At 44.6% G+C, this 1,153,433-nt stretch overlaps 3 protein-coding genes and 1 long non-coding RNA gene across 6 annotated transcripts in view; 1 reads left to right on the forward strand and 3 right to left on the reverse strand.

The window, feature by feature from the left end:
- The first annotated feature begins 84,126 nt into the window (after positions 1-84,126).
- Positions 84,127-721,597, forward strand: KIF21B (kinesin family member 21B). Of its 2 annotated transcripts, none has more exons than XM_077295392.1 (35): positions 84,127-84,356; positions 218,029-218,251; positions 218,364-218,546; positions 223,224-223,373; positions 235,803-235,934; positions 240,730-240,867; positions 242,278-242,393; positions 244,787-244,982; positions 257,398-257,578; positions 258,971-259,034; positions 273,843-274,019; positions 305,361-305,442; positions 308,344-308,437; positions 308,517-308,705; positions 308,904-309,103; positions 313,011-313,118; positions 321,305-321,373; positions 343,901-344,109; positions 345,608-345,752; positions 381,739-381,933; positions 401,224-401,325; positions 431,502-431,631; positions 446,778-446,838; positions 534,272-534,329; positions 569,062-569,261; positions 592,679-592,750; positions 604,936-605,049; positions 605,156-605,194; positions 625,317-625,453; positions 626,964-627,144; positions 636,856-637,017; positions 642,035-642,152; positions 666,967-667,137; positions 719,233-719,432; positions 720,397-721,597. In XM_077295392.1, exons 1-35 carry the CDS (start codon positions 84,316-84,318, stop codon positions 720,494-720,496), a joined length of 4,737 nt encoding a protein of 1,578 aa, XP_077151507.1. In that variant the 5' UTR covers positions 84,127-84,315; the 3' UTR covers positions 720,497-721,597. The 2 variants fall into 2 exon arrangements, with proteins under 2 accessions (XP_077151507.1, XP_077151506.1); XM_077295391.1 differs by having other exon boundaries at positions 84,137-84,356; positions 305,361-305,451.
- LOC143817423 (uncharacterized) lies at positions 404,785-420,072 on the reverse strand. The gene is made up of 3 exons (XM_077298816.1): positions 419,945-420,072; positions 418,336-419,186; positions 404,785-404,789 (listed from the first exon to the last, which is right to left on the reverse strand). The coding sequence occupies exons 1-3, from the start codon at positions 420,070-420,072 to the stop codon at positions 404,785-404,787; spliced, it is 984 nt and encodes a 327-aa protein (XP_077154931.1).
- Positions 721,598-771,490: 49,893 nt separating the features above from the next.
- The window catches only part of SYT2 (synaptotagmin 2), a 399,391-nt gene continuing 17,448 nt past the window's right edge, over positions 771,491-1,153,433 (reverse strand). Inside the window, exons 2-10 of one of the 2 annotated variants that reach the window (XM_077295394.1) lie at positions 1,038,985-1,039,072; positions 1,017,142-1,017,333; positions 1,013,955-1,014,127; positions 840,428-840,550; positions 824,485-824,652; positions 800,577-800,744; positions 799,064-799,181; positions 783,304-783,437; positions 771,491-772,603 (exon numbers count right to left, since the gene is read on the reverse strand). In XM_077295394.1, coding sequence (XP_077151509.1) covers positions 772,397-772,603; positions 783,304-783,437; positions 799,064-799,181; positions 800,577-800,744; positions 824,485-824,652; positions 840,428-840,550; positions 1,013,955-1,014,127; positions 1,017,142-1,017,333; positions 1,038,985-1,039,003 — 1,302 coding nt within the window. In that variant the 5' untranslated portion in view covers positions 1,039,004-1,039,072 and the 3' untranslated portion in view covers positions 771,491-772,396. The remainder of the gene's footprint in view (positions 772,604-783,303; positions 783,438-799,063; positions 799,182-800,576; positions 800,745-824,484; positions 824,653-840,427; positions 840,551-1,013,954; positions 1,014,128-1,017,141; positions 1,017,334-1,038,984; positions 1,039,073-1,153,433) is intronic. The other variant, XM_077295395.1, reaches the window with a different exon arrangement.
- Positions 837,552-838,284, reverse strand: LOC143818144 (uncharacterized). The gene is made up of 3 exons (XR_013224340.1): positions 838,090-838,284; positions 837,933-838,010; positions 837,552-837,725 (listed from the first exon to the last, which is right to left on the reverse strand). It is a non-coding gene; the product is annotated as an uncharacterized LOC143818144 (long non-coding RNA).

A 1,153,433-nucleotide genomic window follows, 5' to 3' on the forward strand; every position in this document is an offset into this window, starting at 1 on the left:
ATGGCTTTGTAGGTCAGTATTAGTAATTTGAACTGGATACGCTGAGGGAATGGGAGCCAGTGAAGAGATTTGCAGAGGGGGGAAGCAGGGGAGTAGGGAGGAGAGAGATGGATTAGTCGGGCAGCAGAGTTAAGGATGGACTGGAGAGGTGCAAGGGTGTTAGCAGGGAGGCCACAGAAAAGGATGTTGCAGTAGTCAAGGCGGGAGATGATGAGGGCATGCACAAGCATTTTAGTAGATTGAAGGTTGAGGAAAGGATGGATTTTGGAGATATTTTTGAGCTGGAGGCGACAGGAGGTGGAAAGAGCTTGGATATGCGGTTTGAAGGACAGGGCAGAGTCGAAGGTTACTCCGAGGCAGCGGACTTCTGGTACGGGGGAAAGCATGATGTCATTGATTGCGATAGATAGGTCAGGTAAGGAGGATCTGTGGGGTGGAGGAAAGATGATGAGTTCAGATTTGTTCACATTGAGTTTGAGGAAGCGAGAGGAGAAGAAGGAGGATATAGCTGATAAGCACTCTGGGATTCTGGACAGCAGAGCGGTGACGTCTGGGCCAGAGAGGTAGATCTGAGTGTCATCAGCATAGAGGTGGTACTGGAATCCATGGGACTTTATGAGTTGTCCCAAGCCAAGTGTATAGATTGAGAAGAGTAGGGGTCCTAGAACAGAGCCTTGGGGGACTCCAACAGAGAGAGGGTGGGATGAGGAGGTAGTGTGGGAGTGGGAGACACTGAATGTGCGGTTGGAAAGGTACGAGGTGATCCAGGATAGGACGAGGTCTTTGATACCAAAGGAGGAGAGGATCTGTAGAAGGAGGCAGTGGTCAACTGTGTCAAAAGCAGAGGACAGGTCTAGAAGGAGGAGTACAGAGTATTGTCCAGTAACTTTGGCGGTAAGTAGGTCGTTGGTGATTTTGGTCAGGGCAGTCTCAGTTGAGTGATGGGGGCGGAAACCAGATTGTAGATTGTCGAACAACAAGTTAGATGAGAGGTGGGAGGAAAGTTCAGCGAGGACGTGCTGCTCCAGGAGTTTGGAAGCAAATGGGAGAAGCGATATTGGGCGATAGCTGGACATAGCAGTTGGATCGAGGGTTGGCTTTTTAAGGATAGGCGTGATTGTGGCATGTTTGAACGCAGAAGGGAAGGTGCCAGAAGTTAGTGATAGGTTGAACAGGTGGGTTAGGGATGGGATAAGTGTGGTGGTGAGGTTGGGGAGGAGGTGGGATGGGATGGGGTCGAGCGCACAGGTGGTGAGGTGCGATTTGGAGAGGAGAGAGTTAAGCCCCCGTTCAGTGATGTTGGATAGGGATGTTATGGGGTTTGGGCATTGGTCTGGTATACAAAGGGGTTGTAGTGGTTGAACAATGAAGACTTGCCTTGTCTGGTCGATCTTATTTTTAAAGTGTGTGGCAAAGTCCCCAGCAGAGATGAGGGAGGTTGGAGGGGGCAGTGGGGGGCAGAGGAGGGAGTTAAAGGTTTTGAATAACTGTTTGGGGTTGTAGGATAGGGAAGATACGAGGGTTGTAAAGTAGGCCTGTTTAGCAGCGGTGAGAGCAGATTTAAAAGTGAGTGTTGCCTGTTTGAATGCAGTGAAATCGTCTTGCGAGTGTGTTTTCTTCCAACGCCGCTCCGCAACCCTGGACACTTGCCGGAGCTTTTTAGTGGTGTTATTGTGCCAAGGTTGTCTATTGATACGTCGCACTCTGCCATGGAGGAGAGGGGCAACCTTGTCAATAGCTGATGCGAGAGTGGCATTGTAGAAAGCAGTGGCAGTGTCTGTGTCGTGGAGTGAGGATATGGATGCCAGTGGTAGGATGGAGTCGGAGAGTGTGTGGGCGTCTAGGTGTGCAAGGTTTCTGCGGGGGTGCTGTCATGATTCTCAATGGCGAGAGAACATAGCCCAGCATATATGAGAACTAGCTCTTGGAAGATGGAAACTATACTGACCATGAACTAAACCTGCCGCACAACTAGAAGTGGCCGGGTAGCATGCCTACGTTTTTTTAACCCTAGATGCCCAGCGCCAGCCGGAGAACTACCTAATCCTAGCAGAGGAAAAGACAATCCTGGCTCACCTCTAGAGAAATTTTCCCAAAAGGCAGACAGAGGCCCCCACATATATTGGCGGTGATTTTAGATGAAATGACAAACGTAGTATGAAAATAGGTTTAGCAAAATCGAGGTCCGCTTTCTAGATAGCAGGAAGACAGAAAGGACACTTTCATGGTCAGCAGAAAACCCTATCAAAACACCATCCAGAAATTCCTTTAAGACTCTAGCATTAACTCATAACACCAGAGTGGCAATTTCCGATCACAAGAGCTTTCCAGACACAGTAACGAAACAGCAGCTGTGAACAGGAACAAAATGCAAAAACACACAAGGACAAAAGTCCAACTTAGCTGGGAGTTGTCTAGTAGCAGGAACAAGCACAGAAGGCTTCTCATTACATTGTTGACCGGCAAGAAACTGACAGAGGAGCAAGGTTATATAGCGACTCCCACATCCTGATAGGAGCAGGTGAACAGAGGGAATGATGCACACAAGTTCAATTCCACAAGTGGCCACCGGGGGAGCCCAGAATCCAATTTCACAACAGTACCCCCCCCTCAAGGAGGGGGCACCGAACCCTCACCAGAACCACCAGGGCGATCAGGATGAGCCCTATGAAAGGCACGGACAAGATCGGAGGCATGAACATCAGAGGCAGTGAACCAAGAATTATCCTCCTGACCGTATCCCTTCCATTTGACCAGATACTGGAGTCTCCGTCTGGAAACACGAGAGTCTAAGATCTTTTCCACAACGTACTCCAACTCACCCTCAACCAACACCGGAGCAGGAGGCTCAACGGAAGGCACAACCGGTACCTCATACCTGCGCAACAATGACCGATGAAAAACATTATGAATCGAAAAGGATGCAGGGAGGTCCAAACGGAAGGACACAGGGTTAAGAATCTCCAATATCTTGTACGGGCCGATGAACCGAGGCTTAAACTTAGGAGAAGAAACCCTCATAGGGACAAAACGAGAAGACAACCACACCAAGTCCCCAACACAAAGCCGAGGACCAACACGACGACGGCGGTTGGCAAAAAGCTGAGTCTTCTCCTGGGACAACTTCAAATTGTCCACCACCTGCCCCCAAATCTGATGCAACCTCTCCACCACAGCATCCACTCCAGGACAATCCGAAGATTCCACTTGACCGGAGGAAAATCGAGGATGAAACCCCAAATTACAGAAAAACGGGGACACCAAGGTGGCAGAGCTGGCCCGATTATTGAGGGCGAACTCCGCCAAAGGCAAAAAAGCAACCCAATCATCCAATATGTCTCCAAGGTCTGATTAGTCCGCTCGGTCTGGCCATTAGTCTGAGGATGGAAAGCAGACGAAAAAGACAAATCTATGCCCATCCTAGCACAGAATGCCCGCCAAAATCTAGACACGAATTGGGTCCCTCTGTCAGAAACGATATTCTCAGGAATACCATGCAAACGAACAACATTTTGAAAAAACAGAGGAACCAACTCGGAAGAAGAAGGCAACTTAGGCAAGGGAACCAGATGGACCATCTTAGAGAAAAGGTCACACACCACCCAGATGACAGACATCTTCTGAGAAACAGGCAGATCCGAAATAAAATCCATCGAGATGTGCGTCCAAGGCCTCTTCGGGATAGGCAAGGGCAACAACAATCCACTAGCCCGAGAACAACAAGGCTTGGCCCGAGCACAAACGTCACAAGACTGCACAAAGCCTCGCACATCTCGTGACAGGGAAGGCCACCAGAAGGACCTTGCCACCAAATCCCTGGTACCAAAGATTCCAGGATGACCTGCCAACGCAGAAGAATGAACCTCAGAGATGACTCTACTGGTCCAATCATCAGGAACAAACAGTCTACCAGGTGGGCAACGATCAGGTCTATCCGCCTGAAACTCCTGCAAGGCCCGCCGCAGGTCTGGAGAAACGGCAGACAATATCACTCCATCTTTAAGGATACCTGTGGGCTCAGAATTACCAGGGGAGTCAGGCTCAAAACTCCTAGAAAGGGCATCCGCCTTAACATTCTTAGAACCCGGTAGGTACGACACCACAAAATTAAACCGAGAGAAAAACAACGACCAGCGCGCCTGTCTAGGATTCAGGCGCCTGGCAGACTCAAGGTAAATTAAATTTTTGTGGTCAGTCAATACCACCACCTGATGTCTGGCCCCCTCAAGCCAGTGACGCCACTCCTCAAAAGCCCACTTCATGGCCAAAAGCTCCCGATTCCCAATATCATAATTCCGCTCGGCGGGCGAAAATTTACGGGAAAAAAAAGCACAAGGTCTCATCACGGAGCAGTCGGAACTTCTCTGCGACAACACCGCCCCAGCTCCGATTTCAGAAGCGTCGACCTCAACCTGAAAAGGAAGAGCAACATCAGGCTGACGCAACACTGGGGCGGAAGAAAAGCGGCGCTTGAGCTCCCGAAAGGCCTCCACAGCATCAGGGGACCAATCAGCAACATCAGCACCCTTCTTAGTCAAATCAGTCAATGGTTTTACAACATCAGAAAAACCAGCAATAAATCGACGATAAAAGTTAGCAAAGCCCAAAAATTTCTGAAGACTCTTAAGAGAAGAGGGTTGCGTCCAATCACCAATAGCCTGAACCTTGACAGGATCCATCTCGATGGAAGAGGGGGAAAAAATGTATCCCAAGAAAGAAATCTTTTGAACCCCAAAAACACACTTAGAACCCTTCACACACAAGGAATTAGACCGCAAAACCTGAAAAACCCTCCTGACCTGCTGGACATGAGAGTCCCAGTCATCCGAAAAAATCAGAATATCATCCAGATACACAATCATAAATTTATCCAAATAATCGCGGAAAATGTCATGCATAAAGGACTGGAAGACTGAAGGGGCATTTGAAAGACCAAAAGGCATCACCAAATACTCAAAATGGCCCTCGGGCGTATTAAATGCGGTTTTCCACTCATCCCCCTGCTTGATTCGCACCAAATTATACGCCCCACGGAGATCAATCTTAGAGAACCACTTGGCCCCCTTTATACGAGCAAACAAATCAGTAAGCAGTGGTAACGGATATTGATATTTAACCGTGATTTTATTCAAAAGTCGATAATCAATACACGGCCTCAAAGAGCCGTCTTTCTTAGACACAAAGAAAAAACCGGCTCCTAAGGGAGATGACGAAGGACGAATATGTCCCTTTTCCAAGGACTCCTTTATATATTCTCGCATAGCAGCGTGTTCAGGCACAGACAGATTAAATAAACGACCCTTAGGGTATTTACTACCCGGAATCAAGTCTATGGCACAATCGCACTCCCGGTGCGGAGGTAGTGAACCAACCTTGGGTTCTTCAAAAACGTCACGAAAGTCAGACAAGAATTCAGGAATCTCAGAGGGAATAGATGATGAAATGGAAACCAAAGGTACGTCCCCATGAGTTCCTTTACATCCCCAGCTTAACACAGACATAGCTCTCCAGTCGAGGACTGGGTTATGAGATTGCAGCCATGGCAATCCCAGCACCAAAACATCATGTAGATTATACAGCACCAGAAAGCGAATAACCTCCTGGTGATCCGGATTAACACGCATAGTCACTTGTGTCCAGTATTGTGGTTTATTACTAGCCAATGGGGTGGAGTCAATCCCTTTCAGAGGTATCGGAGCCTCCAGTGGCTCCAAATCATACCCACAGCGTTTGGCAAAGGACCAATCCATAAGACTCAAAGCAGCGCCAGAGTCGACATAGGCGTCCGCGGTAATAGATGACAAAGAACAAATCAGGGTCACAGATAGAATAAACTTAGACTGTAAAGTGCTAATTGAAACAGACTTGTCAGGCTTCTTAGTACGCTTAAAGCATGCTGATATAACATGAGTTGAATCACCACAATAGAAGCACAACCCATTTTTTCGTCTAAAATTCTGCCGCTCGCTTCTGGACAGAATTCTATCACATTGCATATTTTCTGGCGTTTTCTCAGTAGACACCGCCAAATGGTGCACAGGTTTGCGCTCCCGCAGACGCCTATCGATCTGAATAGCCATCGTCATGGACTCATTCAGACTCGCAGGCACAGGGAACCCCACCATAACATCCTTAATGGCATCAGAGAGACCTTCTCTGAAAATCGCCGCCAGGGCGCACTCATTCCACTGATTAAGCACAGACCATTTGCGGAATTTTTGGCAGTATATTTCAGCTTCATCTTGCCCCTGAGACAATGACATCAAGGCCTTTTCCGCCTGAAGCTCTAAATGAGGTTCCTCATAAAGCAACCCCAAGGCCAGAAAAAACGCATCCACATTGAGCAACGCAGGATCCCCTGGTGCCAATGCAAAAGCCCAGTCTTGAGGGTCGCCCCGGAGCAAGGAAATTACAATCCTGACCTGCTGTGCAGGGTCTCCGGCAGAGCGAGACTTCAGGGACAAAAACAATTTGCAATTATTTTTAAAATTTTGAAAGTGAGATCTATTCCCCGAGAAGAATTCAGGCAAAGGAATTCTAGGCTCAGACATAGGTGCATGAACAACAAAATCTTGCAAATTTTGTACCTTTGTGGCGAGATTATTCAAACCTGTAGCTACACTCTGAAGATCCATTTGAAACAGGTGAACACAGAGCCATTCAAGGATTAGAAGGAGAGAAAGAGAGGAAGGCTGCAGTATAGGCAGACTAGCAAGTGATTCAATTAAGAGCACACTCAGAACTAGAGGAAAAAAAAAAAAAAAAAAAATTGTAGCAGACTTCTTTTTTCTCTCCTTTCTCAGCCAGTAATTTAACCCTTTTTTGGGCCGGTCAAACTGTCATGATTCTCAATGGCGAGAGAACATAGCCCAGCATATATGAGAACTAGCTCTTGGAAGATGGAAACTATACTGACCATGAACTAAACCTGCCGCACAACTAGAAGTGGCCGGGTAGCATGCCTACGTTTTTTTAACCCTAGATGCCCAGCGCCAGCTGGAGAACTACCTAATCCTAGCAGAGGAAAAGACAGTCCTGGCTCACCTCTAGAGAAATTTTCCCAAAAGGCAGACAGAGGCCCCCACATATATTGGCGGTGATTTTAGATGAAATGACAAACGTAGTATGAAAATAGGTTTAGCAAAATCGAGGTCCGCTTTCTAGATAGCAGGAAGACAGAAAGGACACTTTCATGGTCAGCAGAAAACCCTATCAAAACACCATCCAGAAATTCCTTTAAGACTCTAGCATTAACTCATAACACCAGAGTGGCAATTTCCGATCACAAGAGCTTTCCAGACACAGTAACGAAACAGCAGCTGTGAACAGGAACAAAATGCAAAAACACACAAGGACAAAAGTCCAACTTAGCTGGGAGTTGTCTAGTAGCAGGAACAAGCACAGAAGGCTTCTCATTACATTGTTGACCGGCAAGAAACTGACAGAGGAGCAAGGTTATATAGCGACTCCCACATCCTGATAGGAGCAGGTGAACAGAGGGAATGATGCACACAAGTTCAATTCCACAAGTGGCCACCGGGGGAGCCCAGAATCCAATTTCACAACAGGGTGCGCATGTTGTTGGACATGGATGACCGGTGAGGAGGACAGGGATGAGAAGGTGAGCAGATGGTGATCGGATCGAGGGAGAGGGGAGGTGGTGAAGTTAGATAGGGAGCAGAGACGGGTGAATACCAGGTCTAGTGTATGCCCGTCTGTGTGGGTGGTTGCGGAGGACCATTGAGTAAGTCCGAAGGATGAGGTAAGGGACAGAAGTTTGGAGGCTGTTGACTGAAGGTTATCAATGGGAATGTTGAAGTCACCCATGATGATGGTGGGAATGTCAGCAGAGAGAAAGTGAAGAGGCCAGGTGGAGAATTGGTCAATAAAGGCAGTGGCTGGGCCTGGAGGTCGGTATATGACTGCCACTTGGAGGTTGGAGGGAGAGTAGATGCGGACAGAATGGACTTCACATGTCCTGATATTTCCGATTCCGATACCGGTAAACACGGTACCGGAGAAATCCATGTCCGTGTGTCCATGTGTACATGTGACACATCTGTGTGTCATCTGTGTGCTATCCATGTGTCTGTGTGTCACATCTGTGTGTTAATACGTATCACACCCAAAGGTTTCTATGTCCAAATGAAGGGTTAATGCTAGTGTTGAGCGATACCGTCCAGTTTTAAAATGCGCGCTTGTCCAGCCTCCCGGCTTGTGATTGGTTGATCGCGACGCAACCAATCACAAGCCGGGACGTCACGGGAGGCTGGACAAGCGCGCATTTTAAAATGCGCGCGTGTCCAGCCTCCCGTGACGTCACGGCTTGTGATTGGTTGCGTCGCCCATGTGACTGCGACGCAACCAATCACAAAGCCGGGACGTAATTTTAAAATCCTTAAGGACCTGAAATTACGTCACGGCTTGCTGTGATTGGTTGCGTCGCCCATGTGACTGCGACGCAACCAATCACAAAGCCGGGACTTCACGTAAGGAAAGAAAAGCGCAAATTTTAAACAAAGAACGCTGCCGCTTCCCTCGGTAAGGTGCAGGCTGCGTCGGAGAGGTGAGTATAGCAATATTTTTTATTTTAATTCTCTCTTTTACACATTTTTACATTAATGTTGTTTCGATACCGATACCCGATACCACAAAAGTATCGGATCTCGGTATCGGAATTCCGATACAGCAAATATCGGCCGATACCCGATACTTGCGGTATCGGAATGCTCAACACTAGTTAATGCATTATTTAAATGGTTTGAAAGGTCCAAAGTGTGAAGTGTGAGCAATTAGTGATTATGGGATAAAACCGTGGGAAAAATGTTCAGTACCATGACATATTAGCTTAGGGTTGTGTGTTCTTATTCCTTTGGCATCACAAATATGTCTATTTCCAATGAGGCGTTGCTGTGGTTGGCATGGTTTGTGTCACATCGCTTTGGGGTTCGGCAACATATGCTTGTTGAGGAACCATGGCGGGATAAAAGGCTATGGGTTCACCCTCTACTATTGCTTAATAGTATATTATGGTCATTTTCAAAAATTGTATATGGAACTTCGCAAATACCCATTGAAGTTTGTTGCTTTTTGTCGTCTCCGCATTAGCGGATTTGACTCCATACTTGAGTATTTGCATCCTTACCTTCTCAGACAAGACACCTGCATGTGATTAAGCATTTCTCCTGAGGAGCGTTTGCTAGTAACCTTGAGGTATATTTTTTGAACAACACATTATTTTATTTTTTAAAGATTATATTGTGTAATGTTTGATTTCACTAGGTTAGGCACTGAACATTATTTTAGCTGCCATACATGTCTTTGATTACCATTGTTCTAGAACTAAAGGCCACGATACACTTTTGTTAATAATTATTACAAACAACCTACTAGTAGTCCCCTCACCCCAACTCGTAACCTGCACAATTTTGGAGCTGTATATTCTAAGTTACACCTGTGTGCGTCCTTCATGGGTCTAGTTTAGATTTGAGGCAACATATACACTGCTCAAAAAAATAAAGGGAACACTAAAATACCACATCCTAGTTATCACTAAATGAAATATTTCAGTTGCCAATCTTTATTCATTACATAGTGGAATGTGTTGAGAACAATAAAACATAAAAATGATCAATGTAAATCAAAATGAATATCCCATGGAGGTCTGGATTTGGAATGATACACAAAATCAAAGTGGAAAATCAAATTACAGGCTGATCCAACTTCAGTGGAAATGCCTCAAGACAAGGAAATGATGCTCAGTAGTGTGTGTGGCCTCCATGTGCCTGTATAACCTCCCTACAATGCCTGGGCATGCTCCTGATGAGGCGGCGGATGGTCTCCTGAGGGATCTCCTCCCAGACCTGGACTAAAGCTTCCGCCAACTCCTGGACAGTCTGTGGTGCAATGTGATGTTGGTGGATGGTGCGAGACATGATGTCCCAGATGTGTTCAATCGGATTCAGGTCTGGGGAATGGGCGGGCCAGTCCATAGCTTCAATGCCTTCATCTTGCAGGAACTGCTGACACGCTCCAGCCACATGAGGTCTGGTATTGTCCTGCATTAGGAGGAACCCAGGGCCAACCACACCAGCATATGGTCTCACAAGGGGTCTGAGGATCTCATCTTGGTACCTAATGGCAGTCAGGCTACCTCTGGTGAGCACATGGAGGGCTGTGCGGCCCTCCAAAGTAATGCCACCCTACACCATTACTGACCCACTGCCAAACCGGTCATGCTGAAGGATGTTGCAGGCAGCAGATCGCTCTCCACAGTGTCTCCAGACTCTGTCACGTCTGTCACATGTGCTCAGTGTGAACCTGCTTTCATCTGTGAAGAGCACAGGGTGCCAGTGGCGAATTTGCCAATCCTGGTGTTATGTGGCAAATGCCAATCGTCCTGCACTGTGTTGGGCTGTGAGCACAACCCCTATCTGTGAACATCGGGCACTCAGACCATCCTCATGGAGTCAGTTTCTAACCATTTGTGCAGACACAAGCACATTTGTGGCCTGCTGGAAGTCATTTTGCAGGGCTCTGGCAGTGCTCCTCCTGTTCCTTCTTGCAAAAAGGCTGAGGTAGCAGTCCTGCTGCTGGGTTGTTGCCCTCCTACCACCCCCTCCACGTCTCATGATGTACTGACCCGTCTCCTGGTTGCCCCTCCAGCCTCTGGATGCTATGCTGACAGACACAGCAAACCTTCTTGCCACAGCTCGCATTGATGTGCCATCCTGGATGAGCTGCACTACCTAAGCCACTTGTGTGGGTTGTAGAGTCTGTCTCATGCTACCACAAATGTGAAAGCACAACCAACATTAAAAAGTGACCAAAACTTCAGCCAGAAAGCATTGCTACTGAGATGTGGTCTGTGGTCCCCACCTGCAGAACCACTCTTTTACTGAGTATGTATTGATAATTTCCATCTGTTGTCTATTCCATTTGCACAACAGCATGTGAATTTGATTGTCAAACAGTGTTGCTTCCTAAGTGGACAGTTTGATTTCACAGAAGTTTGATTTACTTGGAGTTATATTCTGTTGTTTAAGTGTTCCCTTTATTTTTTTGAGCAGTGTATATTAGGTTTATATGTGCTGTATGAGTTTCTCTATGTTATGCATTGGTAGAATTTCCATCATATTATGTAATTTGTGTTGATGATTACACAGGTCAACAAAAAAAAAATTTTTTTCTGGTGTCCAAAATATTTTAATGAATTTGGGGTATTTTTGGGGTGCTGATTCTGAATATGCTATCAGTTTTGCCAGATTGGCTCAAGTTTTTGACATTTTTGGTATCTTATTTATAGCACTTGTTGGTAAATGCGACGCATCATCTCATTAATTTCTTTGGATTAGTACTTGAACTGAGCAGTTCTCAATATAGTTTTGTGTTAATTAGTGTTCTAAAAGTTTGTTCATAGCTTGATTTTTGCACTAACTTAATGTTGTTGTCTGTTTTCCAGTGAAAAGCATGAACTCATCAAGAAGAAGTTGTCTTAACGATCCAGACTCATTCTGTTACATTTGTGGTGAATACACACTGCCAAAACATAGAAGAAACATAACAGACTTCGTAAAAAAAAGTGTATTTTGCCTATTTTGGGGTTATGCTTGGGGACCAAGACAAGTTTTGGGCACCACACATAGTGTGCAAAGCATGTATCGAATTATTACGAAAATGGAGCAAAGGACAAAGAAAAAGCTTCAAATTTGGTGTTCCAATGGTGTGGAGAGAGCCAAAAAATCATCATGATGACTGTTATTTCTCTGCAGTGCAAGTGCAAGGATTCAATAAGCATAAGAAACGAAAATGGGAGTAACATGGAATCTGCAAGAAGGCCTGTCCCTCATTGTGAAGATGTGCCTGTACCTGTGTTTACCATAAATAACAGTCATCATGATGATTTTTTGGCTCTCTCCACACCATTGGAACACCAAATTTGAAGCTTTTTCTTTGTCCTTTGCTCCATTTTCGTAATAATTCGATACATGCTTTGCACACTATGTGTGGTGCCCAAAACTTGTCTTGGTCCCCAAGCATAACCCCAAAATAGGCAAAATACACTTTTTTTACGAAGTCTGTTATGTTTCTTCTATGTTTTGGCAGTGTGTATTCACCACAAATGTAACAGAATGAGTCTGGATCGTTAAGACAACTTCTTCTTGATGAGTTCATGCTTTTCACTGGAAAACAGACAACAACATAAAGTTAGTGCAAAAATCAAGCTATGAACAAACTTTTAGAACACTAATTAACACAAAACTATATTGAGAACTGCTCAGTTCAAGTACTAATCCAAAGAAATTAATGAGATAATGCGTCGCATTTACCAACAAGTGCTATAAATAAGATACCAAAAATCTCAAAAACTTGAGCCAATCTGGCAAAACTGATGACATATTCAGAATCAGCACCCCAAAAATACCCTAAATTCGATGAAATATCTTTGGCACCAAAAATGCTGTTGACCAGTGTTATCCACCTAAACTATGGTTTTGCTAACAGATTCCTGGCTACTGGCAATTCATATTCTTACCTCCATTTTGATTTCCTCCTTGGCACGTCAACCATATCCGGGATTGTGCGCTCAACCTGTGATCTTATTCGGGGCAAGCTGAAGAGATGGTTCATGCCTCAGCCAACCACATAAGACTGGTTGAGGATAGCCCAGGGGTTCATGGAAGCCACAGAGTTCCCAAATTGCATTGGTGCCCTGCATGGTAAACACATTCGTGTGAAGAAGCCTCCAAACTCTGGCTCGCGTTAAAATATTTTTCAGTAGTGCTGCTGGCTGTAGCTGACATTCAAGTACTGTTTTGTAATTGCTGACATTGGTGCATATGGGAGTGCCTCTGATGCTCGCATCTTTCCATATTCAAGATTAGCTCGGCGACTTGCTGAGACTAATTTAGATCTTCCCCAACCATGTGTGCTTCCAGGAGCCTCGTCACCATCTGCACCATTTATTATAGTTGCTGATGAGGGTTTTGCACTATCAAGGCATGTCCTTCGACCATTTCCACGTCGAGGTTTGGATTCCCGTAGGCAAATCTTTCACATTAGACTGATAAAAGCCTGCCAATTGGTTTAGTGTGCTTTTGGGATATTTACTTCTAAATGGCGTATCTTTGAGACCCAAATCCAGATGCATCCAGACAATGTCCAGGCAATCATAAAGGCTGCCATAATTTTGCATAGTTTTTGCCGAAAACAAGAAGCATCCTTGGATGCTGCTGAGGATGGGAGAGTGTTAAATGTGCCATTACCAGAGGACACTCAGCAGGCTCCCTGAGTTGCTCAGTCTGGCCTTCAAGACCAGAATTTTTTTGCAGATTATTTTTTGATACCAGAGGGTAGTGTGCCATTGCAAATGGAGGTGACCAACTAATGCTAACATTACATATGTATTCCAGACAAAAGTTTATGGTTTATTTTTTATTCAAATTTTTCTGATGTTTTCAATAATTTGGTTAGGGACTCGCAATACAATGAGGACCCTTGACGTGGGTTGTGAGCTTACATTTGATGTCAGCAATCGATTCATGGCCTTCTCAAATGCTTTTTGTTACCCATACCAAATAACTAATACCTCGTTATAATTTTAAAACTTTTTTATGCTAAATATTAAATGTACTACAGTATGTATTTGGTTGGGTAATTTTTGAGTTTGACTAAATAAATAAGACCCTGAAGCATTGTCTGTGCTCTTGAAGGAGAGTGAGACACCTGCAGATCAGCTTGTGCAGACATACTGACTTGGAAGCATCCAATTTCTCTTGCATTTTACCACGGTCAATAGTTCTCTGCAGTTGAGGCTGTGAGGGGGAGCAGCTTCGATGACATCACCGCTAGTCACTGAAGATGCGGGTGCCACCAGCATCTCATCATTTCCCAGTCGTTTACAGCTGGGGTGGTTGTAAACTGTCTATGCCACAGATATGGTTTACTGTATGGGACATAACGGCGGATAAGTATGTTCCAAATGCAAAAAAATAAACAGTTTGGTCACATTTCACAATTTTCGTCACCAGGGGGAATGAGTGCTAAGTAACACTTTGCCAAAGTGGAAACAAACTGTGGGCCCATGATTGTACCTTCTTTCATCACAGTGTGTTTCAAGCAATGTAGGTTTTTGTCCTTGTGAATTCAAAGGCCACACATTTACTAAAGATGATCCGTTAAGTATTTTTGACAGAAATTGCTATGTGCCATTATTGTTTTTGTTTTCCAAAATAATAAATTATGTCATAAATATTTTTTGTTATGAATACTGTGTGTTTGATTTAATATATAATTGCAATTTTACAAGAAAAAACACATATGAACAATTAACCAAGGATTTTTAATTTTGATACAACACATGTATTGTTCCTATTTTGTAACCAAAAACAAACAATTGTAAATCACATAATGAAGCTAGGTATTTCTCTAGCTTCTTCACAAATTAACAAAATAACCATGACTGCTGAAAGTTTCGTCCCTGGGATTATCTTCGCTTCCACCTTCTGGGCTGGAGGAGCGTGTTGCCATTTGGCCTCTATACATTTGGGGCTGGAGTGTTGGTGTTTGGCGAGGTGTTGATGTCAAAATTGAAGGGGTAACAGATGGAGATGGGGGATAAGGTTGGGTTTCAAAAGAGTCGCCCAAAAAGGTAGGTGGCACATTTTTTGGTGAGGTAAAGTACTTTCAGAGTCGTCACTCTGGCTGACGTATGATTGTGAAGTACTATTGTTCTCACCTCTTGGCAGACGGCTGTGCGGAACATATTTGCTCATCATAGGTGTCTGGTGCCTTGATGGCAGAGTGTAGGGCTATGGATTCCCAAACTTTCCTCCACTACTATCCCCCACAGACATGATGGAAGACATGTTTTCATATTATTGGCTGTAGGTGCTGGTGGGGGCAGACATTGGCCCATAATGATGGCTGGAGGCAGGGGGTGGATGGACAGATGAAGGAGCAGACATTTGCCCATAATGTTGGCTGGAGGCAGGGGCTGGATGGACAGATGAAGGAGCAGACATTTGCCCATAATGTTGGCTGGAGGCATGGGCATGAGGAAACAAAAAACGAGTAGACATTTGTGGATAAGGATGTCTGGAGGCAGGAGGTTGAGGCACAGAAGAGGGTGCAGGCATGTGTTGAGATTGTTGGGTTGCTGTTAGAGGTTCGGCCCCTGAAGACTGTGTACCTACATTTTGTCCATGTGTGATGTTGGGATCAGATGGCATCTGTATTGGATGCTGGCCAGCTCGCCATTGTTCAATTAGCCCTAGCACCTCATTTGGTTCCTGCTCTCTCTGGCTTGGATCAAGGAGGGTCAAGATTAAAGCCCGTACCCGTTCCTGTCGTTCTTCAGGAACTTTGGCAACCTGGGTGAGAGGGACCTACAAAACCGATATTCTGAATTTTCTGGTATAAGGGAATTGATGATGGCTAAACCTCGAGCATCAATGAGCTCAGGCAAGATACGTGGCTCTTCCTGTCACCTGCTTCATCTATCTCGGAGAGTGTGTGCAAGATACCGAGGTAGATTTGATGTTGCTGATGCCTGTGGTGCTGGGGCTGCTGCTTAGGATGTTGTTTTTCCAATTTGTTGTGTGCTTCTCTGCCCAGCATTAGTGGAGGGTTCACCAGCATCAGACACCTGTTCAGGCTGTGTTGGTGGAATTGGGTCAGCTGGGGGTTCTGTCTCAGATACTGAGATACATGGCACTGATCTGTCTGCTGCGGGTGAATCGTCTGAGTCATCCAGGTTGTCTTCAGTCCTAGGAGAAAACACATTGTCCCATGAAAACATTTCTTGGAGCAAACATTACACCACAAAAAAGTTAAATGGTGCTAATTTGTGACAACATATGAAGCTTGGTATAGACCATGTATTTTTTTTCGAATTTTACATATCCACGGGTGTCTGCGTTAAAACAAAAATGTATTTAGGTAATCAATGTATTGGTCCCTATATTTAGGGCATTTTTTTATACATTTATCTGAAAGGACATTTCTAAAAAAAGACTGTTATAAGGTTAATATGTTAGGCAAAACATACTGAATCACTTACGGATTGAGCTCCAGGATTGGCCTGAGAAATGCTAAGTTGTGGTAGTAAACATATTGTCTCTTTTTGGAAGCACTTGACGTGGAGGGGAGGGGATTAAATTCCTGCCTGAACTGGTCCCTCGCCGAGCACCATCGCCATTTAACCAAACCAACTGTTGGAAAAGTGTGAAAACAACAAAAATGTCACATAAAGGCAAACACAAAAATATTATTTAAATAACAATGCAATAGGTCCAAACTTATTTTGGTAGGATCATGATGCCTGGTAAAAACAAAGGTGTGAAAAAAAACTTAAGACTAAGATGTGTGTGACCACTTTCATCCATGGTGACTGTCATCCAAAAATGTAATGTCTTGCCATCATGACCATTTTTCACAACCATTTCTACAAACATAGCCTGCATGACTTGGGGTGTGTGGAACAACACAAACATGCCCACTATTAACAATGACCAGCAGCCATATGTGAGTCCTTGCCTTGTGGAAACAATTTTGTGTGGATTCAGCACAGTCAGACACAAACAGTGGTGTGTCCAACACAAAATGTGAAACCCAAACACTCCAAGGAGGTACTATGTTTTAATATTTTGTGTATGGTGGATTAATAATAGCAGGCAGCACATGATGATCCTTAGATGTAAAATAATTTAAATATATTAAATTAAAAATGTACAAATGTCATATACACTTACAGAGCAAAGCTTTTTTAAATGATTACATTAGTCAATTAACACATTGCAAAATATGCAGGCCTAGTTAGGCCTAAGCCCAACAAATGTGTTACATCTGTAGAAATATGGTTGAATACAGTACATACTGTAAAATATGATATACCACATTTGTTATGCCATGCAAGTTTATTATCCAAAAAAAAAATTTCAACATACCAGACAGACAAGTACCCCTTGACTTAGCAATGTATATGCACTGCTTTTTTTTAGGCTCAAAAAATTTAGAAAGGTTGTAAAGATATAAAGCTACAGAACAGCACTAAAATGCTGCCACAGACACACACTGCATGTTTTTGGCATTTAGAACTAGCGTGGTTAAATAGTTATTATGCTAGTAAAGAGAGGGATCATACTATAATAATAGTAATAATAATATAAAGTATATATGATAATGTGGTTTGACCTACAAAGGCTAAATACATATCAGATAATGTGTGTGTTGGTTAGACATGTAACATGACAGATATAAAGCACAATGTCAACTATTTTCATCTGTAAAAATTAATTCTAGTTTACTTTTCAAATGCATGGGCGGACATACCGCCGGTTCAACCGGTACGCCTGCACCGGGGCCTGGAGGCTCGAGGGGCCCCTGCAGGGTGGTTAATAATGAGGGCAATTTGACCAGTTTATTCTGCCCTGAGGTTCAGGGGGGCCCCTGGCCAGTTTGTTCTCATGTGTGGCGGACAGCGGAGCAGAGCTGCAGGGAATGGATCCATCCTGCTTCCTTCCTGCGCTTCCTGTCTCACACAGCAGCAGCTGAATGACATCATCATTCAGCATCGGCGCTGTGCGAGACAGGAAGCTGACGGCGATGGTGTGGCTTCAGGATACCACGCACAGAGGTGAGGTGTGTGTGTGGTGTGTGTGTGTGTATGCAGAGAGGTGAATGGTGCTGTGTGTCTGTGTGTGTGTGTGTGTATGCAGAGAGGTGAATGGTTGTGTGTGTGTGTGTATGTTTATGCAGAGAGGTGAATGGTGCTGTGTATGTGTGCAGAGAGGTGAATGGTGCTGTGTGTCTGTGTAGGTGGAGGAGAGGACAATAAGGGGGTGATGGGGCAGAAGGCAATGATTGGGTTGACCGAGGGCAATGATGTGGGTGATGGGGCAGAATGCAGTGATTGGGTTGACAGAGAGGGCAATGATGGGGTGATGGGGCAGAAGGAAATGATTGGGTTGACAGAGGGCAATGATGGGGGTGATGGGGTGGAAGGCAATGATTGGGTTGACAGAGAGGGCAATGATAGGGGTGGCGGGGGAGAAGGAAATGGCAGAAGTGGTGTAATGGGCAATGGTGGGGGGGTGGGGAAAAGACAATTATGGTGGTGGAGGTAAGGGCAATGATGGGGATGGAGGGGGAGGAGGCGATGATGAAGGTGGTGGAATGGGTAATGATGGGGGTGGTGGGGGAGAAGACAATGATGATGGCGGTGGAAAGGACAAAGATGGGGTGGTGGAGGAGGAGAAAATGATGGAGGTGGTGGAATGGGTAATGATGGGGTGGTGGACTAGAAGGCAATGATGGGGGTGGAGGGGAGAAGACAATGATAATGGCGGTGGAAAGGACAATGATGCGGTGGTGGGGAGGAGGAAATGATGGAGGTGCTGGAATGGGTAATGATGGGGTGGTGGGGGAGAATGCAATGATGGTGGTAGTGGAAAGGACAATGATGGGGGTGATGGGGAGAAGGCAATGATGGAGGTGGTGGAATGGGTAATGATGGGGGTGGTGGGGAGGAGGAAATGATGGAGGTGGTGGAATGGGTAATGATGGGGTGGTGGGGGAGAAGGCAATGATGGTGGCAGTGGAAAGGACAATGATGGGGGAGATGGGGAGGAGGCAATGATGGAGGCGGTGAAATGGGTAATGATGGGGGTGGTGGCGAGGAGGAAATGATGGAGGTCTTGGAATGGGTAATGATGGGAGTAGTGGGGAGGAGGAAATGATGGAGGTCATGGAATGGGTAATGATGGGGGTGGTGGGGGAGAAGACAATGATGATGGTGATGGAAAGGACAAAGATAGGGTGGTGGGGGAGGAGGAAATGATGGAGGTGGTGGAATGGGTAATGATGGAGTGGTGGAGAAGTCAATGATGGGGTGGTGGGGGAGAAGACAATGATGATGGCGGTGGAAAGGACAATGATGGGGGTGATGGGGAGGAGGCAATGATGGAGGTGGTGGAATGGTCAATAATGGGGTGATGGGGAGAAAGCAATAATGGAGGTGGTGAAGAGGGCAATCATGGGGGTGAAGGAGAGGGCAATAATGGGATGCTGGGGAAGGAGGACAATGAGGGGTGTGGGGGATTGGGATGGGAGGAAGGGGGTTTATAATGGATTTAAGAACAGGGGGAGGTGGAGGAAGACGTTATTATCGATTATTATGTCAAACACAGTCCCTTAGTGTTATACTCACTTATGTATAGCACAGTCCCTTAGTGTGTGTGTGTATATATATATATATATATATATATATCTTTGTCACCTTAAAAGGAGGGGGGCCCAGACACATTTCCTGCAAACTTACCAAACTTTGCCTGCTTTGCTGGTGAATATGTGGTCCAACCAGGTGTTGGGTAGAGCTGTTCAGCTACAGTGAACCAACAATGTTCTATCGCCAGCCTGTCATGGTATCCCTCGAATCGAGTGTCAGGATGTTGCTCCATAAGACTTATTAGCTGTTCTGTGTCACATGATGGACATTAATATAGTCCAAAATCACCACACTTGAAAGATGCCACCACTGTGATATCACTCCAACTTCAACTCCCACCAAAAAATGCTGTCCAGTCTTTAGAAAAGTTTGGGCCAAACAATGTCTAGACACCTGTCGGGTATTGATACAATTGGTTTCAATGTTAACCCTATAACTTTTAAAACGCACACGGACTGCACACGGATACCATCCGTGTGTGGTACGCGTTTACACAGACCCATTGACTTGTATGGGTCCATGTGATCCGTGCTGTTGCATAAAAACAAACATGTCTGCATGTTTTACACACGGACACACGGTCCATGAAAACACGCTGACATATGCACAGACCAATTAATTTGAATCGGTCTATGTGTGTCAGTGTCTCTGGTACGTTAGAAAACTGTCACAACAGGTACAGGAGACACTGACGTGTGAAACCGGCCTTACCATGGTGTTTTTCTATCCTATTTGTTTATATTCTTCCTATCTTGTGTTGATTCATTAATAAAGATATGGTTTTACCTTGGATATTTGACATGCACTTCTTTCCCTTGACATTTGTTTCCTCAAGCTACATAAAGATATTTAACACATCATAAGAACCAACCTAGTTAGTATTCATAGGTCCAAAACAGAGCCGTTTATAGCTTTACTGCTGAGTGAGGTGAAAACTGAAATGACACCCTCCCTGTAGTTCAATATACCGTATTTTTCGGACTATAAGATGCACTTTTTTCCTCCCAAAATGTGGAGGAAAATGGGGGGTGCATCTTATAATCCGGATGTATGGGGTTTGGCTGTGGTGGGGAGGTGGAGGCGCCATTTCCGCGAAGCATTGGGTCACAGGAGGCTGGAGCCGGCAGCTCTGGCTAATGCCTGTGCTCGAGGCTAAAGAGAAATGAATATGCACTGCATTCTACTCCCATGGGCATGGAGGGCAATACATATTCATTTTTCTGGCATCCTGGTATAAATGGCCCCATCCTGTTCCTGGTATTATTGGTCACATCCTTTTTCTTTTATAAATGGCCCCATCCCGTTCCTGGTATCCATTGCCCCATCAGGAAAGATTATAAAAACAAAAAGCATTACACTCACCTACACGGCGCTCCCTCACAGCGTCCTGCTCCGGTGCCAGCTGCTGCGTAATGCTTGTTCGCAGCGCATGGCAGGGATGTCATGCGCTGTTCACAAGCAGAGCACAGCTGCCGGAATACTCACCAGGACCGTTCATCGCATAGAGCGGTGAGTATCCATTATTCTTCAGTAGCGTGCACTGTCAGCCAGCGGCTCCCTGCTTGGGCCGGTGGTCACGTGTGCCGATACTTAAGAGAAATGAATATTCATGAATATGCACATGCCTCCACTCCCACAGATGTGAGGCGCATATTCATTACCTTAATGAGCTGTACCACGTGACCGCTCAGCACAGGAAGAGCTGCAGCGCCGGGACAGCGGAGATGCAGGGATGTGCAGCGACCACACGAGGAGGGTATGACGGGGGAGGACGCCGAGCCATCCATACAAGGGGGAGGATGGGGGAGGATGCCAAGCCATGCATACAAGGGGGAGGACAGGGGAGGACGCCAAGCCATGCATTCAAGGGGGAGGATGGGTGAGGACGCCGAGCCATGCATACAAGGGGGAGGTTGCCGAGCCATGCATACAAGGGGGAGGACGCGAGCCATGCATACAAGGGGGAGGATGCCATACAAGGGGAGGATGCCGATCTATGCATATTACTAGGAGACCGGGGGAGCCAAACAAAGCAGGACAGGGATGAGGGGACAATGCATACCTGGCTTATACTTGAATCAATAAGCTTACCCAGTTTTCCGTGGCAAAATTAGGTGCCTCGGCTTATACTCGGGTCGGCTTATACTCGAGTATATACAGTATGCGCTTTTAACACAGTATTAAGAAATGAAGGCAAAAAAAATGTTGCATGATGTGAACCCGCCCTGAGACCATGTTCATATAATGCAATTGCGCTGTGTATTTTAGTGCAACTTTCTGAAATCATTTTAAAACTGAAACAATTTGGCTGGCATATATTTTTTGTGGTGGAAGATGGCAATTAAAAGATGCATAAATTCCTTAAAGAGGCACAAGTATCTTAATGATTTCAGAGCATCTTAATCCAACACTCCCTTCACTAAAACTGGCATGCAAAATGACACACTTGATGCTACACACACCACACGTTCGAAAACACAGCCCATGCTCGACAAACAGACACTTTATGCTACACATACGCACACATTCACTATATGTTAGGAAACACAGCCTATGCTCAACAAACAGACACTGTATGTTACGCATACGCACACATTCACTATATGTTAGGAAACACAGCCTATGCTCGACAAACAAACACTGTATGCTACACATACGCACACATTCACTATATGTTAGGAAACACAGCCTATGCTCAACAAACAGACACTATATGTTACACATACGCACACATTCACTATATGTTAGGAAACAGCCTATGCTCGACAAACAGACACTGTATGCTACACATACGCACACATTCACTATATGTTAGGAAACACAGCCTATGCTCGACAAACAGACACTGTATGCTACACATACGCACACATTCACTATAGGTTAGGAAACACAGCCTATGCTCAACAAACAGACACTGTATGTCACACATACGCACACATTCACTATATGTTAGGAAACACAGCCTATGCTCGACAAATAGACACTGTATGTTACATATACCCTGTAACAAAACACTCCGGGATCGCCTTTGCTGGGGTCAAAGGTCACGTGGTTTGTGCATTGAACTCTGAGGCGACAGCAGGTTTCCAAGTTGACTGACCTCAGGTCAGGTTTATTAAAGTGAAAGCAAATACAGAAAACAAAACATAAAAATAAATCCTAGCCTGTCCGGCGCTAACTGAACAAATACGTTGCTATCTAACAACTGGGGGGGCTTCTCCCTCCCAGCTAACATTACACAGATCATGAGCACAGCTCTCACTCACGTTTGTCTCACACAGACAGGCATTCTGTGTGCCCCAGGCTGACGCTGAAAACCCCCAGCTGGTCATCCTTTATTCCTACACTTATTAACCCCTGAGTATCCTGAAAATACTGAGCGGCCTAATTCACATAGGACAAGTACCTGGGCGTGATATACCTGCCCCCGACTACCAGACCAACATGACTCTTACATATCCTCCCCCCCTGCTCAGACCACTCAGGTCGAGCAAGAATACTCTCGAAACAGTGTACTCGGGACAGGGCATCAGCGTTCCCCATCTGCACCCCGGGGCGGTGCTCCACCGTGAAAGAGTAAGCCTGCAGGGCAAGGAACCACCGGGTTACCCGACTATTACGGTCCTTGTGGAGGTACATGGTCCGTGACCAGCCTAAACTTCCTACCTGCCAGGTAATATTTGAGGGAGTCGAGAGCCCATTTGATGGCTAGGCACTCTTTTTCAACCACGGCATACCTCTGCTCATGTACATTCAGTTTCCGACTGAGATAGAGGACCGGGTGTTCGACTCCGTCCCTTACCTGGGAAAGTACAGCCCCGACACCAGTATCAGAAGCATCGGTTTGCACCACAAACTCGCTGCTGAAATCAGGAGTCACTAGTACGGGCTGAGAGCACAAAGCCCGTTTCAGACTGTGGAAGGCCTCTTCAGCCGCTGAGGTCCATTTTACCATGACGGAATCCCTCCCTTTGGTAAGATCCGTCAAGGGGGTAGCCATGGCCGCATAGTTGGGTATGAAGCGGCGATAATAGCTGGCAATGCCCAGGAAAGCTTGAACTTGTTTCTTGTTCACTGGTTGCGGCCAGCCCTGAATTGCCTGTATTTTGTCGATCTGGGGTTTAACCACTCCTCTGCCAATCACGTAGCCCAAGTATCGGGCTTCTTCAAGGCCGATGTGACATTTCTTGGGATTCGCCGTTAAGCCTGCGTCTCTCAGGTCATCAATCACCGCCTGTACCTTCCGGAGGTGAGCTTCCCAGTCCATGCTGTAAATTATGATGTCGTCTAGGTAGGCAGAAGCGTACTACCTGTGGGGCCTCAAGACTCGATCCATCAATCTCTGGAACGTTGCTGGGGCTCCGTGAAGTCCAAACGGCATGTAGATATACTGGAACAGCCCTTCCGGTGTAGCAAATGCCGTCTTCTCTCTGTCCGCCTCGGCCAGAGGGATCTGCCAGTACCCCTTTGTTAGGTCCAGGGTTGTAATGTATCGGGCTTTACCAAGCCGGTCGATCAACTCATCGACCCGGGGCATAGGGTACACATCAAATTTAGAAACCGCATTCAGTTTCCTAAAGTCATTGCAAAACCGTATAGAGCCATCCGGCTTAGGTATCAACACGATTGGACTGGACCAGGCGCTGTGCGACTCTTCAATGACTCCTAAGTCCAACATTGCCTTCACCTCCCGGGAGACGGCTTCACGGCGTGCTTCCGGAATCCGGTATGGCTTCACATGAACTGTGACACCAGGCTCTGTGACAATCTCATGTTTCACTAGCCTAGTCTGGCCAGGTTTTTCCGAGAAAAACTGTTGTTTCTGTAACAAAAACTGCTTAACCTCAGATTTTTGTCGTTCAGAGAGAGTCTCGGCAATCTGCACCTCCGGTACGGTCGGTGAGCCAACTGGACGGGGCAGATCCGCTGGTAGGGCAGCGCGGTCTTTCCAGGGTTTTATCAGATTCACATGATAAATCTGTTCTGGTTTTCTCTTACCAGGCTGGTGCACTTTATAGTTCACTTCACCAACTCGTTCCACAACCTCAAAGGGGCCCTGCCATTTTGCCAGAAATTTACTATCCACCGTAGGAATTAGGATCAACACCCTATCCCCGGGTGCAAACGTACGGACCTTGGCGCCTCTATCATAACTTTGCCTCTGGGCTCCCTGGGCCTGTAACATATGTTCCCTAACAAGGGGCATGACAGCAGCAATACGGTCCTGCATTTGTGTTACATGGTCTATCACCGTTTTAAAGGGAGTGACTTGACCTTCCCAGGTTTCTTTTGCGACATCCAACAGTCCACGGGGATGACGGGCGTATAATAGCTCGAAAGGCGAGAATCCTGTGGAAGACTGGGGAACTTCCCTAATGGCAAACAGCAAATAGGGTAACAAGTAATCCCAGTTCTTCCCATCTTTGTCTATCGCCTTCCGGAGCATCTGTTTTAAGGTTTTATTGAACCGCTCAACCAGGCCATCTGTTTGAGGGTGATAGATAGACGTACGCAACTGGTCTATTTGCAAGAGTCTGCAGAGCTCCTTCATCACCCTTGACATAAAGGGAGTCCCCTGGTTGGTGAGTATCTGTTTTGGAATTCCCACCCGACTAAGCACTTGTACCAACTCTTTGGCGATCGTTTTGGTAGCAGTGTTACGCAAAGGGATGGCTTCTGGGTAACGAGTGGCATAGTCCATGATGACGAGGATATGTTGGTGCCCACGTGTGGACCGGGGAAGGGGCCCAACCAGATCCATCCCAATTCTCTCAAAAGGGACTCCAATGATAGGGAGGGGTACCAAAGGGCTACAGAACCGAGGTTTAGGTGCCGAGATTTGGCACTCTGGACAGGACTCACAATAGTTACGCACATCATTGTATATTCCAGGCCACACAAAACAATGCAATATCCTTTCTGTGGTTTTTTGTACCCCCAGATGTCCCCCCATTATATGTCCGTGGGCCAGGTCCAGTACCTTCCGCCGATAAGGTTTGGGTACCACTAACTGTTGCACAGTGTCTTCCCCTTTTTTTTCTACCTGGTAGAGTAAATCATTTTCAAGAACCATGTACGGGTACGCTAGCCTAGTGTCAGGTTCCACGGGTACGCTATCTATCACTTTTACATTTTTCCTAGCCTGAGTCAGGGTAGGATCTTTCATTTGTTCGCTGTGGAAGCCATCCAACTGAACTCCCAAATCTGGCAGGCAGAGTGCTGGATGGCCGTCTGCCTCCGCCCCTCGCTGAGTTTCCTCAGTTTCCTCAGTTTCTTCAGTTTCCTCCGTTTCCCCCGCCATAACGGAGAAGGGGTACTGAGGGTTGGGTTCAATAACCTCCCCAGCAACATCTTCCTGTGGGGTCTCGTCTAGGAACTCGGGACCTCCAGATGGCATGGGGGAAGGTTCACAGCTACCGTGAAGGAGCAACTGATTCTCCCATAACTGCCAGAAATGGGGAAAATCCCTACCCAAGATTATATCATGTAACAATGCGGGAACGAGTCCCACTTTGTGTTGCACAGACCCATAGGGAGTGGAAATCGGTATGACCGCTGTTAGGTACGAGCAGGTGTCACCATGCACACACGTTACAGAGAATTTGTCAGACGAACCAGACGGAAGTGCCACCAGACTAGCTTTCACCAGAGTCACCACACTTCCAGAGTCTAGTAACGCCACAACACTTTTCCCATCAACAGATAATTCACACAGGTGTTTTGCTATATTATTTTGACCCGCATTCACATTCACCAGCCGTGTAACCAAAGACATGCGTTTCTTAGAGTCTATAACATCGCACTGCATGGGTTCAGTGGTAACAGGACAGTTCTCAGAAACATGGCACTTCTCACGGCAACGGAAACACCTAACAGGCCCCCTACTGAGACCACCGTCCCATACTCTCGGTCTCAGAGTGCGAGCAGTCCCGGGTTCCTCCCCCACAGTTTTTGGCGATTTTCCTTCACCCGTAGTCGCTGGAACAGTCTTACCGGTTCCACGAGGAGAAGGCACAGACCGGGTGTTAGCGGTTTCGTCGGGAAGTCCTTCTGCCACGGAATAACGCTCGACCAACTCCACAAGTTGATCCGCTGTCGTGGGATTTCCTTGGCTTACCCACCTTTTCAGCGCTGGAGGTAGCACTCTCAGATACTTGTCCAGGACAACCCGCTGAATTATTTCTGGGGTTGTCAGTACCTCGGGTTGCAGCCATTTCTTTGTCAAGTAGATCAGGTCAAACATCTGAGACCGCGGCGGTTTATCTGGCTGGTATGTCCACTGGTGTACCCTCTGCGCACGGACAGCCGTCATCACACCTAGCCGGGCCAGGATCTCAACTTTCAGCTTCTCAAAGTCCTGAGCGACTTCCGGGTCTAAGTCATGGTAAGCTTTTTGGGCCTCGCCGAAGAGAAACGGAGCAATCAAATCGGCCCATCGTGCCTTCGGCCACTTCTCCCTCAACGCCGTCCGCTCAAACGTTGTCAGGTACGCCTCGACGTCATCTTCTGCAATCAACTTTTGCCAGTATCGACTCACATGGATCCTTCTGGACTCTGCTTCTGGTTCCACCTCAGGCATGCTCACCAGGCGCTGCGCCACCTGTTGGAGAAGGTGGTGGTCTGCAGCCGTCATGTCCACTAACTCCTTCAGCTGTGCAGCCATCAAGCGATTAGCTTCATGCTGTGCGGCAGTGGCCTGCTGCTGTACGGCAATGGACTGTACTAGGGCTTTCACCACATCTTCCATACTGTCGCCTGTGCCACGCGATGCCCGCGTTCTCCACCACAATGTAACAAAACACTCCGGGATCGCCTTTGCTGGGGTCAAAGGTCACGTGGTTTGTGCATTGAACTCTGAGGCGACAGCAGGTTTCCAAGTTGACTGACCTCAGGTCAGGTTTATTAAAGTGAAAGCAAATACAGAAAACAAAACATAAAAATAAATCCTAGCCTGTCCGGCGCTAACTGAACAAATACGTTGCTATCTAACAACTGGGGGGGCTTCTCCCTCCCAGCTAACATTACACAGATCATGAGCACAGCTCTCACTCACGTTTGTCTCACACAGACAGGCATTCTGTGTGCCCCAGGCTGACGCTGAAAACCCCCAGCTGGTCATCCTTTATTCCTACACTTATTAACCCCTGAGTATCCTGAAAATACTGAGCGGCCTAATTCACATAGGACAAGTACCTGGGCGAGATATACCTGCCCCCGACTACCAGACCAACATGACTCTTACAACGCACACATTCACTATATGTTAGGAAACACAGCCTATGCTCGACAAATAGACACTGTATGTTACACATATGCACACATTCACTAAATGTTAGAAATCACAGCCCATGCTCGACAAACAGACACTGTATGCTACACAAACGCACACATTCACTATATGTTAGGAAACACAGCCTATGCTCGACAAATAGACACTGTATGTTACACATACGCACACAATCACTATATGTTAGGAAACACAGCCTATGTTCGACAAATAGACACTGTATTCTACACATACGCACACATTCATTAAATGTTAGAAATCACAGCCCATGCTCGACAAAGACACTGTATGCTACACAAACGCACACATTCACTATATGTTAGGAAACAGCCTATGCTCAACAAACAGACACTGTATGTTACACATATGCACACATTCACTATATGTTAGAAATCACAGCCCATGCTCGACAAATAGACACTGTATGTTACACATACACACACATTCACTATATGTTAGGAAACACAACTTATGCTCGACAAATAGACACTGTATGTTACACATACGCACACATTCACTAAATGTTAGAAATCACAGCCCATGCTCAACAAACAGACACTGTATGCTACACATATGCACACATTCACTATATGTTAGGAAACACAGCCTATGCTCGACAAGCAGACACTGTATGCTACACATACGCACACATTCACTATATGTTAGAAATCACAACCTATGCTCGACAAACAGACAATGTATGTTGCACATACGCACACATTCACTATATGTTAGAAATCACAACCTATGCTCGACAAACAGACACTGTGCGCTACACATATGCACACATTCACTATATGTTAGGAAACACAACCTATGCTCGACAAATAGACACTGTATGTTACACATACGCACACATTCACTAAATGTTAGAAATCACAGCCTATGATTGACAAACAGACACTGTATGCTACACATACGCACACATTCACTATATGTTAGAAATCACAGCCTATGCTCGACATATAGACACTGTATGTTACACATACGCACACATTCACTATATGTTAGGAAACACAGCCTATGCTCGACAAACAGACACTTTATGTTACACATACGCACACATTCACTATATGTTAGAAAGCGCAGCCCATGCTCCATAAACAGACACTGTATGTTACACATACGCACACATTCACTATGTTAGAAATCACAGCCTATGCTCGACAGACAGACACTGTATGCTACACATACGCACACATTCACTATATGTTAGAAATCACAGCCCATGCTCGACAAATAGACACTGTATGTTACACATACACACACATTCACTATATGTTAGGAAACACAGCCTATGCTCGACAAACAGACACTTTATGCTACACATACGCACACATTCACTATATGTTAGAAATCACAGCCCATGCTCGACAAATAGACACTGTATGTTACACATACGCACACATTCACTATATGTTAGGAAACACAACTTATGCTCGACAAATAGACACTGTATGTTACACATACGCACACATTCACTAAATGTTAGAAATCACAGCCCATGCTCAACAAACAGACACTGTATGCTACACATACGCACACATTCACTATATGTTAGAAATCACAGCCTATGCTCGACATATAGACACTGTATGTTACACATACGCACACATTCACTATATGTTAGGAAACACAGCCTATGCTCGACAAACAGACACTTTATGTTACACATACGCACACATTCACTATATGTTAGAAAGCGCAGCCCATGCTCGAGAAACAGACACTGTATGCTACACATACACACACATTCACTATGTGTTAGAAATCACAGCCTATGCTCGACAGACAGACACTGTATGTTACACATACGCACACATTCACTATATGTTAGAAATCACAGCCCATGCTCGACAAACAGACACTTTATGTTACACATACGCATTACGCACACATTCACTAAATGTTAGAAATCACAGCCCATGCTCGACAAACAGACACTTTATGTTACACATACGCACACATTCACTATATGTTAGGAAACACAGCCTATGCTCGACAGACAGACACTGTATGCTACACATACACACACATTCACTATATGTTAGAAATCACAGCCTATGCTCGACAGACAGACACTGTATGCTACACATACGCACACATTCACTATATGTTAGGAAACACAGCCTATGTTCGACAAATAGACACTGTATGTTACACATACGCACACATTCACTATATGTTAGAAAACGCAGCCCTTGCTCGACAGACACTGTCTGTTATGCATACGCACATATGCACATTTACGCTGGACATACAGACATTGTATGTTACCCACATATACTCACTTTATGGTACACATACATTGTGAGGCCAATATAGCCAAGTATTTGTGGACCAACAGAAGAAAAAGTAGAGCAGCACAGCCTACAACCTGGAGCCGGCTGTAGCCCATGTGTGGTGCAACGGAGAGCCTGACAGCATGACAGGGGTGCTCACATGAAGAAAAAAATGAAATGGAACAAACACTGAACCAAAGAAAAAATGCGGTAGTACTCACCAGTCCTGGAGTGGTCTGAGTCCTTTATTGAAACATGTTTAAAACAACATCTTCACGGCTCGGGGGTGTGCGTCAATGAAAAGGAGGTGTGCAGGGATAGACCTGCACACCTCCTTTTCATTGACACCATTTATTTTACTATATGATGAACTTAAAAACGGGGAAAATTTTTATTCTCTCCCTTACACACTGTCCTCTATGTTGTTTTCTCCCTCACAGACTATCCTCCATATTATTCTCTCCCTCACACACTGTCCTCCATGTTATTCTCTCCCTCACAGACTGTCCTCCATATTATTCTCTCCCTCACAGACAGTCCTCCATGTTATTCTCTCCCTCACACACTGTACTCCATGTTATTCTCTTCCTCACAGACTGTTCTCCATGTTATTCTCTCCCTCACAGACTGTCCTCCATGTTATTCTCTCCCTCACACACTGTCCTCCATGTTATTCTCTCCCAAAGAGACTGTCCTCCATGTTATTCTCTTCCTCACAGACTGTTCTCCATGTTATACTCTCTCTCTCTCACAGACTCTCCTCCATGTTATTCTCTCCCTCACACACTGTCCTCCATGTTATTCTTACCCTCACAGAATGACCTCCCTCACAGACTGTCCTCCATGTTATTCTCTCCCTCACAGACTGTCCTCCATGGTATTCTCTCCCTCACACACTGTCCTCCATGTTATTCTCTCCCTCACAAACTGGATTCAGTGTATATCCAAGTGTTTACTTTCTGCCATAAAACACTTTGACTAATCACAACATTTTAGCACTAAGCAGAGTTGGTGAAAAAATATGCGACTTTTGACGATTTCACACCAGTTTCAAGCAGCACTGCCAAAATAGGTGGAGCTGTGGAGGATTCAGAGTGGGGGTAGCTACAGCTGCCCATCCAGTTTACATAGTGTGTTGGAGTTTACTATGCCAGAAATGGGTTTTGCAGGGGGCCTCTTTGGGGATGGGGCCCAGGGCTATTGCCCAATTTGTACTCTTTTACAAGAAGAAATTAAATTCATGTAGAAAACTAATTCATTTCATAGTGAAAGCAAACGGTAACCATTATGTAAAAGATCTATATTACACATGAATTCTGTTTCTTTCTTCCTAACATGTAATAGAAGAACAAAACTCAAAATGAAGATATGAATAGAGCCTAAAATGGGATTTTCCCATGATATAAGAAATAGCCTCCTGTGGAAACTGAATAAAAAGAAAACATCGGGGTGACAGCACCAAAGGTCAAATTAGCAGAGGGCACGGTCCAGCCTAAGGCCGGGTCTGTGTACCATCTCTCTGCACCAGAAACAGATTGCCCCAGGTATATTGGAATCCTCTATCTTGAAATACCGTACTTACAATAGATGTTATAAAGCTTTCCTTTTAATGAGAGTCATTCTGTAGAGGTCAGAAAGAAGCTGTATGCGTCTGCCTTCAAGCTGATCATTGCCTTTATCTCGTGGTTAGCACATAATGGTCTTCTTTGTTGAGAAAAAAATGTATTCTGCACAGGACATCTGGCAGTTTTTCAGGATTATTATGTATTACAGAGATCACACTGCTTTCAATCCTTTAAACTTAGTCAGCTTGTTGAAGCATATTGGCATTGAGACATTGGTCTCAAGACATTGTATGTAATGATCCATGTCTTGATCTGTGGGCATGGCTGCCATTTGTTGTTTCAGATCCCTTATGTTTTCTCCCAGTATAAACTTTTACGTTTCTGTAGACTCTTCCCAAGTTCTTTGAATGTTCACTGAGATGTTGGAATCAATTCTCTGCAAATTGACTCAGAGTTGAGTTTCATGAAATTTGCATGTCCTGTTGAAATTGAACAGTATATGATTTTATTTGTGTAAACTGCCAAAAGATGAAGGGCACCATTTCACATATTGCCAATGATTGCATCAGCCAGAGAGCTATCTCACAATATGTCAGGCATGTCCACGTGTCAAGATACCAGTAAAGCAGATTTATTCGGCGCTGCTCATTTTCCAGTCAAGGATCCAAGGACCAAGACTTGTTAAAAGTGGTTTAATGTCAATATGTTTCAAAGTCGACTGACACCTTCTTCAGGACAACCACATGTACATAGAACGATAAACTTTTGTACACTTCAATACATCCAAAATTCAAGCAAGTGCGCCAAAAAAAGGGAGGGGGGGGGGGGGACAATCACATGGGAAGTTAGCCACTTTTTCCATTCAAAAGTAAATTATTATTATTGTCTCTTCTCATTTTTTGAATATTGTGCGGCATTATTGCATAAAATTATTAAATAAAAATGGAAAAAAATAAAAATAATTTTACTCAGTTGAACGCCTGTGCAGGTGATGACTTTTTGGTTATATGCGTGTCGAAGGAAAAGAGCTATTTTGTAAGTAGGAAGGTTACCTGCAATAAGTGTGTATTTATAGGAGAGGAAGAAAAAAATATATACATATATCTAAAGAAAAATGAAAATGAAATTTAACTTCTACATTATATCAAAATAATGCCATTGTGTGTAGATAGACTTGATTGGCAAGAGGGAGCAGGAGAAATAAAAAACCAGAGTCAAATAAAAGAAAATTAGTTTGGAGAATTAATTGATAAATGATTATCATGTATGCATTTATATATATATATATATATATATATATATGCACATGAATATTATATTGTATTGGTTTTCAATTATATGTATTATATATTTATAATATATGTAAAATATAACCCCTGTTACAGCTAAGGGGCGCTGTTTGTGCTCCCCAGAATGCGCACAGAGGCGTATGAAGGCCATAGGTGTTCATGGCAGTTGCAGGTGTAGCTGTGATTGCAATGTGAGGTAGTGACTCGTGTCACAGGTAAGGGTCGCTATGAAAACTGTTGAAGGAAAGAGCGCAAATAGTGTCTTATCTGAGAAGGTTAAAAAGTTAATCCATAGGATTGCACTCACCAGATGTAGCTGAGTTGAAGCATTAAAAGGATTCGCTGCAGCAAATCCACGAGTCCAGGAAGGACCAGCGGTTAGATACAGATTGGGAAAATTGTGGTAAATTTCTGCGCTGCTGAATCACTAGAATTCCAGAATTATTAGTACATGTGGCTTCATTATTCTACGCGTTTCAGAGTTCAAGACTCCTTCATCAGGATACAACACAGGTAAGGTGGTGTTCTACCCAGGTTGTGCATGGAGACAGATGAAGTCCATAGGTGTGCATGGGAGTCACGGATTTCCGGCCCGGGTTTTCTATGTGGCTGAAGGCCAGAGGTTTGTGTGTCAAAAATCCTGCAGTCAGGGGTATGGGTGTGTCAAGTTTCAGGTGTGAGGTGCAACATCAGTGTCAGTCTGGTGTGTGCTGGTGTGCAGAGCAGAGGCCTGCAGAGTGCTGGCTGAGTGCATGGAGGCACAGGCCAGCGGAGCCAGTGTGGCACCCCAGGAATTCGGGTACCACAGTGGTATTGCCTGCCTCCCGGGGAGGGTGATGCCATGCCTGGAAGCGAGAAAGATCCCCTTAACAGGTAACATGAGCATGCAACACTTTTCTGACTCCAGGCCAGAAGGGGGAGCTCTAGACCCAGTTTTAGGGTAGCTTCTCTATATATTCTGGTTGTAACCTTTACCCCAGACTGCACTTACAAATCACCAGTAAAAGGTAAAGAGACTGCAAACCTTGTGTCCTCCAATTATTTCTTGCACCCCTACATCTACAACCCCTATAGACTTTCCTGGCAGCCCTGGGGCCTCCACTCCACTTGTGGGGAGCTGTTGTGAATTTGTTCTTGGGCTCTGTTGTGAATTTGTTCTTGGGCTCCCTCTGGTGGCCTTTAGCTTTATGGCTGGTCTTGGCTGGATTCAGCTGTTTCATTTTTGCTGCTAAGCGAGGCCTATTTAAGCCAGCTGCACCTTTACTTGTTGCCTGCTGTCGGTGTATTCAGTCCTGATTCATTGTTCTCCTGAATATTCCTTATGACCAGTCTTCTGCTAGGAGAAGCTAAGTTTGCTTGTTTATTTGCTCATGATTTCCTTGAAAACGTTTCTCAGTATATTATGAGTTCAGTCCAGCTTGCTTTAATGTGATTTTTTTGCTCGCTGGTTAGTTCTGGGGTGCTGAGGTGCTCCCCCCACATCGTTAGTTGGTGTGGGGGTTCTTGCATTCTCAGCGTGGATATTTTTGGATAGGGTTTTTTGCTGACCACATAGACTCTTTGCTGTCCTCTGTCTATCTAGTGATTAGCGGGCCTCCTTTGCTGAATCTGTTTTCATTACTGCGTTTGTGCCTTCTCCTTTACTCACCGTTATTATTTGTGGGGGGCTGTTCTATACTTTGGGATTATTTCTCTGAGGCAAGTGAGGCTTTGTTTCCCTTTAGGGGTAGTTAGTTTCTCAGGCTGTGAAGAGACGTCTAGGATTTCTAGGTACGTTCCACGGCTGCTTATAGTGTGTGCGGTTAGGATCAGCATTGCGGTCAGTCTAGTTACCACATCCCCAGAGCTCGTTCTATGTACCTACTTAGCTGGTCAGATTTGTGATCCTAAGCCACAAGGATCATAACAGTACAGCAGGCCTAAAAGTGTTAATGCAGCAGAAGAGGGAGAAGAGAAATCCTAAGGTCATTTTTTTTTTTTTTCCTCTGCACTGTGTTCAGCTTCTCTCCTCCCCTTAATCTCTGGGTGGTTCTGAATGCAGCTACTGATATGGACATTCAGAGTCTGTCTTCTAGTGTGGATCATCTCACTGCAAGGGTACAGGGCATTCAGGATTATGTAATCCGCAGTCCTATGTCAGAGCCTAAAATACCTATTCCTGAGCTGTTCTCCGGAGATAGATCTAGGTTTTTGAACTTTAAGAATAATTGTAAGTTATTCCTTTCTTTGAGACCTCGCTCATCTGGTGACTCTGTTCAGCAAGTTAAAATTGTTATTTCTTTGTTACGTGGCGACCCTCAAGATTGGGCATTCTCTCTGGCGCCAGGAGATCCTGCACTGCTAAATGTTGATGCGTTTTTTCTGGCGCTTGGATTGCTTTATGAGGAACCTAATCTAGTAGACCAGGCAGAAAAGGTTTTGCTGACTCTCTCTCAAGGTCAAGATGAAGCAGAGGTTTATTGCCAGAAGTTCAGGAAGTGGTCAGTGCTCACTCAGTGGAATGAGTGCGCCCTGGCGGCGATTTTCAGAAAGGGTCTTTCTGAAGCCCTTAAAGATGTTATGGTGGGGTTCCCCATGCCTACGGGTCTGAATGAGTCAATGTCTTTGGCCATTCAGAATGATCGGCGTTTGCGGGAGCGCAAACCTGTGCCCAATCTGGCGGTATTTTCTGAGCAGAAACCTGAGCCTATGCAATGCGACAGGATTCTGACCAGAGTTGAACGGCAAAACTACAGACGTCAGGACGGGTTGTGCTTTTACTGTGGTGATTCTGCTCATGTTCTCTCAGCATGCTCTAAGCGCACAAAAAACTTCGCTAAGTCTGTCACCATTGGTACTGTACAACCTAAATTCATTTTGTCTGTTACTTTGATTTGCTCTCTGTCATCCTACTCAGTTATGGCTTTTGTGGATAAAGGGGCTGCCCTGAATTTGATGGATTTGTCATTTGCCAGGCGCTGTGGTTTTATCTTGGAGCCTTTACAATTCCCTATTCCACTAAAGGGAATTGACGCTACACCATTGGCCAAGAATAAACCTCAGTACTGGACTCAATTGACCATGTGCATGGCTCCTGCACATCAGGAGGTGATTCGCTTTCTGGTATTACATAATTTGCATGATGTTGTCGTATTGGGCCTGCCATGGCTGCAGGCTCATAACCCAGTTCTGGATTGGAAAGCAATGTCTGTGTCAGGTTGGGGTTGCCAGGGAATTCATGGCGATGCTCCTTTGGTGTCAATTGCTTCTTCTACTCCTTCTGAAGTCCCTGAATTTTTGTCGGACTACCAGGATGTATTTGATGAGCCCAAATCCAGTACCCTACCTCCTCATAGGGATTGTGATTGTGCCATAAACCTGATTCCTGGTAGTAAGTTCCCTAAGGGACGACTTTTTAATTTATCTGTACCAGAACATGCCGCTATGCGGAGTTATATTAAGGAGTCCTTGGAGAAGGGACATATTCGCCCGTCCTCGTCTCCTTTGGGTGCGGGGTTCTTTTTTGTGGCCAAGAAGGATGGTTCTCTGAGACCCTGTATAGATTATCGCCTTCTAAATAACATCACGGTCAAATTTCAGTACCCCTTGCCACTGTTGTCCGATCTGTTTGCCCGGATTAGGGGGGCCAGTTGGTTCACCAAGATAGATCTTCGTGGTGCGTATAATCTTGTGCGCATAAAGCAGGGCGATGAATGGAAAACAGCATTTAATACGCACGAAGGTCATTTTGAGTACTTGGTGATGCCATTTGGGCTTTCTAATGCCCCCTCTGTTTCAGTCCTTCATGCACGACATCTTCCGAGAGTATCTGGATAGATTTATGATTGTGTACCTGGATGATATTTTGGTCTTTTCTGATGATTGGGAGTCTCATGTGAAGCAGGTCAGGAAGGTATTTCAGGTCCTGCGTGCCAATGCCTTGTTTGTGAAGGGCTCTAAATGTCTCTTCGGAGTCCAGAAGGTTTCCTTTTTGGGCTTTATTTTTTCTCCTTCTGCTATTGAGATGGATCCAGTCAAGGTCCAGGCTATTCATGACTGGACTCAACCTACATCTGTGAAAAGTCTTCAGAAGTTCTTGGGTTTTGCTAATTTCTACCGTCGCTTCATCACTAATTTTTCTAGTGTGGTTAAGCCTTTGACGGATTTGACCAAGAATGGTTCTGATGTTACGAATTGGTCCCCTGCGGCCGTGGAGGCCTTTCAGGAGCTGAAACATCGGTTTTCTTCGGCTCCTGTCTTGCGCCAGCCCGATGTCTCTCTTCCCTTTCAGGTCGAGGTTGATGCTTCTGAGATTGGAGCAGGGGCTGTCTTGTCGCAGAAAAGCTCTAATAGCTCTGTGATGAGACCATGTGTTTTCTTTTCAAGAAAGTTTTCGCCTGCCGAGCGGAATTATGATGTTGGTAATCGAGAGTTTTTGGCAATGAAGTGGGCATTTGAGGAGTGGCGACATTGGCTTGAGGGAGCCAAGCATCGTGTGGTGGTCTTGACAGATCACAAGAATTTGACTTATCTCGAGTCTGCCAAACGGTTGAATCCGAGACAGGCTCGATGGTCGCTGTTTTTCTCTCGTTTCAATTTCGTGGTTTCATATCTTCCGGGTTCGAAAAACGTGAAGGCTGATGCCCTTTCTAGGAGTTTTGTACCTAACTCCCCGGAAGTTTCTGAACCGGCTGGTGTCCTCAAACAGGGGGTGATTTTGTCTGCCATCTCTCCTGATCTGCGACGGGTGTTGCAGGAGTTTCAGGCCAATAGACCTGACCGTTGTCCACCAGAGAGACTGTTTGTTCCGGACAGATGGACCAGTAGAGTTATTTCCGAAGTACATTCTTCGGTGTTGGCGGGTCATCCTGGGATTTTTGGTACCAGGGATTTGGTGGCGAGGTCCTTTTGGTGGCCTTCCTTTTGGTCGCGGGATGTGCGTTCCTTTGTGCAGTCCTGTGGTATTTGTGCTCGGGCCAAGCCTTCCTGTTCTCATGCCAGTGGATTGCTTTTGCCTTTGCCTGTCCCGAAGAGGCCTTGGACGCATATTTCCATGGATTTTATTTCGGATCTTCCTGTCTCTCAGAAGATGTCTGTCATCTGGGTAGTTTGTGATCGTTTTTCTAAAATGGTCCATTTGGTACCCTTGCCTAAACTGCCTTCCTCTTCCGATTTGGTGCCACTGTTTTTTCAGAATGTGGTTTGTTTGCATGGTATTCCGGAGAACATTGTCTGACAGAGGATCCCAGTTTGTGTCTAGATTTTGGCGGTCCTTTTGTGCTAAAATGGGCATTGAATTGTCTTTTTCGTCGGCCTTCCATCCTCAGACGAATGGTCAAACTGAACGAACTAATCAGACCCTGGAGGCTTATTTGAGATGTTTTGTTTCTGCTGATCAGGATGATTGGGTGACCTTTTTGCCATTGGCTGAGTTCGCCCTCAATAATCGGGCTAGTTCTGCTACTTTGGTTTCACCTTTCTTTTGCAATTCTGGTTTTCATCCTCGTTTTTCCTCGGGTCAGGTTGAGCCTTCTGACTGCCCTGGGGTGGATTCTGTGGTGGATAGGTTGCAGCAGATTTGGAACCATGTGGTGGACAATTTGACCTTGTCCCAAGAGAAGGCTCAGCGCTTTGCTAACCGCCGTCGCTGTGTGGGTCCCCGACTTCGTGTGGGGGATTTGGTATGGTTGTCTTCTCGTTATGTCCCAATGAAGGTTTCCTCTCCTAAGTTCAAGCCTCGTTTCATCGGTCCTTATAAGATTTTGGAAATCCTCAACCCTGTGTCATTTCGTTTGGACCTTCCTACATCCTACATCCCTCTGGTGGCCTTTAACTTTATGGCTGGTCTTGGCTGGATTCAGCTGTTTCATTTTTGCTGCTAAGCGAGGCCTATTTAAGCCAGCTGCACCTTTACTTGTTGCCTGCTGTCGGTGTATTCAGTCCTGATTCATTGTTCTCCTGAATATTCCTTGTGACCAGTCTTCTGCTAGGAGAAGCTAAGTTTGCTTGTTTATTTGCTCACGATTTCCTTGAAAACGTTTCTCAGTATATTATGAGTTCAGTCCAGCTTGCTTTAATGTGATTTTTTTGCTCGCTGGTTAGTTCTGGGGTGCTGAGGTGCTCCCCCCACATCGTTAGTTGGTGTGGGGGTTCTTGCATTCTCAGCGTGGATATTTTTGGATAGGGTTTTTTGCTGACCACATAGACTCTTTGCTGTCCTCTGTCTATCTAGTGATTAGCGGGCCTCCTTTGCTGAATCTGTTTTCATTACTGCGTTTGTGCCTTCTCCTTTACTCACCGTTATTATTTGTGGGGGGCTGTTCTATACTTTGGGATTATTTCTCTGAGGCAAGTGAGGCTTTGTTTCCCTTTAGGGGTAGTTAGTTTCTCAGGCTGTGAAGAGACGTCTAGGATTTCTAGGTACGTTCCACGGCTGCTTATAGTGTGTGCGGTTAGGATCAGCATTGCGGTCAGTCTAGTTACCACATCCCCAGAGCTCGTTCTATGTACCTACTTAGCTGGTCAGATTTGTGATCCTAAGCCACAAGGATCATAACAGGGAGCTAAACCATCTAAGCTGCATTGTGTCAGGTGTAAGGTGCAACGTCAATGTCAGTCTGGTGTGCAGAGCAGAGGCCTGCAGAGCACTGGCTGAGTGCATGGAGGCACAGGCCAGTGGAGCCAGCACCCAGGGCAGCTGAATAGCCCGGCACCCGCAGCATATACAGCGATGCAAGTCATCCATGGTACTGGTCTCGGATGTGGACAGTCCTGTGCCCGGAGGTGGATGTCCTGTGCCTGAAAGAATTGGATGTGGACAGACCTGTGCCGGGGGTGGATGTCCTGTGCCCGAAGAAGTCGGATGTGGACAGTCCTGTGCCCGGAGGTAGATGTCCTGTGCCCGAAAGAGGACTGGCATGGGTAACGATTGCAAACAGGTGGATATGGTGCCCGGCTGCTATCCGGAGGATATCCTGGGCTGTGTACGGCTGTGTGAGTAGAGAGACTGATACAGCAATGCAGGGCACCCACAGGAACTAGTCAGAGGAGGGCTGGTGTGTGTAGTATCTGCAACATATGAGGCTGCAAAAACAGAAAACCTCATATTGTGAACATCACAAAACGGGCTTAAAAAAAGCCCATCAACAAGCAAAAAAGCCCACTCCACAACAGACATAAATCAAAAGGAGAACAATAGGAGCGATCAGGTCTAATAAAACTAATAAATTTATTAATAAATCAAGAAATCCAGTGAAAAAATATAACAAAAGTCATCAAATGTATACAAAAAACAATTGCAGGAAACGAAGACACAGAAAGGATGGGACCCACACAATTGCACCTGCCCGATTTGTGAAATAGATTATATCAGGTAAAGTGCCAGTGCCATAGTATATCACATTCAAAAGGCAAGCAGAAATCGTCCAAAAGTAAAGTATCACATCATTCCAAAAATTTAAGGACGAACACAGCTTACCACAGGTAGAAATTGAAGGGTCCAGAAACCGGGTGTGGATACCCCGAATACCTCAACTCGCGTTTCGCGTGTCTAACACCGATTTCTCAAGGGGAATACAATTGTAGCATAACAAGGACCTTTTATGATCGGCTGGTCGGTCACATGGTACTCAGGTGGCCAAGCACAGCGAGAGAGTCGGCGCATGCGCACCGCCCACCGCAGGTCCCGACAGGTACAGAAGAGCGTGAACATTGCCGCGCACGCACGGGGAGGGAGAAGCCAGTCCCCGCGCACACGGACAAGGTGAGAGAGGCGCCGCTGAACGCCAGGACCCCGGGGGAGCGACGCGCATGCACACCGCTGCTGGCCCACCAATGAAAAGTGTCCACAGCTTAAAAACATGTGCTGATGGCCACTAAGGTAAACTATCTAGAATAAACTGGGTGGCAAATAGTGACTCCATCCATCCAGACGGAAGAAGCAGATAGTACACTTTATATAGACATGCAGCTCCAACCGAATATATCAGTCCGATAGTAAACATATTGGTTCAGTTCCAACGGTTTGTAGAATATGGTCCGTGCTGCAGATCTTGTCAACAAGCCACACATTTTGCCACTCAGAAGTCGATAACCAATAAGGAACAGCGGATCATACTCAGTATCCTGCTAACAAAATAAACAAACATAAGAGAAAAAACAACAATAAAAAATCATATAAAAAAATAAAAACAAAACACACCCTAAACGAAGGTTCACGGAAATGACAAGAGGATGCAATAAGTATACAAGTGGCTTCATGCACACATAAAAAAGGGGATGGCCATAAAACTTAAAAGAAGGATGAAAAGGATAGAGACTCATTTAATCCATTCGGGGTCATGGTGTCTAAGGCAAAGATCCACTTGGCCTCCACCTGCGCCAGCATCTTTTTGTAATCACCCCCCCTAATTCCTAAATGGACAACATCAATACCTCGCACCATAAATGACGAGGGATCACTCCCAGAAAGTTCACCTTTTTAACACTAAATGTGTATGTCAGATGGATATTAAGAGAGTTCTGATTCAGCGTCCCCATAAATTCCTCAAGCTGCTGCACCGTCCCGTCCCGCAAGAAGAAAACATCATCTATATAACGATGCCAGCACAGCACATGGGATGCGACCTACGGGCCCTTGTCACCAAAAATGAATCTCTCCCAGGAACCTAGGAAGAGATTAGCGTACGAGGGCGCACAGGCCGTGCCCATGGCTGTGCCACGCCTCTGTAATGTCATGTCGGACGCTGTTCAGACCAGGTCGTCCGACAGACAGCGGTAATTCCGCTTTTGTCCACTATGTGCTCATTGGCGTCGGCTAGATTTTATCTAGCTGGTCCAGGGTTAATTTACCTGGTGCTCGGATTGGAAGCTGGGACATGCCCACTGCCTTTAAATAGTTCTCCTGAACATTGGGCATCGCCGATTATAGCTTCTGTCTTGTGCGTGGTTATCTCGGTCTGGAGTGGTGAGCTAGTAGTTGGAGTATCGTTGCTGGTGGTGTATTTCCCTTTGTCTTATTCGCTCCTTCCTATATTTGTATTTGTTTTGCCCTTTGCATTTATAGTGTATTCCTGAGTGACTGCGGCGTGGTGCTTATTTTTCCGTTATTCTTGTCTGTGCTAACTGTGGGTATTGGAGTGTGGACTCTTCACTGGGTGGTGGGTGGTGGTTTCAGCCTAGGGTTGAAACAGGAGATAGGGCGAGGGTGGAGGCCCAGACATGCACACCATCAGTGTAAACTCTGGGAGAGGGTCAGTCAGGGTTTCCCTAGTCTGAGGGAAATCGCAGGGGCCCGGGTTATTAGCTCTTTCCTACCTAGGTCTCCCATGACATTATAATCGGCCAACATTATTTCCATGGATCCCATGATTTCTATAACCCGCCAGTTGGAGGCGCTGTCCCTACAGGTCACTGAGTTAAGGGGGGCAGTGCCGCAACAGGGACTAGCAGTGTCTAATATGCAAGCCGGAGTTACAGGTAAAGTTGCTGAGCCTAAGTTTCCTTTGCCTGAAAAATTTGCTGGGGAACGCAGTAAATTTGTTTCTTTTCGTGAAGCTTGCAAACTGTATTTCCGTATGCGCCCGATCTCCTCCGGTAAAGAGGCTCAGCGTGTGGGCCTGGTGTTGTCATTATTAAGCGGGGATCCCCAAGCATGGGCATTTTCTTTGCCATCTGATTCTGCTACATTTAACTCTGTGGAGAGTTTTTTTTCTGCTCTAGGACATATTTACGACGATCCGGACAGAATGGCTGTAGCAGAATCTAAGATAAGAACTATTTGCCAGGGGGAGCGTGTTGCAGAGAATTACTGTTCTGAATTTCGCAGCTGGGCAGTCGACACACAGTGGAATGATCCCGCGCTGCAGAGTCACTTTATTCATGGAGTTTCTAATAGGGTTAAAAAAGCCCTCCTGATGTACGAGACTCCTGCTTCACTAGATTCCACTATGAGTCTTGTTGTCCGCATTGATTGCCGTTTGCGTCAGGGGGAGCATGAGACATCGCCTATGGGAGAGGGTTTAGGTTCACGTGAGGTTGCTGCAGGTGAGTCCACGGAACCTATGCAAATCGCAGGGGTATCACATGTTAAGAATCGAGCCCCTGTACTCAGGAGGCAGGGAGCCTGTTTTTACTGCGGTAAAACTGGTCATTTTATTAATATCTGTCCTCTGCTGTCAAAGAAAAACGCAACGGCGGAAAACTTCTAAGCTCAGAGGGTGTGGAGGGGTCCAATCTGAGCTTATGTATATCCTCCATGGTGGTTTCTCAGTGCATGCTCCCTGCCAAAGTTGTTGTCGCTGGCAGAGAGCTGCCAATCACTGTTTTTGTGGATAGTGGTTCTGCCACAAATCTCATTGATGAGGAGTTTGCGCGCACTGCTGGTTTTAGGATCGAAAAACTGCCTCATCCTATCCACGTGGTCACCATCAATTCTGCTCCTCTCCCACAGGGGGAGATTACTGAGTTTGTGGCTGAGGTTAAACTCCACATTGGGGTTCTTCATTTCGAGCAGGTTACATGTAAGGTGCTCAAGAGTCTTAAGGCACAATTGGTTCTGGGTTTTCCATGGTTGTCTACACACAACCCGGTTATTGACTGGAAAACTCAGGACATAATTCAGTGGAGTGATTTCTGTCAGGAGAATTGCTTGGCCACATGTGTTTCTGCTGTGACTCCAAGCATTCCTGAGTCACTTCTGGATTTTGTGGATGTGTTCTCTGAGAAGGGTTGTTCAGAGTTGCCACCACATCGCTCCTATGACTGTTCTATCAGGTTTAAACCAGGGGCCAAGTTGCCTAAAGCAAGGATGTTTAACATCTCCGGTCCGGTAGAGACAAGCGCTAAAGGATTACATTGCTGAAAGTTTGAGCAAAGGGCACATCAGGCCTTCGTCCTCACCAGTGGCAGCAGGGTTCTTCCTCGTTAAAAAGAAAGATGATGGACTACGCCCGTGTCTGGATTTCAGGGAGTTAAACCAGATTACGGTTCGTGATCCATACCCTATGCCATTGATACCGGATTTCTTCAACCAGGTGGCAGGTGCTAAGTGGTTTACCAAGCTTGACCTCAGGGGGGCGTACAACCTCATAAGAGTCCGTCAAGGTGATGAGTGGAAGACGGCTTTTAATACTCCTGAGGGTCATTTTGAAAATTTGGTGATGCCATTTGGGTTGACAAACGCACCTGCAGTGTTTCAACATTTCATAAATGATGTGTTCTCGCATGTTTTGGGGAAATTCGTTATTGTGTACCTAGATGACATCCTCATATATTCTTGCGACCGTGATACTCATTTAGATCATGTCAGGCAGGTGTTACAGCTTCTCAGAGAGAATAAGCTATATGCTAAACTGGAGAAATGTGTATTTTCGGTACAGGAGTTGCCTTTCTTGGGCTATATTGTGTCTGCTTCTGGTTTTAAAATGGATGCCGCTAAGGTGCAAGCGGTGTTGCATTGGGAACAGCCTGATGACCTAAAAGCACTTCAGCGGTTCCTTGGGTTTTCTAACTACTATAGGAAGTTTATCAAGGATTTTTCTATCATTGCTAAACCGCTAACTGACATGACTAAAAAGGGTACCAATTTCTCCATTTGGCCTGAGGCTGCTGTGTGCGCATTTGAGTCTCTTAAAAACAGGTTTGTTTTGGCTCCCATTCTGGTGCAGCCAGATGTATCGAAACCTTTTGTTGTAGAAGTCGATGCGTCTGAGGTTGGTGTGGGGGCGGTGCTGTCACAAGGCTCATCCATGAGCGATTTGCGTCCATGCGCCTATTTTTCCAAGAAACTGTCGCCCGCCGAACGTAACTACGATATCGGCAACAGAGAGTTGTTGGCAATCAAATTGGCCTTTGAGGAATGGCGACACTTCTTGGAGGGGTCGGTTCATCAGGTTACTGTTATTACCGACCATAAGAATTTGCTTTATTTGGAGTCTGCCAAGCGTCTGTCTCCCAGGCAGGCTCGCTGGGCATTGTTTTTCACGCGGTTCAACTTTGTTGTCACTTACAGACCTGGTTCTAAAAACACTAAGGCGGATGCTTTGTCCAGGTGTTTTCCGGGGGGGGAGCCTCGGGAAGATCCAGTACCCATCCTCCAAAAGGGTGTTGTGGTTTCGGTTCTCACTACCGAGGTTGAGGCTGAGATTGCCGAGGCCCAGGAGGAGGTACCATCTGAGCTTCCCGTCAACAAAACGTTTGTACCGCTTCATCGCCGCTTAAAGGTTTTGGTGGAGCATCATGATGCTGTCCTGGCTGGCCATCCAGGGGTTAGGGGTACCTTGGAGTTGGTGTCACGTCGGTTTTGGTGGCCTAAGATCCGACAGGACGTGGTCTCATACGTGTCAGCTTGCACCACGTGCGCTAGGACTAAGACGTCCTGTTGGCACACTACTTCCTCTCGAGGTACCTAGTAAGCCATGGACGGAAATCTCCATGGATTTTATCACTGACTTGCCCTCCTCAGCTGGGAACACGGTCATCTTGGTGATTGTTGATCGGTTCTCAAAAATGTCGCACTTTGTGTCTTTGCCTTCGTTGTCTAACGCTAAGACTCTGGCTCAGGTATTTGTGCAGGAGGTGGTCAGACTTCATGGGGTTCCGTCTGACATCGTTTCTGATAGGGGGTCTCAGTTTGTGGCAAAATTTTGGAAAGCATTTTGTTCACGGCTGGGGATCAAGTTGTCTCATTCTTTGGCGTTTCATCCTCAGTCAAATGGTCAGACCGAGCGTATGAACCAAAATTTGGAACAGTATTTACGCTGCTTTGTTTCGGATAACCAGGAGGAGTGGTCGAAGTTCCTTCCTTTGGCTGAGTTTGCCATCAATAATCACCATCAGGAGTCGTCTGGGGAGTCTCCGTTTTTTTGTGTCTACGGGCTTCATCCTCAATTTTGTACTTTGAGTCAGGGGGGCTCTTCCGGCGTCCCGGAGGAAGACCAGTTAGGAGCACAATTATCATCAGTCTGGAGGAGAGTTAAACAGCTCCTGTTGAGTGTGGGTGCTAGGTACAAACGTGTGGCTGACAGTAGGCGTGCCAGGTCCGGACCTGAGTGTGGATGAATGGGTGTGGTTATCCACAAAAAAACATAAGACTCAAAATACCATCCCTCAAATTGGGTCCACGGTTTATTGGTCCATTTAGGGTTGCCGCTGTCATTTACCCAGTAGCGTACCGGTTGGAGCTTCCTACGTTGTATAAAATACACAACGTGTTCCACAGATCATTGTTAAAGAAGGTGGTGGGTGTTGTGGACACGACACCAATGGCTTCTCCAGTCTTGGTGGATGGTAATTTGGAATTTGAAGTCTCCAAGGTGGTTGACTCTCGTGTAGTACGCCGCACTTTACAGTACTTGGTACACTGGCGTGGTTATGGGCCTGAGGAGAGGTCCTGGGTACCAGCCTCGGACGTTCATGCGGATCGGCTGGTCAGGTTGTTTCACTGCCGCCATCTGGACAAGCCGGGTTCTATAAGCCGTGAGGGCCCTGAGGTCCCTTGTAGAAGGCGGGGTACTGTCATGTCGGACGCTGTTCAGACCAGGTCGTCCGACAGACAGCGGTAATTCCGCTTTTGTCCACTATGCGCTCATTGGCGTCGGCTAGATTTTATCTAGCTGGTCCAGGGTTAATTTACCTGGTGCTCGGATTGGAAGCTGGGCCATGCCCACTGCCTTTAAATAGTTCTCCTGAACATTGGGCGTCGCCAATTATAGCTTCTGTCTTGTGCGTGGTTATCTCGGTCTGCAGTGGTGAGCTAGTAGTTGGAGTATCGTTGCTGGTGGTGTATTTCCCTTTGTCTTATTTGCTCCTTCCTATATTTGTATTTGTTTTGCCCTTTGCATTTATAGTGTATTCCTGAGTGACTGCGGCGTGGTGCTTATTTTTCCGTTATCCTTGTCTGTGCTAACTGTGGGTATTGGAGTGTGGACTCTTCACTGGGTGGTGGGTGTTGGTTTCAACCTAGGGTTGAAACAGGAGATAGGGCGAGGGTGGAGGCCCAGACATGCACACCATCAGTGTAAACTCTGGGAGAGGGTCAGTCAGGGTTTCCCTATTCTGAGGGAAATCGCAGGGGCCCGGGTTATTAGCTCTTTCCTACCTAGGTCTCCCGTGACATGTAAGTAGAATTGGTCCTTATGGACAAAAATATTGCGGGTTAGGACAAGTGCAGCAGCTCGAGGACAAGTTCACACAAAGGGCCATCCCAGTCAGAGGCCCCCAGGAAGAGACGGACAGCCTCGATGCTATGATGATGGTCTATACATGTGTAGAGGCTCTCCAGGTCAGATGTCACTAACAATGTGTCATGATCCACAAGAATGCCATCGACCCTAGCCAGGGCGTCCGTAGTGTCACGTACATATGATGGCAATGTTTCCACCATGGGTTTTAGATAGAAGTCGATAAACTTACATATCGGGTCACATAGACCACCGATACCAGACACAATCGGGCGCCCGGGAGGGTCGAGGGCATTCTTGTGGATCTTGGGCAGTAGATAAAAAGTAGGCACCTTAAGAAATTTTGCCGTGAGACCATCAAGAATTTGTTTAGTAATTATACCATCATCCACAGCTCTAATCAGGATTTTCTGTAGGTCGAGAAAGAAGTCAGAGGACTGTAGGACAATCTCGAGTATGTATCAGTGTCCCTTAATTGACGCAAAGCCTCACGCTCATATTTATCATGAGTCCAGATGACAATGTTCCCCCCTTGTCAGCTGCCTTAAAAACAACATCAGGAAGAGCCTGAAGCTGTGCAATTGCTGCCCTTTCTTCTCGGGTGAGGTTATCAAACCGCCGTCTCGTGGAAAGCCCCTTAAAGTCCTCAGTCACGAGCTTAGTAAAAATGTCAATGGCCGGGCTAAGTGACAAGGGGGGAACCCTGTAGATCTAGTACCAAAAGAAGGTGGAAACCTACTTGTATGGGGACCATCCTGTTCCTCCAGAAGGTCCTCCAGATTCCGAAGGGTCTCCCTCTCAATCTAAGACATTATCTCACACGAATTTCTCTTGTGATGTAGCTTTCTAAAAAGTAACTTTCAGGAAAATAAATTCAAATCCTTTATGGCTGTGAAAAGATGGAAAGAATTAGTCGGGGAAAAAGAAAGTCCCCTACCCAATACCCTCAATTGAGTCTCAGTCAATACATGCGAGGATAGATTTACTACCTGTAGCCCCCCCCCCTGGGAATTGGCGGTTCTTCCTGTGTTTTAGACTTCGTTGTCTATCTTGTTGTACGTTTAACCACAGGTACATTTCCCGAGGGGCCACCTTGTGCTGAACCTCTGAATACAGGTTCATCCTCGCCAGACATATTGGATCTCCTAGAGGTTGATCGGGATCTTGAGTAGGATGAATTTCTAGACCGTGGTCTCAAACGGCTATAAACATTCTGCCATCTATACACATGTTGTAATTTTTTATCCTCCACATCTCTTTGAAACATCTTACTTTTAGTAGACTGGATCTCTTGTGCCCATTTCTGAGAGAAATTTGAATGTGATATACTATGGCACTGGCACTTTACCTGATATAATCTATTTCACAAATTGGGCAGGTGCAATTGTGTGGGTCCCATCCTTTCTGTGTCTTCGTTTCCTGCAATTGTTTTTTGTATACATTTGATGACTTTTGTTATATTTTTTCACTGGATTTCTTGATTTATTAATAAATTTAGTAGTTTTATTAGACCTGATCACTCCTATTGTTCTCCTTTTGATTTATAACATATGAGTCTGTGTATAGAAACTGTAATATGGCGTGCGGTCGACCAGGGAAACTGGACAAAGGGAAGTCTGGCCTGTTTAGGGACTGCAATTTAAAGCCGTATGATGTATAGTGCTATGAAACAGGCACTGAGACAAGATTCAACTATGTGTATTGAACTTTGATGTCATGTACTATAAAATGCTATGCACCTTTATGTGTGAAGTAACACAGTAAAGAGACTTTTGTGTTTGAACTTTGTGGGTCACTGCCTCTTCACTGCGTACGATGCTACCACAGCATTACAGAGGGTATAATAATGTGTGATGGAGACATCATAGTATGTGGTCAGCTGTGAAGTCCATCATACTGCGTGAGGGTCTGTGTGGTTCCTCATACTGTTTAGGAGAACTTTGGGAGCATCATACTGTAGATGTGAATTTTGGAGACATTAAACTAAAAGTAGGGAGACAGTAGGGTCATCATACTGTGTTTAGGGGACAGTGTGGGATATCATCGTGGGGAGGCCTAAGGCTAGTTTCACATTTGCGTTTAAAAACGCAGCGTTTAAAACGCAAACGCAGGTGGTGAAAAAAATGCATGTAAATGCGTGCAAACGCTGCGTTTTTTAGACGCATGCGTTTTCTCATGCGGTAAAAAAAACGCGGCGTTTTGACGCGTTTACATGCGTTTTTTCCTGTGTTTGCATTTTTGAAACGCATGCTGAGAAGTGTGTGACAGCTTCCAATCATCAAAATCATCTAGAAAACCCACTATAAATAGAAATAGCTAGGGTTGGGGTTAGGGTTAGGGTTGGGGTTAGGGTTAGGGTTAGGGTTAGGGTTAGGATCCCTAGGATTAGGGTTAGGGGTAGGGTTAGGGTTAGGATCCCTAGGGTTAGGGTTAGGGTTAGGATCCCTAGGGTTAGGGTTAGGGTTTGGATCCCTTTATCACCTTGATGGTGGGGGGTAGCTTATCAGTGTGTATTCTTGTTTTTTTCTATTGAAACGCATGCGTTTAAAACGCAACCAAACGCATGTGCTTAAAAACGCATGCGTTTACATAGACAGCAATACGTTTTTTTGCGGCAAAAAAACGCATGCTTTTTTTGCAGCAAAAAAACGCCTCTAGAAATTACTACATGTTGCATTTCTGCAACAAAACGCAAGCATAGAAAAGACGCATGCGTCGTCAAACGCGGCAAAACGCATGCAAAAAAAACGCATGCGTTTTTAATGTTAAATATAGGGAAAAAAAGCATGCGTTTTTTTGCGCTAAAATGCAGCGGCAAAAAACGCAAATGTGAAACCAGCCTAAGAGGCTCTTATCCTGTGTATGGGAGGCTGAGGGCATCATAATCTGTAGGGGCAATCATATTGTGTGTGAGGGGCTGTGGAAATCCATCAAATTGTGTGGGGAAACTGTGCTCCATCATAATGTGGCTGTAAGGGCATAATAATGTATGGAGGCTTGTGGGTATATCATACTGTGGGATTTTATCACATTATAGGGGCAGTAATATGGTGTAGTGGGGTTGTGGGTGCCTGAAACTGTGGGTGGGAACTGTAGAATCATCATTATGTGTATGTTGGGAGACTGTGTGGGAATAAAACTTTGTGTGGAGGGACTGTGGGGGTATCATGGTGTATGTGGGGACTGTAATGGTCATCATACTGTGTATGAGGACTGTGATGGCATCATACTGAATGAGGTCATCATTCTGTGGGGGGGGGTTTAGGGGCCATCATATTGACTTGGGAGTAAGTGATGCTGCATGTGGTGTTGTTGGAATAATTTTACAGCATCTGAAAGCTCTGGTCGTGGTGGCAGTGGCGAGTCATACTCATGGGCACCTTGGGTGTGGGAATTCTTTTGCAAATTGCCAACAGACAAATCTTTGGCAGTCTGCAGGCTTTGCAAGAGGAAAATAAGCCAGGTTTGAATACACTGGAACCTAAGGCACATGCTCAATTAAGAGAAGCAAACAGGCCAACAATCAAAGCAAGCCTCAAGTTGTCCTCCTACCCCTTCTCCTCATGCTATTTTTACTTTGTTGGTGTCATTGTGACGGGGTGTGGGACAGAGCAGGCAGGAACAGCAGACTGTTGAACAATCCAACAATTTTTATTGAAACGGGTCAACTATAACACCAAACATAGAGATTCCTTAGAGTCTGCAAGGTGGCCACACAAAGGAGACAAATCCGGGAGCACCACCCAGTAATCTGACATCAAGGAATATGTAACAACAAACTCTAGATTCGGTCCTGAAATCCAGCCGGGTTGTAAGACATCCCAATCCCACGTGGCAAATGATCTCCAATTTCCATTCATGGCACAACTAACTCAACTTGTGGCCTACCTCTCTTGGTATCGGCGTCCTTGTTGGGCAAACATACCCACACCCACCCCTTAAGCATAGCTCAAAGGATGAAGTCCTGTCTGCAGGTATGTGTATTCCTGGATGCACCCGCAGAGAAGAACAAAGACAAACATGACCCCGCCAGATGCAGGACAAGGAATGCAAATTTAGGCCTGATTACAGTATGGTCCATGTGTATAGGCTGGGGGTGACACTCTTTTACAAACCCTTCCACCCTCAAGTAGTGTACAGAATAGTGACCTCAACAGTTCACTTGTCAGGTATATGTAGACATGGCCGACATGACTCATGGCTCCTATCTGGACAATCCATCAGCATTTTTGTGTTGACTGCCTCATATTTATTGTATGGGGAAGTTGTAGGGTTGAAGGCGAGGCTCAATTCTACATCCTCTTTGACTTAAACTCTGCTTCATGCACCCACAAATCTGCATTGTAGGTCTCCCACATCATTCCTAGGACAATATCTGCAGGCAGGCCCCTCATCACCCAAACCACGCATTGCTTGACCCCAAAGCCAAAGTCCAGTTCTACACTTGCTTTTGGGATATCCCAACATTGGCCTCCAGTTAATTCAATGGTAATACCAGGTCCTTGCTGTATTGCTTCTGGCCGAACCACTCTGGGATCAATTATTGTGAGAAATGCACCAGAGTCACAAAAATCAAGAACTCTCCGACCATCCAGCACAACCTCCTGTAAGTACTTCTTTTGATGATTAGAGGAATTCATGGCTGGGCCTGCACCCCATAAACCCCTAATGGTCGAACATGAGTGTCTGAGCCATTAGGCAAGTCAAATTGGAGGGGTGACACATCTTCCTCCATTTTAATTGGCTGTAAATAATTGATAGGTTGATTTGGTGCAGGGTGATTCCTCAATTCACCCTGAGGGCAGGTGTATTGCAGATGCCCAAGTTGCCCACATCGGTAACATCTGCTCTGTATCGTACTCCTTCCCATTTGCCATCTGGAGAAGAAGGTAAGGGAATCTGGAGGCTGATATCCATGTGAAGGTGCATGAGGAGGTTGTTGGGCTTGAGAACGATTTCTCCACTGGATAGCTGGGCATGTGGCCTGTAGATGCCTGGGATGCACACAACCAGAACACGTGATCTCTACTACTTTTTCTCCTTATCGCATTCCAGAGGAGGAGCCAGGACTGGCTAGAAGGTGAGTCACATGGGTATCAACATGAGGTGGTAGTCTAGTGGGACAGCAAACCTTGGTGACTGAAGGACAAGGCACCACTGGTGGTGGGGTGCTGATAGTTTTTTCTCCATCCACCAGTAAGTTTTTCTACTGAGGCTTGATGGTGAGAACCTTATCAGCTAAAGTGGCTGCTTGTCCTACTGTTGCTGTTTTTTTTCTCACACACCCATCTCAGCAGGGCACTTGGCAAAGAACTGTTCTTTTAAGATGACCTAGATGATGGTCTCCCATGTTAAGGACCTATCTCCATCCATCCAGCCAGCGATGACATGCCTGTTTGATCATATGGGCATACATTTTAAAAGAACCTTCCCCATTACAAGCTAACAAGCAGAACTGAGACCTGTAAGTGTCTGGAGTTACCGCATAATGATCCAGAATGGTTTCCTTATATCCTCACAATTACGGTTCCCTCGAGAGTCCATAGCTTGATATATGCTTCCACAGCGTCGCCCTCTAAGAGCCCCACCAGTTGTCTGACCCGCTCCATTTCTGGGATTTCCATTAACTGACACTGATGTTCAAAATCTTGGAAGAATCCCTCAATGTCCCCTGAAGCCTCATTAAATGTCTTAAAGTCCTTGCGGGACACTCTTGAGGCTTCCCTCATGGTGGGTGTTGTGATTAATGTGTGCCTGGGGCTTCTAGCTGCTTTCACAGTGAGCTGCCTTTCATGAGCTTTCCGAATGGCCTCCCATTTATCTTCTGTGGTGGCTTCATCCCTCAGCAATGCTATCTCCTCCTCATACCACACAACCCACTGACTTTTACTGGTATTTACCTCCAGGTCCCGTCTTTCCTCCATCTGCTGTGGGAATCTCTCTCCAATGCCATCTTGAAGGTCGATCTTTGGACAGTCCTTTGTAACTGACCCCTATTTCACCGGCATTTGTATGCAGGTTCCCAACAGTCCAATTCCTGTATCCTGAGGTTCTGGCTTCATTCGTTGCTGGGCCGCTGTTCTCCATTCCTTCTACTCTGATTCCACCGCTGCCAACGAGTTTGTGACAAGGTGTGTGACAGAGCAGGCAGGGACAGTAGACCGATGAACAATCCAACAACTTTTATTGAGATGGGGAAACTGTAACACCAAACGTAGATTCCTTAGAATCTGCAAGATGGCCACACAAAAGGGACAAATCCAGGAGTGCCACCCGGTGATCTGATGACAAGGAATATGTAACAATAAACTCTAGATTTGGCCCTCAAATCCAGCTGGGTTGTAAGACACCCAATGCTACCTGGCAAATGATTTCCAATCTCCATACATGGCACAGGACCTGGCCGCAGCTGCAGATCCTCGCCCTTCCAAGACACACCAACAACTAACTCATCATGTGACTTATTGTCTTACCTCTCTTGCTTTCAGCCCCCTTGTTGGGCAGATTTACTCACATCCACCACCTTAAGCATAGTTCAAAGGATAAAGAATGTTCCAGAAGCCCTGTCTCATCCTGTCTGCAGGTTTGTGTATTCCTGGATGCCCCATACAGAGAGGAACAAAGACAAACATGACCCCACCAGATGCAGGACAAGGAATGCTAATTTAGGCCTGATTACAGTGTGGCCTATGTGTACAGGCTGGGGGTGACACTTTTACAGTCATCATTGCCATTATCATCATCCACTACAAATGCATGTTGTTATCTGAGTACTCTTCCTCTTTTCCACTGCCAGATATCCATCACCTGATTTTTTTCCTTGGAAACAGGGATCTGTTTGTGTGGCAACTAAAGTCCCACCTGGTCAAAATGTCAATATTGCAAACGCTATGAAGTAGGTTTGCAGCGCCCCAGAGTCCTGGTCGTTGCAGTGCTGTGGCTTCGCCGCTAAGGGGAGCCATGGTACGTTCGATGGCACCGAAGGAGTTCCTCCAATCAGGTATCACAGACACCAATATGTTTCACAGCTGGGCCTCCGGGGGGAGCTAAGGGTGCTATTCATTAGGCCACTCCCCACCATAGTGGGTAAACTGGGGGTCAGGCAGGAAGTTAGTAGAGAACGCTGACGGGATTGAACGGAGCAACACCCTGTGGCAGGGGGTGTTGTGAAGGGAGAGACTGTAGGGTCTCTGCCAGGGGTGGGATCCTGGCAGAGGCTTGGCATTGAAAGAACGTAACGGGTCCGCGCAGGCTCCTGGAAGCGGCGGGACTCAAGAAAGGACTAGAAGCGAGATTGATTGTGCTGAGTGAGAAACGAGATCAAGCAGAAGGAGAATACCAGCAGGGGTTTTGTTGAAAGAGGCAGCACCCTGCTGAGGCGCAATACCGGTGGCCGGAACGCCGAGGGAGTGGATTAGAATACAGCTTCAAGCCATACTCCAAACAGCGGCAGGACAGTCGGTCTCAGGCGGGCTGTCTACCACATATCACCTATGAAGTCTTGGGGGGCAATTGCGGGAGAGGGGCGACTCTAGGGTCCCGGAAGAACTCCAGGCCTACCTGACAAACGGGTGCCATTCCAACCTGAATAAAGGGAAGGGGTGGATTACAGAGGAACATCAAATCGAGTTGTGAGGGAACTTAAGAAACAGACACAACCGTTGTGGGGTTACTTTCCGTGAGCACAGCAGGGAAGGACTACAACACATAGCGCTAGAAGGAAGGCACAGATTTCCACCTGAGAGGAGAACTCTGGAGGTGCCATTGGACCGGCCGGACTTGCGTAGCCTGGTGAACCGTGTTCTGGACTGAGGACTCAGAGATCTCCAGTAAAGAGGTAAAGAGACTGCAACCTGGTGTCCTCGTTATTTACCGCGACTTACACCCCACAACCGCACCGCTCCATCGCTACCATTACTACCACCTATTACACCGGACGTCCCCCACTGACGGACAGGGCCACGGACCGGGTCTAGCCACCGTGACAACCCCGAGACTGAGAACTAGAGGCCCGGCTCCGGGTACCCCTCGGCCCTGCGGCGGTGCGGGGGCGCCGCAGAACTTGGCGTCACGAACAGGATCTACTTAAGCCTGAAGAATCAGGTCATGTGTGCCTAGAGACTGTGATTTACTGTGCTTGGACTGTACTTTATTGCAAGACTGTGTGCTGTGCCATTTGCCGCCAAAATCCGCCGCCATTGCAGCGCTGAGGAGAGCGCAGGAAGAGAAGAGGGGCGTGGAGTGGGCGTAGACGAGCTGGAGAGCGCGAACAGTAATGGCCGCCCAGTCTAAGTATTTCTGTGTCCTGAGGACGTGCCCGTCAACAGCTGAGGTACGCCTCCTGATCTTGGTCGGAGGGTGGAGACCATGGGGACGGGGCCGCCCACGGAAGAGACCGCGGGAAGGAGACGCGGGAAAAGAGCAAGAAATGGCGGCACCAGAAGCACCACGCGGAGCTGAGTCGGCTCAGTCTGAGGCCGCGGCGTCCGAGATAGGCTCCGAGGCACCGCTGCGGGGAGGTCTGACCCTTACCGAGTCCCCGATGGGCCGACCTCCGACGCCGTTATCGGAGGAACGTGTGGCTGCGGCCGAGGCCCGCCAACTGACCCGCCGACTGAGGGCCGATGCCCGCGTGCTCACCCGGGTGGGCCAACCCACCGAGATTAAGCTGTCTCCCATTGCTCCTTACCCGGGCCCGGCTGAAAGCACCCTACCTGCACCGGGTCTGAAGATCATGCCGGATGCGGAGCACTTACGGCGCCTTATGGCAGAGTGGCGGAGCCGGCCCCAGCCTGCAGAACAAGTGGACTTGGTTAGTGTCCCCGAGATTCCGCCCTCACACTGGGGTGTTGTGGTGGCCTTCCATCCCCAGCAAGGGAGAGGGGTCATACAGGAGATCGGGGAGCCGATCCAGGTCCGGGTGGACCGAGAAGAGGTGGAACCTTCTGGCAGGCGGTTTGATTGTAACCTGGAGCCGGGGGACGCCGTCACCTATACGAGGTGGAGAAAGAACACCAGTGAGACGGGCTGGTTTGCCCGGGGGGTCCAACGATGTGTCGCCCTCCAGGCTGCTGCAGGGACACCAGAAGAGGATAGTCCTGGAGGAAAGGCAGCGGGACCTGACCCCGCGGAACCAGGGGAAGTTCGACCTCACCGCGCCCCGGAGAGGCGGGTACGCCTACCGACGAGAAGGACCTCCCGGAGAGGGATTCTATCTTTACTGGAGCCAGGACGGCGTCCTGGCTCACCGGACCGATCTGTGAGTCTGGTGAAGCCAGGAAGAAGGTCACCTCCCGTAGAACCTCAGTAAGATATAGCTTTCAATGTTTATGAAAATGTACATAGTTGCTACTTTATTGTTTTAACTGTTCCTGTTGCTGCTAAACCCGCCCAGGGTTAATGGATCCCTTTGTTGACCCGGGATCCCCTTTGTTTGTTTTTCTTTTTCTTGAAGTTTTTGCACAAAAGTTACACAAACTGTGAGATCATGGACTGTGCATGATTCGAACTTCTTTTGTAAATAGTTTGCACCTTCTTAAAGGTGCTCCCTACTGGTTTTAGCCAAAGACACTTTGCGAAGATATTTGCCCTATTGGTTTGAGCCAAAGACACTTTGTGAAGATACCTTTCCTACCGGTTCTAGTTAAAGACACTTTGCGAAGATACCATACCGGAACCTTTGCATGGACTGGTAGGCTGAGAAGACGAGCTACCTCGGAAAGACTTGGTCCCCTCTTAAAGGGGATGTGAGAAACTGAACTTGAGAGAGATACTGTTGCAGAACAGTAATGCCATAATGATGCCTTGAAAAGAAATGTAACTGTTTTACATGCTAAGTTATATGTGTTGAATTTGTTGAAATGTGAAATCTAAATAATGTTTTGCAGAAAGAAAAGATGCAGAGAGCCCGTAGGGGTAGATGTAGAGGTCTGCATAGTTGAAAGTAAAAGAAGTAATGATGAAGGTGAGGATAGAAGGTCAACCCTGCGTCCCCATAGAAAGTTACTTTGTTACTAAGGACAGAAGGCGAACCCGTAGGGGTTAGAGAGTGAGTCCTTAAAGGAGCCGAGTAGAGCGGGCTCAGAGTTCTTTAAACGAAAGGAATGTTATGTCTATACTATGTATAGTAGCGAAAGGCAGTAGGCCCTGGCTGAACGGGGCGGTCCTGTAAAAGAAAGGAGAGGCAGTAGGTCTGGTGCCATAGGGACAGGCGGTCCTGCAGGTTCAAAGTAGGAGAATGTGAAGTTACCTTACCCTGTAATGTGATTATAGGAAGGCCTTTGGTAAACTAAGAGTGTATGTTTCTTAAAGGCAATGTTAATTTATTGTTCCAGAATTTGCACTAAGTAGAATACCCGGTTGGGTAACAGGAGTTATGCATAGCCTGTAATTTATAATGTTGACCATGTTTGTAACGTTACAAGTGTCCTCACCTCCCATAAAGGGAAGCCTGTTCAAGTATACTTATCGTTTTGCACTCAACAAAATTGTATGTCTTTTTGCTAATCTGTATTGTTGTTTTTCTTCCCAGTCCCGGAGTACTGTGTTTAACCAGGGGGGAGTGCAGCGCCCCAGAGTCCTGGTCGTTGCAGTGCTGTGGCTTCGCCGCTAAGGGGAGCCATGGTACGTTCGATGGCACCGAAGGAGTTCCTCCAATCAGGTATCACAGACACCAATATGTTTCACAGCTGGGCCTCCGGGGGGAGCTAAGGGTGCTATTCATTAGGCCACTCCCCACCATAGTGGGTAAACTGGGGGTCAGGCAGGAAGTTAGTAGAGAACGCTGACGGGATTGAACGGAGCAACACCCTGTGGCAGGGGGTGTTGTGAAGGGAGAGACTGTAGGGTCTCTGCCAGGGGTGGGATCCTGGCAGAGGCTTGGCATTGAAAGAACGTAACGGGTCCGCGCAGGCTCCTGGAAGCGGCGGGACTCAAGAAAGGACTAGAAGCGAGATAGATTGTGCTGAGTGAGAAACGAGATCAAGCAGAAGGAGAATACCAGCAGGGGTTTTGTTGAAAGAGGCAGCACCCTGCTGAGGCGCAATACCGGTGGCCGGAACGCCGAGGGAGTGGATTAGAATACAGCTTCAAGCCATACTCCAAACAGCGGCAGGACAGTCGGTCTCAGGCGGGCTGTCTACCACATATCACCTATGAAGTCTTGGGGGGCAATTGCGGGAGAGGGGCGACTCTAGGGTCCCGGAAGAACTCCAGGCCTACCTGACAAACGGGTGCCATTCCAACCTGAATACAGGGAAGGGGTGGATTACAGAGGAACGTCAAATCGAGTTGTGAGGGAACTTAAGAAACAGACACAACCGTTGTGGGGTTACTTTCCGTGAGCACAGCAGGGAAGGACTACAACACATAGCGCTAGAAGGAAGGCACAGATTTCCACCTGAGAGGAGAACTCTGGAGGTGCCATTGGACCGGCCGGACTTGCGTAGCCTGGTGAACCGTGTTCTGGACTGAGGACTCAGAGATCTCCAGTAAAGAGGTAAAGAGACTGCAACCTGGTGTCCTCGTTATTTACCGCGACTTACACCCCACAACCGCACCGCTCCATCGCTACCATTACTACCACCTATTACACCGGACGTCCCCCACTGACGGACAGGGCCACGGACCGGGTCTAGCCACCGTGACAACCCCGAGACTGAGAACTAGAGGCCCGGCTCCGGGTACCCCTCGGCCCTGCGGCGGTGCGGGGGCGCCGCAGGTTCTCTTTTGAGAAATGATGGTGTGCACTTAGCCTCTCTAGAAGATACCCAGCCACCATTATTTCTCCCAGTAAGGGGTGCCCACTTTGTACTATCATGTGCAGAAGAACCTGAGTGAATCTTGGTCACTTTCCCAAATTGTGTTTATCCTTCCAAAACACATTGTATCTTAGAAACCATAAACAGCAACTATGTACAGGTCAATACATGAGTTTTATGGCCCACTGGGTGAAAGTTTAAAGGGGCAGTGATGCACCACTGCAACTAGGACAGGTGTTCTGTATTGTCGGTTACTTTGAGATCCATCATTGGCAGCTGTTGAAGGATGTGTGTGACTACTGAAAACCCTTCAAATAAACAAATAAATTTGTCTGTAGGAAGGTCCGTGGAATCAACATTGTCAACACCCTCATATATGAAAACATTTATGAGGATGCAACAAAGATGAAGAAAAACAACTTGTTCATGTTCATAGCTGTCCTATGGTTGTTGGGAATCTTAAAGTCCATGATATATGCAGCAGGATGTGCAGGAGAGGAAGGAGGAGGTGCAGCAGCTGGTGAATGTGAATGGAGACATTAAATTATCCCAGGCACAGACAGGAAACAAGACTGACAGAATGAAAGACATGATGATGATGGCCATGATGACCGACCAACCATCAAAGTGGAATGTTGTAAAGGAAGCAAGTGGGTCCACTGTGGTGCTGGCAAGGATTTGAAAGCTGTATGCTTGAATGCTTGTGGGATGACAAGAGTTTTGTCATCAAAAAACAAAGAAATGAGTATTGGATAACCAAGCTTTTAGTCCCTTACTAAAGAAAAATGGGGGAATTTTTTCCAACTTCTGAAAGGGAGTCTAATCGGTGTACTACTTGTATAAGCTGTATCTTTGCTCATCAAAACTTTGGAAGAGTAAACACATGCCAGCTGACCATGAGATCCCTCTTTGCTAACTACAGAGCAAGTGATCCCCGGGCTGTGCCAGCAATACTCATAGAACAAGTCAAGGCAGCAAAGGTTGCAGCAGTGACTACAGGATGTTTGGAAAAATATTTAGAATTGAGAGTCTGGTTGATACCTTTTAATGGCTAACTGAAAAGATGATAACAAATTGCAAGCTTTCGAGACTACTCGGGTCTCTTCATCAGGCACAGACTAAAGCCAATTCTGAAGAATCACATATTTATATGCAACACAGCACAGAACTGTCATTATGGGAGAGTGATAAGTGATAAACAGTTGTGTCCATAAATATTGGAAAGTTCCTAGATTAGGAGTGAATGTTTTGTTGTCCTCTGATTGGGTTTGTCTGGTTCTGTTATGATGACCCCACATGGTCTGAAGTGCAAATTCCTTAATTGATGTAAAAAGCCATAAATCCATGCTACACATTCATTACTGCACTAAGTGTGTCAAAGGTTGTCATAAATTTATACTCCCAAATTCTCCTATCTCTCTTAGATTTGAAGTTACCTTTCAATACAAGTAATTTCAGGTCCATGGTGCTATGATCAGGCATACAAAAATGTTTGGCCAGAGGTAGATCCATTCTTTTTTCTCTTATTGTATGGCGGTGAGAATTTATCCTTGTTCTCAGTTTTTGCCCTGTCTCCCCAACATACAGACCCCTAGTAGGACATTTAGTACAAATAATTAAGTACACCACATTAGATGTGATGCAGCTGAAGGTACCTGGTATCTTGTAGTCCTGATGTGAATTGGGGATCTTTATCTTTTCCGTGGTCATTATAAATGGACAGGTTTTACATTTTTTCTGGTTGCAAGGAAAGGTTCCTGCAGCTGTTGGAGAGGACAGGGGCTCAGAAGGAAGGGGGCATTTGATTTTGGGAGTGCAGAATTTGTTACATTTCTTTTGGGTTGCAAGGAACCTTAGCATTTTCCAGAGCCTTTTTACTACCAGTAACATGGAAGCCCTCTATATTTCCATTCACAGATGATGGACCTGAATGGGGACTTACTTTTTTTGTGGATTGAGTTAAAACTTTTGTTGGGAACATTTTACATAACACTTGGGATAACATTTATCCAGCCCTTTACACTGAACACTGGGAACATCTGGGTTTCCATCTAAATCTCCGAGTGGCGTAAAATATGAAACACCAGAGGGAGCCACTCACTATAGTGAAGCAGCAGAGTTACTGTGAATTCCATCTGGCCTGTGTTCAGCATTGTGCTTCTTTTCAGGATTGCACAAAACTGTGTCAGACCGCACTTTTATGCACACCTAAAAAGACAGACACTACCGGATTATCGGTCAGACAGAGTCACAGTGTCTCCATCTGCCTCATTATAGGGAATCTTCCGCTGGGGGTTCTGTCTGAATCACATATTTCAGAGATTTACATGGAAACCCCAGTGTCATCAGCACAGAGTGCAGCATAAATGTGAGCTGAGACTTACTGCGATCTTTGGGAGGCAAAATGAAAAAATCAACAGCAGATGAAAAATTGGTTTTATTTATTTTTTATGCTGTTCATCAAGAGTTACAAGTGATAAGACGACTTTATTTTTTGGGTCGATGAGATTACAGAGCAGATTTATATAGTTTTTTATGTTTGGCTGCTGTCACACACTTAAAGACGCTTTTTATTACGCCTCTCCATATTTAGATAGCTATAGTTTTTTTCATATTTTGGCTGACAGAGTCATGTGACAGAATGTTTTTTGCAGGATGACTTGACATTTTTATTGGTACCATTGTCGATCACATGACATTTTTTTGATCGCATTCTATTCCTATTTTTGGGAAGCAGAATGAACAAAGATCAGCAATTCAGGATTTTTTTTATGCCGTTCCGCGTGTGTTAGGCTGCCGTCACACTAGCAGTATTTGGTCAGTATTTTACATAAGTATTTGTAAGCCAAAACCAGGAGTGGGTGATAAATGCAGAAGTGGTGACATGTTTCTATTATACTTTTCCTCTAATTGTTCCACTCCTGGTTTTGGCTTACAAATACTGATGTGAAATAGTGACCAAATACTGCTAGTGTGATGGCAACCTTAAAATCGATAAGGCAGTTTTATTCTTTGGGTCAGTACAATTACAGCGATACCACATTTATATAGTTTTTTTATGTTTTGGTGCTTTTACACAATAAAACCTATTTTATAGAAAAAAAAATATTTTTGCATTGCTTTATTTTGAGAGCTATATCTTTTTTATTTTTCTGCTGCCGGGGCTATATGGCAGATTGTTTTTTTGCAGGACAAGATGTTTTCAGAGATACCATTTTTATTTACATTTGTTTTTTTTATCGCGTTTTATTCCACTTTTCATGCATAGTTTTTTTCATTTTTTTTACAGTGTTCACAGAACGGGTTAACTAGTGGGACAGTTTTACAGATTGGATAATTCTGGATGCGGAGATACCAAATATGTGTACTTTTTCTGTTAATTTGTGTTTTTACATATACTTGTATAAACACAAGCCATAGTGAAGCAGTATATGTAAGGTGGTGTGAGGGAACGCAGCTTGGGAAGGTGTTAAACGTGCTACTAGGGCCTGCAGCATTTTAAGAACTGCTCACATCGGGCACACCTAAAATGCTTGGGTGCTCGTTGCTCGGGTTGAGCAAATTGGAATACTCGGGTACTCGGCCACAACAACGAGCCCAATGTAAGTCTATGGGAGACCCGAGTATTTTTACCACGATCCCCCCCGGGGGTCATTTTAAGGTCTAAAAACGTCTGAAAATGATGGAAACACTGCTCAAATGACACAGGGACATCATGGGGATCGCCCCTGGAAGCATTCCTGACTCCTAGTTCACAGCTTTAATCAATTTTTTTTTTAAATTCATTCCATTTTTTCCCGGTGCCACAAAAAAGACATGAAAACATAACCAAAACGGGTTTTGTATGGAAATATGTCAAGGCACATCCTTTGCAGGTTAATGACTTGATTGTAAGGCCAAACATTTAACCCCAGACCGAAATTTTCCTCTCCCACTTAGGCTTAGTACAGACGCTGCGTTTTTGAAGCGTTTTTCAACTTTACCATTGCTTTCAACCACTACAAATGCATTCACTGGGAAATGTCATTGTAACATTTAACACCCCTAGCTGGCCATGTGGTGTGTGACACATAAGCAGACCCATCTTGTTTCATTTACAAAGGAGGAACTCTTAAAGTCACGGAGCCTATTTTTACTGGTGCATCAGGCGGAATTAATCTTCTTAAAGGGCCATTATGAAATAGTGGGTCTCCTAAGCTGTTGTAGCCTATGCTGTGAGTGGATGGGCTGCCAAGAATTACCACGCACCACAACACCCCTGTCATAAGATGTCTAGGGGGAACGCCTGAAAAAATGTTGCATTGAATGCAAGGCCTGCCCTGCTACCAATTAATATGCACCCCTTACGCCTTGGAACTTGTATACTGTATGGGCCCATGAAAATCCACTTTACAATATTCATTTTGTACGCCCGTACTCCTTTGTTTTATACATTGGCAGGAAGGCCAGCCCTGCTACATAGTCATATGCACCCCATTAGGCCTTGGAACCCACATACTGGATGGGCCCAGGAAAATCCACTTCACAATACGCATTGTGTGCTCCATACTCCTTTGTTTTATACATTGGCAGGAAGGCCAGCCCTGCTGCATAGTCATATGCACCGCATTAGGTCTTGGAACCCACATACTGGATGGGACCATGAAAATCCACTTCACAATCTGCATTTATGCTCCATACTCCTTTGTTTTATACATTGGAAGGAAGGCCTGCCCTGCTGCATAGTCAGTCATATGCATCCCTTTAGGTCTTGGAATCCACATACTGGATGGGCCCATTAAAATCCACTTTACAATATGCATTTTGTGCTCCATACTCCTTGGTTTTATACATTGGCAGGAAGGCGAGCCCTGCTGCATAGTCATAAGCACCCCATTAGGCCTTGGAATCCACATGGTGGATGGGCCCATGAAAATCTACTTCACAATATGCATTTTGCTCTCCATATTCCTTTGTTTTATACATTGGCAGGAAGGCGAGCCCTGCTGCATAGTCAGTCATATGCACCCCATTAGCCTTGGAACCCACATAGTGGATGGGCCCATGAAAATCCACTTCACAATATGCATTTTGGGCTCCATACTCCTTTGTTTTTTACATTGGCAGGAAAGCGAGCCGTGCTGCATAGTCATATGCACCCCATTAGGTCTTGGAACCCACGTACTGGATGGGCCCATGAAAATCCACTTCAGAATATGCATTTTGTGCTCCATACTCCTTTGTTTTACACATTGGCAGCAAGGCCAGCCCTGCTGCATAGTCATTCATATGCACCCCATTAGGCCTTGGAATCCACATACTGGATGGGCCCATGAAAATCTACTTCACAATATGCATTTTGTGCTCCATATTCCTTTGTTTTATACATTGGCAGGAATGCGAGCCCTGCTGCATAGTCATATGCACCCCATTAGGCCTTGGAACCCACATACTGGATGGGCCCATTAAAATCCATTTCACAATATGCATTTTGTACTCCCGTACTCCTTTGTTTTACACATTGGCAGCAAGGCCAGCCCTGCTGCATAGTCAGTCATATGCACCCCATTAGGCCTTGGAACCCACATACTGGATGGGCCCATGAAAATCCACTTCACAATATGCATTTTGTGCTCCATACTCCTTTGTTTTATACATTGGCAGGAAGGCGAGCCCTGTTGCATAGTCATATGCACCCCATTAGGCCTTGGAACCCACATACTGTATGGGCCCATGAAAATTCACTTCACAATATGCATTTTGTGCTCCATACTCCTTTGTTTTATACATTGGCAGGAAGGCGAGCCCTGTTGCATAGTCAGTCATATGCACCCCATTACGCCTTGGAACCCACATGCTGGATGGGCCCATGAAAATCCACTTCACAAGATGCATTTTGTGCTCCATACTCCTTTTTTGTACATTGGCAGGAAGGCGAGCTATGTGTTAACATACACAGGTTAATAAGTACATATAAGGATTAAATAAATATAGTGATTACGTATATATGAAGATTAACTACATACAGTATACTTAGATGATCACCAAGAGGCTTTTAAACATCATCCGTATTGAATACCTGAGAAGCAACACCAAAGCAGAGAACCCCTGGGAGATTACCTACACTGCATGGGTGTCCCCAATTATGCAGGTATCAGCACACTGTACATGTACAGGTACCCCAGTTTTGGCATCTGTCTTAGTCATGTTTCTCTGGTCTTATATAGTGAATAACACTATGTAGTAACTCTAGTTTCTTCAAGTGACCACTTTTCAAGGTTGGATGAAACTGAGATATCATGGAGTCATCAGACGAGGGGCCATAAACTCCTAGAAAATAAAAGCCACAAGGATTTAGATGAAACCACCACCGGCATAGGTTCAGTAAACCTCAATGTTTTACAATGACAAACAACAAACATATAGAGGCTTAGAACTGTTTGTGAAGTGAATAAACAAAGATTTATCAAGATTGTGTCACTATGAGCATTGTCTGTCACATCTCTAAATGTTTTACAAGAAATGCAGCTATGTGATTGTCTGAATGCATTCGGTATACAGTATTTCAATCTTGTTTACAAATCGTCATTTGTATATTTTCCATTTGTACATTTGGGGCAGACAAAGTTAAGGCTCGCAAGGAGAGAAACTAATATAGTGGACAAAGCTATATTTTTAATTAACTACTGAGGCAAAGTAACAGCATTGCTTTATCAAATTTATATGAAGTGTATTTTGTCCAATGTTAGCAACCAGGCAACACAAAAAGGAGCTTTTCAAGTGAGCTCTTTAAGGTACACAAATGTTATGAATAGTGTTGAGCATTCCGATACCGCAAGTATCGGGTATCGGCCGATATTTGCTGTATCGGAATTCCAATACCGAGATCCGATACTTTTGTGATATCGGGAATCGGTATCAGGATCGATATTAATGTGTAAAATAAAGAATAAAAATAAAAAATATTGATATACTCACCTCTCCGACGCAGCCTGGACTTTACCGATGTAACCGGCAGCTTCCGTTCCTAAGAATGAGCACTTGAAAGACCTTAGATGACGTCGCGGCCTGTGATTGGTATCAATATTTTTTATTTTTATTCTTTATTTTACACATTAATATGGATCCCAGGGCCTGAAGGAGAGTTTCCTCTCCTTCAGACCCTGGGAACCATACAGGATACCTTCCGATACTTGGTGTCCCATTGACTTGTATTGGTATCGGTATCGGCGATATCCGATACTTTTCGGGTATCGGCCGATACTATCCGATACCGATACTTTCAAGTATCGGACGGTATCACTCAACACTAGTTATGAAGTGTTTGCCAACAAGGATGTGGCTTCACCAATGGGGGGTACCTTTTGTAAAAAAAAGACTAGTGCCATCACAGCCCCCCTTAACCAAACTTCATCAGCCTATAACAGTACTAAGCATGTTCACCCTGGTAATCTAGTGGCAGTTAAACAAGAGACATTGAAGGAGACAGAGTTAAGAAGTAGGCCCAATGGAATGCCATGCCCAATTCCCCAATGTGGGGTCCTTTTTGGACAGATTAAAATAGTGCCATCACAGCCCCCTAGCCCTAAATGTCCCGTACAGACCACGTTCACCCTGGTGAGCTACTGGAAGGGACAGGACACATTGCAGGAGACCGAGTTAAGAAGTAGGCCCATAGTAATGTCATGCCCAATTCCCCAATGTGTTGTCCTTTGTGAACTTAAAAATATAGTGCCATCACAGCCCAAAATTCACTGGCCTATAACAGTACAGACCACGTTCACCCTGGTGATCTAGTGGCAGTTAAACAAGATACATTGCAGGAGACAGAGTTAAGAAGTAGGCCCAATGGAATGCCATGCCCTATTCCCCAATGTGGGGTCCTTTTTGGACTGATTAAAATTGTGCTTTCACAGCCTCCAGCCCTAAATGCACCGTACAGACCACGTTCACCCTGGTGATCTACTGGCAGGAACTGGACAGATTGCAGGAGACCGAGTTAAGAAGTAGGCCCAAAGTAATGGCATGCCCAATTCCCCAATGTAAAATCCTTTTTAAAAAAATAAAAGAGTGGCATGACAGCCCCCTTGGCCAAAATGCACCGTACAGAGCACGTTCACCCTGGTGATCTACTGGCAGGAACTGGACAGATTGCAGGAGACCGAGTTAAGAAGTAGGCCCAAAGTAATGGCATGCCCAATTCTCCAATGTAAAATCTTTTTTTCTTTTTTAAATAAAAGAGTGGCATGACAGCCCCCTTGGCCAAAATGCACCGTACAAAGCACGTTCACCCTGGTGATCTACTGGCAGGAACTGGACAGATTGCAGGAAACCGAGTTAAGAAGTAGGCTCAAAGTAATGTCATGCCCAATTCCCCAATGTAAAATCATTTTTTTTTTAATAAAAGAGTGGCATGACAGCCCCTTTGACCAAAATGCACCGTACAGAGTACGTTCACCCTGGTGATCTACTGGCAGGAACTGGACAGATTGCAGGAGACCGAGTTAATAAGTAGGCCCAATGTAATGTAATGCCCAATTCCCCAATGTGGGGTCCTGTTTTTACAAAATGAAATAGTGCCTTCACAGCCCCCATGCCCAAAAATCACCAGCCTATAACAGTACTGAGCACGTTCACTCTGGTCATCTAGTGGCAGTTAAAGGACACATTGCAGGAGACAGACTGAAGAAGAAGGCCCAATGCAATGTAATGCCCAATTCCCCAATGTGGAGTCCTGTTTTTACAAAATGAAATAGTGCCTTCACAGCCCCCATGCCCCAAAATCACCGGCCTATAACAGTACAGATCACGTTCACTTTGGTCATCTAGTGGTTCTGGATGATGAGGATGAGGATAAGGAGGAGGAGAACAACAAATAGACCAAATGTGGAAGCGTATACCCATGTGTGGTTGTGAAGAGGTGCATGAGAATACACCTCCCCAAAAGAGAGAATGTATTTGAGGTTATGTTTCGCTGTTTTCACTTGGTGGTATACAGAAGTCTTTCCCAATCCAGGCCTTGTTCATTTTTATAAGAGTCAGCCTGTCAGCATTTTCAGTTTACAGGCAGATGCGCTTATCTGTTATAATTCCACCAGGGGCACTAAAAACCCTCTCTGGCAGAACGCTAGCAGCAGGGCAGGCCAGGACCTCCAAGGCGTAGAGAGCCAGTTCATGCCACGTGTCCAGCTGGATACCCAATAATTAAAAGGCACAGAGGAATCACGGAGGACGTTTGTACGATCTGCAAGGTACTCCCTCACCATCTTCCCAAATATTGCACTTCTTGTGACAGCACCCCTTACCTCTGTGCCGCTACGATGGGAGGGTCTGAGAAAACTGTCCCAGAACTTGGCCATTGTTCCCCTGCCTGAGCTGGATTTTACTTCTGTGTCTCTCGCTTGGAGTCCTTGGTTGTACAACAAACTCTGACGTCTGCTGCCAGCATTCTCGCATGGGAATTTTCTAAGTAATTTCACTACAAGGGCCCTCTGGTACTGCAACATTCTAGTACACCTCTCTGCCTCAGCCAGAAGAGATTGAAAGTTCTCCTTGTAGTGTGGGTCTAGAAGTGTCACCAACCAGTAATGAGTGTCACTCAAAATTTTGATAATCCGAGGGTCACGTGAAATGCAGCGCAACATAAATCCAGCCATGTGTGCCAGACTGCTAACAGGCAAGACTTCCGAGTCCTTAAACAGGACGACTGACCATGCTGTCCTCCTCCTCCTCATCATCATCCTCCTCTCTGTCCTCACGCCATCCCCGCTGAACAGAAGCTAATTCAGATGTATTTGTAGTACCGTCTATAGCACATGAAAGTAGCTCCTGTTCTTCCTCCTCCTCCTCATTGCCTACCAATCCACGTTGAGAAGACATGAGGCTGGGCTGAGTGTAATCCCCCTGTACGTTTCCTTGCTCCATGTCCTCGTGCCCCGCCTGCAATGCATCCTCTTTGATTGTGAATAGAGAGTTTTTCAGAATGCTGAGAATTGGGATGATGATGCTAATTATGGCGTCATCGCCGCTCACCATCTTGGTGCAGTCCTCAAAGTTTTGGAGGATGTTACATATGTCTGACATCCATGTCCACTCCTGAGGTCTTATGTGTGGAGTCTGACCTGAAATTCAACGGCCTTGTTGATGTTGGTAGTCAACAACGTCCCTCTTTTGCTCACAAATCCTTTCCAAAATATGCAGCGTAGAGTTCCAGCGCGTGGGGACATTACACAACAGTCGGTGAGCTGGAAGATGAAAACGCTGCTGAAGCAGGGCTGAAGCTGTAGCTGACTTTCTAAAATGGGCAGACAGACGGCGTACTTTCACTAGGAGATCCGGCAGCTCTGGGTAGCTTTTCAGAAAATGTTGAACCACGAGGTTAAGCACATGGGCCAAGCAAGGTATGTGTGTGAGCTCACCTTGCCTCAGAGCCGCCACCAGGTTACAACCATTGTCACACACGACCATGCCTGGCTGTAGGTTCAGCGGTGTCATCCAAACATCTGACTGTTCTTTCAGCGCTGTCCACAACTCTTCTGCATTGTGCGGTTTGTCTCCTATGCAGATTAGTTTCAGCACAGCCTGTTGCCGCTTGGCTGAGGCACTGCTGCAGTGCTTCCAGCTTCTGATTGATGTGTTGATTTCAGAGATGGAGGATGAAGAGGAGGAGGAGGAGGAGGTGCAGGAGCTTTAGACTGTAGGCAAACCCTGATTGACGTAGGGCCAGCAATCCTCGGCGTGGAGAGGATGTGTTCCATCCCAAGGTCCGACTGGGTCTCAGTTTCCACTATGTTAACCCAGTGTGCCGTCATTGAGATGTACCGTCCCTGCCCACAAGCACTTGTCCACGTGTCCGTGGTTAGGTGGACTTTCCCGGTAACAGCATTGTTGAGGGCACGGGTAATGTTGTGGGACACATGCTGGTGTAATGCCGGTACGGCACAACGGGAGAAATAGTGGCGACTGGGGACCGAGTACCTTGGGACGGCCGCCACCATCAGGTTGCGGAAAGCTTCCGCCTCAACAAGCCTAAAAGGCAGCATTTCTTGCGCAAGCAGAAGAAAAATATTAGAATTGAGGACTGTGGCCTGTGGGGTGTTGGCTGGGTATTTCCGCTTGAGTTCCAAAGACTGGGTTATAGACAACTGAACGCTGTGCTGGGACAAGGACGTGGACAGGCTTGCTGATGGTGCTGCTTAAATGTGGGCCACAACAGGTGCAGGGCTAGAGGCATCTTCACATGCACGGTGTACTGGGGATTGGCTTCTACGCAAAACAGAGGAAGAAGCAGTGGTGTGACCAGCAGGCAGTGGTCCTGGAGCCTGGGGTTCGGCCCACAAAGTCGGGTGCTTTGCTTGCATGTGCCTGATCATGCTGGTGGTGGTGGTCAGGCTGGTTGTTTTGCTACCCCTGCTGATGCGGGCATGGCAGGTGCTGCAAATGGCCTGTTTGGGGTTATCGGCAGAGTCTTTAAAAAATAGCCAGACTCGGGAAGATCTCACAGGTGGAATAGCAACTTCACTCATGTTGGTGTTACGGGGAACGGATGCATGCCTTCTGTCTGTGGCCACCACACTGCTTCTTCCTGCCTGTTGGTGGGATATGCCTCCTTCCCCATTTGTGCTGCTGTCCTCGCTATGCATGTCCTCCTGCCAGGTTGGGTCAGTCACTATGTCATCCACCAACTTGTCTTCCACATCCGCACCCTGCTCCTCCTGACTTTTTGGCAATTGTGTCTCATCATCATCCACCTCTTGTGACACTTTCCCACCATCGCCTTCATGTGACCGGGGCTGGTCAAAGCTTTGGGCACCTCTTCATGCGATCTCATCTTTCCCCACTTCAAGTTGACCGGCAGAGATTTCTGAATCTTGAAATGGAAAACTGAACGGCTCTTCAGAGTGTCCAAGTGTGGGATCAGTTGTCTCAGGACACTCGGCATGGTGGAAGGAAGGAGGATCAGGGTGAGTAATATCCTGGCTACACTCACGGCTACTCAGACTTGACTGTGGTGAAGACAAGATGGTGGTGGTGGTTCAGTGACTGGAAGCATTATCCGCTATCCAACCAACAACCGTTTCACACTGCTCTGGCTTCAATAGTGGTGTGCTGCGGTCCCCTAGAAACTGGGACAGGAAGGTCGAGCGAGAAGATGTGGGTCTTTGTTGTTGCCCACTTTCACCTTGCCCACAGCCTCGTCCTCTGGATGCACCATCAGCATCACGTCCACTTCCCCGTCCCTTAACCATTTTAAATGGACTACTGCTCTATTTCAAATGCTCAACACAAATGTCTTTATTAGTAGCAAAATAATATGTGATCAGTATGCCTGCAAATCTACGATTTTTCAAACCCAAACACCAGGCAAGCCTCAGCCTGACCTAAAAGACTGTATTCAATTTTTTTTTCTTTAAAGTTAATTTATGCGAAATAGCGCTGTATAGAATGTGAGTATCACACAGCCAAAAAATAAGTACACCGGCCTCCAATGCCCAAAATTAGAGCACAGAGATATATGAAGGCTGTAATGGAAATACCACACTGGCAAATCTGTGGCCTTTCAATTTTTTTTATGCTAAATAGCGCTGTATAGGATTTGAGTATCACACAGCCAAAAAACAAGTACACCGGCCTCCAATGCCCAAACTTGGAGCACAGAGATATATGATGGTTGTAACAGAAATACCACACTGGCAAATCTGTGGCCTTTCAAATTTTTTATGCTAAATAGCGCTGTATAGAATTTGAGTATCACACAGCCAAAAAATAAGTACACCGGCCTCCAATGACCAAACTTGGAGCACGCAGATACATGAGGCCTTTTTCGGTGAATTTAAAACACCAAAAAAAAAAAAAGGGGCACAAGGGTAGCACACACAACTATGCTACGTGTGCTTGACAAACTATCACTTTTCAACAAGCCTCAGTCTGACAGAACAGACTGTATATTTTTTTTGGGGGGGGAATCTGTGGAAGAAAATAAAAAAAATAGGTATATAGACAGTAAATAAGCTGCAGCAGCAGCAGGCAGTTATGGAGCTTTGGGAGGGATGCAGTGGGACCAATGGACGCACATACAGTGCCTGCAGACCTTGCACTGATGTGGATATGCTGTGCCCTGCCTACCTAGCGCTGCAATATCGGGACCCATGAATTAGCCCTAAAAAGGACTGTTGGTTTCTCAGGAGTTGTGGATGTAAGAGTTGCAGACCTACACTAACTCTAAAACCACGATTCTGACCCTATCTCGGAAGCAGCTCTCCCTACTCTCGCTGAAACAGGAACAGAATGCGGCGAGCAGGGCGGCGCAAGGTCTCTTATACTCGGGATGATACTGTCCGGCCCAGCCAATCACTGCACAACCACAACAAAGATGGCTGCGGAGTTTCATGGCCTGGCATACAATCCCTGCACCGTGATTAGGTCTCTAAAGTCCGTAAAAAACGCGAGGTGGAGACTGCAGTTACCGCCAAATAATCCCGGAAATGCTCGATGCTCGGCGAGTTCCCTCGAGTACCCCGATACTCGGGCGAGTAACGAGTAGTAGCAAGCACGTTCGCTCATCACTAGTCAGCAATTGATTATCAAGATAGCTGCCAGCAGTGGATCTTGATGATTTGTATGCCCAAGTGTATTCAGCATGGCAGAACATTTATTGAACAATCACATGAATTTTGCAAAATTACAGCCAACTGCTGCCTCCATCATGCTAAACAGTAGATGATTGGCAAAAGGTTAAAAAGAAAAAAATATATAATCGCCACACCACTTACCTCTCTAACCATCGCTGCTGCTCCTTTCCCAGTCCTCTGTACCTCATTCGCATCTTCTGCCCAGTTTTCACTTTAGGGTGAGGTTCAAAGCAAACCCCACAGTTCACTAAGCATCCTCAGGGGCTTATAACATGACTGGCATAAAGTGAACACTGGGCTGCTACTTTTGGATGCAGGACTCAGTGGTGAACACCAGGAGCTGCTTGTGGCCAGAAACCCTAGCCTGGGGGGCCTGGCCAGAGTTGGGACTGGACAGTTGGCAAAGAAGAGCGTGGATGGCAGGAAAGGTGAGCGGTGAGGTAAGCATGCTTTTTTTTTACCCCGGTGCACCCTTCCAGCTGTCTGGTCCTCCTTCATGTCTTCTCTTGCATTCATGCTATGCCGGTGCCACCAAAGTTCATTGCACATTATCCAGGACCTGAAGCTGGAAATCTCAACCTATTGTGAACACCAGGCTGCTACTTCCGGCTGCAGACCCTAGAGATCACTGCACATGCGCGGTAACCTCCGGTGCCTGCTATCTGATGGAACCCCCAGCCTAGAGTGAATGCCAGGCTGGAGATGCAATGCGACTGAGGCACAGAGGACACTCCAGCAATGATGCTGCAGACGCCTGCCCAAAACCTGTCCTCCCCTCTGACAAATAGTGTAGACCATTAGCAGTATGGGACGTATAGATAAAGCCCGCATCGTTTTAGTGCATTTTCCCACTAGTATAGACATACAGTAGATAAGGCATCAATATTAGCTACTTATGTGAAGGAGAGCTCACATAGCACAGCTGCTCATTAACAAGAAGTGTCCTCTCTTTAATTGGTTAAAACTGTTGAACAGTTTATTCTTTTGCTGACAGACACACCGAATAGGAGAGAAAAATTCAGAGCTTAGACCATAATGTATGTTATTGTATGCTTCTAAAAGTGGCCAGAAGCAACTTGTGCTGGGTGGAAGTGATGCCAATGCAGCAAATAGAGAAGTGTCTACATTGTCCAGAATGATATAACATGTTCTTATGTTCTTTTGAATAAGAAAGTGAGAAAGTAGAAAGGTGTACTGTAGTCCATAGCAGGCTGGGACCCAATGCCAATTTTAGCAGCTGTTTATGGATGGCTGCCCATGTAAATTGGGTAAATGAGGGTAGAGGGGCTTATGGTAGCCACCGAGGGCAGGGGGGTGTATGGTGGCCACGGAGGGCAGAGAGGCTTATGGTGGCCACGGAGGGCAGAGGTGCTTATGGTGGCCACGCAGGGCAGAGGGGCTTATGTTAGCCACCGAGGGCAAAGGGGCTTATAGTGGCCCTTATCGCTAATGGCTATAAAGAGGTCATTGGGACAAAGGTTGCTACTGTGCCAATAATGTGCCAAAGGCCAGGTGCAAGATGTTAGTTTAGCCAAAAACCTTGTAGAGTGGACTAGGCGTAATTTTCAAACTACATGGTTAGCCTGAGACAGGGCTTAAAATGCTTCTATCGTCCCCAGATGCTGGTTCTAACCTTGGATTACTGGTACAAGCTGCAAACCACAGATTACGGTTTAAAGATGGACTGGGCAGAACAAAGATGTGTCCAATCACTTTGGCACTCAGACTAAGCTTCTCTTCAGTCACATCATTTTAAGATGTATATTTACCACACTATATGCTATCTGTGCTCCACGGGCTTGCATGCTTCCAAACATACCAAAACTTTATGTTTTTGGTGATTCATTTTTTGCACTTCTGTTTTATGTCAGTATACTCTAAGAGCCATGGTTTGTGAGGCAAACCATAGTTTCTACCAGTATCACTTTTTTTCTAATTGTATAGGGGGAAAAAACAGCCATTCTGGCACAGATTTTTTTCTTTTTACAGGGGTTTCAAAGCATTATAATTAGGCCACGGTCACACATTCAGTATTTAGTCAGTATTTTACCTCAGTATTTGTAAGCCCAAACCAGGAGTAGAATAAGAAGAAAAGTATAATAGAAATACGTCACCACTTCTGTATTTTTTTACCCAATCCTGGTTTTAGTTTACAAATACTGATGTAAAATACTGACCAAATACTGAACGTGTGAACGTGGCCTTAATGTGATAATTGTACAGCATAGTTCAGTTTATTACGCACCTGGAGCTACCAATTAAGTACGGTATATAATTTGAAGAAAAATAGATTACAACAGACAAAAGGTGACTTTTATTTATTTGACAGTTTTATTTTTATACATTATTTAATTGTTATTTTCCTACAAACAAATAGCACTAGAGCCCACCATGGCGGGTAAACATAAATGCATCCTAATAGCTGCTGGCAGACTAACGGGCCCTGTGTGCTGTCCCGAGAGGACCTTTAATGAATAAGAAGTTAAAACTGTGGTACTGTCACGCTTATTGAATATGCAAATGACTAAATCACAGAATATACAGTATATCTATATTACTTATGTGCTGGTATTACACAATGGATAAAAACAAAACATCAACCTGACCCCTCTGTGTCCTCACAGAAAAAACAGCTCTTTGAAATATTAGTAGACAATATACACCTACAATACAGTTAGTGCAACAAATAAGGTGCAGTAGGTAGGGAAATGTCCCTTTAAGCTACAAGAATGGACAAAGTAATAGCCATATAGTCAAAGTGTCCAGACATAATCTGTACCAAGACTTGAAAATTGCTGTTCATGTACGCTCTCCATCCAATCTCACTGAGATAGAGCTAGTTTGCAAAGAAAAATGGGCAATAATTATAGCCTCTATATGAGCAAAGCTGGTAGAGACATACCCCAAAAGACTTGCAGCAATAATGGCAGCGAAAGGTGGTCCCACAATTTTCAGATTTATATTTTTAAAATAATTAGAAAACCATTAATTTCCTTACTTTTCACAAATACTTGCTACTTTGTGTTTGTATACCACCTACAATTCCAATAAAATACTTTCAAGTTTGTGGGTGTAATGTGAAAAAATGTGGAAGAGTTCATGGAGTCTGAATAGTTTTTCAAGGCACTGTATTTGTATGTACACTGCTCAAAAAAATAAAGAGAACACTAAAATCCCACATCCTAGATATCACTGAATGAAATATTCCAGATGTAAATCTTTATTCATTATATAGTGGAATGAGTTGAGAACAAAAAAAACTAAAAATGATCAACGTAAATCACAACTAATATCCCACGGAGGTCTGGAGTTGGAATGATGCTCAAAATCAAAGTGGAATAAGAAGTAACAGGCTGATGCAACTTCAGTGGAAATGCCACAAGACAAGGAAATGATGCTCAGTATTGTGTGTGGCCTCCACGTGACTGTTTGATCTCCCTACAACGCCTGGGCATGCTCCTAATGAGGCAGCGGATGGTGTCCTGAGGGATCTCTTCCCAGACCTAGACTAAAGCATCCGCCAACTCCTGGACAGTCTGTGGTGTAACGTGACGTTAGTGGATGGTGCGAGACATGATGTCCCAGATGTGTTCAATCGGATTCAGGTCTGGGGAACAGGCGGGCCAGTCCATAGCTTCAATGCCTTCATCTTGCAGGAACTGCTGACACACTCCAGCCACATGAGGTCTGGCATTGTGCTGCATTAGCAGGAACCCAGAGCCAACCGCACCAGCATTTGTTCTCACAAGGGGTCTGAGGATCTCATCTCGATACCTAATGGCAGTCAGGCTACCTCTGGTGAGCACATGGAAGGCTGTTCGGCCCTCCAAAGAAATGCCACCCCACACCATTACTGACCCACTGCCAAACCAGTCATGCTGAAGGATGTTGCAGGCAGCAGATCGCTCTCCACGGCGTCTCCAGACTCTGTCACATCTGTCACATGTGCTCAGTGTAAACCTGCTTTCATCTGTGAAGAGCACAGGGCGCCAGTGGCGAATTTTCCAATCCTGGTGTTCTGTGGCAAATGCCAAGCGTCCTGCACGGTGTTGGGCTGTGAGCACAACCCCCATCTGTGGACGCCGAGCACTCAGACCATCCTCATGGAGTCGGTTTCTGTTTATGCAGACACATGCAAATTTGTGACCTGCTGGAGGTCATTTTGAAGGGCTCTGGCAGTGCTCCTGCAGCGCCCCAGAGTCCTGGTCGTTGCAGTACTGTGGCTCCGCCGCTAAGGGGGGCTATGGTACGTCTGATGGCACTGAAGGAGTTCATCTGACCAGGTATCACAGACACCAATACATTTCACAGTCTGGCCTCCAGGGGGAGCTAAGGGCACTATTCATTAGGCCACTCCTCACAGTCTGGTAAAACTGGGGGTTAGATAGGAAGTTGGAGAGAAAGCTGACTGGGTTGGAACCAGTTAGGACAGGCGGTCCTGCAGATTTAAAGGAGAATGTATAAAAGTTAATTAGCCTTATATGTGATATAAGAAGGTCTTTAGTGGATTTAGCGAGTACGTCCTTAAAGGCAATGTTAAATTATTGTTCAAAGATTTTGCACTTAGTAGAATACCCGGTTGGGTAAGAGAAGTTATTTATAGTCTGTTATTTAAAGTATTTAACCAAGTTTGTAACGTTCAAGTGTCCTCACCTCCCATAAAGGGAAGCTCTGTTAAAAAGTTTACTTGTACTTGCATTTTAATAATTGTATGTCTTTTTGCTGACATGTATTGTTGTTTTCTTTCCAGTCCAGGAGTACTGGATTTAACTGGGGGGAAGTGCAGCGCCCCAGAGTCCTGGTCGTTGCAGTACTGTGGCTCCGCTGCTAAGGGGGGCTATGGTACGTCTGATGGCACTGAAGGAGTTCATCTGACCAGGTATCACAGACACCAATACATTTCACAGTCTGGCCTCCAGGGGGAGTTAAGGGCACTATTCATTAGGCCACTCCTCACAGTCTGGTAAAACTGGGGGTTAGATAGGAAGTTGGAGAGAAAGCTGACTGGGTTGGAACCAGGCAACACCTTGTGGCAGAGGGTGTTGTAGGGGAAGATTCAGAGGGGTCCCTGTCAGGGGTGGGATCCTGACAGAGGCCTAGCGAACAGAGAGAACGTTACGGGACCGCGCCTGCACGATATAGCGGCGGTACCCCAAGAAAGGATACGAAGCGAAGTTTATTGTGCTGAGTGAGGAACGAGATCAACGCAACAAGGAGAATACCAGTAGGAGTCGTGCTGTAAGACGAGGCAACATCCTATTGAGGCGCATAACCGGTGGCCGGAACGCCGAGGAAGTATAGAGCTCCAAGCCAAACTTCAGACCTACGGCAGGACAGTCAGTTACAGGCGGGCTGTCTCACCCAGACCCAGGAAGACACAGGGGGGTAACAACAGGAGTGGGGCGACGCTGGAGTCCCGGAAAAGCTCCGAGCCTCCCCGTCATACGGGTGTGTCCTAACCGTAAGATCAGGGGCACGTAGAGGGAGAACATCAGAATCGAGTTGTGAGGGAACACGAGAAACAGACACAACAGTTGTGGGTGCTATCCCGTAAGCACAGCAGGGGAGGACCACAACACACAAGCGCAGGAAAGCAGGCACAGATTTCCACCTGCAAAGGGAACTCTGGAGGTGCCATCGGACCAACCGGACTTGCGCAGCCCTGTTAACCGTATTCTGGATTGAGGACTCAGAAGCCTTCAGTAAAGAGGTAAAGAGACTGCAACCTGGTGTCCTCGTTATTTACTGCACTGCACCTCCACCACCATCCACATCTATTATTGTACGCCCCTCAGCAGGGTCACGGACCGGGTCTAGCCACCGTGACAACCCCAGAGCAGAGACTCAGAGGCCCGGTACCGGGTACCCCTCGGCCCTGCGGCAGTGGGGGCGCTACAACTTGGCGTCATGAACAGGATCTACTTAAGCCTGAAGAATCAGGTCATGTGTGCCTTGGAACTGTGATTTATTGTACTTGGACTGTGATTTATTGCAAAGACGGTGCCGCGCCACTTGCCGCCAAAATCCGCCATTACAGCGCTGAGGAGAGCGCAGGAGAAGAAGAGAGGCGTGGAGTGGGCGTAGACAAGCTGGAGAGCGCGAACGACCATGGCCGCCCAGTCTAAATATTTCTGTGTCCTGAGGACGTGTCCGTCAGCAGCCGAGGTCCGCCTCCTCATTCTCTTTGGAGGATGGAGACCATGGAGACGGGGCCGCCCACAAAAGAGACCGCGGGAAGAGGACACCAGAGAGGAAGCGAAAATGGCGACGCTGGAAGCACCGCGTGGGAATGACCCGACTCAACAAGAGGCTGCACAACCCGACACAGCCCCAGACACGCCATCGTTGCGGGAACTGACCCTTGCGGAGCTACCGATGGGCCGATCCCCCCGGCCGCTGTCCGAGGAGTTGTGTGGCTGCAGCTGAGGCCCGGCAGATAGCCTACCGCCTGGAAGCCGATGCCCGTGTGATCGCTCGGCTGGGCCAACCTACAGAGGTCCGCCTGTCTCCGGTGTCCCCCGCTTCTTTCATCCCGACTGCGGCAGAGTGTGAGCTGCAGGCACAAGGCCTGAGGATCCTGCCGGAGGCGGAGCACCTGCAGCGCCTGATGACAGCGTGGTGGAGCAGACCCCAACCGGCAGCCCAGGTCGATCTGAGGAGCGTTGAGGAGGTTCCACCGTCGCACTGGGGTGTAGTGATATCCTTTAACTCCCGGAAAGGAAGGGGAGTTATCCAGGAGATCAGGGAGCCACTACAGGTCCGTGTCGACCGGGAGGAAGTGGAGCCCTGTGGAGGAAGGTTCGCTGGCGACCTGGAGCCTGGCGACGCAGAGACCTATACCCGGTGGAGGAGGGAGGCTGGCGAAACTGGCTGGATAGCTCGAGGCATCCAGCGGTGCGTCGCTCTCCAGGCTACTGCCGGAACGCCGGAGGACGAGCCTTCTACAGGGAAGGTGCAGGAGCCCGTCCCCGCGGAACCTCAGGAGGTCCGGGTCCACCGCGTGCCTCTGGGTCGCGCTCGCCCACAAGCAAGGAGGGCATCCCGACGAGGGATCCTGTCGCTGCTGGAGCCAGGACCGGCCCTTGCTGCACCAACGCGACCCGTTGGCCGGGTGAGGCCTGGAAGAAGACCACCCCCTGCACAGCTACAAGATGAGTAAGCAAAAATGCTTTAATGATTGTAAATAAGTTAAATTGTTTTCACCGTTTTGCTGCTAAAACCCGTCTAGGGTTATTCTTAAAGGGATCCCTTTGTTGACCCGGGATCCCTATTGCTTTTTGTTTGTTTTCTACTTTTTGCACAGTTATCAAAGGACTGCCGAATTATGGACGGTGAATGATTCAAAAACTAATATTGTAAATAGTTTGCACCTTCTTAAAGGTGCTCTCTACTGGTTTTATACGAGAAAAGGACTCTTTTGCGAAGATACTGTTTTTGAAGACATTACCGGAGTCCTTACTGCAAACGGACTTGCAGCTTGAGGAGTTGCACTACCTCATAGAGACTTGGTCCCCTCTTAAAGGGGATGTTCATTAAAAGCACTTAGAGAATGATGATGCTCTAAAAGGAAAAGTAATAATGCTGATATGTGAAAGTTATATGTAGCCAACTGGTTGATTGTAAGAAATGTTTAATAATGTTAATAGAAGAATGAGGACAGGAAGTGAACCCGTAGGGGTTAGTGGTGAGTCCTCCTAGGGGCCATATAGAGATGGCTCAGTGATCTTGAACTGAAAGAAAAATGATATGTTCTATACTGTGTATAGTAGTGGAAGGACAGTAGGCCCAGGCGGAAAGGGGTGGTCCTGTACAGAAAGGAGAGGCAGTAGGTCTGGAGCAGTTAGGACAGGCGGTCCTGCAGATTTAAAGAAGGAGAATGTATAAAAGTTAATTAGCCTTATATGTGATATAAGAAGGTCTTTAGTGGATTTAGCGAGTACGTCCTTAAAGGCAATGTTAAATTATTGTTCAAAGATTTTGCACTTAGTAGAATACCTGGTTGGGTAAGAGAAGTTATTTATAGTCTGTTATTTAAAGTATTTAACCAAGTTTGTAATGTTCAAGTGTCCTCACCTCCCATAAAGGGAAGCTCTGTTAAAAAGTTTACTTGTACTTGCATTTTAAAAATTGTATGTCTTTTTGCTGACATGTATTGTTGTTTTCTTCCCAGTCCAGGAGTACTGGATTTAACCGGGGGGAGTGCAGCGCCCCAGAGTCCTGGTCGTTGCAGTACTGTGGCTCCGCCGCTAAGGGGGGCTATGGTACGTCTGATGGCACTGAAGGAGTTCATCTGACCAGGTATCACAGACACCAATACATTTCACAGTCTGGCCTCCAGGGGGAGCTAAGGGCACTATTCATTAGGCCACTCCTCACAGTCTGGTAAAACTGGGGGTTAGATAGGAAGTTGGAGAGAAAGCTGACTGGGTTGGAACCAGGCAACACCTTGTGGCAGAGGGTGTTGTAGGGGAAGATTCAGAGGGGTCCCTGTCAGGGGTGGGATCCTGACAGAGGCCTAGCGAACAGAGAGAACGTTACGGGACCGCGCCTGCACGATATAGCGGCGGTACCCCAAGAAAGGATAAGAAGCGAAGTTTATTGTGCTGAGTGAGAAACGAGATCAACGCAACAAGGAGAATACCAGTAGGAGTCGTGCTGTAAGACGAGGCACCATCCTATTGAGGCGCATAACTGGTGGCCGGAACGCCGAGGAAGTATAGAGCTCCAAGCCAAACTTCAGACCTACGGCAGGACAGTCAGTTACAGGCGGGCTGTCTCACCCAGACCCAGGAAGACACAGGGGGGTAACAACAGGAGTGGTGCGACGCTGGAGTCCCGGAAAAGCTCCGAGCCTCCCCGTCATACGGGTGCGTCCTAACCGTAAGATCAGGGGGACGTAGAGGGAGAACATCAGAATCGAGTTGTGAGGGAACACGAGAAACAGACACAACAGTTGTGGGTGCTATCCCGTAAGCACAGCAGGGGAGGACCACAACACACAAGCGCAGGAAAGCAGGCACAGATATCCACCTGCAAAGGGAACTCTGGAGGTGCCATCGGACCAACCGGACTTGCGCAGCCCTGTTAACCGTATTCCGGATTGAGGACTCAGAAGACTTCAGTAAAAAGGTAAAGAGACTGCAACCTGGTGTCCTCGTTATTTACTGCACTGCACCTCCACCACCATCCACATCTATTATTGTACGCCCCTCAGCAGGGTCACGGACCGGGTCTAGCCACCGTGACAACCCCAGAGCAGAGACTCAGAGGCCCGGTACCGGGTACCCCTCGGCCCTGCGGCAGTGGGGGCGCTACACTCCTCCTGTACCTCCTTGCACAAAGGCTGAGGTAGCGGTCCTGCTACTGGGTTGTTGCCCTCCTATGGTCCCCTCCACATCTCCTGGTGTACTGGCCTGTCTCCTGGTAGCGCCTCCAGCCTCTGGACACTATGCTGACAGACACAGCAAACCTCCTTGCCACAGCTCGCACTGATGTGCCATCCTGGATGAGCTGCACTACCTGAGCCAGAGAATTCTTTGACAAAAGAAAAAGAAAAAAGAGGGACGGCACTACCTTCCACTTGGAGACCTTCAGCCTCTGTGCACATCAAGTGCTTTCATGCAGAAAAGTGGTCCAAATTCCACCACAAGCTACCGGGTACTCCTCCAGATCGGTGAGTGCCCTCCTTCCTTTCTTATGCAACTACCTGAGCCACTTGTGTGGGTTAGTTGTAGAGTCCGTCTCATGCTACCACGAGTGTGAAAGCACAACCAACATTCAAAAGTGACCAAAACATCAGCCAGAAAGCATTGGTCCTGAGATGCGGTCTGTGATCCCCACCTGCAGAACCACTCCTTTATTGAGGGTGTCTTGATAATTGCCAATAATTTCCATCTGATGTCTATTCCATTTGCACAACAGCATGTGAAATTGACTGTCAAATAGTGTTGCTTCTTAAGTGGACAGTTTGATTTCACAGAAGTTTGATTTACTTGGAGTTATATTCTATTGTTTAAGTGCTCCCTTTATTTTTTTGAGCAGTGTATATATGATGTTTAGAAGACATTGAGCCATTAATATGGCATACAATGGCTAGAGAGACAAACATGACCTGATAAGGTGTCCGGGATGTACCCGATTTATAGGTATACAAAAAAGGAGATGCCAAAGTATATACTGTATACTATATACATTTTGCTGGGTAGATGTCATCATTATGTGCTGGTGGTAATCGTGCCTTTTTGAAGACCTCATCATTATGCATTTTTCTGGTATAAGCAAATCTCCCATAAATCACTATGCACAAGTGCAGGCATTGACATCGTCATCGTCATTACGTGCTTACAAGCATTAATACAAATCGGGCCTGATTCATGAAGATAGGGATTGTTCACTCCAGTCTTGAGGGGACGTGCTGGAGTTAGACGCTTCTGATTCATGAAGAGGTGCGCTCATCTTTATGAATCTTTAGCATCTGGCGGGTGGCGTGCAACTCTGGGCGTTACGACAGATCAGCTACAGGAGTGAGAATTCTGGAATAGGGAACGCTCTAGCGCATCATGAATTAGATGAGTTGTGGCTTTTGGCCCCCCATACTCCTGTCCCCCCGCAGATATGCCCAATTTGTCAGAATTGGAAGAAACTGGTGTGAAAACACCAAAAATTACAAAATTGAGGCACTACTTCAAAGCTTTTACGCCAGAATTTTGGCATGAGAGCTAGGCATGTCAAGTCTGTGCACTTAGCTGAGACGAGTTGTCTGCTGCAGGTCACTATGCGCATGCCAACATAAAGGTGGGCACGCCACAACTATATAGTGCCACACATATCAAGCATGCACAAGCGCACAAAAGTCTCAGAAATCAAATACTGTACATGCATAATAATGTTATCGTACATTAATGAATCATATGTATGAGAAGGACACCTTACTTATCAGGTCGGATTTGTCTCTCTAGCCATTGGATGCCATGTTAGTAGCCCAATATTTTCTGTACGTCATATTGCGCACACACACATATATGTGGATCTTCTCTTCACATTCATATTTGGATGCATTCGCTCTTTATTATTGACATATGCCATATACCGTATATGTGGCTATTATGATAATATCAGGTATACATCTCTTGCTTCATTTTGTAGGAAATGGACCCATAGCTTCATGGCCATTGTTAATTATTTATATGTTCTTTATTTATCATTATGGTGTCTGTATTTGGTATATCAGCACATTACATTGTATATACGCTGTATTCTGTATAATCATGGTGCCTGTAGGGGATAGATGGCTATTTAGGATTTCAGTGGGTTTAATCATGGTATGTACATCTGGTAGGTTAATAAATGACTCAGACAGAAGGGACCCCTGTGCAAGCACAGTATATGGGCCTCATCATAATGCACAACTGACTTAGAGGCGCAAATTGGGCCCCCTTATCTCTTGGGCCCCCCAGTGCACAGGCTGCGCCACTGATATGTCCCCCCCTGACACACAGGCTGATACTATATGGCTGACCAAGTGTTGGCATGGGAGCGCCAGTGGGGGTCCCGACCCTCTGCCATCCATCCAGACGCGGTTCCCTATGGTGGCCTGCTTATGGGGGCTCCATGAGGGGGATACAGCCAGCCATTATATAAGGAAGGCTTCTCACCGCACCAATAACATGCAGGCCTGCTCCAATATCCAGTGATGCAGGAGAAGCCTAGGGTCACCACCAGTGAAGACCCTCCTTGTGATTACCCTTCATTAGGTCACTTTCCTGCGGACTGGCGTTATTGGCCCGGGACCCCCGTGGGCTGCCCTGTCAGCGCCCAATACCGCATCCACTGCCACCCAATTTCGCCAATGTCCGCCAGCATTCCGCATCTGCCCCCTGATTACTGGAGTAGCCAGGACCCCCGAGCCCACATACAGGGAAGGCCCGCCCCCGGAGGAGTGTGTGGAGGCTTCCCAGCCGGTGGGTGTGCGCTGTCTGGTCTGGGGAGCAGTCGGCTGCTTGTCCTCCCTCTACCTATTGTTCTGCCGGGGAGACTATGGCATTGCAGAGCGGACATGGGCACGGGGTGAAGCCGACGCTCGGATGGCAGCAGCTGCCCGTTGTGTGAGCTGTGTTACGGAGGGCACACCCGCTGCATCATGGGCAGCCAAGGAGACTGCAGTGTCAGGGTGGCATTGAGGTAAGGGGCAGTGTCACGATGAATGGGATGCGCATGGCTGTCGCGATTCTTGCAGATCATAGAGTTGGCAGGATGGCAGTTCACGGGTAGCAGTGATCGGTGCAGCGCCGCAGGGTCGCCGGGTAGCAGTGATCGGTGCAGCGCCGCAGGGTAGCCGTGCAGTGATCGGTGCAGCGCCTCAGGGTAGCCGTGCAGTGATCGGGGCAGGGTGACAGCTCCCGACATGAGTGCTCTGCGTCTCCATTGAATGGGGCATCTGTACTGCTTGGGTGGGGCTGGAGTCTCTTGACAGAAGATGCTGCATATTGCAGTGGGTGCCCTGCTGTGTGCCTGTAACATGATGGCTGGCTGGCAGCCCCATGATGGATAGGTGGAAGCCCCATGATGGATGAGTGGCAGCCACATGATGGATGGGTGGAAGCCCCATGATGGGTGAGTGGCAGCCACATGATGGATGGGTGACAGCCCCATGATGGGTGAGTGGCAGCCACATGATGGATGGGTGGGAACCCTATGATGGATGGGTGGCAGCCACATGATGGATAGGTGGAAGTCCCATGATTAATGGGTGGCAGCTCCATGATGGATGAGTGGCAACCCCATGATGGATGGGTGGCAGCCCCATGATGGATGAGTGGCAGCCACATGATGGGTAGGTGGCAGCTCCATGATGGATAGGTGGTAGCTCCATGATGGATGAGTGGCAGCCACATGATGGATGGGTGACAGCCCCACGATGGATGAGTGTCAGCCACATGATGGATAGGTGACGGCCACATGATGGATAGGTGGCAGCTCCATGATGGATGAGTGGAAGCCCCATGATGGATGAGCGACAGCCACATGATGGATAGATGGCAGCCCTATGATGGATAGGTGGCAGCCACATGATGGATAGGTGGAAGCCACATAATGGATGAGTTGCAGCCACATGATGGATAGGTGGCAGCCACATGATGGATGAGTGGCAGCCCCATGATGGATAGGTGGCAGCCCCATGATGGATGGTTGGCAGCCACATGATGGATAGGTGGTGGCAGCCACATGATGGATGGGTGGGAACCCTATATTGGATGGGTGGCAGCCACATGATGGATAGGTGGAAGTCCCATGATTAATGGGTGGCAGCTCCATGATGGATGAGTGGCAACCCCATGATGGATGGGTGGCAGCCCCATGATGGATGAGTGGCAGCCACATGATGGGTAGGTGGCAGCTCCATGATGGATAGGTGGTAGCTCCATGATGGATGAGTGGCAGCCACATGATGGATGGGTGACAGCCCCACGATGGATGAGTGTCAGCCACATGATGGATAGGTGACGGCCACATGATGGATAGGTGGCAGCTCCATGATGGATGAGTGGAAGCCCCATGATGGATGAGCGACAGCCACATGATGGATAGATGGCAGCCCTATGATGGATAGGTGGCAGCCACATGATGGATAGGTGGAAGCCACATAATGGATGAGTTGCAGCCACATGATGGATAGGTGGCAGCCACATGATGGATGAGTGGCAGCCCCATGATGGATAGGTGGCAGCCCCATGATGGATGGTTGGCAGCCACATGATGGATAGGTGGTGGCAGCCACATGATGGATGGGTGGCAGCCCCGTGATGGATGGGAAGCAGCCCCTTGTTGGATAGATGGCAGCCACATGATGCATGGGTGACAGCCACATGATGGATAGGTGGCAGCCACATGATGGATAGGTGGCAGCCCCATTATGGATGGGTGGCAGCCACATGATGGATAGGTGGCAGCCCCATTATGGATGGGTGGCAGCCACATGATGGATAGGTGGCAGCCACATGATGGATGAGTGGCAGCCCCATGATGGATAGATGGCAGCCACATGATGGATGAGTGGCAGCCATATGATGGATGAGTGGCAGCCACATGATGGATGTGTGGCAGCCCCATGCCCACAGCAGGGCTCTCCCATCAGCGTGGAGATTCTCAGCCAACCCTGGACCGGGACCACACATCCACTGAAGTTTCAGTCCTGCAGTGGGATGTGACCCCTGGTGACGGCCACAGAGTTGCTGCAGATCTATCATTAAAGGGTTTTTTCAGCCAAACCAATCTTGTAATGTAAGCGCTCACCCTCCCCGTCACTGGCTCTCTGCTGCAGCGGTAACGTCTCGTTGACAGCACACTTCATGGCTGCAGCCAATCAGTGGGAGACGCTATCTGCCACCTACGTACTCTCTCTACATACACACATCAAATGGGTGAGATTATTCCAAGTCGCCTGTAATGGAGGCACTATGTTTATATTCACATTTTGACTGACTAAAAGTATTACATTGCTGCGGTATAGGTGGAAACCCATGAGATGGGTATACAAGTATTCCACAATATGTATGCATTGTTTTGATTATTATGGTCAGTATTATGTTTTCTTTGCTGCTGTATATATGAACACATCTGGTTCAAAGCATATAGCTAGTTCGCTAGTCTAAAAGGACTGAATGAGCATTTGGATTAGGTACTGTGCATGTACAAAGACAATTGGGGTCTGGAACCCTATGGTGACTTTTCATAGACATACTATATTGCACCACTGTGCACAGATACCCGTACCTTTCCGACTCACTAGCATTGCTATCGTTACTGCATGTAACCAGTGTATGTTGCTGAATTTCTGTATGAACGGATCAGCACACTCATATTTGTTTTTTCCTACGTACCTTTTGTGTCCTGAGGGGGTACGCCAATTCCCCCTTTTTTAGTCCCCTGTATGTATATATCACGTGGTGAAGTTCACACAGTAAGTCTTTTTTAAACTGTAGACATTAAAAGTTATATTTTAGTCCAATTGCTACATTCATCAAATATTTCTATTGGATTTGTATCCCGCTAACTTCTTCCAATCAATGAACTCAGTGGCTAGTGACATCTATATCAGCAAAGCTCAATGATTGGCTGCAGCATTGATGTGAGCTGTCAACATGGCGTCAATGCTGCAGCCAAAAAAGACCAGAGCAATGGTGCAGAGTGCGGAGCGAGTGAATATTATCTGCTATTTTACATTGCAGGAATCATTTGGGGTCAATGTTTTTTTAAAGTGCAAGACCCCTTTAAACTGGCAGGCGTTATTTTTTTTGCTTTAGGTTCCCAGCCCCATCTACAATTAGATGTGTCTTTTGATCTTTCTGCTGACATAGATGACTTATCGTGGCCTGATTTGTCATTTTAATTTACCATATAATGTGCTGGAAAATGAAAAACTAAAATCTTTTTGTGGTGGAATGTAGAAAAAATGCAATTTACGATCCATTGGTGTCAACTTCTTGGGGGATCACAACAAGCAGTTAATGAGCTCTCAGCCAGTCCTTGGCCGTAGTAGTGACCCAACTCAGCCAGTGATTGACAGCAGCCATCCTGATGACATTGCTGCAGCAGGAAAAGAGGTAGAAATTGGCTGCAGCTTTGAAACAGAAGCTGGGGGTCAGGGGTGATGATGAGGTATCACTTTTTCAGGTTGTTAGGCCAATCTTAGTATAACAAAATAAAACGGGTTGTCTACTGAAGTAAAAACATAATCTAAGTAGTTAACCCCTTTAACACCTTCCCACTGCATGGCGCACTTACGCCAGGAGCCGGTATAGCACAATACGCCAGGCTCGGACTGAGTGAGTCATCTAATTAATGTGAAATATTTGGGGTTTCCATTGAGTGCAATTCTGGATTTGGTGGGAATTGTAAATCTAATGTAAGCTCTGCCCCTTTTTACCATCCATTAGAAGGGAGAAGAATCACTTTATCGATAAGGAGACACACTCGTCTGCCTTAGGCCTCATTCACACCTCATGTACGAGAAAAAAGGGACTGATTACTTTGATCAGAGTGTTGTCTGAGTGTCATCCATTTTTCTACCGCTTGGTCTGTGAAAAATTGTGGATACGTGAATGGCCCCATTGACTGTCACAGGTATGAGTGCTAAACCCACGGGAAGCACAAGAACATCAGACATCCGAGGCCTTGCGTAGGCTACATTCACATTTGCGTTGTTGGGCGCAGCATCGGCGACGTGACGCAACCAACAACGCATGTACACAACGCAGCGTTTTGCGACGCATGCATTGTCATAAAATCCTACAGATCGGGACTTTCGGCGCAGGGAAAATGCTTCAAGTAGGGTCCCCTGCGCCCTGTCTTGTGCGTCTATATGACGCATGCGTCGTAAAACGTAGTACAACGTATACCGACGCATGTCCATGCGCCCCCCATGTTAAAGATAGGGGCGCATGACGCATGCGTCAGTATGTACCGCCGCCGACGCGCCCAACAGCGCAAATGTGAACGTAGCCTTAAAGTGGATATCCGGGATTTTATAAAAAAAACAAAAAATGTACCTAAGCACTAACAGACAGGTAATTGCAACTTACCTGCTTGTTGTGTCCAGTGCTGTTCTTTCCTGGTACAGACCGCTCCTGCAGGGGATTCAGAAGCCTCCGCTGACACTACGTCTACAGAGCGGTGGCTTCTTTTCCGGTCCGCACTGTTGATGAGGTGGGACTTCTGATGTCATTCTGATTGACAGCCAGATCCTTGCTGCCTAACTGGGGGAGCCAGCTGTCAATGAGAATGACACTGGAAGTCCCGCCCCATCGCGTAGCAGCCCCTTTTGAAAGTATCACAGCTTGTAAATGCTTTTTTGTCAGCAGCGAAAAGTGTTTCAATTCTTGTTTGAGGGATTTTCATTCATTCTTCCTTGGAAAATTCTTCTAGTTCTGTGAGACTCTTGGTTCATTTTGCATGCACTGCAATTTTGAGGTCTAGCCACATATTTTCAATGATGTTAAGGTTAGGGGACTGTGAGGGCCATTGTAAAACCTTCAGCTTGTACCTTTTGAGGCAGTCTATTGTGGATTTTGTGTGAGAAACCTATAATAGCCAGAACAGATAAGAATTTGATGAACTTTCATTGAATCCATTCTTCTGTCTACCTGGGAAATGTTCCCCATACCATTGGCTACAACGCAACCCGATAGGATGATTGATCCACCTCAATTGTTGGTGAGATGTTCTTTTCCTGAAATGTTGTGCCCTTTTCTCTCCACACATACCTTTAATAATTTTGGCCAAAGAGTTCTATTTTAAGCTTATCGGTCCACTGGACTTGTTTCCAAAACGCATCAGGCTTGTTTACATGTTCTTTTGCATAGTTATGATGTTGAATTTCATGGTGAAGGGGGCATGAGACCCCTGAAACGCGTTGAATAAAACCACTGTGAATCAACTATACTCTCCTTAAATTCATCTGAGCGGCAGCACAGAATTTTAACTGCAAATTTCCCTTTGAAGACATGGTGAGGACGTAGGAGAGATTATTTTCTGATGACTCTTCAATGAAGGTTATATTTGTGCTGGTGTCTCTGAACAGTAGAACAATACCACAACTCCAAAGCATGCAACATCTTTCTGAAGGTCTTTTGCCGTCAAGCAGAGGTTCTGATTTGCCTCTCTAGCAATCCTACGAGCAGCTCTCACTGCTTGGTCTTCCAGACCTTAGCTTGACCTCTACTGTTCCTGTTAACTTCCATTTCATAATTACATTTCAATCTGAGGAAAGAACAACTTGAAAATGCTTTGCTATCTTCTTATAGCCTTCTCTGGCTTTGTGGGCCTCCACCATTTTCATTTTCAGAGTGCTAGGCAGCTGCTTAGAAGAACCCATTGCTACTGTTTTGGGGCACAAGGGTAGAGGAGGCTGGATTTTTATAAAGCTGAGACATTTAAATCATCTGGCCTTTCCTAACTATCATAGTGAACAAGCCATAACCCTAACAGGCTACTTAAGGTCTGAAACCTTGGCCAAAGTTATCTGAGCGCAGAAATCTCCAAATTGTGACCAAAACGTTTGTATACTGTAGGCCCATTTTCCTTTTTGTAATTTTTTAAATTAAATAAAATGACTACCGGTATATATATTTTGTTCCCAAAATACAAAGGAAATGTGTCATCTTTAACTTTAGCCTTTTAGAGATCATTTCATCCACAATAACATTAATTTTGACCAGGGATGATCAAACTTTTACATGCCACAGTTTATACGATTATCGTGATGTGTAGCCAGTAGATAAACACAAGGGCTCGACCTGGTGAGTACCAGCTCTGTGATTTTCATCATGTGCAGCTCAGTGGGGACAAAGAAAGTGATCATAGAAAACCAATATAATGTCAGCTTCTGCCCATACTGTTATGCAGTCAGTCATGTTAAATAAACTTCTGACATGGCGGTTAGGGTAAGGAACATAGGCAGAGCGTGTGTGGGGGCAAACCAGTAACTTCATATTGGGCTCTGCACTGCACTTGCAATTTAGTTCTGAAGTTGGTAATACAGAAATGTGCAAACATTTTAGGTAAGTGTGAGAAAACATATTGCAAGGTAAGAATGATTTCAAAAATAGAAGTTTTATTATTTTATTAATTAACAACATGCAAAGTGAATGAAAAAATGAGAACTAAAATCATTATCTAATGTGACCACCACCCTTTGGCTTTAAAAAGCACCAATTCTTCAGGCCACACTTGCACAAAGTTTTTGAAGGAACTTGGTAAAAAGGTTGTTCCAAACATCTTGCACAACTAACCACAGATCTTCTGTGGATGTGGGCTTGTGCAAATCCTACTGTCTTCTTTATGTAATTTCAGACTTTCCCAATGATAATGAGTTCTGGGCTATTTGGGGGCCATATCACTTCCAGGACTACATGTTCTTTACTCTGGAGATAATTCTTACTGACATTGGCTGTATACAGTTAGGTCCATATATATTTGGACAGAGACAACATTTTTCTAGTTTTGGTTATAGACAATACCACAATGAATTTTAAACAAAACAATTCAGATGCAGTTGAAGTTCAGACTTTCAGCTTTCATTTGAGGGTATCCACATTAAAATCGGATGAAGGGTTTAAGAGTTTCAGCTCCTTAACATGTGCCACCCTGTTTTTAAAAGGACCAAAAGTAATTGGACAGATTCAATAATTTTAAATAAAATGTTCATTTTTAGTACTTGGTTGAAAACCCTTGGCTGGCAATGACTGCCTGAAGTCTTGAACCCATGGACATCACCAGACGCTGTGTTTCCTCCTTTTTGATGCTCTGTCAGGCCTTCACTGCGGTGGTTTTCAGTTGCTGTTTGTTTGTGGGCCTTTCTGTCTGAAGTTTAGTCTTTAACAAGTGAAATGCATGCTCAATTGGGTTGAGATCAGGTGACTGACTTGGCCATTCAAGAATATTCCACTTCTTTGATTTAATTAACTCCTGGGTTGCTTTGGCTTCATGTTTTGGGTCATTGTCTATCTGTAGGATGAAACGACGACCAATCAGTTTGGCTGCATTTGGCTGGATCTGAGCACACAGTATGGCTCTGAATACCTCAGAATTCATTCGGCTGCTTCTGTCCTGTGTCACATCATCAATAAACACTAGTGACCCAGTGCCACTGGCAGCCATGCATGCCCAAGCCATCTCACTGCCTCCGCCGTGTTTTACAGATGATGTGGTATGCTTTGGATCATGAGCTGGACCACGCCTTCGCCATACATTTCTCTTTCCATCATTCTGGTAGAGGTTGATCATGGTTTCATCTGTCCAAAGAATGTTCTTCCAGAACTGTGCTGGCTTTTTTAGATGTTTTATAGCAAAGTCCAGTCTAGCCTTTTTATTCTTGATGCTTATGAGTGGCTTGCACCGTGCAGTGAACCCTCTGTATTTACTTTTATGCAGTCTTCTCTTTATAGTAGATTTGGATATTGATACGCCTACCTCCTGGAGAGTGTTGTTCACTTGGTTGGCTGTTGTGAAGGGGTTTCTCTTCACCATGGAGATTATTCTGCGATCATCCACCACTGTTGTCTTCCGTGGACGCCCAGGTCTTTTTGCATTGATGAGTTCACCAGTGCTTTCTTTCTTTCTCAGGATGTACCAAACTGTAGATTTTGCCACTCCTAATATTGTAGCAATTTCTCGGCTTGTTTTTTTCTGTTTTCGCAGCTTAAGGATGGCTTGTTTCACTTGCATGGAGAGCTCCTTTGACCGCATGTTTACTTCACAGCAAAACCTTCCAAATGCAAGCACCACATCTCAAATCAACTCCAGGCCTTTTATCTGCTTAATTGAGAATGACATAACAAAGGGATTACCCACACCTGTCCATGAAATAGCCTTGGAGTCAATTGTCCAATTACTTTTGGTCCCTTTAAAAACAGGGTCGCACATGTTAAGGAGCTGAAACTCCTAAACCCTTCATCCAATTTTATTGTGGATACCCTCAAATGAAAGCTGAAAGTCTGAACTTCAACTGCATCTGAATTGTTTTGTTTAAAATTCATTGTGGTAATGTCTATAACCAAAATTAGAAAAATGTTGTCTCTGTCCAAATATATATGGACCTAACTGTATTTGAGGTCATTGTATAAAGAATAAATTTGGAGGCATTCAAAAGCCTCCTTAATGGTAATGCATGACTTATAAATATCCAGCTGTATTTTTCATAGTTGGAGACACTATTATTATTATTCCAGACCAAATCCTCAGACTACCTGATGTCTTTTTGCTATGCTCAGATTTGCCGTGATATATGAACTGGGACGTGAAACTCTCTTCCACAACGTCACCTTTGTAACAGTTTGGCTGTTCCTCATCCAGCTTTAAACTTCCTATACAGCTGATTATGTTTCAGATAATATGTAGAATAAACTTGGCACTCAGAGATGGATGATGAGCAAATAGTCTTAAATATAAGTGTATAAGTGCAGTCCCAATAGTACGATACAGACGTTTCGGTCATTGGAGACCTTACTCAGTTTACCGACTGCTTTTTTAGAAGAAAATAGGAAAATGGTAGTTGAATTCACTGTCCTTTATGGATATGTTCCGAGGGAAGGAGTAGTGAGATCCCCAGGCAGTTGCGGTATCCACCGCAGTTAAGGGGTTGGTAATACAGTTCCTTATAGTGTCTGTGGCTCAATGAAGGGATGATTCAGGCCTGAACGCGGCATCCACCGCTTGCTCAATAGGGTTTACGTCTTGACACATGCTTGGCCAAGCCAGACCTTTACCCTCAGTTTTTTTAGCAAGGCAATGGTCGTCTTGCAGGAGTGTTTGGGATTGTTATCCTGTGGGAATGCTGCCCCGCAGCCCAGTTTCCTGAAGGCAGGGGATCCTGCTCAGCTTTCAGTATGTCACAGTACATATTGACATTCATAGTTCCCTTAATAGCTCCCCACAGCCGGCAGCACTCAAGCAGCCTCAAACCATGACACTCCCCCCGCCATGCTTTACTGTAGGCTGGACACTTTTCTTTTTGTACTCGTTACCTGGTAGATGCCACACACGCTTGACACCATCTGAACTGAACAAAATAAGTTTACCTTGGTCTCGTCAGACCACAGGATATGGTTCCAGTAATCCACGTTCCTAGTCTGCTTGTCTTCATCACAGTGATTGCGGGCTTTCTTATTCTTCATCTTTGGAAGAGTCTTCCTTCTGGGACGACAGCCATGCAGACCAATTTGATGCAGTGTGCGGTATATGGTCCGAGCAATGTCAGGCTGACCACCACCCCTGTAACCTCTGCAGAAATGTGTACAGTCTGAGCACTGACAGGCTGACCCCCATCCCTGTAACCTCTGCAGTAATGCTGGCAGCTCTCATACATCTATTTTGAAAAGACAATCTCTGGATATGACGCTAAGCACGTGCACTCACCTTGTTTGGTCGTCCATGGCGAGGCGAGTTCTGAGTGTAGCCTGTCTTGTTAAACCTTGGTCTTGGTCACCGTGCTGCAGCTCATTGTCAGGGTGTTGCCATTCTTCTTATAGCTTAAGCAATGTTTCTGTAAAGCAACAATTCTTTTTCCAGATCCACAGAAAGTTCTTTGCCATGAGGAGCCATGAGGAACTTCCAGTGAAGCGTATCAGAGAGTGTGAGAGTGCTAACACGAAATTTACCACTCCCTGCTCCCCTTTCACACCTGAGACCTTGTAACACTAATGAGTCTGAGGGAATGAGGAAAAATGGCTATTTTGGCAAAATTTGGCCATTTTCACTTAGGGGTGTACTTTTGTTGCCAGCGGTTTAGATATTAATGACTGCGAGTTATTTAGAGGGCACACCACATTTACACTGTTATACAAGGTGTACACTGACTACTTTACATTGTATCAAAGTGTCATATCTTCAGTGTTATCCCATGAACAGCTATAATACACTATTTACAAAATGTGAGGGGTGTACTCACTTTTGTGATATACTGTACCACATATAGCAGTGCGCTCATTGTTGTGAATTCTGCTCTTGGGCTCCCTCCGGTGGTTGTTGGTGGTAGTGCAGTTGTCTTGGGGTTGTAATCCGGGCAGGTGTTTCTGCTGATTGCAGCTCTATTAGGTATTTAGTTGTGCAGGATCCATGAGTCTGTGCCAGTTGTCCATTGTACTTGGAGGGATTGCATCTCTCTCTGGCTCCTCATGCCCTGCTGCAAATTCAGCTAAGATAAGTTTCTGGTTTTTTGTCTCTGTGCACACATGCAGTGTGCTTTGCAATTCAGTGCAATTTAATGTGTTTTTGTCCAGCTTAGACTTTGTTTGGATTTTTCAGGCATGCTGGATTCTCAGGAGATGCAGATATACTTTCTATGTCTTTAGTTAGATGTGGAATATTTGTATTATCTGCTGTGGATATTTTTAGGATTTTAATACTGACCGCTTAGAATTCTGTCCTATCCTTTTCTATTTAGCTAGAAGTGCCTCTTTTGCTAAATCCTGTTTTTCTGCCTGCGTGTGTCTTTCCTCTTATACTCACAGTCAATATTTGTGGGGGGCTGCCTATCCTTTGGGGTTCTGCTCTGAGGCAAGATAGAATTCCCATTTCCATCTATAGGGGTATTTAGTCCTCCGGCTGTGTCGAGATGTCTAGGACGTGTTAGGTACATCCCACGGCTACTTCTAGTTGCGGTGTTAGATTAGGGTTTGCGGTCAGTACAGGTACCACCTACTCTTGAGAAAGTCTCTCATGCGGCTCCAAGGTCACCAGATCATAACAGCTCATATACATTAACGGGAATCTGTCACCTCATTTTTCACATATAAGATGCGGCCACCGCCATTAGGGGCTTATCTACAGCATTCTGTAATGCTGTAGATAAGCCCCTGATGTAACCTGAAAGGTAAGAAAAACAAGTTAGATTATACTCACCCGCGGCGGTACCGATTCGGGTCTGATTGGTGTCCCGGGTCTGGGTCCGGCGCCTCCCATCTTCTTACGATGACATCCTCTTCTTGTCTTGTCTTCCTACCACGGCTCTGGCGCAGGCTTACTTTATCTGCGCTGTTGATGGCAGCGTAAAGTACTGCAGTGCACAGGCGTCGGGCCTCTCTGGCATTTCCCAGTGCCTGCGCCCTGCGGTACTTTGCTCAGCCCTCAACAGGGCAAATCAGTACACCTGAGCAGGAGCCGCGACAGGGCTCAAGGAAGAAGACGTCATCACATGAAGATGGGAGGCGCTGAACCCGGACCTGCGATGCCCATAGGACCCGGACCGCACCGTACCGCCCCCGGGCGAGTATAATATAACCTGTTTTTCTCATCTTTCAGGTTACATCGGGGCTTATCTACAGCATTACAGAATGCTATAGATAAGCTCCTAATGGCAGTGGCCGCAGCTTATATGCGAAAAATGATGTGACAGATTCCCTTTAATGTATATGAGCGCATCGCTATATGTGGTACCTAACCATGTTAGGTAACAGCAGAAAACCTGCAACTCCCCACGCTCTATAGTAAGAGTGACAGTGGCATACTCTTTAAACCCCCCATAATAAGTGATAGAAGAAGACCCTTGTAGCCCACACACAATTACATTGACTACAGCAAATCCTTCCAGACCCCACATCCATAATTACGGAGAAGTTAGTGAATTGCAATAATTATCATATGTGGATTTGATCTGGCATGGACTTTGATGGATGACATGCATCCATGTAAAATGCAGTTGTCACAGAAAAGTCTGATAGTACAAGCGGGTTGGGGGACAGTGTTAGACTTTCTCCTTATTTCACAGAATTTGAATTATCTTTGATGTATATTTTTTATTTTCTCTTTTTCTTTACTTATCGTGACCTGCTCTCAGAAGTCCTATGTGAGAAATGCAGAGATAATAGTGATCTAATATCTGCTGGCCCCTAGATGAATATTAGCAGATATCTGCTCAGAGATGATTGCTGGGAGGACACATACAGTACCATGCCCTCCCAGCATGCTACACTCTTCCATCAGACTACTAAGAACTTGTGACTTCAGCAGTCATGGGTTTCCAACAGCCTGGTTGCAGGAAGGAAGTCGCTTACGGTTCCTAATTGATTAACACAGCACTTTGAGCTCTGTGATAAGCATTTTTGTGACATTGACTGATTATTTCAGCTCCTTGTCACTTCAGAGAGATCAGGCTGACAAATGCAAACTCTTTTTTTATTCCTGGAACGTTTAGGAAACATTATTAATGATGTCTGCTACAGTAAATGTATTGCTAATTATTGGTTATTTATGCCGGATCGAGAGTCGAAGTGTGGAAGAATAGGTGAGTCAGGACATTGGTATATCTACTCCACAATCCTGGATGGAGGAATACCAATGGTTATATTTGATATGAGCTCCTAGAAAGGATCGTAAATGAACGTATGCTAAGGGTACGCTCACCCTGCATATAACATGGCCTAGTGCTCTCCGATGTTTCCAATTCAGCATGGGAAAACAATCATGGCATGCTGCAAGTGCTTCCAATAGTTGGAACACACAAACCGGTGCAAATCTATGGGTGTGTATGAAACATCGGACTGCACTCGGATGTCATCTGTGTACAGACTGATGCATGCTCACAGAGACAATGCAGAAGATGGAGAAATTAAGTTCTCCATCTTCATACCTGTGCTGCAATTTTCTCATGCAAGAGAATTGGATAACATTCAGCTCACACTCTGACAGAGTCTGATCCAAGTAATATTAGCATAGTTGGCTTGAATAAATGACAGTCTGAGTGTACTCTAAAGATGGGATAGGGAGATCTGAGTCTTGTGCCTCTAGTCCCTTAAATGAGGAGATCGATGGATATACTTGTACGGTTGGCTCTTGCCTAATGTATGGGGAGATTAGTTGAGTCTTCCCTTTAGGCCGGGATCACACGTGTGAGAAACTTGCACGAGTCTCGCATATCAATACCCGGCAGTGCCCCTGCACTTGGGACCAGAGCGTGCAGCTGCTTGTATTTCTATGCAGCTGAGTGCTTTGGTCCGAGTGCCGGCGGCTGTGCTGGGTATTGAGATGCGAGACTCGTGCGAGTTTCTCACACGTGTGATCCCAGCCTTAGACCTCAATTATTCATAAAAGCAAAGCAGCTCACCAGGAACCACAGTATTTCTTCTATATACATAGACACCATTTATCAACCCATGAGAGGGTATTTTTGGAATGTTTATACATCAGTAACTACTCCAGTCGATGCTGGTCCACCATATTGCTTATGTGGTATATCCTAGTGCCATTAAGTTTCTTGTATGCCAAGCTTCTATCTGCTGTTTTACCAAAGAGAAAATGGGGATTAGAGTGACGGCATTATATATATATATATATATATATATATATATATATATATATATATATCCATGTGAAAAAGAAGAAAAGTCGGACCGCACCAATAGTCTGCAGAAAATGTGGTGGGGAACCGCTCACCTGTGCTTAGCTGGCCATAGTCTCCAATCCTGGGTGCCGAGCTCCACAGAAGAAATCCAGTAATAAGTTGCAATGAAGATGGAAGAAGGAACGCACTCACAGGGGTCCGATGCAGGTAACTTTTATTCTGACATTTAATACATCTTCACGGCCGGGGGTGCTGGAAAGGACCTGTTGAAGCGCCAGCCAAGCGCGAAACAGCTGTTGTCCTGCACAGCCACACTCCCTTTCCAGCACCCCCGGCCGTGAAGATGTATTAAATGTCAGAATAAAAGTTACCTGCATCGGACCTCCTGTGAGTGCGTTCCTTCTTCCATCTTCATTGCAACTTATTAATATATATATATATATATATATATATATATATATATACATATATATATATATATATATATATATATATATATATATATATATATATATATATATATATACTAGATGGTAGCCCGATTCTAACGCATCGGGTATTCTAGAATATGTATGTAGTTTATTTATGAAGATTTTAGAATAATACATTGAATTCACAGGATTCGGTCTGCGCCTGTCGCTGATTGTTCGCGGCCTGCCACGGAGTATATAGCACAGCCCACAGAGTATATAGCACAGCCCACGGAGTGTATAACAGCCCACATAGCATACAACACAGCCACGTAGTTTATAACAGCCCACGTAGCATATAACACATCTCACGTAGTGTATGACAGCCCACGCACGCAGTATATAACACAGCCCACGTAGTGTATAAAACAGCCCACATAGTGTATAACACAGCCAACGTAGTGTATAAAACAGCCCACATAGTGTATAACACAGCCCACATAGTGTATAACACAGGCCATGTAGTATATAACAGCCCACACAGTGTATGACACAGCCCACGTAGTATATAGCACAGCCACGTAGTATATAACAGCCCACGTAGTGTATAACACAGCCACGTAGTATATTGCACAGCCCACGTAGTATATTGCACAGCCCACGTAGTATATTGCACAGCCCACGTAGTATTTAGCAAAGTGGGCATCATATCCCTGTTAAAAAAAAGAATTAAAATAAAAAATAGTTATATACTCACCTTCCGGAGCCCCCGGATCCAGGCGAAGCGTTTACCGATGCTCCTTGCGCGCTCCGGTCCCAAGAGTGCATTGCGGTCTCGCGAGATGATGACGTAGAGGTCAAATCTGCACCAACCTGGAGAAAACATGCAGATAAAAAAAATGCAGCATTTACAATGAGTAAACACGTTCTTACAAATGTGTTTGACAAATTGTCACTTAAATAAAGCTACATCCCATCTTGCAAAAAAAGCAAGATCTCGTATAGTAAAGCTTATGTAAAAATGAAAAGTTATAGCTGCTTCAACTATGAATGAATGGACAAAAAATAAATCCATAGGTCCCATCCATCCCGGATACAGGAGAGCAGTCCTGAATTTAGGTGTATGCCCTGCTGTCAGGAAAGAGATGATAACTTAGTGTGGCTAAGGGATGTGGTTAGAGGCATGCTACGCGCGCCACATGATTTGTTCCTCTTTCACTTCTGTAACAGTTGGGAGGTATGGCTTAGTAATCATTTGGGTATATTCTGTTTGCGAAGGCACAATTGCCACTGCAATCAAAATTAGTCTTTTGTAAGAAGACTATGACTGACCCCAAAGTTTTGAACTCATTTCAGATTAGTTGCCTTTTTACATTGAAGTTCAGAAATTTTCGCATTCAGCTTTACCATCTTTACCATTGTAAAATCGATCACATGTAGTAAAGTTCCTTTTAGGCCCTGTCGGTCTGGAGGTCAAAATGATTTTTACTGTGTGATTACCCATGATAACGAGGGATAGTTGTCGAGCTGCTTTACCACCAGAGTATACAGTGAGTACGGAAAGTATTCAGATCCTTTTAAATATTTCACGCTTTGTTTCATTGCAGCCATTTGGTAAATTAAATAAAGTTCATTTTTTTATCATTAATGTACACTCTGCACCCCATCTTGACTGAAAAAAAACAGAAATGTAGAAATTTTTGCAAATTTAATAAAAAAGAAAAACTGATAAATCACATGGTCATAAGTAGTGTTGAGCATTCCGATGCTGCAAGTATCGGGTATCGGCCGATACTTGCTGTATCGGAATTCCGATACCGGGATTCCGATACTCTTGTGGTATCGGGTATCGGGTATCGCAACAACATTAATGTTAAAATGTGTAAAAGAGAGAATTAAAATAAAATATATCGCTATACTCACCTCTCCGACGCAGCCGGGACTTCAGCGAGGGAACCGGCAGCGTTGTTTGTTTAAAATTCGCACTATTACTTGGTTACGTGAATTCCCGGCTTGTGATTGGTCAGGTCGGCCACGTTGCCGGGACGTGGACCAATCACAGCAAGCCGTGACGAAATTACGTCACGGCTTGCTGTGATTGGTCCGCGTCCCGGCAATATGGCCGCCCTGACCAATCACAAGCCGTGACGTCACGGGAGGCTGGACACGCGCCCATTTTAAAATGAGCGCGTCCAGCCTCCCGGCTTGTGATTGGTTGACCGCGGCGCAACCAATCACAAGCCGTGACGTCACGGGAGGCTGGACACGCGCCCATTTTAAAATGAGCGCGTCCAGCCTCCCGGCTTGTGATTGGTTGACCGCGGCGCAACCAATCACAAGCCGTGACGTCACGGGAGGCTGGACACGCGCCCATTTTAAAATGAGCGCGTCCAGCCTCCCGGCTTGTGATTGGTTGACCGCGGCGCAACCAATCACAAGCCGTGACGTCACGGGAGGCTGGACACGCGCCCATTTTAAAATGAGCGCGTGTCCAGCCTCCCGTGACGTCACGGCTTGTGATTGGTCAGGGCGGCCATATTGCCGGGACGCGGACCAATCACAGCAAGCCGTGACGTAATTTCGTCACGGCTTGCTGTGATTGGTCCGCGTCCCGGCAACATGGCCGACCTGACCAATCACAAGCCGGGAATTCACGTAACCAAGTAATAGCGCGAATTTTAAACAAACAACGCTGCCGGTTCCCTCGCTGAAGTCCCGGCTGCGTCGGACAGGTGAGTATAGCGATATTTTTTATTTTAATTCTTTCTTTTACACATTTATATGGTTCCCAGGGCCTGAAGGAGAGTTTCCTCTCCTTCAGACCCTGGGAACCATCAGGAATACCGTCCGATACATGAGTCCCATTGACTTGTATTGGTATCGGGTATCGGTATCGGATTGGATCCGATATTTTGCCGGTATCGGCCGATACTTTCCGATACCGATACTTTCAAGTATCGGACGGTATCGCTCAACACTAGTCATAAGTATTCAGACCCTTTGCTCAGACACTCATATTTAAGTAACATGCTGTCCATTTCCGTGTGATCCTCCTTGATATGGTTCTACTCCTTCAATTGAGTCCAGTTGTGTTTAATTAAACTGATAGGACTTGATTTGGAAAGGCAAACACCTGTCTGTATAAGACCTCACAGCTCACAGTGCATGTCAGACCAAATGAGAATCATTAGGTCAAAGGAACTGGCCAAGGAGCTCAGAGAAAGAATTGTGGCAAGGCACAGATCTGGCCAAGGTTACAACAGAATTTCTGCAGTACTCAAGGTTCCTAAGAGCACAGTGGCCTCCAGAATCCTTAAATAGAAGAAGTTTGGGACCACCAGAAGTTTTCCTAGACCTGGCCGTCCAGCCAAATTGAGCAATCGTGTGAGAAGAGCCTTAGTGAGAGAGGTAAAGAAGAACCCCAAGATCACTGTGGCTGAGCTCCAGAGATACAGTATGGAAATGGGAGAAAGTTCCACAAAGTCAACTATCATTGCAGCCCTCCACCAGTCGGGCCTTTATGTCAAGGTGGCCTGGCGGAAGCCTCTTCTCAGTGCAAGACATAGGAAAGCCCGCATAGAGGTTGCTAAAAAACACATGAATGACTCCCAGACTATGAGAAATAAGATTCTCTGGTCTGATGAGACGAAGATAGACCTTTTTGGTGATAATTCTTAGCGGTATGGGTGGAGAAAGTCAGGCACTGCTTATCACCTGCCCAATACATTCCCAACAGTGAAACATGGTGGTGGCAGCATCATGCTATTGGGGTGTTTTACAGCTACAGGGACAGTATGACTGGTTGTCATTGAAGGAAACAAAAGCGGCCAAGTACAGAGATATCCTGGATGAAAGCCTCTTCCAGAGTGCTCTGGACCTCAGACTTGACCGAAGGTTTACCTTCCAACAAGACAATGACCCTAAGCACACAGCTAAAATAACAAAGGAGTGACTTCAGAACAACTCTTTGACTATTATTGACCGGCCCAGCCAGAGCCCTGACCTAAACCCTATTGAGCATCTCTGGAGAGACCTGATAATGGCTGTCCACCAACGTTCACCATTAAACCTGACGGAACTGGAGAGGATCTGCAAGGAAGAATGGAAGAGGATCCCCAAATCCAGGTGTGAAAAGCTTGTTGTATCATTCCCAAGAATACTCAATACTAGGGTTGAGCGACTTTTATTTTTATAGGATCGGGTCGGGTTTCACAAAACCCGACTTTCTCAAAAGTCGGGTCGAGCGAAATCGGCCGATCCTATAAAAAAGTCGGGGTCGGGGTCGGCCGAAACACGAAACCCAATGCAGTGCAATGGGATACTATGGTTCTCAGGGTCTGAAGGAGAGGAAACTCTCCTTCAGGCCCTGGGATCCATATTAATGTGTAAAATAAAGAATTAAAATAAAAAATATTGATATACTCACCCGTCCGGAGGCCCCTGGACATCACCGCTGGTAACCGGCAGCCTTCTTTGCTTAAAATGAGCGTGTTCAGGGCCTTCCATGACGTCACGGCTTCTGATTGGTCGCGTGCCGCTCATGTGACCGCCACGCGACCAATCACAAGCCGTGACGTAATTCTCAGGTCCTCAATTCCTAATTCTAGGAATTGAGGACCTGAGAATTACGTCACGGCTTGTGATTGGTCGCGTGGCGGTCACATCGGCGGCCGCGACCAATCACAAGATGTGACGTCATCTAAGGCCCTGAACGCGCTCATTCTTAGGAATGAAGGCTGCCGGAAAGAAGCCGAGGGTGAGTATATTCCTATTAGGTATATACTCACCCTCGGACGCGCCCTGCTTCTTTCCGGCAGCCTTCCTTCTTAAGAATGAGCGCGTGAAGGGCCTTAGATGACGTCACGGCTTGTGATTGGTCGCGGCCGCCCATGTGACCGCTCACGCGACCAATCACAAGCCATGACGTAATTCTCAGGTCCTAAATTCCTAGAATGAGGAATTTAGGACCTGAGAATTACGTCACGGCTTGTGATTGGTCGTGTGGCGGTCACATGAGCAGCACGTGACCAATCAGAAGCCGTGACGTCATGGAAGGCCGTAAACGTGCTCATTTTAAGCAAAGAAGGCTGCCGGTTACCAGCGGCGATGTCCAGGGGCCTCCGGAGAGGTGAGTATATCAATATTTTTTATTTTAATTCTTTAATTTACACTTAAATGTGGATTCCGATACCGATTTCCGATATCGCAAACATATCGGAACTCGGTATCGGAATTCCGATACCAGATTCAGAAGATCGCCGACCTCATGGCCGACCCCACACAGGGGTCGGGTCGGCTTTCATGAAACCCGACTTTGCCAAAAGTCGGCGACTTCTGAAAATGGCCGACCCATTTCGCTCAACCCTACTCAATACTGAGCAAAGGGTCCGAATACTTATGACCATGTGAAATTTCAGTTTTTCTTTTTAAATAAATTTGCAAAAATTACTACATTTCTGTTTTTTTCAGTCAAGATGGGGTGCAGAGTCTACATTAATGAGAACAAAAATTAATTTTTTTGGAATTTACCAAATGGCTGCAATGAAACAAAGAGTGAAAAATTTTAAAGGGGTATGAATGCTTTCTGTACCCACTGTATCTGGATAAAGGTGGATCTATCATCATTCAAAACACAAAAGGAAAGGGGAAAAGACCACAAACAATAAAAAACAATATTGCAACGTGTACTCATTTTTATGTAACCTGGACTATTACATCCAGTTAAACATGTAGGGATGAAAGACAAGGAAAGTAGCAACAGCGAAGTATGGATGGGGAGGGGAGGATCAGGCTGGGGAAAAAAACTCCTCTATTATGAGGGTTTGTATAGAGTTACCTGAGTGAGTAATAAGAGATAGAAAGGTTAGCCAGATACTGTATAACTTCATTGTAACAATCATTATAGACCATAACTGTTGACCATTCAGTGAACATAGTGACAGTTCAAGAGGCCCTCAAAGATATAGGACATGATCAGCCTAAATTTAAAGAAATGACAATTCAGGTGTCAGGATGGTGAACCTGGGCTTTGGATTGATGCAGTGTTCTCCACCAAGGTGGTCTTGTTCTCTTATGATGCATCTCCTAGATCCTTGACAAAGCCTGAGACAATTTTGCCAAATCCCAATCTTGAAGGTCCAGAGGAGAGATCTCTTGTAAGTTTAGATAAAAGCGTTGCATTGCTGAACTGCCAATTTTGGTCACCGCTATGGTTAGCTTGTCCCTATATGTACATTATTCTTTGGTCCTTTAGTTTTGTGAAGAGTTCCAAAACACATGGACTGGAGTTCCATTGTGTTAAACAAAACACAGATTTTTTATTTTTTTTTGCCATAATAGACTACTTTAATTCCAAATCAGGAGGCAGCAAATTACTTTCTGGGGTTGGTTGGATTTGTTTTTGTGGAGGAGAGCTTGGTGTGCTCTATTAAACTTGATTTTATGAGTAGAGGTGAAAATGGTTTCCAGGGTAGCTTTAATGTCCTCTGAGCCTATAACTTGCACAGTGCCCCAAACTCAAATATTATTCCTGTGACCCCCTGTTGTCCAGATCCTCCACTCTTCTAATGGCATCTTTCAAAGTGATGGTATGAAGGATGATGTGATCTTGTAACTGTGAAACATATGACCTTGTTTCATCATGTGCCTACCCTAGCTCTTCAAATCTAACCACCATTTGTTTAAGGTCCTTTTGGACAGCTTTCCTTTTAAGTGAGAAATGTGCTTTGAAATCAGCCTTGGTTGGTAAGGTAATGTTTCCACTGATGGTGTTTAGTCATCATATACATAGCTGACAAGGATTCATCGGATAGGGTTCAGAAGAGTTCAATGATGGTTGAGATGTTGCCATGTTCGATAGTGAGGGGGTATTTCCCAAATCTGTACTTGGAGGAACAATGCATGCTCTAAGTTTAGACTCTGAAGAGGCGAAAGGTTTATTTTGTGGTTGTTGAAGCCTCTGTGTTTTAGGTGGCATTGTGTAAAATTAAGCTAACAAAGAATTTCCAACATTTCTGAGAGCAGACAAGGAAGAAACTAGTTTTAACTATGCCTTTTATCCATTCACAGAAGATATGTTGAGAACCTCTGTATTATGATGCAAGTCTACAGAACCCATTGAAAGAGAACTGTATTATGCTGAGAACTATATTATACTTTTAGTTAAAGAAGTTGTCCACTACTTGGACAACTCCTCATACTGTACGCTTGGCCTCAATAGAATAAAAAAGCTTATACTCACCTGTCCTAGCGACATTCCTGCTTTATCAGTACTCGCTCTCTCTGAGGCTCACATGCTGTTGTGAAACGTTAGTCCGGCGCCCAATCAGCATTAGTGTCACTGTCCCTGCCTTATGTCTAATTTAACATGAGAGGAATTTAGAGATCAGCTGCAGCCTGGACTTCCTCTTCATGTGCAATTCGACAAAAGGCGGGGACTGTGACACAAATACTGATTGGGCACCCAGCTCACATGTCATAGCAAAACACACGAGAGCCCCGAGACCGCGAGTGCCGACAATGCTGGAACAACGAGGTGACTATAATCTTTTTTATTTTATCAGGGCCAAATGCTTAGATCAAGAAGGAGTTGTACTGGTAGTAGGTAATGTCCCTATTGCAGGCAGTGACCCACAGGCACATTTCACTGATACATTGTACACAGCATTGTATTTTTATGTCTCTTTATTCTAGAGGGAGAATAAAAGAGATTTTTTTCTTCCTTTACAATTACTAAAAAATTATGAAAATTACAGTAATCTCAGTTTTAATTTGCCTTTTTTAAAGAAAAAATATCAGCAAATAACACAGACATACTTGGTGTCCCTACCCGCACAACACAGCGATTAGATTATTTACAGGAATCAGAAAATGGCGTGATTGAGATATTTTCGCTATTAAACCTATAAAAAATATAATAACAATGTAACTCTGAGGCAGTGTTGGCACGTAGCATAAATGCCACGTTTTTTTTTCTCCTGATTTATTCTGCACGTACCACAAGACAAAATAATAATCTTCTCTGATTGCGTGTTTGCTGTGTTTCATTTATTTGATGCATTTTTGGTGCAGATGTGAATCCTTGTTTTTAATACTACCAAAAAGCTTTGATTATGCACTTAAAAATGCAAGGGCTTTTATTTTTACCCTTGCATTTTTTTTTCAGGCTCCACTTAGAAGCCTATGGAGAAAAAAGGCAACAAAAGCGCATGGTACAGCAGTGTCTAAAGGAGAGAGAGAGAGAGACCATTGCTGGGCATGTGCAGTTGAAAAAACAGAATCCGTCACCTGACGGTTTACAGCGCTATAGACTTCCATTATAGGAAAAGCCAGACAGCGCCGAATCAGGCACGGTTTTTCGCCAGACACAAAAAAAGTTCATCTGTCCGTTTTGTCCGGCCGCCATATCCAAAACGGACAAAACGGAAGGCCATCCAGCGCTAATACAAGTCTATGGGGAAAAACCAGATCCGGCGGCGTCATTCACCGGATCCGTTTTTTTGAAAATTCGCCGGATTGTGACTGACGGCAAAAACAGATGTGTGAAAGTAGCCTTAGATGCACTGAGGGCAGAGATTTTGTGAAATCACATCCACTTTACTTAGACATTTAAACCGTGTTCCTACGTAGTGTAAATGCTGCTTTTTTCTGCTGCTTTTTCGCAGATAAATTCTGCTGTGTTTAACTCTTCAAGCAAAGTGGATGTGATTTCATGAAAAATGCGCCCCCTGTACAGGGCGGTTGTAGACAAAGTGGGGCTCTGGGCAAAAGTTTAAAGTGGGGCCCCAAATGCTCACATATTGCACCATCACACAGAAACATTTCTGTTGTATTTGCATGCACTGAGTTCAGGCCGTTAATTGTGATCGACAATAATGAAGTCGTTTGATGCTTTTTCCCAGCCTCTTTACTCCAGCTGAGAAAGAATGATAGGGACAGATAGTCCTCAATACAGTATAATGTAGGTCCTTATAGTATAATGCACTTCCCATGGTCCTTGATAGTTTATAATGCAGCCCCCTAGAGTATAATGCAGCCCCTCTCAGAGTATAATGCAGCCCCCTCCAAAAACACAGTATAATGCAGCCCCACACACAGTGTAATGCAGCCCCCCAGACACAATATAATTCTGCCCCCCACAAACACACAAACAGTATAGGCAGCACCCCAGACACACAGTATAATGCAGCCCCCCACACACAGTATAATGCAATCCCCTACACACACAGTATGATGCAGCCCCCCACACAGTATAATGCAGCTCTCCTCACACACAGTATAATGCAGCCCCCACACACAGTATAATGCAGCCCCCCACAGACAGTATAGTGCAGCCCCCCACAGACAGTATAGTGCATCCCCCCACACACAGTATAGTGCAGCCCCCACACACACAGTAAAGTACAGCCCCCCACATACACAGTATACCGCAGTCCCCCCACACACACAGTAAAGTACAGCCCCCCACATACACAGTATACCGCAGTCCCCCCACACACAATATAATGCAGCCCCCCACATACACAGTATAATGCAGCCCCCCCACACACAGTATAATGCAGTCCCCCACACACAGTATAATTCAGTCCCCCCACACACAGTATAATGCAGTTCACACACACAATATAGTGCAGTCCCCACACACACACAGTATAATGCAGCCCCCCCACACAGTATAGTGCAGACCCCCCACACAGTATATTGCAGCCCCCCCACACACAGTATAGTGCAGCACACACACACACAGCATAATGCAGCACACACAGTATAGTGCAGCGACGCCTCCCCCCACACAGACACACTATAATGCATACAAACACACTATAGCGCATACACACGCACACTACTTACCTCTCCTCCTCGTTCCCCCGCTGCTCTGGCTTCTGCAGAGCGTCTCATTGGCTCCACTGCTGACATACGCTGAGTCAGACAGATGGGGAGTGATGGGAGAAGGAGCGTCATCTGACGCTCTCTCCTCCATCGTTGCTTTAGACTGCAATAAGTTAAATGTGCGATGCGGGGATGGAGGGGGAGAGGCACCAGGCTCCTCTTAGTCAAGGGCCCCATAGCTGGCTGGGGGCCCCTGGAGGAGTGGGGACCCTAGGCAGCTGCTTGGTCTGCCTGCCCCTAACGCCGGCCCTCACCCTCTAGGTCTAAAGATGCTGCTGAACTGTGCGTTTTTAATGCTTTTTTTTTCTCTGGAGACTTCAAACAAATGTAAAAAACTGCAGTTACTTTTTAATTACAGAATCAAATCAGTACTACAAAAAGCACTTAAATATGTGGCTTCATATTATTATTATTATTATTATTCATTTTTATAGCGCCATTTATTCCATGGCGCTTTACATGTGAAATACGGGGCAAATATAGACAAATACATTAAACTTGAGCAAAAAACAAGGCACACGGGTACATAAGGAGGGAGGACCCTGCCCGCGAGGGCTCACAATCTGCAGGGGATGGGTGATGATACACTAGGAGAGGGCAGAGCTGGTTGTGCGGCGGTTCAGTAGGTTCAGGATCACTGCAGGCTGTAGGCTTGTCGGAAGAGGTGAGTCTTCAGGTTCTTTTTGAAAGTTTCTATGGTAGGTGAGAGTCTGATGTGCTGGGGTAGAGAGTTCCAGAGTATGGGTGAAGCACGGGAGAAGTCTTGGATGCGGTTGTGGGAAGAAGAGATGAGAGGGGAGTAGAGAAGGAGGTCTTGAGAGGATCGGAGGTTGCGTGTTGGTAGGTACCGGTTGATCATGTCACAGATGTATGGAGGAGATAGGTTGTGGATGGCTTTGTAGGTCATTGTGAGGGTTTTGAACTGGAGTCTCTGGGCAATAGGAAGCCAGTGAAGGGCTTGGCATAGGGGAGAGGCTGGGGAATAGCGGGGAGACAGGTAGATTAGTCGAGCAGCAGAGTGTAGGATGGATTGGAGTGGTGCCAGAGTGCTAGAGGGGAGTCCAGAGAGTAGGAGGTTGCAGTAGTCGAGGCGGGAGATGATAAGGGCATGCACTAGTGTTTTTGTGGTGTCACGGTCAAGGAATGCGCGGATCCGGGAAATGTTTTTGAGTTTGAGGCGGCAGGAGGAGGCAAGGGCTTGGATATGTGGCTTGAAAGAGAGGGCAGAGTCGAGGATCACCCCGAGGCACCGGGCGTGTGGGACTGGGGAAAGTGAGCAGCCGTTGACATTGATGGATAGGTCTGGTGGAGGGGTAGAGTGAGATGGGGAAAGATGCTGAATTCTGTTTTGTCCATGTTCAGTTGTAGAAAGCGAGCAGAAAAGAAGGCTGAAATAGCAGACAGACAGTGCGGGATTTTGGTAAGTAAGGAGGTGAGGTCAGGTCCGGATAGTGATATCTTCACTAAAAGCGCATGAAATAAGGGGGAAATGGCGCAAAAATGCAATAATCAGATGATTGTTATTACATAATTTGGCGCAGACACCTGGAGAAAACAAAAACACAGTATTTATACTACTGTATGTGCAAACACGTCCGACTCCTTACAAACACCAAAAAGCAAGATGTCATATACTGAAGCTACATAAAGATGAGAAAGTTCAGGCTGCTGACTGTAGATGAGACCTATGGATTTTTTTGTTCATTCATTCAGAGATGAGCATGAGGCACAGATGACTTTGTGCCGACTCTGGCTATTAAAAAGCTGCACCAGGAATGCCGAATAGTAAGAGATTTGCGGGCCATGAATCGATCCTCTCATCTCTAATCGCAACTGTCCTAGATACAGTGTACAGTCACGGATTTGGGTCTACGCCCTGCAGTCTCAGTCGTATGAGTTTTTCTGACTACCACCACCCCTCTGACATCTCCTCCTGCCAGGGAAGAAAGAGATGGTAAATGGGTGTGGCCAGGGGCATGACCAAAATATTCCGCTTCCTGCTGCATGATGTGTCCCTTTTCCTGTTCTTCAAAAGTTGGGAGGTATGGTGCTCAACCAGGTCCCATAGGTCCTAAGGTCCTATTCAAACATATCTACACACCTAGCCCCACCAGTGAGTAGTGTTTGGACTGAGTTTTAACGTAATGTGCGCAAAACAAACTTGGAGTGAAGAAAAACATAAAACACTTTGGCCATCCTGGCCAGCATCCGGATGTTCCTGGCACAATTTAGGGCTTCTTGCCCTCAAGAACGCAGAACATTTCCTTTTAGTGTTTTTTTCCTGTGCAACAGGGACAACTAAGCCATTTCTTTTTTAGGCTGTATTTTCACCTACGGCCAAGTTACACAAGGGTGTCTCTCGCTCCAGCCTGCCCAACATATGTCGTTGAGTGAGGGCCCTGGGAAGCAATCACAGTGGTCGGAACACTGGCTGCCTCAGTCACAGCCGGACCCCTGGTATTGGTGGTGGAGGACACACTGCTGGACCCTGATTCCCCATTGCTCTTCTGGGTCAGAGCAATGGTGCCGAAAAGTGCGGGAATAGGGGGTGTTAGAGCCCTTGCAGTGGGCTCTACCGGTCACAGCATTGCAGCCATTTGGGGGCTTACCTTCGGCCGCATTCCCTGGGGATTTGAGGTTATGGTCCCATGACCGCATACAACCCTCTAGGTCCATGCTCCTTGATAAAACTAAGGTGGTCTCCTGACCACAGCCTTTAGTCTAGAACCTAGCGTTCACATAGACTATTTCCATTGACTGCCATCTGAATTAAACTGTAGCTCTTCCTGGAATCATAATGCCACATCACTACTTGTGTTAATCGGTGGCCAACTTCGCCATCTCCGGGGAGGAGCTGCAACTAGATTAAATCCCATTTTTCCAGCTCCTTCTCTTGGATCACCAGTGACACCTATTGGGCCTTCTCAGAGTCTGGGGCTAGGGTTTCTTCTATGCACATTCATGGCAGGGGAGTGGGGGCTGCCTTTGAAGCAAAGGCCTCGGAAGGGGGTCAAGGTGTACTTACAGCTACTACCACCAGGGCCTTCAACCGTGCTGCTCTTGTGCAGGACTTTGGCCACACTGACACAACCGGTTCAGTAGGTCGGGTTCAGGGGCCAATCTGGAAACTTCGGCCTCGATGTCCAGTTCTGGGTGTTGAAGCTTTCCGACAGGCTTGGACAGATCCATCATAGGCCGCAGTCCTCTCAGCCGCATCTCTGGCTCCAATGGCTCCACCTTCCACTGCCATTGGGCCCATCCAGGCCTATTACGATGTGTGATGCCATGGCGCTCCATTTTCTCCAACGGTTCTCTTCCACTTCTTTTCACCAATGGTGCCGGGCTAATGTTCCAAGGGTGTACTTTTCTATGGCTCTACTATTTCTGGGTGGCGCTACTTCTGGCTCACCAGCCCGTTTTCTGGCAGTCTGCACCATTGACTCACTGAAACGGACATGGTTTATTTTTCTTTCGTCATGCTCATTGGTGGCGGACACTGCTCACCATGGGCCAGCCTCTCTGGGCAAGCATCTGACTGGATGGATTTTGCGCTGTTTCTCTTCTGGTATGGCCATGATGGGCGGGTCAATCTTGCAATTTCGCATAACTCACTGTTATCTTTTTCACCATCGTTTTCGCTGGGTCCTTTCCCGCATCTGACAAATTTTCTTGATGCATGGATCGATCGTGCTGACCACAGCAAATGTAAAGTGTCCGAGTGGCACTTTACAGACAAGGGGTGTCCTAGTCCCAATGTACTGTATGGTGTGGGGTATATAGGTCACAGGCCTCTGCTGCCTCCAGGCTTCTGTCCTCAGGAGCTGCAGCACACAATATCAGGGACAACAGATTCTTTGCAACAGTCAAGGTCATCAGGTGGGTACAAGTGGGATAGGGCACAGCAATTTACAGTTCTTTCCTCCTTAGCACAACTCCTCTTCTGTTTTACCTCCCTTTCATTCTGGACTATCCCCAAGCCCGCTGACTCTACCAGCCTCAGGGATTCGTTGTACTCCGCCATTGCACCTGGACCGACCACTTGCCCCCACCATAGATGCATGTCCACCGACCTCATGATGCCAAAAGACCAGGCCCGCTCCATATTTTGGTCTGAGCCATAGGCTCCAGATGCTGTTGGAATGTCCGTCAGGGAAGTTCATTTGGCCTCCCACTGCCTCAAACATTTGAGCCATGCTGCCCCTAGCAACCCACCTCAACTGAACCTGAACTCCACTATACACTCCACTAGCTGACACTGAACTGCCTCTAGCCAGGAAGTTCCTTCTTATCAGCACTAGTGCCCACCCACTGGGCTAATCCCATCCTTAACCATTTCCTATCTAACATGCTAACCTATTATCCTTATGCTGTTTTCTATGCTGTCCTATGCTTATCCTTATGCTATATTCACAATATGAATGAACACCTTATATACTGTACATCAGCATAATACATTACATTAGACGCACATTACCTTTACATTTAACCCCTTAATGACCGCCGATATGTCTTTTAACCCCTTCACGACCTGGTCCTTTTCCGTTTTTGCTTTCTCGTTTTTCACTCCTCTCCTTCCCAGAGCCATAACTTTTTTATTTTTCCATCAATATGGCCATGTGAGGGCCATACAATAAGAGAAAAAAGAATGGATCTACTTGTGGCAATACATTTTTGTCTCCCAAATCATAACATTATGGACATGAAATTACTTGTGTTAAAAGGTAACTTCAAAACTCAGAGAGACAGAAGAGTTTGGGAATATAAACTGATAACGACCTTTGACTGTCTTAGTGGTGGAATGAATGTGTCGCATGGATTTATGTCTTTTTACATCAACTAAGGAACTTGCCCCTCAGACTATGAGGGGTCATCACTACAGAGACCCCAATCAGAGGACAATAAAACATTCCTTATCTAAGAACTGTCCCAACATTTATGGACATAACTGTTTATCACTCATGGTAATTCTGCTTCATGTCACCTGTCTTATCCATGTTTTTTTTTCTGTGCTATGTTGTGCATAAATATGTGATTCTTCAAAATTTGTATTAGTCTATGCCTGATGAAGACACCTGTGTAGTCTCAAAAGCTTGCAATTTGTTACCATCTTTTCAGTTAGCCATTAAAAGGTATCAACCACTGAGGACTCTCAATTCTAAACAATTTGATATTTTTTATAAATAAACACAAAACATATCGGCCTAAATTTACCATTATCATAAAGTATAATGTGTCACAAAAAAACATATCTCGAAATCACTGGGATTTGTTGAAGCGTTCCAGATTGATTACCACATAAAGTGACACTGGTCAGATTTCAAAAATTTGGCTCCGTCAGTAAGGGGTTAAAACCGCACAGTGCTATTCACATAGTGTGTCAGTTGAATTCAGGGGCAGGAACAGGGTAAGACAGCCCTCATCCCTACACTATCACATTCTGTACTGTTATGATTCTGCCACTGCTAATAGAGAGCCACACATCTCCCTGTCCATTTTGTTCTATAGCTGCACTGCTGCGCAGGATAGAAAAAAAACCTGAAACTGCTGCCAAAAATGTATAATTTTTGCCTAGCTTTTTAAAAAGCTATTGCTTTTTAATTTTCCAAAAAAGCAAATCTATTGCCTATCCCCTCAAAAAGATAATTGTAAGGCTTGTTAAAAAGTTAATGCTTTTTAATTTTCCAAAAGACAAACCTGTTGCTGTGCCTCAAAAAAGTATCATCTTTAGACTACCAATTATCAAAAGTCAATGGCTTTTTCTGTGTACATTGCCTTTGTGTAAAAAACAACAAGGCGCCAAAAAAGGATAATTTTTGAACCATTTCACATATTAAAAGGTATAAAAGTCCAGTGTTGTTGACAAGTTTTGGACCACTCATAGACTTACATCTGGATGGCTTGCACTTTACTCTGCACTGACGTTTTAAGACGTCAATGCAAAGTAATCTGCTTTCACAAGATCTTTCAGGAGCAGAGAGCTGAGCTGAGTAAGTGCTGTGTATGTAGTATATCGAAAGCACTGACAGCGCCTCTTCTTTCAGACCCATGTTATGTTATAACTGGGTGTAGTGAGGTAACATTTGCTGCCTAAATTATAGGAGACCCAAGCAGTTCTGTTATGCAGCCAGGAGGTTGAAATTCCCCTTTAACCAAAGCTCATATACCAGTTACAGGGGAAATAATAAAAAGTTTTAATATGTTAAAATGCTCCCAAAGGTCTTTTAAGACATTATGGGGGACACAGTGTGAGATATGTGTTACTGTAATGGACTTAAAATTTTCATAAGAAAATCATTCCTTGACGTATTTGTTCTGTTGAGTCCTTCATAAAGGTTGTAGACCCCATTGACACTCTTTTTCATGTTGACTGAGAAAAAGACTAATTTAGGTAAATAATTTATTAGTTATATAAGTTAAGTAGTTTTGCTAATATTATCGCTAGTCCTAGGTACACAATAGATCGATTTCACACTTTCCAGTTCACCAGCCACAACATTGGTCTGTGGCCACTGAATGAGAGAGGGTTTACTACCTCTTACCTGGCAGCGTCCGCTGCAAATTTTTAGTTCAGCCGGCCGGGCGTGACATCATCATTATGGCGTGACACACATGTGACATCGCGCCACATCAACTTAGCAAAAAAAAGAGCCTCGGACACTGCCTGGTAAGAGGCCTCTTTCCCTCTCTCATCAGCCGCTATAGACCACAGTCATGGCTGATGAACTGGAACGTATCCACATTCCATTTTTCTGTTTTTCTGTTTTTCCACATTCCATAATAGTAGCTGCTGGAAAGGGATGTATGAATAAATTCAGGCCAACTCTAATGTGCAATCTTTTTTAGTGCAAGGGCTACAATGTTAATGCTTCTCTAATAAAGTTTTAGAGATTGAGTTGAAGATTTTAATTAATGGAATTATTATTTAAAAGCTTTATTTTGTCTGTACGTGTGTTTTTTTTATTGAAATTAGCTGGATGATCTAAAATATAAATGTGAAAAACTGGCTAAAATAGAAGAAATTCTGGGGGCAAATATATTTTCAAATCACTGTACTTCTACTTTATTTTTCAAGAAAAGTTTAAAATAAACATAAAAAGCATGAGTTATGTTGCTAAACTAAATATGCTGCTTGCTGTTCACAATTTTGGTAAATTTTATTGAATTGGGGACACGCCAAAAACAGCAAAGCTACTAAAACAATTTGTACCCACATGTTATATTGTTTGATTTTTACTTAATTGGGCAATCATAACAATAAGCATAAATTCCTCTTGGCTGCGTGTGCGCTACTGGACAAAATTGGAGAGTGATAATGTGTTGTGTCAAATGAGCGAAGCTTTGCATTTCTCATAAGTACCGTATATACTCGAGTATAAGCCGACCCGAGTATAAGCCGACCCCCTAATATTGCCACAAAAAACTGTGAAAACGTATTGACTCGAGTATAAGCCGAGGGTGGAAAATCCAGCAGCTACCGGTGAATTTCAAAAATAAAAATAGATGCTCCATACCGTTCATTATTGCCCCAAAGGAGGTTCCATATAAAGCTGTGCCATATATAATGCTCCATACCGTTGATTATTGCCCCATAGATGCTCCATATATAGCTGTGCCATATAGAATGCTCTGCACCATTCATTATGGCCCCATAGATGCCCCATATACAATGCTCTGCACTGTTCATTATGGCCCCATAGATGCTCCTTATTAAGCTGTGCCTTATATGCTCTGCACTGTTCATTATGGCCCCATAGATGCTCCTTATAAAGCAGTGCCATATATGCTCTGCACTGTTCATTGTTGCCCCATAGATGTGCCATATAAAGCAGTGCCATATATAATGCTCTGCACCGTTGCCCCATAGATGTGCCATATAAAGCAGTGCCATATATAGTGCTCTGCACCGTTGCCCCATAGATGTGCCATATAAATCTGTGCCATATATAGTGCTCTGCACCGTTGCCCCATAGATACTCCACATAAATCTGTGCCATATATAACGCTGCTGCTGCAATAAAAAAAAAAAACACATACTCACCTCTCTTGCTTGGAGCTCCTCAGCGTCCCGTCCCGGCGTCTCTCTGCACTGACTGATCAGGCAGAGGGCGGCGCGCACACTATATGCGTCATCGCGCCCTCTGACCTGAACAGTCAGAACAAGAGGACGCGAAGACTGAGCGGCGCCCGGCGGGTGGAACGTGGACAGGTGAATATAAAATACTCACCTAGTCCCGGCGATCCTGACGCTCCCCCTGCCTGTCACACTGTCTTCGGGTGCCGCAGCTCTTCCTCTGTCAGCGGTCACCGGCACCGCTGATTAGAGAAATTAATTTGCGGCTCCACCCCTATGGGAGTGGAGTCCATAATCATTTCTCTAATGAGCGGTCCCACGTGACCGCTGAACAGGGGAAGAGCTGCGGCACCCGAAGACAGTGTGACAGGCAGGGGGAGCGTCAGGATTGCCGGGACTAGGTGAGTATGCCTCAGCGCCCTCTCCCCCTCACCCGCCGACCCCACCGCCGACCGTAACTCGAGTATAAGCCGAGAGGGGCACTTTCAGCCCAAAAATTTGGGCTGAAAATCTCGGCTTATACTCGAGTATATACGGTAATCCCAATTGGAATGGTTTGTGGTAAGTTGCATAGGCAGCAAGAGAAGGATTGAAAAAAAAAAGTACCGTACTCTCCATATGCAGCGTCCCCACTGTCGCAGGGCCGAGGGGTACCCGGTACCGGGCCTCTGAGTCTCTGTTCTGGGGTTGTCACGGTGGCTAGACCCGGTCCGTGACCCTGCTGAGGGGCGCCCAATAATAGGTGTGGATGGTGGTGGTAGTGCGGTGCGGTAAATAACGAGGACACCAGGTTGCAGTCTCTTTACCTCTTTACTGAAGGCTTCAGGGTCCTCAATCCGGAATACGGTTAACCGGGCTGCGCAAGCCTGGTCGGTCCGATGGCACATCCAGAGTTCCCTTTGCAGGTGGAAATCTGTGCCTACCTGCTAGCGCTAGTGTGTTGTAGTCCTTCCCTGCTGAGCACCAACAGCACCTCACAACTCGATTCTGATGTTCTTCCACGTCCCCCAGATCTTATGGTTAGGACGCACCCGTATGACGGGGAGGCTCGGAGCTCTTCCGGGACTCTAGCGTCGCCCCACTCCTGTTGTTACCCCCCTGTGTCTTCCTAGGTCAATTGGGTGAGACAGCCCACCTATAACTGACTGTCCTGCCGTAGGTTTGAAGTTTGGCTTGGAGCTCTATACTTCCTCGGCGTTCCGGCCACCGGTTATGCGCCTCAATAGGATGTTGCCTCGTCTTACAGCACGACTCCTACTGGTATTCTCCTTGTTGCGTTGATCTCGTTTCTCACTCAGCACAATATACCTCGCTTCTTGTCCTTTCTTGGGGTACCGCCGCTATATCGTGCAGGCGCGGTCCCGTAACGTTCTCTCTGGTTGCTAGGCCTATGTCAGGATCCCACCCCTGACAGGGACCCCTCTGAATCTTCCCCTACAACACCCTCTGCCACAAGGTGTTGCCTGGTTCCAACCCAGTCAGCTTTCTCAACTAACTTCCTGCCTAACCCCCAGTTTTACCAGATTGTGAGGAGTGGCCTAATCAATAGAACCCTTAGCTCCCCCTGGAGGCCAGACTGTGAAATGTATTGGTGTCTGTGATACCTGGTCAGATGAACTCCTTCAGTGCCATCAGACGTACCATAGCCCCCCTTAGTGGCGGAGCAACAGTACTGCAACGACCAGGACTCTGGGGCGCTGCACATACTCTACACGTGCTCAACATAGTTAATAACACCTTGTATGCTCTTGAAATAAGCATCCCTGGTGGCTACATCAAGAAGTTTTTGGAGAGATTGCCAACAATGATTTTTACATTTGAAATATCTTAAGCATAGAAATCTAAATTGTAGTACCTTTTTGATCTTAATGTTCTGCTAAAATGTGTAAAGGAAAAAAACATTTGGATATTTGGACAGTGATCAAATTTTGATGATTTAGCTTCTATAAATCAGTGCAAGGAATTCCATATTTTGAATTCCATATATGAATTGTAGACTTAAAAGGAACCTCTGTTGTGATTCTAGCTGTGCAGGCCACAAGCAGTAAGAATCAGGGAAAGGTTCTCTTATTATAAATATCTATGTTTTACTCTGAAGCCTTACAGTGTTTCAAAAAAAAATACCGTAACCTCATCCCACCATGCGTCATACATGTACAACATATGTCTTGTGCAGGTGAATAGAGCAGGCTCAGGGGCTGGGCCAGTTCAACATTTGTCCTATGGGGCTCATAATACATCAAACATCAAAAAGTTCATAAATCACATCATTTGTAAGGTAATTACCTAAATAAAAGAATGATTTGCCTACAGGTTCCATTTTTGGGGGGTGAGTTAATGACAGCACCATTGTACTACAAGAGGCCTTGGTAAAGCAGTACTTTGCTTTTGTACATCATCCTAGTCATTCTCTGAAGAAGGAGCTGAATTCCATCACTTTACTTTTTGGGGACATACAGTCATGGCCGAAAGTGTTGGCACCCTTGAAATTGTTTCAGAAAATTAAGTATTTCTCCCAGAAAATTATTGCAGTTACACATGTTTTGTAATACACATGTTTATTTCCTTTGTGTGTATTGAAACAATACAAAAAAAAGAAGTGCAAATTGGACATAGTGTGTAGATTTTAAGGGATATAAAATGTTTTCCTCCTTAACTATGCTAGAATGTATGGTCTTTGCAGCAGGGTGAGGCACAAGTTGGGGTTCCCAAGTTCCCAGATGGAGCCACAAAGTGAGCAAAGCCAAGGTTGGCAGTAGAAGAGAAGACTAAGAACAGGACAGAGTGTGAGACTGGAGAGAAGTCACTGACTGAACTAAAAATCAGCAAGGATCCTCTGAACTGGAGCAGGTTCAAGAAGACAGTGGACTGGGCAGGATTGTGAGGCTAGATTCATCCAGTTTGTAATTGAGTGACTTGTGTTACAATCACTGATATTTGTATATATTCCTGTTTGTTAGCTGCAATCCCCATTGATAAAATGAGGTTCATGATTAAAAATGGAAATCATTGTACATCTTGTGAAATGTATGCAACCCTTGAACAGCTGCTTGGGGGTGCACACTGCTTTTCAGATGTTTGCACACTGAGCAGTTTGAAGCCCAGATACTGGATCTAAATGACCTACTGTAGTGATACTACTCACTGAGCAGGTGCTCGCTGGGGTAGATATGGGGGTGTAAGGCTACGTTCACATTTGCGTTGTGCGCCGCAGCGTCGGCGCCGCAGCGCACAACGCAAACAAAAACGCGGCAAAACGCACGCTAAAACGCTGCGTTTTGCGCCGCATGCGTCGTTTTTGCCCGCAAGTTGGACGCAAAAAAAATGCAACTTGAAGCGTTTCTTGCGTCCAACGCTTGCGGCCATGCGGCGCCAAACGCAGCACAACGCATGTCCATGCGCCCCCATGTTAAGTATAGGGGCGCATGACGCATGCGGCGCCGCTGCGGCGCCCGACGCTGCGGCGCTGACCGCAAATGTGAACGTAGCCTAAGCAGGACAATGGAAGCAGCTAACGGGCTGATAGGAGATGGGGTAGAGGGAAGCGTGTCAGGGAGGCTAGTCCTGATCTAGCACACACACCAATACGTTTGCTAGGTTGGGAGATGAAGGGGGATGTCAGTACAGGGGTAGCACTGCTGCAGAAAGACACATGTTTGGAGAGCCAGGAGAATGTCTGCCCCAGTAAGAAGGGGAATAAGAGTGCATTGTAGGCCAAATAGGTGCTGGTAGTGGATGTTGTCATTCAAAAGTACAACTCGTTGTTTAAAAAGGAAGCTCTCCCATGGCTCTGTAGATGGAAAAATGAAAAAAATTGGCTCTTGGAGGGAAAACGAAAATCATCCAGTCAGGAAGGGGTTAATGTGGGAGCTCCATGAAAGGCGAACTTTTGCCTAGAAATGGAAACCTAAGAAGAAAATTCCAATTTTTTATGTTAATGGAACCTCACATTCTTGTGTTGATCACTGTATCTGGCGATTTATTTATTGGTGCTAAAAGTTTGATTCGTTTTGTTTTCTGTTTTACTGGACTCTAAGCATTGTTCTTGTGTCATTGTTTCTACTCACTGGTATGCGTTTTGTATCACATGGGCACAGTATTTCATTAGACAAAACCTAACATAGAAACAAAATGAACGTATACCCTGCTATAAGTAAGGAAAAAGCAATAGTGCATATAAAGTACACTTAGTAGTAAACACTGTTTTTGATATAAAAAAGCATAAAAGTAATCTCACCAAGGTGTATCCAGTCAAGACGGTCCTAACCTCTAGTATAAAAACCTTACCATGTGTCTGAAATGAACTCAATGTGAATAAGGGCCAAACAGGACCGGGGCCCAACTATGGTCACCCAGCAATGGGAAGCTATAGAAATGTAATGCCTAGTTAAAGAAAAAGGGAAGCCATGTCATTACCAATACCTCCCAACTTTTGAAGATGGGAAAGAGGGACAAAGTTAGCAAATTTTAGGCCACGCCTCTGACCACACCCATTCATAATTAGTCACACCCATATCCACGTCCCAACCACACCCATTTAGCACTGCTGATCATACTGTTTCATATACAATAATTATAAACAAAAAAATATGGCCACACAGTGCCCCATACTGTATAATGGCCACACATGATGCTCCATACTGTATGATGACCACACATGATGCTCCATACTGTATAATGAACACACATGATGCTCCATACTGTATAATGAACACACATGATGCTCCATACTGTATGACCGCACATGATGCTGCATACTGTATAATGTCCGCACATGATGCTCCATACTGTATAATGGCCACACAGTGCTCCATACTGTATAATAGCCACACAGTGCTCCATACTGTATAATGGCCACACATGATTCTCCATACTGTATAATGTCCGCACATGATGCTCCATACTGTATAATGTCCGCACATGATGCTCCATACTGTATAATGGCCACACAGTGCTCCATACTGTATAATGGCCACACATGATGCTCCATACTGTATCGGCTCATCCTTAAAGGGGTTGTCGGATCTTATGCTACATGTCTACAGTCACTATGTGTGAATCCTCATATCGTGCGCACTGTGCGCTGTGAAGATTCTCTGGTGCCGGCAACAGGTGGTCTTGTGACCACAATAATGCAATATATATATTCCCAGCCACATTTCGACTAGACTGTTTTGGGCCTTGTTCAATACATTTGCATTCGCCATGCAAGTCTAGTCGGCATGTGACTGCATGTATGCAAATCACAAACTTGCAGCCAGACACCCGCCAAATAACCACAGCTCTGCGAGCAATGTGAGATGCATAGAATGACACAGAGTGAATACACCAATGACACACACACACACACACATGCACAGCCCCACTGTATAATGACAGACACACGCACAGCCCCACTGCATAATTACACACACACGCACAGCCCCACTGTATAATGACAGGCACACATGCACAGCCCCACTGTATAATGACAGGCACACACGCACAGCCCCACTGTATAATGACAGGCACACACGCACAGCCGCACTGTATAATGACAGGCACACACGCACAGCCCCACTGTATAATGACAGGCACAAATGCACAGCCCCACTGTATAATGACAGGCACAAACGCACAGCCCCACTGTATAATGACAGGCACAAACGCACAGCCCCACTGTATAATGACAGGCACACACGCACAGCCCCACTGTATAGTGACACACACACGCACAGCCCCACTGTATAATGACAGGCACAAACACACAGCCCCACTGTATAATGACAGGCACACACGCACAGCCCCACTGTAAAATGACAGGCACACACGCACAGCCCCACTGTATAATGACAGGCACACACGCACAGCCGCACTGTATAATGACAGGCACACACGCACAGCCCCACTGTATAATGACAGGCACAAATGCACAGCCCCACTGTATAATGACAGGCACAAACGCACAGCCCCACTGTATAATGACAGGCACAAACGCACAGCCCCACTGTATAATGACAGGCACACACGCACAGCCCCACTGTATAGTGACACACACACGCACAGCCCCACTGTATAATGACAGGCACAAACACACAGCCCCACTGTATAATGACAGGCACACACGCACAGCCCCACTGTAAAATGACACACACACGCACAGCCCCACTGTATAATGACAGGCACACACGCACAGCCCCACTGTATAATGACAGGCACACATGCACAGCCCCTGTTACCGCTCCTGTCACTGCGTGCCGCCGCCACTCCTCCTCCAGGTTCCAGCGTGCCAGCTTCTCTTCCGGTGCAATGTCCCATCCTCCTGCCGCTGTGAGTCCCCGCCGCTCCTCTTCCAGGTCACAGTGCGCTTGTCCTCAGATAGTCTCTTCACTTCCGGTATCTTGCTCTGTTAGGGGCATCCGGTGTTTGCGCAGGCGCTCTGGAATCATCAAAGGACCCATGCCTTCCTCTGCTATTCCTTCTTCCCCGGAGCTCTCCAGTGACAGCCAATCCGGGTAAGACTTCTCCTATAAGAGGCTGACCTTCCTGCCTTGCGATGCCTGATTGTCATATAGCCTCCGCTTGTGCATCTGGCCAGTTCCCTCTTTCTGTGCTCTCTGTCTTTTGTGTACTGCGTAGTCTGAGCCTATTGTCCTTGCCCTGCCTGCTTCGCCCCTGTGTTTGTTGCTTTTTTCAGTTACCCCGCCGTACTTATTTTGTTCTTCTTTATTTCTTTTTCCCTGCAGCCTTCACCTGTCTCGGCTCCCCAGCCTCTCCGGTCTGACGTCCGTCTTCCTAGTCCTGAGTTTCGGTCCTGCCTTCCCGATTTTCTTTTACTGTAGCGCGAACGTGTAGGGAAGAGAGTGGACCCTCTGGACCGCGGAAAAGACCTACCCCTGGGCGAGCTGACCTTATGGACCCGACCCCTATACAGGGACCGTCAGGGGCAAGCCCAGAGGAGCCAAAACCGCAGTAGCCGTACCAAGAGGGGCGGCTCTAGAGAGAGAGGAAACAAGAACAGAGGGGAAAATGCTGAAGGAGGATGGAGAACAAAAAAGGAAAACCGGGAAGGCAGGCCCGAACCTCAGGACCAGGAAGATGGACGTCAGACCGGAGAGGCTGGGGATCCGAGACAGGTGAAGGCTGCAGGGAAAAAGAAATAAAGAAGAACTAAATAAGTACGGTGGGGTAACGCACGCACAGCCCCGCTGAATAATGACACACACGCACAGCCCCGCTGTATAATGACATTCACACACGCACAGCCCCACTGTATAATACACACACAGCCACACTGTATAATGACAGGCACACGCTCAGCCCCACTGTATAATGACACATACACACAGCCCTACTGTATGACACACACACGCACAGCGCCACTGTATAATGACACATACGCACAGCCCCACTGTATAATGACAGGCACACGCTCAGCCCCACTGTATAATGACACATACGCACAGCCCTACTGTATGACACACACACGCACAGTGCCACTGTAAAATGACACACAACCCCACTGTATAATGACATACAGGCACGCAGCTCACACACAGCTCACACACACGCACACAGCCTACACACAGCTCACACACACGCAGCACACACACAGCACACACACACACGCAGCTCACACACATGCAGCATCACACACACACACAGCATCACAAACGCAGCTCACAAACACATGCAGCTTTGACACAAATGCATCACACACACGCAGCCATCACACACACAGCATCACACACACGCAGCTCTGACACAAATGCATCACACACGCAGCCATCACAGACACACACACAGCCATCACACACACACGCAGCCATCACACACACACGCAGCCATCACAGACACACGCAGCCATCACAGACACACACGCAGCCATCACACACACACGCAGCCATTACAGACACACACGCAGCCATCACCCATACGCAGCCATCACTGTCATGATCTCAATGGCAAGAGAACATAGCATAAGCATATATAGGAACTAGCTCTTGGAAGATGGGAACTGAGCTGACCATGAACTAAACCTAACGCACAACTAGCAGTGGCCGGGTAGCATGCCTACGTTGATTCTAGATGCCCAGCACCAGCCGGAGGACTAAATAATGCTAGCAGAGGAAAATATCAGTCCTAGCTCACCTCTAGAGAAATACCCCGAAAGGAGACAGAGGCCCCCCACATGTATTGGCGGTGAATAAAGATGAAATAACAAACGTAGTATGAAAATAGGTTTAGCAAATTTGAGGTCCACTTACTACATAGCAGAAGACAGAAAGGACACTTTCATGGTCAGCTGAAAACCCTATCAAAACACCATCCAGAAATTACTTTAAAACTCTGGCATTAACTCATAACACCAGAGTGGCAATTCCTGTTCACAAGAGCTTTCCAGACACAGTAACGAAACTACAGCTGTGAACTGGAACAAAAATGCAAAAACAAACATGGACAAGAGTCCAACTTATCTAGTAGTTGTCTAGGAGCAGGAACAAGCACAGAGAGGCTTCTGATAACATTGCTGACCGGCAAGCAACTAACAGAGCAGCAAGGTTATATAGCGACTCCCACATCTTGATGGGAACAGGTGAACAGAGAAGATGAAGACACCAGTTCAATTCCACCAGTAGCCACCGGGGGAGCCCAGAATCCAAATTCACAACACATCACAGACATACATGCAGCCATCACAGACACACACGCAGCCATCACACACACACGCAGCCATCACAGACACACACGCAGCCATCACACACACACACGCAGCCATCACACACACGCAGCCATCACAGACACACACGCAGCCATCACAGACACACATGCAGCCATCACAGACACACACGCAGCCATCACAGACACACGCAGCCATCACACACACACGCAGCCATCACACACGCACGCAGCCATCACACACACGCAGCCATCACACACACGCAGCCATCACACACACACGCAGCCATCACACACACACGCAGCCATCACACACACACGCAGCCATCACACACGCTTGCAGCCATCACACACGCACGCAGCCATCACACACACACGCAGCCATCACACACACACGCAGCCATCACACACACACGCAGCCATCACACACACACGCAGCCATCACACACACACGCAGCCATCACACACACACAGCCATCACAGACACACGCAGCCATCACAGACACACGCAGCCATCACACACACACACAGCCATCACACACACGCAGCCATCACACATACGCAGCCATCACATACACACAGATACCTCATACAGACACACATGCAGCATCACACAGCTCACACACACACACATCACACAATCTCCTCTGTGGTGCAGGGGCGGCTGATGTCCATGTGCAGCTCTTCAGTTTCTCTTGCTCACAGCTCTGCACTGTCCCGGCACCTCCCCTGTCTCTCCTTCTCTGCTGGGATAGCAGATAAGAGCAGGAGAAGCCGGAGCTCCGTGCACAAGGAGGTATGCTGAGTCGCTGACCTTTCATCTGATTGCTGCTGGCTCTCTCCCTCAGAGTGTCAGCGCCGCACAGGGGGCGGGGGGGGAGACCCAGCTTTTATAAAAAAAACAGCCACAAACCTTATTCAGGTGCCGCCCCCTGCTGCATTGTCCCCGCCCTAGGCACGTAGTGCGGGACAACTAATGTCCCGTCCGGGATTCCGGGGGCTGACTGTCAAAATCAGGACAGTCCCGCGGGATCCGGGATGGTTGGGAGGTATGCATTACCTGCACTGAGTGCAAAAAGCAAAAGCAAACCTAAGGAAATGAATTGGAGTGAATTTTGGACAACAAAACAGAACGAGCAAATAAGTAAAAACCAATAGTGCATATAGCTGTGCTCGTGCTTGTAATTCCCCGGCGAATGAAGGAAATGTAGGTCATTGACCTACATTTCCTTCAGTCGCGGTGATGCGCCCCTGCTGGATGTTCTCATGAACTGCAGCCTGGGAACTTTTTCCCACGCTCCAGGTCATATGAGGACATCCACCAGGGGGCGCATCACCGCGACTGAAGGAAATGTAGGTCAATGACCTACATTTCCTTCATTCGCCGGGGAATTACAAGCACGAGCACAGCTGCATTTGCAGGGCTCCTGCTTGTAAATTATTTTAACCCCTTCAGATGGATTACCTCGTGGGAAGTGACGGGTCAGCAGAAGGTATGTATATTGTGGGTTTATTGTTTTGCCAAGCGAGGGTCTGCAAATGGATTGAGAGAGCAATAAAATATTAAAACAACCGCTGTGTTTATTTCATTAAAATACTTTTAAATCGTGTGTGTGTGTGTGTGTTTTTTAACCCTTTCAAACAATTGGATTAATAATGGATAGGTGTCATAATTGACTCCTCTCCATTATTAATCTGGCTTAATGTCACCTTACAATAGCAAGGTGGCATTAACCCTTCATTACCCCATATCCCACCGCTACACGGGAGTGGGAAGAGAGTGGCCAAGTGCCAGAATAGGCGCATCTTCCAGATGTGCCTTTTCTGGGGTGGCTGAGGGCAGATGTTTGTAGCCAGGGGGGGCCAATAACCATGGACCCTCTCCTGGCTATTAATATCTGCCCTCAGTCAGTGGCTTTACCACTCTGGCGGAGAAAATTGCGCGGGAGCCCACGCCAATTTTTTCCGCCATTTAACCCTTTATTTTAGCAGCTACAGCGCTGAAATTTTGCACATACACACTACTAACATTAGTAGTGTGGAATATGCAAAAAAAAAGGGGGATATGAGATGGTTTACTGTATGTAAACCATGTCTCATATCCTGTCGGGTTTAGGCAGGAGAAATGAAAAGCCGGCAATTGAATTACCGACTTTTCACTAACACCGCTGTGTATTTCTCGCAAGTCACACTGCTGGTCCGTGTGGAATCCGTATTTTTCTCACCCCCATAGACTTTCATTGGCGATTTTTTTGCGCAATACGCTGACAAACGCAGCATGCTGCGATTTTGTACGGCCGTAGAACGCCGTATATTACGGATCCGTAATATACGGCTGATAGGGCGAGACCCATTGAGAAGCATTGTGCCGTATGTTATGCGAGTTTTACGCACGTAGTTTCTGCGCTCTTATGTCCGTAAAACTTGCATGTGTGACGGCGGCCTAAGGAGACAGTTTCCTCATCTCATTTAAGCTGAGGTCACATGAGTGTATTCAAAAAAAATAAAAAAAATAAAAAAATAAAATCGATCTCATTTTCATCCAGAAGAGAGAGACAATTTTTTCTCACATTGTCTGTATGCAATCTGTTTTTTTTACTCAGCAGTTATTAACCTTTTCACAACCTTGGAATAATAGTTTCAAGGTTGTGTCCCTGCCTTTGATGTAGGCCGTGGAGCTGAGCCTGCATCATTCCCTGTATATGACAGCTGATCTGATCGGCTATCATGTGCTTCTAATAGCCTCAGGGGCATCCGAGATCCGCTCACGGCTGTTAACCAGTTACCTACAGTGGCATTTAAGCGCGTCACAAGTCCAGCCCATCAGTGCCCCTGTCACGTGATCGGAGGGGGCGCCAATGGGTTATCATGACAGCCAGAGGTCTGCAGAAGAATCTCCTGAACGTCAGCCACTCCTACATCTTGTGTTCAGTTCAACGTGGAAAATTTGGTAAGGAGTGTATATTAATAAAATGTTTTATTCTAATTTATTTATTAGATATACAGCATAATTCTATTATTAAGTGTATTTTTTTGTGTTTGACAACAATTACTACTTGGCAGTAAATATTCGGTGCAATTACACGATTAGCTAACAAGTAAAAAAAAACTTGTAATGGGTAAGCAACATGGATAAATCAATAAAATATTAGAATTCCTGGTTTGATGGATACATAATAAACATATATTGGAATTTATATTTAACTCCTTAGTGACCACAGATATGCATTAAAACAGCAGCCGCTAAGGGGCCTTATTCCATCATCACCATTTTAAAACCGCGATCAGGAATAAGGGTGTAGTGCCCCCCAGAACCAAACCACGACACAAGGATTCCTAAAATATAACTTTTAATGTATAAAGTTAAAATAACAAAGTTCTAAAATTGAGGACAACACAATACAGATAAAGAACCAGCAGGGGGAACAAATAACCCCTACCAAATACCCTACTCTTGTCCACTACCTACTTACGGGGGTAGGCACCCTAAGATACTGTGGTTGGCGCCCCCGTTCCACGAAGACTGGCCCTAATAGCCCTACAGATAACCTACAGTCCCTATAAGGTAGTATCATAGATATAATTTGACCCAAAACCAAAATAATCATAATAAATTAGCAAAATAGTTCGTATAAAGGATAAGAAAAAAATAGAAAAAACAAACTAAACAAAAAAACACAAAAATAGTAGTATAGCCAAAGGCTGAGGACCCTTAATAGGGTATTGATATACAATAAATGGTTACACAGAGAACAAAATCATTATCCCATTCATATATAGTAATTGATGTATCATGTATAGTTCTCAAAGATAGATCATCATTATCCTATCCATACAGATCCATAAGGGCAAATCCCAGTAATATCATAATCAACATATTATAAAAAATTAGCAGAATAGTTTAAACCAATGCAAAAAAAAATGAAAAAATAAACGAAACAAAAAAACAAAAGATATATATTATGTAGCCAAAAGGCTACAAGCCCTTAGTAGGATATTATATTATCCTATAATATAAGATATTATATTATCCTACTAAGGGCTTGTAGCCTTTTGGCTACATAATATATATCTTTTGTTTTTTTGTTTCGTTTATTTTTTCATTTTTTTTTATACATGATACATCAATTACTATATATGAATGGGATAATGATTTTGTTCTCTGTGTAACAAAACTGCCGAGGGTACAACAGTGTCAACCCGTACTATCCGTCGGCGTATGAATGAAAAGGGACTGTATGGTAGGAGACCCAGGAAGACCCCACTTCTTACCCCGAGACATAAAAAAGCCAGGCTGGAGTTTGCCAAAACTTACCTGAAAAAGCCTAAAACGTTTTGAAAGAATGTTCTCTGGTCAGATGAGACAAAAGTAGAGCTTTTTGGGCAAAGGCATCTGTAACAACTCTGCTGGCATCACGGCATGGCCTCGCATTTCTCACACTATCTTACCCACTGCTCCAGGTCATGATGTGGTTTCTGTTTCTTGCCAGCTCCATGTTCTGTGTCTCTGCTCTCTGCATGCTTCATGGTTCTGTGTATAGAGGGGCGGCGCCTGAACTCTCTGGTTCTTATAGGAATCAGGTGCATCTGTCCAATCTGTTCCTGACCAATTGCCAGGAGACCTCCAGTGTTTAGTTCAGCTCCACCCAGTGGTCTGGGCCTGTGCAATGTGTTAGCTCAGTTAGTGTCTTGCTTCTGAGTTTGCCTGGCCTTGCTCTGAGTTACTCCCTCGAGGATTCTCTGTGTTATTTCCTTGGTCTTGTTGTCCGCCCTCCAGGAGGCAGAATATCCTGGTCCCAGTGTCTTTGTCCTTGTGTCTTGTTCCATTGCCTTGTCTGTACTTAGTCTTACCTCGGTCTTCTAGTCTTTGGCTTCCTTCCCTGTTGTCTTTCCTTGTATTCTCAGTCTGCTTTCACTCCGCACTCTTGCAGCTCTGCCTGCTCTGAACCTTTGTTACTTTACCTCTGCTCCTCACTTCTGCGTTTCTGCTCCTTTCTACTCAGCTTATCTTCTGCTGTTGCAGTTATCCCTTGCTGCAGCTTCTCTCCTTTCTTCTCCTTTCATTCTTTGTGGCTCTGCTCAGCTTTGCTGCAGAGACCCCTCCCGCAGCTCCGCTCCGCTCCTTGCGGTTCTACCTGGCTCCGCTCCTTGCGGTTCTACCTGGCTCCGCTCCTTGCGGTTCTACCTGGCTCCGCTCCTTGCGGTTCTACCTGGCTCCGCTCCTTGCGGTTCTACCTGGCTCCGCTCCTTGCGGTTCTACCTGGCTCCGCTCCTTGCGGTTCTACCTGGCTCCGCTCCTTGCGGTTCTACTTCTCCTGCACTTGGCTCCTCCTCCAGCTCTTGGCTCCGCCTCCTGCGGTTTTGCACTTGGCTCCGCCTCCAGCTCTTGGCTCCGCCTCCTGCGGTTTTGCATTTGGCTCCGCCTCCAGCTCTTGGCTCCGCCTCCTGCATTTCTGTTCTTGGCTCTAGCTCCTGTGCTTTCGCTCTGCATCCGCTCTTGCGGTCTTTATCTACTTATTCCTAGGTCCTCGTGTCTGAACAGGTTCTTACCCGTTCTACATACCTGCCTGCAGACCAGTCCCTACCGGTTCTTCCAGTGTACCAGTCTTGTCCACCAGTCGTGCCAGAGAGCCAGCCGTGCCCGCCTGCCTACCAGAGAGCCAGCTGTGCCCGCCTGCCTACCAGAGAGCCAGCCGTGCCCGCCTGCCTGACAGTGTTCCTGTTGTACCCGTCTGCCTGCCTATGTGCCAGCCATGCCCGCTTGCTTGTGTATGTTCCGTTCCCCGGTGGGATCAGCAGCCACAACCAGACTCCACCCTGGAGTGGTACCTGGTAGCTCCCTATTGCACAAGTCTGACCTCACCATCAGAGGCTCCAGCGAACACCTAGGAAGCTACTTAGTTACGCCCCTTCCAGGGAAGTTTGGTTTGTGGCACAGTGGGGCCACACATACCCCCGCGTGCTCACGCCTTCCAGTCTGGGCGTGAGCGTGACAGTTTGCACAGGCCATGGTCCCCGCTGAGTCCCATGTGCCTTCGCTCTCGGAGCAAGATGCTTTAATCGTTGTCTCTGATGCTATCTTTAATAAACTTTTGGCCTATGAAAAGCAGGCTCCTGCGGATCCGCCAAGGTACTATGGGGATCCGAAGCAGTGCCATGTGTTCCTGGAGCAGTGTATGCTGAACTTCGAATGGTATGCTTCTGTTTTCCCCTCTGATTTGTTCAAGGTTGGATACATAATGTCTTACCTAAGAGGAGATGCTTTGCTATGGATCAACCCCTTGTTTGAAGCAGGGGATCTCATCATCATGGACTTGGAGGCCTTCCTGGCGGCCTTCCGTAAAGTCTTCGATGTGCCTACCTCTGCGTCTCCTGAAAAGTCTTTCCCTCCAAGCTCACAGAGACGGTCCAGACAAAAGAAACCTGAAGGTAAACCGTCGCTTCCGTCCATGACCATCCAAGACTCACCTGTTCCACAACCTGCCGAAGCAGCCACCCGAGCAAGATCCGAGAGGTCTAATAAAAGGGGGCTGGCAAATCTGCAGCCTGAATCTGGTGCTGAGATTGAAATACGGTATCCCTGTGGTTGTAAAGAACATTCAGGTGGTCTTTGCCCTGTGAAGCCTGTACTCCAAAACCCTGGGCCAGTAGGAGAGGCTGCCCCTGGCGAGAGTACTCCCTCTCCATCTAAGTTAATGACTGTTTCTCTGCCTTCTGGGAGCTTTGGTGTGTTTAAGCCACCTGTCATGTGGAGTCAGTGTATGGTCTCCGTTCTTCAGCTCCAGAACCCGGTGTGGGCGTTGCCTGATAATGGCCGAACCCTGCTAAAGAGCAGTCTAGTCCTGCAAGGACAACTACAGCTCCAAGTTGGAGCCTTATACACGAAGAAGTTTGTTTTCCGTATGCTGTCTGTTATGCCCATGGGTCATTCTAAGCCAAGGACTCTACCACCCGCTCTGGTCAAGAGTTGCAGTAAAGTGCTTCGTTTGAACTTACCCAGTCTTGAGAAGTGTCTGGTTCCCATGCGTCAAAGACACTCAGCAGTGACATCTTCTTCTGCTGGTCTGCTAGTCGTCGAGTCAAGTTGTGCTGACGTCACCGAAGATGGGGAAACGGTGACTATGTCTCCACACATCTCCAGCGACTATACCAGTAAACACTTAGTCGTCGAGTCAAGATGTGCTAATGTCACCGAAGATGGGGAAGCGGTGACTATCTCTCCACACGTCTCCAACGACTTTTCCTGTATTCCGTTCCTAGGAACATCCCCGCCGCTTGGACGATTTCTTCTGCATAACGGGCAGAAGATGGTTCCTATGTTTATACCTTCTGCGTCCTGGTGGCCGGCTGGTGAAGATTTCAAAACAAAAGTTTGTTCACCTCAATTTTTCTCTGACCCGGTGGAGCTGATGCTCTCCACACTCATCACTAGTGACTTTTCCTGTGTTCAGTATCCGGGAGCTTCTCTGCTACCTGTTGGGCAAAATTTGAATCCTATGAGACGGTTTCCAGTTTCCAAGTGTCTGGCTGGTGAAGATATTAAGACGGCAGCATTCAAGTCCCTGTTACCTATGTACCTGGAGGAGATGGTCCAGTCCATTGAGAAAGCTAACCCCATTGGGTACAATGAGACTTTGCTACCTGAGATTTCCGATGAAGTTAATCCTACAGAGCACAAAAAGACTTTGTTTTCTGAGATACCTGGTGACCCTCCTGCCGCCTTCTACCCTGAAGATGTCATGTTGGCCTGGACTATGTGTGCTCCCATCCTTCTTCTACAAGTTATTCTGGCGGGCTTGAAGAAGAGGGGCCATAAAGGGGGGGGGTACTGTAACAACTCTGCTGGCATCACGGCATGGCCTCGCATTTCTCACACTATCTTACCCACTGCTCCAGGCCATGATGTGGTTTCTGTTTCTTGCCAGCTCCATGTTCTGTGTCTCTGCTCTCTGCATGCTTCATGGTTCTGTGTATAGAGGGGCGGCGCCTGAACTCTCTGGTTCTTATAGGAATCAGGTGCATCTGTCCAATCTGTTCCTGACCAATTGCCAGGAGACCTCCAGTATTTAGTTCAGCTCCACCCAGTGGTCTGGGCCTGTGCAATGTGTTAGCTCAGTTAGTGTCTTGCTTCTGAGTTTGCCTGGCCTTGCTCTGAGTTACTCCCTCTCTGGAGGATTCTCTGTGTTATTTCCTTGGTCTTGTTGTCCGCCCTCCAGGAGGCAGAATATCCTGGTCCCAGTGTCTTTGTCCTTGTGTCTTGTTCCATTGCCTTGTCTGTACTTAGTCTTACCTCGGTCTTCTAGTCTTTGGCTTCCTTCCCTGTTGTCTTTCCTTGTATTCTCAGTCTGCTTTCACTCCGCACTCTTGCAGCTCTGCCTGCTCTGAACCTTTGTTACTTTACCTCTGCTCCTCACTTCTGCGTTTCTGCTCCTTTCTACTCAGCTTATCTTCTGCTGTTGCAGTTATCCCTTGCTGCAGCTTCTCTCCTTTCTTCTCCTTTCATTCTTTGTGGCTCTGCTCAGCTTTGCTGCAGAGACCCCTCCCGCAGCTCCTCTCCGCTCCTTGCGGTTCTACCTGGCTCCGCTCCTTGCGGTTCTACCTGGCTCCGCTCCTTGCGGTTCTACCTGGCTCCGCTCCTTGCGGTTCTACCTGGCTCCGCTCCTTGCGGTTCTACCTGGCTCCGCTCCTTGCGGTTCTACCTGGCTCCGCTCCTTGCGGTTCTACCTGGCTCCGCTCTTTGCGGTTCTACTTCTCCTGCACTTGGCTCCTCCTCCAGCTCTTAGCTCCGCCTCCTGCGGTTTTGCACTTGGCTCCGCCTCCAGCTCTTGGCTCCGCCTCCTGCATTTCTGTTCTTGGCTCTAGCTCCTGTGCTTTCGCTCTGCATCCGCTCTTGCGGTCTTTATCTACTTATTCCTAGGTCCTCGTGTCTGAACAGGTTCTTACCCGTTCTACATACCTGCCTGCAGACCGGTCCCTACCGGTTCTTCCAGTGTACCAGTCTTGTCCACCAGTCGTGCCAGAGAGCCAGCCGTGCCCGCCTGCCTACCAGAGAGCCAGCTGTGCCCGCCTGCCTACCAGAGAGCCAGCCGTGCCCACCTGCCTGACAGTGTTCCTGTTGTACCCGTCTGCCTGCCTATGTGCCAGCCGTGCCCGCTTGCTTGTCTATGTTCCGTTCCCCGGTGGGATCAGCAGCCACAACCAGACTCCACCCTGGAGTGGTACCTGGTAGCTCCCTATTGCACAAGTCTGACCTCACCATCAGAGGCTCCAGCGAACACCTAGGAAGCTACTTAGTTACGCCCCTTCCAGGGAAGTTTGGTTTGTGGCACAGTGGGGCCACACATACCCCCGCGTGCTCACACCTTCCAGTCTGGGCGTGAGCGTGACAGCATCAACATAGAGTTTACAGGAGAAAAAAATATGCATTCAAAGAAAAGAACACGGTCCCTACAGTCAAACATGGTGGAGTTTCCCTGATGTTTTGGGGTTGCTTTGCCGCCTCTGGCACTGGACTGCTTGACCGTGTGCATGGCAATATGAAGTCTGAAGACTACCAACAAATTTTGCAGCCTAATGTAGGGCCCAGTGTGAGAAAGCTGGGTCTCACTCAGAGGTCATGGGTCTTCCAGCAGGACAATGGCCCAAAACACACTTCAAAAAACACTAGAAAATGGTTTGAGAGAAAGCACTGGAGACTTCTAAGGTGGCCAGCAATGAGTCCAGACCTGAATCCCATAGAACACCTGTGGAGAGATCTAAAAATGGCAGTTTGGAGAAGGCGCCCTTCAAATATTAGGGACCTGGAGCAGTTTGCCAAAGAAGAATGGTCTAAAATTCCAGCAGAGCATTGTAAGAAACTCATTGATGGTTACCGGAAGCGGTTGGTCGCAGTTATTTTGGCTAAAGGTTGTGCAAGTATTAGGCTGAGGGTGCCAAAACTTTTGTCTGGCCCATTTTTGGAGTTTTGTGTGAAATGATCAATGTTTTGCTTTTTGCTTCATTCTCTTTTGTGTTTTTTAATTTAAGACCGATTAAATGAAGATAATAATACCAAAGAATTTGTGATTGCAATCATTTTCAGGAAGAAACTGAGTATTATCTGACAGAATTGCAGCAGTGTCAATACTTTTGGCCACAACTGTAAGAACTATTGATTAAATAAATATATACCTGGCAGCAAGGTGGCTCAGTGGTTAGCAATGCTGTCGCTGGGATCCTGGGTTCTAATACCACTGAGGACAAAATTTGCAAGGAGATTGTATGTTCTCCCAGTGTTTGTGTGGGTTTCCTCCACATATTGGGAATTTACATTGTGAGCCCCAATGGGGACAGAGATAAATGGTGCTATAAAAGCAGATACAAAAATTAAATTTGGTCTAATGAATATATGAGATTGGATTAATGTGTAATAAATACATAAAATAGGTTTGTCTAGGGAAATAAATATAATGGATTATGAAATTAAAACCATTTGGACTGATGATTGAATAAGTTGGATTAACAAAAAAAGGATTGAGTAAAAGTGAGAAATGTGTTTTTGACTCTTTTTATTTTTCATGCTTGCCAGCGAACATCTCCATATATAGAGATAAGAGCAAAATATTTTATGAAGATGATGAATTATGAAGTACCGTATTTTTCATACTATAAGATGCACCGGACTACAAATCACACCTAGGTTTTAGTGGAGGAAAATAGAAAAAAAATTAAAGCAAAAAAGTGGTCAGTTCTGTACTAATTGTTATGACCCCAATGGCAGAGGGTCTCTGCAATAAATACCAAGTCTGCAAACACAAAAAACCAGCTCATAGGGCAGTGGTAACTGGGCTGACCGTATATCTAATCCTAGCACCACAAATAGCAGCAGCCGGGGAACGTGCCTACGTTGGTTCTAGACGTCTCGCGCCACCCGGAGAACGAACTAACCCTAGAAGGGAAAAGATAGACCTTTCTTGCCTCCAGAGAAAAGACCCCAAAAGTTGGATACAAGCCCCCAACAAATAATAATGGTGAGGTAAGAAGAAAAGACAAACGTAAGAATGAACTAGGTATTTAGCAAAGAGAGGCCCACTGACTAATAGCAGAATATAGTAAGATGACTTATACGGTCAGCAAAAACCCTATCAAAAATATCCACACTGGATATTCAAGAACCCCCGAACCGTCTAACGGCCCGGGGGGAGAATACCAGCCCCCTAGAGCTTCCAGCAAAATCAGGAATCACATTTAGTACAAGCTGGACAAAAAATAAGAGCAATACAAATAACCAAAAAACAAGGAAGCAGGACTTAGCTTAATTTTGCATGAACCAGGACCAGCAGACAGGAGCAAAGAGAAAGGACTGATTACAACGATGCCAGGCACCAGACTAAGAATTCAGGAAGTTAATATAGCAACACCCCTGGACTAATGACCCAGGTGGGTGCCAAACTAGGGAAAGACAATCTCAGAGTCATACCACTAGTGACCACAAGAGGGAGCCAAAAAAGTCTAATTCACAACAGTACCCCCCCTTTAAGGAGGGGTCACCGAACCCTCACCAAGACCACCAGGGCGATCAGGATGAGCAGCGTGAAAGGCACGAACTAAATCGGCTGCATTCACATCAGAGGCAACCACCCAGGAATTATCCTCCTGACCATAGCCCTTCCACTTGACCAGATACTGAAGCCTCCGTCTGGAGAGACGAGAATCCAAGATTTTCTCCACCACGTACTCCAACTCGCCCTCAACCAACACCGGAGCAGGAGGCTCAACAGAGGGAACCACAGGTACAACGTACCGCCGCAACAAAGACCTATGGAACACGTTGTGAATGGCAAACGACACCGGAAGATCCAAGCGAAAGGACACAGGATTAAGGATTTCCAATATCTTGTAAGGACCGATGAAGCGAGGCTTGAATTTAGGAGAGGAGACCTTCATAGGAACAAATCGAGAAGACAGCCATACCAAATCCCCAACACGAAGTCGGGGACCCACACCGCGGCGGTGGTTGGCAAAACGCTGAGCCTTCTCCTGTGACAACTTCAAGTTGTCCACCACATGATTCCAAATCTGCTGCAACCTATCCACCACAGAATCTACCCCAGGACAGTCAGAAGGCTCCACATGTCCCGAGGAAAAACGAGGATGGAAACCAGAGTTGCAGAAAAATGGCGAGACCAAAGTAGCGGAACTAGCCCGATTATTAAGGGCAAACTCAGCCAACGGCAAGAAGGTCACCCAATCATCCTGATCCGCAGAAACAAAACACCTCAAATAAGCCTCCAAAGTTTGATTAGTTCGCTCCGTTTGTCCATTAGTCTGAGGATGAAAGGCAGACGAAAACGACAAATCAATGCCCATCTTAGCACAAAAGGATCGCCAGAACCTGGAAACAAACTGGGATCCTCTGTCAGACACGATATTCTCAGGAATGCCGTGTAAACGAACCACATTCTGAAAGAACAAAGGAACCAGATCGGAAGAGGAAGGCAGCTTAGGCAAAGATACCAAATGGACCATCTTGGAAAAGCGATCACATACCACCCAGATGACAGACATGCCCTGAGACACCGGAAGATCTGAAATGAAATCCATGGAAATGTGTGTCCAAGGCCTCTTCGGGACAGGCAAGGGCAAGAGCAACCCGCTGGCACGAGAACAGCAAGGCTTAGCTCGAGCACAAGTCCCACAGGACTGCACAAATGACGGCACATCCCACGACAAGGAAGGCCACCAAAAGGACCTAGCCACCAAATCTCTGGTGCCAAAAATTCCCGGATGCCCTGCCAACACCGAGGAATGAACCTCGGAAATGACTCTGCTGGTCCATTTAACAGGAACAAACAGTCTGTCAGGTGGACAAGAGTCAGGTCTACCAGCCTGAAATCTCTGCAACACACGTCGCAAATCCGGAGAAATGGCTGACAAGAATACTCCTTCTTTAACAATACCAACTGGTTCTGCGACTCCAGGAGAGTCAGGCACAAAGCTCCTTGAAAGAGCATCAGCCTTCACATTCTTCGAACCTGGCAAATACGAGACCACAAAGTCAAAACGGAAGAAAAACAATGACCAACGGGCCTGTCTAGGATTCAGGCGTTTAGCAGACTCGAGATACATCAGATTTTTGTGATCAGTCAAGACCACCACACGATGCTTAGCACCCTCGAGCCAATGACGCCACTCCTCAAATGCCCACTTCATGGCCAGCAACTTCTGATTGCCAACATCATAATTCCGCTCAGCAGGCGAAAACTTCCTAGAGAAAAAAGCACATGGTCTCATTACAGAGCAACCAGGGCCTCTCTGCGACAAAACGGCCCCTGCCCCAATCTCAGAAGCATCCACTTCAACCTGAAAGGGAAGTGAGACATCAGGCTGGCACAAAACAGGCGCTGAAGTAAACCGGCGCTTCAACTCTTGGAAAGCCTCCACGGATGTTGCCCAGTTAGCAACATCAGAACCTTTCTTGGTCATATCCGTCAAAGGTTTAACAACGCTAGAAAAATTAGCGATAAAACGACGGTAGAAGTTAGCAAAGCCCAAGAACTTCTGAAGACTCTTAACTGACGTGGGTTGAGTCCAATCATGAATAGCTCGGACCTTGACTGGGTCCATCTCCACCGCAGAAGGGGAGAAAATAAAACCCAAAAAGGGAACCTTCTGTACTCCAAAGAGACACTTTGAGGCCTTAACAAACAAAGCATTCTCACGCAAAACCTGAAACACCATCCTGACCTGCTCTACATGCGAGTCCCAATCATCAGAAAAAAACAGAATATCATCCAGATAAACAATCATAAATCTATCCAGATACTTCCGGAAAATATCATGCATAAAGGACTGAAACACTGAAGGAGCATTAGAGAGCCCAAAAGGCATCACCAAGTACTCAAAATGACCTTCGGGCGTATTAAATGCAGTTTTCCATTCATCTCCTTGCTTAATGCGCACAAGGTTGTACGCACCACGAAGATCTATCTTGGTGAACCACTTGGCACCTTTAATCCGGGCAAACAAGTTCGACAACAGAGGCAAAGGATACTGAAATTTAACAGTGATTTTATTCAGAAGCCGATAGTCAATACAAGGTCTCAAAGATCCGTCCTTCTTGGCCACAAAAAAGAATCCCGCACCAAGAGGGGAAGAGGATGGACGGATATGCCCCTTCTCCAGAGATTCCTTGATATACGAACGCATTGCGGTATGCTCAGGTACAGACAGATTAAATAATCTTCCCTTAGGAAATTTACTACCCGGAATCAAATCTATAGCGCAGTCACAGTCCCTATGAGGAGGAAGAGCACTGGACCTGGACTCGCTGAATACATCCTGATAATCAGACAAATACTCAGGAACTTCCGAAGGAGTAGAGGAAGCAATAGACACTGGTGGGGAATCACCATGAATTCCCTGACAGCCCCAACTAGACACAGACATTGCCTTCCAATCCAAGACTGGATTATGGGTCTGTAACCATGGCAGACCCAAAACGACCAAATCATGCATTTTATGCAGAACAAGAAAACGAATCACCTCCCGATGTTCAGGAGTCATGCACATGGTTACCTGTGTCCAAAACTGCGGTTTATTTTCCGCCAATGGCGTAGCATCAATACCTCTAAGAGGATAGGATTTACCAATGGCTCAAGAACAAAACCACAGCGCTTGGCAAACGACAGATCCATAAGACTCAGGGCAGCACCTGAATCCACAAACGCCATAACAGGGTAGGAAGACAATGAGCAAATTAAAGTCACAGACAAAATAAATTTAGGTTGCAAATTACCAATGGCGACAGGGCTAACAACCCTTGTAAGGCGTTTAGAGCATGCTGATATAACATGTGTAGAATCACCACAGTAAAAACACAACCCATTCTGCCGTCTATGATTTTTCCGTTCATTTCTAGTCTGAATTCTATCATATTGCATTAAATCAGGTGTTTGTTCAGACAACACCACCAGAGGATTAGCAGTTTTGCGCTCCCACAAACGCCGGTCAATTTGAATAGCCAGCGCCATGGAATCATTCAGACTTGTAGGAATGGAGAAACCCACCCATCACATTCTTAATGGCTTCAGAAAGGCCATTTCTGAAATTTGCGGCCAGAGCACACTCATTCCACTGAGTAAGCACGGACCATTTCCGAAATTTTTGGCAATACACTTCAGCTTCATCCTGGCCCTGAGAAATAGCCAGCAAGGCTTTTTCTGCCTGAATTTCAAGATTGGGTTCCTCGTAAAGCAATCCGAGCGCCAGAAAAAACGCATCAATATTCGCCAATGCCGGATCTCCTGGCGCTAGCGAGAAAGCCCAATCCTGAGGGTCGCCCCGCAAGAAAGAGATAACAATTTTAACTTGCTGAGCTGAGTCTCCAGACGAACGGGGTCTCAGAGAAAGAAACAATTTACAATTATTCCTGAAATTCCTAAACTTAAATCGATCTCCAGAGAACAGTTCAGGAATAGGTATTTTAGGTTCAGACATAGGACTACTGGTAACAAAATCTTGTATGCCCTGCACACGAGCAGCAAGCTGATCCACACTTGTAATCAGAGTCTGGACATTCATGTCTGCAGCAAGCTTAAGCCACTCAGAGGTAAAGGGGAGGAAGAAAGAGAGGGAAAAAAAAAAAAACTCAGAATTTCCTTTCTTATTATCCCACTTCTGCAATGCATTAAACATTCAACTTTGGCCTGGCATACTGTTATGACCCCAATGGCAGAGGGTCTCTGCAATAAATACCAAGTCTGCAAACACAAAAAAACAGCTCATAGGGCAGTGGTAACTGGGCTGACCGTATATCTAATCCTAGCACCACAAATAGCAGCAGCCGGGGAACGTGCCTACGTTGGTTCTAGACGTCTCGCGCAAGCCGGAGAACTAACTAACCCTAGAAGGGAAAAGATAGACCTTTCTTGCCTCCAGAGAAAAGACCCCAAAAGTTGGATACAAGCCCCCAACAAATAATAACGGTGAGGTAAGAAGAAAAGACAAATGTAAGAATGAACTAGGTATTTAGCAAAGAGAGGCCCACTGACTAATAGCAGAATATAGTAAGATGACTTATACGGTCAGCAAAAACCCTATCAAAAATATCCACGCTGGATATTCAAGAACCCCTGAACCGTCTAACGGCCCGGGGGGAGAATACCAGCCCCCTAGAGCTTCCAGCAAAATCAGGAATCACATTTAGTACAAGCTGGACAAAAAATAAGAGCAATACAAATAACCAAAAAACAAGGAAGCAGGACTTAGCTTAATTTTGCATGAACCAGGACCAGCAGACAGGAGCAAACAGAAAGGACTGATTACAACGATGCCAGGCACCAGACTAAGAATTCAGGAAGTTAATATAGCAACACCCCTGGACTAACGACCCAGGTGGGTGCCAAACTAGGGAAAGACAATCTCAGAGTCATACCACTAGTGACCACAAGAGGGAGCCAAAAAAGTCTAATTCACAACAACTAATATCCCCGGGTATACATGGCCCTGTCATCACCATCCTGGTAAACATGGTCCCTCATCCCCATCCTGGTAGTCATGGCCCCCATCAGAAAAACATAAAGAAGAAACATAAACCATTATACTTACCTTCCTGCTCTCCGTCGCAGCGTCTTGTTCCAGTGCCAGCTGCTGAGTTATGCTTGTAAGCAGCGCATGGCAGTGATGTCATGCGCTGCTTACACACTGAGGACAGCTGCCGGAATACTCACTGCTCCCCACGCCCCGGGACTTTGGACGTGTGGAGCAGTGATTATTCATCTTCTTTAATAGCAGCCACACTGTTAGCTGTAGCCACTGGCTCCTGCAGCTGCTGGGCAATCAAGTGTGCCTACTATTAAACAGAATGAATATTCACTGCTCTCCAATCCCATGGTCATGGGGAGCAGTGAATATTCATTCTCTTTAATAGCAGACATGATCACCCAGCCGCTGCAGGAAGCCTGCAGCTGCAGCTAACAGTGGAAGTATTAATTAACAGCGCTGTGGTTTAAGTACCCTTAATTGCCGCCGTGAAAATGCGTATCGGCAGTCGTTAAGGGGTTAGTCACTTTACTGAACCTTTTTCTTAATGCTTTAACCCTTCCCGACTTTTGATATACATGTACATTACACGTCTAGTCTGGGTTTTGGAGCAGAATCAGGAGCAGGTACCAGTTGTGTTATACTTGCCTAAAACTGCAGCGATCAGAGCTAGATCCAACTGCTGCCGACACTTAAATGCTACTGATGGCCTCAAGTAACAGCATTTATGTGAGTGCAGCGCTCTTTCGGCACTTTCTAACAACATGCTTAGTGCTTTCTGGTGGGTTAACTTAGCAGCTGTGTCTTATTGAAGGCCCGCATTGCTGCTATGAAGCCCAACCTGTGATTATGATTTAGACGATCTACTGCAAAAATAAAGAAGCGCAGGGTGTACAGGCTATCAAACACAAAGAATGAGTAAAAAGTAAAAAAAATAGGTTTTTAAACATTAAAAAATATAAAAGCATAAAAGTTTGAATCACATACCTCTTTTTCCAATATAAAATGAAAACATTTTTAAATATAAGCATGTTATGGTCATATCAGCAAAAGTGCAAACTAGTGAGATATACGGTATATTTTTTTAACCTAAACGGTAAATGAAGAAAAAAAATCAAAATGCCAAAATTACAATTTTTTTGGTCATTTTATCCCCTGACAAAAAATTAAATAAAAGGCAATAAAAATGTATATTCCCAAAAATGGTACAAGTAATAATCACTGCTTGCCATGCAAAAAACAAGCCCTCACACAGCTCCCATTATCAGAAAAATAAAAAGAGTTACTGGTCTAAGAAAATGATGACAAAAAACATTTTTTTCTATAAAAAATTCTGACATTTTTAACCACTTTTCTGCAATATGCCTGATCTGTCATCATAGTAAAATGCTGACTTCAATCTTATAGAGCATTTACTAACTGATAATAATTTGGGTCTTTTGTGCATTGTTGGTATTATGTGAATAGTACCTCAATGACTTTTATTCGTTTTTTAGTCTGTATCACATTATTCATCTTCAAAATATACGTAAAACTGTAAGGATCACTCTCATACTTACCGTATTTTTCCGACTATAAGACGCACTTTTTTTCCTCCAAATTTGGGAGGAAAGTGTGGGTGCGTCTTATAGTACGGATATAGCATGTGGGGAGGGGGGCAGCAGCGAGTGGGATCGCAATGATATCCCACTTCAGGATGTCCCCGCTGCCGGAATCAGCTGCTGGGGAAACCACATGGCCCCGCTGATTAAGTGCAGTGAATATTCATTAGCGGCTCCCCGCCCACCGGTCAGCTGAGCGGTGAGTGGGGAGCAGCAAATGAATACTGCACTTAAGCAGCGACACACAGTTTCCCCCAGCACTGATTCCGGGGAGAATCTGTGTGTCCGGGGGAGGAGGCAGCAGCAGCAGGGGCCAGGAGATCGCTGCATACCTGCCTGTGCTGGACGCTGAGCTGTCTGTGGTGCACAAGGAGGACCTGTGTGATGTCAGAAGTGGGCGGGCTGGAGCATCACATGGCAGCTCAGAGCCCTCCCTCTTCTGACATCATCACAGGTCCTTCAGACTCCCACCTAGAATCTGCAGCTTCCTCTTATGAACTGCGGGTGCGCTGTGAAAAGGCAACAAGAGAGAGGGCTCTGTGTGTGCAGCCATGGGATGCTCCAGCTTTTACCTCACCACAGGCTGGCTCCCACAATTAAGAGGTTAGTCTTTACAAAACACAATAAAGCACTCTGCCACTCCTTTGGTGAACTAGAACTCCCAGCATGTCATAGGATCTGCAGGACATGCTGGGAGTTATAGTTCTCCCAAGGGATTTTAAAGCAGCACTCCAGTGTTATTTTGCAGTGCTGGAGTGGTGCTTTCACTATAAGCCATGTGCCCCCATTCTTATACTCACCCTCCAGTGTCTTCATATAGTACTTCACAGACACCACATTGGTCCCGCAGCTTCCAACATAATAACATACTATTATATATAATAACACCACATATAATAGTATGTTATTTATGTTATTAAATATTTTACCACATTTTTTGTGCTTCAAATATTTTTTCCCTATTTTCCACCTCTAAAACCTGGGTGCGCCTTATAGTCCGGTGCGTCCTATAGTCCGAAAAATACGGTACCAAATCTGATTTTATTCTCTTTATAACATCTCAACATTTAAACTTCTGAAAATAAATGTCTCATTTTAACACTTTAGGAACTGAACCAATTTTGACATTACAGAGTAATTGTCATTTTAATTTTTGTTTATTAAATCATTATATGAAACATGAAAATAAGCAGCTGTGTAATATATCTTATCAAAGAATTTAGCATCTTTCACCTTCTGGACTGATCTTCCACTCTCAACTCATTGGTATAATCTGCATACATTGAAGTCAGATTTCCCAATAGGATGGGAGATGAATGTTGGTGCTTTTAAAATTCTATGGAGAAATGAGGGGGAGGTAGAAGGAGGAGCTATAGGCGGGCACAGACATTTGGCTGCAAGTTCTCCTGAAACGAAACTTACTGTTCCCTATAACATTTTAGCACAAACTGCAATCTCCTATCTCTGTAATAAAAAAAGTTTGTTTTCACAGAATACAGATTTTACTTGTGAATTATGATTAAAAGGTCAGTCAAGGAGGAGAAAGAATACTGATTTATTTGATAAAATATATTACAATGTTTCTTATTTTCATGTGTACTATTAATTTATAAAAATAAATGTAAAAAGTTATACCTCAGTGACAAATTCTCATTTTTTAAAATTCTGACCAGTGTCATTTTATGTGGTAATAACTCTGGAACGCTTCAACGTATCGCAATGATTCAGAGCATTTTTTTTGTGACACATTTTACGTTATGCTGTTGGTCCATATGTTTTGCATTCTTCATGAAGATATCTGAAATTTGTGGCAAATTTAGAAAAATTTGCAAGCAATTTTCTAACATTGAATGTTTACACCCCTAAAGTCACTAGTTTTACCACAGAAACTAGTTAATAAACAACATTTCCCATATGTTTTCTTTATGTCATTGTGATTTTTCAAAAGTCGATTATTTAGAATGTTAGAGTTGGAAAGGACCTCCAGAGTCATTGTGTCCAACCCCCTGCTCAATGCAGGATTCACTAAACCATCTCAGACAGATGTCTGTCCAGCCTCTGTGTGAAGACTTCCATTGAAGGAGAACTCATCACCTCTCATGGCAGCCTGTTCCACTCATTCATCACTCTCACTGTCCAAATTTTTTTTCTAATATCTAATCTGTATCTTCTCCCTTCCAGTTTCATTCCATTGTCTCTCGTGTTTCCATGTGGAAATGAGAATAAGTATGATCCCTCTACACTGACATCCCTTCAGATATTTGTAGACAGCTATTAACACTAGAAGTCCCAGAAATTTCGAGCTCCCCCTGAAGTCCTGAAAGAGGGTACAATGACCCTTAGTCCAAACTGACAACTCTGATGGCTCCAATTAGCATCCTTTCATTTGTAAATGTGGCCATTGCCTGAGGAATCTGCAGGGGGCAATTGTGTTGATCCACCTCAACAAAGGTCTTGTAAGAGAGTGTAAACAAAAGAATGTAAGCTGCTCCTGAGTGTGTCTGCCCACCCCCCAGCTGCATTGTTGTGCAGGGGATATGCATAAGGTTGCTAACACCTTAGCAAATTTGCATGCAGCCTTTTGTGCTGTTGGGGGATAAATAGGTGACTGCTTCACCTATTTTGTTCACAAGAAACAAAATGCAGAGAAGGCACACCATTCAACAGGCATTGGAACTGATCCTGAGCAACACCAACCCTTCTGACTCAGATGGAGAAGACATAGTCCTTTAACCGGATTCGGACTCTGAGCTGTCTTCAGGTTAGATTTTTCAAATTACCTATTTTTATTTCCTGACTATCTTTTTTAGGCTAGGTTCACATTTGAGAGAATTTCAGTTCCCAAAAAAGAGAGCTCGGTTGGTGAGTGAGCCGACAGAGACCGCAAAACATGGCACAGTGTAGCGTGAAGTACAAGTGGGGAAATGTCTCCATTTCACCCCAATAGAACCATACCCTACAGATGGAGAGCCAAGTGCTAAGGCCAGACGAAGTGTCCGGAGTCGCCTTCTGAGCTTCCTCTGTTTTATCACTCTTGACATGCTTTATACCATTCAAGAATGGACTACTCAACATGCACGTCACATGGAGCAGGTGGATTGGTTCATGGTTGTCCCGGAACTAATGGCATTTATTTCAGTAATTATCTTACGGTGGGTGACCAAGGTTCCATCACTACTTGACAGCTGGTCAGCAAACCTGGCAAACCCAAGGATCATTGCAACTATGACCCGAAACCGCTTCCAAGACATCATGCAACACCTATGCTTTGAAGACATGTTCACACGCAGTGAGCGAGTGGAGACCGATAAGTTTGCTGCAATCTCCGATGTGTGGAGATCGTTTGTCACCAACTGTATCGCATCCTACAACCCTGGTCGACACATCACTATTGATGAACAGCTTTTCCCATCAAAGACTGGCTGCTGTTTTCTGCAATACATTGCAACAAAACCAGACAAGTTTGGCATCAAGTTTTGGGTGGCTTACGACTTGAAATCAAAGTACATCTGTAATGTCCTCCCATATCTTGGCAAGGACCCCAGTCGTCCCAGCGGGGAGAGACTGTCCGAAACTGTAGTGATGAGGCTGATGGAACCATTCATGGACAAGGGCAGAACTGTAACCACGGACAATTTCCTTACATCATTGTCACTTGCACAACGACTGCTTAGCCGGAAAACCACTATCCTCGGCACAGTCAACAAGAGTCGCCGGGAAATTCCTCAATCCGCTAGACAGATGGACCGCACTGAATTCACCACTCAGGTGTTTTCAACCACTGGTGCCACACTGACAGTGTATGCACCCAAACGAAAGAAGGCCGTCTACATTCTCAGCAACATGCACAGTGTAGTTGAGACTGAGGATACCAACAAAAGGAAGCCAAACACGGTCACACAATACAACCACACAAAGTGCGGTGAGGATGTAATGGACCAAATGGTGCGGGAGTACAGCGTGCGTGCAGGAACATGGAGATGGCCAGTCGCCGTGTTCTACAACATGATTGACATGGCAGCACTGAATGCTCATGTTCTTTATCAGGCATGCCCTGGGGTGCAGGAGAGACGGGTGGACTTCCTGGTTGAGCTTGCAAAAGAGTTAGGTGGCCGTCATGTGACTGAAAAGAAGGCACGCAAGGAGAAACTCCTTTGGCAACAACCTTCCACACCCAGCCCTGGCAAAAGGGTGAAGTGTCAGGTCAACCATCGATGCACGAACAATAGTGCAACTGAGAGATGTGTTGACTGCTACAAATACACGTGTGGCAAATGTACCAGGGACATACCCAGGCAGTGCCAGGTATGTTCCGACAGTGCAGACAGACTGCTGAGTGAGTGCTGAAATGCTAGTCACACAAGAAGGACATGCCACTCACACACACACACGCAGCCCCCCACTGCAGCCTATTGTAAATATGTGTGGAATTGTTTTATTCCTTGTATTTTTTTTTATTATTTTTATAACAAAAATAATAAGCATGGAAACAAATAACAGTTGTTCTTTTGTATATTTTTCACACTGAAATTTCAGTCCTCTTGTGCGATTTTCGCGCAATTTTTTTTTCGCTAGTGTGCTTGAGGCCTTAGACACAAATGCTTCTGGTCATTACTCACAGCTGTACCTTGCTCTAAAATTTCTAATTCTCTATTTAAAATATATAAAAAATGATTCATTGTTTCAGTGATTTTTTGCTCAAACGTACTATTGAGCAAAGGACCTTCGATGACGTCGCAGTCGCCTGACCGGTCGTGTGACAGTGACGTCATCGAAGGTCCTTCGCTCAATGCATCCTTAGGAACGGAGGCTGCCGCTTGCTCCGCTGAGAGCCACGGGCCGTCGGAGTGTAAGTATATCCCATATTTTTTATTTTTATTCTTTTTTTTACATGAATATGGATCCCAGGGCCTGAAGGAGAGTCTCCTCTCCTCCAGATCCTGGGAACCATACAGGACCGCTCCCTGCACACGCCGTACCCGGCATATAAGACGACCCCTGACTTTTGAGATGATTTTCAGGGGTTAAAAAGTAGTCTTATATGCCAGAAAATACAGTACTTTGCATTCCACTTACCATCTTGGTAACTGTTCTGTGAACTTGCTCCAGTTGTGGTGCCCAGAACACAGTATTACAGATGAGGCCTGACTAAGGAAGACCATTGTCTTGTTTTTTTATGTTTTTTTTTAATATTTTTAAACATCCTATTAAACTTTTTTGTTCTACATTTTTGCTGATCTCATTCAATGCACAGGGCTGTTACAGGAGAAGAAATCAAATCCTCTCCTTGGCTGTGTATGGAGGACTGAGACTTTTGAAATAAATTCTTTATGCTCCTTCAGCTGAGGAAAAGAGTCAGAGGCCTTCTACAGCAAGTCACCGATATATGTTGTTTACAATACAACTTCTATGACAATTGAGGCAGAAGTCTCGGAAGATTTCTTAAGTTTTATGTTTCTTAAGACTGCATCTTGTTCTGATCAGTTAAAGGCAGCATGCAAGGGTGCAAGGCCCTCACATTACCAACACCCAGCCAGGACCCATCTTTTACTGTAAACTGCCAGGACACTATAAAGCAGCAGATCGTTCATTGCTACTGCCTGCGGTCACTCTACATATGTACTAAATGTGAATTATGCATTGCTGATGGGGATAACAGGAGCTGTTTTGATAGAATACTGGGTGCCCTAATAGCTAATATATACTTTTTTTCTTTTTTGTTTCACAGAATTTCTGCTCTTAGGAAACTTTCATACATTTACTGACTGCCCCTTTAACTGCATAAAATTGCCTGCTCCTCCTAAATGTACATGCTTGGAATGGCCTAATGTTAATCTTTATTTTATTAGAAACCATTAAGTAAGTGAATAGCAGACAATAATAATTGATATCTTCTGCCAAAAATCTGAAGACTTTAATCAAGGAAAGTTGTCCTTACATATTAAATGGCAGGCTATGCACTCCAATGTACAGTATTAACAGCATCAATAGCAGTCTGTGGGGCTGTACTGTAAATCTATATGCCTATAGTTTGATATACAGGTTTTCACTTTCACATTTTGTTTGACTCTGACAGAGAAATATAATAACACTAGATGGTGGCCCGATTCTAACGCATCGGGTATTCTAGAATATGCATGTCCACGTAGTATATTGCCCAGCGACGTAGTATATTGCCCAGCCACGTAGTATATAGCCCAGCCACGTAGTATATAGCCCAGCCACGTAGTATATTGCCCAGTGATGTAGTATATTGCCCAGTGACGTAGTATACAGCACAGAGCCACGTAGTATATTGCACAGCGACATAGTATATTGCCCAGCCACGTAGTATATCGCCCAGCCACGTAGTATATTGCCCAGTGACGTAGTATATTGCCCAGCCACAAAGTATATTGCCCAGTGACGTAGTATATTGCACAGCGACGTAATATACAGCAGAGAGCCACGTAGTATATTGCCCAGCCATGTAGTATATTGCCCAGTGATGTAGTATATTGCCCAGCCATGTAGTATATTGCCCAGTGACGTAGTATATTGCACATCGACGTAGTATATTGCCCAGCCATGTAGTATATTCCCCAGTGACGTAGTATATTGCCCAGTGACGTAGTATATTGCACAGCGATGTAGTATACAGCACAGAGCCACGTAGTATATTGCCCAGTGACGTAGTATATTGCACAGCGACGTAGTATATTGCCCAGCTACGTAGTAGATTGCCCAGCTACGTATGTCACAGGTTAAAAAATAAAAAATAAACATACCTTCCGATCTGAGGGCCCATTGTAGTTCTAACATACTCACCATACTTGTAGTTCTGTCGCCTATGCGCGGTACAGGCGGCAGCTTCCGGTCCCAGGGTTTGATGACATCGCGGTCACATGACCGTTACGTCATGGCAGGTCCTGCTCGCGCAGGCGCGCAGGGCCTGTGATGATGTCACGGTCACATGACCGTGATGTCATGGCAGGTCCTTCTGCCATACGATCCTTGCTACCGGAACTTGACGCTTGCACAGAGCGGTTACCGGAGGGTGGCGAGCAACGGGAAAGGCGGCGGAAGGTGAGTATATAATGATTTTTTATTTTTGTTTATTATTTTTAACATTAGATCCTTTTACCATTGAAGCTGCATAGGCTGCGTCAATAGTAAAAACTTGGTCACACAGGGTTAATCGCGGCGGTAACGGAGTGAGTTACTCGCGGCATAACGCGTTCCGTTACCCCTGGCATCACCCTGTGTGAGCCGTGACTGCGGGGAGTATGGAGCGGCCGCCCGGCACTGACTGCAGGGGAGTAGGGAGGGACTAATCGGACTGTGCCCGTCGCTGATTGGTCGCGGCAGCCATTACAGGAAGCTGGCGAGACCAATCAGCAAATGAATAACCGTTACGGAAGTTGAGGACAGACAGACGGAAGTACCCCTTAGACAATTATATATATAGAAGCTCCATGATATGTCAAGGGGAATGTGAATATTTCCATAATACAGTTTTTTTTATAGAAGGTAGTATATTGTGCTTATAGCACCACCCCAGCGATGTTTACACTGGAGTGGTGCTACTAATCTAAGTTCCTTGCTCCTAGTATAATGCTTACAGCCACCATCTTTGTTTGTAATCGACACTGTTTCGGTTAGTCTTCTGCAGGTTGTGACCTATCGGATCGCTCCAGTGTTTGATGGGCCAGTCACAACTCAATGTACGTCTATGAGAGAAAGAACGGGGACAGAATAAGGCTCCTATAAACTTGTGACCATTACCTCTGACTTTTGGTCAGTCAGAAGTTGCGGTCACAAGGTGGCGGCGTGAAATTTGAGCAGTGCAGCAAAGAGAAGAAGATGGCGGCTGGTAAGTATAATACTAACGTCAGGGAACATATATTAGTGGCACCACTGCAGCGCTGAAATAAAGGAAAGCCTAGAGTGATACTTTAAAAAGGAGGTAGTCCGGTATAGAAAAATTGGGACATGGATGCTCTTAAAATAAACATGAAATACTTATCTTCCAGCACCCGGTGGATCTAGCGCAGGCCGCTCCAGAGGTCTTCGGCAGCTACATTCAGAAGCCAGAAAAAGATCTGATGACTCTCTCTTCTAGTCAGCTGTTGGTGCCACAGACCTCTGGAGCTATCTGCACTGGATCTACAGGGGCACTGGAAGGTGACTATGCCATTGGTCTTTATTTTAACCACATCCATGCCTTAAATTGTTTTTTTCTCTATCTCTTTCAGACAACCGCTTTAAGCTTTGATTTGTTCATAAATCAGCTTGGAAGATTGTTTAGGAGAAGAGAGATGCGATGCGACTACAGACCCAAACAATTGCAAAAGCCTGATGACAGATCTCATTTTAAATGTTTTTCCTTAAAAAGCTACGAAGTGATAGATACATATGTAGTAGACATAGAAAAAGACACACAGTGCTTGCTATTATATTTACCAAAGGTGTTAGTGTATGCTGTCGTTCATTTACTCTGTATGATGGGACGTTTGTCAAGAATGGGTCTTACTACACCTGATGAACCTGGAGATGGCAAGAAAACCCAAAAGTTTTATAAAAACTCTATTGCAAAAAGCTTAGCAGCCAAAAATGAATGTATTAAAAAAATACCCCCAAGAGTGCCCAAAGCATTTAACCTCTTCAAGACTCAGCCTTTTTCGTTTTTTCGTTTTTCGCTCCCCTCCTTCCCAGAGCCATAACTTTTTCCATCAATATGGCCATGTGAAGGCTTATTTTATGCAAGACGAGTTGTAATTTTGAACGACACCATTGGTTTTACCATGTCTTGTACTAGAAAACGGGAAAAAAATTCCAAGTGTGGTGAAATTGTAAAAAAAGTGCAATATCACACTTGTTTTTTGTTTGGCTTTTTTGCTAGGATCACTGAATGCTAAAACTGACCTGCCATTGTGATTCTCCACATCATTACGAGTTCATAGAAACCTAACATGTCTAGGTTATTTTTTATCTAAGTGGTGAAAAAAAATTCAAAACTTTGCTAAAAAAAATAAATTGTGCAATTTTCCAATACCCGTAGCGTTTCCATTTTTCGTGGTCTGGGGTCGGGTGAGGGCTTATTTTTTGCATGCGAGCTGATCTTTTTATTGATACCACTTTTGTGTTGATATGTGCTTTTTATCGCCCATTATTGCATTTTAATGCAATATCGCGGCGACCAAAAAAACTTAATTCTGGCGTTTTTCATTTTTTTCTCGCTACGCCATTTAGCGATCAGGTTAAACCTTTTTTTTATTGATAGATCTGGCGATTTTGAACGCGGCGATACCAAATATGTGTAGGTTTGATTTTTTTTTATTTTGAATGGGGCGAAAGGGGGGGTGATTTAAACTTTTATATTTTTTTATTTTTTTTCTTATTTTTTAAAACATTTTTCTTTAACTTTTGCCATGCTTCAATAGCCGCCATGGGTGGCTAGAAGCTGGCACAACTCAATCGGCTCTGCTACATAGGAGCGATCCTCAGTTCACCCTTATGTAGTCGAATTGCATGCTTGCTATGCGCGCTGACCACAGGGTGGCGCTCACAGCAAGCCGGCATCAACAACCATAGAGGTCTCAAGGAGACCTCTGGTTGTTATGCCGACGCATCGCTGACCCCCGATCACATGACGGGGTCAGCGATGCGCACATTTCCGGCCCAATGGCCGGAAGGGGTAGTTAAATTTCACTGTCAGTGTTTGACAGCGGCATTTAACTAGTTAATAGCAGTGGGTGGATCGCGATTCCACCTGCCGCTATTGCGTGCACATGTCAGCTGTACAAAACAGCTGACATGTTGGGACTTTGATGTGGGCTCAGTGCCGGAGCCCACATCAAAGGGGGAGACTCGACATGCGCCGTACTAGTATGGTGCATGTCGTGAAGGGGTTAAGGACAAACAAGCTCTTACGAGGTAAAAAATACTTATCTAAAAATCCCGAATATTTGTGTAACTTTTCCCTCAAAACCCCAACACTCTAACCCTCAAAAGCATGTGACCCACACAAATAATAGTAATAAAAAGCAGCAAGATATTCAACGGCTTAAAACCTATGAAAAAATAGGTGTGCATGGACATGAGGGACAAAAAAAAAGATGTGCAATGATTAATATATTAATAAAAATGACATCTAAACTATTTGTAGCATTATAAACTGACACTTTTTTAATAGAAATAGATTAGTGATCAAACAATATTCTCGTTATTCAGCATCATCGTGGGAACACACACATGCTGCCATATGTAAAATCTATTGAATATCTACCTAGAAGCATCTTGGGGCACTCTCCTTTAGGCCTGTTTCACACGTCATTGGCTCCGGTACGTGTGGTGACAGTTTCCTCACGTCCCGGAGACACTGACTCACGTAGACACATTAAAATCAATGTGTCTCTGCACGTCAGTGTGTTTTTACGGACCGTGTGTCTGTGTGCAAAACACGGAGACATGTTCGTTTTTCTCCGGCACCACGGTCCGCAAAGCGTCCCGCACACGTGCACACGGAGAACAGTGTGCACTCTCCTCCGTATGCACGTACCGCCACAGGAGAAGCAGCACTACAGTAAGCGCTGTCCCCCCTGCGTGTGGTGCTGAAGCCGGCTTAACTCTAGCGCTGTCTCCTGCACGGTCCGTGTGGTCCTCAGTCGCCACACGGCTGCCGCACGTGTGCCACACTGATGTGCCACGTGAGCACACGGACACGGATAACTCTGGTACCGATTTTTCCGATACCGGAATTATCTGGACGTGTGAGACTGGCCTTACAGGTACGAATTCAGTTAGTCATAAACAGGATAAACACTGGGAGTATATGGCGATTAAACCCGTTCTGGATTCAAGCCATTGGAAGTTCTCTGTATGAGAGACTAACGGAATACTTTGCCATAAATGCGGGTTCAGCCTCCATTCTAATAGTCTGGGATGCAATGAAGGCATAAATCAGAGGTTTATACATAAATGAGTAAAGAAAATCAAGGGAACTCATGCAAAAATTACAAGAGGAGGTTATCCACTCTGAGCTACTATTCATTGCAGACCCCTCCATTTATAAAACCAAAGAGCTGGAGAAGGCTCAAACAAGATCACCTATTTGACTTAGCTACACAAAATAGACTTTTTCTGAAACAGGCACTCTTTGCGGAGAGAGAAAGTGCCGGACATTTGTTGGCAATTTGTTGTATAGTTCAAAGTGGAACATCATATATACCTAGACTAACCTCTGTAAATGGCGTAGTGGTTACGGAGGATGAGGCTATCCTCCAACCTTTACATATATTCATCTAAAAGCAGTGCAACAAATGAAGATATCAAAGAGTTCCTAAAAAGTATCTTATTAATGCAATTAACAATTAAAGATAGAAACTTACTAGAAAAACCTCTAACCTTAGAAGAATTGGAAGAGGCACTTCAAGAGGTTCAAAATGAAAAAGGCCCCGGGATTAGACAGGATACGAGGGGAATTCTTTAAAATGTATCGCGATATATTACCTAAATTGTTAAATGTTTTTAAAGAATCAGTTAAAACTGGATCTCTTTCAGAATCTATGAAGGAAGCTGTAATAATCCTATTAATAAAACCTGGGAAAGATCCTTGTCAGTCTGATTCCTACAGACCAATCTCACTTCTCTCAACCGATGTTAAATTACTGGCAAAAACAGCCAACAGACTGTTAAAAGTAATTACCAAACAGGCTTTATGCTAAACAAAGCCACATCAGTTAATTTGAGACATCTTTTGGGGGGTTTACAACTAAGCTCGGAGTCTACCGGGTCCAGAGCAGTCTTCTCCCTCGACGCTGCCAAAGCATTTGACAGCGTGGAGTGGAGGAATTTCCTTTGGGTGGTCTTGAGATGCATGGGATTTTGGGATAAATTTATTTAGAATATCCAGCTGTTATATGTATCCCCTAGGGTAAATGGTCGTGAATCCGGGGCGTTCATGTTGGCGAGGGGAACCAGTCAGGGATGCCCCCTGTCGCCCCTTCTCTTTGCAATTGCCAAAGAGCTGTTGGCTTGTTTAATATGCGCTTCTACTGTAATAATTGGCTTCCGTTGTGGGTCACTGTATATGAGGATCTCTTTACATGCAGATGACATGCTTCTATTTTTAAGAAATGTGGTGTTAGGGCTAGCGGAACGCACCGAATGAATATAGAGATTTTATTATAATAGATGCGTTCACAGCCCGGGGTCCACCGTGCAGGCAAACCTGTTGCTAGCAAATGGCGGAACTATATGGCGGTATGAGCTAACTCTGCTACATCACAGAATAGCCGTGAACTCAAAGCACTGCGCCCTGTTAGACGTCACAGTGGCACAGGCTAACTACCCAAACGAGAGCAGTCAGTGGTCATGCACGCACACAAAACTCCTAGCCTGAGGTGCCAGCGTTCTAGGGGCTTATTTCAGCCAGGTCCCTGAATACACAAACACACTGTTAGGGTTTGCGGAACGCACCGAATATATTTTTTGATGAAATTGGTGCATTCTCAACCCGGGATCCACCGTGCAGGAAAGATCCTGCTGCTAAGTGAATGGCGGCACAATATGGTGGTATGAACCAGCTCTGTTAACTTCACAGAGCGGCCGAGAAAGCAAAGCTCTGTGCCCTGTTAGACTCTCACAGAGGCACAGGCTAACTACCCAGATGAGAGCAGTCAGTGGTCATGCATGCACACAACACTCCTCGCCGGAGGTGCCAGCATTCTAGGGGCTTATTTCAGCCAGGTCCCTGAATACACTCATACACAATCTCCTCGCCGGAGGTGCCAGCATTCTAGGGGCTTATTTCAGCCAGGTCCCTGAACACATTCAAGCACATGACCACAGTGGCGCAAAGCACGTAACTTTGGAAGATACTAGCGCATGGCCGTGCGGCCATGCGTGCCTTAAATAGCTGCAGCACGTACAGGACCTTCCTAAAAAGGACCAGTGAGAGACTGCTACAGAGCCTGCATACCTACAGGACCTTCCTAGAAGGACCAATAGATTTGGCTGCAGTACCTGAGCATGTGACCCTTGATCTCCACTGAGAGATCTTACCCTGGGCATGCTCAGTGTGAGCAAAGCAGGACTTAGTCCCAGAAAAGCCTGCTCGCTGCAGATCAGTGCAGGGTACAATAGCAGAGCCTGGAGAGGCAGCAGTAACACTTTGCACAGAATCAGGCTCAGTGAGACGCTGGGACCGACGTCTCCGCTGAGCAGGCTCCATTGCAGCCGATGGAGAATGGGAGACACACAGCAGACACGGATCAAGATTCCCCCTGTGCAGCAGAGGAAACTCAACTCCTAACACACACAAGCTTCTCGCCGGAGGTGCCAGCATTCTAGGGGCTTATTTCAGCCGGGTCCCTGAACACAATCATACATGACCACACTGGAGCAAAGTACATAACTTAGAACAATACTAGCGCATGGCCGTGTGGCCGTGCAAGCCTTAAATAGTTGCAGCATGTACAGGACCTTCCTAGAAGGACCAATGAGAGGTTGCCACAGAGCGTGAGCACCTACAGGACCTTCCTGAAGGACCAATAGCCTAAGCTGCAGTATCTGATCATGTGACCCTCAATCTCCACTGAGAGATCTTACTCTGGGCATGCTCAGAACGAGAAAAGCAGGACTTAGTCCCAGAAGCGTCTGCTTGCCGCTGCCCAGCACTGACTTCAATAGCAGAAGCAGGTAAAGCAGCAGTAACTCTTTGTACAGAGTCAGACAGAGCAAGACGCTGGGACTGACGTCTCCGCTGAGCAGGCTCCACTGTGGCAAGAGAAGAATGGGAGACCGCAGCGGAGATGGACCGAGATTCCCCCTGTGCAGAGGCGGGAACTCGACCCCTAACATTTGGTCTCCTCCATTTTTCCATCAACGAATCTTATTAAAATATTTGAAAGTTGGTCAGGATTATCAATTAATTGGAATAAATCAGTCCTCATGCCCGTAGATCCCGCACCAACAGATTTATCCATAGAAAACACTCAGATACAGGTAGCAAATATTTTTAAATATCTTGGGGTAGTAGTTATCGCCAGGCCCCAGGAATACTATTCTCTTAACCTAGCTCACATATTGCTAAAATTCAAAACTAAAATAGATACTTGGTGTCAACTTCCAATGTCATTAATCTGGAGAGGCAATTTGATAAAAATGATTCTCATGCCTCAACTTTTATATCTCTTACATAATACCCTAGTATGGATCCCTACAACCTTGTTTTATAAAATTCATAGCTTGTTCCGAGAACTTATATGGAAAAAGAAACAGGCCAGAATTAAACTAGAGACCCTGCAGAGAGGAAAAGATAACGGTGGATTGGCTATCTCGAATGCCTAGATCTACTTCTTGGCCTCACAAATGCAACAGTTTCACGGTTGGGGAACAACCGAGCACTGTGGAATATCGGGTCAACTACTTAGAGAAGGAACTAAATGGAAACTGCCAATGTCAGTATTAGACATGGGTCCTCCTCGTAAGAATGCCCTAACTGCCCCACGCTAAACCTGATATTTAAAGTGTGGGATAGAGGCTAGAATATGCTGGGAATTGGTAAATTCACAAACTACACACCTCTATGGTATAACTGCAACGTGCCAGAGATATACGAGCTAAAAGGCTTCAACAGTTGGGAAGATAGGGTATTTTTCTTTTGCCACAACTCCTAAATGAGGGAATATTTAAAAACTTTGAACAAATAAGAGCAGGATACAATCTAACTCACAAAATGTTTTATCAATTTTTGCAAATACGTCATGCATATAATGCACCACTCAGAGCAAATTACATTATTATAAATAAACACTATAATTGATACAATTGATTCTGCAACAGACAGAAAGGGTTTCATTTCCCGTTTATATATAAGCAGTTTATGGCTGTGAAATTAGAAAAGTATCCTATCACAGCCAAAGTAAAGAGCGAAAGATTTGGGTCCCCTATCTGAGGAACAATGGATAGAGGTGTTACATCTAATTCCTAAATTATCCTTGTCTGAATCACAAAGACTGTCCCAAAGAATTCTTATTCATAGAGTATATAAGACCCTGAGTATCCCATTTAAAATTGGTATAAGCGTGGACAACTTGTGTCCAAAATGCGGGAAAAACGACGCTCACCTAATGCACATGATGGAGTGTGTAAACATTGGGAACTCTTGGAAGGGGGTAGTTAACTTAATAAAATCTGTGTTTGGAGTCTATATATTGTTGGATCCCAGAATCTGCTTACTTGGTCTGTTGGAGGGGGGGCTGGATTAGGATTCCCCTATAGTTATAGCTATCTCCCGAGTGCTATTTTAAGCTAGAAAACTATTAGCACTGCACTGGATAGAAAAATTCCCCCTAACAATAGAAGAATTGAAATCCAAACTAAATAATGTCTTATGTATAGAAAGGGGAACATATATTAAAAGAAACACCTTCCAAAAATGTATGAAGATATAGGAACAATGGTTAACTACTCCAGGAATTGCATCTGAAAGCCTTCTCAGAAACACTATGATAGACCGTCTGTACATTTCCTTGTCATAAACCTATGAAATCTCCTACCTCATCTCAGATCCCTAACTTATCTACCCAAAGTGTTGGATTTTGGTTCTGGGAAACAAAGGGGTCCTAGATAACTAAATCTAAATGCTGTGATTCTCTGTATTTTGGTACAATACACGAGCAGTCAGATGGTGTTCATTTATATTTGTATGTATGTATGTAAATAGTAGTAAGTGAATAAGACATACGATGAATGTTAATATGAATCGGCTTTTATTTGGTTTGTAATAACATATACGTTTTTTATTTGTATGTTTGTTCTATTTAGTTTTGATTGTTTCCAAAAACAAATTAAAAATGTGAATACCGTATATACTCGAGTATAAGCCGACCCCCCTAATTTTGCAACAAAAAACTGGGAAAACTTATTGACTCGAGTATAAGCCTAGGGTGGAAAATGCAGCAGCTACTGGTAAATTTTAAAAAAAAAAATAGATACCAATAAAAGTCAAATTAATTGAGACATCAGTAGGTTAAGTGTTTTTGAATATCCATATTGAATCAGGAGCCCCATATAATGCTCCATGCAGTTCATTATGGCCCCATAGATGCCCCATATAATACTCCATGCAGTTCTTTATGGCCCCATAGATGGTCCATATAATGCTCCATGCAGTTATGGCCCCATAGATGCCCCATATAATGCTCCATGCAGTTATGGCCCCATAGATGCTCCATATAATGCTCCATGCAGTTCTTTATGGCCCCATAGATGCTCCATATAATGCTCCATGCAGTTCTTTATGGCCCCATAGACGCTCCATACAGCATTGTGCCACATGTAATGCTGCTGCTTTAATAAAAAAAAATCACATACTCACCTCTCGTCGCTGCTCCTCAGCGTCCCGTCTCTCCGCACTGACTGTTCAGGCAGAGGGCAGCGCGCACACTAATACGTCACCGCACCCTCTGACCTGCACAGTCACTGCAAGAGGACGAGAAGACGGAGCGGCGCCCGGCGGATGGAACGCGGACAGGTGACTATGAAATACTCACCTGCTCCTGGCTCTCCTGACGCTGTCCCTGCCTGTCCCATGGTACCGCAGCTCCTTCCTGTAATGAGCAGTCACCGGTACCGCTCATTACAGTACTGAATATGCAGCTCCACCCCTATGGGAGTGGAGTCCATATTCATTACTTTAATGAGCGGCACCACGTGACCACTGAATAGAGGAAGAGCTGCAGTGCGGGAGACCATGGGACAGGCTGGGACAGCATTAGGAGCACCAGGAGCAGGTGAGTATGCGACGGTCCTCTCTCCCCCTCACCGCCGACCCCACCGCCGACCATGACTCGAGTATAAGCTGAGAGGGGCACTTTCAGCCCAAAAATTTGGGCTGAAAATCTCGGCTTATACTCGAGTATATACGGTATATCTTGAAGTTTTTCACAATAAATAATGATCTGATTGAAAAAAGAAATTAGTGAATTATTCATACTTTATATGTTAGATCTATAGCTCAAACTCTAGATTTGCAGTGTTAGCAGAAACACCATAAGCTGTTGTTTCTTCTATTTGTTGACAGGTATTGATCATAAATACCTATGTGTAAGTTTGAATTACCGTGATTTTTTAAGAGAATGTCTGAGCATTACTTCATACATGCAATTCTTATTGATATATTTATCATTGCACGTCTTTTTTTTTTTGTCCCCATGTCCATCCACTAGCTGTTTAGCGCGACAGTATCCAGTTTGTATTTGATCACCTTTAGGGGTTGGCCACACAGGACCCGTTTTTCTGTCAGCAGCTTTCTGCAATACTTAGCCCCTTGGGCGCTAGTGTCTTTAGGTTTTCCAAGAAATAGGTGTGTTTTTCATAATCAAGCAATCTATTTCCATTTCATAAGGTTACATATGTAAAGCTGCATGCATCATTCACCAATCACTATTTGTATATGTACAGATATGAAGGGCTGATGAGCACACAGAGAGTGAGGGCAAGTGTTGTGAAGGAAAATGTACGTAGGGTGAAGCAGAGAAAAGTTCAATTATGATATGATGTGATAGACTTTCCTCAAATATGTGTTTTTAGGGCCCAGTTAAGAATGTCAACATTGGAAATTAGCCTGATTGTCTGGCATAATGCTTTCGAAAAAGTTGGTGTAGCACAAGAAAAGACTGTATTCATGGCCAAAAGTTTTGGTAATCTTGAAATTGCATTTTTCTCAGAAACTTATTGCAGTTTCACATGTTTTGTTATACACATGTTTATTTCTTTAGTGTGCATTGAAACGACACAAAAAACTGAGGTGAAAAAAGAGAAATTGGGCATAATTTTGCACAAAAGCCAAAATGGGCCAGAACAAAATTGTTGGCAATTTTCCATAATTGTGGGTAAACAACTTTGTTTCACACATGTGATGCTCATTCAAACTAACCTGTGGCAAGTAACAGGCGTGATCACTATGAAAATCACATCTGAAACCAGATAAAAAGGGGATAAGTTGCTTCAGTTTTTGCATTGTGTGTCTGTGAGTGCTACACTGAGCATGGGGAATAGAAAGTGGAGAAGAGAACTGTTGGAGGACTTGAGAACAAAATTTTTTTCAAAAATATCAACAATCTCAAGTCCATCTCCAGAGATCTTGAAGTTTTTTGGTCCACGGTGCACAACATAAATCAAGAAGTTTGCAACCCATGGCACTGTCCTAATCTCTCTGGATATAGATTGCAGAAAAAAATTGATGAAAGGTTGCCATGCAGGATAGTCCAGATGGCGGTAAGCAGCCTTAATAAAGTTCCAAAGAAATTCAAGCTGTCCTGCAGGCTCAAGATGGATCAGTGTAAGCGCAAACTATCTGTCGACATTTCAATGACATTAAATGCTGTGGCAGGAAATCCAGTTGAACTGCTGACACAGAGACATAAAAAAGCAAGACTACAGTTTGCGAGAATGTACACGAGTAAGCCAAAATGAGGCCAAGATAGAGCTTTTTGGTAAAGCACATAATTCTACTGTTTATCAAAAATGGAATGAGGCCTACAAAGAAAAGAACACAGTAGCTACAGTCAACTATGGTGGAGGTTCAAAGGGGTTTTGGGGTTGTTTTGCTGCCTCTGGCACTGGGTGCATTGACTGTGTGCAAGGTAATAGAGTTCACTGCACACTCACCGTATATACAGGTATGCGTTCCGCATATGTGTTAGATGCTGTGATGTAAGGTGTCAATCTAATGACATGTGATATTCAAATTCCGGCTACAATCTGGATGCAAAAGATTGTAAGTAAAAAATAAATAACTGGAGGAATAAAATCATTGAGGAGGACAACTCATATGGTTAAGTTTATCAGACAATACAATCTGTTATATTCTGCAAAAAGCATGCTTGTCTTTTTACAGAATATAATATATAGAAACTTGGACTACTCTCTCTCTCTAATCCCATATGTAACCTTGTCCCAATCTCAATTAGGCTCTTTTGTGTTTGTGTTGTCTAATAAACATAACCATATGAGTTCTGCTCCTCAATGATCTTATTCCTTCAGTTATTTATCTTTTTCTTACAATCTTTTACATCCAGATTGTAGCCCAAATTTGAATATCACATGTCACTAGATTGACACCTTACATCACCGCATCTAATACATATGTTGAACACATATCTGTATATACTAGATGGTGGCCCGATTCTAACGCATCGTGTATTCTAGAATATGTATGTATGGATATAGCAGCCACATAGTATATAGCACAGGCCACGTAGTATATAGGAGCCATGTAGTATATAGCAGACAAATAGTACGTGGCCTGTGCTATATATTATGTGGCTGCTATATACATACATACATACATATTCTAGAATACCCGATGCGTTAATACAGGCCACGCAGTATATAACAGCCCACGTACTATATAACACAGCCCATGCAGTATATAACACAGGCGACGTAGTATATAACATAGGCCACTGTTATGATTTTCCCAATGGCAGGGAAATCAAAAATAACAAACGGACTAGCTCTCGGGTGATGGAAACTAAAGTGACCGTGACCTGAACCTGACACAACACTGGAAGTAGCCGGGGAGTGTTTCCTACGATGCCCTAGACACCACGCACCAGCCGGAGATCTAACTACCCCTATCAGAGGAATATACAGGCCTGCCTTACCTCCAGAGATGAACCCCAAAAGGAGATAGCAGGCCCCCACAAATATTGACGGTGAGTCAAGAGGAAAAGACATACGTAGGATGAACAGCAGATTTAGCACAGTGAGGTCCGCTTACTAGATAGCAGAAGTACAGGAAAGAGTTACTTCACGGTCAACTTCAAAACACTACTCAAAAACACCATCCTGAAATTACTTTAAAACTCCAGTGACAACTCATGCCACTGGAGTGGCAATTTCAGTCCACGAGAGCTTCCAGCTGCAGAGAGTCACATTGCAGCAAGCTGGACAAGAAATAGCATAAACTAGAAACAAAATTCAACTTAGCTGAACAGGAACTTGAGGCAGGAGAATGCAACAGAATGCTACTGATACATTGTTGGCCGGCATCGGACCAGCAGCCAAGCAGCCTTAAATAGGAAACTCCCCTAATGGGTGTCAACAGGTGATCAAGGATAGAAGAAGGCAAATAAGTGGCAATACCATAAAACACCACCGGGGGAGCCCACAAACAGAATTCACAACAGTACCCCCCCCTTAAGGAGGGGGCACCGAACCCTCACCAGAACCACCAGGGCGATCTGGATGAGCACTATGGAATGCACGAACCAAATCAGGAGCATGAACATCAGATGCTGTCACCCAAGAATTATCCTCCTGACCATAGCCTTTCCACTTAACCAGATACTGAAGTTTCCGTCTGGAAACACGGGAGTCCAAGATCTTTTCTACCACATACTCCAACTCACCCTCAACCAGCACAGGAGCAGGAGGATCAGCAGACGGAACAACCGGCACCTCATACCTCCGCAATAATGACCGATGAAAAACATTATGAATAGTAAAAGATGCTGGGAGGTCCAAACGAAAGGACACAGGATTGAGAACCTCCAGAATCCTATAAGGGCCGATAAACCGAGGCTTAAACTTAGGAGACGAGACCTTCATAGGAACAAATCGAGAAGACAACCAAACCAGGTCCCCAACACAAAGACGAGGACCGACACGCCGATGACGATTAGTGAACTGTTGAGTCTTCTCCTGGGACAACTTCAGATTGTCCACAACCTGTCCCCAAATCTGATGCATTCTATCAACCACAGCATCTACTCCAGGACAATCCGAAGATTCCAATTGACCGGACGAAAAGCGAGGGTGAAACCCTGAATTACAAAAAAATGGAGAAACCAAAGTGGCAGAACTGGCCCGATTGTTAAGGGCAAACTCTGCCAATGGCAAAAAATCAAGCCAATCGTCCTGATCAGCGGACACAAAACACCTCAAGTAAGTCTCCAAGGTCTGATTAGTACGCTCAGTCTGGCCATTAGTCTGAGGATGGAATGCAGACGAAAACGACAAGTCGATGCCCATCCTGGCACAGAACGCCCGCCAAAATCTAGACACAAACTGAGTACCCCTGTCAGAAACTATATTCTCAGGAATACCATGCAAACGCACAACATTCTGAAAAAATAGAGGGACCAGCTCAGAGGAGGAGGGCAATTTGGGCAAAGGTACCAAGTGAACCATCTTGGAAAAACGGTCACACACCACCCAGATGACGGACATCCTACGAGAAACAGGAAGGTCAGAAATAAAGTCCATAGAGATGTGCGTCCAAGGCCTCTTAGGAATAGGCAAGGGCAACAACAACCCGCTGGCCCGGGAACAGCAGGGCTTAGCCCGAGCACAAACATCACAAGACTGCACAAAAATACGTACATCTCGAGACAAGGAAGGCCACCAGAAGGACCTAGACACCAGATCCCTGGTGCCAAAAATTCCAGGATGACCTGCCAACGCGGAAGAGTGAACCTCCGAAATAACTCTACTGGTCCAGTCATCAGGGACAAACAGTCTACAAGGCGGACAGCGATCAGGCCTATCCACCTGAAACTCCTGCAAAGAGCGCCGCAGGTCTGGGGAGACAGCTGACAATATCACCCCATCCTTCAGGATGCCAGTAGGTTCGGAATCACCAGGCGAATCAGGCTCAAAACTCCTAGAGAGGGCATCCGCCCTCACATTCTTAGACCCAGGCAGATATGAGACCACAAAGTTAAATCGAGAGAAAAACAACGACCAGCGCGCCTGTCTAGGATTCAGACGCCTGGCTGACTCAAGATAAATTAGATTTTTGTGGTCAGTCAAGACCACCACCTGGTGTCTAGCACCCTCAAGCCAATGACGCCACTCCTCAAATGCCCACTTCATGGCCAAGAGCTCCCGATTTCCAACATCATAATTTCGCTCAGCGGGCGAAAACTTTCGAGAGAAAAACGCACATGGTCTCATCACTGAGCAGTCAGGACCTTTCTGCGACAAAACTGCACCTGCTCCGATCTCGGAAGCATCTACTTCAACCTGGAACGGGAGCGAAACATCAGGCTGGCGCAACACAGGAGCAGAAGAAAAGCGGCGCTTAAGCTCCCGAAAGGCCTCCACAGCCGCAGAGGACCAATTAGCAACATCAGCACCCTTCTTGGTCAAATCAGTCAAAGGTTTAGCAATGGCAGAAAAACCCGCTATGAATCGGCGATAGAAATTAGCAAATCCCAAGAATTTCTGAAGACTCTTTAGAGAAGTAGGTTATATCCAATCACAAATAGCCTGAACCTTAACAGGGTCCATCTCCATAGATGAAGGGGAAAAAATATATCCCAGAAAGGAAATTCTCTGAACCCCAAAAATACACTTTGAGCCCTTCACAAATAGAGAATTAGCTCGTAAAACCTGAAAAACTCTCCTGACCTGTTGAACATGAGATTCCCAGTCCTCCGAAAAAATCAAAATATCATCCAAATACACAATCATAAATTTATCCAGATATTCACGGAAAATATCGTGCATAAAGGACTGAAAAACGGAAGGGGCATTCGCGAGACCGAAAGGCATTACCAAATACTCAAAATGGCCTTCAGGCGTATTAAATGCGGTCTTCCACTCATCCCCCTGCTTAATCCGCACCAAATTATACGCACCACGTAGATCGATCTTAGTGAACCACTTCGCCCCCTTTATGCGAGCAAAAAGATCAGTCAGTAAAGGTAACGGGTACTGGTATTTAACAGTAATCTTATTCAGAAGTCGATAGTCGATACAAGGTCTCAATGAACCATCCTTTTTACCCACAAAGAAAAACCCTGCCCCCAATGGAGACAAAGAGGGGCGAATATGACCCTTTTCTAAAGATTCTCTGATATACTCCCGCATAGCAGTATGTTCAGGTACAGACAAATTAAACAAGCGACCCTTAGGAAATTTACTACCGGGAATCAACTCAATAGCGCAGTCACACTCTCTGTGAGGGGGAAGAGAATCAGTTTTAGGCTCCTGAAAGACATCATAAAAATCTGACAGAAATGCTGGGATCTCAGAGGGAGTAGATGAAGAAATGGGAACCAAAGGTGCATCCCCATGAATCCCCCGACATCCCCAACTCAGCACAGACATTGATCTCCAGTCCAAGACTGGATTATGAATTTGTAACCATGGTAATCCAAGTACTAATACGTCATGTAGATTATATAACACAAGGAAACGAATAATCTCCTGATGGTCTGGGGAAAGATGCATAGTCACTTGTGTCCAATATTGTGGTTTATTGCTAGCCAAAGGTGTAGAATCAATACCCTTTAAGGGAATAGAAACCTCCAGAGGCTCTAAATCAAACCCACAACGCTTGGCAAAGGACCAATCCATGAGACTCAGAGCGGCGCCAGAATCCACATAAGCATCCACAGTAACAGATGATAAAGTACAAATCAATGTCACGGACAAAAGAAATTTAGACTGCAAGGTACCCATAGAAAAAGATTTATCAACCTTTTTATCAACCTTCTTTATGCGTTTAGAGCATGCTGATATAACATGAGCTGGATCTCCACAATAGAAGCACAACCCATTTTTGCGCCTGTAATTCTGTCGTTCGCCTCTAGACAATACACTATCGCATTGCATATGCTCTGGTGCCTTTTCAGAGGTCACCGCCAAATGATGCACAGGTTTTTGCTCAGAAGATACCGCCATATGGTGCACAGATTTTTGCTCAGAAGATACCGCCATATGGTGCACAGATTTTTGCTCAGAAGATACCGCCATATGGTGCACAGATTTGCGCTCCCGTAAACGCCGATCAATCTGGATAGCCAATTTCATGGCATCATTCAGACCTGTAGGCACAGGGAACCCTACCATGACATCCTTCACGGCATCAGAGAGACCTTCTCTGAAATTAGCTGCTAGAGCGCACTCATTCCATTTAGTAAGTACCGACCATTTACGAAATTTCTGGCAGTATATCTCAGCTTCATCTTGCCCTTGGGAAAGAGCTATCAAGGCTTTCTCAGCCAAAATCTCTAAATTAGGTTCTTCATAAAGCAACCCCAAAGCCAGAAAAAACGCATCTACATTTAATAACGCAGGATCCCCTGGCGACAATGCAAATGCCCAACTTTGTGGGTCACCCCGCAATAGAGAAATAACAATTTTAACCTGTTGCGCAGGATCACCAGCAGAGTGAGATTTCAGAGACAAAAACAATTTACAATTCTCTCTGAAATTCAAAAAACGGGATCTGTCTCCGGTAAAAAATTCAGGCATAGGGATCTTAGGTTCAGACATTGGAGCACGTATAACAAAATCTTGTAAGTTCTGGACCTTTGAAGCCAGGTTATTCAGACCTGCAACCAAACTCTGTGGATCCATGATTCAAACAGGTGTAACCAAAGCCATTCAAAGATTAAGAGGAGAGGAAAAAAAAAAAAAGGCTGAAGACTGCAGTTTAAGCAAGGAGTACAAATAAGCACTAAGGTGCACTTTCCAAACACAGAAGGAAAAAAAAAAAACCTTTTCATATCCTTTCCTGCTTTAGTGCATAGTTTTAACACATGTGGCCGGCCAAACTGTTATGATTTTCCCAATGGCAGGGAAATCAAAAATAACAAACGGACTAGCTCTCGGGTGATGGAAACTAAAGTGACCGTGACCTGAACCTGACACAACACTGGAAGTAGCCGGGGAGTGTTTCCTACGATGCCCTAGACACCACGCACCAGCCGGAGATCTAACTACCCCTATCAGAGGAATATACAGGCCTGCCTTACCTCCAGAGATGAACCCCAAAAGGAGATAGCAGGCCCCCACAAATATTGACGGTGAGTCAAGAGGAAAAGACATACGTAGGATGAACAGCAGATTTAGCACAGTGAGGTCCGCTTACTAGATAGCAGAAGTACAGGAAAGAGTTACTTCACGGTCAACTTCAAAACACTACTCAAAAACACCATCCTGAAATTACTTTAAAACTCCAGTGACAACTCATGCCACTGGAGTGGCAATTTCAGTCCACGAGAGCTTCCAGCTGCAGAGAGTCACATTGCAGCAAGCTGGACAAGAAATAGCATAAACTAGAAACAAAATTCAACTTAGCTGAACAGGAACTTGAGGCAGGAGAATGCAACAGAATGCTACTGATACATTGTTGGCCGGCATCGGACCAGCAGCCAAGCAGCCTTAAATAGGAAACTCCCCTAATGGGTGTCAACAGGTGATCAAGGATAGAAGAAGGCAAATAAGTGGCAATACCATAAAACACCACCGGGGGAGCCCACAAACAGAATTCACAACAGGCCACGCAGTATATAACACAGGGCACGTAGTATATAGCACAGCCCATGCAGTATATAACACAGGCCACGCAGTATATAGCACAGCCCACGCAGTATATCACACAGCCCACGCAGTATAGAACACAGCCCATGTAGTATATAGCACAGCCCTCGCAGTATATCACACAGCCCATGCAGTATATCACACTGCCCATGTAGTATATAGCACAGCCCCCACAGTATATCACACAGCCCACACAATATATCACACTGCCCATGTAGTATATAGCACAGCCCACGCAGTATATCACACAGCCCACGCAGTATTTAGCAGTGTGGGCACCATATCCCTGTTGAAAATAATAAAATAATTAAAATAAAAAATAGTGATATACTCACACGCCGGGATCCACCGAAGCTCCGGCGATGTGCGGTTGCCGCCATCTTCCGTTCCCAGGTTGCATTGCGAAATTACCCAGAAGACTTTGCGGTCTCGCGAGACCGCTACGTCTTCTGGGTAATTTCGCAATACATCTCTGGGAACGGACGATGGCGGCAGCCGCGTGCAGCTCGGCGAACTACGGAGGGTGAGAATAGCAGGTTTTTTGTTTTTTTATTATTTTTAACATTACATTTTGCATAGGCAGCATCAATAGTAAAAAGTTGGGGACACACAGGGTTAATAGCAGCGATAACGGAGTGCGTTACCCGCGGCATAACGCGGTCCGTTACCACTGGCATTAACCCTGTGTTAGCGGTGACCGGAGGGGAGTATGCGGGCGCCAGGCACTGACTGAAGGGGAGTAGGGAGGGACTAATTAGACTGTGCCCGTAGCTGATTGGTCGCGGCAGCCATGACAGGCAGCTGGTGAGACCAATCAGCGACGCGGGATTTCCGTTATGGAAGTTGAGGACAGAAAGATGGAAGTACCCCTTAGACAATTATATATATAGATGGTAGTTTGTGTCTAATAGCCACGACTCATTTTTGGAGTCATGACAACTCTGGTTCTGCTTTAATTTAAACGTGGCTTTTACTTTTGACCAGGAAGGGTTAATGTCAGTTTACTTGCTGGCAGCTGCTGTGTTGCTGGTAATCTGATGTGGGTGGTGACCACTCCCACCATCCTTTAAATAGTCACCTGACGCATCAGCTGACTGTTAGTTATAGTTATTCTATGTATTATTATTATTATTAGTATTATTATTCTACCAGCCTTGGAGTTTGCAGCTCTCCGGTGTCAGCGCTAAATCTGCTACTTCTGCGGAGTTTGGGGTCCTGTTTCCATACCTCTGCGGTGTGGAGCTTAGCAGCGGAGCCTGGAGCTAAGTTACTTGCTTTCTTACCTTGTCTTTCTCGTGCTTGTCACTATCCCCTGTGTTTGTGCCATCTGCAGTGGTGAGGCTAGTGACCTTGCCGGCCAGTGCACTAGTCAGGGTATTGGGAGGTGACAGCTAGGGACTAGGCATGTGACGGCGATGGGGGGGAAGGACCCGCATAGTGCATTAGGGAAGCTTAGGGATAGGTACAGGTTGTTGCTTAGGAGGTGTCCCATCCCTCATTCCCTATTGTTACGGCCTTCCTCTCCCTTTTTCCATCACGTTGTGTGTGTTGTGCCGTCCGCCGGACTTTCCCAACCCATGTGTGACAATACTTTTTTTATTTTGTGCATAATGTTATTTTGATTATGTTGCTTTGCAATATCTATTTGAACAACACTTGAACACCAGTGCACACCTCCAGTGAATACTTCTGATGTATTTACTCTTTTTCTCTTACAACGGCATTATGATTTGTTCCCAGGCTGGGTCTAAACCTTAATTCCATTTCGTTGCATATCTCCTAGCACCTGTCTGTTTGATCTGCTTTCAAAGATATACAATAAATTTTGCATCAACAATGACTAAGAGTGTGCAATGAATTCTCTTACTTTGTACTACATGGTACATACTGGGTCCACCTGCACCTCACCATGCAACAGAGTGCACTTCAGTTTTCTTAATTACCTTGACTGTGTGCAAGCCATCATCAAATCTGAAGATTACCAAAGGATTTTGGGTCGCAATGTAGTGCCCAGTGTCAGAAACGTGGGTTTGCGTCCTAGGTCATGGGTCTTCCAGCAGGACAATGACCCCAAACATACTTTAAAAAGCACCCAGAAATGGATGAAACCAAAGCATTGGAGAGTTCTGTAGTGGCCAGCAATGAGTCCGGATTTAAATCCCATTGAACACCTGTGGAGAGATCTCAAAATTTATGTTGGGAGAAGGCACCTTCAAATATAAGAGACCTGGAGCAGTTTGCAAAGAAGAGTCATGAAAAATTCCAGTGACGAGCTGTAAGAAGCTTGTTAATGGTTACAGGAAGCGATTGATTGCAGCTATATATTCCAAAGGGAGTGTAACCAAATATTAAGTTGAGAGTGCCAACAATTTTGTCTGGTACCAACATTTTCGGCTAAAACTCTACATGGAGCTGTTAATAACAGGTGTATGTGAGTGATTGGATACAGGGAGTGATGGAAAGATTTGAGTGAAATATAACCCCAACATAGCAATCATATTGCCGAAGTATTCTGGTAGCACCACACACTGTAATGGAAATATACGGTTTAGTTAGGCTGGTAGGCAGGTGAAATGCAATAAGCTCAGTTTTGACTTATTCAGATAGCGGAAGGACGCGACAGAGACAGCTGTAAACAATTACTGGTGTGTTGTAGAAGCACAGAAGTGGTGTTTTACTATTTTCATGTGCTTCAAATTAAAATGTTTTAACTTTATTCTTTATTCATCATTATTTAGTTCATAATAAGTTTATTAAAGATTATAAAAACTAATTTCATCTAGATATCATGTAATATGTCAAATCTCTCCCGCAAGACATCTAAAAACATAGCTTTTTTATTGCACTTTTTGGAAGGTAAAATTACCATCTGTTCATCATTCAGTATAATGTTGTTAACAATATTAATTTATTTTGTGGGTCGATACGTTTATCATTATATCAAATTTATCTACTTTTTATATGTTTTTGCTACTTTTGCACACACAATAAAATAATATCTTTGGGATATCTATATTCTGAGTTTAATAACTTTTTAACTTTTTTTCATACACAGATTTGTATGCTGACATGTTTTTTGTTATCAAAATGTAGCTTTCACATTGCCACTTTTGGATACTGTGACAATTTTACTGTTAAAAGACTTGAGGAGAGATATGTATCAGTGAGGATGTTACCTTCAGTAAAATGAATCTGTGAAAGTGTTCCAGCACAGTAAGTGCTAGGAGGGGTTAATCAACCACGTTAGGGGCTAGATTTTTAGTGAACAGCTGAAGAGTGGGTAGGAGGCTGTTCACAATATCTCCACCCCAGGGTGTCATCCAGAAGCTAAATGTAGAGCCTTTGGGCACATTCAGTGTTCTGTGTACTCTGGAGGAGAGCTGAGCTTCAGAGCTGGGCTCTTGGTAAACAGAGCTGAAACCTGATTTCTGTGCGGACAGATTCCCACAGTTATAAAGACTATACTGAATGCTATTTTGTTTGTTTATGTCAAGAAGATGGAAAATGTCAATTTATTTTGGTAGGACTGGTTTATAACGCCTGTTTTAATAAACCAGTTGAAATTTAAACGGAAAGAATTCCTGTGACTACCTTGTTAATCAGCCAAGTGAGCCACGTTACCAAGTTACTCAGAAAAGAGCTAGTTCGACCCCGAAGGATCCCCATCGTAGTCGAAGGCTGATGAGTTCACCCTGTGTGTCCTTGCTGGCAATGAGAATCAGATGGTGACCATGAGGCTGACATTCCTGAGTTGGTGGTTTCTTGGGGGAATTTTGGAACTGCTGAAATGGAGGACCTTACATTAAAAGAGGCATTTGATAATGTGCCTGTTTTAAATGGGGTTGCTCAAGAGTCGGGGGCCAACACCAAGTTCTCTTACTTAGCTGTTAATGAGGACTTGGTATATCGGGTTACTAAACTGAAGGAGTAGGTAATAAAGCAACGCAGTGCACACTGCAGTACTTTGCTCTGCCCTCAACAAGGCAGACAAAGTACGCCTGCGCCGGAGCGTGAAGACAAGAAGAGGACGTGATCGTATGAAGATAGGAGGCCCCGAACCGGACAGCGATGCCCATCGGATCGGACCGCCCTCCCAGGTGAGTATAATCTAACCTCTTTTTCTCATCTTTCAGGATACATCGGGGGCTTATCTACAGCATTACAGAATGCTGTAGATAAGCCCCTGATGCTGGTGGGCTTAGCTCATTTTCGATTTTGGGGGATGACAGGTTCCCTTAAACCGAGCACATTCGCTCATCCCTAGTGCTTGTCAAACAAAGAGTAAACCCTTCAGATCATAAATGGTCAGTCAAGTGGCAGTGCAATTAAAACCACAAAACATCCACATACATTACCTCAGTCACGTTTCTATGGACGTGGACTAATATATATATATATATATATATATATATATATATATATATATACCCTATACATACAATATGTCTGTGGTCGCTCTGCTGGGGCTCAGTGTGATTTATTTCAGAAGGCAGAATTTTCCTGCAGATCCAGGCATGCTGGAGCCAATGATCTGCCACTGACAGTGTGATCTGATCTGCAGCAAAGTTCACATTCTTGCAATAAATCATATTAAGCCCCAACACAGCAGCCACCGACCTGACAGTATGGAATTCTATATGAACTTATCAGGTGAGCAGCGTCCTGCTACCCCCTCACTCTAGACATCCTGCTCTGACAATATGAATGATAACTAGTGTTGAGCGATACCGTCCGATACTTGAAAGTATCGGTATTGGAAAGTATCGGCCGATACCGGCAAAGTATCGGATCCAATCCGATACCGATACCCGATACCAATACAAGTCAATGGGACTCAAGTATCGGACGGTATTCCTGATGGTTCCCAGGGTCTGAAGGAGAGGAAACTCTCCTTCAGGCCCTGGGAACCATATTAATGTGTAAAAGAAAGAATTAAAATAAAAAATATTGCTATACTCGCCTCTCCGAGGGAACCGGCAGCGTTGTTTGCTTAAAATTCGCGCTTTTCTTTCCTTACGTGAAGTCCCGGCTTTGTGATTGGTTGCGTAGCAGTCACATGGGCGACGCAACCAATCACAGCAAGCCGTGACGTAATTTCAGGTCCTTAAGGATTTTAAAATTACGTCCCGGCTTTGTGATTGGTTGCGTCGCAGTCACATGGGCGACACAACCAATCACAGCAAGCCGTGACGTAATTTCAGGCCCTTAAGGATTTTAAAATTACGTCCCGGCTTTGTGATTGGTTGCGTCGCAGTCACATGGGCGACGCAACCAATAACAAGCCGTGACGTCACGGGAGGCTGGACACGCGCGCATTTTAAAATGCGCGCTTGTCCAGCCTCCCGTGACGTCCCGGCTTGTGATTGGTTGCATCGCGGTCAACCAATCACAAGCCGGGAGGCTGGACACGCGCGCATTTTAAAATTTTAAAATGCGCGCGTGTCCAGCCTCCCGGCTTGTGATTGGTTGACCGCGATGCAACCAATCACAAGCCGGGACGTCACGGGAGGCTGGACATGCGCGCATTTTAAAATGCGCGCGTGTCCAGCCTCCCGGCTTGTGATTGGTTGACCGCGATGCAACCAATCACAAGCCGGGACGTCACGGGAGGCTGGACAAGCGCGCATTTTAAAATGCGCGCGTGTCCAGCCTCCCGTGACGTCACGGCTTGTGATTGGTTGCGTCGCCCATGTGACTGCGACGCAACCAATCACAAAGCCGGGACGTAATTTTAAAATCCTTAAGGGCCTGAAATTACGTCACGGCTTGCTGTGATTGGTTGTGTCGCCCATGTGACTGCGACGCAACCAATCACAAAGCCGGGACGTAATTTTAAAATCCTTAAGGACCTGAAATTACGTCACGGCTTGCTGTGATTGGTTGCGTCGCCCATGTGACTGCGACGCAACCAATCACAAGCCGGGACTTCACGTAAAGGAAAGAAAAGCGCGAATTTTAAACAAAGAACGCTGCCGCTTCCCTCGGTAAGGTGCAGGCTGCGTCGGAGAGGTGAGTATAGCAATATTTTTTATTTTAATTCTTTCTTTTACACATTTTTACATTAATGTTGTTTCGATACCGATACCCGATACCACAAAAGTATCGGATCTCGGTATCGGAATTCCGATACCCGCAAGTATCGGCCGATACCCGATACTTGCGGTATCGGAATGCTCAACACTAATGATAACCTCACATTTACCGTAATCCACTGAGGTTTGATCCACAAGCTCGACTCTGGCAGGATGAAGCAGCTCCAGGTGCACTGTGTGACATCACTTCTGCAGATGCAGCCCACAGCGTGCAGCACAATTCAGGTCTGCCTCACTGGGATGTGGCCGGGACGGCATCTAACCACATTCAAAAGGTACAATGCAGTTCCCCGGCGGCCCTGAAAAGCTGCTTGAGGACCGGTCTGGGGTATATGCCCCCTGGCCCAGCCCGTCCTTGCTTGCCGGGGTATATGGGCAATCTGGCCATGGACCCCCCGGAACCATGGGCCATGGGTAGTAGCCCAGATTGCCCTCATTATAATCTGCTTATGAGCTTGAGATACGGTACTACAACTTATAATGATTCAGTTTAACAGACTCAGCAATAAAAAAACTTCAATGCAAAAATAAAAAATTATCTTCAAGCGTCAAAGAGGGATATAATAATGCTAAACAATACATGACACATAACAGGAAATTTCTGTACATTGCCATGCTAATGTATGAACACAAAGAGAGAACAAGACCAGTACATCCAAGCTAGTGTGAACAGGCGCCAACCAAAAAAGAATGATTATTACCCTAGAACATTGAAAATGCATTACTGCCATAGAAAATAGGAAAAAAGCGCTATATAATGTACACATGAAATATTTATCTGCAAAAGTTGCTATAAAAAAAGGAAGGTACTTCGCGCATAAATTGGCCAATGTATGTGAGCCAAATTGCCACATCAAGGTGTCCTTCGTAATTGGGTCCCTGCCCTGTTTTGTCACCTCTCCTGGGAAAAAAAGCCTACAATTTATGGGTCAGGAGTGGACCAGCTAACTACTTTAAATTACCTGTGGTTATTGGGAGTGGGAGTGCACATATCCAAAAAGGCTTAATACAAATAGAGAACAAGACCAGCACATCCAAGCTAGTGTGAACAGGTGCCAACCAAAAAAAACATAAGTGGAAAAACGATAAAGGCACCATTATTTACCAAGAATGATTACTCTAGAACATTGAAAATGTATTACTGCCATAGAAAATAGGAAAAAAGCGCTATATAATGTACACATGAAATATTTATCTGCAAAAATTGCTATGAAAATAGGAAGGTACGCTTTTTTGCCCAGGAGAGGTGACAAAACAGGACAGGGACTCAATTATGAAGGATGCCTTGACGTGGCAATTGGGCTCACATATATTGGCCAATTTATGCGCAAAATACCTTCTTTTCATAGCAATTTTTGCAGATAAATATTTCATGTGTACTAGTATATAGCGCTTTTTTCCCCATTTTCTATGGCAGTAATGCATTTTCAATGTTCTAGGGTAATCATTCTTGGTAAATAATGGTACAACCTTTATCGTTTTTCAACATGGATGAACACAGACAGTGAAGAAATCTAAAAAAAGTAACTTAAATGGTTCATAAGAAGCTGGAATGCCTAATATCATGACTCAAGGTGTATGGTAATGTAAGAGAATAACCAAGGGACATCAGGCATGAACAGATATTTTATGAACTAGGAAATTAAATTTTTGGCAAATTGCAAGCTTACGTCAAATTGCAAGTTATGTCACTTGATAATAAATTTGATAGAGACATTGGGCTCTACACAACTACGGTATTTCTTTAAGGGCAGAGACAGACTGACATATTTCTTATGCGAGAATCGCATCGCACCGCACGGACTGGCCGGCACCTCTCCTGACCTGAGCATGACAGCGGGATGGATTACTATGCAGCTGTCAAGCTCAGGTCAGGAGAGCTGACAGCTAGTACAAGGTTTACTATGCGATTCTCGCAGGAGAAATACAGCAGTCTGTCTCTACCCTAAGAGGGAAGTTTGTAATGTAGTACACAATATCACAAGACCAGTTCATCATTGTTGTAGTGCAAAAAACTTTGTGATCCCTGTCCATCTTATTAGGTCAGTTATAGGTTGTCTAAGATAGTATGGAAGATACTTTGCAATGATTGTTTAACATCTTCATTACTTGGCTATCTGAGATTCTCCTGAAACTGAAGTTATCACTTCATTCATGATTGTCAAAGACTTCAATATAGCGTTGGAAATCATGTTTTGTTGCAGCTTTGAATTTACATTTAGACAGTTCATAGCAAACCATATCATATTTGACCTCAATGCATCAATATACTGAACTTAATACTTAACATCAAAGTGAATTGCTGTTCTGTTCTGCAGGCTTCTTTGACCTCTACAATAAGTCTGAAGAAGTCATCTTTGGTAGGGAATTGTTTTACCAGTAAGTGGAGAATCTATTGTAGTGGAGGCCTGAGAATTAGAAAATGCGGTGGACCAGCATGTCGAAGAGTTACAGGATGAAAGCCGGTCTTGGAGACCCAACAAATACAGTGATACATCTTTTATTAAAGTTTTTTTTAGGTAGGACATGAGATGTTTAAGGAGGGTGCAGTTGTGACAAAGATGCTTCCACTGTGGACTCTGTACAATGTCTGATTTCTGGGGCTATAAGAGTTGGAGGTGCAGTGTGCTTCTTGGGAGATGAGGCTCACAGTGGTGCTAGCAGGGTGACTAAGTTTTCAGTATCGGCATGCTGGTTAGCAAGAACGTAAACTGAAGAGAACCTGTCAGCTCTCCCAAACTTTTTTTTATGTGCAATTAACTGTATAATGTATTATATAGTTAGGTCTTAGACCTTTATTCATGTTGCGATCAAAAAAATATATTTAAAAAATATATTCATACTTTGTTTCCCGCCAGCTGTCTGATCTCAGCTGAGCAGCAGATGTCCAGTTTCCATGGATATTGTAGAGGGAGGTATAGGAGAAAAAATTGTAAAAGAAAGTCAGAGGCAATTAAGGATAAAATATATAGGCCGTGATTCATTAAAGCTTTTATGCAGCAAAAATGTTGTAAAAGGCTTAAAAAAATAGCAATATGCAGTCAAAGCCGAAAGTGTTGGCACCCTTGAAATTGTTACAGAAAATGAAGTATTTCTCCCAGAAAATTATTGCAATTGACATGTTTATTTCCTTTGTGTGTATTGGAACAAGACAAAAAAAAACTGAAAAAGGGCAAATTGGACATCATTTCACATTAAACCCCCAAAATGGGCCTGACAAAATTTGGTTTACACCTTTTGGAATACAGTAAATAACTGCAATCAATCGCTTCCTACAACCATCAGCAAGCTTCTTACACCTCTCAATTGGAATTTTGTAGCTCTCTTCTTTTGCAAACTGCTCCAAGTCTCTCATATTTGAATGATGCCTACTCTCAACAGCAATTTTAAGATCTCTCCACAGGTGTTCAATGGTATTTAGATCTGGACTGATTGCTGGCCACTTCAGAACTCTCCAACACTTTGTTTCCGTCCATTTCTGGGTTATTTTTGAAGTATGCTTGGGGTCATTGTCCTGCTGGTTGACCCGTGACCTAGGATGCAAACCCAGCTTTCTGACACTGGGCACTACATTATGACCCAAAATCCTTTGGTAATCTTCAGTTTTCATGATGTCTTGAACACTGTCAAAGCACCCAGAGCCAGAGGCAGCAAACCAACTTCCAAAAAATCTTTGAACCTTCACCATACTTGACTGTAGGTACGGTGTTGTTTTCTTTGTAGGCCTCATACTGTTATCGGTAAAAACTTGAATAATGTGCTTTACCAAACAGCTCTATCTTGGTCTCATCTGTCCACAAGATGCTTTCACAAATGGATTTTGGCTTATGTACATTTTGGTAAATTGCAGTCTAGCTTTTTATGTCTCATTCAAATGTCGATGAATAGTTCGAGTTGACACTAAGGCAGTCTGAGCCTAGAGGACAGCTTGAATTTCTTTGGAACTTGAATTAGTCAATTTTTTCTGCCGTCCACTTCTAGGGAGATTAGCTACAGTTCCATAGGTTGTAAATTTCTTCATTATGTTGGGCACTGTGGACAAAGGAACATCAAAATTTATGGAGATGGACTTGTAACCTTGTGATTGCTTGATATTTTCAACACTTTTGGTTGTCAGGTTCTCAGACAATTCTCTTCCCTTTCCGTTTTACATGCTGAATGTGGCACACACAGACACACAATGCAAAGATTGAGTCAACTTCTCCCCTTTTTATTTGGTTTCAACTGTGATTTTCATATTGCCCACACCTGTTACTTGACACATGTGAGATTGAATTTGCATTCCTTGCTTGAAAGAAAGCTGTTTACCCACAATTTTGGAAAGGTACCAATTTTGTCCAGCCCATTTGGGGTTTTTGTGTGAAATTATGTCCAGTTTGCCTTTTTTTTCTTTGTTTTTTGCTGTTCCTTAATTTTCTGGAACAATTTTAAGGGTGCCAACATTTTCTACCATAACTGTATTTGTGGTATATTTTCAACTTTGGCCAGCTCTGCCAAAATAAGTGGGACATGTGTTTTCACCTGCAAATTTTCAGTGCGGTGGTATTATATGATATATCTGCTGTTTTCCACCATGTAGCATACAGTAGATTATTCTATAAAAACTGCTGAGTGACCCCCATATTATTTTCCAATTATACTGCACAGTGAACTCTGTAAAAAAATAAAATTTAAAAATAGTTCCAGATTGATTTTCATGCCTACCACCAAAAGTAATAATTCAAAAAATAAACAAACATTGATCAAAAAGGAGTATGTCTCAAAGATTAGTACTAATAAAATCTACAACTTGTCTTGCAAATTAATGCCTTCATACAGCTCCACTTAACTAAAAATAAAAAATTATGAATGTCAGAATATGGTGACCAAAAACAAAAAAAATATTTAAAAAAAAAATGTAATTTCTCCTTCAAAAGTAGCAAAACATAAACATTATACAGTATATGTTTGTTATTGTGATCGTAACAACCCACAGAACAAAGACAACATGGCAATTATATTGAACCGTGAATGGCATGTAAAAAAATAAACAAAACATAGAATTGCTGTTTTTTTTGTTCTTTTTGCCTCTTAGATAGTTAAAAAGATATAAAGTGATAAAAAAGACACATTTATTACAAAATGGCGACAGTGAAATTTATAGTTTATCCCATTAAATAAGCCTTCATACAGCTCCACTGATTTAAAATTATATTAAACGTATATTAATTGTATAAAAGAGATAATATCTAAAACTGTTTATATTTGGTATCGCCCCAACTGATCCACTGAATAAACTTAAGACTATATTTATGGAGCATGGCAAGTGGTATAACATGCAAATAAATAGTGTAAAAATTGTTGTTTTGTCTATATTTTTTTCCTTAAAGGGATTGTCCAGTACTAGGACAACCCCTTCTTAAACTAAATGTTCGGCCCCGATAAAATAAACCTATACTCACTTCCCGTGTCGGCTCAGTTCAGCGGTGTCGACACTCGCTCTCCCCGTAGCTGTGATGCGGTGAAATGACATGTGATGCTCGGCGCCCAATCAGCGCTGGCATCACCGTCTCCACCTTCAGACAAACTGAACATCAAGTTGAAGTCCGAGTAGCAGCTGATCCCGGACTTCCTCTTCATTTCGACAGGAGGCAGAGACAGTGACACCAGCGCTGATTGGGCATCGGGCATCTCATGTCATTTCACCGAATCACAGCCCCGGGACCTCTAATGCTGACACTGTTGGAACAGAGCTGCCATTAAGGGTGAGTATAAACTTTATTATTTTACAGGGCCGAACATTTAGTTTAAGAAGAGGTTGTCCTGGTAGTGCGTAACACCCTTAAGAAATAATAAAAGTTTGTTAATGAGGAATGTGAACTCAAAATGATGCCACTGAGAAATATAACTCATCCTGAAAAAAACAAACCGTTATATGACTGTCACCCAAACAATTAAAAAGTTATGGCACAACGGGACAATAGAAAACTGAAAAAAAAATGTCAGACATACAGGTCAAAACTGGCTGTGACGCCAAGAGGTTTATGATAATAATAATAATAAAAATGTAGTATAATTTGAACAGAACAGCAAACCAACAATAACGCTGTCATTTATCACTGATAATCAATTGCCTATTGTGCTCTTATGAGCCATACAGGACACACTACAGTGTTTCAAAATCTGTCTTCATAAATTAGCCCTACCACCAAATAATATACCATGAATAAATAACACAACCGTTCTGTCATTAGATAATACTACCATACAGTAACAAGATAACATCGCCATTCTATGTTTGGATAACACCATCATGCTGTAATTAGATAATACCACCACACTAAAGCTATGTAAGACCACCATACTGTAAATAGATATCACCACTATAACCCATATGAGAAGACCACTTCTATTAAAGGCCATGCCGGCTGAGGATTTTGCATTTGGGCCAATGAGCATCAAGTTACTTCACTGTATGGACATTATAAGTCCTATGGATAGTAGGTAACTTCCTGATTGCTAAGTGTCCGATCCCTAGGACCTCTTAGAATTTTGAGAAAGGGGCTCTATGGTACTTCGGATATAGCTGAGCACTGGCTCCATTCAATGGATGTGCTGCCTTTTTTTGGATGGCTAGATAGATATAAGATAGATAATATAAATGATAAATAGATATGTAATAGACAGATAAATAACCAGATAATATTATAATAGAAAGTAATATATATGATAGATAGATAAATAGTGAACTATGAAATAGACGTGAAATAAATCACAGATAAATAGATGGAGGAATAGAAGACAGGCAGCCTCCTTCTGATACACTTTGGGAATGACACGAATAAAGGAAAAAAGAAATGTATATCAAATGGAATTAGGAGGGCATGCCTAAGGCCAGAGTCAGACGCAACGTATGAAAAATCGGTCCGATTCTCTCTCCCGAGAATCGCACAAGTGTTCTCTGTATGGTCATCCGCATGTAATCCAATTGCAATGTGATGATACGATTTTCTCGCATCTAAGTATCCGTATGACATGCTCATGGCTTTATATTTCTCACTGCTTTATCTCATTGAATTTAATGGCTCAATGGGCTGAAATGATAAAAACGTGTGCGTATTTCTCGCAAGTCACATGGATGGTCCGTGTGGTGTCCGAATTTTTCTCGCACCCATAGACTTGCATTGTCGAGACTCGGGCGATATTCGTGTACAATAGCAGCATGCTGCAATTTCACTCACACGTAGAATACGCCCAAGAAAAAAAAAAAGGTGATGTGAGCTTCCCCATAGATTAACATTGGTCCAAGTGCTATGCGATGTTTTCTCGCATAGCACTTGTCCGTATTATACGCTAGTGTGACTCCGGCCTAAAGAATATAATGCTGTCTGCAGGGAATGCATGGCAAGTGTTAGAAGAGCTAAAGCCAGTAATGAAGTGAATCTTGCAAAGGGAGATCAAAAACAATAAAAATGAATTTGGGGTGTATGTCAAAAGCAAAAGTAAAGTCAAAGATACTATAGGATTTTCATAGGATGTGTTAGGGTTGGTGGATTGCACTAAATAAAATAAATAATAAAGTGCAATCGCAACCTGGGGCCCACCGTGCAGAGATAATAAACTTCTGCTAGTGAGAGATGACGGAGCAGACAGCAAGCAATTGCCTGGACACACTGTGTTAACGCCACATGGTGTAAACGGAACACTAAGCACCAAACTCCGTTACTCCACAGAGAGGTACTGAACATGTATAGTGAGTGCTATGTCCTGTTAAACATCACAGGGAAAACACGAGGAAAAAGCTTGCTCTGCAACTGACCTGTGTCAGTTACACACAGAAATGAAACAGATGCTGAGTATAATACCCTGACTAGGGTTGAGCTTGCTCTGAAACTCTTAATAGGTTAACCGCACACATGTAGGTAAGGCTACGTTCACATTTGCGTTGTGCGCCGCAGCGTCGGCGTCGCAACGCACAACGCAAACAAAAACGCAGCAAAACGCATGCACAACGCTGCGTTTTGCGCCGCATGCGTCCTTTTTTTGATTGATTTTGGACGCAGCAAAAATGCAACTTGCTGCGTCCTCTGCGCCCGGACGCGTGCGCCGCAGTGACGCATGCGGCGCAAAAGGCAAGTGCGACGCATGTTCATGCGCCCCCATGTTAAATATAGGAGCGCATGACGCATGCGGCGACGCTGCGGCGCCCGACGCTGCGGCGCAGACCGCAAATGTGAACGTAGACTTACAGATGCTAAGCCAAGTGGCTAATTGCCCCCACTGACACCAGCTGCCTGCCTACACGTACAGTCCCAAAGCTAGACAGACATGTGACACTTGTAGACAGAGTGATAGGGTCCTCACTCACATAGCCATACACAAATAATACTAGTGCACCCGCGTGCGCCGCTGAAATCCTTTTAAACCTTAGCTTCCACCCTAAACACTCATGCCCAGCCGGCAGTGGCATCGCCCGTTGGCCAATCTGAAGCTACCAAATCAGTAGAGCAGATAACGTTCAACCTCCAATGAGAAGACGCCACATCACGGACATGCTCAGTAAGGTGATCACTGGACTTAAACTCTGGAGCCCAGGACTGCACCAGAACACCATTGGTTCCTATAGCCTTAGCTGGAGGACCAGCAGTAACCAAGTGTAAACCACGAGCCTGAGCAAGATGCTGGGACCGACATGTGTGCTGAGCAGCACCCGCCTCGGCCAGAGCTGAATGGGGGACTATAAAGGCAGGTAAGACTTGGCATCTATCCCGCAAAGGAGAGAATCTCGATTCCTAACATCCCCGGCGACATTTGCCACGCTTGAAAGTTGCCACAAGCTGGGGGGCAAGGATGTGCTTTTGCTCATTGGCCAAAGCTCTCTTTTGCTCCAACAGTACAGTTACTCTTTTAGTACAGGAGAGACCACCCCATTTACAGATATGTGACCCACCAGCTGAAGATCAGGTGCTACATATATCTCGCCCGGGGGCACCTGGACCTTAAGACACAGACTCTCACAGAAACTGCCCCATTTCTGTATGCTCCCCATCGCCCAATCAATCTGACAAGAATGGAGGTGCAGCAAAGGCATACCCAGGAGTACCTCATCCATACCCTCAGGAATAACAAGAAAAGAGACTGTCTCCTGATGTTTTGGAGACATAGGGAGAGCAAGAGGTATAGTCTGACAGGAAATCGTTGTTGGTAAAACGGACCTATTAGCTACCAGAACGATCATCGGCTTAGGAAGCTTCACTAATGGGATTGTGTGCTGTTGGGCGAAGGTAGCAGACATGAAATTGCCCTCAGCACCGGAGTCCAGGCAAGCCTCAGCATAGAGAGTAATCGACCCAAATGTTAAAGAGAAACCAAAGGCCAATTTGGAAGTCACATCTACTGGAACTAGTGAGGCTCTCCCTAAAGCCATTAGATGCTGTGACTCCCTCTGACACTTGGGACATTTATTGGCAAAATGGCCAGTCTGCCTGCAGGCAAAACAAAGCACAGAGCGGGTGGTAGATTCCGCTCAAGAGACAACCATGGGCTCTACAGAATCAACAGCCTGAGTTGGTGGATTCATGGGATTGGCAAAGTTCAGAGCCAACCGAATCCCAGATCTACTCTGAGCTCGCTCCAATCCCCGCTTAGCATGCCGAAGATGCATGTGAGTGGACACGGATATCAACTCCTCCAGAGTAGTCATAATCTCCCTAGTGACCAAAGCATCTCTTACATGATCTGCTACATCCCTCTAAGAGATAGGTATCAGGACCTTATCAGACCACTCCAACTCAGTAGCCAGAGTACGAGATTGGATAGTGAACAGACTAACCATGGATGAACCCTGAGTTAGTGCCAGGAGTTGGAGTGCGGTATCATGGGTTATTTGTGGCCCCAAAAAAGACCTCTTTTAGGGCACCCAAAAAACGAGAGGCGTTACAAATCAATGGGTCATCTCGCTCCCATAACGGCGTAGCCCACTACAATGCTCTGCCTTGCAAAAGCAAAATCACAAATCCCACCTTGGTTCGCTCAGTGGAGAATCGTGCAGCCAGTAACGCCAAGTAAATGGAGCACTGATTAACGAAACCTATGCAGGCCCTGCTGTCCCCATTAAATTTATTAGGCAGCGAAAAACGTGGTACAGGTGAAGCAGACGCTGCAGCAGATATCATAGAAGCTTCTTGCTAGCTGCCTGGTCAGCAACAGCTGCATAATCAACAGCTGAAGCCACCCGCTCAAGCAAGGACAATCTGCTCTCCAGCTGTTGGATGTACCGCTGGAGTCGCTGTTCATCCGCCATTACTAGCCAGACCCTGGTGCTGGTATACTGTTAGGGTTGATGGATTACGCTAAATAAAATAAATAATAAAGTGCAATTGCAATCCGGGGTCCACCATGCAGAGATGATAAACTGCTGCTAGTGAGAACTGATGGAACAGACAGTAAGCGATTGCCTGCACACACTGTGTTTATGCCACACGGTGTGAACAGAACACTAAGCACCAAACTCCGTTACTCCACAGAGAGGTACTGAACAAATGTATACTGAGTGCTATACCCTGGTAAACGTCACAGGGAAAACATGGGGAAAAGCTTGCTCTGCAACTGAGCTGTGTTAATCGCATATAGAAACTAAACAGATGCTGAGCATAATACCCTGACTAGGGTTGAGCTTGCATTGAAACTCTAATGTGCTAACCACACACATGGCCAAATGGCTAATTGCCCCAATTGATGCTAGCTGCCTGCCTACATGTACAGTCCCAAAGCTAGACAGATATATGACACTTGCAGACAGAGTGGTAGGGTCTTCACTCACATAGCCACACACACAAATGATACTAGTGCACCCGCGTGCACCACTGAAAGCCTTTTAAACATTAGGTTCCACCCTAAACACTCACGCCGAGCTGGCCGTGGCATCACCTGCGGGCCAATCTGAAGCTGCCACATCAGCAGAGCAGCTAACATCCGACCACCAATGAGAATACACCACATCACGGACATGCTCAGTAAGGTGATCTCTGGACTTAGACTCTGGAGCGCAGGACTGCACCAGAACATTATTGAATTACAGCAGTAACCAAGTGTAAACCATGAGCCTGAGCAAGACCCTGGGACCTACGTCTGTGCTGAGCAGCACCCACCTCAGCCAGAGCTGAGTGGGGGACCACAGAGGCAGGTAAGACTTGGGATTAGGGTTGAGCGAAACGGATCGTTCATTTTCATAAGTCGCCGACTTTTGGCAAAGTCGGCGTCTCATGAAACCCGACCCGATCCCTGTGTGTGGGTCGGCCATGCGGTACGCGACTTTCGCGCCAAAGTCGCATTTCAATGACGCTAAAAGCGCCATTTCTCAGCCAATGAAGGTGGACGCAGAGTGTGGGCAGCGTGATGACATAGATCTCAGTCCCCACCATCTTAGAGAAGGGCACTGCAGTGATTGGCTTGCTTTCTGCCGCGTCACAGGGGCTATAAAGGGGCGTTCCCGCCGACCGCCATCTTACTGCTGCTGATCTGAGCGTAGGGAGAGGTGCCGCTTCGTCAGAAGCAGGGATAGACAGTGTTAGGCAGGGTACATTCACCCCCAAACCGCTTGTGCTGTAGCGATTTCCACTGTCCAACACCACCTTTTGTTTGCAGGGACAGTGGAAGCTACATTTTTTTTCCCTCAGCGCTGTAGCTCATTGGGCTGCCCTAGAAGGCTCCCTGATAGCTGCGTTGCTGTGTGTGTACGCCGCTGTGCAAACCAACTGCTTTTTTCAAAGCACAAATCCTGTTGTTCCTTCCTTTCTGCACAGCTATCTTGTTTGTTTGTCCACACTTTTGTGTGCAGCAGTCCTTTTTATAGCTGCCTGCCATACTTTTCTGAGATTACTGCAGGGAGATAAAGATTGGCAAGTCTGCCTCTGTGCCAGTGCTGTGTGTGGCATCTGTCTCTCATTGTGTGCCACAGAAAACCTAGTGTGTAATATTGGTTGTTTTTTTTTTTTTTTTAATTCTCCCTGTAAAAAAAATAAATAGTGGGAGATAAAGATTGGCAAGTCTGCCTCTGTGCCAGTGCTGTGTGTGGCATCTGTCTCTCCTTGTGTGCCACCGAAAACCAGTGTGTAATACTGGGCCATTTTTTTTTTGTTAAATTCTCCCTGTAAAAAAAAAATTAATAGTGGGAGATAAAGATTGGCAAGTCTGCCTCTGTGCCAGTCCTGTGTGTGGCATCTGTCTCTCCTTGTGTGCCACCGAAAACCAGTGTGTAATATTGGGCCTTTTTTTTGGGGGGGGGGGTAAATTCTCCCTGTAAAAAAAAAAATTAATAGTGGGCGATAAAGATTGGCAAGTCTGCCTCTGTGCCAGTCCTGTGTGTGGCACCTGTCTCTCCTTGTGTGCCACCGAAAACCAGTGTGTAATATTGGGCCTTTTTTGGGGGGGGGTAAATTCTCCCTGTAAAAAAAAAATTAATAGTGGGAGATAAAGATTGGCAAGTCTGCCTCTGTGCCAGTCCTGTGTGTGGCATCTGTCTCTCCTTGTGTGCCACCGAAAACCAGTGTGTAATATTGGGCCTTTTTTTGGGGGGGGGGAGTAAATTCTCCCTGTAAAAAAAAAATAATAGTGGGAGATAAAGATTGGCAAGTCTGCCTCTGTGCCAGTCCTGTGTGTGGCATCTGTCTCTCCTTCTGTGCCACCGAAAACCAGTGTGCAATATTGGGCCTTTTTTTGTTTTTTGGTAAATTCTCCCTGTAAAAAAAAAATTAATAGTGGGAGATAAAGATTGGCAAGTCTGCCTCTGTGCCAGTCCTGTGTGTGGCATCTGTCTCTCCTTGTGTGCCACCGAAAACCAGTGTGTAATATTGGGCCTTTTTTTTGGGGGGGGGGTAAATTCTCCCTGTAAAAAAAAATAATTAATAGTGGGAGATAAAGATTGGCAAGTCTGCCTCTGTGCCAGTCCTGTGTGTGGCATCTGTCTCTCCTTGTGTGCCACCGAAAACCAGTGTGTAATATTGGGCCTTTTTTTGGGGGGGGTAAATTCTCCCTGTAAAAAAAAAAATTAATAGTGGGAGATAAAGATTGGCAAGTCTGCCTCTGTGCCAGTCTTGTGTGTGGCATCTGTCTCTCCTTGTGTGCCACCGAAAACCAGTGTGTAATATTGGGCCTTTTTTTTGGGGGGGGGGGGTAAATTCTCCCTGTAAAAAAAAAAATTAATAGTGGGAGATAAAGATTGGCAAGTCTGCCTCTGTGCCAGTCCTGCGTGTGGCATCTGTCTCTCCTTGTGTGCCACCGAAAACCAGTGTGTAATATTGGGCCTTTTTTTTTTTTTTGTAAATTCTCCCTGTAAAAAAAAAAATAATAGTGGGAGATAAAGATTGGCATTTCTGCTTGAGTGCCGGTCCTGTGTGTGCCATCTGTCTCAAATTATTGGGGCACAGAAAACCTAGTGTGTAACATTGGGCCGCCTGATTTTCCTTTCAGTGTCAGGCACCTATAAAGGTATATATAAATCCTACAGAAGTTTGAGTTCACCTTATAAGTTGTTTTACAGTAACAAATACCGTTACTTTGGTTACGTTTTGCAAACAATGAGGAAGTCTAGTGGAAGAGGTCGTGGCCATGGGCGGTCGTTGTCAGCTGGTAATGATGGTAGTGGTGGTGGAGCTTCAGGTGGTCGTGGTAAAAGCAGTACAGCACCTAAGTCTCGAGTTGTTGAGCCAGGTTCGTCATCTGGCTACACAAGGCCTCGAACGCTCTCTTTTCTGGGAGTAGGAAAACCACTTTAGAAGCCGGAGCAGGAGGAACAAGTATTTGCTTTCATTGCTGACTCTGCCTCTAGCTTTTTCGCCTCCTCCTCGGAAAGTGCCAAATGTCAGAGCAGTGCATCGTCAGTGGATGCTCCCGGTCAGGAACAAGTCGCTTCCTTGTGGCCTTCACCCAGAACAACAGTGAAGGATGCGTCAGTCGACACAACAGGTTACTCCATGGAGCTCTTTACACATACCGTTCCTGGGTTACACAGTGAAACAGTTAACAGGCCATGCCCATTAGAAGTTAAATCGGACATGGAGTGCACAGATGCACAGCCACAGCCAGATTACTATGCTGTTCTTTTGACTCAGACCAGAACATTGCCCTCGCAGTGTACTGAGGCAGAATCAAAACCAGCGGAGACTATGGTGCCCCGTCACGAACGCTATACCACCGGCTTACACGGTGACACAGACGAAGTTGCACACGACATAGAAGAGGAGGTCATAGATGACCCAGTTGTTGACCCCGATTGGCAGCCATTGGGGGAACAGGGTGCAGGTGGCAGTAGTTCTGAAGCGGAGGAGGAGGAGCCACAGCAGGCATCAACATCACAACAGGTTCCATCTGCCGGGCCCGTATCTGGCCAAAAACGCTTGGCAAAACCAAAACCAGTTGGAGGACAGCGTGGCCATCCGGTTAAAGAAGCTCAGTCTGCAATGCCTGAAAAGGTATCCGATAGTAGAAAGAGTGCAGTCTGGCATTTTTTTAAACAACATCCAAATGATCAGCGCAAAGTCATCTGTCAAAAATGTTCAACTACCTTAAGCAGAGGTCAGAATCTTAAAAGTCTAAATACAAGTTGCATGCATAGACACTTATCCACCATGCATTTGCAAGCCTGGACTAATTACAAACGTCCCTAAAGGTTGCAGCACCCTCGGCCAATGAAGCTAGTCAGCAACGCTACATCCCTTCCCTCACTGTCAACCCACCATTTCCCGCACCACCTGCAGTATCTGTGCAGCTTTCGTCGCCAGGCCAAAGCAGTCAGGGAATCACCAGGTTTGCAGTAGGAAACACTGCATGTAGGGCACCAGCAAGAATACCATCTCCAACCCTCTCTCAGTCACCCATGTCCACCGGCACCACCGCTAGTTCCACGATCTCCAGCTCTCCAGTCCAGCTCACCCTACATGAGACTCTTGTTAGGAAAAGGAAGTACTCATCCTCGCATCCGCGTACACAGGGTTTTTTGATGCCCACATTGCTAGACTAATCTCATTAGAGATGATGCCCTACCGGTTAGTTGAAAGCGAAGCTTTCAAAGCGCTGATGGACTACGCTGTACCACGCTACGAGCTACCCAGTCGGCACTTCAGTCGGCACTTCTTTTCTAGAAAAGCCATCCCAGCCCTCCAACAGCATGTTAAAGACCGCATCGTCCATGCACTCAGGCAGTCTGTGACTACAAAGGTGCACCTGACAACAGATGCATGGACCAGTAGGCATGGCCAGGGACGTTACGTGTCCATCACGGCACACTGGGTGAATGTGGTGGATGCAGGGTCCACAGGGGACAGCAATATTGGGACAGTTCTGCCTAGCCCACGGTCAAGGAAAGAGTTGGCTGTAGGCGTTTGCCCCCCCTCCTCCTCTTCCTCCTCCTCCTGCAGAAGCGAGAGCTCGTCCACAGACCGCAGTCGCACATCCACTCCATCCGCAGCTACCACTGTTGCACACCAGGTGTGCCATTATGGGACAGCTAGTGGCAAGTGTCAGCAGGCTGTATTGGCAATGAAGTGTTTGGGCGACAACAGACACACCGCGGAAGTTCTGTCCGAGTTCTTGCAGAAGGAAACTCAGTCATGGCTGGGCACTGTACATCTTGAGGCAGGCAAGGTAGTGAGTGATAACGGAAGGAATTTCATGGCTACCATAGCCCTTTCCCAACTGAAACACATTCCTTGCTTGGCTCACACCTTAAACCTGGTGGTGCAGTGCTTCCTGAAAAGTTATCCGGGGTTACCCGACCTGCTCCTCAAAGTGCGCAGACTTTGCTCGCATATCCGCCATTCGCCCGTACACTCCAGCCGTATGCAGAACTATCAGCGGTCTTTGAACCTTCCCCAGCATCGCCTAATCATCGACGTTGCCACAAGGTGGAACTCCACACTGCACATGCTTCAGAGACTGTGCGAACAGAGGCGTGCTGTTATGTTTTTGTGGGAGGATACACATACACGGGCAGGCAGTTGGATGGCAGACATGGAGTTGTCAGGTGTGCAGTGGTCGAAGCTACAAGACCTGTGTCAAGTCCTTCAGTGTTTTGAGGAATGCACACGGCTGGTTAGTGCAGACAACGCCATAATAAGCATGAGCATCCCCCTAATGCGTCTGCTGATGCAAAGTTTGACGCACATAAAGGAGCAGGCGTCTGCAGCCGAGGAAGAGGAAAGCCTTGATGACAGTCAGCCATTGTCTGGTCAGGGCCGTGTAGAGGACGCGGTAGCGGGTGAAGAGGAGGAGGAGGACGAGGAGGATGATGGGGATGAGTACTTTTTTAATGAGGAAGCTTCACCTGGGCCAACCGAAATTAGTGGCGTTGCAAGGCCGGGTTCTGTGTTTTTAAGGGAGACAAGTGACGTAGATTTGCCTGTAACTGCCCCTCAAACCAGCACAACCGCAGATTTGACAACTGGAACTTTGGCCCACATGGCGGATTATGCCTTACGTATCCTCAAAAGGGACCCATGCATTATTAAAATGATGAGCGATGACGATTACTGGTTGGCCTGCATCCTTGACCCTCGCTATAAAGGCAAATTGCAAAATATTATGCCACATGAGAACCTCGAACAAATATTAGCAACCAAACAAGCTACTCTTGTAGACCGTTTGATTCAGGCATTCCCAGCACACAGCGCCGGTGATGGTTCTCACACGAGCTGCAGGGGGCTACAGGGCAGAGGTATTAGAGGTGCACAAATCCGAAGTGGCGTTGGACAGAGGGGTTTTCTGACCAGGTTGTGGAGCGATTTCGCAATGACACCAGACAGGACAGGTACTGCAGCATCTATTCAAAGTGACAGGAGACAACATTTGTCCAGTATGGTTACTAACTATTTTTCATCCCTTATCGATGTTCTCCCTCAACCGTCATTCCCATTTGATTACTGGGCATCCAAATTAGACACCTGGCCTGAATTGGCAGAATATGCATTGCAGGAGCTTGCTTGCCCAGCAGCTAGTGTGCTATCAGAAAGAGTATTCAGTGCTGCTGGTTCAATATTAACCGAAAAAAGGACTCGTCTGGCTACCCAAAATGTGGATGATCTAACCTTCATTAAAATGAACCACTCCTGGATTTCAAATTATTTTGCCCCACCTTTCCCGGGTGACACCTAGCTTTCCTATAAAAAGGTCTTGCTTGTGGACTGGTCTTACTGAGTGTTCAAATCTCTTAATTTGCAGCAGCTGTTTGTCCAGCATACGACATGTTTACACCTCCCTCAATGGGAAAACTCCCCCCACGGGGCCGTGGTCTCGCCACTTGGCGCAAGCACCCGTTAGAGTGCCGTTTGTCTGAAGAGGTGGGTGTGCCCGCTTTTGGTCGACGGCACTGCCACTGGGTCCCTCATAGTACAATAAAGTGTCTCTGGCGGTGGTGGCGCGCACCCAACGTCAGACACACCGTTGTAACATGAGGGGCCCTGGGACGGTACCGCCGGCCACAAGAGAGTTCACCCCCCCCCCAGCTCAAACTGTGCTCTACCACGTGCAAAATTATCTCTCACAGCTCCACCAATGTTTAGTCTATGCGCTGACATCATTCAATGCCTGACACTGACAATACCAATTTGTTGACATCTATGATGCTAGTTAAAGTAGTCTGGGTCAGTGTCCTATATTGACACCAGTAAATACTTACTGCCAAATTACTATGTCAGAAACTCAGCAGATGAGCCCACCCCTGTACCTAAGTATGCCACACTTTTGTTTTTTTGTTTTGTTGTTTTGCGAGACATTAACATCCATTTATTTTTTGGGAGTACTACCTGTGTCAGACACTCCTTGCAATCGTCCTCCGCTGACCACACCAATGCTGCCTGTGTATCCATGTAACCGATTTAAAACTGCCTTGAGCCTATTTTTAGTTATTTTAGGCCTAGTACGCCTGTCTGCGGTCCGTCCTTGCAATCCTCCTCCTCCGCTGACCACAATGCTGCCTGTGTATCCATGTAACCGATTTAAAACTGCCTTGAGCCTATTTTTAGTTATTTTAGGCCTAGTACGCCTGTCTGCGGTCCGTCCTTGCAATCCTCCTCCTCTGCTGACCACAATGCTGCCTGTGTATCCATGTAACCGATTTAAAACTGCCTTGAGCCTATTTTTAGTTATTTTAGGCCTAGTACGCCTGTCTGCGGTCCGTCCTTGCAATCCTCCTCCTCCGCTGACCACAATGCTGCCTGTGTATCCATGTAACCGATTTAAAACTGCCTTGAGCCTATTTTTAGTTATTTTAGGCCTAGTACGCCTGTCTGCGGTCTGTTCTTGCAATCCTCCTCCTCCGCTGACCACAATGCTGCCTGTGTATCCATGTAACCGATTTAAAACTGCCTTGAGCCTATTTTTAGTTATTTTAGGCCTAGTACGCCTGTCTGCGGTCCGTCCTTGCAATCCTCCTCCTCCGCTGACCACAATGCTGCCTGTGTACCCCTGGAACCTATGTTAAAGTGCAAAGAGCCTATTTCTTTATTTTATGTAATATTAAAAAAGCCATGATGGACTACGCTGTCCCACGCTACGAGCTACCCAGTCGACACTTCTTTTGCAAGAAAAGCCATCCCAGCCCTCCACCAGCACCACCTCCATTGTCCATGCACTCTGGCAATCTGTGAGTACAAAGGTGCACCTGACAACAGACGCATGGACCTGTAGGCATGGCCACGGAAGGTTACGTGTCCATTACGGCGCAATGGGTTAATGTGGTGGATGCATGGTCCACAGGGGACAGCCTACTAAGTCTGTCTGCAGTCCCTAATTCAAATTTTCCTCCACTGTCTAAATCTGAGCTTCAACCTTCTGGCTCTCATTAAGTGCTTTTTTAAAAAAAAATTGGTGGTTGGGGCCTAATACCTCTGTTTGCCGCTCGCTGGTGTTGTCCTCAACTGAATAAATCTGAGCTTCAACCTTCTGGCTCTCCTTAAGTGCTTTTTTTTAAAAAATTGGTGGTTGGGGCCTAATACCTCTGTTTGCCGCTCCCTGGTGTTGTCCTCCTCCTGAGTGTTCTCCTCCTCCTTGGTGTTCTCCTCCAGGTTGCCTTGTCTGAGCTTCAACCTTCTGGCTCTCATTAAGTGCTTTTTTAACAAAAAATTGGTGGTTACGGCCTACTAACGGTGTCTGCCGCTCCCTGGTGTTGTCCTCCACTGTATAAAGCTGAGCTTCAGTTTTTAGGCTTTCGGCCTATAGTATCAGATATTAACCTGCATTTGGCCTTCAACTTTGGTTACGGCCTACTAACGGTGTCTGCCGCTCCCTGGTGTTGTCCTCAACTGAATAAATCTGAGCTTCAACCTTCTGGCTCTCCTTAAGTGCTTTTTTTAAAAAAATTGGTGGTTGGGGCCTAATACCTCTGTTTGCCGCTCCCTGGTGTTGTCCTCAACTGAATAAATCTGAGCTTCAACCTTCTGGCTCTCCTTAAGTGCTTTTTTTAAAAAAATTGGTGGTTGGGGCCTAATACCTCTGTTTGCCGCTCCCTGGTGTTGTCCTCAACTGAATAAATCTGAGCTTCAACCTTCTGGCTCTCATTAAGTGCTTTTTTTAAAAAAATTGGTGGTTGGGGCCTAATACCTCTGTTTGCCGCTCCCTGGTGTTGTCCTCAACTGAATAAATCTGAGCTTCATCCTTCTGGCTCTCCTTAAGTGCTTTTTTAAAAAAAATTGGTGGTTGGGGCCTAATACCTCTGTTTGCCGCTCCCTGGTGTTGTCCTCAACTGAATAAATCTGAGCTTCAACCTTCTGGCTCTCATTAAGTGCTTTTTTAAAAAAAATTGGTGGTTGGGGCCTAATACCTCTGTTTGCTGCTCCCTGGTGTTGTCCTCAACTGAATAAATCTGAGCTTCAACCTTCTGGCTCTCCTTAAGTGCTTTTTTTTAAAAAATTGGTGGTTGGGGCCTAATACCTCTGTTTGCCGCTCCCTGGTGTTGTCCTCAACTGAATAAATCTGAGCTTCAACCTTCTGGCTCTCAATAAGTGCTTTTTTTAAAAAAATTGGTGGTTGGGGCCTAATAACTATGCTTGCCGCTCCCTGGTGTTGTCCTCCTTCTGAGTGTTCTCCTCCTCCTTGGTGTTCTCCTCCAGGTTGCCTTGTCTGAGCTTCAACCTTCTGGCTCTCATTAAGTGCTTTTTTAACAAAAAATTGGTGGCTACGGCCTACTAACGGTGTCTGCCGCTCCCTGGTGTTGTCCTCCACTGTATAAAGCTGAGCTTCAGTCTTTAGGCTTTCGGCCTATAGTATCAGATATTAAACTGCATTTGGCCTTCAACTTTGGTTACGGCCTACTAACGGTGTCTGCCGCTCCCTGGTGTTTGTCCTCAACTGTATAAAGCTGAGCTTCAACCTTCTGGCTCTCATTAAGTGCTTTTTTAACAAAAAATTGGTGGTTACGGCCTACTAACGGTGTCTGCCTCTCCATGGTGTTGTCCTCCACTGTATAAAGCTGAGCTTCAGTCTTTAGGCTTTTGGCCTATAGTAGCAGATATTAAACTGCATTTGGCCTACTAGTGTGGTTGGGCCCTTAAGACAGTGTCTGCTGCTCCTGGGTTTGCTACTCCACTGAACAAAGCAATGCCGCCTGTTTAGTCCTGTTACCAATTTTGAACTGCATTTAGCCTACTTTATTCTTTGGCCCTAAATCTGTGTTTAGTACTCCTCATCCTGCCCATTGCCCAGCCACTGCTAGCTGAGTCTGCTGGTACATTGACCTAGACCACTACATTCCCCTTGCACTCTACACAGCCAGAATCTGACCCTGCTGAAAGTAAGGTTCCCCTTCCCGCATGTTATACCACCTTACACAGGGACAAAGAGGAAGGTGCAGATGAAAGTGCAGGTTCCTTCATCAGGTGGGGGGGCATACTCGTTGGTGACGTCACTGGCACAGGGCCCCTCAGAGTACGCAAAAGTGTCGCTGCTGGTGGGAGGCGCCCCCGCCGTGCTAACACACCGCTGTACTTTGAGGGGCCCTGTGACAGTGCCAATGCCAACGAGTGGGCCCCCCCTGCGTGCTTAGGATCACAGCACTTGCAAACTTGACATACTTACCTCTCACTGCTCCACCGCCGTGACGTAGTCCACGTTTCCTGGGCCCACTAAAACCTTGAACCAGCCCTACCCCCCCACAACTTTTGCCAAATGACCCCCAATTTCCAATGCCCAACTATTATTATAAAGTTAATTAAGATTGACAAGCTTCAGAAACAAGAATGGATGTTTTTGGCATTAAAATGGGCACTGTAGGTGTTTTCCTGGCCTCCACTCACTGCCGACTATGCTTCCCCATTGACTTGCATTGGGTTTCGTGTTTCGGTCGATCCCCGACTTTTAGCGATAATCGGCCGACTGCACTCGACTCGACTTTGGACAAAGTCGGGTTTCACAAAACCCGACTCGATCTAAAAAAAATTAAAGTCGCTCAACCCTACTTGGGATCTATCCCACGCAGCGGTAGAATCCCAACGCCTAACATAATGAAAAAGGTAAAGTGGTCAAAAAGGATGTTGAGAAGGACGAATTTTAAATTCCTATTTTGCATCTGTATTCTCTAAGAAAGCAAATGTAACAACAGATCTATACTGTGCTTTTGAAGAATAAATGAATCCACACTATGTATGAACAGAGATGGTGAGGGAACACCGCTAATTTAAATTAATTTAAAACTCCTGGTCCAGATGAATAATATTCTAGGAAAGAAATAGCAGATGAAATTGCAGAACCACTAGCTAGAATCTTTGAAAATTCATGGAGAACAGGAGAAGTCCCTGAGGACTGGAGAAGGGCAAATGTCCCTATCTTCAGAAAAGGAAAAAAGAGGGAATCTGAAAATTACAGGCCAGTGACATTTGCAAACGAAGCAAAACTAGAAGGCATAGCAAACACTAGAGAACACAGAAAATATTCTAAAGGATCTAGATAAGCTTGAACAACGGGCAGTAACAGAATGGTATTTAACAGGGAGAAATTCAAGATTCTAAATCTGGGCAAGGGAAATGAAAAATACATCTACAGAATGGGTGGAATAAAATTAAGCAACAGCATGTGTGAGAAAAACTTGGGTATACCAATAGGTCACAGATTGCAACGGTGTGATGCAGCAGCAAAAAAGGCAAACATAATTCTGGAATGTATTAAGAGAAGCATAAACTCTAGATTACGTGAAGTAATTATCCCCTTCTACTCCTCTTTGGTCAGAACTGATCTTGAATACTATGTCCAGTTCTGGGCATCACATTTTAATTCCATTTCCATAGAAAAACTGGAACAAGTTGAGAGAAAAGCTACCAGGATGTTGTGTGGACTGCAAAGTACCGTATTTTCCGCTTTGTAAGACGCACTTTATTTCCCCCAAATTTGGATGGGAAATGGGGGTGCGTCTTACAAAGCGGATATACCGCTTACTGTTACAGGCTGGGATGAGGGGGTGTCCGCTGCCGCCCGCCACTGCTGCCGCCCGCCACCGCTGCCGCGGTTGTCCGCTGCTGCCCCGGGTGATGCTGGAGGCTCCGGTGCTGCGGGGGGCTCTGGCGACATTTTGTGAAAGACCAGAGCCCCCCGGCAGTTCGTCCATGCGTTCCTGTATGACTGACTCCGGGAAAATGGCCGCTGGAATCTCGGGAGATGAGATTTCAGCGCTGAGATCTCATCTCTCGAGATTCCGGCGACCATTTTCCCAGAGTCAGTCATGCAGGAACGCATGGACGAACTGCCAGGGGCTCTGGCCTTTCACAAAATGTTGGCAGAGCCCCCCGCAGCACCAGAGACAGCCCTGCAGCACCGGAGACAGCCCTGCAGCACCGGAGCCCCCTGCAGACCCCCTCATCCCAGCCTGCAGCACAGGAGCCCCCTGCAGACCCCCTCATCCCAGCCTGCAGCACAGGAGCCCCTCTGCAGACCCCCTCATCCCAGCCTGCAGCACAGGAGCCCCCCTGCAGACCCCCTCATCCTAGCCTGCAGCAATGCTCCACTCCTGCCTCCAGCCACAACCCCTGGTAAGTAATAAGATGCATGGAGTATAAAAAGCCCCACCAATTTATTAAAAAAAGTTTTTTCCTATTTTTCTCCTCAAAATTTGGGGTGCGTCTTATAATCCGGAGCGTCTTACCAAGCGAAAAATACAGTATATCTTACGAGAAATGGTTAAAGGATCTGGGAATGTTTAGCTTCCAAAAAAGAAAGCTAAGAGGAGATTTAAAAGCTGTTTGCAAATATATAAAGGGATGTCCCAGTGTAGAGGGATTATCCGTTTTCTCATTTGCACATGGATACACAAGAAGCAATGGAATGAAACTGAAAGGGAGAAGGTACAGATTAGATATTAGAAAAAACATTTTGACAGGGAGGGTGATCAATGAGTTGAACAGGATGCCATCAGAGGTGGTGAGTTCTCCTTCAAAGGAAGTCTTCAAATGGAGGCTGGACAGATGTATGTCTGAGATGGTTTAGCGAATTCTGGGGGTTGGACACGATGACCCTGGAGGTCCCTTCAAACTCTAACATTCTATAATTCTATGCTTGTAACTAACATGTGCCCGAGCGCAGGGGAAGCAAACGCAGGCATGCACTGGGAGAATGGTCAGACACTGATAAATGGAGGTGACCATAAGGTATGGACAAACAGGTAGTATGTATGAGGGGAGATTATATACTGTATATATATATATATATATATATATATATATATATATATATATATATATAGTGTAGTACATTGGTGTTCACACAGTGTGATATAGAGGCAGTGACCCAAGAGAGTTCAACATAAAGCATCTTTATTTCCCAAAACTCGCAAAGAGAGGTAAACGCCTCCCAAATCACAAAAAGAGAGATAAATGTTGTCCAGCCGTGTCATCCAAATAGTCGATATCAAAAGACGTTGCCTGCTCCGCCGTAACCCTTTGGGTGAGTCACAAGCTTTGTTTTCCTTGGCTCTGTCTTAGCCTCACACAGGCCAATATTGCATAGAACCTCCTGCTCTGTAGCTTGCAAACAAAACCTCAACTCAAAGTTTAAATGTGAATCGTGGACATGAGCTACTCCCAAAACCTAGAGTGGAGTGAGAGATTCGTCCCAAACCTGTAAATCTCTCTAAAAATATAAGCCAATGTCAGGTTTTCCTGAAATCTGACATGGTCAAATAGTTTGACCAAATCCACACTCTTTTATTCTGCATTGTAACCACAGCTGTAGGTGTGAATACAATGCACTTCAGCGGGTTCAATATGCTTCTATGCGCATCCTAGGGGATACATAACGGCTCAAACATATGACTCCCCTCACGTCCTCACAATAAGCATATAAAGTATACAGACCGCTCCCGACACTTAACCCCTGGAATACTGCAATCGAACACGAACACAGCATTCCGGGAGCAGGCAGAGCGCTGACAGCCCCTCTGCCTTTGGATCGGAGACCCCGAGGGCGTGACAACATCCGGGTTACCAGAGCTGAGAAACTTCCTGTCATGTGCAGTGCATGTCAGGAAGTCTCTCAGGTCAGTGTGTATAGAGTGCAGTGCTCACAGCTTATATGGCATGCAGGTGCTGCTTCATCTGCATGCTATAGAAGCAATCAGCCTGCAAAAAATGATTGTCCCATAGTGGGACAAAGTGTAAAAGATAGAATAAAGTAAAAACATTTTTTTTAAATAATTGTAAAAATATATATTTTAAAATAAATAATAAAAAAAAAAATATTTATTCTATCATTAAATAAATATTTGAATTAACCAAAAAATTTAAAAATAAAAGTACACATATTTGGCATCCCCACGTCCGTAAGGACCCGACCTATACAACTGTCCTACTAGTTAACCCCTTTAGGGAACACCATTAAAAAAAAAAAAAAACAAGGCAAAAAACAATGCTTTATCATCATACTGCCAAACAAAAAGTGGAGTAACACACGATCAAAAAGTCAGATATAAATAAACATGGTATCTCTGAAAACATCATCTTGTCCCACAAAAAAACAAGCCCCCATGCAGCTCCATCACCAGAAAAAAGTTATAGCTCTCAGAATAAAGCGATGCAAAAATAATTATTTTTATATAAAATAGTTTTTATTGTATAAAAGCGCCAAAACATAAAAAAGATATAAATGAGGTATTGCTGTAATAGTACTAACCAGAAGAATAAAATTGCTTTATCAATTTTACCACACATGGAACGGTATAAACGCCCCCTCAAAAAGAAATTTATGAATTGCTGATTTTTGTTCATTCTACCTCCCAAAAATAGGAATAAAAAGTGAAAAAAAAATAGTGTGCTCGAAAATGGTACCAATAAAAATGTCAACCCGTCCCGCGAAATTTATAGCTCTCAAAATGTGATGATGCAAAGCTATTTTTTGCAATAAAAAGCGTCTTTTAGTGTGTGACAGCAGCCAAAGAGATAAACCCACTATAACGCCTCTTTCACAAATCCTAATATATCTGGTACCGGAGATGTCAATGTCCGTGTTTATAATACTTGCTTCACATGTGTGGCATGCGTGTGCCGCATCAGTACCACAAGGATGGGTGCCAGGGAAGAAGCGTTATAGTAAGCCCTGTTCTCTGGCGCCGGGTGCTGTATACGGCTCTCATCATTCTCCCCTGCTTTGCCGGCGATCGGCACACACATGGGAGAATGATGAGAGATGTGTTCGGCACCTGGCACCGGGGAACAGCGCTTACCTTAATGCTTCTGCCCCAGCGCCAATGTGTGTCACATGGATGACATCCATGTGTGTTATGCGTATGCACGTGCGCAGGATGTTTTGTGGCCCGTGTTGACACTACAAAACGGACATGTCAGCTTGTTTTGCTCATGGACACATGGTCCTTGGAAACACACTGACATGTGCACAGACTCATTTACTTGAATAGGCAAATAGCTCTCCGTTCCTCCAGAGTATCTCCACATGGTTGCCCAATGGCATAAAATTCCGTGACACACCCATGGTGTCAATAATTCACTGAGAGGCGTAGGTCGTAAAATGGGGTCACTTATGGGGGGGTTCTGCTGTTTTGGCACCTCATAGGCTTTCCCATTGGGGCATGGCACCTGCAAACTATAACAGTAAAATCTGGCGCTCCTTCCCTTCTGAGCTCTGCCATGTGCCCAAACAGTGGTTTACCCCCACATATCAGCGTACTCAGGACAAATTGCACAATAACTCTTGGGGTCCAATTTCTTCTGTTACCCTTTGGAAAATAAAAAATTGTGGGCGAAAAGATCAGTTTTGTGGAAAAATTATGATTTTTTATGTTTATGGCTCTACGCTATAAACGTCTGTGAAGCACCTGGGGGTTCAAAGTGCTCACCACACATCTAAATAAGTCCCTTAGGGGGTCTAGTTTCCAAAACGGTGTCACTTGTGGGGGGTTTCCACTGTTTAGGCACATCAGGGGCTCTCTGAATGTGACATGGCGTCCAATCTTAATTCCAGCCAATTTTGCATTGAAAAAGTCAAATGGCGCTCCTTCCCTTCCGAGCTCTGCCATGCACCCAAACAGTGATTTACCTGCACATATGGGGTATCAGCGTACCCAGGACCAATTGCATGACAATATTTGGGGTCAAAATTCTCCTGTTACCCTTGATAAAATAAAAAAAATTGGATCTGAAGTAAATTTTTTGTGAAAAAAAGCTAAATGTTCATTTTTTTTAAACATTCCGAAAATTCCTGTGAAGCACCTGAAGGGTTAATAAACTTCTTGAATGTGGTTTTGAGCACCTTGAGGGGTGCAGTTTTTAGAATGGTGTCACTTTTATGTATTTTTTATCATATAGACCCCCTCAAAGTGACTTCAAATGTGATGTGGTCCCTAAAAAAAATGGTGTTGTAAAAATGAGAAATCGCTGGTCAATTTTTAACCATTATAACTTCCTAACAAAAGATATTTTGGTTCCAAAATTGTGCTGATGTAAAGTAGACATGTGGGAAATGTTACTTATTAAGTATTTTGTGTGACACATCTCTGATTTAGGGGCCTGAAAATTCAAAGTGGGAAAATTGCAAAATTTTCAAAATTTTTGCCACATTTCCGTTTTTTTTCACAAATAAACGCAATAATATCAACAATTTTTACCACTATCATGAAGTACAATATGTCACATGAAAACAGTGTCAGAATCACCGGTATCCGTTGATGCGTTCCAGAATTATTACCTCATAAAGGGACTGTGATCAGAATTGTAAAAATTGGCCTGGTCATTAACATGCAAACCACTCTTGGGGTAAAGGGGTTAATTGAAGGGTTTGAACATAAATATCATGAAACGTTAGGAATTGCAATAATTTTTCTTCAAAGTCTTCTCATTTCAGGGGCTCAAAAGTAATTGGACAAATTAACTTTACCTAAAAGAAAATGTTAATTTTAATACTTTGTAGAGAATCCTTTGTAGGCAATGTCTGGCTGAAGTCTGGAAGCCATGAACATTGTTAAACTTTGGATTTCCTCCTTTGTGATGCTTTGCCAGGCCTTTAATGCAGCTGTTGCTAGTTTGTGGGTCTTTCTGCCTTAAGTATGTGGAATGCATGCTCAATGGGGTTGAGATCTTGTGATTGACTCAGCCATTGCAGAACATTCCACTTCTTTGCCTTGAAAAAAAACCCTCCAGGGTTGCTTTCGGAGTACGTTTGGGCCATTGTTCATCTGTACTGTGAAGCATCGTACAAACAACCTTGCTGCATTTGGTTGAATCTGAGCAGAAAGTATAACTCTGTAGACTTCAGAATTCATCTGGCTCCTTCTGTATCCATATTATTTTCTTTCCATCCTACTGGTAAAAGTTGATCTTAGTTTCATCTCTCCCAAAAATGCCTTTCCAGAACTGGTCTGGCTTCTTTAGATGTTTTTTTTTTGCAAAGTCTAATCTAGCCTTTCTATTTATAAGGTACATTAATAGTTTGTAGTGAACCCTCTGTATTTGATCTCATTAAGTCTTCTCTTTATGGTAGACTTAGGGTACCGTTACACTAAACGATTTACCAACGATCACGAACAGCGATACGACCTGGTCGTGATCGTTGGTAAGTCGTTGTGTGGTCGCTGGAGAGCTGTCACACAGACAGCTCTCCAGCGACCAACGATGCCGAAGTCCCCGGGTAACCAGGGTAAACATCGGGTTACTAAGTGCAGGGCCGCGATTAGTAACCCGATGTTTACCCTGGTTACCATTGTAAATGTAAAAAAAAAAACATTACATACTCACATTCCGGTGTCTGTCACGTCCCTCGCCGTCAGCTTCCCGCACTGACTGTGTCAGTGCCGGCCGTAAAGCACAGCACAGCGGTGACGTCACCGCTGTGCTCTGCTTTTACTTTACGGCTGTCAGTGCGGGAAGCTGACGGCGAGGGACGTGACAGACACCGGAATGTGAGTATGTAGTGTTTTTTTTTTTTTTACATTTACAATGGTAACCAGGGTAAACAACGGGTTACTAAGCGCGGCCCTGCGCTTAGTAACCCGATGTTTACCCTGGTTACAAGCGAACACATCGCTGGATCGGCGTCACACACGCCGATCCAGCGATGACAGCGGGTGATTCAGCGACGAAAGAAAGTTTCAAACGATCTGCTACGACGTACGATTCTCAGCGGGGTCCCTGATCGCAGTAGCGTGTCAGACACAGCGAGATCGTAAGTATATCGCTGGAATATCACGGATCGTGCCGTCGTAGCGACCCAAGTGCCACTGTGAGACGGTATCCTTAGGTACTTAAACACCTACTTCCTGGAGAATGTTCTTCACTTGGGTGGATATTGTGAAATGGTTTTTCTTCACCATGGAAAGGACTCTGTGATAGTCTACCACTGTGTTTTTTGTGAATGTCCAGTGCGCTCTTTTTTTGAAGAATGTACCAAAATATTGATTTGGCCACTCCTAACATTTCTGCTATTTTTCTGATGGACTTCTTTTTTTTCCAGCCTAATTAAAGTCTTTTTCACTTTGATTGAGAGCTCCTTTGACCACATGTTGGTTCGCAGCAACAGCTTACAAATTCAAATGTGACACCTAGAATCATCTCCAGACCTTTTACTTGCTTAATTGATGATGGATGAAATAGCCCATGCAGCTCATTAAATAACTTTTGAAATAATTGTTCAATTATTTTAGTTTCTTTAAAAATAGGCAGCTACATACAGTATTGAAGAGTTGTAATTCCTAAATGCTTACTCCAATTAGTATGTGAATACCCTCAAATTAAAGCTGAGAGTCTGCACTTTAAACCCATATTGCCTAAATAACTGTATCTTGAGTATATTTTGGCATACAGCTACAATGCCAACATTTGTGTCACAGTCCAAATATTTCTGGACCTAACTGTATGAGGTGCTTTCAATTCGTAGGTTCTGACGCTGGTAATTCTGAGGGACTTATCCTCTGTAACAGCGATAATTCTTGGTCTTCCTTTCCTGGAGCGGCCCTTAGTCTGTCCCGGGGGCCTGTGGCTGCAAATATGGCTCTGTGAGATGTTGAATCTCTTCACCCTACTTACAATTGGTGACGTTTGCAGATAGCTTAACTCAGCTGCAGGCACACATCTATCTATATAATCGTCTAAGGGGTACTTCCGTCTGTCTGTCTGTTTGTCTGTCTGTACGGAAAACCTGCGTCGCTGATTGGTCGCGGCCGGCCGCGACCAATCAGCGACGGACACAGTGCGGCCGCAAATTCGCCCCTTCCTTCTCTCCGTCAGTGCCCCTCCCTACTCCCCTCCAGTCAGCGCTCACAAAGGGTTAATGGCTGCGTTACACCACGTTATGCCGCGGTGTAACACAGTCCATTAACGCTGCTATTAACCCTGTGTGACCAACTTTTTACTATTGATGCTGCCTATGCAGCATCAATAGTAAATATATCTAATGTTAAAAAAAAAAAAATAATAAAAAATTATATACTCACCTTCCGGCGCCTTTCCCGCTTCTCGCGACGCTCGGGGCCATGCATTGCAGTCTCGCGAGATGATGACATAGTGGTCTCATGAGACCGCTACGTCATCATCTCGCGAGACCGCAATGCATTCTTGGGACCGGAACGTCGTGAAGAGCATCGCTAAACCCCTCGCCTGGATCCGGGGGCCGCCGGAAGGTGAGTATATAACTTTTTTATTTTAATTCTTTTTTTAACAGGGATATGGTGCCCACATTGCTATATACTGCTAGGGCTGTGTTATATACTGTGTGGGCTGTTATATACTGCGTGGGCTGTGCTATATACTACGTGGCTGTGCAATATATTACGTCGCTGTGTATATACTACGTGGCTGTGTTATATACTATGTGGGCTGTGTTATATACTGCAAGACCTGTGCTATATACTACATCGACTGTGCTATATAACAACGTAGCTGTGCAATATATTACGTGGCTGTGTTATATACTGCATGAGCTGTGCTATATACTATGTGGGCTGTGTTATATACTTAGTGGCTGTGTTATATACTACGTGGCCTGTGTTGTATACTACGTGGCTGTGCTATATACTACGTGGCTGTGCTATATACTACGTGGCTGTGTTATATGCTATGTGGGCTGTGCTATATGCTACGTGGGCTGTGCTATATACTATGTGGCCTGTGCTATATACTACATGGCGTGTGCTATATGCTATGTGGCTGTGCTATATGCTACGTGGGCTGTGTGATATGCTACGTGGGCTGTGTGATATGCTACATGGGCTGTGTTATATGCTACTTGGCTGTGGTATATTTCTCTGCTGTATCTGTGCATCATGAATCGTGGTATGTGTTAAAGAGGGGGGCCCACAGACTCTTTCTCCCGGGGCCCTCAAAAACCTGAAGCTGGCCCTGGCTTCACTGATTGGTCACGCCCGGCCGGCCGCGAACAATCAGCGACGGGTGCAGTCCGGCCGAGAATTGGCGCAAAATTTGAACAGCGCTTCGCTAATTGGTCGCGCCCGGCCAAACGAATCCTGTGTATAAATTGCATTATTCTGAAAACTTCTTAAATAAACTACATACATATTGTAGAATACCCGGTGCGTTAGAATCGGGCCACCATCTAGTGTTATACAAGAATCCAGAAGAGACTTTGATTTCTTTAAGAATTCTTGTTGAATGCATACAAACAGCAGCAGGTAAAAAATACTTTCTTAAGACAGGCTGAAAGCACATGTGCCTTTAATGAAGCCAAGATGGAGACTGAGACACAAGGAGAAGAAGGAAGTGACATGAAACCCAGCAGAGGGAGACAGAAGGGACAAACTTCATGGAAACGGAGGATTTCAGCTATGAAAAACACAGGAACACATAGCAACAATAAACAATATGAGAGTCTGCAATACAGCATGTAAAATGTACGGGACCACCTGTAAAATGTCTCATTCATGGGACATAACACTCCCCGTCTGAAATCTTTAGATTTCGTAATTCTTATGATGTCCTCTGGGGCTGTCACTGTAGACCTGAAAAACAAAAGGAAAACAAGCATGCAAGTAACAACAACTACAACAGTTGTAGTCCAATTGGCATGGTCCAATCTTCAGTTGGAGGCATGAAGTCCTCAACAGCGGGATAGACAGAGTCCAAACGTAATCCCATCTTCAGATTGTGGAAGCCGCAACGTGCAAACACTTCCACCAGCCCAACAATCCGCTGGAGAAAGTTCAAATGTTCGAATGTTCCAACACAGCTGGAGGAATATATGGAGGTAGGCTCCCCGCCTTGAGCTGTGTCCATAAACAATGACTTTCATGTGATGTCCTCCTTTGGTAAAAGTAGCACAAGCTCAGTGACTGGATGGAAGAAAATACGAGTTGAACCGCCTTTCGTAACCTTGACTTCTACCTTATGGATCTTCCCGTCATTGCTTGGTGTAACTTTTGTGATAAGACCCATTGGCCAGTCGTTGCGATGAGCTTCTTTAGCTTTAAGGAGGACGAGGTCGCCTTCTTGGAAATTAGGTTTTGCAGTCTGCCATTTGTGACAGCTTTGAAGAAAGTGCAGGTATTCAGTTTTCCAGCAGTGCCAAAAGACACTGGACAAGTGTTGTACCTGTTTCCACTGACGTCTGTAAATGTCCCCGTCCACAAACTTCCCTGGAGGGATTGCGGCAGCTCCAACCTTCTGAGTAAGAAATGTAGCAGGAGTAAGGATAATTGGTGCATCAGGGTCTGATGTTACTGGTACCACTTTACTGTCTGTGTAGAAGGTAAATGAATCAGTAGCAATGTCCATTTCGTCCTTTATAGCTTCAGCTAACTCCACTGCCAGAACAGCGGCACAAAGTTCGAGTCTTGGAACAGAGTGAGCATATTTCGGGGTTAGTTTTGCCTTACCAAGGATGAATCCACAATGCACTTTGTTATCTTCTTCCAAGGTCTTCAGGTAGGCTATAGCAGCTATAGCCTCTGTAGAAGCGTCGGAGAAAATGTGGACTTCTCTTCTGATGGTGGCTGAAAGGGTGCCTGAGGAATAACATCGTGGGACTTGGAAATGCTCTAAGACCTTCAGAGACTTCTTCCACGCCTCCCACCTTTGTTGTTTCTGGAATGGTAGCGGAGTGTCCCAATCCGTACTCTCGGCGGTCAACTGTCAACAGTATCTTGCCTTGAATGGTGATGGATGTGATAAACCCGAGAGGATCATAGATGCTGTTCACAACAGATAGGACTCCACGGACTTCATTTAGTGAAAGGTTTATCACAAGCTGACACCTGGAAAGTGAATGTGTCCTGCTTAATATCCCAAAGCAGACCAAGGCTGCGTTGCATGGGAGGAACATCAGAACCCAGAACAAGATCCCTTACACCAGCATCGTGATCCTCAGATGGAAATGCTTCCATTACCTTTTTACTGTTTGAGATGATCTTGTAGTCTATGACCTTGTTGCGGACGTCGTTGTCTTTGTACCATAGGAATCCGAAGTAGTTTCTGCTGTCTTCTCTCACGATAAAACAATTAAACATTTGTTGAATGTCGGCCATTACTGCGACAGGTTCTTGTCTGAAGCGAATCAGTACTCCTAGAAGGCTGTTGTTTAGATTAGGCCCAGTGAGGAGTAGGCTATTTAGGGAGATGCCTTCATACTGAGCACTGGAGTCAAACACCACTCTAGTTTAGTCGGGTTTGCGAGGATGGTAGACACCAAAGGATGGGAGATACCAGCATTCTTCACCTTCTTTTAGCGGGGGTGCGGGTTCTGCGTGACCTCTGTCGAAGATATTCTGCATGAAGTCAACAAAATGTTTCTCCATCTCTGGCCTTCTCTTTAAGGTGCGTTTTAGGGATGAAAACCTTGCCGTTGCTTGTTGCAGATTATCAGGTAGCCTTGTTCTAGGAGATCGAAAAGGTAAAAGGTGCTACCCCTCTATTTGAATCGTCTTGGGCAAATTCCTTTTCCATAATCTTCATGAACTCTTTGCCCTCCCTTGCAGGTGCTAGCTGGTTGTCTTCTCTTGTAGAGTTGAACACTGTTGACCAGAGGTCATCATTGTGGGACGGGATTATGTTTGCGTCATCAGTTTTCTTTCTTCCACTTATTATCGCTTATCTTCTCTTTCACCCAGTAATGATGTGGTGTCATGCGGGTACTGGGTAGACTACAGCTGATTACCCGGGCCCCTGCGATATCCCTCAGACTAGGGAAAACCCTGTCTGTCCCTCTCCCAGAATTTACACTGACGGTGTGCTTGTCTGGGCCACCAGTCCTGACCCTGACTCCTGTTTCAGTCTTATGCTGAAACCTCCACCCGCTACCCAGTGATTAGACCACACACCAACCCCTACAGAAAGCACAGACAGGGAAAAACTAAAAACGCACCACGCCGCAGACACACAGGAAAACACTAAAATGTGCACAGGGCAAAACAAATACAAATATAGGAAGGAGAAATATGACAAAGGATAATACACCACCAGATACGATATTTCTTCTCCTAGACCACCACTCCAGACCGAGATCACCAGGCACAAGACACAAGCTATAATCGGCGACGCCCAAAGTCCAGAATGACTATTTAAAGGCCACGCGCGTGACCCAGCCTCCAACCCGATTAACAACTAGATTAACCCCGGACAACCTGGATAAAGTCTAGTCGGCGCCACAGAACGTATAGTGGACGAATGTGGAATTACCACTGTCTGTCGGACGCCCTAGTGTGAATAGCGTCCGACATGACAGTACCCCGCCTTCTACGAGGGACCCCAGGGCCCTCACGACTTATAGGACCCGGCTGTCCGGATGGCGGAGGTGAAACATACTGACCAGCCGGTCCGCATGTATGTCCGAAGCTGGTACCCAAGACCTCTCCTCCGGCCCATAACCACGCCATTGTACCAGATACTGTAATGTGCACCATATGAGAGTCAACCACCTTGGAGACTTCAAACTCCAAATTGCCATCTACCAAGACTGGAGGTGGAATCGGCGCCGCGTCCACGGAACCCACCACCTTCTCTAAAAGAGATCTGTGAAACACGTTGTGTATCTTATAAACCGTAGGAAGCTCTAATCAGTAGGCTACCGGGTTAATGATGGCGGCGACCCTAAATGGACCAATAAACCTTGGACCCAATTTCAGGGATGGTACTTTGAGTTTTATGTTTTTTGTGGACAACCACACCCAATCACCCACACTCAGGTCCGGACCTAGCACACATCTGCTGTCAGCCACTCGTTTGTACCTTGCACCCACGCTCAGCAAGCGCTGTTTCACTCTCCTCCAAACAGATGACAGTTGTGTTCCTAGCTGGTCCTCCTCCAGAACGCCAGCAGAGCCACCCTGACGCAGAGTACAAAATTGAGGATGGTACCCGTAAACACAAAAGAACGGGGACTCCCCAGACGATTCCTGGTGGTGATTATTAATGGCAAACTCAGCCAAAGGAAGGAACGTTGACCACTCCTCCTGATTGTCAGAAACAAAGCAGCGTAAATACTGCTCCAAATTCTGGTTCATACGCTCAGTCCGACCATTTGACTGAGGATGAAACGCCGAAGAATGCGACAACTTGATCCCCAGCCGTGAGCAAAATGCTTTCCAAAACTTTGCCACAAACTGAGTACCCCTATCCGACACTATGTCAGACGGGACCCCGTGAAGTCTGACCACCTCCTGCACAAAAACCTGAGCCAGAGTCTTCGCGTTAGGCAATGAAGGCAAGGACACAAAGTGCGACATCTTTGAGAACCGATCAACAACCACCAGGATGACCGTGTTCCCAGCTGAGGAGGGCAAGTCTGAAATAAAATCCATAGAGATCTCCATCCATGGCCTACTGGGTACCCCTAGAGGATGTAACGAGCCAGCAGGACGAGAGCGAGGCATCTTAGCCCTAGCACACGTGGAACATGCTGACACGTACGAGACCACGTCCTGTCGGATTTTGGGCCACCAAAACCGACGTGACACCAACTCCAAGGTACCCCTAACCCCTGGATGGCCAGCCAGAACAGCATCATAATGCTCATCCAACACCTTTAGGCAAATATGGAGCGGTACAAATGATTTGTTAATGGGAAGCTCTGGTGGTACCTCCTCCTGAGCCTCGGCAATCTCAGCCTCAACCTCTGTCATGAGAGCCGAGACCACTACACCCTTTTGGAGGATGGGTACCGGATCTTCCCGAGGTTCTCCCTCCGGAAAACACCTGGATAAAGCATCTGCCTTAGTGTTCTTAGACCCCGGTCGGTACGTAACAAAAAAGTTGAATCACGTGAAAAACAATGCCCAGCGAGCCTGCCTGGGGGACAGACGCTTGGCTGACTCTAAATAAAGCAGATTTTTATGGTCGGTGATAACTGTAACCTGGTGGACCGACCCCTCCAAGAAGTGTCGCCATTCCTCAAAAGCCAACTTGATAGCCAACAACTCCCTGTTGCCGATATCGTAGTTACGTTCGGCGGGCGACAGCTTCTTGGAAAAGTAGGCGCATGGACGCAACTCGCCCAAGGATGAGCCTTGTGACAGCACCGCCCCCACCCCAACCTCAGACGCATTGACTTCCATGGTAAATGGTTTTCATATGTCCGGTTGCACCAGAATGGGGGCCGAAGAAAAACTGTTCTTCAGAAATTCGAATGCGCGCACAGCAGCCTCAGGCCAGGCGGAGAAATTGGTACCCTTTTTCGTCATGTCAGTAAGCAGTTTAGCAATAGTAGAAAAATCTTTGATAAATTTTCTATAACAATTAGAAAATCCAAGGAACCGCTGGAGTGCTTTTAGGTTATCAGGCCGTTCCCAATGCAGCACCGCTTGCACCTTAGCGGTGTCCATTTTAAACCCTGAAGCAGACACAATATAACCCAAGAAAGGCAACTCCTGAACCGAAAAAACACATTTCTCCAGTTTTGCATAGAGCTTATTTTCTCTGAGTAGCTGTAACACCTGCCTCACATGCTCTAAATGAGTATCACGGTCACATGAATAAATGAGAATGTCATCTAGGTACACAATAATGAATTTCCCCAGTACATGCGAGAACACATCATTTATGAAATATGGAAATACAGGAGGCGCGTTTGTCAACCCAAATGGCATCACCAAATTTTCAAAATGACCCTCAGGAGTATTAAAAGCCATCTTCCACTCATCACCTTGATGGACTCTTATGAGGTTGTACGCCCTCCTGAGGTCAAGCTTGGAAAACCACTTAGCACCAGCCACCTGGTTGAACAAATCAGGTATCAGTGGCATAGGGTATGGATCACGAACCATAATCTGGTTTAACTCCCTGAAATCCAGACACGGGCGTAGTCCGCCATTTTTCTTCTTAACGAAGAAGAACCCCACTGCCATCGGCGAGGACAAAGGCCTGATGTGCCCTTTGCTCAAACTCTCAGCAATGTAGTCTTTTAAAGCTTGCCTCTCAGGACCAGAGATGTTAAACACCCTAGCTTTCGGCAATTTGGCCCCTGGTTTAAACCTAATAGTACAGTCATAAGGTCGATGTGGTGGCAATTCTGAGCAACCCTTCTCAGAGAACACATCTGCGAAATCCAGCAGAGACTCAGGAATGCTAGAAGTCACAGCGGACACACATGTGGCCAGGCAATTCTCCTGGCAGAATCTGCTCCACTGAATTATGTCCTGAGTTTTCCAGTCAATCACCGGGTTGTGCATAGACAACCAAGGAAAACCCAGAACCATTTGTGCAGGAAGATTACTGAGAACCCTACATGTAACTTGCTCAGAATGTAGGACCCCAATGTGGAGTTTAACCTCAGCCACAAACTCAGTAATCTCCCCCTGTGGGAGTGGAGTAGCATTTATGGTGACCACCCGGATAGGATGAGGCAGTTTTTCGACCGTGAACCCGGCCGTGCGCGCAAACTCCTCATCAATGAGATTAGTGGCCGACCCACTATCCACAAAAACAGTGATTGGCAGCTCTCTGCCAGCGACCATAACTCTGGCAGGAGAGACCACCATGGAGGATATGCATACACTCAGATTGGCCTCCTCCACACCCTCTGAGCTTAGTAGTTTGCCGCCATTGCGCTTTTCTTAGAAAACAGAGGACAAGCATTAACCTAATGTCCTTTTTTACCACAGCAAAAACAGGCTCCCTGTTTCCTGAGTGATGGGGCTCGATGATGTGACACCCCTGCGATTTGCATAGGCTCCGTGGGCTCACCTGCAGCAACCTCACGTACACCTACCCCTCCCCCATAAGCGGCGTCTCTTGCACCCCCTGACGCAAACGGCGATTAATGCAGACAACAAGATTCATAGCAGACTCTAGAGAAGCAGGAGTCTCATACATCAGGAGAGCTTGTTTAACCCTTCTCAAAACCCCATGTACAAACTGACTCCGCAGCTCCGGGTCATTCCATTGTGTGTCCACCGCCCAGTGGCGAAATTCAGAACAGTAATCCTCCGCCATTCACTCCCCCTGGCGGAGAGCGCGTATTTTAGATTCTGCTAGAGCCAATCTGTCAGGATCATCATATATGAGCCCAAGAGCAGAAAAAAAAAACTCCACTGAGTTAAATGCAGCTGAATCAGATGGTAACGAAAATGCCCATGCTTGAGGGTCTCCGTTCAGTAATGACAATACCAGGCCCACAAGCTGAGCCTCATTACCTGAGGAAACCGGGCGCATACGAAAATATAATTTGCAAGCTTCACGAAAAACAACAAATTTACTGTGTTCCCCAGCAAACCTCTCAGGTAAAGGATCTTTGGCTCTGCAACTCTACCTGCATTTTCAGCTTGCACATTAGATACTACCAGACCCTGTTGCTGAACTGCCCCCTTCAACTCAGTGACCTGTAAGGACAGCGCCTCCAACTGGCGGGTTATGGAAGTCATGGGATCCATGGCATCCAAAATTTATTTAGTCCAATTATAATGTCATGCTGGTACTGGGTAGACTACAGCTGATTACCCGGGCCCCTGCGATATCCCTCAGACTAGGGAAAATCCTGTCTGTCCCTCTTCCAGAATATACACTGATGGTGTGCTTGTCTGGGCCGCCAGGCCTGACCCTGACTCCTGTTTCAGTCCTATGCTGAAACCTACACCCGCCACCCAGTGATTAGACCACACACCAACCCCTACAGAAAGTACAGACAGGGAAAAACTAAAAACGCACCACGCCGCAGACACACAGGAAAACACTAAAATGTGCACAGGGCAAAACAAATACAAATATAGGAAGGAGAAATATGACAAAGGATAATACACCACCAGATACGATATTTCTTCTCCTAGACCACCACTCCAGACCGAGATCACCAGGCACAAGACACAAGCTATAATCGGCGACGCCCAAAGTCCAGAATGACTATTTAAAGGCCACGGGCGTGACCCAGCCTCCAACCCGATTACCAGCTAGATTAACCCCGGACAACCTGGATAAAGTCTAGCCGGCGCCACAGAACGTATAGTGGACGAATGTGCAATTACCGCTGTCTGTCGGACGCCCTAGTGTGAATAGCGTCCAACATGACATGTGGGCATGGTTGAAAGTAAGTGCTGCGACCATTTGGTAGGACGTGAGTATTAAATGAGGAAATCCTCCGGGGTCTCTTCATCTTTCCTGTACAGACATTGATTTTGATAACCCAGCCTAGGTCAAAGGGTTGAGCAAATGGAGCGTCATGTGGCCCGTTGACTTGCTGACGTACCCTGTGTACTCGCAGAATGTCTCTGCCAAGCAAGACCAGAATGTTTGCACTGTTGTCGAGAGCTGGTATCTTGCCTGCCAAAGTCCTTAGATGAGGGTGATGGAGTGCAGCCTCTGGAGTTGGGATTTCCTCTCTGTTGGACGGTATCTGGTTGCATTCGACCAGAGTGGGTAAGGGTATCTCCACATTATTCTCAAGAGAAGACACCATGAATCCATTGGCTCTTCTCCCAGAGACCTCCATAACACCGCTGCAGGTGCCCAGGGTGTAGGGGTGAGAGTTTCCCTTTAAGTCAAACATATCAAAGAGTTCTGACCTTGCAAGTGACCGGTTGCTCTGATCGTCCAGGATAACATACACCCTTGTGGTTTTCTCTGGTCGACCCTTGGGATACACATTCGCCAGGTATATCTTCGCACACGACTTGTCCCAGAGGCCTTCTCCGCAGACTCACTGTTTGAACAGCATCCTCCCCGCCTTGCCTTGTGGTGGGGGAAGGTGTAAGCTGTGCAGTGTTAGATTGGGATGGATGGAGCGCTTGCACATGCTCCTCACTGTCGCACTCCAAACACTTAATAGATATTTTACAGTCCTTAGAAAAGTGTTCAATAGAAGCGCAGCACCTGTAACATATCCCAAAGTTATTCAGAAGCGCTTTGCGTTCCTGGAGTGGTTTCTTTCTGAAGCCGATGCACTTCTTTAAGGGGTGAGTTTTCTTGTGAATGGGACACATATGATTAGGATTCTTAACCTACTCACCTTTGTTGCTCTTATCTTGTGATACTGAAGGTGTGGGAAGAACATCAGTCTTCTTGACGGACATTGGAGCTCGGCGGTTCCTGTAGTTAGGACGTGGACTCTCGTGTTTAGGAGATGAAACAGGGTCGCTGTGTTCTTCATAGGAAAAACTTAGATCAGTCTTACACTCTACAATATTTTCGATGAACTTGCAGAAGTAGGAAAATGGAGGGAAGGAGACTTGGTTTTCCCTTTTGTATTTTGATCCAAGCATGGCCCACTTATTTTGGATATTGGATGGCAGCTTGGAAACTATTGGGGTTTCCCCATGAGCAGTGTCCAGGTAGCTGAGGCCAGGCAGGTACGGGTCTGCTTTGGCCAGCTGAAGCTCTAAAAGAAGGTCGCTGAGCTCTTGGAACATTGTACTGTCCTTACTAGATACCTTTGAAAAATCCTCTAGTCGCTTGAACAAGGCCTGTTCTATGGCCTCAGGACTGTCATAGCTTATTTCTAGCCTCTTCCATGCAGCGGTGAGACCCGCAATAGGATTACTGATGTGGACGGATTTAAGTCTCTTGACCCGATCCGTGGATGGTGGCCCAAGCCACCTGATTAGCAGGTCTAGCTCTTCAGCGGCAGTGATGCCGAGGTCACTGATTGTGGTTTTAAAGGTACACTTCCAACCCCTGTAGTTCTCAGGTTTATCGTCAAACTTTGTAAGACCAGTCTTAGTTAGATCACGCCGAATCATGTACCTTGCAAAGCCAGTCATATTAGCATTCTCCGATTTTGGAAGGACCATTGCTGGCTGGGTAGCATTGTTCATACAGTCTGTGCTTTGACCTGGGAATGCAGGAACATATATAGGGTGGCATAGGTGTTAAGTCCATTAACTGGCTTAATGAGCTTAGTTTCTGCCACACATGGGACTGGAATTGTGTGACTGACCGGAGTGTGGTGACTTGCCTGCATATTGGCCTGCATATATGTTTCTGTGTGTAAAGTTTGGTGAGGTGCAGGTTTCTGGTACATTCTGGTGCACAGAGGAAAATCAGGATGCAGGGTTGGCAGCGTATTGTACTGACCTTGGGTGCAGGATGTGGGTAAACACTGTGTCCTGTTGTCTCAGGGGAGCATCTGTGCAGTCAGGAAGGATTGAAGGAGCAGGGGGAGCACTGTTTTGGCTTTGTACATAGTCTCTAGTACACTTAAGAGGGTCTTCAGTATCAAAATCACCTAAACTGACACTGTCTCTTTGGCTCTCACTGATGGCTTGTTCCAGGACCTTTAACCTTGCCATGGCTGCGGTGTGTTCGCATTCCTTCTCTAGGGTCTCTATTTCTGCCTTTTTTTCTTCTCTAGGGCCTGTGTTTCTGCCTTTCTTTTCTTCTCTAGGGCCTCTATTTCTGCATTTCTGCACACTGCTTCGGCTGCCTCTATTTCCATCTCAGTTTTCTTTTGAGCGAAGGCAGCTTGTATTTTAGTGGCGTCAGCTTCTGCACGTTCTCTTACGAGCTGTTCGCTGAGGGTTGAGGAGTTTGAAGAGCGTGACTTAGATGATCGCTTTGACTGTCTGGCTGAGCCAGAAATACAAGATGACATCTTGGCTATTAGCGCGATTCTTACCTCTGTCTTGGCTTTTATATCGCGCACCATGCTTTCTCTCTCAGAGTTAAGTTGTTGGAAAGCTTTCAGCTCTTTTCAGGGAACTGACGGGTTAAGTCTCTATAATACGGAGGTGCACTGATCTGCCTTTTCTGCATACACTTGATAATCTGAACACAGTTGTGCAAGGGTTCCCTCTGGTGGTCGTTTGAGAGAAGCAGGCTGAGACAGGCTGTCTATGTGACTCAGCAGTTTTTGCCATAGCTCTGCTATAGCACGGAGAAGATCACGTTTACTGGATTCTATATTCTCCCTTACTTTCCATGTGGGCTTTGTGGGACGTCTAGCCTTCTCACTAGATAGTGGATCAAGTTCTATGCACTCTTCATCTAACAATGAGTCTGGCAGAGACCATGTAGTCATTCCTTCAGCCATCCTGATTCACAGGGAGAAGGGGGGCTGTATAGTCTCTTATATGCTGAGAGCGGAGGAAGTTCTGTAGCTTTATAGAAGCTGTGGGTGGCTTTACAGATGAATCTGGTAAGTCTTTTTTACTATTTTGTTCCTGGGGCCTGTGGCTGCAAATATGGCTCTGTGAGATGCTGAATCTCTTCACCCTACTTACAATTGGCGACGTTCGCAGATAGCTTAACTCAGCTGCAGGTACACGTTATGAAGAATCCAGAAGAGACTTTGATTTCTTTAAGAATTCTTGTTGAATGCATACAAACAGCAGCAGGTAAAAAAGACTTTCTTCAGACAGGCTGAAAGCACATGTGCCTCTAATGAAGCCAAGAAGGAGACTGAGACACAGGGAGAAGGAAGTGACATGACACCCAGCAAAGGGAGGCAGGGAGACAGAAGGGACATACTTCATGGAAAGGGAGGATTTAAGCTATGCAAAACACAGGAACACATAGCAACAATAAACAATATGAGAGACTGCAATACAGCATGAAAAATGTACAGGACAGTCTGTAAAATGTCTCATTCATGGGACATAACAGCCCTTATGAGAGCCAGTTTCTTCATAGCGATTGTTTTCATGACTGCACATGATGATAATTCCAATGTTCTTGAAATGTTCCTGTAGTGACTGACCTTCATTTCTTAAAGTATTGATGAACTGTCATTTCTTTTTCCTTAGTTGAGTGGTTCTTGCCATATTTTGGCTTAGAACAATTGTGGAATAGCACTCAGTCCTGTATTGTTTACCAACATTGCCTCTGCAAAATGCACCGGATGGTCGCAAAAAGTTCATAAATCTTTATTGGAAGCCATTCTCTTATGCTTTATTGGATACTATTATCAGAGTTAAATGGAAATACTTTGAGAAATCTAAGTTTTTAACACACTTTCTGGTTTATTTTTACAATTGCTGCGTTATTCCGTGTTCCTTCACGGTTTTGCTGCTTGAATCAGTCTGAATCTACAGTGTGCAAATTGCAATAAGAACAAGGAAAACCATTGCATTTGAAAAGTTCTGTATATTGAAAAAACAAAATCACCAATCTTCCAATTTTGACACTGGCAGATAAAGCTAATAAACTGATTTATTTTCTCTTTTTTCTCTTTTGTACAGATTACTTTTCAGCAGTCATTATATTTACATACATTGAAAGGAAACACCTGTAATATAGTAGATAACACACCTCCATTCACAATAAGTGATGGCCACAGCTCACCTACTCCCCCTCCCTCCAAACTGACTTTGTCTAGATTGAAGCACGTCTAGAACGCTATCCTGTAGAAATAAATGTGTCAGAGCCAGTCTGTTGGTGCTTAATGTTCATTTGTCTGAGTCTAATATTAGATTTAGTAGCCAGTACGAGAATTACAAAATTAATGATTATTTTTAAATATGGATAGTGATATGGTATAGGAAAAAATAAATTTAACATTTTTTTTTATTATACATTAGGTAATTTTATATCGACTCATTTTGTTTAAAATATAGAAAATGTGGACAATCCTTCAATTTCATAATGTTATACTTTGCCAATAAGTTTCTTTTTTACTGATTCATTTAGGATTCGTCCTCAAAGCAATAAAGAACAGGCTGAAGGATGCCATATATGCACATGGGTTTACCCAGGAGAACCCCAGGTACTTTTGGGTAAGGACAAGGCCTTCACTTATGATTATGTGTTTGACATAGAAACTGAACAAGTCAAAGTCTACGATACTTGTGCACGTGGTTTGGTGGAGGGTTGCTTCCAGGGCTACAATGCTACAGTTCTGGCTTATGGTCAGGTAAATATGGCCTATTTTTTCTCTACTTTATATCTGTAATTTCTGTTTTATTTCATAGATGTTTTATAGCCTTTTTTAAGTGTCATGTTTGCAGGTATTTTAATGATTTCAGACTGGTGCAGGAAAAACACATACAATGGGCAGTGGCTTTGATCTGATGGTTAGCGAAACAGAGCTTGGTATCATTCCTCGCGCTGTCCGGCAGCTATTTGGAACAATCCAGGAGCGTGTAGGCGCATCCCGTGCAAATGGGCTCCCAGTACCCATATTTAAAGTCAGTGCACAATTTCTAGAGGTAAGTGAGATAGTGACTATACATACAGTATATGCGTACTAAGTTCTCATGAACTCTCATTGTGGTCAGTCATTAGCAGACCACACACCCATATACAATAAATTTCACCCCCCACCCAGCAATCAATGAATGAATGCAAGGTTCAACAAACTGTTTTACTTTGTCATCATGACACTTACTGCTCCCTTAAACAGGTTGTCCTCAGTTCATTTTCACTTGCCCGAGGTTTGCAGATGTAAAAATACCAAACAAAGCAGTGCTCACTCTCCTCTGCTCCAGCTCTCTGTTGCTGTCCACCTCTTTGTTGACAGGCTGAAAGGGTGATGTCATGATGACCACAGCAGAGCATGATCATTGGACGCAAAAAGTGTCTCAGCCAAAGACATTGTGTAGCTCTTGCCTAACATTGTATACCTCCCTACAATATAATCCCCACACTCTGCAATTCAGTTCATATACTACATTTTATTTTGAATGAATCACTGCAATAAATAGCATTTTACAATTTTCACACTATTCCAGCATTATGCACTGGTCACACAAGCACAGCGCACATCACACACACTAAACATATCATGAATATGCTGCATTCTGCTTGGTCCTGTGTTACATTTGAGATTAGAAGATCGCAGCGAATAGCTGAGCACAGGCCCTCTTTAAATCCTCACAGCCATTCGTGAGTTAACAGGTTTCTTTGTGGCATGTAAAGGGTTTAGAGTTCCTCATGGTCTATTGGGACAACACCCTTCCATTATATAAACCCTTATCTGGCTTCCCTCCATGTGAGCAATAGAATCTTCATTCTGTTCCTGGCTTCATTGGAGAAAGTGTTCTGGAAAGTCGCTCTTGTCATATTGAGATTGTTGTATGCGGTTTGTTGTGAATACCTCTATCTTCCCCTTTTGGTGTTCTTGCATGTTGCTTTTCTGTTTCTTTACTGTGCACCCATTTTCCCTTTGTTTTCTATCCTGTGTGCCTGTTTTGTTGTGCCTTGTCCAGCTGGTGTTACCCTTTTACTCCTGCCCCTCCTCCCTAGGGGAAGGGTGGGAACTGCGGAGGATTTCGTAGACACAGAGAGGTACAAGACCTGGCCAGGGCAGCACGGTGGCTCAGTGGATAGCACTGCAGCCTTGCAGCACTGGAGTCCTGGTTTCTAATCCCACCTTGGACAACATCTGCAAGGAGTTTGTATGTTCTCCCCATGTTTGCGTGGGTTTCCTCTGGGTACTCCAGTTTCCTCCCACATTCCAAAGACATACTGATAGGGAATTTAGATTGTGAGCCCCATCATGGACAGCGATGATAATGTGTGCAAAACTGTAAAACGCTGCAGAATATGTTAGCGCTATATAAAAATAAAGATTATTATTATTATTTCCACCTTTAGGGGTTACCCTGGGTTTAGGGAAAGGCTAGGGCTCCCCTAAATTAAGGGATAGTATAGAGACATTCCTCCCCGGCTTTTCTACTGTCATAGTATAACACATATATTACACAAGCAAAATGCACGTTATACACGCACAGTGCACATGTCATGCAAGTACTATACTCACTTGTCACATATGCACTACACACGCATCACACAAGCATTATGTACGCATGTCACACAAGCATAGTGCAGACATCACAGAATTTAAAAGGCAAATGTTGAGGTAGTATCATGCCTTGGGATTCAATCTGGCAGTCCTGTGTTCTTTTGTCAGTGTCTTTGTCCACTGAGCCTCAGAAGATGTGGCTGTCTTGGTGCCAATTACCTTTTATTTTTCATCCATTGCTATTTGACAGTGGGTGTTTTCCATTTGCTATCTTGCCTGGCCTATCACACTGCAGCTGCTTCTATTTAAACCTCCCCATGTTTGTGTTCTCTGCTGGTGATAGATTAATTTGGATGCTCTAACATTCTATTCTATGTTTGGTGCCAGTCTGTGAAACTCCAGGATTTATGCTTTTCTTTGCTATACTTTGCACCTATCTTCTGTTTATCATTCAGGAAGTAGGCAGTATATTTGCTAACAGTACTTGCTTTATTCTTAGGTATTTTGTTTTTGTGTTCTCTGCTGGTGATAGATTAATTTGGATGCTCTAACATTCTATTCTATGTTTGGTGCCAGTCTGTGAAACTCCAGGATTTATGCTTTTCTTTGCTATACTTTGCACCTATCTTCTGTTTATCATTCAGGAAGTAGGCAGTATATTTGCTAACAGTACTTGCTTTATTCTTAGGTATTTTGTTATTTACTCTATTCACTCTGGGATCTGTTTTTTTTTTCTGACCCTCGCTCCCCCCGGTTATTTAGAAGGAATGTGAATCAATTCCACAGCATTTTAGGCTGTTAGGTCCATGTTGCCATCTCCTAGTCTGTGATTAGGGCAGTCTCTGCACCCAAAGGTACCACTGGAGCCTGTGGAATCAGGATACCTAATCTGTACAGGAACCAGCAAGGACAGTTACAGTTTTTAGTGTATAACCTGTTTTCCTGAGTGAATTGTTACACATGCATAACAACAGGTAGTAGGTATAATGTATGTGTGTGGATTTGCCACAAATAAGAAAGGAAATACCATGTGGCGCAGGATTGAGACTTATTAACTGCAGTAGGAACCATGTAATGTGGAATGTACAACATGTAATATTCACTATAGGTTATACTATTAAAATAGTTAAAATTAGGATAGCAGGGCATTTGTGTTATGTCAATAAAAACATCTTTTCAGAAGGTGCTAAACATTTCATAGAAGCATAAAACTGTCATTGAGTGCTTGAGATTTTTTGATGGATATTTGACAAATATTGAACATATTTGATTGTCCAGTATGTAATCAAAATGGTAAATGGTACTCACGCATGATTAGATAGTATGTCTTTTTTAAATGTTTTTCCATGGTTCTTTAAATTAGACTATGACAAAAGGAACTTGAAAAGCCAGAGATGCGTCAGTTTGTATCTCATGGTCAATACATTATATACCCATTCGATGCATTTTAACCCACAAAGTGATCTCTGTAAAAATAAAAAAAAATTGCTTGGAATGCAATTTTTTCTTATCAATTACACTCCCCCCCTCCAGAAAAATAGCATTGAGAATTAAGTATAAACTCCCACATTTTTTTGACGTCTTTTCTTATTTATTCAATAATCATACTGACCTGCAGAGTAGATCTATCATGTTATCATGGCATGTATTGTATCACATTCTGAACTAGCATCAGATATCAAATATCAGATATTTAGTATTGCTGCTTCTGTCACAACTAGAGTTCAGCAAAAAGATACACAGGCTGCTAAGAATTTCAAATTGCTATTTCATTTTTTTTTTTTTTTTTGGGGGGGGGGTTGAAAAGAATAAAAAATATAGCATTTCCAACAATGTTTTTTTCTATTTTATATAATTCACTGTGTGGGTTAAATAATGTTAAATTTTAATCAAGGTTGCAAGTATTTTTCCTCAGGAAGATTCACAGGATCCTGGTCCAGCGGTTTTCCGTAGTTGGTAGACTAGAGTCCTGCGAACCTCTTCCTACTTGGTAACATCAGCAGTGCCTTTTCAGATTAGTAGGCCTGGCGTGACGTCCTACATTGTCTCAGTGCAATGATGATGAGTATTTGGGCCTGATAATCAAAAGAGGCACTTGGGGATTTTGGCCGGTATGAGGAGTGTGACCCCCAACATTTAAGTGTTTATTTTATTATTTGTTCAATAATAATACCAACATATGGAGTAAATCTATCATGTTATTTATATTGTACACTGAAGGGTATAAATTGAAAACTGTAAAATGGCAGAATTATGATTTTTTTTTTTAACATGACAGTTAATCAATTATATATACACCGCCAAATTGTGACATTAAAAGTACAACTCTTTCTATTAAAAACAAGAACTAATTGTATGCTAGTGTAGCTACTTACTCGGTAATAGGCAAAGCCAGAGATCCTGACCCTGCAGTCTCTAGTGGTTCCTGCGTGAGCAGAGATAGCCCTAAGCACAGATTAGAAGATGGTAACTTGAACCTAGACTACCTGAAAGGCCGTCAAGTTCTTCACGTACCTCCTAAAGAAGCGGAGGGCAAAGCAGAGTGTGAATTACCTACAGAAAGGAAGGAAATATCCCAAGTGAGTAAAATAAACCACTGAATGCAGAATAAAGTATGTACTGTTAGATAATATGCCTCCTATTTCCTAAAAATAAGCAGAAAATAGATACAGAGCAAAGAACAGAAACAGCAAGTAGTTTAAATTACAGCAGAATGGCTGGACATCCAAAATGAGAATACAACCAGCAGAAAATGGCAGCAGGAGGAAAAAATATAAAGCCACACCCAAAAGGTGATAGGGCAGGCAAACTAAAACACCTGTGTTATGCTAAGCAGACTGCAGCCAGTATAACACAACCTAAACACCAGGAGAAAAGGTGCCTACTGTGGCTCAGTGGACAGTGACAAAATACAGACTCAAGGGTTCGTATTCAGGAGCATGACAACTATAGATATCCAAATCTCATCTAGTCCCAAAATAAGCTGGTCACTAAGGAGTTAAAAGTTTCAAATTGGGTTTGATTTGTCCAATTCATATGAATGTCTTTCATTGGCATAACACATACAGTAGTTATTACTTCTATTGTTCAATTTGTTCCTTTATATTTATTTTGGGATTTGATTTCTTTATTTCTTGCTTAGTTATATAATGAAGAGATTTTGGACTTGTTTGATATCTCTCGTGACCCAGATGCTCGTCATCGAAAATCCAATATCCGTATCCATGAAGATGCCAGTGGTGGAATTTATGTCAGTGGAGCAAGCACTCGAAGTGTTAATTCTGAGGCTGAGGTAAGGCATGATTATATATTTTTTTTCAAAAGATAGTTTTCTGTTTGTCCTTTTTCCTGTTTACTGCGTTAATCTGCAAACCGCTTCAGACAGTAACTTCTGCATTGGCTTGTGCTCCCCAAAATTATACCTGCCCTGGAAAAATGTCCACGCACACATATATTCATGTAATTCAGACCTTCATAGTGGAATTAAATCAATCTGTAACAGTGCTTTGGGTACCATTTGTAAACATAAAGAATCACCTGTGAGATAAATCTGCAATATCTCTTGTAGCCAAAGTCCCCAAAGCAAGAGAAGGAAGAAAGGAGAGACAGGTTAGAAATGTCACCTTTGGGGGGGAGCGTGGTTTGCAAGGGGAAGGGAGCGGTCCTATTTCACAGGAGCTCCTGCAATTCCCCTTAATAAAGTACTGAAAAGCTTACAAAAAGTTGAAATACTGGTCCCAAAAGCAGCCATAACATGCCAGGACACACTAACAACAAGAAAAGACTCGATCCTGTGGAAAAAAAATCCTCTCTTGGGACAAAGAAACGCAAGGGAACACAGCGGAGGCCTACAGCCCTCAGACCCAAACAGACCAGGCCTGCAACTACAGCGTCAAGTCTTCACCATACCCCAGTGAAACCGAGGCTTTCTAAAGTACAGCAGCCCCGCAAGGCCCTTGCCGAGAGGAAGCCTCCATTCACCGGAGCTCTTGCACCAGCTGGAAGCTATGAGGAGGGGAGTCGGAAAGACGCGGTGAGCTCAGACACCAGGAAGCAGCGGAGAAAAGCTGGAAGCGATTCAGGGGTATCGCCAAAACAAGCGCCCGACAGAACGCCTTCAGCCAAGTGGGACCAGGGAGCAAGATTGAGGCATGAGGCGCCAGTGTGTGCGCCGAGGCTGCAGGGGGCGGCCAGATCCCAGACACAAGATGACGCAGCAACAGAGCAGGGAAGCACACCGCCGCAGTCGTACCGGCCTGGGGTAACTCAACTTCGCCAGACGGAGGGGGAAACCCTGGAGCACAAGAGGGAGGCCGTGGCTTGGAGGAGAAGGTCCTTACGCTGACAGAGGACAGGAGGAGATGGAGATCTGGGCAGGAGACCAGAGGGGCCCGTCGGTCACCGGCGCCGGAAAGCAGGCTTCCACAGCTTCTTCCCACACCCCACATACAGCCAAGCTTTTGTCAGTCTAATACACGGGAAATAGGTGGGAACTCCTGTGTTAAAGGGAAGTCTTTTATCTCCAATATACTAACAAATGGCCATAACCCTGTTGACACAAGCCCTCCCTGCCATACCATCACAGACAACCAGACTGGAAGATTTAAAGGGACACTCTTAGACGAACTCCCAGAGCATCCTAGAAATTTAATAGACAGTCCTGAATTTGAATCAGTGCTCTGTAAAGCTGTAGACATTTCCTTTAAAGGATTTGATGCTTCATTAAAGGCTCTTGGAGGTGGAAGTGACAGTGATGTCCTGACAGATCAATCAAACAGCTCTAGTGGCTCTTTGGAGAGTCTAGAGAGTATACATTCAAAGGAGTTTCTTGAGAATATAGACACATCTGACTACAGTATACTGTAAGTGACCTTTCTGACGATACTTCAATGAATGAGGTTTCACGTGAGAATTCTAAACCTGCTGAAAATCTTAATCTTGAAAGATCCTCCCCTAATCTACTATTGATAGAAGAGATTCCTGCATCTGACGGCTACCCGACAGAGGGTTTCATGGTTAATTTGCTTAACCCATTATCTACCAATGTCCTTTTTTTGGGACACCTAATCTTTAGCTTCTAGCAACTAAGATTTTATAATTTTTATAATTAGGTCCAATTTTTTGTGTTGTGTTTGTAAAATGAATGTTTACAAAATAGGAAATCATGTAATTGTTAATTGAATATTGGGATGCCCTTTTCTGAAAAATCCGTACTCGAAAAAATTTAGCAAATTATGTTTCTGATTCAATAGGACCCAAAATCATTAAAAATCTGTCATTAAAAAAAAAAGAAAATTTCTAATTTGTAAAGTAATGGGTTAAAACCTTTCTAATTTCAATGAATCTTTGGGGAAAAGAGTCTAATGGAGATTGTGATAGAGATTTATTACAAGACCACAAAGGCCAACTGTCTGATTCTAAACAAATAATTCTAAGGGTATGTGCACACGTCTGGATTTCTTGCAGAAATTTCCTGAAGAAAACAGGAAATTTTCTGCAAGAAATCCGCATTTTTTTTTGCGGTTTTTTTCCGTTTTTTTCCCGTTTTTTTTAGCATTCTGCAAGCGTAATTAGCTTGCAGAATGCTAAAGTTTTCCAAGCGATCTGTAGCATCGCTTGGAAAACTGACTGACAGGTTGGTCACACTTGTCAAACATAGTGTTTGACAAGTGTGACCAACTTTTTACTATAGATGCTGCTTATGCAGCATCTATAGTAAAAGATAGAATGTTTAAAAATAATAAAAAAAATTAAAAAAATGGTTATACTCACCCTCTGCAGACAGCCAATCTCCTCAGCGGCGTCCGTTCCTATAGATGCCGGTGTGGTTCAGGACCTTCGATGACGTCGCGGCTTGTGATTGGTCGCGTGAGTCACATGAGCGGTCTCGCGACCAATCACAAGACAGCGACATCATCACAGGTCCTGAACCACACCATCTATAGGAACGGAAGAGAGAGCATGCACCGGAGAGGCGGGAACACTTCGGGGGCCATCAGAGGGTGAGTATATCACTATTTTTTATTTTAATTCTTTTTTTTTTACCAATTATATGGTGCCCAGTCCGTGGAGGAGAGTCTCCTCTCCTCCACCCTGGGTACCAACCGCACATAATCTGCTTACTTCCCGCATGGTGTGCACAGCCCCGTGCGGGAAGTATGCAGATCAATGCACTCCTAGGTGTGCGGAATCCCCGCAATTCCGCATTTTTAATGAACATGTTGCTTTTTTTTCCGCGATGCGATTTTTTTCGCTGAAAAAAATGCAACATTTGCACAAAAAATGCAGAATACCCTGTAAATAATAGGAGGCATATGTAAGCGTTTTTTTCGCGTTTTTATCACGTTTTTATAGCGAAAAAACACGAAAAAAATGCGAAAAATCCTGAACGTGTGCACATGGCCACAAGCATCCAAAGCTTTAATTAAAAGACTCTTCAAAGATACACTGATCTCAGTGGCCAATGACACAGATTCAATTCCTTCTAGCGCTTCTGTTGGCTCTTTTCATGTTCCAGAAACAATGGACTCTCCTAACAAAAAAAATACAAACCTAGCATTTCTCAATCCCAACTTACACCCTCAGAATCATTGGATAAGAACCAAAAAGACATTGTTAGGAGTTGAGTTTCCTCTGCTGCACAGGGGGAATCTCGATCCGTGCCTGCTGCGGTCTCCCATTCTCCATCGGCCACAGTGGAGCCTGCTCAGCGGAGACGTCGGTACCAGCATCTCACTGAGTCTGATTCAGTGCAAAGGGTTTTTGCTGCCTCTCCAGGCTCTGCTATTGTACCCTGCACTGATCTACAGCAAACAGGCTTTTCTGGGACTAAGTCCTTCTTTGCACACACTGAGCATGCCCAAGGTAAGATCTCTCAGTGGAGATCAAGGGTCGCATGTCCAGGTACTGCAGCCAAGTCTATTGGTCTTTCTAGGAAGGTCCTGTAGGTACGTAGGCTCTGTAGCAGTCTCTCATTGGTCCTCTTTTGGAAGGTCCTGTACGTGCTGCAGCTATTTAAGGCTCATATGGCCACACGGCCATGCGTATCCTCTAAAGTTACATGCTTTGCGCCACTGTGGTCATATGCGTGAATGTGTTCAGGGACCCGGCTGAAATAAGCCCCTACAATGCTGGCACCTCCGGCGAGGAGATTGTGTATGAGAGTATTCAGGGACCCGGCTGAAATAAGCCCCTAGAATGCTGGCACCTCCGGCGAGGAGTGTTGCGTGCATGCATGACCACTGACTGCTCTCTTCTGGGTATTTAGCCTGTGTCTCTGTGAGAGTTAACAGGGCACAGAGCTTAGCTTTCTCGGCCGCTCTGTGAAGCTAACAGAGCTGGTTAATACCGCCATATTGTGCCGCCATTCACTTAGCGGCAGGATATTTCCTGCACGGTGGATCCCGGGTTGCGAACGCACCAATCACATCAATAAATATATTCGGTGCATTCCGCAAACCCTAACAGTATACTAGCGCCAGGATCTGGCTAAGTAATGGCGGACGAACAGCGATTGCAAGGGTACATCCAGCTGCTGGAGGGCCGGTTGGCGTCTCTCGAGCGTGCAACCTCGGCAGTGGATGTTACCGCAATTGCTGTTCAGGCTGCTAGCGTGGCTGCAGCAGCTTTACCCACTGCCACCTCTGTTCCGACCTTATCCCACCTTCCGTTGCCTGAAAAATTCTCAGGGGACAGTAAGTCCTGTAGGTGATTCGTGAGCCAGTGCGGTATACATCTCGAGCTCCTGGCTGCACGTTTTCCAACAGAGCGGGCAAAGGTGGGATTTGTAATTTCTCTCCTGTTGGACAGAGCTTTGGAGTGGGCTACGCCGCTGTGGGAGTGCAACGATCATGTGGTGCAGAGTATTCCTCGGTTTCTGGGCACTCTGAAGCAGGTCTTCGTAGGACCCCAAGTCACCCATGATACGGCGCTCCAACTGCTGGCATTGACTCAGGGTTCGACCATGGTCAGCCAATTTGCCATTCTCTTCTGGACTTTAGCGTCTGAGTTGGAGTGGTCAGATAAAACCCTCATCCCAGTATTTTGGAGGGGGCTGGCTGACCATGTGAAGGACGCTTTGGCCACTAGGGAGATTCCCGCTACACTGGAGGAGCTCAGATCTATATCTACTCGCATAGACCTTCATTTTCACGAGCGAGGGTTGGCGCGAGCCCAGTGTAAGCAGAGGCTTCGGCTGGCTCCCACCTTCGCCAGACCTTTGGAATCTCCGGTCCAGGCGCCCGAGTCACATGAGGCCATAGAGGGGTCGCGAGCGGGGTCTAAGTCCCAGGCCACTCATTCCCTTAAGGTCTGTCATGTTTGCCGGCAGTCCGGACATCTTGCCTCCAAGTGTCCGCAGCGGTCGAGGAAACGTCAGCGTCTAGTGGCAGTTGGAGGAGGTACATTAGACACGGCGACGTTTACATCAAAGTTGTCCTTCAAGGGGACAATTACCATAGGCCCATCAACTCTTATCGTAGAGCTTTGCGTGGACTCTGGGGCGGAGGGTAATTTTATGTCATCCGCTTTCGCTCAGCGACACGCAATACCCCTGGTGATGCTCGCCAAGCCAATAACCATTCGAGTGGTAAATGGGTCGACACTACCTTCACAGATTACACACCAAACCATCCCTTTCACTCTTTCTGTATCTCCATCACATCAGGAGATTATTTCTCTTTTGGTCCTTCCTGAGGGAGTTGATGAGGTCCTTTTGGGGATACCCTGGCTTCGTTTTCATTCTCCTCATATAGAGTGGTCCTCAGGGAAAATTTTGGGATGGAGTAAATCCTGTGAGGGTAGATGTCAGAGGGAGTGCGTTCAGGTTGCTACAACTGAGGTACCCGCAGATCTTTCCTCTCTCCCCAAGCACTATTGGCTTAATGCGGACGTGTTCTCCAAAAGGGCTGTGGAGACCCTTCCGCCTCACCGCCCCTATGACTGTCCTATCAATCTCTTGCCTGGTGCTAAGCCTCCCCGGGGTCGAGTCTATCCGTTATCTCTCCCGGAGACGGAGGCAATGTCTCAGTATATCCAAGAGAATCTGGCAAGAGGTTTTATTAGGAAGTCAGTGTCACCTGCAGGGGCTGGGTTCTTCTTCGTGCAGAAGAAGAGTGGAGAATTACGTCCATGCATTGACTACAGGGGTCTTAACATCATCACCGTTAAAAACAAGTACCCACTATCCCTGATATCTGAGCTCTTTGATAGGCTACGGGGAGCAAGGGTTTTTACTAAATTAGATTTGGGGGGTGCTTATAACCTGATTCGCATCCGTGAGGGGGACGAGTGGAAGACGGCTTTTAACACCAGGGATGGGCACTATGAATATCTGGTGATGCCCTTCGGGCTCTGTAATGCCCCAGCCGTTTTCCAAGACTTTGTGAACGACATCTTCCGGGAGATGCTCACCACCTCGGTCGTAGTCTATCTGGATGATATTCTTATCTACTCTCCAGATATTGACTCCCACCGGAGAGATGTTCGCAAAGTCTTCGACCTCTTATGAGCAAACTCCCTCTACGCCAAGTTGGAGAAGTGTGTGTTTGAGCAGGTGTCCTTGCCATTCCTTGGTTATATCATCTCTGCCCAGGGTTTGGCTATGGATCCTGCCAAACTACAGGCTGTGATGGACTGGCAGGAACCCCATTCACTTAAAGCGGTGCAGCGCTTTATGGGGTTCATCAATTACTATCGCCAGTTCATTCCACACTTTTCAACTTTGGTAGCTCCCTTGGTTGCCCTCACCAAGAAGGGAGCAAATCCCAAGTTGTGGTCGGAGGATGTCTCCAAGGCATTCCTTTCGATTAAGTCACACTTCGCTAGCGCTCCTATTCTACATCGCCCCGATGTAGATAAGCCATTTATAATGGAGGTGGATGCCTCATCCGTTGGTGCTGGAGCAGTCCTTTTCCAAAAGGATGCTCAAGGTCGGAAGCATCCTTGCTTCTTCTTCTCCAAGACCTTCACACCAGCGGAGAGAAATTATTCCATCGGGGACAGGGAGTTGCTAGCAATGAAGTTGGCTTTTTCTGAGTGGAGACACCTCTTGGAGGGAGCTCACTTTCCCTTCCAAGTATTCACCGACCACAAAAACTTGGTGTACCTACAGACGGCCCAGCGGCTGAATTCTCGCCAGGCCAGATGGTCCCTGTTCTTCTCCCGGTTCCATTTTACTCTCCATTTTCTCTCTGGGGAGAAGAACATTCGTGCCGACGCTCTCTCCCGCTCCGTAGTGTCATCTGAGGAGGAGGATGAGGAGCCTCGGCTTATTGTCCCCTCTGAGAGCCTGAGAACTGTGGCTCCGGTTTCGCTAGAGTCCGTGCCCCCGGGCAAGACTTTCGTACCAGCGAATTTGCGACCGGAGGTTCTCTCTTGGGCTCACTCGTCCAGAGTGGGTGGACATTTTGGAACCAAGAGGACATCTGAGCTTTTGGCGAGGACATACTGGTGGCCGCATATGGCCCGTGACTTCGGGGACTATATTCGGGCGTGTGTCTCCTGCGCCCATAATCGGTCTTCACGGCAACGGCCTGCTGGGTTACTTTACCCCATGCCGGTGGCAGACAGGCCCTGGGAGATGGTTGGGATGGACTTTGTGGTGGGTTTGCCCAAGTCTCGCGGCTGTACCATCATTTGGGTCATCATCACCGATCATTTCTCGAAAATGGTGCATTTGGTGCCGCTACCATGGTTACCTTCTGCACGGGCCTTGGTGGCGTTGTTCATTAAACATATTTTCCGCTTACATGGAATGCCTGATAAAGTTGTCAGCGACCGGGGTCCCCAGTTTGCGTGTCGGTTTTAGAGAGAGCTCTGCCGTTTATTCAGCATAGAGCTGAATCTCTCCTCTGCATATCATCCCGAGATGAATGGGTTTGTAGAGAGAACCAATCAGACTCTGGCGACATGCTTACGACATTTTGACTCTGCTAGGCAGGATGACTGGGCATCTTTACTACCTTGGGCGGAATTTGCCTTGAACAACGCCGTAGCCAATTCCACTGGTCAGACTCCTTTTCTCCTTAATTACGGCCAGCATCCGCGTGTCCCTGTGCCCATGCCCGTGTTGTCCACCGATTCTAGGGTGGCAGACTGGGCGGTGGAGGCACGTGACATCTGGGACCGCACACAGGATGCCATCCGGGCCTCCAAGGAGAGAATGAGGGTCTCGGCTGATACACACCGGCGCCCCGCTCCGACCTTTGCTCCTGGCGACTTAGTGTGGCTCTCCGCCCGTAACATCAGGCTGCGAGTTGAGTCCACTAAGTTTGCGCCTCGCTACATTGGCCCGTTCAAGGTTCTGGAACAGGTGAACCCTGTGGTCTACCGTTTGGCTATTCCTCCACACCTTGGTATCACCAATACCTTTCACGTTTCCCTCTTAAAGCCCGTTCATTTGTCCCGGTTTTCTGAGTCATCCGCCGGGACATCGGGTTCATCCACGGATGAGTTTGATGTGAATGCTATCGTGGGGTGCAAGGTGGTATGTGGCAAGAAATTTTATCTGGTGGATTGGAAGGGTCACGGTCCAGAGGATAGAACCTGGGAGCCTGTGGAGCACATTCGGGCTCCGCTGCTCATTGCAGCTTTTGAGCGTAGCGAGGCTCAAGGAGGGGGGGCCCTAGGAGGGGGGGTAAAGTTAGGAGTCGAGTTTCCTCTGCTGCACAGGGGGAATCTCGATCCGTGCCTGCTGCGGTCTCCCATTCTCCATCGGCCGCAGTGGAGCCTGCTCAGCAGAGACGTCGGTCCCAGCGTCTCACTGAGTCTGATTCAGTGCAAAGGGTTTTTGCTGCCTCTCCAGCTCTGCTATTGTACCCTGCACTGATCTACGGCAAACAGGTTTTTCTGGGACTAAGTCCTGCTTTGCACACACTGAGCATGTCCAGGGTAAGATCTCTCAGTGGAGATCAAGGGTCACATGTTCAGGTACTGCAGCCAAATCTTTTGGTCTTTCTAGGAAGGTCCTGTAGGTACGCAGGCTCTGTAGCAGTCTCTCATTGGTCCTCTTTTGGAAGGTCCTGTACGTGCTGCAGCTATTTAAGGCTCGCATGGCCGCACGGCCATGCGCTAGTATCTTCTAAAGTTACATGCTTTGCGCCACTGTGGTCATATGCGTGAATGTGTTCAGGGACCCGGCTGAAATAAGCCCCTACAATGCTGGTACCTCCGGCGAGGAGTGTTGTGTGCATGCATGACCACTGACTGCTCTCTTCTGGGTATTTAGCCTGTGTCTCTGTGAGAGTTAACAGGGCACAGAGCTTAGCTTTCTCGGCCGCTCTGTGAAGCTAACAGAGCTGGTTAATACCGCCATATTGTGCCGCCATTCACTTAGCGGCAGGATATTTCCTGCACGGTGGATCCCGGGTTGCGAACGCACCAATCACATCAATAAATATATTCGGTGCGTTCCGCAAACCCTAACAGACATTGATTTCTTCAAAACCAGCTCGGCTAACTATGAGGTCTTTAGAAGAAAAAATAACGTCAAGGTCAGTGGAATCCCGTAGTAGATATAGACCTTCCAATTGAAAAGCTACATTTCCTCAATGATCTCTCACTTGATTCCTAACACTATGAAAGGTTTCTGATTGAAAAGGCCTTTAGAATACGTAGGCCGCCCTCTCTTTCGCAGGGCTTATCAAGAGACGTTATTGTTTCATTTTACCCCAACTGGATGAGAAATGCGCTTCTTGGTATGTTAAAAGAGCAAAAATTTCTTTAATCTCCGTACAACCATTTAATCTTCTTCAAGGACATGTCAAGAGACACTGTGCAAGAGGAAAGCATTTTCCCATAGCACACGCAAACTTCTTGTACTGGAATAAACTATGTCTGGACTCAATCTTCAACGCTTCAGGTGAAATATGCATCAAGATTAATCCATATTTCTTCTCCAGATGAGGGAATTAATTTCCTCGAATGTGCTGGAATTAAAAATTCTAAGGCCCCCCTGGACTTTCCTCTACACTGAAGTCGGACCTTTGCCCCGACTGAAAAAACTGAACTTAAATGCTCTTAATTAATCTATGACTAGATACCTGAGTAATTGAAAGAAGTCTTTTCCACTTTTATAGTTTTTTTTAATGAACCGAACTTTCCCTCCACTTGGTCTTAGGGTCGCCCTAGGGCGTTCCCGGACACGGCAGACCTTTATATATTACATAACATAACATGTATAACCTTTATTTTCAAAGATTTCTAGGTTTTGTTCTTAAGCAATATTTGATCTTGTCAATTTTACTGACTGATCTGCTATATTGATTAGGTGTTGATATTCAGTTTATTAGCCTTTGTTACTTTCAATATAATACATGTTTTATAGTACAATAGATGTACTGATTTTCTATTTCTAGGCTTTGACATTGAACAACATTTGATTTGGACTTTTTATTGGCTGATTTTTCTTTTAGGTGCGGATATGAAGAGACAGTTATTTTGTGTAAATTATGCAATTGTTTGTATATTTGCCTGTCTTTCCTTCCCTCGTTCCCCATATTACATGGGGATTTCTTTCCCTTCCCTCAACCCTGCTTTTCCTTACCATTTATCCATACCCTTCATATAATTATAAAGCCAATAAAGACATTTGAAAAAGAAATGTCACCTTTGTCCACTTGTCCATAATTTAGATCCTGCTTTGCTGAGGGAACCACCACTTCTCCATCACTTGATATGGAAATCTGCGCTCATAGCAAAGATCTGGTCTGCACAAATGATTTCAATAAAGCATAAATGTGTTTAGAATAAGGCTGGGGTCATGCCAGCGTATGTGCTCTCATCCAAGAGAATCCGGTGGATGATTCAAATCACACTCTGATCAAACTCTGATCAAACTCTGATCAGAGTTTGATCACAGTGTGGTCATAGTGTGATCCGATGTCCAGGAGATAAACATACTGTTCTCATACTGTCAAAAAGTCAGCATCTGTCCTTCAATCATAGACTAGATGTCTGTATTCTAAGTCATTGTTTTTTACAACATTTTGTGCATTTGAACAAAGAAGCAGAGCTGTGGAGTTGGTTAGCCAAAACTCTGACTCCTCAATTTCCCTCACACCCAACTCCGACTCCACAGCCCTGCCTCACTACTGAGCGTGTACATAAAGTGCAGCACAGATTCATCTCAACTAAACGCCAAGATCCTTAGATCAGGAGCAGAACAGACATTTACAGGACATTTCATTACTTTCACAAATTCTAATGTAAACATTTACAGTACATTCTGCATTGTACTACTGTACCTAATTAAGTATATATTTTAGGAATCGGAGTTGGTTCATTTTATACCAACTCCGACTCCACGACTGACTCCGACTTCACAGCCCTGCAGAGAAGTGTGCAATGCCATACAATACATTACATGCCAATTAAAAACATAACTATTAATTAGGTTAAGCAATATCGACTATTTATAGATTGTATTAGCTATCTTGATTATTTTCTTTATCAGATGAGATGATAGACATGGAGTAGATGCCTGCTTGAGCATGGGCTGTTAGTATTGGCAGCAGCAAAACAGTGTAGAAGACAGACAATGGACAACAAGCCAGGCAGATGGTAAAGCCGATGTAATCATTGGCTTTAGCCATAGGTGAATGAAAGTCAGCACTGATCCATAGATTAAACAGTGTTCTGTGAGATGATCTGAGCTTGGGCTATTTTTTTTTTTTTTTTTTTAAACCTAACATTGCTTTTCTCTTCTCCACAACTTTATCCCAGACCTTTCTGGTGTGTTCCTTTCTTTTCATCATGTTGTTTGATCCCTAATGTTCTCAAACAAACCTCTGAGGCCATCACAGAACAGCTGTAGTTATACTAATAATAAATTACTTACGGGTGGATTCAATTTTAGAGGCAATTCAGGATTTTTTTTTTAAGGGGCATCAGTCTACAGGGGCCTAATTACAAATCCCAAAACAGAAGAAAATCCAGCTCAACGAACTTGTGAACAAACTTCTTTCTTTATTCGCTAAAAGTGCTCAGCAGAGGGTAAAACCGGATCAGCGTTGTAGGTTACATGATATGCGACATCAAATTACAAATGCACATGACAATTTTCAGATTTATATTTTTAAATTTATTAGAGAACCATGTATAATTTAAAAAAATTCCAATAAAATACATTTACCTTTGTGTGTCTCACGTGAAATAATGTGGAAAAGTTCACAAGGTGTGAATACTTTTTCAAGGCACTGTATAGGGGGGAATATAATTAACTTTTATAAATACATGAAAAAAAATGCAAAGAGTATTTTTAAAAGTTGTCTCATGTAAAATCACCACAAAATACAAAAGGGCATTCCCTTTGTCTGGAGAAAAAAACTGTTCAATCCCCAGAGGAGACAGGCCTTCTTTACCATGAGAACTATTATTTTATGGAACAGCCAAAGCTGGTCACTGCGGGAACTATCAAAAAGGGCTTGGATATTTTTTCTCTTTTGAATAAAGTGACATACATACTTATGTAAATGTATAAAATTCTTGTTCTGAATGTTGATCAAATTTGATCAATACTCATGATCAGAAGGGAAAAACTTCCTTTTCTGATTAATGCATTAATTATCGTTGTACTTTCATCTTATTCTCTTTATCCTTTCCCATTCCTCAGATAAGGTTGATGGACAAGTGTCTTTTTTCGACATTAATACTATTATTTTCATTGCAATTGTTATTTTCATGTTTATGTATTTATTGATGAATTTATTTTTTTCTATTTCAGCTTCTCCAACTCCTGAAGGAAGGAGCTCTGTCTCGTACCACTGCCAGCACTCAAATGAACTCTCAGAGCTCACGTTCTCATGCAATATTTACTGTTCACCTGCATCAAACACGTGTTTCAGATTCTTGCCCAGTGAGTAACTAAACATTTCTTAACTTTGCTTTCTGTAATATAGACAACACTGTCTCATCTGTATGCTATTTAACAAAAATAGTATAGTCTGGTAGATTTTTTTTTAGTAGTAGTGTACAATGTGAACAAGTCTGCAGTATGGACCCATATTGCTGTATGTGTGTTGCCTTCATGATAGTACATTTGTAATATGGAATATTGAAATGATTCTCACATTGTATCTGTTAAGTTAATCCCATCTCGACATATGTTGTACTGGTATTTCATGTTTTACTTGAACTTCATATACATTGGTACATCATGACGATGGTGCTGGCACACGAGCTGTGTCTGCACAACTGTTGCTGGGCGCTTTGATTAAAGGGAACCTGACACCTTGTTTTGCCGCTATAAGGCCTCTTTCACACTTCCGTCTGTACGGGTCCGTCGCAATGCGGCGGGCCGACGTTCTGACGGACGTTGTGAAAGGTTTGCACGATGCATCCGCTGCCCATTCTGCAGTCCGGGGAGGAGGAGGAAAATGGCGGATGCGACGGACAAAAAAAGTTCACTTGAACGTTTTTTTGTGACGACGGTCCGCCAAAACACGATGGATCCGTCGCTTGACGGATGCGACGTGTGGCCATCCGTCGCGATCCGTCACTAAAACAAGTCTATGGGCAAAAAACGCATCCTGCGAGCACATTTGCAGGATCCGTTTTTTTGCCCTAAACGATGGATTGCGACGGATGCCAAACGACGGAAGTGTGAAAGAGGCCTAAGATGCGGTGAAGGCCTTTCGGGGCTTATCTACAGCATTCTATAATGCTGTTTAGCCATGTTAAATCTGACAGCTGAGGGTTGCAGCTCACAGCTGTCAGTTTTGCCACGCTGGTTATCAAAAATAGAGGGGAACCCACACTGATTTTTTATTTATTTATAGCACATCAGCCATTACCTACTCTCTCTGTCACAGCTGCGGCTCATACTGTCATCTGACAGCGTTGGAACCGCAACTCTCTGACCAGCAGTAATGATCTTATCGCTGATCAGAGGCAGTGTTTTCTGCCCTGTCATGCAGATGACAGAGTGGCAAACAATGGATGTTCGGGCCCCCATTCATCTGAATGGTGTCCTGGTTCGAATTTGGGTACTGTTTTTGTACCTGAACCAAACTTTTTTTTTAACTGATTGGCTGAACTCGACAAACCTGAACATCCAGGGGTTCGCCCTTCACTACCTGTGACACCTGTCTGTAGCAGCTGTCTTGGGCATGTAAATATAACCCAGTTGTTGACTGGCACCACAGATATATTATACACTGGAGTGTGAGAACAAATATATGTCATTGAATTTGTCAAAAGCCTTAGGCTATGTACACAAGTTCAGGATTTTTCGCGTTTTTTTTTCACGTTTTTTCGGCCATTTTCTGTGGAAAAAATGCTTAAAAAAATCATACATAAGCATCCCATCATTTTTAATGCATGCTGCAATTTTTGTGCAAATGATGCGTTTTTTTTCCACGAAAAAACGCATTGCAGTAAAAAACGCAGCATTTTCATTAATTTTGCGGATTTTTTGCGGTTTTGCCGCTATTTAATGCATTGGGAAGCTCCGGACAAAAACGTACAAAAAACGCAAAAAAAACGCATGCGGATTTCTTGCAGAAAATGTCCGGTTTTGTTCAGGAAATTTCTGCAAGAAATCCTGACGTGTGCACATAGCCTTACCTGGTAATTGTCACCAAGTAATTGGATATTTTGATGGTTTGTTTTTTTTTTACTGTAAACTTACCCACACACAGACTTCATGATTGTCCCATCATCTTGTACCAAACTCCTGTCTATATAAGGTAAAATAAATAATTTTTCAGCTGTGTAACTTTAGGTCACAAACAATTATATAGAAGCAGACTGAAAATAGTGTTCATCAGACCTTCCACGTCATCAATTGGGGCACTTTTTTTTTTTGTTGGTAAAAAGATGGTGGTCTAAGACTATCTATTGACTAATGGGACCTTAACAAAATCGCTATAAAGAAATCTCTATCCTCTGCCGCTTATCCCTGATCTCTATAACTAACTGCTGTAAGCCGTTTGGTTCAAGAAACATGATCTCAGGGGGAGACATTTAACTTTACTTGTATCAGGGAAGAGAATGAGATGAAGGCAGCATTTACGGTAAAACACTAAGGCCATGTTCACACTTTGCGGGTTTTACCGCGGATCCGCAGCGTTTCTGCAGCTGCGGGTGCGGAGCAGTTTCCATTGCGTTTACATTTACATGTAAACCCTATGGAAACCGCAATCCGCTGTGCACATGCTGCGGGAAAAACCGCGCAGAAACGCAGCGGCTTACATTCCGCAGCATGTTACTTCTTTGTGCAGAATCGCTGCGATTCTGCACACATAGGAATGCATTGATCCGCTAACTTCCCGCATGGGGCTGTGCCCACGATGCGGGAAGTAAGCGGATCATGTGCAGATGGTACCCGGGGTAGAGGAGAGGAGACTCTCCTCCAGGCCTTGGGAACCATATTTGTGTAAAAAAAAAAGAATTAAAATAAAAAATAATGATATACTCACCTCTCAGCGCTGCACGCGGCCGTCCGGTCGCAGGGTTGCTGTGCGAGCAGGAAACAGGACCTGTGGTGACATCGCGGTCACATGACCGTGACGTCACGAAGGTCCTTCTCGCACAGCATCTTTGGAACCAGACCGCCGCGTGCAGCGCCGAGGAGATCGGGACGTCAGAGGGTGAGTATAAACCATTTTTTAAAATTATTTTTAACATTACTATTGATGCTGCATATTGCTGCATATGCAGCATCAATAGTATAGGAGTAAACCGCAAAACAAACCACGATAAATCTGCAGGGATAACCGCAGCGGTTTTGCCCTGCAGATTTATCAAATCTGCTGCGGGAGAACCCGCAGAGGACCCGACCTACGTGTGCACATAGCCTTAAGGTGAGGGCCGCTATGTGTATCTTGTGATGTCTTTTAGGCTGAGTAATGCCCCAGCTGTTTTTCAAAATCACATGACATATTTCAAGATATAAGTTGCCTATATATGGTTTGCTATCTAAATGATATTTTGTCTTTTTTCACCAGATTTCACCTATCTGACATGCATGTAATGCTCATCAAAGGCTGAGAAACAATTCTTTATTTTTAAAACTTGAGAAATTGGTTTTCCAAGGTTAAGAAGTAAACTTCCTGGGGTATATATTGTCTACTAAGCCTTCTAAGGTCTTCACTTTTAAGGGCCGAGTTAAATCTAAATCTCAGAAAGCTTTGCAGAGCTTTCTTGGGTTTGCTATTTAACCATTAATTTGGAGAATTAAGGAGAGTGCACCGCACAGCTCTTCCTTGATTAATTACATTGTTGCATCAGGGAACCATGAAAATGGCTATAAATTTCGCTCCAAGTAAGGATCAGGCTGGAAAATATCCCAAAAAACTGAATTATGATGGGCAAGAATAACACAGGATATACAATAGATATAAAATGTTTACACACCACTTTTAAAAATTTTTTCCCCATCTCGGTTCGGATCACAATCAGACTGGAGAAAAAAAAAATTGCAGCATGCTGTGATTGTAATCAGAAATCGGATTGCATTAGGCAATACCAGTCAAGGAGTGTGATAAAAATAAAAAATAAAAAAATAATCACACAACACTTGGACCATGTGAGTGCTGTCCGATTTTTACACATCCATGTCCTTTGAAAAGCCGTCAATTCATCAGCCGCGTACAGCATAGAATAGTTAGAGTAGATATACAATATATACACATAGAATAAATAGATATATAGATGTCAGTGACATATATAATTAGCACAGTGCTTGTGTGGCTTAATGTACATGTATTTTTGTACTTACGAAATTATTTTCTGAAAAAAATTATGTGTGATCCCACAACATTTTATTACTTAGCAGAGGGAAAGCAGTCATCTGGGGGAATGTGTTTATAGACTGAGAATGGGGTAATACCTATGGAGCTTCCAAGGCTTAATATCAGCTTATAGTTGTATACTTAGCCTTTCCTGGTTAATAAAAGGGGGGACCCCAAAACTAAATAATGTAGGGTCCACCTATAATTAATAGCAAGCAAAGGCTAGGCAGACAGCTGCAGGCTGATATCAATAGCCTAGGAAGGGGCCATGGATATTGGCCCCCTCTCAGACTAAAAACATCTGCTCTCAGCCACTCTAGAAAAGGCACATCCATAAGATTTGCCAATTCTGGCACTTAGCCTCGCTCTTCTCACTTGCCCTGGTGCGGTGGCAAATGGGGTGATAGTTGGGGGGGTTGATGTCACTTTTGTATTGTCAGGTGACATGAAGTCCAGAGGTTAGCAATGGAGAGGAGTCTATAAGATGCCCCCATTAATACCTCATAGTGATATTGCATTAAAAAAAACACACACCAAGAATAAAGTCCTTTAATTGAAAGAATGACAGACTAAATTAAACCAAGTCAGCTATTCTCACATCAATGCCCAATCCACTGAAGCCAACGTCTCCTGTAACAGAATTAAAATAATAAACACCCACATTCCTCACCTGTACACCGAGAAGATAATCCATTTGTCCTGCGATGTGTCTAGCCCTGCTACATCTAGATGGCAGGTTGCATTGTTGCATGATGCGACTATACAGCCTGCAATCCAGCAGAGACACTGAGCTGCTTGTATTTCTATGCAGCTACCACACTCAGATGAGGAGAGTCGCCGGCCAGTCCAAGCATTATGATGTGAGCATTGTCCATGTTATATGGCTGTCAGGCACCCTTAAGGTTATTTCTTTTGTAGGCAGATGCACCATCGCTGGAGTATACAACACTCACTGCAAAGTTTCATTTTGTGGATCTGGCTGGTTCTGAACGTTTAAAAAGAACTGGGGCAACTGGAGAGAGAGCCAGGGAAGGAATTTCCATCAATTGTGGATTGGTAAGTGTATGCACGTAGTGTGACTGGTTTTGTCTAATAAGATTCATACTTTATGTGCCTGTGGGTAATCCTTTTGAAATACAGTTTCATATTTTTTGTAAGTCAAAGTTATTCTTGAGGTAAATTGTTATATTCTAGCTAAAGCAACAGTTTGTTAGTGTCAGCACACTTCAAAGATGCTGGTTTACAGCTGTTTCCCTTTTACTGTACATATGGAGAACTTTGTAAATTAGTGACAGGGTGAGTTTCGATCATGAATACACTGGACTACAATTTTACAGATCTTGCAGGTTAAAAATCAGCCATAGAGTGCAAGGACATGGCTGATGACAAATATACGTCATTGGAACTTTGGGGCCCCATACTGGTAAAATTTTTAGGCCCCCTTGAGACTCCACCCAAGCTCCGCCTCCAACCCTCGAACCTTTCACAGCCCCACCGCCCACTCATAGAGAACACCATTTCTGCACCACATCCTCACCAATCACACATTAGCAGTTCCCATCGAACACCAGATCACATACATAGCCAGCTTTTGTTTTGGCCGAAAAAAAATTTTTTAAGCTGCCACCATGACAAAGAGACTCTTTTGGCAGGGCCCTACTCTAACCTATTAAAGATGTTAAAATATCCAATACTATTTTTAGGTATATATTTTTATTTAAGTTTCTTCAAGGGAAATGAACCACATGCATTTTTTAAAATGAACAATACCACCACATAAAAGGGACAAATACCGTCACTCCATGGCCAGACGACATATTACCATCATATAGTGACCGAATAATACCACATACAGGGGACAAATACCACCATGCCATATACTACCACCACATAGTGACCCAATAATACCACATACAAGGAGCAAATACCGCCACACTATGACCACACCATATATTAACACCACATACAAGGAACAAATATTGCCACACCATAACCAGAATACATATCACCAGCACATAGTGAGTGATTAATACTATATACAAGTAGTAGCTGTGGTGATGAAAACTAAACCTCCGAACACTAACAAATACTCGGAGACCATCCGAGCATGCTCAGGAAAACCCGAGCAACGAGTATACTCGCTCATCACTAGTAATCACTATTTCACAGATTTTGAGGAGGAATATTTTAAGTTGTTTCCCCCATAATGACCAAGCACTTTCAGTTTACGGCTCCATTATAACTTTATCGTGCAAGGTTAAAGCTCTTATTCCTGTGATCTATCAGGAGCAGGTCTGTACTTGAGGAGACAGTTGAGGCAGTTTATTACCACTTCAGTCTTCTCATTTACCAGCTACATGTTACATAATTTAGTTAAGTTTCTTGCAATGAGTGTAATGTAATGCTAACAATTTTTTATGTGTGTTACTTTACCAAAGAATACATTGTGTCTCTGTCTTTTAACAGCTTGCTCTGGGGAATGTTATCAGTGCCTTGGGAGACCAGAGTAAGAAAGTACTTCATATTCCCTACAGAGATTCGAAACTGACCCGATTGCTGCAGGACTCACTGGGTGGTAACAGGTAATCAAAATTCTTTCTTAGCACTTAAATACTGTATCTTGCATGCAAAATGCATATGGCATAGAACAAATAAGTTATCAGCTACATTTTGCATCTGAAACATTATTTTGAAACCCGGTTTGTTCCCTACCTTGAAACTATTTTCTAGGTTGTCTATACCTATACTTTACCCGCTGGCAGCATGAAATACTATAAAGCTAGCTCACTTATTATAGGGAACAGTACTTTACTTTCTGCATGATTTCAGCCATATATATTTGACTCTGAAATCATAGAATAATTCACTAAATCATCTCAGACAGATGTCTGTCCAGCCTCTGCTTGAAGACTTCAATTGAAAAGAGAACTCACTACCTTTCATGGCAGCCTGTTCCACTGATTGATAACCCTCACTGTCAAAAAGGTTTTCTAATATCTAATCTGTATCTTTTCCCAATCAATTTCATCCCATTGATTCTTGTGTTTCCATGTGAAAATGAGAAGGATGATCCATCTACACTGTCACAATCCTTCAGATATTTGAAGACAGCAATTACGTCTCCTGTTAGCCTTGTTTTTTGCAAGCTAAACATTCCCAGATCCTTTAACTGTTCCTCGTAGGACATACTTTGCAGTCCGCTCACCATCCTGGTAGCTCTTCTCTGAGCTTGCTCCAGTTTTTCAATGCTTTTTTTTTTTTTTTTTTAAATGTGGTGCCCAGAACTAGGTACAGTATTCCAAATGAGGCCTGATTAAGGAGGAGTAGAGGGGGATGATTATTTCACGTGAACTAGACTATGCTTCTCTTAATGCATCCTAGAACTGTGTTTGCCTGTTTTTGCAGCTGCATCACGCTGCTGACTCACGTTCAGTCTGTGATCTATGAGTATACCTAAGTATTTTTTTGTGGTGGTAATTTTCGTTTTTCTTGCCCAGATATAGAAGCTTGCATTTGTCCCTGTTAAATGCCATTCTATTAGTTGCTGCCCATTATTCAGATCCTTCTGACTCCTTTGTCTTCTCTAGTGTTAGCTATCCCTCCTAGATTTGCATTTTCTGCAAATTTGAATATTTTACCTTCAGTTCCCTTATCTAGATCATTTATAAAAATGTTTAACAGCACTGGAGCCAGGACAGAGCCTTGTGGTACTCCACTTAAAATACTCTTCCAATTGGATGTGCAACCATTTATTACCACTCTTTGAGTACAGTCACTGAGCCAGTTATGAATTCACCTAACCATAGCCTTGTCAATCCCATATGTGGAGACACAGCATTGTATCTTAATTAACCAGATGACAAGCCAGGAAGAATAGGCCGTTATCTATATGTTGACGTTTGAATTTAAGCATTTCTTTCTGACTGGTCAAGAAAACAGACTTTTGATTGTGTAAGCCTATAATATTGACTTGTAATCTGATATTTCATATAACATATTGTGCTCTTATCCTTGATGACTAGTGATGTTTACGGACATGCTAATTATGCCAGATAGTGTTCCCTGATCTAGATCATTTATAAATATTGACCAACACTTGGACCAGGACAGATCCTTGTGGTACTCGAAAAACACTCTTCCAATTGCATGTGAAACCTTTTATTAACACTCTGTATGATCACTGAGTCAGTTAAGAATCATCACCTAACCTTAGCCTTGTCAATCCCATTCTTGGACATTTTTTCAGTAAGGATAGTATGAGATACTTTATCAACTGTTTTGCTGAAGTTGAGATATACTATAGCTACCGCATTTCCCTGATCCAGCCAGTCAGTGATTCCATCATAGAAGGAAATTATTCTCTTTTGCTTTGCATTGATGTGATTGGTGTTTATATTTGGTAAGGTTTGGTTCACTCACTGGAATCATAAAGCACCACACAAGGTTTTTTTTTGTGTTTTCTATCGAGTTGTGCTGCAAATTTAAGTCCCCTGCTCCCTGTCTTATACTCTTCTTCCGGCGGCGTAATCTGTTCCTGTCGGTGACTTGCAGTTTGTGACTTGTCGACTTCTCCAGTGTTTCATGAAGCGATCCAGAGGTCACAAATCAATACAAGTCTATCAAAGCCTTGTGATGGCTTTCATAGATTTGCATTGATAAGCTTGTGATGTATCTTCTGACTTCCATCTAGTCAGAAGCTGCCATCACAAGATGGTGCCCCAGGACCCGAGTGTCAGCGAAAATAGGTGAAGATGCCGGCGAGCGAGTATAAGAGTAGGGGCAGAAACCTTAGATTTAAAGCACTACTCCAGCACTGAGAAAAAAACAAAAAACACTGGATTGGTGCTTTAAAACAGCAACACAATTTCATAAAAAACAATTAATATTACCTTTTATATTCCCCTTGATTTAAAACTTTTTTTTTTCTTTCATTGATCACTCTTGTTAACTGATCTTTTTTTCCTTACACATTCAGTCAAACCATGATGATAGCTTGTGTTTCTCCATCGGATCGTGATTTCATGGAAACACTGAATACTTTAAAATATGCAAACCGAGCTCGTAACATAAAGAACCGCGTGACAGCAAATCAAGAACAGAATGTACAGCAGGTGCAGGCATTAAGGTCGGAGCTAGCACGGCTAAGACTTGAACTACAGGAGTACAAAACTGTAAGTTGTGCATGTTTATATGTTCGCTGTTGTGCCAACAAACTTTGCAAAAGTCAAAAGTACAAGGTAATATAAGAAACATTGTTAATATATCTTATCAGAGAAATTTGCTTGTTAATCCACCTATAAGTCATTTCTCTTTCTACACTACCTCCCTAATATGCCTTGAACTCCTTATTTACTCTAAAAAAAAATAGCTCAAATCAAATATGTCTGGGTTAAAATAAGATGGACTGCCCACTCACTAAAATATCAGGTCATCCATGGATATTTTTTTTTTAATGCAAAAACTTAAGTATGGCCTAAAAGTGTCACTGGGAGTGTTATATAAAATATCAACACTCCAATGTTGGCAAATTTCTGTACAATGGCCCAAAACTTCATAATTTCCTACGCATTTATAGGAGTCTAATTAGTTAATTTCCCACCGCACTCACGCTAACGTCACATAGGTGAAGTGAGCTCACTGGCTGTGAATTCCCAGGACCTGTCTGACGGCACCACGAGCTGTTCAGTGTCTCTGCTGGATGGCAAGCTGTATGGTCGCATCATGCAACCATGCAGCCTGCCATCTAGATATAGCAAAGCTGGACCCGTCGTGGGACAAATGGATTATCATCTTCTCTGTGGAAAGGTGAGGAATATTGTTGTTGTTTTTTTCAAACTCTTTTGCAGAAGACAATGGCGTCAGTGGAATGGGCGAAGTCGTAAGTATGGATAATTAGGAAAAATTAAAGGAGTCTATCATTCTTTCAATTAAAGTATTTTTCTCTGGGTGTGTGTTTTTATACGATATGACTATGGGTTAGTAATGGGGGCATCTTATTGACGCCTCTCCAGTACTAACCTTGATGTCACCTGATGGTACAAAGGTGACCTAAATCCCCCAACTATCACTCCACTTGCCACCGCTACAGGGCAAGTGGAAAGGGCGAGGCTAAGTGCCAGAAATGGCACATCTTAGAGATGCGCCTTTCCTGAAGTGGGTCAGAGCTGATGTTTTCAGTCTGGGGGCCAGTATCCATGACCACTTCCTAGGCTATTAATATTAGCCCATAGCTGTCTGCATAGTCTTTGCTGGTTATTTATTATAGGGGACCAAAAGTTTGGACACACCTTCTCATTTAAAGATTTTTCTGTATTTCCAGGACTATGAAAATTGTACATTCACACTGAAGGCATTAAAACTATGAATTAACACATGTGGAATTATATACTTACCAAAAAAAGTGTGAAACAACTGAAAATATGTCTTATATTCTAGGTTCTTCAAAGTAGCCACCTTTTGCTTTGATGACTGCTTTGCACACTCTTGGCATTCTCTTGATGAGCTTCAAGAGGTAGTCACCGGAAATGGTCTTCCAACAATCTTGAAGGAGTTCCCAGAGAGGCTTAGCATTTGTTGGCCCTTTTTGCCTTCACTCTGCGGTCCAGCTCACCCCAAACCATCTCAATTGGGTTCAGGTCTGGTGACTCTGGAGGCCAGGTCATCTGGCGTAGCACCCCATCACTCTCGTTCTTGGTCAAATAGCCCTTACACAGCCTGGAGGTGTGTTTGGGATCATTGTCCTGTTGAAAAATAAAGGATGGTCCAACTAAACCCAAACCGGATGGAATAGCATGCCGCTGCAAGATGCTGTGGTAGCCATGCTTGTTCAGTATGCCTTCAATTTTGAATAAATCCCCAACAGTGTCACCAGCAAAGTACCCCCACACTATCACACCTCCTCCTCCATGCTTCACGGTGGGAACCAGGCATGTAGAGTCCATCTGTTAACCTTTTCTGCGTCGCACAAAGACACGGTGATTGGAACCAAAGATCTCAAATTTGGACTCATCAGACCAAAGCACAGATTTCCACTGGACTAATGTCCATTCCTTGTGTTCTTTAGCCCAAACAAGTCTCTTCTGCTTTTTGCCTGTCTTTAGCAGTGGTTTCCTAGCAGCTATTTTACCATGAAGGCCTGCTGCACAAAGTCTCCTCTTAACAGTTGTTGTAGAGATGATTTTGCTGCTAGAACTCTGTGGCATTGACCTGGTCTCTAATCTGAGCTGCTGTTAACCTGCGATTTCTGAGGCTGGTGACTCGGATAAACTTATCCTCAGAAGCAGAGGTGACTCTTGGTCTTCCTTTCCTGGGGCGGTCCTCATGTGAGCCAGTTTCTTTGTAGCGCTTGATGGTTTTTGCTACTGCACTTGGGGACACTTTCAAAGTTTTCCCAATTTTTCAGACTGACTGACCTTCATTTCTTAAAGTAATGATGTCCACTCTTCTTCCTTATTCTTTACTTAGAATTTGTATTATGGCAAGAAAAAATTAGCTAACAGTCTATTCAGTAGGACTATCAGCTGTGTATCCACAAGACTTCTGCACAACACAACTGATGGTCCCAGCCCCATTTATAAGGCAAGAAATCCCACTTTTTAAACCTGACAGGGCACACCTGTGAAGTGAAAACCATTCCCGGTGACTACCTCTCGAAGCTCATCAAAAGAATACCAAGAGTGTGCAAAGCAGTCATCCAAGCAAAAGGTGGCTACTTTGAAGAACCTAGAATATTAGACATAACTAAAACCGATCAGCGACGGGCACAGTCTGCCACGAATTCGCCTCGACCAATCAGCGACGGGCACAGTATCGACGTAGATGTCATAATGGTTGCCATGGGGACGATGATGTCATAAAGGTTGCCTCGACCAATCAGCGACGGGCACAGTCTGCCGCGAATTCTGGAATCATCATTGTCCATATACTACGGGGACATGCATATTCTAGAATACCCAATGCATTAAAATCGGGCCACAGTCTAGTATATATATATATATATATATACATATATATATATATATATATATATATATATTGGCCAGCGTTCATAGGAGATGATGATTTCTGCTACACATAGCAGGGCTGAATCACTGCTATGTGTAGCACAAGCGATCACAGCTTCAAGTCCCCTAATAAGACTATTGAAACAAGTAAAAAGTAGAAAAAAAATGTTTTAAAATATAAAAGTTCCAAATAATACATACAGCTCTGGCAAAAATTAAGAGACCACTGCAAAATTTTCAGTTTGTCTGATTTTTCTCTTTATAGGTATATTTTTGAGCAAAATGAAAATTATTCTTTTATTCTATAACTACTGACAACATGTCTCAGAGGTTCCAAGCAATAAATTTTGTATTTATTTTCTGAAAATGAGAAATGGTCAAAATAACAAAAAAAATGCATTGCTTGCAGACCTCAAATAATGCAAAAAAAATAAAAAAAAGTTCATAATCATTTAGAAACAACAATACTAATGTTTTAACTCAGGAAGAGTTCAGAAATCAATATTTTGTGGAATAACCATTATTTTTTATCACAGCTCTCATGCGTCTTGTCATGCTTCCACCTGTCTTTCACACAGCTTTTGGGTGACCTTATGACACTCCTGGTACAAAAATTTAAGCAGTTATTTGTTTGATGGCTTGTGACTATCCATCTTCCTCTTGATTACATTGCAGAGGTTTCCAATGGGGTTCAGATCTGGAGATTGGGCTGGCCATGACAGGGATTTGATGTGGTGGTCCTTCATCCACACCTTGATTGACCTAGCTGTGTGGCACGAAGCATTGTCCTGCTGGAAAAACCAGTCCTCAGAGTTGGGGAACATTGCCTAAGCAGAAGGAATCAACTGTTTTTCCACGATAACCTTGTATGCGGCTTGATTCATACGTCCTTTGCAAAGAACAACCTGCCCAATTCCAGCCTTGCTGAAGCATCCCCAGATCATCACTGATCCTCCACCAAATTTCACAGTGGGTGCAAGATACTGTGGCTTGTACGCCTCTCCAGGTCTCCGTCCAACCATTAGATGACCAGGTGTTGCGCAAAGCTGAAAATTAGACTCAGAGAAGATTACCTTACTCCATTCCTCTATGGTCCAATCCTTATGGTCTTTGGCAAACTTCAGCCTGGCTGTCCTTTGCTTCTCATTGATGAAAGGCTTTTTTCTAGCTTTACATGACTTGAGTCCTGCTTCTAGGAGCCTGTTGCGAACTGTTCTTGCCATGCACTTCACCCCAGCTGCCATTTGCCATTCCTTTTGTAGGTCACTTGATGTCATCCTGCAGTTGCTGAGTGACATTCAAATAAAATGGTCATTTCGGTCAGTGGAGTGTCATTTTCGCCCTCTGCCGGTCAACAAGTTTGTTGTCCCCAATGTCTGCTGCTTGACCTTGTTGTAATGGACTGCCATCTTAGAATTTTTAAGGATGGAGGCAACATGATTCTTACTGTGTCCCTCTGCTAGTAAAGCCAGAATTGAGCCGTTCTTTTCCCCACTCAAGACTTTTCTTTTCAACTCCTTTGGCATGGTTAAAAGTTATTTTTTTTTATTCCTATTACTTTTGGGATATTACTAGCACTTGTTTTGCCATCCAGCTTATCCTATTGCAAAAGGATTGTGAACACCACAGCAGTGTTTTATAGACTTTCCTTTGTTAAATAAGATTTGGTTCAGGTGATCACCTAATCAGAAGCACATTTAGGCTGGTTTCACACTTGCGTTTTTGTCTGCAGCGTTTTTTGCACAAAAAACGCATGCGTTTTTTTCCCCTATATTTAACATTGAAAATGCATGCGTTTTTTTGTACGCGTTTGGTCGCGTTTGCAAACGCATGTGTTTTTTTTCTGCATGCGTTCATTTTCAAAAATGCAACCTGTAGTATTTTTTTGCGCGTTTTTTTTGCCGCGAATAAACGCATGCGTTTTTTCGCGGCAAAAAAATGCATTGCTGTCTATGTAAACGCATGCGTTTTTCAGCACATGCGTTTGTTTGCGTTAAAAACGCATGCGTTTTTATAGAAAAAAACCAGAAAACACACTGAAAAGTCACCCACCACCATCAAGGTGATAAAGGGATCCAAACCCTAACCCTACCCCTAACCTCACCCCTAACCGTTTAATGAACATTTTCTGACAGTCATAGTGCCACGTATTTCAGTGCCACGTATTTCAGTGCCACGTCTTTCAGTGCCACGATATTTCAGTGCCACGTATTTAAGTGCCACGTATTTCAGTGCCACGTCTTTCAGTGACACGTCTTTCAGTGCCATGTCTTTCAGTGCCACGTATTTCAGTGCCACATACTTAAGTGCCACGTACTATAAATACTATAACTACGTGGTTATACGTGGCACTGAAATATCGTGGCACGTAAATACGTGGCACTTAAATGCGTGGCACTGAAATACGTGGCACTGAAATATCGTGGCATATACGTGAAATACGTGGCACTTAAATACGTGGCACTTAAATACGTGGCACTTAAATACGTGGCACTTAAATACGTGGCACTTATATACGTGGCACTTATATACGTGGCAGTTATATAAGTGGCCACTGATTAGGGTTAGGGGTAGGGTTAGGGGTAGGGTTAGGGTCAGGGGTAGGGTTAGGGGTAGGGTTAGGGTTAGGGTTTTTTGTTTTTTCTTGTTTTCTTGTGTTTTTCTATAAAAACGCATGCGTCTAAAAAACGCATGCGTTTTACCGCGTTTACATGCGTTTTTTCACACATGCGTTTTTTAAAAAAACGCATGCAGATAAAAACGCAAGTGTGAAACCAGCCTAAGTAGAATGAGGTGTACTCTGGTTGGAATTCAACTGATACTGGAATTGAATGGCTGTCAGACATGTAGAGAAGCTGATTTTTATAAAACTGTGCAGTGGTCTTAATATTTTGATCGAGCAATATAATATATACAGCTCTGGCAAAAATGAACTAAATTAATCTGATCGGCAAACAACGTAATGAGGGAAAAAAAAATCATAACTCCAGAATTACGTTTTTTTGGTCGCAATAACAGGTGATCAAAACATTGCATGTACACTAAAATGGTATCAATAAAACATAATTTTGGCATGCAAAAAAGTATGGCTTCACCCAGCCGTAGATCCCCCCAAAAATGGAAACGCTACAGGCGCCTCTTTTTTTTAACAAACTATGGATTTTTTTTTTCACCACTACCTATACATGTTTGATTTTTCCAAACTCCTGTGACCTGGAGAATCATGGTGGCAGGTCAGTTTTAGCATTTATTGAATATGGTAAAAAAAAAAAAAAAAGACAATTATGGAATTACACTTTTTGCAATTTCACAGCACTTGGAATTTTTCTTGTTTTCCAGTACACTATATGGTAAAGTCAATGGTTTTGTGCAAAAGTACAACTGGTTCCGCAATAAACAAGCCCTCATATGGCCTTATTGACAGAACAATAAAGTATTTATTCTTCTTCTGGGAAGAAGGGGAGCAAAAACAAAAACGTAAAAATGAAGAATCCCAAGGTCGTGAAGGAGTTAAAGTCTATTGAGACGGGATGAGGGACATGGAGGTAGCTGCAGAGGCACACAGATGAGCCTTCTAGTAATTGATTTTGTTTTACCTCAGAGCAGGATTCACAGCAAAACTGCTTCAGGCCTGTTTCACACGTCAGTGGCTCCGGTACGTGTGGTGACAGTTTCCTCATATACCGGAGACACTGACACACGTAGACACATTAAAATCAATGTGTCTCTGCACATGTCAGTGATTTTTCGTGGACCGTGTATCCGTGTGCAAAACACGGAGACATATCTACGTGTCTCCGGCAGCACGGTCCACAAAGCGTCCCGCACACGTGCACATGGAGAACAGTGTGCACTCTCCTCCGTGTGCACGTACCGCCGCAGTAGAAACAGCGCTACAGTAAGCGCTGTCCCCCCTGCGTGTGGTGCTGAAGCCAACATTCATTCCTTCTCCCCAGCAGCATTCGCTGGAGAGAAAGAATGAAAAATCAAGGTTTTTTTGTTTTTTTTTGTGTTTAAAATAAAGTTCGTGGACACCTCCCGCCTCCCACCCCCTGTGCGCCCACCCGCTTGCATTAAAATACTCACCCAGCTTCTGCGATGCTTCCTCTCAGCGCCGGCAGCTTGTCCTGTGTGAGCGGTCACGTGGTGCCGCTCATTACAGTGATGAATATGCGGCTCCACCTCCCATAGGGGTGGATCCGCATATTCATCCCTGTAATGAGCGGCACCACGTGACCACTCACAGGACAAGCTGCCGGTGATGAGAGGAAGCATCGCGGGAGCTGAATGAGTATTTTAATGCAAGCGGGTGGGCGCACAGGGGGTGGGAGGCGTGTGGTGACCATGAACTTTATTTTAAACATAAAAACCCCCCAAAAACCTTGATTTTTCATTCCTTCTCTCCAGCGAACGCTGCTGGGGAGAAGGAATGAATGCCGGCTTCAGCACCACACGCAGGGGGGACAGCGCTTAACTCTAGCGCTGTCTCCTGCACGGTCTGTGTGGTCCTCAGTCGGCACACGGCTGCCGCACGTGTGCCACACTGATGTGCCACGTGAGCACACAGACAACTCCAGTACCGATTTTTCCAGTAGCGGAATTATCTGGACGTGTGAGACTGGCCTCAGTTCTGCTGTGTAATATCCTTCATGCTGTTGCTTTTGAACATGTCCTGCAGAGTGAAAGAGCATGAATCCTTTTCTTTGTGTATGCTGTATACAGGAGACATCATAGCACCTAGTGTTCACACAACAGCTCAGAGACAACTGAGGGGAAGAACTTGCGGTGAAGAAAACTGAAAAATGTAGGATGCAAATCATTTAATGATCATATAGTGTTCCTCATGGGCGCAAAAATGATAACTTATTCTGGAAATTTACCTAAAATGATACGTGCATTACAAGCTGATAACAGGACCATTAAAAACTGAAATAAACTATATATATATATATATATATATATATATATATATATATATATATATATATATATATGTATCTGAATAGATAAATTACATCAAAATGCGGTGCCTTGCGAAAGTATTTGGCTCCCTCAAACTTTTCAACCTTTTCCCACATATCATGCTTCAAACATAAAGATACCAAATGTAAATTTTTGGTGAAGAATCAACAACAAGTGGAACGCAATTGTGAATTTGAACAAAATTTCTTGGTTAGTTTACATTTTTGTGGAAATTCAAAAACTGAAAAGTGGGGCGTGCAATATTATTCAGCCCCTTTACTTTCAGTGCAGCAAACTCACTCCAGAAGTTCATTGTGGATCTCTGCATGATCCAATGTTGTCCTAAATGCCTAATGATGATAAATATAATCCACCTGTGTGTAATCAAGTCTCCATATAAATGCACTTGCTCTGTGATAGTCTCAGGGTTCTGTTTGAAGCACGGAGAGCATCATGAAGGAACACAACAGGCAGGTCCGTGATACTGTTGTGGAGAAGTTTAAAGCTGTATTTGGATACAAAACGATTTCCAAAACTTTAAACATCCCAAGGAGCACACCGTGCAAGCGATCATATTGAAATGGAAGGAGTATCATACCACTGCAAATCTACCAAGACCCGGCCGTCCCTCTAAACTTTCATCTCAAACAAGGAGAAGACTGATCAGAGATGCAGCCAAGAGGCCCATGATCACTCTGGATGAACTGCAGAGATCTACAGCTGAGGTGGGACAGTCTGTCCATAGGACAACAATCAGTCGTACACTGCACAAATGTGGCCTTTATGGAAGAATGGCAAGAAGAAAGCCAGTTCTCAAAGATATCCATAAAAACTGTTGTTTAAAGTAGCAACAAGCCACCTGGGAGACTCAAACATGTGGAAGAAGGTGCTCTGGTCAGATAAAACCAAAATCAAACATTTTGGCAACAATGTCAAACGATATGTTTGACGTAAAGGCAACACAGCTCATCACCCTGAACACACCAACCCCTTTGTCAAACATGGTGGTGGCAGCATCATGGTTTGGGCCTGCTTTTCTTCAGCAGGGACAGGGAAGATAGTTATAATTGATGGGAAGATGGATGGAGCCAAATACAGGACCATTCTTGAAGAAAACTTGTTGGAGTCTGCAAAAGACCTGAGACTGGGATGGAGATTTGTCTTCCAACAAGATGATGATCCCAAACAAAGCAAAATCTACAATGGAATGGTTCACAAATAAACGTATCCAGGTTTTAGAATGGTCCAAGTCAAAGTCCACACCTCAATCCAATCGAGAATCTGTGGAAAAAGCTGAAAACTGCTGTTCACAAACTATCTCCATCAAACCTCACTGAGCTCAAGCTGTTTGCCAAAAAAAGAATGGGCAAGAATTTCAGTCTCCCGATGTACAAAACTGATAGAGACATACCCCAAGCGACTTCCAGCTGTAATTGCAGCAAAAGGTGGCGCAACAAAGTATTAAAAGTTAAAGGGGTCGAATAATATTGCACGCCAATATTCCCAGTGTCAGCGGTGGCCGAAACTGCTCAGTTACAGAGCTGCACAGCACAGTTACATCGACTGTATAGTGGCCGCCGCTGAGGTTTTTCACAATTTACTGAAAAAAAAAAGTCATATGAAAAAGTTTGGGCACCCCTATTAATCTTAAGCTTAATGTTTTATAAAAATTGTTTTTTTGCAACAGCTATTTCAGTTTCATATATCTAATAACTGTTGGACACAGTAATGTTTCTGCCTTGAAATGAGGTTTACTGTACTAACAGAAAATGTGCAATCTGCATTCAAACAAAATTTGACAGGTGCATAAGTATGGGCACCCTTATCATTTTCTTGTTTTAAATACTCCTACCTACTTTTTACTGACTTACTAAAGCACTTTTTTTGGTTTTGTAACCTCATTGAGCTTTGAACTTCATAGCTAGGTGTATGCAATCATGAGAAAAGCTACTTAAAGTGGCCACTTGCAAGTTGTTCTCCTGTTTGAATCTCCTCTGAAGAGTGGCCTCATGGGCTCCTCAAAACAACTGTCAAATGATCTGAAAACAAAGATTATTCAACATAGTTGTTCAGGGGAAGGATACAAAAAGCTGTCTCAGAGGTTTAACCTGTCAATTTCCACTGTGAGGAACATACTGTAGTAAGGAAATGGAAGAACACAGGTACAGTTCTTGTTAAGGCCAGAAGTGGCAGGCCAAGAAAAACATCAGAAAGGCAGAGAAGAAGAATGGTGAGATCAGTCAAGGACAATCCTCAGACTATCTCCAGAGAGCTGCAGCATCAACTTGCTGCAGATGGTGTCACTGTGCATCGGTCAACTATACAACGTACTTTGCACAAGGAGAAGCTGTATGGGAGAGTGATGTGAAAGAAGCTGTTTCTGCAAGCACACCACAAACAGAGATGGCTGAGGTATGCAAAAGCACATTTGGAGAAGCCAATTTCTTTTTGGAAGAAGGTCCTGTGGACTCATGAAACCAAGATTGAGTTGTTTGGTAATACAAAAAGGCGTTATGCATGGCGGCAAAAAAACAGTGCGTTGTATAGTTGACCGATGCACAGTGACACCATCTGCAGCAAGTTGATGCTGCAGCTTTCTGGAGATGGTCTGAGGATTGTCCTTGACTGATCTCACCATTCTTCTTCTCTGCCTTTCTGATGTTTTTCTTGGCCTGCCACTTCTGGCCTTAACAAGAACTGTACCTGTGTTCTTCCATTTCCTTACTATGTTCCTCGCAGTGGAAATTGACAGGTTAAATCTCTGAGACAGCTTTTTGTATCCTTCCCCTGAACAACTATGTTGAATAATCTTTGTTTTCAGATCATTTGACAGTTGTTTTGAGGAGCCCATGATGCCACTCTTTAGAGGAGATTCAAACAGGAGAACAACTTGCAAGTGGCCACTTTAAGTAGCTTTTCTCATGATTGCATACACCTAGCTATGAAGTTCAAAGCTCAATGAGGTTACAAAGCCAAAAAAAGTGCTTTAGTAAGTCAGTAAAAAGTAGGTAGGAGTATTTAAAACAAGAAAATGATAAGGGTGCCCATACTTATGCACCTGTCAAATTTTGTTTGAATGCAGATTGCACATTTTCTGTTAGTACAGTAAACCTCATTTCAAGGCAGAAACATTACTGTGTCCAACAGTTATTAGATATATGAAACTGAAATAGCTGTTGCAAAAAAACAATTTTTATAAAACATTAAGCTTAAGATTAATAGGGGTGCCCAAACTTTTTCATATGACTGTATATATATATATAATATTTTTTTTTTCAGTAAATTGTGAAAAACCTCAGCGGCGGCCACTATACAGTCGATGTAACTGTGCTGTGCAGCTCTGTAACTGAGCAGTTTCGGCCACCGCTGACACTGGGAATATTATAATAATAGGGGTGCCCAAACTTTTTCATATGACTGTATATATATATATATATATATATATATATATATATATATATATATATATATAGGAAAAGAAATTACTGGTGGATTGGCAAAAAATAAAGAAACTGAAAGTTATAAAAAAAAAAAAAAAAAAGAGTTTTGTTTCAGTACATCTGCAAAAGTCTAATCTATCAAAATAAAAAAATATTTATCCCATATATCTATAAAGCAAAACAAAAAAATCTAACCACCAAAATTACTGTTTTTTGGTCACCGCACCTTCCCCTAAGAAAGAGGCAACACAGGGGAATCAAAACTTTACATGTACCCCAAAGTGATACATATGGAAACTACAACTCACCACACACACACACACACACACACACACACTCCTCATACAACTGCATCTATCGAAAAATAAAAAATATTCTGGATCTCAGTAAATGGCGTCAACCAAAATATATATGTATTTTTTTAAATGTCAGAATTTTTCTGATTTTCTGAATATGACATACGCTTAGGACTGGGGGATACAGAGTAGCTTATATGGAAATCTTTTAAAATTATGAGGCACCTCCATATTGCCAACTTCATTAGGCGAGAACCCTCAAAATGTGTCATTGTAAATTTTGCTGTGTCCATTTTAGCAATGAGATTCATGGTCACAGAAAGATGAGGAAGCATCTCAACCAAGAGTGTCAGTAACATATTGTACAATTATTGCCTCAGTGTTCTTAAAGGAACCTGATATATTAAAAATGGTATCTGAACTCCAGAAAGGGTGTTTTAGAACAGTGGGAGTTTTTCAAATTTATATACATTTTTGTGGAAGAGGTTTAAGAAAAACTTCCATTTTCGACATTGAAATCCCTTATGAAGTGGGCGGTCCTATTCAGTGGTTGTAGAGATATCTGTCAATCACTGAATAGGACCACCCACTGGACTCTTATGCAAACACCAAGGATTTCAATTCATAAAATGCTAGTTTTACTGAAACTTTTCATCTTCTGCTCAGTTTCTCTTTCTCTATACCTTGTCTATACTGTGCTGTTCACAGATTGATGTGCATATATAATACAAGGTGACCTGTTTCTTTTAAAGTTGGAGGTGGCTGCCATTATGATTTCCCATATCACTAAGTATCAGTTTTATTAGTGGAACATCATTTTTAACCAGTTTGAAGATAAAGACAATTAATAGAAAAATGTAATAATTTCTATTACTTTGTCACCAGGGTCACCGTGTGCCTGGTTCTGATGCTCTGAGTGACATGTGTGAAGAGTTGTCTATGCTGCGTAGTGAAAATGCATCCTTGCGTCTCCGTGTTACTGCCTTACAAGAAGCCATTAGAGCCATAAATGCTCGGGTCACCCGCATGGCTGGGCAAGAGGCTGCCCGCCTATTACAAAGGGCTGGTAAGTCATTACTACATAGTTATTAAACTGTTTATTACTTATTCTCTGAGCATACTATATGAGATACATCAGTTTCTAAAATAGTTATGTGAGAGAAGGCGTTTGAGTGATGTTATGGAAAGTCCCACAACTTGTTGCTTGGTTGGGTATAAAGTTAAAAAGGGTTGTCCTACTAATAATAATACATTGTTAGATTTCAAGATCAGTGAATCGATTGAATGTGAATCGAGTTTGTGTGAAATTTTTGGAAATTTGCTGACACCATCCATTTTATCATGTACTAAAAAATGAAACAGTGTGAAAGAACTTCAATCCTACCATTGATTTGGGGATTTTGTCTCTACAATATTCATTGTAGAGTCAAAATGACCTGGAAACATGATTCCTAAGGTCAGTATTAAGGCCGGACTCGTATAGTTTTTGTTATATCTAAAATTTTTATAAAATTGTTGAAGTTGATGTTCTGAGCCGTGACTTCTTTATCTTACCTTAATGGGGCTGAGAGAGGGCTTGTTTTTCGCCTGCTGAGCTCATGTTTTTATTGATATACTGTAAGTTTGGGGAACATACAATATATTGATCACTTTTAATGCATTTTTTAGGCTAACAGGGGAGACAAAAAAAGAAAAAAAATTTGCAGACCTGGTAGTTTGATGTTTTTGACGTTCAACATGTATTTTAAACAGCTTAATACTTTGGTAGAAAAAACGTAAAGGTTATGTTGCCACAATGACTTTTTGGTGAGTGTTTGATGTGACTTTCTGCAGAATTGCTGCACCTTTTAAGTAAATTAGGTTTCTTGCATAATTGGGTGCATCTTTTGACATGAGATTTTATCTAGTTTATCTTTACCATGGAACCACATTAAAATATGTATGTGCGGTTTTTACTTGTAGATTTTCCACATCTGATGCAAATGTATGGGAAAAATCCCAGTTGAAGGAAAATTGACATGTTGTGGATGTGAAGTGCGACCCACTAGTCAATTTATGCTAAGTAAAAATGAAGCACAACGCTCATGAGATTTCTATAAATCCCATCTACTTTGCTGGAACGCTGCGTTTTCAACTTAGTGAAAAAAAATGCAGTCAAAATTTCACCAAAAATTCATCATGGGCACATAATTTTTTTAATGTACAGCACTCAGACCCGATACACAGTCGTGTGAATAAAGCCTAAGCGAAAGTGAAAATTTTAAAGTGAAAATGTACAATAAATGTCCAAGAATAATAAATAGCAAGAGCAGTAGCAGAAAGTTAACACTAGGATGATTGTAAATGTCTTTCTTTGTAAAATAATAATTTATCCACTGTTTAGTCTTTTTTTATTTAGTTTGAAACTACTTAATATACTTTAGTTAAGTTTACACCTTTGCATTTCTTTCAATTTTAGGTGACAATAATGAAGAAATCCAGACTCTAATACAGAACTATATTCATGAGATAGAAGAGCTGAGGTAGTTATATATTAGAATGCAAAAGTCCAATCCACATTGTTTTGGGATTTCAAACATGTAAAGTATACAGTCATGCCTGAAAGTGTTGGCACCCTTGAAATTGTTCCAGAAAAGGAATTGTTTATGCCAGAAGATTATTGCAATCATTGCATATTTGAAAGATGCCTTCTCCCAAAAGATATTTTAAGATCTCTCCACAGGTGGTCAATGGGATTTCGATCCAGTCTCATTGATGGTCTTTTCAGAACTCTCAAGCGCTTTGTTTCCATCCACTTCTTGGTGTTTCTTGAAATATATCTGCTGGAAGACCCATGACCTAGGAGGCTAATCCAGCTTTCTGACACTGGGCACTACATTGTGACCCAAAATCGTTTGGTAATCTTGAGATTTCATAATGTTTTGCACAAAGTCAAGGCACACAATGCCCGAGGCAGCAAAACAACCTCAAAACATGTTTGAACCTCCACCATATTTGACTGTAGGTAACGTGTTTTCTTCTTTGTAGGCCTCATTACATTTTTGGTAAAAAGTAAAATGATGTGCTTTACCAAAAAGCTTTATCTTGGTCTCCTCTGTCCACAAGATGTTTTCCCAGAAAGATTTTGTTTTCCTCACCTACATTTTCGCAAACTGCAGTCTAGTTTTTCAATGGCTCTGTGTCAGCTGAGGGGTTCTCCTGGGTCTTCGTTCATAGCGTTTCATTTCATTCAAATGTTGGCGGATAGTTTGCGCTGATACTGATACACCCTGAGCCTGCAGGACAGCTTGAATTTTTATGAAACTTGATTGGGGCTGTTTATCCCTCGTATGCTTATCCTGCGTTGCAACCTTTAATAAATTTTTCTCTGTTGTCCACACCCAGGGAGATTAGCTACAGGGGTATGGGTTGTAAAGTTCTTGATTATGTTGGGCACTGTAGACAGAGAAACTTCAAGATCTCTGGAGATGTTCTTGTAACCTTGGAATTGTTGCTTTTGTTTTCCTCTTTCTGTTCTCCATGCTTACTGTGGCACACAGAAACACATGATGCAAAGATCGATTATCCTTTATTTTCTGCTTTCAGGTGTGATTTTCATATTGTCCACATCTGTTACTTGCCACAGGTCAGTTTGAACGAGCATCAAATGCTTGAAACCAAGTTGTTCACCCACAATTTTGGAAATGTGCCAACTAGTGATGAGCGAGTATAATCGTTACTCGGGTTTCCCAGAGAATGCTCGGGTGGTTTCTGAGTATTTTGTAGTGCTCCCTAACAAACAGGCATTCCTCACAGCAGGGGTGGATTAAGGGTAGCCAGGGCCCCGGGCTGTTCAGACACTGTGGGCCCCCCCGGTCATGTGACGGGGGTCATGTGACGGGGGTCATGTGACGGGGGTCATGTTATACCTGAACCAGATTATTCCAGAAAAATGGCCGGGCCCTACTCTACTGTAACCTATTAAATATTTGTTAAAATATGCAATACAATTTAGGTATATTTGGATTTATTTTTCAATTTTTAAAATGACCAATATCACATACAAGGAACAAATACCACCACACCATGACCAGACCACAAATTACAACCACAGTGATCGAATAATATCACATACAAGGAACAAATACCACCGCACCAAGTCAAGACCACATATTACCACCACTTGGTGACCAAATAGCACATACAAGGGACAAATACCGCAACACCACTTCCAGACCACATAGTGAATGAATACTACAATACTGATCAGTAATAAAAAAAAACAACACAATACTATCACCATAAGTGCCAGTATTCACAGGAGATCTGTACTTAGTATGCAGTGTCTGTGTAGAGGTAATACAGAGATCACTGGTGGTATTATACACAGGAGCTCTGTATATAATGTATAGGTAATACAGTGATCACTGGTAACATTGTACACAGGACCTCTGTATATAGTATACAGTGTATAGTGTCAGTGCATAGGTAACACTGACTCACCAGTGACGTCTCTAGGTGAAGTCCTTCATCTTTCATCCAGCACAGACCGCCATCATTTCTTCCAGCCAGGACTCGTTTCTGCAGGAAATAACACAGTTATCTCGAGCTCCGCTTGCAGAACACATTACTTAATTTTTCCCAACTTATACATTACACCACATGAAGAAAAAAAGGCGACATAGTGTCACTCTGCACAGTAACAGGACCGCCCCCCCATTTAAAACAGTGTCCTCAAAAAATAAAATAAATACATCACTGCAGTAATAATATCTCTTAACTAGCCCCTATGTCCAGCATTGCCCCCAGACAGTGTGTTCAACAATCTGCCCCAGTATGTCCAGCATATTGCCCCAGAGTGTCCAGCATTGCCCCCAGACAGTGTGTCCAGCAATCTGCCCCAGTGTGTCCAGCTTATTACCCCCAGTGTGTCCAGCAATCTTCCCCAGTATGTCCAGCATTGCCCCAGTGTGTGCAGCAATCATCTGCCCCAGTGTGTCCTCCAGCATTGCCCCCAGTGTGTCCAGCAATCTGCCCCAGTGTCTCCAGCATTGCCCCCGGTGTCTCCATCATTGCCCCCAGAGAGTGTGTTCAACAATCTGCCCCAGTATGTCAGGCATATTGCCCCAGAGTGTCCAGCATTGCCCCCAGACAGTGTGTCCAGCAATCTGCCCCAGTGTGTCCAGCTTATTACCCCCAGTGTGTCCAACAATCTGCCCCAGTATGTCCAGCATTGCCCCAGTGTGTCCAGCAATCATCTGCCCCAGTGTGTCCTCCAGCATTGCCCCCAGTGTGTCCAGCAATCTGCCCCAGTGTCTCCAGCATTGCCCCCAGTGTCTCCAGCATTGCCCCAGTGTCTCCAGCATTGCCCCAGTGTCTCCAGCAATCATCTGCCCCAGTGTGTCCTCCTGCATTGCCCCCAGTGTGTCCAGCAATCTGCCCCAGTGTCTCCAGCATTGCCCCCAGTGTCTCCAGCATTGCTCCCAGTGTCTCCAGATTCCAGCATTGCCCCCAGTGTCTCCAGCAATCATCTGCCCCAGTGTGTCCTCCAGCATTGCCCCCAGTGTGTCCAGCAATCTGCCCCAGTGTCTCCAGCATTGCCTCAGTGTCTCCAGCATTGCCCCAGTGTCTCCAGCAATCATCTGCCCCAGTGTGTCCTCCAGTATTGCCCCCAGTGTCTCCAGCATTGCCCCAGTGACTCCAGCATTGCCCCAGTGTCACCAGCAATCATCTGCCCCATTGTGTCCTCCAGCATTGCCCCCAGTGTGTCCAGCAATCTGCCCAGTGTGTCCAGCATATTACCCCCAGTGTGTCCAGCATATTACCCCCAGTGTGTCCAGCATTTTAACACCAGTATGTCCAGCAATCTGCCCCAGTGTCTCCAGCATTGCCCCAGTGTCTCCAGCATTGCCCCACAGTGTCTCCAGCATTGCCCCCAGTGTCTCCAGCATTGCCCCAGCCCCAGTGTCTCCAGCACTGCCCCCAGTGTGTCCAGTATTGCCCCAGTGTCTCCAGCATTGCCCCAGTGTCTCCAGCATTGCCCTAGTGTCTCCAGCATTGCCGCAGTGTCTCCAGCATTGCCCCAGTGTCTCCAGCATTGCCCCCCGTGTCTCCAGCATTGCCCCAGTGTCTCCAGCATTGCCCCAGTGTCTCCAGCATTGCCCCAGAGTCTCCAGCATTGCCCCAGTGTCTCCAGCAATCATCTGATCTGCCCCAGTGTGTCCTCCAGCATTGCCCCCAGTGTGTTCAGCAATCTGCCCCAGTGTCTCCAGCATTGCCCCCAGTGTCTCCAGCATTGCCCCAGTGTCTCCAGCATTGCCCCAGTGTCTCCAGCAATCATCTGCCCCAGTGTGTCCTCCAGCATTGCCCCCAGTGTGTCCAGCAATCTACCCCAGTGTCTCCAGCATTGCCCCCAGTGTCTCCAGCATTGCCCCCAGTGTCTCCAGACTCCAGCATTGCCCCCAGTGTCTCCAGCAATCATCTGCCCCAGTGTGTCCTCCAGCATTGCCCCCAGTGTGTCCAGCAATCTGCCCCAGTGTCTCCAGCATTGCCCCAGTGTCTCCAGCATTGCCCCAGTGTCTCCAGCAACCATCTGCAGCAGTGTGTCCTCCAGCATTGCCCTCAGTGTGTCCAGCAATCTGCCCCAGTGTCTACAGCATTGCCCCAGTGTCTCCAGCATTGCCCCAGTGTCTCCAGCAATCATCTGCCCCAGTGTGTCGTCCAGCATTGCCCCCAGTGTGTCCAGCAATCTGCCCCAGTGTGTCCAGCATAATACCCCCAGTGTGTCCAGCATATTACCCCCAGTGTGTCCAGCATATTACCACCATTGTGTCCAGCATATTACCACCAGTGTGTCTAGCATATTACCACCAGTGTGTCCAGCAATCTGCCCCAGTGTCTCCAGCATTGCCCCAGTGTCTCCAGCATTGCCCCACAGTGTCTCCAGCATTGCCCCCAGTGTCTCCAGCATTGCCCCAGCCCCAGTGTCTCCAGCATTGCCCCCAGTGTGTCCAGCATTGCCCCAGTGTCTCCAGCATTGCCCCAGTGTCTCCAGCATTGCCGCAGTGTCTCCAGCATTGCCGCAGTGTCTCCAGCATTGCCCCCATGTCTCTAGCATTGCCCCAGTGTCTCCAGCATTGCCCCAGTGTCTCCAGCATTGCCCCCAGTGTGTCCAGCATTGCCCCAGAGTTTCCAGCATTGCCCCAGTGTCTCCAGCATTGGCCCAGTGTCTCCAGCAATCATCTGATCTGCCCCAGTGTGTCCAGCTTATTACCCCCAGTGTGTCCAGCAATCTTCCCCAGTATGTCCAGCATTGCCCCAGTGTGTGCAGCAATCATCTGCCCCAGTGTGTCCTCCAGCATTGCCCCCAGTGTGTCCAGCAATCTGCCCCAGTGTCTCCAGCATTGCCCCCGGTGTCTCCAGCATTGCCCCCAGAGAGTGTGTTCAACAATCTGCCCCAGTATGTCAGGCATATTGCCCCAGAGTGTCCAGCATTGCCCCCAGACAGTGTGTCCAGCAATCTGCCCCAGTGTGTCCAGCTTATTACCCCCAGTGTGTCCAGCAATCTGCCCCAGTATGTCCAGCATTGCCCCAGTGTGTCCAGCAATCATCTGCCCCAGTGTGTCCTCCAGCATTGCCCCCAGTGTGTCCAGCAATCTGCCCCAGTGTCTCCAGCATTGCCCCCAGTGTCTCCAGCATTGCCCCAGTGTCTCCAGCATTGCCCCAGTGTCTCCAGCAATCATCTGCCCCAGTGTGTCCTCCTGCATTGCCCCCAGTGTGTCCAGCAATCTGCCCCAGTGTCTCCAGCATTGCCCCCAGTGTCTCCAGCATTGCTCCCAGTGTCTCCAGACTCCAGCATTGCCCCCAGTGTCTCCAGCAATCATCTGCCCCAGTGTGTCCTCCAGCATTGCCCCCAGTGTGTCCAGCAATCTGCCCCAGTGTCTCCAGCATTGCCTCAGTGTCTCCAGCATTGCCCCAGTGTCTCCAGCAATCATCTGCCCCAGTGTGTCCTCCAGTATTGCCCCCAGTGTCTCCAGCATTGCCCCAGTGTCACCAGCAATCATCTGCCCCATTGTGTCCTCCAGCATTGCCCCCAGTGTGTCCAGCAATCTGCCCAGTGTGTCCAGCATATTACCCCCAGTGTGTCCAGCATATTACCCCCAGTGTGTCCAGCATTTTAACACCAGTATGTCCAGCAATCTGCCCCAGTGTCTCCAGCATTGCCCCAGTGTCTCCAGCATTGCCCCACAGTGTCTCCAGCATTGCCCCCAGTGTCTCCAGCATTGCCCCAGCCCCAGTGTCTCCAGCACTGCCCCCAGTGTGTCCAGTATTGCCCCAGTGTCTCCAGCATTGCCCCAGTGTCTCCAGCATTGCCCTAGTGTCTCCAGCATTGCCGCAGTGTCTCCAGCATTGCCCCAGTGTCTCCAGCATTGCCCCCCGTGTCTCCAGCATTGCCCCAGTGTCTCCAGCATTGCCCCAGTGTCTCCAGCATTGCCCCAGAGTCTCCAGCATTGCCCCAGTGTCTCCAGCAATCATCTGATCTGCCCCAGTGTGTCCTCCAGCATTGCCCCCAGTGTGTTCAGCAATCTGCCCCAGTGTCTCCAGCATTGCCCCCAGTGTCTCCAGCATTGCCCCAGTGTCTCCAGCATTGCCCCAGTGTCTCCAGCAATCATCTGCCCCAGTGTGTCCTCCAGCATTGACCCCAGTGTGTCCAGCAATCTACCCCAGTGTCTCCAGCATTGCCCCCAGTGTCTCCAGCATTGCCCCCAGTGTCTCCAGACTCCAGCATTGCCCCCAGTGTCTCCAGCAATCATCTGCCCCAGTGTGTCCTCCAGCATTGCCCCCAGTGTGTCCAGCAATCTGCCCCAGTGTCTCCAGCATTGCCCCAGTGTCTCCAGCATTGCCCCAGTGTCTCCAGCAACCATCTGCAGCAGTGTGTCCTCCAGCATTGCCCTCAGTGTGTCCAGCAATCTGCCCCAGTGTCTACAGCATTGCCCCAGTGTCTCCAGCATTGCCCCAGTGTCTCCAGCAATCATCTGCCCCAGTGTGTCGTCCAGCATTGCCCCCAGTGTGTCCAGCAATCTGCCCCAGTGTGTCCAGCATAATACCCCCAGTGTGTCCAGCATATTACCCCCAGTGTGTCCAGCATATTACCACCATTGTGTCCAGCATATTACCACCAGTGTGTCTAGCATATTACCACCAGTGTGTCCAGCAATCTGCCCCAGTGTCTCCAGCATTGCCCCAGTGTCTCCAGCATTGCCCCACAGTGTCTCCAGCATTGCCCCCAGTGTCTCCAGCATTGCCCCAGCCCCAGTGTCTCCAGCATTGCCCTCAGTGTGTCCAGCATTGCCCCAGTGTCTCCAGCATTGCCCCAGTGTCTCCAGCATTGCCGCAGTGTCTCCAGCATTGCCGCAGTGTCTCCAGCATTGCCCCCATGTCTCTAGCATTGCCCCAGTGTCTCCAGCATTGCCCCAGTGTCTCCAGCATTGCCCCCAGTGTGTCCAGCATTGCCCCAGAGTTTCCAGCATTGCCCCAGTGTCTCCAGCATTGGCCCAGTGTCTCCAGCAATCATCTGATCTGCCCCAGTGTGTCCAGCTTGTTACCCCCAGTGTGTCCAGCAATCTTCCCCAGTATGTCCAGCATTGCCCCAGTGTGTGCAGCAATCATCTGCCCCAGTGTGTCCTCCAGCATTGCCCCCAGTGTGTCCAGCAATCTGCCCCAGTGTCTCCAGCATTGCCCCCGGTGTCTCCAGCATTGCCCCCAGAGAGTGTGTTCAACAATCTGCCCCAGTATGTCAGGCATATTGCCCCAGAGTGTCCAGCATTGCCCCCAGACAGTGTGTCCAGCAATCTGCCCCAGTGTGTCCAGCTTATTACCCCCAGTGTGTCCAGCAATCTGCCCCAGTATGTCCAGCATTGCCCCAGTGTGTCCAGCAATCATCTGCCCCAGTGTGTCCTCCAGCATTGCCCCCAGTGTGTCCAGCAATCTGCCCCAGTGTCTCCAGCATTGCCCCCAGTGTCTCCAGCATTGCCCCAGTGTCTCCAGCATTGCCCCAGTGTCTCCAGCAATCATCTGCCCCAGTGTGTCCTCCTGCATTGCCCCCAGTGTGTCCAGCAATCTGCCCCAGTGTCTCCAGCATTGCCCCCAGTGTCTCCAGCATTGCTCCCAGTGTCTCCAGACTCCAGCATTGCCCCCAGTGTCTCCAGCAATCATCTGCCCCAGTGTGTCCTCCAGCATTGCCCCCAGTGTGTCCAGCAATCTGCCCCAGTGTCTCCAGCATTGCCTCAGTGTCTCCAGCATTGCCCCAGTGTCTCCAGCAATCATCTGCCCCAGTGTGTCCTCCAGTATTGCCCCCAGTGTCTCCAGCATTGCCCCAGTGACTCCAGCATTGCCCCAGTGTCACCAGCAATCATCTGCCCCATTGTGTCCTCCAGCATTGCCCCCAGTGTGTCCAGCAATCTGCCCAGTGTGTCCAGCATATTACCCCCAGTGTGTCCAGCATATTACCCCCAGTGTGTCCAGCATTTTAACACCAGTATGTCCAGCAATCTGCCCCAGTGTCTCCAGCATTGCCCCAGTGTCTCCAGCATTGCCCCACAGTGTCTCCAGCATTGCCCCCAGTGTCTCCAGCATTGCCCCAGCCCCAGTGTCTCCAGCACTGCCCCCAGTGTGTCCAGTATTGCCCCAGTGTCTCCAGCATTGCCCCAGTGTCTCCAGCATTGCCCTAGTGTCTCCAGCATTGCCGCAGTGTCTCCAGCATTGCCCCAGTGTCTCCAGCATTGCCCCCCGTGTCTCCAGCATTGCCCCAGTGTCTCCAGCATTGCCCCAGTGTCTCCAGCATTGCCCCAGAGTCTCCAGCATTGCCCCAGTGTCTCCAGCAATCATCTGATCTGCCCCAGTGTGTCCTCCAGCATTGCCCCCAGTGTGTTCAGCAATCTGCCCCAGTGTCTCCAGCATTGCCCCCAGTGTCTCCAGCATTGCCCCAGTGTCTCCAGCATTGCCCCAGTGTCTCCAGCAATCATCTGCCCCAGTGTGTCCTCCAGCATTGACCCCAGTGTGTCCAGCAATCTACCCCAGTGTCTCCAGCATTGCCCCCAGTGTCTCCAGCATTGCCCCCAGTGTCTCCAGACTCCAGCATTGCCCCCAGTGTCTCCAGCAATCATCTGCCCCAGTGTGTCCTCCAGCATTGCCCCCAGTGTGTCCAGCAATCTGCCCCAGTGTCTCCAGCATTGCCCCAGTGTCTCCAGCATTGCCCCAGTGTCTCCAGCAACCATCTGCAGCAGTGTGTCCTCCAGCATTGCCCTCAGTGTGTCCAGCAATCTGCCCCAGTGTCTACAGCATTGCCCCAGTGTCTCCAGCATTGCCCCCAGTGTGTCCAGCAATCTGCCCCAGTGTGTCCAGCATAATACCCCCAGTGTGTCCAGCATATTACCCCCAGTGTGTCCAGCATATTACCACCATTGTGTCCAGCATATTACCACCAGTGTGTCTAGCATATTACCACCAGTGTGTCCAGCAATCTGCCCCAGTGTCTCCAGCATTGCCCCAGTGTCTCCAGCATTGCCCCACAGTGTCTCCAGCATTGCTCCCAGTGTCTCCAGCATTGCCCCAGCCCCAGTGTCTCCAGCATTGCCCCCAGTGTGTCCAGCATTGCCCCAGTGTCTCCAGCATTGCCCCAGTGTCTCCAGCATTGCCGCAGTGTCTCCAGCATTGCCGCAGTGTCTCCAGCATTGCCTCCATGTCTCTTGCATTGCCCCAGTGTCTCCAGCATTGCCCCAGTGTCTCCAGCATTGCCCCCAGTGTGTCCAGCATTGCCCCAGAGTTTCCAGCATTGCCCCAGTGTCTCCAGCATTGGCCCAGTGTCTCCAGCAATCATCTGATCTGCCCCAGTGTGTCCTCCAGCATTGCCCCCAGTGTGTCCAGCAATCTGCCCCAGTGTCTCCAGCAATCTGCCCCAGGGTCTCCAGCATTGCCCCCAGTGTCTCCAGCATTGCCCCCAGTGTCTCCAGACTCCAGCATTGCCCCCAGTGTCTGCAGCAATCATCTGCCCCAGTGTGTCCTCCAGCATTGCCCCCAGTGTGTCCAGCAATCTGCCCCAGTGTCTCCAGCATTGCCCCAGTGTCTCCAACATTGCCCCAGTGTCTCCAGCAATCATCTACCCCAGTGTGTCCTCCAGCATTGCCCTCAGTGTGTCCAGCAATCTGCCCCAGTGTCTCCAGCATTGCCCCAGTGTCTCCAGCAATCATCTGCCTCCAGCATTGCCCCCAGTGTGTCCAGCAGTCTGCCCCAGTGTGTCCAGCATATTACCCCCAGTGTGTCCAGCATATTACCCCCAGTGTGTCCAGCATATTACCACCAGTGTGTCCAGCATATTACCACCAGTATTTCCACCATATTACCACCAGTGTGTCCAGCAATCTGCCCCAGTGTCTCCAGCATTGCCCCCCAGTGTCTCCAGCATTGCCCCCAGTGTCTCCTGCATTGCCACAGCCCCAGTGTCTCCAGCATTGCCCCCAGTGTGTCCAGCATTGCCCCAGTGTCTCCAGCATTGCCCCAGTGTCTACAGCATTGCCCCAGTGTCTCCAGCATTGCCCCAGTGTCTCCTGCATTGTCCCAGTGTCTCCAGCAATCATCTGCCCCAGTGTGTCCTCCAGCATTGCCCTCAGTGTGTCCAGCAATCTGCCCCAGTGTCTACAGCATTGCCCCAGTGTCTCCAGCATTGCCCCAGTGTCTCCAGCATTTCCCCAGTGTCTCCAGCAATCATCTGCCCCAGTGTGTCCTCCAGCATTGCCACCAGTGTGTCCAGCAATCTGCCCCAGTGTGTCCAGCATATTACCCACAGTGTGTCCAGCATATTACCCCCAGTGTGTCCAGCATATTACCCCCAGTGTGTCCAGCATATTACCACCAGTGTGTCCAGCATATTACCACCAGTGTGTCCACCATATTACCACCAGTGTGTCCAGCAATCTGCCCCAGTGTCTCCAGCATTGCCCCAGTGTCTCCAACATTGCCCCCCAGTGTCTCCAGCATTGCCCCCAGTGTCTCCAGCATTGCCCCAGCCCCAGTTTCTCCAGTATTGCCCCCAGTGTGTCCAGCATTGCCGCAGTGTCTCCAGCATTGCCCCCAGTGTCTCCAGCATTGCCCCAGTGTCTCCAGCATTGCCACAGTGTCTCTAGCATTGCCCCAGTGTCTCCAACATAGCCCCCAGTGTCTCCAGCATTGCCCCAGTGTCTCCAGCATTGCCCCCAGTGTGTCCAGCATAGCCCCAGTGTCTCCAGCATTGCCCCAGTGTCTCCAGCAATCATCTGATCTGCCCCAGTGTGTCTTACAGCACTGCCCCCAGTGTGTCAAGCAATCTGCCCCAATGTCTCCTGCCCCAGTATCTCCAGCATTGCCCCAGTGTCTCCAGCAATCATCTGCCCCAGTGTGTGTGTCCTCCAACATTGCCCCAGTCAGTGTCTCCAGCATTTCCCCAGTCACTGACTGTCCAGCATGCAGCATTATTGCCGTTTACTTAGGTTAGCAAAATACACAAAAAAAACAAAAAAACAACTGAGTTCTCCTCACCTGACCAGCGTTCCAGGCGACGAGCTTCCTCCAGCAGCGCGCACTCGCCGGTGTCTGACAGACACTGCGCATGCGGCCGCCGACTTCAGCTGCCAGCCTCCAATTGGCTGGCGGCTGCCTGTTGTTAACTATTGACGTGCGGGCCTGTGCCCGCACATCAATAGGAAACCGCCGCAGCGCCAGTAGGGGCCTGGTGAGTAGATGAGACGGGGCCCGAGCGCTACATAATACTCGGAGACCACCCGAGCATGCTCTGGGAAACCTGAGCAACGAGTATACTCGCTCATCACTAGTGCCAACAATTTTGTCCTGCCCATTTTCGGGGTTTTGTGTGAAATTACCTTATGTACTTGTGTACTTGTGTATAAGCCGAGTTTCTCAGCACATTTTTTTTGTGCTGAAAACTCCACTTCAGCTTATACACGGGTCATTGTCCCAGAAAGATGGCGGGGGAGTGGCGGAGCAGCGGGTCACAGAGGCAGGAGCCAGAGACTGCGGCTGTAACTGTGCCCGCTGTTAAAGAGAAATGAATATTCACTACGCTGGCAGTGAATATTCATTTCTCTTATAGCGCGCACAGTTACAGCCACAGCCTACATATCTTCCCTGCATGCACTCACCGCATCTCCTTCTGGTGCCAGTCTTTCCTGCCGAGCGATCATGTGCCCCCACTCATTAAGGTATTGAATATTCACCCCCCTCCACTCCCATAGGCGTGGAGTGACTATTCATTACTTGAATGAGCGGGGACACGTAATCGCTCGGCCGGAAGAGCTGTTGGTGCCGGAACAAGATGCAGCGACGGCGCACAGGGAACGCAAGTAGGATGTGTTTTTTTGTTTTATAGGGACCATGCATACAAGGATAGGGGATAAGGAGCCATGCATACGGGGATGGGGAGTCATGCATACAATAACGGGAATAAGAAGCCATGCATACAAGGACAGAGACGGGGAGCTATATATACCAGGATATAGATGGGGGGGACAATGCATACCCGGCGTATTCTCACCCATCCCTTGTAGATTGTGAGCCCTTGCGGTTAGTGTACTCGTTCCTTATGTACCAGTCGTGACTTGTATTGATTAAGATTATTGTACTTGTCTTTTATTATTCATACCCCTCCTCACATGTAAAGCACTATGGATAAATGGCGCAATAATAATAATAATAATAATACTGAAGCCAATAAGTTTTCCATGGCAAAATTAGGTGCCTCAGCTTATACTCGGGTCGACTTATTAAGGCTGGTTTCACACTTGCGTTTTGATCTGCAGCGTTTTTAAAAAAACGCATGTGGTGAAGAAACGCATGTAAACGCGTGCAAACGCTGCGTTTTTTAGACGCCCCCCCCAAAAAAAAAAGCGGGAAAACTCGGCGTTTTCCCGCGTTTACATGCGTTTTTTCCCGCGTTTGCGTTTTTGAAACGCATGCTGAGAAGTGTGTGACAGCTGCCAATCATCAAAATCAACTGGAAAACACACTATTAATAGAATTAGCTAGGGTTAGGGTTAGGGCTAGGGATAGGGTTAGGATCCCTAGGGTTAGGGTTAGGGGTAGCTTTTTATTAGAATGTCCTGGTCACCAGGTCACTGATAAGCCACCCCCCACCATCAAGGTGATAAAGGGATCCAAACCCTAACCCTACCCCTAACCCTAACCCTAAGGATCCAAACCCTAACCCTACCCCTAACCCTAACCCTAACCCTAGGGATCCAAACCCTAACCCTACCCCTAACCCTACCCTTAACCCTAACCCTAGGGATCCAAACCCTAACCCTACCCCTAACCCTACCCCTAACCCTAACCCTAACCCTAGGGATCCAAACCCTAACCCTAACCCTACCCCTAACCCTACCCCTAACCCTAACCATAACCCTTGGGATCCTAACCCTAACCCTAGGGATCCTAACCCTAGGGTTACTAGGGATCCTAACCTTAGGGTTAGGTTTAGGGTTAGGATCCCTAGTAACCCTAGGGTTAGGGTTAGGGTTTTCTTGTTTCTTCTTGTGTTTAGGGCTAGGGTTAGGGTTAGGGTTTTCTTGTTTTTTCTTGTGTTTAGGGTTAGGGTTAGGGTTTTCTTGATTTTTCTTGTGTTTTCTTGTGTTTTTCGGTAAAAACGCATGCGTTTTTAACGCAAGCAAACGCATGTGCTTAAAGACGCATGCGTTTACATAGACAGCAATGCATTTTTTTGCCGCGAATAAACGCATGCTTTTTTTAAGGCAAAAAAACGCCACTAGAAATTACTACATGTTGCATTTCTGCAAATGAACGCACGCGTCAAAAAACGCATGCGTTGCCGAAAACGCGTCAAAACGCACGCTAAAAAACGCATGCGTTTTTTAGCGCTAAAACGCTGCAGATCAAAACGCAAGTGTGAAACCAGCCTTACTGGGAGAAAGACTTCATTTTCTGGAACAATTTCAAGGGTGCCAACACTTTTGGCTAAAATGTGTGTAATCTTTTCTCTCATGTGTATGATTATTGTGGAGAACTCAACCAATCCTCTGTATGTCACTCTAGTTTACCTGTCACATTACCTTTCACCCTTGAGCATCCTAAGTCTACTAGGTTGGTGCCCATTTCTTTTATCTTGCTGCTAGTAGTGCTGCAGTCTCTCTCTGAAGTAATTTCCAGTAGGCTGCTTTCACAATACAATTTGATATTTGTTTTGACCATGATAACACAAAGGATTTCTTTTTGCTTTAAAAAAAAACAAAAAAAAAAACTTATCTACTTGCATAAACTAAGATCATGGGTAAGAAAAAGAAAAATGACTTTTATACACAAACAGTGATCATTAGTACAGCCCACCATAAATTTTAGATGGCGTTCAGCCGAATGATGGTTCAGTCGATTATTTTTTCGGCAGCTTTCTTGGCCATTCTCCCACACAAAGGAGAGCTCATTTATTCTATGAGTGAGCCATACATCAGACATATAAGTTGGAGGCTTATTTCCGAGAGACAGTCCGAAATCAGATATTTCCACCTACAATAAATTGTTTGAGGCTCCCATACACATTAGACTATCAGCCAAACTAGACAATATCGGAAGGTTCGGCCGGCATTAGTCTAAAGGCTCCTTTTCACTTGCGAGAAATACGTGTGAGTCTCGCATGTTAAAAGCAAGCTCTGGCGCCGGCACTCAGGAGCGGAGCGTGATGCTCCATGTGTTGCTATGCAGCCGCACTCTCCGCTATGGAGTGCCGGCGCCAGAGCTTGGTTTTATCCTGCGAGTGGGCTTGATTTTTGGGCTAAGTAATATTAATTGGAGAGGGCTCTTCCCACATACAAAATTTTTGAAGAACTGCTGAACAATCTGCAGGAAAAACACCAAGAATCTAAATTTTTCTTGATGATCTGGAAGGAAGGAAATCAAAACCAAATCACTGAGAAAAAGTGCCAGTTCCATGGCTCCATGTAGAGCATTTTGTTAGATTATTAGGCCCCTTTCACACATCAGGTTTTTGCTGTCAGGCACAATCTGGCGAATTTTGAAAAAACGGAACCAGCAAAAGTTGCTGCTGGATCTGTTTTTTTCTCAGACTTGTATTAGCGCCGGTGAAAAATGTATGAAACGTGAGGTGAAATGATGGAATCCGCCGATCAAATCCAGTTTTTTTTTTTTTTTTTTTTAAACACAAATCATGCCTTTTCCATTCAAATCAAGAATTTTCCATTCTTCTCTCTCTCTGTCTCGAACAGGCTACTATAATTATACATTTAGTAATTTTCATACCATCGCCATACCAAATAATTTTCTTCTCTTCCCAGGACTCGTTTGGTTGAAAGTGAAGCCATGAATGAATCTCTGCGCCGCAGTCTGTCCAGAGCTAGCTCACGCCCTGTACTTTCTGGACCTGCACCCCCTACACCATCATTTGAGGCTCAGGTTAATGATGTTGTTCGGAGAGCAAAGGAGGAAGTACAAAGTATAATGAAGAAAGGAGGGTAAAATTAAATACAGACTTGTGCTGTATTTCACCAAATACAATAAAAAAGCATACTTTAAAGATACGTAAAATTAAGCAGAAATTGAATACTTTTGGCTTATAATGATTAATGTTAAAACACTGAACACAATAGGAACTGTGGAATTCATTAATCTGCTTGTCTGAAGACATGATCACCCATTATGGTTTACTAAATCAAGGAGAACAACTTAGCAATAAGCACAATAATCTGATAATTGTCAGGAGCAGTCCTGTATACTTTCTCTATATTTGCTATAGAACTCATGTTTGCTGTGACATTTGTCATTATGCCCATTCATATACAGTATAGGTGTGTGGCTACACACATTAGACTCATAGCAGAAGAACATGCTGATTTTGGATACACTGGTTGACCAACTAATGTGTATGGAGCCTCCCGACTCTTCTCAAATGGCAGATATCAGGGACGAGAAGGATCGTGTAGTTGGATTTCAACATGCCTGATTCTTTTGTCCTTGGGGTTGATATCTGCAGCTATAGACTGATAGCAGATAGCAGCATTCTAATTATATTATTAAGCAGTAGATATCTTTGACAAGTAATCATCAATATCTCTGAGCGCACTTCATTCAATCATCTATTCAGAATAATTATAACATTGAATGAATAAACTCAAGGTAATTTCTAAAGAACAGTAGTACGTCACATACTTATGAGCCCACACCATTGCCAGGAGAATGTAAGCTATGGCACATACCCAGCATCTTGATTTAGCAGCAGCAGCCAGAGCTTTCTCCGATGACTGCTGTTTAAAGAGACACGATCACAAAAAATTACCCTCGCCTTTTTATTTTAATATATTACTAGCAAAAATGTCAACTAAATTCTAAATATGCCATTAAAAATCAGCAAGGGAAATGCTTCCATTAATATGGGATGAATAACAGTAAAAAGTCACCGCCATTTTCTGACAAACCTAGTGGCGCTATGTCGTTCCACAGCACAGAAGTGAAGTATGAGTTCTGAGAAGCTTGGTTTTGCTGCTCACAAAAGATACAATTTTCAGTGTTTGTGGAGTGAGTTCCCACTGGTCCTGAGGACACACTGCTGCTTTATTAGAAGACTTTTCCATTCCTGTCTGTAGCTTCACTCAGTGGCGTAACTATAGTCCTGTGCAAGATTTGGACCTGGGCCCCCCCGCAGGTTGGTCAGATTTATGGGCCCGCATAGTGATCTAAATCCTATAAGGACATACAACCCCTGGCAAAAATTATGTAATCACCGGCCTTGGAGGATCTTCATTCAGTTTTTTAATTTTGGAGAAAAAAAGCAGATCACAGACATGGCACAAAATTAAAGTCATTTCAAATGGCAACTTTCTGGCTTTAAGAAACACTAAAATAAATCACAAACAAAAAATGTGGTAGTCAGTAATGGTTACTTTTTTTAACCCCTTCATGACCCAGCCTATTTTGGCCTTAATGACTTGCCGTTTTTTGCAATTCTGACCAGTGTCCCTTTATGAGGTAATAACTCAGGAACGCTTCAACGGATCCTAGCGATTCTGAGATTGTTTTTTCGTGACATATTGGGCTTCATGTTAGTGGTAAATTTAGGTCGATAATTTCTGAGTTTATTTGTGAAAAAAATGGAAATTTGGCGAAAATTGTGAAAATTTCGCAATTTTCACATTTTGAATTTTTATTCTGTTAAACCAGAGAGTTATGTGACACAAGATAGTTAATAAATAACGTTTCCCACATGTCTACTTTACATCAGCACAATTTTGGAAACAAATTTTTTTTTTGCTAGGAAGTTATAAGGGTTAAAATTTGACCAGTGATTTCTCATTTTTACAACAAAATTTACAAAACCATTTTTTTTAGGGACCACCTCACATTTGAAGTCATTTTGAGGGTTCTATATGGCTGAAAATACCCAAAAGTGACACCATTCTAAAAACTGCACCCCTCAAGGTGCTCAAAACCACATTCTAGAAGTTTATTAACCCTTCAGGTGTTTCACAGCAGCAGAAGCAACATGGAAGTAAAAAATGAACATTTAACTTTTTAGTCACAAAAATGATCTTTTAGCAACAATTTTTTTATTTTCCCAAGGGTAAAAGGAGAAACTGGACCACGGACGTTGTTGTCCAATTTGTCCTGAGTACGCTGATACCTCATATGTGGGGGTAAACCACTGTTTGGGCGCACGGCAGGGCTCGGAAGGGAAGGAGCGCCATATGACTTTTTCAATGAAAAATTGGCTCCAATCTTTAGCGGACACCATGTCGCGTTTGGAGAGCCCCCGTGTGCCTAAACATTGGAGCTCCCCCACAAGTGACCCCATTTTGGAAACTAGACCCCCCAAGGAACTTATCTAGAAGCATAGTGAGCACTTTAAACCCCCAGGTGCTTCACAAATTGATCCATAAAAATGAAAAAGTACTTTTTTTTCACAAAAAAATTATTTTAGCCTCAATTTTTTCATTTTCACATGGGCAACAGGATAAAATGGATCCTAAATTTTGTTGGGCAATTTCTCCTGAGTACACCAATACCTCACATGTGGGGGTAAACCACTGTTTGGGCACATGGTAAGGCTCGGAAGGGAAGGAGCGCCATTTGACTTTTTGAATGAAAAATTATCTCCATCGTTAGCGGACACCATGTCGCGTTTGGAAAGCCCCTGTGTGCCTAAACATTGGAGCTCCTCCACAAGTGACCCCATTTTGGAAACTAGACCCCCCAAGGAACTCATCTAGAGGCATAGTGAGCACTTTAAACCCCCAGGTGCTTCACAAATTGATCCGCAAAAATGAAAAAGTACTTTTTTTTCACACAAAATTTCTTTTAGCCTCAATTTTTTCATTTTCACATGGGCAACAGGATAAAATGGATCCTAAAATTTGTTGGGCAATTTCTCCTGAGTATGACGATACCTCATATGTGGGGGTAAACCACTGTTTGGGTGCACGGCAAGGCTCGGAAGGGGAGGCGTGCCATTTGACTTTTTGAATGGAAAATTAGCTCCAATCGTTAGCGGACACCATGTCGCATTTGGAGAGCCCCTGTGTGCCTAAACATTGGAGCTCCCCTACAAGTGACCCCATTTTGGAAACTAGACCCCCCAAGGAACTTATCTAGATGCATAGTGAGCACTTATAACCCCCAGGTGCTTCACAGAAGTTTATAACGCAGAGCCGTGAAAATAAAAAAATAATTTTTCTTTCCTCAAAAATGATTTTTAGCCCAGAATTTTTTATTTTCCCAAGGGTAATAGGAGAAATTGGACCCCAAATGTTGTTGTCCAGTTTGTCCTGAGTACGATGATACCCCATATGTGGGGGTAAACCACTGTTTGGGCGCACGTCGGGGTTCGGAAGGGAAGTAGTGACGTTTTGAAATGCAGACTTTGATGGAATGCTCTGCGGGCATCAGGTTGCGTTTGCAGAGCCCCTGATGTGCCTAAACAGTAGGAACTCCCCACAAGTGACTCCATTTTGGAAACTAGACCCCCAAGGGAACTTATCTAGATGTGTGGTGAGCACTTTGAACCCCCAAGTGCTTCACAGAAGTTTATAACGCAGAGCCGTGAAAATAATAAATGTGTTTCCTTTCCTCAAAAATATTTTTTTAGCCCAGAATTTTTTATTTTTGCAAGAGTAACAGGAGAAATTGGACTCCAAAAGTTGTTGTCCAGTTTCTCCTGAGTACGCTGATACCCCATATGTGGGGGTAAACCACTGTTTGGGCACATGCCGGGGCTCGGAAGGGAAGTAGTGACGTTTTGGAATGCAGACTTTGATGGAATGGTCTGCGGGCATCATGTTACGTTTGCAGAGCCCCTGATATGCCTAAACAGTAGAAACCCCCCACACGTGACCCCATTTTGGAAACTAGACCCCCCCAAGGAACTTATCTAGATGTGTGGTGAGCACGTTGAACCCCCAAGTGCTTCACAGAAGTTTACAACGCAGAGCCGTGAAAATAAAAAATCATTTTTCTTTCCTCAAAAAAGATGTTTTAGCAAGCAATTTTTTATTTTCACAAGGGTAACAGGAGAATTTGGACCCCAATATTTGTTTCCCAGTTTGTTGTTAGTACGCTGATACCCCATATGTGGGGGTAAACCACTGTTTGGGCACACGTCAGGGCTCGGAAGGGAAGTCGTGACATTTGAAATGCAGACTTTGATGGAATGGTCTGCGGGCGTCACATTGCATTTGCAGAGCCCCTGATGTGCCTAAACAGTAGAAACACCCCACAAGTGACCCCATTTTGGAAACTAGACCCCCGAAGGAACTTATCTAGATGTGTGGTGAGCACTTTCAACCCCCAAGTGCTTCACAGAAGTTTATAACGCAGAGCCGTGAAAATAAAAAATAATTGTTCTTTCCTCAAAAATTATGTTTTAGCAAGTAATTTTTTATTTTTGCAAGGGTAACAGGAGAAATTGGACCCCAACAGTTGTTGCCCAGTTTGTCCTGAGTACGCTGGTACCCCAAATGTGGGGGTAAACCACTGGGGCTTGGAAGGGCGGGAGCACCATTTGACTTTTTGAACGCAAGATTGGCTGGAATCAATGGTGGCGCCATGTTGTGTTTGGAGACCCCTGATGTGCCTAAACAGTGGAAACCCCTCAATTCTAACTTCAACACTAACCCCAACACACCCCTAATCCTAATCCCAACTGTAGCCCTAACCCTAATCACAACCCTAACCCCAACAAACCCCTAACCACAACCCTAACCGCAACACACCCGTAACCCTAATTCCAACCCTAATCCTAACCCTAATCCCAACCGTAACCCTAATCCCAACCCTAACCACAACTGTAACCCCAACACACCCCTAACCCTATCCGTAACCCTAACCACAAGCCTAATCTTAACCCTATTTCAAACCCTAGCCCTAATTCCAACCCTAACTCTAATTCCAACCCTAACCCTAAGGCTATGTGCCCACGTTGCGGATTCGTGTGAGATTTTTCCGCACGATTTTTGAAAAATCTGCAGGTAAAAGGCACTGCGTTTTACCTGCGGATTTACAGCAGATTTCCAGTGTTTTTTTGTGCAGATTTCACCTGCGGATTCCTATTGAGGAACAGGTGTAAAACGCTGCGGAATCCGCACAAAGAATTGACATGCTGCGGAAAATACAACGCAGCGTTTCTGCATGGAATTTTCCGCACCATGGGCACAGCGGATTTGGTTTTCCTTAGGTGTACATGGTACTGTAAACCTGATGGAAAACTGCTTCGAATTCGCAGCGGCCAATCCGCTGCGGATCCGCGGCCAATCCGCTGCGGATCCGCGGCCAATCCGCTGCCAATCCGCTGCGGATCTGCGGCCAATCCGCTGCGGATCCGCGGCCAATCCGCTGCCAATCCGCTGCGGATCCGCGGCCAATCCGCTGCGGATCCGCTGCCAATCCGCTGCGGATCCGCGGCCGATCCGCTGCGGATCCGCGTCCGATCCGCTGCGGATCCGCGGCCGATCCGCTGCGGATCCGCGGCCGATCAGCTGCCGATCCGCTGCGGATCTGCTGCCGATCCGCTGCCGATCCGCTGCCGATCCGCTGCGGATCCGCGGCCGATCCGCTCTGTGTGCACATGCCATAACCCTACCCCTAACCCTAACCCTACCCGTAACCCTAACCCTACCCCTAACCCTACCCCTAGTTCTAACCCTAGTTCTAACCCTAACCCTAGTGGAAAAAGAAAAAAAAATATTTTCTTTATTTTATTATTGTCCCTACCTATGGGGGTGATAAAGGGGGGGGGTTTATTTATTATTTTTTTATTTTGATCGCTGTGATAGAACCTACCACAGCGATCAAAATGTACTTGTAAGGAATCTGCCGGCTGGCAGATTCGGCGGGCGTACTGAGCATGCGCCCGCCATTTTGGAAGATGGCGGCGCCCAGAGAGGAGGCGTATGGACACCGGGAGGATCGGTAAGTATGAAGGGGTGGTGGGGGGGTGGATTGGAGCACAGGGGGGGTGATTGGAGCACAGGGGGGGTGATCGGACCACAGGGGGGAGCGGACAGCAGGACGGGGGAGCCGGCAGGCGGACGGAGGGGACCGGAGGACTAACGGAGGACTGGGGGGGCGATCGGTGGGTGTGGGGGGGGTGACTTCAGGTTTTCCAGCCATGGCCGATGATATTGCAGCATCGGCCATGGCTGGATTGTAATATTTCACCAGTTTTTTAGGTGAAATATTACAAATCGCTCTGATTGGCAGTTTCACTTTCAACAGCCAATCAGAGCGATCGTAGCTACGGGGGGGTGAAGCCACCCCCCCTGGGCTGAAGCACCACTCCCCCTCTCCCTGCAGATCGGGTAAAATAGGAGTTAACCCTTTCACCCGATCTGCAGGGACGCGATCATTCCATGACGCCACATAGGCGTCATGGGTCGGATTGGCACGGGTCTTCATGACGCCTACGTGGCGTCATGGGTCGGGAAGGGGTTAACCAAGGATAGGGGAAAAATTATGGAGTCACTCAATTCTGAGGAAAAAATTATGGAATCATGAAAAACAAGCAAACAAAAAAACACTCCAACACATCACTAGTATTTTGTTGCGGGGGGCGTGGCTTAGACACAGGTGATGTAGGTTGCAAAACGTGCGAGCTCCTGAGGTAATCCTCTAACGCAACATATAATGCGACTTTTTTGAAAATTTTTGCTTCCATTCATATTTACTTTTATTCAGAAATTTATTGTGCACATTTTGAGACATTATTCGCCTTAGGCCAGTCTCACACGTCCAGATAATTCCGGTACCAGAGAAAACAGTACCGGAGTTATCTGTGTCCGTATGTCCGTGTGCTCACGTGGCACATCAGTGTGGCACACATGCGGCAGCCATGTGCCGCCCGTGTGCCTCCTGAGTACCACATGGACTGAGCAGGAGAGACAGCGCAACAGTAAGCGCTGTCCCCAGCGTGTGGTGCTGAAGGCGGCATTAATCTCTTCTCCCCTGCAGGAGAGAAGAGATGAAAAATCAATTTTTATTTTTTTTTTGTTAAAAATAAAGTTTGGGGTCACCTCCCGCCTCCCACCCCCCGTGCGCCCGCCTGCTTGCAGAGAAATACTCACCCAGCTCCCGCGATGCCTCCTCTCAGCACTGGCAGCCTGTGCGGTGTGAGCGGTCATGTGGTACCGCTCATTACAGTGATGAATATGCGGCTCCACCCCTATGTGAAACTTCCCTCTTCACTCATTCCTACTGAGACCATGGACCTCTCTTCCTCTTCAAAGAGGAAGGGTTCCTCGAGTTGGGGGGGGAACGCGGTCCTCCATTACCAATTCTTCGGAAGAGGACTCTACTAATTACTCTCCCAATCATAGTCCAAAAAAGTCCAAGGACCGAGGAACCATCTGTGTCTTCCCTGTCTTGTACCTTTCATGATGCAACGTCACTTGAGGCGTGTATGAATACTCTGGTTGATAAACTTAGTGCCAGATTGCGTCTTGATATGGACAACCAGACAAAAATATTTCAGGAGACTCTCGAGTTTTTCACTTCTCGGTTGGATAACCATATAGTTAGACTGGGAGAATTGGAAAAGGCACATGCACTGTCCCTAAAGGAACAGTCTGACTCTAAGTCAGAGATCAGTCAGTTGAAGCTTAAGTTGGCAGATCTAGAGGACAGATCCCGTCGTAACAACATTAAATTTAGAGGTATATCTGAAGATATCTCACCCATTAAGCTTCCTGAGTTTGTTAAGGGGATTTTTAGGAGGATAATTCCCAATTTTTCGGATACAGATCTCATTATAGATCGTATCCATCGTCTTCCTAAGCCTCCTTCTGTCCCTAAAGACCTCCCTAGAGATGTTATCATGAAAATTCACTGTTATCATATTAAAGAGAAAATACAAAACCTGGTCAAAATTAAAGGAGGATTCCCGAAACCCTATCACCATCTTAAGTTGTTTGCTGACCTGTCCAAAGCAACTATTGAGGGTCGGAGGCACTTTAGATCACTCCTCTGAGTTTTCCTCTGAGGCTCATCCTTAATTATAGGGGGAAAAATGCAGTTTTTCTTACACCTGAGGAGGGTCTCCTATTTTTAAAATCTCACAGTGTTATTTCTTCTGTTCCTGCATCTACTTCCACAGGTCCAGACCATGTCACTTGAGCTCAATTTGTCATTTTTTGATTTGCTTACCTGGGTTTTCTAATATTTTATGATATTGTGCTTCTACTATTCATTTGTTTAATCTTAAATATTTGTTATTGGTACTAATGAGGGTCTCCTTGGCCTTGCGCTGCACAGACTTCTCCCCCTGTACAAGAAGGAGAGCCATTTTCTTGGTTTCCCTCTAGTGCTCTAGTACTGTAAAGTTTAAAGTTTGTACTTTTCTTTGTCTATTTAGTCTTAGTAGTGATTTATTTTTCTTGTTACTTTCCAGCCGGTGATTGCCTACTAACGCCAATTTTTTATTTCTTTTTTCTCTCATGGTGCTTACTTTGGTTACCTATAATGTGAGGGGTCTTAATAGACCAAATAGACGTTTTTCCTTTCAGAGGGAAATTAATAAATCTGTTGCGAATGTGGTGTGCCTGCAAGAGACTAAATTTAAGATACATAATCATCCTGCATTTGCCCTAAAAAATTACCCACATGTTTTTGAAGCCTCGGGTCCCTCTAAAGGGGCAGGCGTTATGACCCTGATCAGAGACTCCTTGTCGTTTGAACTATTGGAGGAATTTGATGTGAATGGTCATTTTCATGTCCTTGTTTGCAAGTTAAATTCCCAAATTTACACAATTGTAAATATTTATAATAAAATATTGCTGAAAAAAATTGAACCACTTAAAAAAGGCATTCTTTTACTTTTAGGAGACTTTAATTTAGTCCCTGATAATATACTTGATGCCTCTTTCTCAAATAGGCTTGACTTCCCCTCCTTAAATAATTGGCTTTTTACTCACGAGTCACGAACTTTATGACATCTTTAGATGGTTAAACTCCACTTCAAGGGAATACACATATTTTTCTGACTCCCATTTGTCAGCTTCTCGCATTGATCTGATATCAGATGTGTTCTCCCTCCCTAGATTTTCCTCTATATCCCTTGGTAATAAATCCATTTAGGATCATGCCCCTGTCATTGCCAAATTGATTGAAGGTCACTCTATTAATAATTAACCGTTGTGGAAGTGTAATGCTTCTATAAAATCCTACATACCATGAGGAAACTTCTAGATCTCTTAACTTATATTTTTCTGAGAGTGTGTATGACCCTTCCAAGCCATTCCTCCAGTGGAACGCGCACAAGGCAGTTCTACGTGGCACTCTCATTCATATTTCCTCCCGTATTAAAAATTTTAACCGCCAAAAGATTAAACTTTTACAAGCCTTGATTAAAAAGAAGAAGTTGGAGCTGGCATTGGCCAATAGCCCAACCCCTTGTTCCAAAACTTTGACTGATTTATCCCATCTTAGGAATGAATTGAGGGCCACAATTTTTTTTATTTTATGACTCTGCAGTCAATCAAAACTCAATCATTATATGTCCCTTAACAAGCCCACTCGTTTTATGTTCAATAAAATTAAAAAGGTTAGAATACGTAACCGAATCGACAAGATCATTTCTCCTAAGGGCATTTCTCTCACCCACCCACAGGACATTGCAAATGAATTTGCACAATATTTCAATCAATTATATAATTTGCGGTCTGATCCCTCTCTTCCCATTCCAGGTGTGAGATCTATTGATGACTTTTTGTCTTCTGTCAATCTTCCACAACTTGATTCCATGGAAGCAGACTTTTTGGCTGCTCCTTTTACTGCAGAAGAGATTAGTGACACAATAAAACAATTGAAATCTTATAAGGCCCCTGGTCCTGATGGTTATAGCAATAATTATTATAAATCATTCTGTGCAATATTTGTCCCCCATTTAGTTCAAATTTTCAATGCCGCTGCATTCGTTGGTTCTTTCCCTAGGGAAAATTTGGATGCCACAATTTTACTTATTCCCAAGCCTCATACTAGTCCTGATCAAATACTTAATTACCGTCCCATTTCATTAATTAATACTGATCTCAAAATTTATTCCAAAGTCTTAGCTAACCGCCTTAACCTTATTTTGCCCAAATTAATTTCCATGGACCAGATTGGATTTATCAAGCATCGGCAATCCATTGAAGGTACCAGGAGGCTGATAAATATTATTAAATTAATTAATTCTCAAAAAATTAACTTCACTTTAATTTCCCTTGATGCAGAGAAAGCATTTGATCGCTTAAATTGGACTTTTCTCAAATGTTCCCTACAAAAATTTGGCTTTGATTTGGACATTATAAATAAAATTATGGCTTTATATTCCGATCCTCAGGCAAAAATTTATATTAATAATCACTTTTGTTTCCCATTTCCAATCTCTAATGGTACCCGGCAAGGTTGCCCCCTTTCTCCATTGCTTTTTGCCCTTGCCATAGAGCCATTAGCCCAGCTCATTAGAGATAATCCCTCCATAGAGGGAGTTCGCACGGATCGTAAGGAATTTAAAATCCGTTTACATGCTGATGATATTCTCCTGTCCCTTACCAATCCTTGTAATTCTATTCCACATTTGCAAACCTTTCTTAAAAATGTTTCACTTTTTTCATATATAAAAATAAACAAGTCCAAGTCAATTATTTTTAATTTAATCTCACTGATTCTCAAATCCGGAGTATAAAGGATATTTCGACCTGGAGTTGGGCGTAGAGGGATATTGTTTATTTGGGTCTTAGGTTTTCTAGAAACCTTAGCTCCTTTATTCCCAGCAATTTGGATTATCTTATTGCTTTCATTTCTAAAGAGCTTAGATTTTATGATGATAAAGTATTATCGTGGTGGGGAAAGTGCCTTATTGTAAAATCAATAATTCTTCCCAAGATTCTCTATGTCTTCAGGTCCCTTCCTTTACTTGTTTCTACTTCCTATTTGACCAGTTTGCAGGCACACCTCAATCTGTTTGGGGCAACAAGAGAGCTCGTATAGCCTCTAGTCGACTGTATAAACATAAATTGCGTGGAGGTATGAGTCTTCCTAATGTTTCAGCCTATTATTTCTCTAATTTAATTAACCCCTTTCCATCCTGTGACGCCACGTAGGCGTCATGAAAGCCGTTGCCAATCCGACCTGTGACGCCTATGTGGCGTCATGGAGGGATCGCGTCCCTGCAGATCGGGTGAAAGGGTTAACTCCAATTTCACCTGATCTGCAGGGACAGGAGGAGTGGTACTTCAGCCCAGGGGGGGTGGCTTCACCCCCTCGTGGCTACGATCGCTCTGATTGGCTGTTGAAAGTAAAACAGCCAGTCAGAGTGATTTGTAATATTTCACCTATGAAAATGGTGAAATATTACAATTCAGCCATGGCCGATGCTGCAATATCATCGGCCATGGCTGGAAACCCTGATCTGCCCCCCCACCACCACCGATCGCCTCCCCAGTCCTCCGTCCTGTGCTCTGCTCCCCTCCGTCCTCCTGTCTGCTCCCCCGTCCTCCTGTCCACTCCCCTGTGCTCCGATCCCACCCCCCGTGCTCCGATCCCACCCCCGTGCTCCGATCCCCCCCGTGCTACGATCCCCCCCTCATACTTACCGAGCCTCCCGGTGTCCGTCCATCTGCTCCATGGGCGCCGCCATCTTCCAAAATGGCGGGCGCATGCGCAGTGCGCCCGCCGAATCTGCCGGCCGGCAGATTCGTTCTAGGTACATTTTGATCACTGTGATAAAACCTATCACAGTGATCAAAATAAAAAAAATAGTAAATGAACCACCCCTTTATCACCCTCATAGGTAGGGACAATAATAAAAATAAAGAAAATATATTTACTTTTATTATTTACACTAGGGTTAGGGTTAAAACTAGGGTTAGGGTTAGGGCTAGGGTTAGGGCTAGGATTAGGGCTAGGGTTAGGGTTAGAATTAGGGTTAGAATTAGGGTTAGGGTTAGAATTAGGGTATGTGCACACGCTGCGGATTTTGCTGCGGAACCGCAGCGTTTCCGCAGCTGCCGGTCTGCAGCGGTTTCCCATAAGTTTACAGTACAAGGTAAACCTATGGGAAACGAAATCCGCAGTGCACATGCTGCGGAAAAAAACGCGCGGAAACGCAGCAATTTATATTCCGCAGCATGTCAATTCTTTGTGTGGATTCCGCTGCGGGTTTACACCTGCTCCAATAGAAAACTGCAGGTGTAAACCCGCAGCGGAAATCGCACTAGAAACCGTGATAAATCTGCAGTAAAAACCGCAGCGGTTTTGCACTGTGGATTTATCAATTCCGCTGTGGAAAATTCCGCAATGGAATCCGCAGCGTGGGCACATACCCTAAGGCTATGTGCACACGGTGCGGATTTGGCTGTGGATCTGCGGTGGATTTGCCGCTGCGGATTCGTAGCAGTTTTCCATCAGGTTTACAGTACCATGTAAACCTATGGAAAACCAAATCCGCTGTGCCCATGGTGTGGAAAATACCGCGCGGAAACGCTGCATTGTATTTTCCACAGCATGTCAATTCTTTGTGCGGATTCTGCAGCGTTTTACACCTGTTCCTCAACAGGAATCCGCAGGTGAAATCCGCACAAAAAAACGCTGGAAATCCACGGTAAATCCGCAGGTAAAACGCAGTGCATTTTACCTGCGGATTTTTCAAAAATGGTGTGGAAAAATCTCACACGAATCCGCAACGTGGGCACATAGCCTTAGGGTTAGGGTTGGAATTAGAGTTAGGGTTGGAATTAGGGCTAGGGTTGGAAATAGAGGTAAGATTATGCTTGTGATTAGGGTTATGGTTAGGGTTAGGGGTGTGTTGGGGTTAGGGTTGTGGTTAGGGTTGGGATTAGGGTTAGGATTAGGGTTGGGATTAAAATTAGGGGTGTGTCAGGGTTAGGGTTGTGGTTAGGGGTGTGTTGGGGTTAGGGTTGTGATTAGGGTTATGCCTAGAGTTGGGATTAGGGTTAGGGGTGTGTTGGTGTTAGTGTTGGAGTTAGAATTGAGGGGTTTCCACTGTTTAGGCACATCAGGGGTCTCCAAACGCAACATGGCGCCACCATTGATTCCAGCCAATCTTGCATTCAAAAAGTCAAATGGTGCTCCCTCCCTTCTGAGCCCTGACGTGCGCCCAAACAGTGGTTTACCCCCACATATGGGGTACCAGCATACTCAGGACAAACTGGGCAACAACTATTGAGGTCCAATTTCTCCTGTTACCCTTGTGAAAATAAAAAAATGCTTGCTAAAACATAATTTTTGAGGAAAGAAAAATGATTTTTTATTTTCATGGCTCTGCGTTATAAACTTCTGTGAAGCACTTGGGGGTTCAAAGTGCTCAACACACATCTGGATAAGTTCCTTGGGGGGTCTAGTTTCCAAAATGGGGTCACTTGTGGTGGTTTTCTACTGTTTAGGCAGATCAGGGGCTCTGCAAACGCAACATGACACCCGCAGACCATTCCATCAAAGTCTGCATTTCTAAACGTCACTACTTCCCTTCCGAGCCCCGACGTGTGCCCAAGCAGTGGTTTATCCCCACATATGGGGTATCAGCGTACTCAGGACAAAAAGGGCAACAAGTATTGGGGCCACTTCTCCTGTTACCCTTGTGAAAATAAAAAAATACTTACTAAAACATAATTTTTGAGGAAAGAAAAATGATTTTTTATTTTCACGGCTCTGCATTGTAAACTTCTGTGAAGCACTTGGGGGTTCAAAGTGCTCACCACATGTCTAGATAAGTTCCTTGGGGGGTCTAGTTTCCAAAATGGGGTCACCTGTTGGGGGTTTCTACTGTTTAGGCACATCAGGGGCTCTGCAAACGCAATGTGACGCCCGCAGACCATTCCATTAAAGTCTGCATTTCAAAACGTCACTACTTGCCTTCTGAGCCCCGACGTGTGCCCAAACAGTGGTTTACTCCCACATGTGGGGTACCAACATACTCAGGACAAACTGGGCAGCAACTATTGGGGTCTAATTTCTCCTGTTACCTTGTGAAAATAAAAAATTGCTTGCTGAAACATAATTTTTGAGGAAAGAAAAATCATTTTTTATTTTCACGGCTCTGCCTTATAAACTTCTGTGAAGCACTTGGGGGATTAAAGTGGTCACCGAACATCTAGATTAGTTCCATGGGAGGTCTAGTTTCCAAAATGGGGTCACATGTGGGGAGCTCCAATGTTTAGGCACACAGGGGCTCTCCAAACGTGACATGGTGTCTGCTAACGATTGGAGCTAATTTTTCATTCAAAAGTCAAATGGCGCTCCTTCCCTTCCAAGCCTTGCCGTGTGCACAAACAGTGGTTTGTGACCACATATGAGGTATCAGTGTACTCAGGAGAAATTGCCCAACACATTTTATGATCCATTTTATCCTTTTGCCCATGTGAAAATGAAAAAATAGAGGCTAAAATAAATTTTTTGTGAAAAAAGTACTTTTTCATTTTTACGGATCAATTTGTGAATCATCTGGGGGTTCAAAGAGCCCACTATGCATCTAGATAAGCTCCATGGGGGGTCTAGTTTCCAAAATGGGGTCACTTGTGGGGGAGCTCCAATGTTTAGGTACACAGGGGCTCTCCAAACGCGACATGGTGTCCGCTAAAGATTGGAGCCAATTTTTCATTGAAAAAGTCAAATGGCGCTCCTTCCCTTCTGAGCCCTGTTGTGCGCCCAAACAGTGGTTCCCCCCATATGGGGTATCAGCGTACTCAGGACATATTGTACAATAACTTTTGGGTTCCAGTTTCTCTTTTTACCCATGGGAAATAATAAAAAATTGTTGCTAAAAGATCATTTTTGTGACTAAAAAGTTAAATGTTCATTTTTTCCTTCCATTTTGCTTCTGCTGCTGTGAAGCACGTCAAGGGTTAATAAACTTCTTGTATGTGGTTTTGAGCAACTTGGGGGGTGCAGTTTTTAGAATGGTGTCACTTTTGGGTATTTTCAGCCATATAGACCCTTCAAACTGACTTCAAATGTGAGGTGGTCCCTAAAAAAAATGGTTTTGTAAATTTCGTTGTAAAAATGAGAAAACGCTGGTCAAATTTTAACCCTTATAACTTCCTAGCAAAAAAAAATTTTGTTTCCAAAATTGTGCTGATGTAAAGTAGACATGTGGGTAATGTTATTTATTAACTATTTTGTGTCACATAACTCTCTCGTTTAACAGAATAAAAATTCAAAATTCGAAAATTGTGAAATTTTCAAATTTTTCGCTAAATTTCCATTTTTTTCACAATGAAATGCAAAAATTATCGACCTAAATTTATGACTATCATGAAGCTCAATATGTCATGAAAAAAAATTCTCAGAACCACTAGGATCCGTTGAAGTGTTCCTGAGTTATTATCTCATAAAGGGACACTGGTCAGAATTGCAAAAAACGGCCAGGTCATTAAGGTCAAAATAGGCTGGGTCATGAAGGGGTTAAACAGAGTCTATATTGGTGGTCTGCAGATCATACACCTTCATGGGTGGAATTGGAATGATATTTTAATAGAAATTCTCCACCTTGTAATATTATTATGAATTTATTCACCTCTAAGTCTTTGCTTCGGTCTGATCATCCAATTTTTGTAGCTGTTCTTGTGGCATGGCGGAAATTTCTCAAAATTAAAAGCGGTTTTGCCAAGATGGAGCTTATGCTGAGACTTCCCCTCTCTATTTTGGCTACTGTTTTCTCGTTTGATCTGCATTCAAATTGGGCTGACTGGGGAATCTCTAAACTACATGACATCTTTGATGGTAACAAGTTTGTGTCATTTACCCACCTTAAAGATAGGTTTGGTGTTCCCTCATCGGCTTTTATGCAGTTTATTATTTTAAAGGATTTTTTTGAGGCCACTGGTGACTGGTCGCCCTCCTTTATCGGAGCCGGCGATTAATATTTTATGCAACTCCGGTCATAGCATATTTGGTCTATTTAATATATCTACCAGTGGTTTAATAATGATTTCAAAATTATAAAATCCCCATACTGTACATGAGCAAATGGGAATCTACTTTGAATCTTTCTGTAGCTCTAGATGATTGGGAACTGGGCATGTCCTTGACTTATTCTGCCACCATGTCCATGGCTCCAACTTTCTCTGATTGCTGTTGCCAGATCAGCTTTGCAGGTTGGAACCTTGTCATGGACCATTTTCTTCAACTTCCACCAAAGATTTTCTATTGGATTGAGATCTGGACTATTTGCAGGCCATGACATTGACCTTATTTTTCTTTTTTAAGGAATGTTTTCACAGTTTTTGCTCTATGGCAGGATGCATTATCATCTTCAAAAATGATTTCATCATCCCCAAACATCCTTTCAATTGATGGGATAAGAAAAGTGTCCGAAATATCAACATAAACTTGTGCATTTATTGAAGATGTAATGACAGCCATCTCCCCAGTGCCTTTACCTGACATGTGGAAATTTGCATGTTCTCTTCACACAGTCATCTTTATAAATCTCATTGGAACGGCACCAAACAAAAGTTCCAGCATCATCACCTTGCCCTATGCAGATTGGCAATTCATCACTGAATATGACTTTCATCCAGTCATCCACGGTTCACTATTGCTTAAGGAAAAGCAATTGGGCTAAGGAAAGCCCATTGTAGTCTTGTTTTTTCTGTTTAGGTGTTAATGATGGCTTTCGTTTAGCTTTTCTGTATGTATATCCCATTTCCTTTAGGCAGTTTCTTACAGTTCGGTCACTGTTATGATCCTGGTGGTAAGGAACACATGAACTGACCTGATGGGTAAACCAAAAATAAGGACAAGCTCTGGGAATGTGGGAACTTTACTGACCGCAATTCTGATCCTATCAACAAACACTATAGGCAGCCGTGGAGCGTTCCTAACTCGGTCTAGACGCCTCGTTCACAGCCTGAGAAACTAGCTACCCCTAGAGAGAAACAAAGCTTCACTTGCCTCAGAGAAATTTTCCCCAAAGTGTAAGCAGCCCCCCACAAATAATAACGGTGAGTTTAAGGGGAAAACACAAACATAGAAATGAAAATAGGTTTTAGCAAATGAGGCCCGCTAGTAACTAAATAGTCAGAAGATAGCAAGGAATCTGTGCGGTCAGTATAAAATACTACAAAAGTATCCATGCAGAGAATACAAAAAGACCCCCACACCGACTCACGATGTGAGGGGCGCAACTCCGCACCCCAGAGCTTCCAGCTAGCAATCAAATAGCATATAAGCAAGCTGGACTGAACTCATAACATACTGAGACACATTTTCAAATAGCAATGAACAAAAATGGACTAGCATGAACTTTGCTTCTCCACGAGGAGACAGGTCACAAGGGAAGTCCCAGAGAGATCTGAACCAGTACTGAATACAACGACAGCAGGCAACAAGTAAAGGTCCAGATGGAGTTAAATAGGCAGCAAGCCTAGCAGGAAACGAGGCAGCTGAAGTCCAGCTACAGACCAGCCGTAACACTAAAAGCCACCAGAGGGAGCCCATGAACAGAACTCAGAAAGTACCACTCATGACCACAGGAGGGAGCCCGAGAACGAAATTCACAACAGTACCCCCCCCCCCTTGAGGAGGGGTCACCGAACCGTCACCAGAGCCCCCAGGCCGATCAGGACGAGCCAAATGAAAGGCACGAACCAAATCGGCAGCATGGACATCAGAGGCAACAACCCAGGAATTATCCTCCTGACCATAGCCCTTCCATTTAACCAAATACTGAAGCTTCCGTCTTGAAATACGAGAATCCAAGATCTTCTCCACCACATACTCCAATTCTCCCTCGACCAACACCGGAGCAGGAGGGTCAACAGAAGGAACCACAGGCACCACATACCTCCGCTACAATGACCTATGGAACACATTATGAATGGCAAAAGATGCTGGGAGGTCCAAACGAAATGACACAGGATTGAGGATTTCTAAAATCTTATAAGGACCGATGAAACGAGGTTTGAACTTAGGAGAGGAAACCATCGGAACATAACGAGATGACAACCATACCAAATCCCCCACACGAAGTCGGGGACCCACACAGCGACGGCGATTAGCAAAGCGCTGAGCCTTCTCCTGTGACAACGTCAAATTGTCCACTACGTGGTTCCAAATCTGCTGCAACCTATCCACCACAGAATCCACCCCAGGACAGTCAGAAGGTTCAACCTGACCTGAGGAAAAACGAGGATGAAAACCAGAATTACAAAAAAAGGGCGAAACCAAAGTAGCGGAACTAGCCCGATTATTGAGGGCGAACTCAGCCAATGGCAAAAAAGTCACCCAATCATCCTGATCAGCAGAAACAAAACATCTCAGATAAGTTTCCAAGGTCTGATTAGTACGTTCGGTTTGGACATTCGTCTGAGGATGGAAGGCCGAAGAAAAAGACAAATCAATGCCCATCCTAGCACAAAAGGACCGCCAAAATCTGGACACAAACTGGGACCCTCTGTCAGACACAATGTTCTCCGGAATACCATGCAAACGGACCACATTCTGAAAAAACAGCGGAACCAAATCAGAGGAGGAGGGTAACTTAGGCAAAGGCACCAAATGGACCATTTTAGAAAAACTATCACAAACCACCCAGATGACAGACATCCTCTGAGAGACTGGAAGATCCGAAATAAAATCCATGGAAATATGCATCCAAGGCCTCTTCGGGACAGGCAAAGGCAAAAGCAATCCACTGGCACGAGAACAGCAAGGCTTGGCCCGAGCACAAATCCCACAGGACTGCACAAAGGAACGCACATCCCGCGACAAAGAAGGCCACCAAAAGGACCTAGCCACCAAATCCCTGGTACCAAAGATCCCAGGATGACCCGCTAACACTGAAGAATGAACCTCGGAAATAACTCTACTGGTCCATCTATCCGGGACAAACAGTCTCTCCAGTGGACAACGGTCAGGTCTATCGGCCTGAAACTCCTGCAGCACCCGCCGCAAATCAGGGGAGATGGCGGACAAGATCACCCCCTCTCTGAGGATACCAGCCGGCTCAGAAACTCCCAGAGAGTCAGGTACAAAACTCCTAGAAAGGGCATCAGCCTTCACATTCTTTGAGCCCGGAAGGTATGAAACCACGAAATCAAAACGGGAGAAAAACAGCGACCATCGAGCTTGTCTAGGATTTAACCGCTTGGCAGACTCGAGATAAATCAAATTCTTGTGATCCGTCAAGACCACCACGCGATGCTTGGCTCCCTCAAGCCAATGTCGCCACTCCTCGAATGCCCACTTCATTGCCAACAACTCCCGATTACCAACATCATAATTCCGCTCGGTAGGCGAAAACTTTCTAGAAAAGAAAGCACATGGTCTCATCTCCGAGCCATCAGAGCTTCTCTGTGACAAGACAGCCCCTGCTCCAATCTCAGAAGCATCAACCTCGACCTGAAAGGGAAGAGAGACATCAGGCTGACGCAAGACAGGAGCCGAAGAAAACCGTCGTTTCAGCTCCTGAAAGGCCTCAACGGCCGCAGAAGACCAATTAGTCACATCAGCACCCTTTCTAGTCAAATCCGTCAAAGGCTTAACCACACTAGAAAAATTAGTGATGAAGCGACGGTAAAAATTAGCAAAGCCTAAGAACTTCTGAAGGCTCTTCACCGATGTAGGCTGAGTCCAGTCATAGATGGCCTGGACTTTAACTGGATCCATCTCAATAGTAGAAGGGGAAAAAATAAAGCCCAAAAAGGAAACCTTCTGGACTCCAAAGAGACATTTAGAGCCCTTCACAAACAAGGCATTGGTATGCAGGACCTGAAACACCATCCTGACCTGCTTCACATGAGACTCCCAATCATCAGAAAAGACCAAAATATCATCCAGGTACACAATCATGAATCTATCCAGATACTCTCGGAAGATGTCGTGCATGAAGGACTGAAACACGGAAGGGGCATTAGAAAGCCCAAAAGGCATCACCAAGTACTCAAAATGACCTTCGGGCGTATTAAATGCTGTCTTCCATTCATCGCTCCGCTTTATACGCACAAGATTATAAGCTCCTCGAAGATCTATCTTGGTGAACCAACTAGCCCCCCTAATCCGAGCAAACAGATCGGACAGCAGAGGCAAAGGGTACTGAAATTTGACCGTGATTTTATTTAGAAGGCGATAATCTATACAGGGTCTCAGAGAACCATCCTTCTTGGCCACAAAAAAGAACCCTGCACCCAAAGGTGACGAGGACGGACGAATATGCCCTTTCTCCAAAGACTCCTTTATATAGCTCCGCATAGCGGTATGTTCTGGTACAGATAAATTAAAAAGTCGACCCTTAGGGAACTTACTACCAGGAATCAAATTTATGGCACAATCACAATCCCTATGAGGAGGTAGGGCACTGGATTTGGGCTCATCAAATACATCCTGGTAATCCGACAAAAATTCAGGGACTTCAGAAGGAGTAGAAGAAGCAATTGACACCAAAGGAACATCGCCATGTACCCCTTGACAACCCCAACTTGACACAGACATCGCTTTCCAATCCAGGACTGGATTATGAACCTGCAGCCATGGCAGACCCAACACGACCACATCATGCAAATTATGTAACACCAGAAAGCGAATAACCTCCTGATGTGCAGGAGTCATGCACATAGTCACTTGAGTCCAGTACTGAGGGTTATTCTTGGCCAATGGTGTAGCATCAATTCCCTTTAGTGGAATAGGGAATTGCAATGGCTCCAAGATAAAACCACAGCGCCTGGCAAATGACAAATCCATCAAATTCAGGGCAGCGCCTGAATCCACAAAAGCCATAACAGAGTAGGATGACAGAGAGCAAATCAAAGTAACAGACAAAATGAATTTAGGCTGTACAGTACCAATGGTGACAGACTTAGCGAACCTCTTTGTGCGCTTAGAACAATCAGAGATAACATGAGTGGAGTCACCACAGTAAAAGCACAACCCATTCTGACGTCTGTGATTTTGCCGTTCAATTCTGGTCAGAATCCTGTCATATTGCATAGACTCAGGCTTCTGTTCAGAAAACACCGCCAGATGGTGCACAGGTTTGCGCTCCCGCAAACGCCGATCAATTTGATTGGCCAAAGACATTGACTCATTCAGACCCGCAGGCGTGGGGAACCCCACCATAACATCCTTAAGGGCTTCAGAAAGACCCTTTCTGAAAATCGCTGCCAGGGCACACTCATTCCATTGAGTGAGCACAGACCACTTCCTAAACTTCTGACAGTAAACCTCTACTTCATCCTGACCCTGAGAGAGAGCCAGCAAAATCTTTTCTGCCTGGTCTACTAGATTAGGTTCCTCATAAAGCAATCCAAGCGCCAGAAAAAACACATCCACATTTAGCAATGCAGGATCTCCTGGCGCCAAGGAGAATGCCAAATCTTGAGGGTCACCACGTAGCAAAGAAATAATAATTTTAACTTGCTGAGCAGGGTCACCAGAGGAATGAGGTCTCAGAGAAAGAAACAATTTGCAATTATTTTTGAAATTCAAAAACCTAGATCTATCTCCAGAGAACAGCTCAGGAATTGGTATTTTAGGTTCTGACATAGGACTGCGAACTACATAATCCTGAATGCTTTGTATCCTTGTAGCAAGCTGATCCACACAAGAAGACAGACCTTGAATGTCCATATCTGCAGCTGAGTCCTGAACCACCCAGAGATTAAGGGGAGGAGAGAGGCTAAACACACTGCAAAGGAAAAAAAAACAAAACCTCAGAGCTTCTCTTATCCCTCTTTTGCGATGCATTAACACTTTACGGGCCTGCTGTACTGTTATGATCCTGGTGGTAAGGAACACATGAACTGACCTGATGGGTAAACCAAAAATAAGGACAAGCTCCGGGAATGTGGGAACTTTACTGACCGCAATTCTGATCCTATCAACAAACACTATAGGCAGCCGTGGAGCGTTCCTAACTCGGCCTAGACGCCTCGTTCACAGCCTGAGAAACTAGCTACCCCTAGAGAGAAACAAAGCCTCACTTGCCTCAGAGAAATTTTCCCCAAAGTGTAAGCAGCCCCCCACAAATAATAACGGTGAGTTTAAGGGGAAAACACAAACATAGAAATGAAAATAGGTTTTAGCAAATGAGGTCCGCTAGTAACTAAATAGTCAGAAGATAGCAAGGAATCTGTGCGGTCAGTATAAAATACTACAAAAGTATCCACGCAGAGAATACAAAAAGACCCCAACACCGACTCACGATGTGAGGGGCGCAACTCCGCACCCCAGAGCTTCCAGCTAGCAATCAAATTGCATATAAGCAAGCTGGACTGAACTCATAACATACTGAGACACATTTTCAAATAGCAATGAACAAAAATGGACTAGCATGAACTTAGCTTCTCCACGAGGAGACAGGTCACAAGGGAAGTCCCAGAGAGATCTGAACCAGTACTGAATACAACGACAGCAGGCAGCAAGTAAAGGTCCAGATGGAGTTAAATAGGCAGCAGGCCTAGCAGGAAACGAGGCAGCTGAAGTCCAGCTACAGACCAGCCGTAACACTAAAAGCCACCAGAGGGAGCCCATGAACAGAACTCAGAAAGTACCACTCATGACCACAGGAGGGAGCCCGAGAACGGAATTCACAACAGGTCACAGACGGTGACTCCAGTTTCCACTCATTCGTTCCTCATTTGTTTTGTTGTGCATTTCCTGTTTTGGAGACATATTGCTTTAAGTTTCTGGTCTTGACACTTTGATTTCTTCCTTGGTCTACCAGTATGTTTGCCTTTAACAACCTTCCCATGTTGTTTGTATTTGGTCCAGATTTTAGACACAGCTGACTGTGAACAACCAACATCTTTTGCAACATTGCGTGATGATTTACCCTCTTTTAAAAGTTTGATACTTCCCTCCTTTGTTTCAATTGACATCTCTCATGTTGGAGCCATGATTCATGTCAGTCCACTTGGTGCAACAGTTCTCCAAGGTGTGATCACTCCTTTTTAGATGCAGACTAAAGAGCAGATCTAATTTGATGCAGGTGTAAGTTTTGGGATTGAAAATTTACAGGGTGATTCCATAATGTTTTCCTCAGAATTGAGTGACTCCATAGCTTTTCCTCTATGCTTGGTTAAAAAAGTAACCATTACTGACTACCACATTTTTTGTTCTTGATTTCTTTTAGTGTTTCTTAAAGCCAGAAAGTTGCCATTTGAAATGACTTTAGTTTTGTGCCATGTCTGTGATCTGCTTTTTTTCTACAAAATTAGACAATTGAATGAACATCCTCCAAGGCCTCCCTCATTATGTAGTAATGTCTCCCATCTTGGGCTTTTTCCTGGTATATATGTTCCCCATCCTGGCACATTCTAGTATATATGTCCCTCATCCTCGCATGTATAGATATGTCTTTCATCCTGGCATATACTGTATGTCCCTCATCTTGGCTCAATCCTGATATATACACATGACCTCCATATATATCACCCATCTTGGTATATGTATACCTTATCCTTGGCTCCATCCTGGTATATATGTCCCTTATCCTGGGCACCATTTTGGTATATATGTCCTTTTTCCTGGGCCCTATTCTTGTACATATATCCCCCATCCTGGTATATACATCTCCCATTCTGCCTCTGTTCTTAAATAGCAGAAAAAAATGTTTCTACTCACCTTCCCTCACTATACAGCGTTCTCTTTTGAAGTCTGCAGCTGACTTCAGCGTGCAAGTGACGGGAGCGCATGATGTCACTGCTATAAGCCCCCAGTCACGTGCACACCGATGTCGTCTGCTGTTGAAGTTTGCGCTGGCGTCAGTGGGCCCTCATCTACACGGCCCAGTTGCGGTTGTGACCTCTGTGACTGTGATAGCTATTCCCCTGGCTTCACTATCCATCACTGTCACAGTGGAAACACTCTGACCAGAGCAAAGTACAGTGTAGGGTATGTCAGATTTTTTCACTTATGAGAAAAACTGACCCAGTTTCATCAGTAATTTTCATCAGCGTTTCGTCCAAGTCTAATCAGAGTTTAGGCCAAGCGTCATCAGTTTTTCCCGTACGTGAAAAAAAAAAGTTTTCTTACCTTCTATCTAACATGCGCACTCGGATGTCAGTAAACAAGTGAACACACACATATAATTTTATTTTTTTTATTTTTTAATTAAACTACACTTTTCACTTTTGGTGATAGATTTGTGTTAATCTTTAAATGCATTATCAATTACTGACAGCGATAAACAAAAAAAAGTTAAAAAAATTGTTAATCTTTAATAGACCTGCTGTTCGGAAGTAATTAAAATAGTAATGGTAGTTGTGAAGATCTGAGGTTGTGGGTTGTAATAATCTCCAAGGCAGGTTAACAATGCAACTATTTTTTATTCCTTACTAGATGGTGGTCCGATTCTAACGCATCGGGTATTCTAGAATATGTATGTAGTATAAATCCCGCGCCAATATCGCTGATTGGTCGCGGCTGGGCGCGACCAATCAGCGAAGCGGTGTTTAAATCCCGTGCCAATATCGCTGATTGGTCACGGCCGGCCGGACGCGACCAATCAGCGAAGCGGGGTTTAAATCTCACATCAATTCGCAGCCGGACTGCGCCTATCATTGATTGGTCGCGGGCAGCTGGCGCGACCAATCAGCGACGCAAGATTTCCGTTACAGACAAACAGACAGAATTAGACGATTATACAGTATAGATGGTGGCCCAATTCTAACGCATCGGGTATTCTAGAATATGTATGTATATAGCAGCCACATAGTATATAGCACAGCCCACGTAACACAGACAGCCACGTAGTATATAGGTGCCACGTAGTATATAGCAGCCACACAGTATATAACACAGCCACGTAGTATATAACACAGCCCACGCAGTATATAGCAGCCCACGCAGTATATAACACAGGCCACACAGTATATTACACAGCCCACGCAATGTATAACACAGCCCACGCAGTATATAACACAGCCCACGTAATATATAGCACAGCCCATGCAGTATATAACACAGGCCATGCAGTATATAACATAGCCCACGCAGTATATAACACTGCCCACGTAGTATATAGCAGTCACGCAGTATATAACACAGCCCACGCAGTATATAAGACAGTGTGGGCACCACATCCCCGTTAAAAAAAATAATTAAAATAAAAAATATTTATATACTCACCCTCCGCCATCCAGCGAAGCTGTTCCGATCCACGTGCTGCTGCACGTTCCTAGAGATACATTGCGAGACTGCTAAGTCTTCTGAGTAATTTTTTCAATGTATCTCTGGGAACGGAAGCTGGCGGCAGCAGCGCGCGCATCGGCAGACGACGGAAGGTGAGAATAGCCGATTTTTTTTTTATTATTATTTTTAACATTAGATCTTTTTACTATTGATGCTACATAGGTCCGTTAACGCTGCTATTAACCCTGTGTGAGCACTGACTGGAGGGGAGTATGGAGGGGGCACTGACTGCAGGGGAGTAGGGAGCAGCCATTTCACGGCCGGACTGTGCCCGTCGCTGATTGGTCGCGACCAATCAGCGACTTGGTATTTCCATGACAGACAGACAGACAAACAGACGGAAGTGACCCTTAGACAATTATATATAGAGATTATATCTTTTTACTATTGATGCTGCTTAAGCATAAGCAGTATCAATAGTAAATCCCACGCCAATGTCGCTGATTGGTCGCGCCGGCTGGCCGCAACCAATCAGCGAAGCGTGATTTAACTCCTGCGGCAATGTCACTGATTGGTCGCGCCGGCTGACCGCGACCAATCAGCGCAGCGTGATTTAAATCCTGCAGCAATGTCGCTAATTGGTAATGCGCGACCAATCAGCAAAGCGGTGTTTAAATCCCGCACCAATGTCGCTGATTGGTTGCGCCAGCTGGGCTTGACCAATCAGCGAAGCGGTGGAACCGGAGCATTGCGAGCTGCAGGAAAAGCTCCTGCGGAAGCGACAGAAGGTGAGAATATTACGATTTTTTATTTTTTTAATTATTTTTAACATTATATCTTTTTACTATTGATGCTGCATAGGCAGCATCAATAGTAAAAAGTTGGTCTCACTTGTCAAAAGCGGTAACGGACCTGGAAATGCTGCAGGCATAACACATGATGATGTAGCGGTCTCGCGAGACCGCTACGTCATCACCGGTCATTGCCGTAAGGCATTCTTGAGACCAGAGCAGCGCGCAAGGAGCGGGAAAGGCCCAGGCTGGATCCGGGGGCCGCCGGAGGGTGAGTAGATAATGATTTTTTATTATTTTTAACATTATATGTTTTTACTATTGATGCTGCATAGGCAGCATCAATACTAAAAAGTTGGTCACACAGAGGGTTAATGGCAGCGTTAACGGACTGCGTTACACCGCGTTATGCCGCTGTGTAAGGCAGTCCGGTTAATGCTATGTGGGCACTGACTGGGGGGAGTATGGAGGGGACACTGACTGCAGGGGAGTAGGGAGGTGCCAATTTGCGGCCAGACTATGCCTGTTGCTGATTCCAGCTACGCGGGATTTCTGTGACAGACAGACAGACAAACAGACGGAAGTGACCCTTAGACAATTATATAGTAGATATCCATGGTCTGACAGCAATTCTGGGTAGATGGTCACAATGCAATGTCCCATGTCCACAAGATCCCATCCTGGGGCCGATAGTTCCACTGGCCCCGTATCAGGTGATACCCACTGTCTCCCAACTTTTGATTGGTCCACAGATTTTGTATCTTCCACCAGTATAGTCTATAGTCACAGTCCATGCTCCATACCAGGACTGTAGCACATGTCTTCCGCACTAGCTGGCAACAACAGTCCTTAAGATAGTTACTCACATCCAGACAATAGATATCATAGCCGTAGCAAGTGTATTAAGCTCCATCCAGCAACAACAGTCCTTAGGATAGTTCCTCACATCCAGACGATAGATATCAGGACCGTAGGACATGTATCAATCTCCAACCGACAACCACATATGGTACAGTCCCAACTGAGGTTCTCCAAATGTCTTTGTTGGTTCAGTGAGGGGTATAGTAACAGACCTATGCAGACCTATATTCCACCAGATGGAGCCATGGTTCCTTGGACTGTTTCTGAAGAGGATTTCATCGAGAGACACAGACTTTTTATATCCACAGCACCCATTCAGGACATTCTTCCACAGGATTGGACGAAGGTTATTCTTCATTATTTGATTGTTCAAGTAATCTGCATATTTATCCTAAGTGGTGTAGGTTAGTAAGCTGCAGTGGGCTGATGCAATACATAAACAGCATGCATTCACAAATTACCATACAACAAAAGTCAACGTACAATCTCATATGAAACAATGTCTCAATTGAGGCTTCTAACACACTATCAAGAGTAATGGAATGAATGCTTTTACCTTTACCCTTATTCTTCTTATTCTATTTTTGTAGTTATATATCACATGGGGAGATGACATAGGTAAAATTGGACATAAATAGCTAGGGTTTGTGTACTAGGGCTGTTTTTTAATCCAAGTTCAGCACTGGGACCTGCAAATTCGGAAAATTCTGCTTTGGTATTTGCTTGCATTGCTCGGGATATAATTAACGCTGCATTATGTTATTTGTTTACTGCTGCTGTGGAGGTATCCTGTGCTGCGCTGCAGAGGTATGATGTGCTGCGATGCAGCAGTATACTGTGCTGCACTGTGGAGATATGCTGTGCCTTACTGTGGGGGTATGCTGTGCTGTGGAGGTATGTTGTGTTGCGCTGCCGAAGTATGCTGTGCTGCGTTGTGGAGGTATGCTGTGCTGCTCTATGGAGGTATGCTGGGCTGTGGAGGTATGCTGTGCTGCGGAGGTATGCCGTGCTTTGCTGTGGAGGTATGCTGTGCTGCACTGTGCAGGTATGCTGTGCTACGCTGTGGAGGTATGCTGTCCTGCACTGTGAAGGTATGCTGTACTGCTCTGTGGAGGTATGCTGTGCTGCACTGTAAGTATGCTGTGCAGTGGAGCTATGATGTGCTGCACTGTTGAGGTATGCTGTGCTGCACTGTGGAGGTATGCTGTGCTGCACTGTGGAGGTATGCTGTGCTGCACTGGAAGTGGAGCAGCCCCCAAATGCAGGGCAGCGGGATACTCGGTACCGGGTCCCTCGGTCTCGGTTCTGGGGTTGTCACGGTGGCCCGACCCGGTCCGTGGCTCTGCTAAGGGGCGCCCAATTAAAGGTGTAGGTGAAAGTTTGTCAAGTGTTCGTGACGCCACCTGTGGTGTTCGGTCAGGGTGACCGACGCTGCTAGGGGTCCACTGGGGCGATGGAATGGCAGCTAGATGGTGTAACTTCCCACAGGTGAAGTATGTCCCCAGGGCTTCCCTTGATGAGTAGATGGTGATGGTGTAGGTCGCAGTAAATGACGAGGACACAGGGTTGCAGTCTCTTTACCTTTTTACTGAAGGCTTCGGCATCCACAATCCAGAGCACTGCTAACAGGGCTGGCTGAGACCGGCCGGTCCGAAGGCACATCCAGAGTTCCCTTTGCAAGTGGAAATCAGTAGCCTTCCTACTAGCGCCTGTGTGTTGTAGTACCTCCCTGCTGAGCACTACGGGATAGTCCTCACAACTGTTGTGTATGTTTCTGTTCTTTCTCTCCGTCCCCCAGATGGTTTGGATAGGACGCACCCGTATGACGGGGTAGGCCTGGAGTTATTTTATAGGGACCCTAGAGACGCCCCTCCCCCACAATTGCCTCCGTTGTCTTCATTAGGTGTAAAGGTGAGACAGCCAACCTAGAGTTAACTGCCCTGCCGTAGTTCAAAGTAATGCGTAGAGCCTGTTACTTCCTCGGTGTTCCGGCCGCCGGCTACGCGCCTCAGAAGGATGTTGCCGATCTTGGGGCACGACTCCTCCTGGTTCTATCTCCTTTGTGCTGTGATCTCGTTTCTCACTTCTCCACAATATACTTTGCTTCGTGTCCTTTCTTAGGATGCCGCTGCAATAAGGTGCAGGCACGGCTCCGTAACGATCTGTCTCGTGCTAGGCCACTACCAGGATCCCACCCCTGACAGGGACCTCCCTGAATCTTCCCAAGCAACGCTCTGCTCTCACTAGATGTTACCTGGGCAAAACCCAGTCAGCTTCTCTCTAGCTTCCTATCCGACTCCCAGTTTTACCAGAGTGTGAGGAGTGGCCTAATACATAGAACCTTTTGCTCCCCCTGGTGGCCGGAGTGTGAAGTGTAGTGTGTGACTGTGATACCTGGTCAGGTGAACTCCTTTAGTGCCATCAGACGTACCATCACTCCCCTTAGCGGCAGAGCGACAATACTGCAACGACCAGGACTCTGGGGCACTGCAGAAGTATGCTGTGCTGCGCTGTGGAGGTATGATGTGCTGCACTGCGGAGGTGTGCTGCGCTGTGGAGGTATGATGTGCTGCATGTGGAGGTATGCTGTGCTGCGCTGTGGAGGTATGATGTGCTGCACTGCGGCGGTATGCTGTGCTGTGGAGGTATGATGTGCTGCACTGTGGAGGTATGATGTGCTGCACTGTGGAGGTATGCTGTGCTGCGCTGTGGAGGTATGATGTGCTGCACTGCGGAGGTATGCTATGCTGTGGAGGTATGATGTGCTGCACTGTGGAGGTATGATGTGCTGCACTGTGGAGGTATGCTGTGCTGCGCTGTGGAGGTATGATGTGATGCACTGCGGAGGTATGCTGTGCTGTGGAGGTATGATGTGCTGCACTGTGGAGGTATGATGTACTGCACTGTGAAGGTATGCTGTGCTGCGCTGTGGAGGTATGATGTGCTGCCCTATGGAGGTATGCTATGCTACACTGTGGTTTTGCTTGGCATTGCTTGGGAGGTATTTTGCCCAGCACGATGATATTTGCTTGGGTACTCCTGGGGAGTTGTGCTTGCATCATGGTATTGGCACAATTGGTGAGTTTTTTTGTGCTGCAATATTTTATTGGGCCCTTCTAGAGAGTTACTTTATGCAGTGCTGTGGTACTTTATGCTCTTGGCTGGGTATTTTGTGCTGCGCTGTGGCATTTGTTTGGCACTGCTGGGCAGATATTTGGTGCTTTACTGTGGTATTTAGCATTGCTGGGGCAGAATGTTGACCTGCACTGTAGTGCTGCAGTATGGCTTTACTGGAAATGTATTTTGTGTTGCACTGTAGTGTTTTTTTTGCAATTCTGGGGAGGTATTTGGTGCTGCAATATGGTTTTTGTTTGGTAATAGTTGTCAGGATTTCCTTAGTATTGCACAGGAAATAGAATTATTATCACTGCATCAGAAACTGGCAGAAGCTCTCATCTGTGCAATACTAAGAGGGGAAATGGCAAAAGCCCACAGGAAAGGTCACAGCTACAGCCTGGCTTAGTGTGTTCTCCTGAGACGAGATGTGTCTCAGGTAAATACTGTGAGGACTCTGCAGTCGCGTCTTCTGTTCCTGCTATTGGACGGCAGGAGAGTAGCAGTGCTGAAGAGCTTGACCCAAGTGTAACCCAGACGATGCACTGTGCTGCTTATCTCTTGTGCTCGGCTAGCCGACGCTGCTATTCTCCTGCAACTAAAGAATTATCTGTGTTCATGTGACAGATATCTCGTCTCAGGAGAACTCGCTGAGCCAGTTATCAGCTCTGACCCTCTCTTTGAGCATGTACTTTTTTTCCCTGTATGACGTTCCAGAATTTTGATTGGCCAGTGTCATAGAAGAGAAAAAGTGAATGCCGACGGAGACATTCTGTTGTATATATCTAGTTGATTGGAGGGTGCTTTGCATGTTGGACATGTTTATTACTAGTGTGCATAAATTTGGAATGGGGGACACAAAAAAGTTGATAATTGGAGGAGGTACACAGGTTATATTTAAAAATCCAGTGACAGGTACTCTTTAACCTGACTTAACAGCTGCTAAGATCGACACATGACATAACATTATAAATATATGGGCCTATTCATCAAATAATTTTCAGCAGAATTCTATCATAAAACTGTTAAAATATTTGCACCAGTTATAGTTCTGCAAAAATTTAGCGACTTTGGCAATTTTTTGCCAGTTCGGCCAAATGTTTAAAACAGCGGTGAAGCTTTGTTTAGTAGTAGGCAACAGTCAAGCACAATTGACAAACTCCTCATAAATTTTGTCTAGTCCCTGGCCAGAGTACATTTCTTGCAGTGTTGCACGCCTCTTAATGAATTTGCCGAATCTTACTCTACTTCACGGTACATCAAGAGTCTTTGCAGTGTTGTCAACCCTTCTTAATTCACTTAAGTAGTGCAGCCAATTACTGGCCTTAGCCATGACAGTGACATGTAGTTCACATCCTCTAATAATAACTAAATGACCCTGCCCTACAGCCAAAGAGTGAGATGCAGAAAATAGGAAATGCCAATTTTCTCCATTCTCTTACTAACGAGTTTTTTACTACCTACTGTTTCTTTTTATCACAGGTCTGAAGTAAAGAATATTAAGAAAAGAGAGAAACATCACTATGAAAACAGTGAAGAAACAGATGAAAATGAAGGAGAAGCGGTAAGAGAGGTGTGAAATACTGAAACATTTTATTTTTCTACAACATATAAAGAGGTTGTGTGTGAAAAATACAACAAAACTCATCAGTTATATACCCAGCCATTCTGATGCTGGTGCTCTGGTAATCCGTGGCAGTCTTTGCACTGCACTACATCCACGGAATACATCAGCAGGAATGTGCCATATATGCAAGAATCAATGCTGAGTGGGCTGTTGTAGCAGTCACATGAAGTGCAGCACATCTGCCAAGGAACAAAATAAAGAGAGACCAGATCTGACTGCATGTAGTTCTATAAAATGTCTTTTCTGGACAAAATTATACATAGGCAGTCACACTTTTACCACTGACATCTTTCTGAATCAATTTGATATTTCCATAATGAATACACCTATTGATTTACAGTATATCCAGTTTCAGACTATAAGCTTTTTTGTAATCATTTACAAAACTTTTGATCAGTGGTTGAGAAGCTTTGTGACATCGGTAGGGTTGCATTCAGATATCCATGTGTCATGGTCCATGATTCACAATCTGGCTGTACGTCTCCCAACCCAAACTGAACAGTCAAGGTGCAGGAGGAAAAAGGTTCTCAGCCACTGGAACATCTAGTCAGGAATATTAAATGCACACTCTTATTTAAAATGCAGTCTCTTTTATTAGAAAACCAGGTGCAGATAGACATATGTTCAAAAACAACTAAATTGCAGGATATCAAAGCGACATTTTGACCCAGTCCCAGGTCTTATTCACATAGTCGCTCTTAGTACATGAAGGGTGTCTTTAGAAAGGTTGTAGCCCCAGCTGGGTTGAAGTGGAAAGGTCTATAGTTATTTTGTGTGGTGAATAAAGAGCTCCCTCGCCTCTAATTGTGCACGCATATATCATATTGATAGCCTACTGAAAATAGCCAGCGTGTTTGAAATTTACATTTTCCCCAAAATCGTATTTGAAGATAACACATATACAGATAAGGACTCTGTTCTTCCCACATATTAATGCCTTGCTTATTCCCATGGATAAAAAAAACCTGCCATTTTTTAAATATAAAAGTAGTGGTATGATTGTATAGGTGATTTTTTCCCCAAAAAGAATAGTACCTGTTTTTGTAAAATTCTGATGTATCAATCATGAGAAATGTAGCAAACTAGGATGGAATTGCAGTAAGACTGGTTCTTTCAACCGCATTGACACTTCCCTTTGTCTTGACCATTCTATAATGCATACAGTAAGTGTACAGTTAGGTCGAGAAATATTTGGACAGTGACCAAATCTTCATAATTTGGGTTCTGCATACCGCTATTTTTCATTTAAAATTAAGCAACTGAAATACAATTGAATTGTAGACTTTCAGGTTTAATTTAAGGGTTGAACAAAAATATCTTGTGTAACATTTAATAACTGTAACCATTTTTCTACAAAGCCTCCTCATTTCAGTCACTCAAAAGTAATTGGATAAATTTACTTTACTATAAATACAATTTTCATTTTTAATACTTTGTAAAGAATCGTCTGCAGGCAATGAAGCCATGGACAACACCAAACATGGGTTTCCTGCTTTAATATGCCTTCACTGCCACTGACTTCAGTTGTTGCTTGTTTGTGGGTCTTCCTGTCTTAAGATTTGTCTTAAGCATGTGAAATGCATGCTTGATGGGGTTGAGATCTGGTGATTGATTTGGCCATTGCAGATTATTGCACTTCTTTGCCTTAAAAAGAAGTGTACTGTACTGTGAAGAATCGTCCAATCAACCTTACTGCATTTGGTTGATGTCAAAGCCTTTTTGAGTTCCTAAGCTCTCCACTGCGTCCTTATTTTTTCAGAATATGCTAAACTATTGATTTGACCTCTCATAACATTTCTGCTATCTCTCTCCTGGATTTCTACTTTTTTAGCCTAATGATGGTCTGTTTCTCTTTCACTGAAAATGTAGAGCTGGAAACACCATAAGCACAACAGGGTCTTATCCGGATTAAAATTGAGACAATGTGAGCAAAAGTGTTCACCACGTTGGGTTGTGTGATCACAACCACTGAAAAGGCTTATGCTGCTGCAAACCCACACCTATGAGGACATCAAGGAAAATAGGTTAAATCTGTGCTGCCGGCGGAAGAGAGATGATGAGTCAGGAATCCATGAATGTGGTTTATTGGTATATTGGACACTTGATATTTGCTTTCCTTGAGATCTCATTTGAGCACATGTTGTGGTTTTACAGCAACAGCTTCAAAATGCAAATGCCACACCTGAAATCAGCTCCAGACCTTTTACCTGCTTAATTGATGATGGATTGATTAGGGAATAGCCAATGCAGCCCTTTATAAAGTTTTTGAGATAATTGTCCAATTACTTATAGTCCCTTTTAAATAGCGGCAGCTACATATTAAAGAGCTGTAATTCCTGAACCCTTAATCAAATTAGGATGTGCATACCCTCAAATTAATGCTGAGAGTCTGCACTTGCTGGACACAAGAGAGCCGACTTTTTATCATGTCCTACAGTATTACAACAGTAATTATATATACAAAAATTTATACAATGACATACTGTATATCCAAGAATGATTTTTTTTAATTGATAATCATAGTTTTATTTAAAATCATCAAAATATAATGGTTTTGGGTCATTTATACAATTAATGCCATTTAATGGATCCAACTATTTTCAAACTCTATAACACTGTGACTCTTTAGCATTTAGGGAGTTTTTCACACCTCTATCATGATTTCCTTTTATTATATAAACTACAGTGCAGTGTCCATAGGACAGATACCACTGGACTCCATTGATCTGTAATTGGGTCCATTGGTTTCTGCCATTTTGCTATTAATATAAGACACAAATGTGAACATAGTCTTACCTGTTAAAAAAAAATGTAATTAAATGTATTGTTGTTATTTAGGAAGATGAACAAGAAGAGAGTGAATGTGATGACGAAGAAAGTGAGGACAGTAGGGAGAGCGATGCGGAGTCTGATTCAGAGCCTGAGGAGAAAGGTGAGAAAGAGTTATGGTAGCCTTACTTTGTAAAACTATCCAATGAAGGTGCTACAATTGGTTTTTTTAAATGCCTCAGGTTCAATTGGAGGTGATCTAGCTGACCTGACCTGCGAGATTGAAATTAAGCAGCGCCTAATTGAAGAACTGGAACAAAGTCAGCGACGGCTCCAGACGCTCAAACTTCAATATGAGGAGAAACTTCAGCAGCTACAAAGTCGAATTCGAGACACACAGCTGGAGAGGGATCGTGTGCTTCGGGAGCTTAGTATGGGATACACCGTATTTAAAAACCTGACATATCTCCATTGATATTTTAGTGCTTGGAACCCATATTTATGTAATCTTGTACCGTGCTTTTATTTTATTTTAAACTACAACCCGCAGCCATTCTTTTTGACCATTTCATTCCATAGTACCATGCTTACTATATGTCACATACATCTCAAGACCGTTGATCCTACAGGCTCTATGGAGTGCTATACAGAAGAGAAAGCTAATAAGATCCGTGCTGATTATGAGAAGCGATTGCGAGAGATGAACAGAGACCTGCAGAAGTTACAGTTAGCTCAGAGGGAGCATGCACGTCTTCTCAAGAATCAGTCACGCTATGAGCGAGAGTTACGGAAGCTACAGGGAGAACTTAGTGACATGAAAAAAGCCAAGGTAAGATCCTGGACAAGAGGATATTATTTAAACTAGATGGTGGCCCGATTCTAACGCATCGGGTATTCTAGAATATGTATGTATATATATACAGAAGCCACATAGCATATAGCAGAGGCCACGTAACACAGACAGCCACGTAGTATATAGCACAGCCATGTAGTATATAAGAGCCACATAGTATATAAAACAGCCACGTAGTATATAGCACAGCCATGTAGTATATAAGAGCCACATAGTATATGAAACAGCCACGTAGTATATAACACAGCCCACGTAGTATATAACACAGCCCACGTAGTATATAACACAGCCCACGTAGTATATAACACTGCCCACGTAGTATATAACACAGCTCACGTAGTATATAACACTGCCCACATAGTATATAACACAGTCCACTTAGTATATAACACTGCCCAGGTAGTATATAACACTGCCACGTAGTACATAACACAGCCCACATAGTATATAACACTGCGCACGTAGTATATAATATTGATCACGTAGTATATAACACTGCCCACGTAGTATATAACACTGCCACGTAGTATATAACGCAGCCCACGTAGTATATAACACTGTCCACGTAGTATATAACACAGACTGCCATTCAGTATATAGCACAGGCCATGCAGTATATAACACTGCCCACGTAGTATATAACACTGCCCACGTAGAATATAACACTGCCCACGTAGTATATAACAGCCCACGTAGTATATAACACTGCACATGTAGTATATAACACTGTGCACGTAGTATATAACACTGCCCACAAAGTATATAACACAGACAGCCATGCAGTATATAACACAGGCCACACAGTATATACCACTGCCCACGTAGTATATATCACAGCCCACGTAGTATATAACACTGCCCACGTAGTATATAACACTGCCGACATAGTATATAACACTGCCCACAAAGTATGTAACACAGACAGCCACGCAGTATATAACACAGGCCACGCAGTATATACCACTACCCACGTAGTATATAACACTGCACACGTAGAATATAACACTGCCCACGTAGTATATAACACTGCACATGTAGTATATAACACAGCCCATGTAGTATATAACACTGCCCACGTAGTATATAACACAGCCCATGTAATACATAGCATCCACGCAGTATATAACACTGCCCACGTAGTATATAACACTGCCCACGTAGTATATAACACTGCCCACGTAGTATATAACACAGCCCACATAGTATATAACACTGCCCATGTAGTATATAACACAGCCCACGTAGTATATAACACTGCCCACGTAGTATATAACACTGACAATGTAGTATATAACACAGCCCACGTAGTATATAACACTGCCCACGTAGTATATAACACTGCCACGTAGTATATAACACTGCCCACGTAGTGTATAACACTGCGCACGTAGTATATAACACAGCCCACGTAATATATAGCATCCACGCAGTATATAATACAGCCCACGTAGTATTTAACATTGCCCACGTAGTATATAAAATTGCCCACGTAGTATATAACACTGCCCACGCAGTATATAACACAGGCCACACAGTATATAACACTGCCCACATAGTATATAGCAGCCTCACATTATATAACACAGCCCAAGTACTATATAGCACCATATCCCTGTTAAAAAACGGATGAAAATAAAAAATAGTTATATGCGCACCCTCCGGCGTCCAGTGAAGCTGTCCCTATGCGCGCGATGCGGCCGCCAGCTTCCGTTCCCAGCGATGCATTGTGAAATTACTCAGATGACTTAGCGGTCTCGCGAGACGGCTATGTCATCATCTCGGGAGACCGCAATGCAAGGACGGAGTGTCGCGATAAGCGGGAAAGGCGCCGGAAGGTGAGTATATAATGATTTTTTTTTTCTTATTTTTAACATTAGATCTTTTTACATTGATGCTGCATAGGCGGCATCAATAGTAAAAAGTTGGTCACACAGGGTTAATAGCAGCGTCAATGGACTGCGTGACACCGCGGCATAACGCGGTGTAACGCAGCCATTAACCCTGTGTGAGCGCTGACTGGAGGGGCACTGACAGAGAGTAGGAAGGGGCGAATTCGGGGCCGGACTGTGCCCGTCACTGATTGGTCGCAGCCTGCCGGCCGCAACCAATCAGCGACGCAGGATTTCCGTGACAGACAGACAGACAGAAAGACAGACAGACAAACAGAAGGAAGTGCCCCTTAGACGATTATATGTATAGATGTATAAATGTATTTAAAGGGTTGTTGTTTACTTATAATGGAGGTTTTATCAATAGGTGAATATCACTGCCTGTACTAGGTCTTATGTGTTTGTTAGACTCACCACGCCCCTTCCTGTGATAAGCAGCTTACTGTCAATAGACATTGTACACAGAAAGCTGTGGAGTGGGTGGGGTTAGCTTTCTCAGCTTTGCTATATGCTAGATCTAAAATATCTGATTGTGTCTTAAATGATGCAACCATTCAACTAGAGCCGGGTATTGATGCGAGAGACTCGTGCGAGTTTCTCGCATTGCACTCGCAAGTGTGACCCCAGCCTAAGAGATACATTGTTGGAATCAAGGTCTCTTTTCCTACATTATGCTGCTCTGGGATAACATAACAAAAACCTGTTAATAGATTTCCTTTAATTGGTTTCCCTGCTCTTTGAAATTAAAGTAAAGAGGGATGTGTGAGAGCAAAGCTACCACAGATTCAGAAGAATACGAAACAGAAACTGGGAACGAAAGAAAGCGCAATAGGACTTTAACTGGTAAAACAGAGGTGGCAAGGAAAGGAATCCACTCACCTTGCATGGTTGCTACAGAGAAACATGTAACTGGCATGAAATATATATGAGCTGCTGCAAGGACACCGGTCACTGGACGGACCAAACAGAATAATCGGGGAGGAGATGTCACTCATTCGCAGCTGAACATGACTCCACAATGGTTTCCAACAGATAAAAGTTATAACATTTATTGTACAGGTTTACAGGGTCACTTGTACAATAAATGTTATAACTTTTATCCGTTGGAAACCACTGTGGATTTATCTTCAGCAGCACATGAGTGACATTTCCTTCCAGATTCAGATGAATAATAGAGAAAAGCTACCACATTTACAGAAGAACTTCTTAGATAGAAGAAATGTGTGTGAAATATCATAGTCACATAGGTGCATGGCTGATTACAGCTATAGTACAAGTGATGCCGCCTTTCAACAATAACTAAGGCCCCACTTCATCGTGACCGGCGATTTTCACACCGGTCTTGATGACAGGTGTGTTGGAGTCAGAAGTAAGAATTCTGGTTCAAGGAACACTGTGGCTCATCATGAATTAAATTAGCTGTGGCATCACACCCTCACTGTGCTCCATCACACCCCAATTCCACCCATTTTGGAAGAGCTGGAAGAAACTGGCATGAAAACGCAGTGTTGAGCAGAAAGTTTACAACTTTACAAAGCAATTTGCACCAGAATTCTGGCAAAATTTCTTTCATTTGTGACCTAAGAATGCAGCAAAGCTTTTAAAATTACAAAATGCCATTAGCAATTATTAAAATACATTAGAAGAACATGCTGAAGGGAAAGTGCAATATCAGACTCATGATATCTCATGAAGACAAGTTAGTGAGGCAGTTATCTAGTTCAGTGTCTTCTTCAGTGTCTACTTCTTTGTTGGTCAGTTGTCACCAAGGAAAGCCACTTCTGGGGGTTTCGATTTAGAACTGGAATCTCATTAGTCATTACAGTAATAGCGGAAGTTTCAGTATGTAACTGGCAAACTGCTGAGGATATGTAACTACCCACTGAAAGCGTGGATGACTGGTAACTGTGCAGCATCTAAGGGGCTCTTAGCCTAATCATTTATTTCATGTTTTGATGAAATGACATGTACACTTTAATCATCTTAATTTCTAGGCTGTACTTGTGAAACAGATGCGCGAGGAGCAACAGCGAAGAAAACTTGTGGAATCTAAAAGAAACAGAGAGATTTCTCAGCTGAAAAAGGAACAGCGGAGGCAGGATGTAAGATATGCAGCGGGAAAGGTTGAACATGCTATGTTTAATTACTAATGCTCTCATTGTGAAAAACAAGATAATCTTGTAGTTATGATACGTTTTAATAGCTAACAAAAATAAAATAATCATGTTGCAAATCAAGCTTTCGGGACTTCTTAGGTCCCTTCCTCAGTCATGGTATAACAAAGTTTCTGAAGAAACACAAATACGGTATATGCACAAACAAACAGCAGAAAGAAAAGGGGCATGAATAAATAAAACAAATTGAGCTCAGAGACTGAATCCTTAATTGAATTAGATTAGTGGTGTGAAAGTTTTATAGTCCCAATATCCAAGTAAGATCAGAGGCCTGGTGCCCTCAATGTCTCTAGAGCATATTCCTCAGATTCTGTAGTGTGTCATAAATCCTTCTGACAGATTTAGTCCTGTATGGATGGAATCAAAGACTTTAATAAGTTTTCATTCCCAAACCTTGCAATGTTTTTGTGATTTAAAATTGCCTTTTAATATGACAATTTTCATATTGTTTATGTTGAATCCTGAACTACAGAGATGTTTAGTCACTGGTAAATGTTTTTTTTTTTTTATCTGTGATGGAGGACCTTTGAATATTGTCTCTAGCATGTCATCCTTGTGTAAGGGTACCGTTACACTAAGGATTTACCAACGATCACGACCAGCGATACGACCTGGCCGTGATCATTGGTAAGTCGTTGTGTGGTCGCTGGAGAGCTGTCACACAGACAGCTCTCCAGCGACCAACGATGCCGAAGTCCCGGGTAACCAGGGTAAACATCGGGTTACTAAGCGCAGGGCCGCGCTTAGTAACCCGATGTTTACCCTGGTTACCATCGTAAATGTAAAAAAAAAAAAACAGTACATACTTACATTCCGGTGTCTGTCCCCCGGCGCTGTGCTTCCCGCACTGACTGTGAGTGACGGCCGTAAAGTAAAAGCAGAGCGCAGCGGTGACGTCACCGCTGTGCTGTGCTTTACGGCCGGCACTCACAGTCAGTGCGGGAAGCACAACGCCGGGGGACAGACACCGGAATGTAAGTATGTACTCTTTGGTTTTTTTTACATTTACGATGGTAACCAGGGTAAACATCGGGTTACTAAGCACGGCCCTGCGCTTAGTAACCCGATGTTTACCCTGGTTACAAGCGAACACATCGCTGGGTCGGTGTCACACACACCGATCCAGCGATGACAGCGGGAGATCCAGCGACGAAATAAAGTTCCAAACGATCTGCTACGACGTACGATTCTCAGCAGGGTCCCTGATCGCTGCTGCGTGTCAGACACAGCGATATCGTATGGATATCGCTGGAACGTCACGGATCGTGCCGTCGTAGCGACCAAAGTGCCACTGTGAGACGGTACCCTTAGATGTGGTGAAGTTTTTTAGAAATTTTAAAGCTGTGAGTTGTAGGTCACCACAAGATGTACACAATTACCGTATATACTCGAGTATAAGCCGACCCGAGTATAAGCCGACCCCCCTAATTTTGCCACAAAAAACTGGGAAAACTTATTGACTCGAGTATAAGCCTAGGGTGGAAAATGCAGCAGGTACCGGTGAATTTCAAAATTAGAAATAGATACTCCATACCATTCATTATGGCCCCATAGATGCTCCACATAAAGCTGTGCCATATATAATGCTCTGCACCGTTGCCCCATAGCTGTGCCATATATATAATGCTCTGCACCGTTGCCCCATAGCTGTGCCATATATATAATGCTCTGCACCGTTGCCCCATAGCTGTGCCATATATATAATGCTCTGCACCGTTGCCCCATAGCTGTGCCATATAGTGCTCTGCACCATTGCCCCATAGCTCTGCCATATAGTGCTCTGCACCGTTGCCCCATAGCTGTGCCATATAGTGCTCTGCACCGTTGCCCCATAGCTGTGCCATATAGTGCTCTGCACTGTTGCCCCATAGCTGTGCCATATAGTGCTCTGCACCATTGCCCCATAGCTGTGCCATATAGTACTCTGCACCGTTGCCCCATAGCTGTGCCATATAGTGCTCTGCATCGTTGCCCCATAGCTGTGCCATATAGTACTCTGCACCGTTGCCCCATAGCTCTGCCATATAGTGCTCTGCACCATTGCCCCATAGCTGTGCCATATAGTGCTCTGCACCGTTGCCCCATAGCTGTGCCATATAGTGCTCTGCACTGTTGCCCCATAGCTGTGCCATATAGTGCTCTGCACCATTGCCCCATAGCTGTGCCATATAGTACTCTGCACCGTTGCCCCATAGCTGTGCCATATAGTACTCTGCACCATTGCCCCATAGATGCTCCACATAAATCTGTGCTGCTGCTGCTGCAATAAAAAAAAAAAAAAACACATACTCACTTGTCTTGCTTGCAGCTCCTCGGCGCCATCTTCCCGGCGTCTCTCCGCACTGATTGATCAGGCAGAGGGCGGCGCGCACACTATATGTGTCATCGCGCCCTCTGACCTGCACAGTCAGTGCAGAGAGACGCTGGGAAGATGGCGCGACGCCCGGCGTGTGGAACGCGGACAGGTGAATATGCAATACTTACCTGCTCCCGGCGTCCCGCTCCTTCCCCCTGCCTGTCTTCGGTGCCGCAGCCTCTTTCTCTATCAGCGGTCACCGGCACCGCTTCATTAGAGAAATGAATAGGCGGCTCCGCCCCTATGGGAGGTGGAGCAGCCTATTCATTTCTCTAATGAGCGGTCCCACGTGACCGCTCAGGGGAAGAGGCTGCGGCACCCGGAGACCGTGGGACGGGCAGGGGGAGCGCCAGGAGCCCCGGAAGCAGGTAAGTATATGACAGTGCTCACCCGCCGACCCCACCACCGATCATGACTCGAGTATAAGCCGAGAGGGGCACTTTCAGCCCAAAAATTTGGGCTGAAAATCTCGGCTTATACTCGAGTATATACGGTATTTTCCTCTTTTTATCCGTATTGAAGTAATTGATTCTAGGGATCCTTGTGGCTCTAATGATCTGATCATCAATGGAGGTTGGGTGGTAGCTTTGATTATAACGACCTGGCTGTAGACGATGTTTTGTAGACGTGTTTTGGGTGGAAACTGTACATTCTGAGGTACGTGGGATGGTCAATTGGTTTCCGATACACTGATGTCTGGATTGAACCATTATGAATTTTTATAGTGGTATCCAGAAAGTTGATTTCTGTTTTTGAGTGCTCCAATGTCAGGTTTATTGTGGGGTGAAGTGTATTGAATTTATCATGGAATTTTAGAAGTTCTTTTCCAGTCTCAGTCCAGATTATTAAGATGTCATTGATATAACGGAAATAAGCCAAGGGTTTGATGGAGCAGGATGCTAAAAAGTCATTTTCCAGTTTAGCCATGAAAAGGTTGGCTTTCTGAGGTGCCATTTTGCTGCCCATAGCGGTTCCGGTGAGTTGTAGACATGTCTCCTCTCTGAAAGAAAAGAATTGTGTGTGAGGATAAATCTGGTGAGTCTTAATACAGGCTCAAAGGGATCCTATTAGCTTCAAGAAACATTTGGCAGGCGGATAGTCCATCTTCATGTGGGATGTTTGAATATAGGGATTCCACATCCTTGGCATCTAAGTTGGCATTCTTAGAGAGAGGACCTATTGTAAATAGCTTTTTTAAAAGGTCCGTGGTGTCAGGTATATAGTTGGCTGTCTTCCTTGCCAGCGATTTAAGGACATTTTTTACTCAGCCTAAGATTTTTTCAGTGAGTGCTTCCACCGCTGAGATGATTGACCTCCCTGGGTTACCTGGCTTATGAATCTTGAGAACCATGTAGAAAATTCCTATCCTGGAATTCTCAGGGATAAAGTCCAAAAGGTATGTGGAATGTGTAGACAGACCTCTGATGACTCTTTTGAACTCCCTCATATATTTTGGATTGGGTCATCATCCAGTTTGGTGTAGTACTGTATGTCCGTCAGATCTCCTTGTTGTTTTTTCGGGCTGTCAATTGCCCTTCTCTCCTGCACACTTATGTTAGGTGTTTCCTTTCTTTCTTTGTCCAATATCATGGACTGCACCGATTGTCTAAATGAGTCAATATATTGGTCCAAAATGGTGTATTTTTTCAGATTTTTTCTTGTCCTTTAGTGTGACTTGTGTTTGCCTGCTTGGAAACATCAAGTCTTCTTTAACATTAAAGAACTCCTTAAGTCTCAGTCTCCTGAAATATTATCTATATAATCATATCTGTTCCAGCCCAACAGATCGGGATGAACACTTAACATATCTTAAAAAGACATTTTTAAATCAAGGCTACCACCCCACCTCCATTGATGATCAGATCATTAGAGCCACAAGGATCCCTTGTAATCAATTATTTCAATACGGAGAAAAAGAGGAAAATAATCATGTACATCTGGTGGTGACCTACAACCCACAGCTTGAGTTACTCAGAAAAACTGCTAAAAAACGTCACCATATCTTACACAAGGATGACCAGCTAAAGGCAATATTCAAAGATCCTCCCTTGCTGTGCTACAGGCAACCTCCAAATTTAAGAAACCTCATGATCCGAAGTTCAGTGCCCTCAGATACACTGAGAGGAACTTATCCATAGAGACCAAAGACAGGATACCAATTGCCAACACACAGCAGGACTATAAGATTCCCAGGACATTCACATGTTCTTCTTCCAATGTGGTGTACTTAATTATGTGCTCTATATGTCCTATTGGGGGCTCTATGTGGGAGAAACAGGACAAAAATTGAGATCAAGGATGAGGTCTCATCACCACACAGTTGCAAATAATAATAAAAAAAACAAACAATGGCCAAACATTTTTGTAGTACGGGATTCAACATAAACAATATAAAAATTGTCATATTAAAACACAATTTTAAATCACAAAAACATTGCAGGGTTTGGGAAAACAAACTTATTAAAGTCTTTGATATAGGAAAGATATATATCTTGGTACTGTGTTAGCCAGTAGATAGAAAAATATTTAGAATTGAAAGTCCTCAGTGGTTGATACCTTTTAATGGCTAACTGAAAAAATGGTAACAAATTGCAAGCTTTCGAGACTACTCAGGTCCCTTCATCAGCCATTAAAAGGTATCAACCATTGAGGACTCTCAATTCTAAATATTTTAAAGTCTGTGATTCCATTCACACAGGACTAAATCTGTCAGAATGATTTATGACTCACTACAGAATCTGAGTAATCTGCTCTCGAGACATTTGGGGACACCAGGCCTCTGATCTTACTTGGATATTGGGAATATAAAACTTTCACACCACTAATCTAATCCAATTAAGTATTCAGTCTCTGAGCTCAGTTTGTTTGTTTATTCAAAGGCTCATTTATTATACCATGCCCTTATTTTTTTTTTGCTGTTTGTTTGTGCATACATTTGTGTTTCTTCAGAAACTTTGTTATACCATGCCTGAGGAAGCGACCTAAGAAGTCCCGAAAGCTTGCTTTGTAACATCATTTATTTTATTTTTGTTAGCCATTAAAAGGTATCATAATTACAAGATTATCTTGTTTTTCACACTGAGAGCATTATTTTTTCAACTGGCCAACATGGTACCAAACCCCTTTTTTTCTTTATGTTTAATTACTGTAATGTTAATGCCAGCGCCCCTGAATGGTTCCCTTTCCCCCTTCATACAGGGAAGCCAACATACTCACCACCGCGGCCATGTGGTTTGGTCCCCGTCATGCTTACTGTGTATGTGCGCGCTGCACCTCCCGGCGGTGCGCCTGGTGCAGGCATGCTACCCTGCTCTTAAAGGGGCAGCATATATACATGATAAAATACCCACAGCCAATAGCTGGGAGGCATTTGTGTGTAAAAGGCACTATAGGGAGCTGCCTGAGCAAACCTTATACAGTACAGACCAAAAGTTTCGACACACCTTCTCATTTAGAGATTTTTCTGTATTTTCATGACTATGAAAATTGTAAATTCACACTGAAGGCATCTAGTGATGAGCGAGTATACTCGGTACTCGAGATTTCCCGAGCGCTCTCGGGTGTCCTCCGAGTATTTGTAAGTACTCGGAGATATAGTTTTATTCACTGCAGCTGAATGATTTACATCTGCTAGCCAGCATAAGTACATGTGGGGGTTGCCTGGTTGCTAGGCAATTCAAAGGGTAATTCAACCCCCTTAGCCATCGATAAGTGGCTTGTGCATTGTTACGTTTCCTCTAAAGTGAGTCAACTTTCTGTGATGAGTTATCAAGATGCTGCATTGTGAGATATGGTACCCTTTGCTACATCTGTATGTTATTCATAGTCACCCATTATACAGAATTATAAATCAGTCAGCAAACAATTTTTGGGATGCGTTTGTATTGAATATCATAGATAATAAAAATAATAATGATAATATTATTTATATAACACTAACACATTCCGCAGCACTTTAGAATTAAGCAGGGACATGTACAGACAATAAAAACAATACAATGGAACACATTTCAACAGTTACAGGAGGAGTGTGGGCCCTGCTCGCAAGCTTGCAATCTATCTACAGTATTATTACATGCAATAAAAAAAGAAAAGTTCTACAAACACACAGATACTTTGTTGGTATACATCAAGTTATGTTTTATTTAAAAGTTTGGTATATACCTTATATACTCGTGTATAAACTGATTTTTTCAGCACATTTTTTTGTGCTGAAAAAGCCCCCCTCGGCTTACACACTAGTCAATTGTCCCAGAAAGCAGGCGGGGGAGGGGGAGCAGCGGGTCATAGAGGCAGGAGCCGGTGGCTGTGGCTAAAGCCTGTGCCACTACTAAAGAGAAATTAATATTTATTTCTCTGTAATAGTGCACAGTGACAGCCGCAGCCGCCGACTTCCATCACACATACTACTTACCTTCTCTGTGTGCTCTTGCTGCATCTCATTCGTTCCGGCGCCAACAGCATTTCTAGCCAAGCGATCATGTGGCCCCACTCATTAAGGTAATGAATATGCATGCCTCTCCACTCCCATAGGTGTGGATTGAATATTCACTACCTTAAAGGGAACCTGTCACCCCCCCCCCAGTCGTTTCAAACTAAAAGAGCCACCTTGTGCAGCAGTAATGCTGCATTCTGACAAGGTGGCTCTTTTAGTTCTGGGTGCTGTAACTAGAGAAATAATCAGTTTTATAATTTGTCAGAAATACCTGGTCTTCAGTCAGGTAGGCCGGCGTTTCCCCCCTGCTTTAGACGCCACACAGCTGTCACTCACGTCTTCTTGGCGCCGGGCGCCGCCTCCTCCTCACCGCTGTTTTCAAAATAGCCGGCGCCTGCGCTCTTTTCCCCTGCCTGGTGCAGGCGCAGTGAGCGCTGGCCGTCTTTCCTCATATGCAGTCCAGCTGACTGCGCCTGCACGGCCGCCCTGCTTGTTATTCCCAGGCAGGGCGGCCACGCAGGCGCAGTCAGCTGGGCTGCATATGAGGAAAGACGGCCTGCGCTCACTGCGCCTGCACCAGGCAGGGGAAAAGAGCGCAGGCGCCAGCTATTTTGAAAACAGCGGTGAGGAGGAGGCGACGCCCGGCGCCAAGAAGATGTGAGTGACAGCTGTGTGGCGTCTAAAGCAGGGGGGAAACGCCGGCCTTCTTGACTGAAGACCAGGTATTTCTGACAAATTATAAAACTGATTATTTCTCTAGTTACAGCACCCAGAACTAAAAGAGCCACTTTGTCAGAATGCAGCATTACTGCTGCACAAGGTGGCTCTTTTAGTTTGAAATGACTGGGGGGGGGTGACAGGTTCCCCTTAATGAGCGGGGCCACGTGATTGCTCAGCATGAAGAACTGCCGGATCAAGATGCAGCGAGGGCGCGCAGGCAAGGTAAGTAGGATGTTTGTTTTTTTTAATAGGAACCATGCATACAAGGATAGGTGATAAGGAGCCATGCATACAAGAACGGGAGGGGGGAACCATGCATACAAAGGCAGCGACGGGAGAGCCATGCATTCCAGGATAGGGATGAGGGGACAATGCATACCCAGCTTATACTCGAGGCAATAAGTTTGCCCAATTTTTCGTGGCAAAATTAGGTGCCTCGGCTTATACTCGGGTCGACTTATACTCGAGTATATACGGTATGTTGAAAACTTCTTTTGCACTTATGACTATAGAGAAAAAATGTTATCTTGACAAATGGCAGGCCTATCTTATACATTATTGAAGTAAAGAAGAAAATCTGAATATTTTTGTTTAAATTTACAGCTCCAGATTAGAGCTCTAGAATCCCAGAAACGACAACAAGAAATGGTGCTAAGGCGAAAGACACAGGAGGTTAGTAATAATCCTTATTTGTATAGTTAGTATGCCTAAATAATTCACCGACTTTCAACTTTTCATTTTTTTTTTAGCATAAGGCCAGGTGCCCACAGTGCTGAAGTAGCCGTGCATTGGTTGCAGCGCATTTTCACTGCGTCCAAAGCACTGCCGTCTATTAAACGCATGTGAGAATTCACTGAGTCCAATATATTCTATTGGTGACATTTCTCTTGCGGAGGCGTGCATCTCCACAAGAGAAATTGGCATGCTACGGTCTGGAGAGACATGCCGCATATCAATGTCTGCGGGTGTCTGTAGACACATAGTGAATATGGGATTTCTTGAAATGCTATCCAGTATGCTGTAACATCTGGATGCTGCAGGTTTGATGCTGCATAAATACGCAGGGTCAAACCCACAGCAACTCCAAATCATGGGCACATACCCTTGCATCACCTGCTCAAGCATTAATTCCATCAGCTATGCAATACTAAGGAAATCCTGAAAACATGACCTGTTGTGGGGTCTTGAGGACTGGAGTTGAGAAACACTGCCCTATCAGCACTAAATCTTAGATGATTAATGTAAGCACACCTCCAATGCTTAAAAAACAGTTAAAAGACTCTTAGGATCTGAACCTTTGTGTGTAGATTCAAGATTCTGATCTGTATTTAAAAATTAGAGTTTTTTGTGATTTACATACTTGCAATCCTGTACCGACCACTCTTCCTTTTCTCTCAATTCAGACCATTGAGAGATGTTGAAGCGAAACCAGCTGGCATGTGATATCACATATGAGCAGTCACTTGCTTCGCAAGCCCCAGAAGTGTAGACAGAGCGGATTCCTAACAGTGTGCACATTACAGAGGATGAGGATTGCAGACTCCCTGGCAAGTTATATTAATATCCCAGACAACAACTTTATGTATGGTACCATCTTCCATGGTTTCCAGCGTCGCTCCGGTCCTCTTCTAGATCATGTGACCTCAACTCAGACTAGCTGGTGCACACAGGGGTTTATATTATGATGTCTTGTTCTGAGGCTCCATAGATTTTACACTGGTGGATGTATCACTGGCCAACATAACAGTCCCTATGTAAACCAGCAAAGATGACGAGCAGTCATGTGATCCAGAAGAGGACTGAAGACAGAAGCCGACTGAAGTGTTGGTGGAAATCGGGGGAGACAGAGATCGGTAAGTTATTTAGTGCAGCTTTACTGGCTTACTGTCATACTAAGAAGGCATTAGTGCAGTGTTTCTCAACTCCAGTCCTCAAGACCCACCAACAGGTCAAATTTTCAGGGTTTCCTTAGTATTGCACAGGTGATAATTAAACCACCTGCTCAAGCATTGATTCCATCAACTATGCAATACTAAGGAAATCCTGAAAACTTGACCTGTTGGTGGGTCTTGAGTACTGGAGTTGAGAAACACTGCATTAGGGGATAACATGTTTCCAGGGAATGATTCTGGAAACATTTTACAGCGTTAAAGACCTTTTTTGGTGAGATAAAAGCAATTTAACCCCTTCACCACCTTGGGATTTTCGGATTTTGCGTTTCCATTTTTTGCTCCCCTTATTCCCAGAGCTATAACTTTTTTATTTTTCTGTCAATATGTCCATATGAGAGTTTGGTTTTTGTGGGACGAGTTCTACTTTTGAATGACACCATTAGTTTTACCATCTAGTGCACTGGAAAACAGGAAAAAAAAAATCCAAGTGCAGTGAAATTGCAAAAAAAATGCAATTCCACAATTGCTTTTTGGGGGATTTTTTTGTTAAAACTTACCTGCCATAAAGATTCTCCAGGTCATTACGAGTTTGTAGATAACAAACATGTAAAGAGTATTTTATGTTTAAGTAGTGAAAAAAAATCCAAAGTTTGTAAAAAAAAAAAAAAAAACCCCAAAGGAAATAGCGCTATATTCGAAGATTCATAGCGCCTCCATTTTTCGGGATTTTGGGTTGGGTGAGGGCTTATGTTTTGCGATCTGAGATGATGTTTTTATCAATAATATTTTGAGGTAGATATGTTTTTTTGATCGCCTGGTATTGCATTTTATTGCAATGTTGCGGTGACCAAGAAAACTTAATTTTGGTGTTTAGATTTATTTTCTTGTTATGCTTTTTACCGATTGCATTAATTGTTTTTATATTTTGATAGATCAGGAGTTTCTGAACACGGCAATTCCAAATATGTGTATTTTTTTACTGTTTTATTTTGAAATGGACAAAAGGAGAGTGATTTGAACTTTTATATTTGTTTCATATTTTAAAAGACATATTTTTTACACTTAGTCTCCTCAGGAGACTTGAAGCTGCGTTCTTCTGATCGCTTGTGCTACACATAGCAGTTCTATGTGTTGCAGAAATGATCATCTGCTATGAACACTGGCCACGTACCGGCACTCATTGCAGATTGGCAATGACAAGTCTGCAGGAGGCCCCCTGTCGTGATGCCAACTCATGTGACAGAGGCACTGATGGAAGGGGTTAGTGACGCGCTTCCGGCGTGTGCATGTTAAATACTTCTGTCAGACATGTTAACCCCTTCCCGACCTTTGACGCCACGTAGGCGTCATGAAAACCCGTGCCAATCCGACCCATGACGCCTATGTGGCGTCATGGAATGATCACGTCCCTGCAGATCGGGTGAAAGGGTTAACTCCAATTTCACCCGATCTGCAGGGAGAGGGGGAGTGGTACTTCAGCCCAGGGGGGGTGGCTTCACCCCCCCGTGGCTACGATCGCTCTGATTGGCTGTTGAAAGTGAAACTGCCAATCAGAGCGATTTGTAATATTTCACCTAAAAAACTGGTGAAATATTACAATCCAGCCATGGCCGATGCTGCAATATCATCGGCCATGTCTGGAAACACTGATGTGACCCCCCCCCACCCCACCGATCGCCCCCCCCAAGCCACCGATCTGTGGTCCGCTCCCCTCCGTCTTGTGCTCCGCTCCCCCGTCCTCCTGTCCGCTCCCCCCGTGCTCCTATGCCACCCCCCCGTGCTCCGACGCCCCCCCCGTGCCCCGATCCCCCCCCCCTTATACTTACCGAGGCTCTCGGTGTCCATCCGTCTTCTCCATGGGCGCCGCCATCTTCCAAAATGGCGGGCGCATGCGCAGTATGCCCGCCGAATCTGCCGGCCGGCAGATTCGTTCCAGATATAATTTGGTCACTGTGATAAAACCTATCACAGTGATCAAAATAAAAAAAATAGTAAATGACCCCCCCTTTATCACCCCCATAGGTAGGGACAATAATAAAAAAAGAAAATATATTTTTTTCTTTTTCCACTAGGGTTAGGGTTAGAACTAGGGTTAGAACTAGGGGTAGGGTTAGGGTTAGGGGTAGGGTTAGGGGTTGGGTTAGGGTTAGGGCATGTGCACACAGTGCGGATTTGGCTGCGGATCCGCAGCGGATTGGCCACGGATCCGCAGCGGATTGGCCGCGGATCCGCAGCGGATTGGCCGCTGCGAATTCGTAGCAGTTTTCCATCAGGTTTACATTACCATGTACACCTATGGAAAACCAAATCCGCTGTGCCCATGGTGCGGAAAATTCTGTGCGGAAATGCTGCATTGTATTTTCCGCAGCATGTCAATTCTTTGTGCGGATTCCGCAGCGTTTTACACCTGTTCCTCAATAGGAATCCGCAGGTGAAATCCGCACAAAAAAACACTGGAAATCCGCTGTAAATCTGCAGGTAAAACGCAGTGCCTTTTACCTGCAGATTTTTCAAAAATCGTGCGGAAAAATCTCACACGAATCCGCAACGTGGGCACATAGCCTTAGGGTTAGGGTTGGAATTAGAGTTAGGGTTGGAATTAGGGCTAGGGTTGGAAATAGAGTTAAGATTAGGCTTGTGGTTAGGGTTACCGATAGGGTTAGGAGTGTGTTGGGGTTACAGTTGTGGTTAGGTTTGGGATTAGGGTTAGGGTTGGGATTAGGGTTAGGATTAGGGTTAGGGTTGGGATTAGGGTTACGGGTGTGTTGGGGTTAGGGTTGTGGTTAGGGGTGTGTTGGGGTTAGGGTTGTGATTAGGGTTAGGGCTACAGTTGGGATTAGGGTTAGGGGTGTGTTGGGGTTAGTGTTGAAGTTAGAATTGAGGGGTTTCCACTGTTTGGGCACATCAGGGGTCTCCAAACGCAACATGGCACCACCATTGATTCCAGCCAATCTTGCGTTCAAAAAGTCAAATGGTGCTCCCTCCCTTCCAAGCCCCAACGTGCGCCCAAACAGTGGTTTACCCCCACATATGGGGTACCAGCGTACTCAGGACAAACTGGGCAACAACAGTTGGGGTCCAATTTCCCCTGTTACCCTTGCAAAAATAAAAAATTACTTGCTAAAACATAATTTTTGAGGAAAGAACAATTATTTTTTTTTTCACGGCTCTGCGTTATAAACTTCTGTGAAGCACTTGGGGGTTCAAAGTGCTCACCACACATCTAGATAAGTTCCTTGGGGGGTCTAGTTTCCAAAATGGGGTCACTTGTGGTTTGTTTCTACTGTCTAGGCACATCAGGGGCTCTGCAAATGCAACGTGATGCCCGCAGACCATTCCATCAAAGTCTGCATTTCAAATGTCACTACTTCCCTTCCGAGCCCTGACATGCGCCCAAACAGTGGTTTACCCCCACATATGGGGTATCAGCATACTCACAACAAACTGGGCAACAAATATTGGGGTCCAATTTCTCCTGTTACCCTTGTGAAAATAAAAAAATTGCTTGCTAAAACATCTTTTTTCAGGAAAGAAAAATTATTTTTTATTTTCACGGCTCTGCGTTGTAAACTTCTGTGAAGCACTTGGGGGTCGAATGTGCTCACCACACATCTAGATAAGTTCCTTGGGGGGTCTAGTTTCCATAATGGGGTCACTTGTGGGGGGTTTCTACTGTTTAGGCACATCAGGGGCTCTGCAAACGTAACATGATGCCTGCAGACCAATCCATCAAAGTCTGCATTCCAAAACGTCACTACTTCCCTTCCGAGCCCCGGCATCTGCCCAAACAGTGGTTTACCCCCACAAATGGGGTATCAGCATACTCAGGAGAAACTAGTCAACCACCTTTGGTGTCAAATTTCTCCTGTTACCATTGGGAAAATTAAAAAATTCTGGGCTAAAAAAATATTTTTGAGAAAAGGAAACACATTTATTATTTTCACGGCTCTGCGTTATAAACTTCTGTGAAGCACATGGGGGTTCAAAGTGCTCACCACACATCTAGATAAGTTCCCTTCGGGGTCTAGTTTCCAAAATGGGGTCACTTGTGGGGAGTTCCTACTGTTTAGGCACATCAGGGGCTCTGCAAATGCAACCTGACACCCGCAGAGCATTCCATCAAAGTCTGCATTTCAAAACGTCACTACTTCCCTTCCGAACCCCGACGTGTGCCAAAGCAGTGGTTTACCCCCACATATGGGGTATCAGCGTACTCAGGAGAAACTGGACAACAACTTTTGGGGTCCAATTTCTCCGGTTACCCTTGGGAAAATAAAAAATTGTGGGCTAAAAAATCATTTTTGAGAAAAGAAAAATTATTTTTTTTTTCACGGCTCTGCGTTGTAAACTTCTGTGAAGCACCTGGGGGTTTTAAGTGCTCACTATGCATCTAGATAAGTTCCTTGGGGGGTCTAGTTTCCAAAATGGGGTCACTTGTGGGGGAGCTCCAATGTTTAGGCACACAGGGGCTCTCCAAACGTGACATGGTGTTCGCTAGCGATGGAGATAATTTTTCATTCAAAAAGTCAAATGGCGATCCTTCCCTTCCGAGCCTTACCATGTGCCCAAACAGTGGTTTACCCCCACATATGAGGTATCGGCGTACTCAGGAGAAATTGCCCAACAAATTTTAGGATCCATTTTATCCTGTTGCCCATGTGAAAATGAAAAAATTGAGGCTAAAGGAAATTTTGTGTGAAAAAAAAGTACTTTTTCATTTTTACGGATCAATTTGTGAAGCACCTGAGGGTTTAAAGTGCTCACTATGCTTCTAGATAAGTTCCTTGGGGGGTCTAGTTTCCAAAATGGGGTCACTTGTGGGGGAGCTCCAATGTTTAGGCACACAGGGGCTCTCCAAACGTGACATGGTGTCCGCTAGCGATGGAGATAATTTTTCATTCAAAAAGTCAAATGGCGATCCTTCCCTTCCGAGCCTTACCATGTGCCCAAACAGTGGTTTACCCCCACATATGAGGTATCGGCGTACTCAGGAGAAATTGCCCAACAAATTTTAGGATCCATTTTATCCTGTTGCCCATGTGAAAATGGAAAAATTGAGGCTAAAATAATTTTTTTGGGAAAAAAAAGTACTTTTTCATTTTTACGGATCAATTTGTGAAGCACCTGGGGGTTTAAAGTGCTCACTATGCATCTATATAAGTTCCTTGGGGGGTCTAGTTTCAAAAATGGGGTCACTTGTGGGGGAGCTCCAATGTTTAGGCACACGGGGGCTCTCCAAACGCGACATGGTGTCCGCTAAAGATTGGAGCCAATTTTTCATTCAAAAAGTCAAATGGCGCTCCTTCCCTTCCGAGCCCTGCCGTGCGCCCAAACAGTGGTTTACCTCCACATATGAGGTATCAGTGTACTCAGGACAAATTGGACAACAACCTTCGTGGTCCAGTTTCTCCTTTTACCCTTGGGAAAATAAAAAAATTGTTGCTAAAAATCATTTTTGTGACTAAAAAGTTAAATGTTCATTTTTTACTTCCATGTTGCTTCTGCTGCTGTGAAACACCTGAAGGGTTAATAAACTTCTTGAATGTGGTTTTGAGCACCTTGAGGGGTGCAGTTTTTAGAATGGTGTCACTTTTGGGTATTTTCAGCCATATAGAACCCTCAAAATGACTTCAAATGTGAGGTGGTCCCTAAAAAAAATGGTTTTGTAAATTTTGTTGTAAAAATGAGAAATCACTGGTCAAATTTTAACCTTTATAACTTCCTAGCAAAAAAAAAATTTGTTTCCAAAATTGTGCTGATGTAAAGTAGACATGTGGGAAATGTTATTTATTAACTATTTTGTGTCACATAACTCTCTGGTTTAACAGAATAAAAATTCAAAATGTGAAAATTGCGAAATTTTCAAAATTTTCGCCAAATTTCCATTTTTTTCACAAATAAACTCAGAAATTATCGACCTAAATTTACCTCTAACATGAAGCCAAATATGTCACTAAAAAACAATCTCAGAATCGCTAGGATCCGTTGAAGCGTTCCTGAGTTATTACCTCATAAAGGGACACTGGTCAGAATTGCAAAAAACGGCCAGGTCATTAAGGCCAAAATAGGCTGGGTCATGAAGGGGTTAAACAACTACCGGTGGATCATGATTCCATCCTAGGCTGTTAGAGGCACATGTCAGCTGATTTTATCAACTGTCATGTGCCTGAAAACATGTGGGCTCAGTGCTGGAGCCTGTATCAACGAGGGAGAGGTGACCTATAACATATAGGTACATCATAGGTCCTTAAGGGATTAAAGGAGACCTGTCACTAGATTAATGTTGCCCCCAAAAAAGGGTAGGAAAGATCAGAACCTGGCTGCACAATTGCAGTTAGGTATATTTTGTACTGAGATTCAGATCAAGTATAGTTTGAAGAGGTGGCCGGGGACTACAAGAGACCTGACTAGTCTGATGATTTTCCAAGCCGGCTTCTCCCCACACCACTCTAGTTGATTAACATATATCTCCTTATGTTTATACATGGAAGGGACCTGCCAATCAACAGGTAGGGAGGAGCCAGTCAGGTGCCAAGCCAGACTAGCTTTGAGTAGATGTACATGAGCAGATGTGCAGGATGAAAAGGAAAAACACCCTCTTTTCTGGGGCTGCACCCCTAAAGTTGATGACCAAACTAAATGCCATGCAAACTGTCTTTTATTGGTTTATAGTTGTTTCAGAGCCAAACTGGCTCTTTCCTTAGACATGTACAGTACTGAACATAAACGTATATAACAAGTGTAATTGCAATTTTCTGGGAGAAATACTTAATTTTCTGCAACAATTTCAAAGGTGCTAACACTTTAGGCTAAGACTTTATTTGTCAAAGTTTTAAAAATAAGACATTAAATCATATTGATATAGATGTAAAACATATCTATAAATAAAAACATGATATAAGGCATAGCTTAAGAAAAGATAAGATTTTGCATTCATATAGACAAAAAATTAATCTGTTGTCATAAAAACTGGAAAAAGTCTGTGTACCAATCATTTGCATCCAAAAGGAGCAAAGCATAAATACCATATCTAAATGTGATATTGCTGTAAGTCCACTGAACCGAAGAATAAAGCTCTTTTATCATATATAGCTCTCCAAAACTCAAAAAGCACACCTTCCTTTCTGAGTTGTGCCATATTAATGTGCAGACACATTTGGTGTATTACTGCATTTAGAAGAAAATGGGTAGTACATTTGGGGTCATTTCCAACAGGCCATTTCCAACTTTGATTTGACCAACATACCTGAAGTTTTTTTGGAACGATCTACACAACCAATGTGCATCACTGAGCATGGATGAAAAAAGCCTGAGGAATTATGGACACATATAAAGACTATTATTACTGAAGAAGCCAGTAAGACAGTAAATAACAGGCAGAAGAGACTCCGCAGCCATGGTTAACATAAGAAACCCTAAAGATCATTGAAGAAAAATGAATGGCAAAAACAAAATGCAGGCAACACCAGTGAACATCCAAAGGGCAAGATCAGGAAGGCATACCTAAATATCAAAGAGATACAATGAAAGTTTCAACCAAGAGTGGGAATGTTGTAAGACAGGAACAAACTGAATGAGCCAGAACCGATCAATGGAAGGTGGAAAGAGTACACAGAGCTACGCTAAGCTATTTTCAGAAAAGCTGGACTTGCCAAAGAAGAAGGTATCAAAATTTCTGGATGAATCATCAACAATCTTAAATACACAAAGAATACAACATTGAAAGCTACAAGCGTAGATGGAAAGAAGGACTTATTACGTGGTATCAAGATGGAAAGCTCAAACATGGGACTGCTACTCAACACAAAGAAGACAGAGGTATTAACAAGGTGCCAGTTATGACCGGGACACATTTGACATGGTTGGCGTTGAACTAGAAGTTTTAAAGGACTTCAACTTACTTGGGTCGATGATCCCTCAAGATGCAGCAAAAACACCAAAAGTCAATAGGAGAATAGCCATGGGCAAATGAACATTTAAGTCACTTGACAAAGTCTTCAAATCAAGGAATATTTAACATACACATGCAAAACCTGAACAAAAAAGAAACAAGACAGAAAAAGAATCTATTAAGAACAATTTAGATGCACAGCCAAAATAAATAATAGGGTTCTACCACTGCAAAAGAATAAGGAAAGAATGTAGAAATAGGTGCACATCTATAAATATCAAATTCAATTTTATTATAAACAGTGTAACTACACAATTTAAAAACAATCTCTCCCCATCAGCATAAATAAATGGATATACAGTGGCAAGTAAAAGTTTGGGCACCCCTGGTCAAAATTACTGTTATTGTGAACTGTTGAAGATGAAATGATCTCTAAAAGCCTAACGTTAAAGATGACACATTTCCTTTGTATTTTAGGCTATATATATATATAAATATATATATATATATACAGTATATATATATATATATATATATATATATATATATATATATATACAGTATATATATACAGTACAGACCAAAAGTTTGGACACAAATTCTCATTTAAAGATTTTTCTGTATTTTCATGACTATGAAAATTGTACATTCACACTGAAGGCATCAAAACTGTAAATTAACACATGTGGAATTATATAGGTAACAAAAAAGTGTGAAACAACTGAAATTATGTCTTATATTCTAGGTTCTTCAAAGTAGCCACCTTTTGCTTTGATGACTGCTTTGCACACTCTTGGCATTCTCTTGATGAGCTTCAAGAGGTAGTCACCGGGAATGGTCTTCCAACAATCTTGAAGGAGTTCCCAGACATGCTTAGCACTTGTTGGCCCTTTTGCCTTCACTCTGCAGCCCAGCTCACCCCAAACCATCTCGATTGGGTTCAGGTCTGGTGACTGTGGAGGCCAGGTCATCTGGCATTGCACCCCATCACTCTCCTTCTTAGTTAAGTAGCCCTTACACAGCCTGTAGGTGTGTTTGGGGTCATTGTCCTGTTGAAAAATAAATGATGGTCCAACTAAATGCAAACCGGATGGAATAGCAAGCTGCAGCTGCAAGATGCTGTGGTAGCCATGCTGGTTCAGTATGCCTTCAATTTTGAATAAATCCCCAACAGTGTCACCCCCACACCATCACACCTCCTCCTCCATGCTTCACGGTGGGAACCAGGCATGTAGAGTCCATCTGTTCACCTTTTCTGCGTCGCACAAAGACACGGTGGTTGGAACCAAAGATCTCAAATTTGGACTCATCAGACCAAAGCACAGATTTCCACTGGTCTAATGTCCATTACTTGTGTTCTTTAGCCCAAACAAGTCTCTTCTGCTTGTTGCCTGTCCTTAGCAGTGGTTTCCTAGCACCTATTTTACCATGAAGGCCTGCTGCACAAAGTCTCCTCTTAACAGTTGTTGTAGAGATGTGTCTGCTGCTAGAACTCTGTGTGGCATTGACCTGGTCTCTAATCTGAGCTGTTATCCTGCGATTTCTGAGGCTGGTGACTCGGATAAACTTATCCTCAGAAGCAGAGGTGACTCTTGGTCTTCCTTTCCTGGGGCGGTCCTCATGTGAGCCAGTTTCTTTGTAGCGCTTGATGTTTTTTGCCACTGCACTTGGGGAAACTTTAAAACTTTTCCCAATTTTTCAGACTGACTGACCTTCATTTCTTAAAGTAATGATGGCCACCCGTTTTTCTTTACTTAGCTGCTTTTTTCTTGCCATAATACAAATTCTAACAGTCTATTCATAGGACTATCAGCTGTGTATCCACCAGACTTCTGCACAACACAACTGATGGTCCCAACCCCATTTATAAGGCAAGAAATCCCACTTATTAAACTTGACAGGGCACACCTGTGAAGTGAAAACCATTTCCGGTGACTACCTCTTGAAGCTCATCAAGAGAATGCCAAGAGTGTGCAAAGCAGTCATCAAAGCAAAAGGTGGCTACTTTGAAGGACCTACAATAAGACATATTTTCAGTTGTTTCACACTTTTTTGTTAAGTATATAATTCCACATGTGTTAATTCATAGTTTTGATGCCTTCAGTGTGAATGTACAATTTTCATAGTCATGAAAATACAGAAAAATCTTTAAATGAGAATGCGTATCCAAACTTTTGGTCTGTACTGTATATATATATATATATATATATATATATATATATATATATATATACTGCTCAAAAAATAAAGGGAACACTAAAATACCACATCCTAGATATCTCTGAATGAAATATTCCAGTTGCAAATTTTTATGCATTGCATAGATGAATGTGTTCAGAACAATAATACATATCAATTATTAATGTAAATCAAAATGAATATCCCATTGAGGTCTGGATTTGGAATGATACTCAAAATCAAAATGGAAAATCAAATTACAGGTTGATCCAACATCAGTGGAAATGCCTCATGACAAGGAAAAGATGCTCAGTATTGTGTGTGGACTCCACGTGCCTGTATGACCTCCCTACTGTACAATGCATGGGCATGCTCCTGATGATGCGGTGGATGGTCTCCTGGGGGATCTCCTCCCAGACCTGGACTAAAGCATCCGCCAACTCCTGGACAGTCTGTGGTGCAATGTGACGTTGGTGGATGGAGCGAGACATGATGTCCCAGATGTGCTCAATCGGATTCAGGTCTGGGGAACGGGCGGGCCAGTCCATAGCTTCAATGCCTTCATCTTGCAGGAACTGCTGACAGACTCCAGCCACATGAGGTATGGCATTGTCCAGCATTAGGAGGAACCCAGGGCCAACCGTCCCAGCATGTGGTCTCACAAGGGGTCTGAGGATCTCATCTCGGTACCTAATGGCAGTCAGGCTACCTCTGGAGAGCACATGAAGGGCTATGCGACCCTCCAAAGAAATGCCACCCCATTACTGACCCACTGCCAAACCGGTCATGCTGAAGGATGTTGCAGGCAGCAGATCACTCTCCATGGCATCTCCAGACTCTGTCACGTCTGTTACATGTGCTCAGTGTGAACCTGCTTTCATCCGTGAAGAGCACAGGGCGCTAGTGGCGAATTTGCCTATCCTGGGGTTCTGTGGCAAATGCCAAGTGTCCTGCTTGCTGTTGGGCTGTGAGCACAACCCCCATCTGTAGACGTTGGGCACTCAGACCATCCTCATGGAGTTGGTTTCTAACTGTTTGTGTGCAGACACATGCACATTTGTTGCCTGCTGGAGGTCATTTTGCAGGGTTCTGGCAGTACTCCTCCTCTTCCTTCTTGCACAAAGGCTGAGCTAGCGGTCCTGCTGCTGGGTTGTTGCCCTCCTACAGCCCCCTCCACGTCTCCTAGTGTACTGGCCTGTGTCCTGGTAGTGCCTCCAGCCTCTGGACACTACGGTGACAGACACAGCAAACCTTCTTGCCACAGCTCACATTGATGTGCCATCCTGGATGAGCTGCACTACCTGAGCCAGTTGTGTGTGTTTTAGAGTCCTTCTCATGCTACCATGAGTGTGAAAGAACAATCAACATTCAAAAGTGACCAAAGCATCATCCAGAAAGCATTGCCTAGCATTATGAAAATGATGGAGACCCCGCAAAGCAGGAGAAGGCTATAAGAGGATAGCAAAACATTTTCTTGTTACCCTTTCCTCAGTTCGGCAGAAATAATTGGGTTTTCACGTGGTGCATATAGTGCTGCCCAGAGTCATTAGTGTCCAATTATGAGGCAAAAAATATTTAAAAATAAATATTTGAAATTTTTTGCTACGCATTACGGAGTGGGACCTGCTTTTTCATCAGGCAAAATACAAAGTTCGAAATGTAATAATGAAATGTCAGTTAAGAGGAACAATTAAATTCAAGATAAGGTCTTGAAAACCAAAATGGAGAACTTCTCATAGGATTTCTAGAGAGGCAAATCAAAATCCCCGCTTGATTGCAAAAGATCTTCAGAAAGATTTAGCAGACACTGGACTTGTAGTACATTGTTCTACTGTTCAGAGACACCTGCACAAATATGATGTTCATGGAAGAGTGTGTCAGAAGTATGCAAAAGAACATCTAAGCAAGTCTGATGCATTTTGGAAACAAGTGGACTGATGAGGTTAAAATAGAACTCTTTGGCCAGAATGATCAAAGGTATGTGTGGAGAAAAAAATGGCACAGAATTTTAGGAAAAGAACATCTCACCAATGGTTAAGCATGGGGATGGATCTATCAGGCTTTGGAGTTGTAGCTAATGGCACGGGGAACATTTCACGGGTAAAGGAAATAATGGATTCAGTGAAAAGTCAACAAATTCTTAATGCAAACATAACACCATCTGCAAAAAGGCTGAAATTGTAAAGAGGATGGCTCCTACAAATGAAAATTGATCCAAAATACACAACAAAATCTACACTAAAAAGGCACAAGCTGAAGGTTTTACAATGGCTCTTACAGTCCCTTGACCTGAGCTCCATTGAATATCTGTGGTTAGACTTCATAATAGCAGTGCATGCAAGATGATCCAGAAATCTCACGGAACTGGAAGAATTTTCCACGGAAGAATGGATGACTATCCCTCAAACAAGAGTTGAAAGACTCTGATCTAGCTACAGAAAGAGTTTACAAGCTGTGATACTTTCAAAAGGGGGTGCTGCTAGGTACTAACCATGCAAGGTTAGTACCTAGTAGCCAAAATTTGCCTAAAATACTAAGGAAATGTGTAATCTTTAACTTCAGGTCTTTTAGAGATAATTTCCTCTTCAACTTGCTTAACTGTTCCCAATAACAGTAATTTTGACCAAGGGTGCCCAAACATTTACATGCCACTGTATACCTACTGTATGAGCAATAATAGGCCTACTGTAATACATAAGGAATTATACAACAACTAAATGTAAATCCAGATAATACAATCAAATTGAACTGAATGTTCTAAGGATAATTTCCAAAGAATCTCAAAAAACCCTGAGATGCTAGTAGCAGCATTGAGGATAAGTGAAATGAAAACTAAATACATATATATGATGCACTGTAAATGATTCCAGATATCCAAACACAGACTAGAAAAATAAATAAAGCCAAAGAGAAACTAAAGGCCCCGTCTCACATAGCGAGATCGCTAGCGAGATCGCTGCTGAGTCACAAGTTTTGTGACGCAACAGCGACCTCCATAGCGATCTCGCTATGTGTGACACGTACCAGCGATCAGGCCCCTGCTGCGAGATCGCTGGTCGTGTCAGAATGGCCTGGACCTTTTTTTGGTCGTTGAGGCCCCGCTGACATCGCTGAATCGGTGTGTGTGACACCGATCCAGCGATGTCTTCACTGGTAACCAGGGTAAACATCGGGTTACTAAGCGCAGGGCCGCGCTTAGTAACCCGATGTTTACCCTGGTTACCAAAAAAAACAAACAGTACATACTCGCCTTTCGGTGTCCCTTGCCGTCTGCTTCCTGCTCTCACTGACTCCCGGCCGTACAGTGAGAAGTGAGAGCGCAGCAGTGACGTCACCGCTGCGCTCTGCTCTCGCTGTACGGCCGGATCTCAGTGAGAGCAGGAAGCAGACGGCAAGGGACCTGGACACCGAAAGGCGAGTATGTACTGTTTGTTTTTTTTGGTAACCAGGGTAAACATCGGGTTACTAAGCGCGGCCCTGCGCTTAGTAACCCGATGTTTACCCTGGTTACCCGGGTGCTGCAGGGGGACTTCGGCATCGTTGAAGACAGTTTCAACGATGCCGAAGTCGTTCCCCTGATTGTTGGTCGCTGGGGAGAGCGGTCTGTGTGACAGCTCCCCAGCGACCACACAGCGACTTACCAACGATCACGGCCAGGTCATATCGCTGGTCGTGATCGTTGGTAAATCGCTTAGTGAGACGGGGCCTTAAGTTGTCTCTGCCCTTTCAGCTAATTATTTTTCCCCTTTGTTGGTATTATTTATTATAGCCACATATGTCCATTTATTTCTGCAAATTAATTTATGTACCCATTTTGTATGGGCAAAGCAGAGATAGTTAGATAAGTATGTTGAGGCGATAGGCCAGTCTGAAGAAATGGGTTTTCAGGGCACACTTAAAACTGTGGGTATTGGGGAATAATTGAATTGTCCTGGGTAGTGCATTCAAAAGAATTGGTGCATCACCCGAGAAGTATTGTAGACAGGAGTGGGAGGTTCAGATTATTGAGGATGTTAATCTTAGGTCATTATCAGAGCAAAGGGCATGGATAGAGTGGTAGACTGAAACAAATGAGGAGATGTAGTGGGGTGCTGAAGAGTTGAGTGCTTTGTGGGTGACAGTGATAACTTTATATTGAACAATGTATGGATGAGTAACCAGTGCAATGACTGGCACAGGGTAGAGGCATCGGTGTAACGGTTGGCAAGGAATATGATTCTGGCTGCTGCATTCAAGACAGATTGGAGAGTGGAGAGTTTAGTAAGAGGGAGACCGATTAGTACAGAATTGCAATAGTACAGACGAGGATGAATAAGAGCAATAGTAAGAGTCAAAAGTAAGAAAAGGTCAAATTCTAGAAATGATTTTAAGGTGCAGATGACATGAGCGAGTGAGTGATCAGATGTAGGGAGTGAATGAAAGATCTGAATCAAGCATGACCCCAGGTCAGTGAGCATGTTGCTGGGGAGTAATGGTAGAACAACACATGGAAATGGCAATATCGGGCATAGGTAGGTTAGTGGAGGGAGGAAACACAAGGAGTTCACTTTTTGAAAGGTTCAGTTTCAGATAGAGGGAGGACATGATGTTCGTGTCATTGGAAAGACAATCACAGGTGGTTTGTAATAATGCTGACGTGATGTCAGTCATAGAGGTGTATAATTGAGGAAGAGGAGCCAGCAAAATATACAGTGAAGGAGCGATCAGAGAGATAGGAGTAGAATTAGGAAAGAACAGTGTCCTTGAGGCCAATAGAGCATAGCATAATGAAGAGGATCCACAGTGACAAATGCTGCAGAGAGATCCAGGAGAATCAGCATGGAGTGGTTGCCATTAGATTTAGCTATTAATAGATCATTAGAGACTTTAGTGAGGGCAGTTTTAGTATAGTGTAAAGAGCGGAAACCGGATTGTAGAGGGTCAAGAAGAAAAGTTATCTGAGAGATAGCAGACTAGACAGGAGTGGACCAAGAGTTCCAGGAGTTTAGAGATGGAGGGAAGATTAGAGACAGGTCTATAGTTAGCAGCACAGTTTTGGTCGAGGGATAGTTTTTTAAGTCATGGATGTATGCTAGTGTGTTTAACCCCTTAATCCCATATGACGTACTATCCCGTCAAGGTGACCTGGGACTTAATTCCCGGTGACGGGATAGTACGTCATACGCGATCGGCCGCGCTCACAGGGGGAGCGCGGCCGATCGCAGCCGGGTGTCAGCTGCCTATCGCAGCTGACATCCGGCACTATGTGCCAGGAGCGGTCACGGACCGCCCCCAGCACATTAACCCCCGGCACACCGCGATCAAACATGATCGCGGTGTACCGGCGGTATAGGGAAGCATCGCGCAGGGAGGGGGCTCCCTGCGGGCTTCCCTGAGACCCCCGGAGCAACGCGATGTGATCGCGTTGCTGCGAGGGTCTCCTACCTCCTTCCTGGCTGCAGGTCCCGGATCCAAGATGGCCGCGGCATCCGGGTCCTGCAGGGAAGGAGGTGGCTTACCGAGTGTCTGCTCAGAGCAGACGCTGGTAAGCCTGCACCGATGTAAGTGAAATCGGTGATCTGATAGAGTGCTGTGCACACTATCAGATCATCGATCTGTGATGTCCCCCCCTGGGACAAAGTAAAAAAGTAAAAAAAAAATTTTTCCACATGTGTAAAAAAAAAAAAAAAAAAATTCCTAAATAAATAATAAAAAATATATATATATTATTCCCATAAATACATTTCTTTATCTAAATAAAAAAAACAAAACAATAAAAGTACACATATTTAGTATCGCCGCGTCCGTAACGACCCAACCTATAAATCTGCCCCACTAGTTAACCCCTTCAGTAAACACCGTAAGAAAAAAAAAAAAAAACGAGGCAAAAAACAACGCTTTATTACCATACCGCCGAACAAAAAGTGGAATAACACGCGATCAAAAAGACTGATATAAATATCCATGGTACCGCTGAAAACGTCATCTTGTCCCGCAAAAAACAAGCCGCCATACAGCATCATCAGCAAAAAAATAAAAAAGTTATAGTCCTCAGAATAAAGTGATACCAAAATAATTATTTTTTCTATAAAATAGTTTTTATCGTATAAAAGCGCCAAAACATAAAAAAATGATATAAATGAGATATCGCTGTAATCGTACTGACCCGACGAATAAAACTGCTTTATCAATTTTACCAAACGCGGAATGGTATAAACGCCTCTCCCAAAAGAAATTCATGAATAGCAGGTTTTTGGTCATTCTGCCTCACAAAAATCGGAATAAAAAGTGATCAAAAACTGTCACGTGTCCGAAAATGTTACCAATAAAAACGTCAACTCGTCCCGCAAAAAACAAGACCTCACATGACTCTGTGGAGCAAAATGTGGAAAAATTATAGGTCTCAAAATGTGGAGACGCAAAAACTTTTTTGCTATAAAAAGCGTCGCTGGTTTCACACTTGCGTTTTTGTCTGCAGCGTTTTTTGCACAAAAAAAACGCATGCGTTTTTTCCCTATATTTAACATTGAAAACGCATGCGTTTTTTTGTACGCGTTTGGTCGCGTTTTCAAACGCATGCGTTTTTTTTCTGCATGCGTTCATTTTCAGAAATACAACCTGCAGTATTTTCTTGCGTTTTTAAGCACATGCGTTTGTTTGCGTTAAAAACGCATGCGTTTTTATCGAAAAAAAACAGAAAACACACTGAAAAGCCACCCACCACCATCAAGGTGATAAAGGGATCCAAACCCTAACCCTAACTCTACCCCTAACCTCACCCCTAACCGTTTAATGAACATTTTCTGACAGTCATAGTGCCACGTATTTAAGTGCCATGTATTTCAGTGCCACGTATTTCAGTGCCACGTATTTCAGTGCCACGTATTTCAGTGCCACGTATCACGTATTTCAGTGCCACGTGTTTCAGTGCCACGTATTTAAGTGCCACGTATCACGTATTTCAGTGCCACGTATCACATATTTCAGTGCCACATATTTTAGTACCACGTATTTCAGTTGCACGTATTTCAGTGCCACGTATTTCAGTGCCACGTATTTCAGTGCCACGTATTTCAGTGCTACGTATCACGTATTTCAGTGCCACGTGTTTCAGTGCCACGTATTTCAGTGCCACGTATTTCAGTGCCACGTATTTCAGTGCCACGTATTTCAGTACCACGTATTTCAGTCACGTTTAGGGTTAGGGGTAGGGTTAGGGCTAGGGCTAGGGTTGGAGGTAAAGTTAGGGTTGGGACTAAAGTTAGAGTTGGGGCTAAAGTTAGGGTTAGGGTTTGGATTACATTTACGGTTTGGATTAGGGTTGGGATTAGAATTATGGGTGTGTCAGGGCTAGGGGTGTGGTTAGGGTTACCGTTGGGATTAGGGTTAGGGGTGTGTTTGGGTTAGGGTTTCAGGTAGAATTGGGGAGTTTCCACTGTCCAGGCACATCAGGGGCTCTCCAAGCGCGACATGGCGTCCAATCTCAATTCCAGCCAATTCTGCGTTGAAAAAGTAAACAGTGCTCCTTCCCTTCCGAGCTCTCCCGTGCGCCCAAAAAGGGGTTTACCCCAACATATGTGTTATCAGCGTACTCGGGACAAATTGAACAACAACTTCTGGGGTCCAAGTTCTCTTGTTATCCTTAGGAAAATAAAAATTTGGGGGGCTAAAAACCATTTTTGTGAAAAAAAAAATAATTTTTATTTTCACGGCTTTGCGCTATAAACTTTAGTGAAACACTTGGGGGTTCAAAGTTCTCAAAACACATATAGATAAGTTCCTTGGGAGGTCTAGTTTCCAATATGGGGTCACTTGTGGGGGGTTTGTACTGTTTGGGTACATCAGGGGCTCTGCAAATGCAACGTGACGGCTGCTGACCAATCCATTTAAGTCTGCATTCCAAATGGCGCTCCTTCCCTTCCGAGCTCTGTCATGCGCCCAAACAGTGGTTCCCCCCCACATATGGGGTATCAGCGTACTCAGGACAAATTGGAAAACAAATTTTGGGGTCCAATTTATTCTGTTACCCTTGTAAAAATACAAAGCTGGGGGGCTAAAAAAATCATTTTTGAGAAAAAAAAAATTATTTTCACGGCTCTGCGTTATAATCTGTAGTGAAACACTTGGGGGTTCAAAGCTCTCAAAACACATCTAGATAAGTTCCTTAGGGGGTCTACTTTCCAAAATGGTGTCACTTGTGGGGGGTTTCAATGTTTAGGCACATCAGGGGCTCTTCAAACGCAACATGGCGTCCCATCTCAATTCCAGTCAATTTTGCATTGAAAAGTCAAATGGCGCTCCTTCCCTTCCAAGCTCTGCCATGCGCCCAAACAATGGTTTACACCCACATATCGGGTATCAGCGTACTCAGGACAAATTGCACAACATTTTTTGGGGTCCAATTTCTTCTCTTACCCTTGGGAAAATAAAAAATTGGGGGCGAAAAGATCATTTTTGTGAAAAAATATGATTTTTTATTTTTACGGCTCTGCATTATAAACTTCTGTGAAGCACTTGGTGGGTCAAAGTGCTCACCACACATCTAGATAAGTTCCTTAGGGGGTCTACTTTCCAAAATGGTGTCACTTGTAGGGAGTTTCAATGTTTAGGCACATCAGTGGCTCTCCAAACGCAACATGGCGTCCCATCTCAATTCCAGTCAATTTTGCATTGAAAAGTCAAATGGCGCTCCTTCCCTTCCAAGCTCTGCCATGCGCCCAAACAATGGTTTACACCCACATATGGGGTATCAGCGTACTCAGAACAAATTGCACAACATTTTTTGGGGTCCAATTTCTTCTCTTACCCTTGGGAAAAAAAAAATTGGGGGCGAAAAGATCATTTTTGTGAAAAAATATGATTTTTTATTTTTACGGCTCTGCATTATAAACTTCTGTGAAGCACTTGGTGGGTCAAAGTGCTCACCACACATCTAGATAAGTTCCTTAGGGGGTCTACTTTCCAAAATGGTGTCACTTGTAGGGAGTTTCAATGTTTAGGCACATCAGTGGCTCTCCAAACGCAACATGGCGTCCCATCTCAATTCCAGTCAATTTTGCATTGAAAAGTCAAATGGCGCTCCTTCCCTTCCAAGCTCTGCCATGCGCCCAAACAATGGTTTACACCCACATATGGGGTATCAGCGTACTCAGGACAAATTGCACAACATTTTTTGGGGTCCAATTTCTTCTCTTACCCTTGGGAAAATAAAAAATTGGGGGCGAAAAGATCATTTTTGTGAAAAAATATGATTTTTTATTTTTACGGCTCTGCATTATAAACTTCTGTGAAGCACTTGGTGGGTCAAAGTGCTCACCACACATCAAGATAAGTTCCTTAGGGGGTCTAATTTCCAAAATGGTGTCACTTGTAGGGAGTTTCAATTTTTAGGCACATCAGTGGCTCTCCAAACGCAACATGGCGTCCCATCTCAATTCCAGTCAATTTTGCATTGAAAAGTCAAATGGCGCTCCTTCCCTTCCAAGCTCTGCCATGCGCCCAAACAATGGTTTACACCCACATATGGGGTATCAGCGTACTCAGAACAAATTGCACAACATTTTTTGGGGTCCAATTTCTTCTCTTACCCTTGGGAAAATAAAAAATTGGGGGCGAAAAGATCATTTTTGTGAAAAAATATGATTTTTTATTTTTACGGCTCTGCATTATAAACTTCTGTGAAGCACTTGGTGGGTCAAAGTGCTCACCACACATCAAGATAAGTTCCTTAGGGGGTCTACTTTCCAAAATGGTGTCACTTGTAGGGGGTTTCAGTGTTTAGGCACATCAGGGGCTCTCCAAACGCAACATGGCGTCCCATCTCAATTCCAGTCAATTTTGCATTGAAAAGTCAAATGGCGCTCCTTTCCTTCCGAGCTCTGCCATACGCCCAAACAGTAGTTTACCCCCACATATGGGGTATCAGCGTACTCAGGACAAATTGTACAACAACTTTGGGGGTCCATTTTCTCCTGTTACCCTTGGTAAAATAAAACAAATTGGAGCTGAAATAAATTTTGTGTGAAAAAAAGTTAAATGTTCATTTTTATTTAAACATTCCAAAAATTCCTGTGAAACACCTGAAGGGTTAATAAACTTCTTGAATGTGGTTTTGAGCACCTTGAGGGGTGCAGTTTTTAGAATGGTGTCACACTTGAGTATTTTCTATCATATAGACCCCTCAAAATGACTTCAAATGAGATGTGGTCCCTAAAAAAAAATGGTGTTGTAAAAATGGGAAATTGCTGGTCAACTTTTAACCCTTATAACTCCGTCACAAAAAAAATTTTGGTTCCAAAATTGTACTGATGTAAAGTAGACATGTGGGAAATGTTACTTATTAAGTATTTTGCCTGACATATGTCTGTGATTTAAGGGCATAAAAATTCAAAGTTGGAAAATTGCAAAATTTTCAAAATTTTCGCCAAATTTCCATTTTTTTCACAAATAAACGCAAGTTATATCGAATAAATTTTACCACTAACATGAAGTACAATATGTCACTAGAAAAAAATGTCAGAATCGCCAAGATCCGTCAAAGCGTTCCAGAGTTATAGCCTCATAAAGGGACAGTGGTCAGAATTGTAAAAATTGGCCCGGTCATTAACGTGCAAACCACCCTCGGGGCTTAAGGGGTTAAATGAGGAGAGTAAGGTACCGGAAGAGAAAGGTTGAATATTTTTGTTAGGTCAGTGGTGATAGCTGGGGAAATGGACTGGAGGAAATGTGAGGGAATTGGGTCACTGGTGCAAGTAGTAGTAGATTGAGAAGATGCCAGGAGTCTGATCACTTCTTCTTCCATGACAGGTTCATAGACAGAGAGTGAGCTAGATGTAGTGGGGGAGGGAGGGCAGTGTATGGTATGAAGCAATTGGGAGGAAATATCCGGTCAGATATGGTAAATTTTTTTCTTTGAAATAATTGTCCAGATTGTCAGCACTGAGATCAATGATGATGACCTGTGCTCTTTGATTGAGGAAGGACTGAAAAGTGTCAAAGAGATTTTTAGGATTCTTGGATAGTGAGGTAATAAGGGTGTTGAAATAGGTTTGTTTGGAGAGGTGAAGGGCAGAAATGTATATTTTAAGCATTAACTTATAATGGATATACTCCATTATATGGATATAAGTAAGTGCAACTCCATAAGATTAATTACGTTTTCTACATGGTACATAATAGATGGTATTAGTATCGTTGGTGTATGTATCTTCAATGTATTTATATTTTCCTTACTTTCTAATTATTAATAATGTTCCCTAGGTGTCCACGCTAAGGCGTCTTTCTAGGCCAGTTCCAGATCGTTCTGTCAGTCACATGTCATCACTTCCAGACTCAGGAATAGAATTGTCAAGTACTGCATCATCAGAGCAAGATTGTAGTTCACGAACTGTATCCAGCATTGTACGGCAATGGAACCGCAAAACAACAGGAGAAACGGGACCTTTAGCTAATTGGAGTCCCGCTGTAAGGTGACAACACTAATATTATAATTGTTTTATATTAATCTGTTAATATATTAGTTAAATTGGGACAAAGTATGCTGAATTTCACAGAGCAGTATTGTGTTTTCCCATGTTTTACTACAAATTGCTGTGGTTTTCTAATGCAGTTATTGGTTGTGTGATTTTACTGTCACAGAACTTTTGTTGTTTTCTACTTGTGTCCGTGACAGCGTCAAGGGGTCCGGCTGTGTTCCTGTACCCCATCCCCAGATAGAATTGGCTAATGTAGCTACAAGGCAAGCAGTCTTTCCACCTGGTCAACACACTTGTAAAAAATATTGGTGTAAATTTGCTATTACTATTATGCCAGAATAGTGTATCAAAATTCTGGCAAAAATTAAATTAAGAAATTAATTTTGCCGAAAAGAACAAATATTTGCACCTTGCTTAACACTTTGTAAAAGTGTAGAGAAAAAAGGACCTCCAACTCTAAGACGCATCTAATGTATTAAGTTGGGTCCCACTTTTTAGTAACAAGACATTTGTATATATTATTTCTATTCGTAGGTGGCAAGAATTAGGAAACTGAGACTAACGTGTGACAAAGAGGCGCCAAACCTAAAAAGCAGCATACACCAATGTGATGCCGCTAATGTGGCATCTTCTGGCTGCTTCATTTTGTATATGCCGGTAGACAGCAATAGTAATTGTGCCCCATTGTTCTCAGTATGTAGAAAATAAAAAAATGGCCCAAAAAAGGATCCATTTAACATGGACTGTATGGTTTTTCTTAATGAATTGTTTGCAAAATACAGCATGCACCAAAAAAGTACTGGTATATGATAAATGTATACTCTTCTTTCGTTCTCTTTTTTTTTTTAATTGATACTGTTGTATCGACAACAAATGGATTCCTCTTGTCACAAATTAGGAAATTAGGATATTGGAGGAAGCTGACCACTTCTTTGGCGTGGTAGAGTATACTACGTTCACTTTTTATCAGTAGGTCTATGGGTGTAAAATGTAAAATGATGCATTTCATATTTAAAAATCATTGGAGGTAGAGCCAAGCAAATCAAATCACAGAACCTTAGGAAATCAAAGTAACATTTGTGCAATATTGCTGTGCAGTAATTGGCAGCACACTACAGCTTGATGACATTTCAGCCAAATGACTACTGTTTTTAAATGGAGCCTGTCACCTTGGAAAACTGTGCACCTGCAGATAAAGGGTTTATCTGCAGGTTATTGGCATTACATTGCTGTCCAGCCGATTTACTGAAAGTGCGGCTACTGGGAGAAAAGAAATGTATTTCCTTCCTGGAGCTGTCGTCTTTCAGTCATTGGGACGTATTGTGAACAGTAAAAACTGATGGCTTCTGGGAGGAAACAAGTTAATATTGTTCTTATCCAAGCAGCATTGTAACGTTATTTACCTGCAGATTAACCCTATGTCATTTTCCGATGAAACAGATTACCTTTAACTATTAATAAAACGTCATAATATTCTTTACTCAATTTACAGCAGGAGAAAAGCTGGTAGACCACGTCTTCCTTTGAGTAAGGCTGCACATATGAAATGGCAAACTTTGGAAAAGAGAGTCCATGAAGTTGTTTTACAGAGGCTGACTCTACTCAATTTAGAGAACGATATGGAAAGGTTGTTGCGAGTAAGTGGAATGAACCTAACAATTTTTCAACTTATATTTTGCTTTGCTATACTTGTACCTGTATTGCATAGTTTATAGAAACTTTTTAATTAAAGTTTGTTTCTTCAACTGCTGGAGTGGTATCACTAATGTACAAGTGCTTCTCTCTAAATTAGAATATCATCAAAAAGTTAATTTATTTCAGTTCTTCAATACAAAAAGTGAAACTCATATATTATATAGAGTCATTACAAACAGAGTGATCTATTTCAAGTGTTTATTTCTGTTTATGTTCATGATTATGGCTTACAGGCACCGAAAGCCCCAAAAGTCGTTATCTCAGTAAATCAGAATAATTAACCCCTTTCTGTCATTGGTCGTACTATTCCGACCATGTGGGGTGGGCCCTAATTACCAAGGACGGAATAGTACAGGCCTAGGGTTAGAGCTAGGGTTAGGGCTAGGGTTAGGGCTAGGGTTAGGGTTTGGGCTAGGGTTAGGACTACAGTTAGGGTTAGGGTTGGGGCTAAAATTAGGGTTGGGGCTAAAGTTAGGGTTGGGGCTAAAGTTAGGGTTAGGGTTTGGATTACATTTACGGTTGGGAATAGGGTTGGGATTAGGGTTAGGGGTGTGTCAGGCTTAGGGGTGTGGTTAGGGTTACAGTTGAGATTAGGGTTAGGGGTGTGTTTGGATTAGGGTTTCAGTTAGAATTGGGGGTTTCCACTGTTTAGGAACATCAGGGGCTCTCCAAATGCGACATTGGGTCCGATCTCAATTCCAGCCAATTCTGCATTGAAAAAGTGTTCCTTCCCTTCCGAGCTCTTCCGTGCGCACAAACAGGGGTTTACCCCAACATATGGGGTATCAGCATACTCACGACACATTGGACAACAACTTTTGGGGTCCAATTTCTCCTGTTACCCTTGGGAAAATACAAAACTGGGTGCTAAAAAATAATTTTTGTGTAAAAAAAAATAATATTTTTTATTTTCACAGCTCTGCGTTATAAACTGTAGTGAAACAGTTGGGGGTTCAAAGTTCTCACAACACATCTAGATAACTTCCTTGGGGGGTCTAGTTTCCAATATGGGGTCACTTGAGGGGGGGTTCTACTGTTTAGTTACATCAGGGGCTCTGCAAATGCAACGTGATGCCTGCAGACCAATCCATCTAAGTCTGCATTCCAAATGGCGCTCCTTCCCTTCCGAGCTCTGCCATGCGCCCAAACGGTGGTTCCCCCCCACATATTGGGTATCATCGTACTCAGGACAAATTGGACAACAACTTTTGGGGTTCAATTTACACTGTTTCCCTTGGAAAAATACTAAACTGGGGCTAAAAATAGTTTTTGTGGAAAAAAAAGGATTCTTTATTTTCATGGCTCTGCGTTATAAACTGTAGTGAAACACTTGGGGGTTCAAAGTTCTCACAACACATCTAGATAAGTTCCTTGGGGGCGCTCCTTCCCTTCCGAGCTCTCCCTTGCGCCCAAACAGTGGTTTACCCCCACATATGGGGTATCAGCATACTCAGGACAAATTGTACAACAACTTTTGGAGTCCAATTTCTTCTCTTACCCTTGGAAAAATAAAAAATTGGGGGCGAAAAGATCATTTTTGTGAAAAAATATGATTTTTTTATTTTTACGGCTCTGCATTGTAAACTTCTGTGAATCACTTAATGGGTCAAAGTGCTCACCACACATCTAGATAAGTTCTTTAGGGGGTCCACTTTCCAAAATGGTGTCAATTATGGGGGGTTTCAATGTTTAAGCGCATCAGGGGCTCTCCAAACGCAACATGGTGTCCCATCTCAATTCCAGTCAATTTTGCATTGAAAAGTCAAACGGCGCTCCTTCCCTTCCGAGCTCTCCCTTGCGCCCAAACAGTGGTTTACCCCCACATATGGGGTATCAGCGTACTTAGAACAAATTGTACAACAACTTTTGGAGTCCAATTTCTTCTCTTACCCTTGGGAAAATAAAAAATTGGGGGCGAAAAGATCATTTTTGTGAAAAAATATTATTTTTTTTTTACGGCTCTGCATTGTAAACTTCTGTGAATTAATTAATGGGTCAAAGTGCTCACCACACATCTAGATAAGTTCCTTAGGGGGTCCACTTTCCAAAATGGTGTCACTTGTGAGGGGTTTCAATGTTTAGGCACATCAGGGGCTCCTTGGGGGCGCTCCTTCCCTTCCGAGTTCTCCCTTGCGCCCAAACAGTGGTTTACCCCCACATATGGGGTATCAGCATACTCAGGACAAATTGTACAACAACTTTTGGAGTCCAATTTCTTCTCTTACCCTTGGAAAAATAAAAAATTGGGGGCGAAAAGATCATTTTTGTGAAAAAATATGATTTTTTTATTTTTACGGCTCTGCATTGTAAACTTCTGTGAATCACTTAATGGGTCAAAGTGCTCACCACACATCTAGATAAGTTCTTTAGGGGGTCCACTTTCCAAAATGGTGTCACTTGTGAGGGGTTTCAATGTTTAGGCACATCAGGGGCTCTCCAAACGCAACATGGCGTCCCATCTCAATTCCAGTCAATTTTGCATTGAAAAGTCAAATGGCGCTCCTTCCATTCCAAGCTCTGCCATACGCCCAAACAGTGGTTTACCCCCACATATGGGGTATCGGCGTACTCAGTACAAATTGTACAACAACTTTTGGGGTCCATTTTCTTCTGATACCCTTGGTAAAATAAAACAAATTGGAGCTGAATTAAATTTTTTGTGTAAAAAAGTTAAATGTTCATTTTTATTTAAACATTCCAAAAATTCCTGTGAAACACCTGAAGGGTTATTAAACTTCTTTAATGTGGTTTTGAGCACCTTGAGGGGTGCAGTTTTTAGAATGGTGTCACACTTGGGTATTTTCCATCATATAGACCCTTCAAAATGACTTCAAATGAGATGTGGTCCCTAAAAAAAAATGGTGTTGTAAAAATGAGAAATTGCTGGTCAAATTTAACCCTTATAACTCCCTAACAAAAAAAAATGTTGGTTCCAAAATTGTGCTGATGTAAAGTAGACATGTGGGAAATGTTACTTATTAAGTATTTCGTGTGACATATCTCTGTGATTTAATTGTATAAAAATTCAAAGTTGGAAAATTGTGAAATTTTCCAAATTTTCGCCAAATTTCCATTTTTTTCACAAATAAACGCAGGTAATATCAAAGAAATTTTAATTTTTAGTGTCAGAATCATCAGGATCTGTTAAAGCGTTCCAGAGTTATAACCTCATAAAGGGACAGTGGTCAGAATTGTAATAATTGGCCCGGTCATTAATGTGCAAACCACCCTTGGAGGTAAAGGGGTTAACAAAAAACACCTGCAAAAGATTCCTAAGCATTTAAAAAGGTCTCTTAGTCTGTTTCAGTAGTCTCCACAATTTTGGGGAAAACTGCTGACTTGACAGATGTCCTGAAGGCAGTCATTGATACACTCCACAAGGAGGGGAAGCCACAAAAGGACATTGCTAAAGAAGCTGGCTGTTCATAGATGCTGTATCCAAGCATGTTAATGGAATATTGAGTGGAAGGAAAAAGTGTGGTAGAAAAAAGGTGCACAAGCAACCGGGATAACCGCATCCTTGCAAAGATTGTTATGAAAAGGCCATTCAAAAATTTGGGGGAGATTTACAAGGAGTGGACTGCTGCTGGAGTCATTGCTTCAAGAGCCACCACACACAGACGTATTCAGGACATGGGCTACAAGTGTCGCATTCCTTAATAATAATAATAATAATAATAATCTTTATTTTTATAATAATAATAATAATCTTTATTTCTATATAGTGCTGACATATTCCGCAGCGCTTTACAGACATTATCATCGCTGTCCCCAAAATGAGGCTCACAATCTAAATTCCCTATCAGTATGTCTTTGGAATGTGGGAGGAAACCAGAGTACCCGGAGGAAACCCACGCAAACACGGGGAGAACATACAAACTCTTTGCAGATGTTGTCCTTGGTGGGAATTGAACCCAGGACTCCAGCGCTGCAAGGCTGCAGTGCTAACCACTAAGCCACCCTGTTGCCCCCACGGTGTGTCAAGCCACTCATGAACAATAGACAACACCAGAAGCATCTTACCTGGGCCAAGGTGTTGTTTTCAGATTAAAGTAAATTTTGCATTTCATTTTGAAATCAAGGTCCCAGAGTCTGGAGGAAGAGTGGAGAGGCACACAATCAAAGCTGAGGTCTAGTGTGAAGTTTCCACAATCACAATGATGATTTGGAGAGCCATGTCATCTGCTGGTGTAGGTCCACTGTGTTTTATTAAGACCAAAGTCAGTGCAGCCGTCTACCAGGAAATTTTATAGCACTTCATGCTGCCCTCTGCCAACAAGCTTTTTGGAGATGGAAATTTAATTCTCCAGCAGGACTTGGCACCTGTCCACACTGCCAAAAGTACCAATATCTGGTATAAAAACAACACTATCACTGTGCTTGATTGGACAGCAAACTCACCTGACCTAGAAAATCTATGGGGTAGTGTCTAGAGGAAGATAAGAGACACCAGCAGAGGTGTATCTAAGATTTCTGGCACCCGGGGCAAGAATTCAGTTTGGCGCCCAAAACACACACAGGACATATGTGATTTGCACATTTAGTCATGTACCCACAAGCTCCTCTCCCTAATGCTCTCAATGTTCAGTGAAAAACTGAAAAAGCAGGAGGGGAAGCTCGCTGTCATAGGACCATAATAATAATAATAATAATCTTTATTTATATAGCGCCAACATATTCCGCAGCGCTTTACAGTTTAACAGCTTCAAACACAAGTATGAGTATGAGTATGAGTATGAAAGTCGCATATGAGTGAAGTGTCCATGTGACGACTACTGGAACCTGCAGAGCTGAATCCTGACATCGCAGGCTTCTGAATTCTCACAACGAATGCACTGCACACTTTTAGGATTCTCCCTTGCCGGCGGACAGTCATGTCAGCACAAGCATGCAATTTGTATACTTCTGGCCACGTTCCGACTAGACGTGCCCGGCCTCGCTCAGTTCATTTTCATTGACTGATGCCACACATGTCTAGTCAGCACGTGATCGCACAAGAGAATCCTGACAGCGTGCAGTGCGCACTGTGAGAAATCAGAAGTCTGCAGTCACAAAGAATGACTGCAGATTCATTACAAACCTGGACATTCCCTTTAATGCTCCTAACAAATGCTCCTGAATAAAAAATTGCCCCTCACTATATTGTCGGCACAAAATATGACCCCCAAACTGTCCCTCTTATGGTATATGTTCTTTACACTGACCTCTCCTTTCTGTACCGGCCACCTTCACACTGTCCTCTTACACTGTGTCCTCCCTATAGGGCCTAGGCTCTATATACTGTACTCTGTCATCACACTCCCCCTCCTTGGTATACTGTCCCCTCCTGACTGTGCCCTTACACTGTCCCTCCATGCTACGCCCCCACTACTCAGTTTCTATTCCGTTCCCACTCACTTTTTTCCCCCCATACTGTTTCCTCATACTATTCCCCTCCATCCTCATACTCTCTCCTCTCACATCCCCCTGTTCACCATACTGTGTCCTCATACATTTACCCCCTCACTTTCTATACTACCTGCTCACCTGGCTACCCATACTGTGTCTGCACACATCCCATCACCCTCATACATGTTTCCTCATACATGCCCCCATTCCCCCATACTGTTTTCTCATTCATGCCCCCCATTCCCCCATACTGTTTCCTCATACATGCCCCATTCCCCGTACTGTTTCCTCATACATGCCCCCCATTTCCCCGTACTGTTTCCTCATACATTCCCCATTCCCCGTACTGTTTCCTCATACATGCCCCCATTCCCCCATACATGCCCCCATTCCACCGTACTGTTTCCTCATACATGCCCCCATTCCCCCTTACTATTTCCTCGTACATGCCTCCATTCCCTGTACCGTTTCCTCATAAATGCCCACCATCTCCCCCTTTGCTCCCCCACACATTAAATCTCCCCACACACAATAAATAACCCCATCTCCACTCCAAATCTCCCCACACACACTAAATCCCCCATTCCCACTCCAAATCTCCCCCCACACATTAAATCCCCCATCCCCACTCCAATTCTCCCCACACACAATAAATCCCCCCATTCCCCAGACAGCCCCTCATCCCCCCATCTCCTCATCCCTCCACAGCCCCTCATCCCCCCACAGCCCCTCATTATCCCCATAGCCCCTCATCATCCCCTCATTCCCCACACAGCCTCTCATCATCCCCCACACAGCCCCTCATCACCCCCATCCCCCACAGCCCATCATCCCCTATTCACCCCACACAGCCCTCATCATCCCCCATTCCCTACACAGCACCTCATCGTACCCCTTTCTCCCCACACAACACCTCATCATCCCGCCATTCCCCACACAGCACCTCATCATCATCTTCCCTATACAGCCCACTCAAGTAACATCCACCCCTTTCCAAAATACATCCTCAGAGCCTCACACCGAGTCCTGCGTCCTCATTCCCATTTGCCCAAGGGTCCATGGTGCAGCCCCTCAGTCCTGTACTCACACCTCCATGGTGCAGCCCCTCGGTAATCTCCCCACACGGCTCCATGGTGCAGACCCTCAGTCCTCTCCTCACATGGCTCCATTGTGCAGGTGCAACCCCTCTTTTCCTGCTTCTTTTTACCAGCAGCCTCAGCAAAAGGCAGCTTCCTGCTATCGGGTCTTCTTCACTGGACTGAAGAAGGACCCGCCCCTTCTGGTGACATCATTACCTCAAGACATCAACTCCGTTCTAGTCACTACTGTCAGAGCTTCAATTGCACTCGCATCTGTAAGATGCAAGTACAGTTGAACACTGGGAGCTGGCACACTGCAGCTTCTCTGTGCCGGCTGTCAGCTTGAGAGTCGGCACAGAGAACAGCTGACTCCCAGTGCTGGGGGCGGCAGAATGCAGCTGCTGGGGGAGACACTGCGGACCACCGCATTAGACGGCCCGAATGTGCCCCCCTGCCAGCTGTGCCCGGGGCACATGCCCCGGCTGCCCCACCCCTAGATACACCTCTGAACACCAGACCCAACAATCCAGCAAGCTGAAGGCTGCTATTAAAGCAACCTGGGCTTCCATAACACCTCAGCAGTGCCACAGGCTGATCGCCTCCATGCCACGCCGTGTTGATGCAGTAATTGTTGCAAAAGGAGCCCCGACCAAGTATTGAGTGCATTTACTGAACATACATTTCAGTAGGCCAAAATTTTGGATTTTAAAATCATTTTTCAAGCTGGTGTTATAAAGTATTCTAATTTACTGAGATAATGACTTCTAGGATTTCATTGGCTGTAAGCCATAAACATCAACAAAAACAGAAATAAATACTTGAAATAGATCACAAAGTTTCTAATAACTCTATATAATATATGAGTTTTCACTTTTTGTATTGAAGAACTGAAACAATTAACTTTTTGATGATATTCTAATTTAGTGAGAAGCTCGAATAGAGAAGTTGGGGCTTACCACCTCTGTAACTTTGTAAAGGTTAATAGACTCCAGTCTGAGGATAAAGGAGCGCTGTTTGTACTTGCAGACCATCAACTAGGATATTCGAGAAACAAGAAAAAGATATCCAAATTCCTTTTGTATAAAAAAAAATGTCTCTATTCCATTTCGGGTTAAAAAACTAGCACCAGTAATGTCTTGCCAATATGAAGATCTGACGAGATTTTGATGTACTGCCGCCCTTAGGTTGGTTTCATACGTCCTGATATTTCCGGTACCAGAAAAAACAGTACCGGAGATGTCTGTGTTCGTGTGGGTAATACAGGTGGCATATGTGTGGCAACTATGTGCCGTATCAGTACCATACGTATCGGTGCTTAGGAAGCAGCTGTACAATTAGCGCTGTTCCCTGGTGCTGGAAGCTGAAGACCACGCTCATAATTTTCCCCTGCTCTGCCGGTGATCAACACGAGCAAGGGAGAATGTTGATAATTATATTCAACTGATAAAAGTAAGAACAGAAGGGGGATGATTACTCCAAACAACCTACACGTGCTGCCTCTAATAACAGTGAGAGCAGGTGGAGGCTCATTGATATTCATCAGCTGCCGCCTGTGCTAAAAATAAGTAAATTAAAAAAATGGTATGGGTCCCTTGTATTTTTAATAACCAGCCAGGCAAAACTGACAGCTGCGGGCCACAACCCTCAGCTCTCAGCGTTAGCAAGGCTGGTTATCAAGAATAGAGGAGTCCCATGCATTTTTTAAATTTTTTTACTCAAAATGTTTTTTATTAAATATAAGACTACAATAAAACATTTCACATTAAGGTATACATTTCCATTTTCCCCACTCTTAACCCTCCCTTACCCATCCCACCCCCCCTCCTTCCCTTTTAGACAGCTCACGCCATCCTCTTAACATATCCTGTGGTATTATATACGTTATCCATATACAATAACTTTTATTTGTACACGAGTACACCATAAATATATAGGCGAACCCTCCTCAGGCCTAACTTCTCGTAGCCTCCCCTAGCCTAGTTCCAACCAGGGCATCCACAATTTATCGAACAGGCCCATCTTCCCTCTTTTCTGATATACACCCTTTTCCAGGGTAATAACCTGCTTCACATATCTACTATATAATTGTCTAAGCGGTACTTCCGTCTGTCTGTCTGTTTGTCCCGGATATTCATTGGTCGCGGCCTCTGTCTGTCATGGAAATCCAAGTTGCTGATGAAAACGCCCACGACCATTGCCACGACCAATCAGCGACAGGTACAGTCCGGCGGCAACATGGCCGCTCCTTCCTCCCAGCAGTCAGTGCCACCTCCATACTCCCCTCCAGTCAGCGCTCACACAGGGTTAATGGCAGCGTTAACCGACCGCGCTATGCCGCGGTGTAACGCACTCGGTTAAAGCTGCTATTAACCCTGTGTGACCAACGTTTTACTATTGATGCGGCCTATGCGGCATCAATAGTAAAAATATCTACTGTAAAAATAATAAAAAAAATAAAAAGCGTTATATACTCACCGTCTGTCGGCCCCTCAGATCCACAACAGGCCTTTCCCGCTGGCGACGCTCCGGTAACCGGTCCATGCTGCGATCTCGCGAGACCGCTACGTCATCATCTCGCGAGACCGCAGCATGGACCGGTTACCGGAGCGTCGCGAGCGGGAAAGGCATGTTGTGGATCCGAGGGGCCGACAGAGGGTGAGTATATAACGATTTTTTATTTTAATTCTTTTTTTTTAGCAGGGATATGATGCCCACATTGCTATACTACGTGGGCTGGGCAATATACTACATGGGCTGGGCAATATACTACACTGTGCTATATACTACATGGGCTGTGCTATATACTATGTGACTGGGCAATATACTACGTGGCTGGGCAATATACTATGTGGCTGGGCAATATACTACGTGGCTGGGCAATATACTACGTGGCTGTTCTTTATACTACGTGGACATACATATTCTAGAATGCCCAATGCGTTAGAATCGGGCCACCATCTAGTTTAAGATATTCTCCCCTCGAGGGAGGTTCCTCCTTGATCCAATTTTTGGCTATGACCTTTCGAGCCATGTATAGTAGTCTAGCGATTGCTATTTTCAGCTTGTTATCCACAGTTATCTCTTCCACGTACCCCAGCACGCACACCAAAGGTTCTCTTGGAATTACACATCTATATGCCCCTTCTACCCGACTTACAACCACCAACCAAAAATCAGTCAATCTCGGACACGACCATAACATATGAAACATTCCAGCACTATCATTCCTACATCTAGGGCATTCCGAGTCAGATCTCAGCCCAGCTCTATACAGGACATCCGGGGATCTATACACTCTGTGTACAATATAAAGCTGGCAGAGCCTATACGGCTCATTCAGTGATAGTTTTGGTATCCATTGTAATACAGACTCCCACGTTTCATCCTCTAAACGACCCAGCTCTCTTTCCCATTTAGCCCTCGAGCCAATCAGATATTCTAAAAGGTGAGTGTGAAGTAGATCCTTATATAAAGATGAAATAGCACCCCTCGTTGACCCCACTCCACAGATGTAGTCTAATACTAAGTCATTTTGAATTTGGAAGCAATCCCCCTCATTCTGGGCCACAAACGCATGACGTACTTGTGTATATTGGAACCCCCCAGATGTCTTAAGACCATATTCTGACTGTAGCTGGGAAAAGGATTTGAACTCCCGTCGCTCTAAAATCTGACAGGCATACTGGATCCCCCTGGCTTGCCATTCTGGTATTTGTCCCATCGCCAAAAACTCTGGTAGATTATTATTAAACCACAGCGGAGAAAACCTGGTCAGACAAGTAACCCCACGAATTTGTTTAACTCTCCCCCATACCTTATATATCAGAAATAATGTTTGGTATTTCTTCCCCAGTATCCCTAGGGATCCATCTTCCCGACACTGTACCGCCGGAGTTCTCTTCACCACCCTTTCTATCAAAAGTTGTGCTACATTGGTAGACGACTCATATTCCCAGCCCTTTAAATGCTGACATTGGGCCGCCAATAAATATATTTCAAGGTTAGGTAAAGCCAAGCCTCCCGCGTCCTTAGGGCGTTGAAGCGTCACCAAACTAATTTGCGGGTGTTGCCTCCCCCACACCAGGCCTCTAAATAAAGAGTTAATCAATTTGAATTTTACACGTGGTATCCAGATAGGTGAGTTATGGAGAACATACAGTATCTTAGGCATCAGAATCATCTTAATGAGATTAATTCGGCCTACAACAGATAAATGCAACTTAGGGTACCGTCACACAGTGCAATTTTGATCGCTACGACGGTATGATTCGTGACGTTCTAGCGATATCGTTACGATATCGCAGTGTCTGACACGCAGCAGCGATCAGGGATCCTGCTGAGAATCGTACGTCGTAGCAGATCGTTTGGAACTTTCTTTCGTCGCTGGATCTCCCGCTGACATCGCTGGATCGTTGTGTGTGACAGCGATCCAGCGATGCGTTCGCTGGTAACCAGGGTAAATGTAGCGCCCCCACTGCCGCAGGGCCGAGGGGTACCCGGTACCGGGCCTCTGAGTCTCTGCTCTGGGGCTGTCACGGTGGCTAGGCCCCGGTCCGTGACCCTGCCGTGGGGCGTACAATGAATACTAGATATGGATGATGGTGGTGACGCTGTAGTGGTGCAGTGCAGTAAATAACGAGGACACCAAGTTGCAGTCTCTTTACTGAAGGTTTTAAGGTCCTCAGTCCAGAGCGCTGTTACCAGGGCTGTCAGAGACCGGCCGGTCTAAAGACACATCAGGAGTTCTCTTTACAGGTGGGAATCAGTGTCTACCTTCTAGCGCTGGGTGTTGTAGTTCTTCCCTGCTGAGCTCCCGGGATAGTCCTCACAACTGGTTCTGTCTATCTCTGATGTTCGTTCTCTCCGTCCTCCAGGTGATATGGTAGGACGCACCCGTATGACGGGGTAGGCCTGGAGTTCTTCCGGGACCCTAGAGTCGCCCCTCTCCCACAGCTGCCTCCGTTGTCTGCTTAGGTGTTAAGTGAGACAGCCAACCTGTAATTGGCTGTCCTGCCGTGGTTTGCAGTAGTACTTAAAGTCTCTTACTTGCTCGGCGTTCCGGCCACCGACTGTTTGCGCCTCAGAAGGATGTTGCCTCGGTCTAACAGCACGACTCCTTCTGGTCCTAATTCCTCTTTACTGTATTCCCGTTGTTCACTGGTTAGTTCTGCTCTTAGGAGTCTGCCAGGATCCCATCCCTGACAGGTCCTCTCACCAGCTCTTCCCAGTTACTTCTCTCTGTCTTCCTGTCCAACCCCCAGTTTTACCAGAGTGTGAGGAGTGGCCTACTAGATAGGACCACCCCCCCTGGTGGCCGGAGTGTGAAGTGTAGTGAGGTGTTACCTGATCAGAGAAACTCCTTTAGTGCAATCAGACGTACCATAGCTCCCCATAGTGGCGGAGCCACAGTACTGCAACGACCTGGACTCTGGGGCGCTGCACTCCCCCCCGGTTAAATCCAGTACTCCGGGACTGGGAAAACAAGAACAACAATACATGTTAACAGGGAACACACAAAATTTTGAAATAGCATAAACAATTAAACATAACAGTGCTTCCCTTTATGGGAGGTGAGAACTCTTGAACGTTGCGAAAATTAGGTCATGCACAGTTTATGACTCTCAGTTCAGTGGTTGAAACAGCGGGGACCCCGGGTAAACAAAGGGGCCCCCCTTTTTTGAAAGTTTTTGAGCAATTCACCGTCCATTACTCTATTGTCCATTTTAAAACCTGTAACAAAAATATGTACACAAACATTTTCAACTAGATAGCAGCCCTATCAATACCTCCAAGTTTTGTAGCGGAGGGGAGTTTGGTTCTGAGTGCTGCGTGTGGACCTTCGCAGCGCAGGGGTTGCTACTGGCCTAACAGGGCCCGCTATACTTGCTACCGCTGGTGTAGTGCACTGTCTTCTAGCTACACTTCTAGTGAGTCTGGGTAGCACTGGCAGGTTGGGGCTCTCTGAGCTGCTGCTATCAACAGTGGGTACAGCAGATTCACCGATAGCAGAGGGAGGATTTGCCGGTTCAACGGTTGGCATGGCATCTTCAGGTAGGGCTTGTTGAGGTAGCGGGACCGGATGATCTGGTACCACCATTGTTTCTGGTGGGTCCGGCTGTTGAAACATTAGAACAGGTACCACGATGGCTTGATTTATCTGAGTCCAGGACTGGGGAAAATCACCAAGGACGGTATAGATCATCTTCTCCTTTTCCACTGGCGGGGAGATTTCCGGGGCCATGTCCCTCTCTCTCAACTTATCGGGGCAGACCTTAAGGTGATCCCTGGATACCGCTGTCGAAGTCTCCCCTCTGTCCTTGCTAATGAGACAGACCTTCGTGTTATCGAAGTCGGATGGCAGGATGGTATACGGTTCCGCTTCCCATTGGTCATCGAGCTTGTGTAATCTCCTCTTTCGTTTAAGTACTTGTTCACCAGGGGACAGGGGAATCGCAGGAGCGTGTTGGTTGTAGTCCCTTTCTTGTTTTTGCCTAGCCTGGGCGAGACTTCTTTCTACACACTCCTGTACCTCGTGGTACCTTCGCTGCCTTTCTGCATCCCAATTGGCATCCGGCGAGGTATCTTCGGGTACTAGGACCCCCATGTCCAAATCAACAGGTAACCGACTAGATCTTCCTCGCATCAGGTACGCTGGAGTACAGTTGGTGGAACTTACTGGGATGTGATTGTACATATCCACCAAGTCAGGCAACTTTATTGGCCACAGGTTCCGTTCCTCCACAGGCAAGGTCTTCAATAAATCGATTACCACCTGGTTCATCTTCTCACACATCCCGTTGGTTTGAGGATGGTACGGTGTGGTTCTGATCTTCTTGCACCCGTACAGTTGACAGAATTCTTGGAACACTTCCGCTTCGAATGCAGGTCCCTGATCAGTCAGTACCTTCTCTGGGTAGCCATGGGGCCTACAAAAGTGCTGCTGGAAGGCCCTGGCGACAGTCCTGGCCGTTAGATCCTTGACAGGTACAACCACCAAAAACCTGGAGTAGTGGTCCACGATGGTAAGGGCGTAGATATAGCCCGACCGGCTAGGTGTCAGCTTCACATGATCCAGCGCGACCAGTTCGAGCGGCCGTTTGGTGATGATAGGCCGCAGGGGAGCCCGTTGACTGTCACGGTCCTTCCTGCGCAGACTACATGGACCACACTCCCGACACCACTTCTCAATGGTTCTCTTCATGCCAATCCAATAGAACCTCCCTCGGAGGAGCCTTTCCAGCTTCCTCCATCCGAAGTGTCCGGCTCCATCATGGTAGGCTCCCAGAACCATGGGCGCATCTCGCCTTGGCACCACTATCTGCCACACCAATTCATGAGTACGTGGGTCGATGCTCCTCCTGCACAACTTGCCATCATGGATAAACAGTTTGCTTCTCCCCTTCCACAGCTGTTGGGTCTCTTGTGGGTCATCTGGGCCAGGGTGCGACCCTGCCTGCGTCAAGAGCTCTTTCACCCGACGGACCGCGGGGTCACCATCCTGGGTTTCCACCCACCCGTGATGGGGCAGGGGATTCAGCGTGTCATCCGGTTGGTTCTTGTGCCTGTTCTTCACATGATGAGAGCTCTGAGTGGCTTTGGGGCGATGGAATGCAGGCAGCTCCACCTCTTCAAGTGCCTCCGGGTCTTCTCCCGCTTCTGGCAAATTGGGCATTCGGGACAAGGCATCGGCATTGGCATTCTCGTGTCCTGCCCGGTACTTGATGGTGTAATTGTAGTTGGACAGCCGGGCCATCCATCGCTGTTCCAAAGCCCCGAGTTTGGCAGTATCCAAATGCGTTAGCGGATTGTTGTCCATGAAGATGGTGAATTTCGCAGAGGCCAGGTAGTGTTTGAACCTCTCTGTCACTGCCCAGACAATGGCAAGGAATTCCAGCTTAAAGGAACTGTAGTTGTCAGGGTTCCTTTCCGTGGGACGGAGTTTCCTGCTGGCATAAGCGATCACCCTTTCTTTGCCTTTCTGGACCTGAGACAGCACGGCTCCTAATCCCACATTGCTGGCATCTGTGTACAGCACAAACGGTTGGTCGTATTCGGGGTAAGCCAGTACCTCTTCTCCCGTCAGTGCCGACTTCAAACAGGTGAAGGATTCCTCCAGCTCCTTGTTCCAATCAAAGGGGGTGTTCCTCCCCTTGGTCTTCTTTGGTTGGCCCACCAACAGGTTTTGCAAGGGTGCGGCCTTCTTGGTGAAGTCCTTAATGAACCTTCGGTAATAGCCTACCAGCCCGAGGAACTGCCGGACTTCGTGGAGGTCACTGGGCTTTGGCCAGTCCTTGATCACTGTGACCTTGTCGGGGTCAGGGGCCACTCCTTCAGCGCTCACCACATGGCCCAGGTACTGCACTTTAGGTTTCAGCAGATGACACTTGGACGGTTTCACCTTTAAGCCGAAGTTGGACAGGGCTTCAAACACCTCGGCCAGGTGCTTCAGATGGTCTTCGTAGGTCTTAGAGAAGACAATGACATCATCCAAATACAGCAGCACAGTTTCAAAGTTCATGTGTCCTAGGCAGCACTCCATCATCCTCTGGAACGTCCCGGGAGCATTGCACAATCCGAAGGGCATGTAGTTGAACTCGCAGAGACCCATTGGTGTCGTGAAGGCCGTCTTCTCTTTGTCCGCCTCCGCTACAGGAACCTGCCAGTACCCACTGGTGAGATCTAAGGTAGAGAAGTAGTTAGCAGATTTTAAGGCAGCCAGAGACTCCTCTATCCTGGGCAGTGGGTATGCGTCCTTATGTGTAATGCGATTCAACTGCCTGTAATCAACACACATCCTCATGGTACCATCTTTCTTTTTAACAAGGACTAACGGAGCTGCCCAGGGGCTACAGCTGTCTCTCACCACCCCAGCCTCCTTCATTTCCCACAGCATGTCCTTGGCACACTGGTAATGAGCTGGGGGTACAGGGCGATATCTCTCTTTTATGGGTCGGTGATCTCCCGTGGGGATGTGATGTTGGATCCCTTTCACCTGCCCAAAATCTAAGGGGTGTTTGCTGAATACCTGCTCATACTCGTGTACCACCCTGTAGGCCCCCTGTTTTTGATGGGATGGGGTAGAGTCAGTGCCCACATGCAATTCCCGACACCAGTCTTTCGAGTGCTCTGCAGAACCTTTATTCTCCGCCACGTTTGACGGGACCAAGGGTTCAGGTGTCTGTATCACACTATTATTGACAGTGAACAGTTTGGCGAGCGTGGTATACTTGGTGAGGTGAACCTCTTCCTCCCCACAATTGAGGACACGTACGGGCACTCTCCCCTGGCGGACGTCGACCACCCCCCGGGCTGTCAGAACAGTAGGCCTATTGTCTGAATATACGGGTTCTACCAAGGCCTGGTAGTCCTTACCCCTGAGGCCTATGGCTGCCCGACACCATATTAACATCTCACTCCTGGGGGGTATCGCGATGGGGTTTGAATCACTCACAGTGACACGACCAATCTCACCACCAGTCAGCTCTACCTGCTGTCTCTGCATCAGAGCTCTGATTTCCTTCTGCAGGGCCCGTTGCTCGCTGTGGCCAGCGGTTTCTGCCACCTGTTGCAACAAAACAATAACTTCTGCAAGACAATTTTCTATAACATTAGTACCAAGAGTCATCATGGGATTACATTCTCGACGATCAATATCAACAATCACAATCCCTTGGGCTTTCAGTTCCACCCGCCCCACCTTGATGGTGACCTCCTTATACCCCACTTGTGGCAACGGCTGACCATTACTGGCTATTATGGTGAAATCATCGTCAGGGCCACGAGTAATATCAGCGTCCTCCCAATACCGTTTATAAAGCACGTAAGGTATAGTCGTCACCTGAGAACCGGTGTCCAGCAAAGCGTTCAAGGGGATTCCATCAACCACTACAGGGAGAACTGGTCGTCCTCCAATATACTTGGTTCTCCAATGCTGCGGGCCTGACCTTCCTACTCCTGGGGGTTGGCCCGTTGCCCCAGGGGTTGCTCGTTTAAAGGACAGTACCTTGCAAGGTGGCCCACCTGGTGACATCGGCGGCAGATGGGTCGTCCGTCCTGATGGAAGCGATCGCTGTCCCGGCCTCTGGTCGGTGGGGTCCTCTTCTGTCACGTCCAGGGGACATCTTCTGGTCCGGAGGCTAGCTGGATCTTTTCCTTGGGGGCCTCCTGTAGGGACTGCACCGTCCGGGCTAGGGCAGCAACGCTCTTGGTTAGCTCTTGCATCTGGAGGCGAAGTCCTGCAGGGGAGTCGTCCTCGAAGCTCTGGGCGTCGGCCTCCGCGGCAACTGGGGTATCCGATGCCACCTCCTGGTGGTATGTGAGAGCGGGGCGCCTGGGTGGTATTGCGCGGCTGGGCTGTCGCTCCTGCAATGCCTGGATAGCCTTATCTTTGAATTGCGCAAAAGTCAAGTCTGGATTTTGCATGGCCAGGAAGTGCAATTGGCCCCGCTGGTGACTGCACAGGAGCCCCTCAATGAACCGCTCCTTCAGAAGTTTATCCTCATCTTGCATGCTGCCGGGGTCACTCTGCTTAATGGCCCGCATCGCCTCTTGGAGATTAAGGGCATAGTCCCGTAAGCTATCCTGCGGCCTTTGTTTGCATCCATAGAAAGTCAGTTTAATTTCTGTAGCAGTGCGAGTATCGAAGGTGGCTTTAAGCTTTGCAAAAATCTGCTGTGCAGTTCCCTTATCCTCGGCGGGCCAGGACTTCAATTCTCTCAGAGCCGCCCCAAAGAGTTGGCCGATTATCATATGAACCTTCTGAGGCTCTGTCAGGGGATAGAACTCGAGCAGGCTGCAGAGCCCTTCCTTAAAGTCAGTGAATGTATGCGACTCCCCGGAATATCGTGGGAGCCAGGCCGCTCCGGGCAGGTACGGCATGGAGAAGGGCATTATGGCTTTTGTGTTAGCGGCAGTGTCCGACTGGCTGAGGGGAACAGCGGGTTCTGCGGCAACCGGTGGTGGTATTAGGGCCGCGGCTTCACTCGCTGCGGGGACCGGAGCTGCCCCTGCGTCCGCGGCTGCGGCCGCCACCTCCTCTCCTCCCGACTCGGACATGGCTGTCCCTTCCTCCCACTAACCTGCTGGAGGTCGGAGTTCCTCTTCCGGGATTGGCGCCTTTACTGCGCTTCCGTTCCGCGCTTCTTTTGGCTGGTTCCGCCCACGAAGCTAAGGCTCCTCCCTCCGTGTGCGGCAATGGCGAATTTTGGCGGTAAATGGCAATACACAGTCCAAGCACAATAAATCACAGTTCCAAGACACACATGACCTGATTCTTCAGGCTTAAGTAGAATCCTGTTCGTGACGCCAAGTTGTAGCGCCCCCACTGCCGCAGGGCCGAGGGGTACCCGGTACCGGGCCTCTGAGTCTCTGCTCTGGGGCTGTCACGGTGGCTAGGCCCCGGTCCGTGACCCTGCCGTGGGGCGTACAATGAATACTAGATATGGATGATGGTGGTGACGCTGTAGTGGTGCAGTGCAGTAAATAACGAGGACACCAAGTTGCAGTCTCTTTACCTCTTTACTGAAGGTTTTAAGGTCCTCAGTCCAGAGCGCTGTTACCAGGGCTGTCAGAGACCGGCCGGTCTAAAGACACATCAGGAGTTCTCTTTACAGGTGGGAATCAGTGTCTACCTTCTAGCGCTGGGTGTTGTAGTTCTTCCCTGCTGAGCTCCCGGGATAGTCCTCACAACTGGTTCTGTCTATCTCTGATGTTCGTTCTCTCCGTCCTCCAGGTGATATGGTAGGACGCACCCGTATGACGGGGTAGGCCTGGAGTTCTTCCGGGACCCTAGAGTCGCCCCTCTCCCACAGCTGCCTCCGTTGTCTGCTTAGGTGTTAAGTGAGACAGCCAACCTGTAATTGGCTGTCCTGCCGTGGTTTGCAGTAGTACTTAAAGTCTCTTACTTGCTCGGCGTTCCGGCCACCGACTGTTTGCGCCTCAGAATGATGTTGCCTCGGTCTAACAGCACGACTCCTTCTGGTCCTAATTCCTCTTTACTGTATTCCCGTTGTTCACTGGTTAGTTCTGCTCTTAGGAGTCTGCCAGGATCCCATCCCTGACAGGTCCTCTCACCAGCTCTTCCCAGTTACTTCTCTCTGTCTTCCTGTCCAACCCCCAGTTTTACCAGAGTGTGAGGAGTGGCCTACTAGATAGGACCACCCCCCCTGGTGGCCGGAGTGTGAAGTGTAGTGAGGTGTTACCTGATCAGAGAAACTCCTTTAGTGCAATCAGACGTACCATAGCTCCCCATAGTGGCGGAGCCACAGTACTGCAACGACCAGGACTCTGGGGCACTGCATAAACATCGGGTAACTAAGCGCAGGGCCGCGCTTAGTAACCCGATGTTTACTGTGGTTACCAGCGTAAAAGTAAAAAGAAACAAACCGTACATGCTCACCATCTGATGTCCGTCCGGTCCCTTGCCGTCCGCTTCCCGCTCTGACTGTCTGCCGGCCGGTAAGTGAGAGCAGATCACAACGGTGACGTCACCGCTGCACTCTGCTCTCACTGTACGGCCGGATCTGTCAGAGCAGGAAGCGGACGACAAGGGACCGGACGGACATCAGATGGTGAGCATGTACGGGTTTTTTTTTTTAACTTTTATGCTGGTAACCACGGTAAACATCGGGTTACTAAGCGCGGCCCTGCGCTTAGTAACCCGATGTTTACCCTGGTTACCCGGGGACTTCGGCATCGCTCCAGCGCCGTGATTGCAACGTGTGACCGCAGTCTACGACGCTGGAGCGATAATCATACGATCGCTGCGACGTCACGGATCGTGCCGTCGTAGCGATCAAAATTGCACTGTGTGACGGTACCCTTAGACCAAGCTCCTACCTTTGCCTTAAGAGTTCCCATTCATATGCAAGTAATTCGTGATCGGCAAAGAGATTAGTATCCCCAAATATTTGAATTGATCTGCTACTTTAAGTCTACCCCCCTCCATAGAATCTCCCAACTCACCCTCTGCATCATCCACCATAAACAGAGTTGACTTATTCCAATTTATTTTAAGCCCTGACAAAGCACCAAATCCCTCGATGAGCCGAATTGCATTACTCAATGAATCATGTGGATCACTCAAGAACAGCAGTATATCATCCGCATAAAGCGCAATCTTTTCCTCTATCAATCCATATTTAAACCCAGAGACCTCAGCGGACTGTCGGATCTTGGCGGCCAGCTGCTCCACTGCTAAAGCAAACAAAAGAGGGGAGAGCGGGCACCCCTGTCTAGTCCCTCTATGTAGCCTTATCATGTGAGAAAGCTCCCCATTCACTCTCACCCTAGCTGATGGTTGCGCGTACAATAGCTGAACCCAGGAAACAAATTGTGGGCCGAAGCCAAAGAATTGCAATACCTGCCACAAGTATCCCCATTCCACACTGTTAAATGCCTTATGGGCATCTAAAGAAGCAATAACTCTATGCCCACCATTATCAGTCCCCAATTGTAAATTCAAAAAAAGTCTTCTAAAATTTACTGCCGTGGACCTGCCTGGCATAAAGCCAGATTGATCTGGATGAATCAACCCAGAAATAACACCTGATAATCGTGCCGCCAACACCCCAGCCAGAATTTAACATCCGTTGTGAGCAAAGAAATCGGGCGATATGATTCAGGCAGTCGTAAATCTTTATCTTCCTTCGGGATTACAACTATTATGGCCTCCCTCATAGAGGCTGGAAGAATCCCCCCATTCCTAGCCTCCTCCAAAACTACTCGTAATCTGGGCAGTAACACCTCCTCCATTTCCTTATAAATTTCAGCTGGCAATCCATCTGCTCCTGGGGCCTTACCTCTTGCTATGGCTCTTAAAGCTCGACTTAGTTCTTCGTCCGTGATAGGTCCCTCCAAACTTTCCCTGTCCTCCTCACTCAGTCTAGGTAGGACAATACCTTCCTGAAATGCCACGTTGTCACCAGAGGAGTACAGATCTGTGTAGAAGTCCGTAAAGACCCTTAAGATCTCAGAGGTCTCCGACACTTTTATACCGTTAACAGGCTCTAGTGAATGTACGAATGGTGTACCCCTCTGGGCCGACGCCACCAGCCAAGGCATATGTCCCACTACCTCCCCCTCCTGGTAAAAGGCTAGTCGTTGGAACTCTCTCTTCCTCCCTTCCCTCTCCAGAAGAAGTTTATCCATATTATTCTGGGCTTCTCTTAACCGTCTCCCAGCCTCAGGGGTACCCAGTGTGGCCATCTCATCTTCAGCAATTCTCAGCCTTTCCCTTGCGGCATTCTCCGCCTGTTTTGATCGCCGCTTACATCTACTGATGTCTCTGAACAGCAAACCTCTCAAATATGCCTTTATCGTCTCCCATATAGTGGGTATGTCCAAGCTGCCCTCGTTAATCTCAAATAACTCCTCCACCTCCCAATGTATGCCCTCCAAACTCACACTATTCAGCCAGTTAGGGTGAATTTTCCACTCTCCCCTATGCCGTGCTTGTGTCCCCATTGGCCATAACTCCACCTCTATCGGATTATAATCAGAGATCACCCGTGGCAAGTATCTCACTCCTCCCACCATAGAATCAAACATATTGTTTCTGAGCGCCATATCTATTCTGGATAAAGTATCATGAGCCGGTGAATAGCAAGAGTATCCCCTCTCCCCCACGTGCCGCACTCTCCACAAATCAGTCATACCGATCTCTCGAATATATGTTCCGCACGGCGTAATATGGCTTTCCGACCTGTTTTGAGTATTTTTGTTTTCATCCCAGAAATCATCAAATATATTGTTGAGGTCTTCAATAATTAAAAGCGGCATCGGATCTCCCCGTCCAATCAATTCTAGCACTTCTCTAAGTTTTTTTAATAAGGGGGAGGAATGTACATAGCCACCACACACATCAAAATACCAAGCATTCTGCATTTCACTACCACATATTGTCCATCCACATCAGCATACACCTTCATCTCTTCATAGCGCACCCCTGTTGGGACCAACACCAACACCCCTCTCGAGTATGTAGAGAAGGTGGAGTGATACGTTTTTTGCAACCACCGCCTGCGTAAGACGTCCACCCTCTCACGAACCAAGTGTGTCTCCAGCAGACATATCAGTGAGGCCCTCTGGTCTCGTGCGTATTGTAGCACCGCTGCTCATCTAGTTTTGTCAGCTAGGCCTCTAAAGTTCCAACTCAGTATTTTAATACGGTCCCCCATCATGATACAGAACATTCATCAAGAAAATCCTACTCCTTAACCTTAGCTGTCTAACCCCTCTCCCCCACCCTTTAAACTCCCCCCCCCAACCTCCCCCCAAGATAAGGCATTTTCCTCTCATCGAGAGTGGGGCTCCTTGGCCCGTTTGAAGCACTGTCACCTAAGTAACCTCTTCTAACTGGCTCCCGCGACCCTCAGAACCACATCTCTTTACATTAATTATTAACAGTACAGAACAAACAGTGAAGTAAAGAGAGTACAAAAAAAAACATCGTTTGCAGTACACCCTATTAACAATCCCCACCCCACCCCTCATTTTCCAGCACAACTGGCGTAAGAGTTAAGCCCAGTCATATTCCACTCCCCCAAAAGTGAAAGAGACACAGATATTAAATGGGTACAAATAGCAACCCAGTTCTCTTATCCCAAACATCTTGGTAACAATAACGGCTCACGCCTCCGCTGAAAGTCAGTCTCCCGCCGCTTGTAGTTTCTTGGCATTGATATTGATCCATTGTGTAGCGTCCTCTGGCGTCATGAAGAAATGAGCTTTATTAAAGGCAACCACTCTCAACCTCGCAGGAAAAACATGGAGTATTGCACCCCCAGTTCTCTCAGACGCCTCTTGATGCCAGTAAATTGCATTCTCTGTTTCTGGACCGCAGCAGAGTAATCCGGGTAGATGGCAATCCTCTGTCCATCAACAGTGAAATCCTCCATTTCTCTGGCCTTCCTGAGAATAATATCTCTGTCTCTGTAGTTTAATATCTTAGCCAGCATGGTACGAGGGTTGGCTCCAGGGCGAGGGGGATGCGGCAGAACTCTGTGCGCTCTTTCCACAGCAAAGACCCTTGTCAGAACCTCAGTTCCAACCTTCTCCTTCAACCAGTTTTCAATAAACTCAGTAGGATTTCTCCCCTCTGTTTTTTCCAGCAGACCCACTATCCTGATGTAATTTCTTCTGGATCTGTTTTCTAGATCCTCATCTTTTGTCGCCAATTCCGATATCTGTTGGGCAAACTTTCTCTCTGCTTTTTGTAGTTGAACCACATGATCCTCCGCAGTACTCATCCTCTCCTCCACCTCCCCCATGCGTTTATCCATTTTCTGTATGGCAGCCTTTATCTGTACAATTTCCCCTTTCATCTCCTTCATCTTAAGGGTTAAATCATTCAGGGACTGGTTACAAGAGGATAAAAGGATAAAGACGTCCTTTATAGTCAGCTCCCCTCTCAATTCCACTTCCTTCTTAGCCTCTCCTGCTGCAGCCATGCTACTTTCTTCTTCCCCCTTCTGTGCCCCCCTCACTCCATAATCAGCTTTCTCCTCCTCCTCTCCTTCAGATCTCTCCTCCATAGCCTCTTGTGCCTCTTCCCCACCAACCACCCGGGCAAACCTTTGAAGTTTTGCTGCAGTTTCCATGCGCTTTTGACAGGCAGCATTCTCCTTCTCAGCTTCTGCTCTGGCCTTAGAGCCATCTTGGGTCCCTCCAGCCTCTCCTGCCCCCGCATCTTTCTGCCTCCTCCGCATCATTGTGAGCCTCTCTGGGTGTCTCCACAGCTCTCCTTCACGCTCGGGTGATTCAGCTTCCAGATAAGGCTAGATTTATGGCAGCCAGCAATGTCTGTTCAGGATAATTATGCTTGTGGCTGTGGGAGCTCTTTCCTCAGCGTCCGCTCACATGGCCGTCCAGGGCACGCCCCATGCATTTTTTTAATTTTTTAAATTAACGGCGACCGCAAAAAAAAAAGTCTGATTTCCCATTTATGTCTCTCTCCTCTGATATGATCTAGCATACTAGATGAGAGAGAAATGGGCTCCCCCAAGCCTCCCCAGTACCTCTTGCTCTGTCCCACGGCTCTCCACGACATCTTCCCTTAAGAAAATGGCAGGCGCATGAGCAGTGCGCCTGATGAGATCTGCCGGCCAGCATCCGGCAACAATAAAAGATTTTTCCAATTTGTTCACTTTGATCACTGTGATAGACCATATCACAGTGATAAAAAAAAAAATAGTAAATCAACCCCCTGTTAGGGCTAGCGGAACGCACCGAATGAATATAGAGATTTTATTATAATAGATGCGTTCGCAGCCCGGGGTCCACCATGCAGGCGAACCTGCTGCTAGCAAACGGCGGAAATATATGGCGGTATGAGCTAACTCTGTTACTTCACAGAGTAGCCGTGAACTCAAAGCACTGCGCCCTGTTAGACTTCACAGTGGCACAGGCTAACTACCCAAACGAGAGCAGTCAGTGGTCATGCACGCACACAAAACTCCTAGCCGGAGGTGCCAGCGTTCTAGGGGCTTATTTCAGCAAGGTCCCTGAATACACAAACACACAATCTCCTCGCCGGACGTGCCAGCATTCTAGGGGCTTATTTCAGCCGGGTCCCTGAACACAATCATACATGACCACACTGGCGCAAAGTACATAACTTAGAACAATACTAGCACATGGCCGTGCGGCCATGCGAGCCTTAAATAGTTGCAGCACGTACAGGACCTTCCTAGAACGACCAATGAGAGGCTGCCACAGAGCGTGAGCACCTACAGGACCTTCCTGAAGGACCAATGGCCTAAGCTGCAGTATCTGATCATGTGACCCTCGATCTCCACTGAGAGATCTTACTCTGGGCATGCTCAGAACGAGAAAAGCAGGACTTAGTCCCAGAAGCGTCTGCTCGCCGCTGCCCAGCACTGACTTCAATGGCAGAAGCAGGGAAAGCAGCAGTAACTCTTTGTACAGAGTCAGACTGAGCGAGATGCTGGGACCGACGTCTCTGCTGAGCAGGCTCCACTGTGGCAGGAGAAGAATGGGAGACCGCAGCGGAGATGGACCGAGATTCCCCCTGTGCAGAGGTGGGAACTCGACCCCTAACACCCCCCTCTTTATCACCCCCTTAGTTAAGTAAAATTTAAAAAATGTATTTTTTCCATTTTTCCAATAGGATTAGGTTTGGGCTAGGGTTTCTGTTAGGGTTGGGGTTAGAGCTAGGGTTAGGGTTGGACTAGGGTTAGGGTTGGGACTAGGGTTAGGGTTGGGGTTAGAGCTAGGGTTAGGCTAAGGTTGGGGTTGGGGTGAGGATTGGGGTTAGGTTTGTGTTGGGGTTAGGGTTGTGTTTGGGTTAGGGTTGTGTTGAGGTTAGGGTTGTTGTGTTGGGATTAGGGTGGTGTTGGGGTTAGGGTTATGGTTAGGGTTATAGTTAGGATTACTCTTAGGGTTGGGATTAGGGTTATGGGTGTGTTGGGGTTAGGGTTGTGGTTAGGGTTATGATTGTGGTTAGGGTTGGAATTAGGGTTAGGGTTGTGGTGGGGTTAGGGTTGGGGTTAGGGCTGTGTTAGGGTTAGAGTTAGAATTGGGAGGTTCCACTGTTCAGGTTCATCAGGGGGTCTCCAAATGCGACATGGCGCCCACCCTTGATTCCAGCCAATTTTGCATTAAAAAAGTCAAACGGTGCTCTTTCCCTTCTGAGCCCTGCCATGCGCCCAAACGGTGGCTTTCCCACACATACGGGGTATCGGTGTACTCAGGAGAAATTGCACAACAAATTTTGTGGTTCATTTTCTCCTGTTACCCTTGTGAAAATAAAAAAGTTTGGACCTAAAGTAAATTTTTTGTAAAAAAGTAAAATGTTCATTCCTTTTGTAATGCTTTAGTTCTCGTGCAGCACCTGAAGGGTTAATAAACTTCTTGAATACGATTTTGCACACCTTGAGGGCTGCAGTTTTAGAATGGTGTCACTTTTGGGTATTTTCTGTGATATTGACCCCCCAAACTCACTTCAAATGTAAGTGGTCCCTACAAAAATGGTTTTGTAAATTTTTTGGAAAAATTAGAAATCGCTGGTCAACTTTTAACCCTTATAATGTCCTAACAAAAAAAAATCATGTTTCCAATATTGTGCTGATGTAAGTTTGACGTGTGGGAAATGTTATGTATTAACTAATATGTGTGAAACGACTTTTTGATTTAAGGGCCCAAAAATTTAAAGTTTGAAAATTGCAAAATGTTCAACATTTTTGCCAAATTTCCATTTTTTTCATAATTAAACGCAAGTTGTATCAAATAAATGTTACCACTAACATGAAGTACAATATGTCACGAAAAAACAATCTCAGAATCAGTGGAATCCATTGAAGCGACTTTTACTTTTTTCGGATTGAGTCGGGTTTCGCGAAACTCGACTTTGTCAAAAGTCAGGTCGGGTGAAATTGGCCGATTATTGCGAAAAGTCGGGGGCCGACTTTCGTGAAACACGAAACCCAATGCAAGTCAATGGGGAATCAAAGTCGGCAGTGAGTGGAGGACAGGAAAACACCTACAGTGCCCATTTTAATACCAAAAACATCAATTCTTATTACTGAAGCTTGTCAATCTTAATTTACTTTATAATAATAGTTAGGCATTGAAAACTGGGGGTCATTTGGCTAAAGTTGTGGGGGGGTATGGCTGGCTCAAGTTTTTCGTGGGCCCAGGAAATGCGGAATACGTCACGGCGGTGGAGCAGGGAGAGGTAAGTATTTAAACTTTGCAAGTGCTGTGATCCTGAGCAAGCAGGGGGGTCCCACTCATTGGCATTGGCACTGGCACAGGGCCCCTCATAGTACGGCGGTGTGTTTGACGGCGGGTGGCGCCTCCCACCAGCAGAGACACTTTTGCGTAGTATGAGGGGCCCTGTGCCAGTGACGTCGCCACTTGATGAATGAACCTGCACTTTCATCTGCACCTTCCTCTTTGTCCCCGTGTAAGGCGGTATAGTATGCGGGAAGGGGAACCTGACTTTCAGCAGGGTCAGATTCCGGCTGTGTAAAGTGCAAGGGGAATGTAGTGGTCTGGGTCAATGTACCAGCAGACTCATCTAGCAGTGGTTGGGCAATGGGCAGGATGAGGAGGAAACACAGATATAGGCCCAAATAAACAGGCGGCATTGCTTTGTTCAGTGGAGGACAACTGTAATGAGGGGCAGACACAGTTAGTAGGCCCAAATAATTGAGTAGGCTAAATGCAGTTCAAAATTGGTAACAGGACTAAACAGGTGGCATGGCTTTGTTCAGCGGAGGACAACTGTAAGGAGTGGCAGACATAGTTAGTAGGCCCAAATAATAAAGTGGGCTAAATGCAGTTCAAAATTGGTAACAGGACTAAACAGGCGGCATTGCTTTGTTCAGCGGAGGACAACTGTAATGAGTGGCAGACACAGTTTGTAGGCCCAAATAATTAAGTAGGCTAAATGCAGTTCAAACTTGGTTACAGGACTAAACTGGCGGCATTGCTTTGTTCAGCGGAGGACAACTGTAATGAGCGGCAGACACAGTTAGTAGGCCCTAATAATAAAGTAGGCTAAATGTCTGCCAAAAAATTGTTCATAAATAAACAGGTGGCATAGCTAGGTACAGGGGTGGACTCCTCTGCTGAGTAGCAGACAGTGGTAGTAGGTGCAAAGTATTAACTGGTCTAAATGGATGTGCCAGGGCCCCTGTATATTTTAACTATCATCTATCATTTCAAGAAATTTGTATTGGCGGTGCCATTGAAGGATTTAACAGCACAGACTACACAGTGCTGGAGCAGGGAAAGGTAAGTATTGCAAGTGGTAGAGCACTGTTCGAGCAGGGGGGAAAACTCTCTCGTGGGCGGCGGTACTGGCACAGGGCCCCTCATATTATGACAGTGTGTCTGACGTTGGTTGTGCACCATCACCGTCAGAGACACTTCATTGTACTATGAGGGACCCTGTGCCAGTGCCGTTGCCCAAGAGTGGGCACACCCACCTGTCCAGGCAAACGGCACTCGCACGGGAGCTTGCGCCAGGTGGTGACCACGGCCCTGTGGGGGGAGTCAGCCCATTTAGGGAGGTATAAAAATGGCCTATGGTGGAAATTCAGCAGCTGCAAATGGAGGAATTGAAGCAGTCAGTAAGAGGAGGCCAAAAGCAAGACATTTTTCAGGCAAGCTACGTGTCAGCAGGGGAAGGTGGGGCCAAATAATTTGAAGTCCATGATTGGCTCATTTTAATGAAGGTTAGATCATCGACATTTCGGGTAGCCAGACGTGTCCTTTTTTCGGTCAGTATTGAACCAGCACCACTGAAGACTCTTTCGGATAGCACACTAGCAGCAAGGCAAGCGAGCTCCTGTAATGCATATTCTGCCAATTCAGGCCAGGTGTCTATTTTAGATGCCCAGTAATCAAAGGGGAATGACCTGTGAGGGAGAACATCGATGAGGGAGGAAAAGTAGTTCGTAACCATACTGGACAGATGCTGTCTCCTGTCACTTTGAATCGATGCAGCAGTACCTGTCGTGTCAGCGGTCATAGCGAAATCACTCCACAACCTGGTCATAAAACCCCTCTGTCCAACGCCACTTTGGATTTGTGCACCTCTAAGGCCATGTGCACACGTTCAGGATTTTTCGTGTTTTTTTCGCGTTTTTTCCGCTATAAAAACATGATAGAAACGCGAAAAAAACACTTACATATGCCTCCTATTATTTACAGGGTATTCCGCATTTTTTGTGCAAATGTTGCGATTTTTTCCGCGAAAAAATCGCATCGCGGAAAAAAAAGGAACATGTTCATTAAAAATGCGGAATTGCGGGGATTCCGCACACCTAGGAGTGCATTGATCTGCTTACTTCCCGCACGGGGCTGTGCACACCATGCGGGAAGTAAGCAGATTATATGCGGTTGGTACCCAGGGTGGAGGAGAGGAGACTCTCCTCCACGGACTGGGCACCATATAATTGGTCAAAAAAAAAGAATTAAAATAAAAAATAGTCCTATACTCACCCTCTGATGGCCCCCGAAGTGTTCCCGCCTCTCCGGTGCATGCTCTCTCTTCGGTTCCTATAGATGGCGTGGTTCAGGACCTGTGATGACGTCACTGTCTTTTGATTGGTCGCGTGACCGCTCATGTGACTCACGCGACCAATCACAAGCCGCAACGTCATCACAGGTCCTGAACCACACCGGCATCTATAGGAACAGACGCCACTGAGGAGATCGTCTGGGTGAGTATAACCATTTTTTATTTTTTGTATTATTTTTAAACATTCTATCTTTTACTATAGATGCTGCATAAGCAGCATCTATAGTAACAAGTTGGTCATACTTGTCAAACAGTATGTTTGACAACTGTGACCAACTTGTCAGTCAGTTTTCCAAGCGATGCTACAGATCGCTTGGAAAACTTTAGCATTCTGCAAGCTAATTACGCTTGCAGAATGCTAAAAAAACGCAAAAAAAACGGGGAAAAAACGCAAAAAAAAAAAAATGCTAATTTCTTGCAGAAAATTTCCGGTTTTCTTCAGGAAATTTCTGCAAGAAATCTGGACGTGTGCACATACCCTAACACCTCTGCCATGTTGCCCCCTACGGCTCGTGTGAGAACCATCACCGCCGCTGTGTGCTGGGAATGCCTGAACCAAACGGTCTACAAGAGTTGCTTGTTTGGTAGCCAATATTTGCTCAAGGTTCTCATGTGGCATGATATTTTGTAATTTTCCTTTATATCGTGGATCCAGGAGGCAGGCCAACCAGTAATCATCATCGGTCATCATTTTCATAATGCGGGGGTCCCTTTTTAGGATACGCAAGGCATACTCAGCCATGTGGGCCAATGTTCCAGGTGTCAATTCACTGCTTGTGCTGGGTTGAGGAGCACTTTCTTGCAAATCAACATCACTTGTGTCCCACAAAAACCCTGTACCTGACCTTGCAACACTACCAGTTTCTATTGCCCCCTGAGAAGCATCCTCCTCCCATAAATATTCATCCCCATCATCCTCCTCCTCATCCTCTTCATCCGCCACCTCGTCCAGGAGAGTTCCCTGAGCTGACAATGGCTGACTGTCATCAAGGCTTCCCTCCTCCTCGGCTGCAGACGCCTGCTCCTTAATGTGCGTCAAACTTTGCATCAGCAGACGTATTAGTGGGATGCTCATGCTTATGATGGCATCGTCTGCACTTACCAGCCATGTGCATTCCTCAAAACACTGAAGGACTTGACAGAAGTCTTGTAGCTTCGACCACTGCACACCAGACAACTCCATGTCTGCCATCCAAGTGCCTGCCCGTGTATGTGTATCCTCCCACAAATAAATTACAGCACGTCTCTGTTCGCACAGCCTCTGAAGCATGTGCAGTGTGGAGTTCCTTCTTGTTGCAACGTCGATTATTAGGCGGTGCTGGGGATTCAGCGATCGCTGATGGTTCAGCATACGGCTGGAGTGTACGGGCGACCGGCGGCTGTACGAGCAAAGTCTTTGCACCTTCAGGAGCACAGCTGGTAATCCCGGATAATTTTTCAGGAAGCACTGCACCACCAGGTTCAAGGTGTGAGCCAGGCAAGATATGTGTTTCAGTTCTGAAAGGGCTATGGCAGCCATAAAATTCCTTCCGTTATCACTGACTATCTTGCCTGCCTCAAGATGTACACTGCCCAGCCATGACTGAGTTTCTTGCTGCAAGTACTCAGTACTTCCGCGGTGTGTCTGTTGTCGCCCAAACACAGCCTGCTGACGCTTACCACTAGCTGTTCGATAATGGGACTACTCGTGTGCAACACTGGCAGCTGCGGATGGAGTGGTCGTGCGACTGTGCTCTGTGGACGAGCTTTCACTTCTGGAGGAGGAGGAGGAGGGGTGGCGAACGCCTACAGCCAACTGTTTCCTAGACCATGGGCTAGGCAGAACTGTCCCACTATGGCTGTCCCCTGTGGACCCTGCATCCAGCACATTAACCCAGTGCGCCGTGATGGACACGTAAGGTCCCTGGCCATGCCTAATGGTCCATGCATCTGTTGTGAGGTGCACCTTTCCACTGACTGATTGCCTCAGTGCATGGACAATGCGGTCTTTGACATGCTGGTGGAGGGCTGGGATGGCTTTTCTCGCAAAGAAGTACCGACTGGGTAGGTCATAGCGTGGTACTGCATAGGCCATCAGGTCTTTGAAAGCTTTGCTTTCAACCAACCGGTAGCGCATCATCTCTAACGAGATTAGTCTAGCAATGTGGGCGTTCAAACCCTGTGTACGCAGATGAGAGGATGAGTACTTTCTTTTCCTAACGAGAGTCTCTTGTAGGGTGAGCTGGACTGGAGAGCTGCATATGGTGGAACAAGCGGTGGTGGTGGTGGACATGGCGGATTGAGAGAGGGTTGGTGATGGTATTCTTGATGTTGGCCCACATACAGTGTTTCCTACCAAAAATCTTGTGATTCCCTGACTGCTTTGGCCTTGCGACGATACCTCCACATTTGCTGCTGGTGGTGTCCTAACCCGTGGGCTTACAGTGAGGGAAGCAATGTAGCGTTGCTGATTACCTTCATTCTGAGCAGGTGCACCAACGGTACGTGACGTTTGGTAGTTAGTCCAGGCTTGCAAGTGCATGCTGGTAAAATGTCTACGCATGCACGTTGTATTTACATTTTGAAGATTCTTCCCTTTGCTAAAGGTCTTTGAGCATTTCTTACAGATAACTTTTGACTGATCATTCGGATCTTGGTTAAAAAATTGCCACACTACACTCTTCATACTATGGAATACCTTTTCAGGCATTGCACGCTGTGCTACTTTCACCAGAGGGCCACGCTGTCCTAAAACTGTTTTTTTGACACACGTTTTTGGCCTGATACGGGCATGCCAGATGACAGCTGTTGCGATGTAGATGGCTGCTTCGGATCATCCTCCTCCACTTCTGAGCTACTGGCAGCAGCACCCTCTTTCCCCAATGGCTGCCAATCTGGGTCAACAACTGGGTCATCTATCACCTCCTCTTCAATGTCATGTGCACCTTCCTCTGTGTCACCGTGTAAGGTGCTATAGCGTTCGGGATGGGGCACCATAGTCTCATCAGGGTCAGATTCTGGCTGAGTACACTGCGAGGGCAATGTAGTGATCTGAGTCAATGGAACAGCATAATAATCTAGCTGTGGCTGTGCATCAGTGCACTCCATGTCCGATTCATCTTGTAATGGGCAGTTAACAATTTCCCTTTCTAACCCAGGCACGGTATGTGTAAAGAGCTCCATGGAGTAACCTGTAGTGTCGACTGACGCATCCTTCACTTTTGGTTTGGGTGAAGGACACAAGGAAACGTCTTGTTCCTGACCGGGAGCATCCACTGACGACTCGCTGCTTTTATATTTTGAACTTTCTGAAGAGGAGGCGAAAGAGCTAGAGGCTGAGTCAGCAAGGAAAGCCAAAACTTTTTCCTGCTGCTCTGGCTTTAAAAGCGGTTTTCCTACTCCAAGATAAGGGAGCCTTCGAGGCCTTGTGTAGCCAGACGATGATGCTGGCTCAACACCTCCAGCCTTAGGTGCTGTTTTGCTTTTTCCACTACCACCAGATGCTCCACCACCACCACCACCATCAGTACCAGCTGGCAACGACCGCCCAAGTCCACCAGACTTCCTCATTTTTGGGAAAATCTAACCAAAATAACAACCGTTATATGGTACTGTAAAACAAGGTAGAAGGTGTATATAAACTTGTTGAGAATTTACATCTCCCTTTTTTTTTGGGAGACTGCACCAAAACTCAGGCCCAGTGTATAACACAACACAATGTAAGTGGCAGAACGTGGCTGGCTGATATACGACAAACTAACAGAACTGACGTATATCCACTTTGTGACAATTTGAATCTCCCTTTTTTTGGGGGGAGACTGCACCAAAACTCAGGCCCAGTGTATAACACCACACAATGTAAGTGGCAGAACGTGGCTGGCTGATATACGACAAACTAACAGAACTGACGTATATCCACTTTGTGACAATTTGAATCTTCCTTTTTTGGGGGGGAGACTGCACCAAAACTCAGGCTGTTGTGAATTCCGTTCTTGGGCTCCCTCCGGTGGTTGTAAGTAGCACTATTGTGAATTCTGCTCTTGGGCTCCCTCCTGTGGTTTTGAGTGGTATAGCTGCTTCTTGGATTTAGCATCAGCAGCTGCTTCCACTGATCGTCTTTCTGGCTCAGCTATTTTAGTCTGGCCTTATCCCTCAATCAATGCCAGTTGTCAATTGTTCCTGCTTGGAGATACTGCTCTTTTGGATTTCCCTGACACTCTGACCAGTTCTGCAAAGATAAGTCCTTGCTTGTCCTTTTGCTGTCCACTTGTTGTGGACTTTATTGTTCAGCACATTCTATGTTTTGCTCATTTGTCCAGCTTATCAGTATGGATCTATTCAGCTAAGCTGGAAGCTCTGGGCTGCAGATTTTGCCCTCCACACCTTTAGTCAGGTGTGGAGATTTTTGCATATCTCTGCGGTGGACTTTTTCTAGTTTTTATTACTGACCGCACAGTGTTCTTTCCTGTACTATCTATCTAGCTAGAAGTGGCCTCCTTTGCTAAATCTTGTTTCATACTACGTATGTCATTTCCCTCTCCACTCACAGTCAATATTTGTGGGGGGCTGTCCTATCCTTTGGGGATTTTCTCTGAGGCAAGATAGCTTTCCTATTTCTACCTTTAGGGGTAGCTAGTTCTCCGGCTGTGACGAGGTGTCCAGGGAGTGACAGGAACATCCCACAGCTACTGCTAGTGTTGTGTTAAGATCAGGAACTGCGGTCTGTATAGTTACCACCTGCTCAGAGCTAGTCGCATGTCACTCCTAAATTTCCAGTCCATAACATCAAGCCCAGTGTATAACACAACACAATGTAAGTGGCAGAACGTGGCTGGCTGATATACGACAAACTAACAGAACTGACGTATATCCACTTTGTGACAATTTGAATCTCCCTTTTTTGGGGGGGAGACTGCACCAAAACTCAGGCCCAGTGTATAACACAACACAATGTAAGTGGCAGAAAGTGGCTGGAAGATATATGATAAAATACAAGGACTGTAGTACAATTTCAATCTCCCTACAATGATCTCAGGACAAGTATGGCAGCAATAAAAAGGACTGCTGCACACAAAAGTGTGGACAAATAAACAAGATAACTGCAGAAAGGAGCAACAGGATTTTTGCATTTAAAATAGCAGTTGGTTTGCACAGCAGCGTGCAAACAGCAATGCAGCTATCAGGGAGCCTTATAAGGCAGCCTAATAAGCTACAGAGCTGATGCACAAAAATATAGCCTCCACTGTCCCTGCAAAAAAAAAGGTGGTGTTGGACAGTGGAAATCGCTACAGCATAAGCAGTTTGGGGGTTAATCTTCCTTGCCTAACTATATCCCTTCTTCTGATGAAGCTGCAGCAACCTCTCCCTATGGTAAGATCGGCATAAGTAAGATGGCGGTCGGCGTGCATGCCCCTTTATACCCCCTGTGACGCCGCAGAAAGCAAGTCAATCACTGTCATGCCCTTCTCTAAGATGGTGGGGACTGAGACCTATGTCATCACGCTGCCCACACTCTGCGTCCTCCTTCATTGGCTGAAAAATGGCGCTGAAAGCGTCATATGAAACGCGACTTTGGCGCGAAGATTGCCGACCTCATGGCCGATCCCACACTAGGATTGGGTCATGTTTCATGAAACCCGACTTTTCCGAAAGTCGGCGATTTTTGAATTTGTCCGATCCGTTTCGCTCAACCCTATTCCAGAGCTATAACCTCATAAAGTGACAGTGGTCAGAATTGTAAAAATTGGCTTGGTCATGAGGTACAAAATTGTCTCGGTCCCTAAGGGGTTAATATATCATCATATTATATAGTATTGTGTACTTACAATTGCTCATTTGCCTTTCTACTTAGATAATTCTCCTCTTATCCATTAGGTCTATGATATCACGTGATTTAAAACTGACTAGCTGAATCCTTCTAAGGCCTCTTTCACAAGTCCATCTTTCAGCTCCCGTCACAATCCGTCATTTTTTGAGAATGCAGGATCCTGCAAAAAAGTTTGCAGGATCCTGCATTTTCTCATAGACTTGTATTAGCGACGGATTGTGACGGATGGCCATCCGTTTCATCCGTCTTTCACTGGATCCTGCATTAAAAAACGGTCCGTCAGGCAGAGAAAACGTTCAGAGGAACGTTTTTTCTGCACGTTGGATAATCGGTCAGCGACGCATCCTGCGCTGCCCATCACTGGTTACAATAGTAGCCTATGGGCGCAGGATGCATCGCTGCCTGTGAAAAGCAGGAATCCAGCGACGGGTCCCGCCTTTTCAAAGAGAGCATGCGTGGAAGAATTTCTCGTCAGGGAAATTCTCTCTCGCTCGCTCTCTTTCTCTTTTTACTATTGATGCTGCCTATGCAGCATCAATAGTAACAAGATATAATGTTAAAAATAATAATAATAAAAAAAAAAATCGCAATATTCTCACCCACCGGCGTTCCCGCGCAGCGTCACCGATGCTACCGGCAGCTAGCGTTACTTACTCACAAGACCGCGACTTCTCGTGAGATTTCGCAATGTATTACTAGGCGCGGGAACGCTGGTAGGTGAGAATACTGTGATTTTTTATTTTTTTTTAACCTGGTTTGTTTTGTGTATGCATTTTCGCAGCGGAAAACCGCTGCGAAGACGCATACACAACAGGTGCACATAGCCTCGACCGGTCCATCAGAAAGACGGGCCCAGTGCACACGTTTTCCACAATCTGCACAGGATCCGTCATTTCAACGTCTTGACGGATCCTGTGCAGATTTGGAAGACGGAAGTGTGAAAGAAGCCTAAGCTCTATGTAGAAACAGGAGGTCAGTTTTTCCTTTATGAGTCATGAGTCACTTCAGAAGTCCCTGGAGGAGGGCGCAGCTGAGTCAGGAGTTTAAAAGGGGAATGATAACTGCAGGAAATAGAGACTTCCCTTTTCTACACAGAGCAGAAAAAAAAATATAGCTGGGTAGAAAGGCAAAATGAGCAATTGTAAGTACGCGGTGCTATATACCGTAATATGATGACTGCAATATATTGAGAGGAATATAACTTTGATGGGAGGAGGGCTTCTTTAAGTATACAATCTAAACATCATCTTAAATAAGTATAAATATAATGTACATAAGTCAAAACATAAGATTGTTTTAGAGGTGTAGTTAAATAGTTAAAATGTACAGAGGCATGAAATAAAAGTTTATTCTAAGTTGGTTAACAAGCCCTGACATAATGCAGTTTATTCTAACTATTAATCCCATTGTGGGACTCACGTGAGACTTTAAATCCTGAGTTATACATATACATAAGAGCATTTTTAGAGCAGTAAAACATTGGTATTATTTTGCCTTATTGGTGAAATTTTGCTCTTAGATTATAAGAACTAGCTGCCATTTAACAATGTATTGTATATATACTTTACTTCTCCACTTCTAATGGATTTTTTTGTCATGTATTCAAGAAACGTGAGGAACTTTCACTTCTACAAGACGCACTGCTAAGTCGAGCAGTCATTCCCCCAGAAGAAAGCAGTGGTGAACAGCAGACACAGCAAGACATAGCAGAGGAGTTGGAGGCTTTGGCAGCAAATATTGATTATATTAACGACAGCATTCAGGAATGCCAAGCAATAATTGTTCAAATGGAGGAAACCAAAGTAAGTCTGAAACACATTGAAATAGATAACTGTATTTTGTCCACCCATTTCATTGTCAACTTCTAGCAGATGTCAAACATTGTTTCAGTTATTTTAAGGACTTTTCTGCTTTCAGGAAACTGGACCCCATATACTTTTAAATGCCTAAAGTAACTAAATGAGCAGGGATTCACCATCCCTGGGTCCTGCCAGGGTCTCTGGCACTGCTCAGGTTTTGGTGCCTACAGGGGTGACATCACAATGACAGCAGTGCACATCTGCGCTGTAACCGCTGTTCTCAGCAGCGCTGCTGAGCTCAGTGATTGGCTACACTTGTAATTCACGCTGTCGATGTGACATCAATGTTGGTACCAAAACACAGATAACTGATCAATGTTGGGAACTGGGGCTGAACCTAAGGAGGGTATGTATCTGCTCTGTTTGTTATTTTAGGTATTAAAGGAAATTCATCAGTTGGATCAGCCATGTATGTGGGCATGTAGGTCATAGGAAAATGAATAAACGGATACCTTTATATCTGTAATCTAGTATATTATTCCAGAGTAATCCACATTTTCTTAATATGTAAATGAACTGTTAAGATCTATGGGCCGGACATATTTTTATGAGAATCTGTCTCCAGAGCTTATTTTAACCCCTTAAGGACCACTGAAATAGTGGTCGACAGGATGAGAGTAGCTGCAACTTTGGGTCTTCCAGGGTTGACTACCCCCAACAGTGACACCCCACTTTTCTAAGGCACCCACCGAGAGGAAGTAACGACAAGCTTAGGAAGCTGACAGTCCATTGATGTACGAGGCCAGGTGACTTGATTGTCCCAACTTGGATTCTTTAAACATCTTTGAGGGTTCAGTGATTGTCAATGGAGCATCTCTGTATTTCTTCAGTTAATGCCATGATGTCATGGTTACTGTAATGTAGAGTCTTTATGAACATAGGCAGATCCTTCTTTTTTATAGTTCACAATTCTCATTCAGGCATTCTTTCTCAGGCTTGACGGAAGGTGGAAGGAGGCCATCCCTCCCTAGATTGTTCTTCATATTTGCAGAGCACCAGTGGGTCATCAACATATTAGCAAACATTGTACAATCATCCTGTACCTTTGTTTCCCAAAGATAGTAGAACAATACTAGCCCTGCAATACTAGAATAGATACAATAGCTAATCAACAGCCATTCAACAAATGGTAGCCATTGAACATTAAAGGTATGTGCACACGTCCGGATTTCTTGCAGAAATTTCCTGAAGAAAACCGGAAATTTTCTGCAAGAAATCCGCATTTTTTTTTTTGCGTTTTTTTTCCGTTTTTTTCGCTTTTTTTTAGCATTCTGCAAGCGTAATTAGCTTGCAGAATGCTAAAGTTTTCCAAGCGATCTGTAGCATCGCTTGGAAAACTGACTGACAGGTTGGTCACACTTGTCAAACATAGCGTTTGACAAGTGTGACCAACTTTTTACTATAGATGCTGCTTTTGCAGCATCTATAGTAAAAGATAGAATGTTTAAAAATAATAAAAAAAATGCTTATACTCACCCGCAGACAGCTGATCTCCTCACCGGCGTCCGTTCCGTATAGATGGTGTGTGCGCGCAGGACCTTCCATGACGTCGCGGTCACGTGAGCGGTCACATGACCGGTCTCGACCAATCACAAGATGGCGACGTCATCGGCAGGTCCTTCACCGCACACCAGCTACAGGAACCGAAGCAACAGCGTGCAGTGGAGAGGCGGGAAGACATCGAAGGTGAGTATAGGACTATTTTTTATTTTAATTCTTTTTTTTTGACCAATTATATGGTGCCCAGTCCGTGGAGGAGAGTCTCCTCTCCTCCACCCTGGGTACCAACCGCACATAATCTCCTTACTTCCCGCATGGTGGGCACAGCCCAGTGCGGGAAGTAAGCAGATCAATGGACTCCTAGGTGTACGGAATCCCCTGCAATTCCGCATTTTAATGAACATGTTGCTTTTTTTTCCGCGATGCGATTTTTTCGCGGAAAGAAAGGCTACATTTGCACAAAAAATGCGGAATACACTGAAAATAATGGGAGGCATATGTAAGCGTTTTTTTTGCGTTTTTATCACGTTTTTATAGCGAAAAAACGCGAAAAAAACGCGAAAAATACTGAACGTGTGCACATGGCCTAATTCAATTGATAATAAGAGTCAACAGTCATTCTCACATGAACTCTAACTCATGTCCCTGGGCCTACTGAAATAATACGTCTGGATAATTATGAATAAATGCTGTGTCAACCCGTGACAGGTGGGTTGACCAATCCACACAGAGTTCTCAATTGTAAATTTAGGGATTTTGAACTGAAATTATATTAAATAACATCATTGTCAATACAAATAATTTAACTTAGACATGATGACTATAAACTAGAATTCTCATAAATTTCTAAATATGTCCATTGATTAAAGGATACTATGTAACAGCATTAAAGCAGGTCATCTTGAGTATAAATCTCAAATATCCACTTACTCTCTTTTTTCAAAAGTATCGAGTCCATATCACCACCTCTAATATTTAATTTTAATTGACATACTGCCCACCACTGAAATTCTTTTCATCGATTCGTAATCCATTTTTATTCTTAAAATATGGTATCTTGCGATTTCTCTCTTGATAAAATAACAAGCGTCAGTTCATGACATATATATGATTTATATTCAAGATGGACTGCCTTAATGCTGTTACACTGTATCCTTTAACATTTCATCAATGGACATTTATGGAAATTTATGAGAATTCTACTTCATAGTCATCATGACTGACTATTTGTATTGACAATGATGTTATTTGATATAATTTTAGTTCCAAATCCCTAAATATACAATTAGGAACTCTTTATGGGTGGGTTGGTTGACCCGTCTGTCACTCATGACAGGAAGTGTAAATATTCTGAAGATGTGGTCGACCCTGCCCTTAGAAAAAGCCAGTATACCTGCGAAACGCGCGTCAGGGACTTGTTGTTAAGGCTGGCGGAATGCACCGAGTAAATGTAGAGATAGTGTAGGTGCGTTCACAGCCAGGGTCCACCATGCAGGAGTGGAGCCTGCTGCTAGTAAATGGCGGCACTATATGGCGGTACTACACCTGAATAGACATGGGTACCGTCACCCGATCTGTATAAGAGTAAACTCTGTTACTTCACAGAGTCGCCGAGATTAAAAATAATGCTGTGCCCTGTTAGCATTCACAGGGCGCAGCAATTGGATACTAGTGGGATCCCTGCAACTCACCCCCACTATGCTGGTGGTTGATCCCGCTCTGACCCTCGGTGGCTTTTGAGCCCGCGCCTGAGGACGCCCTGAGTCAGATGCTGGGATCAAACGGGAGTTCCCACCCTACACTGACGGATTGTCAGGAGACGCTAAAGATAGCGGCACAGAGTGCATACAGTACCGCAGCAGCGGTCACTGCAGGATAGACGCAGTATATTTTGTGCCTGGTGCTGGATGTCACTATCTGACGCTAGACAGCTACAACACTCGCGAGCATTCAACAACTCTAGGGATGGGAATGATTCGGCGCTTTCACCAGAACATGCATACATCCACACATACACAAATATTGAATTATACTAGCGCATGGCCGTGCGGCCATGCAAACCTTTTATAGAGGAAGCTCTCCAGGACTTTTCTAGTGGTCCCATAGGAGCTGCTACAATAGGAGCATGTGACCCCCGACCTCCAATGAGAGGTCGTCCCTTGGGCATGCCCAGTAGAGGAAAAGCAGGACTTAGTCCTAGGAGCGTCTGCTCACCGCTGAACAGTGCTGGTTATAATGGCTGAGCCTGGAAGATCAGCAGTAACCAAGCGCACAGTATCTGACAGAGCCAGACGCTGGGACCGACGTCTCTGCTGAGCATGCTCAACTGCGGCTAAAGAAGAATGGGGGACCGCAGCGGAGGTGGTTCAAGATTCCCCCTGTGCAGCGGCGGGAACTCGACACCTAACATTACCCCCTTCCTAGGGCCCCCCTCCTTGGGCCTTTCTACGCTTGAAGGCAGCAATGAGTTGCGGAGCCTGAATGTGCTCAGCAGGCTCCCAGGACCAGACCTCTGGGCCGTAGTCCTTCCAATCCACCAAATAAATTTTTTTGCTACGTACCACCTTACACCCCAAGATAGCGTTCACCTCACAATCATCCGTAGATGAACCCGATGTCCCGGCAGATGACTCAGATAACCGGGACATGTGAATGGGCTTAAGAAGAGACACATGAAAGGTGTCGGTGATACCTAGGCGTGGAGGAAAAGCCAGATGGTAGACCACAGGGTTACCCTGTTCCAGGACCTTGAAGGGTCCCAAGTAGCGAGGTACAAACTTAGTGGACTCAATTAGGAGCCACATTAAGTCGCCAGGAGCAAAGGATGGAGCGGGGCGCCGATGTGCATTGGCAGAGGACCTCATTCTTTCCTTGGAAGCCCGGATGGCATCCTGAGTGCAGTCCCAAATGTCATGTGCCTCCACAGCCAAGTCTGCAACCCTTGAATCAGCGGAAGACACGGGCATAGGCACAGGAACCCGTGGATGCTGGCCGTAGTTAAGGAGGAATGGGGTTTGTCCAGTGGAGTCAGCTACAGCATTGTTTAGCGCATACTCCGCCCATGGTAGCAAGGATGCCCAGTCATCCTGGCTAGCAGAAACAAAATGTTGCAAATATGTGACCAAGGTCTGGTTGGCCCTCTCTACCAAGCCATTTGTCTCGGGATGGTATGTGCTGAAGAGAGATTCAGCTCGATACTGAGTAGACGACAGAGCTCTCTCCAGAACCGAGACGCAAACTGGGGACCCCGGTCACTGACAATTTTGTCCGGCATACCGTGTAGACGGAAAATGTGATTAACAAATAACGCTGCCAAGGCCCGTGCAGAAGGTAGCCGTGGAAGAGGCACCAAGTGCACCATTTTAGAAAAATGGTCGGTGATTACCCAAATGATGGTGCAGCCACGGGACTTGGGTAAGCCCACCACAAAGTCCATCCCGACCATCTCCCAGGGCCTGTCTGCCACCAGCAGGGGGTAAAGTAACCCAGCTGGCCGTTGTCGAGGAGACTTATTCTTGGCGCAGGAGACAAACGCCCAAATATAGTCTCACGAGCCATATGCGGCCACCAGTACATTCTCGCCAGAGGCTCAGATGTCCTTTTGGTCCCAAAGTGTCCACCCACCCTGGATGAGTGAGCCCAAGAGAGGACCTCCGGTCGCAAATTTGATGGCACAAAAGTCTTGCCCGGGGCACAGACTCTAGCGAAACCGGAGCCACGGTCCTCAGGCTCTCAGTAGGGACAATAAGCCGAGGTTCCTCCTCCTTTGATGACACTACGGAGCGGGAGAGAGCATCGACACAAATTTTCTTCTCCCCAGAGAGAAAATTGAGGGTGAAATGGAACCGGGAGAAGAACAGGGACCATCTGGCCTGGTGAGAATTTAGCCGCTGGACAGTCTGTATATAGACCAAATTCTTGTGGTCGGTGTAAACTTGGAAGGGAAAGCGAGCCCCCTCCAGGAGGTGTCTCAACTCTGAGAAAGCCAACTTCATGGCTAGCAACTCCCTGTCCCCGATGGAATAATTCCTCTCCGCTGGTGTGAAGGTCTTGGAGAAGAAGAAGCAAGGATGCTTCCGACCTTGAGCATCCTTCTGGAAGAGGACTGCTCCAGCACCGACGGAAGAAGCATCCACCTCCATAATAAAAGGTTTATCAACATCGGGGCGTAGAGGGAGTTTGCCCGTAGGAGGTCGAAGACTTTGCAAACATCTCTCCGGTGGGAGTCTATATCTGAGAGTAGATGAGAACATCATCCAGATAGACTACAACCGAGGTGGAGAGCATATCCCAGAAGATATCATTCACAAAGTCTTGGAAAATGGCACGAGCATTACAAAGCTTGAAGGGCATCACCAGGTACTCATAGTGCCTGTCCCTGGTGTTAAAAGCCGTCCTCCATTCATCCCCCTCACGGATGCGAAACAGGTTGTAAACACCCCGCAGATCTAGTTTAGTAAATACCCTCGCTCCCCACAACCTGTCGAATAGCTCTGATTTCAGAGGCAGAGGGTATTTATTCTTAACGGTGATGGCGTTAAGACCACTGTAATCTATGCATGGACGTAGTTCTCCGTTCTTCTTCTGCACGAAGAAGAACCCTGCCCCTGCAGGTGACACTGACATCCTAATGAATCCTCTTGCCAGATTCTCCTGGATGTATTGGGACATCGCCTCCGTCTCCGGGAGAGACAGGGGATAGACTTGACCCTGGGGAGGCTCTGCACCAGGAAATAGGTCAATAGGACAGTCATAGGGGCAGTGGGGTGGAAGGGTCTTCCCTCACAAGATTCACTCCATCCCAAAATTCTCCCTGAGGACCACTCTATATGAGGGGAGTGATAACGTAACCAGGGTATCCCTAGCAGGATCTCGTCTATTCCCTTGGGGATGACAAGGAGGGAAATAATCTCCTGATGGGATGGAGACATAGATAATGTAAATGGGATGGTCTTGTGTGTTATTTATGAGGGCAGTGTCGAACCATTCACCACACATGCAGTCACCGGCTTGGCGAGCATCACCAGGGGTATTGCGTGGCCTTGGGCAAAGGGTGAGGATATAAAATTCCCCTCCGCCCCAGAATCCACACAAAGCTCGACTGTAAGAGTGGAAGGGCCTAAAGAGATTGTCCCCTTAAAAGACAGTTTGGAGGAAAATGCCGCTGTGTCTAGTGTTGTGAATTTGGATTCTGGGCTCCCCCGGTGGCTACTGGTGGAATTGAACTGGTGTCTTCATCTCCTCTGTTCACCTGTTCCCATCAAGATGTGGGAGTCGCTATATAACCTTGCTGCTCTGTTAGTTGCTTGCCGGTCAACAATGTTATCAGAAGCCTCTCTGTGCTTGTTCCTGCTCCTAGACAACTACTAGATAAGTTGGACTCTTGTCCATGTTTGTTTTTGCATTTTTGTTCCAGTTCACAGCTGTAGTTTCGTTACTGTGTCTGGAAAGCTCTTGTGAACAGGAATTGCCACTGGTGTTATGAGTTAATGCCAGAGTTTTAAAGTAATTTCTGGATGGTGTTTTGATAGGGTTTTCAGCTGACCATGAAAGTGTCCTTTCTGTCTTCTGCTATGTAGTAAGTGGACCTCAAATTTGCTAAACCTATTTTCATACTACGTTTGTTATTTCATCTTGATTCACCGCCAATACATGTGGGGGGCCTCTGTCTCCTTTCGGGGTATTTCTCTAGAGGTGAGCTAGGACTAATATTTTCCTCTGCTAGCTTTATTTAGTCCTCCGGCTGGTGATGGGCATCTAGAATCAACGTAGGCATGCTACCCGGCCACTGCTAGTTGTGCGTTAGGTTTAGTTCATGGTCAGCTCAGTTTCCATCTTCCAAGAGCTAGTTCCTATATATGCTGATGCTATGATCTCTTGCCATTGAGATCACGACAGTTTGACCGGCCCACAAAAGGGTTAAAGTCCTTGGCTGAGAAAGGAGAGAAATAAGTAGTCTGCTGAAATTTTTTTTTTTTTTTTTCCTTTTCTTTCCTTTGAATGGCTCTGTGTTCACCTGTTTGCAATGGATCTTCAGAGTGTAACTGCAGGTTTGAATAATCTCGCCACGAAGGTACAAAATTTGCAAGATTTTGTTTGTCATGCACCTGTATCTGAGCCGAGAATTCCTTTGCCGGAATTTTTCTCGGGGAATAGATCTGGGTTTCAGAATTTTCGAAATAATTGCAAATTATTTTTGTCCCTGAAATCTCGCTCTGCCGGAGATCCTGCACAGCAGGTCAGGATTGTGATTTCCTTGCTCCGGGGCGACCCTCAAGACTGGGCTTTTTCATTGACACCAGGGGATCCTGCGTTGCTCAATGTGGATGCGTTTTTTCTGGCCTTGGGGTTGCTTTATGACGAACCTCATTTGGAGCTTCAGGCAGAAACAACTTTGATGTCCCTATCTCAGGGGCAAGATGAAGTGGACATTTACTGCCAAAGATTCCGTAAATGGTCTGTGCTTACTCAGTGGAATGAGTGCGCCCTGGCGGCGACTTTCAGAGAGGGTCTCTCTGATGCCATTAAGGATGTTATGGTGGGGTTCCCTGTGCCTGCGGGTCTGAATGAGTCCATGACAATGGCTATTCAGATCGATAGGCGTTTGCGGGAGCGCAAACCAGTGCACCATCTGGCAGTGTCCACTGAGAAATCGCCAGAGAGTATGCAGTGTGATAGAATTCTGTCCCGAAGCGAGCGGCAGAATTTTAGACGGAAAAATGGGTTGTGTTTCTATTGTGGTGATTCTACTCATGTTATATCAGCATGCTCTAAGCGCACTAAAAAGCTTGGTAAATCTGTTTCCATTTGCACCTTACCGTCTAAGTTTATTCTATCTGTGACCCTGATTTGCTCTTTGTCATCTATTACCACGGACGCCTATGTCGACTCTGGCGCCGCTTTGAGTCTTATGGATTGGTCCTTTGCCAAACGCTGTGGGTATGATTTAGAGCCTTTGGAGACTCCTATTCCTCTGAAGGGGATTGACTCCACCCCATTGGCTAATAATAAACCACAATACTGGACACAAGTAACTATGCGTATTAATCCGGATCACCAGGAGATTATTCGCTTTCTGGTGCTGTATAATCTACATGATGATTTGGTGCTAGGATTGCCTTGGCTGCAATCTCACAACCCAGTCCTCGACTGGAAAGCTATGTCTGTGTTGAGCTGGGGATGTAAGGGGGCTCATGGGGATGTACCTGTGGTTTCCATTTCATCATCTATTCCCTCTGAAATTCCTGAGTTCCTGTCTGACTATCGTGACGTCTTTGAAGAATCCAAGCTTGGTTCGTTACCTCCGCACCGAGAGTGCGATTGTGCCATAGATTTAATCCCGGGTAGTAAATACCCAAAGGGTCGTTTATTTAATCTGTCTGTGCCTGAACATGCTGCTATGCGTGAATATATAAAGGAGTCCTTGGAAAAGGGACATATTCGTCCATCGTCATCTCCCTTAGGAGCCGGTTTTTTCTTTGTGTCAAAAAAAGACGGCTCTTTGAGACCATGTATTGATTATCGGCTTTTGAATAAAATCACTGTTAAATATCAATACCCATTGCCGTTGCTGACTGATTTGTTTGCTCGCATAAAGGGGGCCAAGTGGTTCTCTAAGATTGACCTTCGTGGGGCGTATAATTTGGTGCGAATCAGGCAGGGGGATGAGTGGAAAACCGCATTTAATACGCCCGAGGGCCACTTTGAGTATTTAGTGATGCCTTTTGGTCTTTCAAATGCTCCGTCAGTTTTCCAGTCCTTTATGCATGATATTTTTCGCGATTATTTGGATAAATTTATGATTGTGTATCTGGATGATATTCTGATTTTTTCGGATGACTGGGACTCTCATGTCCAGCAAGTCAGGAGGGTTTTTCAGGTTTTGCGGTCTAATTCTTTGTGTGTGAAGGGTTCTAAGTGTGTTTTTGGGGTACAGAGGATTTCCTTTTTGGGATATATTTTTTCCCCCTCTTCCATTGAAATGGATCCTGTCAAGGTTCAAGCTATTTGTGATTGGACGCAGCCCTCTTCTCTTAAGAGTCTTCAGAAATTTTTGGGCTTTGCTAACTTTTATCGTCGATTTATTGCTGGTTTTTCGGATATTGCTAAGCCATTGACCGATTTGACTAAGAAGGGTGCTGATGTTGCTGATTGGTCCCCTGATGCTGTGGAGGCCTTTCGGGAGCTTAAGCGCCGTTTTTCCTCTGCCCCTGTGTTGCGTCAGCCTGATGTTGCTCTACCTTTTCAGGTTGAGGTCGACGCTTCTGAGATCGGAGCTGGGGCAGTGTTGTCGCAGAAAAGTTCTGACTGCTCCGTGATGAGGCCTTGTGCCTTCTTTTCCCGTAAATTTTCGCCCGCTGAGCGGAATTATGATGTTGGGAATCGGGAGCTTTTGGCCATGAAGTGGGCTTTTGAGGAGTGGCGCCATTGGCTTGAGGGGGCCAGACATCAGGTGGTGGTATTGACTGACCACAAAAATTTGATTTATCTTGAGACCGCCAGGCGCCTGAATCCTAGACAGGCGCCCTGGTCATTATTTTTCTCTCGGTTTAATTTTGTGGTGTCATACCTACCGGGTTCTAAGAATGTTAAGGCGGATGCCCTTTCTAGGAGTTTTGAGCCTGACTCGCCTGGTAACTCTGAGCCCACAGGTATCCTTAAGGATGGAGTGGTATTGTCAGCCGTTTCTCCAGACCTGCGGCGGGCCTTGCAGGAGTTTCAGGCGGATAGACCTGATCGTTGCCCACCTGATAAACTGTTTGTTCCTGATGATTGGACCAGTAGAGTCATCTCTGAGGTTCATTCTTCTGCGTTGGCAGGTCATCCTGGCATTTTTGGTACCAGGGATTTGGTGGCAAGGTCCTTCTGGTGGCCTTCCCTGTCACGAGATGTGCGAGGCTTTGTGCAGTCTTGTGACGTTTGTGCTCGGGCCAAGCCTTGTTGTTCTCGGGCTAGTGGATTGTTGTTGCCCTTGCCTATTCCTAAGAGGCCTTGGACGCACATCTCGATGGATTTTATTTCAGATCTGCCTGTTTCTCAGAAGATGTCTGTCATCTGGGTGGTGTGTGACCGTTTCTCTAAGATGGTCCATTTGGTTCCTCTGCCCAAGTTGCCTTCTTCTTCCGAGTTGGTTCCTCTGTTTTTTCAAAATGTTGTTCGTTTGCATGGTATTCCTGAGAATATCGTTTCTGACAGAGGGACCCAATTCGTGTCTAGATTTTGGCGGGCATTCTGTGCTAGGATGGGCATAGATTTATCTTTTTCGTCCGCTTTCCATCCTCAGACGAATGGCCAGACTGAGCGGATTAATCAGACCCTGGAGACATATCTGAGGTGCTTTGTGTCTGCTGACCAGGATGATTGGGTTGCTTTTTTGCCATTGGCGGAGTTCGCTCTTAATAATCGGGCCAGCTCTGCCACTTTGGTGTCCCCGTTTTTCTGTAATTCGGGGTTTCATCCTCGATTTTCCTCTGGTCAGGTGGAATCTTCGGATTGTCCTGGAGTGGATGCTGTGGTGGAGAGATTGCATCAGATCTGGGGGCAGGTGGTGGACAATTTGAGGTTGTCCCAGGAGAAGACTCAGCTTTTTGCTAACCGCCGTCGTCGTGTTGGTCCTCGTCTTCGTGTTGGGGACTTGGTGTGGTTGTCTTCTCGTTTTGTCCCTATGAGGGTCTCTTCTCCTAAGTTTAAGCCTCGGTTCATCGGCCCTTATAAGATATTGGAGATTCTTAACCCTGTTTCCTTCCGTTTGGACCTCCCTGCATCCTTTTCTATTCATAACGTTTTTCATCGGTCATTATTGCGCAGGTATGAGGTACCGGTTGTGCCTTCCGTTGAGCCTCCTGCTCCGGTGTTGGTTGAGGGTGAGTTGGAGTACGTTGTGGAGAAAATCTTAGACTCTCGTGTTTCCAGACGGAGACTCCAGTATCTGGTCAAGTGGAAGGGATACGGCCAGGAGGATAATTCTTGGGTGAATGCATCTGATGTTCATGCCTCTGATCTGGTTCGTGCCTTTCATAGGGCCCATCCTGATCGCCCTGGTGGTTCTGGTGAGGGTTCGGTGCCCCCTCCTTGAGGGGGGGGGTACTGTTGTGAATTTGGATTCTGGGCTCCCCCGGTGGCTACTGGTGGAATTGAACTGGTGTCTTCATCTCCTCTGTTCACCTGTTCCCATCAAGATGTGGGAGTCGCTATATAACCTTGCTGCTCTGTTAGTTGCTTGCCGGTCAACAATGTTATCAGAAGCCTCTCTGTGCTTGTTCCTGCTCCTAGACAACTACTAGATAAGTTGGACTCTTGTCCATGTTTGTTTTTGCATTTTTGTTCCAGTTCACAGCTGTAGTTTCGTTACTGTGTCTGGAAAGCTCTTGTGAACAGGAATTGCCACTCTGGTGTTATGAGTTAATGCCAGAGTTTTAAAGTAATTTCTGGATGGTGTTTTGATAGGGTTTTCAGCTGACCATGAAAGTGTCCTTTCTGTCTTCTGCTATGTAGTAAGTGGACCTCAAATTTGCTAAACCTATTTTCATACTACGTTTGTTATTTCATCTTGATTCACCGCCAATACATGTGGGGGGCCTCTGTCTCCTTTCGGGGTATTTCTCTAGAGGTGAGCTAGGACTAATATTTTCCTCTGCTAGCTTTATTTAGTCCTCCGGCTGGTGATGGGCATCTAGAATCAACGTAGGCATGCTACCCGGCCACTGCTAGTTGTGCGTTAGGTTTAGTTCATGGTCAGCTCAGTTTCCATCTTCCAAGAGCTAGTTCCTATATATGCTGATGCTATGATCTCTTGCCATTGAGATCACGACAGTCTAGTAAACCTCCTCCTACGGTTACTAGACATGGTCGTTTCCCGACCGCTGGGGACATTTCTTGGCATAATGTCCTACCTCCATGGCCTCATGGGACTCAGATGCCTGAACAGGAGATTCCAGAGGAGTGGCGAAGGTAGGAGCCAACCGGAACCTCTGCCTACACTGGGTTCGCTCCAACCTTCGTTCGTTAAAACGAAGGTCGATGCAGGTGGAAATAGTTATAAGCTCCTCCAGTGTTGCAGGAATCTCCCTGGTGGCCACGGCGTCCTTCACATGGTCAGCCAGTCCCTTCCAAAACACCGGGATAAGGACTTTATCCGGCCACTCCAGCTCAGATGCCAAAGACCGGAAGTGGACGGCGAATTGACTGAGCATGGACGAGCCCTGTGTCAATGCCAGCAGTTGGAGCGCCATATCATGGGTGACATGAGGTCCCATAAAGACCTGTTTTAGAGAGTCCAAGAAGCGAGGAGCACTCTGCACCACACGATCATCGCGCTTCCACAGCGGCGTTGCCCACTCCAACGCCCTGCCCGACAGAAGGGATAAAATAAATCTCACTTTAGCCCGTTCCATTGGAAAACGTGCAGACAGGAGCTCTAGATGTATAGCACACTGACGCACGAATCCCTGACACAGCTTAATGTTACCAGCAAACTTGTCTGGTAACGGGAGACGGGATAAAGTCGGAGCAGGGGTGGCAGTGGACAAACTGGCTGCAGCTATGCTAGCAGCCTGAACAGCGACTGTTGTGACATCCACAGCCGAGGTTGTGCGCTCAAGAACCGCCAACCTACCCTCCAGCTGCTAGATGTACCGTTGTAGACGCTGATCATCCACCATTACTAGCCAGACCCTGGCGCTAGTATACTGTTAGGGCTGGCGGAACGCACCGAGTAAATATAGAGATAGTATAGGTGCGTTCGCAGCACGGGGTCCAGCGTGCAGGAGTGGAACCTGCTGCTTGTAAATGACGGCACTATATGGCGGTACTACACCTGAATAGACACGGGTACCGTCACCCGGTCTGTATAGGAGCGAACTCTGTTGCTTCACAGAGTCACCGAGATTAAAGATAACGCTGTGCCCTGTTAGCATTCACAGGGCGCAGCAATTGGATACTAGTGGGATCCCTGCAACTCACCCCCACTATGCTGGTGGTTGATCCCGCCGTGACCCTCGGTGACTTTTGAATCCGTGCCTGAGGACGCCCTGAGTCAGATGCTGGGATCAAACGGGAGTTCCCACCCTAAACTGACAGATTGTCAGGAGACACTAAAGATAGCCGCACAGAGTACATACAGTACCGCAGCGGCGGTCACTGCAGGATAGACACAGTATATTTTGTGCCTGGGGCTGAATGGCACTATCTGGCGCTACACAGCTACAAAAATCACGAGCATTCAACAACTCTAGGCATGGGAATGATTCGGAGCTTTCACCAGAACAGGCATACATCCACACATACACAAATACTGAATTATATTAGCGCATGGCCGTGCGGCCATGCAAACCTTTTATAGAGGAAGCTCTCCTGGACTTTCCTCGTGGTCCCATAGGAGCTGCTAAAGGACCTGAGTATGTGTCCCCCGACCTCCATTGAGAGGTCGTCCCTTGGGCATGCTCAGTAGAGGAAAAGCAGGACTTAGTCCCAGGAGCGTCTGCTTGCCGCTGAACAGTGCTGATTACAATGGCTGAGCCTGAAAGATCAGCAGTAACCAAGCGCACAGTATCTGACTGAGCCAGACGCTGGGACCGACGTCTCAGCTGAGCAGGCTCCACTGCAGATAAAGAATGGGAGACTGCAGCGGAGGAGGTTCGAGATTCCCCCTGTGCAGCGTTGGGAACTCGACACCTAACACTCGTGTCCCGATCTAATGCTAAGTGTGATTTGAGATAGGGTCCCAATATTAGGACTCAACCTCAAATCTGTCCTAATAAAACACAAAACAAGCCGGCCACTCTCCTTCTCCCACCTGCTTCTCCTCACTGCTGGTGACATATCTCCCAATCCTGGCCCCCCACAGCCCACACCTCCCATGACTACCCCTCCCTATCTAATACGAACTACTTCCAACATAAAACCCGTGCCCCTGACGCCCACCCTCCTGCTCCCTCTCTCTGGAGCACTCTGGAATGCCCGCTCAATCTGCAATAAGCTTCATGTGATTCATTACCTTTTTATCTCTCACAAGCTTGCCTTCCTTGGCCTCACAGAAACATGGCTAACACCCTCTGACACCGCTTCCCCTGCTGCGCTATGTTACGGCGGCCTCCACTTCACCCACACCCCTCACCCCGGCAACAGGCATGGTGGAGGAGTGGGTCTTCTCCTTTCTTCTAACTGCACCTTTAACCCAATCCCACCTCTACCCTCCCTTATCCTTCCCTCTTTTGAAGTCCACTCTGTCCGCATCTACTCTCCCTCCAACCTCCAAGTGGCCATCATATACTGACCTCCAGGACCAGCCACTGCCTTTATTGACCAATTCTCCACCTGGCTTCTTCACTTTCTCTCTGCTGACATTCCCATCATCATCATGGCGACTTCAACATCCCAATTGATACCCCTCAGTCAACAGCCTCCAAACTTCTGTCCCTTACTTCATCTTTTCGACTTATTCAGTGGTCCTCCGCAGCCACTCACACAGGCGGACATACATTAGACCTGGTCTTCACCCGTCTCTGCTCTCTATCCAACTTCACCACTTCCCCTCCCCCTCTATCTGACCACCATCTGCTCACTTTTTCATCCCTGTCCTCCTCACCGGTCACCCATGTCCAGCAACATGCGCATCCCCGCAGAAACCTTGCACACCTAGACTCCCACACGCTCTCTGACTCTATCCTACCATTGACATCCATATCCCCTCTCCATGACACAGACACTGCCACTTCTTTCTACAATGCCACTCTCGCATCAGCTATTGACACGGTCGCCCCTCTCATTCATGGCAGAGTGCGACATATCAATAGACAACCCTGGCACAATAACCCCACTGAAAAGCTCCGGCAACTGTCCAGGGTTGTAGAGCGGCATTGGAAGAAAACACATTTGCAAGACGACTTCACTGCGTTCAAACAGGCAACACTCGCTTTTAAATCTGCTTTCACCTCTGCTAAACAGGCCTACTTCACAACCCTCGTATCCTCCCTATCCTACAACCCCAAACAGTTATTCAAAACTTTTAACTCCCTCCTCCGCCCCCCACTGCCCCCTCCAACCTCCCTCATCTCTGCTGAGGACTTTGCCACACACTTTAAAAATAAGATCGACCAATCAAGGCAAGTCTTCATTGTTCAACCACCACAACCATCTTTGTATTTCAGACCAATGCCCAAACCCCATAACCTCCCTCTCCAAGATCACTTAAGGGGGGGCTTAATTGTCTCCTTTCCAAATCGCACCTCACCACCTGTGCGCTTGACCCCATCCCATCCCACCTCCTCCCCAACTTCACCACCACACTTATCCCATCCCTAATCCACCTCTTCATCCTATCACTAACTTCTGGCACCGTCCCTTCTGCTTTCAAACATGCCACAATCACGCCTATCCTTAAAGAGCCAACCCTCAACCCAACAGCTATGTCCAGCTATAGCCCTATATCGCTGCTCCCATTCGCTTCCAAACTCCTGGAGCAGCACGTCCACGCTGAACTTTCCTCCCACCTCTCATCTAACTTTCTCTTTGACAATCTACAATCTGGTTTCCGCCCCATCACTCAACTGAGACAGCCCTGACCAAAATCACTAATGACCTACTTACAGCCAAAGCTAACGGACAATACTCTGTACTCCTCCTTCTAGACCTGTCCTCTGCTTTTGACACAGTTGACCACTGCCTCTTACTATAGATCCTCTCTTCCTTTGGCATCAAAGATCTCGCCCTATCCTGGATCTCCTCATACCTTTACAACCGCACATTCAGCGTTTCCCACTCCCACACTACCTCCTCATCCCACCTTCTCTCTGTTGGAGTCCCCCAAGGCTCTGTTCTAGGACCCCTACTCTTCTCAATCTACACACTTGGCCTGGGACAACTCATAAAGTCCCATGGATTCCAGTACCACCTTTATGCTGATGACACTCAGATCTACCTTTCTGAACCAGACGTCACCTTTCTGCTGTCCAGAATCCCGGAGTGTCTATCAGCCATATCCTCCTTCTTCTCCTCTAGCTTTCTCAAACTAATTGTGGACAAATCTGAACTCATCATCTTTCCTCCATCTCATAGATCTTCCATACCTGACCTATCTATCGCAATTAATGACATCACGCTTTCCCCCGTACCTGAAGTCCGCTGCCTCGGAGTAACCCTTGACTCTGCCCTGTCCTTCAAACCGCACATCCAAGCTCTCACCACCTCCTGTCGCCTCCAGCTCAAAAATATCTCCAGAATCCGTCCTTTCATCAACCGTCAATCTACTAAAATGCTTGTGCATGCCCTCATCATCTCCCGCCTTCATTACTGCAACCTCCTTTTCTGTGGCCTTCCTGCTAACACCCTTGCACCTCTCCAGTCCATCCTTAATTCTGCTGTCCGAATAATTCATCTCTCTCCTCGCTACTCCTCCGCTTCCCCTCTCTGCAAATCTCTTCACTGGCTCACATTCTCTCAGCGTATCCAGTTCAAATTACTAATACTGACCTACAAAGCCATCCATAACCTGTGTCCTCCATATATCTCAGAACTAATCTCCCGATATCTTCCCTCACGTAATTTCCGGTCCTCCCAAGACCTCCTTCTCTCCTCCACACTTATCCGCTCCTCACCCAACCGCCTCCAAGACTTCTCCAGAATATCCCCCATCCTCTGGAATTCTTTGTCCCAACATATCCGACTATCAACCACATTCGGATCCTTCAGACGGAACCTGAAAACCCACCTCTTCAGGAAAGCCTACAGCCTGAACTGACCCCGCTGCCTCCTCACCACTACTGAAGCTACCGCTTCACCAACACTGGTGCTCCTACAACCCTCAACCTATTGACTCCATTTCCACCATTCTGTAGAATGTAAGCCCGCAAGGGCAGGATCCTCACCTCTCTATATCAGTCTGTAATTGTTAGTTTGCTTACTGTAAGTGATATCTGTAATTTGAATGAAAGGCCATGTGCACACGTTCAGTATTTTTTGCGTTTTTTCGCTATAAAAACGTGATAAAAACGCGAGAAAAACGCTTACATATGCCTCCCATTATTTTAAGTGTATTCCGCATTTCTTGTGCAAATGTTGCATTTTTTTTCCATGAAAAAATCGCATCGCGGAAAAAAAAGCAACATGTTCATTAAATTTGCGGAATTGCGGGGATTCCGCACACCTAGGAATGCATTGATCTGCTTACTTTCTGCATGTGGCTCTGCCCACCATGTGGGAAGTAAGCAGATCTGTGCGGTTGGTACCCAGGGTGGAGGAGAGGAGACGCCGCTGAGGAGATCGGCTGTCTGCAGAGGGTGAGTATAACCATTTTTTTTATTTTTTTGTTATTTTTAACATGATATCTTTTTACTATTGATGCTGCATAAGCAGCATCTATAGTAAAAAGTTGGTCACACTTGTCAAACAGTATGTTTGACAAGTGTGACCAACCTGTCAGTCAGTTTTCCAAGCGATGCTACAGATCGCTTGGAAAACTTTAGCATTCTGCAAGCTAATTGCGCTTGCAAAATGCTAAAAAAAAACGGGAAAAAAACGCAAAAAAAATATGCAGGTTTTCTTCTGGAAATTTCTGCAAGAAATCCTGACGTGTGCACATACCCTAACCCCTTCTCATGTACAGCACCAATCAATGGTGCTATATAAATAAATAATAAGAATAAGAATCTAGAACAGAAGGACATAGCCTTGCACTGCTATGTATAGATGTATTGCTATGTACCAGGATAATCGGCCTTTGGGTTCACTGCCTGCAATGCATCTTCAAGTACCGTATACACAATTCTTCCATATTTAACTGTATAGGCGGTATCTCATAGCTTTAACAACTGCCTGTAATGATGGCGGTTGTGGGTTTGATTCCTGGGGAGACCACATTACCAGAAAAGAAGAAAATTGTTTAATTAATTGTAAGCGTGAGAGATGTCGGTCCCACCCCTCAAGGAGGGATTACAGAGCAACAAAGACTTTGCACAGAGAAGTGAGGGAGGGAAAGTTAGGACAAAGCCCTGATGCACCAGGACAGTCCCACTGATTTCGGGACGGTTGGGAGCTATAGACTTACGAGCACTTTTAAGGCCCACTTAGCTACTTAGCCAGTATTTGTATCTGCTAGTTGGTGTAATTATTCTGACTCTTCAAGGCAGTTGAGTTTGTAAACCCTTAGCCATCAATCTTAGATAACTGTAGATAACTGTATGATTGTTGTACTCACATGCAAAGCGTCCTCAGATAGTTCCAACTTGGCCACACTGACTTGTCATAAGAGTCCAGGAGAAACAGAGTTGATTTTATTTGAAAATCTTGTATTTAGTACAATTTAGCATGTGGAAAGAGTAATCCCAAACAGAGAAGTATACATGTAAATCCAAATATGGCTACAGCAAACTAATAATGGGGAAGAGGGGAGGAGCAAGGGCTAACATCAATAATTACAGGGGAGGAGAAGGGACAAACTTCAAAAGGCAGGGCTTCTGCCTAGCAACAACAAAATACAAAGCATAACATAGAAAACCCACAACAAGCTGTTCCCATTCATGGGACACAACAGTAGTAGAGAGTGAATTCAGCTCATTTAAGCTTATTAAACATCCCCTGACTAAATAATATGTTGAATATATAAAAACATGTATATATTAAAAAAGTGGTAAAAGAATGATGGATATAATTTCTAAAAACTTAATGTATAACAAATTCTGATCATTTAAAAAGGCTTAAGAATTTTTTTTCATGGATATATATTTAAATATTTTGTAGGAAGATCTGGACTCAACAGACACCTCAGTTGTTATCAGTTCCTGTTCCTTGACAGAAGCCCGTCATCTTCTTGACAACTTCCTGCGTGCTTCTATAGAAAAGGTAAATAAAGATGTGTTATAAAAATGTTGCAACATAAAAATAACAGGTTTTACTGCACTTTTTCAGCATATTTTGCTGCATTTTGGTGGCTAAAACAAAATTTATTAAACCTGCACTGCAGACAAATCACACATCTGCACTAATAAATCACAGCAAAAACATATACAGTAAGTAAGTTTTGTTTTATATGATGCATTTTCACTTCCATTTAGAGAAGGTCTTGTTTGCAGAAAAAAAAACACTTCAAAAAACGCAACGTGGGAACATAGCTTTAATAATTTATTTTTATGAATTAACAAAAAGCAAAGTGAATGAAAGAAAGAGAAATCTAAATCAAATCAATGTTTGGTGTGATCATACTTTCCCTTGAAAGCAACATTAATTCTTCTAGGTACACTTGTGCACAGATTTTGAAGGAATTCAGGGAGGGTGTTCCAAATATTTCACATTTTAAATGTTTAGTCCAGAACTGCTATTTTTATTCATTTCAGTCCTTAATGTTTTTATACATTGTTGAGTCACTTGGCCTTTTTTCTATGTCGAATGTATGGGTATTTGGCTGCAACTCTTCCATTAACACCACTTCTGGACATGTATATGGGTCTAGCCGAGTCCCATTGGTTGTGGCCAATATTCAATGTTGCCCATTTTATATGCTTCTTTAAAAGAGCTTGAACAGCTCATGTTGAAATCTCAGTCTGTTTTGAAGTCTTTGCCTTGACAAGACCTAGCTGATGTACCTTGTGTCTTGTTTCTCTGCACAGTGTATGACCCTATGACATGAAACTGTCTTTAAGAACCTCACCTTTGTAGCAGAGTTTGGCTGTCCCTCCCTAAATTTTAAGCCTCCTACACAGCTGATTCTGTTTCAGTTAATACCTATCATTCAATCTACTGTTCACATGAAAATAATGGTCATTATCACCTGTTTAGTATAATAGGTAACACATACATCTGACTGTAATCCTACAAAATTTCTGACTTTGTACAAGTGTACCATTAAAGACCTTGCCCTGTCCTGGATTTATCATACCTTTCTGACCGCACATTAAGCATTTCCCACTCCCACACTACCTCCTCATCCCGTCCTCTCTCTGTTGGAGTCCCTCAAGGCTCTGTCCTAGGGCCCCTACTATTTTCCATCTATACCCTTGGCCTAGGACAACTCATAAAGTCCTATGGCTTCCAGTATCACCTGTATGCGGACGGCACTCAGATCTACCTCTCTGGCCCAGATGTCACCTCTCTGCTGTCCAGAATCCCGGAGTGTCTATCAGCTATATCCTCCTTCTTTACCTCTCGCTTCCTAAAATTCAATGTATACAAAACCGAACTCATCATCTTTTCCCCATCTCGCGTATCCCCCCTACCTGATCTGTCTATTATGGTAAACGGCATCACGCTCTCTTCTGCACCTGAAATCCGCTGCCTCGGGGGTAACTCTTGACTCTGCCCTGTCCTTCAAACCGCATGTCCAAACTCTTGCCACCTACTGTCGCTTCCAACTCAAAAATATCGCCAGAATCCATCCCTAATTCGTCCCACAATCTACTAAAACTCTTGTGCATGCCCTCATCATCTCCCGCCTCGACTACTGCAACACCCTCCTCTGTGGCCTCCCCGCTAACTCTCTTGCACCACTCCAGTCTGTCCTCAACTCTGCTCCTCGGCTAATCCCCGATCTCCTCACTACTCCCCTGTGTCTCCCCTCTGCAAATCCCTCCACTGGCTCCCAATTCCCCAACAAATCCATTTCAAACTACTAACACTGATCTACAAAGCTATCCACAACCAGTCCCCTCCCTATATCTCTGAACTAATCTCCCAATATCTTCCCTCAGGTAATCTTCGATCCTCCCAAGACCTCCTACTCTCCTCCACACTTATTCGTTCCTCACACAACTGCCTCCAAAATTTCTCCCCAATATTCCCTGTCCTCTGGAATTCCACACCTCAACACATCCGACTATCCACCACCCCCGGGTCCTTCAGACGGAACCTGAAAACCCATCTCTTCCAAAAAGCCTACAGCCTGCAATAACCAAGCTGCCGCCTCACCACCACCTGAGCTGCCGCCTCACCAACCACCCGAGCTGCCGCCTCACCACCACCTGAGCTGCCGCACCCCCAACCTTCTGTCTCTTCCCCATTATCCCGTAGAATGTAAGTTCACAAGGACAGGGTCCTCTCCCCTCTGTACCAGTCTGTCATTGTAAATTTGTTTACTGTAAACGATATCTATAACTCTGTACGTAACCCCTTTCTCAAGTACAGCACCATGGAATTAATGGTGCTATATAAATAAATAATAATTCTGTTTGAAGGCAAAGGCCGATGACCCCAAATATTGATGTGATTTAGATTTCTCTTCCGTGCATTCACTTTGCATTTTGTTAATTGGTAAACAAAAACTATTAGCACTCCTATTTATGAAATCCTTCTTAATTTGCAGCGTTTTTTTCCCACACCTGCTTAACAATTTTTCACAGTATTGCATATCATATATTCATATTACTTTAATAAAACCTTGGAACTATAAGGAATCCCTGATGGTATATTCCCCTCCGAAAACAGGAAATGCTTGTTCCTTACCTACGTTAAAAATTGTAGATTCTTTGTTCTTCCATCAAATACAAGAGTCAACAGAATTTTTAATGAGAAATAAAGATTTTTTCTCAGACGTTCTAGGTCTTACCAATGTAATCCAAGTGATATTTTTACAGACCCTGATATTAAAAAGTATCAACGCTATTTTTTACATAGTCACACCAAACAGTAAAAATATTAACGAAGATATAAATATTATTCATTGAAAATATTAATTTCTTTTACTTTAACCCCTTAAAGACCTTGCGATTTTCATTTTTTTGTGTTTTTTTCTCTTGCTCCCCTTCTTCTCAGAGCCATAACTTTTTTTTATTTTTCCATCCATCAATATGGCTGTATTAGGGCTTGTGTTTTGCAGGACGAGTTGTAATTTTGAACAACACCATTGGTTTTGCCATATAGTGTTCTGGAAAACACACCAAAAACAGGCAGAGATGCTTACCTGTCTAAATGGGCCTCAATACAAATGCACAAGCAGGGTGCAGCGGACCCAAACAAAATAGCATATGCACAGGTGCAATACCTAATGAAACAGCCAGCCTTCAATCAGGTTTGGCCGTGTGGTACACCAGTGCACTGAGATACATACTCTGTATGTGGCGTGTTCACACAAGGAATGCAAGCATCTGGCTCCAGCCTATTAATGACGCCCTATGGCGGGCTGCCCAGTGCTAAAATGCATCCTGTGTGAACAGAGGCCACAGTGTACAGAACCATTTGGGCCCAACTGCACCCTGCAAAAAATATACGTGCAAAACAAAACATATAAATATATGTAAGGTATTAGTTGATATTTTGGCCATAATATGCAAGCCGGCAACCCGCGCCAAGGGTCCTTACGTTTTACCAGTCCTACTCTAAAAACACCAAAAAAGGAAAAATTCAAGAAAATACACCAAAAACAGGCAGAGATGCCTACCTGTCTGAATGGGCCTCAATACAAATGCACAAGCAGGGTGCAGCGGACCCAAACAAAATAGCAAATGCACAGGTGTTCTGAAAAACAGGAAAAAGATTCCAAGTGCGGTGAAGCTGAAAAAAAAAGTGCAATGCCACAATTGTTTTTTTAATTTTTTTTTTACCATGATAACTAAATGCTAAAACTGACATGGAAATATAATTCCCCAGGTCAGTACGAGTATGCAGATACCAAACATGTATAGGTTCTTTTTTATTTAAAGGGGTTGTCCACTGCTATGATAACCACTTCTTGGTCTAAATGTTTGGCCCCAATATAGTTAAAAAACTCCCCTCCTGTGTCAGCACTCACGGTCCCAGGGCTCTCATAGAGTGGAGTGACACGTGGATCCCTGCACTCAATCAGCGCTGGCGTCACTGTCTCTGCCTTCTATCAAATTGAACATAAAGAGGAAGTCAGAGATCAGCTGCACCCCGGACTTCTTCATTCTCAATTAGTTCAAAGTGAAGCTAACGCTAATTAGGCACCGGGTACCACTTGTCATTCAACCACACAAGATTCTCGGGACCATGAGTGCTGACACCGCAGGAATGTATAAGCTTTTTTATTTTATCAAGGCCAAACATGGTGAATGATAAGTGATTGTCCTAGTAGTGGATAACCCCTTTAATTGGTGGAAAAAAAATCAGTAATTTGTAAGACAAAATAATTTGCTTATGTGGCCATTTCATAAATATTCATATCACTACTCACCACCTATTCAATTAATGAACTAAACATTTCATGCATGACATATAACTTACCATAAGCATGCATATATCTACATAAAATTAGCCAGCCAGCTGAGATTCAAGAAAGTGAAAATGACTTTCGTACACTGGGAAATGGTGGAAAGCCAATTTGATATCAAATTTGGCTAAAAATGCCCATTTTTCCCACAGTCCCATCAAAAAAGTACATTGATTGATCACCTTTAGGAGCATTAGGTTATGTATCATTTCAACATAAACGTCCAATTTTCTTTTTTGGGTACCAGTACGTTGTTTGGATAGTATGGTTCAGAAAAGGAGCAAACTATACAGCCTAATTTAACCTTTTTGTGCAACTTCTGCTATGTAACTAGTATAGACTTAAGGTTATCTGAAAGTAACAACATCTTGTGCGAAATGAAAAAGATGTCCTAATACCTCTAATGAGCAGCTCAGTCTACCCATTTGTCTGCTATACCGACTGAGCCATGGTTGCAACGCAAGGACACTCACAACCACACCACAGCTATTTTGCACAGCAAAAACAATGGAACACTGAGTGAGAGCTTTCCACAAATGGAGCACACGTGGTGAATTTCACTATTTGAGCGAATAGTAAACTGTAGAACCACAGTTGCAGTATTTTGTCTCAAGACCGCAATTTTTCATTAAAAGGTGTGAGATTGTTTTTGAGCCAAAAACAGTTGCAACGATACGTTGATTTCCTCTGATGCCCAAACTATTTCAGTTGACAAAGCAGAGCGACGGCCAAACTCCTCATCACAGCACCACTGAGCACAAAAACTACATGGCCAATTGCGAAAGGTTTTTGCAACTTTTGACTTTTTATATGCATTGAGCTCAAAGCTCCATTCTTTGTCCACAGTAATGTTGTCTACTGAAAAATGGGACTACAAATCCTGTTTTCATAGCTTTTCTTTTATTTCCACTGTTAATTAAGTAGTCAGGCGAGCAACTCGACAAAATAAGTAAATGTGAAACGCCAACCTAGTCCTTTTGGCTGACAGCGCAGACAAAAGTTGCCCCTCTGGAGGAAAATATGCTTACAATAAATAAATTGGATTAGTGAAACAAGGCTCATCAAAAACACTAATACCCGTTAAAAAATAACCTTTAATATGACAGTACGGAAAAAAATCAAACAAGTAGACTACGAGTTAGTAAATTTTAGTGACCAATATAATAACCATGCCTTAAAAAATACTGTATATTCAAAAGATAGAGACCTCAGTTCTCTACATCAGATTAAGTACGTATGTCTCGGCATAGTGATTATATTCTGCCTGGTTGGGCACTAAAATTTACTAATTCGTAGTCTACTTGTTTGATTTTTTAGTATTGTCATATTAAAGGTTATTTTTAATGGGTATTTGTGTTTTTTATGAGCCTTGTTCTCCTGTGGAGGAAAAGGCATATTATTTAATCAGCTTTTAAAAGGGGGAACAGGTTTTATGCTACAACCTTCCTCTTGAAGTGATAGACTGATGCATCTCTCTCAACCTAGTCGGATAATATCTGTTCAAGCTATACAGGTCCTTTCATTTCAACATGCTGTGCCGCCTACCTTGGAAGCTCCTCAGCAACATTACCATGGTACCTCCGCCCACAGTAAGATGACCAGCCCCTCGACAAAGCCCCCCTTTGAAAGTTCTATTCATCCTCTCCTCTTACAACCCTAAACCAATCTAGCTCCTGTATCTTTCTGCTCTTAGTGGTTTTCTCTTCATCCAGATTTCACCTCCTTTCCCTGCAGTGTCAGGCATTTTTTCTGCAACTGCAGAGTTGTGGCATCTTCCCTTCACACCACAGGTTGCTTGGTAAGGGAAGGAATCTGAGAGCTGCCAGAAGGGTTTCCATAAATGGTGAAGGCATCTTGTAGGTCACTGGATTTATTATACCTAGAAAGGTGAACCCCCCTCCAGCTTTACATGTGAAGAAGAATGGCGATCAGTCCAAGAGACCCAAAGGGAACAAAAATGTCAGTAATTAAAGGGAATCCGTCAGCAGGTTGTTGCTACCTCATCTGAGAGCAGTATGATATAGACAAAGAGACCCTGAATCCAACGATGTATCACTTAGTTGTAGGTGTGCAGCCATTCTGACACAATCAGAGTTTTTTAATTTAGCCATACAGCTGAGCTGAGAAAGCTAACCCCGCCCACACCAGGCTATGTATGTAGCTAGCCTATAGACAGTGAGGTGCCTATCACAGAAGTGTTGGACTAGCATGCACATGCTGTGTCCCAGTAAAGATAAGCTCCTGGTTATAAAACAATCGTTACAAAACCATGGAGCTTGATAGGAGAGGCATCACTGAAATCTGTGTTTTACCCCTATAGCATCCTGTCTTCAGATTACATAGCAAAATCCTGATGACAGATTACCTTTAATAATTTCTGTTGCCTATTGATCATTTTCTCCTCCTGCTTTTTAAAACTCAGCATGGACAAAACAGAACTGAACTTTTTTCAACATCTCAATCAACCTCCACCAGATCTATCACAGTTAATGATATTACATTCTCCACTGTCCCACAAGCCTGTTACCTTGATGTAACTCTTGACTCAGCTGTGTAATTCAAAATCACACATCTAAGCTTTTACTATCTTCTGCCTCCTTGACAGAAAACATTTTTCCCAAATCTGCACTTTTCTAAATTGTTGTGGAATAAAAAATATTAGTACAATACCTCATCTTCATCTCCCATCTGGAAAACTGCAACATTCTTCTCTGTGGCCTCCCATCTAGCACCCTTGCACCCTTTCAATCCATCATTGACTCTGCTGCATGTTTAACATACCACTCTATGCTCTACACCTCAGCCTCTCCACTAACAAATCCCTTCACTAACTACCAATTACTCAAAAAATTCAGTTAAAAATATTAAATATGATTTATAAGGCTGCCAATAATCTTTCTCTGTCATACATCTTTCTCTAATTTTCCAATATGCACAATACATGATGTCTGGTCCTCTCAAGTCCTCCATCTTTCATCTCCTTTTCATATTCTCATCCCGTCAGATTGTCTTCCATGATTAAAGTCTTCAGAGGCAACCTGAAAACTAACCTTTTAAAGAAAGTCTTCAACCTTCAAAAACACTGCTGCTATCTAATTACCACCAGAGTTGCTCCCAACCCCTTGACCTACTGCCTCCATCCTCCATACCTTGTACATCACATGTGTCAAAAACTGTCTTGCAGGCCAAATCTCACCCACAGAGCAAATATATTTGGCCTGTGAAACCAAGAAGGTCTCCTGAGTATATTTGGCCCACAACGCTGTGCGGGTCCCCCACCCATCATCCAATTTCACCTGGCATTGCACTTTCAACTACATTCTGCTTCCTCTCCAATCATTCCCCCTCTGCGTCTGACGTCTCAGCTTCACTTGCTGAACCGACATGTGCAGAGGATCTGAAGACACTTTGAAGAGACTAGAGCAGCTGGGGAATAGGCAGAGGTGAGTATTTTTTTTATGTGGGGCCTATTATACTGTATGGAGCACTATATGGGGCCCTTTATACTGTATTTAGCACTATGTGAGGTAATTATACTGTATGGAGCACTATGTGGAGCCTTTATACTGTATGGAGCACTATATCACCCCCAAATGCTAAATAACCCACTTACACTGAGGATTCTTGTCATATATTGATTGACAGCGCTCAACTTGTGCACAGACACTGTGCAGAAGGCTAGGTGCGCACACACAGTGTCATTGCAGGCTGTCATAGCTGTCTCCTGGCTGCATTATTGTAGATACAGTAGTGGCCACTGACAGGAGCCAGTGGTAAGAGCCAGTAATGTGTGAAAACTTCAGGGCTCCTACATTGTCTGTGTAGAGATTCAGAGCTGCTGACGGAATTCAGGCAGTGCTGTCAGGCAAGATGTGACAGTGTTTAGTATGCAAACAGAGAGGCGTATACTGCAGGTATGATTTTATAGGGGCTAGTCCGCTATATAGCTGTATGAATGGTTTAATTTGCGGTTTGGAGATGACAGTCTCCCATTAACGCTGGATGATTTTTTGACATGATAGACTGACAGTTGAAAGGAGCATGTGAGTCCCTTCTCTTTGTAAGCTGTCAGGAGTGTATCTAGAGAATTCTCCTAGATTGTCCACCATTATAGCAAAGGAGACATTATTGTATCGGACATCATTGTTTTCACTAGCAGCTTTCAGAATTGCCTCATTCTCTTTGAAAAAAATGCATGCTACATGCTATGTCATGGAACGTGTTGGGATCTGCTGGTTTAGTCCCAGCTGACCAGCAAGACCTTTTTAAAGGGAATATGTCAGCAGCATCACCTTCTGCTTGAATGACATCTTCTTCGCTGTGTGATTTCAAGCAAAGGAACTGTCAGTCAAACAGCAGATCTGGATGGGGATTAGAGTTTTGGAGACCAGTGGCTTGGGAAGTGCTTCCACGAACTGAAAGCACTCTAATTTGCATATTGATTCAAATGGCTTTTTAGCAACGTAGCATTTTTATTCGCTACATATTTTTGTGCTGAATATTTGCAGTGTTGAACTGTCCTAGCAAAGTCAATGTGATTTCATAAACTTATGCCCACTGTGCATTTAAAGATGCAAATATTAGGCAGTTCTAATGGTTTAAAACAATTTCTTTTTTTCGGTTCTGTTCATATCCTTCATAGAAACGATAAAGAGAGGGACGCAATAGCGCAGTTACCAAAATAACAATTAGTTTACTGTAAGGTAAAATTCTCACCTTTACACGTTGTGAGTATGCACAACACATACACTGCGTGCAGAATTATTAGGCAAGTTGTATTTTAGAGGATTATTTTTATTATTGATCAACAGCTATGTTCTCAATTAACCCAAAAGACTCATAAATATCAAAGCTTAATATTTTTGGAAGTTGGAGTGGAGTTTTTTTTAGATTTGGCCATCTTAGGAGGATATCTGTTTGTGCAGGTAGCTATTACTGTACAGAATTATTAGGCAACTTAATAAAAACCAAATATATTAATATCTCACTTGTTTATTTTCACCAGGTAAACCAATATAACTTCACAAAATATAGAAATAAACATTTCTGACATGCAAAAACAAAATCCCAAAAAAATTAGTGACCAACATGGCCACCTTTCTTTATGATGACACTCAACAGCCTTCCATCCATAGATTCTGTCAGTTGCTTGATCTGTTTACGATCAACATTGCGTGCAGCAGCCACCACAGCCTCCCAGACACTGTTTCGAGAGGTGTACTGTTTTCCCTCCCTGTAGATCTCACATTTTATGAGGGACCACAGGTTCTCTATGGGGTTCTGATCAGGTGAACAAGGGGGCCATGTCATTTTTTTTTCTTCTTTGAGACCTTTACTGGCCAGCCACGCTGTGGAGTAGTTGGAGGCATGTGATGGACCATTGTCTTGCATGAAAATCATGTTTTTCTTGAACGATACCGACTTCTTCCTGTACCACTGCTTGAAGAAGTTGTCTTCCAGAAACTGGCAGTAGGTCTGGGAGTTGATCTTCACTCCATCCTCAACCCGAAAAGGTCCCACAAGTTCATCTTTGATGATACCAGCCCATACCAGTACCCCACCTCCACCTTGCTGCCATCTGAGTCAGAGTGGAGCTCTCTGCCCTTTACTGATCCAGCCTCTGGCCCATCCATCTGGCCCATCAAGAGTCACTCTCATTTAATCAGTCCATAAAACCTTTGAAAAGTCAGTCTTAAGATATTTCTTGGCCCAGTCTTGACATTTTTTTTATGTTTCTTGTTCAAAGGTGGTTGTTTTTCAGCCTTCCTTACCTTAGCCATGTCCCTGAGTATCGCACACCTTGTGCTTTTTGATACTCCAGTAACGTTGCAGCTCTGAAATATGGCAAAACTGGTGGCAAATGGCATCTTAGCAGTTTCACGCTTGATTTTCCTCAGTTCATGGGCAGTTATTTTGCGCCTTTTTTGCCCAACACGCTTCTTGCGACCCTGTTGGCTATTGGCCATGAAAAGCTTGATTATTCGGTGATCAAGCTTCAAAAGTTTGGCAGTTTGAAGACTGCTGCATCCCTCTGCAAGACATCTCACAATTTTGGACTTTTCAGAGCCCGTCAAATCTTTCTTCTGACCCATTTTGCCAAAGGAAAGGAAGTTGCCTAATAATTAAGCACACCTTTTATAGGGTGTTGATGTCATTAGACAACACCCCTCCTCATTACAGAGATGCAAATCACCTGATTTACTTAATTGGTAGTTGGCTCTCAAGCCTAAACAGCTTGGAGTAGGACAACATGTATAAAAAGTATCATGTGATCAAAAATACAACTTGCCTAATAATTCTGCACGCAGTGTATACACTATGTTCCAAATTATTATGCACAAAGAGTTTAGGAGTGATAAGGTTAGAATTTTTTTGTTTTTCATTTAAACTCATTGATGGTGATGTATGTCAGGGCTCTTTATATCACTGAAAGCAATTGCAGATACCTGTGCAAATTAGTTTGGCAGGTGTGTCCAAATAAAGGCAAGACTACTTAAGAAGGCTGTTCCACATTATTAAGCAGCCTACATTTTTTGCCAAAATGGGAAAGAAAAAGGATGTGTCGGCTGCTGAGAAGCAACAAATTGTGGAGTATTTAGGTCAAGGCATGACTACAATCAACATTGCCAAGACACTTCATCGTGATCATCGCACAATCAAGAAGTATGTAGCTGATTCCCAGCACACACGTGTGCGTGCTGATAAGGAAAAATTGAGGACTCTTTCCAACAGGCAATTGCGTAAGGTTAAAAGAGCAGCTGCAAAAATGCCTTGTCATAGCAGCAGACAAGTTTTTGAAGCTGCTGGTGCCTCCAACGTCCCCAGAATAACAAGATGCAGGGTCCTTCAGAGGTGCGTAAGCCATCCTGTCGACCACCTCTATCCACTGCACACAAGCAGAAACGGCTCCAGTGGGCCAAACGATACATGAAGACTGACTTCCAAACTGTTTTGTTCACCGATGAGTGCTGTGCAACGCTCGATGGTCCAGATGGATGAAGTGGAGGATGGCGGGTTGATGGACACCCCATGAAAACACGGCTAAGGCACCAACAAGGAGGAGGTGGAGTAATGTTTTGGGCTGGAATCATGGGGAGAGAGATTGTCGGCCTCTTTATGATCCCTGAAGGGGTAAAGATGAACTCCATAATCTATGTGGAGTTTCTAAAACAACACTTCCTGCCATGGTTCAAGAGGAAGAACTGTGCATTCCGCAGCAAGATCATTTTCATGCATGATAATGCATCGTCTCATGCTGCAAAAAACACATCTGCATCTCTGGCTGCTAAGGGCATAAAAGAGGACAAACTTATGGTGTGGCCACCATCTTCCCCTGACCTCAACCCCATTGAGAACCTCTGGAGCATCATCAAAAGGAGTGTCTATGATGGCGGGAGGCAGTTCACATCTAAGCAACAGCTCTGGGAGGGTATTCTGTCCACACGCAAAACAATTGAAGCAGAAACCATCCAAAAACTGACAAATTTAATGGACGAGAGAGTTCAGAAGCTTCTTTCGAACAAGGGGTCCTATGTGCAAATGTAACATCACTTAGAATAAAGTTTTCACTTGAAAACTGTTTGATTTCATTTACTAATAAGCTGATAATGCTTAGAACTTCACAATTGACCATTTTTTTGGTCAAAATAAAAAAAAGGTTGAAAACTCTGCTGTGCATAATAATTTGGAACATGCATTTTGAGTGTTTATTTTTTTTTTTAAAAGATACTGTTTTCATAGGCAGTTTGTTCCAAAACATTGCAATTATACTAGAATAGTAGATGACTGGAAAATAACAATGACTGCAATTCAGATAGGTAATTTAGAGAAAATATGAGGAAATATTATTTGCATAATAATTTGGAACACAGTGTAGTAAGTATGATAGGTGGGCTGCAGATTGGTTATGTACCTGAGGAAGTTGACAGGATGTCCATGAAATGTGTAGTTTTATAACCCTGAATAAAGTATGCAACCCTTCTGAACTCTGTGATACCTTTGCCTGATTTTGGAGGAGCGCGGAATTGTCGGCATCTTGAATATCCTATCCAGAATTTCACATCCTTAATAGAAAAGAAACAATTATCTCTAATATTGTGTAAAACTATCTATTATACCCAAAAGATGAAATATGATTTACAGTACTTCTTTTCTCCTTTAGAACATAGTTTACTGGGGGGGGGGAGGGGGCGTGGCTTTCAGGGAACAGGAGTGGACGTGCTCCTGCATAGCTCCTGAAAATCCCCTATTTTCAACTATTTCAGCTTACTTAATTGTGGTATATTTGGTCCTAAAATTTGTTGGAACATGCCTGCACTGGGTTATAATAAGAAAAAAGATGATTCATCAAAGAAATTTCCTTTATCAAGATGAAAAGACACCTTGAGGAGGTCTAATGGAGGTCTGCTTTCGCCTGAGGTAAAAGAGACAAGGCCTTTACCTCATAATATAGATCCCTGCCAAAACCCAACAGAACCATGGCTTTTTGATGCTCAGATGGCCCGTCAGACACCTGTTATAAAGGTTCATGCTCTTAGCAATGCTCCGGCATCAAATAACAGTGCCCCGAATGGAAGCCGGGTGAAAGCGATAAACCCTGGTGCTGTGATGCAGCAGAAGGGAAAGAATAATGACGCGGCCAGTTTTCCCGCTCTTATTCAGCTCCAGTGACAGCCGTCAGTATTCTGAAGAAGCGACTGAGAACTGCGACAGATCATGGAGCTGTGGTGCAGCAGAGGGGATTGAATGGAGACATAATAGAGATTGCCTCCCATACCGCAGCTCCGGTGTCAGATGATGAGGATATGGGGAGGCGCCAGGACATCGCGTTGTGCTTGACGCTGTGGTGCAGCAGAGAGGTCCGGTTGATGGAACTCCGGCTTCAGCGAAGATTCCCGCTCTCACTGCTGCTCCTGTGCCGGAGGGTGGTGATCCAGAGAGGTGCCGGGGGACCACAGGGAAGTCTGATACTGTGACGCTGCGATGGGGAGCGAAGGATAAATCACGGGCTTCGGCACTGCACAGAGGAGGAGGGATCTCCACAGCTCTCAAAGACCAAGGAGGTAAACTTAGACATGACGCGCCGGTGTTTGTGCCAGGGAGGGACGGCCGTGAAGGAAGTAACACGCCGGATATGGTGGGGGAGGGAGAGAGGGGTGCTGTGCAGCTGCAAGGCCTGTCATGAGCCCGCCACCATGCACTGTCGGAGAGAAAGCCCTCTGGAATTCACTCAGAGCACTGAGACATAGAAGGGGAAATTCTCCAACACACCTCAGTCATAACAGGGGAGAGTAAGGCTGTGTGCACACGTTGCAGATTTGGGTGCAGAATTTTCTGCACAAAATCTGCATCTCCTGGCAGAAAACGCAGCTGCGGTTTTAGGCTACTTTCACATTAGCGTTTGAATCTGCAGCGTTTAATCCGCAAACGGAAGGACACGAAAAACGCATGAAAACGCGTGTAAACGCAGCGTTTTTAAAACGCTTACGGTTACCGCATGCGTCATTAAAACGCAGCGTTTACATGCTTTTGCTTGCGTTTTCTATGCGTTTGCGTTTTTTGTGCGCATGGCGCAAAATTTCACCAGAGAAAAATTCTAGATGCAAGAACCAGCCAATGGGACTACAGAGGGCGTGTATTATGTGAAATCTATATATAGACCCTAGGACAGCTGAAATCTTCAGATTTTGCTCCTGTGTCCTGTGAGAAGATGGATCTTCACATGGATAGCTATTACTTTAAACTGGATCTGAGCATCAAGATTTTTCTGGCATGTGCGTTTGCTTGGGAGCAACACCGAAACCGGGAAAGACAGAGAAGGACAAGGCGTAGGCGGTTTTGGCAACACCCCATTGTAGAACTGCGGGAGAGCCGTGGTACATATCACACCCTGTATGGCGAGCTCAATGAGAACCCAGAAAAATTCCCAGAATATACCAGGATGTCACAAGACTCTTTCCGGGATTTGCTTGATCGTGTCCAAGGAGCCATCCGGAGACAGGACACACAGCTCCGTAGAGCCATTCCACCAGCGGAACGTCTCCTGGTTACCTTAAGGTACGTAATAATTCTAAACAAAAGCTAACCAAAATTTTTTGCAGGTCTGATGTTTTTTTGCCTATTTTGTAAATTATTTATTCTTACTACAGATTTCTTGCAACTGGAGAGAGCTTGTCATCCCTTCATTTCCAGTACCGCCTTGGGATTTCCACGCTCTCCGGAATTGTTTTTGAAACCTGCCGGGCTTTATGGACCATTCTCCGTGAGGAATTTATACCCATACCCACGGAGGACATGTGGAAAGAAATTGCTGACAAATTTTGGACTGTTTGTGATTTTCCCAACTGTTTGGGTGCGGTGGATGGGAAGCACATCCGGATTACCAAACCAGCCAGAACGGGATCACAGTTCTTCAACTACAAAAAATATTTTTCTGTAGTTCTTATGGCAATAGCCGATGCGGACTGTCGCTTCATTGCTGTGGACATTGGTGCTTTTGGCCGTGGCAACGATTCACAGACTTTTAAAACCTCTGATATGGGCCGACGTGTTTATGGCAAAAATTTTAATTTCCCACAGCCACGACCACTCCCCTACACTCAAGGCCCACCGCTGCCATTTGTAATGGTTGGGGATGAGGCCTTTCAGATGAGTGAAAATCTCCTGAAGCCCTATTCAAGTCGGGACTTGAACCGCACAAAACGGATCTACAACTACAGACTAACCAGGGCACGCAGAACAGTAGAGTGTGCCTTTGGGATTATGGTGTCCAAATGGCGCATTCTAGCAACTGCAATAAATCTAAAAATGGAGACAGTGGATGAGGTAGTTAAAGCCTGTGTGGTTCTCCACAATTTCATTCTGGCTAAGGAGCGACACACCATAGAACTTGATGAACCTGTTGCCAACCCTTTGCCTGATTACCGTCATCATCCGCTGCGGTCAACAGTTGAAGTAGGCCACATGCGGGACCAATTTGCAGCGTTTTTTGATTCTGACATTGGACGTGTGCCATGGCAGGACAATATGGTGTAAAATGTACTGCTGGTTTCGGGTCTGCAAATTTATGTTTGGAATGTTAATGTTTTTTCAAATAAAATAATTGTGTTTTACTTTCTTCACCATGTCTCCTATCTATTTCCTTAACAAACCACTTTGGGTTTTTGGGCTTAGGTTGTTGACGTGAGTCCTGTCTTGGTTCACCATTAGCTTTTTGCCGCACACTGTATAGACGATGTCCGTTATTGTCGCAGTATTTGTCCAGTACTTAACATCAGTATTTGTAAGCCTAAACCAGGAGCGGTAGTTAAATGCTTTTAGTGGTGCATATCTGTTTAATGTACTTTTCCTCACATAGTTCCACTCCAGGTTTAGGCTTACAAATAGTGCTGTAAAATACAGAGCGAATACTGACAGTGTGATGGCAGCCTACACCAGAGATCTATAGTCATCAAGTCACGTGTCTGAACTAATGAATTCATGATGCTATTTGCTCTTGAATTCATTTTTCCTGACACTTGTCCGGGTGAGTATAGATATGCCATGTACATTGTTCCTTCACTTTGTGTGAAATATATGTATATGTACCAATAAGATAAAATGGAGGTAATACAATGCATTTCGAAAATCAGCAGGTCAGGGGTCATAAATAATGTTTCGGATAAGAAAGGACCTGTTGAGTATAGTTGTGCTGTGTATTACCACCATTTTGTCTTCTGTGTGCGACCAAAAGTCACGGAGTAAACAGAAAGAACTGTTTTTGGAGAAAATACAAGTGTTATTTTTGGGGGCAACCTCATATCTCTCAACCAAACACACCAAGCTTCAGTGTTCTGCTAAGTAGGTACTGGAGGTTGGAGGTGGCCCCCAAAAATGTGTTTGACGCATAATTTGTTATTGGCGCAGGCTGTGTGGTGACGGTGGCGAAATACACAATTAACCAAACCTTATTGGGGCAAAAAACACAGGTTTATTAAACACACACAAACCAAAAAATTAACTGCGCCTGCTTGGGGTTGAGTGCCGATATTGTGGGGTGTTGAGTAGTGAGGTCTGGCTTATTACTGTAGCCGACATAGGGGTGGCAGGAGAAGGCGCTATGAAACTACTGGGGTCAGGATATTCAGGGATAGGGCTAGACACATGAGAGGGTTGAGACACACTGGAAGGGTGAGACAAACCAGACATTACAGACACATTGGGAGGTGAGGGGGGAGGGATAGCTATGGTTTTTTGTTTTTTTTTGCCTTTCCCCTTTCTTGTTTTGCGCGGGCACGTTGTCGTGGTGGCAGGGAACGCCAGGGCAGGGTCCGTCAACGGCAGTCTGGTGGTGGTGGTGCCAGGAAACGCCAGGGCAGGGTCCGGCAATGGCAGTCTGGTAGTGGTGGTGCCAGAGAACGCCAGGGCAGTGTCCGGCAATGGCAGTCTGGTAGTGGTGGTGCCAGAGAACGCCAGGGCAGGGTCCGGCAACGGCAGTCTGGTAGTGGTGGTGCCAGAGAACGCCAGGGCAGGGTCCGGCAACGGCAGTCTGGTAGTGGTGGTGCCAGAGAACGCCAGGGCAGGGTCCGGCAACGGCAGTCTGGTAGTGGTGGTGCCAGAGAACGCCAGGGCAGGGTCCGGCAACGGCAGTCTGGTAGTGGTGGTGCCAGAGAACGCCAGGGCAGGGTCCGGCAACGGCAGTCTGGTAGTGGTGGTGCCAGAGAACGCCAGGGCAGGGTCCGGCGGCGGCAGTCTGGTAGTGGTGGTGCCAGGAAACACCAGGGCAGGGTCCGGCGGCGGCAGTCTGGTAGTGGTGGTGCCAGGAAACACCAGGGCAGGGTCCGGCGGCGGCAGCATGCTGGTGGCAGTGGAGGAGGGCCAAGCAGGAGCAGCAGTTGTCATGGTGGTGGCGGTGGGCTGACCCACTGCACTGGGCATGGTGGTGGTGCTATAATACGGTCCGGAAGTGTTTGGAATGGAGGTGGCCGTGCAGTGGTATGCAGCAGATGTCGGCATTGATGTAAAGCGTGACAGTGTGGGCACTGTTGGAAATGCCCCCACTGTCTGCTGAAAATACCGACTCTGCTGCATAGCCTGCACGTAAGCAGCATTGCAGGCCTGCATAATAGTAATCTGGAGCTCAGGACTAAGGTGTTCCGACATGCCCTGTTCTATCTGATTAAAAAAATGATGTGCTGGCCTCTGGAGGTCGGCTTTCACTTGGGCAAGGGCTGTGGTTACCTCCTGGATACATGTGCTCATATGACGAATGGCAGTATCCAGTCGGTCACCCATCGCCTTGAGTCCCTCATGGAAGACCGAGCTCAAGTGCAAAAACTCGGGCATGAGTGACCTGTCCGCGGCCCTCTGCCGCTGCCGGGAGGAGCCCATAAAAAATTGGCTAGAGGCAGAGGACTGGGGAAGGGGAACATCTGATGGACCAGCTTCCTGGTCTCCAGGTTGTGTGGCAGGCCCACTTGCTGCAGCGCTGGAGGATGGCTGGGACGGGTCCGTGGCTGACTGATGAAGGACCGCTCCAGAACCTGGGCCAACAGTGGAGCTCCAAGTGCTGCGGAAAAAAAAAAAAAAATATTACAAAACATTTACAAAAAGATAACTGAACAGTTAGATACACATTCAGATAGGGAAAGGTCACACTACTATTTGTAGTGAATTTTACATCAGAATTTTCAAGCCAGGAGTTCAACAGTAGGAATAAAAGTTTCATAAAACAACATGCTATACTTCTGCATGCATCGACCAGTCCTTGGGGATTACAAAAACTGATGTAAACTATGAAGAGACGATGGAGGCAATACAAGCCATATCTCTATACAAGGTATTGGTAAGCCAAAACCTGGAGAGGAACTATGTGAGGGAAAGTATTCAAAGAACACGTACCCCACTGCTGCATCTATCAATCAATCAAGGTTTCGGATTACAAATACTGATGGGAAATACGAATTGACGACAGAGGACATACAAGCCACCTGTATACTCACCAGGACAAGTGTCAGGAAAAATGAATTGATGAGCCATTGGCATCCTGAATTCATTATTTCTGACACCTAACTTGCTGAGTATAGATCTGTTGTGCAGGCTGCCATCACACTCTCAGTATTTGATCAGTATTTCAAATCAGTATTGGTATGCCAAAACCTGGAGAGGAACTATGTGAGGGAAAGTATTCAAAGAACACGTACCCCACTGCTGCATCTATCAATCAATCAATCAAGGTTTCGGATTACAAATACTGATGGGAAATAATGACCAACAACAAATTGCATTATACACCATTTTTTTTTCTTTTTTAACCAATATACTTACGTTCTTCGTGCAAGGACTGGTCTCAAAAACGCAAGGATGCGGTGGTACTTGTATTTGCGTATCCTTGCTGCAGAACCACTTGGAAGCCGGCTCTCTTGGCGCAGGTCCTTGTTGAAGCGGTCCTTCATCGATCTCCAACGTGTTTTCACTTTTGACACTGTTGGCAAAACAAAACATAATAGTTAGGACAATGGTCTTTTGACCATGGTCACACAACTGTATGTGCTGTGAAAAAGTAATGACTTTCTGACATCATACACAGTTGTGTGAGCATGGCCAAGGTATTGACTACATCACACTGCATTGCGATACTTACCAAATGCAGAACGGACCCGAGCCGGGGCATTGGCCCAGCCATCCCACAACGCTGCGGCCACCTCATTCCAAAGCCTCCGGATCGTCACATTGTTGGCGTGCAGTGGATCCCTGGTGTCCCACAATGCGACTCGCTCGTGAACCAGGGAGATGAGGTGTTCATTCTCAATTAGGTCCTCATCCTCCTCTGGAACCTAACAACAAAAAGGACATTAATATTGGAGGCATTCACATACGGAAGACAGAAAACAGAATCAGAGGAATGGCATGAATATTGAAATAAAAAAAAACACTGGTGCTGAAGCCAAAGGGAAAGAAAGAGAGAAGTAGAAAGAAATGAAGATTCCAGAATTATAAAGTGAGGATACAATACACATTCAGCCAGCTATACTTACACGATGCCGCCGTGTTGCCCGGCCGTGACTACGCTGCTCCTGCCCAGTCTCCTGCTCAGTGTCTTCCGCTGTAGAAGAAGTGGTCTGAAAAAGGGAAAATATACATTGTCATATGTGTAGATGTGACAGTGAATACTTACCAATCTGAGGAGGTGAATACTCACTTCGCTGACATGTTCCCCTTGTGCAGGCCCAGGCGTTTCCTCATCAGAAGCAGAAGACATTCTGATGTGTGCAGAAAGAAAGGAATGACAGAAATTAGGGCACATAGACACAGATTATAGAAAAGAAATGCTTTGGATAGGATATACTCACATAGTTCTGAGGCTTGTTTGCTGATCCAAGGGGCTGTGGGGCGTCTCGTCTGCAAGGCAGTCTGCTGACTAGTGACCTGCAAATGTCCACTTCCTCCCTTTATCACCTTCTATGTGGGGGGTGGCTTATCAGTGTCTAGACATGTTTTTCTCAATTGAGACGCATGCGTCGGCAAACGCAAGCAAACGCATGTACTGGAAAACGCATGCGTTTACATAGACTACAATGCGTTTTTTGGGCGCAAACCTTGCGCAATCAGCCGCATGCGTTTCCAGGCGGCAAATTGACGCCTCTAAAAATTACTACATGTTGCATTTCCGCGCCAAGACGCAGACGGCTAGACGACGCATGCGTCGTCAAACGCGGCAAAACGCGAACATAGAAAAACGCATGCGTCGATAATGTTAAAGATAGGAATACACAACGCATGCAGATATTTGCGGAAGAAACGCTGCGGACACAACCGCAAATGTGAAAGCGGCCTTACAAACTAGTCCTGCGGTTTTTATGCGTTTTTTATGTGTTTTTTCATGCGGATTTGTTAGTGTTTTTGACAAGCTAAATAAAGAGACAAACTTAAAAAAAAAAAAAAATGTACGTGATTCCTAGTCCAACCTCTTCTCAATCTCCATTTTGGAAAGCCATAGCACACTTTCTGAAGGTGATCACCATGAGTGCTCGTACTAATGAACATCGCAGCGAAGAACGTAGCCCACCGCATGCCAAAGAGCGTGTGGGAAGTAATCTACGGATACGCAGGCCACAACGCCTCCATATGCTAGGGGTTTTGCTGGATTATCTGAATCAGCAAAGATTGCAGGTAAGCTACACTTATGTGTAAAATAATATTACAGGTCTTTTTTTTACTGTGTTGTGCAGTAACCCATATTTTTTTCTACACTCGCAGACCAGAAGAACCCGAAAAATGTGGGAACACCCAATAGTTGCACAACGGACTGTTAAGGGACATTTTCGTGTTCGATATCAAGATTTGAGGAGGTGAGTTTTTCTTACTGTATGTGAAATGACTTCCTGTAAACTTATCCATGTCTGACCGAATCTTTACTCCTTTTATCCAGATACCCAGATAAATTCGTGTCGTTTTGTCGGCTCAGCATCCCAGCGTTTGATCAGCTTCTGTCTTTACTCCGAGCTGAACTGACATACACGGACACAGTCATGCGGAAGTCCATCTCTGCTGAGGAAAGGCTGCTCATCACCTTGCGGTAAGTATTTTTGGACACATCTTTGCCACGTCAATGTCTCCGGTACGTGTGGTGAAAGTTTTCCCATGTCCTGGAGACACTGACACATGACCATTTAAAGGGAACCTGTCCCCCCAAAATCGACGCTGAGCTAAGCATACCGGCATCAGGGGCTTATCAACAGCATTCTGGAATGCTGTAGATAAGCCCCGATGTAATGTAAAGATGAGAAAAATAGGTTATATTATAGTCACCCAGGGGCGGTCCTGGTCTGGTCCGATGGGTGTCGCGGTCCGGTCCTGCGCCTCCCATCTTCATCAGATGACGTCCTCTTCTGGTCTTCACGCTGCAGCTCCGGAGCAGGCATACTTTGTTGAGGGCAGAGAAAAGTACTGCAGTGCGCAGGAGTCGGGCCTCTCTAACCTTTCCGTCGCCTGCGCACTGGAGTACTTTGCTCTGCCCTCAACAGGGCAGGCAAAGTACGCCGGAGCCGGAGCCGCAGCGTGAAGACCAGAAGAGGACGTCATGTGATGAAGATAGGAGGTGCCGGACCAGACCACGACGCTCATCGGACCGGGACCGCCCCTGGGTTAGTATAATATAACCTCTTTTTCTCATCTTTCAGGATACATCAGGGGCTTATCTGCAGTATTCCAGAATGCTGTAGATAAGCCCCTGATGCTGGTGGGCTTACCTCACCCTCGATTTTGCAGGTGACAGGTTCCCTTTAAATGATTGGGTGTATGCACATGTCAGCTTGGTTTTATGGAAATTATTATTTATTTTTTTTGTTTTTTTACATTTTCCGGGCGCATGGTACACAAACACGTACACACATGGATTGGCCACCATGAAAGAAGCAAAGCGCTGTTTCTCAGAGGAAGGTGATGAAGAGGATCTTATTATTCTCCCCGGCTCAGCACACAAACTCTTCATCACCTGCTGCTGGTGACCAGCGCTTTTCTTCTTCCATGGTTGCCATCCATGTGTTACTAATGCCTCACACAGTTACACTCCTGTACACAGATATCACTGGTCAATTTGTCCTTACCGTTAATATTGTGACATGTGAAACAAACCTGTCAGCCTTTTTGGCCGCTATAGAACATGTTGAAAACAGACGTATCTACTGCATTGTTAAATTGATTGTGTAGGCACCCAGCTCGAACAACAAAGCTATTTACCTGTGGAGCCGTATGCTCACATGGGTGACGCAGGTGTGGCTCATGCGCCTCCTATGTTTTTGCGCTGCAACCCTCCTGCTTGCTTCATTGTTGTAATGTGCTTGCATACTTTTCTGCCATGCTGAGGATAGAGCAAAGTACTGAGGTGCGCATGTGCTGGGACTCCAACGTTTTCCTGTGCCTGCGCCATGCCGGAATGTGCTCTGCTCTTCGCAATGAAGAGAAGTACAGCTGCGCAGTAGAACCATGAACATAGCAGGATGTCGTCACCGAGGCGCTGGACAATTACCTGCTAAACCCATATGACTGTGCACTTCCCCTAATGTAAGTCAGCACTAAATTTTTTGCGTTATAATGTTTGACAGGGGAGTTATTGACAGCATTCGAAGATGTTCTTGAAAAACAATAGAAAGGAGGTGGCATAGCAGCCCTAACTGCTGACAGGTTTCCTTTAACTTGAGGGTGACATTACTAATAATCTTTTCTTTTCCTTGCAGATTTCTGGCCACAGGAGAGAGCTATACATCCCTACACCTCCAATTTAGAGTTGGTAAATCTACCCTCTCTCAAATTGTGAGGTGCACATGTACCGTCATCTGGCAGAATTTGCAGCCCATCGTGATGCCTTCCCCAACCGAGGAGACTTGGCTGCAGATTGCAGCAGTCTTTCAGTCTGTGGCCAATTTCCCAAACTGCATAGGTGTAGTTGATGGTAAACATGTAAGGGTTCAGCAGCCACCACAATCAGGATCACGCTCCTTTAATTATAAGAAGTATTTTTCTGTGGTCCTGATGGCGGTGGCTGATGCCCATTACAAATTTGTTGCCATTGACGTTGGTGCCTTTGGTAGTACTGGGAGTTCTCGGGTGTTGTGAACATCACAGATTGGCCATCCCAGAAGATGTGGAACCTGAACATAATGCAGCAGAAGTTCCTGCTACAAATGGGATAGAGGCTGGTGCGCCAAAAGAAGATACATCATCTGCTGACTCCGATGTTCCAGATGTATCTTGGGTGGAGTCCTCTCCAGGCTCAGGAGCGGGAATGTTCCTTCAGTGCTGTGAAAACAAAGACAAGGAATTTTTTAGTTTGATACAAAAAATTATATTCATCATTACTGCACTCACTTTATTTATAACAAGTCACCTCCTCAAAGTCCTGATGTGAGCAAGAAAGTTAATTCTTCATACAGACTGAAGTTCCCTTTGGCCGGGGAAGACCTACTTTTCGATAGGTTGCTCTGTATTTTTTTAAACCGATCTCGTACCGACCTCCACCGTTGTTTGACATCTTTATCTAAAAGAGTAAAATAATATGATCATTACATTCCATTGAAAAATTATTGTTAGGAAAGGCCGTAAAAAAGGCCGTAAAAGGCCGTAAAAAAATAATTACTAATTTTCTGCTGCAGGCCACAGTTTTATCCATCATAATCAGGATAAAGGTCCCAGAAAATCCTGGTCCAGCAGTTATCCCATGCATATTTATCTTTGTAGGCCTCATCGGCCATTGTCCCAGATGACGGGCATGTCCTTTATCTCTAATGGATACCAAAATGTGATTAACATACTCATATGGAATAGTTACATTTATAAAATGTATTCATTATAAAAAAAATATAGAAAATGTAGACACACCGATATGTTTTATATATATAGACATATAATGTATATATATATGAAAAAGTTTGGGCACCTCTATTAATCTTAAGCTTAATGTTTTATAAAAAAAAAATTTTGCAACAGCTATTTCAGTTTCATATATCTAATAACTGTTGGACACAGTAATGTTTCTGCCTTGAAATGAGGTTTATTATACTAACAGAAAATGTGCAATCTGCATTCAAACAAAATTTGACAGGTGCATAAGTATGGGCACCCTTATCATTTTCTTGTTTTAAATACTCCTACCTACTTTTTACTGACTTACTAAAGCACTTTTTTGGTTTTGTATCCTCATTGAGCTTTGAACTTCACAGCCAGGTGTATGCAATCATGAGAAAAGCTACTTAAAGTGGCCACTTGCAAGTTGTTCTCCTGTTTGAATCTCCTCTGAAGAGTGGCATCATGGGCTCCTCAAAACAACTGTCAAATGATCTGAAAACAAAGATTATTCAACATAGTTGTTCAGGGGAAGGATACAAAAAGCTGTCTCAGAGATTTAACCTGTCAATTTCCACTGTGAGGAACATAGTAAGGAAATGGAAGAACACAGGTACAGTTCTTGTTAAGGCCATAAGTGGCAGGCCAAGAAAAACATCAGAAAGGCAGAGAAGAAGAATGGTGAGATCAGTCAAGGACAATCCTCAGACCACCTCCAGAGAGCTGCAGCATCAACTTGCTGCAGATGGTGTCACTGTGCATCGGTCAACTATACAACGCACTTTGAACAAGGATAAGCTGTATGGGAGAGTGATGCGAAAGAAGCCGTTTCTGCAAGCACGCCACAAACAGAGTCGGCTGAGGTATGCAAAAGCACATTTGGAGAAGCCAATTTCTTTTTGGAAGAAGGTCCTGTGGACTGATGAAACCAAGATTGAGTTGTTTGGTCATACAAAAAGGTGTTATGCATGGTGGCAAAAAAACACAGTGCGTTGTATAGTTGACCAATGCACAGTGACACCATCTGCAGCAAGTTGATGCTGCAGCTCTCTGGAGGTGGTCTGAGGATTGTCTCAGATGCTTTAGATTTGCTCAGGAGCTTAGAATCAGCCAATTTTGTTTCCATCTCAAAAAAATAATTTGAGTTGTCATCCTTAATAGGATCTTTTTTTAGAATATCCACTGATGTAAAAAGGGCCTTACATATGTTGATCATAAATCTTTCAGATGGGTGATCATCAGTGGCTCGTATATTGTCAATCAATTAATTATTAGAAATACATTGCCCTTGTATTTTCCTTTGATCTAATTTACCAATGTCACCTTTTTGTAAACATTTTCCTGTAGATACAGAATTATTATAACTGGTTGTATTTTCTGAGCATCCCCTCATACAAGACTCACGAGACTTCATTTCCCAAACAAGTACAGAACCTTTCTACATTTTCAGATTCATTGGATAACATCCAAAGGGATATTACCTCCTTCAAAAACAGCCTAGCTAATTTTGAAGACTTCAAAAGAAGCAACAACGCGAAGATTAGAGGGATCCCAGAGACGATTCAGACCTTCCAATTAAGGGAATATGTCTCCTCAATGATTTCTCAGCTATTTCCTAACATTCAAAAAAGAAATCTGGTTGGTTGGAAAGGCCTTTAGGTTAGCAGGCCTTCTTATCTTCCGTCTGATGTAGCTACAGATTTTATTGTTTCATATTACCCCAACTGGATAAGAAATTCACTGCTTGGTATATCAAGAGAGTCAAGATTCCTTTCTTCTCCATACAGCCACCTAACCTTTTTTAAGGATCTGTGTAAAGATACTTTGCAAATCAAATCCTCGTCCTAAATGAAAGTATCACTTAAAATGCCCAGTAAAACTGTTTCCCATATATTCCATATTACAGCATGTGAATAAGCCGAACTTTCCTCCCAACAAAGTCTTGTGGTCATCGGGAGGTGATCCGGACAAGACAGGCTGTTAGGAGTCGAGTTCCCGCCACTGCACAGGGGGAATCTCGAGCCATGTCTGCTGCGGTCTCTCATTCTGCATCAGCTGCAGTGGAGCCTGCTCAGCAGAGACATCAGTCCCAGTGTCTCACTGAATCTGGTACTGTGCAAAGGGTTACTGCTGCCTGTCCAGGTTCTGCTATTGTATCCTGCACTGGTCTGCGGCGAGCAGGCTTTTCTGGGACAAAGTCCTGCTTTGCACACACTGAGCATGCCCAGGGTAAGATCTCTCAATGGAGATCAAGGGTCACATGCTCAGGTACTGCAGCAACTTCCATTGGTCCTCCAGGAAGGTCATGTACCTGATCAAGTTCTATGGAAGTCTTCCATTGGTCCTTCTTGGAAGGTCCTGAAGTTGCTGCAGCTATAAAAGGTTCTCATGACCGCACGGCCATGCGCTAGTGGCAATTTATGTATGAGCTCAGCGCCAGTGTTGTCATGTATGTATGTATGTATGTATGTATGTATGTATGTATGTATGTATGTATGTGTTTGTATATATTCAGGGACCCGGCTGAAATAAGCCCCTAGAATGCTGGCACCTCCGGCGAGGAGTTTCATGCGTGTGTATTCAGGGACCCGGCTGAAATAAGCCCCTAGAATGCTGGCACCTCCGGCGAGGAGTTTCGTGTGTGTGTGTATTCAGGGACCCAGCTGAAATAAGCCCCTAGAATGCTGGCACTTCCGGCGAGGAGTTTCATGTGAGTGGATTCAGGGCTGGCGTATAGCCATCAGAATTCCGGCTCCACCGGAGAGGAGCTGCGTGTTTGCATTTGACTGCATGACCACCATCTGCTCTACTAAGTAGCTGTGTTCCCCTGTGAAGCTAACAGGGTACAGCATTCTCTTTACTAACGGACTCTGTGAAGTAACAGAGTTCGTTTATACTACTATATTGTACCGCCATATCTAGCAGCAGGTTCTTTCCTGCACGGTGGATCCCGGGTTGCAAACGCACCAACTACTACTAATCTATAATATAACGCTGGGAGCGTCACTCTGTCCGAAGCCTCTATAGACTGCGCAAGCGCACGCGCCGGCGCAGTCTAGGCCCCACAGAGCGACGCTCCCAGGAGATCGCGGTATGCGTAAACACTGAACGCTCACCGCGATCTCCAACGGAGAAGCAGGGACCGCCAGGAGGGTAAGTATGATATATTTACCTGTCCCGTTCCTCCGTTGCGCGCTGCCCCTCCGTCCTCCGGTCCACATCCTCTGCCTGTGACGTTCACAGTTCAGAGGGCGCGATGACGCGCTTAATGCGCGCCGCCCTCTGACTGAACAGTCACAGGCAGAGGACCCGGAAGACAGACCGGCGCGCAGCGCTGGATCAGGCCCAGGTAACTATAGCAAGTGCCGGGGGCCTGAGCTAGCGGCGACTCCGGCACCTGACCCCCACAGCGCGCCGGTGTCCCCGCCTGCTCAGGCCCCCAGCACCGCCGCGCACAGCCTGAGCCACCGCACCCAGCACAGCCTGAGCCACCGCACCCAGCACGGCCTGAGCCACCGCAGCCAGCACCGCCTGAGCCACCGCAGCCAGCACCGCCTGAGCCACCGCAGCCAGCACGGCCTGAGCCACCGCACCCAGCACGGCCTGAGCCACCGCACCCAGCACGGCCTGAGCCACCGCACCCAGCACGGCCTGAGCCACCGCACCCAGCAGGGCCTGAGCCACCGCACCCAGCAGGGCCTGAGCCACCGCACCCAGCACGGCCTGAGCCACCGCACCCAGCACGGCCTGAGCCACCGCACCCAGCACGGCCTGAGCCACCGCACCCAGCACGGCCTGAGCCACCGCACCCAGCACGGCCTGAGCCACCGCACCCAGCACGGCCTGAGCCACCGCACCCAGCACGGCCTGAGCCACCGCACCCAGCACGGCCTGAGCCACCGCACCCAGCACGGCCTGAGCCACCGCACCCAGCACGGCCTGAGCCACCGCACCCAGCACGGCCTGAGCCACCGCACCCAGCACGGCCTGAGCCACCGCACCCAGCACGGCCTGAGCCACCGCACCCAGCACAGCCGCCCACAGCCACGCACAGCCGCCGCACCCAGCACAGCCTGAGCCACCGCACAGCCTGAGCCACCGCACCCAGCACAGCCACGCACAGCCGCCGCACCCAGCACAGCCACGCACAGCCGCCGCACCCAGCACAGCCACGCACAGCCGCCTGCACTCAGCACCGCCACGCACAGCTGCCCGCGCTCAGCTCCGCCACGCAAAGCCACCCACGCACAGCACAGCCACATACAGCCGCCCGCACTCAGCACAGCCGCCTGCACTTAGCACAGCCGCCCGCACTGATGGGGGCGCAGGATGGAGCAGCACATGATAGGGTGGAGCAGCACATGACAGGATGGGGGCGCAGGATGGAGCAGCACAGCCACCGCACCCAGCACAGCCACCGCACCCAGCACAGCCGCCCGCACCCAGCACAGCCTGAGCCACCGCACCCAGCACAGCCACGCACAGCTGCCGCACCCAGCACAGCCACCGCACCCAGCACAGCCACGCCCACCCAGCACGGCCACGCACAGCCGCCTGCACTCAGCACAGCCACGCACAGCCGCCTGCACTCAGCATAGCCACGCACAGCCGCCTGCACTCAGCACCGCCACGCACAGCCGCCCGCACTCAGCACCGCCACGCACAGCCGCCCGCACTCAGCACCGCCACGCACAGCCGCCCGCACTCAGCACCGCCACGCACAGCCGCCCGCACTCAGCACCGCCACGCACAGCCGCCCACGCACAGCATAGCCACGCACAGCCGCCGCACCCAGCATAGCCACGCACAGCCGCCGCACCCAGCATAGCCACGCACAGCCGCCGCACCCAGCACCGCCACAAACAGCCGCCGCACCCAGCACAGCCACGCACAGCCGCCCACACCCAGCACAGCCACGCACAGCCGGCCACACCCAGCACAGCCGCCCGCACCCAGCACAGCCTGAGCCGCCGCACCCAGCACAGCCGCCGCACCCAGCACAGCCACCGCACCCAGCACAGCCACGCCCACCCAGCACAGCCACGCACAGCCGCCCGCACCCAGCACAGCCGCCCGCACTCAGCACCGCCACGCACAGCCGCCCGCACTCAGCACCGCCACGCACAGCCGCCCATGCACAGCACAGCCACATACAGCCGCCGCACCCAGCATAGCCACGCACAGCCGCCCGCACCCAGCACCGCCACGCACAGCCGCCGCACCCAGCACAGCCACGCACAGCCGCCCGCACCCAGCACAGCTGCCCGCACCCAGCACAGCCGCCTGCACTCAGCACAGCCACGCACAGCCGCCCACAGCCACGCACAGCCGCCTGCACTCAGCACCGCCACTCACAGCTGCCCGCACTCAGCACCGCCACGCACAGCCGCCCACGCATAGCACAGCCACATACAGCCGCCCGCACTTAGCACAGCCACCCGCACTGATGGGGTGCAGGATGGAGCAGCACATGATAGGGTGGAGCAGCACATGACAGGATGGGGGCGCAGGATGGAGCAGCACAGCCACCGCACCCAGCACAGCCACCGCACCCAGCACAGCCACCGCACCCAGCACAGCCACTGCACCCAGCACAGCCACCGCACCCAGCACAGCCACGCACAGCCGCCCGCACCCAGCACAGCCACGCACAGCCGCCCGCACTCAGTACCGCCACGCACAGCCGCCCGCACCCAGCACAGCCACCTGCACCCAGCACAGCCACGCCCAGCCGCCCGCACCCAGCACAGCCACGCCCAGCCGCCCACGCACAGCACAGCCACATACAGCCGCCCGCACTCAGCACAGCTGCCCGCACTCAGCACAGCCGCCCGCACTGATGGGGGCGCAGGATGGGAGCACATGACAGGATGGGGATGCAGGATGGAGTAGCACATACCAGGATGGAGACCATATACCAATATAAATGCTCGCCACCCGGGCGTAGAACGGGTTCAATAGCTAGTAAATATATATTCGGTGCGTTCTGCCAACCCTAACACAGGCCATCATATACTTCATACGTTAAGTTTAACTGACTCAAGTGAATTTTTTTTTTTCTCCCTCAAGCAACATTTTAGTGCTCCATACAGTTTATGTTTCACATTATCTATGCTAATGTATATTCTTACTTTCAGGTGCTGATTTAAGCAATTTTTTGGGTGATGTACTCTTTAAGTGACACTTGACTTTGTTACTTAACAGATTTATTCCTATTCTTTCCATATATTACTCAAACTGTTTGTATGATTAATACTTTTGTTTTTTTCAGGTGTTGTATTTGAGCAACGGTTAACTATGTATATATCTACAGATATCTATGACTGCTTGTCTCTCCTATTCCCATAGGGGCTCTTCCTTTTATTAGCCTTTTTTCCCTTACCCTTTACCCTTTACCTCTATTCCATATTCCTCCCTCCCTCCCTCCCGCCTTTCGCCCCCTGGTTCCTAAATCCCATACCAAAAATTAATGCAAATTATTTGAAAGAGAGCATAGTCTACTAGAATGCTAATTCTTCTTATTTTTTCAATTCTTTTTAAGGGTCTTCAGGTTGCCCAAAAGGAGGCGCAGATACGAATACTGGAGGAACGAATTCGGCAGACTGACATGACTGGTTTTTCACAAAGTCAAATGCTGCTGGAGAGATCAGAATGCCAGTCCTTGCAAAATGGTGAGATCACAGACAAATGCAATTCCATTTATTTACACCTGTATATGAAAAAAAAATCTAAAAATATGCTGTGTATATACAGTGGATACGGAAAGCATTCAGCCCCCTTTAAATTTTTCACTCTTTGTTTCATTGCAGCCATTTGGTGCATTCAAAAAAGTTCATTTTTTTCTCATTAATGTATACTCTGCACCCAATCTTGACTGAAAAAAACAGAAATAAGCCGGATTACTCACCGGTAATGCTCTTTTAGTGAGTCCACGACAGCACCCCACTGGAGAGAGAGGGAAACCCTCAGGAACAGGAAACCTATTGAGAAATAAAAGGGGGCGGTCCGCCTCTCCTCCTCAGTTTTGATTTCAGAGTACCCGGAGGACCGCCAGTATTAGGCAAATATCATTTATTTCATTTTCCAAACTTATTTGCTTATGATTAAAAGGATTTTACTCAATAGTATGTATTATATTAATCTAGGGAGGGATGTAAGAGGGTGCTGTCGTGGACTCACTAAAAGAGCATTACCGGTGAGTAATCCGGCTTTTTACTCCTCGCCACGACAGCACCCCACTGGAGATCTTTCAGAGACCATCACCTAGGGAGGGGACCACCGTGCTGAGGACAGTCCTGCCAAAGTCTAGGTCAGAAGTTGACGATAGGTCTAGCCTATAGTGGTTATAAAATGTAGAAGGATTTGACCAAGTTGCCGCCTTACATATAGTTTCAATCGGGACGTCTCCCCTCTCTGCCCAGGAGGATGCCATCGCTCTGGTAGAGTGTGCTGTTATGCCTTCCGGAGGGTTTTCTTTCCTCGCGGAATAAGCCAATCTGATAGACTCTCTGATCCACCGGGATAAGGTGCTTTTTGTTACTCCATGACCCTTCTTGTGACCCTGGAAGGAAATAAACAGAGCCCTACACTGTCGCCAGCTGCTGGTCCTTTCAATGTATTTTAACACTACTCTTTTAACGTCTAGAGTGTGATATTTCTGTTCTTCAGGAGTGGAGGGATTACTGAAGAAAGTTGGCAAGATTATTTCTTGTGACCTATGGAATTTTTTTGCTACTTTGGGAAGGTAGGAAGGGTCTGGTTTAAGAATTAACTTATCCTGAAAGGTTAACAAAAAAGGTGGATCTATAGAGAGTGCTTGGATGTCACTGATTCTCCTAGCCGAAGTCAGTGCTACCAAGAGGGCCGTTTTTAGTGATAGACATTTAATGGGTATTGAGTCTATTGGCTCGAATGGAGAGTCTGTTAGGGCTTGTAAAACTAAATTTAAATCCCAGGGAGGAATCCTAGGTATGTTAACTGGATTTATTCTTTCGCAGGCTGTAATAAATCTGGATACCCATCTATCCCCCGCAATGTTATGGCCATAGAGGGCTCCTAATGCTGATACATGAACCTTTAAGGTGTTTACAGTTAACCCTAGTTCTCTCCCTTTTTGAAGAAATTCCAGGATAGATTGTATCGGAATTTCTGATGTGTTGGTAGATGTATGGGATTGTAAAATTTTTTTCCATATTCTCGTATAAATTCTTGTGGTGGAGGGTTTTCTACTCTGGAGAAGTGCATCAATCAAACCCCCCGAGAATCCTCTCGATCTTAGCATCTGCCTCTCAAATTCCAGGCCGTCAGGTGGAGATTGTCCACCTGCGGTTGGAAAAACGGACCCTGGAAGAGAAGGTTGGGTGTTGAGGGGAGGACCCAAGGATCTGAGACCGACATGGTCTGTAGCCATGAGAACCACGGTCTCTTGGGCCAGAATGGAGCTATCAGTACAATTCTCGCTCCTTCTTCTCTGATTTTGCGTATGACTTGAGGAAGCAATATGATCGGAGGAAACGCGTATGCGAGACTGAACTGCCAAGGGGCTTGGAGAGCGTCCAGAATGTCCGGATGATCCGCTGGAGACAAGGAGGCAAATTCCGGACTTTCCTGTTTCTTCTTGTGGCGAAGAGATCTATCTGAGGACGGCCCCAAAGAGATATTATGTCCAGAAAAATTTGCTGGTTTAGGCACCACTCTCCTTGTCTCAGGGTGTGTCGACTTAAAAAGTCCGCCTGCTGATTGCTTGCTCCTCTTATGTGCAGCGCAGTAAGGGATGTTAGGTGACTTTCTGCTAGGTTTAAGATTTCTGTAGCAGAAGACATCAGAGTCTCTGATCGTGTACCTCCTTGACGGTTTAGATACGCCACTGTGGTGGTGTTGTCGGATAGGACTCTGACGTCCTTCCCCCGAAGCTGTGGGAGGAAATGGTATAAGGCGTATTTTACAGCATTTAGTTCTTTAAAGTTAGAGGAGCTGCCGCTTTCCTCCATGCTCCATGACCCCTGGCAATAATCATTCCCCATATGAGCGCCCCATCCATGAGGACTGGCGTCAGTGGTTATGGTATGAGATGGCGTTATTACCCATGGAACCCCACTCATCAAATGGTTTGAGTCTAGCCACCATTCTAAGGAAGTTAAAACCTCCTGAGATAAGGTTATTTTTGCATTTAGGTGACCAAATAACCGTCTGTCCTCTTGTAAAATTTGATGTTGTAGTGTTCGAGTATGGTGTTGAGCCCATCTTACTGCAGATATACAAGAGATAAGAGACCCTAATAATGACATAGCTTGTCTTAGGGATATACGTGGATTATTTATTGCGGCTAGGACTTTGTGTCTGATCAGTAGAATCTTTACCTGTGGTAGAAGACACTTTTGAGATATGGAGTCTAACTGGAACCCCAAGAACGCCTGACGGGAAAGCGGAGTGAGTCTGGATTTGTCGGTATTGATTATCCAGCCCAGGTCCTGTAGAGAGGAAATTGCGTGAGCTAAACGATCAGTACATTGAGTAACTGAATTTCCTATTACCAAAAAGTCATCCAGATAGGGTACAATTAAAGTCTCCTTCTGGCGAAGGTATGCCATCACCTCTAGCATTATCTTGGTGAAGATCCTCGGCGCTGTTGAGAGGCCGAAGGGTAAGGCCGCATACTGGAAGTGACGAACCTCGTTGTTGATTTTTACCGCCACTCTGAGGAATTTTTGGTATCTATCATGAATAGGGAGATGATAGTAAGCATCCTTTAGATCAATGCCCCCCATCATACAGTTTGGGAAGAGGAGCTTCATGGTGGACCTAATGGATTCCATTTTAAATGTATAGTTTTCAATAAATGAATTGAGTTTTTTAAGGTTTATGATGGTCCTGAAAGAACCGTCGGGCTTAGAAATTAGGAATAGGGGAGAGTAGAATCCCCTACCCTCCTGTCCCACCGGCACTTGGACTAGGACCTGTTTTGATACTAGGGTTTGAATTTCAAGCTCTAGAGCCTGTTGCTGTATAGGCGAGCTGAGAGATGTTATAATATAAGACTCGTGGGGAACACGAGAGAATTTTAGTTTAATTCCATCTCGGATGATATTTAAAACCCACGAGCTAGATGTTATTTTCTCCCATTGAGTGGTGAAAAATTTCAGTCTGCCCCCAACTGGTATATCCTCAGTATTTGTTGTCTTTTGGGGGGTTGGGTCTTCTAAACATGGTACCTCTCTGCTTGTCGTCCTTAGCGGTCCATGTTGTAGACCTATCCGTTTGCCTCCTTTTGCCAAACGGCCTCCTCTTAAAGGCTCTCCTGTAAAAGGGAATAGAGGAATCAGGAAAAGCTTTCTTCCTGTCCTTTGCCTTTTTGAGTATCTCGTCTAAGGTCTTACCAAAGAGGTACTCACCCTCACATGGGATTGCGCATATTTTGGATTTAGATTGCGTGTCCCCTTTCCAACTTTTCATCCATAGAGCTCTTCTTGCGTTATTCACAAGGCCTGCAGATCTTGCTGCTAAACGGAGTGAGTCGGCGGAAGCCTCTGCCATAAAGGCCGCTGCTCCTCGTATTAAGGGGATGGCTGCTCGTAGTTTTTCTCTTGAGCTTTTATTTTCGATTTGCTGGTCTAATTGATCAATCCAGATGATCATTGACCGGGCAGCGCAAGTGCTGGCTACTGCAGGCTTGAATATTCCTGTAGCCGCTTCCCAAGACCGTTTAAGGGATGACTCGGCCTTACGATCCAAAGGATCGACCAGTAGTCCCGCATCTTCCACAGGTAGAGTGGATTGTTTAGAGGTAGAGGCTACAGCTGCGTCAACCTTAGGGACTTTGGTCCATGTAAGAAGCTCCTCGTCACTAAACGGATATTTTCGTTTTGACGCTGAGGGTAGAAAGCTTCTCTGATCCTGCTTCTCCCACTCTCTTTTAATTAATGTTTTCACTGCCGGTATAACTGGAAAACATCTCCTCTTTCTGTCTGCCAAACCCGCGAACATTATATCCTGCGCGGTTTGCGCACCCTTAGTTTCCTCACACCCCATGGTATTTCGGATTGATTTTACCAAGTTGTCCACACTGTCTAAGGGAAAACATGAGCGTCCCTCGATCTCTGATGAGGATGATGATGCTGAACATGATGACAGGGAGGCGTCTGACAGTACAGGTTGGTTCTCTGTCGGAGTCTGACACGAGTGTCGGTGTTTTGGACTTAGTACTACGTGGTTTGTCCTGGGTCATATTTTTTAATTCCTCCCTAATAATGGCCCGTAAATCCGTAATGGACACTGCTGCTCCCTGTGTTGTTTCCTTAAAACAGTCCTTGCACAGTTTTTTGGGGTATGAGTCTGGAAGGGGCTGGCTACACAAGGCACATTCCTTGTGTTTCGTTTTTTGTCGCTTTTTGCCCTAAGCGTAATAAGTAGAGAGAAAAGAGAAAAGAGAGAAGTAGGGAGACAGCATCAGCTTAATAGGCAGAGTTCACAAACTCACCCAGTGAAGCAAACAATACCGAATCAGAAGGCCGAGATCCTGTTCTGGAACCGTCACTTTTACGAGCGGTCTCCGAGGATCCTTTGGCGTGATCTTTGGCGGGGGGTACTGGATCTCCAGCTGTGGGGTCCATGGCACCTGGGGATGACATCTCTGCATCGCCGTTTTACCGTTCGTGTGCGGTTTAAATAGTGCGCCCAAACTTCTCCTTTTTTTTTTTGCGCATGCGCAGATTGGCGCCGGCTCCCCCGCCCTAGATCCGGCCTAGGCGCCCCAGAAGTCCATCATTCATTTCCGGGGTAGCCTGTATTGCGGCGGCCGGCGTATGTGCGGCCCGGGATTCACGTCGGACCGCACTAGGAGTGCAGTCGTTCTCCTACCTCCAGCCGTACCGCCACCGCAGATGATGCCGGGCAGCCCTCCCCGGACCCGGCCGTCTGCGTGCTCCTTCAGACGAGCAGGGAGCCGTCTAACGGAACTCCCCCGACGCTGCTTCTGAGCCGCAGCCCCTGCCGTTCTCACGGATACCGCGCAGGCGGCATGCTATCCCAGGTATGTTTCCTTGAAAAAGTCCTGTCGTTCCCGCAGGAACAGGAAACCTAAACTGAGGAGGAGAGGCGGACCGCCCCCTTTTATTTCTCAATAGGTTTTCTGTTCCTGCGGGGCGGATCCCTCTCTCTCCAGTGGGGTGCTGTCGTGGCGAGGAGTAAAATAGTAATTTTTGCAAATTTATTGAAAAAGAAAAACTGAAATATCACATGGTCATAAGTATTCAGACCCTTTGCTCAGTATTGAGTAGAAGCGCCCTTTTGAGCTAGTAAAGGGAATTCTTGGGAATTATGTAACAAGTTTTTTACACCTGGATTTGAGGATCCTCTGCCATTCCTCCTTGCAGGTCTCTCCAGAGATGCTCAATTGGGTTTAAGTTAGGGCTCTGGCTGGGTCAGTCAAGAATGCTCACAGAGTTGTTCTGAAGCCACTCCTTTGTTATTTTAACTGTGTGCTTAGTGTCATTGTCTTGTTGGAAGATGAACCTTCGGCCAAGACTGAGATCCAGAGCACTCTGGAAAAGGTTTCCATCCAGGATATCACTGTACTTGGCCACATTCATGTTTCCTTCAATGACATCCAGTCATCCTGTCTCTGCAGCTGAAAAACACCCCCATAGCAAGATGCTGCTACTACCATGTTTCACTGTTGGGATTGTATTGGGCAGGTGATGAGCAGTGCCTAGTTTTCTCGACACATACCGCATAGAATTATCACCAAAAAGGTCTATCTTCGTCTCATCAGACCAGAGAATCTTATTTCTCATAGTCTGGGAGTCCTTCATGTGTTTTTTTAGCAAACTCTATGCGAGCTTTCATATGTCTTGCACTGAGGAGAGGCTTCCTTCGGACCACTCTGCCATAAAGGCCTGACTGGTGGAGGGCTGCAGTGGTAGTTGACTTTGTGGAACTTTCTCCCATCTCCCTACTGCATCTCTGGAGCTCAGCCACAGTGATCTTGGGGTTCTTCTTTACCTCTCTCACCAAGGCTCTTCTCCCACGATTGCTCAGTTTGGCTGGAAGGCCAGACATCTGGTGGTCCCAAACTTCTTCCATTTAAGGATTATGGAGGCCACTATGCTCTTAGGAACCTTGAGTACTGCAGAAATTCTTTACTAACCTTGGCCAGATCTGTGCCTTGCCATAATTCTGTCTCTGAGCTCCTTGGCCAGTTCCTTTGACCTCATGATTCTCATTTGGTATGACATGCACTGTGAGCTGTGAGGTCTTATATAGACAGGCGTGTGCCTTTGCAAATCATGTCCTATCAGTTTACTTAAACACAGCTGGACTCCGATGAAGGAGTAGAACCATCTCAAGGAGGATCACAAGGAAATGGACAGCATGTGACTTAAACACAAGTGTCTGAGCAAAGGGTCTGAATACTTCTGACCATGTGATAGATCAGTTTTTATTTGTTATTAAATTTGCAAAATTTTCTACATTTCTGTTTTTTTCAGTCAAGATGGGGTGCAGAGTGTACATTACTGAGAAAAAAATGAACTTTTTTGAATTTACCAAATGGCTTCAATGAAACAAAGAGTGACAAATTTAAAGGGGTATGAATACTTTCCGTCCCCCCTGTATATTTCTTCTCTTGGGTGTCTGGGTCTGTTTTTAAAGGATAGATTAAAAATCTGAGATCATTCTCCAAATAGGTGAGCATCATTGCACCTTTGAGGCATGTTTGGCATATCCATCTTTAATTCTTAAACTTTAATAGCCCAAAGTCTAGAGCTGTTTTAAAAATGATTATTATTTACCTCCAGTGAAAAAGGAATACCTGTGTGCTATCACTATCATCAGTGGCATACAGTGTTCGGAGGAGTACTGAAAAAAAAATAATACAAATATATATATAAATAAAGGGAACACTAAAATACCACATCCTAGGTACTGTATCACTGACTGATATTCCAGTTGCAAATCTTTATTCATTAAATAGTGGAATGCGTTGAGAACAATAAAATATCTATATTTTGAATGATACTCAAAATCAATGTGGAAAGTCAAATTATAGGCTGACTCAACTTCAGTGGAAAAGCCTCAAGACAAGGAAATGATGCTCAGTAGTGTGTGTGGCCTCCACGTGCCTGTATGACCTCCCTACAATGCCTGGGTGTGCTCCTGATGAGGTGGTGGATGTTCTCCTGAGAGATGTCCTCCCAGAGCTGGATTAATCCATCAGTCAATTTCTGGATGGTCTGTGGTGTAACATGATTTTGGGGGATGGACCAAGATATGATGTCACAGATGTGCTTGATTGGATTCACGTCTGGGGAACAGGCAGGCCAGTTCATAGCATCAGTGCCTTCATCATGCAGGAACTGCTGACACACTTCAGCCACATGAGGACTAGCATTGTCATGCATCAGAAGGAACCCAGGGCCCACTGCACATGCAAATGGTCTCACAATGGGTCTGAGCATCTCTACTCTGTACCGATTGGCTGTCAGGGTACATTTGGCTAGCTGTTGTGAATTCCGCTCTTGGGCTCCCTCCGGTGGTTGTAAGTAGCACTTTTGTGAATTCTGCTCTTGGGCTCCCTCCTGTGGTTTTGAGGGGTATAGCTGCTTCTTGGATTTAGTATCAGCAGCTGCTTCCACTGATCTTCTTTCTGCTCGGCTATTTTAGTCTGGCTTTATCCCTCAATCAATGCCAGTTGCCAATTGTTCTTGCCTGGAGGCACGGCTCTTGGATTTCCCTGACACTCTTACCCGTTCAGCAAAGTTAAGTCCTTGCTTGTCCTTTTGCAGTCCACTTGTTGTGGACTTATTGTTCAGCACATTTATGTTTTGTTCATTTGTCCAGCTTATCAGTATGTATCTATTTAGCTAAGCTGGAAGCACTGGGCTGCAGATTTTGCCCTCCACACCTTTAGTTAGGTGTGGAGATTTTTGCATATCTCTGCGGTGGACTTTTTCTAGTTTTTATTACTGACTGCACAGTGTTTCTTTCCTTACTGTCTATCTAGCTAGAATTGGCCTCCTTTGCTAAATCTTGTTTCATACTACGTATGTCATTTCCTTCTCCTCTCACAGCCAATATTTGTGGGGGGCTGTCCTATCCTTTGGGGATTTTCTCTTAGGCAAGATAGCTTTCCTGTTTCTACCTTTAGGGGTAGCTAGTTCTCCGGCTGTGACGAGATGTCCAGGGAGTGACAGGAACATTCCACGGCTACTGCTAGTGTTGTATTAAGATCAGGGACTGTGGTCTGTATAGTTACCACCTGCCCAGAGCTAGTCGCATGTCGCTCCTAAATTACCAGTCCATAACAGCTAGCTCACGGAGGGCTGTGCGTCTTTCCAAAGAAATGCCTCACAACACCATTACTCACCCACTGCCAAACAGGTAAAGTTGGAGGATGTTGCAGGTAGCGGAAAGTTCTCCACAGCGTCTGCAGACTGTCATGTTTGTCACATGTGCTTAGTGGGAACCTGCTCTCATCCATGAAGAGCGCAGGATGTCAATGTCGAATCTACCAATCTGGCAAATGCCAATCTCCCTGCATGGTGTTGGGCTGTAAGCACAACACCCACTTATGGAGTCTGTTTCTGACAGTTTGAACAGACACATGGATGTTAGTGGACTCTGACACTGCTCATCCTGTTCCTCCTTGTACAAAGGAGGCTGTAGTGGTCCTGCTGCTGGGTCTTTGCACTCCTACAGCCCCCTGCACAGCTCCTGGTGTTCTGACCTGTTTCCTGGTATCTGTTCCATGCTCTGGACTACAATGTCAACATACCAGTGTGCACGTGCCGACCATAGGGATAATGGCAATGGGTGGTGCATGCCCACTGCTTTGTTGACGTTTTAGTACATTACTTCAATACAATGGTGCCTAAGTCACACATACCGCGATCTCTGGCACCATTTTATAGAAGACACTGTATATGCAAATTAACAGACACTGTGGGTTAAAGAAATGGCACTGGATAGCACGCACTGACTCTGGCACCATTTTATTGAAGTGTTATACTACAAAATTAAAGGGAACCTATAACTAACTAGAAATGACACAGTTAACCTGCAGATGTGTGGTTAATCTAAAGGTTAGCAGTGATATTATTCTACCCAGTGCCAACATGCAGCTGAATGCATCGGGGAGAAAATGAACTTTATTCTTCTCTCCAGCATTCAGTTTTAGTCAAGGAGGAGTGAGCGCCACGGGTTCAGTCATTGCTCTGAGTATACAGAGTGGCCATTGTAACCGCACCAGTCCTGACTGACTCCCTCTACATTGAGGCCGGCTGTCAGTCAGTGACGGGTGCACGGTAACAGCCCGTTCTGTATTCTCAGAGAAATGACTGAACCCGCAATGCCCCCAACCCCATGACTGAAGCCAAATGCTGGCAGGGAGAATTATTGGGATCATTATTTAAATAAAATGGAAAGTTGTCAATAACATTTTCTGCTGTTCTGGAATCAATAAGTGCTTGACCCGTGCACACTGAGGAACTGTAAGGAATAGACATAGGCATGAGCAATTTACCTTTGGTGGAGGAAAGAGTTACCTCCCTCCTCACGTAGGGTCTGAAGTTCTCACTGTTTAGCTTAAAGGTTGGGACAATTTGTGTAATAATTATCCCGATCACCACAATGCAAACAGAGTCTGCCAGTAAGGTTACGGGATCTTTCTTCTGGGAATAATGTATTCCAGCCGATCGTCATGGGTTTCAGTTTAGCCATTCTGGGAGGATATTATAACTCCTGCACGACATGCGCCGTACAAGTAGGGCGCAAGTCAGAACCGAGTGTATTAAGTGGGCTCACAGTCAATGGCTGTGTGTTACAGTCAGGGCCCACTTCTAGCAATTGTGGGTGGAGCAAGGCCGCGATTGTTAACTTGTTAAATGCCTCTGTCAATATCTAACAGCGGCATTTAACACACGCTGGCATGGGGACGCTTCATTCTAAGTGCCTATCGACGTGCCTGTGATGTGATTCTGGGTTGCCGTTGGGTTCCTGTGACAGCTGGGGACCTGCTGAAGACCCTCTCTCTTGTCATTACGGAGTTCCTTTGAAATGCTGCATGTGGGCAGTAACTTTGCTGCCTCATTATAGTGAATGGATCGCTCAGGGGCTTAACCCCAAAATGACCACAAATACGTCTTTTTACTGACCTGAGATATAAGAGAATAGCATCCGCATGCAGGTGACAGTCCAGCAGCTGTCGGCTGTACACTATAGCTGACAACTTGCTGCATAAGCCACGATCAGTGTTGGGTCAATATCTGTTTAACACCTTAGATGCTGTTGTTAAAAGTGACTACATCATATAAATGGTTAACAGAGTGTGTTGGCTTCTGATTTTACCTCATTGGCACCTAGAGGTCATGATTATGTAGTCCTGATGTTTGCCATGGCAATTCACAGGCAAATAGCGGCCTTAGTCTGCCGGCTACAGCGGCCTGTTCAGAAGTTAGTGACATTTAGGTGGTAAAAATACACTTTTCCGTTTCTTTTATGCCACTTTGCATTAATTCCTGAAAATCATCTGAAGGGTTAATAAACTACCTGACAGCAGTTTTCAATATGTCGAGGGGTGCAGTTTTTAAAATGGTATCACTTTTGGGGGGTTTCCAATATATTGGACCCCCAAAGTCACTTCGAACCTGGATAGGTCCCTAAAAAATTTTGTAAATTTCCTTGAAAAAATGAAAAATTACTGCTACAGTTTTAAAACTCCTGTAAAGCTAACAAAATAAATGAACAATTTTGCAAATGGTGCTGATGACAAGCTCACATGAGGGAAAAAATATTTATTCATGCTTTTCTGTGGTATGACTCTGGATTAAAGGGATAATCATTCAAAGTTTGAAAATTGCACTTTTTTTTACATCTTTGTCAAATTTTTTACATTTTTTATAAATAAACTCAAGACATATAGACCTAAATTTACCATTATCATACATTATAATGTGCCACAAGAAACAATCTCAAAATCACTGGGTTACGTTGAAGCGTTCCAGAGTTATTGCCACATAAAGTGCCTCTGGTCACATTTCAAAAATTTTGCACGGTCACTAAGGGGTTAATCTGAAACTCCTCATTTGGAGATTTAGATGGAAACCCCATTGGCACCCGCAAACCATAACAGCAAAATCTGCACTGTAATATGATGCTCCTTCCCTTCTGAGCATTGCACTGTGCCTCAAAGTAGTTTCCGATCACTTATAGGGTATCTTCAGGAGAAATTGCATAACAAATTTTACTGTTTTGTTTTCTCCTATTACCCCTTTTGAAAATTACAAACTTGGGGCCAAAGCAACATTTTAGTGGAAAAAATGGTTATATTTAATTTACACAGCCCAGTGTTATACAATTCTGTGAATCGCCTGAGAGTTAAAAATACTTACTACTACCCCTAAATGAATTCCTCAAGAGGTGTATTTTCCAAAATTGTCTCACTTGTGAGGGTTACTGCTGTTTTGGCATGTCAGGGGCTCTTCAAATGTGTCATGGTGCCTGCAAACTATTTCAGCCAAAATTGCTTCCCTTCCCTTCTGAGCCTTGCCATGCGCCCAAACAATGGTTTTCTACCACGTACGGGGTATCAGAATACTCAGGAGAAATTGTACAACAAAGTTTGTCTATTTTCTCCTGTTACCATTGTAAAAATAAAACATTTGGGGCTAAAGCAACATTTTGACAGCCCCCCGACGCAAAACGCGCGTCGGGGCTACGGCATACACGGTCCATCACCTGTTCTCTCTCACATGGGTAAGCATTAGTTATTTACTGCACTATGAGTGGCACTTTATGCCTAGGATAATGCAGATTTATATCTATGTTACATAACATCTTCTCACATGCAATCTCTATATCCCTGCCTGTTACATTAAGTTGTCTCTTTGAGATGTATGTGCTAACTGAATTGTGCTATGTGCTGCTATATATTGCTACGAGATCCTCATGATGGCACGTGTTAGGCAGATTCTTCCCCTGCTATACTCATCTTGTATTGTCCTATGGGTTTACACACTTAATTTTTATGTGAGTGAGTTTTCAATAAAGATTCTTTATATATCACTGATGTTACTGTTCTCATCTCACTTTATTGTTAAGGGCACATTTCTTCATTTCTTTTTGTAGGATTATAAAGCAACATTTTTGTAAGAAAAATGTGATTTTTTTAAATTTTCACAGCGCAACATTATAAAATTGTGTGAAGCACCTGCAGATTCAAGGTCCTAACCACATATCTACATAAATTCCATGACGGATGTAGCTTCCAAAATGGGGTCTCTTGTGGGGAGTTTCCACTGTTTACGCACATCAGGGAGTCTGAAAGCATGATATGGAATCCGTTATCTATTCAAGCCAATTTTTCGATGCAAAAGTCAAATGATGCTCCTTCCCTTCCGAGCTCTGCCAAAACAGTGGTTTACCCCCACATAGGGGTAATCGGTGTACTCAGTAGAAATTGCACAACAAATTGTATGGTCTATTTTCTCCTGTTACCCTTGTGAAAATGCCAAATTTGGGGCTAAAGTAACACTTTTGTGGGAAAAAGTAAAATGTTCATTGCTTTAATTCCTGTGAAACGCATGAAGGTTTAATAAACTTCTCGAATGTGGTTTTGAGCACTTTGAGGGTGCAGTTGTTAAAATTGTGTTACTTTTGAATATTTTCTGTTCCATATGCCCCTCAAAATCACTTCAAATATGATGTGGTCCCTAAACAAACTGGTTGTGGAACTTTTGTTGCAAAAATTAGAAATTGCTAATTAACTTTTAACCCTTCCAACTTCCTAACAGGAAAAAATGATGCTGATGTAAGGTAGACATGTGGTACATGTTATTTATTAACTATTTTTTGTGATATAACTGACTGGTTTAAGGTCACAAAATTAAAAGTTTTAAAACGGCTAAATTTTCATCCAAAACGCAAAAAGTATCAGCTTAAATTTACCACTAAGATAATATGTCGCAAAAAAAACCTCATAATCACTGGAATTCATTGAAACGTTCCAGAATTATTACCACATAAAATGACACTGGTCAAAGTGAAAAAATTGGCTTGGTCATGAAGGTGAAAACAGGTTTTTCTCAAGGGTAAATAGCCACCCTTTGTTTCCTTTCACTGTTGTTAAAAGTTGTTAACTCAGTTACATATATTTTCCCTTAGTTCCATTATTCTGCTTTTATGTACCAACCTTTTGTATAACACTATATCAAATGGATTTGAAAAGTCCATCTAGACAACATCCACTGCGTTTTCTTAGTCCAGTCTGGAACTTACCTCTTCAGAGAAGCTGATCAGATTGTTTGACAACACCGGTTCCTCATAAATCTATGTTAGTGCTGGGTCATGAGATTTTTTATGAGATTCTCCAGGACAGCATCTGTTAGAAAACCTATGCAAAAATCCACTGGTATCATTTAACTCAATAAAAAAAGGAATTAAAACGTAACTGTTAATAATTTACAATAGCGATATACTATAAAAAGTGTGCAAAAGTGTCAAGTCCTATCAGTTTAATTAAACACAGCTGGACTCCGATGAAGGAGTAGAACCATCTCAGGGAGGATCACAAGGAAATGGACAGCATGTGACTTAAATAGGTGTACCTGAGAAAAGGGTCTGAATACTTATGACCATGTTATATTTCAGTTTTTCTTTTTTAATAAATTTGCAAAAATTACTAGATTTCTTTTTTTTTCAGTGAAGATGGGGTGCAGAGTGTACATTAATGAGAAAAAAATGAACTTTTTTGAATGTACCAAATGGCTGCATGAAACAGAGTTAAAAATGTAAAGGGTTCAGAATACTTTCTATACCCACTGTATATAAAATAACTGTCTGTGTACCACTGTACTTAATTCCTGCAGTCCTTGGGGGTGTATGCCATTTGAGTCTGTGATTTTTCTACTTTGGTGAGTTTGAGGTGGCGCTGAACCTTCTGCTGGGTTAGGCTAAGTTCACACTAGCGTTGTGCGCCGCTGCGTCGGCGACGCAACGCACAACGCACGCAAAAACGCGGCAAAACGCACGCAAAAACGCTGCGTTTTGCGACGCATGCGTCGGTTTTTGCCGAAAATCGGACGCAAGAAAAATGCAACTTGTTGCGTTTTCTTGGTCCGACGCTTGCGGCAAAAAAGACGCATGTGTGGCACAACGCAACAAAAAAAAACGCATGCGTCCCCCATGTTAAGTATAGGGGGCGCATGACGCATGCGTCGCCGCTGCGTCGCCGACGCAAACCCGACGCACATTAGCTTAACGCTAATGTGAACGTAGCCTATGTAATGAGTGAACGTCCTCAGATAAGGTGTTGTCTGAGCATACTCTGGTGCTAACCGAGTGACTTTGGCGTGCTCGAATAATATGTTTGAGTCCCCTCCCCTGCATGTCTCATGGTTGTTCGACAGCCGCGGCTGTTGAACAACCATGAGACATGCAGGGGAGGGGACTCAAACATATTTTTGAGCACACCGAAGACACTCCGTTAGCACACGAGCATGCTCAGATAACACCTTATCCGAGCATGTTTGCTCATCACTATTAAGCAGGTGACATTTAATGGAGAACGGATTCCTCAGAGGAGCCAAAACACTTTATCACTGAGTTGAGTAAATTGTAGCTGCTGCTGGGCACTATTGATGATATTACATTAGTCAGAATGAACCTCTCAAGATTGGAATTCCCAATCATTGTATAGTCCATCTATCCTTTTTATTTTTTGCAACTATGATATGAACTTTGGGTATGGAAACAGTGTATACTTCAACTTTGTTATGAGTATACTAGTAATTAGAAATTGGTTCATGAAAATAATATTTTATTTCAGAGAATGGCTATGCCAGCACAGATGAGGAGGCTTCGGAACTGAGTCAAATGTCAGATGGGAGGTTAGTAAAGTCAATGTTAATAAATTCAGATTTATTCACTATTGGTGTAATAGCAATTACCATAAATATTATATGCAGAATATTACATGCAGACCAAATTATAAAAAAAGAGTTCTTGTCTTTTCCTATGAAGCTGAAATTTATCTCTCAGTGTCAAGGTCATCAGCTCTTACAAGAAATCATAATAACCTATAAGAAAAAAAAGTTCAAATGCAGTACAGAATTAATGTATATATTTTATTGGAGTACAAAACATGATTAAAATGAAAACGGGATGATTAAATCAAAGCCATGATCGTGGTCATGGTTGCCCTGAAGAAGGCAGCGCCAAAATTCACGTTGGGGGTGACGGCACCACAAAATCTAAGAAGTTCTACAGATATTGGATCTCTTCTGCCTATGATTACTGTGCATAGTTTTTAAGTTCATGTACTGCACTAGGCACTTACAGATGAAGAAAAAATCGTCACTCCATCCTCCAGGTTGAACTCTTATTCTTTATTAAAAAATCACGTCTATAGACAACATTTAAAAATATGTCTTAGAATATCCTCTTACGCATTTCAGAATGAAATTCCTTAATCTTTCCGAAACGTCTAAGAGGATGCTCTGATATTTATTTTAAATGTTGGCTATGCATATGATTTTTGAATAAAGAACATAAGTTCATCCTGGAGGACAGAGTGCTGACTTTTTCTTCAGCTGCATTTGTAACACCCCAGGAAACCGGTTGTTACAGTGGTGTTGCCTTCCTTTCAGGGAGGGTGATGCCATGCCTGGAAGCGACAAGGATCCCTTTAATAGGTAAGAAGTACACATAACACTGTTCTGACTCCAGGCCAGAAGGGGGAGCTCTGATCCAGTTTGTGGGTGGCTTCCCTATATATTCTGGCGGGAGGAGGAGTGAGTGGAAAGAGACTGAGTCCAGTCAGAGTCTGAGGAGAGAGCTGGAGCCATGGAGACATGAGGTTCTGTAGCTCCTGAGAGTTTGAGAGAAAAGCTGAGGCCGTGCAGAGACGAGGTTCTGCAGCTCCTGGAAGGAGAAGAGAGAGACAGAGCAGTTTGTAGGAAACTGTGAGGAGAAAAGAAGCACAGGAGAAGTGAGGAGCTGGAGGGGCTGCGACTGGGCTCCCTCCACGCTGAAGCGCAGGAACCGGACACCGGGAGTCCGAGGCTGTGTGGGACTCTGTGTCCCACAGCAGAAACTGGAGGGCAGGAAATTTCAAGTCACCTGTCCACCCCTACACCGGAGGACACAGCAACACATAGAGCCCGGAGTCGCCGCAAATAGAGACACCTGTAAAAAGACTCGAGTTGCCTGCCATTCGGTACTGTCCTATATATAGGACAGAGAGAGAGAGGACCTTGTGTGAAGCCTCAGGCAGCAAGGGACGCACACTAAAGTTCAGAAAGGAAGGCTTCCAACTCTACCTGCTAAGGGGACTCCAAATCGCTTCTAGGCTGGCCGGTCCTTACCATCATCTGTTACCGGTACCCTGGACTGTGGCTGCTTACTAATAGTAAAAGGTAATGAGTCTGCAACCTTGTGTCCTCTAATTCTTTCTGACACCACACCATCTTTACCTACTGCAGCGGGAGTCCTGGGGACTAAGCTTCACCTGTCGGAAGCCACACTATCATTGCTGCAATAACATCATCCCCAGTGGACCCCTTTAAGCAGCGTCAGTCATCCCTGAGCGAATACCACAGGTGGCGTCACGAACACTCTATATTTCTTTATTTAAAACAACCCCTTTAAAGACTTTCCCTTTAACTTGGACGCCCAGGGCCACGTACAGGGTCGCTGCCACCGTGAATACACCTTTAACGACCACCGGACCCGGTGCCGAGTAACCCCTAGGCTCTGGCGGGCGCTCTACTTTCATCTTCATGCCTGCTTAGGTATGGTGAGCTGTTCTGTTTGCTTGTGTGTATCCTAGTGCAGGACAGTAGCCATGGGCAAGGTACACATCTCTTACACCCTGGTACATTACATGAAGGTGGGTGTCCTGTGAGGGCCCTACACCTTTGCAGACTGCATGTAACCGATGACATGCCAGAGGCAGATGTTTCAAAGTTCAAGAAGCTAGACCACCTATCAAAAATAAACTTTTCTCAACAATAACTGAGAATTAATTATATACAGGAGATATCTGGCACATATCTTGATGAACGTTTGTTTTACAATACGTAGCGTTTTCCACAGATTCCTTCCTCTTCTCTCTCTTGTCCTCTATCTTATCTTGACTTTTGTATATGGGACGGATCCCCACTCCATCTTACAACAACTACAACTACAGTAAACCTAGGCACTAGAATAAATACACAAAACACACTATTTTGGTTGTCAAACTGGTCACAGCTTTATTTAAATCACAAGATTAAAAACAACCACAGTAGGAGTCAGGTGAAGTGCTAGTACATTGGGATTCACAAGAAATATGATACCCCCAGCTGTCTGACATATAGCACCAGGACAGACAGCCATAAAAGGGGCGGCACGCCCTGGCTTGCCATTCAAGCACAGCCAGTAAACTTTCAGGGTACCAATCACCCTATTGTCCTCACTCCTGTGCTTCACCACTGTGCCCGCCGCTGATAGACATTATCATTACAACATCCTTGAGGCTGGCCACCAATGCTTAGCCTGTTCACAACCATGGGGTTTTTACCTCATCTATTAGTTAAAATGAGTCCACCTTAACTTGTCTGCAACTTCCACCTGACTCCTAAACCACCACCAAAAGGCCGTTTGACACCTTAAATGGACTCGACCGCCATCAACCATGCCTAATAAAGCCATCAACCATTTCTACATGCTATGGAAAGACTGTGCCTACAAGTAACACAATTCCAGAGCTTCAACAGAATAATTTTATCAATGCAACTCTACCAAATTCTGATCGATAATACTGTAACTAAAGAAAAATAACAGTCTGTAAACATCCTGCAATGAGGTTCCCATCATGGGGAATGTGAAAAGTAAACCTATAATAAAGGTGGTAGCCACAGTCTGAATAGCTGTATAATGGCATCTGTCATGCCTCAAAAACTATTATGCTGCATGTATCATAGCCAGCTCTAATAATTCATCAATTCACAGTTTTTGGTTCTAGAAACCACTACTATATACAGTACCTGTGCTGTGCAGTAATCATTTCTTAAACACACTTACTACTACTACTACCGGAAAAGTTATGAGTATATATAAAGAGAAAGATACTATAAATAAGGAGTAATTAAAAGCTATACACAATATAACATCAACATTAAAACCGACCCTTAAATAACTTTCATAATATTTGGACATTAGGTTGAAATAAACCTAAAGCAGAAAAATGTACTAATTCATTATGAATAACCCTGCCACGCCATTGTTGATTGTTTTTAATGCACTTGATGACATTCTCTGTTAACTGCTCTAACTGGGTCAAAATTATAGGGAAAGCATCTTCATGTTGATGCACTTAATTACTTTTCCCTTAGCCGCTCCCCCTTGCTCAAGGGCATAGTGAATAGGCATATTGCCCTTCATGTTATTTAGTCCATGAGCCAAGAACCAAATTTGACGATATCGGTACCAAGCGGAGTGACTAATTCTCTTTGGTATTTTTAGGTAGATGCATGTCTGTAGTTTATTTTTTGATATGATAGCCCTTACATATACGTAGCTTATTAACCCCTTCAGCCCTAGGCCTATTTGTACCCAAGTGCCTAAGCCAATCTGACCTGTGCCACTTCATGGGCTAATAACTTTGGAACGCTTTCACCTATCCAAGCCATTCTGAGATTGTTTTCTCGTGACATATTGTACTTCACGTCAGTGCTAAATGGGAGTCAATATATTTTACCTTTCTATATAAAAAAATGCTAAATATTCGGAAATTTTGGAAAAATCGGCAATTTTTTAACTTTGAAATTCTCTGCTTTTTACAAAAATACTGATACCCCCCATAATAGTTATTAATTTACACTCCCCACATGTTTACTTCATATTGGCATCATTTTGAAAATGAAACCTTATTGTTTTACGACGTAATAGGGCTTATAGTTTTATGCGCAATTTTTCACATTTACAGCAAAACCCACTTTTCAAAGGACCAAGTCACTTCTGAAGTCACTTTAAGGGGCTTACATAACAGAAACCACCCATAAATTACCCCATTTTGCAAACTACACCCCTCAAGCTGTTCAAAACTCATTTTTAAAAACTGTTAACCCTTTAGGTGTTCCACAGGAATTTTAGCAGAATGAAGGCGAAATTTCAAAATTTCATTTTTTTTCCAGATATTACATTGTAATCCAATTTTACCTGCAACCTAGCAAGGGTTAACGGCAAACCCAAACTTGGTTACCCTAATTCTGCAGTTTATAGAAACACCCCACATGTACTCGTAAACTAAAGTATGGGCACACAGCACAGCTCAACACGGAAGGAGCGCTATGTGGTTTTTGGGTGGCGGATTCACTGGAAGAAATCTAGGGGGCCATGTCACATTTGAAGGCTGCCTGAGGTACCCCCACAGTGGAAACCCCAAAAAGTGACCCTATTTTGGAAACTACACCCCCAAGGAATCTTTTAGGGGGTATAGTGACCACTTTGACCCAACCAGTGTTTCACAGTAGTTGGAAACACTTGGTTGAGAAAATGGAAAAAGTGCATTTTTTACATGAAGGTGTCATTTTAGGCTCATTTTTTTATTTTTAAGAGGTGTACCAGCAAAAAATGCACCCCACTATTTGTTCACCAATCTCTCCCGAACACAACAACACCCGATATGTTGTCGTACACTGCAGTATTGGGGAACGGCAGGCCTCGGAAGGGAAGGAGCGCCAAATGACTTTTGGAGTGCAAATTTTACTGGAAGAAATCTAGGGGGCTATGTCACATTTGAAGACACCCTGAGGTGCCCCAACACACGCACACACACTGACACATACACGTTCTGTGCTGAACAGGACTCTCCGGTCTTCTCTGCAGAGCTCCTATCTCCCTCTGTAGAGGCTGACACCTCCCAGGCTTGTGACTGATCACATGGCCGTGACATCACCACAGGTCCTGTAGTCCTGTACTGTGTGCTGCTGCTGGTAAGGAACTTGTGGAGAGAGGGGGAACAGTCACCTAGCACCAGCGCTCCCAGCTCTAAGAACGAGCGCCTCATGAAGGTGGGCCCCTGCCTCCTCCTTCCCTGCGCGGCGGCCTTTCCCCCCGGCGGCTGTATTCGGCGTATAAGACAACCGCCCTCTTGGAGCCATGTTTTTCATGGCTAAAAAGTCGTCTTATACGCCAGGAAATACGGTAAATAAAATTTTAATGTTTTTCTTTGTGTTTGCAGGTGTTTACTGACTATCTAACGGCATGATGGAAGTACCAGCAAGGAAGAAATCACGGATCGACTGTATCATACACTGCTCTAATGATGACAGCGATGATCTGGCGTCCCTTAAGGATTTGGACTCCTGGAAAACATTGCTTAGGGCTGCAGAGATCAGGCAGCATGAATCAGTCCTGGTAGCAGCTAAGGGCCTTGAAGAAGGAGAAATACCACACATACAATATCACCGTAAATGTCGTAGTATCTTTACAATGAAGAAGTCACTGGATTCTATCCTTGGCAAGGGTGTCAATGTCGAAACAGCAAGCAAAATCTCCATGAGGAAGCTACCGAGGGGTGCCCCCAGTGATAGCAGGGTGTATGCCAAAGTATGTATCTTCTGTGAGAAGTCAAGCAAGTACCTAAAAGGAAAACAAACAAGGGAGCCAATTGTCCAGTGTGTTGAGCTACGAGCAGATGAGACGATCCGCAGAGCAGCGATAAGGAAAGGCACACAGAGAATACTTGGTTTACTTAGCAGAGACCTTGTTGCTGCAGAGGGGCACTACCACAAGTCGTGCTACAAACTATTCACAAAAGATGATTCCCAAGTGGCCTGTAGGTCTAGTGCAGCTGAAAATCAGGTCGAAAGCGAGGAAGTACGCTACGAAGAGGCAGAGAAAGAGGCCCTTGAAGAACTCTTCTTGTATATAAGGACTAAATTGTTCCCAAACCCAGAAGTACTGCCTATGATAAACCTCACATCTAGGCTTGAGAGATTAATGATATCCCGTGGTATCATCCAACTGAAACCATCGACAAAGAAACATGTTCGACGAAAACTTGAAACAGAGATTGGGGAATCACTCCGCTTTCTCTCAAAAAGCTCTTGGATAATGAATCTTGCACACTTACCCTGAAGCTCTTTCAAGTTTATCTTGAGACCCTCAGAAATGAACAACTCTCAGCATTCTGGATGTCATACTTGGACATGGTCGAGACCATGCTGGCCCTGGTTCGAGCTTCAAGAGAAGGCAACTGGATGCTTCACCTAGGAGCAATCCGACAGATGATACCATGGTGTTTTGCCTATGACAAGGTCAACTATGCCCGATACCTAACCTATTACTATGCCACAATGTCTCGGCTGCCCATAGAACACCCAGAGGTCCATGAATACTTCATGCAAGGTGGCTTTTCGGTCCAGATCGGTAGCAAGAATCCTTTTGGACGAATTCCTGTGGACCAGACCATTGAAGAGACAATCAACAAAGACACCCAGACACCAGGGGGCACAAAAGGCTTCAGCCTCAAAGTTGGAGCTGTTTCCAGGTTCTACCTGACATCAGAGTACCGCAGTATGTACTTGAGGCAGCTGAGGGCCCTGGTAGGCCAACAATATACTGACTTCAGCCATTCAGACCTACAGGTGTCTAGGATTAGAAGAGATGAAGCCGATGTCCAATCTTTCGTTCAACTGCTGGAGACAGGTTGGGTGAACCCCTTCAACAAAGAGCATAATGGTGAACTTATCAGTTTGTCAACAGCGACTGTAGCACCACCAGATGTAGCCAAAGACCTTCAAGGGGCATACAGTATAGGAGAGGATGCATATCAAACATTCAAGGATGAGCGTTTGGGTACCGATAAGCCAACTACATTGTTTCATGACAAGATGACGAAGAACAAACTTAAAACGTTCTCTAACATCCAAATGAAGACACGCAGACAAGGTCTTGGCAAGGAGGTAATTTTGAAGGCTGACAGAAACCTATTTGGCCAGATGATACTTGTAGCTGAGAACAGAAAGCTACAAATGAGTGATGTCTTGACTCATCCCCTGGGTCCATTGCCATGGGCACTTGCCAATGGTGATGGGTCTATCCGCAAGACCAACAAGGCTGCCCTCGCAAGGGAGTTGGAGAGGAATGCTCGTCCTGCAGAAGTGATCCCCGAGCCCTCTGCAACCATCATTGATGGGATGAGCCTGGTTCAGAAACTGAAGGGAAACAATGCAACATTTGGCCAGCTAGCAGGCACAGCAATGAGTCGCGCTATCCATGAGGGTGCTAAGAGCAAGCGCATTGATATTGTCTTTGACGTCTACAAGGAGACATCCATCAAAGATACAGAAAGAGTCAACAGATATGAAGGCACAGGGATCCATTTCAAGAACATTCAACATGGGCACAACATCCAGCAGTGGAAAAAGCTTCTAAGTAGTTCCTCCAACAAGGCAAGTCTCATAAAGTTTCTGGTAGAAGAATGGAAGGCGAAACACCACAGGGAGAAGCTTGAGGAGAAGGAGCTGTATGTCACATGTGAGCAGCTCTGCTTTAAGATCACCAAAGAACAGTGGGAAGAGGCTGCTGACCTTAAGTCAAATCAAGAAGAAGCAGACACACGCCTCCTTCTCCATGCTCTTCATGCAGCAGAATCTGGTTACAAGTCGGTCATCATCACTTCGGAGGATACTGATGTCATGGTCCTGTGTCTGGGCATGTGCCACAAAATCCCATCCCACCTGTTCCAGAAATGCGGTACACAGAACCGGACAAGATTCCTGGATATCACCACTCTGAGCCGAACATTGGGAGGCAGCGTATGTGATTCATTGATTGGTATGCATGCATTTACAGGCTGTGACACCGTCAGTGCATTCGCTGGCCGTGGGAAGATGACGACACTCAAGCAGTTGAAGATGAACAAGACATACCAGGATGCCTTTCAGGAAGTTGGTCGTTCATGGGAAGTGTCTACCGAACTTTTTGAGAAGTTACAGGAAATCACCTGCCACATGTACCTGCCAACTACCCAAACAACTGAGGTAAACAGGCTCCGTTATCAGCTGTTCTGTGCCAGACGTGGAGTGGTAGAGTCAAGTCAACTCCCTCCTTGCCAGGACTGCCTTTTCATGCATGCACTGCGTGCAAACTACCAGGCTGCGATCTGGAGGAGAAGTCTGCAGAGCCAGCCATGGGTTGCAAACCCAACAGACTGCGGTTGGATGATAGATAACGACGGAAAGCTTGTTGTCAAGTGGATGCAAGGGGCACCAGCACCAGAAGCTATTATACAGCTACTGTCCTGCAAGTGTGTGCGGTCATGTGAACTTCCTCAGTGTACTTGCCTCAGCAATGGCCTGAAGTGCACAGACATGTGCAGATTACAGACATGCCAGAACAAGGGTACTGAAGACGAGCCAGTAGAACAACAGTCAGATTCAGAGTCCGATGTTGAAGATATTATGGAGTAACATATATATATATATATATATATATATATATATATATATATATATATATATATATATATATATATATATATATATATATGCACATGACATGTTCAGTGTGTATTTACATAACTTGGATTAAATTTTGTTACAAATACTACATCTAGTCACTCCGGGTGGTACCGATATCGTCATATTTGGTTCTTGGCTCATGCTAAAATTCCTGTGGAACACCTAAAGGGTTAACAGTTTTTAAAAATGAGTTTTGAACAGCTTGAGGGGTGTAGTTTGCAAAATGGGGTAATTTATGGGTGGTTTCTGTTATGTAAGCCCCTTAAAGTGACTTCAGAAGTGACTTGGTCCTTTGAAAAGTGGGTTTTGCTGTAAATGTGAAAAATTGCGCATAAAACTATAAGCCCTATTACGTCGTAAAACAATAAGGTTTCATTTTCAAAATGATGCCAATATGAAGTAAACATGTGGGGAGTGTAAATTAATAACTATTATGGGGGGTATCAGTATTTTTGTAAAAAGCAGAGAATTTCAAAGTTAAAAAATTGCCGATTTTTCCAAAATTTCCGAATATTTAGCATTTTTTTATATAGAAAGGTAAAATATATTGACTCCCATTTAGCACTGACGTGAAGTACAATATGTCACGAGAAAACAATCTCAGAATGGCTTGGATAGGTGAAAGCGTTCCAAAGTTATTAGCCCATGAAGTGGCACAGGTCAGATTGGCTTAGGCACTTGGGTACAAATAGGCCTAGGGCTGAAGGGGTTAATAAGCTACGTATATGTAAGGGCTATCATATCAAAAAATAAACTACAGACATGCATCTACCTAAAAATACCAAAGAAAATTAGTCACTCCGGGTGGTACCGATATCTGGCCCGGCTCATGGACTAATTGCACTTGATTACTTTACCCTTAATCACTCCCCACTGACTCAAGGGCACACAGATTAGGTATACTGTTCTTCAGTTTAATGCACTGCTTTGTGCAGAAGACAACCTTAAAAGAAACAAGAGTTGGTCAATATAAACAGTTAAAATCCGTGCCTCAGGGTATGTGCACACATCAGGATTTCTTGCAGAAATTTCCTGAAGAAAAACGGAAATTTTCTGCAAGAAATCCGCATTTTTTTTTTTGCGTTTTTTTCCTGTTTTTTTCTCGTTTTTTTTAGCATTTTGCAAGCGAAATTAGCTTGCAGAATGCTAAAGTTTTCCAAGCGATCTGTAGCATTGCTTGGAAAACTGACTGACAGGTTGGTCACACTTGTCAAACATAGTGTTTGACAAGTGTGACCAACTTTTTACTATAGATGCAGCCTATGCAGCATCAATAGTAAAAAGATAGAATGTTAAAAATAATAAAAAAATAAAAAAAATGGTTATACTCACCCTCTGCAGACAGCTGATCTCAGCGGCATCCGTTCCTATAGATGGTGTGTGTGTACAGGACCTTCGATGACGTCACGGTCACGTGAGCGCAGGTCCTTCACACACACCATCTATAGGAACGGAAGCGGCAGCATGCACCGATGAGAGGCTATTTTTTATTTTAATTCTTTTTTTTTTTACCAATTATATGGTGCCCAGTCCGTGGTGGAGTCTCCTCTCCTCCACCCTGGGTACCAACCGCACATGATCTGCTTACTTCCTGCATGGTGGGCACAGCCACATGCGGAAAGTAAGCAAATCAATGCATTTCTAGTTGTGCGGAATCCCCGCAATTCCGCAAACTTAATGAACATGTTGCTTTTTTTCCGCGATGCGATTTTTTTCGCGGAAAAAATGCAACATTTGCACAAGAAATGCGGAATTCACTGTAAATAATAGGAGGCATATGTAAGCGTTTTTTTCGTGTTTTTTTCGCGTTTTTATCACGTTTTTATAGCGAAAAAACGCAAAAAAAACGCAAAAAATACTGAACGTGTGCACATGGCCTCAGTATTCTCAAGTCACATGAACAAAATAGAGGGTCCTTGAAGCGACAGATTGTATTGAATGGCATGCTTTTTTTTCTTCCCTTCCAGTCTCTGTTCCTAGCTCGGAGGAGCCAATTGCAATTTATTCTTTAGGCATGGAAATATGATTGCTATGAACCCAGGGACTTTACCCTAACAGGGTCTTATAGGCATTAAATGCTTCTGGAGACCAGGGGGCCCTACCATGATGGTCACCCTGGATAAATAGGCCACAGCAGCCCTGTTTATTAACATATTTACATTACAAAAATGAACATATCAATATAACATTGACAAATAAGGAACGGGGTCTATGGAAGCCGTGCATCAGCTGCACCTTAGGCCCTTAACTGCACCACATGGCTTCGAGGACCCACCTGTTTATGCCCTTAACCGCACCACACCAGTTCGAGGACCCTACTGAATGGAGTCACCAATTAAATTGTCCCGCTGAGACCTCAGCCCAGTAGGGACCCCTTTTATTTAAATTATACTCTGACCACCAATTGAAACAAAAGAGGGGAGGGGTAGGTAACCGCCCCACCAAACAGGCCCCCTACTCTCCTCTCTGCTACAATCACCTTGCTATCCACGCACTCGTTTCTGCCCCACCCAAGATGGTTGCCTCTCCACTAAATAAAATTAAACATTATCTTGAATCTGAAAAAGTAGGAGGGGAATTGAAGGTTCAACTATTTTGAAAAACTGCAACAAAACAGCTCCACCATGCCACTCACAGCCGCACAGCCACTGGCCCAGAGGGACCCAGCTGACTGTCACCCATACCAAAAATGTCCCCTGAGACCTCTCTTAGTACAGACCCATTTTCAATTTTAAGAACAAATAACTCCACCATGTCACTCCCAGCCGCATCGCCACCAGCCCAGGGGACCCACCAGACTGTTGCCCATTCCAAAAATGTCCCACTGAGACCTTTCTCAGTAGGAACCCATTTTAAATTTTTTAACAACAAAGCGCTCCATCATGCCACTCCTAGCTGCACCGCAACCAGCCCAGGGGACCCAGCAGACTGTTGCCAAAAACAAATAACTGCTTTAATTCAGCTCCTAAAATGTATATAAGTGAGGATGAAACACCATGTATATACATGTTATAGTTTACAACCAAGGTATACAACAGGTTAATCTCCCATCATAAGGTAAGATATAGTCAGTGATGGGCAATGTTATGTTATATGCTGCAACAATAAATGAGGAGAAGCCACCTGCTCCTCTACAACAGTTACAGACAGACACGGCTCTCAAATCACCATCTGCACATAAATAATAAGAAATATAATATGTAGGTCTAGTATAAGCTGCCTGCAGCCATAGGTGTATGTGTAGCAGACTACTAGTTCGGTATCCCAATCAGTCACGCAACGTACATAGAATAGATGAGAGACAGGGCTGAAAACTGGGCCCATGATATGTCCTCTGGAGCAAGGTGCAGCATCACACTAGGAGTGCCCACTCAATGCCCCACCATGTGCCGAGTTATTAGTGCCCACTCACCGCCCCGCCATGTGCTGAGTTATTAGTGCCCACTCACCGCCCCGCCATGAGCTGAGTTATTAATGCCCACTCACTGCCCGCCATGTGCTGCATTATTAGTGCCCCACTCATCACCCTGCCCTGCCCTAAAATAAGAACTTGGTGGGTACACCCCAATCCTGTAAAATATGAGGGGGACAATATACAGAAACAGGTTGGATATATCAGGCAGGACAGCGCGCCACATAAGAGGACTAAAAGATGCCATAACTACAGAAAGAAAGAATTTAGCTGGAAGTCAGGTCCAGATTATATGTACAGCAAGGAAAAACCTGTATACACAGTATCTTTATACACAGGATACGCAACCAATCACAAGCCGTGACGTAATTTTAAAAATGCGCGCGTCTCCTGCCTCCCGTGACGTCACGGCTTGTGATTGGTCGCGTCGCGGTCACATGGGCGGCACGCAACCAATCACAAGCCGTGACGTAATTTTAAAAATGCGCGCGTCTCCTGCCTCCCGTGACGTCACGGCTTGTGATTGGTCGTGTCGCCCATGTGACCGCGACGCGACCAATCACAAAGCCGGAACGTAATTTTAAAATACTGAATGCCTAGAAGGACCTAAAAAATTACGTCACGGCTTGCTGTGATTGGTCGCGTCGCGGCCACATGGGCGGCACTGCGACCAATCAGAAGCCGTGACGTCACGGAAGGAAAAGCGCGCATTTTAAGCAAAGAACGCTGCCGGTTCCCTCGGTGAGGTCCAGGCTGCGTCGGAGAGGTGAGTATAGCAATATTTTTTATTTTAATTCTTTATTTTACACATTAATATGGATCCCAGGGCCTTAAGGAGAGTTTCCTCTCCTTCAGACCCTGGGAACCATCAGGAATACCGTCCGATACATGAGTCCCATTGACTTGTATTGGTATCGGGTATCGGTATCGGATTAGATCCGATACTTTGCCGGTATCGGCCGATACTTTCCGAGGACGGTATCGCTCAACACCATAGCTCCCAACCGTCCCTCATTCTGCGGGATTGCCCCGGATTTGATGCTTTGTCCTGCTGTCCAGCGCAGGACACGCTGATCCCGCATACAACACAGGAGAAGCTGCCATCACGCCCCCTTGCGTTAGGCCACGCCCCTTCCCCATGTTCCTGAGTCTTACTCTTAGGGCTTCCTGCCTGTGGCATGAAGGAGGCGCTGCCAGCGCTGGGCACGGGGTCATGATCTGCAGGAGGAGGAAGACGAGGAGCTCTGCTGGATGTTGTGCAGGACGAGCAGGCACACCGACCCTCCTGCCCCTGTGTGCGGTGCCAGGTAGGTGCCAGCAGGATAATGAGCTGGAGTGGGCGTGCTCAGTAGCCATGTGCTGCAGCAGGCTGCTTGTTGCTCTGCTTGTAAGGAAACTAGTTCTCACCGTGCAGAGAAATGTGTCCAGATTTACTGATCTGCACCTAATGAGGCTTTGTGCTGTTGCTGCCCCTCCATCACTGCCAGGGAAGCAACACATGCCCTGGTGAGGGCACCTGTTGTGAATTCGCTTTTTGCTCCCTCTAGTGGTTACTAGTTTTTTGACTCTGGTTTTTCTGTCATTCCTTTTATCCGCACCTGGGTCGTTAGTTAGGGGTGTTGCTATATAAGCTCCCTGGACCTTCAGTTCTATGCCTGGCAACGTAGTTATCAGAGCTAGTCTGCTGTGCTCTTGTCTACTGATCCTGGTTCCAGTTATATCAGCTAAGTCTGCCTTTTTGCTTTTTGCTATTTGTTTTGGTTTTGTATTTTTGTCCAGCTTGTTCCAAATCTATATCCTGATCTTTGCTGGAAGCTCTAGGGGGCTGGTGTCTCCCCCCGGACCGTTAGACGGTTCGGGGGTTCTTGAATTTCCAGTGTGGATTTTGATAGGGTTTTTGTTGACCATATAAGTTACCTTTCTTTATTCTGCTATCAGTAAGCGGGCCTCTCTGTGCTAAACCTGGTTCATTTCTGTGTTTGTCATTTCCTCTTACCTCACCGTTATTATTTGTGGGGGGCTTCTATCCAGCTTTGGGGTCCCCTTCTCTGGAGGCAAGAAAGGTCTTTGTTTTTCCTCTACTAGGGGTAGTTAGATTCTCCGGCTGGAGCGTGTCATCTAGAATCATCGTAGGAATGATCCCCGGCTACTTCTAGTGTTGGCGTTAGGAGTAGATATATGGTCAACCCAGTTACCACTGCCCTATGAGCTGGTTTTTTGTATTCTGCAGACTTCCACGTTCCTCTGAGACCCTCGCCATTGGGGTCATAACAGTTTGCCAGGCCAGTATTAAATGTTTAATGCATTGCAGAAGAGGGATTATAAGAAAGAAGATTCTGAGTTTTTTTTTTTCTTCTTCCCCTTTACCTCAGAGTGGCTATGCTTGCTGCAGACATGAATGTCCAGACCTTGATTACAAGTGTGGATCAGCTGGCTACTCGTGTGCAGGGCATACAAGACTATGTTATCAGAAATCCTAGGTCAGAACCTAAAATACCGATTCCTGAACTGTTTTCCGGAGACAGGTTTAAGTTTAGGAATTTCGTGAATAATTGTAAATTGTTTTTGTCCCTGAGACCCTGTTCATCTGGAGACTTTGCTCAGCAAGTAAAAATTATTATTTCGTTCTTACGGGGCGACCCTCAGGATTGGGCTTTTTCGCTGGCGCCAGGAGATCCGGCATTGGCTGATATTGATGCGTTTTTTCTGGCGCTCGGTTTACTCTATGAGGAACCCAATCTTGAGATTCAGGCAGAAAAGGCCTTGCTGGCTATGTCTCAGGGACAGGACGAGGCTGAAGTGTATTGCCAAAAATTTCGGAAATGGTCCGTGCTGACACATTGGAACGAGTGTGCTCTGGCCGCTAATTTTAGAAATGGCCTTTCTGAAGCCATTAAGAATGTTATGGTGGGTTTTCCCATTCCGCAAATTCCGCAAATTCCCTCATGGTGTTGTCTGAACAGACACCTAATTCGGTGCAATATGATAGAAAAACCGCAAATTCCCTCATTGTGTTGTCTGAACAGACACCTGATTTAATGCAATGTGATAGAATCCTGACTAGAAATGAGCGGAAAATTCATAGACGCCAGAATGGCTTGTGCTACTACTGTGGTGATTCTACACATGTTATCTCAGCATGCTCTAAACGTATAGCTAAGGTTGTTAGTCCTGTCACCGTTGGTAATTTGCAACCTAAATTTATTCTGTCTGTAACTTTGATTTGCTCACTGTCGTCTTATCCTGTCATGGCGTTTGTAGATTCAGGTGCTGCCCTGAGTCTTATGGATCTGTCATTTGCTAAGCGCTGTGGTTTTACTCTTGAACCATTGGAAAATCCTATTCCTCTTAGGGGTATTGACGCTACGCCATTGGCAGCAAATAAACCGCAGTATTGGACACAAGTTACCATGTGCATGACTCCTGAACACCGCGAGGTGATACGTTTCCTGGTTTTACATAAAATGCATGATTTGGTTGTTTTAGGGCTGCCATGGTTACAGACCCATAATCCAGCCCTGGACTGGAAGGCTATGTCAGTCTCAAGTTGGGGCTGTCGTGGTATTCATGGGGATTCCCTGCCTGTGTCTATTGCTTCTTCTACGCCTTCGGAAGTTCCTGAGTATTTGTCTGATTATCAGGATGTCTTCAGTGAGTCTGAGTCCAGTGCACTGCCTCCTCATAGGGACTGTGACTGTGCTATAGATTTGATCCCTGGCAGTAAATTTCCTAAGGGAAGACTGTTTAATCTGTCGGTACCCGAACATACCGCTATGCGTTCATATATCAAGGAGTCTCTAGAGAAAGGACATATTCGTCCGTCTTCTTCCTCTTGGTGCGGGATTCTTTTTTGTGGCAAAAAAGGACGGATCTTTGAGGCCTTGTATTGATTATCGGCTTTTAAATAAGATCACTGTCAAATTTCAGTATCCTTTACCGCTGTTGTCTGACTTGTTTGCCCGGATTAAAGGTGCCAAGTGGTTCACCAAGATAGACCTTCGTGGTGCGTACAACCTTGTGCGCATTAAGCAAGGTGATGAATGGAAAACCGCATTCAATACGCCCGAAGGTCATTTTGAGTACTTGGTGATGCCTTTTGGGCTCTCCAATGCGCCTTCAGTTTTTCAGTCCTTTATGCATGACATTTTCCGGAAGTATCTGGATAAATTTTTGATTGTTTATCTGGATGATATTTTGGTTTTTTCTGAGAATTGGGATTCGCATGTGGAGCAGGTCAGGTTGGTCTTTAAAATTTTGCGTGAAAATTCTTTGTTTGTCAAGGGCTCAAAATGTCTCTTTGGTGTACAGAAGGTTCCCTTTTTGGGGTTCATTTTTTCCCCTTCTGCTGTGGAGATGGACCCAGTCAAGGTCCGAGCTATTCTTGATTGGACTCAGCCCTCGTCAGTTAAGAGTCTTCAGAAGTTCTTGGGTTTCGCTAACTTCTACCGTCGTTTTATCGCTAATTTTTCTAGCATTGTGAAACCTTTGACGGATATGACCAAGAAGGGCTCCGATGTAGCTAACTGGGCTCCTGCTGCCGTGGAGGCTTTCCAGGAGTTGAAACGCCGGTTTACTTCGGCGCCTGTTTTGTGCCAGCCCGATGTCTCACTTCCCTTTCAGGTTGAGGTGGATGCTTCAGAGATTGGAGCAGGGGCCGTTTTGTCGCAGAGAGGCCCTGGTTGCTCTGTTATGAAACCTTGTGCCTTTTTCTCTAGGAAGTTTTCGCCTGCCGAGCGAAATTATGATGTGGGCAATCGGGAGTTGTTGGCCATGAAATGGGCATTTGAGGAGTGGCGTCATTGGCTCGAGGGTGCTAAGCATCGTGTGGTGGTCTTGACTGATCACAAAAATCTGATGTATCTCGAGTCTGCTAAACGCCTTAATCCGAGACAGGCCCGCTGGTCATTGTTTTTCTCCCGCTTTGATTTTGTTGTCTCGTATTTACCAGGTTCAAAGAATGTGAAGGCCGATGCTCTTTCTAGGAGCTTTGTGCCTGATGCTCCTGAAGTCGCTGATCCTGTTGGTATTCTTAAAGATGGAGTTATCTTGTCAGCTATTTCTCCGGATCTGCGACGTGTGTTGCAGAGATTTCAGGCTGATAGGCCTGAGTCTTGTCCACCTGACAGACTGTTTGTCCCGGATAATTGGACCAGCAGAGTCATTTCCGAGGTTCATTCCTCGGTGTTGGCAGGTCACCCGGGAATTTTTGGCACCAGAGATCTGGTGGCCAGGTCCTTTTGGTGGCCTTCCTTGTCAAGGGATGTGCGGTCATTTGTGCAGTCCTGTGGGACTTGTGCTCGAGCTAAGCCTTGCTGTTCTCGTGCCAGCGGTTTGCTCTTGCCCTTGCCTGTCCCGAAGAGACCTTGGACACATATCTCCATGGATTTCATTTCTGATCTTCCGCTATCTCAGGGCATGTCCGTTATCTGGGTGATATGTGATCGCTTCTCCAAGATGGTCCATTTGGTTCCTTTGCCTAAGCTGCCTTCCTCTTCCGATCTGGTTCCTGTGTTTTTCCAGAACGTGGTTCATTTGCACGGCATCCCTGAGAATATTGTGTCAGACAGAGGATCCCAGTTCGTTTCCAGGTTCTGGCGATCCTTTTGTAGTAGGATGGGCATTGATTTGTCGTTTTCGTCTGCTTTCCATCCTCAGACTAATGGACAGACGGAGCGAACCAATCAGACTTTGGAGGCTTATTTGAGGTGTTTTGTCTCTGCTGATCAGGACGATTGGGTGACATTCTTGCCGTTGGCTGAGTTTGCCCTTAATAATCGGGCTAGTTCCGCCACCTTGGTTTCGCCTTTTTTCTGCAACTCTGGTTTCCATCCTCGCTTTTCTTCAGGTCATGTGGAGCCTTCTGACTGTCCTGGGGTGGATTCTGTGGTGGATAGGTTGCAGCGGATCTGGAATCATGTGGTGGACAACTTGAAGTTGTCACAGGAGAGGGCTCAGCGCTTTGCCAACCGCCGCCGCGGTGTGGGTCCCCGACTACGCGTTGGGGATTTGGTATGGCTTTCTTCCCGCTTTGTTCCTATGAAGGTCTCCTCTCCCAAATTTAAACCTCGTTTTATTGGGCCTTACAAGATATTGGAAATCCTTAATCCTGTATCTTTTCGTCTGGATCTTCCTGTGTCGTTTGCTATTCACAATGTATTTCATAGGTCCTTGTTGCGGCGGTACATTGTGCCTGTAGTTCCTTCTGCTGAGCCTCCTGCTCCGGTGTTGGTTGAGGGCGAGTTGGAGTACGTGGTGGAGAAGATCTTGGATTCTCGCCTCTCCAGGCGGAGGCTTCAGTACCTGGTCAAGTGGAAGGGCTATGGTCAGGAGGATAATTCCTGGGTGGCCGCCTCTGATGTTCATGCGGCCGATTTAGTTCGTGTCTTTCATGCCGCTCATCCTGATCGCCCTGGTGGTCGTGGTGAGGGTTCGGTGACCCCTCACTAAGGGGGGGGTACTGTTGTGAATTCGCTTTTTGCTCCCTCTAGTGGTTACTAGTTTTTTGACTCTGGTTTTTCTGTCATTCCTTTTATCCGCACCTGGGTCGTTAGTTAGGGGTGTTGCTATATAAGCTCCCTGGACCTTCAGTTCTATGCCTGGCAACGTAGTTATCAGAGCTAGTCTGCTGTGCTCTTGTCTACTGATCCTGGTTCCAGTTATATCAGCTAAGTCTGCCTTTTTGCTTTTTGCTATTTGTTTTGGTTTTGTATTTTTGTCCAGCTTGTTCCAAATCTATATCCTGATCTTTGCTGGAAGCTCTAGGGGGCTGGTGTCTCCCCCCGGACCGTTAGACGGTTCGGGGGTTCTTGAATTTCCAGTGTGGATTTTGATAGGGTTTTTGTTGACCATATAAGTTACCTTTCTTTATTCTGCTATCAGTAAGCGGGCCTCTCTGTGCTAAACCTGGTTCATTTCTGTGTTTGTCATTTCCTCTTACCTCACCGTTATTATTTGTGGGGGGCTTCTATCCAGCTTTGGGGTCCCCTTCTCTGGAGGCAAGAAAGGTCTTTGTTTTTCCTCTACTAGGGGTAGTTAGATTCTCCGGCTGGAGCGTGTCATCTAGAATCATCGTAGGAATGATCCCCGGCTACTTCTAGTGTTGGCGTTAGGAGTAGATATATGGTCAACCCAGTTACCACTGCCCTATGAGCTGGTTTTTTGTATTCTGCAGACTTCCACGTTCCTCTGAGACCCTCGCCATTGGGGTCATAACAGGCACCCGCAGGTGAGCGCCATGCAGCACTGGCACAGGGCTCACACAGCCCCTTCTCTGGTGAGAAGCAAGTGCCCTGGTGATGTGCTGCCTGTTATGTGTGGGGTCAGGAGGTGTTTACAGTGTGGATGTAGCCGAGCCATGTGTGTATGAAGTGTATGGAGCGGAGCCGTGTGTGTACGAGGTGTACGGAGCGGAGCCGAGTGTGTACGAGGTGTACGGAGCGGAGCCGTGTGTGTACGAGGTGTACGGAGCGGAGCCGTGTGTGTACGAGGTGTACGGAGCGGAGCCGTGTGTGTACGAGGTGTACGGAGCGGAGCCGCGTGTGTACGAGGTGTACGGAGCGGAGCCGCGTGTGTACGAGGTGTACGGAGCGGAGCCGCGTGTACAAGGTGTATGGAGCGGAGCCGCGTGTGTACGAGGTGTATGGAGCGGAGCCGCGTGTGTACGAGGTGTATGGAGCGGAGCCGTGTGTGTACGAGGTGTACGAGCTGAGCTGAATGTGTACGGAGCGAAGCTGAGTGTGTACGAGGTGTACGGAGCGGAGCCGTGTGTGTACGAGGTGTACGGAGCGGAGCCGTGTGTGTACGAGGTGTACGGAGCTGAGCTGAATGTGTGCGGAGCTGAGTGTGTACGAGGTGTACGGAGCGGAGCTGAATGTGTACGGAGCGAAGCTGAGTGTGTACGAGGTGTGCGGAGCCGTGTGTGTACGAGGTGTACGGAGCTGAGCTGAATGTGTGCGGAGCTGAGTGTGTACGAGGTGTACGGAGCGGAGCTGAATGTGTACGGAGCGAAGCTGAGTGTGTACGAGGTGTACGGAGCGGAGCCGTGTGTGTACGAGGTGTGCGGAGCCGTGTGTGTACGAGGTGTACGGAGCGGAGCTGAATGTGTACAGAGCGGAGCTGAGTGTGTACGAGTTGTACGGAGCGGAGCCGTGTGTGTACGAGGTGTACGGAGCGGAGCCGTGTGTGTATAAGGTGTACGGAGCGGAGCCGTGTGTATGAGGTGTACGGAGCGGAGCCGTGTGTATGAGGTGTACGGAGCGGAGCTGAATGTGTACGAGGTGTACAGAGCAGAGCTGAATGTGTACAAGGTGTACGGAGCGGAGCTGAGTGTATGAGGTGAGCGGAGCCGTGTGTATGAGGTGTACAGAGCGGAGCCATGTGTATGAGGTGTACGGAGCGGAGTCGTGTGTATGAGGTGTATGGAGCGGAGCTAAATGTGTACGAGGTGTACGAAGCGGAGCCGAGTGTGTACGAGATGTATGGAGTAGAGCGTGTGTGTACGGAGCGCAGCCGCGTGTGTAGGAGTAGCTATGTGTGGCCATTATACATATAATTATAGGGTGCGGCTTTACTGCTTTTTTTTAAATTATACAGTATGGAGCATCATGTGCAGTCATTATACAGTATGGAGCATCATGTGCGGTCATTATACAGTATGGAGCATCATGTGGGGCCATTATATAGTATGGAGCATCATGTGTGGCCATTATACAGTATGGAGCATCATGTGTGGCCATTATATAGTATGGAGCGTCATGTGTGGCCATTATACAGTATGGAGCATCATGTGGGGCTATTATACAGTATGGAGCATCATGTGTGGCCATTATACAGTATGGAGCATCATGTGCGGTCATTATACAGTATGGAGCATCATGTGGGGCCATTATATAGTATGGAGCATCATGTGTGGCCATTATACAGTATGGAGCATCATGTGTGGCCATTATATAGTATGGAGCATCATGTGTGGCCATTATACAGTATGGAGCATCATGTGGGGCTATTATACAGTATGGAGCATCATGTGTGGCCATTATACAGTATGGAGCACTGTGTGGCCATAGTTTTTTGTTTATAATTATTCTTTATGAAAGTGTGATCAGCAGTGCTAAATGGGTGTGATTGGGACGTGGATATGGGTGTGGCTAGTTATGAATGGGTGTGGTCAGGGGCGTGGCCTAAAATTTGCCACGGCGCGCGAAGCGCGCCGCAAGCTTTGTCCCTCTTTCCCATCTTCAAAAGTTGGGAGGTATGCTCAACACTACTGATAACATGTACCTCAGGTGTGTATCCATGATGAGGTACAGCACATTTGGACCGAGCCTTTACACAGATACCACATATATAGTGAAAGCAACCTGGTTGCACTGAATCTGTACACACAAGATGATCAGCATATAGCAAAGCTGAGATCACAAGCAGGTCACAAGACTCCATAAATGGGAAGGGGAGAGGGATTAATCAGCAGTGCACACAGCATGGCCATGAAGTTCAGCCACTCATCAAGCAAACACACACCATCCCCCAACTCTTCCCCTCTCACCCTTGTCTCCCACACACATGCCCACAGAACTAATGGCAGACAATGTATGTGTCCATGCTCTGTCCTCTCATACATATACCATTCCCCAACTGCTCTCCTCTCACAAGTGTCCAGTAAACCCAGCTCCACCATGTTAACCCCTTCACGACCTTGCCCTTTTCCGTTTTTGCGTTCTCGTTTTTCGCTCCCCTCCTTCCCAGAGCCATAACTTTTTAATTTTTCTGTCAATATGGCCATGTGAGGGCTTGCTTTTTGTGGGACAAGTTGTACTTTTCAACGACATCATTGGTTTTAGCATGTCATGTACTAGAAAATGGGAAAAAAATTCCTAGTGCGGTGAAATTGCAAAAAAGTGCAATCTCACACTTGTTTTTTGTTTGGCTTTCTTGCTATGTTCCCTAAATGCTAAAACTGACCTACCATTTTGATTCTCCAGGTCATTACGAGTTCATAGACACCAAACATGACTACGTTAAGTGTTATCTAAGTGGTAAAAAAAAATTCCAAAGTTTGCTAAAAAAAAAAGCGCAATATTCCATTACCCGTAGCGTCTCCATTTTTCGTCATCTGGGGTCAAGTGAGGGCTTATTTTTTGTGTGCCGAGCTGGCATTTTTAATGATACCATTTTGGTGCATATATGTTTATTTGATCGCCCGTTATTACATTTTAATGCAATGTCGCGGCGACCAAAAAAACATAATTCTGGCGTTTCAATTTTTTTTCTCGCTACGCCGTTTAGCGATCAGGTTAATACTTTTTTTTATTGATAGATAGGGCAATTCTGAACGCTGCGATACCAAATATGTGTAGGTTTGATTTTTTTTTATTGTTTCATTTTGGATGGGGCGAAAGGGGGGTGATTTAAACTTTTATATATTTTTTTAATTTTATTTTTACTTTTGCCATGCTTCAATAGCCTCCATGGGAGGCTAGAAGCTGGCACCACTCGATCGGCTCTGCTACATAGCAGCGATCATCAGATCGCTGCTATGCAACAGAAATGCAGGCTTGCTATGAGCGCCGACCACAGGGGGGTGCTCACAGCAGGCCAGCATCAGTAACCATAGAGGTCTCAAGTCACCATCCTGATGCCTTGCCAACCCCCGATCATGTGACGGTGTCGGTGATGTGATCATTTCCGGCCGCGCGGCCGGAAGCGCAAGTTAAATGCCGCTGTCAGCGTTTTGCAGCGGCATTTAACTGGTTAATAGCGGCAGGCGAATCACGATTTCACCCACCGCTATTGCGGGCACATATCAGCTGTTCAAAACAGCTGACATGTCCCAGCTTTAAGGTGGGCTCAGCGCCGGAGCCCACATCAAAGCAGGGGACCCGACCTCCGCAGTAATAGTACGGCGGAGGTCGGGAAGGGGTTAATGGCAGACCCTGTAAACCTGTAGCAGCCACACGAGTGAACATTTTGGCCACGTGAATCTCAGGTAATATTAATCCCATATATGATGTAGGAGCTGATACTACACTAATACATGATGTCTGAGATGAATGTACTCCTATCATCTGTAATGTGAGGTGATGACCCCAGTATTACACTCCCTTACACTGCAGACATGAGGGAACATAGTGTCTACTAGTGATGAGCGAGTGTACTAGTTGCTTGGGTGACCTCCGAGTATTTATGACTGCTCGAAGATTTAGTTTTCATCACAGCAGCTGAATGATTTACATCTGTTAGCCTGCTTGATTACATGTGGGGATTCCCTAGCAACCAGGCAACCCCCACATGTACTCAGCCTGGCTAATATCTGTAAATCATTCAGCTGCCGTGATGAAAACAAAATCTCCCAGCAGTCATAAATACTCAGAGGTCACCCGAGCGTGCTCGGGAAAACCTGAGCAACGAGTACACTCGCTCATCACTAGTGGCTACATGAAATATTACAAGACTCGTTAAAGGGTTGAATGTGTCTTGTAGTATCGCTACTTCCAACTGGTGGCGCTATAGAGCTCAATGTGCTGTTACATGTATGTTGTTATATTTTACTCTGCTGCCACCCAATGGCCTTTTTCCGTATGGCAGCTTGTTATTCATTAATTCTTGTGGGCATGTCTTTCACTTCCGGCTAAGGGGTCAAATTTTCTCTTCCTCTGGCAGCCATTTCATTTTCAGTTTTCTTGCTGTTGTGAGAGGACACACTTAAACCGGGCTTAGGAAGGTATCAGTCTTTTGACCTCTTGCTGCTCACACTTGCAGTCATACTTGGTGCTACATCTTACTGTACCTTGTCTACACCTGCATTTCTGGAGAAAGTACTGTATTACCAGTTATACGCTGTATGTCCAGATTTCCAAATAAACAAGTCTGGACTGCACAATCCCTGGGGTGCATCATCTCTTCGGATGCTGAGCAGCATTGGTCCTGTCTGCCTCACATCGAGGAAATACTGAAGGTACGATTCTCTCATAACCTTATTAGTCAACAACACCTCCATTCGCCTCATGTGGGGACAGAACACTCAAGTCCTCTTTTTCTCTGAAGAAGCAATTTGCATATTAAATTTCCTAGAGGAGCATTGCACGGTGACTAAGCCTCCTTACCTTGACAAGACAGAGATGGTATGTCACTCTCCACAAGGAGAAACCTTACCCCATAGACCTCAGTCCAGAGCCTCTCACCTAGCCAAATCAGTTTTCATGCTTTGCACTGACGAAGGCCAACAGCCCGAAAACACCGTGTCTGCAAATTGAGATACTGATTTGGCTTTTATTCTATGTCATATTACAAGACTCGTTAACCCCATTTTGACATATGACGTACTATCCCGTCGAGGTGGTATGGGCCCGTATGACCGACGGGATAGTACATCACCAATTATCCGCGCTCACGGGGGAGCGCGGCCGATTGGGGCCGGGTGTCAGCTGACTATCACAGCTGACATCCGGCACTATGTGCCAGTAGTGGTTACTGATCGCTCCTGGCACATTAACCCCCAGAACACTGCAATCAAACATGATTGCAGCGTTCCGGCGGCATAGGGAAGCATCGGGCAGGGAGGGGGCTCTGTTGTGAACTTTATTTTTGGGCTCCCTCTAGTGGTCACAAGCGGTACTGTGTAGTGTTGTCTTTCTGCAGGTTGCAGCATCAGCTGGTTCGTTATCCTTGGTTGGTTTCCTATTTAGCCCACCTGGATACTCAGTTCCTTGCCTGCTATCAATGTATTCAGTGCTCTTCAGATTCCTTGTGTCTACCTTGCTCCCAGTCTCTCCAAGACAAGCTAAGTTTTTGTTTGATAATTTTTTGATTATCAGCGTTCATTATGTTTTTAGTCCAGCTCGCTAAAATGAGATTTCCTCGCTTGCTGGTTGCTCTAGGGGACTGAGTTTCTCCCCCCACACCGTTAGTTGGTGTGGGGGTTCTTGAAATCTCAGAGTGGATATTTTGTAAGGGTTTTTTACTGACCGCATAGATTCCCTTTTCTATTTTCTGCTATCTAGTATTAGTGGGCCTCATTTGCTGAATCTGCTTTCACCCCTGTGTATGTGCCTTCCTCTTACCTCACCGTTATTATTTGTTGGGGGCTTCTATATCTTTGGGGATTATTTCTCTGGAGGCAAGAGAGGTCTTTCTTTCTCTCTAGGGGTAGTTAGTTCCTCAGGCTGGCTCGAGACGTCTAGGATTTTTAGGCACGTTCACCGGCAACTTCTAGTGTGTTTGGATAGGTTCAGATTTGCGGTCAGTCCAGTTTGCCACCTCCCTAGAGCTTGTCCTATGTTTGTTACTTAGCTGGAGTAATTTGTGATCCTCAACCACTAAGGATCATAACAGGGCTCCCTGTGTGCTTCCCTGAGACCCTTGGAGCAACTCGATTCACATTGCTCCGAGGGTCTCCTCCATCCCCGAAAATGGTACCAATAAAAACGTCAACTCGTCCCGCAAAAAACAAGACCTAACATGACTCCGTGGACCAAAATATGGAAACATTATAGCTCTCAAAATGTGGAAACGCAAAAACAATTTTTTGCAATAAAAAGCGTCTTTTAGTGTGTGACAGCTGCCAATCATAAAAATCTGCTAAAACACCCGCTATAAATAGTAAATCAAACCCCCTTCATCACCCCCTTAGTTAGGGAAAAATAATAAAATAAAAAAAAATGTATTTATTTCCATTTTCCCATTAGGGTTAGGGTTAGGGTTGAGGCTAAAGTTAGGGTTAAGGTTGGGGCTAAAGTTAGGGTTAGGGTTGGGGCTAAAGTTAGGGATGGGGCTAAAGTGAGGGATAGGGTTTGGATTACATTTACGGTTGAGATTAGGGTTAGGGGCGTGTTCGGGTTAGGGGTGTGGTTAGGGTTATAGTTAGGGTTGGGATTAGGGTTAGGGGTGTGTTTGGGTTAGGGTGTCAGTTAGAATTAGGGGGGTTACACTGTTTAGGCACATCAGGGGCTCTCCAAACGCGACATGGCGTCCGATCTCAATTCCAGCCAATTTTGCATTGAAAAGTCAAACGGCGCTCCTTCCCTTTCGAGCTCTGCCATGCGCCCAGTGGTTTACCCCCACATATGGGGTATCAGCGTACTCAGGACAAATTGCACCACAACTTTTAGAGTCCAATTTCTTCTGTTACCCTTGGTAAAATTAAACTAATTGGAGCTGAAGTAAACTTTTTGTGAAGAAAAGTTAAAGGTTCATTTTTTGTTAAACATTCCAAAAATTCCTGTGAAACACCTAAAGGGTTAATAAACTTCTTGAATGTGGTTTTGAGCACCTTGAGGGGTGCAGTTTTTAGAATGGTTTCACACTTGTATAGCAGGCCAAAAAGTGTTTAATGCATCGCAGAAGTGGGATAAAAAGACGACCTGAGTACATTTTTTTTTCCCTCCCGCTTTTCCTTTGCTGCAGTCTGTTTAGCTTCTTTCATCCCCTTGAACTCTGGGTGGTTTTGAGCTCAGCTGCAGACATGAATGTTCAGACTCTGACTTCTAGTGTGGATCATCTTACTGCACAGGTGCAAAGTATTCAGGATTTTGTTATTCATAGCCCTATGTCAGAACCAAAGATACCCATTCCTGAGTTGTTTTCTGGAGATAGATCTAGGTTTCTAAATTTTAAGAATAATTGTAGGTTATTTCTATCTCTGAGACCTCGTTCCTCTGGTGATTCCGCTCAGCAAGTTAAAATTGTTATCTCCTTGTTGCGTGGCGACCCTCAAGATTGGGCTTTCTCTCTGGCGCCAGGAGATCCTGCATTGCTTAATGTAGATGCATTTTTTCTGGCTCTTGGACGGCTTTATGAGGAGCCTAATCTTGAGAATCAGGCAGAAAAAGCGTTGCTGGCTATCTCTCAAGGTCAGGATGAAGCAGAGGTGTATTGTCAAAAATTTCGGAAATGGTCATTGCTTACTCAATGGAATGAGTGTGCCCTGGCTGCAAATTTCAGAGAAGGTCTTTCTGAGGCCGTTAAGAATGTTATGGTGGGGTTTCCCACCCCTACAAGTCTGAGTGATTCTATGGCTTTAGCCATTCAGGTTGATCGGCGTTTGCGGGAGCGCAAATCTGCTCATCCTTTGGCGGTATTTTCTGGACAGAGACCTGAGTCTATGCAATGTGACCGAACTCTGACCAGAATTGAGCGACAAAGTCATAGACGTCAAAATGGGTTGTGCTTTTACTGTGGTGATTCTACTCATGTTATCTCAGCATGCTCTAAACGCTAAAAAAAAAATTACTAAACCTGTCACCATTGGTACTATACAGCCTAAATTTATTTTGTCTGTTACTTTGATTTGTTCTTTGTCGTCCTACCCGGTTATGGCTTTTGTGGATTCGGGTGCTGCCCTGAATCTGATGGATTTGTCATTTGCCAGGCGCTGTGGTTTTGTCCTGGAGCCTTTGGAATTTCCTATTCCTCTGAGGGGAATTGATGCTATGCCATTGGCTGAGAATAAGCCTCAGTATTGGACGCAAATGACCATGTGCATGACTCCCGTACATCAGGAGGTGATTCGCTTTCTTGTTCTGCATAATTTGCATGATGTTGTCGTTTTGGGTCTGCCATGGCTGCAAGCTCATAATCAAGTTTTAGATTGGAAAGCTATGTCTGTGTCGAGTTGGGGTTGTCAGGGAATTCATGGCGATACTCCGTTGGTGTCTATTGCTTCTTCCACTCCTTCTGAGGTCCCTGAGTTTTTGTCTGACTTCCAGGATGTATTTGATGAGCCCAGGTCCAGTGCCCTGCCCCCTCATAGGGATTGTGACTGTGCTATAAATTTAATTCCTGGTAGTAAATTCCCTAAGGGACGACTTTTTAATTTGTCTATACCAGAGCATGCTGTGATGCGGAGTTATATAAAGGAGTCTTTGGAGAAGGGACATATTCGCCCATCCTCTTCCCCTCTTGGTGCAGGATTTTTTTTTGTGGCCAAGAAGGACGGTTCTTTGAGACCTTGTATAGATTATCGTCTTCTGAATAACATTACAGTCAAATTTCAGTATCCTTTGCCACTATTGTCTGATTTGTTTGCTCGGATTAAGGGTGCCAGTTGGTTCACCAAGATAGATCTCCGTGGTGCGTATAACCTTGTGCGCATTAAGCATGGAGATGAATGGAAAACAGCATTTAATACGCCCGAAGGCCATTTTGAGTACTTAGTGATGCCTTTTGGACTCTCTAATGCTCCTTCTGTGTTTCAGTCATTCATGCATTACATCTTCCGAGAATATCTGGAAAAATTTATGATTGTTTATCTGGATGACATTTTGGTCTTTTCTGATGATTGGGAGTCCCATGTGAAGCAGGTCAGGATGGTGTTTCAGGTCCTGCGTGCTAATGCTTTATTTGTGAAGGGCTCAAAATGCCTCTTCGGAGTACAGAAGGTCTCCTTTTTGGGTTTTATTTTTTCTCCTTCTACTGTGGAGATGGACCCAGTCAAGGTCCAGGCTATTCATGACTGGACTCAGCCCACGTCTGTTAAGAGTCTTCAGAAGTTCTTGGGTTTTGCTAATTTTTACCGTCGTTTCATCGCTAATTTTTCTAGCGTGGTTAAACCTTTGACGGATTTGACCAAGAAGGGTTCTGATGTGACTAATTGGTCTCCTGCGGCCGTGGAGGCCTTTCGGGAGCTGAAGCACCGGTTTTCTGCAGCTCCAGTCTTATGTCAACCAGATGTCTCTCTCCCCTTCCAGGTCGAGGTTGATGCTTCTGAGATTGGAGCAGGGGCTGTTTTGTCGCAGAGAAGCTCTGATGGCTCTGTGATGAAGCCATGTGCTTTCTTTTCAAGAAAGTTTTCGCCTGCCGAGCGGAATTATGATGTTGGTAATCGGGAGTTGTTGGCTATGAAGTGGGCATTTGAGGAGTGGCGACATTGGCTCGAAGGAGCTAAACATCGTGTGGTGGTCTTGACGGATCACAAAAATCTGATTTACCTTGAATCTGCCAAGCGCCTGAATCCTAGACAGGCTCGTTGGTCGTTGTTTTTCTCCCGTTTCAACTTCGTGGTCTCATACCTGCCCGGTTCGAAGAACGTGAAAGCTGATGTACTTTCTAGGAGTTTTGTGCCTGACTCTCCGGGAGTTTCTGAGCCGGCTGGTATTCTCGGAGAGGGAGTTATTTTGTCTGCCATTTCCCCAGATTTGCGACGAGTGCTGCAGAAATTTCAGGCGGATAGACCTGACCGTTGTCCACCAGAGAGACTGTTTGTCCCGGATAGATGGACCAGCAGAGTTATTTCCGAGGTTCATTCTTCGGTGTTGGCGGGTCATCCTGGGATTTTTGGTACCAGAGATTTGGTGGCTAGGTCCTTCTGGTGGCCTTCCTTGTCGTGGGATGTGCGTTCCTTTGTGCAGTCTTGTGGGATTTGTGCTCGGGCTAAGCCTTGCTGTTCTCGTGCCAGCGGTTTGCTTTTGCCTGTTCCGAAAAGGCCTTGGACGCACATTTCCATGGATTTTATTTCGGATCTTCCAGTATCTCAGAAAATGTCTGTCATCTGGGTGGTGTGTGATCGTTTTTCCAAGATGGTCCATTTGGTGCCCTTGCCTAAGTTGCCTTCTTCCTCCGATTTGGTTCCTCTATTTTTTCAGAATGTGGTTCGCTTGCACGGCATTCCTGAAAATATTGTGTCTGACAGAGGATCCCAGTTTGTGTCCAGGTTTTGGCGGACTTTTTGTGCTAAGATCGGCATTGATTTGTCTTTTTCGTCGGCCTTCCATCCTCAGACTAATGGCCAAACCGAGCGAACTAATCAGACGTTGGAAACTTATTTGAGATGTTTTGTTTCTGCTGATCAGGATGATTGGGTGACTTTTTTGCCTTTGGCCAAGTTTGCCCTTAATAATCGGGCTAGTTCTGCTACTTTGGTTTCGCCTTTTTTCTGCAATTCTGGTTTCCATCTTCGTTTTTCCTCGGGTCAGGTTGAGCCTTCTGACTGTCCTGGGGTGGATTCTGTGGTGGATAGGTTGCAGCAGATTTGGAACCATGTGGTGGACAATTTGAGGTTGTGACAGGAGAAGGCTCAGCGCTTTGCCAATCGCCGCCACGGTGTGGGTCCCCGACTTCGTGTTGGGGATTTGGTGTGGCTGTCTTCTCGGTATGTTCCTATGAAGGTCTCCTCTCCTAAATTCAAGCCTCGCTTCATCGGTCCTTATAAGATCTTGGAAATCCTTAACCCGGTGTCTTTTCGTTTGGATCTCCCAGCATCGTTTGCCATTCATAATGTGTTCCATAGGTCTTTGTTGCGGAGGTATGTGGTACCTGTGGTTCCTTCTGTTGAGCCTCCTGCTCCGGTGCTGGTCGAGGGCAAATTGGAGTACGTGGTGGAGAAGATTTTGGATTCTCGTATCTCTAGACGGAGGCTGCAGTATTTGGTTAAGTGGAAGGGCTATGGTCAGGAGGATAATTCCTGGGTTGTCGCCTCTGATGTTCATGCGGCCGATTTGGTTCGTGCCTTCCACGCGGCTCATCCTGATCGCCCTGGGGGTCTTGATGAGGGTTCGGTGACCCCTCCTCAAGGGGGGGTACTGTTGTGAACTCTATTTTTGGGCTCCCTCTAGTGGTCACAAGCGGTACTGTGTAGTGTTGTCTTTCTGCAGGTTGCAGCATCAGCTGGTTCGTTATCCTTGGTTGGTTTCCTATTTAGCCCACCTGGATACTCAGTTCCTTGCCTGCTATCAATGTATTCAGTGCTCTTCAGATTCCTTGTGTCTACCTTGCTCCCAGTCTCTCCAAGACAAGCTAAGTTTTTGTTTGATAATTTTTTGATTATCAGCGTTCATTATGTTTTTAGTCCAGCTCGCTAAAATGTGATTTCCTCGCTTGCTGGTTGCTCTAGGGGACTGAGTTTCTCCCCCCACACCGTTAGTTGGTGTGGGGGTTCTTGAAATCTCAGAGTGGATATTTTGTAAGGGTTTTTTACTGACAACACAGACCCCTTACTATTTTCTGCTATCTAGTATTAGTGGGCCTCATTTGCTGAATCTGTTCTCGATTCACATTGCTCCGAGGGTCTCCTTCATCCACGAAAATGGTACCAATAAAAACGTCAACTCGTCCCGCAAAAAACAAGACCTAACATGACTCCGTGGACCAAAATATGGAAAAATTATAGCTCTCAAAATGTGGAAACGCAAAAACAATTTTTTGCAATAAAAAGCGTCTTTTAGTGTGTGACATCTGCCAATCATAAAAATCTGCTAAAACACCCGCTATAAATAGTAAATCAAACCCCCCTTCATCACCCCCTTAGTTAGGGAAAAATAATAAAATAAAAAAAAATGTATTTATTTCCATTTTCCCATTAGGGTTAGGGTTAGGGTTGAGGCTAAAGTTAGGGTTAAGGTTGGGGCTAAAGTTAGGGTTAGGGTTGGGGCTAAAGTTAGGGATGGGGCTAAAGTGAGGGATAGGGTTTGGATTACATTTACGGTTGAGATTAGGGTTAGGGGCGTGTTCGGGTTAGGGGTGTGGTTAGGGTTATAGTTAGGGTTGGGATTAGGGTTAGGGGTGTGTTTGGGTTAGGGTGTCAGTTAGAATTAGGGGGGTTACACTGTTTAGGCACATCAGGGGCTCTCCAAACGCGACATGGCGTCCGATCTCAATTCCAGCCAATTTTGCATTGAAAAGTCAAACGGCGCTCCTTCCCTTCCGAGCTCTGCCATGCGCCCAGTGGTTTACCCCCACATATGGGGTATCAGCGTACTCAGGACAAATTGCACCACAACTTTTAGAGTCCAATTTCTTCTGTTACCCTTGGTAAAATAAAACTAATTGGAGCTGAAGTAAATTTTTTGTGAAGAAAAGTTAAAGGTTCATTTTTTGTTAAACATTCCAAAAATTCCTGTGAAACACCTAAAGGGTTAATAAACTTCTTGAATGTGGTTTTGAGCACCTTGAGGGGTGCAGTTTTTAGAATGGTTTCACACTTGGGTATTTTCTATCATATAGACCCCTCAAAGTGACTTCAAATGTGATGTGGTCCCTAAAAAAAAATGCTGTTGTAAAAATGAGAAATTGCTGGTCAACTTTTAACCCTTATAACTCCTTAACAAAAAAACATTTGGTTCCAAAATTGTGCTGATGTAAAGAAGACATGTGGGAAATGTTACTTATTAAGTATTTTGTGTGATATATCTCTGTGATTTAAGGGCATAAAGATTCAAAGTTGGAAAATTGCAAAATTTTCCAAATTTTCGCCAAATTTCCGTTTTTTTCACAAATAAACACAGGTAATATCAAAGAAATTTTACCACTATCATGAAGTACAATATGTCATGAGAAAACTTTTTCAGAATCATCAGGATCCGTTGAAGCATTCCAGAGATATAACCGCATAAAGGGACAGTGGTCAGAATTGTAAAAATTGGCCCGGTCATTAACGTGCAAACCACCCTTGGGGGTAAAAGGGTTAAAGGGTTGATTGTGACTTGTAGGATCACTACTTCCAACAGGTGGCGCTATAGAGCTAAAGTCCTCTTTTTCTCTGAAGAGGCAATTTGCATATTACATTTCCCAGAGGAGCATTGCATGGCGAATAAACCTCCTTCCCTTGACAACACAGTGATGGCATGTCACTCACCACAAGGAGAAACGATACCCCATAGACCTCAGTCCAGAGCGTCTCATCTAGCCAAATCAGTTCTCATGCTTTGCACTGACGAGGGCCAACAGCCCGAAACACCATGTTTGCAAATTGAGATAATGATTTGGCTTTTATCCTAAGTCATATTGCAAGACTCATTAAAGGGTTGATTGTGACTTGTAGGATCGCTACTTCCAACAGGTGGCGCTATAGAGCTCAAGTCCTCTTTTTCTCTGAAGAGTCAATTTGCATAATAAATCATTAACATTGTAAGTGATATATGTCTACAGACTATAAATCCTATATGAAGACAGCTGCATTCACTGTTAACTGTAATTGGGTGATCAGCACAGTCAGAAAACTCTGTAAAAGTCTCTCCAGCTTTGGGGGGGCATGGCCTGGACAGCATATGAAGAAGTGTTTTACACAGCTCCTGCTTTCTATCCTGAAAAATCAGCCCAGAACTGACCAGTGTGTCTTTTCTAACTGCTGTCTGTGCTCCAGGGACATCGCTGTGGAGATAAATCATGACACGCAGCTGGAAAGTGGGAGAGAAGGAGACCCGGCCGAGGGAAGATGAATACTCCAAAATGGCTCCCACACAAGGTACTACAGCCCCGGACAGAGCAGCAGATGGTGCTGCAAGACTAGAATGTTTTACAAGAGTCTCTGTGACTCCCCTGCAGCTTGAGGCACAATCAGGCTTGGAGAATGCTCACAATAGCACTGAGCAGCAACTGGGGATGGAAAAAGAGTTACAAGATGGTAACATGGTGCAGACACTCACAGCATGTGAGGAAAGATCACCCCTGCAGACCAAAAGGGAGCAAGTCTGTGCTATGTGCTTGCTCGCAGGATGATGTCTCTGAACCAACTGTGAGAGATGTATTTGCAGCAGTCTCCTTGTCTAACACTACTCTAGCAATTATTAGTGAACAAATGGGCAGCATGAAGGAGGATATTCACTGTATTAAACAGGACCTCCATACAGTAAATGAAAGAGTGGAGGAGCTGGAGGACAGGGTTGGATGCATGGAGGTTAAAATGCCTCAAATCATTAGAGATGTTAAGAAAACTATGCAGAACATTTCCCTACTGTTGGATAAAACACGATTTAGAAAACAGGATGCGCAGAAATAATATAACGCTGGTGGGGGTCCCCAAACAATGGAAGGAAAGGATCCTGTGGGATTTTTTGAAAAGTGGCTATATAATACCATAAGAAAGGAGGCACTCTCTTCTGTTTTTGCAATTGAACGAGCGCCCAGGGTCCCCAGCAGACCCCTCCAACCAGGTGCTCCCCAAGTCAAGTCATTATCCACATGCTGCACTACCATGACAGAGACGCTATTCTAAAAAAAGCCAGGGAGCTTAAAGATCTCTCTATTAATGGATATAAAACTTCCATTTACCCAGACTTGATATTAAAAAAACAGAGATAATCAAGTGCCCTACTCCATGCTTTATCCTGCTAAACTCCTACACTGTGTTTCAAATTATTATGCAAATTTGGATTTAAGTGTCAAAGATTTAATTGTTTTTTTTTTTTCTTTAAATAAACTCGTGATGGTATTGTGTCTCAGGGCTCAATGGATCACTGAAGTCAATCTTAAGCACATGTGATAATTAGTTTTCCAGTTGATTCTAATTAAAGGAAAACTACTTAAAAATGATCCACATTATTAAGCAGGCCACAAGTTTCAAGCAATATGGGAAATAAAAAGGATCACTCTGCTGCTGAAAAGTGTTAAATAGTGCAATGCCTTGGACAAGGTATGAAAACATATAGATATTTCACAAAAACGTAAGAGTGATCATCATACTGTGAAGAGATTTGTGACTGAAACAGAGCACAGACAGAGTTCATGCAGATAAAGGCATAATGAGGAAGGTTTCTGACAGACAAATTCATTGGATTAAGAGAGCAGCTGCCAAAATACCATTAGAAAGCAGCAAACAATTATTTGAAGCTGCTGGTGCCTCTGGAGTCCCTCAAACCTCAAGGTGTAGGATCCTTCAAAGGCTTGCTGTGGTGCATAAACCTACTATTCGGCCACCCCTAAACAGTGTTCACAAGCAAAAACGGTTGCAGTAGGCCAAGACATACATGAATTTTCAAACAGTCTTGTTTAGTGATGTTGGTCGAGCAACCCAGGATGGTCCAGATGGATTGAGTAGTGGATGGTTGGTGGATGGCCACCATGTCCCAACAAGGCTGCGACGTCAGCAAGGAGGTGAAGGAGTCATGTTTTGGGCCGGAATCATGGGGAGACAGCTGGTAGGGCCCTTTAAGGTTCCTGAAGGTGAGAAAATGACCTCTGCAAAGTATATAGAGTTTCTGACTGACAACTTTCTTCCATGGTCTAAAAAGCAGAAGCGTACCTTCAGGAACAAAATCATCTTCATGCATGACAATGCACCATCTCATGCTGCAAAGGAAACCTTGAGTCATTGGCTGCTATGTGCATAAAAGGAGATAAACCCATGGTGTGGCCACCATCTTCCCCTGACCTCAACGCTAGAGAGAACTTTTGGAGTATCATCAAGCAAAAGATCTATGAGGGTGGGAGGCAGTTCACATGAAAACAGCAGCTCTGGGAGGCTATTCTGACTTCATGCAAAGAAATACAAGCAGAAACTCTCCAAAAACTCACAAGTTCAATGGATGCAAGAATTGTGAAGGTGATATCAAAGAAGGGTTCCTATGTTAACATGTAACTTGGCCTGTTAGGATGTTTTGGAGTTAAATAGCTTTTTTGTTCAGTGAATGTGACCTCCTAATGCTGCAAATTCCACAAATGAGCATTTTCAGTCCTTTAAAACATATCAAATGTTTAGAAATTCTACTGTGCCTAATAATTTGGAACAGTGCATTTTGAGTTTTTAATCATTTTGGAGATTATACTGTTGTCATTGGGAGGTTTCTTCAATAAAATTTGATGTATACTCTAACGGGTGATGACTTTTATTAGACTGACTCATTTGCAATGACCATTTAGGAAAATATGAGAAAAATGTAATTTGCAAAATAATTTAGAACATGGTGTAGTAGCTGCAAAAGGAGAGATACATACAGTTGTGGCCAAAAGTATTGACACCCCTGCAATTCTGTCAGATAATACTCAGTTTATTCCTGAAAATGATTGCAAACACAAATTCTTTGTTATTATTATCTTCATTTAATTTGTCTTAAATGAAAAAACACAAAAAGAATTGTCCTAAAGCCAAATTGGATATAATTCCACACCAAACATAAAAAAGGGGGTGGACAAAAGTATTGGCACTGTTCGTAAAATCATGCGATGCTTCTCTAATTTGTGTAATTAACAGCACCTATAACTTACCTGTGGCACCTAACAGGTGTTGGCAATAACAAAATCACACTTGCAGCCAGTTGACATGGATTAAAGTTGACTCAACCTCTGTCCTGTGTCCTTGTGTGTACCACATTGAGCATGGAGAAAAGAAAGAAGACCAAAGAACTGTCTGAGGACTTGAGAAACCAAATTGTGAGGAAGCATGAGCAATCTCAGGGCTACAAGTCCATCTCCAAAGACCTGAATGTTCCTGTGTCTACCGTGCGCAGTGTCACCAAGAAGTTTAAAACCCATGGCACTGTGGCTAACCTCTGTAGATGTGGACGGAAAAGAAACCGGTGTTTACGTACCGGTAATAGGATTTTACGGAGCCACGACAGCACCCCTATGAGAGAGGGGATCCGCCCACCTTCCGGACAGGAACCTACAGGATTTAAAGAGGCGGTCCCCCTCATCACTCCAGTTTGTGTTTCAGAGTATAAGGGACACCGCCATTGAGTTAGTACATAAACATATATACTTAAACATTACTAAATACCATCACCTTCTAAAGAGTGATTTTTTAAAAGGCACACTTTTCCCAAAGGGTGCAGAAACCAGTGATCAACTACGAGGGGAATGTGCGGGTGCTGTCGTGGCTCCGTAAAATCCTATTACCGGTACGTAAACACCGGTTTTCCTATCGCCACGACAGCACCCCTACGAGAGATTTTCAAAGATCAATCACCTGGAAGGGACTACAGCACTAAGTACTGAACGGCTAAAAACTAAATTGGCCTCTGATGATAGGTCAAGACGGTAATGTCTATAAAAGGTGGAAGGAGATGACCACGTTGCCGCCTTACATATTACGTCTATGGAGACGTCTGCTCTTTCCGCCCAGGATGAGGCCATGGCTCGAGTGGAGTGGGCCCTGATGCCATCTGGTGGTGTCTGGCCTCTAGCCGTATAAGCAAGATATATGGCATCTCTTATCCATCTGGCGATAGACGTCTTAGTTACAGTCGCCCCCTTCCTTGGATTCTGAAAGGAAACAAACAGAGCCCTACTCTGCCTCCATGGTTCTGTTTTGTGTAGGTATTCTAATAAAGCTCTTCTAACATCCAACATGTGATATTTCTGCTCATCTGCTGAATTCGGATTGTCACAGAAAGATGGTAAAACTATTTCTTGACTTCTATGAAATTTAGAAGCTACTTTTGGTAGGTATGCGGGGTCCGGTTTTAATACTACCCTATCTTGAAAGACCATTAAATAAGGAGGATCAATTGACAATGCTTGTAAATCACTCACTCTCCTAGCAGAGGTCAGGGCTACCAGGAAGGCTGTTTTTAAAGTTAAATTTTTTATGGAGACAGAATCTAATGGCTCAAAGGGGGGTTCTGTTAAGGCGTCTAAAACCAAATTTAAATTCCTTGGGGGTAATCTAGAAATATACGCTGGGTTACTGCGTTCAGTGGCCCTAATAAATCGGGAAACCCATCTATTTCCCGCCACATCATTGTTATATAACGCCCCTAAAGCTGAAATTTGGACTCTAAGGGTATTTACTGCCAAGCCCAATTCTCGGCCCTTCTGTAAAAACTCCAGAATAGCCGGAATTGGAACCTTGCCCGAAAAGGGTTTTTGGTAGAAGGCAAGGAACTTTTTCCAAGTCTTAGCATAGATCTTGGTAGTAATCTCTTTCCGACTATTTAAAAGGGTAGCTATCAGCGCCTCTGAAAACCCTCTTCTCCTCAATAACTCCCTCTCAAATTCCACGCCGTCAGATGCAGGGATTCCACATTGGGGTAACGGAATGGACCCTGAGAAAGAAGCTCCGGAGTGACTGGCAATACCCAGGGATCGGTCACAGACATTGTCCTGAGTAACGAGAACCATGCCCTCCTGGGCCAAAAGGGGGCAATCAGGATCACTCTCACCCTCTCCTCCCTGATCTTCCTGAGTACTATAGGGATCAGACACATTGGGGGGAACGCATAAGCCAGAGGGAAATCCCAGTGTATTTGAAGGGAGTCTATTATACAGGGCTTGTCCGCCACCCGAAGAGAAGCAAACCTGTTGGTCTGTCTGTTCTTTCTCATTGCAAATAGGTCTATAACGGGCAATCCCCATAGGTCTACTATCCGTTTGAACACCCGTCGACTTAGTACCCATTCTCCCTGATGCAGAGAATGACGGCTGAGGTAATCTGCCTCTGTGTTGAGCTCTCCTTGAATGTGAACGGCTGACAGAGAGCGAAAGTGGGTTTCGGCTATGTTGAATATGTCTGTGGTGGTGTTCATTAGAGATCTTGACCTTGTACCTCCTTGATGGTTGAGATACGCTACTACTGTTCTGTTGTCTGATTGGACTCTTACATGTGAATCCTGCAGAGATGGTAGCAACCTGAGAAGGGCCTTTTTTACTGCCGTCAGCTCTTTCCAATTCGAGGACTCTTGGGCCTCTAAGAGAGACCATTGCCCTTGAGTCCAAACATCTCCTATATGAGCTCCCCATCCTATTGGACTGGCATCGGTTGTAACCACGTTGTCTGGAACTATACTCCAGCTTACTCCTTTTCCTAAATGTCGCTTGTTTAACCACCATCTCAGACTGTGTAGAGTGGCGGCGGACAGCCTGAGTCTTCCGCTTAATTGCCCTTGAAGACTGCTCTCTGCATTCAAGACCTGGGCCTGCAACACCCGAGTGTGGAATTGAGCCCACTGAACGGCTGGTATGCAAGACGTTAGGGATCCCAGAAGGGACATAGCATCTCTCAAAGTCAGATCTGGTTTTTTTGTTACCGTACTGACTTTGTGCACAATCCTCTGCTTTTTCTCTTCTGGAAGGAAACATAGTTGCTCTTCCGAATTTAGCAGAATACCTAGGAAAGTCTGAGTCGTTGATGGTTCTAATCTTGATTTTTCCATATTGACTATCCAACCCAAGTCCTGTAAGGAAGATATTACATGATTTAGGCGACCACCACACTGAAAAAACGAATTTCCCACTACCAGGAAGTCATCCAAGTAGGGTGCAATAAACGTATCATGTTCTCTGACATAGGCCATTACTTCCGCCATGACCTTAGTAAACACCCTCGGTGCCATAGATAGACCAAACGGCATTGCAGTAAACTGAAAGTGTCTGACCTGGTCGTTTAAGCGCACCGCCATTCTGAGGAATTGTTGATGATCCTGGTGAATGGGCAGATGGTAATACGCATCTTTTAAATCCAGGACTGTCATATAACATCTGGGAAAAAGAAGTTTAGTTGCCGTTTTAATAGATTCCATTTTAAAGGCATGATATTGTAGATGTTTGTTCAATCTCCGTAAATTTATGATCGTTCGAAAGGATCCATCTGGTTTGGAGATTAAAAATAAAGGGGAATAGAACCCTTTCCCCTGCTGATGTTTAGGAACCTCCACTATAACTTCCTTCCGTATTAACGTTTGGACCTCTTTCTCAAGGGCCTTTTGTTGATGTAAGGAATCGGGAGCAGTCAAGATATAAAAATCAGAAGGTTTTTCCCGGAACTCTAATTTTAACCCTGAATTAATTATACCTAAAACCCAATTGCTTGCAGTTATTTTAGCCCACTGAGCATAGAAATATTTTAACCTGCCCCCTACTGGAAGATTTTTATTAGCGATAATTTCTTCTTCTTCTTGAGGAAGATGATGAGGCATTAAAGTCCGAACCTTTCTTTTTTGGGTCTGTTGGTTCCCAGTCTCGGTTGTGGTAAGGTCTTCGGTATTGGAAGCGTCTTCTGAAGGTATTCCTAAAGGTAGGATTGAAAGTTTTAGGAAAACCTTTCTTCCTATCCTCAGCTTTAGCTAGGATGTCATCCAATACCGGGCCAAACAGGTACTCACCCCTACACGGTATTGTACACAGTTTAGCTCTCGCCTGGGCATCCCCTTTCCAGGTCTTAAGCCATAGGGCTCGGCGAGCAGCATTTGAGAGACCTGCCGATCTCGCTGCTAATTTTAAGGAATCCACCGATGCATCCGCTAAATACGCCACACCATCCCGTATTTGCGAAAGGGAGTTCAGCATCTTGTCTCTGGGCACCTTGGATTTCAGCTGTTCCTCCAGCTGGGATATCCATACCATAACGGATCTAGCCGTACATGTGCTAGAGATGGCAGGTTTGAACGCCCCCGCAGATGACTCCCATACTTTTTTCAAAAACATGTCCGCCTTCCTATCCGACAGATCTTTTAGAAGGCCCACATCCTCCAGCGGTAAAGTACCGGCTTTAGACGTAGAAGCCACCGCTGCGTCCACTTTCGGGACTTTTATCCATTCTGCCAGATCACTGTCTTCAAAGGGATACCTCCTTTTGGCTGATGACCCTTATCCTGCTTATCCCATTCCCGTTTTATAAGGGTCTTAACTGTATCCACAACCGGGAATGCTTTACGACTCCTCTGGCACAAGCCCGCAAACATTATGTCCTGTGCGGACCTTGGTTCCTTGTTCTCTGTAACACCCATGGTAGCTCGGACTCCTTTAACTAACGTGTCCATGTTATCCACCGAGAAACAAGGCCTTCCCTCTTCATCTGAGGAGGATGGAGATGAGGAGCGGGAAACATTCACCTTCTTGCAGGGACAGACTAGATCCTGGAGATATGTCCCTGCCCGACCTTCCCTGGCGGCTGCTTTTAAGGGAATAGCTTATTTTCTCCCTGATGACCGCTCTAAGGTCTGATGACCGGAGGGGAGCTTCCTCTTCTAAGGTCTGACATATGCAAGCCTGACAAAGCCTTTTGGTATAACTGTCAGGCATTGGAGTCGTGCATAGAGCACATTGCTTGTGCTTAGATTTAGTTGTTTTTTTCCCCTAAAACAAAGCACAAATAACAGACCATATCAGCATCAGGAGTTTTGTTAACACTCACCATAAGGCTGACTTTGTGAATACCGATTCTGAAGGAGTGGGATTCAATTGTGACGCTGGGGCGCTCGCACGTTGCCCCCGTACCACGCTGCTGCTGCTTCTCCTTGAGCGGCCGCTACCGTTTTTACTGCGCTGCTCCGTTCCCTCTCCATGAGGGTGCTCGGTGTCCCCGACTGAGGACATAGCTGCATGCATCGTTCCAAAGGTGGCGCTCTTTTACAACGCTGCAGCGCTCCTCTGTTATGGTTCTCAATGGCAAGAGAACATAGCCCAGCAAACATAAGAACTAGCTCTTGGAAGGATGGAAACTAAACTGACCATGAACTAAACCTGTCGCACAACTAACAGTAGCCGGGTAGCGTAGCCTGCGTTTTATCCCTAGACGCCCAGCGCCGGCCGGAGGACTAACTAATCCTGGCAGAGGAAAATATAGTCCTGGCTCACCTCTAGAGAAATTTCCCCGAAAGGCAGACAGAGGCCCCCACAAATATTGGCGGTGATTTTAGATGAAATGACAAACGTAGTATGAAAATAGGTATAGCAAAATTGAGGTCCGCTTACTAGATAGCAGGAAGACAGAAAGGGCACTTTCATGGTCAGCTGAAAACCCTATCAAAACACCATCCTGAAATTACTTTAAGACTCTAGTATTAACTCATAACATCAGAGTGGCAATTTCAGATCACAAGAGCTTTCCAGACACAGAAACGAAACTACAGCTGTGAACTGGAACAAAATGCAAAAACAAACAAGGACTAAAGTCCAACTTAGCTGGGAGTTGTCTAGCAGCAGGAACATGCACAGAAAGGCTTCTGATTACAATGTTGACCGGCATGGAAGTGACAGAGGAGCAAGGCTAAATAGCGACTCCCACATCCTGATGGAAACAGGTGAACAGAGAGGATGATGCACACCAGTTCAATTCCACCAGTGGCCACCGGGGGAGCCCAAAATCCAATTTCACAACAGTACCCCCCCCTCAAGGAGGGGGCACCGAACCCTCACCAGAACCACCAGGGCGATCAGGATGAGCCCTATGAAAGGCACGGACCAAATCGGAAGCATGAACATCAGAGGCAGTCACCCAAGAATTATCCTCCTGACCGTATCCCTTCCATTTGACCAGATACTGGAGTTTCCGTCTGGAAACACGGGAGTCCAAGATTTTTTCCACAACGTACTCCAACTCGCCCTCAACCAACACCGGAGCAGGAGGCTCAACGGAAGGCACAACCGGTACCTCATACCTGCGCAATAATGACCGATGAAAAACATTATGAATAGAAAAACATGCAGGGAGGTCCAAACGGAAGGACACAGGGTTAAGAATCTCCAACATCTTGTACGGGCCGATGAACCGAGGCTTAAACTTGGGAGAAGAAACCCTCATAGGGACAAAACGAGAAGACAACCACACCAAGTCCCCAACACAAAGCCGAGGACCAACCCGCCGCCGGCGGTTGGCAAAAAGCTGAGTCTTCTCCTGGGACAACTTCAAATTGTCCACTACCTGCCCCCAAATCTGATGCAACCTCTCCACCACAGCATCCACTCCAGGACAATCCGAAGATTCCACCTGACCAGAAGAAAATCGAGGATGGAACCCCGAATTACAGAAAAAGGGAGACACCAAGGTGGCAGAGCTGGCCCGATTATTGAGGGCAAACTCCGCTAAAGGCAAAAAAGCAACCCAATCATCCTGATCTGCAGACACAAAACACCTCAAATATGTCTCCAAGGTCTGATTCGTCCGCTCGGTCTGGCCATTAGTCTGAGGATGGAAAGCAGACGAGAAAGACAAATCTATGCCCATCCTAGCACAGAATGCTCGCCAAAATCTAGACACGAATTGGGTACCTCTGTCAGAAACTATATTCTCCGGAATACCATGCAAACGGACCACATTTTGAAAAAACAGAGGAACCAACTCGGAAGAAGAAGGCAACTTAGGCAGGGGAACCAAATGGACCATCTTAGAGAAACGATCACACACCACCCAGATGACAGACATCTTCTGAGAAACAGGAAGATCCGAAATAAAATCCATCGAGATGTGCGTCCAGGGCCTCTTCGGGATAGGCAAGGGCAACAACAATCCACTAGCCCGAGAACAACAAGGCTTGGCCCGAGCACAAACGTCACAAGACTGCACGAAGCCTCGCACATCTCGAGACAGGGAAGGCCACCAGAATGACCTTGCCACCAAATCCCTGGTACCAAAGATTCCAGGATGACCTGCCAACGCAGAAGAATGAACCTCAGAAATGACTTTACTGGTCCAATCATCAGGAACAAACAGTCTACCAGGTGGGCAACGATCAGGTCTATCCGCCTGAAACTCCTGCAAGGCCCGCCGCAGGTCTGGAGAAACGGCAGACAATATCACTCCATCCTTAAGGATACCTGTAGGTTCAGAATTACCAGGGGAGTCAGGCTCAAAACTCCTAGAAAGGGCATCCGCCTTAACATTCTTAGAACCCGGCAGGTAGGACACCACAAAATTAAACCGAGAGAAAAACAACGACCAGCGCGCCTGTCTAGGATTCAGGCGTCTGGCGGACTCAAGATAAATTAGATTTTTGTGGTCAGTCAATACCACCACCTGATGTCTAGCCCCCTCAAGCCAATGACGCCACTCCTCAAAAGCCCACTTCATGGCCAAAAGCTCCCGATTCCCAACATCATAATTCCGCTCGGCGGGCGAAAATTTACGCGAGAAAAAAGCACAAGGTCTCATCACGGAGCAATCGGAACTTCTCTGCGACAAAACCGCCCCAGCTCCGATTTCAGAAGCGTCGACCTCAACCTGAAAAGGAAGAGCAACATCAGGCTGACGCAACACAGGGGCGGAAGAAAAGTGGCGCTTAAGCTCCCGAAAGGCCTCCACAGCAGCAGGGGACCAATCAGCAACATCAGCACCCTTCTTAGTCAAATCAGTCAATGGTTTAACAACATCAGAAAAACCAGCAATAAATCGACGATAAAAGTTAGCAAAGCCCAAAAATTTCTGAAGACTCTTAAGAGAAGAGGGTTGCGTCCAATCACAAATAGCCTGAACCTTGACAGGATCCATCTCGATGGAAGAGGGGGAAAAAATATATCCCAAAAAGGAAATCTTTTGAACCCCAAAAACGCACTTAGAACCCTTCACACACAAGGAATTAGACCGCAAAACCTGAAAAACCCTCCTGACCTGCTGGACATGAGAGTCCCAGTCATCCGAAAAAATCAAAATATCATCCAGATACACAATCATAAATTTATCCAAATAATCACGGAAAATGTCATGCATAAAGGACTGAAAGACTGAAGGGGCATTTGAAAGACCAAAAGGCATCACCAAATACTCAAAGTGGCCCTCGGGCGTATTAAATGCGGTTTTCCACTCATCCCCCTGCTTAATTCGCACCAAATTATACGCCCCACGGAGATCTATCTTAGAGAACCACTTGGCCCCCTTTATGCGAGCAAACAAATCAGTCAGCAGTGGCAACGGATATTGATATTTAACCGTGATTTTATTCAAAAGCCGATAATCAATGCACGGCCTCAAAGAGCCATCTTTCTTAGCCACAAAGAAAAAACCGGCTCCTAAGGGAGATGACGAAGGACGAATATGTCCCTTTTCCAAGGACTCCTTTATATATTCTCGCATAGCAGCATGTTCAGGCACAGACAGATTAAATAAACGACCCTTAGGGTATTTACTACCCGGAATCAAATCTATGGCACAATCGCACTCCCGGTGCGGAGGTAATGAACCAAGCTTAGGTTCTTCAAAAACGTCACGATATTCAGTCAAGAATTCAGGAATCTCAGAGGGAATAGATGATGAAATGGAAACCACAGGTACGTCCCCATGCGTCCCCTTACATCCCCAGCTTAACACAGACATAGCTTTCCAGTCAAGGACTGGGTTATGAGATTGCAGCCATGGCAATCCAAGCACCAACACATCATGTAGGTTATACAGCACAAGAAAGCGAATAATCTCCTGGTGATCCGGATTAATCCGCATAGTTACTTGTGTCCAGTATTGTGGTTTATTGCTAGCCAATGGGGTGGAGTCAATCCCCTTCAGGGGTATAGGAGTTTCAAGAGGCTCCAAATCATACCCACAGCGTTTGGCAAAGGACCAATCCATAAGACTCAAAGCGGCGCCAGAGTCGACATAGGCATCCGCAGTAATAGATGATAAAGAACAAATCAGGGTCACAGATAGAATAAACTTAGACTGTAAAGTGCCAATTGAAACAGACTTATCAAGCTTCTTAGTACGCTTAGAGCATGCTGATATAACATGAGTTGAATCACCGCAATAGAAGCACAACCCATTTTTTCATCTAAAATTCTGCCGTTCACTTCTGGACAGAATTCTATCACATTGCATATCCTCTGGCGTCTTCTCAGTAGACACCGCCAAATGGTGCACAGGTTTGCGCTCCCGCAGACGCCTATCGATCTGGATAGCCATTGTCATGGACTCATTCAGACCCGCAGGCACAGGGAACCCCACCATAACATCCTTAATGGCATCAGAGAGACCCTCTCTGAAATTCGCCGCCAGGGCGCACTCATTCCACTGAGTAAGCACAGCCCATTTACGGAATTTCTGGCAGTATATTTCAGCTTCGTCTTGCCCCTGAGATAGGGACATCAAGGCCTTTTCCGCCTGAAGTTCTAACTGAGGTTCCTCATAAAGCAACCCCAAGGCCAGAAAAAACGCATCCACATTGAGCAACGCAGGATCCCCTGGAGCCAATGCAAAAGCCCAATCCTGAGGGTCGCCCCGGAGCAAGGAAATCACAATCCTGACCTGCTGAGCAGGATCTCCAGCAGAGCGAGATTTCAGGGACAAAAACAACTTGCAATTATTTTTGAAATTTTGAAAGCAAGATCTATTCCCCGAGAAAAATTCAGGCAAAGGAATTCTAGGTTCAGATATAGGAACATGAACAACAAAATCTTGTAAATTTTGAACTTTCGTGGTGAGATTATTCAAACCTGCAGCTAAACTCTGAATATCCATTTTAAACAGGTGAACACAGAGCCATTCCAGGATTAGAAGGAGAGAGAGAAAGGCTGCAATATAGGCAGACTTGCAAGAGATTCAATAACAAGCACACTCAGAACTGAAAAAAAAAAAATAAAATCTTCAGCAGACTTCTCTTTTCTCTCCTTTCTCTGTCAATTAATTTAACCCTTTTTGGCCGGTCAAACTGTTATGGTTCTCAATGGCAAGAGAACATAGCCCAGCAAACATAAGAACTAGCTCTTGGAAGGATGGAAACTAAACTGACCATGAACTAAACCTGTCGCACAACTAACAGTAGCCGGGTAGCGTAGCCTGCGTTTTATCCCTAGACGCCCAGCGCCGGCCGGAGGACTAACTTATCCTGGCAGAGGAAAATATAGTCCTGGCTCACCTCTAGAGAAATTTCCCCGAAAGGCAGACAGAGGCCCCCACAAATATTGGCGGTGATTTTAGATGAAATGACAAACGTAGTATGAAAATAGGTATAGCAAAATTGAGGTCCGCTTACTAGATAGCAGGAAGACAGAAAGGGCACTTTCATGGTCAGCTGAAAACCCTATCAAAACACCATCCTGAAATTACTTTAAGACTCTAGTATTAACTCATAACATCAGAGTGGCAATTTCAGATCACAAGAGCTTTCCAGACACAGAAACGAAACTACAGCTGTGAACTGGAACAAAATGCAAAAACAAACAAGGACTAAAGTCCAACTTAGCTGGGAGTTGTCTAGCAGCAGGAACATGCACAGAAAGGCTTCTGATTACAATGTTGACCGGCATGGAAGTGACAGAGGAGCAAGGCTAAATAGCGACTCCCACATCCTGATGGAAACAGGTGAACAGAGAGGATGATGCACACCAGTTCAATTCCACCAGTGGCCACCGGGGGAGCCCAAAATCCAATTTCACAACACTCCTCCCCCGGCTTACCCCGGAAGTGTAAGAACTACTTCCGGGTTCACCAGCGCCGGTGTGCACCGCGCTCAACTGCGGACCAGGACGGCACTGCCCGACTCCTGAAACGCGATCCACTTGGCCAGACGAGGGGGGTTCTGCAAGCAGAACACCCCCGACGCTGCTTCCGAGCCCCCGATTCTGCCGTTCCTTAAAGACACCGCGCAGAGGCATGGAGGCCCGGGTAAGACTGCCTGCAGGCTCCTGCCATCCGGACAGGAACCCAAACTGGAGTGATGAGGGGGACCGCCCCTTTAAATCCTGTAGGTTCCTGTCCGGAAGGTGGGCGGATCCCCTCTCTCGTAGGGGTGCTGTCGTGGCGATAGGAAAAAATTGACAAGAGATTTCAACGCAAGATTGTGCGGATGTTGGATAAAGAACCTCAACTAACATGCAAACAAGTTCAAGCTGCCCTGCAGTCCAAGGGTACAACAGTGTCAACCCGTACTATCCGTTGGTGTCTGAATGAAAAGGGACTGTATGGTAGGAGACCCAGGAAGACCGCACTTCTTACCCCGAGACATAAAAAAGCCAGGCTGGAGTTTGCCAAAACTTACCTGAAAAAGCCTAAAACATTTTGGAAGAATGTTCTCTGGTCAGATGAGAAAAAAGTAGAGCTTTTTGGGCAAAGGCATCAACATAGAGTTTACAGGAGAAAAAAAAGAGGCATTCAAAGAAAAGAACACGGTCCCTACAGTCAAACATGGCGGAGGTTCCCTGATGTTTTGGGGTTGCTTTGCTGCCTCTGGCACTGGACTGCTTGACCGTGTGCATGGCATTATGAAGTCTAAAGACTACCAACAAATTTTGCAGCATAATGTAGGGCCCAGTGTGAGAAAGCTGGGTCTCCCTCAGAGGTCATGTGTCTTCCAGCAGGACAATGACCCAAAACACACTTCAAAAAGCACTAGAAAATGGTTTGAGAGAAAGCACTGGAGACTTCTAAGGTGGCCAGCAATGAGTCCAGACCCTAATCCCATAGAACACCTGTGGAGAGATCTAAAAATGGCTGTTTGGAGAAGGCTCCCTTCAAATATCAGGGACCTGGAGCAGTTTGCCAAAGAAGAATGGTCTAAAATTCCAGCAGAGCATTGAAAGAAATTCATTGATGATTACCGGAAGTGGTTGGTCGCAGTTATTTTGGCTAAAGGTTGTGCAACCAAGTATTAGGCTGAGAATGCCAATACTTTTGCTGGCCCATTTTTGTAGGTTTGTGTGAAATGATCAATGTTTTGCTTTTTGCTTCATTCTCTTTTGTGCTTTTTCATTTAAGACAAATTAAATGAAGATAATAATACCAAAGAATTTGTTATTGCAATCATTTTCATGAAGAAACTGAGTATTATCTGACAGAATTGCAGGAGTGTCAATACTTTTGGCCACAACTGTATCTTTGAGACCCTGCATGATGCCTTTGTGTGGCTGGACAATAACGAAAAAGACCTACGGAACAGGCGCCCCTGAGAGCTGTATGATCCTCACACAATGATCCTGGTTTCTTTTTTAGCCCTTCCCTGCATATAATATTTTTCAATTTATGTCAGTCTGTTCTATGGCAGGTAGCCACTTAATACCTGTTTAGATAAACAGAGTGGCTCGAACTCAAATGGACGGTGTGCTATATAACAACAATAGAGGCAGCTCGTCACATGACCCAGGAACATACAAAGCCTCAATCCTCTTAGGCTATGTGTCCATGGGGCGTATTGGCAGCACTTTGGACCCAGCAGATACCCCGCTCCGCCCAAAGCCCTGCCCCCTTTTGTACACGAGGTGATTCCGCATGTGTTCATTGAACACATTCAGAATAACCACATCCTATACATAGACTGTTATTTATCTTGCGGAGATGGAGCATCTCCACAAGATAAATAGACATGCTGCAGTCTATAAAGACGCGCCGCATGTCCGGTTACACAGGTCTGCTGCCTGTGTGTTTGCATGTATAGTGGAGATGGGATTTAATAAAATCCCCTCCACCATGCTATAACACCTGGACACTGCGGATTGGATGCTGCGGCTGTATGCAGTGTCCAATCCGCAGCAAAAACTCAAGCATTACGCCCCGTGGAAACATACCCTTATAAGAAGAAAAATGTCTATTAAGTTGTTTATATGTGTTATTAGTTATATGTAGTTGGGTTGGGAACTACTTTATGCATGACCAGCTACCTGCCAGTGTGCTCTCTCTGGAAACAACAGTGCTATCATATGCTAGATACTTTGCTTTTTGTCCAAAATGTCCAAAAACGTAAATTTTATAGCGTAGAATGTCATTGGACTGAGTGACCCATCCAAGAGATGCTCAATATTTTCACGGTTGTGTATTTACCAACCACCAACCAGCAATAATATGCTTCATGGAAACACATATGATGAAGGATAGGATAGGTCATGGATGTCATTTGAATATCATTCGGTCTATAGCAAGCACTCAAGAGGGGTGAGTTTTCTGGTTCACATGGCCATCCCGTTCACATGCATCAAACTCATGGTAGACTCAGAGGGTCGCTTTGCCTCTATATTTTGTACTATACATAACACCCCAATCCTTATAGTAGCCATTTTTATCTCTCCACCTTACTTCGGTGAGGTGCTGAAAAAAATACTCACTCTTTCCTCCACACTTCCACACGTGCCTTTGCTCGTGATGGGGGATTTCAATATGTATTTGCACCCGTACTGGGATAAATTTCATACAGGAACTCATATCTGAGTCAGCCTCACAGGGATCACTGCAGGCTGTAGGCTTGTCGGAAGAGGTGAGTCTTCAGGTTCTTTTTGAAGGTTTCTATGGTAGGCGAGAGTCTGATGTGTTGGGGTAGAGAGTTCCAGAGTATGGGGGAAGCACAGGAGAAGTCTTGGATGCAGTTGTGCGAAGAAGAGATGAGAGAGGGGAGTAGAGAAGGAGATCTTGAGAGGATCGGAGGTTGTGTGTAAGTAAGTACCGGGAGACCATGTTACAGATGTATGGAGGAGACAGGATGTGGATGGCTTTGTATGTCATTGTAAGGGTTTTGAACTGTAGTCTCTGGGCAGTGAAGCCAGTGAAGGGCTTGGCATAGGGGAGAGGCTGGAGAATAGCGGGGAGACAGGTAGATTCATCAGGCAGCAGAGTGTAGGATGGATTGGAGTGGTGCCAGAGTGCTAGAGGGGAGGCTAGAGAGTAGGAGGTTGCAGCAGTCAAGGCGGGAGATAAGGGCATGCACTAGTGTTTTTGCGGTGTCGCAGTCAAGGAATGCGCGGATCCGGGAAATATTTGTGAGTTTGAGATGGCAGGAGGAGACAAGGGCTTGGATATGTGGCTTGAAAGAGAGGGCAGAGTCGAGGATCACCCTGAGGCACCGGGCATTTGGGACTGGGGAAATGAGCAGCCATTGACATTGATGGATAGGTCTGGTGGAGCAGTAGAGTGAGATGGAGGAAAGATGATGAATTCTGTTTCATCCATGTTCAGTTTTAGAAAGCGAGCAGAAAAGAAGGCCGAGATAGCAGATAGACAGTGTGCGATTTTGGTAAGTAAATGGTAAATATTATGTCTCTGGTAAAGGAGGTTTGATATTTACCAAGAACCGTGTCGGATCATTGCCCCATAAGGGTTCAACTGAGGTTGAGCACAGAGGGCTTGGTCACAAAAGAACATATGGTTAAACCCATTTTGGATTCAGACTATTTGGGGTTCTCTACACGACAGATTGCGGGAATACTTTAACTTTAATATGGACTTCACTTCGAGGTTAGTAGTATGGGATTCTATGAAAGCATTTGTTAGAGGACTCTATATTGGTGAAATTAGTAAACGGAAAACTAAAACAAGAGAATACACCCAAATGTTACAAGAGCAGGTCGACCTAGCAGAATCAGAATTTATATCAAACTCCTCAGCTAGCACTGCAGAAAATATGAAAGAATCTCAAAAACTAGTGAAAAATCAACTATTGGGACTAGCTGCACAAATACGTACTTTTTTTTGCAGAACAAACATTTTACGGATAGTAAAAATGCAGGCCACTTACTAGCAACTATGGTTAAAGCTCAAAATGGGTCCTCGTATGTTTCTAGACTAGTCTCTGACACTCGGGTCGTGGTTACGTAGGATGGAGATATTCTCCACACTATGCATAATTACTTTTCTAGTATTTATTCTTATAGAAGCGTCACCAATTCAGAAGAAATAGAGAACTTTTTAGCAACCATTGCATTACCACAATTATCAAGTCTAGAGGGGGATATCCTATACAAACCAATTGAACTTGAGGAATTGGAGGAGGCCATTCAAGGGTCCCAAAATGAGAAGGCCCCAGGCTCAGATGGGTTACCAGGGGAATTCAAAACATATCAAGAAATATTGCTTCCAAATTTACTTGCAGTTTTTCAATAAAGTATTAGAATTGGTAACCTCATGGAATCTATGAAAGAGGTGGTGGTGGTTTTGATATTGAAACCTGTTAAGGATCCTTACCTGCATGATTCTTATAGACCCATCTCCCTCCTCCAAACCGACATCAAACTGCTGGCTAAGATTCTTGCAAATAGATTATCCAAGGTGATTACAAGGGTAATACACGGTGATCAAACTGGATTTATACCAAAGAAGTCCACTTCAAATAATGTAAGGCAGATATATATGGGGATGGAGCTTAGTTCAAAATCCACGGGAACAAGGGCGATCCTTTCTTTTGATGCCTCAAAGGCATTTGACAGCGTTGAATGGAACTTTTTGTGGGCTGTGTTAAAGGGCATGGGATTTGGTAATACATGTATTTCAATGATCCAGTTATTATATAGTTCTTTTAGGGCAAAACTCCGGGTTAACGGTCATATATCAGGATCGATCCGGAATACGGCAGGGTTGTCCCCTGTCACCCCTTCTTTTTGCAATAGCCATAGAGCCACTTGCCTGTTTGATACAAAATAATCCTGTAATCTGGAAAAATGGTCAAAAATAAAAATAAAACCCAGTGCTTTCAGACCTCAAATAATGCGAAGAAAACAAGTTCATAATCATTTACAAATAACAATACTAATGTTTTAACTCAGGAAGAGTTCATAAATCAATATTTTGTGGAATAACCATGATTTTTAATCACAGCCTTCATGCTTCTTGGCATACTTTCCACCAGTCTTTCACACTGCTTCTGGTGCAAAAATTTAAGCAGTTCTTTGTTTGATGGCTTGTGACTATCAATCTTCCTCTTGATTACATTCCAGATGTTTTTAATGGGGTTTAGGTCTGGGGATTGGGCTGCCCATGATAGGGTTTTGATGTGGTGGTCTCTTAAATTTTTGCCAGAGCTGTAGATACCAAATATTTTATGTTCGTAAACATGTTGTTAGTGAACATACAACCAATACTAGTTTTGGTATAATCCCTGTATTTAATAACGTGTCACCAGTCTTTGGGAAAATCTTCATTTGGACAAAATTGATAACTTTGTTTGGCATGGAATACCTTGACAGGTATAGGACTATATAAACTTTAATCGCTTAACCCCCGAAGCTTGTTTGGTTTTGCGTTTTGTTTTTCGCTCCCCTCCTTCCGAGAACCATAACTTTTTATTTTTCCGTCAATATGGCCATGTGATAGCTAATTTTTTGCAAGACGAGCTGCACTTTTGAAGACACCATTGTTTTACTATATCGTGTACTAGAAAACAGAAAAAAAAAATTCCAAGTGCAGGGAAATTGCAAAAAAAGTGCAATCCCACACTTGTGTTTTGTTTGGCTTTTTTGCTAGGTTCACTAAATGCTAAAACTGACCTGCTATTATGATTCTCCAGGTCATTATGAGTTCATAGACTCCAAACATCGCTAGGTTATTTTTTGTCTAAGTGGTGAAAAAAATTCCAAAATTTGCTAAAAAAGGAAAAAAAAATTGCGCAATTTTCCGAGCAATATTGCGACGACCAAAAAAACATAATTCTGGCGTTTTTAATTTTTTTCTCCCTGCGCCATTTAGCGACCAGGTTAATTCTTTTTTTAATTGATCGGGCGATTCTGAACGCGGCGATACCAAATATGTGGGTTTGTTTTTTCTTTATTGTTTCCTTTGAAAGGAGGGCGATTTAAACTTTTATTTTTTTCATATTTTTAAAACATTTTTTTTTACTTTTGCCATTCTTCAATAGCCTCCATGAGAGGCTAGAAGCTGGCATATCCTGATTGACTCTGCGACATAGGAGCTATGCTCAGATCGCTCCTATGTAGTAGAATCACAGCATTGCTATGAGCGCCGACCACAGGGTGGCGCTCACAGCAATCTGGCATCAACAACCATAGAGGTCTTCAGAAGACCTCTGGTTGTTATGCCAACGCACCTATCACCCCCAATCAGGTGATGGAGGTCAACAGTGTGTGCATTTCTGGCCCGATGGCCGGAAGTGCTTGTTAAATGCCACTGTCAGCGTTTGACAGTGACATTTAACTGGTTAATAGCGGCGGGTGGATCACAATTTCACTTGCCGTTATTGCAGGCACATGCCAGCTGTACAAAACAGCTGACATGTCCCGGCTTTGATGCGGGCTCACCGCCGGAGCCCGCATTAAAGCAGGGGATCTACCATCAGATGAAATAGTACGTCCGGGGGCAGATTCCCTGCTTTCATGCGGGCTCTGGCGGTTAAGGGTTTAACTTGTTTATTAAATGTATTGTGTTTGTGCTATATTGTATAATGTATGTAATTGTGTGTAAAATCAAATAATCAATAACAATGATCTGATTTAACCCCTTAGTGACAGAGCCAATTTGGTACTTGATGACCGAGCCAATTTTTACAATTCTGACCACTGTCACTTTGAGGTTATAACTCTGGAACACTGTAACGGATCCTGCTGATTCTGAGACTGTTTTTTCGTGACATATTGTACTTCATGTTAGTGGTAACATTTCTTCGATATTACTTGCGATTATTTATGAAAAAATGGAAATATGGCACAAAAATTAAAAATTTAGCAATTTTCTAACTTTGTATTTTTATGCCCTTAAATCAGAGAGATATGTCACACAAAATACTTAATAAGTAACATTTCCCACATGTCTACTTTACATCAGCACAATTTTGGAAACAAATTTTTTTTTGTTAGGGAGTTATAAGGGTTAAAAGTTGACCAGCAATTTCTCATTTTTACAAAACCATTTTTTTTTTTTTTTAGGGACCACATCACATTTGAAGTCATTTTGAGGGGTCTATATGATAGAAAATACCCAAGTGTGAAACCATTCTAAAAGCTGCACCCCTCAAGGTGCTCAAAACCACATTCAAGAAGTTTATTAACCCTTTACGTGCTTCACAGGAACTGAATGTGGAAGGAAAAAATGAACATTTAACTTTATTTGCAAACATTTTAATTTAGAACCATTTTTTTTTATTTTCACAAGTGTAAAAACAGAAATTTAACCATAAATGTTGTTGTGCAATTTCTTCTGAATATGCCGATACCCCATATGTGGGGGTAAACCACTGTTTGGGCGCACCGCAGAGCTTGGAAAAGGAGTGCCGTTTTACTTTTTCAATGTAGAATTGGCTGGAATTGAGATCGGGCACCATGTCGTGTTTGGAGAGCCCCTGATGTGCCTAAATAGTAGAAACCCCCCACAAGTGACCCCATTTTGGAAACTTAAGGAACTTATCTAGATGTGTGGTGAGCACTTTAAACCCCCAAGTGCTTCACAGAAATTTATAACGTAGAGCCTTGAAAATAAAAAATCCTTTTTTTCCCCTCAAAAATGATTTTTTAGCCTGCAATTTTTTATTTTTTCAAGGGTAACAGGAGACATTGGACCCCAAAATCTGTTGACCAGTTTGTCCTGAATACGCTGATACCCCATATGTGGGGGGGTCACTGTTTGGGCACCCATCAGGGCTCGGAAGGGAAGGAGCGCCGCTTGGAATGCAGACTTTGATGGGATGGTCTGCGGGCGTCATGTTGCATTTGCAGAGCCCCTGATGTACCCAAACAGTAGAAACCCCCCACATGTGACCCCATTTTGGAAACTAGACCCCCCAAAGAGCTTATCTAGATGTGTGGTGAGCACTATGAACCCTCAACTGCTTCACAGAAATGTATAATGTAGAGCCATAAAAATTTAAAAAAATCATATTTTTTTCCACAAAATGATCTTTTCACCCCCAAATTTTTATTTTCACAAGGGTAACAGGAGAAATTGGACCCTAAAATTTATTGTGCAATTTATACCGAGTAGGCTGATACCCCATATGTGGGGGTAAACCACTGTTTGGGCGCATAGCAGAGCTCGGAAGGGAAGGAGCGCCGTTTTGGAATGCAGACTTTGATAGAATGGTCTGCGAGCGTTATGTTACGTTTGCAGAGCCCCCGATGTACCTAAACAGTAGAAACCCCCCACAAGTGACCCCATTTTGGAAACTAGACCCCCCAAGGAACTTATCTAGATGTGTGATGAGAACTTTGAATGCCCAAGTTTATAATGCAAAGTCATGAAAATAAAAAATATTTTTTTTTTCCACAAAAGATTTTTTATCCCCCAAATTTTTATTTTCACAAGGGTAACAGGAGAAATTGGACCCCAAAAGTTGTTGTCCAATTTATCCCGAGTACGCCGATGCCCCATATTTGGGGGTAAACCACTGTTTGGGTGCACGGCAGAGCTCAGAAGGGAGGGAGCACCATTTGATTTTTTGAGCGCAAAATTGGCTGTGGCGTTTAGAGACCCCCTGATGTACCTAAACAGTGGAAACCCCCCAATTCTAACTCCAACCCTAACCCTAACACACCCCTAACCCTAATCCCAACCCGATCCATAATCCTAATCACAACCCTAACCCCAAAACACCTCTAACCCTAATCCCAAAGCTAACCATAACCCTAATCAAAACCCTAAACCCAACACACCCCTAATCCTAATCTCAACCCTAACCTCAAAACTTAACCCTAATCCCAAACCTAACCCTAATCCCAAATGTAACCCTAATCCAAACCCTAATCCCAACTCTAAACCTAACTTTAGCCCAAACCCTAACTTTAGCCCTAAACCTAGCCCCAACCCTAACTTTAGCCCCAACCCTAACCCTAATCCTATCTCTAACCCAAGCCCTAACCCTAGCCCTAACCCTAAGGCTATGTGCACACGTTGCAGATTTTGCTGTGGATCCCCAGCGTTTCCGCAGCAGCGGGTCCGCAGCAGTTTCCCATGAGTTTACAGTACAATGTAAACCTATGGGAAACATAAAACGCTGTGCCCATGCTTTGGAAAAATCCATGCGGAAACGCAGCAGTTTACATTCCGCAGCTTGTCACTTTCTGCGGATTCCGCAGCGGTTTTACTCCTGCTCCATAATAGAAAACCGCAGGGGAATCCGCACAAAAACCGCGGTACATCCGCGATAAATCCGCAGGAAAAACGCAGCGTTTTGGCCCTGCGGATTTATCAAATCCGCTGCGGAAAAATCCACAGAGAACCATTCTACGTGTGCACATATCCTAACCCTTCCCCTAACCCTAACCCTAACCCTAACTGGAAAATAGAAATACATACATTTTTTTTATTTTATTATTTTTTCCTTACTAAGGGGGTGATAAAGGGGGGGTTATTTACTATTTTTTTTATTTTGATCACTGTGATTGTGAGATCCTATCACAGTGATCAAAATAAAACAAGAGGAAGAATTTTCCTCTGCTGGCCGGCAGGTCATGGCGGGCGCACTGCGCATGATCCCGCCATTTTCTTACCGGAGCAAGAAGCCGGCGGCCAGCAGAAGAAGCAGGATGACCCAGGGACACCGGTAAGTATAGCAGGGTCCCCGATCCCCCTATTTCTCTGTCCTCTGATGTGCGATCACATCAGAGGACAGAGAATGACATCACTTTTTTTTTTGTGGTCGCCGGTAAACAGTTAACTACCGGCGATCGCAAAGCAGGGGTCAGTAAAAACCGACCCCGATCATGTTCTTTGGGGTTTCGGCTACCCCCGGCAGCCGAGACCCCAAAGATCTTCCGGGTGCCGGGCGCACTGCGCATGCTCCCGCCATTTTTTTCCTAGAAAAAGATGGCGGCGCCCATCGGGAGCCACGAGGAGCGCCGGGGGAGATAGGTAAGTATCGGGGTATCGGGGGGGTCATCTGGGACCCCATTTCTCTGTCCTCCGATGTGCGGTCACATCGGAGGACAGAGAAATTAAATGGCAAATCGCGTTTTTTTTTTTTATGCAACCGCCGTTAAACGGTTAATTACCAGCGATCGCAACTCAGGGGTCGGTAAAAACCCCTCGAATCATGTTCTCTGAGGTCTCGGCTACCCCCGGCAACTGAGACCCCAGAGAAAATCCGACTCTGGGGGGGCGCTATTCACTTTTTCCACAACGCCGTTAATTAACAGCGCTGTGGTTTAAGTACCCTTAACTGCCTCCGTTAAAAGGCGTATCGGCGGTCGTTAAGGGGGTTAAAAAAAATATCAAGGATGCATCAATTTCTTTTAGGGACAGGGTAAAAAAGTGCCCTATTTTTGCAGACTGTATTGGAACAACACAAAAAACTGAGAAAGGCAAATTGGACATCATTTCACACAACTCCTGAAATTGGCAGGTCAAAGTTGTTGGCACCGTCAACCACTCTTCTTTTGCAAACTTCTCCAGGTCTCTCATATTTGGAGTGTGCCTCCCTTCAGCAATTTTAAGATCTCTCCACAGGTGTTTAATAGGATTTAGATCCGGACTCATTGCTAGCCACTTCAGAAATCTAAAGTATGTTTTTGATCATTGTCCTGCAGGAAGACCCATGAACGAAGATGCAAACCCAGCTTTCTGACACTGGGCACTACATTGCAACCCAAAATCCTTTGGTAATTTTCAGTTTTCATGATGCAAAAACATCTTTGAACCTCCACCATGTTTGACTGTAGGTACTGTGATCTTTTCTTTGTACGCCTCATTCCATTTTCAGTAAACAGTAGAATGATATGCTTTACCAAAAAGCTCTATCTTGGTTTCAAGATGCTTTCCCAGAAGGATTTTGGCTTACACACATGCATTTTGCTAAGCTGTAGTCTAGCTTTTTTATGTCACTGTCAGCAGTGGGGTCCTCCTGGGTCTCCTGCCACAGCATTTAATTTCTTTCAAATGTCACCTGACAGTTCATGCTGACACTGATGCACCCTGACAACTTAAATTTCTTGGAAACTTGATTTGGGCTGCTTATCCACCATCTGGGCTACAGTGCTGTTGTGAATTTGGATTCTGGGCTCCCCCGGTGGCCGCTTGTGGAATTGGACTTGTCATCCTCTTTCCTGTTTCACCTGGTTCCATCAGTAGTGGGTGTCGCTATTTAAGCTCATTTCTCTGGTGGTTTCTTGCCGGTCAACAATGTTATCTGATGCCTCTCAGTGCTTGTTCCTGCTTCTAGACAACTACTAGTTAAGTTGGACTTTTGTCCATGTTTTGTTTTGCCTATTTGTTCCAGTTCACAGCTGAAGTTTTGTTACTGTGTCTGGAAAGCTCTCGTTGATCAGGGATTGCTACTCTGGCGTTATGAGTTAATGCCAGAGTTTAAGGTAATCTCTGGATGGTGTTTTGTTAGTGTTTTTTCTGCTGGCCATGAAAGTATACTATCTGTCTTCTGCTATCTAGTAAGCGGACCTCAAATTTGCTAAGACTATTTTCCTGCTGCGTTTGTTGTTTCATCTGAACTCACCGTCATTATATGTGGGGGGCTACTGTCTTCTTTGGAATATTTCTCTAGAGGTGAGCCAGGTCTTATATTTCCCTCTGCTAGCTATTTAGGTCTTAGGCCAGAGCTGGGCATCTAGCGATAAATAGGAAATGCTACCTGGCTATTTCTAGTTGCGCGGCAGGCTTAGTTCATGGTCAGTATAGTTCCATCTTCCGAGAGCTTGTCCCTCTATAGGCTTGCTATGATCTCTGCCTGCAGAGATCATGACAGTTTGACCGGCCAATAAAGTGTTAAAGACCCAGGTTGAGAAAGGAGAGTTATAAGAAGTCTGCTGGAATTTTTTTTTTTTTTTTTTTTTTTTTCTTCCTCCAGTCTGCCTTGCTGCAGTCTTTTTTCTCTCTCTCCTCCTAATCTCTGTATGCTCTGTGTGCACCTGACAATAATGGATCTCCAGAGTGTAACTGCGGGTTTGAATAATCTCATCACGAAAGTACAAAATTTACAAGATTTTGTGGTACATGCTCCGGTATCTGAGCCGAGAATTCCTTTGCCGGAGTTCTTCACAGGGAATAGAGCTAGCTTCCAGAATTTCCGAAATAATTGTAAGCTTTATTTGTCCCTGAAGTCTCGTTCAGCTGGAGACCCTGCTCTGCAGGTTAGGATTGTGATTTCCTTGCTCAGGGGTGACCCTCAAGATTGGGCCTTCTCATTGCCAGCAGGGGATCCTGCGTTACGCGATGTGGATGCGTTTTTTCTGGCCTTGGGCTTGCTTTATGAGGAACCTCATTTGGAACTTCAGGCAGAAAAAACTTTGATGGCACTATCTCAGGGGCAAGACGAAGCTGAAGTTTTCTGCCAAAAATTCCGTAAATGGTCTGTGCTTACTCAGTGGAATGAGTGCGCCTTGGCGGCAACTTTCAGAGAAGGTCTCTCTGATGCCGTTAAGGATGTTATGGTGGGGTTCCCTTTGCCTGCAGGTCTGAATGAGTCCATGACAATGGCTATTCAGATTGATAGGCGTCTGCGGGAGCGCAAACCGGTGCACCATCTGGCGGTGTCTATGGAAAAGACGCCAGAAAGTATGCAGTGTGATAGAATTCTGTCCAGGAGCGAGCGACAGAATTTTAGACGGAAGAATGGATTGTGTTTCTATTGTGGGGATTCTACTCATGTTATATCAGCATGCTCTAGGCGTACAAAGAAGCTTGATAAGTCTGTTTCCATTGGCACCATTCAGTCTAAGTTTATTTTGTCTGTAACCCTGATTTGCTCTTTGTCATCCATTGCCACGGACGCCTATGTTGACTCTGGCGCCGCTCTGAGTCTTATGGATTGGTCCTTTGCCAATCGTTGTGGTTTTGATTTAGAGCCTTTGGAGACTCTTATTCCTCTGAAGGGGATTGACTCCACCCCATTGGCTAATAATAAACCACAATACTGGACACAAGTAACCATGCGTATCAATCCGGATCACCAGGAGATTATTCGTTTCCTGGTGCTGTATAATTTACATGACGATTTGGTACTGGGATTGCCATGGTTGCAGTCTCACAACCCAGTCTTGGACTGGAGAGCAATGTCTGTGTTGAGCTGGGGATGTAAGGGTATTCATGGGGATGTACCTTTGGTTTCTATTTCGTCGTCCATTCCCTCTGAAGTCCCTGAGTTCCTCTCTGATTATCAAGACGTCTTTGACGAACCCAAGCTTGGGTCGTTACCTCCGCACCGTGAGTGCGATTGTGCCATAGATTTGATACCGGGTTGTAAATATCCAAAGGGTCGTTTGTTTAATTTGTCTGTGCCGGAACATGCTGCTATGCGGGAATATATAAAGGAGTCTTTGGAAAAGGGACATATTCGTCCATCTTCTTCTCCCTTGGGAGCTGGGTTTTTCTTTGTCTCAAAAAAAGACGGCTCTTTGAGACCATGTATTGATTATCGGCTTCTGAATAAGATCACTGTTAAGTATCAATACCCATTGCCATTGCTTACTGATTTGTTTGCTCGTATAGAGGGTGCTAAGTGGTTCTCTAAAATTGATCTTCGTGGGGCGTATAATTTGGTGCGGATCAGGCAGGGGGATGAGTGGAAGACCGCATTTAATACGCCCGAGGGCCACTTTGAGTATTTGGTCATGCCTTTTGGTCTTTCTAATGCCCCTTCAGTTTTCCAGTCTTTTATGCATGATATTTTCCGCGATTTTCTGGATAAATTTATGATAATATATCTGGATGATATTCTGATTTTTTCTGATGACTGGGACTCTCATGTCCAGCAGGTCAGGAGAGTTTTTCAGGTTCTGCGGTCTAATTCTTTATGTGTGAAGGGGTCTAAGTGCGTTTTTGGGGTCCAGAAAATTTCCTTTTTGGGGTATATTTTTTCTCCCTCTTCCATTGAGATGGATCCCGTCAAGGTGCAAGCTATTTGTGACTGGACTCAGCCCTCCTCTCTTAAGGGTCTTCAGAGATTTTTGGGCTTTGCCAACTTTTACCGCCGATTTATTGCTGGTTTTTCGGATGTCGTTAAACCACTGACTGATTTGACCAGACAAGGCGCTGATGTTGCTAATTGGTCCCCTCATGCTGTAGAGGCCTTTCAGGAGCTTAAGCGCCGTTTTGCCTCTGCCCCTGTGTTGCGTCAGCCTGATGTGAATCTGCCTTTTCAGGTTGAGGTTGACGCTTCGGAGATCGGAGCTGGGGCAGTGTTGTCGCAGAAAGGTTCCGACTGCTCCGTCATTAGGCCTTGTGCCTTCTTTTCTCGCAAATTTTCGCCCGCAGAGCGGAATTATGATGTTGGGAATCGGGAGCTTTTGGCCATGAAGTGGGCGTTTGAGGAGTGGCGCCATTGGCTCGAGGGGGCTAGGCATCAGGTGGTGGTATTGACTGACCACAAAAATTTGGTTTATCTTGAGACTGCCAGACGCCTGAATCCTAGACAGGCGCGCTGGTCTTTATTTTTTTCTCGCTTTAATTTTGTGGTGTCATACCTACCGGGTTCTAAGAATGTTAAGGCAGATGCCCTTTCTAGGAGTTTTGACCCGGACTCTCCTGGTAATTCTGAACCCACAGGTATCCTTAGGGAGGGAGTAATTTTGTCGGCCGTTTCTCCTGATCTGCGGCGGTCCTTGCAGGAGTTTCAGGCGGATAGACCGGATCGTTGTCCGCCTGATAGACTGTTTGTTCCGGATGATTGGACCAGCAGAGTCATCTCTGAGGTACATTCTTCTGCATTGGCAGGTCATCCCGGAATTTTTGGTACCAGGGATTTGGTGGCAAGATCCTTCTGGTGGCCTTCCCTGTCACGAGATGTGCGAGTCTTTGTGCAGTCATGTGACGTTTGTGCTCGGGCCAAGTCTTGTAGTTCTCGGGCTAGCGGACTGCTGTTGCCCTTGCCTATTCCTAAGAGGCCTTGGACACACATCTCGATGGATTTTATTTCAGATCTGCCTGTTTCCCAGAAGATGTCTGTCATCTGGGTGGTCTGTGACCGTTTCTCTAAAATGGTCCATTTGGTTCCTCTGCCCAAGTTGCCTTCTTCGTCTGAGTTGGTTCCTCTGTTTTTTCAGAATGTTGTCCGATTGCACGGTATTCCTGAGAATATTGTTTCTGACAGAGGTACCCAATTTGTGTCTAGATTTTGGCGGGCATTCTGTGCTAGGATGGGCATAGACTTGTCTTTTTCGTCTGCTTTTCACCCTCAGACTAATGGCCAGACCGAGCGGACTAATCAGACCCTTGAGACATATCTGAGGTGTTTTGTCTCTGCTGACCAGGATGATTGGGTTGCTTTTTTGCCATTGGCAGAGTTCGCCCTCAATAATCGGGCCAGTTCTTCCACCTTGGTGTCCCCGTTTTTCTGTAATTCAGGGTTTCACCCTCGATTTTCCTCCGGTCAGGTGGAGTCCTCGGATTGTCCTGGAGTGGATGCGGTGGTGGAGAGATTGCATCACATCTGGGGGCAGGTTATGGACAATTTGAAGTTGTCCCAGGAGAAGACTCAGCGTTTTGCCAACCGTCATCGTCGTGTTGGTTCTCGGCTTTGTGTTGGAGATTTAGTGTGGTTGTCTTCTCGTTTTGTCCCTATGAGGGTCTCTTCTCCTAAGTTTAAACCTCGGTTCATCGGCCCTTATAGAATATTGGAGATCCTTAATCCTGTTTCTTTCCGTTTGGACCTCCCTGCGTCCTTTTCCATTCATAACGTTTTTCATCGGTCGTTATTGCGCAGGTATGAGGTACCTGTTGTACCTTCAGTTGAGCCTCCTGCTCCGGTGTTGGTTGAGGGTGAGTTGGAGTACGTTGTGGAGAAAATTTTGGACTCTCGTGTTTCCAGACGGAAACTCCAGTATCTGGTCAACTGGAAGGGTTACGGCCAGGAGGATAATTCTTGGGTCAATGCATCTGATGTTCATGCTTCTGATCTTGTTCGTGCCTTCCATAGGGCTCATCCTGGTCGCCCTGGTGGATCTGGTGAGGGTTCGGTGCCCCCTCCTTGAGGGGGGGGTACTGTTGTGAATTTGGATTCTGGGCTCCCCCGGTGGCCGCTTGTGGAATTGGACTTGTCATCCTCTTTCCTGTTTCACCTGGTTCCATCAGTAGTGGGTGTCGCTATTTAAGCTCATTTCTCTGGTGGTTTCTTGCCGGTCAACAATGTTATCTGATGCCTCTCAGTGCTTGTTCCTGCTTCTAGACAACTACTAGTTAAGTTGGACTTTTGTCCATGTTTTGTTTTGCCTATTTGTTCCAGTTCACAGCTGAAGTTTTGTTACTGTGTCTGGAAAGCTCTCGTTGATCAGGGATTGCTACTCTGGCGTTATGAGTTAATGCCAGAGTTTAAGGTAATCTCTGGATGGTGTTTTGTTAGTGTTTTTTCTGCTGGCCATGAAAGTATACTATCTGTCTTCTGCTATCTAGTAAGCGGACCTCAAATTTGCTAAGACTATTTTCCTGCTGCGTTTGTTGTTTCATCTGAACTCACCGTCATTATATGTGGGGGGCTACTGTCTTCTTTGGAATATTTCTCTAGAGGTGAGCCAGGTCTTATATTTCCCTCTGCTAGCTATTTAGGTCTTAGGCCAGAGCTGGGCATCTAGCGATAAATAGGAAATGCTACCTGGCTATTTCTAGTTGCGCGGCAGGCTTAGTTCATGGTCAGTATAGTTCCATCTTCCGAGAGCTTGTCCCTCTATAGGCTTGCTATGATCTCTGCCTGCAGAGATCATGACACAGTGCCTTGCGAAAGTGTTTGGCCCTCTGGAACTTTTCAACCTTTTTTTCCACATGGGGCGTGCAATATTATTCGGCCCCTTTAACTTAATACTTTGTTGTGCTACCTTTTGCTGCGATTACAGCTGGAAGTCGCTTGGGATATGTCTCTATCAGTTTTGTACATCAAGAGACTGAAATTCTTGCCCATTGAACCTTGGCAAACAGCTCGAGCTCAGTGAGGTTTGATGGAGATCGTTTGTGAACAGCAGTTTTCAGCTCTTTCGTCAGATTCTCGATTGGATTGAGGTCTGGATTTTGAATTGGCTATTCTAACACCTGGATACGTCTATTTGTGAACCATTCTATTCTAGATTACGCTTTATGTTTGGGATTATTGTCTTGTTGGAAGACAAATCTCAGTACCAGTGTCAGGTATTTTGCAGACTACAACAGGTTTTCTTTAAGAATGGTCCTGTATTTGGCTCCATCCATCTTTCCATCAATTTTAACCATCTTCCTTGTCCCTGCTGAAGAAAAGCAGACCCAAACCATGATGCTGCCACCACAATGTTTGACAGTGGGGATAGTGAGTTCAGGGTGATGAGCTGTGTTGCCTTTACGCCAAACATATTGTTTGGCATTGTTGCCAAAAAGTTTGATTTTGGTTTAATCTGACCAGAGCACCTTCTTCCACATGTTTGGTGTGTCTCCCGGGTGGCTTGTTGCAAACTTTCAATGAGTCTTTTTATGGATATTTTTGAGAAATGGCTTTCTTCTTGCCACTCTTCCATAAATGCCAGATTTGTGCAGTGTACGACTGATTGTTGTCCTATGGACAGACTGTCCCACCTCAGCTGTAGATCTCTGCAGTTCATCCAGAGTGATCATGGTCCTCTTGGCTGCATCTCTGATCAGTCCTCTCCTTGTTTGAGATGAAAGTTTAGAGGGACGGCCGGGTCTTGGTAAATTTGCAGTGGTATGATACTCCTTCCATTTCAATATGATCGCTTGCACAGTGCTCCTTGGGATGTTTAAAGTTTTGGAAATCATTTTGTATCCAAATCCGGCTTTAAACTTCTCCACAACAGTATCATGGACCTGCCTGTTGTGTTCCTTGGACTTCATGATGCTCTCTGACCTTCAAACAGAACCCTGAGACTATCACAGAGCAGGTGCATTTATACGGAGACTTGATTACACACAGGTGGATTATATTTATCATCATTAGCCATTTAGGACAACATTGTATCATTCAGAGATCCACAATGAACTTCAGGAGTGAGTTTGCTGCACTGAAAGTAAAGGGGCCGAATGATATTGCACTCCCCACTTTTCAGTTTTTGAATTGCCACAAAAATAATTAAAAAAAACCACTAAATTTCGTTCAATTTCACAATTGTGTTCCACTTGTTGTTGATTCTTCACCAAAAATTTTCATTTGGTATCTTTATGTTTGAAGCATGAAAATTTAAAGGGGGCCAAATACTTTCGCAAGGCACTGTATTTTGTGTTGATACCTTTCATCAATTTGTCTCTGCCATCCATGTTCAGGGAGATTAGCTACAGTGCCATGTGTTGTAAATGTAACACCCCTTTAGGGCTACCATGGTACACTGGGTGGTTTGGGGGGGTCTCACCTCTCCAGGGCACAGTCCCTCCACCCGAATCTTGATTGGAGCTCTCTGGGACTGCAGAAGGACTACTATCTTCTGCCAGGGGCTGACTCGGGAAGCCCCTGCCACACTCAGTACAGGGATCAGGAGTAAAAGAGTTTAACAGGTTTATTGCTATGCAGCATAAATGAGATGGATTTAAAAGAATAACATGCAATACAAGTAACTGTGCTCTGTCAAAGTCATATTCACATCACACTCTTATTATACTTCAACCCTGCAAGTATAACGTAGCAGGGTTTTTTTTGTTTCTTCCGGTTTAACTCAGTCCAAACGTTGGGGCCCAGTTGCCGCGGATGTTGGCGCGCAAATTAGAACAGTTTGTGCACTTATGACGAATATTAAAGGGAACCTGTCACCACGTTTTTGGAAGATGGGATAAAAATAGCGTTAAATAGGGGCAGAGGTGGGCGTTACATTAGTGTGTTTGTTATGCGTTTATTACCCACCTAAGTTGCCGAAATACCTTTGCAAAGTCTCCGTTTTCGCCTGTCAATCAGGCTGGTCTGGTCAAAAGGGCGTTGTCTTCCCCCAGATTTTGCGTAGTTTTCCGTTGGTGGCGTAGTGGTGTGCGCATGCCCAAGGTCCCGAATCCTCTGCCAGGGGATTTAAAAGAGCGCGCTGTTCGTTATTTCATTGGTGATCGGTGGACGCGGCCATCTTCCTTTGGCCGCGCGTGCGCAGAAGCGGCGCTCTGCTGGCCGCGGCTTCAGGAAAATGGCCGCCGCGATCTCCATCTGCGCACGCGCGGCATCCCGCGGCCATTTTCCTGAAGCCGCAGCCAGCAGAGCGCCGCTTCTGCGCACGCGCGGCCAAAGGAAGATGGCCGCGCCCACCGATCACCAATGAACTAACGAACAGCGCGCTCTTTTAAATCCCCTGGCAGAGGATTCGGGACCTTGGGCATGCGCACACCACTACGCCACCAACGGAAAACTACGCAAAATCTGGGGGAAGACAACGCCCTTTTGACCAGACCAGCCTGATTGACAGGCGAAAACGGAGACTTTGCAAAGGTATTTCGGCAACTTAGGTGGGTAATAAACGCATAACAAACACACTAATGTAACGCCCACCTCTGCCCCTATTTAACGCTATTTTTATCCCATCTTCCAAAAACGTGGTGACAGGTTCCCTTTAATGGCAATAGTCTGGGCTGTAATGTACTCACTGTAAATAGCACTGGTAGGACCACAAGTCTCAGAAAGGCACTCACTACGCTGTTATGATCCTTAGTGGTTGAGGATCACGAATTACTCCAGCTAAGTAACAAACATAGGACAAGCTCTAGGGAGGTGGCAAACTGGACTGACCGCAAATCTGAACCTATCCAAACACACTAGAAGTAGCCGGTGAACGTGCCTAAAAAAATCCTAGACGTCTCGAGCCAGCCTGAGGAACTAACTACCCCCTAGAGAGAAAGAAAGACCTCTCTTGCCTCCAGAGAAATAATCCCCAAAGATATAGAAGCCCCCAACAAATAATAACGGTGAGGTAAGAGGAAGGCACATACACAGGGGTGAAAACAGATTCAGCAAATGAGGCCCACTAATACTAGATAGCAGAAAATAGTAAGGGGTCTGTGTGGTCAGTAAAAAACTCTAACAAAATATCCACACTGAGATTTCAAAAACCCCTGCACCAACTAACGGTGTGGGGGGGAGAAACTCAGTCCCCTAGAGCAACCAGCAAGCGAGGAGATCTGTCATGGTTCTCAATGGCAAGAGAACGTAATAAAGCATACAAAAGGACTAGCTCTTGGAAGATGGGAACTCGAGCTGACCATGAGCTAAACCTACCGCACAACTAACAGTGGCCGGGTAGCGTGCCTACGTTTTATCCCTAGACGCCCAGCGCCAGCCGGAGAACTGACTGACCCTAGCAGAGGAAAATACAGACCTGGCTTACCTCTAGAGAAATTTTCCCCAAAAGGCAGACAGTAGCCCCCACATATATTGGCGGTGATTTTAGAGGAAATTGACATACGAAGTATGAAGATAGGTTTAGCAAATTGAGGTCCGCTTACTAGATAGTAGGAAGACAGAAAAGGGAATTTCACGGTCAGCTGAAAACCCTTTCAAAATACCATCCTGAAATTACTTTAAGACTCTAATATCAACTCATGACACCAGAGTGGCAATTTCAGCTCACAAGAGCTTCCAGCCTCAGAAATATTCAATCACAGAGAACTGGAACAAAAATGCAAAACAAACTTAGGACAACAAGCCCAACTTAGCTGATAGTTGTCTAGGAGCAGGAACATGCAACAGAAAGGCTTCTGGTAACATTGTTGGCCGGCATAGAAATGACTGAGGAGCAAGGCTAAATAGAAAACTCCCACATCCAGATGGAAAACAGGTGAACAGAGGAGATGAAGCACACAAGTGCAGTACCACCAGAAACCACCGGGGGAGCCCAGAAACCAAATTCACAACAGAGATCACATCTTAGCAAGCTGGACAAGAAACATGATGAATGCTGATAATCAAAAAATGAACGGACAAAAACTTAGCTTGTCTTGGAGAGGCTGGGAGCAAGGTAGTCACAAGGAATCTGAAGAGCACTGAATACATTGATAGCAGGCAAGGAACTGAGTATCCAGGTGAGTTAAATAGGAAACGAACCAAGGATAACGAACCAGCTGATGCAGCCAACCTGCAGAAGACAACACTACACAGTACCGCTTGTGACCACTAGAGGGAGCCTAAAAATAGAGTTCACAACACTACACGTCTCCAAAGGTCAGATGGTTCTCTGGATGCCAGCTGGGGGTGGCCAGATTCAGTCCTTTATACGGTGGGATTGCCGGCAGAACTCTCTAAGTTCTTGATGTAACTTGCTTCAGAGGGTAAAAAAAAGCTGCGCTCTCTCCAGCAGCGCGGGTATATCCGAGGGGACAGCAACACTGCAGCGTAGAGGGATGAAAATCCACCGTGCTCAGTCTCTCACAGCAAGTTGCCCCGCTCTTTTCTCTCTCTGACTTCTTGCTTTCACTTTCTGACCAGCTCCTCCCTCCAGTTCCTCTTCATCCAATCCAGGCTGTGTCATCTGACTGAAACAAGGGTCCCTGGGAATTGTAGTCCACTGCAGCTCAGGGGAAAATCTGCTAATGTCTGTAGGTCCCTGTTTAACAGCAGCTGCAAAACTCTTCTTAGTGTCTGTAAGTCCCTGTAATACCAGTAGCTGCCCTGACAGTTCCCAGTGCAGGTGTTACATAAACGTCTTGATTATGTTGCGCATTGCGCACAAAGTAACATCAAGATCTCTCAAGATGGACTTGCAACCTTGAGATTATTGATTTTAATCAATTTTGGTCCTCAAGTCCTCTGACTGTTCTCTTTTCCTCTTTCTGTTCTCCATGCTTAGTGTGGCATACACAGACATACAATGCAAAGATTAATTTAACTTCTCCCATTTTTATCTGGTTTCAAGTGTGATTTTCATATTTTCCACACCTGTTACTTATCACAGGTGAGTTACAATGAGCATCACATGCTTGAAACAAAGTTCTCTCTTTTTTGTGTTTTTTTCCAATACACACTAAGGAAATAAACATGTATAACAAAACATGTGTAATTACAATAATTTTCTGGGAGAAGTACTTCATTTTCTGGAACAATTTCAAGATTGCCAACTCTTTTAGCCATCACTGCATCTGGCAGTATTGGACCAGCCATGGCTGCTCCAGCATCAGTGTGGACGTGTGGCTGGTGCGTTTGTGTGGTAGCAGTAGTAGCAGCAGAAAATAGACAAGCAAGGGAACTTGTCACCAGAAATAAAACTGTTAACCTGAAGATATGCGGTTAATCTGCAGGATGATGCTCTCCGGCGCCTGCATGCAGCCGAATGCAGCAACAAACTTTATTTTACCTGCCAGCCTTTAGTTTCAGTCAAGGGGGCGGAGCGTGGCGGGTTCAGTCATACTCTGAGTATACAGAGTGGCCGCTGTAACCGTGCCCCCGGCCCTGACTGACACTGGCTCTACATTGTGGGCCGGCTGTCAGTCAGGGATGGGGGCGCAGTTACAGCGGCCGCTCTGTATACTCAGAGTGTGACTTGAACATTCCTTGATCATTTTCTCCCTGCTGAATTCATCTGCTTGCTGGCACCCCAGGCAGCATCATAATGCTCTTAGCCTGCAGATTAACTGCACATCGACAGGTTCCCTTTAACATAGTACCAATAAAAGTGCAAAGAATGGGTTCAATAGCTAGTAATTAATAATAGAGTACCCCTGGATTTGTATTGAACCATCTACTTTTAAAACAATATGTTCCCTAGCGGCCATGTACAGAGTTGAATTAAAATATTTGTTATATTCACCTTTGATGGCTGCTGTGCTTGCAACTAGTCCTTCCATCTATTGTGGACAGCTCTCTCTGATAACTCATAATGTCATTATACAAGGCCTTTTAACCCAATAACGACTGCCGATACGCATAAAAATTGCAGTCGCTAAGGAATCTTATTCCCTCATCGCTGTTTTAATATGGCGATCGGGAATAAGAGCATAGCGCCCTCCAGAAAATCTCCAAAGTTTCAGCTACCGGTGGTAGCTGAGACCCTGGAGAACAGAATTAGGGCTGATTTTTTCCCCGATCACGTGATCGCCGTTATTCATTGAACAGAGGCGTAGCTAGGGTTTTGGTCCAGGGGGGGCGAAGCTTCTGAGTGGGCCCCTAACCAGGTAACCTTTATTACAATTCGGTGATGCGCCCTAATAGTGGAGGAGAACCTCAGCAGATGACCTCGCTATTACTGAAGATAATCTCTACATAAAGACCAATATGGATATTACCGCCATATGGTCAGTGGTAGATACCAGCCCTACAGAACATATAAGAGATCACTGCATAGTTACAGATAATTACATACCGCTGACGTTCTTTCTGATAAAATTGTTAATTTTTCCCGTCTTTTCCATCTGGCCCAGACCGACGTGACAACTTCTTCCAGCTACAACTCATCTGCAGAGATTACAACAAAGACACATTTCACTTCTCATATTCCAGCCCCATCACCATCTATTCCCAACCTGCACAAACTCCTCATCCTACTGATACCCCAATACTGAGCCGCTGGCGCCATATGTGACTGTATTACTACACCTCATACCCCAATACTGAGCCACTGCTGCCGTATGTGTCCCTATTACTGACCCTGATACCCCAATACTGAGCCGCTGCTGCCATATGTGTCCGTATTACTGCACCTGATACCCCAATACTGAGCCGCTGCTGCCATATGTGTCCCTATTACTGCCCCTGATACCCCGATACTGAGCCGCTGCTGCCATATGTGTCCCTATTACTGCACCTGCTGTGTGGTTCTCTGTGCCCTCTAAATTCTAAAGCAGCCCTCTGTAATATAGTAATGCCAGGTGCAAGTGCCCTAGAAAACAGTGCCCACATTTTGTCCCCTAGAAAGTAATAATGCCCTTTGTGTGTGACCCTTTGATAGTCACAGTAACCTGAGTTCCCCTATAAGAATAAGTGCCCACTTTACATTTAATAAAGTCCCGAGTCTCCCCCCCGTACAGCTCCCCTATACACAGTATGATGCCCCCTCACTGTATATACTGACCCCTTAATATCCCCCAAACTGGCTCCAACACTGTATGATGGCCCCGTTGCTGTAATCTCCACACTGAATGATGGCCCTCTAGATAGCCTCCATAAAGCATAATACACCAGATAGTCCTTAATATGGTATAATACATTCCCCATAGGCCTCCATATAGTATCATGCACTCCCCATAGGCAGACTCTATAGTATAATGCCCTTCACATAGGAAGACTGTATAGTATAATGCAGCTCGCCATAGGCAGCCTCTATAAGGAAGGCTATAAATGTGTCCCCAATCCCCTCCGCAAGGCATAAAAATTACCTCTCATTATACTCACCAATGGCGCTCACCAAGGCATCGCTGGTCTTGACTTAAGATCGCCATCCTCCATTACTGCTTTATCTGGATGACACATCCTACGTCATCCACACAGTGTCACCCATCGCGCTCCTGTGCAGGCACACTTCTCTCTGGGCTGCTGAAAGCAGAGCCAAGTACTGTAGTGCATGTGCGCTGGGAAAGGCCAAAGGGCGCTGATAACCTGGAAATAAACCAGAGAATGCGCACTACAATACTGTGCTCTGACTTCAGCAGGGCAAAAAAAAGTGCACGTGCACGGGAGTGCGACAGAGGACACTGAATGCATGATGTAGGACGCATCTTCCACACGAAGCGGGACAGTGATCACAGGAAGAGGGACGGCGTCGGATCAAGACTAGTGACGCCCGGACTGCGCCATCCGTGAGTATAATAAAAGCTCTTTTATGTGCCTTGCATAGAGGATTGGGGACATAGAGAGCATTCTAGAACACTATGTGAGGGCGTACAGATGCTGGCCAGACCTTATATGGTGACAGGCTCCCACATGTAAAAGCCGTCCTGCAAGATTCCAGACGCTCGCAAACTTAAGAAAATAATCATTCTCCTTCTCATAAGCTAATCAGCAGTAAATAAATTATGTGCAAGACACTTAGCGATCACATGTCAGTGTTCAGTGTCTGTCCAGATTGCAGGATAAACAAGACATTCCCTTCATTGCTTTATATACTGTGCCTGTATGTATGTATTCAAGGCAACAGATCAGACATATCAAAAAGCAAATGACGTGCCAAGATCCTCATCATGCTGTGTGGAGAGTGTCCTCTGGTCCTGGGGGCTGCTCCTCAGGCTCCTCCCAGTCAGATGCTGCAGACATCATGTGTAGGCAGTGAGCTCAGGTCACAGTCCCCCTGCGTCCCCGGCTGCTGCTGCTGCTGGAGCTGATCACTTCTCTGCAGCACAGGAGCTTTGAGCAGAGCGCGCTCAGCCGGGATTGGGTGAGTGGTGAGTGACCTCCCTTCCCCCTCTCCTCCACAGACTGCAGGAGAGCGATCACATGACTCACTCCCTGCACTCTGATTGGAGGCCTCTTCCATCTCTCTGCTGACTCCCTGTGAGCGTTTGTACCGTGCATGTTACTTTAGCTACATACACAGTACAAACGCAGGGGAAATGAAAGATAAACATTGACCGGAGGCAGGGGCCCCTAACGCTGGCCCTGAGAGTAGTGTAGCTCCAGGTGGGCCCCCTCAGAGCACAGGGCCCGGGGCGACCGCCCCCTCTGCCCCCCTGGTAGCTACGCTACTGTCATTGAATATTGGCCATCACGTAAAAAAAAGGTGAGATCTGGTGTAAAAATAATTTCTCTCTCCTCTGACATAACAGAGAGAGAAATAGAAATGGTGTCCCCAGGCCCCCCACGGTACCTTAGTACTGGAAACACCATTCCCTCACCCTCTCCTTTTCATGAAGCAAAATGGCGTGCGCATCGCATGTGAAGTAGGTCCGCCGAGATCTGCCGGTCGGCACCCGGCAGTCGCAGGGATTTTTTTCTATTGTTTCCTGACTTTTGATAACTGATAGACCCTATCACAGTTATTAAAAGCCCAATATTTAGTAAATATGGCAGAACTGCCAGTGGCACTGCTGTGCCGCTCTTTTTTTCTTGTAGTTTTTTTGAGAGCGAAGAGAAATACACTACATCCAAGTGTTGTCCTGTCAGATAAAAAAAGAATACAATTTGTATCCCAGCTTCAGCAAATCCTCCCCCAATCTCCTAATCACCCTCCCGCCCGTGTCATTTCCCTAGTCAGATAAAAAAATAATAATTATATATATATATATATATATATTTTATAATTTTAAATGTTTTCATTCTTTGCCATTAAGCTTAGGGTAAGGGTTAGGTTTAAGATTAAGGTTAGGGATTTTTTTCAAAAGTTTCAAAAAAATGTGATGACGATATGATGACATATTCAATGTGACGACCTAATATCAAATTCTGTGTAGTAACAGTGGCTTAAAAATGCTCATTATACCCCTGGATAAAATCTTTGAGGGGTGTAGTTACCAAAATGATGTCACTTGGGGTTCTCCTGTTCAAGCACCTTAGGGGCTGCTCTTGTAAGAATGTGGTTAACCACTTTTTGGTGTATCTTCTTACAAAAGTGAAAAAAAATTGGGGCGAAAGCAACGTTTTATAGGTAAAACACCGGATTACGTACCGGTAATGCTCTTTTATAGAGCCACGACAGCACCCACTGAGAGAGGGGATCCGCCCCTAGGAACAGGAAACCCTACAGAGAGATAAAAGGGGCGGTCCCCCTCGCTCCCACAGTTTGGGTTACAGAGATTGCGAGGAACCGCCCACCAGTTTTAGTAGGCCATTCTATATTAACATTTTATCTTAACTTAATTACGTATATTTACAAGTACCAATCACCCTTAATAGTGCTCATATGCAAACTAATATATAAGGGAGGGAAGTGAAGGGGTGCTGTCGTGGCTCTATAAAAGAGCATTACCGGTACGTAATCCGGTGTTTTCTCTTCGCCACGACAGCACCCACTGAGAGACTTTCAGAGATAGTTATTTGGGGGGGATTATCGTGTTAAGAACTGATCTACCGAAACACAAATCAGTGGAAGCAGATAGATCTAATCTATAGTGATTATAGAAGGTAACAGGAGAGGACCAGGTTGCGGTCTTACATATGAGTTCTATTGGAACCTCTGCTCGTTCTGCCCAGGATGAAGCTATCGCACGGGTGGAATGTGCCTTTACAATCTCAGGTAGATTCTCCCCTTTAGACGAATAGGCAAGGTATATCGCCTGCCGAATCCATAGAGATAATGTGCCTTTTGTAACACCAGCTCCTTTCCTTTGACCCTGGAAGGAAACAAAGAGAGCCCTGCTCTTCCTCCAGGCGCTAGTCCTGTCTAAGTAAGTCATTACAGCCCTTTTCACATCTAAGGTATGGTATTTCTCCTCTTCCTGATTTCTAGGGTTATTATAAAAAGTAGGAAGAAGAATTTCTTGAGATCTATGAAATTTAGTACACATCTTAGGTAGGTAGGGTCTGTTTTCAGGACAATTCTATCTGGAAATATCGACAGAAAGGGAGGATCTACTGATAGTGCCTGTATGTCACTTACCCTTCTCGCCGATACTAATGCGACAAGAAGAGCAGTTTTGAGAGTAACGTGTTTAATGTGAGCTGAGTGTAGTGGCTCAAATGGGTGACCTGTCAAGGCTTCAAGGACTAGATTAACGTCCCAAGGAGGTATGCGAGGAATCTGAACTGGTTCTGACCTCTGGCAGGCTGAAATAAATCTAGCTATCCACCTATCACCCGCTACATTGTGACTATACAATGTCCCTAGAGCAGAGACTTGTACTTTTAAGGTATTAACTGAAAGACCTAAGTCACGTCCTCTCTGGAGAAATTCTAAAATGTTAAAAATAGGAATTTCTTTTGACAAGGCCAATGGATAAAGACTTAGAAACTTTCTCCATACTCTCACATATATAGAAGTAGTGGATCTTTTCCTACTTAATAACAAAGTATTAATCACTTGATCAGAGAAACCTCTTAGTTTCAACAATTGCCTCTCAAATTCTAGGCTGTCAACCGTAGACCCTTCACATGAGGGTGGTTGAAGGGTCCCTGGAAGAGAAGATCCTGATCCTCTGGGAGAATCCATGGATCTGAGATGGACATGGCTCTGAGCAGGGAGAACCATGGTCTCTTTGGCCAAAATGGGGCAATCAGGATTATATTGGCTTTGTCCTCCCTTATCTTCCTGATTACTGTTGGTAGAAGTATCAGAGGAGGAAAAGCATACGCTTTTTGAAATGTCCATGGCACCTGGAGAGCGTCGAGAAAATCGGGTTTGTCGGATTGGAACATTGAAGCGAACTTTTTTAATTGCCTGTTGTTTCTTGTAGCGAAGAGATCTATCTCTGGTAAACCCCATTTCATGGTTATCATTTTGAAGATTTGACGATTTAAAACCCACTCCCCTTGGTGGAGGGTATGACGACTGAGGAAGTCCGCTTTTGAATTGTCCACTCCTCTGACATGTAGTGCTGATAGAGACAGTAGATGTTCCTCGGCTATAGTTAGGATGTCTTCGGTTATAGACATGAGTGTTCCTGATCTTGTTCCTCCTTGATGATTGATATACGCTACTGATGTCATGTTGTCTGACAGAATCCTTGTATGTGTTCCGTGTAACTGCGGAAGGAATTCACATAGAGCGTGATGGATAGCTTTCAGCTCTCTTATATTAGATGAGTCGTCTGACTCCGTAACCGACCATAGACCTTGGGCTACCTGATCTCCCAAATGTGCTCCCCAACCACTAGGACTGGCATCCGTGAATATTGTGTTTGAGGGTTTAACTACCCAGGGGACCCCACTAACCAAGTGATCTGGTTCTAGCCACCAGGATAGAGATTTAATTACGTCTTCAGAAAGGGAAATTTTACCATCTAGATGACCTTGTAATTTTATTTCCTCATGTAAAATTGCATATTGTAAACACCTTGAATGAAATTGAGCCCATGGTACTGCTGGGATACATGACGTGAAGGAGCCAAGGAGGGACATGCCTTGTCTTAAAGATATTAGAGGTTTATCTATTACCGACTGTACCTTATTTCTTATTGTCAATTGCTTGGATTGTGGTAGGAAACATTTTTGGCTTATAGAGTCTATTATAATTCCCAAGAATGTTTGTCGAGTAGTTGGAAGAAGTCTAGACTTTTCCCAATTTATCAACCATCCTAACCTTTGCAGGGACGAAACCATATCACACAATGGTTGGTGACATTGTGAAGGGGAACTCCCTACTACTAAAAGATCATCAAGGTACGGGATTATGAGGGTATCTCTTACTCTTAGGTATGACATTACTTCCGACATTAACTTAGTGAATACCCTTGGAGCTATTGATAGTCCAAAGGGCATTGCTGTATACTGAAAGTGTCGTATACATCCATTCAACACAATCGCCACGCGGAGATATTGTTGATGTTCTATAAAAATTGGCAGATGGTAATACGCATCCTTTAGGTCGAGTACCGTCATAAAGCAATGGGAAGACAACAGTTTTATGGTGGACCGGATAGACTCCATTTTAAAGGTTTGATTCTCTAAGAAGGTGTTCAATTTTTTAAGGTTCAATATGGTTCTGAATGATCCATCTGGCTTTGGGATTAAAAATAGAGGGGAATAGAATCCCTTTTTTTGCTGAAGAAATGGAACTTCCACCAAAACTCCTTTGGCTAGAAGATTCATTACCTCCTGCTCCAAAGCCTCCTGTTGTAACTGGGTTTTTAAAGAAGTCAATAGAAATGAGTCCGGAGGGACTCGGGAAAATTTTAGTTTTAGGCCAAAGGTGATGATACTATTTGCCCAAACGTTCGAAGTTATTTTCTGCCATTGATCTGAGAAGGAAGACAATCTACCTCCCACAGGCAGATCTGTTCTAGCGGGGTTTTTCCTCAGTTTTGAAAGGGCACTTCCCAAAGAATGCTCCTCTCTGTCTGGTGTCTCTAGTGGCCCAGCGGTCTTGGTTCTTGAAATCCTTCCTTTTGTTAAACACGGGCTTTCGGAACGCCCTCCTATAAGATGGAAGGTAATTATTATTAGGGAAGCCCTTTTTCCTCTCTCCTGCTTTAGTTAGGATCTCGTCCAGCTTAGTACCAAATAGGTACTCACCCTGACATGGAAGGCCACACAATTTGGATTTTGTCTGGGGATCACCTTTCCAACCCTTAAGCCACAGGGCCCTACGTGCTGCATTAGTCAGCCCCGCCAACTTGGCCGCCAAACGTATTGAGTCAGCAGATGAGTCTGCCAGGAAGGCTGTAGCGCCCCTAATCAAAGGTATAGAGGCTCTCAACTTGTCTCTAGAGAGACCGTTTTTAAGTCCTTCTTCCAAGTCACTTAGCCAGACTAACATGGACCTAGCGGTGCATGTAGCCGACACAGCCGGTTTTAGGGCTCCCGCACAAGATTCCCATGCTCTTTTAAGGAGAGAGTCGGCTTTGCGGTCCAGAGGATCTTGTAGTGAACCTGAATCCTCCACAGGTAGGGATTTTTTGGATGTGGAAGCCACTGCTGCGTCCACTTTTGGGGCTTTTGACCAAGTCGAGAATTCCTCATCATTAAAAGGATAACGTCTCTTTGAAGATGGTGGCTCTGGAAATATCCGAATCTGCATTCTCTAATTCGGAAGACTGGTCAGATATGGGTGAAACATATTCTCTTATCCCCTTAGTACGCGTTTCTTTTCCCGAACTATGCAGGGCTTGTAATTCCTCTCTAATCAACACTCTAATGTCTTCTGATTTAACCGAGGCCTCCTCCCGTAAGGTGGAATCAATACATGGTTTACAAAGTTTCTTTTTGTAACTATCCGGAAGGGGCTGAAGACATATCGCACACTGTTTGTGTTTCGTTTTTTCAGTGCATTTTGCCTAGAGTGTTAGAGGAGAGGGAACAGCAATCAGCATAATAGGGTAGATGTACACTCACCCCAGTGATGCTGTCTGTGAAGGTACCGGCTGACGAGGAGGAGACTGCAGAGGCTTGTTCTTCTTAGAAGATCCGCTCCGCTTGGAGCGGCTGCTGCTGCTGGCATGGCTGCGAGGAGTAGTTGCGGTGGCTTCAATGGAAGACATCGCAGGGTCCTGTGCCGAATCCATATTGGACGCCGGAGCATTACTGCCGGCGTCCTTTTCACATGGGGGCTGCCATCTTCTTCCTGTTGAACCCGGAAGTGCTAACCACTTCCGGGTCGCGGCCATATTCCATGTGCCCGCGCTGTCACCGGCACCAGCGCAGGCGCCGTCTCCTCCATCACCCCGGAAGTTTTTTGCTGTACTTCCGAGGGAACATACTGGGGCTCCACGCCGTATGAGTGCTCGCCGAGGACGGCGCAGCGCTCACCAAACCACAGCGCTAACTCCCCGCAGACGTCACACTTTCCAGCCCTGGCCTCACGGCGTCTGCCAGCAGAGGGGGGAAGCTGACACCAGGACCCCCGATGCTGCCTCCAGCTCTGGAGCCCTTGCCGTCCTCACAGGTAAACTGCGCAAGCGGCATCCAGGCTAGGCATCCTCTTCTCCGTGGATTCCCATAGGAACAGGAAACCAAACTGTGGGAGCGAGGGGGACCGCCTCTTTTATCTCTCCGTAGGGTTTCCTGTTCCTAGGGGCGGATCCCCTCTCTCAGTGTGTGCTGTCGTGGCGAAGAGAAAATTTATTTTTATTTTTTTAATTCCATTTTGCATTTGTAATGTGCTGCTGCAGTGCAGTTTAGTGCAACCTCCTGGTTAAGGAAAAGAGGTTGTGCACACAGCGCAGCAATACTGAACTACAACACAGGTGTCACAGGTAATAAAAGAAGTCAGATAAGCCAAGGTCATACACAGAGAGATAGGCGCAGTACACAGGAGGAGTCAGAAGAATGGTCGGGGACAAACAAGAGGTCAGAGCCTACCGGGAACGTGGTAACCAAAACGTGAGACGTAAGACGAAGCCGGGATACAAGCCAGAGGTCAGAACAAGTAATAAACGGGTACAGGCAGTCAGAGGCAAAAAGGAACACTAGTACAAGTGAACAGGTCAGGTGCTCAAGCCGTGCAGCATGAACTATAGCAGACACTGGCCCACAGGCTGCAGAGGACTTAAATAGCTCAGCCAGCTTCAAAGTGAGGCAGAGGGGATAAACTCCCACATGACCAGTCCAGAGACAAGACAGCTGAACATAAACTCAGAACTTGATCATGACAGCATTAATTTCTTTGTAGCACTTGAAGGGTTAAAACATTTTCTGGCATAAGTTTTTTTTTCTATTGATGTTGATTCATAAACTCAGAACTGGATCATGGCAGTACCCCCCTCTCAATGGGGGGCCACTGGACCCCCAGGCTTCCCTGGATAATGGGCGTGAAAGGCCCAGACCAGCCGATCTGCATGGACCGAACACACCGGCACCCACAACCGGTCCTCAGGACTGTAACCCCTCCAATGGACTGTAGGGAACGGCAGAGCATAAGAGAATCCACCACCCGTTCCACCTCATACTCGGTATGGCCATCAACCACAACAGGCGGAGGGTGCGTGAGAGACTCACCTAAGGAAGGCACAGACGGCTTCAGAAGCGCCTTATGGAATACATTGGGGATCTGCAACGATGGAGGCAAGCGCAGACGGAAGGGCACAGGATTAACCACCTCCAAAATTTCATAAGGGCCAATAAACTTGGGACCCAACTTAGCAGAGGGAATCCTCAATCTAATATTTTTAGTGGATAACCATACCTTATCCCCAGCTGGTAAGTCGGCCCCACAGAACGTCGTTTATCGGCAAAAAATTTATACTTGCCCTGAGCCTCCCCCATGTTTCTCTGAACCTCCCTCCAGATTCTCCTAACCGCAGAAAGGCTGAATCAGCCCCTGGACACCCCGAATCCAGCCGTTAAAACTCACCAAAGTGAGGATGAAACCCATAGTTGCAGAAGAACGGGGACGCACCAGTGGACTGATTGACACGATTATTAAAAGCAAATTCCGCCATGGGTACCGCAGAGCACCAATCCTGTCTGGACGTAGCAAGACATCGCAATATCTGCTCCAAGGACTGACTGGTCCTTTCAGTCTGACCGTTGGTCTCAGGATGGTAGGCCGATGAAAAGGACAGACTGATACCCAGCCTTTTACAAAAAGCCCTCCAGAATTTTGCCACAAATTGCACTCCTCTATCAGACACCACACTGACAGGCACACCATGCAATCGGACCACATGCTCAATGAATAGTTTTGATAGAGTCTCAGCATTAGGGAGACCCGCTAAAAGTACAAAAGGCACTTGCTTACTGAACCTATCAACAACAACCCAGATCATAGTTTTACCATTAGAGTGGGGAAGATTAGTGATAAAATCCATGGACAGTTGGGTCCACGGGCTATCTGGAATTGGCAGTGGTACCAATTCCCCGGCCGGTTACGGGAGGTTTTAGCGCGAGCACAAGTTTCACAGGAAGACACAAACCCAATGACGTCAGAAGCCAACAAAGGCCACCAAAACAACCTAATGATGGCTTTACGCGTGGCCGAGATTCCAGGATGCCCACTAAGAGCCAAGTCATAGAACTCCCGAAGCACCCTTAACCGATACTGGATAGGTACAAAGAGCTTGTCATCGGGTACAGATGAAGGAGCAAGAGATTGGGCCTCACGAATCTCTCGCTCCAATGCTGAGGACACCGCAGCCACCACCACTCCGCGCTGAAGAATGGAGGAAGGAGGTTCAGGTGGTAAAACTGGGTCCAGGCTACGAGATAAAGCATCAGCCTTCACATTCTTGGACCTTGGTCTGAAAGTAGTAGAAAATTGAAATTGGGAAAAGAAAAGTGACCACCTAGCTTGTCTCGGGGTCAACCGTTTGGCAGATTTGATGCAAGACAGATTCTTGTGATCCGTAATGACAGTAATATGATGGGCAGCCCCCTCCAAAAATGCCTCCATTCTTTGAATGCTAATTTAATGGCCAACAGATCCCGATTACCCACATCATAATTCCTCTTAGCAGAGGAAAATTTTCTCGAAAAGAAGGCACAAGGTCTTAAGTTAGTCAATGTGGTGGGTCCTTGGGATAACACAGCCCCCACTCCCACCTCCAAGGCATCCACCTCTACGATAAATGGTTTAGACAAATCAGGTTGAACCAGTACAGGAGCAGTCATGAAACAATTCTTCAAAGAAGAAGACGCCACCAAAGCTGGAGCTGAGATCGGCCCCCTTACGAGTTAAATCTGTGAGGGGTTTGACCACCTGAGAAAACCCCTTAATGAATTTTCTATAATAATTGGCGAAACCCAGAAAACGCTGAAGACCCTTGAGATCTCTGGATTGCACCCAATCCACAATAGCCTGTACCTTCCTAGGGTCCATCCGAAACCCCTTAGCGGACAAAATGACCCCTAGAAAGGACAATTCCTGGGCAAAAAAATGAACACTTCCCTGGTTTAGCAAATAGTGAGTTCTCCCTAAGCCTCAGAAGAACTGCACGGAGGTGGTCCATGTGACTGTTTGTCGGCAGAATATATGAGGATGTCATCCAAATTAATTACCATGAAGCGCCAAATAAAATCTGAGAAAACTTGATTCATGAAATTCTGAAATACAGCTGGTGCGTTAGTCAGGCCAAAGGGCATAAAAAAATTCTCAAACAGACCTTCAGAGGTGAGAAAAGCAGTTTTCCACTCATCCCCCTCCCGCATACGGATGAGATTGTATGCCCCCTGAGGTTCAACTTAGAGAACCACCTGGCCCCCGACAATTGATTATACAAATCGGGTATCAGTGGGAGAGGATAAGTATTTCTTATGGTGATTTTATTAAGTTCTCGAAAATCGAGGCATGGGTGTAAACCACCATCCTTTTTCTTCACGAAAAAGAACCCCGCAGCCACAGGAGAGACAGATGGCCAAATGTGCCCTTTGCGGAGACTCTCAGAGATATACTCCTTCATGGCAGCCCACTCCGGGGGCGGAAAGATTGTACAGACGGGCTTTGGGCAATTCGGCACCGGGAACCAGATCAACCGAACAATCGAATGGGCGGTGTGGTGGCAGAACCTCAGCCTCTTTTTCGGAGAACACATCCTCAAAGTCCTTCAGGTACTCCGGAATACCCTCCAGACTGACGGATGACACAGATACAGAAGCAAGACATCTCATAGAACAATTGGGACCCCATTTAACAATGTCCCGGGATTATGTAATTGCAACCAGGGAAGCCCCAATACCAGTCCCGCAGGCAGATTGTCCATAACGAAACATGAAATGCATTCTTGGTGTAAGGCTCTCACTTTAAGGAGAAACTCTTCTGAAACCATTTTGATGACTTTCTTAGCCAGTGGTGTTTTGTCAATGGCAACATCATGAATAGGAGTCTCCAGCCTAACTGTCCCTAATTTACACCTGGACACCAAGTCAGAGTTAATAAAGTTCATGGACGACCCACAATCCACGAAGGCAGAAGTGGACACGGAGCCACTCCCACAACAAAGTTCCACTTCCAACAAAATCTTTGAAAATGCAAAAAAAGTACCTGAGAGTTGGGGTGACTACCACGACAATCACCCGGACTCAGACGTTTGTAGATTGGTAGACAGGAGGAGCAGTCTTTTTTCCAATGTTCAGAATCTCCACAGTAAAAACACAACTTTGCTTCAAACAGTCGTCTCCTCTCCTTCTCCTTGAGATTGGCGACTCTCACCTCAATAGATTCAGACGGGGGTGAAACAACAGGACCAGCAGAAAAAAAGCGGACCTTTTCGTCATGGTCTCCTCCAATGAGCTGGGAGGTGGATGGAGAGCCAGAGCATCCATCAGGTAATCCGCCAGTCCACTCCTGAACAGACATCTAAGCGCGGAGTCATCCCAGGACACCTCAGTGGACCATCGGCGGAACTCAGAGCTGTACCACTCGGCTGAGCACTCCCCCTGAACCAGACCCATAATAGTGTCCTCTGCCAACCTGACACGGTCTGATTCGTCATAGATAAGTCCTAGGGCCTCAAAGAACCTATCTACAGACATCCATTCCGGAGCAGTGAGGGGCAGTGAGAAAGCCCAAGATTGGGGACCCTGCCTAAGTAAGGTGATAATAATCCCTACCCGCTGAGTCTCATTCCCAGACAATCGAGGTCTAAGGAAAAACAATAACTTACAGCTTTCCCTGAACAAGCGAAATTTATCTTTATCACCAGAAAAGGTGTCAGGAAGCTGAACCAAGGGTTCGGCAGAATGCAAAACAACATCTACAGGCTCACCAGGTTGACTAACAGCATGGGGGGTGGTTCCCTGAATGGTCTGAACAGTCTCCGTCAGTTCTTTTTGTAAGAGAGTATGAGACGTGACAAGGGCCCGATGTCCCACCGAAAAATCCCACACCATCTGTGTCAAACTGGACACTTGATCCGCCAGGTTGCAAAGCGGATCCATGACCAGAGAAAAAAAAATGACAAAATCCCCTTTAAATGTATAGTTCTGCTATAATGTAATGTGCTGCTGCAGTGCAGTATAGTGCAACCTCCACCAGGGGGTGCTGGTTAAGGAAAAGAGGTTGTGCACACGGCACAGCAATACTGAACTACAACACAGGTGTCACAGGTAATGAAAGAGAAGTCAGATAAGCCAAGGTCATACACGGAGAGATAAGCGCAGTACACAGGAGGAGTCAGAGGAATAGTCGGGGACAAACAAGAAGTCAGAGTCTACTGGGAACGTGGTAACCAAAACGTGAGACGTAAGACGAAGTTGGGATACAAGCCAGAGGTCAGAACAAGTAAGAAACGGGTACAGGCAGTCAGAGGCAAAAAGGAACACTAGTACAAGTGAACAGGTCAGGTGCTCAAGCCGTGCAGCATGAACTATAGCAGACACTGGCCCACAGGCTGCAGAGGACTTAAATAGCTCAGCCAGCTTCAAAGTGAGGCAGAGGGGATAAACTCCCACATGACCAGTCCAGAGACAAGACAGTTGAACATAAACTCAGAACTGGATCATGACAGCATTCATTTCTGTGTAGCGCTTGAAGGGTTAAAACATTTTCTGGCAACAGTTTTAAAGTATTTGAGAGGTGCAGTTTTTAAAATGGTATCACTTTTGGGGATTTTCCAATATATAGGTGCCTCAAAGTCCATTTAAATGTGAATAGGTCCCTAAAGAACAATTTTTCGAAATTTGTTGAAAAAAAAGAAATTGCTGCTAAACTTTTAAACCTTTAACATCTTAACAAAATTTAATGATGCAGATGTAAACTAAACATATGGGAAATGTGTTTTATTAATTGTTTTTGTAAAGCATGACTAATTGGTTAAGGATATAAAGTGGGAAAGTTTGAAAATTGCTATTTTTTTTTTATTTTTTTTACCAACATTGCGATGTTTTCACAAATAAGTGCAAGTCATATTGAACTAATTATTACCACTATCATGAAGTACAATATGTCACACAAAAAAAAATGTTAGAATCACTGGGATCTGTTGAAGCGTTCCAGAGTTATTACCTCATAAAGTGATTGTGCTCAGATTTTAAAATGTGGCCTTATCATTAAGATCAAATTTAGCTCTGTCACTAAGGGGTTAAGTCTAGCACAGGTGACTGCTTGATGTGTGAGTATTGTGGTAGTATATTATTCTGCTGACACTTATTTGTCAAAAGTTACGTTTTATCTTTCAGTTGCCTCTGTCCTAGCCAGATGACTGTCTCCCCTGCTACTCTTGACATTATCCAGTGACCTATATTTACTATAAGGGCTCATACTCACTTGCGAGCAACTCGGATGACTCTCGCACGGCAATACCCGGCACTGCACCTGTCACAGAGGAGTGGAGCGTGCGGCTGCATGTATTCCTATGCGGCCGCACGCTCCGATCTGAGTGCCGGCAGCAGCACCGGGTTTTAACATGTGAGACTCATCCGAGTTGCTTGCAAGTGAGTAGGAGCCCTAAAGCTCAATCCAGCTACTATAGGTGCTATTAACACCTTAGTCTATGCCATCAAGGTACTGAAAATGATCTATTTTCTGCTATCAAGATACCAGATAGCCAAATACTCAGTTTTCCTTAGTGTTGTTCACACCTTCGTTTCTGCCATCAAAGTCCTTGCTAATTCATTTGTTTCTGCTGTTTTGATGTCACTCACATCTTCAAATCAGCTGTGTCAAGTTTCTTAGTACCTAACTCCTCTCAACTGTCCTGACATAGGATGATAGTGTAACTGTGAATAGATGTGAATAGCAGTCAGTCAGGTACTATTTCTGACTTCGTGACAAAAAATTTTATCAGGCTGATTCTGTGGGTGCTGTCAGTACACCCACAAGATCAGTGACAGGATCAGGGCTGTATTACATAGAAGTCCAGTTTCCCCATGAACAAAATGTAAAAAAAAAAATCCCCCCCGAAAAAAATATTAAAAAAATTAACATACTTGGCATTACTAAGTCCTTAATGTTTTAAAATTGGGTAACTAACTTTTCCCTATGGATCACCAAGATTAACAGGATAAAATTATAGATAATACTTGATGAGTTGCGTACGCATTTAGCACCGAAAAGGCATATTTGACGAATAGGTTTGGGTCCTTCTAGAGAAATGTCTTGGGGGGAACACACAGGAATTGGCCAATTTATGCAGTAGGCACCTTCATTTATTTGTATTCATATGTTCTATATAGCAGTAATGCACTTTAAATGTCATATATTCAATGTTTGCCTATATCTTAGCATATACAGAGTGCTTGGTTTGTAGGTTATACTTGATACACATGCACCTGTCTTCAATTTTCACAACGAGCTGCATATTCTCAGCAATGTATACAGTGGGGCAAAAAAGTATTTAGTCAGTCAGCAATAGTGCAAGTTCCACCACTTAAAAAGATGAGAGGCGTCTGTAATTTACATCATAGGTAGACCTCAACTATGGGAGACAAACTGAGAAAAAAAAATCCAGAAAATCACATTGTCTGTTTTTTTATCATTTTATTTGCATATTATGGTGGAAAATAAGTATTTGGTCAGAAACAAAATTTCATCTCAATACTTTGTAATATATCCTTTGTTGGCAATGACAGAGGTCAAACGTTTTCTGTAAGTCTTCACAAGGTTGCCACACACTGTTGTTGGTATGTTGGCCCATTCCTCCATGCAGATCTCCTCTAGAGCAGTGATGTTTTTGGCTTTTCGCTTGGCAACACGGACTTTCAACTCCCTCCAAAGGTTTTCTATAGGGTTCAGATCTGGAGACTGGCTAGGCCACTCCAGGACCTTGAAATGCTTCTTACGAAGCCACTCCTTCGTTGTCCTGGCGGTGTGCTTTGGATCATTGTCATGTTGAAAGACCCAGCCACGTTTCATCTTCAATGCCCTTGCTGATGGAAGGAGGTTTGCACTCAAAATCTCACGATACATGGCCCCATTCATTCTTTCATGTACCCGGATCAGTCGTCCTGGCCCCTTTGCAGAGAAACAGCCCCAAAGCATGATGTTTCCACCACCATGCTTTACAGTAGATATGGTGTTGGATGGATGCAACTCAGTATTCTTTTTCCTCCAAACACGACAAGTTGTGTTTCTACCAAACAGTTCCAGTTTGGTTTCATCAGACCATAGGACATTCTCCTAAAACTCCTCTGGATTATCCAAATGCTCTCTAGCAAACTTCAGACGGGCCCGGACATGTACTGGCTTAAGCAGTGGGACACGTCTGGCACTGCAGGATCTGAGTCCATGGTGGCGTAGTGTGTTACTTATGGTAGGCCTTGTTACATTGGTCCCAGCTCTCTGCAGTTCATTCACTAGGTCCCCCCGCGTGGTTCTGGGATTTTTGCTCACCGTTCTTGTGATCATTCTGACCCCACGGGGTGGGATTTTGCGTGGAGCCCCAGGTCGAGGGAGATTATCAGAGGTCTTGAATGTCTTCCATTTTCTAATTATTGCTCCCACTGTTGATTTCTTCACTCCAAGCTGGTTGGCTATTGCAGATTCAGTCTTCCCAGCCTGGTGCAGGGCTACAATTTTGTTTCTGGTGTCCTTTGAGAGCTCTTTGGTCTTCACCATAGTGGAGTTTGGAGTCAGACTGTTTGAGGGTGTGCACAGATGTCTTTTTATACTCATAACAAGTTTAAACAGGTGCCATTACTACAGGTAATGAGTGGAGGAAAGAGGAGACTCTTAAAGAAGAAGTTACAGGTCTGTGAGAGCCAGAAATCTTGATTGTTTATTTCTGACCAAATACTTATTTTCCACCATAATATGCAAATAAAATGATAAAAAAACAGACAATGTGATTTTCTGGATTTTTTTTTCTCAGTTTGTCTCCCATAGTTGAGGTCTACCTATGATGTAAATTACAGACGCCTCTCATCTTTTTAAGTGGTGGAACTTGCACTATTGCTGACTGACTAAATACTTTTTTGCCCCACTGTATGTAAGTCCACATCTTTGTCATTGCCAACAGAAGAGATTTACCGTAAAAGATTGGCGTGCTAGAACATTTTTAGGTTAAAATAATTTTATTACTTTATAAATGGAAAATTAAAGTATGCAACAAATTGTAATGTTTTACAAGGCATGTTAAAATTTGGGAATATGGGAATAATGTGCTTTTATTACTGCAAATATTATTATTAATCTAAACTTTCTTTATTTTAGTGCATCTCAATCTTTCTCAATGAAAGGCTCCAATAGTCATGATGACTTTAAGTGGAAGGTAAGAACTAAATATCCATGTCTTTTGTTATTGCTGTTTTTTCCATAAAGGTAAATGTATTTTTGAAACTCATTATTATCAGAAAGTGAATTGATTAAAAGATCATAAAAGAATATATAAAAGACATAAAAAGGTGTGGACACTCACACCAAAAAAGTGAGCCAGGGATACTTTGGATACATACGCACAAACTTATATCTATCAAGATGGAACTATGATTGGACATAATAGACTACACATAAGCCAAATAGGCAACATATACAGTATAAAGCATAAGACCATGACATAGTGTACAAAAAGTGACATGTGCATGTGGAGATCATTAAACATCAACACAGAACCTGCAGGCTCTCTGGACCCACAACAAAAATGAAAGCAAAACATATTTTGAGGTACAGTGAGCCTGCAGATTTGGTTAGCAGCATCTTCCTCATGTTCACACTTCTAATTAGCGCAGTTCAAAGCCCCATGTATCTTTAAGAGTAATACTTTAGCAGGATTAAACAGTCCACAGAAATAAATATAACTTTTAGGACTCGCTTACATGACCGGATAAATCGGACACGCTCTGAGCTTCCTCACCCTAGTCTGTAAAACATAAAATTGCTGTTGCTTTTCAAGCATTATTTTTTTTTATAATAGCATTAATAGTTTCCAATGATTGGTTGCAATAAGCTATGTAATTCACGTGAAATAATGGCAGCAAGGCATTATGTGGAAGCCCATAGCCACACCTGAGGTTCCGTGAGCCCAATTTCTGGCTGTTGCAGTGTGTAAAATATCACCAGGTATTTTTTTGGTGATCTGCACAAATCAAATTGCAAATTGTTTGAATTTTCCATGACATGCAAATTTCAAGAAATTCTACTGTAAGCTAATTCACAGTGGATCGATTTTATCATGTCTTGTACTAACCAATGAAAAATGTACATCTTAATTCTATCAGAGTTATAACATGTAGAAGAGGTGAGACTGAATGAAAAAGCAGTATAAAGGGATCTCCCATAGAGTTGTTACATAGCTGTCCCATCATTCCTAAATTAATTTGCCATGCCAGAGACTCATCAGGCTCACAGAGTCTCTCCAAAAGAGAATCCAGGTCTCCCTTCCAAGGAGACAAAATATGCACACCAGTCTAACTGGTTATCTGAGAAATGGGGTGATTTGCACTTATGTACACACATACAGTGGCTTGCAAACGTATTCACCCCTTTGCCATTTTTCTTATTTTGCTACCTCACAACCTGGAATTTCACAGGTTTTTTTAGGGTTTGGATCAGTTCATGTAAAGAACATACCAACATCTGTGAACATTTTGGTTTTCTTTTTATTGTGAAGCAAACAACAAATAGACAAAATAACTTCAGTGTGCATAACTATTCACTGCTCTAAAGTCAGTACTTTGTAGAACCTCTTTTTGCGGCAATTACAGCTGCAAGTTGCTTTAAATAAGTCTCTATCAGCTTTCAACATCCTGCCACTGGGATTTTTGTCCATTCCTCAAGGAAAAAATGCTTCAAGTTAGGGCTGTCCCACACGTCCAGATAATTCCGGTACCGGAAAAAATCGGTACCGGAGTTATCCGTGTCCGTGTGCCCGTGAGCTCACGTAGGCCATACGTGCGGCACACGTGTGCCACCCGTGTGGCGAGTGGGTACCACACGGAGCGTGCAGGAGACAGCGCTAAAGTTTAGCGCTGTCCCCTGCATTGTGCTGAAGCCGCGATTCATATCTTCTGTGCAGCAGCGTTTGCTGCATAGAAGATATGAATAATAGTGTTTAAATAAAAGATCTATGTGTCCGCCGCCCTCCCACCCCCTGTGCGCCCCCCCACCCCCTGTGCGCCCCCCGCTGTTCAGAAAATACTCACCCGCATCCCTCGTTGGCTGTCGCTCCTTCCTGGTCTGGCCGCGGCTTCCACTGTATGCGGTCACGTGGGGCCGCTCATTTACAGTCATGAATAGGCGGCTCCACCTCCCATAGGGGCGGAGCCGACTATTCATGATTGTAAATGAGCGGCCCCACGTGACCGCATACAGTAGAAGCCGCAGCCAGACCAGGAAGCAGCGACAGCCAACGTGGGAGCGGGTGAGTATTTTCTGAACAGCGGGGGGGCGCACAGGGGGTGGGGGGGGGCGGCAGACAGGTAGATCTTTCATTTAAACACTATTATTCATATCTTCTATGCAGCAAACGCTGCTGCACAGAAGATATGAATCGCGGCTTCAGCACCATGTGGGGGGGACAGCGCTTACTGTAGCGCTGTCTCCTGCACGCCACAGGGACCGCACACGGAGAACATACGTGTGAGGTCCGTGTTTTACACGGACCCATTGACTTTAATGGGTCCGTGTAATACGTGCGCTCCCACGAACACTGACATGTCTCCGTGTTTGGCACACGGAGACACGGTCCGCAAAAAATCAATGACATCTGCACAGATGCATTGATTTTAATGGGTCTACGTGTGTCAGTGTCTCCAGTACGTGAGGAAACTGTCACCTCATGTACTGGAGACACTGACGTGTGAAACCGGCCTTAGATGGTTTCCTCTGGTGAACAGCAATCTTCAAGTCTGACCACAGTTTCTCAATTGGATTAAGGTCTGGGCTTTGATTAAACCACTCCAAAACATTTACACATTTTCTCTTAAACCACTCAAGTGTTGCTTTAGCAGTATGCTTTGGGTCATTGTCTTGTTGGAAGGTGAACCTCTGTCCAGGTTTCAAATCACTGACAGACTGAAACAGGTTTTGCTCAAGAATACCCCTATATTTTGCACCATCACTTTGCCCCTGGACTCAGATCATTTTCCCTGTGCCTGTTCCAAAAAAACATCCCCACAGCATGATGTTGCCACCACCACGTTTCACTGTGAGGATGCTGTTCTTGAGGTGGTAAGCTGTATTGGTTTTGCGCCAAGTATAGCGTTTACCTTGGTGGACAAAAAGTTCAGTTTTGGTTTCTTCTGACCACAGCACCTTCTTCCATGCATTTGGGGAATCTCCCACATGTCTTTTGGCATACTCAAAATAAGCCTTACAATTTTTAGTAAGTAAAGGATTTTTTCTGCTCACTATTCCATAAAGCCACCTCTATGGAGTGTACATCTTATTATGGTCTGGAGCTCTGCAGCTCCTCTTCAGAGTTACCTTTGGTCTCTGTGCTGCCTCTCTCATTAACCCCTTCATGACCTTGGGATTTTCCGTTTTTCCGTGTTCCTTCGCTCCCCTCTTTCCCAGAGCCATAACTTTTTTTATTTTTCTGTCAATATGGCCATGTGAGGGCTTATTTTTTGCGAAACAAGTTGTAATTTTGAACGACATCATTGGTTTTAGCTAGCATGTTGTGTAATAGAAAACAGGAAAAAAATTCTGTGAAATTGCAAAAAAAGTGCAGTCCCACACTTGTTTTTTGTTTGGCTTTTTTGCTAGGTTCACTAAATGCTAAAACTGACCTGCCATTATGATTCTCCAGGTCATTACAAGTTCATAAACACCTAACATGACTAGGTTATTTTTTATCTAAGTGGTGAAAAAAAATTCCAAACGTTGCTAAAAAAAAAAATTGAACCATTTTCCGATACCCATAGCGTCTCCATTTTTCATGATCTGGGGTCGGTTGAGGGCTTATTTTTTGCATGCCGAGCTGGCGTTTTTAATGATACTATTTTGGTGCAGATACGTTCTTTTGATCGCCCGTTGCATTTTAATGCAATGTCGCGGCGACCAAAAAAAAGTAATTCTGGCGTTTCAAATTTTTTTCTTGCTACGCTGTTTAGCGATCAGGTTAGTGCTTTTTTTTATTGATTGGGCGATTCTGAACTCGGCGATAGCAAATATGTGTAGGTTTGATTTTTTTTAAATTGATTTATTTTTAATGGGGCGAAAGGGGGGGTGATTTAAACTTTTATATATTTTTTATTTTTTTCACATTTTTTTTAACTTTTTTTTTTTTAACTTTTGCCATGCTTCAATAGCCTCTATAGGAGGCTAGAAGCTGGCACAACGCGATCGGCTCTGCTACATAGCAGCGATCATCAGATCGCTGTTATGCAGCAGAAATGCAGGTGTGCTAGGAGCGCCGACCACAGGATGGCGCTCACAGCTATCAGGGATCAGTAACCATAGAGGTCTCAAGGACCTCCATGGTTACTATACAGAAGCATCGCTGACCCCCGATCATGTGACGGGGGTCAGCGATGTGCTCATTTCCGGCCGCCCGGCCGGAAGCGCTGGTTAAATGCCGCTGTCTGCGTTTGACAGTGGCATTTAACTAGTTAATAGCAGCGGGTGAATCACGATTTCACCAGCCGCTATTGCGGGCACATGTCAGCTGTTCAAAACAGCTGACATGTCCCGGCTTTGATGCGGGCTCACCACTGGAGGCTTGCATCAAAGCGCGGTATCTGACCTCGGACGTACTATCCCGTCCAAGGTCAGAAAGGGGTTTATTGACCTCCCTGCCCGGGCTGAGAGTTTTGGTGGGCAGCCCTCTTTTGACAGGTTTGTTGTGGTACCATGTTCTTTCCATTTGATGATAATGAATTTGATGGTGCTCCGGGGGATCATCAGAGATTGGGATATTTTTTTATAACCCAACCCTAACTTGTACTTCTCAACATCATGGTCCCTGAATTGTTTAAAGATCTCCTTGGTCTTCATGGTATTTTTTGTTTACTAGCATCTTGCTTAATGGTGTTGCAGCCTCCCATCAGCTGCCACCTGCTCTCGCTGTTATTAATGGCAGAACATGTAGGCTGATGGGAGCAGTAGTCCCATCAGCTGACACCAGTGACCTGAGGTAAACTATTTACTTTGATCACAGCTGCGGGCTCATACTGTCATTTGACAGCGTGGGAACAGCAGCTGTCTGACTGGTGGTAATGATTTTGACAGCGTGGCAAACAATGGATGTTTGGGCCCCTCATTCAGCCTCATTCAGCCTGTGGTGCAACGTGCCATTGGTGGATGGTGCGAGACATGATGTCCCAGATGTATTCAATCTGATTCAGGTCTGGGGAATGGGTGGGCCAGTCCATAGCTTCAATGCCTTCATCTTGCAGGAACTGCTGACACACTCCAGCCACATGAGGTCTGGCATAGTCCTGCATTAGGATGAACCCAGGGCCAACCGCACCAGCATATGGTCTCACAAGGGGTCTTAGGATCTCATCTTGGTTCCTAATGACAATCAGGCTGCCTCTGGCGAGCACATGTAGGGCTGTGCGGCCCTCCAAAGAAATGCCACTCCACACCATTACTGACCCACTGCCAAACCGGTCATCAGTCATGCTGAAGGATGTTGCAGGCAGCAGGTTGCTCTCCATGGCGTTTCCAGACTCTGTCACATCTGTCACATTTGCTCAGTGTGAACCTGCTTTCATCTGTGAGGAGCACAGGGCCCAGTGACTAATTTGCCTATCCTGGTGTTCTGTGTTCTGCTGTGAGCACAACCCCCATCTGTGGATGTTGGGCACTCAGACCATCCTCATGGAGTTGGTTTCTAACCATTTGTACAGACACATGCACATTTGTGGCCTGCTGGAGGTCAATTTTCAGGGCTCTGGCAGTGCTCCTCCTGTTCCTCCTTGCACAAAGGCTGAGGTAGCGGTCCTTCTGCATGGGTTGTTGCCCTCCTATGGCCCCCTCCACGTTTCCTGGTGTACTGGCCTGTCTCCTGGTAGTGCCTCCAGCCTCTGGACACTATGCTGACAGATATAGCAAACCTTCTTGCCACAGCTCGCATTGATGTGCCATCCTGGATGAGCTGCACTACCTGAGCCACTTGTGTGGGCTGTAGAGTCCTAGAGTCCGTCTTATGCTACCACGAGTGTGAAAGCACAACCAACATTCAAAAGTGACCAAAACATCAGCCAGTAAGCATTGGTACTGAGATGTGGTCTGTGGTCCCCACCCGCAGAACCACTTCTTTATTAAGTGTGTCTTGATAATTGCCAATAATTTCCATCTGTTGTCTATTCCATTTGCCCAACAGCATGTGAAATTGATTGTCAAACAGTGTTGCTTCCTAAGTGGACAGTTTGATTTCACAGAAGTTTGATTAACTTGGAGTTATATTCTGTTGTCTAAGTGTTCCCTTTATTTTTTTGAGCAGTATATATATATATATATATATATATATATATATATATATACTGTATATATATATATATATATATATATATATATATATATATATATATATATACAGTACAGACCAAAAGTTTTGACACACCTTCTCATTTAAAGATTTTTCTGTATTTTCATGACTGAAAATTGTACATTCACACTGAAGGCATCAAAACTATGAATTAACACATGTGGAATTATATATTTAACAAAAAAGTGTGAAACAACTAAAATTATGTCTTATATTCCAGGTTCTTCAAAGTAGCCACCTTTTGCTTTGATGACCGCTGTGCACACTCTTGGCAGTCTCTTGATGAGCTTCAAGAGGTAGTCACCAGGAATGGTCTTCCAGCAATCTTGAAGGAGTTCCCAGAGATGCTTAGCACTTGTTGGCCCTTTTGCCTTCACTTTGCGGTCCAGCTCACCCCAAACCATCTCGATTGGGTTCAGGTCTGGTGACTGTGGAGGCCAGGTCATCTGATCTGGCGTAGCACCCCATCACTCTCCTTCTTGGTCAAATAGCCCTTACACAGCCTGGAGGTGTGTTTGGGCTCATTGTTCTGTTGAAAAATAAATGATGGTCCAACTAAATGCAAACCGGATGGAATAGCATGCCACTGCAAGATGCTGTGGTAGCCATGCTGGTTCAGTATGCCTTTAATTTTGAATAAATCCCCAACAGTGTCACCAGCAAAGCACCCCCACACCATCACACCTCCTCCTCCATGCTTCACAGTGGGAGCCAGGCATATGGAGTCCATCCGTTCACCTTTTCTGCGTCGCACAAAGACACAGTGGTTGGAACCAAAAATCTCAAATTTGGACTCATCAGACCAAAGAACAGATTTCCACTGGACTAATGTCCATTCCTTGTGTTCTTTAGCCGAAACAAATCTCTTCTGCTTGTTGCCTGTCCTTGCAGCTATTTTACCATGAAGGCCTGCTGCACAAAGTCTCCTCTTAACAATTGTTGTAGAGATGTGTCTGCTGCTAGAACTCTGTGTGGCATTGACCTGGTCTCTAATCTGAGCTGCTGTTTACCTGCGATTTCTGAGGCTGGTGACTCAGAAAAACTTATCCTCAGAAGCAGATGTTTTCCTTTCCTGGGGCGGTCCTCATGTGAGCCAGTTTCTTTGTAGCGCTTGATGGTTTTTGCCACTGCACTTGAAAATACAGAAAAATCTTTAAATGAGAAGGTGTGTCCAAACTTTTGGTCTGTACTGTATATACACTCACCGGCCACTTTATTAGGTACACCTGTCCAACTTCTTGTTAACACTTAATTTCTAATCAGCCAATCACATGGCGGCAACTCAGTGCATTTAGGCATGTAGACATGGTCAAGACAATCTCCTGCAGTTCAAACTGAGCATCAGTATGGGGAAGAAAGGTGATTTGAGTGCCTTTGAACGTGGCATGGTTGTTGGTGCCAGAAGGGCTGGTTTGAGTATTTCAGAAACTGCTGATCTACTGGGATTTTCACGCACAACCATCTCTAGGGTTTACAGAGAATGGTCCGAAAAAGAAAAAAAATCCAGTGAGTTGCAGTTCTGTGGGCGGAAATGCCTTGTTGATGCCAGAGGTCAGAGGAGAATGGGCAGACTGGTTCGAGCTGATAGAAAGGCAACAGTGACTCAAATCGCCACCCGTTACAACCAAGGTAGGCCTAAGAGCATCTCTGAACGCACAGTGCGTCGAACTTTGAGGCAGATGGGCTACAGCAGCAGAAGACCACACCGGGTACCACTCCTTTCAGCTAAGAACAGGAAACTGAGGCTACAATTTGTACAAGCTCATCGAAATTGGACAGTAGAAGATTGGAAAAACGTTGCTTGGTCTGATGAGTCTCGATTTCTGCTGCGACATTCGGATGGTAGGGTCAGAATTTGGCGTAAACAACATGAAAGCATGGATCCATCCTGCCTTGTATGGAGCATCTTTGGGATGTGCAGCCGACAAATCTGCGGCAACTGTGTGATGCCATCATGTCAATATGGACCAAAATCTCTGAGGAATGCTTCCAGCACCTTGTTGAATCTATGCCACGAAGAATTGAGGCAGTTCTGAAGGCAAAAGGGGGTCCAACCCGTTACTAGCATGGTGTACCTAATAAAGTGGCCGGTGAGTGTATACTGTGTATATATATATATATATATATATATATATATATATATATATATATATACTATATGTAGACATTTATTTTATCCATTCTATTTTAACCTGTCAGTGTGATTTTACATTACACCGCACTGACTTGCCGGCTTTTCTAAAGGACACCGGTGCGTATTTCTCGCAAGTCATACTGATGGTCCATATGGTGTGTAAGTTTTTCTTGCACCCATAAACTTTCATTGGAGTATTTCGGGTGTAATACAATGACAATCGCAACCCCAGATCAGTGAATTTTTGCTATAATTTTTAATGTCCCTCATCACTATATAGGAGATATTTGAAGAGCTACATGTGAATGGCGCCGCAGTGTTTATAAACGACCACAGCTCCATTTACATGGTGCTCTTTAAAGCTACATTTCCCAGGATCATGGGGGTCCCCGCAATAAGATCCACAACAAACAGAAAGTCATCCCCTATAAAGAAGATAGGGGAGAACTTCCAAATTTGAGATAACTTAAACAGGTTTTTCATGACTTATTTTTATTACATTTATAGGAATGTAGACAATAATAAACCAATAATGACAATCCAGTAGTCCCATGCTCGTGCAAAGAAGTGTATAAATCAGGTGTGATTTTTTATCAGATAGCACACTGACCGATGTTATACAATGAGGCCGGGCAGAGAAACATTCTTTTTCTCAAACTGATTCGGTGTGAGAAAAAAATCATATCATGAGTCTCTGCAATTGAATGAGACTCACCCATTCAAGTCTATGGGTGGGAGAAAAAAAATTGGATACCTCAGTATAACATCCAATATTTACGGTTACATTACAATACTGCAACATAGGGAGTTGTAAATGATCCTGTAAAAGATTAATAACTGCTCAGAAAAAAAACTGATCTCAAACGGACGACAAGTGAGGAAAAAATTGTCCCACTCTCCTGGATGAAAACAGATACTTATATATGATGTACAGGGAAATATAGGTATAGTACAATGCCAAAGATTTCACTTCTTACATTACATGAGCAATATCTATTGTAAATTCTACAATAGCTCAGAAACTGGTGAATCTTCGCAGCGCACAGTGCGTGTCCTGGGGGGGTTCAAAAGTCTGCAGTCACACAGAGTGACACACAGAGTGAGTGCAGACAGTATAGTCCTCCATACAGAATTATGGGCACCACGTAGTCCTCCATGCAGAATTATGGGCACTGCATAGTCCTCCATACAGTATTATGGGCACCATATAACCCTCCATACAGTATTATAGGCACCATATAACCCTCCATACAGTATCATAGGCACCACATAGTCCTCCATACAGTATTTTGGGCACCACATAGTCCTCCATACAGTATTATGGGCACCATATAACCCTCCATACAGTATTATGGGCACCATATAACCCTCCATACAGTATTATAGGCACCATATAACCCTCCATACAGTATTATAGGCACCACATAGTCCTCCATATAGTATTTTGGGCACCACATAGTTCTCCATACAGTATTTTGGGCACCACATAGTCCTCGATACAGTATTATGGGCACCACATAGTCCTCCATACAATATTATGGGCACCATATTACCTTCCATACAGTATTATAGGCACCTTATAACCCTCCATACAGTATCATAGGCACCACATAGTCCTCCATACAGTATTTTGGGCACCACATAGTCCTCCATACGGTATTATGGGCACCACATAGTCCTCCATACAGTATTATGGGCAACATATATTCATGCATAAAGTATAATGGGCCCGCATAATGCTCCATACAGTATCATGGGCCCCAAATATTACTTCATTCAGTATAATGGGCCCTATATACGCCATACATAAAAAAAAATCAAATACTCACTTCTCCCTGTACCCCGCTACTCTGGTCTCCTCAGCATTTTCTGACCCTTCGCACTGCTCAGCACAAAGGGTGCGCTGTAGTGATGTAATTGCACCCTCCGCGCTAAGCCGTCTCAAAGCTCAGACACAGAGGGGGAATGATGGGAGAGGGAGCATAAGTGGATGGTTCCCTCTCTCATCATTGTTTTCAACTGTGTCAGCACTGGCACTGGAGCTCCACGACTTACAAGCCCCATAGAGTGCCATGTCCCCGACGGCTTGTGGACTCCGGCACTTGCCAGCTTTAACCGAGTTGTGATGTCAGTCCTAATATATGTGTCATAACTGAGCACCACCAAAAATTAAGCAGAGGGTGAAATCCTTTTAGGACACACACCCTTAAATCAAAGGTATTTATAAAAAAGAACATAATCAGCACACCGATTAAATGAGAGAAAAGTGGAGGACTCTTTATTAGCCCATTTGGCAACATTTCAATTCCATAGCAGAGAAATGTTCAGTTAGGGATCTGAAACGTTGCCACATGGGCTAATAAAGAGTCCACCACCTTCCACAATTAATTGGAGTGCTTCTTATTTTCATATATACACATACACACTTAGAGCAGATACTTATATTTGCACCATGTATACTGGACAGGAGGAGTATACACAATGTACACAGCTCCACACTATATACTGTGGTGAGAAATACAGAGTGGAGCTGTGTACATAGTATATAGTGTAGAGATGTGCCAGTGTATATAGAGTGGATTCTATACTATATACACAGAAATATACTATATGAACAGCTCTACACTATATACACACACACAACTCTACGTTATAATTAAGACAGTATTATACTATATTATGATGCATACATCACATAGAAGACACCAATATATATCATATAGGAGACACCGCAACTGCTGAATATATATCACATTGAGACCACTGTATATACACATTATATAGGTGATACTGCAACTGCTATGTATAGTGGCAGTATCACTTATATAATGTATATATAGCAGTATACCTATATAATGTATAAAGATTGGTGTATTTACATTATATAGGTAATACTGTGACTGCTGTATATATGTTACTTAGGTGACACTGCAATTATACACAGGAGTCTATCTGTATTACAGCAACTGCTGTGCATAATTGCAGTATCACCTACAAAATGTATATACAGCAGTAGCAGTATCACCAACATAATGTATATAGAGCAATCTGTATACATCATATGGGTGATACTGCAACCGTTATATATAGAATATATAGGTGATACTGCAATTATTCACAGCAGCTGCTGTAATATAGATAGACTGCTGTGAATAATCACAGTATCACCTACATAACATACTGTATATAGTATACAGCAGTAGTGCCGCACAATACACACCATAGTGGATACGGCACACAACACAATTATACAACTCCAACACTATACACAATTGTGTGCGATGATAGCATTATAACTAAGGCGAACACACAACTGTGTGTAAAGTGCCGTATTTATGATTGTGCATCTGTATTGTCTAGCATAATACACAATTCTGTGCGTTTTATTTTGCCTGACTTGTGCGGTATCCACAATAGTGTCTATTGTGTTGGACACAGACACAACTGTCTCTAGTGTGCAACACAGCACACACAGTCGTGAATATAGTGCAAGACATAAATCTATACACAATTGTGTCTAACGATGGCACTATTAAGGCTCATTCACAAGTCTGATTTTCATTGGTGCTTTTTCATTGTCTAGACGAGCGCTATCACAGGTAGTACAAAGTGTAGTGCGGGACTTGCATAGTTGTGTCTTGTGCCCTATTCACAACGGTGTCTGTGTTATGTTGCACACTTGAGACTTATTCACATAGTTGTGCCTAAGTGTGTAATATAATATAAACATAAGGGTGAATGACCTCGGGGAGATCAAAACATCCAACACTGCTGAGACACCATCACGTGTTTCTCAACGCAGTGATGATCCAGAACACTGCCCCCATCCCTGATGGGAAATATGCAAATGCATGTAGAAAAGCCGCGGAGACACCATCACGTGTTTCTCAACGCAAGCAATGAATAGCCAGGTCTTTCACCGGGAAGGAACAACCACGGGAAGGGCAGCATCCAATAAAGGAAAACCACCTATGCCAAAACATGGTATCCATCCACAGACAGCTGTTTCGGGGTATTTGCCCCTCATCAGTGTGGAGTAGGAAACTGGCTATTAGGAGCAGTGCCTAGTGAAAAGACTATAAACATAAGGATGAATGACCTCGGGGAGATCAAAACATCCAACACTGCGGAGACACTATCACGTGTTTCTCAACGCAGTGATCCAGAACACTGCCCCCATCCCTTATGGGAAATATGCAAATGCATGTAGATAAGCCGCGGAGACACCATCACGTGTTTCTCAACGCAAGCAATGAATAGCCAGGTCTTTCACCAGGAAGGAACAACCACGGGAAGGGCAGCATCCAATAAAGGAAAACCACCTATGCCAAAACATGGTATCCATCCACAGACAGCTGTTTCGGGGTATTTGCCCCTCATCAGTGTGGAGTAGGAAACTGGCTATTAGGAGCAGTGCCTAGTGAAAAGACTAGGGGGCAGATGAGAGGGGCAAATACCCCGAAACAGCGGTCAGAGGGGTCGAGTATTTCTTTGCAGTGTGCTGCTAATTTTCTTCTGCGGTATTCGTATCGGCAGTGAAGACTGAAGATGTTTATTAAGAATACAATTAGTGTGGTCGTGGAGGATGGTGCCAAAAATAACGTGGTGTATGTGGTTCTTGACCTGCTGGAGGGAAAGGCTGGAGCTCATCAGACTGATATTTTCAGTGTGAATGAATTTCACAACCAAGGTATATATGACGTTACCTTTGTGAGTGAGCCTTGCTGTCTAACTGTCTTTGAGTGGTTCAGAAGCCATGATGGTGACCCCTGCCTGGAGGGAGTGCGGGTGGAGCCTCTGTTTGGGCTCATGGAGAAAAAAAAGGAGGCCCGTTACCAAAGCAGAGGAGTTGGGTGTTTTGATGGATTTTGACACTTCTGGGGCGGAGGAGATGGCTGCGTCTTTGATTCCTGAGTCTGACCCAAGAAACATTGGCGTTTTTTCCTCAGAAGAGGAGCCTGGAGGTCGAAAGTGTCCCAGGGAGGGTGGTGGGGAAATCTGTGACTCTGAGGTTTGTGAAGGTGGAGGCCCCAGAGGAAGGTTGGGCAGAAGAAGACGCGTGTGGAGGAGTGTATGGAGGTCAGTGGCTCTGAAAGCTGCTCAGCGCAGATGGTGGAGGAGGACAGTGGCGGTGCTGTGTAGTTATGTGCTATTATTTCAGTAGCTAGGTGTTTTTGTATATAGCATTTGCCTTTAAAAATGTTTTTTGTTTTTTTGTGTTTTTCATGTAAGTTGAGTAATGTCATGTTTGTAGGTTGTTTTTTAGTATTTTTTGTTTCTGTGTATGTGATGGGTTTTGTAATCATATCACAAAATTTGAGGGTTTTTAAAAACAGGTTGCGGCGGGTGGCCATTTTGGATTTTTTTGCAACCCAAAATGCAGGAATTTTTTGTCTGCAGGAATGTGGGATTGTGGATGGTGTGAAGGGGAGTGAATGGCCTCATGGCGCGTCTGTGTGGTCAGGGAGTGCCTGTAATAAAAATGATGGTGTGGGTTTTTTGGTGAAAGGAAATGATGTGAGTTTGTGTGATTATATGGTGATTGAGGTTGGAAGGTGTGTGTTGGCTAATTTTGAGTTTATAAATGTTCGTTTTTGCATTATTAATGTATATGCGCCTGTGGATAAACAGGAGCATAGAGTTTTATTTGAAAAAATTACGTTTTTTATTCCAGGAAGAGTGCCTGTTGTGATAGTGGGTGATATGAACTGTGATGTGGGAAGGGTGAATGTCGATGTGTCAGGGAAAGTGTTAATGGATATGGTGAGTGATTTTGGTTTAAAGGATATGCAGCGTGCATGCAAGATAACTCCGTTGTTAAATACGTTTTTTTCTGACAGTGGGAGGGTGGACTCTAGATTGGACTTATGTTTTGTTTCAAAAAATCTAATTCCTGTTAGTTATGCACAGGAGAGTGTGTTTTTTTCGGATCATGTGTGTATGAAGTGTGAATTGGATTTGCATGTTAATGACGTGGCTGGGAAAGGTGTGTGGAAGTTGAATGTGAGTTTGCTGGACGGGGAGGGGGTGAGAGAGGAGTATGAAAGACATTATGCAGAGTGGTGTGGGTGCAGGAGTGATTTCAGAAATGTGTGTGAATGGTGGGATTGGGTTAAATGGAAAACCAAGAGCTTTTTTAAAAAACTCGGGTACAAGTGTGCGGCTGCAAAGAGAGAAAGGTTTGTTTTTTTAAATGCAAGATTGAGTGTGTTGTATAAGTTGAGGGCGGGAGGGATGGATGTGGGTGAAGATTTTGTCATGTCGGACGCTGTTCAGACCAGGTCGTCCGACAGACAGCGGTAATTCCGCTTTTGACCACTATTTGCTCATTGGCGTCTGCTAGATTTTATCTAGCTGTTCCTGGGTTAATTTACCTAATCCATGCCCACTGCCTTTAAATAGTTCTCCTGATCTTTGGGCGTCGCCGATTATAGCTTCTGTCTTGTGCGTTGTTATCTCGGTCTGGTGAGGAGAGCTGGTGGTTGGAGATTCGTTGCTGGTGGTGTATTTTCCTTTGTCTTATTTACTCCTTCCTATATTTGTATTTATTTTGCCCTGCACATTTATAGTGTATTCCTGAGTGACTGCGGCGTGGTGTATATTTTCCTTTATCCTTGTCTGTGCTAACTGTGGGTATTGGGGAATAACATCTTCACTGGGTGGTGGGCGGAGGTTTCAGACTAGGGCTGAGCTCAGGAGACAGGGTGAGGTTCGAGGCCTGGACATGCACACCTTCAGTGTAAACTCCAGGTAGAGGGTCAGTCAGGATTTCCCTAGTCTGAGGGAAACTGCAGGGGCCCGGGTTATTAGCTCTCGCTCACCTAGTCCCTCCCTGACATTATAATCGGCCCAACAACACAAAAAAAAGAAAAAGGGGTTTCTTCTTTTTTGTTTTGTCATGGATCCCATGACTTCCATAACCCGCCAGTTGGAGGCGCTGTCCCTACAGGTCACGGAGTTAAGGGGGGCAGTACAGCAACAGGGACTAGCAGTGTCTAATGTGCAAGCTGGAGCGACAGGAAGAGTTGCTGAGCCTAAATTTCCTTTGCCTGAAAAATTTGCTGGGGAACGCAGTAAATTTGTTTCTTTTCGTGAAGCTTGCAAAACTATATTTCCGTATGCGCCTGATATCTTCAGGTAATGAGGATCAGCGTGTGGGCCTGGTGTTGTCATTGTTGAGTGGGGATCCCCAAGCATGGGCGTTTTCTTTGCCATCTGATTCTGCTGCATTTGACTCTGTGGAGAGTTTTTTTTCCTTTCTTGGGAAAATCTACGATGAACCGGACAAAATGGTTCTAGCAGAATCTAAGATACGCTCTATTCGCCAGGGGGAGCGAGTTGCAGAGGATTACTGTTCTGAATTTTGTCGCTGGGCGATCGATACACAATGGAATGATCCAGCATTGCGGAGTCAGTTTATACATGGGATTTCTGGAAGGGTTAAAAAAGCCCTTCTGATGTACGAGACTCCTGCTTCTCTAGATTCCGCCATGAGTCTGGTTGTCCGCATTGATCGCCGTTTGCGTCAGGGGGAGCATGTGACACCGCCTATGGGAGAGGGTTTAGGTTCACGTGAGGTTGCTGCAGGTGAGCCCACGGAGCCTATGCAAATCGCAGGGGTGTCACATGTGAAGCGTCCAGTCCCTGAGCTCAGGAAGCAGGGAGCCTGTTTTTACTGTGGTAAAACTCGTCATTTTATTAACATCTGTCCTCTGCTGCCTAAGAAAAACGCAACGGCGGAAAACTTCTAAGCTCTGGGGGTGTGGAGGAGACCAGTCTGAGCTTATGTATATCCTCCATGGTGGTTTCTCAGTGCATGCTCCCTGCTAAGGTTTTTTTTGCTGGCAGTGAGCTGCCAATTACTGTTTTTGTGGATAGTGGTTCAGCCACAAATCTCATTGATGAGGAGTTTGCGCGCACATCAGGTTTTAGGATTGAAAAACTGTCTCATCCTATCCGCGTGGTCACCATCAATGCTGCTCCTCTCTCTCAGGGGGAGATTACTGAATTTGTGGCTGAGGTGAAACTCCACATTGGAGTTCTACATTCCGAGCGGGTTACATGTAAGGTGCTCAGGAATCTTCCTGCTCAGGTGGTTTTGGGTTTTCCTTGGTTGTCTATGCACAACCCGGTAATTGACTGGAAAACTCAGGACATAATTCGGTGGAGCGAGTTCTGCCAGGAAAATTGCCTGGCCACATGTGTGGCTGCAGTGACTTCAAGCGTTCCGGAGTCACTTCAGGATTTTGTGGATGTGTTCTCTGAGAAGGGTTGTTCAGAGTTGCCGCCACATCGTCCTTATGACTGTTCTATCAGGTTTAAACCAGGGGCCAAATTGCCTAAAGCAAGGATGTTTAACATCTCCGGTCCGGAGAGACAAGCGTTAAAAGATTACATTGCTGAAAGCTTGAGCAAAGGGCACATCAGGCCGTCATCCTCGCCGGTGGCAGCAGGGTTCTTCTTCGTGAAGAAGAAAGATGGCAGATTACGCCCCTTTTTGGATTTCAGGGAGTTGAACCAGATTACGGTTCGTAATCCATACCCTATGCCTCTGATACCAGATTTGTTCAACCAGGTGGCAGGTGCTAAGTGGTTTACCAAGCTTGACCTCAGGGGGGCGTACAACCTCATAAGAGTCCGTCAAGGTGATGAGTGGAAGACGGCTTTTAATACCCCTGAGGGTCATTTTGAAAATTTGGTGATGCCGTTTGGGTTGACTAACGCACCTGCAGTGGTCCAACATTTCATCAATGATGTGTTCTCGCATGTTTTGGGGAAATTTGTTATCGTGTACCTAGATGACATTCTCATATATTGTTGCGACCGTGGTACTCATTTAGATCATGTCAGGCAGGTGTTACAGCTTCTCAGAGAGAATAAGCTGTATGCTAAACTTGAGAAATGTGTATTTTCTGTTCAAGAGTTGCCTTTCTTGGGTTACATTGTGTCTGCTTCTGGTTTTAAAATGGACGCCGCTAAGGTGCAGGCGGTGCTGCGTTGGGAACGTCCTGATATCCTGAAAGCACTTCAGCGGTTCCTTGGGTTTTCTATCTACTATAGGAAATTTATCAAGGATTTTACCATCATTGCTAAACCGCTAACTGACATGACTAAAAAGGGTACCAATTTCTCCGTTTGGCCTGAGGCTGCTGTGCGCGCATTTGAATTTCTTAAGAACAGTTTTGTTTCAGCCTCCATTCTTGTGCAGCCAGACGTATCAAAACCTTTTGTTGTGGAAGTCGATGCGTCTGAGGTAGGTGTGGGGGAGGTACTATCTCAAGGCTCATCTTTGAGTGGTTTACGTCCGTGCGCCTATTTCTCCAAGAAACTGTCGTCCGCCGAACGTAACTACGATATCGGCAACAGGGAGTTGTTGGCAATTAAGTTGGCCTTTGAGGAATGGCGACACTTCTTGGAGGGGTCGGTACATCAGGTAACTGTTATTACCGATCATAAGAATCTGCTGTGTTTGGAGTCTGCCAAGCGTCTGTCCCCCAGGCAGGCTCGCTGGGCATTGTTTTTCACGCGGTTCAATTTTGTGGTCACTTACAGACCGGGGTCTAAAAACACTAAGGCGGATTCTCTGTCCAGGTGTTTTCCGGGGGGAGAACCTCGGGAAGATCCAGTACCCATCCTCCAAAAGGGTGTTGTGGTTTCGGCTCTCACTACCGAGGTTGAGGCTGAGATTGCCAAGGCTCAGGAGGAGGTACCATCTGAGCTTCCCATCAACAAATCTTTTGTACCGCTTCATCTCCGCCTAAAGGTTTTGGCGGAGCATCATGATGCTGTCCTGGCTGGTCACCCAGGGGTTAGAGGTACCTTGGAGTTGGTGTCACGTCGGTTTTGGTGGCCCAAGATCCGACAGGACGTGGTCTCATACGTGTCAGCTTGTACCACGTGCGCTAGGGCCAAGACGCCCCGCTCCTGTCCTGTTGGCACACTACTTTCTCTTGAGGTACCTAGTAAGCCATGGACGGAAATCTCCATGGATTTCATCACTGATTTGCCCTCATCAGATGGAAACACGGTCATCTTGGTGATTGTTGATCGGTTTTCTAAAATGTTGCACTTTGTGTCTTTGCCTGCGTTGCCTAACGCTAAGACTCTGGCCAAAGTATTTGTGCAGGAGGTGGTCAGACTTCATGGGGTTCCGTCTGACATCGTGTCTGATAGGGGGTCTCAGTTTGTGGCAAAATTTTGGAGAGCGTTTTGCTCACGGCTGGGAATCAAGTTATTTTATTCTTCAGCGTTTCATCCTCAGTCAAATGGTCAGACTGAGCGTATGAACCAAAATTTGGAACAGTACTTACGCTGCTTTGTCTCTGATAACCAGGAGGAGTGGTCTACCTTTCTAGAAGGGAATTTAGGACCTGAGGGATGACGTTGCGGCTTGTGATTGGTCGCGTGGCGGTCACATGAGCGGCACGCGACCAATCAGAAGCCGTGACGTCATGGAAGGTACTGAACGCGCTCATTTTAAGCAAAGAAGGCTGCCGGTTCACAGCGGTAAGGTCCAGGCTGCGTCGGAGAGGTGAGTATATCAATATTTTTTATTTTAATTCTTTATTTTACACATTAATATGGTTCCGATACCGATTCCCGATACCACAAAAGTATCGGATCTTGGTATCGGAATTCCGATACCGCAAGTATCGGCCTATACCCGATACTTGCGGTATCGGAATGCTCAACACTAATTATAAGATTTATGCGAAACTTTTGGCTAACAGGATGCGTGGCATGGTTGGGAGTGTGGTGGGTGAGGAGCAATGTTGTGCGGTACCGGGAAGACGAATACATGGAAGTTTGTGTATGTTGAGAGATTGTTTGTGGGACTGCATGAATCGTAAGAAAGGGGTGTATGTGTTGAGTTTGGATTTTGAGAAGGCGTATGATAGATTGGTGCATGGTTTTTTGTTTAGTGTGTTGGTGAAGATGGGGTTTCCTTCTGAGTTTGTTGAGAGAGTGAGAAGTTTGTATAAGAATATTTAAAGTTGTGTGTTGTTGAATGGAAATGTGGGGACGAGAGTAAATGTATTTTCGGGTGTTCGGCAGGGGTGTCCTTTGTCCCCTATCGTTTTTATTTGCGCAATTGAGCCTTTGTTATGTCTGTTAAGAAAAGATAAGGTGATACGGGGTGTGCAAGTACCTGGGGGTGGGGGGAGAGAGTGGAAGATGAGTGGCTATATGGATGAGGTGTGTGTGCTGTGTGATTCAGAGTGTTCGGTACGGCGTGTGAAGTTGTTGGTTTCTATTTTTTGTGGAGCATCTGCTTTTAAAGTGAATTGGGAGAAGAGTGAGTGTAAGAATTCTGGGGGGAGGAGTCTGAGCGATGATGCTGGAGTGAATGTGGTGAGTGGATCGATAAAGGTTTTGGGTGTGAAATTTTCAGAGAAATTGGATGGAGAGGAAAGCTGGGTGGATGTGAGAGAGAGAGTGGAGCGTAAGTAAAATTTTTGGAGTTTGAGGGGTCTTAGTTTTTTGGTAAAATTTTAGTTATTAAGAGTGTTGTGTTACCTATTTTTTTGTATGTTGCGATGGTTTTTCCACCAAGCTACATGTGTATTAGAAGATTAAATAGGGTTTTGTTTGTATTTTTTGGGGGTTCATGTATGGAGCGTGCGAGGAGAGAGATTGTTATGAAGAGTTTGGATAAGGGGGGACTGGGTTTCCCAAATTTGAATGTTTTTTTCGGCGTGAATATTATGGTGTTTGTATTAGGTGTGATTAGGATGGATGGGAAGTATGCATGTATGTGCATGTTTTTGTTTGGAAATTTCTTGTTTCGTTTGAAATGGCGTGAAAGAGATCTTAGGATCTCTTAGGTTCCTGTGTGGTATGTGTGGGTTTACAAATTTTTAGTGAAGTATGAACTGTGTGATGTGGATGTGAGATTGTTAGAAAAGAAGAAAGCTGTATATAAGATGATTGAGTGTAGAGAGATGGAATGTGACATTATTGTAGGACAAGCCCATAGGCTGTCCTTGCCAGATTTTAAAATGGTAAGAGGGGATGATGTGCAGAAAGTATGGAAGAAGGTACGTGTGAATGGTATGACAAACAGGCAGAGTGAGATTGTATGGCAGTCATTGCATGGGGTGTTGCCGGTGAGGGAGTTTCTGAAAAATCGGGGTTTAGTGAGGAGTGAGAGGTGTCCGAGGAGTGGATGTGGTGGGAGTGAGATTGTGGTGCATTTGTTTTGGAATTGCCAGTATGATAGAAGTGTTATTGCAGGTCTGGGTCGTTTGTGTAAGGAGCTGTGTGAGGTGAATTTGTTGTCTTTTGAGCTTTTTATGTTTGGATTGGGTATGTGTGGGGAAAAGGAGAGAGTATTGTGGTTGATGATGACATGTATAAAAGAGGTTTTGTGGGATGTGAGGAATGTATATGTGTTTAAAAGGAAGGATATTGAGGTTAAAAACTGTATAAAAATTATTTTGGGAAAATTGTATTTTTGCTTTGTGTGTGATCAGAGTAGGAGAGGGGAGGTGGATGCAGAGGGAATTTGGAAGACTAAAAAGTGGAAACATTTTGTTAATGTATATTTGAGGTGTTTTTTTGGTTGTTAATAAAAAAAATGTCTTGTGTTTTCCAATGATGATGGAAATAGCGGTGGCACTAAGTATGTGGCACGCTGTTTTGGGAGATGAGTTCCTTATGGTTTTGGTTACCTGACTGTGGAACTTTCCATCTGAGGAAAAAAAAAAAAGCTGTCTGTGGATGGATACCATGTTTTGGCATAGGTGGTTTTCCTTTATCTGATGCTGCCCTTCCCGTGGTTGTTCCTTCCCGGTGAAAGACCTGGCTATTCATTGCTTGCGTTGAGAAACACATGATGGTGTCTCCGCAGCTTTTCTACATGCATTTGCATATTTCCCATCAGGGATGGGGGCAGTGTTCTGGATCACTGCGTTGAGAAACACGTGATGGTGTCTCCGCAGTGTTGGATGTTTTGATCTCCCCGAAGTCATTCACCTATATGTTTATAGTTTTTTCACTAGGCACTGCTCCTAATAGCCAGTTTCCTACTCCACACTGATGAGAGGCAAATACCCCGAAACAGCTGTCTGTGGATGGATACAATGTTTTGGCATAGGTGGTTTTCCTTTATTGGATGCTGCCCTTCCCGTGGTTGTTCCTTCCTGGTGAAAGACCTGGCTATTCATTGCTTGCATTGAGAAACACGTGATGGTGTCTCCGTGGCTTTTCTACATGCATAAGTGTGTAATATAGACACCATTGTGGATACATCACAAGTCAGTGGTGTGTGTGTGTGTACACAGGGCTCAAGTGTGCAAGACAGTACAGACACCTCTGTTGGTGTGGCACAATTACTTGGGTGCAGTTATTATCATCATAGACACAGTTTTTTATGGGGCTCATGTGTGCAACACAATACAGACTTATGGGACTATATACTAGGGGGGACTGTGGAGGCCAGGTCATCTGGCGTAGCACCCCATCACTCTCCTTCTTGGTCAAATAGCCCTTACACAGCCTGGAGGTTTGTTTGGGTTCATTGTCCTGTTGAAAAATAAATGATGAAAAATAAACGCAAACCGGATGGAATAGCATACCGCTGCAAGATGCTGTGGTAGCCATGCTGGTTCAGTATGCCTTTAATTTTGAATAAATCCCCAACAGTGTCACCAGCAAAGCACCCCAACACCATCGCACCTCCTCCTCCATGCTTCATGGTGGGAACCAGGCATGTAGAGTCCATCCGTTCACCTTTTCTGCTTCGCACAAAGACACGGTGGTTGGAACCAAAGATCTCAAATTTGGACTCATCAGACCAAAGCACAGATTTCCACTGGTCTAATGTCCATTCCTTGGGTTCTTTAGCCCAAACAAGTCTCTTCTGCTTGTTGCCTGTCCTCAGCAGTGGTTTCCTAGCAGCTATTTTACCATGAAGGCCTGCTGCACAAAGTCTCCTCTTAACACTTGTTGTGCAGATGTGTCTGCTGCTAGAACTCTGTGTGGCATTGACCTGGTCTCTAATCTGAGCTGCTGTTAACCTGCGATTTCTGAGGCTTGTGACTCGGATAAACTTATCCTCAGAAGCAGAGGTGACTCTTGGTCTTCCTTTCCTGGGGCGGTCCTCATGTGAGCCAGTTTCTTTGTAGTGCTTGATGGTTTTTGCCACTGCACTTGGGGACACTTTCAAAGTTTTCCCAATTTTTTGAACTGACTGACTGTCATGTCTCACGACTTGAGAAATCATTTAATGTTTGCATTGCTTGTGTTCTATCCTTCTTTCTAGGCAGAAGTTTGCCTTTCCTTGTATTTTGTCCCAACTCTCTCACTGTAGCCCTGTGATGTATGTTTGTTCACGCCCTTATTCTCCATTTTGTCATCATTCCTCCATCTGTATGCATCCTACTACATGTCCTCTGTTGAATATTCCTTTTTACCTGCTGCTTTCATCATAATACAAGAATTTCAGTTAAAGCAATCCTCTTTTCCTGGAGTCTTCTTACATGAGAACGTGGCTGAGTTAAGCTATCTGATAAATCGGTATGAACGTGAGTACAGGTCAATACGGAAGCGCCCAAAAGAATAGGTCTATCCAGGCACCACTGCGTTCTACATACCCATGAGTCAGAATAGTAAAAAGGAATATCCTGCCTTCAGAGACAGTAACTCAAGGTCTGTGCTGAACCTCAGTGGAAAAGGACATTTCCCAGATACACAGTAACCCAGTTCCCAGCCAGACCCTAGCGTGCATAGAAGCACACACTGCAGATAAACAGTGAGAAGTATAACCCTCATCATCCACTCTTCCTGCCTGCAAACAAATCATGTCTGAAGCGAGGTATACAATGTCCCTACCAGACTTACAAACACAGGAAAGAGACCCAAATCCCCATCCACCAGCTAGTGAAAGGGGAAAACGTACAGTCAAACCTACATGGAAAGTCATGGAGAATTTAGAGACTGAAAAATGTGTTGTATATAGTGATGTGTCTTCACTATGGGAGAAAGTGCTGAGTCACATAGACACTGTATCAAGGCCTGCTTCTCATGAGTTACCACTTGAGGGAGCCCTAGAACAATTATGCACAGCATACCAAAGGTATATGGAGAAGACTGACCAATACATTATTCTCCTGAAGAAACTGAATCTGCCAGAGACTTTAAAAGAATTGCAAAGTTTCCAGCAGCTTAATTCTGAAAGAGACTACACCGTACGCGACATTAAGACAAAGATAGAGGCTAAAATTGCACGGACACCAGATGCATCATCTCGCTCATCCAAATCGTCTAAGCACTCAAAACGCTCATCTAGGTCATGTTCATCAAAATATTCCACTCTCAGCCAGCTGCTTATAAGGGCACGTGCTAAGGCAGAAACGTCTAAGATACAAGCAGCCTTTGCGCAAAGGAGAGCAGAAATGGACGCAGCCACAGCACAAAAGAGAGCATAAATGGCAGAAATGGACACAGCCACAGCACAAAAGAGAGCAGAAATGGATGCAGCCACAGCACAAAAGAGAGCAGAAGTGGCAGAAATGGATGCAGCCACAGCACAAAAGAGAGCAGAAATGGATGCGGATGCAGCATGCAAGGAAGCTCTGGAGAAGGAATGTGAGCACGCAACAGCCATGGCGGAGTTAAGGATCCTGGAGCGAGCTATCAGTGGGAGTCAAAGAGACAGCATCAGTTTGTGTGAAGTGGAGGCAGAGGACCCTATTGAACGCACAAGAGACTACGTGCTAAGCCAAAATGGCAAACTGCAGATCATCACTAACACTCCTGATGGCGTTCATGCTTCTCCAGGGCACCAGGATGCCGATCCACTTACAGAACCCTACACTCAAGGTCAGTACAATGCTCCCAAACTTGAACTTCCTTCGTATTCCGGTATGCTCCAAGACCCTGCATCTCATCAAACTCCACAGGCTATTATCTGCACGCAACCCAATATACCGGCAGGTCATTATACTCTCGACAACTGCATAGTGCCAGCTCCGCATGTAGCAGAGACTATACCCACCAAACCGGTTGCTGGACTAAATGCATATGCCACTCCATACTTACCCACGTTTCAAGGCCAAGACATCTCCACCCCTATGTACAGCACCGCTCAGCCCACATTCGTGCATCCTAAGTCAGAAAGAACAGACATGTCCGACTTCGCAAGGTACATGATTCGCCGCGAACTTACTAAAACCGGTCTCACAAGGTTTGACGACCAACCTGAAAATTACAGAGGTTGGAAAAATGCCTTTAGAACCGTAACTAGTGACCTCGGCATCACTGCTGCCGAAGAGCTGGACCTGCTAATCAGATGGCTAGGACCACAATCCACAGAGCGTGTCAAGAGACTCAGGTCTGTACATATCAGTAATCCAATGGCTGGTCTCATGGCCGCATGGGAAAGACTAGAGAAAAACTTTGGCAGTCCAGAAGCCATAGAGGATGCACTGTTCAAGCGTCTACAGAGTTTTCCAAAGATATCAAGCAAGGACAGTTCAAAGTTCCTAGAGCTCAGTGACTTGCTGTTAGAGCTCCAGCTGGCCAAGGCAGACACCCACCTACCTGGCCTCAGCTATCTGGACACTGCTCGTGGAGTAAATCCCATTATCTCCAAGCTACCATACAACGTACAAGAAAGGTAGACTACACTAGGGTCAAAATACAAGAAAGACCATCAAGTGTCATTTCCTCCATTCTCCTACTTCTGTGAGTTTTTAAAAGATGTGGCAGAGCGTAAGAACGACCCAAGCTTTTCCTGCGAAGAATCCAGTGGCCCAGCTTCACCTCCTTCTAAATACGTGAGCGCACGCTCGAATGATAGAAACCGCAGGGGTCCAGTGTCAGTGAAGAAGACGGATATTCTTCCCTTACCAACATCACCCCCAGACAAGAGTGACAAGGGTGAAAAGATAGAGAACCCAAATCGTGAGTGTCCCATCCACAAGAAGCCACATCCCTTAAAAAAGTGCATCGGCTTCAGGAAGAAACCGCTCCAAGAACGCAAGGAGCTTCTAAAGAAGTTCGGGGTATGCTACAGATGTTGTGCTTCTACTGAACACCTTGCTAAAGACTGTAAAACTACAATTAAGTGCATGGAGTGTGACAGTGAGGACCACGTACAAGCACTCCACCCATTCCATCCTGACTCTACACTTACTCCTTCCCCCACCACGAGCCATGGCGGGGAGGACGCAGCTCAAACTGCAAGCCATACCACAATATCTTCTTCATGCACAGAAGTCTGTGGAGAAGACCTCTGGGACAAGTCCTGTGCGAAGATTTGCCTGGTGAACGTATATCCCAACGGTCACCCAGAGAAAGCCGTGAAGGTGTACGTCCTTCTGGATGATCAGAGCAACCGATCACTTGCAAGGTCAGAACTCTTTGATATGTTTAACTTAAAGGGAAATGCCTACCCTTACACCTTAGATACCTGCAGTGGTGTTACAGAGGTTTATGGGAGAAGGACCAGTGGTCTTACAGCGACATCTCTCGAGAACACCGTCGAGATACCGTTACCTACACTGGTCGAGTGCAACCAGATTCCATCCAATCGAGAAGAGATCCCAACGCCAGAGGCTGATCTTCATCACCAACATCTCAAGGGGATAGCAAACAAGATACCAGCCCTCAACAACAGCGCAGATATCCTGATTCTGCTTGGCAGAGACATTCTCCGGCTGCACAAGGTGCGTCAGCAAATTAACGGACCACACGATGCACCATTTGCCCAACGCTTAGATCTAGGCTGGGTAATCATAGGCAATGTTTGCATACATAAGATGAAGAGACCTAACAACATCTCCTCTTACAAAACACACATCTTGTCAAATGGTCGCAGCACTCATTTACAACCATGCCCACATCACTACTGGGTGAAAGAGAAAGTGAGCAACACCAAGTGGCAACAGGAATCCTTCAACAACATGAACACACTCCAGTCCTGGGAAGAAAACCTCGGGTCATCAGTGTTCGATTCCACAAGTAATGACAACAAGTTGGCACCCACAAGGGAAGATAAAGAATTTATAAAGGTTATGGATAAAGAATTTGTTCAAGATGACTCCAACAGTTGGGTAGCTCCTTTACCCTTTCGTTTCCCAAGAGTGAGGTTGCCGAACAACCTGCAGCAAGCAACTGCAAGGTTCTCATCCTGAAAGCGTACCCTAAAGAGGAAACCAGAGATGGAGAAGCATTTCATTGACTTTATGCAGAACATCTTTGACAGAAATCATGCTGAACCTGCGCCACCACTGAGGGAGGGAGAAGAATGTTGGTATCTTCCATCCTTTGGTGTCTATCACCCTCGCAAGCCTAATCAGATCAGAGTGGTGTTTGACTCCAGTGCTCAGTTTGAAGGCCTCTCTCTCAATAACCTGCTCCTAACTGGGCCCAACCTGAACAACAGCCTCCTTGGAGTATTGATCCGCTTCAGACAAGAACCTGTTGCCATAATGGCCGACATTCAGCAGATGTTTCATTGCTTCATTGTGAAAGAAGACAACAGAAACTATCTTAGGTTCCTATGGCACAAAGACAACAATGTCAACAATCAGGTCATAGACTACCGGATGAAGGTCCATGTCTTCGGCAACAGTCCCTCACCTGCTGTGGCGATCTATGGACTGAGACGGACAGCCCAGGAAGGTGAGAGAGAGTACGGTTCCGATGCTCGGCAATTTGTAGAGAAGAACTTCTACGTGGACGATGGGCTTAAGTCCTTGCCCACAAGCGAAGATGCAATTGACCTACTCTCCAGGACACAGGAAATGCTATCCACATCAAACCTCAGACTCCACAAGATTATCTCTAACAGTCAAGACGTAATGAACGCGTTTCCATCTGAGGACCACGCCACAAACCTAAAGGACCTCAACTTGGGTTCTGATATTTCTCCAGCCACACTTCTCACACAGAAGATTGGAGCTGCTACAGTTCCGCCTGGGAACTTCGATAACAAGGACATTTACAGACGTCAGTGGAGGCAAGTATAACACCTGGCTAACGTGTTTTGGCATCGTTGGAAGACCAAATATTTACACTTGCTTCAAAACCGTCACAAATGGCAGACGCCCAGTCCCAATCTCCAAGAAGGAGACCTTGTTCTCTTAAAGGATAAAGAGGCTCATCGTAATGACTGGCCAATGGGACTTATTACCAAGGTCTTACCCAGTGAGGACGGAAAGACTCGTAAGGTAGAAGTTAAGGTGACAAAAGGGTGCTCTACCCGAACCTTCTTCCGCCCGGTCACTGAACTCGTGCTGCTTCTACGAAAGGAGAACATCACATGAACTGAACATGCTCCTGGACGTTGCTCACGGCGGGGAGCATTCCTCTTCATTCTCCAGTTTATTGAACTGTTACATTCCCATTGGATTCTGGGTTGGTGGAAGAGTTGGCATGTTTGCAGCTTCCCCAATCTGAAGATGGGTTTAATATATTTGGACTTATCTTTCGGTTTGATCTACGGGTCGACAACAACGAGTTTGGACTTTAAAATCTTTGATGTTTATTATTGCATGCATGTTTTCTTTCTTCTTGTTTTTCAGGTTCGAATGACTTCCAAGAATTACGGACATCGTGAAATCCAAGGATTTCAGACGGGGAGTGTCATGTCTCACGACTTGAGAAATCATTTAATGTTTGCATTGCTTGTGTTCTATCCTTCTTTCTAGGCAGAAGTTTGCCTTTCCTTGTATTTTGTCCCAACTCTCTCACTGTAGTCCTGTGATGTATGTTTGTTCACGCCCTTATTCTCCATTTTGTCATCATTCCTCCATCTGTATGCATCCTACTACATGTCCTCTGTTGAATATTCCTTTTTACCTGCTGCTTTCATCATAATACAAGAATTTCAGTTAAAGCAATCCTCTTTTCCTGGAGTCTTCTTACATGAGAACGTGGCTGAGTTAAGCTATCTGATAAATCGGTATGAACGTGAGTACAGGTCAATACGGAAGCGCCCAAAAGAATAGGTCTATCCAGGCACCACTGCGTTCTACATACCCATGAGTCAGAATACTGACCTTCATTTTTTAAAGTAATGATGGCCACTTACTTAGCTGCTTTTTTCTTGCCATAATACAAATTCTAACTGTCTATTCAGTAGGACTATCAGCTGAGTATCCACCAGACTTCTGCACAACACAACTGATGGTCCCAACCCCATTTATAAGGCAAGAAATCCCACTTATTAAACCTGACAGGGCACACCTGTGAAGTGAAAACCATTGCCGGTGACTACCTCTTGAAGCTCATCAAGAGAATGCCAAGAGTGTGCAAAGCAGTCATCAAAGCAAAAGGTGGCTACTTTGAAGAACCTAGAATATAAGACATAATTTCAGTTGTTTCACACTTTTTTGTTACCTATATAATTCCACATGTGTTAATTCATAGTTTAGATGCCTTCAGTGTGAATGTACAATTTTCATAGTCATGAAAATACAGAAAATCTTTAAATGAGGTGTATCCAAACTTTTGGTCTGTACTGTAAGTGCTTACACATGTGGTCAAAATTGTTGGTACCCCTCGTTTAATGACAGAAAAAGCCACAATGGTCACAGAAATAACTAGAATCTGACAAAAGTAATAATAAAAATCTATGAAAATGAACAAATGAAAGTCAGACATTGCTTTTCAACCATGCTTCCACTGAATAAAAAAAAAAAAAAACTTATAAAATAAGCCTGGACAGAAATGATGGTACCCTTAACTTAATATTTTGATGCACAACCTTTTGAGGCAATTACTGCAATCAAACGATTGCTGTAACTGTCAATGAGACTTCTGCACTTCTCCACAGGCATTTTGTCCCACTCCTCCAAGAGCAAACTGCTCCAGTTGTCTCATGTTTGAAGGTTGCCTTTTCCAGACGGCATGTTTCAGCTCCAAAGATGCTCAAAAGGATTTTTGTCAGGGCTCATAGGTCACTTCAGAATAGTCCAATGTTTTCCTCTTAGCCATTCTTGGGTGTTCTCAGCTGTGTGTTTTGGGTCATTATCATGTTGAAAGACCCATGACCTGTGACTGAGACCAAGCTTTCTGACACTGGGCAGCACATTTCTCTCTAGAATCCCTTGATAGTCTTGAGATTTCATTGTACCCGACACATATTCTAGACACCCTGTACCAGATGCAGCAAAGCAGTCTTAGAACATAACAGAGCCTCCTCCATGTTTCATAGTAAGGACAGTGTTCTTTTCTTGATATGCTTAATTTTTCCGTCTGTGAACATAGAGCTGATGTGCCTTGCCAAAAAGTTCAATTTTTGTCTCATCTGTCCATAGGACATTCTCCCCAGAAGTTTTGTGGCTTGTCAACATGTAGTTTGGAAAATTCCAGTCTGTTTTTTTTATGATTTTTTTTCAACAATGGTGTCCTCCTTGGTCGTCTCCCATAAAGTCCACTTTGGCTCATACAACAACGGATGGTGCGATCTGATACTGATGTTTCTTGAGCTTAGAGTTCACCTTTAATCTGTGTAGAAGTTTTTCTGGGCTCTTTTGTTACCATTCGTATTATCCGTCTCTTTGATTTGTCATCAATTTTCCTCCTGCGGCCACGTCCAGGGAGGTTACAGTCCCATGGATCTTAATTTTTTCTGAATAATATATGCAACTGTAGACACAGGAACATCAAGCTGCTTGGACATGGTCTTATAACTTTTACCTTCAACATGTTTGTCTATAATTTTCTTTCTAATCTCCTGAGACAACTCTTTCCTTTGCTTCCTCTGGTTCATGTTGAGTGTGACACACACCATGTCACTAAACAGCACAGTGAGTATCTGTAGCCCTATATACAGGCTCACTCACTGATTCCAAGATTGTAGACACCTGTGATGCTAATTAGTGAACACACTGTGATTTAACATGTTCCTTTTGTCACATTATTTCCAGGGGTACCATCATTTCTGTCCAGGCCTATTTCTTGAGTTTCATTTTTTTTTAAATTCTGTGGAAGCATGGTTGAAAATCAATGTCTGGCTTTCATTTGTTCATTTTCATAGATCTATTATTTATTATTACTTTTGTCAGATTCAAGTAATTTCTGTGACCAGTGTGGGTTTTTCTGTCATTAAACGAGGGGTACCAACAATTTTGACCACATGTGTATACACATGGATATCCCTGGATACAAATTTAGAGCACAATTCTTCCAGTCTCTCATTTAATTTTTACTCACAAGATACTATCCTCCTAACCCTGATCAGTTGACTCCAACGAAGAGAGCTGATTATTCTATGTGGGTGGTTGCAATCAAAATGCAACAAACTGTATCCATACATTTGCCAAATATTTTTGTTTTTAAGTTACCATTATCCTTGTATACTTTGTTGTCAAGGAACTGTAACTGAGTTGTAGAGTGGGTTATCGTAAACTGCAATTCTGAAAAAACCTGGTTGATATCATTCTGAAACCTAAAAACTTCAGCAAGATTATCTTCCCTGTCATGAATCCCCAATGGCTAGGGATAGCACAGGACAAGCAAGGTACAAATATAACGGACGAGCTCTAGGGTGATGGAACCTGGGCTGACCGCTGCCCTACGCCTGACAAACGCAACTAGAGATAGCCAGGGAGCGTGCCTACGTTGGTTCTAGACACCACGCACCAGCCTAAGAGCTAACTAGTACTGCAGAGAAAATAAAGACCTCACTTGCCTCCAGAGGGATGAACCCCAAAAGGTATAGTTGCCCCCCACATGTATTGACGGTGAAATGAGAGGAAGGCACACACATAGAGATGATATATATAGGTTTAGCAAATTGAGGCCCGCTGTAAACTAGAAAGCAGAACGATACAAAAGGGGTCTGAGCGGTCAGCAAAAAACCCTAATCATAAAACCATCCTGAGATTACAAGAACCCATGTGCCAACTCATGGCACATGGGGAGAACCTCAGTCCACTAGAGCTACCAGCTAGCATAGAGACATAATAAGCAAGCTGGACAAAAAAACCAAACAACTGAAAATCAGCACTTAGCTTATCCTGAAAGATCTGGGAGCAGGTAGGCAGGAACCAAACAGAGCACATCTGAATACATTGATAGCCGGCAAGGGAATGACAGAAAGGCCAGGTAAAATAGGAAACACCCAGCCTCTGATGGACAGGTGGAAACCAAAGGCCGCAACCCACCAAAATCACCCAGTACCAGCAGTAACCACCAGAGGGAGCCCACAAACAGAATCCACAACAGTACCCCCCCCTTGAGGAGGGGTCACCGAACCCTCACGAGAACCCCCAGGGCGATCAGGGTGAGCTCTATGGAAGGCGCGGACCAAATCAGTCGCATGAACATCGGAGGCGACCACCCAGGAATTATCCTCCTGACCATAACCCTTCCACTTAACCAAATACTGGAGTTTGCGTCTGGAAACACGAGAATCCAAGATCTTCTCAACAACATACTCCAATTCTCCCTCCACCAGCACCGGAGCAGGAGGCTCAACCGAAGGAACAACGGGCACCTCATACCTCCGCAACAACGACCGATGGAACACATTATGAATAGCAAACGATGCTGGGAGATCCAAACGAAAAGATACGGGGTTAAGAATCTCCGAGATCCTATAAGGACCGATGAACTGAGGCTTGAACTTAGGAGAAGAGACCTTCATAGGGACAAAACGAGAAGACAACCACACCAAATCCCCAACAAGAAGTCGGGGACCCACGCGGCGACGGCGATTAGCAAACTGCTGAGTCTTCTCCTGAGATAACTTCAAATTGTCCACCACCTGATTCCAAATCTGATGTAGCCTGTCCACCACCACGTCCACTCCAGGACAATCCGAAGACTCCACCTGACCAGAGGAAAAACGAGGATGAAACCCCGAATTACAAAAAAAAGGAGAGACCAACGTGGCAGAACTAGCCCGATTATTAAGAGCAAATTCGGCCAGTGGCAAAAAAGCAACCCAGTCATCTTGATCAGCAGAAACAAAACACCTCAAATAAGTTTCCAAGGTCTGATTAGTTCGCTCCGTCTGGCCATTCGTCTGAGGATGGAATGCAGACGAGAAAGACAAATCAATGCCCATCTTGGCACAAAACGTCCGCCAAAATCTAGACACAAACTGGGATCCCCTGTCAGAAACGATATTCTCCGGAATCCCATTGCCAAAAAAAACGCATCCACACTGAGCAATGCAGGATCCCCTGGTGCCAATGCAAATGCCCAATTCTGAGGGTCGCCCCGCAGGAAAGATATTACAATCCTGACCTGTTGAGCAGGGTCTCCAGAGGAGCGAGATTTCAAAGAAAGAAACAATTTACAATTGTTCCTGAAATTCAGGAAGGTAGATCTATCTCCAGAGAAGAACTCTGGAATAGGAATTCTAGGTTCAGACATGGGAGTGTGAACAACAAAATCCTGTATGTTTTGAACTTTTGCCACGAGATTACTCAGGCTGGAAGCCAAACTCTGGACATCCATGTTAAACAGCTAAGATCAGAGCCATTCAAGGGTTAAGAGGAGGTAAGAAGCAGCTAGACAGCAATTAAGGGCTAGGCAGCAAAACTCTGAAGGGAAAAAAAAAAATTTCCCTTAAACACTTCTTTTTCTCCTGCTTCAGCCCAAACAATTAACACTTTGTGGGCCGGCTATACTGTCATGAATCCCCAATGGCTAGGGATAGCACAGGACAAGCAAGGTACAAATATAACGGACGAGCTCTAGGGTGATGGAACCTGGGCTGACCGCTGCCCTACGCCTGACAAACGCAACTAGAGATAGCCAGGGAGCGTGCCTACGTTGGTTCTAGACGCCACGCACCAGCCTAAGAGCTAACTAGTACTGCAGAGAAAATAAAGACCTCACTTGCCTCCAGAGGGATGAACCCCAAAAGGTATAGTTGCCCCCCACATGTATTGACGGTGAAATGAGAGGAAGGCACACACATAGAGATGATATATATAGGTTTAGCAAATTGAGGCCCGCTGTAAACTAGAAAGCAGAACGATACAAAAGGGGTCTGAGCGGTCAGCAAAAAACCCTAATCAAAAAACCATCCTGAGATTACAAGAACCCATGTGCCAACTCATGGCACATGGGGAGAACCTCAGTCCACTAGAGCTACCAGCTAGCATAGAGACATAATAAGCAAGCTGGACAAAAAAACCAAACAACTGAAAATCAGCACTTAGCTTATCCTGAAAGATCTGGGAGCAGGTAGGCAGGAACCAAACAGAGCACATCTGAATACATTGATAGCCGGCAAGGGAATGACAGAAAGGCCAGGTAAAATAGGAAACACCCAGCCTCTGATGGACAGGTGAAAACCAAAGGCCGCAACCCACCAAAATCACCCAGTACCAGCAGTAACCACCAGAGGGAGCCCACAAACAGAATCCACAACACTTCCCACACCAAACAACATCATCAATATAACTCCACCAGGTTAGGATATGGTGCCAGAGGATGGAACTGTACACGTACCTGTCTTCAAATACTGCCATGTAGATGTTAGCATATGTAGGTGCCACATTGGACCGCATGACAGTATCGTGACGCTGCATGATGCTGCTACATGATGACAGAATAAACTTTAACACTAGAAATGCATCACCTTGGACTGGACGTTGTTTATTTGCCTTCATGCTATTATTAGGATAGGTCATCAATATCAGATCAGCTGTTATGAGCTCTGGGTAGCTGTATATAAGAACTGAATGAAGCTGAACATCACAACTATGTTCACTGTTGAATAGAACTCGTGTAGTTCACCTCACTATGTGTCATCAAACTTAAAAATAAATAAGGGGAGAGTAGGACTTCTGTGCCGACTGTTCAGACACCCGCACGTGGAAAGCTATATAAATAAAATGAACAGCCCTAAAAGGGGGAGCCACACCCCTGTTTGTACAAAGTACAAAAAAAATTTGAGCAAAAGCATATGTTGAAATAAGTGCAATCCATAGATATGCATTCACATCAGCCATTTAACAAGCAGAACCTAATTTTGGAAAAAGAGCCATAAGAAGCTGTAATCTTTGGGATTCACAGTGCAGCCTACATAAAATTCTGAAGCAGTGGACTATACTTGCAATGGCATCTGAACTAAAGAGCTCACCTCAGCTGCCCAGTGACTAAGCCTAAATCCTGAAGAAATGCTATATGTGAACATGGCCTAAATGTTCAGGTTGTATGTCACTTAAATATATTACATGAGTAGATCTACGTGGAAAAATTGTCAGAACCACAGAAAAGTAAAGTTATCTATACAATTAAAATATGAATTATACATTTATAGTCAGGAGATATGAATTAAGAAACCTCATAACTTACTTTTGTTGCTGTTTTTTCAATTTTTATTTTAGGAATTTAGAATTTTTCATTCTGTTCATGTAAAAATGTTCAAAAATAATCATTTTCTGAATTTTCATTATTAGTTATGCATAACTTTGTCTTGGAATTTTGAAATTTATTTTGTCCCTATTTTTATCTTGTTTTAAGGGAGAACCTCGCCTTTCATGGCAATTGAAGGCTGTGTCTGCAGAGTCAATAAGCCCATTGTTAGAAGCCTCTTCCAAAAACATTACCAAGTCTTTGGCATCATTGACTGATATTCTAGAGGACATTGGAGGATTTTCTACTACTTCTCTGCGGGGCAGAGGCTCACACAGTTTTACCCTACCAGCACGTGGAAATACCTTGTAAGTGTTATTTATCAAAGCTGTGTATCAGATTTATGATAATCGCCCCTACAAATGTCAATTGGCAGATACACACAACAGAACTTCTGTAGGTTAGGAAAAATGTAAGAATGGTAGCTACAAATATTGAAGAATAGGGCCTGACATAAAAAGTAGGAATTTATACATGTTATTATTTTCCAATCCCATATATAACAATATCGATGCTAAGCAGGAGAGTATTGCAAGCAACAAATTACAATTACAATAAGCATTAACAGAAAACTAAAAGAAAGTCCACAATCCCTTAAGTGTGGAAGCAGTTCAAGTACAGTGGCTTGCAAAACTATATACCCCATTGGCTTTTTATCTATTTTGTTACATTAAAACCTGTGTGTAAATATTTTTCTAATCTGATTTGTGTGTGATGCATCAGTACAAAATAGTCTAAATTGGTAAAGTGAAGTGAGAAAAATATAGTAATAAATTAAATTTATGGGATTAAATTTCTAAAAATTGGCATGTGCAAATATATTCACCCTTCTTGCTATGAAGCCCCTAAAAATTTATTTTGCAAGCAATTACCTTCATAAGTCACATGCTTAGTTAATTGAAGTCAACCTGTGTGCAATATAATTTTCACATGGTCTGTCAGTATATACACACCTTTTCTGGAAGGCCACAGAGGCTGCAACACCATTAAGCAAGAGGCACCACTAACCAAACAACACCATGAAGACCAAGGAGACATCCAAAGAAATGAGGGATGAAGTTGTTGAGAAGTACAAGTCAGGGTTGGGTTATAAAAAAAAAAAAATCCCAGTCTCTGTTGATTGATCCCCGGAGCACCATCAAATCTATTATCATCAAATGGAAAGAACATGGTACCACAAAAAACCTACCAAGAGAGTGCCACCGACCAAAACTCTTCAACCGGGCAAGGAGGACATTAATTAGAGAGACATCACAGAGACCAAAGGTAACCCTGAAGGAGCTGCAGAGTTCCCAAACAGAGACTGGAGTATCTGTCCATATGAACACAATAAGACATCCACACCATAGAGGTGGCTTTTATGGAAGAGTGTGCAGAAAAAAAGCCTTTACGTACACATGGAAATTGTAAGGCTTGTTTTGAGTTTGTCAAAACACATTTGGGAAACTCCGCAAATGTGTGCAGGAAGGTGCTGTGATACTCCTTGAGAAAGCTACCTGGTGAAACATATGCTGGAGTACTGGGGTATCCTGATTTGATGCTATTCCCTATTATATGCTGGATTTTTGCACTTTAGAGGCCAATTGACTTTTACATGCAGAGCATATTTTTAGAGGGGAGTCTATACGGTAAGCTAAAAAGTAAAAATTGCCTCCACCACAGAACTAAAATATGGAGGAACAAAACTTTTTTAGTAAATTATGTTGGCAAGAATTTGATTCCTAAAGGCGTATGCTTTCAACTATTACCTTTGTATGGTAGAGACAATACCACTTTTACTTCAGCATGGGAAAAGATTTAACACCTGCTCCCATTCATTATTGACATTAATTATCGATTTTAATACTCAAACTTTGTCCGAACTTTAAAAAGTAATTGATAATTCACAAAAGATGCTGAACAAATCCACTTTCCACAATCTGAAATCAACAAATTTTGTGAATATACCTACTTGTCATCTGGGAAAAACAAATAAAAAAGGTTAAAACTAAAAATACACACGGGATTTAAGGGATATGAAGAGCAATCAAATACATAAATGGAAAATTTCTTCTCGGAGTATCAGAGATAGTAGTGCCTCCATTACATCATCCACTTCACTGGATTCGGCATCCTTGGGTTCACATATGACCTACAACACTAGAAATTTAAACACAAAAAAAATCTCTCATTTACTTCTCAGAAAAGACCCAAGATGACACTTACCAAAACCATAGAAACCGACTCCACTCGTAAGCTAAAAAAGAACTGCATCTCCTTGCTCGCAAGTTGCTCTGTCTGGTGCCAAACCAACACAGTAAGCCTGCACCTTAATGCAATTGAGAATTTGTGGTCGGATTTGAAGGTTGCTGTTCACCAAAGGAAACCATTCAACTTGAAGGAACAGGAGCAGTTTTGCCTTGAGGAATGGGCAAAAATCACCGTGGCAAGATGTGGAAAGCTGAAAGAGACATATCCAAACCGACTTGCAGCTGTAATTACCACAAAAGGAGGCTCTACAAATGACTGACTTTAGGGGGGTGAATAGTTATGCACACTGAAGTTTTCAGTTATTTTTTCCTATTTGTGATTTGCTTCACAATAAAGAAAACAAAATGTTCACAGTTGTAACTATGTTTTTTGCATGGAGTGATGCAAACTCTGAAAAAAAACAACTGTGAAATTCCAGGTTGTGAGGTAGTAGAACACGAAAAATTCCAAGTAGGGTGAATACTTTTAAAATTCCCTGTAAATACTCCTGAGGCTCACATTACACAAAAAAGTTACAGTCTAAATGACAGTTACCACACAACAAATTTGTAAATAAAGTATGCAAGGATAAAAAGATCTCTAAAGTTAAAATTGTTGTCCACTGTACAAGCACTGGTAAATGCATATATTTTAAATAGTTTTTGCAGTTAGGTTTCATTAACCCCTTTCTGACCTTGGAAGGGATAGTACGTCCGAGGTCAGATCCCCTGCTTTGATGTGGGCCCCGGCGGTAAGCCCACATCAAAGCCGCGACACGTCAGCTGTTTTGAACAGCTGACATGAGCGCGCATTAGTGTCGAGTGGAATCGCGATCCACTCTCCGCTATTAACTAGTTAAATGCCGCTGTCAAACGCTGACAGCGGCATTTAACTACTGCTTGCGGCCGCGCGGCTGGAAATGAGCGCATCGCTGACCCCCGTCACATGATCGGGGGTCAGAGATGTGTCGGCATAGCAACCAGAGGTCTCCCTGAGACTTCTATGGTTGCTGATGCCGGCTTGCTGTGAGCGCCACCCTGTGGTCGGCGCTCATAGCAAGCCTGTAATTAAGCTACATAGGAGCGATCTGATGATCGCTGCTATGTAGCAGAGCCGATCAGGCTATGATAGCTTCTAGCCTCCCATGGAGGCTATTGAACCATGGCAAAAGTAAACAAAAATGTTTAAAAAAAATGAAATAAATAAAAAAAATATAAAAGTTTAAATCATCCCCCTTTCTCCCCATTCAAAATAAAACAATAAAAATAAAATCAAACAAACGCATATTTGGTATCGCCGCGTTCAGAATCGCCCATTCTATCAATAAAAAAAGGATTAACATGATCGCTAAACGGCGTAGTGAGAAAAAAATTTGAAACGCCAAAATTACGTTTTTTTGGTCGCCGCGACATTGCATTAAAATGCAATAACGGGCGATCAAAAGAATGTATCTGCACCAAAATGGTATAACTGAAAAAGTCAGCTCGGCACGCAAAAAATAAGCCCTCACCTGACCCCAGATCACAAAAAATGGAGATGCTACGGGTATCGGAAAATGGCACAATTTTTTTTTTTTTTTTAAGCAAAGTTTGGAATTTTTTTCACCACTTAGATAAAAAATAACCTAGACATGTTTGGTGTCTATGAACTCATAATTACCTGGAGAATCATACTGGCAGTTCAGTTTTAGCATTTATTGAACCTATCAAAAAAGCCAAACAAAAAACACGAATGGGATTGCCCTTTTTTGCAATTTCACCGCATTTGGAATTTTTTTTCCCATTTTCTAGTATATGGTAAAGCCAATGAAGTCGTTCAAAAGTACAACTCGTCCTGCAAAAAATAAGCCCTCACATGGCCCTATTGACGGAAAAATAAAAAAGTTATGGCTCTGGGAAGGAGGGGAGCGAAAAACGAGCACGGAAAAACAGAAAATCCCAAGGTCATGAAGGGGTTAAATGTTTTGCGTCATTTGGCTTTTGCAGTCCTTTTGTTTACCTGCACAGTCAACTTTAATGTTGTGTGTCCAACTGAATAAACCAGCTGAGAGGAGCATAGAAAAAGACAAATGAGCGTTGTAACATCAGACCATTAGCATAAACTCACTGACGGATTCTCATTTAAATAAGCACGCCTTCTCCTATCAAAGTTTGTATCCTCTTAATATATTGCAATCATATTATATAGCACTGTGTACTTACAATTGCTAATTTTGTCTTTCTGCTGAGTAAATTCTTCTCTTTTCTCTGCTCAACAGAACAGAAAGTCTTCTTTCCCTGCATAAATCATTCCCCTCTTCAACTGCTGACCCAGCAACCCCCCCCCCTACCCTCCAGGGACTTTTCCAGTGACTAATGAGTCATGCAGAGAATATTAATAATAATAATAATAATAATACCTCCTGTTTCTACATAGCGCTTAGAAGGATTCAGCTATTCAGTTTTTAATCATGTGATGTTATAGAAATATTGGAAAATATAAGAATCAGCTGGGTAGAAAGACAAAATGAGCAATTGTAAGTACACAGAACGAGAAGAACAAGAAGCACCGAGCGCACTACCATAATGTATAGAAATAAGTACCAACCGGGGTGCAAAAAGTGGCCAATATAATGTAACAAAAGAAAAAGAAAAAATAAGCCACTATACGCATGCACACCACGGACATATGAAGCAACCATAAGTCATATATAGAAACAAGGAATTTAGTGGCACACCACACAACAATTTAAAACATAATGAAAAACAATACACATGAGAAACTTGGTCCATGTACAGATTTTGACATATAATACTTAAATAAACAATAACAAGCCTGCACAAAAACATAAATATAGACCTACCCCCTGGCTCATGGGACTACAGAAAAAACATGCTGTGACCTAAACACCTATAAACCACCCATAACCACTAGGTGGATGGAAATGTATCCAAGGGAGGCGAGCACTGCCCTGTCCGCAATACCTGATAATAAGCCGCCCAGGCATAAACAGTGGGGAATACACCACAAAAGCAGACAAGGCACCGCCAAAAGTGTACAGTGTTAGCAAATGAGGTCGCGCATGAAAAGTAAGGAGTATAACATTACCCAGAGGGAGTAACAGGGGAAAAAATCCCCGTGTGCAGGCAGACAGGAACCAAGCGACGCGGCCCCACGCGTATCGCCCTCCAAATAGGGCTTCGTCAGGGGACTGTTTATAACTACACATAATAAAGGTGCATATTTGGTCAGGAAAATTTCGGGGAGAAAGTGGTATATTATAAAACATGATCCAACTATTGGATATTTAGGAAAAAGTGAAAATCAGCTTACCTGTGTTGAATGAATTCCCCAAGCTGACCAACACCCTGCACGGATCGTGGTGAGCAGTGAACAGCAGAATAATAAAGAGGGAAGTGATCCAGCTGGAAACAGAGGTGGCTAAAAATGACATAACTTTATTAAACAACCTTTTTAAAAAATGCAAAGAAAAATATGCATACCAAGCATCGGCACACGAGTGAAAGAGATCGACGCATTTCAACACTAAGTCTTACTCATGATCTACCTTACAATAATACAGCTACACATATGTACCATGTTCACAGTGATGATTGGATAAACAATTAAAAATGCAAATACATATGCAAATGACAGACCAGAACATTATTTAGACCATATTATCAAAATACAACATTATAATAGATATATAAGCAGTCAATTTTATATATTTCATTATCAATAAAATTTAAATTTATTAATATGTTTAATCAAATCTTGTCTTGCATTTTAGAAATAAAATTATTATTATTAATAAGATTTATGGTTCAACAGCTTCTGCTGTATATTACCTCCTCTAGGTGGCTTGTATACTTTTTCAATGCCTCAAAATCTAAAATAACCGTATATACTCGAGTATAAGCCGAGATTTTCAGGCCATTTTTGGGGGGCTGAAAGTGCCCCTCTTGGGTTATACTCGAGTCATTGTCCCAGGGGGTCTGCGGGGAGGGGGAGCGGTGACTGTCACATACTTACCTGCTCCTGGTGCGTCTCTGCATCTCTGATGGTCTCCGGGCAGCTCTTCCTGTGTTCAGCGGTCACGTGGTACTGCTCATTAAAGTAATGAATATGGACACATATTCATTACTTTAATGAGCGGTACGATGTGACAGCTGAGCACCGGAACAAGCTGCCGGACATCATCTGTCACTGAGAAGCAGGGACCGCACCGGGAGCAGGTGAGTATAACGGGGGACGGTGAGCATTGCTCGATATTCACCTGTCCCCGTTGCACCGCCGAGCGCCGCTCCGTCTTCCGCGTCCTCTGGCTGTGACTGTTCAGGTCAGAGGGCGTGATGACGTAGTTAGTGTGCGCGCCACCCTCTGCCTGAACAGTCGTCACTGCAGAAGATGCGGAAGACATATATTATTGGACTCTGCATTTTGTACATTCTATAAGATACACAACATTTTCGGTATTACAATTAATATATTCATGTATATGTAATTGTGAATGATTGTGTAAGGAATAAAATTTGCTGTTTTTTTGGACAAAATCGCAGGTTTTACAGCGGCCAGCTCCACACTTGAAAAAATCCATGGCATTCAGCCAAGTTGCACGATTCATTTTTTGTTGTTGATTACTCATGAAGAGACTTGGGGACAAAATAAAACCCAATGTTGGGGCTTTCTTTGATACAAATTTAATATCATTATTTGACAATATTCGTTTGAGTTTGTCATCTTGCTTTAACATAGGCAAGTATTTTTTAATGATTTTAACAATGTCTCCATATTGTGAGCTTTAAGGAGTACTGAATATTGCATTTTTATTTTTATGCACATTACTGTATATAGATTTATCTTTTTTAGTTTAATAGACTTTTGCAATCAATATCAAAAACCTTATTGCATGCACTCTCCAAACTCCATTTAGGATAACCTCCTTGTGAAAGTCTCTCACAAGTTTTTTCTGCCTCTGTGTAATAATTATAGGGGATAACTCAGGAGACTGTGCATGGAACAAGACAACTACATGACACAGTTTTATAAGTGGTAAAGTCTATATTAACACACGGTAATTCAAACAGGTGCAGAGAGAAACTCAAGTTCTCAAGAGTCTTCCTCAGGGGGATATCCCTGCAATCTTATCAGATATTGGAGCCGATTCCTGCAAATCCTGGAATCAAAAATTTCCTCCACCACAAATTGTTCTTGCCCATCAATCACCACCGGCTGCGGAGGTGGCACAACATGTCCCTGGAAGGTATTAGGAGATACAGGCTTTAGTAAAGATACATGAAAAGCTGGATGTACCTTCATAGTCCTAGGCAGCTTCAGCCGGCAGGCGACAGAGCTCACAATACCTTTGATCTTGAAAGGGCCAATGAATTTCTGTCCAAGTTTTTGTGAAGGAACGTTTTACTTCAGATTCTTAGTTGCTAACCACACGGAATCTCCTACCTTGAACATAGGTGCAGGTTTACGGAATCTATCAGCCGATCTCTTATAACGTTCTTGAGCTGTGGTCAGGGATTCCTTCAGAACCTCCAGATTTTGCCTCATCGAAGTCAGCCTTTCCTCCACTGCCGGAACCGGAGAATTAATTGGAGACCTAGGTAAGATACACGGATGATAACCCAGATTGGCAAAGAAAGGTGTAAATTTAGTGGAGGCGCTCTGAGAATTGTTATATGAAAATTCGGCTAACGGCAGCAACTCCATCCAATCATCCTGGAGATGGCTGACATAGCATCTTAGATATTGTTCCAGTGCCTGGTTGGTACGCTCAGTCTGACCATTTGTCAGGGGATGGTAAGTGGAAGAGAGACAGACATTAATATTGAGTGCAGAGCAAAACCCCTTCCAGAATCTTGAAGTGAACTGTACTCCACGGTCAGAGATGATCTCATCCGGAACCCCATGCAACCGAAAGACATTCTGTATAACCAAGTTCACTGTATCTTTAGCTGAGGGGAGGCCGGTGCATGGAACAAAATGAGCAGCTTTAGTCAGGCGATCAACTACCACCAAGATTGTATTCTTGCCCCCCGATGTAGGCAGCGCCACAATAAAGTCCATTGATATAGACCCCTAAGGGCGGGACGGAACAGGTAATGGTTGAAGAAGACCCGTAGGTGCCACATGAGGAGTCTTGTAATGAGCACATACCTCGCAAGAGAGAACATAGTCCTTGGTATCCTTCAGGCAAGTTGGCCACTAGAAGAATCGGCTCTTGTGTCTTCTGTACCCCCTGTGACCAGCCAACTTGGAGTCATGTACCAACTTGAGGATCTGCAGACGGACGACCTCAGGGACGTAGATACGTCCATCTCTGAACCACATGACACCGTTAAAGACAAGATTAATATCCACAGGTGGGTTGGCCAGAAATACATCACCATCATAGGCCTCCCTGCACTCCTTCCACAAGTCCTGATCGTGGATAACTCCGATGAAATTGGCATCAGATAGAATGGTCTTGGATGGGGCTTCAGGTACGGAATCCTCAGCATGTATTTGGGATAAAGCATTAGCCTTCCCATTACGAGAACCTGGACGGTATGAGATAACAAAGTTAAATTGATTTAAAAATAAGTTCCAACGAGCCTGACGAGGAGAAAAGACATCTAGCGGATCTAAGGAACTGTAAATTGCGATTTTCAGTTACCACTATGATCTGTTGTGCAGCTCCTTGCCTCCATTCTTTGAAAGCCGCAATAATAGCCAGCAATTCCTTGTCTCCCACGTCGTAATTCTTCTCTGCTGTGGTTAGTCTATGGGAAAAGATAGCACAAGGATGTAGCAGAAGCTTCTCTCCAGTTCTTTGGGAGAGAATAGCCCCCAAAGCATTATCAGAAGCATCCACCTCCACAATGAAAGAAAGTGTTGGATCTAGGAGTATCAACAGCGGTGCTGATGTGAAACAGATCTTATGCCGATCAAAAGCTTCTTGAGCCTGTGATGACCACTTAAAGGACTTTTCCTTCTTTTTCAAGGAAGTAATGGGACGGACAATATCAGAAAAATTTCAAATGAAGCATCTGTAGAAATTTGCAAAACCAATAAAACGTTGGACCTCCTTAACGTTCTTGTGTACCGGCCAGTCAAGGATAGCCTGAATCTTACCAGATTCCATGTTCAGCCCCTGGGGAGAGATAATATAACCTAAGAACTGTATCTCAGAACGATGGAACTCGCATTTCTCCAGCTTAATATACAGATGGTTCTCTTTCAGACGTCTTAAAACAGTTTTGACATGTTCTTCATGTCCCTGTAAAGAGTCAGAAAAGATTAGTGTATCGTCCAAATAGATCACCACAAATTGGTCCAAAAAATCTCTGAAAATGTCATTAGCAAGGTGTTGAAACGTAGCAGGGGCGTTACAAAGCCCGAAGGGCATCACAAGATATTCAAAGTGTCCATACCGGCATCTGAATGCTGTCTTCCACTGATCCCCTGGACGAATACGCACCAAATTATAAGCCCCACGAAGATCCAGTTTAGAGAACACCTTAGCATGGCGGACTCTTTCCAGTAATTCGGGAATCAGAGGCAAAGGGTAACGGTTTCGTACGGTTACCTTATTGAGTTCCCGATAGTCAACACAGGGTCTCAGGGTCCCATCCTTCTTTTTTACAAAAAATATAGGTGCCCCTGCTGGTGAGGAAGAAGGACGTATAAAGCCTTTGGCCAGATTTTCATCAATATACTCCTTTAAGGCTTGAAGCTCAGGTGCCGCCAAAGGGTATACGTTACCAAAAGGAATAGCTGCCCCAGGAAGCAGCTCAATGGGACAGTCATAATGTCTGTGTGGAGGAAGCTGATCTGCATTCTTCTTGTCACAGATGTCAGAGGACTCTTTATATGCTGGAGGTAAAGAAAATACCTGTTCATGTGGTTCCGTAGCCGTAGACTCAGGGACAGCTTCTGTTAACGCTAAGTTTCTCCTTGTTGGAAAGATAATCTCCTTGGTCTCCCAGTTGATAATTGGGTTCTGAGAACACAACCAAGGAATGCCTAAAGTCACAGGAAAATGAGGAGAAGAAATTAGCAAGAAAGAAAGTTGCTTCTGATGATTAGGCTCCAACAAAATTTCAAGGGGTACGGTCTCCTGATCCACAGGCCCAGAGATTAAAGGTGACCCATCCACTGTTTCCATGGTAATTGGAGAGGCTCTTTGCTGAATTTCAATACCATGTTCCTTGGCAAATGCGATATCCATGAAATTGCCACCTGCACCAGAGTCAATCATAGCTGCACTGGAAATCCACTGTCCTGGACACAGGATCTTAATAGGGAGAGAACAGTGAGAGTTCTTTTCCTTAAGCTCTTTGGGGGGGTGAAGTCATAGAAAGTGAATGGAATACAGGTTTTAAAGGCAAGCTACATTCAGAGATGTCAGATTCATCATCACAGTTGTCATACTCCCCTACTGCTGCTAGCACCTTGTTAGGCCGTCTAGGACACTTAGGACAATTGATCAAGAAGTGGTCAGACTGGCCGCAGTAGAAACATAGACTTTCACGAAGGCGATGCTCCCGGCGCTCATTGATCTCGCGCCTCTGAACGGAATCAATTTGCATGGGCACCGCCTCCTCCCGAGATGTTTTACCTGCAGGCTCTTTGGAAGGAAGGGAAAAGTTAGAAATACGGTTATATACAGCAAAGTTCTCCTGCCTACGCTCAGTAAGGCGAATGTCTATGCGCACACAATGCTGTATAAATGTCTCTAGCTCTTGTGATTCAGAGCGAGCTAGTTCATCTTTTACATTACTAGACAGACCCCTTTTAAAAATAGGCAATTGTGCATAACTGTCCCAATTGGTATAGATCAAAAAAGAAGGCAGCACTCCATTTTCCAAAAAGGTGCAGGATTTATTCAAATCCACATGTCAGTGCGACGTTTCAGCTCTATTGAGCTTTTCTCAAGCGCTTGAGAAAAGCTCAATAGAGCTGAAACGTCGCACTGACATGTGGATTTGAATAAATCCTGCACCTTTTTGGAGAATGGAGTGCTGCCTTCTTTTTTTATCTATATTGAATGTGGACGACCAGTGGACGGGTTGCCTGGAGGCTCTGCACCCAGAGATAAGTTATACCAGTGTGCTGTTCCTTTTTTACTATATTGTCCCAATTGGTATCTATCGCTAATCTCCTGAATTCAGTAGCATACTCAATAACAGAACATTTAGCCTGGCGTAAAGACAATAAAGCAGATTCCGCGGTAGCACGGTGATTAGGGTCATCAAACATTAATGCCATAGCGGCCAAGAAATCATCCAAGTTATTTAACCGTGGGTCACGAGACTCAATCATCGGATTCGCCCAGGCGAGCGCTCGTGCGGTCAGCAGCATTATTACACACAATACTTTGGATCTATCATTAGGAAAACAGTCAGCATGCACATCAAAATATAGCATAAATTGATTCACAAAGCCACGAAATTTGTCGCGATCACCATTAAATCTGAATGGGGGGCAACTTAGGTGGGCTAGCTGGTGGCGGTTGCCCAGAGGGTAAAGTCGCTTGTGCAGCTATTTGCGTGCTTATGTCCTGAAAAGCCCGTCCATACTGGGACTCTATGCCAGCAAGTTTGTTTTCCTGGGCTGCCATGCGGGTGCTTAAGTCCTGCAAAGTCTGTCCAAACAGTTGTTGATTGTGTTCAAAGCTTCCAAACTTCTTTTGCAGACCTTCCACATCTTTCTGCAGTGATCTAATTATGGAAAACACCTGCTCTAATCTGCTCTCTGCAGTCATTGTTCCAGCAGTCTCCTCTTTTCTGGCTAGAGTATCCTGTAATAATTATAGGGGATAACTCAGGAGACTCTTTGCATGGAACAAGACAACTACAGGACACAGTTTTATAAGTGGTAAAGTCTATATTATCACACGGTGATTCAAACAGGTGCAGAGAGAAACTCAAGTCCACACTTGGTGTAAATATTAAACGCAGGGAAGTTTCAATATAGTATAGGGGTGCCAAAGGCAGTACCCCACATAGCACTCCTAGTCAATTAGTTATCTATGCATGCTTACCCTTTAGGGGGCTTCTGGGGCAAGTGGGAGAGCCGTCCGTTCACTTCATGGGTAAGCATGCATAGATAACTAATTGACTAGGAGTGCTATGTGGGGTACTGCCTTTGGCACCCCTATACTATATTGAAACTTTCCTGGCTATGTGGGCAATACTTGGAATAGTATAATTGTTGATAGTGTGCTTGCCCTGGATGTATTTTGCTCTTCCCACCTAAACCAGCTTACCTTCAGGTTCCTTCCGTATCTCCTACCTGTATGGGTGATAATTAGTGTTGAGAGATACCTTCCGATATTTGAAAGTATCGGTATCGTATTGGATCGGCCGATATCCAAAAAATATTGGATATCGCTTATACCGATACCTGATACCAATACAAGTCAATGGGACACAAATATCGGAAGTGATCCTGGATGGTTCCCAGGGTCTGAAGGAGAGGAAACTCTCCTTCAGGCCCTGGGATCCATATTCATGTAAAAAATAAAGAATAAAAATAAAAAATCTGGATATACTCACCCTCGGACGAGCCCTGGCTGTCACCGCTGCAAGCGTCTGCCTCCGTTCCTAAGAATGTAGAGTGAAGGACCTTCGATGACGTCGCGGTCACATGAGCGGTCACGTGACCAATCACAAGCCGCGACGTCATCGCAGGTCCTTACACTCACTGCATTTTTAGGAACGGAGGCTGCCGGTTGCAACGGTGAGGTCCAGGGTCCGTCAGAGGGGTGAGTATATCCATATTTTTTATTTTTATTCTTTATTTTTTATATTAATATGGATCCCGATCCCGATTCCCGATATCGCAAAAATATCGGAACTCGGTATCGGAATTCCGATACAGCGAATATCGGCCGATACCCGATATTTGCAGTATCGGAATGCTCAACACTAGTGATAATACTTATTATTTATTGATATGTAGAATTAAGCAAAAATTAAGGGCGCTGCACACCTCGTGTACTTCACTCACTTAGCCTGCTGCAGCAAATATTAAGAACTAACTACCAAATAGTTCAGAAAATTGGCAAAAAAGCCAAAACGTAAATTGTTGTGAAATTGGATTCTGGGCTCCCCCGGTGGCCACTTGTGGAATTGTACTTGTGTGCATCATCCCCTCTGTTCACCTGCTCCTATCAGGATGTGGGAGTCGCTATATAACCTTGCTCCTCTGTCAGTTTCATGCCGGTCAACAATGTAATCAGAAGCCTTCTGTGCATGTTCCTGCTACTAGACAACTCCTAGCTAAGTTGGACTTTTGTCCTTGTGTGTTTTTGCATTTTGTTCCTGTTCACAGCTGCTGTTTCGTTACTGTGTCTGGAAAGCTCTTGTGAGCGGAAATTGCCACTCTGGTGTTATGAGTTAATGCTAGAGTCTTAAAGTAATTTCTGGATGGTGTTTTGATAGGGTTTTCTGCTGACCATGAAAGTGCCCTTTCTGTCTTCATGCTATCTAGTAAGCGGACCTCGATTTTGCTAAACCTATTTTCATACTACGTTTGTCATTTCATCTATAATCACCGCCAATATATGTGGGGGCCTCTGTCTGCCTTTTGGGAAAATTTCTCTAGAGGTGAGCCAGGACTGTGTCTTTTCCTCTGCTAGGATTAGGTAGTTCTCCGGCTGGCGCTGGGCATCTAGGGATAAAAAACGTAGGCATGCTACCCGGCCACTTCTAGTTGTGCGGCAGGTTTAGTTCATGGTCAGTATAGTTTCCATCTTCCAAGAGCTAGTTCTCATATATGCTGGGCTATGTTCTCTCGCCATTGAGAATCATGACAGTAAATCCTATATGTGGAAATATCTGCGCTGCAGGTATGTTAAGTATTCCCCCGAAATTCAGAATCGAAATGACAAAAATAATCCAGGATGGCACCAAGATTAGTACCTGAAAGTACTTAAAGGGAACCTATCACCCTGTTTTTTAAAGATTAGATAAAAATAGTGTGAAATAGGGGCAGAGCTGGGCTTTACATTAGGGCCTTTTCGGTGCCTTTACACCCCCGTTAGGCTGCCGAAATACCTTAGTGAAGTGTCCGTTTTGACCTGTCACTCAAGCTGGTCAGGTCGGATGGGCGTGGTCACAGCGCTGTTTGTCCCCCAGGATCCTGCTCATCATTACGTTGGTGGCGTAGTGGTGTGCGCATGTCCAGCAGATGAATCCACTGCTCAGGAGATGAATAGCGGCGCGGTCTTCGCTATTCAGCCGTTTACCGGTGGGCGCGGCCATCTTTCCTGTGGCCGCGCCTGCACAGATGGAGCGCTCTGCTGCCAGGGGCTTCAGGAAAATGGCCGCCGCGATCTCCATCTGCGCACGCGCGGAATCCCGCGGCCATTTTCCTGAAGCCCCTGGCAGCAGAGCGCTCCATCTGCGCAGGCGCGGCCACAGGAAAGATGGCCGCGCCCACCGGTAAACGGCTGAATAGCGAAGACCGCGCCGCTATTCATCTCCTGGGCAGTGGATTCATCTGCTGGACATGCGCACACCACTACGCCACCAACGTAATGATGAGCAGGATCCTGGGGGACAAACAGCGCTGTGACCACGCCCATCCGACCTGACCAGCTTGAGTGACAGGTCAAAACGGACACTTCACTAAGGTATTTCGGCAGCCTAACGGGGGTGTAAAGGCACCAAAGAGGCACTAATGTAAAGCCCAGCTCTGCCCCTATTTCACACTATTTTTATCTAATCTTTAAAAAACGGGGTGATAGGTTCCCTTTAATAGTCTGTCTTACACGTGCTTTTAACTTACTTTAGTACAGTGATTGTGATATTCATGAAGCGTTGCCAAAGGTCCTTGCTGTCTCGGAGTAACTGTGTCAGGATGTCCACACTTTACTTGAATGGATCCGCAACCTTTCCAGGATATGAATAGCGAGGTGTGAACCTGTCCCGGCCGGTGACAGGCACCCCTGTTGTATCGTAGACTATTATCCACTCACTAGACGATAATGCGCGCTTCCAGTAGCGGTTTGCCGGCGAGGTGCAGATAGGCTGCAGGACCTCGCGTGACGTCACAAACACGTGAGGTCTCACGTGATCGGCTGGAGGGTGAGTACGGACCGCACCATGAACCAAAATTAATCCAACGCGTTTCGGAGTCAACAGACTCCTTCCTCAGGGATGGTATGGTGCGTGACAGTAAGGTTTATATAGTACTGCAGCCGGAAGCGCTATGTTCCTGAATTAAACGCAAAAAGTTCAATCTCACTGTTCAGACCGTTCGGAATTAGAGTGTTCATCTCAAATATACAGTGGGGCAAAAAAGTATTTAGTCAGTCAGCAATAGTGCAAGTTCCACCACTTAAAAAGATGAGAGGCGTCTGTAATTTACATCATAGGTAGACCTCAACTATGGGAGACAAACTGAGAAAAAAAAATCCAGAAAATCACATTGTCTGTTTTTTTATCATTTTATTTGCATATTATGGTGGAAAATAAGTATTTGGTCAGAAACAAAATTTCATCTCAATACTTTGTAATATATCCTTTGTTGGCAATGACAGAGGTCAAACGTTTTCTGTAAGTCTTCACAAGGTTGCCACACACTGTTGTTGGTATGTTGGCCCATTCCTCCATGCAGATCTCCTCTAGAGCAGTGATGTTTTTGGCTTTTCGCTTGGCAACACGGACTTTCAACTCCCTCCAAAGGTTTTCTATAGGGTTGAGATCTGGAGACTGGCTAGGCCACTCCAGGACCTTGAAATGCTTCTTACGAAGCCACTCCTTCGTTGCCCTGGTGGTGTGCTTTGGATCATTGTCATGTTGAAAGACCCAGCCACGTTTCATCTTCAATGCCCTTGCTGATGGAAGGAGGTTTGCACTCAAAATCTCACGATACATGGCCCCATTCATTCTTTCATGTACCCGGATCAGTCGTCCTGGCCCCTATGCAGAGAAACAGCCCCAAAGCATGATGTTTCCACCACCATGCTTTACAGTAGGTATGGTGTTTGATGGATGCAACTTAGTATTCTTTTTCCTCCAAACACGACAAGTTGTGTTTCTACCAAACAGTTCCAGTTTGGTTTCATCAGACCATAGGACATTCTCCCAAAACTCCTCTGGATCATCCAAATGCTCTCTAGCAAACTTCAGACGGGCCCGGACATGTACTGGCTTAAGCAGTGGGACACGTCTGGCACTGCAGGATCTGAGTCCATGGTGGCGTAGTGTGTTACTTATGGTAGGCCTTGTTACATTGGTCCCAGCTCTCTGCAGTTCATTCACTAGGTCCCCCCGCGTGGTTCTGGGATTTTTGCTCACCGTTCTTGTGATCATTCTGACCCCACGGGGTGGGATTTTGCGTGGAGCCCCAGATTGAGGGAGATTATCAGTGGTCTTGAATGTCTTCCATTTTCTAATTATTGCTCCCACTGTTGATTTCTTCACTCCAAGCTGGTTGGCTATTGCTGATTCAGTCTTCCCAGCCTGGTGCAGGGCTACAATTTTGTTTCTGGTGTCCTTTGACAGCTCTTTGGTCTTCACCATAGTGGAGTTTGGAGTCAGACTGTTTGAGGGTGTGCACAGGTGTCTTTTTATACTGATAACAAGTTTAAACAGGTGCCATTACTACAGGTAATGAGTGGAGGAAAGAGGAGACTCTTAAAGAAGAAGTTACAGGTCTGTGAGAGCCAGAAATCTTGATTGATTGTTTCTGACCAAATACTTATTTTCCACCATAATATGCAAATAAAATGTTAAAAAAACAGACAATGTGATTTTCTGGATTTTTTTTTCTCAGTTTGTCTCCCATAGTTGAGGGCTACCTATGATGTAAATTACAGACGCCTCTCATCTTTTTAAGTGGTGGAACTTGCACTATTGCTGACTGACTAAATACTTTTTTGCCCCACTGTATATCTACTTTCCTCTCTTGACATCTGATGTATGAAATTTCCTTTTCGCCAGCTCCTCTTTACCACCTTAATGCCCGTAATGATGGTACCTTTTGTTGATCCCCCATGATATTTCAAAAAATGCTGTGACAGAGGGTGGCCTTCAAAATTATTATTAATATTCCGCAAATGTTCACCAATGCGCACATTCATTGCTCTTATAGTCCGCCCTACATACCACTTGTTACACGGGCATTGAATGCCATATATTACCCCCTGGGTTGAGCAGCTCATAAAGTCATTGATTGCTATAATTTCTCCGTCTGAGTTGGTAATATTAAATTGTTTTTTTGTATGTAGTTTACGGCATGGTAAGCATTTGCCGCATGGATAGAAACCAGGCGAGGTATTTATTTTGTATGGCAATCTGGGCGAGGATGGTTTGTGGATAGTAGGGGCTATAATATTCTTCAGATTATTCGCTCTTTTATAAACAAATCTGGGGTGCTCCGCCAGCAGTTCCCCAATTATTTTGTCCTCTCGCAATATGTTCCAATATTTCTTCACAATTTTTTTAAAAAAATAACTATTAGAGTTATATGAAGTTATAATAGGAATATCCTCTATTGCCATACTTTTATCCTTTTTCATATTTACTTTAAGTAATTTACTCCTTGGTTGTGTGGTTCCTAGAATTCGGAATTTAGGACCTGAGAATTACGTCACGGCTTGTGATTGGTCGCGTGGCGGTCACATGAGCGGCACGCGACCAATCAGAAGCCGTGACGTCATGGAAGGTGCTGATCGCGCTCATTTTAAGCAAAGCAGGCTGCCGGTTACCAGCGGTGATGTCCAGGGGCCTCCGGAGAGGTGAGTATATCAATATTTTTTATTTTAATTCTTTATTTTACAGAGTAATATGGATCCCAGGGCCTGAAGGAGAGTTTCCTCTCCTTCAGACCCTGGGAACCATCAGGATACCTTCCGATACTTGGTGTCCCATTGACTTGTATTGGTATCGGGTATCGGTATCGGCGATATCCGATACTTTTCGGGTATCGGCCGATACTATCCGATACCGATACTTTCAAGTATCGGACGGTATCGCTCAACACTAATGGCGGATAAACTCTGAGCTCACACGGGGATTAAGCTTCACCCCATGTGAACTGAAAGCGATCTCTGTTGCCACAGAGAGTCGTGCTCTACACAAAAACTATAGCCCTAACTAGGGTTGTGCTTGCAAGCAAGCCAACGGCTAATTGCCCCCACTGACGCTAACTGCCTGCCTGAGTGTACAGTCCCAGCGCTACAGTCACGCACCACATGTATAAAGAGTGGTATAGTATCCACTGGTCTAAGCCATGCACATTTGATACTAGTGCATGGCCGTACGGCCATGCGAACGTTTTATAGTTGCAGCTCTTCAGGACCTTCCTGGAGAACCAATAGGAGCTGCTACAGGGCCTGAGCGTGTGACCCCCGACCTCCAATGAGAGGTCCTCACATGGGCATGCTCAGTGTGTGCAAAGCAGGACTTAGTCCTAGAAAAGCCTGCTTGCCGCTGACCAGTGCTGGCTACAAAAGCAGAGCCTGGAAAGGCAGCAGTAACCCTTTGCACAGTATCAGGCTGAGCGAGATGCTGAAACCGACGTCTCCGCTGAGCAGGCTCCACTGCGGCTGATGTACAATGGGAAACTGCAGCAGACATGGTTGGAGCTTCCCTCTGTGCAGCGGTGGGAACTCGACACCTAACACATACTTACGCCGTGTTCCAAATTATTATTCAAATGATGTTTTTCTCGGATTTTCCAAAATGGTCGGTGCAAATGATAGTCAGTCTAATAAAAGTCATCACCCGTTAGAGTATACATCGAATTTTATTGAAGAAACCTTCCAATGATAACAGTATAATCTCCAAAATGAATAAAAACTCAAAATGCACTGTTCCAAATTATTAGGCACAGTAGAATTTCTAAACATTTGATATGTTTTAAAGGACTGAAAATGCTAATTTGTGGAATTTGCAGCATTAGAAGGTCACATTCACTGAACAAAAAAGCTGTTTAACTCCAAAACATCCTAACAGGCCAAGTTACATGTATATGTTAACATAGGACCCCTTCTTTGATATCACCTTCACAATTCTTGCATCCGTTGAACTTGTGAGTTTTTCAAGAGTTTCTGCTTGTATTTATTTGCATGAAGTCAGATTACCCTCCCAGAGCTGCTGTTTTGATGTGAACTGCCTCCCACCCTCATAGGTCTTTTGCTTGATGATACTCCAAAGGTTCTCTATAGGGTTGAGGTCAGGGGATGATGGTGGCCACACCATGAGTTTAGCTCCTTTTATGCCCATAGCAGCCAATGACTCAGAGGTATTCTTTGCAGTATGAAATGGTGCATCGTCATGCATGAAGATGATTTTGCTTCTGAATGCACATTTCTGCTTTTATACCATGGAAGAAAGTTGTCAGTCAGAAACTCTATACACTTCGCAGAGGTCATTTTCACACCTTGAGGAACCTTAAAGGGCCCTACCAGCTGTTTCCCCATGATTCCGGCCCAAAACATGACTCCTCCACCTCCTTGCTGACGTCGCAGCCTTGTTGGGACATGGTGGCCATCCACCAACCATCCACTACTCCATCCATCTGGACTATCCTGGGTTGCTCGACACTCATCAGTAAACAAGACTATTTGAAAATTAGTCTTCATGTATGCCTGGGCCCACTGCAACTATTTCTTCTTGTGAACACTGTTTAGGGGTGGCCGAATAGTAGGTTTATGCACCACAGCAAGCCTTTGAAGGATTCTACACCTTGGGGTTCGAGGGACTCCAGAGGCACCAGCAGCTTCAAATAACTGTTTGCTGCTTTGTAATGGTATTTTGGCAGCTGCTCTCTTAATCCAATGAATTTGTCTGTCAGAAACCTTCCTCATTATGCCTTTATCTGCATGAACTCTGTCTGTGCTCTGTTTCAGTCACAAATCTCTTCACAGTATGATGATCACTCATTAAGTTTTGGTGAACTATCTAATGTTTTCATACCTTGTCCAAGGCATTGCGCTATTTAACGCTTTTCATCAGCAGAGAGATCCTTTTTAGTTCCCATATTGCTTGAAACCTGTGGCCTGCCTAATAATGTGGAACATCATTTTTAAGTAGTTTTCCTTTAATTAGAATCACCTGGAAAACTAATTATCACATGTGCTTATGATTGATTTCAGCGATCCATTGAGCCCTGAGACACAATACCATTCATGAGTTTATTTAAAAAACAAAACAATTTAATCTTTATGACACTTAAATCCAATTTGCATAATAATTTTGAACACGGTATAGAATCGCTTATGTAGCTGGGAATATTTTGTACTAATGGTTGCAGGTAATGATCAACCCATGATCCTAATCTTTCTCCCAATGAACCGCGATGCCTGCTACTATCGATCTCATGGGTGGAAACAAGCCCTTGTGGATTTTAGGAAAAGAATAACATATTTGTATAATCGGATTATCAATTTGCAAATATTCCACTAATTTCTTATCAAGAACATTCATATGCAATCCTTCCTGTAATAAATCGTTAAGTAATGAATTATACTCAAGGGTAGGATCTGAACTCAATTCAAAATAAACCTGATCATTTTCCAAATCAATCAAATCAATCAAATTTATTTTTTTGTATAAACCTGCATCAAGTAAAACTATGGTGCCCCCCTTATCCGATGTAATTTTTAGCCACCTCCGTTTCCAGCTGGATCACTTCCCCTTTTTTTCTGTTGGATATTTACTTCCAGAACTACCACAAATAATTTACATGCAAACACTAAATTTACACAATCCAATTTCAAAAAGTTATATTGAAATAGACCAGTTAAAAGAGAACAAAGAAGCAGTATATTTTCCATGTAAAGTTTTCAAAGAAACAGGATAAAGAAACTAATGGCATTAAAACATCGGTATAACCTTTTAGTGGGAAAGAATACAGAATAAACCACTGTAACACCTGTGACTTTAAGCGGCCAGGGACTGAAGCAAATTTCTGGCATAAGTTATACCAGCGGTGTAACTTTTAAACAATTTTGTTAGAAGAGCTGTAGCATGCCATGTTCAGCCCATGCTCTGCCCACTTTGGTAGATTTGGTTGGGCTACATTTGAAAATGCCAAGAGTCATAAAAATGTGGCTCAACTTCAAGTTGTGCAAAAAAATTGTTCCTTTTTGAATTGCTTTGCACTACAAATCTGGTAAAAATATGTTGATTAATTGGGGCCTAAATATTTTTAAAGAAATAACAAAGTTTGCTGTAATTTAGGCTTTTCATTTTAGTTAAGTTTAACATTAATTCACACATTTAAATTGGGTCAATATGATAGATCTTGGTTCTGTCTTTGCTGCTGTTTTTTTTTTGTTCTTATTGTTTGTTTTGTTATATTTTGAAAATTTGGAACACATAAGATTATGGGACTTGATTGATTGACACACTAGCCCAGTATCATCTATGGCTCTCGTTTCAGGGAACAGGCTGGGGCTGAGGCAGTAAATACTATTAAGTAAAGTAGAAATCACTAGCAATTTCTTCACAATCACAATCAATTCCCTGTGAAAGCTTCTGCAATGAAGACTCATATATTGTCCTCCAGGTCAACCCTGGAAAGTAAGCATTCAAAGGCTATGGATCTGTTAGGGTATGTGCACATGTCGCCTTTAAAATGTCAGTGTATCTGCTAAGGTTTTTTTTTTTTCGAAAGACATGTCAAGAAAATGCCTGCAATGTGGTTTTGTGGTGACTTTGTCACAAGTTTTTTTTTTAAATATTGCATGCATTAATAGTGAGCAACTTTAACCCCTTAATGTCCAATGACGAGCAGTGTCCGTCATTGGACCCCTCCCCCTGTTTGGTGCCAGCTCCAGCGATGAGTCCTTACCTTTTCTGGCACATGAAAGCTGATATGATCAGCTGGGGTCAGCAGGAGACCCCTGCGGTTGCCATAGCCGGAAAGCTATGAGCACCACCCAGTGGTCGGCGCTCATTGCAAGGGAGCATATCTGCTACATAGAGCAGGCCTGCAGCCCTGCAAAAGCGATCAGATGATCGCAGCTTCTAGTCTCCCATGAGGACTATTGAAGCAAGTAAAAAGTAAAAAAAAAAATAGTTTTTAAAAATGTTGAAATTTTTTTTCATCACTTAAATAAAAAAGAACCTAGACATATTTGGTATCTATGAACTCATAATCACCATAATGACTCGTAATGGAGAATCATAATGGCAGGTCAGTTTTAACATTCAGTGAACATGGTAAAAACAAAATCCAAAAAACAATTGTGGAATTGCACTTTTTTTTGCAATTTCACCGCATTTGGAATTTTTTTTCGGCTTTCCAGTACATGATATGGTAAAATCAATGGAGCCATTCAAAAGTACAACTCGGCTTGCAAAAAAGAAGCCATATTGATGAAAAAATAAAAAAAGTTATGGCCATGGAAAGAAGGGGAGCAAAAAATGGAAACGCAAAAACGGAAATGCTTCTAGTCCTTAAGGGGTTAAAGCGAAAACCACCAGATGAATGGTCGCGTCACATCTTTTTGTGATTTATAAAGCCTGAAATGATTAAAAGACTTTTAGAAAGACTGAACATACAGTATGCACAAGTCATGTTTACTTTGCTGTGCATATATCCATTCTTTTTGGCATTTTTTCAATGCTTTTTCAGGTGTGTTCTAGGTATAATCTGTCGCGCATGTTGATGACTCCACAGGAATATCCCAAATAGATAGAGTGAAATATGTGGCCCAACCAAGATCTAGAAATTAGGATCATCTTATTTTTTTTCTATATGCATTTCCCGTAGGCACACAATGGCAGGCACAATGGTGAACACAAAATCATCACTGCTGACGTCTTCACAGGGGTCCTATCTAACAGCGATGGAATATTGACGTGGCCCTGGATGAAAAGAGCTAGGAAGGCCCAAAGGCTATAGTCAAGCATCAGGTTACTGAGAGTAATCCCAGGACAGACAAATAGGAAAATAATTCTACAAATCTTGTGTATCTCCCCTCTCCATCTAAGTGATGAAATTCAAATTCCTCTCCTAATAATTAACTTTCTTAAGGGCAACTTCATACAATGCAGCCACAATTTAACCACAGTGTTGCCGAGAATTGCACTTCTGCAATTTACCACAAACTGTTTTCAAATTGATTGTTAATTTATGCATAGGTTTGAAAGTAAATCTCCTCGTTACCATGCAAAATATGAAGCCACTAACAGTCAGTGTGAACTCTCCATTTGGCTGCAACTTGTGAGCTCATCCCTTACAGGATATGACATGAATGCCATTTTTAGCATGCTCAACTATCATATAAGTAGGAGTCAACCAATTCCCCCTACTGCCTTCTCCTTATACTTCAGTTGAGATGCAGGCTTGGCCTGAAACTTGTGTACAAGGGTCCTGTATTATTTGCATGTAGCTGTAGAGCGAGTCCAATCAAATTGACCTTTGGGCCCTTGGCACCCCAATCTGACACTTTTGTCACATAGATGATTCAACAGTGCAGAGACTGAACTGTCACATTTTATTATTTTTACACCTTTTTTAATATGACATGTAACATTATGTTTTGTTTTTCCCACAGCCCAAGACAGTCCCGGGGTTCTAACACATCATCTTTGACACGCAGAAAATCTTATGACAGAGTACAGCTCAGGTAATGGCTACAAAACAAAAATAAAAAGGAGATAAATTTTACAAAGTTTACAATGAAATCAGGTGCGGAATCTGTATCGTAAAGTGTATCTGTCATTTCAGGTAACTTTTTAGAGTATGCTAGCTTGTGCATACATGAGGTTAGCACCATTTATGCCCATTATTTGACTAGTATTCTGTATTTATCACTAATTTCTCTCTTTGAGACTAACATCAAGGCCAGAGTCACATGAACGTATAACATGGCCGAGTGCTATGAGGTAAAACATCGTATTGAACTCGGCTCAGTGTTATTCTGTGTGGCAGAGCAGATCATCAATTATTTTCTCATGCCCATTCAGCAGCAGATTCTTCTGTCCATGGTTATAGAGTGACTCCAGGTAGATGGCCAAAATACAATGTCCTCAGTCCACAAGTTCCCAACCTGGGATCGGTAGTTCCACTGCCCCCTGTACCAGGCGATACCCACTGTCTCATAACTTTTGATTGACCCATAGCTTTTGGTATCTCCTGCTGGTATAGTGTGCAGTAATAGTCTATGTTCCCCCATTCAATGGATATCACGACCGTAGCTCATGGATACCCCTCCAGCCAACAACGACCCCAGTTCCTTGTAAGTCTCCTTAATACCCCATGCTGCCTCCCCAGGAATTGAGCCTGGCCCTCGAGAAACACCCTCCTCCAAAATCTAGCTGTGCAATGGTGCAGGTGTATCACTCAGGCTGAGCCCCATCACCTGCGACTGCACGTGAGACACCCTGTGGTGGACTTCCGTGGGTCTACTATCCCCATCCACACAATGGGCCTAGTGGCTGGGAGAACAATGGCTTGATGCCCATGAGATACTGATGAGATTAAGGGTATGTGCACACGTCCGGATTTCTTGCAGAAATTTCCTGAAGAAAAACGGAAATTTTCTGCAAGAAAAACGCATTTTTTTTTTGCGTTTTTTTTCCGTTTTTTTAGCATTCTGCAAGCGTAATTAGCTTGCAGAATGCTAAAGTTTTCCAAGCGATCTGTAGCATCGCTTGGAAAACTGACAGGTTGGTCACACTTGTCAAACATAGCGTTTGACAAGTGTGACCATCTTTTTACTATAGATGCTGCCTATGCAGCATCTATAGTAAAAGATAGAATGTTTAAAAATAATTTAAAAAAATGGTTATACTCACCTGCAGGCGTCCGTTCCTATAGATGCCGGTGTGGTTCAGGACCTTCCATGACGTCGCGGTCCAATCACAAGACCGTGACGTCATCGCAGGTCCTTCACCGCACACCAGCTATAGAAACCGAAGCGGCAGCATGCAGCGGAGAGGCGGGAAGACATCGAAGGTGAGTATAGGACTATTTTTTATTTTAATTCTTTTTTTTTACCAATTATATGGTGCCCAGTCCGTGGAGGAGAGTCTCCTCTCCTCCACCCTGGGTACCAACCGCACATAATCTGCTTACTTCCCGCATGGTGTGCACAGCCCCGTGCGGGAAGTAAGCAGATCAATGCACTCCTAGGTGTGCGGAATCCCCTGCAATTCCGCATTTTAATGAACATGTTGCTTTTTTTTCCGCGATGCGATTTTTTCGCGGAAAAAAAACCTACATTTGCACAAAAAATGCGGAATACACTGTAAATAATGGGAGGCATATGTTAGCGTTTTTTTCGCGTTTTTATCACGTTTTTATAGCGAAAAAACGCGAAAAAAAGGTGAAAAATACTGAACGTGTGCACATGGCCTAATAGAATGATTGCTTTTCATTTACCTTTATCAATCTCCTGTCCAGCCTTATGAATACATCAGATCCAACCAGCACGTCTTCCTCTGCTTGCTGTCACTGAATGGAAACATTGATTCTTGAGGCTGAACTGATAAGCAAGCAAATCTCTAATCAAACACTGCAAGAAAATCTTTAATAGAACACAACAATAATATTGATGTAATCGGTGCTCCTTGCTGGAAAAAGTCTGCATCCCACAGAGCATTGGTCCAATAGTCTTTACTAAGTGTCCAGATCCTCACACTGAGTTACTTAGCCCAAATGTAAGGCAGCCAGAATTTTGTCATTCTTGATAATACCAAGTTGCTGATGCCCTGTAACCATCCAGTGGGACATTTGCTGCTTGATTCACAACAGCAACTCATTCACTGTTTGGCTTTTGCTTTGCTTTACTTTGTTGGCTATGCTTTGTGGTTGTTAGGGATTGGGTCATATCTGTTGTAAAGGAAGTGAAGGAAGAGACAGATAACTTCGGCCTGATGGTTGAAAAAGACTTAGGCTTTAACACATGTCCTGGTGGTGCATTTCTATACTCAAAACATTCATTCAGTGGGCTATAAAATTTGTGTATTTTCCCTGCCCATAATTGCTATTTCAGGTATCTAAACTGCAGTGCGCTTTGAAGTTCAAAGATCAGTTGAGAGAGCATTCCACATTTTCCTGCATGTGAGCTTACAGAGTAGGCACACATTTGTGAGAAATATAGGTGGTTGGGTATTTTCCAGTGAGGCTGACTGCGTTCATTAATTTCTTGAAAGGCAGCTGACTCCACCATGTGATACGACAGTGACGGGCCGGCATCTCAAGCAATTTGAACAGGTGGAAGTTGAGTTAGGACCCAAATGTCTAGGAGCTTCCTCCTGTTTCCATGTGTTACAAACAGTGGTGGATATATTGTGGTGCAACAGATTAGAAGGCGTACTCGGAGTAGAACAAGCAGTATTGGTGATTGATGATGATGATGATGATGATGATGATGATGATGATGATGATGACACTAACCAAGTACACTACTTGCTGAAACCAATACCATCCTCCTCTGATGACATCACCTCCTCAGCACCCCTATCCGGGTCACAGGTCTTGTCCACCACAGAAACCTCATTATCATCGTCATTATCATCACTGACTAGACAGTTGTGTGTAAATAGTCCTGAACTCCTTACCCACCTGCCCGATTCTCACCTTGAGATTTGCCCAAGCACAGAGATTTTCTGCTATCACTGCCAGTGCCCCACCACCATGTTTTACAAGGCCATTAGTGCTGTTAGGAGAATCATTTCCTCCATCCACTTCACCCCCAAGTCATCTGAGTACAAAAGTTAGCTATTCAGCTCTTCCAATAAATAAACTAGAAGAAGTAGTTCTGATGCGATATCTTCCTTAACCTTTAGAATGCTGTGACTAAGGGGCAGAAAAGATGCAGGTGTTCTTGTTGGAATTTAAACATTGTTTTGTACAGTAGTGTTCAAAAGAATAGGAGGGAATTATGACTAATCAGATGAATCATTGTTTTTGGTATAAGTTATATTTCCACATGTCAAACAATTTACCAGTTGGTGCAGTAGATTCTAAAGGTACCGTCACATTAAGCGACGCTGCAGCGATAGCGACAACGATGTCGATCGCTGCAGCGTCGCTGTTTGATCGCTGGAGAGCTGTCACACAGACCGCTCTCCAGCGACCAACGATGCCGAGGTCCCCGGGTAACCAGGGTAAACATCGGGTTGCTAAGCGCAGGGCCGCGCTTAGTAACCCGATGTTTACCCTGGTTACCAGCGTAAAAGTAAAAAAAAAACAAACAGTACATGCTCACCTGCGCGTCCCCCAGCGTCTGCTTCCTGACACTGACTGAGCTCCGGCCCTAACAGCACAGCGGTCACGTCACCGCTGTGCTTTCACTTTCACTTTAGGGCCGGATCTCAGTCAGAGCAGGAAGCAGACGCTGGGGGACGCGCAGGTGAGTATGTACTGTTTGTTTTTTTTACTTTTACGCTGGTAACCAGGGTAAACATCGGGTTACTAAGCGCGGCCCTGCGCTTGGTAACCCGATGTTTACCCTGGTTACCAGTGTAAAACATCGCTGGTATCGTTGCTTTTGGTGTCAAACACAACGATACACGGCGATCGGACGACCAAATAAAGTTCTGGACTTTATTCAGCGACCAGCGACATCACAGCAGGATCCTGATCGCTGCTGCTTGTCAAACTAAACGATATCGCTAGCGAGGACGCTGCAACGTCACGGATCGCTAGCAATATCGTTTAGTGTGACGGTACCTTAAGAAAACCAACAGACTCAGCATTCATGATCTGCATGTTTTTGAGTTTGTGTATTAAAATAATTAATTCAAAGGGGGGTGTTCAAAATAATAGCAGTGTGGAGTTCAATTAGTGAGGTCAATCATTCTGTGAAGAAACAAGTGTGAATCAGGTGGCCCTTATTTAAGGATTAAGTCAGGACATGTTGTACATGCATTTCTCCTGAGAAAAAACTTGTAAAGAAGTGCTGGCAATGATAGGCTGTTCAGCTAAAATGATCTCCAATGCTTTAAAATGGAAAGCCAAACCGGAGAGACATGTAATGCTGCTTTCACACTAGCGTCAGTACGGGCCCGTCGCAGTGCGTTGGGCTGACGTACCGACGCATGCTGTGAAAGAAAAGCACAACGGGTGCAGCGGAAGCAGTCTTAAGACGCTTCCGCTGCCCCATTGTAAGGTCCGGGGAGGAGGGGGAGGAGTTTCGGCCGCGCATGCGCGATCGAAAATGGCGGACTAGACGCACAAAAAAAGTTACATGTAACTTTTTTTGTGGCTGCGGTGTGCCAAAACACGACGCAACCGTCGGACGACAGTTGCGACGTGTGGCGATACGTCGCAATGCGTCGGTAATGTAAGTCTATGGGGAAAAAACGCATCCTGCAGACAACTTTGCAGGATGCGTTTTTTTCTCCTAAACGACGCATTGCGACGTCAGCCGAAAAATGCTAGTGTGAAAGTAGCCTAAGAGAACAGAAGACTACCATTCGAATTGATGCCAAAACCAAAGCAATACAGAACAAAAGACCACCAGAAAGTATACAGGCTAGAGAATAATTAAAATATGCCTTTATTTATAAAAATGGCAATTGGTTGCAAAAAATAAAATAAGACAAAAGTGCGCAAGAGCAGGACTAGACAGGATTTAAGTAATATAATTAATCACAGCAACCCCAGAATACCTCAATAAAGGGATCTATATATATATAATTGTCTAAGGGTTTAATTGTCTGTCTGTCCTGGAAATCCCACGTCGCTGATTGGTCGAGGCCGCCAGGCCTCGACCAATCAGCGACGGGCACAGTCTCTGATTGGTCGAGGCCAGCCGGCCTCGACCAATCAGCGATGGGCATTGTCCTCCACTGCTGTCAAGTGCCGCCATTGTGTTGTCTAAGGGTCTAATTGTCTGTCTCGGAAATCCCGCCTTGCTGATCAATCAGCGACGGGCACAAATAAATAAACTACATACATATTCTAGAATACCCGATGCGTTAGAATCGGGCTACCATCTAGTTATTATATAATACTCAGCTGTGCATACCCAATAGTGCAAAAAAAAACAATATTAAAATATGATGTGAAACAAAAAATTTAATCAAAAACAAATACTATGCCGAATTAAAGTGCAAATGTGCAAAATACTGAGACAAATGTACTATGTGTACAAACAATTCAATCAATAATTTATCATAAAATAAAGTGCTCGAGTGCAATGACCACAATTAAGGGTCAAGCATTGTGCAAGGTAGGCAAAAAAAACCCCACAAGTGTGAAACTATTGCAAAAAAATTAATATAGGATAGCACATCAATATATATACCATATACCTGGGGGGTAAGCTGGGTCCCGTACCTGCGGAGTGCTACCTTGCACAATGCTTGCAAGTAAGAGCTGTGAGCTCTATGAAAATCACACCTGAAAGCAGATAAAAACAGGAGAAGTTGACTCAATCTTTGCATTGTGAATCTGTGTGCTCCACACTAAGCATGGACAATAGAAAGAGGAGAAGAGAACTGTCTGAGGACTTTAGAGCCCAAATTGTAAGAAAAATATCAACAATCACAAGGTTACAAGTCCATCTCCAGAGATCTTGTTGTTTTTTTGACCATGGTGTGCAACATAATCAAGACGTTTGCAACCCATGGCACTGTAGCTAATCTCCCTGGATGTGGGCAGCAGAGAACAATTGATGAAAGGTTGCAACGTAAGATAGTCCAGATGGTGGACAAGCAGCCTCAATCAAGTTCCAAAGAAATTCAAGCTGTCCTGCAGGTTTAGGATGCATCAGTGTCAGCACGAACAATCCCTCGACATGTGAATGAAATGTAATGCTATGGACGGAGACGCAGGACATAAAATAGCTAGACTGCAGTTTGCCAAAATGTAGGTGAGTAAGCCAAATTCCTTTTGGGAAAGTGTATTGTCTACAGATGATTCCAAGATAGAGCTTTTGATCTCATTTGTTGGTTTTGAAGTGGCCAGCAATGAGTCCACTTCTAAATCCTATTGAACACCAGTGGAGAATATATATAGTCATTTTTTACATTTGCATGGTTAGTACCTAGTAGCACTTCCTTTTACAAGTATCACAGCTTGTAAACGCTTTTTGTAGCCAGACAAGAGTCATTCAATTTTTGTTTGAGGGATTTTCTTCCATTCTTCCTTGGAAAATTCTTCCAGTTCTGTGAGATTCCTGGGTCAACTTGCATGCACTGCTATTTTGAGGTCTAACCGCAGATTTTCAATGATGTTTAGATTAGGGGACTGTGAGGGCCATTGTAAAACCTTCATCTTGTGCCTTTTCAGGTAGTCTATTGTGAATTTTGACGTGTGTTTAGGATCATTATCCATTTGTAGAAGCCATCAAAACTGTGCTGAAAAGTCATTGAATCTATTCTTCCCTCTACCCGTGAAATTTATTTTAACCTCATCGGTCCACAGGACTTGTTTCCAAAATGCATCAGGCTTGTTTTACATAGTTTTGACACTGAATGTTATAGTGAGGTTGCCAAAGAGGTTTTCTTCTGATGACTCTTACATGAAGGCTATATTTGTACAGGTGTCTCTGAACAGTAGAATAATGTACTACAACTTCATAGTCTGCTAAATCTTTCTGATGATCTTTTGCCTCTGTAGCAATATTACAAACAGCTCTCACTAGATACAGATTGGGATAATTGTGGTAAATTTCTGTGCTGCTGAATCACTACAATTCCAGAATTATTAAAGCAGCTCTCACTGAAATTTTGCTTGATTTTCGAGACTTCATCTTGACCTCCACTGTTTCAATTAACTGCCATTTCATAATTAAATTTCTCTTGCTGTGTGGGCCTTTTTCATTTTCACAGTGCTATTCAGCTGCCTAAAGAACCCACAGCTGCTGTTTTTTGGCACAAAGTTAGGGAAGGCTGGGTTTTTTATTAAGCTGGTAAACTTGCATCACCTGGCCTTTCCTATGATAGTGAACAAGTCATCGTAACCATAACAGGCTAATTAAGGTCTGAAACCTTGGTCAAAGTTATCTGAATACACAAATCTCCAAGGGTGCACAAACTTTTGCATTGGCCCAGTTTTCTTTTTGTAATATTTAAGATGGAAAAAATTACAATATATATATTTTTCATTTTGCCTAAAATGCAAAGGAAATGTGTAATCTTTAACTTTAGGCCTTTTAGAGATCAACTCATCTTGCAACTTGCTTAATTGTTCACAATTACTTTGACCAGGAGTGCCTAAACTTTTACATGCCATTGTAAAGTGATACCTGTTAGATTTGAAAAATGTGGCTTCTTCAGGGAGGTAAACACTGTTTTTTGGGAAGAAGTGAAAAACAAAACCCAAAAAACAATGTTGCATTTGCGTTTTTTTTCACAATATCACCACACTTGTTTATTTCCCATTTAACAATAGATTGTATGGTATAATCAATGGGAAAAAATATGGCTGACAGAACAAGGGGAGGAATTATGAAAGGGCAAAAATGAAAAATTCCCTGATCATTAAGGCTTGATAAGTAAAATTGCAAAAAGCATCTTTGCATTTTGCATGTTATAAAAAATCATCGCCACTCTGGAGAATGGAGGCATTTTTTATTCTGTAGAGTACTGCTCATTCCTTAAGTTATCTCTCTGGTTTATCAGTGGTCGTCGGACTCCTACTCATGGAGCCAGAGTTCTTTACAGTATAGCTTGCAAGCGCTGGTCTTTAGCTTGATACCAAAAACTTAACTTACAATGCTGTAGATTCAAAAGTGCCTCTGCTTGTCACATCTGAGAGAGAATATTTTGGGACAGTTCAAACCAATCATCAGGAGTGCACCGCTTTCCGGTAAGCAAGAACCCGTGAAGCTGAAGAGCACTCTCTTTTTATTCTCCAGAAAGGAATAAACCACAAATGTATCGCTGTCCATTGTAGCTAATGTGAATTGCTGAAACAGCCCAATGTGTCACTACTTCAAAGCCACTGAAAAAAGTCAAGCTCATGCATGGCCACCTTTCCACTTCAATTATTCTTTTCCAGAGTGTCATACATGGGTCAAAGAGACCCTCATTATAACCACATTTCAGAGATGCCACCACACATTGCATTATTAATACTTACATGGCTTTACACTACTCTCTTACATGGAAAATACATGAGAATCACAAGACCCTTACACTCATGTCAGAGACCAAATGGTTTGGGCCACACAGAATGGCATTATGGGCTACATGTCCCCCCTGAGCGACTTGTAGCCCTGTGCACCTCGCCCCTGAGCGACACATCCCAAGCATTGCCTGGTGCTGCGGTCTCACATTCTGGTCTGGCCACTGCAGTTGCTGCTCAGCACAGACATCGATCCTAGCATCTTGCTCACACTCATGGTATTCGTTTGGTTACTGCTGGCTCTTCAGCCAAGTCTATGGTAACCAGTGATGCGCAGGAACAGTCTGTGCTCTGGAGTCTAAGTCTAGAGATCACCTTACTGAGCATGTCCGTGATGTGGCGGCTTCTCATTGGTGGTCGGACGTTAGCTGCTCTGATGGTGTGGCAGTCCCAGATTGGCCTGTGGGCGATGTCTCAGCCAACTGGGCATGAGTGTTTGTGGTGGAGCCTAGCATATAAAAGGCTCTCAGCGGTGCGCTAGTTTCATTTATGTTTGGTGTGTGTTAGGACTGGCGGAACGCACCGAGTAAATAGTGAGATGATATTTGGTGCGTTCACAGCCCAGGGTCCACCGTGCAGGAGAGAACCTGCTGCTGGCAAATGGCGGCACTATATGGCGGTGGAAGCTAACTCTGTTACGTCACAGGGCCGCAGTACCACACAAAGAGCGCAAGCATGGAGTCACAGAACTCAATCCCAAGACTCGGGAATAGAGTTCGTCTAGACCACTTGCGCTCGACACCGCTACTGGGTGTCAGACTATAACTATAATAGTAATTTTAAGCACAGGAGTGCGAGCAGTGCCGCACTGGCGGACGCCACAAGCCACCCAGACTTGGGTTAGAGAAGCGCTCTAATAGCGCACGGCGCCGCACTGGCAGTCACAGCAATAGATGCTGTATCGTATGTTTAATGCTGATAGCTCGGCCGGGCGCTAGATAGCAGACATCCACCTTATGCGAGCAGTCATACACAAGGGAGGGGATGTTTAAAGAACGACTTGCACTCATCAACACACACACGTTTTCAAATGTACCCTAGCACATGGCCGTGCGGTCATGCGAACCTTTTATAGCTGCAGCAAGTACAGGACCTTCCCAGAAGGACCAATGAGAGGCTGCCACAGAAGTTGAGCACCTTCAGAACCTTCCTAGAGGACCAATGGGATTTGCTGCAGTATCTAAGCATGTGACCCTTGATCTCCAACGAGAGATCTTACCCTGGGCATGCTCAGAAGGGGAAAAGTAGGACTTAATCCCAAAAATGTCTGCTCGCCACTGCCCAGTACTGGCTACAATGGCAGAAGCTGGAAAGGCAGCAGTAACCCTTTGCACAGAGCCAGACTGAGCGAGAAGCTGGGACCGACATCTCCGCTGAGCAGACTCCACTGTGGCAGGAGAAGAATGTGAGACCGCAGCGGAGATGGCCCAAGATTCCTCTTGTGCAGAAGTGTGAACTCAACCCCTAACAGTGTGTGTATGTGTATACTCTACCACTCTGTCTGCTCGTTTGTGTGTTTGTCTTTGCTCTGAGACTGCACACGTTGGCAGGCAGGTTGCACACTTATGCAGTTTTGTTCCCTTGGCTCAATGCCTGAGTCTCTAGTTTGCTACATGCTAAGGGTGCCGCTCAGTCACAGGTTCAGTATGACAGGACTGGGGTAACTAGCTGCTTGGCTTAGCATCTGTTTTATTCTTGTGTGCAGTTAGCACAGTTCAGTTACAGAGCCAACTCAACCCATCTGCTATACTTCTGTGAATGCGACAAGGTATTGCACGTGACGTAGCGTCTAAGAGCTTTCTCTTTTGGCTCAGCATCTGCTTCATTTATGTGTGCGGTTAGCACCGTTTAGTTGCAGAGCAAGCTCAATCCACATTCTATTATCCCTGTGATGCTAACAAGGTATAGCACTTCGCATACTCGTGCAGTACCTCTCGGTCACGTAACTGAGCTTGGTACTCAGTGTTCCATTCACACTGTGTGGCGTTAATACTGTGTTTAAGGTAACACTTGCTGTTGTGTTCCGACATTGTTCACTAGCAGCAGGGTTCCTCTCTGCACGGTGGACCCCGGGTTGCAATTGCGCTTTATTTTATATTTTATTTAGTGCAATCCGCCAACCCTAACATCTGGTTTGGTCTATATTCATTTTTTGTATTAATGGACTAACCATGCTGGCATTAGGGTGTCCATTCTAAAGGTGCCCAGTTACCTGACTCCATGGAGTTGATCCATTACCTACTTTAAATTATGGTAATTCAGTGAAAGTTTGCATTTTCTCCAGTCTGTTGCTGTAATATAAATGTCACATTTGTGTGTATGTTTAGGTTTTTGATTGCTGAGACTAGTTCTACCTTTGCTATACACTTGTGTTTAGCTGCAGCAAGCTGGTATATATATTAACTATCTGGTGGGAGTTCCTTTCTATATAGACCCCAGCAGACAGTTTCTAGCTGTCAGTTAGCTTGTTTACCAAGTACTAGGCAGTCTGACTTGTCTCCTGAGGACTGATTTTTACTTACCGTGCTCTGACTCTGGCTTGATTTTTGACTACCTTCTTTTGTCCTTGACGCGGCTTCTCAGCTATGACACTGCCTATTGAACCTTACTGCTTTTGATTTGCTCTTCCGGATTGCAGCCCTTCCTTGGAAGTAATCCACTGTACCCTGTTGTAAGACCAGATCCCTGTACATGGGTTCAAGGTGAAGATCAAGGTCTCTCTGAAATCTACCAGACGGACTGGCTTGTGCCTAAGTCTGTCCGAGGTAGCCTTTATGAGCCTTTGGCCTTTGAAAGATGTAGCAATAAAGAATTTAAAAGTTATATGAGACTTTGACAAGCCTAGTTCAAACCCTCCACCGATCTCTGCATATAATATTTCTCTTTAATCTTGCATGCTTTTTTCCTATTGCTGAGACTCACTGTTTGGTAACTATTCTTGTCTCAAACCTTTATTCATTTGGCAAAAAGTATTAACAATATTTATTTTTTCAATAATGGTTTTATAAATGTTATTTTGCGGTGTGGTAAAACTGCATTCTGTATTTGACTGTCTTACTGTAATTCTATACGTTTAGTTTTAAAGAGTAAGAGGTTACCTAGCTTGTAAAAAGTATAGCTTATTCACTCTATGCATATTAGTACAGGTTTCTCAAAATTCTTTAAAAATTTCACATTTTTGTAGACATTCTATCTTATACAGTATGTTGGTGCTCATTAAAGGGTATCGGTCATCAGGTTTTTGCTGTCTCATCTTAGAGCAGCATAATGTGGGAAAAGAGACCCTGATTCCAGTGATGTATCACTTAGTTTACTGAGTGCAGCAGTTCTGATACAATTAGAGTTCTTAGATGTAGAATGCAGCTGAGCTGACAAGCTAACCCCACCCACACCAGGTATTTTATGTACATTGTCTATTGACAGCAAGCTGTCTATCACAGAGGGGGCGGAGTCGAGCAACTTGGCATGTGGCAGCTAGTCACAGCAATGATAATGCCCTATTGATAAAACCTTCATTGTAAGTTAACATCACACAGCCTGATAAGTGACAGATCACTGAATTCTGTTTTTTAAACTCTACATCATGCTGTCTTCAGATTACATAGCACAAACCTGCTGACAGATTCCCTTTAAACATTATTATTTTTTATATGATTAATTATTGCAGTAATTATTTATTCAAGTTCAGTCACATATTCTCTATTTATATCTTGCTAATTTACTTCTTAGATGTCCGGACTCCCCTTTGATACCACCTTCATCACCGCCAATGCGTCTACGCAATGACAAGAATGTCTTCTCCCGTCTAACAAGCAGTCAGTCTACAGGGAATGTATTGGATAAGTAAGAAACTGAGGTCCACACACTTAATACTGTTGTTAGCTATTTACATTTGACCCCTATTTATATCATATATTAACTATATTTTTAAACTGCTCTTTCTCTATAGGTCTGAGGAAGGTGATTCTTTTTTCTCAGATACGTCCAGGTATTTCATATAATCATATTTAAGACAATCAAAAAATGTTTTATGTTGTCCTAAGAGTATTGCTTCAGCCTTAGATGACATGTGTACTCGTGTACTCATCATCTCCATTACAGCAGGCAAAAGCTCTCTGTGCTGTCAGTGTAACGTAACTACTGTGTAAGAAAAGATACATTTTTACATGTTTTCTGTTAGGTATTTTTAAGGGTATGTTTCCACAGTCAGGAATGGCTCAGTATTTGCTCAGGATTTGACACAGGTGAAATCGGCATCTGAGGTCACTGGCAGGTCACCTGCGTTTTTGATGCATTTTTGATGCGTTTTTTCATTAAATGCAGGTTTTTTTTGTCACTTGAAATAAAGCTTATTGAAAGTTGGCTTCTGGGAAGGAAAAAAAAGTGATTTCCTGTTTGCAGATAGGGTACGTGCACACAGTCAGTAAATGCTGCTGGTGGGACGCTGCGTACATCTGCCGCGTCCAACCAGCAGCAGCCAGATGTTACAGCATAGTGGATGGGATTTCAAGAAATCCCATCTCCACTATGCATTCAAAGACACAGGGGGTAGACCTGCGTAACCGGACATGCGGTGCATCTTTCCAGACCGCAGTATGTCTATTTATGATACGGAGACACTCAGTCCCCACAGTCTAAATTTCCCATAGGCTATCATTACATGAGGTAAAACCGCATCTAATTATTAATCACATGCGTAATAACTGCTGGAACGCAGCTTACTATGCATGTGTACTAATTTACATATGTTGAATCTTGTGTCACATCTGGAAGTACGTGACCCAGAAGTACGTGACAGGCCAGAATCACACTTGCGTGTGTGATGCGAGACACTCGCGCGAGTGTCTCGCATCAACACCTGGTGCTGCCGCCGACACTCTGACTGACGTGTGCGGCTGTATAGAAATACGAGAGACTCGCGCGAGATTCTCACATCACACTCACAAGTGTGATGCCGGCCACACAGGAATATGTATTATCCCTTCCTTTTTTTCACTAAATAAATAATTTAAAAAAAAATGGCATCGGCTCCAGTGCAATTTTCCAAACCAGCAGAGGGAAATCCAGTGACTGGGGGCTGATGTTTATAGCCTGTGAAGGGGGTAATACCCATGGAGCTTCCCAGGCTATTAATATCAGCTCACAGCTGTATACTTAGCCTTTACTTGCTATTAAAATAGGGGGACCCCCGAAAAAAAATGACATGGTGTCCACCTATAATTAATAACCAGCAAAGGCTAGGCAGACAGCTGCGGGCTGATAATAGCCTAGGAAGGGAACATGGATATTGCCCCCCCCCAGCTACCATCACCAGCTCACAGCCGCCCCAGAAATGGTGCATCTCTAAGATGTGCCAATTCTGGCACTTAGCCTCTCTCTTCCCACTTGCCCTGTAGCTGTGGCAAGTGGGGTAATATTTTGGGGGTTAATGTCACCTTTGTATTAAAAGGTGACATGAAGCCCATTAGTAATGGAGAGGTGTCAATAAGACATCTATCCATTACTAATCCTATAGTTGTTACAGGTCAAGTAAAGACTCAGCCAGAATAAAGTCTTTTAATGAAATAAAACACCACACAGTTTTCCCATCTTTATTGTTCTGCTAATTTCCCGAATCCCTCGATCTCCTGCAAAACAAATAAAATAATAAACCAACAAAAATACTCCCTGTTCCGACGTAGTCCTTAATAACGAGTGTCCCACGACAAGTCCAGCTCTGCAACATCTGGATGCCTGACATCCAGATGTAGCAGAGCTTGTAGTTAACTCTCCGGCGGTCACCTGCACTGCAGTCCTCACAATCAGCTGACCGTGAGAACTTGCCGAGTGACCGGTCAGTCATCATGAGAACTGCAGTGGATGCGGGCGTCCGGTGGTCACAAGGTAAGAGATTATTTAAATTAATTTGCATGCGTAGTAAGCTGTGTTTCCACAGTTATTATGCATGTGACTAATAATTAGATGCGGTAAAACCTAGTTAGTCTATGGGACATTTACGCTGCAGGGACGTGCGGTCTCTGCATTGTAAATAGACATGCTGCAGTCTATAAAGACGCGCTGCATGTCCGGATCCGCAGGTCAGCCACCTGCGTCTCCGAACGCATAGTGGAGATGGGATTTCATGAAATCCAATTCCAACATACTGTAACATCTGGACGCTGCGGGATTGACGCTGCGGATGTACGCAGAGTCAAACCCACAGCATTTCCTGACCATGGAAACATACCCTAACTTAATCAATATTTATAAAACATACAATATATGCATAAAATTATATTAGACACCTATTGTTTAAGCATGTCCTCCAAGTGGCAGTGACCCCTATGCAGTAATATTGTCCCCTTATGTAGCCCCTGTGAGGCAACGACTAGTGTTATTTGCGAGGGTCGCTATGTTTACCCCAGGATGCTCTCAGAAGCGTATTAGATCCGCTGGAGTGCCGTGTGGTCACAGCAGGACGCCTGTGAGTCACAAGGCAGAATAAAAGTAAGCATGAACCTGGTCAGGTTATGTGGTCAAGGAATAGTTCAGAAAAACCTGGTATGGGCTTTTATTTTTTAAATGGACTTCAGGAAGGTAGTGGGGCTGGTCCATTTCTTCCAGGCCGGATCTTATAAGTGGCCCATCGCCACAGATTCCAGAGGAGAGAAAAAAAACTTTGCAGGAAGGGTTTGGGGTAGTTAGTGTTGGTCTGGGAAGCAGACCGCGCAGGAGGCTTTGCAGAGCTCTTCCTGTGTGAGGCAACACGGGCCAAGTGGAGCCAAAAGCTTGGCACCCCCAGCGTACATAGTGGTGCAGTTTAAATACCAAAATTTCCAGATTCATTTTGGTGACTGATATCAGTCACCGAACAATAACGTGTGCTTCCATACACAAAGGCGAATGCAAATCAAGAGAAACAATGGAAGCTTTTTTAAAAGATTTTATACAAACTTTATTGATAACAAAGACATACCTTAAAACCTAAGCACATGTCAAAGGATGACAGTGCAGTGCATACAAAAATGACACAAAGACACCAGACAAAATAAGTCTACCGCATGGTGACTGGTATATATTGAAAAAAGTGCACTCTATTTTGCGGTGCAGGCATAGAGATCCCAACCAAAAACTCCAAGAAACATGTATCAGTACTATTAGAAATAAACCATAGATCTCATGCATGAATATGTATAGGGCCCAAACTCATAATAGGTGCCTCCTATCAGATGCATGGGAGTGGAGAGGTTCAGGAAAACATGCCTCACCTGATGCAGGTAGACCTCTGCACGCACCCCGACGCGCGTTTCGCCGCCGTTAGGCCTCGCTTCTTCAAGGGGAAGTGTGTTTTTTTACTGCCTACAGGACCTTTAAATAGTCTTGGTAACACACCACCTGACCGTTCGCATGATTGTGCTGTGTGGACTCGGCGCATGCGCGCGCCGTCGTCCGGGTCCACCCACCCCCGCCCGGTCGTATCCAACCCCGGGCCCGGCGAGAACACACCGTTCCCACCCGCTCCCGCTGCAGGACGTTGTCGGAAGTGGGGGAAGGAGCCAAGAAGAAGACGCGCGCACGCGCACTACAGCAGCGATCGAAGGTCTGTGTACACCCCATATATCGTTACAGCCAATGAGTCAATATGTGAACTGGCAGGAGAATCTAATGCCCATATAACAAACACTTGCCATTATAATAAATAAGCTCTGTCAGCCCTCAGTGTCCGTACAGCAAATGAGTATATGGATTAACAAACAGATATCTTCCCAGCATGCCCAGCAACATCGTGCTGAATCCCATATACACTCACCAGCCACTTTATTAGGTACACCATGCTAGTAACGGGTTGGACCCCCTTTTGCCTTCAGAACTGCCTCAATTCTTCGTGGCATAGATTCAACAAGGTGCTGGAAGCATTCCTCAGAGATTTTGGTCCATATTGACATGATGGCATCACACAGTTGCCGCAGATTTGTCGGCTGCACATCCCAAAGATGCTCCATACAAGGCAGGATGGATCCATGCTTTCATGTTGTTTACGCCAAATTCTGACCCTACCATCCGAATGTCGCAGCAGAAATCGAGACTCATCAGACCAAGCAACGTTTTTCCAATCTTCTACTGTCCAATTTCGATGAGCTTGTACAAATTGTAGCCTCAGTTTCCTGTTCTTAGCTGAAAGGAGTGGTACCCGGTGTGGTCTTCTGCTGCTGTAGCCCATCTGCCTCAAAGTTCGACGCACTGTGCGTTCAGAGATGCTCTTAGGCCTACCTTGGTTGTAACGGGTGGCGATTTGAGTCACTGTTGCCTTTCTATCAGCTCGAACCAGTCTGCCCATTCTCCTCTGACCTCTGGCATCAACAAGGCATTTCCGCCCACAGAACTGCCGCTCACTGGATTTTTTTTCTTTTTCGGACCATTCTCTGTAAACCCTAGAGATGGTTGTGCGTGAAAATCCCAGTAGATCAGCAATTTCTGAAATACTCAGACCAGCCCTTCTGGCACCAACAACCATGCCACGTTCAAAGGCACTCAAATCACCTTTCTTCCCCATACTGATGCTCGGTTTGAACTGCAGGAGATTGTCTTGACCATGTCTACATGCTTAAATGCACTGAGTTGCCGCCATGTGATTGGCTGATTAGAAATTAAGTGTTAACAAGAAGTTGGACAGGTGTACCTAATAAAGTGGCCGGTGAGTGTATCTTCCAAGCAGTCAGAAGTTATACTCCACTTGTAAATGATTGCCAGCTCTTTAGTAGGGAAAACCATATTTCTCAGAGAAGGGGGAAGAAGGACATCAGATCCCGGTCAGGTTATAAAATCTAAATACAATACAAAGACATATTAAAAAACAAACTTATATACAATTAAAACACAGGAAGGAAGGGAAAGTTGCAGTTGCCTACGGCCACCGGTCATGGACTGTCTTTGTTTTCCTGGCTGCGATCCAAAGAATCTGTTTTACTTTCTGTTTGTGAGTATGCTGAACATTAGCAAGACTTTATTTTGAACTTTTGCCAGGTCACTGCCTTCTCACTGTACAGAGAGGACACCACCGCATTACATCCCATATATTAATACTGCCCCCTATGTGGCCCACATTCATTAATACAGCCCTTTTATATGGTTCCCATCTAGAATCAATGCCCCCACAAAGCTTTTCACAATATTACTTAACCCGTTCATTACTTATCTATTTCCCCATTACAACAAGGTAAATTTACAGGTTATATTGTACATACCCTTTTAGTGGCTCTAAAAAAACATTCTCATTTGGATATTTAAATAATTTTTGGCTTTTTTTTACGCAATACATGAGGCTTAATTTTTACACAATTTTTTATAATCCTTTTTTGCAGGGTTTGTTTTTTTTGCTGATATTGTGGAAAAATTTTAAGAAAAAGCTAAATTCACATCTAGTTTTATACATTTTTTTAAAAAATGTATATTTTGTCTGTTGTCTTTCTCCTTCCTGTGCTGTGTTCTCCCCTCATGTGCTGTCCTGTTTGAGCTGTCTCCCCCCTGTGCTCTGTCTCTCTCACCCCTGTGTGCTCACTCTCTCCCCATCTGCTGTCTTCTCTGTTATGATCCTTAGTGGTTGAGGATCACAAATTACTCCAGCTAAGTAACAAACGTAGGACAAGCTCTAGGGATGTGGCAAACTGGACTGACCGCAAATCTGAACCTATCCAAACACACTAGAAGTAGCCGGTGAACGTGCCTAAAAATCCTAGACGTCTCGAGCCAGCCTGAGGAACTAACTACCCCTAGAGAGAAAGAAAGACCTCTCTTGCCTCCAGAGAAATAATCCCCAAAGATATAGAAGCCCCCAACAGATAATAACGGTGAGGTAAGAGGAAGGCACATACACAGGGGTGAAAGCAGATTCAGCAAATGAGGCCCACTAATACTAGATAGCAGAAAATAGAAAAGGGAATCTATGCGGTCAGTAAAAAACCCTTACAAAATATCCACACTGAGATTTCAAGAACCCCCACACCAACTCACGGTGTGGGGGGAGAAACTCAGTCCCCTAGAGCAACCAGCAAGCGAGGAAATCACATTTTAGCGAGCTGGACTAAAACATAATGAACACTGATAATCAAAAAATGATCAAACAAAAACTTAGCTTGTCTTGGAGAGACTGGGAGCAAGGTAGACACAAGGAATCTGAAGAGCACTGAATACATTGATAGCAGGCAAGGAACTGAGTATCCAGGTGAGCTAAAATAGGAAACCAACCAAGGATAACGAACCAGCTGATGCTGCAACCTGCAGAAAGACAACACTACACAGTACCGCTTGTGACCACTAGAGGGAGCCCAAAAATAGAGTTCACAACAGTACCCCCCCTTGAGGAGGGGTCACCGAACCCTCATCAAGACCCCCAGGGCGATCAGGATGAGCCGCGTGGAAGGCACGAACCAAATCGGCCGCATGAACATCAGAGGCGACAACCCAGGAATTATCCTCCTGACCATAGCCCTTCCACTTAACCAAATACTGAAGCCTCCGTCTAGAGATACGAGAATCCAAAATCTTCTCCACCACGTACTCCAATTCGCCCTCGACCAGCACCGGAGCAGGAGGCTCAACAGAAGGAACCACAGGTACCACATACCTCCGCAACAAAGACCTATGGAACACATTATGAATGGCAAACGATGCTGGGAGATCCAAACGAAAAGACACCGGGTTAAGGATTTCCAAGATCTTATAAGGACCGATGAAGCGAGGCTTGAATTTAGGAGAGGAGACCTTCATAGGAACATACCGAGAAGACAGCCACACCAAATCCCCAACACGAAGTCGGGGACCCACACCGCGGCGGCGGTTGGCAAAGCACTGAGCCTTCTCCTGTGACAACCTCAAATTGTCCACCACATGGTTCCAAATCTGCTGCAACCTATCCACCACAGAATCCACCCCAGGACAGTCAGAAGACTCAACCTGACCCGAGGAAAAACGAGGATGGAAACCAGAATTGCAGAAAAAAGGTGAAACCAAAGTAGCAGAACTAGCCCGATTATTAAGGGCAAACTTGGCCAAAGGCAAAAAAGTCACCCAATCATCCTGATCAGCAGAAACAAAACATCTCAAATAAGTTTCCAACGTCTGATTAGTTCGCTCGGTTTGGCCATTAGTCTGAGGATGGAAGGCCGACGAAAAAGACAAATCAATGCCCATCTTAGCACAAAAAGTCCGCCAAAACCTGGACACAAACTGGGATCCTCTATCAGACACAATATTTTCAGGAATGCCGTGCAAGCGAACCACATTCTGAAAAAATAGAGGAACCAAATCGGAGGAAGAAGGCAACTTAGGCAAGGGCACCAAATGGACCATCTTGGAAAAACGATCACACACCACCCAGATGACAGACATTTTCTGAGATACTGGAAGATCCGAAATAAAATCCATGGAAATGTGCGTCCAAGGCCTTTTCGGAACAGGCAAAGGCAAAAGCAAACCTGTTATGGTTCTCAATGTCAAGAGAACATAGCCCAGCAAACATAAGAACTAGCTCTTGGAAGGATGGAAACTAAACTGACCATGAACTAAACCTGCCGCACAACTAACAGTAGCCGGGTAGCGTAGCCTGCGTTTTATCCCTAGACGCCCAGCGCCGGCCGGAGGACTAACTAATCCTGGCAGAGGAAAATATAGTCCTGGCTCACCTCTAGAGAAATTTCCCTGAAAGGCAGACAGAGGCCCCCACAAATATTGGCGGTGATTTTAGATGAAATGACAAACGTAGTATGAAAATAGGTTTAGCAAAATTGAGGTCCGCTTACTAGATAGCAGGAAGACAGAAAGGGCACTTTCATGGTCAGCTGAAAACACTATCAAAAAACCATCCTGAAATTACTTTAAGACTCTAGTATTAACTCATAACATCAGAGTGGCAATTTCAGATCACAAGAGCTTTCCAGACACAGAAACGAAACTACAGCTGTGAACTGGAACAAAATGCAAAAACAAACAAGGACTAAAGTCCAACTTAGCTGGGAGTTGTCTAGCAGCAGGAACATGCACAGAAAGGCTTCTGATTACAATGTTGACCGGCATGGAAGTGACAGAGGAGCAAGGCTAAATAGCGACTCCCACATCCTGATGGAAACAGGTGAACAGAGAGGATGATGCACACCAGTAATTCCACCAGTGGCCACCGGGGGAGCCCAAAATCAAATTTCACAACAGTACCCCCCCCTCAAGGAGGGGGCACCGAACCCTCACCAGAACCACCAGGGCGATCAGGATGAGCCCTATGAAAGGCACGGACCAAATCGGAGGCATGAACATCAGAGGCAGTCACCCAAGAATTATCCTCCTGACCGTATCCCTTCCATTTGACCAGATACTGGAGTTTCCGTCTGGAAACACGGGAGTCCAAGATTTTTTCCACAACGTACTCCAACTCGCCCTCAACCAACACCGGAGCAGGAGGCTCAACGGAAGGCACAACCGGTACCTCATACCTGCGCAATAATGACCGATGAAAAACATTATGAATAGAAAAAGATGCAGGGAGGTCCAAACGGAAGGACACAGGGTTAAGAATCTCCAATATCTTGTACGGGCCGATGAACCGAGGCTTAAACTTGGGAGAAGAAACCCTCATAGGGACAAAACGAGAAGACAACCACACCAAGTCCCCAACACAAAGCCGAGGACCAACCCGACGCCGGCGGTTGGCAAAAAGCTGAGTCTTCTCCTGGGACAACTTCAAATTGTCCAGTACCTGCCCCCAAATCTGATGCAACCTCTCCACCACAGCATCCACTCCAGGACAATCCGAAGATTCCACCTGACCAGAAGAAAATCGAGGATGAAACCCCGAATTACAGAAAAAGGGAGACACCAAGGTGGCAGAGCTGGCCCGATTATTGAGGGCAAACTCCGCTAAAGGCAAAAAAGCAACCCAATCATCCTGATCTGCAGACACAAAACACCTCAAATATGTCTCCAAGGTCTGATTCGTCCGCTCGGTCTGGCCATTAGTCTGAGGATGGAAAGCAGACGAGAAAGACAAATCTATGCCCATCCTAGCACAGAATGCTCGCCAAAATCTAGACACGAATTGGGTACCTCTGTCAGAAACGATATTCTCCGGAATACCATGCAAACGGACCACATTTTGAAAAAACAGAGGAACCAACTCGGAAGAAGAAGGCAACTTAGGCAGGGGAACCAAATGGACCATCTTAGAGAAACGATCACACACCACCCAGATGACAGACATCTTCTGAGAAACAGGAAGATCCGAAATAAAATCCATCGAGATGTGCGTCCAGGGCCTCTTCGGGATAGGCAAGGGCAACAACAATCCACTAGCCCGAGAACAACAAGGCTTGGCCCGAGCACAAACGTCACAAGACTGCACGAAGCCTCGCACATCTCGAGACAGGGAAGGCCACCAGAAGGACCTTGCCACCAAATCCCTGGTACCAAAGATTCCAGGATGACCTGCCAACGCGGAAGAATAAACCTCAGAAATGACTTTACTGGTCCAATCATCAGGAACAAACAGTCTACCAGGTGGGCAACGATCAGGTCTATCCGCCTGAAACTCCTGCAAGGCCCGCCGCAGGTCTGGAGAAACGGCAGACAATATCACTCCATCCTTAAGGATACCTGTAGGTTCAGAATTACCAGGGGAGTCAGGCTCAAAACTCCTAGAAAGGGCATCCGCCTTAACATTCTTAGAACCCGGCAGGTAGGACACCACAAAATTAAACCGAGAGAAAAACAACGACCAGCGCGCCTGTCTAGGATTCAGGCGTCTGGCGGACTCAAGATAAATTAGATTTTTGTGGTCAGTCAATACCACCACCTGATGTCTAGCCCCCTCAAGCCAATGACGCCACTCCTCAAAAGCCCACTTCATGGCCAAAAGCTCCCGATTCCCAACATCATAATTCCGCTCGGCGGGCGAAAATTTACGTGAGAAAAAAGCACAAGGTCTCATCACGGAGCAATCGGAACTTCTCTGCGACAAAACCGCCCCAGCTCCGATTTCAGAAGCGTCGACCTCAACCTGAAAAGGAAGAGCAACATCAGGCTGACGCAGCACAGGGGCGGAAGAAAAGCGGCGCTTAAGCTCCCGAAAGGCCTCCACAGCAGCAGGGGACCAATCAGCAACATCAGCACCCTTCTTAGTCAAATCAGTCAATGGTTTAACAACATTAGAAAAACCAGCAATACATCGACGATAAAAGTTAGCAAAGCCCAAAAATTTCTGAAGACTCTTAAGAGAAGAGGGTTGCGTCCAATCACAAATAGCCTGAACCTTGACAGGATCCATCTCGATGGAAGAGGGGGAAAAAATATATCCCAAAAAGGAAATCTTTTGAACCCCAAAAACGCACTTAGAACCCTTCACACACAAGGAATTAGACCGCAAAACCTGAAAAACCCTCCTGACCTGCTGGACATGAGAGTCCCAGTCATCCGAAAAAATCAAAATATCATCCAGATACACAATCATAAATTTATCCAAATAATCACGGAAAATGTCATGCATAAAGGACTGAAAGACTGAAGGGGCATTTGAAAGACCAAAAGGCATCACCAAATACTCAAAGTGGCCCTCGGGCGTATTAAATGCGGTTTTCCACTCATCCCCCTGCTTAATTCGCACCAAATTATACGCCCCACGGAGATCTATCTTAGAGAACCACTTGGCCCCCTTTATGCGAGCAAACAAATCAGTCAGCAGTGGCAACGGATATTGATATTTAACCGTGATCTTATTCAAAAGCCGATAATCAATGCACGGCCTCAAAGAGCCATCTTTCTTAGCCACAAAGAAAAAACCGGCTCCTAAGGGAGATGACGAAGGACGAATATGTCCCTTTTCCAAGGACTCCTTTATATATTCTCGCATAGCAGCATGTTCAGGCACAGACAGATTAAATAAACGACCCTTAGGGTACTTACTACCCGGAATCAAATCTATGGCACAATCGCACTCCCGGTGCAGAGGTAATGAACCAAGCTTAGGTTCTTCAAAAACGTCACGATATTCAGTCAAGAATTCAGGAATCTCAGAGGGAATAGATGATGAAATGGAAACCACAGGTACGTCCCCATGCGTCCCCTTACATCCCCAGCTTAACACAGACATAGCTTTCCAGTCAAGGACTGGGTTATGAGATTGCAGCCATGGCAATCCAAGCACCAACACATCATGTAGGTTATACAGCACAAGAAAGCGAATAATCTCCTGGTGATCCGGATTAATCCGCATAGTTACTTGTGTCCAGTATTGTGGTTTATTGCTAGCCAATGGGGTGGAGTCAATCCCCTTCAGGGGTATAGGAGTTTCAAGAGGCTCCAAATCATACCCACAGCGTTTGGCAAAGGACCAATCCATAAGACTCAAAGCGGCGCCAGAGTCGACATAGGCATCCGCGGTAATAGATGATAAAGAACAAATCAGGGTCACAGATAGAATAAACTTAGACTGTAAAGTGCCAATTGAAACAGACTTATCAAGCTTCTTAGTACGCTTAGAGCATGCTGATATAACATGAGTTGAATCACCGCAATAGAAGCACAACCCATTTTTTCGTCTAACATTCTGCCGTTCACTTCTGGACAGAATTCTATCACATTGCATATTCTCTGGCGTCTTCTCAGTAGACACCGCCAAATGATGCACAGGTTTGCGCTCCCGCAGACGCCTATCGATCTGGATAGCCATTGTCATGGACTCATTCAGACCCGCAGGCACAGGGAACACCACCATAACATCCTTAATGGCATCAGAGAGACCCTCTCTGAAATTCGCCGCCAGGGCGCACTCATTCCACTGAGTAAGCACAGCCCATTTACGGAATTTCTGGCAGTATATTTCAGCTTCGTCTTGCCCCTGAGATAGGGACATCAAGGCCTTTTCCGCCTGAAGTTCTAACTGAGGTTCCTCATAAAGCAACCCCAAGGCCAGAAAAAACGCATCCACATTGAGCAACGCAGGATCCCCTGGAGCCAATGCAAAAGCCCAATCCTGAGGGTCGCCCCGGAGCAAGGAAATCACAATCCTGACCTGCTGAGCAGGATCTCCAGCAGAGCGAGATTTCAGGGACAAAAACAACTTGCAATTATTTTTGAAATTTTGAAAGCAAGATCTATTCCCCGAGAAAAATTCAGGCAAAGGAATTCTAGGTTCAGATATAGGAACATGAACAACAAAATCTTGTAAATTTTGAACTTTCGTGGTGAGATTATTCAAACCTGCAGCTAAACTCTGAATATCCATTTTAAACAGGTGAACACAGAGCCATTCCAGGATTAGAAGGAGAGAGAGAGAGAAAGGCTGCAATATAGGCAGACTTGCAAGAGATTCAATTACAAGCACACTCAGAACTGAAGGAAAAAAAAAAAAAAAAAAAAAAATCTTCAGCAGACTTCTCTTTTCTCTCCTTTCTCTGTCAATTAATTTAACCCTTTGTGGCCGGTCAAACTGTTATGGTTCTCAATGGCAAGAGAACATAGCCCAGCAAACATAAGAACTAGCTCTTGGAAGGATGGAAACTAAACTGACCATGAACTAAACCTGCCGCACAACTAACAGTAGCCGGGTAGCGTAGCCTGCGTTTTATCCCTAGACGCCCAGCGCCGGCCGGAGGACTAACTAATCCTGGCAGAGGAAAATATAGTCCTGGCTCACCTCTAGAGAAATTTCCCCGAAAGGCAGACAGAGGCCCCCACAAATATTGGCGGTGATTTTAGATGAAATGACAAACGTAGTATGAAAATAGGTTTAGCAAAATTGAGGTCCGCTTACTAGATAGCAGGAAGACAGAAAGGGCACTTTCATGGTCAGCTGAAAACACTATCAAAAAACCATCCTGAAATTACTTTAAGACTCTAGTATTAACTCATAACATCAGAGTGGCAATTTCAGATCACAAGAGCTTTCCAGACACAGAAACGAAACTACAGCTGTGAACTGGAACAAAATGCAAAAACAAACAAGGACTAAAGTCCAACTTAGCTGGGAGTTGTCTAGCAGCAGGAACATGCACAGAAAGGCTTCTGATTACAATGTTGACCGGCATGGAAGTGACAGAGGAGCAAGGCTAAATAGCGACTCCCACATCCTGATGGAAACAGGTGAACAGAGAGGATGATGCACACCAGTAATTCCACCAGTGGCCACCGGGGGAGCCCAAAATCAAATTTCACAACACAAACCGCTGGCACGAGAACAGCAAGGCTTAGCCCGAGCACAAATCCCACAAGACTGCACAAAGGAACGCACATCCCGCGACAAGGAAGGCCACCAGAAGAACCTAGCCACCAAATCTCTGGTACCAAAAATCCCAGGATGACCCGCCAACACCGAAGAATGAACTTCGGAAATAACTCTGCTGGTCCATCTATCCGGGACAAACAGTCTCTCTGGTGGACAACGGTCAGGTCTATCCGCCTGAAATTTCTGCAGCACTCGTCGCAAATCTGGGGAAATGGCAGACAAAATCACTCCCTCTCTGAGAATACCAGCCGGCTCAGAAACTCCCGGAGAGTCAGGCACAAAACTCCTAGAAAGTGCATCAGCTTTCACGTTCTTCGGACCAGGCAGGTATGAGACCACGAAGTTGAAACGGGAGAAAAACAACGACCAACGAGCCTGTCTAGGATTCAGGCGCTTGGCAGATTCAAGGTAAATCAGATTTTTGTGATCAGTCAAGACCACCACACGATGTTTAGCTCCTTCGAGCCAATGTCGCCACTCCTCAAATGCCCACTTCATAGCCAACAACTCCCAATTACCAACATCATAATTCCGCTCGGCAGGCGAAAACTTTATTGAAAAGAAAGCACATGGCTTCATCACAGAGCCATCAGAGCTTCTCTGCGACAAAACAGCCCCTGCTCCAATCTCAGAAGCATCAACCTCGACCTGGAAGGGAAGAGAGACATCTGGCTGACGTAAGACTGGAGCTGACGAAAACCGGTGCTTCAGCTCCCGAAAGGCCTCCACGGCCGCAGGAGACCAATTAGTCACATCAGAACCCTTCTTGGTCAAATCCGTCAAAGGTTTAACCACGCTAGAAAAATTAGCGATGAAACGACGGTAAAAATTAGCAAAACCCAAAAACTTCTGAAGACTCTTAACAGACGTGGGCTGAGTCCAGTCATGAATAGCCTGGACCTTGACTGGGTCCATCTCCACAGTAGAAGGAGAAAAAATAAAACCCAAAAAGGAGACCTTCTGTACTCCGAAGAGGCATTTTGAGCCCTTCACAAATAAAGCATTAGCACGCAGGACCTGAAACACCATCCTGACCTGCTTCACATGGGACTCCCAATCATCAGAAAAGACCAAAATGTCATCCAAATAAACAATCATAAATTTATCCAGATATTCTCGGAAGATGTCATGCATGAAGGACTGAAACACAGAAGGAGCATTAGAGAGTCCAAAAAGCATCACTAAGTACTCAAAATGGCCTTCGGGCGTATTAAATGCTGTTTTCCATTCATCTCCCTGCTTAATGCGCACAAGGTTATATGCACCACGGAGATCTATCTTGGTGAACCAACTGGCACCCTTTAATCCGAGCAAACAAATCAGACAATAGTGGCAAAGGATACTGAAATTTGACTGTAATTTTATTCAGAAGACGATAATCTATACAAGGTCTCAAAGAACCGTCCTTCTTGGCCACAAAAAAAAATCCTGCACCAAGAGGGGAAGAGGATGGGCGAATGTCCCTTCTCCAAAGACTCCTTTATATAACTCCGCATCGCGGCATGCTCTGGTATAGACAAATTAAAAAAGTCGTCCCTTAGGGAATTTACTACCAGGAATTAAATTTATAGCACAGTCACAATCCCTATGAGGGGGCAGGGCACTGGACCTGGGCTCATCAAATACATCCTGGTAGTCAGACAAAAGCTCAGGGACCTCAGAAGGAGTGGAAGAAGCAATAGACACCAACGGAGTATCGCCATGAATTCCCTGACAACCCCAACTTGACACAGACATAGCTTTCCAATCTAAAACTGGATTATGAGCTTGCAGCCATGGCAGACCCAAAACGACAACATCATGCAAATTATGCAGAACGAGAAAGCGAATCACCTCCTGATGTACGGGAGTCATGCACATGGTCATTTGCGTCCAATACTGAGGCTTATTCTCAGCCAATGGCGTAGCATCAATTCCCCTCAGAGGAATAGGAAATTCCAAAGGCTCCAGGACAAAACCACAGCGCCTGGCAAACGACAAATCCATTAGATTCAGGGCAGCACCCGAATCCACATAAGCCATAACCGGGTAGGACGACAAAGAACAAATCAAAGTAACAGACAAAATAAATTTAGGCTGTATAGTACCAATGGTGACAGGTTTAGCGATTTTTTTTTAAGCATTTAGAGCATGCTGAGATAACATGAGTAGAATCACCACAGTAAAAGCACAACCCATTTTGACGTCTATGACTTTGTCGCTCAATTCTGGTCAGAGTTCGGTCACATTGCATAGACTCAGGTCTCTGTCCAGAAAATACCGCCAAAGGATGAGCAGATTTGCGCTCCCGCAAACGCCGCTCAACCTGAATGGCTATAGCTATAGAATCACTCAGACTTGTAAGGGTGGGAAACCCCACCATAACATTCTTAACGGCCTCAGAAAGACCTTCTCTGAAATTTGCAGCCAGGGCACACTCATTCCATTGAGTAAGCACCGACCATTTCCGAAATTTTTGACAATACACCTCTGCTTCATCCTGACCTTGAGAGATAGCCAGCAACGCTTTTTCTGCCTGATTCTCAAGATTAGGCTCCTCATAAAGCAGTCCAAGAGCCAGAAAAAATGCATCTACATTAAGCAAAGCAGGATCTCCTGGCGCCAGAGAGAAAGCCCAATCGTGAGGGTCGCCACGCAACAAGGAGATAACAATTTTAACTTGCTGAGCGGAATCACCAGAGGAATGAAGTCTCAGAGATAGAAATAACTTACAATTATTCTTAAAATTTTGAAACCTAGATCTATCTCCAGAAAACAACTTAGGAATGGGTATCTTTGGTTCTGACATAGGACTACGAATAACAAAATCCTGAATACTTTGCACCCGTGCAGTAAGATGATCCACACTAGAAGTCAGAGTCTGAACATTCATGTCTGCAGCTGAGCTCAAAACCACCCAGAGTTCAAGGGGATGAAAGAAGCTAAACAGACTGCAGCAAAGGAAAAGCGGGAGGAAAAAAAAAAAAAATGTACTCAGGTATTCTTTTTATCCCACTTCTGCGATGCATTAAACACTTTTTGGCCTGCTATACTGTTATGATCCTTAGTGGTTGAGGATCACAAATTACTCCAGCTAAGTAACAAACGTAGGACAAGCTCTAGGGAGGTGGCAAACTGGACTGACCGCAAATCTGAACCTATCCAAACACACTAGAAGTAGCCGGTGAACGTGCCTAAAAATCCTAGACGTCTCGAGCCAGCCTGAGGAACTAACTACCCCTAGAGAGGAAGAAAGACCTCTCTTGCCTCCAGAGAAATAATCCCCAAAGATATAGAAGCCCCCAACAGATAATAACGGTGAGGTAAGAGGAAGGCACATACACAGGGGTGAAAGCAGATTCAGCAAATGAGGCCCACTAATACTAGATAGCAGAAAATAGAAAAGGGAATCTATGCGGTCAGTAAAAAACCCTTACAAAATATCCACACTGAGATTTCAAGAACCCCCACACCAACTCACGGTGTGGGGGGAGAAACTCAGTACCCTAGAGCAACCAGCAAGCGAGGAAATCACATTTTAGCGAGCTGGACTAAAAACATAATGAACACTGATAATCAAAAAATGATCAAACAAAAACTTAGCTTGTCTTGGAGAGACTGGGAGCAAGGTAGACACAAGGAATCTGAAGAGCACTGAATACATTGATAGCAGGCAAGGAACTGAGTATCCAGGTGAGCTAAAATAGGAAACCAACCAAGGATAACGAACCAGCTGATGCTGCAACCTGCAGAAAGACAACACTACACAGTACCGCTTGTGACCACTAGAGGGAGCCCAAAAATAGAGTTCACAACACTTCTCCTCTCAAATCATCTCTTCTTTGACCTGTGTACCCCATGTGCTCTCCCCCTTGTGTGCTCTCTCTCTTTTGCATCAGGGGACACATGTGCTTGACGCCTATGGTTATATGCATTGTTTTTGTCCCAGCGATGCTGTTGCTCTTCAAGAGTCTCATTTGCCTGATGTTGTCTTTGACATTGTGCTTTTGCTGCTTTCCTTTCATTGTCATTGGTGTACTTTTTAGGAGGAGCCATGTTGGCGTTGATATTTGTTTTTTAAAGGGGTTTTCCAATGAATAAAAGTTCATTTTAAAAAGTGTCTGTGTCTGACCATGTACAGAACATACCACAGCTCCTGGACAGGGGAGGAAGCAAAAGACAATACTGACTTTAAAGCAGGAGATCGCAGAGGTAAAATATTGTTTAAAAATAGCCAGTGAAATATTTTACCTGGCAAAATGAATCCTCGGTGATCCCCTGCTGCAATGTCAGTGGATCGCCCCCATAGGGCAGTGGAGTACTCGGTACCGGGCCTTTCGGTTCTCAAGGGGGATGTCACGGTGGCTGACCCAGTCCGTGGCCCTCGGGAGGTCTGTTGTAAATGGGGGAAAGGTCTTTAAAGGGATAATGTTCGTGACGCCACCTGTGGTATTCGGTCAAGGTGACCGACGCTGCTTAGGGGTCCGCTGGGGTGATGTTATGGCAGCTAGATAGTATACCTTCCCACAGGTGAAGTGTGTCCCCAGGGCTTCCCAGTGTGAAGATGGTGGATGGTGTGAGGCGCAGTGAAGAACGAGGACACAAGGTTGCAGTCTCTTTACCTTTTTACTGAAGGCTTCAGCGTCCACAGTGCAGAGCACCAGATCACAGGGCAGGCAGAGTCCGGCTGGTCTGAAGGCAAATCCAGAGTCCCCTTATCCAGGTGGAAATCAGTAGCCTTCCTCCAACGCCTGTGAGTCGTAGTACCTTACTGCTGAGCTTCTCATAAGGTCCTCACAACTGTTGTAGATGTTCTAGATGTTGTGTCTCTCTCTGTCCCCTGGATAGATAGGACAAACCCGTATGACTGGTGGCCTGAGGCTTTATACAGTGACTCTAGCACGCTCCAGCCTCCACAAGTTGCCACCGTGCCTCCTGGGTATAGGGCGGATCAGTAACTTGGAATTAGCTGTCCTGCCGGTCTCTGGAGCAAGGCATAAAGGACTGTTGCTCCGTCGGTGTTCTGGCTACTGGATCCTGCAGCTCAGAAGCAGGCAGCCTGTGTAGGGCAGAACTCCTTCTGGTTTTCCTCTCCTTTTTGCTACGACTTCATTTCTCACCCACTACAATACAATCCTCCTTCAGTGTCTCTTTTTTAGGATACTGCCGCACGTCGGGCAGGCGCAGCTCCGTGGCCTTCTGTCTAGGCCTTTGAAAGGATCCCACCCCTGTCAGGGACCCACTACCTGAGCGGAGCTCAGATAGCAGCTCACTGGGTGAAGCCCAGCCAGCTTCTGCCTAACTTCCTATCCAGACCACCAGTTTTACCTAATTGTGAAGAGTGCCCTAATAAATAGGAGCATAGCTCCCCCTGGTGGACTGGAGTATGAAGTGTGTTGGTGTTACCTGGTAAAGAGATATCCTTTATTGCCTTCAATCATAACATCACTCCCCCTGGTGGAAGAATGACATTACTGCAACGACCATGACCCCGGGGCACTGCATCAGTATTGTCTTTTGATTCCTCCCCTGCCAAGGAGATGTGATATGCTCCATACACGGTCAGACACAGACAATTTTTAAAATGAACTTTCATTCGTGGGAAAACCCCTTTAATGTGACCGGCTTCCTCTGCCTGTAGACACATCGTGCATCTGCCACCGGGATCAGCCAAATGATTCACTGCGCCTGCGCGGAATTCACGCACTAAATCAGACTGCAATCATCTTTGTGCAGACAGATAGTGGCGGTCACATTAAAACTGCGCATGCGCTCCACCTGTACGAAGATGGTGGCGGTCAGTGCATCATTTGACTAATCCCGGCAGCGTGTTTGCAATGGTGTTCCGCCGGTGGTACTGCGCAAGAGGCTGTTTACGGCATATAGAGTGTGCATGTGTGGTGCGTATGGCACATACAGTGTGTGTTTGCGTGTGTGTGTGTGTGTGGTGCGATGGTGTTACACTGGAGGTACCGCACAAGAGGCTGGTACCACCAGCAGTTTCCATATCGAGACACCCATCACTTGGGTGTCCCAATATGACAGTCAGTGAACTACTGCCTCTTGGAATTCTGGGATTCGGACGCATCTGGAAGAAACAAGATGTGAAGACATTACAAGGTAAGTATATATTAAGATATACCCATTATAACCTATGCTGCTATGCAAATGTCCATGTTTTCTCAAGGACCACTGTGTCTGTAAGAACTACACGGAAACATTTTTTTTTCTAGCAGCACGGATGACAAGGGCCCATACAAGTCTATAGATCCGTGTAAAACACGTACAGCACACGGATGGCATCCGAGTATTGTACGTGTCCTGAACATGTTTAACATTGGAAAGAATAGGAGAAGCTTTATCATTTCTTTATCTATTGATTCATCCATGAAAAACACTGATGTTATACTGATGGTAAAAACGGACACTCTGATGGTAAACACAGACACTCTGATGGTAAAAACAGACACCTTGATGGCACACTGATGGTAAAAATGGACACACGGATGCACAACACTGATGACAATGTTACCATTTTTATACGTAGGTGTTTAAACACAGATGTGTGAAGGAGGCCTAATAAAACAGCCAAGTTGCAGACAAATTATAAGTTACATGTGACTTGTATTGACATCTGTGGCAAATGTGTTAAATGTTACTTGAGACCAGCAACAGAAAATCCAGTACGATTGGAAACATGTGTTGCAGGTCGCAAAGCGACACCCTAGGAATTCATTAGCTCCTATGTTGCAATGTGTCACTGGGTTTTCAGTGTGAAGTGACACATATCACTATGTACCACTAGACTAAAAATGTTGCTAAATATATAGTTAATTTTTTTATTCTATGCCTCTAGGTATAAAAATATTTTATATTTTCTGCCACACAGGGGTGTGATTACACCTGTAGGTGGTGTTAAAGGGTCCAGAACAGCCCCACTCCAATGTATAGCTGTGGCAGAAGGGCATACAAAACCGGTACTCTGTGTAGATGCTACTGAAGAATTATTATTTACTGGATCAAAAGGTGAGAAAAGAGAGTGATAAAATTTCAGACCTGATATTGAATGAATTATCAAATAATTTTGTATTATTGGGCAGCACAGTTGATTTGTGGTGAGCACAATTGTCTGGCAAAACAATGTTTCTAGACTGTAATCCAACCAAGAGCAACATTTGTTTGGCGTTTGTATATTCTGTGCAGTTCTTACTTGGGTTGCCTCTAAGTTAAGAAAACCAAATACCTGTGCTGGGATCTTTTTCTCTAACAGCAGCAATTGAAGCTAGCCCCAACTGCTGCTGATAACCCCTAAATGTTAACACCGCCATATTGCTTGATCATTCATTCCAACCACCCTTCGACACCTTTGTGGGTTGCTGTTGGTTCTTCTGTGAAGCATAGCCACGGGCTAAGCTTCATAGGAGGCCATACTTTTTACAGTTTACTGCAGTATTAAAGTATACAGTACGAGTGGTAAAATAATCACAGGTTCATGTCCTCTATGGTAACTAAAAAAAAACATATAGGAAAAAAAAGTTTAAGAAAATATTAAAGTGCCAACAAACATAATCCAGTTACAAATAAAATAAAAATAAAAAAATGTACATATTATGTATAACCACATCCGTAAAAGTTTGATTCATCAAAATATAAAATTGCTTATTTTATTTTGTCATCAACGTTCTTACACAAATTGCAATAAAAACTGATGAAAATATAATACATGCCCTAAAACGAGAATAGTGACACAAACCAATTTTATTTCACAAATTTCAGAATTTTTTAAGCCACTAAACTTGTAACAACTTAGGTTTGGTATCGCCATAATCATACTGATCTTAAAATCATGTTGTCATTTTTGCTACAAAAATAATGCCCCCAAAACAATAGAAAAACTGTATTTTTCTCACCATTTTAACAATTTTCCAAAAACATGATCTGGTAAAATGAATGCCGTAGGGTACTACACATCCGCCTCCTATTAATTTGAATAGTAGTCTGATGTGTAGTACCAAGCCTCGGCCACTATCAGAAGACAAAGCAGCTCAGCAAGTATCGCTAGGGCTGGACTTCATAGGAGTAGTAACATGGCAGACAAAAGGGCATTCAGAAGAGAACAATAAAGAGAATGCTAGCATTTTTTTGAAGCAAAAACAATAAAAATAAAAAGAATAGTCAAATCACGTCTTTTAACTGCTTGGTGACTTTGAAGCAGTTAGAAGCCACATAAAAGACGTAATTACAAATGTTTGTTTTGTTAACTCCTTACTGATATCCGCCATAAATGTACGTCGTAAGTCGAAAGTGGGTATATGGAGCAGGCTCATGGACTGAGCTTGTCTTATACCCGCAGACAATGGCTGTGCCATGGTTTGCCTCTAACAGCTGTAGGTGGAAATATTGCATTATGGAGCGGTTTCTGTTTAGAAAAATGACCTTTTGCAATCAACTATGTTATTTTTTTCTTTATTTGTCTTATAGTACTATTAATTCAAAGCTTTTTGATATCTCTTGCCTCTATTACTGTTTTTTTTAGATCGTACCTGCAAGCTATGGAACCTAGTGACAGGCCAAGAGATTAGCTCTCTGCGTGGCCATCCTCACAATGTGGTATCTGTGAAGCACTGTTCTATCTCTGGATTGGTGCTCACTGCATCTGCTTCATGTGTACGTGTGTGGGACATTCGTGACCCTGCACGTTGTGTGCGGACATTAATGTGAGTTGAGCAAAATTAATTTACTTCAAAAATGTTACTTATTATCTTATGTATTATCCAAGCATACAGTAATGGCTGATTTGTGGGAACTTGGAGACCATTAGATATAATATGCATATAAATATGTATATTTCAAATTATCAAGATCTGCTGCTGGCAGAGCCAATTTACAATTGAGAGGCAAGTCTGGAGATGCTGCAGGCTATAGTATCACTTTTGGGCCATGTAGGCTACTCACAGTAGCCATGTGAAAAATGTTATGTTAAAAACCGGTCCTTGGGACACTTTGGTGAAATTACCATAATTCTCATTCCATGGCCAAATCAATGTGACACTGAGCTGTTAGCATACCTGAAATGGAGACTAGTGGGGTCCAGCTACTGTACTTTATGCCACTCTAGACCATAATCCCGGGCATAGGACCGATGTGACTCTCCCTCGAAAAGACTTCTGCATGGCTGTGCCCATGTGGTCCCCGGATCAATGTCCAGCTGTTATTGTGTCCAAGACAAAAGCGGGACCAAAGAGTAAAGGCCTCCATTCCAGCCTTCATTGCTATCTCACTCTGCCATGATAGCCTTTGAAATCATCGGCGTGAGGTTAATATAACACGTATAGTTGGTTGTCTGGTCCATAGTCCAATGTCGTACAAATGCCTTCTTTTTTTTCATTAAATTTTCAGAAAATGTTTGAACACACAAAGGGTCAAACAAAACCCATAAACACATACAATAACAAAGTACAATAGGTACCTGTACACATGACTTCTTCACCATCCAACAGTAACATCACGGGAACTCCCGGGATAAAGCGTGATGGCATAATCCCAATAATGTAAGTTTCATAATCATAAGGCCAAATAAGGTTTTACATCTTCAATGAAAAGGGGCTGACCTCTGGCCTGATTTCTCTTTTCGACTGAGATGGAATGAGCCAATGGCAATTCATATTGGCAATGTATATTATCTTTCTCAATTACCTCTTTTATGGATGGCAAACTCGTCCCCCTCCACCTAGTTGCCAGAGCTAACCTGGCTGCGATCAAAATATGCGATAAAGAACCTCTAAGCACCTGCGGTACTTTATCTATTCCAATATGTAAGACTCCCATGTTGGACTCCAAAACCAACTGTACCCCAAGGACCTCTTGTATTAGATCACCAATATCTACCCAAAATTGAGCTATAACCAGACATGACCACCACATATGACCCAGTGTCCCCCTTTGCCCACAACCTCTCCAACACACCTGAGATTGGTTAGGACCAAAATGAGCTAACTGCGCCGGACATTGGTACCACCTTAAGTGCACTTTTTTTTAACTGTTACAGGTGATTTAGGCAAGATGATACTCTTTGCACCTCTCTTAAACCCGCCCTCCATGTCTCCAGGTCAAGGGATATGCCTAGCTCCCTCTCCCACCGAATCATATATGGTCATTTAGTATCAACAGCTGGTGTATTCAAAGCACTATATAGGATGAAAATGCCCCTAGATCCTGACCTTGGTCTTAGAATATACCCATTAGCCCTGTGGTCCAAGAGAGTCTTAAAATACGACAACTCTGGTCATGTATGGATCAGATGCCTGATTTACAAATACTGATAAAATAGGTGTCGTATAGCTGGATGCTTTGAAGACACTTGGTCAAAGGGAAGGAGGTTCAGAGCACCATCCATCAAGTTCTGAAGAGTTTCAACCCCTGCATTGATCCAGTTATGCAGACCAATGTAAGGGATATGCTGCTCAAGAGCTTTCAAAGACACATCGGTGAGGGGGATTTTTAATAACTTCGAGGCTATTTGTCCCCAATAGTCTATAGTAGCTGCCATCGTTGGAAGGGGTGGGATAAACAAAGTTTTCTTAATCGTCTCACTTTCTAGTGTATGACGGGTTGAGCCCCTACAAGCATAAAATGCTTCAATCTGTAGCCACATATGAGCATTATCCATTAACCACCAGTCTCTTACCCCAACAATGACTGCCGCCGTATGGTATGCAAGCAAGTTAGTGACTCCCATTTCTCCTGCATCATACGAGTAATACATCAACTTTCTAGCCACCCTCGGTCTTTTATGAGCCCAAATAAACTGATTAGCCATTTTTTGAAGAGACGAGAGAAATCTAATAGGAACTTTGACTGGAATACACCTAAAATAATATAAAATCTTAGGGAGCACCATCATTTTAAAAATATTGATCCTGGCTATCCAAGATGCTGGAATAGATTGAAATTCATCTAATTCTGACTTGGTCTCTTTCAGTATATTGGAGAAGTTTCTCTCTATAAGTTGTTTACAGTGTGTAAGAACTATACCTAAATATGGGATCCCTTTATCTACCTATTTAAAAGGGTATTTACATTCCAAAAATCCTCGAGTCGCAGACAGAACCAAAACAGGAAAAACTAATGATTTAGTGGCATTAAGTTTGTAGTATGATACTTTAGTGAATTCCTCTAATGTGGTGACAATGGCAGGAAAGGATGATTCTATATCAGAGCAAAAGATAATTACATCATCTGCGTACAGTCCAATTTTGTGAATTACCATCCCTACTTTAATACCCACTATATTCGGAGAAGCTCGTACTTTTTTAGTTAATGGCTGCATGCACAAAGCGAAGATGATGAGAGACAAGGGACAATCCTGTTGTGTTCCGTTAGTTATTGCAAATGAGTTTGACAAAAATCCCGATGACAATACCCTAGCATTCGGGTTGGAATACATGGCACAGATCGCTGAGAATATGGGACCCACCAAGCCAAACTTCATTAAAACAGTCCTAAGATATCCCCAGTGCATCCTGTCAAAGGCTTTTTCAGCATCCAAAGACAGGAATGCACTGGGGAATCCACAGAGCTCCGCCACTTTAATTAAGTTAATCATTCTGCATGTCCAATCTTTTGTTTCTCGACCCGCCACAAAACCAACCTGATCCGGGGAGATTAATTTGGGAATAATGTGGTGTAATCTTAAAGCTAACATCTTTGAGAAAATTATACACATCACATTTAGTAGTGCAAAAGGCCTAAAGTTGCCAGGACACGTTGGAGATTTCCCTGGTTTTGGCAGAGTAGAGATCGTAGCTTCTAAGTTAGTTTTAGATATAAACTCCTTATCCCACCATAATGTATACAAACGTAGAAGAAAGAAGATAGAATCTTCTGGAACTGACCATAGTACTCATTTGGTAACCCATCCAGACCCTGGGCCTTACGACCCTTGGTGGACCTAATGATGGTCCAAATTTCCTCTTTAGTTAAGGGCGTCTTAAGGAAATTCAGTTGTACCTGGGAAACCTTTGGAAAGTTAATGCTCTGCAAGTACTGATCAATCGCCACTGGGGAGGGTTGAGGCGTATCAGGATCTTCCCCTAAATTATAAAGTTGAGTATAATATCTAGCAAACTCATTCACAATCTCAACTGGGTTTCTGATATGTTTCCCCTGGGGGTCCACCAAATGATCAATCCTGGATCTTACCTCTCTTTTCTTGACCCTACGGGCTAAAACATCACCGGCTATGCCCCCAGTTGCATAGAATTTTGATTTAAACTTTTTAAGGTTATGTTCATACAGCGACAGGAGATTCTCTCTGTCAGGACTCTGAACATTTTTTACCTTTTGTGCATTACTGCCCTTTTCCAAGATGGCGTCTTTGGTCTCATGTGCACTGTGTCTTCCTGCTATAAAACTCCACCCCAGCCTTCAGTCTGTGCTAGAGTATTCTGCCTTGCATCCAGCTCCTGACCTCTGATTACTCCCTGGCTATATACCTGCTCCTGTGAACCTGTGTGGTGATCCTGCTACTCTCCTCCGAGTTCCTGCTGCATACACCAGTTCCAGTAATCCTCCTTCATCTGCTGTTCATGCTTACTTCCATCTGCTATTGCTGGACATGTAAGCTGTTTCTGCTTTGCAATAACCTGAGACTATTAACCAGGCCTCCCTGGTTGAGCTAAGATATGATTTGAACTGCCTAATAAGCATATCTATCTGTGCCTGGACTAAGACAAGAATTTATTCGTGTCAAGTATCCTCAAGAATAACTGTGCTTCATAGACTTTCTGCTTGATTGCATTTTCCTCTGAAGTTTCCTATAGACTGCTAAGCTGCGTTTATTAGTTGCACCAAGTGTTGTGGACTTGAGTTTTTCTCTGCACCTGTTTGAATCACCGTGTGATAATATAGACTTTAACACTTATAAAACTGTGTCCTGTAGTTGTCTTGTTCCACGCAAAGTCTCCTGAGTTATCCCCTATAATTATTACACTCTCTTAATTTAAATATAATATTGTAAATCTCTTCTGATAATGCCTAAGATAGGGATCCTTTATTTAGAGAGTCTAATTGTGTAAGACTGGAAATGAGGCTATCTCTATGTTTTTCTCTGTTGCGCTTCAAATAGGATGCTTGCTGTAAAAATTTCCCTCTTATTACAGCCTTATGCGCTGACCTCAGGAACTCATCAGTTACTTCCCCGTTATCATTTTCATGGAAATAATGTGTCAGTTCCACCAACACTCTCTTTACTACCTGTTCATCCAGAAGGAGAGATGTGTTCAGCCGCCATCTTGAGGAAGGGTTAGCCTGGTGATGCAGAGCTAATTTCAGGGATACTGGGGCATGATCCGACCATGAAATCAGACCAATATTCATTGAAATGCATCTACCCATTGCCTTATTATCCACTAGAAAGAAATCTATCCTGACTGAAGGAATAGAAAGTATAATCTTTTTCATCAGCATGGGAATACCTCCAAAAATCATGTAGATTGTATTCATTTATTAATGATTTCAACTCCCTCCGGACTCGGACTGTCCTATTGAAACAATCTTCAACTCTGTCCACTGGAATACTGAAATCCACACATATGATTCTCACCCTTGGCTAATTCAGACGTTTTCTGGAAAACATTACGGATGAAGGGGTATTGTGCTTCATATGGGGCATATAATACTACCAGAGTGTATACCACTCCATTTAAGGAGCAAATTAATATAAAAAATCTGTCCGCCGGGTCTTCATGCATATGGAGATTTTTAAAAGCAATCGTATTTTTGATCATTATACAAACCCCTGCTTTTTTACTCTTATTGTTAGCAAAGAATATATGAGGGAATTGCAGATGATGTATCCTGCAATTATCAGCCTCCAACAAATGCGTCTCCTGTAAACAGATAATTTCAGCCTGTGACTTCCGCACTTCCCTCCATAACATAGATCTTTTCACCGGGGAATTCAGTCCCCGTACATTCTGGGATAAAATTTGTATACTCATGATATAACACAAAATTTCCTATGCCTATTCCTATGAAGAACAATTAACATTCCCACCTTCAAGATCCGGTTATGTGTACACAAGCCTATCTGAAATATACAATGCTGTATGAAGATATCAAGTATACAAGTACCAAAATTTAGATCATACAAAAAACAGCAAAGATGAACAAACACGAAAAACAAAAACCAAAAACATGAACTAAAAAGCAGGATGCAAAGATTCATATGCAACCTACAAACATCAGCCATAATCTGCAGACACAATAGCTGCATAGGGCAAGTGAGCTCTTCCATCTCCACCTTCTTTTTCAGTGAAGTTCCTCACAGTCCTGGATCACAAAGATAGTAACCCTCAACAAGGCTCCAGAGAAACGGACCATGTCCTTCCCTCCATGTCAGGCCGGAAACCACTCCAGGGCAATCTTTTTCCCTTGTGACTTCTATTTAGGAACAAAAGGAATTTTCCAACTGGTAAGTCTATCCTTCACTTGTTTAGGGGAATGACAAACCACCATCTGCCAATCATAGAATATCAGCAGCTTAACTGGGTTAAACCCCCATCTATATCTTGTTCCACCATCCCGAAGGGCTTTACACATGTGTGCAAACTCTCTCCTTTTAGCCAAAGTCACAGCAGATAAGTCTGGGAAAACCTGGAGACTCTGCAGCTCCTCAGGCAACTCTGGACTTTTTCTCATTTTTTGCATGAATATGTCCTTGGTGGTAAAAAAGGATAGTCTTGCCAATGTATCTCTAGGGAGATCCTGATTCACATGTCTTGGCTTAGGTGTTCTGTGAACTCTGTCTACCATCACATCTCTGGTGGATAAATCAGGAAGAACAGCCTGAAGATATTTTTGCAGAAAGGCAGGTAACTCTTTATCAGTGACCTCCTTATGCGAATGTTATTCCTACGGGATCTATCTTCAAGGTCATACACTTTATCACTGACCAATGACAATTCCTCTCTGAGCGCCTCATTTTCATCCACCAGAGCATTAAATGATGTAGTGTATTCAGCCATTTTATTTTCCATGTGGCTGGTGCGCTCTCCCAGGGCTGAGATCTCCCCCTTCATTTCCTGTAGCATAACATGCATATCTTCCTTCAGGGAGGCCCTTAGGGAAGTGAGAAGTCCCTGCATGTCTTCCTTAGTTAGCAGGCCAGAACATTGCTGCTGCTGATCTCCCGCAGCACCCACTCCTCCCCCAAAACCCGGTGAGGAGCTCGAGGACACCGATGAAAACACTGGCATTTTACCTGCAGTCCCCACGGGCTTACTTCTGGCAAAGAAGTCAGACAGTCTTGGTGGGGTCCCATGCTTTTGGGCTCGGCCGCGTGTCATCATGTGCCCCAGGCAGTGTGGAAGCTGATAACGCTTATGTGGAAGAGCAGGAAGGTCTGTAAAGGCCGATTTAAGCTAGGTTAGGTCCGGTATCTCAGGAGCTCTTCAGCTATGCAGCCTCCACGATCAGCTTGCAGGATTCTCCCCCGTACAAATGCCTTCTGATGGTTTGTGTAAATACTGTTTGATGCCTTAGTTTTGATGTGTAACACCCAATTTAATTTGCTGTGCAGAATGGATAAATTATGTAAACAATGGTGTGACCTATTCTACAAGATTTCCCGGTGCTGTTTTTCAACACTACAATACCACGGTTAGCATCTTGTATGTCATAACGTGTAACATGGTATGCAGCATCACCAGACTTGTCTCCCATTGAGCACATTTTGGACGTCATTGGTTGGCAATTGTACATGGAGCTGCCAACTGCAAATCATTTTGATTTTTTGTGCCCACATGCATTTGGCATGGAAGAACATTCTTCAGACAACCATTGATAATGTGCCAAGGCATGTAAGTCTGTGTATTTCAGCACGTGGCAATCATGCACGATACTGAATAAATCAAGATGCTTGTTGTTTCCATTTCTCATCAATTGCATATCATTGCATATGTGATCTCCATAATGCCTTTACTTTTCCTTCTTAGTATTGCAATTTTGATGTAGTGGAGTCTGTACACAAATAGTGATGTTAGAAAAGATACAACTCTTGCTGCAGAAAACAAGCCCTCATTTTGCTATGCAGATTGAATAATAAAATGACTCTTGGAAGGTGGGGATGAATAGATTAAAAAGTTAAAAATTATTGTTACGAAAGATTTGGAAAAGTTAATGCATTTTCACAGGTAAATGCAATACAGAAGAAGGAATTTATTTAACTTCTATACCTTAACCCCTCACACCATTTCATCCCAAGTCAAATTCTCTATTATTTTTTTCTTCTTAAATAATGTTTGCCCTTAGCAAGCTGGATATCCTCTGAGCCACCATCCTATGATTCCAAAAACTTCCTAGAATTTTTAGGCTCACCCGATAAGGAGGATTCATTTAGCCACAGCTCAGAGTGGACAAGTGGACAAAGGATGTTGGCACAGCAGGTTGGAAGGCTTGTGGAACAGTAAGGACCTGGACAGCAGGCTATGCTGGGTGGCAAACAAACACAGGACATAACAGAAGCTACAGAACTAAGAGGACTGATGAAGCAGAAAATGGCAGGTCTGATGCAGCACATAGATGTTGGTAGCAGAAGCCACAGCAGATAATAACTTAATATGATCAGTGTGCAATAACATTAAGTGATGCTTACAGAAAATAACAGGGTTAACCAGGAGTAAACAAGTAAGGGTTAACCAGCAGGTGTTAGGGTTTGTAGAAATCATAAGAGTTTGTAAAGATAAATGTAGTGTATTTACTAGTTTCTAAATATCAGTTCATAACAACCACAGTGCTACGATATTGGGTAGAGATTAAATAAAACCTCATCACCTAATGCAAATGAGAGACAATGCGAACAGAGTCCTTATTCTCTGAATGATCAGTCCACTAGAAAATCCTTAACATATCAGCCAGTATCAGCCAGTATCCTCATGAATTTCACAGTTCAGATGAAATAGAGTGGATACATCCAAGTGACAAGGTACTGAAAAGCTGAAAAGACAATAGACCCATAAAAGATAATTTTTATTGATATATTAAAAGCATGTAGGACTCATAAATTTAAAGAACAAAGATTTGCAGGATGTTTAGGTAAATATGGTCAGGGTTAGTCTCACTCTGCCAGATAGTGATACAACTGGACCTATCAAGTCCCTAGATGTTCCTTTTGCTCACCCTACCTGGCAGCGGAGGGTGGCACCCTATAATATTGCGAAATAGCTCCCCGCTCAACAACGGTGTTCCTAGTACATACCTTATCTAAATTTCAATAGACACAGATAGCAAAAGAATGAAAAAGTACACATGTGTATCTCAGCAGAAAATTACAGACAACATAATTGATAAAGTAAACTGTATGTCATTCCTTGGCATTGTCCTGTTATCAATATTTACAGTCCCCAAGTGATATAAAAATAAAAATCACAATATTTTAGGTGGCTATATATAATATACACAGCTGCCAAAATATCAATATTTCAAGCTATATTGATCCCGGATACCTCACTCCCTGTAGGTCCAATCTCCAGGGGATACAAAATAATCAGTCTTAAGCAATCGTATATACAATTTTATGCTCATACTTTTTCAAAATTACTCTGTATATCAGAATCAGAGCTAAAACCTGCCTCTCGCTGATTCTCCATCAATAGGGCACAATACAAAGAGAAAATCGACACTTTTCATTAGTCGTCCCATATCATAATCTGAGCTATAAGGCTGCCCATAGCTGATTTTCCATCAGTATGGCATAAATAGAATATTAACACTTATCATTAGTTGTCTTGACACGTTTCCCCCTGCGTTGTTGAGGGTTCATTAGAGGACCGGTGGGAGACACACATTTCTATAGATCCACTAAACTGAATGAACGGTAAAAATTGTATTTATTATACTTATAAAATTAGTTAAAAATAGTGCTTTAAATATTAAAAACAAATGCTGGGAGCAATAAACTTTGTGGCAGATGCAGAGTGTGCAGCCTGAGCCAGAGTTTCGCCCTACAAATGACAGCATTCTTTTAGTCTAGTGGTGCTATATTATATTCAATTCTTATTGACATAGGTTATCAGTCAGTTTTATCCTCTCTATTTCACCTAAACTGTGATATTTATGAGGATACCAGCTGCTCTGTCCCTGATTTTCTAATGGTCTGATTATTTAGAAGATAAGGATTCTGTTCACATATCTCTCATTTGTATTAGGTGGTGAGCCATCATTTCATCTCTGCCTTCGCTTCCCTTTGGACTTCTGTTTCGCTACTGCATTTTACCTCTCCTGGCTATTTTGCTGGTTTTTGTTATTAGTTTTTTTCTATATTGAATTTAAGTTTATTTTCCTTACTACTGTAGTTCTTATATACTCTTAATAAAAATTAGAGGACAAAAAAGAAAAATTAATAGTAATGACTTTGTGCAATTCAACAGGTCTTCGGGTCAGGTGGTCTCTGGAGACCCATGTTCAGGCTTAAGTCTCCGTTCTGTTAGCAGTCAGGCTGAACTACAAATTAATCAGATCGCTCTGAATCCTGGGGGGACGACATTATATGTAGCAGCTGGAAATGCAGTGAGAGCTTGGGACCTGGGAAGGTAAGTCTACTCTGTAAAATTAATAGTTTTGTAATGAATAGAAAACCTAATCATAGATTAATTGCTTTCCAAAGCCTATTGCTAAACTAAATTTTTTGTATTGTACAATTATGTTTTATTAAAGTGCACGTGATCAAAACTTGATTGAGAAAATGATATACAGTATTTTAAGCCTTTAGCCATGGAGCCAATTTTGACTATAAGATGACGGAGCCCAATTTTTTCAAAACTGACGTGTGGTAATTATTGGTGGTAATAACTGTGGCATTTTGCTTAAAGATAATTTAGTGATTTTGTGACAAATTGTATTTTATGTTAGCAGTAAATTTAGGTTGATATGTTTTGCTTTTTTTATGAACATTTTTTAAATTTGATGAAATGTAGAAAAATTTGCAATTTTAAATCTCTGAATGCTTATATCTTTAAACCAGATCATATAGTTAATAAATAACATTTCTCATATGTTTACTGTACATCAGCATGCATTTTTTTTAAATGTTCTGTTATTTTGTAAAGATGTTAGAAGGGTTAAAATTTAGCATCAATGTTTCATTTTTTTTCAAAGGAATTTATAAATCCTATTTTGTACGCATCTATTTGTTTTTTAATTGACTTAAGGCATCTGTAAAGTGATACCTTTAAGAAAAAATCACCCTACAAGTTAAATAAATGTATTACACAATTTCTCCCAAACTTGGCAATATCAAATATATAGTCAAAAACTGCCCTTTGGACACATGGCAGGGCTTAGAAGGGAAAGAGTGATATTCGGTTTCTGGAGCACAAACTAGAATATAAATAGCGGACTATATGCCGCATTTACCGGGCCCCAATGCACCAAAACATTAGAAACCCTCACAAGTGACCCCATTTTGGAAACGGACCTCATCGAGGAACTTATCCAGGTATGTTTAATACCTATTTAGTACCCATAGATGCTTCACAGAACTTTATAACATTTGGACCTGCAAGTGAAAAATTGGAATTTTTTCTACCAACATGTTTTAGCACCAAATTTGAACAAGAAAAAATTACCACATATTGTCTTACACAATTTCTTCCAAACATAAAGATACCCAATACATACTGTCGCAAAAAGTTAATGTTTGGGGACACTATTCATTTTTTGTGGCGCAAATGAGACTGGAATCTGAATCTGGAATGTGTGTGCCATGTCGCATTTGCAGAGATGCAGACTTGCCAGAACCACAGATACCTCACACAAGTGACTCAATTTTGGAAGCTAAACCCCTTTAGAAATTCACCTAGGTGTGTGTTGACCATTGTGATCCCACAAGTGCTTCATAGAACTTTATAAAATTGGGATATGGAAAAAAAAAATACCATATTTTTCGCTTTATAAGACACTCCGGATTATAAGACGCACCCCAAATTTTGAGGAGAAAAATAGGGAAAAACTTTTTTTGAATAAAATTGTGGTGCTTCTTATAATTAGTGATAAGCGAGTGTACTCGTTGCTTGGGTTTTCCCGAGTATTTATGACTGCTCGGAGATTTAGTTTTTCACTCGCTCGTCATCACTACTTATAATCAATGCGTCTTATTGCTTACCGGGGGTGGTGGCTGCAGTGAAGTGGGGTCCCAGGGTCACTGCTGGAGGAGGCAGGAGTGGAGCGATGCTGCAGGCTGGCATGAGGGGGTGTGCAGGTGTCCTGTGTTGTGGGGGTGCTCCTGTGCTGCGTGGGGGCTCCTGTGCTGCAAGGGTGTCTCCGATGCTGCGGGGGAGGCTCTGCCAACATTTTGTGAAAAGCCAGAGGCCCCGGCAGTTCGTCCATGCTTTCCTGTGCGGTGGACTTTTGGAAAATGGCCTCCGGGAGGCGGCGCATGCGCAGATTTAGAGCATCTCCCGAGATCTTGGTGCTGAGATCTCCATCTGCACATGCGCTGCCTCTCGGTGGCCATTTTGCCGAAGTCCACTGCACAGGAAAGCATTGACGAACTGCTGGGGGGCTCTGGCCTTTCACAAAATTTTGGCAGACCCTCCCGCAGCACTGGAGATGCCAGTATCACTCTGGGCAGCGGTGGTGGACACCCCCTCATCCCAGCCTGCAACGGTACTGTTAAGCAGTATATCCGCATTGTAAGACACCCCCCCATTCCCCCCCCCCAAATTTGGGGGGAAAAGTACGTCTTACAAAGTGAAAAATACAGTATTTTTTTCTAGTAAAATGTCCCAAGTTTATAGCCCAAAGTCCCAGTTTTTTAGTTTTCACAAGGAGAAAATGGACCCGACAATGTATAATTTCTTCAGAATGAGGTGAGACCCTATTTGTGGTCAAAAACTAATCTTTTGGCACCTAACAGGACTCGGAAAGGAAAGACTGCTATTTGATTTTTGAGCACAAGTTTAGCTTGAATAGACTTTAAAACTTATGTTGTATTTGCAGAGGCCATGACATGTCAAAACAGCAGAAATCCCCAACTGATCACATTTTAAAAACTAAATCCCTCATGAAATTCAAAAAGGGTTGTGTTGTGCATTTTAAGTCACAAGTAAATCACAGAACTTTATAATATTTAGATGTCAAGATCAAAAATAATTCTTTTTTCCAGGAAAAGATGTTTTAGCACCAAATTTGTTATTTTCACAAGGGATAATAGGAGAAAATGATCCATATATTTTGTTATTCAATTTCAAATGAATGTGTCTTCATATGTGGTCAAAAGACAATGTTTGGGCACAAGGCAGGGCTCAGAAAACAAAGAGCACTATTTAATTTTTGAAGTGCAAATTTGTACACCATGTAACACTTGAAGAACCCCTGAGGTGTCAAAAAACCTAAAACACCCAAGTGACCATATTTGGAAAATTAAGCCCAACACTAAATTCATCTATGGGTGTGGTGAGCATTTTTAACCAACAAATTACAGTACATCATAAAATTTGATAAGATTGACCTGTGAAAACTCATGACCCAGCTGCTCCACTCCTGCTCCCTGCCAGGGATTTTTGCAGTGATGACTCATGCAGGGAAAAGTTTCTGCTTCTACATAGAGCTTACAAGGCTCCAGCTACTCCCTTTTTATTCACGTGATGTCTTAGACCTACTGGAATAGAGAAGAATTAGCTGGGCGGAAAGGCAAAATGAGCAATTGTAGGTAAACGGTATTACATAATATGATGATTGCAATGTATTAAGATCTCTTTTTATACAGTTTTTCAGCCGCAATAATGAACAAAAAAACACTGTTTTGCGTTTTCATTTTTTTATGTTATTCACTGTGTAGTAAAGTGATAAGACAACTTTATTTTTTCTGGTCAGTATGATTAATTATGATTTATACCAAATTGCAATTTCAACTGACTGTGTCTTCACATGTGGTCAAAAGTCAATGTTTGGGCACATGGCAGGGCTCAAAAAACAAAGAGTGCTATTTGATTTTTGAAGTGCAAATTTAGCCACCATGTAACATTTGCAGAGCCCCATGGACAGAGCAGTTTCCAAAATGGAGCCACTTGATGCGGGGAGGTTCTTGCTGTTCTAGAACATCAGCAAGCTCTGCTAATGGTGCCTACAATCTACTAAAAAATCTGCCAATCAAAAGCCAAATGTGCTCCATCCCTTTCAAGTCCCAGCATGTGCACAAACCGTATTCTCCATTCTAGAGACACTGCGTAACAAATTTTTGAGTCAATTTTATTTTATTACATGTTGTGAAAATTTCAAATTTGGGCTAAAATAAATTTTACTGTAAAAAATATAATTTTTCATTTTCAAGTCCAAATTTGTGTGTTGAAGATTCTCTTTACACACCTAGATGAATTTCTTGAGGAGTGCAGTGTAAGAAAATGTGTGTGTGTGGGGGGGTCTACTGTTTTGGCACTTCAGGAGCTCTGGCTATGTGACGTGGTGTCCAAAATCTATTTCAGCTACATTTGCATTCCAAATATCAAATTCATCTTCCCTTCTGAGATCTGCTGTATCCAAACAATATTTTACTGTGAACAAATACAAAACTTAGTAGTAAACCACAAAAGAGAACTAAAAATCCTCCAAAAATTCAAAAATACAGCTGAAAGAGGGGCAGCACCGCTAACCTGCCCAGGTCTCTGAACAAATGCACTACAGGATGCAGCCAACCCATATAGCAAAGATGTTGCAAAACCCAGGTACAAAATACTAAATAGACAGCAACTCACAACCTAACAGTTCATGGAGGGGGTGACTGCTTAGTATACATTTGCACAATAGAGGCCTGTATAGGGCGCTGTTCACATACAGGTAATGCATAGCGTTTGGTTCTCAGCCTATTAGTGACACCCGTACTATTCGATTAGGCGAGCTGGCCATCACTCTCTCTTATTTATGTTGCTTTATGTAAACTACTATTATTTAATAATGTTCCTTTATATATAAATATATTTATTGTAATTTTCTTTTTGTAGTCCTGAGGGAGGCTGAAACGTCAATTAATTTTTTGCAACATTATGGACACTGCGTTAAATAAATTTATTTGAATCATATTTTGGAGTGCCAAATTCCTTTATTGAATGTATAAGAAATGTTGGTTATTAACTAGTTTGTGTGGTATAACTACCTGCTTTAAATACAGTATATAAGCATTCAAATTCAAAACTTTCAAATTTTTTGTTAAATTTCAGATATTTTGAAAAAAAAAACCATATTAGCCTAAATTTTCCATTAATATAAATTATGTTGTGTCAATAAATCTTTCTCAGAATCAACAGAATATGCTGAAGCATTCCAGACCTATCACCACATTAAGTAACGTGTCACATTTAAAAAAATGAGGCTTGGTCAATGAGACCAAAATTGGCTCTGTCACTAAGGGGATAAAAATCATTTTGCTTAAAAAATAATCGGATCCAATGAACAAGTATTTGCGCATCTGTTTAGACAGATGGATAATCATGAACAGGCGTTCTTAGGTGCTATAGTTCCTCGGTTATTGGTCTATCTAAATGGCTGATACAGCTATAGAGAAACAGAAGAATTTAATTTAATTTTTGGTATTTTCTTCTCACACTTTTGTAGGTTGCAATTTGTAGGGAAACTATCTGGGCACATGGCACCAGTTATGTGCTTGACAGTCAGTAGCACAGTCAATAAACAGGATTTAGTTATCACAGGATCCAAAGATCATTATGTGAAGGTAATTTTTTTCTTTATTGTTTCATATTTGACATAAGAAAAACTTCTCTGTGTAAATTATTTGAAGTCAATTATGTGCTTTTGAGTCCATAAAATAATGCTCCAAAAATAATTCTGACTTTAGACTAGATTACTATAATAATTCAGACCCCAAACTCTAATTATTTAATTTAGAACCCAATCCAAGTCCCTTAAAGGGAATCTGTCAGCAGGTTTTTGCTGTGTATTCTGAAGACATCATGAGGTAGGGGTTAAAAAAAGATTTCAGCAATGTCTCTCTTTTCAAGGGCTGTAGTTTTATTTGCTTGTTTTAGCACCAGGAGCTTATCATTGCTGTGACTAGCTGGTCACGTGAGCCCTGGTCTGACACGCCCCCTCCTGTGATAGGCACCTCACTGTCTATGGGCTTTGTATATGCAAAGCCTGGTGTGGGCGGTGGCAGCTTCATCAGCTCTGCTTTATCCTAAATCTAAAATCTCTGATTGTGTCAGAACTGCTGCACCCAGTAATCTAAGTGATACATTGTTGGATTCATCTTCTCTTTGCCTACATCAGTCTTCTCTCAGATGATGTAGTGAAAACCTGCTGACAGATTCCCTTTAATAAAGTCAAGTCCTTTAATTACTCAGAATCAACATGAGATATTTAAATGAGTTCCTACTCTAGAATAGACCTATTAAATAAATTTAGCCTCCAGATCAGACCTCCCAAAAAAATTAGGACACAGACCAGACACTTCTTCTCACCATTTACATAACTCATACCAACACTACACACAAACCTTAAAGATGCTTTACACAGATTTTACACTCCACATACTCCACATAAAGAAATTACATAAGCAGTAGATATGTAAACTACACTTACACACTACTTGTAGTCAGTGTCGGACTGGGGTGACAAGGGCCCACCAGTAACATTGACTTTGGGGGCCCACTTTTCACTTGCATGCAAATATTATACTACCTTCGTTCACAAATTTACCTCTATCTCTATATAATAATAAACTGGATAGTTAATGAATGATGAGATGCTGCTTTTTCTGTACAGAGTGAATCAAGTGAATTATGCCAAGTACTGCCCATACAGTGGGGTTGGGGGCCCAGGTCTACACAGGGACCCTCCAGGGGGATTCCTCTGTTACCCTGTGGGCCAGTCCAAGCCTGCTTGTAGTCCTCCAACATTGCTATTCATGGTTTCAAAACTTTGTGAAGTGGCAATGATCTTATAGATCAGGTACCTCTTCAAGTTCTTGTTTACTAAAACCTGTGGGTTTGTGAAACTAAGGTATCTGCCAAGTGCAAAAATGAAATAATAGCCAGAATCCAAGTAACCTATGTCTGAACAAATAAGTTAGCATACAATGTATTCTAGATTTTAAAAAGTTCTTTCTGGGGTAGGATGAAAAAACATAAACATGATTCTGGCATTATTGATTTGGCTTCATCTTAACTGTTTTAAATTTATTGTTAAATTAATGTTAACTTTATTATTTGTTTCAGTGCTATTGGTGATGTCAAATGTATGTGTTTGTTTTATACTTTACTAATTTAGAAAGAAATTGGATAGTTTTTTTTCGGAGACCAATAACTATTTTCCTGCTGAGCTTTGCGAGGGTTTTTTTTTGTAGCATTAAGTTCTAGTCTTTATTGATACCATTAGCACCCACCATTAGAGATGAGCCACCTCCCTAGGGTTCGGTTCGGTTCGTCGAACAGGGACGTGTTCGACGAACACCGTTGAACCCCATTGAAACCAATGGCAGGCAAACACAAACACATACAAACACATGGAAAACACATAGAAAACACCTTAAAAGGTGTCCAAAAGCTGACAAACTGCTCAGAAGACACAACAAACACATGGAAAAGTCACAACTACATATAGTCATGCGAAAAGAAAAGAGGTGAAGGAGTAAAAGGAGGAGGAGACACAGATATAGGCATGTCATGCCCTTCTAAAATCAAGAAAGGCTGGAGAAAAATCTAAACTCACTCTACCAACACCCAGACGTCTTGACAATAAAAATAAAAAAAGAAATATCTTTAGGTAGAATGGCAGCGGGTCCATTCAGAACACTTTCCTTAGAAGACGTAGTGAAATCCCCGTTGGGAGTTGTGCCAAACAATGAACCCAATACATTCAGACTAATCCACCATTTGTCATATCCAAGGGGCCGGTCAGTAAACGACAACATCGACGCTGAACCAAGTACAGTACTATGTACTGTACCTCCTTTGACGAGGCAATCAGGCGGGTCAAGAAGTTGGTAAGGGCGCCCTAATGGCCAAAACAGACATTGAGGGGGCGTTCCGGTTACTACCTGTGCCTCCGAATAGTGTCCTCCCATTGGGCTGCTTCTGTGAAGGAGCATACTACATAGATCGCTGTTTGCCCATGGGGTGCTCCATATCCTGCTCACTATTTGAGGCATTTAGTTGCTTCTTCGAATGTGTCGTCATGGACGTTTGTAAGGCGGCACATATTATCCATTACCTCAACGACTTCTTATGCCTGGGCCCAAAAGATTCGCCACAGTGTGAAAACACGAGGTAGTCGACCTGTGAGAAGGAGAAAGCTGGAGGGAAAGTGGACACCCCAGAGCTGAGGGGTTAGATTGAGAAAGAAAGAAGGCGGTGTAGGTTGCTTCATGGGTGGGGTACTCTGCTGAGTAGCAGAAATTGCTTCTAGGCCCAAAAGGATTTCCTGGACCAGATGCCGTTAAAAAATAGTACTTAGGTAAACAGGTGGTGTAGCTTGCTTCATGGGTGGGGTACGCTGTTGAGTAGCACTAAATTCTACTAGGCCCAAAAGGATTTCCTGGGCCAGATGCCGTTACAAAATAGTAGTTAGGTAAACAGGCGGTGTAGCTTGCTTCATGGGTGGGGTATGCTGCTGAGTAGCACCAAATTCTACTAGGCCCAAAAGGATTTCCTGGGCCAGATGCCGTTAAAAATAGTACTTAGGTAAACAGGCGGTGTAGCTTGCTTCGTGGGTGGGGTACTGTGCTGAGTAGCACAAAATGCTATTAGATACAAAACGATTTCCTGGGCTAGATGCAGTTAAAAATTAGTAATTAGATCAACAGGCGGTGTAGCTTGCTTCATGGGTGGGGTACGCTGCTGAGTAGCACTAAATTCTACTAGGCCCAAAAGGATTTCCTGGGTTAGATGCCGTTACAAAATAGTAGTTAGGTAAACAGGCGGTGTAGCTTGCTTCATGGGTGAAGTACGCTGCTGAGTAGCACCAAATTCTACTAGGCCCAAAAGGATTTCCTGGGCTAGATGCCGTTACAAAATAGTAGTTAGGTAAACAGGCGGTGTAGCTTTCTTCATGGGTGGGGTACGCTGCTGAGTAGCACTAAATTCTACTAGGTCCAAAAGGATTTCCCGGGCTAGATGCCGTTACAAAATAGTAGTTAGGTAAACAGGCGGTGTAGCTTGCTTCATGGGTGAAGTACGCTGCTGAGTAGCACTAAATTCTACTAGGTCCAAAAGGATTTCCCGGGCTAGATGCCGTTACAAAATAGTACTTAGGTAAACAGGCGGTGGGTGGCTGGGCTACTCTGCTGACTAGCAGACACTGAAGCTTTGGAGCAGACCTCTGAATCCCAGGCAATAGTATGAGTAAACAACTCTGCAGACTACCCCACCCACCTGGAATTGACGATGCAACGTCATGTAAAACTCAACAAGGGGACTAAATAAGAGTCTCCATTTTTTCAAAAAATTCGGCCACAGACACCACTTAAGCGGCATCAATTTTGCCAGAGTTTTTTTAAATGGTTGGTGACGTGATTTTCAAAAATCATCAAGCTTTTAGTCTCCCCAAGATGACACAGGGGTAGAAAAGTCCTTGCGGAGCCAGGATTTGTTCATCTTGATGAACGTTAGTCTGTCTACATTGTCACTGGACAGCCGCGTGCGCTTATCTGTCAGCACACCACCAGCAGCTCTGAACACACGTTCAGAGAGAACGCTGGCTGCGGGGCACGACAAGATCTCCAAGGCGTGAGTGGCGAGCTCAGGCCATTTTTCAAGATTGGAAGCCCAAAATGAGCAAGGGTCCAGTTCCACAGTCATGGCATCGATGTTAGCTTGGAGATACTCTTGTACCATCCTCTCTAGGTGTTGGCTGTGCGTCAGACTTCTTGTCTCCTGTGGCCTTGCAAAGGATGGTCTAAAAAATCTTGAAACGATTGGAAAAAATTGCTGTTACCACCAGATACGATGTTACTGTTACGGTTAGAGTGATGACTCGATAGTCCCACGGTTGGCAAGTTAGAACTCAAGAGATTGACTACGTGCACCACTGGTGTTTTGTGGAAAAGCAGATGTTAGATTTTGTAACAGTCTCTGCTGATACTCCTGCATGCATGAATCCCTTTCTATGGCAGGAATTATTTAGCAAAATTTGTGCAGAAGGGTGCATAGGTCCCTGATCTGAGACCACTCCTGCAGCATGATTTACCCCACCTCTTGATCTCGTTGGCCCAGGCTGTACGTCATAACGTATTGCACCAGGGCTCATCGGTGCTGCCACAGTCGCTGCAACATGTGCAGAGTTGAATTCTACCGTGTGGGCACATCGCATTTCAGCCGGTGAACTGGCAGGCCCAACGACTTCTGTAGAGATGCAAGTCGTCGAGCTGCGGGATGCGAATGGCGGAAGTGAGCACACAGCGACCGTGCCCTCTGCAGAAGCCCATCTAGTCCGGGATAGTGGGATAAAAATTGCTGGACAACCAGGTTCAAAACGTGAGCCATACAAGGCACATGTGTGACATTGCCCTGGCGAAGGGCCGCACCCAGGTTTGCAACATTGTCGCACACAGCCTTCCCTGGCTGCAGGTTGAGTGGAGACAACCATTGATGGATCTCCGTCTCCAGAGTTGACCACAACTCCTCAGCTGTGTGACTCACATTTCCCAGACAATTCAATGTAAACACTGCCTGATGCTGTTGAGCCCTGGTGACAGCATAGTGAGGAGGTGTGCAGGATTCCTTCTGCGCAGTTACAACGCGAGTGGCATTACCAGACAGGCTTTGGGTGCAGGTGGAGGACCGAGAGGAGGTTGAGGAGGCAGAAGCAGTGGAGGAACTTCTAGATGCAGAGGATCGACGAGCAACTCGTGGGGACGGCAAGACTTGGACAGCAGCTCCTTCTCCTGATGTCACCGTAGTTTCCCAGTGCCTAGTCACCGACATGTAACGCCCCTGTCCATGTCTACTCGTCAAAGAGTCTGTGGTGAAATGCACCCTGTCACACGCAGAGTTTCTCAAGGAAGCTGTGATGTTGTGTGCGACATGCTGGTGTAGCGCAGGCACAGCTTTCTTTGAGAAGTAGTGGCGACTGGGCATCTGGTACTGGGGCACTGCGATGGACATAAGATCTCGAAAATCCTCTGTGTCCACCAGATGGAGAAATTCAACCTCTTAGCTTTGTCATGGCTAGGAGGAAATGGTCTTTTACTTGTCCACATCTGAGGGACTGAGGGCTGGCTGCCGTGCTTAGACGGAGTTGAGTAGGGTGTCCCCGGCAAACTGCTGGTCTGTGAGGAAAATGCAGGCGGAGATGTTATGTTGCCTTGATCAAAATGTGGTGTTGATGTCGGAGAGCGCTCAACACCAGCAGGTGTTTCCACTTGCAAATGTCCTGACAACCTGCCAATCACACTGGCTGTTGCGGGTAAAGAGGTGTAAGGTCTGCATCCAAAACCAAGTGCGACTGCTGTCCCTACAGTCACAGAGGATGAAGAGGACGCGGATGCACTTGATGGGGCAGACGGTGGTTGACCCGGCCCACTAGGCCGCATTGTAGCACAATGAGCTTCCCACTGCAACTTATGCCTCATATCCATGTGACGGTTCATGCATGAAGTACTCAAGCTAGTGATTTTTTGGCCTCTACTGAGATTTTGTTGACAAATCTTTAAGACAACATGAGTTTGGTCATCCTTTGCGATGTCAAAAAATGCCCAGGCTATGCAAGGCTTAGAGCCCGTGCGACCTGAAGAGCCACCATGACTTCTGGTCTGAGGCACAGTTGGGGTTGAGGATGCAGTTGTTGACGTGCTTCCAGTACTCTGTCTCTGCCCAGGAAGGCGCACCGTTACCTCATCGTCAGACTCGTCACTAGCATCCTCCTCCACCTCCTCTGCTGACCTCATGCACTGGCAGACTGGGCGTTGACAGTAAGTTGGGTCTACAACCTCGTCATCATCATCCTGTGTGTTCTCACACCCGTCGTCCTCAGAGCCAACCTCTTCCTGCCCCGACTAAAAAGTCAAGTTTTCGTTCCAATCAGGTATCTCAGTCTCATCATCATCTTCCTCATTGTCTCCACCAACAGGAGTTACAGTTTGGGAATGAGGGTCTACATTATGCTCAGAACCTTCTCCATCTGGGCCTGGATCCAACTCACAAAGATTCTAGGCATCAGTGCAGATCATTTCCTCGTCTGGATTCACAGAAGCTCTGGAGCAGACCTCTGATTCCCAGGCTGTAGTATGCGTAAACAGCTCTACAGACTCAACCATGTGTGTTACCCCATGCTCAGACTGGCAGCTGGAGACTTGGGAGCTGTGAGGAAGCAAGTGCGATTGGGGTGACAACTCTGAGGACTGGAGTAGTTGTGATGTTGAAGTTGACATGGAGGAGAGCCCACTTGAACGAGCACTTGCTATCCGTTCAAGCACCTGCTGTTTTTGTGCCTCATCTGGAATTTTTGGTGATGCTTGTAGCAATGGTCGTAAGAAAGGGATCATATCAGATTGTCCACGAAAAGAAGTAGACATCTTACTTTAGCTGGAAGATGGTCTTTCTTCTGCAGATATTACTGTTGCTTTACCACCTATCCCACGGACACAACCTTTTTTTCCCTTTCCAACACGCCTATTCCCCATTCCACCAGCAGCAGGCCTTTTGTCACTCATTTTAGTGCTTATCTAATTGGCAACTCTGTATCTGTAGTTGTTGGCACAACAACCGATGGATGAAAACCAAGCAGAACTGAGTGGCCAAACTGTGGTACTAGGCCCAAAACTATTAACTGGATTAGATCCAGTGAAAATTGAGATACACAGGCGGTATAGTTTGTTTCACAGGCGGGCTACTCTGCTGACGTGCAGACACTGCTCCTAGGTCCAAAACTATTAACTGGATTAGATGCAGTGAAAATAGAGATACACAGGCAGTGTAGTTAGTTTCACAGGCGGGCTACTCTGCTGACGTGCAGACACTGCTCCTAGGCCCAAAACTATTAACTGGATTAGATGCAGTGAAAATAGAGATACACAGGCGGTGTAGTTAGTTTCACAGGCGGGCTACTCTGCTGACGTGCAGACACTGCTTCTAGGCCCAAAACTATTAACTGGATTAGATGCAGTGAAAATAGAGATACACAGGCGGTGTAGTTCGTTTCACAGGCGGGTTACTCTGCTGACGTGCAGACACTGCTCCTAGGCCCAAAACTATTAACTGGATTAGATGCAGTGAAAATGGAGATACACAGGCGGTGTAGTTAGTTTCACAGGCGGGCTACTCTGCTGACCTGCAGACACTGCTCCTAGGCCCAAAACTGTTAACTGGATTAGATGCAGTGAAAATAGAGATACACAGGCGGTGTAGTTAGTTTCACAGGCGGGCTACTATGCTGACCTGCAGACACTGCTCCTAGGCCCAAAACTGTTAACTGGATTAGATGCAGTGAAAATAGAGATACACAGACGGTGTGGTTAGTTTCACAGGCGGGCTACTCTGCTGACGTGCAGACACTGCTACTAAGCCCAAAACGATTTACTGTGTTAGATGCAGTAAAAATTGAGATACACAGGCGGTATAGTTAGTTTCACAGGTGGGCTACTCTGCTGACATGCAGACACTGCTCCTAGGCCCAAAACTGTTAACTGGATTAGATGCAGTGAAAATAGAGATACACAGGCGGTGTAGATAGTTTCACAGGCGGGCTACTCTGCTGACGTGCAAACACTGCTACTAAGCCCAAAACCCCAAAACGATTTACTTGGTTAGATGCAGTGAAAATAGAGATACACAGGCGGTGTAGATAGTTTCACAGGCGGGCTACTCTGCTGACGTGCAAACACTGCTACTAAGCCCAAAACCCCAAAACGATTTACTTGGTTAGATGCAGTAAAAATTGAGATACACAGGCGGTGTAGCTAGCTTCACAGGCGGGCTACTCTGCTGACGTGCAGACACTGCTACTAAGCCCAAAACCCCAAAACGATTTACTGGATTAGATGCAGTAAAAATTGAGATACACAGGCGGTGTAGATAGCTTCACAGGCGGGCTACTCAGATGACTATCAGACAATGCTACTAGCCCAAAAGGATTGGCTGAGCTAGATTACACCAGATGCTGTGACTAACACTTGCACAGCACTGGCTCAGACCTGCCTGGCAAACAGTACTATGAACTGCTGTAACCTACCCTGAAAAGGGCTGATATTACAACTAGTCCCGACTCCTCCCGACTCCCTAAACCTATCTCTCTGACAATTCGCTCCAAAAAAGCACTCTTAGTCTGTATAGCGCCCACAGCACAGCGGTGCCGTCTAACACCAAGCTGCAGCAGTGAGGAAATGGTGGTGACGGGGCAAATGGCTGGTTCTAATAGGGCAAGGACATGTGACATACACAGCCAATGACACATGCCCTTGCTTGTGTGCATCACATGCACATTGCTGTGTGTGTGCACTGCTGATAGGCTGAGAGACTGCACCGCCCCTCTGTAAATGCGGGAAAGAAAAAAAAATGTAGATCGGCGTTATTTCAGCACAGATCTATCCCCCCCCCACCCACTATACACTGAAACAGTCCATTAACAATGATAAACAGTTTTAATGTGCAAATCAAGCTAGGCTTTTGGTGAATGAACAGTTATCGAACAGAAACTTGAACAGACGAATTTTAAGCAAATTGTTGAACGACTTGAAAACCGCCCAAAACAGCTTGAATTTGATATTGGCGAACAGTTTGACTCTAACACCGCTCATCTCTACCCACCATATATGAAGAGGGTTCTGCTCACCTGAATGTATGGTATGGTATGAGCATCTATTGGCTGCCAAATTCTCCTCCAGGCTGCACCCTTATCCAGCCCTGGTGATTGGCTTCTCAGTAGGACAAATGTATCTTTTGTATCTTTTATCTATTGTATTACATGTGTGGATAATACAATGCACAGTATGAGAGCCAACACAAGAACAAATACATGTTTCTTACTGTTCTGCCCTTCACATTTAAGAGAAAACTGATGTGACATTTCTAGATAAGTTTATTGGAATATTTTTTATTTTTTTTGCTGGAAAACAAAAACCTTTTCACATTGCCCTAACCCAGTGTTCCCCAAGTCCCGTCCTCAAGAGCCACCAACAGGTCATGTTTTGAGGATTTCCTTAGTATTGCATAGGTGATAATTGCATCACCTGGACAGGCAAGCATTCAATGACCTGGGCAATACTAAGGAAATCCTCAAAACATGACCTGTTGGTTGCTCTTGAGGACCGGAGTTGGGGAACACTGCCCTAACCCTGCCGATAATCCAGATACTGCAAAGACCTCTAAGGCCTCTTTCACACTTCTGTTTTTACAATCTGCACAGGATCCGTCAAAATGTTGAAAAGACGGATCCTGTGCTCATTGTAAAAAACGGATGCATTGGAGCCGTTTTTTTTTACGGTTCCAGTGCATCCTAGAAGGCTATGTGCACACGTTGTGTATGCGTCTTCGCTGCAGTTTTTTGCTGCGATAACGCATACACAACACAACCCATGATAAATATAATAAAGACAAATAAAAAGAACTGATATTCTTACCTTCCGGCATCCCGCGCAGCCTCCACAGCCTTCCCGATGCTCGCAATGCTCCGTTCCCAGTGATGCATAGCGAGACAATGACCGGTGATGACGTAGCGGTCTCGCGAGACCGCTACGTCATCGGGTCATTTTGCTATGCATCACTGGGAACCGGAGCTGCCAGCAGCATCGCGAGCATCGGGGGGGGGGGGGGACCGCGGGAAGGCTGCGGGAAGGCCGCAAGGGCTGCGCTGGACGCCAGAAGGTAAGAATATCACGATTTTTTAATTTTTTTAATTATTTTTAAGATTATATATTTTGCTATTGATGCTGCATCCTGCTGGCAAAATCACAGGATCGTTCACAAAACGACGCATTATGACGGGAGATGAAAGATAGAAGTGTGAAAGAGGCCTAAAAAGATAAAAATGTTAACCTTTTTTTACTTCTGATTTGCTTTAAAAATAACTAGTGGAAGTGGGGCTCAAACAGGGTGGACTGAAGATCCATACATCTTTAAGAGAGATTTATGAAGTATATTTGGGATTCTGAACAATGGAAACTGTAATTGAGAAAAAGCCACAATAGTTGATACCCAACTTAGGAGATGACACCTTAGGCATGATATTCTTGGTAGACAGTCAAATATTCTAATAAAGTTGGAAAGTGTGCCAAGTAGCATAGCATTAAGGCTATGTGTACTTTACATTTTAAGTAAACTTTTACACTTGGAAAAATGTGGCACCCCACAGTCCAGTTGCCACGGTGACATTGCCTCCCTCTAAGGGGTGATGTCATGCCTGGAGGCAAGAAGGAAGGTCCCCATGCCAGGTAACACAGTGTACATGTCAATTCCTGCTCCAGGCCAGAAAGGGGAGCTTCCTTATAAATTCAAAGAAGTCAGCCGAGAGCGTAAACAGGGGAGTTGTCATGGAAAAGGGAGCTAGCTGGAGCTCGTGACAGGACAGTGAGAGTGGAGAGTTGGCAGTTGGTCTGTGGAGAGGGAAGGGACAGGAGCAGAGACAAGAGCTCAGGGGAATAAAAACTGCGTATAGCTGACCCCAGAGTGGAGCGCTGATAAAAAGGGACAACAGAGTCCTTGGCTTGGTGGGTTCTGTATGCCCTAACAGCTGAATCTGGAGGGCAGGGGACTGCAAGTTCACTGGCCAAGCCAGACACCTGAATGCACAGTTGAACACCACACGTGGCGTCACGACCAAACACCACATAATTATCCTCCATTTTATGACATGGCCAGAGCAACAGAAACGGATCATGGCCCCATGACCTCCCTCCGTACAACTGTCTGGTCCGATTCTGGGTACCCCATGGCCCTTGCAGGCAGATCATTTTGGCGTCACAAACAGTATTTTCGGAGCCCGGCATAGCCGAGTACTGTGTGCCAGAGCTTTCAAATCACCGCCATAACTGCGTCACACAGTGCACGCGAGCAGAGAGGGGCATGCTGTCGTGGGCGGAGCCAGAAAAAGAACACAAAGCAAAGCCCAGCTCTGATGTCAGCGGGTGAAATGAAGCTGGAGCTGCGCTCGATTTTGAGCAAATGAAAACCATGAAGTCCCGACTTGGAGACCAGAAGGAGCTCAATCCAGCCCATCGGAGAGCAGCTGCTGACAACGGTAAAGGTAAACGGAGCTTGGCTGAGGTTCACTGAGGGAGGGAGAAAATGCCCAACTTGGGTGGAGATTCAGCGGCTGCTGCAACTGCGGTCCCCATAATGCTGTTATCAATGCCATATATACCAGGAGCGGCCTAGTTACCACAGTACTCTGGGGAGTCGCACACCCTGAGCAATTTCAAGGAAATACTATGTAGTTTGTTCAAAGTGTACCCCCTGTCTGAAAGTCAAAAAGTCAAGATCCTCATTGGCCAGGGAAGTAAAGTCCTGGCCAGACACTAATAAAGGAACTATCAAACAAATCTTGGCCAGACTGAAGGACACTTTTGACACCCACACTGCAGCACAGAAAAAAATGAGATTCTTTGGGTGCAAACAAAGGGTGCAGGACAGTATACGGGACTATGCTGTTAACCTTCAGGAGCAGCACAGAGGCAACCAGCAATTACATACCAGCAGGAGGCAGCATCCTTTCCCCAGACCCCTATTGAGACAGACACGCCAACCCAAGATGATGACTGCTGCAGACCTATGTCTCCAGGTCAAGGAACTGACCAAAAGTGTGGCTGCACTCACAAAAACTGTGCAGTTCATACAAGTGGCTCCAAAGAAGAAGATCCAGTTGGCTTCCAGTCCAGATGAGAATAAAGATATATATACAGGTGCTTTTCACAAAATTAGAATATCATCAAAAAGTTCATTTATTTAAAGGGAACCTGTCACCCCCAAAATCGATGAGGAGGTAAGCCCACCGTCATCAGGAGCTTATCTACAGCATTCTGTAATGCTGTAGATAAGCCCACGATGTTACCTGAAAGAGGAGAAAAAGAGGTTATATTATACTCATCCAGGGGCGGTCCCACTGCGGTCCGGTCCGATGGGCGTCTCAGGTCCATTCCGGCGCCTCCTATCTTCATTCCATGACGTCCTCTTCTGGTCTTCACGCTGCAGCTCCGGTGCAGGCATTCTTTGTCTGCCCTGTTGAGGGCAGAGCAAAGTACTGTAGTGTGCAGGCGCCGGGCCTCTCTGACCTTTCCGGCGCCTGCTCACTGCAGTACTTTGCTCTGCCCTCAACAGGGCAAAGTACGCCTGCGCCGGAGCCGCGGCATGAAGACCAGAAGAGGACATCATGAAATGAAGATGGGAGGTGCTGTACCGGACCTGAGATGCCCATCGGAGCAGGACCGCCCCTGGGTGTGTATAATCTAATGTATTTTTCTCCTCTTTCAGGTAACATCGGGGGCTTATCTACAGCATTACAGAATGCTGTAGATAAGCCCCTGATGCCAGGGAGCTTACCTCACCATCGATTTTGGGGGTGACAGGTTCCCTTTAAGTTCTTCATTACAAAAAGTGAGTCTGATATATAGAGTCATTACAGACATGGTGATCTATTTCAAGTGTTTATTTATTTCTGTTTATGTTGATGATTATGGCTTACAGCCAATGAAAACCCAAAAGTCATTATCTCAGTAAATTTGAATACTTTATAACACCAGCTTGAAAAATGATTTTAAAATCCGAAATGTTGGCTTACTGAAATGTATGTTCTTTAAAAGCACTCAATACTTGGTCGGGGCTCCTTTTGCATAAATTACTTCATCAATACATTAAAAACCACAACTGGAGAAAACAAAAAGGAGGAAAAAACCTCCACTATTCTAGAAAAAACACCACAGAAAAACAGGCAAAGGTGCTTACCTGTCTAGGCCTCAAATCAAATGCAATTGATTTGCATCAATACAGAGTAGCATATAGGCGATCAGTCTGTGGCACTGCAGAGGTGTTATGGAAGCCCAGGTTGCTTTGATAGCAGCCCTCAGCTCATCTGCATTGTTGGGTCTGGTGTCTCTCATCTTCCTCTTGACAATACACCATAAATTGTCTATAGGGTTAAGGTCAGGCGAGTTTGCTGGCCAATCAAGCACAGTGATACTGTTGTTTTTAAACCAGGTATTGGTATTTTGGCAGTGTGGACAGGTGTCAGGTCCTGCTGGAGAATGAAATTTCCATGAAATACTGTAACATTTCCTGGTAAACGGCTGCACTGACTTTGGTCTTGATAAAACAAAGTGGACTTACACCAGCAGAAGACATGGCTCACCAAACCATCACTGATTTTGGAAACTTCACACTAGACCTCAAGCAGCTTGGATTCTGTGCCTCTCCACTCTTCCTACAGACTCTGGGACCATGATTTCCAAATAAAATGCAAAATTTACTTTCATCTGAAAACAACACCTTGGACCATTGAGCAAAAGTCCAGCTCTTTTTCTCCTTGGCACAGGTAAGACGCTTCTGGTGTTGTCTATTGGTTATGAGTGGCTTGACACAAGAAATGCGACACTTGTATCCTATGTCCTGGATACATCTGTGTGTGGTGGCCCTTGAAGCAATGACTCCAGCGGCAGTCTATTCCTTGTGAATCTTCCTTAAATTTTTGAATGGCCTTTTTTTAGCAATACTTTCAAGGCCTCAGTTATCCCGGTTGATTGCGCACCTTTTTCTACCACACTTTTTTCATCCACTCAACTTTGCATTATTATTATTATTATTATTATTATTATTTATTATAGCGTCATTTATTCCATGGTGCTTTACATGTTAGGAGGGGTATAAATAATGAAAACAAGTACAATAATCTTAAACAATACAAGTCAGAGGACACTTCCCACGAGGGCTCACAATCTTCAAGCGATGGGTGAGGATACAGTAGGTGAGGGTAGAACCAATTGTGCAGCGGTTTGGTCGATTGGTGATTATTGCAGGTTGTAGTTTTGTCGAAAGAGGTAGGTCTTCGGGTTCTTTTTGAAGGTTTCGATGGTAGGCGAGAGTCTGATATGTTGTGGTAGAGAGTTCCAGAGTAGGGGTGATGCGCGAGAGAAATCTTGTATGCTATTGTGGGAAGAGGAGATAAGAGGGGAGTAGAGAAGGAGATCTTGTGAGGATCGGAGGTTGCGTGCATCGGGAGACGAGGTCACAGATGTATGGTGGAGACAGGCTGTGGATGGCTTTGTATGTCATGGTTAGGGTTTTGCACTGGAGTCTCTGGGAAATGGGGAGTCAGTGAAGGGATTGAGAGAGGGGAGAGTCTGGGGAATAGTGGGGGGGTCAGGTGGATTAGTCGGGCAGCAGAGTTTAGAATAGATTGGAGGGGTGTGAGAGTATTTGAGGGGAAGCCACAGAGCAGGACATTGCAATAGTGAAGGCGGGAGATGATGAGGGCATGGACTAGGGTTTTTGAAGATTCTTGGTTTAGGAATGGACATCTGTTAAGTCAGCAGTCTTCCTCATGATTGTGGAGCCTACTGAAACAGAAAAAAAAACCTTTTTAAATGCTTAGGACGCAGTGGCAGGTGTTTTTTGTTAACTATTCCAATTTACTGAGATATTTGCTAGGTGAAGAGAATGGGGCATCAGACTGCGCTGCTCGCCTGTCAGGATAATGTACCAGAGAAGTCCAAGTAGATGTAATAGAAAATAGACTTTATTTCTACGCGTTTCATGGTGATCACACCACTTCCTCAGGACAGTCTATACGCATACACATACAGAGTCTTGTATTTATAGCAAAAGAAGGCACATGGAGACGCCTTCTTTCAAAAAAACACCACACCCAGTGGGTGGGGAATCCGACTTAAACACATATTCAAACACATATGTACATCATGAAACACACGAAACAATCATAAAATATAATTGAGTATAGAACTTAAAACCATTGCTCATACATGTTAAAATCTAAATACAAAAAAAACACATTAAAAAGAGTAGTAAAGCAAACGAATACCTTTTGCAAGCTGGGGGAGTGCTAGAACCTACGGTATTAAAACATTTATTCTTTGTCAGGACCCTGCTACTGATGTTTTGAACCATTGAGCCATGGGTGAATTTGATTGGATTGTTTTGTTTGGTGGTAGTTTCACAAAAGTCTGTGAAATCAAAGAGATAACAGTGGAAAACAAAAAGAAAAGAAAAAAAAATCCTTGATATCTCTTTTTTCTTTTTTTGCTTCCTTCTCCATAACCCCCCCTTCTCCTCTCTTATAACGTGCAGAGGAATAATGAGCTTCTACAGGGGAACAGAGCAGAATCCATAGAAATATCCAAATCAATTGAACAAATCAGTTGTTTCGTTGAGTCCATGGGGATTTATAGTGTTCAGCTTGTGAATCCAGAAGATCTCTTTTCTGTTGAGAGTCTGGACTCGATTAGGATTATCAAGGGGGACATGGTCAATAGGGATCACCCTGAAGGAGATCCTTTTGTTGTGATATATTGCATAATGCCTGGAAAGACCATGCTGTAAAAATCCTTCTTTTATATTATACCTGTGTGAGTTTATTCTTTTATGCAGCGGTTGCGTTGTCCTGCCCACATATAATTTCTTACATTCACATATAATCACATAGATGACAAAACTGGATTGGCAAGTCAAATGGTATTTGATTTGAAACTCATCTGAATTTCCACTGTCTGATGAAAAAGTTTTTGCATCATGAATGATGCTGGAGCAGCATAGGCATCTCGGGATGCCACATCTATAGGAGCCTTGCCTGGGCTTTTTTGTAGAGGGATTGAGATCCTCTTTTTTCTTTAGCCGGCTGGGGGCCAACATGTTTTTCAATGTTGGGGCCCTTCGAAACGTTATCAGGGGATTGCTGGGAAGAAGCTTCCCCAATATGGGATCATTAAGAGGTATGCCCCAATGTTTTTCCAGAACCAGAAGAATTCTCTTGTTCTGAGCTGAAAAAGTAGTAATAAAATTGAAGCTGAACTTAGTATCAGATGCTGATTTGTTTGTTTTTATATTATTAGAGATTAAGTCTATCTGTTCTATTTTTTTGCTTTCAGAGAAGGCTCTATGGATCAATTTTTTGGGGTAGCTTCTTTCAAGAAGCTAATACAAAATTTATTGCTAAGAAATTCGGAGACATGTTGTCAGAAATTTATAGAATATAAGAACAATTTACATTTTACTCAAAAATATACCTATAAAGAGAAAAATCAGACAAACTGAACATTTTACAGTGGTCTCTTAATTTTTGTCAGAGCTGTATATAAACTTCTCATACCCAGCATATCTTCGGGATCCAGAGGGCCACGGGTGCTCTATACAGCTGTGACCTTTTAAACATCTGATAGATGAATGAAAACTTTTTAGAAAATTCTAATTTTATTCTTATGGTAATAAAGGTTAAATTTTATTTATTCACACTTTACTTCTTTCCCCTTCTATTATTCTGAAGCATGCTGTGTGAAATGCGCTTTGAGTCGGTCGTGCACTAGGAGTCCCCCTTTAGGGTATGTGCACACGTTGCGGATTTGCCTGCGGATTTTTCAGCACTGAATCTGCACCTCTTGGCAGAAAATGCACCTGCGTTTTTCATGCGTTTTTTGCTGCGGATTTGCATGCGTTTTGGAAAGCTTAATAAAGATCTCTTATTGAACAAACCTCCTCATTTACATTTGTCCAACCCACACTCCATTACACACTCAGACAGATAGATAGATCGATCGATAGAAAGATAATAGATAGATAGAATGAGATAGATAGATAGATAGATAGATAGATAGATAGAAGGAATGAGATAGATAGATCTATATATAGGTAGATCTATAGTTACATAGATATATCTATTCATATATCTATCAATAGATATATCTATGGATAGATGTAGAATAAGGACACACCTTCTCATTTAAAGATTTTTCTGTATTTTCATGACTATGAAAATTGTACATTCACACTGAAGGCATCAAAACTATGAATTAACACATGTGGAATTCTATACTTAACCAAAAAGTGTGAAACAACTGAAATTATGTCTTATATTCTAGGTTCTTCAAAAGTAGCCACCTTTTGCTTTGATGACTGCTTTGCACACTCTTGGCATTCTCTTGATGAGCTTCAAGACGTAGTCACCGGGAATGGTTTTCACTTCACAGGTGTGCCCTGTCAGGTTTAATAAGTGGGATTTCTTGCTTTATAAATGGGGTTGGGACCTTCAGTTGTGTTGTGAAGAAGTCTGGTGGATACAGAGCTGATAGTCCTACTGAATAGACTGTTAGAATTTGTATTATGGCAAGAAAAAAGCAGCTAAGTAAAGAAAAACGAGTGACCATCAATACTTTAAGAAATGCAGGTCAGTCAGTCCGAAAAATTGGGCAAACTTTGAAAGTGTCCCCAAGTGCAGTGGCAAAAACCATCAAGCACTACAAAGAAACTGGCTCACATGAGGACCGCCCCAGGAAAGGAAGACCAAGAGTCATCTCTGCTTCTGAGGATAAGTTTATCCGAGTCACCAGCCTCAGAAATCGCAGGTTAACAGCTGCTCAGATTAGAGACCAGGTCAATGCCACACAGAGTTTTAGCAGCAGACACATCTCTACAACAACTTTTAAGAGGAGGCTTTGTGCAGCAGGCCTTCATGGTAAAATAGCTGCTAGGAAACCACTGCTAAGGACAGGCAACAAGCAGAAGAGACTTGTTTGGGCTAAAGAACTCAAGGAATGGACATTAGACCAGTGGAAATCTGTGCTTTGTTTTGATGAGTCCAAATTTGAGATCTTTGGTTCCAACCACCGTGTCTTTGTGCGACGCAGAAAAGGTGAACGGATGGACTCTACATGCCTGGTTCCCATCGTAAAGCATGGAGGAGGAGGTGTGATGGTGTGGGGGAGCTTTGCTTGTGACACTGTTGGGGATTTATTCAAAATTGAAGGCATACTGAACCAGCATGGCTACCATAGCATCTTGCAGCGGCATGCTATTCCATCCTTTTGCTTTTAGTTGGACCATCATTTATTTTTCAACAGCACAATGACTCCAAGCACACTTCCAGGCTGTGTAAGGGCTATTTGACCAAGAAGGAGAGTGATGGGGTGCTATGCCAGATGACCTGGCATCCACAGTCTCCAGACCTGAACCCAATCGAGATGGTTTGGGGTGAGCTGGACTGCAGAGTGAAGGCAAATGGGCCAACAAGTGCTAAGCATCTCTGGGAACTCCTTCAAGATTGTTGGAAGACCATTCCCGGTGACTACCTCTTGAAGCTCATCAAGAGAATGCCAAGAGTGTGCAAAGCAGTCATCAAAGCAAAAGGTGGCTACTTTGAAGAACCTAGAATATAAGACATAATTTCAATTGTTTCACACTTTTTTGTTAAGTATATAATTCCACATGTGTTAATTCATAGTTTTGATGCCTTCAGTGTGAGGCTATGTGCACACATTCAGGATTTATTGCAGAAAATTCCTGAGAAAAACCTGAAATTTTCTGCAAGAAATCTACAAAAAAATCTGCATGCTTTTTTGTGCGTTTTTACCGCATTTTTGGTGCGTTTTTTTCCGGACATTTCCCAATGCATTTTATAGTGGGAAATCCGCAAAAAAATCCACAAAATTAATGAACATGCTGCGTTTTTACCGCGATGCGTTTTTTTCACGGAAAAAATGCATCATGTGCACAAAAATTGCGGAATTCATTCTAAATGATGGGATGCTTAATGTATGCTGCTTTTTTGCAGTTTTATAACGTTTTTAGAGCGAAAAAATGCGAAAAACCGCGAAAAATCAGCAACTTGTGCACACAGCCTGAATGTACAATTTTCATAGTCATGAAAATGCAGAAAAATCTTTAAATGAGAAGGTGTCCAAACTTCTGGTCTGTACTGTATGTGCTGTATGTTGTATGCACTGTATGTACTGTATGTAGTATGTACTGTATGTTGTATGTACTGTAAGTTGTATGTACTGTATGTAGTATGTACTGTATGTTGTATCTACTGTATGCACTGTATGTACTGTATGCTGTATGTTGTATGTACTGTATGTACTGAATGTTGTATGTACTGTATGTACTGTATGTTGTATGTAGTATGTACTGTCTGTGCTGTATAGTATGTATGTGTGTTTTTTGTTATTGTTTTTTTACATTCAGCACATTAGCCGGATGATGGGACTACTACTGTCCCATCATTGGCAAATGTGTCACTCACTGTGACTGTAGCAGGCATAGCCGGATTGGACTTGTAATCCCATGGGACGAAACCTGCACAGACACACACACACACCTGCACAGCCCTGGACAGCGCTACACAGACCTCTGGACAGCGCCACACAGCCCCGGACAGACCCCCGGATGCCCCGGACAGTGCCACACAGACCCCTGGACACCCCGGATAGCACCACACAGATCCCAGGACAGCCCGGACAGCGCCACACAGACCCCCGGACAGCGCCACACAGACCCCCGGTCAGCCCGCAGACCCCCCGGCAGACCCCACCCGCACACACATATACACACACACAGTCACCACCCACACTCCACCCACAAACTTCCCTCCCGGGCCGCAGCGTTTCTCGCACCCACATCCGCAGCAAAACCACTGATATTTTTTACATATGCGGTTTTGCTGCGGATGTGCCTGACTCAATGCAAGTCAATTGGTGCAGAAGTGCTGCAGATTTGCACAAAGAATTGACATGCTGCAGAAAAACACCGCTGCGTTTCCACGCGTTTTTTTCCTCAGCATGTGCACAGCGGATTTGGTTTTCCATAGATTTACATGGTACTGTACACCACATGGAAAACTGCTGAGATCTGCAGCGTCAAAAACGCTGTGGATCCACGGGTAAATCCGCAATGCGTGCACATAGCCTCACTATAGTTGGTACCATTCATTTGACCATGCTGGAACATTAATTAAATTATATTTGGGTGCTTTTCTCTGCTGTATGTTATTCCATTCACTACTTTATATATGTTGGATGTTTAGCATTACTACACTGCTCAAAGAAATAAAGGGAACACTTAAACAACAGAATATAACTCCAAGTAAATCAAACTTCTGTGAAATCAAACTCTCCACTTAGGAAGCAACATTGATTGACAATCAATTTCACATGCTGTTGTGCAAATGGAATAAACGAGTGGTTCTGCAGGTGGGAACCACAGACCACATCTCAGTACCAATGCTTTCTTGGCTGATGTTTTGGTCACTTTTGAATGTTGGTTGTGCTTTCACACTCATGGTATCATGAGACGGACTCTACAACCCACACAAGTGGCTCAGGTAGTGCAGCTCATCCAGGATGGCACATCAATGCGAGCTGTGGCAAGAAGGTTTGCTGTTTCTGTCAGCATGGTGTCCAGAGTCTGGAGGCGCTACCAGAAGACAGGACAGCACACCAGGAGACTTGGAGGGGGCCATAGAAGGGCAACAACCCAGCAGCTGGACCGCTACCTCCGCATTTGTGCAAGGAGGAACAGGAGAAGCACTGCCAGAGCCCTGCAAAATGACCTCCAGCAGGCCAGAAATGTGCATGTGTCTGCACAAACGGTTAGAAACTGACTCCATGAGTTGGGCTGAGGGCCCGACGTCCACAGATAGGGGTTGTGCTCACAGCCCAACACTGTGCAGGGCGCTTGGCAATTGCCACAGAACACCAGGACGTGACATAGTCTGGAGACGCCATGGAGAGCGATCTGCTGCCTGCAACCTCCTTCAGCATGACCAGTATGGCAGTGGGTCAGTAATGGTGTGGGGTGGCATTTCTTTGGAGGGTTGCACTGCCCTCCATCTGCTCATCAGAGGTAGCCTGACTGCCATTAGGTACTGAGATGAGATCCTCAGACCCCTTGTGAGACTATATGCTGGTGTGGTTGGCCCTGGGTTCCTCCTAATGCAGGACAATGCCAGACCTCATGTGGCTGGAGTGTGTCAGCAGTTCCCGCAAGATGAAGGCATTGAAGCTATGAACTGGCCCACCCGTTCCCCAGATCTTAATCTGATTGAGCACATCTAGGACATCATGTCTCGCTCCATCCACCAACGTCACGTTGCACCACAGACTGTCCAGGAGTTGGCGGTTGATTTAGTCCAGGTCTGGGAGGAGATCCCTCATGAGACTATCCGCCGCCTCATCAGGAGCATGCCCAGGCATTGTACAGTAGTGAGGTCATACAGGCACGTGGAGGCCACACACAATACTGAGCATCTTTTCCTTTTCATGAGGCATTTCCACTGAAGTTGTATCAGCCTGTAAACTGATTTTCCACTTTGATTTTGAGTATCATTTCAAATCCATGGGATATTCATTTTCATTTACATTGATAATTATGTTTTATTATTCTGAACACATTCCACTATGCAATGAATACAAATTTGCAACTGGAATATTTCATTCAGAGATATCTAGGAAGTGGTATATTAGTGTTCCCTTTATTTTTTTGAGCAGCGTATGTTAATTTATGCTTATTGATTATAATCAGTAAGTTATATAATTATAGCTGGTACCTCTCTGTACTGTATGTACTTGTATCTTATTATTATTACTGGTATCATTCACCTTTCACTACTGCATCTTCTTTTTTATTTATATTTACTTAATTTGCTTACTCATTATTTCTTCATGTATGCCCTTCTGCATTGTGCCATCCCTTGGGGTCTCTAACTGTCACACAGGTTGGCACTCTTATGGGAATTGTTGCAATATACCATTACTGTCTCCTCTGCAATAATTCTCTCATAAACCCCTCAGTAGTAGAACTGGAAGTCCCAGCATTGTCTACTTATTCCTTCATGCAGCAACTCTGTGGTCACCCAGGAAACCAGCTTAGGGCTTCAGCTTTCAGATAACTGGGAGTGAGGGTGGCAGGATGCTCTTCTTTGGTTGACCAGGAGGCTGTGGACATCTCATGGTAACTTGGCTAGTGTGCAGATGGGATACTGCTCCAGAATTATCTCCTCTCCTCACACACTGAGCTGCTGGGCTGTCAGCCCTCTCTATGTGCCACTGTTCTGTTCTCTCTAATGTTGCGCTCTCAGCCGCCTTCAATGGAGGAGAATACACATCTCTGTGGCCAGTTAGTTCTTCCCTTCTTGCCAAGCTTGCTCAGACAATCAGTCTTTTCCTCTTCTACTCCTTTTTCAAGTTGCAAGCTGGAGCAAAGGCTGTGCTGTGAATTGTTGTGTGAGGCAATAAAGCAAAGGAAGCCTTAATGTCTGCTACCGTGAAACCCTGTTTGTTCCCATCTTCAACAGTCTCTGTACACCATGCTCCCCTTGCAGAGGGTTATAACTACGTAAATACTCCTCCTAGTTATTCATTTTAAGACATCTCTTTTTTGAAATGGGTGAAGAAACCAAAATGGAAATTAAGTACCAATTGTATGCTTATATACCTGTAATTGAGAAAATTTACTGATATTCGTAAGTCTTGGGCTGTCTGTCACATTTGGATACAACCATTGAGCTACGAAAGTTTGCTTAGTATTGCTGCTACATTGCAGCGCTACAGAAGGGGACAGGATCGCATTGTGACACCTAAACTACCACGACAAGCAAGTCACCAAATATCCAGTCGAGTCTGATCATTTGCTTGTTGCTGGCACTGTATTATAGGAGTTACAATGGTGCCCACTCGCTTCTATAACACTGCAATGTAGCAGCGATAATAAGCGAACTTTGGACACAGAATAATTTGCCATGTAGCCCGACCCAGATGCAAAGTGTGCACAGTGCAATATCCTCTTCTGGTACCCAGATTCCAAATCGCAGTAACAATTAGCATATTGAAGGCAAAGATTGTATTAAAATAACTTCATGTTTAATCAATATTTAACCTATGTATAATTTTGCATTTTATCAAATATAAAAGTGCAAAGTATAACCACATTATCCTTCTGGAAGAGAGCAGCATTGAGTCACAATTTCACTAGTTTCACACAGGTACCCATATAATCCATGGCTAGCATCAGTTATGTCATATAACATATGCCTATATAACAAGTCTCCTTTTTCGCCTCTTTCCCGGGATGTCTTTTTCAGCTACAATTTCTGTGAAACATCTCAGTACTTCAAAGTAAAGCATAAATGTTTGTAATGAAGAAAGCCGTTCTCTGATTCCAGGCTGAATGAATCAAGTGTCACATTTTTTTTTTAAGGCAATATACTGTATCATAAAAATTTGAGTCACACAAACCAATGTTTTCCAATTATAATATTGCAAAATAGTTTGTCTTCCTATATCATTCACCCATCTTCCAGTTTTAGGAAAATGCTGCTTAAAAGGGTAGTTCTATAAAAAATTTGCCACTTTTCACCACTGTTCTTAGTACTGATGGAGATCTCGGCAGTCAGTCTGCATTTGTCATATACAGTATATTCTGCATATAGGTAATGAATGTTGTTTTTGAGACTACTATTTTATTTACATACTTTATGATACAAAGACTCATTTTTTTATCTCTGTATACTGTCAGTGAATGACGATATCTTTATTTGGTGACTGAAAATCTTATTGCCAACGTTCCACCCCTCAGCTTGTCTGGGATGCAGTTACTGACAGCTCAACTGTCCAATCTAATGTAGGGTCTTGCTGAAGCTGTCAGTACTTTGGTTGACAGCTCAGTCGTCCAGTCTGGTGCAGGAGTGTGCTTAGCTATTGGCTTCTTGATTTACAGCTTGGCCATACAATCTGAGACTGGGAGGTGTTGCGCTGCCTTCAGGTGTTCCATGAACAAGGTGATTACCTAGCTGCTTAAGCTGCTTAGCTGGGCTGTCAGTCCCAGATGTCTGCCAGATGAAGATTAAGCTATGGGTGGATTGTTTCTCTGTGCCTTGTACTTTGCGTGTGGATATTTTTGCTGCCTGAACCTTGGACCTTATTCTGACCATCCATTTTGCCTAGCCCCTTTGCTCTGATCTGTTATCCTCTTGGTGTTCTGACCTCAGACCATACTTGACTACACTTTTTGTCTCTACCTTCTGTTTATGACTTATCCTCCTGGCTCTTGACCTTGGACTCCTTGACTACCCTGACTCATGACTTGTCTGTGAGAAGTTATTCAGCATCACACTTATGAAGACCTACTCATCTTCAGAACTTATGACCCCCATACAGTTTAGATGAAAGTCTTCTAAGCTTCTTAATTTCAGCTGACCATCTGATATGTATAATGGGTTTCTAACTCTTCCTTGACAGATGGTATAGGGGGAAAGAACGATTGGGAAGTTGAAATTTCAAAACATGAACCTTTTGTTTTCACGGAAGATAAGTAGCTGCCATAGGCGTCCGTCAGTGTCTTACTATCTATCTCACTTGAATAGACCCCCCTCTTATCTTTCCGGACTACCCCATACACATGAACGGCTGGGGCAATCGGGAGAGATAGCTATCTTGTATATGTCCAGCTTATGAAGAGGTTCCAGTTCTATTTAATCCCATCTTTTCCTCTAGGACTGAAGAAAATGTTTTGTAATGTTTCATTTTACTTTACGATTAACATACACACACATTCACTTCTTGCTGTTATATGTAGCTTTTATTTGATAACACAATATATTTTTTTATCCAGATGTTTGCCATACCATCTGCGTGGGGTGGCAGCATATTTCCTACTTATAATTTGGAACCTCCTCATTATGATGGCATTGAGTGCTTAGCAGTGCAGGATAACATCTTATGCAGTGGTTCCAGAGACAATGGTGTTAAGAAATGGGATATTCAGCGGCATGAGCTCATACAGGTAAGTTTTGGAATCAACTAACTTCTGCAAATGTCTTAATCTATGTTGCATGACTAACCTTTACAACAGTATAAGCATAAATTCCTGTAGTTTATAGTTGTCTGGCTGGGATATGTGAAACACTTTTGGAAATTAGTTTAATCTGTAAAAGCTTTGTGTGTGCCTAAACACCACATAAAAAATATACTACTATTCTCATGCTGCAAGCTAACCCGAGCTATACAGCAACTTATAAGTGTACAGTGTGATTTGTCTTTGGGAGAATTCACATGTGGCAGATTTGTTGTAGATATTTATTTTCATGACTGTTTGAAAAATAAAGTGGAATCTGATTGTTTTTAATCCATGTGGCTAGATTTAAAGGGAATCTGTCACCAAGGTTTTGCTACCTCATCTGAGAGCAGCATAATGTAGGAAAAGAGACCTTGATTCCAACAATGTATCATTTACTTTATGGGAGCAGCAATTGTTATACAATCAGAGTTTATAGCTGAAGTGGAACTCAGAAAGCTAAAAACCGCCCACACAACAGTTTTCTGTGTACATTGTGAATTGACAGTAAGCTGATAGAGATGGGCGAACCTGAATTGTAAAGTTCAGCCCCGTACCAAACACCTACTGTTCAGGCACGAACACTGAACACGGACTTCAAGAGTACATCTATGTTACTGTTCGGGTTCGGCTCCCCGAACATCGGGTGTTTGCTGCATGACAATGCAACAAACACTGCTTATGAACGGCGGTAAAATCATCACCGCCAGTCAGACAGCCGCGGTTCCCAAGCTGTCAAATGACAGCATGAACCCGCAGCTTTGATCGGAGGTATAAAGTTTACCTCCGGTCATTGGTGTTGGCTGATGGGATTAAACAATTGGTTCAGGACCCAACAAGAAGGGGGGCACTGCTAGACCTAATATTAACCAACAGGCCAGACCACATATCAAATATAAGGGTTGGGGGGTCACTTGGTGAATAGTGATCACAAAATAATAAGTTTTCATGTCTCCTTTAATAAGATGTGTAGTAGAGGGGTTACAAGGACACTAAACTTCAGGGGGGCAAATTTCCAATGGCTGAGAGATGATCTTAGTGCAATTAACTGGGACAATGTCCGGAGACATAAAAATACACAAAGAAAATGGGAGACGTTTATTAGCATCCTGGATAGGACCTGGGCACAGTATATACCGTAAGGGAATAAACATACTAGAAATAGGAGGAAACCAATATGGCTAAATAGAGCTGTAAGGGGTGCAATAAGTGACAAAAAGAAAGCATTTAGAGAATTAAAGGAAGTAGGTAGTGATGAGGCATTAAATAAATACAGACAATTAAATAAATTCTGTAAAAAAGCAAATCAAGGCAGCTAAGATTGAGACAGAGAGACTCATTGCCAGAGAGAGTAAAAATAATCTCAAAATATTCTTTAACTACGTAAATAGTAAGAAACTAAAAAATGATAGTGTTGGCCCCCTTAAAAATAGTCTGGGTGAAATGGTGGATGAGGATGAGGAAAAAGCCAATATGCTAAATGACTTTTTTTCATCAGTATTTACACAAGAAAATGGCAGACAATATGATCAGTGATAACAAAAATTCCCCATTAAGTGTCACCTGCTTAACCCAGCAGGAAGTACGTCGCCGTCTAAAAATCACTAAAATTGACAAATCTCCGGGCCCAGATGGGATACATCCCCGAGTACTGCAGGAATTAAGTACAGTCATTGATAGACCATTATTTTTAATCTTTAAAGACTCCATAATAACAGGGTCTGTACCACAGGACTGGCGTATAGCAAATGTGGTGCCAATATTCAAAAAGGGGACAAAAACTGAACTCGGAAATTATAGGCCAGTAAGCTTAACCTCTACTGTGGGTAAAATCCTGGAGGGCATTCTAAGAGATGCTATGCTGGAATATATGAAGAGGAATAACCACATGACCCAATACCAACATTGGTTTACTAGGGACCGTTCCTGTCAGACTAATCTCATCAATTTCTATGAAGAGGTAAGTTACGGACTGGACCAAGGGAACCCAGTGGACGTGGTATATATGGACTTTTCAAAAGCTTTTGATACGGTGCCACACAAAAGGTTGATACATAAAATGAGAATAATGGGGATAGGGGAAAATATGTGTAAGTGGGTTAAGAGCTGGCTCAGGGATAGGAAACAAAGGGTGGTTATTAATGGAGCACACTCAGACTGGGTCGCGGTTAGCAGTGGGGTACCACAGGGGTCAGTATTGGGCCCTCTTCTTTTTAACATATTTATTAATGATCTTGTAGGGGGCATACAGAGTGGAATTTCAATATTTGCAGATGACACTAAACTCTGCAGGGTAATCAATACAGAGGAGGACAATTTTATATTACAGGATGATTTATGTAAACTAGAAGCTTGGGCTGATAAATGGCAAATGAGCTTTAATAGGGATAAATGTAAGGTCATGCACTTGGATAGAAGTAATAAGTTGTATAACTGTGCTTAACCCCTTCACCCCCAAGGGTGGTTTGCACGTTAATGACCGGGCCAATTTTTACAATTCTGACCACTGTCCCTTTATGAGGTTATAACTCTGGAACGCTTCAACGGATCTTGGCGATTCTGACATTGTTTTCTCGTGACATATTGTACTTCATGATAGTGGTAAAATTTCTTTGATATTACCTGCGTTTATTTGCAAAAAAAATGGAAATTTGGCGAAAATTTTGAAAATTTTGCAATTTTCCAACTTTGAATTTTTATGCCCTTAAATCACAGAGATATGTCACACAAAATACTTAATAAGTAACATTTCCCACATGTCTACTTTACATCAGCACAATTTTGGAACCAAAATTTTTTTTTGTTAGGGAGTTATAAGGGTTAAAAGTTGACCAGCAATTTCTCATTTTTACAACACCATTTTTTTTTAGGGACCACATCTCATTTGAAGTCATTTTGAGGGGTCTATATGATAGAAAATACCCATGTGTGACACCATTCTAAAAACTGCACCCCTCAAGGTGCTCAAAACCATATTCAAGAAGTTTATTAACCCTTCTGGTGCTTCACAGGAATTTTTGGAATGTTTAAATAAAAATGAACATTTAACTTTTTTTCACAAAAAATTTACTTCAGCTCCAATTTGTTTTATTTTACCAAGGGTAACAGGAGAAAATGGACCCCAAAAGTTGTTGTACAATTTGTCCTGAGTACGCCGATACCCCATATGTGGGGGTAAACCACTGTTTGGGCGCATGACAGAGCTCGGAAGCGAAGGAGCGCCATTTGACTTTTCAATGCAAAATTGACTGGAATTGAGATGGGACGCCATGTTGCGTTTGGGGAGCCCCTGATGTGCCTAAACATTGAAACCCCCCACAAGTGACACCATTTTGGAAAGTAGACCCCCTAAGGAACTTATCTAGAGGTGTGGTGAGCACTTTGACCCACCAAGTACTTCACAGAAGTTTATAATGCAGAACCGTAAAAGTAAAAAATCATATTTTTTCACAAAAATTATTTTTCGCCCCCAATTTTTTATTTTCCCAAGGGTAAGAGAAGAAATTGGACACCAAAAGTTGTTGTACAATTTGTCCTGAGTACGCTGATACCCCATATGTGGCGGATAAACCACTGTTTGGGCGCATGGGAGAGCTCGGAAGGGAAGTAGCACCGTTTGACTTTTCAATGCAAAATTGACAGGAATTGAGATGGGACGCCATGTTGCGTTTGGAGAGCCACTGATGTGCCTAAACATTGAAACCCCCCACAAGTGACACCATTTTGGAAAGTAGACCCCCTAAGGAACTTATCTAGATGTGTTTTGAGCGCTTTGACCCACCAAGGGCTTCACAGAAGTTAATAATGCAGAGCCGTAAAAATAAAACAAAAATTTTTTCCCACAAAAATTATTTTTTTAGCCCCCAGTTTTGTATTTTCCCGAGGGTAGCAGGAGAAATTGGACCCCAAAATCTGTTGTCCAAGTTGTCCTGAGTGCTATGATACCCCATATGTGGGGGGAAACCACCGTTTGGACGCATGGAAGGGCTCGGAAGTGAAGGAGCGCCATTTGGAATGCAGACTTAGATGGAATGGTCTGCAGGCGTCACATTGCGTTTGCAGAGCCCCTAATGTACCTAAACAGTAGAAACCCCCCACAAGTGACACCATGTTGGAAAGTAGACCCCCTAAGGAACTTATCTAGATGTGTGGTGAGCGCTTTGACCCACCAAGGGCTTCAAAGAAGTTTATAATGCAGAGCCGTAAAAATAAAACAAAAATTTTTTCCCACAAAAATTATTTTTCAGCCCCCAGTTTTGTATTTTCCCGAGGGTAACAGGAGAAATTGGACCCCAAAAGTTGTTGTCCAATTTCTCCTGAGTGCGCTGATACCCCATATGTGGGGGGAACCACCGTTTGGATGCATGGGAGGGCTCGGAAGGGAAGGAGCGCCATTTGGAATGCAGACTTAGATGGAATCGTCTGCAGGCGTCACATTGCGTTTGCAGAGCCCCTAATGTACCTAAACAGTAGAAGCCCCGCACAAGTGACCCCATTTTGGAAACTAGACCCCCCAAGGAACTTATCTAGATGTGTTGTAAGAACTTTGAACCCCCAAGTGTTTCACTACAGTTTATAACGCAGAGCCGTGAAAATAAAAAATCCTTTTTTTCCCACAAAAATTATTTTTTAGCCCCCAGTTTTGTATTTTCCCAGGGGTAACAGGAGAAATTGGACCCCAAAGGTTGATGTCCTATTTGTCCTGAGTACGCTGATACCCCATATGTTGGGGTAAACCCCTGTTTGGGCACACGGGAGAGCTCGGAAGGGAAGCAGCACTGTTTTACTTTTTCAACGCAGAATTGGCTGGAATTGAGATCGGACGCCATGTCGCGTTTGGAGAGCCCCTGATGTGCCGAAACAGTGGAAACCCCCCAATTATAACTGAAACCCTAATCCAAACACACCTCTAACCCTAATCCCAACCCTATTCCCAACCGTAAATGTAATCTAAACCCTAACCGTAACTTTAGCCCCAACCCTAACCCTAACTTTAGCCCCAACCCTAACTGTAGCCTTAACCCTAGCCCCAACCCTAGCCCTAACCCTAGCCCTAATGGGAAAATGGAAATAAATACATTTTTTTTATTTTTCCCTAACTAAGGGGGTGATGAAGGGGGGTTTGATTTACTTTTATAGCGAGTTTTTTAGCGGATTTTTATGATTGGCAGCCGTCACACACTGAAAGACGCTTTTTATTGCAAAAAATATTTTTTGCGTTACCACATTTTGAGAGCTATAAATTTTCCATATTTTGGTCCACAGAGTCATGTGAGGTCTTGTTTTTTGCGGGACGAGTTGTCGTTTTTATTGGTAACATTTTTGGGCACGTCACATTTTTTGATCGCTTTTTATTCCGATTTTTGTGAGGCAGAATGACCAAAAACCAGCTATTCATGAATTTCTTTTGGGGGAGGCGTTTATACCGTTCCGCGTTTGGTAAAATTGATAAAGCAGTTTTATTTTTCGGGTCAGTACGATTACAGCAATATCTCATTTATATCATTTTTTTATGTTTTGGTGCTTTTATACGATAAAAACTATTTTATGGAAAAAATAATTATTTTTGCATCGCTTTATTCTCAGGACTATAACTTTTTTATTTTTTTGCTGATCATGCTGTATGGTGGCTCGTTATTTGCGGGACAAGATGACGCTTTCAGCGGTACCATGGTTATTTATATCTGTCTTTTTGATCGCGTGTTATTCCACTTTTTGTTCGGCGGTATGATAATAAAGCGCTGTTTTTTGCCTCGTTTTTTTTTTTTCTTACGGTGTTTACTGAAGGGGTTAACTAGTGGGCCAGTTTTATAGATCGGGTCGTTACGGACGCGGCGATACTAAATATGTGTACTTTTATTGTTTTTTTTTTTTATTTAGGTAAAGAAATGTATTTATGGGAATAATATATATTTTTTTTTCATTATTTTGGAATATTTTTTTTTATTTTTTTTTACACATTTGGAAATTTTTTTTTTTACTTTTTTACTTTGCCCCAGGGGGGGACAATACAGATCGGTGATCTGCCAGTTTGCATAGCACTCTGACAGATCACCGATCTGCGAGAAGTGCAGGCTGCTTCACAGTGCCTGCTCTGAGCAGGCTTCTGTGAAGCCACCTCCCTCCCTGCAGGACCCGGATCCGCGGCCATCTTGGATCCGGGTCTGGAGCAGGCAGGGAGGGAGGTAAGACCCTCGCAGCAACGCGATCACATCGCGTTGCTGCGGGGGGCTCAGGGAAGCCCGCAGGGAGCCCCCTCCCTGCGCGATGCTTCCCTGCACCGCCGGCACATCGCGATCATGTTTGATCGCGGTGTGCCGGGGGTTAATGTGCCGGGGGCGGTCCGTGACCGCTCCTGGCACATAGTGCCGGATGTCAGCTGCGATAGGCAGCTGACACCCGGCCGCGATCGGCCGCGCTCCCCCCGTGAGCGCGGCCGATCGGCTATGACGTACTATCCCATCGAGGGTCAGATAGGCCCAGGTCACCTCGACGGGATAGTACGTCTAAGGTCACAGAGGGGTTAATTCTAAAACTCTGGGCAAAACCGTCAATGAAAAAGACCTGGGAGTATGGGTGGATGACAAACTCACATTTAGTGGCCTGTGTCAGGCAGCTGCTACAAAGGCAAATAAAATAATGGGATGCATTAAAAGAGGCATAGATGCTCATGAGGAGAACATAATTTTACCTCTATACAAGTCACTAGTTCGACCACACTTAGAATACTGTGTACAGTTCTGGTCTCCGGTGTATAAGAAAGACATAGCTGAACTAGAGCGGGTGCAGAGAAGAGCGACCAAGGTTATTAGAGGACTGGGGGGTCTGCAATACCAAGATAGGTTATTACACTTGTGGCTATTTAGTTTGGAAAAACGAAGGCTAAGGGGTGATCTTATGTTAATGTATAAATATATGAGGGGACAGTACAAAGACCTTTCTGATGATCTTTTTAATCATAGACCTGAGACAGGGACAAGGGGGCATCCTCTACGTCTGGAGAAAAGAAGGTTTAAGCATAATAACAGACGCGGATTCTTTACTGTAAGAGCAGTGAGACTATGGAACTCTCTGCCGTATGATGTTGTAATGCCTTTTTTTAAAAGTACAATGTTACAGGGTATATATACTAGATTCCTTGTTAGGGTGTTGATCCAGGGAACTAATCTGATTGCCGTATGTGGAGTCGGGAAGGAATTTTTATCCCCAATGTGGAGCTTACTCTTTGCCACATGGGTTTTTTTTGCCTTCCTCTGGATCAACATGTTAGGGCATGTTAGGTTAGGCTATGGGTTGAACTAAATGGACTTAAAGTCTTCCTTCAACCTTAAAAACTATGTTACTGCTCCCATCAGCTGACGCCTGCTGCCGCTAATATCAGTGAGAGCAAGAAAGTGCAGCTGAGGGGAGAATTCATCAGCCGACACCTGTGCTGTAAATAAATAATAAAAAAAAAACCTGATGTGGGTTCCCTTTTATTTTTGATAACTAGCCAGGCAAAACTCACAGCTGGGGGCTGCAACCCTCAGCTGTCAGCTTCGGCAAGGCTGGTTATCAAGAATAAAGGGGTCTCCACTCTGATTTTTTAAATTATTTAAATAAATGAACAATAATAAAAAAGCTGGTGTGGGGTCCCCCCATTTTTGACAACCAGCCTTGCTAAAGCAGACAGCTGAGGTCTAGTATTCTCAGGCTGGTAATGAGCCATGGATATTGGCACCCACCAGCCTAAAATTAGCAGCCCACAGCCACCCAAAAAAACACATCTATTAGATGTGCCAATTCTGGTGCTTTGCTTGGCTCTTCCCACTTGTCCTGTATCATTGGCAAGTGGGATTCATATTTGTGGGGTTGATGTCACCTTTTTATTATCCGGTGACATCAAGCTCATGGCCTAGTAATGGAGAGGCATCTAAAAGACACCTATCCATTAGTAATCCTATATTTGTATGGTAAATAAAAACACAGCAATAATAAAGTCTTTAATTTGAAATAAAACAAAACACACTTTTACTTTTTTATTTAAAAATAACAAACACAGTTGTACTCACCTACCACCCATTTCATTCAATCCCTCGTCTCCTGTAATAAAACAAAAATAAAAAAACAACAGTATCCCTCACCTGTCTGTTGTTCTGTTACATGCTGTAATCCATATCTGGGGGATAAACCATTTTCAATCTGGATGGTGCCAAGATGCGACTATCCAGGCTGAGAACCATCAAGAGCAGAATCAGTGACCAATGGTGACATTGTTGAGGTTACTGCTGGTCATTGAGTCTGTGTTCTCAGCTGGGACAATGCACATGACAGCGTCCAAACACTGGATGTTCGGGCCCCCCATTCAAGCAAACTCAAGTCTACTTTTTGTAACTGTTCGGCCGGACCCCCCAGACACGAACATCCAGGTGTCCGCCCATCTCTATAAGCTGATTATCAAAGGAAAGGGTGGAGTCAGACAACTGCTCACATGAGCACCAGTGATAATGTCCTGGTGATAAAACCTTCATTGTTTGTAAACAACAACCCACAGACTGATAATGACATATCAGTGAAATCTGTGTCTCAGCCCCTACCTTACAGTTGTGCTCAAAAGTATACACACCCCAGCAGAATTTTTGCTTTTTTGGCCTTTTTTTTAGAGAATATGAATGATAACACCAAAACTTTTTCTCCACTCATGGTTAGTGGTTGGGTGAAGCCATTTATTTCCAAACTACTGTGTTTTCTCTTTTTAAATCATAATGACAACCCAAAACATCCCGATGACCCTGATCAAAAGTTTACGTACCCTGGTGATTTTGGCCTGATAACATGCACAGGAGTTGACACAAATGGGTTTGAATGGCTACTAAAGGTAACATTCTCACCTGTGACCTGTTTGCTTGTAATCAGTGTGTGTGTGCATAAAAGCTGAGTGAGTTTCTGGGATCCAGACAGACTCTTGCTTATTTCGTCCAGCCATTGACATTTCTGGATTGTGAGTCATGGGGAAAGCAAAAGAATTGTCAACAGATCTATGGGAAAAGGTAGTTGAACATATAATATAAAACAGGAAAGGGATACAGAAAGATATCCAAGGAATTGATAATGCCAGTCAGCAGTGTTCAAACTGTGATTAACAAATGGAAAATAAGGGGCTCTGTAAAAATAAAACCAGGGTCAGGCAGACCAACAAAAATGTTGTCCACAACTGCCAGGAAAATTGCCGGGATGCAAAGAAAAACCCACAAATAACATCAGCTGAAATACAGGACTCTCTGAAAACTAGCGGTGTGCCTGTTTCAGGATGTACGATAAGGAGGCACTTTGAAAAAAAATGGGCTGCATGGTTGAGTCGCCAGAAGAAAGCCATTACTGCACAAATGCCACAATGTATCTTGCCTACAAATCGTAAAGCAGCACAGAGACAAGCCTCAAAACTTTTGGAACATGTAAATTTGGAGTGATGAAACCAAAATTGAGCTTTCTGGCCACATCCATAAACTTTACATTTGGAGAGAGGACAACAAGGCCTACGATGAAAGGAACACTATTCTGTTGTGAACTGTGTTTCTGGGCTCCCTCTGGTGGTCACTAACGGTATTGTGTTAGGCATGTCTTGTTGCAGGCCTGAGCTCCAGCTGTATCGTTAAGCAGCGGGTGTTCCCTATTTAAGTCTCTTCTGGACTCAGTCTCTTGCCTGGCATCGTTGTATCCAGACCTATATGGTCTCCTCCGGATTCCTTTCAGTCTGTCTCATGCAAGAAAAGCTAAGTCCGTTTTGTACTTTTGATCATTTGCATTTTCCTGTATTTTTGTCCAGCTTGCTTACATTTGATTTTCTGGCTCGCTGGAAGCTCTAGGGGGCTGATATTCTCCCCCCGCACCGTCAGTCGGTGTGGGGGTTCTTGAATATTCAGCGTGGATGTTTTTGTAGGGTTTTCTGCTGACCGCATAGTCCACTATCTATTTTCTGCCTATCTAGACTAGTGGGCCTCACTTTGCTGAATCTAGTTCATCTCTACGTTTGTGTTTTCCTCTTGCCTCACCGTTATTATCTGTTGGGGGCTTTCTATCTCTTTGGGGTTCAATTTCTCTGGAGGCAAGTGAGGTCTTATTTTCCCTCTAGGGGTAGTCAGTTCTCCGGCTGGCTCGAGACATCTAGAACCAACGTAGGCACGTTCACCGGCTGCTTTTAGTTGTGTGTGTTAGGATCAGGTATGCGGTTAGCCCAGTTTCCACCTCCCTAGAGCAGTATTTAGGTTTTTGCTATCTTGCCGGAATATCAGAGATCCTCTACCACTGGGATCATAACAGTATGCCAGGCCGAAAAGAAAATGTTTAATGCATCGCAAAAGCGGGATTAAAAAGAAGTTCTGAGGTTTTTTTTTTTGTTTTTTTTTTGTTGCTGCAGTTTGCCTAGCTTCTTCCATCCCCTTTTACTCTGAGTGGTTGGTGTTCTGCTGCAGACATGAATGTCCAGACTCTGACTTCTAGTGTGGATCAGCTTGCTGCTAGGGTGCAAAGCATTCAGGATTTTGTTATCCATAACCCTATGTCAGAACCAAAAATACCTATTCCTGAGCCGTTTTTTGGAGATAGATCTAAGTTCCTGAATTTTAGGAATAATTGCAGATTGTTTCTGTCCCTGAAACCTCGTTTCTCTGGTGATTCCGCTCAGCAAGTTAAGATTGTTATTTCCTTCTTGCGCGGCGACCCTCAAGATTGGGCCTTCTCTCTGGCGCCAGGAGATCCTGCATTGATAAATGTTGATGCGTTTTTTCTGGCACTTGGTTTGCTTTATGAGGAGCCTAATCTTGAAAATCAGGCTGAAAAGATGTTGCTGGCTATCTCTCAGGGTCAGGACGACGCTGAGGTGTATTGTCAGAAATTTCGGAAATGGTCCATGCTTACTCAATGGAATGAGTGTGCTCTGGCCGCAAATTTCAGAAATAGGTCTTTCTGAAGCCATTAAAGATGTGATGGTGGGGTTTCCTATCCCTACAGGTCTGAATGATTCAATGGCTCTGGCCATTCAAATTGATCGACGTTTGCGGGAGCGCAAATCTGTTAATCCTTTGGCGGTGCTGTCTGAACGGTCACCTGATTCTATGCAATGTGACAGAATTCTGACCAAAGCCGAGCGACAAAATCATAGACGTCAAAATGGGTTGTGTTTTTACTGTGGTGATTCAACACATGTTATCTCAGCATGCTCTAAACGCTTAAAAAAAATTGTTAATCCTGTCGCTATTGGTACTTTTCAGCCTAAGTTTATTCTGTCTGTGACTTTAATTTGTTCATTATCTTCTTACTCAGTTATGGCTTTTGTGGATTCTGGGGCTGCTTTAAGTCTGATGGATTTGTAGTTTGCCAAGCGCTGTGGTTTTGTCCTGGAGCCTTTGGAAAATCCTATTCCTCTTAGAGGAATTGATTCTACGCCATTGGCAGAGAATAAACCTCAGTATTGGACGCAAGTGACCATGTGCATGACTCCTGTACATCAGGAGGTGATTCGTTTTCTGTTACTGCATAAAATGCATGATGTTGTCGTTTTGGGTCTGCCATGGTTACAGGCCCATAATCCAGTTTTAGATTGGAAAGCTATGACTGTGTCTAGTTGGGGGTGTCAGGGGATTCATGGCGATTCTCCATTGGTGTCTATTGCTTCTACTCCTTCTGAGATCCCTGAGTTTTTGTCAGACTTTCAGGATGTATTTAATGAGGCCAGTTCCAGTGCCCTTCCCCCTCATAGGGACTGCGATTGTGCTATAGATTTGATTCCTGGTAGTAAATTTCCTAAGGGACGACTCTTTAATTTATCTGTGCCAGAGCATGCCGCGATGCGGAGCTATATAAAGGAGTCTTTGGAGAAGGGACATATTCGCCCATCCTCTTCTCCCCTTGGTGCAGGATTCTTTTTTGTGGGCAAGAAAGACGGGTCTTTGAGACCTTGTATAGATTATCGTCTTCTAAATAAGATCACGGTTAAATTTCAGTATCCTTTGCCATTGTTGTCTGATTTGTTTGCTCGGATTAAGGGTGCCAGTTGGTTCACCAAGATAGATCTTCGTGGTGCGTATAACCTTGTGCGTATAAAGCAGGGAGATGAATGGAAAACGGCATTTAATACGCCCGAGGGTCATTTTGAGTACCAGGTGATGCCTTTTGGACTATCTAATGCCCCTTCTGTGTTTCAGTCCTTCATGCATGACATCTTCCGGAAATATCTGGATAGATTTATGATTATTTATCTGGATGATATTTTGTTTTTTTCTGATGATTGGGAGTCCCATGTGAACCAGGTCAGGATGGTGTTTCAGGTTCTGCGTGAAAACGCTCTATTTGTGAAGGGCTCAAAGTGTATCTGTGGGGTACAGAAGGTTTCTTTTTTGGGTTTTATTTTTTCCCCTTCAACTGTGGAGATGGACCCAGTCAAGGTCCGTGCCATTCATGACTGGACTCAGCCCACGTCTGTTAAGAGCCTGCAGAAGTTCTTGGGCTTTGCTAATTTTTACCGTCGTTTTATCGCTAATTTTTCTAGCGTGGTTAAACCTTTGACGGATATGACCAAGAAGGGTTCTGATGTTGCTAATTGGTCTCCTGCGGCCGTGGAGGCCTTTCGGGAGCTGAAGCGTCGGTTTACTTCAGCGCCAGTCTTGTGCCAGCCGGATGTCTCTCTTCCCTTCCAGGTTGAAGTTGATGCTTCTGAGATTGGTGCAGGGGCTGTTTTGTCGCAAAAAAGTTCTGATGGCTCCGTGATGAAGCCATGCGCCTTCTTTTCAAGAAAATTTTCGCCTGCTGAGCGGAACTATGATGTTGGTAATCGGGAGTTATTGGCTATGAAGTGGGCATTTGAGGAGTGGCGTAATTGGCTCGAGGGAGCTAGACATCGTGTGGTGGTCTTGACTGATCATAAAAATCTAATTTACCTCGAGTCTGCCAAGCGCCTGAATCCTAGACAGGCTCGTTGGTCGTTGTTTTTCTCCCGTTTTGACTTTGTGGTCTCGTTCCTGCCTGGTTCAAAGAACGTGAAGGCTGATGCACTTTCTAGGAGTTTTGTGCCTGACTCTCCAGGAGTCTCGGAGCCGGCTGGTATTCTCAGAGAGGGAGTGATTTTGTCTGCCATTTCCCCAGATTTGCGACGAGTGCTGCAGAAGTTTCAGGCTGATAGACCTGATTGTTGCCCACCGGAGAGACTGTTTGTCCCTGACAGATGGACCAGCAGAGTTATTTCTGAGGTTCATTCTTCAGTGTTGGCGGGGCATCCTGGGATTTTCGGTACCAGAGATTTGGTGGCTAGGTCCTTTTGGTGGCCTTCCTTGTCGCGGGATGTGCGTTCCTTTGTGCAGTCCTGTGGGATTTGTGCTCGGGCTAAGCCTTGTTGTTCTCGTGCCAGCGGGTTGTTTTTGCCCTTGCCTATCCCGAAGAGGCCTTGGACGCACATTTCCATGGATTTCATTTCGGATCTTCCGGTATCTCGGAAGATGTCTGTCATTTGGGTGGTGTGCGACCGTTTCTCTAAAATGGTCCATTTGGTGCCCTTGCCTAAGCTGCCTTCCTCCTCTGATTTGGTTCCTTTGTTCTTTCAGAATGTGGTTCGTTTGCACGGCATCCCTGAGAATATTGTGTCTGACAGAGGATCCCAGTTTGTATCCAGATTCTGGTGATCCTTTTGTGCTAAGATGGGTATTTATTTGTCCTTTTCATCGGCTTTTCATCCTCAGACTAATGGCCAGACCGAGCAAACTAATCAGACGTTGGAGACCTATTTGAGATGTTTTGTTTCTGCTGATCAGGACGATTGGGTTACCTTTTTGCCACTGGCCGAGTTTGCCCTTAATAATCGGGCTAGTTCTGCCACTTTGGTTTCGCCCTTTTTCTGCAACTCTGGTTTTCATCCTCGTTTCTCCTCGGGCCAGGTTGAGCCTTCTGACTGTCCTGGGGTTGATTCTGTGGTGGATAGGTTGCAGCGGATTTGGAACCATGTGGTGGACAATTTGAAATTGTCACAAGACAAGGCCCAGCGTTTTGCCAACCGCCGCCGCGGTGTGGGTCCCCGACTTCGTGTTGGGGATTTGGTTTGGTTGTCTTCTCGGCATGTTCCTTTGAAGGTCTTCTCTCCTAAGTTCAAGCCTCGCTTTATCGGTCCTTATAAGATTTTGGAAATCCTTAACCCGGTGTCTTTCCGCTTGGACCTTCCAGCGTCATTCGCCATTCATAATGTGTTCCATAGGTCCTTGTTGCGGCGGTACGTGGTGCCTGTGGTTCCTGCTGTTGAGCCTCCTGCCCCGGTTTTGGTTGAGGGCGAGTTGGAGTACGTGGTGGAGAAGATTTTGGATTCTCGTATCTCTAGACGGAAACTCCAGTATTTAGTTAAGTGGAAAGGCTATGGTCAGGAGGATAATTCCTGGGTTGTCGCCTCTGATGTTCATGCGGCTGATTTGGTTCATGCCTTTCACGCTGCTCATCCTGATCGCCCTGGGGGTCTTGGTGAGGGTTCGGTGACCCCTCCTCAAGGGGGGGGTACTGTTGTGAACTGTGTTTCTGGGCTCCCTCTTGTGGTCACTAACGGTATTGTGTTAGGCATGTCTTGTTGCAGGCCTGAGCTCCAGCTGTATCGTTAAGCAGCGGGTGTTCCCTATTTAAGTCTCTTCTGGACTCAGTCTCTTGCCTGGCATCGTTGTATCCAGACCTATATGGTCTCTTCCGGATTCCTTTCAGTCTGTCTCATGCAAGAAAAGCTAAGTCCGTTTTGTACTTTTGATCATTTGCATTTTCCTGTATTTTTGTCCAGCTTGCTTACATTTGATTTTCTGGCTCGCTGGAAGCTCTAGGGGGCTGATATTCTCCCCCCGCACCGTCAGTCGGTGTGGGGGTTCTTGAATATTCAGCGTGGATGTTTTTGTAGGGTTTTCTGCTGACCGCATAATCCACTATCTATTTTCTGCCTATCTAGACTAGTGGGCCTCACGTTGCTGAATCTAGTTCATCTCTACGTTTGTGTTTTCCTCTTGCCTCACCGTTATTATCTGTTGGGGGCTTTCTATCTCTTTGGGGTTCAATTTCTCTGGAGGCAAGTGAGGTCTTATTTTCCCTCTAGGGGTAGTCAGTTCTCCGGCTGGCTCAAGACGTCTAGAACCAACGTAGGCACGTTCACCGGCTGCTTTTAGTTGTGTGTGTTAGGATCAGGTATGCGGTTAGCCCAGTTTCCATCTCCCTAGAGCATTATTTAGGTTTTTGCTATCTTGCCGGAATATCAGAGATCCTCTACCACTGGGATCATAACACTATTCCTACTGTAAAGCGCGGAGGTGAATCACTGATGTTTTGGAATGTGTGAGCTACAAAGGCACATGAAACTTGGTCAGACTTGAAGAAAAGATGAATGCAGCAAATTATCAGCAAATACTGGAGTCAAATTTGCACTCATCAGGCCGAAAGCTGTGCATAGTACGTACTTGGGCGTTTCAACATGACAACTATCGAAAACACAAGGCCAAGTCGACATTGCATTGACTACCACAGAAGAAAGTGAAGATTCTGGAGTGGCCATCTCAGTCTCCTGACCTCAATATCATTGAGCCAATCTGGAGAGATCTCAAGCGCGCAGTTCATGCTAGACAGCCCAGAAATTTACAGGAACTAGAGGCGTTTTGCCAAGAAGAGTGGGTAGCTTTACCACCTGAGAAAATAAAGAACCTCATTCACAACTATCACAAAAGACTTCAAGCTGTCATTGATGTTAGAGGGGTCAATACACAGTATTAATAAATCGGGTATGTAAACTTTTGATGAGGGTGATTTGGATGTTTAGGGTTGTCATTATGATTTAAAAAGAGAAAACACAGTAGTTTGACAAAACTTCACCCAACCATTAACTATGAGTGGATAAAAGTTTTGATGTTATCATTCAAATTCTCTGAAAAAAGGCCAAGAAAACAAAAATTCTTCCGGGAATTGTAAACTTTTGAGCACAACTGTATATCCTCAGATTAGCAAAACCTGCTTGCAGATTTCCTTTAAAACTTGTGTTGTTGCCTATGCGGGCATGCTGAAAAGGATCGAAGTCCATGCCTTAGAAAAATGCAAATTCCTCAGCTGCTTTTTATCTTTTTTATGTATATGTACATACCTCTCCTTAGTTTATTTTCCTGTGCAGTCATAGATCTGTCACAGAATTATAGTTAATTTGCTTCTGTATTAACTTCATTGTTAAATCTACAAAAAAAGAGCTTAGCAGCCTGATATTGAAGGCATAAACCACACTTCTTGTGGATAGAACAAGAAGCCTTGGCAGAAGTTATATGTATACAGAGTCATGAAAAAGTATTCATACCTCATGAACTTTTCCACATTTTTTTCACATTACACAAGCAAACTTGAATGCTTTTTATTGGGATTTTATGTGATATACCAACACAAAATGGCAAGAATTTGTGAGAGTAAAGGAAATGAATGGTTTTCTAAATATTTAAAAAACATAAATCTGAAAATTGTGACTTGCATTTGTATTCAGCCCCAATGAGTCAATACTGTAGGACCCCTTTCACTGCAATTACTGCTTCAAGTCTTTTGAGGTATTTCTCTACCAGCTTTGCCCATTTGTACTTGCACACTAGCTCTAGCTCAGTGAGATTGGTTGGAGAGCGTATGTGAACAGCAATTTTCTCAAGTCTTGCTACAGATTATCAATGGGATTTAGGTGTAAACTTTAACTGGACCATTCAAACACATGAATATGCTTTGATATAAACCATTACAGCTCTGGAAGAATGTTTAGGGCCATTGTCCTGCTGGAAGTCAACCTACTCCCCAGTCTCACATCTTTTGCAGCCACTAACAGGTTTTCCTCTGGGATTTCTCTACATATAGCTTCATCCATTTTACCATCAACTATGACCAGCTTCCCTGTCCCTAGTGAAAAAAAAGCATCCTCACAGCATGATGCTGTCATCACCATGTTTGACGGTGGGAATGGTGTTTTCAGAGCGATGTGCAGTGCTAGTTTTCTGCCACACATAGCATTTTGCATTTAGCCTAACAAGTTCTGCTTTGGTCTCATCTGACCCGAGCACCTTCTTCCATATGCTAGCTGTGTTCCCTACATGGCGTTTTGTAAATTGCAAACAGGACTTCTTGTCACTTGCTTTCAAAAATTGCTTTCTTCTTGTTACTCTTTCATAAAGGTCAGATTTGCAGAGTATACGGCTAAGGCTATGTATGCATGTCGAGTATTTGCTTGCAGAAATTTCTGCAAGGTTTCTGCATCTTTTGGCAGGAAAAATGCTGCGGCAAAAACGTGTGTTTTTAGTGCATTTTTGCAGTGTTTTTGTATGCGTTTTTGTATGCGTTTTTGCAGTGTTTTTGTATGAGTTTTTGTATGCGTTTTTGCATGCATTTTTGTACAGCAATGAAGGCTTTTTTGATCTAAATAAAGATATTTTAAAAAAAGTTTTGTGATGTAATTTCTTGGTTAAACACCACCTTTTTCATGCTATGGCAGTGGCATCAGGGTAATGGGATTAGGGCTTGTTATCAGCAGCTGTCATTGACAGCTAGCTCTAGGCACCCTGACACCCTCATTACTAAGCCGATAAGTAAACGTAAACACACACAAACACACACACAAACACACACATTGTCACCAGCCTATGTAGAAGCATTACCAGAACAAATGTACATAGGTTGTAACCAGACAACAACTGTTAATTTTAAAGAAAAAAAATGAAAAAAATTTGCGTGGGCACCCATGTAATTTTAATAACCAGCACAAGGAATGGCGATGACTGAGGGCTGTTAATATTCTGGGAAGGAGTCAATAGCCATAAAGGTTCCCAGGCTATTAATATCAGCTCACAGCTGTTTGCTTAGTCTTTACTGGCTAGTTTACAAGGGGACCCCAGAAAATAAATTGACATAGGGGACCCCCCTTTAAAATCTAACCAGCAAAGGCTAGGCAGACAGCTGCAGGCTCATATTAATAGTCTAGGAAGGGGCTATGGATTGTATTTCCTCCCAGACTAAAAACATCAGCTCTCAGCTGCCCCAGAAAAGGCACATCTATAAGATGCGCCAAATCTCGCACTTAACCTCGCTCTTCCCACTTGCTCTGTAGCGGTGGCAAGTAAGGGTCATACTTGTGGGGTTGTCAGGTGACATCAAGCCCACAGGTTATTAAAAGATAGGCGTCTATACGACACCTATCCATTAGTAACCCCATAGTGATATTGTATAAAAAACACAGGTACCCAGAATAAACTCCTTTATTTGAAATAATGATACAGACTCCTTTAGGCTATGTGCACATGTTGCAGATTTGTTGCGGATCTGCAGCGTTTTTTCTGTGCAGAATTGCAACATATCTGCAAAGAATTGCTCATACAAGTTTAATCAATGGGAATCCAGAATTAGTGTGCACATGCTGCTGAAAATTCCGTCCTGATTCACAGCATTTTATTTTCCTCATCATGTCAATTATTTTTGCGGACCTGCAGCGTTTCTGCACCCAATAACTTACATTGAGTCAGTCAAATCCCCAGCTAAACAGCAGTGGTAAAAACGTTTGCGTATTTGCTGCGTATTTGCGTGCCAAAATGCTGCAGAAAGGAAATTATGTCAGAAGGAGGAAGAGTGTGTGGGTGGAGAATATGTGTGTGGGTGGAGAATATGTGTGTGGTCGGAGAATATGCGTGAGCGGAGAATATGTGTGTCTGTGTCTGTCTGCGGGTGTCTGTGCGTGTCTGTCTGCGGGTGTCTGTGTTTGGACCTGTCTGCGGGTGTCTGCGTCTGTCTATGGGTGTGTGTGTCTGTCTGCAGGTGTCTGGTTGTGTGTCTGTCTGCAGGTGTCTGTGTGTGTGTGTACCCACACATCCTCTGATGGGACTACTACTCCCATCTGGCTATATCTGCTGTCACATATAACAGTGACAGCATGAGCCGATGATGGGAGAGTAGTCCCATCATCCGGCATCTGTGTTCAATTGTAAAAAAAATAAAAACATTTACATAATTACATACAATATACATACTCACTGAACACCTAATCCCCAATGCCCTAGTCTACTGCAAGCAATCAAAAATAATAACCCAGCATATACTCACCTTTCTGCCGTAGTCCATTTGATAACGAGTGGCCCACAATGATCTCACGTGTAGAATAGTCACATCGGGAGATGTGACCGTTCTATCCGGCCTCCAGCAATACACTGACAGGAGGTAATCGCTCCCGCAGTGTATCACTGAGTCGCCATGAGAGTTCACCAGAGTTCATCAGCTGATCAGCTCCTGTGCTGTCACTTGCGGCACCGCTGCACGAGAAAATTTTCACGCAGCGGTGCCGTAAGTGAAAGCACCGGAGCTGATGAACTCTGGTGAACTCTCAGTGATGCACTGCGGGAGCAATTACCTCCTGTCAGTGTATCGCCGAAGGTCGGGTAGAGCGGTCACATCTTCCAATGTGACTGTTCTACACGTGAGATCATTGTAGGACACTCGATAATGGACCAGGTTGGACAGGGAATATTATATGTTGGTTTATTATTTAATTTTTGTTGCAGGAGACGAGGGCGTCAGAGATTAGGTGTTCAGTAAGTATGGTAAATTAAGATTCAATAAAGAATAAAGGAGTCTGTGTGATTATTTCAAATAAAGGAGTTTATTCTGGCCGTGTCTTTATTTACCATGTAACTATGGGGTTAGTAATGGATAGGTGTCTTATAGATGCCTCTCCATTAATAACCTGTGGGCTTGATGTCACCTGACAATACAAAGGTGACATTAACCTCACAAATATGAACCCCACTTGCCACCGCTAGAGGGCAAGTGGGAAGAGCGAGGCGAAGTGCCAGAACTGGCGCATCTATAAGATGCACCATTTCTGGGACGGTTGAGAGTTGATGTTTTTAGCCTGGGGGGTGGGGTGCCGATATCCATGGCCCCTTCCCAGGCTATTAATATCAGCCTGCAGTTGTGTGCCTAGCCTTTGCTGGTTCGATTTTGTAGGCAGACCCCATGGAAATTTTTTTCTGGGGTTCCTCTGTAACTAGCCAGTACAGGCTAAGCAAACAGCTGTGAGCTGATATTAATAGCCTGGGAACCGTTATGGCTATTGGCTCCTTCCTAGAATATTAGCACCTGCCCTCAGCTGTCGGCCTTCTTTCTGCTGGTTATTAAATTTATATGGGAGCCAACACAGTTTTTTTTTAAATTTATTGAAAAATAAACAGATATTGCATTTTATGCAGATTTCTGACAGTTGCTTTTTTGTTACAGCATATGCAGGTTAATTATGTTAATGCTCCTATATAAGATGTTGTGTTTTTATTTAATAATAATGAGGGTATCTGGCTGAAGAGGTTGAACAAGGAAATGACATCACAATTCCTTTTTTTTTTAAATAATATATCTTTATTTAGCTCTATGGATTTACAAAAAATGTCAGAAAATCTGCATGAAAATCCGCATAAAAAACTAATCAAATCCGCATAAAAAAGTGCGGATTTTCAACTGCGTTTTCTGCCAAGAGAGGCAGAAACCACTCAGAATTTTACACAAGCAAATCTGCAACATTCGCACATAGCCTTAATGAATCATAATTAAACCATACTTACCAAACGCCTAATCCACCGAAATGTCTCCTGCAACAAAAATAAAATAATAAACCACAATATTCCTCACCTGTCCGCAGAGAAGATAATCCATAATTTCCCATGACAATCATAATGACTTTGAAAGCAGTCACTAATGTGACAGCCGGTGATACACTGACAGGATGGTGTTGTAAGTGAGAGCACTGGAGCAGATCAGCTGATGAACTCCGGTGACCTATCTCACTGCAGCTCAGTGTTACACTGTGGGAGCGATTACCTCCTGACAGTGTCTCACCTGCGGCCGGGTAGAGCAGTCACATCTCTACGTGTGAGATTGCCGTGGGACACTCAGGATTACATGGACTATGGCGGACAGGTGAGTGTATGTTGGTTTATTATTTTACATTTTTCTAGGAGACAAGGGCATCGATGATTTGGTGTTAGATGAGTATAATGTTTTTTTAATCTTTATTTGAATATATATGTACTGTAATTAGTTAACTTTTTTTTTAACTGTGAGCACAGGCGCTGGCTGATGAGACTACATCTCCCATCAGCAGCACCTGCTTTCACTGTTATCAGTGACAGCAGACATAGCCTGATGGGAGCCGTAGTCTCATCAGCCCACGCCTGCTGACCTGCGGTAAGCTTTTCACCACAGGTCACCACTGTGGGTTACAGTCACAGCTGCGGGCCATGCTGACATCTGACAGCATGATCCCACAGTGCTCTGACCAATGGTCTTACCGGGGGGTAGCGTTATCACCGACAAGAACTACCGCGTCAGTGTTTCTCACTCTGTCACACAGATAACAGTGTGGAAAAACACCATAGGAAGCCGATAAAATGCAAAACACCTCAGCAAATCTGCAAACATTTTTATACCTGCATTTTTGCTGCAGATTTCACTGACTCAGTTGAAGTCAATGGGTGAAAAAACGCTGCTGAAACGCACAAAGAATTGATATGCTGCAGAGAAACGCACTGTGAATACTCAAGGAAAATTACTGATCATGTTCAAAGCACTTCAGGATTGTCAATTAATTAGCTTGCATAAGGATTCCATAGCATTTTTTACTTTGGGGAAAAATGCCAAACATTTGCCAAAATTTTGAACATTTTGCAATTTTCAAACTTTTAATTTTTATGCCCTTAAATCATCATGTTATGTCAAACAAAATAGTGAATAAATAGCATTTCCCACATGTCTACTTTACATCAGCACAATTTTTTTAAACTTATTTTTTTTAAAAAGAAGTTATAAGGGTTAAAAGTTGACCAGCGATTTCTCATTTTTCCAACAAAAGTTACAAAACTAATTTTTTTAAGGACCATATTACATTTGAAGTTACTTTTAGAGACCTTCATGACCGAAAATACCCAAATGTGACACCATTCTAAAAACTACACCCCTCAAGATACTCAAAACAACATTCAAGAAGTTTATTAACCCTTCAGGTGATTCACAGAACTGAAGCAATGTGAAAGGAAAAAATGAACGTTTAACTTTTTTTTGACAAAAAGTTTACTTTAGACACAATTTTTTTTATTTTCGCAAGGGTAACAGGAAAAAATGGACCCCAAAATGTTTTGTGCAATTTCTCCGAGTACGCCGATACACTATATGTAGGAGAAAACTACTGTTTGGGCACACAGCAGAGGGAAGGAGCGCCATCTGACTTTTTAAATATAAAATTTGATTTAATTAATTGACGCCATGTCACGTTTGGAGTGCCCCTGATGTACCTAAACAGTGGAAACACCCCACCATTTTGTAAACTAGACCCTTCAAGGAACTTATGAAGATGTGTTTTGAGTACCTTGAACTACCAGGTGCTTCACAGACGTTTATAACATTGAGCCGTGAAAATAAAAAATTCACATTTTTCCCACAAAAATGTTTGTTAGCCTCAAATTTTACATTTTCACAAGGGTAACAGGAGAAATTGCATCATACAATTTGATGTGCAATTTCTCTTCAGTATGCCGATACCCAATATGTGGAGGAAACTACTATTTGGGTGCATGAAAAACAAAAGATCATAACCCAACATAGGATCTCAAAAATATATTGGAACGATTCAATAATTCAATAACATTGCCTTTATTAAGTTATTAAATGGCAAACGGTAGCACTAATAGAATGTGCCCTGTTATGGTTCTCAATGGCAAGAGAACATAGCCCCGCAAACATAAGTACTAGCTCTTGGAAGGATGGAAACTAAACTGACCATGAACTAAACCTGCCGCACAACTAACAGTAGCCGGGTAGCGTTGCCTACGTTTATTATCCCTAGACGCCCAGCGCCGGCCGGAGGACTAACTAATCCTGGCAGAGGAAAATATAGTCCTGGCTCACCTCTAGAGAAATTTCCCCGATAGGCAGACAGAGGCCCCCACATATATTGGCGGTGATTTTAGATGAAATGACAAACGTAGTATGAAAATAGGTTTAGCAAAATTGAGGTCCGCTTACTAGATAGCAGGAAGACAGAAAGGGCACTTTCATGGTCAGCTGAAAACCCTATCAAAATACCATCCTGAAATTACTTTAAGACTCTAGTATTAACTCATAACATCAGAGTGGCAATTTCAGATCACAAGAGCTTTCCAGACACAGAAACGAAACTACAGCTGTGAACTGGAACAAAATGCAAAAACAAACGAGGACTAAAGTCCAACTTAGCTGGGAGTTGTCTAGCAGCAGGAACATGCACAGAAAGGCTTCTGATTACAATGTTGACCGGCATGGAAGTGACAGAGGAGCAAGGTTAAATAGCGACTCCCACATCCTGATGGAAACAGGTGAACAGAGGGGATGATGCACACTAGTTCAATTCCACCAGTGGCCACCGGGGGAGCCCAAAATCCAATTTCACAACAGTGCCCGTTCTTGGAAAATATAAAATTACAACAACAATATTAATAATTACATTAAATATATTTACATAAAAAGAGAAAAAGCTGGCCAAGAGTAAATATAATATTTATAGTATTATCTAAAAACATGTATGCACATCCAAGTAAAGTATGTAAAAAGTATATATGTGTATCCAATAACCACAATGTGCATACTCATGTACATTTTGCCCATTAATCACTCAAAAAAGCGCCCTTCATTTGTATAGCATATTAAAAGGAGATGATAGTAAAACTCAATATCTCCATATATACCAAGAGTACAACATAGTGCAAAAAGGTAACCATATAGCAAATCAAAAGTAATAACTGATTAATTAAAAACTAACATTTAATAGTGAGGGAGATAGAAACCAAAAGGTAAAATCAATGTAAAAGCGCACACAATGAAGAGCAACCAGAAGTGCAATTGGGGGAAGAGTATGTACCTTTAAGGCCCCCCTGTCCAAGTACAGCGCACCCCGAGGCGCGTTTTGGATTCAATCCTGGATCGCATTCAGCAATAGAAGTCAATGGGTGTGAGAAAAAAATTGCACAGCACTCGGATCATGTGAATGCTGTCCAATTTTTATGCATAGATATCCTTGGAAAAGCAGGCAATTCAGCAGCTGTGTACAGTAAAATCACAGCATGACAGTTTAAAATAGAATAAATAGAATAGATATATAAACATAGAATAGCTAAATATATAGGTTTCAGTGACACACACATATATACCGTATTTTTCAGACTATAACACGCACCGGACCATAAGACACACCTAGGTTTTAGAAGAGGAAATTCGAAAAAAAGTGGTTAATTCTATACTTAATATCCGCTATCCTGGTATATATGGTCCCGTTATCCCCATCCTGGTATGCATGGCCCCCTTATCCCCATCCTGGTATGCATGGCCCCCTCATCCCTATCCTGGCATTCATGGCCCCCTCATCCCCATCCTGGTTTGCATGGCCACCTCATCTCCATCCTGGTGTGCATGGCCCCTCTCATCCCCATCCTGGTGTGCATGGTCCCCTCATACCTATCCTGGCATTCATGGCCCACTCATCTTTATACTGGTATGCATGGCCCCTCTCATCCCCATCTTGGTGTGCATGGCCCCTTCATCCCTATCCTGGTATGTATGGCCTCCTCATTCCCATCTTGGTATGCATGGCCACCTCATCTCTAGCCTGGTAGGCATGTCCCCCTTATCCTTAGCCTGATAGGCATGACACCCTCATCCCTATCTTTGTAGGAATGGTCCCCCTCATCCCTATCCTGATAGGAATGGTCCCCCTCATCTCTATAGTAGTATGCAGGGCCCTCATCTCCATCATGGTATGCATTGCCCCATCCTTATCCTGGCATGATTGGCCCCCATCCCCATCCTGGTATGCAGGGCCTCCATCTTGGTCCTGGTATGAATGGCCCCAACCTTATCCTGGTATGATTGGCCCTATCCCCATCCTGGTATACATGGCCCCCATCAGAAAAACATAAAAAATAAAAAAATATATATATTATACTTACCTTCCTGCGCTCCTTCGCAGAGTCCGATGCCAACAGCTAATTTATGCTTGCAAGCGGCGCATGGCAGGGATATCATGTGCTGGTTACAAGCCAAAGGACAGCTGCTGGAATACTCATTTTCATTGCTCTTTAGTAGCAAGCACAGTATCTGCTGCAACTGCCGGCTTCCTGCAGCTGCCGGGCTTTCACGTGTGCCACTGCTAAAGGGAATGAATATTGACTCCATTCCACGCCTATGGGAAAAAAATATTGTAGTATGCCCCTATAATTAATAACCAGTAAAGGCTAGTCAGACAGCTGTTGGCTGATATTAATAGCCTAGGAAGAGGCCATGGATACTGCCCCTCAGGCTAAAAACATCAGCTCTCAGGTGACCCAGATAAGGCGTATCTTTAAGATGTGCCAATTCTGGCACTTAGCCTTGCTCTTCCCACTTGCGCTGTAGCGGTGGCAAGTGGAGTGATAGTTGGGCGGTTGATTTCTAGTTCTGCTACATCTAGATGGCAGTGTCTCAGCTCCACCCCTCAGTGTGTCTGGGATGCAGTTACTGACAGCTAGGCTGTCCAATATGGTATAGGGGTGTGCTGAAGCTGCCAGTACTTTGACAACTTGGCCATCCAATTTGGTACAGGGGCATGCTGAGCTGTCATTGCGTTGTGTTGATTGACTATCCAATCTGACACTGTGAGGCATTGGCTGTCTACAGGTGTTCATTATTCCAGGTAATTGCCATGCTTCGTAACTGAGCTGTCTCCTGGAACTCTGCCAGACGAACATTCTGATTGTGAGGTTTGTGCTTTCCTGTGCCTTGAGTTTTGTATGCTTGATCTGTTGCCTGATTTTGGACTTCGTTCTGACCAATCCCCCTGTTTAACCCCTTCAGCTCTGGTCTGTTATCCTCCCGGTACTCTGACCTCTGAACGCTACCTGACTATGCTTTTGTATCTTCCTTCTGTTTATGACGTACCCTTCTGGCTTCTGACCTTGGACTCATTGACCACTCTGACTCACGGCTTGACCTTGGGAAGTGACTAGCCTCATAGGCAGGCTACATGGTTGCATGATGCAACCATACAGCCTACCACCCAGCAGAGACACTGAGCAGCATGTGCTCAGTGTCTCCCTGTGAACTCCTTTTACCTATCTGACAGCACTGTGTGAGAAAGTTCTCATGCTTGCAGTGCCATCAGAAATGTCCTTGAAGTTCCCAACCAATTAACTCATTTCACCTAAATAACGTCAGCATGATCGAGACCTTTCTGATGGCACCACGAGCATGAGAACTTTCTCACAGTCGTGGTGCCATCAGACAGTGTCTCTGCTGGTTGACAGGCTGTATGGTCGCATTGTGCAACCATGCAGCCAGCCATCTAGATGTAGCAGAGCTAGACCTGTCGTGGGACAAATGTATTATCAATTTCTCTGCGGAAAGGTGAGAAATATTGTTTTTTTTTATTTTAACTCTTTTGCAGGGGACAGTAGCATCAATAGAATGGGCAATTTCGTAAGTATGGTTTAATTAAGAGTTATTAAAGGAGGCTGTGTATTTCTTTCAATGAAAGGACTTTATTCTGTGTGTCTGTGTTTTTATACAATATGACTATGGGGTTAGTAATGGGGGCGTGTTATAGACTAACCTCGGTGCTTGATATCACCTGACAATACAAAGGTTACTCAACCCCCCCAACTATCAAGACCCAACTTGCACACCACCACAGTGAAAGTAGTAAGAGCAAAGCCAAGTGCCAGAATTGGCACATCTCATAGATGTACCTTTTCTGGGGCGGCTCAGATCTGATGTTTTTTAGCCTGGGGGGAAGCAGTTTCCATGGCACCTTTCTAGGCTATTAACCCCTTAAACCCATTGGACGTACTATCCCCTCAAGGAGACCTGGGACTTAATTCCCAGTGACCGGATAGTACGTCCAGTGCGATCAGCCGCGCTCACGGGGGGAGTGCCGCCGATCGCGTTCGGGTGTCAGGAGCGGTCACGGACCGCCCCTGGCACATTAACCCCCGGCACACTGCAATCAAACATGAAAGCAGTGTTCCGGCGGTATAGGGAAGCATCGCACAGGGAGGGGGCTCCCTGCGTGCTTCCCTGAGACCCTCGGAGCAACGCGATGTGATCGCGTTGCTGCGCGAGGGTCTCTTACCTCCTCCTCCCTGCTGGCCCAGATCCAAAATGGCCGCGGCGCTGCATCTAGGTCCTGCAGGGAGGTGGCTTCACAGCCCCTGCTCAGAGCAGGCGCCGGGAAGCCTCCCTGCTGTGCATGTCAGATCGCTGATCTGACACAGTGCACAGCAAAGTGTCAGATCAGCGATCTGTCACTTTACTGTGATGTCCCCCCCCGGGGCAAAGTTAAAAAAAAAAAAAAACCTAAATAAATAATAAAAAAAAAAATATTGTTCCAATAAATACATTCCTTTATCTAAATAAAAAAAAAAACAATAAAATTACACGTATTTATTATCGCCGCGTCCGTAATGACCCGACCTATAAAACTGTCCCACTAGTTAACCCCATCAGTTAACACCGTTAAAAAAAAAAAAAAACAAGGCAAAAAACAACGCTTTATTATTATACCGCCGAACAAAAAGTAGAATAACACGTGATCAAAAAGACGGATATAAATAATCATGGTACCGCTGAAACCGTCATCCTGTCCCGCCACCATACAGCATCATCAGCGAAAAAATAAAAAAGTTATAGTCCTCAGAATAAAGCGATGCAAAAATAATTATTTTTTCTATAAAATAGTTTTTTTCGTATAAAAGTGCCAAAACATAAAAAAATGATATAAATGAGGTATCGCTGTAATCGTACAGACCCAAGGAATAAAACTGCTTTATCCATTTTACCAAACGCGGAACGGTATAAACGCCCCCCCCAAAAGAAATTTATGAATAGCTGGTTTTTGGTCATTCTGCCTCACAAAAATCGGAATAAAAAGCGATCAAAAAATGTCACATGCCGAAAAATGTTACCAATAAAAATGTCAACTCGTCCAGCAAAAAATAACACCTCACATGACTCTGTGGACCAGAATATGGAAAAATTATAGCTCTCAAAATGTGGTAACGCAAAAAATATTTTTTGCAATAAAAAGCGTCTTTTAGTGTGTGACGGCTGCCAAACATAAAAATCCGCTAAAAAAAACCCGCTATAAAAGTAAATAAAACCCCCCTTCATCACCCCCTTGGTTAGGGAAAAATAAAAAAATTAAAAAAATGTATTTATTTTCATTTTCCCATTAGGGCTAGGGTTAGGGCTAGGGTTTGGGCTAGGGTTAGGGCTAGGGTAAGGGTTAGGGCTAGGGTTAGGGTTGCAGCTAGGGTTAGGGCTACAATTAGGGTTGGGGCTAAAGTTAGGGTAAGCCTGCAGCACTGTAAGTCAGATCGCCGATCTGACAGAGTGCTGTGCAAACTGTCAGATCAGCGATCTGTGATGTCCCCCCCCCTGGGACAAAGTAAAAATGTAAAAAAAAAAATTTCCACATGTGTAAAAAAAATAAAATAAAAAATTCCTAAATAAAGAAAAAAAATATATATTATTCCCATAAATACATTTCTTTATCTAAATTAAAAAAAAAACAATAAAAGTACACATATTTAGTATTGCCGCGTCCGTAACGACCCAACCTGTAAAACTGTCCCACTAGTTAACCCCTTCAGTGAACACCGTAGGGAAAAAAAAACGGGGCTTTATTATCATACCGCCGAACAAAAAGTGGAATAACACGCGATCAAAAAGTCGGATATAAATAACCATGGTACCGCTGAAAACGTCATCTTGTCCCACAAAAAATGAGCCGCCTTACAGCATCATCAAAGAAAAAAGAAAAAAGTTATAGTCCTCAGAATGAAGCGATGCCAAAATAATTATTTATTCTATAAAATAGTTTTTATCGTATAAAAGCGCCAAAACATAAAAAAATGATATAAATGAGGTATCGCTGTAATTGTACTGACCCGAAGAATAAAAATGCTTTATCAATTTTACCAAACGTGGAACGGTATAAATGCCCCCCCCAAAAGAAATTCATGAATAGCTGTTTTTTTGTCATTCTGTCTCACAAAAATCGGAATAAAAAGCGATCAAAAACTGTCACATGTCCGAAAATGTTACCAATAAAAACGTCAACTCGTCCCGCAAAAAACAAGACCTCACATGACTAAAGCTAAAGTTAGGGTTAGGGTTGGGGCTAAAGTTAGGGTTAGGGTTGTGGCTAAAGTTAGGGTTAGGGTTTGGATTACATTTACCGTTGGGATTAGGGTTGGGATTAGAGTTAGGGGTGTGTCAGGGTTAGGGGTGTGGTTAGGGTTACCGTTGGGATTAGGGTTAGGGGTGTGTTTGGATTAGGGTTTTAATTAGAATTAGGGAGTTTCCACTGTTTAGGCACATCAGGGGCTCTCCAAACGCGACATGGTATCCGATCTCAATTCCAGCCAATTCTGCATTGAAAAAGTAAAACAGTGCTCCTTACCTTCCGAGCTTTCCCGTGAGCCCAAACAGGGGTTTACCCCAACGTATGGGGCATCAGCGTACTCGGGACAAATTGTACAACAACTTTTGGGGTCCAAGTTCTCTTGTTACCCTTGGGAAAATATAAATTTGGGGGGCTAAAAATCATTTTTGTGGGAAAAAAAGATTTTTTCTTTTCACGGCTCTGCGTTGTAAACTGTAGGGAAAAAATGGGGGGTTCAAAGTTCTCACAACACATCTTAATAAGTTCCTTGGGAGGTCTAGTTTCCAATATGGGGTCACTTTTGGGGGTTTCTACTGTTTGGGTACATCAGGGGCTCTGCAAATGCAACGTGACACCTGCGGACCAATCCATCTAAGTCTGCATTGCAAATGGCGCTCCTTCCCTTCCGAGCTCTGCCATGCACCCAAACAGTGAGTCCCCCCCACGTATGGGGTATCAGCATACTCAGGACAAACTGGACAACAACTTTTGGGGTCCAATTTCTCCTGTTACTCTTGGGAAAATACAAAACTGGGGGCTAAAAAATCATTTTTGTGGAAAAAAATGTTTCATTTTCACGGCTCTACGTTATAAACTGTAGTGTAACACTTGGGGGTTCAAAGTTCTCACAACACATCTAGATAAGTTCCATGAGAGGTCTAGTTTCCAATATGGGGTCACGTGTGGGGGGTTTCTACTGTTTGGGTACATCAGGGGCTCTGCAAATGCAACGTGACGCCTGCAGACCAATCCATCTAAGTCTGCATTCCAAATGGCGCTCCTTCCCTCCCGAGCTATGCCATGCACCCAAACAGTGGTTCCCCCCCACATATGGGGTATCAGCGTACTCAGGACAGATTGGACAACAACTTTTGGGGTCCAATTTATCCTGTCACCCTTGTGAAAATACAAAACTGGGGGCTAAAAAATCATTTTTGTGAAAAAAAAAAAAAGAATTCTGCATTATAAACTGTAGTGAAACACTTGGGGGTTCAAAGCTCTCAAACCACATCTAGATAAGTTCCTTAAGGGGTCTACTTTCCAAAATGGTGTCACTTGTGAGGGGTTTCAATGTTTATGCACATCAGGGGCTCTCCAAACGCAACATGGCGTCCCATCTCAATTCCAGTCAATTTTGCATTGAAAAGTCAAATGGCGCTCTTTCCCTTCCGAGCTCTGCCATGCACCCAAACAGTCGTTTACCCCCACATATGGGGTATCAGCGTACTCGGGACAAATTGGAAAACAACTTTTGTGGTCCAATTTCTTCTCTTACCCTTGGGAAAATAAAAAATTGTGGGCGAAAAGATCATTTTTGTGAAAAAATATGATTTTTTATTTTTACGGCTCTGCATTATAAACTTCTGTGAAGCACTTGGTGGGTCAAAGTGCTCACCACACATCTAGATAAGTTCCTTAGGGGCTCTACTTTCCAAAATGGTGTCAATGTGGGGGGTTTCAATGTTTAGGCACATCAGGGGCTCTCCAAACGCAACATGGCGTCCCATCTCAATTCCAGTCAATTTTGCATTGAAAAGTCAAATGGCGCTCCTTCCCTTCCGAGCTCTGCCATGCACCCAAACAGTGGTTTACCCCCACATATGGGGTATCAGCGTACTCAGCACAAATTGTACAACAAAGTTTGGCATCCATTTTCTCCTGTTACCCTTGGTAAAATAAAACAAATTGGAGCTGAAATAAATTTTGTGTAAAAAAAAAAGGTAAATGTTAATTTTTATTTAAACATTCCAAAACTTCCTGTGAAACACCTGAAGGGTTAATAAACTTCTTCAATGTGGTTTTGAGCACCTTGAGGGGTTCAGTTTTTAGAATGGTGTCAAACTTGGGTATTTTCTATCATATAGACGCCTCAAAATGACTTCAAATGAGATGTGGTCCCTAAAAAAAAATGGTGTTGTAAAAATGAGAAATTGCTGGTCAACTTTTAACCCTTATAACTCTCTAACAAAAAAAAATTTTGGTTCCTAAATTTTGCTGATGTAAAGTAGACATGTGGAAAATGTTACCTATTAAGTATTTTGTGTGACATATCTCTGTGATTTAAGGGCATAAAAATTCAAAGTTGGAAAATTGCGAAATTTTCAAACTTTTTGCCAAATTTCCATTTTTTTCACAAATAAACGCAAGTTATATCGAAGAAATGTTACCACTATCATGAAGTACAATATGTCTCGAGAAAACAGTGTCAGAATCGCCAAGATCTGTTGAAGCGTTCCAGAGTTATAACCTCATAAAGGGACAGTGGTCAGAATTGTAAAAATTGGCCCGGTCATTAACGTGCAAACCACCCTTGGGGGTAAAGGGGTTAAGGGGTTAATATCTGCCCGCAGCTGTCAGCTTAGCCTTTACTGGTTATAAAATATATGGGGACCTTACATCATTTTTTTGGGAGTTCTCTATGTTAATAGCCAGAAAAGGCTAAGTATACAGCTGTGAGATGATATTAATAGCCTGGGAAGTTCCATGGGTGTTATCCCCTTCCTAGGCTATAAACATCAGCCCTCAGCCGTTGGCTTTCCGTCTGCTGGGTAAGAAAATTATGCTGGAGCCCACACCATTTTTTCAGAAAAATAATCTTTTAATAATTAAATACATGTACAGTACACTGCACATGCACTTTACTAATTGTATATGTCACTGACATCTATATATCTATCTATTCTATGTGTATATATCTACTCTATCTATTCTGTTCTAACCAGTCACACTGTGATTTTACTGTACGTGGCAGATGAATTGCCAACTATCTATCTATCTATCTATCTATCTATCTATCTATCTATCTATCTATCTATCTGTGTTTTGAAGAATATTTCCTTTGATAACTATGTATAAATGACAGAGAATGAAAAGTCTATGTAAAAGCTCATGTTAAAATCGCATTGCAATCGGATAACAATCACACTGCATTCAGATGTAAATCAGATGCTAGGTGTGAAAAATCGGATTCTACTCACATGAAAAACTAATGACACTTGCGCTACACTCATCTGACTTTGCAGGAACAAAATCGGACCAATTTTTAAATTGCTAGTGTGAGTCTAGCCTTATTGCAATGTTGCCATGACCCCCAAAAAATGTAATTCTGGTGTTTTTAATCTTTTTCACAGTACGGCATTTACCGATCGGATTCATTCTTTTTATATTTTGAAAGATCGGGCGTTTCTGAATGCAGCAATACCAACCATGAGGTTTTTTTATTTTTATTTTATTTTGAATGGGGCAATAGGGGGTGATGTGAGCGTTAATATTTTTAAAAACATTTTTTTGTACTTTTTACTAGCTTCAATAGTCCCTTTAAGACACTTGAAGCTGTGATTATCTGAATGCTTGAGCAAAAATCATCATCTTCTGTGAACATTGGCCATGGGCCAGCATTGATAGGAGATCTACGATGACAAGCACGGGGGTCTTCTGCAGACCCCCAATTGTCGTGCCAACCCATCTGCGCCCCGTGATCATGTGATGATATATACAGGTCCTTCTCAAAAAATTAGCATATAGTGTTAAATTTCATTATTTACCATAATGTAATGATTACAATTAAACTTTCATATATTATAGATTCATTATCCACCAACTGAAAATTGTCAGGTCTTTTATTGTTTTAATACTGATGATTTTGGCATACAACTCCTGATAACCCAAAAAACCTGTCTCAATAAATTAGCATATCAAGAAAAGGTTCTCTAAATGACCTATTACCCTAATCTTCTGAATCAACTAATTAACTCTAAACACATGCAAAAGATACCCGAGGCTTTTAAAAACTCCCTGCCTGGTTCATTACTCAAAACCCCCATCATGGGTAAGACTAGCGACCTGACAGATGTCAAGAAGGCCATCATTGACACCCTCAAGCAAGAGGGTAAGACCCAGAAAGAAATTTCTCAACAAATAGGCTGTTCCCAGAGTGCTGTATCAAGGCACCTCAATGGTAAGTCTGTTGGAAGGAAACAATGTGGCAGAAAACGCTGTACAACGAGAAGAGGTGACCGGACCCTGAGGAAGATTGTGGAGAAGGACCGATTCCAGACCTTGGGGAACCTGAGGAAGCAGTGGACTGAGTCTGGCGTGTGCAGGAAATGGGCTACAGGTGCCGCATTCCCCAGGTAAAGCCACTTTTGAACCATAAACAGCGGCAGAAGCGCCTGACCTGGGCTACAGAGAAGCAGCACTGGACTGTTGCTAAGTGGTCCCAAGTACTTTTTTCTGATGAAAGCAAATTTTGCATGTCATTCGGAAATCAAGGTGCCAGAGTCTGGAGGAAGACTGGGGAGAAGGAAATGCCAAAATGCCTGAAGTCCAGTGTCAAGTACCCACAGTCAGTGATGGTGTGGGGTGCCATGTCAGCTGCTGGTGTTGGTCCACTGTGTTTCATCAAGGGCAGGGTCAATGCAGCTAGCTATCAGGAGATTTTGGAGCACTTCATGCTTCCATCGGCTGAAATGCTTTATGGAGATGAAGATTTCATTTTTCAGCACGACCTGGCACCTGCTCACAGTGCCAAAACCACTGGTAAATGGTTTACTGACCATGGTATTACTGTGCTCAATTGGCCTGCCAACTCTCCTGACCTGAACCCCATAGAGAATCTGTGGGATATTGTGAAGAGAAAGTTGAGAGACGCAAGACCCAACACTCTGGATGAGCTTAAGGCCGCTATTGAAGCATCCTGGGCCTCCATAACATCTCAGCAGTGTCACAGGCTGATTGCCTCCATGCCACGCCGCATTGAAGCAGTCATTTCTGCCAAAGGATTCCCGACCAAGTATTGAGTGCATAACTGAACATTATTATTTGATGGTTTTTTTGTTTGGTATTAAAAAACACTTTTATTTGATTGGTCGGGTGAAATATGCTAATTTATTGAGACAGGTTTTTTGGGTTATCAGGAGTTGTATGCCAAAATCATCAGTATTAAAACAATAAAAGACCTGACAAATTTCAGTTGGTGGATAATGAATCTATAATATATGAAAGTTTAATTGTAATCATTACATTATGGTAAATAATGAAATTTAACACTATATGCTAATTTTTTTGAGAAGGACCTGTGTTGTGAATTTGGATTCTGGGCTCCCCCGGTGGCCGCTTGTGGAATTGGACTTGTCATCCTCTTTCCTGTTTCACCTGGTTCCATCAGTAGTGGGTGTCGCTATTTAAGCTCATTTCTCTGGTGGTTTCTTGCCGGTCAACAATGTTATCTGATGCCTCTCAGTGCTTGTTCCTGCTTCTAGACTACTACTAGATAAGTTGGACTTTTGTCCATGTTTTGTTTTGCCTATTTGTTCCAGTTCACAGCTGAAGTTTTGTTACTGTGTCTGGAAAGCTCTCGTTGATCAGGGTTTGCTACTCTGGCGTTATGAGTTAATGCCAGAGTTTAAGGTAATCTCTGGATGGTGTTTTGTTAGTGTTTTTCTGCTGACCATGAAAGTATACTATCTGTCTTCTGCTATCTAGTAAGCGGACCTCAAATTTGCTAAGACTATTTTCCTGCTGCGTTTGTAGTTTCATCTGAACTCACCGTCATTATATGTGGGGGGCTACTGTCTTCTTTGGAATATTTCTCTAGAGGTGAGCCAGGTCTTATATTTCCCTCTGCTAGCTATTTAGGTCTTAGGCCAGAGCTGGGCATCTAGCGATAAATAGGAAATGCTACCTGGCTATTTCTAGTTGCGCGGCAGGCTTAGTTCATGGTCAGTATAGTTCCATCTTCCGAGAGCTTGTCCCTCTATAGGCTTGCTATGATCTCTGCCTGCAGAGATCATGACAGTTTGACCGGCCAATAAAGTGTTAAAGACCCAGGTTGAGAAAGGAGAGTTATAAGAAGTCTGCTGGAATTTTTTTTTTTTTTTTTTTTTTTTTCCTCCAGTCTGCCTTGCTGCAGTCTTTTTTCTCTCTCTCCTCCTAATCTCTGTATGGCTCTGTGTGCACCTGACAATAATGGATCTCCAGAGTGTAACTGCGGGTTTGAATAATCTCATCACGAAAGTACAAAATTTACAAGATTTTGTGGTACATGCTCCGGTATCTGAGCCGAGAATTCCTTTGCCGGAGTTCTTCACAGGGAATAGAGCTAGCTTCCAGAATTTCCGAAATAATTGTAAGCTTTATTTGTCCCTGAAGTCTCGTTCAGCTGGAGACCCTGCTCAGCAGGTTAGGATTGTGATTTCCTTGCTCAGGGGTGACCCTCAAGATTGGGCCTTCTCATTGCCAGCAGGGGATCCTGCGTTACGCGATGTGGATGCGTTTTTTCTGGCCTTGGGCTTGCTTTATGAGGAACCTCATTTGGAACTTCAGGCAGAAAAAACTTTGATGGCACTATCTCAGGGGCAAGACGAAGCTGAAGTTTTCTGCCAAAAATTCCGTAAATGGTCTGTGCTTACTCAGTGGAATGAGTGCGCCTTGGCGGCAACTTTCAGAGAAGGTCTCTCTGATGCCGTTAAGGATGTTATGGTGGGGTTCCCTGTGCCTGCAGGTCTGAATGAGTCCATGACAATGGCTATTCAGATTGATAGGCGTCTGCGGGAGCGCAAACCGGTGCACCATCTGGCGGTGTCTATGGAAAAGACGCCAGAAAGTATACAGTGTGATAGAATTCTGTCCAGGAGCGAGCGACAGAATTTTAGACGGAAGAATGGATTGTGTTTCTATTGTGGGGATTCTACTCATGTTATATCAGCATGCTCTAGGCGTACAAAGAAGCTTGATAAGTCTGTTTCCATTGGCACCATTCAGTCTAAGTTTATTTTGTCTGTAACCCTGATTTGCTCTTTGTCATCCATTGCCACGGACGCCTATGTTGACTCTGGCGCCGCTCTGAGTCTTATGGATTGGTCCTTTGCCAATCGTTGTGGTTTTGATTTAGAGCCTTTGGAGACTCTTATTCCTCTGAAGGGGATTGACTCCACCCCATTGGCTAATAATAAACCACAATACTGGACACAAGTAACCATGCGTATCAATCCGGATCACCAGGAGATTATTCGTTTCCTGGTGCTGTATAATTTACATGACGATTTGGTACTGGGATTGCCATGGTTGCAGTCTCACAACCCAGTCTTGGACTGGAGAGCAATGTCTGTGTTGAGCTGGGGATGTAAGGGTATTCATGGGGACTTACCTTTGGTTTCTATTTCGTCGTCCATTCCCTCTGAAGTCCCTGAGTTCCTCTCTGATTATCAAGATGTCTTTGACGAACCCAAGCTTGGGTCGTTACCTCCGCACCGTGAGTGCGATTGTGCCATAGATTTGATACCGGGTTGTAAATATCCCAAGGGTCGTTTGTTTAATCTGTCTGTGCCGGAACATGCTGCTATGCGGGAATATATAAAGGAGTCTTTGGAAAAGGGACATATTCGTCCATCTTCTTCTCCCTTGGGAGCTGGGTTTTTCTTTGTCTCAAAAAAAGACGGCTCTTTGAGACCATGTATTGATTATCGGCTTCTGAATAAGATCACTGTTAAGTATCAATACCCATTGCCATTGCTTACTGATTTGTTTGCTCGTATAGAGGGTGCTAAGTGGTTCTCTAAAATTGATCTTCGTGGGGCGTATAATTTGGTGCGGATCAGGCAGGGGGATGAGTGGAAGACCGCATTTAATACGCCCGAGGGCCACTTTGAGTATTTGGTCATGCCTTTTGGTCTTTCTAATGCCCCTTCAGTTTTCCAGTCTTTTATGCATGATATTTTCCGCGATTTTCTGGATAAATTTATGATAATATATCTGGATGATATTCTGATTTTTTCTGATGACTGGGACTCTCATGTCCAGCAGGTCAGGAGAGTTTTTCAGGTTCTGCGGTCTAATTCTTTATGTGTGAAGGGGTCTAAGTGCGTTTTTGGGGTCCAGAAAATTTCCTTTTTGGGGTATATTTTTTCTCCCTCTTCCATTGAGATGGATCCCGTCAAGGTGCAAGCTATTTGTGACTGGACTCAGCCCTCCTCTCTTAAGGGTCTTCAGAGATTTTTGGGCTTTGCCAACTTTTACCGCCGATTTATTGCTGGTTTTTCGGATGTCGTTAAACCACTGACTGATTTGACCAGACAAGGCGCTGATGTTGCTAATTGGTCCCCTCATGCTGTAGAGGCCTTTCAGGAGCTTAAGCGCCGTTTTGCCTCTGCCCCTGTGTTGCGTCAGCCTGATGTGAATCTGCCTTTTCAGGTTGAGGTTGACGCTTCGGAGATCGGAGCTGGGGCAGTGTTGTCGCAGAAAGGTTCCGACTGCTCCGTCATTAGGCCTTGTGCCTTCTTTTCTCGCAAATTTTCGCCCGCAGAGCGGAATTATGATGTTGGGAATCGGGAGCTTTTGGCCATGAAGTGGGCGTTTGAGGAGTGGCGCCATTGGCTCGAGGGGGCTAGGCATCAGGTGGTGGTATTGACTGACCACAAAAATTTGATTTATCTTGAGACTGCCAGACGCCTGAATCCTAGACAGGCGCGCTGGTCTTTATTTTTTTCTCGCTTTAATTTTGTGGTGTCATACCTACCGGGTTCTAAGAATGTTAAGGCTGATGCCCTTTCTAGGAGTTTTGACCCGGACTCTCCTGGTAATTCTGAACCCACAGGTATCCTTAGGGAGGGAGTAATTTTGTCGGCCGTTTCTCCTGATCTGCGGCGGTCCTTGCAAGAGTTTCAGGCGGATAGACCGGATCGTTGTCCGCCTGATAGACTGTTTGTTCCGGATGATTGGACCAGCAGAGTCATCTCTGAGGTACATTCTTCTGCATTGGCAGGTCATCCCGGAATTTTTGGTACCAGGGATTTGGTGGCAAGATCCTTCTGGTGGCCTTCCCTGTCACGAGATGTGCGAGTCTTTGTGCAGTCATGTGACGTTTGTGCTCGGGCCAAGTCTTGTAGTTCTCGGGCTAGCGGACTGCTGTTGCCCTTGCCTATTCCTAAGAGGCCTTGGACACACATCTCGATGGATTTTATTTCAGATCTGCCTGTTTCCCAGAAGATGTCTGTCATCTGGGTGGTCTGTGACCGTTTCTCTAAAATGGTCCATTTGGTTCCTCTGCCCAAGTTGCCTTCTTCTTCTGAGTTGGTTCCTCTGTTTTTTCAGAATGTTGTCCGATTGCACGGTATTCCTGAGAATATTGTTTCTGACAGAGGTACCCAATTTGTGTCTAGATTTTGGCGGGCATTCTGTGCTAGGATGGGCATAGATTTGTCTTTTTCATCTGCTTTTCACCCTCAGACTAATGGCCAGACCGAGCGGACTAATCAGACCCTGGAGACATATCTGAGGTGTTTTGTCTCTGCTGACCAGGATGATTGGGTTGCTTTTTTGCCATTGGCAGAGTTCGCCCTCAATAATCGGGCCAGCTCTTCCACCTTGGTGTCCCCGTTTTTCTGTAATTCGGGGTTTCACCCTCGATTTTCCTCCGGTCAGGTGGAATCCTCGGATTGTCCTGGAGTGGATGCGGTGGTGGAGAGATTGCATCACATCTGGGGGCAGGTTATGGACAATTTGAAGTTGTCCCAGGAGAAGACTCAGCGTTTTGCCAACCGTCATCGTCGTGTTGGTTCTCGGCTTTGTGTTGGAGATTTGGTGTGGTTGTCTTCTCGTTTTGTCCCTATGAGGGTCTCTTCTCCTAAGTTTAAACCTCGGTTCATCGGCCCTTATAGAATATTGGAGATTCTTAATCCTGTTTCTTTCCGTTTGGATCTCCCTGCGTCCTTTTCCATTCATAACGTTTTTCATCGGTCGTTATTGCGCAGGTATGAGGTACCTGTGGTACCTTCAGTTGAGCCTCCTGCTCCGGTGTTGGTTGAGGGTGAGTTGGAGTACGTTGTGGAGAAAATTTTGGACTCTCGTGTTTCCAGACGGAGACTCCAGTATCTGGTCAACTGGAAGGGTTACGGCCAGGAGGATAATTCTTGGGTCAATGCATCTGATGTTCATGCTTCTGATCTTGTTCGTGCCTTCCATAGGGCTCATCCTGGTCGCCCTGGTGGATCTGGTGAGGGTTCGGTGCCCCCTCCTTGAGGGGGGGGTACTGTTGTGAATTTGGATTCTGGGCTCCCCCGGTGGCCGCTTGTGGAATTGGACTTGTCATCCTCTTTCCTGTTTCACCTGGTTCCATCAGTAGTGGGTGTCGCTATTTAAGCTCATTTCTCTGGTGGTTTCTTGCCGGTCAACAATGTTATCTGATGCCTCTCAGTGCTTGTTCCTGCTTCTAGACTACTACTAGATAAGTTGGACTTTTGTCCATGTTTTGTTTTGCCTATTTGTTCCAGTTCACAGCTGAAGTTTTGTTACTGTGTCTGGAAAGCTCTCGTTGATCAGGGTTTGCTACTCTGGCGTTATGAGTTAATGCCAGAGTTTAAGGTAATCTCTGGATGGTGTTTTGTTAGTGTTTTTCTGCTGACCATGAAAGTATACTATCTGTCTTCTGCTATCTAGTAAGCGGACCTCAAATTTGCTAAGACTATTTTCCTGCTGCGTTTGTAGTTTCATCTGAACTCACCGTCATTATATGTGGGGGGCTACTGTCTTCTTTGGAATATTTCTCTAGAGGTGAGCCAGGTCTTATATTTCCCTCTGCTAGCTATTTAGGTCTTAGGCCAGAGCTGGGCATCTAGCGATAAATAGGAAATGCTACCTGGCTATTTCTAGTTGCGCGGCAGGCTTAGTTCATGGTCAGTATAGTTCCATCTTCCGAGAGCTTGTCCCTCTATAGGCTTGCTATGATCTCTGCCTGCAGAGATCATGACAGACCTGTATATACTAGCTGAAGAGCCCGGCGTTGCCTGGGCATAGTAAATATCTGTGGTTAGTTATAGCACCTCACTTCTCTTATTTTCCCATCACGCCTCTCATTTTCCCCCTCACATCTTTCATTTTCCCGCTCACATCTCTCATTTTCTCCCTCACACCTCTCATTTTCCCCCTCCTCTCATTCCCCCCTCACTCCTCTCATTCCTCCCCTAACCCTTGTCATTTCGACCTCACATCTGTCATTTTTCAATCACTCCACTATTTTCCCTCACTCTCATTTTCACCTCACACCTCTCATTTTCACCTCACACCTCTCATTTTTACCTCACATCTCTCATTTTCCCCTCAGTATATACATGTTTGTCATCTCCCTTATATATATAGTATACACCTGTATGTCATCTCCTGTATATAGTATATACCTGTATGTCATCTCTTCTGTAAATAGTATATACCTGTATGTCATCTCCTCCTATATATAGTATATACCTGTATGTCATCTCCTGTATATACTATATACCTGTATGTCATCTCCCCTGTATATAGTTTATACCTGCTGTATGTCATCTCCTCCTCTATATACCTATGTGTCATCTCCTCTTTTATATAGTATATACCTATATGTCATCTCCTCCTGTATATAGTATATACATGTGTTATCTCCTCCTGTATATAGTATATACCTGTATGTCATCTCCTCCTATGTATAGTATATACCTGTATGTCATCTCCTCCTGTATATAGTATATACCTGTAAGTCATCGCCTCCTGTATATAGTATATATCTGTGTGTCATCTGCTTCTGTATATAGTATATACCTGTGTGTCATCTCCCCTGTATATAGTATGTACCTGTATGTCATCTCCTCCTGTATTAGACCTCGTTCACGTTATTTGGTCAGTATTTTTACCTCCGTATTTGTAAGCTAAATTGGCAGCCTGATAAACTCCCAGCCAACAGGAAGCCCTCCCCCCTGGCAATATATATTAGCTCACACATACACATAATAGACAGGTCATGTGACTGACAGCTGCCGTATTTCCTATATGGTACATTTGTTGCTCTTGTAGTTTGTCTGCTTATTAATCAGATTTTTATTTTTGAAGGATAATACCAGCCTTGTGTGTGTTTTAGGGCGAGTTTCATGTGTCAAGTTGTGTGTGTTGAGTTGCGTGTGGCGACATGCATGTAGCGACTTTTGTGAGATGAGTTTTGTGTGGCGACATGCGTGTAGCAACTTTTTGTGTGTCGAGTTGCATGTGACAGGTGAGTGTAGCAAGTTGTGTGCAGCAAGTTTTGCGCATGGCGAGTTTTGCGCGTGGCGAGTTTTATGTGTGGTGCGTTTTGAGTATGTGCAAGTTTTGTGTGAGGCAACTTTTGCATGTGTTGCAACTTTTGTGCATGTGGCAATTTTTCCGCGTGTGCAAGTTTTGCGTGTGGCGAGTTTTCCATGAGGTGAGTTTTGCCCGTGTGGCAAGTTTTGCGTGAGCCTAGTTTTGCATGTGGTGAGTTTTGCATGTAGCGAATTTTGCGTGTGGCGAGTTTTGAGTGGTGACTTTTGTGTTTCGACTTTTATGTGGCGAGGTTGGTGTATGTGTGGTGAAATGTGTGCTGAGGGTGGTATATGTGTTCAAGCACGTGGTAGTGTGTGGCACATTTTGTGTGTGTGTTCATATCCCCGTGTGTGTCGAGTATCCCATGTTGGGGCTCCACCTTAGCAACTGTACGGTATATACTCTTTGGTGCCATCGCTCTCATTCTTTAAGTCCCCCTTGTTCACATCTGGCAGCTGTCAATTTGCCTCCAACACTTTTCCTTTCACTTTTTCCCCATCATGTAGATAGGGGCAAAATTGTTTGGTGAATTGGAAAGCGCGGGGTTAAAATTTCGCCTCACAACATAGCCTATGACGCTCTCGGGGTCCAGGCATGTGACTGTGTTGTAGCTGCGACAGTGCAGATGCCAATCCCGGACATACACACATACATCACACACACACACACACACACACACACTCTCACACACACACACACACACACACACACATTCATTCAGCTTTATATAATAGATATAAGAATCACAGACACTAAATAATGTTGGAATGGCCTCTAGTCTGCCCATAACACGTTGTACTAGTCACCTCATGTCAATCAAAGATCGACATGCTACGAACTACGAAAATGGAAAAACCCTAATGATTATTCCATTAATAAACTTTATTGCTGTGAGGAAAAGAACAGAATAATAAATATAACTGACCATATTGATTTACTTTGAAGTTTATGTGCAAGACAGATATTGTGAGATTATTTCGGAAAAATAAGGAAGAGAAAGATTATGGATGGCTTTGTAGATCAGTGTTAGTAGTTTAAACTGGATACCCTGGGAAATTGGGAGCCAGTGAAGGGATTTGCAAAAAAGGAAGCAGGAGAGTAGCGAGGAGAGAGATTAATTAGTAGGGCAGCAGAGTTAAGGATGGACTGGAAAGGTGTGAGAGTTTTAGAAGGTAGGCCACAGAGGAGTATGTTGCAGTAGTCGAGGCGGTAGATGACTAGGGCATGCAAAAGCATTTTGGTAGAGTGAGGGTTGAGGAATGGACAGATTCTGGAAATATTTTTGAGCTGGAGGCTACAGGAGGTTGTGAGAGCTTAGATGTGCAGTTTGTAGGACAGGGCAAAATCATGGGTTACTCCGAGGCAGCGGATTTCCAGGACAGGGGAAAGTGTGATGTAATTTATTGTGATAGGTCAGCTAGGGAATATATGCGAGATGGAGGCAAGATAATTAGTTCAGATTTGTCCACATTGAGCTTGAGGAAGCGAGAGGAGAAAAAGGAGGTAATGGCTGATACACACTCTGGCATGAGTGTCATCAGCATATAGATGGTACTGGAAGTCATAGGACTTTATGAGTTGCCCCAGGACAAGGGCGTAGATGGAGAAGAGAATGGGTCCTAGGACAGAGCCTTGAGGGACACCAACAGAGGGAGGACGAGATGAGGAGGTATTATGGAAGTAGGAAACGCTAAATGTGCGGTTGGTAAGGTATGAGGAGATCCAGGATAGGGCAAGGTCTTTGACGCAAAAGGAAGAGAGGATGTGTAGTAGGAAGCAATGGTCAACTATGTCGAAGGCAGAGGACAGGTCTAGAAGGAGGAGTATAGAGAATTGTCTGTTAGATTTGGCTGTAAGTCGATAGTAAATTTGATCAGGACAGTATCAGTGGAATAGAGGGGACAGAAGCCAGATTGTAGATTGTCAACAAGCGAGTTAGATGCAAAGTGAGAGGAAAGTTCAGCATGGACGTGCTGCTCAAGGAGTGTGGAAGCAAATAGCAATGATAAGGGACGATAGCTGGACATAGCGCTCGGGTTGAGGGATGGCTTTTTGAGCATAGGTGTGATTATGTCATGTTTAAAAGCAGAAGGGAAGGTACCAGAAGTTAGTGATAGGTTGAAGAGAGGGGTTAGGGATGGGATAAGTGTGGTGGTGAGGTTGGAGAGGAGGTGGGATGGGGTAAAGTGCACAAGTGATGAGGTGTGATTTGGAGAGGAGATGGGTAAGCTCTGCTTCAGTGATTTTGGAGAGGAAATTTATGGGGTTAGGGTTTAAGTGGGTGACATACACTGTGTTCCAAATTATTATGCACAAAGAGTTTATGAGTGGTAAGGTTAGAATTTTTTTGTTTGTCATTTAAACTCATTGATGGTGATGTGTGTCAGGGCTCTTTATATCACTGAAAGCAATTGCAGATACCTGTGCAAATTAGTTTGGCAGGTGTGTCCAAATAAAGGCAAGACTACTTAAGAAGGCTGTTCCACATTATTAAGCAGCCTACATTTTTTGCCAAAATGGGAACGAAAAAGGATGTGTCGGCTGCCGAGAAGCAACAAATTGTGGAGTATTTAGGTCAAGGCATGACTACAATCAACATTGCCAAGACACTTCATCATGATCATCGCACAATCAAGAAATATGTAGCTGATTCCCAGCACACACGTGTGCGTGCTGATAAGGAAAAATTGAGGACTCTTTCCAACAGGCAATTGCGTAAGGTTAAAAGAGCAGCTGCAAAAATGCCTGGTCATAGCAGCAGAAACGTTTTTGAAGCTGCTGGTGCCTCCAACGTCCCCAGAACAGCAAGATGCAGGGTCCTTCAGAGGTTTACAGCTCTGCGTAAGCCATCCTGTTGACCACCTCTATCCACTGCACACAAGCAGAAACGGATCCAGTGGGCCAAACGATACATGAAGACTGACTTCCAAACTGTTTTGTTCACCGATGAGTGCCGTGCAACGCTCGATGGTCCAGATGGATGGAGTGGAGGATGGCTGGATGATGGACACCCCATGAAAACACGGCTAAGGCACCAACAAGGAGGAGGTGGAGTAATGTTTTGGGCTGGAATCATGCGGAGAGAGATTGTCGGCCCCTTTATGATCCCTGAAGGGGTAAAGATGAACTCTATAATCTATGTGGAGTTTCTAAAACAATACTTCCTGCCATGGTTCAAGAGGAAGAACCGTGCTTTCCGCAGCAAGATCATTTTCATGCATGATAATGCACCGTCTCAGGCTGCAAAAAACACATCTGCATCTCTGGCTGCTATGGGCATAAAAGAGGACAAACTTATGGTGTGGCCACCATCTTCCCCTGACCTCAACCCCATTGAGAACCTCTGGAGCATCATCAAAACGAGTGTCTATGATGGCGGGAGGCAGTTCATATCTAAGCAACAGCTCTGGGAGGGTATTCTGTCCACATGCAAAACAACTGAAGCAGAAACCATCCAAAAACTGACAAATTCAATGAACGAGAGAGTTCAGAAGCTTCTTTCGAACAAGGGGTCCTATGTGCAAATGTAACATCACCTAGAATAAAGTTTTCACTTGAAAACTGTTTGATTTCATTTTGTTATAAGCTGATAATGCTTATAACTTCACAATTGACCATTTTTTTGTTCAAAATAAAAAATAAAGGTTGAAAACTCTGCTGTGCATAATAATTTGGAACATGTATTTTGAGTGTTTATTTTTTTTAAAAAAGATACTGTTTTCATAGGCAGTTTGTTCCAAAACATGGCAATTAAACTAGAATAGTAGATGACTGGAAAATAACAATGACTGCAATTCAGATAGGTAATTTAGAGAAAATATGAGGAAATATTATTTGCATAATAATTTGGAACACAGTGTAGTTGTAAATACTGTTCACAATATGTTGTGCCCTAAAGTCCAGCAAATGCTCTTGATTTCCACATATAATGTAAATTAGGATGCACAAATTTGTTAATGCTGAGTCAAAACTGCTTTATTATGGAGCTACATAAAAAAAAGCATGAATTTATCAATGAACAGGTCAGATGCATTTCAGTGACGCGTCCAATTTACAATGGATGGTGCTCCTTGGAACACTTGTTTCACAATCATCGAATGGTCTAAATAGGTGTTTAATAGTGTTGAGCATTCCGATACCGCAAGTATCGGGTATCGGCCGATACTTGCGGGTATCGGAATTCCGATACCGAGATCCGATACTTTTGTGGTATCGGGTATCGGTATCGAGACAACATTAATGTGTAAAATTAAGAATTAAAATAAAAAATATTGCTATACTCACCTCTCCGACGCAGCCTGGACCTCACCGAGGGAACCGGCAGCGTTCTTTGCTTAAAATGCGCGCTTTTACTTCCTTCCGTGACGTCACGGCTTGTGATTGGTCGCGTGCCGCCCATGTGGCCACGACGCGACCAATCACAGCAAGCCGTGACGTAATTTTCAGGTCCTCAATGCCTAATTCTAGGCATTCAGGAATTTAAAATTACGTTCCGGCTTGTGATTGGTCGCGTCGCGGTCACATGGGCAACGCGACCAATCACAAGCCTTGACGTCACGGGAGGCAGGAGACGCGCGCATTTTTAAAATTACGTCACGGCTTGTGATTGGTTGCGTGCCGCCCATGTGACCGCGACGCGACCAATCACAGCAAGCCGTGACGTAATTTCAGGTCCTCAATGCAGAAATAGGCATCAGGACCTGAAATTACATCACGATAGTCTCCTTCAGACCCTGGGAACCATCTGGAATACCGTCCGATACTTGAGTCCCATTGACTTGTATTGGTATCGGGTATCGGTATCGGATTAGATCCGACTTTCAAGTATCGGACGGTATTGCTCAACACTAGTGTTTAATTATCAGAAGAATGAGCAAAACACAATAGTTCAGATGGAAATGAGCAACTTTGTATGATATTTTATCAGAGAACTCTTCATCTTTCTACTCCTGGACTGATCTTTCACTCTCAATTTATGGGTAAAATCTGTATTGAGATAGGAGACTTATTATTTATTATTTTATTATGCTTTTGCAGCGCCCCAGAGTCCTGGTCGTTGCAGTACTGTGGCTCCGCCACTATGGGGAGCTATGGTACGTTTGATGGCACTGAAGGAGTTCATCTGATCAGGTATCACAGACACCAATACATTTCACAGTCGGGCCTCCGGGGGGAGCTAAGGGTTCTATTCACTAGGCCACTCCCCACCATAGTGGGTAAACTGGGGGTCAGGCAGGAAGTTGGATCAGAAAGCTGACTGGGTTGGAACCAGGCAACACCTTGTGGCAGAGGGTGTTGTGGGGGAAGATACAGTAGGGTCTCTGTCAGGGGTGGGATCCTGACAGAGGCTTGGCAACTTGAACGAACGTAACGGGACCGTGCCTGCTCAGGATAGCGGCGGTGCCCAAGGAAGGATTAGAAGCGAGATAGATTATGCTGAGTGAGAAACGAGATCAAAGCAAGAGGAGAAATACCAGTAGGAGTCGTGCTGTAAGACCGAGGCAACATCCTACTGAGGCGCACTACCGGTGGCCGGAACGCCGAGGGAGTATTACAATATTCAGCTTCAAGCGATACTCTAAACAGCGGCAGGACAGTCAGTCTAAGGCAGGCTGTCTCACTTAAATCACCTATGCAGTCTTGGGGGGCAACTTGTGGAGAGGGGCGACTCTAGGGTCCCGGAAGAGCTCCGAGCCTACCCGTCAAACGGGTGCCGTCCCAACCGTAACATCAGGGAGGGATGGAGGATTAGCAGAACATCATCTAATCGAGTTGTGAGGGAACTTAAGAAACAGACACAACAGTTGTGGGGACTTTCCGTAAGCACAGCAGGGAAGGACCGCAACACATAGCGCTAGAAGGAAGGCACAGATTTCCACCTGCTAAGAGAACTCTGGAGGTGCCATTGGACTGGCCGGACTTGCACAGCCTGGTTATCCAGATTCTGGACTGGGAACCCAGAGATCTTTAGTAAAGAGGTAAAGAGACTGCAACCTGGTGTCCTCGTTATTTACTGCACCGCACCACTACAACCTCACCACCATCAACCGTCATACTTATTTACTGTACGCCCCTCGGCAGGGTCACGGACCGGGCCTAGCCACCGTGACAACCCCAGAGCAGAGACTCAGAGGCCCGGTACTGGGTACCCCTCGGCCCTGCGGCAGTGGGGGCGCTACAACTTGGCGTCACGAACACGATCTACTTAAGCCTGAAGAATCAGGTCATGTGTGCCTTGGAACTGTGATTTACTGTGCTTGGACTGTACTTTATTGCAAAGACTGTGGATTGTCACATGCCGCCAAAAGTTCGCGCCAAAACCGCCGCGATTACAGCGCTGAGGAGAGCGCAGGAGAAGAAGAAGGGCGTGGAAGTGGGCGTGAACAAGCTGAAGGGCGCGAAAGACAATGGCCGCCCAGTCTAAATATCTCGGCCCCTTGAGGACGTGTCCGTCAGCAGCCGAGATCCGCCTCCTGATCCTCAATGGTGGGCAGAGACAGAGAAAACGAAACCGCCCACGAAGGAGAGCACGGGAAAAGGACCAGGAAGAAGAATTCAGAGACATGGAGGACGCCATGGCGAGCCACCCAGAGCCGGAGCGTGGGGTCGGAGCCGAGGACTCCCCCAGCTACCCAGAGAGGCACCGCAGCCAGACCTCCACAGCTGACGCTGACCTCCAGCAGATCGGAGCGGACGGGCTGATCCGCCAACCCCTCCAGACGCAGCTGAGCACTGAGGCCGGGTGGAAGAAGACCATCATCGGGAGCCTCGCCAGACGTCTGTCGGTAGCCTCGTCTGCCGGAAAGCGAGATTCTGCAAACGGAGATGACAACGCCGCAGCGCAAGGCCCCACAACCAGCGTTCCAGTCCCCAGCGGAGGCGGAGCAGACCGGCACCGGAGGGACCACGTCTGAAGCAGGTATGAAGGACGACCCTGCCCTGACGACCGACACCACTCCAGTGACTGCTAGTGCCACAGCTGCTGACTCCGTTCCAGTGACTGATCTTGCAGCAGCCGCTACCTGTGCTGCAGCAAATGCCCATACTCAAGCTGCGCGGACCTCCATCGCTGCGCATGATTTAACTGTACATGAAAGACGGATTAATGGCGTTTGTCCAGCACTGGGTATAACCCTGGACCTCACTTTGCCCAGGCCAAGAAGGGTTAAGTGCCAGGTGCAGCCCTGGAAGCCGTCGAACTAAACCTCGGAAACCTGAAACTGTACATAGTTAACTGTTTGTTTCCCTGCTTTTTGCTACTTTAAACCCGACCTGGGTTATTCTTAAAGGGATCCCTTTGTTTACCCGGGATCCCTTCTTCTGCTTTTTGTTTTGTTTCCTGTTTATTCATCACTGAAAGAACTGCTGGATCATGAACAATGCATGATACAAACTCTTTGTAAATAGTTGCACCTTCTTAAAGGTGCTCCTTAATGGTTTTACTTAAAGAAGGACTCTTTGTGAAGATACCACACTGGAACCTTTGTTGAGTACGGACTGGTAGCTTGAGAAGACGTGCTACCTCATAGAGACTTGGTCCCCTCTTAAACGGGGCGTTCATGTGTTGCACTTAGAGAATAGTATTGCTTTAAGACTGAGAGATAGCAATAATGTTTCGATAAAGAGAACGTGATGATAATGTTTATGTGAGAAAGTTATATGTATCCAACTAGTTAATTGTAAATAAATGCTGATGATGTTCCCTGAAAGAAAGTGAAAGCTAGAAGAAGGTTAAATGTTGTATAGAAAATGTTTGATAATGTTGATAGATAACGAGGATAGAAGGTGAACCCTGAGTCCTCCTTGGAGTCACGTAGAGATGGCTCGGTGCTCTTAAACTGAAAGTAATGTTATGTTCTATACAGTGTATAGTAGTTGAAAAGACAGAAGGCTCGGGCTGAAAGGAGCGGTCCTGTAAGAAAGGAGAGGCAGTAGGTCTGGTGCCGTTAGGACAGGCGGTCCTGCAGATTTAAAGAAGGAGAATGTAAAAGTTAAATTGCCTTATAATGTGATTATAAGAAGGTCTTTAGCGGATTCAGAGTGTTCCATCCTTAAAGGCAATGTTAAATTATTGTTCAACAAATTTGTACTAGTAGAATACCCGGTTGGGTAAGAAAAGTTATTCATAGCATGTTGCTATGATATTTAACCATGTTGGTAACGTTCAAGTGTCCTCACCTCCCATAAAGGGAAGCTCTGTTTAAATATACTTACTGTTATTGCACTCAACAAAACTGTATGTCTTTTTGCTAACTTGTATTGTTGTTTTCTTCTCAGTCCCGGAGTACTGTGTTTAACCAGGGGGGAGTGCAGCGCCCCAGAGTCCTGGTCGTTGCAGTACTGTGGCTCCGCCACTATGGGGAGCTATGGTACGTTTGATGGCACTGAAGGAGTTCATCTGATCAGGTATCACAGACACCAATACATTTCACAGTCGGGCCTCCGGGGGGAGCTAAGGGTTCTATTCACTAGGCCACTCCCCACCATAGTGGGTAAACTGGGGGTCAGGCAGGAAGTTGGATCAGAAAGCTGACTGGGTTGGAACTAGGCAACACCTTGTGGCAGAGGGTGTTGTGGGGGAAGATACAGTAGGGTCTCTGTCAGGGGTGGGATCCTGACAGAGGCTTGGCAACTTGAACGAACGTAACGGGACCGTGCCTGCTCAGGATAGCGGCGGTGCCCAAGGAAGGATTAGAAGCGAGATAGATTGTGCTGAGTGAGAAACGAGATCAAAGCAAGAGGAGAAATACCAGTAGGAGTCGTGCTGTAAGACCGAGGCAACATCCTACTGAGGCGCACTACCGGTGGCCGGAACGCCGAGGGAGTATTACAATATTCAGCTTCAAGCGATACTCTAAACAGCGGCAGGACAGTCAGTCTAAGGCGGGCTGTCTCACTTAAATCACCTATGCAGTCTTGGGGGGCAACTTGTGGAGAGGGGTGACTCTAGGGTCCCGGAAGAGCTCCGAGCCTACCCGTCAAACGGGTGCCGTCCCAACCGTAACATCAGGGAGGGACGGAGGATTGGCAGAACATCATCTAATCGAGTTGTGAGGGAACTTAAGAAACAGACACTACAGTTGTGGGGACTTTCCGTAAGCACAGCAGGGAAGGACCGCAACACATAGCGCTAGAAGGAAGGCACAGATTTCCACCTGCTAAGAGAACTCTGGAGGTGCCATTGGACCGGCCGGACTTGCACAGCCTGGTTATCCAGATTCTGGACTCGGAGCCCAGAGATCTTCAGTAAAGAGGTAAAGAGACTGCAACCTGGTGTCCTCGTTATTTACTGCACCGCACCACTACAACCTCACCACCATCAACCGTCATACTTATTTACTGTACGCACCTCGGCAGGGTCACGAACCGGGCCTAGCCACCGTCACAACCCCAGAGCAGAGACTCAGAGGCCCGGTACTGGGTACCCCTCGGCCCTGCGGCAGTGGGGGCGCTACACTTTGCTTATATAGCACCATCATAGGCCGCAGCACTTTACAGACATTATTATCACTGTCCCCATTGTGGCTCACAATCTACATTCTCTATCAATATGCCTTTGGAATGTGGGAGGAAGAAACAGGAGCACTCGAAGGAAATCCACGCCAACACAGGGAGAACATATAAACTCTTTGCAGATGTTGTCCTTGGTGGGACTTGAACCCAGGATCCCCCGTGCTGCAAGGCTCCAGTGCTAACCACTGTGCCACCATGCTGGCCTATGACAGTTAGTGCTGAAAAAAATTCTATTGGAATGGGAGGGGAGAGCAGGAGGCAGACACAGACATTTTACTGCAAGTTGTCCTGAAACCAGTTACATTTCTCCACAAACTGTCACCTAGTATCTCAGTTAGTGTACACTCACACTAATGTAAAATTGGGCCAGTGCAATGTGAGAAAAAAGAGATTGCACTCGGACCAATGTTATTCTATGAGGCAATGCAGATCTGCGTATTGTTTCTCAGCATTATGTGATTTCACTCCAAAATCAGATGGGTATGAGAAAAAAATGGAAGTCATACAGACCATAGTATATGGACCAGACCACCAGTATATGGACCATCAGTATGGCATTCGATTTTTACGGATACATTACAATTCTGTAGCATACTGTAGGAGACTGTAAATGTTCCTGTAAAAGATTAATAGCTGCTGACTGAGTAAAGAAACGGATTGTATACAGATGACAAGTGAAAAAAATCGCCTTCTCTCTTGGATCAGAATGGGACCCTAATGGAAGAAATATTTATTCATTGAAGACAGATTTTTCCCATGAATTGAGAATTTTGAGAATGAAAGGTCAGTCCTGGAGGATAAAGAAAAATATTTCTTTAATAAGATACAATAAAAAAAAGTTTATTATTTTCATGTGTGCTATTAAATTGCCTGTTTTATGCAAAACAATGTTTCTCACTGTAAAGAACCATTATCAGTTGCTGCACTACTATCAGACAAGTTGAAGTCATGAAGTCTTATTTTTTTTCCTACAGCAAGTTCCTAATGCACATAGAGATTGGGTCTGTGCTTTGGGTTTTATAACTGGGCGGCCCATGATGCTCAGTGGATGCCGAGGAGGTATTCTCAAAGTATGGAATATGGAAAACTTCACATCTATTGGAGAAGTTAAAGGTCATGACAGCCCTATTAATGCAATGTGTAACAATTCCCGTCATATATATACAGCATCCAGGTAAGAAGGAAAATATTTAAAGCTGTTGTACATGAACAGCTCCGTCCTAAATACTGTATTTCCCAGTGTAAAATAAACCAAACGGATGCTGACCTGCTGTGATGCCGGTGCCGGGACAGTGTTATGCCGTGTGAGTGCTGCTGTCAATCAGCGGCCACAAATGGTCTGCTTTGCTCGAATGTCAGAGGGAATGGGGAGTTGTAGCACTCAAGCGTTATAATAATGTCACACAAGCATCAGGAGATCCAGTGCCAATATTTTGCCTCAACTGTGCTAGTATAAATACTGAAAACATGGAGTATATGGTCCAAAATATAATTCAAAAGATATTATTATACATCCAAAAATCCATGCACATACTGTATATGTATTTAAAAAACAAGTATCAATTACAAAGTCCATTAGAGCAGAGAACAAGTAGAAAAAACGAGAGGGCCATGTAAATGCCTGACCTGTTCACTTTTTATATTGCAGCCATACAAATAAACAACCAAAAAGAACTCTTTCTCATAGTTAACCGTATGTGATGGCACGCTGACAGCCCCAATGCATGTTTTCCCCAGAGGAAGCCAACGCGAAACGTGCGTTGGGGTTGTCAGTGTGCCATCACATATAGTTAACTATACGATTTCTTTTTGGTTGTTTGTTTGTATGGCTGCATTATAATAAGGGAACTGGTCAGGCATTTACATGGACCTCTCAGCTGATTGGGTGGGCATTATGAAAGCAGCCAAGTCAAACATTCCCTTAAACTTTCAGAAAGAATGTGACATTCAGTTATGGGTACCTATCATAATCTTCTCAGCCAATATGACCAAACTTCCACCAAGATATTTCTTCCCTGTTTATGATCCATCCCTGCCTATTGTATTTGTATACATTTCTTTCATTTGATCTACTCCCATTTCTGCACTGATTTTTCTTCTCTCCGAGTTATAATGACAATACCCCTTTTAATTTTCAGTGACTGCCGGGTCAAGCTTTGGGTTTATGTTCCTGGTCTTACTCCATGTCTTCCACGGCGTGTTTTAGCAATCAAGGGTCGAGCAACCAGCCTTCCATAGTTTGTCCTCTATCTTTTACTTCCTCGTCCCTCTTCCAACTGTCTTTCTGATTTCCAGTATCCCTCCCGCCTTTCATCTAATGTTTGAACTGCTCCCTGGAGTGTATCGATGGATGAGTTTTCTTATTATGTATACAATAAACTTGTCATCTATTATGAGAAGAAAATAAGAGGACTTTCATGACCTCCAACATTGCAGAACCTCTCAGTGAAGATGCAGAGGTGGCTATTCCAGGATCTGGTGACATAAAGGACCTAAGAAATGTAGTCCTGGTCAAAACTGAGAACTAAGAGCATAGTGCTGAATGCTGTTTTTATCATATTGTTTTTACTAAGATATTAAGAACTTTATCACTGGTATTACATTTTGTAGCGTCTCACACTGTCTTTGTAGTACAATAATGCTTACATAGATCATTTTCATTATATTTGCCTGTGAAATGTTATGTGACGTAAGCTAATAAAACATTAAAAAAATGATGTTAAAAAAAACGGAAAAAAGAGAACTCTGAACCAACTCTCGTTTTAAAATAAGAACTTTCCGAATGTCAAGTTTCTTGAACCGTACTGTCATAAAAGTTTTTCTTGTTGGCAAATTTCTGTATTATAACTTTACCTTTCTATTTGCCAGTATGTTCTTCATGTTTTTCGTAAGTCACCGTGAAAGATCGCTCCTATCCTCATGTCAGGCATCAAAATATGTCTTAGCTATTTTCTAGGGGCAAGTTTCTACCTCGGGCTAGATTCACACGTGGCAGATTTAGTTGGAGAAATTTCAGTGACTGTTCTATTCAACTAATTGAAAGGTGCAGAAAAGTATGTTCTTGCTGCCTTAACAACCCTTTTCGGATAGATGGAGATTTCTGCTACAAAATCTTCTGCCTGTAAACCCGCTGATTACTACTAATGGCCTACTTATGGATCAAGCACATTTAGTCTCTAAACTACTTTTCTAGTTTAGATTGTACCAGCAAAGTCAATTGAACCTGCTTTGTACAGTTTGAAATACTTTTATTTAAAGCACAATTTCTATTTAATGTGTATGTGAATATTCCTTAAAGACTATAAAGATAAGTAATCATTAAAAGTACATGGCTTTGTGATTTCTTTATTTCTTTTATAAGTAATCTACAGTAGCATAGCAAAATCTTTGTAATAACCTTACAGGGGTTGTGCGGTCTAGAATGACAAATCTGAAGTCACTCTGTGTGACTGCAGACTTGTGAGTCCTCGCATTGCATGCACTGTGTGCTTCGAGGACTCGCTAGCAAAGGCGGTCAAGTATCCAATATGCATACTCCCAGCCATCTAGTGGACGCGGTCCAGCTCAATCCACAAAGCGCACAGTGCATGCGGAAGTTTCACTAGTCTGCAGTCACATAGAGTGACTGCAGACTTGTCATTCTAGACTGGGCAACTCCTTTAAAAGCAATAGCAACCACTGCAAGACTAAAAGAAGCAGATGGGTACAATGTGGTTTTCCACATGCTAAGACATACAAATTATGTATTCACATTTCTGTTAAAGGAAATCTGTCAGCAGAGTTTTTGCTATTTATCCTGAGAATAGCATTATGACAGAAGAGACCCTGGTTTCAGCGATGTGTCACTTACTACGCTGCTTATTGTAGTATCAATAAAATAAGTGTTTTATCAGTAGGAGATTGTACATAGAGGACTAGTTGTCTCGTGCTATGTAGTCCTCTTTCTTTGTGTAACCCTGCCCCCAGCACCGATTGGCAACTTTCTGTCAATATATAGTGTACACAGAGAGCTGCCAATCAGAAGTGTGGGCGGGGTTATACAGTGGTCACAATACAGAGAGCACAGTGATTTTATCAAAATTACTCCCAGTAAGTGACACATAGCTGGATTCAGGGTTTATGCAGCTACATTATGCTGCTATCCAATTACATAGCAAAAACCTGGTGACAGATTTCCTTTAACACTGGTGTCAAAACCTCTATTTCTAATAAATCCACTTTAAATATTTTTTTATGGATTAAAACTGTTCTTTCGTTCAAGGATTACTTTCATTTGTAAAATGTTTCAGTATGTTACAGGTGCTGCAAAGTGTTGCTGATCGGTGAAAGTCCTAGAAAAGTCATCAAGCATTTCACAATACAAACTGCATACATTATAAAAATAGATCTCTCATATAAGAATGCTGTATTTACTATAAAAAGCTGTAGATGTGGGCTCACAGGCCGAGCCCACATCTTTCCCCCTAAAAAGCCACAGGTGGAGCTCCTCTCCACCCACAGCTGCCAACCAGTTAAAGCCTGATGTCAATTAACACTCGCCAGCGGGAAGTACTTCACTAATCCCGCACATCGGCAACCCTGTCACATGTTCTCGGGTCGCCGATGAATTGTCATGACAGCCGAGTGTCTGCAGAAGTCCCCCTCTGCCTGCCATTAAGAAACTCTTTTCATAGGAGATCGTGATTTCTGCTGAAGCCCTGCTATGTATAGCACAAGCGGTCAGATGATCTCAGCTTCAAGTCTCCTAAAAATTCTAAAAATTAAAAAAACACAAAATATTAAATCATTTCCCCTTTGCTCCATTAAAAATAAATCAGTTACAAAAAAATTTGGTATCGCTGCATTAAGAAATATCCGATCTATCAAAATATTAAATAAATTAATCCAATCGGTAACTGCCTAATGAGAAAAAAAATCGAAGCTCAATAATTGCATTTTTTGGGCTCTGCAACATTGCTATAAAATGCAATAATGGACGATCAAAGCACTCTATCCACCCCCAAATGGTATCAATAAAAATGTCCTCTCAGAACGCAAAAAATAATCCCTCACCCAGCCCCAGATCCTGGAAAATGAAAACATTACGGGTCTCGGAAAATAGCGATAAATACTTTTCTTCTGTACAAAATTCTGAATTTTTTTCCACCACCTAAATAAAAAAACTTTTTGACATGTGCGTACTATTACTGACCTGGGGAATCATATTGCCAGGTCACTATTAACACATAGTGACCATGGTAAACAAAAAGCCCCCAAACCAGTTGTGGAATTACACTTTGTTTGCAATTTCAAGGCAGTTTACATTTTTTTCCCATTTTCAAGTACACTATATAGTAAAATCAATGGTGTCATTTAAAAGTACAACTTGGCATGCAAATAAAAAGCCCTCGTATGGCAATATGGCTAGAAAAGTAAAAAAAGTTATGGCTCTAGGAAGAAGGGGAGGAAAAAAGCAGAAAATCGCCTGGTAATGAAGGTGTTAAAACAAAGGTATGTTGTCCCATGATCGCCGGAATTGATGAAGTTTGAAGAAAAGCTTTAAGAAGTTGTCTGGGCTTTCTATTATTTAATGTTATTTAATTGTTACCAATTTGTAATATGCCCTATTTTGCGGACTATAAGACGTACCAGATAATAAGATGCCCCCCAAATTTTGAGGAGGACAATAAGAAAAAAATGTTTTTAATGTGTCCAATGGGGGTCTGGCTGTCTTATAGTCCAAATTTAGCTTACTGGAGAAGGGGCCGCAGCGATAGAGTGGAGTCACAGGAAGCAGGGTCGCGGCTTCAGGAAGCGGTCGACAGCAGGAGTGGGGCAATGCTGCGGGCCCTGGGCTGGGAGGAGGGAGTGTCCCAGTGGTGTTCTTCCAAAAAATGTCATAGCTGCAGGAAGCTGGTTGTGGTAGGAGTGGGGCGATGCGAGGAAAGGGTGTCCTGGCTGTGTTTTTCACAAAAATGTCAATGGTACAGGCAGGAGCAGAGTTTCCGCTATGCACACTGCTCTCCTGGCAATGGACTTCAGGAAAATGGCCGCCAGAGGCAGAACATGTGCAGATTGAGATCTCGGCTTGTCATAATTAATATAGTCACAGCCAGAATGACCAGAGCAATAAAAATAATCTATTATGTAATGGAGAGCACAGTTAAAAATAAAAAAAATAAAAAGCATACCCAAAATAAAGCTTTTTCTTTATATTGACACACACACACAAAAATTGAATATAAAGAGATCAAATAGTTGTCTTGTCCTGCAAAGAGCAAGTTGGTAAAAAAATAAAAAAGTTAAAGCTATCAAAATATGGCGATGCAAAAAGAAATATGTGATGCAAAAATAGTTTTCAGTGTGCAAAAGTAGCGAATCATAAAAAAAACTATATAAATGTGGTATTGCTGTAATCATACAGAAAAATATTGTCATATACCTCAATTACCACAGCGTAAAAAAATAAAAACAGTTTTTATTTTAGTTCACTGTGCCAACTAAAAATGGTACAAAATCAAACAATTAAATGTCATGTAGTCTAAAATGGTTTGGTACCAATAAAAAAAACATCAAAAACACCCCATAAAAAACAAGACCTCACACAGCTCTCTTGGAAGAAAAAATGTAAAAATTATAGCTCTTCAAATATGGTGATTAAAAGTTGATCTTTTCAAATTCAAACTCATTAGGTTCAATCAATTTTCCCCCCAAATTTGCAACAAATTGACCCTTTTTAGCCAGTTCAAGACCAGGCCATTTACCCCCGTTCCTGACCAGGCACATTTTCGTGTCCTTTCGTGCATGCAGTTTAAAGAGCTAATTTTTTTTTCCTCGTTCAGGTATTCAAGTAATTTACGCTTCCTTATTTCATGATACATGGGGCTTCATTTTAATTTCACTGTCGTATTCTCTCTTTTTCGTTGACATCGGGCGATATCATTTGGTAAAATACGGGATGCCTGTATGTTTTAATTATTCATTTACACATTCATTGTATTTTGTTTTCACATAGTACCCCCCCTAAAAGGTCATAAAAAATCTTTGGTGGGGGGAGCAGTTAAATATTTAATATTTTCATTTTATTTCCCTTGTAACTGGAGCTGGTATAATAGCCCCAGTCACAAGAGAAATGCAGCCTTCTGGCAGCATAGTATGGATATCCTATGACCCTGCAGCTCCTGCTCTCTCCATATACACAGGGATCACATTACCACTGTGTATGCAGGGGGAAGCTCCATCAGTACTTCCTATCACTGTATACTCCATACACAGTGCGTGTTTAGTGCTGTGTATACAGAGATCAAGAAGTTAAAGACTGTAATAACCATTGGTTCCTTTTCTATAGGAACATGGGTTGTTCCTGACAGCCGAATCCCCACTCCCGCAGCTACAAAATTGCACGCTATGTCACTTACCCCATTTGCAGGGCATTCAGTAGCTTAGGTATCCATGAGTGGTCGCAACCATGGATACATAACCTACTGCAATGCCCTGTACATGGGGTAAGCGACATAGCAAAGAAGAACTATCGTGCATTTATAATTGGAGGTATTTGCTAATATTATTATTATTACACCTACTACATTTTGAGATAGGATCCTAGAGATGGGAATACCCCCTTAAGCTCTTTAATTCAAACAGCCTTAAAAATTTCCATGAGAAGTCAACATATCTGGACAGGAAAAAAATGATTGTAGCCAGTGGTAACTTGCAATTCACTGCACAGAACAGAATTTTTGGCTTCTTAGCTTCAAATTCCCACGATACGTTTTTGGTGAGTATTTTATACTGGATATTTTCACTGTGACAAATTTGTATCATCTTACAGTTCCAGCTTGGATTTATAGAAATCTCAAGAATCGCTGCAATGTTTTACACACTGCATAAATTGACCTTTGGTGCCTGTGTGAAATCAACAAAATATAATTGTCTCTTGTGAGTACGTTGAGTTTTATTTGTAGATTTTGCCAACACAAATACATGAGATGTGGGAAATTTGCATGTAAAAAAGGATATGTGTGGTGAAATATGTGTATATATATCTATATGTGTGTAGTGACACATGTCTAGGGTTATATGTGTGACTAATGATAATGTAACATCTGTCCTGAAGGCAAGTCGCACCTAGGTGTTAATAGGTACTTCCTTGGGACTAGTAGAAATTGTGTCTCCATATCTCACCAGGAGGTCTAGCTAGGGCCAAGAAGAAAGGTAACATTTGGCACCTCTCAGGTCTTGGAGGGGAGATGTTAATTGCGGCCAGAGGGCATCTATTCCTGAGAACCTTTTCACAAGTATCTCAAGGGAAAATAATATATTCATTGGGGGCGCGGCCGTGGCCCAATCAAACAGGCAGCAGCTATGATATTGACCTGAGGGGCCGGTCTAGAAACCTGACCTCCAGACCAAAGTTATGGGGGCAGCCTGAGAAGCTGATGTGATCCAATCTACATTCTTCCTACCCTCAGGGAGCAGAAAGCAACTACCAGTTAGATAATTTCTGTAAGTTTCTCCTGTTTATTTTGATACTGTTTTGCATAAGCTGTATGTCTTTTTATTATCATATTTTTATACCTTTTTCTTATTGTAAGCATTGAACCTTTTGTTATTAAAGAATAAAACTTTAACAAGTTGAACCTTGAATGTTCTAAAAGAATCCATAGCCTATGGTGTGTGAGCCTTATGAGTGATAGACATATTTTTATTAGTATTGTTAGTTCCGGGACTCATCGCCCCTGTGTTCAGTGAGTGGTGGCAGCGTGTATGAGCGGATGTGTGGCCTGGGTCGGTGTGTGATTTATGGTCCCACTACAGCATAGGACAGAGGTTGAATGCTGGACTGAGAGTGGGGAGATGGATTAACCCTTGCAGGCACAACCCCAAGTCAAGTGTGAGAGCAGACACGTGACGAATTAGTGACACCACGGAGAAGGGATCCATGACAATATGCATTTTTAGAGTGTATCTGCTGTGGAAACTCATGAAAACTGCATGTTATCTATACATTACTGTATAAATAAGGTTGTGTCAAAGACATATTCTAGGAGGCATCAAAAGCAAAGCAGCTTAATGCAAAATATGACATACCAAAAAGAGACAAAATCAGCAGCATCAAAAACATGATAAAAATGCATGTAAAAAAATGATCTTAAAGACACAAAGAAAAGAGCAAAAGTAATCTAATTTACTTAATAGATGCCTAAATGCTGCAGAAAATATGCAACATAAAAACTCACCAAATACTCATTGTGGGAACGTAGCTTTAAATTCCAAAAATAGTCCAAAAATTATCCCTTTTTGGGAGCAGATGCCTGCATTGCAGGTGTTTATACACTGAAGAAGTTGTGGCTTTTTTTTACAAGGATAATGCAAAAATTATCCCTGTTTCAGGAATATCAAAAGCTATATTATTTGCTAAATGAAGAAGTGATCGCTTTTTCATAGGCCATCCAAAAATTATATCTTCATTCAACCAGTTCATGACTGGATCATTTTAACGGCTCTAAAATAAATTCTCTTTCAGATATTTAAATACATATTTTGTGGCTGGATTTTTATGTCAATTACTATATTTTTTTTGCGGGGATATTGGGGGGAAATGTAAAGAAAGATAGGAAATTAATGTCTATTTTATATTGTGACCACAAAAGAGCAATAAAAACATTCTAAATCACAAAACAATGATTAAAAAAGTGGAAAAATATTATACGAATAAATATACAGCTCTGGCAAAAATTAAGAGACCACCACATCAAAACCCTGTCATGGGCAGCCCAATCTCCAGACCTGAACCCCATTGAAAACTACTGGAATGTAATTAAGAGGAAGATGGATAGTCACAAGCCATCAAACAAAGAGGAACTGCTTATATTTTTGCGCCAGATGCAGTGCGAAAGATTGGTAGAAAGTATGCCAAGACGCATGAAAGCTGTGATTAAAAGTCATGGTTATTCCACAAAATATTGATTTCTGAACTCTTCCTGAGTTAAAACATTAGTATTGTTGTTTCTAAATGATTATGAACTTATTTTCTTTGCATTATTTGTGGTCCAAAAGTATTGTTTTTTTTAATCTTGACCATTTTTCTTTGTCAGAAAAAAATACCAAATTTATTGCTTGGAAATTCGCAGACATGATGTCATAAGTTTATAGAATAAAAGAACAATTTACATTTTAATCAAAAATATACCTATAAAGAGGAAAAATCAGAAAAACTGAACATTTTGCAGTTGTCTGTTAATTTTTGCCAGAGCTGTATATTAACCCCTTAATGACTAACGATAAGCACTAAAATGGTGGCTGATAAGGGGCCTAATTCCCTCACGGAGTTCAGGAATAACGGTATAGCGCCCCTGAGAGTCAAAAAATCACCAGGGTCTTAGCTGCCGGTACCTGTGCCATCCCCCGGTCTGTTCTGCTTTATTCCCCAGCCTCCTCTTCCTGAGAAAAAATGGCAGACGCATTCGCAATCCACCCGACGAGATCTTGCGGCCAGCACCCGATAATAGTCGAAATTTCCCCTATTGGTTCTTTTTGATCCCTGTCATAAACCTTGTCACAGTGCTCAAAATCCAAATAAGAGTATGTCACCACCCCCCGTGTCATCCCCATAGTCAGATTATTAGGGTTATGCTTGGACTTAGGGCTAGGGTTGTGGTTAGGCTTAGGGTTAGAGTTGGGCTAAAGGTTGTGGTAAGGTTTTCAGAAGAAAAAAAAGATGGTATGACGACTATTGTTGAGCGCAAATGTTTGATACTCGAGTATACACTCGAGCACCCGCGATACTCAGTGCATGTCTGAGGACTTGATGCAAACTCAGGTAGCGAACACTTATGCTCAACACTAATGACAACATATTCAATATGATGACCTAATGTTATCAAATTCTGTGCCGTGCCTGTAGATTCAAAATCCTCACTATACACCTGGTTAAAATCCTTGAGGGATGTAGTTTCCAAAATGAGGTCACTTGTGGCGGATTTCTACTTCAAATTCAAATATTGCTCCTTTTGTTCTACCATTTGTCCAAACAAAACTTTTTGACTACATGTGGGATATTGCTGCGCACATAAAGTGAGTAACAAACTATGGTGTCCACTTTTTGATGTTACCTCTTGCAAAAGTGAGAAATTTGGGTCTGAAGCAAGATTTTAGAGGTAAAATTGTTTTTCATTCCACTTTGCATTAATTCCTGTGTTGCAACTGAAGAGTTAAAAACTTCTTTACAACAGTTTTAAAGTATGTGAATGGTGCGCTTTTTAATATGGTATCACTTTTGGTGAGTTTTCAATATATAGGCCCTTCAAAGTCCACTTTTCTAGTGGGTCATGGCACCCGCAAACCAAAGCAGTAAAATTTGCACTAAATTATGGTGCTCCTTCCTTTCTAAGTTTTGCACTGTGCCTTAAAGGGAATCTGTCACCCCAAAATTTGCCTATAAGCTAAGGCCACCGGCATCAGGGGCTTATCTACAGCATTCTATAGATGATCACGTCACGTGATGTCGGTGTGTCGGCATGACAACCTGAGGTCTCCAGACCTCTATGGGTATGTGTCCACGTTCAGGATTGCATCAGGATTTGGTCAGGATTTTTCATCAGTATTTGTAAGCCAAAACCAGTAGTGGGTGATAAATGCAAAAGTGGAGCATATGTTTCTATTATACTTTTCCTCTAATTGTTCCACTCCTGGTTTTGGCTTACAAAAACTGATGAAAAATCCTGACCAAATCCTGATGCAATCCTGAACGTGGACACATACCCTAAGGTTGTCAGTGCTGGATTGCTGTGAGCACTACCCAGTGGTCGGTGCTCATAGCAAGTCAGCAATTCTACTAGATAGAGGCGATCTGACCATTGCCTCTATGTAGCAGAACCAATCGGGCTATGGCAGCTTCTAGTCTCCTATGGAGACTATTGAAGCATGCCAAAAGTAAAAAAAAAATGTTTTTTAAAAAATATAAAAAAAGCTCAAATCACCCTCCTTTCGCCCCATTCAAAATAAAACAATAAAAATAAAATAAAACCTACACATATTTGGTATCGCCGCGTTCAGAATCGCCCGATCTATCAATAAAAAAAGGATTAATCTGATTGCTAAACGGCGTAGCAAGAAAAAAAGTAAAAATGCCCAAACTACGGTTTTTTTCGTCGCCGCGTCATTGCATTAAAATGCAAAATGGTATCATTAAAACCGTCAGCTTGGCATCAAAGATGATCACAGCGTTCCGGCGGTATAGGGAAGCATTGTGCAGGGAGGGGGCTCCCTTCATGCTTCCCTGAGACCCTTGGAGCAACGCGATGTGATCGCGTTGCTCCGAGGGTCTCCTACCTCCTTCTCCCTGCAGGCCCCAGATCCAAAATGGCCACAGGGCTGCTTCCGGGTCCTGCAGGGAGGTGGCTTACAAGTGCCTGCTCAGAGCAGGCACTGGTAAGCCAGGAGCACTGCCTGTCAGATCGCTGATCTGACACAGTGCTGTGCAAAGTGTCAGATCAGTGATCTGATACTATAGTGTATGCCCCTCCCTGGGGCAATGTAAAAAAGTTAAAAAAAAAAAAAATATTTACATGTGTAAAAAAAAAAAAAAAAATTATAAAGAAAAAAAAATATTGTTCCAATAAATACATTTCTTTATGTAAATAAAAAAAAATAAAAGTACACATATTTAGTATCGCCGCGTCCGTAACGACCCGACCTATAAAACTGTCCCACTAGTTAACCCCTTCAGTGAACACTGTCCTAGTAATGGACAACCCTTTTAATGTTGTCTCTTTAACTGTCGTGACTGATTTGGGCAGGCATCTGATTTGGATGTTAGACATGCAAAATCTATTTTCCAGGACTTCAAAATGAAGGTCTAAAGCAGTGGTTCGCAACCTTTCTTACCTTGAAAGGGGTCCCGAGGTACATCCAGGGTCCCCCGAAGTAGTGACATCCTGCTCTTGCCCCCTTTTCATCCACACAGAGCCCCCAATACCCGTATAATGACAGCCAAAAAGTCCCCATAGTAATCACACAGAGGCTGGATATGTACATCCAGGGGTTCCCACTTTACCCTAATTTGATTTTCTAGCATTAAGTATTGTATCCAGTTTGAAGCAACCATCTTATTATCAGTATCAATAAGGATAGAACATTATATTGATTCCCTATTGTTTTGATATATACCGCTCGGGCTGGTTAATCTTTTTTATGCACTAATGCACCTGCACTAGTGGTGGGGTATTTTATACCTATCAATAAAAGTTACATTTTAAAGGTTTTTTTTTCTGAGTTAGCAAGGTTCCTCTGGTAAACAGCAATTTTCAAGTCTGACCACTGATTCTCAATTAGATTAAGGTCTGTGTTTTGACTAGGCCACTCCAAAACATTTACACATGTCTCCTTAAACCACTTGAGTGTTGCTTTAGCAGTATGCTTTGGGTCATTGTGCTGTTGGAATATGAACCTTTGTCAAAGTCCTAATTCACTGACAGACTGAAGCAATTTTTTCTCAAGAATATCCCTGAATTTTACACAATTAATCTTCCCCTCGATTTGGACCATTTTCCTTATCCCTGTTGCAAAAAGACATCCCAACAGCATGATGCTGCTACCATGTTTCAATGTGAGGATGGTGTTCTTGGGTTGATGAGCTTTGTTAATTTGGAACCACACAGCAGTTATCTTGATGGCCAAAAGTTCAATTTTGGTCTCATCTGACCACATCACCTTGCTCCTTATATTTGGGGAGTAACACTGACACACTACGTACCCCTTCAGTGAACACCATAAAAAGTGGCAAAAACTATGCTTTTTCATCCTGTTGCTGAAAAAAAGTATAATAAAACAAGATCAAAAAGCTGAATGTAAATAAAAAATGGTATAGCTGAAAATATAATATTTTCCCACAAAAACAAGCTGCCACACATCTCCAATATAGAAAATAAAAAAATATATAAATCTGGTTCCTCTATAATCGCATCAACCTGAAAAATAAAGTTGTCTAATCACTTATACTGCATGAGGAATGGTGTAAAAAAAAAAAATAAAACCGATTATTGACCTGTTATTGATCTGTTCATTCTGCCTCCCAAAGATTGCAGTAAGGCTGGTTACACACCTGTGTTTGGCTGGTCTGTGTATGGCTGCGTGCATCCTCCCTTAGGCTCCGCCTATGCTCTGCCTACTTCTGCACGAGTCCTATGTTGTCCTGCACACCTATCTTTAACATTGGGTACGCAGGGACATGCGTTGTATGCGGATGCATCCACATGCAGCGTTTTGACGTGCCTGCCGACTGTACAGGAACGCAAAAAGTTGCGTTCTCGTGCGGTCGGCGGACACGTCAAAATGCCACATGCGGATGCATCCACCTACAATGCATGTCCCTGCATACCCAATGTTAAAGATAGGTAGGCAGGATGCATGCGGAAGTAGGTGGAGCATAGGCGGAGCTTAACCCCTTCATGACCCAGCCTATTTTGACCTTAATGACCTGGCCATTTTTTGCAATTCTGACCAGTGTCCCTTTATGAGGTAATAACTCAGGAACGCTTCAACGGATCCTAGCGATTCTGAGATTGTTTTTTCGTGACATATTGGGCGTCATGGTAGAGGTAAATTTAGGTCGATAATTTCTGAGTTTATTTGTGAAAAAAACGGAAATTTGGCGAAAATTTTGAAAATTTCTCAATTTTCACATTTTGAATTTTTATTCTGTTAAACCAGAGAGTTATGTGACACAAAATAGTTAATAAATAACATTTCCCACATGTCTACTTTACATCAGCACAATTTTGGAAACAAATTTTTTTTTTTGCTAGGAAGTTATAAGGGTTAAAATTTGACCAGTGATTTCTCATTTTTACAACAAAATTTACAAAACCATATTTTTTAGGGACCACCTCACATTTGAAGTCAGTTTGAGGGTTCTATATGGCTGAAAATACCCAAAAGTGACACCATTTTAAAAACTGCACCCCTCAAGGTGCTCAAAACCACATTCAAGAAGTTTATTAACCCTTCAGGTGTTTCACAGCAGCAGAAGCAACATGGAAGGAAAAAATTAACATTTAATTTTTTAGTCACAAAAATTATCTTTTAGCAACAATTTTGTTATTTTCCCAAGGGTAAAAGGAGAAACTGGACCATGAACGTTGTTGTACAATTTGTCCTGAGTACGCTGATACCTCATATGTGTGGGTAAACCACTGTTTGGGCGCACGGCAGGGCTCGGAAGGGAAGGAGCGCCATTTGACTTTTTGAATGAAAAATTGGCTCCAATCTTTAGCGGACACCACGTCGCGTTTGGAGAGCCCCCGTGTGCCTAAACATTGGAGCTCCCCCACAAGTGACCCCATTTTGGAAACTAGACCCCCCAAGGAACTTATCTAGAAGCATAGTGAGCACTTTAAACCCCCATGTGCTTCACAAATTAATCCGTAAAAATGAAAAAGTACTTTTTTTTCGCAAAAAAATTATTTTAGCCTCAATTTTTTCATTTTCACATGGGCAACAGGATAAAATGGATCCTAAAATTTGTTGGACAATTTCCCCTGAGTACATTGATACCTCACATGTGGGGGTAAACCACTGTTTGGGCACATGGTAAGGCTCGGAAGGGAAGGAGCGCCATTTGACTTTTTGAATGAAAAATTATCTCCATCGCTAGCGGACACCATGTCAGGTTTGGAGAGCCCCTGTGTGCCTAAACATTGGAGCTCCCCCACAAGTGACCCCATTTTGGAAACTAGAACCCCCAAGGAACTTATCTAGAAGCATGGTGAGCACTTTAAACCCTCAGGTGCTTCACAAATTGATCCGTAAAAATGAAAAAGTACTTTTTTTTCACACAAAATTTCTTTTAGCCTCAATTTTTTCATTTTCACATGGGCAACAGGATAAAATGGATCCTAAAATTTGTTGTGCAATTTCTCCTGAGTACGCCTATACCTCATATGTGGGGGTAAACCACTATTTGGGTGCACGGCAAGGCTCGGAAGGGAAGGCGCGCCATTTGACTTTTTGAATGGAAAATTAGCTCCAATCGTTAGCGGACACCATGTCGCGTTTGGAGAGCCCCTGTGTGCCTAAACATTGGAGCTCCCGCACAATTGACCCCATTTTGGAAACTAGACCCCCCAAGGAACTTATCTAGATGCATAGTGAGCACTTAAAACCCCCAGGTGCTTCACAGAAGTTTATAACGCAGAGCCATGAAAATAAAAAAATATTTTTCTTTCCTCAAAAATGATTTTTAGCCTGGAATTTTTTATTTTCCCAAGGGTACTAGGAGAAATTGGACCCCAAATGTTGTTGTCCAGTTTGTCCTGAGTACGATGATACCCCATATGTTGGGGTAAACCACTGTTTGGGCGCACGGCAGGGCTCGGAAGGGAAGGCACGCCATTTGGCTTTTTGAATGGAAAATTAGCTTCAATCATTAGCGGACACCATGTAGCGTTTGGAGAGCCCCTGTGTGCCTAAATATTGGAGCTCCCGCACAATTGACCCCATTTTGGAAACTAGACCTCCCATGGAACTAATCTAGATGTGTGGTGAGCACTTTGAACCCCCAAGTGCTTCACAGAAGTTTATAACGCAGAGCCATGAAAATAAAAAATAATTTTTCTTTTCTCAAAAATGATTTTTTAGCCCACAATTTTTTATTTTCCCAAGGGTAACAGGAGAAATTAGACCCGAAAATTTGTTGTCCAGTTTCTCCTGAGTACGCTGATACCCCATATGTGGGGGTAAACCACTGTTTTGGCACACGTCGGGGTTCGGAAGGGAAGTAGTGACGTTTTGAAATGCAGACTTTGATGGAATGCTCTGCGGGCGTCACGTTGCGTTTGCAGAGCCCCTGATGTGCCTAAACAGTATGAACTCCCCACAAGTGACCCCAATTTGGAAACTAGACCCCCTAGGGAACTTATCTAGATGTGTGGTGAGCACTTTGAACCCCCAAGTGCTTCACAGAAGTTTATAACGTAGAGCCGTGAAAATAATAAATGTGTTTTCTTTCCCCAAAAATATTTTATTAGCCCAGAATTTTTTAATTTTCCCAAGGGTAACAGGAGAAATTTGACCACAAAAGTTGTTGTCCAGTTTCTCCTGAGTACGCTGATACCCCATATGTGGGGGTAAACCACTCTTTGGGCACATGCCGGGGCTCGGAAGGGAAGTAGTGACGATTTGGAATGCAGACTTTGATGGAATGGTCTGCGAGCATCATGTTACGTTTGCAGAGCCCCTGTTGTGCCTAAACAGTAGAAACACCCCACAAGTGACCCCATTTTGGAAACTAGACCCCCCAAGGAACTTATCTAGATGTGTGGTGAGCACGTTCAACCCCCAAGTGCTTCACAGAAGTTTACAACGCAGAGCCGTGAAAATAAAAAAATTTTCTTTCCTCAAAAAAGATGTTTTAGCAAGCAATTTTTTATTTTCACAAGGGTAACAGGAGAAATTGGACCCCAATATTTGTTGCCCAGGTTGTTGTGAGTACGCTGATACCCCATATGTGGGGGTAAACCACTGTTTGTGCGCACGTCGGGGCTTGGAAGGGAGGGAGCACCATTTGACTTTTTGAACGCAAGATTGGCTGGAATCAATGGTGGCGCAATGTTGCGTTTGGAGACCCCTGATGTGCCTAAAGAGTGGAAACCCCTCAATTCTAACTTCAACACTAACCCCAACACACCCCTAACCCTAATCCCAACTGTAGCCATAAACCTAATCACAACCCTAACCCCAACACACCCCTAACCACAACCCTAACCCCAACACACCCGTAACCCTAATCCCAACCCTAACCCTAATCCTAACCCTAATCCCAACCCTTACCCTAATCCCAACCCTAACCACAACTGTAACCCCAACACACCCCTAACCCTATCCGTAACCCTAACCACAAGCCTAATCTTAACCCTATTTCCAACCCTAGCCCTAATTCCAACCCTAAATCTAATTCCAACCCTAACCCTAATGCTATGTGCCCACGTTGCGGATTCGTGTGAGATTTTTCCGCACCATTTTTGAAAAATCCGCAGGTAAAAGGCACTGCGTTTTACCTGCGGATTTACAGCGGATTTCCAGTGTTTTTTTGTGCGGATTTCACCTGCGGATTCCTATTGAAGAACAGGTGTAAAACGCTGCGGAATCCGCACAAAATTGACATGCTGTGGAAAATACAGCACAGCGTTTCCGCACGGTATTTTCCGCACCATGGGCACAGCGGATTTGGTTTTCCATAGGTGTACATGGTACTGTAAACCTGATGGAAAACTGCTACGAATTCGCAGTGGCCGATCTGCTGCGGATCCGCGGCCAATCCGCTGTGGATCCGCGGCCAATCCACTGCGGATTCGCGGCCAATCCGCTGCGGATCCGCAGCCAAATCCGCACTGTGTGCACATGCCCTAACCCTAACCCTACCCCTAACCCTAGTTCTAACCCTAACCATAGTGGAAAAAGAAAACAAAATATTTTCTTTTTTTTATTATTGTCCCTACCTATGGGGGTGATAAAGGGGGGGTCATTTACTATTTTTTTTTTTTGATCACTGTGATAGGTTATATCGCAGTGATCAAAATATACCTGGAACGAATCTGCCGGCCGGCAGATTCGGCGGGCGCACTGCGCATGCGCCCGCCATTTTGGAAGATGGCGGCGCCCATGGAGAAGACGGTCGGATGCCCGGAGGCTCGGTAAGTATGAGGGGGGGATCTGAGCATGGGGGGTGGATCGGAGGACGGGGGGGTGGCATCGGAGCACGGGGGGAGCGGACAGGACGACTTAGGGGGGCGGACCACATAACGGAGGACTGGGGAGGAGATTGGTGGGTGTGGGGGGGGACAGATTAGGTTTTCCAGCCATGGCCGATGATATTGCAGCATCGGCCATGGCACCTAAAAAACTGGTGAAATATTACAAATCGCTCTGATTGGCAGTTTCACTTTCAACAGCCAATCAGAGCGATCGTAGTCACGGGGGGGTGAAGCCCCCCCTGGGCTGAAGTACCACTCCCCCTGTCCCTGCAGATCGGGTGAAATTGGAGTTAACCCTTTCACCCGATCTGCAGGGACGCGATCATTCTATGACGCCACATAGGCGTCATGGGTCGGATTGGCACGGGTTTTCATGACGCCTACGTGGCGTCAAAGGTCGGGAAGGGGTTAAGGGAGGCTGTATGGAGCCATATGCAGACCAGCCAAATGCAAGTGTGTACCTAGCCTAAGGTTTGGTGCACAGTTATCCTGTGCTATACACTGAGCTCTTACACTGGAGTTTCAGTTTGAATCTCTGAAATAGGTGATGCAAAAGGAACCCCTATGTTAGGGCTGGCGGAACCCACCAAATAATAAAAGGTGGTAATAAGGTACGTTCGCAGCCCGGGGTCCACCGTGCAGTGATGTTACCTGCTGCCCGGTAATGGCGGACACTATATGGCGGTATAGTACATGAACACACGTGGGTTAACATCACCCAGTGAGTACAGAGGCAGACTCTGTTACTTCACAGAACTGCACCTCCAAGGAATATAAATGCCGTAGCCTGTTAAAGCTCACAGAGCCCGGCAAAGTGAGCGCTAGTGTATAGTCACCGGACTCTGCCCCAACGACACAGGGTTAGAGTCCCTCTAGACCCACAAGCGCTCAGCACCAAAACTGCGGTGCAAGAGAGGAAAAACTCTACTAAAGATTTACCGCACAAAGTGTGCACATCGCCGCTCTGGTGGACACCACTAACCACCTTGACTAGGGTCTGGAAAGCACACTAATTGCGCACAGCGCTGCACTGACGATTGCTGCTAATTTGATGCAGTAAGATTGGGCTCTTGTGCTGGATTGCACTGGCGCTAGTCAGCTCCAAACACCCAAACCACATACAACAATGCTAGGGCGGGGATTGATTAGAAGCTTTCACCAGAACATACATGCATCCACACACACATGATATAAGTTTATACTAGCGCAAGGCTGAGTCGCCATGCGAACCTTCTATAGATGTATCCTTCTGGGACCTTCCCAGTGGTCCAATCGGAGCAGCTACAGGACCTGAGCATGTGACCTCTGACCTCCAATGAGAGGTCATCCCACGGGCATGCTCAGTAGATGAAAAGCAGGACTTAGTCCCTGGAATGTCTGCTCGCCGCAGATCAATGCTGGTTACAAAGGCTGAACCTGGGATGGCAGCTGTAACCAGATGCACAGTATCAGCTTGAGCCAGGCGCTGAGACCAACATTTCTGCTGAGCAGTTTCCACTGTGGCTGGGGAAGAATGGGAGACCGCAGAGAACATGGTTTGAGATTCCCTCTGTGCAGCGGCGGGAACTTGACACCTAACATTACCCCCCTCCTTGGGCCTCGCTATGCTCAAAAGCAGCAATGAGCTGAGGATCCTGGATGTGCTCAATAAGCTCCCAGGTTCTGTCCTCTGGGCCATGACTCATCCAATCCACCAGATAATACTTTTTGCCACCTACCACCTTATACCCAAGGATAGCATTCACCTCATAATTGTCCATGGACGAGCCCAATGTCCTGGCAGATGACTCAGAAAACCGGGACATGTGAACGGGTTTTAGGAGGGACACATGAAAGGTGACGGTAATACCTAGGCATGGAGGAAGGGTCAACCAATAGATCACATGGTTGACTTGTTCCAGGACCTTGAAGGGGCCTATGTAGCGAGGCGCAAACTTAGTGGACTCAACTCGCAGCCTGATGTTACGGGCGGAAAGCCACACTAAGTCACCAGGAGCAAATGTCGGAGCGGGGCGCCGGTGTGCATCGGCAGAGACCCCCATTCTCTCCTTGGAGGCCCAGATGGCATCCTGTGTGTGGTTTTAAATGTCACGTGCCTCCACCGCCCAGTCTGCCACCCTAAAATCAGTGGATGACATGGGCATGGGTACAGGGACAAGCGGATGCTGTCCATAGTTAAGGAGGAATGGGGTCTGCCCAGTGGAGTCGGCTATGGCGTTGTTCAGCGCAAACTCCGCCCACAGTAGCAAGGATGCCCAGTCATCCTGCCTGCCCAAAACAAAATGTCGCAGGTATGTGACCAAGGTCTGGTTAGCCCTCTCTTCCAACCCATTTGTCTCGGGATGGTACGCTGAAGAGAGATTCAGCTCAATGCTGAGTAAACAACAAAGCTCTCTCCAGAACCGAGAGGCAAACTGGGGACCTCGGTCACTGACAATTTTGTCTGGCATACCATGTAGGTGGAAAACATGCTTAATAAATAACTCAGCCAAGGCCTGTGCAGAAGGTATCCACAGAAGAGGCACCAGGTGCACCATTTTTGGAAAAATGGTCGGTAACTACCCAGATGATGGTGCAGCTACGGAACTTGGGTAAGCCCATCACAAAATCCATCCCGACCATTTCCCAGGGCGTGTCCGCCATTGCCAGGGGTAAAGTTGCCCAGCAGGCTGTTGCCGAGGAGTCCTATTCTTGGCGCAGGAGACACACGCCTGTATATAGTCTCCAACATGATGGGCCATATGCGGCCACCAGTACGTCCTCGCCAGAAGCTCAGATGTCCCATTGGTACCAAAATGTCCACCCACCCTGAACGAGTGAGCACAAGAGAGAACCTTAGGTCACAAATTAGGTGGCACAAAAGTCTTGCCCGGGGAACAGACTCAAGCAAAACCGGGGCCACGGTCCTCAGGCTCTCAGAAGGGACAATTAACCGAGGCTCCTCCGCCTATTCCTCTTATGACATTACAGAGTAAGAGAGAGCATCGGCATGAATGTTCTTCTCCCCAGAGAGAAAATGGAGGGTGAAATGGAACCGGGAGAAGAACAGGGACCATCCAGCCTGGCGAGAATTTAGCCACTGGGCAGTCTGTAGATACACCAAATTCTTGTGGTCGGTGAAAACTTGGAAGGGAAAATGAGCCCCCTCCATGAGGTGTCTCCACTCCGAGAAGGCCAACTTCATAGCTAGCAACTCCCTGTCCCCGATGGATTAATTTCTCTCCACCGGTGTGAAGGTCTTGGAGAAACAGAAGCAAGGATGCTTCCGACCTTGAGCATCCTTTTGGAATAGGACTGCTCCAGCACCCACGGATGAGGCATCCACCTCCATTATAAAAGCTTTATCTACATTGGGGTGATGTAGAATGGGAGCGCTAGCGAAGTGGGACTTTGATAGAGAGGAAGGCCTTGGAGACCTCCTCCGACCACAGTTTGTGATTTGCTCCCTTCTTGGTGAGGGCTACCAAGGGAGCTACCAAAATTGAGAAATGGGGAATGAACTGGCGATAATAGTTAATGAACCCCATAAAGCGCTGCAATGCTTTGAGAGAATGGGGTTCCTGCCAGTGCATCACAGCCTGTAGCTTGGCAGGATCCATGGTCAATCCCTGAGCGGAGATGGTATAGCCCAGAAAAGGCAAGGACTCTTGCTCAAACACACACTTCTCCAACTTAGCATAGAGGGAGTTTGCCCATAGGAGGTCAAAGACTTTGCAAACATCTCTCTGGTGGGAGTCTATATCTGGAGAGTAGATGAGAATATCGTCCAGATAGACTATGACCGAGGTGGTGAGCATATCCCAGAAGATATCATTCACAAAGTCTTGGAAAATGGCAGGAGCATTACAGAGCCCGAAGAACATCACCAGGTATTCATAGTGCCTGTCTGTGGTGTTAAATGCCATCTTCCATTTGTCCCCCTCACAGATTCGAATCAGGTTGTAAGCACCCCACAGATCAAGCTTAGTAAACACCCTCGCTCCCCGCAACCTATCGAAGAGCTCAGATATCAGGGGCAGAGGATACTTGTTCTTAATGGTGATGGCGTTAAGACCCTTGTAATCTATGCATGGAGGTAGTTCTCCGTTATTCTTCTGCACGAAGAAGAACCCCACCCCTGCAGGTGACACTGACTTCCTAATGAATCCTCTTGCCAGATTCTGCTGGATGTATTGGGTCATTGCCTCCATCTTCAGGAGAGACAGGGGATAGATTCAATCCCGGGGAGGCTCTGCACCAGGCAAGAGGTCAATGGGACAGTCATAGGGGCAGTGAGGCGGAAGTGTCCCCACAGCCCTCTTGGAGAGCACGTCCATATAGGGCCAATAGAGCTTGGGGAGAGAGGAAAAATCTGCGGGTACTTCTGTAGTAGCAACCTGAATGCACTCCCTCAGACATCTACCCTCACAAGATTCACTCCATCCCAAAATTCCAGGGTATCCCTAACAGGATCTCATCAATTCCCTCGGGAATGACTAGCAATGAGATAATCTCCTGATGGGATGATGACAGAGTGAAACAGATGGTTTGATGATTAAACTGTGATGGCAGAGTCCACCCATTTACCACTCGTACGGTCACTGGCTTGGTGAGCATCACCAGGGGTATGACATGCCCTTGGGTGAAGGCAGAAGACATGAAGTTGCCCTCTGCCCTGGAATCCACGCAAAGCTCAACCATGTGAGTGGATGGGCTTATGGTAATTGTCCCCTTGAAGGATAATTTGGAGGAAAACGTCGCCGTGTCTAGGGTACCTCCACTGTTATGACCCCAATGGCGAGGGTCTCAGAGATATCAGCAAGTCTGCGAAGCACAAAAATCGAGCTCATAGGGCAGTGGTAACTGGGTTGACCATATAACTACTCCTAACGCCAACACTAGAAGTAGCCGGGGAACATGCCTACGTAGGTCGCTAGATGTCTCGCGCCAGCCGGAGAGCTAACTACCCCTAGAAGAGGAAAACAAAGACCTCTCTTGCCTCCAGAGAAAGGACCCCAAAAGTAGGATACAAGCCCCCCACAAATAATAACGGTGAGGTAAGAGGAAATGACAAACACAGAGATGAACTAGATTTTAGCAAAGAGAGGCCCACTTACTAATAGCAGAATGTAGTAAGATGACTTATATGGTCAACAAAAACCCTATCAAAATCCACGCTGGAGATTCAAGAACCCCCGAACCGTCTAACGGCCCGGGGGGAGAACACCAGCCACCCTAGAGCTTCCAGCAAGGTCAGAAAACAGATTATATACAAGCTGGACAAAAAATGCAAACAAAAACAAATAGCAAAAAGCAAGAAAGCAGACTTAGCTTAATCAAGCAGGAACCAGGATCAGTAGACAAGAGCACTACAGATTAGCTCTGATATCAACGTTGCCAGGCATTGAACTGAAGGTCCAGGGAGCTTATATAGCAACACCCCTGACCTAACGACCCAGGTGAGCATACAAGGGATGAATGACATACCCAGAGTCAAATCACTAGTAGCCACTAGAGGGAGCCAAAAGGTAAATTCACAACAGTACCCCCCCCTTAGTGAGGGGTCACCGAACCCTCACCAAGACCACCAGGGCGATCAGGATGAGCGGCGTGAAAGGCACGAACTAAATCGGCCGCATGCACATCAGAGGCGACCACCCAGGAATTATCCTCCTGACCATAGCCCTTCCACTTGACCAGGTACTGAAGCCTCCGCCTGGAGAGACGAGAATCTAAGATCTTCTCCACCACGTACTCCAACTCGCCCTCAACCAACACCGGAGCAGGAGGCTCAGCAGAAGGAACCACAGGCACAACGTACCGCCGCAACAAGGACCTATGAAATACGTTGTGAATGGCAAACGACACCGGAAGACCCAGGCGAAAGGATACAGGATTAATGATTTCCAATATCTTGTAAGGACCAATGAAGCGAGGCTTAAATTTGGGAGAGGAGACCTTCATAGGAACAAATCGAGAAGACAGCCATACCAAATCCCCAACGCGAAGTCGGGGACCCACACCGCGGCGGCGGTTGGCAAAACGCTGAGCCTTCTCCTGTGACAACTTCAAGTTGTCCACCACATGACTCCAGATCCGCTGCAACCTATCCACCACGGAATCCACCCCAGGACAGTCAGAAGACTCCACATGTCCCGAGGAAAAACGAGGATGGAAACCAGAGTTGCAGAAAAATGGCGAAACCAAGGTGGCGGAACTAGCCCGATTATTAAGGGCAAATTCAGCCAATGGCAAGAAGGTCACGCAATCATCCTGATCAGAAGAGACAAAACACCTCAAATAAGCCTCCAGAGTCTGATTAGTTCGCTCCGTTTGTCCGTTAGTCTGGGGATGGAAAGCGGACGAAAACGACAAATCAATGCCCATCCTACCACAAAAGGATCGCCAGAACCTGGAAACAAACTGGGATCCTCTGTCCGACACAATATTCTCAGGAATGCCGTGCAAACGAACCACGTTCTGGAAGAACACAGGAACCAGATCAGAAGAGGAAGGCAGCTTAGGCAAAGGAACCAGATGGACCATCTTGGAGAAACGATCACATATCACCCAGATGACAGACATGCCCTGAGACACTGGAAGATCCGAAATGAAATCCATAGAGATGTGTGTCCAAGGTCTCTTCGGGACAGGCAAGGGCAAGAGCAACCCGCTGGCATGAGAACAGCAAGGCTTAGCTCGAGCACAAGTACCACAGGACTGCACAAATGACCGCACGTCCCTTGACAAGGAAGGCCACCAAAAGGACCTGGCCACCAGATCTCTGGTGCCAAAAATTCCCGGGTGCCCTGCCAACACTGAGGAATGAACCTCGGAAATGACTCTGCTGGTCCATCTAGCAGGCACAAACAATCTGTCAGGTGGACAAGAGTCAGGCCTACCAGCCTGAAATCTCTGTAACACACGTCGCAGATCTGGAGAAATAGCTGACACGATAACTCCTTCCTTAAGAATACCCACAGGTTCAGCGACTCCAGGAGCATCAGGCACAAAGCTCCTAGACAGAGCATCGGCCTTCACATTCTTAGAACCTGGTAAATACGAGACCACAAAGTCAAAACGGGAGAAAAACAATGACCAGCGGGCCTGTCTAGGATTCAGGCGCTTAGCAGACTCGAGATACATCAGATTTTTGTGATCAGTCAAGACCACCACACGATGCTTAGCACCCTCGAGCCAATGACGCCACTCCTCAAATGCCCACTTCATGGCCAACAACTCCCGATTGCCCACATCATAATTTCGCTCTGCCGGCGAAAACTTCCTAGAGAAAAAGGCACAAGGTCTCATAGTAGAGCAACCAGGGCCTCTCTGTGACAAAACGGCCCCTGCCCCAATCTCCGAAGCATCCACCTCAACCTGAAAGGGAAGTGAGACGTCAGGCTGGCACAAAACAGGCGCCGAAGTAAACCGGCGTTTCAACTCCTGGAAAGCCTCCACGGCAGCAGGAGCCCAGTTGGCTACATCAGAGCCTTTCTTGGTCATATCCATCAGCGGTTTAACAATGCTAGAGAAATTTGCGATAAAACGACGGTAGAAGTTAGCAAAACCCAAGAACTTCTGAAGACTCTTAACTGACGAGGGTTGAGTCCAATCATGAATAGCTCGGACCTTGACTGGATCCATCTCCACAGCAGAAGGGGAAAAAATGAACCCCAAAAAGGGAACCTTCTGTACACCAAAGAGACACTTTGAGCCTTTTACAAACAAAGAATTTTCACGCAAATTCTCAAAAACCATCCTGACCTGCTCCACATGCGAGTCCCAATCATCAGAAAAAACCAGAATATCATCCAGATAAACAATCAAAAATTTATCCAGATACTTCCGGAAAATGTCATGCATGAAGGACTGAAAAACTGAAGGTGCATTAGAGAGTCCAAATGGCATCACCAGGTACTCAAAATGACCTTCAGGCGTATTGAATGCGGTTTTCCATTCATCGCCCTGCCTAATGCGCACAAGGTTGTACGCACCACGAAGGTCTATCTTGGTGAACCACTTGGCACCTTTAATCCGGGCAAACAAATCTGACAACAGCGGCAAAGGATACTGAAATTTGACAGTGATCTTATTTAAAAGCCGATAGTCAATACAAGGCCTCAAAGATCCGTCCTTTTTGGCCACAAAAAAGAATCCCGCACCAAGAGGGGAAGAAGAAGGACGGATATGCCCCTTCTCAAGAGACTCCTTGATATATGAACGCATCGCGGTATGTTCAGGTACCGACAGATTAAACAGTCTCCCCTTAGGAAACTTACTGCCAGGAATCAAATCTATTGCACAGTCACATTCCCTATGAGGAGGCAGTGCACTGGACTTAGACTCACTGAAGACATCCTGATAATCAGACAAATACGCCGGAACTTCCGAAGGCGTAGAAGAAGCAATAGACAAGGGCAGGGAATCTCCATGAATTCCATGGCAGCCCCAACTTGACACTGACATAGCCTTCCAGTCCAAGACTGGATTATGGGTCTGTAACCATGGCAAACCCAAAACAACCAAATCATGCATTTTATGCAGAACAAGAAAACGTATTACCTCCCGATGTTCGGGAGTCATGCACATGGTAACCTGTGTCCAAAACTGCGGTTTATTTTTTGCCAATGGCGTAGAATCAATACCCCTAAGAGGGATAGGATTTTCCAATGGCTCAAGAACAAATCCGCAGCGCTTGGCAAATGACAGATCCATAAGGCTCAGGGCAGCACCTGAGTCCACAAACGCCATGACAGGATACGATGACAGTGAGCAAATCAAAGTTACAGATAGAATAAATTTAGGTTGCAAATTACCAATGGCGACCGGACTAACAATCTTAGTAAGACGTTTAGAGCATGCTGAGATAACATGTGTAGAATCACCACAGTAGTAACACAAGCCATTCTGGCGTCTATGAATTTTCCGCTCATTTCTAGTCAGGATTCTATCACATTGCATTAAATCAGGTGCCTGTTCAGACAACACCATGAGGGAATTTGCGGTCTTGCGCTCCCGCAACCGCCGGTCGATTTGAATAGCCAGGGCCATAGAATCATTCAGACCTGTGGGAATGGGAAAACCCACCATCACATTCTTAATGGCTTCAGAAAGGCCATTTCTAAAATTTGCAGCCAATGCACACTCGTTCCACTGGGTCAGCACGGACCATTTCCGAAATTTTTGGCAATACACTTCAGCCTCGTCCTGGCCCTGAGACATAGCCAGCAAGGCTTTTTCTGCCTGAATCTCAAGATTGGGTTCCTCATAAAGCAAACCAAGCGCCAGAAAAAACGCATCAATGTCAGCCAATGCCGGATCTCCTGGCGCCAGCGAGAAGGCCCAATCCTGAGGGTCGCCCCGTAAAAAAGAAATAACAATTTTTACTTGCTGAGCGGAGTCTTCAGATGAACAGGGTCTCAGAGACAAAAACAATTTACAATTATTCCTGAAATTTCTAAATTTAAATCGGTCTCCGGAAAACAGTTCAGGAATCGGAATCTTAGGTTCTGACTTAGGATTTCTGGTAACATAATCTTGTATGCCCTGCACACGAGCAGCAAGCTGGTCCACACTTGTAATCAAGGTCTGGACATTCATGTCTGCAGCAAACACAAGCCACTCAGAGGTAAAGGGGAAAAGAAAAAAAAAAATGAGAGAGAGAAAAAAAAACTCAGAATTTTCTTTCTTATAATCCCGCTTCTGCAATGCATTTAACATTTAATACTGGCCTGGCAAACTGTTATGACCCCAATGGCGAGGGTCTCAGAGATATCAGCAAGTCTGCGAAGCACAAAAATCGAGCTCATAGGGCAGTGGTAACTGGGTTGACCATATAACTACTCCTAACGCCAACACTAGAAGTAGCCGGGGAACATGCCTACGTAGGTCGCTAGATGTCTCGCGCCAGCCGGAGAGCTAACTACCCCTAGAAGAGGAAAACAAAGACCTCTCTTGCCTCCAGAGAAAGGACCCCAAAAGTAGGATACAAGCCCCCCACAAATAATAACGGTGAGGTAAGAGGAAATGACAAACACAGAGATGAACTAGATTTTAGCAAAGAGAGGCCCACTTACTAATAGCAGAATGTAGTAAGATGACTTATATGGTCAACAAAAACCCTATCAAAATCCACGCTGGAGATTCAAGAACCCCCGAACCATCTAACGGCCCGGGGGGAGAACACCAGCCACCCTAGAGCTTCCAGCAAGGTCAGAAAACAGATTATATACAAGCTGGACAAAAAATGCAAACAAAAACAAATAGCAAAAAGCAAGAAAGCAGACTTAGCTTAATCAAGCAGGAACCAGGATCAGTAGACAAGAGCACTACAGATTAGCTCTGATATCAACGTTGCCAGGCATTGAACTGAAGGTCCAGGGAGCTTATATAGCAACACCCCTGACCTAACGACCCAGGTGAGCATACAAGGGATGAATGACATACCCAGAGTCAAATCACTAGTAGCCACTAGAGGGAGCCAAAAGGTAAATTCACAACACTCCACTAGACGCTGACATTTTCCCGACCGCTGGGGACATTTTCTGGCATAATGTCCCAACTGCTGGCAGACAGGACAGAGCATAAGTACTCAAGCGACCCGTGACTTAGATCCGGCTGGAGAAACCTTCATGGCCTCATGTGGCTCGGACGCCTGAATCGGAGATCCCAGAGGCCTGGCAAAGGTGGGAGCCAGCCGAAACCTCTGTCTACACTAGGCTCGCTCCAACCTTCGTTCGATAAAAAGGTTGATGCGAGTGGTGACCGCTATTAGCTCCTCCAGTGTGGTGGGAATCTCCCTAGTAGCCAAAGCATCCTTCACATGGTCAGCCAGCCCCCTCCAAAATACAGGGATGAAGGCTTTATCCGGCCACTCCAGCTCAGATGCTAAAGTCTGGAAGTGGACTGGAAAATGGTTGACCATGGATGAGCCCCGTGTAAGTGCCAGGAGTTGGAGCGCCATATCATGGGTGACTTGAGGTCCCCAAAAGACCTGTTTCAGAGTGCTCAGGAACCGCGGAGCACTCTGTGCTACATGATCGTCATGCTCCCACAGCGGCATAGCCCACTTCAATGCCCTGTCCGACAAGAGAGATATAATGAATCCCACTTTAACCCACTCTGAGGGAAAACTTGCTGCCAGGAGCTCAAGGTGTATTGCACACTGGTTCACGAATCCCCTACATGACTTGCTATCGCCAGAGAACTTATCTGGCAGCGGGAGGCAGGATAAGGTCAGAACAGGGTTTGCAGTGGACAAACTAGTTGCAGCCATGCTAGCAGCCTAAACAGCTACTGCGGTAACATCAACCGCTGAGGTTGTGCGCTCAATAGCCACCAACCAGCCCTCCAGCTGCTGGATGTACCGCTGCAGTTGCTGTTTGTCCACCAAGAGAGGAAAAACTCTACTAAAGATTTACCGCACAAAGTGCGTACAGCGCCGCTCTGGTGGATGCCACTAACCACCCTGACTAGGGCCTGGAAAGTGCTCTAATTGCGCACGGCACTGCACTGACAGTTGCTGCTAATTTGACGCAGTATGATCGTGCGCTTGTGCTGGATTGCACTATCTGGCGCTAGTCAGCTTCAAACACCCAAACCACATACAACAACACTAGGGAGGGGATAGATTAGGAGCTTTCACCAGAACGTACACGCATCCACACACTCACGATATAAAGTTTATACTAGCGCTTGGCTGAGCGGCCATGTGAGCCTTTTATAGATGTATCCTTCCGGGACCTTCCCAGTGGTCCAATCGGAGCCACTACAGGACCTGAGCATGTGACCTCCGACCTCCAACAAGAGGTCGTCTCATGGGCATGGTCAGTAGGCGAAAAGCAGGACTTAGTCTCTGGAACTTCTGCTTGCTGCTGATCAATGCTGGTTACTAAGGCTGAACCTGGGATGGCAGCTGTAACCAGGCGCACAGTATTAGCTTGAGCCGGAAACTGGGACCGACATCTCTGCTGAGCAGTCATCTCTGCTGAGCAGTCTCCACTGCGGCTGGGGAAGAATGGGAGACTGCAGAGCACATGGTTTGAAATACCCCCTGTGCAGCGGCACCTAACACTCTAGATGAAGATTCCCTATAATGGGGCAGAAACAATGTGGATGCCATCTGGCCTATGATCCTGCAGTGTCAGTTTTTTTAACCCCTTCACCCCCAAGGGTGGTTTGCACGTTAATGACCGGGCCAATTTTTACAATTCTGACCACTGTCCCTTTATGAGGTAATAACTCTGGAACGCTTCAACGGATCTTGGCGATTCTGACATTGTTTTCTCGTGACATATTGTACTTCATGATAGTGGTAAAATTTTTCGATATAACTTGCATTTATTTGTGAAAAAAATGAATATTTGGCGAAAATTTTGAAAATTTCACAATTTTCCAAATTTGAATTTTTATGCCCTTAAATCACAGACATATGTCACGCAAAGTACTTAATAAGTAACATTTCCCACATGTCTACATCAGCACAATTTTGAAACCAAAATTTTTTTTTGTGACGGAGTTATAAGGGTTAAAAGTTGACCAGCAATTTCTCATTTTTACAACACCATTTTTTTTTAGGGACCACATCTCATTTGAAGTCATTTTGAGGGGTCTATATGGTAGAAAATACCCAAGTGTGACACCATTCTAAAAACTGCACCCCTCAAGGTACTCAAAACCACTTTCAAGAAGTTTATTAACCCTTCAGGTGTTTCACAGGAATTTTTGGAATGTTTAAATAAAAATGAACATTTAACTTTTTTCACACAAAATTTATTTCAGCTCCAAATTGTTTTATTTTACCAAGGGTAACAGGAGAAAATAGATGCCAAAATTTGTTGTACAATTTGTCCTGAGTACGCTGATACCCAATATGTGGGGGTAAACCACTGTTTGGGCGCATGGCAGAGCTCGGAAGGAAAGGAGCGCCATTTGACTTTTCAATGCAAAATTGACTGGAATTGAGATGGGACTCCATGTTGCATTTGGAGAGCCCCTGATGTGCCTAAACATTGAAACCCCCCACAAGTGACACCATTTTGGAAAGTAGACCCCCTAAGGAACTTATCTAGATGTGTGGTGAGCACTTTGACCCAACAAGTGCTTCACAGAAGTTTATAATGCAGAGCCGTAAAAATAAAAAATCATATTTTTTCACAAAAATGATCTTTTCACCCCCATTTTTTTATTTCCCCAAGGGTAAGAGAAGAAATTAGACCACAAAAGTTGTTGTGCAATTTGTCCTGAGTACGACGATACCCCATATGTGGGGGTAAACCACTGTTTGGGCGCATAGCAGAGCTCGGAAGGGAAGGAGCGCTATTTTACTTTTCAATGCAAAATTGACTGGAATTAAGATGGGATGCCATGTTGCTTTTGGAGAGCCCTTGATGTGCCTAAACATTAAAAACCATTTTGGAAAGTACACCCCCTAAGGAACTTATCTAGATGTGTTTTGAGAGCTTTGAACCCCCAAGTGTTTCACTACAGTTTATAACGCAGAGCCGTGAAAATAAAAATTCTTTTTTTTTTCACAAAAATGATTTTTTAGCCCCCAGTTTTGTATTTTCACAAGGGTATCAGGATAAATTGGACCCCAATAATTGTTGTCCAATTTGTCCTGAGTACGCTGATACCCCATATGTGGGGGGGAACCACTGTTTGGGCGCATGACAGAGCTCGGAAGGGAAGGAGCGCCATTTGGAATGCAGACTTAAATGGATTGGTCTGCAGGCGTCACGTTGCATTTGCAGAGCCCCTGATGTACCCAAACAGTACAAACCCCCCACAAGTGACCCCATATTGGAAACTAGACCCCCCAAGGTCCTTATCTAGATGTGTTGTGAGAACTTTGAACCCCCAAGTGTTTCACTACAGTTTACAACGCAGAGCCGTGAAAATAAAAAATCTTTTTTTTCCCACAAAATTATTTTTTGGCCCCCAGTTTTGTATTTTCCCAAGGGTAGCAGGAGAAATTGGACCCCAAAAGATGATGTCCAATTTGTCCTGAGTACGCTGATACCCCATATGTTGGGGTAAACCCCTGTTTGGGCACACGGGAGAGCTCTGAAGGGAAGGAGCACTGTTTTCCTTTTTCAACGCAGAATTGGCTGGAATTCAGATCGGATGCCATGTCCCGTTTGGAGAGCCCCTGATGTGCCTAACCAATGGAAACCCCCAATTATAACTGAAACCCTAATCCAAACACACCCCTTACCCTAATCCCAACAGTAACCCTAACCACTCCTCTAACCCAGACACACCCAACCCTATTCCCAACCGTAAATGTAATCCAAACCCTAACCCTATCTTTAGCCCCAACCCTAACTGTAGCCCCAAACCTAGCCCTAACCCTAGCAATAACCCTAGCCCTATCACTAGCCCTAACACTAGCCGTAACACTAGCCCTAACCCTAACCCTAGCCCTAACCCTAGCCCCAACCCTAGCCCTAACCCTAGCCCTAACCCTAGCCCCAACCCTAGCCCCAACCCTAGCCCTAACCCTAGCCCTAACCCTAGCCCCAACCCTAACCCTAGCCCTAACCCTAGCCCCAACCCTAACCCTAGCCCTAACCCTAGCCCTAACCCTAACCCTAACCCTAGCCCTAACTCTAGTCCTAACTCTAGCCCTAACCCTAACCCTAATGGGAAAATGGAAATAAATACATTTTTTAATTTTTTTATTTTTCCCTAACTAAGGGGGTGATGAAGGGGGGTTTGATTTACATTTATAGCGGGTTTTTTAGCGGATTTTTATGATTGGCAGCCGTCACACACTGAAAGACGCTTTTCATTGCAAAAAATATTTTTTGCGTTACCACATTTTGAGAGCTATAATTTTTCCATATTTGAGTCCACAGAGTCATGTGAGATCTTGTTTTTTGCGGGACGAGTTGACGTTTTTAGTGGTAACATTTTCGGACACGTGACATTTTTTGATCGCTTTTTATTCCGATTTTTGTGAGGCAGAATGACCAAAAACCAGCTATTCATGAATTTCTTTTGGGGGAGGCGTTTATACCGTTCTGCGTTTGGTAAAATTGATAAAGCAGTTTTATTCGTCGGGTCAGTACGATTACAGCGATATCTCATATCATTTTTTTTATGTTTTGGCGCTTTTATACGATAAAAACTATTTTATAGAAAAAATAATTATTTTGGTATCGCTTTATTCTCAGGACTATAACTTTTTTATCTTTTTGCTGATGATGCTGTATGGTGGCTCGTTTTTTGCGGGACAAGATGACATTTTCAGCGGTACCATGGTTATTTATATAAGTCTTTTTGATCGCGTGTTATTCCACTTTTTGTTTGGCGGTATGATAATAAAGCGTTGTTTTTTGCCTCTTTTTTTTTTTCTTACGGTGTTTACTGAAGGGGTTAACTAGTGGGGCAGTTTTATAGGTTGGGTCATTACGGAAGCGGCGATACTAAATATGTGTACTTTTATTGTTTGTTTTTTTCATTTAGCTAAAGAAATGTATTTATGGGAATAATAAATATATTTTTTTTTTATTTATTTAGGATTTTTTTTTTTTTTTTTTTTTACACACGTGGAGAATTTTTTTTTAACTTTTTTACTTTGTCCCAGGGGGGGACATCACAGATCGTTGATCTGACAGTGTGCACAGCACTCTGTCAGATCTGCGATCTGCTGTGCAGGGCTGCAGGCTTACCAGCGCCTGCTCTGAGCAGGCACTCGGTAAGCCACCTCCCTCCCTGCAGGTCCCGGATGCCGCGGCCATCTTGGATCCGGGACCTGCGGCGAGGAGGGAGGTAGGAGACCCTCGGAGCAACGCGATCACATCGCGTTGCTCCGGGGGTCTCAGGGAAGCCCGCAGGGAGCCCCCTCCCTGCGCGATGCTTCCCTATACCGCCGGTACACCGCGATCATGTTTGATCGCGGTGTGCCGGGGGTTAATGTGCCGGGGGCGGTCCGTGACCGCTCCTGGCACATAGTGCCGGATGTCAGCTGCGATATGCAGCTGACACCCGGCCGCGATCGGCCGCGCTCCCCCCGTGAGCGCGGCCGATCGCGTATGACGTACTATCCCGTCGGTGGTCATACGGGCCCACCCCACCTCGACGGGATAGTACGTCAGATGTCAGAAAGGGGTTAAGCGTGCATAAAAGCACAGTCGGCCACAGTTGTGTGCACCTCTGAAAAGAGGGTCACAGCTGAACAGAGGCCAGAAGGAATCTAGTATAACTCTGATGCCTCATTATAGTGAATAAATCCCTCAGGGGTTTCATCTGAATCCTGTCATTTGGAGATTTAGACGGAAACCTCAATGTAAGTGCTCAGCATAGCGTACATGATAAATGTGATGTTATGTAAAATGTTCCCAATAAAAGTTTCAAACTAATCAACAAAAAAAGCAAGTCCTCACTCAAGTCCATCATCTGTTAATGAAAATATAAGGTGATTCCATATTACTGGTAGCACAAAAGCTCTGGAAAATCTGTAGCTCCTCGCTCTCCCCAAAAAGAAAACCTGCAAATTCTGCGCTCACAAGTCATAAATAATGCCCCCCTACCTTCTGAGCCTCGCAGTGCATCTTAAGCACATTTAAAATCCACATTTTTGGCATTTCTATAGCGATGAGAGTTCGCTTGATTTACAGGTTGTAAAAAAGCACAAGCTGAGCACAATGTATTGGCAATACAATGTACTGGGCACTACGATTCATGGGCATTACAATGGCAGATTTGCAATTTTTACTCAGAAACATCCACCACTGCTTGTTTCTGAAAAAAAAACAATGGAGTTAAAATTGTCATTACACTTGTCAACAAATTCCCAGAGGGGTGTAATTTCCAAAATGGGGTCACTTGAGGGGGGATTCTACTCTTGAAACACTTAGAGGCTCTGTATATGGAGTCCACAGACTATTCTAGGATAATTTGTTCAAGAGTCAAATAGTGCCCCTTCTTTCTCGAGTCTCACTCCGTGGCTGAGCTGTACTGTAAAACCACATATGGGGTATTGCCACGTTCAGCAGAAATTGTGTGACACATTTTGGTACCATTTTTACCCATTTCACTATCTCAAAATATAAAATCTGGGGCTAGAACAAAATTTTTGTCTTAAAAATGTAATTATTTATTCTTCGCTGAACAATGGTATAACATTCTATGACATACCTGTGATGTATGTTCACTGAACCCTTAGATTAATTAATTTAGATGTGTAAAGTGGTGTCACTTATGGGAGGGCTCTGCTGTTCTGGCACCTCAGGGGCCTTGAGGAAATGTGACACAAACCCTCAAACCATTCCAGCAAAGTCTGAACTTGAATATGGCACTTATCCCTTCTGAGCTTTGCACTATTCCTCAAAAATCATTTTTGAACACATATGGGGTATTGGCGTACTCAGGAGAAATTGTGCAACAAATTGTGGATAAAGAAAATGGGGATAAAGAAAATGTTTTAATGAAAAAACTGTAATTTTCCATTTACTTAACCATATGTGTTAAGGGTCGAGTTCCTGCCTCTGCACAGGGGGAATCTCAGGCCATCTCCGCTGAGGCCTCCCATTCTTCTCCGGCCGCAGTGGAACCTGCTCAGCGGGGATGTCGATCCCAGCATCTCGCTCAGTCTGACTCTGTGCTAAGAGTTACTGCTGCATTTCCTGCTTCTGCCATTGAAGTCAGTGCTGGGCAGCGGCGAGCAGACGCTTCTGGGACTAAGTCCTGCTTTTCACGTTCTGGGCATGCCCAGAGTAAGATCACTCAGTGGAGATCGAGGGTCACATAATCAGATACTGCAGCTAGGTCATTGGTCCTTCTTTGAAGGTCCTTGTAGGTGCTAGGACTAAGTCCTGCTTTGCACTCTGAACATGCCCAGGGCAAGATCTCTCAGTGGAGATCTGGGGTCACATGCTCATGTACTGCAGCAACTCCATTGGTCCTTCTCTGAAGGTCCTAAACGTGCTGCAACTATTTAAGGCTCGCATGGCCGCATGGCCATGCGCTAGTATTGTCTTTTGTAAACGTGTGTGTGTTGTGAGTGAAAGTCGTTCTTTAAAATCCCCTCCCTATTGTTGACTGCTCGCGGAAGGTGGATGATTGCTATCTAGCGCCCGACTTAGCCATCAGCACATTACACACATTACAGCGTCTAATTGCTGTGACCGCCAGTGCAGCGCCGTGCGCTTTCTCTGCGCTTTCCTGACCCAAGCCTGGGTGGTTAGTGGCGTACGCCAGTGCGGCACCGCATGCACTCTCATGCTCCTTAAATAATATTATTTCTGTCTCTCTGACACCCCAGTAGCGGTGTCGAGCGCATGAGGTCTTTATGAACTCAAATCCTGAGTCTTGGGATTGAGTTCTGAGACTCCTTGCTTGTGCTCTTGGTGCGGTACTGCGGCCCTGTGACGCAACAGGGTTCGCTTCCTTCACACAGGGTGAAGTTAACCCATGTGTGTATTCATATTGTACCGCCATATCGTCCGTCTCTACTAGCAGCAGGGTTTTCACCTGCACGGTGGACCTGGGACTGCGAACGCACCTAATACCATTACATCTTAAACTTGGTGCGTTCCGCCAGTCCTAACATAATACTAGCACCAAGGTCTGGCTAGTAAATGGTGGACGATCAGCGTTTACAGCGGTACATCCAGCAGCTGGAGGGAAGGTTGGCGTCTCTAGAGCGTTCAACCTCAGCTGTGGATGTAACTGCATTCGCTGTTCAGGCTGCTAGCGTGGCTGCAGCTACCTTGTCCACTGCCATCCCTGTACCGACTCTATCTCGCCTCCCACTACCAGAAAAATTTTCTGGTGATAGTAAGTCTTGTAGGGGTTTCGTGAGTCAGTGCTCTATACATCTCGAGCTTCTGGTCTCTCGTTTCCCTACAGAGCGGGCAAAGGTGGGGTTTATCGTGTCTCTCCTGTCGGACAGGGCGTTGGAGTGGGCTACGCCGCTGTGGGAGCGAGGCGATCATGTGGTGCAGAGTGCTCCATTATTCCTGAGCACTCTGAAACAGGTGTTTTTAGGACCTCGTGTCACCCATGATATGGTGCTCCAACTGTTGGCATTGACTCACGGCTCGTCCTTGGTCAGCCATTTTGCCGTCCACTTCCGCACCCTAGCATCTGAGCTGGAGTGGTCGGATAAAGCCCTTATTCCTATATTTTGGAGGGGGCTGGCTGACCACGTTAAGGACGCCCTGGCCACTAGGGAGATTCCCGCCACACTGGAGGAATTAATAGCAGTATCCACTCGTATTGACCTCCGTTTTCACGAGCGGAGGTTAGAGCGAGTCCAGTGTAGGCAAAGGTTTCGGATGGCTCCCACCTTCGCCAAACCTTTGGAATCTCCAGTCCAGACTCCTGAGTCACATGTGGCCATGGAAGTGTCACGAGCGGGATCTAAGTCCCAGACCGCTCGTGCACTCCAGGTTTGTCATGTTTGCCAGCAGTCAGGACATCTTGCCACCAGATGTCTCCAGCGGTCGAGGAAACGTCAGCGTCTAGTGGTAGTAGGTGGAGGTACACTAGACACGGCGACGTTTGCCTCCAAATTGTCCTTTAAGGGGACAATAACGTTAGGCTCATCCTCCCACTCGGTAGAGCTCTGCGTGGATTCTGGGGCGGAGGGCAATTTTATGTCTTCTGCCTTTGCCCAACATCACGCAATACCCCTGGTTATGCTACCTCAACCAGTAACGGTACGAGTGGTGAATGGGTCGACACTGCCCTCACAGATAACACACCAGACTATCCCTTTTACTCTGTCCATGTCGCCATCCCATCAGGAGATTATATCTCTGCTCGTCATTCCTGAGGGAATTGATGAGGTCCTGTTGGGGATACCTTGGCTACGGTATCACTCTCCACACATCGAGTGGTCCTCAGGCAGAATTCTGGGTTGGTGTGAATCTTGTGGGGGTAGGTGTCAGAGGGAGTGCGTTCAGGTTGCTACTACTGAGGTACACGCAGATCTATCCTCTCTCCCCAAGCAATATTGGTCCTATGCAGACGTGTTCTCCAAAAAGGCGTCGGAGACCCTTCCGCCCCATCGCCCCTATGACTGTCCTATTGATCTCTTGCCTGGTGCTGAGCCTCCCCGGGGTCGAGTCTATCCGTTTTCTCTCCCGGAGACGGAGGCAATGTCTCAGTACATTCAAGAGAATCTGGCAAGAGGGTTCATCAGGAAGTCAGTGTCACCTGCTGGGGCAGGGTTCTTTTTCGTGCAGAAGTAGAATGGGGAACTACGTCCATGCATAGACTACAGGGGTCTTAACGCTATCACCATTAAGAATAAGTATCCTTTGCCCTTGATATCTGAGCTCTTCGATAGGCTTCGGGGAGCAAGGGTGTTTACTAAAGTAGATCTGCCGGGTGCTTACAACCTGATTCGCATCCGTGAGGGGGACAAATGGAAAACGGCGTTTAACACCAGAGATGGGCACTATGAGTATCTGGTGATGCCCTTCGGGCTCTGTAATGCCCCAGCCGTTTTCCAAGACTTTGTCAATGACATCTTCCGGGATATGCTTTCCACCTCGGTTGTAGCCTGTCTGGATGATATTCTCATCTTTTCTCCAGATATTGACTCCCACCGGAGAGATGTTGGCAGAGCCTTCGACCTCCTACGGGCAAACTCTCTTTATGCAAAGTTGGAGAAGTGTATGTTTGAGCAGGAGTCTTTACCTTTCCTGGGCTATATCATCTCCGCCCAGGGATTGGCTATGGATCCTGCCAAACTACAGGCTGTGATGGACTGGCAAGAGCCCCATTCTCTTAAGGCGGTGCAGCGCTTTATGGGGTTCATTAATTATTACCGCCAGTTCATTCCCCACTTCTCAACTCTGGTAGCTCCCTTGGTAGCCCTCACCAAGAAGGGAGCGAATCCCAAATTGTGGTCGGAAGAGGTCTCCAAGGCCTTCACTTCTATAAAGTCTCGTTTTGCTAGCGCTCCCATCTTACATCGTCCCGATGTGGATAAGCCATTCCTAATGGAGGTGGATGCCTCATCCGTTGGTGCTGGAGCAGTCCTCTATCAAAAGGATGCTCAAGGTCGGAAGCATCCATGCTTCTTCTTCTCTAAGACCTTCACACCAGCGGAGAGAAATTACTCCATCGGGGATAGGGAGTTGCTAGCAATGAAGTTGGCCTTTTTGGAGTGGAGACATCTTCTGGAAGGTGAGCGGTTTCCCTTCCAAGTCTTCATGGACCACAAAAATTTGGTCTATTTGCATACAGCCCAGCGGCTGAATTCTCGTCAGGCCAGATGGTCCTTATTCTTCTCCCGGTTCCATTTCACTCTCCATTATCTCGCCGGGGAGAAGAATATTCGTGCTGACGCTCTCTCTCGCTCCCTTGTGTCAACTGAGGAGGAGGAAGAGGAGCCTCGGCTTATTGTCCCTTCGGAGAGTCTGAGAACCGTAGCTCCGGTTTCGCTAGAGTCAGTGCCTTCGGGCAAGACTTTTGTTCCCATCAATCTGCGACCGGAGGTTCTCTCTTGGGCTCATTCCTCCTGGGTGGGTGGACACTTTGGGACAAAAAGGACATCTGAGCTGCTGGCGAGGACATACTGGTGGCCGCATATGCTCTGAGATGTCAGGGATTACGTTCTGGCGTGTCTCCTGCACCAAAAATAAGTCTCCTCAACAATGGCCAGCTGGTTTGTTTTACCCTCTGCCGGTGGCAGACAGGCCCTGGGAGATGGTCGGGAGGGACTTTGTGGTGGGTTTGCCCAAGTCTCATGGCTGTACAGTCATTTGGGTAATCACCGACCATTTTTCTAAAATGGTGCATTTGGTGCCACTTCCTCGGCTACCTTCTGCACGGGCCTTGGCAACGTTGTTTATTAGACATATCTTCCGCCTTCACGGTATGCCGGACAAAATTGTCAGTGACCGGGGTCCCCAGTTTGCGTCTCGGTTCTGGAGAGAGCTTTGTCATCTTCTCAGGATTGAGTTAAATCTCTCTTCTGCCTATCATCCCGAGACGAATGGGTTGGTAGAGCGAGCCAACCAGACCTTGGTCACATATCTGTGACATTTTGTCTCTGCTAGGCAAGATGACTGGGCATCTTTGCTATCGTGTGCGGAGTTTGCTCTGAACAACGCTGTAGCTGACTCCACTGGGCAGACTCCATTCCTCCTTAACTATGGTCAGCATCCGCGGGTACCTGTGCCCATGCCCGTGTCTTCCGCCGATTCCAGGGTGGCAGACTGGGCTGTGGAGGCACGGGACATTTGGGATCGCACTCAGGATGCCATTCGAGCTTCCAAGGAGAGAATGAGGTCCTCCGCCGATGCACATCGGCGCCCCGCTCTGACTTTTGCTCCTGGCGACTTGGTGTGGCTCTCCGCCCGTAACATCAGGCTGCGAGTTGAGTCCACTAAGTTTGCGCCTCGCTACTTAGGTCCTTTCAAGGTCCTCAAACAGGTTAACCCTGTGGTCTACCGTCTGGCCCTTCCTCCACGCTTGGGTATCACCGTGTCCCTCTTGAAACCCGTATACATGTCCCAGTTTTCTGAGTCATCTGCCGGGACATCGGGTTCATCTACGGATGATTACGAGGTGAACGCTATTTTGGGGTACAAGGTGGTACGTGGTAAAAAATTCAATTTGGTGGATTGGAAGGGTTATGGCCCTGAGGACAGGTCCTGGGAGCCTGTTGAGCACATTCGGGCTCCGCAGCTCATTGCTGCCTTCGAACGTAGCGAGGCCCAAGGAGGGGGGGTAATGTTAGGGGTCGAGTTCCTGCCTCTGCACAGGGGGAATCTCGGGCCATCTCCACTGCAGTCTCCCCCATTCTTCTCCGGTCGCAGTGGAACCTGCTCAGCGGGGACGTCGATCCCAGCGTCTCGCTCAGTCTGACTCTGTGCTAAGAGTTACTGCTGCATTTCCTGCTTCTGCCATTGAAGTCAGTGCTGGGCAGCGGCGAGCAGACGCTTCTGGGACTAACTCCTGCTTTTCACGTTCTGAGCATGCCCAGAGTAAGATCTCTCAGTGGAGATCGAGGGTCACATGATCAGATACTGCAGCTAGGTCATTGGTCCTTCTTTGAAGGTCCTTGTAGGTGCTAGGACTAAGTCCTGCTTTGCACTCTGAGCATGCCCAGGGCAAGATCTCTCAGTGGAGATCTGGGGTCACATGCTCAGGTACTGCAGCAACTCCATTGGTCCTTCTCTGAAGGTCCTATGAAGGTCCATTTTTAAAATTACGTCACGGCTTGTGATTGGTTGCGTGCCGCCCATGTGACCGCGACGCGACCAATCACAGCAAGCCGTGACGTAATTTCAGGTCCTGATGCCTATTTCTGCATTCAGGACCTGAAATTACGTCACGTAACGTACAAGTTAACGTCACGGTATTTGCAATTTATGCTTTGGTTACGTTATACTATGCATTATTTATATAGGGGTGATGGCCATTGGTCCTATATTTAGGCCTTTTTAAATGGTTTTATTGTGTGTCTGTCTTTTTTGAGGTATAATAAAAGTGTTTTGATTTTTTCTTACTACTCATGGGTGTGCATACCATTATTAGTCTAGTCTTTTTTCTTTTGTGTTGTACCAGGTTTGCCCTCACAGACTAGGTTTTGCACCCTGTATCATCATTGTCATAGGGGTGCACCCCTTCTATGCATATTTCCAAAAGTACAGTGGCGCTCCTTCCCTTCCGAGCCCTGCCATGTGCCCCAACAGTAGTTTTCCACCACATATGGGGTATATGTGTACTCAGCAGAAACTTGCAAAAGAAAATGTGTAGTCCAGGTTCTCCTGCTGAAAATTAAAAATTTGGGGCTAAGGGAACATTTTTGTGGGAAGAATTAAAATGCTAATATTTCATCCCACATTCCTTTAATTTCTGTGAAGCACTTAAAGGGTTAATAAACTTCTTGAATGTTGTTTTGAGAACTTTCAGGGGTGCCGTATTTAAAATGATAATATTTTCTGTCACATAGGCCCCTCAAAGTCACTTCAAATGTGAGGTTAATAATAGAATGGCGGCTGACAGCACTGCTGTAATAAGTGGTTGCTCGTCCTAACTCCACAGGATCCAAGTGGAGAAGTACATACCAAAAGTTCAAAGTGAAGGACAGCATCCAATCCAGGTGAAGATCATAAACACTTTTAAATGCAACGTTTCAACCCCTAAGGGTCTTTGTCAAGCAAACGTTGCATTTATGGCACAATAAAGTGTTTATGATCTTCACCTGGATTGGATGCTGTCCTTCATTTTGAACTTTCAAATGTGAGGTTGTCCTAAAAAATGGTTTTGTAAATTTTGATTGAATAATGAGAAATTGCTGATAAACTTTTAACTTTCACTGAAAAAAAAAGAATTACATTTCAAAGAGTGTGCTGATGTAAAATAAACATGTGGTAAATGTTATGTATTACCGTATTTATCGGATTATAAGACTCTCCGGATTATATGACACACACCACATTTTGAGGAGAAAAATAAAAAAAATATATTTTTTAATAAATTGGTAGTGCTTCTTTTAATCCTTGCATCTTATTGCTTACCTGGGGTGGTGACTGCAGTGAAGCGGGGTCCCAGGGTCCCTGCTGGAGGAGGCAGGGGTAGGGTGATGCTCCAGGCCGCAGGCAGGGATGAGTGGGGGCTCCGATGTGTGGCGCGCTGCTGCGAGGATCTTGTGCTGCTGCGGGGTGCTTGTGCTGCTGCCGGGTGTCTCCGGGTGCCCGGTGGTTGCTGGCCATTGCTGCGGGTGTCTCCAATGCCCAGCAGTGCTGCGTGGGTGACTGGTGCTGCCTGGGGCTCTGCCGACATTTTGCGACAGGCCAGAGCACCAGCAATTCCAGGGTTCCATGTGCGCTGGTCTCCGGGAATATAGCCGCCAGGAGCGGCGCATGTGCTGAAATCTCATCTCTCGAGATCTTGATCCCGAGATCACCATCAGCGCATGCACCACCCCCGGCGGCGGCCATATTTCTGGAGACCAGCGCATGTGGAACCCTTGAAGTACTGGGGCTCTAGCCTGTCGCAAAATGTCGGCAGAGCCCCAGGCAGCGCCACACAGCACCACTGGGCACCGGAGACACCCGCAGCAATGGCCAGCAACCGCCGGACACCCGGAGACACCCGGACACCCCCCCAGTAAGGCATGTTCGCTTTCTAAGACGCACCCCCATTTTCCCCCCAACTTTGGTGGAACAAAGTGCGTCTTACAAAGCAAAAAATACGTAACTATTTTGTGTGAAATAAATATCAGGTTTAAGGGCAAAAATTCAACATTTGAAAATTGTTACATTTCCTATATTTTCACAAAAAATATTAACCTAAATTTACCACTAACACAAAGTACAATGTGTCACAAAAAAAATGTCTCAGAATCAGTGGGACACGTTGAAGCGTTTCAGAGTTATTACTTTATAAAGTGACACTCGTCAGAATTGTAAAACTTGGCCTGGTCAGGAAGGTAAAAACAGGCTTTAGGGTGAAACGGGTTAATGATCTAAAAGATTAGATTAATAATGTTGTTTCAATTATTGTAGATTACATTAAACTAAGTTGTATACTGCAGTATATGGAACATGTTCATGTTCATGAATTAGAGGCTGACTTGGACCAACTGACTGGGTATAACATGACAGATGAAGTTCAACGGGGAGATTTTAGAATAGTACCTGTTACAACTTAGCAGGGATTGGGGACATATTTTGTCTTCTATACAATTAAGTCCATATATATTTGGACAGAGACAACATTTTTCTAATTTTGGTTATAGACATTACCACAATGAACTTTAAACAAAACAATTCAGATGCAGTTGAAGGTCAGACTTTCAGCTTTCATTTGAGTGTATCCACATTAAAATTGGATGAAGGCTTTAGGAGTTTCAGCTCCTTAACATGTGCCACCCTGTTTTTAAAGGGACGAAAAGTAATTGGACAATTGACTCCAAGGCTATTTCATGGACAGGTGTGGGCAATCCCTTCGTTATATCATTCTCAATTAAGCAGATAAAAGGCCTGGAGTTGATTTGAGGTGTGGTGCTTGTATTTGGAAGGTTCTGCTGTGAAGTAAACATGCGGTCAAAGGTGCTCTCCATGCAGGTAAAACAAGCCATCCTTAAGCTGCAAAAACAGAAAAAACCCATCAGAGAAATTGCTACAATATTAGGAGTGGCAAAATCTACAGTTTGGTACATCCTGAGAGAGAAAGAAAGAAAGCACTGGTGAACTCATCAATGCAAAAAGACCTGGGCGTCCAAGGAAGACAACAGTGGTGGATGATCGCAGAATAATCTCCATGGTGAAGAGAAACCCCTTCACAACAGCCAACCAAGTGACCAACACTCTCCAGGAGGTAGGCGTATCAATATCCAAATCTACCATAAAGAGAAGACTGCATGAAAGTAAATACAGAGGGTTCACTGCATGGTGCAAGCCACTCATAAGCATCAAGAATAAAAAGGCTAGAGTGGACTTTGCTAAAAAACATCTAAAAAAGCCAGCACAGTTCTGGAAGAACATTCTTTGGATAGATGAAACCAAGATCAACCTCTACCAGAATGATGGAAAGAGAAAAGTATGGCGAAGGCGTGGTACAGCTCATGATCCAAAACATACCACATCATCTGTAAAACACGGCGGAGGCAGTGTGATGGCTTGGGCATGCATGGCTGCCAGTGGCACTGGGTCACTAGTGTTTATTGATGATGTGACACATGACAGAAGCAGCCGAATGAATTCTGAGGTATTCAGAGACATACTGTGTGCTCAGATCCAGCCAAATGCAGCCAAACTGATTGGTCGTCGTTTCATACTACAGATGGACAATGACCCAAAACATAAAGCCAAAGCAAGCCAGGAGTTTATTAAAGCAAATAAGTGGAATATTCTTGAATGGCCAAGCCAGTCACCTGATCTCAACCCAATTGAGCATGCATTTCACTTGTTAAAGACTAAACTTCAGACAGAAAGGCCCACAAACAAACAGCAACTGAAAACCACCACAGTGAAGGCCTGGTAGAGCATCAAAAAGGAGGAAACACAGCGTCTGGTGATGTCCATGAGTTCAAGACTTCAGGCAGTCATTGCCAACAAAGGGTTTTCAACAAAGTACTAGAAATGAACATTTTATTTAAAATTATTTAATCTGTCCAATTACTTTTGGTCCCTTTAAAAACAGGGTGGCACATGTTAAGGAGCTGAAACTCCTAAACCCTTCATCCAATTTTAATGTGGATACCCTCAAATGAAAGCTGAAAGTCTGAACTTCAACTGCATCTGAATTGTTTTTTTTTAAATTCATTGTGGTAATGTCTAGTGTTGAGCGATACCGTCCGATACTTGAAAGTATCGGTATCGGAAAGTATCGGCCGATACCGGCAAAGTATCGGATCTAATCCGATACCGATACCCGATACCAATACAAGTCAATGGGACTCAAGTATCGGACGGTATCCCTGATGGTTCCCAGGGTCTGAAGGAGATGAAACTCTCCTTCAGGCCCTGGGATCCATATTAATGTGTAAAATAAAGAATTAAAATAAAAAATATTGATATACTCACCTCTCCGACGCAGCCTGCACCTTATCGAGGGAACCGGCAGCCTTCTTTGCTTAAAATGCGCGCATTTACTGCCTTCCGTGACGTCACGGCTTCTGATTGGTCGCGTGCCGCCCATGTGACCGCGACGCGACCAATCACAACAAGCCGTGACGTAATTTTCAGGTCCTGAATGCCTAATTAGGCATTCAGGACCTGAAAATTACGTCACGGCTTGTTGTGATTGGTCGCGTCGCGGTCACATGGGCGGCACGCGACCAATCAGAAGCCGTGACGTAATTTTCAGGTCCTGAATGCCTAGAATTCGGCATTCAGGACCTGAAAATTACGTCACGGCATGTTGTGATTGGTCGCGTCGCGGTCACATGGGCGGCACGCGACCAATCAGAAGCCGTGACGTCACGGAAGGCAGTAAACGCGCGCATTTTAAGCAAAGAAGGCTGCCGGTTACTACCAGGGCGCGTCAGAGGGTGAGTATATCCCTATTTTTTATTTTAATTCTTTATTTTTTACATGGATATGGATTCCAGGGCCTGAAGGAGAGTTTCCTCTCCTTCAGACCCTGGGAACCATACACTGGGAACTTCCGATTCCGATTCCAGATACCACAAAAGTATCGGATCTCGGTATCGGAATTCCGATACAGAAAATATCGGCCGATACCCGATACTTGCGGTATCGGAATGCTCAACACTAGTAATGTCTATAACCAAAATTAGAAAAATGTTGTCTCTGTCCAAATATATATGGACTTAACTGTATATTCCTATACAAGACTATGCTATTGTATATCGGCAAATATTTCAACTGCAGAAAATAATTAAAACTAATACTTACCGTATTTTCCGGCGTATAAGACGACTGGGCGTATAAGACGACCCCCCAACTTTACCAGTTAAAAAATAAAATCTTCTTAAAAGTTGGGGGTCTTCTTATACACCGTATGTCGTCTTATAGGGCCGGTGAATATGTGCCTTTTGGGGGGGGGGGGAGTGATCCTGATGAGGACGAGGGGGCGTCTCACAGGAAAGTGAGTATCCCCCATTACCTTATCATAGCGCTGCAGCGTGGGGTCTCTGTGCTGGGAGCGGCGGCTGCTGTGCTGTGGCGGCTCCTCTTCTGCAGTGTGGGGCCTCTGGTGCTGTGGGGCAGTGGCGGCGGCGTATCTTCATGCAATCGGGGCTCCTCCGGCATCTCAGCCTGGAAGCCCCGCCGGCAACTCCATCGGTACAATGCGGTCAGGTGGCCTCCGGGAAAATGGCCGCTGCTCAGATTCAGATCTCGTCCCGAGATCTCGGGAGACGAGATCTGAATCTGAGCAGCGGCCATTTTCCCGGAGGCAGCTCAATAGGTGCGATGCGGTGGCCCGGCCGCTGGGGGCTGTGCATGCTCAGATTCAGATCTCGTCCCGAAATCTCGGGACACGAGATCTGAATCTAAGCAGCGGCCATTTTCCCGGAGGCCAGCGCATTACACCGATGGAGTTGCCGGCGGGGCTTCTAGGCTTTGAGATGCCGGAGGAGCCCCGACTGCATGAAGATACGCCACCGCCGCCACCGCCCCACAGCACCAGAGGCCCCACACTGCAGAAGAGGAGCCGCCACAGCACAGCACAGCAGCCGCCGCTCCCAGCACAGAGACCCCACGCTGCAGCGCTATGATAAGGTAATGGGGGATACTCACTTTCCTGTGAGACGCCCCCTCGTCGTCATCAGGATCACTCCCCCCCCCACCCACCATATACACCCGGCGTACAAGGCGATTCCCGGCGTACAAGACGACCCCCGACTTTTAAGAAGATTTTCAGGGGTTAAAAAGTCGTCTTGTACGCCGGAAAATACGGTAAATGTATATAAAACAGTCCATAAGTGTACTTCTAGTGTTAGCAGACCAAGGTTCTTCCTAGCATGGTTTAGGAAATAACGTTTCCCCCATATACTGTATGTCTATAGAAGATTATTCATTCATATGTTTCATATTCCTATAAGAGATCTTGACATTCTAAATTTGCAATTACTCGATCTCAGCAGAAGAAAGGGAATAAAACCATAACGTGTCTAAATACTGCATAGTTCATAAGACTATGTCTTCCACTGATTTGGGTAATAATATTTGTATCTAACACACATGTCTGCGTCTACTTGGGTTTTGGTAGCTTTTCTAAAAATCCAGATAAATTGTCAATCAACACCTATAATATGTTTAACCGGTTATAATAATAAAAAAAATTGTGATGCGTTTGTTTTAATATTTCTTTATTAAGGAGACATCTTACAAAATAACAAAGACGAAACAATGATTTCACACAAACGTTGAACATTTTGAGGTGAGCAGGAAAGCACAGCCCAAAAGATACCTTCCAATAACTTCACCTCACTCATCTTCAGAAAACACTGAGACAAAGACAGTATACATGCATATTTATTCTGAGTGCGCCCTCAAAGGAACACTTTTCTTGGAAATTATGGCTTTTATATCATAGCAGAAATTATTATACAGACAGCACAAGACACAGAAGGGATTCATCCTTGGGCCAGGGTAAAGGCCATAATCTATTGCATGGATACATGGCCATTAACATTTAGCAGTTTACAAGACATCACCCACACGTACACAAATTTAAAAAATTGATTAAACACTGACCCGCCCATTTTCAACATATACCTATATTTTTCTATATATCATCTATTTTTATATATATATATATATATATATATATATATATATATATATATATATATATATATATATATACCTATGTACTGTAATTTCTTCTTGGCATGCATACATTCAAAAATATAAGTAAAAACATAAGTTAACTCTTAGATGTATTCAAATAACTATATTTTAAAACCTTTATATTGCCTATATTATCAAACTCATCGTTTAAGAGCCAAAGGCTATGTGTACCCTAACAGTGACTGTCTTTAAAGAAAAAATCTGGCACCACAGTACAGGAAAGTAGGACATAAACGGATGGCAGTGGGACAAATTGAATGCAAAGGTGTAACGTGCAGGGGAGGTTGGGATCCATGCCCCGTTGCAATAAGTCACACTGCCTTGGTTAGAGGATTAGATGTTTGCCCTGGGTGAGGTCTTGCTATGGTGCCCCTGAATCTATGTCATTTTTTTCATTAAAAACAGGCACAAGTAACAGTAGAAGAGCACGTGTAACTAGCCTTATTGTTAACCTGTTTACCCCATGGCAAAATCAAAGTCAGCACGCACTATAGGGTTATACTTTTTAGCTGAATATTTTTTATCCTAACTAAGATGTTTCAGATCACAAAAATATATCATGTCAGTAAACAGGTTAAAAGATGAGTAAATATTTGGTCTCAATCAATATGTGTGGCACATAGCTATGCCCCATGCTGTTATGTATAAAGTGTTACATGCATACTATATACAATATATCAAACATACATCCAGCTCCTGACCATCCACTCACTTCTCTGACCATACAGGATGTGAAGTATGTGCCATAGTGCTCAGCATGCATAATATAGCTGCTTTTTACTGTCTTCTTTCTAGTCTACCCTGTAATGCCCATCCCACTTATACTTTACGGGCCTTTATCTTTCCTCTGCTGTATCTATATGGCATGCTTTACCTTTATTAATCTCTGAAATTGAAAAAATAAACCACTTTCTAGCTTTTGTCGTTTCTTTGTAAGCAACCAAGTTTGGACTCCAAAGTTGTAAAATTGTTGACTTAACTTTTCTGCATTTGTTATGGTTCTAAATATTATTTCACATGAAATATATTATTTAATTCTACAAGTTTACCTACATCAGCACTTAAAATCTTACAGCTACCTTATGGAATCATTGAAGCTGTAAATTCCTACAAATTATAGATTTTATTCCTAACCAATAATGTTTTGTGCATTGAGCACAATCGTTCTTAACTGCCAAAAACTAGGACCGGGCAATACTATAGTGTGAAGTATGGTACAACTCATTTCCTAAAGACATTAACATGTCACGTTCCCTGAAAAAGAAATTCCAACAAGTTATAGTTACAATAATCTCTGGCCTTATTATGAGTTTCAAATATCATTGTACAAAAATTGCATTAGGTTGGTTTATTATCAGCACAACATGACTGATCAAACCAAGTGATCGCTGCATCCATGGCATGCTGGAGCAGTTCAGTGCACGTTCCCACCTACTTGAGTGTCATCTATCTTTGCCCTTTTCTGCCTCCTCTAAAATCAGAGCTGTCAATGAAGGAAGAAGGGGATTGAAATAGATGAACAACAAGATTGTGGGAAGGTTGCTGTATGCAATAACAACACTGGAGCTGATCTGCAGTACCCAAAAACGGCCTCTATATAGCATGATGGAACCGTGAGTTTTTGCACCAGTTGTGGCCCCCATTAATCTGTTATTCATTACTTATCTTAAGGACAGGTTATCAATATTGAAATAGTGGGAAGTTCCGTAAACAAGTAATAACAAATTAGACGAATATTTATTTTCCTATAACTTGTTTCTTATAACCAACAGAAAATTGACAAAATCCTATTAGATCGCATACATTTTTCTCGTTTTTGTATCCTGCTTTGAAGTGTTTTAAATTAGAAACCTGACATATTGAAAAAGTTTTCCAATATACAGGGAGCTTGTTATAAAGCAGCAGGTGACTCAATGAATATATATATATATATATATATATATATATATATATATATATATATATATATATATATATATATATATATATATACCTCCTGCATGTATAATTTAGAAAGTTGTTGAGTAGTGATGAGCGAATATACTCGTTACTCGAGATTTCTCCCCTAGCAACCAGGCAACCCCCACATGTACTTATGCTGGCTAACAGATGTAAATCATTCAGCTGCGGCAAGAAAAACTAAATCTCCGAGCACTAAAAAATACTCGGAGGACCCCCGAGCATGCTCGAGAAATCTCGAGTAACGAGTATATTCACTCATCACTATTGTTGAGTTAATATTAATTAGCAGCCCATAGAAACTGTATTTCAAAACATTTTGCAACTTAATTGGAGGCAGAAAACAATTAATCTTTTACAGAATTTATATAATGAGATCCACAGGGGTTCTTGCTGCTGTGAATTTTGCTAAGGATTTTTTGTCCCTTGTGAATGTACCCTAAATGTTAAGCTACATTTTATTAAGTGCTATACACTCTTCTACAACTCACTTACCAAGAAACAGTTAAGATATTCCTTTTGGCTGCACCTAATAATAGTCTATTTATAAAATATTTTGCATACAAAAACTTGACGGAGTAAATTATAAACCCATTCTACTATAATCATTTTTGAAGCTTTTGGTGTTACTCATGAAACATAAAAGGATAAACTCTTTCAAGTAATTGTGTGGTCATTTAGAACTCAAGATTTGTATGAAAATAGGATTTATTCGTAAGCCTACACAACTATATTACCACTTTGCTTGGCCTTTCTGTGAGTCTCAATTCTATATTTTTCATTAAACAATGATTCCCATGATATATATATATATATATATATATATATATATATATATATATCTATATATATATATATATATATATATATATATATATATATATAAATATATATATATATATATATATATATATATATATGTATATATATATTAACATAAATTAAATATCATCATAGTAAATAAACAACCAATATATGCAAGTCATTTTGAACCTTTCTTTTATCCTTCAAGTTCAAAGGTCTCTTTCTCCTGCTTAACTCTAGTTGTTCTTCTTTTGGGTTCATCATCTAGGTCCTGATTCAAAAAAGTATTTATGCCAAAAACACACTTTTGGCATTTTCATAATAATTTTCATCCAGCGGTCACAGAGAAGATGTGTCAAATTCATTAAGTGACATGTGCCTTTTAAGGGCTGTCCCACACGTCCAGATAATTCCGGTACCGGAATAAATCGGTACCGGAGTTATCCGTGTCCGTGTGCCTGGGAACTCACGGAGGCCATACGTGCGGCACACGTGTGCCGCCCGTATGGCGAGTGGGTACCACACGGAGCGTGTGGTACCCACTCTGCATGGTGCTGAAGCTGCGATTCATATCCTCTCTGCAGTAGCGTTTGCTGCAGAGAAAATATGAAGAATAGTGTTTAAAATAAAGATCTATGTGTCCGCCGCCCTCCCACCCCCTGTGCGCCCCCCCGCTGGTCAGAAAATACTTACCCGGGTCCCCCGTCGGCTGTCGCTCCTTCCTGGTCTGGCCGCGGCTTCTAGTGTATGCGGTCACGTGGGCCCGATCATTTACAGTCATGAATATGTGGCTCCACCTCCCATAGGGGCGGAGCCGACTATTCATGATTGTAAATGATCGGCCCCACGTGACCGCATACAGTAGGAGGCGCGGCCAGACCAGGAAGGAGCGAGGGAGCGGGTAAGTATTTTCTGACCAGCGGGGGGGCGCACAGGGGGTGGGGTGGCGGCGGACACATGGATCTTTATTTTTAACACTATTCTTCATATTTTCTCTATAGCAAACGCTGCTACAGGGAAGATATGAATACCGGCTTCAGCACCATGTGGGGGGGACAGCGCTTACTGTAGCGCTGTCTCCTGCACGCACACGGACCCCAGACGGAGAATGTCCGTGTGAGGTCCGTGTTTTACGCGGACCCATTGATTCTATTGGGTCCGTGTAAAACGTGCGCTCCCACGAACACTGACATGTCTCCGTGTTTGGCACACGGAGACACGGTCCGCAAAAAATCAATGACATCTGCACAGATGCATTGATTTTTATGGGTCTACGTGTGTCAGTGTCTCCGGTACGTGAGGAAACTGTCACCTCACGTACCGGAGCCACTGACGTGTGAAACTGGCCTAATGAATTTGGTGCATCCTTCTCCAAAACGCCCCTTAATTAAGACTGGCATGTATAAACCATTCTTAATGAACTGGGCTCTTTATCGTATGGTTCCAACTAAATTAGCCTTTATTGGGAAAAACAGCTACCTCAAATGACAAGCCATTAATTGGTTGTCTTCTCTTCTTTTGTCATGTCCATTTACAATAACCAACTGCTTTGAGTGGCATTTTAAATAGCAATATTTTCCCTTTCTGTTGCTTAATAAGTATTTAGTAAAGTTATGACCAGCATTATTATAATAAGTAGTTCACTATTTCTACAAGGTCTTCTTATTAATTCATTCCAATAAGTGATATTACTTAGGAGAATATGTACTGTACCTAGTTACATCGTTAATAAGAGTTTTTTTTCTAAAAATATGGAAGACGTTTCAATGAAGGGAGCATGTCTAAATGTGCTCTCTCTTGGAAATACAGCAAAATATAAAATAACAATTTTGAGGTTTATCTTGTTGTAGTGACCTCTTAATCACAATGCATTAATGTGTACGTATACAACAGGAACATGGGGATGAAACGCTAATCTCACTTCTGACATCCAGCGTAGGAAAATGTCTATCGCCTGTCAACCTATAAGCATATCAAATGTTTCTCAGTCCTTACCAAGTTTTTACAAAAAAAACAAAAAACATAAAACTTATGAAATATATTCTTTAACAATTCACCTAATGGAGATGGATGTATTTACTGTGTAACTGTCAAAGTGATTGTATATATCAATATTATGTACGCATCATTTTGGAAGACTAATATGTCACATGTTTCCTTCATCTTACTTAAGAAAACAATACAAAATTGCAGAGAACACATAAAAGAGTGAGGCATAGAGCCAAACTATGCTTTTGAAGTTGACCCAAAGAAGCTTCAAAAACGTGTACCGAAACTGCATTGTTTCCCGATGACACTTCTTTATGTGTTCGTTAAGTCTTGGCTGCTGTGTTGTAGGGAGAGCCAGTGAGTTAGCAGAAGGTGCTTATAGTCTGCATAGCAGAGTGTGAAGGGATAAGGGGAAAAAGATGTGTAGAAAGGGCTCATTACTTCTTGGAGCCCAATGCAAGGTCCACCTCCTCTTCTGGCTTGAGTGGATGCCACTGAGCAATGGGACGTCGTGGATTGGCCAGCATGTCAGACCAATGACGAAGCTCAGTTCCTGAGGCGCTGCATCCAACAAAGATCTTGCCAATTGCCTCATTCTTACCTAGCTTGTCGTAGTCCAACACAGTAATCACAACTTGCACTTTCTGTGAAGAATATGAAAAGAGAAAAAAAATACACAGGAAAGGAATAAATGTATCAGTAACATAATATAAATAAATTATGCAGTTTGAAACATTTGCTGTTCTTCCAGATAGATAGTTACGCTGATTACATTTCTTTTTACTACACAGACATCACCTAGACAGTTCTAGCTACAGTCATAAAAAGACCACCACCCCATGATTAGATATTAGAGAAGTTTGTGTATTGCCTGCATTCCCTCAGTATATCCTCAGCAGAGTGACGTCTGGCACACCCAAAAGGGAAAAGCATAAAGACATGTTCCATTACGATTGCAGAACTAATCTAAGGTATTTTTAATGTTTTACTACTTGTGCAAAAAAAAATCAACTTTTGTCTCATTCAAAAAGCCCAAACTTTAACAAGGTTTTCTAATAATGTATTAAAATTACTCCATCATGTAATTCAAACAGCAGCCCATTCAAGACATGTGTTTAGATGGGCTGCAATCTGAAGAAACACAGCTTCCGAGACCTGTATCTCAACTGACAGTAGAGCTGTAAACAGCAGACATACTGGTAACCTGCCGGAGAAGGGCTGTGACAGTAGAAGAAATAAATCTTCTCCTCAGCTAACTGAGGCTGGAGGCCTTTGTTCAGTCAGTCAAAAAGTATGTGTGCTTACAATACAGTTCCTTTGTCAGTTGATACACAGTTTTTGTGAGCTGGATTTCTTCAGACTGTCGCCTGTCTACACATGTGCCATATAAATTAAGCAACATAGCCCATTTTACACTTTCTTGGAGAATCCCATTATAACAATAATAATAATCTTTATTTATATAGCGCCAACATATTCCGCAGTGCTTTACAGTTTAACAGTTTCAAACACACAGTCATAAGTAACAACGTTAACAATACAATAGTAAAAGCAAAATAAGACGACCCTGCTTGTGAGAGCTTACAATCTACAATGAGGTGGGGGAGATACAAAGTACAGGTGTGTATTTAAAATGATGTATTTACAATGATGGTCCAGCCATCTTCAGGGGATGGGGGATAGATGGAAGTAGTGAATGGGCTATACACACACACACAAACCTAAAATGACTTTAATTAGGGAACATGATAGGCCGCTCTGAACAAATGTGTTTTGAGGGAGTGCCTAAAACTATGCAAATTGAGAATGGTCCTAGTATCTTGGGGTAGAGCATTCCAGAGGTTTGGTGCAGCATGGGAGAAGTCTTGGAGTCAGTAGTGGGAGGTACGGATTAGTGCAGAGGTTAGTTGAAAGTCGTTTGCAGAGCGAAGTGGTCAGTTAGGCCAATAGACAGAAATGAGGGAAGAGATGTAAGGGGGTGCCGCACTGTGGAGAGCTTTGTGGGTGAGAACAAGTACTTTGAATTGGATTCTATAATGAATGGGCAGCCAGTGTAACGACTGGCGAAGAGCGGACACGTCTGAGTACCGATTAGCTAGATGGACACCCCTGGCTGCTGCATTAATGATGGACTGGAGAGGGGAAAGTCGAGTAAGGGGGAGGCCAATTAATAGACTATTGCAGTAGTCCAGGCGGGAGTGGCTCAGGGCGACAGTGAGGGTTTTTGTTGTTTCCATGGTGAGAAAAGGTGGATTCTAGAGATGTTCATTAGGTGTAAGCAGCAAGAGAGGGCAAGAGATTGTATATGGGATGTGAAGGAGACATGAGAGTCAAACATAACACCCAGACAGCGCACCTACTGCCGGGGTGTTATTATGGTGCCACCCACGGAGAGGAAAATGTCAGATTTAGGGAGGGTGGTAGAAGGCAGGAGCAGAAGAAGTTCAGTTTTGGGGAGGCTGAGTTTCAGAGAGAGAGCGAACATGATGTTGGAGACTGCGGACAGACAGTCACTGGTGCTCTGTAGTACAGCGGGGAAAAGGTCAGGGGATGACGTGTACAGTTGTGTGTCATTAGCGTAAAGATGGTACTGAAAGCCAAATCTGCTGATGGTCTGTCCAATTGGGGCCACGTAGAGAGAGAAGAGAAGGGGCCAAGGACTGAGTCCTGAGGTACCCCGACAGCGAGAGGAAGAGTAGATGAAGTGGAGCCAGCAAACAAAACACTGAAGGAGAGAGCAGAAAGGTAGGAAGAGTACCAGGAGAGGGCAGTGTCCTTAATGCCTAGTGACTGGAGTCTAGAGAGTAGGAGATGGTGGTTAACAGTGTCAAAAGCTGCAGAAAGGTCAAGAAGAATGAGCAGAGAGTGGTCACCATTACATTTGGCTGTCAGAAGGTCATTGGTCACTTTGATGAGTGCAGTTTCTGTCGATTGTAGGGGGCAGAAGCCGGACTTTGAAGGGTCTAGGAGGGAGTGAGTGGAGAGGTAACGGGTAATGTGGGAGTAGACGAGGCGCTCCAAGAGTTTAGAGATGAAGGGGAGATTGTAGACTGGTCTGTAGTTATTTGTGCAGGATGGATCGAGAGAGGGTTTCTTTAATAATGGAGTAATGATAGAGTGTTTGAAGGAGGATGGTAAAATGCCTGAGGAGAAGGAGAGATTAAAGATTGTAGTTAGGTGAGTTGTGACGAATGGAGAGAGAGACTGGAGGAGATGAGAGGGAATGGGTTCAGTAGTGCATGTAGTCAAGGTGAGACAAAAAGAGGAGCCTGGAAACATCTTCTTTGATGGAATCAAATGTGGAGAGGGAGCCAGGGGAAATGCAGGGAGGGATGGGTGTCACTGAACTTGTTGGTTGGGAGCGAATTTCCTGACGGATGTTGTTTACTTTTTCTCTATAAAGTGGGAGGCCAGGTCATCAGCACAAATATCTGTGATAGGGGCTTGTGCTTTTGGCCTGAGGAGGGAGTGAAAGGTGTCAAAAAGTTTCTTGGGGGATAGTGAGGAAATCAGGGTGGTGTAGTAGGTCTGTTTGGTGAGATGAAGGGCAGAGTTATAGGTTTTTAATATAAATTTGAAGTGGATGAAGTCTTCTGGTGTGCGAGATTTCTTCCATAAGAGTTCAGCACTCCTAGAGCATCGCTGGAGAAATCGAGGGGGGTTCTGAGAGTGAGGGGCACTACTTGGTCCAGGGTGCTTCTGAGAGTGTCATTGTAGTGGTGTACAGCTAGATCAGGACAGGAAAAAGAGGAGATTGGGGACAATGATGAATGTAGGGAGTCTGAAAGTGTATGAGAGTTAATGGCTTGTAGATTTCTGACTGAATGGTAGGTAGTAATGTGATGGGGTGGGCGAAGATCTGTGAGCATGAAGGAGAGAATGTAGTGGTCAGAGATGTGAAGCGGTGAGTTCTTTAGGTAGGAGATTAAACAGAGCCGGACAAAGACCAGGTCAAGGGTGTTACCGTCCTTGTGTGTCTCAGAGATTGGGAGCTGTGTCAGAGCTTATTTTTTGCAGCACAACCTGTAATATTAATTCCGGTTTACAGTGCAGAATAAATAAATAATTTTATAGTTTGAGCTTTTAACATAGGAAGCATTTTCCAATGGATAAAAGGAGTATTTTGTCTGTTTTTTTATACTTTTTAACATTTCATTAAAGGGAACCTGTCACCACGTTTTTGGAAGATGGGATAAAAATAGCGTTAAATAGGGGCAGAGGTGGGCATTACATTAGTGTGTTTGTTATGCGTTTATTACCCACCTAAGTTGCCGAAATACCTTTGCAAAGTCTCCGTTTTCGCCTGTCAATCAGGCTGGTCTGGTCAAAAGGGCGTCTTGTCTTCCCCCAGATTTTGCGTAGTTTTCCGTTGGTGGCGTAGTGGTGTGCGCATGCCCAAAGTCCTGAATCCTCTGCCAGGGGATTTAAAAGAGCGCGCTGTTCGTTTTCATTGGTGATCGGTGGGCGCGGCCATCTTCCTTTGGCCGCGCGTGCGCAGAAGCGGCGCTCTGCTGGCCACGGCTTCAGGAAAATGGCCGCGGGATGCCGCGCGTGCGCAGATGGATATCGCGGCGGCCATTTTCCTGAAGCCGCGGCCAGCAGAGCGCCGCTTCTGCGCACGCGCGGCCAAAGGAAGATGGCCGCGCCCACCGATCACCAATGCAATAACGGACACCGCGCTCTTTGAAATCCCCTGGCAGAGGATTCGGGACCTTGGGCATGCGCACACCACTACGCCACCAACGGAAAACTACGCAAAATCTGGGGGAAGACAACGCCCATCTGACCAGACCAGCCTGATTGACAGGCGAAAACGGAGACTTTGCAAAGGTATTTCGGCAACTTAGGTGGGTAATAAACGCATAACAAACACACTAATGTAACGCCCACCTCTGCCCCTATTTAACGCTATTTTTATCCCATCTTCCAAAAACATGGTGACAGGTTCCCTTTAAGCTATGTTTTACTTGTTTTTCATAAATAAGGGACTTTGACCCCAACTGATAGCCCAGGTGTTAATCACTGTGGTGATGACACAGGTAAAGATTCTGTGTGTTAGGCACCGGGTAGATCCCAAGCCATGTCTGCCTCTGCGGTATCCCATTCTGCTTTGGCCACAGTGGGAGATGCTCAGCAAAGACATCGGTCTCAGCGTCTTGCCCAGACTTGTGCTATTCGCTTGGTTACTGCTGGCTCTCCAACCAAAGCTATAGTAATTAGCAATAGGCAGCAGCAAGCAGGCGTTCTAGAGGCGAAGTCCAGAAATCACCCTATTGAGCATGCTTGTGAGGTGGCGACCTCTCATTGGTGGTCAGTCGTCAGCTGCTCGGTTGATGTGGCAGTTCCAGATTGGTCCTCGAGCAAGGTCCTATCTGACTGGACTTAAGCGGAACATATAAAAGGTCCTCTGCAGTGCACGCTGGCGCGCTAAGATCATTTATACCATATGTGTGTGTGGAACATAACGGTAGTGTGGACTTGTCTGCATGTGCTCAGGCAGGCATATAGCCTTTAGAATTCCGGCACCTCCAGAGAGGAGTTTGCGTGAATTCAGGGCAGGTGTATAGCCTTTTGAATTCTGGCACCTCCGGAGAGGAGTTCGTGTGCGTGCACATGCTGTGATTGTGTCCACTACCTGTTCCCTTGCCCCTGTGAGGGTTGCGTTCCCCTGTGAGGTTGACAGGGATCGTGTTTAGTGCCATATCTGCTCTGTTACTGTGTGCGAGTGACACAGCTCTACTGCAGAGCATCTTTTCCATTAATGTGTGCAAGTGACACAGCTCTATTGCAGAGCATCTATTCTGTTGCTGTGTGCGAGTGACACAGCCTTGTGTGCTATACATTAAGTGATGTGTAACTTCAGTGCGTGCTAGCTTTTGCTCGCTGTGTGTTCCGCCATTGCTCACTAGCTGCGGTTTTCCATCACTGCACGGTGGACCCCGGGTTGCGATCACACTTTATCATAATTTATATTTAGTGTGATCCGCGAACCCTGTGGTTGTCCAAACACAATCATGTACATGTATATCATAATTCCTTAAAAAGAGCCTTTCACTAATTCTGGAACAATTTTCTTAAGTGCTCCTACGTTGGTGCAAATTTTTCCTTCAACTAACAGGGCGTATACCACAGAACTTCTGTGGGCATTTGCATTTTCCTCTCTGACGCTGGACCTATCAAAACTGACGTTCTGTGGTACACACCTAATTGGTTGAAGGGAAAATTACTACTGTTATTATCAAGGAACCTAACTGTGGAATGAAAAATATATGAAAAATAACTGTGATCAAAAACAGCGTGAAAAACTGAATGAAAGCGGCATTAGCCAGAAGAAGCATTGTTTACGCGAAACAACTGTCACTTACTTACCTCTTTATGTCTCCTCATGTGACAACCACAATAAACCATTTCATGTTTTTGCTGACAATTTAGTACTGCTTTATCTCAAGCTGAGCACCACTTTATCTTGCAATCCGCTAGTTATGTTTGCCTGAATACATTCATGGTTGGGTGTGTTAGCAGTGTCAGTATTAGGGTTGAGCGACTTTTCCTTTTTTGAGGTCGAGTCGGGTTTCGCGAAACCTGACTTTCTCAAAAGTCGAGTCGAGGGAAATCGGCTGATCTTCTTGAAAAGTCGGGGTCGGGGGATAGGCCGAAACGCGAAACCCAATGCAAGTCATTGGGAAATCTACATATTTTTATATTTACTTCAGCGCGATATATGTGAAAAGCCGGTAATTCAATTGCCGGCTTTTCATTTCTCCTGCCTAAACCCGACATGATATGAGACATGGTTTACATACAGTAAACCATGTCATATCCCCCTTTTTTTGCATATTCCACACTACTAATGTTAGTAGTGTGTATGTGCAAAATTTCGTGCCTGTAAACCCCGGCGAATGAATGAAATGTAGGTCAATGACCTGTAGTTACCTTCAGTCACGGTGATGCGCCCTCTGCTGGATGTCCTCATGAACTGGAGCCTGGTAAAAGTTCCCACGCTCGAGGTCATATGAGGACATCCAGCAGAGGGCGCATCACCGCGAATGAAGGTAACTACAGGTCACCCTGCATTTCATTCATTCGCCGGGGTTTACAGGCACGAGCACAGCTGCATTATAGCAGAGCTCCTGCCTGTAAAATATATTTTAACCCCTTCAGATGGATTTACATCGTGGGACGTTACAGATCTACGGAAGGTATGTATATTGTTGGTTTATTATTTTTAATTTGTTACAGAACGATGGTCTTCAGGTGGATTGAGAGAACAATAAAATATTACAACAACCTGTGTGTTTATTTCATTAAAATACTTTGCAATATTGTGTGTGTGTTTTTTTAACCATTTCATACAATTGGATTAATAATGGATAGGTGTCATAATTGACGCCTCTCCATTATTAATCTAGCTTAATGTCACCTTACAATAGCAAAGTGACATTAACCCTTCATTACCCCATATCCCACCGCTACACGGGAGTGGGAAGAGAGTGGCCAAGTGCCAGAATAGGCGCATCTTCCAGATGTGCCTTTTCTGGGGTGGCTGGGGGCAGATGTTTGTAGCCAGGGGGGGCCAATAACCATGGACCCTCTCTAGGCTATTAATATCTGCCCTCAGTCACTGGCTTTACCACTCTGGCGGAGAAAATTGCGCGGGAGCCCATGCCAATTTTTTCCGCGATTTAACCCTTAAATTTAATAGCTACAGCGCCGAAATTTTGCACATACACACTACTAACATTAGTAGTGTGGAATATGCAAAAAAAAAAGGGGGATATGACATGGTTTACTGTATGTAAACCATGTCTCAAATCATGTCGGGTTTAGGCAGGAGAAATGAAAAGCCAGCAATTGAATTACCGGCTTTTCACATATATCGCGCTGAAGTAAATATAAATATATATATATATATTTGTCTCAATGACATATATATATATATATATATATATATATATATATATATATATATATAAAAAGAAACCCGACTTTGGAGCGAAGATCGCCGACCGCCGACCCGATCCCACAGTGAGATCGGGTCGGGTTTCACGAAACCCGACTTTGCCAAAAGTCGGCGACTTTTGAAATTGGCCGATCTGTTTCGCTCAACCCTAGTCAGTATTTCTACCTTTTATTTTATATGATACGAAAAATAATAGAAAATGCCACAATATTTTTTCCTGCTATATTTTGTAGAAAAAACTCTTTGGTGGCAATTCATCAAACTGTTGTCACCTGAAAAATTGCTTAAAAAACCTTTGAAAAGTTGCAACAGTGTTAAGCAAATTGGAGTTGCACATGATTGTAGCAATTTTTTAGTTTCTACAGAGTAACCTAAAGGCACATGAAAGACTCCATGCACCATAAGAGCCCTTCTGTGATGTTATGCAAAACAGAGCTGTGTGAACGAGGCACAAGGCTAAGGTAAGACCTGGTGGAATAATCTACAAAATCTGCACTTAAAAAAAATTATCTTGTAGATGGATGGAAAAGATGAGAGCATTACCATAATTTCCATGTTACCAATATTGTATACATATCTAATATATAAAGCTGAATGTGTGTGTGTGTGTGTGTCCAGGATTGGCATCCATCTGCACCGTCGCAGCTACAGCCCCAAAATTTTGCACAGTCACATGTCTGGACCCCGAGAGCACCATAGGCTATGTTGTGAGGCGAAATTTTAACCCCACGCGTTCCAATTTACCAAACAATTTTGCCCCTATCCACATAATGGGGAAAAAGTGAAAGGAAAAGTGTTGGAAGCAAATTGACAGCTGCCAGATGTCAACAAGGGGGACTTAAAGAATGAGAGCGATGGCACCAAAGAGTATATACCGTACAGTTGCTAAGGTGGGGCCCCGACATGGGATACTCACCACACACGGGGATATGAACACACACAAAATGCGCCACACACTACCACGTGCTTGAACACATATATCACCCTCTACACACATTTCACCACACATACACCAACCTCGCCACATAAAAGTCGAAACACAAAAGTCGCCACGCGCAAAATTTACCACATGCAAAACTGGGCTCACACAAAACTCGCCACACGTGCAAAACTCATCTCATGGAAAACTCGCCACACGCAAAACTTGCACACGAGGAAAAATTGCCACATGCATAAAAGTTGCAACACATGCAAAGGTTGCCTCACACAAAACTTGCACATACTCAAAACGCGCCACACATAAAACTTGCCACGCGCAAAACTCGCCATGCGCAAAACTTGCTGCACACAACTTGCTACACTAACCTGTCACATGCAACTCGACACACAAAAAGTTGCTACACGCATGTCGCCACATAAAACTCATCTCACAAAAGTCGCTACATGCATGTCGCCACACGCAACTCAACACACACAACTTGACACATGAAACTCGCCCTAAAACACACACAAGTCTGGTATTAGCCTTCAAAAATAAAAATCTGATTAATAAGCAGACAAACTACAAGAGCAACAAATGTACCATATAGGAAATACGGCAGCTGTCAGTCACATGACCTGTCTATTATGTGTATGTGTGAGATAATATATACTGCCAAGGGGGGGCTTCCTGTTGGCTGGGGATTTATCAGGCTGCCAATTTAGCTTATACTGAGGTAAAAATACTGACCAAATAACGTGTGAACGAGGTCTAATACAGGAGGAGATGACATAGAGGTACATACTATATACAGGGGAGATGACACACAGGTAAATACTATATACAGGAGCAGATGACACACAGGTATATACTATATACAGGAGGAGATGACTTACAGGTATATGCCATATACAGGAGGAGATGACATACAGGTATATACTATATATAGGAGGAGATGGCATACAGGTATATACTATATACAGGAGGAGATGACACACGTATATACTATATACAGGAGGAGATGACATACAGGTATATACTATATAAAAGAGGAGATGACACAGGTATATAAAGGAGATGACATACAGCAGGTATATACTATATACAGGGGAGATGGCATACAGGTATACACTATATACAGGAGATGACATACTGGTATATACTATATATAGGAGGAGATGACACATAGGTATATACAATATACAGGAGGAGATGACATACAGCAGGTATATACTATTTACAGGGGAGATGACATACAGGTATATACTATATACAGGGGAGATGACATACAGGTATATACTATATACAGGAGATGACATACAGGTGTATACTATATATAAGGGAGATGACAAACATGTATATACTGAGAGGAAAATGAGAGGTGTGAGGTGAAAATGAGAGGTGTGAGGTGAAAATGAAAAGGTGTGAGTGCAAAATGAGAGGAGTGAGGGAAAATAATGGAGTGATCGGAAAATGAGAGATGTGAGGAAGAAATGACAAGTGTTAGGGGGAAATGAGAGGAGTGAGGGGGGGAATGAGAGGCGTGAGGGGGAAAATAAGAGGAGTGAGGGGGAAAATGAGAAGTGTGAGGGAGAAAATGAGAGATGTGAGGGGGAAAATGAAAGATGTGATGGGGAAAATGAGAGGCGTGATGGGAAAATAAGAGAAGTGAGGTGCTATAACTAACCACAGATATTTACTATGCCCAGGCAACGCTGGGTTCTTCAGCTAGTACTGTATAAAAGAGGAGATGATACATAGGTATATACAGGAGGAGATGACATACATCAGGTATATACTATATACAGGGGAGATGACATACAGGTATATACTATATATAGGAGGAGATGACATACAGGTATATGCTATATACAGAAGAGATGACATACAGGTATATACTATATACAGGAGGAGATGACACATAGGTATATACAATATACAGAAGGAGATAACATACAGCAGGTATATACTAGATACAGGGGAGATGACATACAGGTATATACTATATACAAGAGGAGATGACATACAGATATATACTATATACAGGAGATGACATACAGGTGTATACTATATATAAGGGAGATGACAAACATGTATATACTGAGGGGAAAATGAGAGGTGTGAGGTGAAAATGAGAGGTGTGAGGAGAAAATGAAAAGGTGTGAGTGCAAAATGAGAGGAGTGAGGGAAAATAGTGGAGTGATCGGAAAATGACAGACGTGAGGTCGAAATGACAAGTGTTAGGGGGGAATGAGAGGAGTGAGGGCAAAAATAAGAGGAGTGAAGGGGAAAATGAGAGATGTGAGGGGGAAAATGAGAGGCGTGATGGGAAAATGAGAGAAGTGAGGTGCTATAACTAGCCACAAAAATTTACTATGCCCAGGCAACACCGGTCTCTTCAGCTAGTATTAAAATAAACCCTGTCAACTTTTATTATACTTATTTATAAACAAAAGTTATTATACCTTCATTTGTTCAAATGGAATCTCAAAACTGAAGGACTCATTGAAGTACGGATTCAGGGTTTTCTTTTTCACTGTAGTTTTCTTCTTTTTGAGTCGTTTCCCATTTTGCATGAGGTGAATCTTAACGTACGGATCTAAAATTAAATTAGAAAAACAAAAAGAATTTTTTTAAAGATATTTTTTACATTTTATACCTTCTGCTGAGGTATGGTTATATAGTGTACATTATAGTTCAATACTCCTTCCCCTTTGTCAAGTGTTAAAGATACTGTACAACATTTTTCTTACTTGCCATTCTCCTTCTATACTAATCTGCTAGTAGTTTCTTGTGTTTGATTTCATTCTGAATCTGCAGTATCTCTGGTGTGAAAATGTGCAGATTATTTTCCTATTGCTGGCTTATTAGTTTTTCACCAATTTAATTTACCATGATCTCAGGGTACAGTGTCCTGTTTGGCCCAGCTATAAGTAGTTTATAACAGGCAGAGTCAGTGAGAAACTGACAGGTCTCATGCACTGCAGTACACGAGTACTGCAATGCATGAGACCAGCTATCAAAGTAAAAAAAATATTAATATTCCAGCGGGACTAAGTTAAAAAAAAAACAAAAAAACTAATTGTGTAAAAAAATACACTGCTCAAAAAAATAAAGGGAACACTAAAATACCACATTCTAGATATCTCTGAATTAAATATTCCAGTTGCAAATTTTTATTCATTGCATAGTGGAATGTGTTCAGAACAATAAAACATAACAATTATCAATGTAAATCAAAATGAATATCCCATGGAGGTCTGGAGTTGGAATGAGTGCAGTACGATAAATGGTAAGCACAGCCCGAGGGTGGAGGTGCCAGAGAAGTAGGTGCCCAGACCTTAGGATATGATATAGGATATATTTGGCACACTCTCGTGGGTCTGATGCAAAAAGGTGTTTATTATAATACATACAGTATTCACAATGTTCACAAACGTTTCGGTCAAAGGACCTTCATCAGTGTGCTCTAGAAATAAACAAATAAAGTGCATAGACATAATATAAAGAAAAATACCAAAATAAATAAATAAAGTATATAAGTATATATACTTATTTAATACTTAAAGTATTAAGTTCGTGAATCCAAAAGGCTTCCCTGCGTTTAAGTATAGCAATGCGGTCACCACCACGTCGGGGGGGAGTCACTTGTTCAATCACCTGAAAACGCAGTTGTGCCACATTGTGTCCTTTGGAACAGAAATGATGCGGTATGGAGAGTAATAAGTTCTTGCATCTAATAGTGGACTTAAGTTTCGATATTCTGTCCTTAATGGCCTGGGTGGTCTCTCCCACGTACAATAGCCCACAAGGGCACTTAATCAAGTAAACTAAGAAATTTGAATTGCAAGTGAAGAAGTTGTCAATGTTGTACTGTCTCCCCATGTGTGGATCGTAGATAATGTCACCTTTTAGGACATTACTACATTGATTGCAGTTTAAGCAGGGAAAGGTGCCCTTTTTGGGATTGCATAAGAACCGTTGGGAGGAGGGTTCACGGGAAGGACCTATGTCTGCATGAACTAGGGTGTCTCGTATGTTGTGTTTATAGCCCTCTACCTCAGGATTTCCTGTCTGTTCCATGTTTTTTGGTACGTCCATTGGTGTATCACCTAGCCACCATGTTAAACCACACGTATATATGCATTTGCATACCTATATATTTTGTCTCACTGCAGATGCAAATACTCTTTTAAAGGGTCTGTGCCATATACCCTTTTTGCGCTTTTTATAGGTATGTAATCTATCCAGTACCTACCAGCACCGTATATACCTTAATCTTTCTCCTAGCTCACGTACTCACTAACACTCTAGTCCTTTTTCCAGTATGTAGTCCATGTACTGATTTCTCATGGATTTTCATTGCGTCCTATTTATGTACCGTACATACGGGGCTTGTAAGCTATATTGTTTGGAAGGTCGCTACCGTTTTCTACCGATTTATAATATATGACCATATGTATTTACCTGTATATACTTTATTTATTTATTTTGGTATTTTTCTTTATATTATGTCTATGCACTTTATTTGTTTATTTCTAGAGCACACTGATGAAGGTCCTTTGACCAAAACGTTTGTGAACATTGTGAATACTGTATGTATTATAATAAACACCTTTTTGCATCAGACCCACGAGAGTGTGCCAAATATATCCTATATCATGGAGTTGGAATGATACTCAAAATCAAAGTGGAAAATCAAATTACAGGCTGATCCAACTTCAGTGAAAATGCCTCATGACAAGGAAAAGATGCTCAGTATTGTGTGTTGCCAACAAGTGCCTGTTTGACCTCCCTACTGTACAACGCCTGGGCATGCTCCTGAAGAGGTGGCGGATGGTCTCCTGTGGGATCTCCTCCCAGACATGGACTAAAGCATCCGCCAACTCCTGGACAGTCTGTGGTGCAACGTGACGTTGGTGGATGGTGCAACGTGACGTTGGTGGATGGTGCGAGACATGATGTCCCAGATGTGCTCAATCGGATTCAGGTCTGGGGAACGGGCAGACCAGTCCATAGCTTCAATGCCTTCATCTTGCAGGAACTACTGACACACTCCAGCCACTAGCATTGTCCTGTATTAGGAGGAACCCGGGGCCAACCGCACCAGCATATGGTCTCTCTGGCGAGCATATGGAGGGCTGTGCGGCACTCCAAAGAAATGCCACCCCACACCATTACTGACCCACTGCCAAACTGGTCATGCTGAAGGATGTTGCAGGCAGCAGATCGCTGTCCATGGCATCTCCAGACTCTGTCACGTGTCTTGATAATTGCCAATAATTTCCATCTGTTGTCTATTCCATTTACACAACAGCATGTGAAATTGATTGTTAATCAGTGTTGCTTCCTAAGTGGACAGTTTGATTTCGCAGAAGTTTGATTTACTTGGAGTTATAGTCTGTTGTTTAAGTGTTCCCTTTATTTTTTTGATTAGTGTATAAAAACACACAAAAAAGTGCACAAAAATCACTAAAACCAGTTTGCATTAAAACAAAAATAAACAAAATACCATACACATAACTGGAATCTCTGCAGCCAGAAAAGTTTAAAACTGTCACTTTATTATTCCATAAGGCGAATATATTGAAAAAAATTACAAATAACACACCAAAAACGTTGCTTTTTCATCATAGTGACACACAAAAGCTTGACTGTAAAGCCATCTAATAGTTATATGTAAGAAAAATATATGTAAATAAAAACGACAAATCATCCCACAAAAAACAATCCTTAACCCCTTAACCCCCAAGGGTGGTTTGCATGTTAAAAGGAGTCTGTCACCCCCAAAATCGTATATGAGCTGCAGCCACCGGCATCAGGGGCTTATCTACAGCATTCTGTAAAGCTGTAGATAAGCCCCCGATGTAACCTGAAAGATGAGAAATAAAGGTTATATTATACTCACCCAGGGTGCGGTCCCGCTGTGGCACTGGACCGGACCGTGACTCCCATCGGACCCGGACCACAGCGGGACCGCCCCTGGGTGAGTATAATATAACCTTTATTTCTCATCTTTCAGGTTACATCGGGGGCTTATCTACAGCATTACAGAATGCTGTAGATAAGCCCCTGATGCTGGTGGCCGCAGCTTATATACGATTTTGGGGGTGACAGATTCCCTTTAATGACCGGGCCAATTTTTACAATTCTGACCACTGTCCCTTTATGAGGTAATAACTCTGGAATGTTTCCATGGATCCCAGTGATTCTGACATTGTTTTCTCATGACATATTTTACTTCACATTAGTGGTAAAATTTCTTTGATATGACTCGTTTATTTGTGAAAAAAACGGAAATTTGGCAAAAATTTTAAACATTTTGCAATTTTCCAACTTTGAATTTTCATGCCCTTAAATCACAGAGATATGTCACACAAAATACTTAATAAGTAACATTTCCCACATGACTACTTTACATCAGCACAAATTTGGAACCAAAATTTTTTTTTTTAGGAAGTTATAAGGGTTAAAGGTTGACCAGCGATTTCCCATTTTTACAACACCATTTTTTTTTAGGGACCACATCACATTTGAAGTCACTTTGAGGGGTCTATATGATAGAAAATGCCCAAAAGTGACACCATTCTAAAAACTGTACTCCTCAAGATGCTCAAAACCACATTCAAGAAGTTTATTAACCCTTCAAGTGCTTCACAGGAATTTTTGGAATGTTTAAATAAAATGAACATTTAACTTTTTTCACAAAAAATTTACTTCAGATCCAATTTGTTTATTTTACCAAGGGTAACAGGCAGAGTCGTAGCTAGGGGTTCAACTCAGGGAGGGCGAAACATGTGCGTGGGCCCCTAACAGGCGGACATATCATTAGTGCAACCTATGTGGCAGCACATGGGCCCAAGAGATAAGGGGGCCCATTTCTACCCCTACATAAGGTGCATTTTTGTATTTTTAGGAGCTCTTGGGCTGCAAAGGGTCCTTATATGGTTCTTGCACATGGGCCCTTTTCTGTCTGTGTCCACCTGTGACCCTTAACCAGGTAACCATGATTATAACTACAGTGGGTATAGGCAAACCTCAGGAGACTGTTTATGGAAAGAAATCGCTATACAATGACCAGCACTGATATTACCGCCATACGGTGACATATAATGGTAGATACCAGCTCTGCATGGCATATAGAGATCACAGTACAGCTATAGATGGTGACACACAGACGACATTCTTTCTGATGGAATTATTAACTTTTCCCGTCTTTTCCACCTGGCCCAGACCGACATGTTGACTTCTCCAGCCACAACTCGTCTGCAGAAATCACAACAAAGACATGTTTCACTTCACACATTTCCAGCACTGTTCACATCTATTCCCAACCTGCACAAACTGCTCATCCTGCTGATTCCAATACTGAGCCGCTGCTGCTGTATGTGACCCTATTGCTGCACCTGCTGTGTGGTAGAATAACGGATCCTCTTAGAGCCCTACATAGTAATGCCACCACTGTGCCCTCACATACTAATAATGCCACTTCTGTGCTCTCTAGATGGTAAACAGTAGCCTCGACAATGTTTATTGGTCCTCACAGTAGCCCCATACTGTATAATGTCCCTCACACTTCATAATAGCTGCCACGGTAGTCTCCACACATTATGAGGGCCATGCACAGGGGTCCACACTGTATAATTGCCCTCTCATTAGCTCCCACACTGTATAATGGCCACCACTGTAGTCCCCACACTTTATGGTGGCCCCCTACAGTGGTCCCCACACTGTATATGGGCTCCCACATTGTATAATGGCCCCCAAACTGTATAGTGACCCTCTCATTAGCTCGCATTCTGACATTCTGTGCATGTTCTGGTGACTCAGCCAGTGCATCACCCTACAGTTCTGTAGACGACAGGCTTAAAGTGACCTGTGGTCTACAAAACGGAGAGCAGTAGTGCAGGGAGATGATGTCACCCTGCTCTACTGCAGAGCTTACATGGAACCTGTCATGTAAAGTAATGCTACTAACCTGCAGATATGGGATTAATCTGCAGGCTAATAGCATTTTGACACCGTGTGGGGCCGGAACTGAAAGCCCCGCTGCTGGGACAAAATTAACTCTATTCCTCCCAGTAGCCTTGCTCTTGCAGTCAAAGATGCGGCACCGGCGCTTTTTCAGTCACTGCTCTGTGTATAAAGAGCGGTAGCTGTAACTGATGCCCCCGGACAGACTGACAGCCGGTTCAGCACCATCTGCCACCCAGTAGCTAGGCTTCAATGCTTCGTAAGTGCCTCCTTAATATTTAGGAGTCCCCCTATGTACAGTAATAATGGCCCCAGCATCGCTGATGAGAGCAGGAGGTCATGAGACGATTTTCTTCTATTGAGAGAAGTCAAACTTGTCTAGTCAACACGTGCAAATAGCACACGTGGTCGCATGACCACCTGATCACACAAGTGGTCTTGGGGTCTTGGGGTCTCGTGACGGCAGGCACACCCCATCATGATTTGGCAGTCGGTAGTCTCAGAGTGACTGCAGACATTTATCCCAAGAATTTAATAACTTGATTTAATAATAAGCAATTTATTCTTATAACATAGAATGCAACCCATGGTTACTGTATTGTTATACTTGTTAGGGGAGAGACAGACGGACGTATTTCTCATGTGAGAATCACATCACAATCCTCGGACTGACAGTAGGTTCTCCTGACCTGAGCTCGTTAGCTGCATAGTAATCCATCACGCTGTCACTCTCAAGTCAGGAGCGGTACCGACCAGTCCGAGGATTGCAATGCGATCCTTGCATGAGTGATACGGCTGTCTGTGTGCACCCTTATGCTAATACTTATCCTTGTTATACTAATACTGAAATATTAACCTATTAGTAATGTATTCATGCTATTAATCTGCATTGCTATGCTTGTTATACTAATATTTATAAAAGACCCAGCTCACAAGTATAAAAAGCCCACGACCTCCCCTGTTATGATCCGGTGGTAGGATCACCAAACTGACCTGATAGGTAAACCTGAATAATAGGATAAGCTCCGGGGATGTGGGAACTATACCGACCGCAATCCTGATCCTATCCACACACACTAAAGGCAGCCGTGGAGCGTTACCTAAAAACCTAGACGCCTCTTCACAGCCTGAGAAACTGGCTACCCCTAGAGAGAAAGCAAAGCCTCACTTGCCTCAGAGAAATAACCCCAAAGTTTAGGCAGCCCCTCACAAATAATAACGGTGAGTTAAGGGGAAAATACAAACGTAGGAATGAAAAACAGGTTTAAGCAAATGAGGCCCGCTAACACTAAATAGACAGAAGATAGCAGGGATCTGTGCGGTCGGTACAAAAACTATCAAAAACTATCCACGCAGAAAGTACAAGAACCCCCACACCGACTCACAATGTGAGGGGCGCACTCTGCTCCCCAGAGCTTCCAGCAAGCGAAAAATCACATATAAGCAAGCTGGACTGAACACATCATATACTGAGAAACATTTTCAAGGAAACAAAGGGCAAAAAGAACTAGCAAGACTTAGCTTCTCAGAAATAGACAGGTCACCAGGAAAATCCAGGAGAGGTCAGAACCAGTACTGAATACAACGACAGCAGGCAACAAGTAAAGGTCCAGGTGTAGTTAAATAGGAACCAGCATAGCAGGAAATGAGGCAGCTGAGCCCAGCTCCAGTATCGCTAAGGGCCACTAGAGGGAGCCCAGACGGAATTCACAACAGTACCCCCCCCTTGAGGAGGGGTCACCAAACCCTCACCAGAGCCCCCAGGCCGATCAGGACGAGCCGAATGAAAGGCACGAACCAAATCGGCCGCATGGACATCAGAGGCGACAACCCAAGAATTATCCTCCTGACCATAGCCCATCCATTTAACTAAGTACTGAAGCTTCCGTCTCGAAACACGAGAATCCAAGATCTTCTCCACCACATACTCTAATTCTCCCTCGACCAAGACCGGAGCAGGAGGGTCAACAGAAGAAACCACAGGCACCGCATATCTCCGCAACAATGACCTATGGAACACATTGTGAATGGCAAATGATGCTGGGAGGTCCAAACGAAAAGACACAGGGTTGAGGATTTCCAAAATCTTATAAGGACCGATGAAATGAGGCTTGAACTTAGGAGAGGAAACCTTCATCGGAACAAAACGAGAAGACAACCATACCAAATCCCCCACACGAAGTCGGGGACCCACACAGCGACGGCGGTTAGCAAAGCGCTGAGCCTTCTCTTGTGACAACGTCAAATTGTCCACCACGTGGTTCCAAATCTGTTGCAACCTATCCACCACAGAATCCACCCCAGGACAGTCAGAAGGCTCAACCTGACCTGAGGAAAAATGAGGATGAAAACCAGAAAAGGCGAAACCAAAGTAGCAGAACTAGCCCGATTATTGAGGGCGAACTCAGCCAATGGCAAAAAAGTCACCCAATCATCCTGATCCGCAGAAACAAAACATCTCAGATAAGTCTCCAAGGTCTGATTATTTCGTTCGGTTTGGCCATTCGTCTGAGGGTGGAAAGCCGATGAAAAAGATAATTCAATGCCCATCTTAGCACAAAAGGACCGCCAAAATATGGACACAAACTGGGATCCTCTGTCAGACACAATATTCTCAGGAATACCATGCAAACGAACCACATTCTGAAAAAACAGTGGAACCAAATCAGAGGAGGAAGGCAGCTGAGTCCAGCTCCAGACCCGCAGTATCGCTAAGGGCCACCAGAGGGAGCCCAGATGGAATTCACAACACTCCCCATCTCCAGCCCCGAAGACAGAAATATTACATATGATGGAGTGCATATAATCTCCATTAAACAGTATAATAATAATCAGCCCCCCACTGCCCTTTGCCCCCTCACCCACCTCAGCCCTCACAATACACTCAAACTCTCACATTCACCCCCCAATATCCTGTCCCCCTCCCACAATACCACCATCCGCTCTCACATTCACCCCCCAGGACCCTGTCGACCTACCATAATACCACCATCCGCTCTCACATTCACCCCCCAGTTCCTGTCCCCCTACCACAATACCACCATATGCTCTCACATTTACCCCACAATGCCCTGTCCCCCTTGCAAACCCCAACACCCACCTCTTCCGACAAGCCTACAACCTGCAGTAACCATCAATCGACCAAACTGCTGCACGACCAGCTCTATCCTCACCTACTGTATCCTCACCCATCCCTTGTAGATTGTGAGCCCTCGCGGGCAGGGTCCTCTCTCCTCCTGTTCCAGTTGTGACTTGTATCGGTCAAGATTATTGTACTTGTTTTTATTATGTATACCCCTCCTCACATGTAAAGCGCCATGGAATAAATGGCGCTATAATAATAAATAATAATAATAATAATAATCCCCATCCTCTCACATTTACCCCACAGAGCCCTGTCCCTCTCCCCTACTATAATAAATTCCATCCTCACTTACTGATGAAGTTTTCAGGCAGACAGTGAGGAGGACCAGGAAGTGTTCAGATAGAAGGGCACTAGGTCCCAGTGTGCCTCAGCCAATCCACACATGCACAGCCAGAAAGTAACTGCAGCTGCTGCCAGCCCAGCCAGGAAGAGATTCCTCGGGTGAGACCACATCGCACTCTGCATGGATGGAGGCTCTGCAGCCTGCCACTGTACAGTGTCTATGAGACAGGGGAGCCGGCATTGTGATGCTCTCTCCCTGACACCTCAGACACGGCAGTGGATCTCCCGGTGGGCCCCTTCAGGTGACGGGGCCTGGGGCAATGGCCCTCTCTGCCCCTCCAGTAGCTACGCTACTTGTAACAGGAGAAATTGGACACCAAAAGTTGTGCAACTTGTCCTGAGTACGCCGATACCCCATATGTGAGGGTAAACCACTATTTGGGCACATGGCAGAGCTAGGAAGGGAAGGAGCACCATTTGACTTTTCAATGCAAAATTGGCTGAAATTGAGATAGGACGCCATGTTGCGTTTGGAGAGCCCCTGATGTGCCTAAACAGTGGAAACCCCCCACAAGTGACACCATTTTGGAAAGTAAACCCCCTAAAGAACTTATCTAGATGTGTGAGGAGCACTTTAAATCTCCAAATGCTTCACAGACGTTTAGAATGTAGACCCATAAAAATAAAAAAACATATTTTTTTTGACAAAAATGATATTTCTGCTCCCCAATTTTTTATTTTTCCAAGGGTAACAGGAGAAATTGGACCCCAAAAGACATTGTGCAATTTGTCTTGAGTACGCTGATACCCCATATGTGGGGTAAATCACTGTTTGGGTGCATGGCAGAGCTCGGAAGGGAAGGAGCGCCGTTTGACTTGTCAATGCAAAATTGGCTGGAATTGAGATTGGACACCATTTTGCGTTTGGAGAGCCCCTGATGTGCCTAAACAGTGAAAACCCCCCACAAGTGACACCATTTTAAAAAGTAGACCCCCTAAAGAACTTATCTAGATGTGTGTAGAGTACTTTGAACCCCCAAGTGTTTCACAGAAGTTTATAATGTAGAGCCGTAAAAATAAAAAATATTGTTTCCAGAAAAGATATCTTTTCGCCCACAATTTTTTATTTTCCCAAGGGTAACAGGAGAAATTGGACCACAAACATTGCTGTGCAATTTGTCTTGAGTACGCTGATACCCCATATGTGGGGGAACCACCGTTTGGGTGCATAGCAGAGCTCGGAAGCGAAGGATTGCAGTTTTGGAATACAGACTTTGATGGAATTGTCTGCGAGCATCACGTTGCGTTTGCAGAGCCCCTGATGTGCCTAAACAGTAGAAACCCCACACAAGTGACCCCATTTTGGAGACTAGACCCCACAAGGAACTTATCTAAATGTGTTGTGAGAACTTTGAACCCCCAAGTGTTTCACTAAAGTTTATAACGCAGAGCATGAAAATAAAAAATCATTTTTTTCACAGAAAAATGATTTTTAGCCCCCAAATATTTATGTTCCCAACGGTAACAGGAGAAATTGGACCACAAATGTTGTTGTCCAATTTGTCCTGAGTATGGTGATACCGCATATGTGGGGGTAAACCACTATTTGGGTGCACGACAGAGCTCGGAAGGGAAGGAGCACCATTTTACTTTTTCAACGCAAAATTGGCTGGAATTGAGATAGGACGCGATGTCACATTTGAAGAGCCCCGGATGTGCCTAAACAGTGGAAACCCCCAAATTCTAACTCCATCCCTAACCCGAACACACCCCTAACCCTAATCCCAAACCTAACCCTAACCACACCCCTAACCCAAACACGCCCCTAACCCCAATCCCAACCCTAACCAGACCCCTAAGCCCAACACACCACTAACTATAATCCCAACCTTAACCATAACCCTAACCACACCCATAGCCCTGACCCGCCCCTAACGCTAATCCCATCCCTAACTCCAACTCTAGCCCCAACCCTAACCCTAACTTTAGCCTCAACCATAACCCTAACTTTAGCCCCGACCCTAACCTTAACTTTAGCCCTAACCCTAACGGGAAAATGGAAATAAATACATTTTTCATTTTATTATTTTTCCCTAACTAAGGGGGTGATAAAGGGGGTTTGATTTACTATTTATAGCGGGTTTTTATGTTTGGCAGCTATTAAACACTAAAAGACGCTTTTCATTGCAAAAAATAGTTTGTGCATCACCACATTTTGAGAGCTATAATTTTTTCATATTTTTGCCCACAAAGTCATGTGAGGTCTTGTTTTTTGTGGGACGAGTTGACGTTTTTATTAGTACCAGTTTCGGGCACATGACGTTTTTTGATCGCTTTTTATTATGATTTTTGGGAGGCAGAATGAAAAAAACCCAGCAATTAATGAATTTCTTTTGGGTGGGGCGTTTATACCGCTCCACGTGTGGTAAAATTGATCAAGCAGTTTTATTCTTCGGGTCAGTACGATTACAGCGATACCTCATTTATTTTTTTTTTACGTTTTGGCGCTTTTATTCAATAAAAACTATTTTATATACAAAATAATAATTTTTGCATCGCTTTATTCTGAGGACTATAACTTTTTTTTGCTGATGACGCTGTATGGTGGCTCGTTTTTTGCGAGAAAAGATGACGTTTTTCAATGGTACAATGTTTATTTATATGTGTCTTTTTGATCGTGTGTTATTCCACTTTTTGTTCAGCGGTATGATGATAAAACATTGCTTTTTGCCTTGTTTTTTATTTTTTTTATGGTGTTCACTGAAGGGGTTAACTAGTGGGACAGTTTTATAGGTCATGTCGTTATGATACTAAATATGTGTACTTTTATCGTTTTTTTTTATTTACATAAAGAAATGTATTTATTGGAACAATATTTTTTTTCTTTATTTAGGAATTTTTTAAAATATCTTTTTACACAGTATAATATTTTTTTTAAACTTTTTTACATTGTCCCAGGGTGGGACATCACTGTATAAAGTCAGATCGCTGATCTGACACTTTGCACAGCATTGTGTCAGATCAGCGGTCTGACAGGCAGTGAAGGAGGCTTCTCAGCACCTGCTCTAAGACATTGAGAAGCCACCTCCCTGCAGGACCCGGAAAACCTCAGAACAACGCGATCACATCATGTTGTTCTGAGAGTGTCAGGAAAGCACACAAGGAGCCACCTCCCTGTGCGATGCTTCTCTATGCCACCGGAATGCTGCAATCTTGTTTCATTGCAGTGTTCCGGGGTTAAAGTGCCAGGAGCGGTCTGTGATAACTCCTGGCACTTAGTCCCGGGTGTCAGCTGTGATAATCAGCTGACACCCGGTCACGATCGGCCACGCTTCCCCCGTGAGCACAGCTGATCGCGTTTAACGTACTATTCCATCCATGGGAAGTATGGCCCAGGTCACATGGATGGAATGGTAGGTCGGATGGCAGAAGGGGTTAACCCGTTCCCGACATTTGTAGTACATGTTTGTAGTTATGTATACCCCTCCTTGCATGTAAAGAGCCATGGAATAAATGGCGCTATAATAATAAATAATAATAATAATAATACATGTACGTCATGATCAGGAAGGAAGTCCCAACTGATGCAGTATAAGTATGTCATGTCTGTAGAATGTAAGCACACAAGAGCACCCATCTGTCATTGTTAGTATGTTTTCTGTAAGTGATATTTGTATTTTGATGTAACCCCTTCTGAAGCCAGCACCATGGAATCAATGGTGCTATATAAATAAATAAAGAAGAAGAAGAAGAAGAAGAAGAAGAAGAAGAAGAAATAGCAAACATCTTTAATCTTCTTTTTCATGATGCCATCTATTTAATGAAGTGCACCAGTCCCTCCTGCAGCAAAACAACCTCACAACATGATGCTGCCACCCTTGTGTTTCACAGTTGGGATGGTGTTCTTAGGCTTCTAAGCTTCTCTCTTTTTCATCCAAATGTAACGATGGTCATTATGCCCAAAAAGTTAAATTTTAGTTTAATCAGACCACAGGACATTTCTCCAAAAATAAAGGTCTTTGTTCCTGTGTGCATTTGCAAACATTAACCTGGCTTTTTTCTTTTTCTTTTGGAGTAATGGCTTCTTACTGGCAGAGTGGCATTTCAGCCCATGTTGATATAGTAATCGTTTCATTGTGGATATTGACACAATCTTACCAGCTTCCGCCATCAAATGCTCACCACACCTATAGATGAATTCCTTATGTAGTTTAGTTTGCAAAACTTGTGAGTGTTTCTACTTTTTGTCACCTCAGGGGCTCTGCAAAACTAACATGGTATTCAAATTTACAGTTCAAAAGTTAAATAGTCCTTTGTTTTCCGAGTTTTGCCATGTGCCCACACATTAGTTGTGGACCACATATGGGGTATCAATGTGTTTGGAAGAAATTGCATAACAAATTATGGGGTCCAATTAATCCTACTGTAAATTATAAATTTGATGTTAATCCTTCAACGACCGCCGATACGCCTTTTAACTGCGGCAGTTAAGGGTACTTATTCGTCAGCACCACTTTTTAACGGCGCTAAGAATTAAGTGTATAGCGCCCCCCAGCGTTAGAAAATCTCCAGTGTCTTGGCTACCAAGGGTAGCCGAGACCCCAGAGAATATGATTCTGGTTGGTTTTAACATCCATAGTCTCATCATCACTGTTATTCACCGAATAACGGTGATCACAAAAAAAGGCGGCTTTCCCATTCATTTCTCTCTCCTCTGGTATGATCTAGCATACCAGAGGAGAGAGAAATGGGGTCCCCCGAGATCTCCCGGTACCTACAGTGTCCCTGAACCCTCCAGCTCCGTCCCCCGGCCCTCAGTGTCTTCTTCCGGGAAGAAAATGGCGGGTGCATGTGCAGTGCAGCCTCCGAGTTCTGCCTGCCGGCACCCGGCAACAATTGAGAATTTTTCCTACTGGTTCATTTTGATCACTGTGATAGACCCTATTAAAGTGACCAAAATAAAAAAAGTAAATCAAACTTCCCTTTGTCACCCAATTTGTTAGGTAAAAATAATAAAATAAAAAAATGTATTTTTTTCCCATTCTTTGCAGTTAGGTTTAGGTTTAGGGTTAGGGCTAGGTTTGGGGTTAGATCTAGGGTTAGGTTTGGAGTTAGAGCAAGGGTTAGGGTTGAGATAGGGTTAGGTTTGGGGATAGGGTTAGGGCTGGGGTTAGAGCTAGGATTAGGGTTGGGCTAGGGTTAGGTTTGGGAATAGGGTTGTGTTGGGGTTATACTTGTGTTGGGTTTACGGTTGGGGTTAGGGTGGTGTTAGGTTTAAGGTGGTGTTGGGCTTAGGGTTATGTTGGGGTTATGGTAATATTGGGGTGAGGGTTGTGTTGGGGTTATGGTTGTGATTAGGATTGAGATTAGGGTTAGGGGTGTGTTGGGGTTAGGGTTGGGGTTAGAGCTGTGTTAGGATTAGAGTTAGAATTGGGGGTTCATTGCTTAGGTACATCAGGGGTCTCCAAATGCGACATGGTGCCACCATTCATTCCAGCCAATTTTGCGTTCAAAAAGTCAAACGGTGCTCCCTCACTTCTGAGCCCTGCCATGCACTAAAACTGTGGTTTATCACCAGTTATGGGGTATCACCATACTCAGGACAAATTGCACAACAACTTTGGGGGTCTAATTTCTCCAGTTACCATTGGGGCAAAAAGATAATTTTTGTGGAAAAAATATAACACTTATAAAAATAACACTTCTGTGAAGCATTTGTGGGTTCAAAGTGCTCACTACACATCTAGATAAGTTCCGTTGGGGGTCTACTTTCAAAAATGGTGTCATTTGTGTTTTTTTTTCACTGTTTAGGCACATCAGGGGCTTTCCAAACGCGACATGCCGTCCGATCTCAATTCCAGCCAATTCTGCGTTGAAAAAGTCAAACGGCGATCCTTCCCTTCCAAGCTCTCCTGTGCGCCCTAACAGTGGTTTACCCCCACATATGGGGTATTGCATATTCAGAAGAAATTGCAAAACAACTTTTGTGGTTCATTTTCTCTTTTTACACTTATGAAAATAAAAAAAAATGGTTCTGAAGTAAAATTTTTGCGAAAAAAAGTTAAATGTTCATTTTTTCCTTCCACATTGCTTCAGTTCCTGTGAAGCACATAAAGTGTTAATAAACTTCTTGAATGTGGTTTTCAGCACATTGAGGGGTGCAATCTTTAGAATGGTGTGACTTTTGGGTATTTTCTGTCATGTGCAATCCTCAAAGTGACTTCAAACGTGATGTGGCCCCTAAAAAAAATGTATTTCTAAATTTTGTTGTAAAATGAGAAATCGCTGGTCAACTTTTAACCTTTATAACTTCCTAACAAAAAAAAATGTTGTTTCCAAAATTGTGCTGCAGTAAAGTGAACATATTGGAAATGTTATCTATTAAGTATTTTTTGTTTTTTTGCTAAATTTTACAAACTTTCGCCATATTTCTATTTTTTCCATAAATAAATGCAAGCAATATCGAAGAAATTTTACCACTAACATGAAGTACAATATGTCACTAAAAAACTATTTCAGAAACAGTGGGATCCATAAAACTGTTCCAGAGTTATGACCTCATAAATTGACAGTGTTCAGAATTATAAAAATTGGCTCGGTTATTAAAGGGAACCTGTCACCCCCCCCCCCAGGGCGTTTTTAAGTAAAAGAGCCACGTTCAGCAGCACTAAGGCTGCATTCTGTGAAGGTGGCTCTTATGCTTAGTATCCCTAGGAACGCTGAAATAATCACTTTTCTAAATTGCCCGCCGTACCTCTATTGTGTCCCGGAGGTATGCCTTCCCCCGGTGTCAACCGCCTACGAGACGTCAATCATAGTCTCACCTGACAATCCCCCGACATCCATCTTTTTCAGATTTTTGGCTTCTAGAATGCAGACAGTCAGTTTTCCAGCAGTTGGAACATATCGTAGGGAAATACAGATATCTCCAAGTTTCTCTGGCTGGGGTAAACAAGTAAAAGCAAATTATTTTGGGGTGGAGATCTTGCAAAATACTGTTTGTGGCTTCTACATTTTCTTGAAATTTTAACTCATTCCATTACTCATATATGGCATTTTTTCAGGCATGCAAAACAAAATCACATTATATCTAGCCTTATCATTACAGAATGACTGATAAAACTTACCACAAGGGTGAGTACTGGTCGCTCTTCTTTTTAAAGGAGTTGCCCACTATTAGGACAACCCCTTCTTGAAGTAAATGTTTAGCCCTTATAAAATAATAAAATCTATATTCACATCTCGTGCCGGCGCCGTTTTTGCCATGTCAGCACTAACTCTCTTGGGCCTTTCATGCGGTGTGAAACATGACTTCGGCGCCCAATCAGAGCTGGTGTTACTGTCTCCGCCTTCGTACGAACTGAACATGAAGAGGAAGTCTAGGCTGCAGATGCTCTATCACTTCCTCTTCATGCTCAATTCGACAGAAGGCAGGGACAGTGACACCAGCGCTGATTGGGGGCCGGTGTCATGCGTCACCACACGGCACAAGAACCCCGGGAGAGCTATTGCCGACACAGAGGGAAGAACGCCAGCGCAGGAGCTGAATATACTGTAGATTATAATATTTTATCTTAGCCAAGCATTTACTTTAAGAAGGGGTTGCCCTAGTGGACAACCCCTTTAATTATTTTTATTATTAACATTAATAATAATTTACTGCTGCTTTGTGATGTCCTTGCCTTCCAGGTGCCATATGGCTTTTTCATTTTTCTCTTGTCAACACAGCCCTAATAGGGATTTATTTGTGTGACAAGTTTTTTTTCAACAAAAAGAAATAATATAACTTTTAATGTATCGCAAATCTTTTAGGCTTTTCAGGGGGGATAGAATGAAACTTCCATGAAAGTTCTAAGCTAGGTTGTGCTAGATTTTTGTGCAGTTAGATGGATGTAGAACAAGGATGTGTACAGGGTACACCTCCTGATGTCACTTGAAGGGTGCAGTCAGATGGCAGTATAACACTGACGACATTGCAATGCTCATAATGAACGGCGGCTCTCCTTACCCAAGAATGTCAGCTGATTAGAAATACATGTTGTCACGCTCGGGCCAGAAGAGTCTCCGGCCAGTCCAAGCATTGCCATCGACATACTTGTTATACAGCTATCGGACTGTGCCCTTTGAAATATGTAACTATTACTTTGACGAGGAAGCATAGGTTCCTGATTTAACATCTGACCTTCTTGTGTGTCACAGCTAACTTCTGCAGGGGCCATTGATTCTGAAGGCACTGGGGAAACTGGTGCATGGTACAAAATGTTGGTGCTACCAAACACTGTGTCACTCTAATGTAGACATTCAATATTAATTAGGTTAATTGTTAATGTAACGCACCTCCTCCTTTTCTGCGCTCTGCAAGTCTCTCCATTCTTCTATTGGCTGTCCAAGGTCTACAGTATTCATCGCGACCTTCACCTCTCCAATGATGTCATGTTTAGAAAATCGATCAAAGTCATATATGGACATACATAGGGTCTTTCCTCCAAGCTCTTGATATGGAATCTAAAGTTAAATAAAGTTCAAGTTAAAAGTGAAAAGATGATCTCTTCAGGACATCCTACAGCCTGCAATATCCCTGCTGCCACCTTTCTACCCCAACTCCAAATCCCCACGTTCTGTCCCCTCCCTCATTACCTTGTTGATTGTTAGCCCGCCAGGGCTGGGTTCTTGCCCCCCCTCTACTAGTTTGTCATTGTTAGTGTGTTCATCGTACTTTATATCTCTATTTTGTATATATCCCCTTGTAATATACAGCACTATGGGATTAATGGTGCTTTACGAATTAATAACAATATAGTTAAAATGACGTTCTCCTTTGGAGTCTTTGCTTTAAAGGCGTTATCCAGGTTCCACATTGATCATAAATATCTGTAGTTACTTTAAATGAGTGCAGATGCTGTAACCCTCACAGTGAGCACAGCGAGAGCTGTCCGGACTGTATGGTGCTGGCGGTGAGACAGAAAGGTCATGTGAGTGCCAGTGTGCAATATGGCCACACCCCAACCAGACATGTATGGCCTCGCTCAATTCACTGGTACTGAGCTAGGCCGGGCATCAGGGCCGGACTGGCCATAGGGCACTTCTGGCAAATGCCAGAAGGGCCGGTGCCAGTGGTGGGCCGCTCAATCCGCCGCCCCCGCCGTCGCATTCAACTACACCGGCGTATAGACGCCGGTACAGTTGAATGCAATGATGGAGGAGAGAGCGTCTACAGACGCTCCTCTCCCATCATTCCCCGCTCTGCCTCTGACACTGAGTGTGCGCGATGACGTCATATCATCGCGCACCTGCTGTGTCCCGGGCAGACTGCAGCTGCTGAGACAGGAGCAGGAACCAGGAAGCAACGCTGGGCACGAGGAGAGGTGAGGAGAGGTTTTTTTTTTTCTGGACTGTGGGGCCATTCTCGGAGGAGGTGAGGGGAGGAAGAGAAGAGATGTGGGCTGTATATAGTTCTCTGTGGGCTGTGCTCTGTGCTGTATACTGCTGTGGGCTGTATATAGTTCTCTGGGCTGTGCTCTGTGCTGTATACTGCTCTGTGCTATATATAGTTCTCTGTGGGCTGTGCTCTGTGCTGTATACTGCTGTGGGCTGTATATAGTTCTCTGTGGGCTGTGCTCTGTGCTGTATACTGCTGTGGGCTGTATATAGTTCTCTGTGGGCTGTGCTCTGTGCTGTATACCACTGTGGGCTGTATATAGTTCTCTCTGTGGGCTGTGCTCTGTGCTGTATACTGCTGTGGGCTGTATATAGTTATCTGTGGGCTGTGCTCTGTGCTGTATACTGCTGTGGGCTGTATATAGTTCTCTGGGCTGTGCTCTGTGCTGTATACTGCTGTGGGCTGTATATAGTTCTCTGTGGGCTGTGCTCTGTGCTGTATACTGCTGTGGGCTGTATATAGTTCTCTGGGCTGTGCTCTGTGCTGTATACTGCTGTGGGCTGTATATAGTTATCTGTGGGCTGTGCTCTGTGCTGTATACTGCTGTGGGCTGTATATAGTTCTCTGTGGGCTGTGCTCTGTGCTGTATATAGTTATCTGTGGGCTGTGCTCTGTGCTGTATACCACTGTGGGCTGTATATAGTACTCTGTGGGCTGTGCTCTGTGCTGTATACTACTGTGTGCTCTGTGCTATATATAGCTCTCTGTGGGCTGTGCTCTGTGCTGTATACTGCTGTGGGCTGTATATAGCTCTCTGTGGGCTGTGCTCTGTGCTGTATACTACTGTGGGCTGTATATAGTTCTCTGTGGGCTGTGCTCTGTGCTGTATACTACTGTGTGCTCTGTGCTATATATAGTACTCTGTGGGCTGTGCTCTGTGCTGTATACTACTGTGTGCTATATACAGTTCTCTGGGCTGTGCTCTGTGCTATATATAGTACTCTGTGGGCTGTGCTCTGTGCTGTATACTGCTGTGGGCTGAATATAGTTCTCTGTGGGCTGTGCTCTGTGCTGTATACTACTGTGGGCTGTATATAGTTCTCTGTGGGCTGTGCTCTGTGCTGTATACCACTGTGGGCTGTATATAGTACTCTGTGGGCTGTGCTCTGTGCTGTATACTACTGTGTGCTCTGTGCTATATATAGCTCTCTGTGGGCTGTGCTCTGTGCTGTATACTGCTGTGGGCTGTATATAGCTCTCTGTGGGCTGTGCTCTGTGCTGTATACTACTGTGGGCTGTATATAGTTCTCTGGGCTGTGCTCTGTGCTGTATACTACTGTGTGCTCTGTGCTATATATAGTACTCTGTGGGCTGTGCTCTGTGCTGTATACTACTGTGTGCTATATATAGTTCTCTGGGCTGTGCTCTGTGCTGTATACTACTGTGGGCTGTATATAGTACTCTGTGGGCTGTGCTCTGTGCTGTATACTGCTGTGGGCTGTATATAGTACTCTGTGGGCTGTGCTCTGTGCTGTATACTGCTGTGGGCTGTATATAGTACTCTGTGGGCTGTGCTCTGTGCTGTATACTACTGTGTGCTCTGTGCTATATATAGCTCTCTGTGGGCTGTGCTCTGTGCTGTATACTGCTGTGGGCTGTATATAGCTCTCTGTGGGCTGTGCTCTGTGCTGTATACTACTGTGGGCTGTATATAGTTCTCTGTGGGCTGTGCTCTGTGCTGTATACTACTGTGTGCTCTGTGCTATATATAGTACTCTGGGCTGTGCTCTGTGCTGTATACTACTGTGTGCTATATATAGTTCTCTGGGCTGTGCTCTGTGCTGTATACTACTGTGGGCTGTATATAGTACTCTGTGGGCTGTGCTCTGTGCTGTATACTGCTGTGGGCTGTATATAGTACTCTGTGGGCTGTGCTCTGTGCTGTATACTGCTGTGGGCTGTATATAGTACTCTGTGGGCTGTGCTCTGTGCTGTATACTGCTGTGGGCTGTATATAGTACTCTGTGGGCTGTGCTCTGTGCTGTATACTGCTGTGGGCTGTATATAGTACTCTGTGGGCTGTGCTCTGTGCTGTATACTACTGTGTGCTATATATAGTTCTCTGGGCTGTGCTCTGTGCTGTATGCTACTGTGGGCTGTATATAGTTCTCTGTGGGCTGTGCTCTGTGCTGTATATAGTTCTCTGTGGGCTGTGCTCTGTGCTGTATACTACTGTGGGCTGTATATAGTTCTCTGTGGGCTGTGCTCTGTGCTGTATACTACTGTGGGCTGTATATAGTTCTCTGTGGGCTGTGCTCTGTGCTGTATACTACTGTGTGCTGTATATAGTTCTCTGTGGGCTGTGCTGTATATAGTACTCTGTGGGCTGTGCTGTATATAGTACTCTGTGGGCTGTGCTGTATATAGTACTCTGTGGGCTGTGCTGTATATAGTACTCTGTGGGCTGTGCTGTATATAGTACTCTGTGGGCTGTGCTGTATATAGTACTCTGTGGGCTGTGCTGTATATAGTACTCTGTGGGCTGTGCTGTATATAGTACTCTGTGGGCTGTGCTGTGTATAGTACTCTGTGGGCTGTGCTGTATATAGTACTCTCTGGGCTGTGCTGTATATAGTACTCTCTGGGCTGTGCTGTATATAGTACTCTCTGGGCTGTGCTGTATATAGTACTCTCTGGGCTGTGCTTTATATAGTACTCTGGGCTGTGCTGTATATAGTACTCTGGGCTGTGCTTTATATAGTTCTCTGTGGGCTGTGCTGTATATAGTTCTCTGTGGGCTGTGCTGTATATAGTTCTCTGTGGGCTGTGCTGTATATATTACTTTGTGGGCTGTGCTGTATATATTACTTTGTGGGCTGTGCTGTATATATTACTCTGTGGGCTGTGCTGTATACTACTGTGTGGACTGTGCTGTATACTTCTACGTGGGCTGTGCTGTATACTACTGTGTGGTCTGTGCTGTATACTACTGTGTGGTCTGTGCTGAATACTGCTGTGTGATCTACTACGCGAGCTGTGCTATAGTATGCAGGCTGTGCTGTATACTATGCGGTTTGTGCTATATAATATGCGGGCTTTGCTATATACTATGGGGAGTATATTATATTCTATGGGGGAGGCCATGTTATGTACTATGTGGCTGTGTTATATACTATTGTGGGGGTATATTATATTCTATGGGGGAGGCTGCGTTATATACTATGGGGGGCTGCATTATATTCTATGGGGGGCTACATTATATATTATGGGGAGGTGGGCTGTATTATATTCTATGGGGGTTACATACTCTGGGGTGGCTGCATTATACTCTGTGGGGTGGCTGCATTATACTCTGGGGTGGCTGCATTATACTCTGGGGTGGCTGCATTATACTCTGGGGTGGCTGCATTATACTCTGGGGTGGCTGCATTATACTATATGTGGGCTGCATTATACTGTATCGAGGACTATGGGGAATACGTTATACTATATGAAGAACTATGGGGTGCATTATACTATGGGAAGTGAATTGTACTACATGGATGACTGTGGCGGTGCATTATACTATATGGAGCACTATGAGGATTGTATTATGCTATATGGAGGACTATGAGGATTGTATTATGCTATATGGAGGACTATGAGGAGTGTATTATACTATGTGGAGGACTGAGCAGTGTATTTTAATATATGGAGGACTATAGGGAGTGTATTATACTATATGGAGGACTATGGAGCACATTATAATATATGGAGGACTATGGGGTGTATTTTACTAAACAAGTAAAATGCTGCATATTCGGATTGTTTTTGCTGGAACTAAAAGCCTTGTTGTCAGCAGCACATTGCCAGTGTAAACTGTAGATGTGCTGCTGAAAACATGATACTGTATGGTGATCTGTTAGTGATCTATTAGTGATCGTTCTGTCTCATCATTATTCCTCAGCTGGTGGAAAGAGGCCGGGAAACAAGCGTTGAACAACTTCAGTATTGTCGATCAAACTTGTTTAGCGGCCTGAACTCAGCGCACGTAAATACAACAGAAAGGCTTCTGTGTGATGTGCAATATGTTAGCATTTGGGGACCCATTTTAAACTTTGCCTAGGGCCCCACTTTGCCTAAAACCGGCCCTGCCTACAAGTGTACAAAGGTATTATACAGTCACCATGTGACAAGTGGGCCTGTGTAACTTCAAATGCCAGGGCTGAATTTTAGTCCCAGTCCGGCCCTGCCGGGCATGTATAGTCGGAATGTGGTCGGAGGTATGTATGTCGCATACTTGGAGGTAACATAACCACTCATTCTTGTCTCTGGCACTGGAGAATCCCCGTAGCATACACTGCACGTGATGTGAGGATTCACAAGTTTGCAGTCACAGAAAGTGATTTAATGAAAAACCTGTACAATCCCTTTAAGCATATGGCCTTAACACCTGAAATCATTTTTAATTCCAGTCCACCTACCTCTAACGTTGTCATTGGTGCCAATATGCACCATGACTGCTGGGTCCTTTGCAGACTATCACAGTAATCTATCAATACAATCTGTGATGTGACATATTTCAGGGCCAGGAACACACCGATCAATTAACCAGGTCGTTATGACAGAGTTCCCTGTCTGTTTACCTAATAACTTAATCCTCTATTACTAGTACCTGTCTTGCCTGCCTTATGCTCTTACTCCCCCCTTACAAGAGCAGACTATCCCCCTGCTTTCTTAGAAAACGTCTTGCTGCAACTTGCTGGGGTCTACAGGTTTCACTGGTGGCTTCCTATGGCCTGCATGCTCATATAGACGACTTAGGAGGGTCGATCCTACTGACAGATTCCCTTTAAGACAATATTTTCTTTAGATGTATGCTTTGTGTTCTTGGAGTTATTTTTGTTTTAATAATTATACACTTTCCTCCATACATAACATGATATAGATAATAAATTTTAAAAGAACCTGTTTTTGCTACTTAATTTGATAGCAGCATATCGTAGAAACAGATACCTCGATTTCAGTGATGTGTCACTTACTGGGCTGCTTACTGTAGTTTTGATAAAGTCACTGTTTTATCAGCAGGAAATGATCACTTGAGGACTAGTAAAGCTGATGCCATGTAGCCCTTTATATTCATGAGCTTTGTATAACAATACCCCTACTACTGATTGGCAGCTTTCTGTCTATGCACAGTGTAAAAAAAAGGCTCTTCAGCAGAAAAAACTGTGATTTTAGAAAATAATATAATACGCATTCCAGTAAGTGATACAAAGCTGTAGTCAGGGTCTCTGCCCCCATCATGCTGCTCTCAGATGGGATAGCAAAAACCTGATGCCAGATTCCTTTAAAAAAGACATCTGGAACTAACTATTTATAAAATATTACTGATAAATACTGATAAATAATCTGTTTCTAAGTGTACTGTGACAGGGTCACTGGCACTGTATGTGAGGGAAGATAGGTGTCACGAAGATTGCTTTCTTCCATGATCTAAAAACCCATAATGGGAGAAACTTTACCTGAGCAGTGGGAGGAGGCGCTGAATCCGTATTTGTCGGGCGAACCTCAAAAGGCGTACTGTGACTCAGCACTCCAGTATGCCAAAGAATATGCCCAATTAAAGACTGAAAACTTGGCACACCTGGGAGTAACTATGTCCGACAGAGCTCAGTGAGTCCACCACTGGGTGTATGCTGGTGACAAACCCGCTCGCTCGCAGATGTTCGTTTTGTTGCACCTAGTCCAAAAGTGGTTGCAGCCAGAGACTTCCACTACTGCCTAGATCGTCGAGCGTGTGTGGTGATGGACAGGTTCATGACATTGGTATTGTCGAGACCCTGGGTATACCGGGTGAGCACCTTTTACCCCAAGACCCACCCCTTGATCACCTCTCTTTTCCTCCATTACCCCTCCACACTCCCATTCACACAAAGACACATGACAAGAATTATCTTTGGAATAATTTGGCCACAGCAGCCTTTTATTTAACACATAAAATAAATAACAACTATCCACAATGTAAATATTACTCTTGTACTAGGAGGAGTTCTTGAAGCTACAAAGGATCTGGCGAATATCCAAAACATAACTGTGAACATAACAATAAACACATAATTACTCCCAGCCGTTACCACCCTGGCTCGGGAGCACCAATAAACCCAAAGGTTTAACTGTTCACGAAAAATTCACGGGGATTCGGCCACCCCAGCCGAAAGTCCCCACCACAATTCACCAGATCCAACACCTGTTAAACTCCAAAAAAAAAAAAGGGGACCCATATGCCAATGGATCCCCAGAACCAATTTTCACCAACTAAAAGGACTCCCCCCAGCCGCCTCAGCCGCAATGACCCGTCAAAGCAAAAACATCAAAACCCTGTAAAACTGTACCCACATATTGTAAATAGAAACAAGGGGCGGGAGGGTGGAATGCTCCGGGGGCTCGAAGAGCGGGAACTGACAGGCCCCACCCCCAACTACCCCCATATTACCCCCCATCCTTAGTCCCTCCTCCCAATTACCCTAAATACCCACCTCCAACCCCCTGTCATGCTGGCCTCCGCTCAGGCCTTAGTTGAGGGGGTTGGGCGGCCTTGCTCCAGCCATTACTTGACATTGGTATTGTCGAGACCCTGGGTATAGCGGGTGAGCACCTTTTACCCCAAGACCCACCCCTTGATCACCTCTCTTTTCCTCTGTTACCCCTCCACACTCCCATTCACACAAAGACACATGACAAGAATTATCTTTGGAATAATTTGGCCACAGCAGCCTTTTATTTAACACATAAAATAAATAACAACTATCCACAATGTAAATATTACTCTTGTACTAGGAGGAGTCCTTGAAGATACAAAGGATCTGGCGAATATCCAAAACATAATTGTGAACATAACAATAAACACATAATTACTCCCAGCCGTTACCACCCTGGCTCGGGAGCACCAATAAACCCAAAGGTTTAACTGTTCACGAAAACTTCATGGGGATTCGGCCACCCCAGCCGAAAGTCCCCACCACAGTTCACCAGATCCAACACCTGTTAAACTCCGAAAAACAGGGGACCCATATGCCGATGGATCCCCAGAACCAATTTTCACCAACTCCAAGGACTCCCCCCAGCCGCCACAACGAGGGCCGATGACCACCTCAAAGGCCCGAGATCCCCCCAGACCGAAAAGCCATGGCCCTTTCAATCCCTTCTTGCAGGCCTAAAGCCAAAAGATCACTACCCACCGCATTTAAATGCACACCGACCGCCAACCAAAAACCACCTTCACCCTTTTCTAATTCCAAATGTTGCACCGCCACACCCCCGTTCCGTGACACAAACGCCGACACAGCCCTGTTCACCTTCACCCTGGCCTTGTTAATTTTAACACAAGATCGCATATTCCGCCAACGAGAACGTGGCACAATTTCCGACCAAACGACAGTAAGGCCAGGATACAACACCCACAACCGCAGCAAATCCTGTTTGATGTCCCTAACCAATTCCCTGAAAGGTCGTACTCCAAGGTCGTTCCCCCTGGCGTGCAACACCAAAATATCCGGTGCCCTGTCCAAACTCGCGCTGTTGTGCACCTCTTTCAAAACTCTGTTCCAGAGCATACCCCGGAAACCCAACCACCGAACCACAGCCACCGCTCGCTCGAAACCCAGTTGTCTCCCCTCTCTCCTCACGTCCGCACGCAAGGCTCCCCAGTGAACGAACGAGTGACCGAAGATCCACACCAATACCGGCGGAGACCCTGAAACAACAAAAAACAACACTAAACAAAAACATCAAGGCAAGCAAATACCCCTAGATCACGAGGCATAACTATTCTGTGGTCACCCGATGAGGCCTAACATAACTACGATACCTAATGGACCGCCACCGTCCGATTCGGCGAATGTCCTCACTACCCAAACCGCCCAAAGCGGCCTCAGTTGCCGCCCCGATCCGAAAAGAGTGAGGAGCAAAGCATGAACTGTCCAGCCCCAATAATCGCACCGCCTTCCTGAAAACCACCGTAAATTGATATCTGGACAGAAACGTACCATCGGCATGACACAATAAAGCACCTTCCCCCATTGGCCGCAGCCTACAAAAATTAGCTAAACAACTCACTGGACACATAACCGAACTCGCAACCTTCCCCAATACCACTCGCTGACCCCGACCTTCCTGATCCGTTTTTGACCTTCGCAACCAAAATTCCACCCTATCGGGAGACAATAACACATCCTTCGCTAGAATGCCCCCCGACACATGTTTACTGGGAGCAACCAGCTCCCCAAGTCTAAGCGCCCCGAAAAATGCAAACGAAAATGCCAACCTGAAGAGACTGCACTCAAATTCCGACGAACATACTGAAGGCAAAATCTCCCCCAATCGCTCCAACAAGGCAAACGAAACCGGGCGCCTAGAGTCCCCATTACCCTGACGCCTCCGAAAACCTTTTACCGCCTGCCTAACCAAAAAGACCTTGGACAGATCTCTCTGCCCCCTTAATTTAAAACCAAAGGCTAGCGCCGCTAAAGTACGTGACACCTTAGCCGCGGACCAACCTTCAGATGCCCAAACACTTAACCAGGATAATAATGCTCCCACCTGATCCTCCGCACTCGCCTCATAGTGCCCTGCCACCAATAAACCCTCCCAAGACGACCACACTGCCTGATAGGCATCCCACGTCCTAGGCGCCAGCGATGACCTAATCAAACCTTCAGCATCTCGAACACCACCTGCCAAAGCTCCGCAGGGCATCTCAAGCCGAGGACTTCTGCCTCCGGGGCCAACAATCGGAAACGGTCAAACTGCGAACGAGAAAGAGAATCAGCAATGGAATTGTGAGAACCTGGCACGTGGGATGCTGTCACATGCGCATTCAACGCTAAGCATGACAAAACCAAGTGCCTCAGCACGCGCACCACAGGAGGCGACGACGCCGTAAGCCCGTTGATAGCGCAAACAACACCCATGTTATCACAATTAAAGCGCACACGCCTGTCACGGAAATCTTTTTGCCATAAATGGACCGCCACAAGGATGGGAAAAATCTCCAACAACGCGATATTCCTGACCAAGCCGGCAGCAATCCAAGCCTCAGGCCATTGTTCTGCACACCACTGCCCACGAAAATACGCTCCAAAACCAATCCCCCCTGCGGCGTCCGTAAACAACTCCAGCGTGTCGCTATCCATCACCTCATCCATGATCAATGAGCGCCCATTATAGTCCGTCAAAAACTTATTCCAGACTACCAAATCCTCCCTCACCTCTGCAGACAATCTGATGAAATGATGAGGGGCACGCACTCCAGCCGTAGCACTAGCTAACCTTCTGGAAAAAACTCTCCCCATGGGCAAGACCCGACATGCAAAATTAAGTTTCCCCAATAATGACTGCACCTCGCGCAAAGATAACTTTTTTAAATGACAGGCCCTGGCCACTTCGGCCCGAAGACCTTCCACCTTCTCCATCGGCAATCGAAACTCCCACCGCACCGTGTCAATCACAATGCCCAAAAAAGAAAGACACGTGTCCGGGCCCTCAGTCTTTCCTGGTGCCAGAGGGACACCGAAAAGATCAGCCACCCACTGAACCGCGCTCAACAACCTCCTGCAACAATCGGACCCTGCTGGGCCGACGCACAAAAAATCGTCCAGGTAGTGGATAACAGAATCACAACCGGACACATCACGGACCACCCACTCCAAAAATGAACTAAACGATTCGAATAAGGCGCATGACAAGGAACAACCCATTGGTAAACACCTGTCCACAAAAAAAAACCCATTCCAAAAACAACCTAACAGTCTAACACTGGAGGGGTGAACCGGCAACAAACGAAAAGCTGATTCAATGTCCGTTTTTGCCAACAGCGCCCCTTTTCCAGACCTGCGCACTTAAGCCACCGCTTCATCAAAAGATACATATACCACCGAACAAAGCTCTGGTGCTATACCATTGTTGACGGACAACCCACGCGGGTAGGACAAATGATGAATCAGACAAAATTTTCCTGGCTCTTTCTTAGGCACAAACCCCAGCGGTGACACCACTAAATCCGGCAACGGTGGTACCTCAAACGGGCCCGCCATACGACCCAACGACACTTCCTTCCCTAATTTTTCAGTGACCACCGCACTGTGCAACAAAGCAGAATGTAAATTTTTAACCCCTTGCGGCACCACAATATTAGGCGCCAGTATCAAGAAGCCATCCTTAAAACCTGAAAATATTAATTCGGCCTTCTCCCTATCCGGGTATCTACTTAGATAAGGGGCCATCTTTTCCAAACTCACTGGAGTCGCCCCCTTGGGTATTACCAGCCCCTGACTTGGGCTTGCCTTTTTTAAAACATTTTGCGGCCCCATGCGAGGAGCCGCTACAATGGGAGCAGAGATGCTTAAATTTGCAGTTGGACCCAAACTTGCATTGCCCCTCATTGAACTGCCAGCATAATCCCGGCTTACGCTCTCCCGAATTACCCGACTGGGCCCCGGAACCTGCACCGCCGGCCTGGCTCGCCTGACCCGAGGATCCGGATCCCCCATGAAAGGAATGCCCGAATTTGTACTGCGCCATGACCCTCAGCCACAATCCGATATCCTTCTGATCCCACCTTATGGCAGGCCGGATAGCTTTCCGCTGCCGAAATTGCTCATCGTACCTGAGCCATGCCTGCCCCCCGTAAACCCGATAAGCCTCACCGATGGAATCCATATAACAGAACAACCCAGCGCTGTTCTCCGGAGCCTTTTCGGCAATCACGCTGGCTAAAATCGCAAACGCCTGCAGCCAGTTCGAAAACGTCTGCGGAATCAGACTCCACCTCCGCTTTTCCTCATCCTCTTTCTTGCTTTCTTCCTTTTTGCCCTTATCCAAATGAAACTTCTCTAACGGAAGCAACGAAAATATCTCAACATATTCATCTTTACCAATTTTCTCTTTCACTTCCTTTTTAAGATGGGCCCCCAAAGGACCCTCAAAACATACGTAGACTTCCCCGTGAGCCCTATCATCAAGATGCACCCTGCATTCCTTCTCCTTTTCTGTCTGCACCGACACAGAAACCGGCGACGCCTGCACCTGCGTTGTCGCCACCACACCAACTGGGGGCCCGCAAGGGGCTACCCACGCAGCTAGCTGCCTCTGCTCCAATAAACCCCTATCCAACCTAGCCAATAAAGCCTGTACGCTATCTAACACCTCCTGCACACCTGCGCCCCCCGCAACAGCAGCCCCATTCGCCACATCCGCACAGGCCATACTACCCCGCGTACCACCAACAAACGGTACGGAAACGTTTTGAATACATGGACTAGACACAGACATATACTCACCAGGCTGCGAGGAGGCTGTGACCCCTCCAGTCGGAATGCCGGTCTCCTGACGTCCCTGCTGCCCGAACTCCTGCCTCGGCGAAACCTGCTGCGATCGCTGCGCATCATACGAATAACCCGGTGTCGCCGCTGACGAATAGGGTGTCCCTCCGCTTCTGGACAAAGTGCTTGCCAGTCCTGAGCTTCCGGCCGAGTCCCACTGTGCACCAAACACCCGATCAGGCAGCGCAGCTGCGCCCCCGCTGCTGTCCAGCTGTGCAGGATAGCTCCCTGCTCCCGGTGACAGGACCGGCACATGGCTGGGCTGCCCATCACCGTCCGCCCCCCCCCCCCCCGCTGGCTCCACCGCTGCTCACATGAGGAGGGACAGGCCGTGCGACAGGAGCATCGCTGCTGCGGCCCCCCGCACTGCTGCGCCTCCCTCGCTGCCCGGCGCGCGCTGGCTCCGCCCCTGTGCTAGCACAAGACTGAGGCCCAGCAGCCACCGATGGGGCCCGCCCGGCGATAGGATTCCTCCCAGGCCGGGGCCTGCTGGCAACACTACTCACCGGCGCCTGGCCTGGAGGGTCCCTGGAGGGGCTCCTGCACCTGCGGGAGGCCCTGGGAGCCATATCTGGGGACAATCTTTCCGGGGGCCGGCATCTCCGGGCACGCCGCTCCAGCAGAGACGCCGCTGCCGCCACCGTGCTCCCACCGAGGATTCCTGCCACCTGCACCTCCAGCCAGCCATCAGGGTGCAAAGCAGCTGCTGCCCTGAGGCTCTCCAAGACCCGGTCCAATGCCGACATGGTAGGAGATGTTCTCCGGGGGCTGGAAGAGCGGGAACTGACAGGCCCCACCCCCAACTACCCCCATATTACCCCCCATCCTTAGTCCCTCCTCCCAATTACCCTAAATACCCACCTCCAACCCCCTGTCATGCTGGCCTCTGCTCAGGCCTTGGTTGAGGGGGTTGGGCGGCCTTGCTCCAGCCATTACTTTCACTCCCTTCCCAGGCCAATACAGGCCTTGATTGCCCAGAGCGACCCATGGTATGCGGACGACCTGGTTAGCCTAGTAGAGAGGTACAGGTAGTTGAAAAATCCCTCATGAAACCAGACATCGCCACTTCCCCTTACTGGGATACCCAAAGGGGGGCGTGCTCACCATGGAGGGCATCTAGACCCACAAATGGGGGGCATCCCAATCCCACTGAGGTGTCTCCCAAGGCTATTATTAAGGACGTGGTCTGTTGGCAATGTCACAATCCTGGACACATAGCCGCCAAGTGTCATATGTCCCCTCAACTAATGGACTGCAGGCTAAGCAGGCATTGCTCCTATTATGCCTACCTGGCCTGCAGTATGGACTGTCAACCAGGCGAGGGGCTGCAGGCATGTACCTTGTCCATTAATGGGCTATTGGTTCTTGGACTTTTGGACTCGGGAAGTCTAGAGACCCTTTTCAGTGTTACAATGCTCCACCAGTTGATCCCTGATAAGGTTGTGGGTGTTAGCTGCCTACACGAAGATGCCAAGGACTACCCTGTGGCTAGAGTAACCATGGGAACAGACTGTGATACTAAGTCCCATAAGGTTGGGGTGATAAAAGACAATACATCCTATCATACTGGGGGGGATTTTTCATTATTTTAGAACTTGTGGAAAAGGGGGCTGTACAGAGTATCTCAGACAGAAGCCAGATCCCTCGGGAAGATACTCCTTCAAAATCAAAGATGAAGGAGTTTCCCCTATGTGTCCTTGCTGGAGAGGGAGATGAGATGGTGTCGTGATCCATTTTTTGATTCATGGCAGCTCTGGTTCCACTATGTTTTAAATGTAGCTTTTTTCCATTCAGGCCAGCGGGGGGGGGGGGGGGTGTTGTGAAATTGGATTTTGGGCTCCCCCGGTGGCCACTGGTGGAATTAAACTGGTGTGCATCATCCTCTCTGTTCACCTGTTTCCATCAGGATGTGGGAGTCGCTATTTAGCCTTTCTCCTCTGTCACTTCCATGCCGGTCAACATTGTAATCAGAAGCCTTTCTGTGCATGTTCCTGCTGCTAGACAACTCCCAGCTAAGTTGGACTTAGTCCTTGTTTGTTTTTGCATTTTGTTCCAGTTCACAGCTGTAGTTTCGTTTCTGTGTCTGGAAAGCTCTTGTGATCTGAAATTGCCACTCTGATGTTATGAGTTAATACTAGAGTCTTAAAGTAATTTCAGGATGGTATTTTGATAGGGTTTTCAGCTGACCATGAAAGTGCCCTTTCTGTCTTCCTGCTATCTAGTAAGCGGACCTCAATTTTGCTAAACCTATTTTCATACTACGTTTGTCATTTCATCTAAAATCACCGCCAATATTTGTGGGGGCCTCTGTCTGCCTTTCGGGGAAATTTCTCTAGAGGTGAGCCAGGACTATATTTTCCTCTGCCAGGATTAGTTAGTCCTCCGGCCGGCGCTGGGCGTCTAGGGATAAAACGCAGGCTACGCTACCCGGCTACTGTTAGTTGTGCGGCAGGTTTAGTTCATGGTCAGTTTAGTTTCCATCCTTCCAAGAGCTAGTTCTTATGTTTGCTGGGCTATGTTCTCTTGCCATTGAGAACCATAACAGTTTGACCGGCCTAAAAGGGTTAAATTAATTGACAGAGAAAGGAGAGAAAAGAGAAGTCTGCTGAAGATTTTTTTTTTTTTTCTCAGTTCTGAGTGTGCTTGTAATTGAATCTCTTGCAAGTCTGCCTATATTGCAGCCTTTCTCTCTCTCTCTCCTTCTAATCCTGGAATGGCTCTGTGTTCACCTGTTTAAAATGGATATTCAGAGTTTAGCTGCAGGTTTGAATAATCTCACCACGAAAGTTCAAAACTTACAAGATTTTGTTGTTCATGTTCCTATATCTGAACCTAGAATTCCTTTGCCTGAATTTTTCTCGGGGAATAGATCTTGCTTTCAAAATTTCAAAAATAATTGCAAGTTGTTTTTGTCCCTGAAATCTCGCTCTGCTGGAGATCCTGCTCAGCAGGTCAGGATTGTGATTTCTTTGCTCCGGGGCGACCCTCAGGATTGTGCTTTTGCATTGGCTCCAGGGGATCCTGCGTTGCTCAATGTGGATGCGTTTTTTCTGGCCTTGGGGTTGCTTTATGAGGAACCTCAGTTAGAACTTCAGGCGGAAAAGGCCTTGATATCCCTATCTCAGGGGCAAGACGTAGCTGAAATATACTGCCAGAAATTCCGTAAATGGGCTGTGCTTACTCAGTGGAATGAGTGCGCCCTGGCGGCGAATTTCAGAGAGGGTCTCTCTGATGCCATTAAGGATGTTATGGTGGGGTTCCCTGTGCCTGCGGGTCTGAATGAGTCCATGACAATGGCTATCCAGATCGATAGGCGTCTGCGGGAGCGCAAACCTGTGCACCATTTGGCGGTGTCTACTGAGAAGACGCCAGAGAATATGCAATGTGATAGAATTCTGTCCAGAAGTGAACGGCAGAATTTTAGACGAAAAAATGGGTTGTGCTTCTATTGCGGTGATTCAACTCATGTTATATCAGCATGCTCTAAGCGTACTAAGAAGCTTGATAAGTCTGTTTCAATTGGCACTTTTCAGTCTAAGTTTATTCTATCTGTGACCCTGATTTGTTCTTTATCATCTATTACCGCGGATGCCTATGTCGACTCTGGCGCCGCTTTGAGTCTTATGGATTGGTCCTTTGCCAAACGCTGTGGGTATGATTTGGAGCCTCTTGAAACTCCTATACCCCTGAAGGGGATTGACTCCACCCCATTGGCTAGCAATAAAGCACAATACTGGACACAAGTAACTATGCGGATTAATCCGGATCACCAGGAGATTATTCGCTTTCTTGTGCTGTATAACCTACATGATGTGTTGGTGCTTGGATTGCCATGGCTGCAATCTCATAACCCAGTCCTTGACTGGAAAGCTATGTCTGTGTTAAGCTGGGGATGTAAGGGGACGCATGGGGATGTACCTGTGGTTTCCATTTCATCATCTATTCCCTCTGAGATTCCTGAATTCTTGACTGAATATCGTGACGTTTTTGAAGAACCTAAGCTTGGTTCATTACCTCCGCACCGGGAGTGCGATTGTGCCATAGATTTGATTCCGGGTAGTAAATACCCTAAGGGTCGTTTATTTAATCTGTCTGTGCCTGAACATGCTGCTATGCGAGAATATATAAAGGAGTCCTTGGAAAAGGGACATATTCGTCCTTCGTCATCTCCCTTAGGAGCCGGTTTTTTCTTTGTGGCTAAGAAAGATGGCTCTTTGAGGCCGTGCATTGATTATCGGCTTTTGAATAAAATCACGGTTAAATATCAATATCCGTTGCCACTGCTGACTGATTTGTTTGCTCGCATAAAGGGGGCCAAGTGGTTCTCTAAGATAGATCTTCGTGGGGCGTATAATTTGGTGCGAATTAAGCAGGGGGATGAGTGGAAAACCACATTTAATACGCCCGAGGGCCACTTTGAGTATTTGGTGATGCCTTTTGGTCTTTCAAATGCCCCTTCAGTCTTTCAGTCCTTTATGCATGACATTTTCCGTGATTATTTGGATAAATTTATGATTGTGTATCTGGATGATATTTTGATTTTTTCGGATGACTGGGACTCTCATGTCCAGCAGGTCAGGAGGGTTTTTCAGGTTTTGCGGTCTAATTCCTTGTGTGTGAAGGGTTCTAAGTGCGTTTTTGGGGTTCAAAAGATTTCCTTTTTGGGATATATTTTTTCCCCCTCTTCCATCGAGATGGATCCTGTCAAGGTTCAGGCTATTTGTGATTGGACGCAACCCTCTTCTCTTAAGAGTCTTCAGAAATTTTTGGGCTTTGCTAACTTTTATCGTCGATTTATTGCTGGTTTTTCTGATGTTGTTAAACCATTGACTGATTTGACTAAGAAGGGTGCTGATGTTGCTGATTGGTCCCCTGCTGCTGTGGAGGCCTTTCGGGAGCTTAAGCGCCGCTTTTCTTCCGCCCCTGTGTTGCGTCAGCCTGATGTTGCTCTTCCTTTTCAGGTTGAGGTCGACGCTTCTGAAATCGGAGCTGGGGCGGTTTTGTCGCAGAGAAGTTCCGATTGCTCCGTGATGAGACCTTGTGCTTTTTTCTCGCGTAAATTTTCGCCCGCCGAGCGGAATTATGATGTTGGGAATCGGGAGCTTTTGGCCATGAAGTGGGCTTTTGAGGAGTGGCGTCATTGGCTTGAGGGGGCTAGACATCAGGTGGTGGTATTGACTGACCACAAAAATCTAATTTATCTTGAGTCCGCCAGACGCCTGAATCCTAGACAGGCGCGCTGGTCGTTGTTTTTCTCTCGGTTTAATTTTGTGGTGTCCTACCTGCCGGGTTCTAAGAATGTTAAGGCGGATGCCCTTTCTAGGAGTTTTGAGCCTGACTCCCCTGGTGATTCTGAACCTACAGGTATCCTTAAGGATGGAGTGATATTGTCTGCCGTTTCTCCAGACCTGCGGCGGGCCTTGCAGGAGTTTCAGGCGGATAGACCTGATCGTTGCCCACCTGGTAGACTGTTTGTTCCTGATGATTGGACCAGTAAAGTCATTTCTGAGGTTCATTCTTCTGCGTTGGCAGGTCATCCTGGAATCTTTGGTACCAGGGATTTGGTGGCAAGGTCCTTCTGGTGGCCTTCCCTGTCTCGAGATGTGCGAGGCTTCGTGCAGTCTTGTGACGTTTGTGCTCGGGCCAAGCCTTGTTGTTCTCGGGCTAGTGGATTGTTGTTGCCCTTGCCTATCCCGAAGAGGCCCTGGACGCACATCTCGATGGATTTTATTTCGGATCTTCCTGTTTCTCAGAAGATGTCTGTCATCTGGGTGGTGTGTGATCGTTTCTCTAAGATGGTCCATTTGGTTCCCCTGCCTAAGTTGCCTTCTTCTTCCGAGTTGGTTCCTCTGTTTTTTCAAAATGTGGTCCGTTTGCATGGTATTCCGGAGAATATCGTTTCTGACAGAGGTACCCAATTCGTGTCTAGATTTTGGCGAGCATTCTGTGCTAGGATGGGCATAGATTTGTCTTTCTCGTCTGCTTTCCATCCTCAGACTAATGGCCAGACCGAGCGGACGAATCAGACCTTGGAGACATATTTGAGGTGTTTTGTGTCTGCAGATCAGGATGATTGGGTTGCTTTTTTGCCTTTAGCGGAGTTTGCCCTCAATAATCGGGCCAGTTCTGCCACCTTGGTGTCTCCCTTTTTCTGTAATTCGGGGTTTCATCCTCGATTTTCTTCTGGTCAGGTGGAATCTTCGGATTGTCCTGGAGTGGATGCTGTGGTGGAGAGGTTGCATCAGATTTGGGGGCAGGTAGTGGACAATTTGAAGTTGTCCCAGGAGAAGACTCAGCTTTTTGCCAACCGCCGGCGTCGGGTTGGTCCTCGGCTTTGTGTTGGGGACTTGGTGTGGTTGTCTTCTCGTTTTGTCCCTATGAGGGTTTCTTCTCCCAAATTTAAGCCTCGGTTCATCGGCCCGTACAAGATATTGGAGATTCTTAACCCTGTGTCCTTCCGTTTGGACCTCCCTGCATCTTTTTCTATTCATAATGTTTTTCATCGGTCATTATTGCGCAGGTATGAGGTACCGGTTGTGCCTTCCGTTGAGCCTCCTGCTCCGGTGTTGGTTGAGGGCGAGTTGGAGTACGTTGTGGAAAAAATCTTGGACTCCCGTGTTTCCAGACGGAAACTCCAGTATCTGGTCAAATGGAAGGGATACGGTCAGGAGGATAATTCTTGGGTGACTGCCTCTGATGTTCATGCCTCCGATTTGGTCCGTGCCTTTCATAGGGCTCATCCTGATCGCCCTGGTGGTTCTGGTGAGGGTTCGGTGCCCCCTCCTTGAGGGGGGGGGTACTGTTGTGAAATTGGATTTTGGGCTCCCCCGGTGGCCACTGGTGGAATTGAACTGGTGTGCATCATCCTCTCTGTTCACCTGTTTCCATCAGGATGTGGGAGTCGCTATTTAGCCTTTCTCCTCTGTCACTTCCATGCCGGTCAACATTGTAATCAGAAGCCTTTCTGTGCATGTTCCTGCTGCTAGACAACTCCCAGCTAAGTTGGACTTAGTCCTTGTTTGTTTTTGCATTTTGTTCCAGTTCACAGCTGTAGTTTCGTTTCTGTGTCTGGAAAGCTCTTGTGATCTGAAATTGCCACTCTGATGTTATGAGTTAATACTAGAGTCTTAAAGTAATTTCAGGATGGTATTTTGATAGGGTTTTTAGCTGACCATGAAAGTGCCCTTTCTGTCTTCCTGCTATCTAGTAAGCGGACCTCAATTTTGCTAAACCTATTTTCATACTACGTTTGTCATTTCATCTAAAATCACCGCCAATATTTGTGGGGGCCTCTGTCTGCCTTTCGGGGAAATTTCTCTAGAGGTGAGCCAGGACTATATTTTCCTCTGCCAGGATTAGTTAGTCCTCCGGCCGGCGCTGGGCGTCTAGGGATAAAACGCAGGCTACGCTACCCGGCTACTGTTAGTTGTGCGGCAGGTTTAGTTCATGGTCAGTTTAGTTTCCATCCTTCCAAGAGCTAGTTCTTATGTTTGCTGGGCTATGTTCTCTTGCCATTGAGAACCATAACAGGGGGGTTAATGTCAGCTTCCATTACTGGCAATCTGTTGCAACTGCAGAGTTGCTAGGTCAGTTGTTGTGGGTAGTGACCATTCCCACCATCCTTTAAATGGTCACCTGATGCATCAGCTGAGTGTTGGTAATAGAGTTGCTCTATGAAGACCAGCCTTGCAGTTGCAGCTCTCTGGTGTCAGCTACTTCTGGAGTTTGCAGTCCGGTTTCTGTGTCATCTGTGAGTGTGGAGCTTTGCAGCAAAGTCTGGAAGCTAAGTATTGTGTTTATTCCTTGTTTGTCTCATGATTGTCACTGTCCCCTGTGTTTGTACCATCTGCAGTGGTGAGGTTCGTGCCCTTGCTGTCCTGTGCACTAGCCAGGGCATTGTGAGGTGACGGCGAGGGACAAGGTTCGTGACGGCGGTGGGGGGAAGGACCCGATTATGGCGTCCGGAGAGTGCAGGGAAAGGCTCAGGTTGGGCCTTCCTCACCCCATTTCCATCCTGTTGAGTGTTGTGATTTCCGCTGACAGAACACCCCTGGTGGGATCGTGACAGATGGTGACAGTTTTCTGAGTTAGAAGTGCAGGAAAAGAACTTTGGGACTGCTCAAGTTATGGACCTTACCTTAAAGAGGCATTTGATGTTACCGTATGTAATGGGGTGGCTCAAGAGTCGGGGGCTGACACCAGGTTCTCACACTTTGCAGTAAATAGAGATTTATTTATTGTATCAGGTGACCAAACTGAGGGGAGATAGTAGAGAAGTTGTTGGTTACAGGGCCCTACCGGCGGAGGGTTTTAGACATGATCCATGGTTCTATTGGCCAGGATGATACCAAGAGATGCTAAATAATTGTAGGTCCTGCCCTACCTGCCAGTTATCCACTCCCTCTTCTCACTTCCAAAGTCCTTTAGTCCTGTTACCTGTGATAGAGGTCCCCTTTGAGAGGATTGCCATGGACCAAGTAGGTCCCCTAATTAAGTCTGCACGGGGGTATCAGTACATTCTATTGGTCATAGACTATGTTATCTGGTTCCCTGAAGCGGTGCCACTAAGGAACTCTTTGGCCAAGAATATTGCCCGGGAGCTTGTCCATATCTTTGCTAGGATGGGCCTGCCAAGGGAGATTTTGATGAACCAGGGAACCCCCGTCATGAGCAAAGTGATGAGGGAGCTGTGTAGAGTCTTCCCGATTGCCCAGCTGCAAACCTCAGTTTACCATCTGCAGATCAATGGCCTGGTAGAGTGCTTTAATAAGACCTTAAGGCCATGCTCAAGGAGGTTATTGAGAAAGTTGGTTGAAACTGGGACTATCTGCTTATGTTATTGCTCTTCTCCATCAGATGGCTTCTTGCCCTTCGAGCTTCTGTAGGTCGACATCCGCGAAGGTACCTGAACATCGCCAAGGAAACCTGGGAAGCTGAGGTCATGCCACACCTGAGTGTCATACAGCATGTTGCCCAGTTGCAGAAGAGGATGGCAAAGTAATGCCTATCGTGAGGGAGCATCTTCTCCAGGCACAGGAGGCACAAGAAAGGGTATATAACCGATCAACAAAGCTGAGGCAGTTCCTTCCAGGGAATCGCATGCTAGTGCTTATCCCCATGGTGGAAAGCAAGTTCCTAGACAAGTGGCAAGGCCCATATGAGATGGTGGAAAAACTGGGTGAAGTGAATTACAAGGTACACCAGCCCAGTCGAAGGAAGCCGTACCAAGTGTATCATGTGAACTTGCTCAAGCCACGCCGAGATCGGGCATCGCTGCAAGCTCCTTGCCTGGGAGCCCATCCCAAAGCCAAAGTGGAGGAGGTCACAATTGAAGAGACTCTAACGCTGGCCTGGAAGCAACAGTGTTGGAAATTGCTGCAGTGGAACCGTGACCTATTCTTATAGTTCGCAGGGCATACACGGGTGTTTGGGAATGATGTGTTAACAGAGCTGCATGTTAGGGTAAACCTCAAGCCCTATAGAATTCCTGAAGCACGCCGGGAGATAATATCAAAAGAGATTAAGAGAATGCTAGATCTGGAGGTGATAGAGGAGTCAAAAAGTGGATGGTTGTGTCCCATTGTCCTCTTGCCAAAGCCCAACGGTGAGTGTCGGTTTTGTGATGACTATTGCAAGCTGAATGAGGTGTCCAGTTTTGATGCCTATATAATGCCCCACATCGACGAACTCATTGAGAAACTTGGAACCGCGAGGTACATTACAACTCCTGACTTGACAAATGGCTACTGGCAGATTTTCATGTCCCAAGGAGAAGACAGCCTTCTCAATGCCTGGTGAGCGTTTCCAGAACACCAGAATGCCTTTCGGACTGCAGAGGGCCCTAGCTACCTTCCAGAAGGCTATGGATTGGATCTTGGCTCTACATCAGAAGTATGATGCAGCCTACCTTGATGACATTATGGTCTTCAGCTCTGACTGGAATAGTCATCTACCAAAGGTACAGGCGATCCTGGATGCGTTGAAAAAAGCTAGGTTCATCGTAAATCCAAAAAGTGTGCCATAGGGAAGGAAAAAGCCAAGTACTTAGGCCACGTTGTCAGGAGAGATGAAATCAAGCCACATGATCGAGGCGCTTCAGATGTGGCCACAACCACTTTTCAAGAAGCAAGTGAGGGTGTTCCTTGGAATTGTGGGATATTACTGCCAGTTTATCCCAAGTTTCAGCATAATTGCCGGATCTCTTTTAGGGCACTAAGGGTACTGTCACACTCTGCAACTTTCCAACGATCACGACCAGCGATACGACCTGGCCGTGATCGTTGGAAAGTCGTTGTGTGGTCGCTGGAGAGCTGTCACACAGACCACTCTCCAGCGACCAACGATGCCAAAGGCCCCGGGTAACCAGGGTAAACATCAGGTTACTAAGCGCAGGGCCGCGCTTAGTAACCCGGTGTTTACCCTGGTTACCATCGTAAAAGTAAAAAAAAAAAAACGTACATACTCACATTCCGGTGTCCGTCAGGTCCCTAGCAGTCTGCTTCCTGCACTGACTGAGTGCCTCCGTAAAGTGAAAGCAGATCACAGCGGTGACGTCACCGCTGTGCTCTGCTCTTACATTCCGGCCGGCAGTCAGTCAGAGCGGGAAGCAGACTGCAAGGGACCTGACGGACACCGGAATGTGAGTATGTACGGTTTGTTTTTTTTAACTTTTACGATGGTAACCAGGGTAAACATCGGGTTACTAAGCGCGGCCCTGCGCTTAGTAACCCGATGTTTACCCTGGTTACAAGCGAACGCATCGTTGGATCGGTGTCACACACACCGATCCAACGATGACAGCGGGAGATCCAGCGACGAAAGAAAGTTCCAAACGATCTGCTACGACGTACGATTCTCAGCAGGGTCCCTGATCGCTGCTGCGTGTCAGACACAGCAATATCGTATGGATATCGCTGGAACGTCACGGATCGTACCGTCGTAGCGACAAAAGTGCCACTGTGTGACAGTACCCTAAGCCGCCACTGTTATGAGATAACCAATGTTATACACATTATAATTCAGTGGCTTCAATATTATGGCTGATTAGTAGAGATGAGCCGATTGATTAGCGGGACTCTGCTCCAATGTACAGGTCAGTGGTACATGGCGGCTAGAAGGAAGGCCCTTCCAGTAAGAGGCTTCCGGTATACCTGGTGCAAATTTTGATTAGCCAGGGTGGTGCTACGTCATGATGCTGAGCAAGCCTTTAAAAATCAAATGTCGCACTGGGGATGCAGGAGGGTAAGAGATTTGTGGGCCCTTGTCTAGGCACCAAGAACCACTGACCTTGACGCTGGATCAGAGTCCTGCGAGTCAATCGGCTCATCTCTACTGATTGGTTCAATTCTGATCAGTGTATACATTATAAACTGCTAATATTCTTTCGTACCCATTTTATTATTACAACTAGCAATGCTATTTTCTTAACATCAATTTCACACATGAATTTCACACCTGGCAGTTTTTCTTTTTAGCTAAAATACATAACAGAAAATGGTTGATTTACCTTAAAATTGAAAGTCTCATTGAAAATTGGATTAAGTGTCTTGCGATGGACTTTAGTCTCATACTTCTTCTTCTTATCTGGTAAAAAGAAAACCTTTACATAAGGATCTGAAGTTCCTCCCATGTCCAATGCAGGTAATTCAGTTGCCTGTATGACACCAACTTGCATCTGTAAAAAAAATTAAAAACAAACAGCAGTTAATACATTTCATGTTTGCATGTCATCTTTCTTCTTTATATTGTTTCTCAAAAGTAGGCAAATATAATTTAAAAGTAATGTCTGAAATATACAGTATATATCTACACTTTACATTCAACACTACATTGCTAGAGGTGTACTCTTGTCTCCAAAGTATTTCCTGTGCTTTAATTACTAAAAATGTGTTATATGCAAAAACAGCATCCTGTACTCTCTTCACAGGACCATTCACATACAATATGCCTCAATCCAAAATAAAAAAAATAAACAAGTGACAACAACGCCATTACCTTTCCCCACCAACAATAATGTTATATGGGTGGGATGACAAAGGGATGCCCCTCCCCCTTTGCAACCTCTTTATTGAAAGCGGTTTCTGAGAGGTAACCTGCCGTGAATGGCACTAGCTACAATTACAGAAGTTACTCGTGAGCGCCGGCTGTATAACACAGGCTGGCACCTACACTGTTGGGAGTTGGCACAGTTTCGTAAGCCCAAGTAATTGCATGGTGAAGTCACCAGAGGATTAATGATATAGCTACATTTTTTGAGTCTGTCATGTATCACTTTATGTGAAAATAGCTTAATGGAAAAACAACATTTTGCGAAAATATGGAAAAATTTACATTTTACAAAACTGAATTTTATTTCTCTGCTTGTAAGACACCACACAAAACAGGCGATAATTATACTTCACAATAATTTGATTAGAGATCTGAGGAGAGAGTTGTCTCAGGAGATTAAAAATAAAATTATAGACACACTGTACATATTAAAGGTAAAAGCTATGAGACAATCTCCAAACAGCTTGATGTTCCTGTTACTATAGTTGCAAATATTATCCAGAAGTTAAGGGTCTGTACCCAACCTCCCTGGAAGTAGTTTCAAGAGGAAAGTTGATGACAAATTGAAGTAGCAGATAATATGAATGGTAAACAAGGAGCCCAGAACAAATTCCAAAGAGATAAGAGGTGAACTCTAAAGTGAAGGTACATCAGTGTCAGATCGCACAATCTGTTGCTGTCTTGGCCAAATAGGACTAGACAGAAGATGACGCAGGAGAAAACATCTGTCGACAACAATTAAAAAAATCCAAAACTTGAATTTGCCAACATGTATATTTCCAAGCAATAGAGCTTCTGGGAGGATCTCCTTTGGACAAATTAGGCAAAACTGGAGATTTATTGAAAGTTACATCAGCTCTATATTTATAAAAATAAAGCATACAATGAACATAACACTGTACCTGCGGCACCCCAGGGTCCTGGTCGTCACAGTGGTATTGCTTTCCTCTCGGGGAGAGTGATGCTACGTTTGGAGGCAAAGAAGGATAACTGCATCCAGGTATCACAAACATGCAACACAGTTCACACTTCAGACCACCAGGGGGAGCTTCTGCTCCTATTTATTAGGTCACTCCCCATATATATATAACTGGTAGTCTGTAGGGAAAGTTAGCCAGTTTCCAGACAGAAGTGAGTTCCTGACAGAGCTCCAGACAGGAGTCCTGGAGGGAGTTCCAGACAGTAGTCTGAGGAGGATGGAGGTTAAAGGAGCTGTGCATGCCCTCAGAGCTACAGCTCTCAGAAAGAGACATTGAAAGGCAGAATTGTATTGCAGCGAGCGTGAAGGAAAGCAAAGCAAAGGAAAGGATACCAGAAGGGGACCAGCCCCGCTCAAGCTGCCTCCTTCTGAGGTGCAACATCCCGGCACCCGGAACACCGAGGAAGTAAGGACCTCTACGCCTTATTTCAGAGAGTGGCAGAGCAGCTAACTGCAGGTTACCTGTCCACACCTAAAACCAGGAGGCACGGTGACACCTACAGAGCCGGGTTATCTAAGAGACCTTATAAACAGGCTCAAGTCACCAGTCATACGGGTATTGTCCTATCCTACCGTATATGGGGGACAGAGAGAGCGAAACATCACATCTGTGAGACCCTTATGTGAAGCCACAGGCAGTAAGGGACTACACCACCGCAGCGCAAGGGAAGGCTACTGATTTCCACCTCGACAAGGGGACTCTAGACTTGCCTCCAAACCAGCCGGACTCTGCCTGCCCTGTGATCTGGTGCTCTGGACTGTGGATGCTGAAGTCTTCAGTAAAGGTAAAGAGACTGCAACCTTGTGTCCTCTTTCTTCACTGCGCCTCTCACCATCCTACCATCTACACACTGGGAAGCCTGGGGACATACTTCACCGGTGGGAAGGTATACCATCTAGCTGCCATAACATCACCGCAGCGGACCCCTAAAGCAGCATCCGTCACCCTGACCGAATACCACAGGTGGCGTCACGAACATTCCTCTTAAAGACTTTTCCCTTTTAGAAGGACATCCCAGGGCCACAAACCGGGTCAGCCACTGTGACATCCCCCTGTGAACTGCAGGACCCGGTACCGAGCACCCCACGGCCCTTGGGGGCGATCCATTTTGGCATCATGAACAGGATCTACTAAACCCCATGAATCAGGTCATGTGAGCCTAGAGACTGTGCCAGAATTGTGCCTGAACTGTGATTTATTGAAAGACTGTATTGCAAAAAGACCGCCGAAATTGCCGCCAAAACCGCCACCATTACAGCACCACGAGGAGCGCTGGAGAAGAAGGGCGTGCCATCGTGGGCGGGAACAAACTGGGAAGCGCGAAAAATAATGACCGCCCAGTCCAAATATCTCTGCACCCTGAGGAAGAAGGAACCGCCCCTGAAGGAGAGAGCGGGAAAAAGACCAGGATGGAGGAAGCAGCGTGGAAGACGCCATGGCCAGCAGCCCAGAACCAGAGTGTGGGGTGGAAGCGGAGGACTCCCCCAGCCACCTGAAAAGACCCTGCGGCCAGGCATCACCAGTCGGCCCAGAATTCCTGCATTCCGTAGTGGAAGAGCTCATCGACCAGCTCCTGCAGATGCAGCTGGGTGCCAAAGCCACGTGTCAGATGGCGCCCGCGGAAGACTCACCAGCACCGCTTCCAGCCAACCAGTCTCCGCAATCGACAGGACAGACCGGCCCCGGAGATACCGCAGCGGCAGATAAGGACCTTAACCTTGCCCAGGTAGCCGATGAACTGTTGATAGGCCCCGTTGCAGTGCGACCTCCCTACGGGTCCAGTGGGATCCAAAACCTGGGGCAATGGGACCAGCCTACAGGGATGGAGCAGTTCTTAAAGGCCCCAATTCAACCTACCAACTTACCTGGGGAGGTATACGCTGAAAAGACTATTTAATGCTGGGTCAATCCTGGACCTGATCTCATGGGGTTCCCTGGGAGGAAGGGGAGCGAGGGAGAGACCCTAGAAGTCCTGAGCTGGGACGAGTAAATCCAATTGAACATTTATGGAATGAGCTGAAATATGCAGACTGGAGAAGGCACCCTTCAAACTTGAGACAGCTGAAGCAGCTTGCTCACGAGGAGTGGGCAAAAATACCTATGGACAGGTGCAAAAGTCTCATTGAGAATTACTGAAATTGTTTGTTTGCAGTGACTTTCTCAAAAGGTTGTGCAATGGAATATTTAGTTAAGGGTACTATCATTTTTGTGTCCAGGCCAGTTTCATCAGCTTGCTATTTTTTATTTTCTCTTGAACCACAATTCAAAAGCAAGTTTTAATTTTATTTAATTGATATTCAGTACATTTTAATTGAAAATAATTTTTTGTTAAGTTTCAAGTTGTCTCTATGACCACTGTATTTTTTTTTTTCACTTTAACAGAAGTGAACAATTTTTTCCATGTGTCTATATACACTGCTCAAGGGAACACTTCAATCACACATTGGAACTTGATGAACGGAAGATTCAAGTTGAATATCTGTTCTCGCTGAGAACAAAGTGAAGTGTTAATGATCAAAGTAAACCAAAATCATAAACCAAATGAGGGATGGATTGCAAATCATCCCAAAACCCAAAGAAAAAAAAATTAAAACACTGGAGCAATTACATGAATTTTATTATGCAACTCATAATGTGATTCAGTGGTGTGTCTGGCATAATACTTGTATGCATTCCCGACAATGTGTACAGTAGACATGCTCCTGAGGAGATAGCAGATGGTGTCCTTTGGGATCTCCCACAGACCTGGATCAGGGCATCGGTTAAGGTCCTGGACAGTTTGTGGTGCTAGATGATGACCTTTGTTTCAAGTATGTCTCATTTTTCAGAGGTTCTCAATTGGATTTGGGTCTGGAGGGCCAGTAAAAACGGAAGTTGTCAGAGTCCTGGTTTGTGCTCAGAAAGGTGCACACACCATTCATTCAAATATGCTGACAATGTTATCGGGGCATCAGCTCCAAATAGAAACGTGTCTATGCTACATTGTAAGATGAAATGCACGCAACATTATGAGTGAACTATGAGTGTGTGTAATAATATGCAACTAAAGGATAGGGTATATTTTGATGAAAGGAGTGTGTGAAGTGTGTGGTGATGAGGAGAATGTAATTGGACATTAGTTATGATAACCAACGTATATTAAGTTGTAATTGTATGAATGTGAGATGAAATAAAAATAAATAATGAAAAATAAATAAAATAAAATATATATATTTTTTATTAGATATAGATGTGACTATAGGTGAATGGAGATAATAAGTGATATATGCTTAATCTGGTAGCATACAAGTTATAATAACCACTGTACATTATGGAAATTATGTAAATGTGAAACCTACACGAATAACATGATTATTGGTATAGATATGAATCATTAGTGAAGTTGTGAAATACAAATAATGAGTGATACAGTGAGTATGGAAAGTATTCAGACCCCTTTAAATTTTTCACTCTTTGTTTCATTGCAGCCATTTGGTAAATTCCCAAAAGTTATTTTTTTCACATTAATGTACACTCTGCACACATCTTGACTGAAAAAAACAGAAATGTAGAAATTTTTGCAAATTTAATAAAGAAAAACTGAAATATCGCATGGTCATAAGTGTCTTTGCTCAAAACAGTCATATTTAAGTCACATGCTCTCCATTTCCATGTGATCCTCCTTGAGATCATTCTACTCCTTCATTGGAGTCCAGCTGTGTTTAGTTAAACTGATAGGACTTGATTTGGAAAGGCACTCACCTCTCTATATAAGATCTCACAGCTCACAGTGCATGTCAGACCAAATGAGAATCATGAGATCAAAGGAACCGGCCAAGCAGCTCAGAGACAGAATTGAAGCAAGGCACAGGTCTGGCTAAGGTTACAAAAGTATTTCTGCAGTACTCAAGGTTCCTAAGAGCACAGTGGCCTCCATAATCCTTAAATGGAAAACGTTTGGGACCACCAGAAGTCTTCCTAGACCTGGCCGTCCAGCCAAACTGAACAATTGTGGGAGAAGAGCCTTGGTGAGAGAGGTAAAGAAGAACCCCAAGATCACTATGGCTGAGCTCCTGATATGCAGTAGGGAGATGGGAGAAAGCTCCAGAAAGTCAACTATCACTGCAGGCCTCCAGCAGTCGGGCCTTTATGGCAGAGTGGCCTGACGGAAGCATCTCCTCAGTGCAGGACATATGAAAGCCCGCAAAGAGTTTGCTGAAAACACGTGAGAAATAAGATTCTCTGGTCTGATGAGATTAAGATAGACCTTTTTGGTGATAATCCTAAGCGGTATGTGTGGAGAAAACCAGGCACTGCTCATCACCTGCCCAATACAATCCCAACAGTGAAACATGGTGGTGGCAGAATCATGCTATGGGGGTGTTTTTCAGCTGCAGGGACAGGACGACTGTTTGTCATTGAAGGAAACATGAATGCGGCCAAGTACACAGAAATCCTGGATGAAAACGTTTTCTAGAGTGCTCTGGACCTCAGACTTGGCCAAAGGTTCACCTTCCAACAACACAATGACCCTATGCACACAGCTAAAATAACAAAGGAGTGGCTTCAGAACAGCTCTGTGACCATTCTTGACTGGCCCAGACAGAGCCCTGACCTAAACCCAATTGAGCATCTCTGGAGAGACCTGAAAATGGCTGTCCACCATCCAACCTGACAGAACTGTAAAGGATTTGCAAGGAAGAATGGAAGAGGATCCCCAAATCCAGGTGTGAAAAACTTGTTGCATCATTCGCAAGAAGACTCATGGCTGTACTAGCTCAAAAGGGTGCTTATACTCAATACTCAGCAAAGGGCCTGAATACTTATGGCCATGTGATATTTCAGTTTTTCTTTTTTAATAAATTAGCAAAAATTACTACATTTCTGGATTTTTTCAGTCAAGATTGGGTGCAGAGTGTAAATTAATTAGAAAATAATGAACTTTTTTGAATTTACCAAATGGCTGCAATGAAACAAAGAGTGAAAAATGTAAAGGGTATGAATACTTTTCATACCCACTGTAGCTATGTGTGATACGATAATACAGTTGTGCTCAAAAGTTTACATACCCCAGCAGAATTTTTTCTTCCTTGGCCTTTTTTCAGAGAATGCACCAAGATTTTCTCCACCCATGGTTATTTATTGTCAAACTACTGTGTTTTCTCTTTTTAAATCATAATGACAACCCAAAACAGTCAAATGACCCTGATCAAAAGTTCACATACCCTGGTGATTTTGGCCTGATAACATGCACAGAAGTTGACACAAATAGGTTTGAATGGCTACTAAAGGTATCATCCTCCCCTGTGACCTGTTTGCTTGTAATCAGTGTGTGTGCATTAAAGTTGAGTGAGTTTCTGGGATCCAGACAGACTCTTGCATCTTTGATCCAGCCACTGACATTTCTGGATTGTGAGTTATGGGGAAAGCAAAAAAATTGTCAACAGATCTACGGGAAAAGTTAGTTGAACTGTATAAAACAGGAAAAGGATGCAAAAAGATATCTAAGGAATTGATAATGACAGTCAGCAGCATTCAAACTGTGATTAACGAATGTAAAATCAGGGGCCCTGTAAAAGCAAAACCACGGTCAGGTAGACCAACAAAAATGTCATACACAACTGCCAGGAAAATTGTTAGGGATGCAAAGAAAAACCCACAAATAACATCAGCTGAAATACAGGACTCTCTGAAAACTAGCAGTGTGGCAGCTTCATGATGCACAGTAAGGAGGCACTTGAAGAAAAATGGGCAGCATGGTCGAGTTGCCAAAATAAAGCCATTAATATGCAATGCCACAAAGTATCTCGCCTACAATACGCAAAACAGCACAGAGACAAGCCTCAAAACTTCTGGAACAAGGTAGTTTGTAATGATGACACCAAAATTGAACTTTTTGGCCATAAACATAAGTGTTACATGTGGAGAGAGGTCAACAAGGTCTATGATGAAAGGAACACCATAATAATAATCTTTATTTTTATATAGCGCTAACATCTTCCTCAGCACAGTTTGCACACATCGCTGTCCCCAATGGGGCTCACAATTTAAATTCCCTATCAGTATGTCTTTGGAATGTGGGAGGAAACCGGAGTACCAGGAGGAAACGCACACAAACACGGGGAGAACATACAAACTCCTTGCAGATGTAGTCCTTGGCGGTATTTGAACCCAGGACTCCAGCGCTGCAAGGCTGCAGTGCTATCCACTGAGCCACCGTGCTGCCCTACTGTAAAGCATGGAGGTGGATCACTGATCTTTTGGGGGGGGGGAGCTACAAAGGCACAGTAAACTTGGTCAAAGTTTAAAAAGTTGAAGGAAAGATGAATGCAGCACGTTATCAGCAAATACTGGAGGCAAATTTGCACTCATCAGCCCGGAAGCTGCACATGGGACATACTTGAACGTTCCAACATGACAACAATCCAAAACACAAGGCCAAGTTGACCTGTCATTGGCTACAGCAGAACAAAGTGAAGGTTCTGGAGTGACCATCTCAGTCTCTTGACCTCAAAATCATTGAGCTACTCTGGGGAGATCTCAAGCGCGCAGTTCATGTTAAACAGCCCAGGAATTTACAGGAACTGGAGGCTTTTTGCCAAGAAGAGTGGGCAGCCTTACCATCTGAGAAAAGAAAGAAGCTCATCCACAACTACCACAAAAGACTTCAAAATACGGTATTAAGAAATGGGGTATGACTCACAATCCAGAAATGTCAGTCTCTGGATGAAAGATGCAAGAGTCTGTCTGGATCCAAGAAACTCACACAACTTTAATGCACACACACTGCAAACAGGTCACAGGTGAGGATGTTACCTTTAGTAGCCATTCAAACCCATTTGTGTCAACTTCTGTGCATGTTATCAGGCCAAAATCACCAGGGTATGTGAACTTTTGATCAGGGTCATTTAGATATTTTGGTTTGTCATTATGATTTAAAAAGAGAAAACACAGTAGTTTGACAATAAATGGCTTCACCCAACCACTAACCATGAGTGGAGAATAAGTTTTGGTGTTATCATTCATATTCTCTGAAAAAAGGACAAGAAAGTAAAAATTTGGGGTAAACGTTTGAGTACAACTGTATATGCAACTCTGGCAAAAACAAAGAGGCCACCACATCAAAACCCTGTCATGGGCAGCCCAATCTCCAGGCCTGAACCCCATTTAGAACCTCTGGAATGTAATCAAGAGGAAAATGGATAGTCACAAGCCATGAAACAAAGAAGAACTGCTTACATTTTTGCGCTAGGAGCAGTGTGAAAGACTGGTGGAAAGCATGCCAAGACGCATGAAAGCTGTGATTAAAAATCATGTTTATTCCACAAAATATTGATTTCTGAACTCTTCCTGTGTTAAAACATTAGTATTGTTGTTTCTACAGTATATGATTATGAACTTGTTTTCTTTGCATTATTTGAGGTCTGAAAGCACTGTTTTTTTTGTAATTTTGATCATTCCTTCTTTTCAGAAAAAAAATACAAAACTTATTGCTTGGAAATTCGGAGACATGTTGTCATAAGTTTATGGAATAAAAGAACAATTTATATTTTACTCAAAAATATACCTATAAAGAGAAAAATCAGACAAACCAAACTTTTTGCAGTGGTCTTTTAATTTTTGCCATGTATGTATATTTATATATATATATATATGTATATTTATATATATATATATATATATATATATATATATATACTAGATGCTCTAACGCATCAGGTATTCTAGAATATGTATGTAGTTTATTTATGAAGATTTAAGAATAATGCAATGAATACACAGGATTTTCCGGGTAAAATATATACATTACACTGGCCAACAGTGAAAATGTTTCTGAAATGAAAATAGCTGGTTTGTAATAATTTTAGCATCCTAAAAACGAATATGTTACTTAAAAATCATTATTAGCTCTTGTTGCTGAGATACAGGTCATTTAAGATTATTATGCAGGAAAATAGGGAAATTTTGAATTTTCAACAAATGTGTATTGGTAAACCTGATTACAGACCTGTTGAACCAATGTCAGCCATTTTATAAATTGTGTCTGCATAGTTTGTACTAATTGAAGTCTCTTTCTCTTGTTGCAGTAATTTTGTGGAGAGAATTTACACTTTGAAAATGCCTCGTAAATGTGCAAATATTGTTAACAATTTTTGTTACGTGTGTGGTTATGTGACATTTGCCAACCAAAGAAGACCAATTACTCCACTTGTGAAGACTGCTTACCATCATTACTTTGCTTATACGTGGCACTTAAATACGTGGCACTTATACGTGGCACTTAAATACGTGGCACTTATATACGTGGCATTTTGAGACCTATAATTTTTCCACATTTTGGTCCACAGAGTCATGTGAGGTCTTGTTTTTTGCGGGACGAGTTGACGTTTTTATTGGTAACATTTTCGGACACGTGACCATTTTTTATCACTTTTTATTCCGTTTTTTGTGAGGCAGAATAACCAAAAACCAGCTATTCATGAATTTCTTTATACCGTTCTGCGTTTGGTAAAATTGATAAAGCAGTTTTATTCGTCGGGTCAGTACGATTACAGCGATACCTCATTTATATCATTTTTTAATGTTTTGGCGCTTTTATACGATAAAAACTATTTTATAGAAAAAATAATTATTTTGGCATCGCTTTATTCTGAGGACTATAACTTTTTTATTTTTTTGCTGATGATGCTGTATGGCGGCTTGTTTTTTGCGGGACAAGATGACGTTTTCAGCGGTACCATGGTTATTTATATCCATCTTTTTGATCGCGTGTTATTCCACTTTTTGTTCGGCGGTATGGTAATAAAGCGTTGTTTTTTGCCTCGTTTTTTTTTTTTTTTTCTTACGGTGTTTACTGAAGGGGTTAACTAGTGGGACAGTTTTATAGGTTGGGTCGTTACGGACGCGGCGATACTAAATATGTGTACTGTACTGTGCAATTTATACTCTTGTAATGAATTCTTCTCGCTACCTACAGCACATACTTCCATGGCGTGTATCTAAAAAACGAGAGCTAATTAAACAATTCTGTGGGTATATTTGAGTTTCTCGACCCAAAATTAGTAATATTTGCCTATTTTCATCAAAGAAACATAAAAAAAGTTGTTTTTTGTTGGCCTGTGTTATCAGTGAAGCGGTGTTTAATTCCCTCGCCAATATCACTGATTGGTCGCGGCCAGCTGGGCGCGACCAATCAGCGAAGCGTGGTTCAAATCCCGCGCCAATTCACGGCCGGACTGTGCCTGTTGCTGATTGGTCGCGGCCGGCCAGGCGTGACCAGTCAGTGAAGCGGTGTTTAAATCCCGCGCCAATATCACTGATTGGTCGCGACTGGCCGGCCGCAACGAATCAGCAAAGCGATGTTTAAATCCCACGCCAATATCACTGATTGGTCGTGGCCGGCCGGTCGCGACCAATCAGCGAAGCGTGGTTAAAATCCCGGGCTAATTCGCGGCCAGACTGCGCCTGTCACTGATTGGTCACGGCCGGCCGGGTGCGACCAATGAGCAAAGCGTGGTTCAAATCCCGAGCCAATTTGAGGCCGGACTGCGCCAATATCGCTGATTGGTCACGGCCACCCGGGAGCGACCAATCAGCGAACCGTGGTTTAAATCCCTCGCCAACTCGCGGCAGGACCGCGCCTGTCGCCGATTGGTTGCGGCTGGCTGGGTGCGACCAATCAGCAAAGCGTGGTTCAAATCCCTTGCCAATTTGTGGCCAGACTGTGCCTTTCGCTGATTGGTCGCTGGCAGCTGGCGAGTCTCCCTCACAGACTTTCCTTCATGTTATTCTCGCCCTCACAGACTGTCCTCCATGTTATTCTCTTTCTCACAGACTGTCCTTCATGTTATTCTCGCCCTCACAGACTGACCTCCATGTTATTCGCGCCCTCACAGACTGTCCTCCATGCTATTCTCTCCCTCATACTGTCCTCCATGTTATTCTCTCCCTCACAGACTGTCCTCCATGTTATTCTCTCCCTCACAGACTGTCCTCCATGTTATTCTCTCCCTCACTGACTGTCCTCCATGTTATTCTCTCCCTCACAGACAGTCCTCCATGTTATTCTCTCCCTCACAGACTGTCCTCCATGTTTTTCTCTTTCTCACAGACTGTCCTCCATGTTATTCTCTCCCTCACAGACTGTCCTCCATGTTATTCTCTCCCTCACAGACTGTCCTCCATGCTATTCTCTCCCTCAGACACTCTCCTCCATGTTATTCTCTCCCTCACAGACTGTCCCTCATGTTATTCTTGCCCTCACAGACTGTCCTCCATGTTATTCTCTCCCTCACAGACTGTCCTTCATGTTATTCTCGCCCTCACAGACTGTCCTCCATGTTATTCTCTCCCTCACAGACTGTCCTTTATGATATTCTCTCCCTCACAGACTTTCCTTCATGTTATTCTCGCTCTCACAGACTGTCCTCCATGTTATTCTCTCCCTCACAGACTGTTCTCCATGATATTCTCTCCCTCACAGACTGTCCTTCATGTTATTCTCGCCCTCACAGACTGTCCTCCATGTTATTCTCTCCCTCACAGACTGTCCTCCATGATATTCTCTCCCTCACAGACTGTCCTTCATGTTATTCTCTCCCTCACATACTGTCCTCCTTGTTATTTTCTCCCTCACCGACTGTCCTTCATGTTATTCTCACCCTTACAGACTGTCCTCCATGTTATTCTCTCCCTCACACACTGTCCTTCATGTTATTCTCTCCCTCACAGACTGTCCTCCATGTTATTCTCTTCCTCACAGATTGTTCTCCATGTTATTCTCTCCCTCACAGACTGTCCTCCATGTTATTCTCTTCCTTACAGACTGTTCTCCATGTTATTCTCTCGCTCACAGACTGTCCTCCATGTTATTCTCTCCCTCACACACTGTCCTCCATGTTATTCTCACCCTCACAGATTGACCTCCATGTTATTCTCTCCCTCACAGACTGTCCTCCATGTTATTCTCTCCCTCACAGACTGTCCTCCATGTTATTCTCTCCCTCACACTGTCCTCCATGTTATTCTCTCCATCACAGACTGTACTCCATGTTTTTCTCTCACTCACATACTGTCCTCCATTTTATTCTCTCCCTCACAGATTGTCCTCCATGTTATTCTCTCCCTCACAGACTGTCCTCCATGTTATTCTCGCCCTCACAGACTGTTCTCCATGTTATTCTCTCCCTCACAGTCTGTCCTCCATGTTATTCTCTCCCTCACAGACTGTCCTCCATGTTATTCTCTCCCTCACAGACTGTCCTCCATGTTAGTAGAGGAAAAAAGTACCGCACACTCGAAGTTGATATGATGCAAAAAGGTATAAGCCAAATTTATTAACACAAACAGGATATCAACAGTTGCCACTGTGTTAGTTCGTAGAGTGAAAACCCGACGTTTCGACCCTCCCGGGTCTTATTCATGGGGTTACTAGGAAGCAAATAGACGGTATAAGCAGCTGTTTGTGACATGATATAAAATGAAAAACAACAAACGAAAAAGGACAAAGATAAAATACCAAAGCATAACAAAAACATATTATGTACAATATATACAGAGCAACCAGAGATAATGACAAGGGTACTCTGAGGAGCAGCGAAAAATCGGTCTATGGTACAGAGGCAATATCTGCAATAACCTGCTTACGGGAAGGATAGTAACGTTTACCTGCACTCTTTTGTTACACATATATAGGGGTGGCAGTGTTGGCAGCCAAGACACAGGTCCTCTAAGGTATAGCCTGTCATTATAACAAAGAATAAACATTTATACAGTGCATGGGCAATAAGACAGCATAGTTCCAATGTGAACAAGGGAAGGAGGGGTTTATGTATATAGGACACATTTGGTCATGAAGATTAGGAGTCAGTCCCAATGAAATATATCATAATAGGGTAACTGAGGGGCAGTATATGTGGGAACTAATAAGGAGAGATGTTGTGGATACCTTGTAGATTCAATAGTAGTTCCAATAGAATTGGTTAAGGGGTCCTGTTTTGGGTAAACTGCAGCCAAGTAAGGAGTCCTGCAGGAAATATGAATCAGATAAAGAAATATATGCCCCCTATGGAGGCTGGACGTTCAGGTGCATGTATTGAGGGTACCTTAGTGAGGGTCCACTAGCAGCTCCTCTGGCAAGTATAGAAAGGTCCTGTATAGGGTGACTGGCAGTTTCAAGGATTGTCCTATGAACAAGGTATGGTGAATTAGACCAACCAATACTAAGGGAAGGTATGAAGGGAGGGTGCCGAGTAAGGGAGTGGTGGGTCCGTGTACCTGCTCTCTTGCACGTCCGGGGATTAGCGGCGCATCCCGCGCCCAGCTGTATGGTCCTGTAATGACAGGCTATACCTTAGAGGACCTGTGTCTTGGCTGCCAACACTGCCACCCCTATATATGTGTAACAAAAGAGTGCAGGTAAACGTTACTATCCTTCCCGTAAGCAGGTTATTGCAGATGTTGCCTCTGTACCATAGACCGATTTTTCGCTGCTCCTCAGAGTACCCTTGTCATTATCTCTGGTTGCTCTGTATATATTGTACATAATATGTTTTTGTTATGCTTTGGTATTTTATCTTTGTCCTTTTTCGTTTGTTGTTTTTCATTTTATATCATGTCACAAACAGCTGCTTATACCGTCTATTTGCTTCCTAGTAACCCCATGAATAAGACCCGGGAGGGTCGAAACGTCGGGTTTTCACTCTACGAACTAACACAGTGGCAACTGTTGATATCCTGTCTGTGTTAATAAATTTGGCTTATACCTTTTTGCATCATATCAACTTCGAGTGTGCGGTACTTTTTTCCTCTACTATTGACTTGACCACACGGTCTGATTTACCAGCACCTCCACATCCTTTTGACCAGAGTGCACACCATTACCCCTTTTATTGTCCTCCATGTTATTCTGTCTCTCACAGACTGTCCTTCATGTTATTCTAGCTCTAGTATAGGTATGTAGTTTATTTATGAATGCTGATTGGTCGAGGCCAGCCGGGCGCGACCAGTCAGCGACGCGGTATTTCAGTTACAGACAAACAGACCCTTAGACAATTATATATATATATATATATATATATATATATATGGTATATATATATATATATATATATATATATATATATATATATATATGTATATACATACACACTACCATTCAAAAGTTTAGGGTCCTTCAAAAGTTTAGGGTCCCTATTTTTTAAAGAAAAACAAAGTTTTTTAATCATTAAATGATTCAGAAATACACTCTATACATTGTTAATGTGGTAAATGACTATTTTAGCTGCAAACGTTTGGTTTGTAATATATAGGTGTATAGAGGCCCATTTCCAACAACCATCACTCCAATGTTCTTATGGTACTTTGTGTTTGCTAACTGTGTAAGAAGGCTAATGGATGGATGGAATACCATTGAAAACCCTTGTGAAAGTATGTTAGCACAGCTGAAAACAGTTTGGCTGATTAGAGAACTTGTAAACCTGACCTTCGTTTGAGAAAAAGAACTTTCATGTGAAACTTGATAGTCTATTCTTGTTCTTTGAAATTAAGGATATTCCATGCAAGAAATTGCCAAGAAACTGAAGATTTCCTACAATGGTGTGTACTACTCCCTTCAGCGGAAAGCGCAAACAGGCTCTAACCAGAGTAGAAAGAGAAGTGGGAGGCCCCGCTGCACAACTGAGCAACAAGACAAGTACATTAGAGTCTGTAGTTTGAGAAATCGATGCCTCACATGTCCTCAACTGGCAGCTTCATTAAATAGTACATGCAAAACGCCAGTGTCAATGTCTACACTGAAGAGGCAACTCCGGGATGCTGGCCTTCAGGGCAGAGTGGCAAAGAAAAAGCCGTATCTGAGACTGGCTTATAAAAGCAAAAGATTAATATGGGCAAAAGAACACAGACATTGGACAGAGGAAGATTTGCTAAAAGTGTTATGGACAAAGGAATCCAAGTTTGAGGTGGGGGGGGGGGGGGCTTCTGGAAGCATGGGGTGAAATTTATCCAGATTACCTCAGCAAATTAACTGCTAGAATACCAAAGATCTGCAATGCTGTAATTGCTGCAAAGGGAACATTCTTTGACAAAAGCAAAGGAGAAAATTATTATTTCAAATAAAAATCCTTTTTTTGAACCTTGTCAATGTATGGACTAGACTTTCAATTCATTTGATTAATAAAAGTATGATCTTTCATGGAAAACACAATTTTGTCTGTTTGACCCTAAACTTTTGAACGGTAGGGTATATATTCAGATACTGGTATGTAAAGTCCCTCCTGCCTGTTTTTTTATTCTCAAATTGCCTGTTTCAACCATAATAACTGTATAACATACACTAACTATATGACACATGTGCTAACATTATTGAAACACTTGAATTGAGCAACGCATTTTACCTTTGCTTTGGGCATCAAAAGTATCATTTTACCTGGATGTTGTTACCTGGTTATTTTGAAAGTCATAGTCTAAGGAGAATTGTAGCTTTCCAAGCTTCTCTTCTTCTTTTTCCTCCTCTTCCTTGTCTTCACCTTCTGTTAATCCAGTTTCTGCATCGTCATCATCATCCTAAGAAAACTACAGAAAAAAAAGAAGTGTAAATTGTTTTGATGGGTGTACATGGACCTCAGTATTTGTGCTTAATGCGACTGGATGCTGCCATTTGAATTAACCTTTTGGTTCAAATTTCCGGTTAGACTTACAGTGGTGAAAATTTAGCCACCAATTGTGCAAGTTCTCCCACTTAAAAAGATGAGAGAGGCCTGTAATTGACATCATAGGTAGACCACAACTATGAGAGTCAAAATGAGAAAACAAACCCAGAGAATCATCTTGTCTGATTTGGCAAGATTTATTTTGCAAATTATGGTGGAAAATAAGTATTTTGTCACCTAAAAACGTGCAAGATTTATGGCTCTCACAGACCTGTAACTTCTTTTTTAAGAGGCTCCTCTGTCCTCCACTCATTACCTGTAGTAATGGCACCTGTCTGAACTTGTTATCAGTATAAAAGACACCTGTCCACAACCTCAGACAGTCACACTCCAAACTTCACTATGGTGACGAGCAAAGAGCTGTCGAGAAACATCGGAAACAACATTGTAACGGACCAATTTTGCATCCTGAATTATGGAGCAGCAGAAAGTTTCTGGTATCCATATATAAATAAAGGAAAGTGTTCATGGGCTGTTCTTGCTTGCACATACAGACAGCAAAATTTGGACACATTACAGTAAAAGGACTAATTATTTTCTGGATATACAATAATTTTATTTTTGCAAAAGGATTGATCTCAGAAATGTACAAGCAAGATGTGGACAATTTAAGATCTCAGGCTGGAATCATATAAGTAGTTGGACTTTTTGTGCCGTTTGTTAGAGCTAAATCCTGAAGTATTTACAATTTGGGCTAACACATGTGATAACACATGCCTGCAGGTCCGCCATCAGGGCATTACTGTCCTTAATGGAGTATGGGGCCAAGCGAGAAGACCGAGCCCTAGAGGCAGGATTCTGCCTGCTCAGTAACTGATTGTGCATCCTCAGATGCACATTCAGTTAAAATCTGTTGCCATGCGATAGATTCCTCCTGCATGACAACAGTTAACAGCCACCAGCCAATCACAGGCCGGCAGCTGACGTCAGTGCACACGTCACCGGCATATGACATCACTGTCATATGCCGGAACAAAGGTCCGCACCTCAGATGAATCCTAGCAGAGGACACCGCTGGACCTCGGCCAGGTAAGGAGAAACTTTTTTTTGTAAAGCCGCACTCGGGGTACATTATACTACTATGGGGGTGCATTATACTACTATGGGGGTGCATACTACTATGGGGGTGCATTATACAGCTATGTGGGGTGCATTATACTGCTATGGGGCTGCATTATACTGCTATGTGGGTTCATTATACTGCTATGGGAAGTGCATTATACTACTATGGGGTGCATTATACTATATATGATTATGGGGTGCATTATACTAATATGGGGTGCATTATACTGCTATGGGTGTGCATTATACTGCTATGGGGGTGCGTTATACTAATATGGGGTGCATTATACTGCTATGGGGGGTGCATTATACTGCTATGGGGCTGCATTATACTGCTATGGGGCAAATTATACTGCTATGGGGGTGCATTATACTGCTATGGGGTGCATTATACTATATATAACTTTGGAGTGCATTATACTATTATGGGGGAGCATTATACTATGGGGTGCATTATACTGCTATGGGGGTGCATCATACTGCTATATATGACTATGGGGTGCATTATATTATTATATGTGACTATGGAGGTGCATTATACTTTATGTATGACTAAGGGGGTGCATAATACTATTATGGGGGTGCATTATACTACTATGGAGGTGCATTATACTAATATATATGGCTATGGGGTGCATTATACTATTATGGATGACTATGGGGACAATATGGACAGATATGGGGCAGTATGGAGAGACATGAGGCAGAATGGGACGTCACATGGGGTCCAGAATGTGGGATATTATTACTGTAGGGCTAATTAAAAGATATTATTTTGAGGATACTGTTTTCAGTGTGGGGGAGGAGAGGTCCTGTTATGGTGCAGGGCAACACAGTCGCTTTTTTCTTTATCTGGCATAGTGTAGAAGTTGGGAAAAAATTGGTTATGTGCTCTAGATAACTGTATTATTTTCTGCATAGACGAATCCTGGCTGTAAGAAATGATGGCGGTGTGCACTGGATGAAGATGAAAAGCGAAGATGAAGAATGTCAACTACAGACGTCGCCGGTGAGTCAGTGTGTTACCTGTACACTTACACTATACACTGTATGTTATATACAGAGCTCTTGTGTATAATGTCACTGGTGATGACTGTATTATTTGTGCAGTGACACTATATATAGAGCTCCTATGTATAATGTCACTGGTGATTCCTTTATTACCTGTACACTATGCACTATATACAAAGCTCCTGTGTATAATGTCAATGGTGAACATTGTATTAATTATACACTATATGCCATATACAGAGCTCTTGTGTATTATGTCACTGGTGATCCCTGTATTACCTGTTATGATCCTTAGTGGCTGAGGATCACAAAATGCACTAGCTAAGTTACTGAACATAGAACGAGCTCTAGGGAGGTGGTAACTGGACTGACCGCAAAACCTGATCCTAACCAAACACACTGAAGGTAGCCGGTGAACGTGCCTAAATTCCTGGACGTCTCGACGCAGCCTGAGAAACTTGCTACCCCTATAGAGAAAGTAAGACCTCACTTGCCTCAGAGAAATGACCCCAAAGATATAGGAAGCCCCCAACAAATAATAACGGTGAGGTAAGGGGAAAATACAAAACGTAGAAATGAAAACAGATTCAGCAAATGAGGCCCACTAATACTAGATAGCAGAAGACAGGCAGGGAACTGTGCGGTCAGTAAAAAACCCTATACAAAATATCCACGCTGAGAATTCAAGAACCCCCACACCAACTAATGGTGTGAGGGGAGAAACTCAGCCCCCTAGAGCTACCAGCAAGCAAGGAAATCACATATTAGCAAGCTGGACAAGGACAAATAAATAACCAAGAAACATATTGAACACTGATGAGCAAAAAATAACCAAACAGAAAACTTAGCTTCTCGTGGAGAGACTGATAGCGAAGGAATTCAGGAGAGATCAAAATAGCACTGAATACATCGACAGCAGGCAACAACTGATAGTCCAGGTGAGCTAAATAGGAAACCAGCTAACAGATAACGAGACAGCTGATCCAGCCTCAGACCTGCAGAATGACACAAAGAGCCACCAGAGGGAGCCCAAAGACAGCACTCACACAGTACCACTTGTGACCACAAGATGGAGCCCAAAAACAGAGTTCACAACAGTACCCCCCCCCCTTGAGGAGGAGTCACCGAACCCTCATCAAAACCCCCAGGGCGATCAGGATGAGCCACATGGAAGGCATGAACCAAATCGGCCGCATGAACATCAGAGGCGACAACCCAGGAATTATCCTCCTGACCATAGCCCTTCCACTTAACCAAATACTGAAGCCTCCGTCTAGAAATACGAGAATCCAAGATCTTCTCCACCACGTACTCCAATTCGCCCTCAACCAGCACCGGGGCAGGGGGCTCAACAGAAGGAACCACAGGCACCACATACCTCCGCAACAAAGACCTATGGAACACGTTATGAATGGCAAACGATGCTGGGAGGTGCAAACGAAATGACACCTTGTTAAGGATTTCCAAAATCTTATAAGGACCGATGAAGCGAGGCTTGAATTTAGGAGAGGAGACCTTCATAGGAACATACCGAGAAGACAGCCATACCAAATCCCCAATACGAAGTCGGGGACCCACACCGCGACGGCGGTTGGCAAAGCGCTGAGCCTTCTCCTGTGACAACTTCAAATTGTCCACCACATGGTTCCAAATCTGCTGCAACCTATCCACCATAGAATCCACCCCAGGACAGTCAGAAGGCTCAACCTGACCCGAGGAAAAACGAGGATGAAAACCAGAATTGCAGAAAAAAGGCGAAACCAAAGTAGCAGAACTAGCCCGATTATTAAGGGCAAACTCGGCCAATGGCAAAAAAGTCACCCAATCATCCTGATCAGCAGAAACAAAACATCTTAAATAAGTTTCCAAGGTCTGATTAGTTCGCTCAGTTTGACCATTCGTCTGAGGATGGAAGGCTGACGAAAAAGACAAATCAATGCCCATCTTAGCACAAAAGATCCGCCAAAATCTGGACACGAACTGGGATCCTCTGTCAGACACAATATTTTCAGGGATGCCGTGCAGGCGAACCACATTCTGAAAAAATAGAGGAACCAAATCGGAGGAGGAAGGCAACTTAGGCAAGGGCACCAAATGGACCATTTTGGAAAAACGATCACACACCACCCAGATGACAGACATTCTCTGAGAGACTGGAAGATCCGAAATAAAATCCATGGAAATGTGCGTCCAAGGCCTCTTCGGGACAGGCAAAGGCAAAAGCAAACCGCTGGCACGAGAACAGCAAGGCTTAGCCCGAGCACAAATCCCACAGGACTGCACAAGGGAACGCACATCCCGCGACAAGGAAGGCCACCAGAAGGACCTAGCCACCAAATCTCTGGTACCAAAAATCCCAGGATGGCCTGCCAACACCGAAGAATGAACCTCGGAAATAACTCTGCTGGTCCATCTATCTGGGACAAACAGTCTCTCTGGTGGGCAACGGTCAGGTCTATCCGCCTGAAATCTCTGCAGCACTCGTTGCAAATCTGGGGAAATGGCAGACAAAATCACTCCCTCTCTGAGGATACCAGCCGGCTCTGAAACTCCCGGAGAGTCAGGCACAAAACTCCTAGAAAGAGCATCAGCCTTCACGCTCTTCGAACCAGGCAGGTACGAGACCACGAAATTGAAACGGGAGAAAAACAACGACCAACGAGCCTGTCTAGGATTCAGCCGCTTGGCAGACTCAAGATAAATCAGATTTTTGTGATCAGTCAAGACCACCACACGATGTTTAGCTCCCTCGAGCCAATGTCGCCACTCCTCAAATGCCCACTTCATAGCCAACAACTCCCGATTACCAACATCATAATTCCGCTCGGCAGGCGAAAACTTTCTTGAAAAGAAAGCACAAGGCTTCATCACAGAGCAATCAGAGCTTCTCTGCGACAAAACAGCCCCTGCTCCAATCTCAGAAGCATCAACCTCAACCTGAAAAGGAAGGGAGACATCAGGCTGAAACAAAACTGGAGCCGAAGAAAACCGGCGCTTCAGCTCCCGAAAGGCCTCCACGGCCGCATGAGACCAATTAGTCACATCAGAACCCTTCTTGGTCAAATCCGTCAAGGGTTTAACCACGCCAGAAAAATTAGCAATGAAGCGACGGTAAAAGTTAGCAAAACCCAAGAACTTCTGAAGACTTTTAACAGATGTAGGCTGAGTCCAGTCATGAATAGCCTGGACCTTGACTGGGTCCATCTCAATAGTAGAAGGAGAAAAAATAAAACCCAAAAAGGAAACCTTCTGTACTCCGAAGAGACATTTTGAGCCCTTCACAAATAAGGCATTAGCATGTAGGACCTGAAATACCATCCTGACCTGCTTCACATGGGACTCCGAGTCCTCAGAAAAGACCAAAATGTCATCCAAATACACAATCATAAATTTATCCAGATATTCTCGGAAGATGTCATGCATGAAGGACTGGAACACAGAAGGAGCATTAGAGAGTCCAAAAGGCATCACCAAGTACTCAAAATGGCCTTCGGGCGTATTAAATGCTGTTTTCCATTCATCCCCCTGCTTAATACTCACAAGGTTATACGCACCACGAAGATCTATCTTGGTGAACCAACTGGACCCCTTAATCCGAGCAAACAGATCAGATAATAATGGCAAAGGATACTGAAATTTGACCGTGATTTTATTTAGAAGACGATAATCAATACAAGGTCTCAGAGAACCATCCTTCTTGGCCACAAAAAAGAATCCTGCACCAAGAGGGGAGGAGGACGGGCGAATATGTCCCTTCTCTAAAGACTCTTTTATATAACTCCGTATCGCGGCATGTTCTGGTACAGACAAATTAAAAAGTCGTCCCTTAGGGAACTTACTACCAGGAATCAAATTTATAGCACAATCACAATCCCTGTGAGGAGGCAGGGCACCGGATCTGGGCTCATCAAATACATCCTGGTAGTCCGACAAAAACTCAGGAACCTCAGAAGGAGTGGAAGAAGCAATTGACACCAAAGGAGCATCGCCATGAATCCCCTGGCAACCCCAACTTGAAACAGACATAGCTTTCCAATCCAGTACTGGATTATGGGCCTGCAACCATGGCAGACCCAAAACGACAACATCATGCAAATTATGCAGCACAAGAAAGCGAATCACCTCCTGATGTACAGGAGTCATGCACATGGTCACTTGAGTACAATACTGAGGCTTATTCTCAACCAACGGTGTAGCATCAATTCCCCTCAGTGGAATAGGGAATTCTAAAGGCTCCAGGACTAAACCACAGCGCCTGGCAAACGACAAATCCATCAGGTTCAGGGCAGCACCTGAATCCACAAAAGCCATAACCGAGTAGGATGACAGAGAACAAATTAAAGTAACAGACAAAATGAATTTAGGCTGTATAGTACCAACTGTGACAGTTTTAGCAATTTTTTTTTAAGCGCTTAGAGCATGCTGAGATAACATGAGTTGAATCACCACAGTAAAAGCACAACCCATTTTGACGTCTATGATTTTGCCGCTCAATTCTGGTCAGAATTCGGTCACATTGCATAGACTCAGGTCTCTGTTCAGAAAACACCGCCAGATGGTGCGCAGATTTGCGCTCCCGCAAACGCCGATCAATCTGAATGGCCAAAGCCATTGAGTCATTCAGACTTGCAGGCGTGGGGAACCCCACCATAACATTCTTAATGGCTTCAGAAAGACCTTCTCTGAAATTTGCAGCCAGGGCACACTCATTCCATTGAGTAAGCACCGACCATTTCCGAAATTTTTGACAATACACCTCAGCTTCATCCTGGCCCTGAGAGAGAGCCAGCAAGGCCTTTTCTGCCTGGTTCTCAAGATTAGGTTCCTCATAAAGCAATCCAAGCGCCAGAAAAAACGCATCCACATTCAGCAATGCAGGATCTCCTGGCGCCAGGGAGAAAGCCCAATCCTGAGGGTCGCCACGTAACAGGGAGATAACAATTCTAACTTGCTGAGCGGAATCACCAGAGGAACGAGGTCTCAAAGAAAGAAATAATTTACAATTATTCTTAAAATTCAGAAACCTAGATCTATCTCCAGAAAACAACTCAGGAATAGGTACTTTTGGCTCAGACATAGGACTGTGAACAACAAAATCCTGAATGCTTTGCACCCTTGCAGCAAGATGATCCACACTAGAAGTCAGACTCTGAATATCCATGTTCCAGCTGAACTCAAAGCCACCCAGAGATTAAGGGGATGAGAGAAGCTGGACAGACTGCAGCAAAGGGAGAGGAAAAAAAAAAATTGTACTCAGGACTTCTCTTATCCCACTTCTGCGATGCATTAAACACTTTTTGGCCTGCTGTACTGTTATGATCCTTAGTGGCTGAGGATCACAAAATGCACTAGCTAAGTTACTGAACATAGAACGAGCTCTAGGGAGGTGGTAACTGGACTGACCGCAAAACCTGATCCTAACCAAACACACTGAAGGTAGCCGGTGAACGTGCCTAAATTCCTGGACGTCTCGATGCAGCCTGAGAAACTTGCTACCCCTATAGAGAAAGTAAGACCTCACTTGCCTCAGAGAAATGACCCCAAAGATATAGGAAGCCCCCAACAAATAATAACGGTGAGGTAAGGGGAAAATACAAAACGTAGAAATGAAAACAGATTCAGCAAATGAGGCCCACTAATACTAGATAGCAGAAGACAGGCAGGGAACTGTGCGGTCAGTAAAAAACCCTATACAAAATATCCACGCTGAGAATTCAAGAACCCCCAAACCAACTAACGGTGTGAGGGGAGAAACTCAGCCCCCTAGAGCTACCAGCAAGCAAGGAAATCACATATTAGCAAGCTGGACAAGGACAAATAAATAACCAAGAAAGATATTGAACACTGATGAGCAAAAAATAACCAAACAGAAAACTTAGCTTCTCGTGGAGAGACTGATAGCGAAGGAATTCAGGAGAGATCAAAATAGCACTGAATACATCGACAGCAGGCAACAACTGATAGTCCAGGTGAGCTAAATAGGAAACCAGCTAACAGATAACGAGACAGCTGATCCAGCCTCAGACCTGCAGAATGACACAAAGAGCCACCAGAGGGAGCCCAAAGACAGCACTCACACAGTACCACTTGTGACCACAAGAGGGAGCCCAAAAACAGAGTTCACAACAATTACTTGTACACTGACACTATATAGAGAGGTCCTGTGTATAATGTCACTGGTGATCACTGTATAATCTGTACACTATACACTATATATAGAGCTCCTGTTTATGTCACCGCCACGGTGATCACTGTACTACATGTACACTGACACTATACACTGTGTAGTAAATACAAAGCTCCTCAGTGTAATGGCACTTCTGGTAAAATTAATATTGTATTTTTAATTAATGATCAGTATTGTAGTATTCGGTCACTATGTGGTGGTAATATGTGGCCCAGCCAGGGGTGCTTCCAGAATGTCATCAATGAGAGCGCGCCAGCACACAAAGTCAGTGCGCCTGCCTTGGGTCAGGAAATGAATTCAGGCATCACTGAACAGAGGACCTTGGTCACAAAAATGCACTTAATTGCATATGAAATAATTTTTTTTCTCAAACACTAACACTTATACTGCCGATATCATTTTTATACGCGCTAAATCCTCTACATACCTGTATAAAGTTTAACTGCATGTTGTGAGTGAGAGATTCCATATTAGGATAAAAACATATCTGAAAATTTGTGCCAGCGTTTAGTATAGTTTTGATGTGAAGGCCTGAAATCAGTTCTGTCTTTATCTAAAAAAGATGTAATTTCAAAAACTGCTGCAAAAAATTGCATGTGTGATTCCGTGATTCCTAGCTTCACACATTTTTGTGGAAACTTTTGTAGTTTGTTTGTGTGCATTCTTTCTCAGACAAAAATGCTACAGTCAGATGTCTCATTTAAGTCTATAGAGAAACATAAAACAGGCTACATACCAATCATTTTGGATTCTGGAGTTATTTTTGTTTACTGGCAGTCAAGTAGGGCATTACAATAAGCTAATGAGTTGCAATTGCAGTCTGCAGGTGCTGCACTTACAGCTCTCCTGCATCTCTACCTTTTCCTGCTTGCTGCTTGCCTCCAGTCTTTGACTAAGTAGACTACGTCAGGGTACCTGTCTCTGGTAGGTGTATACGCCCACAAATTATGCTCAACAGAGCACATGTTCACATTACAGTCTAAGGCCCCATCAGCACATAAGCATAAATCTTGCGAGGGGTTTGGACATAGGCCCCGATGGGGCCAATGAAAGGGTGCCAGAACGCAGTGTGAAAGCACCCTTAAATGTGACAGTAGGTAGGAAGGAGTTAGGGAAAAGGAGAGAGGCTGGAGAACCAACCCACTGTGTTTGCAGGTCATTAACAATTTAAACTAAAAACATGCTATTAATTTGGGGTGTGAAATCCTGATGACAGGTTCTATTTAACTAAACTAACCCTGTTCTCCGTCACAGCTGATGTTCCTAGTTAACACCTTTTATACTAATTTTAAATATAACTATTATGATAAATTATTGTATCGAATAGTCCATGATGGATAGCCAAGCCACAAATATAACACTTGTGAGGCAGTGACCGGTGTCACAGGTAGGATTTGCTGTGTGTTCACCCAGGATGTGCATGGAGGCATATGGAGGCCATGAGAATGCACTGCTGTCACAGGCGTAGCTGTGATTGCAATGCAGACTAAAAATTAGTTTTAGTTTTGGGCATGTTAGTGTCCAGGGCAGAGTTGGGAAAAACTGCTCTGGGGTTTTTGTATTTTGAAACAGACTGCAGGATGATAGTCGTGCAGTCCGTTTTATTTCAGGCCCGCGTTTTCCAAGTGGCTGAAGGCCACAGATCCCAGTTAAAATCCCTGTGGTAGAGGGTTTGGGTGTGTCAGGGTCAGAGACAGAATCAGTCTGCTGTATGCTAGAGGGCAGAGCAGTCAGCTCTGCAGAGCTCCTGCATGAGGCAACACAGGCAAGTGGAGCCAAGCAGCCAGGGGATCTGAGATGTCTGGTACATATGGTAACACGGTGGTGCAGTTGCCCACAGCAACCAGTCAGAGGGTGGACTGGCATGTTTAGTGACTGTAATCTGGAGGATATGATTCCCGTCAGTGATCCGGAGGATACCGGGTACTATGTAGTGCTGTGAATTGGACTTTAATTATACATACTTGTATGAATTTGACATTTAATGCTGTGAAGTAACAGCATTAAAGAGACTTTGTGTTAAGAATTTGTTGGGTCACTGCCTCCCCACTGCATAAGTGTGCTACCGCTGCACTACATATGGCTGGAGAATGCGAAGCAGTGTGAACTGAGGCATACCCCAAAGTATGCTGCATGTTGGTGAGCAAGCCTGCTGGGAAAATGGAGGAGCTTTTGAAGCAGATGGTCCTCATGCAACAAGAAACACTGTAGTTCCAGCCATAGTATCAGCAAGAGGCGCTGCAGCTCCAGCGGTAGCGGCAAGAGGTGCTGCAGTTGCTGCAGCAAGAGGTGCTGCAGTTGCAGTGGCAGCTACCGGAGCATCAGCGGTGTTAAGAAGAGACCCCTAATGTAACGGGCGATCAGCAGTGTCAAGAAGAGGCCCCTACAGTAAGGGGTGATCAGAGGGTGTACCAGTGGTCCTATTTAGTGATGAGTGAATATACTCATTACTCGAGATTTCCCAAGCACGCTTGGGTGACCTCCGAGTATTTTTTAGTGCTCAGAGATTTAGTTTTCCTCACCGCAGCTGAATGATTTACATCTGTTAGCCAGCTTGTGGGGATTCCCTAGCAACCAGGCAACCCCCACATGTACTTATGCTGGCTAACAGATGTAAATCATTCAGCTGCGGTGAGGAAAACTAAATCTTCGAGCACTAAAAAATACTTGGAGGTCACCCGAGCGTGCTTGGGAAATCTCAAGTAACGAGTGTATTCGCTCATCACTAGTCCTTTTCAAAGACTCGTCCTGCCAGGTCTCAGGCGTATGACTTATTGCAGTTGGTGGAGGGATGGCTCCAGCCTGAAACTTTGACCCCAGCCCAAATGGTAGAATGCTCTGCTGGCCACCATGCAGTATCGGGTGGGGAAAAGGAACCTGGACACCCTGGACCAGCTGGTAAGATAAGTAGTATACAGCCAATCAGGACTTTGTGTTGGAGCACGAGAAAAGTCCACAGTCCACTGGTGGGGCTAACCAGGACCAAGCCCGTGATGAGGGGGTAACCCGAAGTGAGGGTGACAAAACTCCCGTTCCCCTAAAGGGGCCCTAAGGTCTAGTCGTGCTGCAGTTATTAAGTGTTGGTGGTGTCAAGGGCCCAGACATGTGGCTGTCAACTGCCCCCTGAAATCTGAGCCCATGGACTGCAGGTTTGCTCGCTGGGTGTCTATGTATGCCCAGCCAGTCTGTACAGCCACTACGGGCACTGCCGACAGCAATGCCCAGCTGTGCCAGGTACTCGTGAATGGATGCCAAACGGAGGCTCTCCTGGACTCAGGGAGCGTAGTGACTTTGGTCCATGGGTCCATTGTTGCCAGGGACAACCCCAAAGGAGATTAAAAATAATGGTCTAACAATGACTGTACTTAATTCCTGCAGTACTCGGGGGCGTATCCCATCCGGGCCCGGAGATTTGTTAATTTTAGTGATTTTTAGACGCTGACGTACTTCCTGCTGGGTTAAGCAGGTGACATTTAATGGGGAATTTTTGTCATCACTGATCATATTGTCTGCCATGGAATTTTCTTGTGTTTCTTGCGCAACTACTGATGAAAAAAAGTCATTTAGCATATTGGCTTTTTCCTCATCCTTATCCACCATTTCACCCAGACTATTTTTAAGGGGGCCAACACTATCATTTTTTAGTTTCTTGCTATTTACGTAGTTAAATAATATTTTGGGATTATTTTTACTCTCTCTGGCAATGAGTCTCTCTGTCTCACTTTTTGCTGCCTTGATTTGCTTTTTACAGAATTTATTTAATTTTTTGTATTTATTTAATGCCTCATCACTACCTGCTTCCTTTAATTCTCTAAATGATCACTATTCCCCTAGTGACCCCCAACCCTTATATTTGATATGCAGTCTGGCCCGTTGGTTAGTATTAGGTCTAACAATGCCCCCTTCTTGTTGGGTCCTGAACCAGTTGTGAAAGGTAATTGTCTCTCATAGTTGTCAAAAAACGATTACCTTTGCTGGAACTGCAGGTTTCTGTTCCCCAATCTATTTCGGGGTAGTTGAAGTCCCCCATAATAATGACTTCTCCTTGAGTCGCAGCTTCATCTATTTGCTTTATGAGGATATTCTCCATTGCTTCCATTATTTTTGGAGATTTTTAACAAACCCCTATCAGTAATTTATTATTTCTTCCCCCTCCCCTTATCTCCACCCACAGGGACTCTACATTTTCATTAGATTAACCTATATTATCACGCAGGATGGGTTTTAAGGATGATTTTACATATAGACACACACCTCCCCCTCGCTTATCCGTTCGGTCATTTCTGAACAGACTATAGCCCTGCAAGTTAACAGCCCAGTCTTGGCTCTCATTCAGCCATGTCTCAGGTATCCCCACCATGTCATAATTATGCTCCAACAACATTAATTCTAATTCGTCCATTTTGTTGGCGAGGCTTCTGGCATTAGTATACATATACTTTATGTATCTCTCTGTTCCTCTATTCTTACATAAATTATTAATTGTTCTAACCCCACCCCCCATGCCACCGCCACCCCCAACTTCCTTATTTGTGCCCAGGTCTCTATCTGCACTATCTTCCCCTCCTATAAAATGAATACACTCCCCCCCAGTCCCTAGTTTAAACACTCCTCCAACCTTCTAGCCATTTTCTCCCCCAGCACAGCTGCACCTTCCCCATTGAGGTGCAGCCCATCCCTAGCGTAGAACCTGTAGCCAACTGAGAAGTCGGCCCAGTTCTGCAGGAACCCAAGCCCCTCCTTCCTACATCAATTCTTGAGCCACTTATTAACCTCCCTAATCTCCCGTTGCCTCTCTGGTGTGGCATGTGGTACAGGCAGTATTTCGTAAAATAACACGTTGGAGGTCCTTGCTTTCAGCTTTCAGCCTAATTCCCTGAAATTGTTTTTAAGGACCTTCCACCTACCTCTAACTTTGTCATTTGTGCCAATGTGCACCATGGTCCTCACCAGCCCCTCCCCAGTAATCTGTCAACCCGATCAGCGATGTGTCAGACTCGAGCGCCAGGTAGGCAGCACACCGTTCGACAATCCCTGTCTTTGTGACAGATGCCCTATCTGTTCCCCTAATAATTGAGTCCCCCACTACCAGCACCTGTCTGGCCTGCCCTGCTCTCCTATTTCCCTCCTTACTGTAGCAGTCACTCCTCCGGCTTTCGGAGGACATGCCTGGCTGCAGCATTGCTACCCCTGTACTGGCACCCCCCTCATCTGCCAACTTATTGGGGTTTGCCAGATCAGGACTGGCCTCAGTGAGCAGAAGACTGCTTTCCATATTGTCAATGGATCTCAGTGTTGCCAGCTGCACATTTAGATTCAGAATCTGGGCTTCCAAATGCTCAATGTGCTCACATCTCGCACAGCAGTATGCACCGGCTGATCAAGGATTGCATACATGTGGCAAGATGTGCACTGGATGGCATTAACAATAGTGGAGCACATTTCCTAATGGGGATTACACGAGACAGAAAAGTTAAATAAAAAATAAATGCAAAGTATTAATAAAATACAGACAGCAATTCAGTAATTCCTCCCTTGGAAACTCCCTGAATCCAAAGTAACTGAATCACAAGTCACACACTTACTGCCGTTCGCACTTACACTCAGGTCACACTCAGCTTGTTCACACTCGCTAAGCTGAAGATTTAAAGAGATTTTTTTTTTCTTTTTCCCCTCTGCAGCAATCCACCTTGCTGTTCAATGCACTTCCAAAAAGGGATGTGGTGGTAGTGGTGAAGACCCTTCCATACGGGTCTGTTTTGGGGAGAGACGTGCCCCTGTTCTGGTCCCTGTGGGAGACCAGGGTCAACCTTCCTCAGGTAAATGTTGCTCCAGTTGCAGAACCCGAAGATCTCGAGTCAGGGATACCGGCCATAGGGATCTCCAACATAGGGACAGAGTGTAACCCCAATAGGTTCCCCCCAGAGGTTGTGGCAGGATGGTCATGGAGACCCCACTGAACCCCGAGCTGGAAATGTCCCCTGGTAAGTTCGGGACAGCTCAGTTCCAGACTCCCATGCAGAGACGCAGGTATAAGAAACGCGCGAATAGAAAGAAAGACTGCAGAAACCAGGAGTGTATAGTCGCAGAGGCGATTAGGGTCATACCCACAAGGAACCCTCTGGCATTGGCCATGGATATGGCCTGGGGTCAGGGTAAAATGCATAGAGCTCACGCTGGTCAACAGCATCAGGAGGCTCAGGTTCAGTTGCGATGTAATATGGATTTATGCCAGGAGTTGCCAGTGCAGACTGCGGCATTTTAGCATGACATAGTCACCGAGGCATGGGTAAGGGTACAGAGGAAATGGTACCAAGGGCCCGAAGGCAGATACTTAGGTGATAGGATGAGCTGCGGGAACCCAAAATAAACAAGGTCGAGACAACCCAAAACTGGCCCAAATCTACGGTTAATCAGGAAAGTGGGCGTGTCGTCTGCAACAGAGAACTGTTATGACCCCAATGGCAGAGGGTCTCAAAAGTACATACCAAGTCTGCAAACACAAAAAACCAGCTCATAGGGCAGTGGTAACTGGGCTGACCATATATCTAATCCTAGCACCACAAATAGCAGCAGCCGCTGAACGTGCCTACGTTGGTTCTAGACGTCTCGCGCCAGCCGGAGAACTAACTAACCCTAGAAGGGAAAAGATAGACCTTTCTTGCCTCCAGAGAAAAGACCCCAAAAGTTGGATACAAGCCCCCAACAAATAATAACGGTGAGGTAAGGAGAAAAGACAAACGTAAGAATGAACTAGATATTTAGCAGAGAGGCCCACTGACTAATAGCAGACTATAGTAAGATGACTTATATGGTCAGCAAAAACCCTATCAAAATTTCCACGCTGGATATTCAAGAACCCCTGAACCGTCTAACGGCCCGGGGGGAGAACACCAGCCCCCTAGAGCTTCCAGAAAAATCAGGAATCACATTTAGTACAAGCTGGACAAAAAATAAGAGCAAAGCAAATAACCAAAAAACAAGGAAGCAGGACTTAGCTTAATTTTGCAAGATCCAAGACCAGCAGACAGGAGCAAACAGAAAGGAACTGATTACAACGATGCCCGGCACTGGACTGAGAAACCAGTAAGTTTATATAGCAACACCCCTGGACTAACGACCCAGGTGGGTGCCAAACTGAGGAAAGACAATCCCAGAGTCATATCACTAGTGACCACAAGAGGGAGCCAAAAAAGTCTAATTCACAACAGTACCCCCCCTTTAAGGAGGGGTCACCGAACCCTCACCAAGACCACCAGGGCGATCAGGATGAGCAGCGTGAAAGGCACGAACTAAATCGGCCGCATGTACATCAGAGGCAACCACCCAGGAATTATCCTCCTGACCATAGCCCTTCCACTTGACCAGATACTGAAGCCTCCGCCTGGAGAGACGAGAATCCAAGATCTTCTCCACCACGTACTCCAACTCGCCCTCAACCAACACCGGAGCAGGAGGCTCAACAGAAGGAACCACAGGTACAACATACCGCCGCAACAAAGACCTATGGAACACGCTGTGAAAGGCAAACGACACCGGAAGATCCAAGCGAAAGGACACAGGATTAAGGATTTCCAATATCTTGTAAGGACCGATGAAGCGAGGCTTAAATTTAGGAGAGGAGACCTTCATAGGAACAAATCGAGAAGACAGCCATACCAAATCCCCAACACGAAGTCGGGGACCCACACCGCGGCAGCGGTTGGCAAAACGCTGAGCCTTCTCCTGTGACAACTTCAAGTTGTCCACCACATGATTCCAGATCCGCTGCAACCTATCCACCACGGAATCTACCCCAGGACAGTCAGAAGGCTCCACATGTCCCGAGGAAAAACGAGGATGGAAACCAGAGTTGCAAAAAAATGGCGAAACCAAAGTAGCGGAACTAGCCCGATTATTAAGGGCAAACTCAGCCAATGGCAAGAAGGTCACCCAATCATCCTGATCTGCAGAAACAAAACACCTCAAATAAGCCTCCAGAGTCTGATTAGTTCGCTCCGTTTGTCCATTAGTCTGAGGATGAAAGGCAGACGAAAACGACAAATCAATGCCCATCTTAGCACAAAAGGATCGCCAGAACCTGGAAACAAACTGGGATCCTCTGTCAGACACAATATTCTCAGGAATGCCGTGTAAACGAACCACATTCTGAAAAAACAAAGGAACCAGATCGGAAGAGGAAGGCAGCTTAGGCAAAGATACCAAATGGACCATCTTGGAAAAGCGATCACATACCACCCAGATGACAGACATGCCCTGAGACACCGGAAGATCTGAAATGAAATCCATGGAAATGTGTGTCCAAGGTCTCTTCGGGACAGGCAAGGGCAAGAGCAACCCGCTGGCACGAGAACAGCAAGGCTTAGCTCGAGCACAAGTCCCACAGGACTGCACAAATGACCGCACATCCCGTGACAAGGAAGGCCACCAAAAGGACCTAGCCACCAGATCTCTGGTGCCAAAAATTCCCGGATGCCCTGCCAATACCGAGGAATGAACCTCGGAAATGACTCTGCTGGTCCACTTATCAGGAACAAACAGTCTGTCAGGTGGACAAGAGTCAGGTCTACCAGCCTGAAATCTCTGCAACACACGTCGCAAATCCGGAGAAATGGCTGACAGGATAACTCCCTCTTTGAGAATACCAACTGGTTCTGCGACTCCAGGAGAGTCAGGCACAAAGCTCCTTGAAAGAGCATCAGCCTTCACATTCTTTGAACCTGGTAAATACGAGACCACAAAGTCAAAACGGGAGAAAAACAATGACCAGCGGGCCTGTCTAGGATTCAGGCGTTTAGCAGACTCGAGATACATCAGATTTTTGTGATCAGTCAAGACCACCACACGATGCTTAGCACCCTCGAGCCAATGACGCCACTCCTCAAATGCCCACTTCATGGCTAACAACTCCCGATTGCCAACATCATAATTCCGCTCAGCAGGCGAAAACTTCCTAGAGAAAAAAGCACATGGTCTCATTACAGAGCAACCAGGGCCTCTCTGCGACAAAACGGCCCCTGCCCCAATCTCAGAAGCATCCACTTCAACCTGAAAGGGAAGTGAGACATCAGGCTGGCACAAAACAGGCGCCGAAGTAAACCGGCGCTTCAACTCTTGAAAGGCTTCCACGGCTGCAGGAGCCCAGTTAGCAACATCAGAACCTTTCTTAGTCATATCCGTCAAAGGTTTAACAACGCTAGAAAAATTAGCGATAAAACGACGGTAGAAGTTAGCAAAACCCAAGAACTTCTGAAGACTCTTAACTGACGTGGGTTGAGTCCAATCATGAATAGCTCGGACCTTGACTGGGTCCATCTCCACCGCAGAAGGGGAAAAAATAAAACCCAAAAAGGGAACCTTCTGTACTCCAAAGAGACACTTTGAGCCCTTAACAAACAAAGCATTCTCACGCAAAACCTGAAACACCATCCTGACCTGCTCTACATGCGAGTCCCAATCATCAGAAAAAAACAGAATATCATCCAGATAAACAATCATAAATTTATCCAGATACTTCCGGAAAATATCATGCATAAAGGACTGAAACACTGAAGGAGCATTAGAGAGCCCGAAAGGCATCACCAAGTACTCAAAATGACCTTCGGGCGTATTAAATGCAGTTTTCCATTCATCTCCTTGCTTAATGCGCACAAGGTTGTACGCACCACGAAGATCTATCTTGGTGAACCACTTGGCACCTTTAATCCGGGCAAACAAGTCCGACAACAGAGGCAAAGGATACTGAAATTTAACAGTGATTTTATTCAGAAGCCGATAGTCAATACAAGGTCTCAAAGATCCGTCCTTCTTGGCCACAAAAAAGAATCCCGCACCAAGAGGGGAAGAGGATGGACGGATATGCCCCTTCTCCAGAGATTCCTTGATATACGAACGCATTGCGGTATGCTCAGGTACAGACAGATTAAATAATCTTCCCTTAGGAAATTTACTACCTGGAATCAAATCTATAGCGCAGTCACAGTCCCTATGAGGAGGAAGAGCACTGGACCTGGACTCACTGAATACATCCTGGTAATCAGACAAATACTCAGGAACTTCCGAAGGAGTAGAGGAAGCAATAGACACCGGCGGGGAATCACCATGAATTCCCTGACAGTCCCAACTTGACACAGACATTGCCTTCCAATCCAAGACTGGATTATGGGTCTGTAACCATGGCAGACCCAAAACGACCAAATCATGCATTTTATGCAGAACAAGAAAACTAATCACCTCCCGATGTTCAGGAGTCATGCACATGGTTACCAATGTCCAAAACTGCGGTTTATTTTCCGCCAATGGCGTAGCATCAATACCTCTAAGAGGGATAGGATTTACCAACGGCTCAAGAACAAAACCACAGCGCTTGGCAAACGACAGATCCATAAGACTCAGGGCAGCACCTGAATCCACAAACGCCATAACAGGGTAGGAGGACAATGAGCAAATTAAAGTCACAGACAAAATAAATTTAGGTTCCAAATTACCAATGGCGACAGGATAACAACCCTAGTTAGGCGTTTAGAGCATGCTGATATAACATGTGTAGAATCACCACAGTAAAAACACAACCCATTCTGACGTCTATGATTTTTCCGTTCATTTCTAGTCTGAATTCTACCACATTGCATTAAATCAGGTGTTTGTTCAGACAACACCACCAGAGGATTCGCGGCTTTGCGCTCCCGCAAACGCCGGTCAATTTGAATAGCCAGCGCCATGGAATCATTCAGACCTGTAGGAATGGAGAAACCCACCATCACATTCTTAATGGCTTCAGAAAGGCCATTTCTGAAATTTGCGGCCAGAGCACACTCATTCCACTGAGTAAGCACGGACCATTTCCGAAATTTTTGGTAATACACTTCAGCTTCATCCTGACCCTGAGAAATAGCCAGCAAGGCTTTTTCTGCCTGAATTTCAAGATTGGGTTCCTCGTAAAGCAATCCGAGCGCCAGAAAAAACGCATCAATATTTGCCAATGCCGGATCTCCTGGCGCTAGTGAGAAGGCCCAATCCTGAGGGTCGCCCCGTAAGAAAGAGATAACAATTTTTACTTGCTGAGCTGAGTCTCCAGATGAACGGGGTCTCAGAGATAGAAACAATTTACAATTATTCCTGAAATTCCTAAACTTAAATCGGTCTCCAGAGAACAGTTCAGGAATAGGTATTTTAGGTTCAGACATTGGACTACTGGTAACAAAATCTTGTATGCCCTGCACACGAGCAGCAAGCTGATCCACACTTGTAATCAAAGTCTGGACATCCATGTCTGCAGCAAGCACAAGCCACTCAGAGGTAAAGGGGAGGAAAAAAGAGAGGAAAGAAAAAAAAAAAAACTCAGACTTTCCTTTCTTGTAATCCCACTTCTGCAATGCATTAAACATTCAACCTTGGCCTGGCATACTGTTATGACCCCAATGGCAGAGGGTCTCAAAAGTACATACCAAGTCTGCAAACACAAAAAACCAGCTCATAGGGCAGTGGTAACTGGGCTGACCATATATCTAATCCTAGCACCACAAATAGCAGCAGCCAGGGAACGTGCCTACGTTGGTTCTAGACGTCTCGCGCCAGCCGGAGAACTAACTAACCCTAGAAGGGAAAAGATAGACCTTTCTTGCCTCCAGAGAAAAGACCCCAAAAGTTGGATACAAGCCCCCAACAAATAATAACGGTGAGGTAAGGAGAAAAGACAAACGTAAGAATGAACTAGATATTTAGCAAAGAGAGGCCCACTGACTAATAGCAGAATATAGTAAGATGACTTATATGGTCAGCAAAAACCCTATCAAAATTTCCACGCTGGATATTCAAGAACCCCCGAACCGTCTAACGGCCCGGGGGGAGAACACCAGCCCCCTAGAGCTTCCAGCAAAATCAGGAATCACATTTAGTACAAGCTGGACAAAAAATAAGAGCAAAGCAAATAACCAAAAAACAAGGAAGCAGGACTTAGCTTAATTTTGCAAGATCCAAGACCAGCAGACAGGAGCAAACAGAAAGGAACTGATTACAACGATGCCAGGCACTGGACTGAGAAACCAGTAAGTTTATATAGCAACACCCCTGGACTAACGACCCAGGTGGGTGCCAAACTGAGGAAAGACAATCCCAGAGTCATATCACTAGTGACCACAAGAGGGAGCCAAAAAAGTCTAATTCACAACAGAGAACGTGGTGTTGAGTGGTCCTGTAATGAAGTATGTAGGAGAAACACAAAGGGGAGGGATGCTTGCGTCATCCGATGGTTCCAGTCCCTAATTTGGTCTCTCAGTACAGTGTCGGGCAGGGATGTGTCACAGGGTCATGTAGATGCCCTGTCATGGGAGCATGTTGGGTGACAAGTGTTCAATCCCACAGGTTTGAACAGAGGGGGGATATGTGAGGCAGTGACCAGTGTCACAGGTAGGGGTCACTGTGTGTTCTCCCCAGGATACGTGCAGAGGCATATTGAGGCCATAGGGTTGCATTGAAGTCACAGGCGTAGCTGTGATTGCAATGCAGACTAAAATAAGTGTTAGTCTTGGGCATGTTAGTGTCCAGGGCAGAGTTGGGAAAACCTCCTCTGGGGTTTTTGTATTTTGAAACAGACTGCAGGATGGTAGTCATGCAGTCCATTTCATTCCAGGCCCAGATTTTCCATGGGGATGAAGGCAACAGATCTCAGTTAAAATCCCTGCAGTAGAGGGTTTGGGTGTGTCAGAGTCAGTAACAGTCTGGTGTATGCTAGAGGGCAGAGCAGTTGGCTCTGCAGAGCTCCTGTGTGAGGCAACACAGGCAAGTGGAGCCAAGCATCATGGGGAGCTGAGATGCCTGGCACCCACAGCGTGCACAGCAGTGCAGTCACACACAGTAACTGGTCATAGGAGGACTGGTGTGTTTAGTGACTGTAAACTGAAGAATATTGTGTACTGTGGAAAGATGTGAGTAAAGAGACAGTAACACGGTGGTGCAGTTGGACATGGCAACAGGTCAGAGGTGGACTGGGGTGTTTAGTGACTGTAATCCGGAGGATATGGTTCCCGTTAGCGATCCGGAGGATACCGGGTACTATGTAGTGCTGTGAATTGGACTTATTGATACGTATTTGTATGAATTGTACATTTAATGCTGTGAAGTAACCGCATTAAAGAGACTTTGTGTTGAAACTTTGTTGGGTCACTGCCTCCTCATTGCATAAGTGTGCTATCATTGCACTACACACTATATAAACTAGTTTGCTTTGCTCTCAGTAATATGGGTGGCATATAAATGTTATTTTAATCATTTTAAAACTTTATTAATCTAGTAGACTTACAATGGGCTGGAGTGAATGAAGCATTCATTCTTTATTCAAATGAAGGACGCCGGATAGGTGACAAATGTTATACATTGGCCAAATAAGATTTATCATGTGCTGGCAGGGACAAAAAAAAATGTTCGAGTGGGTTGGAGAAAAGTGTTAGCTTTTCCATTTCATGTTTTTTTTTTATTTACCTTCACATATTATATTTATTTTTTTTAATTTATAAATAATATTTCTTTTTTAGTTTAATTTTTTACATTTTTTACTGTGTCTGGAGGAAGCTAGAACAACATAATGAGAGAATTTCAGAGATAATAGTGATATAATGTTTACTGGCTATTAGATCAATATTATCAGTGGGTTGCTAAGAGGACATGTACACTAGCATGTTGTCTCATCTATCAGACTGTCTGAGAGGTCACTATTTCACCAGTCCAAATGACGGAAAAAAGCTTCTTGGAGTATGTTCCTATTGATTTTCACCACACTCTACTTAAGTGCTTTGTTATACTTTTTTATGAAAAGGAGTTGATGATTTCCTTCTATGTGCAGAAGCCCATGCATATTATTATGCATGAGACTTTTGCCAAATCATAATACAGACTGAACATGTAATGCTTGTACAAGTGTAATTGTCAACTCTTCTACAGTAAATTTGTTATTATTATGAATTATTCATCATTTATGAAGGAGCCAAAGTCTGAGCTTGAGCTGGATTCATAGCTAGAAAATAGTGGGAAAAAAAGAGGAACTGGAGTTGGAACAACAGTTTACAGACTCCACAGCTCTGCTGTACTGTAACATCGAGTAAATTAATATACAGTACAGACCAAAAGTTTGGACACACCTTCTCATTTAAAGATTTTCTGTATTTTCATGACTATGAAAATAGTACATTCACATTGAAGGCATCAAAACTATGAATTAACACATGTGGAATTATATACTTAACAAAAAAGTGTGAAACAACTGAAACTATGTCTTATATTCTAGGTTTTTCAAAGTAGCCACCTTTTGCTTTGATGACTGCTTTGCACACTCTTGGAATTCTCTTGATGAGCTTCAAGAGGTAGTAACCGGGAATGGTTTTCACTTCACAGGTGTGCCCTGTCAGGTTTAATAAGTTGTGTTGTGCAGAAGTCTGGTGGATACACAGCTGATAGTCCTACTGAATAGACTGTTAGAATTTGTATTATGGCAAGAAAAAAGCAGCTAAGTAAAGAAAAACGAGTGGCCATCATTACTTTAAGAAATGAAGGTCAGTCAGTCCGAAAAATTGGGAAAATTTTGAAAGTGTCCCCAAGTGCAGTTGCAAAAACCATTAAGCGCTACAAAGAAACTGGCTCACATGAGGACCGCCCCAGGAAAGGAAGACCAAGAGTTACCTCTGCTTCTGAGGATAAGTTTATCAGTCACCAGCCTCAGAAATCGCAGGTTAGCAGCAGCTCAGATTAGAGACCAGGTCAATGCCACACAGAGTTCTAGCAGCAGACACATCTCTACAACAACTGTTAAGAGGAGACTTTGTGCAGCAGGCCTTCATGGTAAAATAGCTGCTAGGAAACCACTGCTAAGGACAGGCAACAAGCAGAAGAAACTTGTTTGGGCTAAAGAACACAAGGAATGGACATTAGACCAGTGGAAATCTGTGCTTTAGTCTGATGAGTCCAAATTTGAGATCTTTGGTTCCAACCACCGTGTCTTTGTACGACGCAGAAAAGGTGAACGGATGGACTCTACATGACTGGTTCCTACCGTGAAGCATGGAGGAGGAGGTGTGATGGTATGGGGGTGCTTTGCTAGTGACACTGTTGGGGATTTATTCAAAATTGAAGGCATACTGAACCAGCATGGCTACCACAGCATCTTGCAGCAGCATGCTATTCCATCCGGTTTGCGTTTAGTTGGACCATCATTTATTTTTCAACAGGACAATGACCCCAAACACACTTCTAGGCTGTGTAAGGGCTATTTGACCAAGAAGGAGAGTGATGGGGTGCTACACCTGATGACCTGGCCTCCACAGTCACCAGACCTGAACCCAGTCAAGATGGTTTGGGGTGAGCTGGACCGCAGAGTGAAGGCAAAAGGGCCAACAAGTGCTAAGCATCTCTGGGAACTCCTTCAAGATTGTTGGAAGACCATTCCCGGTGACTACCTCTTGAAGCTCATCAAGAGAATGCCAAGAGTGTGCAAAGCGGGCATCAAAGCAAAAGGTGGCTACTTTGAAGAGCCTAGAATATAAGACATATTTTCAGTTGTTTCACACTTTTTTGTTAAGTATATAATTCCACATGTGTTAATTCATAGTTTTGATGCCTTCAGTGTGAATGTACAATTTTCATAGTCATGAAAATACAGAAAAATCTTTAAATGAGAAGAAGTGTCCAAACTTTTGGTCTGTACTGTATATAAAAAAAAATATTCTTTCAGTAATGCTGTTAGTAAAGCTCTGTGATACAACACAGTGTAAGGGTGTGGACCTAATTACAATAATTGTATCAATGAAACATAGCAACTAGTTTATGCTCCCCAAACAGATCAGGAAGATGGAAATTAATACTGACATGTAAACACAGCCATAGACCTCTTTTGGTCATCCATTTTCCATGTAAGTGTCCTATCCTTGATTATTTTCTTGGATAGAAATGCCTACACATTATAGGTAGTTAGCAACTACTTTCAGGTAAGTTCTTAGCCCCAAACAAAAAAAATAACCAATGTTTCAGATGGATAAACCCTTTTAATCATGTGCCTCTAATCCTCGCTGTTCTGTGTACGGCTGTCAGAGGACAAAATATAATGAAGCCCTTCCCCTTTAGTTAAAGGGATGGGATGTCACTCAGTTTAGCAGACAAAAATGTAACTTAGATCTGCAGGAGATTAAAGGGGTATTCCCATCTCCATGATCGTATCCCAATATGTAGTATGTGTAATATTAAGAATATTAACAGATACCTCCAAATAGAAATGTAGTGTAGTTTTTCTGATACCCTATGTCTCTTTCCTTTTGTGCAGCCATTGCAGGACCTAATTTATCCACAGTTACGACCACTAGCAACTTGCTAACTAACTGGCACTTCATCAGTGGTCGTAATCATTATCCAGCTCTGGCAAAAATTAAGAGACCACCACATCAAAACCCTGTCATGGGCAGCCCAATCTCCAGACCTGAACCCCATTGAAAACCTCTGGATTGTAATCAAGAGGATGATGGATAGTCACAAGCCATCAAGCAAAGAAGAACTGCTTAAATTTTTGTGCCAGAAGCAGTGTGAAAGACTGGTGGAAAGCATGCCAAGACACATGAAAGCTGTAATTAAAAATCATGGTTATTCCACAAAATATTGATTTCTGAACTCTTCCTGAGTTAAAACATTAGTATTATTTTTTCTTTGCATTATTTGAGGTCTGAAAGCACTGGGGATTTTTTTTAAATTTTGACCATTTCTCCTTTTCAGAAAATAAATATAAAATGTATTGCTTGGAAATTCAGACATGTTGACAGAAGTTTATAGAATAAAAGAACAATTTACATTTTGCTCAAAAATATGCCTATAAATAGAAAAATCGGATAAACTGAACATTTTGCAATAGTCTCTTAATTTTTGCCAGAGTTGTATATCTGCTATATACAGAGGACCAAAGGTATAACATAAATTCTGTTATGTCTTTTAACCCATGGTCCAAACTCAAAAAGTTTCATAAATGTAGAATTTGTATAAATGTAAATGCTTTTGAAAAAAAGAAACATAAAAGTTAAGCACGAACAACTCACACCTTTGTTATCATCATATGAGACATGATTACCATACATGCCACATAGGCATGAAACACTCGCCAAGCCCTAAAATTATTCCAGTCTACCTAAGTGTTCATACACTACTTATATTTGTTAAAGGGAATCTGTAACCACATTTTCCATGTATGAACTGTATCCACTACTTTTAGCACTTCAAGAACCCCTTCATAAAATCACAGCTCATATGCACAGATAAGAAAATGTATTTTAGAATTATTTTCTCCATATGCTAATAATTGGCCCTGAGCGATCCCATAGGCGGATCCAGACTCCCTGGTTGCCGACTTCTCTTATGTCATCCACAGAGTCAGCTGAACTCTCCCGCCTGCACAGTAGGAAACAAGAGATGTGCAGTCCCAACAGGCAATGCGGTTGACATCAAGCATGTCATTTAAGGCTGAAGAACTGGGGATTGAGGGGACAAAGGAACCGCCAAGCACAGTCTGGAAACGCCCATTGGACCTCTAGACACTAGTTAGCATAAGGAACGGAACAATTATAAAAGCCATTTTCTTAGGTATGTGGGAAGGTATGACCTTATGAAGAGATGGCAGAATTGCTATTAAAGACTGTACAAGGATGGTGGAAACTGTTTATACAGGTGACAGGTTCCCTTTAACAATGTACATAGGTGTATTAAATTATTATTATTTATTGTATTTTGCAAATTGAACTAATTATATTAACGTACATATGCAATCATTCAATCAAACCCTTATATAGATAATCAGGGCCCTTCATACACACAAATCCAATTTGTAATGATATCATCAATAAATATGTCTATTTTTGAAATACCAATCATGCATATGCACTTACCAATACAGGGAATTATCATGATGCAGCAAGGGGGACATATAGACATCAGTTGGTGACAGTAGAAAGACAGGAAAGCAAGAGAAGAGAGGAAAAGGAGCTGCAATTAGTTTTTGGGAGCATGAATGCTCTTTTTGTATAGACATTAGGATCACAGATATTAGAAAATAAGGAAAATATTAGAAAATAAAGCTTGAATAATAGGAAATTTAAAACTTTACTTTAAAACAAGAATAAAATATGATTTTTACATGAAAATACAATTCATTGTAAAATGTATATACAGTACTGTGTACAGTTAAATCACTTGGCCTTATTTTCATGTCAAAGCTATGGCATTTTGGCCACAATTCTTCCATGAAGACCACTTTTGGCTAGTCTTTTCTGAACAGTAGATGGATGTATCCAGGTCCCAGGGGTTGCTGTCAGTTTTGAGTTGATGGCAGTCCTGGACATTTTCAAAATTTGAAGGGTAGTAAGCAAGATGTGTCTTTCATCTGTTGTACTAAGTTTTCTTGGCCGACCACTGCACCTACAGTATGGTCCTCAACGATGCCCATTTATTAGTGTCCTAAATGTCGACAACTACAGGAAGATACTTATCCAACATGCAATAAAATAACTGAGGCATCTGACTGGCTCCAAATTCACTCTGCAGTGGGGCAACCCCAAATATGCCGCCAATGTCATTAAGAATTATCTTCCGCAGAAAGAAGAGCAAAGAGTCCTGGAAATGAAGATATGGCTCCTGCAGAGTTTTGATCTTACTATTATTTAGTTTGTCTGAGATTACATAAGAGACAAAAGATTTGCCAAGTCGATATCAACAGAAGATCTGCAGATAGCTGTCCAAGATATTTGGAATGACCTCCCCGCTGAGTGTCTTCAAAAGTTGCGAGCAAGTTTCCTAGGCAAAGGGGGTTCATACCAAACACTTATTTGATTTAGATTTCTCTTTTGTTCATTCACTTTGCATTATGTTAGTTTCTAAAAATAAAGTATTAACATTTCTATTTTTTTAAAGCATTCCTACTCTACAGCACTTTTTCCACACCTGTCTAAAACATTTGCAGAGTATTGTAGTTTATTGAAAGAGGTTCCTCACTGAAATATTAGTAAAATGTACTTGTACTAACGTGTTAAAATCTTCAGTGCAAAATAAAAACTTCACATTGCTCTTATGTCTCCATTTAAAATACATTTATGAAGTGTTTCCCTTCCAAGATCAGACATTTGTGCTACAGACTTCACTTTCCTATCCCACTATCAGGAAGGTGTTATTGTTTATTGTCCGTCTCATTGAAATATAGTTTTGCTGCTATTTTGCAAAGCTGTAGTTTGACTGCAGATACACTTTTTACATTCCTTTTTCTCCCTTGCCCTGCAGAGAGTGAAGGCTTTATTCAGCGTTGATGACGCAGAGATCACATTTCAGAATTCGCTACCGAGCTCCCTATACTGACACTGCCTGCTTTTCTCTATTTGGGTAACATACTTAAGATATTTTAGGTATCTTTTGATAACTAAAGATATCTTTAAAGAATTACAGTGCTGTTACATTGTATTTTTTCTGTGATTTACAGAAAATGGCAAAAAAAGAGTGTAAGATGACTGAACTATGTGAATAAGAGCTTTATCCCGCTTACATGTTAGGTCAGATCTGTAGACCCGACCGGGGCCATTCTGGGCATTACGGCTCTTGTACGAACCATAGATGTCTGAATCTAGCCTTATGCAAATCTTCTATTTAGCCACCAAATATTAAAGTTATCTCTATAATATTAAAGTTATATCTCTCTTCTTGCTCCCTCTTCGACCGCTTACAATCTGGCTTCCGGTCACACCACTCCACTGAAACTGCCCTAACTAAGTTCACCAATGACCTCTTAACCGCCAAGAGCAAGCGACACTACTCTGTCCTCCTCCTCCTGGACCTGTCGGCTGCCTTTGACACAGTGTACCATTCCCTATTATTACAGACCCTCTCATCCCTTGGCATCACAGACTTGGCCCTATCCTGGATCTCATCATACCTAACAGACCGGACATTCAGCGTCTCCCACTCGCACATCACCTCCTCACCTCGCCCCCTATCTGTCGGTGTTTCACAGGGTTCAGTCCTAGGGCCCCTGCTCTTCTCCATTTACACCTTTGGCCTGGGACAGCTCATAGAATCTCATGGCTTTCAGTATCATCTCTATGCTGATGACACACAGATCTACATCTCTGGACCAGATATCACCTCCCTACTAACCAGAATCCCTCAATGTCTGTCCACTATTTCATCCTTCTTCTCCGCTAGATTTCTGAAACTTAACATGGACAAAACAGAATTCATCATCTTTCCCCCATCTCACGTGACCCCCCCAACGAACCTATCCATTACAGTAAATGGCTGCCCACTCTCCCCAGTCCCACAAGCTCGCTGCCTCGGGGTAATCCTTGACGCTGATCTCTCCTTCAAACCACATATCCATGCCCTTTCCATTTCCTGCCGACTTCAACTCAAAAATATTTCACGAATCCGTTCATTCCTCAACCAAGAATCTACAAAAACCCTAGTCCATGCCCTCATCATCTCCCGCCTCGACTACTGTAACCTCCTGCTCTGTGGCCTCCCCTCTAACACGCTCGCACCCCTCCAATCTATTCTAAACTCTGTTGCCTGACTAATCCACCTGTCCCCCCGCTATTCCACAGCTTCTCCCCTCTGTCAATCCCTTCACTGGCTCCCCTGTTGTGAATTCCGTTCTCGAACTCCCTCCTGTGGTCATGAATGGTACTTCGGTGAGTTCTGTCCGTGGACTCCCTCTGGTGGCTGTGAGTGGAGCTGCTTGTTCTGAGATTCCTTCTCCAGCTGCCCTCGTTTGGGGCTAGGCTGATTCTCTATTTAACTCCACTCAGATCGTTACTCCATGCCAGCTGTCAATGTTCTAGTACTGGTTCAGATCTCTCCTGGATCTTTCTGAGGACCTGTCTACTCCAGCATAAGCTAAGTTCCTGCTTGTTCATTTGTTACATATGGTTTTTCTTGCTAAGTTCTTGTCCAGCTTGCTATCATGAAACTACCTGGCTAGCTGGAAGCTATGGGGGTGCAGAGTGGCTCCACCGCATCGTGAGTCGGTGCGGGGGTATTTTTTGCACACTCTGCGTGGTTTTTGTAGCTTTTTGTGTTGACCGCAAAGATCCCTTTTCTATCCTCAATCTGTTTAGTTAGACTGGCCTCTCTTTGCTAAAACCTATTTCATCCTGTGTTTGTGATTTCCTCTTATCTCACAGTCAATACTTGTGGGGGGGCTGCTTTTACCTTTGGGGAAATTTCTCTGAGGCAAGTAAGGCTTTGTTTCCTTTCTTTAGGGGTAGTTAGCTCTTAGGCTGTGAAGAGGCATCTAGGCAGAGTCAGGCACGCTCCACGGCTGTTTCTAGTTGTGTTGATAGGAGTAGGGTTTGCGGTCAGCAGAGTTCCCATTTCCCCAGAGCTCGTCCTGATTCCGTGTTTAACTATCAGGTCATTCCTGGTGCACCTAACCACCAGGTCCATAACAGTACAGCTGGCCCACAAAGTGTTAATGCATCTCAATAGAGGGAAAAGAGAAGTTCTGAGACCATTTTTTTTTTCTCTGCAGTGTGTTTTGCCTTTCTTTTCCCCTTAAACTCTGGGTGGTTCAGAACTTAGGTGTGGATATGGACATTCAAGGTTTGTCCTCTAGTGTAGATCAACTCGCTGCAAGGGTACAAAACATTCAAGATTATGTAGTTCAGAATCCTATGTTGGAGCCTAGAATTCCAATTCCTGATTTGTTTTCTGGGGATAGATCTAAATTTCAGAATTTCAAAAACAATTGTAAACTGTTTCTTGCTTTGAAACCCCGCTCTTCTGGTGACTCTATTCAGCAAGTAAGAATCATTATTTCTTTGTTGCGTGGCGACCCTCAAGACCGGGCATTCGCCCTGGCGCCAGGAGATCCTGCATTGCGTAATGTAGATGCGTTTTTTCTGGCGCTGGGATTGCTTTATGATGAACCGAATTCTGTGGATCAGGCAGAGAAAATTTTGCTGGCTTTGTGTCAGGGTCAGGATGAAGCGGAGGTATATTGCCAGAAGTTCAGAAAGTGGTCTGTGCTTACTCAGTGGAATGAGTGTGCCCTGGCAGCAATTTTCAGAAAGGGTCTTTCTGAAGCCCTTAAGGATGTTATGGTGGGGTTCCCCACGCCTGCTGGTCTGAATGAATCAATGTCCTTGGCCATACAGATCGATCGGCGCTTACATGAGCGCAAAACTGTGCACCATTTGGCGGTATCCTCTGAGCAGAGGCCTGAGCCTATGCACTGTGATAGGACTTTGACCAGAGCTGAATGGCAAGAACATAGACGTCAGAAGGGGCTGTGTTTTTACTGTGGTGACTCCACTCATGCTATCTCTGATTGTCCTAAGCGCACCAAGCGGTTCGCTAGGTCCGTCACCATTGGTACTGTACAGCCTAAATTTCTTCTGTCCGTTACTCTGATTTGCTCTTTGTCATCCTTTTCTGTTATGGCATTTGTGGATTCAGGCGCTGCCCTGAATTTGATGGACTTGGAGTTTGCCAGGCGCTGTGGTTTTTTCTTGGAGCCCTTGCAGCATCCCATTCCTTTGAGGGGAATTGATGCTACGTCTTTGGCCAAGAATAAGCCTCAGTACTGGACCCAGTTGACTATGTGCATGGCTCCTGCGCATCAGGAGGATATTCGCTTTTTGGTGTTGCATAATCTGCATGATGTGGTCGTGTTGGGTTTGCCATGGCTGCAGGTCCATAATCCAGTATTGGATTGGAAATCAATGTCGGTGTCCAGTTGGGGGTGTCAAGGGGTACATGGGGATGTTTCATTATTGTCAATTTCTTCCTCCACTCCTTCTGAAGTCCCTGAGTTTTTGTCGGATTACCGGGATGTATTTGTTGAGCCCAAGTCTAGTACCCTACCTCCTCATAGGGATTGTGATTGTGCTATTAATTTGATTCCTGGTAGCAAGTTCCCTAAGGGACGACTTTTCAATTTGACTGTGCCAGAACACGCCGCTATGCGGAGTTATATAAAGGAGTCCTTGGAGAAAGGGCATATTCGCCCGTCGTCGTCACCATTGGGAGCAGGGTTCTTTTTTGTGGCCAAGAAGGATGGTTCTCTGAGACCTTGTATAGATTACCACCTTCTTAATAAAATCACGGTCAAATTTCAGTACCCTTTGCCTCTACTGTCTGATTTATTTGCTCGGATTAAGGGGGCTAGTTGGTTCACCAAGATAGACCTTCGAGGGGCGTATAATCTCGTGCGTATTAAACAGGGCGATGAATGGAAAACAGCATTTAATACGCCCGAGGGCCATTTTGAGTACCTGGTGATGCCATTCGGCCTTTCTAATGCTCCCTCTGTGTTTCAGTCCTTTATGCATGACATCTTCCGAAAGTATCTGGATAGATTCATGATCGTATATTTGGATGATATTTTGGTCTTTTCGGATGATTGGGAGTCCCATGTGAAGCAGGTCAGAATGGTGCTCCAGGTCCTTCGTGCTAATTCCTTGTTTGTAAAGGGATCTAAGTGTCTCTTTGGAGTTCAGAAGGTTTCCTTTTTGGGCTTCATTTTTTCCCCTTCTACTATCGAGATGGATCCTGTTAAAGTCCAAGCTATTTATGATTGGACTCGGCCTACATCTGTGAAGAGCCTTCAGAAATTTCTGGGCTTTGCCAATTTTTACCGTCGCTTCATCGCTAATTTTTCTAGTGTTGTTAAACCATTGACTGATTTGACCAAGAAGGATGCTGATGTGGTGAATTGGTCCTCTGCGGCCGTTGAGGCTTTTCAGCAGTTGAAACGTCGTTTCTCTTCGGCTCCTGTGTTGTGTCAGCCAGATGTTTCGCTCCCTTTTCAGGTCGAGGTTGATGCTTCTGAAATTGGAGCAGGGGCTGTTTTGCCTCAGAGAAGTTCTGATTGCTCTGTAATGAAGCCATGCGCTTTCTTTTCGAGAAAGTTTTCACCTGCTGAGCGTAATTATGATGTTGGCAATCGGGAGTTGTTGGCTATGAAGTGGGCATTTGAGGAGTGGCGACATTGGCTTGAAGGAGCCAAGCATCGCGTGGTGGTCTTGACAGATCACAAGAATCTGACTTATCTCGAGTCTGCCAAGCGGTTGAATCCTAGACAGGCTCGTTGGTCGCTGTTTTTCTCCCGTTTCAATTTTGTTGTTTCGTACCTTCCGGGTTCTAAGAATATGAAGGCTGATGCCTTTTCAAGGAGTTTTGTGCCTGATTCTCCTGGGGTTTCTGAGCCGGCTGGTATTCTCAGAGAGGGGGTAGTTCTGTCTGCCATCTCCCCTGATTTGCGGCGGGTGCTGCAGGAGTTCCAGGCTGATAGACCTGACCGTTGTCCAGCGGAGAAACTGTTTGTCCCTGATAGATGGCCTAATAGAGTTATCTCTGAGGTTCATTGTTCGGTGTTGGCTGGTCATCCTGGGATTTTTGGTACCAGAGATTTGGTGGCTAGGTCCTTTTGGTGGCCTTCCTTGTCGCGGGATGTGCGTTCTTTTGTGCAGTCTTGTGGGACTTGTGCTCGCGCTAAGCCCTGCTGTTCTCGTGCCAGTGGGTTACTTTTGCCCTTGCCGGTCCCGAAAAGGCCTTGGACGCATGTTTCCATGGATTTTATTTCAGATCTTCCTGTTTCTCAAAGGATGCCTGTCATCTGGGTGGTTTGCGATCACTTCTCTAAAATGGTCCATTTGGTACCCTTGCCTAAATTGCCTTCTTCCTTTGATTTGGTTCCATTATTTTTCCAACATGTGGTTCGTTTGCATGGCATTCCGGAGAACATCGTGTCTGACAGAGGTTCCCAGTTTGTTTCAAGGTTTTGGCGGTCCTTTTGTGCTAAGATGGGCATTGATTTCTCTTTTTCTTCGGCTTTCCATCCTCAGACAAATGGCCAAACCGAACGAACCAATCAGACTTTGGAAACTTATCTGAGATGCTTTGTTTCTGCGGATCAGGATGATTGGGTGACCTTCTTGCCATTAGCTGAGTTCGCCCTTAATAATCGGGCCAGTTCGGCTACTTTGGTTTCGCCTTTTTTTTTGTAATTTTGGTTTTCATCCTCGTTTTTCTTCAGGGCAGGTTGAGCCTTCGGACTGTCCTGGTGTGGATTCTGTGGTGAACAGGTTGCAACAAATTTGGACTCATGTGGTGGACAATTTGACCTTGTCCCAAGAGAAGGTTCAACGTTTCGCTAACCGCCGTCGCCGTGTTGGTCCCCGACTTCGTGTTGGGGATTTGGTTTGGTTATCATCTCGTTATGTTCCTATGAAGGTTTCTTCTCCTAAGTTTAAGCCTCGTTTCATTGGTCCTTATAAGATTTCTGAAATTCTTAATCCTGTATCATTTTGTTTGGCCCTTCCTGCTTCTTTTGCCATCCATAATGTGTTCCATAGGTCGTTGCTGCAGAGATATGTGGCGCCTATGGTTCCCTCCGTTGATCCTCCTGCTCCGGTGTTGGTCGAGGGGGAGTTGGAGTATGTGGTGGAGAAGATTTTGGATTCTCGTATTTCAAGACGAAAACTTCAGTACTTGGTCAAATGGAAGGGCTATGGTCAGGAGGATAATTCCTGGGTTGTTGCCTCTGATGTACATGCTGCCGATTTAGTTCGTGCCTTTCATTTGGCTCGTCCTGATCGGCCTGGGGGCTCTGGTGAGGGTTCGGTGACCCCTCCTCAAGGGGAGGGGTACTGTTGTGAATTCCGTTTTCAAACTCACTCCTGTGGTCATGAATGGTACTTCGGTGAGTTCTGTCCGTGGACTCCCTCTGGTGGCTGTGAGTGGAGCTGCTGGTTCTGAGATTCCTTCTCCAGCTGCCCTCGTTTGGGGCTAGGCTGATTCTCTATTTAACTCCACTCAGATCGTTACTCCATGCCAGCTGTCAATGTTCTAGTACTGGTTCAGATCTCTCCTGGATCTTTCTGAGGACCTGTCTACTCCAGCACAAGCTAAGTTCCTGCTTGTTCATTTGTTACATATGGTTTTTCTTGCTAAGTTCTTGTCCAGCTTGCTATCATGAAAATACCTGGCTAGCTGGAAGCTCTGGGGGTGCAGAGTGGCTCCACCGCATCGTGAATCGGTGCGGGGGTATTTTTTGCACACTCTGCGTGGTTTTTGTAGCTTTTTGTGTTGACCGCAAAGATCCCTTTTCTATCCTCAATCTGTTTAGTTAGACTGGCCTCTCTTTGCTAAAACCTATTTCATCCTGTGTTTGTGATTTCCTCTTATCTCACAGTCAATACTTGTGGGGGGGCTGCTTTTACCTTTGGGGAAATTTCTCTGAGGCAAGTAAGGCTTTGTTTCCTTTCTTTAGGGGTAGTTAGCTCTTAGGCTGTGAAGAGGCGTCTAGGCAGAGTCAGGCACGCTCCACGGCTGTTTCTAGTTGTGTTGATAGGAGTAGGGTTTGCGGTCAGCAGAGTTCCCATTTTCCCAGAGCTCGTCCTGATTCCGTGTTTAACTATCAGGTCATTCCTGGTGCACCTAACCACCAGGTCCATAACACTCCCCATTGCCCAGAGACTCCAGTACAAAACCCTAACCATGACGTACAAAGCCATCCACAACCTGTCTCCTCCATACATCTGTGACCTCGTCTCCCGGTACTTACCTACAAGCAACTCCGATCCTCACAAGATCTCCTTCTCTACTCCTCTCTTATCTCCTCTTCCCACAATCGTATACAATTATTTCTCTTGCGTATCACCCCTACTCTGGAACCCTCTACCACAACACATCAGACTCTCGCCTACCATTGAAACCTTCAAAAAGAGCCTGAAGACCCACCTCTTCTGACAAGCCTATAACCTGCAGTAACCGCCGATCAACCAAACCGCTGCATGACCAGCTCTACCCTCGCCTACTGTATTCTCACCCATCCCTTGTAGATTGTGAGCCTTCGCGGGCAGGGTCCTCTCTCCTCCTGTACCAGTTATGACTTGTATTGTTCAAGATTATTGTACTTGTTTTTATTATGTATACCCCTCCTTACATGTAAAGCGTCATGGAATAAATGGTGCTATAACAATAAATAATAATAAAGTTATTGCAATGTACACCTTCAAGTGAATGACGCTACAGAGCATAACAGAACATCTATATATATAATTGTCTAAGGGTTTTTCCGTCTGTCTGTCTGTCTGTCTGTCTGTCCTGGAAATCCCGCGTCTCTGATTGGTCGAGGCTGCCAGGTCTCGACCAATCAGCGACGGGCACAGTCTGCCACGAATTCGCCTCGACCAATCAGCGACGGGCACAGTATCGACGTAGATGTCATAATGGTTGCCATGGCGAAGATGATGTCATAAAGGTTGCCTCGACCAATCAACGACGGGCACAGTCTGCCGCGAATTCTGGAATCATCATTGTCCATATACTACGGGGACATGCATATTCTAGAATACCCGATGCGTTAGAATCGGGCCACAATCTAGGGCCTCGACCAATCAGCGATGGGCACAGTATCGACGTAGATGTCATAATGGTTGCCATGGCGACGATGATGTCATAAAGGTTGCCTTGACCAATCAGCGACGGGCACAGTCTGCCGCGAATTCTGGAATCATCATTGTCCATATACTACGGGGACATGCATATTCTAGAATACCCGATGCGTTAGAATCGGGCCACAATCTAGTATTTTTATAATCTTATATAAGAAACTTGAATTTAAACAAGAAAGTGCAAATCCTAAAAGGATTATAAATGGATCACTGGAGGCAAGCCTAAGGTTTCATTCAGATGAGTGTAATGTGAACGCAGTTTAGGATTTGTATTATGTTTGCACATCCCAGCTCAACAATTGGTCCAATGACAAAACTAATACTGCACATCCAACATTGACAATGAATATACATAAATTCTCATTTGTAACTTTAAATGGTTGTTCCAGTGTTCTATCTTCAGTAACGCGCCACTCTGGGCCTCCATTTTCCTGCTTTACCTGGAACTGATTGCTCCTTAAGACAGACAGTTGGGATCAACAGCAGGATCACACTACTGGTCCAAACTTGCACTCTTCCCGGCTGCTGAGGCCTCAGCAACGTGGGAGAGGCACATGGGGACTGAAGCTGGCCAGATCCAGACAGTCTCAGATCGCTGTGAGCAGACTCTGACCCATAGAGCTTGCAAGCGGCGTGTGATCCTTACCTTAGCAGCTGGTTATTTTAACTCTAGAGGTAAATTACAAAGCTGCTTGTTTTTACAAGTAGTTTGCAATCTTATCCACAGTATATAAGAGCTCTAGAAACCCTCTTTAATCTAACTAACGTCTACTGAGACTGTTTTAAAGCAAGGTGGGTTAAAGATTAACAAAACCTGACTTTTTTATTTGTTTAATTATTGAGTCTTTGCAAAATGATGAATCTTTGTAATATTCTACATTACCTTATCTGGCTTCCTATTCTTGCAAATTAAATTCTGAAAGGGCTGTTTTAGCTACATACATTTTTCATGAACTGCAGCTGTACCAAAAATCTATATTCCAGAGTGAGCTTCTCTTCTCCCTTCCCTATGCTCAGACAGGGAAAGCATTTGTAAATAGTGTCTGAGCTTTGGGGAAGGGGTCAATGAAGCTTGCAACGCTGTAGGGCTATACACCTGCAGTTCAAATCAGCTGCTCTAAGTGCATAACAAGGCAGTTAAAACAAGCATTTCAATGAGTTTTCCAGCAATGTGTCACTTACTGAGTTTTGTTTTGCTGTTTCAATATACTCAGTGTTTCATCAGCAAGAGATTATCACTACAAAACTAGATGCCTGGTGTCTCCTAGTCAACTACTCTGTGCAACACCACCCCGCCACTGATTAACAGCTTTCTGTCACTGCACATCATCCACAGAAAGTTACAAATCAGTAATGTAAGTGGGGTTACACAGGGCTCAACATTCTGAGCTTAGCTACAGTTGAAACTAGAAGTTTACATACACTATCTAAAAAGACACATATGCATGTTTTTCTCAATATCTGACATGAAATCAGAATAATAGATATCATGTCTGGTCTACTCACAATTTACTAGAGTGGTATGATACCCTCTCTCCCTTTTCTTTTATTTTCTTTGGTGAATATGTCACTTTGATCCGTGGTTTCATGTTTCCTTTCATTATACTGTATGCTTTGTAACCTCATATGGCTATCATGCATGTGATTCTCTGATTTTTTGCTATATATTATGTTTTTAGTACTCTGATGGAGTCATTGTCGACCGAAACGTCACACTGTACTACTACACTATCAATAAACCTTCATATTTCTACATACCTGAGTGCCAAGTCCTTCATAATAAAATCAGAATAAATCTTTCCCATTTTAGGTCAATTAGGATTACCATAATTATTAATATTTGACAAATGCCAGAAAAATGAGAGAGAGAGAGAGAGAGAGAGAGAGAGAATGTTTTAAGGCATTTTTATTACTTAATGCAAAATCAAAAGCTTACATACACTAAGATTACTATGCCTTTAAACAATTCTGGACTGCACATATGCTGATGTTATGTGTTTGGAACTTCTGATAGGCTTTTTGGCACATCTGAGTTAATTAGAGATACACCTTTGGATGTATTTTAATGCACACCTGAAACACATTGCTTCTGTGTGTAACATTATGGGAAAGTCTAAAGAAATTAGCCAAGATATCAGAAAGAATATTGTGGACTTGCACAAGTCTGGCTCATCCTTGGGTACAATTTCAAGATACCTGAAGGTGCTTCGTTCATCTGTACAAAGAATTATATGCAAGTACAAACAAGATGAGAATGTCCAGCCATCATACCTCTCTGGGAGGAGATGGGTTTTGTTCCCCAGAGATGAACATGCTTTGGTCCGACATGTGTACATCTACCCAAGGATAAAAGCAAAAGACCTTGTGAAGATGATGGTGGAAGCTGGTATGCCTATGCAGCATCAATAGTATAAAGATATGTTAAAAATAATTTAAAAAAATCATGCTATTCTCACCTTCCGTCACCTCCACAGCTTTCCCGCTTCTCATGATGCTCTCGGCAGCTGCCGTTCCCAGAGATGCATTGCAAAATTACCCAGATGACTTAGCGGTCTCGCGAGACCGCTACGTCATCACGGGTTATTGCTGCAAAGCATCCCTGGGAACGGACCAGGTGGGAGCATTGCTAATGTCTCGGCTGGAACCAGGGGCCACCGGAAGGTGAGTATATAACTATTTTTTATTTTAATTCTTTTTTTAACAGGGATATGGTGCCCACACTGCTATATACTATGTGGGCTGTGTTATATACTATGTGGACTGTGTTATATACTACGTGGGCTGTGTTATATACTACGTGGCTGCAATACACTACGTGGCTGCTATATACTAGGTGGCTGTCTGTGTTATATACTACGTAGCTGCTATATACTATGTGGGCTGTGTTATATACTATGTGGCTGCTATATACTACATGGCTGTGCAATATTCTACGTGGCTGTGCTATATACTACATGGCTGCTATATACTACGAGGCTGTGTTATATACTACGTGGGCTGTGTTATACACTATTTGGCTGCTATATACTACATGGCTGCTATATACTATGTGGCTGCTATATACTACTTGGGCTGTGTTATATACTACGTGGCTGCTATATACTACATGGATGTGCAATATACTACGTGGCTGTGCTATATACTACTTGGCTGCTATATACTATGTGGCTGTGTTATATACTATGTGGGCTGTGTTATATACTACGTGGCTGCTATATACTATGTGGCTGTGATGTATACTACGTGGCTGTGATGTATACTACATGGCTGTCTGTGTTATATACTACATGGTCTGTGTTATATACTACGTGGCTGTGCTATATACTACGTGGCTGCTATATACTACATGGCTGTGCTATATACTACGTGGCTGTGTTATACACTACATGGCTGTGCTATATGCTACATGGCTGCTCTATACTACATGCCTGTTCTCCATACTACGTGGCTGTGTTATATGCTACGTGGCTGTGTTATATGCTACATGGCTGTGTTACCACACTTCGCTGATTAGTCACGCCCGGCTGGCCACGACAAATCAGTGATATTGGCGTGGGATTTAAACACCGCTTCAGTGATTGATTGGTCGCGGCCAGCCGGGCACGACCAATCAACAACAGGCGCAGTCTGCCCGTGAATTGGCGCGGGATTTGAACCACGCTTCGCGGATTGGTCACACCCAGCTGGCCGCGACCAGTCAGCGATATTGCCGAGGAATTTAACCCCCACTTACAGTGCGACGTACATGCATAAATACATATTCTAGGATACCCGATGTGTTAGAACCGGGCCACCATCTAGTATGTAAATAAGTACAGATCCAACAGTGAAATTGAAAAGCATTACTTTATGTTGTAATTCCTTTCCAAAATTAAAATAGTGTTTTTTTTCTTTTATGACCTTGTTTTTATAAATCAAAATTTTAATGTGATGTTACTTAATGATGCGGTAGGTAAAGAACATGGATATATTGTCACAGTCAATGACTTGGTTTATTCTGGCTAAAAACATTTTCATGGTCCTAGATGAGGTGTACCAGTTTCTCTCTTGTAGTTGAGCCCTTAGGGCTAATTATACCCTGAAAAACAATCACTTGTTATATTTAGAAATGATTACTAAAGTATCTTCTCTTTAGTCATGCTTAAAGGGTTTGTACTAACTTTTAAAGATAAATATCTGATTGTTGAGGTTCTGAGCACTGTTCTTCACTATTTATGGCAGTCGCACAGATACTAAACTTAGCAGTAACGTAACTGCATGACCTCCATTGGGCAAAGTCCCCTTGTTGGTGTCCCAGTATCTTGATCCCCAGTGATCTCATACTTATTACCTCTCTTATTCATAAGTAATAACTTTAAAACTTGGTACAAGCACTTCACTCCTTTAATCAATATCCAGTGTGAATTATTTAACCTTTTGCAGCATCACAGAGCTTTGTGATACTGAGTTATAGAACACACAATTTTGGTTTCACTACAAATGGAGTGGTGCCAGCAAAGTTACTCTTTTCCAACCCTTCCAGAATGACACAAACCATTTCTGGAGGAAGAAAGTTGTTTATTTGTTTGAACAGTGGCATGGCCAAATCTGAGCGGTCTTTATAATGAGAACACATCTGAGACTCTGAAGAAAACCAACCAGTATATCAGATGTGGGATTCATCCAAAGGGACTGTCAGCTTTTGCTTGTCTTTTATTGCATTTCTTCTGTGAGTCACTTGGGAGATGACCCTCTACCTCAGCCTGAAGGGAAGGATTGCATCAGTCATTAAGAATGGTCCTCCGTGCTGCTCTGACACTGCCTCTTAAGGATGCCTAGTAATCCAAGGCTCTGATACAAAATACACTATTTAACAGGTGTACAGTATAATCCCAAGCCACCAGGTGACCAACATAGTGCCAGTCATAGATTTAGATTGTAACAGCATTAACTGCGGTTTTCTGACCTTCCAAAGAATCATTACCCTTGTCACTGCCCCTTTGGACAATACAAGCCAACTTGCTGTGACAAAAGTGAATGAACAGGTGTATCACTAGGCCTTGGACAGCTAGCCTTTCATTACCTGCTGGTCACTCCCTCTAAGGCCACGTTCAGATGGCTGTATGAAACATTTAGCCAGTCACTTTTGCAAATTGCAGATGTGATTGGCAGTGTGTAGCTTTGGGTTCATGTCAACATATAGGATGAGTGCAAAAATTGCCATCTTTCCTTCATACATTATTCATGACCAGAGAAGTGCATGGAGCATTTTTTCTATGCAGAGTATCAGTCCGTGTGAAAAATTGTTATGTCTACCACATTGAATAAAATTGGCCTGTGTGCCCCAACGCTGGGTTGGCGCATGCACAGTTCAATAAGATCCAGCAATAGCTCTGAAACAGCAAATGTTTTCAGTTTCCACTGTTCAAAGACGCTGTACATACGAAAACAAGGTTTAAAGTACATTAAACGTATATAGCAATACTTAGTAAGTTACAAAATAAACTAATGATAACACGCCTAAGTGTCAGGTACAGTGGCAGTGAGGATCGTGCCTGCAAGATCTTGTAACCTGCAAGGAAAGCAGGACGGATGCAGTAGGTGAGGGTAAAAGTTGGTGATATGGCTGTATGGTGGCGGCAGGGTTATTGCATGTTGTAGATGTTGCTGAAGAATTCAGGTAAGGCATGGGAGAAATCTTGAATATGGATTTATGAGAAGCAGACAAGAGGAGAGAAAAGTAGAAAATCTTGTGAGGAACAGCGAATACATGTGTGGAGGCAGCAGGAAATTAGGTCAGAGATATAAGGAGAGAACAGATTATAGACAGCCTTATTAATAACTGTCAGCATTTTGTTGCTTTGCAGCACTGGGGTGCTGGGTTCAAATCCAACCGAGGACAACATCTGCAAGAAGTTTTATGTTCTTCTCATTTGTGTGGGTTTCATCCAGGTACTACGGCTTCCTCCCATACTCCAAAGGCATACTGATAGAGAATTTAGATTGTGAGGCCAAATTGGGACAGCAATTATGATATCTTTAAAGCCCCATGGAATATGATGTTGCTCTATAAGTAAGCATAATAAATAATAATAGTATTTTGAACACATTTTAGTGGACAGTGAGGAGCCAGTTGCAGTATTTGCAGAAGATAAAGTTAAAGGAGTAATCAGAGGAAAGGTGGATAAATTGGGCAGCAGAGTTAGGGAAGGTTTGGATGGGTTCCAGAGTGCTCTACAACATCTCACGCCCGTATCAGGAGACCACGTGCCAAGGAACCCGGAGGATTCACCACCGCAAGGAGACAGTGCATCTCCTTTCTGCGGGACTGGATTAGAGACATATCACGCCGCCTGCGGCGCCACCGAGGGATATTTCAGCCACCTTCCACCAAGGCCCAGAGACTGATAAGTTAAACTGTTGTTACCTTTATAATAGTTCCCCCCTGCTTGACATACTATTGTTTTATATAAAATACCTGTTAACCCTTGCTCTGCCTCCTGTGTGTCACTGCATCCTACGCACCTGCTAGCATCCCACACTTGGTGTAGTCAGCAGGATGCAGTCCAATAGCACGCAGGGGGCAGACCAAGCAGTTGGTGGTGGCCCCAGGACCAGCATTTCACTGGGGCCATGCTGAGTAATTTGCCAAAATTCACAGGGAGCAACACTATGCTGTGGAGCTGGACTGAACGCATTAGAGGCATGATGAGAATGCAACCCATGACCCCTGTGCTGAGGGCTGAGATGGCTAGAGATTCAGTGATGTTGCGGACCCCCTGAGACCGAGATACCTTTAATAAGGTGTTGCAGATATTGGAAGAGACTCACGAAGACCCCACAGTTGTACGGGAACTGAGGACACCTCTCTTTAGCAGAATGCAGAGGGAGGGGGAGACTGTAACTCAATATATGAATGCATTGCAGGAGTTACACACTGCGATTGCTAGAAATGATGGTATGGGAGTAGGCCACACATAATGTTACGAGACCTTTTAGTGACTGGCTTATGAGATGTGCTGACAAAACAAGCCCTGCGAGAGCGTGTGCGAGTAAACCACCCAATGACTTTCCCTGAGGTAGGGAGTGAGGCACGCATGCATGAACAGGAGCAGGGAAAGACAGTCCCAGCGGGGAAGATCCAGAGGGTGGGGGTGTCTGTAAATGATATTGCTGAACCCGAATGGGTGGAAGAACTCAGGAAAGAACTTATAAGTGTCAAGGAAGAACTGGCCGACATAAAGAAGAAAATGGAGGCTACTAACAATCCACCAGAGGGCAGGGAAGGTCCGGAAACTCGCCGTGACTCCAGAATGTTTTGCCGGCCGAGGCTCATCACTTGTTTCAACTGCGGAGAGAGTGGACACATCGCGCTGGAATGCACACGCAGAGGAAGAGTGATGTCTCACCACCCATGAATCTAGAGGGCTCAGAGCCGGGGGGATGCTGCAAAGAGTCAGAACAGCTGAAGAGGAGTAGTAGAAGTCCCGCAAGTTTAGTGCCAACATGCCCCCTGATATGGGCAGAGAATGGGGCCCCGGAATGGGGCCCTGTGATAAAGTTAATGGCGGCCAACCAACTTCCCATCCCAGTCGCAGGGACAGTATGGATGCAAGTGTCTATCTGTGAGAAGGACCTGGGACGGAAGGCGTGGTACTGACACAGGGAGAAGTGAGTGATGGACCCATCGTCACCTGGGGATGAATGTGTTGAAGGAGTTCGGAAGCCTTCTCATCAGGGATCCCTCTAACAAGACTCTAAAACAGTGGAGTTCGCACACCTCCAAAGAAGAAATTTTCAACAACTAGCAAGAGTGGCCCAAGTCCAAGAGTATAGCTGTGAGGGAGGAGTGTTGGGAAAAGTAATTGTCCCTGCCTCTACCAAACTTGTACTTCCACCAGGACCAACAGTACTGTCTCTGCCCGTTCATGCCTGTGTCCCCTTGGAGGGGGTTGAGGTCCAAATTGAACCATCTTCTTCAGAACAACTACCTGCGGGACTCCTGGTGGTGCATACGTTAGCCATTGTACGAGAAGGGACTGTTCCTGTACGGTGCATTAATTTAGGAGACCAGGAGAGTACCATTGTTCCCAGGAGTGTGGTGGCCCGAGTAATGAATCCACCTGAAGAAATAATACCCCCCAAACAGTACAACTGGAAATACAACCTAGAGACCCCTGGACTGTGTCAGTAAACTCCATTTCAGTGCCAGAGCCTCATTACCTCAAAGAGGGCCGACCCATACTCTAACAATTGCGGGCTGATTTGACCGAACTCACGCACACCCAGGTGTAACAGGTAGAAGCTCTGTTGGGGAGGTATAAAATGTTTTTGCCTTCCATGAAAATAATTTTGGCAGCACAATGGCCATTGCACACGAAATACCAACTGGTAGCACCGTGCCCATAAGAGAGCGTTACCGACAAATTCCCCCACAGTTATACCAGGAAGTCAAGAGAATGTTGAACCAGATGTTGCAGGCCGACGTGATTAGAGAAAGCCAGAGTCAGTGGGCTGCCACAATAGCGTTAGTGTGGAAGAAATACGGCACCCTGCGTTTTTGTGTAGATTGCCGAAAGCTCAACGCCTGTACTGTGAGAGAATCATACCCATTACCCCAGATTGAATAGTCCCTATCCACTCTGAGAAAAGCCAGGTTCTTCTCTACATTGGACCTCGCCAGTGGCTATTGGCAAGTATCCATATCTGAACAAGATTGAGCAAAGACCGCCTTTATTCTTTCCAATTAGTTTTTATTGGGTATATATCAAAGGGAAAAAAAACAAAAAAACAAAACATAAACAGTAACATAAACAGTATCTGAGTAACTGTAATGAAAATATGTCTACAGCAGGCATAAGTGTACACCCAGAAAAAAGAAACCGTCGAGTAGCTCTTTGAGTATATATCAAAAACATAAACAGTAACATGAACAGCATCTGAATAACTGTGGTGAATAAATGTCCAACAGCAGGTGTAAATGTTAATTTAACGGAAGAAACCGTCAAGTTGTTCTTTCAACTGTAGCCATTTACCCCATCTGACCTGAAAACAATCCTTGGAGAGAAGGTTTGTATAGTAAATTTTTTCGTATATAAAATGTCTGTCAATCAACAATATTAGATGTTTCACATTGGGGGGACGAACATTATTCCATTCCCTGGCAATCAAGTAGCTCGCAGACATTAAAATATGGCTGGTTAGAAATCTGTCCGATTTGAGTTGGTTTAGATTGATGAGTAGTAAGGCCATATCAGGGCGTGGTGACATGGTCTTTTTAATCAAAAATGAAATTATCACAAAAATCTCAGACCAAAAGCTTGTAAGGAGGGGACAAGACCAGAAAGTATGTAGTAAGTTTGCTGACTGACCACATTTTCTCCAGCACATCCCATCATGGCCCTTAACAAAATGTTTCAGTCTATTAGGAGTCAAATAGTATCTCTGGGTTAATTTGTAATGAGTTTCAAGGGTATTTGAGCATCTGGAGGCTTTCGCCGCCAATTTAAAGGATTGTGACCACTGAAGTGGCGAAATTTTTATATTTAAGCTTTGTTCCCATTTTTCAAAGGGACCCGAGACACTAAAAGTGTGTTTGTCAGTTAAGATATTGTAGAAGGCTCTCAAACAACTTTTACTTTTCGGAGGTGGATTCGTAAGGAAGTTAATGGCAGTTTGGTTAAAAAATATTTTCTTGGGTATGCCTATTTTTAGTCTTTTATATTCCTCTTTAAGAAAATAATAGTGCATGAATTCACTACTGTTAATTTTGAATTTGTCTTTCAGTGTATGGAAAGAAATAAATTGATCATTTTCCACCATATCATAGATGGATTTAATCCCTTGACTTGACCAAGTTTCAAAGTGGGATCTAAGTGAGGGCCTAATTGGAAGTAAATATGAGATGGGAAGTGGTTTAGCAGAGTGAGGGAGTCTGTTAGATTTATGAGATTGGAAGTATAACCAGCTTTGAATCGATGCTCTAATGATGGGGTTATGGATGTCTTTGATCTTTTGTTGTTTTATGAAAAAATTGTATAAATATAGAAGGGGTTCTTGATTAGGCATGGAAGCAAGTTCCATTTTAGGCCATTCCAAATTTTCAGTGTTTTTAAACCATAATTTGGTTTGGTCAAGTATAATGGAGTGATAATATGCATTTATATCAGGAAGGGCAATTCCACCATTCTCTTTGGAGCGGATCAAGAGTTGTTTTTTTATTCTAGTTTTCCCCCCAGACCATATATACTTATTCATTTGATTGGTTAAGTTTTGTAGAGTAGGTTTGGGAAGTGGTAGGGGGACATTTCTAAAGAAATACAGGATTTTAGGGAGGAAAAGCATTTTATATAAAGTGACTCTTCCAAGCCACGAGGAGGGGGATCTTGAGATATTCTTAATATTTTCCTTCAACTCATTATGGACATGGTCAGCATTGATTTTATGTAGATTATGTATATTATCGGTCAGCAGAATGCCAAGATATGGGGTTTGAGTGCGGTTCCATATGAAGGGATAGGAACTGTGCAGGATTCGCCTCGTCTGAAGTGATAGATAAAGAGACAGCACGATAGTTTTTGAATAGTTCAGTTTATAAAAGGACACTTTGCTAAAATCATTTATGATATCCCAAACATGTTTGATCGAATTAACTGGATCCGACAAGGTCAGGATAATGTCATCTGCGTATAATCCAATTTTGTGAACAGTATTATCTGAGGGAATACCTCTAACCCCATCAGAATCCCTGATATATTGTGCTAGCGGCTCCAGACTAAGGATAAAAATCAAAGGGGAAAGTGGGCATCCCTGTCTAGTACCGTTAGAAATTGGGAACTGATCTGACAATATGTTGTTCACAAATACAGCAGCCGATGGAGCAGAATATAATGTTTGAATGCTTTTGATTAGATCTGGACTAAAATTTAATTTCTTAAGTACCGCAAATGCAAAATCCCAGCTCAAACGATCGAACGCTTTTTCTGCGTCTAAGGTGATGAACAAACTGGGAGTCTGCCTGCGGTTACATAGAGAGAGAAGATTCAACACACGTCTGGTGCTATCGTATGTTTGTCTCTGTTTCACAAACCCTACTTGATCGGGATGAATAATATCTGGAATAATGTGTTGCAACCTGTTTGCTATAATTTTGGCGTATGCTTTGATATCAGTGTTTAGCAGTGATATTGGTCTAAAATTTTCCACTTTTGTTGTATCTTTATCAGCTTTAGGGATAACTACTATTGTGGCTCTGAGCATTTCCTTGTTACATGTTCCATTCATTCTAATAAAATTAAGTGTCTGGGTTAGGTGGGGAGTAAGCAATTGTTGAAACTGTCTGTAATATTCATTTGTGAATCCATCTGGGCCTGGCGCCTTATTGAGTTTAAAAGCTTTAATAACGTTCGTAACCTCCTTCTCACTAAAAGGCATATCAAGTATTTCTCTATGTTCTGGCGTAAGGTTCCCAAGTTTTACCGTCTTTAAAAATGAATCAATCTGGTCTTGGGAGGGGGGTAAGACATCACTGCTATCCTTCAAGTTATATAAATTAAAATAATAATCCTTGAAAGCCTCCGCAATGTCCTTTGGTTTTAGGACATCGCCAGAAGCCAAAGAGATTCTATCAACTACTTTTCTCATCTTTATAGGCTTAAATTTATTGGCCATCAGCCTGGTTGGTCTATTATTATCTGTATAGTATCCAGCGCCAAAGAAAATGGCTTTTTTCTCATATTGAGCGATTAACAGATTCCTAAGATCTAGCCTACAAGTATGTAACTCTTTATGCTTATCAAAACTTATATCATTTTGGGCGGCGGCCTCTAGAATTCCTATTTTTTCTATCAATTCTTTTTGTCTGAATTCCTTAATTTTCTTTTGTTTAGCTCCAAACTGGATTAAAATTCCCCTAATCACGCATTTGTGAGCTTGCCATAATGTTTCTGGATTGATGTCGTGTGTAGAATTCTCAGCAAAATAGTGAGAGATGGCTTGTTCTATTAATTTAGAATTATCCTGTGTGTTGGCTATAAATTTACTGTATTTCCAATTATATGATTTATTTTCTCTGTCTGTGTTTTTGAGTTTAAGGAGGATAGGTGCATGGTCCGACCAAGTGATTGGGCCCGTGACAAATTTTTCATATAGATCTAATACTGAAAGACTTGTGAAGATGTGGTCAATCCTTGTGAAGGATTTGTTGTGTGGGCAATACCTTGTAAATTCTTTAGAATTAGTATTCAGCACTCTACAGCTGTCTTGTAGTCCAGATTGTCTTAGCCAGTTAGATAAATTTTGTTGTTTATAATAGGTCAGTGGGTAGGAGCAATCCAAATGGGGGTCAACAATGTGATTAAAATCCCCGCCCCATACAACATGACCCTCACTAAAGTCTTCCAGTTTTTTTTTGAATTTATTAAGAAAGCGAATTTGGCTTGAATTGGGGGCATGTATGTTAGCAATGGTAAAATTAACATCTCCCAATCTTCCCTTAATACTGATTTGTCTACCTTCCTCGTCTTTTATTGTATCTATTATTTTAAAAGGTAAATCTTTGTGAATGGCTATCGCAACCCCCGCTTTCTTCTTTTTACTGTTTGAAAAGAATATTTGCGAGAAATGTTTATTTCGGAGTCTATGGTTATCAGAATCTAATAAATGAGTTTCCTGAAGCAGCACTATATCAGCTTTAAGGCTACGCATATCTTTCCAAAGAGCAAATCTCTTATAGGGGCTGTTCAAACCATTCACATTATAGGACACAATATTTAAAGACATAGTAGTGGTGTTTGTGAATTATGTAGTGACGGCTGCATTTACATTTAGAATTGCCCACAGAGAGAGAGATCAGTGAGACCAGCAAATCCTGTGAAAACAAAAGAGGCAACCTGCACAGAATCGGTATCCCCAACATGACGGTGATGATGAACCCCTCCAGATCAGATGAAAGCGAAGGCAAACGACGATTTCTGTTTAGTAGAAGCGCACACAGACCTGCATACAGACAAAAAACAAAAATAACATAATTGCAACCAGCAAGAAAGTGGGTTATAAAACCAACAGTTAATGCACACCAAAGTGTGTATGTAAATGAGTAAATACTCATTTAAAGTTCAGGGGGTGAATTTAAGGGCCAAGTGAGTGGGGCCAGCCTAACATAGTTCAAGATCTTCATCTGTTTTTCTTCGTGATCCACGAGGGCTTGACATGTCTTGGAAAATGATCAGAAACTCCGCTGTCTTTGTGTCCAGAACTTGATCTCTCTATGGGAGGTAGGCCTATATCATGAATAAATTTATCAGAGTTATTTAAGTCAGTTAGCGCAAAAATGACATCCTCCTTAATTACAATCAATTTAGTTGGAAAACCCCATTTATACAGTATCTTGTTGTTCCTAAGATGGTCAGTGACAGGAATATACTCTCTTCGTTTTTGTAGGGTGGCCCTTGAAAAGTCTGCAAAAATCTTTATCTTGTTGTAGGGGGTCGGTAAATTTGGTAATTGTCTGCTTTTCCTGAGAATTTCTTCTTTAATTTGGAAGTAGTGGAAACAGGCTATGACGTCTCTAGGAGCTGTAGTTGGTGCGTATTTGGATTTGGGTAGCCTGTAGATACGTTCCAACGTTAGATCTCCCCTAGAAGCTTTGGGGAGGATTGTGTGGAGCATTTTTTGGGTATATTCTGTCAGATCACGATCTTTGACTGATTCTGGTATCCCTCTAAATTTTAAGTTGCTTCGTCTGCTTCTATCTTCTTGTTCAACCTGTTTTGATTTTATTTGGGCTACCTCGTCTTCTAGGTTATAGTGGGTATCAATCAATTTATTGTGGGACTCCACCAGTTCTCCCATTTTCCGTTCCAGGTGGTCCACACGTTGTCCAAGGTTATCTATATCTTTGCGGAGGGAGAGATTATGAGATTCTAATTGTGATTGGAAAGATTGGGCCAAAAGAAGAATAATGTTTTTAATGAAGATTTCTGATGCATTTTTGTTAGAGGCATTCACATCAGATAGTGTTTGTAAGAGAGTATCAGCAAGTTTTGGGCTGCCGAGATCCTTAGGAGAGTGTATATAAACTAACTCCTTATTTTGAGGGCTTTCCTGTGCTGCAGCAACCAGGATATTCTCTCTGGGATGGGGAGTGTCATGGGTGCTGGCTGGAACCGTAATGGGGCTGGTACTATTATCAGAACCGGCGCTATATTTATCACAAGCAGCCTCCCCTGGGACTGATGGGGTAAAGGGAGCATCAGATATTAATGATATGTCCGGGCATGATGTAGCTCCCTTAACCGGCGTTGTACATTGATTACTAGCGGTTAATTTAGCTAGCGAGCGTTTAACAGCTTTTCCGGCACTTTGTGTCTGTGAGCGCTGAGAGCGCTCGCTCTCCTTCTCAAGATGGCGGCTCTCGCGAGAAGACGAGCGTGAGCGGGAGCTCCGTGCCGGGCCTCCCTCCAGCGGTTCCCTCCGCTTCATGCTACTCACGATTGCCGCCGACTTCCTCTGCGAGAATCGCGGGTTGATTCTTGCTTTAAAGGCGGCATGTTTCTGCCTTTGTGGGGTCGCTCTGAAGTACTGGCGTCCACGGCTATAGTTTCGGGACTTGCCTGCACTTCCTGGATTTTTACATTCAGAGTGCGGTGAGTCGCCGCCGCCATCTTGATTTTTCATCTTAGTGCTGCAGCGGTCACTCTCAGTGTCTTTTTCTCCGCGATTGTTGCGGACATCCATACCAGCTTGGTACCGATAGGTGCAGCAGATATTCCGGTGTCGGAGGCTGTAGCTTTTAAGTGGAATCTCGGAGATATGCTTTATAATATCGCTTAATTAGGTGGCCCCAAAGCAGAGCTCACAACAGAGACGTCCTCTCTGTCTCAGCGCTGGCCACGCCCCAAGACCGCCTTTATTCTTCCCATGGGCTTGTATGAGTTCAATCAAATGCTGTTTGGCTTAGCCAACACTCCTGGAAATTTTCATCATACCATGGAGAGGTGCCTGGGGAATTTGAATTTTGAATCCACGCTCATCTACCTGGATGACATTATAGTTTATGCGGCTTCATTTGAGGAATACCTGCAGCGCTTAGAACAAGTGTTGGCCCGCCTCCAGAGACATGGACTAAATGTGAAGCCCCAAAAATTCCATTTGTTTTGCACACAGATTGAATACTTGGGCCATATCTTTTCTGCTGAAGGAGTGGAGCCCTCAAGAGAAAAGGTCGCAGTGATTTAAGACTGGCCCACTCCAGAGACCACAAAGGATGTCTGGGCATTCCTGGGACTGACCGGTTATTACAGGCACTTTGTGAAGAACTTCACTCGACGGGCAAAGCCTTTACTGGAGCTGTTGAAAAAAAGGTACTGTGAGATAGCGCTCCCTGAGTGCATTTGGGGACACTCGCTTTGCAACGGAATTAAAGCACACAGGAACGTTTTCTCACATAAACAGTCTATCCGGTTTATTTCCAGAGCATAAACCGCACCACAAACATTTCATTATATACATCAATGGAACATAATAACCATCGACAGTCTGTTCCAATGGCAGGTACTTCTCTGCCATTATTATAACCCCCTTTTTCTGGAGTTACCTTCCTGGAGCTCCTACTCCACATGCTGACTCCTTATCAGTCTTCATTCCCAGGCAAGCTGCCTAACTGGGATCACCATCCTGGACGATGCCTTGCTCACCAGGCCACCTGACAGTCTCAGATCCACAGAAGGACGGTAGCTTCCCCAAACACAGTAGCTGTCACAGGCTCTGCAGACCATGGCCTCATCCTGTGCTCTTTAAGACTCCAGTCCTACTCCCAGTACCATACAACACAGAGGCCATCCAGGTCCATGGCCTCTCCGTGTGCTATTTAGGGATCCGGTCCACACACAGGACCTCCCAACACACAGGCCTTCCAAGTCCACATTCTCTCAGTGTGCTATTCAGGATGTCCATCCACTCATAGGACTGTCAAACACACAAGCCTTCCAGGACCTTACACACCGACCATGTGACCAGACCTCAGTCACATTATATCACAGAAGCCACTCCCACAGGTGGGAGGTGTGTGGTTAGTCAGTCCCGCCCAACTCTCCAACTAACCCTGTAAGCCCCCTTATAACTAAACAAACACTTGTGGAACTACAAGTCCCAGAAAAACAACATTTCAGGCTTATAGCATAGAGGACAACCTCTGTCTAGGCGACATATATCGGCCATTCAAAATGTCGCCAATCACTGTATTACAGCACCTTCGGGTGCCAATAATTGAAAGATCTGCTGGAAGGAGTCCCAAGAAGAGGCCTTTCAGGATCTCAAGAGAGCACTTACTGAATTTCCTGTCTTGGCTTATGCGGATTTCTCATAACTGTTCATTCTCCACACTGACGGAAGTCTGCTGGGACTTGGGGCTGTTTTGTCGCCGATGCAGGATGTAAGAGAGAGTTTGTGATTGCTTATGTGAGCCGGTCCCTTCACGATTCTGAATGCAATCCGGACAATTACAGTTCTTTTAAGTTGGAGCTGCTGGCATTGGTGTGGGCTATTGCGGAGAGGGTCGGGGAATATTTATCTGGCTCTGAAGTGTTGGTACGCACTGATAACAACCCAGTGGCACACCTGGAGAATGCGAGACTGGGGGCTCTGGAGCAGCGATGGGTGGCCAGAATGTAACCTCCGCCCCTCTGGAACTCTTGATGATAGACTATCTGACCATTGGCCCAGCCCATCAGGGCTATGAGCATTGTCTGGTGATGGTAGACAACTTTACAAAATTTGCTGTGGTGACTCCGACTCGGGATCAGACCACAGAGTCCGTTGCATACGCAATCTACAAGAACTTCATTCAACTCTATGGATGTCCAAAGAGGATTCACTCTGATCAGGGAGTCTGTTTTTTGGGGAGAGTAATCGATGAGCTACATCGCATGTACTGGATCGACAAGTCCCGCACTACACCATATCACCCTCAAGGTAATGGTGCTTGTGAATGATTTAACAGAACGCTAATTCAAATGCTGAGAACTCTGGAGGAAGATCGAATGGTCTGGTGGCGTGAATATGTTTCTGAACTGGTGTGGATATATAATAATCGAGTACATCGAACTATGGGATATACGCCTTACTTCCTCCTGTTTGGTTGAGATGGAAAGGGAATCTCTGAACTGGCACTGGATCAAGAAGAGGACTACCCACGGACGGAGGTGTCCTCCTGGGTTCAGGAACATCAACATCGCCTGCAAACCTTACATCAGTTGCTTCAGACTAGATTACAAGAGCAAGAACATGCAGAGAAGATCCCATCCGGAGCAACAGAGTTTCAAGTTGGAGACCGTGTCTTAGTGTGGGAGAAATGTCCTCGGGACAACTGGAAAATTGTTCGGAGAAAGACCCGTATCAGGTGAAGAGGAGTTAGTCCTGAGGGACCTGTGTACGAAGTCCAGCCTAAGGGAAAAGAGGATACCCCCACTTGAACCCCTCACCGGAATATGCTCCGACCCTGCCTATTTGAAAACCCTGTCTGAGAAGAAGAGGAGATCGAGACCCCTGAGACGATCCATATGCCAGTAGAAGAAGAGGACGAAGAAGGGGGTGAAAAGTTGAGCTCCGGGGGCTCTGAGAGTTTAGAACCAGAGGATAACGGCTCACCCATGGCTCTTCCCCCACAGCCGAATTCTGCCCCACTAGAGAACTCCAATACTTCTTCTAATCTGAGGTGCTCGAAACAAACAATGGCTGGCAAGCCCCCCAATAGCTGTGATTAAGAACATTTTGTCTGGCAACAAACCACACAGAAGAAGTAGAAATAGTCACATGCTCCTCGAAGAGTCTCACCCGTGGAATGGTGAGCAAAAAGAGTGGAGGAGTGTAGAGAGGTGGACCGAGCTCATGGTCCCTCCTGCGTTTTTGGGCCGGAACTGTCGGGACTGTCACCATTATTCCGGGGGGAAGAGATTTCTGACCGAAGCAGGCCAGGACACCTGACTGGTGGGGGCGGGTCCGACTCAGATAGCGGTGTGTGCCGGAAGACGGGGTTTTTGGCTGGGAACCAGCATGTAAGCACAGAGACTGTTGATTCCCTCTTGACTTACCCACACCAGCTAGCCGTGCCATCTTACCCGGCTAGCAAATCCATCCTGACTGATGACACACAGCCCAGAAAGACTCCCGCACCGTACCATGACCAGTACAGACTGCATAGCATCGTTCCGCTGACCACCACGGAGACACCGCTTAGCCATATCCCTGTGGTGACCACTGAGAACTGGCCTGCTCCTATGGCCTTGACCGCTGGACTGTGTACTTCTGCAGCCTTGTCTGCTGAACTGTTTGCTTTGTCTGCTGTGCCGCAGACCTACACCTCTACAACATCTTGTGCCCGTCTCAGGAGACCACGTGCAGAGGAACCCGGAGGATTCACCACCGCGAGGAGACAGTGCATCACTTTTCTGCAGGACCGGATTGGAGACATCTCGCACCACCTGCAACGCCACCGAGGGATCTTCCAGCCACATTCCACCACGGCCCAGAGACTGATAAGTTAAACTGTTGCTACCTTTATAATAGTACTCCCCTGCTTGATCTAATATTGTTTTATATAAAATACCTGGTAACCCTTACTCTGGCTCCTGTGTATCACTGCATCCTACGCACCTGGCTAGCATCCCACACAGTGACCACATCAGTACTCCTTGGCCATTAGACGGGAGCCTTGAAAAATTCCTGTAACATTATGGTATGGTATGTGATGTTTAAGGGACAATGCGAACTGTTATATAGCGCACTTGGGAAACTCAGCAAATTGTAGAGCCATTAACAATGATTGCTATCGTCAAAATACACTTCAATACAATTCTGGACAGCAGAGAAGTTATATCTGAGCTAGAGAGGTAAATTTGAGACTCATTATCACAGAAGTGGTACTAGAAGTCATGAGATGATGCGAGCTGACCCAAGCCAAGGTGTAGATAGAGAAGAATAAGGTTGCCAGGACACAAACAGAGAAAGGGAATGGTAAGGAGGTAGAATGAAGATGGGCAACACCAAATGTGTGATTGTTGAAGTGAGGGTCAAGTTTATCATGCCAGTCACACAGAAAGTGGGAAGAGAAGTGGGAAAAGACTTTAAGGTGGATCAATGGGTTTAGAGGCAAATGAGAGTGAAGGGATGGGGTGATACTACAATTACATGTTTAACACCTTACCGACATTAGACATTCTGATATGTGCAATGCCGGCTCCCTGTGTTTGATGCATGTGTTATTCAGCCAACATCTGCCTCCAACAGCCATAGGTGCACCCAAACTGCAACCGCAGCTTTTAACCTGTTAAATGACGTTGTCAATCTATGACAGTAGCATTTACAGTGTGCAGCCTGGGGGGAGCACCATTCTAAGCATATTTCTGTTTCCCTGTAATGCATTCTCAAGGTACTGGTGGGTTACCATGAAGACCTCATCCTTGCCATGATTGTACTTCATGTAAATCCAGCCTGTGGCTGGGCTTGATAGGAGACCATGCTTTTTTCTATACACAGCAATACCATGATCACGCAATTGCAGGTTCAAATAGGTGGAATAACAAATACAGTAAAAGTTAAAACAAATGTTTTTAAAAATGTAAAAAGTATAAAAAGTACGAATCACTCTCATTTTCGTCCATTATAAATAAAGAAATAGGGGGTGTGGCTAGCAGCTGAAGGAGCAGGACGTGTCTTTATTGAGCTCCTCTGCTGGCTGCAAATATCTAATCTAATCTAAAACTTGGACAGACCATCCATCAGATTAGAGGACTTTATCTACCTCCCTGCTGGCCCAGAAGACTACCCCGTCTCTTATGAACCATAATTTGAGGTCTTTCATATAAATTTAGCCAGAGACCTACACGTGGGCCTGAGGCCTCCTGGTGGATTCCCCTTCCCGCCAGCTGTGGACTGCAAGCGGCGACAAGCTTGGTGACCCTGCCAGACTATTATACAGTGAATCCCCCCGGCCACCTTACATCTGGGATTCTGGCTGGCTGTTCGGAGCGACCTGTGGAGCCTGGAGGATTGTGCTGCGGCGCCGGGGAACTACAGCCGCCTGGTCACCGCTGTGGGCGCCACGGAGGGATCCATCAGACGGGGGCCTCGCACCTGGGGGATCGCTTTCTGCTGCTCCTCGGCCGGGGAGAGAGGTAGGAGAGGTGAAGAGGCGCCATCTTGAACTTGCCACGCTGTGAGAGGGACATCTGTGCGCGGGCGATAGTCCAGACGCTACCCCCGCTCCCTCCGTCCCGGCTCGAGACGGGTTGGTGCCTGGGCCCTAGGTGCGGGTTCCCGGACCGGGTCCCGCAGGTGCGTCCGCTGCCTCTCCTGCGGTCTCCCCCATTGCCTGCCGCTTACCTCGGTCCTGCTGTGCCGACGACACCGGCGGATCTGGTGTCTCGCAGGTGAATGACGTACGGGTCCCAGGACTTGTCTGCTACAGAGTGAACTGCCTCCTTGGAATCTGTGCTGGGCCCTGGTTGAAGGTGAACTTACAGAGGGTCGGGGGCCCCATATCCCTTCCCGCCATACGCCGCCATCTTAAGTCTCAATTACTGAAGCGTGGGGATCTGTGTGGACCTGCAGGAGTGAGAGTCTTGTTTCTTTCCCACTGGACCCTCTTGGTTTCCAGGATCGGGTGTGTGCCTGCTGCTGCCCCATACCCAACAACAACGGTGGACATACCGCTTTATTGTGAGTTGTAAGATCTCCTGTGGGGGTTAGCGGCACCCAATACCCCCAGTATACCATCATACGCTTCTGGACCTGACTTGCATCCCCTGCTGCCCTGTACCCGAGTGAGGTGGGCATCCCATCTTCTTTTCAATGATATGAAACTGCCTACTGTGCCTAATTCATACCTCTAGTTAATACCCACACACTCCGTTGTTATTTTGCTGGTTGTGACCACTTTATACCTTTAATTCTCACAGGGTGCCTGTATTGTTCTACTCAACTGTTCTATAACACTTTATATTCCCTATTTACTGCAGGTACATCATATTTTCCTTATACTACAATACGTGGTACTTCACTGCCATCTAGTGGTAGCACAACAGAAGTACTCTCCCAAATCACATCCCCCTTTTAGTTTATTTTTTATTATTTATTTTTTTTTCTCTTTCTCTTTACATAATTCTATTTAGTTTTTATAGATTTCTGAAACAGCTTAATTCTGGGGTGATACCCCCTAATAAGCTCAAAGAATTAGCCCCACACAAACAAATGGATAACTGTCTTCTCTGAATGTTCAAGTGGTGATCATTGCACATCACGCTTTCAGAAGCTTTATCATGGGCAAATCAAATAAGGAGCGTGAAAAAAGTTCGATTAAAGCTCTAACGGGAAGCCAGAGCCGTAACACACATGGAGACCTTGATAAATATCTCAAAAAGAAACCTGATGCTATCCAGACTCCTTCAAAAAAACCACCTAAGTGAAAACTCTCCCCTGACAACTTGGGTGACACAGACTCTAGCGGGGAAGATTCAGACTGTGAATCTAATGTGGATGACTTTGTGCCAATATCCAGAGCCTTCATGAAGAAGCTGATGGCTCAAAGCATGCAACCACTCTTGGAGGAAATAGAGCAGACGTACAACAAATGGGCCAGAGAGTGGAGACCCTAGAAGCGGCTAATATTGAAGCGACTGAAGCAATAATTTGTCTACAAGACCAACTCCTTCAACAACAACACCATCTAAACACAGCCCTGTTGGCAGAGGACCAGGAAAACCGCAGTAGGAGAAAGAATATCAGATTAAGAGGTATTCCCGAATCCTTTGCTCGCGAATCCCTGGACAAGGTCTCCAGAGAAATTTTTTCTAACCTCCTTGGCAAGGAGAGGGCCAACATAATTGTCATCGAAAGAGTTCACCGTGCTCTCAACCCCAGACCTAAACAGAACGACACTCCAAGAGATGTCATATGTGGCCTTCTGAGTTTCGTAGACACTGCGGCCATTTTAGCCAGCGCAAAGGAGAAAGACAGTCTTTCATATGATGGCTCCCAGCTTCAAATTTTCCAAGATCTGGCCCCATCCACCCTCGCAAAGAGACGAATTCTCAAACCTCTCCTGACAGAACTGAGAGGAAAAGGCTTACTATACAAGTGGCTCTTCCCGTTCGGCCTTGCTATCACATTAGGGAATCGCCAGATCACAATACGCTCCCCTGCAGACCTGGATGATGCCTGGAAAGCTCTTGATATTACTCCAATGGACATTCCTTCCTGGATGCCAGTCGACACAGGTTGGAACCTCCCTCAGTTGTCGAAACCACAGCAGTGGATTGTCAAGAAGAAGCATGCTTCCCCAAAATCAAAGAAGACCGTCTCAAAAAACCATCCCACTTGAACTCTTTCAAGCAATGAGGCGGGTCATACTTAATAAACTACCTTGATTAGGTGAAGTCTATTTTTTTAAGTTAATTCTTCCTCAGGTCGCTTTTTTGCCTGAAACGGAGATCGACTTATCTGGTTGAGAGGTCTCCTTCACCCGTCTGATATGATTTTTTGCTCCTTTTTCTTGCTTTTCAGGTTGATGGAGAAGTTCTCCCGTTTCCTGTTATATCTCTCTAGATATCTTTATTCTAAAGATCACCATTTGAACAATTCTCGCTCATGTTTGGGTTCCCCCCCCCGCGGTGGGCGAGTTTTATACTGTACAAAGTTGGTTGTTTACCTTGTTATACTGTTTTTTCAGGCTTTATGGTGTGACGGAGGATCTTGAGGACAGGACTGATGGCTGAAGGTAGGACTGGTGTGGGCTCGGTCACGGTGGCATCCTTTAATGTGAAGGGTCTTAATTCCCCCGCGAAACGCAATCAAATCCTCTCATTGCTAAAAAAACAATCTGCACAAATAGTGTTCCTACAAGAAACACACTTTAAAATGGGTAGAGCTCCGAATGTGTCATTCTCCTCTTTCCCCACTTGGTACAATAGTTGCTCCTCCTCTGCTTCTAAAGGAGTAAGCATAGTGCTTAGAAAGGGTCTTCCCTTTACATTCGGGGATAGTTTGGCAGATTCGGAGGGCAGATATATCTTTGTAAAAGGCCTATTAGCTAATACAAAAATTACTCTAGCTAACTTATACGCCCCCAATTCCAACCAAACTCAATGGCTCACTAAAACGTTAGATACTCTCCATCTTTTTCAGGAAGGGTTATTGATCGTGGGGGGAGACCTAAATTTAACGCTACAGCCCAGTATAGACGCTTCCAGAGGCTCCTCCCCCATATCACAGAAAGCGAGACAAAATTTTTTAAACAAACTAAGATCTCTACAGTTAGTGGACCCCTGGCGTAACTTTTTTCTCACCACAAAAGACTACACCTTCTTTTCACCTCCACATAACTCATACCACCGTATAGATTATTTACTGGTGCAATCCCGCACTCTACATCTAATCAAAGCAGCCCGAATTGGGGAAATTACAATCTCGGACCACGCACCTATCTTCCTGGAGATAATAATCTCCACCTTACCCAGAGCTGCCATGACTTGGCGATTAAACGAATCATTGCTTGACAATCCTAAACATGTGAACAGTCTAAAAACCACCATCTCTAGATTCTTTGATGAAAATATTAACACTGGACATATCTCTCCCATCATCTGGGAAACACAAAAGGCCGTCCTCAGAGGGGAACTTATTTCTTTAAGATCAAATATTAAAAAGCAGAGAGATAAAGAAATTCAGTCTCTTCTCCATCAAATTAACATTTCAGAGCGTACACACAAAACCACTAGATCGAGTGAGTCTCTCCAAGAACTTACTTCCCTCCGTAACAAACTCAAAGATTTGTTAAACGTGAAATCAGCAAAACTGTTCATGTATTGCAGACATCGTTTCTACATGCATGGAAACAGAAGTAGCAAACTTACTACCCAATTGCTTAAACAGCAAAAAGAAAATAAATTAATTAAACATATTTTCACTAAGACAAACAAGAGAGTTGTGGACTCTAAGGAAATTGCTGAGACCTTTCGCCAATATTATGAATCTCTTTATAATCTGCCTCCCTCTGACGACATGAAAAACTGCTCAACAGCCATAACCAAAATTCAAAACTTCTTGGCCCCTCTCTCCCTTCCGACAATTTCCCCTAAGGATTGTAATACACTTCTTGCCGAAGTCACTCTAAAAGAGGTGGAAGACATTTTAAAAGTTACCCCCAATGGTAAATCTCCTGGCCCTGATGGGTTCCCGGTGGGATACTATAAAAAATTATCTGGCGTTCTTCTCCCCCATCTAGTAAATCTCTTCAACTCCTTCTTTGAAGGGAAGACCCCACCACGCCAGGCGCTGGAAGCCTACATTGCCATTATACCCAAGGAGGGGAAAGATGACAGCCTTTGCAGTAATTACCGTCCCATTTCTTTACTTAACACTGATCTTAAACTGTGGGCTAAGATATTGGCCTCAAGAATCAATAAAGTATTAGATCAGATTATTCGCCCCGATCAGGTGGGGTTTGTGAGAGGACGTGAAGGCAAAGATAACTCTATAAAAGTCTTACACGCTATTTCCTACGCGAGGACTACCAGAACGCCACTAGCCATCCTGTCACCGGACGCTGAAAAAGCGTTTGACAGGATTAGTTGGCAATAAATGGTTTGTACATTACAAAAATTTGCCTTCCCACCCCCTTTATAGAAGCCATTATGTCCCTCTATGTGGACCCATCTGCTAGGGTCGGGGTGAACGGGATCTTCTCGGAGCCCTTTAAAATACGAAATGGCACCAGACAGGGCTGTCCTCTTTCCCCCGCTCTTTTTGTCATGGTAATGGAGACTTTGATGGAGAGAATAAGACAAGACACAAACATTAAAGGGAACCTGTCACCCCGTTTTTTGAAGATGAGCTAAAAATAGCGTTAAATAGGGGCAGAGCTGGGCGTTACATTAGTGTCTTTGTGTGCCTTTAGTACCCACCTATGCTGCCAAAATACCTTTGTAAAGTTGCCGTTTTCTTCTGTCACTCACGCTGGTCTGGTCCTATGGGCGTGGTGACAGCGCTGTTTCTCCCCCAGAATCCTGCTCATCATTACGTTGGTGGCGTAGTGGTGTGCGCATGTCCAAAAGGCGAATCCACTGCCCAGGTGATGAAAAACAGCGCGATCTGCGCTATTCAGCCGTTTACTAGTGGGTGCGGCCATCTTTCCTGCGGCCGCGCGTGCGCAGATGGAGCGCTCTGCTGCCCGGGGCTTCAGGAAAATGGCCGCGGGATTCCACGCGTGCACAGATGGTGATCACGGCTGACCGTTCCTCCCTTTATAAATATAATTAAGTTCCCCTTCTAGATAACTTACAACTAGACTTAAAAAAGTAAGACCTACCATATCTATCCTGGATAGGTAGGATAAACGTCATAAAATCTTACATTTTCCTGAAAATTTGCTACACCATGAACATGGTACCTATTAATCTCCCTAACCCTTTCTTCCTCTCGATTAACCAATTGATCTCCCAATTTGTGTGGAAGTATAAAAAAGCTAGACTCCCTCTAAAAATCCTTTCTCTACCCAGAGGCGAGGGCGGCCTCGGCTTGCCAGATTTTCGCACCTATCATAAAGCAATCCATCTTGCTAGATGGATAAATTTAGTAAAACCTAACCCAGATAACTTAAACACGCAACTCGAACTGTCCCTGTTGGGGAAGGAGGCAGATCTTTATCTCTGGACATCTACCATTCCCCCGAAACAAAAACTGGATGACATAATCCTCAACACCTTATCCATTAGACGTACCCTTATCCCAAACCGTCCTCTGTCTTGCCTTTTTCTTGACAATATCCCGCTCAAAGTTGCTCCCTGGCTAACGGACCCCAACTATAAAGATGCCTTTGGACTTTGGCACTCCCTGCCTAATGTTACAATCTCCCAATTTTTGTCTAATAAGGTTCCATGCACTGACAATTGGCCGTCAAACTCGTCAAAACAACCCTCCAACCTCCTTCAAAAACACCATATTCGCCATATTATGTCGAAACTCAAGTCAATCGAGAGTCAACCCTCTGATTGAATTCCTGGTTAGGTTGAAATCGCCAATCACCAGATTAGTTTCTAAACTATATGCAAACCTCTTTAAGACCCCAAACCTATTTAAACCTCTTTACCTCTCTTCCTGGGAAACAGAACTAAAAATCACACTTTCCCCTCGGGAAACCCAACAGGTACTCGCTAACTCCCACGGTTTCTCTAGATGTTTTTTACTTCAAGAGAACGCATTCAAAATTCTTTCTAGGTGGTACAGAACCCCAGAGCGACTTTTTCACCTAGGGCTAACGGACTCTCCGCTGTGCTGGAGATGTTCCCAATCTACAGGGACTCTTCTACATATCTTTTGGCTATGTCCGGGACTATCACATTTCTGGTTCGGCATAAATGAATCTTTACAAAATATGGGCCTAATGTCGCGCGATCTGACTCCCCAGGAGGTAATACTCTCTCTCCCTTCCACAATTTTTAAACCAGGGAAACATGGGCTGCTTCCCATCCTAGTTGCTGCCGCCAAACATTTGATTTCTACACATTGGAGGCAAGTAACTCCCCCAACGCTGAAAGAATGGACCTCAAAGGTTCAGGACCTATTTCGCTTGGTGGAACATTTTTTAGTTGGGAAACTCGCTCCCACGAGAAATTCCAAAACTCTTGGCTTCCCTGGATTGAATTTTCATCCCACTCTGATGGTCTTAGCCGTCCCTCCACCTGAACTCCATCTCTACCTATGATATGTTATGCTATGTACGACTTTTGTTTTTTTCCCCTATCCTCCTTCCAGGGTTTTACGATGCGATGCCGTGATCGTGCCCATCATCTTGGTTTGCCTTGCCACTTCGTCTGATCTATCTTCTAAATGAGCCTTTTTGTCCTTCCTCACTCCCAGAAATGATTATATTGCTTAAAGTCATTCCTACCGTCACACCCTGTAGCCTTTATTCATTTCACAAGCTTATTATTTCGTTTTTAGGCTACTTTCTTTAGGCCTGAACCAGTTTGTTCATGTTTTTATGCTCACTTGTCTTATTTCAGTCATATTTGCATTAATTTCCTGTATCATCTAGTGCATCTGTTTCTCTTAAATCAATATATACTTGAAATCTACCTGTGAACATTTACGTTTTGATAATTTGTCTTTGTAATGTGAAAACTTAAATAAAGAATTTAAAAAATAAATAAATAAAGAAATAAAAATATGTAAAATATACACATATGTTGTGTCTCTATGTCCAGAAAAGTCCAGTGTTTCCAAATATAAAATTGATATACCCGATCGGTAAACAACATAATGATAACAAAAGTGAAATTACAGAATTTAGGCCTTCACAATACTATAAAAGAATGCAAAGAGAAGCAATCAAAATGTCGTATCTACATCAAAATTGTATCAATAATAATGTCAGCCAACCATGCAAAAAAAAGTCCTTACACAGCTCCATCAAACAGAAAATCGCAACAAAGGCAAATTTTTTTTCTTACGAATGTACATTTTCATTCACTACTAAGTAAAAAAAACTATACGTTTGGTATCAATGTAATTTTACTGGCCTGAATAATCATATTGCCAGGTCACTTATACTGCATAAAAACAAAATCACCTAGAAAACAATTGAGGAATTGAATTTTTTTTCCCGAAATTTTGCCGCAGTTTGAACATTTTTCCTTCTTTACAAAACATTGCAGGGTAAAATAGATGATGCCATTGAAAAGTATAACCCATCTTGTAAAAAAGATAAATAAAGAGTTCATACAGCTATGTCAACATAAATAAAATTATATGGATCTTGGAAGAAGGGGAAACATTAAACAAAAAAGCAAAAATGGATAATCGTCATATTGGAAAGGGGCTAAAGGAAGATGCCAGTGGTTAATTACCCTTACCTACATCTGCTGTATGCACATGGCACATGTCGGGTGCAGGTCTATTGAGTGGGCTGGATATGTTAATCAGTCAGCATCTGCCTCTAATAGCAATAACTAGACTTGACAAAACTTCTAGATACAGTATGTAGTGCTTTCAAATGTACTTGAGTCCTCAATACAAGAGATCTGTACCCATGGAGTATGTCATGGAGTACGTAGTATGGGGGAAGAAATGAGGTATATTACTGAATGGGGGCACAAATAGGGGCACTATTACCATTTGGAGGCACAACAGAAGCACTATTAATGTGTGGAGGCACAGTGGGCACCATTACCATGAGGAGACAGAAAGGTGCCACTGTTACTTTGTGGTTGAAGAAAGAGGAAACAATTATTGCATGGAACAATAATGAGGCACAAAGGGGTCACTTTTACCTTACCTTACACTATTATATATTTATTTATTATGCTTTGCTTATATGGCACCAGGAGTTCGGGTACCACAGTGGTACTGCCTTCCTCTTGGGGAGGGTGATGCCATGCCTGGAAATGAGGAGGATCCCTTTGACATGTAACCTGGACATGCAAAATGTTCTGACTCCAGGCCAGAAGGGGAGCTCTAGACCCGGTTTCAGGGGAGCTTCCCTAGATCTAATATATAAAGCTGAATGTGTGTATGTATGTATGTATGTATGTGTGTGTGTATGTCCGGGATTGGCATCTGAACCGTCGCAGCTACAGCCACAAAATTTTGCACAGTCACACGTCTGGACCCCGAGAGCGTCATAGGCTATGTTGTGAGGTGAAATTTTAACCCCGCGCTTTCCAATTCACCAAACAATTTTGCCCCTATCTACATAATGGGGAAAAAGTGAAAGGAAAAGTGTTGGAGGCGTCGCAGCTACAGGCACAAAATTTTGCACAGTCACACGTCTGGACCCCGAGAGCGTCAAAGCTATGTTGTGAGGTGAAATTTTAACCCCGCGCTTTCCAATTCACCAAACAATTTTGCCCCTATCTACATAATGGGGAAAAAATGAAAGGAAAAGTGTTGGAGGCAAATTAACAGCTGCCAGATGTGAACAAGGGGGACTTAAAGAATGAGAGTGATGGCGCCAAAGAGTATATACTGTACAGTTGCTAAGGTGGGGCCCCGACATGGGATAATCACCACACCACCACGGGGATATGAACACACACACAAAATGCGCCACACACTACCACGTGCTCGAACACATATACCACCCTCAGCGCACATTTCACCACACATACACCAACCTCGCCACATAAAAGTCGAAACACAAAAGTCGCCGCTCAAAACTTGCCACGCGCAAAACTCTCCACATGCAAAACTCGCCACACGTGCAAAACTCACCTCATGGAAAACTCGCCACACGTGTAAAACTCACCTCATGGAAAACTCGCCACACGCAAAACTTGCACACGCGGAAAAATTGCCACATGCACAAAAGTTGCAACACATGCAAAAGTTGCCTCACACAAAACTTGCACATACTCAAAAGGCACCACACATTAAACTCGCCATGCGCAAAACTCACCATGCGCAAAACTAGCTGCACACAACTTGCTACACTAACCTGTCACATGCAACTCGACACACAAAAAGTTGCTACACGCATGTCGCCACACAAAACTCATCTCACAAAAGTCGCTACATGCATGTCGCCACACGCAACTCAACACACACAACTTGACACACAAAACTCGCCCTAAAACACACACAAGTCTGGTATTATCCTTCAAAAATAAAAATCTGATTAATAAGCAGACAAACTACAAGAGCAACAAATGTACCATATAGGAATCCGGCAGCTGTCAGTCACATGACCAGTCTATTATGTGTATGTGTGAGCTAATATATACTGCCAGGGGGTGGGCTTACTGTTGGCTGGGGATTTATCAGGCTGCCAATTTAGCTTACAAATACTGAGGTAAAAATACTGACCAAATAACGTGTGAACGAGGTCTAATACAGGAGGAGATGACATACAGATATATACTATATACAGGAGGAGATGACACACAGGTATATACTATTTACAGGGGAGATGACACACAGGTATATACTATATACAGGAGGAGATGACACAGATATGTACTATATACAGGAGAGATGACACACAGGTATATACTATATAGAGGAGGAGATGACATACAGGTACATACTACATACAGGAGGAGATGACATACAGGTATATACTATATACAGGAGGAGATGACACACAGGTATATACTATATACAGGAGCAGATTACCTACAGGTATATAGTATATACAGGAGGAGATGACATACCTGTATATGCTATGTATAGGAGGAGATGATATACAGGTATATACTATATACAGGAGGAGATGACACACAGATATATACTATATATAGGTGAGATGACACACAGGTATATACTATATACAGGAGGAGATTACATACAGGTATATACTATATATAGGAGGAGATGACACACAGGTATATACTATATACAGGGGACATGACACACAGCTGGTATATACTATATACAGGGGAGATGACATACAGGTATATACTATATACAGGAGATGACATACAGGTGTATACTATATATAAGGGAGATGACAAACATGTAAATACTGAGGGGAAAATGAGAGGTGTGAGGTGAAAATGAAAAGGTGTGAGTGCAACATGAGAGGAGTGAGGGAAAATAGTGGAGTGATCGGAAAATGACAGATGTGAGGTCGAAATGACAAGTGTTAGGGGGGAATGCGAGGAGTGAGGGGGAAAATAAGAGGAGTGAGGGGGAAAATGAGAGGTGGGAGGGAGAAAATGAGAGGTGGGAGGGGGAAAATGAAAGATGTGATGGGGAAAATGAGAGGCGTGATAGGAAAATAAGAGAAGTGAGGTGCTATAACTAACCACAGATATTTACTATGCCCAGGCAATGCCGGGCTTTTCAGCTAGTATATATATATATATATATTCTGGTTTGGAGGAAAAGTTACTTAGTTCAGTCTGGAGAGACAGTGAAAGAGCACAGGAGAAGCGAGGAGCTGGATGAGAGCTGTGATTGGGTTCCCTCCATGTTGAAGTACAGAAACCGGGCACCGGAAGCCCGAGGCTGTGTGGGACTTCATGTCCAACAGCAGAAACTGGAGGGCAGGAGATTGAAAGTAACTTGTCCACATTTACACCCTGAGGTACAGTAACATCCAGATCCCGGAGTCCCCATGGACAGAGACCCCTATAATATGGCTCGCGTTGTCTACCATGCAGGTACTGCCCCAGGACAGAGAGTAAGAGAGGACCTTAAAAGAAGCCACAGGCAGCAAGGGACTATTATACAGCACAAAGTGGAAGGCTCACAATCTGACTTGACAAGGGGAATTCAACTCATTTCCAGGCTGCCTGGACTCCACCGTCACCTGTTGCTGGTACCCTGCACTGTGGCCGTAAACCACCAGTAAACCAGATAAAGAGACTGCAACCCTGTGTCCTCTGATTATTTCTGGCACCACACCATCTTTACACAATACACAGGGAGCCCTGGGGACCCAGCTTCACCTGTGGGAAGCCATACCATCCTTGATGCAGTGCCATCACTCCCCAGATGACCCTTTTATGCAGCATTGGTAATTCCTGATCGAATAACACAGGTGGCGTCACGAATATTCATATTTCAATAACCCCTTTAAAGACCGTCCCTTTTACTTGGATGCCCAGGGCCATGGACCGGGTTACTGCCACCATGACCATCCCTTTAATGATGACTGGACCCGGTACCGAGTACCCCTAGGCCCTGGTGGGCGCTCCAACTTGGCATCATGAACAGGATGGACCAAACCAGCAAACTGGGTCTTGTGCACCTAAGAGACTGTGCTTAACCCCTTTCTGACCTCGGACGGGATAGTACGTCCGAGCTCAGAAGCCCCGCTTTGATGCGGGCTCCGGTGGTGAGCCCGCATCAAAGCCGGGACATGTCAGCTGTTTTGAACAGCTGACATGTGACCGTAATAGGCGCGGGCAGAATCGCGATCTGCCTGCACCTATTAACTAGTTAAATGCCGCTGTCAAACGCAGACAGCGGCATTTAACTATCGCTTCCGGCCGGGCGGCCGGCGAAGATGGCATCGCCGACCCCCGTCACATGATGGGAGGTCGGCGATGCTTCAGAATAGTAACCATAGAGGTCCTTGAGACCGCTATGGTTACTGATCCCCGGCAGCTGTGAGCGCCACCCTGTGGTCGGCGCTCACAGCACACCTGATTTTCTGCTACATAGCAGCGAACAGCAGATTGCTGCTATGTAGCAATGGCGATTGCGCTGTGCCTGCTTCTAGCCTCCCATGGAGGCTATTGAAGCATGGCAAAAGTAAAAAAAAAAAGTAAAAAAAAATGTGAAAAAAATAAAAAAATATATAAAAGTTTAAATCACCCCCTTTCGCCCCAATCAAAATAAATCAATAAAAAAAAAAAAATCAAACCTACACATATTTGGTCTCGCCACGTTCAGAATCGCCCGATCTATCAATAAAAAAAAAGCATTAACCTGATCGCTAAACGGCGTAGCGAGAAAAAAATTCGAAATGCCAGAATTACGTTTTTTTTGGTCGCCACGACATTGAATTAAAATGCAATAACGGGTGATCAAAAGAACGTATCTGCACCAAAATGCTATCATTACAAACGCCAGCTCGGCATGCAAAAAATAAGCCCTCACCTGACCCCAGATCATGAAAAATAGAGACGCTACGAGTATTGAAAATGGCGCGATTTTTTTTTTGTAGCAAACTTTGGGTAAAAAATAACCTACTCATGTTAGGTGTCTATGAACTCGTACTGACCTGGAGAATCATAATGGCAGGTCAGTTTTAGCATTTAGTGAACCTAGCAAAAAAGCCAACCAAAAAACAAGTGTGGGACTGCACTTTTTTTGCAATTTCACTGCACTTGGAATTTTTTTCCCGTTTTCTAGTACATGACATGCTAAAACCAATGAAGTAGTTCAAAAGTACAACTCGTCCCACAAAAAATAAGCCCTCACATGGCCAAATTGACAGAAAAATAAAAATGTTATGGCTCTGGGAAGGAGGGGAGTGAAAAACGAACACGGAAAAACAGAAAATCCCAAGGTCATGAAGGGGTTAAAAGTGAGACCATTGAACTGTAAATTGCCACCAAAACTGCCACCATTATAGCACCATTTGGTGTGCAGGAGGAGAAGGGCGTGTTGTCATGGGTGGAGCCTGGAGAAACGGCGCGAGAGCCATGGCCGCCCCTCTCCAATACTACTATGTGAGAGAACTATGCCCGTCAACGAGAGAAGTCCGCCTCCTGGTATGGGATGGCAGGAAGAAGCGGAAGAACCGCCCACGAAGACAAGCGTGGTGGAGTGAAACCGCGGGAAACCAGACCGAGGAGGAAGTACCTGGAAACATGGCGGAGGGAGGTGAGTGAGCACCAGAGCGTGGGGTGGAGCAGGAGGACTCCCCCAACCGGGACCCGCAAGAACTGTACCAGCCACCGACGTTGGATCCGGACCTCCTGCGGAAAGAAGTGGAGGAACTTACCCGTCAGCTCGTGCAAATGCAGCTGGAGGCTGTGGCCAGGTGGAAGGAGGCCTTCCTCGGGAACCTTGTCTGGCCCAGGCAGGAAAGAAGATCCGGCACTCCGGAAGAAAAGGTAAGGGGTATGACCCTGACCACAGCGGTGGAAGGCCCAACGGCTAGGCCCGAGTCACCCCCGCCGCTGTACACATCCGACCAGGGTTTTGGGTCCCTCGGGGAAATGTCACTGTATGCCGAGGGTAACCCAGCCTCAAGTCCCGCTGCAACCCCTGCGCCACATCCTGGTGGGCCCCTTACCGACCCCACCGACGCTGAGGCCCAGAGGAGCATATCGTCGACTGTACTGAGACCGGGAGGATGGCAGCTTGGATCAGTTGACAGCCCCGCTAGTTCCAACCAGTGGGCCCTGGGTTAACTATACTGAACCCATGGTGTTTGAAGAGGGACCCGCGGAGGAGGACACGATAGCGCTCCAAGGGGAAATCCCCATTACAATATGGCGGGAGCACTGTAGACTGCAGGAGGAGTGGGAGAGGCAGCAATCCCTGGCCCGGAAGGCAGCATTTCAGGAGAGAAATCTACACTGTGCTCCAAATTATTATGCAAATTGTATTTAATTGTGATAAAGATTTAATTGTTTGATAAAGATTTAATTGTTTTGTTTTTCAAATAAACTCGTGGATGGTATTGTGTCTCAGGGCTCAATGGATCACTGAAATCAATCTTAAACACAAGGGATAATTAGTTTTCCAGGTGATTCTAATTAAAGGAAAACTACTTAAAAATGATGTTCCACATTATTAAGCAGGTCACAGTTTTCAAGTAACATGGGAAAGATAAAGGATCTCTCTGCTGCTGAAAAGCATCAAATAGTGCAATGCCTTGGTGAAGGGATGAAAACATTAGAAATTTCCCGAAAACTTAAGCGTGATCATCGTACTGTTAAGAGATTTGTGGCTGTATCTGTGCACAGATGTGTTTGTGCTGATAAAGGCATAATAAGGAAGATTTCTGCCAGGCAAGTTCATCGGATTAAGAGAACAGCTACTAAAAAAACATTACAAACCAGCAAACAGATATTTGAAGCTGCTGGTGCCTCTGGAGTCCCTCGAACCTCAAGGTGTAGGATCCTTCAAAGGCTTGCTGTGGTGCATAAACCTACTATTCGGCCACCCTTAAACAGTGTTCACAAGCAGAAATGGTTGCAGTGCGCCCAGACATACATGAAGACTAATTTCCAAACATTCTTGTTTACTGATAAGTGTTGAGCAACCCTAGATGGTCCAGATGGATGGAGTAGTGGATGGTTGGTGTATGGCCACCATATCCCAACAAGGCTACAACGTCAGCAAGGAGGTGGAGGAGTCATGTTTTGGGCCGGTATCATGGAGAAACAGCTGGTAGGGCCCTTTAAGGTTCCTGAAGGTGTGAAAATGACCTCTTCAAAGTATATAGAGTTTCTGACTGACAACTTTCCTCCATGGTATAAAAAGCAGAAAAGTGCCTTCAGGAGCTAAATCATCTTCATGCTGACAATGCGCCATCTCATGCTGCAAAGAATACCTCTGAGTCATTGGCTGCTATGGGCGTAAAAGAAGATAAACTCATGGTGTGGCCACCATCTTCCCCTGACCTCAACCCTATAGAGAACCTTTGGAGTATCATCAAGCAAAAGATCTATGAGTGTGGGAGGCCATTCACATCAAAATAGCAGCTCTGGGAGGCTATTCTGACTTCATGCAAAGAAATACAAGCAGAAACTCTCCAAATACTCACATGTTCAATGGATGCAAGAATTGTGAAGGTGATATCAAAGAAGGGTCCTATGTTAACATGTAACTTGGCCTGTTAGGAGGTTTTGGAGTTAAATAGCTTTTTTGTTCAGTGAATGTGACCTCCTAATGCTGCAAATTCAACAAATGAGCATTTTCAGTTCTTTAAAACATATCAAGTGTTTAGAAATTCTACTGTGCATAATAATTTGAAACAGTGCATTGTGAGTTTTATTCATTTTGGAGATTATACTGTTATCATTGGGAGGTTTATGCAATAAAATTCGATGTATAATCTAACAGGTGATGACTTTTATTAGACTGACTGTCATTTGCACCAACCATTTAGGAAAATCAGAGAAAAATGTCATTTGCATAATAATTTGGAACATAATGTAGAGGAAAAGGCCCGAACTCGCAAAAGCCCTCAGGCAGAAAGGGGAACAACAACGGCAGGGAAAAGTAGTAGTCTTGAATCAGCAGAGAGGCTGGGGTTTCATCAAAGAAACCAGAATGATAATTAAGATCTTTGTTAACTGGAGGGACATAGAATCCGACCTTTTGGAAGGACACCCTGACAGGGACCTGTACCCCATGATAAAGTCACATACACCCGCCACATTGGCGACAAAGGTTGTGTGAGATCTTTTGGAACACCTGGAGTGGACCCACAGATCCAGGACAACAAACCTCCCAAGGGTGAGCTTACCAGGTAGACCACCCCCTATACAGGGAGCGTTAGGGGTAGACCCAAGGGAGACTATTGCCGCAGAAGCTGGAACCCAGAGACAGGTAGTAGGAGGTACAAAATAGAGAAGCTGGGCATAGGACGGACAGAGCGGGGTAAGAGCCAAGTACAGGCGAGACCAAAGGAGCACTGGGAAGAGGAAGACACAAAGGAAGCAGGACAGGACAGAGACACCAGACAAACAGAGTATGGAGCGGACACTGGGAAGGCTGGACTGGATGAGGAGACAAGGAAGGCTGGAAAAGGCAGAGAAGCTGAACTGGCTGGACAGAGCGGAGACTCAGAACAGGCAGAGCAAAGACAAAGGTGGACCTGAGTCACAGAAGCACAAATGACAGGCAGGCAAGGAGCAGAGGAAGGAATCGCCTTAAATACATGGAGTACCGAAGGACTTCCGGGTCACGGTCCTCCAGGTTCACAGAGAGGAGATACAGAGCGCCTGTAAATCAGAAAGAGGAAGTACTGGAGTGGGTGGTGCGCACGCGCACCTGACGAGAACCAGGGAGCAGAGAAGAATGAAGGAGAGGACGCGCGCCTACAGGAGGAGCACGCTGCAGCGGGTAAGTATGAGTGGGAGGAGCTGCGGTGGTCCCGGCAGCAGGCACGGCCGCAGAGGAGTGGCCGTGATAGTACCCCTCCCCTTACTCCCCTCCTTTCTAAGACCAGACAGAAACCTGGATAAAGTCTGAGGAGCTTGTATGTTCTCACGGGGCTCCCAAGACCTCTCTTCGGGACCAAAACCCTTCCAATCAACCAAAAAGAGAGTTTTACCTCGAGACTTTTTCATGGCAAGCAGGACAGGGCAGAGACACCAGACAAACAGAGTACGGAGCGGACACTGGGAAGGCTGGACTGGACAAGGAGACAAGGAAGGCTGAGAAAGGCAGAGAAGCTGAACTGGCTGGACAGAGTGGAGACTCAGAACAGGCAGAGCAAAGACAAAGGTGGACCTGAGTCAAAGAAGCCCAAATGACATACAGACAAGGAGCAGAGGAAGGAATCGCCTTAAATACCTGGAGTGCTGAAGGACTTCCGGGTCACGGTCCTCTAGGATCACAGAGAGGAGATACAGAGCACCTGTAAATCAGAAAGAGGAAGTGCTGGAGTGGGCGGTGCACACGCGCACCCGATGAGAACCAGGGAGCAGAGAAGAATGAAGGAGAGGACGTGCGCCTGCAGGAGGAGCACACCGCAGCGCGTTCGTACGAGTGGGAGGAGAGGCGGTGGTCCCGGCAGCAGGCACGTCCGCAGAAGGAGTGGCCATCACAGGTTGGTTCGCTCCGGACTGCAGAAAGTGCGTACCAGTGCAAAAGCAGTCAAAGCAAACAGGTCAGGCTGTAATATCAGTCCTTTCAGGAGCAGCAGCGGGCAGGCCAGGCTAGTTACTAAATGCCACCAGTCAACCCAAACACCAGTGGTGGAACCAGCCAATGTGCCATGGCATGCCGTGCCAGTTGAGAGATATGATCCTGAGTTTTCCCAGTCAGGGAGTAGCTGCCACCAGGAGCTACGTTGGCAGAGGAAATAGACTGTTTCTGAATGTTCTAATGATTGCTGAAAGTTTAAAATGACTGTTGAAGTTAAAGGTTCGATTGTTTAAAGAGACACTGAGGCCATGGACAGTGAATGGTCCACAAACTGTTATGTAAATAGTTAGCACCTCTTAAGGTGCTCTCTACTGGTTTTACAAGTAACCACTAAAGATACTGTTCATTGTTTGTCTTAAAGTTATTTGTCTTAAAGGGACCGAGAAGGAAAACCCCATGTGGTGTGGCCGAAGAAACGGTCCAAAGAGGAGACCAATTATGCCTTGTAGTCCGCCGAAGGCCAAGTTGGGGGTTTAGAATGGATACCCCACATCATTACTGTCGTTCATCACAAAGGACACCCTGGTATAAGACCAGTCATATTTATATAAATTATGCTTTGCAACGTTGAAGCCAAAAGTGCCTCCCATCCCATAAAGGGAAGAAAAAGTTATGTACCTGTTGATATGCATATCCAAAAATGTTTTTCACATGTCTAACCTGTATTGTTTATGTTTCCTTTTCCCAGTCCGGGAGTACTGGATTTAACTGGGGGAATGTGGCACCCCAGGAGTTCGGGTACCACAGTGGTACTGCCTTCCTCTCAGGGAGGGTGATGCCATGCCTGGAAACAAGGGGGATCCCTTTGATAGGTAACCTGGACATGCAACATGTTCTGACTCCAGGCCAGAAGTGGGAGCTCTAGACCTGGTTTCAGGGGAGCTTCCCTAGATATATATATTCTGGTTTGGAGGAGAAGTTAGTTAGTTCAGTATGGAGAGACAGTGAAGGAGGACAAGAGAAGCGAGGAGCTGGAGGAGAGCTGTAATCGGGCTCCCTCCTTGCTGAAGCACAGAAACCGGGCACCGGGAGCCCGAGGCTGTGTGGGACTTCATGCCCGACAGCAGAAACTGGAGGGCAGGAGATTGAAAGTAACTTGCCCACACCCTGAGGTAAAGCAACATCCAGAGCCTGGAGTCCCCATGGATAGAGACCCCTGTAACACGGCTCGCGTTGCCTACCATGCAGATACTGCCCCAGGACAGAGAGTAAGAGAGGACCTTGAAAGAAGCCATAGGCAGCAAAAGACTACACCATGTTCCAAGTTATTATGCAAATTATATTTTTCTCGGATTTTCCTAAATGGTGCAAATGACAGTCAGTCTAATAAAAGTCATCACCCGTTAGAGTATACATCGAATTTTATTGAAGAAACCTCCCAATGATAACAGTATAATCTCCAAAATGAATAAAAACTCAAAATGCACTGTTCCAAATTATTAGGCACAGTAGAATTTCAAAAAATTTGATATGCTTTAAAGAACTGAAAATGCTCATTTATAGAATTTGCAGCATTAGGAGGTCACATTCACTGAACCAATAGCTATTTAACTCCAAAACATCCTAACAGGCCAAGTTACATGTTAACATAGGAACTAGTGATGAGCCAATATAATCGTTACTCGAGATTTCTCGAGCATGCTCGGGGGTCCTCCGAGTATTTTTTAGTGCTCAGAGATTTAGTTTTTCTTGCCACAGCTGAATGATTTACATCTGTTAGCCAGCATAAGTACATGTGGGGGTTGACTCGTTGCTAGGGGACAAAGCTTTCCATAGCGAAACGCGCGTCGGGTGTGGTGGGTTCCTGGCTCCTGGCTTTTATTAGGTAAATACTCTTCATACTTTACATATAGGTCTTATTTTTTTATATACTCTTCAGTACTGCGGGCAGCTGTGCTCTTGCACTCTCTTATTTCATGTTATGTATACTGTATTATTGAATGTTGTTACACTAATTATACTATGCTAATGCACTTTATATTTATTATGTGGTGCTTGATCACCACTGCCTGCAGTCTGAGCTGATGAATTGTATATATAGTATTTATAATGTCTTAAATTGCTTTATGACATTGGTTATTTGGCCCTGTTATGTATTAGATATAAATCATGCCACTTTGAAGCCATACCCGCCGGTCTTTTCCTGTACTTGATTCCTCTTTTTTCATTTTAATCTTTTTTGTGTTTTTACTGATATTGTTATACACTCACCGGCCACTTTATTAGGTACACCATGCTAGTAACGGGTTGGACCCCCTTTTGCCTTCAGAACTGCCTCAATTCTTCGTGGCATAGATTCAACAAGGTGCTGGAAGCATTCCTCAGAGATTTTGGTCCATATTGACATGATGGCATCACACAGTTGCCGCAGATTTGTCGGCTGCACATCCCAAAGATGCTCCATACAAGGCAGGATGGATCCATGCTTTCATGTTGTTTACGCCAAATTCTGACCCTACCATCCGAATGTCGCAGCAGAAATCGAGACTCATCAGACCAAGCAACGTTTTTCCAATCTTCTACTGTCCAATTTTGATGAGCTTGTACAAATTGTAGCCTCAGTTTCCTGTTCTTAGCTGAAAGGAGTGGTACCCGGTGTGGTCTTCTGCTGCTGTAGCCCATCTGCCTCAAAGTTCGACGCACTGTGCGTTCAGAGATGCTCTTAGGCCTACCTTGGTTGTAACGGGTGGCGATTTGAGTCACTGTTGCCTTTCTATCAGCTCGAACCAGTCTGCCCATTCTCCTCTGACCTCTGGCATCAACAAGGCATTTCCGCCCACAGAACTGCCGCTCACTGGATTTTTTTTCTTTTTCGGACCATTCTCTGTAAACCCTAGAGATGGTTGTGCGTGAAAATCCCAGTAGATCAGCAGTTTCTGAAATACTCAGACCAGCCCTTCTGGCACCAACAACCATGCCACGTTCAAAGGCACTCAAATCACCTTTCTTCCCCATACTGATGCTCGGTTTGAACTGCAGGAGATTGTCTTGACCATGTCTACATGCCTAAATGCACTGAGTTGCCGCCATGTGATTGGCTGATTAGAAATTAAGTGTTAACAAGAAGTTGGACAGGTGTACCTAATAAAGTGGCCGGTGAGTGTATATGTGGTAATAATAAAAATTACATGCTAGTTTTGGTGAGTTATTTACTATATGCCTAGCTGCATTTTTTTTTTTTTAATTCACCAAAACCCCCCAAAAAATTTATGCAGTCTGTTACGTCAGGCTGAGGGCTGGTGTTTCTGTTTTTGAAAAATCGTATTTCCGCAGGCATACGTAGCATAGTTCTGTGTGGTAGCCTTGTTCAATTTTTATTTTTGTTAAATTAACCAAAAAGCAAAAAACACATTAATACAGTCTGTTATGTCAGGCTGAGTCCTGGTGTATCTGTTTTTGAAAAATCGTATTTCCGCAGGCATACGTAGCATAGTTCTGTGTGGTAGCCTTGTTCAATTTTTATTTTTGTTAAATTAACCAAAAAGCAAAAAACACATTAATACAGTCTGTTATGTCAGGCTGAGTCCTGGTGTATCTGTTTTTGAAAAATCGTATTTCCGCAGGCATACGTAGCATAGTTCTGTGTGGTAGCCTTGTTCAATTTTTATTTTTGTTAAATTAACCAAAAAGCAAAAAACACATTAATACAGTCTGTTATGTCAGGCTGAGTCCTCGTTTATCTATTTTTGAAAAATCGTATTTCCGCAGGCATACGTAGCATAGTTCTGTGTGCTAACCTTGCGCCACTCTTTTTTTTGTTTGTTTTAATTCACCAAAAAGCAAAAAACACATTAATACAGTCTGTTATGTCAGACTGAATCCTGGTGTATCTGTTTTTGAAAAATCGTATTTCCGCAGGCATACGTAGCATAGTTCTGTGTGGTGGCCTTGTTCAATTTTTATTTTTGTTGAATTAACCAAAAAGCAAAAAACACATTAATACAGTCTGTTATGTCAGGCTGAGTCCTCGTTTATCTATTTTTGAAAAATCGTATTTCCACAGGCATACGTAGCATAGTTCTGTGTGCTAACCTTGCGCCACTCTTTTTTTTGTTTGTTTTAATTTACCAAAAAGCAAAAAACACATTAATACAGTCTGTTATGTCAGGCTGAGTCCTGGTGTATCTGTTTTTGAAAAATCGTATTTCCGCAGGCATAAGTAGCATAGTTCTGTGTGCTAGCCTTGTGCCACTCTTTTTTTTGTTTTAAATTCACCAAAAAGCAAAACAGGCCTCATATATATGTGTGCTCCAAGTTTGGGCATTTTAGGCCAGTTTTCCACTGTTTTTGCTGTCTGGTACTCTACTTATATACAGCACTATTTTGCATAGAAAAAAATACAGGCCATATATTTGGCAGTGTGGTATTTCCGAGACAGGCCTCATATATCTGCGTGCTCCAAGTTCGGTCATTTTAGGCCAGTTTTCCACTGTTTTTGCTGTCTGTTACTCTACTTATATACAGCACTATTTTGCATAGAAAAAAATGCAGGCCACATATTTGCCAGTGTGGTATTTCTGTGACAGGCCTCATATCTGCGTGCTCCAAGTTTGGGCATTTTAGGCCGGTTTTCCACTGTTTTTGCTGTATGTTACTCTACTTATATACAGCACTATTTTGCATAGAAAAAAATACAGGCCACATATTTTAGTTTAAAACAGTGTGGTATCTCGGTAAAAATACTTCTCTTTCAAGTTGTTATGGCTGCTTCATGACTGTCTTAAATTACCTAACTACTACTACCACCATAATCATCTTCTGCCTAGAGGCAGTCACTGCGCACATAGAAAGTCTGAGGAGCAGAGTGTGAACGCTTGGGCAGTGTTGTACTCTGTTTCTGGATTACGAAGGCAAAATCTTCTAGATTAAACCAAGACTGGAAGAGCCAGAGCAAGAGCATGTGGAACAGCACGTGGCCAGGATTCACAACTACTGAAGCCTGCTTTTCCTGGTCCGTATTCTGACAAACCATCACCTACTAATACTGAACTGGTTGGATGAGGATGTCAAAAAGGAGCCCCTGCATTTTCTATAACAGAAGCTAGATATTTTGACATTTCGGCTGTATTTCAAGAGCTGTCAATTGGAGGTCGTAGATGGACTTCTACACCACCACTGGAGTTGCCGCCTCACCACCACCCGAGCTGCCGCACCCCGACCTTCTGTCTCTTCCCCATTATTCACATAGAATGTAAGTTCGCAAGGATAGGGTCCTCTACACTCTGTACCAATCTGTGATTGTAATTTTTTTTTACTGTAAACGATATCTATTATTTTGTATGTAACCCCTTCTCATGTACTGCACCATGGAATAAATGGTGCTATATAAATAAATCATAAAAATAATACTATAAGGGTGTTTCCACTAGACAATCCATCCAACATGTTATTGAATCAAAATATTGTAATATTGTTTTTCTGACAACTCTTTTCAGCTGTGCACAAACTATGTCAAATTGGTAGCTGCACCCTCAGTGGGTCTTGTCACAGTGTCATGTTGACTACAGTCCACAGATGTTATCTAGATCCCTAATCTCACCTCTACTTTACCAGTATGATGAATTTATAGTAAAAGCCCATGGTATTGATGGAGCTGTTGTTTTCTTGCCAAAGAAACTCAATAAGATCAATGAGGCGGTTAGCCACACATGGAATGGAGAAATAGTCAAGATGACAATTACTTTCACATTTGAGTTAACACACACTTCACCAACTTGTTTTCACTTTTACAACATTATATTCCGAAGCCTTGAAAAAAAGTTGAATATATTGTGAAGCAAATAGGTATGAATAATTATCACCCAAATGATGTAACATAAGTCAGAACATACACAACCAATCTGTGGGGAAATGATTTACCACCGAAATTATGAAGTTTGAGACTAGTGTCATCTTGTGTATTGATATGAGCCACAAAGTCCTTCAAAGTGAAACTGTTCTGGATATAATGTTCAATTTTATCTTGAAAATTAGAAGAACATGCCTTCTATGATGCTTGCATTAAAGAACTGATTGGTCAGATATGTACAGACTCTTCCATTACCCAGGAAGAGGGGGTGTGTTTAGACAGGAAACCTGGCCATAAGCTGAGGGAAAAAAAAGCAAGGCAGGAGTGAATCCCCAGCTGTCAGCATGTGAGCAGCAAGGGGGGAAGTGCACTACGCACCTGAAGCGCAGGCGCTACGACCAACTGCAACAGACCCGGTGACCTAGAAGCAGGGGGGCCAGCTTAAGAGAAACCGGGCAGGACAGCAGAGATTTTTGGCGTAGACAAGCAGCGCATAGGAGGCTGAGCATTGTGCTCCGTCCTTAGAGCATTGGTGCCGCAAAGGACTGTTCCCGTTTGCTCCCACCAAAATTTTGACAACGCAAGGGTGATGGGAAAGGCAGCATAACATGAACTCAGCCATGGGTGCAAGACTGCTAACAGTCGATACTTCCGTGTCCTCACGAAGAGGACAACTGACCATGGTCTCCTTCTCCTCCTTGTCCTAAGGCCTCCACGACTTTCGACAAGCCTCAGTATTATCATTGTAAATACATCATTGTGAATATATTCCCCTGTAGTTTTTATCTCCCCCACCTCATTGTAGATTGTAAGTTGTCACGAGCAGGATGTTTTTTTTGTGGGTTTAATTATTGTTATTGTTATTTTTTAGTGTAGATTGTAGGCTGTTACAAGCAGGGTAGTTTTATTTCTGTTTAATTATTGTATTATTGTTATTGTTGTTACTTATGACTGTTGTGTTTGAAACTGTAAATATGTTGACGCTATATAAATAACTATAAATAATAATAATGGAACACAGAGAAGCAGGAAGGAGATGTTAATTATTGCGTCATTGCCGCTCACCATCTTCGTGAACTCCTCAAAGTTTTGGAGGATGGTACATATGTCTGACATCCATGTCCACTCCTGAGATCTTATGTGTGAAGTCAGAACTGAATACCAACGGCCTTGTTGATGCTGGTAGTCAACAACTGCCCTCTTCTGCTCACTAATCCTTTCCAAAACATGCAGTGTAGAGTTCCAACGCATGGGGAGGACATCACACACTAGTAGATGAGCCAGAAGCTGCAAGTGCTGCAGAAGCACGGCAAGGGCGTATGAAGCTCTAGCTGACTCTCTAAAATGGGGACGCAGAGCCTCGTACTTTTCCTAGCAGATCTGGCACCTCCATGTCACTTTTCAGAAAGCATTGAATAATGAGGTTGAGCACATGGGCCAGGCATGGCACGTGTGTGAGCTCGCCTCGACACAGAGCAGGCACCAGGTTCCAGCCATTGTCACACACGACCATGCCTGGCTGTAGGTTCACCGGTGTCAGCCACAGATCTCCCTACTCTTTCAGAGCTGTCCACAACCCTTCATCATTGTGCGGCTTGTTACCTAAGCATATTAGCTTCAGCACAGCCTGTTGCCGCTTGGCTGAGGCAATGCTGCAGTGCTTCAAGCTTGTGACTGATGTGTTACTTTCGGAGATGGTGGCTGAAGGAGGAGGAGATGCAGGAGCTGTAGACTGTGGGGGCAACCCAGATTGATGTAGGGCCCGCAATACTCGGGGTTGGGAGGACGTGCACCATCCCAAGGTCAGACTGGGTCCTGGCTTCCACTATGTTAACCCAGTGTGCCGTTAGTGAGATGTACCATCCCTGACCACAAGCACTTGTCCACGTGTCTGTGGTTAGGTTGACTTTACCAATAACAGCATTGTGGAGAGCACGGGTAATGTTGTGGGACACATGCCTGTGTAATGCCGGAACGGCACACTGGTACAAATAGTCCCACATGTTCGGGGCCTCGGGGGGATCCTCGACTCTGCCCTCTCTTTCAAGATACATATTCAAGCCCTTGCCTCCTCCTGCCCACTGCAACTCAAAAGCAGTTCTAGGATCCGTACATTCCAAGAAACTGCAAGAATGTTTGTGCATGCCCTCATGATCTCCTGCCTCCACTATTGCAACCTTCTACTCTCTGGCCTCCCCTCTAGCACTCTTGCACCACTCCAAGCTATCCTAAAGTCTAATGCCCGAGTAATCCAACCATCCCTCTGTTATTCCTCAGCCTCTCCTCTCTGCCAGGCCCTTCACTGCCTTCCAATTGCCCAGAGGCTACAGTTCAAAACCCTAACTATGACATACAAAGCCTCCTGCAACCTGTCTCCATACATCTGTAACATGGTCTCCCAATATCCGACTGGGTCATGGCTTCCTCTGCGCAAACCCAGCGTGCCGTCAGCAAGATGTACCGTCCCTGCCCACAAGCACTTGTCCACGTGTCTGTGGTTAGGTGCACTTTCCCTGTAACAGCATTGTTGAGAGCCCGGGTAATGTTGTGGGACATGTGCTTGCTTGTGTAATGACGTGACGGCAGACCGGGAAAAATTGTGGCGGCTGGGTAACGAGTACCTTGGGATGGTCACAGCCATCAGGTTGCAAAAGCCTTATGTCTCCCAAGGGCCTAAAATGCAACATTTCGAGCGCAAGCAGACAATAAATGTGTGAATTTAGTACTGTGGCGTTGGCTGTGTATTCCCGCTTGCGTTTCAAGGACTGGGGTATGGACAACTGAACGCTGCCCTGGGACAAGGACGTGAACGTGCTTGTTGATGGTGCTACTTCAGTTTGTGTGCAACTGCAGATGCTGGGCATGAGGCATCTTTGTATGCACCATGGACAGGGGATTGGCTTGCATGCACAACATCGGAAGAAGCAATGGTATCACCCACAGACACTGTTCATGGAGCCTTGTGTTCAACCAACAAAGTCAGGTGCTTTGCTGCCATGTGTCTGATCATGCTTGTGGTGGTTAGGATGGGAGTTTTGCTACCCCTGCTGATGTGGGCATGTCCGGTGGTGCAAATGGACTTTTGGGGTTATCGGCACAGTCTTTAAAAAACAAGTAGGCTGTTATGACAACATTCAGTGTCTCTCTCTCCCACACCACCTCCTCACCTCGACCCCAGTCTTTCGATGTTCCCCAAGGCTCAGTTCTAGGACCCCTACTCTTCTCCATCTACATCTTCGGCCTGGGACAGCTGATGTAATGGCACGGTTTGCAATATTATCAGTACGCCGATGACACACAGATCTACCTATTTATACCTGACATCACCTCCTTACTGACCAAAATCACACGTCATCCAGCTAATTCATCCTTCTTTTCTACTCGCTTTCAAAAAGTGGACATGGACAAAACAGAATACATCATCTTTCAACCATCTCACTGGAGCGGCCCCCAAACACAGGGCAGTGGGGTACTCGGTACCGGGTCCCTTCTGTCTCGGTTCTGGGGATGTCACGGTGGCCCCCTGGTCTGTGGCCCTGCTAAGGGGCGCCCAATTAAAGGTGTAGGTGAAAGTTTGTCAAGTGTTCGTGACGCCACCTGTGGTGTTCGGTCAGGGTGACCGACGCTGCTAGGGGTCCGCTGGGGTGATGGAATGGCAGCTAGATGGTGTAACTTCCCACAGGTGAAGTATGTCCCCAGGGCTTCCCTTGATGAGTAGATGGTGATGGTGTAGGTCGCAGTAAATGACGAGGACACAGGGTTGCAGTCTCTTTAACTTTTTACTGAAGGCTTCGGCATCCACAATCCAGAGCACTGCTAACAGGGCTGGCTGAGACCGGCCAGTCCAAAGGCACATCCAGAGTTCCCTTTGCAGGTGGAAATCAGTAGCCTTCCTACTAGCGCCTGGGTGTTGTAGTACCTCCCTGCTGAGCATCACGGGATAGTCCTCACAACTGTCGTGTATGTTTCTGTTCTCTCTCTCCGTCCCCCAGATGGTTTGGTGTTGTGAACTGTGTTTCTGGGCTCCCTCTGGTGGTCACTAACGGTATTGTGTTAGGTATGTCTTGTTGCAGGCCTGAGCTCCAGCTGTGTCGTTAAGCAGCGGGTGTTTCCTATTTGAGCCTCCTCTGGACTCAGTCTCTTGCCTGGCATCGTAGTATCCAGACCTATTTGGTCTCCTCCGGATTCCTTTCAGTCTGCCTCATGCAAGAAAAGCTAAGTCTGTTTTGTACAATTTGGATTGTTTGCATTATTCAGTATTTTTGTCCAGCTTGCTTTACATTTGATTTTTGACTCGCTGGAAGCTCTAGGGGGCTGATATTCTCCCCCCGCACCGTCAGTCGGTGTGGGGGTTCTTGAATGTTCAGCGTGGATGTTTTGTAGGGTTTTCTGCTAACCGCATAGTCCAATATCTATTTTCTGCTATCTAGACTATTGGGCCTCACTTTGCTGAATCTAGTTCATCTCTACGTTTGTGTTTTCCTCTTGCCTCACCGTTATTATTTGTTGGGGGCTTTCTATATCTTTGGGGTTCAATTTCTCTGGAGGCAAGCGAGGTCTTATTTTTTCCCTCTAGGGGTAGTCAGTTCTCCGGCTGGCTCGAGACGTCTAGAACCAACGTAGGCACGTTCACCGGCTACTTTTAGTTGTTTGTGTCAGGATCAGGTATGCGGTTAGCCCAGTTTCCACCTCCCTAGAGCAGTATTTATATTTTTGCTATCTTGCCGGAATATCAGAGATCCTCTGCCATTGGGATCATAACAGAATGCCAGGCCTAAAGAAAATGTTTAATGCATCGCAGAAGCGGGATTAAAAAGAAGGTCTGGGGTACAGAAGGTTTCTTTTTTGGGCTTTATTTTTTCCCCTTCTACTGTGGAGATGGACCCAGTTAAGGTCCGTGCTATTCATGACTGGACTCAGCCCACGTCTGTTAAGAGCCTGCAGAAGTTCTTGGGCTTTGCTAATTTTTACCGTCGTTTTATCGCTAATTTCTCCAGCGTGGTTAAACCTTTGACGGATATGACCAAGAAGGGTTCTGATGTTGCGAATTGGTCTCCTGCGGCCGTGGAGGCCTTTCGGGAGCTGAAGCGTCGGTTTACTTCAGCACCAGTCTTGTGCCAGCCGGATGTCTCTCTTCCCTTCCAGGTTGAAGTTGATGCTTCTGAAATTGGTGCAGGGGCTGTTTTGTCGCAAAAAAGTTCTGATGGCTCCGTGATGAAGCCATGCGCCTTCTTTTCAAGGAAATTTTCGCCTGCTGAGCGGAACTACGATGTTGGTAATCGGGAGTTGTTGGCCATGAAGTGGGCATTTGAGGAGTGGCGACATTGGCTCGAGGGAGCTAGACATCGTGTGGTGGTCTTGACTGATCATAAAAATCTGATTTACCTCGAGTCTGCCAAGCGCCTGAATCCTAGACAGGCCCGTTGGTCGTTGTTTTTCTCCCGTTTTGACTTTGTGGTCTCGTACCTGCCTGGTTCGAAGAACGTGAAGGCTGATGCACTTTCTAGGAGTTTTGTGCCTGATTCTCCGGGAGTCTCTGAGCCGGCTGGTATTCTCAGAGAGGGAGTAATTTTGTCTGCCATTTCCCCAGATTTGCGACGAGGGCTACAAAAATTTCAGGCTGATAGGCCTGATCGTTGTCCACCAGAGAGATTGCTTGTCCCTGATGGATGGACCAACAGAGTTATTTCTGAGGTTCATTCTTCGGTGTTGGCGGGACATCCTGGGATTTTCGGTACCAGAGATTTGGTGGCCAGGTCCTTTTGGTGGCCTTCCTTGTCGCGGGATGTGCGTTCTTTTGTGCAGTCCTGTGGGATTTGTGCTCGGGCTAAGCCTTGCTGTTCTCGTACCAGCGGGTTGCTTTTGCCCTTGCCTATCCCAAAGAGGCCTTGGACGCACATTTCCATGGATTTCATTTCGGATCTTCCGGTGTCTCGGAAGATGTCTGTCATCTGGGTGGTGTGCGATCGTTTTTCTAAAATGGTCCATTTGGTGCCCTTGCCTAAGTTGCCTTCCTTGTTGTGAATTTGGATTCTGGGCTCCCCCGGTGGCCGCTTGTGGAATTGGACTTGTCATCCTCTTTCCTGTTTCACCTGATTCCATCAGTAGTGGGTGTCGCTATTTAAGCTCATTTCTCTGGTGGTTTCTTGCCGGTCAACAATGTTATCTGATGCCTCTCAGTGCTTGTTCCTGCTTCTAGACAACTACTGATAAGTTGGACTTTTGTCCATGTTTTGTTTTGCCTATTTGTTCCAGTTCGCAGCTGAAGTTTTGTTACTGTGTCTGGAAAGCTCTCGTCGATCAGGGATTGCTACTCTGGCGTTATGAGTTAATGCCAGAGTTTAAGGTAATCTCTGGATGGTGTTTTGTTAGTATTTTTCTGCTGACCATGAAAGTATACTATCTGTCTTCTGCTATCTAGTAAGCGGACCTCAAATTTGCTAAGACTATTTTCCTGCTGCGTTTGTTGTTTCATCTGAACTCACCGTCATTATATGTGGGGGGCTACTGTCTTCTTTGGAATATTTCTCTAGAGGTGAGCCAGGTCTTATATTTCCCTCTGCTAGCTATTTAGGTCTTAGGCCAGAGCTGGGCATCTAGCGATAAATAGGAAATGCTACCTGGCTATTTCTAGTTGCGCGGCAGGCTTAGTTCATGGTCAGTATAGTTCCATCTTCCGAGAGCTTGTCCCTCTATAGGCTTGCTATGATCTCTGCCTGCAGAGATCATGACAGTTTGACCGGACCAATAAAGTGTTAAAGACCCAGGTTGAGAAAGGAGAGTTATAAGAAGTCTGCTGGAATTTTTTTTTTTTTTTTTTTTTTTTTTTTTTTTTCCTCCAGTCTGCCTTGCTGCAGTCTTTTTTCTCTCTCTCCTCCTAATCTCTGTATGCTCTGTGTGCACCTGACAATAATGGATCTCCAGAGTGTAACTGCGGGTTTGAATAATCTCATCACGAAAGTACAAAATTTACAAGATTTTGTGGTACATGCTCCGGTATCTGAGCCGAGAATTCCTTTGCCGGAGTTCTTCACAGGGAATAGAGATAGCTTCCAGAATTTCCGAAATAATTGTAAGCTTTATTTGTCCCTGAAGTCTCGTTCAGCTGGAGACCCTGCTCAGCAGGTTAGGATTGTGATTTCCTTGCTCAGGGGTGACCCTCAAGATTGGGCCTTCTCATTGCCAGCAGGGGATCCTGCGTTACGCGATGTGGATGCGTTTTTTCTGGCCTTGGGCTTGCTTTATGAGGAACCTCATTTGGAACTTCAGGCAGAAAAAACTTTGATGGCACTATCTCAGGGGCAAGACGAAGCTGAAGTTTTCTGCCAAAAATTCCGTAAATGGTCTGTGCTTACTCAGTGGAATGAGTGCGCCTTGGCGGCAACTTTCAGAGAAGGTCTCTCTGATGCCGTTAAGGATGTTATGGTGGGGTTCCCTTTGCCTGCAGGTCTGAATGAGTCCATGACAATGGCTATTCAGATTGATAGGCGTCTGCGGGAGCGCAAACCGATGCACCATCTGGCGGTGTCTATGGAAAAGACGCCAGAAAGTATGCAGTGTGATAGAATTCTGTCCAGGAGCGAGCGACAGAATTTTAGACGGAAGAATGGATTGTGTTTCTATTGTGGGGATTCTACTCATGTTATATCGGCATGCTCTAGGCGTACAAAGAAGCTTGATAAGTCTGTTTCCATTGGCACTATTCAGTCTAAGTTTATTTTGTCTGTAACCCTGATTTGCTCTTTGTCATCCATTGCCACGGACGCCTATGTTGACTCTGGCGCCGCTCTGAGTCTTATGGATTGGTCCTTTGCCAATCGTTGTGGTTTTGATTTAGAGCCTTTGGAGACTCTTATTCCTCTGAAGGGGATTGACTCCACCCCATTGGCTAATAATAAACCACAATACTGGACACAAGTAACCATGCGTATCAATCCGGATCACCAGGAGATTATTCGTTTCCTGGTGCTGTATAATTTACATGACGATTTGGTACTGGGATTGCCATGGTTGCAGTCTCACAACCCAGTCTTGGACTGGAGAGCTATGTCTGTGTTGAGCTGGGGATGTAAGGGTATTCATGGGGACGTACCTTTGGTTTCTATTTCGTCGTCCATTCCCTCTGAAGTCCCTGAGTTCCTCTCTGATTATCAAGACGTCTTTGACGAACCCAAGCTTGGGTCGTTACCTCCGCACCGTGAGTGCGATTGTGCCATAGATTTGATACCGGGTTGTAAATATCCAAAGGGTCGTTTGTTTAATTTGTCTGTGCCGGAACATGCTGCTATGCGGGAATATATAAAGGAGTCTTTGGAAAAGGGACTTATTCGTCCATCTTCTTCTCCCTTGGGAGCTGGGTTTTTCTTTGTCTCAAAAAAAGACGGCTCTTTGAGACCATGTATTGATTATCGGCTTCTGAATAAGATCACTGTTAAGTATCAATACCCATTGCCATTGCTTACTGATTTGTTTGCTCGTATAGAGGGTGCTAAGTGGTTCTCTAAAATTGATCTTCGTGGGGCGTATAATTTGGTGCGGATCAGGCAGGGGGATGAGTGGAAGACCGCATTTAATACGCCCGAGGGCCACTTTGAGTATTTGGTCATGCCTTTTGGTCTTTCTAATGCCCCTTCAGTTTTCCAGTCTTTTATGCATGATATTTTCCGCGATTTTCTGGATAAATTTATGATAATATATCTGGATGATATTCTGATTTTTTCTGATGACTGGGACTCTCATGTCCAGCAGGTCAGGAGAGTTTTTCAGGTTCTGCGGTCTAATTCTTTATGTGTGAAGGGGTCTAAGTGCGTTTTTGGGGTCCAGAAAATTTCCTTTTTGGGGTATATTTTTTCTCCCTCTTCCATTGAGATGGATCCCGTCAAGGTGCAAGCTATTTGTGACTGGACTCAGCCCTCCTCTCTTAAGGGTCTTCAGAGATTTTTGGGCTTTGCCAACTTTTACCGCCGATTTATTGCTGGTTTTTCGGATGTCGTTAAACCACTGACTGATTTGACCAGACAAGGCGCTGATGTTGCTAATTGGTCCCCTCATGCTGTAGAGGCCTTTCAGGAGCTTAAGCGCCGTTTTGCCTCTGCCCCTGTGTTGCGTCAGCCTGATGTGAATCTGCCTTTTCAGGTTGAGGTTGACGCTTCGGAGATCGGAGCTGGGGCAGTGTTGTCGCAGAAAGGTTCCGACTGCTCCGTCATTAGGCCTTGTGCCTTCTTTTCTCGCAAATTTTCGCCCGCAGAGCGGAATTATGATGTTGGGAATCGGGAGCTTTTGGCCATGAAGTGGGCGTTTGAGGAGTGGCGCCATTGGCTCGAGGGGGCTAGGCATCAGGTGGTGGTATTGACTGACCACAAAAATTTGATTTATCTTGAGACTGCCAGACGCCTGAATCCTAGACAGGCGCGCTGGTCTTTATTTTTTTCTCGCTTTAATTTTGTGGTGTCATACCTACCGGGTTCTAAGAATGTTAAGGCAGATGCCCTTTCTAGGAGTTTTGACCCGGACTCTCCTGGTAATTCTGAACCCACAGGTATCCTTAGGGAGGGAGTAATTTTGTCGGCCGTTTCTCCTGATCTGCGGCGGTCCTTGCGAGAGTTTCAGGCGGATAGACCGGATCGTTGTCCGCCTGATAGACTGTTTGTTCCGGATGATTGGACCAGCAGAGTCATCTCTGAGGTACATTCTTCTGCATTGGCAGGTCATCCCGGAATTTTTGGTACCAGGGATTTGGTGGCAAGATCCTTCTGGTGGCCTTCTCTGTCACGAGATGTGCGAGTCTTTGTGCAGTCATGTGACGTTTGTGCTCGGGCCAAGTCTTGTAGTTCTCGGGCTAGCGGACTGCTGTTGCCCTTGCCTATTCCTAAGAGGCCTTGGACACACATCTCGATGGATTTTATTTCAGATCTGCCTGTTTCCCAGAAGATGTCTGTCATCTGGGTGGTCTGTGACCGTTTCTCTAAAATGGTCCATTTGGTTCCTCTGCCCAAGTTGCCTTCTTCTTCTGAGTTGGTTCCTCTGTTTTTTCAGAATGTTGTCCGATTGCACGGTATTCCTGAGAATATTGTTTCTGACAGAGGTACCCAATTTGTGTCTAGATTTTGGCGGGCATTCTGTGCTAGGATGGGCATAGATTTGTCTTTTTCATCTGCTTTTCACCCTCAGACTAATGGCCAGACCGAGCGGACTAATCAGACCCTTGAGACATATCTGAGGTGTTTTGTCTCTGCTGACCAGGATGATTGGGTTGCTTTTTTGCCATTGGCAGAGTTCGCCCTCAATAATCGGGCCAGTTCTTCCACCTTGGTGTCCCCGTTTTTCTGTAATTCGGGGTTTCACCCTCGATTTTCCTCCGGTCAGGTGGAATCCTCGGATTGTCCTGGAGTGGATGCGGTGGTGGAGAGATTGCATCACATCTGGGGGCAGGTTATGGACAATTTGAAGTTGTCCCAGGAGAAGACTCAGCGTTTTGCCAACCGTCATCGTCGTGTTGGTTCTCGGCTTTGTGTTGGAGATTTAGTGTGGTTGTCTTCTCGTTTTGTCCCTATGAGGGTCTCTTCTCCTAAGTTTAAACCTCGGTTCATCGGCCCTTATAGAATATTGGAGATTCTTAATCCTGTTTCTTTCCGTTTGGACCTCCCTGCGTCCTTTTCCATTCATAACGTTTTTCATCGGTCGTTATTGCGCAGGTATGAGGTACCTGTTGTACCTTCTGTTGAGCCTCCTGCTCCGGTGTTGGTTGAGGGTGAGTTGGAGTACGTTGTGGAGAAAATTTTGGACTCTCGTGTTTCCAGACGGAAACTCCAGTATCTGGTCAACTGGAAGGGTTACGGCCAGGAGGATAATTCTTGGGTCAATGCATCTGATGTTCATGCTTCTGATCTTGTTCGTGCCTTCCATAGGGCTCATCCTGGTCGCCCTGGTGGATCTGGTGAGGGTTCGGTGCCCCCTCCTTGAGGGGGGGGTACTGTTGTGAATTTGGATTCTGGGCTCCCCCGGTGGCCGCTTGTGGAATTGGACTTGTCATCCTCTTTCCTGTTTCACCTGATTCCATCAGTAGTGGGTGTCGCTATTTAAGCTCATTTCTCTGGTGGTTTCTTGCCGGTCAACAATGTTATCTGATGCCTCTCAGTGCTTGTTCCTGCTTCTAGACAACTACTGATAAGTTGGACTTTTGTCCATGTTTTGTTTTGCCTATTTGTTCCAGTTCGCAGCTGAAGTTTTGTTACTGTGTCTGGAAAGCTCTCGTCGATCAGGGATTGCTACTCTGGCGTTATGAGTTAATGCCAGAGTTTAAGGTAATCTCTGGATGGTGTTTTGTTAGTATTTTTCTGCTGACCATGAAAGTATACTATCTGTCTTCTGCTATCTAGTAAGCGGACCTCAAATTTGCTAAGACTATTTTCCTGCTGCGTTTGTTGTTTCATCTGAACTCACCGTCATTATATGTGGGGGGCTACTGTCTTCTTTGGAATATTTCTCTAGAGGTGAGCCAGGTCTTATATTTCCCTCTGCTAGCTATTTAGGTCTTAGGCCAGAGCTGGGCATCTAGCGATAAATAGGAAATGCTACCTGGCTATTTCTAGTTGCGCGGCAGGCTTAGTTCATGGTCAGTATAGTTCCATCTTCCGAGAGCTTGTCCCTCTATAGGCTTGCTATGATCTCTGCCTGCAGAGATCATGACACTTCCTCCTCTGATTTGGTTCCTTTGTTCTTTCAGAATGTGGTTCGTTTGCATGGCATCCCTGAGAATATTGTATCTGACAGAGGATCCCAGTTTGTGTCCAGATTCTGGCGATCCTTTTGTGCTAAGATGGGTATTGATTTGTCTTTTTCGTCGGCTTTTCATCCTCAGACTAATGGCCAGACCGAGCGAACTAATCAGACGTTAGAGACTTATTTGAGATGTTTTGTTTCTGCTGATCAGGACGACTGGGTTACCTTTTTGCCACTGGCCGAGTTTGCCCTTAATAATCGGGCTAGTTCTGCCACCTTGGTTTCACCCTTTTTCTGCAACTCTGGTTTTCATCCTCGTTTCTCCTCGGGTCAGGTTGAACCTTCTGACTGTCCTGGGGTTGATTCTGTGGTGGATAGGTTGCAGCGGATTTGGAACCATGTGGTGGACAATTTGAAATTGTCACAAGACAGGGCCCAGCAGTTTGCCAACCGCCGCCGCGGTGTGGGTCCCCGACTTCGTGTTGGGGATTTGGTTTGGTTGTCTTCTCGGCATGTTCCTTTGAAAGTCTCCTCTCCTAAGTTCAAGCCTCGCTTTATCGGTCCTTATAAGATTTTGGAAATCCTTAACCCGGTGTCTTTTCGCTTGGACCTTCCAGCGTCTTTTGCTATTCATAATGTGTTCCATAGGTCCTTGTTGCGGCGGTACGTGGTGCCTATGGTTCCTGCTGTTGAGCCTCCTGCCCCGGTTTTGGTTGAGGGTGAGTTGGAGTACGTGGTGGAGAAGATTCTGGATTCTCGTATCTCTAGACGGAAACTCCAGTATTTAGTTAAGTGGAAAGGCTATGGTCAGGAGGATAATTCCTGGGTTGTCGCCTCTGATGTTCATGCGGCTGATTTGGTTCATGCCTTTCACGCTGCTCATCCTAATCGCCCTGGGGGTCTTGGTGAGGGTTCGGTGACCCCTCCTCAAGGGGGGGTACTGTTGTGAACTGTGTTTCTGGGCTCCCTCTGGTGGTCACTAACGGTATTGTGTTAGGTATGTCTTGTTGCAGGCCTGAGCTCCAGATGTGTCGTTAAGCAGCGGGTGTTTCCTATTTGAGCCTCCTCTGGACTCAGTCTCTTGCCTGGCATCGTAGTATCCAGACCTATTTGGTCTCCTCCGGATTCCTTTCAGTCTGCCTCATGCAAGAAAAGCTAAGTCTGTTTTGTACAATTTGGATTGTTTGCATTATTCAATGTTTTTGTCCAGCTTGCTTTACATTTGATTTTTGACTCGCTGGAAGCTCTAGGGGGCTGATATTCTCCCCCCGCACCGTCAGTCGGTGTGGGGGTTCTTGAATGTTCAGCGTGGATGTTTTGTAGGGTTTTCTGCTAACCGCATAGTCCACTATCTATTTTCTGCTATCTAGACTATTGGGCCTCACTTTGCTGAATCTAGTTCATCTCTACGTTTGTGTTTTCCTCTTGCCTCACCGTTATTATTTGTTGGGGGCTTTCTATATCTTTGGGGTTCAATTTCTCTGGAGGCAAGCGAGGTCTTATTTTTTCCCTCTAGGGGTAGTCAGTTCTCCGGCTGGCTCGAGACGTCTAGAACCAACGTAGGCACGTTCACCGGCTACTTTTAGTTGTTTGTGTCAGGATCAGGTATGCGGTTAGCCCAGTTTCCACCTCCCTAGAGCAGTATTTATATTTTTGCTATCTTGCCGGAATATCAGAGATCCTCTGCCATTGGGATCATAACAGTTTGGATAGGACGCACCCGTATGACGGGGTAGGCCTGGAGTTATTTTATAGGTACCCTACAGATGCCCCTCTCCCACAATTGCCTCCGTTGTCTTCGTAGGTGTAAAAGGTGGACAGCCAACTTGGAATTAGCTGCCCCTGCCGCTATCTGGAGCAATGCGTGTAGTCAGTACTCCCTCGGTGTTACGGCCACCTGCTACGCGCCTCAGAAGGATGTTGCCGATCTTGGGGCACGACTCCTCCTGGTTCTATCTCCTAGTGCTGTGATCTCGGTCCTCACTTCTCCACAAAACACTTCGCTTCTTGTCTTTTCTTAGGAAACTGCTGCGATGCAGTGCAGGTGCAGCTCCGTAACGATCTCTCTGTGCTAGGCCACTGTCAGGATCCCACACCTGACAGGTCCTCCCTGGAACTCTTCCAGGCTTCTCTCTGACTAACTTCCTATCCAACCCCCAGTTTTACGTATGTGAGGAGTGGCCTAGTAGATAGGACATTTTGCTCCTCCTGGTGGCCGGAGTGTGAAGTGTAGTGTGTGACTGTGATACCTGGTCAGGTGAACTCCTTTAGTGCCATCAGACGTACCATCACTCCCCCTTGTGGAAGAGCGACAATACTGCAACGACCAGGACTCTGGGGCGCTGCATCACGCTAAATAGGCATAAGAGCTGTGTATGCATCATTCGGTACCACTTTAGTAAGAGGGAAAGTTTGCCCAAGAGAAAATGATTTTCCAGACATTCACGGCCTTTTTTGCACATTGTTTAGAGCTGTGATCTTCATCTTCTTGCTGTGGATGTGGTAAATTTCAAAGTCGTCATCAATACCATCATCGATCCATATCTTGTAAAGAGGAAATCTGGTGTTTCCCAGGGTCGTGGTTATCTACGTTTAGTGGCTTCCTTTAACAGTATTCGTTACACTAAAACAAATAATTGTCGACTGTGACATTTGGATATTATTGGTAATATGTATGGGTGAAGATGAAGAAGCTTGTGCCACGGGTGTGTTTATAGTTACGGACGGTGCACTCCTCTTCAAACTTAGTTTTTCACAAGCATCCATCATTTTGTTTGCTTTTCCTCCAACACTGATCTGCTTTCTCTAATTCAGCATCTCACGAACATGTTGCACTTTGCCCTTTAGACAGACACGTGCAACTTTGGCAACATATTTTTGACAGGCATTTTTTAGGCCGAGTCTAACACGCGCATCTGTTACACCGATCTTCTGACGGGCATAAAACACATTCTGGTAATTGGTGGTGGCTAAACGACTAATCATTGTAGGCTGTATCCTGGATCTCATACCTCCCATAGCCACCACTGTTATTAATCATGTACGTTCCCATTCTTGTCATCACCATGCCCCTTTTCCTGATCACTTCATCGAACGATTCGTCCACCATATTTTTACTAAAAACCTGCACCTTCCCAGCAGCAACTGTGTAGGAAACCACTTTACAGTTTTGCAAGGTGCTTATGATGCCCGTAAACAATTTAAAAAAAAAAATTAACCCCCCCATGAGGAAATGTTTGACAGCCCATGCACTAACAAAGGAGTACGGTAGTACAAAATGCATATTGTGAAGTGGATTTTCATGGGCCCATCCAGTATGTGGGTTCCAAGGCATAATGGGGTGCATATGACTATGCAGCAGGGCTGGCCTTGCTGCCAATGAGTAAAACAAAGGAGTACGGGAGTACAAAATGAGTATTGTGAAGTGGATTTTCATGGGCCCATCCAGTATGTGGGTTCCAAGGCGTAATGGGGTGCATATGGCTGACTATTTTGCAAGGCAGACATTGCTGTCACTGTGTAAACAAAGGAGTACGGGAGTACAAAATGCATATTGTGAAGTGGATTTTTATGGGCCCATCCAGTATGTGGGTTCCAAGGCATAATGGGGTGCATATGACTATGCAGCAGGGCTGGCCTTGCTGCCAATGAGTAAAACAAAGGAGTACGGGAGTACAAAATGAGTATTGTGAAGTGGATTTTCATGGGCCCATCCAGTATGTGGGTTCCAAGGCGTAATGGGGTGCATATGGCTGACTATTTTGCAAGGCAGACATTGCTGTCACTGTGTAAACAAAGGAGTACGGGAGTACAAAATGAGTATTGTGAAGTGGATTTTCATGGGCCCATCCAGTATGTGGGTTCCAAGGCGTAATGGGGTGCATATGGCTGACTATTTTGCAAGGCAGACATTGCTGTCACTGTGTAAACAAAGGAGTACGGGAGTACAAAATGCATATTGTTAAGTGGATTTTCATGGGCCCATCCACTATGTGGGTTCAAAGGCTTATGGGGTGCATATGAATTGGTAGCAGGGCAGGTCTTGCATTCAATGCAACATTTTTTCAGAAGGCCCTCCTGGTCATCTTATGAAAGGGGTATTGTGGTGCGTTGTAATTCTTGGCAGCTCATCCACTCACAGCATAGGCTACAACAGTTTAGGAGACCCACTGTTTAATAATGGCCTTTTAAGAAGATTAATGCCGCCTGATGCACCAGTAAAAATAGGCTCTGTGACTTTAAGAGTCCCTCCTTCGTAAATTAAACAAGATGGGTCTGCTTATGTGTCACACACCACATGGCCAGCTAGGGTTGTTAAATGTTACATTGACATTTCACAGTAAATGCATTTGTAGGGGTTGAAAGCAATGTTAAAATTTAAAAACGCTTCAAAAACGCTGCATCTGAACTAAGCCCAAGTGGGGAAGGAAATTTTTGGTCGGGAGTTAATTATTTGGCCTTACAGGCAAGTCATTAACTTGCAAAGGATGTACCTTAACATATTTCCTAGCAAAATCCATTTTGGTTTCATTTTAGTGTGTTTTTTGTTGCACCGGGAAAAATGGCATGAATCTCGGAAAAATTTGTTTACAGCTGTGAACTAGGAGTCAGGAATGCTTCTAAGGGCGATCCCCATGATGTTCCTGTGTCATTTGAGCAGTGTTTCCATCGTTTTCAGATGTTTTTAGACCTTAAAAGGATCCCCTGGGGGATCGCGGTAAAAATACTTGGGTCTCCCATAGACTTACTTTGGGCTCGTTGCTCGGGTCGCGTACCCGAGTATTCCAATCTGCTCGACCCGAGCAACAAGCACTCGAGCATTTTAGTGCTCGCTAATTACTATTTGTGAGAACTTTGAACCCCCAAGTGTTTCACTAAAGTTTATAACGCAGAGCCATGAAAATAAAAAATCTTTTTTTTTTCCTACAAAAATGAATTTTAGCCCACAGTTTTGTATTTTCCCAAGGGTAACAGGAGAAATTGGACCACAAAAGTAGTCCAAGTTGTCTTGAGTATGCTGATGCCCCATATGTGGGGGTAAACCACTGTTTGGGCACACGTCGGGGCTCGGAAGGGAAGAAGTGGAGTTTTGGAATGCAGACTTTGATGGAATGATCTGTGGGCCCCTGATGTGCCTAAGCAGTGGAAACCCCCGATTTTAACTCCAACCCTAACCCCAACACACCCCTAACCCTAATTCCAACCTTAACCACACCCTTAACCCCAACACACCCCTAACCCTAATCCCAACCCTAACCATAACCCTAACCACACCCCTAACCCGTACACACCCCTAATCCAAACCCCAACACACCCCTAACCCTAATCAAAACCATAACCATAACCCTAACCACACCCCTAACCCAGAAACACCCCTAACCCAACCGTAAACGTAATCCTAACCCCAACTCTAGCCCAAACCCTAACCCTAATTTTAGCCCCAACCCTAACCCTAACTGGTTTTTATGATTGGCAGCTGTCACATGCTAAAAGATGCTTTTCACTGCAAAAAATAGTTTTTGCATCGCCACATTTTGAGAGCTATAATTTTTCCATATTTTGGTCCACAGAGACATGTGAGGTCTTGTTTTTTTGTGTGACGAGTTGATGTTTTTATTGGTACCATTTTCGGGCACATGACATTTTCGGATTGCTTTTTATTCCGATTTTTGTTAGGCAGAATGAACAAGAACCGGCAATTCATGAATTCTTTAGGGGGGGGGCGTTTATACCGTTCTGCGTTTGGTAAAATTGATAAAGCAGTTTTATTTTTCGGGTTAGTACGATTACAGTGATATCTCATTTATATAATATTTTTATGTTTTGGCACTTTTATACAATAAAAACTATTTTATATAAAAATAATTATTTTTGCATAGCTTTCTTCTGAGGGCTATAACTTTTTTTGCTCATTTTTGCGGGACAAGATGACATTTTCAGAGGTATCATGTTTATTTATATCCGTCTTTTTGATCGCGTGTTATTCCACTCTTTGTTCGGCGGTATGATGATAAAGCATTGTTTTTTGCCTCGGTTTTTTTTTTTTTTTTTTAATGGTGTTCACTGAAGGGGTTAACTAGTGGGATAGTTTTATAGGTCGGATCACTATGGATGAGGTCAGGGCCGTATTTAGAGTTTCTGCTGCCCTAGGCACTTTTAGTGCTGCCTTCCCCTTTGGTGAGTATGACACTATCGGCAGTGACTTTGGCAAGAATCGCTGATGTGAAAGTCGCCTTTTGCAGCAGATCCGGCAGTTTTTCCGCATCTGCCGCGTAACGGATCACTTACGGCAACACTGCGTTTGGCTTCATTCATTCCCTATGGGATTTGCGGCACTTGCTGTCATCTGGCAAATGCGGTACTATACCCCCCAACTTTTGAAGAATTAGCCGCGGCTAATTTTAGGCCAAGCCACTGACCACACCCATTTCACAACTAGTCACACCTATATCCACGTCCCAACCACAGCCATTTAGCACTGCTGATCACACTGTTTCATATACAATAATTATAAAAAAAAAAAATGGCCACACAGTGCTCCATACTGTATAATGGCCACACATGATGCTCCATACTGTATAATGGTCACACATGATGCTCCGCAATGTATAATGGCCACACATGATGCTCCATACTGTATAATGGCCACACATGATGCTCAATACTGTATAATGGCCACATATGATGCTCCACGCATACTGTATAATGGTCCACCCCCCCTCCCATCCTGTATGCATGGCTCATCGGCTCCCCGCTCCCATCATGCATGGCTCATCTCCCCCCCTCCCATCCTGTATGCATGGCTCATCTCTCCCTCCTCCCTGTATGCATGGCTCATCGGCTCCCCGCTCCCATCATGCATGGCTCATCTCCCCCCTTCTGTATGCATGGGTGGCTCATCTCCACTCCCTCCCCCCTGTATGCGTGGCTCATGTCCCCCTCCCTGTATGCATGGCTGTCTCTGGCTCATCTCCCATCCCCGCCTGTATGTGTGGCTCATCTCCCCCTCCCTGTATGCATGGGTGGCTCTGGCTCATCTCCCATCCCCCCCTGTATGCCTGGCTCATGTCCCCCTCCCTGTATGCATGGCTGTCTCTGGCCCATCTCCCATCCCCCCCTGTATGCGTGGCTCATGTCCCCCTCCCTCCCTGTATGCATGGGTGGCTCTAGCTCATCTCCCATCCATCCCCCCTATGCATGGCTCATCGCCGGCTCCCATCTTGCATGGCTCGTTGTCATCTCTCCCCCCTGGCCAGCGGCCCCCTCCATGCATGGCTCATCGGTCATCGTCATCGGCTCCCCGGACCCCGACGCTCCTATCTTGTATGGCTCGGCTGAGCGGCTCCCCGTCCACGGTCCTCCTTCATCCTCCCCCCCATCCTCCATGGCCTGGATGTCGTCATACTGACCTTTCGGCTTTTCGAAATCGGCGACACCGCAGCTCCCTTGTCCTGTGTGAGGCTGAGTGGTCAGGTGGTACCGCTCATTAAGGTCATGAATATGCCGCATGACCGCTCACACAGGACGAGCTGCCGTCGCTGAGACCAGAGCAGGCATCGCTGGAGCAGCAAGGTGAGTATGTATGACTCATACTGCATCAGTATGATGTCAAGGGGGGCAAGGACTCGGAGGCAGGCAGGCAGGCAAGCAAGCGAGTGGGCGGGCGGGATTAAGGTGACCCCGGCCCAAAGAAAAAAAAAAAAAACCTGCTCAGGTGCCGCCCCCCGCGTCGTCGCCGCCCTAGGCACGTGCCCTCGGGTGCCTAGTGTCAAATACGGCCCTGGATGAGGCGATACTGAATATGTGTACTTTTATTGCTTTTTTATTTACATAAAGAAATGTATTTATTGGAACAATATTTATTTATTTTTTTTCTTTATTTAGTTTTTTTAAAAATATTTTACGCAGTGTAATTTTTATTTTATTTTTTACTTTTTTACATTGTCCCTGGGTGGGACATCACTATGTAGTGTCAGAACGCTGGTCTGACACTTTCCAGAGCACTGTCATGTTTGATCGCAGTGTTCCGGGGGTTAATGTGGCAGGAGTGGTCCGTGACTGCTCCTGGCACATAGTGCCGGATGTCAGCTGTGATAATCAGTTGACACTTATAGAATGCTGTAGTTAAGCCCTGAAAGACGGTGGCCGTAACTAGTATCGGCCAAACCTGGTGACAGGCTCCCTTTAAATGTTAATGTTAGTCTTAGTACAATGTTTTTTGTTCATTATTAGTATGATGGTAATGGTAGCAGTCATAGCGTGACAGCATTCTTTGTCCTTTACGTAACACTATTATTGGTAATATTGATCTTAGTATATTAAGCTTTGTTTAGCCACAGTATTATTGTATTATCCATACATTATCACTAGTTATGAGTGAGCACTGAAATGCTTGGGTGCTCATTACTCAAATCGAGCACATCGAACTGCTCGGATGTTTTACTCGAGTAACGAGCATAATGGAAGTCAACGGGAACTCAAGCATTTTTCTGCCAGACCCTCCTAGGAGATGTGGGGGGCAGTAAGATCGCTGAAATGGATGGGAAAAAGTGCTCAAATGGAATGGGAACAGCAAGGAAAAGATGACTGGACGCATCTCTGACTCACAGGTCGCTGCTGGGAACAATGTTGTCAGAGTATTACGCCACTTTTACGGATTTTGCAGGAAAAAAAGTGTAAGGAAACATTCTTTCCAGTATAATGACTTGTATATAAGGCAAATTAGAAAAGAGAGAAAAAAAGATGCCTCTTCCACCCCATAGGCAATGTTCACAAGTAGCATTTTTGTGCTTCCTCATTGCTTTCAATGGTAAATAAAACCATTCACCAGTAAATTTAATTTTAACATTTTACTAATGTACAGTGGGTATGGAAAGTATTCAGACCGTTTTAAATTTTTCACTCTTTGTTTCATTGCAGCCATTTGACAAATTCAAAAAAGTTCATTTTTTTACATTAATGTACACTCTGCACCCCATCTTCACAGAAATGTAGAAATTTTTGCAAATTTATTAAAAAATAAAAACTGAAATATCACATGGTCATAAGTGATCAGACCCTTTGCTCAGATACTCATATTTAAGTCACATACTGTCCATTTCCTTGTGATCCTCCTCGAGATGGTTCTACTCCTTCATTGGAGTCCAGCTGTGTTTAATTAAACTGATAGGACTTCATTTGGAAAAGCACACACCTGTCCATATAACACCTCACAGCTCACAGTGCAAATGAGAATCATGAGGTCAAAGGAACTGGCCAAGGAGCTCAGAGACAGAATTGTGGCAAGGCACAGATCTGGCCAAGGTTACAACATAATTTTTGCAGTACTCAAGGTTCCTAAGAGCACAATGGCCTCCATAATCCTTAAAAGGAAGACGTTTGGGACCACCTGAAGTCTTCCTAGACCTGGCCGTCCAGCCAAACTGAGCAATCCTGGGAAAAGAGCCTTGGTGAGAGAGGTAAAGAAGAACCCCAAGATCACTGTGGCTGTGCTCCAGCGATGCAGGAGGGAGATAGGAGAACGTTCTACAAAGTCAACTATCACTGCAGCTCTCCACCAGTTAGGCCTTTATGGCAGAGTGGCCTGACGGAAGCCTCTCCTCAGTGCAAGACATATGAAAGCCCGCATAGAGTTTGCTAAAAAACACATGAAGGACTCCCAGACTATGAGAAATAAGATTCTCTGGTCTGATGAGACGAAGATAGACTTTTTTGGTGATAATTCTAAGTGGTATGTGTGGAGAAAACCAGGCACTGCTCATCACCTGCCAAATACAATCCCAACAGTGAAACATGGTAGTGGCAGAATCATGCTATGGGGGTGTTTTTCAGCTGCAGGGACAGGACGACTGGTTGTCATGTAAGGAAACATGAATGTTGCCAAGTGCAGAGATATCCTTTATGAAAACCTCTTCCACAGTGCTCTGGGCCTCAGACTTGGCCGAAGGTTCACCTTCCAACAAGACAATGACCCTAAGCACAAAGCTAAAATAACAGAGGAGGGGCTTCAGAACAACTCTGTGACCATTCTTGACTGGCCTGGCCAGAGCCCTGACCTAAACCCAATTAAGCATCTCTGGAGAGACATGAAAATGGCTGTCCACCAACTTTCACCATCCACCCTGATGGAACTGGAGAGGATCTGCAAGGAAGAATGGCAGAAGATCCCCAAATCCAGGTGTGAAAATTTGTTGCATCATTCCCAAGAAGACTCATGGCTGTAAGCTCAAAAGGGTGCTTCTACTCAATACTGAGCAAAGGGTCTGAATACTTATGACCATGTGATATTTCAGTTTTTCTTTTTTAATAAATTTGCATAAAATACTACATTTCTGTTTTTTTCAGTCAAGATGGAGTGAAGTGTGTACATTAATGAGAAAAAAAATGAACTTTTTTTGAATTTACCAAATGGCTGCAATGAAACAAAGAGTGAATAATGTAAAGGGATCTGAATACTTTCCGTACTCACTGTATCTTAGAATGTGGTGGGTGTGACATGGTTAGACACATCCTGTTTAATTTATGAAGGAAGGACTCGGAAAGTCACAAAGCCTATGCGGACAATGCAAGAACTGCCAAAAATTAGAAGGAAGAGAGACTCTGATACACCCTGTATTAGACATAAAGGAGGGCCTCATACACATTCTGTAAAAATTGTTAGGTAGTGGGAGATCTAGACTAATAAAACCTATGCCCTAATTGCAAGGGCTGCCAAAAATTAGAAGGAGGGACTGCAATGGATCCAGGAAGACACATAGAGAAGGGCCTCAGAATAAATTATTTGACAATTGTTAAAAATTTGTCACTTTTAATTTGTAAAAAGATTGGGATTTTAACCCCTTACTGCCATCGGATGGAATAGTACGTCCGATGGCAGTACCCCCTGCTTTGATGCAAGCCTGCGTCAAAGCCGGGACATGTCAGCTGTTTAGAACAGCTGACATGTGCCCACAATACGCGAGGGTGGAATCGCAATCCACCCGCACCCATTAACTAGTTAAATGCCACTGTCAAACTCTGACAGCGGCATTTAACAAACACTTCCGGCCATACGGCTGGAAATACACACACTGGTGACCCCCGTCACGTGATTGGGGGTCATCGGTGCATCGGCATGACAACCAGAGGTCCCCTTAAGACCTCTATGGTTGTTGGTGCTGGATTGCTATGAGCGCCACCCTGTAGTCGGCGCTCATAGAAAGTCTGTAATTCTGCTACATAGAGGCGATCTGAGCAACGCCTCTATGTAGCAGGGCCGTTCAAGTTGTGGCAGCTTCTAGCCTCCCATGGAGGCTATTGAAGCATGGCAAAAGTAAAAAAAAGTTTTTAAAAATATGAAAAAAAAATATATATATATAAAAGTTCAAATCACCCCCATTTTGTCCCTTTCAAAATAAAATAATTAAAAAATCAATAAAAAAATAATGAACCTGATCGCTAAACGGCGCAGCGATAAAAAAGTCAAAACGCCAGAATTACGTTATTTTGGTGGCCGCGACTTTGCATTAAAAAGCAATAATGGGTGATCAAAAGAACGTATATACACCAAAATGAAATCATTAAAAACTTCAGCTAGGCACGCAAAAAATAAGCCCTCACCCAACCCGAGATCACGAAAAATGGAGACGCTACGGGTATCGGAAAATTGCACAATTTTTTTCTTTAGCAAAGTTTGGAATTTTTTTCACCACTTAGATAGAAAGGAACCTGGACATGTTTGGTGTCTCTGAACTCATAATTACCTGGAGAATCGTAATCGCTGGTCAGTTTTAGCATTTAGTGAATCTAGCAAAAAAAGCCAAACAAAAAACCAGTGTGGGATTGCACTTTTTTTGCAATTTCACGGCACTTGGAATTTTTTCCCGTTTTCTAGTACATGACATAGTAAAACCAATGGTGTCATTCAAAAGTACAACTCGTCTCACAAAAAATGAGCCCTCACATGGCCATATTGACGAAAAAATAAAAAAGCTATGGCTCTGGGAAGGATGGGATTGAAAAATGAAAACGCAAAACCGAAAAAAGCTCCGGGGGTTAAGGGGTTAAAAATATTGTACACAGAGACAGGATTTGCCAATAAATCCATGGAAAGAAGCTCTCATGTTGTGGACTGTGAAAGAGATTTATGTGACCAGAAGGAACACTCATTTCCTTCAGATGATACTGACATTTGACAAAGAGAAATACAACAAGATGGCAAAAAGCAAGACCTTGACTTAGCTTCAGAATACATTTTTGGACTATTTTCAAAAGATTGTTAATTGGATTGGATAAAGATTGGAAGATGAGGCCCACTCTCAAGACTGCCAAGTACACACGGATGGTACAGTGAAACTGCGAATGGCTCATTAAATCAGTACATTTTGCCTTCTTTTGGGAATTTCTGTCTACAGATGACCATAAACAGCCTGCACCTGTCAATTAATGCATGGAAAGAAGCTATCACATTGTGGACTGTGGAAGAGATTCATGCGACCAGAAGGAACACTAATTTCCATCATAAGATACTTATATGTGACAACGGGAAATACAACAAGACAGCAAAAAGCAAGAACTTGACTTGGTCTCAGAATACATTTTTGGACTATTTTAAAAAGATTGTGAATTGGATTGGATTGGAAAAAGATTGGAAGATGAGGCCCTTTCCGACGACTACCGTGTACACATACATGGTACAGTGAATTTGTGAATGGCTTTTTAAATCAGTATATTTTGCCATGTTTTGTGAATTTCTGTCTACAGACTACCATAAACAGCGTGAATCTGTCAATGAGTGCATGGAAAGAAGCTATCATGTTGTGGACTGTAGAAGAGATTTATGTGACCAGAAGCAGCACTTATTTCCATCAGAAGATACTCATATGAGACAACAAGAAACAGAACAAGATGGCAAAAAGAAGAACTTGACTTTAATTAAGCTAAAGGTGTTGACTTGGCTAGTGAAGACTATGTGGATATTAAAGATCTTACCACCATTACTATATTAAAAATTGAAGAAACGATAGAAAACAATGATGGTATGGAGAAGGATGCATTCACTGTAACTAGTGAAGAGCAGAGGGTGAGAGTAGTTTAGTAAAAGAAAGTGACTGGCAACATGTCAACAGACCAGAACCTGAAATACCGCACACTCTGACTTGATATGATGCAAAAAAGTGTTCAACAAGTTTATTACAAAAAAAGACAAGTTGCCATGGAATAAACAGAAGCACAATGAATTCAGATTAGACCAAACCCAACGTTTCGACCCACAAGGGTCTTATTCATGGGGTTACTATGGTGTCACAGGAAGGAGCATCGGTGTCACGACAATACAGTGCATGAAGATGAAGGCAAATGGCGAATCATTGAATAGCCAGGGGTAGTTACAAGATGATGAATATCCTGGCTCCCGGTGTACTGCTGAGTCCGATGTGATGGAGTGTAGGAGCGGCACTCCCGTGCCTTGCTCATCCCCCGTCACCCTAGTACATCCTACCATACTGGGCATAGATGTACTCTGGCTCAAGGACAATACAGGTCCAGCACGTCTAATCCTGCCTCACCAGTGAGGGTGTGTGGACTCGCTACCTCCCCTCTTTCTCTAGTACACTACATTGAGTTCCATACAGAAGTATTGCAGCTCCGAGCCTTAACAGGCACAACTTATGCCTTACAACGCTACCCCTGGCTATTCAATGATTCGCCATTTGCCTTCATCTTCATGCACGGTATTGTCGTTGACACCGATGCGCCTTCCTGTGACACCATAGTAACCCCATGAATAAGACCCTTGCGGGTCGAAACGTTGGGTTTGGTCTAATCTGAATTCATTGTGCTTCTGTTTATTCCATGGCAACTTTTCTTTTTTTGTAATAAACTTGTTGAACACTTTTTTGCATCATATCGAGTCAGAGTGTGCGGTAATTTTTGGTTACGTGACTCTTCGGGCCTCCGGGTCTGTCTTACCAACACCTCACATTGTTTTGATCAGAGTGCATACCATTATTCTCCCCAGAACCTGAAATAGGCAGACCTATGCCCACAGGAAGAACGTGGTGAGTCACTGTCCGTGGCCATTTTCTCAGAGAGAAATTTTAAAACCAGTGGGACTCCTACATTGCTAAAGCCTATGCACGTAGTGCAAGGCCTAGCAAAAATTTAAAGGAGGGATTGCAGTACACCCTGGAAGAGACCAATAGTAGGGCCTCAGAAAACATTTTTTTACCATTTGGTAGGAGTGGGACTCCTAGACTGGTAGAGCTTATGCACTAGGTGCAAAGGCTGAGGAACATTTACCCCTGAGGGTATATATACAGTACAGACCAAAAGTTTGGACACACCTTCTCATTTAAAGATTTTTCTGTATTTGCTTTGATGACTGCTTTGCAGACTCTTGGCATTCTCTTGATGAGCTTCAAGAAGTAGTCACCGGGAATGGTTTTCACTTCACAGGTATGCCCTGTCAGGTTTAATAAGTAGGATTTCTTGCCTTATAAATGGGGTTGGGACCATCAACTGTGTTGTGCAGAAGTCTGGTGGATGCACAGCTGATAGTCCAACTGAATAGACTGTTAGAATTTGTATCATGGCAAGAAAAAAGCAGCTAAGTAAAGAAAAACGATTGGCCATCATTACTTTAAGACATGAAGGTCAGTCAGTCCGAAAAATTGGGAAAACTTTGAAAGAGTCCCCAAGTGCAGTTGCAAAAACCATCAAGCGCTACAAAGAAACTGGCTCACAGGATGTTAGGTGTCAAGTTCCTGCCTCTGCACAGGGGGAATTTCGAACCATCTCCGCTGCGGTCTCCCATTCTTCTCCAGCTGCAGTGGAGTCTGCTCAGCAGAGACGTCGGTCCCAGCGTCTTGCTCAGTCTCACTCTGTGCATAGGGTTACTGCTGCTTTTCCAGTTTCTGCCATTGAACCCGGTGCTGGGCAGCGGCAAGCAGACGCTTTCGGGACTAAGTCCTGCTTTTCCCCTTCTGAGCATGCCCAGGGTAAGATCTCCCATTGGAGATCGAGGGTCACATGTTCAGATACTGCAGCAGATTCCATTGGTCCTTCTGGGAAGGTCCTGTACATGCTGCAGCTATAAAGGGATCGCATGAACGCACGGCCATGCGCTAGTGTACATTTGTATATGAGTGTGTGTTGATGAGTGCAAGTCGTCCTTAAATATCCCATCCCTATGGTATGACTGCTCGCGTAAGGTGGATGTTTGCGTTCTAGCACCCGACTTAGCCATCAGCACGTAACACTCAAAACAGCGTCTATTGCTGTGACTGCCAGTGCGGTGCCATGCGCTTTCACAGCGCTTTCCTGACCCAAGCCTGGGTGGTTAGTGGCGTCTGCCAGTGCGGCACCGCATGCACTCTCGTGCATCTTTATTAACATTGTTTCCTTCACTCTGACACCTCAGTTGCAGTGTCGAGCGCAAGAGGTCTATATGAACTCAAATCCTGTGTCTTGGGATTGAGTTCTGAAACTCCTTGCTTGCGCTCTAGGTGTGGTACCATGGCCCTGTGACTTAAGAGGGTTCGCTTCCTTCACGAAGGGTGAGGTTAACCCGTGTGTGTATCCACATTGTACCGCCATATAGTCCGTCATTACTTAGCAGCAGGTTCCATCTCTGCACGGTGGACCCCGGGCTGCGAACGCACCTTACTCTATCTATTCTAATTATTTGGTGCATTCCGCTAGCCCTAACACAGGAGGACCGCCCCAGGAAAGGAAGACCAAGAGTCACCTCTGCTTCTGAGGATAAGTTTATCCGAGTCACCAGCCTCAGAAATCGCAGGTTAACAGCAGCTCAGATTAGAGACCAGGTCAATGCCACACAGAGTTCTAGCAGACACATCTCTACAACAACTGTTAAGAAGAGACTTTGTGCAGCAGGCCTTCATGGTAAAATAGCTGCTAGGAAACCACTGCTAAGGACAGGCAACAAGCAGAAGAGACTTGTTTGGGCTAAAGAACACAAGGAATGGACATTAGATCAGTGGAAATCTGTGCTTTGGTCTGATGAGTCCAAATTTGAGATCTTTGGTTCCAACCACCGTGTCTTTGTGCGACACAGAAAAGGTGAACGGATGGACTCTACATGCCTGGTTCCCATGGAGGAGGAGGTGTGATGGTGTGGGGGTGCTTTGTTGGTGACACTGTTGGGGATTTATTCAAAATTGAAGGCATACTGAACCAGCATGGCTACCACAGCATCTTGCAGCGGCATGCTATTCCACCCGGTTTGCGTTTAGTTGGACCATCATTTATTTTTCAACAGGACAATGACCCCCAAAACACCTCCAGGATGTGTAAGGGCTATTTGACCAAGAAGGAAAGTGATGGAGTGCTACGACAGATGACCTGGCCTCCACAGTCACCAGACCTGAACCCAATCGAGATGGTTTGGGGTGAGCTGGACCGCAGAGTGAAGGCAAAAGGGCCAACAAGTGCTAAGCATCTCTGGGAACTCCTTCAAGATTGTTGGAAGACCATTCCTGGTGACTACCTCTTGAAGCTCATCAAGAGAATGCCAAGAGTGTGCAATGCAGTCATCAAAGCAAAAGGTGGCTACATTGCAGAACCTAGAATATAAGACATATTTTCTGTTGTTTTTTTGTTAAGTATATGATTCATAGTTTTAATGCCTTCAGTGTGAATGTACAGTTTTCATAGTCATGAAAATGCAGAAAAATCTTTAAATGAGAAGGTGCGTCCAAACTTTTGGTCTGTACTGCATATATATATATATATATATGTATATATATACTAGATGGTGGCCCGATTCTAACGCATCGGGTGTTCTAGAATATGCATGTCCACGTAGTATATAGCACAGCCACGTAGTATATTGCCCAGCCACGTAGTATATTGCCCAGCCACGTAGTATATTGGCCAGTTACGTAGTATATTGCCCAGTCATGTAGTATATTGCCCCGCCACGTAGTATATTGCCCAGTCACGTAGTATATTGCCCAGCCACATAGTATATTGCCCAGCCACGTAGTATATTGCCCAGCCACGTAGTATATTGCCCAGCCACATAGTATACAGCACAGAGTCATGTAGTATATTGCCCAGCCACGTAGTATATTGCCCAGCTGTTGTGAAATTGGATTCTGGGCTCCCCCGGTGGCCACTTGTGGAATTGAACTTGTGTGCATCATCCCCTCTGTTCACCTGCTCCTATCAGGATGTGGGAGTCGCTATATAACCTTGCTCCTCTGTCAGTTTCTTGCCGGTCAACAATGTAATCAGAAGCCTTCTGTGCTTGTTCCTGCTACTAGACAACTTCCAGCTAAGTTGGACTTTTGTCCTTGTGTGTTTTTGCATTTTGTTCCTGTTCACAGCTGCTGTTTCGTTACTGTGTCTGGAAAGCTCTTGTGATCGGAAATTGCCACTCTGGTGTTATGAGTTAATGCTAGAGTCTTAAAGGAATTTCTGGATGGTGTTTTGATAGGGTTTTCTGCTGACCATGAAAGTGTCCTTTCTGTCTTCCTGCTATCTAGAAAGCGGACCTCGATTTTGCTAAAACTATTTTCATACTACGTTTGTCATTTCATCTAAAATCACCGCCAATATATGTGGGGGCCTCTGTCTGCCTTTTGGGAAAATTTCTCTAGAGGTGAGCCAGGACTGTCTTTTCCTCTGCTAGGATTAGGTAGTTCTCCGGCTGGCGCTGGGCATCTAGGGTTAAAAAACGTAGGCATGCTACCCGGCCACTTCTAGTTGTGCGGCAGGTTTAGTTCATGGTCAGTATAGTTTCCATCTTCCAAGAGCTAGTTCTCATATATGCTGGGCTATGTTCTCTCGCCATTGAGAATCATGACAGTTTGACCGGCCCAAAAAAGGGTTAAATTACTGGCTGAGAAAGGAGAGAAAAAAGAAGTCTGCTACAATTTTTTTTTTTTCTTTTTCCTCTAGTTCTGAGTGTGCTCTTAATTGAATCACTTGCTAGTCTGCCTATACTGCAGCCTTCCTCTCTTTCTCTCCTTCTAATCCTTGAATGGCTCTGTGTTCACCTGTTTCAAATGGATCTTCAGAGTGTAGCTACAGGTTTGAATAATCTCGCCACAAAGGTACAAAATTTGCAAGATTTTGTTGTTCATGCACCTATGTCTGAGCCTAGAATTCCTTTGCCTGAATTCTTCTCGGGGAATAGATCTCACTTTCAAAATTTTAAAAATAATTGCAAATTGTTTTTGTCCCTGAAGTCTCGCTCTGCCGGAGACCCTGCACAGCAGGTCAGGATTGTAATTTCCTTGCTCCGGGGCGACCCTCAAGACTGGGCTTTTGCATTGACACCAGGGGATCCTGCGTTGCTCAATGTGGATGCGTTTTTTCTGGCCTTGGGGTTGCTTTATGAGGAACCTCATTTAGAGCTTCAGGCGGAAAAGGCCTTGATGTCCTTGTCTCAGGGGCAAGATGAAGCTGAAATATACTGCCAAAAATTCCGCAAATGGTCTGTGCTTACTCAGTGGAATGAGTGCGCCCTGGCGGCGATTTTCAGAGAAGGTCTCTCTGATGCCATTAAGGATGTTATGGTGGGGTTCCCTGTGCCTGCGAGTCTGAATGAGTCCATGACGATGGCTATTCAGATCGATAGGCGTCTGCGGGAGCGCAAACCTGTGCACCATTTGGCGGTGTCTACTGAGAAAACGCCAGAAAATATGCAATGTGATAGAATTCTGTCCAGAAGCGAGCGGCAGAATTTTAGACGAAAAAATGGGTTGTGCTTCTATTGTGGTGATTCAACTCATGTTATATCAGCATGCTTTAAGCGTACTAAGAAGCCTGACAAGTCTGTTTCAATTAGCACTTTACAGTCTAAGTTTATTCTATCTGTGACCCTGATTTGTTCTTTGTCATCTATTACCGCGGACGCCTATGTCGACTCTGGCGCTGCTTTGAGTCTTATGGATTGGTCCTTTGCCAAACGCTGTGGGTATGATTTGGAGCCACTGGAGGCTCCGATACCTCTGAAAGGGATTGACTCCACCCCATTGGCTAGTAATAAACCACAATACTGGACACAAGTGACTATGTGTGTTAATCCGGATCACCAGGAGGTTATTCGCTTTCTGGTGCTGTATAATCTACATGATGTTTTGGTGCTGGGATTGCCATGGCTGCAATCTCATAACCCAGTCCTCGACTGGAGAGCTATGTCTGTGTTAAGCTGGGGATGTAAAGGAACTCATGGGGACGTACCTTTGGTTTCCATTTCATCATCTATTCCCTCTGAGATTCCTGAATTCTTGTCTGACTTTCGTGACGTTTTTGAAGAACCCAAGGTTGGTTCACTACCTCCGCACCAGGAGTGCGATTGTGCCATAGACTTGATTCCGGGTAGTAAATACCCTAAGGGTCGTTTATTTAATCTGTCTGTGCCTGAACACGCTGCTATGCGAGAATATATAAAGGAGTCCTTGGAAAAGGGACATATTCGTCCTTCGTCATCTCCCTTAGGAGCCGGTTTTTTCTTTGTGTCTAAGAAAGACGGCTCTTTGAGGCCGTGTATTGATTATCGACTTTTGAATAAAATCACGGTTAAATATCAATATCCGTTACCACTGCTTACTGATTTGTTTGCTCGTATAAAGGGGGCCAAGTGGTTCTCTAAGATTGATCTCCGTGGGGCGTATAATTTGGTGCGAATCAAGCAGGGGGATGAGTGGAAAACCGCATTTAATACGCCCGAGGGCCATTTTGAGTATTTGGTGATGCCTTTTGGTCTTTCAAATGCCCCTTCAGTCTTCCAGTCCTTTATGCATGACATTTTCCGCGATTATTTGGATAAATTTATGATTGTGTATCTGGATGATATTCTGTTTTTTTCGGATGACTGGGACTCTCATGTCCAGCAGGTCAGGAGGGTTTTTCAGGTTTTGCGGTCTAATTCCTTGTGTGTGAAGGGTTCTAAGTGTGTTTTTGGGGTTCAAAAGATTTCTTTCTTGGGATACATTTTTTCCCCCTCTTCCATCGAGATGGATCCTGTCAAGGTTCAGGCTATTGGTGATTGGACGCAACCCTCTTCTCTTAAGAGTCTTCAGAAATTTTTGGGCTTTGCTAACTTTTATCGTCGATTTATTGCTGGTTTTTCTGATGTTGTAAAACCATTGACTGATTTGACTAAGAAGGGTGCTGATGTTGCTGATTGGTCCCCTGATGCTGTGGATGCCTTTCGGGAGCTCAAGCGCCGCTTTTCTTCCGCCCCAGTGTTGCGTCAGCCTGATGTTGCTCTTCCTTTTCAGGTTGAGGTCGACGCTTCTGAAATCGGAGCTGGGGCGGTGTTGTCGCAGAGAAGTTCCGACTGCTCCGTGATGAGACCTTGTGCTTTTTTTTCCCGTAAATTTTCGCCCGCCGAGCGGAATTATGATATTGGGAATCGGGAGCTTTTGGCCATGAAGTGGGCTTTTGAGGAGTGGCGTCACTGGCTTGAGGGGGCCAGACATCAGGTGGTGGTATTGACTGACCACAAAAATTTAATTTACCTTGAGTCTGCCAGGCGCCTGAATCCTAGACAGGCGCGCTGGTCGTTGTTTTTCTCTCGGTTTAATTTTGTGGTGTCGTACCTACCGGGTTCTAAGAATGTTAAGGCGGATGCCCTTTCTAGGAGTTTTGAGCCTGACTCCCCTGGTAATTCTGAGCCCACAGGTATCCTTAAAGATGGAGTGATATTGTCTGCCGTTTCTCCAGACCTGCGGCGGGCCTTGCAGGAGTTTCAGGCGGATAGACCTGATCGTTGCCCACCTGGTAGACTGTTTGTTCCTGATGATTGGACCAGTAGAGTCATCTCTGAGGTTCATTCTTCTGCGTTGGCAGGTCATCCTGGAATCTTTGGTACCAGGGATTTGGTGGCAAGGTCCTTCTGGTGGCCTTCCCTGTCACGAGATGTGCGAGGCTTTGTGCAGTCTTGTGACGTTTGTGCTCGGGCCAAGCCTTGTTGTTCTCGGGCTAGTGGATTGTTGTTGCCCTTGCCTATCCCGAAGAGGCCTTGGACGCACATCTCGATGGATTTTATTTCGGATCTGCCTGTTTCTCAGAAGATGTCTGTCATCTGGGTGGTGTGTGACCGTTTCTCTAAGATGGTCCATCTGGTTCCCTTGCCTAAGTTGCCTTCTTCTTCCGAGTTGGTTCCTCTGTTTTTTCAAAATGTTGTTCGTTTGCATGGTATTCCTGAGAATATCGTTTCTGACAGAGGGACCCAATTCGTGTCTAGATTTTGGCGGGCATTCTGTGCTAGGATGGGCATAGATTTGTCTTTTTCGTCTGCTTTCCATCCTCAGACTAATGGCCAGACCGAGCGGACTAATCAGACCTTGGAGACATATTTGAGGTGTTTTGTGTCTGCGGATCAGGATGATTGGGTTGCTTTTTTGCCTTTGGCGGAGTTCGCCCTCAATAATCGGGCCAGCTCTGCCACCTTGGTGTCCCCGTTTTTCTGTAATTTGGGGTTTCATCCTCGATTTTCCTCCGGTCAAGTGGAATCTTCGGATTGTCCTGGAGTGGATGCTGTGGTGGAGAGGTTGCATCAGATTTGGGGGCAGGTGGTGGACAATTTGAAGTTGTCCCAGGAGAAGACTCAGCTTTTTGCCAACCGCCGTCGTCGTGTTGGTCCTCGGCTTTGTGTTGGGGACTTGGTGTGGTTGTCTTCTCGTTTTGTCCCTATGAGGGTTTCTTCTCCTAAGTTTAAGCCTTGGTTCATCGGCCCGTACAAGATATTGGAGATTCTTAACCCTGTGTCCTTCCGTTTGGACCTCCCTGCATCCTTTTCGATTCATAATGTTTTTCATCGGTCATTGTTGCGCAGGTATGAGGTACCGGTTGTGCCTTCCGTTGAGCCTCCTGCTCCGGTGTTGGTTGAGGGTGAGTTGGAGTACGTTGTGGAAAAGATCTTAGACTCTTGTGTTTCCAGACGGAGACTCCAGTATCTGGTCAAATGGAAGGGATACGGTCAGGAGGATAATTCTTGGGTCACTGCCTCTGATGTTCATGCCTCCGATCTTGTCCGTGCCTTTCATAGGGCTCATCCTGATCGCCCTGGTGGTTCTGGTGAGGGTTCGGTGCCCCCTCCTTGAGGGGGGGGTACTGTTGTGAAATTGGATTCTGGGCTCCCCCGGTGGCCACTTGTGGAATTGAACTTGTGTGCATCATCCCCTCTGTTCACCTGCTCCTATCAGGATGTGGGAGTCGCTATATAACCTTGCTCCTCTGTCAGTTTCTTGCCGGTCAACAATGTAATCAGAAGCCTTCTGTGCTTGTTCCTGCTACTAGACAACTTCCAGCTAAGTTGGACTTTTGTCCTTGTGTGTTTTTGCATTTTGTTCCTGTTCACAGCTGCTGTTTCGTTACTGTGTCTGGAAAGCTCTTGTGATCGGAAATTGCCACTCTGGTGTTATGAGTTAATGCTAGAGTCTTAAAGGAATTTCTGGATGGTGTTTTGATAGGGTTTTCTGCTGACCATGAAAGTGTCCTTTCTGTCTTCCTGCTATCTAGAAAGCGGACCTCGATTTTGCTAAACCTATTTTCATACTACGTTTGTCATTTCATCTAAAATCACCGCCAATATATGTGGGGGCCTCTGTCTGCCTTTTGGGAAAATTTCTCTAGAGGTGAGCCAGGACTGTCTTTTCCTCTGCTAGGATTAGGTAGTTCTCCGGCTGGCGCTGGGCATCTAGGGTTAAAAAACGTAGGCATGCTACCCGGCCACTTCTAGTTGTGCGGCAGGTTTAGTTCATGGTCAGTATAGTTTCCATCTTCCAAGAGCTAGTTCTCATATATGCTGGGCTATGTTCTCTCGCCATTGAGAATCATGACACCCAGCCATGTAGTATATTGCCCAGCCACGTAGTATACAGCACAGAGCCACGTAGTATATTGCCCAGCAACGTAGTATGTAGTATATTGACCAGTCACGTAGTATATTGCCCAGCTACGTAGTATATAGCACAGCCCATGTAGTATATTGCCCAGCCACATAGTATATAGCACAGCTCATGTAGCATATTGCCCAGCCACGTAGTATATAGCACAGCCCATGTAGTATATTGCCCAGCCACATAGTATATAGCACAGCCCATGTAGTATATTGCCCAGCCCATGTAGTATATTGCCCAGCCAACATAGTATATAGCAATGTGGGCATCATATCCCTGTTAAAAAAAAGAAATAGAATAAAAAATAGTTATAGCCAAACTGAAGAAATATAACACCCGCACTGCCGTAATTAGTTAGACCCTTGTGACTCAGGGGTGTATGTAGTGTACCGTATATGCCTTTTGTCAGGAAAAACATCAATCGCCATGAGCATTCCACCTGGGTGCTGCTTCAGAGAAAAAACAGTTCATATAGAAGTATCCAAAAGGAAAAAAGTGAGAGCGCACTCACCGGTGGTAGACTTCAGCGATTTATTTACAAATAGTTACGTGATGCAGGGAGGGTGGTGAACACACACAGGACGACAGCTGTTTCGTGCTATACAGCACTTCGACAGGTCCAAAAAATTGCTATATACTCACCTTCCGGAGCCCCCGGATCCAAGCGAAGCGGTTACCAACGCTGCTCGTGCGCGCCGGTCTCAAGAGTGCATTGCGGTCTCGCGAGATGGTGACGTAGCGGTCTCGCGAGACCGGTTACTGGAGCGTCGCGAGCGGGAAAGGCCTGTTGTCGATCCGGGGGCCGACGGACGGTGAGTATATAACAATTTTTAATTTTTTTTATTATTTTTAACATTAGATCGTTTTACTATTCATGCTGCATAGGCAGCATGAATAGTAAAAAGTTGGTCACACAGGGTTAATAGCAGCATTACCTGAGTGCGTTACACTGCGGTCAATGCTGCCATTAACCCTGTGATAGCGCAGGCTGGAGGGGAGTACGGAGCGGGCACTGACTGTGGGGAGGAAGGAGCGGCCATTTTTCCGCTGGACTGTGCCCGTCGCTGATTGGTCGTGGCTGTTTTGCCATGACCAAACAGCGACTTGGCTTACATGACAGACAGAGGCCGCGACCAATGAATATCCGTGACAGACAGACAGAAGGACAGAAAGACGGAAGTGACCCTTAGACAATTATATAGTAGATATATATTGTAGGGGTTTCACTCACTCAGGTGACGGCTGACACTTAGGAGGCAGGTTCCAACAAAAGTTCAAAGGTTTATTGCTTCATAAACCAGTTAGCATAAACAGAAAAACAAATAGCCTTTAACTCAGGCAAAAGGGAAAAAACAACTGTCCATTCCTTCAGGCTAAGATCTGGAGCCTTAACACCCTCTGGAGGCTAGCACCTCCACACATATCCACTGTGTTAAGCACTAGCCTGTCTTATATAGAGCTAACCACACCCAGTAACCCATCACATGATTAGCCATGTGGTCTGACATCACCACAGGTCCTGAAACATACATATCTACATGGTTATGTGCAACAAAGAAATACTCCGGGCTACATTACAGCCACAAGCCACCTATGCGATACATATCTCCCGTCAACTACACACGATTTAGCCATGCTACATACCTCCCCCCTCTGCCTAAAGCCGTGGGGCTTGGCACTTTCCCCCACTAAACAAGGGATTCTTGATAGGGCATCCGCATTACCGTGCAGCTTTCCGGCACTATGTTCCACATGGAAACTGAAGTCCTGTAAGGCTAAGAACCAACGGGTGACCCTAGCATTTCTACCTTTTGTTTCCCTCATCCATCTAAGTGGGGCATGGTCAGATATTAGTCTGAATTTACGACCCAGCAGATAGTACCGTAACGTGTCCACCGCCCACTTTATGGCCAAACACTCTTTTTCTACGACTGAGTAGTTCTTCTCAGATCAGGACAGCTTTCTACTCAGATAGAGAACAGGATGCTCCTCCCCATGTAGCTCTTGGGAAAGGACTGCTCCTACCCCAACATCTGAGGCATCTGTCTGAAGAATAAATTATTTCTTGAAGTCCGGCGCCATCAGAACGGGCTGCTTACATAGAGCCCCTTTCAACTCTTGGAAGGCTGACTCTGTCTCTTCGGACCATTTAACCATCACCGATTTTGTCCCCTTTTGTAGATCAGTCAGAGGCGCAGCCACTGTGGTGAAGTTCGGGATGAACCTCCTGTAATATCCCACGATTCCCAGAAAGGTTTTAACTTGCTTTTTGGAGAGTGGTGTCGGCCATGTTTGGATTGCCTCCACTTTCCTGATTTGGGGCTTTATTTCTCCACGACCCACTATATAGCCTAGGTATTTAGCTTCTTCCTTACCCAAGGCACACTTCTTCGGGTTTATTGTAAACCCCGCCTCTCTTAGAGCATCAAGCACCGCTTGGACTTTCTACAGATGACTCTCCCAGTCCGGGCTAAAGATGACGATATCATCTAAGTACGCAGCAGCGTAGGCCTTATGGGGTGCAAGGACTCTATCCATAGCCCTCTGGAAGGTCGCCGGAGCTCCCTGTAGGCCAAACGGCATCCGGACATACTGGAAGCATCCATCAGGTGTCGAAAAGGCTGTCTTCTCCTTGGCTTCCTGTGCCATGGGGATCTGCCAATACCCCTTTGTCAAATCCAAGGTGGATATATATCTGGCGTGCCCAAGCCTTTCGATGAGCTCATCAACACGGGGCATGGGATAAGCGTCAAACTTGGAGACCTCATTCAACTTCCGATAGTCGTTGCAAAACCTCCACTCTCCATCAGGTTTTGGGACCAGGACAATTGGGATCGACCAACCGCTCTTGGATTCCTCAATGACTCCAAGCTTCAACATACGCTCCACTTCCTTGGAGATAACTTCTCGACGAGCCTTAGGAATACGATAGGGCTTCACGTTCACCCGCACATGTGGCTCTGTTAGGACCTCGTGCTCTATGACCTTTGTGTGTCCTGGCTAGGGTTGAGCGACTTTCATTTTTTTAAGATCGAGTAGGGTTTTGGGAAACCCGATTTTGTCCAGAGTCGAGTCGAGTGCAGTCGGCCGATTATCGCTAAAAGTCGGGGATCGACCGAAACACGAAACCCAATGCAAGTCAATGGGGAAGCATAGTCGGCAGTGAGTGGAGGCCAGGAAAACACCTACAGTGCCCATTTTAATGCCAAAAACATCCATTCTTGTTTCTGAAGCTTGCCAATCTTAATTAACTGTATAATAGTAGTTGGGCATAGGGAATTGGGGGAAAGTTGTGGGGGGAGTAGGGCTGGCTCAAGTTTTTCGTGGGCCCAGGAAATGCGGACTACGTCACGGCGGTGTTGCAGGGAAAGGTAAGTATTTAAAAGTTGCAAGTGCTGTGATCCTGAGCAAGCAGGGGGGGGGCCCACTCGTTCGCATTGCCACTGGCACAGGGCCCCTCAAAGTACGGCGGTGTGTTTGCATGGCGGGGGCGCCTCCCACCAGCAGCGACACTTTTGCGTACTCTGAGGGGCCCTGTGCCAGTGACGTCGCCAACGAGTATGCCCCCCCACCTGATGAAGGAACCTGCACTTTCATCTGCACCTTCCTCTTTGTCCCTGTGTAAGGTGGTATAACATGCGGGAAGGGGAACCTTACTTTCAGCAGGGACAGATTCTGGCTGTGTAGAGTACAAGGGGAATGTAGTGGTCTAGGTCAATGTACCAGCAGACTCATTTAGCAGTGGCTGGGCAATGGGCAGGATGAGGAGGAAACAGATATAGGGCCAAAGAATAAAGTAGGCTACATGCAGTTCAAAATTGGTAACAGGACTAAACAGGCGGCATTGCTTTGTTCAGTGGAGTAGCAAACCCAAGAGCAGCAGACACTGTTTCAAGGGCCTAACCACACTAGTAGGCCAAATGCAGTTTAATATCTGATAGTATAGGGCGAAAGCCAGAATGTGGAAGCTCAGCTTTGTTCAGTTGAGGACAACACCAGGGAGGGGCAGACACCTTTAGTAGGCCGGAAAAGCCTATTGCATTTTTTAAAATGGTAATTTGGAGCAGAAGGTTGAAGCTCAGCTTTATTTAGTTGAGGGCAACACCAGGCAGGGGCACACAGACAGACACCTTTAGTAGGCCGGAAAAGCCTATTGCATTTTTCAAAATGGTAATTTGGAGCAGAAGGTTGAAGCTCAGCTTTATTTAGTTGAGGGCAACACCAGGGAGGGGCAGAAGCCGTTAGTAGGCCCTAACCACCATTTTTTTTTTTAAAACCACATAATGAGAGCCGGAAGGTTGAAGCTCAGCTTTATTTAGTTGAGGACAACACCAGGGAGGGGCAGAAGCCGTTAGTAGGCCCTAACCACCATTTTTTTTTTTTTAAAACCACTTAATGAGAGCCGGAAGGTTGAAGCTCAGCTTTATTTAGTTGAGGACAACACCAGGGAGGGGCAGAAGCCGTTAGTAGGCCCTAACCACCATTTTTTTTTTTAAAACCACATAATGAGAGCCGGAAGGTTGAAGCTCAGCTTTATTTAGTTGAGGACAACACCAGGGAGGGGCAGAAGCCGTTAGTAGGCCCTAACCACCATTTTTTTTTTTAAAACCACATAATGAGAGCCGGAAGGTTGAAGCTCAGCTTTATTTAGTTGAGGACAACACCAGGGAGGGGCACACAGACAGACACCTTTAGTAGGCCGGAAAAGCCTATTGCATTTTTCAAAATGGTAATTTGGAGCAGAAGGTTGAAGCTCAGCTTTATTTAGTTGAGGGCAACACCAGGGAGGGGCAGAAGCCGTTAGTAGGCCCTAACCACCATTTTTTTTTTTAAAACCACATAATGAGAGCCGGAAGGTTGAAGCTCAGCTTTATTTAGTTGAGGACAACACCAGGGAGGGGCAGAAGCCGTTAGTAGGCCCTAACCACCATTTTTTTTTTTTTAAAACCACTTAATGAGAGCCGGAAGGTTGAAGCTCAGCTTTATTTAGTTGAGGACAACACCAGGGAGGGGCAGAAGCCGTTAGTAGGCCCTAACCACCATTTTTTTTTTTAAAACCACATAATGAGAGCCGGAAGGTTGAAGCTCAGCTTTATTTAGTTGAGGACAACACCAGGGAGGGGCAGAAGCCGTTAGTAGGCCCTAACCACCATTTTTTTTTTTAAAACCACATAATGAGAGCCGGAAGGTTGAAGCTCAGCTTTATTTAGTTGAGGACAACACCAGGGAGGGGCAGAAGCCGTTAGTAGGCCCTAACCACCATTTTTTTTTTTAAAACCACATAATGAGAGCCGGAAGGTTGAAGCTCAGCTTTATTTAGTTGAGGACAACACCAGGGAGGGGCACACAGACAGACACCTTTAGTAGGCCGGAAAAGCCTATTGCATTTTTCAAAATGGTAATTTGGAGCAGAAGGTTGAAGCTCAGCTTTATTTAGTTGAGGGCAACACCAGGGAGGGGCAGAAGCCGTTAGTAGGCCCTAACCACCATTTTTTTTTTTAAAACCACATAATGAGAGCCGGAAGGTTGAAGCTCAGCTTTATTTAGTTGAGGACAACACCAGGGAGGGGCAGAAGCCGTTAGTAGGCCCTAACCACCATTTTTTTTTTTTTAAAACCACTTAATGAGAGCCGGAAGGTTGAAGCTCAGCTTTATTTAGTTGAGGACAACACCAGGGAGGGGCAGAAGCCGTTAGTAGGCCCTAACCACCATTTTTTTTTTTAAAACCACATAATGAGAGCCGGAAGGTTGAAGCTCAGCTTTATTTAGTTGAGGACAACACCAGGGAGGGGCAGAAGCCGTTAGTAGGCCCTAACCACCATTTTTTTTTTTAAAACCACATAATGAGAGCCGGAAGGTTGAAGCTCAGCTTTATTTAGTTGAGGACAACACCAGGGAGGGGCACACAGACAGACACCTTTAGTAGGCCGGAAAAGCCTATTGCATTTTTCAAAATGGTAATTTGGAGCAGAAGGTTGAAGCTCAGCTTTATTTAGTTGAGGGCAACACCAGGGAGGGGCAGAAGCCGTTAGTAGGCCCTAACCACCATTTTTTTTTTTAAAACCACATAATGAGAGCCGGAAGGTTGAAGCTCAGCTTTATTTAGTTGAGGACAACACCAGGGAGGGGCAGAAGCCGTTAGTAGGCCCTAACCACCATTTTTTTTTTTAAAACCACATAATGAGAGCCGGAAGGTTGAAGCTCAGCTTTATTTAGTTGAGGACAACACCAGGGAGGGGCACACAGACAGACACCTTTAGTAGGCCGGAAAAGCCTATTGCATTTTTCAAAATGGTAATTTGGAGCAGAAGGTTGAAGCTCAGCTTTATTTAGTTGAGGGCAACACCAGGGAGGGGCAGAAGCCGTTAGTAGGCCCTAACCACCATTTTTTTTTTTAAAACCACATAATGAGAGCCGGAAGGTTGAAGCTCAGCTTTATTTAGTTGAGGACAACACCAGGCAGGGGCACACAGACAGACACCTTTAGTAGGCCTGAAAAGCCTATTGCATTTTTCAAAATGGTAATTTGGAGCAGAAGGTTGAAGCTCAGCTTTATTTAGTTGAGGGCAACACCAGGGAGGGGCAGAAGCCGTTAGTAGGCCCTAACCAAAGTTGAAGGCCAAATGCAGTTTAATTTCTGATACTATAGGCCGAAAGCCAGAAGGTGGAAGTTCCGATTTAGACAGTGGAGGACAATTTGAATTAGGGACTGCAGACAGACTTAGTAGGCTGTCCCCTGTGGACCATGCATCCACCACATTAACCCATTGCGCCGTAATGGACACGTAATCTTCCGTGGCCATGCCTACAGGTCCATGCGTCTGTTGTCGGGTGCACCTTTGTACTCACAGATTGCCAGAGTGCATGGACAATGCGGTCTTTTACATGCTGGTGGAGGGTTGGGATGGCTTTTCTCGCAAAAGAAGTGTCGACTGGTTAGCTTGTAGCGTGGTACAGCGTAGTCCATCATGGCCTTATTAATAGTAAATAAAATATATAACTAGGCTCTATGAACTTTTAAATAGGTTCCAGGGGTACACGGGCAGCATTGGTGTGGTCAGTGGAGGAGTATTGCAAGTAGGGGCTGCAGACAGGCTATCAAAGGCCTAAAATAACAAACAGTAGGCAGTCATGGAAGTTTTACATCGGTTACATGGATACACAGGCAGGCACTCCAGGCAGCATTGTGGTCAGTGGAGGAGTATTGCAAGTAGGGGCCGCAGACAGGCTATCAAAGGCCTAAAATAACAAACAATAGGCTCATGGCAGTTTTACAGCGGTTACATGGATACACGGGCAGGCAGCTTGGTGGTCAGTGGAGGAGTATTTAAAGTAGGGACCGCAGACAGGCTATCAAAGGCCTAAAATAACAAACAATAGGCTCATGGCAGTTTCACAGCGGTTACATGGATACACGGGCAGCTTGGTGGTGGTGAGTGGAGGAGTATTTAAAGTAGGGACCGCAGACAGGCTATCAAAGGCCTAAAATAACAAACAATAGGCTCATGGCAGTTTCACAGCGGTTACATGGATACACAGGCAGCTTGGTGGTGAGTGGAGGAGTAGTGCAAGGAGTGTCTGTCCCAGTACTCCCAAAATATAAATAGATGTTAATGTCTCGCAAAACAACCAAAACAAAAAAAAAAGGTGGCATACTTAGGTACAGGGGTGGGCTCATCTACTGAGTTTCTGACATACTAATTTGGCAGTAACTATTTAATGGTGCCAATATAGGACACAGACACAGACTACTTTAAGTTGCATCATAGATGTCTACAAATTTGTATTGTCAGTGCCAGACATTGAATGATGTCAGCGAATAGACTAAAGATTGGTGGAGCTGTGCGACATAATTTTGCACGTGGTAGAGCACATTTTGAGCTGGGGTAGGGGGGAACTCTCTTGAGGCCGGCGGGACCGCCCCAGGGCCCCTCATGTTACAACGGTGTGTCTGACGTTGGGTGCGCACCACCACCGCCAGAGACACTACATTGTACTATGAGGGACCCAGTAGCAATGCCGTCAACCAAAAGCGAGCACACCCACCTCTTCAGACAAACAGCAGTCTCACGGGTGCTTGCGCCAAGTCGCGATACCACGGCCCCGTGTGGGGAGTTTTGCCATTTAGGGAGGTGTAAACATGTCGTATGCTGTACAATCAGCTGCAGCAAATTAGACATTAGAAAAGTAATTCACAGGCAAGAGCTTTTCATAGGAAAGCTAGGTGTCGGCCGGGCAAGGTGGGGCAAAAGATTTCGAAATCCAGTTGTGGTTCATTTTAATGAATGTTAGATCGTCAACATTTTGGGTAGCCAGACGAGTCCTTTTTTCGGTTAATATTGAACCTGCAGCACTGAATACTCTTTCTGATATAGTCCATGAGCCGGGCCAGATATCGGTACCACCCGGAGTGACTAATTTTCTTTGGTATTTTTAGGTAGATGCATGTCTGTAGTTTATTTTTTGATATGATAGCCCTTACATATACGTAGCTTATTAACCCCTTCAGCCCTAGGCCTATTTGTACCCAAGTGCCTAAGCCAATCTGACCTGTGCCACTTCATGGGCTAATAACTTTGGAACGCTTTCACCTATCCAAGCCATTCTGAGATTGTTTTCTCGTGACATATTGTACTTCACGTCAGTGCTAAATGGGAGTCAATATATTTTACCTTTCTATATAAAAAAATGCTAAATATTCGGAAATTTTGGAAAAATCGGCAATTTTTTAACTTTGAAATTCTCTGCTTTTTACAAAAATACTGATACCCCCCATAATAGTTATTAATTTACACTCCCCACATGTTTACTTCATATTGGCATCATTTTGAAAATGAAACCTTATTGTTTTACGACGTAATAGGGCTTATAGTTTTATGCGCAATTTTTCACATTTACAGCAAAACCCACTTTTCAAAGGACCAAGTCACTTCTGAAGTCACTTTAAGGGGCTTACATAACAGAAACCACCCATAAATTACCCCATTTTGCAAACTACACCCCTCAAGCTGTTCAAAACTCATTTTTAAAAACTGTTAACCCTTTAGGTGTTCCACAGGAATTTTAGCAGAATGAAGGCGAAATTTCAAAATTTCATTTTTTTTCCAGATATTACATTGTAATCCAATTTTACCTGCAACCTAGCAAGGGTTAACGGCAAACCCAAACTTGGTTACCCTAATTCTGCAGTTTATAGAAAAACTTCCTTCCATGGCTAGAAGAAAACCATGCAAGGGACCTTCACCATCTGGATGAAACACTGAAGAACATCACAAACTTTCGCATCAGTGTGTCGCAGGGATCCTTCGAAAAGCTCTTGGATAATGAATCTTGCACACTTACCCTGAAGCTCTTTCAAGTTTATCTTGAGACCCTCAGAAATGAACAACTCTCAGCATTCTGGATGTCATACTTGGACATGGTCGAGACCATGCTGGCCCTGGTTCGAGCTTCAAGAGAAGGCAACTGGATGCTTCACCTAGGAGCAATCCGACAGATGATACCATGGTGTTTTGCCTATGACAAGGTCAACTATGCCCGATACCTAACCTATTACTATGCCACAATGTCTCGGCTGCCCATAGAACACCCAGAGGTCCATGAATACTTCATGCAAGGTGGCTTTTCGGTCCAGATCGGTAGCAAGAATCCTTTTGGACGAATTCCTGTGGACCAGACCATTGAAGAGACAATCAACAAAGACACCCAGACACCAGGGGGCACAAAAGGCTTCAGCCTCAAAGTTGGAGCTGTTTCCAGGTTCTACCTGACATCAGAGTACCGCAGTATGTACTTGAGGCAGCTGAGGGCCCTGGTAGGCCAACAATATACTGACTTCAGCCATTCAGACCTACAGGTGTCTAGGATTAGAAGAGATGAAGCCGATGTCCAATCTTTCGTTCAACTGCTGGAGACAGGTTGGGTGAACCCCTTCAACAAAGAGCATAATGGTGAACTTATCAGTTTGTCAACAGCGACTGTAGCACCACCAGATGTAGCCAAAGACCTTCAAGGGGCATACAGTATAGGAGAGGATGCATATCAAACATTCAAGGATGAGCGTTTGGGTACCGATAAGCCAACTACATTGTTTCATGACAAGATGACGAAGAACAAACTTAAAACGTTCTCTAACATCCAAATGAAGACACGCAGACAAGGTCTTGGCAAGGAGGTAATTTTGAAGGCTGACAGAAACCTATTTGGCCAGATGATACTTGTAGCTGAGAACAGAAAGCTACAAATGAGTGATGTCTTGACTCATCCCCTGGGTCCATTGCCATGGGCACTTGCCAATGGTGATGGGTCTATCCGCAAGACCAACAAGGCTGCCCTCGCAAGGGAGTTGGAGAGGAATGCTCGTCCTGCAGAAGTGATCCCCGAGCCCTCTGCAACCATCATTGATGGGATGAGCCTGGTTCAGAAACTGAAGGGAAACAATGCAACATTTGGCCAGCTAGCAGGCACAGCAATGAGTCGCGCTATCCATGAGGGTGCTAAGAGCAAGCGCATTGATATTGTCTTTGACGTCTACAAGGAGACATCCATCAAAGATACAGAAAGAGTCAACAGATATGAAGGCACAGGGATCCATTTCAAGAACATTCAACATGGGCACAACATCCAGCAGTGGAAAAAGCTTCTAAGTAGTTCCTCCAACAAGGCAAGTCTCATAAAGTTTCTGGTAGAAGAATGGAAGGCGAAACACCACAGGGAGAAGCTTGAGGAGAAGGAGCTGTATGTCACATGTGAGCAGCTCTGCTTTAAGATCACCAAAGAACAGTGGGAAGAGGCTGCTGACCTTAAGTCAAATCAAGAAGAAGCAGACACACGCCTCCTTCTCCATGCTCTTCATGCAGCAGAATCTGGTTACAAGTCGGTCATCATCACTTCGGAGGATACTGATGTCATGGTCCTGTGTCTGGGCATGTGCCACAAAATCCCATCCCACCTGTTCCAGAAATGCGGTATACAGAACCGGACAAGATTCCTGGATATCACCACTCTGAGCCGAACATTGGGAGGCAGCGTATGTGATTCATTGATTGGTATGCATGCATTTACAGGCTGTGACACCGTCAGTGCATTCGCTGGCCGTGGGAAGATGACGACACTCAAGCAGTTGAAGATGAACAAGACATACCAGGATGCCTTTCAGGAAGTTGGTCGTTCATGGGAAGTGTCTACCGAACTTTTTGAGAAGTTACAGGAAATCACCTGCCACATGTACCTGCCAACTACCCAAACAACTGAGGTAAACAGGCTCCGTTATCAGCTGTTCTGTGCCAGACGTGGAGTGGTAGAGTCAAGTCAACTCCCTCCTTGCCAGGACTGCCTTTTCATGCATGCACTGCGTGCAAACTACCAGGCTGCGATCTGGAGGAGAAGTCTGCAGAGCCAGCCATGGGTTGCAAACCCAACAGACTGCGGTTGGATGATAGATAACGACGGAAAGCTTGTTGTCAAGTGGATGCAAGGGGCACCAGCACCAGAAGCTATTATACAGCTACTGTCCTGCAAGTGTGTGCGGTCATGTGAACTTCCTCAGTGTACTTGCCTCAGCAATGGCCTGAAGTGCACAGACATGTGCAGATTACAGACATGCCAGAACAAGGGTACTGAAGACGAGCCAGTAGAACAACAGTCAGATTCAGAGTCCGATGTTGAAGATATTATGGAGTAACATATATATATATATATATATATATATATATATATATATATATATATATATATATATATATATATATATGCACATGACATGTTCAGTGTGTATTTACATAACTTGGATTAAATTTTGTTACAAATACTACATCTAGTCACTCCGGGTGGTACCGATATCGTCATATTTGGTTCTTGGCTCATGCTAAAATTCCTGTGGAACACCTAAAGGGTTAACAGTTTTTAAAAATGAGTTTTGAACAGCTTGAGGGGTGTAGTTTGCAAAATGGGGTAATTTATGGGTGGTTTCTGTTATGTAAGCCCCTTAAAGTGACTTCAGAAGTGACTTGGTCCTTTGAAAAGTGGGTTTTGCTGTAAATGTGAAAAATTGCGCATAAAACTATAAGCCCTATTACGTCGTAAAACAATAAGGTTTCATTTTCAAAATGATGCCAATATGAAGTAAACATGTGGGGAGTGTAAATTAATAACTATTATGGGGGGTATCAGTATTTTTGTAAAAAGCAGAGAATTTCAAAGTTAAAAAATTGCCGATTTTTCCAAAATTTCCGAATATTTAGCATTTTTTTATATAGAAAGGTAAAATATATTGACTCCCATTTAGCACTGACGTGAAGTACAATATGTCACGAGAAAACAATCTCAGAATGGCTTGGATAGGTGAAAGCGTTCCAAAGTTATTAGCCCATGAAGTGGCACAGGTCAGATTGGCTTAGGCACTTGGGTACAAATAGGCCTAGGGCTGAAGGGGTTAATAAGCTACGTATATGTAAGGGCTATCATATCAAAAAATAAACTACAGACATGCATCTACCTAAAAATACCAAAGAGAATTAGTCACTCCGCTTGGTACCGATATCGTCAAATTTGGTTCTTGGCTCATGGACTAATAGGACACTTGCTGCCGGGCAAGCAAGCTCCTGCAATGCATATTCTGCCAATTCTGGCCAGGTGTCTAATTTGGAGGCCCAGTAATCAAATGGGAATGACGGTTGAGGGAGAACATCGATAAGGGATGAAAAATAGTTAGTAACCATACTGGACAAATGTTGTCTCCTGTCACTTTCAATTGATGCAGCAGTACCTGTCCTGTCTGCGGTCATAGCAAAATCACTCCACAACCTGGTCAGAAAACCCCTCTGTCCAACGCCACTTCTGATGTGTGCACCCCTAACACTCCTAGTCTGCTGCCCCCTGGAGCTCGTGTGAGAACGATCACGTGCGCTGTGTGCTGGGAATGCCTGAAGCAAACGGTCAACAAGAGTTGATTGTTTGGTTGCTAATATTAGTTCCAAGTTCTCATGTGGCATAATATTTTGCAATTTGCCTTTATAGCGTGGATCAAGGAGGCAGGCCAACCAGTAATCGTCATCGTTCATCATTTTCGTAATGCGTGTGTCCCTTTTTAGGATACGTAAGGCATAATCCGCCATGTGGGCCAAAGTTCCACTTGTCAAATCTCCGGTTGTGATTGGTTGAGGGGCAGTTGCAGGCAAATCTACGTCACTTGTGTCCCTCAAAAAACCAGAACCCGGCCGTGACACGCAACCAATTTCCTGTGCCCCCGTGAAAGTTTCCGCATTAAAAATATACTCATCCCCATCATCCTCCTCATCCTCCACCTCCTCTTCGCCCGCTACCTCGTCCTGTACACTGCCCTGACCAGACAATGGCTGACTGTCATCAAGGCTTCCCTCTTCCTCTGGTGCAGACGCCTGCTCCTTTATGTGCGTCAAACTTTGCATCAGCAGACGCATTAGGGGGATGCTCATGCTTATTACGGCGTTGTCTGCACTAACCAGCCGTGTGCATTCCTCAAAACACTGAAGGACTTGACACATGTCTTGTATCTTCGACCACTGCACACCTGACAACTCCATGTCTGCCATCCTACTGCCTGCCCGTGTATCCTCCCACAAATAAATAACAGCACGCCTCTGTTCGCACAGTCTCTGAAGCATGTGCAGTGTTGAGTTCCACCTTGTTGCAACGTCTATGATTAGGCGATGCTGGGGAAGGTTCAAAGACCGCTGATAGGTCTGCATACGGCTGGCGTGTACAGGCGAACGTCGGATATGTGAGCAAAGTGCACGCACTTTGAGGAGCAGGTCGGAGAACCCAGGATAAGTTTTCAATAAGCACTGCACCACCAGGTTTAAGGTGTGAGCCAGGCAAGGAATGTGTTTCAGTTGGGAAAGGGAGATGGCAGCCATGAAATTCCTTCCGTTATCACTCACTACCTTGCCTGCCTCAAGATCTACTGTGCCCAGCCACGACTGCGTTTCTTGTTGCAAGAACTCGGACAGAACTTCCGCGGTGTGTCTGTTGTCGCCCAAACACTTCATAGCCAATACAGCCTGCTGACGCTTGGCAGTAGCTGGCCCATAATGGGACAACTGGTGTGCAACAGTGTCATCTGCCGATGGAGTGGTTGGCAGACTGCGTTCTGTGGAAGAGCTGTAGCTTCTGCAGGAGGACGAGGAGGAGGAGGAGGAGGGGGTGCGAACGCCTACAGCCAACTGTTTCCTAGACCGTGGGCTAGGCACAACTGTCCCTAAATTGATGTCGCCTGTGGACCCTGCATCCACCACATTCACCCAGTGTGCCGTGATGGACACATAACGTCCCTGGCCATGCCTACTGGTCCATGCATCTGTAGTCAGGTGCACCTTTGTACTCACAGATTGCCTGAGTGCATGGACGATGCGCTGTTTAACATGCTGGTGCAGGGCTGGGATGGCTTTTCTGGAAAAAAAGTGTCGACTGGGTAGCTCGTATCGTGGTTCAGCGTACTCCATCAGGGCTTTGAAAGCTTCGCTTTCAACTAACCGGTAGGGCATCATCTCTAACGAGATTAGTCTAGCTATGTGGGCGTTAAAACCCTGTGTACGCGGATGCGAGGATAAGTACTTCCTTTTTCTAACCAGAGTCTCATGTAGGGTGAGCTGGACTGGAGAGCTGTAGATCGTGGAACTTTCGGGTGTGCCGGTGTACATGGCAGACTGAGAGACGGTTGGAGACGGTATTGTTTCCGCCGGTGCCCTAGATGCAATATTTCCTCCTACAAAACTGGTGATTCCCTGACCCTGACTGCTTTTGGCTGGCAAAGAAACCTGCACAGATACTGCCGGTGGTGCGGAAAATGGTGGCCTTACAGTGACGGAAGGGATGTTGCGTTGCTGACTAGCTTCATTGGCCGAGGGTGCTACAACCTTGAGGGACGTTTGGTAGTTAGTCCAGGCTTGAAAATGCATGGTGGTTAAGTGTCTATGCATGCAACTAGTATTTAGACTTTTCAGATTCTGACCTCTGCTTAAGCTAGTTGAACATTTTTGACAGATGACTTTGCGCTGATCAGTTGGATGTTGTTTAAAAAAATGCCAGACTGCACTCTTCCTAGACTCGGATCCCTTTTCAGGGATTGCAGACTGAGCTTTAACCGGATGGCAACGCTGTGCTCCAACAGGTTTTGGCTTTGACACGCGTTTTGGTCCAGATACGGGCCCGGCAGATGGAACCTGTTGCGATGTTGATGCCTGCTGCGGCCCCTCCTCCACCTCCGCTTCTGAACTACTGCCGCCTGCACCCTGTTCCCCCAATGGCTGCCAATCGGGGTCAATAACTGGGTCATCTATTACCTCCTCTTCGAGCTCGTGTGCAACTTCGTCTGTGTCACTGTGTCGGTCGGTGGTATAGCGTTCGTGGCGGGGCAACATAGTCTCATCAGGGTCTGATTGTGGATCTGTACCCTGAGAGGGCAATGTGGTGGTCTGAGTCAAAGGAGCAGCATAGTACTCTGGCTGTGGCTGTGCATCAGTGCACTCCATGTCAGAATATACTTGTAATGGGCATGGCCTGTTAAATGTTTCACTTTCTAAGCCAGGGACGGTATGTGTAAAGAGCTCCATGGAGTGACCCGTTGTGTCGCCTGCTGCATCCTTCTCTCTTGTTGTAGTTTTTGCTGAGGAGGACAAGGAAGCGACTTGTCCCTGACCGTGAACATCCACAAGCGACGCGCTGCTTTTACATTTACCAGTTTCGGAAGAGGAGGCAAAAGAGCTAGAGGCTGAGTCTGCAATGTAAGCCAAAACTTGCTGTTGCTGCTCCGCCTTTAAAAGCGGTTTTCCTACTCCCAGAAAAGAGAGCGTTCGAGGCCTTGTGTAGCCTGACGACGAAACTGGCTCCACAGCTCCAGACTTAGGTGGAATATTTTTATCCCCACGACCACCTGATGCTCCACTACCACTACCATCATTACCAGCTGACAATGAACGCCCACGACGACCTCTTGCACCAGACTTCCTCATTGTTTTAAAATCTTAACCAAAGTAACTTTATTTGTTGCTGTCAAACAACTTACACGGTGAGCTATAACTTCAGTATGATTTCAATATCCCTTAACAGGTTGGTGAGACCACAAGGAAAATCAGGCACAATGTTACACACTCTGTTTTCTGTGGCACAAAATCACAGAGATGACACACACGCAGGACTGTCACTCAAGCACTAATGTCAATATTAATCTCCCACCTAATTTATTTTTTTTTTTTTCTCAGGGAGAATTAGAAACCAAATAATATTAAAAAAAATAAATAAATAGGCTTTCTATGGCCCACTGAATGAGAGGGAGAGAGGTGGCACACCCAGGAGTCAAGACTGGCACACAAGCTGAAAGGGCAATATTACTCTCCCACTGTTTTTTTATGTATTTTTTGTTTTTTCAGGGAGACTTTAGAAACCCAATAATATTTAAAAAAAAAAATAAATAGGCTTTCTATGGCCCACTGAATGAGAGGGAGAGAGGTGGCACACCCAGGAGTCAAGACTGGCACACAAGCTGAAAGGGCAATATTATTCTCCCACTGTTTTTTTAGGTTTTTTTTTTTTTTTTCAGGGAGAATTAGAAACCAAATAATATTAAAAAAAAAAAATAAATAGGCTTTCTATGGCCCACTGAATGAGAGGGAGAGAGGTGGCACACCCAGGAGTCAAGACTGGCACACAAGCTGAAAGGGCAATATTACTCTCCCACTGTTTTTTTAGGTTTTTTTTTTTTTTTCAGGGAGACTTTAGAAACCAAATAATATTAAAAAAAAAAAAAAAAAAAAAAAAAATAGGCTTGCTATAGCCCACTGAATGAGAGATAGCACACACAGCAGTGGCACACAAGCCCTGACTGAGGCCAATATTTTTCTCCCACTGATTGATGTAGTGTTTTTGTGTTGAGGTAGAATTTAGAACACAAATCACGGAAAAAATAAATAGGCTTTCTATGGCCCACTCAGTGAGAGATGGCACACACAGGGATGGCACTGTAGCAGAAATGCCAATCTTAATCTCCCACAAAAAAAAAACAAAAAAAAAAAAAAAACTGTCCTACAATTACTATCTCCCTGCAGTAATGTAAGCCAGGTATGGCAGGCAGCAATAGGAGTGGACTGATGCACAAATTAAATAAAAAGTGTGGACAAACAAAAAAGATAGCTGTGCAGAAAGGAAGGAACAAGAGGATATGTGCTTTGAAAAAAGCAGTTGGTTTCCACAGTGGCGTACACACAGCAATACAGCTATCACGGAGCCTTCTAGGGCAGCCCAATGAGCTACAGCGCTGAGGGGAAAAAAAAAAAAAAATAGCTTCCACAGTCCCTGCACACCGAAGGTGGTGTTGGACAGTGGAAATCGCTGCAGCACAAGCGGTTTGGTGGTTAGTGGACCCTGCCTAACGCTCTCCCTGCTTCTGACGAAGCGGCAGCAACCTGTCCCTAAGCTCAGATCAGCAGCAGTAAGATGGCGGTCGGCGGGAACGCCCCTTTATAGCCCCTGTGACGCCGCAGACAGCAAGCCAATCACTGCAATGCCCTTCTCTAAGATGGTGGGGACCAGGATCTATGTCATCACGCTGCCCACACTCTGCGTTCACCTTCATTGGCTGAGAAATGGCGCTTTTCGCGTCATTGAAACGCGACTTTGGCGCGAAAGTCGCGTACCGCATGGCCGACAAGCACAGGGGTCGGATCGGGTTTCATGAGACGCCGACTTAGCCAAAAGTCGGCGACTTTTGAAAATGATCGACCCGTTTCGCTCAACCCTAGTCCTGGCAACTCTGAAAACAGGTCCCTGTTTTTCTGGAGTAACTCCCGACACTGCTGTTTCTGGGTCTTCGATAGCGTCTCCGCTATAGTAACCGCTCCAACCTCACCTTCTGGGTTGCTTAACAACGATGGAGTTACTGTCGGCTCTCTATCTTGCCACGGCTTGATGAGGTTGACATGGTATACTTGGAATGGTTTCCGTCTTCCTGGTTGGTGAATTTTATAATTTACTTCACCAAGTTTCTCGACAACCTCATATAGCCCTTGCCATTTGGCCAAGAACTTGCTTTCCACCGTCGGAACTAACACAAGAACTCGCTCCCCCGGATTGAACTGCCTCACTCTTGCAGACTGGTTGTAGACTCTGGCCTGAGCTTGTTGTGCCTGGAGGAGGTGTTCTTTCACGATAGGCATCACCTTTGCAATCCTCTGCTGCATCAGGGCCACATGCTCAATGACGCTTCTGTGGGGCGTGACTTCGGCTTCCCAGGTTTCCTTGGCTATATCCAGGAGTCCTCGCGGATGTCGGCCATATAGAAGCTCAAATGGTGAGAACCCTGTGGAGGCCTGTGGAACTTCACGAATGGAAAACATCAGATAGGGTAAGAGACAATCCCAGTCTCTACCGTCTTTCTCTATAGCTTTTCTCAGCATGCTCTTCAGTGTCTTGTTAAATCTCTCAACAAGGCCATCTGACTGGGGATGGTACACCGAGGTCCTCAACTGGGAGATTTTCAGGGCTTTGCATAACTCCCTCATCACCTTGCTCATGAAAGGTGTCCCCTGGTCAGTCAGGATCTCCTTCGGCAGACCTGTCCGGGAAAAGACATGGACCAACTCGCGGGCTATACTCTTCGAGGAAGAATTTCTCAAGGGAATTGCCTCAGGATAGCGTGTGGCATAGTCCAGGATGACTAATATATACTGATGGCCCCGGGCTGATTTAACTAAGGGACCAACCAAGTCCATGGCAATTCTCTCGAACGGCACCTCAATAATGGGCAGTGGCACAAGGGGGTTCCAGAAATGAGGAGTGGGAGCAGTTAGCTGACATGTAGGGCAGGACCTGCAATAGTTCACTATTTCCCGGTGACACCCAGGCCAATAGAACCTCTGCAGAACCCGTTCCTGCGTTTTTTCCACCCCTAGGTGTCCACCCAAGATGTGTGAATGGGCCATGTCCAACACCTACCGTCTATATGGACCCGGCACTACCAACTGCTCTACCAACTCCTCCCTTATTTTCGTGACCTGGTACAACAACTCCCCACTCATCAGAAAATGGGGAAATCTTGTGTCTGCCCCCGGCTCCTGTACCACCCCGTCAATAACTGTGACATTATTAAAGGCTTCCCTCAGAGTGGGGTCCCTATGTTGGGCAGTCCCAAAATTTTTACCGGTTACCTCTAACTCCATAATGTCAGATGCAGGGGACACTTCCTCCTCATCCCCAACCAGAACACAAAAAGGAAACCTGTCTGTCTCTGGGTGTGGCGACACCCTTCCAGGGTTCATTGGTTCCCTACTCTTGCTAGGGAGCTCAGAACCTTTTCCCCACAAATCCCAAAACAAACAGAAATCCCGGCCAATAATTATAGGGTGCAACAAGTCCTGCACGACGCTGACTATGTGGGACTCAGTGCCACATGCCGTTTCAATGTCCACCCTGGCCAAAGGGTAGTCCTTTGCATCACCATGTATGCATCGCACTCCGACCTTCTTTCGCGGGAGCAGGTGGAGAGGAAAAGTGGCCCTCACCAGGGTCACAAGGCTCCCCGAGTCTAACAGTGCCGTGACTGCTCGACCGTTCACCTTTACGGGACACGCTTGAGGTCCCTCGTTGGGCGGAGAGTTCACACTGCAGGCTGGATACGCATAGTATGAACAACGGCGTCCCATGCTGCAGTCCATCTGCTCAGTGGTCTGGGAACAAAGGGCAGCTATATGTCCTGGCCCGTGGCACCTCCAACAAATAATATCACCCGTAGGGACCTTGGGCACCACCTCCCCCGCCCTTTGTGACCTTGGACGCGCCACCCCTTTTTGGGACTCAGCAGCTTTTTGGGACCCCCAGTACGGCATGGGCTGCCTCCCAAAGGAGCCTTCCATCCCTTGGTATCTCTCGACCAGTCTGATCAATTCGTCGGTATTCTGGGGATCACCCTGGGCAACCCAAGTCTGTATGGACCTGGGAGGGAATGCACAAACCGATCCATCATCACCCGTTCTACCATCTGTGCAGGCATAGAGGACTCTGGCTGCAGCCATTTCTGGACCAGGTGTAACAGGTCAAACATTTGGGAGCGAGGTGGTTTGTCCTGGTGATAGGCCCAGAAGTGAACTCACTGTGCCCTAACAGTCAGTGTCACCCCCAAACGTGCAAGAACCTCGGCTTTCAATTTGTCATACTCCTTGGCATCCTGCAAGGTCAAATCATAGTATGCCTTCTGAGGTTCCCCCGTCAGGTAAGGCGCCAACACCTCTGCCCACTGCTCTGGCGGAAGTTTTTTCCTCTCAGCGACCCTCTCAAACACCGTCAGGAAGGCCTCAACATCATCCCCGGGAGTCATTTTCTGTAATGCGCGTCTTACCGTCTTCCGGACGTGGGTGTTATCAGCCAAACCTGGGGTTGGGGCGCTCGTCTTGCCCTGGATAGCGGTTGCCAGAAGCTGCATCTGCTGCCGTTGCTCCTGCTGGCTCTGTTGTATCTGCTGCATCAACAGCCTGTTGGTCTCCTGCTGCTGTGACTGCAACAGCCTGTTGGTCTCTTGCTGCTGTGACTGCAACTGGACCAAGTGTTTCAGCAGGTCCTCCATTTTCCCCGGCAATGCTTGCTGGCTTACAGCCGACTTGACCCAGGACATTCAAAAATAGACTTACGTCTCCACTGGGAACGCTGCCCGCATTCTCCACCAATTGTAGGGGTTTCACTCACTCAGGTGCGACGGCTGACACTTAGGAGGCAGGTTCCAACAAAAGTTCAAAGGTTTCAAAATTAGGAGAACTATGAGTCAAAAATAACCAGAAAAATTATTATTAAATCATCAAAAATTTTATTAAAGAACAAAATTTCATAAGTAAATAAATACCATGATAAATACAAACATGTGATGATGAATATATAGGTACATCAGAGTCCCAGGCACATGAAACATGATACTGCCAAAAAAGTGCATCCATGCAATTGCTATCCAGTCTAGCCACACATATATGGGCTGCGGCGCTCTTACTATAGTAAGATTAGTGCATGTTTTTTGTAATGACTTAGCCACAAGCTCAGTGGTTAGATTATGATATGCATATTGATAAGTAACTCAGGTGCGACGGCTGACACTTAGGAGGCAGGTTCCAACAAAAGTTCAAAGGTTTATTGCTTCATAAACCAGTTAGCATAAACAGAAAAACAAATAGCCTTTAACTCAGGCAAAAAGGAAAAAACAACTGTCCATTCCTTCAGGCTCAGACCTGGAGCCTTAACACCCTCTGGAGGCTAGCACCTCCACACATATCCACTGTGTTAAGCATTAGCCTGTCTTATATAGAGCTAACCACACCCAGTAACCCATCACATGATTAGCCATGTGGTCTGACATCACCACAGGTCCTGAAACACACATATCTACATGGTTATGTGCAACAAAGAAATACTCCGGGCTACATTACAGCAACAAGCTACCTATGTGACACATATCTCCCGTCGACTACACACCCTTTAGCCATGCTACAATATATATGTATATATATATATATATATATATATATATATATATATATATATATACAGTATATATATACACAGTATATATACAACTCTGGCAAAAATAAAGAAACCACCACATCAAAACCCTGTCATGGGCAGCCCAATCTCCTGACCTGAACCCCATTGAAAACCTTTGGAATGTAATCATGAGGATGATGGATAGTCACAAGCCATCAAACAAACTGCTTAAATTTTTGCGCCAGAAGCAGTGTGAAAGACTGTTGGAAAGCAAGCCAAGTTGCATGAAAGCTGTGATTAAAAATCATGGTTATTCCACAAAATATTGATATCTGAACTCTTCCCGAGTTAAAATATTAGTATTGTTGTTTCTAAATGATTATGAACTTGTTTACTTGTTTTCTTTGCACTATTTGAGGTCTTAAAGGATTGTATTTTTTTAATTTTGACCATTTTTCTTTGTCAGAAAAAAAATAAAAATGCATTGCTTGAAAATTCGGAGACAGTTGTCAGAAGTTTATAGAATAAAAGAACAATTTCCATTTTACTCTAAAATATACCTATAAAGAGAAAAATCTGACAAACTAAACATTTTGCAGTGGTCTCTTAATTTTTGCCAATATATAATTGTCTAAGGGTTTTTCCGTCTGTCTGTTTGTCTGTCTGTCTTTCTGTCTGTCTGTCTGTCTGTCCTGGAAATCCCGCGTCTCTGATTGGTCGAGGCCGCCAGGCCTCGACCAATCAGCGACGGGCACAGCATGGCGACGATGATGTCATAATGGAAATCCCGCGTCTCTGATTGGTCGAGGCTGCCAGGCCTCGACCAATCAGCGACGGGCACAGTATCGACGTAGATGTCATAATGGTTGCCATGGCGACGATGATGTCATAAAGGTTGCCTCGACCAATCAGCGACGGGCACAGTCTGCCGCGAATTCTGGAATCATCATTGTCCATATACTACGGGGACATGCATATTCTAGAATACCCGATGCGTTAGAATCGGGCCACAATCTAGTATATATATAATTGTCTAAGGGTTTTTCTGTCTGTCTGTCTGTCCTGGAAATCCCGCGTCTCTGATTGTCCGAGGCCGCCAGGCCTCGACCAATCAGCAACGGGCACAGCATGGCGACGATGATGTCATAAAGGTTGCCTCGACCAATCAGCGACGGGCACAGTCTGCCGCGAATTCGCCTCGACCAATCAGCGACGGGCACATTATCGACGTAGATGTCATAATGGCTGCCATGGCGACGATGATGTCATAAAGGTTGCCTCGACCAATCAGCGATGGGCACAGTCTGCCGCGAATTCTGGAATCATCATTGTCCATATACTACGGGGACATGCATATTCTAGAATACCCGATGCATTAGAATCGGGCCACAGTCTAGTATATATATATATATAAGACATTTTTAGAGGTAAACCAGGCCATGTTCATTTTGCTAATAGTCAGCCTTTTCATTTGACAGGAAGATGCGCCTATCAGTTACTATGCCCGCGGCAGCGGCACTAAAAACCCGCTGTGACAAAACGCTAGTGGCAGGGCAGGCCAACACCTCCAAGGTGTAGAGGAAGAGTTCATGTCTAGTGTCCATCTTGGATACCCAATAGTTGTATGGCATAGAGGAATCACGGAGGACACTGGAACGGTCAGCTAGTTACTTCTTCATCTTCTTCAAAAATGTTTCCTTCCTTGTCAGAGTATCCCGTGCATCAGGGCCTGGGCATTGGTCTAAAAAACTGTCCCAGACTGTTGATAGTGTTCCCCTGCTTCTCTTAGACCTGGTGTATGTCTTCTTCATCTGTCCTCCTTGGTTTCTCAAGGAATTATCACCTCTGCCACCAGCATTGGAATATTGGAAATTTTTTTACTAATTTTCCAGCCAAGGTGGGTGGCAGTTGCTGCTGTGTCACCTTAGGGCATCAGGTCACCCCGAGGCTTCAAATAGACTGAAGGAGGGGCTTAAATGTATCTTCTATTTATCTTCTAGGAGGCATTTTAAAAATAAAAAGTCCTGAACCATGTGTGGGAAACGCGTGAATTCGAGTTGACTACTCAGGGTACAACATGGATCTTCAGGCATCCGATTTTGCTCCAGATAAGCTGGGCGCAAGTTCCTCCTGTGACAGTTCAGGGCATTGGGCAGCCCCGAGACTACAGATTGCAGGGGTTTCAAAACATTTCCTTGGAGACCTTTACCATGTGGGGGAAATTTATCTAACCCATCCTAGGAAAAGAACACTACAAGTCTTTTGTCCATTTATTCACACGAGGTGCATTTGGGCCTTTCTCCCATTGTATGAATGCATTTTTATTTTTATGTCACATGAAGTTGAGGCAAATCTGAGGCTCTCAGGCTGCAGTCACTGCTCCCTCCATGCTTAAGTTGATTCTGTGGGTTTTTAGTGCCTCAGGGGGTATAGTAACTGGTAGGCACATCTGCCTGTCAATTGAAAATGCTGACAGGCTGACTGTTCTCAAAATGAACAAGGCCTGTATTGGCCCAGACTTCTCAAAACCAGCGGATGACACCAGTGGAGCATAAAGCCAAATTGAATGTTTCTTTTTTTGTGTATTCCCATTAGTCCCTTTCTACCTCCAAAAAAGGTATTCTGTTCATGGTTTATTATTTCTCTTGTCCTTCTCATCCTAAACCATATCAACAGAGTTATCATGCAGCCTTCACTCCAAATTTTTTGAGGGCCATCGGAGGAAACACAAGGGAGACAAACATAAGGTCTAACAGAGGCAGGGGAAGACTATCAAAGGAATGGTACAGTTTCATTAGACCTTCCCATCATGCAGTTCCTGATGCACTGGGTAGTCTGACAAGGAATAAAAAGTTTTGGAAGATGGTGAAATAGTATCTAGTCGACCGTACCATAGTTCTTCCATAATTTATTTGTGCCGTACAACTATTGGGTATCCAAGTAGGACATGTGGCATGAACTCTTCCTCTATGCCTTGGTGATGCTGGCCTGCCTGCCGCTAGAGTTTTGTCAGAGCGGGTTTTTAGTGCCGTTTTTTCTGATGTATTCCCATGCACGCCTTCCCACCAAAAAAAAGGATATACCGTTCATGGTTTCTTCTATTTCTTTTCCTCCTCCTCCTCCTCCTCCTCTAATCCAAAACTATCCCTCCTACAGCACCTATCCCTACACTAAATGCAGCTAACAGTGTTATTAATAGGGAAAACAATAAAATAAATGTAACCCTCATAAGGACTGTTTGTTTTAGGTTGTAGCAGGAAGGACTGTAAGGCTATAAACCCTGCCTATACACCTCTAATGCACATATATCCCTTCTCCACAAGTTATCCCTATACTAATTGGCAACGTCTGTAATGCACTATCCCTTCTCCATCAGCTTTCCCTATACTACATATTACATCTCACAATGGTATTGAATACAATAGTAGGAGCCCTAATAAGGATTCTTTTTTTCTTCAGCAACGTTTGTATTGCACTATCCCATCTCTAAAAAATTCCCTACAATAAATAATATATCTCATATTTTTTCTTCAGCAATGCCTGTGCAGCGCCCCAGAGTCCTGGTCGTTGCAGTACTGTGGCTCCGCCACTATGGGGAGCTATGGCACGTCTGATGGCACCGAAGGAGTTCATCTGATCAGGTATCACAGACACCAATACATTTCACAGCCGGGCCTCCGGGGGGAGCTAAGGGTGCTATTCATTAGGCCACTCCCCACCATAGTGGGTAAACTGGGGGTCAGGCAGGAAGTTAGATCAGAAAGCTGACTGGATTGGACGAAGCAACACCTGGTGGCAGAGGGTGTTGTGGAGGAAGAGACAGTAGGGTCTCTGTCAGGGGTGGGATCCTGACAGAGGCTTGGCATTGGAAAGAACGTAACGGGTCCGCGCCAGCTCCGGGAAGCGGCGGGGCCCAAGAAAGGACTAGAAGCGAGATAGATTGTGCTGAGTGAGAAACGAGATCAAGCAATAGGAGAATACCAGTAGGGGTCGTGCTGTAAGACCGGAGCAACACCCTACTGAGGCGCACTACCGGTGGCCGGAACGCCAAGGGAGTATTATAACATTCAGCTTCAAGCAATACTCCAAACAGCGGCAGGACAGTCAGTCTCAGGCGGGCTGTCTAACTCAAATCACCTATGAAGTCTTGGGAGGCAATTGTGGGAGAGGGGCGTCTCTAGGGTCCCGGAAGAACTCCAGGCCTACCCGTCAAACGGGTGCCGTTCCTACCCGAACCTCAGGGAGGGACGGAGGATTAGCAGAACATCATCTAGTCGAGTTGTGAGGGAACATCAGAAACAGACACAACAGTTGTGGGGTACTTTCCGTAAGCACAGCAGGGAAGGACTACAACACTTAGCGCTAGAGGGAAGGCACAGATTTCCTCCTGTGAAGAGAACTCTGGAAGTGTCATTGGACCGGCCGGACTTGCGCAGCCTGGTGAGCCGTATTCTGGATTGAGGACCCAGACATCTTCAGTAAAGAGGTAAAGAGACTGCAACCTGGTGTCCTCATTATTTACCGCGACCTGCACCCCACAACTGCACCGTTACAACACCACTTATTGCACCGGACGTCCCCCACTGACAGACAGGGCCACGGACCGGGTCTAGCCACCGTGACAACCCCAGAACTGAGACTCAGAGGCCCGGCTCCGGGTACCCCTCGGCCCTGCGGCGGTGTGGGGGCGCTCCAAACTTGGCGTCACGAACAGGATCTACTTAAGCCTGAAGAATCAGGTCATGTGTGCCTTGGAACTGTGATTTACTGTACTTTATTGCAAAGACTGTGGATTGTCACTTGCCGCCAAAAGTTCGCGCCAAAACCGCCGCCATTACAGCGCTAAGGAGAGCGCAGGAGAAGAAGGGCGTGGAAGTGGGCGTGAACAAGCTGAAGAGCGCGAAAGACAATGGCCGCCCAGTCTAAATATCTCGGCCCCTTGAGGATGTGTCCGTCAGCAGCCGAGATCCGCCTCCTGATCCTCCATGGTGGGCAGAGACAGAGAAAACGAAACCGCCCACGAAGGAGAGAGCGGGAAAAGGACCAGGAAGAAGAAGTCAGCAACACGGAGGACGCCATGGCCAGCCGCCCGGAGCCGGAGCGTGGGGTCGGAGCAGAGGACTCCCCCAGCTACCCGGAGGGGCACCGCAACCAGGCCTCCACAGTTGACGCTGACCTCCTGCAGACCGGAGCGGACGAGCTGACCTACCAACTCCTGCAGACGCAGCTGAACACTAAGGCCGGGTGGAAGAAGACCATCATCGGGAGCCTCGCCAGACGTCTGTCGGCAGCCTCGTCTGGTCCGGAGCAAGAAAGAAGTTCCAGCGCTCTGAAGCCAGAAAGCAAGGCCCTGCCGGAAAGCGAGGTGCTGCAAGCAGAGATGACAACGTCGCAGCACAAGGCCCTGCAACCAGCGTTCCAGACCCCAGCGCAGACGGAGCAGACCGGCACCGGAGGGACCGCATCTGAAGCAGGTATGAAGGACGACCCTGCCCTGATGACTGACACCACTCCCGTGACTGCTGGTGCCACAGCTGCTGACTCCGTTCCAGTGACTGATCTTGCAGCATCCGCTGCCTCTGCTGCCGCAAATGCCCATACTCGAGCTGCGCAGACCTCCATAGCTGTGCATGACCTAACCGTACATGAGAGACGGATTAACGGCGTTTGTCCAGTACTGGGTGCAACCCTGGACTTCACCCTTCCCGGGCCAAGAGGGGTTAAGTGCCAGGTGCAGCCCTGGAAGCCGTCCAACTAAGCCTCGGAAACCTGAAACTGTAAATAGTTAACTGTTTAATTCCTTGCTGTTTTGCTGCTAAAACCCGTCCTGGGTTAACTCTTAAAGGGATCCCTTTGTTTACCCGGGATCCCTATTGCTTTTTATTTTTGCTTTCACTTTCATTTTTGCTTTTTTGTTCCACAATGTTATAAAAACTGCTGAATCATGAACAGTGCATGATACAAACTGCTTGTAAATAGTTTGCACCTTCTTAAAGGGGCTTCCTACTGGTTTTACTTAAAGAAGGACTCTTTGCGAAGATACCGCACTGGAACCTTTGCTGAGTATGGACTGGTAGCTTGAGAAAATACGCTACCTCACAGAGACTTGGTCCTCTCTTAAAGGGGATGTTCATTTGCCGCATTTCGATAGAAATATTGCTTAAGACAAGTAGCAATAATGTTGATGAGAGAAAAGTGATGATAATGTTGTACGAGAAAGTTATATGTGTTTAATTAGTTAAATGTGAAGAAATACTGATGATGTGCTCTGAGAAGTAAAAAGGTGAAAGATAGAAGAAGGATGCAGTGGACCCGTAGGGATAGACGTGGTGTCCAGCATGCATGATAGAAAGAAAGATAATGAGAAGGCTTAATGTTCGGAAGAAAATGCTTGATAATGTTGATAGATAGTTAGGATAGAAGGTAAACCCTGAGTCCTCCATAGTAAGTTAGTTATTGTAAAGAAAGAGTTAATAATGTGTTACAGAGGACAGAAAGTGAACCCGTAGGGGTTAGGTAGTGAGTCCTCCTAGGAGCCATACGTAGATGGCTTAGTGCTTCTAAACTGAAAGTAATGTTATGATCTATACTGTGTATAGAAGTTGAAAAGGCAGTAGGCCCTGGCTGAACGGGGCGGTCCTGTAACAGAAAGGAGAGGCAGTAGGTCTGGTGCCGATAGGACAGGCGGTCCTGCAGATTCAAAGAAGGAGAATGAAAAAGTTAACTTACCTTATAATGTGATTATAGGAAGGTCTTTGGTGGATACAGAGTGTATGTCCTTAAAGGCAATGTTAAAGTACTGTTCAGCAATTTTTGCACTTAGTAGAATACCCGGTTGGGTAACAGGAGTTATTTATAGCCTGTAATTTATAATGTTTAATGTTTAACCATGTTTTGTAACGTTCAAGCGTCCTCACCTCCCATAAAGGGAAGCTCTGTTCAAGCTTACTTATTGTTATTTGCACTCAACAAAAATTGTATGTCTTTTTGCTAACTTGTATTGTGGTTTTCTTCCCAGTCCCGGAGTACTGTGTTTAACCAGGGGGGAGTGCAGCGCCCCAGAGTCCTGGTCGTTGCAGTACTGTGGCTCCGCCACTATGGGGAGCTATGGCACGTCTGATGGCACCGAAGGAGTTCATCTGATCAGGTATCACAGACACCAATACATTTCACAGCCGGGCCTCCGGGGGGAGCTAAGGGTGCTATTCATTAGGCCACTCCCCACCATAGTGGGTAAACTGGGGGTCAGGCAGGAAGTTAGATCAGAAAGCTGACTGGATTGGACGAAGCAACACCTGGTGGCAGAGGGTGTTGTGGAGGAAGAGACAGTAGGGTCTCTGTCAGGGGTAGGATCCTGACAGAGGCTTGGCATTGGAAAGAACGTAACGGGTCCGCGCCAGCTCCGGGAAGCGGCGGGGCCCAAGAAAGGACTAGAAGCGAGATAGATTGTGCTGAGTGAGAAACGAGATCAAGCAATAGGAGAATACCAGTAGGGGTCGTGCTGTAAGACCGGAGCAACACCCTACTGAGGCGCACTACCGGTGGCCGGAACGCCGAGGGAGTATTATAACATTCAGCTTCAAGCAATACTCCAAACAGCGGCAGGACAGTCAGTCTCAGGCGGGCTGTCTAACTCAAATCACCTATGAAGTCTTGGGAGGCAATTGTGGGAGAGGGGCGTCTCTAGGGTCCCGGAAGAACTCCAGGCCTACCCATCAAACGGGTGCCGTTCCTACCCGAACCTCAGGGAGGGACGGAGGATTAGCAGAACATCATCTAGTCGAGTTGTGAGGGAACATCAGAAACAGACACAACAGTTGTGGGGTACTTTCCGTAAGCACAGCAGGGAAGGACTACAACACTTAGCGCTAGGGGGAAGGCACAGATTTCCTCCTGTGAAGAGAACTCTGGAAGTGTCATTGGACCGGCCGGACTTGCGCAGCCTGGTGAGCCGTATTCTGGATTGAGGACCCAGAGATCTTCAGTAAAGAGGTAAAGAGACTGCAACCTGGTGTCCTCATTATTTACCGCGACCTGCACCCCACAACTGCACCGTTACAACACCACTTATTGCACCGGACGTCCCCCACTGACAGACAGGGCCACGGACCGGGTCTAGCCACCGTGACAACCCCAGAACTGAGACTCAGAGGCCCGGCTCCGGGTACCCCTCGGCCCTGCGGCGGTGTGGGGGCGCTCCACCTGTAATGCACTATCCCTTCTCCACCAGCTTTCCCTACAGTCAATAGTACAGATCAGAGAGGCATTGAATACAATAGATGGAGCCCTGATAAGGATTTTTTTTTCTTCAGCAACACTTGTAATGCACTATCCCTTCTCCACGAGCTTTCCCTACACTCAATAGTACAGACTACAGCGGTATTAAATACTATAGATGGAGCACTGATAATGATTTTCGGATTTTCTTTTCTTTAACAATGTATGTATTACACTATCCATTCTACACCAGCTTTCCCTACACTCAGTAGCACAGATCACTGCATTATTGAATACAATAGATGGAGCCCTGATAAGGATTTTATTTTCTGCAGCAACTCCTGTAATGCACTGTCTCATTTCCACCAGCTTTCCCTACACTGAATAGTACATCTCACAGTGGTATTGAATACAATAGATGGAGCCCTGGTAAGGATTTTTTTTCTTCAGTGACACCTGTAATGCACTGTGCCTTCTACAACAGCTTTCCCTACCCTCAACAGTACAGATTACAGTGACACTGAATACAATAGATGGAACCCTGATAAGGATGGTTGGTTTAAAGGTACCGTCACACTAAACGATATCGCTAGCGATCCGTGACGTTGCAGCGTCCTGGCTAGCGATATCGTTGAGTGTGACACGCAGCAGCGATCAGGATCCTGCTGTGATGTCGCTGGTCGTTGAAGAAAGTTCAGAACTTTATTTGGTCGTCAGACCGGCGTGTATCGTCGTGTTTGACACCAAATGCAACGATACCAGCGATGTTTTACACTGGTAACCAGGGTAAACATCGGGTTGTTAAGCGCAGGGCCGCGCTTAGTAACCCGATGTTTACCCTGGTTACCAGTGTAAAATTTAAAAAAACAAACAGTACATGCTCACCTTCGCATCCCCCGGCGTCCGCTTCCCACACTGACTGAGCGCCGGCCGCAAAGTGAAAGTACAGCGGTGACGTCACCGCTCTGCTGTTAGGGCCGGCACTCACAGTCAGTGCAGGAAGCGGACGCTGGGGGACGCGAATGTAAGTATGTACTGTTTGGTTTTTTTACATTTTACGCTGGTAACCAGGGTAAACATCGGGTTACTAAGCGCGGCCCTGCGCTTAGCATGCCGATGTTTACCCTGGTTACCCGGGGACCTCGGCATCGTTGGTCGCTGGAGAGCTGTCTGTGTGACAGCTCCCCAGCGACCAAACAGCGACGCTGCAGCGATCAGCATCGTTGTCTGTATCGCTGCAGCGTCGCTATGTGTGACGGACACGGTACCTTTAGGCTTCTTTAGCAAGGCCTATAATGCTCACTTTCTCTTCTGCAGCGACTCTCACTACTCTGTTTCCGGGTACAGTGTGGTGAGCATCGCGTCACTGGGTAATATTATCTGAATTGTCACTGAATTGGGTTACATAGGATTGAAGATAGCATCTACTACATTCGTCACAGTGATCAAAAATTGGAAATGCATGACAATATGCAGACTTCAATCTTCAAACATGACAAAAGACACTTAGGCCGGGGTCACACTTGCATGTGCAATGCAGGAAACTCGCATCAATATCCGGCACTGCCGCCGGCACTCAGGACCGGAGAGTTCAGCTGCATGTATTTCTATGCAGCCGCACGCTCTGGTCCCGAGTGCCGGCAGCAGTGCCGGGTATTGATGCGAGAGACTCGCGCAAGTTTCTCTCATTGTACATGCAAGTGTGACCCCGGCCTTATAGACGCCATCATTGCCAGATTGCATCTATGCTGCTGCCACCCAGCATTGATGTTTGCTAATTGCTCTCCATGTGCATATGATTATTGCTGAGACTGGGGACAGTGAAGGAGTTCTGCATCTGCAAGGTGAACAGGAATCCAATTAATCCTTAATTTCACATGTGCTGATAGAATCTATCTATGGTAAAAGATCTGTACTCAGAGAGTGATTAAGGCCATGTGCACACGTTCAGGATTTTTCGCGTTTTTTTCGTGTTTTTTTGCTATAAAAATGTGATAAAAACGCGAAAAAAACGTTTACATATGCCTCCTATTATTTACAGGGTATTCCGCATTTTTTGTGCAAGTGTTGCATTTTTTTCCGCGAAAAAATCGCATTGCGGAAAAAAAAGCAACATGTTCATTAAAAATGCGGAATTGCGGGGATTCCGCACACCTAGGAGTGCATTGATCTGCTTACTTCCCGCACGGGGCTGTGCCCACCATGCGGAAAGTAAGCAGATTATGTGCGGTTGGTACCCAGGGTGGAGGAGAGGAGACTCTCCTCCACGGACTGGGCACCGTATAATTGGTAAAAAAAAAAGAATTAAAATAAAAAATAGTGATATACTCACCCTCTGATGGCCCCCGAAGTGTTCCCGCCTCTCCGGTGCATGCTTTCTCTTCCGTTCCTATAGATGGTGTGGTTCAGGACCTGTGATGATGTCGCTGTCTTGTGATTGGTCGCGTGACCGCTCATGTGACTCAAGCGACCAATCACAAGCCGCGACGTCATCGAAGGTCCTGAACCACACCGGCATCAATAGGAACGGACGCCGCTGAGGAGATTGGCTGTCTGCAGAGGGTGAGTATAACCATTTTTTCATTTTTTTAATTATTTTTAAACATTCTATCTTTTACTATAGATGCTGCATAAGCAGCATCTATAGTATAAAAAGTTGGTCACACTTGTCAAACAGTATGTTTGACAAGTGTGACCAACTTGTCAGTCAGTTTTCCAAGCGATGCTACAGATCGCTTGGAAAACTTTAGCATTCTGCAAGCTAATTACGCTTGCAGAATGCTAAAAAAAACGCGAAAAAAACGGAAAAAAAACGCAAAAAAAAAATTGCGGATTTCTTGCAGAAAATTTCCGGTTTTCTTCAGGAAATTTCTGCAAGAAATCCGGACGTGTGCACATACCCTAAATGTGGGCTCTGTACTAAGAGTCTATTATCTTTGGTGTTACATATAGATAACATTTACAGAACGGGTAAAGTGATTTTAATTTTGATTACTATTACTTTTATTTTATGGACAAACAAGAGGTGTGTAAATGTTTTCTGAAAATAATTTGCTGCAGCAAAAAGCGCACCATCATTTCTTAACACCCTTGACGACAATTGTAAAAAGTGTGACTCAAACATCACAGAGATAATGCAGAGCATGGTACCAAAAAAGTGACTAGTGCAGATCCCTGAGTAAGTATTGTGCAACATTAGCATCAGGAAAAGAAGTTTGACCAGAGTTCAAAGGCAGTACTTACAAAGTGTCATGTGCATGTTTCCCGGCTGATACGTGCTCCTACTCCGACAGCGCTGTGTTGCTAAAGAGCTTCTTCCACGCCCCCTTTTGGAAGAAGCTCTTTAGCGAAACAGCGCTGTCGTGGTAGGATCACGTATCAGCCGGGAATCATGCACATGACACTTTGTAAGTGTCACATTGCAATATATCGTTTGGCCTCATTACATTATTTGAGTATGTGTATATTCATGTTCTTTATTTTTTAAAATGGTACATTTGGACTTTTAGTTTTTTTAAGCAACGCAAAATAATAAAGTGAATAAATACTGACAGAAGGATTAAAGCTTCAATAAAACTGAAGGTACGATTAATTACAATAAACCTTTGCAGAATTCTCAATTTTCCCCTTTTGTTTCCACCAATATTTCTACTGAAAACAAATGAGTAGAAGTATGTTAGGCACAGGGATTCTCCCACTGCACAGGGTAGATCCCAAGCCTTGCCTGCATCTGTAGATCCCATTCAGCTTTGGCCGCTGTGGGTGCTGCTGAGCATAGACGTCGGTCCCAGGGTCTTGCTCAGGCTCATGCTATTCATCTGGTTACTGCTGGCTCTTCAGCCAAGCCTATGGTAACCAGTAGTGATGAGCGAGTATACTCGTTGCTCGGGTTTTCCCGAGCACGCACGAGTGATCTCCGAGTATTTGTTAGTGTGTGGAGATTTTGTTTTCATCGCTGTAGCTGAATGACTTACAGCTATTAGCCAGCTTGATTAAATGTGGGGATTCCCTAGCAACCAGGCAACCCCCACATGTACTCAGCCTGGCTAGTAGCTGTAAATCATTCAGCTGCAGCAATGAAAACTAAATCTCCGAACACTAACAAATACTTGGAGTTCACCCCACCATGCTCGGGAAAATCAGAGCAACGAGTATACTCGCTCATCACTAGTAACCAGCAGTAGGCAGCGACAAGCAAACGCTCTGGAGACTAAGTCCAGAAATCACCCTACTGAGCATGTTCGTGATGTGGCAACGTCTCATTGGTGGTCGGTTGTCATCTGCTCTGGTGATGTGGCAGCTCCGCATTGGTCCACGGGCAAGGTCCTGTCCGACTGGACTTGAGCTTTACATATAAAAGGCTCTCAGAGGTGCACGCCGGTGCACTAGTATCAACCTCTTTCCATGTAAGAATGAGACATTGAAACAGTGTGGTTTTTGTCAGCATGTGCTCAGGGTTGGCGGTAAGCCGTTAGAATTCTGGCACCTCTGGAGAGGAGTTTGTATGGATTCAGGGCTGGCGTTTAGCTATTAGAATTCCGTCACCACCAGAGAGAAGTTAGTTGACTGCTGGTGCTGACTGCCTGACCACTGTTTGCTACTTGCCCCGTTAGTGGGCTTCGATCCCCTGTGAGGTTAACAGGGATCGTGTCTAGCGTCATATACTCTTTGTTACTGTGACACAGCTCTATTGCAGAGCATCTGCTTCGTTACTGTGTGAGAGTGACAGCTCTACAGCAAAGCATCTATTCTGTTTCTGTGTGCGACTGACACAACTTCGTGTGCTGTTCACTGAGTGACGAGTAACTCAGTGCGAGCTAGCAATCGCTCGCTACGTGTTCCGCCATTGTTCACAGTAGCTGCAGTTTTACATCTCAGCACGGTGGACCCCTGGTTGCGACTCCACTTCTTTATTAAATTTATTTAGTGCAATCCGCCAACCCTATCAGTATACTAGCGCCAGGGTCTGGCTAGCAGTGGCAGATGAGCAGCGACTACAGTGGTACATCCAGCAGCTGGAGGGCAGGTTGTCCGCTCTTGAGCGACAACTTCAGCAGTGGATTTTACCACAGTTGCGGCACAAGCTGCCAGTGAGCCTGCTATCAGGGTCACTGCTACAATGCCTGTCCCGTCTTTCCCACGTGTGCCACCCACCGATAAATTCTTGGGAGATAGCAAGGCTTGTGGGGATTCATGAACCAGTGCACTATTCAGTTGGAGCTGCTGGCCTCACGTCCCATCTGAATGGGCCAAAGTGGGATTTGTAGTATCTCTACTGATGGGCAGAGCACTCGAGTGGGCTACGCCGCTGTGGGAGCATAATGACCAGCTGATTCATAGTGCCTCTCGTTTTCTGGAAGCTGTGAAACAGGTTTTTCTGTGTCCTCAAGTGACTCATGACACCGCGCTCCAGGTGGGGAAAGATTGGTAATTCATGAAGTTAGGATAAATTAAAGGGAACCTGTCAGCAGGATTGTGCACAGTAACCTAAAGACAGTGTCAGGTTGGCATCGTTATACTGATTACAATGATACCTTGGTTGATGAAATCCGTCTTGTGGTTGTTAAATCTTTATTTGTAGTTTTAAGTTAATGAGATTCTCGTTGCTTCAGAGTGACCTGTGGGCGGGGCTTCATATGGTGCTCTACTTACATATTCATTCTTATGGGCTTATAACAGGTCACTGAACCCTCACATTCATCATACAGGCGCCAGCAGCGGTGCCTGCGGTGTAGCATGATACGATCTATAATATCCACATTTTCATTTGATTTTGTCATATAAATTTCTTGTGAAAAAAAAAAATTATCTTAATCAGTACAGAATGTGATAGATGCCACTGCGCAAGCATCGCAGCCGGCACCATTATGCAAGAGAAAAAAAAAAATTGGCTCCATCAAAATGGTGTCGGCAGTGGCGCCTGCACAGTAACATCGATTGGCAATCCGATAGATTCTACTGACCAAGCACCACCGGCGCCACTTTGATTAAGATAATTTTGTTCTCAAGAAATTTACTGTATATAACAAAATCTAATGAAATTATGGATATTATAGATCATATCATGCTACAGAGTCGGCTCATGAATGATGAATGTAATTTTATATTTTTTCAAACAATAGCATATGCAGTATGTAACATAGGGGGCAAGTCACTGAGGGATCAGTGACCACTCAGTCATAAGCCATAAGGATGAATATTTAAGCAGAGCACCACATGAAGCCCCCCCACACTAGCTGCCCCAAGGCACGAGAATCTCATTAACTGAAAACTGCAAATAAAGATTACACAACAACCACAAGACGGAATTCATCAACCAAGGTATCATTGTAATAGGTATTATGGCGCCAACCTAACTCTGTCTGCAAGTTACTGTGCACAATCCTGCTGATAGGTTCACTTTAACCCTTTATTTGGGGTTATAACGTATCACCTTAAGGTCCAAATGACATTTTTTGCGATGTCAGTGTTGGTACATTTATGTCTGTGTTCCATGTTGAATTTGGTTGGCACCAGTGAAAGTGCATCTGAACTACTGAAGGGAGCTATATGAGAGAGATGTAAAGGGGTGGGAAGAGAAAGAGGAAAAATGGGACCAGAAAGAGAGGCACATACAGGCCTTTTTGCTCTCACACAAACATAATCACCTAAGTTCCGCAGTGGATAGTATTTCCTTATTTCTTGTCAAGAAGGAGTAAAAACACCTAAGGGTTAGCATATTACCTAAAGTACGGTGGGACCCGGACCCTTAGGAGGGTAATGCATGGCATTACCAGGCTGCGGATATAGCTTACTTTAAGGGTTAATCTTTGGTGGGAAAGGCTTTTCCCGCCATTGATTTCATGGTATTTTCTATTATTTTGTGTCCAGAGATTGGTGATGATTTGCCTGTCCAGTCAGCAGCACATCACTGGGTGAAGTGTAGTTTTCTCCCTGGCAACGTGCAGATAGGACAGGCTAACATGAACACAGTATGAGCTGGAGGGTTAACAGAAGGCAGCGATGAGGAGAGTTGTAATTCCTCATCGCACAATGTTAGAGGCATATCAAAAAATTGTTAATGTGAGTTGGTATTTCTATGACGAGAATTTTAGACAACAGCTATCTATATACCCATCCTTGAAATGGGGTGTTAAAGATGTAGGTTTATGGCTTAACCTAATGAGTCTAGGTAAGCCATCTAACATACAGCATCAGGTACCAACTCAAACCACCTTTAGAAAAGGTGCATGCTTTGCTTTCAATGAAACGCAGTGTAAATGGCCAAATTCCTGCAAGTACAAACATGAATGCTCCTTTTGTGGAGGGTTGCACCCAATGGTCAGGTGTTTTAAAAAGACAACAAGGGAGTATTTTAATAAAGAGATCGAGTCCCGTAAGAGTGGAGAAAATACAATCATGGTTAGAATGTTACCAAAACCGCAGGATGGCGAGGTAATTAATTAATGTTTTTTTTTCATGTTTTTTTCATCCCAGAGTTTGATGGAGTAGGTTGTGTTTGGGTTAATAATTTAAAATCTGCTGAGCTGCTCCCAGAGGTGGTTAAGAAGAAATTCGTGAAAGAGATTATAGCTGGTAGGGTGGCAGGTCTGTTTACAGTGCCACATTTAATTAATTTCTGCCTATCACCTCTGGGGGTAGTTCCAAAAAAGGAGCCGAATGCTTTTCATTCAATCCATCACTTGTTTATCTATATGGTTCATACTTAAACGATAGTAATTTTTGTTACTTACATAACTTTTGAAAAAGCTGTTGAAAATGTTAGAGATTTTGGGCCTGGGGCTTTGATGGCCAAGGCCGATGTTGAATCTGCGTTCAGATTATTGCCCATTCACCCCATTGCCCATTCACCCCAGTGGTTTCAATTCGTTAGGTTTTCAATTTATTAGTCACTTTTATTTAGATAAATGTTTACCAATGGGCTGTTCTGTTCCTTGTTTTATTTTGAAGCTTTTGCCTCCTATTGAGTGGGTTACAACTGTCAAATGTATGAAAGGTGGTATAACGCACTAACTGGATGATTTTTGTTCACGAGGCCTAAGGATTCAACAGTTTGGGAGGAAATTCTTCATATTTTCCAGGTTATGTGCAATGATTTTGGTATACCCTTAGCTTGCAATAAAACAGTGGCTCCTGTTAATTGCATAGAGTTTTTAGGTATTTCTATAGACAGGTCAAAGGTGAACTTCGTCTGCCCAGTGCCTATAAAAACTGAAAAGTGTAGGCAGGCATTGCAGTCCTTGGTAAGATAAGAGAGCCTCAGTAAAAAAAAGTTGAGTCTCTGTTGGGTTTGTTAGCCTTTGCAGGCAGAATCATGCTGATGAGAAGGGTTTTTTGTAGGCGATTGTCCTCATGCATAGCAGGCATTAGGAACCCATGTTTTCATACTCAAATTTCCAAGGAAACTAAAGAAGATTTAGTGGTATGGTTAGAATTCTTAGCATGTTTTAATAGGTGGTCTATGCGTCTTCTCATTTTATCTCACATTAGCAGTTGTTTTTCTTTACAGATGCAGTCACCTGTGGTTTTGGTGTCTTCCTAGACAGAGCATGGTGTGGGATTGGTCTTTTATCAGACCCTGAGTCGCACCCACACACCCCTCTGTGATGATCTCACAAAGGCCCAGTTGTGGGCTGGACTCAGCCCTTCATGATTTTAGGAAATCTCAATTTATGCAATAACTCCTCCTAGTGCGATGACAGAATTTTGAGACTGATGTCATTCTTTGTATCAGAATTTTGTCTACACTTAGAAACCAAACATGGCCTAGCTGCTGGCAGTTATATGGCCCCTACAGATTGCACTTCACTGAAAATTTGCACCGTTTGCTTCCTATACCAACTGGTTACAATGTCTATTACTGGCTGCAGAATGATTATGGGCTGGCCACATTATCATTATGATGTGTTGGGGACATGATTTTGTGGAATGTACTATTATAAAGGTATGACAGGATCTCCTTTTGCTCTTGTTAATGCAGCTTTGCTCACTGACCAGATCACATGTCCATGCAATGTCTACTGGTGGAGCAACACGGGATCAGATGTGTTGTACTAAAATGGCTAATAAAATGAAGAGCCGAAAATAATATCAAATAAAAGGCAGCTATAAGGCCACAGATAACTTTCATGCCTGATGGACAAGGTTAGGCCAACGATTCACACTGTGTATACACTCTGAATGCCTCCATGTCAGATATAAGCCATAAACTTGTTATTGGCTTTGTATTATGGTCCAGTTGGATGCATGAGCCCTTACTACTTTACATTGTTTTTCTCCAAAATGCATTAGAGAAGAGTAGATTTGCTGGTACCACCAATACTCACCTGTTTGTATATGTTACTAAATAAGGATTGGATTATCTTATGATATATGAACATGGTGTACTTGTGTGATGATTTTTGCAGCATGACTGAGAACTGCACAGTTAACTAAGAAGATAGCTGTGGAATCAAAGCAAATCATGGTAAAACAGTTTGCTCCAAATCTGCACAGTGCGTTAGAGACAGAGTTCCACATTTACTAATATGATTGCGCCAGGAATATGTTATAGGTTGTGCTTTCTTTTTTGGTACAAATCAAATTAGAAAAATTCATCATTGTTTTGCACCATAAAGAACAGCTGTTTGCGTCTCATTAGACACTTTTCTAAAGTGTCTAGAAAAGAGGCCAAGGTTTTGGAGTGTCTAAAATATCTGACTGCAGTCATGAGAATACAGTCTGATGAAAGTTAAGAACACCCTCTTTGAATTCTATTGTTTTACATATTAACATAGTTTTTAAGGTTGAAGGAAGACTTTAAGTCCATCTAGTTCAACCCATAGCCTAACCTAACATGCCCTAACATGTTGATCCAGAGGAAGGCAAAAAAAACCATGCGGCAAATAGTAAGCTCCACATTGAGGAACAAAATTCTTTCCCGACTCGGCATACGGCAATCAGACTAGTTCCCTGGATCAACGCCCTATCAAGGTGTGATGGAAATATATATACCGTATTTTTCGCTTTGTAAGACGCTCCGGATTATAAGACGCACCCCAAATTTTGAGGAGAAAAATAGGAAAAAACTTTTTTTAATAAATTGGTGGGGCGTCTTATAATCCATGCGTCTTATTACTTACCAGGGGTTGTGGCTGCGGGGGATCAGGGTCCCAAGGTCGTTGCTGGAGGCTGGAGTGGAGCATTGCTGCAGGCTGGGACGAGGAGGTCTGCAGGGGGGCTCCTGTGCAGCAGGCTGGGATGAGGGGGTCTGCAGGGGGGCTCCTGTGCTGTAGGGGGGCTCCTGTGCTGCAGACTGGGATGAGGCAGTCTGCAGGGGGGCTCCTGTGCTGCAGGCTGGGATGAGGCGGTCTGCGGGGGGGCTCCGGTGCTGCAGGGGGGCTCCGGGGCTGCAGGGCTGTCTCCGGGGCTGCAGGGCTGTCTCCGGTGCTGCGGGGGCTCTGCCGACATATTGTGAAAGGCCAGAGCCCCCCGGCAGTTCATCCATGTGTTCCTGTATGACTGACTCCGGGAAAATGGCCGCCGGAATTTCGAGAGATGAGATCTCAGCGCTGAAATCTCATCTCCCGAGATTTCAGTGGCCATTTTCCCGAAGTCAGTCATACAGGAAGGAACGCATGGACAAACTGCCGGGGGGCTCTGGTCTTTCACAAAATGTCGCCAGAGCCCCCCGCAGCACCGGAGTTTCCAGCATCACCCGGGGCAGCAGCGGACAACCGCAGTGGCGGGCAACAGCGGTGGTGGGCGGCAGCAGCGGTGGTGGGCGGCGGCAGCAGCGGTGGTGGGCGGCAGTGGCGGTGGACGGCAGCGGACACCCCCTCATCCCAGCCTGTAACGGTAAGCGGTATATCCGCTTTGTAAGACGCACCCCCATTTCCCCCAGAAATTTGGGGGAAATAAAGTGCGTCTTACAAAGCGGAAAATATGGTATATATATTTCATATAGCTCTCACTTGCATATATTCTCATATATACAAACAGCTAATATATACACTATAATCAACTGCTTAAAATGGCTGACATAAACTGAAATAAGCCACACAGACTGTTTGGGGCTTTCCAGGCAAAAGCGGAAAAGCACCAGATGTACTAAGTGATGATCAGATGTCTCAACTTTGTCCTAGATGCAGAAAACGGAGACAGCTACACTTGAGTTGCTTAATCAGCATTCATAAGTGCATTAATCACAATATTCCATATATATTTAGATAACCAATAACAGAGGAGCTTGACAATATGGTAATTAACTAACCACCCCTAACCACCCCCTTTCTATATGCAATTATAAAACCATGTATGTACAATAAACAGTCAGTATTGGTGGAATGTTATTCTGTCACAATGGTGTACAGTCTCATTCTTGATGAGCGCTCAAAATACTCAGTCTTATTGGGAACTGCCGCTGCACACACAGGGATAGATTTATCCAAACCAAATTTCCATAACATCTGGTGCCTGCTTGCGGGGGCAATGGATGAAACGCACGGGGACCTTGCTGACCGGAGAGACAAAGGTGTTGGCCACGGCCTCGGCTCACGTGACGGAGACTGCGCAGCTCCATAAGTAAGGTAAGAAAATCTTGTCATCTTACCTGAATGTCCCCTGTGCCCAGTCCGGGTCTATACCTCTTGCCAGTCAGGTGTGGTCACCACCGCATTCCCAGGTAGTGTAAAAAGTCCACACATTATCCAAACCCTGGGATATAAGCCAAGGTGTCTGCTGTGTGCCGTGTATGTGTTTTATGTCTGTGGATGTCCAGGAGATAGTTGGAACAGTGACTGATTTGCTTGTGGTTGCTGGGAAACAGATAGCATGAAGTCAAATCACTCGATAAGTTATCACAGATCCCCGTGCATATGAGGAACAGGTAGTCCCAGGTGTCCAGGCTCAGATGGTGATAACTTAGAGGGCTACCACAGATTCCCGTGGCCGGCAAGCCAGTCAGGACGACCGGAGCGGAGGGAGGTAGGATCCCCGCCTGTCATGCAGACGGCCCGAGCATTTGCGTGCTCAGCGCGATTGACAGTTGTCTGTTACCAGGACAGCCTGCACATGTCGCAAAATAATAAAGAGGGCATCGATTTCTCCTGGACGTCTGTTTATCTGTTCTTGTTCATGTCACGTACTGTTGCTTTAAATGCATAAAGTTGCAAAAGAAAGGTTTTTTTTTCTTTTGTCCACGCTTCTCCTTTTGCTGTTAGCAGGGAAAAATCCCTTGTAAATCACATCTGTTTTTGCTATGTTTCCAGCTCTTGCATTCTGAGACAAGTGTTAGCTACAGTAGAAGAATTTCGAGGAAGTGAAATGGAGTTGCATCTATGACTATTGCTGTAAGAACCTGTTTTTAGATACCTGTCTCAGTGACTTTGGATACACCAGCATAAGAAAGGGGAAGTGTGTGTGTCCCACTGCATCTGAGCACAGACAGAAGTGTTAGGAGTTGTTTCAACTTTTTACTTTTTGAAGTTTTTCCTTCTGTACCAAACTTTTAAGTTTGTCTTTTTTGTACCGACCTTTTTGAAGTTTTTTTTTATACTCACCTTTTTGAAGCTTTTTGTTGTTGTTTTTCCTTTTTTTTTTGTTTGTTTTCATTTTTGTTTTCGCCATGGAGAGTAAGATGGGCATACAGGAGTGGTTTTTTTTTTTTTTTTTTTTAATTTCTGATGAGGAAACTGCCCCCCCCAAATAGTGGCAGAACAAGAAGGTGTTAAGTATGTGAAGAATTTTAGAAGGTATAAAGTATGTGGGATTCATAAGAATGTCAGACTTCAGGCTGCAGAATGACATAATGTTTTGAAAAGAAAGAAAGGGAAACTAGCAGATGCTAACTTGCTGCCCGCTGCAAATGCATGGTTTAAGGTAGCAGTAGAGCTACATCATTTAGGAAGCACTGAAAGATACAGTATGAACAATCTAGGAAGAGATTTTTATGTGTACAAGATGGGAAAAGGTGTTAAGCCATCAGCGCCTCCCCCATATGGGGACGGGAGATATTGGACATGTGCAGTCTGCTCTCAACAGAATCCATGGTATAGGGAGACTTGTGCAGTATGTGGTGCGCCCAGTCCCTCCCTAAAGTGAGAAGGCATCATTGCTCCAACCATGCCCTCTCAGGCTGCACAGAAGGGGGAGGAATTCTCTCCTCTATCCTCCTTTTTCTCTGTCACTTTTTCTCTCCTCCTTCTTCACTCCCTCTTTCCTCTTTCTTCACACCTCTCTCTCCTCCTCCCGCCCACACTATCATGACCACACAGGTAATTAGCGCCTATTCTAATTAGTCTTACCAGACCACTGTATGACTATTTTTCTATAGCATTGTGATCTCCTATTCTGCAGCATGGGGATCTTTCTTTTGATTGTGATTCCTATCTTTTTCATGGTATGGTAATCTATTGTGATTTCCACATTCTTTGAGCACATGCACTTTATTTTCACTGGCTTATGATAATATATGTGAATTACATGGTTCTATTTACCTTTTACATTTGTGGTATTTTGCCACACTGATGTTTACTATATATATTATTTCACTTGGAGTCTTTTTGTACCATATTCTTGCACACTATGTGCAGTCTTTGGGATGGTTATGTATTCAATATCTATTGGTGTGATTTTCATTGACTCCCCTCTCTGTGGTTGTTTTTACCATTAATATTTATTAATGTCAGTTTGTGATCTTCCTTTTGTGGTCATTTTTTGTGTCATGGGCAGATAAACACTGTCTGTTGTTTACAACCTGTTATCATTTGTTTACCCCCTTGTTTGTCCTTAATAAAACTTTTTGATACTTTATCCACATATTGGTGCTTACTTTTACATTAGAACATATAGTTCGTTTTTTTCTTCTTTTTATATATCTATTTCTCCGAATGGTCTGCCATTCACTCCAGAACTAACCTATACATCACATAATGGTCATCTTTTGATGGGTATTCACAACTTTCCATATTGTTGTTTTAGCTTTATTCAGTGCGTAATTTTTCCAAGTTCAGAATGGTGCATGACCTGAGGACTGTGAACGAGGCTACGATATTTAAAACCCCATTTGTGCCAAATCCTCACACTCTGCTCTCAAATGTGCCAGCCACAGTAACAGTGATTCACAGTGCTCGATCTGCCCAACGCTTTCTTCAGTGTTCTCCTTTACCTGGACGACCAGTACCTGTTTGCCTTAACGTGGCAGGGGGCACAGTACACATGGGTGATGATGCCCCAGGGGGCCCAGAACAGCCCTTCACAATTCACCAAAGCAATGTCCAGAGTCCTCGCCAACTGGATCACAGAACATGCAGAAGTAACCCTGCTACAATACGTGGACGATCTGCTCCTTTATGAAGTTGACTTTGACACGTGTAAAGCCCATTCTGTGTCTCTCCTACTCTACCTGGTGAAGCAACACTGCAAGGTCTCAAAGGACAAAGTCCAGTGGTGTCTGAAGTGAGTAACGTTCCTGGGACATTGTATTGCTTACCAGACGAAACACCTAACAGATGACCAGAAGACTACAGTGGAGAAGATGGCTCCCCCAACAACTCCAAAGGCGTTACATGCCTTCGTTGGTCTAGTTTCGAATTGCAGGACCTGGGTCCCTGATGCCTCATTCCTAATGCAGCCTCTGTATGATTGCGTCAATGCAAGACCGTTCTGTCATGATCTCTGCAGGCAGAGATCATAGCAAGCCTATAGAGGGACAAGCTCTCGGAAGATGGAACTATACTGACCATGAACTAAGCCTGCCGCGCAACTAGAAATAGCCAGGTAGCATTTCCTATTTATCGCTAGATGCCCAGCTCTGGCCTAAGACCTAAATAGCTAGCAGAGGGAAATATAAGACCTGGCTCACCTCTAGAGAAATATTCCAAAGAAGACAGTAGCCCCCCACATATAATGACGGTGAGTTCAGATGAAACAACAAACGCAGCAGGAAAATAGTCTTAGCAAATTTGAGGTCCGCTTACTAGATAGCAGAAGACAGATAGTATACTTTCATGGTCAGCAGAAAAACACTAACAAAACACCATCCAGAGATTACCTTAAACTCTGGCATTAACTCATAACGCCAGAGTAGCAATCCCTGATCAACGAGAGCTTTCCAGACACAGTAACAAAACTTCAGCTGTGAACTGGAACAAATAGGCAAAACAAAACATGGACAAAAGTCCAACTTATCTAGTAGTAGTCTAGAAGCAGGAACAAGCACTGAGAGGCATCAGATAACATTGTTGACCGGCAAGAAACCACCAGAGAAATGAGCTTAAATAGCGACACCCACTACTGATGGAACCAGGTGAAACAGGAAAGAGGATGACAAGTCCAATTCCACAAGCGGCCACCGGGGGAGCCCAGAATCCAAATTCACAACAGTACCCCCCCCTCAAGGAGGGGGCACCGAACCCTCACCAGATCCACCAGGGCGACCAGGATGAGCCCTATGGAAGGCACGAACAAGATCAGAAGCATGAACATCAGATGCATTGACCCAAGAATTATCCTCCTGGCCGTAACCCTTCCAGTTGACCAGATACTGGAGTCTCCGTCTGGAAACACGAGAGTCCAAAATTTTCTCCACAACGTACTCCAACTCACCCTCAACCAACACCGGAGCAGGAGGCTCAACTGAAGGTACCACAGGTACCTCATACCTGCGCAATAACGACCGATGAAAAACGTTATGAATGGAAAAGGACGCAGGGAGGTCCAAACGGAAAGAAACAGGATTAAGAATCTCCAATATTCTATAAGGGCCGATGAACCGAGGTTTAAACTTAGGAGAAGAGACCCTCATAGGGACAAAACGAGAAGACAACCACACCAAATCTCCAACACAAAGCCGAGAACCAACACGACGATGACGGTTGGCAAAACGCTGAGTCTTCTCCTGGGACAACTTCAAATTGTCCATAACCTGCCCCCAGATGTGATGCAATCTCTCCACCACCGCATCCACTCCAGGACAATCCGAGGATTCCACCTGACCGGAGGAAAATCGAGGGTGAAACCCCGAATTACAGAAAAACGGGGACACCAAGGTGGAAGAGCTGGCCCGATTATTGAGGGCGAACTCTGCCAATGGCAAAAAAGCAACCCAATCATCCTGGTCAGCAGAGACAAAACACCTCAGATATGTCTCCAGGGTCTGATTAGTCCGCTCGGTCTGGCCATTAGTCTGAGGGTGAAAAGCAGATGAAAAAGACAAATCTATGCCCATCCTAGCACAGAATGCCCGCCAAAATCTAGACACAAATTGGGTACCTCTGTCAGAAACAATATTCTCAGGAATACCGTGCAATCGGACAACATTCTGAAAAAACAGAGGAACCAACTCAGAAGAAGAAGGCAACTTGGGCAGAGGAACCAAATGGACCATTTTAGAGAAACGGTCACAGACCACCCAGATGACAGACATCTTCTGGGAAACAGGCAGATCTGAAATAAAATCCATCGAGATGTGTGTCCAAGGCCTCTTAGGAATAGGCAAGGGCAACAGCAGTCCGCTAGCCCGAGAACTACAAGACTTGGCCCGAGCACAAACGTCACATGACTGCACAAAGACTCGCACATCTCGTGACAGGGAAGGCCACCAGAAGGATCTTGCCACCAAATCCCTGGTACCAAAAATTCCGGGATGACCTGCCAATGCAGAAGAATGTACCTCAGAGATGACTCTGCTGGTCCAATCATCCGGAACAAACAGTCTATCAGGCGGACAACGATCCGGTCTATCCGCCTGAAACTCTTGCAAGGACCGCCGCAGATCAGGAGAAACGGCCGACAAAATTACTCCCTCCCTAAGGATACCTGTGGGTTCAGAATTACCAGGAGAGTCCGGGTCAAAACTCCTAGAAAGGGCATCTGCCTTAACATTCTTAGAACCCGGTAGGTATGACACCACAAAATTAAAGCGAGAAAAAAAATAAAGACCAGCGCGCCTGTCTAGGATTCAGGCGTCTGGCAGTCTCAAGATAAATCAAATTTTTGTGGTCAGTCAATACCACCACCTGATGCCTAGCCCCCTCGAGCCAATGGCGCCACTCCTCAAACGCCCACTTCATGGCCAAAAGCTCCCGATTCCCAACATCATAATTCCGCTCTGCGGGCGAAAATTTGCGAGAAAAGAAGGCACAAGGCCTAATGACGGAGCAGTCGGAACCTTTCTGCGACAACACTGCCCCAGCTCCGATCTCCGAAGCGTCAACCTCAACCTGAAAAGGCAGATTCACATCAGGCTGACGCAACACAGGGGCAGAGGCAAAACGGCGCTTAAGCTCCTGAAAGGCCTCTACAGCATGAGGGGACCAATTAGCAACATCAGCGCCTTGTCTGGTCAAATCAGTCAGTGGTTTAACGACATCCGAAAAACCAGCAATAAATCGGCGGTAAAAGTTGGCAAAGCCCAAAAATCTCTGAAGACCCTTAAGAGAGGAGGGCTGAGTCCAGTCACAAATAGCTTGCACCTTGACGGGATCCATCTCAATGGAAGAGGGAGAAAAAATATACCCCAAAAAGGAAATTTTCTGGACCCCAAAAACGCACTTAGACCCCTTCACACATAAAGAATTAGACCGCAGAACCTGAAAAACTCTCCTGACCTGCTGGACATGAGAGTCCCAGTCATCAGAAAAAATCAGAATATCATCCAGATATATTATCATAAATTTATCCAGAAAATCGCGGAAAATATCATGCATAAAAGACTGGAAAACTGAAGGGGCATTAGAAAGACCAAAAGGCATGACCAAATACTCAAAGTGGCCCTCGGGCGTATTAAATGCGGTCTTCCACTCATCCCCCTGCCTGATCCGCACCAAATTATACGCCCCACGAAGATCAATTTTAGAGAACCACTTAGCACCCTCTATACGAGCAAACAAATCAGTAAGCAATGGCAATGGGTATTGATACTTAACAGTGATCTTATTCAGAAGCCGATAATCAATACATGGTCTCAAAGAGCCGTCTTTTTTTGAGACAAAGAAAAACCCAGCTCCCAAGGGAGAAGAAGATGGACGAATATGTCCCTTTTCCAAAGACTCCTTTATATATTCCCGCATAGCAGCATGTTCCGGCACAGACAGATTAAACAAACGACCCTTGGGATATTTACAACCCGGTATCAAATCTATGGCACAATCGCACTCACGGTGTGGAGGTAACGACCCAAGCTTGGGTTCGTCAAAGACATCTTGATAATCAGAGAGGAACTCAGGGACTTCAGAGGGAATGGACGACGAAATAGAAACCAAAGGTAAGTCCCCATGAATACCCTTACATCCCCAGCTCAACACAGACATTGCTCTCCAGTCCAAGACTGGGTTGTGAGACTGCAACCATGGCAATCCCAGTACCAAATCGTCATGTAAATTATACAGCACCAGGAAACGAATAATCTCCTGGTGATCCGGATTGATACGCATGGTTACTTGTGTCCAGTATTGTGGTTTATTATTAGCCAATGGGGTGGAGTCAATCCCCTTCAGAGGAATAAGAGTCTCCAAAGGCTCTAAATCAAAACCACAACGATTGGCAAAGGACCAATCCATAAGACTCAGAGCGGCGCCAGAGTCAACATAGGCGTCCGTGGCAATGGATGACAAAGAGCAAATCAGGGTTACAGACAAAATAAACTTAGACTGAATGGTGCCAATGGAAACAGACTTATCAAGCTTCTTTGTACGCCTAGAGCATGCTGATATAACATGAGTAGAATCCCCACAATAGAAACACAATCCATTCTTCCGTCTAAAATTCTGTCGCTCGCTCCTGGACAGAATTCTATCACACTGTATACTTTCTGGCGTCTTTTCCATAGACACCGCCAGATGGTGCACCGGTTTGCGCTCCCGCAGACGCCTATCAATCTGAATAGCCATTGTCATGGACTCATTCAGACCTGCAGGCACAGGGAACCCCACCATAACATCCTTAACGGCATCAGAGAGACCTTCTCTGAAAGTTGCCGCCAAGGCGCACTCATTCCACTGAGTAAGCACAGACCATTTACGGAATTTTTGGCAGAAAACTTCAGCTTCGTCTTGCCCCTGAGATAGTGCCATCAAAGTTTTTTCTGCCTGAAGTTCCAAATGAGGTTCCTCATAAAGCAAGCCCAAGGCCAGAAAAAACGCATCCACATCGCGTAACGCAGGATCCCCTGCTGGCAATGAGAAGGCCCAATCTTGAGGGTCACCCCTGAGCAAGGAAATCACAATCCTAACCTGCTGAGCAGGGTCTCCAGCTGAACGAGACTTCAGGGACAAATAAAGCTTACAATTATTTCGGAAATTCTGGAAGCTAGCTCTATTCCCTGTGAAGAACTCCGGCAAAGGAATTCTCGGCTCAGATACCGGAGCATGTACCACAAAATCTTGTAAATTTTGTACTTTCGTGATGAGATTATTCAAACCCGCAGTTACACTCTGGAGATCCATTATTGTCAGGTGCACACAGAGCCATACAGAGATTAGGAGGAGAGAGAGAAAAAAGACTGCAGCAAGGCAGACTGGAGGAAAAAAAAAAAAAAAAAAAAATTCCAGCAGACTTCTTATAACTCTCCTTTCTCAACCTGGGTCTTTAACACTTTATGGGCCGGTCAAACTGTCATGATCTCTGCAGGCAGAGATCATAGCAAGCCTATAGAGGGACAAGCTCTCGGAAGATGGAACTATACTGACCATGAACTAAGCCTGCCGCGCAACTAGAAATAGCCAGGTAGCATTTCCTATTTATCGCTAGATGCCCAGCTCTGGCCTAAGACCTAAATAGCTAGCAGAGGGAAATATAAGACCTGGCTCACCTCTAGAGAAATATTCCAAAGAAGACAGTAGCCCCCCACATATAATGACGGTGAGTTCAGATGAAACAACAAACGCAGCAGGAAAATAGTCTTAGCAAATTTGAGGTCCGCTTACTAGATAGCAGAAGACAGATAGTATACTTTCATGGTCAGCAGAAAAACACTAACAAAACACCATCCAGAGATTACCTTAAACTCTGGCATTAACTCATAACGCCAGAGTAGCAATCCCTGATCAACGAGAGCTTTCCAGACACAGTAACAAAACTTCAGCTGTGAACTGGAACAAATAGGCAAAACAAAACATGGACAAAAGTCCAACTTATCTAGTAGTAGTCTAGAAGCAGGAACAAGCACTGAGAGGCATCAGATAACATTGTTGACCGGCAAGAAACCACCAGAGAAATGAGCTTAAATAGCGACACCCACTACTGATGGAACCAGGTGAAACAGGAAAGAGGATGACAAGTCCAATTCCACAAGCGGCCACCGGGGGAGCCCAGAATCCAAATTCACAACACCGTTCCTCCTGTCAGATGCAGCCTTCAACTTGTTCAGGAAACTCCATAGTCTCAGTGCCAGCACTAGGCCTACCTGACTACGAGAAGCCATCTCGTCTATACCTGATGGAAAAAGAAGGCCATGCCACCGGAGCCCTGATGCAGGTTCATGGGAGAAAGAAGAGACCTCTAGGCTACTTTTCAGCTCACCTGGATCCAGTTGCAAGGGAGCCCCCTTGTGCATGAGGGCAGTACTTGCTGATAACGCCTTCCTGGACAAGACTGCTAACATCATTCTTGTACATCCACTGGAAATCCTGGCTCCGCATGACATCTCAGCAATCCTCAACCAAACCCAGCCAAAACATCTCTCTACCGCCAGGCATCTTCGTCTCCAGTACTCTCTGCTCCTGCCTGACAATGTCACCATCGCCAGGTGCACAGTCCTCAACCCGGCCACTTTACTCCCACTCCCAAGGGGGGATGCGGATATGGACTCTTCAGATGAAAATCTCCCAAGGGGGATGCGGATATGGACTCTTCAGATCAAAATCTGCATGATACCTTTCACAAGGATATGGATTTGCTCCGGACTGATGACCATGATTGCTTCAGCATCATGCAACAAGAAACAGCAGGATTACCCAAATGTGGCAGATGAGCCACTGACCAAACCAGAGTTGATCCTCTACGTAGATGGCTCCAGATTTGCAGATGATGAAGGAAGATTCCACACGGGATGTGCAGTGAACAGCAATCAAGAAATCCTGTGGTCCAGAAGTCTGCCGCCTAGCCTGTCAGCCCAGGAAGCAGAACTGATAGCGCTGACGAAGGCCTGCCAGATTGCAGAAGGCAAAACTGCAAACATATATAGCAATTCAAGGTACTTGCATGGCATAGCACATGACTTTGGACCCATCTGGGCTGCAAGAGACTTCATCACAGCAAGCGGAACAACTGTAAAGCATCATGGAGCCATCAGGGACCTGCTGGATGCACTCCAACTTCCAAAAATGGTGGCAGTACTAAAAGTCAAAGCGCATGGAAAACTGAACACAGTAGAGACTGGTTCACTCCAGTTATTTCCACCCTAACAGCCAAATTCTCTAGCAGCTGTTTGACCTGCAGCAAATAAAACCCTGGAAGAATGGAGAAAGTCCCCACACATCATCTTGCCAGACAACTGTACCCCTTACAGAGGATCCAGATCGACCACATCCAGATGCCGCCAAGTGGAGGTTTGAATACGCCCTTGTGGTCGTGGACGTGTTCTCAAGATGGCCAGAAGCTTTCCCAGTGAGAAACCAGTTGGCGAAGCCTACTGCAAAGAATCTACTCTCAGAGATAGTGTGCAGATATGGGGTTCCAGAAGTGATAAAGAGTGATCAGTGGCCCGCATTCACAGCAAACCGAACACGAGAAATCTGGTCAGCATTAGGGTCAGATTTAGGCCTACACACTCCCTACCACCCCCAGAGTAGCGGGAAAGTGGAAACACTAAACAGTACACTTAAGAACAGGGTGTTGAAAGTTGCCCAAGAGATAAGCAAACCATGGTATGAGACACTCCCATTCATACTATTTAGTGTAAGGCGCACTCACAGAGGCCCAGAAAAGCTGTCACCATATGAAATTGTTTGGGTCTAGTCCCAAGTTAGGGGTATTCTTCCCTCAGCAGCTGACTATACAACATGATACTTTGTCTGCTTATGTAATTGAGCTCACCAAGAAACTAGCTAATATCCATTCTCGAGGTTTTTTTCTTCATTGCCAGATCCAGCTTCAGTATCCGGTACGCACTCCTTGAAACCAGGAGACTGGTTGTTGGTGAAAAAGTTTGTAAGGAGAACACCACTCGATCCAGATTTGATGGTCCTTTCCAAGTGCCGCTGATGACACCAACCTCTGTGAAACTGGAGGGAAGACCCACTTGGATCCACGCATCGCACTGCAAGAAAGCTCCCATATCAGAAGATACACCAAGCCAGAGTAATGTTGTGGATGCCCTGACTGACCGGATAGATGACCTACCTGATAAAGAATACACAACGCTGACTACACATGCTGTTGAATAAGAGACTATAATTACAATGCCATTAACCCCCGTTAGGGACAGATCTCCTGTCCGCCCATTTGCGAAAGTCTGTACGTAGTGGGGTGTATGCACTAGGCATGCATCAGCTCACCGGCAGCACAAAAGAGTTGCAGCGCTTTGGGACAGGAGGTTGGGATTAGGGCAAGTGATATCTAAGGGGGGATTTTGATGGAAATATATATATATATTTCATATAGATCTCACTTGTATATATACTCATATATACTCACAGCTGCTATATACACTATAATCAATTGCTTAAAATGGCTGACATAAACTGATATAAGCCAGACAGACTGTTTGGGGCTTTCCAGGCAAAAGCGGAACAGCACCAGATGTACTAAGTGATGATCAGATATCCCAGCTTTGTCCTAGATGCAGAAAACGGAGACAGCTACACTTTAGTTGCTTAATCAGCATTCATATGTGCATTAATCACAATATTCCATATATATTTAGATAACCAATAACAAAGGAGCTTGACAATATGGTAATTAACTAACCACCCCTAACCACCCCTTTCTATATGCAATTATAAAATCATGTATGTACAATAAACAGTCAGTATTGGTGGAATGTTATTCTGTCACAATGGTGTACAGTCTCATTCTCGATGAGCGCTCAAAATACTCAGTCTTATTGGGAACGGCCGCTGCACACACAGGGATAGGTTTAGCCAAACGAAATTTCCATAACAAAGGAATCTAGTGTAAATAACCTGTAACATTATACTTTTCAAGAAAGGCATCCAGTCCCCTCTTAAATTTTAGTAATGAATCACTCATTACAACATCATATGGCAGAGAGTTCCATAGTCTCACTGATCTTACAGTAAAGAATCCACATCTGTTACTATGCTTAAACCTTCTTTCCTCCAGATGTAGAGGATGCCCCCTTGTCCCTGTCTCAGGTCTATGATTAAAAAGATCATCAGAATCAGGTATTTGTACTGTCCCCTCATATATTTATACATTAAAATAAGATCACCCCTTAGCCTTCGTTTTTCCAAACTAAAATAACCCCAAGTGTAATAACCTGTCGTGGTATTTCAGACCCCCCAGTCCTCTAATAATCTTGGTTGCTCTTCTCTGCACCCGCTCTAGTTCAGCCATGTCTTTCTTATACACCGGAGACCTGAACTGTACACAGTATTCTAAGTGTGGTCGAACTAGTGACTTGTATAGAGGTAAAATTATGTTCTCCTCATGAGCATCTATGCCTCTTTTAATGCATACCATTATTTTATTTGCCTTTGTAGCAGCTGCCTGACACTGGCTACTAAATGTGAGTTTGTTGTCCACCCATACACCCAAGTCTTTTTCATTGACGGTTTTGCCCAGTTTTTTACAATTAAGCACATAATTATACATCTTATTTCTTCTGCCCAAGTGCATGACCTTACATTTATCCCCATTAAAGCTCATTTGCCATTTATCAGCCCAAGATTCCAGTTTACATAAATCCTCCTGTAATATAAAATTGTCCTCCTCTGTATTGATTACCCTGCAGAGTTTAGTGTCATCTGCAAATATTGAATTTCTACTCTGTATGCCCCCTACAAGGTCATTAATAAATATGTTAAAATTAAGTGGGCCTAATACTGACCCCTGTGGTACCTCACTGCTAACCGCGACCCAGTTCGAGTGTGCTCCATTAATAACCACCCTTTGTTTCCTATCCCTGAGCCAGCTCTTAACCCACTTACACATATTTTCCCCTATCCACATTATTCTCATTTTATGTAACAACCTTTTGTGTGGCACCGTATCAAAAGCTTTTGAAAAGTCCATGTACACTATGTCCACTGGGTTCCCTTGGTCCAGTCCGGAACTTACCTCTTCATAGAAATTGATCAGATTAGTCTGACAGGAACGGTCCCTAGTAAACCCATGCTGATATTGGGTCATGAGGTTATTCCTCTTCAGATACTCCAGTATAGCATCCCTTAGAATGCCCTCCAGGATTTTACCCACAGTAGAGGTTAAGCTTACTGGCCTATAATTTCCGAGTTCAGTTTTTGTCCCCTTTTTGAATATTGGCACCACATTTGCTATACGCCAGTCCTGTGGTACAGACCCTGTTATTATGGAATCTTTAAAGATTAAAAATAATGGTATATTAATGACTGTACTTAATTCCTTAACCCCTTAGTGACAGAGCCAATTTGGTACTTAATAACCGGGCCAATTTTTACAATTCTGACCACTGTCACTTTATGAGGTTATAACTCTGGAACGCTTTAACGGATCCCGCTGATTCTGACATTGTTTTTTCATGACATAGTGTACTTAATATTAGTGGTAACATTTCTTCGATATTACTTGCGATTATTTATGAAAAAAATGGAAATATGGAGAAAATTTTAAAAATTTTGCAATTTTCAAACTTTGTATTTTTATGCCCTTAAATCAGAGAGACATGTCACACAAAATAGTTAATAAATAACATTTCCCACATGTCTACTTTACATCAGCACAATTTTGGAAAAAACATTTTTTTTTGTTAGGGAGTTATAAGGGCTAAAAGTTTACCAGCAATTTCTCATTTTTACAACACCATTTTTTTTTACGGACCACATCACATTTGAAGTCGTTTTGAGGGGTCTATATGATAGAAAACAACCAAGTGTGACACCATTCTAAAAAGTGCACCCCTCAAGGTGCTCAAAACCACATTCAAGAAGTTTATTAACCCTTTACGTGCTTCACAGGAACTGAAACAATGTGGAAGGAAAAAATTAACATTTAACTTGTTTTGCAAACATTTTAATTCAGAACCATATTTTTTTATTTTCACAAGTGTAAAAACAGAAATTTAACCATACATTTTGTTGTGCAATTTCTCCTGAATATGCCGATACCCCATATGTGGGGATAAACCACTGTTTGGGCACACCGCAGAGCTTGGAAGAGAAGGAGTGCCGTTTTAGTTTTTCAATGTAGAATTGGCTGGAATTGAGATCGGACACCATGTCGCGTTTGGAGAGCCCCTGATGTGCCTAAACAGTGGAAACCCCCCACAAGTGACACCATTTTGGAAACTAGACCCCATAAGAAACTTAACTAGATGTGTGGTGAGCACTTTAAACCCCCAGGTGCTTCACAGAAGTTTATAACGTAGAGCCATGAAAATAAAAAATCGCATTTTTTCTACAAAAATTATATTTTTGCCCCAAAATTTTTATTTTGACAAGGGTAACAGGAGAAATTAGACCACAAAAGTTGTTGTGCAATTTCTCCTGAGTACGTCGATACCCCACATGTGGGGGTAAACCACTGTTTGGGCGCACCGCAGAGCTTGGAAGAGAAGGAGTGCTGTTTTACTTTTTCAATGTAGAATTGGCTTGAATTGAGATCGGACACTATGTCGCGTTTGGAGAGCCCCTGATGTGCCTAAACAGTAGAAACTCCCCACAAGTGACCCCATTTTGGAAACTAGACCCCTTAAGGAACTTATCTAGATGTGTGGTGAGCACTTTAAATCCCCAAGTGCTTCACAGAAATTTATAACGTAGAGCCGTGAAAATAAAAAATCATTTTTTTCCCTTAAAAATGATTTTTTAGCCTGCAATTTTTTATTTTCTCAAGGGTAACAGGAGACATTGGACCTCAAAATCTGTTGACCAGTTTGTCCTGAGTACGCTGATACCCCATATGTGGGGGGGGGGCACTGTTTGGGTACCCATCAGGGCTCGGAAGGGAAGGAGCGCCGCTTGGAATGCAGACTTTGATGGGATGGTCTGCGGGTGTCATGTTGCATTTGCAGAGCTCCTGATGTACCTAAACAGTAGAAACCCCCCACAAGTGACCGCATTTTGGAAACTAGACCCCCCAAAGGGCTTATCTAGATATGTGGTGAGCACTATGAACCCCCAACTGCTTCACAAAAGTTTATAATGTAGAGCCATGAAAATAAAAAAAATCATATTTTTCCACAAAAATGATCTTTTCACCACCAAATTTTTACTTTCACAAGGGTAACAGGAGAAATTGGACCCCAAAATTTATTGTGCAGTTTATGCTGAGTAGGCTAATACCCCATATGTGGGGGATAAACCACTGTTTGGGCGCATGGCAGAGCTCGGAAGGGAAGGAGCGCCGTTTTGGAATGCAGACTTTGATAGAATGGTCTGCGGGCGTTATGTTACGTTTGCAGAGCCCCTGATGTACCTAAACAGTAGAAACCCCCCACAAGTGACCCCATTTTGGAAACTAGACCCCCCAAGGAACTTATCTAGATGTGTGGTGAGAACTTTGAATGCCCAAGTGCTTCACAGAAGTTTATAATGCAGAGTCGTGAAAATAAAAAAAAAATTTTTTCCACAAAAAAGATTTTTAGCCCCCAAGTTTTTATTTTCACAAGGGTAACAGGAGAAATTGGACCCCAAAATTTGTTGTCCAATTTATCCCGAGTACGCTGATGCCCCATATGTGGGGGTAAACCACTGTTTGGGCGCACGGCAGAGCTCAGAAGGGAGGGAGCACCATTTGACTTTTTGAGCGCAAAATTGGCTGTGGCGTTTAGAGACCCCCTGATGTACCTAAACAGTGGAAACCCCCCAATTCTAACTCCAACCCTAACCCCAACACACCCCTAACCCTAATCCCAACCCGATCGATAATCCTAATCACAACCCTAACCCCCAAAACACCCCTAACCCTAATCCCAAAGCTAACCATAACCCTAATCAAAACCCTAAACCGAACACACCCCTAATCCTAATCTCAACCCTAACCTCAAAACCTAACCCTAATCCCAATACACCCCTATCCCTAATCCCAACCCAAGCCTTAACCCTAATCCCAAACCTAACCCTAATCCCAAATGTAACCCTAATGCCAACCCTAATCCAAACCCTAATCCCAACTCTAACCCTAACTTTAGCCCCAACCCTAGCCCTAAAGGTACCTTCACACGAAACGACGCTGCAGCGATAGCGACAACGATGCCGATCGCTGCAGCGTCGCTGTTTGATCGCTGGAGAGCTGTCACACAGACCGCTCTCCAGCGACCAACGATGCCGAGGTCCCCGGGTAACCAGGGTAAACATCGGGTTGCTAAGCGCAGGGCCGCGCTTAGTAACCCGATGTTTACCCTGGTTACCAGCGTAAAATGTAAAAAAAACAAACAGTACATACTTACATTCGCGACGTCACCGCTGTGCTGTGCTTTCACATTCACTTTGCGGCGCTCAGTCAGTGTGGGAAGCAGACGGCGGGGGATGCGAATGTAAGTATGTACTGTTTGGTTTTTTTACATTTTACACTGGTAACCAGGGTAAACATCGGGTTACTAAGCGCGGCCCTGCGCTTAGTAACCCAATGTTTACCCTGGTCACCAGTGTAAAACATCGCTGGTATCGTTGCTTTTGCTGTCAAACACAACGATACACGGCGATCGGACGACCAAATAAAGTTCTGAACTTTATTCAGTGACCAGCGACATCACAGCAGGATCCTGATCGCTGCTGCGTGTCAAACTAAACGATATCGCTAGCCAGGCGCTGCAACGTCACGGATCGCTAGCGATATCGTTACAAAGTCGTTTCGTGTGAAGGTACCTTAACCCTAACTTTAGCCCAAACCCTAACTTTAGCCCTAAACCTAGCCCCAACCCTAACCCTAACTTTAGCCCCAACCCTAACCCTAGCCCTAACCCGAGCTCTAACCCTAATCCTAGCTCTAACCCTAGCCCTAACCCAAGCCCTATCCCTAGCCCTAACCCTAAGGCTATGTGCACACGTTGCGGATTTTGCTGCAGATCCGCAGCGTTTCCACAGCTGCGGGTCCGCAGCAGTTTCCCATGAGTTTACAGTACAATGTAAACCTATGGGAAACATAAAACGCTGTGCCCATGCTGTGGAAAAAACCACGCGGAAACGCAGCGGTTTACATTCCGCAGCATGTCAATTCTTTCTGCGGATTCCACAGCGGTTTTACACCTGCTCCATAACAGAAAACCGCAGGTGTAAAACCGCAGGGGAATCCGCACAAAACCGTGGTACATCCGCGATAAATCCGCAGGAAAAACGCAGCGTTTTGGCCCTGCGGATTTATCAAATCCGCTGTGGAAAAATCCGCAGAGAACCATTCTACGTGTGCACATATCCTAACCCTACCCCTAACCCTACCCCTACCCCTAACCCTACCCCTAACCCTACCCCTAACCCTAACCCTACCCCTAACCCTAATTGGAAAATAGAAATTCATACATTTTTTTAATTTTATTATTTTTTCCTTACTAAGGGGGTGATAAAGGGGGGGTTATTTACTATTTTTTTTATCTTGATCACCGTGATAGGATCTCACAGTGACCAAAATAAAACAAGTGGAATTTAACTCTGCCGGCCGGCAGATCATGGCGGTCGCACTACGCATGCGCCCGCCATTTTCTTACCGGAGCAAGAAGCCGGCGGCCAGCAGAAGAAGCAGGAGGACCCAGGGACACCGGTAAGTATAACAGGGTCCACGAATCCCCCTATTTCTCTGTCCTCTGATGTGCGATCACATCAGAGGACAGAGAATGACATCGCTTTTTTTTTTTTTAGCGGTCGCCGGTAAACAGTTAATTACCGGCGATCGCAAAACAGGGGTCGGTAAAAACCGACCCCGATCATGTTCTTTGGGGTCTCGGCTACCCCCGGCAGCCGAGACCCCAAAGATCTTCCGGGTGCCGGGCGGCGGGCGCACTGCGCATGCGCCCGCCATTTTTCCCCGGAAAAAGATGTCGGCGCCCATGGGGAGCCACGAGGAGCACAGGGGAGACAGGTGAGTATTGGGGGGCTATCGGGGACCCCATTTAATTTCTCGATTTGCCATTTAATTTCTCTGTCCTCCAATGTGCGATCACTTCGGAGGACAGAGAAATTAAATGTCAAATCGCGTTTTTTTTTTTGTTGCGACCGCCGGTAAACGGTTAATTACCGGCGATCGCAACTCGGGGGTCGGTAAAAACCCCCCGAATCATGTTCTCTGGGGTCTCGGCTACCCTCGGCAACCGAAACCCCAGAGAAAATCCGACTCTGGGGGGCGCTATTCACTTTTTCCACAGCGCCGTTACGGCGCTGTGGTTTAAGTACCCTTAGCGGCCGCCGTTAAAAGGCGTATCGGCGGTCGTTAAGGGGTTAAATAAGGCATAATTAAAACAAGTCTGGTCCTTAGAAGGTCTTACATTTAAGTAAATACGGCCCTGAGTGAATAACAATACATGACAAACTACACCATTTCACTTTTTATTTAGCTAAACCTAGGCCAAATTGCAGACACATTTTACTAATAGTACCGTCATAAACTTGAACGATTAAAATGCTAACAGAGAACTTTAGAGCCTGAGCTGTTGTTTTTTGTTTTATTTTTGTTTTTTTACTTACATGATTTATACAGGTAACTCCTCTTTTCATTTAAAACAATCTTTGGAGGCAGATTCTCACACAGATCAGTGAGCGGTCCATACAACTTAACAGCTCATTTGTATAAAAAAGAAGGTATAATTTTATTGAACTTTCTATGACATGCATGCCCATGTAGACAGCTTAGAACTGTTCATCCTACTGATAGATCCTATTTAATGTACTAGTAAACCAAGTGATTAATAGCTCTGGTTAACAAAGAGAAGTCCAAATTTCCCCATCTTTAACAATTATAAGGCCTGAAGTACATGTTCATAGGAAATATATAAAACAAAGTGGAATATTTTAAAGTGTTTTTTTAAGTATAATTTTTCATGGACACATGTTTAAAGGAATGTTATTGTTAGTAGACATTATTGTTACCTGCCCACCAGATCCTTTCATATCCTTCATATTCATTGCATTTTTCGACCCTTTTCCTTTCTCCTTCTTTCCTTTTTTCTTTTTACAGCAGCATTTCTTACATATACAGAAACAGCAGGTGATGATCAACAACCCAGCTACCACTGCAATAGCTATGATGGCCCATGGAGGTACTATAAGTAAGGAGGTATAGTGAAAAACAAATTAGAACTTGTTTTGCATAATAATTACTAAAACAAACATAAGTACCTCTATAAATGATAAAATTTTAATCTGAAAGTTGGTCCAATCTGACACTTGGGATTCAGAAGAAATATTTTTTTTCCTTTAGGACAGATTGATTATTACATTTTACTTTTACCTAAACCCCATCCTTTTATTCATGTTCTCTCCCAGCCCTTGGCTGAACATGTATCTATTTATCTATGTATCGTTGTCCAAGGATATTCTGAATTGCACCTTTTCTAATGTAGTCTAAAAGACTCCCACTTCATCCAGTTTTCTAACATTTATTCATCCAGTCTTCACATGCAGTGATATCTATGCTTTATTTATTAAAAACAAAAATCAAAAGAAAAAGTCTCTAGTGGCACAAAAATAAGTAAATATACTGTACATACTGTATATTGTAAAAAGTTTTGATATATCAGTTCCTACAATTGTTTTCCTTCTTATTAGAATGTGTATACTTATACTGAAGGCAACAAAGCTACGAAGTAGCACATATGAAAACAAGGAGTAAAGAAATACATGTGATACAAATCAGAATATGTGTTAAACCTTAGATTTAGCATAATACCCCCGTTTTTAATCTGATAATAGATTTGCAACTCTTTGCCATTATTTCAAGCAGCTTCATCAGGTAGTCACCTGGAATGGGTTCCAATGAAGTGGTATGTCTCGTCAAGAGTTCATTTGGCCAATCACCAGTGTTTGAAGCAAGTGTGTTCTACCGAGACTCTGTTGGTAAACCGTTCCAAACAGTGCTAAGACCTATTCTACAACTGTTATGAGCCAGAATATGTCAAGAGCTACTTAAATGAGTGACAGTCCATCGTTAATTTTGTCATGATCCGGTTGGGGGTTTGTTTTCTGCTATGCTCTCTCTGGACTGGTCATGCGGGGGTTAATTCCCTCGGCCTCGTTTTGGAGCTGGCTTGGCTTAAGTCCTCTGCAGTCTGCTGACCAGGGTCAGTAATAGTTCATGCTTCTAGGCTAGAGCAGCTAACCCATATACCCTTGTGATCCTTCTGCCTCTGACTTCCCGTATTTGTGTGAGAACCGTTCCCTATCCCTGACGTAGTGTTTGTCTGGTGGTTTCCTTACAGTGTATGACTCAGCCTGATCTCTGAACCCCGCCTCTTGCTTTCCGCCTCTGATACCTCGTTCCCCGACCGGCTTTGATTTCTGGCTTGTACCCCGAATTCGTCTTATGTCTCTCCTTTTGGATACCGCGGTACAGTTTCTGACTATGCTCGTCTGACCACTCTTTCGTTACCTGTGACACTTGTGCGGCTGCTCAGTGTTGCTACACTGTTAGTGTGCAGCCTCTTTTCCCTCACCAGCACCCCTGGTGGATGTTGCGCTAAACTGCACTGCAGCCACATCACAATTTTAAGAGATGAAGTAAATGTGGAAAACTGTATGAACTTTGAAGGTATCCACAAAGGAAAACCATCAATCACTATGATGAAAAGAGGAGGATCCCAAGAAAGTAAGACAAAAAATTACCTCTGATACAGAGAGTAAGTTCAATAAAATGCAATTTAGCAGTACCTTAGATAACTGCCCTCACAAAGGATGCACAAACATCAAGTAGAAGACAGATGTCAATACCAACTGTCCAGAGGAGACTGCAAGAAGCAGGCCTTAAGGTTGATTGCTGCAAAAAGCCACTACTGAGAAGAAGAGACTTGTTTGGACCACGAAAGACAAGAACTAGACATGAGGAGGAGTGGTGGCATAGGGGTGCTTTGCTTGAGACAACGTTGGTGATTCTTTGCAAATTGAAGGCACACTTACCCAGCATAGCTTCAACAGCATTCTACAATAACATGTCATTCAATCTGGGTTGCACTTAGTGGGATGATCATTTGTATTGGATCATGACAATGACCCAAAATACCTCCAGGTTATGTAAGGGCTATGTGAACAAAAAAAAGTTGGATTGAGTGCTGCATCAGATGACATGGCCTCCACAACCACCTGACTTCAGCCCAATTAAGATAAAAATGGTTCGAGATGAATCATAGAATGTTAGAGTTGGAAGAAACCTCAAGGGTCATCATGTCCAACTCCCTGCTCAATGCAGGATTCACTAAACCAACTCAGCCAGATGTCTGTCCAGCCTCTGTTTGAAGACTTCCTTTGAAGGAGAACTCGCCACCTCTCGATAAGTTGCACCTTAGAGTGAAGGCACCTTAGCACCTCTAAAATCTACCTCAAAACTGTTGGAAAGCCATTCAAACTTCTTGCTTTACTACTTTCTTCCATATGAGCTGCTTTGCGCAACATGCGGTTTGGCATTGTTGAGTCTCCTGGGACACTTTCGAGAAATAGCCATAATACTTGCCTTTCTAGTACACTATCAGCTCAGCTGTCCAAGGAGCAATTTTTAAAAGAATGTTGCCAGGCCACATGCATGTTGCTTCCGCCACTGTGAGCAGCCTGCGTGGTCTAAATGTACTTCCATGGCAGCATCTCTAGACTGGTCACTCATCAAGCTCATTGACTTCACTGGTTGAAAATTGTAAAGGCAGCTGCCAGCAATGGATCTTGATTATGTAGATAATTACCCCATGAGATCAGGATTAGTGATGATGAACACGCTCGGGTGATCTCCGAGTATTTGTTAACGAGTACACTCGCTCATCACTAATCAGGATCCCCATCCTGATGTTCCAGGTTGCCAATTTGATTACTTTATTTTACATATGTTATATGCACTGCATGTTTTATGTGTATAAATCTTTTCACATGTACAGCATCCTGGGATTAATGGTGCTATAAAAATAAATAATAATTTGTGTGATCAAGTGCATCCAGCGGGCAGATCATTCCTCAAACAACCACCAATAATCTCATTCATAGCATTCTAAGGTGTGTAAGTGTGTGCATGTCTGTGTTTGGTGCTCATACTCGATACTAAATAAATGAAGATTTTTTTTTAAATGTTCTTTACACTTACATGGAATCTTGTTTATTTGATTCATAAGTTCCTGTTGAATTTTTCTGAACGTGTCATCAGCACTTTTATTCCCTGATCCAGCAGCTGCGGTGCTATTCTCTTGGGAGACAATAGGGGGCTCCGTGATGTTTGGCATTGTATGACCCACAGGTGGAGGCTCATTCTTCTTGAACAAGTTGAAGAGCATTTTGACTGCAAAATACATTTAAGAAATTGAAACAATTAATTAATGCTGTGCTGTATGGGTGTCAATTGTGAAGCAAAACGTAGCATAATATTAAGGTATTAGATAAGGAAACACATGACAACTCTCATACTATGCTCCCACTTTTTTCCATTGTGTATTTGTTTTCAGAAAATCTGGTGCAAAGTAGATGCTTCATGAAAACTTATGTCCATTGTGCGTTTAAAGATGTAATAGAGCTCTCCTTTTTTGGGAGTGTTTTTTCCCAACTAGCTTTAATGGCGAGCTTAAAAAATGCATAAAAACGTAAATGTAAAGAATGCTAATTTTGTATGTGCAAAATCCCAGTGTTTATGCACTAAAAATCGAGTTAGAAAACACTTTATAAAATCAACAGCAAAAACAAAATTCATGAAAATGTTTAAAAAAACGCAATAATCAGAACAGATTGCTATTGCATGTTTTGATGCTGATGTAAGGGGGACAACGAGACAGCAGGTACCTACAGGGTCTGGAACTAGAGAGATTGCATCCACTGTTCCCGGGGAAGGCATTAGTAAGGCGGACCTTCCCCTGCTGCCTGAGGGAAGTGCTAATGAGGGGCACCTTTCTGCTGATCAAGGGGGGGCGGAGAAAGAAGAAAAAGAAGCGCATGCAGAGCAATTTGGTGCGAATTGAGGGCAGCGCGCAGTCAGGTGAGCGGTGCGCTCCACTCCCCGTCCCCACTCAGAGTACCGGCTGCAGCAGACCAGAAGGACAGGGACTGCTGCGCTGAGGGAAGCAGTGTGCCCAGCTATACAGAGAGAGGGACCGCAGCAGAGTGTGTAGAGCCAGGTATGCGCAGAAGCAGCCGGGAAAAGAAGTGCTCCATCCCAGGAGCATTAGCATTACACAGGCCTCCGTCCGTACAGCAGCCCCGCCACAAGCAGTGGGGACCAGAGCGAGAGGGACGTGCAGTGTGTGCCCGGTGGCTAATCAGGAGAAAGTCGCCGCATGCTAAGTGTCCGTGACTACTGTACACGCGCCACATAAGAGGGACCACATACAAGACTGACACTTGCACCCTGACTTTGACAGCGAATATTTGCCCAGACGCCTGTGACCTGACTTCAACTGGAATATAGTTGCAGAGCCACGTTGGGCTCGTACAGTATTGTGGCTCGTACCCTTGTCAGCCACTGCAGTTTATGGACTAGGCTCAGTGGAAGGTATCGGAGACCGACAACTGCCACCAGAAGACGGGGCATTTATGCCCACAGGACTTTTCTGGAAAAGACACCGTGACAGCCGTTGCCGGCACCATTGAGTTCTCAGCGGGAGTTACAGTTGGCGGAACTTCTGACACAAGTGCTTCACAAGAACTACCGTTATCTTGACCATCGTTCTTCTACTTACACCATCCTTTGCCATCTAATTCTAAACTATTGAATCCCCTGTTTAACTCTTTACCTCCCAACATCCTTTTCCCTTTATACTGTTTAACCCTTTACCTCCCTGCGTGGAGTATTCCCCTGTTATTAAACTTGTTAACCTTTGTTCTGCCTCCTGTCAGTCACTGCATCCCAGGTTTCTGCGATTCTTACACTGACATCTGGAGAAAATGTGAATAAAAAAACAATGGATAGAATGCAGCATTTCAGCACATGGGAAAACTGCCTCAGGGTGAATTCACGCCTGGCAGATTTGTTGCACAAATTCAGTTCCATTAATATGAATGGGGCTATTTTGGCAGCAGACACACAGATTTCTGAAAGTTTCATTCAGATTGATAGGACAGCTGAAGCCAGTAGTGTAGCTACCAGGGAGGGGGCAGAAGGGGCAGTCGCCCCAGGCCCTGCACTCTGAGGGGGCCCACCCTGAGCTAGGCTACTGTAACTGTATCAGCGTGCACATTGCGCCAATACAGTTACAGTCTGCAGCAGAGCAGGGAGAATCAACCTCCCTGCTCTACTACCCGGCCGCTATAGGGCCCCTGAGCAGGCTGGGGAAGCTGATGCCAGCAGTGGGCCCCTCGTGCCAAAAGTGGGCCCCCACCTGTCATCACCGGTTTAACTGTATCGCCTAGATGCCGATACAGCTGACTGCATTGATGAGAGAAGGAACATTACGCTCCCTCTCTCATCATCCCCCTGTCAGCATCTGACGTCACCGACGCCGACATTGACAGCGGGCGCAGTGATGTCACTACTCGGTGCCTGTGGTCCGAAGATGAGGGGGAGCTCGGAGCAGCACAGGAACCAGGAAGAAGAGAGGTGAGTATTTGTTTATTTTATGGGGTTGCATTATGCTATAGAGGCTGCATATGGGGCTGCATTACACTCTAGAACCTGCCAATGGGGTGCATTACTCTATAGAGGCTGCCTATGGATGTGCATTACACAATAGAGGCTGCCTACGGGGGTGCATTAAACTTTAGAGGCTGCTTATGGGGGTGCATTACGCTATAGAGGGTGCCTATAGGGATGCATTATACTACAGAGGCTGCCTATGGGGGTGCATTACACTATAGTGGCTGCCTATGGGGGTGCATTATGCTATAGAGTCTGCCAAGGGGACTACATTACATTATAGAGGCTGCCTATGGCGGTGCAGTACACCATAGAGTCTGCCTATGGGGTGCATTACACTATAGAGGCAGCCTATGGGACTACATTACACTATAGAGGCTGCCTATAGGAGTGCATTACACTATAGAGTCTGCCTATGAGGGTGCATTACACTATAGAGGCTGCCTATAGACCTGCATTACACTATAGAGGCTGCCAATGGGGCTTCTTTACACTATAGAGGCTGCCTATGGGGGTGCATTACACTATAGAGGCTGCCTATGGGACTACATTACACTATAGAGGCTGCCTATGGGGTGCATTACACTATAGAGGCTGCCTATGGGGTGCATTACGCTATAGAGGCTGCCTATGGATTTGCTCTATGCTATAGAGGCTGCCTATGGGGTGCATTACACTAGAGTCTGTCTATGGGGCTGCATTACACTATAGAGGCTGCCTATCGGGTGCATTACACTATAGAGGCTACCTATGGGGGTGCATTATGCTATAGAGGCTGCATATGGGGAGTGCATTACACTATAGAGGCTGTCTATGGGGAGTGCATCATACTATAGAGTCTGCCTATGGGGGGTACATTATACTATAGAGACTGCCTATGGGGAGTGCAGTATACTATATGGAGACCTGTGGGGAGTGCATTATACTATATGGAGGCCTATGGGGAGTGCATTATACTACAGCTCTGGCAAAAATTAAGAGACCATCACATCAAAACCCTGTCATGGGCAGCCCAATCTCCAAACTTGAACCCCATTGAAAACCTCTGGAATGTAATCAAGAGGATGATGGATTGTCACAAGCCATCAAGCAAAGAAGAACTGCTTAAATTTTTGCACCAGAATCAGTGTGAAAGACTGGTGGAAAGCATGCCAAGACGCATGAAAGCTGTGATTAACGATGATGGTTATTCCACAAAATATTGATTTCTGAACTCTTCCTGAATAAAGACATTAGTATTGTTGTTTCTAAATGATTATGAACTTGTTTCCTTTGCATTATTTGAGATCTCAAAGCACTGTTTTTTTTTCACTTTTGACCAATTTTCTTTGTCAGAAAAAAATACAAAAATGTATTGTTTGGAAATTCGGAGACATGTTGTCAGAAGTTTATAGAATACAAGAACAATTTACATTTTACTCAAAAATATACCTATAAAGAGAAAAATCAGACAAACTGAACATTTTGTAGTGGTCTATATAGAGTCTGCCTACGGGGAGTGCATTATACTATATGGAGACCTATGGGGTGTGCATTATACTATACACAGTCTGCCTTTGGAGAGTGCATTATACTAGAGTCTGCCAATGGAGAGTGCATTATACTCTAATTGAGTCCTATGGGGAGTGCATTATACTTTATAGAGTCTGCCTATGGGGAATGCATTATACAATATAGAGTGTGCCTATGGGGAGTGCATTATGCTATATGGAGACCTATGGGGAGTGCATTATATTATCTTGAGGACTCTCTGGTGTATTATGCTATATGGAGGCTATAGTGCCTTGCAAAAGTATTCAGCCCCCTGGAACTTTTCAACCTTTTCCCACATACCATGCTTCAAACATAAAGATACGAAATGTAAATTTTTGGTGAAGAATCAACAAGTGGAACATAATTGTGAAGTTGAATGAAATTTATTGGTTAATTTCAATTTTTGTGGAAAGTCAAAAACTGAAAATTGGGGCGTGCAATATTATTCGGCCCCTTTACTTTCAGTGCAGCAAACTCACTCCAGAAGCTCATTGTGGATCTCTGAATGATCCAATGTTGTCTTAAATGCCTAATGATGATAAATATAATCCACCTGTGTGTAATCAAGTCTCCGTATAAATGCACCTGCTCTGTGACAGTCTCAGGGTTCTATTTAAAGCACAGAGAGCATCTTGAAGAGCAAGGAACACAACAGGCAGGTCTGTGATACCGTTGTGGAGAAGTTTAAAGCCGGATTTGGATACAAAATGATTTCCAAAACTTTAAACATCCCAAGGAGCACTGTGCAAGTGATAATATTGAAATGGAAGGAGTATCATACCACTGCAAATCTACCTGGTCGTCGCTCTAAACTTTCATCTCAAACAAGGAGAAGACTGATCAGAGAAGTAGCCAAGAGGCCCATGATCACTCTGGATGAACTGCAGAGATCTACAGCTGAGGTGGGACAGTCTGTCTGCAGCGCCCCAGAGTCCTGGTCGTTGCAGTACTGTGGCTCCGCCACTATGGGGAGCTACGGTGCGTCCGATGGCACTGAAGGAGTTCATCTGATCAGGTATCACAGACACCAATAGATTTCACAGCTGGGCCTCCGGGGGGAGCTAAGGGTTCTATTCATTAGGCCACTCCCCACCATAGTGGGTAAACTGGGGGTCAGGCAGGAAGTTAGAGAAGAAAGCTGACTGGATTGAACGAAGCAACACCTGGTGGCAGAGGGTGTTGCGGAGGAAGAGACAGTAGGGTCTCTGTCAGGGGTGGGATCCTGACAGAGGCTTGGCATTGAAAAGAACGTAACGGGTCCGCGCCAGCTCCGGGAAGCGGCGGGACCCAAGAAAGGACTAGAAGCGAGATAGATTGTGCTGAGTGAGAAACGAGATCAAGCAATAGGAGAATACCAGTAGGGGTCATGCTGTAAGACCGGAGCAACACCCTACTGAGGGGCATTACCGGTGGCCGGAACGCCGAGGGAGTATTTCATTAGACAGCTTCAAGCAATACTCTAAACTGCGGCAGGACAGTCAGTCTCAGGCGGGCTGTCTCACCTAAATCACCTATGAAGTCTTGGGAGGCAATTGCGGGAGAGGGGCGTCTCTAGGGTCCCGGAAGAACTCCAGGCCTACCCGACAAACGGGTGCCGTTCTAACTGTAACATCAGGAAGGGACGGAAGATTAGCAGAAGATCAGTTAATCGAGTTGTGAGGGAACACGAGAAACAGACACAACAGTTGTGGGATACTTTCCGTAAGCATAGCAGGGAAGGACTACAACACATAGCGCTAAGAAGGAAGGCACCGATTTCCACCTGTGAAGTGAACTCTGGAGGTGCCATTGGACCGGCCGGACTTGCGCAGCCTGGTGAACCATATTCTGGACTGAGGACTCAGAGATGCGCGAGAAATGGCTACCGCCCCCTGTGCTTCTGGCTGCGAAGTGAGAACCTGCCCTCAAGCAGAGGACGACCCCCTGATTTGCAACGGCGGGAAGCGGGTGACGGAGAAGCTCGACCTCGGAGAAATGGCGGAGTCAGGTGTATGCACTGCCACCGACTATCAGGCAGCGATGACGAACAGCAAGTGCCTGAACGAGGAAGAAGTAATTCCGGCTTGCCCTCCTTCACCAGAGGCGGACCTATGTCCACTGCAGCGGAAAGATCTGAATTCTTTGGAACCGGCCGCGGAGCTGAGCTTACCCATCCCGTCCTCGGAGCCAGCGGAGGAGGAACCATGGTGGGCGGGGCCGCATCCGGGGACCCCATTGGAGGAGCCGCGGTCCGGGCTGCGGCCGACTCCAGCGTTCTCGTTAATGGACCGGATCGACATCGGTGGAACCACATCAGGCGCAGGTATGGGAGACGCCCCTGCTCCTCTGCTCGATCCCGCTCCCGCGACCGGTCCTCACCCCAGTAAAAGCCGTCTACTATCGGCAGAGCTAGTGGTGTTACCCCCCGATGCAATGGGGAAGCTGGTGCCACCGCTGCCGACTAGGATGGGGGAACCCGTAGACGTAGGCCCAGACGGGGTGACCCTCCAGTGGGACACCCCCCGGGTTGGGCCAGATGGAGTTCGGGAAGAAGGATTCACCCTTGCTGTGCTTACCTGGGAGCAATACAAACAATGCTTGATCCTACATTGGAAAAGGCAGAAAGAGGCAGAGCTGACTGCCCCACCGAGGGTACGACAACCACCTCCTGCATGTGATGACCGGGACATGGTGAGGCGGGGCACTGTGTTGGCCTTCCACCCGAAGAGAGGATGGGGCTCCATACAGGAACCGGGGCTGCCAACTGACGTCTTCGTTGCCAGCTGCAACGTGAAGGCTCCCTGCTGTGGCCGAAGTGGTGATCTGCTACAAAGGGGAGATCCGGTGACTTACACCCGTCATCGGAATGCATACGGGTGGTATGCCCGGGACGTGCGCCGTTGTGAGCTTGGGGGAGCGTCGTCTGGTACTTCAACCATGATGGAACCAGACGTAACGGATCTTACCAACATTGCCGCCGTACGTCTCATTGCAGCGACTGAGCTGGCGGCTAGAGTCTGCCTTCGGGTCCAGACATCGGGTGGTCTGACTGCACCAGGGAAATCCATTGGTGATACTGGTGCGGCATCAGCTGCTGACCTAGGATCAAAGTCTGCACGGTCGGAAGGTGCCCACTTTCGGCTGATGTCTTGTGATTCACTATGAAGATAAACCTCGATACCATGAATCTGTAAATAGTTACTGTTTCCCGTTGTCCTGCTAAACCCGCTCAGGGTAAACTCTTAAAGGGATCCTTTTGTTGACCCGGGATCCCTATTGTTTTTGGTTATTTTCTATTTTTCTACGTTACTTCAAAAACTGTGAAATCATGAACAGTGCATGATCCGAACTTTTTGTATATAGTTTGCACCTTATTAAAGGCGCTCCCTACTGGTTTTACTTAAAGAAAGACTCTTTGCGAAGATACCGCACTGGAACCTTTGCTGAGTATGGACTGGTAGCTTGAGAAGATACGCTACCTCACAGAGACTTGGTCCCCTCTTAAAGGGGATGTTCATTTGCCGCACCTCGATAGTAATATTGCTTAAGACAAGTAGCAATAATGTTGATGAGAGAAAAGTGATGATAATGTTTGTACGAGGAAGTTATATGTGTTCAATTGGTTAATTGTGAAGAAATGTTAATGATGTGCTCTGAGAAGAAAAAGGTGAAAGATAGAAGAAGGATGCAGTGGGCCCGTAGGGATAGACGTGGTGTCCAGCATGCATTCCAGAAAGAAAGATAATGGGAAGGCTTAATGTGCGATAGAAAATGTTTTGAAAATGTTGATAGACAGTTAGGATAGAAGGTAAACCCTGAGTCCTGATAGGGGTCATGTAGAGATGACTCAGTGCTCTTAAACTGAAAGTAATGTTATGTTCTATACTGTGTATATTAGTTGAAAAGGCAGTAGGCCCTGGCTGAACGGGGCGGTCCTGTAACAGAAAGGAGAGGCAGTAGGTCTGGTGCCGATAGGACAGGCGGTCCTGCAGATTTAAAGAAGGAGAATGAGAAAGTTAAATTGCCTTATAATGTGATTATAGGAAGGTCTTTAGTGGATTTAGAGTGTGAGTCCTTAAAGGCAATGTTAAACTATTGTTCCACAATTTTGCACCTAGTAGAATACCCGGTTGGGTAACAGGAGTTATTTATAGCCTGTAATTTATAATGTTAACCATGTTTGTAACGTTTAAGTGTTCTCACCTCCCATAAAGGGAAGCCTGTTCAAGTATACTTATTGTTATTACACTCAACGAAACTGTATGTCTTTTTGCTAACTTGTATTGTTGTTTTCTTCCCAGTCCCGGAGTACTGTGTTTAACCAGGGGGGAGTGCAGCGCCCCAGAGTCCTGGTCGTTGCAGTACTGTGGCTCCGCCACTATGGGGAGCTACGGTGCGTCCGATGGCACTGAAGGAGTTCATCTGATCAGGTATCACAGACACCAATAGATTTCACAGCTGGGCCTCCGGGGGGAGCTAAGGGTTCTATTCATTAGGCCACTCCCCACCATAGTGGGTAAACTGGGGGTCAGGCAGGAAGTTAGAGAAGAAAGCTGACTGGATTGAACGAAGCAACACCTGGTGGCAGAGGGTGTTGCGGAGGAAGAGACAGTAGGGTCTCTGTCAGGGGTGGGATCCTGACAGAGGCTTGGCATTGAAAAGAACGTAACGGGTCCGCGCCAGCTCCGGGAAGCGGCGGGACCCAAGAAAGGACTAGAAGCGAGATAGATTGTGCTGAGTGAGAAACGAGATCAAGCAATAGGAGAATACCAGTAGGGGTCATGCTGTAAGACCGGAGCAACACCCTACTGAGGCGCATTACCGGTGGCCGGAACGCCGAGGGAGTATTTCATTAGACAGCTTCAAGCAATACTCTAAACTGCGGCAGGACAGTCAGTCTCAGGCGGGCTGTCTCACCTAAATCACCTATGAAGTCTTGGGAGGCAATTGCGGGAGAGGGGCGTCTCTAGGGTCCCGGAAGAACTCCAGGCCTACCCGACAAACGGGTGCCGTTCTAACTGTAACATCAGGAAGGGACGGAAGATTAGCAGAAGATCAGTTAATCGAGTTGTGAGGGAACACGAGAAACAGACACAACAGTTGTGGGATACTTTCCGTAAGCATAGCAGGGAAGGACTACAACACATAGCGCTAAGAAGGAAGGCACCGATTTCCACCTGTGAAGTGAACTCTGGAGGTGCCATTGGACCGGCCGGACTTGCGCAGCCTGGTGAACCATATTCTGGACTGAGGACTCAGAGATCTCCAGTAAAGAGGTAAAGAGACTGCAACCTGGTGTCCTCGTTATTTACCGCGACCTGCACCCCACAACTGCACCACCAACATCCACACCTATCATTCACTGTGCACCCCACGGCAGGGTCACGGACCGGGCCTAGCCACCGTGACAACCCCAGAGCAGAGACTCACAGGCCCGGTACCGGGTACCCCTCGGCCCTGCGGCAGTGGGGGCGCTACATGTCCATAGGACAACAACCAGTCGTACACTGCACAAATCTGGCCTTTATGGAAGAGTGGCAAGAAGAAAGACATTTCTCAAAGATATCCATAAAAAGTGTCCTTTAAAGTTTGCACAAGCAACCTGGGAGACACACCAAACATGTGGAAGAAGGTGCTCTGGTCAGATGAAACCAAGATCAAACTTTTTGGCAACAATACCAAACGATATCTAAAGGCAACACAGCTCATCACTCTGAACACACCATCCCCACTGTCAAACATGGTGGTGGCAGCATCATGGTTTGGGCCTGCTTTTCTTCAGCAGGGACAAGGAAGATGGTTAAAATTGATGGGAAGATGGATGGAGCCAAATACAGGACCATTGTTGAAGAAAACCTGGTGGAGTCTGCAAAAGACCAGAGACTGGGACGGAGATTTGTCTTCCAACAAGACAATGATCCCAAACATAAAGCAAAATCTACAATGGAATGGTTCACAAATAAACTTATCCAGGTGTTAGAATAGCCAAGTCAAAGTCCAGACCTCAATCCAATCGAGAATCTGTGGAAAGAGCTGAAAACTGCTGTTCACAAACGATCTCCATCAAATCTCACTGAGCTCGAGCTGTTTGCCAAGGAAGAATGGGCAAGAATTTCAGTCTCTCGTTGTACAAAATTGATAGAGACATACCCCAAGAGACTTGTAGCTGTAATCGCAGCAAAAGGTGGTGCAACAAAGTATTAAGTTAAAGGGGCCGAATAATATTGCACGCCCCACTTTTCAGTTTTTGAATTTCCACAAAAATTTAAAATAACCAATAAATTTCGTTCAACTTCACAATTGTGTTCCACTTGTAGTTGATTCTTCACCAAAAATGTACATTTGGTATCTTTTTGTTTGAAAGATGATATGTGGGAAAAGGTTGAAAGTTCCAGAGGGCCGAATACTTTCGCAAGACACTGTATCTAGGGGGCCATCATACAGTGTGGAGATTAGGGATGGGGCCTTCATACAGTGTTGGAGTCATTAAACAGTTTGGGGGATATTAAGGGGTCAGTATATATACAATGAGGGGAGCATTATTCTGTGTATAAGAGAGCATCATGCTGTGTATAGGGAAGCTGTACAGGGGGGAGACTCGGGAGTCGGGACATTATTCAATGTAAAGTGGGCACTTATTGTTATAGAGGAACTCAGGTTACTCTGACTGTCAAAGGGGCACACAAAGGGCATTATTACTTTCTAGGGGACAAAATGTGGGCACTGTTTCCTAGGGCACTTGCACCCGGCATTACTATATTATATAGAGTTGCTTTAGAATTTAGAGGGCGCAGAGAACCACACAGCAGGTGCAGTAATAGGGACACATATGGCAGCAGTGATCGCCGCTCTGTATTCTCAGAACGGTGAATGAACCAGTGCCGACACCGCCCCTGTGACTGAAACTGTGCCTCTGGCCCTGACAGACACTTTTCTGCATTGGTGTCGGCTGTCAGTCAGGGTTGGGGGCGCCGTTTCAGTCACGGTGGCAGCTCTGGTGCTGGTTCAATCATCGATCCAAGTATATAAAGCGTCGGCACCCCGGGCCCTGATTGACACTGGCTCTGCATTGGGGCCGGCAGTCAGTCAGGGCCAGTAACGCGGTTACAGCCACCGTTCTATATATTCCAAGCGCTGATTGGACCAGCACCGGCACCGCTCCCGTGACTGAAACGGGAACGCTGCTGGGGAGAATAAAGTTCATTTTCTCACTACAGCATTCGGTTACTTGCAGGGGCCGGCCAGCATAATAACGCTATTAACTTGCAGACTAACCCCATATCTGCAGGTTAATAACAATTTTTTTTGGTGACAGGTTCCCATTAATGGAATATGTATCATATTTAGATTTTAGGCGACCTTGGATGCAGAATCAACACCAAAATTATAGAATATATTTTAATTCAATAAAAGAGGATAAAACTTTAAAGGGAATCTGTCAGTAAAATCAACCTTCGTAAACTGTCCATATGGGCAAGCAGGTCACAGAAAGTTGAATAAAATTTGACCTTGATATCTGGGATCTGATGTCTTATTCCAGAGTAATCAATGTTTTTCTCAATATGTAAATTAGCTGTTAAGATCCATGGGAAAGACATAGATCTCCCTAGTAAACTGACTCCACAACTTATTAAAATGAAAAGGGCCATTACCAAGGTGAGACATGCAATGACTGACAGCCTGCTCACCGGTCTGTCATGTCTGTCGCTGGTAACTCTCCCTTTCATTTAAAATAAGCTGTGTCCAACCCCTAGATCTTAACAGCAGAACCTCTCTTTAACACTTCATTCACTTAAAACATAAAGAATCCACACAGAATTATACACATGTATATCGTATTTGCAGCAGAATTGATGCAGATTTGCACCACACATTTCCTCAATTGCATGTATGAAAGTTTCAAGTAATGTGTGAATTTCTAGACTGGCTATACATGTGCGAAACTGGCATACTAGAGCAATTATTACTGTTTTTTAAATTATCTATAAGGGCGAACTTATTCTACATGTGGAGAGATGTAGCGGTGTCTTTAGGATAGTGAACAATAGGTCTCTATAGTGCCATGTTAAAGAGAAGCTGTTAGACAGTTTTTTGCTATATAATCTGAGGGCAGCATGAGTTAGGGACTGAGACACAGATTTCAGGGATGTGTCACTTATTAGGCTGTGTGCTGTTGTTTCAGTACAATGAATGCTTTATCACCAGAATATTATGACTGCCTGGCAGTAGCGTACCGGGGGGCAGAGGGGGCGGTCGTCACGGGCCCGGAACTCAGAAGGGGCCCACCCGGAGCTTTGCTACTGTAACTGTACATTCTGTGGCAGAGCAGGGAGAATCGGTCTCCCTGTTCTGCCGCTCGGCCGCTATGGGGCCCCTGAGCAGGTGGGGGGGCCCCGGTGCCAGCAGTGGGCCCCCCACCCGTCACCGCAAGGTGAGCTGTATCGGCATTTAGCCGATGCAGCTGACCGCATTGATGTGGGAAGGACCGCACAGCACTCCTTCTCCCATCACCCCCCTGTCACCGTCTGACGTCACCGACGCCGACACTGACAGTGGGCATGGTGACGTCACCACCCAGCGCCTGCTGTCAGAAGATGAGCGGGAGCTTGGAGCACTGCTGTAACAAGGAGGAGGAGAGGAGTACTTATTTATTGTTTTTTTTATGGGGGCTGCCTTATACTACAGGGTCTGCCTATGGGGGTACTGTCTTATACTACAGGATCTGCCTATGGGGTACTGTCTTATAGTACAGGGTATGCCTATAGGGGTACAGTCTTGCACTACAGGGTCTTCCTATAGGGGTACCGTCTTATACTACAGGGTCTGCCTATAGGGATACTGTCTTATACTACAGGGTCTGCATATGGGGTACTGTCTTATACTTACAGGGTCTGCCTATAGGGGTACTGTCTTATACTACAGGGTCTGCCTATAGGGGTACTGTCTTATACTACAGGGTCTGCCTATGGGGGTTCTGTCTAAGGCTGCAGTCACACTAGCAGTATTTGTTCAGTATTTACATCAGTATTTGTAAGCCAAAATCAGGATATTATCCTCCTGACCATAACCCTTCCACTTAACCAAATACTGGAGTTTGCGTCTGGAAACACGAGAATCCAAGATCTTCTCAACAACATACTCCAATTCTCCCTCCACCAGCACCGGAGCAGGAGGCTCAACCAAAGGAACAACGGGCACCTCATACCTCCGCAACAACGACCGATGGAACACATTATGAATAGCAAACGATGCTGGGAGATCCAAACGAAAAGATACAGGGTTAAGAATCTCCGAGATCCTATAAGGACCGATGAACCGAGGCTTGAACTTAGGAGAAGAGACCTTCATAGGGACAAAACGAGAAGACAACCACACCAAATCCCCAACAAGAAGTCGGGGACCCACGCGGCGACGGCGATTAGCAAACTGCTGAGTCTTCTCCTGAGATAACTTCAAATTGTCCACCACCTGATTCCAAATCTGATGTAGCCTGTCCACCACCACGTCCACTCCAGGACAATCCGAAGGCTCCACCTGACCAGAGGAAAAACGAGGATGAAACCCCGAATTACAAAAAAAAGGAGAGACCAACGTGGCCGAACTAGCCCGATTATTAAGAGCAAATTCGGCCAGTGGCAAAAAAGCAACCCAGTCATCTTGATCAGCAGAAACAAAACACCTCAAATAAGTTTCCAAGGTCTGATTAGTTCGCTCCGTCTGGCCATTCGTCTGAGGATGGAATGCAGACGAGAAAGACAAATCAATGCCCATCTTGGCACAAAACGTCCGCCAAAATCTAGACACAAACTGGGATCCCCTGTCAGAAACGATATTCTCCGGAATCCCATGCAAACGAACCACGTTCTGAAAAAATAAAGGGACCAACTCAGAGGAGGAAGGCAACTTAGGCAAGGGCACCAAATGAACCATCTTAGAAAAGCGGTCACACACAACCCAGATAACGGACATTTTCTGTGAAACCGGGAGATCAGAAATAAAATCCATGGAAATGTGCGTCCAAGGCCTCTTCGGGATGGGCAAGGATAACAACAACCCACTGGCCCGAGAACAGCAAGGCTTAGCTCGAGCACACACTTCACAAGACTGCACAAAGGTACGCACATCCCTAGACAAGGAAGGCCACCAAAAAGACCTGGCCACCAAGTCTCTAGTACCAAATATTCCAGGATGACCAGCCAACACAGAAGAATGGACCTCGGAGATGACTCTACTGGTCCAATCATCCGGAACAAACAGTCTTTCTGGTGGACAACGATCCGGTTTATCCACCTGAAACTCCTGCAATGCACGTCGCAAGTCTGGGGATACGGCGGACAATATTACCCCATCCCTAAGGATACCAGTAGGCCCAGAGTCTCCAGGAGAGTCAGGCACAAAACTCCTGGAAAGAGCATCTGCCTTCACATTCTTTGAACCTGGCAGGTATGAAACCACGAAATTGAAACGAGAAAAAAACAACGACCAACGAGCCTGTCTAGGATTCAAACGCCTGGCAGACTCAAGGTAAATGAGATTCTTGTGATCAGTCAAGACCACCACACGATGTTTAGCACCCTCAAGCCAATGACGCCACTCCTCAAATGCCCACTTCATGGCCAAAAGCTCCCGATTACCCACATCATAATTGCGCTCGGCGGGCGAGAATTTTCTAGAGAAGAAAGCACATGGCTTCATCACCGAGCCATTAGAACTTCTCTGTGACAAAACCGCCCCCGCTCCAATCTCGGAAGCATCAACCTCAACCTGAAAAGGAAGTGAAACATCTGGTTGACACAACACAGGAGCAGAAGAAAACCGGCGCTTAAGTTCCTGAAAGGCCTCCACGGCCGCAGGAGACCAATCAGCAACATCAGCACCCTTTTTAGTCAAATCAGTCAAAGGTTTAACAATACTGGAAAAATTAGCAATGAACCGACGATAAAAATTAGCAAACCCCAAGAACTTCTGAAGGCTCTTAACAGATGTAGGTTGTGTCCAGTCACAAATCGCCTGAACCTTGACGGGATCCATCTCAATAGTAGAAGGAGAAAAAATGTACCCCAAAAAAGAAATCTTCTGGACTCCGAAGAGACACTTTGAGCCCTTCACAAACAGAGAATTGGCCCGCAGAACCTGAAACACCTTCCTGACCTGTAGAACATGAGACTCACAGTCATCAGAAAACACCAAAATATCATCCAAATACACAATCATAAACTTATCCAGATATTCACGGAAAATATTGTGCATAAAGGACTGAAAGACTGACGGAGCATTGGAGAGTCCAAAAGGCATTACCAAATACTCAAAATGGCCCTCAGGCGTATTAAATGCGGTTTTCCACTCATCACCCTGTTTTATCCGCACCAGATTATACGCACCGCGAAGATCTATCTTAGTGAACCACCTAGCCCCCTTAATGCGAGCAAACAAATCAGTCAATAATGGCAATGGATACTGATACTTGACTGTAATCTTATTCAGAAGGCGATAATCTATACAAGGCCTCAGGGAACCATCTTTTTTTGCCACAAAAAAAAAACCTGCTCCCAGAGGGGACGAAGATGGACGAATATGTCCCTTTTCCAAGGACTCCTTAATATAATTCCGCATAGCAGTATGCTCTGGCAGTGACAGATTAAATAAACGACCCTTAGGGAACTTACTGCCAGGAATCAATTCTATAGCACAGTCACAATCTCTATGCGGAGGGAGCGAATTGAGCTTAGGCTCCTCAAAAACATCCCTATAGTCAGACAAAAACGCAGGGATCTCAGAAGGAGTAGATGAAGCGATTGAAATCGGAGGTGCATCATCATGAACCCCCTGACATCCCCAGCTTAACACAGACATTGTTTTCCAGTCCAGGACAGGATTATGAGTTTGTAACCATGGCAGACCAAGCACTAGTACATCATGTAAATTATAAAGTACAAGGAAGCGAATCACCTCCTGATGAACGGGAGTCATGCGCATGGTCACTTGTGTCCAATACTGCGGTTTATTCATAGCCAATGGTGTAGAGTCAATTCCCTTCAGAGGAATAGGAACTTCCAGAGGTTCCAGACTAAAACCGCAGCGTTTAGCAAATGACCAATCCATAAGAATCCACATAGGCATCGACGGAAATGGAAGACAGTGAAAAAATCAGAGTCACAGACAAAATGAACTTAGGCTGCAGAGTACCAATGGCAAAAGATTTATCAACCCTTTTTGTGCGTTTAGAGCATGCTGATATAACATGAGCTGAATCACCACAATAGAAACACAATCCATTTTTCCGCCTATAATTTTGCCGTTCACTTCTGGACTGAATTCTATCACATTGCATAGTCTCAGGTGCCTGTTCAGAAGACACCGCCAACTGGTGCACGGGTTTGCGCTCCCGTAAACGCCGATCAATCTGAATGGCCATAGCCATAGACTCATTCAGACCTGTAGGCGTAGGGAACCCCACCATAATATCCTTAATGGCCTCAGAAAGACCATTTCTGAAGTTTGCAGCCAGGGCGCACTCATTCCACTGAGCAAGCACCGACCATTTCCGAAACTTCTGACAATATATCTCCGCTTCATCATGCCCCTGAGAGAGGGCCAATAAAGCCTTTTCAGCCTGAATCTCCAGGTTAGGTTCCTCATAGAGCAATCCCAATGCCAGAAAAAACGCATCCACACTGAGCAATGCAGAATCCCCTGGTGCCAATGCAAATGCCCAATTCTGAGGGTCGCCCCGCAGGAAAGATATTACAATCTTGACCTGTTGAGCAGGGTCTCCAGAGGAGCGAGATTTTAAAGAAAGAAACAATTTACAATTGTTCCTGAAATTCAGGAAGGTAGATCTATCTCCAGAAAAGAACTCTGGAATAGGAATTCTAGGTTCAGACATGGGAGTGTGAACAACAAAATCCTGTATGTTTTGAACTTTTGCCGCGAGATTACTCAGGCTGGAAGCCAAACTCTGGACATCCATGTTAAACAGCTAAGGTCAGAGCCATTCAAGGGTTAAGAGGAGGTAAGAAGCAGCTAGACAGCAATTAAGGGCTAGGCAGCAAAACTCTGAAGGGAAAAAAAAAAAAAAAAAATTTCCCTTAAACACTTCTCTTTCTCCTGCTTCAGCCCAAACAATTAACACTTTGTGGGCCGGCTATACTGTCATGAATCCCAATGGCTAGGGATAGCACAGGACAAGCAAAGTACAAATATATTACGGACGAGCTCTAGGGTGATGGAACCTGGGCTGACCGCTGCCCTACGCCTGACAAACGCAACTAGAGATAGCCAGGGAGCGTGCCTACGTTGGTTCTAGACGCCACGCACCAGCCTAAGAGCTAACTAGCACTGCAGAGAAAATAAAGACCTCACTTGCCTCCAGCGGAATGAACCCCAAAAGATATAGTTGCCCCCCACATGTATTGACGGTGAAATGAGAGGAAGGCACACACATAGAGATGATATATATAGTTTTAGCAAATTGAGGCCCGCTGTAAACTAGAAAGCAGAACGATACAAAAGGGGACTGAGCGGTCAGCAAAAAACCCTAATAAAAAAAAAACCATCCTGAGATTACAAGAACCCATGTGCCAACTCATGGCACATGGGGAGAACCTCAGTCCACTAGAGCTACCAGCTAGCATAGAGACATAATAAGCAAGCTGGACAAAAAACCAAACAACTGAAAATCAGCACTTAGCTTATCCTGAAAGATCTGGGAGCAGGTAGGCAGGAACCAAACAGAGCACATCTGAATACATTGATAGCCGGCAAGGGAAATGACAGAAAGGCCAGGTAAAATAGGAAACACCCAGCCACTGATGGACAGGTGGAAACCAAAGGCCGCAACCCACCAAAGTCACCCAGTACCAGCAGTAACCACCAGAGGGAGCCCACAAACAGAATCCACAACAAGGGGTACTGTCTTATACTACAGGGTCTGCCTATAGGGGTACTGTCTTATACTACAGGGTCTGCCTATAGGGGGACTGTCTTACACTACAGGGTCTGCCTATAGGGGTCCTGTCGTATACTACAGGGTCTGCCTATGGGGGTACTGTCTTATACTACAGGGTCTGCCTATGGGGGTACTGTCTTATACTTACAGGGTCTGCCTATAGGGGTATTGTCTTATACTACAGGGTCTGCCTATGGGGGTATTGTCTTATACTACAGGGTCTGCCTATGGGGGTACTGTCATATACTACAGGATATGCCTATGGGGTACTGTCTCATACTTACAGGGTCTGCCTATAGGGCAGTGTTCCCCAAGTCCGGTCCTCAAGAGCCACCAACAGGTCATGTTTTCAGGATTTCCTTGGTATTGCCCAGGTGATGGAATTAATGCCTGTGCAGGTGATGCAATTATCACCTGGGCAATACTAAGGAAATCCTGAAAACATGACCTATTGGTGGCTCTTGAGGACCGGAGTTGGGGAACACTGCTATAGGGGTACTGTCTTATACTACAGGGTCTGCCTATGGGGATACTGTCTTATACTACAGGGTCTGCCTATGGGGTACTGTCTTATACTACAGGGTCTGCCTATGGAGGTACTGTCTTATACTACAGGGTCTGCCTATAGGGGTACTGTCTTGTACTACAGGGTCTGCCTATGGGGGTTCTATCTAAGGCTGCAATCACACTAGCAGTATTTGTTCAGTATTCTACATCAGTATTTGTAAGCCAAAACCAGTAGAGAAAAAGTATAATAGAAACATATGCACAACTTCTGCATTTATTACCCACTCCTGGTTTTGGCTTACAAATACTTATGTAAAATACTGAACAAATACTGCTAGTGTGACGGCAGCCTAATACTTACAGGGTCTGCCTATTGGGGTACTGTCTTATACTACAGGGTCTGCCTATAGCGGTACTGTCTTATACTACAGGGTCTGCCTATGGGGGTGCTGCCTTATACTATAGGGTCTGCCTATGGGTTGCTGCCTTATACCACAGGGTCTGCCTAAGGGGTGCTGCCTTATACTACAGGACAGGGTATGCCTATGGGGTTCTTCCTTATACTACAGGGCCTGCCTATGGAGTGCTGCCTTATACTATAGGGTCTGCCTATGGGGTGCTGCCTTATACCACAGGGTCTGCCTAAGGGGTGCTGCCTTTTACTACAGGGTCTGCCTATGGGGTTCTTCCTTATACTACAGGGCCTGCCTATGGAGTGCTGCCTTATACTATACGGTCTGCCTATGGGGTGCTGGCTTATACAACAGAGTCTGCCTATGAGTACTACCTTGTGTTATAGAAAATGCCTATGGGGAGTGCATTATACTATATTGACGACTATCTGATGCATTATACTATATGGAGGCCATCATACAGTGTGGGGATTACAGTGAGGGGGCCATCGTACAGTGTGGGGATTACAGTGAAGGGGCCATCATACAGTGCTGGAGGCTACTAAGGGGTCAGTATACTGTGTGGGTGGTACTATACAGTGAGGGGACATTATACTGTGTATAAGAGAGCATCATACTGTATATAGGGGAGCTGTATAGGGAGGGAGACTCTGGACATTTTTAAATGTAAAGTGGGCACTTATTGTTATAGGGGAACTCAGGTTACTGTGGCTATTAAAGGGGCATCAGGGCAATATTACTTTCTAGGGGGCAAAATGTGGGCACTGTTTTCTAGGGCACTTGCACCCGGCATTACTATATTATAGAGGGTTTCTTTAGAATTTAGAAGGCACAGAGAATCACACAGCAGGTGCAGTAATAGGGACATATATACAAAGGCAGCAGCTCAGTATTTGGGGTATCAGCAGGATGAGGAGTTTGTGCAGGTTGGGAATAGATGGTTATGGCTAGAATGTGAGAAGTGCCGAGAGCTGATGTTTTAAGTCTGGCAGGGGCCAATATTTATGGCCTTTTCCAAAGCTATTAATATCAGCTAATAGCTGCCTGCCTAGCCTTTGCTGGTTAGATTTTATAGGGGGACCCTATGTAAAAAAAATTCTGGGCTCCCCCTGTAAACTAGCCAGTAAAGGCTAAGCACATAGCTGTGAGCTGATATTAATAGCCTGGGAACCTTTATGGCTATTGGCTCATTCCCAGAATATTAACATCAGCCCTCAGCCATTGGCTTTCCCTCTGCTGGTTATTAAAATTATACGGGAGCCCACACAATTTTTTTCTCTTTAAAATTAACAGTTTCTGTCTGGTTACAGCCTATGTATGTTCCTTCTCTTAAAGCTCCTATATAGGCTGGTGACAATGTATGTGTGTGTTTGTGTTTACTTATCGGCTTAGTAATGAGGGTGTCGGGCTGACACCTTTTCATTACTAAGGGTACCATCACACATTGAAATTTCCATCGCTACGACGTTACGATTCGTGACGTTCTAGCGATATCGTTACGATATCGCTGTGTCTGACACGCTACTGCGATCAGGGACCCTGCTGAGAATCGTACGTCGTAGCAGATCGTTTGGAACTTTCTTTCGTCGCTTGATCACCCGCTGACATCGCTGGATCGTTGTGTGTGACAGCGATCCAGCGATGTCTTCGCTTGTAACCAGGGTAAACATCGGGTAACTAAGCGCAGGGCCGCGCTTAGTAACCCGATGTTTACCCTGGTTACAAGCGTAAACGTAAAAAAACAAACCGTACATACTCACCCGTCGGTGTCCTTCAGGTCCCTTGCCGTCTGCTTCCTGCTCTGAGTGCTGGCCGGAAAGTGAGAGCAGATCACAGCGGTGCTGCGCTCTCCTCTCACTGTACGGCTGCACTCAGAGCAGGAAGCAGACGGCAAGGGACCTGAAGGACACCGACGGGTGAGTATGTACTGTTTGTTTTTTTACGTTTACGCTGGTAACCAGGGTAAACATCGGGTTACTAAGCGCGGCCCTGCGCTTAGTTACCCGATGTTTACCCTGGTTACCCGGGGACTTCGGCATCGCTCCAGCGCCGTGATTGCAACGTGTGACCGCAGTCTACGATGCTGGAGCGATGATCATACGACGCTGCGACGTCACGAATCGTGCCGTCGCAGCGATGAAAATTTCAATGTGTGACGGTACCCTAAGCCTAAGGCTAGGTGTCAATGACAGCTGCTGACACCAAGCCCTAATCTCATTACCCTGATGCCACGCTGCATAAGCATGCAAAAGGTGCTGTTGAAACAAAGACATTACATCACAAAACTTTTTTTAAATATGTTTATTTAGCTCAAAAAACCTTCATTGCTGTACAAAAACGCATGCAAAAACACATAAAAAAGCGACAAAAACACACCAAAAACACGCATTCTTGCTGCAGAGTTTTCCTGTCAAGAGATGCAGGAACCTTGCAGAAATTTCTGCAAGCAAATAATCAACGTGCGCACATAGCTTAAGTCAGGTTTTAAATAAAAATACTTTGTATAGGAATAGTCCTATTACTAACATAAACCTGTACACAGGGCGCTGGGGAAGAAAATAATTACATTTATGGATATATTGCTAATAAATATAAATAATTAACAAAAATAAAGTAATACCATACCAATGTCTTCTCGTGGCAGCTCTGCGCTGTTGCAAATAACAGATAACAGTAGATTGGTGGAGAAGCTTTTGTCAACTGTGCACAGGTGAGAGCAGGGAGCCTAGAGAAGGAGCTGGGAGCTTATGGGAAATGTAATTTACAGTGGCCACATGGCTGACACTGAAGGACCGCCCAGCTCACATTGAGCATGGAAAGCCGTTATGGAGAAGTTGGAGCCAGAAAGAGGAGTTAAAAGGTAGCCACTGAGTATCTGAGGTCATGGCTGGGTTTCTTTAGAGAGGGCATTTGGATGTAGGGAGTTAATAATAGATTGTAGAAGAAATAATAGATTATAGGAGAACCCCTTTAACCATTGAATTCCCTTACCTTCCCTTCTTTTCACCATTATTAATCACAAATAAAGTGTGGTGTGTGATGGAGGTATCACATTTATGGCTGGCCCTTTCCAATGAACCTGTAAAAAATAAAAGATATAATAGTATACCTATATATAACATTTGATAATGAGCATAGAATAAAATAGCTATAATTATATAGAAAAGTAAATAAACAGTATTGTACGATTAAGGCTTAGCTTAAACTTGGTTTAAGCATTTACAAGGTAAGGGACCACCAAACATATCGATAGGGTTCTATTGTATTATTTTGGCCTCTGTCGGGCTGGCATATATTTTTATACCATTTTACTAACTGTAGAAAAAATCATGCATGACTATTCTATTCTATACAGAAAAATCCCCCCAAAATGGAGATTTTACAATGGGAGTTCCACGATGATCAACATATGCATCAAAACCTTCCATCAATCATATACATTAGATATTACACTGAACGCTCACATCTGAAGAAAAACTCAAATGTCAAAAGCTTGTATAACTTACAGGGGATGTCTGAGCATATGATCTTGATGACCTATCCACACGATAGGAAATTAATTCCAGATCGGTGGGGCTAAGACACCAGGCGCTATCACTGCTCAGCTGCGCTCAGCAACTCCTTGCACAGTGTTGACATCCAGTCACCAGAGCAAAAAACAGCTGATCAGTGGGGGGCACCGGGTGTCGGACACAAACCCATCTGGTATAGATGACCAATCTTGTAGATAGTTCAATACTGTATGCCCAGACAACCCATTTAATAAAACTTATTTTGCAAAATAAATTACTAATGCTCCTTAAAAAAAGAACCTTAGTACCCATTAAGTAGCAGGCAGCAATAGGGAGATAAAGAAGATGCCCTACACTTTGCAGTCTCCATTAATTTTCCAGCACCTTGTAAGTTTTGGTTCTTTTGCATTGTGAAGGTCAGCAGGAGATATTATTTCCTATAGTTCATATATAGTTACACAAGTGAAGCATGAAGAATTGGCACCAAACCACTATATGGCATGCATCGGAATATTTTACCAATTAACACATTTTTTTGTTATTCGGAATCGCTACAAAACAATTTTCATTTTGTCCCATTTTTGTGAAAAAGTAAAAGAAAAGTATTTTACTTTGACTTAAGGTAAATTACATAAGTAACGTTTTAAAATAAGATGTCAAGCCAATGTAAGGAGAAGTATTGTTTCAGCCCATGATATAACTTGCTCCTGATATTTTTTTCCCTTTGCAGGCTCTATCTTTATTACACAGTAGTTCTTCATCGAAGGGGTAGAATCTAGCTGCTATGATGTCATTTATACACTGCGTACAGAGAAAAGAGGAGATGCTGCTTTATGGGGCCTCTATTTTACTAAAGGGAAGAGAGCGGCTAGACACTTGGGCAGCGACATGGACGAGTGGCGAGGATTGGTAATCTGTAGAATAAAAGGAAAAAGATTGTCAAGGATTTTAAATATTTCCTAATGGCAGGGATGTTGCAAAAAAAATACATACACTCATGGCTGAAAGTGTTAGCTCCTTTGAAATGTGACCAGAAAATGAAGTATTCTCCCAGAAAATTATTGCAAGTACTCGTTTTCTTATACACATGTTTATTTTATTTGTGTGTATTGGAAAAAAAAGACAAATTGGACATAAATTCACACAAAACTCCAAAAATGGGTCAGACAAAATCAGTGGCACCTTTCCCATTATGTGGGTAAACAACTTTGTTTCAATTATGTGATTCTGGTTCAAACTCACCTGTGGCAAGTAACAGGTGTGAGCAATATGAAAATCACACCTGAAATCAAATAAAAAGGGGGGAAGTTGACTCAATCTTTGCATTGTGTGTCTGTGTGAACCAAAATTGTTGAAAAATTAAAAATATCAACAATCTCAGGGTTACAAGTCCATCCCTTGATGTTCCTTTGTCTATGATGTGCAACACAATCAAGACGTTTACAACCCATGGCACTGTAGCTAATCTCCCTGGATGTGGATGGCAGCAAAAATTGATAAAAGGTTGCAACACGAGTTCCTAAAAAATTCAAACTGTCTTGCAGGATCAGGATGCATCGGTGTCAGCTCGAACTATCTGTCCAGATTTGAATTAAATTAAACACTATAGCACGAAACCCAGGAGGACCCCACTGCTGACACAGAGACATAAAAAGCTAGACTGCAGTTTGGCAAAAGGTACATGAGTTACCGAAAATCCTTCTGGGAAAGCTTCTTTTGGACAGAATGGACCAAGATAGAGCTTTTTGGAAAAGCATATCATTCTGTTTACCAAAAACAGAATGAGGCCTACAAAAAAACAATACAGTACCTACAGTCAAATATGGTGGAGGGTCAAAGATGTTTTGGGGCTCTTTTGCTTGCTTGGGACTGGGTTTCTTGATTATGTGCAAGGCATTAGTGATGAGCGAGTATGCTCGTTACTCGAGTTTTCCAAGCATGATCGGGTATTCTCCAAGTATTTTGGGTGTGCTCGGAGATTTAGTTTGTGCTACCACAGCTGCATGATTTGCAGCTGCTAGACAGCCTGAATACATGTGGGGATTTCCTAACAAACAGACAATCTCCACATGTATTCAGGCTGTCTAGCAGCTGCGGCGACACATACTAAATCTCCAAGCACACCCAAAATACTCGGAGAACATCTGAGCATGCTCGGAAAACCCGAGTAACGAGCATACTCACTCATCACTACAAGGCATCATGAAATCACAATGCAGTGGCCAGTGTCGGAAAGCTGGGTTTGCGTGTTAGGTGATGGGTTTTTGAGCATGACAATGAGCCCAAACATACTTTAAGAAGCACCCATATATGGATGGGAACAAAGCCCCAGAGAGTTCTGAAGTGAAGAAAAAAAACAATTTAATTGATATGGCAAAATGGGGTCAAATATTAGTGAGAACCATCTAGAAAAAAATTTAAAAAGTTATTTTTAATGGAATTCCTGCCAGATGGGTCCTTGAAAGAAGATATATGTCATCACAGTTATTAGCTGAGGTGATGTGAGCTCGGAAGCATGCTTCAGCACATATAGTGCTGAGAGAGTTCTTAGGCCATTCCAGGGCCGGGTTTTACATGCAATCATAAGAGATGGGTGGGTATGCCTGTTCACATATCCCAACCCCAGGGGCGTGATTTGGCAGATAAAATGGAGACCAAGTGTCTCATTCAGTGTCCGGACCTGGAGATGTGTGGATCTCCTGGGTGTTGGTCTTTGCTAAGACCTAAAAAACCAGACACTATCCTGAGCGGGCAGACCCGCTATGTTGTATGGACTTTTTACTTTGTGTTTTCACATTGTGCCGGAAAAGGCTGTTCTTTTGTTTGCTATCCTGGTTTATTAAATAAACTTGCCTGGACATTTCAGCAATACCGCTGTCTGTGCCTACCTCAATCGCAGCCGAGTGAGTACAAATTTCTACAGTAAATATGAAAACCTTTAAACAGGGGACTATAGATGGGATAATTATACAATAATTCACAAGAGCTGAAAGTCCCTAATAAGCCCTATAGAGCTGTTCACCTACCTGACCGTGGAGGATGGCATCCTAAGCAGTCGACATGGCACCCCAGCTCAACATCGGCAGTCCTTACATACCCTAATTTCCCTATGCTGAACATTAATAATAATAATATAAATATACACATACACAACTCAATTGCTGAATAAGCAAATAGCATAGTTAACAAGATAGTGCGTGTATGCTAATCAAATTGTATACCCTTCAGTGAGCTAATTATCCTGTCTGAAAATGGCAGTAAATACAGTGCTACTATACATGCATCATCTCCAAGATACAACCAGGATGTCACAATGTGTAATCTCAAATGAAGTATTTAGTAAATCTTCTGATACAGCAATTTAAAGTAAACCTGTGTGCATGCATCCCCAAATACTGTCACCCTGGCAGGTTACCCACATAAAATGAACATGAACCCAGGAGATAACTTGCCTTATTAATAAGTGTCAGATCCATTTGTTCCAACACATTTTTGTGTATTCACCAGGAGACCATTTAAAAGAATGAGACCTTACTGGGTCATAGGTCCAAGTGGTTTCAGGCTCAGGTATTCCCAGAGAGCAATGTCTGTGTCAGAAATCTGGGTTTGCATCCAAGGTCAGAGTCTTCCAGCAGGACATTGACCCCAAAAATACTTCAAAAAGCACCCAGAAATGGATGGAAACAAAGTGGTGGAGAGTTCTGGCCAGCAATCAGTCTGGATCTAAATACCAAAGAACACCAGTGGAGAGATCTCAAGACTGCTGTTGGAAGAAGACATCCTTCAAATGCGAGTGAACAGGAGCAGTTTGCAAAAGAAGAGTAGTCTAAAATTCCAGTTGAGAGGTGTAAGAAGCTTGTTGATAGTTATAGGAAGTGATTGCAGTTATTTATTCCAAAGGGTGCGCAACAAAATATTAACTTGAGGGTGCCAACAATTTTGCTCGCCCATTTTGACGTTTTTTTGTGAAACTATGTCCATTTTGCCTTTTTTTCTCAGTATTTTTGTGTTGCTCCAATACACACAAAGGAAATGTGTATCACAAAATGTATAATTGCAGTAATTTTCTGTAATAAATACTTCCACTCCAGGAACAATTTCAAGGCTGCCACCACTTTCGGCCATGACTGTATTTGTGCTTACCCGTTAATTCTTTTTTGCTCCAGCGTTGTCACTGCATTACTCTTGTCCGTCTTCTGAACGTGCCTTGCAGTGATGACGTGCTGTACTGTACATATGACTGCTACAGACAGTCATTGGCCTCAGTAGTGTTAGTTTATTCTATGGTCTACAGGTTACTGCGACTGCTGCAGTACTAAATATAGTATAGGGAATTATTTAAATAAATAATATTTTTGAGGCTTTATTTATTGGTGCCTAGGGCAGCATTAACAACTATTAAAGACCTGGCTAAGCCCATTGTGCTTTTTGTCTCTTGGCGCTAATCTCTTACAACAGATATACAGAGACACTGTAACTTTAGCTTACACATTGAGGCATATATTAATAATTTTCCCAGAAAAACAGAATAGGGTTTTAGTGCTTTGGCTTTTGCTAGCACACTTTTACTTTTCCCTACTTTCCAAGGTCATACTGGTATGATTGCTGTGTTTTAAGTATTCCACAAACTTCTGTGTAATCTCAGTAATTCTCAGCTATTTTCTATCTCATCCCCAAGGTTATTAATAAAATGATTACTACTCCATTAACACAGTAGTCAGTGCATTCCAGGCTTGAAAAATTAAAAAAAAAGTCCTTGACCAGATGGCATTCATCCGAGTATCCGAGTGTATAAAAGGACTCAGGCTTAAGGAATTAGAGAGTAGGTATACCTTAATATCTGCGATCTATTTTTACCAAACACTAAAAACATTAATTTTTTAACAAGGTAGAACTTGCATTCCTATAATTATAACATTACATACAGTGGGGAAAATAAGTTTTCCCACCTAACAAAGAATGGAGAAGTCTGTATACTTCCACTGTGGTAGACAGAATCTTAAAACTAAACACAGAAAATCACATTGTATGATTTTTAAGTAACAAAATTGCATTTTATTGCATGAAATAAGGATTTGATGACCAACCAGCAAGAATTCCGGCTGTGACAGTAGTTTTTATTTAAAGGGAATCTGTCAGCAGGATTGTGCACAGTAACCTACACACAGTGTCAGGTTGGCGCCGTTTTACTGATTAAAATGATACATTGGTTGCTGAAATCCGTCTTGTGGTTGTTGTTTAACCCCTTAATCCCATTTGACGTACTATCCCGTCAAGGTGACCTGGGACTTAATACCCAAGGACGGGATAGTACGTCATAGCGATCGGCCGCGCTCACAGGGGAAGCGCAGTCTATCACGGCCGGGTGTCAGCTGACTATCGCAGGTGACATCCGGCACTATGTAGCGATCTTACACTATAACATAATGCCCCCCGGGGCAATGTTATAGTGTAAAAAAAAAAATCAGATGTGTAAAAAAAAATTTTTTTAAATTCCTAAAAAAAGAAAAAAATATTGTTCCAATAAATACATTTCTTTATCTAAATAAAGAAAACAATAAAAGTACACATATTTAGTATCGCCGCGTCTGTAACGACCCGACCTATAAAACTTTCCCACTAGTTAACCCCTTCAGTGAACACCGTAAAAAAAAAAACAAGGCAAAAAACAACGCTTTATTATCATACCGCCGAACAAAAAGTGGAATAGCACACGATTAAAAAGACGGATATAAATAACCATGGTACCGCTGAAAACGTCATCTTGTCCTGCAAAAAACGAGCCACAATACAGCGTCATCATCGAAAAAATAAAAAAGTTATAGTCCTCAGAATAAAGCGATGCAAAAATAATTATTTTTTCTATAAAATAGTTTTTATCGTATAAAAGCGCCAAAACATAAAAAAAATGATATAAATGAAGTATCGCTGTAATTGTACTGACCCGAAGAATAAAACTGCTATATCCATTTTACCAAACGGGGAATGATATAAACGCCCCCCAAAATAAATTCATGAATAGCTGTGTTTTGGTCATACTGCCTCACATAAATCGGAATAAAAGGCGATCAAAAAATGTCACGTGCCCGAATATGTTACCAATAAAAATGTCAACTCGTCCCACAAAAAACAAGAACTCACATGACTCTGTGGACCAAAATATGAAAAAATTATAGCTCTGAAAATGTGGTAACGCAAAAAAATATTTTTTGAAATAAAAAGCATCTTTTAGTGTGTGACGGCTGCCAATCATAAAAATCCGCTAAAAAACCCACTAGAAAAGTAAATCAAACCCCTCTTCATCACCCCCTTAGTTAGGGAAAAATAAAGAAAATTAAAAAATTGTATTTATTTCCATTTTCCCATTAGGGCTAGGGTTAGGGTTAGGGCTAGGGTTAGGGCTGTGGTTAGGGCTAGGGATAGGGCTAGGGTTTGGATTAGGGTTAGGGCTACAGTTAGGGTAAGGGCAAGGGTTTGGGTTAGGGCTAGGGTTAGGGCTAGAGTTAGGGTTAGGGCTAGGGTTAGGGTTTGGATTACATTTACGGTTGGGATTAGGGTTAGAGGTGTGTCAGGGTTAGGGGTGTAGTTAAGGTTATGGTTGGGATTAGGCTTAGGGGTGTGTTGGAGTTGGGGTTAGGGGTGTGGTTGGGATTAGGGTTAGGGGTGTGTTTGGCTTAGGGTTTCAGTTAGAATTGGGGGTTAGCACTGTTTAGGCACATCAGGGCTCTCCAAACGCGACATGGCGTCCGATTTCAATTCAAGCCAATTCTGCGTTGAAAAAGTAAAACAGTGCTCCTTCCCTTCCGATCTCTGCCGTGCGCCCAAACAGGGGTTTACCCCACCATATGGGGTATCAGCGTACTCAGGACAATTTGGACAACAACTTCTGGGGTCCAATTTCTCTTGTTAACCTTGGGAAAATAAAAATTTTGGGGCTAAAAACCATTTTTGTAGGAAAAAATTATTTTTTATTTTCAAGGCTCTGCATTATAAACTGTAGTGAAATACTTGGGGGTTCAAAGTTCTCACAACACATCTAGATATGTTCCTTGGGGGGGTCTAGGTTCCAATATGGGGTCACTTGTGGGGGGTTTCTACTGTTTAGGTACATTAGGGGCTCTGCAAATGCAATGTGATGCCTGCAGACCATTCCATCTAAGTCTGCATTCCAAATGGCGCTCCTTCCCTTCCGAGCTCTGCCATGTGCCCAAACGGTGGTTCCTCCTACACATGGGGTATCAGCATTCTCAGGACAAATTGGAAAACAACTTTTTGGGACCAATTTCTCCTGTTACCCTTGGGAAAATACAAAACTGGGGGCTAAAAAATAATTTTTGTCGAAAAAAAAAGAATTTTTATTTTTACGGCTCTGCGTCATAAACTGTAGTGAAACACTTGGGGTTTCAAAGCTCTCACAACACATCTAGATAAGATCCTTAGGGGGTCTACTTTCCAAAATGGTGTCACTTGAGGAGGGTTGCAATGTTTAGGCACATTAGTGGCTCTCCAAAAGCAACATGGCGTTCCATCTCAATTCCAGTAAATTTTGCATTGAAAAGTCAAATGGCGCTCCTTCGCTTCCGAGCTCTGCCATGCACCCAAACAGTGGTTTACCCCCAGATATGGGGTATCGGGGTACTCAGGACAAATTGTACGACAACTTTTGGGGTCCATTTTCTCCTGTTATCCTTGGTAAAATAAAACAAATTGCAGCTGAAGTTAATTTTTTGTGAAAAAAGTTAAATGTTCATTTTTTTTAAACATTCCAAAAATTCCTGTGAAGCACCAGAAGGGTTAATAAACTTATTGAATGTGGTTTTGAGCACCTTGAGGAATGCAGTTTTTAGAATGGTGTCACACTTGGTTATTTTCTATCATATAGAGCCCTCAAAATGACTTCAAATGTGATGTGGTCCCTAAAAAAAAAATGGTGTTGTAAAAATGAGAAATTGTTGGTCAACTTTTAACCCTTATAACTCCCTAACAAAAAAAAAATTGTTTCCAAAATTGTGCTGATATAAAGTAGACATGTGGAAAATGTTACTTATTAAGTATTTTGTGTGACATATCTCTGTGATTTAAGGGCATAAAAATTAAAATTTGGAAAATTGCAAAATTTTCTAAATTTTCGCCAAATTTCTGTTTTTTTTTCTCAAATAAACGCAGGTAATATCAAAGAAATTGTACTACTATCATGAAGTACAATATGTCTTGCGAAAACAATGTCAGAATCACCGGGATCCATTGAAACGTTCCAGAGTTATAACTTCATAAAGGGACAGTGGTCAGAATTGTAAAAACTGGCTCGGTCATTAACGTGCAAACCACCCTCGGGGCTTAAGGGGTTAATCTTTATTTTCAGTTTTTTGTTAATGATATGCTCGTGCTCAGGGGTGGCCTGTGGGGTCTTCATGTGGTGCTCAGATTAGGTATTCATAATGCAGACTGCTGACAGGTCACTGATCCCTCACTGACCTGCCCCCTAGTTTGAATAATGAATATCTGTACATACTTAAAAAAGGCCTTCTACAGGCAGGTGCCAGCCATGGCACCTGATCTGCAGCATAATCGCATGTTTCATGTGCCAAAAATACGTGTTCATGTTATGTAGCTAGAAAAATAAAAAATCTATTTGAAAAAGGCACCCGCTGCACCTATATAGTGGCAGCTATCGGTGTACATAGCTGTGATAAGATAGCTGTTACTGCTCATGGACTGGCGATGCCATCTTTCTGGAGAAGACAAAAAAAATCCTCCTCCAAGATGGCGCCGCCCGTACCTACGCAGTAGCAGCTCTCAGAGATAGCCCTCCTACTCTGCACTCAATACGTGTATTAATTGCACCTGTTTGAACTCGTCCCACTCCAACCTCTCCCCCATGGCCAAGACCATAGAGCTGTCTAAGGACACCAGGGACAAAATTGTAAACATGCACAAGGCTGATATGGGCTATGGGACAATAGGCAAGCAGGTGGTGATAAGTCAATAACTGTTGTCACAATTATTAGAAAACACAAAATTATTGTCAATCTTCCTCAGTCTGGGGCCCCATGCAAGATTTTGCCTCGTGGGGTAAGGCTAATTCTGAGAAAGGTCAGGAAACAGCCCAGAACTACACTGGAGGAGCTGGTCAATGATCTGAAAAGAGCTGGAACCACCATCTCAAACATTACCGTTAGTAACATATTACGCCGTAATGGATTAAAATCCTGCAGGGCATGCAAGGTCCCCTTGCTCATGCCACCACATGTCCAGGCCCATTTAAACCTTGCCAATGACTATCTGGATGATCCAGAGGAGGCATGGCAGGAGGTCATGTGGTCAGATGAGACCAAAATAGAACTTTTTGGTAACAACTCCACTCGCTGTGTTTGGAGGAAGAAGAAGGATGAGTACAACCTCAAGAACAGCATCCCAACCGTGAAGCATGATGAGGGAAACATCATACTTTGGGGGTAATTTTCTGCAAAGGGGACAGGACGACTGCAGCATATTGAAGGGAGTTTGGATGCGGTCTTGTATCATGAGATTTTGGCCAACAACCTTCTTCCCTGAGTAAGAGCATTGAAGATGGGTCATCCCTGGTTCTTCCAGCATGACAATGACCCAAAACACACAGCCAGGGCAACTAAGGAGATTCTTTATCATTATACCCCCGAACAAAAAGTGAAAGAAAAAGTGATCAAAAAGACAAATGTAAATTAAAATGGTATAGCTGAAAATGACATTTGTCCCACAAAAAACAAGATGCCATGCAGCTCCATCAGCGGAAATATAAAAAAGTAATAGCTCTCAGAATAAAGCGATGCAAAAATAATTATTTTTTTCTATAACATAGTTTTTATTGTGTAAAAGTGCCAAAACATAAAAAATATATAAATGTATTGCTGTAAGTGTACTGACCCCAAGAATAGGGCTGCCTTATCAATGTTACCACACGCGGAATGGCAAAAACACAAAAAAATCATAATCACTTATTCAGCATCAGGAATGTCTTAAAAAATAAATAGAACCAATTCTTAACCTACTACTGTTTTTTTTTCATTCCATCTCCCAAAGATCGCAGTAAGGCTCAGCACTAGTGTTGAGCATTCCGATGCTGCAAGTATCGGGTATCGGCCGATACTTGCTGTATCGGAATTCCGATACCGGGATTCCGATACTCTTGTGGTATCGGGTATCGGGTATCGGAACAACATTTTATTTTAATTCTCTCTTTTACACATTTTAACATTGTTAAAATGTGTAAAAGAGAGAATTAAAATAAAAAATATCGCTATACTCACCTGTCCGACGCAGCCGGGACCTCAGCGCAGGAACCGGCAGCGTTGTTTGTTTAAAATTCCCGCTTTTACATGGTTACGCGAACTCCCGGCTTGTGATTGGTCAGGGCGCCCATGTTGCCGGGCCGCGGACCAATCACAGCAAGCCGTGACGAAAATACGTCACGGCTTGCTGTGATTGGTCCGCGTCCCGGCAACATGGCCGCCATTAACCAATCACAAGCCGTGACGTCACGGGAGGCTGGACTTGCGCGCTTTTGAAAAAGCGCGCGTGTCCAGCCTCCAGTGACGTCCCGGCTTATGATTGGTTGCGCCGCGATCAACCAATCACAAGCCGGGAGGCTGGACACGCGCGCAATTTTAAAATGCGCGCTTGTCCTGCCTCCCGTGGCGTCACGGCTTGTGATTGGTTAATGGCGGCCATGTTGCCGGGCCGCGGACCAATCACAGCAAGCCGTGACGTATTTTCGTCACGGCTTGCTGTGATTGGTCCGCGTCCCGGCAACATGGCGCCGTGACCAATCATAAGCCGGGACGTCACTGGAGGCTGGACACGCGCGCTTTTTCAAAAGCGCGCAAGTCCAGCCTCCCGTGACGTCACGGCTTGTGATTGGTTAATGGCGGCCATGTTGCCGGGACGCGGACCAATCACAGCAAGCCGTGACGTATTTTCGTCACGGCTTGCTGTGATTGGTCCGCGGCCCGGCAACATGGGCGCCCTGACCAATCACAAGCCGGGAGTTCGCGTAACCATGTAAAAGCGGGAATTTTAAACAAACAACGCTGCCGGTTCCTGCGCTGAGGTCCCGGCTGCGTCGGAGAGGTAAAGTATAGCGATATTTTTTATTTTAATTCTTTCTTTTACACATTTATATGGTTCCCAGGGCCTGAAGGAGAGTTTCCTCTCCTTCAGACCCTGGGAACCATCAGGGATACCGTCCGATACTTGAGTCCCATTGACTTGTATTGGTATCGGGTATCGGTATCGGATTGGATCCGATACTTTGCCGGTATCGGCCGATACTTTCCGATACCGATACTTTCAAGTATCGGACGGTATCGCTCAACACTACTCAGCACACATTTATCCTGCGCCCTGCACTGAGCGCTTACACTTGGGTTTCATGTAAATCTCTGAAATACGTGATTTGGACGGAACCCCCAGCAGAAGATTCCCTATAATGAGGCAGATTGAGGCACTGCGGATACCATCTGGCCTTTGATCCGGCCGAGGCCGTCATTTTAGGCGTGCATAAAAGCGCAGTCGGCCACAGTTTTGTGCACTTCTGAAAAAAACCCAATGATGAACAGAGGCCAGATGAAGTAACTATGCTGCCTCATTATAGTGAATGCATCCATCGGGGGTTTCATCTGAATCATGTCACTTGGAGATTTAGATGGGAACCCCGAAGGAAGTGATCTGCATAGATAGCAGGATAAACGTGATCCCAAACATTATGTAAAATGTTCCCAGTAAAAGCTTTGACTAAATTCACAAAAAAAAGCACATTTCCACTCAGATCCATTATCTGTTAATGGAAATATAGGTGTCTTCCACGTTACTAGCAGCACAAAGGCTTTAGAAAAGCGCTATGGCTCCTCCCCCACCCCCCCCCAAAATGAAATCCAGTAAATTTTGCGCTCCCAAATCCAAATGCCCCTTTCCCTTCTGAGCCCCAGTGTGCTACAGAAATAACGAGCGTGTGGACGCTAAACCACATTTAGCGTCCAAACGCTCGTTATTTCTGTAGTGATGAGAGAATGCCTAATTTACTTGTGTGTCTCTGAAAGCATGAGCTGGGTACTACCAAGTACAGGGCACTACAACATACTGGTGACTAAAACATACTGGAGACTACACTGGCAGTTTGCAATTTCCAAAGTAGTTTTTGACCACATATGGGGTATTCGGTGTAACCAGGAGAAATCGCACAACAAATTTTTGGGGTCAATTTTCTCCTGCTATAATTGTGAAAATGAAACAATTTGGGGCTGCAACATAATTTTTGTCATTTCTGCAGATCAATTATGTAAAATTCTGTGAAGCACATGTGTTTAAGGTGCTCATCACACATCTAGATAAATTCCTTGAGGAGTCTAGTTTCCAAAATGGGGTCACTTGTAGGGGTTTGCACTGTTTAGGCACATCAGGTCAAGAGCTCTCCAAACGCAACATCACACAGCAGACCATTCCATCAAAGTCTGAGTTCTTTTATTTCTAAGCCCCAAACAGTAGCTTTCCCCCACATATGGGGTATCTGCGTACTCAGAACAAATTGCACAACAGACTTTGGGGTCCATTTTCTACTGTTAGCCTTGTGAAAATAGTAAAAAAAATTGGGGCTAAAAACATTTTTTGTGGCAAAAATTTTATTTTTTTAATTTTTATGGATCTACATTATAAACTTCTGTGAAGCACCGAGGGTTTCAAAATGCTCACCACACAGCTAGATACATTTTGCATTCAAAAAGCATTTTCTTCTGCTACCCTTGTGAAAATTCAAAATTTGGGGCTAAATGAACACATTTGTGGGAAAAATGTGATTTTTTTTATTTTTATAGCTCAATGTTACAAACTTCTGTGAAGCACCTGGAGATTCAAGGTGCTCACCACATATCTAGATAAGTTCCTTGCAGGGTCTAGTTTCCAAAATGAGGTCACTTCATGGGGTTTTACACTGTTTGGGCACATCAGGGGCTCTCCAAACATGACATGGCATTTGCCACTTATTACAGCAAATTTTTCAATCGAAAAGTCAAATGGCACTCCTTCCCTTCCGAGCCCTGCCATGCACACAAACAGTACTTTTTCCCCACATAAGGGGTATTGGAGTATTTAGGAGAAATTGCACAACACATTTTGGGGTCCATATTCTCCTGTTATCCTTGTGAAAATAAAAAATTGGGTCTAAAGTGCAATTTTTGTTAAAAAAAATTTGTTGTCTAAGGGGTACTTCCGTCCGTCTGTCTGTCTGTCTTTCTGTCTCTCTGCAATGGAAATCCCGCCAGGCCACGACCTATCAGCGACGGGCACAGTCCGGCCAAGAATTAGTCCCTCCCTACTTCCATCCAGTCAGTGCCTGGTGCCCGTGCCATACTCCCCACTAGGGTTGAGCGAAACGGGTCGGCCATTTTCAGAAGTCGCTGACTTTTGGCAAAGTCGGGTTTCATGAAACCCGACCCGACCCCTGTTTGGGGTCGGCCATGAGGTCGGCGATCTTCTGAATCTGGTATCGGAATTCCGATACCAAGTTCCGATATGTTAGCGATATCGGAAATCGGTATCGGAATCCACATTTAAGTGTAAAATAAATTATTAAAATAAAAAATATTGATATACTCACCTCTCCGGAGGCCCCTGGACATCGCCACTGGTAACCGGCAGCCTTCTTTGCTTAAAATGAGCGCGTTTACGGCCTTCCATGACGTCACGGCTTCTGATTGGTCGCGTGCCGCTCATGTGACTGCCACGCGACCAATCACAAGCCGTGACGTAATTCTCAGGTCCTAAATTCCTCATTCTAGGAATTTAGGACCTGAGAATTACGTCACGGCTTGTGATTGGTCGCGTGAGCGGTCACATGGGCGGCCGCGACCAATCACAAGCCGTGACGTCATCTAAGGCCCTTCACGCGCTCATTCTTAAGAAGGAAGGCTGCCGGAAAGAAGCAGGGCGCGTCCGAGGGTGAGTATATACCTAATAGGAATATACTCACCCTCGGCTTCTTTCCGGCAGCCTTCCTTCCTAAGAATGAGCGCATTCAGGGCCTTAGATGACGTCACGGCTTGTGATTGGTCGCGGCCGCCCATGTGACCGCCACGCCACCAATCACAAGCCGTGACGTAATTCTCAGGTCCTAAATTCCTAGAATTAGGAATTTAGGACCTGAGAATTACGTCATGGCTTGTGATTGGTCGCGTGGCAGTCACATGAGCGGCACGCGACCAATCAGAAGCTGTGACGTCATGGAAGGCCATGAACGCGCTCATTTTAAGCAAAGAAGGCTGCCGGTTACCAGCGGTGATATCCAGGGGCCTCCGGACGGGTGAGTATATCAATATTTTTTATTTTAATTCTTTATTTTACACATTAATATGGATCCCAGGGCCTGAAGGAGAGTTTCCTCTCCTTCAGACCCTGGGAACCATAGTATCCCATTGCACTGCATTGGGTTTCGTGTTTCGGCCGACCCCGACCCCGACTTTTTTATAGGATCGGCCGATTTCGCTCGACCCGACTTTTGAGAAAGTCGGGTTTCGTGAAACCCGACCCGATCCTATAAAAATAAAAGTCGCTCAACCCTACTCCCCACCAGTCAGCGCTGACACAGGGTTAAAAGCAGCGTTAACGGACCGCGGTATGCCGCGGGTAACGCACTGCGTTAATGCTGCTTTAACCCTGTGTGACCAACTTTTTACTGCCTATGCAGCATCAATAGTAAAAAGATCTAATGTTAAAAATAATAAAAAAAACTAAAAACCTGCTATTCTCACCTTCCGTCGTCCGCCGATGCGCGTGCGGCTGCCGCCAGCTTCCGTTCCCAGAGATGCATTGCGAAATTACCCAGAAGACTTAGCGGTCTCACGAGACCGCTATGTCATCTGGGTAATTTCGCAATGCATCGCTGGGAACGGAAGCTGGCGACAACAAAGCGCGCATCGGGACAGCTTCGCTGGACACCGGCGGGCGAGTATATAACTATTTTTTATTTTAATTATTTTTTTTAACAGGGATATGGTGCCCACACTGCTATATACTACGTGGGCTGTGTTATATACTGCGTGGCTGCTATATACTACGTGGCCAGTGTTATATACTGCGTGGGCTGTGTTATATACTATGTGGCCTGTGTTATACACTGTGTGGGCTGTGCTATATATTACGTGGGCTGTGTTATATACTGCGTGGCTGCTATATACTACGTGGGCAGTGTTATATACTATGTGGGCAGTGTTATATACTGCGTGGGCTGTGTTATATATTATGTGGCCAACATTATATACTACATGGCAGTGTTATATACTACATGGGCTGTGCTATATATTACGTGGGCTGTATTATATACTACGTGGCTGTGTTATAGACTGCGTGCCTGCTATATACTACATGGCTCCTATATACTACGTGGCCTGTTCTATATACTATGTGGCTGCTATATACATACATACATACATATGCTAGAATACCCGATGCGTTAGAATCGGGCCACCATCTAGTAAATATATAAACAGGTAAAAATAAAACCAACACACAAATATGCATAACAGTTCTAAAATAAAAAGGGAGAAATAACAGAAATACCTTAATGTTTCCATCTACAATTACCTTCTGTTTTCCATGAGGGGAGGAAAAAATGTATTATGGAGGACATCAGCCTTCCAGGCTGCCCTCACATGTGAACACTTCTCTTTATGGTACCCAGCTTTTTATAATCCTGATCATAGGTTGATATTTCCAGGATGACCTGGATTGGCTGCTTTAAAGGATGCCATTTGTGAGTGGACAATAAGGTATGGCATTGCAAATATCCTATGTCCTCCCTCCCATTGTCTCTATATACAGACAATAGGAAATACTCCCTTCTAGTTACACACCATCTGCCAGCTCTTTGCTTTCAAAATATTTTATTAAATATTAAACTTTAACCGGGAAGGATAAATCAGGAAGGGGAGGAGGGGAGGGGGAGGAGTATGGAGGTCAGGAGAAACAAAACCCCTAACAATGGGGTATATTGATGATCATACAGTGATATTGTATAGAACAAATATGATAACAAGAGCTATATACAGATTCTTTCAAGCATGTTAATAAACATCTTGGAATGAAACCAAGAATGAAAATTAGAAATCTGCCAGCTCTTTGAAGCAACAATATTTGACAACTCTAGCATGCCCCCAGGAGACCTCCCTGTGCATGAGTTCCTGCAGGCTCCTGTTATTTCCTTTGTGAAGAGACAATATATGGATGTAGCCTTAACCATTTGTTCTACTGACATTAGTCTACCTTACAATTTTATACTTCCTTCACAGATGCCATGTTCAGTATTTGGTCAGTATTTTACTTCAGTATTTGTAAACCAAAATCAGGAGTTAGTAAAAAATGCAGAAGTGGTGACGTGTTTCTATTATAATATTCCTCTGAATGTTCCACTCCTGATTTTGGCTTACAAATATTAAAGTAAAATATTGACCAAACAATGAATGTGTGACCGTGGCCGTAGACCCGGTTCAGATGGATGTTTTTAATGGTCAGTCAGCATACTGGAAGCTCCTGAACAGAAAAACGTCTAGGGTCAGTTTAGGGTTATCACTTAACACCAATTTGCCTAAGGCAACTAAAGATCCCTTATAAAAACCCTAAAAATAAAACTTAACTTTTAATAATATATTTACTACGGAACACAAAAGACCTTAAAAACACATAACACTTGATTTAGAGACTGCTCATTGATTTTTAAAGTGCTTATGCTATTCTATTTGCTATCTCCTGGCAGCAGAAGCCGTATCACATAGACTCATTAGTCAGATCCACATTTCACTTCCCATTGTCCACACTATCAATTCACTACTTGGACACAGTGGCATAGGTTTCCAATAAGACAGCAGTCATTCATGTATATCAGGTGTGCCGGCTCTATACAATCAGCAGGCTCATTATCAATGGCTCTGCTGATGCCTCCCAAATAATTAAGCCGACATACCAGGTATGCTGCTATCAACATATTGCTAAAAACTTATTGGTTGCCTATATCATAGAATCGGGGAGCTCATTACCAATGGCTGCACCAAAACCACACTGGAAAGTAAGCCAGCATAATATCATGCTGCTTATCCGCTATCAGTGTCCTTAGTTCTTGACTCTCTACCACTGCCTACTAGTCATATGATTGGTCCAAAGCAAGTGCATGTTTTTAAAATTTGATTAAGCAGCCTTTAGCCTCCCCAACATGTTTCACCTTGTGGCGTCATCAGGGGAAAGAGGCTATAATGAACACGAAACAATCCTTATAAAACCTTGTTTCTGACATCACTGTTTTTGTTTAACCAATCAAGGTATCAGTACCAATAGTACTCCTTCAGCCAATCCAAAGGTGTTTCTTAATCAATGAATAGTGTCTAATTTCTTACCTTACAGTCATGAAAGAGATGATTCCTAGAGTTCCTTCAAGATGTACCGGCCTCCATGTGGTTTTGGTAGAGCCATTGATAATGAGCTCCCCGATTCTATGATACAGGCAACCAATAAGTTTGTTAGCAATTAGTTACTAGCAGCATACCTGGTATGTTGGCCTAATTATTTGGAAGGCATCAGCAGAGCCATTGATAATGAGCCTGCTAATTCTATAGAGCTGGTACACCTGATATGCATGTATGACTGCAGTCTTATTGGAAACCTATGCCACTGTGTCCAAGTAGTGAATTGATAGTGTGGACAATGGGAAGTGAAATGTGGATCTGACTAATGAGTCTATGTGATACGGCCTCTGCTGCCAGAAGATAGCAAATAGAATAGCACAAGCACTTTAAAAATCAATGAGCAGTGTCTAAATCAAGTGTTATGTGTTTTTAAGGTCTTTTGTGCTCCGCAGTAAATATATTAACCCCTTTATCCCATATGACGTACTATCCCGTCGAGGTGACCTTGGACTTAATTCCCAGTGAAGGGATAGTACGTCATAGGCGATCTGCCGCGCTCACGGGGGAAGAGCGGCCGATCGCCGCGGGGTATCAGCTGATTATTACAGCTGACATCCAGCAGTATGTGCCAGGAGCGGTCACGGACCACTCCCGGCACATTAACCCCTGGAACACTGCGATCAAACATGATCGCAGAGTTCCGGCGGCACAGGGAAGCATCGCGCAGGGCGGGGGCTCCCTGCATGCTTCCCTGCGACCCTCGGGGCAAAGCGATGTGGTCGTGTTGCTCCAAGGGTCTCCTACCTCCTCCTCCCTGCAGGCCCGGATCCAAAATGGCTGCGGGGGGCCTTCCGGGTCCTGCAGGGAGGTGGCTTGCAAGCACCTGCTCAGAGCAGGCACCGGCAAGCCTCCTTCAGTGCCTTCAAGCCTCCTTCAGTGTGATCGCTGATCTGACACAGTGCACTGCAAAGTGTCAGATCAGCGATCTGACCCTATATAGTCATGTCCTCCCTGGGACAAAGTAAAAAAAAAAATATTTACATGTGTAAAAAAAAAAAAAAAATCCTAAATAAAGGAAAAAAAAAAAATATTGTTCCAATAAATATATTTCTTTATCTAAATTAAAAAAAACAATAAAAGTACACATATTTAGTATCGCCGTGTCCGTAATGACCCGACCTATAAAACTGTCCCACTAGTTAACCCCTTCAGTGAATACTGTAAAACAAATAACGAGGCGAAAAAAGACGCTTTATTATCATACCGCCAAACAAAAAGTGGAATAACACACGATCAAAAAGACAGATATAAATAGTCATTGCACAGCTGAAAACGTCATCTTGTCCCGCAAAAAACGAGCCATCATACAGCATCATCAACGAAAAATTAAAAAAGTTATAGTCCTCAGAATAAAGCGATGCAAAAATAATTATTTTTTATATAAAATAGTTTTTATCGTATAAAAGTGCCAAAACATAAAAAAAAATAAGTGAGGTATCGCTGTAATCGTTCTGACCCATAGAATAAAACTGCTTTACCAATTTTACCAAACGTGGAACGGTATAAGTGCCCCCCCAAAATAAATTCATGAATAGCTGGTTTTTGTTCATTCTACCTCACTAAAAATCGGAATAAAAAGCGATCAAAAAAGTCACATGCCCGAAAATGGTACCAATAAAAATGTCAACTCGTCCTGCTAAAAACAAGACCTCACATGACTCTGTGGACCAAAATATGAAAAAATTATAGCTCTCAAAATGTGGAGACGCAAAAACTATTTTTTGCAATAAAAATCGTCTTTTAGTGTGTGACGGCTGCCTATCATAAAGATCAGCTAAAAAATCCACTATAAACGTAAATCAAACCCCCCTTCATCACCCCCTTAGTTAGGGAAAATTAAATTAAAAAAAAAATGTATTTATTTCCATTTTCCCATTAGGGTTAGGGTTAGGCTTGGGGCTAAAGTTAGGGTTAGGGTTGGGGTTAAAGTTAGGGTTAGGGTTGGGGCTAAATTTAGGGTAAGGGCTACAGTTAGGTTTGGGGTTAGGGTTGGGGTTAAGGTAGTGGTTAGGTTTAGGGTTGGGGCTAAAGTTAGGGTTAGGGTTGGGGCTAAAGTTAGGGTTAGGGCTAAAGTTAGGGTTTGGATTACATTTACATTGGGATTAGGGTTGGGATTAGGGTTAGGGGTGTGGTTAGGGTTATGGTTGGGATTAGGGTTAGGGATATGTTTGTGTTAGGGTTTCAGTTAGAGTTTGGGGGGTTTCCATTGTTTAGGCACATCAGGGTATCTCCAAACGCAAAATGGCGTCCAATCTCAATTCCAGCCAATTCTGCGTTGAAAAAGTAAAACAGTGCTCCTTCCCTTCCGAGCTCTCCCGTGCGCCCAAACAGGGGTTTACCCCAACATATGGGGTATCAGCGTACTCAGGACAAATTGTACAACAACTTTTGGAGTTCAATTTCTCCTGTTACCCTTGGGAAAATACAAAACTGGGGGCTAAAAAATAATTTTTGTGGGAAAAAAAAGATATTTTATTTTCACGGCTCTGTGTCACAAACTGTAGTGAAACACTTGGGGGTTCAAAGTTCTCATAACACATCTAGATAAGTTCCGTAAGGGGTCTTCTTTCCAAAATGGTGTCACTTGTGGGTGGTTTCAATGTTTAGGCACATCAGGGGCTCTCCAAACGCGACAGGGCGTCTTATCTCAATTCCAGTCAATTTTGCATTGAAAAGTCAAATGGCGCTACTTCCCTTCTGAGCTCTGCCATGTGCCCAAACAGTGGTGTACCCCCACATATGGGGTATCAGCTTACTCAGAACAAATTGCACAACAGCTTTTGGGGTCCAGTTTCTTCTGTTACCCTTGGGAAAATACAAAACTGGGGGCTAAAAAATAATTTTTGTGGGGAAAAAAAATAATTTTTATTTTCACGGCTCTGCGTTATAAACTGTAGTGAAACACATGGAGGTTCAAAGTTTTCACAACACATCTAGATAAGTTCCTTAAAGGGTCTTCTTTCCAAAATGGTGTCACTTGTGGGGGGTTTCAATGTTAAGGCACATCAGGAGCTCTCCAAATGCGACAGGGTGTCCTATCTCAATTCCAGTCAATTTTGCATTGAAAAGTCAAATGGCGCTCCTTCCCTTCCGAGCTCTGCCATGTGCCCAAACAGTGGTTTACCCCCACATTTGGTGTATCAGCTTACTCAGAACAAATTGCACAACAAATTTTGTGGTCCAGTTTCTTCTGCTACCCTTGGGAAAATAAAAAATTGGGGGCGAAAAGATCATTTTTGTGAAAAAATAATTTTTTATTTTTACTGCTCTATATTATAAATTTCTGTGAAGCACTTGATGAGTCAAAGTGCTCAACACACATCTAGATAAGTTCCTTAGGGGGTCTACTTTACAAAATGGTGTCACTTGTGGGGGGTTTCAATGTTTAGGCACATCAGGGGCTCTCCAAACGCGACATGGCATCCAATCTCAAATCCAGTCAATTTTGCATTGAAAAGTCAAACAGCGCTCCTTCCCTTCCAAGCTCTGCTAGGCACCCAATCAGTGGTTTATCCCCACATATGGGGTATCGGCGTACTCAGGACAAATTGTACAACATCTTTTCGGATCCAATTTCTCCTGTTACCCTTGGTAAAATAAAACAAATTGGAGCTGAAATAAATTGTTCGTGAAAAAAAGTTAAATGTTAATTTTTTTTAACATTCCAAAACTTTCTGTGAAACACCTGAAGGGTTAATAAACTTCTTGTGGGTTTGAGCACCTTGAGGGGTGCAGTTTTTAGAATGGTGTCACACTTGGTTATTTTCTATAATATAGACCCCTCAAAGTGACTTCAAATGTGATGTGGTCCCTAAAAAAAATGGTGTTGTAAAAATGAGAAATTGCTGGTCAATTTTTAACCCTTATAACTCCCTAACAAAGTAAAATTTTGGTTCCAAAATTGTGCTGATGTAAAGTAGACATGTGGGAAATGTTACTGATTAAGTATTTTGTGTGACATATCATGTGATTTAAGGGCATAAAAATTCAAAGTTTGAAAATTGCAAAATTTTCAAAATTTTCGCCAAATTTCCTTTTTTTTCACAAATAAATGCAAGTAACATCAAAGAAATGTTACCACTATCTTGAAGTACAATATGTCATGAGAAAACTTATTGTACATATTTTTTTCCTCAGAATTGAGTGATTCCATAATTTTTTCCTTATGCTTTGTTAAAAAAGTAACCATTACTGACTACCACATTTTTTGTTCTTGATTTCTTTTAGTGTTTCTTAAAGCCAGAATGTTGCCATTTGAAATGACTTGAGTTTTGTGCCATGTCTGTGATCTTTTTTTTTCTACAAAATTAAACAAGTGAATGAACATCCTCCAAAGCCGGTGATTCCATAATTTTTGCCAGGGGTTGTATGAGGCTGTAAGATCAGATCTGGAGACCCGTTGTCTGTCTGTGCATTGTAATCCATATATAGATTGAGAAATATCTAAACTAAATATACCAGTGACAAGCCTTTTTACTCAAATCCAATATCTTTCTTAACACTAGAACGCATACCTGGGGCCTCGCAGGCCTGCCAGGTTGCTTGTTTTCTATTTTCTGTAAAATTACTTTAGTTAGAATTTTGAAAATCTAGGTAATCCTCAGGTATATAGTTGTTAGTAATTTCCAGTTATTCATATATTTTTATGTTACAGACATTTCGGTATAACAACCTTTTTTCGGGACTACCCCATATTCACGCACCTGGGGCCTTTTAGGCCTGTACTAGGTTTACATGTGATAGTCAGTCTTTTTGTCTGTATTGTTGCTGGGGAAGAACTTTTATGGCTCTGCTATTGCTGGGAAGAGTGTGGATTCTGCATGACAACATAAGAATAATAAAAATAATAATAAAAAAAAAAAAGAATAAAAATATTACAATGGATAATTACTTTACTAATTTTGAAATGGCCAACTTCTTGCTTCAAAAGCAACTTACACTTGTTGGTACTATGAGGCCAAACCGCCGCGAAATTCCTCAAATCATGAAGCACAATGCACAGCGAACAATCTACGAGAGTGTATTCGGTTTCTGCAATCAAGCAACAATGATGTCTTATGAACTTTTGATGCCTACTATGATGGAGAGAAGCAGCATGATATGCTTATCAAGGCAAATTACGGAGGCAATGATCTGATGTGGAATACGCTTTCTGGAACATCCAGAGCAAAGAGAAAAAAAAAGAAAGTGCTGCTATATTAGTCCAGCAAAGAAGGAAAGAAAATCGGGGCGTTTCTGTTCTACTTGCGGACAAAATGTATGCAAGGAACATTCAGCCGAAAAAATAATATGCGAGAATTGTCGGGGGAATATGTAAAGTTACAAATAAATATTCCTGCACCAAGTTTGCTACAACCAAAAAGTGTTTTCATAAAAAAATTGCATATAGAATGCCTATATTTGGCGTGCCCGTTTACTTACTTTTTTGTTGTTTTATGCAGATAATTATGTTTTGAAATATACACATCTTAGACTGTGTTCCCAGTAGCGCTGGGGTTCGCCAGAAGGGGATCCATAATGGATCTGACCTCCTGGTAACTCCAGCTAAGGCTGCCGGAATGGCGGGATTCCGCCAGCCTTAGCTGGAGTCACCAGGAGGTCAGATCCATTACGGATCCCCTCCTGGCGGACCCCAGCACTAGTTGGAATGCATCCTTACCTTGCAATTGTAAAATACATTTTGAAAAGTATTTTTATTTGAGTTATTCCGTGTTATTTGCACACAGGCCTAAAAGGCCCCAGGTGCGTGAATATGGGGTAGTCCCAAAAAAAGGTTGTTATACCGAAATGCCTATAACATAAAAATATATGAACAACTGGAAATTACTAACAACTATATACCTGAGGAATACCTAGAGTTTCAAAATTCTAACTAAAGTAATTTTACAGAAAATAGAAAACAAGTAACCTGGCAGGCCTGTGAGGCCCCAGGTATGTGGAGCGCCCCCACACCGCCGCAGGGCCGAGGGGTACCCGGAGCCGGGCCTCTAGTTCTCAGTCTCGGAGTTGTCACGGTGGCTAGACCCGGTCCGTGGCCCTGTCCGTCAGTGGGGGACGTCCGGTGTAATAGGTGGTAGTAACGGTAGCGATGGAGCGGTGCAGTTGTGGGGTGTAAGTCGCGGTAAATAACGAGGACACCAGGTTGCAGTCTCTTTACCTCTTTACTGGAGATCTCTGAGTGCTCAGTCCGGAACACGGTTCACCAGGCTACGCAAGTCCGGCCGGTCCAATGGCACCTCCAGAGTTCTCCTCTCAGGTGGAAATCTGTGCCTTCCTTCTAGCGCTATGTGTTGTAGTCCTTCCCTGCTGTGCTCACGGAAAGTAACCCCACAACGGTTGTGTCTGTTTCTTAAGTTCCCTCACAACTCGATTTGATGTTCCTCTGTAATCCACCCCTTCCCTGTATTCAGGTTGGAATGGCACCCGTTTGTCAGGTAGGCCTGGAGTTCTTCCGGGACCCTAGAGTCGCCCCTCTCCCGCAATTGCCCCCCAAGACTTCATAGGTGATATGTGGTAGACAGCCCGCCTGAGACCGACTGTCCTGCCGCTGTTTGGAGTATGGCTTGAAGCTGTATTCTAATCCACTCCCTCGGCGTTCCGGCCACCGGTATTGCGCCTCAGCAGGGTGCTGCCTCTTTCAACAAAACCCCTGCTGGTATTCTCCTTCTGCTTGATCTCGTTTCTCACTCAGCACAATCTATCTCGCTTCTAGTCCTTTCTTGAGTCCCGCCGCTTCCAGGAGCCTGCGCGGACCCGTTACGTTCTTTCAATGCCAAGCCTCTGCCAGGATCCCACCCCTGGCAGAGACCCTACAGTCTCTCCCTTCACAACACCCCCTGCCACAGGGTGTTGCTCCGTTCAATCCCGTCAGCGTTCTCTCTAACTTCCTGCCTGACCCCCAGTTTACCCACTATGGTGGGGAGTGGCCTAATGAATAGCACCCTTAGCTCCCCCCGGAGGCCCAGCTGTGAAACATATTGGTGTCTGTGATACCTGATTGGAGGAACTCCTTCGGTGCCATCGAACGTACCATGGCTCCCCTTAGCGGCGAAGCCACAGCACTGCAACGACCAGGACTCTGGGGCGCTGCACTCCCCCCTGGTTAAACACAGTACTCCGGGACTGGGAAGAAAAACAACAATACAGATTAGCAAAAAGACATACAATTTTGTTGAGTGCAAAACGATAAGTATACTTGAACAGGCTTCCCTTTATGGGAGGTGAGGACACTTTTAACGTTACAAACATGGTCAACATTATAAATTACAGGCTATGCATAACTCCTGTTACCCAACCGGGTATTCTACTTAGTGCAAATTCTGGAACAATAAATTAACATTGCCTTTAAGAAACATACACTCTTAGTTTACCAAAGGCCTTCCTATAATCACATTACAGGGTAAGGTAACTTCACATTCTCCTACTTTGAACCTGCAGGACCGCCTGTCCCTATGGCACCAGACCTACTGCCTCTCCTTTCTTTTACAGGACCGCCCCGTTCAGCCAGGGCCTACTGCCTTTCGCTACTATACATAGTATAGACATAACATTCCTTTCGTTTAAAGAACTCTGAGCCAGCTCTACTCGGCTCCTTTAAGGACTCACTCTCTAACCCCTACGGGTTCACTCTCTGTCCTTAGTAACAAAGTAACTTTCAATGGGGACGCGGGGTTTACCTTCTATCCTCACCTTCATTATTACTTCGCTTACTTTCAGCTATGCAGATCTCTATCTCTACCCCTACGGGCTCTCTGCATCTTTTCTTTCTGCAAAACATTATTTAGATTTCACATTTCAAACAAATTGAACACATTTAACTTAGCATGTAAAACAGTTACATTTCTTTTCAAGCTTCATCATTATGGCATTACTGTTCTGCAACAGTATCTCTCTCAAGTTCAGTTTCTCACATCCCCTTAAAGAGGGGACCAAGTCTTTCTGAGGTAGCTCGTCTTCTCAGCCTACCAGTCCATGCAAAGGTTCCGGTATGGTATCTTCGCAAAGTGTCTTTAACTAGAACCGGTAGGAAAGGTATCTTCACAAAGTGTCTTTGGCTCAAACCAATAGGGCAAATATCTTCGCAAAGTGTCTTTGGCTAAAACCAGTAGGGAGCACCTTTAAGAAGGTGCAAACTATTTACAAAGGAAGTTCGAATCATGCACAGTCCATGATTTCTGCAGTTTGTGTAACTTTTGTGCAACAACTTCAGAAAAGGAAAACAAACAAAGGGGATCCCGGGTCAACAAAGGGATCCATTAACCCTGGGCGGGTTTAGCAGCAACTTAAAGGAATAAAAGACAAACAGTAACTATTTACATTTTCATGGTATCGAGGTTTATTCTTCTTCTGGTGGCTCGGGCTCCTGCCCCCCAGCCACCGTGGTGCCAGCGTCCGCGGTTCGAACATGAAGATGAACTCGACTGGCCAACTCGGTGGCCGCAACCAGGCGCACCGTTGCAATGGTGACAAGATCGGGTGCTCCTGGGACCAGGTCCGAGGCGGTAAGGGTCGCGGCTCCAGACATACACCGCCGAACATTCCGTGCATACCACCCGAGCGGGTTCTGGTGGCGGCTGTAGGTCACTGAATCCCCCTTTTGCAATGGTTCTCCACTTCGGCCACAGCAGGGAGCCCTCACGTTACAGTGCGCAACAAAAACGTCAGTATCCAATCCTGGCTCGTGTATGAGGCCCCAACCTCTTCTTGCATGGTAGGCCAACACAGTGCCCCGCCTTGTCACGTCTCCGTCATCCCATGCCGGGGGGGGTTGTTGTACTTTCGATGGGCCCATCGACTCAGCTCCTTTCCGTCCTTTCCACTGCAGAATCAAGCACTGTCTATATTGTTCCCATGTAAGCACCGCAAGAGTGGACCCGTTCTCCCGGGATCCATCTGCTCTAAACCAGGGGGTGTCCCACCGAAGAACTACTCCATCTAAGCTCACATCTACAGGCTCCCCCACTCCAGTCGACAGCGGTGGCACCATCCTCCCCAGGTCATCGGGGGATAGCACCATTAGCCCTGCCGAGATAAGTCGCTCCCTACTGCGATAGAGGTGGGTCATGGAAGCGGGCTCGCGGAGGGGAGCAGGGACGTCGGCCATACCTGCGCCTAATATGGTTCCATCGGTGTCGCTCCGGTCCGTTAACGAGGACGCTGGAGTCTGCTGCAGCCCGGACCGGGGCTCCTCCAATGGGTTGCTCGGATTCGGCTCCGCTGGCTGTGGTTCCTCCTCCTCTAACTCCGAGGTCGGGATTGGTGGACGTAACTCCGCTGTCGGGTCCGCAGGCTTCCGGTCCATCTCCGGTGAAGAAGGGCAGGCCGGAACTGCTTCTTCCTCGCTCAGGCACTCGTCGTTCATCATCGCTGCCTGATAATCGGTGGCAGTGCATGCACCTAACTCCGCCATTTCTCTGAGGTCGGGCTTCTCCGTCACCCGCTTCCCGCCGTTGCATATCAAGGGGTGTTTCTCTTCTCCTTTGGGGCAGGTCATTCCTCTGCAGCCAGAAGTGCAGGGGGCGGTAGCCATTTCTCGCGCCACACTGGGGGTCTCCGCCCATAACACGCCCTCCTTCCCCTTGGGTGTAGCAATGGCGGCGCCTTTTGGCGGGAACTTTTGGCGGCTAGTGGCGCAGCACAGTCTTGCAATAAAGTACAGTCTAAGCACAACAAATCACAGTCTCTAGGCACACATGACCTGATTCTTCAGGCTTAAGTAGATCCTGTTCGTGACGCCAAGATTTGGAGCGCCCCCACACCGCCGCAGGGCCGAGGGGTACCCGGAGCCGGGCCTCTAGTTCTCAGTCTCGGAGTTGTCACGGTGGCTAGACCCGGTCCGTGGCCCTGTCCGTCAGTGGGGTACGTCCGGTGTAATAGGTGGTAGTAACGGTAGCGATGGAGCGGTGCAGTTGTGGGGTGTAAGTCGCGGTAAATAACGAGGACACCAGGTTGCAGTCTCTTTACCTCTTTACTGGAGATCTCTGAGTCCTCAGTCCGGAACACGGTTCACCAGGCTACGCAAGTCCGGCCGGTCCAATGGCACCTCCAGAGTTCTCCTTTCAGGTGGAAATCTGTGCCTTCCTTCTAGCGCTATGTGTTGTAGTCCTTCCCTGCTGTGCTCACGGAAAGTAACCCCACAACGGTTGTGTCTGTTTCTTAAGTTCCCTCACAACTCGATTTGATGTTCCTCTGTAATCCACCCCTTCCCTGTATTCAGGTTGGAATGGCACCCGTTTGTCAGGTAGGCCTGGAGTTCTTCCGGGACCCTAGAGTCGCCCCTCTCCCGCAATTGCCCCCCAAGACTTCATAGGTGATATGTGGTAGACAGCCCGCCTGAGACCGACTGTCCTGCCGCTGTTTGGAGTATGGCTTGAAGCTGTATTCTAATCCACTCCCTCGGCGTTCCGGCCACCGGTATTGCGCCTCAGCAGGGTGCTGCCTCTTTCAACAAAACCCCTGCTGGTATTCTCCTTCTGCTTGATCTCGTTTCTCACTCAGCACAATCTATCTCGCTTCTAGTCCTTTCTTGAGTCCCGCCGCTTCCAGGAGCCTGCGCGGACCCGTTACGTTCTTTCAATGCCAAGCCTCTGCCAGGATCCCACCCCTGGCAGAGACCCTACAGTCTCTCCCTTCACAACACCCCCTGCCACAGGGTGTTGCTCCGTTCAATCCCGTCAGCGTTCTCTCTAACTTCCTGCCTGACCCCCAGTTTACCCACTATGGTGGGGAGTAGCCTAATGAATAGCACCCTTAGCTCCCCCCGGAGGCCCAGCTGTGAAACATATTGGTGTCTGTGATACCTGATTGGAGGAACTCCTTCGGTGCCATCGAACGTACCATGGCTCCCCTTAGCGGCGAAGCCACAGCACTGCAACGACCAGGACTCTGGGGCGCTGCATATGCGTCCGCCAGCCTTAGCTGGGGTCACCAGTGTTAGGGTTTGCGGAACGCACCGAATATATTTATTGATGTGATTGGTGCGTTCGCAACCCGGGATCCACCGTGCAGGAAAGATCCTGCCGCTAAGTGAATGGCGGCACAATATGGCGGTATTAACCAGCTCTGTTAAGAGCGGCCGAGAAAGCAAAGCTCTGTGCCCTGTTAACTCTCACAGAGACACAGGCTAACTACCCAGAAGAGAGCAGTCAGTGGTCATGCATGCACACAACACTCCTCACCGGAGGTGCCAGCATTCTAGGGGCTTATTTCAGCCGGGTCCCTGAATACTCTCATACACAATCTCCTCGCCGGAGGTGCCAGCATTCTAGGGGCTTATTTCAGCCGGGTCCCTGAACACATTTACGCATATGACCACACTGGCGCAAAGCATGTAACTTTAGAAGAGCCTTAAATAGCTGCAGCACGTACAGGGCCTTCCAAAAGGACCAATGAGAGACTGCTACAGAGCCTGCGTACATACAGGACCTTCCTAGAAAGACCAATAGACTTGGCTGCAGTACCTGAACATGTGACCCTTGATCTCCAGTGAGAGATCTTACCCTGGGCATGCTCAGTGTGTGCAAAGCAGGACTTGGTCCCAGAAAAGCCTGTTTGCCTTTGATCAGTGCAGGGTACAATAGCAGAGCCTGGAGAGGCAGCAATAACCCTTTGCACTGAACCAGACTCAGTGAGACGCTGGGACCGACGTCTCCGCTGAGCAGGCTCCACTGCGGCCGATGGAGAATGGGAGACTGCAGCAGACACGGATCGAGATTCCCCCTGTGCAGCAGAGGAAACTCGACTCCTAACAACCAGGAGGTCAGATCCATTGCGGACTCCTGCACTAGTGGGAATGCATCTTTACTTTGCAATAAACTTTGAAAAGTATTTTTATTTGAGTTATTCCATGATAATTGTAAACAGGCCTAAAAGGCCCCAGGTGCGTGAATGTGTAGATTTTTATGGGTATGCGTTCTAGGGTTAAGCACTCCCAAAGCAATCCACCAAGTAGACTAAGAATTTCTTTATTGGAAAAAAAATGATTCTTTGCGCAACTTACTCATAGGCAAAGGAGACCTCTAGCCAGAACTTTGATGATATCACAACTGCATTCCAATACTATTATTAATCACTACACAGTTGATCACAACATTCTGAAACGATCTACTCAGATTTTTATTTTTAGCTAGGTCAAGACCTACATCCATAGCTTTCATCTTCCCTCTCCAAGCAGCAACTATGCTAATACAATGGAAGCTTCCACCTACTATCCTCCACTAATGCACTGATTAATGTCTCTTTCTTCTCAAAGAGCTCTATCTGGGTGCACAAAATTATCCATTATTCACAAAGCTGGCAAAGATACAGCACAATGATTTAGCTTCTAACTAGTATTGCATAAAGTCAATGTGAAGTTATTTTTAACCCTTTCACGACATGCGCCGTACATGTACTGCGCATGCCGTGAATCCCTCTTTGATGTGGGCTCCGGCGCTGAGCCCACATCAAAGTCGCGACATGTCAGCTGTTTTGTACAGCTGACATGTGCGCGCAATAGCGGCGGGTGAAATCGCTATTCACCCGCCGCTATTAACCTGTTAACTAAAGGTTCCGGCCGGGCGGCCGGAAATGACATCATCGCCGACCCCTGTCACATGATCGGGGGTCGGCGATGTGTCAGGACAGTAACCATAGAGGTCCTTGAGACCTCTATGGTTACGGATGCCGGCCTGTGGTCGGCGCCCACAGCACACCTGCATTTCAGCTACATAGCAGCGATCTGATGATCGCTGCTATGTAGCAGAGCCGATCGAGTTGTGCCAGCTTCTAGCCTCCCATGGAGGCTATTGAAGCATGGCACAGGTAAAAAAAAAATGTTTTTAAAAATATGAAAAAAATGTAAAAAACATTTTTGGCAGACATCATTTGTAGGAAGGCGTTATAGCTGGCTGATAAATGAGTGCCAATATCACTAACGAGTTTAAAGGGAGTCAATTAGTCCAAGCTAAGAGTACTGTATAAACTTGGCACATAGCCTTGTAGGATGTAAGGGATGTAGCTCCTATGTATATTGCACCTTTCAAATAATTTCCTCCTTTCTGCAAAAAAAAATGAAGTTCAATCAAATATGCTAAATAGTGTGCTCCATGCTTGGCCAAGAGGCTCAGGGCAACATTTTTTCCTCTGGTTTCGCATGCCCAGCCTCCTTCCCTGGTGACAACAGCACTGGTTTGCCTGGAGTGAGCACTGTCTGTAAAGAAAGTGCTGAAAAAGCCAGTGATGACAATAACCAGTGAGGAAGTCTGGGGCATGCCAAACCAGTGGGTGAAATGGTGCACTAAGCTTTTTGGCCACCCCAAGGGCACACCAAACACACAAATTAGCATGCTTGATTAAACTTTAGTTTCTAAAGAACTGCAGGAGTCATTAGAACCCTAAGGCTATGTGCACGCAATGTCTTTTTCAGGCAAGTACGCTCCATAACCCGCCTGAGAAAGCGCTTAATATACAATGAAAAGAATGAATATACGCACTGCGATCTAAAAGTGACTTGATGTGCAGATACTTAGACTTTGATGCTTGTAAAGATGCAAAGCTATTAAAAGAAGTGACCTGACCATTTTATATATAGAAGTAAAAAATAAGCCGGCAACAGGGTCGCTGCAAAAGACGACAGGGAAGGTGGCCAAAAAATGAAGCTTCAGGAAAAAGACTGCCAGCTTTTTCCTGAAGTGTATTCGGTTTGAAAAACTCGGCAAGTACGTCGGTGACTAAAAAACGTTGTGTGTACATGTTCTAAAGGTGCAATATTTTTTTTAATAGGGGCTATATCCCCTACAAGGCTATGTGTTTAGTTTATAATGTCAGTTTGGGCTGCCAGACTCCCTTTAATATTATCTACATGGCAAAATTAGACTGTACACCCTTTATGATTCAATTCACAGGCATGAAAAGGGTTTTCTCTGGGTCCGTATGGAGGAGATTATTTGAGCAATAGGTTTAAAACATATGTTAATATGGATCATTTCCCTTTATGCTGGTGCCACGGCCAAAACCGTGAATGGTTTGTCCTGTCAAATTATTAATGATTTTAAACTTGTAAAAGCACATGAAGGGCTGCCAACAGGGTTGTACTACACTGAAAGGCTGGGATAGAAATGTTTTAAAAGGACACAGTCACCTGCAAAAGCATCAATGTGGTCACCACAATTAGTGCCATATGATTATTTAGGTGAAAGGGAGAGGCCCCACTATTAGATTATGGCCTGTTCTTTCCACAAAGGAAAAGAAGAGGGGTCCATTGGAAAGCCTTACACCCTTTCTCAGCCGCCCCACCCGATTCTCTATTCACTCCCTCCTGCATCACAGTGATGTGATGTGAGCACGGAAGGAGGAAACTAAAGCATTATGCATGCATCCATGGCGGAGGAAGTCCTGAACTGGTCATTCACAATTCAGATCAGAAGTAAGCAGCAGCAGCAGTCTTTTGAGAGAGTACATAGAGAGCGTGCAGTGAATTCTATTGTGCTGATCTAGGGGTTACATGCCCTGTTCCATCGACACTTGGTATTACGACAGAGTGCCAATCCTTTAACTTACATAAAGTGGCATGTCAAAATTACTGCTATTGTGAACAGCTAAGCAAAAAAAGCCTAAAGTTAAAGATTACACATTTAATTTGTATTATATGCAAATACATGACTTTTTTTCATTTTAAAAATTACAAAAAGAAAAATGAGTCGATGCTAAAGTTTAGGCATCTTGGAGATTTGTGTGCGCAAATAACTTTGATAAAGGTTTCAGATCTTAAAGGGAACCTGTCACCTGAATTTGTTGGGACAGGTTTGCGGCCATATGGACGGGGTTTTCGGGTGTTTGATTCACCCTTTCCTTACCCGCTGGCTGCATGCTGGCCGCAATATTGGGTTGAAGTTCATGCTGTGTTCTCCGTAGTGCACGCCTGCGCAAGGCAATCTTGCCTTGCGCACGCGCAGTATGCTTTGCCCAACTGCGGGCAAAGCCGAAAAGCATTAGTACGCATGCGCCGGCGCACTATGTCCCGGAACACAGCGAAATACTTTCGGGACATAGTGCGCCGGCGCATGCGCACTAATGCAGTTGGGCAAAGCATACTGCGCGTGCGCAAGGCAAGATTGCCTTGCGCAGGCGTGTACTACGGAGGACGCAGCATGCACTTCAACCCAATATTGCGGCCAGCATGCAGCCAGCGGGTAAGGAAAGGGTGAATCAAACACCCGAAAACCCTGCCCATATGACCGCAAACCTGTCCCGCCAAATTCAGGTGACAGGTTCCCTTTAAAGGGAACCTGTCATCTCGTTTTGCCGCTATAAGATGCGGCCACTACCTTTCGGGGCATATCTATAGACCAGACCGCCCCTGGGTGAGTATAATAAAACTTGTTTTCTTCTCTTTCAGGTCAGACGGGGGGGGGGGAGGAGGGGAGAAGTGGGGGGCTTATCTACAGCATTACATAATGCTGTAGATAAGCCCTGAGAGGCAGTGGCAGCATCTTATAGCGGCAAAACGAGGTGGCAGGTTCCCTTTAATTAGCCTGTTAGGGTTATGGCTTGTTCACTATCATCTTTAGGTAAGCACAGGTGATGCAAATTTCACAGTTTTATAAAAAACAAGCATCCTCTAAGGTCCCCTTCATATTTCAGTGTCTCTGGTATGCGTGGTGACAGTTTTTGCAAGTAATAGAGACACTTACACACGTAGACCCATTAAAATCTATGACTCTGCGCACGTCAGTGTGTTCACACAGACCGTGTGTCTGTGTGAAAAACACATAAACTTGTCTGCTTTTTTCCGGCAGCAATGGTCCACAATACATCCCACACATGTGCACATTGAAGACACACAGATGATATTCGTGTGTCATCCGTGTGACATGTACCGGTGGCTGGGAAAAGCTGTACATTTACTGCTGTTCCCAGGCGCTGGATGCTGACTACAACTCGCATCAGCCTTGCTTGGTCTCCCTGAGATCAGCGAGACCAGGCGACCAGTTGTAGTCAGCATTAAAGAAATTTAATAAATGACGTGGGGTCCCCCTTATTTTTTATTAACCACCTGAGGGAAAGCAGACAGCTGGGGCTGGTGTTATTATTCTGGGAAAGGGCCAATATTCATAAAGGTTCCCAGCCTATTAATATCAGCTCACAGCTGTCTGTATAGCCTTTACTAGTTATTAAAAAAGGGACAAAAAAATTATGTAGGGTGACCCCCTATTTTTAATAACCAGCAAAAGCTAAACAGACAGCTGAGGGCTGATATTAATAGACATACAGGGATATGTTACGATTAAGACTGGAGAGTTGAAATGCATCAACATATTGCTGTCCTGCTGAGATTATTTTTTAAATGGAACTAGAGGAAATGAAGTAATTTTTTTATCACAGACATCAGTTTTTCTTTTTTCTATTGGACAAAGTAATTATACTGCATTAGCAAAATCTATGAAATTTCAAAGCAAACTGGAGTTTGTAGATGTGCTGTTCAAGCTCTTTTGAAGAAGCCCAAAGAAATAGGCAACAATAATGGTTTCATCACTGACTGGTCTAGGGACGATGTGAGTGACAACTCAGCTGCCCTATAAGATCTGGAGTATGCTGGACTGTCGATATTGTGAGTGACAGTCCAGTCATCCAGTCTAAACCTGGGGCATGCTGGGCTGTCAGAATTTTGCTTGACAGCCCTGCTGCTCAATCTGGACTAGCCTGAGGGCATTTCACCAGGTGACTTCCATCCTAAAATGATTTGCAAGGTATTTATCTGGCTTGCTGTGTGCAGCAGATTGCCAGTTGCAGCTTAGCTTAGTTAGGTGTGTTTGCTAGCACTGTGTCTGACTTTTGATCTTGTTGCTGGACTTCAGATTTGCCATGAGTATTCATGTGGATTATCCCTTCAGCTCTTGATGCTCTCTTATGTCAGGTATCTGACCCCAGATTTGACCTTTGACTATCCATTTGTTGTACTCCTTTGTCTTGGCATAATGTCCTGGCACTTGACCCCAGAAATGTTATCTGACCACACCCTTGTCTTGCCCCTATGTACTACGTATCTGACCTCGGACCTACTGACTACTCTGACTCACGACTTGCTCAGCATCACAGCAATTTGAGGACTGTACACACAGTGGTCGGCCAAGGTAACTTGGTGCAGCAGATGAAAGACCAATCATGCTTACTTCCTTTCAAAATCGAAAGATGTCTAGCAGTGCCATCAGTTTAGAACTGGCAGCAGCTAGTAGCATCCAGCTATACCCATCTACTGTTCTGAAAAGTCAGGCCAGAGGTCGTTTTATGTAAAAACTGTGACCAAAAACCCTTAGCTTTGGCACAACAAGAAGGCCCAGTAATTAAACTACCATATTTTTTGGATTATAAGACGCACTTTTTCCCCAAAAATTTTGGGGGAAAATGGGGGTGCGTCTTACAATGTGGATATACCTTACCAGTACCATCATGGCAGGCCGCAGGCTGGGATGAGGGGGTGTAAGGCGCTGCTGCAGGTGCAAGGCGCTGCTGCAGGGGTGTCCGACAGGAAGCCATGGAACTGCGGGGGGCTCTGGCTTTTCACAAAATGTTGGCAGAGACTCCCCACAGCACCTGAGACCCCCGCAGCAGCTCCAGACACCCCTGCAGCACCGACGGGCACTCGCATCATCGCTGGACACCCCCGCAGCACTGGACACCAGTTGCAGCATTGGAACACCCCCTTATCCCAGCCTGCGGCCTGCAGCATCACTCCTCTCCTGCGTCCTCCAGCAGCGACCCTGGGACCCCGCTTCACCACAGCCACCACCCCTGGTAAGCAATAAGACGCATAATTATAAGAAGCACCACCTTACAGATGCGCCTTTTCTGGGGTGGCTGGGGGCAGATGTTTTTAGCCAGGGGGGGCCAATAACCATGGTCCCTCTCTAGGCTAATAATATCTGCCCTCAGTCTCTGGCTTTCCCTCTCTGATGGAGAAAATTGCGCGGGAGCCCACGCCATTTTTTTCTGTGATTTAACCCTTTATTTTAACACCTAGAGCTCCCAAATTTGCACACACACTACTAAAATTATAAGTGAGGGATATGTAAAAATCTGTATGTAAACCATGTCTCATGTCATGTCGTGTTCGGTAATGACTTAGCAAAAGCCGACAATTGAATTAACGGCTTTTATGCTATCTAGCTCTGTATTAAATATAAATATATGTGTGTGTCTCACTGATATATATATATATATATATATATATATATATATATATATACAGTATATATATATATATATATATATATATATATATATATATATATATATATATATATATCAGTGAGACACACACATACTGTATATATATATATATATATATATATATATATATATATATATATATATATATATATTTATATTTAATACAGATTGTAATTGCAATACTGCCGCTGGCACTCGGGATCGGAGTGTGCGGCTACATGTATTTCTGTGTAGCTGAATGATCCAATCCCGAGTGCTGGCGGCAGTGCCAGGTGTTGAGGTGCGAAACTCGTGCGAGTTTCTCGCAAGTGTGACCCCGACCTTAAAACCAATGCTTAATTTAAAAAAAAAATGAAAAAAATGGCCTGGGTTCCCACGCAATTTTCTGCACCAGAGAGGGAAAGCCAGCGACTGGGAGCCGATATTTGTAGCCTGGGAAGGGGTTAATACTCATAGAGCTTCCCAGGCTTTGAATATCAGCCCGCAGCTGTATATTTAGCCTTTACTGGCTATTAAAATAGGGGGACCCCCCAAAAAATGACGTATGGTCCCCCTATCATTTATAGCCAGAAATGCTACGCAGACAGCTGCGGGCTGATATTCATAGCCTAGAGAGGGGCTATGGATATTGCCCCCCCCCCCCCGGCTACAAATACCAGCTCCCAGCTGCCCCAGAAATGCTGCATCTGCAAGATACGCCAATTCCGGCGCGTAGCCTCTCTCTTCCCACTGCCCTGTAGCGGTGGCATATGGGATAATAAGGGGTTAATGTCACCTTTGTATGTGTGCATATATATAAATATATATATATATATATATATATATATATATATATATACACACACACACACACACACACACACACACACACACACACACAGCAGGTGAATTTGTATTGAACACTTCACCAATTTTCTAATTATCGTATATACTCGAGCATAAGCCCAGTTTTTCAGCACATTGTTTTGTGCTGAAAACGCCCTCATCAGCTTGTACTCGCGTCATTGTCCCAGAAGATGGCGAGGGAGGGGAAGAGGCAGAACGGTGGGTCACAGGAGGCAGGGGCCAGCTGCTGCAGCTAAAGCATGTGCCTGCTGCTTAAGAGAAGATAATATTCACTGCGCTGGCAGTGAATATTCATTTCTCTTATTGTGTGCACAGTGTAAGCTGGAGTCGCTGACTTCCAGCACCGGCCAGGTTATCACGGGTGTGCGCAACTTAAGAGTTTTGAATATTCACTTCTCTCTGTCATGGTATAGGACATGGTTCATGTCCTGCTCTCTCAGGGTTAATATTGCTGGACTCTCTTTGGATCTGGGAGGGGTATTTATCCACATTCCAGACTAGGATTCCCTGTCAGCTATACTCTCGTGTAGTCTATGTGTCTGACCCCTTGAGTGTGTGCTCGGTTTGCATTTGCTTGTTTTGCTCTGCGTTCTTTACTCTGCTTGTTTGTTTTGTTGGTTTTCTGACCTTTGGCTCCCTTTCTGACTATCCCTCCACCTCACCCCTCGGTTACCTCATTATCTCCTGGTTTTGATCATGCCATGTTTAACTACTCTCCAGTGTATATCGTTTCCTCTGCACCCCAGCGTCTGGCGCCGCCCCCAACCACCTCCTACCTTGTCACGTGGTTCAGATCCTGTTTGCTACCCCGCTGCTCTGCTCTCAGCTCCTTTGCTGTGGCGCACAGCTCTCCCCGCAGCAGTATACCCGGGAGGCATGACATTACAGCTGACCCTACAGTCTTTCCCTGGTGGTGGGGTGTTAGTATATAATGGATCCGGTACAGGCTCTCACGGAGCCGGTTATTGATCTCTCCCAGCTTATGCAGAAGCTGTCCGTGGAGCAGCAGGTCCAGGTTCACTCACACCAACAGGTGCAGAGAGATGTGGCAGGCACTCTACAGGGGTCTGCTCCATTGGGATTCCTGGAGGGGGGGCCCACTAATGTATCCCTAGAGGACCCCGAGCCACCGGTAAAGTTGCCCGACAATTTTTCCGAAGATAAAAAATTGTTTAGGGTCTTCAAGGAGGGGTGCAAGTTGTTCTTTGAATTGCGTCCCCGGGCCTCTGGAAATGAAAGGCAGAGGGTGGTGATCATAATGTCCTTGTTAAGGGGGCTCCACAGGCATGGGCTTTCTCTCTCTCTTCCTCTGCTTCTGAACATATGTCTGTGAACCTGTTCTTTGAGGCTCTGGGGCACATTTATGATGAGCCTGATAGAGTGCATTTGGCAGAGGATATGGCGATGAGTGTGACACAGGGGAGGCACTCCGCTGAATGGTTCTGCTCAGAGTTAGACATTGGGCAATTGTGTGACGCTCCACCCGTACCCGAGCCCATGGAGATTGGGTCTATCTCGGTAAAGGACAGTGAGAGAAGGCACCGTAGAGACAATCTACTATGCTTCTACTCTGGAGCCTCTTGGCACTGCAAAAGGGACTGTCCCTCCTGCCCTTCTTCAGTGAAACCGTCAGAAAACGACTGAGTCTGGGCAACAATCAAGGAGGTTGTCCAGACTCCAAGGTACATTTTTCCTTGCTTGCTAAAATTGTGCTCCAGGTGGAATTGGAACTTGCTGGGGGTCCTGTGGTGACTACCGCCTTTGTTGACTGTGGTTCCTCCATTAATCTGATTGATGCCCAAGTTGCGACACTTAATAAGATAGGGACAATCAGGTTGAAAGACCCCGTTAAAATTGTGGCTATTGATTCATCCCTTCTCACCCAGGATGGATGGAATTTGTTTCATGTCTGATGTCTTTTCTCTGAAAGTGTGATGTGTGAAAAATTAAGTTGTGTCATTATGAATAATCTGCATGTAGGACTGGTACTGGGGATGCCCTGGTTGCAACGCCACAATCCTGTCATTGATTGGGTGACGGGGGAGATCATTCAATGGGTATGTAAGTTTAATGGTTCATGTTGTAACCTGGGACCTTTTGTCAAATCTGTATCTGTGTCGTCTGTCGGTCTGGAGGGTATTCCGGAATACCTTAAGGATTTCGAAGACGTGTTCCTCAAAAGTGAAGCTAAGCTGCTTCCACTACATCGACCTTTTGAATGTGCCATTGATTTAGTCCCAGGAGCCAAATTACACAAGGTTTGTCTGTTTAATTTGTCTGGGCCTGAGCGCCAAGCCATGAAAGAGTATATCTCAGAGAGCCTCCGCAAGGGGCATATTCGGCCTTCTGTCACTCCCGTGGCAGCAGGGTTTTTTTTAAAAAGAAAAAGGATGGTGGTTTGCAACCGTGCCTTGACTTTCGGGAACTGAACAAAATTACTGTAAAGAACACGTACCCTCTCCCTCTGATTTCTGATTTATGCAACCAACTCACGGGGGCCAAATGGTTCTCTAAGCTCAATTTATGGGAGGCTTATAACCTTATAAGTATCCGGGATTGGGATGAATGGAAAACAGCATTCCTGACGACCGAGGGACTGTTTGAAAACCAGGTAATGCCTTTCGGTCTCACTAACGCCCATGTTGTTTTCCAGAATTTTATTAATGTTATTTTTTCTGACCTGATTGGGCGTTATGTAGTCATCTACCTGGATGACATTCTGATATACTCAGAGGACAGCCAGATTGACAGAGAGATTGTGGAAGCACAAGCACGAGCTCCCAGGAATAAACCCCCCGGTAAATTGTTTGTATCAGAACATTTCCATCTCACACTCCTGCAGGAGTTTCATGATACTGTGTTAAGTGCACACCCTGGGATTGCAGCTACTGGGGGGCAGTGGCTAGGGGTTTTTGGTGGCCCTTCTATGGTTGCTGATATCAAAAAGTTTGAGTACTTGTGGGGTATGTGCTTGCTCTAAATGCTCTCAGGTCCGGCCGGGGAATTGGCGCCTTTTAGTGATGGGCGAGCACTAAAATGCTCGGGTGCTCGTTGCTCAGGTCGAGCAAATTGCAATACTCGGGTACTCGGTCAGAACAACGATCCCAATGTAAGTCTATGGGAGACCTGAGTATTTTTACCGTGATCCCCCGGGGGTCCTTTTAAGGTGTAAAAACGTCTGAAAATGATGTAAACACTGCTCAAATGACACAGGGACCTCACGGGGATTGCCCCTGGAAGCATTCCTGACTCCTAGCTCACAGCCTTAATCATTTTTTTTCTGAGATTCATGCCATTTTTCCCGGTGCCACAAAAAACACATGAAAATGAAACCAAAACGGGTTTTGCTTGGAAATATATCAAGGTACATCCTTTGCAGGTTAATGACTTGCCAAATATTTAACCCCAGACCGAAAAAATCCTCTCCCACTTAGGCTTAGTTCAGATGCAGCGTTTTTGAAGCGTTTTTCAACTTTAAAATTGCTTTCAACCACTACAAATGCATTCACTGGGAAATGTCATTGTAACATTTAACACCCCTAGCTGGCCATGTGGTGTGTGACACATAAGCAGACCCATCTTGTTTTATTTACGAAGGAGGGACTCTTAAAGTCACAGAGCCTATTTTTACTGGTGCATCAGGCGGCATTTATCTTCTTAAAGGGCCATTATGAAACAGTGGGTCTCCTAAGCTGTTGCTGTGAGTGGATGGGCTGCCAAGAATTACGAAAAAGACTCCTGAAAAAGTATTGCATTGAATTCAAGGCCTGGCCTGCTACCAATTCATATGCTCCCTAATAAGCCTTTGAACCCACATAGTGGATGGGCCCATGAAAATCCACTTCACAATATGCATTTTGTACTCCATACTCTTTGTTTTACACATTGGCGGCAAGGCCAGCCCTACTGCATAGTCATATGCACCCCATTGGGCCTTGGAACCTACATACTGGATGGGCCCAGGAAAATCCACTTCACTATATGCAGTTTGTGCTCCATACTCCTTTGTTTTATACATTGGCAGGAAGGCGAGCCCTGCTGCATAGTCAGTCATATGCACCCCATTAGGCCTTGGAACCCACTTACTAGATGGGCCTAGGAAAATCCACTTCACAATATGCATTTTGTGCTCCATACTCCTTTGTTTTATACATTGGCAGGAAGGCGAGCCCTGCTGCATAGTCATATGCACCCCATTAGGCCTTGGAACCCACATACTGGATGGGCCCAGGAATATTCACTCGTATTTTTTAATGGTATGATGGTTCCCTCTTTGCACAATTATCTACTGGAGAATTTTGCAATTTTATTTGATATGTTTTTAACACTAAGGTTCAGATACGGCTTTAAAAAAGGCAAATACTTGCAATACAAGGCAATTGTATTGCAAACTACAAAATTCAAGGAATAGTATGATTGAATAGTGTGAGTGCGTACACTTTTGTATGTGTTAACATACACAGGTTAATAAGTACATATAAGGATTAAATAAATATAGTGATTATGTATATATGAAGATTAACAACATACAATATAGTTAGATCATCACCAAGAGGCTTTTAAACATCATCCTTCTGAAATATCAGAGAAACAACACCAAGAGAGAGAACCCCTGGGAGATTACCTACACTGCATAGGCGTCCCAAATTATGCAGGTATCAGCACACTGTACAGGTACCCCAGTTTTGGCATCTGTCTTAGTCATGTTTCTCTGGTCTTATATAGTGATTTACACTATGTAGTAACTCTAGTTTCACCCACACCTTCAAGTGGCCACTTTTCAAGGTTGGATGAAACTGAGATATCATGGAGTCATCAGATGAGGGGCCATAAACCCCTAGAAAATAAAAACCACAAGGATTTAGATCAAACCATCACCGGCATAGTTTCAGTAAACCTTAATGTTTTACAATGACAAACAGCAAACATATAGAGGCTTAGAACTGTTTGTGAAGTGAATAAACAAACAAATATTTATCAAGATTGTGCCACTATGAGCATTGTCTGTCACATCTCTAAATGTTTTACAAGAAATGCAGCTATGTGATTGTCTGAATGCATTCGGTATACAGTATTTCAATCTTGTTTACAAATCGCCATTTGTATATTCTCCATTTGTACATTTGAGGCAGACAAAGTTAAGGCTCACAAGGAGAGAAACAAATATAGTGGACAAAGCTATATTTTTAATGAACTACTGAGGCAAAGTAACAGCATTGCTTTATCAAATTTATATGAAGTGTATTGTGTCTAATGTTAGCAACCAGGCAACACAAAAAGGAGCTTTTCGAGTGAGCTCTTTAAGGTACACAAATGTTATGAAGTGTTTTCAAACAAGGATGTGGTTTCACCAATGGGGGGTACCTTTTGAAATATAGACTAGTGCCATCACAGCCCCCCTTGACCAAACTTCACCGGCCTATAACAGTACAAAGCACGTTCACCCTGGTGATCTAGTCGCAGTTAAACAAGAGACATTGCAGGAGACAGAGTTAAGAAGTAGGCCCAATGGAATGCCATGCCCAACTCCCCAATGTAGGGTCCTTTTTGGACTGATTAAAATAGTGCCATCACAGCCCCCTAGACCTAAATGCCCTGTACAGGCCACGTTCACCCTGAGATCTACTGGCAGGTACAGGACAGATTGCAGGAGACCGAGTTAAGAAGTAGGCCCGAAGAAATGTCATGCCCAATTCCCCAATCTGTTGTCCTTTTTGGCCTTAAAAATATAGTGCCATCACAGCCCACTTGCCCAATATTCACCGGCCTATAACAGTACTGAGCACGTGCACCCAGGTCATCTAGTGGCAGTTAAAGGACACATTGCAGGAGACAGACTTAAGAAGTAAGCCCAATGTAATGTCATGCCCAATTCCCCAATGTGGGGTCCTGTTTTTACAAAATGAAATAGTGTCTTCATAGCCCCCGTGCCCAAAAATCACCGGCCTTTAACAGTACTGAGCAAGTGCACCTTGGTCATGTCGTAGGAGATAAGGAAGAGACATTGCAGGAGACAGAGTTAAGAATTAGGGCCAATGTAGTGGTGTGGGTCTCTGAGACTTTTAATGCAGTGCATGATCTGCCAAACAATTCCCCAATGGGGGTACCCTTTTTAAAAATACACTAGTGCCATCGCATGCCCCTAGCCCTAACTTCAATGGCCTATAACAGTATTGAGCACGTTCACCCTGGTGATCTAGTGGCAGGTACATTTTAGATTGCAGGAGACCGAGTTAAGAAGTCGGCCCAATGGAATGTCATGCCCAATTCCCCAATGTGGGGTCCATTTTTTAAAAAATAAGAGTGCCATCACAGCCCCCTTGGCCAAAATGCACCGTACAGAGCACGTTCATCCTGGTGATCTACTGGCAGGTACAGGACAGATTGCAGGTGACAGAGTTAAGAAGTCGGCCCAATAGAATGTCATGCCCAATTCCCCAATGTAAAATCCCTTTTTTTAAAAATAAAAGAGTGCCATCAGAGGCCCCTTGGCCAACATGCACCGTACAGAGCATGTTCACCCTGGTGATCTACTTGCAGGTACAGGACAGATTGCAGGAGACAGAGTTAAGAAGTAGGCCCAATGTAATGTCATGCCCAATTCCCCAATGTAAAATCCTTTTTTTTTAAATAAAAGCCTCTGACCCCTTGGCCAACATACACCGTACAGAGCACGTTCACCCTGGAGATCTACTGTCAGGTACAGGACAGATTGCAGGAGACAGAGTTAAGAAGTAGGCCCAATATAATGCCATGCCCAATTCCCCAATGTGTTGTCCTTTTTAAAAAAATAAAAGAGTGCCATCACAGCCCCCTTGGCCAAAATGCACCATACAGAGCACGTTCACCCTGGTGATATAGTGGTTCTGGATGAGGAGGATGAGGATAAGGAGGAGAATAAAAACAAACCGACCAAATCTGGAAGCGTATACCCATGTGTGGTTGTGAAGAGGTGCATGAGAATACACCTCCCCAAAAGAGAGAATGTATTTGAGGTTATGTTTCCTTGTTTTCACTTGGTGGTGTACAGAAGTCTTTCCCAATCCAGGCCTTGTTCATTTTGATAAGAGTCAGCCTGTCAGCATTTTCAGTTGACAGGCGGATGCGCTTATCTGTTATAATTCCACCAGCGGCACTAAAATCCCCCTCTGACAGAATGCTAGCAGTAGGGCAGGCCAGGACCTCCAAGGCGTAGAGAGCCAGTTCATGCCACGTGTCCAGCTTGGATACCTAATAATTAAAAGGCACAGAGGAATCACGGAGGACGTTTGTACGATCTGCAAGGTACTCCCTCACCATCTTCCCAAACATTGCACTTCTTGTGACAGCACCCCTTGCCTCTGTGCCGCCACGATGGGAGGGTCTGAGAAAACTGTCCCAGAACTTGGCCATTGTTCCCCTGCCTGAGCTGGATTGTACTTCTGTCTCTCTCGCTTGGAGTCCTTGATTGTACAACAAACTCTGACGTCTGCTGCCAGCGTTCTCACATAGGAATTTTCTAAGTAATTCCACTACAATGGCCCTGTGGTACTGCAACATTTAGAAGTCTAGAAGTGTCACCAACCAGTAATGAGTGTCACCCAAAATTTTGATAATCCGAGGGTCACATGACATGCAGCGCAACATAAAGTCAGCCATATGTGCCAGACTGCTAGCAGGCAAGACTTCCATGTCCTCACCAACAGGAAGACTGACCATGCTGTCCTTCTCATTCTCATCCTCCTCCTCCCTGTCATCAGGCCATCCCCGCTGAACAGAAGCTAATACAGATGCGTTTGTAGTACCATCTATAGGGCATGAAAGTAGCTCCTGTTCTTCCTCCTCCTCCTCCTCATTGCCTACCAATCCACGTTGAGAAGACATGAGGCTGGGCTGAGTGTAATCCCCCTGTATGTTTCCTTGCTCCATGTCCTCGTGCTCCGCCTGCAATGCATCCTCTTTGATTGTGAGCAGAGAGTTTTTCAGAATGCTTAGAAACGGGATGGTGATGCTAATTATGGCATCATAGTTGCTCACCATCTTGGTGAAGACCGCAAAGTTTGGGAGGATGTTACATATGTCTGACATCCATGTCCACTCCTGAGGTCTTATGTGTGGAGTCTGACCTGAAATTCGACAGCCTTGTTGATGTTGGTAGTCAACAACGGCCCTCTTCTGCTCACAAATCCTTTCCAACATATGCAGCGTAGAGTTCCAGCACGTGGGGACATCACACAACAGTCGGTGAGCTGGAAGCTGAAACCGCTGCTGAAGCACGGCAAGGGCAGCTAAAGCTGTAGATGACTTTCTAAAATGGGCAGACAGATGGCGTACTTACACTAGCAGATTCGGAAGCTCCGGGTAGCTTTTCAGAAAACGTTGAACCACGAGGTTAAGCACATGGGCCAAGCAAGGTATGTGTGTGAGCTCACCTTGCCTCAGAGCTGCCACCAGGTTATGGCCATTGTCACACATGACCATGCCTGGCTGTAGGTTCAGCGGTGTCATCCAAACATCTGACTGTTCTTTCAGCGCTGTCCACAACTCTTCTGCATTGTGCGGTTTGTCTCCTATGCAGATTAGTTTCAGCACAGCCTGTTGCCGCTTGGCTGAGGCAGTGCTGCAGTGCTTCCAGCTTCTGACTGATGTGTTGATTTCAGACATGGAGGTTGAAGAGGAGGAGGAGGTGCAGGAGCTGTAAACTGTGGGGGCAACCCTGATTGATGTAGGGCCAGCAATCCTCAGCGTGGGGAGGATGTGCTCTATCCCAAGGTCTGACTGGGTCCCGGCTTCCACTATGTTAACCCAGTGTGCCATCATAGAGATGTACCATCCCTGCCCACAAGCACTTGTCCACGTGTCCGTGGTTAGGTGGACTTTCCCGGTAACAGCATTTTTGAGGGCACAAGTAATGTTGTGGGACACATGCTGGTGTAATGCCGGTACGGCACACCAGGGGAAATAGTGGCGACTGGGGGCGAGTACCTTGGGACGGCCACCGCCATCAGGTTGCGGAAAGCTTCCATCTCAACAAGCCTAAAAGGCAGCATTTCTAGCGCAAGCAGAAGAGAAATATTAGAATTGAGGACTGTGGCCTGTGGGGCGTTGGCTGGGTATTTCCGTTTGGATTCCAAAGACTGGGTTATAGACAACTGAACACTGTGCTGGGACAAGGACGTGGACACGCTTGCTGATAGTGCTGCTTGACTGTGGGCCACAACAGGTGCAGGGCTAGAGGCATCTTCACATGCACGGTGTACTGGGGATTGGCTTCTACGCAAAACAGTGGAAGAAGCAGTGGTGTGACCAGCAGTCAGTGGTCCTGGAGCCTGGGGTTCAGCCCACAAAGTCGGGTGCTTTGCTTGCATGTGCCTTATCATGCTGGTGGTGGTCAGGCTGGTTGCTTTGCTACCCCTGCTGATGCGGGTATGGCAGGTGCTGCAAATGGCCTGTTTGGGGTTATCGGCAGAGTATTTAAAAAATAGCCAGACTCTGGAAGATCTCACAGGTGGAATGGCAACTTTACTCATGTTGGTGTTACGGGGAACGGATGCATGCCTTCTGTCTGTGGCCACCACACTGCTTCTTCCTGCCTGTTGGGGGGATATGCCTCCTTCCCCATTTGTGCTGCTGTCCTCGCTATGCATGTCCTCCTGCCAGGTTGAGTCAGTCACTATGTCATCCATAACCTCGTCTTCCACATCCACACCCTGCTCCTCCTCTGACTTTCTGGCAATTGTGTCTCATCATCGTCCACCTCTTGTGATACTTTCCCACCATCGCCTTCGTGTGACCAGGGCATGTCAAAGCTTTGGGCAGCTCTACATGCGATCTCATCTTTCCCCACTTCAAGTTGACTGGCAGAGATTTCTGAATCTTGAAATGGAAAACTGAACAGCTCTTCAGAGTGTCCAAGTGTGGGATCAAATGTCTCAGGGCACTCGGCATGGTGGGAGGAAGGAGGATCAGGGTGAGGAATATCCTGACCACACTCACGGCTACTCAGACTTGACCGTGTGGAAGACAACGTGGTCGTGGTGGCTAAGTGACTGGAAGCATTATCCGCTATCCAACCAACAACCGTTTCACACTGCTCTGGCTTCAATAGTGGTGTGCTGCGGTCACCTAGAAACTGGGACAGGAAGGTCGAGCGAAAAGATGTGGGTCTTTGTTGTTGCCCACTTTCACCTTGCCCACGGCCTCGTCTTCTGGATGCACCATCAGCATCACGTCCACTTCCCCGTCCCTTGCTCCTTGCCTTAACCATTTTAAATGGACTACTGCACTATTTCAAATGCTCAACACAAATGTCTTTATTACTAGCGAAATAATATGTGATCAGTATGCCTGCAAATCTACGATTTTTCAAACCCAAACACCAGGCAGGCCTCAGCCTGACCTAACAGACTGTATTAAAAAAAATTTTTTAAGTTAATTTATGCTAAATAGCCCTGTATAGAATTAGAGTATCACACAGCCAAAAAATAAGTACACCGGCCTCCAATGCCCAAACTTAGAGCACAGAGATATATGACGGCTGTAACTGAAATAACACACTGGCAAATCTGTGGCCTTTCAATTTTTTGGGATGCTAAATAGCGCTGTATAGAATTTGAGTATCACACAGCCACAAAATAAGTACACTGGCCTCCAATGCCCAAACTTAGAGCACATAGATATATGACGGCTGTAACGGTAATACCACACTGGCAAATCTGTGGCCTTTCAATTTTTTTGGATGCTAAATAGCGCTGTATAGAATTTGAGTATCACAGAGCCACAAAGTAAGTACACTGGCCTCCAATGAGCAAACTTGGAGCACAGAGACATATGACGGTTGACGGCTGTAACAAAAATACCACACTGGCTAATCTGTGGCCTTTCAATTTTTTTGGATGCTAAATAGCGCTGTATAGAATTTGAGTTTCACACAGCCACAAAATAAGTACACTGGCCTCCAATGCCCAAACTTAGAGCACAGAGATATATGACAGCTGTAACGGACATACCACACTGGCAAATCCACCACACCACCACCACCACTGGCAAATCCACCAGCCACATCACACCAGCCTCCAATGAGCAAATTTGGAGCACAGAGATATATGACGGTTGACGGCTGTAACGGAAATACCACACTGGCAAATCTGTGGCCTTTCAATTTTTTTGGATGCTAAATAGCGCTGTATAGAATTTGAGTATCACACAGCCACAAAGTAAGTACACCGGCCTCCAATGACCTAACTTGGAGCACAGAGATATATGACGGTTGACGGCTGTAACGGAAATACCACACTGGCAAATCTGTGGCCTTTCAATTTTTTTGGTTGCTAAATAGCGCTGTATAGAATTTGAGTATCGCACAGCCACAAAATAAGTACACCGGCCTCCAAAGACCAAACTTGGAGCACAGAGATACATGAGGCCTTTTTTGGTGAATTTAAAACACACACAAAAAAAAGGGGGGCACAAGGGTAGCATACACAACTATGCTACGTATGCCTGACAAACTATCACTTTTCAACAGGCCTGAGTCTGACAGAAGAGGCTGTATATTTTTTTTTTTTGGGGGGGGATTTTTTGAAAAAAAAAAAAAAGGTATATAGACAGTAAATAAGCTGCAGCAGCAGGCAATTATAGAGCTTTGGGAAGGATGCAGTGGGACCAATGGATGCACATACAGTGCCTACAGGCCTCGCGCTGATGTGGATATGCTGTGCCCTGCCTGCCTAGCACTGCAATATCGGGACTCACAAATTAGCCCTATAATGGAGTGTTGGTTTCTCAGGAGTTGTGGATGTAAGAGTTGCAGACCTACACTAACTCTAAAACCACGATTCTGACCCTATCTCGGCAGCAGCTCTCCCCTACTCTCGCTGAAACAGGAACAGAATGCGGCAAACAGGGTGGCGCCTGGTCTCTTATACTCGGGATGATGCCGTACGGCCCAGCCAATCACTGCACGACCACAACAAAGATGGCTGCGGCATTTCATGGCCTGGTAGACAATCCTTTAACCGTGATTGGGTCTCTAAAGTCCGCCAAAACTGCTGGGTGGAGACTGCAGTTACCGCCAAATAATCCCGGAAATGCTCGCTGCTCGGCGAGTACCCCAATACTTGGGCGAGTAACGAATAGTGGCGAGCACATTCGCTCATCACTAGTGCCTTTGGCAATTCCGGATAGACCATGGACACATCTGTCCATGGACTTTATCACTAATCTTCCTCCTTCCAAGGGCAACTCAGTGGTATGCGTGGTGGTTGATAGGTTTTTTTAAACAAGCCCATTTTGAATCGTTACCCACATTACCGGCTACTGAAATCTTGGCCCACTTATTTATACAGCACATAGTTTGGTTGCATGGCATACCGGTGAATGTGGTGTCGGACAGCGGTGTGCAATTTGTGGCCAGATTTTGACGCACAAATCAGTCGTTGGAGCAAACTCTAAGATGCCTGGCCTCCTCCACAGGAAAGGTATACATCTTGGTACCGTGTTAGCCAGTGGATAGAAAAATATTTAGAATTGAGAGTCCTCAATGGTTAACTGAAAATTGCAAGTTTTCGAGACTACTCAGGTCTCTTCATCAGGCATAGACTTAACAAACTACGGACCCTTCTGATTCATAACAAGGAAAAGAAACTACACAGATTGCGCCTCAATTCAGGACTCTATACAAACAGATACAAAACAAAGCCAAAACCTGACAACTTTGACAACCACTCCATTCCAGACAAAAGCTTCCAACTGTGTCATTAATCTCTCAGATTATAAACCCAACAAAGTGGAGCTGGCCGTGCTCTCCAGAGGACTCTCATTTTGTCCTACTAAGGCCCTGGATAAAGCTGAACTCTGCAGTGATATGGAACATTTTTTCAGGAGACTGCACCTGAGGGAATATTTCAATGATATAGAAGATTCAGAAAACACTCGGACTGAAGGAAAAGGAGTCCTAAAAACCAAGAAGAGGTCAGACTGGACACCTCCACCTGGTCGCAACCTTCATTTGGATAAATATATAGACTCCCTCAGACATTTGATAAAATCCATCATCATAGATACTAACAGGAGACAAGCATCCAACATCAGCGCCCAGGAGAGAAAGGCCATACAGTCTTTGAAAACCAAGAAAGAAATCATCATTAAACCTGCTGACAAGGGTGGTGCAATAGTCATGATGAACACATCAGACTATATGAAGGAAGCAAAGAGACAACTTATGGACACACGCTACTACAAAAAATTGGAGTCGGATTCTACACAGGACTATTACAAGGAACTAAACAAGTTGGTATCTTGTCTGCCCAACGAATCCATAAGAGCCGATGACCTGATACCAGAAAGTCAAAGAACAGGGACATTCTACATACTTCCCAAAATTCACAAATCTGGAATTCCTGGAAGACCAATTATTTCGTGTGTGGGCACCCTTACTGAGCAGGTATCTGGATGGGTAGAGGGTGTTCTTAAACCACTGGTAAAGGATACACCCAGCTTCATTCAGGACACAACTGACCTATTGAATAAACTAGCAGCAATAGGTCCTCTACCAGAAGGAACCATCCTGGCCACCATGGATGTGGAATCTTTGTACTCTAATATCCCACACCAGGATGGATTAAATGGCTGCAAATTTTTCCTGGAAAACACAGGGACTGATGCTGATTCTGTGGTGAAACTTATAAAATTCATCCTCACCCACAATTACTTTGAATTTGGCAACAAGATATATCTACAGAAGACTGGCACAGCAATGGGAAGTAAAATGGCCTCACAGTATCCAAATCTTTTCATGGGCAAGCTTGAAAGCCCCTTTTTGTCCTCATGTCCATCAGGCCTCTGGCCTACTACCGCTACATTGATATTTTAATAATCTGGATGGAGTCTGAGTCACAGCTAAAGATGTTCCATGAACAGTTTAATCAATTTCACCCTACCATCAACTTAACACTCAACTACTCCTGCACTGAAATTTACTTTTTGGACACCATCATTAAGCTGCAGAACAATGAAATAGAAACATCCCTGTATCAGAAGCCAATCGACTGTCCAACATACCCTAAATGGGACAGTTTCCATCCAAAACACATAAAAAACTCTATTGTCTACAGCCAAGCCATCAGATACAATCGTATATGTTCCAACCCCATGGATAGATGAACACCTTGGTCGCCTCAGAAAGACCTTTTTGAATCAGGGCTGCCATCCAAGAACAATTCAAAACCAAATTACAAGAGCAACTAGAATATCAAGGAATCACCTGCTACATTACAAGGCTAAAGAAGAAAACAATCGGGTGCCTCTAGTAGTCGCCTACAATCCAAATCTGGAGATGCTAAGGGGAGCTGCACGGAAATTACAACCTTTACTACAAAAAGATGCCCGCTTACAATTCATTTTTCCAGACGCCCCACTACTGTGTTTTAGGCAGCCCCCAAATCTAAGAAGCATCATTGTAAGAAGCTCGCTGTCCTCCCCAACAGCTGCAGGAACCTTTCCTTGCAACTAGAAAAAATGTAAAACCTGTCCATTTATAATGACCACAGACAAGATAAAGATCCCCAATTCACATCAGGACTACAAGATACCAGGTACTTTCAGCTGCATCACTTCTAATGTGGTGTACTTAATTATTTGTACTAAATGTCCAACTGGGGGTCTGTGTGTTGGGGAGACAGGGCAAAAGCTTAGAACAAGAATGCTCATCGCCACACAATTATAGAAAAAAGAATGGATCTACCTGTGGCAATACATTTTTGTCTCCCCGATCATAGCATTATGGACATGAAATTACTTGTATTAAAAAGTAACTTCAAATCTTAGAGAGACAGAAGAGTTTGGGAGTATAAAATGATGATGACCTTTGACACTCTCAGTGCTGGAATGAATGTGTCGCATGGATTTATGTCTTTTTACATTAACTAAGGAATTTGCTCCTCAGACCGTGTGGGGGCATCATAACATAGAACAAGATCCCAATCAGAGGACAATAAAACATTCACATTGCTTATCTATGAACTGCCTCAATATTTATGGACATAACTGTTTATCACTCACATAATGGTAATTCTGCTTCACATCACCTGTCTTATCTATGGTATTTATCTGTGGTGTGTTATGCATAAATATGTGATTCTTCAGAATTTCTATTAGTCTATGCCTGATGAAGAGACCTGAGTAGTCTCAAAAGCTTGCAATTTGTTACCATCTTTTCAGTTAGCCATTAAAAGGTATCAAACCACTGAGGACTCTCAATTCTAAAAATTCTTCTCGCTTCGTCCAGACAGGAAGACTGGTGTGAGGTATTACCCATGGCAGAATTTGCGTTCAACTGTCATATTAATCAGTCTACTGGAAAGTCTTCCTTTCAGGTCAATTATGGGTTCATCCTGCAGTTTGGGGAATTTTCCCGCATTGATTCAGGTTGTCCTGGTGCTGACGCCATGGTGCAACATTTGAGCACCTTTGGAGGGAGGTTCAGGGGAACATCTCTATAGCCCAGAAAGGTACAAACGATTTGTGGACAGGAGGAGGGGGTCAGCTCTGGCGCTGGCAGTGGGCGAGAATGTGTGGTTGTCCACCTGTAACATCAAGCTTAAGATACCCTCTATGAAGCAAGGATGGGGATAATGAGCCATGCATACAAGGATGGTTATAAGGAGCCCTGCATACAAGGATGAGGAACTATGCATACTAGGATAGGGATGAGGAGCTATGCATACAAGGATAGGGATGAGGGAACAATGCATATCAGGATAATGATGAGGGGACAATGCATACTCAGCTTATACTCGAGTCAATACGTTTTCCCAGTTTTTTGTGGCAAAATTAGGTGCCTTGGCTTATACTCAGGTCAGCTTATACACAAGTATATACAGTAAGTATATTTATAAAGGTACTATTGACATGAAATTCTCACCAGATGTCAGTAACAACCAATCCACATAGGCAAAGAAATAAAACTACAGATGTCCATAAATTAATTTATGTGTAATAATGAGAAATGACACAGGGAAAAACTATTGAACACATGCTGAAATATATTTAATACTTCATTTAATACTTCATACAAAAGCCTGTGTTGGTGATGACAGCTTCAAGTCGCCTCCTCTATGGATAAACTAGTCACATGCATTGCTCAGTTGTGATTTTTGTCCTTTCTTTCACACACCGTTCATAGAGTTCCTTCAATGAACTCTGATCTTTAGTTACTTCCATAAATGGTCTATTAAATTCAGGTTAGGTGATGGGCTGGGCCATTCTAGCAGCTTTATTTTCTTTCTCTGAAACCAATTAGAGTTTTTCTTGGTTGTGTGTTTGGGATAATTGTCTTGCTGAAATGTTCACTCTCGTTTTATCTTCATCATCCTGGTAGATGGCAGTAGATTTTTATCAGGAATGTCTCTGTGCATTTGTCCATTCATCCTTCCTTCAATTATATGAAGTTTGCCATTCCTATATGCTGAAAAACAGCCCCACACCATGATGTTCCCACCTCCAAACTTCACTGTTGGTATGTTGTTTTTGGGGTGATAACAGTGCCTTTTCGCTTCCAAACATGGTGTGTATTGTGGCATCCAAGCAGTTCAATTTTGAGCAGACTTTAAATGCTTGAACTTGCTTTTTGTTCAGCATGGAGTCTTGCGTGGAGAGTGTGCACACAGGACATGGAGATTGAGTACATTACCTTAATGTTTTCTTTGAAACAATTGTCACTGCTTATTTTATGCTCTTTTGTAGCTTTGCACAGATGGTCCTCAGCTCTTGGATGACTCTTCTGAAAATTTTCACTCCTCTGTCTGCAATCTTGCAGGGAGCACCTGGGTGTGGCCGTTTATGGTCAAATTATGTTCTAGCCACTTTGTAACCAATGCTATCAGTATGTTTTGCAACAATAGGGTTGCAAAGGTCTTGAGACAGCTCACTGGTTTTACACATCATGAGAAGTTTCTTGCGTGGCACCTTGGTAATTAGACACCTTCTTATAGGCCATCAGTTGAACCAGCTGATATTATTTTTCACTAAGTGGTAAGATTGCTTTCAAATTACTGTTAGACTTCAGCTGGTATCCATGGTTTTTCCACTTCTCTTTCATCATCTGTTCAATACTTTTGCTTTGTCATTTCCCATTATTACACAGACATAACTTAATTTATGGACATCTATTAATAGTTTGATGACTTTGCGTTTGTGGATTGGTTGGTGTTCTTACCGACATCGGGTGATAATTTCATGGCAAGAGCACCTTTAGAAATATATTTACTTAGAAAACTGGTGACATGTTCAATACTTACTATAACCCTTGCACATATATATATATATATATATATATATATATATATATATATATATATATATATATATATATATAGCTTTTTCTTCAGTCTATTACAGCATATTACAATTAACAGAGTTCCACTGCCACCTTGTGTCCTTTTTTGGAATTGCATCATTATCCAAGTTTTTTTCAATACCTTCAAAATGGTAAATTGTAACATGTTCCCAATGGACTAATTCAACATAATGCTATAATTGGTAACCTGATCGGTTGATTTCCCTGTAACAAATACCTTGTTAGGACTGGCGGAACGCACCAAATAATATTTAGAGAGGATATGAGGTGTGTTCGCAGTCCAGGGTCCACCGTGCAGAAAGGACATGTGCTGCTCGGTAATGGCGGACTAGATGGCGGTATAATGTGAATACTCACACAGGTTAGCTTCACCCGGTATGAAGGAAGCGAACCCTGTTGCGTCACAGGGCCGCGATACCGCACAGAGAGCGCAAGTAAAGGGTCACAGAACTCTGTCCCAAGACACAGGGAAAGAGTTCCTCTAGACCTCTTACGCTTCGCTTGACACCGTTACTGTGGTGTCAGGGGTAGAACTGAACTAATAATAATAATTATTGCACAAGAGTGCGTATAACGTCGCTCTGGCAGACGCCACTAACCACCCTAACCAGGGACCGGAAAGCGCATAAAAGGGCACGGCGTCACACTGGCGGTCGCTGCTGAGAGACGAAGAATTGTGTGCTGGATGTGCAGAGTAGCACTGTCTGGCGCTAGGTAGCTTCCACCATTCGTGAGCAGGCAACAACACTAGGGATGGGAATGATTCGGAGCTTTCATCCATCAACAAGCATTCATCTACACACACACAAGTACATTAAATCAGTTTACATTAGCGCTTGGCCGAGCGGCCATACGAACCTTTTATAGCAGTAGCGCTCCAGGACCTTCCTGATGGTCCAATAGGAGCCGCAACAGGACCTGAGCATGTGATCCTCGACCTCCAATGGGAGGTCGTACTGTGAGCATGCTCAGTATGGGAAAAGCAGGACTTAGTCCCAGAAAGGCCTGCTTGCTGCTGATCAGTGCTGGCTACAAAGGCAGAGCCTGGAAAGGCAGCAGTAACCATTTGCACAGTATCAGCTTGAGCCAGATGCTGGGACCGATGTCTCTGCCGAGCAGGTTCCACTGCGGCTGGAGGAAAATGGGAGACCGCAGCAGACATGGTTCGAGATTCCCCCTGTGCAGTGGTGGGAACTCGACACCTAACACACCTAGTGGCACATTGTAACATAATTGTAAAGCTTTAGAGATTTATCTAATGTGAGGTAATTGCATTGCCTATTATATCATCTTATCAGCAGCTGAAATCCTGACATGGATAACTTAACAGATACAGTCAATTTATTTCAAAAGGGACTAAACCAATAGGCATTACAGAGTAATGAATTGAATTGAACACATAGTTCAATAATTACAATGAGAGAGGGCGCTGCTCACAAGCCTACAATTTATAAGGTAATAAAAGAGGCACAAAAGGTAAAAAAGTGCTTGTCGTTTATGGTCCAGCCATAATTATTATAAACTAGATGGTAGCCCGATTCTAATGCATCGGGTATTCTAGAATATATATGTAGTTTATTTATGAAGATTTTGGAATAATACATTGAATACACAAGATTCGGCTGGGCGCGACCAATTAGCGAAGCGTGGTTCAAATCCTGCGCCAATTCTCGGCCGGACTGCGCCTGTTGCTGATTGTTCGAGGCCGGCCACGTAGTATATAGCACAGCCACGTAGTATATTGCACAGCCACGTAGTATATTGCACAGCCACGTAGTATATTGCACAGCCCACGTAGTATATTGCACAGCCCATGTAGTATATTGCACAGCCCACGTAGTATATTGCACAGCCACATAGTATATTGCACAACCCACGTAGTATATTGCACAGCCCACGTAGTATATTACACAGCCACGTAGTATAATGCACAGCCACATAGTATATTGCACAGCCCACATAGTATATAGCACAGTCACGCAGTATATTCCACAGCCACGTAGTAAATAGCACAGCCCATGTAGTATATAGCAATGTGGGCATCATATCCCTGTTATAAAAAAGAATTAAAATAAAAAATAGTTCTATACTCACCCTCCGTTGGCCCCCGGATCCAAGCGAGGCCATTACCGATGCTCCTCGCGACGCTCCGGTCCCAAGAGTACATTGCAGTCTCGCGAGATGATGACGTAGTAATCTCGCGAGACCGCTACGTCATCATCTCGTGAGATCGCAATGCATGGAGCGGTCACCGGAGCGTCGCAAGGAGCGGGAAAGGGTTGTTCCTGATCCAAGGGGCCGACGAACGGTGAGTATATAACTATTTTTTATTTTTTTTAACATTAGATCTTTTTACTATAGATGCTGCATAGGCAAAAAGTTGGTCACACGGGGTTAATAGCAGCGTTAACGGACTGCGTTACACCGCGGCATAACGTGGTCCGTTAACGCTGCCATTAACCCTGTGTGAGCGCTGACTGGAGGGGAGTATGGAGCGGGCGCTGACAGCTGGGGAGTAGGGAAGGACTTATTCTCGGCCAGACTGTGCCCGTCGCTGATTGGACGCGGGATTTCTGGGACAGACAGACAGACAGACGGAAGTGACCCTTAGACAATTATATAGTAGATAGGGGGCTTCAAAAACAGCTGTATGAATCCAGTCACCAGCCAGTATCTATACGAGTGCAGATGCTATTGGGTGCATGGAGGGTGTGGGAACAGATGACAGAAGGGACAGATTCAGAGGAAAGAAAAGAGAAGCGTTAGATTAGTGAGGTGAGGTAATAGACTTAATTAAAGAAATTTGTTTTTAGAGCATATTTAAAACTGTAGATACTGGGAATCAACTGGATTGTATGGTGTAGGGCATTTCAGAGAACTGGCAAAACACAAGAGGAGTCTTGGACACGGGAGTGGAAGGTTTGGATTCTAGACAATTTTAATCTTATACCATTAGCAGAATGGTATGCAAAGGTAGGATAGTAAATAGAGATGAGGGAAGCAATGTAGGGCAGTGTAGAATTGTGGGGAGCTTTGTGGGTGAGAGTGATAAGTTTATATTGAATTCTGCAGTGGAATGGCAACCAGTGCAATTTCTGGCATAGGGTGTAGCCATGAGTGAAGGGGCTGGACAGATTTCTGACCCTGGCTGCAGCATTTAGAATAGATTAGAGAGGGGAGAGTTTCCTAAGAAGAAGATAAATTACACCGTGTTCCAAATTATTATGCAAATTAGATTTAATTGTCATAAAGATTTAATTGTTTTGTTTTTCAAATAAACTCATGGATGGTATTGTGTCTCAGGGCTCAATGGATCACTGAAATCAATCTTAAACAAATGCGATAATTAGTTTTCCAGGTGATTCTAATTAAAGGAAAACTACTTAAAAATTATGTTCCACATTATTAAGCAGGCCACAGTTTTCAAGTAACATGGGAAAGAAAAAAGATCTCTCTTGTTATGATCCGGTGGTAGGATCACCAAACTGACCTGATAGGTAAACCTGAATATTAGGACTAGCTCCGGGAATGTGGGAACTATACCGACCGCAATCCTGAACCTATCCACACACACTAAAGGCAGCCGTGGAGCGTTACCTAAAAACCTAGAAGCCTCTTCACAGCCTAAGAAACTGGCTACCCCTAGAGAGAAAGCAAAGCCTCACTTGCCTCAGAGAAATAACCCCAAAGTTTAGACAGCCCCCCACAAATAATAACGGTGAGTTAAGGGGAAAATACAAACGTAGGAATGAAAAACAGGTTTAAGCAAATGAGGCCCGCTAACACTAAATAGACAGAAGAAAGCAAGGGATCTGTGCGGTCGGTACAAAAACTATCAAAAACTATCCACGCAGAAAGTACAAGAACCCCCACACCGACTCACGATGTGAGGGGCGCACTCTGCACCCCAGAGCTTACCAGCAAGCGAAAAATCACATATAAGCAAGCTGGACTGAACACATCATATACTGAGAAACATATTCAAGGAAACAATGAGCAAAAAGAACTAGCAAGACTTAGCTTCTCAGAAAGAGACAGGTCACCAGGGAGGTCCAGGAGAGGTCAGAACCAGTACTGAATACAACGACAGCAGGCAACAAGTAAAGGTCCAGGTGGAGTTAAATAGGAACCAGCATAGCAGGAAATGAGGCAGCTGAGCCCAGCTCCAGACCCGCAGTATCGCTAAAGGCCACCAGAGGGAGCCCAGATGGAATTCACAACAGTACCCCCCCCCTTGAGGAGGGGTCACCGAACCCTCACCAGAGCCCCCAGGCTGATCAGGACGAGCCGAATGAAAGGCACGAACCAAATCGGCCGCATGGACATCAGAGGCGACAACCCAGGAATTATCCTCCTGACCATAGCCCTTCCACTTAACCAAGTACTGAAGCTTTCGTCTCGAAACACGAGAATCCACGATCTTCTCCACCACATACTCCAATTCTCCCTCGACCAAGACCGGAGCAGGCGGATCAACAGAAGGAACCACAGGCACCACATATCTCCGCAACAATGACCTATGGAACACATTGTGAATGGCAAATGATGCTGGGAGGTCCAAACGAAATGACACAGTGTTGAGGATTTGCAAAATCTTATAAGGACCGATGAAACGAGGCTTGAACTTAGGAGAGGAAACCTTCATCGGAACATAACAGAAGACAACCATACCAAAACCCCCACACGAAGTCGGGGACCCACACAGCACCGGCGGTTAGCAAAGCGCTGAGCCTTCTCTTGTGACAACGTCAAATTGTCCACCACGTGGTTCCAAATCCGCTGCAATCTATCCACCACAGAATCCACCCCAGGACAGTCAGAAGGCTCAACCTGACCTGAGGAAAATCGAGGATGAAAACCAGAATTGCAAAAAAAAGGCGAAACCAAAGTAGCAGAACTAGCCCGATTATTGAGGGCGAACTCAGCCAATGGCAAAAAAGTCACCCAATCATCCTGATCAGCAGAAACAAAACATCTCAGATAAGTCTCCAAGGTCTGATTAGTTAGTTCAGTTTGGCCATTCGTCTGAGGATGGAAGGCCGATGAAAAAGATAATTCAATGCCCATCTTAGCACAAAAGGACCGCCAAAATCTGGACACAAACTGGGATCCTCTGTCAGACACAATATTCTCAGGAATACCATGCAAACGAACCACATTCTGAAAAAACAGTGGAAACAAATCGGAAGAGGAAGGCAGCTTAGGCAAGGGCACCAAATGGACCATTTTAGAAAAACGATCACAAACCACCCAGATAACAGACATCTTCTGAGAGACTGGAAGATCCGAAATAACATCCATGGAAATATGCGTCCAGGGCCTCTTCGGGACAGGCAAAGGCAAAAGCAATCCACTGGCACGAGAACAGCAAGGCTTGGCCCGAGCACAAATCCCACAGGACTGCACAAAGGAACGCACATCCCGCGTCAAGGAAGGCCACCAAAAGGACCTAGCCACCAAATCCCTGGTACCAAAAATCCCAGGGTGACCCGCCAACACCGAAGAATGAACCTCAGAAATGACTCTACTGGTCCATTTATCCGGGACAAACAGTCTCTCCGGTGGACAACGATCAGGTCTATTGGCCTGAAATTCCTGCAGTACCCGTCGTAAATCAGGGGAGATGGCAGACAAAATCACCCCTTCTTTGAGGACACCAGCCGGTTCAGAAACTCCCGGAGAGTCAGGCACAAAGCTCCTAGAAAGAGCATCAGCCTTCACGTTCTTCGAACCCGGAAGGTATGAAACCACGAAATCGAAACAGGAGAAAAACAGCGACCATCGAGCCTGTCTAGGATTTAGCCGCTTAGCAGACTCGAGATAAGTCAAATTCTTGTGATCCGTCAAGACCACCACACGATGTTTGGCTCCCTCAAGCAAATGTCGCCACTCCTCAAATGCCCACTTCATTGCCAACAACTCCCGATTACCAACATCATAATTCCGCTCGGCAGGCGAAAACTTTCTTGAAAAGAAAGCACATGGCCTCATCACAGAGCCATCAGAGCTTCTCTGTGACAAGACAGCCCCTGCTCCAATCTCAGAGGCATCAACCTCGACCTGGAAAAGCAGAGAGACATCCGGCTGACGCAAGACAGGAGCCGAAGAGAACCGACGTTTGAGCTCCTGAAAGGCCTCCACGGCCGCAGGAGACCAATTCGTCACATCAGAACCCTTCTTGGTCAAATCCGTCAAAGGCTTAACCACACTGGAAAAATTAGTGATGAAGCGACGGTAAAAATTAGCAAAACCCAAGAACTTCTGAAGACTCTTTACCGATGTAGGTTGAGTCCAGTCATAAATAGCCTGGACCTTGACTGGATCCATCTCAATGGTAGAAGGAGAAAAAAATAAAGCCCAAAAAGGAAACCTTCTGGACTCCGAAGAGACATTTAGAGCCCTTCACAAACAAGGCATTGGCTCGCAGGACCTGAAATACCATCCTGACCTGCTTCACATGAGATTCCCAATCATCAGAAAAGACCAAAATATCATCCAGGTACACAATCATAAACCTATCTAGATACTCTCGGAAGATGTCGTGCATGAAGGACTGGAACACAGAAGGGGCATTAGAAAGCCCAAAAGGCATCACCAAGTACTCAAAATGGCCTTCGGGCGTATTAAATGCTGTTTTCCATTCATCGCCCTGCTTTATACGCACAAGATTATACGCTCCACGAAGATCTATCTTGGTGAACCAACTGGCCCCCCTAATCCGAGCAAACAGATCGAACAACAGTGGCAAAGGATACTGAAATTTGACAGTGATGTTATTTAGAAGGCGATAATCTATACAGGGTCTTAGAGAACCATCCTTCTTGGCCACAAAAAAGAACCCCGCACCCAAAGGGGACGAGGACGGGCGAATATGCCCCTTCTCCAAAGACTCCTTGATATAACTCCGCATAGCGGCATGTTCTGGTACAGACAAATTAAAAAGTCGTCCCTTAGGGAACTTACTACCAGGAATCAAATTTATGGCGCAATCACAATCCCTATGAGGGGGTAGGGCACTGGACTTGGGCTCATCAAATACATCCTGGTAGTCTGACAAAAATTCAGGGACTTCAGAAGGAGTAGAAGAAGCAATTGACACCAAAGGAGCATCGCCATGAATTCCCTGGCAACCCCAACTTGACACAGACATTGCTTTCCAATCCAGGACTGGATTATGAGCCTGCAGCCATGGCAGACCTAACACGACAACATCATGCAAATTATGTAACACAAGAAAGCGAATCACCTCCTGATGTGCAGGAGTCATGCACATGGTCACTTGAGCCCAGTACTGAGGTTTATTCTTGGCCAATGGCGTGGCATCAATTCCCTTTAGTGGAATAGGGAATTGCAAAGGCTCCAAGATAAAACCACAGCGCCTGGCAAAAGACAAATCCATCAAATTCAGGGCAGCACCTGAATCCACAAAAGCCATAACTGAGTAGGATGACAGAGAGCAAATCAAAGTAACAGACAAAATGAATTTAGGCTGTACAGTACCAATGGTGACAGACTTAGCGAAGTTTTTTGTGCACTTAGAACAATCTGAGATAACATGAGCAGAATCACCACAGTAAAAGCACAACCCATTCTGACGTCTGTGATTTTGCCGTTCAATTCTGGTCAGAATCCTGTCACATTGCATAGACTCAGGCTTCTGCTCAGAAAATACCGCCAGATGGTGCACTGGTTTGCGCTCCCGCAAACGCCGATCAATCTGAATGGCCAAAGACATTGACTCATTCAGACCCTCAGGCATGGGGAACCCCACCATAACATCCTTAATGGCTTCAGAAAGACCCTTTCTGAAAATCGCTGCCAGGGCACACTCATTCCATTGAGTGAGCACAGACCATTTCCTAAACTTCTGACAGCAAACCTCTGCTTCATCCAAACCCTGGGAGAGAGCCAGCAAAACCTTTTCTGCTTGGTCTACCAGATTAGGTTCCTCATAAAGCACTCCAAGCGCCAGAAAAAACGCATCCATTTTGCAATGCAGGATCTCCTGGCGCCAGAGAGAATGCCCAATCTTGAGGGTCACCACGCAACAAAGAAATAATAATTTTAACCTGCTGAACCGGATCACCAGAGGAATGAGGTCTCAGAGAAAGGAATAATTTGCAATTATTTTTAAAGTTCAAAAACCTAGATCTGTCTCCGGAGAACAGCTCAGGAATAGGTATCTTAGGCTCTGACATAGGACTGTGAACTACATAATCCTGAATGCCTTGTACCCTAGCAGTGAGATGATCCACACTAGAAGACAGACTCTGAAGGTCCATAGCTGCAGCTGAATTCTGAACCACCCAGAGATTAAGGGGAGGAGAGAGGCAAGACTCACTGCAGAGGAAAAAAAAAAATGAACTCAGGATTTCTCTTATCCCTCTTTTGCGATGCATTAACTCTTTACTGGCCTGCTGTACTGTTATGATCCGGTGGTAGGATCACCAAACTGACCTGATAGGTAAACCTGAATAGTAGGACTAGCTCCGGGAATGTGGGAACTATACCGACCGCAATCCTGAACCTATCCACACACACTAAAGGCAACCGTGGAGCGTTACCTAAAAACCTAGACGCCTCTTCACAGCCTAAGAAACTGGCTACCCCTAGAGAAAAAGCAAAGCCTCACTTGCCTCAGAGAAATAACCCCAAAGTTTAGACAGCCCCCCACAAATAATAACGGTGAGTTAAGGGGAAAATACAAACGTAGGAATGAAAAACAGGTTTAAGCAAATGAGGCCCACTAACACTAAATAGACAGAAGAAAGCAAGGGATCTGTGCGGTCGGTACAAAAACTATCAAAAGCTATCCACGCAGAAAGTACAAGAACCCCCACACCGACTCACGATGTGAGGGGCGCACTCTGCACCCCAGAGCTTACCAGCAAGCGAAAAATCACATATAAGCAAGCTGGACTGAACACATCATATACTGAGAAACATATTCAAGGAAACAATGAGCAAAAAGAACTAGCAAGACTTAGCTTCTCAGAAAGAGACAGGTCACCAGGGAGGTCCAGGAGAGGTCAGAACCAGTACTGAATACAACGACAGCAGGCAACAAGTAAAGGTCCAGGTGGAGTTAAATAGGAACCAGCATAGCAGGAAATGAGGCAGCTGAGCCCAGCTCCAGACCCGCAGTATCGCTAAAGGCCACCAGAGGGAGCCCAGACGGAATTCACAACACTCTCTGCTGCCGAAAAGCATCAAATAGTGCAATGCCTTGTTCAAGGGATGAAAACATTAGATACTTCCAGGAAACTTAAGCGTGATCATCGTACTGTTAAGAGATTTGTGGCTGAATCTGAGCACAGATGTGTTCGTGCTGATAAAGGCATAATGAGGAAGGTTTCTGCCAGGCAAGTTCATCGGATTAAAGAGAGCAGCTGCTAAAAAGCCATTACAAACCAGCAAACAGATATTTGAAGCTGTTGGTGCCTATGAAGTCTCTCGAACCTCAAGGTGTAGGATCCTTCAAAGCCTTGCTTTGGTTCATAAACCTACTATTCGGCCACCCCTAAACAGTGTTCACAAGCAGAAACGGTTGCAGTGGGCCCAGACATACTTGAAGACTAATTTTCAAACAGTCTTGTTTACTGATGAGTGTCGAGCAACCCTGGATGGTCCAGATGGATGGAGTAGTGGATAGTTGGTGGATGGCCACCATGCCCCAACAAGGCTGCGACATCAGCAAGGAGTCATGTTTTGGGCTGGAATCATGGGGAAACAGCTGATAGGGCCCTTTAAGGTTCCTGAAGGTGTGAAAATGACCTCTGCAAAGTATATAGAGTTTGTGACTGACAACTTTCTTCCATGGTATAAAAAGCAGAACGTGCCTTCAGGAGCAAAATCATCTTCATGCATAACAATGCACCATCTCATGCTGCAAAGAATCCCCCTAAGTCATTGGCTGCTATGGGCATAAAAGGAGATAAACTCATGGTATGGCCACCATCTTCCCCTGACCTCAACCCTATAGAGAACCTTTGGGGTATCATCAAGCAAAAGATCTATGAGGGTGGGAGGCAGTTCACATCAAAACAGCAGCTCTGGGAGGCTATTCTGACTTCATGCAAAACAATACAAGCATAAGCTCTCCAAAAGCCCACAAGTTCAATGGATGCAAGAATTGTGAGGTGATATCAAAGAATGGGTCCTATGTTAACATGTAACTTGGCCTGTTAGGATGTTTTGGAGTTAAATAGCCTTTTGTTCAGTGAATGTGACCTCCTAATGCTGCAAATTCCACAAATGAGCATTTTCAGTCCTTTAAAACATATCAAATGTTTAGAAATTCTACTGTCTAATAATTTGGAACAGTGCATTTTGAGTTTTTATTCATTTTGGAGATTATACTGTTATCATTGGGAGGTTTCTTCAATAAAATTCGATGTATAATCTAACGGGTGATGACTTTTATTACACTGACTGTCTTTTGCACCGACCATTTAAGAAAATCCGAGAAAAATATCATTTGCATAATAATTTGGAACATTGTGTAGTGGAGAGTAGCAGTAGTCCAGACAAGAATGAATCTGCTGCTTGAAAATTATGGTATTATGGTAAAACCACCCAATAAAATTAAAATATCAGGTTTAGATAAGTCAGTAGAGGAAGAAAACCGCTTTGGAAAGATTGTTTTAAATACAGGCAGGACATAAAGTTAGAGACTGCAGAAGGACAATCACTGTATTTTTTAGTAGTAATGCGCGTGTGATGTCAGGAGAAGATGTTTATGATTGAGTACCATCAGCATAGAGATAGTACTGGAAACCAAATCCACTGATAGAGAGATAGAAAGAAAACTATATCCTTGAGGCCATCAGAAAGTAGCATAGTGAGGAGGATATGGTGAACCACAGTGTCAAAAGCTGCAAAAAAATCCAGGAGAATCAGAAGAAAGTAGTGGCATTAGATTTTGCTATTAGATCATTATAGACATCATCATCCTGGCAGACGGCAGCAGATTTTTATCAAGAATGTCTCTGTGTACATTTGTCCATTCATCCTTCCATCAATTACATGAAGCTTGCTGTATGCTGAAAAAAACAGCCCCATTGATATGTATTAGGCTATGTGCACACTTTGCGGGGTCCTCTGCGGGTTCTCCCGCAGCGGATTTGATAAATCTGCAGGGCAAAACCGCTGCGGTTATCCCTGCAGATTTATCGCGGTTTATTTTGCGGTTTCCGCTGCGGGTTTACTCCTATACTATTGATGCTGCATATGCAGCAATATGCAACATCAATAGTAATGTTAAAAATAATAAAAAATGGTTATATACTCTTATGTATAGGAGATGGTTACATCTCCTCGGCGCTGCACGCGGCGGTCCGGTTCCAAAGATGCTGTGCGAGAAGGACCTGTGATGTCACGGTCATGTGACCGCGACGTCACGGTCATGTGACCGCGACGTCACCGCAGACCCTGCTCGCACAGCAACCCTGCAACCGGACGGCCACGTGCAGCGCTGAGAGGTGAGTATATCATTATTTTTTATTTTAATTCTTTTTTTTTTACACAAATATGGTTCCCAGGGCCTGGAGGAGAGTCTCCTCTCCTCCACCCCGGGTACCATCTGCACATTATCCGCTTACTTCCCGCATCGTGGGCACAGCCCCATGCGGGAAGTTAGCGGATCAATGCATTCCTATGGGTGCAGAATCGCCGCGATTCTGCACAAAGAAGTGACATGCTGCGGAATGTAAACCGCTGCGTTTCTGCGCGGTTTTTCCCGCAGCATGTGCACAGCGGATTGCGGTTTCCATAGGGTTTACAAGTGTAAACGCAATGGAAACTGCTGCGGACCCGCAGCTGCAGAAACGCTGCGGATCCGAGGTAAAACCCGCAAAGTGTGAACATGGCCTTAAACAACCTGGCACTCAAATGTGATTTAAAACTGATGTTATTTTATTTGTGAAGATAATCCAGAAAATAAGAAATTTTTCAGTCTGACAATTGATCTTCATCTGTCTTCAATCGGATTCTAGAGAGACCCCATTAGCAGCACTGGGAAATGTGGAGTCCACTGCTAATAGGTAAAGTGTTTCTTATATCCTGGAGTATCTTCAGGAATATATTAACATCAGTTTGAAATCACATTTGAGTGGCAAGTTGTTTAATACGTATCAATGGTATAGGATCCTACATGTGCACCACCGCTCTGGAAGCGCTGTGCTTCATTTTTTCATTTAGGAAAAAAAGCCCCACACCATGATGTTCCCTTCTACAAACTTGACTGTTGGTATGGTGCTTTTGGGGTGATATGCAATGCCTTGTGGCCTCCTAACATGGTGTTTAAAAAGTTAAATTTTGGTCTAATCTAACCAGATTATATTTTCCAATTCTTTCACAGTATTGTCTAAATGTTGTTGAGCAAACTTTAAATACACTTGAACATGCTTTTTGTTCAACAATGAAGTCTTGCTTATAGGCCATGGAGGTAGAGTGCATTATTGTTTTCTTTTAAACAATTATACTTGCTGATTCCAGGTCTTTCTGTAGCTCTCCACAAGTGGTCCTTGTGTCTTAGACAACTCTTCTGATAATTCTTTTCCCTCCCCTGTTTGAAATCTTGCGGGGAGCACATGGTCATGGCCATTTAGAGGTGAAATGATGCTCTTCCTACTTCCAGATCATGTTCGCAATAGTGATCACTGGAACTTTCAGTAGTTTAGAAATTATTCTGTAATCAATGCCATCACTATGATTTGCAACACTAAGGTTGCAAAGGTCTTGAGACGGCTCACTGGTTTAGCCTATCATGAAATGTTTCTTGTGTGTTACTTTGTTAACGAGACACCTTTTTGTAGGTCATCAGTTGAACCAGCTGATATTGTTTTTTACTAAGTGGCAGGATTGCTTTCTAATTACTGATAGATTTTAGCTGGTGTCATGACTTTTCATGGCTTTGTGCACTTCTCTTTTTAAAAGTGTTCAATACTTTTTCCCTGTGTCATTTCTCATTATTACACATAACTTAATTTATGGACATCTATTGTTTGATTTCTTTGCATGTGTGGACTGGATGGGTTGTTACGAACATCTGGTGAGAATTCATGTCAATAGCATCTTTATAAATATCTTTACTAAGAAAATTGGTGACGTGTTCAATTCTTATTTCACCCACTATATATTTTATGATCAACTAATTCAACTTCTGATCTCAAGGAATCCATAGGAAACCAAATTCAAAATGCTTTTTTGAATTCCAGCCTCTAGAGCTGTTTCTTTAACACAATTAGATTGTGGCAATTGGAGAAAGAACCGCTCATCTGGAGGAAATAAATGGAAGACTTCACAACTGCCCATAACACCTTAGTAAGCACCCTCATCAAATTCAAAATAGCTTCAAAACAGCTGACTTAAAAGATTGTTCAAAAAGAAATAACATCAAATCCATTTGAGTCCATTCCTAAACCGAAAAACTTGCCTCCCAACACACGTGTCAAAATGTTATCGTACGTCTTCAAGTCCTTTACTTTAAAGAGGCCTTGAGGAAAACAGCTGCATCCAAGAACAAATGGCCAGAGCACTTCCATCAAATATCACAAAACGTAGACCTTTTTTGTAGCAAAAATGAATTTGCAAAAGTCACTCAGTATTGATGGTGCTTGCCATGAAGCTGATTATACTTAAAAGACAGTAAATCTCACATCTTCCTGACTCACAAAAAAGACTCATATCAGATGTCCAAATGGTTTTAGTAAACTCTCTGAATAAAACTACATTGACTCCTCTCCCTTCTTCCTCTAAGTAAACAACTTCACACCTCATAAAAAATGGTCAAAACTGGACTCTAGCAAACCTCCCAAATCATCTACTTGACCGTATATAGACAACTCTCAAAAATTAACCGTTGTAAAAATTGCTTTTCATTCATCTTGCTCTCATCTTTCTGTATGGGATCACACCATTTCATGCCACTTTACTTACTAATGTGATTTATTTTTCATATATCTGGACCCCTTTAAACCTCTCTATTTCTGCAGGTCAGTAGATCGCACTTAAAGGGAACCTGTCAGCAGGATTGTGCTGAGTAACCTACACCCAGTGTCAGGTTGGCGCCGTTATACTGATTACAGTGATACCTTGGTTGATGAAATCCGTCTTGTGGTTGTTGTGTAATATTTATTGTCATTTTTCAGTTAATGAGATTCTTGTGCTTCAAGGCAGCCTGCAAAAGGGGGGGGTGTCTTCATGTGGCATTCTGGTATGGTTTATGACAGGTCACTGATCCCTCAGTGACCTGGCCCCTATTTTCAGTTAATGAGATTCTCCTGCCTTGGGGCAGCCTGTGTGTGTGTGTGGGGGGGTCTTTGTGGTGCTCTGCTTACATATTCATTTGTATTACTTATGACAGGTCACTGCTCCCTCAGTGACCTACCCCTATTTTACATATTGCTTAAAAAAAATCATATTCAGGCAAGTGACGGTGGCGACACCTGCACTGCAGCATGATAAAATGGATAATATGCCTCTTTTTATTTTATTTAGACATATTGTTTTGTTGGAAAAACAAAAAAATTATTAATCAAAATGGCGCCACAGCCTGATAGATGTGGCTTTGTTAGTTTTTTTAAAACCATATTCTATGTGGTATGTTCAGTTGGATCAGTGACCTGTCATAAGCCATAAGGGTGAATACCTAAGTGGAGCACCACAAAAAGAACCCCTCACAGGCCGCCCCAAGGCACGAGAATCTCATTAACTGAAAACTGTAAATAAAGATTAAACAACCCAAGTATCATTTTAATCAGTATAACGGCATCAACTTAACAGTGTCTGTAGTTTACTGAGCACAATCCTGCTGACGGGTTCCCTTTGAAAGTCTTCTAAGCGTGTGGACTTCTAGAGTTCACATATTTGCCACCAAAAATATCCTGGCCTTTTAAGCATTCAGACTGTTACTGCATGCATGCGCTATCCCCTATTCTCCAAGCAGAATTCTCTGTCTCTGCAGGACCTCCCAGCCTGACCACATGATGTGTCCGGATGTAGCCACGTGGGGTGGTTTGTGACACACAAAGACAATGACCGGGGAATGGTTGGAGACGCTGCATGTTGTTGCCTAGTCTAGACATTTCATCGATTCTTTCAGATGAGAGGATTATTTGTAATTATTGCATAGTAACTCATAACAAAGTCTTCCATGAAACGTACGTTGGCTTAGGCGCCATGCCAGGAGAGGCAGACTCATTACGGTTATACTCTATATATTTTTTCATTTGGTTCATTTTCTTTTTAGGTTTATCATCATATTTATATAATATTTATTTGCACTTGCACTTCATATTACTAATCTATTAGGTATAATCCTTGATATATACCAGATACCATATTCATCATCAGTTGTATCTTTGACACTTCCATCATGTTTACATTTATTTCATGTCTTTAACAATAGCACTAATGACAACTTGTGTATTTGTCACAGTGTCATACATTTTATCTTTATATTATGACACTATATATTGAGAGTTCCATAGTCTCACTGCTCTTACAGTAAAGAATCCGCATCTGTTATTAAACCTACTGTGCTCCCGACGTAGCGTATGCCCCGCTGCCCCCGTCTCAGGTCTATGAGTAAAAAGATCATCAGAAAGGTCTTTGTACTGTCCTCTCATGTAGTTATACATTGTAATAAGATCACCCTTTAGCCTTCGTTTTTCCAAACTAAATAGCCCCAAGTGTAATAATCTATCTTGGTATTGCAGACCCCCCAGTCCTCTAATAACCTTGGTCGCTCTTCTCTGCACCCGCTCTAGTTCAGCTATGTCTTTCTTATACACCGGAGACCAGAACTGTACACAGTATTCTAAGTGTGGTCGCACTAGTGACTTGTATAGAGGTAAAATTATGTTCTCCTCATGAGCATCTATGCCTCTTTTAATGCATCCGATTATTTTATTTGCCTTTGCAGCAGCTGCCTGACACTGGCCACTAAATATGAGTTTGTCATCCACCCATACACCCAGGTCTTTTTCATTGATGTTTTGCCCAGTGTTTTACAGTTAAGCACATAGTTATACATCTTATTACTTCTACCCAAGTGCATGACCTTACATTTATCCCCATTAAAGCTTATTTGCCATTTATCAGCCCAAGCTTCTAGTTTACATAAATCTTCATGTAATATAAAATTGTCCTCCTCTGTATTGATTACCCCGCAGAGTTTAGTGTCATCTGCAAAAATTGAAATTCTGCTCTGTATGCTCTCTACAAGGTCATTAATAAATATGTTAAAAAGAAGAGGGCCTAATACTGACCCCTGTGGTATCCCACTGCTAACCGCGACCCAGTCCGAGTGTGCTCCATTAATAACCACCCTTTGTTTCCTATCCCTGAGCCAGCTCTTAATCCACTTACACATATTTTCCACTATTCCCATTGTTCTCATTTTATATATCAACCTTTTGTGTGGCACCGTATCATTTATACATCTATATATATAATTGTCTAAGGGTTTTTCTGTCTGTCTGTCTGTTCTGGAAATCCCGCGTCTCTGATTGGTCGAGGCCGCCAGGCCTCGACCAATCAGCGACGGGCACAGCATGGCGACGATGATGTCATAAAGGTTGCCTCGACCAATCAGCGACGGGCACAGTCTGCCGCGAATTCTCCTCGACCAATCAGCGACAGGCACAGTATCGACGTAGATGTCATAATGGTTGCCATGGCGACGATGATGTCATAAAGGTTGCCTCGAACAATCAGTGACGGGCACAGTCTGCCGCGAATTCTGGAATCATCATTGTCCATATACTACGGGGACATGCATATTCTAGAATACCCGATGCGTTAGAATCGGGCCACAATCTAGTTTTTAATAACGATGTATATGCTTTTCAATACTGTATATGCAATGTTTGCTTAATGCCTCTTTTTTTTGTTGTGTATTGGTAATATATTTACTGATGTGAAAGTGATATCCAATCTGGACTATTCATTTTTCAACATCATATTATTGAGTTTTCCATGTTAAATGAAAAGCCTATTCAGGCAAAGTATCAAACTCCATTCCTGCAAATAACGGTTTATAATTGATAATGCTGGAGTAAAAAGACATCAAACTATAATGCTGAATTGTGGCCACAACATGAACAACATCAAGCAATAACAAGGCAGGGTTCCAAAAAAAACCCTAAACTAAATGGGTCTCGAGAACCCACAAGGACACGTAAAGGTGTGTTTGCCAAATCTGAACTGTGCTTTTTGGGATGATGAGGCCACACATGAGCATCTCCGCAAGATAAATTGACATGCTGTGGTCTCGAAATACGCGCCGCATGTCCGTCTCCGCAGGGAAGCCGGAGGCGTCCCTGCACGCATAGTGGAGATGGGATTTTTTCAAATCCCATCCACTATGCTGTAACATCTGGCTGCTGTGGATTTGAAGCTGCGGATGTAAGCAGCATCCAACCGGCAGCGTTTACTGACCGTGGAAACATACCCTTAGGGTTTATAAAGTTTTATTATGAGTTTATTAGGTTTCTTCACAGGGTCATATGTATGATAATCTGTCTGTCAACAAGATTCTCATTGGTTGTGCTGAATGTGGTGGGCTCCCTTCTGTCCCATGGCAGCATCAGAGAGAGGAGTAAAAGAGTTGGTTTGAAGTGAATGATGAACAGACATTGGGTCATAGGTCAGGGAAGAGGACCTGGAAACAGCAGCACTGCTACTCATGGCCGGACTCCTGAAGGAAGAAGAAAGGTGAGAGAAGATTCGGCTCGCCGCCCACACGTCAGGCCCACAGGCTCATCGGTCCAGGAGAAGCAGACTAGTGCGAGGAGCTGGTGACAGCAGCGGATGCAGTTTCCTGGGGGTTTTAATTCCCAGGTGAATAAAGACGACAGTGAGCCGTCTTCGGCTATGTTTAATCAAATGTTGTTTTTCAAATGTTTGAATGAAATGTCTAAAAATATACAGAGTAACCCTGCCACTATGGTGTTTAACCCCTTAATCCCATATGACGTACTATCCCGTCAAGGTAACCTGGGACTTAAGTCCCAGTGACGGGATAGTACGTCATACTGTTTAATGCGACATCGCGACTTAAGTCGCGGTGATCGCATTAAATTTCCGGCGCCATCTTACCTGCAGGAAGATGGCGTCGGCATCCCAGGGCCTGGCTCCGCTCCCCAGGCCTCACGATCGCTGTGATTGGCTGTTCAATTCTGAATAGCCAATCACAGCGCTTCTCATTGTTTCAGCCAATCAGAGCGGCTGAAACAATGAGGTCCCAGGCTAGGATCGAGTAACGATGTACTCGATCCTAGGGCCGGTGCCTGGCAATGCCAGGCACCGGCAAAAGACCCCCGGATTGGCACGATCGCCGATCGAATCGATCGCGCCAATCGCAGGGCACAGCGGCAGTATTACCGCGCTGTACCCTGCTGTGCCCTGCTGTCCCCAGCTGTCCCCTGCTGTAGCGGCCTGGATCGGTGCTGCAATCGCACCGATTGCAGGCCAGAGACTAGTGGAGGCCCAGCAGGGGCAGGAGCTGATTGGCGCGATCGATGCTATCGACGATCGCGCCAATCACAGGGCACAGCGGCGGTCACGTTGTGACCACTGTGTGCCCTGCTGGTGACCTGGCTGTGACCTGCCTAGGATCGGAAGGATCCTAGCCAGTTGCCATGGTCACCAGGGCCTGCAGGGATTGGTGGGATCGGTTATCATTCGATCCCACCAATGACAGCTCACAGCAGCGGTGTGACCGCTCTGTGACCTGTCTGTCACCTGCAGGTGACCTGTCTGACTGCTCTGCAGGGGTCCCCACTCTAGCTGAGGACTCCTGCAGAGCGGTCACACAGCCAGATCTTGTCTTGCTGGGCCTTGTGGTGCTACAGAAGCCTGTAACACCACAATCCCCTGCGTTAGAAAAGAGCGAAAGAAAGAAGAAAGAAAAAACGAAGAAAGAAAAAACATAGAAAGAAGAGAGACTACAAACGTAAGTGTTAACAGCCCCTACTCGATCTCTCTTCACCCCCCATCCCCCCTTTCCCCCCTTCCCCCATCCCCCTTTCCTCTTTTTTAACCCCCTCTGTCCCTCTTTGCGCCGCCTCCGTGCGCACGTTCAGCAGCCGCCGAGCGTTGATTGGTGATGCAGTTCACCGATCAACACTCGTGCTTGCTTTTTTTTCATCAGCCCCCTTTGCCCAATTCCGTACACCCATCCCGCAGCTGCCAAACTTTGATAAGTGACACAGTTCACTTATCAGAGCTTGTGCCTGCCGTTTTCCTTTTTTTTTTTCACCACACCTGTGCGCACACCGAGCTGCCGCCGAACTTTGATAAGTGATGCGGTTCACTTATCAAAGCTCTCGTGCCTGCCGGTTTTTTTTCCATCTCCGTGCGCTCACCCAGCCACCGCATCTAACCCATGCCTTCCTTTTCTTTTCCCATCTCCGTGCGCTCTCCCAGCCGCCGCCTCTAACCCGTGCCTTCCTTTTCTTTTTTTTTTCCCATCTCCGTGCGCTCACCCAGCCGCCACGTCTAATCCGTGCCTTCCTGTTCTTTTCACATCTCCGTGTGCTCACCCAGCCGCCGCGTCTAACTCGTGCCTTCCTTTTCTTTTTTTTTTCCCCATCTCCGTGCGCTCACCCAGCCACCGCATCTAACCCATGCCTTCCTTTTCTTTTTTTTTCCCATCTCCGTGCGCTCACCCAGCCGCCGCCTCTAACCCGTGCCTTCCTTTTCTTTTTTTTTTTTTCCCATCTCCGTGCGCTCACCCAGCCGCCGCGTCTAATCCGTGCCTTCCTTTTCTTTTCACATCTCCGTGTGCTCACCCAGCCGCCGCGTCTAACCCGTGCCTTCCTTTTCTTTTTTTTTTCCCCATCTCCGTGCGCTCACCCAGCCGCCGCGTCTAATCCGTGCCTTCCTTTTCTTTTTTCACATCTTCTTGCGCTCACCCAGCCGCCGCGTCTAACCCATGCCTTCCTTTTCTTTTTTTTTCCCCATCTCCGTGCGCTCACCCAGCCGCCGCGTCTAACCCGTGCCTTCCTTTTTTTTTTTCACATCTTCTTGCGCTCACCCAGCCGCCGCGTCTAACCTGTGCCTTCCTTTTCTTTTTTTCACATCTCCGTGCGCTCACCCAGCCGCCGTGTCTAACCCATGCCTTCCTTTTCTTTTTTTTTTTTTCACATCTCCATGCGCACACCCAGCAGCCGCTGAACTTTGATAAGTGACGCGGTTCACTTATCAAAGCTCTCGTGCCTGCCGTTTTTTTTTCCATCTCCGTGCGCTCACCCAGCCACCGCATCCAACCCATGCCTTCCTTTTCTTTTTTTTTCCCATCTCCGTGCGCTCACCCAGCCGCCGCCTCTAACCCGTGCCTTCCTTTTCTTTTTTTTTTTTTCCCATCTCCGTGCGCTCACCCAGCCGCCGCGTCTAATCCGTGCCATCCTTTTCTTTTCACATCTCCGTGTGCTCACCCAGCCGCCGCGTCTAACCCGTGCCTTCCTTTTCTTTTCTTTTTCCCCATCTCCGTGCGCTCATCCAGTCGCCGCGTCTAATCCGTGCCTTCCTTTTCTTTCTTTTTTTTCACATCTTCTTGCGCTCACCCAGCCGCCGCGTCTAACCCATGCCTTCCTTTTCTTTTTTTTTTTTCCCCATCTCCGTGCGCTCACACAGCCGCCGCGTCTAATCCGTGCTTTCCTTTTCTTTTTTTTTTCACATCTTCTTGCGCTCACCCAGCCGCCGCGTCTAACCCGTGCCTTCCTTTTCTTTTTTTTTCCCCATCTCCGTGCGCTCACCCAGCCGCTGCGTCTAACCCGTGCCTTCCTTTTTTTTTTTCACATCTTCTTGCGCTCACCCAGCCGCCGCGTCTAACCCGTGCCTTCCTTTTCTTTTCTTTTTTTCACATCTCCGTGCGCTCACCCAGCCGCCGTGTCTAACCCGTGCCTTCCTTTTCTTTTTTTTTTTTTCACATCTCCATGCGCACACCCAGCAGCCGCTGAACTTTGATAAGTGACGCGGTTCACTTATCAGAGCTCTCGTGCCTGCTGTTTTTTTTTCACATCCCCGTTCGCACACCCAGCAGCGGCCGAACTTTGATAAGTGACGCGGTTCACTTATCAGAGCTCTCGTGCCTGCCGTTTTTTTTTTCACATCCCCGTTCGCACACTCAGCAGCGGCCGAACTTTGATAAGTGACGCGGTTCATTTATCAGAGCTCTCGTGCCTGCCGTTTTTTTTCACATCCCCGTTCGCACACTCAGCAGCGGCTGAACTTTGATAAGTAATGCGGCTCACTTATCAGAGCTAGGGCCTGCTGTTTTAGACTTTTCTTTCACAGGTATTTTTTTCCCTATTTGCTTTTTTTTCCTGTAGCTTTTTCTTTTCAGAGTAGTTTGCACCAAGCACTATCCCCCCCACACTTACACATAGTTACCAATAAAGTACACCCAAGCACCACACTTACAAAAAAAATGTCCCGCTCGTCCCATTCGTCCCAACAGCGCTATTCAGCGGAGGAGGCATATTCTTTCCTTGCCTCCGACACTGATAGCGAGGGAGAGGATCCTACTTTTCTTTATTTTTCAGATTCTTCCTCATCCTCTTTCCACTCCTCATCTTCCTCCTCCGGCCCTGCGGAACTTCCACGCAGACGCTGCAGGACGGAAGATGAGGCAAGGCCCATCATTGATGAAGATGATGAAGATGATGAAGCGCCTACCATTGCTGAAGACGAACCAGCGCACCCCACTGCGGACCCCATATGGACCTCGCCACCCGAAAATTACGAGCCACTGATTCCTGATTTTGTGGCAGAATCAGGAATCAAGTTTGACACCACCGGCCTCACAGAACTAGACTTTTTCAAAGTCTTTTTCTCTGAGGCTTTCGTTAACCTCATGGTGGAGCAAACTAACTTGTATGCTCGGCAATTTTTGGACCAAAACTCAGGTTCATCATATTCTAACTGGTCTCCCGTAGACGCAGTTGAAATGATGCAGTTTTGGGGCCTGGTCCTCCACATGGGGATCCTGAAGAAGCCTGAACTTCGGCAATACTGGAGTGTGGATATTTTATATAACACTCCAGTGTTCCGAATGGTCATGACCCGGACGCGTTTTGAGGCCATCCATAAGTTCCTGCATTACAATGATAATGCATGGTGTCCCGCACGAGATGACCCCAACTTTGACCGTCTGTTCAAAGTTCGGCCGGTCATCGAACACTTCAACAAAAAGTTTGCTGAAGTGTACGTGCCTCAAAGGGACATCTGCGTGGATGAGTCCTTAATTCATTTTAAGGGGCGGCTCAAACTCCGTCAATACCTGCCCAGCAAAAGGGCCAGGTACGGAATCAAGCTCTACAAGCTGTGTGAGAGTACCTCAGGGTACACCCACAGCTTTAGAGTTTACGAAGGGAAGGACACCAGGATTGAACCGCCTGAGTGTCCTTCTATCCTGGGAGTGAGTGGGAAAATTGTGTGGGATTTGGTGCACCCACTGCTGGATAAAGGTTATCACCTCTATACCGATAACTTTTACACCAGCATCCCACTCTACAAATCTCTCTCTGCGCGAGGTACCGCAGCCTGCGGTACTGTCCGCAAAAATCAGAGAGGCCTCCCGAAGACGCTACTTGGGCAGACTCTTAGAAAAGGTGAGAGCAAAGCCCAATGTAGTGACCACCTGCTGGTGGTCAAGTACAAGGACAAAAGGGATGTCCTTCTATTGACCACCATACACGGTGATGGCAGCGCCCTCAGCACTGTAAGGGGTACCTCTACAGAGGTCAGCAAACCGACCTGTGTACTGGGGTACAACAAAAACATGGGGGGGCGTTGATCTCTCTGATCAACTCCTCCAACCGTACAGTGCTTTGAGAAAGGCCAGGGTGTGGTACAAAAAGCTGTCCATGCATATTGTACAAATGGCAATGTTCAACGCTTTCCTGCTGTCACGATGTGCACACAACACCGATACGTCATACCTTCATTTCCAGGAGGTAGTTGTTAAGGCCCTGATGTTTGGTACGAGGGAAGGAGCGGGCCCCAGTACTTCTGGAACTGAAGGTACACGTATCGTACCAGGTCAGCATTTTCCGGGGGTGGTCCCGCCAACTGGAAGAAAAGGTAAGCCACAAAAAAGGTGCCGAGCGTGCTACAAAAGAGGAATACGCAAGGACACCATCTATCAATGCGACACCTGCCCCGAAAAACCTGGCCTGTGAATGAAGGATTGCTTTAAATTGTACCACATCTCCATGCACTACTATTTTACAGGAAACAGATTCATTCCAAAGGAGGCACATCTACGTAAGTTCTTTGAGGGCCTACTTTCCAAAATGTTGTCACTTGTGGGTTTTTCTCCTGTTTAGGCACATCAGGGGCTCTGCAAACGGAACATGACGCCCGCAGATGATTCCATCAAAGTCTGCATTCCAAAACTTCAGTACTTCCATTTTGAGCCCCAACGTGTGCCCAAACAGTTTTTTCCCATATATGGAGTACTAGCGTACTCAGGACAAATTGGACAACAACTTTTGCAGTCCAATTTCTCCTTTTACCCTTGGGAAATTAAAATATTGGGGACTAAAAGATCATTTTTGTGGGCAAAAAATAGGATTTTTTATTTTCACACCTGGGCGTTATACACTTTAGTGAAACACTTGGGGGTTCAAAGTTCTCACCACATCTAGACAAGTTCCTTAGGGGGTCTAGTTTCCAAAATGGGGTCACTTGTGGGGGGTTTCCACTGTTTAGGCACATCAGGGGCTCGTCAAATGGAACATGACGGCCGCAGAACATTCCATCAAAGCCTGCATTCCAAAACGTCACTACTTCCCTTTCCAAGCCCTGACGTGTGCCCAAACAGTAGTTTTTTCCTACATGTGAGGTACCAGCGTACTCAGGACAAATTGGACAACAACTTTTGTGGTCCAATTTCTCCTGTTACCTTTGGAAAATTAAAAAATTGGGAACTAAAAGATCATTTTTGTGGGCAAAAAATAGGTTTTTTATTTTCACACCCGGGCGTTATAAACTTTAGTGAAACACTTGGGGGTTCAAAGCTCTCACCACACATCTAGACAGGTTCCTTAGGGGGTCTAGTTTCCAAAATGGGGTCACTTGGGGGTTTCCACTGTTTAGGCACATCAGGGGCTCACCAAACGCGACATGGCGTTCGATCTCAATTTCAGCTAATTTTAGCTTGAAAAAGTCAAATGGCGCTCCTTCTTTTCTGAGCCCTGCCATGCGCCCAAACAGTGGCTCCCCCCCACATATGGGGTATCGGCGTACTCAGGACAAATTGGACTACAACTTTTGTGGTCCAATTTCTTCTGTTACCCTTGTAAAAATAAAAAATTGGGGACTAAACGATCATGTTTGTGGAAAAAATATGATTTTTTATTTTCACGCCCGGGCGTTATAAACTTCTGTGAAGCACTTGGGGGATAAAAGTGCTCACCACACATCTAGGTAAGTTCCTTAGGGGGTCTAGTTTCCAAAATGGGGTCACTTGTGGGGGATTCCACTGTTTAGGCACATTAGGGGCTCACCAAACGCGACATGGCGTCCGATCTCAATTTCAGCTAATTTTAGCTTGAAAAAGTCAAATGGCGCTCCTTCCCTTCTGAGCCCTGCCATGCGCCCAAACAGTGGCTCCCCCCCACATATGGGGTATCGGCGTACTCAGGACAAATTGGACTACAACTTTTGTTGTCCAATTTCTTCTGTTACCCTTGTAAAAAATAAAACATTGGGGACTAAACGATCATGTTTGTGGAAAAAATATGATTTTTTATTTTCACGCCCGGGCGTTATAAACTTCTTTGAAGCCCCTGGGTGTTCAAAGTGCTCCTCACACATCTAGATATGTTCCTTAGGGGGTCTAGTTTCCAAAATGGGGTCACTTGTGGGGGGTTTCTACTGTTTAGGCACATCAGGGGCTCATCAAACACAACATGGCGTCCGATCGCAATTCCAGCCAATTTTAGGTTGAAAAAATCAAACGGCGCTCCTTCCCTTCCGAGCCCTGCTATGCGCCCAAACAGTGGTTCCCCCCCACACACATATGGGGTATCAGCGTACTCAGGACAAATTGATCAACAACTTTTGCAGTCCAATTTCTCCTGTTCACTTTGGGAAAATAAAAAAATTGTTGCTAAAAGATTGTTTTCATGACTAAAAAGTTAAATTTTCATTTTTTCCTTCAACATTGCTTTAGCTCTCATGAAGCACCTGAAGGGTTAATAAACTTCTTGAATGTGGTTTTGATCAGCTTGAGGGGTGCAGTTTTTAGAATGGCGTCACTTTTGGGTATTTTTTGCTATATAGACTCCTAAATGTGACTTCAAATGTGAGGTGGTCCCTAACAAAAATGGTTTTGTAAATTTTCTTGTAAAAATGAGAAATTGCTGGTCAAATTTTAACCCTTATTACTCCCTAACAAAAAAAAAAATTGTTCCCAAAATTGTTCTGATGTAAAGTAGACTTGTGGGAAATGTTACATATTAAGTATTTTGGGTGACATATCTCTGTGATTTAAGGGAATAAAAATTCAAAGTTGGAAAATTGCGAAATTTTCCAAATTTTCGCCAAATTTCCATTTTTATCACAAATAAACGCAGGTAATATCAAATAAATTTTACCACTATCATGAAGTAGAATATGTCACGAGAAAACATTGTCAGAATTGCCAAGATCCGTTGAAGCGTTTCAGACAGGCTCGGACTGGCCCACCGGAGAACCGGAGGATCCTCCGGTGGGCCCAGGCCCTGACACCTGCTGGCAGGGCCCCCACTGCTCCAGGGTCCCCCACTGCTCCAGCCTCCCACCCACCATCCTTGAAGACGATACTCACCCTGCTCCAGCGATGGTCTCGGCGTCTGCTCTGCACTGCATCTTCTTCCTGCTTGTGCGGTCACGTGGTACCGCTCATTAAGGTCATGAATATGCGCATATTCATGACTTTAATCAGCAGTATCACATGAAAGCACAAGCAGGAAGAAGATGCTGCGCCGCCGCCGGGAGTCGGGACAGAGCGCGAGGGATGTCGGCACGGCCATGCAGTGTGTGGGACAGGTGAGTATGAGGGACGGGGTTACTGGGGGATGAAGGAGGACATAAGCCAGCGCGCTGGGGGGGTAATAGTCTGGGGCAGATTGCTGGACACACTGGGGGCAGAATGCTGGACACACTGGGGGGCAGTGCTGGACACTGGGGCAGAATGCTGGACACACTGGGGCAGAATGCTGGACACACTGGGGGCAGAATGCTGGACACACTGGGGGCAGAATGCTGGACACACTGGGGCAGATTGCTGGACACACTGGGGGCAGAATGCTGGAGACACTGGTGGCAGAGATGCTGGACACACTGGTGGTAATATGCTGGACACTGGGGCAGAATGCTGGACACACTGGGGCAGAATGCTGGACACACTGGAGCAGAATGCTGGACACACTGGGGCAGATTGCTGGACACACTGGGGCAGATTGCTGGACACACTGGGGCAGATTGCTGGACACACTGGGGGTAATATGCTGGACATACTGGGGCAGATTGCTGGACACACTGGGGGCAGTGCTGGACACTGGGGCAGATTGCTGGACACACTGGGGGCAGAGCTGGACACTGGGGCAGATTGCTGGACACACTGGGGGCAGTGCTGGACATACTGGGGCAGATTGTTGGACAACCTGGGGGTAATATGCTGGACACACTGGGGCAGATTGCTGGACACAATGGGGGTAATATGCTGGACACACTGGGGCAGATTGCCGGACACACTGGGGCAGATTGCTGGACACACTGTCCGGGGGCAATACTGGACACACTGAGGCAATATGCTTGACATACTGGGGCAGATTGCTGGACACACTGGGGCAGAATGCTGGACACACAGGGGCAGAATGCTGGACACACAGGGGCAGATTGCTGGACACACTGGGGGCAGTGCTGGACACTGGGGCAGATTGCTGGACACACTGGGGGCAGTGCTGGACATACTGGGGAAGATTGTTGGACAACCTGGGGGTAATATGCTTGACACACTGGGGCGGATTGCTGGACACACTGGGGGTAATATTCTTGACACACTGGGGCAGATTGCTGGACACACTGGGGGTAATATGCTGGACACACTGGGGCAGATTGCCAGACACACTGGGGCAGATTGCTGGACACACTGTCCGGGGGCAATACTGGACATACTGGGGCAATATGCTTGACATACTGGGGCAGATTGCTGGACACACTGGGGCAGATTGCTGGACACACTGGGGCAGATTGCCGGACATACTGGGGCAGATTCCTGGACACACTGTCCGGGGCAATGCTGGACATACTGGGGGTAATATGCTGGACACACTGGGGCAGATTGCTGGACACACTGGGGGTAATATGCTGGACACACTGGGGCAGATTGCTGGACACACTGTCCGGCAATACTGGACACACTGGGGCAATATGCTTGACATACTGGGGCAGATTGCTGGACACACTGGGGCAGATTGCTGGACATACTGGGGCAGATTGCTGGACACACTGGGGCAGATTGCCGGACATACTGGGGCAGATTCCTGGACACACTGTCTGGGGGCAATGCTGGACATACTGGGACAGATTGCTGGACACACTGGGGGTAATATGCTGGACACACTGGGGCAGATTGCCGGACATACTGGGGCAGATTGCTGGACACACTGTCTGGGGGCAATGCTGGACACACTGGGGCAGATTGCTGGACACTGGGGCAATATGCTGGACATACTGGGGCAAGTTGCTGTACACACTGGGGGTAATATGCTGGACACACTGGGGTAATATGCTGGACACACTGGGGCAGATTGCTGGACACACTGGGGGCAGGACTGGAGGCATGGGCAGAATGTAGATACGGGGCATGATTGGAGACACGGGGCAGAATGAAAGACATGGGGCAGGATTGGATCATGGGGCAGGATGGATACGATGGAGACAGATGGGGCAGGATGGGGAGATCATATGGTGTAGAATGGATACTCACGAGGGCAGGATAGGAGAACATATGGCTGGAGCCAGGAATGAGACACACGGGGCCAGGGTGGGGAATATTATTACCATAGGGGCTAATTAAGGGAAGTTATTACTGCAGTGATGTATTTATTTTATTTTTTGAGTATACTGTTTTAAATGGGGGGGCAGTCCTGTTACTGTGTAGAGTGACACTATATCGCCTTTTTTTCTTCATGTGGTATAATGTAGAAGTTGTGAAAAATTAAGTAATGTGTTCTGCAAGCGGAGCTCGAGATAACGGTGTTATTTCCTGCAGAGACGAGTCCTGGCTGGATGAAGTGATGGCGGTCTGTGCTGGATGAAAGATGAAGGACTTTACCTAGAGACGTCACTGGTGAGTCAGTGTTACCTATACACTGACACTATACACTGTATACTATATACAGAGGTCCTGTGTACAATGTCACCGGTGATCACTGTATTACCTATACATTATATACAGAGGTCCTGTGTATAATGTCACCAGTGATCACTGTATTACCTATACATTATATACAGAGCTCCAGTGTATAATGTCACCAGTCATCTCTGTATTACCTCCACACAGACACTGCATACTAAGTACAGATCTCCTGTGTATAATGTCACTTAGGCTGCCGTCACACATTCAGTATTTGGTCTGTAATTTACATCAGTATTTGTAAGCCAAAACCAGGAGTGGGTGATAAATACAGAAGTGGTGCATATGTTTCTATTATACTTTTCCTCTAATTGTTCCACTCCTGGTTTTGGCTTACAAATACTGATGTAAAATACTGACCAAATACTGCTAGTGTGACAGCAGCCTTATGGTGATAGTATTGTGGTTTTTTTTGTTTTTTTTATTTCTGATCAGTATTGTAGTATTCAGTCACTATGTGGTGCTAATATGTGGTCTGGAAATGGTGTTGTGGTATTTGTCCCTTGTATATGCTATTTGGTCACCAAGTGGTGGTAATATGTGGTCTTGACATGGTGCGGTGGTATTTGTCCCTTGTATGTAGTATTATTCGGTCACTATGTGGTCTGGTCATGGTGTGGTGGTATTTCTTCCAGTATGTGGTAATATTGGTCTTGGTATAGTGGATTGTGTTGTGTATGGCGGTCATTTGTTCTCTCTGATATTAATTAGAAGATTCTTTATTTCCATTAGAGTTTTACTGCTTTGCACACAGCGGCGGAGATGCACTTACAGGGGGTTTCCTGTGGAAAAAAGTAATCACCTCTCCACAGGATAAGTGATAATGTACTGATTGGTGGGGGTCTGACTGCTTGGACCCATTCAGCAAAATGTGGAACTTTTTATCCCCATTAGACTGGAGTGGCATGACCGACTAGATCACTGATCCATTCATTGCCTCAGTGGCTGCACTTGTTTTTTTCTGGAAGCCCCAAAGAGAATGAATGGAGCTGCGGTCAGAAATCCCACCTGCCGCTGCATTTTAAAATAGTGATAAAAGTGTCCTGTCAGGGATAAAACTTCCCCAGTTTCTAATGGTCGGATCTAAGCAATCACCAATCCTGTGGAGCCCATGGATCAGTGATAACTTGTTTTAACCAAGAACCCCATTAATGTAAACTACCGTAATTATACATCCCAGTTATATTACACGGTAGATATGCAGCAGCCGCCGGTGTTTTACAGCCGAGGCTCCACTATAATGACAGATATTTGCATATAGCTGTAGGGTGGGCCCCTAGAGTCCATTCCTCTGGTGCGCCCCAGACACCCCAGTCCGACGCTGGTTCCAGAGTTATAACCTCATAAAGGGACAGTGGTCAGAATTGTAAAAATTGGCCTGGTCATTAACGTGCAAACCACCTTCGGGGCTTAAGGGGTTAAGGACACTACAGGTATTGAGGGTGCATCTTCTGCATGGTTTAATCCTTCCTGTAATACTGAAAGGGATATTGCAGTGATAAATCAGCCATCTTCTTTCTAATGTTAATGTACCAGTCAGAAGTTCTGGTGTGGCTGATATCTGTTTTAGGAGGTGTTGACATGTCACATCTCACCTTTGGGCTTTTATTTGCAGCCATCAGTGAAGGATAAAAAATGGCACAATGAGTATGTGGATTTGTTTTCCCTCCTACCATTTTATAAAGATTTATCCAAAAGTGAAGTCAAAGAAATTAAGGAGGAGGATAAGAAAAAGAATGTAATAAAGTTATTTAACAATTGGTTGCAGGTGTTCTTCATTTTTGCATCGGTTTTAGGAGAAAAAAGTCCGGAAAAATGCACAGGTCTTTTCCATTATATTGACATTATTCTGGAAGCATATATGAATTTTGGTGGTAATACCTGGTTACTTTATGATGATATATTCAGGCAGAAGACAGCGGTGCATCCTCTGATGAAATGGGGTCAGGAGAATGTTGGTTTGTGGATCAACTTGATATTTCCACAGAGGTCTAGTAGGTTGGCCCCTGCCAATAGTAATGTTAAGTTTTGCTGGGGAGTATGCTTTGCATTCAATGAGGCGCAGTGAAAGTGGTTGTCTAACTGTCACTTCAAGCATGAATGCTCATTTTGTGGAAGAGCGCACCCCATGGTCCGCTACTTCAAAAAAGCCAACCAGCTTTCCCAACAGCAACTTAATTCAAAGGATTAATTTGTCAAAGGCTCTGATAACAGTGAAGCTGTCAAAAATGCTGGTTAGAAGTATATCCAGATCACATGAAGGTGGAACTAATAACTAGTGGTTTTAGAGATGGATTTTATGTTCCGGAATTCAAGGGTGAAGGTTGCACCTGGGTTGACAACTTAAAGTCCGTTGATTTGAATAAAGAGGTGGCTCTTCACTAAATTTGTAAAGTAGTGGAGGAGGGCCACGTTGAGGGTCCTTTTTCATCTCCTCCATTTGACAGCTTCCGTTTGTCACCACTCGGTTTGGTTCCTAAGAAGGAACCAAACAGTTTTAGATTAATCCATCATTTGTCTTATCTGCTGTAAGTCTGCATTAAACGATTCAGTGGATAAGTCAAAAGCTTCAGTATGTTATGAATCTTTTGACTCAGCATTGGTTTTGTTGAGAAAGTTCAAACAGGATGCTCTGATAGCAAAAGCAGATATTAAATCTGCTTTTAGGTTCTTACTAGTGGCCACTAAGGGTTTTAATTCTCGTGGATTTCAGTTTAATGGAACTTTTTATTTTGATAAGGCTTTACTAATGAGTTTCACTTTGTCTTGTTTTTATTTTGAATCATTTTCTTCATTCCTTGAATGGGTTGTTGGAGTCGAATATAATGGCCAAGGGGGCATGTTACATTATCTCAATGATTTTTTATTTGTTGGAAGCAAGGGATTTGATGATTGTAATAAGTTGCTGGATACGTTTTCAAGTTTGATTATTAATTTCGGCGTTCCTCTAACTGAAGAGAAAACAGTCCATCCATGTCATCGTTTGGATTTTCTGGGTATCACAACTGATAAAGTTTCAATGGAGTTTTGTTTACTGACTCAAAAGTTGTTGAGGATAATTAGCTTGATAGATAAGTTTGTGATAGCCAACAAGGTTTTACTAAAAGACTTACAATCATTTTTAGGAATGTATTTGCGGCTCGGGTAATTCCGATGGGCAGAATTTTTGCCAGGAGACTGTATTTTTCGACAAAAGGTTTAGTTTCCCCATACTTTCATATTCGCCTTCCTAAACCTCTGAAGGAGAACTTGAGAATTTGGTGTGAGTTTTTATCTAACTTTAACAGTCATTCTCTGTGGCAGTCACATTTCATTGAAGCAGAGCACTAGGCCATTTTGCTGATGCTGCTGGTAGTAAAGGTTTTGGAGCTTTTTGGAATGGTCACTGGTGTGCACAATGTTGGGATCAATCTTGGATTGATGCTGGATTAATAAGGAATTTAGTGCTACTTGAATTGTTTCCGTTCATAGTTTCTTTAGTGATTTGGGGAGATTTCATTAAAAATAAAAGAATTATTTTAAATACTGATAATAAAGGTGTTGTTTGTGCTGTATACTTTTTGTCATCAAAGAGTGTAGTAGTAGTAAATCTATTAAGGTTTTTGGTTTTGTGTTGCTTCAAAGCAAACATCTGGTTAAAAAGCTAGGTATTTTTCCGGTTCACTCAAATTGATCGCTGATTCTCTTTCACATTGTCAGATGGACAGGTTCTGGACTTTGGTTCCGATGGCGGACTAGAAAGGTTTAGATCACCCCAAGTATCTATGGACTTTAATACAGAACTAGCGTCCCTGTATCTTCAACAATCAGTAGCAGCCAAGACATGAGAGAGTTATTGTACCGCTTGGAATTGCTGGAGCCAGTTTTGCAAGGATGGTAATATATTGTGCAATAATTGTGACTTTGATGTTGCACTAACCTTTTTGGGTAGTCTTTTCAATAAAAATCTATCTGTAAGTTACATTTCAAGGTTATTAGCTGGAATTATTTTTTTCAGAAATGGTGCAATGTGAGACCAACTGTTAGCTGGTTTCAAGTGAAGCAAGCTTTAAAAAGTTTTAAGAGGGATAAGGTTGCTCAGGACAACAGAATGCCCATCCATTTTACTTTATTAAAAAATTTGATCGAGTCTTGCCCAGCAGTTTGTGCGTCACCACACGAGAGTCACCTTTTTATGGCTGTGTTTTCCACAGCCTTTTTTGCAGCCCTTAGAGTGGATAAGTTTACGGCAAGTAATAAATCTTCTGTTGCGATTTTGAAATATTCTGATGTGGTGTTCAAGTATGAATCATTTTATATTAATCATAAAAGATCTACGACTGATCATTTGTCGAGAGGTTCATGCATTAGAGTTAATAGTTTGAATGACAGTAAGTTTTGCCCAGTATTTTTATTGAAGGAATTTATGAGGCTTAGGCCGTTGTCTTCTAGGTCGTTCTTCATTCACTCGGATTTTTCACCACTAACGAGGTTCCAGTTTTCTTCATTCTTACGTAGAGCTTTACATTTTCTCGGTTTGGATGATTTTAAGATTTCTTCCCATTCATTTCATATTGGGGGAGCAACAGAGGCCGCCATCTTAGGTTTGGATGAATCAGTCATAAAAAGATTGGGTAGATGGTCATCTGATAGATACAAAATGTATATAAGGCCTGACCTAATTGTTTATGAATGTATGTTTTACAGGAGTTCAGAAGTTGGTAGTTTTGTCTTTTCAGCCCATAGGAGAGATGCTTCCAGATCTTATGGCATCAATGTATCATTTAATGAGGATCAGTTCGCTTTGTTCTGGATAGGAGTTAGAGGTTTGAGATGGAGCCAATTAGAAGGTCTAATTTGTTAACAAGCCGGCTTTTGGTCAGTGCCGGATGTTCTAACTATTCATCTGGGAGGTAACAACGTGGGCCGTTTGAATACTGCGGTGCTACTGTCTCAGATGAAATTGCCAGTGCATAATCTCAAATGGCTATTCCCTTGTTGTATTTTTTGTAATACTCGAAAATGGTTCTCCGTTTAGCATGGTCTTCTCGTCATTTGGGCTTTATAGAAAAAAATCAGGAAGCGATTGAATAGTGGTATATCTAAAACTCTCAAGTCTGTTGCAAGTTTATCGTACAGACATGTTGACCTGGAGGGTTTTTCTTTTGGGTTATACAGATCTGATTTAGTTCATCTATTGGATATATGACTAGATATTTTTAATATAGGCATACAGAATTTGATGGAGAAGGCAGTGGTTTTGGTGGGCCTCACTGGCTGGAGCCAGTTTTAGCTTGTGGGTGGTCGCCCAGCTAATGCTGGGTGGACATTTTTGTTTTTATAAGTTTAATTATGTTATTTATTGGTATTGAATTTTATTGAATGCTTATTAAGTAATTAATAATATTCTTTGGTAAAATAAACACTGCTGCCTTTTACTGCCAAAATTCTGTATTGTTTTCTAGTCTTTATTTCATTAGTTTGGTAGGTTGGCATTCCCATGATAAGCCCTTGTGATGAATAGTGGAAGGGGTCCATGGGATTGTGCTGCCATCCCCCAACTTCTGTCACTCTGTTCTCTGTAGCTTCCAGCCCCCTCTTCCCCATCCCTCTCTGTCTCTTTATGGGGTTATAAGCTTTAATTATGATTTTGTTAAGTTTCTTCACAGGGTCATGTGTATAAAAATCTGCCTGTCAACAAGATTCTCATTGGCTGTGCTGAATTTGGCGGGCTCAGTGCAGGTATTTAACCCCCTACACTCTGGCTACCTGGGTAGTTTACCTCAGGATCAAGAAGAGGAGCATCGTCCCGCCCACTTTTTATTTCTTATTAATATGTGTGTTTGTTGCGGTGTTTATGTACGAAATAAATACAATTTCTTGTAGAGAATATATATCTGTAAAGTTGCTATATTACCTAGTCATGAGATTTCAAATTGAGATAGGCGAGCAATCTTGTTCTATTATGGAAAAAAATGGGAGATAATTTGCTTTATATACGGAAAGAATAGAAAGATTAATGGATATACCGTACCATAGTTGGTAATCTGGCCCAGCTGCCAATCTAAAGACAACTTCAACTGCATTAAGAGTAGTACTTGAGATTATCCTTCATTGATTTTATTATGTGACACCATACCATTCTCTTAAAAGGTCTAAAGCTTCACCCAACGATTGATTAGGGTTTGACAGGTTCAGAATCACATTGTCAGCCAATAGTGAAATACAATTTGTATTTCCTCTAATTGTTACCCCTCTAAAACTGGAGCCTTAGCATATAGCAAGGGTTCACTGAATAGTTGAAATGTTAAGGGGGACAGGTGGCATCCTTATCTTGTCCTATTTGTAATCTGGAAATGATCTGATAGCATCCCTTTACAGGAATCTCTAGTGATGAGTATAATGCATTAATGGCTTTCTCAGCCTCAAGATTAACGAGAACAGCTAGGACATATTTGTTTTTTTTCCATATAATCAACCCAATCTGAACTTCATTTAATTTTTGCCATGCAGAGATTTGGAGAATCTGGTATGGGCTGAGGGTCCTCTCAGATTAAGAAAATTAGATCCCTATAAGCCATTGCGGTGTAAAATCATCTCTCCCTCCATTAGTGTCAAGAGGCTATCTAGGATAGCTAGATATATTCATGTAAAATAGGGACCACTAATAGCTACCTATTTTCTATTTTTGCATTTAGGGAGTTATATTGTTCACAAGTTTATAACATCTTCGTGTTCATAGGTTATCTCATATGAGAAACAGCTCTTTCTGAAAATAAACTGACTTGCAAAAAATTTAATTCTTCACTCTCACAACAGCACATAACCCCATAAAGGACGCAGCCAATTTTCATTTTTGTGTTTTCATGTTTTCCTCCCCTTTGTCAAAGAAACATAACATTTTAGTGTATTTCTCCATTGATACAGACATACAAGAGCTTGTGTTTTTGCTGGCCGAGTTGTAGTTTTGAAAGACCTTATTTATCCTACCATATAATGTATGGAAAAATAGGAAACTAATTCCAAGTGTGGTGAAATGATGCACAAAACCCTGAAATCCTGCCAATTTTGTTCACATTGTTATCTGTGCAATATATATGAAATTACAATTTTATTCCTCGGGCTAGCACAATTATGCTGATTCCAGACTTGTATAGTTTTTTTTTATTGTTTTAGTGAGTTAAAAAAATTCTAAACTTTGATAACAAAAAATATTTGTTTATGCCTCCATTTTTTCTGTCAGTGGAACTGTGTAAGGGCTTGTTTTGTGTGTAGCAAACTGGCATTTTTATTAATACAGTTTGGGGTGCTTACAATTTTTTGATTCATTCTTTTTTGTCCGAGGTGAGGCAACAAAAACTGGAAATTTTGGCATTTATATTTTTTTCTTATTTTGGACATTTACTTTATAAACTAAACAATTTTATACTTTTATAGATTGGACTTCTATGGGCATGGAGACTCCAAATATGTATACCGTATATACTCGAGTATAAGCCGACCCGAGTATAAGCCGACCCCCCTAATTTTGCCACAAAAAACTGGGAAAACTTATTGACTCGAGTATAAGCCTAGGGTGGAAAATGCAGCAGGTACCGGTGAATTTCAAAATTAAAAATAGATACTCCATACCATTCATTATGGCCCCATAGATGCTCCACATAAAGCTGTGCCATATATACAATGCTCTGCACCATTGCCCCATAGATACTCCACATAAAGCTGTGCCATATATACAATGCTCTGCACCGTTGCCCCATAGCTGTGCCATATATATAATGCTCTGCACCGTTGCCCCATAGCTGTGCCATATAGTGCTCTGCACCGTTGCCCCATAGCTGTGCCATATATATAATGCTCTGCACCGTTGCCCCATAGCTGTGCCATATATATAATGCTCTGCACCGTTGCCCCATAGCTGTGCCATATAGTGCTCTGCACCGTTGCCCCATAGCTGTGCCATATATATAATGCTCTGCACCGTTGCCCCATAGCTGTGCCATACAGTGCTCTGCACCATTGTCCCATAGCTGTGCCATATAGTGCTCTGCACCGTTGCCCCATAGCTGTGCCATATATATAATGCTCTGCACCGTTGCCCCATAGCTGTGCCATACAGTGCTCTGCACCATTGTCCCATAGCTGTGCCATATAGTGCTCTGCACCGTTGCCCCATAGCTGTGCCATATAGTGCTCTGCACCATTGCCCCATAGCTGTGCCATATAGTGCTCTGCACCGTTGCCCCATAGCTGTGCCATATAGTGCTCTGCACCATTGCCCCATAGCTGTGCCATATAGTGCTCTGCGCCGTTGCCCCATAGCTGTGCCATATAGTGCTCTGCACCGTTGCCCCATAGCTGTGCCATATAGTGCTCTGCACCATTGCCCCATAGCTGTGCCATATAGTGCTCTGCGCCGTTGCCCCATAGCTGTGCCATATAGTGCTCTGCCCCGTTGCCCCATAGCTGTGCCATATAGTGCTCTGCACCGTTGCCCCATAGCTGTGCCATATAGTGCTCTGCACCATTGTCCCATAGCTGTGCCATATAGTGCTCTGCACCATTGCCCCATAGCTGTGCCATATAGTGCTCTGCACCATTGTTGCCCCATAGCTGTGCCATATAGTGCTCTGCACCGTCCATTATTGCCCCATAGCTGCTGCTGCTGCAATAAAAAAAAAAACAAAACACATACTCACCTGTCTTGCTTGCAGCTCCTCGGCGCCATCTTCCCGGCGTCTCTCCGCACTGACTGATCAGGCAGAGGGCGGCGCGCACACTATATGCGTCATCGCGCCCTCTGACCTGCACAGTCAGAGCGGAGAGACGCCGGGAAGATGGCGCGACGCCCGGCGTGTGGAACGCGGACAGGTGAATATGCGATACTTACCTGCTCCCGACGTCCCGCTCCTTCCCCCTGCCTGTCTTCGGTGCCGCAGCCTCTTCCTCTGTCAGCGGTCACCGGCACCGCTTCATTAGAGAAATGAATAGGCGGCTCCGCCCCTATGGGAGGTGGAGCAGCCTATTCATTTCTTTAATGAGCGGTCCCACGTGACCGCTCAGGGGAAGAGGCTGCGGCACCGAAGACAGTGTGACAGGCAGGGGGAGCGACAGGAACGCCGGGACTAGGTGAGTATATGACAGTGCTCACCCGCCGACCCCACCACCGATCATGACTCGAGTATAAGCCGAGAGGGGCACTTTCAGCCCAAAAATTTGGGCTGAAAATCTCGGCTTATACTCGAGTATATACGGTATATATTTTATTCTTTACAGTTCTTTTTTTTCACAGTAGGAAAGCATGCTAATTCCAATTTTTATGATTCTTTTACTTTTGTATACATTTTAAAACTTTTTTTTCTTCACATTTTTTTCAGTCTTCCTATGGGACTTAAACTTGTGATCCTATAATTGCTTTTACTCTACACACAGCAATTTTAAGGTATTTATATGCAAATCACAGCCTCCTATGAAGTCTGGCCTTTGGATAGACTTTACAGGAGAACTAATATGGCAAAGAGGTGGGCTTCAGCAGGAACTAACTGCCATGGCACCCTCCCGATTGGGGCACCGATGATCCAGGCCAGATTGCGAGACTGAAATTCTGCTGTCAGTATCACCGATCGCTATGTTGCTCTGTAGCATATCTAAGCTCAGCTTCACACACCCTAACTTTTTCCATGATGTTCATATCCTTTATAGAGCATTAAGGGGTTAAATTAACATCACTGGAAGAAAAAAGACTTAACAGTCTGATTGAAAGATCAATTGTAAATAGATCATGGCTCTCAGCGGTGCACTAGTAAGGTGCTTCTCCGTATAGTAGATATGAAGAACTAGACAATAGGTGTTATTTATTTGCAACTAAAGGTACCGTCACATTAAGCGATGCTGCAGCGATATCGACAACGATGCCGATCGCTGCAGCGTCGCTGTGTGGTCGCTGGAGAGCTGTCACACAGACAGCTCTCCAGCGACCAACAATGCCGAAGTCCCCGGGTAACCAGGGTAAACATCGGGTTACTAAGCGCAGGGCCGCGCTTAGTAACCCGATGTTTACCCTGGTTACCATTGTAAATGTAAAAAAAAAAACAGTACATACTCACCTTCTGATGTCCGTCAGGTCCCTGGCCGTCTGCTTCCCGCACTGACTGTGAGCGCCGGCCGGCCGTAAAGTAAAAGCAGAGCACAGCGGTGACGGCGGCCCTGCGCTTAGTAACCCGATATTTACCCTGGTTACCATTGTAAAACATTGCTGGCATCGTTGCTTTTGCTGTCAAACACGACGATACACGCCGATCTGACGACCAAATAAAGTTCTGGACTTTCAGCAACGACCAGCGATATCACAGCAGGATCCAGATTGCTGCTGCGTGTCAAACACGATATCGCTATCCAGGACGCTGCAACGTCACGGATCGCTATCGTTATCGTTGCAAAGTCGTTTAGTGTGAAGGTACCTTTAGGCACAAGTGGTAAAGCAGCATGACCGTAAGAGTGAGGCACTTTATCACTTTGGTCACTCAGCCTTACCCCTAGCTCTTCCCTATCATATACGCCTAACCTATCTGAAGAAGGTTTAAGTTATTGACTGAAACATTTATAATTGATTGCAAATAGATATATCAGCTCATTTTTACTAGTTCTAGAACTAGTGCCTAGTTCTTCATATATACAATGGAAAGGTCATACAGTGTGAGAGATAAAAAATATATCATTTTCTTATATGTTGTACTAACATGTTAAAATGAACAGCATTCAAACATACTTTATCTTATCAATCGGTGTAACAACTAACTAATTGAAAAGGTTGTCCCCATTTATTGATTTTTTTTTTTTTTAAATAAGATGTTTATTATACCATCAATTTAAGTACCTCATTATCACCAAATAAAAGTTATTAAGATATCCTTATATAGTCTCCTACAATTCAAAAAAGTCTGATGATTTATTGTCAATGTGTTTCACGGTCACACCGACTCCTTCCTCAGGACAACCATACATAAGAGTCTTATGTATGGTTGTCCTGAGGAAGGAGTCGGTGTGACTCTGAAGAGCGTTAACAATAAACCATGAGACTATATCCAAGTGTGGATGTTATTCTTCCAGCAAGCATAGATTATTCTTTCCCTGGCAATCTCATTTCTGATATTTCTATGGAAACCATCTGGTTTATCAGTAGTTGTGTCACACACAACCTTGTAAGGTGAGAGTATCTTACATGTACTTATTTTGGTTATATTAGGATAAGATCCTATTATGCTCTTGTTTTTTATCTACAATTCAAAAAAGGATGCCTAAATAATTTGCTGCAATTACAATAAAGTCTCGTTTTACACAAATCCCCAGCTAACCTTTGAGATTAATCCTTTGCATAATTGCTAAGAGAAACTTTTTAACACATGGAAAGTTCTTCTTGCTTCAGAGAAACATTGTCTTTTCAAATCCACATATTGTCGTACTGATCTTATCCTGATTTGTCTTTTTCATAAAATATCCTTGTCCCAAATTGATATAATGTCTTGGTCTGCTGACCCTCCAGTTATTGGAGTCCTTCAACTGCACCTATCTTCTCCATGGAGGTTAAATACCCTTCAGCTTAACAAACTGTCATACTCTCGACAAACAGATACTTATAAAATATTTGTATATCAATATTAAAAATGAGGTTTCCAAAGCAGAGTTTTGTTGGGCAAACAAGGCAGTGATGAGAAGATACTTCCTCAATTTGCTGAGTTGAAAAAAAAAGACCAGATTAGCAAAAAACAGAATTATCCAATAAAATACAGTCTCTAGAAAATCATATAAATCCAGCCCCTGGAAATTAACCGCTTCTGAAATCAGCTCTTTCAGACACAAATTATACCTTATTGTACAAAACAAATGTAAATGATATTTTTCTAAATCTAACGGATTTCACAACTGACAAGAGAAAAAAGCATCTTAATTGTTAGTGTCTACACTGAAAATCGAAGCTGCTAAATCAACAATTTCCTTTCTACTCGACAGTTCTTGTAAAAAGATTACAAATCCACAACTCTTTGCAAATGTTTGCTAATTTTGCGCAATACTATACTAAACTTTCCAGCCTTAAACATGACTCAAATACTCCTTAACCAACCCTTGAAGAAACTAAAAGTTTTCAGAAAAATATTATATTTCCCACTCTTTCTACAACTGAATTCTCTTAACCAAAATATCAAACTAGAAGAAATAAAGGAGACTATAAAGTTTCTCAAAAATGGTAAATCACTAGGCCATGACTTTTTTACTAAGCCGTTTCTACTATATCATTCAGTTTAATGATATACCTACAAACTATATCATTATAGAATCCGTTAAGCCACCACAGCCAACTTTAGACTTGTGTCGGTTTTTTAAAGGGAACCTATCACCCCGTTTTTTTCGGTATGAGATAAAAATACTGTTAAATAGGGCCTGAGCTGTGCATTACAACAGTGTATTTTGTGGACCCCGATTCCCCACCTATGCTGCCGAAATACGTTACCAAAGTAGTCGTTTTCGCCTGTCAATCAGGCTGGTCAGGTCGGATGGGCGTGGCTTCTTCCCCCAGATATTGCGTAGTTTTCCGTTGGTGGCGTAGTGGTGTGCGCATGTCCAACGTCCCCAATCCTGCACGGGGGGTGAAAATAGCAGCGATGTCCGTTATTCCATTGGTGGTCGGTGGGCGCGGCCATCTTCCTTTGGCCGCGCGTGCGCAGAAGCGGCGCTCTGCTGGCCGCGGCTTCAGGAAAATGGCCGCCGCGATCTCCATCTGCGCACGCGCGGCATCCCGCGGCCATTTTCCTGAAGCCGCGGCCAGCAGAGCGCCGCTTCTGCGCACGCGCGGCCAAAGGAAGATGGCCGCGCCCACCGACCACCAATGGAATAACGGACATCGCTGCTATTTTCACCCCCCCGTGCAGGATTGGGGACGTTGGACATGCGCACACCACTACGCCACCAACGGAAAACTACGCAATATCTGGGGGAAGAAGCCACGCCCATCCGACCTGACCAGCCTGATTGACAGGCGAAAATGACTACTTTGGTAACGTATTTCGGCAGCATAGGTGGGGAATCGGGGTCCACAAACTACACTATTGTAATGCACAGCTCAGGCCCTATTTAACAGTATTTTTATCTCATACCGAAAAAAACGGGGTGATAGGTTCCCTTTAAACTCTGATTTAAAAGCCTGCTAGTTTACTAGCCAACAGGCTAGTTAATATTTTACCAACTCTCATCACTATCAAGTTGGCTTTGTTAAAAATAGGCAAACGGTTAATAGTACGAGATTTATGGATATCATAGAAATGGTAGATACTCGACGAACACCTCCTCTCCTATTAAAAATGGGGTGAAACCTGGAAGGTCTTCAATGGAGTCTACTAGGGCTATCAGTCTTCAGTATTGCAGAAGCTTGGCTTTAAGTGGCTCTAATTCTTAAATATCTTATCCCTGTACTCTGTTTTTAGTGTTTACTTCTGGTTTCTTCTCATCCAAATTTTGAATCACTAATGGCACATGCCAGGGCTATCACCTGTACAATATAATTTTCACACCTTTAATGCAACCCTTTTCACAACTTCTAAGAGGGGCTCCCCATTTTTTAGGAATTAATATTGGAAAAGTAGTATTGTTTGGAAAAGTGTTGTTTGCAGATGACTTCCTAATTGTGTTCAAAAACCTTGAGTTCTCAATACCAGCAGCTTCTGAATGAATCTACTGTAGTCTTTAACACCCTCACGACCAGAGGTATTTTTGTTTTTGTGTTGTCGTTTTTTGCGCCCCTTCTTCCCAGAGCTATAACGTTTTTATTTTTTGGTCAAAATGGCCATGTGAAGGTTTGTTTTTTGCGAGACAAGTTGTACTTTTGAACGACACCATTGGTTTTCACATGCCGTGTACTGAAATCAGGAAAAAAATCCAAGTGCGATGAAATTGAAATAAAGTGCAATTTCACACTTGTATTTTTTTTTTTTTTATGTTTACTAAATGCTAACTCTGACCTGCTATTATGATTCTTCAGGTCATTATGAGTTCACAGATGCCAAACATGTATAGGTTCTTTTTTACCTAAGTGGTGAAAAAAAATTCAAAATTTGCTAAAAACAAAAAAGGTGCCATATTCCGAGACCTGTAGCGTCTCCATTTTTAGTAGGCTGGGGAGAGCTTATTTTTTGCGTGCCAAGCTGACGTTTTCATTGATACCATTTTGGTGTAGATATGATCTTTTGATCGCCCATTATTGCATTTTATTGCCATGTAGCGGCAACGAAAAAAAGGTAATTCTGACGATTTTAATATTTTTCTTGTTATGTCAATTAGTGATAGGGTTATTTTCTTTCTTATATTTATAGATGTTCAGAGATCCTGTGTGTAGCAGCAATACTCACTAGTTATGAGCGCCGACCATAGGATGGCGCTCATAGCAATCTGGCAATGACAACCATAGAAGTCTGCTGGAGACCTGTGGTTGTCATGCCAGTCTATTGGTGACCCTTGATCATGTGGGCAGGATTTCTGACGCACTTCCGGTAAGTGTGAGTTAAATGCCGCTGTCAGGGATTGACAGCGGCATTTAACTAGTTAACAGTGGCGGATGGATCGCGATTCCACACGCAGCTGTTGCGGGCACATGTCAGCTGTACAGATCAGCTGTCATGTGCCTGGAAAGGTGTGGGATTAGCGCCAGAGCCCGCACCAAACCGGGGAAGTCTGACATCGGCGTACTATTATGCCCGATGTCAGAAAGGGGTTAGGCCTCTTTCACACTTCTGTCTTTCTTTTTCTGTCACAATGAGTCGTTTTGTGAAAAAAACAGATCCAGCAAATGGTGCTGCTGGATCAATTTTTTGTCATAGATTTGTATTAGCGACGGATTGTGACGGATGGCCACACGTTTCATCTGTCGTGCGCTGGATCCATCATAAAATTGATGTCCGACGGGCGGAGACAGCACACAGAGGAACGTTTTTTGTGTACGTCGGAAAATCACTCAGCGACGAATCGTGCGCTGTCTGTCGTTGGCTATAATGGAAGCCTATGGACGCAGGATCCGTCGCTGACTGTGAAAAGCAGGAATCCAGCGACGGACGCCATCTTTTCAAGCTGAGCTTGCGCGGAAGAATTTCCCGTGAGGGAAAGTCTCTCTCACTCTCTCTCTTTTTACTATTGATGCTGCCTATGCAATGCAGAATCAATAGTAAAAAGATATAATGCTAAAAAAAATAAAAAAATCGTGATATACGATCAGCGAGACCGCTACGTCAACACAGGTCATTGTTTCACTATGCATCACTGGGAACGGAGCATCGCGCGCATCGGCAAGGCTGCGGGGGCTGCACAATTTTTTTTTTATTATTATTCACATGGGTTGTGTTGTGTATGCGTTTTTCTCAGCGAAAAACCACAGCGAAGACGCTTACACAACGTGTGCACATAGCCTTCTAGGATGCACTGGAACCGTTAAAAAAACAGCTCCAGTGCATCCGTTTTTTACAATCAGCACAGAATCCGTCTTTTCAACATTTTGACGGCTTGTGACTGATTGTAAAAAATGGAAGTGTGAAAGAGGCCTTAAAGGGAACATGACCCCATCATGAAAATTCAGTCTAATCTGCAGGCATCATTTAATAGAGCAGGCGGAGCAGAGTAGATTGATATATAGTTTTGTGAGAAAAGATTCAGTGTAACCTGTGATTTTATCATGTAATCCATGGATGAAAGATGCAAGTCTGTATGGATCCCAGAAACTCACTCAGCGTTTATGCACACACACTGATTACAAGCAAACAGGTTACAGGTGAGGGTGTTACCTTTAGTAGCCATTCAAACTCATTTGTGTCAACTTCTGGTAATGTTATCAGGCCAAAATCACCAGTGTATGTGAACTTTTGATCAGGGTCATTTGGATGTTTTGGGTTGTCATTATGATTTAAAAAGAGAAAACACAGTAGTTTGACAATAAATGGCTCCATCCAACCACTAACCAGGAGTGGAGAAAAAATATTGGTGTTATCATTCAAATTCTCTGAAAAAAGGCCAAGAAAGCAAAAATTCTGCCAGGATATGTAAACTTTTGAGCACAGCTGTATATATATATATATATATATATATATATATATATATATATATATATATTGCTTAAAAATCCCTTATTCAGGAGACCATCCGCTGCCTCATCAGGAGCATGCCCAGGCATTGCAGGGAGGTCATACAGGCATATGGAGGCCACATACACTACTGAGCATCATTTCCTTGTCTTGAGGCATTTCCACTGAGGTTGGATCAGCCTGCAATTTGATTTTCCACTTTGATTTTGAGCATCATTCCAACTCCAGACCTCCATGGGATATTAGTTGTGGTTTACGTTGATCATTTTTAGGTTTTATTGTTCTCAACACATTCCACTATGTAATGAATAAAGATTTACAAGTGGAATATTTCATTCAGTGATATCTAAGATGTGGGATTTTAGTGTTCCCTTTATTTTTTTGAGCAGTATATATATATATATATATATATATATATATATATATATATATATATACTAGATGGTGGCCCAATTCTAACGTATCGGGTATTCTAGAATATGTAGGTAGTATATAGCACAGGCTACGTACTATATTGCACAGTGACGTAGTATATAGCACAACCGACGTAGTATATAACATAGCTACGTAGTATATAACATAGCCATGTAGTGTATTGCACAGGCACGTAGTATATTGGTCAGCCACGTAGTATATAGCAGAGCCACATAGTATATAATATAGCCACGTAGTATATTGCACAGCCATGTAGTATATAACACAGTCACGTAGTATATTGCACAGCCACGTAGTATATAACACAGTCACGTATTGTATTGCACAGCTACATAGTATATTGGTCAGCGACGTAGTATATAGCAGAGCCACGTAGTATATAACATAGCCATGTAGTATATTGTAGAGGGACGTAGTATATTGCATAGCTACGTAGTACATTGCACAGCCATGTAGTATATTGCACAGCCACGTTGTATATTGCACAGTCACATAGTATATAGCACAGAGATGTAGTATATAACAGAGCCCACGCAGTATGTAACACAGCCCACGCAGTATATAGCAATGTGGGCACTATATGCGTGGTTAAAATAGACTTAAAATAAAAAATAAACATATACTCACCTTCCGAAGGCCCCTTGAATTCCTGGCGCCTGAGTGCGGTGCACGCGGAAGCTTCCGGTCCCAGGGTTGGTATGAGCGCAGGACCTGTGATGACGTCGCGGTCACATGACCGTGAAGTCATGGCAGGTCCTTCTCGCATAGCATCCTTGGCACCGGAACCTGCCGCTTGCACTGCCGAGGAGAGCAGCGACGTCGGATGGTGAGAATAACCTTTTTTTATTATTATTATTATTATTATTTGTAACATTAGATCTATTTACTATTGATGCTGCATACACAGCATCGATAGTACAAAGTTGGTCACACAGGGTTAATAGCTGCGTTAACGGAGTGCGTTACACCGCGGTCCGTTAACGCTGGCATTAACCCTGTGTGAGCGCTCAGCGCTGCAGGGCAATAAAGCAGCGGCCATTTCGCTGCCAGACTATGGCCGTCGCTGATTGGTCGTGGCAATGGTCATGGGCGTTTTGCCACGACCAATCAGCGATTGGATTTCCATGACAGACACAGGCCGTGACCAATGAATATCAGTGACAGACAGAAGGACAGACGGAAGTGACCCTTAGACAATTATATAGTAGAATACATATATATATACAGTATATACAGTATGCAGTGTGCAAAGCAGTCATCACAGCAAAAGGTGGCTACTTGGAAGAACCTAGAATATAAAACATAATTTCAGTTCTTTTACACTTTTTTGTTAAGTATATAATTCCACATGTGTTAATTCATAGTGTTGATGCCTTCAGTGTGAATGTACAATTTTCATTCAATACAGAAAGAAAAATCTTTAAATGAGACGGTGTGTCCAAACTGTTGGTCTGTACTGTATATATATATATATATATATATATATATATATATATATATATATATACATATATATATATATATACACTGCATATACATATATATATATATATATATATATATACAGTACAGACCAACAGTTTGGACACACCGTCTCATTTAAAGATTTTTCTTTCTGTATTGAATGAAAATTGTACATTCACACTGAAGGCATCAATATATATATATATACACACTGCTCAAAAAAATAAGGGGAACACTAAAATCCCACATCCTAGATATCACTGAATGAAATATTCCACTTGTAAATCTTTATTCATTATATAGTGGAAAGCATTGAGAACAGTAAAACCTAAAAATGATCAATGTAAATCACAACTAATATCCCATGAAGGTCTGGAGTTGGAATGATGCTCAAAATCAAAGTGGAAAATCAAATTGCAGGCTGATCCAACTTCAGTGGAAATGCCTCAAGACAAGGAAATGATGCTCAGTAGGTAGTGTGTGTCACCTCCACGTGCCTGTATGACCTCCCTACAATGCCTGGGTAAGCTCCTGATGAGGCGGCGGATGGTCTCCTGAGTAGTGTTGAGCATTCCGATACCGCAAGTATCGGCCGATACCCGATACTTGCGGTATCGGAATGCTCAACACTACTCAGGAGACCATCCGCCGCCTCATCAGGAGCTTACCCAGGCATTGTAGGGAGGTCATACAGGCACGTGGAGGTGACACACACTACCTACTGAGCATAATTTCCTTGTCTTGAGGCATTTCCATACCGAGATCCGATACTTTTGTGGTATCGGGTATCGGTATCGAAACAACATTAATGTAAAAATGTGTAAAAGAGAGAATTAAAATAAAAAATATTGCTATACTCACCTCTCCGACGCAGCCTGCACCTTACCGAGGGAAGCGGCAGCGTTCTTTGTTTAAAATTCGCGCTTTTCTTTCCTTTACGTGAAGTCCCGGCTTGTGATTGGTTGCGTCGCAGTCACATGGGCGACGCAACCAATCACAGCAAGCCGTGACGTAATTTCAGGTCCTTAAGGATTTTAAAATTACGTCCCGGCTTTGTGATTGGTTGCGTCGCAGTCACATGGGCGACGCAACCAATCACAGCAAGCCGTGACGTAATTTCAGGCCCTTAAGGATTTTAAAATTACGTCCCGGCTTTGTGATTGGTTGCGTCGCAGTCACATGGGCGACGCAACCAATCACAAGCCGTGACGTCACGGGAGGCTGGACACGCGCGCATTTTAAAATGCGCGCTTGTCCAGCCTCCCGTGACGTCCCGGCTTGTGATTGGTTGTGTCGCGGTCAACCAATCACAAGCCGGGACGTCACGGGAGGCTGGACAAGCGCGCATTTTAAAATGCGCGCGTGTCCAGCCTCCCGGCTTGTGATTGGTTGACCGCGACGCAACCAATCACAAGCCGGGAGGCTGGACACGCGCGCATTTTAAAATGCGCGCTTGTCCAGCCTCCCGTGACGTCCCGGCTTGTGATTGGTTGCGTCGCGGTCAACCAATCACAAGCCGGGAGGCTGGACACGCGCGCATTTTAAAATGCGCGCGTGTCCAGCCTCCCGGCTTGTGATTGGTTGACCGCGACGCAACCAATCACAAGCCGGGACGTCACGGGAGGCTGGACAAGCGCGCATTTTAAAATGCGCGCGTGTCCAGCCTCCCGTGACGTCACGGCTTGTGATTGGTTGCGTCGCCCATGTGACTGCGACGCAACCAATCACAAAGCCGGGACGTAATTTTAAAATCCTTAAGGGCCTGAAATTACGTCACGGCTTGCTGTGATTGGTTGCGTCGCCCATGTGACTGCGACGCAACCAATCACAAAGCCGGGACGTAATTTTAAAATCCTTAAGGACCTGAAATTACGTCACGGCTTGCTGTGATTGGTTGCGTCGCCCATGTGACTGCGACGCAACCAATCACAAAGCCGGGACCTCACGTAAGGAAAGAAAAGCGCGAATTTTAAGCAAACAACGCTGCCGGTTCCCTCGGAGAGGTGAGTATAGCAATATTTTTTATTTTAATTCTTTCTTTTACACATTAATATGGTTCCCAGGGCCTGAAGGAGAGTTTCCTCTCTTTCAGACCCTGGGAACCATCAGGAATACCGTCCGATACTTGAGTCCCATTGACTTGTATTGGTATCGGGTATCGGTATCGGATTGGATCCGATACTTTGCCGGTATCGGCCGATACTTTCCGATACCGATACTTTCAAGTATCGGACGGTATCGCTCAACACTACTCCTGAGGGATCTCCTCCCAGACCTGGACTAAAGCATCCGCCAACTCCTGGACAGTCTGTGGTGCAACGTGACGTTGGTGGATGGAGCGAGACATGATGTCCCAGATGTGTTCAATCGGATTCAGGTCTGGAAAACGGGCGGGCCAGTCCATAACTTCAATGCCTTCATTTTGCAGGAACTGCTGACACACTCCAGACACATGAGGTCTGGCATTGTCCTGCATTAGGAGGAACCCAGGGCCAACCGCACCAGCTTATGGTCTCAAAAGGGGTCTGAGGATCTCATCTCGGTACCTATTTGCAGTCAGGCTACCTCTGGCGAGCACATGGAGGGCTGTGTGGCCCTCCAAATAAATGCCACCCCACACCATTACTTACCCACTGCCAAACCGGTCATGCTGAAGGATGTTGCAGGCAGCAGATTGTTCTGCATGGCGTCTCCAGACTCTGTCACATCTGTCATATGTGCTCAGTGTGAACCTGCTTTCATCTGTGAAGAGCACACGTGCACGGTGTTGGGCTGTGAGCACAACCCCCATCTATGGACGTCGGGCACTCAGACCATCCTCATGGAGTCGGTTTCTAACCGTTTGTGCAGACACATGCACAATTTGTGCAGACACATGGCCTGCTGGAGGTCATTTTGCAGGGCTCTGGCAGTGCTCCTCCTGTTCCTTCTTGCACAAAGGCTGAGGTAGTGGTCCTGCTGCTGGGTTGTTGCCCTCCTACAGCCTACTCCATGTCTCCTGGTGTACTGGCCTGTCTCCTGGTAGCTCCTCCAGCCTCTGGACACTACGCTGACAGACACAGCAAACCTTATTGCCACAGCTCGCATTGATGTGCCATCCTGGATGAGCTGCACTACCTGAGCAACTTGTGTGGGTTGTAGAGTCCGTCTCATGCTACCATGAGTGTGAAAGAACAACCAACATTCAAAAGTAACCAAAACATCAGCCAGAAAGCATTAGTACTGAGGTGTAATCTGTGGTCCCCACCAGCAGAGCCACTCCTTTACTGTGTCTTGAAAATTGTCAATAATTTCCATCTGTTGCCAATTCCATCTGTTGCCAATTCCATATGTACAACAGCATGTGAAATTGATTGTCAATCGGTGTTGCTTCCTAACTGGACAGTTTGATTTCACAGAAGTTTGATTTACTTGGAGTTATATTCTGTTGTTTAAGTGTTCCCTTTATTTTTTTGAGCAGTGTATGTATACTGTATATAGAGTGGGTATGGAAAGTATTCACACCCTTTTACATTTTTCACTCTTTGTTTCATTGCAGCTATGTGGTAAATTAACAAAAGTTATTATTTTTCTCAATAATGTACACTTTGTACCCCATCTTGACTGAAGAAAAACAGAAATGTAGTAATTTTTGCAAATTTATTTAAAAAGAAAAACTGAAATATCACATGGTCATAAGTATTCAGACCCTTTTCTCAATATTGAGTAGAAGCACTCCCTTGAGCTAGTACAGCCATGAGATGAGTCTTCTTGGGAATGATGCCACAAGTTTTTCACACCTGGATTTGGGGATCCTCTGCCATTCTTCCTTGCAGATCCTCTCCAGTTCCATCAGGTTGGATGGTGAACGTTGGTGGACAGCCATTTTAAGGTCTCTCCAGAGATTCTCAATTGGTTGTAGGTCAGGGCTCTGGCTGGGCCAGTCAAGAATGGTCACAGAGTTGTTCTGAAGCCACTCCTTTGCATCATGGTTAAGACATGGTTAATGGTTAATGTTCTGCTCTCTCAGGGTTAATGTGGTTGGCCTCTCTCTCAAGATGGGAGGGGTATTTATACTCACTACTAACCTGGTTTCTTTGTCAGCTATATGTTCTGCTTCAGTCTGTATGCTTGACCCCCTGTTATGTGTGCCGGCTTGCATAGTGTTTATCTTGCTTTCCGTGCTTTACTCTGTTCGTTCTCCCGGATTACTGAACTCTGGCTTTGCTTCTGACTACCCCCTGTCTCTCCCTTCTGGTATCTCGTGATCTCCTGTCTACGACCTCTGCTTGTTTGAGTATTCTTTAGTGCTTGTCCCTACTCTGTTCCCGGTGTCTGGCTCCTGCGCTGTAAATAATTTTTTTTTTAAACGGCGTGGGTTCCCCTGTATTTTTATTAACCAGCCAGGCAAAACTCACAGCTGGGAGCTGCAACCCTCAGCTGTCAGCTTCAGCAAGGATAATTATCAAGAATAGACGGGTCCCAATGCCATATTTTTTAATTATTTAAATAATTTAAAAAAACGGCATGGGTTCCCCACCCCATTTTTGACAACCAGCCTTGCTAAAGCAGACAGCTGGGGGCTAATATTTTCAGGCTGGTAAGGGGCCATGGACATTGCCCCCCAGCCTAAAAATAGCAGCCCACAGCTACCAAGAAAAGGCACATCTATTACATGCGCCAATTCTGGCGCTTTGCCAAAACTGAGAAAAACTCTCAAGATGCTAGCAGGGATGTCACCGAGGACACAGCAGTTCAGCTCGGTTGAGAACGGAGCCTCAGTGACCGGAGGTAACCTCGATGACTTCACCGCCAGTCACTGAGGCTGCGCTCGCAGCAGTTCAGTCACCAGTGGTTCTCAGCCTGGACAGTCGCATATTGATACCATCCAGGTTGAAAACTGTTTTTCCCTCTGACATGGATTACGGTGTGGGACTGAACAATGGAGAGGTGAGGGATATTGTTGTTTTTTCATTTTAGTTTTATTACAGGAGAATGAGGGCTTTGGTGGAATAGGCGTTTGGTGAATATAACTGTCTTTGTTTTTTGTTTGGTTTCTTTTTTAAAAAAAGAAAATTGTGTTTTGTTTTATTTCTAATAAAGGACTTTATTCTTGCTGTGTCTTTACTATGTAACTTTAGTATTAGTACTGGATAGGTGTCTTACAGAGCCTTTCCATTTCTAAGCCGCGGGCCAGACAATACAAAGGTGACATCAACCCCACAAATATTATCCCCACTTACCACCATTACAGGGCAGGTGGGAAGAGCCAAGCAAAGTGCCAGAATTGGTGCATAGATGTGCTTTTTCTGGGTGGCTGCGGGCTGCTATTTTTAGGTTGGGGGGCAATATCTATGGCCCCTTACCAACCTGAGAATACCAGCTCCCAGGTGTCTGCTTTAGCAAGGCTGGTTGTCAAAAATGGGACACCCCACGCCATTTTTTAAAATTATTGATTTAATTTATAAAATAATTACGGCATGGGGATCCCTCTATTCTTGATAACTAGTCTTGCTGAAGCTGACAGCTGAGGGTTGCAGCCCCCAGCTGTGAGTTTTGCCTGGCTGGTTAACAAAAATACAGGGGAACCCACGCTTTTTTTATTATTTATTTACAGCGCAGGATCGACTGATGAATACTCTTATCTGGCGCTCCTGCTATCACTGTTATTAGTGGCAACAATTGTCAGATGATGGGAGCACCTGTGACTGGAGGTAAACTTTGTGACCGGAGGTAAACTTTCTATCTGACCGGCGAGGATGATTTCACCGCCGATGAGAAGCGGTGTTTGCCACGCTGTTATGCACGACAGCGCAGCAAACACTCGATGGTCGGGCCCCCATTCAAGTGAATAGGGTGCAAGTTTGGGTACGGGTACTGTTCTGATACTTGAACCCGAACTTTTTGTAATTGTTCGGCCAAACCCACCGGACCCGAACATCCAGGTGTCTGCCCATCTCTACTCTCCAGCACTTTGTTTCCACCCATTTCTGGGTGCTTCTTGAAGTATTTTTGGGGTCATTGTCCTGCTGGAAGACCCATGACCTAGGGCGGAAACTCAGATTTCTGACACTGGGCACTACATTGTGATCCAAAATCTTTTGTTAATCTTCAGATTTTATGATACCTTGTACAGAGTCAAGTCACCCTGGGTCAGAGGCAGCAAAGCAATCCCAAACAATCTTTGGACCTCCACCATACTTGACTGTAAGAACTGTGTTCTTTTCTTTGCAGGCCTCATTTCATTTCAGGTAAACACTAGACTGATGTGCTTTACCACCAAAACCTCTATCTTGGTTTCATCTGTCAACCAACAAGACACTTTCCCAGAAGGATTTCGGCTTTTTCACGTACATTTTGGCAAACTGCAGTCAAGCGTTTTTATGTCTCTGTGTCAGCAGTGGATCGTCCTGGGTCTCCTGCCACAGCATTTCGTTTATGACGGATTGTTCTTGCTGACACTGATGTACCCTGAGCCTGAAGGACAGCTGGAATCTCTTTGGAAATTGATTATGGCTGCCTGTCCACCATCTGGACTATTCTGCAACTTTTCATCAATTTTTCTCTGCCATCCACATTCAGGGAGATTAGCTACAGTGCCATGTTGTAAACTTCTTGACTATGATGCATAAGTTCGCATCTCTGCTTCAGGAAAATGGCCGCCGTGATCTCCATCTGCGCACGCGCGGCATCCCGTGGCCATTTTCCTGAAGCCCCGGGCAGCAGCGCGCTCAATCTGCGCACGCGCGGCCACAGGAAGATGGCCGCCCCCACCGATCACCAGGGAAATAGCGCAGATCGCGCTCTTTTCCCTCCCCTGTGCAGTGGATTCTGGACTTGGGCATGCGCAAACTACTACGCCACCAACGGAAAACTAAGCAAGATCTGGGGGAAGACACCACGCCCATCTGATCAGACCAGCCTGATTGACAGGCGAAAACGGCTACTTTGGTAACGTATTTCGGCAGCATAGGTGGGGAATCGGGGTCCACAAAATACACTAATGTAATGCACAGCTCAGGCCCTATTTAACAGTATTTTTATCTCATACGGAAAAAACGGGGTGACAGGTTCCCTTTAATCCCAGCAACTCAGAATCTCAGTGTTTTGGATTAAAAATTAACTTTTAATAAATATCCTAAAAATAGAATGCCAATAAGACACACAAAATAACAAAGTGCAAAGTGCTTTAGACAAACAACACTACAGATACGTGGAGTGCGTATACAAGGTAGGGTAATCTAATATGCCCAAGGCCTTTCAGGTCTGTGCAATATTTGTTTCTTTACAAGAAACCACAATCCCTATAATGCAAGCTATTCAGCTGCCAATCAGGTTTCGGCGACCAATATCATATCTCAATAAGCGCCCAATTAGTGCCACATTGATGCATTAGTATCACAAACCTATGGGTAGGCTATGTAAACCATAACGCCAACATCATTAGCATAGGACTCTTGTCCCAGTATTAGTGATGTCCCAGTATACTCTATACTCGAGATTTCTCGAGCATGCTCGGGGGTCCTCCGAGTATTTTTTAGTGCTCAGAGTTTTAGTTTTTCTTGCCGCAGCTGAATGATTTACATCTGTTAGCCAGCATAAGTACATGTGGGGATATCCTAGCAACCAGGCAACCCCCACATGTACTTATGCTGGCTAACAGATGTAAATCATTCAGCTGCGGCAAGAAAAATTAAAACTCTGAGCACTAAAAAATACTCGGAGGACCCCAAGCGTGCTCGAGAAATCTCAAGAGTAACGAGTATATTTGCTCATCACTACCCAGTATAGGTACAAATGACTAATGCATATAACGGGTCCTTTTATGTAATTAATAGGGACCATCTATTTGCCACAAAGGTAAGGCCCTCTCTTGTGGTCATATGTTACAAAACCCTTCAGGACATATAACAAGATAGCGTGGTCCTCAATTGCAACAACTCCATTATGAGCAGGTGCGGCATCATACCTATTGATGCGGCATCATACCTAAAAATGCATCCCCTACGGAGCACCATTCTCTAATCCCTCTCTTAGGAGGGGATCAATATGACACATAAAGTTAGCATACTTTGGCAATATGGAAAGGTCTCACCAAATGTAGAGGTAACTTGTTTGCATACCCTCCAACCGGACTCTATGGTGGACACTTCCCCCCTTCTCCCTACTCGTTTCGTTGTGCTCATCAGGGGACTACCATGGGGCCTGTATAATCATGTCATCTATGACGTTGCCGTTACAATTTTTTTCACTGTGTGACAGCAACCAAATATAAAAACGATATAAGTCTGGTATCGCTATAACCGTACCGACCTGAAGAACAAAGCCGTCTAAACACTTATACTGCACAAGAAATGGTGTAAAAAATAAAAAAAAACAATTCTTGACCTGCTATTGATTTGTTTATTCTGCCTCACAAAGGTCACAGTACGGCTCGGCAAACATTTATCCTGTGCTCTGCGCTGAATACTTACACCAGGGTTTCCGTGTAAATATCTGAAATACATGATTTATATGGAACCCCAGGAGATAGATTCCCTATAATGAGGCAGATGGAGCCACTGTGGATGCCATCTGGCCTATGATCTGGTGGTGTCCATCTTTTTAGGAGTGCATAAAAGCACGACCGACCACAGTTTTGTGTACATCCGAAAATAAGGACATCCCTGAACAGAGGCCAGACGTAGTCCTGAGTAACTCTACTGCCTCATTATGGTGAATGAATCCCCCACGGGTTTCATTTGAATCATATCATTAGGACATTTAGATGGAAACCCCGGTGTAAGTGCGCAGCGTAGAGCACAGGATAAATGTGATCCAAAATGTATGTAAAATGTTTCAAATAAAAGCTTTAACTCAATACCAAAAGAAAGCAAGTCCCCACTCAAGTCCGACTGGCTCTGGAAAAGCACTATGGTTCCTCGACTGCCCAAAAGAAATCCAGCGAATTCTGTACTCCCAAATCCAAATGCCCCCCTCCCTTCTGAGCCCCACAGTGTGCCTAAGCAAAATTTAGCGTCCGCATCGTTGGAATTTCTGTAGCGATGAGAGCCTGATTAATTAACCAGTGCATGTCTCCAGAAGAACGAGCTGGACATAATGTACTGGACACTGCAACGTACTGGGCACTACACTGGCAGATTTGCAATTTTAACTAGGCAACATCCACTGTTGCTTGTTTCTGGAAAACACCCATGGAGTCAAAGTCATCACTTTACCTCTAGATAAATTACCATATATGTGTAATTTCCATAATGGGGTCACTTGAGGTCCATTTTTTCTATTAGCCCTTATAAATATTAAAAACTTGGGGCTAAAACAACATTTTAGTGGTAAAAATATAATTACTCTTTCTTCACTGCCCAATGGTATAAAATTCTGTGAGCCACTTGTGGTCTCAACATGCTCACTGCACCCCTAAATGAATTCATTGGGGTGTACTTTGTAAAATGGTGTCACTTATGGAGGTGTTCTAATACTTTAGGGGCTCTGCCAATGTGACATGACACACTCAAACTATTCTACCAAAATCTTCACCCCGATGTGGCGCTTGTTTCCTTCTGAGCTTTGTACTGTGCCTCAAAAGTTTTTGATCACATATGGGGTATTGGCGTACTCAGGAGAAATTGTGTAGAAAATTATACCGTTCATTTTCTCCCATTGTCTCTTTTGAAAATTAAAAACTTAGGGCCAAATTTTAGTGGAAAAATACACTGAAAAAGGAGAAATATTAAAACCTTTTATTGATTTAAATGTATAACAATGTTGTGAAGTGAATAAAAGGCTTACGGTTTCAAGCCTAAATACTCCGTTAAACATGTAAGCTATGTCGAGAAAAAGAATGTAAAACACCTAGTCACATGGTAAAGGACAGGGCCTACCATTGCTTTTTCAGTCAGGAACAAGTATACCAATAATACCACCATACAGGGACCAAACAGTTGTCACATTCCAGTTCTACACAGTGGACAGAGTATAAACACGCTGCATACTATACTACACAACCAAAGATAATATTGATTACACTACAGTTCCAACATTTAGGGTCACCCAATTTTGTGTTTTCCATGAAAAATCATACTTATATTAATCAAATGAGTTGCCAGATGAATTGAAAATCTAGTCCACACATTGACAAGGTTTGAAAAAAAGATATTTTTTTTAAATAATAATTTTCTCCTTCAAACTTTGCTTTAGTCAAATAATGCTCCCTTTGCAGCAATTACAGCATTGCAGAACTTTGGCATTCTAGCAGTTAATTTGCTGAGGTAATCTGGAGAAATTTCACCCCATGCTTCCAGAAGCCCCTCCCACAAGTTGGTTTGGCTTGATGGGCACTTTTTGCGTACCATACAGTCATGTTGCTCCCACAACAGCTCAATGGGGTTGAGATCTGGTGACTGCAGTGGCCACTCCATTACAGATAGAATACCAGCTGCCTGCTTCTTCCCTAAATAGTTCTTGCATAATTTGGAGGGGTGCTTTGGGTCATTGTCCTGTTCTAGGATGAAATTGACTCCAATCAAGTGCTGTCCACAGGGAATGGCATGGCGTTGCAAAATGGAGTGATAGCCTTCCTTATTCAAAATCCCTTTTACCTTGTACAAATCTCCCACTTTGCCAGCACCAAAGCAACCCCAGACCATCACATTACCTCCACCATGCTTTACAGATGCGGCAGGCACTCTTCCAGCATCTTTTTAGTTGTTCTGCGTCTCACAAATGTTCTTCTGTGTGATTCAAACATCTCATAAAAAAGATAGTAAGTACCCCTTGAGAAAGGTCTTTTGACCGAAACGTGCATCGGGGTGGGCGGGTATGCCACAGTGATCCTGTTGCTGTGATTTACTAAGCTACTAGTATTCATTACTATTTGCTTATACTTGGGGGTACCTCTATGGATCGTACATACTATCTTTTTTATGTGTACTTGATGTCTGTGACCTACCTGCCTATGGCGATTTTTTGGATGCTGTATTAACATCAATTTTACTCTTTTAGCCCCATTTTGCCCCTATTTCCTATATTTGGTATTAATAAAGATTCATATTTGGTTTTTCTGTTTGGTCTTTTTGTATATGTTATTGGTTGCAGTTGGCCCTTATTCTAGTCCATATGATATGTGGAACTATTTAATACATTATTCATTGATATTTTTTATGTTAGTTGAGGTTTTCCTTCCATTTTTTTCCACTATATTATGCTTGTCAATACTATTTTTTGCTATTTCTTAGAACGAGAATAGACTGTCGAGTTTCACATGAAAGTTCTTTATTTCTGGCCATTTTGAGAGTTTAATGGAACCAACAAATGTAATCTTAGGAGTCGAGTTCCCGCCGCTGCACAGGGGGAATCTCGAACCATCTCTGCTGCAGTCTCTCATTCTGCACCAGCCACAGTGGAGCCTGCTCAGTGGATACATCGGTCCCAGCGTCTCGCTCAGTCTGATTCTGTGCAAAGGGTTACTGCTGCGTTTCCAGGCTCTGCCATTGTAGCCTCTACTGATCAGCGGCGAGCAGATGTCTCTGGGACTAAGTCCTGCTTTTTCCCTTCTGAGCATGCCCAAAGGAAGACCTCTCAGTGGAGGTCTGGGGTCACATGCTCAGGTACTGCAGCAGCTCCTATTGGTCCTCTAGGAAGGTCCTGAAGTTGCTCAGTTACTGTAGCAGTTCTCATTGGTCCTCTAGGAAGGTCCTGAACTTGCTGCAGCTATAAAAGGTTCGCATGGCCGCACGGCCATGCGCTAGTATACTCTTGTTTACATGAGTGCGTTGTGAGTGAAAGTCGCTCTTTAAACATCCCCTCCCTTGTGTTTGAATGCTCGCGTAAGGAGGATGATTGTAATCTAGCACCCGACTTGTAACCAACAGTGGTACACAAACGGCGTCTATTGCTGTGACTGCCAGTGCGGCGCCATGCGCTATCTCCGTGCTTTCCTAACCCAAGTCTGGGTGGTTAGTGGCGTCCGCCAGAGCTTAACTGCATGTACTCTCGTGCTATTTTATTATTTCTGTTACGTGCGGTACTGTGGCTCTGTGACACAACAGGGTTCGCTTCTTTCACACAGGGTGAAGCTAACCCATATGTGTATCCTCATTGTACCGCCATATAGTTCGTCGATGCTTAGCAGCAGGTTCCATCTCTGCTCGGTGGACCCCGGGCTGCGAACCCACCTTATTCCTTTTCTCTAAATATTTGGTGTGTTCCGCTAGCCCTAACATGTAATGCTCCAGATTCTCAACTAGCTCAAAGCAAGGTCAGGTTTATAGGTTCTCTAATCAGCCAAACTGTTTTCAGCTGTGCTAACATACTTGCACAAGGGTTTTCAATGTTATTCTAACCATCCATTAGCCTTCTTACACAGTTAGCAAACACAAAGTACCATAAGAACACTGGAGTGATGGTTGTTGGAAATGGGCCGCTATACACCTATGAAGATATTGCATTGCAAACCAGACGTTTGCAGCTAGAATAGCCATTTACCACATTAACAATGTATAGAGTGTATTTCTGAATCATTTAATGTTAGCTTCATTAGAAAAAAAACTGTTCTTTTCTTTCAAAAATAAGGACATTTCTAAGTGACCCTAAACTTTGGAACAGTAGCGTAGATAAGGTCATAGGCAAAATAAACAGCAAGGACCTGACATATCTACTATATGAAATACTTGTAATAAGAAATTCTGGTGTATCTTTTCTTATAACTTATTACATTGTGCAGCTCTTTTTTCTTCCTGTCAATGCAGAAATAAATTGAAAACTTGATGTTACCACTCCTCTTGTCGATACAGTTTTCATTGTGTAATTGTCATTGGCAGTACCAGACAGTGTAGATATACAGCACATTCATGAGGGAAATGGTGACACTCGGCTAGGCTTGCGAGTATAATCAACGGCTGCAGCCACCAAGCTGCTTTCCAGTACAGATGTAATTCCTATGTTATTGGGCTTTTATACTGCTTTCTGATACCGGCAAGCAAAATGGGATTCAGGCGTATGCGCCGACGGGACCATAGATTTTGATGGTGCAGACAGAGCGAACGTGTGCTCTGTCATGCTTCATTTTCGTGTGTGTATGCCTACTGGAGATGGACACCAAGATGGGACCAATTAACCAGAACGCAGTGTGAAAGCCCCCTTAGGCCACATGCACACGTTCAGTATTTGGTCAGTGTTTGTAAGTCAAAACTAGAAGTGGTGACGTGCCTCTTTTATACATTTCCTCTGATTGTTCCTCTCCTGATTTTGGCTTACAAATACTGATGTAAAATATTGACCAAATACTGAATGTGGCCTTAAAATCAGTAAGCTTCATTACAAAAACCTATGAATTTTTTCATACATTTCCACGAGGAATAATAGAAGAACATCAAAGCACAGACTTCCAAATAAAGACACTCCAGGACTGAAATCTCTAAGGCTGTGTGCACACGTAGCAGATTTTTCGCGTTTTTTCCCCAGTTTTTCGCTATAAAAACGCTATAAAACCGTGAAAAAAATGCTCACATTAAGCATCCTATTCAATAGAATGCAATCCGCATTTTTTGTGCACATGCTGCATTGTTTTTCTGAGCGGAATCGCATTCCAGAAAAAAACGCAGCATGTTCATTAAATTTGCGGAATTGCGGGGATTCCGCACACCTAGGAATGCATTGATCTGCTTACTT

This window comes from Ranitomeya variabilis, chromosome 3, assembly GCF_051348905.1.
Source record: "Ranitomeya variabilis isolate aRanVar5 chromosome 3, aRanVar5.hap1, whole genome shotgun sequence".
Classification (NCBI taxonomy): domain Eukaryota; kingdom Metazoa; phylum Chordata; class Amphibia; order Anura; family Dendrobatidae; genus Ranitomeya; species Ranitomeya variabilis.

Bases quoted from the DNA above. Each gene is read 5' to 3' on its own strand.
- KIF21B (XM_077295391.1), top strand. From the start codon at position 84,316: ATGGGCAGCCAAGGAGACTGCAGTGTCAGGGTGGCATTGAG. The intron at 240,868-242,277 runs GTAAGTGTATGC...GTCTTTTAACAG, and splicing joins TTTCCATCAATTGTGGATTG to CTTGCTCTGGGGAATGTTAT. The intron at 313,119-321,304 runs GTAAGATATGCA...TTAAATTTACAG, and splicing joins AGGAACAGCGGAGGCAGGAT to CTCCAGATTAGAGCTCTAGA.
- LOC143817423 (XM_077298816.1), bottom strand. From the start codon at position 420,072: ATGAAGGACCGCTTCAACAAGGACCTGCGCCAAGAGAGCCGGCTTCCA. The intron at 419,187-419,944 runs GTAAGTATATTG...TTTTTTCCGCAG, and splicing joins CCAGTCCTTGCACGAAGAAC to CACTTGGAGCTCCACTGTTG.